This window comes from Corvus cornix, chromosome 11 (genome assembly GCF_000738735.6).
Source record: "Corvus cornix cornix isolate S_Up_H32 chromosome 11, ASM73873v5, whole genome shotgun sequence".
Lineage (NCBI taxonomy): Eukaryota > Metazoa > Chordata > Aves > Passeriformes > Corvidae > Corvus > Corvus cornix.
The window spans coordinates 735,520-1,804,059 of NC_046341.1; the positions used below are offsets into that span (position 1 = coordinate 735,520).

At 55.1% G+C, this 1,068,540-nt stretch overlaps 55 protein-coding genes and 3 long non-coding RNA genes across 102 annotated transcripts; 26 read left to right on the plus strand and 32 right to left on the minus strand.

Annotated features, from left to right (window-relative positions):
• Positions 1–56,819: 56,819 nt before the first annotated feature.
• LOC120410580 lies at positions 56,820–94,097 on the minus strand. The gene is made up of 4 exons (XR_005602857.1): positions 93,905–94,097; positions 93,693–93,787; positions 57,473–57,580; positions 56,820–57,367 (listed from the first exon to the last, which is right to left on the minus strand). It is a non-coding gene; the product is annotated as an uncharacterized LOC120410580 (long non-coding RNA).
• Positions 94,098–94,921: 824 nt separating this feature from the next.
• Positions 94,922–98,301, plus strand: PSMD7 (proteasome 26S subunit, non-ATPase 7). The gene is made up of 7 exons (XM_039558245.1): positions 94,922–95,073; positions 95,575–95,666; positions 95,926–96,018; positions 96,508–96,605; positions 96,882–96,962; positions 97,501–97,592; positions 97,817–98,301. Exons 1-7 carry the CDS (start codon positions 95,000–95,002, stop codon positions 98,253–98,255), a joined length of 969 nt encoding a protein of 322 aa, XP_039414179.1. The 5' UTR covers positions 94,922–94,999; the 3' UTR covers positions 98,256–98,301.
• A 637-nt stretch (positions 98,302–98,938) lies between these two features.
• WWP2 (WW domain containing E3 ubiquitin protein ligase 2) lies at positions 98,939–131,341 on the minus strand. 4 transcript variants are annotated; one of them, XM_039558242.1, is made up of 24 exons: positions 131,041–131,135; positions 129,165–129,248; positions 128,434–128,581; positions 128,060–128,178; positions 123,031–123,167; positions 122,187–122,284; positions 117,640–117,875; positions 115,046–115,262; positions 110,690–110,779; positions 110,195–110,369; positions 107,295–107,349; positions 105,703–105,784; positions 105,279–105,410; positions 105,060–105,138; positions 104,875–104,946; positions 104,686–104,774; positions 103,481–103,640; positions 102,429–102,562; positions 102,164–102,304; positions 101,507–101,627; positions 101,112–101,216; positions 100,922–101,018; positions 100,067–100,139; positions 98,939–99,933 (listed from the first exon to the last, which is right to left on the minus strand). In XM_039558242.1, exons 2-24 carry the CDS (start codon positions 129,232–129,234, stop codon positions 99,834–99,836), a joined length of 2,730 nt encoding a protein of 909 aa, XP_039414176.1. In that variant the 5' UTR covers positions 129,235–129,248; positions 131,041–131,135; the 3' UTR covers positions 98,939–99,833. The 4 variants fall into 4 exon arrangements, with proteins under 4 accessions (XP_039414176.1, XP_019143877.1, XP_039414177.1 ...); XM_039558243.1 differs by lacking the exon at positions 131,041–131,135 and adding an exon at positions 131,259–131,341 and having other exon boundaries at positions 98,941–99,933; positions 105,279–105,407; XM_039558241.1 differs by lacking the exon at positions 131,041–131,135 and adding an exon at positions 131,259–131,341 and having other exon boundaries at positions 98,941–99,933.
• On the plus strand, positions 131,335–134,056 carry NOB1 (NIN1 (RPN12) binding protein 1 homolog). Its single transcript, XM_039558244.1, is given in 14 exon segments — positions 131,335–131,547; positions 131,629–131,761; positions 131,905–132,038; positions 132,106–132,177; positions 132,255–132,285; positions 132,288–132,341; positions 132,344–132,390; positions 132,499–132,720; positions 132,958–133,012; positions 133,015–133,054; positions 133,139–133,283; positions 133,691–133,828; positions 133,831–133,915; positions 133,918–134,056. Coding segments are annotated over 14 exon segments (1,281 nt in total). The 5' UTR covers positions 131,335–131,469; the 3' UTR covers positions 133,965–134,056.
• A 2,246-nt stretch (positions 134,057–136,302) lies between these two features.
• NFAT5 (nuclear factor of activated T cells 5) lies at positions 136,303–193,379 on the minus strand. 9 transcript variants are annotated; one of them, XM_039558457.1, is made up of 14 exons: positions 193,254–193,379; positions 173,598–173,723; positions 162,230–162,788; positions 156,999–157,191; positions 153,571–153,761; positions 152,591–152,763; positions 149,475–149,609; positions 149,251–149,303; positions 148,470–148,602; positions 147,850–147,927; positions 146,239–146,348; positions 143,277–145,707; positions 142,348–142,594; positions 136,303–141,506 (listed from the first exon to the last, which is right to left on the minus strand). In XM_039558457.1, exons 1-13 carry the CDS (start codon positions 193,324–193,326, stop codon positions 142,356–142,358), a joined length of 4,494 nt encoding a protein of 1,497 aa, XP_039414391.1. In that variant the 5' UTR covers positions 193,327–193,379; the 3' UTR covers positions 136,303–141,506; positions 142,348–142,355. The 9 variants fall into 9 exon arrangements, with proteins under 9 accessions (XP_039414391.1, XP_039414389.1, XP_039414388.1 ...); XM_039558455.1 differs by having other exon boundaries at positions 142,352–142,594; positions 146,239–146,351; XM_039558454.1 differs by having other exon boundaries at positions 146,239–146,351.
• A 7,137-nt stretch (positions 193,380–200,516) lies between these two features.
• Positions 200,517–210,343, minus strand: LOC104691953 (cytochrome b5). 2 transcript variants are annotated; one of them, XM_039558461.1, is made up of 5 exons: positions 210,128–210,343; positions 203,870–203,998; positions 203,405–203,431; positions 202,088–202,119; positions 200,517–201,190 (listed from the first exon to the last, which is right to left on the minus strand). In XM_039558461.1, the coding sequence occupies exons 1-5, from the start codon at positions 210,287–210,289 to the stop codon at positions 201,100–201,102; spliced, it is 441 nt and encodes a 146-aa protein (XP_039414395.1). In that variant the 5' UTR covers positions 210,290–210,343; the 3' UTR covers positions 200,517–201,099. The 2 variants fall into 2 exon arrangements, with proteins under 2 accessions (XP_039414395.1, XP_039414396.1); XM_039558462.1 differs by having other exon boundaries at positions 201,153–201,218; positions 210,128–210,314.
• A 3,787-nt stretch (positions 210,344–214,130) lies between these two features.
• Positions 214,131–219,971, plus strand: TERF2 (telomeric repeat binding factor 2). The gene is given in 11 exon segments (XM_039558223.1): positions 214,131–214,217; positions 214,219–214,339; positions 214,424–214,519; positions 215,002–215,180; positions 215,387–215,473; positions 215,971–216,117; positions 216,322–216,854; positions 217,334–217,720; positions 218,202–218,287; positions 218,545–218,597; positions 219,061–219,971. Coding segments are annotated over 11 exon segments (1,920 nt in total). The 5' UTR covers positions 214,131–214,145; the 3' UTR covers positions 219,220–219,971.
• Positions 219,972–220,107: 136 nt separating this feature from the next.
• TMED6 (transmembrane p24 trafficking protein 6) lies at positions 220,108–222,675 on the plus strand. The gene is given in 5 exon segments (XM_010403652.3): positions 220,108–220,683; positions 220,685–220,840; positions 221,565–221,691; positions 221,852–222,003; positions 222,160–222,675. Coding segments are annotated over 5 exon segments (699 nt in total). The 5' UTR covers positions 220,108–220,644; the 3' UTR covers positions 222,385–222,675.
• Positions 222,676–222,872: 197 nt separating this feature from the next.
• NIP7 (nucleolar pre-rRNA processing protein NIP7) lies at positions 222,873–224,142 on the minus strand (the record flags this gene model as incomplete). Its single annotated transcript, XM_039558579.1, is given in 7 exon segments — positions 222,873–223,202; positions 223,280–223,420; positions 223,490–223,611; positions 223,614–223,627; positions 223,709–223,763; positions 223,766–223,794; positions 224,114–224,142. Coding segments are annotated over 7 exon segments (510 nt in total), but the record flags the coding sequence as incomplete, so codon positions are not given.
• A 4-nt stretch (positions 224,143–224,146) lies between these two features.
• On the plus strand, positions 224,147–228,507 carry COG8 (component of oligomeric golgi complex 8; the record flags this gene model as incomplete). The annotated part of the gene is given in 12 exon segments (XM_039558580.1): positions 224,147–224,503; positions 224,505–224,567; positions 224,569–224,606; positions 224,802–224,991; positions 225,145–225,246; positions 225,248–225,505; positions 225,507–225,629; positions 225,632–225,967; positions 226,664–226,832; positions 226,950–226,978; positions 226,980–227,097; positions 228,246–228,507. Coding segments are annotated over 12 exon segments (1,941 nt in total), but the record flags the coding sequence as incomplete, so codon positions are not given.
• Positions 228,508–229,007: 500 nt separating this feature from the next.
• VPS4A (vacuolar protein sorting 4 homolog A) lies at positions 229,008–232,808 on the minus strand. Its single transcript, XM_039558224.1, has 11 exons — positions 232,704–232,808; positions 232,267–232,378; positions 232,046–232,193; positions 231,869–231,930; positions 231,494–231,613; positions 231,225–231,381; positions 230,412–230,560; positions 230,227–230,308; positions 229,931–230,150; positions 229,683–229,823; positions 229,008–229,410 (listed from the first exon to the last, which is right to left on the minus strand). The coding sequence occupies exons 1-11, from the start codon at positions 232,722–232,724 to the stop codon at positions 229,309–229,311; spliced, it is 1,314 nt and encodes a 437-aa protein (XP_039414158.1). The 5' UTR covers positions 232,725–232,808; the 3' UTR covers positions 229,008–229,308.
• A 1,367-nt stretch (positions 232,809–234,175) lies between these two features.
• SNTB2 (syntrophin beta 2) lies at positions 234,176–241,437 on the minus strand. The gene is made up of 7 exons (XM_039558489.1): positions 240,962–241,437; positions 237,291–237,501; positions 236,667–236,877; positions 236,075–236,217; positions 235,715–235,911; positions 235,451–235,632; positions 234,176–235,252 (listed from the first exon to the last, which is right to left on the minus strand). Exons 1-7 carry the CDS (start codon positions 241,389–241,391, stop codon positions 235,160–235,162), a joined length of 1,467 nt encoding a protein of 488 aa, XP_039414423.1. The 5' UTR covers positions 241,392–241,437; the 3' UTR covers positions 234,176–235,159.
• A 590-nt stretch (positions 241,438–242,027) lies between these two features.
• On the minus strand, positions 242,028–246,895 carry UTP4 (UTP4 small subunit processome component). Its single transcript, XM_039558596.1, has 16 exons — positions 246,674–246,895; positions 246,210–246,401; positions 246,052–246,136; positions 245,862–245,951; positions 245,497–245,705; positions 245,197–245,368; positions 245,025–245,116; positions 244,577–244,673; positions 244,324–244,388; positions 244,102–244,224; positions 243,831–243,990; positions 243,490–243,596; positions 243,170–243,265; positions 242,812–242,997; positions 242,622–242,732; positions 242,028–242,250 (listed from the first exon to the last, which is right to left on the minus strand). The coding sequence occupies exons 1-16, from the start codon at positions 246,830–246,832 to the stop codon at positions 242,134–242,136; spliced, it is 2,061 nt and encodes a 686-aa protein (XP_039414530.1). The 5' UTR covers positions 246,833–246,895; the 3' UTR covers positions 242,028–242,133.
• A 109-nt stretch (positions 246,896–247,004) lies between these two features.
• On the plus strand, positions 247,005–248,642 carry CHTF8 (chromosome transmission fidelity factor 8). Its single transcript, XM_039558573.1, has 4 exons — positions 247,005–247,035; positions 247,549–247,580; positions 247,654–247,771; positions 247,846–248,642. The coding sequence occupies exons 2-4, from the start codon at positions 247,558–247,560 to the stop codon at positions 248,059–248,061; spliced, it is 357 nt and encodes a 118-aa protein (XP_039414507.1). The 5' UTR covers positions 247,005–247,035; positions 247,549–247,557; the 3' UTR covers positions 248,062–248,642.
• Positions 248,513–252,690, minus strand: HAS3 (hyaluronan synthase 3). The gene is made up of 4 exons (XM_039558572.1): positions 252,656–252,690; positions 251,242–251,862; positions 250,611–250,712; positions 248,513–250,505 (listed from the first exon to the last, which is right to left on the minus strand). Exons 2-4 carry the CDS (start codon positions 251,860–251,862, stop codon positions 249,582–249,584), a joined length of 1,647 nt encoding a protein of 548 aa, XP_039414506.1. The 5' UTR covers positions 252,656–252,690; the 3' UTR covers positions 248,513–249,581.
• A 2,183-nt stretch (positions 252,691–254,873) lies between these two features.
• On the minus strand, positions 254,874–274,381 carry TANGO6 (transport and golgi organization 6 homolog). The gene is given in 18 exon segments (XM_039558367.1): positions 254,874–255,210; positions 255,748–255,861; positions 256,771–256,922; positions 258,810–258,962; positions 260,396–260,453; positions 260,649–260,902; positions 260,905–261,136; positions 262,418–262,552; positions 265,073–265,252; positions 265,795–265,921; positions 267,336–267,512; positions 268,790–268,902; positions 270,414–270,496; positions 271,004–271,166; positions 271,617–271,741; positions 272,466–272,592; positions 273,331–273,447; positions 273,687–274,381. Coding segments are annotated over 18 exon segments (3,159 nt in total). The 5' UTR covers positions 274,359–274,381; the 3' UTR covers positions 254,874–255,033.
• A 1,173-nt stretch (positions 274,382–275,554) lies between these two features.
• Positions 275,555–283,521, minus strand: LOC104691942 (cadherin-1). Its single transcript, XM_039558368.1, is given in 19 exon segments — positions 275,555–275,718; positions 275,720–275,740; positions 275,742–275,818; positions 275,821–275,848; positions 275,939–276,082; positions 276,177–276,307; positions 276,394–276,615; positions 277,106–277,333; positions 277,431–277,573; positions 277,679–277,923; positions 278,003–278,188; positions 278,292–278,420; positions 278,806–278,978; positions 279,093–279,237; positions 279,313–279,468; positions 279,561–279,692; positions 279,793–280,022; positions 283,172–283,286; positions 283,378–283,521. Coding segments are annotated over 19 exon segments (2,634 nt in total). The 5' UTR covers positions 283,435–283,521; the 3' UTR covers positions 275,555–275,646.
• Positions 283,522–284,568: 1,047 nt separating this feature from the next.
• LOC104691941 (B-cadherin) lies at positions 284,569–290,509 on the minus strand. Its single transcript, XM_039558392.1, is given in 16 exon segments — positions 284,569–284,996; positions 285,069–285,133; positions 285,136–285,211; positions 285,288–285,418; positions 285,515–285,733; positions 285,838–286,062; positions 286,378–286,520; positions 286,605–286,849; positions 286,939–287,124; positions 287,204–287,332; positions 287,414–287,589; positions 287,695–287,839; positions 287,916–288,071; positions 288,194–288,304; positions 288,378–288,574; positions 290,331–290,509. Coding segments are annotated over 16 exon segments (2,559 nt in total). The 5' UTR covers positions 290,473–290,509; the 3' UTR covers positions 284,569–284,783.
• Positions 290,510–291,473: 964 nt separating this feature from the next.
• LOC104691858 (5-hydroxyisourate hydrolase-like) lies at positions 291,474–294,651 on the plus strand. 2 transcript variants are annotated; one of them, XM_039558394.1, is made up of 9 exons: positions 291,474–291,720; positions 291,828–291,947; positions 292,040–292,195; positions 292,265–292,409; positions 292,485–292,660; positions 292,729–292,818; positions 293,898–294,040; positions 294,226–294,361; positions 294,493–294,651. In XM_039558394.1, exons 1-9 carry the CDS (start codon positions 291,682–291,684, stop codon positions 294,580–294,582), a joined length of 1,095 nt encoding a protein of 364 aa, XP_039414328.1. In that variant the 5' UTR covers positions 291,474–291,681; the 3' UTR covers positions 294,583–294,651. The 2 variants fall into 2 exon arrangements, with proteins under 2 accessions (XP_039414328.1, XP_019143796.1); XM_019288251.2 differs by lacking the exons at positions 291,474–291,720; positions 291,828–291,947; positions 292,040–292,195; ... (1 more) ...; positions 292,485–292,660; positions 292,729–292,818 and adding an exon at positions 292,825–293,305.
• On the minus strand, positions 294,632–301,521 carry GAS8 (growth arrest specific 8). Its single transcript, XM_039558393.1, has 11 exons — positions 301,421–301,521; positions 300,886–300,972; positions 299,707–299,904; positions 299,334–299,540; positions 298,975–299,029; positions 298,339–298,544; positions 297,968–298,135; positions 297,585–297,671; positions 296,410–296,619; positions 295,270–295,335; positions 294,632–295,026 (listed from the first exon to the last, which is right to left on the minus strand). Exons 1-11 carry the CDS (start codon positions 301,421–301,423, stop codon positions 294,877–294,879), a joined length of 1,437 nt encoding a protein of 478 aa, XP_039414327.1. The 5' UTR covers positions 301,424–301,521; the 3' UTR covers positions 294,632–294,876.
• Positions 301,522–301,716: 195 nt separating this feature from the next.
• DBNDD1 (dysbindin domain containing 1) lies at positions 301,717–305,523 on the plus strand. Of its 4 annotated transcripts, none has more exons than XM_039558192.1 (5): positions 301,717–302,143; positions 303,127–303,250; positions 304,195–304,359; positions 304,767–304,907; positions 304,994–305,523. In XM_039558192.1, exons 2-5 carry the CDS (start codon positions 303,202–303,204, stop codon positions 305,251–305,253), a joined length of 615 nt encoding a protein of 204 aa, XP_039414126.1. In that variant the 5' UTR covers positions 301,717–302,143; positions 303,127–303,201; the 3' UTR covers positions 305,254–305,523. The 4 variants fall into 4 exon arrangements, with proteins under 4 accessions (XP_039414126.1, XP_039414125.1, XP_039414127.1 ...); XM_039558191.1 differs by having other exon boundaries at positions 301,718–302,143; positions 303,123–303,250; XM_039558193.1 differs by having other exon boundaries at positions 301,719–302,143; positions 303,123–303,250; positions 304,213–304,359.
• Positions 305,524–305,871: 348 nt separating this feature from the next.
• On the minus strand, positions 305,872–310,815 carry DEF8 (differentially expressed in FDCP 8 homolog). Its single transcript, XM_039558189.1, has 12 exons — positions 310,749–310,815; positions 309,797–309,912; positions 309,590–309,672; positions 309,359–309,508; positions 308,989–309,130; positions 308,752–308,916; positions 308,133–308,260; positions 307,627–307,740; positions 307,081–307,161; positions 306,827–306,967; positions 306,619–306,728; positions 305,872–306,544 (listed from the first exon to the last, which is right to left on the minus strand). The coding sequence occupies exons 2-12, from the start codon at positions 309,900–309,902 to the stop codon at positions 306,442–306,444; spliced, it is 1,323 nt and encodes a 440-aa protein (XP_039414123.1). The 5' UTR covers positions 309,903–309,912; positions 310,749–310,815; the 3' UTR covers positions 305,872–306,441.
• A 1,128-nt stretch (positions 310,816–311,943) lies between these two features.
• TUBB3 (tubulin beta 3 class III) lies at positions 311,944–317,445 on the minus strand. Its single transcript, XM_039558581.1, has 5 exons — positions 316,279–317,445; positions 315,288–315,459; positions 314,431–314,539; positions 313,548–313,658; positions 311,944–313,244 (listed from the first exon to the last, which is right to left on the minus strand). Exons 1-5 carry the CDS (start codon positions 317,217–317,219, stop codon positions 312,169–312,171), a joined length of 2,409 nt encoding a protein of 802 aa, XP_039414515.1. The 5' UTR covers positions 317,220–317,445; the 3' UTR covers positions 311,944–312,168.
• Positions 317,446–319,040: 1,595 nt separating this feature from the next.
• On the minus strand, positions 319,041–335,442 carry TCF25 (transcription factor 25). Its single transcript, XM_039558195.1, has 18 exons — positions 335,255–335,442; positions 334,184–334,375; positions 332,738–332,812; positions 330,909–331,030; positions 330,213–330,278; positions 328,984–329,066; positions 328,411–328,541; positions 325,553–325,652; positions 325,094–325,187; positions 324,208–324,300; positions 323,631–323,736; positions 323,160–323,319; positions 321,893–321,980; positions 321,166–321,324; positions 320,485–320,575; positions 320,182–320,261; positions 319,424–319,496; positions 319,041–319,284 (listed from the first exon to the last, which is right to left on the minus strand). The coding sequence occupies exons 1-18, from the start codon at positions 335,432–335,434 to the stop codon at positions 319,123–319,125; spliced, it is 2,055 nt and encodes a 684-aa protein (XP_039414129.1). The 5' UTR covers positions 335,435–335,442; the 3' UTR covers positions 319,041–319,122.
• A 408-nt stretch (positions 335,443–335,850) lies between these two features.
• SPIRE2 (spire type actin nucleation factor 2) lies at positions 335,851–343,113 on the minus strand. 5 transcript variants are annotated; one of them, XM_039558545.1, is made up of 15 exons: positions 342,834–343,113; positions 339,863–339,900; positions 339,343–339,702; positions 338,994–339,074; positions 338,752–338,916; positions 338,585–338,671; positions 338,347–338,455; positions 338,101–338,270; positions 337,870–338,020; positions 337,623–337,756; positions 337,250–337,384; positions 337,103–337,170; positions 336,967–336,994; positions 336,649–336,764; positions 335,851–336,511 (listed from the first exon to the last, which is right to left on the minus strand). In XM_039558545.1, the coding sequence occupies exons 1-15, from the start codon at positions 343,045–343,047 to the stop codon at positions 335,866–335,868; spliced, it is 2,502 nt and encodes an 833-aa protein (XP_039414479.1). In that variant the 5' UTR covers positions 343,048–343,113; the 3' UTR covers positions 335,851–335,865. The 5 variants fall into 5 exon arrangements, with proteins under 5 accessions (XP_039414479.1, XP_039414480.1, XP_039414484.1 ...); XM_039558546.1 differs by lacking the exon at positions 342,834–343,113 and adding an exon at positions 341,837–342,015; XM_039558550.1 differs by lacking the exon at positions 342,834–343,113 and adding an exon at positions 341,780–341,882.
• Positions 343,114–347,438: 4,325 nt separating this feature from the next.
• FANCA (FA complementation group A) lies at positions 347,439–380,071 on the plus strand. 3 transcript variants are annotated; one of them, XM_039558411.1, is made up of 43 exons: positions 347,439–347,491; positions 347,826–347,935; positions 348,788–348,860; positions 349,017–349,159; positions 349,462–349,557; positions 351,229–351,302; positions 352,328–352,443; positions 353,060–353,142; positions 353,584–353,617; positions 355,917–355,983; positions 356,671–356,783; positions 357,384–357,460; positions 357,884–358,025; positions 358,549–358,682; positions 360,052–360,162; positions 360,584–360,679; positions 360,771–360,830; positions 361,594–361,682; positions 362,084–362,144; positions 362,236–362,285; positions 363,345–363,421; positions 365,174–365,278; positions 365,748–365,890; positions 366,386–366,456; positions 367,661–367,760; positions 368,584–368,783; positions 368,920–369,016; positions 369,215–369,391; positions 370,401–370,474; positions 371,002–371,130; positions 371,588–371,654; positions 371,872–372,038; positions 372,336–372,441; positions 373,300–373,359; positions 373,705–373,809; positions 374,413–374,525; positions 375,279–375,420; positions 376,487–376,549; positions 377,729–377,834; positions 378,207–378,282; positions 378,669–378,810; positions 379,369–379,458; positions 379,812–380,071. In XM_039558411.1, exons 1-43 carry the CDS (start codon positions 347,452–347,454, stop codon positions 379,917–379,919), a joined length of 4,287 nt encoding a protein of 1,428 aa, XP_039414345.1. In that variant the 5' UTR covers positions 347,439–347,451; the 3' UTR covers positions 379,920–380,071. The 3 variants fall into 3 exon arrangements, 2 of the variants coding, with proteins under 2 accessions (XP_039414345.1, XP_039414346.1); XM_039558412.1 differs by having other exon boundaries at positions 347,442–347,491; positions 347,829–347,935; XR_005602900.1 differs by lacking the exon at positions 378,207–378,282 and having other exon boundaries at positions 379,812–379,903.
• Positions 379,997–387,493, minus strand: ZNF276 (zinc finger protein 276). Its single transcript, XM_039558413.1, has 10 exons — positions 386,082–387,493; positions 385,926–385,978; positions 384,825–385,325; positions 383,932–384,010; positions 382,787–382,867; positions 382,366–382,476; positions 382,214–382,289; positions 381,747–381,864; positions 381,404–381,503; positions 379,997–380,769 (listed from the first exon to the last, which is right to left on the minus strand). The coding sequence occupies exons 1-10, from the start codon at positions 386,741–386,743 to the stop codon at positions 380,484–380,486; spliced, it is 2,067 nt and encodes a 688-aa protein (XP_039414347.1). The 5' UTR covers positions 386,744–387,493; the 3' UTR covers positions 379,997–380,483.
• A 488-nt stretch (positions 387,494–387,981) lies between these two features.
• On the plus strand, positions 387,982–391,782 carry VPS9D1 (VPS9 domain containing 1). Its single transcript, XM_039558406.1, has 14 exons — positions 387,982–388,075; positions 388,546–388,618; positions 388,702–388,794; positions 388,894–389,056; positions 389,359–389,470; positions 389,612–389,674; positions 389,850–389,902; positions 389,982–390,069; positions 390,184–390,269; positions 390,360–390,823; positions 390,967–391,096; positions 391,174–391,368; positions 391,447–391,528; positions 391,684–391,782. The coding sequence occupies exons 1-14, from the start codon at positions 388,025–388,027 to the stop codon at positions 391,693–391,695; spliced, it is 1,665 nt and encodes a 554-aa protein (XP_039414340.1). The 5' UTR covers positions 387,982–388,024; the 3' UTR covers positions 391,696–391,782.
• Positions 391,783–392,088: 306 nt separating this feature from the next.
• Positions 392,089–393,969, plus strand: SPATA2L (spermatogenesis associated 2 like). 2 transcript variants are annotated; one of them, XM_039558407.1, is made up of 3 exons: positions 392,089–392,174; positions 392,561–392,909; positions 392,988–393,969. In XM_039558407.1, exons 2-3 carry the CDS (start codon positions 392,562–392,564, stop codon positions 393,804–393,806), a joined length of 1,167 nt encoding a protein of 388 aa, XP_039414341.1. In that variant the 5' UTR covers positions 392,089–392,174; position 392,561; the 3' UTR covers positions 393,807–393,969. The 2 variants fall into 2 exon arrangements, with proteins under 2 accessions (XP_039414341.1, XP_039414342.1); XM_039558408.1 differs by lacking the exon at positions 392,089–392,174 and adding an exon at positions 392,183–392,330.
• Positions 393,970–394,234: 265 nt separating this feature from the next.
• Positions 394,235–397,559, minus strand: CDK10 (cyclin dependent kinase 10). Its single transcript, XM_039558409.1, has 13 exons — positions 397,387–397,559; positions 397,205–397,277; positions 396,686–396,757; positions 396,494–396,596; positions 396,297–396,378; positions 395,875–395,942; positions 395,613–395,665; positions 395,459–395,528; positions 395,320–395,379; positions 395,111–395,234; positions 394,891–395,030; positions 394,735–394,787; positions 394,235–394,645 (listed from the first exon to the last, which is right to left on the minus strand). Exons 1-13 carry the CDS (start codon positions 397,537–397,539, stop codon positions 394,548–394,550), a joined length of 1,149 nt encoding a protein of 382 aa, XP_039414343.1. The 5' UTR covers positions 397,540–397,559; the 3' UTR covers positions 394,235–394,547.
• A 199-nt stretch (positions 397,560–397,758) lies between these two features.
• On the plus strand, positions 397,759–402,277 carry CHMP1A (charged multivesicular body protein 1A). Its single transcript, XM_039558410.1, has 7 exons — positions 397,759–397,873; positions 398,052–398,071; positions 398,625–398,702; positions 398,976–399,122; positions 399,802–399,930; positions 400,018–400,205; positions 400,778–402,277. Exons 1-7 carry the CDS (start codon positions 397,867–397,869, stop codon positions 400,797–400,799), a joined length of 591 nt encoding a protein of 196 aa, XP_039414344.1. The 5' UTR covers positions 397,759–397,866; the 3' UTR covers positions 400,800–402,277.
• Positions 402,278–403,230: 953 nt separating this feature from the next.
• Positions 403,231–407,927, minus strand: DPEP1 (dipeptidase 1). Of its 3 annotated transcripts, none has more exons than XM_039558565.1 (11): positions 407,433–407,927; positions 406,913–407,041; positions 405,830–405,962; positions 405,304–405,436; positions 405,076–405,226; positions 404,909–404,978; positions 404,473–404,649; positions 404,304–404,388; positions 404,155–404,230; positions 403,847–403,982; positions 403,231–403,510 (listed from the first exon to the last, which is right to left on the minus strand). In XM_039558565.1, exons 2-11 carry the CDS (start codon positions 407,023–407,025, stop codon positions 403,340–403,342), a joined length of 1,245 nt encoding a protein of 414 aa, XP_039414499.1. In that variant the 5' UTR covers positions 407,026–407,041; positions 407,433–407,927; the 3' UTR covers positions 403,231–403,339. The 3 variants fall into 3 exon arrangements, with proteins under 3 accessions (XP_039414499.1, XP_039414498.1, XP_039414497.1); XM_039558564.1 differs by having other exon boundaries at positions 406,913–407,062; positions 407,433–407,926; XM_039558563.1 differs by lacking the exon at positions 407,433–407,927 and having other exon boundaries at positions 406,913–407,206.
• A 174-nt stretch (positions 407,928–408,101) lies between these two features.
• SULT2B1 (sulfotransferase family 2B member 1) lies at positions 408,102–410,252 on the plus strand. Its single transcript, XM_039558566.1, has 6 exons — positions 408,102–408,336; positions 408,816–409,024; positions 409,187–409,313; positions 409,386–409,480; positions 409,560–409,740; positions 409,820–410,252. The coding sequence occupies exons 1-6, from the start codon at positions 408,198–408,200 to the stop codon at positions 409,933–409,935; spliced, it is 867 nt and encodes a 288-aa protein (XP_039414500.1). The 5' UTR covers positions 408,102–408,197; the 3' UTR covers positions 409,936–410,252.
• Positions 410,253–412,605: 2,353 nt separating this feature from the next.
• Positions 412,606–420,000, minus strand: CPNE7 (copine 7). The gene is given in 20 exon segments (XM_039558604.1): positions 412,606–412,770; positions 412,772–412,789; positions 412,791–412,841; positions 413,134–413,370; positions 413,502–413,635; positions 413,703–413,754; positions 413,908–413,962; positions 414,086–414,219; positions 414,303–414,328; positions 414,331–414,361; positions 414,445–414,531; positions 414,905–415,003; positions 415,147–415,236; positions 415,321–415,404; positions 415,481–415,555; positions 415,963–416,037; positions 416,106–416,288; positions 418,410–418,600; positions 418,603–418,824; positions 419,555–420,000. Coding segments are annotated over 19 exon segments (1,722 nt in total). The 5' UTR covers positions 418,634–418,824; positions 419,555–420,000; the 3' UTR covers positions 412,606–412,701.
• A 1,308-nt stretch (positions 420,001–421,308) lies between these two features.
• On the minus strand, positions 421,309–426,741 carry RPL13 (ribosomal protein L13). The gene is made up of 6 exons (XM_039558211.1): positions 426,664–426,741; positions 426,366–426,478; positions 425,303–425,444; positions 423,651–423,824; positions 422,325–422,381; positions 421,309–421,506 (listed from the first exon to the last, which is right to left on the minus strand). Exons 2-6 carry the CDS (start codon positions 426,467–426,469, stop codon positions 421,348–421,350), a joined length of 636 nt encoding a protein of 211 aa, XP_039414145.1. The 5' UTR covers positions 426,470–426,478; positions 426,664–426,741; the 3' UTR covers positions 421,309–421,347.
• Positions 426,742–428,045: 1,304 nt separating this feature from the next.
• On the minus strand, positions 428,046–455,270 carry SPG7 (SPG7 matrix AAA peptidase subunit, paraplegin). Its single transcript, XM_039558209.1, has 17 exons — positions 455,154–455,270; positions 453,641–453,743; positions 453,069–453,158; positions 449,238–449,488; positions 448,505–448,644; positions 446,599–446,701; positions 445,005–445,130; positions 444,552–444,714; positions 443,656–443,829; positions 439,497–439,621; positions 438,202–438,304; positions 437,125–437,235; positions 433,343–433,458; positions 431,874–432,030; positions 431,132–431,295; positions 430,337–430,414; positions 428,046–428,706 (listed from the first exon to the last, which is right to left on the minus strand). The coding sequence occupies exons 1-17, from the start codon at positions 455,268–455,270 to the stop codon at positions 428,497–428,499; spliced, it is 2,331 nt and encodes a 776-aa protein (XP_039414143.1). The 3' UTR covers positions 428,046–428,496.
• A 6,318-nt stretch (positions 455,271–461,588) lies between these two features.
• ANKRD11 (ankyrin repeat domain 11) lies at positions 461,589–593,791 on the plus strand. Of its 2 annotated transcripts, none has more exons than XM_039558469.1 (13): positions 461,589–461,718; positions 484,391–484,470; positions 560,663–560,807; positions 567,937–568,075; positions 578,021–578,191; positions 579,295–579,498; positions 581,528–581,670; positions 582,347–582,494; positions 583,256–589,986; positions 590,806–590,904; positions 590,996–591,139; positions 592,121–592,213; positions 592,566–593,791. In XM_039558469.1, the coding sequence occupies exons 3-13, from the start codon at positions 560,721–560,723 to the stop codon at positions 592,749–592,751; spliced, it is 8,145 nt and encodes a 2,714-aa protein (XP_039414403.1). In that variant the 5' UTR covers positions 461,589–461,718; positions 484,391–484,470; positions 560,663–560,720; the 3' UTR covers positions 592,752–593,791. The 2 variants fall into 2 exon arrangements, with proteins under 2 accessions (XP_039414403.1, XP_039414404.1); XM_039558470.1 differs by lacking the exon at positions 461,589–461,718 and adding an exon at positions 483,096–483,911.
• A 1,268-nt stretch (positions 593,792–595,059) lies between these two features.
• Positions 595,060–599,332, plus strand: SLC22A31 (solute carrier family 22 member 31). The gene is given in 10 exon segments (XM_039558472.1): positions 595,060–595,194; positions 596,853–596,956; positions 597,033–597,187; positions 597,359–597,527; positions 597,810–597,931; positions 598,048–598,150; positions 598,226–598,440; positions 598,538–598,649; positions 598,734–598,944; positions 598,947–599,332. Coding segments are annotated over 10 exon segments (1,356 nt in total). The 5' UTR covers positions 595,060–595,167; the 3' UTR covers positions 599,085–599,332.
• A 34-nt stretch (positions 599,333–599,366) lies between these two features.
• Positions 599,367–605,099, minus strand: CDH15 (cadherin 15). Its single transcript, XM_039558471.1, is given in 16 exon segments — positions 599,367–599,901; positions 599,978–600,133; positions 600,213–600,349; positions 600,707–600,946; positions 601,012–601,098; positions 601,101–601,247; positions 601,315–601,457; positions 601,543–601,643; positions 601,645–601,797; positions 601,865–602,050; positions 602,156–602,284; positions 602,484–602,644; positions 602,723–602,867; positions 602,946–603,101; positions 603,236–603,379; positions 604,992–605,099. Coding segments are annotated over 16 exon segments (2,334 nt in total). The 5' UTR covers positions 605,043–605,099; the 3' UTR covers positions 599,367–599,703.
• A 4,249-nt stretch (positions 605,100–609,348) lies between these two features.
• On the minus strand, positions 609,349–660,898 carry ACSF3 (acyl-CoA synthetase family member 3). Of its 4 annotated transcripts, none has more exons than XM_039558345.1 (10): positions 660,771–660,898; positions 657,493–658,214; positions 655,931–656,086; positions 646,836–646,990; positions 646,263–646,408; positions 640,422–640,534; positions 628,282–628,408; positions 611,837–611,971; positions 611,216–611,327; positions 609,349–609,739 (listed from the first exon to the last, which is right to left on the minus strand). In XM_039558345.1, exons 2-10 carry the CDS (start codon positions 658,183–658,185, stop codon positions 609,622–609,624), a joined length of 1,755 nt encoding a protein of 584 aa, XP_039414279.1. In that variant the 5' UTR covers positions 658,186–658,214; positions 660,771–660,898; the 3' UTR covers positions 609,349–609,621. The 4 variants fall into 4 exon arrangements, with proteins under 4 accessions (XP_039414279.1, XP_039414277.1, XP_019143872.1 ...); XM_039558343.1 differs by lacking the exon at positions 660,771–660,898 and adding an exon at positions 660,596–660,764; XM_019288327.2 differs by lacking the exon at positions 660,771–660,898 and adding an exon at positions 660,067–660,331.
• Positions 619,811–622,341, plus strand: LOC120410596. Its single transcript, XR_005602898.1, has 3 exons — positions 619,811–619,896; positions 620,627–620,887; positions 621,700–622,341. It is a non-coding gene; the product is annotated as an uncharacterized LOC120410596 (long non-coding RNA).
• Positions 660,899–664,701: 3,803 nt separating the features above from the next.
• LOC120410629 lies at positions 664,702–671,686 on the plus strand. Its single transcript, XR_005602925.1, has 2 exons — positions 664,702–665,497; positions 669,373–671,686. It is a non-coding gene; the product is annotated as an uncharacterized LOC120410629 (long non-coding RNA).
• A 12,860-nt stretch (positions 671,687–684,546) lies between these two features.
• On the plus strand, positions 684,547–712,752 carry CBFA2T3 (CBFA2/RUNX1 partner transcriptional co-repressor 3). Of its 7 annotated transcripts, none has more exons than XM_039558101.1 (12): positions 684,548–684,746; positions 701,770–701,916; positions 703,352–703,429; positions 704,378–704,619; positions 704,975–705,064; positions 706,488–706,669; positions 706,775–707,031; positions 707,137–707,222; positions 707,448–707,646; positions 707,780–707,848; positions 708,018–708,208; positions 708,878–712,752. In XM_039558101.1, exons 2-12 carry the CDS (start codon positions 701,796–701,798, stop codon positions 709,151–709,153), a joined length of 1,791 nt encoding a protein of 596 aa, XP_039414035.1. In that variant the 5' UTR covers positions 684,548–684,746; positions 701,770–701,795; the 3' UTR covers positions 709,154–712,752. The 7 variants fall into 7 exon arrangements, with proteins under 7 accessions (XP_039414036.1, XP_039414035.1, XP_039414038.1 ...); XM_039558104.1 differs by lacking the exon at positions 684,548–684,746 and adding an exon at positions 692,648–692,775; XM_039558099.1 differs by lacking the exon at positions 684,548–684,746 and adding an exon at positions 692,697–692,775 and having other exon boundaries at positions 708,021–708,208.
• A 483-nt stretch (positions 712,753–713,235) lies between these two features.
• Positions 713,236–717,966, plus strand: PABPN1L (PABPN1 like, cytoplasmic). Its single transcript, XM_039558109.1, has 8 exons — positions 713,236–713,315; positions 713,894–714,068; positions 714,191–714,299; positions 714,752–714,816; positions 715,261–715,367; positions 715,442–715,529; positions 715,637–715,782; positions 716,152–717,966. The coding sequence occupies exons 1-8, from the start codon at positions 713,296–713,298 to the stop codon at positions 716,189–716,191; spliced, it is 750 nt and encodes a 249-aa protein (XP_039414043.1). The 5' UTR covers positions 713,236–713,295; the 3' UTR covers positions 716,192–717,966.
• Positions 717,967–718,628: 662 nt separating this feature from the next.
• TRAPPC2L (trafficking protein particle complex subunit 2L) lies at positions 718,629–721,080 on the minus strand. Its single transcript, XM_039558110.1, has 5 exons — positions 721,000–721,080; positions 720,276–720,448; positions 719,734–719,821; positions 719,548–719,627; positions 718,629–718,809 (listed from the first exon to the last, which is right to left on the minus strand). The coding sequence occupies exons 1-5, from the start codon at positions 721,030–721,032 to the stop codon at positions 718,764–718,766; spliced, it is 420 nt and encodes a 139-aa protein (XP_039414044.1). The 5' UTR covers positions 721,033–721,080; the 3' UTR covers positions 718,629–718,763.
• GALNS (galactosamine (N-acetyl)-6-sulfatase) lies at positions 721,076–762,974 on the plus strand. 4 transcript variants are annotated; one of them, XM_039558105.1, is made up of 14 exons: positions 721,076–721,211; positions 723,515–723,638; positions 724,832–724,906; positions 725,851–725,953; positions 728,098–728,241; positions 729,137–729,203; positions 729,309–729,436; positions 730,163–730,302; positions 731,464–731,567; positions 737,633–737,769; positions 740,269–740,371; positions 747,952–748,073; positions 757,081–757,198; positions 760,433–760,981. In XM_039558105.1, the coding sequence occupies exons 1-14, from the start codon at positions 721,116–721,118 to the stop codon at positions 760,517–760,519; spliced, it is 1,548 nt and encodes a 515-aa protein (XP_039414039.1). In that variant the 5' UTR covers positions 721,076–721,115; the 3' UTR covers positions 760,520–760,981. The 4 variants fall into 4 exon arrangements, with proteins under 4 accessions (XP_039414039.1, XP_039414040.1, XP_039414041.1 ...); XM_039558106.1 differs by lacking the exon at positions 760,433–760,981 and adding an exon at positions 762,729–762,974 and having other exon boundaries at positions 721,077–721,211; XM_039558107.1 differs by lacking the exons at positions 747,952–748,073; positions 757,081–757,198; positions 760,433–760,981 and adding an exon at positions 741,625–742,310 and having other exon boundaries at positions 721,077–721,211.
• Positions 762,975–768,917: 5,943 nt separating this feature from the next.
• Positions 768,918–772,889, plus strand: APRT (adenine phosphoribosyltransferase). Of its 3 annotated transcripts, XM_039558476.1 has the most exons (6): positions 768,918–769,031; positions 769,447–769,550; positions 770,512–770,645; positions 770,902–770,936; positions 771,450–771,528; positions 771,799–772,889. In XM_039558476.1, exons 1-6 carry the CDS (start codon positions 768,952–768,954, stop codon positions 771,826–771,828), a joined length of 462 nt encoding a protein of 153 aa, XP_039414410.1. In that variant the 5' UTR covers positions 768,918–768,951; the 3' UTR covers positions 771,829–772,889. The 3 variants fall into 3 exon arrangements, with proteins under 3 accessions (XP_039414410.1, XP_039414408.1, XP_039414409.1); XM_039558474.1 differs by lacking the exon at positions 770,902–770,936; XM_039558475.1 differs by lacking the exon at positions 770,902–770,936 and having other exon boundaries at positions 769,005–769,090.
• A 1,480-nt stretch (positions 772,890–774,369) lies between these two features.
• On the minus strand, positions 774,370–779,164 carry CDT1 (chromatin licensing and DNA replication factor 1). Its single transcript, XM_039558473.1, is given in 11 exon segments — positions 774,370–775,076; positions 775,161–775,362; positions 775,477–775,611; positions 776,294–776,482; positions 776,684–776,787; positions 777,064–777,111; positions 777,114–777,208; positions 777,328–777,522; positions 777,720–777,937; positions 778,033–778,170; positions 778,582–779,164. Coding segments are annotated over 11 exon segments (1,848 nt in total). The 5' UTR covers positions 778,942–779,164; the 3' UTR covers positions 774,370–774,912.
• A 1,855-nt stretch (positions 779,165–781,019) lies between these two features.
• Positions 781,020–804,269, plus strand: PIEZO1 (piezo type mechanosensitive ion channel component 1). Its single transcript, XM_039558388.1, is given in 53 exon segments — positions 781,020–781,127; positions 787,167–787,262; positions 788,236–788,358; positions 788,660–788,702; positions 788,790–788,940; positions 789,740–789,878; positions 790,508–790,721; positions 790,869–791,034; positions 791,248–791,340; positions 791,415–791,654; positions 791,731–791,991; positions 792,061–792,172; positions 792,283–792,461; positions 792,535–792,683; positions 792,874–793,053; positions 793,128–793,216; positions 793,693–793,850; positions 793,923–794,099; positions 794,200–794,325; positions 794,406–794,606; positions 794,687–794,891; positions 794,991–795,095; positions 795,631–795,784; positions 796,466–796,709; positions 796,799–796,895; positions 796,984–797,152; positions 797,228–797,249; positions 797,251–797,304; positions 797,306–797,319; positions 797,436–797,487; positions 797,489–797,525; positions 797,719–797,790; positions 798,201–798,298; positions 798,381–798,477; positions 798,742–798,816; positions 798,909–799,081; positions 799,153–799,275; positions 799,356–799,495; positions 799,575–799,833; positions 799,910–800,098; positions 800,299–800,581; positions 800,709–800,817; positions 800,900–801,047; positions 801,137–801,351; positions 801,472–801,630; positions 801,707–801,854; positions 801,955–802,143; positions 802,231–802,323; positions 802,427–802,599; positions 802,677–802,799; positions 802,884–802,963; positions 803,216–803,411; positions 803,498–804,269. Coding segments are annotated over 53 exon segments (7,506 nt in total). The 5' UTR covers positions 781,020–781,063; the 3' UTR covers positions 803,748–804,269.
• Positions 804,191–807,802, minus strand: CTU2 (cytosolic thiouridylase subunit 2). The gene is made up of 15 exons (XM_039558389.1): positions 807,779–807,802; positions 807,396–807,470; positions 806,885–806,963; positions 806,749–806,808; positions 806,603–806,663; positions 806,206–806,315; positions 805,843–806,117; positions 805,632–805,767; positions 805,422–805,553; positions 805,233–805,324; positions 805,064–805,155; positions 804,931–804,982; positions 804,766–804,832; positions 804,633–804,691; positions 804,191–804,555 (listed from the first exon to the last, which is right to left on the minus strand). Exons 2-15 carry the CDS (start codon positions 807,452–807,454, stop codon positions 804,507–804,509), a joined length of 1,323 nt encoding a protein of 440 aa, XP_039414323.1. The 5' UTR covers positions 807,455–807,470; positions 807,779–807,802; the 3' UTR covers positions 804,191–804,506.
• Positions 807,803–808,073: 271 nt separating this feature from the next.
• Positions 808,074–813,746, plus strand: RNF166 (ring finger protein 166). Of its 2 annotated transcripts, XM_039558509.1 has the most exons (6): positions 808,074–808,257; positions 808,922–809,078; positions 809,457–809,569; positions 809,854–809,968; positions 810,702–810,809; positions 811,578–813,746. In XM_039558509.1, the coding sequence occupies exons 1-6, from the start codon at positions 808,079–808,081 to the stop codon at positions 811,641–811,643; spliced, it is 738 nt and encodes a 245-aa protein (XP_039414443.1). In that variant the 5' UTR covers positions 808,074–808,078; the 3' UTR covers positions 811,644–813,746. The 2 variants fall into 2 exon arrangements, with proteins under 2 accessions (XP_039414443.1, XP_039414444.1); XM_039558510.1 differs by lacking the exons at positions 810,702–810,809; positions 811,578–813,746 and adding an exon at positions 810,246–810,497.
• Positions 813,747–814,256: 510 nt separating this feature from the next.
• Positions 814,257–817,426, plus strand: MVD (mevalonate diphosphate decarboxylase). Its single transcript, XM_039558486.1, has 10 exons — positions 814,257–814,359; positions 814,732–814,802; positions 814,916–815,030; positions 815,107–815,250; positions 815,574–815,773; positions 815,859–815,933; positions 816,191–816,409; positions 816,487–816,602; positions 816,682–816,790; positions 817,171–817,426. Exons 1-10 carry the CDS (start codon positions 814,290–814,292, stop codon positions 817,249–817,251), a joined length of 1,200 nt encoding a protein of 399 aa, XP_039414420.1. The 5' UTR covers positions 814,257–814,289; the 3' UTR covers positions 817,252–817,426.
• Positions 817,427–817,527: 101 nt separating this feature from the next.
• LOC120410609 (cytochrome b-245 light chain) lies at positions 817,528–820,884 on the plus strand. The gene is made up of 6 exons (XM_039558488.1): positions 817,528–818,138; positions 818,878–818,947; positions 819,176–819,250; positions 819,433–819,516; positions 819,590–819,671; positions 819,935–820,884. Exons 1-6 carry the CDS (start codon positions 818,081–818,083, stop codon positions 820,112–820,114), a joined length of 549 nt encoding a protein of 182 aa, XP_039414422.1. The 5' UTR covers positions 817,528–818,080; the 3' UTR covers positions 820,115–820,884.
• A 743-nt stretch (positions 820,885–821,627) lies between these two features.
• IL17C (interleukin 17C) lies at positions 821,628–827,635 on the minus strand. Its single transcript, XM_039558487.1, has 3 exons — positions 827,429–827,635; positions 822,335–822,648; positions 821,628–822,218 (listed from the first exon to the last, which is right to left on the minus strand). Exons 1-3 carry the CDS (start codon positions 827,429–827,431, stop codon positions 821,969–821,971), a joined length of 567 nt encoding a protein of 188 aa, XP_039414421.1. The 5' UTR covers positions 827,432–827,635; the 3' UTR covers positions 821,628–821,968.
• Positions 827,636–828,663: 1,028 nt separating this feature from the next.
• Positions 828,664–871,392, minus strand: ZC3H18 (zinc finger CCCH-type containing 18). Of its 2 annotated transcripts, XM_039558432.1 has the most exons (20): positions 871,354–871,392; positions 870,841–870,923; positions 864,252–864,847; positions 861,482–861,566; positions 860,499–860,647; positions 859,993–860,085; positions 859,342–859,499; positions 857,871–857,903; positions 856,191–856,308; positions 854,097–854,395; positions 842,504–842,704; positions 841,249–841,374; positions 839,763–839,864; positions 837,376–837,519; positions 836,619–836,771; positions 834,489–834,643; positions 833,756–833,952; positions 832,641–832,737; positions 830,550–830,646; positions 828,664–829,288 (listed from the first exon to the last, which is right to left on the minus strand). In XM_039558432.1, exons 3-20 carry the CDS (start codon positions 864,831–864,833, stop codon positions 829,090–829,092), a joined length of 2,988 nt encoding a protein of 995 aa, XP_039414366.1. In that variant the 5' UTR covers positions 864,834–864,847; positions 870,841–870,923; positions 871,354–871,392; the 3' UTR covers positions 828,664–829,089. The 2 variants fall into 2 exon arrangements, with proteins under 2 accessions (XP_039414366.1, XP_039414367.1); XM_039558433.1 differs by lacking the exon at positions 857,871–857,903.
• Positions 871,393–871,604: 212 nt separating this feature from the next.
• Positions 871,605–874,383, plus strand: CIDEC (cell death inducing DFFA like effector c). 3 transcript variants are annotated; one of them, XM_039558624.1, is made up of 6 exons: positions 871,605–871,683; positions 873,026–873,097; positions 873,230–873,371; positions 873,457–873,606; positions 873,721–873,905; positions 873,992–874,383. In XM_039558624.1, exons 2-6 carry the CDS (start codon positions 873,048–873,050, stop codon positions 874,182–874,184), a joined length of 720 nt encoding a protein of 239 aa, XP_039414558.1. In that variant the 5' UTR covers positions 871,605–871,683; positions 873,026–873,047; the 3' UTR covers positions 874,185–874,383. The 3 variants fall into 3 exon arrangements, with proteins under 3 accessions (XP_039414558.1, XP_039414557.1, XP_039414556.1); XM_039558623.1 differs by lacking the exon at positions 871,605–871,683 and adding an exon at positions 872,362–872,398; XM_039558622.1 differs by lacking the exon at positions 871,605–871,683 and adding an exon at positions 872,611–872,960.
• Positions 874,384–875,890: 1,507 nt separating this feature from the next.
• Positions 875,891–909,489, minus strand: ZFPM1 (zinc finger protein, FOG family member 1). Its single transcript, XM_039558482.1, is given in 11 exon segments — positions 875,891–876,236; positions 876,239–878,206; positions 878,485–878,634; positions 878,737–878,832; positions 879,147–879,377; positions 879,509–879,718; positions 880,400–880,502; positions 882,827–882,960; positions 892,119–892,208; positions 894,354–894,485; positions 909,384–909,489. Coding segments are annotated over 11 exon segments (3,402 nt in total). The 5' UTR covers positions 909,424–909,489; the 3' UTR covers positions 875,891–875,988.
• A 7,403-nt stretch (positions 909,490–916,892) lies between these two features.
• Positions 916,893–975,165, minus strand: ZNF469 (zinc finger protein 469). The gene is given in 5 exon segments (XM_039558332.1): positions 916,893–926,694; positions 926,696–930,820; positions 935,517–935,585; positions 958,127–958,237; positions 974,614–975,165. Coding segments are annotated over 2 exon segments (12,633 nt in total). The 5' UTR covers positions 930,635–930,820; positions 935,517–935,585; positions 958,127–958,237; positions 974,614–975,165; the 3' UTR covers positions 916,893–918,000.
• Positions 975,166–1,068,540: the final 93,375 nt, after the last annotated feature.

Below are 1,068,540 nucleotides of genomic sequence, written 5' to 3' on the forward strand. Positions count from 1 at the left end.
AAACTGTGGTATGGAACTTGTGGAGGGGAGAACAGGGAAGCCTCGGGGTGTTTCAGTGCCTGCACCACCTGGTTCAGGAGAATCCTCTGGCTTACAAGAGGCTCCTCCATGAGCAGCTGGCAGCTCTGCATGGAATAGAGAAGGTCCTGGAGAAGACCCGGATTCCCACCAAAGGACACAAAAGGAAGACTACTAATCATTAAATAATCAGCAAATCTGGCTACAGCTGAGAGTGATGTGGAGGAAGATGCTGAATTTCTCTCAGTGATGAAATTTGCTCCTATTTAGGCCTAATCTGGGAAGATATTTCAGAGTCTAAAAGACTTTCTTGTTAGGGGAAAATAAAAAATATTCAGCTTTTTTTGTTAAGGATCAGGCTACAACTCCGAGCTGTCATAAGAATGAAAATCTGTTTTCTGAACATCAAAAAAATAGAATCTCACCCTCCCCCCCCAGTGGTCAGTTGATGCAGAATAATGGCATTAATTTTTTTGTTGCTGTTGCTTAAGAATTTCAGAATCACATAGTCAATATTGCAATTTAACTATTAAGAGATGGAATGAGTGTGCTTATCTTTCAAAATTAAGATCTAAAATATTCTACATCATCTCAATATTAGTGTTATTCTCATTTCTTAAAGGGTGTGGGTGTGGCTCTGCACTGTAAGAGGTACAGAGTAATTCTGATTGGATTTCCTGAATGAGTTGGGGCCTATGTTAATAAAAACCAATGCATGAACTTTAAACATACCCAGTTGTAACTCCCCAAATGCCCTTAATTTGGAATAAGGACGTCTTTATTTTATTTCATTTAATGATTCTTAAAGTTAGGACCAAGAAACCACTGCCACTAGTGGAATTCCTTTGAGTCACCTTGCACAACCACACAGAGCTGACTCATTCATAAATTTTACTGTTTAATGGAATTCTAGAGACTGTAGTTAAAGAGCCAGTGGTTTAGAGAAATTAAACTATGCCAAAAAAGCCAATTATTCTGGATGGAGTGATCACGAGTTGAACTATACTGGTACAGGAGGTGTAACCTTCCTGTGTCACCAGGTCCCAAACAGCTCAACTTCTCCTGAAGCTCAATGGCCCTTGTGTTCTTAAATCAGACATTTTTGGAGAGACATGCATCCATTTGAAAAATACCAAAATAGAAGTGAAAGAAATAAAAAATTGTAAAATTATCTGGGTCAAAATCTGGAGTATGAAGCCATGAAACTGAACCTACATCCTTCTGTCTCCAGCTTGCTCCTCACCTCCCTCTGCCTGCTCTGGATATATATGACACAGGGAATAAACAAAATCTCTTCCAGAGGGATCAAGAAGGGCATTGTAAGAACAGGCAGTCAATTAAATATTATCTGCAATTGTTGTGCCACATCTTTAAACAAGAAAGCACAAAGCCCATTCCCTTTTACCAGCAGCTTACTCATGTAAGTGCCAGCTGACAAGTCTCATGCACAATGAAATAGATATTCCTACTAACTCCATGATTATTCCTGGAATTGTAAATAGAGGGGGTGTTGGCACTGTGACTTTAACGAAAACCACAAACTATACACACGGCACAGACGTTCTTCTGCACAGTTTAGATTTAATCTCCAAAGTCGTGGCATATGGCGCAGGCAGTTTTTAATACAGAGACATGGAAATGTACACAGAAAATTTACTCCAAAATAAGGCAGTGCAGACTCAAGCCCTACCAAGGGTAATTTTGTGTTCATTAATTGAAACAGAATCAGCCCAGCCCAGCTGCCCCTCAGTGACTCCCCTTCCAAGGAATTGAGAACTGGGGCCAGCTCTGGTGGGGTTCCTGCGCCATGGCCCCGTGACCACGGACTGCGATCTCTGGATCCACATCTATGACCTCAGTTTGGAATTGGTGATCTTGGAGGAAGAACCACTCAACTGGCTCCAGCTAATTATAACTTAATTAAGCTTAAGAGAAGTTTTTCCTTCAGAAGAATTAAAAACTTCAGTTGGTTTTCAGCAGAACTATGGAGTTTGCCAAGTGAGCTGAGCTCATCTCTCACTCAGTCAATCACAAACCCTGTTTGTGATTCCGATCCCACCATCACCACCGGCTTCACTCTCTGTAATGCCTCTGGGAAGGAATTATCCCAAATGTCACCATTGCTCTACTTGATATTGCCAGCTCAGTCTCTCAGCGGGAGGCAAAAACAGCTGGACTCTCAAATAAGATTTTGAATTTAAAAAATGTAATTATTTGAATTAAAATTAGTCTCTTCACATTTTTCGTCTCTGCATTTCATTGTTAAATTCAGATCTGAAATTACAGTTTCCTTTGCTAGTTTTATACCCTCCCTTTCTACCCTAAAGTTAGGATAAGCTATTCCGAAAGGAGAACGAGTTTTTGCAGAAGGCACACAGAATAAAGGACACATGGGTTTAGCACCAAATAATTCCCATCTGGAAGTCTGAAGCCAGGGCTTCAGGAACTTTCACCTTTTATTTAACCTGCTTATGCCGATCACAGTTCCAAAGTATGTGGACATTGTATTTCCTAAAGCTAAAAAAAGCACTGAAAACTGATCATAAGGAAGGATTTAGGGGGAAAACAACCCAAACCACAAAAGAAACAAGTGTCTAAAACGACAACTGGACAATGAAGAAAGATGGCGACTTCAGCTGAAAGGAGTCTCAGTTTCTCAGTGATATAAAGTCAGCAATTAAAATAGAAAACCCAGATGACAAATGGAAACAAGGGCAATAGGTAACAAGTAAAATCAACCAGAAGCTGTGGGCAGCAGGACGTGAGCGGGGGAGGCTGAAGAGAGCAGGAAAATGGTTACAAAGTTGGGATATTCAGCTTTAAAGTGTAGTAGAACACACAGAAGTCATAGCTCTGATGTAAAACCACGAGATGATGATGACAAAGTGGAAAACATAAAGCAGAAAACCTAGAAATCTTCACAGTTCTTACTTCAAGGAAGGATTTTGAGAAAGTTACCAAAGAACTATGAAGCACTTAAGAGGTTCATAGTGCTGAGCTCTGGTGAAATTAAACAAGGCTTTAGCGACTGGGAGAATTTTGGTCAGTTCTGGGCAGAACAGATGTTCTCTGACACCCACACCTGGCTGAGGGTCAGGAGGCTCTAGAGGGTCCACCTGGGAGCAGTGGCTGGTGGGCAAAGAACTGATCCCTTCATGAAGAGCATGGACCAGCATATGCAGGACTGTGCCAGGCACGGCCTTGGGCAAGAGCTTAAGAATCCTGAAGATAGTAATAATAATAATAATAATGATAATAATAGAAGAAGAACCATTATTGATTATAAAGATGACACAGAAATCACAGAATCAGAGAACCACAGAAGGGCTTGGGTTGGAAGGGACCTCAAAGCCCACCTCATTCCACCCCCTGCCATGGGCAGGGACACGTTCCACTATCCCAGATTGCTCCAAGCCCTCCCCAGCCTGGCCTGGAACACTTCCAGGGATCCATGGGCAGCCTGTGCCAGGGCCTGCCCATCCTCACAGGGAAGAATTCCTTCCCAGTATCCCATCTAACCCTGCCCTCTGGCTGTGGGAAGCCATTCCCCCTTGTCCTGGCACTCCAGGCCCTTGCCCCCTCTATGTCTTATACTTTACTGTGGGAAAACAAAAGATCTGGTGGTGAAGTTAGGAGATGACTCAAATGAGAAACTGAGGATACATTTTCTTACCACGACTGGGATTAATCTCTGCAAAATGTTTGGGGAGGAGGAGTTGATTCTCCATGGGACAATTTTAACCCAAAATCAGTGCCATTCTTGAGCAGAAGCCCAGTAAATATCCAGTTTTGGACTAGAAAAATCAGCAATTAAGAAAACTCCATTTCTAGAGAGGTCGTGCAGCCCAAGACTTCTGTGGCTTTACATTCAAAGGTGGAAAAAAACAAACAAAAAAAACCCCCCCCAAAACGCCCTCAGAGCACCCTTACCAAGTCAAACCCAACCACTCCAGTGTCAGCACTCTCTTGCACTCAGGGTACTTCTCTGCCCTTTTTCTTGGCAGTAAAGTACTGCTGGCTATAACTGCAGGGTCTGGAGCATTTCTGCCATCTGAAGGACGAAACAAGACTTTTAACATGTTTGTTTTGAAGCACAATTTACAGCGAGGATTTAGGCTGAAACCGCATCCCTATGCTGAAGAGGGGATGAAAGGCCCAGCAGGGAAGAAAGCAATAAAAATATCATTGTAATTATCCCAAAGTCAATCATCATCTCTCTCCAAGTGGGGCAGGGCATGGGCAGGGGAGCATGAGGCATGTGTCCCTCACACAGGGGCACACGGGGCCCATGGGGCACCTCAGGAACAGGACACACGGTGCAGACAAGCCCCATGTGTTCTGCCTTCTCTGAAGCCCTGGCTCAGCCCAGCTGTTGTCCTTGCCCCTGTCCCCACTGGTGCCCTGTGTCCTGCCAAGGCCATGGTGCCCAGTGCCATCCCCAGCAGATTCCAAGGCCTTGCAAGGGGATCACGTGGGCCAGAACAGCCCCTCACCCAGTGACCCCTTGCCACCAGGCAGCTTTTCCATCCCTGCCCCTTGGAATGCAGGGAGTGAGAGCGCACTAATTTGAATTCATTTTCATCCTTATCAGCTCTGAAAGATGCACAAAAAAGAGAATTGCTGAGGAGCTTTGTGCTTGCAGCCACCACGCGGGTTGGGTGAGGACATGCTGGTAACGTCTGGAATATCTCTTTTTAAATGAGGAAAAAAAGGTGGGGGGCTTGGAAAACAGGTTTTAGTGTCCCAATGAAAGCATGACAGCAACAATTTATAATTTTCTGCTGTCCAGTTCCCTCCATATTTCTCCCTGGCTCCGCATCCCTCTTCTCCTCTCCCCCCCATCCATCCTCCATTTCCAGCTGACTCCTCGGCACCGCTCTAGCCTCCTGTGAAATGGTGGCGTGCAGAGGGAAGGGAGGAAGAGAGGGAGGAAGAAAGGGGCTACAGTGGGGAGGGCAGGGGAAAGAGAGAGATTGAGAGAGACAGAGAGAATGTCAAAGCTCAAGTCTGGCATTTGCCTATTTAAATTCAATCACGCAGCCCTCGCCGAGCTGGAAATGGATGGCCTGCGTTATGAATTTCTGATCAGACGGCTGATAGGTTATGAGCGGGGACGTAATCCCATTGAGGAAGGCTTTTTCCCAAGCAAGGGCAAGCAGTAACTGCCCTTCTGAGATGGCTCTTTGCTTTGCCCTTTTTATATTTTTTTTTCCTTTTCTTAAAAAAAAAAAAAGTCCAAATAAGCATTTTTATGATGATAAATGTGTAATAATGATTCATTCTGCCTGCGTCTGAAATGGGAGATGCCTTGGTGAAGCAGACATGCGCTCAAAATAAACTGCCATATTTTTTCTTTTTTAAACCTAATTAGAATTCTTGCCTTCGCTCAGCTCATTTTGTACCAACACTAGTGATCTAAAAAGAAAGTGAAACGAATGAACACGTGCATTGAGACTGGTATTTTTAATACCCTGCAGGGTTTTTAATGTTTTATAGCTTGCCTTTTTTAACACAATGTGTTTACATAAAAGGATACAAAAAATTTTTTCTTCAACTGGCAAGAACTTCTGGCACACTGTGAGGCAAGCCAGAAATTAGCTCAGAAGATGATGTTCTCTTACATCTACCCACGACGCAGTTATGTTGTACTGAATTAACTGAAATAGCTGAGGACACTGGCAGATCTGCAGTAGCCAAATTCACCAGGCAGGGAGAGCACAGCAGCCACAGTGGTGTGTGCCAGCCCCAGGGCCTCCACAAGCTCGCACACAACTTTTGTACTCATCAAAAGCAGAAAATGGAGTTTGCTACTTAAAATTCAGGATCTATGTGCTGAAACAACACCCATCCCAGTGTGCAAGAAACCAGTTTTGGGGAGGAGGATGTAGGGTCAGGACTGCACTGACAGGGCTGGAGCTTCTGAAAATAATCCAAACCTTCTGCGGACACAGGGGAGGAAGGGAAGAGCGGGGAAACATCTCAGTGTTGGGGCTAAGCAGGAACTTGCTCTTGGAGCTGCATCTCTAAACATGTTTCAAAGTGCAAGGAACATGGAATCACAGAATCCCAGAATGGTTTGGGTTGGAGGGACCTCATCCCCTCCCACCCCCTGCCATGGGCAGGGACACCTTCCACTGTCCCAGGTTGCCCCAAGCCCCATCCAACCTGGCCTTGGACACTGCCAGGGATGGGGCAGCCACAGCAGCTCTGGGCAGAAAGAGTCCCCTGGGACCTGGGATTTAGCAGCCACCTCCCACCAGTCTGGAGCCAAGTTTAATCTCAAAAATGCAGTTCATTCAGAAGATCACAGCTGCCAAAGTACCGACTTTTCATGGTTTTCCTCATTTTGTTCAAATCCTGGATCATCAGCTAAAAAAGCAGAGCATTGTGGGCAGTCCTCCAGGACTGCTGGGCCAAAGCACCATGTCCTGCCATAATCCAGACCCTCAGGTGACCAACATCCCACCTGTGCCCACCAGCACGGCCAGCAGGGGCCAGTGGGGGAGAGGCTGGGACAGCTTCTGACACAACAGCCTGATTTTCTCTTTTAGGACATTACATTGAGATGAATCTGCCTGTGCTGAATTGCCAAAGCTCCATGCACAAAGGGAAAATTGTTAAACAGATATAATAAAGTGATTTTTTTACCCTCCTGACAGCATCATAACTGCAGAATTTCTGAACTTACACATACCAAAAAGGAGGGTCCCAGGAAACCCTTGCACTGTAAAGGGCTGTTTTTCCTGAGGGACACAAAAAGCTGATGATCCAAGTGGTTTCCAGCTTTCACATACTCAAATGGTTAATTTTGCTCAGTATCTACCACAAATGGGCCAGAAACCTGCAGCTGATAATTATGAAATACTGCGGCCACAAGGGAGTTCTCTCCCCAGCACCACTGGTTAGGGATCGTCTTATGTCCTGGAGCTGTCAAATTTTGATTATTTAATTGAAATTACATATATTAGCATGGGTGTTCTCATTAGCCATAAAATAAAACATCTAATCTTTTCCATCTTGTTGCATCAACATCTGGTGGTGATGAACTCTGAGGGCTGCAAGCCCAGAATGTGAAAACATCAGTGTTTAAATTAGTCACCTTTTAGTGTCACTTCCTGGCTTCTTGCATTAGGAAAAAGGAAAACAAAAGGGAAGGAGTGGGAACGAAGAACTGTGTAATATTAGCCTTCTTTATCTCCTTTTATATCATATGCAGAATAAAAAATTTGCTTTAACTGAGGTGGAATTGTCGATTATCCAGCATATCACAGAATTTATTTTCAATTACAGTTTCTAACTATCTTCCATTACCAGATCTTAAACCCAGGTGTTGATATCCTCCTTCACAGGACTGATCAGTTCCCAACAACCAAGTGAAACTCCAGAAAGATTATTTTTTTTATTATCTGTGTTCTAATCAAATACAGGAATTCCTAAGCTGGTGATTACAGCAGTGCCACTTGTATTTGCAATCTCTGCTTTACATGTTTATTCACTAAATCAAAAATAAAGCACAGATAAAGAAGCAGCCTACAATAATAAAGCATCTTCTTGCAAAAAGCTTTGAGTGCTTTCTCTAACTTATCATTAAATTTAAACTCATTTTTCCCAGTTTTCACTTCTGCAGTTAATAACTTTTATACAGCTATCCTATAATTACATTAACAAAAAAGTAAATTTCCCCCATTTCTCACTACATTACCGGTATTACAGCGTTAATGGCAAATTAACCAGTAAACCTGCAAATTAAGTCAACTCATCTTCCACTGATAGGGCAGAAATCTGTAATTTAGGCAGGTTGGAAGTTTTCAGTGCTTTTTTAACTATTGTCGAGCTTCTGCTTTTCCCAGTGTACCAGTTAAACCCACACAGGAGCTATTGCCATGTTCTAATCACCACTCAGCCCTTTTTAGCTGTTTCCTGAAGTACGGCCAACATGGAAGTGCTCCAGTGGAAAGCGACCCACGACATTCCGCCCTGGACTCCGGGACACGTCAGGGGAGGTGGTGGCACACCCGGTCCCTGGCAATGCCAGGAGCCAGTGAAGCACCAGGGCTGCTCCAGAGAGATTTGCTAAGGGTTGTCCTGCACTGTTGTCCTACTTAGGCAGTGCACAGCCGCAGTGTTCAGTCATGTCCCTGCAGTGTTATCCATGGAACATGGCAGTGGAAGCACCACCTCTCCCCTGCAGGGTCAGTCCTCAGCAACCACGTCAAAGCCCTCAGTGCGGGAGAGCTTGTGGAACATCTACTGCATGGAATCATGCAATGCTTTGGGTTGGAAGGGACCTTAAAGCTCATCCAGTTCTATCCCCTGCCATGGGCAGGGACACCTTCCACTATTCCAAACCCCTCCAGCCTGGCCTTGGACACTTCCAGGGATCCAGGGGCAGCCACAGCTTCTCTGGGCACCCTGTGCCAGGGCCTGCCCATCCTCACAGGGAAGAATTCCTTCCCAGTATCCCATCTAACCCTGCCCTCTGGCACTGGGAAGCCACTCCCCCTTGTCCTGGCACTCCAGGCCCTTGGTACATGTCTTGTATTTCAGCTCCAACTATGGTGTGGTGGGCCAGCCTTCTATGCTCCTGAGCCATGGAAGAGAGGGACAAGGCAAACTCGGCATAAAATGAACAGAATTTCAATAACAACAGTCAAAGATACATCTTTGGAATATTAGATTTATGCAGTGGAAAGGAACCATCAAAACCGTTCCATTTCAAAAATATAAAGGCTTCCTGAGCTAGTGAAGCACAACAGAAACACTCAGTGATAAAGGACATCACAGCTCTTTATAAACTGAACCGGTGGTTTCCCAAATTTAATATGCATGAACACTGCATGTGAGTCCTCTTAAATCCAAGTACCAAACCCTGCCTGTTTAATAAATCTCACCAGTCCTCCACTATTAGACAGGGGATTAAAACTAATCTATCAATCCCAAAACCAAGCACAGAGTGGATTAAAATGCAAAACACATGAGAGTATGAAGATGCTTAATGCTAAATAACAAACATTTCAATCACAGAAATCATTTTTATCTTCTTGTTTATGCTAAGTAGATACTATTAGGCTTAATATCTGTATTAACACAAGTGGGGGAAGAAACAGTTTTAAGGAGACCTAAATACTTGAATGCTACTGGATTGCTGTGAGCAGAAGCTCTCGTGGTGGAAGTGAGCACACCCCGGTGTTTGAAATCATGTTTGCTCTCTCAGGCCAGCTCAGTGGTGCTTGACCTTTTTCCTATGTTTTTAACCCGAAGCAGAACACCCAGAGGGTCCTGACAAAGCCAGAACTTAAACCTGTTATTTGCATCAGACATCTGAATATCCCTTTTCTCCCACTTCAGGGTTGCCATGACATCAGTCTCACACCCAGATGCTCAGGGCTCCTGTCACCCACCTGCACTTTGGGTGGGGTTTGTTGCGGTTTTTTAGGAGTACATGAAAAAAGCTCATCCCACCATAGGATAAATATAATAAAAGATGGAGCTATGTGTGCCTGTATCACACCGGGAATAACCAAATGTGACTCACACAATGGCTCCCAGTTCACCCTCACCCAGTAATTCACTTTGTTATTGTCACTCTGAATTCCTGGCAATGGGATGATCCCCCTTTGTGACAGGAAGTTATCCATCTACATCTGCATTTGTCTATCTGCCTGGCAGAGATAAGGATTTGGGAACACTGCACCCAGTTGTGGCAGGAGAAAGCACTTGGTGTGTTCCTTCCTGATTTTGAGTGCTGGGAAATGCCCAGTGTTTGCTTGGATTCACCTGAGAGCATCCCAAAACTGCAGAGCTGGACCTTATTCCTTGGTATCCGAGCAAAACTTATGCACTGAATCAGAGGAATTGTAAGATTTGAGGTGAAATAATGTCGACCAGAGATCTGTGTGAGGCTGCCATCACCCACATCTCACTCACCAGCACATGGGGTTTTGGGGGGATTTCACACCAGCAGATGTGAAGCTGGTGCATTAACCCCAGCATTGTCCCAGCAGAATGGTTAATGACAAGAGGGAGGGGCTGCCTGGGCTGGGGGAGAATGGCACACGAGTTCAGGCCATCCAGCTGGAGAAGGAAATTTGGCAACAGGAAAAAAGAATGGAAAGAATAGCCAACCCCTCAACAACACTAACTTACAATGATGGTTATTTGTCTGTGGGGCTTTGGGTTTGGTGAGGCAGGAAGCTCTGGTGTTACTTCAGCTGAAAGTGCTGTTGACTTGCATTCTTCGTGTTTAACTTTGCCTTGGTTGTGAGACAGTTTTTCTGATGCGTCTTCATTCAGTAGTGACTTAAGTCCTTCACTCCCTCAGGAACGCGTGAAATGCAGAGGCAGTACAGAAGCACGCTACTTTTTCTAGGGTTCAGATACTTAAATAACAGACTTCTGCTCTCCTAATCTTTGAATTTTAGCAGAAATGATAAATTCAGGAAAGGAGGAAGGCAAGGATGCAGCAGTTTGATAGTCTTTCCACAAACTGGAAGCAGAGATATATAATTTGCCAGGAAGGAAAAGAACCCAGGGCAGCTCAGGCACCTCAGCCCCTCTCCCACAGGCAGCCCTGCAGCCTGCCCACAGCTCTGCTCTTACCTGCCCGTCCTCGGTGCAAGGCAGCAGCGCACCATGGATGTGCAGTGGCACAGCAAAGAGCACCAACGCCTCACTTCACAAAGGAAGGCATGTATAGGCAGCACTTCTCCACGTCCCTCTGCCCTAGGGAAGCTCCTGTGCCGCTCCCCAGGCTCAGGAGCTGAGCGTATGGGCATGGCAATGTGCCAGGTCCTCCCCACCCCCTGCAGACACCACAAGTCTTTCCTCTTCCCCTCTTCCCATTCGTGGTCAGCATCACTCCCCAGGGACTGTCATTCCCCAAATGCCCAGTGATTCACTTCTGGTCTTTCCTGGCATTCCCAGTTTCCCTACTTAATCTAACACTTAGCACCCAAGATGCCAAGAAGGAAGTTAGAAGTCAGGATCATCACACGTAAGCAGCTCACAGGTGTTAGGAGAAGCTGTCCTTCATTTATTCTAAAAATAAATTAATTATTGTCAGTAATTGTGGAAGCACTCATTAAAATGCCATTTGGAAAGAGGAAATACCTTGGACAAAGATAAAATACCTGGGAAAAAATTAGTCTCTGGCAGCGTAGGACTCAAAGAAACCTGTGGGCAGGAGGACAGGAAGGAAAATGGTGCAGAAACTACCTGAACTTACAGAGCAGTTCTGTTATCAATGGGAGGCATCTAAAGACCCATCCAGCTTCTCCCAGTCTGGAGCACCAGCACGTGTCTGGGGAACAGTCATATTTCCCTCTCAGTCTCCAACTTCCATCTTCCTGTTCCTGCATGTGGCTGGGGGCCCAGCTGCCCACCTGTGTGATTTGGGTACCGCTGTCAGGAAAGCACATCACCACTCAGAAATCGTCCGTGACCCGGATCAGCCCTCCCTGTACTGGGCTCCCTCTCCCAGCGAACAAAGAGGGGCAGCCGGGGCCCCGCGCTGCTGTTCAGCTGATCGGAGCCCTGGAAGTGTGGAGAGGTTTATAAGATTAATTCTTATCTCTCTGGGCAGTGGGTCAAGTCAGAACCATCATTCAACAAACTCTACGGATAATCTCCCTTTATTACTTTCAATCAAACTAAGTGTCTGCAATCTGCAGCATGGTTACTAATTTAGTGAAAGAAATTACCTGTAGAGCTCGATTATATAACAGACGAAATATAAAATAGTCCGAGTAAGCAGCCACTCAGTTTGTACATCCCTCAGTGCAGAGCAAAGCTGCTCTAGCCTGGCTGCATCCACGCCCACAGCTGCTCTGTGGGGGAAAACGCCCAGAAAGGAGTGGACAGTGTGTTTGTCCACTGCCTAATTAAACTAAGAGAAGAAACTTGTGCTTAGGGCTACACTTGGCATCAAATGTAAAAATTTGCTGCTTGCGAATATTTAACAAATGCGTTTTGTGAGAAATCAGATTTCCAGCGTATTCTGGTTAATGGAATTCTGCTGCAGCCCCTGGACAAAACAATGTAAAGCTGCCTGGCTTGTGGAAATCATTCTCCTCCAGTGATGGATAATATAGCATGAGGTTTGCCTTGGTTTGATTAATTTCAGAATATTGCAGAGAAGCTGCATAATCCCTAAGATAGCAGAGAGCAGGAGGAAGACACGATGGAGCGGGATAAAAGCGCGCAGTAACGAGCACAGGCAGTTTCATACATATATTATGTAGATATTAGAACAAGGCTCACAAACTCGGGGGTCTGGGCAAGTGGTGACCACAATAAGGGGCAACACTGAAAGCAAAAACCTGCTAAACATTTCCACGGCTATGACCAGAGACAGAACACAAACAAGAAAATTTCCATTTCCTTTTTCCATTCACAACAGCCATTATTTATACAAGCCCTGAATATGAAAAAGGCTCTAACAAATTTACAGTGGGGTTTGGATGGATGAGGATGACGAATGATGGATGAGGGAGGCAGAGGATTCCCTTATTAAAGCATCAAATCTTTCCCTAAATATCAAACAGACATCTCAGCCTCAACCACTCAGCTCAGACCAAAAATTATGCAAACCAAGGAAGCAAAATTTTGCTTCCTGATAAAAACTGGAAATTTGTCTTCCATGTTACCCAATTTTCACTACATAACTTCAATTTTTATGCTGGCTTTTACACCTACTTGAAAGATTAATTAAAAAAAAAGACAAACTTGACAACACAAAACCCCAAAACATTAATGAATTTCAGAACAAATCAGGAAATTGGCATAATTACAAAATTGCCCTGTTTGGCAATCCAGGGAAACAGCTCCAGCACCCAGTCCGCAGCAGCCCTTCCTGGTGTCGCCAGCAGAGCCACCACCACAGGGGTGTCTGGTGGGAACCTGCCAGGATCCTGGTGGGCACTGGGCAGGCAGAGCCACGTGCAGGGCCTGAACCTGCAGCCCCGTCCCATCCACACATACTGGAAATTTATTAACTTCAACCTATCTCTGTGTTGCCTTAAAACCCAGCCCTTTCCATTTTCCTTTCTCTTTCCTTTTCCACCTGCACACAGGAGGACACAAAAAAAGAGCTGCAATAACAACAAGGAAACACAGTCCCTTGCAGGGCTCTCCGAAGCTCTCCAGAGAAATCAACACCAACAGCAGACTTCCCTTGTCCCCATCATGGATGCTGGTGGCCATGTAGCCCTGGGGCAGCTCAGACTGGGAGCAAGACGGGGAAGGAATATTGCCTTAAATCCTCCTCCTCTTATGTGTCAGCCCATGGGTGAGCAGTGACTGCTCCGACCTTCCGGCACGCTGCTGCTGCGCGCGTGGGAGGCACGGCCACCCCAACTATTTTAGGAGACGTAATGAAGAAAGCAGAAGCAGCCCAAGTCCTTGAGTGAGAAGAAGCTTCCAGGACTGCAAAGCAGCAAACCCAGGGTTCACAAGGGAGGGAGAGGAAACAGTGCATGAGGATGATGAGTAATACAGGAAAATAACATGTAACACATGGAAATGGAGTGTTTTCAGCTGCAGTGTACAGTAGTGACCATCCTACTTCCAAAATAATATTGCACAATTAGAGATGATTCACAGCAAACTGCCAGGAATGATCAGGGATATGGAAAATCTCTTGTATGACCAGAGTGAAAGATTTTTTTTTCTAGTCTTAACTAGGCAATAAATAAGAGGAGACATAACAACAGCAATAAGATAATGAACAACCTACAGGGGGTAGATCAGCTTCTTCTGGGCCATCTCATAACACGAGTACCTGGGCAGCCTCCATGAAATTAAAAGGTGATGCATTTGAAACCAATCAGGGGAATTTCTTTCCACAAATGCAAATTAAACTTGGGGACTCCCTGACACTGAACATGCCAAGCAGAGCACAGACAGATGCAAAAAATGGAGTGGACAGTTCTGGTAATACTAAAATAATATTTTAAAAATCCAGAATTATAGTTGTTAATGACAACAATTTAAAAAACCCAACAAAATACCTCATACAAGTTATGGTTTAATTCACTTTCTAATTATAGGGAATCAAGATGAGAAACAGCTCCTTCCTCTCTGTAGCCCCACAGCTCCCCAGGAAGGCTCACGCTGCACCCACCAAGCTGGTTGTAGATTTTACTCTTGAAAATGCCCCTGCGTTTCCCTCTTCGCTACAGAGCAAATGCTCTGGATGAAAACCCAGACAGCTCAGGTCCTGGGCTCAGCATCCCAGGAAATGGAATCCACATGAGAAAACATCCCCTTAACTGCCTTTTGATTAAAGCTTGACACAAAGCGTTTTCTCCCTTTTTTGTGTGGGAAATAAACCCAGCCCAGTCCATTTCCACAAAGAATTGTTTGACTCAGTTTAATCAAAAATAAAAAACTTTTTAAAAAAAACTGCTTTCAAAAATTAGTTGTTGTTTTTCATGTTAAAGGTCCAAGATTTTCAATCAAGACAGATATTTAGGTGAAAAATTCCATTTCCTCACGACATCATTTTTAGCTGAGAAAAAAAGGGTGAGTGTAGCTTTTTTCAAACATCTCTTGTTCCTCAGCATAAGCAGAGAATCCCAGCATGGTTTGGGTTGCAAGGGACCTCAAAGTTCATCCCATCCCACCCCCTTCCGAGGGCAGGGACACCTTCCACTATCCCAGGTTGCTCCAAACCCCGTCCAGCCTGGCCTTGGCACTTCCAGGGAGGGGGCAGCCACCCTTCTTGGGATAATTAATTTGCTTTATGTTCTTTGCCCCCAGGGCGCAGCATGGGACGATGGCAGCCTTGGCCCCGATCCCACACCGCGGTCACTGCTCAGAAACACGCTGTGGGAGGGGGAACCACGCGCATCCATGGGGATGGGACACTTTGAGAAGCGCCTTCGCACTAGAATTCAGTCAGAGCTTTACTGAGAAATAGACAAGAAAAGCCAGGCAAGAGACAAAACCTACTCCCATCAGTTGCCTCGTGGTCTACAGTCCCATTTTTGCATCAAAGTTCCTAGAATTCCATGCAGTGTGTTTTTTTCCAGTGAATGCAATTTTTTAGCCTCAAAAAAGCGATAAATAAATGAATAGTTGGGTAAAGCTGCGTTTAAAGGAGAAGAGGATCAAAGTGAGGCAGCGCCAGAGAAGGCAACAGCTACAACCAGATTAGGCTGCAAACACCTTTAACTCTTCTTTTATTACTGCACCTGTTGGATTCATTTTTAACCTTATAATTTTATATTTTAAGTCTCTAATAAATCACATTTACCTCCCTTGGGTGACATGTTTTGATATCTGGTTATTTATTCACTTTAGTGCCTGAGTGGTTGTGCAGCAAGGGAGGAGCTCACTGGGGGGCACTGGCACTGACACAGGAGCTGCTGGCACGAACTAACAGGAGCCCAGAGTCTCCTGGCTACTAAATTCCACTTCTTTTTTTCTTTTTAGAAGTGGTGGGAGTTCAGTTGATGCCTCCTAGTCCCTTCCGATCTTTGTGTGTGATTCCCACGATCTCCTAAAGCTGAGGAGTTTAGTCCTCATTCAAACAGGTCCACACGACTACAGACTGAGGCTGATGTTGTGTTTAGGGTTTGGGGGAAAAACCTCACAGCCCATTGGACTGCCCTGAAAACAGGGCACGTGTCAACACAAGCTCTTCAGGACAGCAAACCCTTGACTGCAGTTCCATGTTTTATTCTGGATGTGCTCCGAGGACACGGCAAACCAATCCACCACAAGTATCACAGCTTTCCGGCAGACTCCAGAAAGGCTCCTAAATGCAGGAAAACAAGTCTATAATTACATAATTGAGCAGATGCACTGCAAGTTTTCTTTTTTGTTACCCCTTAGATTTTTCAAAGGCAACGGGACAGCGCTGTGCTAAAAAGCAATAAAGCACGGGTAATTTAATACAAAATTACATCCATATTGAAAAGTTTACATGAAGTTGAGAGCAGGCAGAGGTCAGGTTTGCAGCAGGACTGTCTTTAATTGTGGCCATCAGGTTTAGCAATCCAGATCTCTGGATCAAAGACAAATAGAAGGCGTTTCCTCACCACTGACTAGTGAAAGCCGCCAGTGAGCACAGCACTATCTTGCACCAAAAGGTCATAAAAATTATTATCTGAGGGGGAACATGTCTCACTGTTCAACACACACCTTCACAAAGGCACCGTGGATTTTTCTACAGATTTTTTCAGCAATTAGGAGCATAAATTAAAAATTTTATTATCAGTTTTCAGATGTAAAGGGGTTTTCTAGTCCTCTAAAAAAATGTTTCATCTTTGTGTAGGTCTTTTTTAATATTTTTCAGTTGCTTTCAATCATCCTCTCAGCCCAGTGAAACAATTCCTCCCTCCGTAGGGAAGAAATGTGAGCTGAGACACTGTTTCCTTTCCAAGGTGGGGAGAAAAGGAAAAAAAAAATCAAATGAGGAGTAAATTATCAGCAAATCAGATAGAAACAAGCTCTCCAGATCTGCAGATCCATTGTACAAATGAAGCAATTTCATCTCAGCTCGCTCTGGGGGTGGGATTTTAAGTGGCCAAGGGGGACTGGAGCGGGATGCTGGCAGCCGAAGCATCACAACATTTGCATGCACAGACCACTCAAATCTGCACCAGGAGACTACTTGTGAGAATCCATCTTTTTTCACTTAACAAGATACAAAATATAAAACACATTTGCCTCTTATTAAGCCTCTCTTGTAAGTGGTTCCAGGTCCACCACTTTTAAAGAGGGGGAGAGGGGAGCCTGGATGCTCTCTTGGGAATTTCACAGGAGTGACTGGAGATGAGGTACAGGCTGGAAGCCTTTATTACTCTTTCTTTTTTTTTACTTTTTTTCCTTGTCTCTAAAAGCACAGAAGGAATAACATTTTAAATCATTAGCATTTACTTTAAGTAGCCCTTTCTCCAACTCAGCTTCCCTTCCTGGCCCTCACCCTGCTTGCACAGAGGAGCTGCCCCAATGGAATTGCCTTCTGGTTTTGGAAGGCAGAAGGTGCCTTTTTCAAAGCTCTGGCCTCCAAACTGAGCCAGCTGTGAAAGAAACCCTAATCTTTTTTTTCTTTAACGTGTACTGAGCACAGGGTTCTTGTGTTTATTAGCACCCAGACCTATGAAGCATTTTGCCTCTTAGATTCCCTTTAGTGCTCTTGGAGTGGTTTCTGGTTTGGTTTAAAAACAAACCAACACAAAAGCAACACCAGTCTCAGCAAAAAACAAGGATTTTTAGCAGCCTCAACCCAATTCACAGTCCTGTGTCACACATTCCATAGCATTTTCATCGTTTCTATGCTTGTTAAATATTAGATGCAATATTAAAATATTGAAGAGAAAAAAAGAGGCTGGTAGCAACTGCTTGAATTTACAACCCAGACAAAGAGATCGGTGCAGTGAGTTATAAAAGGAGTTGTGGATCCTGCAGGTTTGAGCATGTTACAGAACACAGTTATGAAATACCCCTCATTCGGTGTTCAGAAAGGAAGGAAAAACAGGTGGTTCCTTTACCTGGAAACTAGGTGTTAATGAGAGCTCTTCAGAGATAAAAATACTCTAATTTTCACTGCAAAACAGACTATGTGTTCTTGATTGCCATTTGCCTGAAAGGAAACCTGGGCACAGGTGCTTTGTCTTGAAATTTGAGGATTTCTAAGAAAATGTCCCGTATTTCGGTAATAGGGCAAGCACTGTCTTTCATTTCCACATAAAGGAGGAGGCAGAACTGCTAGAAAACAGCAAAAGGGATGGAAAACAGAACATCTGTTGGAAGAGAAAAAACATCCAAAACCTCATTTCTACTGCATTTGGAATCTAAAACCTTTGGATATTTCCAATGCATCCTTCCCAAGTCCAGAAGTTGCCACATTTCCCCTAAATCTCCTGAATTTGCTACTAAAGCACATACTGAACGACCCCTTGTGTGATGAGAAGTTCAGTGAGCAGGTTCAGTCCCTGGAGCAGCTGTGCAGGAGGTTGAACGCTGGGCCCACCTGTGCTTTGGGGGAGCCCAGGAGGTGCGAGGGTCTCCAGTCGGATGCATAGCTCAGGGCAGGAGGTGCATCGGCACCACAAGGTCCTCAGGGTGAGGGGCCTGGCGGGGCTCTCAGGTCCCAGCTGAGCCCCTCGGCAGGGTGGTGGCACCCCTGGCCCAGCCCCAGAGATACAGAGTGAGACAACGATGGCCACGAGCAAAGCACATCTGTTTGCCACTGGTGACAACGGGAGAGGACCAGGGTACACAGGTGACTTGTCTCTCACCACCTCAGCACACACATTCACCACTCAACGTTTGGCCACCTTGGTCACCCTGCAGCCAGAGGGAACACCCACTTTTGGACTCCATGCCTCTCAAACCCACTCCCCACCATTCCCTGTCACCACCACCAACCCTCTTCCAGCAGCTGTCCCTGGGCTGACACTTTGGGGTAGGATGGGAGGAAAGGCCAGCTCTGACCTCCCCAGCAACAGCCACAGCTCAAGAGGACCCTGCTGGAAAGTGGTATCTGCACCTTCTGCTCAGTGAAGGGACCTCCCAGGTACTCCCAAGGAAAAGCTGGTTTCCTTAATGGTTACACCAGGTCTCAAGATGTAAGAGAGGTGAAGCCAGTTACTAATCCCTAATTCTGGTGGGACATTTCACCTCCTCTGATTGAAGGTTTTGTGGTTTCTGTTAAGGAAACTTCCCAGTCAGACCATTCCCAAGACTCCTGAGCAGTCACACTCCTAAGGCCAGAGACTTTCACTGCTGGGACCAAAGCCCCTCCACAGTGGTGGCTCCAGTGACCTGATGTGTCCCGTTTGATCTTGATGAAGGTGATAACTAATGGATAAAGGAACAGACTCCAAAGAGCTTGGCTGCCCAACAACTCTCTCCCATGTGTCATCCTCAAAAGTGCTCTTGTGACTTTGCTGACATAAGGGTTGGAAGAGACCATCCAGTCCTGCATTTGTTGTGTTCTGGCACATCCATGGGTGTCCAAGGGTTTGGGGCAGGAGGACCCTGACGTGGGTGGAAGATATAGGGCTGAGGATTTAATCTCTTCGTACCTCAGTCACCTAATCCATAAAACAGGGATAATAACGCTTGCTAATCTCAGAAGGCTTTAATTGATTATTTGTTAAGATCATCAAGAACTTAGAAGGAAGGCTTTAATGACCTACTAAGTCTATTAATTATTTTATCATCATTGCTGACAAATTGTATGATTTTCCTCCTTTACCACTGAGTCCTTTAGATGGGAAAGGTTCGAGGTGAACTGCATGTCTTCCCACTTGATCATCCCTAGGCCACAACCCAGCTGAAGTGTTGGGGTATTATTACTACAGATAAGCAGAGCTTTATGGGTAAATTCTTCAGCCCAAGGTTTCTGTCTTTCTGTTTATCTCATTGCTATGGAGAAAGAATGAAAACAACCTGGCAGAGCCCAATGCTGCGGTTAAAGACAAGGAGTGAGGAGGTGCTGCACTAAAACAGGTACAGTGAGGACAGCGCAAAGTCAAGTGGTGGAGATCCAACCACATCCCCAGGTGAATCTTAATGAGGCATTGCCATAAAAACCTATGGCTGTTTATCACTGCTAACACCATGACAATTGCATGTTTATTAATGTAATAGAGGGAATCATATTCAAACCATATGTTTGTCTACACATGAGTTCACTGATATGTTTTCTTTAACTCATTTGACCCAAACGTCAGTGTAACCCACTGTAATAATGTTCATCCTTTATGCTCAAAGTCTTGTTAAAGCACCCATCAGGGAAGGTCTCTGTCCAAGTTATAGACAGTCTGAGACAAGTTCATCGGCTTTATGGGGAACCTCTTCCAGCGGCGAACTGTTACCATATCTGTGTCATATTCCCTGTTGGAGTTTGGTGATTAGAAGCTGAACCCACTCCACAAAAAGGGCTGACTTCTCTAAAGTGCTTTAGGTAGTTCCTTGAGTTCCTATTTTTTGCATTTTTTAGACCCAGAGAATGAGCAAATGTTGCTTGTCAGCAAAGTCAACCTGGGGCAGGACTATTCTGATGCTTTAGAGTAAAGATTTTTTATAGAATCCCAGAATGGTTTAGGAGGGAAGGGACTTGAAAACTCATTCCATCCCACCCCCTGCCATGGGTAGGGACACCTTCCACTATCCAGCTTGCTGCAAGCCCTGTCCAGCCTGGCCTTGCACACTTCCAGGGATGGGGCAGCCACAGCTCCTCTGGGCACCCTGTGCCAGGCCCTCCCCACCCTCTCAGAGAAGAATTTGTGCATGATTCTGGCAGTATTTGGTCAAACCTGAAAGATTAACTTGTCTAATATCAGTAAGGAGAGATATTTAATGGCTGGTGTATTAGGAGGAAGCATATCCTAAATTACCTTAATTCACATTTCATCTTTTTACTTCACAGGTCCAAACTTCTCAGACCAGTGGCCAGACAGCCGAGCAGAACGGTGCTGGAGCACAAAGGGAACACGTTGGGCCCGGGGCCGGCAGTTTGGATGTGCACAGAAAACCACGTGCATGGATAACCACGTGCATGGATAACCACGGAAGGCTGTGGGCAGGAGGGGGAAGAGCTCATTTTGTTAATGGCCTCAGGACACTGAGCTAGAATCAGTCTAACAGGAAGGTGAAAGTTATTGAGCCACAAGCTTTCTCTCAGATGGTTTTCTCTTCAGAAGTTTACTTTACCTCCCAAATTAAATTTTTTGGTAATATTCAATACTTTAAAAAAAAAAAAAAAAAACCACTAAGTTGTAGCAGTGTGTCCACAGTTATTTATTACCTGCCTTGTGGTCTGAACAAATATGATTTTGTTATTCTATGTTGTCAATAGAAAAAGCACATATGGTTTTGGTTGACAAAATTATGATAAAATTCACTGTATCCTAAAAAATGATTGAAAAGTTTGCAGATGGTTTCTGGGCATACTAGGGAGGGGGAGGATTGAATTTCAACAAAAGACGTGCCAAGTTTTTTTCTCTTCTTACTGTTCACCCTGTTTCCACATCCCAGCTTTTTCCTTATTAGATATGAGGGTAAAGCAGGTATCCAGCCCAGAACTCATCTGTTTCTCTTTAGCTTTTGGCATTCCATCACGCTTGGTCATGTTCACATGATGTTATACCCAGGTCCCTTCACAGATAAACATGAAATGACATCATAAGTCTCAAGTCACAAACAGCAAAACCCAAACCCAATTACGGTAATCTAAAGAATTTTGCACACCAAAAATTTCATGTTTGTTGAATATTCCTGATCTGAAGGTTTTCAGTTAATCTGAATCTTGTATTTTTTCTTTTTTTTTTCTTTTTCTTTTTTTTTTTTAAACTAAGTTCTGTTCTTCTCAGTTCTCTTACTCCCCAAGGGACAAAGAACTGGGGAGAGGGCCAGAATTGCCAACCCAGATTAGCGATTATCTTGTTTGGTTTGAACTGATAACCCCCTTTTCCTCAGCACTGTTCACACAGACAAGGCAAGCCCTTCCATGGGGTTTGCTGCAGATGCTTGCAGAGCTTTAGGATGTTCTGTAAAACAAAAGACCAGTGCGAGCTCCGCTTTGTGCATTTCATCTCCAAAGCATCTGTACAAAGAGATTTCACCTGTCATTGCAGAAACACATCTTTCTTCTACTTTGTCTTTCTTGGGAAAATACTTATTTAACTTTCTGCTTGTCCCTAGAGGGTGCAGTGACTGGGGCCCTGTGAATGGGCTGGCTGGGTGGGCTGGCAGTGGGACAGACGCCTCAGGCGCTGAAGGGAGCAGGGCCTGGGAACTGCAGGCTGGAGATCTTGAATTAACCCCCATACACTGGGACCAGCCTGATCTGCTGAAACAACTGGTGGGGAGCACCTCTCACCTTCTCATGCTTTCCAGTAATTTGGGAACAGACTTCAACCTGTCATGGCCATTTTCCTCTACGTGATGCTCATGGTAGTTGATGATCTGCTACATCAACACCTCCAACAGCTGTTACCATGGTGTGCACACTCCACATGGTGATCAGTGGGGGCTGGAAGAACACAACCTGGGCAGGAGAGTCTGCTTTCCCCAGGAGAGGGTGGAGGGAGGATGTCCTCACTGTGTCTGAACAAGAGGCGAGCTCTGAACTCCATCCCTGCTCTTTCTTTTGAGCCACATTAGTGACAGATAACCCATAATACTCAGAATTTATTCAACTTGCCAGAATATTTCCACCTCTGCCAAACCTGTCAGTGGCCTTCAGTGGCTGTCATCCCGCCTGCCTGGGATGTCCAGGAAGCAGCAAGCCGGCCTGGAGCAGATGGTTAATTATTGAGGGGAGAACATCTGGAAGGTGTCACTGGAGTGTTAGTAACTCTCCCTGTCTATGAGCTATGCCCAAACATGTCGATAAGTTTCCCAACATGGAATTCATTTTTTCTAACAGGATACATGTGGAAGTTCATGTTTCAGCAGTGGCCAGAAATGGCTTTTTTCCTCTTCAAAAAGATTTGTGACCTCTTCTTCAGGCTACTGTAATGTGATTTATTTGGGTCTCCTCTCAGAGAGCACTCAGGGGGCCCAGTGGAACAGAACACAGGAACACAGGCTCCCACCTCCAAGTTCCTGGGAGCTGTGCTCCATGACCTGCATCCTCTGCCCATGAGCCACGAGTGCAGTGACACCAGCACAGGGATGTTCCGTGCCAGGGGCCATGTGCCCAGAGCCGCCAGGATATGCAGGGCAGGGCAAGCTGGGTAAGGACAGCAAAACTCCATGTGCAGAGCAAGTGTGGGAGTGCAGGACACAACAGAGGGATGTTTCCCATCCCACATCTGCACCCAGCAGCTGCAGCCAGCTCTGGGCACTCTCTGTGCTCCATAAACATCTGGGACATGAAGGAAAATGGATTGATGCCTGGTACGGCATCAGCCACAGAAACACAGGCATACAACAGTGCCTGTGTCTCTTTCCTAAAGCCGCTTTGATGCTGGAGAGGATCCCTGGGACATGGAGGGTTAAAGCCCAGCACCCAGAAATGTCCACGGTCACCCAGCCATACCTGATCAGTCCAAGGGTCCCTGTCCTCCTGCACTGACACACCTTCTCTATAGGCAATTACTGCACTTTGCAAAGGAAAGATTTTGCAAAGCCTTGACCAGTGACCAAGGAGCAAGGTGCTCCCTACGCCCACATCTGCTTCCAGCAGAGAACCAAATCTTATCTAAAACTATTTTCTCATTCAGCATCTCTCCAAGCACATAATAAAATAATCAGTTTAACAATCACAATGACCCCAGACAAACACAGGAGCTGGAAGATCTACAGCAACAACTCAAACAACATCCTTGCAGAACATGGCACATCACGTGGCTCTCCCAACACCACACCTCTGAAGGTACTTTCTCAAGCAACCATGGGAATAGCTTGGACAGAGAGCAACACACTTTTATGCCTTGTCTGAGCCGCCAGCCTCCACCCAAGGCCCTAAGAGGCAGGGTCAGCACACTGCATCACTGCAAGTCCTTGGTATGATGCTTAAACCTCTAACCCACCAGTTCAGAGGGAAGAATTCTACCCAATAAACCTTCCTGACATGCAATAAAATAACACATTTATTTACTTGCTTGAACCCACCAATGTGCTGTTCATTTCAGTGATTGATAGAATTGGGTTATAATAAGCATACTTTATTATTGAAAAATTTAATTTAAGGTTTAAACATAAAACAAATGGTATTTTCAAATCTATTTTAATGGAGACTATCAAAACCATTCCATTGCCATAAGGGAAAAATTCTGTCTCCATATCTGTTATGTATATATGCATAAAATCTTCAGCCTACAAGTCAAAGTCGCCTGTCCTTCTATCAATCCATCATTCTGAAAATAGAATACAGAAAGCCTTATTTTTTCACTTAATTTTCATTAGATTCTTGAGGGAATTAAAATAACACAATAATGGGCAAATGCTGCCACTACAAATCCAAATGACAGCAATGAATCTACTTACGGACAGAATTCAGCCAAAACTCCAGCTTAGAGTGCCAAGCAGAAAGCAGACACCCATAAAAGTACACTTAGAGCTCAACTGTGTCAGGTAGGTAAACAATTTACTTCAAATCCAGACAGGAATATCATGCCTTTAATGTCTGGTGTTGCCTGGTGCTCACAGTGACGGACTCAGCACATCCATCCTCATCCAGGGTTTCCCTGCCAGGTGTCAGCTGGGCAATCCTCACAAGCACCGTGTCAAAGGACCCAATCCAGCAACCTGCCAGGACACCTCTGGCCTCCCAGCAGGACTGGAGAGGCACCAGGTGTGTCGACTGACTTTCCCTTTCTTTGTGCACCTTGTGCCATTCACCTCTCCTCACAGACACTCTTGGAAAGATATTTGAGAATATATTGAGAGAAGAACTTCATAAAGCTTTCCCCTGGCACTTTCCAGAGACCTCTCCGTGGCCAGTGAAGACATCACCTTTCCCATCTTTAAAATAAAAAAGTGCAAAAAGATATGGCAGGAGAAAATCCTAAGCCCCTTGCCTTCTCCTTCCCCTTCCTTCTCCTTCCCCATGGCTGCAGGTGCCTGCTGTGTGACACAGGTTTTTCACGATGGTCTTTCAGCCCCATCCTCTCAGCTGAGTGGTTGGAAGATACCTCTGCCCAGCTGGTGACCCCTGAAATGCTTCCCTGCAGCCCCAGCCAGGGCCACACCCTGAGCTAAAAGCACTCAGGGCATCATAGCTCAGCAAAGCACCGTCCCAGGGTCGGGAAAAACAGATGCCCACAGGTGGCTATGCTGGCCCCACTCTCCTCAAACCCCTGCTCTATTCCTGTTATTTGTGAACATAGGCAAAACATGTTTTAAATTTGAATACATTTAAATAAAATGCCATGTGGCTGCCAGCTTGTTGTTCATAAGTAAGTTCAGCTTCAGCCACGCACTGAAGTTCAAGTGGGAGGAATGTTCTCATGCACGTTTTCCTTACACTTTCTTAAAACACCTCAAACCACAGCAGCACATGAAAAGCACAAGGTGTTGGCTGGACTCTCGTTTGATAATTTTTAAATTACTTAAATGATGGTCTCTATTCTAATGGGGTTTGCCCACTGCCCTGATAAGTCAACATCTTCACCTCCTCAACAGGTCAGACCCTTGGTACATTTTGTGTTGCTGCAGGAAAGAAATTTATCTTTTGCAATGACTTATTCTTTCCCTGGATGTTCCTTTGATGCAGGTATATTGTTTCAGGGGAAAATAAATGTATTCCTTTAGCAGGTTTGTGCCTTCAGTGGAATTTGTGTAAGGAGGTTCCACTGCACAAACACAAAAAGCCCTAATAGATGCAGGCTGGGGCTGCCGCACGCCGGCACATGTCAGGTTTGATGACTGATGGTACTTACACAGATTTACACAACAAAAAGTACATTAAAAGGACGTTAAGATTGTGAGCCAATGTCACAAAAGCATGGAAATTCACATTTCAGGATTTAAACTTCCAATATTGACATGGAATGCTGAATATTAAAATGTGCTCCCATTAGAGTGAAGGCACTGAGTAATTTTTAATCTAGACTAATAATTTCCTGAAATTTGTTGTTCTCTCTGCCTCTTAAGGCTTTCACATTTTTAATTAACTTTTTGTTGTGTCCTTGTCTTGTAATTTCTGAGTTGCTCCTCCAGTATAATTACATAATATATGCGGCACGTGTGATAGCTTAATTGGAAACGTTAACCACAATACACACGGAAATCATAAAAAGCTTCACGAAACTTTGAGAGTAAATGTTTCTACAGCTTTAGTGAGTTTATAAATGGCTGCTTCCAGTATTATTCTCTAATAAAAACAATTACACCTAATGCCGACCCAACTTGGAGTAGAATTAGGAATAAGGAGAAGAATAATTAGTACCTACAGAATCCCTATCACCGCAATGTTATTGGTTTCAGGTGGAAAAACAGATTGAGGCACAGGCAGCCAACATTAACCCCCCTCTCTTTGATCCCTTGACCCCCTTCCCCCCGGGTCTGGCGTTACTCCTACAAACCCCTTTTGGATCCAAAGCTTTCAGATGTTGAATTGCTCTTAGGAGATGGGGAGCACTAAAATAAATGGGAACTGAAGGTGCTTAGAAATGTGTGCAGCCTGAAGGATGCGAAGCTAAAAATAGGTAAGTAAATTGTATTTTGGTATTTTTTGTAGCATTCAAAAGGATTATTCCCAAGTTTATGCCAGGTCTTATCCTGCTGTCAGTTCTCTCAGGCTATTTTACAAGACTTCCAAGGAAAAGCGTGAGCAAACCCAGCGTGCTGTAACTTTAACTTGCAGCCTTGCTGCAGGAATATGCAAGTTAAACCAGTGGATAAAAAACTCTCCCCCGTAATGACTACTTGCTCTGCTCTGGAAAGGGGCTGGGACAGAGGGAAGGAGAGGAGGACAGGGAGGAAAGCAGAGTGCAATGAGATAAAGCAGGAACTGCTATTTGGAATACAATTTATGTTTGCTAATTCCATTTCTATCCCTCCAGAAGTGAGGCTCCATCTTACAGCATGCTGCAGCCATTTTACCTTCACCAAGCAGGAACAGAAAATAGAATTCTTCATCAAATAACCCAGAATATTGGGTCATGGGCTGATGGGAGCTAAGCAATGGCTAATGGATGATTAAGGCCGGAAGCAATTAAAAAGGGGAATTTTCTTAATATCTCAAGACAATTCTGTAGTTCCAAGGCCAAAGGAGCTGCCTCTCTCCAGAAGTGCTCCCACATTTCAATGTTAAATCAGGATTGCAATTCATCAGCTCTTAGGCCCGTTATTGCAAAATACAATCATTTATTGGGTTCCATATTTGTTGAATTTGCTTTCCTGCCTGCAGCATCTTCAGATGAGCACAAACACTGTCTCCCATTCCCTTCCAAAGGCAGTGCCTGGGACCCTGCCATCCTGTCAGGGCACCGAGCGGCAACACTGAACATAGACCCTGGCATCAGAGAGAGAACAGGAAGGCAACACATGGAAGAGGACACAGCCCGGGGGAAATGCCTCAGTGTTCAACAGCAGAGAGGCAGAGGTGGGTCAACGTGTAGAATATGAAACATGTCTTGGAGAGAAATGTGTCCGTGATGCAGGACATGCCAGAGGCTCTCCAAGGCGCCAGTGAAAGAATTTGGACCAGGCACATGCTGTTGCCACAGAGAAAGACATCGCTGGCGCAGGCCCCTCCTGACATTGGCCAGGGCTTGGGAAGGAGTTTTCCAGAGCCTGAGGAAAAGCATGTATACTCATTTATCTGTTCCCTGAGTGGTAATGAATGGACAGGTCTGATGTGCTCCAGAAAGAATCTCAGGTTCTGAGAGGGACAGGGAGCACATCAGAGCTAAGGCTGTTGGTGAAACAATGGGCTTTTCTGGCCATATTTCATGTCCCTGGATCAAAGTTTGGGGTTTGAGAAACAGGAGAAGACAATTTCTACTGAAGGGAGTTGTCAAAGGAGTATGTCTCAGGTGGCTGCGCATTTTTCTCCCACCAGAAAGTAAAAAGAACACAGGTTATTAGAAGGAATTGTTTTCCTCCTCATAGACAAAACCACACACACTGAAATTTGGACACGAGATAACCCAAGATGTGACAGGAAAGAGTCAAACACTCCAACTAGACTGTCTCACCACTGTACAGCCCTGTTTACTTGCAAGCAACCTGGGAAACCTGACCTGAGCAGCTCCCAGAGCTGAAGCCATTAAGGGGTTGAAATTTGGGGTTATACTACGAAACAGATTTCAGCCTCCACTCTTGACTAAAGGCAGCGTTATTGGAACAGTGACAAGTGCTCGTCATACTGAGCTTCAGCAGAAGACCACTATCAGTAACACTAAAAGCCATGTTGTAGCTGACAAATTGTTATGGCAGAGCACAACGGTGTCTCCCAAACGTCCCCGCGCTGCCCAGCCCCGGGTTCGGCTCCTTTCCCACACCGCCTCTGTGTCCCAGCCAGCAGACACCGAGTCGTCCTCCCCTGCAAGGCTGAGAAGGGCCCTTTATTCTTTCCAGGTGTCCTGCCCTGGTTTATTTATGGGCTCAGTTTCTTCCCTAGTGTGAGAAACCCAAGCTTTTAGCCAGCTGGGAAGGATTGGCAAGACGCATTTGGGAGGGGAAAAAAATTAGTAATGCTTTTTTCTCTTCAACCTTTGCTCACCTTATCAGCAGGGAATTTTCCAGAGTGTCAGCAACTGCCCCACGAGCAACAATGCACGAAGGCACTCGGTGCTGAAACGTGGTCACATCTGATAAACCCTGGCTCTGGCTTAGGATAAACTTCCCATGAAGAACATGAAGGAAGCCAGACTCAGAGGATATTTCTGGCATTTCTGTTCTCCAGGGCTTTGGTAAAATCACAGCAAGCCCTACACAGCCCAGGAGCCATTACATCTCTCACAGGCCTGATAAAGCCACCTTCTCCTCTTCCCAAGCCAGTGTGGCAGGGACAGAGAGGAGAGGTCCCCTTGCAGCACCACATCAACCCAAAATGACATCCAGCAGCTTCCAACAGCCCAGGAGCCCAGTAACCCTCCAGCTGGATGAATCTTGTTTTTCAAATGGAAATGGCACAACAGGAAGAACCAGTTGTGCATCACCAGTGGCTCCTCCAGCTGTAAATTCACACCAGCAGCAGGGGGGTCTTTTTTTTGCTGGAAAAGGGACACAGAGAATGTGTTGCAGCAGCTTCATGAAGCCCAGAATCCCTGTGGGACAAAACTGAGGTGAAGTTCAGCAGTGTTGGATGGAGCCCATGGGGCCTGTCTTTATCACCGAGCTCCTGCCCTTGGGCTCTTGGTCATCGGAAAGGTGACATGGGAAACGTGCCAGGAGCTCAGTTTTGAAACACAGAAGCATGAAGACCCTGGAGAAGTTGTTTCTTGGAAGAAAATTAATCTTGGGTTTATCAAAATGAAGTGTCAGATACCTTTATGCGGATGCGAGAGAGATCCTACCCTGCTTGGTTAATGGCAGGTTATTCCTTTTCCTATGCTGTCAACTATTGTTACTGATTGTTAATAGCATTAATATTTCCATCACTTAATTTATTTCATTAATCCCATTCAGGTTTACCATTCCCAGCATATGAACTGTAAATAGCAATAATAATGCCATCAAGGTTAATATCAGTGATGCTGAAGGGTATTATGTAAAACACAGGCTGTGAGCGGCAGCGAGACAGGCGCCTATAAAACCTGCCCGCGCTAGCGGGGGGTGGGTTAAACAAAGGTCTCGCGCAGATTTACGGAATTGCGTTATCTTCTGGAAGAGGTGAAGATTTAATACCCAAAGCCTCCTTTAAATTTCCTATAATGTTCCTTTCTATCCCCCGACTGTAAAAATACAGCCAGAGACATCCATAAGGAATGGCATTTTTAGCTTAAATTATTAAAAGTCTAATAGTGGTTTCAGTTTGTTTCTAAAAGCAAAGGCAATGGCAACAGACAGTTTGTCCCCTTTTAAATCCCAACGTGCAGGTGTGTTGGGGTGACTCCAGGCAGTGCAAGGAAAAGGTCTGTAACAGAGCACAAGACAAACAAAATTATGGATGTCCCCTGAAAGCCAAATGCCGGGTGGGAAGGGGGAGGCAGTGACCTGGGGACCCTGACAAGACACCCACTGTGCTGGCAGGGTTTCTGGACACTGTTCATAGACAATTCCACGACACAGCAAACCCAGGGTTGCCCTGAGCACAGCACGTTTGACTGAGAGAAGCAGGATCCCACCAGCACTACCGTTCCTGCAGTATTTATTTCCTCAGAAATAAAAATACATCTGCTACCTAAAGCAATTAAAAGGCTAGAATACCTCTATGCAAACAACCATTCTCACAACTGGAAGGCTCACAGCCCCAAGGGGACGTGGGTCCTACGTGTTCATCACCGTCATATCCAGGTAACCCAGCACGTCAGTGCCCCTTTTCCCATGGGGGCCAAGGTGGGAAGCAGAGGAGAACCCCCCAGGGACATCCCTGTTACAGACCCAGCAACCTCAGGAAATATTTGCTAATGTCACTCTGGAAAAAAAAATGGGGTAGAAAAGAGTCAAGAATGAGAATTTAAACCCTACAAGAATTTTGGGAGAATAAGGGAGCCACTGGTAAAGAGACCACTGAAAACAGGGGCTGAGGGAAAAGTGGGGAAAGGGCTCTGTTTGCCCCTCTGGGCAAATCTATCCTCTGGGATGGATTTCTGAAGATAAAGAACACGTTGGCTTCCTGTGCCCAGCCAGTGGAATTGAGTATTCACACCACTGGATTTGGGAGGAATTTGTAAAAGAGCTGGAGCTATAAAATACCTTTCTGCTCCTTTTTCATGGATGCTGCTGCTGAGGGTGCAGGAGTCTGCCAGGGCAGGGAATGGAAAAGGACATTTGCCATGGAGGATGGCTTCGTCCTGCGCTGGGAAGTGGCCCATCCACACAGACCCTCCTTTCTTTGTTACATCTGCCATGCCTTGAAGAATTAAATTAGATATACAAGGGGGAAAGAGAGAGGGAGAGAGGGAGAGAGGGAGGGCAAGGGAGGGAGGGAGGGAGAAAGGGAGGGAGGGTGAGAGGAGAAAAAAGGCTCAGGCAGGAATATATTTCCTATGTCTGGATAAGGGGAAGGATTCGAGGTAATTGCTTGCTTTTCTCATTGTTCTCAGCTGCCAAGCAGAGATTCATAGAGTGTCTGCAAAGATCTCTCTCTTTTTTCTTTTCCTTCTAATTCCTCACCCCCCCCCCCCAACCCCCATCTGTCCCAATCCCTATCCCTCCCCTTCCTCCTGCTTATTCCACCCTAGGAGGAAAAAAAAAAAGTAATTTGTCTGTTTTATTTATGATGCAATGAAGGTATGCTGAACGCATCGGGATAACCTGACACTGGTCAAACTATCTGTCAGCAAAGAAGAACTGCCTTCATACTCCAGCGAGTGCATAATTTAACCATTTCTCTCCCGGAGGCCAACGCCAGCCCATCCATTCCCAACACGAGGGTTTGTCACTGCTCCCTCCACGATCAAACCCGGGGTTGTTGGCAAAAACCAGCATTTGACATGTTTTCAATCAACCCTTTATCTTCTCATTTTCGCTAGTCATATACAGATTGTCTGCATGTAATAAAACTTCTCCTTGGAAAAATAGAAAATTATTTGAGATATTCAGATGAAAGCCAGGTCCCAAAACAAGATGGAACACACAAATCTGCCAGCTAGGAAACCAATTCAGGATGGATTTAGGACCCAGATAGAGCCAGACAATTGCATGCTGAGTATGGGGAAGAAATAGTAATGCCTCAGGTCTGAGAGAAGTACAGCTAATCCTTTCCTCCTGATGCACAGGGAGCAACGGCTTCAGCTCAGGGAGAAAATGCAACCCATCCAGTGAGCAGGGTGAGAGGGAATGGGAGCTAAAGGAGGGAGAAAGCCAGAGGAAAAAGAAGAAAATATTAGCACATAATATTCTGGAAGATTTGAAATGTGAACCCAGAATAAAAAATAAAAAATAAATAAAATTAACTGCATAAGGTTTTGTTGTGGTGGTTTTTTTTTTAATTTTAAAAATTCCAACCAAATAAAAATAATCCACACAAGCCCTGTTGAAATGAGATGGAGCAAAGAGGGGACGGGAATTACTAGTTTCATCCCACCATTATAAATTAGTCCCAATATCTTTCCATGACTCCCAGTACAGCGCGGGGGGGAGCATGTGTGAGCACGCTGGCTGAGCCAGTGCCAAAGGGGCCATTTTCCAGCATGGACTGTGCTGGTGGTTCCCATCCCCACCAAGGGGACAGGGGGATTCCCAGGCAGCTCCCCGTATCCCCACAGCTGTGCTGTGAGCGAGAGCAGCTCCTGGTATGAGACAGGAAAGGACTGGGTGAGTTTGAACAGATTTTTGATACCATCATAAACACGGCCCTCAGGATTCGGCCCTGGCCGTGTGCTCCCGCAGCGGGAAGCACTGCCAGGCAGGACTGCCTGAGCCCTGGGCTGAACACACCCGCAGCATTCTGATGTTTAATAAACGACAGAAGAAAGTATAAAATAAATAAGAAGAGATTTTGCCCTCTAATGCGATGCATGCAAGAGGGATCAGGGCAGAACTCCAGGAAATGAGGGCTTTGACGAATAGCTGCTGCTCGGGATCTTATTTATTCCTGATAGACCCCAGCCCTCACTGCCACAATCAGGAAAAGATTTTATGAATGGGAGTATCTGTAGCAAGAGGAAATGTAACATGGAAGGGAGATAATAGGAAGGGTCAGGTGAAAGCCAAGAGGCGGCTCCTGGGCTAGGCAGTGACACCACAGGACACCCCGGGGCCACTGTCCGGGGCCACTGTCTGGGGCCAGCCGCTTTCTCCCGTGGCCAGGCTGCTCACACGGATCTGTTCGGGAAGGAGGGATTGCAGATTTCAGTTCTGGGTTTACTCTGCATCCCTGAGAAACCAGCAACTGGAATTCACATACATTTTCCTTTGTGAGATTATTTAGGAGTCAGTCCTTACACCTATTTGTGCACTTACCTATCAATATACAGGTATGACACACACATTAAGATAAAAACAAATATATTTGACAAAATATACAAATAAGGACATAATTTGTATATGGAGAAGCAATTTATAAAGGATGAGATTCTGTAGCAAATCTATCAAAAACAAGCACATGGTGCTGTTTCTCCTGTCATTCAGGAAATCCCACATCCATGCAAAAATAATGAACAATCACATTTTTCACACAAAAATTGCTCCCTAGTAATTAGTATATTTGGGAATAAAAAGGAAGTCCTTTTTACTTCCTTGTTAACCTGTATTTTTTCACTAGGGAATGAAGAAAAACCATGAAATTACAAGGAGCCACACTCCTTTTCATTCATGACAATTTTAAAATTTAAAATATTAAAATACAAGTAGAGGTCAACCCAGCAGGCACAGATTTTATTGTCAAATCACAACTGAAATCAAAATTAGTTAAAACAATTTAATTTTGTTAAGAAAAGGTACAATGAGACTGAAATGTCCTGTGCCTGCTTTTAACTTGTACAAACTCTTAAGGCTGAGTCCTAAACCTGCAAACAGGACACCCATAACTAGAACAGTTTCATTAATATAAGGGCGGGAGCCCCAATAACATCATCCTAATTTCCAAACAGGTTTGAGTCACCTCCTCAAATCCACAGGTAAAATCGACTGAAATAAAATTCCGCATCTTTTCGACTGGCAAGGAACTGCAGTTCTGAACACTGATTTCTGTTCGGGATTTGGAAGTGTTCGTAATTTGTGTTTGCCAAACCAGCCGGGTTTTTCCAGTGGGGACATGGGATTGGCTTTCCGTCTGCCCGAGATTCCTACAGAAATCTGACAACCCTCCTTCACGAGCCCCTTGTTCAGTAACTGCTCTGCCATTTGGGGTTGCTTCTTTTTCACCTGACTTGGCTCCACAGAGCCCAAACCACACATTTAAAAATGGATTGCAAGGTCCCAAAACAAAATTTTTTATTAACAATAATTCTCCCATCCCTCCTCCCCATAACACTGAGCACAGATACACTGATAGGAGGGAATTTACTCAAAGCAGTAATATTTTAATCAGGGACTTAGAGCAAATGAAAATCATACTTCATAAAAATCATACTTTGTAAATTATATTTGTTAAAACATGTTTTGTAAAAAAATCATCCTTGGTAAAATAAAATAACTCCCATTCCATTTCAAAATGAGAAATTTTGAAAAGAAAAGTAGAAAATATTTGCAGAGAAAGAAAAACCATACCAAAAAGACTAAGACAGGTAGCGGAAAGAAACTTTAAAAACAAATTCACAATTCTCACCAGCAATGTAAAAATTCTCTGGAATATGGATTTCTATGACATCCAGACCTACATTTGCAGAGCTGGCTCTGAGGATATTTTTGCTTACATGCTCCTTTGCTGTAATAAAAGCAAATAATAAAATGCTAGTGCTATTTACTGGAACACATCCATGGGGGTTTTTCCACCTCAGATGAGTGACGGGCATAGACGGTGCCAGACCACTTCGACCCAGGTTTAAAATAACCCTAAACAATTTCTATAATCTGTTTTCAAGGGCAGCTTGTTGGTAATACGAGATTTTTTTCCACAAACTCCAGAATACGTAATTCCTCAACTGTTTTATCATTTGGCTGCTGAGTATTTCTTTCTCAAGAGATATACTTCAGAGCCTCGCACAGAGAGATCCCGATGCTTCCCTGGTTGAGCTCTTTGTAAGTCTGTCCCTCTCCCATGTATAAGCATGGGAGAAGCACACAGAATAAAGGCTGCTTCCCAGCACTGTGACAGCCCACACTTGGGGCTGAAAACCAAAAATAATTCCCTGTATTTGCCCCACTCTGTTAGCTTTTCCCTTTTTCGGATGGTGCCTTAATTAAGGATTTTGCCTCTCTCATCTCCATTGCTATTAAATTTTAACCCAGACACACAGCCTTTGCTTTTTCCACCCCTTCTATGATTCCCGTTACAGCAGCCCCTGGCCCCCCACATCCCTCCAGCCTCTCGCTCCCCACATTGGATCTTTTCCTCCTTAAATCTCGGGCTCTTCCCGCTGGCCTTGTGCACTACCAGGGAATCATTTGCTTTCATAATTTACATTTTTTTCTCTGCATCTCTCAGGGTTTGGCAGAGGATGCTGCCGGACGCAGCCTCGCTGCGGGTGCTGTTCATGGATGGCGAGTGCCCTCTGCAGGAAAACACCCCCAGCCAGGACAAACCCTCGGAAATAGGGGAAAACGGGAGCAAAGAACTCCTGCTTGATTATGATTTTTACTCATTTCATTCTTACACACACCATCAGCACTGCTGGTCCCTGAGCTGAACTTTCCCAAGCTGCTCCATCCCTCCCAGCCCCACAGCCACATCCCAGCCCATTCCATATGGAACCAGATCCAATAAGGGTTTTCCTTTCTCAGGTAATGTTTTCTGCCAGGCTCTGAAATCTCAGCCACATTATTTCAGAGCACAGACACACAGGATTCCTGCTTTTGCTGCAGCAAAGCTGCACAGGATGGAATTTTTATTAGTTTTTCCCAAAAAAATAAACTCTTTAGGAAATTCCAAATCAAATCCTGCTCAGACCCCTGTCCAGAACAACAGCCTTTGTTGTGTGTGCCCTGCTCACTCTCCTTTTTAAACACCAAATTCTGATTAGGTTTTATATATATATTGATAAAATCAATGCAAAACATTGTCTGGGAGAAAACTCAAGTGGCAGATTTAAATCAAATGAAAACTAAAATAATTTTTAAAAAACAACAAAGAGAACACTTTTAAGGTAGGTCTCTAGCCAGGGCCTCCTGAAAGCCTTTTAATCAAAGGCCAGGTCCCACACAGGGACCCTGCTGCCATGGCCATCCCCAGCCATGACTCCATCACCAGCCACAACTCCGAGCTGTGTGTCTTGTGGCAGAGGGTGGGATTAGGAACAAACCCTTCTCTAAAGGAAAAGCATTTTGAAAGACGTCACGAAATGCGAATTTACTCGTCCTTTCCAAGTGCTAATAATGCCTGTGCAGCACAATAGGCATCGCTCACCATGCTACGGGCAGACTCCAAGGCTCCTTTCTCTGTCTCCCCCTTTTTTGAGGATATCACTTATGCAAACCTCACCCGGCCTCTGCCTCGAGATTGTATATCAGAGCAGCAGGGGGGCTGATGAAGTGCTCATTTTTTTACATCAGTCTTATAAATTGCTCTCCCCATTAATTGTTTCCATGGAAACAATGCATTTGGCCTGGATGGGGATCCTGAAAAATTTTTAATGGGATTCTTAAAAATGTGCAGGAAGCAGGTGGGGGGTAGAGGAGGTGCTCTCAAACACCCTCCAAAGAGATCCAGCCTAAGTTCTACCAACATGTGCTGTTAATTGTTTGTGGCCCAAAGCTGCCAAGCCTGGAGTCAGTCGAGGATCTGAAAACATTATTCAAATGACCGGGAAAAAAAAGAACCAAAAGGGCAAGTACAGATTACGTGACAGCAGAGATGAGAATTTCCAAACACCTCCTGGCAAAACACAGCCATGAGACCATGACCAAATAACAATTCTTTAATGTCACAGCCTTAACTAATAATTTAAGCATGAGCAGCCCTTGATAACCCATCAGATCCTCCAGCGAACACGGTGCTCTGCGCGGAACCGCCGCGCTGACAGGGACAGCAGTAGCGACACGGCCGTGCACACCCACCTTCCCCTTCTCCACTCTTCCTGCGCCTGAGAGGATTTTTCTTTTAATTTTTTTCCCCCAGCAGGGAAAGTATTTGTATTACAGGGTATGAAACTAGTCCAACATGCAAGCTTATTTAATTTGGAAAATGTGTGGCTAAATGCCACTTGTTATGGGATTAGTTAACAGCTGCAAGTCTGCTACTGTGGAAAGAATTTTTTTTAAGGCAAAAAAAAGGAAAGAAAAGGATTTAACTGTGAGCTGCTATGTGCTGTCTCCCAGCGTTCTCTGTGGATTTTTGAGTTCCATCGGGTGTCTCAGCTCTCAGTGGGGTTGTCTTCACTGTCAGCTGAAGCCATCTACACTTACATTAGCTCCTCCCAAGTAGCTCCAAGTGTTAGGAGCGAGCCTGGAACCCAGCCCTGGAGCTGCCCAGCATGTTCAGAGGAGCCAGCCCAGCCCCACAGCGTGATCAGCAGCAGCTCCGGCCTCACTCCGGCACGGCCGGCTCAGCCCAGCCACCCTCTGCCTCCAGTCACAGACACCCACAAGCGTCAGGTTACTGGCAGCTCTCAAGTTATACCTCCAGCTAATCCCGCAGTGCAGACAGGCTCTAAATTACTTGTTAAGAATCCTGTCCTCGTCCTGAGTGTCCTCTGGTGTCCTCCATCACTAAGTGCTGCTATTGAAGGAGCAGATCATCTTTAACACATCAGTCACACAAGCCAAACCCACCAATCACTTTATTTTCCATGACCTCCCTACATGACCAGAACAGATATTTCCATACAGATGCCAAGAAGCAAGTTCCTAAATCATAACTTGCTCCTCCCAATCCCAAAGTGCTTCTCATTAGTATCCCGTTGCTGTCCTCTTTCCGACTCAGGAACACCGTATCTTAGAATCATGGAATGGTTTGGGTTGGAAAGGATATTAAATATCATCCCGTTCCACCCCCTGCCATGGCCAGGGACACCTTCCACTATCCCAGGTTGCAGCAAGCCATCCAACCTGGCCTTGGACACTTCCAGGGAGGGGGCAGCCACAGCTTCCTAGAGCTGAGGCCCTTTGTCAGCCTCAATTGTTGGGTAGGAACCACAAATCTGGTGCTTGGTTCCAGGCTCAAGGAAGGACACAGTGCCACTCCAGGAGCTGAGAGGAGCAGCTGCCTCCCAGGGAAGAAGCCGCTGCAAATCCTCGCCTTGGAGAGGCGTGAGGAGGAGGAGGATGGCTGGGAGGGGAGGAAATGCACTGCTGAGCACAGCGAAGGCTGCTCAGATAGTGTCGCTTCCCATTCCAGGCTCTGCATCTCACTGCTGCTCAACCTACAGCGCAACAGTCCAAAAGGTTTTCATGGCAAAAGCCATAACAAAGGAAATAAATCCGTTTGTCGCCCCCTATGACAGATGTGACCCAAATTATCTTTGCAGAAAATGTACCCTAGTGGATCTACTGCTCTGGGGGGCAGGAGGACTTTGTGCTTCTGGGCACAAAGTGCTTGAGGCATCCCAGTGAGCTACAGCAGGGAGGGGGACAAAGACGTTGGCATCAAACCCCTGAAAAATTGCCTGTGCCTGCAGCTGTCTCAGATCAGTCATCTCTGAGCAGAAGCCAATGTGTGCTTCTCTCAAGGTTTCAGGGGGCTTTTTCCAGCCCTCGGACCTCTGGAAGTCCATCTCTCTTTGCAGCCTGTCCTTGGAGCAGAGGAGAGACTGTACAAGGCCTGAGCTCACCAAACCCCATGTTATTAGCTCCAGCCAGTCTCTGCAGAAGTGGTGCTATCTATCCTAGCTGAAATTTTGTTTCAATCCTGTATTTATTCCCATAATTTAGAAACAACACAAAGATAGTCACGTCACATGGCAGGAAAATTCCCCTTTGGCTGTTCCTTTTGGATGCCATAACCCGATTACTTTCATGTTGCATGCACACTAATGATCACACTGTGCTGACATACACCCCGCAATTACGTGGACACAGATGGATGCTACGTGGCATTTTCCTGCTGGAAGTGATACCCTGAAAGGGGGAGGATGGAGGTAATTGGACCAACTTTCTTAAAATCACATTTCTGCTATACCAGTGCCAATTCCTTGGCCACAGCCTGAGCCAGTGTGCATACGCTCGGCACAACCAAGACCTGACTGTGCAGGAAAAGCTTTTTCCTTGCCGAAGATCACCAAACCGGAGGTCACAGCAGGCTCCCCTGTGGCTGCACACCCCTGGAAAAGGAGCGAATGCAGGACAATGGGGTGTGGTGGCTGCCCCTGCAGCATGTGCAGGCAGAGGCTGCGCCTGCAGCTTTGTGCTCAATGGCCCCAATGGACTTGTAATACTGATGAGCACGTTGTGCTGAGACAAAGTACCAGCAGAGGGGCTGGTAAAGACCTTTGACAGATCTTTTAAAAGTGCTGGAGATAAACGCTACACATACACTTTTTAAGTGTATCAATATCACGCTCACAGTGATGAGCAGCAAACCAGCCCAGGGCTCCTGGTACTTTTCAGGGCTGCATAAGCTGGATTTGCCATTTCAGTTAACAAATATAACCCCCCCCCAATAAAATTTAAAATAAGTGGGTCATTATAACTCTTTTCAGCAAGCAAGATTCCCAAAGTTATGTGTGAGTGCTCAAGCAAGCACTCCCAGCCCTGTGCTCCTGGGTACGTCTTCACACAGCACAGACAGGGAGAGTCCCTGTCCTGGAAAGAGCATCAGCACATGGAAACTACAGGCACATCCCCAGCTCCACTGGGACCTGCACGCTGCAGATGCTACAAGTGGAAAGCTGTGCAGAAGAAAGCTGTCATTTCCTTCATTGCCTTTATCTTAAAAGGGCCCAGACTGGGTAAATTCTGTTTCTCACAATGCTACAGCAAAATTTTAGTTTTCTGTGATTCCTTTTTAAAAATGACAGAACAAAAATCCTTGTTTCCAAAGCTGGAGGTTTGCAGCCTCTGTTCCTGGGGAGGAGGGGAGGGGAGTGGCTAGTGGAGGTTTTTTCCATTTGTCCACATTTAAAGCTGGGTCCAGTTTAAGAGAAACAAGCGAGAACTGGGTTTTACCATTTCAGAAATGAAAGGTATTTACCCTCAAGACAGTAAAGGATCTTTTAAACCTTGCTGATGCAGGGGAGGAAATGGGAAGTTTACACTGCACACCCAGCCCCACTCCTGCTCAGGTGTGGAGTTCACTGAAATCAATACAATTTCTCACCAGCACAGTCACACATCAACAGTTCCATATTTGCATCTTTTATCAATGCAAAAGTTGCTTTCAAGAAGAAAACATTCTTCACAGCAAATTCAAAGTTTGTCCAGTTTAAAAATGATTTAATAGACTCATGGAATGGTTTGGGTGGGAAGGGATCTGAAAGACCATCTCATTCCAACCCCCTGCCATGGCGGGGGACACCTTCCACTACCTGAGGCTGCTCCAAGCCCTGTCCAACCTGGCCTGGAACACTTCCAAGGATGGGGCAGCCACAGCTTCTCTGGGCATCCTGTGCCAGGGCCTCCCCACCTCACAGGGAACAATTCCTTCCCAATATCCCATCCAGCCCTGCCCTCTGGCAGTGGGAAGCCGTTCCCTGGGTCCTGTCCCTCCATGCCTTGTCCAAAGTCCCTCTCCAGCTCTCCTAGAGCCCCTTTAGGCACTGGACGGGGCTCTGAGGTCTCCCCAAAGCCTTCTCTTCTCCAAGCTGAACAATCACAATTCTCTCACCCTTTCCTCAGAGGGAAGGTGTTCCATCCCTCGAAATCATCTTGGTGACCCTCTTTTCTCCCACCTCATGATGTCACATAAAGCAAATCCCAACTGCTCACCAGAAAAAAATGAGAGCTATTTTCTAGAGCCCTGATAAGGTTTAAAAATATATAGTCAAACATCATATAGGCTAAGTGGAGGCCTGATAAAGTCCATCTCTTACACCAACCTTCAAGGTAAAATTAATAATTAATTAGTAAAGCCAGGACATGGAATGATTGCTATCAATATTTTAATACTTTTACTGCTAATTTCATTCTCCCTCCATATTCTGCTGCTGGAGGAGCAGAAGAGCTGCGTGTGCGCTTTCAGTGCGGCCCCTGCCTCAGGGCCAGCGCTGGAGGAGCAGTATCACCCACAAGCGTGCCCCAAACACCCCTGCTGCCGGAACCCAAACCCAGCATCCACGCCTTGTTACGTGTGTCTGGCACTGGCACGTTCCAGCCTTCCATGGCATCAGCTCCAAGCCAGGGCCACCCCCATGGAGACAGCAGGCAAAACTAGGAGGGGTTTAATGAAGATAAGCAAAATGCAACTGAAATCTTCCCCAAGCATTAGAAATATCTATTCCCGCTCCTGCAATGCAGCAAGGAAAACTTTCCAAGAGGAAGACTGCTGGGAAACTTGTGAGGAGGTGATTCCAGGTAGGTGCCAGGACCCAGGAGCAGGAAGCAGGTGGGTGGGCAAAGGAAGGGAGATGAGTGTTGCCCTCACTACTGGAAGGCAAAGTGTGTCCTGCCTGCTTTATTTACTCTTTATTAGTCTAATGAGGCTGTTTCCTGGGAGTTTAATTACCATAATAGAGACAATTCCTTTCTTAACCCTCTTTACAGCTTAGAAGAGAAAAAGCTTCTGACAGGGGAATGTGGAACACATGGGCTACACTGTGTTTGCATCAGCCCGAGCAGAGCCCCGACGCCTCAGGCACGTGGCCACAAACCTCCCCCTGTGGGGGAGTCCCTGCCGTGGGGGGGTCCCAGCCGGGCTCCACTGCCCACCCTCGCCCAGCACCCCATGAATGGCTGAGCTGGAAGGCAGTGCTACAGAGCTCTGCTGCAAAAAAATTAAGAGCACATGATTAATGCTACATAAAATGTGTGGGTTCCCAGCCCTTTGAAATCGTACCTCTTCATCATTTCCATTTACAGTTTACTAATGAAATTAGATATGGTAAAGGAGTCCTTTCTTTCTTTTTTCCCTTAAATTGAGTGTACATTTTTTTAGAGTTAAATCAACATATTTTCCATTCCATATTCAGCAAGAAATCAGACAATTAAATGTGAGGGGGTTTTTTTCTGGTGCTGCTAAGAGCTATTTCTATGGTGTTGCCATAATACATACAGCAATTTACTGTATTAGACTTACATGTCTGTTACTCTGCACAACAGATACAACAGATCAGATTAGAACAAGGTAAAGAGGCAGCGAGGATGAAAAGCACCAGATCTAAGACCAGAAAACACACAAGCTCTGAAAAGCCACAGCAGAGCTGTGCTCACCCAACCGGAAGGCTCTCCCAGCCCACTTCATCCACAGCTACACAATCCAGACAACACCCTGCAAAAGCAATTGCTAAACCCCAAATACACTTGTGCCAGAATCCAAAATCCAAAACAAAAAATCCTTGCCTAATTTTCTTCTAATCCAGCCTCACAGAAGGGATAAGGCACGAAGTCCTGATTCCTGGGCACCGCGGTGTTGATGACAGGAAGCCATTAAAACATCACTGTGAGGTCACAATCAAATTAAATGAGGCCGGAGACAAGGGTCATGCTGGTGTGACGCATGCACGGTGTCCAGGTAATTTATACATGCACTGTGTCCAGGTGTGTTACACACATGCACCATGCCCAGGTGAGTTGAACACATGCCCTTACCCAGGTGAGTAACATGCCATGCCCGTGTGTGTTACACACATGCCGTGCCCACTGCAGCCCCAGCTCAGTCCCTCCCAGGACAGCTCTCTGGCATTGCTGGCCTCTGGGACCACTCACTGAGCACTGTCCAGTGACCATCAGGAGGGAATTCTCACATTCTACTCTTTAAAAACACGGGGGGAACAGGTGTTTACACAGCTGTCACCTTAACACTGGAACTGTAAATGGTGAAATGAAATAACTAAAGGCATTTCCCCCAAAATTCTGATCACAGAGTTGCCCCAAGAGCAACAGGATTTGGGAGCCTCACATTCCAACGCTGCATGTTTAGATGAATGCTGTCTTTTCTGCAGTGCAGTTTGAAGGTTTGAGCTTGGCAGTAAGAAACTGCACTCTCACTAAAATTCATCCATGGATATCCCCTTTGAACGCTTCTTGGATGGGTATTTTCACTAACATTGTGTTTATTAGCAGAACAGAGGGAGGACTGTAAAGCAGGATCACGGGAGAGTTTGATTTCCAGGCAGTGATGAATGGCGGGGGAGGCCAGGTCACCCGGCTGCAACATCAAAGGGGCGACTGAACCAGCAGCACACTTGAAGTTAGTTAAAATGCCATCACCATTTTCTGAGTTTTGCTTTTTTCTTACATTTAAAGAAATTATATTCCCTAGTGCAGGCCTCAGCCATTATTTCCAGGTCTCTGATGATACCCAGGACTCTATAAAGGCACTACCTGCTGGCGTGCCAAGGAGGATTTGCCACATGGTTTAACTGTGATACGACGCTCTCCTGTCCTCACCATGTCATTTAAAGAGCTTCAACAATGCGCTTTATGCACCTTCCCATGGGCCTGCCCCATCCTAAGGCACCAGAATTAAACTGCCAAAGAATCTGTGTGGGTCTGGTTCCTTTCAGGCTAAAAGTGGACAGATTCTTTCAGAGTTCTGCCCTCCTTTTCTGTCAACATGGAGTGAGGAACCAGGTGTTCCTGGGGTAGCACATGGCAGGAGAGGCAAGTCCTAAAGCCTTGGAGCTGAAGCAGACACAGGCTAAAGAAATAAAGTTGTGTACTATATGCACACTTACTGTTAGCAAAGGTAAAAGCAATCTCAAACCAACTACTAAGCACAAGATATCCCAGACTGCTTTGGATTGGAAAGGACCTTAAAGCTCATCCAGTTCCACCCCCTGCCCTGGTCAGGGACACCTTCCACTGTCCCAGGCTGCTCTAAGCCCCAACCAACCTGGCCTTGCACACTTCCAGGGATCCAGGGGCAGCCACAGCTTCTCTGGGCAATTATGCCAGGACCTCCCCATGCTCACAGGGAGAATTGCTTCCCAATATCCCAATTAACCCTGTCCTCTAAATATGTACATTCAATATACCTAAATAATGAATATGTGCATTGAATGAACCAAATCCTCAGTCAAGCCTTACTAAGGGCGGGTGGAACACAGAGAAGACCTGTGGTAGATCACACACACCTGCTGGGGCCTCTCCTGCGGCCGGCCCCTTCGCTGGCTCCTCCATCAGCCATCGCTCAGCAGGGCTTTGGCTTTCTCCTTCCCTGGAGAAACGGCCGCGTCCTTAACGTGTCCATCCCTTCCATCATTACGTTTAAACAGTAAACGTCAGTGATATTTGTAATTATTTGTAATTAATTGCTCTCGTCTGAGCCACGTTCCCACTGCGCCGAGCCCGCTCCAGCACCGACCAGTTCTGGCGGCTCGGAGCCGGCGCGTGCCCCCTCACACATCCCGGCGCGAGCCCTCCTCGTGCCCCCTCACACATCCCGGCGCGTGCCCGCTCACACATCCCGGCGCGTGCCCGCTCACACATCCCGGCGCGAGCCCTCCTCGTGCCCCCTCACACATCCCGGCGCGAGCCCTCCTCGTGCCCCCTCACACCCACACACACCTGCGCGTGCCGCCCCCGCGCGTGCCCTGCCCGTGCCCCGCGCGTGCCCCCCGCCCCGCTGCGCGTGCCCGCGCTGTGCGCTGGCGCGGGGGCACCAGGGGGCAACCTCGGCCCGGGAACCGGCGCGGCCGGGCCGGGCCAAAGCCGGGTGAAACAACACGGAATGAATAAACACACAATAAATACACACCCCCGCGGCGGCAGGCCGGGAGCGCCCCGGGGGTAACGGTGCTCACAGGCACGGCTGAGCCCGGGCGGAGCGAGCGGAGCGCCAGTGGCCGGGGGCTGCAGGGACTCGTGTGACACACGTGTGACGCCTCAGGGAACGAGGGCAGCGGGATCCCGAGCACGGGAGGAAGCGGGGGCATGCTTGACTTTCTCCCTAATAAATTTTACCTACTTTTCACACATTGTCAATATTAGGAAGGAAGAAAAACCCAAGTTTTTTAAAACGCCAATCTCCCCTAAAAAGGCTTTGGGAATCACAGAATCCCAGAATGGTTTGGGTTGGAAGGGACCTAAAAGCCCATCTCATCCTACCCCTGCCATGGGCAGGGACACCTCCCACTGTGCCATGTTGCTCCAAGCCCCAATGTCCAGCCTGGCCTTGGGCACTTCCAGGCATCCAGGGGCAGCCACAGCTGCTCTGGGCACCCTGTGCCAGGGCCTCCCCACCCTCACAGACAAGAATTCCTTCCCAAAATCCCACCTAACCCTGCCCTCTGGTAGTTGGAAGCCATTCCCCCTTGTCCTGGCACTCCAGTCCCTTATCTGAAGTCCCTCTCCAGCTCTTCTGGAGCACTGGAAAGGGCTCTGAAGACCCTCTCCCCCTTAGACACTGGAAGGGCCTCTGAGGTCTCCCTGGAACCTTCTTCTCTCCAAGTCAGTGCAGCACCCACCCAGAAACAGGCTGGGTTCCCCCCGAGTGCCCCACTTCACAGCAGGTTTCAGAGCACGGCAGGTACATCACAGGGATGCTGAGTCCCTGTGGATCACCAGCTTTCACGGATCACAAGGGAACAAAAAGTCTAGAAGACGTGCCCAGGCTGTGGTGTAATGCTGGACATTCCTGCGCGTCAGGCTTTCCTAAATTATCTCCTGGGTAAACAACCTAAAACCAGCCTCTGCGCTCTGACGTACACAGGCTTGTTTCCCTGGGCATTTTGCCTGGGTGAAGAACCCGGGCCTTTGTCCCAGATTTTTATCTGAAGAATTGCATATATTTATCCAGGCTGGTCCAGCCTGACCTGGACTGCAAAGGCCCAGCCCTGCCCCTGCAGCCAGACCTTCCCCCCTTCTCCTCCCTCTCTGCAGTGACAACAAATCCATCGCCACCGTGTTCACCCGGCATTATCTTATCAAACAGAGAGGGGGGATAGTATTGATCCTTTTCTCCGATTTTAAAAAGAGGGTGAGAGGAAAAAAAAGAAAAAAACCAAGAAGGGGAAAGCAGACAAAGAGACACGAAATCAAACCCCTGAGCAACAAAGGAGGAAAACCAGGTGGAAAACGGGAATTGTTTTCTGAAGGCCAGCTAAGTGGAGAATTGAAACGAGGGAGGCTCCGTGAGAGGACTGGGGGATGAAAGGGAGTGAGGGTAAGAAACACAAGGGCTATATAAGTCTGAAAATGGCTAGAAAGAACAAGGGAGATAGGAGACAAGAATGGAAACCTCTGATGTTGGCAGGAAATGTTGTGATTCTAAAGATGAAACAACTTGTGGGGAAAGAAATTGGAAAAAAAATACCCCTGTGTATTTCCTAGGGTGAACTCGAGCAGCAAATGAACTGTGGCAGAGGCGGCTGCCGGACAGCGCTGGGCAGGAATGAGGCAGCACAGCGTCCTCTGAAGGAGAATTCAGTGTTAGGAAATCACATCCCTTCACAAGGCCATGAGTTTTCCAAGCCTGCTCCAGCTGCAGCTGCAGATGTGGCTTAAAAACACGAGCAGGAGGCCCGTCCCCTGTGGCAGGACTGTATATTCTATGGCCATAAGATTATGGCCATGAGGGGAATAAGGAGAGACAGGGCTGGAGAGATCCTTAAAACTGCCAAACTCATCTGAGGCGGGTAATAAGGGACATACATGGAGTCCAGGAGGAGAAACCCGACAGCTTTCTTACTTATCTAGGAAATGAATACAGAATAGTTTATCGTGTGTATTTTCACTGTCCCCTGCATATTGGGGGCTCTAATTCCTTTGGATGAGTGCCAGTGTGTTAGGAAAAAAATTCTGGGGAGAGGGAAGGAGTAGATTTACTAGAAAAAAAAACCTGCATTCCTTCCAACCTTTCTGCAGCTTCTTAAAAACATACAAAAAGCCTCCTTCAAGCTGCTCAGTGCCATACCAATTTCCTGTGTAGACCTGGATATTAGTATATGTTTTTCTGTGTCTCCGAAGTTTCCCAAGTTACCTAATGCACGCTCAGCATGGAGCATTTTTAAATGAGTTAGTCTTTATTGAATTATGATTTCCAGCAGTCACTAATAACAAAATTCAAATTGCTCCAGCAGACAAGGATTTGAAGAATGCTGAGAAGAAACTGAGTTTTTAAGAGACTCTAGAAGAGCCACCCACTGCTTGTGTATAGTAACCGTGAGCCTCTCGACGGAATACTTCAAATAGTTAATTAGATTTGCTAAAAAAATAATAAAAAATCAGTCATTAGGCGTTCCCACTCTGGAGACACTGAATAAAGGCTGTTACTGGCACACCTATAGCTCTGGCAAAAGTGAAGCTAAAAATAGAGGGGATTTTAAATAAAGTTTCAGGTTTTCATCACACTGTCCCTGCAGTGGGCACGACGCAATTAGCAACACATCTAAAGAAGAAAGAGGAACTTTTATTCCATTAGGACTTCTTTTTTACCTCGGGAATTTCTTCAGGCTGCTAAAGAGGCATTTTTCAAGCAAGGAATAATAGGGAGGCTCAGAGCCCATCCACAGCACGCGGGGCTGGGAACTGCAGCTCACCTGCAAACTGAATTTGCTCTATTTTGTTAACCATTTATTTTGTCTTTACTGGCTGTTCAAAGGGAAGTGTGATAATCCCACTGTTCCTCACTCCCTCAGCGGGGAGTTTAATCTAATAAAGCTATTACAGCCGAATGGATTAAAGCAACGTGAAGCATTAGTAATTTGAGGAGCAGTTAAAGAATGTTAACGCTGAGGCTCCGCGCGGATTCTTCTCCAAACACGATCCCAGAGATGAAAGCAGAGCTGCTACTCAATATGTCATTTTTCAGGCACAAAATTTAATTCTTTCAGCCTCCTCATCCAGATGTTTATAGCAAGGAGCAAGAGGCTGCCCATTACTGAACAACTGCTGAAACCAGAGGCTGACCAGAATGGGCAGGCTTTCACTCACCCCGGTTTTGATTAATCCTTCTGTTACAATAATATCTTTTTCAGAAAGAGAGATACATGACCAAAGTCATCTGATATGATGTATTAGGATGAGCTGCAGTATTAAATCTGAGGGACTTAGTAACGTTCCCTGTCTGACCCCTTTGGTGCAGCAGATGTGCAGCATCACTGCCAGGAGGGCTGAGAGTCATGGCATGGCCGGGCAGGGATGGAATGGAGGGATGGAGGGATGGAGGGATGGAGGGATGGATGGATGGATGGATGGATGGATGGATGGATGGATGGATGGATGGTATGGCCAGGCAGGCACAGGATGGATGGATGGATGGATGGATCTGGAAATGGAGATTAATACATTCAAAGTTCCTCTTCTGATATTCTTTACTGCATTTCCCATTAAAAAAAAAAAAACAAAAACAAACAGCTCCATGCTGACATTTGCATTGATACATAGCAGCAAGATAATTTCTAGGAAATTCAGGGGGAAACTTGGAAACTGGACTTGAAGCATGAAAGTAGCTGGCAGCTTAACTATGAAAAAATCTATTGTCTCTACATGATGTAAGTTCCTCCACTTAATTCACTCACTAGTTAATTTGTTTCTTTGTTTAATATGATAGAAACCCCAGGGATCGAATCATTCATAATAAAATTATATTAGTACTTTATTTTTGTCATTTCTGATTGCTCTGAGCAAGCATTATTGAATAGTTTGATCATGGGATACAGAAAGTTACCATTTAATTAATATGAAAGGTGCCTAAATTTTGAATAATATTGAAGAAAAAAGCCTTAGGACGTGGCAGGAGACTTGGTGTGTTATTAACTCTCTTGCTTTCTGTGCTGTGTTGGCTGTCAGCTTTGGGTGCACTTCAAGTTAGGGATTTAATCTCTAAAGCCTAGAGTTGCTCAGAATGCTGTGGTCAGCACACAACAGTTGTACTGACACAATGGAGAAGAAGATGATGGGTGTGGGTGTGGGTGTGGGTGTGGGTGTGGGTGTGGGTGTGGGTGGGTGCCAGGGGCTGGCTGCTGCCCCTCGGGGTGATAACCACCTACCAACTGGATGAGCTCAGGAACCATCAACTTGTTACTAACACTTTGACAATAACCACCAATGCTGGGGCCACATGTTCACACAGAAAGAGTCACACAAAAAATGGGGATAAATATTTTCTTAAGTGGAATCAGCAAAGTCCACCTGCCTGACACTACCATAAGGCAAAAAGAAATTTCAGGAATTAAAGGGGCTCTGGGTGCTCCCCCAGCAAAAAACAGACAAACAAACAAACAAACAACTTGTTTGGAAGCAGGAACAAGTAAAACCTGCTCTAGAGAACATTTAGCCAGCAGGTTCCACAGCATCCCAAAATCTGTGCTCACCTTTTAGCACTCCAATAGTGGGAAGCTTTGTGGGACACCCTGGCCAAGTCACCCTTGGCACAAAAATAAGTTTGTGCTCTTTAATATGGTTGGTAGAAAAGGTAGCAGTTAATTAGCATAGGAGAGGATAGTGAGGAAAGAGAGGAATCAGCAACACGACTGGCAATGAAAAGCGATGTTAATAAGCAGAAGGAAATGTATATTAGAGGCAAAAACTAATGTATTGATAGACTCAAAGATATCCCTGATCAACAGGGTCAAAAAACCCCATGTTTCCGTAACACATCCTGTTGGAGTAGCCCAAAGGAAGTCACTGCAGACACCAACACAGCCAGGTTAAATCAACAAGATTTCCTAATTAAGAAGTTTAGAAGGATATTAAACCTTGTACCCCAGGGCTTCTGTCAGTCTTTTACTATTGGAGCAAAGCAAGAGACACATTTTGGGGCGGGACTGTACAGCACCAGTGTCCTCTGAGGTTCTTGGGTTCTCCCCTGTAAGATGCAACAACCATTACAGCCAGGGATGAGGATGAACCAGCAGAACAAAACAGACTCTGCTTTCCCTCAGCACAAAGTCACATTAGTTTGAAATCCCAGAGTCTCTGATTCAATTTGGGAGCTGCAGTGGCGTCCGCAGCAACACGGCTCATCCATCTTACACTGTTTATGCTGCTGAGCCTCTTTGTGGCTTGCGAACCACCCAGCTCAGCTCTGCAGCCTTCATCTCGCTGTGCACGCTGCCCAGGATTATACCACACAGGAATTTTTAAGGAACCTATGTCTTTCTACCCATATGTCTTTAAAAATGAGGCTTTCTACACATACATCCAGATATTGTGATTTTACGTTCCCACAGAAAACTCAATTTTCTCCCCACAGGAACAGGCCACTGAAGGTATTTATAAAGGCATTAGAGCTCATTCTGCTGCCTTCTGTAAAGATATATTCCCGTTTAGTATAATAATGCAAATTATTTGGGCTTTGTTGATATGGCCACAGAGTGGGAGCAGGGATGGGGAGCAGCCTGAAAAGTTTGCACAAGTTTCTCTCTGTCATCACTATTTCCAATATGCAAAGGCTTTTTCATTGCTGGGAATAATTGAATAAATGTGCAGGTTATATCTAATCAACTCCATTCTCATTTTCAGGTCTTAAGCAGCTCTCCACTACATTGGCCAACAAACACAGAGCATTGCCATTCTCCAACTTTCCTACCAGAAACAGAAATGCTGTTTGTTATCAATCAGTTCCCTAAAGAGAGGGTTACAACTTCAATAGTTTTCATTTCCAAATCCAGCTGAAGCATTTTAGAAAGTTCCCGGTGCTCATTACCCATCGCTGCCCAACAGCCATGGATGTCTGCCCTTCCCAGACCCTCTTTAACCCTGACCTGCAAGCAGAAGGTACTGGAATGGCACCGTGAAAAAACCCAGGCCAAGCCAATTCATTTAATATTTCTCTTGGGACAGTTTATCCAGTATTCCCAGTTGATTAAACAGGAACACCAGCAAGGGGAGTTCCCGTTTGGCTGCAGGAGGCTGAGCTCCTCTGCTGACCCCAGCATTCCCACAGCCTCCCTGCAGCACCCTCGCACTGTCCGTGTCAGGCCCTCCACAGAGAGCCTCGGGAGAGCCCACACCAGTGCTGGATAACTTACCAAGGCACATCTTCTGCCAGCTCCTAGCACTTGATAGCTTGGTAACTTCCTGAAGCATGAGATTTGGATGCCTTGGGATGATTATTTAATGTATTTGAGAGCATTTAAGTTATTCCTCCCAACACCTCGACTTTCTTGCTTTGCTGAAATGTTTGGAACTTCAGGACACATTGTCCCTCGGCAAAGAGGGAAGGTGAGAAAACAGCCGGGGCCGATTCCCTTCCACCCTCCTCCCAGCCCTGCTATTCCTCCGAGACCTCCAGCATCATCCAGCAGAGCGTGGAGTCAGCCATGTGCTAATTCTGCACTTACTGCTGGCTCATTTAATCGCTCCATTTCCAGCCCTGTAACCAGAAGAAAGTGTTTCTCTCCGCTAGAATAACCTTCCTGCTCGGCCCGGGTCCAGCGCCAGCTCCGGCGACACTTGCGGGGTGTCCCGGCAGAAATGCAGCCACCGGGCGGGGCCGGCGGGGACCACGAGCGAGCCTGGGCAGGGATGTCCTGCCGGACTGCCAGGGGTGCCCGCGGGCTCCCGGAGCAGCAGGCGGCCAGCGGGGAGCGCGGTCGGGAGAGGCCGCTCAGGGCACTGGGTGTCCCCGGGCAGACACGGCGCAGTTCCCTCATGTTCAGCATCCCAGCTCTAATTGCTCTGGCTCTCTTTTGGGCCTGGAGCGGCAGAACAGCTCCACCTTCCAGCTCCAGCTGTAGCAGGAACTTTGTCTTTGGGCTGTGCTCTGTAGGGTGATCATGTAATACAGGACCATGGGAAGAGCCCACTTCACTGCAGAACAGGCACCGAGAATAAACCTGCCAAGTGTTTCACCCTTTGCACTTTCTCCTGCTCCAGCGTTACCTACAGTGCTCCGAGGGGAGCAAATGCCTTGATCTTATCTAAACATTTCTTTTGCCACTTTCATGGCAAGTCCCCATTGCAGCTTGAACAAGTGCAAAACCAAAACTAACCAAGGAACACCTGCTGGAAAAATAAACAAGAAACTGATTCTGTTTGTAAAACTTTTCTCCTTTTCTCCTTTTGCAAGATATTCACATCGGAGGATATAACTATCCTCCTTGCAGGTCCAGTGTAAATAGTGCTTTTCGTTAAAATTAAAATAATCAATGTTTTTAATGCCTGTCAAGGCCTTGCAAATACAAAATGCTGGAGGCTACAAAGGACAAAAAATAAGTCTAGAGCTGAAAACATATATTATAACTGGTCCCTTAAAGCCTGGTGTGGGATCCTTTTATCATTCCTTCATTCCAAGGTTAGTAGGTTATTAACCTGTATCCTGAGGGAGAAAAGATGCACATCAATTATATCAATTGAATAGACAAATGAAAATCAAATTAAAAATTTAACACATGCCACCATAATTACAATACAGAGCTACTACGAGGAATTTTCAGCTGAGGAATGAAACGGAGAAATGCTTCCCAAGTGCAATTTACAGGAGCAGGAAAAGTAGCCAGAGATGGGAAACCTACTGAAACTAAAGCCCATACAGGAGAAAAATAATTTTCTAAATCTGCCACCCACTGAGAACTTTTGATTGCAATTTTAGACTAGGATGCAAAAATATTTAGCTCATTTAAGCAATTAACTGTGTTTATATTGTGTAATTATATGTATTAACATTGGCATATTGAAACAATCAAATAAACAATCGCAACACTTCAGCCTTTCCTGGTATTTACACATCCCAACAAGTTGCAGCCCCATGAAGCTTCCAGCTAGCAAAGTCCTTCTGGGAACACAGGATGCACAAGGGGTCCCTGGCCACAGCCAGGCTGTCACCTTCCATGGTTGCCAGGAGGCAGCAGGTGTGGGAAAGGCAAAGGCAGGCACAGTCAGCTCATTCCAGGATCTCCAAGGGATAGCAGAGGACAGGGAGGAGGCTGGAAAAGTAAAGCACCTGTAGGAGGAGAGGCAGGCATTGGAGGTACCTGCAGTGAGGCAGAACCTGCATGTTTAGAACACGTCAAAGGCAGCCTTTACCCAACATTCCCAGGGCCTAAGGATAACAACTGGATACAGGTTCAACAGCTGCTTTAAAATGCTAAAAGAGCCATTTTGAGGTTGTAGAAACGTTCTGCCTGAGTTGCAGCAGTAGAGCTCTCCAGGCCTCCCATGGGGGAGCCAGACCCTTCCCCTTTGGGGAACAGGCTTGGCCGAGTCCCTGTGCCGCCGCTGCTCCCAGCCCTCGCCTCCTCCTTCCCTGTGCCAGCAAGCCAGAAACACCTTCCTACCAACAGCTCCCAAACATCTCAGCACCAGAGCGGGGGGAGAAGCTGGAGGCTCCGCTTCGCTCTGCACATCTGCCTGTAACTTCAGCGCTCCGTCACTTGTGTCTGAGGCCAATTCCTCAGAAACAAACAGGGAACAAAGGCGGTGCTGCACCGGAGTGGTGCCATTTTAATGCTATTTCTGTCTGTATAAAATCTTCTGTAATTTGTTTACGACTACCAGATTCAACAATAGTGTGCAAATGCAAACCCACTTATGTTAATGTCCTCTCTCGCTCTCTTTCTCAGATCAGATTCTGAATAAAAATTAGGTAAATACTCTGTTTGAAAATATATAAGATGAGAACTAGTTGGGGAGGGAGCAAGAGAACCTCCAAATGCACGGTCCTATCAACCACATTATTTTTTTTTACTTAATAACTTAAGTGTACTGTTAGTGAAATTACAACCTGCTTGTGACACAATAAATTTACAACAAAACTCATTCCATAAATTATTCAATTCGCTGACTCCAACGATGCTGGGAAATATCACCATGAGCAGATGATTAGCATGTGAAAGGAAAGCCATCTCCAGCCTGAAACAATCACTGTCACACCTCCATTTGAAGATGCCTGGTGGAGTTTTGTAAAATTACCATTAGGAATACACATTTAAGGCTTTGTAGTTTCTATAAAAGCATTAAGTATTTGATTTACATTAGATTCATTTGTTCTTTCTTCAGCTGTCTCTTTTTCCTACAAACCATAACTGTTTGGATAAATGCTGGCTCAATCAAGTGTGCATTAAAACAAAAGAATTTAAGTTCCATAAAAGTGATGAATCAGAACTAGAAGCCAACCTTCCCCCTCCCTCCTCTTCCCAGGCCACAGGATTGTTCCAGAAGGAGAAATGGGCTGGTTTGGGAGCCTGGAAGACAAAATAGTCTTGTCCCACATGGACACATGTTCCTGGAGGATAACCCAGGCCCTGGACCATTGGTGTGGAGCTGTTGGATCAAATGCCAAGTCCTCCTCAGTGGTGGGAAGGAGACGAGGTTGGGGATGAAGAAACATTTCTACGCAGCTAAACAGTGGAGCTCTCAGTGGACAAAACTTGGCATCTCCTAGCCTAACCTGAGCCACAGCTTTTTGGGGAGCCACCAAATGAAAATTTTAGCCAAAATTCAGCAGTGGGGTCAGCACATTCCCAACTACAGAGAATGGGACTACTCAGTGTAACCCATGCCCATGTCAGCAGCAGCTACCACAAGCATGAGCAAAATCACTGGAAATCACTGGAAATGTTCTTCCGCAGCCATCCCTTAAAACTGTTCTGATAGAGCAAGGAAAAGATTAAACCCTCCCTCTGTGCTCTGCTTTTAGCCTAATTTTGAACAATTCTCTTTATTTCATTCTGTGGCTCTGCAGACACGCGTGACCTTGCTGATGAACAACCCGCACCCAGCCGCTGCCACGCTCCAGCCAGGCTGATGGAGAAACTTTCAGCACAATTTTCTCAGGTGACCTAGATGAGTTATCTGAATGCCTCCATACAACAGACCCTTCTGATCCAGGCCTGTGAAATTTAAATATCTTAACCATTAGAAATATTGAAAAGTCTTCCAGCATCTTCTGCCTGCTGGATTTCCCAGGTGGAGAAATTCAAGGGGTATAGGTAAAGAATTTATTTCTCTGGAAAGGAGAAGGAAGGATTCTTCTTGCTCTGGGAATGAAAATGTCACACTCTTATAAAGTAGTTTAAAAAATAAGAAGTCCAACAGCAGCAACCAAGTGATTCAAGAGTCAGTGGCTCTTTCACAGACAAGAGTGTTTTGAAATAAGAGCTACTGGTTTTAAGCTGCATAATGACACCACTGTGCCAACTTCCTCACCAGCCCTGCCACTTGTATTACACAAATCAAAGATTGTTCTAGGAGTGGCGACTGCAAGAAAAGGAATTTTTGCTCCTTTACCCAGAAACTTTATTGGCTCTATGTGAGACTGCACTGCCCCATCCAGTGACAAACTGCTGGATCCCGAGTTCATTGCCAGCACTCAGACACATTCCCTAACTCCTTCCTGAAGCCTCTCCCATCTGAAAGCATGAACTTACATTATTCATAAGGATAATCACAAATATGCAGGGAGCTGTAGACATGTAATGGAGAGGCTGGCTTGTATCCCATCCAAATTCCACGCGCTTCATGGAGCTTACGACTTTCCCATAAATTTTTGCAGCATGGGACATGCCTCCATTCTCAGCCACTCCAGCAGTCCCAAAGCAGGGACAGCTTTGGGAAAAGTTCTCATGCTCCCCCATGGAGCTTTATTACTTTTGAAGGAAGGAAATCAAGTGGAAATCTTGTGCCACCTTCCTGTGGGTTCTCCAGGGGATGCGTTTGTTTACACACGCTGACTGCGCAGACAGAAGGCAAAAACAGTGTTCGTGCTCTGAAACGGAATTCTGGAAATTCTGTGAAAATAAATATTTTCAAGATCATAAAACCAGCAAAATCGAGTTACTGTTGTTTCCACTGCCTCAATGAAAAAGCCAGGGAAGGCCAGTGCCCTGCTTAGCATCGGCAGCTGGCAGCCAACAAGAGGGCAGGTCTTCAGGCAGCTTCTTTAGGGGTGGTGACATGGAGACATTTCTGTCTCATCTGCCTTCAAGAAGCACCTGAGGCAGCCACAGTCCTGTGGCAATGGCTGTGTGAGGCAGAAGGGAGGAATCAAAGTCCAGTCGGCTTAGAAGAAGAAAAGAATTAGATATGTCTAACTCTGGGAGTTGGAATGATGCTTGCAGGAGAGATTATGAAACAAGGACAGGTAGGAAAGGTGTGGGACCCTCATAGCATGTGTTACTGGAAATATCCCAACTCCTTTTAGACAAGATTACTAAATACCAGTAATAAAGTAATAGATTAAGAAAATGGAGGTACTTCTAAATCCCTCAAATCTAAGACCAAAAGAAGATTCTTTCCCTTAAACTTCAAGCCCATCCTGAGCAGATCCATGTCATCGGATGCAGTCCAGTAAGGAATCAAGAGACGAGGTATTCACAGCCACATTAACAGTAATAACTGTAACTTCAGCAGAAGACAGAATTATGGAGACATTAATAAGTGATGAGATCACAAAACATCTGGAGAAACGTGAGCTGATACAAAAAGTTGCCAGCAGAGTCTTATAAAGGGCAAATCTTGTTTGACAAATCTGCTGGAATTTTTTAAAGAGGTAACACAGACTCCAGACAGGAAGAAAACATAGGACATAATCTGTTTGGATTTTAAAAGGTTATTTGACACATCACAGCCCGCAGGCCGGTGTATTAAAGTATATCAATCAAAAAATGCACCAACCTGGAATGGACAAATGAAATTCAGGAAGTTCACAGCCTGGTGGTGTCATCAGCACAAACCAGAGGGAGCAAAGTGGAGCCAGTTTTGTTCTGGGCATGTAAGATGGAGAAGAAAATATCATAACACAAACATCTCTCCAGATGGATCACATCGACCCGTGACATGGAGGACATCAATTAACACACTGTAATGGCCATTAATTTTAACTGGAAAATGAGGATTTTTACTATTAGAAGCCTTAGTATAATGATACTTTTGGAAGACACACAACAGAAGAAACTGGGAGAACCTCTAGGAATACAGAAGGTTTCATGATGGGCAGAAGGCTGACAAGACTGATAGAGCCACACCCAACAGGGAAAACTGGCTGAGTGCTCCATGAACGATGCAGTGGAGAAAGAACAGCCACCACTCCTGCATGGATGGACAAGCCAAAGGCTGACCCAAGAAACAGCCCCGATGTAGGTCCTTCTGAAGCAGATCCCTGGCAGGAAAGGAGATCTCCTCCAGCCCCTCCGGAAGCTGCAAGTCAGCAGTGAGTTAAGCACTGAACAGCCAGCAGCAAGGAGAGGAACCTCTTCAGCAACAGGTTCCACATTTATCTCTGGCAGTGGGAAGCCATTCCCCCTTGTCCTGGCAGTCCAGGCCCTTGTCCAGTGTCCCTCTCCAGCTCTTTTGGAGGCACCTTAGGATGCGACCAAACTGGTCCAGAAGTATCATAAGACACAGGGCAAAGTAGGAAGAAAACATGACAGTAAGAAAGTGCACCCTGGAACGGGAGGCAGGAGCTTATTGTCAAGTATTAAATGTTTTCTAACTGCAATACAGAGACTTAAAATAATTTCTATATAGGCTTTCTGGGTAAAAAGCACAGTCAGGGAAAAGTTACACTAATTTAAACAAAATTAATAAAGAAATGTTCTGCTTCTTTTTATCATCTTTCTACCTCTCATCATTTATCATGCAAATTAAATTGCAGTAATAGAAAATGTAAAGAAAACAAACTCTGCAGTATATTGAAACCTCTATCCAGCAAGAGATAAGGTTGAGTATTAGAAGGAAAGGTGCAGAAAATTAGCTGTCCAGACAATAACTGAGAGGGAAACTGGTTTATTTAGCCTGGAGGGATTTTTTGTTGCAAACTGACTAAATTAAAATCCTGACTATTATACCCAGTATCACACCAGAAAACGCCTTTTCCTTGCACTTTTAGATAAATTTTCATTGATCTCATTTTATGCATGATTACATTTTTAATGAGATGTACAGTATTTCGAAGCTAATTTTAAATGCCTTCTCCCTCTCCTTCCTCTGCTCCCCTCCCTCCTCCCACCACATACACACTTATGCTTGTTGGATTAACATTTCTGATAAATTGCTTGGCCAGAAAGGAACATTACCAAGAGGAAATAAATTACTTCCATCTTTCGCAGCTCCGGCGTAGTAAAGTAACCTTTAAAATGGCCACTGTCTAATTCTGCCACCTTGCAATTCCTTCCAAAAGCAATCATTTTATTTCATGGAATGATTGTATTTGTTGTTGGTCATGCTGAACAACATATGGAGCAAGGGAAGAAGTCACTTTCCTCCACTGGCAGTTCTGACCAGAAGAACCAGCCATGCCTTGAAACTCAAAACTCTCCTGAAATAAAGAGTTTTATCGTCAGGATCTTTGACTCTTGTGAATAAAGTACAAAGCAGGTGAAGGTGGGTGAACTGGCCTAATGCCAGAGCATGGGGGTCTCACCTTGAAAGTATTGGGCAATAATTGATTTTCAGCATGGAAAACTTGGCTTGTTCCCAGAAGTTTTCAATTTTATTTTCTTCCTTTGACTATTTTTGGTAAAGTCACACCCTGTAAAACAAAGGGGGAAATTGCAGGGACAAAGTATGAAATAAAATTCTGCCTCCAGCCCATCATTAAGGACCCAGCAGTTTATTTCCCTCTTTGATTTCAGGCTGCTTTTTGTGAAGAGGGGCTGGTTTGTCCAGCCAGTTTCTCTCCAGTCCATGCTCAGGAAGGGGAAATAAATGAATGAGTAAGTATGGAGGCTTGGGTCTCTCCTAACTGAATTTCAACTCTGTAATTTCCAGCTGTTTTGCAAACTTTCCAAGGTTGTTCTGAATTGCTGCCTTGCCCTCTGGAGGGATAACAGCCACTCTGCTCCTTCCATCTGCCAGCCGCATTCACTGCTGCATCGCTCCCACATCCGGGAGATGCTGGGATGCTCCTGGGAACTGGGGTCACTGGACACGATCTGCATTTACCAGTGTGCCCTTTTGTGTTTCTCCTTGTGCCTGACCCACACCAAGGGCCAGCAGCACGTCTGGCACTGCACCTGCAGTGGGAGCTGCTCCGGTGGTGAGCAGAGCCAGGTGGGGAGGAGGGGAATCAGGGACTGTGAGATGGGACAACCCAGTAAAGCAGCAGTGGAGAACAGGAGAAAACTGGCGAGGATTGCAGGGGAAGGGAAGAGGGCTGAGACGGAGCCTGGGCTCTGAAAACCACGGAAATGAAGGAGTAACAGAGGAGTATCAGCTCAAGCTGAAGCATCAGGAGAGGGGATTAGGAGTTTATACGTGGGACAGTGGAAATGAAGCTGAGTAAAATGTCCCACAGACAATGGGAGCACGAAAGAATCTTAAATGCAAATCCACGTTTCACAAAGGATTTATCATTATCCAGCAGTGCTTTGAGAATTAAGTGTTTCCATCAGAAGTCTTGTCCCAGTGCACTAACACGACAGACGGCATGAGCCTTTCCAGATGTGGGAGTGCAGATGGGCTTACAGGCCTGCAAAGCAAAATCTTCCCACTCTCCCCAAATGGATGAATGGGACTGTTACACAACCTGTGAGGAATTATCACTGCCGAGAAACCAGCGCTACAGGAACAGACAATGGGATCCCCAGAGCAGAATCCGTGTGTGAAAACACACAGAACAGTTCCAGAAAGGTAAACAGCTCAAGAGAGGGAATATAGATCATGAAGCAAAACCTGGCCCTCAGGCTGCACCCCCAATTTTTATTATCATAGAACCAGAGAATCCTAGCTTGTTTGGGTTGGAAGGGACCTGAAAGCTCACCCAGTACCACCCCCTGCCATGGGCAGGGACACCTTCCATCATACAGGTTGCTCCAAGCCCCATCCAACCTGGCCTTAGACACTTCCAGGGATGGGGCAGCCACAGCTTCTCTGCACAACCTGTGCCAGGGCCTCAACACCCTCTAACGTGGTTAAATTGTGTTATTATTAAGTTGTAGGTGTGAAGGTTAAAGAGAATCAGAGTTTTCCATGAATAAATGACCGGTCTTTGTGATGAAATTAAAAGTGTAACATTTCCACAGCTAAATGACAGCAAAGAACTTACTCCAGGTCAGTCGGTACCTCAGGGGAGCACAAACCCTCCCCACACACAAAAAACATTTTACTGTTTCTCCCACCTAAAAGGCTTTTCTGGCCCCAGCTGCATCCAGACCCAGCATTTTACCCCATTGCAGAGGTGGATCTTGGACTGGGGCTACTTTCAACAGAGCACGTTTTCCAAATAATCCCAGACGTTTGGCAGGGAAATTGCCAAAGCTGCTTGTAGGCTGGATGTAACTTTTAACACTTACACTGCACAAAGCAATTACTGCCTTGGTTTCACTGGCTCTCCAGAAGGATTCCCTTGGTGTGCTGGCAGTGGGAGAGCCTGCACTGCACCGGCATTCGGGAATGTGAACTCCTGGATGGTGCTGGATGGCAGGTTCATCCCTGGGCTCCCCCCACACGGAAGGCAGCCCCTGGCTGGGCACAAGGGGCAACATCACACAGAGAAACTCCTTCTTTGGACCAGGCACAACCAACTCCCCCCCGGTATTGCTGCTACTGCTTTATTAAAATGCATAAAGCAGCCAGAAGCAAAGACACCAATAAATTCTTCTGTAAGAGCAGAAATGTTTTTTTCAAATGGCTCCCCTAACACTAATAATCACAGCTCTCTTATGTGTACTTGACTCTGGTTAACCTTTTTCTGGCACTTTTTAACTTCTCCAAGTCAGGTACTAATATGGAACTAATGTGGGGTTTATTTTCCCTATAGGAATAGCAGAAAGAGCACTGCACATTAGCGTAATCATGCCGGCTCCTTCCAGAAACTGCAGGACTTTACATCAAAGCAGCCGCATTATGGCACAGGAAAAGAATTTAATAACAATTGGGGGACTAAGCATTTTTTTAATGTTAAGGGGTTTTATTGAATATTAATCCTATAAAATGCTCCTGAAAGTTGGCAGAAGGAAAACTGATGTCCCAAATAGTTACCGTGGCCTTCCACAGTGCTGGGATGCAACTGCAGTGTAATCAGAATTCATCATGCCATTAGCAGAAGGACAACAGGAAAGGAGACACTTCCTCCCGCATCCTGGGGCTTGAACAACCAGAGCTGTGAGAACAAGCTCAGCATTGACAGCCTCAGCCAAGCTCTCAAAGTTTACGCGCTTTTGGGTTCAGAGCTTGCAGTTTCTTTCAATACAACTCGATATTTGCACTCTTGATGTTATCTTCTGCTAAAGATTTTCATTAAATTTTTCTCTCTGAGGGGGTTGGAGGTGCTGAAAACAGGTCTGCAGTTAAAAGGAACAAGAGGCACCCAGAGTTTTTTTCCCCCCTCTTTCTAACTACTGGATACTTTCCTTTTTCTTTTCCTTTTTTTTTCCAAGAGGAGGTCACTCTGCTGCCCCGCACGGCTGCAGCCATGCTCCAGTCACATTAATCCCTGCCCTGCTGAGATGCTGGAGAAACAGGAATTCATCTGGCACCAGCAGAGGAAAGACAGAAGGAAAAATGAAGGGGGAAAAAATGAATAAATAAATAATTCAGGCAGAGGATGAATACTTGAACAAAGCAGGGCCTGTGTGCAAGGGAACGCTGGGCTGCTCTGGAACAGAGAAGAGCAGCAGCCCACAAAGCTGCACGTTTATCCAAGCAGAGTCAGTGCTCCTGCCCGGGCACTGAGCAGAGCTTTCCCCGGGCACCTGGACACACACAGCTGTGCCCCGGGTGGGACCTGCCCTCACCCTGGAGCTGAGTGCCCCGCACAGACCCTCCTGTGGGCACTGTCTGTGCCAGTCAGGTCAGCTGCTCCTGGATAGACACTCGGCACAACTCCTCCTTTCCTAAGTGTCTCCTGGCCCCCATCCCAGACCTTAGGATTTCCAGAGTAACTTCTGAGGGCCACCCCTGAGGGCTGGGTAAGGGACCCACACGTGGAAAGGGCCCTATGCTTTAACCTCCATCTCAAATACTCCTTTTCTCTCTTTTTCCCAAGCCAAGCTCTGAAGGGGTGGTTTCTTCCTGCTGCACATGCCAAAACAAGATCAGGAACCCAGAAACCACTTGTGTAGAGAGAGCCTGATGCTGGAAGGCAGGGCAGCACAGAGCCCACAGGGGCCCCCCACACTTGGACGGTGTCTTAAGACACACTTGATGTTAGTTTCTTGTTCTGAGATGCCTCCAGCTTCTCCTTCACTGGAAAAGGAAACTCGTTCATTATGTATCACAACAGTGTGTTAACAGCTCACAGCCTGAAATGAAGCAAGTGCAGAAAACACTTTCATCACCGTTTCCGTCTCGTCAGTTGGGAGTTTGCTGGCACTCAGTGGAGATGTTTTCCCACACGTTTACCATATAGCTATCCCAAAACAGTAAGTGGAAGAGTGACTGACCAGGTACAATGCAAAAGACCACTTGTTCCCCCAGCCACGCCGCATGGTCTGTGCCATGAGCGCTGCTGTCACCATGAGCCACTGCCGTGGTGCCTCTGAGCAGCCCCGGCCCTGCGGCGCTGTCGCCTGACTGACCTGTCAGGAGCATCGAGGCTGGGGCTGAGCAAAGAACACATTAATAAATCTTGATATCAGCGTTTTATCAATGTGGTCTTGTAAGTTTACGAGCATTTGGCTTTGTTTTACACCAGACAGCTCCACCCTGCTCCAGAGCAGGCTGCCAGATGTGCAGCATTTCCTCTGCAGCCTCATTGCTTGTGACGGGTCAAGTCCAACAGGAACCTCCTGGGGAGCCCGACTGCTCCCTGGCTGCCCCACAGCTCCTCTGGACACTGCTCTCCCAACAGGCTGACCACACTTGTGATCTCTTTGGGAGTTACCGTGCAGACAAGGTGCTGCTGCCGCCCAGCATCTGGGCCTGGGATGCAAATTTATGGTTGAAACATCTGAAAGCCCAGGAAGGAGGGTGCTGCAGTAGGGAGTGAAGGTGTGAACTCCATGGGGATCCTGAGAGCTGCAGAGGCAGTTTCCATTCATATCCCCATACAGGTTTCTCAAAATAAAAAAGTGGAGCTTGCATGTATGCAATACCAAAAAAATCTATGTGCTATCAGGTGCCCACAGGAATCTCTGCACATTTGGCATTTGGGAGTGGTGGGAACATCAAATGGTTGTGGACATCTCAGCAGCACCCAGCATTTCACTGTACTTCATTCTCTGCCATCACCTAGCCTTGCTTTAAAACTCTCTAGAGACTGAGTTTCCTCCCATCTTTGAGAGACCTTTGCTTAAAGATTTCATTACTGGCTGATTTTTAACCACTACTGCCTAAACATTTCTTTTGTTAAATTCAGCCCCTCCTGTTCAGTTTTTAGGGTGGGCATCCTACTGCATCACGGGCCCATCCATGGTTGCTCACAGCCATGGGCGCTTACATGGCTGCTGAGTCACTGCAGATCCAGGCTGTGACAACTAACCTCTCCTAATCCTTTCTCATAAGTCAAATCTTCAGGTCCCCAGTTCTCCTTGCTGCTTTTCCGTGAACTGGTTTTCACTTGTGAACAGAAAGCCACTGATGTGGTGCCAGAAGAGAGAACAATCTCCCAGCTGCAGCCATGGGGCATAAGGGGGTCACTATGGTTCTCCTGCTCCTTGCCATGATGGTTTATAGTGCAGGCAAATCCAAACTGCTCATCTTTCCTACATGACACTGCAAACTCCTGTCTAACTCAGTGGCTCCTGTTACCCTGAGACACCTCCGAGCATCGCTGCTGCTCAGGTTCTTTCCCATGGAACATACCTGTGATGGATTAGTACTTTCATACACAGGCAGCTACATCATCTGTATTTTTCAAGGCTGAATTTCATTTTTCCCCTTTCCTGTTTCTAACTTCTGTAAATAAGGTGGTATTGTATCTGTATAAAACCACTCACAACTCATCATTCTCCAGAGTTAGTCTGATGAGGTTTCCTTCATCTCTCAAACTATTAGAAGTTATTAAGAAGTTGTTGCCCAGAGCAGATGTGGCTGCTCCTGGAAATGTCCAAGACCAGGCTGGACAGGACTTGGAGCAACCTGGGATAGTGAAAGGTGTCCCTGCCCATGGCAGGGGGTGGAACAAGAAGAATTTTCAGGTCCCTTCCCTCCCAAACCATTCTGGGATGCCATGATTAAAGGAGATGGCATAGAATTAAATCAGGACCAGCCATGTAGCTGTAAACAACCCACCACCACCACATTAAACATTCTGCCTTTATTGCTGTTCTTAGTCTTCAGTCTTTAGTTGAGTTTTCTGTTTGGTAGACAGAGCTTCCACCTGTACCCCCAAAATTAATTTTCAAACACAAGTCCATGGGAAGACAAGGGCTGTGTCAGTCTAACCTGCCATAGGGAATCTACTGCCTCCACAGAACCACAGAATCAGCAAGGTTGAAGAGACCTTGGAGATCATCAAGTCCAACCATCAACCCAGCACCACCATAATCATTCCTAAAACACATCTGCAAGTGCCACATCCAGATGGCTCTTGAACACTTCCAGAGATGATGACTCCAACCCCTCCCTGGGCAACTTATTCCAAGGGTGAAGAAAAGGGAGTGACCTTTGGAGAACCTTATTACCTCTATTTCTAATGAGGCTGTGAGCTCCAATCCCCAGCACAGGGACAATTATCAGTGCCTGGTCCACCTTCTGAAGACCAACCCGGCACTGTTGCCACCGTTGCTGTTGGGAATTGTTTGCAGATTGGGAAGGCACTTGCAGCAAACATGACTCCTCCTGCTGTACCTCCTGCAATCACCTAATGAGTTCTGCGTGGGTCTCATCAAGAATGCTGGGGCAGGACTTGGATGAGGTCAGAGCCCTTTGCTACAACCACCACATCTGTGGGGCTGCTTTGAACCTGCCTCTCAGTTTTATCACACTGGCATCTCCTTCCCACCAAAGAGCACTCAGGAAACCCTGAGATGCTGGTGGAAAGCTGATCAAGTGCTCTCTTTGCAGCCAAGCCCAGCAATCTTCACCCTGCAAGAGTCATGCATACCCTCCCCAGAGCCATGCCCCTGGGCTTTGTCTGGATTAGAAGGAAAACAGCACATTTAACCCTCCAATTTCAGGCTGCAATAGCTCTTTATTATCTTACCCATAAATCTGAGCACCTCTTTTAAACATCCAAAGAGAAAACTTCAGAGCAACTAATCCAAAGGGAAATTGCCCTCTTGGCAATCTTACAAAAACCAGCCCAAGGGAGATTTCTTGCCCAAGTCCCTGTTCCATGTGCCACACAGCCCAGCTGAGTTACAGAAACAACAGACCCTCAAAAGCTGCTGGCAGCTGAGTAGTTTAAAGTTGCTATAAGGCAATATTTTGGCAAGTGGTCATGTAATTGTTTGTTCTGGACATCTGCATTGACTGCAGGAGCAGTGAACACAAGACTGTAGGAGTTTTGCTTGAATGTAGAGCAGAAGGCAGTGAATGGTCTCTGTTCCCCAGCAGTCTGTCTCAGCTTGGGCTCAACTACAAGAAATCTCTATTTTTAGTCTTACAACAGGTGGCTTAAGGCAAAAGCAGGTATTGACTACTGCCCTTTTCATAAGGCCTTTGGAGATGCCCAATCCCACGCTACTGAACACCTCAAGGAGAGGAGGGGGAATTGGCACATCCTGTGAGCAGACCCTGGAGACGGGCAGGGAAAAGCCTGCGTGCATACCTGCATCCATGGAATGTCAGCATCTCCACACTGCCTTTTCCAATGACAGCTCAAGACCAATTTTTGTTACAAGGTATATCTTTTGTTATACCTCCTTATGTTACAAGAAGGGAAAAGAAACAAGAATTAATAGAGTTGTGGATGTTTGGAGGTGTCGGTCACTGACAGAAGAAGGCAGTTGTTAAAGTCTCAGCTGCCCAGACTTCAGACAGCAAGGATATTAGGATCAAAAGAAATTCCAAGAACTGGTTTATTGTTGGGTGGATATGATTATATTATTAATAAAGAAGCAGACAGGGCAGAAGTGGTCAATAAACATTTTGTTAGGAAACTCAGCCAGTGCACTCAAATCAGATGAAGACAGCAAACCCATCTGAGGATTTCTAGGCACAGGGAGCATTAAACAATCTAAAATCTAACAGCCTCTGGGTGCCTTGTGCTCCTACACTGTAAGAGAATTGCCAGGAGAGATCCCTAATCTGTCAATAGGAATGGAGAAAAGTTACCAGAGCAGGAAAATCGTGGAACTCTGGAAATGCTGTAGATTATATCCACACTCACCCAGAGCAAGCAGGACTTGTAACTACAGGTTACTTAACCTGTCGTCAATGTCAGCAGAAAGTCAGGGAAGTTAATATAGAATTTGATCAATAAAATATTAGAGGATGGGAATAAAATTAACTCAAGTCACAAATGTTTTGTTCAGAGTCTTGCTGAGCAAACATTGATTTTTTTTTTTTAGTTTCATAGTGTTGTTTCAATTGACTGTCTCAGAGTCAGAACCTGTGGGCAAACAGGGCTGCTCCATGCAGCAAAAGCTTCCCAGGACTTTCCCCACCCTGGCCCCCGGTGACCAGTGACAGCAGGTGACTGTCCCCAGTGCAGGGGCTGAGAAATGGCCACCAGACAGCACACGGGTTATCACGGCCCAACCAGATCCTCACTACCACAGAGAGCCACTTCCCATTAGTTTGAGGGCAACAATCCTATCCTTGGCTTAGGCTGATCCTCTCACAGAATCACAGGATGGGACAGTTGGCAGGGACCACAGTGGGTGATCTGGTCCAACCTCGCTGCTCTAGCAGGGTCATCCCAGAGCATGGGGCACAGGATTGCAGCCAGATGGTTCTGGGATATCTCCAGTGAGGGAGACACCACAGCCTCTCTGGGCAATCTGTTCCAATCTCAAGCAGGCCTCAGTGTACTGGGTTGCACCACTGACAGAAACGCATGGCAAAACCTAAGAAAATTGGAGCTTTATCACCTAATTGCAGTAGGGAAGCCAAAGAACAAGTGATGGTGGAGACACTCCTCACAGCCACCGCTACTGTCTCCACTGCCCCTCAGACCACAAACGCCGCGTGACACTGCAGCCAACCCTGCAGGGAAAACAAGAAGCCAAACAGAAGTTTGGCCTCGATCCACTGAAAGCAGGGGCTCATCTGTAAGTGTTACAAGGTGTTCCCATCCCACGTTATGGCCCGACTCCAATTTGTGCAGAAGCTGGAATAATGGCTTTTACTAAAGGAGGCCGAGGCCGGCCCTTGGCTCACTGCTGCATGAGCTTCCAGAGGAGCAGCGGAGTGATGCTCACTCGCGGGAGACTGGAGCTGATGCAGCCAGAGAGCTGAGCTTCCAGGCACTCAGATAAACCCACCTTGAAACGAAATTTTATTGAAGTTAAATTCTCCTTGCACAGATTTACAGCAGGTGACCAGCTCAAAATTTTAATTGCAAGCAGAGAATGATTAAGCTGCTTATTTGAAAGGCAAAGCAGAGTGAGTCTGGTGGCCCTCGGGTAGCACTCCATAATGGGACAGAGAGCCTGGGCTGGCACTTGGCTCTGCAGCAGCCTCACCTATGGGCAGCAGAGGAAGGATAATCATCTCCTGGAAAGGCTCCAGTACTCATCTGGGCCTCCAGAGCCATTACTGCCTGGAAAACAGGGAAAGCTGGGAGGCAGCCAGTGAAGCCCTGCAAACACAAAGTGTGGGGTACCACGGCTCACCGTGCCCTTCCTGGATGGGAGAGGAGGCAAAACTCAGCAAAGGCTGAGTTTTGGGGGGGTTTTCTTATTTAAGAGCATTCTCTGGTGCTGCAAGGTCATACAGTCACTTAAACCACAGCACTTTCACTGCACCCACTATTGCCGGTCTATTTGTAAATTATTTAATAATAAAAAATAAAAACACCTCTGCAATCACCATCCCTTCATCCACCCCCTTCACTGCCAGCCTGACAAAGACACTCACCCCCAAACAGGTACAAACCCCCAGAAAATGAGATCCAGCAATTGTAAGATTCAACTTCAAAGACATCAAGAGATATAACATTTTATTTGCCTTCTGCCTTTTAACTTTTGGGGTCCACTCAGGTAATGCTTTTGAATTTTTAATTAAAAATAAAAGCAAGGCTGCTTCTGCTGTCATTTTGCTTTGTAGTTGGACATTTAAGTATAAAATCTGTTACCTGAAGACTCTGCTAAAGCTATGAGTTAAGGAAAACTGCCCAAAACATATGTCTCAGCAGATCTGGACACATATTTTGGTTTGAGCTCGTTTTATTTTGCCTAAAACTCTTCCTGTACATTCTTTCAGCAATTTTAAAGTAATTTTGATTTTCATGCAGTTTTTCTTTTTGCATTTTAAATTTAAATCAGAATCATGTAATCACAGAATGGTTTGGGTGGGAAGGGACCTTAAAGCCGATTCCATCCCACCCCCTGCCATGGGCAGGGACACCTTCCACTGTCCCAGGCTGCTCCAAGCCCCATCCAACCTGGCCTTGGACACTGCCAGGGATCCAGGGGCAGCCACAGCTTCCCTGGGCAACCTGTGACACAGGGAGGGACTTCATTAAATTTAATGCATGCATTTGGTATCATGAGGACAAATTGCCTCCATTTCCACCCAGTCCCGACCCCCTCCTCACTCAGCCCTTTCCCACTGTCACTGTGACAGTTCACATGTCCAGACAGACCACTAGGGAGACGGTTCCAGTGACACCTGGGAGAAGAGCAGGTCCAGGGGCTTTCCTAACACCTTTGGTGCCAGGTGGGGATCGGTGCCCATCTTGACAGCACCCTGCAATTCCCGTGGGCCCTTCCCCAGGCAAGCAGCGCTGGGGGCTGTGGCTGTGAGAGCGAGCACAAGCCCCCAGTGTTCCTGCTCCCTCCTAACCACAACAGCACACCAGCATCCGACAGTGCCGCTGTAATGGGATCCAGCAGCAAAACACTCTTTCTACTGGAGGACTGCTATATTTCATTGCTGAAAGAACTTAAAACTTTTGAAGCCTCTCCTTAATTTTCAATGAAAAGCGTTTGGTTCCAGGGTGACAGACGAGGCTCTTAAGAGCTGTTACCACATCAGGTAATTATAAAATGAAGGAAGGGAAAGGGAAAAAAGCAAGTGAGCGCCAGATTAACACTCAGTGTGTTTGTGCAGGGCTACAAAGGCGCTTGCACGGCTGCCTGCGCGGAGAGCTCAGCTACAACAGCTTCCAGTTGGAAAGAAAACTGAAGGAGGATGGAAGTGAGGAAAGAAGAACTTGCAATTAAAAACTGAAATGAATTCCAAAATAACATATGAACTGGAACGCTACAAAATACTTTCGGGAAAAAAAAAAAAAAAAGGGAAAAAGGATACTTTTGTAGCAAACTGAAACCAGCCCAGATTGGAAAGAAGAGTCAAAAATCTCTTGTGGAAGCTTGGGGCTGGCTCAGGCCCCAGAAGCTGGAGGAGGGCTGTCCTCTCCCTGGGAAGCAGGTAAATCTCAGCAAACTGGAATTTCACTTTGTCACTTCACTTAACGTACTCTGTGTACAACTAGGGGAAAAAATTAAAGCAAGGCAAACAGGCTGAGCAGAGCCCTATGAAATGGTTCCAGCAGCAATAATTTATAGAATCCCAGAATGGTTTGGGTTGGGAGGGACCTTAAAACCCATCCTGTTCCAGGCCCTGCCACAGGCAGGGACACCTTCCACTGTCCCAGGTTGCTCCAAGCCCCATCCAACCTGGCCTTGGACACTTGCAGGGATGGGGCAATATGGTGAAACCCAGTGATGTAAGAACACATAGATCATACAAGAAACATATGGAGTAGAGGCACAATCCCTTGATAAGTGATAAAACACAGCAGCTCTCAGTGAGAAGAGGTGAGCCCGGAGGTGGGACCACGCACTGCATGACTGAACAGGGCAGAAGCAGCAGACAAGGGGCATCACCGAGTTCAGTAGCCTTCAACTTTGGATATCCTGCCCCTAAATCTAAATTAAACCAGAATAAAATGCAAGATTACTAGCCTATAGGTCCACATAATAAATTCCTCCTGAATTCTGCCTCCTGCCAGCAGAGTGTTTATAGCGCTACCTGGGGAAAAGCTTGGAAATTCTGTTTTTTGAGTGGCCGCGCCCAGTGCCAGCCGCCAGGGCCCATGGACACCAGCTGTGCCCACCCATCCCAGCCCGGAGTGGTGTGCACAGGGGCTGATGGCAAAGAAAGGGCCTTTAATAAACCAGCAGCATAATTCAGGACTCTGTCCTCTTTATTTTTTAATAGAAGCCTTTCACGATATGGAACTAATTATCGCCATCTGCCGTCCCCGGTCTTATATTTCCTCTCTCACAGCTCATTCTTCAAAAACTCAGTAGCTTCCTCCCTTTACATTTGTAAATGCTGTTGACTATGGATAAAATCCATGTTTACTTTGTATTCAGGGCCCATAGGAAAGCTTGTTTTAATCATCAACAGATGTTACATTCTGCTCTGCTGTGCTTGGCACACAACTTCAGAGGGAAATAAAAGAAAAATCTTTATTTTAAATTTAAATTGTAGATTGTTACAGACTAAATAAAATGCCAAATTGTTATTGGAAACAACATGGCCACTGTAATAACTGTAACTGACATTTACTTTTTACAATTAGGGTTTTTTTCTGGTGCTGTTTAACACAAGATGGTTTCCACATTTTGCAAAGGACTTTCTTTCCCTTTGCTCTGAAATAATTTGCAATCAAGCCACAGACATTTGTAATTTATTTTTATTTAATACTTTCCTATGAGCTTATGAAATACTGGGATTATTATGCTATTTACAGTAGATAGTTTTTGAATACGTACTCTCCCTCCGGACTCATATTTCAATACACGTTATCCCCTTGAACTCATTTATAAACAGCCATTATTCCCCCAGACCCCGCTATAAACATGGAATATCTCCACGGACTGTTCCAGCCTTATGGTCCTTTTTATCTCTGGCTTCTTTCCTATTTATATTCATCTTTGATGTCTGATCCCGCGCTCCCCCCGCCGCGCGTGCCCGGGGGATGCGGTGCCCTCCCGAGCCGATGGCAGCGGGACCCCGCAGGTCCGGCCGCTGCTTCCCTCTTCTCCCTTCGCAGCTGCTGCAAAACCCGAGCTGGCGACAGCGGCTGGCGCGGGCACCTGCTGCACGTGTGGGGATTGCGGCATCCCGACATTCCCTGATGATGGCATCCGCTGCTCCTTTCTCAGTCCCTGTGTGAGCAGTGACAATATGATCCTCAAGCCTCCAGTGCCTGAGCATTCACTCCTCACCCAGTTACTAAAACGGTGCTTTCTTTGAGTGTTAACTTCTCATTTCAGTTTTATTTCCACACCACTGCAGAAACTAATTATGAAGTTATTTAGAGGTTTGGTATTGCTCAGAAGCAAAACAGCATAAAATGTCTGAGCAGGAAAAACTGAAATATTAGGCAGGATAGCTCTTCATTGTACCTGACTATGAGAGCGATTGCGAGGGGACATCCTCCACTAGACCAGGTTACTCCAAGTCCTGTCCAAATTGGCCTTGGACACTTCCGGGGATGGGGAGGACAGATTTCACGCCAAAAGATGTTTTAAACGCAAGCTTTGTGCATCTGTGAGCTTATGCATCAGAGTGTCCAGCAGTTTTTAGAGCAAGTCCATAAGGGAGCAGAAGGAGCTGTGCTAGACCTGGATGACACTGCTGGGGCTCTGAAGGATCAGAGGTGGGGGTTTAGATGTAAGAGAATTAATTTATAAAAACACAACGATGCACGCCAAGGTCAGATGTTGCATATATTTGGGCAAATATTAAGCACAAACAAGTTTAAAAAAATTTCCTTATGAAATTTGTGACCTAAGAAAGAAATCTCAGGACGAAATAAATCCTTTTCTTTTAAAAATTGCGAACTCCAGCACAATGCAAACCAGCTTGGAAAGCACCAGACAGCTATTTTACATCACTGGTGAATACTGTTACGAATTAACAGCTCATTAAGAAAAAAACCTTTGCAAACCATGAATCTAAAAAGAAAGTCAGAGAAACTGTCATCTGCAATCTCCAGTGTGTGAATAAATCTAAAATCCATCAAGGGACAGAGTTCTTCCGAGAGCCAAACAAACAGGTGTCCCCTGGCCTCCCGACCCCAACATCAACAGCGCAATAAAACTCTTCCCAGTTCAGGACCAAACCATTTGGTACCAGTACATGGGATAATACCTGCTCCTTAAAACACGGAAACATGGATAACAAATGCCTCTAAAGTCCCAGAAGAAACAGAGACTGCACTGTGAAGTATCCCCCCAGGAATCCTGTAAATCATACCCAAATTTCACTTGTCCTGGAACAGGTTTTAAAATCTGTTTGTGGTTTCTCCAACATATTTTAAACTGTATCTGGTCAGTTCAGAAATGAAAGAGTCCTTCAAACTCCAGTGGAAAGATCTCTGTACGTGTTATTTTAAAATAGCCTTAAACTGCAGACAAATTTGCTCTGCAAACTCAATTATTTTCATGGTTTTAAAACATTTACCCTTTTTTATCACATTTGATTGATTTGTACAGTAAAGTGCCATTACTTCATCCATTCATTGCTCTGTGTCAGATTTGTTCACGTTGGCACCCAAAGGGCAGTGCTACGCTCGTCCTGTGTTATTCTCTGTTCCCTGAGCTCCAGCATTCCCAGTGCAGCTGGGAACCTTTGGGCACTCAAATCATCTTGGGGCAGCTGAAAGCACCATGAGCTTCTCCTGTTGGCTTCAATGAGCCTGGTCTTATCTCAGCACCAGGGGTATAAAACTTCTGGTCACGCAGATGGTGACCCACATTTAATTTCTGGGACTACCTTTCCATCATCCATGGATTCCTCCGCACTTGAAATGTAAGATCAGCTTGGAAAGCTGTCCCAAGATAACCTTCAGTGTCACTTCCAAAAGGCCCTCTCTGATTGAGGGTGAGAGCCCAGCCCCGCTCTGGGGTCACATCTTTGTAACTCGCTGGGTTCACCTGGCACTGCAGCACAGGTCAGCCAGAGGAGGATTTTTACCAGCACAGGTTTACGTGCAGTTTATTAACATGAAACCCTTTCTCCACACTGTCACTTCTCCCAGCTCCTCGTGGTTTATCCCATCACTACCCTAACACAACGTTCACAAGCAGATACGATAAACACCAAATAATAAAACACAGAAGCCAATGTTGTGACATGCACAGGAGGTAGCAAAATTAGAGCTGGAAGTGTCACTCCAGCCCTGCATCACACCACGCGTGACACGGGATGCCACCGCCACACAAAGCATGGGAGATTGAAGAGAAGAACAGATAGGAGTATACAAAAAGGCAGAAATATCAAAAAAAATTTTTATTCTATTTTTCTGACAGCTCCTCACATTTATTTTCTGTACTTCGGTTCACCACTGAAGAAATCCCTGTTCAATTAATGATGATGGACTAAAACATCATAAAAACTCGAGCTGGTAGGACTGAGTTGTTCAAGAAAAAGGAAATTATTAGAGGTCGTGTTTATTCAGAAACAAAAGTGCCTTGTTAATTCACAGGACTCAAGATAATGTGATGATTTGATCTGACACTTTGCTTATACAGGCTACCAGAATTTTCTGTATTATTTCCAGTTTAAAGCTCAATAGTTGCACTTGAACTGCAGGTTTAGAAAATCATCCACTCTTGATGTTAAAATATCCACCATAATGGCCATTAAGTTGTTCCAGTGATTAATCACCTTCCCTGATTAACACGTACATTATTTCTAGTCAAATTTTTGTCTACCTTTAATTCAATTCACTAAATCTCATTTTTTTTCTTCTACTCTTAAGAGCTCTCTATTTGTTAATTCTTTTTGCCCGTGTAGGCACTTATTGACCAAGTTCAACCACCTCTTCAGTGCTTTTCTGATAACAGAAGAGGCTTGATTTTTTTTTTTTAATCTGTCACCATAAGATAAATTTTTCACTTATTTAATCACCTTTGTGGATTTTCAGTGCATCTGTTTCAGTGCGTTTTTGCAAGTGTCAGGCCAAGAAATGGACAATAGCACATGAAGGCACCAGAGGAGCTGCAGGGACTCCCAAGATTAACTAAAAGGAAATTATCAGCATACAAAAGCCTTTCAGCAATTATTTTTAATTTTTCAAAAGAACTGTGTACTTTTAAAGTGCATTTCAACAAAAGGCAGTATCGTTTGTTTTATATAAACAGACAACTTTGAAATGCATTCTCTTTAAAAATTATACCACTTCTTCACATCTTAATTAATGCCAAAACTTGATTTTCTTCCTTAGCAGTGTATTAGAAAACTGCTATTAATGTAATTTAATTTTTGTAAGGAGCAGCATTTGTTTTCTATTTAAAAAAAAATAGGTGGTTGTGAAATGTTGGTCTGTCAACATCGCTTAGAACATTCCCATTCCATGCCTCTACGTAATAAATTAAATCAGAGTTTTAATTGTGCCCATGCTTTGTGGTTCCTGGCAGTACAAAAAGATATTCTGTGAATTCACGTCCCAAAAAGTCCTACTGAGTGATTAATTACTGGTCTGGAAGATATAAATATGCTTTTCAGGGAAGTCAGTATGGACTGCTGGAAGCTTTGGTCTTATATATGGCTGTAGGTGTCTCTTGCCCAGCAGACATCACCCTAATTCAAACAAGATCCCAGTTCCATATTTACTGGCAGTACAAACCCCTTCCCTGCCCGCTTGCCCTATTTAATTAATACAAGGTCTGTAGATTTGAAAGTGAGGAACATGAGATATGTTTATTCATATTTTAGATTTCTCTGAGTTTTCCTCAGCCTGGAAGAAGCCACCAGCATAATGTCTTCAGTCCTGCACATTCTGGACAGCGGAGCTCCTCCAGAATATGTTCTAATCAGCATGGGAGTAAAGCCCAGCCCAGCTGTCAGTCCCAACCCCATGGATTACTTTCTTCCCCATGACTCAGGGTTGTCACAGCTGGTGGCTTTGCTCTCCCCTCAAACTCTTTCTCTGCTCCAAATCAATTCTTGGGGCAGCTGGTGGTATTTGCAGTCTGCTCCCAGTGTGTCATACGATAAACACACAAGGAGAGGAGCTTTATTTTCCTTCCCACTGGAGCACCATCAATATTAAAACCAAAACCATCCCACCTGCACATCTGGAGCAAGTCAGAGCCACCCCAGCCAGGCGATGGGGTTCAGCTGGAGCTTCCATCACCCCAGGGGAACATCTCCCAGCAGGGTGAGGAGCAGCAGGCAGGAGATCAGTCAGCAAAAGGAAAACTGATCAAAACCAGCAGCGATTTGAAAGGACCTGGAACCAGTAATGCAATAGTGAACTTCTCACAGTCGGGCCACCAACACAAGCCAAAGCAACCCAAGTGGAGATTACTGCCTAATGGCCTGGCAGAGGCAGCTGAGGGATCACAGTCCAGCTCCTTGCCGCAAAGAACACCATTTATGTCACCACAAGCAAGAACATGACAAACAAAGACAAACAAAGACTAACTTCATCCTTCCTCTTTGAAAAGGTCTGTCCGTAGTCAAGGAACAGAGTGAAATGTGAAAGAGAAATGTGTTCCTGTTTGGGGGATACAAGACAAGAGTTTTGCAATCCTCTGAGCACCAAAATTCACTGAAATCACCGGGGACATTGTGATTGCTCATTAACAATACACATCTTCCAGCTGACATTTTTCATTTGGACCTTGTGAAAACCACAAATCAAACATACATAAGAAGGTAGCCAACTTCAACTGAGGAAAGGTCTTTAAAAAACAAGAAAGAAAATAAACCTTTGATAAAATAATTGCTTCTACTGTTATTTTTTTTGCTATTGCTTCAAAAACAATTTCTCTTTCTTTCTTGTTCATCTATCTGGTGTCCTGCTGGTGTGCAGATGAAAGGTCCCGTCTCTTTAAAATTTCATGCAGGGCTCTTCAGAACATCTCAGTTTTAAATGCCCATGGCAAAGACAACAAAATGTACCAGTAAATGGGAAGCGGATGAAACCCCTGTTTATCCACTCCATAAAGGTAGAGTGTGCGACAGGGTCTGTTTCCACACCCACGTAGACTGGCAAGAACCATCCATAAAATCACTAAACCACATCACTTACATTCAGCCAGTACTGACCCCAACTCAGCACTCCAAAAACTACCTGGGACTTAGCAAACCCAGGTGGGTACAATTCTATCACCTGATAGGAAAGTTTTTTTCTCCTTCTACCCTTCCAGTACCTGAAGGAGCCTACAAGAAAGATGGAGACTATTTACAAGGAATGACAGGACAGCAGAGAATGGCTTCACTCTGCCAGAGGGCAGGGTTAGATGGGACATTAGGAAAAAATCTTTACTGTGAGGGTGGGCAGGCCCTGGCACAGGGTTCCTAGAGAAGCTGTGACTGCCCCTGGATCCCTGGAATTGTCCAAGGCCAGGTTGGACGGGACTCGGAGCAGCCTGGGATAGTGGGAGGTGTCCCTGCCCATGGCAGGGGGTAGGATGAGATGGGCTTTAAGGTCCCTTCCCAACCCAAACCATTCTGGGATTTTGTGGTATCACTGACATTTCCTTCAAGTGATTTTGCCACTCACTAAGAGCATGTTTTGACCAAATTCAAGACAACAGATTCTCACGACGTAATTCAAGTTTCTACAGCTCGTGGGCCAGCATGGTAACCACCACCATCTAAGGCTGCAGCGTTCAAGTCTGACAGGTTTGTGTGGGTTTGTAGTACCTTTTTGCATCTAATGAGTCTAAAGTATTTTGCCAGAACAGTCACTGAATTTCCAGCCGGAAGCCACAGCATCTGTTTCCTATATCTCTGCTGTTGCTGCTCCCATTTACAGTGTTCACAACTCTAAGCACTCTTGAGAAGATATTTCTCAGCTCACTGTGGAGTTGAAGCAGACGATTCACATCTGTGGTGCTGAAGCAGCTTGGGAGGGACCAGTAGACTCCCTGCCCAAAAGTGGGAATATGTATAATTAAAAAAAAAACAGAACAAAACACACAAAACCCATCAGAGGAACCAGTTGTCAAACACTGAGACTCTTGAGGAAGAACAGAAATTTATGGACTATTTTTCAGAGAAATGTTCTAATATCTAACAGCAATCTAAATTCCTCTTAGGAATAGGATAGCATTAGGTCCATAAACTCATTATGAGTGGAATTATGTTTTGTACACTAACAATGAAAAGAACAAAAATTGTATCAAAGTAGGTGAGATGGAAGGTTTGGACCCTCAGGATCCTGACACAGAAAATGTTACCCTGCAGGAGTCACTTGCATTAATCAAAGCACCCTGATAGTGAATCGCACATTGAGAACAAGGGCCAACCACTCAGTGGGACCAGGTGTGCGATGGGGATGGCTCAAAGTGAAGACAATTCAACCACAACACATCTCTGCTGCAGTCTAGAGGTTGGGTTTGGGGAGCACTGTGCATCACCCACAAGGAAAATTTCAGTATCTGAAGGAGCTGCTGATCAACAGCCTCATCCTGGATAACCTTATGCCAAGGCAGTTCCAAGGAGAAAAATCAAAATCATCAGATGTTCAACAGAGCAGCCTTGTAGATGAAGGATGGTGTCACAGAGTGACACACGAGTGAGTCATGGGCTCCTCAATGTGCAGAAGTGAGTCATGGCTCAGTAAATAGGTTTGCTCTGGCCACATCCCTTTGTCACATAGTGCTAATTACACCAAACCCCTCTAATTGCATCAGCCACTGCAGAGGAAATGATAAAACTCCTTCAGTCAAGCCTGAGCTCCTGCATCCAGAACAATACCACCTCACAGGATTTTGCAGCCAAGTGCTGTGAGGTTATGAACAGGGATATGAAGCATAAACCACTTTCTGTATTACCAAGTAACTACAGAGGTGAAAAAGCCCAGAGAGCCCCAGCTGGGAATGAGCCCATTGTGATTTGCTCCACAGGATTTAATACACACAAGTCCTGCAGAATCATTCTCAGGAGTCTCTGCCCCAACTGGGGTGGACGCACTTCGCTTTGGGCTTTTAAGGCTGAAAATAACACGGATGATTTTACACGATAATCGGACCAGTGCAATATTTCCACCCAAATGACATCTGTATGGCCATAATGGAAGGTGTAAGTAAAAGGAAATCTCTGTTATTCATCACAGAATGTAATCAAATGAGAAGGATAAACAGTGTTTTCTTTGACAATCATGTCTATGGTACATGACCTGCTGTCACACCAGAACAGCCTTAATACAAAATGAAGAACTCAGGGCTATTTTCTGGAAGTAGAGAAGTAACTTGGGGTTATCTTTTTAGCTTACCCATGCATTATGGACTCAATAGCTCAGTCTTGGTTTTTCATTTGTTACTATTAATTAGACATGGTGTAAGCCAGAGGCAGAAAGCAATCAGAAGAACCAGCAAAGATCAGAGATCCCCTTCCACAGGACCCTGCTCATTGCCCAGCTGGACCCTCACTGCCTCTGACTGCCCAAGAGACACGTCTGGGCGTAAAATTAGTACAAAACCTGTGACAGTCTTGGGCCAGAACCTCACTGGCTGTAAAGCTGCTGTCCTCTCTGTCTAGAAGGGAACCACTACAACCGCTGTGCCTCCAAAGTCCCACACCTGCACTTCTCACCTGCACATCCTAAACCCCTCATAGGGGTCATGGATGGATCACCAGTTATCACCTCTCCCAAAGGTAACACATGAGCTCAGATAGCCTTTAAACACTTAGACTGAGAAAAATAAAGAACCAAAAAAACGCTTCTCTCTTCCTACTCCAGCCCAGCAGCATCCCAGAGGGATGCATGGAGAGAGATGTCAGCCCCAACAGACACCTAGTTTTGGTATTAAGAGTGGACCCCAGTTTGCAGCCCATCATTCCCCAGGGCAGAGAGGGACCATCCCTGGCCTCAGGACATCACATCTGCTGCTGGTTCTGGAAGGGACCATGATAAATTAATATATAATTGATTTATTATATAATTAATATATAATTATATAATTAATTAATTATATAATAAATATATAATTAAAATACCACAAATTCCATCCTGTGACCTTGAGCTGTTCCATGGTTCTGTGGTTCCCAGTCAGACTGTGACACTGGACACCAGGTAGATGAAGTTTTCAGCTTCACAGGCAAAAAAGCTACAGCAATAATTCTGATGAACTTTTTCAAACACATCCTGAATTATCGGCACATTACCTATAGCCCTCTGCCAAGCCTCAATGGTGCTCTGCTGAGGGCAGCTTTCACCAACGCTTCACGAGAGCAGCACAGCCGATGCGCGGGTACCTCCTGCCCTGCTCCGGGGACACCCTGTGCCCAATCCCCGTGCCCAGTCCCTGTGCCCACTAGCCTGGATGGCCCCACGCACAGCATAGCCCACGGACAGCCAAGCCCCAGCACAGGGCTGGCAGGAAGGCAGCAAACCAGCCCACCGGGGCACAACCACCTGACCCAGGAGCATCCTCATTAGAATCCTTGTTAGCCGCCCCATGTAATTAGCTCCAGGCACATTTCTGCTCAGCCTTTCTACATCTGTGTTTTCCCCAAAGACTTAACTACCTGGTTTAATGCTCAAACACTAAAACTCAGCTCTCCTTCCATAAAGTATTTTAATCTAAAAATAATTCGAACCATGTTTATTTTTAAGAACTTTCACCCTCCCAAAAATAATGTTTAAAAGAAAGCAACTTTAACCATGAATACAGAGTAAATAATTGCTGTTGCTTTCCTTGCAGATAAATCACTTTTACTCTGATTTTTTTTTTTAACAAAGATCAAAAGTAATATTAATCATGCTGGCCAGGGAGAAAAAGGACATTCCCAGACATTAACTGCCTTCCAAATATGAAAAACATATTAAATATCTCTCTAAAACAAGATGTTTTCCTCATGTTTCCTTTGGGAGAAAGCTGCTGGGCACATTCCTGCATGGGCTAGGCTGGGGGGGCACCTGTGGTGTGCCACCCCTCAGCACACCTGCCCCACACGCCTGGCATCCAGCAGACTCTGGCCCTGGGATGAAGATGCTCTGGTGGCACCAGGCCACCTCACCTTTACACAGGAACTCTGCGCTGGGAGTCATCCTGATTGTGCAAATTGATTTTTCCCAAACTTCTGCAAGAAAGCACACACATGGAAACTCCCAGCCATCTGGCTGCCACCACTGCACACGTGGATCCGACACCACAGACTTTGCATTTACTTAATCATGATCTGTGATTTCTGTTGCCATAGGATCAGAGGCACGAAGGAGACAAACCTCCTTGGGCAGCATAAGGAAATACAATTAGGGTCAGTCCCAAGAAAGACCCAGGAAAGCTGTTTTTCCCTCAGCCCAGGCTGGCCCAGAATGCCAGCACACTCTCAGTAACCCTGAGTCAGCAGGAAGGTGCTGACGGGGCCCACAGTTCCAGCAGCAACCCTTAAGCCCACAGTGTGCGTTTGTTATTAGGACAAAAGAAGGGGGACAATGCCCGGTGGTGGGCATCGCCCACAGAGTGAAGGCCATTAAGAGCACTACTCTTCTCCAGAGGGTTTTATCCTTCCCCTTCCCATCCCCAAAGACTTTTTAATGGTTTAATCAAGAAAATATGGGTGCTTTCTTCCCTTAGCGGGAACTGGGGAACTGCGTGGCCAGTGCAGCCCACTCCGCCCCACGCTGGGACACAGCCGGGGCCTGCCACAGGCACGGCCCGTGGGAGATGCCACTGGCTGCCAGGCCGGCACACGCCCTGCCAGTGCCATCCCATACCACAATGCCCAGCTTCTGGAACGCCCTCTTGCCCTGCTCCTTGGAGCCGACCTGTGTTAGACCACACAGCTCCTGCCAGGTGCCTGCTGCCACACCACACCTCCACAGCGAGGCTGCTCGTGCTCCTGCTCCCAAAAACAGAGCTCTGCCTAAAGGAGATGGATGAGTTTGGTGTTCCAGCAATAAAGGCTTCTCAGCACCATCAGTAACTCCTCTTCCCCTCCATTTCCCTGCTCCCCCCAGCAGCAGGAGGGACACGCAGACAGGAAGGCTGCGGAGCAACGGCCAAATCTCCTGTTGGATTTGCTGCCTGTATTTCTTTGTTACTGAAGTCCCCCTAATTACTTTGAAAGTCTGTGAATTCTGGTCACAGAATGAGGGGTTTCTGTCAAAGCAATTTTCCAGAAAAAGCTGTTTCTCTGGAATAAACTTCTCATCTGCTAATCCACCAGTGCCGCAGTCGCCGGCTGGCCCAAAACAAAGGAATAAGGTCTTCCTCCCAGATACCCTGAGGAAGAATTTTATTAGCAGCATACATGTATGATTAGAATAACAGAAAGAAGAGTTTATTCGTGAAAGAATTGACATCAAACCAATACCCAAGTCCTCCGAGGACAGGGTAGATGCCTTTGAGCAAGAAGCTTTAAAAAAAACTACCAAAAAGCACAGAGGTCCCTCACTTTTTCCATCAAGTTTCTTCTCTGTGTCTCACTAGAGTCCTTTTCTTTTAAAGCAATAGTATTTGAACTTGTACCAACTCCTAAAAATTAAGATTTTACATGTTGATCATCCCTCGTAAGAAAAAATTCCCATATATCCAAGTGGGAAACAGCACACAACACAAAGTGATAAAATTTGGCAGAAAGTTAATAACTACGAATCTTTAAAATGCTTCATGTGAAAGAGCTGATGATGCAAAAGCAAATAGAGTGAGCGAGCATCCTGGGATCTGTAAATTAAAGCCGTTCAGTACCTCACATCCAATGTTACAGGTCCTGTTAAAGCAGGAATTGGCTGTCCCTGACTTACCAGCCCTCCCAAGCAGAGCTCTGCTGACACCGTGCCACGCAGCAAAGGTGGGTGCAGAGGCTGCTGTAGCTGAGGGGTCTCACAGCACCAGGGCTGGCAGCCAGGCTCCCTCTGCACCCCTCGTGTCCCAGCCGGTCCTGATGGCACCAATGGAGTTTGGGAGGTGTTTGAGATCACAGCAGGACAACCTGACAACGCCTGGCCTTGGCTGTGGTGAGAGCACAGCCCTGAAGGGACCAGCCCAGTGCCCGGGCTGTTGGAATGTGTGCCCTTGGCTGAATTATAGCACCAAAAAAGGAGCCTACAGAAATTATTGTTTTCTGATTCACTCTTAGATTAATACTCAGAGATATACAGTCTCAAGTTATTTTCCAAACATTAGGAGCAGAAAAAACAAATATTTAATAAATTGATTAAACTTCTGTTGGGCAAAAGTACTTCAGCATACCCTGAGCTGTGGGTGTGTCTGTGCCACCCCCAACACTGCCAGCAGACCTTGTGCAGAATTGCTACAGTAAAAAAAAAAAAAAAAAGAGAAAATATAACTATGTGAGGCTTCTCCTCAACCTGTTTTCCTTTCCTAGGAAGGAGACAGTTATCCCTGCTCCAGCAGGACGGAGATAAGCACACGCAGAATGCCCACAGGCTACAGTTTTTCATTTTCCTCTTGGCCGATCTACAACTAAGCTGCCAAAATAAACCTCGCCTTCTAGTCAGGCTCAAAATGAACCAAACTGAATTTTTATGTCATAAAAGGAAGCAAAAAAATAAGCATGAACAGTTAAAATGCTTAAAATATCAACACTTTTTTCCAGAAGGGAAAATAAATTTATGAAGACAAGCTATTAAGCGCTGATTTCAGACACTAATTACGCAGTCCCCAACACATCCATTGCAGTATCTCAGTCACAGTTGCCTTCCTAAAGTCAAGGAAGTGAGAAAGTTTGGCCTCATGACATCAGGGACCAAATCCAGACTTTTTAGGTCAGAAGAGGACCAAGCACATATTTTGACAGCTACCTCATCTAACTTGTTCTTTGCAGAGCAACAGCTTCATTAAACGACAAGGTTTTTTGAGTGGCATTTTTGTGGCCCAGTGAAAGCTCCAAAAAGAACTTGGAGAGGAATCCAAAGTCCCCCCACTGACTCAGAGCAGCAGGGATGCCCCAGGGTCACCTGAGCAGCCAAGAGCCTCTCAAAGAGCTGGTATTGATATTTTCTGGAGACACTGAAATTTCTCCGAAGGAACCAGACTACTTTCAGTTTTAGACCTAATATGAACTTCAAATGATTAAATGTTTCATTGTGTACTGAAGACCTGAAGGATGAACTTTTCTAAAATGCTGAAAACTCAATAAGCACTATGAAGACATAGACCTGGAGATTACCCCACTGCCCTGCCATGGTGCCATCAGTGCATTTCCCAGGGTTCTGGCCCAGCTCTGCCTCTGGCAGGCCAGAAACCACAAAAAGAGCTCAGCCCAGCCTGTGCAGGCTCCCTCAAACAGCAGCTCACACGTCCTGCGTGGCCAGCTCCAGAGGCCTCCCTGAGCTGCTGCGTCGGGCACTGCCTCCTGCAAGAGATTTCTCTGACCACCTGGCATTAAAAACTTAATTACCTCATGCAAATGACTTGCTCTTCAGAGCTGGGAGGTGCAGTCCCCAGGAGGTAATGCCCATGCTGGCCACTCCAGCAGGATCATGTACCTGTGGAGTGTGACGGTTCCGGTGGTTTTGGCCATGGGATGGAAGGAGAGCACTGAAGATTGCTCCAGCACCCCTCTCACCAGTCACCTTATCTTGGAGCAGCCCAGCATGGTTTTAACTTACCAACACCTAAGGCACCAGGGAAGTTGTACACAGGCAAGAAATTCTCTGGCAGTGGATTATTTTGTAAGGTGTCAAGGAAAAGGAACCCAAGGAGCAGCCAAGATCTCAGAGAACCCTTCAGAGGCTTCCTGCTCCCCTCTCCTGTGCTGACTGTTCCCTGGCTTCACTGACCTGCCAGTCTGAGGCACAAGCACACCAATCCACCATGATGCTGCATAAAACAGTGCAAAAATACCTATTTTAAGGAAAAGCCCATTTTGTGAGTCACGTAGACAAAAGTACAAACGCCAAGTACCTGCTGTGTCAAGCAAAATACATAAAGCACAATCAGAAAAACCCACTGGAAAAATGCAAGTGCCACAAAAAGCAATCTGGAAAAGTAACATAAAATGACTGACGGGTTGCTTGTCACTTTTGTACGTATTCTCACCCTTCTTCCACTCACTACACTCATTTCCCTTTTGTAAAAAAATATTCCCCTTATACGGTGTCCTTGATCCTTTCAGAGTATGACACAACATTAATAACAGAGGTAAACAAACTTCCAGACCAAAACAGAGCATGTCATCTATCACACTTGGTTCCTCATGAAGTACAAGCTTTAACTGGAATTTGTGTGGCCAGCAAGACCAAATTATCAAATTAATCCGCATTTTGTAAGTTTTTTTCCTTGTTATTCTAATTGAAAAAACAAAAAGAGGAATTATTTCCACAACATATATCTTATGACTACTGCAGATCCAGACCGACGACATGCCAGAAGGTTGGAGAGCACCAGCCTGAGGCAGCAGCCCCACACATGTGGCAAGTGGAAGCACAGCAAGAGTAGCCTCTCTTCTGTTTAAAAACAGGGTAGAACAACCCAGCTGCAAACGAGTGGGCAGACACGCCAAGCAAGCGGCATCGCACACCTGGAGCGCGCGACGGCAGCGTGAGCCGCGTCAGGCACTGGCACACGGTTCTCTTGTCCGGCCCCAGCAGGAACACAGTCAGTGCACTCCCCTGAGAGCAAGGCAAGGCTGTTTTTAGTGGGGACAGGCTCACCCAGACATCCAGCTCAAGGTTCCAGCGATGACAGGGCTGATGGCTGACAAGTTACTGCCCAGAGGCACGGACTGTCCATCCCTGCACATGTCCAGAGCAAGGTCTGACCCCGTTACAAACACAGGCGTCGATCCACGACGCGTTACTGAGCTCCATGGGGGACCACGGCCACAGCTGGTGGTTCCTCAAACAGGGGTGCTGAAAGCTTTGAGTCACACAGTCAGGATAATTTTCTATTTAATCTCATGGACATTCCAACTGACCCCTGCTCCTCACATTGCCATAATTAGAAGCGTTTGACATTACACTTTAACAACATTCTTCTTAGTTGGCATTTTTGTGAGCAATTAATAACCTCAACTAAAAATAAAATGTATGTATATATACACTGTGCTATGAAACCCACAATATTTTAAGATAGTGTTTCATCTGAATACTTTCTTGAGGTCATGTGTAGCATCTATCTCTTTATATGGATAACTAGAAGCAAAGAGGAATCTGTCGTGATAACATGCAAATAAGTACGGTGCATTCATACGAGACCAAACACTAGAGTAATAAAAAGGAAGGAAAACTACACAGCAGGACAGATATTTCCAGCATTAATGTAGCATTTTCACCTGCTGTGCAGACACAAATTCTGTGTACATGAATTAACACTTGTTCTTATTTGTTTTCTCCCCTTCTTTATAGACTAGAAGCCCTATGTGCGCCTTTACTTTCAACTAATATTAAGAAGCATCCATGGCTGCAAAGATTATTTTCATTTATTCATGTGAAAAATGGGGTTGTTGTGTACACTTCCTGAGGGAAAAAAAATGTGAAAAGTTATGCCAAAAACTAAGAAGAAATGTCTCTTAGACTCTCATCATTTTATCACCAAGATACCTTTAAAAAAAATGACTCTTACATCCGAGCAATAGTCACCCTATTGCCAATAATAAGGGCTAAATCAATTTAATCACAGAGCTTCTGTACTTTCTGGTTGAGCAAAGCTCAGCAGGAGCTCCTGGGCTTCATGGAGGTAGAGACTGTCCTCTGATTTCTTATCTTAATGTTTTACATTAACATTCTTTTAATATTAACAGGAGCCTGAAAACAGCCCTGCATGTGCAACTCAATCATGTGCTTATTTCCATCAGCATTCCTCTGGCAACCAGTTCCTTGTAGATAAGATTTCTAAAATAATTAATATTTTCATGAAGCCAGCTATGTTTTAACGTCAGAGACATGCAAGGAGATGGCTCTGAGGAAAAAAAAAAAAAGTCATTACCTAAACAAGTAATTTTTACTGAATTCCTGAGGGGCTCCAGCACACGGAATTCCCTCAGCTGGGCTGTACATTTGCTATCAGAACACACATGCATTGTACCTCACTCAGCTTGACTCATAAAACCTGAGTGTGCTAAGTCTCTGGTGATAGAACAGTCCTGATTGCTTTTGTTCTGCTAATTAGCAGGGAACAAACCCTTGGAATAAGTTTTTCCCAGTGAGTGCGCTAGGGCACACACAGTGCAGTAATAGCACCACAAGAAACTTGTGTAACAGAGAATTCTGGCTTCCTGCTTTCTTAAGCCTGACACAAAGCTGGAATAATTAGGGTGATAAAGTCGAAGCAGCCCGAGTAAATTCAGCTAAATCTGGTATCACCACAGTTGGGACACTTATTTGCATGTTTAAATTACTCAAGTGACTAATTTTATAATTTCCTTTTCAACTGCTGAATCCCTTACATCTCAAACGAGTCCCCTGGGAGGCAGAGGCACAGTGCACGGTGTGTTAAACTTACAAACTTGTTATACTGCACCAGATTAGCATAATATTGCATACGTTATTCCTTATTTAATAAAAATTTAATTGTGCATATAATTTGATAATTCAATACCAGTAATTTGTTATACAAAATCTAGAATGCACTCATTTGGTTTCTTCCTTGGAAAAAAGTTACCTGTGAGTTCTCTGTGACTAAACATTCTCACTAGAACTCCCAATTTTGCCATATTTTACCTGCAGCCTTCCTAAACAGGACACAGCTCACACCCAGGGAAATCAAAGCCTTTCACTGGCACTCAGAAGTCCTTAAATCCAGCCCCCTGGGCTTTATGTGGAAGATGCAGAACACTGAGGCTGCAGCTCTTAGTTAATGATGTTCTGATGGTACTCCTTGGGCACATCTTCCACGCAAAGCCAGGGAATGACCACGGAACGTGACCAGAACAAACATCATTCTGTGCCCATTGGAGGCGAAGTTCTCCACACACTCTGATGCCATGTGAAGATTTCAATCACAGACTGCAAACAGCCACTGAAAACATCTTGAAAAGCATTTGGAAAATCCCGTAGTTACATCATTCCCAATTACCATCCCTGGCAAACCAGCCTTTCCACTGGTTTGTTGACATGCAGTTTGGTTTTCCATGTCCTGGGGGAAAATGGTGGTCTTGGGAACCTCCTAATGAAAGTAAAACTCACTCAACAGGATCACAGGAATGACAAATTTGTTCTCTTCTGTAGAAATTAGCAGAAAATATTTGTCTCATGTGTTCTACTGACATGTTATTTCTTCCCTGTTTTCTAGTTTGGCTCTCTGGAGTTCATCCAAAGCTTCTGACACAAAAAGTACAACTGGCAGCAGTTCTCCAACCCCTAGGGCAGCCCTGGGGATTTAACACCCATCCACCCTCCCAACTGGGTGCCAGCTGAGTCCCAGCAATGTATTTTAATTGAGAGCAATTACTCCACTAATAGAGGAATGCCAGAGAATGCATTTTTCCATTGAAAAAAAATTCCTAATAAACAGCCACCATCACACAGGTGTTAAAACCATTAACCCCCACAGCTGAGAGAGATGAAAGCAAACTTTTGGAGAAGGCAGTTTTTGCAGAGCTGCGTTAACGTCCTCCCACAAAGGTCAGTGCAGCTCAGCCCGGAACCTCCCGGAGCCTGCTGAGAAACCCTTCACATCTGCCCAGCCTGGGTGCAATCTCAGTGTAACACACAGGTCACCTTCCTAAGCTTCTCTACCTTCTCTACATTTAAATTAATTGTATCATTTTATTTATGTTTCCAACTTACTGTGGTGTATTAGCATATTAAAATTAACTCTGCTGGCTGTAATCACTTTACCTTAACAAAACAACTTACCAAGGCAAATTTGATAAAATTATAGTACCCCCTTGTGGTGTTACCTTCATGCCCCAATAGAACATCTTTCAATATTATATTTTTTTAAAATCCTTTTCTATCAAGCTCAGTGGAGAACTAACTAGCCTTTTCTAGGATCCATCAGGAGCAAAGGGAAGCAAAGGGACTATCACTGGAATCCAAGAATGGATGAGCTAGAACACCACTTTTCCATGAGCCAAGGGAGTAATCTGTACTAAAAACTGACTCATTTTACATCAACAAACACAGCCTATGACACTTTGATATGAAAACATCACTTGGGCAATTGCCTCCCTGATGTAAAAAAAACCAGTAAAGAATGATTTCCATTAAAAACCACCAAGCTCAACACCCAGAACACAATCAGCCCAATCAGCTTACCAGTTAAAAAGAAATTTGAGAGTTCACCAGTGATTATACCCCAAAGAATCACCCCCCCCAAACTGTACACACAAACCTCAGAGGCACCTCCTTATAGATCCTGAATATCCCGTACCATTGCACCACGGGTTCCAGCACTATGAAAACTCCTGTGCGACAGGTTTAGTACCCAGGAGTTCAGGTGCCCTCCAGAACCTGAAAATATGGGAACGTGGGAGCATCCAAGAGCCTGCTCAGTGGAATTTCACAATCAGGGAACCTTGCAGGGACAGCCTGGACACAATTCACAGCTATTTTAAACTCATCATCTACCAAGCTCAACCTGTGACCTTCCATCACGACGTTAAAAAGTTACTGTCTCCTGTTCATGACAAATGGAGCTTTGCAGACACAACGTTCCCAATATTTGGCTGCAGTCTAAGAATGGAAAAGAGAGAAAGTCTGGCAGAAATACACCTAAGGAGATTTTATTCAGGGAAGAGAGGACCTCCTGCTTCACACACACAAGCCATTAAGAATTTTACAACCAAATCATATGGAGCTGCATGTACAGAACGTGTTCCTTCTCCCTTCCAGCAGCCCTGCCTGATAAAGGAGCCTGGCTCCAGGCTGGATGTGTTTCCTTCTGCTTCAGGACTCAACTCTGCCTTTCTTTTTCCTACTGCCTTTCTGAAATTCCATGGAAAGCCATTGTTGTTAAACAGCAGTAAGTGTTACTCTCCCAGCAGTGTACACTAACAATAATTCAGCCCTGTGTCAAGGGAGGCTGTGAGTTCCTAGCTGAATTTATTTGAAAAATAAAGTTTGTTCTTTTTCTCCGAGATCTTTCCTTAAGCCAGCATGGAACTCTTGTAAAAGAAAAGTGCCTCTAAGTACCAACTACCCAAGGAACAGCCTTTTTATTTTATTTTTTTATTCGTTGCTCACCATGACAACATAATAAATGAGCCCTGAGAGACTTGCAGTGCTTAACTATTTAAAATTGTGTATTTTATCTTTCACTGTAGGCTTCCAGACATAACATCCATGATCTATTTTTCAAACCCTCTTCAGTGTCTCTGAGTGAAAGGCGCCAATTTTCACCTGCAATACGCAATGATCAGAAGCACACCTTGAGCAGGGACTCTGGTAACACTTTACAGAACTACTCTTACAGTATTTTTGTGATCTATTAATAATTACTCGCTCCTGTAAAAGAAAGGCAACAAGGCAACAGTTTCACCATCTGCTTTTTCCATTTTTGTTTGGAATTCTGCTGGACGGCTCTGTATTCTTTCATACATGACTAATAGGAAAGATACAAGACTAATAGGAAACACAACTGCAACTTCACTTAGGGTTGGTTTCAGTTAACAGATGGGCTTTAAACTATCCAACATAAAAGCATTCATTTCAGAAAAACTGACCCCAAAACTGCTTCATAAAATGAAGTATTTCCATTTTTTTTTCCCCTCAAAGCTTTAGGATCTCTCATGACACTACAGTATAAGAGGCCCCTGGGTTAAAAAAAAAAATAGCGCACACACACTTACAATTTCTGACCTTAAATATCAGAGACTAAAGGTTTTGCAATAAAAGTATCAGCAGTAACACACACAGCTCTACAAAAAGCCTCCAAGACCACAGCTTTCCTTGCTAAATTTCAAGAGTCAACATAAAATTACAGCAAAGAGATCTCCAAAATCCCGTTTTTTGGTCAAGCGAAGCTCTGGTTTTCCACCAGCCATACAGCAGCTGTGGTGAGACTTGGGGCTGTTGCAGCAGTGCTTCCCTCTGGATAAGTAACTCCTACGAGGCAGTCACGGATGGACACTGTCCAGAACCGCTCAGTCACAAGGACTGGGGGGCAACAGCACAAGTCCTACTTCCAAACCCCTGGATGTAAAGCACAGCAAGTGGAAAACTGCTCATCCCACACACACCCGGGACAGCTGAAGAGCATTTACCCAAGATCAAGATCCCTGGATGTGCCCGAGGCCAGGCTGGAAAGGGCTTGGAGCAACCTGCGGTAGTGGACGGTGTCCCTGCCCAGTGTGGTGGCAACTTCAATCCGAACCCGGCTAAACAGCGGAGCTTTCCCGGCCTCCCGCTTCCACAGGCTCTGGCTCCAGCCCAACCCACACCACAGCATTGGCAGCAGCTTCACGCGGGTTTACATTTACTTGTAAAGATGTTCAAAATTATACTGAAAAGTATTTTTTTGCAACTTGTTTCTCCTACTTCTGTCCCAAAGGTGCCAGGGCACCCGCCCCGGCCGCTGAGAGCGAGGGGGCTTCCCAGAACTTCCAGGCAGAGCCCATAGGTGGCGGCGTTTTCGTATGGAAAAACCAGAATTCCCTTTATTTTAACAGTCACGGCACAGTCCGATTCTGAGCCCGCAGGTGACGGGCAAAGACACCGATTCTCCCCATCAGCTCCTCTCCCCAGCCGCGGCTGGGCAGTGCCCACACAAGCAGCAGCATTTCCCTCTGGACAAGAAGCCAAACTTTCGTCCCCGCTGCTGTTAAGGAGCAGCATCCCAGAAGTCACCAAAGCACAAGTTTAGAAACAGAGGAAGCAAGTGAAGCTTTCCAAATTGCACTGTACCCCATGAAAATGGCTCTTCGTTTTGAATATTTTTATTACTTCCTAACCAGAATTCTCTGAGTTTTGCAGAGAGGTATAGAATCACTCAAAAAAATAAAAAAAGAACACCACACCAAACAAAACTCCCCAAACCCTGTAGTTTAAAAAAAAAGCTGTTAAAATTTCATAGAAGAATTAACAATGGAGAAAAGTTAGCGAATAAGACCAAGTAGAAAGTAAGTTCCTGTGTTTCCAGCAGTGGTTTTGCCAGATGCATCATCACATCTGCATGTGAGCAATTTTTCATTATTTATAAATGCGTTACAGGAACACGGCCAAGCTACAAACCAAGGAGTCCAACACACATTAAAAAAAAAAAAAAAATACCAGGGAATGTGTCTTGGTTATAGAACAAAAGAATTCATTTTATCACTTGGCTTTAGCACTGGAGAAAATGGCTCCTGGTGCGCTGAACCCCGTGATGAATGTGCCCCCTCCAGATCTTTATTGCCCCTGTAAATCACCGCACTGACAGCACTTAATAAGAAAGCTTTGGAGTGGGTTTGAAGTTTTGCTTTGTACAAATAAAATCTCATATTAAAGAATTTGCTAGTCCTCAAGGTGTGGAAAAATAAGTATGACTAGAACCTGTTGTGCTTGCCTTTTTTAACTGTTTGTTTCCACTATTTTTTTAAAATCATTTTTTAGCAAAGGGACCAGAATAACATAAGGAAAATTATCTGTATTAAAATAAAAAATTAGAGTTAGGACTTAGTTATTAAACCCCCATATTTCTGATGTTTTATACCCTGTGATGTCTGGAGAGGGCAACAAAATCAGAGGCATAGAATATAAAACATTAAATATCTTCCATGGTGTGATACGACATGCTGACAATACTCCTGGTTTTTAACTACAGAAAGTGAGGATTCGATGTCCACAGTTATCGGTCAAAATTCCACTCTCTGAGAGAGGGCAGGATTATCTGAGTCACCTGCTACCCCCCAGGTGGGAACAAAAGGGTTTAAATCCCTTGGCAGCAACTGCAACAATATTCACAGATGTGGTCAGTAATGACTTCTACATATACATATATACACACATATACACACAGAGCTTTGGTCAAGCACCCTATAGGAAAACAGAGAAATAAACTACCACAACACAAATACTTAAAGTTCATATCAGAAAGCGAATAGACTCGTTTATACATACAGATTTAATTGTTTGCTTTAGAGATGACATTCTAGAACAGATATTTGAGGGGGAAAATGGCTATTTGGAAGCGTTCAGAAGCAAAGTGCAGCTTGGCTCAGGCCATCACGTACTGATAGACAGTGTCAGCACATCACTGAACTACACTTTAACCAAAATAAATCACAATTCATGTGGTGGTGGCTTTCTGTTCTGCTTCCATGGCTTGCATTATCCTTGCTCAATTCCAGGCAGCATCATTCCTTCTAAACCAGTTTATGACACACCCTGGCCGAGGAAATCTTAACAGGAAACTACAGTTATTTGGACAAAGCTAAATGTATTTATAGGGAAATAAATGTATTTCCTGTTCAAACTGGGAGCACAAAGGTATTATGTGACAGACTATCAACAGGTCTGGAGGAAGTCCAGCTTCTCCTGATGGATTAAACACATTTGAGAAGGTACCTCAAGAAAATACACGCTAGTGGGCATGGTCTGGAAGAGTAGGAAAAATAAAGGAAGGTTTTTCCCTAAAAACAAACCCAACCAGTATTAAAGCATCACATCAGTAAGAGTCCTTTAGGAGTAGGATCCAAAGTATCAGGTATCAATATTTCCCAGCTGCATGGATCTTTCCATGCATCTTTTTCTACCTCTCATCACTGGAAAGAACATCTGCAAAGGTACCAGAAAGAGTAACCTGGCACTTGGGGCGAGTGTGCGACCCCAAACCGAGCAAAAGGAAGAGGATCGGGGCAAAAGGGGGAGAATCAGGGCACACGTGGATTTGGAAGGAAGTTCCAGGTTCATCATGTTCACCCCCAGGGACCCCCTGAGCTGGACACAGACCCAGCACAGCCCCCTCCCCTTCCATGGACGTTCCCCTGCTGCCCACTCCCCCTACAGCTCACCGGGGCAACAGCTAGAGCCTCCTTTAACATTTATAATCATTACTTTGATTTTTAAACTACTTTATGATGGTTTAGTCTTACTTTCCAAACCAGAAACCATTCTTACACCTCTGAGAACTTTTGTGTGTAACTTTTGGGGGTTGTGTGTGGGTTGGATTGGGTTTTTCTCAACAAAATAAAAGCCCAACAAATACTGCAGGAATCACCTGTTCCATTTAAAGAGCAGATCCCAGGTCCCTTCCTCCTTCCATCCCCACTCCAGGTGAGGTGCCAGTGCTCAGGGACAGTCCCAGCTCAGCACTCCAGAGCAGGATCCCCTCTCAGTGAGGATGTTTGCCACTCCACAGCTCAACCACCTCATTAGCTGCTTTTTATTGAGCACCAACACTCATTACTTCTCAATTCTCTGATTAAGCACCACACTGCCGGCATCCCCAGCCTGCATCTGCCACCTGATTAGCTCAATAATTCTGATAATCGCAGACCCAGAGAGCTGGGAAGGGAAGGAACTGCAATCCCTGGGAGCTGGCTCGATTTACCCCTTTGTATACAACATCAATACCCCAAACTCCCAGCAACACTGTCCAGAGAATCCAACTTCAAACGCGCCAAGTTCGAGAATAATTTCAATAAAAAGCCACAGCAGGTCATTAAAATGCCCCTTAATTGTGTCTGCATCGCACTCCGTGCTGCTCCCACCCCGTCTGGCACCCTCCAGAGGTTTAAAGCTGCTCGGGGAGCTGGAGGAGCCCCGGCAGCCCCGCCGTGGCTCTGTCACAGCCGGGGACAGTGGCAAAGGCCAGCACAGCCCCCTGGCCCTCTGCCCCCAGTCCATCTCCCCGCTGTCCCCCGTCACTGCCTGACATGATTTAACAACTGTAATTCCTTATTTAACGATGTCAAAGGTTTTTAGGAAATTGACTGTATTTCACCAACGATATATTTCTTCTCGATGACAGAGTGGTTAAAATGATTTTTAAACCAAGACAGCAAAATAAAGCAGTAATAAAATCAATAAAAGGTGCTTAAAACATTCCTTCTATTAGGTAATGGCATTTAAAATATCCGTAGCTTGTAATGGCACTTAGGATATGCCCGAAAATCAATGAGCTAAATTACTTATTGAACTAGTTAATTTGAACATTGAGTTTTATATGTATATTGATAAAACAAGCGACAAAAACCCTGGGTGTGTTCGAATTCCACGGTCAGATATCTCCCTCTGCCGGGAAAAAAACTCTTAAAACTCCACCAGAGACTTTTTTTCCCCCCTTTTTTTTTTTTTTTGAAGCAGGAACACTAAAGGATGTAACAACTGAAAACTCCACCAGAGGTCTCAGACTCTGCAGGGTTTGTAAATTATTGTTGGTTTTGCCAAAATCTTTGAAGTTTTACGATGCCGAATAGCAACACAAAACCTTCAATTGCACCCAAAATACCATTTGGTATTTTGAAATAGCAAAATATTGCCACTATATCCAGAAATATACAAAACCATGTGGGAAAAGTGTAGAAAATAAGCGGATACCGTAGTGCTTTAAAAACTGTGAGATCACCCTCAACAACTTTGGTATTTTTCATGTTAGTAACTCCTCCATGTAGACTCTGAAGTAATAGCCTCAGGTAATACTTTTGTTTTGCTAGAAATAAAGTGGGAAAGACAAGTTCTGTGTCAGCTTCTGCTCCTGAGGCGCAAAAACCCTTCTCCAAAGCCTCACCTGAGCCCGCTTCTCTTTCACACGGTGCAAAAACCTCTACAAAATCTGAGAGGCTAAAGGGCATTGGCTTTACCTGACACGGTCCCTGGGAAGAAACCAAACACTAATAAAGATTTCTACCTATTTTCGTGGACTTTTATCGCTGCGGTAGCGGAATCCCTGCCGTCCCCGGAGGCTCTTTCCCGGGCCGGGTCGCAGGGACAGCCCCGGCGCACCTGTGAGGGGGAAGATTAAACCCGGTGTTGGCACTTCCACTCCGTCCCAGGGCTTCCCTGCGCTCCCACCCCAGGCGGGACGGCAGGGCCGGGAGTGCGGCCCGAGGGATTCCTCACTCTGGGAGAGGGCACGGAGATCCCTGACCCGCGGAAAGGCGAACGGCAGCCTCATCCTGCACGGGAGCCGCCGCGGGGGCCGGCACGGCCCAGAAGCACCCTCCCGGGAGGGCTGGGAACACTCAGAGGAGGGATGGGGGCAAAATGAGGGGAAACGATGGGGGAAAGAGGAGGGGAAAAGGGGAGGGGGAAAAGAAGCGTTAAAAAAAGCAGGGGGAGAAAAAGGGGGGGGGGGGGGGGAAGAGGGGAAAGGGGAGGAAAAAAGGAAAGAAAGAGGGGAAAGGGGGGCAAGAGGAGGAAAAAAGGGGAGAAGGAGGGGGAAAGCGAGGAAAGGCACAGAAAAAGAGGGGGAAAGGAGGGGGGGAAAGCGGAGGGAAAGGGGAGGGAACCGCAGCTGGGGACGGCCCCTTCCCGCCCTTTCCCCGCCTCGGGGCGGAGCAACGCCGCAGCCCCAAGATGGCGGCGGCACCTTCCCAAGATGGCGGCGGCACCTTCCCAAGATGGCGGCGGCACCTTCCCAAGATGGCGGCGGCACCTTCCCAAGATGGCGGCGGCACCTTCCCAAGATGGCGGCGGCACCTTCCCAAGATGGTGGCGGCACCTTCCCAAGATGGCGGCGGCACCTTCCCAAGATGGCGGCGGCACCTTCCCAAGATGGCGGCGGCACCGTCCCAAGATGGCGGCGGCACCTTCCCAAGATGGCGGCGGCACCTTCCCAAGATGGCGATGGTACCTTCCCAAGATGGCGATGGTACCTTCCCAAGATGGCGATGGTACCTTCCCAAGATGGCGATGGTACCTTCCCAAGATGGCGAGCGCACCTTCTCAAGATGGCGAGCGCACCTTCCCAAGATGGCGGCGCTTCCCAAGATGGCGAGGTCGGCGAGGCACTTCGATGCGGCGCACCTCGCACTTCCCAAGATGGCGCGCACCTTCCCGATGCGGCGCTTCCCGATGCCCCGCCCGCCGCCGCCCGGCGGTGCACGCCGGTCGCTCGGGCGGGCTGAGGGCCGGCCGGTCGGGCCTGGTGCGGGCGCGGGCGGTCGGAGCGAGCGGGGCCGGGCCGGGCCGGGCCGGGCAGGGCAGGCGGGCGCCATGCCGGAGCTGGCCGTGGACAGGGTGGTCGTGCACCCGCTGGTGCTGCTCAGCGTCGTCGATCACTTCAACAGGTGCGGCCGGGCGGGAGCGGCGCCGCGGCGCTGAGTCACGGCCGGGCCGGGAGCGGGGCCGGGCCGGGAGCGGGCCCTGAAGGAGCCCGGGGCTGGAGGGGACCCGGCGGAGCGGGAGGGCCCCGGGGCCGGGAGGGGACCCTGTCCTCCGGCACCCTGGGTAATTTGGGCCTAATTCCGCTCCCTCCCGCCGGTGCGGAGCGGTTTTAGAGTCAGAAATAAAGCCCTAAATCTCAGGAGGTGCCCGAGCCCACGGTGGGTGACAGTGGGATCGGTCGCTGCTCGCAGGCGGTGTCGGGGTCGCATCCCCGGCCTCCCCGGGACAGGCTTTGGTTCCGAGGGCTCCGGGACGCCCTTTCGTGGCTGCGAACACGAGCAGTGATGATATAACACAGTCACTGCCCCTCTTCCACCCCCGCTGTGTCACCCCGCCACGAGAGGGGGGTCCCTGCTCCCTCCCTCCCGTCTGCGAAAGGGACTGACAGTCGTTTTTCCTTTTAGAATAGGAAAAGTGGGAAATCAGAAGCGAGTGGTCGGAGTGCTGCTGGGCTCCTGGCAAAAGAAGATCCTGGATGTGTCCAACAGTTTTGCAGGTGAGTTCGGGTGTCCTGCCCTTCTCCAAACCCACTGAATTATTTAGTGGATGGATTGTGTTGGGGTTTTGGAAGGCACCCTGATCCATCCATGTACAAATCACCCCATATCCAACAACAAATGCAAACTGCTGTCGACACCCCCAAGTAAACCTCACTCTCCTTTACCAGCCAAAAATACCCAAGCCAGAGCATTTCAATAAACATTTTAATTCAGGAAGTTGGATTCTTAAACACTGGTGTTTTGTTTTATTCCCAGTACCTTTTGATGAGGATGACAAGGATGATACTGTGTGGTTCCTGGACCATGACTATCTGGAGAACATGTATGGAATGTTTAAGAAGGTCAATGGTGAGTTGAGATCTTCTGACAGTCAGGGGTACATTCCCAAAAACTTTCAGGGCTGTGGAAAAGGGAATTTCTATTAATCACAGAATCCTTAAGGTTGGAAAAAACCTGTAAGATCATGGAGTCCAACCATCAACCAGTACCACCAGCATGTTGTCCACTAACCGTGTCCCACATCCACGCGGTTTTGAACACTTCAGGGATGGGACTTGCATCTCGAGATGTCAGAGGTGCAGGCTGTCAGACCCTGAGAGCAACACAATTAACAGAAGCCATTAAATAAGCAGTGAAGGGACCAGCAGGAAGGTTGTGGGTCAGTAACGGTGACGAGTGAGCGTGGTCACTGCTCAAGCCATGGCCTTGTAATCCATTTCCCTCTCCTCCACATGGATCAGACTCTCACCCTTGATGTGCCTACCCAGTCTCTGCTCTGGTCTCTCTGCTGGGGCCTCCCCACAGTTCTGATTCCAGATCCTTTCTGCTTTTGCTCAGCCAGAGAAAGAATCGTGGGGTGGTACCACACGGGCCCGAAGCTGCACAAGAATGACATCGCCATCAATGAACTGATGAAGAGATACTGCCCCAACTCTGTAAGTTTGGCCTTTGGGGTTGTTCTTCTCTCTCTTTCCCTGAAAGGGGCATGTGGGAAGCCTTGTCCCCCACCTTTTTTGTTGGTGACACAGCATGGTGGCTGTAAAGTGATTGAGGAACTGGGATCAGGAGTTCTCTGAATCATTGTCTCAGTGCCTGCGGTTACCCCTCTGAGCAGCCTCATGCTGGTGCTGAGGAGGGAAGAGCTGGCTCGGGTATTTCTTCCTACTCTTTGACCAAAATCCAGTTTCCTGCATGTTTTCTTTCTTCCCGAGGTGCTGGTGATCATTGACGTGAAGCCGAAGGACCTGGGGCTGCCCACAGAAGCCTACATCTCAGTGGAGGAGGTCCATGATGTGAGTGTTGACCGTGTGAAGTGTCACAGTCACGGCTGGGAGCACTCAGAAGCTGTCACTGGCTGCAGGTGCTCCCAGGTGTGCCCCGTCATTGTGGGCCTGCCCTGAGCAGCTCACACCTCACTGAGCCCCATGCAGACAAACACCCAGCAGTGAGTCACTGTAATTGTTGCACTTCAATTATGGATGTGTATGAAATATTGGATCTTTTTGCCTTTCTGAGGCCTTCACTACAGAGCAAGAGCTGCTCTCCCAAAATGCAACGAGGCTGGATCAGGGAAGAGAGAAATAATTGTGATATTTAGTGAGAATTTCCATTGCTCCCCGCTGGGTACACACCAGCAAAATGCAGAAATGGGAAGTTACCCAGAGCAGGAGAGATTGCTGGGGCAGTCGGTGATACGGTGATCAAATCAAGGACATCCCAACTAGAGCTGTTCCTCTCACATCCCTTGTGGCCTGTGTAGGGCTGCTTTTCTGGTTTCATCGGTGCAATCCCTCATGCCCTGGCTAAAATCCCGTTTGTGTGTCCCTTCAGGATGGCACCCCGACCTCCAAGACTTTTGAGCACGTGACGAGCGAGATTGGCGCGGAGGAGGCCGAGGAAGTGGGTGTGGAGCATCTGCTGAGGTGAGGGGGGAGCTGTCCCGGGCCCTGCCCACGCTCCCAGCGGCATTCCCGGTGCCGTTCCCGGTGCCACTGCACGAGGAGCGCGTTGAGCACATGGCATAAATCCCGGGAGCACTGGATCCCATCATCCCTCGGCCGTGCTCACATGGCTCTAAGCTGGAAAGGTCCCAAGGGACGGTGCCCAGCAGGGTGAGGTTCTGATCCCAGTTCTCTCTGCATTTCAGGGACATCAAGGACACCACGGTGGGCACTCTGTCCCAGCGGATCACAAACCAAGTCCATGGCTTGAAGGGACTGAACTCCAAGCTTCTGGACATCAGGAGCTACCTAGAGAAAGTAGCCCTGGGCAAACTCCCCATCAACCACCAGATCATCTACCACCTCCAGGACGTCTTCAACCTGCTCCCAGATGTGAACCTGCAGGAGTTTGTCAAGGCCTTTTACCTGAAGACCAACGACCAGATGGTGGTGGTGTACCTGGCCTCGCTCATCCGCTCCGTTGTGGCCCTGCACAACCTCATCAACAACAAGATTGCCAACAGGGACGCAGAGAAGAAGGAAGGACAGGAAAAAGAAGAAAGTAAAAAGGAGAGGAAAGATGAGAAGGAGAAGGACAAAGAGAAGAGTGATGGCAAGAAAGAAGAGAAAAAGGAGAAAAAGTAAAAGGTGTAGTTTTTTTATTTGTAAATTAAAAATCTTGTAAACTAAATCCCTGGTGCTGGGGTCTTGTATGTTGTGCTCAGCACTGCTCTTCCTCACCCAGGCAGGGTTGGGGGAGCCATGCAGAGGCTTTTGATTTGATTATACTTTAATACAGCACTTTTCCTTCCCCCAGTGTGTCTTGGCGGGTGTTGAGGCCTCAGCTCACACACACTCTGCTCTTGGTGCGTGTATTCCCATTTTCCAGGGCTAATCTATTGCCATCAGCCACTTTCGTGCACCGCAGCCATCCCTGTGTTTAACTGGCCCTGTGCCCCAGCCCCTAGCGGTGTGGCACAGCTGGGATGTTGTCACTGCTGTCACAGCTCTGTGCCAGCAAGGCCCCAGCCCCTCCCTGGGGACAGCACTGGTGGCCCTGTCACCCCTGGTCGGGGCCAAGCAGCTCTCAGGGCGGCAGGAGGCTGTGAGCCCGGGGAAGCACTGGGACCATCACCGCTGACACAGAGCGGGCAGGGACAAAATCCACAGGATTTGTGATCCCAGTGCTGAGCTCCAGCTGCTGTCATGGTCCTGGAGCCTGAGCACTGCACAGACCCCACCCTGGGAGCCATACCCGGGCCCAGGGGAAATGCTGCGCCAGGACAGGCAGAGACCTGGGACTCGCAAGGATCCAGGACACAGGCACACCTCGGCAGCTGCTTTGTCGTTTATTGCACAGGAAGCCTCGCGGGGCAGGCAGGGCCGTGCGGACCCGGCCGCTTCCCAGCCCGGAGCCGTTGCAGGGTCCCGTCTGCACAGGCCCCCGGACACACGGACATGCCAGGCCTGTTGCCCGCACACACAGGGAAGGGCAGGAGCGACATCCAGGTGATGTTGCCCTCTCCGCAGCCCGGCCGGCAGCAGAGGGAACACTGAAGTGTGGGCAGGACCCAGGATCTGAGCGAAGGCCGGCAGGGCCCCGGCAGTGCCCCGAGCCCCCGGGGCTGCTGTGGAGCACCAGCTCCGAGCAGAAACCACATCACTTAAATACAGCTGCCCAGGGGCCACAGGCTGCAAATCAGGACACGCTCAGCCAGGCTCTGGCTCCAGCGGCTGCGGGTCTCGCTGGGGAAGGGGCTGTCCTGGCGCTCAGACGGTGCACAAGAGCCCTTCAGAAGCATCATCTTGGGGGTCCTTGTCATTGTTGCTGGATGCTGGGTGCAGGATGGGGCCCAGAAATCAGTCAGAGCCATTTTCCCCCTCACCTGCCACTACCAAAATGCCATCAAAAGGCAGAAAACAGGAGGGGGAAGAGCCTCTACCAAACACCTGTGTCTGTGAGGGGGGCCGAGAAGCCCCAGTGCCCCTGTGCTGCCCCCCAGCCCCTCTGCGCCAGCCCTCGCGAGCCAAGCCCTTGTGTCCTCCTCTCCGTCACACCTCAGATTTCCTTAGGGAGGGAAGCAAAGCCCCATTCCCCCAGGGCCGTGTCAGTGCAGGCCTCGCCTGGGAGCAAGAGCCACAGTGTCCATAGGGGCCTGTGCACATCCCAGAGAGGGCCCTGGGCACCGGCCGGCAGCACTCTGGGAATGCCCCACAGCTCCATCACTCCTGTCCAAACCCTTCCGTCTCCTCGATGGCGTAAAGCAGCTTCTCCTTCAGCTGTTCGTAGCTCTTGTAGGGAGGGAGATCCAGGCGGTTGAAGCTGGGGAGAGAGCGGAGGCTGAGACACGGCCAGGAACAGCACTCCCATCCCACGGGATGGAGAGCCCCGTGCAGCCCCGCAGCGTTCCCTGTGCCCTCACGCACTCCGGCCAGGCCGAGGGGCAGTGACTTACCACGTGTGGCTCCGTGGCAGCCACGTCTCTTTGCCAACTTTATCGATGCAGAATTTCTGGGGCCCGTTGCTGCCTGTTAATGACGAGCACAGCAAAGCTCATTACACGACCAGGAGCTGAAAAAGAAACCCCTCCCACACACACTGAGATCCACCGTCATGGGCTTACAATCCCAGGGACACGGGGTAAATCCACGGAAACAATCTCTGCCTGTTTGCAGAGAGGATGTTCAAAAAACAAAGGAGAAAGCAAAATGCAGGTTCACAGCACCAAGGGGCAAGAGCACCATCTCTGAGCATGATGGTTCCATAGCCAGTGCTAAAACTTATTGATCTGTGAACCCTCAGGATTGTGCGAGTCCATCCAAGAGTTTTAAAGGACCTGGCACAGGAAGTCTGAGTCACTGGCTTTTTAACAGATTGGGAATGCTGGAGAGGTTCCAGGGGGCGGAAAAAGCTAATATGCCAGCAAGAACAACTGAGGGGGTTAAGCAAGCTGGTTGGCTTGACACGAATACCAGGAAAGTCAGGGAAAGGCTGGTGCAGGCCCCAAAAAGCAGCAAATTAAAGGATGAGTGGAACCACACTGTGGTTTTCTGAAAAAGAGGCTTTGTCACACAAGAATCAAAATTCAATCAGAAATCCAATCTCATTCAGACTGAGATCACAAACCAGCCCGACAAAGTTAACCCTGGCAGGGCGGTCATGGCCAAAGAACGTGTCTGGAAATGGCACAATACCAGATGGGACCCCTGTGCTCAGACCTCGCAGCTGCTTTCCTGCTCACGTGCTGCGTGTGCTCTGTGTGGGGACAGGGACAGGAAGGTGCCACCCCCAGTGGCTCCCCAGGACACACCGATGAGCTCAGCAAAGCCCCCGACAGGCAGGCGGCAGGTTCCCGTCACGAACTGCAGCAGCCGGATCCTCTTCTCGTTGTCCATCTCCTTAACCACCTGCAGCAGGAATGCAGCAGGTGAATGGGATCCTGGTCCCATCCCACAGGATGGCTCCTGCCACCCCACGCCCTCAGCTGGGCTCAGACTGACCTGCCAGAACCACTGGATCTGTTTGCTGTTCTTGGTGTAGTGCCTGTAGATGGTATTTTTCTGCCAGTCGTTCATGTCGATCTCCTGCATCCCGCACAGCATCAGCTGGGGACAGGGGAACACTCAGCAGGAGACAGACGGGGCCCTGCACCCGCACTCCGAGCACCAACTCCTCCAGTGCCAGCCTTCAGCTGGCCCAGGCACCAGCACTGAGGCATCTGGGATGAATTCCTCCCATCCAACAAGATGTTCTCTTGCCAATGGACCCAGTGAGCCACCCGCAGAGCAAACACCCGGGGCCGTACCCTTGTCAGCAGAGCCGATGGGCACAGAGCATGAGCAGGGTCACCATGTGCCACTTCACATCCACGTCCCCACCCCAGGTGCCAGCTCACCTCCAGCTCCTTCTCGTCGAAGTAGCGCAGCCACTCGAGTGGCACCACCTCGTTGAAGCCGTCCAGGAATGCCTTGGTCTGTTCCTCCACGCCCCGTGTGAACCTCCAGTCCGTCAGCAGCCTGGGGAGGCAGACGGGGTCGGCACAGAGCCAGCACCGCTGGCCCGGCACGGGGAAGCCCCAGGATCCCTCCCACAAGCAGGGAGGGCCCCGGGAGTGTGGGGAAGGGGAGAGGGGCTCCCTCAAAGCACCAGGGCTCCCCTCAGTTCCCACTGGTGGATTTCTGTCTCTGCCCCCAAACCCATGAGCAGCATTCAGCCCCAAGCATAGCACAGCGGCCTTAGGAGCTCCAGGGGTACAAAGCAAGTCCCCTGGCTGGAGCTGAGCTGGCCCTGGCAGCCCCCAGGCAGGCAGGGGTAACAGCCATGGGATGGGAGAGCAGCCTCAGCCTTTCTCCCCTCTCCTTTTTCCTGAAAGTACTGGCAACTGCCCAGCCCGCAGCAATCCAGACTGCAGCAGAGCTCGGCCAGCCACGCCAGCCCGGGCTTGTCACAGGCCACGTAGCCCAGGGAAGCGGCCACGTCCCAAGCCCCACGGTCCCACCCCTGCAGCCGCTGGGGGCGGGTGCCTGACAGGACCCTTGGGACAGCCACTCACATGATGTACTCCTCCTTGTTCTCCTCCGTCACACGGATGCTCTCACCACCCTCCTTCAGCTCGTGGGTGGTCACCTTGCCCAGGATCTCCATGTCCTGGATGAAGTACAGCTCCAGGCCGCACTCCTCCAGGCTGTTCTCCCTGTGGGGGACACTGGGATGTGATTCCTGATGGAGGCACCCAGCAGCAGTGAGGGGCTGCGGGGAGAGCTCTGCCCGCCCGCAGTGCGACCGGAGCAGGTGGAGGAGGAGCGCAGGGCACTCACTTGGTCCAGACAATGGAGTTGTAGAACTCGGGGTCGATGGACTCCAGGTCCTTGAGCGTCGGGCGCTTGTTCAGCATCCGTTTGTAGAAGGGCAGCGTGAAGCCGGTATCGATGAACTTCCCGTGGTACAGAGCCTGTGGCGGGGAGGGGACACCAGGTCATGGGGGACCCCAGGACGCAGCCCTGGGGCGAGAAAACGCTCCACCCTGGGGCACTGATGGGGCAGAAGGAACTCATTGCCAGGTCCCTGAGCTGTGGCACTTGCTCCTGGCTGGCACACACGGTGGGAAAGGGTGGGCTGCCCCAACAGCACCGCCCAGGGCGGGTGGGCTGCAGCCCCTCTCCCTCCCCACCACAAATTCCACTGCGTCTCCCTCTCCCCTCACAGCTCTATTAAGAGCACTTGTTTAAACAGAGCTGTGCTGTGGCTTCCCTCAATCCCTGGCTTCCAGGAGCCCCGAGGCAAAGGCAGCCAAAAATAATGCAGACGCTTGTCTAGAACAGCCCAGCGGTGAGTAATAGTCTGGGGTTTTATTGGTATCCTGCGAGGCGGGGCAGGGCAGGGCAGGACAGCGGGGCCGGAGCTGCCTCCGCGCACACCCCGCAGGGCTGCGGGCCAGGGACCCTTCCCTGGGCCTGGGGAGCCCTGGCAGCCCCCCTGCCAGCCCGGGGCACATTGGCCTTAAGGAATCCGAGACAAACAGGAGGAGCTGCTCCAGAGCTCGGGCAGCTGGAAAATCTCACACGGCTGGGACTAAAAATAGTCCCTGGAGCTGCAGATCCGACAGCACCTGGGGTGACAGCCAAAGACCTGGAGCCATCCATCCCCGCCACAACTCCTGGGAAACCAGGTCTCCTCTGGCCCCACAGCCATTCCCTGGATTTAAAATGCATCACCCCACAGCACCCCCTTGCAGGGCCATCTCCCATGGACCCACATGTGGGCAAGAAGGGGCTCACGGAAGGCAGCAGTGCCGAGCCCAGCACAGCTGTGGCACATGGAGCTGCCCCTCGCCCTGCTGACCACCCCGTGCCATCCCCCAGGCTCTCACCATGGCGATGAAGCGGCCGATGAAGCGGAAGTAGGTGAGGTGGTCGGGGTTGATGGAGGAGGCGGGGTTGATCTGCAGGCAGTAGTTGTTCTTGCCCGCGTACTCGAAGAGGCAGTACATGGGGTTGAGCACCTCGTGGGACAGGAGGAAGAACCACTCCCTGGACGAGACAAGGGGAACACGGTGACAAGCAGCTCAGGGAGGAGACAGTGTGTGTCCCTGCACCAACCGGGTGCCCACCTCCTCAGGGTGCCAGGCAGGTGTTGGGCACTGGTGTGACTGGGCGAGGGTGTCCCCCTCCCCGAGGTGCCCTGTGGTTTGTGGGGTTTGTGAGATGTTTCTGGAGATGCCAGTTTGCTGCAGGCCCCACTCAGAGCATCAGGAACCCCGTCAGGTGCCACACACTCAGTCCCAGCTGGGCTGTCCCACACATACACACCCCAGCGCACCCAATCCCTCTGCACACGCTGCCCCAGGAGCCCCACGCCAAGCTCGGGACAGCACCATCCTGGCTTTGCTCCCCCGGCCGTGCAGGCAGACAGGAATCCTCGGACGTGGAGGCAGCCCCGGCATCCCGTCCGTGGTTCTACCCTGTGGTAGAACAGCATGACGTAACCTACCATAGGGTAAAACCACTGGCAGGACACAGAGAGAGGTGGAGCAGGAGCAGGAGCCAGGGTAGCAGCCCCACGAAGGGCAGCAGGTGAGCGTGGGGTGGCAGCAGGCAGGGACACACCAACCCCAGCTCCAAGGAGATGTCCCAGGGGAGCCAGAGGGGGCTCACAAGCACACAGGACCCCCTCAAGCCAAGCCACAGCCCATGCCCTGTGGCAACACCATACTGGGGCAGCAGCAGGGCCGCAGCGACCACATCACACCCTGTCTGCCCTGGCATATGCTGACTGTCTGGGAACACCAGGGCCTGTCAGCTGCAGGGAGATGAGGCCACTCAGCCCATCACCCCCACACTGGGGGTAGCAGGGGAGCCCCAGCTGCGTCCCCTGTGCTGTCGCTGCCAGGGACACGCCTGGAAGTGCTTTCAGGGCATTCCACCGCTCCTAAAACCCAGTTTCCCATTTAAACACCCCTGGACTCCTCTGCTCAAGGACTGGGAGTCCTGAGTGCAGCTGCCTCGTGCCTGCACTGCCCACAGGACAAAGGGCACAGGCATGGCACAGCTCAGTGGCCTGGCGCGCCGCACTCACCTGGCAATGCCACCGTAGTCCAGGCCCTCCTCCCCTCGCATGATGATGTACAGCCGGCGCCGCAGGTCGTACGGCTTCATGTTCATGATCTGGGGACAAGCAGGGAAGTGTCACCGCGGCGGGGGCCAGCTCCACTCCTGAGGGCCAGCTCCACTCCTGCCCGGCTCCGTGGCCCCGGCACCTCCCTACCTGCTGGAAGGAGTCCTCGAAGAGCGTCTGCCGGGACACGCTGATCTTCACATGGCTGGGCAGTGCGTTCGACTGCAGGCAGGGCAGAGGCACAGGGCTGTGTGAGGCAGGCACGGCCCTCCTCACCCACACCTGCCCACAGGGCTCAGGGCACCCACGCAGCCACCCACAGCCGTTCTACTCACGTGGCAGAGGAAGCGGAACTGGTGGTACTTCCAGCGAAAGCTCCGGTCATACGCACCTGGGGAGCCGCCGTGCTTGCTCCTGCCAAAGCAGCAGGGCCTCGGTCACACCCCCGGCCCCGAGCAGCCCCCGTCACCAGCCAGGTGGGATGAGGGTCACTGGGTGCAGCTCTCCTCTGTCAGAGCCCACACGAGCCCCCAGACCCGCTGCTCAGGGCTTACCCAGACTCGAAGCCTGGGCGCGGGTCCTTGAAGGTGGTGGTGCGGGTGTTGTGGTCCACGAAGTACCGCACACTCTCGTTCGTGTACTTCATCTCCCAGCCCGGCGGCAGCGGCGGCTCCTGGATCATCCTGCTGGCAAGGAACGGCTCACCAGACAGGCCCTTCGGGCAGTCCCCCCTGAACTACAGCTCCGTGCCAGGCAAAAGGAAGGATCCATGGCATGGGACTGGCGAGCGACTGCACGCACCCTGCGAGAGGAGCCCTGCCTGGGCAGCACTCCGGCCACAGCCACGGCACTGTCAGAGCTTCACTCTCCATCTGTGGGACGCATGGCCTCAGTGCAGGCCAGCAAAAGGTCCTCAGCCAGGGCAGGTCCCTGGAGAACAGCACCTTCCCAAACCCTGCTCCCCCCACGGCCGCCTACCCCTGCGTGCGAGGGTCTTCCCACTGCGTGGTCCGGGTGTTGTGGTTCACGTAATACACTCGGCCATTGTCCTGTCTCTTCTCTAGGAGAAAAGGGAGAGGAAGCATCAGCTGGAGTCCTGGGAACAGCAGCTCACAGAAGTTTGTCAGCTCCCCCATTCCACCTCCCTGGCTCCTTTGGAAAAGGCAGGATAAACCCCACATTCTTTCCACGTGCCCGAGCTGCCTCAGCCCAGCAGTGCCAGCATGCGGGAGGTGCCAGGGCAAGGCCAGCGCTGCCAATGCGCTGCCAGGCCAGCACGGGGGCTGTGCACAGCCACACACCCTCGTGGCACACACACCCCCTCCTGGGACACACAGCAACGTCCCTCCCTCCACATGGAGCCACAGGTGCTTTCCGAACTCCCTGCACGGCCTTGCTCCAGTGCACATGTGTGTGAACACACAGGGTCCTCCTTGTGCTGCACACAGGCACAAAACAGCCCCACCACACACACCAGCCACCCCTACACACACCCCTGCCTCCCCAGCACCGTGTGTGCCCCGCACCTCCTCCTCGTCCTCTGTGTGCTGCATCACTCCCACATGCTCAGCCCTGCACCACGCAGGCAGCGACACCTTGTCACCTCCCTGTCACCCTTCTGGCCAGTGCCAGCCCCTCGCTCCATCTCACTCCTGGAATGTGGGCAGCAGCCCCCAAATGATGGCCAGGACTGCATCCACCCCAGGGATCCCATCCATCCTGGGGACCCCCAACCCAGGGGGTGCTCAGCCCCACGCAGAGCTGCGCCTCCTCAGCCTGCCCAGCTGGCACTGGGGACGGGTCCCTTCTCCTTGCTGATGGGAGGCGGGACACCCAGCAAGGGCTCCACCACTGCCCCCATCAAGACACTGCCCCTGTGGACTCCCTGAGCAGCCTGAGCCCCTCTGTCCTGCTCCAAGCTTCCACAATTTTAACCCCTCTCCTGCTCTCCCTGGCACAGCACAGCCCAGCTGCACCCACGAGCGTCCCAGCCTGCCCTCTCCAGGGATGCTTTGGCCATGGAGGGGATCTCTCTGTCCTGCGGGTGACACAGGGACTTTTCAAAATGTCCCGGCACACAATGCTTGGGCCATGTGGGGACCACCAGCCCTGCTCCTGCCGGCTCCCAGCCCTGCTACAGACCCAGGCAGAGCAACCTGGAGGCAGCACGGCAGCAGGACAGATCCCTGCTTGGCAGAGGAGGGGTCTGGGGACAAGCAAGGACTTGGATCCCCAGCATCTTCCCCCATCCAAAGAGCAATCACAGGCACTTCTGCATTCAGCAGCTGAGAGAGGCTGCGAACTCCTCCAGCAAAAAGGGAAAAAGGGGGGGAAAAAAAGTTGAATTTCACATCAGAGATCGTGCTAGTCACAGGCAGAGTCAGCCCCACGTGCAGCCAAGCACAGGGAGTGCTGGCTCCGCGGCCACCCTTCCCAGTATCGCCAGGGATGGGAGCGAGGAAGGCGCTGGCAGCACGGTGCTCCCCGCGGGATGGGCAGGGTCCTGCTGCCGGTGACAGGAGTGTGCCCTGGGGGCCATGCAGGAGCAGGTGAGGCAGCACAGTACTTACCCCAGCCAGGAGGAAGGGGCCCCAGAGGATCATTGTCGGACGGGGCTCCGGAGGACTAGAGACAACAGAGAGAGCAAAAACACGGAATAAACCCCAGAGCCGGGATGGCTGGGAAGAGCAGAACATAGAGGTGAGCCAGCCAGCCCCGCTTCCACTCGCCTCTCCTTGGCCCACAGCTCCCAGGGAACTAAAAAAAACTTGCACACTCAAGGGGGGTTAAAAAAAGAAACGCAAAAAAAAAAAAAAAAAAAAAAAGAAAAAAGAAAGAAGAAAAAAGAAAAAAAAAAGCCCAGAAGCTCAGCCTAAGCAGGGGCTGGGGCAGCCAAGGGGCGGCGGGCAGGGGCAGGGGCAGGGGCTGTGCCGGCCGAGGGCAGCGGGACGGCCCGGAGGGCTCCGGACGTGCGCGGCTGCTCGGCTGCGCCGGCGTCCCCTCCACATACACCTCCAGCCTCCTCCAAGAACCACACACAAGAGGGGAAAAAATATCGCAGGCCTTTCCAATGAAATCATTCCCACAAGCGCTGTCCACGCCCCGCGCTTCCTGGCGGGATGGCGGCCCCCTCCTCCCGGGCAGGGCCGGTGCGGGATGCGCTGCACTGAGCCCGCATTCAGCCCGGGCGGCCCGGCCCCCGCCCCCGCCGCACAAAGCCCCTTTCTCCCGAGCCGGGCTGGCCCAGCACGGGGGGCACGGGCCGCTGTCCCGCGCCGGTGGGTGCAAACCCCCGCCCCAGCCCCGCTGCGCTCCCTGGGGATAGCGGGTCCCCGGGGCCCAGGGCAGGAGGGGACCTGGAAGCGCTTTTAATGGTTAAATAAGAAACGAATCGTTACCCAAAAGGTAAAAAACCCAGCTGCTGGAGGGGGCTGTGTCCCAGCTCCCCGCGCCAGGACGGATCCGAGTCAGCCTGGGTCCAGGGCATGCCACCCGCAGCCAGACCCGACCCTCGCGGCGCCAGGGACCCCCACCCCGAGAGGCACCGAAACCTGGATGGGTACAGCTCATGGCAGCCCAGCACCCCGGGGATGGCCAGGCACAGCCCATGCCCCTCTGAGCTTCATCTCTTGTACCTGCCCCCCGTGCCAGGACTGGCATGGCCAGCACAGCTCGGACCTGGGGCAGCGTCCGCTCCCTCCCCACCAGGACAGGATGCCCAGACACGCAGCCGAGTCTTGTCCAGAGGTACCACCTCACTGGCACCTAAACATAGCTAATTGAAGCTACCAGGGCAGGGCTCCAGACAGCTCCTGCAGTTCCCCACAGCCCCTGGGAACAACCTGGCCCCTGTGCCAGAGACCCTTCATGCAAGGGATGCAGCACCAGGGCATCTGCTGGGAGAGCAATCCCTGGCTTCACCCAAGCCCCCCAAGCTCTGCCTTTCCCAGGCTCTGCCCCACTGCTCATCACCCCCCCTACCGTCCCCTCCAGCAAGGAGGGCAGAGGGATGCTGGAGGCAGGGGCAAGTCAAGCAGAAAGCCCCTGTGGGGCAGGAGGCAGAGCAGCAGCCATCACCGCTGGCAGCAGAGTTTGAAACAAAAAGTACAATCGTTTCATCAGGCTAAATTTGGAGCTCGAGTCCCTCCCTCGGCAGAGCGCAGCCAGGGTGAGTTGCACGGCGCTGGAGCGGCTCCAAGGCTGGCGCTGGCGGGGAGTGAGGGACGGGCCCGGAGCCCCGCTGGGAGCCCCCTCCCAGGGGAGCCCCTCCCAGCGCCCTTCCACTGGGCTCTGGTGAATGGCACGTGGGACAGCACGGTCGTGGGGGTCCAGCTCCCCTGTGAGGCTTGGAAGGGTTGGAGAGACATCCAGGGAGGGACAGGCAGGGGGAGGAGAGGGGCTGAGCCCCAGGAGCGGCCCCGGTTGTGTTCCACACAGAATGGACTTTGCACTGCCTACTCCCCTGCCCAGAGAGCAGCCGAGCTCCTCGATGCAGCCCTGAGCTCACTGCAGTCTCAGCTGGGACTCCTGGCTTTCTCTGAGGAGATAAAAGTCAATGAGAAGCTGGTTCCTCTAGGCTGCCCACCTTCCCTCCACACCTGTTCACCTGCCTCTGGCACGAGTGCAGTTTCACCACTGCACGGGCCAGATCGCTGCTCCGGGTGGCAGAACTGCTCCAGCCTGGCCCTTTCCCAAGCACTGCTCTCCCTGCAGCCCATGGCCACCAGCACTGCTCAGGCCAGCAGAGGTGCTCACTCCCACAGCTGGGTCCAGATCCACAGCAAAGGTATGGCTGGGACAAGCGTGGTCCCTTGCCCAGAAACAGAATGGTTGAGACCATTCCCTGAGCAAGGAAACGCAAATACTCAGCCCAAACCAGGAACGAGGGGAAGCAGCAGAGGAAGCAGGAGGGAGCTGGCCAAGTCCAGCTTGTTCCTTGCACCCTCTGGTCCCTGGCTCCTGCAACCCTCTGCACTTGTACCCTGGCCCTGCAGCTCCTGCTGCATCCGGGACCCAACCACGCTGTCCTCAGCCCAACAGAGACCCAGGGAGGGATGAGCTCAGGCCCCAGAGCCTCCTGTCCTGCTACACACCAGGCTCCCACAGCTCCCTCAGCTCCAACAGCAGGTTCTGCAGCCCCATAGGTCTGCAGCAAGGCTTGTCTGATGGGAGTCACAGGAGAATGTGTGCCACTGGCACTGGAGAGACCTTGGGCACAGGCAGCTGAGGACACCTCCCACCACTCTTCAAGGCCGTGCAAGCTGGTTTATAAAAAGCAAGTCACTCCCCCACAGCCTCTGCAGGCAGCTGAGGAGTTTGTGGGCTCCCATCCAGGCACTGCTCTGAGCTCGCACAGACCCCACACAGCCCAGCAAGCGCCTTCCCACGCTCCGTGGCTCCCAGGCAGGCCCCGGCGAGACCAGCGGGACAGCTAGGAGAGACCCCCGCCAGCACCACGCCCGGCTCTCACCTGGTACAAGAACCTTTGGCTGAACTGCTGCATGGCCCCTTGGAGCTGGTTGCGCTGCGACTGCCACTGCTCGTAGTTCCTGACGTACTCGGCCGTGGGGCGCTGCCACGTGGTGGTCCGGGTGTTGTGGTCCACGTAGTAATACCTGCCTCGAGGATCCACGCGCTTCTCCCACCTGCAAGCACCCAAGGAAGTTGTCACCGTGTGTCTCACGCAGCTTGGCCGGTCCTGCGGACTGGCACCCTCCGACACGAGGGCTCCGTGCCCAGCTCCAGCATAACCACTGGTTTCACACCTAAAGGGGCTCTTTTGGACAAGAACCCACCAAAACGAAATACAGAGGACGAGTAACTCTTCGAGTAGCTCCTGCAAGGGCACACGAAGCCTGACAGGACTCTGGGACACCAGCAGAGCTCCCACCAGGATGCCATGAGCATCCCTCCAGGACAGCCGACCTCCAACTGAGGCAAGGCCTGGAGCCCCTGAGCCCCTTACCCTGGAGGAAGGGGTCTCTCCCACGTCGTGGTCTTGTTGTTGTGGTCTACATAGTAGACTCTACCATTCGGCAGCTCCCGCTGTTCCCACCTGCAAGAAAAATAAAATCATGAGGCAGGTGATACTTGCTGGCACCAAGAACATCCAGAGAGCTGCCCCTGGTGGGTCAGGGAGCCCAACCCCTCACATCCTTGGCATTCCAACCTTTACTGGACAGGTCTGCACGGCAGCTGCTGGGCCTCCTAGATGGAGACTCTGGGAGAGGGGCTGCAGCACTCTGCTTCCTGAACAGGCATAACCTGGAACATAAATTCCTAATTTCCCCCAGAAAGGTCGGCGTAAGATTTCACACAGGGTCAGTTTTATGCCCTGTGTTTCTGATGTTTTTGGTTGGTTTGTCCTAATACATCTTCAAAGGGGAGTGTTTGAGTTTGGGCTGGGGCTGGGTTCTCTCCCTGGCAGCCCTGGGCTTGCTGCTGACAGCTACGGCTTAAACACACGTGTGGCCACGGCACTCGGGCTGGGGTGGCCCTGAGGACAGCCTGGGTGACAGCGAGCCTGGCTTTACAGGGCCACACTGGAACCATTCTTTGTGTGAATTCATTCATGAATTCACCCTGGCAAAGGTAAAAGCTCTGTGGAGCCTGTGCTTTCTCGTCAGCTTTTATCCTTCAGCAGAGGAGGCGAGGCAGCAGCTGCTGACAGATAAAGTGTTCTCCTGCCACACTTCTGCTCCCACAGGCCTCTCTCCCCATTCAATCTTCTGTCTCAATTAATCACCACAAAAAGCTCTAGGAAATTAATACACCAGCTTCTGTGTGACAGCAAGGGAGCCAGCCCAGGCTGGCAGGGAGAAGGCAGCCCTGGGGATGGAGCTGCTCCAAGTGCTAGTGCCCCACAGCCTGGGCTTGTTCCAGCTCAGCCCCACAGCTCCAAGGACAGCAAAGCCATCGGTGACCTCACCACAGCCACACACCTGCTGTGACACAGCTCAGCTGCATCGCAGCCTCTGTGGAGCCCACGCAACACCTGCACATGTTGCTTCTAGTCAGCAGCACTGGACCTTTCTCCTCCCTGGACCAGGTCAGGGACAACAGTGGGTATCCCTGAGGAAGAGTCCAAGGCAGCATCTGCTGTGCCCCTACACCATAAGGGTGAGGGGCTGCCAAGCCTGACACCGCCCAGTTTCCTGGTCACAAACCACGAACTTGGTGCTTCATGAGCATAAAAGCACCAGGACAGGTAAAACAAGAGTGAAATCTCTAAAGAGAAAATCAGCACAGCTCGGGTGTCCTAAGGCACAAGGATGTCCACCCCATGAGATGGATGGCAGAAGGTGCCCAGGCACCTTCAGGGCAGTGGAATTGACCTGGACAGGTCCTCCAGTCTCATTAACATCAGGTTCTCTGATCCGTACAGCTCTGAGGACTTGGAAGGCACCATTCCTGTGGCTATAGAGACCAGAATTCCCATGATGAGAATTCCTCCAGGTTTCTGGATCCCTCTGGGTGTGCTCGTGACTGAAAAGAGACACGCAGGATTGCGGAGAGCTGCTGGTGGTGGCAGCTACTGCTTGATGTCCCCCTGCCCCCACCTCACCCCCTGTAAAAACACTGATGAGCTCACAAACTCCTCCCCAGCAGCTCCTGGGTGATGCGAGGAGTGAATCTGCCGAGGGCTGGCTCTCCCTGCCAGTCACCGCCGGTGGTGATGAACCGCGGTTACCGCTGACACACAGAGATGGGGACACTGGGGACAACCAGTGCCCACCTTGCCCAGCTCCACACAGCCCCCAGCATGGGAGATCCACGGTTTTGGGAGCACTGGATGGTGGGAGCTCTCCCCACATGCACCACACTACAACCACAAAGCACCCAATATGCCGGTCCCTGCCAGCTCTCCTCCAGCTGCCCACAGGCTCATGATGGCCATGGACACAGGGAGCCACAGGCACTGAGAAGTGGCAGAGCTGAGGCAACCCTGCAGTCCAAACAAAACGCCCTCCTTACGTAAGAAACCACAGCCCCATGGGTTCTGCCAGGCAGCATAAAGCACCTCTTTGTGCGGGCAAGACAGCACGCACGCCCCCTGCTCCAGCCGCCTGTCCCCACATGGGATCATCCCTGATAGGATCCAGATGCAGGAGCCAGCAGTCCCCCTCCCCTCCCTTCACTATCGATCCGCTCAGAAACCCCAGCAGGAGAGCTGGGACCCCAAGGCCTTGGGCGCTGTGGCCGCGGCTCCGGCGCCACACACGCTCCCAGCTCCGCAGGGGAACACTCTGCCCAGAGGATGTGAAGGAGGTTTTGGGCACTGTCGGGGCTGGAATTACTCAGAACTCCTTCCAGCCCTCTCTAGCCCCTAGGACAGACTCCCAGTTGTGTGAGGGATGCCTTTGAGCCACCACACCTGGTGCCGATGTTGAGACACGGAGATCTGAGCACAGCAAATCACTTGGGATCCCCACATGAACCCAACCGTCTGTTACAGCCCAGAATGAGCAGGGAGGCTGGGACCACCCTCCAGAGGCTGAAGGGAGTGCTCCCCACGCTTCCAGGGAAGGAAGGAGACGCTCGGAGAACGGCGCAGGGCTCAGGAGGGACGTGCCTGGCAGCTCTGCAGGGGGACGCTGCTCCTGGAGTGGCAGAGCAGGAGCCATCCCCACGGGCCCTACAGTGCTCTCACAGCCGTCCCAGCAAGGGGCTATCCTGCATCCCCATCTCCCAAGATGGGCCCCAAACCACCAGTCAGAAAATTCCGTGGTGAGGTGAGCCCGCCAAAAACCAGCCTCCCTGGATCAGGGCTCAAGAGAACTCCAGAAGCTCATTTACACCACCCCAGGGACACAGCACTGTGCAATCCAGTTCAGCAAATCCCCATTAGCCCAGGACCTGCTCTGGCAGCTCCCTGGCAGGGTTCACACCGTGGAGACCTCAATGGATTCAACTCTCCGCTCTCCTTCACCTGGGAAGCCCCTGATCTCTGGTCTCCCCCTGCTCAGGCCAGCACAGCACAGCACAAATGCAGCTCGTGCTGCCCTCTTTCCCCCTACAGATCCCACGGCCAGCACAGAAGGTGCTAACCAAAGGTGTCTCCAGAGATCTAAGTTCCAGCTCAGCCTGGAGAATGCCTCACTACCCCTTCAGTGTTCCTCTCCATCCATCTCCCAAAGCAAACGCCTTTATCCTCCTCCCTGCTCTGACACACCCGATTCTCTGGTGTGTGAGCTCCACAGGGAGATGGGCACAGAGGACACGGCCACTTTTCCACCTGGCTGGGCCAGGTAAATCCAGCCTGGTGTCTTAGAAAGCGGCGCCTGCAGCCTCCTGAACCTCCAGAATCCTGAGGTATCTGCAGGCTTCCCTGCCCCAGCACAGAAACAACAGCCTGTTTCCAGCCCCAGGTGGGGAAAAGGAGACCTTCAGTCTACCTGGTAGGAGCAGAAAGAGGCATAAGCTCTGGCTGGAATAAAGGCCTTTTTGAGAGCACTGGACTTTTCCAGCTGCCTGGAAACAGGAAGCGCCCAGGCCAGGAGAACAGAAACCCTCACACACCCGCATAAAGGCACAGTGAGCCGTTAACCCTAATTACCTGTGACTGACACGCGAGCGGGGCCCTGACCTTCCAGGCATCGCCTCAGCCAAAGCAAAATAAACAGCTCCCTTCATCCCAAACACAGGCCATTTCACCCCCCGCCCAGAATTCTAGGGGTCTGACACGAGGGGAGAACGGCGCAGCTGCAGCACACTGGGGGCTGAGCCCAGACCCCGACTGCCACCCCCACAGCCCGAGCCAGCAGCCCCCACTCCTCTGCAGCCCGTTCCCAATGTCCTGTGGAGGAGGAGGAGGATGAACAGTATCCACACCAGGGAGAATGAGCACCACTACTCGAGGGCCCTGCCCCCCTGGCCCCAGCCGTGGCCAATGTCTCTGTGGTGTCCCCGGAGCACGCCTGTGCCCTCCTGCTCAGTGGAGCTCCCTGAAAATCCACGCTCATTCTCCTGGGTGTTTTCCTCTGACTGATCCCTTGAGCAGCCCGGTGAGAGTGGAGGGCTCTGCTGCTCCCCAGGCACAGATGCTGCTTGGCACAGAGATGCCACCCACTGTTTACTGCCCCAAACACTCAGCAGGCACAGGCCAGACCTCAGCCCAGAGCATCCTGGGCAGGCAGGCAGGACAAGGAGCACAGGATCCCCAGCACCTGCCCCAGGCCCTCCTTGTTCCACTCAGCACCAGCATCTCCACCAGTTCCTGGGGCAGCACTTCCCCTCCCTTGAACAGCCTCTCATCCCAGCACACAGCAGTGCCCCAGTTGGTTCCCATCCCCACTCCCCGAGGGCCACAGGCAGAGCTTACCCGGGGGGCAGAGCATCCAGGGTGAGCACGGCTGCCCGGGCTGGGGGGGCACTGGGGCCTGAGGCCGCCTCCTCGGCCTCTCCGGAGCTGCTCAGGGCAGGAAGGGCAGGAGCAGCGGAGCCGTCGGCCGTGCCGGACGCCGCCGGGGTCGGAACGCTGGCACCAGCTGCCGGCCTGTCCTCATCCATGTCCACGGCACCCACAGCATCCCCGTTCACTGGAAAGGCAGAGGGCAGGAGGTCAGAACCAGGGAGGGGGCCAAGGCCGGCTGATCTTCCCGGGAAGGAGAGCACGTGGTGGGTCACAACCCAAGCACGGCACTCTCAGTGCTCCCAGCCTGCAGCAAAGGCAGCACCTGCTTCACCCAGACCCCTCTGGGCACCACTGCCATCGCCTCCATCCTGAGGCAATAGCAGAAGGTTCTTTGCATTTGTGCTCAGTGTCTCCTCTGCCACTGGAAACAAGCTGCACCCCGGATGGGAACTCGGGGAATGAGGGGGAGCTCCGAAACAGTGGGTACAGCATCTCCCCTGAGGCAGAGTGAAACCCAGGCTCTGCAAGTCAACAGCACTGGAAAGAGCTAAACGTTGCTGGATTCCACAGAACTTTTGGGAAGGGGAAGAGACTGAGCAAAGGAAAACTACAAAGAAAACTGGTAAGTTTTTTGCAGAGAAAGAAAGTTGAAAGGGAATTTGTTTGAGGAATATTTATTAGATAGCCAAAACGCTGAGACCTGGCAGCCCAGCTGAGGAGAACCTTTGCTACAAGGCATCCTGGCTGAAGCGGCAAAGCAAAAGCTTTATAAACAACCCACAAACAAGGGAGTGAAGGATGCAGACAGATTTCCATGAGTTAGAGCTGAGAAACATAAAAACTGTAAGGGAAGCCCAAATATTTAGAAGCATTGTAGGAAAAAGCAGTATAAACCCTCATGGAAGGGAGACTGAAGAGCTACAGATGCTCTGCGGAAGAGACAGAGTGCTCAGGACACTCTGCTTGGCAGCTGGAGGGTGGCAGGACAAATCCTCCAGCACCAGAGGGATCCTGGGACACAGCAGCAGCTGCAGGTGCCCCCAGGCAAAAGCTGCAGGCAAGGAAGATTTCCAGGTTAGCAACAACTGATGTTCCATCAGAGTCCAGCAGGACCCAGCTGAGGAGGTCTCTGACTGCCCTTCATCTCCAGCAAGCCTGGGAAAAGGCCATTTTAGAAGCTTCAGTCACATTGTGAGAAGCTTCAAAGGGAACCTGCAGCAGGACCCAGGTGAATGCACCATGGTCAGTTTGATCTCAGTCCTGGACAAAGCAGGGAAAAGCTGATCCAAAGTCCACCTGATAAAGAAGGGCTCCAGGGGGAACATAGCAAGGGCTGAACAATGTGGCTGTGGGGAAAACACGCCTGGGAATAATCTCTTTTATTGTCAGCTGAAATTACAGATGTGAGTGACAAATGTAATGGGGAGTTCTTGCAACAGCCTGCTTGAAAAACATGGCAGTGTCACCAAAATGTGCCACAGTGAGGGAGAAGAGGTTGGTTTCTAGGCATTCCAGGGTGTCCAGCACTAATCCCAGCCACACAAAACACTCTTCTCCCCATCCCAAGCCATTGCTGACAGGACCTGCGGGAGGCATGGAGGGTGGTAAAACAGCAACAAGGACGGCACAGTCATAAAGCCACTGGGGAGGCTGTGGCTGGGCCAGTAAAAAGTGCTTTAAATACACCAAAGCCAAGGAGCCAAGTTGTACTTGAGATCAAAATCCCCGTCCCCAGCCTGAGGGAGTGTCCACAGAGCAAGGAGCCTGGGAGGGGCTGGGCTTTGACAAAAATGGGCTTTGGAAAAATTGAAATTGCATTGCTCCAGGTTTTCCCAACGAAACGTCAGAAAACACCAAACTCCTTCTGGGCTGAACAGTATGTTTCCTTCTACCCAAAACAAAGCGCTCTGCCTCTCCTTCATCTCCTACAAAAGCAAATGCAGTGCAGAGGAGCAGAAGATGCTCCATGAGAGCCAGAGAAGAAAAACAGATCAGCCACGTGCGACTTCACAGTCAGGCACTCAGCAGGTCTCAGTCCTGCTCCACAAGGGATTTATGGCTTTGTGGACAAATCCAAGAAATGACAAGAGAAATCTTTCCAAAAATACCCCATGGTGTAAGAACCAGCCCTCTATGAGAGGTGGGTTTGTGCCTTGTCTCATGCTTGACAGGCAGCTGCTCCTCCCCACTTCAGAGCTCAGAACATTTTCACTGAAGACTGATGGGAAATTCAGCTGAACCCTGAAAAAGTCCACTCAGCGGTGACAACTGTCCTCCTCACTGTGATATCGGTGATATTGCTGCCCCAGTATCCTTTAAACACCTGGAGCTGGTGACTCCAGAGTGGAGTCACAGAAATGATTCCTGACAGGCAGCACAGATCCTCCCAGTGCGCTCTGCAGAGCTGCCTGGCTTATCAGAAGTAAAATCAATAAAAATCAATCACTCCGCGGGGACAAAATTCCCAGGCACTACAAGATGCATTATCTCAGCAGCAATTCATTTTCTAAATGAGTAATAGCCCCGAGCTCTGCCCCCACCTCCCACGAGCGCAGAGTCACCTGTGCCGTTGGCCACGCCATTGGCCATGCCAGTGGCCGTGCCATTGGCTGTGCTGGTGGCCGCGCCGGTGGCTATGCCATTGGCCATGCTGGTGGCCGTGCCATTGGCCATGCTGGTGGCTGTGCTGGTGTGCTGTGAGCTCTTGGCCTGCTGCCGGTGCCGGCTCCTGGCACTGGGACTTTGCTCTCCACTCCCCGCGTTTCCCCGGGCTGCTCCGGCCACATGTCGGTGCGTCCTGCAAGGGAAGGGAATGTGGGAGGTGGCAGACATCACATGGAAAACCCCACTCCTGTCTTTTTGCCCTGGTCTTCCACTGCTTCCTCCCAGCACAGCCACTGGTGTCCCCTGGGAAGGGCCAGGATACAGTTCCATGCCTCTGCTCAGGGCAGTGCCTGGAGCTTCATGCTGCCTGCTCAGACCTGCCCCCAGTCTTGGCACACACCTGCTGGTGGCAGAGACCCATGGAGGAGTCACCCAGGTGACACCACCTTGCTTTGTTCACAGGCGGTCACTCTACGTGCCGAGGAATGGCCCTGGCCGCTCACGGCCGGACATCTGCTCGCCACCGTGGATGCCAGCTTGTTTCATCCACCCCTGCAGATCCCAGGAGATCCCACACCAGCCCCAGGTCCTGCACCATGGTGGGGACCCTGACCAGTGCCTCATGCCTGGCTCCAAGTCTTGCACAGAGGCAGATGAGGAAGGTGCTCCCAGGACAGCTGTGGCCTCCAGAAAAGGAGGGGACAAGCAGACGGGAAGGATGGGAGCTGAAATCACAGCACAAGTTGTGACCAGCTCAGGGGCAGCTGCTCCATCTCTTGGGGGTCGCTGCCACCCTGGAGCTCACCTGCCACTGCTTCCCATGGCCAGGGCAGCCCAACCTCCATGGGCAGAACAGCTGCAGCTCCCCCCAGCAAACTCTCCCCTTTGGACCATCCAGGGTCCCCAAGGCAGCACAGAGGCATTCCTGAAAAAGCTGGGTTTCACCTTAAGAATTCATTCCTGTGAGCGAGGAGGGGGACAGGGCAGGAGGATTTGCCATCCCAAATCTGGGGGGCCTGGGGAGCAGAGGCAGAGCCCAGGCAGCAACCATGGAGGGTAAAGACTGCAGGGACAAGGACATCAGTTTCTCCCAGCCAAAATCTACCTTAAAAGGGCAAAACCCACAAACTGTCCCCAAGTCTCAGGGCTGGCACTGGGAGGGGAAAGCAGCTTGGCAGCGACAGGGCACAGATCAGTCATGCCACTCACAGCAGCTCCAGCAACTGGAACCCTCCCACTCACTCCAAAGCTGCTCTCCTTGGGGAGCGGCTCATGGCAGGACTGGGACTGGGAGGAGACATGGGAAAGCAGGAGATGGTTGTTGAAAATAGATTAGATGAGAGCCATGGGCAGAGCAGGAGCTGCTGTGGCCACTTCAGTGTGCCCCCAGGAGGGCAGCCCCAGCCAGGGGCTCCTCACACAGTGAACTCACACTGGAACCCCGGCTGCCCCCCAGCCATGGCTCTGTGCTGGGGTTTGCTTTGGCCACCCGCACCCGGGAACATGGAGCAACTGTGGGTACAGAAGAGGCTCCTCTTCCCCCATCAGGAGGTGAAGGTGGTCCCTCACTGATGTGGCTCAGCAGGGCATACTGGTAACTACCCACCTTCCAAAAGCTGGCTGGGACCTGCCCCACAATTCCCCCCATGGTGAGGCCAGAGGCAGCACAGCCCCTGGAGCCCTGGCCAGAGGGGAACAGGCAGGTGGCAGCAGGCTGTCCCACTGGGAGCAGCCTCTCCGGCATGGGATGGATCTGGCCCCTGCTCTCCTCAGCACAGATGAGCTCAGAAGTGCCCAAAGAGTTTTTAGAAACCAAAACAGGATGTTTCCAGGCTGCCAGCCGGCAGCACAGGGTTACCAGCCTGAATTAGCCAGCCCGCCGCCCAGCCCAGCCCTCCTACGAGTGCTCCCATCTGGGCATTGTCTTTTAATAGACACTGGAAACAAACCCAGCAAGGCCACAGAGCGTGGCGGGATGGGAGTGTGTGCTTAAAATAGGAGCAGGGAAAAAAACAGGCAGAGCACGGATGGGAACAAACAGTGGGGTGGGGTGGAGCGGGGTGTGCGGATGACAGCCCCTCTCCCACGCTGGGGGCAAGACCCTGCTGTCCCCCATCGACTTGGGGACTTGGTGGCTGCCCCATTGCCCCTCCTGGGCTGGGGCAGATGATGCCAAAGAGCAAAGTGGCATCAGCCAGGTGACATCAACATTTCTTCTCCCCCTTCTGCCAAGGCAGGGTCCCCTCGCTACAGTGGCCAACACGGACCCCAGCCAGGAAACCCAGGAATGGCCAATTCCTGCAGCTGAGTTGGCCAGAAGCTCCCTTGTGAGATGCAGCAGAGGTGGCAGCATGTCTCGGTCCGAGAGCCAGCGCTGGCTGTGGGGAGCAGTGCACGACCTCTGGGAAACAACTGGGAGAGCACCAGTGCCATGCAGGCAGTGAGAGCACAGCTCCCAAAACACAGAGCTGAGAAATTCCCCCTGTCCCTGCCAAGGTGGAAGGAGGCAGCCACATCCCCCAGCACCCAAATGGGAGAATCAGGGAATAACTTGGGTGCATAGAGACCTGAAAGCTCATCCCATTCCACCCCCTGCCACAGGCAGGGACACCTTCCACTATGCCAAGTTGCTCCAAGCTCTGTCCAGGGATGGGGCAGCCACAGCTCTGGGCACCCTGTGCCAGGGCCTCAACAAACAGGGGTTGTGGCACCCATGGCCCCAGCTCTCAGCCAGAGCTCCTTCTCTCCCTGCACAGAGGGCTGTGGAATTTCACACCCAACCACCAAGATTAGCAGCAAATCCCAAGATGACATTTGTTCAGGAGAAGAAAGAGAAGCCCTGACCAAGCAATTTCCCTTGCAGGGACAGTGTAGAAATAGCTGAGGAGCAAAGAATGACCCTTTTCTTCCCATCCTACCGCCGAGTGACTTTGCCAGCATCCATCACCAAGCCCAAGAAAATAAACACGGCTCTGTGTATAAACACAGCAACCCATCAAACAACATTCCCAAGTGCAAGGGACCCACAGTCCACTCTGGAGCAGGCAGCTGCCTCCACTGCGGGTATGCAGAGCAGTGCTCTGCCCCACAGAGCAGCACCACATCAAACTGAGCAGGTATGCCCAGAACAACCCCAAATTCAGGTAAGAGCAGCATGGATTGAGAACTAGCTTGAAGTTTCCCATACCAGGGCAGCCATGGGATTTGACTGATCGCAAGCACACCTGGCAGGTGTCTGAAGGTGCCCTGCACAAGTCCTGGCCAGGCCTCACCACACTCATGGTGACACCTGAAGCAGAAACTCCTCACAGTCGACGGGAAACCAGCGGGGAATGGGCCACAAGCAGTGCCCGGGCTCAGCCTCCCAAACTAGAATTTTCTTTGCAGGTTTTCTAGCACCTCCTGAGAGCTGCTAAGTGCCTGCCAAGCCCAGCTCAGTCAGGTCACCGAGCACTTCCCACCCCTGGGGAGGCTTTAACACCTGGACAGCAAGAATCAACAGGAGCAGCCACCACAAAGGGGCATGAACTGTGTTCACAACCTGCTCCCAATTTCCATCCCTCTCCCTCCTCGGGTGGGAGATGGACACACAACATGGAAAGACAGGGTCACTTTTTGAGCCAGAAACATCAACTCTGGTGTGTGCCCAGCAGATGAAGAAGGAGCAGAAGACCTCAAGGTGTGGAGCTTGTAGCTGAGAGCGCTCCTGAGCCTGGGCCACGCAGAACCTCCCACGGGCAGGCTGCAGGCGTCCTCTCCACAGCCACACTCCTACCCAGAACATCTGTACAGGCTGCTGGGCCACTGCCATGCTCTGGAAATATAAATAGGTGTTAAATTCAACTCTCTGTTGACAGTGTGACACGTCTCTCAATAACCACAGCTCCAAAAGGAGCAGCACTGAGCCACTCCAGCCCAGCAAGGAGGCAGGGCAGGGCATGGAGCCAGGTGCAGGATGGCCTGCTGCCCAAGCATCTCACTTCCTTTGGAAGCAGCTGTTATTTCCCTGCAGCTCTGCTCCTCCTGCTCTGCCTGGACCTTTGGAAGCATCTCCCTGTGGCCAATGCCTGGAGGGACATTGTGCTTCCCAGCCTGGTCAGAGCTGTGCTTGAGGGAAGAGCTGGGGTTCCTGCGATCCCCATTTGAAGGGACCCCACTTTGCTGGTTTGTCTGGTCACAGCTTGCCCCACTCCTAGAGAGACCATTCTTTCAGCTGCCAGTGGAGCAGCTGGTGGAAACTCTCTGAGCCATCAGAGACCTGATATTCCTTAAGAGACCCACACTTTGGGAGAGGCTCAGGCCAGCCACAGCCCAGCTGTACAGTCACCCCTCTGCACTCCCAGCTCTGCTGTCCCCCAGCTCAGGCCACCCCTGCTCCACACCTCCCGTGTGCTGCGCGACAGGGGCTCACTGGGAGATCTGGAGCAGGATGCACAGCACAAGGACAATCCAGACAGAGCCACAGCAGCCCCTCAGTAATGGACACACGGCATAGGACCCTCACCTTGGTCTGCTGCCAGAGCAGTTGGTACTGGGAGGTTGGTGCCAGCCCTCCGTGGCCACAGGTGTGCTGGTGGGGTCCCGTCCAGGCACCTGGGACCCTGCATGGGGGAAGAACAACGGGTAAAGAAAAGGACTGAACCACCTATAGATCTACCCTCCTTCCCTCCCTCCCACTTTCCAGAAAGGAGCCCCAAAAGCACAACAGCCTCATCCCTTGTAGGACAGACCCCCAGCACCCAAGGACCCCCCACCTCACACTGGGGTGCTCTCCTCACACCACACAGCCTGGCACTGCCTGGGCCCCCAGCACTCTGTAGCTCCAAGCAGAACACAGGACTCTGCAGAGCTGGCAGTACCGGGAGAGTGCTGCATCCACAACTCCCAGATGTCACAGGTTTTGTCTTCCAGCGACAAAGAGGAGCCAAGGGAAAGCAATGCACCAACCCTTGTTCTGTACAAGCTTTGCTCCCCTGGCAGCCCCGAGAGAGCAGCCACCAGCCCGTGACCCCACGCACGCTCTGCCGTGGGGAGCTCTCTGTGAGTGGACCAGCAGACACCATTTCCCCAGCCCTCACGGCCAGCGAGGGAAGGGGCTGACCCGCATGGAAGGCTGGAGGAGGGCCTGGAGAAGGGCCGCTCCTCCCAGGCCGGCTGCTGTGAGCCTGTCGATGCTCCCATTCCGCTCCAGCCACGCGCCCGCGGGAGCCCACAGGGCTGGGGCCCCAGCGGGGGCGGAGGCGAGTGCTGGCCCTGGGACACCATCCCGGGGCTGCCGGGGCCGCGCTCGCCCCGCTCCGCTCCCCACGCCTGGTGTCCGGAGCGGCCGCGCGGGGCTGGGCACTCACCTCCGTGCCGGCACTGCCGTCGGGAACGCTGCCCAGAGCAACAGCCGGCCCGTCCAGGAAAATCGTCAGCTCTCCGCCCGACACAATGCTGCCTTTGTTCTCTGTCTGCAGGTCCAGGGTCAGCTGCCTGTTCTCCACTGTGGCAGACGGGACATGGAGAAAGAGACCCCCAGTCACCACCGGGATACCAGCAGTGTGGAGGTGGCTCCACTGCCCCAGCAACCACGTCAGCCTCCCGGGCTCCTCCAGGCCTCCCCCGTCCCCAAAGGACAATGTGCCCACTCCCTCAGGGCCAGCTGTCCCAGCGAGCACCACCAGTGTTGGCCCCACACCTACACACACCTGCCAGCGCTGCCAGAGGACCACCTGCTCCTGAGGAAGATCCTTCTTCACCACCCCTCAGGATCCCTTCACCCTTTTCCTGGGGCTGCAGCTGCCCCAGGGGCCCTGGCTGTGACACTGAGACCCCCATCACTCACAGATCCAGGAGCTGGGGCTGTAGGGCAGATCCCAGCAGGAAAGCCAAAGGATTTGGCTCCTTTGAGATGACACACGGGGCAAGAAGGGTCCTGCATGATGGTGAGGATCCCTCCATCCACATCCCCGTGCATCAATTCCACTGAACAAAACCGGCACAGAGGGCCGTTCCCAAACAGGAACGCTCTGTTGCAGCACTGGACCACACTCACAGAAGGTTCTGGAGAGGGTGCCACAGGCTGGGAGGCTCCTGGAGACAGATGCCAGCTCCACTCCCTCCCTTGAGAGCCAGCCTGGTTTCAGCAGCTTCAGCAAGGCTTTGCTGGTCCCTGGGGGCAGCTGGGGCACAGCACAGCCCTCAGCACCCACCCCATCACAGCAGTGCCTGCCAGTGCCAGCCAGACTGAAACACCCGGCTCCATCACAGAAGGCCAGAAAAATTTGGCTGCACCAGCCTGGGACACTGGCCCAGACGCTTCCTGACTCATTTGCTCAAATAATATTTTTATTATACGCGGATTGCTCATGACACAATGGCACCATTTTTTAGCAACCTGCTTTGTCCCAGTGCGACGCGGGGACGGGGTGTGGCTCAGGCCAGCAGGAGGAGGATGGGAGCACACCCCCATGGAGCCCTTGTCCCACCTCTAGCTCCGGCTGTCCTGCACTGGACTTGACACTTCCTTCTCCAAGGCACCCCAAATCCCAGTGACACGGGGTCTGCGGTGAACACAGGCCTGTGGGACAGGCAGCACTCGAGGATCTGAGGGAAGTCTCCAGCACCAAGAAGATGGGTGTCTCCTACACAGCTCATGGGGGCACAGCTCTGTCACTGATCACCATCATCCAACACGGGATTCTGCTGAGCCTGGTCTCCCCCTCTGCCTCACGGAGCTGCACTCCACTTGCTTCCATGGGAAACTGACCTCACAGACAGTTTTAAGAGCCTGAGACAGAAGATGCTACTGAGCACAGCCAAAAACCAGAACAAATCCAGACCCTGTTTCCCCCCCGGCTCCTCCAAGCCGTAGGAATCCGCATTTTCTCCAGGGTCCCTCCATCCCCCTCCACGTGCACCGCTCTCCGGGGCCGCACAAGCCCTCATTGTGCGGGCGCCCAGCCGAGGTGCAAAGACAAGGTGTCTCCAAGTGGAGGATGTGAACATGAACCTCCCAGCCGGCTTCCTTCTCCCCCCCTCCACCCCCTCCAGCTTTTTTAAAGAAAATAAACACTCGCAGAACCTTCCACTCCCTGTCCCCGAGCAGCGTGCGGGACGCACAAAGGGACATTGCTGCTGCACCGACGGCGGGTCCCCCGAAGGGCCCAGCACAAAGGCTGCCTCTGTCCCGCCGGCTGCCAGAATGTCAGAGGGATTATTATTATTTTGGGAGGGGGTCGGGGGGTGATTTGGTCCTGAATAAGGTCTCAGTTCAGCTACTTCCAGTGCCCTGCACGCAGCATCAGAGCTCCCATTTAGCAGAGGTGAGCTGGAATTCCCACCCAGCCCATTAAGTGGATTTACGGTTCTGCGAAACGAAGCTGGGAGCAGCCGGCACGATAATGGCCCCGGGCTGAGCCCCAGCTCCGGGACCCCCAGGAACCACACGTGTCTGACCCCAGGGAGCTGCCACATGAGACGAGCAGCTCCTTGGAAGACCCTGTGCGAGGTGGCTCCATCATCACACCTGCATACCAGAAGATTTTCAGACAGACAGCCAAAAAGTGCTTCCCAGTCTCTCAGTTCCCCAAAGCTAGCGCCAAGCTCCTTGCCCAGTCCCACTGGATGCAAAGGCCAGTTCCCATTCCAACAGCTCCACGTGATCACCCAGGTTTTGTCTGGGATGAATCAAAGCTCCCTGGTGCTGAGCAGGTGAAGACTGGCTCAGCATTGGTGCATTCCCACAGCAGAAGGAATGACTCTATGCTGTGGCTACAAGTCCCTCCAGGAACAAGCAAGGGGAAAGTTAAACCTTCCACAGACATCCCCAAATGAAGAAGGAACCCAGAGTTTTGGGGAAGGGATAATCTTTAGTGTCCCATGAAAGTCTCCCCAGGGGAGCTTTGCCTTTGCTGCTGATCCAGCCTCAACCACCAGAGGTTTAGAGACAACTGTGTCCTACTCCATTTATCTGCCAGGGATAACCAGGAGGGCCTCGGGTTTCTGTTCCTTTCCTCTAAAAGGTGACATGGGATGGGCACTCTCCAATCCCCATAGTGACCTGCTGGCTGGATGGCCAGTTTTGTGGGATTACATCCTGGCCATGGCAGAGCCAGCTCACGGAACTGCTGGGACATGCAGCACAGCACAGCTCCTTTGGCATCACAGCCACAATGGGGTGGAGCTGCAGTTTTCCAGAGGCTGGGAATTGCTGCTGTTGTCCTGAAGGATCCCAGGAGGCCAAGTTCCAGCCACTCTGCCTGGGGCACAGCAGCAGAGACTCTGTGGGATCTGTAAAGCCCTAGCACGTGGTGCCACTCAGCACACAGGGGGACCAGCAAGGCCCACTATGGGCTCCACACAGCCCAGGATACGAGGCCGGCCAGGGCCAGCGGCAAGGAGCTCCCAGAGCCCGGGAACAAAGAGGTGCCTCTGCAGAGGCAGCAGCTCAGGGGCCGGGGCCAGGGGCCGTGCCATGGCAAACGAGCTGTTTCATGGGAGCCCTGGGAGCAGCTCAGCTCCTGGAAGGCTCCAGCTCCTGTCAGTGATTGAGCCAGTGCTGACCCACCTCTCCACCTCCCCGGCCAATCCCTGGGAAGGCGGGAGGCGCTCGGAGAGGCCCCGCAGGCGCTGCCAAGGCGCTGGGAAGCGCTGCGAGCCCGAAAGCTGGGCTGGACCCACCGGAGCAGGAGCTCCTGCGACAGCCAGGCTGTTGGCTCCAGAGGCTCTCACAGCCTTCCCGGGAGCTCAGGCCTCATCACTGAGCTCTTTTTCCATGCTCCGGGCCTCAGAGCTGAGACTCTTCCCCCTGGAGTAAGGCATACCTGGCAGGAGGGCTGACAGCACCATCCTGGCAGGCGGGAGCCCAGCACGCACTGCCACAGGTGTCACCAGCAGTGAGGACACTGTCCTGCCTGCTGAGGGGAACAACAGGAACATCAACCCAAGGCCACAGCTACACTCACAAACCAGTAACTTTCATAAAGCCTCACCAAAACCATAACAAACCCAACGAAGACAAAGGGGCTGCTGCCCGGCAGGAGCTGCCCTGGGGAAGGCTCACTCTGGCTGAGCACTTCCCAGGATGGGGAGAGGAGGGCCAGGCCCCTCCAGTGGCAGGGGGCACATGCATTTCACTGCCCTTCACACATTAATTGCCTGACCCAGAATGGCTTGAAATCCCAGATGCCTTTTGCACGACCTTGCCTGACCCAGCCCCTTCCTCAGGCTGGCTGGCAGAGGGAACACACTCCCCTCTTCCCAGGAAGCGAGGAGCCCCTGAGGAAAGGATCTCCCAGGCTCCCATAGGGCCCCCAGCAGTCTCTGGCCCACTCAGACCTGCAGCAAAGCACGAAGGCTGAGCATGAGCCTGCAGGGAAGAGGAGGGAGCAGATGTCAGCCCAGACAAGGAGGGCAGACAAAAGCAGACAGGAGCAGACAGGCAGCACCTTCCCGGCACGGCAGGGCAGGCTCTGCAGCTTTAAGAGTCCTTCCTCCCTCCCAGCCCACGGTGTCAAGGAAAAATCTGACACGTTTTTTCTGAGGGATGTTAACAGACAACCTAGAACAGCCAGTTGCCTTTTCCATTCATTTTCCACACAGCCCCCCGGGATGGCTGGGAATGAAAGAGCCAATTGTGCCCCCGTGGAGGCGCAGGTAGGGCGGGAACCGCGGCAGCTCCGGGAGCCCGGCAGGGCCCCTGCACACCTCGGGAAATAACGGCTGCAGGGGAGGGTGCCCAGGGGCACAGATCCCACAGCTGTGGGGCTGGCTGGCAGCTACACCCCAACAGAGCCAGCCGAGGCACACATCCAAGTCCCCACAGGCCTTGCAAAATGACAGCAGTGGCAGCACATGTCCCATGTGTCCCTCACTGCCACAGCACCTGGTGCCACCCAGAGCCACAGCAGCACGGCAGGGACACTGATGTGGTTTCAGAGCTGGCAGCACCAGGGGAAGCAGCTCACCCCAGCCCCCGGCACCGGGGAGGGTCTGAACCAGCCCTGAATCCCTCGGGGTGCAGGAGGCCCCTCTCCCTGCTCAATACCAGGTCTGTGTCTCACAAGCTTTGCTTGGAAGAGACAGAGCACGCCTTTTCCAGCCCTGCGCGGCCACTCGCGCCGCCCCAGCCCTGAATGGCCGCCTTTATGTGGGAGCTGCTGTCACAAGCCACGCTCTGGCAACCGCAAACGGCGGCAAATAGCAGCGGGGTTTGTGTTTCCGAGCCGGCTGCGGCGCCCGGGCTGACGCAGGTACGGCTTCCGGCACGCCCGGCCCAGGGCACACAACGGCACCTTGTTCCCTGCCGGGGAGCGCTGGAGCCGCTGCGGCCACCCCCGTCCTGTCCCCTGTGCCCCGGGCAGGCGAGCGCAGCCCCGGGCCCCCCGTACGTACACTTGCCGCTGCCCTTGAGCAGGCTGCCGAGGCTGATGGAGGCGGCGCCCAGCAGCTCGTTCCTCAGCGTGTGGCAGATCCACACCTTCAGCTCCAAGTGGCTCTGAGCCGTGACATTCCTGCAGAGACCAGGGAAGGGGGCTGTCACCGTGGCGTCATGCCTGCTCCATGCTTGGGGAGCAGGCAGTGCCAAAGGCAAGCAGCAGAGGAAGGTGGGCAAGGACATGGGGCAATGGGAGACCCCCCTCCCACTGCCCTCCCAGCCTGGCTGTCTCTGGCAGTGTCCTCATGCAAGGGACAAAGCTCTGTGACATTCAAGTGTCCCCAGAGGGGCACACAGGGCCAGCCCCACAGCAGGGGTCACATGGACTCACAGGGTGAGGACCTCGTTCCACAGCAGCTCAGAGACCCCCATCTGCTTCCCCGTCTTCTTGGTCTCGCTGGGCAGCCCGTCGCCGGCCACCTCCACGTAGCAGTTCATCCGTGTTGGGCGGCTCTGGGCCTTGGGCTTCACAGACACGACTGGGCAGGGACAGGCACAGGGTCAGGCAGCCATGAGACACCCTGTCCCCTGCCCTCATCCCCCACCCCATCCCTGCCAGCCCGGGGTGCCATGACTCACAGCAGAGTTCTGGGAGAGGGGCAGTGGGGAGCAATGCTCCTGGTGGCAGCGATGGCTGGCACCAAGCCCTGACCATGCCCATCCCCAGCTTCACCCCTCCGAGGGTGGCAGGACTGTCACTGTCCCCACGGACACCTCCCGACCCCAGGGCACGGGGGCAAGGTGGGACGGGGCAGCCCCAGGCCAGCAGTGCCTGCGGAGGGGCAGAGCTGGGGACGTGGCTCCGAGGGGACGGGGCTCCGGGCGCCGGGAGCCATCTCGCGGCCACGGGAGCACCAGCGCGGCCCCAGCAGGGCCACGGAGCCACGTCCCCAAGGCAGCCGGCGGGGGAAGCGGCCGAGCCCAGCCCATGGCACACAGGGCAGCGCTGGCCATCCTCAGCCCCTGCTGCCCCCGGGAAGGTGTCCCAGCCCGGGGTGCAGGCAGAGCACACACAACACACGTTCCTGGCAGGGGGAATCCTGGCGAGGCAGCGGGACCCACCTTTCACGGAGAGCGGGGACTTCTCGCAGGGCGGCCCGGCCCTGGCCCTGCTGGAGCTGGCAGCGGCCATGGCATCACCCCCGGCTGGAAGCAGAGAGAGGAGACACCTCAGCACCGCTCCCACGGCGCCCAGGGAGCCCAAACACAGCCCGATGCTGCTGCGAGTGCCCGGCACGGCAAGGACACGGGGAAAGGGTTGGGCAACCCCCGGGAAACACAGGCTCCCTCTCCTAATAAACCAGCCCTGCACCACAGACAACGCTGCGTCCCTGGGAGAGCAACCCCTGCACGGCACCACTGCTAGCCGAGCTGGGCAGTGCCACCTCCAGACACCCCTCTGGGCACCTGAAGCTCCCCTGACCCACAGGTCAGTGCTGATGAGGGACAGAGCAGCCACCAAAGCCTTGCCCTGTGGGACACTGACTCGTGAGCCCACACATCACCAACAAGATGGCAAGGACATGGCAGTGGCACAGGCTGGACAAAAGCTGGTCACAGCACGGGGCAGTGGCCACATCCCTCAAGGGAAGCCCTGGTCTCACTATGGTACCAAATCCACAGAATCACTGAGGTTGGGAAAGGCCTCCAAGACCATCGTGTCACCCCCCCAGACAGGAAGGACACACTGTGACACCAGGCAGGGTGGCAGGACACGTGGCTGGGGCCTCTGCCCAAATCAGCGACCACAGAGCGGAGGGATGAGGTCACACATCACACAGGAGCACGAGACGCTGCGTCTGGGACCACGGAGTCAGCCATGGGCTTGCTCCAGCCTCCTCCCCACCATTCCCAGGAGCTGGAGAGGACAGGGGCCAAGGTCATGGCCCAGCCCCTAAGCCAAGAACTGCCCAGCCAGGACCAGGGCACTGCCAACCTCCCCCTCCCCGATCAGGGGAAGCAGGAAAAGGGAGGAAGCAGCTCCAGCCCCTCTCCCTGTGCAGGAGCCTCTTCTCTGCTCTCTCTTTACATCCTCCTTAAACTGTACCGAGCTCCAACCCATGGCAGATTCCCTGTGAAATCCCTTCTCCCAGGGTCTCTGCTCTCCGTGCCAGCACGGCAAACCTGCCTGGCACCCCAGGGCTTGGCTGTGTCTCATACAGCCCCCACCTCTGCCTGGAAATCCCCGTTTGGCACTGTCCAACCACTGTTCTGGCTCCATCCAACAACAGCCGGGGCTCCTGGACACATCCCAACCTCCTGTCCCTCACCGTGAGGGGCTACTCAACACACTCACACAGTGACTCCCATTCCAATTATCCCGGCCCGCAGATCACCCCGACCTTCCCTGAGGATATCGCATACTCCTCCTCCTCATGTCCCCAGCTCCACATCACATGGATTCCATCGGGGCCGTGCCCCTCCAGTGCTAGGCCGTGCCCAGCCCTGTTCCGCCTGGGCTGTCGCCATCCTTCTTCTTTCAAACCCTGACTCTTCCCCATTTCCTCTTTTCACCATTTCTCCGTCACTCGCTCTGACATCGCCGGCCACGCCAAGCACCCCTGACCCGCAGAAACCCCTCGGTGTCCAGTGCCGCTCCCCGGGCACAGCTTTGCTGTCCCCGGGCTGTTCCCGCTCCGCACACCCCCACAGCCCCTCAGCCGAGCGGGGCCATGACCGGCCCGGGCCGGGCCCGGGGCGCTCCCGCACCCCACACATGGGGAATCCCCCTTGATAAGGCCGAGGCCTCCCTTCCCTCCCCGGCTTCCCGTTTCCGACAGCCTGGCCTGACCTCCCGGGTCACCCGCGGGGCCGCCGCCCCGGCAGCGAACACCGAACCCGCCCCCGGGACCGGCCGGTCCGGCCCCGCAGCCCCGCACGGAACTGGGCCGGGCGCTGCGGGCACCGCGCACAGGAGGCGGAGGCCAAGGGCCCCACCCTTGGCCCCGCTGTCCCGGGCTGGTACCGGCACCGGCTGAGCAGCTCCTGGCGGCCGGAGCGCCTCAGCAGGCCCTGTCCGGCGGACGGACGGGAGCGCCCCCGTGCCGAGCTGAGCCGAGCCGAGCCGAGCCGAGCCGAGCCGAGCCGAGCCGAGCCGAGCCGAGCCGAGCCGAGCCGAGCCGCCCCGCCCCGCCCCGCCCCGCCCCGTCCCGTTACCGGCAGCCGCTCCGCTCCCGCTCCCCGGCTCCAGCTCCCGCCGTCATGTGACCCCGGCCGCCACGTGATCCCGCCGACCGGAAGCGCTCCCGCGGCACGGCCGCCGGTCCCGGCGTGCCCCGCTTGAACTACAACTCCCGGCGTGCTCCGTGCTCGGACCACAACTCCCGCTGTGCTTCCCGCGGCGCTTGGACGGCGGCCCGGGTGGGCCATGGGGCACGCGGACATGGCGCGTGTTCCGCACGTCGTGGCCGACACGGGCGCATTCCTGAGCGCTGCCCCGCTGCAGGTACCGGGGAAACACCGGGGAGATACCGGAGGGGCGGGGGGGACGAGGGGTTACGGGCCGGTGTGACTGCGCTGCCCGCAGGACATCGCAGACGCGCTGTACACCGTGCCCGAGGTGCTGGCCGAGATCCGCGACCGGCCCGCGCGCCGCCGCCTCGCCGCGCTGCCCTGCGAGCTGCGGGTCCGCCGCCCGCGCCCCGACCTGCTGCGCCTCGGTGAGTGCCGGGCAGGCCCCCGGTTCCCGTCCTGCGCGGGGCACCGCTTCCTTTCCCTCGGCCCCACGGCCCGGCCCCGCCCCGCCCGGCTCTCGCAGCCCGGCCCGGCCCGGCCCGACGGTGCCATTGTTCCCCGCCCGCAGTAACCGAATTCTCCAAGAAGACCGGGGACTACCCGAGCCTGTCGGCCGCCGACCTGCAGGTGCTCGCCCTCACATGCCAGCTCCAGGCCGAGATCGACGGCCCCGGCTGCCTCCGCTGGGAGCCGCAGGACAAGGTAGGATCGGCCCGGGGACGGGGCCCCGGTTCCAGCGGCCCCGCCGACGCCCCGTGCCGCTCCCCAGGTGCGGCTCAGCTCCACCCCGCGGCACCCAGAGGCCCCCCTGCACCTCGCCGGCTTCCACCTGCCCGCCAAGGTAAGGCCCGGAGGGAGGGCCGAGGGTGTGCGGCCCCTCGGAGCCCCGGGTGAGGGTTCCCCGTGCTGTGCCCCCAGCACAAGCCCGCGGGGAAGGGCCCGCGCCAGCCAGCCCCGGCAGCGGCCCGGCCCCGCCGGACAGCGACGAGTTCGGATCCTTCCTGTACTGCGGCCGCCCCTGCCCAGCATCGAGGAGGAGCTGCGGGAGCTGCTGGTGAGAATCTTCTGGAGTTTTCTTTCTGTCCTCGCTCTGTGATTTCTGGCTGGCCTTTCCCGACCCCTCTGTGCCACCCTGACCGTCTCCTCCCCCCACATGGCCCAGGCCATCTCCAGTAGCCCCGAGCCCCTGGAGGAACACCCGGAGGAACACCGGAGCTCTGCAGATGGGGCCAGCGCCAGCGAAGAGGAGGAGGATGAGGAGAGCGATGATGAAGGCTGGATAACTCCCAGCAACCTGAAGCAGGCCCAGCAGGACACGGGGCACTGCGACACTGCTCCCGTCGGTGTCCAGGTCGGCTGTGTCACCACGGACTTTGCCATGCAGGTGGGTGCTGGGCTGCAGCCAGGGCTCAAACCTCGGGGCTGCTCCCACCAAGGCAGTGCCGAGTCCCTGGGCAGGGGAGAGAGCTTTGGGACAGCTCCGTGTGTCGAACCAGTAGGGTCTCAGTTCCAGAGGCCTGTGCACAGCCTGTCGGGCTCTCACTGCCCCAGCTGGCAGGGCCCAGTCCCGGCTCCCAGCATTCCCAGCTCCCGGGGTCCCAGGTTGTCCCTGCTCTTGCAGAACGTGCTGCTGCAGATGGGTCTCCACGTGCTGGCCGTGAACGGGATGCTGATCCGCGGGCCCGGAGCTACATCCTGCGCTGCCACGGCTGCTTCAGGTGCTGGGGCTGATTCCTGCTCCCGGGCTGAGCCCATGTTCCACGGCCCCGGGAGCTGTGAACCCATCTGTCCCACCCTCACAGGACCACCTCGGACATGACCAAGGTTTTCTGCCCCCACTGCGGTAACAAGACCCTCAAGAAGGTGGCAGTGAGTGTCAGCGACGATGGGAGTCTCCACATGCATTTCTCCCGCAACCCCAAGGTGCTGAACCCCCGGGGGCTCAGGGTGAGTACCTGGACAGAATCCCAGACTCACTGAGGTTGGAAAAGACCATCAAGATCCTCAAATCCAACTTGTGACCGATCCTCACCTTGTCAGCCAGACCAGAGCACTGACTGCCATGTCCAGTCAATTCCTTGGACACCTCCAGGGATGGGGACTCCACCACCTCCCTGGGCAGCCCCTTCCCATTTTTAACAACCCTTTCTGTGAAGAAATTCTTCCACTGGGACCCCAGGGATGGGAGCCCAGCCTGTGGCTGGCAGGTTGGAGGGAATCAAAGCAAACTGTGAACATCCTCCAGATGTTGCACCTGGACCCCAGGGCTTCTGGGCTTCCCTGCTCAGGTCTCCAGAGGCCTGTGGTCACCTCAGAGTCCCTGGGAGCCGGGGCTGATCCCTTCTCTCCCGCAGTACCCGCTGCCGGCGCCGCAGGGCGGGAAGCACGCCAACAACCCGCACCTGGTGGAGGACCAGCGCTTCCCGCAGCAGCGCCTGTCCCGCAAAGCCAGGCAGAAAACCAACGTGTTCCACCCCGACTACCTGGCCGGAGGCCTCTCCCTTCGCCCGAGAATGACGTTGCACAGCCGGGCCCGCGCACGCTGCACCTGCGCGATGCCGCCCTGGGCGCCGGCCGCCGGCCCTCAAACCCAACGCCGTCACCAAGAAGTTCGTGAAGAGGAGGTGAGGGGCAGGACGGGCCCCCGCCTGCAGGACCTGCCTGCCCGGCTGCGGTGGTGGCTCCACCAGGGCAAGGCCTCTCCCAGAACCTGGCATGGGCATGGGCCAGGCCGCTCTGTCGGCACTGCGCTGGTGCCCAGAGGGCCACCGTGACTGGGGTGGTGGTGGCTGGGTTTGGGGAGGCCCCAGCATGGGAGAGGGTGGGGTGGCTTCCCTGCTGGCCCTGGGTGCCCCTGGGCAGGGGCTGTGTCACCCAATAAACACCAAACCCCAAAGCACCGTGGCTCAGTCCTGTTTGTGTGGGTGCCTGTGCCAGGGGGAGCCTTGCTCTGAGCCTCGAGGGATGAGGAGGCTGGGACAGAGGAAGGGAGGATTTCTTTGATGTTTTGCCCCATGGGATCATGAGCTCCAGAAAGACAAAAGCCCAGGGCAGGGGGTTGTGTCTCACCCTGGCACTAGGCAATGCCCAGGGCTGAAGGGGGAGACTCAGGTAAAGCTTTTTGGATAAATCTGCTGAAATCTTTCACAACTGCCTGTTCTGCCCAGCTCTTGCTGCAGTTTCTTAACCCTGCTGAAATTGTTCAAGGTAAGGAAATGCCTGGTACCAGCTGTGGCCCGTGGTCCTGGGGAGGTTGCAGGGTGGGAGCAGGAGAGGGGAACACACCTGGGCCTTCCCCAGCCCCAGGGCATTTTTGGTGTGTCAGAGCTGCAGATAAAGGGCATTGGGTAACACACCCACAAATCCTGCTGAGGAGGTGGCAACTTCCAGCGTCTTTGCTTTGGACTCTTGGCCTCACCTCCCTGGGGCAGCCTCTGTGTCTCCCCCAGTCCCTCAGAGACGGGATCCCGGGCTATGGAAGCTGTTCCCTCGGTCACAATTTGGAGGCTGGGTTGGGCAGCTCTGGAGATGCCCTTGGAAAAACCATCACAAGACTTTACACTGCAAAATGAAAACTTTCATTGTTTATTCTCGACTGCAGCTGTTTACAGAAATATAGTTGCGAGTATACAAATGTCCCAATAGAAGCAAAATATTTTTATTTTTTTTAATATTCAACAAGTTATCACAGGAGAGCTAAAAACATAGATGCAAATAAAATATCCCCTCATAGACAAACTGAAAACACCGGGAATCAGTGCTTGGAAAACCCACCTACGAAAGCCATATACACAGAACTGCACGAAGGAGTATCTGGTGCTACTTTCACATTGCAGGACACAGAAGAGGCAGCTCAGCGGTCGAGGGTGCACCCAGAACATCTGGCAAGCAGGGGAGAGCCCACCAGAGGTGCAGGGACAGAGAGAGAGGTTGGAGCTCTGCTCTGAAGGGGTTGGAGCTTAACTCAGCATCAGCTCAGATGGGAGTAATTCAAACTGCCTCCTTTTATCCAGAATAAAAAGGCTGCTAAGGATACTGGAATGTGATCCCAGTTCTGCAACACCCAAAGAGCCACTTTCAAACAGGAACGTCCCCCTGGACACGTTATCCCGACGGGCAGCCATGGTCCTGCCCAGGACACTTGGGGCAGGTCCCGTTCCACGGGCAGCTCCAGGGCCAAAACAAAGCCAAAGCCATTTACCTGTCACATGAACACAGAACCCTTCCCTCATCCCAGAGGGATGGAATGTGTCACAGAGGCTGCCGGGTGTGGGAGCTTTGGAACCTGAACAGAGGGGTCAGTGAGCAGGGAATCCTTGGATTCCTCACCCTGTCCCCACACAGTGAAGGTTACCAGGAAATTTAAAGAAGTGTAACAGCAAAAATGACAGATCTCTGGAAAAAGCAGGGCTCAGCCCAGCAAACTCGAAGAGAACAAATGAGGACATTGGCTCTCAGTGTGGTGGAGGTGATTTAAGAAAACCTGTACCAGGACAACACTGTCTGATCCACTCATGACAAATTCCAGTGGAACGTGGATTTGGAATGAAAAAGTCATGGTGGCCACAATACACTATTGATTTTATGACCTGATTTAATGGCTGGAGCTGGGCAAGGGGAGGTTTAGGCTGGATATCAGGAAAAGGCTCTTCCCCCAGAAGGTGCTGGGCACTGCCCAGGCTCCCCAGGGAATGGGCACGGCCCCGAGGCTGCCAGAGCTCCAGGAGCGTTTGGACAGCGCTGCCAGGGATGCCCAGGGTGGGATTGTTGGCGTGTCTGTGCAGGGCCAGGAGCTGGGCTGGGTGATCCCTGTGGGTCCCTTCCAGCTCAGGATGCTCCATGATTCTACGATCCTTAGGATTTAATTCCTCACACAACCTGCAAGACAGAAATCAGCACAGTTGTGGCAGGTTCCTCATGGACAGAATTCAATGGGAGCTTCACTGGCTTTCAAGGAGTTCTCTACATTTTGACTGCTGCAGTAATGAGTCAGTTAAAAAAAAAAAAAACCTCAGTTTACAGACTCCTGCCCTTATGGGAATAAAGAGGAATGGCAGAGGAGCTTCCCCTCCCTGACCCAGCACAACCAGGGACCCTTTGCTACACAGTAACATCCAACACACCTGGCTGGTGTCAGCCCAGCCCCTCTGGGGGCCACCACCAACCCCTGCCTGCATGAGCTGCTGCCAGACTGGGGATGCAAAAGGCTCTGGGGTTACCCAAGGGAAGCCGAGGGATGCTCAGGTCTGCAGGAAGCCCATCCTCAGCCTGGGTGTCAGTTCTATTCTAAACCACATCTGCAAGTATGAACTACAAGATATAAAAATACAAAAGTGGCCACATCTGCTTCCAGCCCACGGATACCAGCGAGGTTCCCAAGCAGAGCAACTTCTGGAGCCAACGGTACCAACAGGGCCACACATCCAGGACTGAGAGGTGTGAGACAGCTACTTATGAGTTACTACAAAAACCTACTGAGGAAAAGGAGTATTATTTCATGTTTATAAAAATGTAAATATAACAGTATTCTATGCATGTGCCTACTATTATTTATATATAATAATCTGACTCCTCTATATACATATATATAATCCTAGAATATACAGGCAGTGTGTATTTACATCCCTATACAGATTGGGAGAGGAAAAGCCTCTCCTCCTGTGTAACCCCCCGGAGTCCCCCACTCCCCTAGAGAATTCCACCAGTTTCCCTTTGCAAGAGTTTACCCCCTGCAGCATTCTTCCTTGTTTCTGACACGTTTATCCCATTTCCAACGCTGACCCTCTCCCGGTGCCACGGCACAGACGCCCTGCCCGGGGCACCATGGCCACTACAGCTGGCACAGCTGGTCTGAGCAGGAACACAAAGTGCTCACAGTCAGCCCCAAAGTCTAAAAAAGCCCAAATTAAAACAAACCCCCTGAACAAACACAGCATCCCAGTGCTGCTTCCTTTTAGCTTCTACAGAATGGAGCTGCCCCGAGACCCTGGAACACGAAACCACCAACTCCCTGAAACTCAGTTTTGCACTAATGACAAGTCACCAGTGACCAGCATTTGCTCTTCTCACCTTCCACCCACAGCTCGGAGCATGCCAAGCAATTCCCTCTCCTCTCTCCTGCTTCTCTCTCTCAGATCCATGTCCGTGCTCCCTGTGCTCCCAAAATGCCCCTGGAAAAGGAACCCAACTGTTTGCCAAGCAGAGGCATGAGAAAATAGGAATGAAAATCCATTCAGACATATTTTCCTTTTATAAATTAGATACTAAATCAAAATCTCAACAGAAACTTTAAAAAATAAAGTTTGGCTCATTCAGGTGAGGGGAATGTCCACTGACACAGCTGCCCAGACTTGGTGCTTCCAGTAAAAACCTGCCAAAGTTATGTTTAACTGCTCATGCCTTAGTTTATCTTACAACTATACAGGAAGCAACCACCCTGTCAGTGATTAGAAGTAATCATAGTCACTGATCAGACACTGGACATCCACTTCAGAACAGCCAGCCTGGAATTATTTCTTGAACTAGATTTGTGTTAAAATAAGAGCAAAGTGTTTGGCTTGCTGCAAGATCAGGCAGTGAGGAGGCAATTAATAACAAAACAACTGTTAATTAAGCACAAAGCACCAGTAACTCCATGCCAGAGGAGCTGTTCAGCTCCAACTGTGCGTTAAGTGTTGTCTCTGTGGTTTCTGGGTGGGCTCTGGGCAGACTCAGGGTAAAAGCTGAGGGGATGTGGTGGGGGCTGGCAGGTCCCTCTCCCTCAATTTTCACCTGTGCCCACAAATGGGTGCTCTGGGACCCCCAGCGATGCTGGATTTACAGACTGATACCTCAGGAGCCTCTCTGCACCCAAAGGGCCCAGACACGATGCCAGTGCTCCGTGTGCTCCTGGAACACAGGGATCATAGAGAAGCTCTGCTGCCCAATCTCAACTGCTAAATATGCCAGAAGTGAATGTTCAGGCCCCTGGTAAAACACAGATGTGGCTCAGGCTGTGCTCCCTGCCATGACACCCTGCAGCCTGTCCATGAGCTCTTTTGGGGCTGATCCAACCCCTCCACCCTCGGAGCCGCTGCCCGAGCACGCGCCAACCGCTGAGCGACCTCTTCAGTCACACAAATACTTTTTGTAACCAAATCACATGTTCAAAGTGTTGTACATTTAAACATTGACCTAAAATGAACAGGTAAATTTAACACGAGGAAAGGAAGGTGTTTCCAGAAGGGAAAGCTGGGATAGCACAGCCCTTGGTTGGTTTTTTGTGGTTTTTTTTCTCTCTTCTCTTCATAAGCGACCTCAAATGCCCACAATTCAAACATACCCTTCCCTGGAGCTGTGGCAGGCTTGGGATGAGGATCTCTTCTGGGCACTCATCCTGTTCCATGGAGAATTGGTCCCTGGTGACTTGGCACTGACCAACGAACGGATACAGCCCTTCGGAACAATGAGCAAACTGAAGCAGCACACGAGCGAATCCATCGTTCCTGTCACTCCTTCTGTGTGTGACAGCCCCAGGTGACACCCAACAGCTCATCCTGGGACACTGATCCTGCAAACACCACCAGTTCCTTTCCCAGTGAGTGGCTATGGACTTCCACAGCCCTCTGGACGTTGTTGGGTCCATTGTTCTCAGCCTGAGCAGCCCCACACAGCACCTGGGCACTGCTGGGGGCTGCTGCTTTCCTGTCGTGAACCATTACAAGATGTTGTTAATGTTTTGTCTTAGCAGGGGAAAAAAAATAAAGTACAGAAAGAAAAAGTCTGGGTCGGGGTTAAAGCAGCTCTGGACATGATGCAGCGGGGAATTCTTTCTGTCCTGATTAAAATTTCCAACGTTTGAGCATAATCATAAATTAGGAGTTAAAACACAGAGGCGCTAGTATTAAAATATTAAATAGGCAATGAGAGTGAAGAAAAGCTGAATGGCTCATTCTGAGGGAAACCCCAATATTTCATATATTATATAATCCTAAATGCCTCTGGGTTTCCTTGCTAGGCTGTGAGTGAGGGACACACCAAACACAGAGCGAAGCTTCTCGTGGCCAGCTGGACCAACACTGCCTGATGGAATGGCGAGAGATGAACACGTTATTTATGTTGCAAAAAGTACTTAAATACTCAATAAAGACATAACAAACCCCACCCCACCCCACTGTTATCAGACGCCACGTTGTGGTAGAACATCAGACAAACTCACAAATTTACCACAAAAATGTGTGGCAAAAAGAATATTTTATATATATGTATATATATAAATTTTTTATATTTATGCCAATGTACTCACTCAGTACAAATAGCAAAATAGTTATACCATTTCCTAAATACAAAATATAGCTTTCCAAAAAAATGAAACACACATTAGATATAAACCATCCAAAACTTGAACGATTGAAAACTGTATTCAAAATTAAATGACCCAGAGCAGGTCTCTTTCTGAAAAGTTCCCTTCATATCGGCAAGAAGCCTTACTACTGAAAACGTAATTCAATGCCTCTCAATGAGAGAGAGAAAGAGAGAGACAGAAAGAGAAAGTGAACGTCGTGACAGACCAACAAACGGGGGAAATCCAGGAAAACCAACAAAAACTCTACACGGCTCAACTACGCACACGAGTTAAGGGGAAAACACACAGTAAACAGACTCGAGGAACTTAAAAAAAACCATTTACAGACGGTTCTTTTGTTATTTCAAATAACAAAAATGAAAAATGACGTGATACCAGCTACACTCTACCGAGGCGGAACGGGCGCCGCAGGAGCGGCTCGGCTCCGGCGGCAGCGGGAGGAACACGGATCTGAACGAGGCTGTAGTGAGAGATCACACACTGTCCGGAGAGTTGAAGCACCTAAAAAATCCTCATGCCTCACAATACACCTGCGTGGTCTGGAGTGGGTTGTTTTTACATTCGGTAACATCAGTCAATGATTTATTCTTTAATTAAACACGACAATCTAGAAACCAGACTTGGGGCTCTGTGGTAGAAAAAGGAAAAATCACTTCAGAACTGCAATGAGCTCCATGTGCTACAAAGATGCAACAGCTCAGGATGAAGTGATGTTTTAAGAAGGCTTAAAAATGATGCAATTTGCCCCCTACTTGGAGTAAAGCCAAGCTTTTTCCATCAGTCACAGCTGGAAGTGGCGGGTTAAGGGGGATTCCTGCGTTTAGAAGGTGGTGGAGACATTGCTTCCTCTCTCCTTAGTCCTTGATTATTTGTCAAAGCTTCTACTGACTAAGCAATTTACTGCCAACGATTCCTAAAAGCTGTTTCTGAGCTTTAAAGCCAGTAGGATATTTACGTCTTTTTTTAAAAACACAATACAAAACTGAGGGAGAGAAGGAAAACCATGGAAAGAATGAAAGGGAGAAGGCTGGTTTGGGAACAGCTCATGAGGCTTTACAGAGCTCTAACCCATCAGTCAAGAGCGGGAGACACAGAGGAGTCCCTTCCTCAGCAACACAGAATGCTCTTTTCAAGCTGAAGGTGTTTTAGAGAAGATTTTAAGATCAACTGGAAGTTCCCCTTCATTTCTTCATTCTGTAGAGCCACCAAACCCTTGCTCTATGTACAGCTCCACATAAGGGATGTGGGAAACCATTAATCCCATTGTCAGATGGGAACTGGTTATTACAGCAGCAATTCTCTGCTTGGTTATTACAGTTAACAATACTTGCAATTCATAAAGGGTGGGTTTGGCTCTCCCACTCCGTGTCAGCCAAGAGATCCCTTCACTTACTGACCGCTGAGTCACAGCTCGGGGCAGAGGCAGCTGCTGTTTCTGCTGCACGAGCTTCCCGAGGAAAAAGAGAGGATATGAAGAAGGAATAGGAGGGAAAAAGTAAACGTGGTAACATGGATTACCTTCCAACAACAATAATAACTGACCAGATATGCTTTAAATTCCAAGAGCCCCCACAGTAATGAGGTTTAGGAATCCGGTAACAGCCCAACCCCACGCCCCAGTAACACAAAGCATAACTCCTCAGCATTATTGGCACTATGGAGCCCAAACTCCATGGTCATGGCCTCAGGTCTGCCACTGGCCACGCGTGTGCTCTTTAAAGAGGCCACTTTTCCACAGAAGCAATTGGTTCCACGCAGCCTAATCCAGAGTTGGAAGGTCTGAGAGGATCTGGGGAATCGTCGCTTTTTTTTTCTTCACGGAATTTCTGCATGAGAAAACAAGCAGAAAAGTCAGCCATAACTAACCACAGTTCCCTCTTCCTTCTGTGCAGTTGCTTCATCTTCAGGGTGTTCCTCATGAGCAGGCACTGAACCGGGGGTGAGGAGCAAGAGAAGCTCTGGAGAGACTCCCAACTCCATATACAAACCCTTTTAGATTAGAGAATGAAGTGTATCACTTCAGTGAAAACTCAAGAGGGGATTTAGCTCAAGACCAGCCCCAAGTTCCACAGCACAGCCTACACTGGACTCCAGAGTCCTCCCGGTTCTTGGTGCTCATTTGTAGTCAAGGGCTCTTTCCCCCCTCTGAAAAAGACACCTTCTAAAAGCAGAGTGTCTCCTAGCAACAGCTGATGCTGTCAGCTGTTTCTAACACAGACTCAGCATGTGGCACACTCAGGAGCTGCCACATTCCACCAAAACTTGTTCTCACATTACATTATTGTAACCCGGGGGAAGAGTTCAGAACAGTTCAGACTTGAGGTGTTATTTACTCATTAAGCCTCACGTTTTTAAACTACAGTCATGTTTCGTAAGGTTTTGATCTGCCAAGCTGTCAGTGATCCACTCTCCTCCCCAACAAAGCACCAGACTGTCACAGCAGATGACAAAACGTATGAAAATTGAACAAAAGTCTCAACTGTTTCACACAAATTCTGACCTCTGACTGGTTTTAGTAACTTCATTCTGGTACTATAGTCTTAATTCAGCCTCACTGGTGTTTTAGCTGGCCTCTTAAAGCACAGTCACACACTGCAAGGTACAAATGGGCTGAACAAAGCTCCTGTGTGGCAGGAAAGAACCCAGAGACCCAAACTCACCACTTACTTGCCTAATTAAAATGAGCCAGCCATGTTGTTCCCCTGGTTCTGCAAGGACACGAGCAGATCATCTATTTTCTCCATGTTCTGGTTGGTGGCCATGGCTGAGGGCAGCGGCGGGGTCTCGGGGAGCTGCTGGGACAGGAGCGCCGGCACCGCGGGCTGCGCCTCGCCCTGGGGCTGCCCGGGCTGGCCCATGGCCATCAGCTCCTCCGGCAGCGCTGCCGGCCCGGGGGGCAGCAGCTGACCACAGTCTGGGGGACAGAGGGACAGCTCAGTGTCTTGGCACAGTCCAGCAGTTCCCACAGCAAAGCACCCAGCTACGACCACGGCCCACCACCAGCTGTGTGCCCTGTGAGAGCTGCTACAGCCTGTTGTAAGCAACACCTGCACCTCTCACTGCTGGGGCTCACAGGCACCCACAGACCCATGCACACAGAGAAAGGCTCTCCATCCCACAGAACTGCTCATGGAGGCTGGGTCCAGAGAGGCTATGAGGAGAAGTGCAGGTTTGTACAGCTAAGTACACTTTAACACATTTCTGGACCCTATAGCTTCTAAAGTCCTTGCTTTCCTTCAATAACGTGAAGAAAGCCAACGTGTATTGCAGAAACCAAAAACAGGAAGAGAAATGCTCTCTTAAGAGACCACAATCATTCCTAGATTAGACATTAGGGAGAGATCCTTCCCTCTGAGGGTGGGCAGGCCCTGGCACAACGTACCCAGAGCAGCTGTGGCTGCCCCTGGATCCCTGCAAGTGCCCAAGGCCAGGCTGGACACTGGGGCTTGGAGCAGCCTGGGACAGTGGGAGGTGTCCCTGCCCATGGCAGGGGGTGGAACAGGATGGGCTTTAAGGTCCCTTCCCACCCACACCATTCCATGTTTCTATGGCAGCTCTCTATCCCGAAAGCTCAGCACCAGGCACTGGTCACTTACTGTTCTGGATGCCGAACAGGAATATTCCCGATGTCTGCTGGGATGAGGCAGGGGAATTCTGCAGCTGGTTGATGGCACCTCCCGCTGTGTTGTGGAACAGAGGAGCCTGCTGCTGGGGAGGAGAAGCAGTTCCTGGCATTCCTGCCATGCTGTTTTGGGAGGAGTACATGGGGGACTGCTGCAGCTCCGGCTGGCTCATGCTGTTCTGCAGGGCAGACATGGAAGCTGAGGAGATGAAGAGGGTGACTTGTTGCTCTTGAGAACTTGGGGATCCTTGGACCAGCTGAATCTGGGGCGAGTTATGGAAGATGGTTGGCTGCTGTGCTTCGGCCTGGTTGGAGCCAGGATTCTGGAGAGGAGACACTGTGGTCTGACTCTGGAATTGCATGGGCTGCTGCTCCTGGTTCATTGAGGCCATGTTGGACTGTGGATGAAAAATGGACTGGCCTTGTTGCTCCTGATTGGTAACTGGGTTTTGATTTGGATTGAAAATCATGTTCTGCTTTTGGGAGGCCATTGTACTCATTGCATTTTGATTGCTGAACATCATGTTCTGCTGCTGCTGCTGTTGCTGCTCCTGAGCTGGGGGGCTGCTCTGGATAGCAACAATTGAATGCTGAGGCTGGAAGATGGCCCCTTGTTGGTTCTGAGGAATGGAGCTGGACTGGATGGAGCCCAACGACACTTGGGACTGAAACAAACCCTGCTGAGCAGGCTGAGTCTGGGGCTGCTCCTGGGGAAGCATGGAGCTCTGGATATGAGAGATCTGTGTCTGCTGCTGGAAAGAAGCCTGCTGTTCAGTGTTTGTTGCTGTCTGAAGAGGAGAAATGGGATTTGGGCTTGTAAAGAATGACATCTGCTCTTCCTGAGTGGCAGGGTTGCTCATGGAACTCTGGGAAAGGAACATGTTGGCAGACTGCTGGTCTTGAGGCACAGAGGAGCTCTGCAAGACACCCATGGCATTCTGTGAGTGGAACATCGGGGGCTGCAGCTGGTCAGAGGAATTAGTGTTGGTCTGGTTGTGGACGATGGAATTTGAGCTGTGAAAAAGGGATCCTTGTGTTTCCTGGGATATATTCTGAGTGTCGCCAATAGGGTTCTGAGAGTGGAAAAGCTGAGCTTGTGAGTGTGGAGACTGTTGGATGAAGCTTCCCGACTGAATGGACATCATTTCTCCACCTTGCTGGAACAGACCCCCGCCCTGCTGCTGAGTCCCACTGGCCTGGACACTCATCATGGTCTTAGTAGATGAGAAGAGATTAACCTGGGACTGACTTTCCCCACTGTGCTGCATCTGAACCATGGTCTGAAACACAGAGCTCTGCATCTGTTTACTCTGCCCCGAGGCCTCTTCTCCCTCAGCAGAGCTCGATGGCTGGAACATGGCAGGGCCGTTGTTGGAGACCGGCTGCTGTGCAGGGGCGGCTGCCTCGCTGCCGGACACCCCCGGGGACGAGGAGAACAGCTCACACTGCATCTGCATGTCTTCACTTGTGGATAAGCCACCCATCATGTGAGACGCCTGCTGGTACACCGGGGACTGCTGCAGGGCTCCGTTCCCCGACGTGGTGGAGGAGAACAGGTCCGACTGCATCTGCGTGGCCGCCTGGCACATGTTCTGCTGCATCCCCATCACCATCGCCGCCGACGTCTCCATGGCCTGCTGCTGCTGCTGCTGCTGCTGCTGGTTGGACAGGGCACCTTCAGGCTGGGAGTGAACGTTCTCAGCTCGTCCAGGCAAAAGGTTCTCCGGTCTGGAATGGACAGCTGTGTCTGAGGAGGAAAATATCCCAGGATTTACGCTGTTCTGTATCTGGCTGACCTGCTGAAAGATATCTGCATTCAGCTGATCTTGGACATCCTCGCTGCTGTCTGAGCCCGAAAACAAAACGGAAGATAACTGCTGCTGAGCTTCCAGAACCTGCTGCACCAAGTCAACGTTCCTGTTGCTGCCCGTGGCGGTGTTGGTGGGGAAGTTCCCAGCCTGGAGCTGCTGGATGGTGTTCTGGAGCTGACTCACGCCGCTGGCCGACGAGAAGATGCTCGAGGAAATCTGCTGCTGCAGGGCCTGGGCCGGCTCCGAGAGCGTCGGCTGCTGCTGCTGTGAGGCATCAGCCAGCTGTGACAGAGTCACCACTGTGCCATCCGACTGCAGCACCTCCCTGGGCTGCGAATCCCTCGTCTGGAACTGTGCAGCCTGCTGCAGCAGGGCATCGCTGTTCTGCAGCTGGCCCGGGGTGGACACTGCGGAGAAGCTGCCGGGCTGGGAAATGTCCTGCGTTTGGATCGTGCTCAGGGTCTCTGGGTTGTACACCTTGGGCTGGATTTGCTGCTGGTTTTCGCTTTCAGAAGGTAAATGGGAAGCAGAAGTTGATATGCCAGACATGCTGTTTTCCAATGTTTGTTGAGTTGACCCAACCACATTTGAAGCCTGAAAAGAGCAAGGCATTCAGTAATTTATAAACTTACTGGGGTTATGCTGATACAACTTCCCCAAATCCCCGATGTCCAGGGAAGATCAGAGGAAGATGTGAGATGTGAAAGCCAGACACACCCAAACCAGTAAGCAAATGATTAGCAGTGGAAATGCCACTTCAAGGATGGAATCACGGCACAATTAATGAAAGCAACACTAAGAAGTGATTAACAGAATATTCTTACAGTAATTTACTAGTTCTGTGTCACAGGACAAAACACCCCATTGTAATGTCACTAACCCATCAATCTGTCTGGGTGCAGCAACCAGGTGAGTCATCTAAGGAAATTGTCTGTTTTACTCATGCTCTGTGACTGTGTTTTGCCCAGACTGATCGTGGACATGGCACTTTCCCTGTCTATTACTCTTCTCCACTAGCAAAGCATAGACCAAGGAGTAGAGGTAACTCAGAGTCTGAAAGCTGCTGTGCTCAGCCCCCAACAAACTCACCGGGAGCATGGGGGGAGAGCATTTTTCTGTACTTACTTCCATTGGAGCCACATCTTCATTCTTGATCATACTGCTTGGCATGAGTGGAGTTATCAAGGCACTAGGAAGAATGTTCACCTTCTCCATGTTACAGCCCGTGGCCTTCACTGCTGCAGCCACAAAGAAAACAAGAAAAAGAGGGGCAAAAGATGGGTAATACCCATCATTCCATAACTCCTTTTAAGTAAATTAAAGAATTGTTCTTCAATGTAAAGCAACAGATCTCCACGCTTTAACCAAATTTAAATCTTACAGCAACGTGGCAGTAAAATTTCTGCACTTGTGTATAGAGTGAGGAAGGACAGAACAGACCAAGTACATACAGCAGATAAAATCCTCTGACCTCTGGTTCACAGTCAGCCTGGAATAGAACAGGCACAGGAATGAACCATCAGAGAGGAGCTAACACAGAGACCCCCATGAGAAGGTAAATTCAGCTTTATTGCATAAATTAACTGAGGACATGAAGGAACAGCAACAGCATGCTGTGTTCTGAGGAGCAGCAGCTGTTCTCCTGGAGCAGTTGGGATCTTCCCTCCGTTAAGCTCCACACTAAATTAGATGGATGTCAGGCTTACCCTGTATATAGTTATTATTTTCCTCATCTTTTCAACCTGGCTACTAGAAAGCTCTTACCAGTGCTTTACCAGTTTGTTTCACTGCCCTCCATATTTTTGTAAATTTCTCCCCCCAGGTACTCTCTGCAGGTTTAAACTCAGCATATCTTCTATCATCCTCCCTAACACTTGTAAAGTCTCTTGTAAACCCAGCCCTGCCAAGACCCAGCCTTAACTCCAACACAAGTCCATGGTCTCACCTGCAGCCAGAGTCCTGTCCCACTGTGACCCCAGTGCTCATCTGCTCCCTCCAAGCTGCTTTTCCAGAGCAGCTCTGGGAATTCCCAGGCATCTTTCTGCACCACCAGAATCTGAACAGGCAACTAAGAGACATTTCCTTCCTTGACTTCATTTTAATACTGGAAGGATCAAGTCACACTTAGACAAAGAACAGGTAAACCTAAAACCTGTTCCTCTGGAAGAAAAGGACAAACTTTGTCTGGATAAAGGAAAAAAATCCTCACTGAAGGGGATAAGTTGCAATTCCCAGAATTAACATTTTTAACTAGTCCCACTGAAAGCTGAATTATAAAACCTATAAAAACACAGCTTCTGAAAAACACCACATTGTCACATTTGTTTTTCAGTGCTCAGCCCTTCCCCACCACTACTTTAGATGTGTTTTTGCTTAAATTAACACTACACAGTTTCTAATTCTTCGCATTAACTGCGATCTTATGCTTCCTTTTTATTCTTCACTTGCAAACATACTAAATAAAGATTAGACTGCAGAGCCTAATGCATGAAAAATAAAAAAAATCAGTATTATTTTTGCATTTTTTTTGTTCTATATTAGCTTGTACTAAAATACACTGATAGGAATACTGTGATAAAGCAAAATATTCAGAGTCAGAAAACAAACCTCCCTGTAAGAATAGGGCCAGATTTTATAAGCACAGACTTATCACAGGATGTCTGATTCATTTCTCCAAATCTGGGTAGGAATTCATAGTTAAATTATTAAGAACACTGATAAGAATCAATTTAGTACCTTTTATAGCCTCTTCAAAAGAACAATGTTGGGCTGGGCTGGAGATTTCCTTCTTCACATTAACATTCAGAGTCCCAGCTGCCGAGACAAAACACATTGAGAACTTCCTTACCTTAAATCAGCAAACAAGCCAAAAAAACACAAAGCAAACCAAAACAATTCCTTATAGCTTAAAGAAATTCAGGTTCTTTGAAACCCACACAAACCTTTGCACTGTCTATTGCGATACAGATAAATAAATAAACTAAAATACATGAAGTGGGCAAATTGCAGCTTTCCCCAGGACAAAGCCTGGTGGGATTTCTTGGTTTATTTGGTGCATTGTATGGAACATGTTGATTTTTTTATCCTGCTCAGCTTCATTTTGATCCTTAAACTAGAAATGGATGCTGTTCTGTAAGAACAGCCGTCACAAGACAGCTGGAATTTGAGGTATTTGGCACATAAATGAGAAAAGCAAAGCCTTTAGATCTTATTGTTAACAGAGCAAAACTCGCCAGCAAGAGGAGTTTGGAAAGATCCATGCTACTGAACATTCCTGTGGCATGGACTAAAGGCTGTGGAGTCAGAAGTGTTCAGCAGGTGCAATGGCCACTCCTGCCCCAGTGCATCCCACACACCTGGCTCTGGAGTGTAGGTGAAGGGCTGCACGTCGTGAGATCTCCCAGCGTTCGTCACCACGTATATTCCCACTGAGACAGCTGAGGTGATTTGCTGGTCGTGATATGGTGGCACCTTCACAATAAGGTGATTCTGCAGGGCAAAAATAATTGAAAAAATCACATTTTATTACTACTGATCTCAATCCTACTTACATCCATCAAAAGCGAGAAATAGACTGATAAACCACCATAAAAACCCAGGACACTGGGGGCAATGCACATGTGGCATACTGCCTTCAGAGGTGGGACCAGGATGGCACTTTTCTGACATCATTTGCAGCCAGAGTGTCCATGAAGACACTTATTTGTGTGTAAAATAATACATATTCTGTAAAACATTTCAAAGTGGAACAGAAATTCAGCCAGTTATAAAGACCATGGTGTACACACTATCCCCTTCCATGGAAAACTGCTGGGAAAACTGAATTAGGCCTTTTAATTCCATTGTATGCAAGGGCAAAGACCTGCTCACCAAACCCACTGTGGGATCCAAGCTCTCGGTTAGAAACTGACCGATTATACTTGTGTAAACCCAAAATTATATTCTACCAGACTCACAACAGACCTTACGTAAAAACAATTAGTATTACTTCTAGAAATGCAGAGAAAGAGGAAAAGGCTTGATTAATTTTTCTTTGAAAACAAAGTCACTGTTTTTTAAATTAGAAATATAATAATAGTACTAGTAGTAATAGTAGTAGTAGTAATAGTAGTAATAATAATAGTAATGCAGAAGTACCTGATGAAATAATTCCATGTCAATTTCAGCTTCTGCCTTCCAAGAATTCTCATCTAAATAAAAATTAAAAAGCATAAGTCATTGCACATCCTATAGAGCAATTTGTTTTAGGGCCTTTGACTCTGCTCCTCAGTTTGCTCTCCACGACTGAGCCTTACCCAGCAGTGAAACCCCGACCCCAGGCTCTGCTCAGCACCCCAAGCCAGCACTGCTTTCACACTAACCGGAAACATTCTCTTGGAAAATCACTTTTGTTCCCTTTAGGAAGTTCTTGCCAATCAGAAAAACTTCCTCTTCACCCTTCACTGAACAGCTGTGGAGACTTTTCTTTAGGATCTCTGGGACTCCTGCTGGCTGAGCTGCAAGGGAAAAAAACAGAGTCTGGAATCAAGAAAATATCAACCCAAACCAAACCACTTTTACTTACAGGGTTATGAAGGAAAAAAATAAAACTCCTGAGCTTCTTTCTTTATCATGTATTTCGTGACAAACTCTTCAGAATATAACCATTTCTGTAATTTGCTCACTAAATGTAATGAGCTCACAAAAATCACACTTAGCTCAATGATCTACTAATAGTCTTTTCCTTTTCTCCTGCACGTATTAAATCTTCACAATGAAACTCCCAGTGTTGGGGCCAAAGCTCAACAAGTGCTCAGAACAGAAGGAAATGTGTTTCTGTAACTCCCTCGTGTAGAGTGATCTCCAGAGGCATCAGCCCTTAGAAACACCTGAAGCCAACTTCCAAATTCAGCCTCTGGGTCATAAAACATTTTTTGTGAAGCTTATTTTGTTCTGCTCTGCAAAAGAGCAGAAGCAGCAATTCCCCAGTTACCCAGGGGGGCTTTGCAGCCTTTTTACATGACACAGTTTTCTGGCTGGTGCAAGCACTAACCCAGGGCTTGGAGCAACCTGATATCCCCTGGTCCATGGCAGGGAGTGGAACAGGATGAGCTTCAAGGTCCCCTCCAAATCCTTGCAAGACTCACATCTCTGTAGTTGGGAATTTTAGCAATTTGAATCAAATAAGCCAAGAGGATGTAGTTTCAAAGACACACATGCCTGGATGCCCCAGATGATGATTTATATCACTCTTATAAACTGTCTTTGTTGCAAACCATTCCTATTCTTCTTAAACCTTAAACCAAATAGGACCACGTGTGCTAAATGCAAATGAGCACTGCAGACAATTCAAACAGAGATACATTTTAAAATAATGTGCTTTGACACATTTAATATAAAAGAATTCCAGTTTCTAACGAACGTTCCTCAACCACCTTTTCTCCTCACCACAGCTCCCCGGGGCACACACCCAGGCTTGTGCTTCTGCACTTGCCTGGCCCACTTTGAGTGTTTAATAACAATATTCCCTGGGCTTACTACACAGCAGAACATACATCCTGTACCACTCCAAATTATTTAATGACCTTTCAGAAAGGATTTTTCTACAACTCTGGCTGCGGGTTCCCAGGCAACCGTTACGCAACGACTGAATATGCTAAAGGCACATGAAAAGAGTAACTGGATTTAGGTTTGCTAACAAGTTAACAAAGCCTGTTTAAAACACAGGCCTTAAATAAAGAGCCTGCAGCTCCTTAATGCCTTTTCTATGGTTTCTGGAACATTATTAGTTATAAAACACAATGTAAACAGGCCATGATGAGTGTAAATGCAAACTGTGTTGTGAAGGTACATTACACATCTGTAGTAAGGTTTATGTAGCAAAGCAACCGGGCGTAATGTGCTTGAGGAGATAATTTATATTCAGTAACAACACATTTCACGCCATTTTGATCAGCCAGTAGCCATGTGCCAGCACTATTTCCTTGGCCAAGGTCTACTGCAAGTCCCCGTAGCTTCAGCGTAAGACAGAAGCACAGAGTCCTGGAAGGAAGCTCAGGAATTCCCCTCTCAACCTTCACACCACGATCAGCTTTATCCACATATTCCCCAAAGACACAAGTCTGACCAGAGTATTTTGTTCTGTGTTCTAAGACTTCCAGCAGTGGAGACATTGTAAAATTCCTGGGCAATCTCTTAGCAACTTACACAATTGAGACTATTTTCTTAGCAAGTGACCAAACCCCAGCCTGCCAAAAACCAAACCAATTTACTCTTTGCATCAAATACAGCTTCTTTTAGCTCAACAGCCTATTTTAAAATCAGTCTCTGAATGTTTCATCTCAGACTCAGCTTCTACTCACAATAGCAAGTTATGGAGTGTTTGAGAAATCATCAGGTGATTTCCACTCCCTTTTCTTCTATGGTTGAAATAATTTTATCTTTAACCAGAAAGTTACAAACAAAAGAGATACAGGAATGGCTTTGGAAGATTTTATAGAAAATGTTTTTATCTTAAATCTGAAAATTAGTATCAGATACTCTATTACTGTAATATACCACCATGGTCTACTGACTAGAATGGAGCTGCAAAGATGACCGTATTTCTAAAAAATATCCACAAAATATTCTTTTTATACCATGGAAAGAGCACAACACGAGCGCCCAGGAGTTCATCTACTCTTTCCATGAATAGAGAAAAAGCTCTCCATCTCATTCATCAAGATAAGGGGTGGAACAAGATGAGCTTTAAGTTCCCTTCCAGCCCAAGCTATTCCATGATTCCCTTTTCCCTGTTGGTCAGTGGAACCTCCCCAGCCGAGGCAGCCATCTGTGCTCGTGCTAAACAGAGCAGTTTAATAAAGAGCTATAAAAAGTTTTGCTCTTGCACTGAACCAGAATAGATTCAGCCTCTGGCCCACGCAAGGACCACAGCTGAAGAGCCAGGCTTGCTGACTTACTGCAAGTCTTGTCTAGCACTGAAAGCCGAGGCATGAATGTGACAACACAGAAGAAAGTCGTACCAGCGTCATTTTTCAAAGCAATCATGACAAAAATTGTGAAATTTTAGGAGGCAAAAATTCATTTAACTGAAGATCAGGAAATGCGTAACTATTTTTCAATACTAGACAACAATTTCAACTAATACCTCACCACAAATAAAAATCAATCCACTTGATTTTAGCAACAGCAATTCTGAAATTATCACAGATTAACACGGGGTGGTTTTTTCCCCCCAAGATAATTTCACAGAATCACAGAATCATTTAGGTTGGCAAAGACCTCTGAGACCATCAAATCCCAGCTGTGCCCCATCCCCACCTTGTCCCCAGCCCAGAGCACTGAGTGCCACGTTCAGGCCTTCCTGGGGCACCTCCAGGGCTGGGGACTCCAAACCTCCCTGGGCAGCCTCTGCCAAGGCCTGAGCACCCCTTCCATGCAGGGCTCACACTAAAACCCAGACCCCTCTCTACTCTCAGCTCTTTGGTTTGACACTCACTGCACAGAATTGGGGAAGAAGGCGTCTGCAGGGTCAGGGTGGAGCCGTCCTTGCGCGTGATGTTGACGCGAAAGACGAGCCGAGCGCGGGTGCTTTTCTTCTTGGAGCCGGCAATGCCTATCCTGGCTTCCACATCAGCGTTCCTCAGCTTCAGGATTCCCACACAATCAACCCTAACAACACAAAACAGAGCAGAATTTCACCGTTTAATACGTTCAGCATCTTTAACAATCTCTCGAGTAGTTTCGTAAGCCAAAGTCAAAAGCCTTGAGGTAATTACTGACATCTTATTAGATTTCTTTTTATTTACATGAAATCTATGACCTTTTTCAAGTTTTCATTCAACCCTGCCTAATTTGGATGATGAATCATGGGAGAAAGGCATATGAAAGCATGAATAAAACAGAAACTGCAATGTAATTCTGGTAAGCATTCAATTTAGAATCACAGCTCTTCATTCTTCCATCCCCAGGGCAAGATCTGTGTTTGTAGGATTATTGCTTCAAAATATTCTGCATTCACTTAAAGAAAGCAGGAGTAGAAGAAAACTTACTGTAGTCATATTATTTATGTTCAGTGGGACTTGGAAGTGACAGATAAGTCCTCCCATAAGTGTGGTCCTAGGGGAGATGTACAGGGCCAGGTGAGTGATGCAGTGCTGGCTTTTCAGACAGGCTCCATGCAAAATGATTTGAAGCAAAAAACAGCCAAAAAAATAAGAACAGGAGAAGCAAACACAGCCGGATGTGTTAAAAAGAAGAATATTGCCATTTACCCAGGATTTTGGGTTCTGTGCCCAAAAAGCACACACCACCTGGTATCTCATTTGAATACAGCGAATTGCAAGCAAGAGCTGAGCAGCAGAGAGAGGAGAGTGCCAAGATGTTCAGACTTTCACTATAACCCATCCAAGGGAAAAAGGAAATCGGTTCCCAAGCCCAAGCTAATGAACGAAAATATTCATGGGAAGAGCTACTCACGCCAGTGTCATGTTGTTGCTTGGGTCCAGCCCCACCTCTATGACAGTGGTGCCCTCGATGTCCACCTCCTTGCAGGGTGTGGTGTTCCTGCCCGTGACCCTGCAGGCCTGGTAGAAGCCGTGGGGCTTCACACGCCCGGAGTCGTTGCCCACGAACACCTGCAGCACCACGGGCTCGTTGTGGCCTTCCAGCTGCAACACACCAGGTGGGCAATTAACACAGGAATGACTGCTTTAATTATTATTATTAACATCTTGTTTCTAAACCAGCCTGAATCCTGTCTACCTTCAGACAGAAGTATCCCAGCTGCGACTCTCACATCTCTTACAACCTCCTGTTCTCACCCCAGCTGTGACTACTCCCCCCTCTCTTCCCAGGATTCCCCCCAGCATCTACATCCACCAGGCAGCCGAGAAACAGAACATTTCCTGCGGCTCGTTCCAAAGGTGAAGAGGTTTTGCTGCTCAGTATGTGTACAGCCACTGGCATTCCAGGACCCCACCTTCATGCCAGCCGCATCTTGAAATCCTCGTGAAACCTGATTACAATTGTCCAACACCTGCAAAACCCCTGAAAGAGTCAGAATAGGACGAAAGGGAAGCAGAGGGAGGAATGGGATGATTGAATGGTCCAACCATCCAATCACATAAGCCCAGCTTTCCTTCAGACACCAAAATAAAAATGGTAACTTGACATCTCCTACTTAAAAGGTTACAGTGTCAGGATTCACTGAAACACTTCATAAATAAGAGCAAGTCAGACATTTTAATATCCTCCTGCAACCCCATGTGCAAGCCATAATTATCCCAGAACATGTCAGTGAAAAATACATTCATTTTTGTTACATGAACACCCTGGCATGAAACGGTTTGTGTCCTCTTAATGCCTTTTTTATCTGGGATCCCCACTGGGGTCACAGACTAAAAATACCCTGAGGTAAAAGAAGTCCTGAAATAAACCTGGACATTGCATTACAAAGGAAACTCTCCTTCTTTTTAGGAAATAGTTAAGAAAAATACTCCAAGTGAAAAGAAACATTAGATTGTTGCCAAATTCCCGGGCCAGAGCTGGAAATTCCTTGCCAGAGCATTCTAGGAGATAAAATGAGTATTTTAATATTTCCATTGAGACACATTTGTTGCTAAGGATTTCTGTGTGACAGTGTTGTCTTTTGTCCCAGGCCTAGAAGCCCAGGCAACACCTGCAGAAAGAAGCTCCAGTTTTATTAGTGAGGACATGCAAATGAGAGCAGAATCCTCTGGAGAATCTCTTGGGGGATTATTCCCTGACACACTTAAAAAATGTAGTTCTGAAGTCTGTAGCAAAAAATAAACCAGTAAATACTGATAAGATCATCGTGGGCTCATGTCCAAATAGCAAATGTGACTGTCAAAGATGAGCAAAGCCCCAAGATCTCTGCAGGTGGCCCAGCACAGGCATCCACATGGGACCCACAGGCACAGCTCACAACAAAGGGCTCAACAGCCAGTCCCTTGGTTAAGGCTTGGTTATACAATTTTAACATTGCATACCAATTGTAGACTCAAGTTCTAAGTCACCACGAACAGAGTTTTATTGAAATGGCCACTGAACCTGCTTCTCCTCCTTGGCCTGAGTCAGAGCCACGCACCTGAGCCGCTCCCAAGCGCCAGATCTCTGCTGAGCACCAACATTTTTACACTCTTCTTCTCCATCTTTAAACCCCACAAACAAAACAAAAAGCCCCCTTGTCCATAACATATTTTTTCCCACTAGCTCAGATTTCCTGAAGATTCACTGACTCATTTGTCTGTCCAGCCCTGGCAGAGTTTTATCTGCAGGGTACGAACTCCTCTGCCTACTGGTAAAGCAAACTGGAACTTCCAGGAATTCAGTAACATGAGACTCTTCCAAAGAGAATTTTCACTGATGGGTGCTAAAGGGTAACTGGGAAAGGAATTAAAAGGAAATTCAGATGAACAAAGGCCCATTAAGAAAATCCACATAAATGAGCACTAAATCCCCATAGCAACAGGCCGATATGAATGGATTCTTTTCTTATGAAACTTTACTGGAGTTCTGCATTACTCAGGAGGACTGAGTGAAGGGCTGCTGGTGTTCCTAACACTGCTGAACAGGACTTTGAAGTTAAGTCTACTTCTGTATTCTGTCAGCAGCAGTCAGCACAAATTTTAAGGGCTGTATCACAAACAAACATCTCTTTGTGGACCTGGTAAGTGAGTTTGGGTTGAGAACTGCTTTGCTGCTTTCTCAAAGTGACGTAACTAAGAAAAAATATGAAATTAAATGTCTTTCACCCTCCTCATCTGTATGATAATAAATCTAGCTGTCTACTCGCTCAACCTGCTGGCCACACTCCTCCCAGTATGCCCAGTATGCCCAGTATGCCATTTGCCATGGTGCCAGTGAAGTGCTGGCCTGGACTTAGCTCTCTGATGACTCTCATAATCACTCGTGGGAGGATATTTGACATCAGTTCATCTGTTTGTCACTCTAAGTCAAGTCCAGCCTTGCTCCTGGTGAGCCTCTCTACCATTTCCATTAGGAAACCTTCCCAAGTAAGTCCAACTGCTTTCCCCAGGCTAGACAGGTAAGAAACAAGACCTGCAAACTCCTACTCTGTGCATTAGTGAACAGGAATGTCAAAGACCTCCTTGTAACCTTCTTCTTTGTGCTTCTCCTCAGATCAAGAGGCCTTCAGCACCTGAATTTTAAGGCATCAAAGCCCATAGAGGAAACAGGCTGCAACTGCCAACTGTGCACATAAATGCTGCCTCTTTCCTTGCCCCCAATCTCCAGTTCTCCTGATCCACATCTACCTCTACTGCCTCCACCTGTACCATGCTAAACACACTCAGCAGTACGACCTGTAAAACACACCTCAGTGAGATCTTCATGACTCACTTGAAAGACACTGCATATGTCAACTCAGATGGTGCTGAATTAAAAAGAACAAAAACCACCAAGCAATCAAAAAAAAAAAAAAAAAAGGCCCAACCAAAACAAAGCAACAAAACCAAAACATCCCACTTATAATTAATTTCTTTTAAATGAAACCTGGTTTTATGTCCTTACTAATGATGACCCACTGTCACCAGCCATCAAACAGCTACAGCATTTCACTGTCCCACTTTCGTAGGCATGGAATGTCTCTGTACTCATACACTTCATGGAACTGCAGCCTAACAGGAAGTGCATCCCAGATTTTGTATCCCTGCTTTGACATCCAGCTTTGCTTCCCTCTCCTCTAACTCTGTGACACCAGCAAGACTTGTGACCTGCAAGAAGAGACCCAGTCCAGCCCCTGCAGCCGAAAGACTGCAAAGCCTGGTCCCTCAGCACTACAGAGACAGGAGGCCCACTGAACCAAAGCAGCTGCCCTCCCCCTGGGGCAGCCCTGGGAAGGCAGTGCTGTGCCCCCAGCCTACCTTCACGGTGGGAAAGCCCTGCTGCGTCCGGTCCTTGACGGAGCCCCGGCTGCCCTCAGTCAGGTACCGAGCCCTGTGCTGGGTCTCTGGCTGCACCACGATCTTCAGCTCCTTCCCCTCACTCTTAGTCGGGTACTGACCACACAACATTGGGGTCTTCTTCCCTCCAGCTCCCTTCTGGTTCTCTGATGCTCTGGGAAGTCAAAGCACACCATCAAGAAGATGTTAGAAGCAGCTCCCCAGTAAAAACACTCCAAATCACAGAAAAGCTAAAAAGGCAAAGAGTGTGTATTAATGGATGGAACATTTGTAGTTAAAAGCAAACTTTGGAATTCTCTTTCTGCCAGAGGAGACCTGCAGGATGAAGAGGAATGGTGCTTCCCTGCCTCCTCCATCCAGAGCACATGGGAACTGCGTTTCAGAGAGCAAACATAAAGGAAGGAAAAAACAACTAGCATTAAATGATGTTAACGAACAGAAGGTGCCTCATAACCTGCTTTTCAGAGCCTATGACACAGCCTGAACAAGCTGTTTTGCTGCTGTAACAAACACACACGTACACACACACTGGATGGATTTAAGGTTAAATGACACTTCTTTAAACAGGAAAACAGCCTCATGCCTGTCTCCATCTCAACTTGTATATCCATGCAAACTCCAGCTCCAATTTCTGTCTAAACAGATTGACCAATTTATGTCAAAACCCAATTAGTTATTGTAAAAACTCTGGCATAATTGCACCAATGTTAAATCAGTGTATGCACAAGGCCTTTCTTACCAGGTGCATTCCATAAGATGCAGCGGCTTGTGCTCAGTTCCATAATTAAAACCAGGATGAAGGAGCCCTCCCAAGTCTATCAGCACATGAGCCATTTTGTGTTCTCTTTACAGCACAATGGGAAATAACCCTTGATCCTACAGAGATCGGGATTTGGTAATGAACCTGAAGTCCAAAAAACTCCTTTCCCACTAGGAAATGTGGATGTGCCGCAGCACACGGTGCACGCAGGAAAAGGGCCCCATGATTCATGCAAATTTCATATTCTTCCTTCCTAGCAAAACACAGTTTCTAACAGCTAATGCCTGGGAAGAAAGCAGTTTTAAATAACAGGTGTGAATTGCTTAAAAAGCAAATCCTGTTTAAACGTGCAAGTTATGGAAGTAATTTATCCAGGATTTTTTCCTTCTCAAACAGGGTGAAAACTGCTTTTTTTTCAAAATTATTCCCTGGGAGGTTTGCCACTGCATGAAGCTCTCACTGACCCAGAGCTGGGGTGACCCAGCTCTTCCCAACTACCAGATGATTTACATTTACAAACACGATCCACACCTTTCCTAAAGCTCCTGCTGTGCACAGAGCAGCCCCTGGACACAGCACATGCCCCTGATTCCAGCCCTCCCCCAGCCCTGTGGGGCCTGGCCTGGCACTGCTCCTTTTCCTGCCCCAGGAAAAGTCGGGCACTTTGTGCCCATCCCACCACATTTCACAGCCCTGAAAGCCATGGAATCATAGAACAGTGTGGGCTGGGAGAGACCTCTAGAGATCATCCAGTGCCACCCCCTGCCATGGGCAGGGACACCTCCCACTGTCCCAGGCTGCTCCAAGCCCCAATGTCCAGCCTGGCCTGGGACACTGCCAGGGATCCAGGGGCAGCCACAGCTGCTCTGGGCACCCTGTGCCAGGGCCTGCCCATCCTCCTTCTAAAAAACCTTCTCCTTTGATCTATACTAAATCAACCCTCTTTTAGTTTAAAGCCATCACTCTTTGCCTAATGCAACAGGTCCTATTTGTCACACTCTTATTTTCATTAAGCCTTCAAAAACCTTTCACTACCCATTAAAAAAAGGGTTAAAAAAGAGTTGCTGCTTTGGATGATTTCCATTCCCATTTTCTGTCCACGAAGGTTAAGCACTTCACTGTGGACAGCCCAGTCATGGCCCTGGCAACCTTGCACACTCACCCTCAACCAGGACCCAGCTGAGGCAGGAACTAGATAAAAACTAGCATAAAACCCTGCAAAATAATAATAATGCCATCTTACAATAAAACTATCTTCCTGCCAAGGAGTCCTGACTACTCTGCTCAGTGCAGTCACACTAGCTGCTTCAAAACAAAAAGAAGCTATGCACAACATACCTTCTTTTGGGAAAAGGGACAAAACTGTCCTTCAGTACAGCACACAGAAAACCTTCGACATGCTAAACAAACTGTAATTAACACCATTATGTCTTTGCTTCTGTACAAGTTCAGGGAAAACTCTAATGCCATTCAAGCTCATTACACAATCACTTTCTATCTTCCTGTCAGGACATTCCTCCCATGGACTACTCATTTCAAGGAATTTACCAACTTTCGGTCAGTATCTTTTCTTTTTCTTGTTCAGAATTTAAAAATAAACTTCTCAGCTTCCCACAGGGAAGACAAGAAGGGATGCTGGGCAACCTCAGCTCTGGTGTTTGACCCTTCCAAACACCACCCTGGGACCTGCGGGGCCCTGGCTGGGCACTGGCACCGGACAATGCTCCATGGAAAGACACCACAGGGACTGCTCAGTCTGACCTTGCCGCACCTGCAAGTTCCAGCTCCATAAATTAATGAGACTGGGACATAGCTGAATTTTGAAGGGAAACGTTGGCGAGCCGGCCATCAAAATGAAATTCACCTTTACTGCTCCCAGTGCCACGTTTCAGCAGCGTGACATTAACACTGACCCCTCCAGGAGAACTGTACCCTTAAATCCCAAGTACCTTAATTGTCAGCGTACTAGTATTTTATCATTTTAATATTTATGCAGAGACATGCTCCTCACAACTATTTTAGTCGTTCCTCTAGAAACTTAATCATTACTTTCAATCAATTAACCAAACCTGGAGGCAATTTAAAGCCTTCACCAGAACTTCTCAGTGGTCCTTCTCCTCAAAATATGAGGATGAATCACTTATACATCCCTTCAATTAATGATTTAATTTTAATTCAGTTTATGCATATTGCAATTATTCACACCTGTACATTTAATACACACATATTTATCAATTTGACTGTTACCAGACAAATGTCCTCTAATCCAGCACTTCTTTTTTTAAAAGGAATAAATGTAATTGGCAAATCTTATGACTCTACTCAAACAGATCTCCTGAGTAAAGTTTGGCCTGGTCCTGCTCTGCTATCAGGCCTGTTCGCAGGGCAGACCTGAAAGTGAAAGTGAGACCAGGAAACCTGAGTCTCTGCCCTGAATCACCACCAATTCATCCCTTTCTAAAAAGGCTTTCACAAATTCCAAGTTTCCACAGGAACATATTCTTTCTCTTCCTGCCTTTTAACAACAACTGTGTCTTTAGGGGCAAATGCCATTTCCATTCACCACGGAGCACAGCAGCTTTCCTTGCTCTTTTCTTAAAGCCAAAAGTAAATGAACTCCCTTGGCTGAGCTCCACCAGGCTGGGAAGTTTAAAAAACTCCAGTCACTACGGTGACCCAGATTTGTAAGGCCAAATCTCCATATTCCAATGGCAAAATTAAATTTTCTAAGATCTTGGCCACTTCTTATCCCAGAGTACTTATTTCCAAGGACAGTTCTGTTACCTGGCAGTTTTCCCGCAGTTCAGTCTGGCCTGTGACACGTAAGGAAAAACATTCCACTTTCTTCCCCTCTGCACTCACAGAACCTATGGATTTCCCTAGTCAGCCCAGTGTTTTTGGGGAAGTCTTGTTCTGTTCTTAGACCGAGATCCCACATACTCTTTCAGAGCTTACAGAACCTCCCTGAGATCACGTTTACAGTGGCACAGTTCTTGCCTTTCCGTAAAGCTTTTCCCTGTGTAAGGGAAGGCCTGGTCCCTTGGAGCTGGGGGAGGCACTTCCCTCATTCCAAGCCGCCTGGTCTACCAGGTACTAATATTTTATTTAATTACCATTGATTTTGGCTGGTGAAAACCCCGAGGCTGCAGGCCACCATGCCCAGGAAGCAGCAGCACACTCAGGACATGTTCTCAGAACTGCTTTTCACAGTGAAATTTTAAGTATGGAACTGCACTGACCCTGGGAATACAGACTCCAGGCTCTTTCCCTTTGGGATATGAGAAGTTCATCATCTTTGCCATCAGTCAAATTTTAACAGTCACCCGTTGCTGTGATGAACGTCAGAACGTACTGCAAGCACAGACATAAAAGTCAAACCAAAATGCACTCCTGCCCCCAAAAAAGCCAAAACAAAAGAGCCAAATCTATCCATTTGACCATTTGAAAAGTACTGAAGAAGCAACAAGTTAAAAAATAAAATAAAGAAACGTATCAACACACTCTTGCAAACTGATGGAATTGTCCTCTTTAAGCAGCTACTGGAATGCATTTAGTGAACAGTGTGAAGTGGGAGATGAGGGGCCACCACCCAGGCGTGCCCACGCAGACACACGCACACAACCCAGAAGCACAGAGAGAAACAGCATTAGAGATTTATTTCTGAAAAAATCAAATACAGAGTGAATTCACAAGGAAAAACCAAAACCTGGTTCACCATATTGTCTTAACATTTCATAAAAAAGTAAAGCAAGCGATAATTTAAAAGATGAGAAATCTTAACGAGACATTAACCATTAACTTCTACTCCCATCCCTATTTCTATTTGACAAACAGAGCAGCAGGTGAAGTGCACAGACTGAAATCCTCACATAAAATCCTGCAAACAACCATTCAGGGTGCGCCCACTCCACTCTGCCTTTCTTTTTAAATACATTTTCATTGCCATTTCATAAATGAAATTGTGTGGCCCTCTGGGAATTTCACTTAAAGAACAGATGAGCTTATCAGCACTGCATTTAATTGCTGCAGGAAAGTTTAGCTCTATCTTCCAAATAAAGATTAACAAGTCTAATGAAAACTTATCACAGAATCATGGAGTGGTTTGTGTTGAAAGGGACCTTCAAGAGATCCAGGTCCACCCCCTGCCATGTGCAGGGACACCTTCCACTATCCCAGGTTGCCCCAAGCCCCGTCCAACCTGGCCTTGGACACTGCCAGGGATGGGGCAGCCACAATTTCTGGGGGCAGGAAGAACTTATCTTGGGCTAGGACATGACAGGGACAGCAGAGAAGGGAGGGGTTTATGTGAGAACCTGAGCAGAACATTTGCCGGGGCACGGGGGCACTTTTATTAGTTTGGGTTTACATGTGGAGATAGAACGTTTTTTTTCTTTTTTTTAAAAAAAAAAAAAAAAAAAAAGCAGATACCAACCCATTTCCTGCTTTTGAGTTGCTTTTGCTGTCCGTGCTGAGCTGAGAAAGGACATAGTGAGGCGCTTTGGCACTGTCGGCATCAAAGATATCCATGTTGGACTCTTCGCAATCTCGGCGTTTGATCCCTGGCCTCTGCTTTGGGTTGCGTTTGCGCGATTTACGTGGCACCTCAGTGTTATCATTGTAGGAACTGGTACTCATGTTACTGAAGTTGGAGGGTGAATCCTCCATCCACATACTGCAGCTCTGTTCTGACTCCAATCCACAGCCCTCATCCTGGCAGGACATCCGGCTGTTGTCCAGCAAGTCCTCGGGTGGTGGCGAGATGTACAGGACTGTGTGGCGCTTCGGCGTGGCCGGGTGCTGCTGGGCTGTGTTACTGGTTATCTGCTGCTCACTTACCCCTCGGGTACTTACCCCCACGGCCGCGGAGCAGCTCTCCACTTGCATAGCCTTGCTGTCGGTGACTGAGGTAGAGTAAATGGTAGGGCTGGAAGAGGTGGTAAAGGAGCTGCAAGCACCGCCCATGGAGGAAGAGGAGGGAGCTGAAGAAGCATCTGCGGTGTACAATTCACAAGTAAATACAGGACCCGTGGCGGGGCGTGCGCTGGCTATAGCAGTCCCAGTGAGATCAAGGTGATTTAGGAACCGATTGCTTTCCCCCAAGAAATGTTTGGAATTTGGTTCAGTTTTGGAATGGAAGTGCTTAAAGCAATACAGCCTAGCCAATACTTTGGAAATGTCCAAACAAGTCTTAGCACGATCCACTGTAATCAAATTTCTTTACAACTTAATGTTAATTCATATAAATGGCTGCAAGTAAACAGAGCTTTCATTGCCTCAGCTGGACTAATTATTGGTGTAGAAGCCATTTCATCTAAAATAGCCCCAAAACAAAATGCTTATAGTCCACATTCAATGCCAATTAAACCATTTATTGTTGGAAATTTTTAATTTTTTTTTTTTTTCAAAGATGGGACTGTGCTTAGCCACAAAATATTAAAATAAGTTTCTAACCTATGAAGCAGAGAACTACAGGTCATTTTTAATGCAGACACTCCCTGCTTCAGAGGCAAATCCTGGAATAAAAATATGAGAAAATAAATGAGAAAAAGAGCTGCTGATTATTCCATCATAAATGAGAAATAAAATATAAAATCAACTGAATTGGTAGGCAAAATGGAACTGGTATCAGTCACTATGAGTGAGCTGTTGATTTTGAAGGTTCAAAAGAGGGATGAAATATCTGTGCTGGAGACACGCTGATCCAAGAACTGGGAATCTCTGTAATTTGACTTGTTCAGTCACTGGGACCAATTTCTCTCAGACTTTATCAGTCCCTTCCACAGAGATGGCTTGGGACAGACCTCTGAAAAATTCACATTAAACAGGAGATTTCCAACACTGTGACTGCGACTTCTGCAGAGGTCCCAGAGCTCAACCTGGTTTAGAAACATGAAAATTATTAAACCAAAGCCCTGAAGATTTCTGGAGAACACTGTAAGTGTTGCCATTGAAGAATTTTAACGGACAGATTAGTGGAATACATTGAGTTAAACATTCCAGGGGAAGCAGGCCAGACAAACATATGTATTTATTTCAATCATCTGTAGCTCACTGAGGAATAACTGAATTTTATAGTCAGATTTCACCTTCCCGTGGGGAGACCCTGTTTTCTGTATTTCTGCACTGCCACCCACACCTGATAAACCAGAAGCACTGAAATCATCTAATTTTGGAAACAAATTGTACATTAAGTATATACATAATAATAATACTGTATGTTTGTTCAGCTGGTTACTGCTGTCACACAGGTAATGCTTATTACTAAGAGGAACATGATGTTTCTCCTTTTTGTTACTTGGGATTTTTTTAAAATGCAAAATATTGTAATAGTCTCTCAAGTCTAAAAGTTTTAGAGACTTTTGGACTATTTTATACAGTTTTAGTTATTTGAAAGTAACAGAAAAAAGTATGTTCAGCCATGATATATACATTTAAATAACAGTAAAACTCAGCCAACTTTCCTATACTGGGAATTACTGTGAGTATCAATGACTGATGATAAAGAATTTTTAAACCATTACTGTTTCCTACAGCTCTCCTGTACTTAATGAATGTGAAAGCAAACTTACACCACTTCAGACTGCCAAATTTAGTGGTTGTTACAGTTTATCAATAAACTATTCTGCCTTCCCCGAGCCTCCCAGTGAACCAGGAGCAGCTGAATGATACCAGTTCCATTTTCCAGCTTGTTCTTTGGCAAATACAGTGGCTGAAATTGGAGAATTCAGTCACTTTGCATTCCAATTTAAAGGCAAATTTCTCCTTTCTATATCATGCATTAATGCAATGCTTCTTTCAAAAACATTTATAGGATTGGCAAGAACTATTAAATATAGGTATTCATTTCAGTGACAATATTTAGGAGCTGATTTGCAGCCACTTTGAGTTGAGACAGCCCACTGCTATTGGGGATGTTTATTTTGGTAAAGAGGATTAGTTTCCATCCATCATTTATACCTCCAGAGAGAAGCAGAAGTGTGCCCAGGGAGCCCCTGGAGCACCTGGCCGAGCTGCAGGACTGGGGGGCCGAATCCCAGGAGTTGCCCCAGGAAAGGTCAGTATATGGAATTCAGGGAAGAGCCCGAGGCAGTGTGGGCACGTCGGGGGTCTGTGGGACAAGGACTCAGACCATGAAACCATCACACACATGGAACAGGCAGCAGGGCTTCGACTGCAGGATTCTTCCTCCAACAGATTAATATCAGATTTATCTTTTCACATCAATCCTGGGAGTGTAAGAAAACCTTGGACACTCCAGGCTCAGCTCTGCGTGGGCCACGTACACAAGCACTGGGCTCAGCAGGGGCTTCAGTGCATCTCCTGGCCAGGAATGCAAAACCTGCACTTTTCCCTCACTTTCCTAGGGAAAAAAATAAATATATCACTGAATCAAATGCTTTTCAGCACGAAGCTAAAAGAGCTGGTGATGGTAGTGTTGTTTTAGGGTGCAGCAGTGTGAAATATTATCATTACTGCAATATCATCATTACTGCTCTCCAAAACAATTTCTCCTCCTTTCTTTTTATAGAAGTTAAAAAGCACTTATACGTATGAATATGTGTATGTGGGCTTTTATACTTTTAAAAAGTAAATAAACATTGTCCATTATAAATTGGTAACACTCTCCTCCATTTACCAGAGATGCCCCTGTGTAATGATAAGATTAGATTATGGAAATAAATCCAAATTGAACAGTAATGGCAAGAAAATCTCTCTTCAGCCTTATATAATAAATGAATGCCATTACCATAAATAAGAAAGTATGATAAATATTACAGCAAATAGAATAAATTGGCTGTATTGGAACAGTCAACTACACAGATTTAAAAACTTTTGGGGGGATAAATGAGATAAATTAGTAATTGCTTCAGCAACACTTTAAGTTATGAAAATACTAAGAAACAGTGAAATCTGTGTTTTCTCAGAGTCTGCAGGCCTTGAGCCGACTCATCTTCCTTTGAACTAATAAATAAACTGGGTCAATCAAATAAGAATTCACCATGTTACTGCAATGAATAAACAGAGCTTTACATGGCTCCCATTTGGGTTCATCATTTTATTGCAAAGCCACATTTGTATCTGACACCCAAAATAGATTCCTTGGATGAACGTGCTGCATTTTGGAAAAAAAATAATTTAGTAATTTTGACTTAACTTGTGTTGCTTTACAAGGTGAGAGCATACACACACCTTCCCCAGCTTGAGCATTCCTTTTATTTTACTTTCTTTAGACACATATTAATTGGAATTGTTACAGGTGGCTCATGATTTGCAATTTAACAGTGCGTGCAATGACAAATACATATATGTATTTTTAAGTGAGTAGGTACATTTTGAAATAGAAGACTGAATATATTTCATTTAACACAGTCTCAAAATCAAACTTGCTTTCAGAGCGATGACACTGAACAGAAGCAGTGCTTGTCATGGCAAGTGTGCAGCCTCAGGAATAGAAATGAAATGTGCATCAGCATCACAAGGTGGGGGTTTTTTTCTCGTTTTTTAATAAATAACAAGATAATATTCCACATTAGAGCAACTGTGATCACTGTTGAAACTAAACCTCCTGAATCTCTTTACTGCCATCACTGTAACACAAAAGGGAGCTGGAAGAAGTAATTCAGACTTTGTTGCCTGTGCTACAAGTTTTTCTTCCCCAAAAGAGGCAGAATTGTACCAATCAGTCCAGCACAGGGACTAAAAGTAAGGGAGCACATAGCAAAGAGTGTCCTGTGAGCAAACCAGGGCAGGCTTTTTCTTTTCAGTACCAAAAAACCAAAGAAAATTTATTACCTCCTGCATTAGCAACCAAGGCAATGACATATTTTCTATATCCTATTCTCCTGTGAAGTCAAACAAGGCATTCAGCCTCTAAAAAAAAAAGGCTGGAAAGGCAGGAGAGAGAAAAAAATCACTACTCGGCATTGAGGGAGTCTTTTTAGGTAACACTTCCGTGGAGCCAATCCTGAAATCCTTGTTCACTCTTTTCAAATACCCTTAAATACAACAAGGATTACCAAGTCCTCAAGGAGAAAGAGTGTCCTGATGACTTTGCTTTTTAATTGCAAAAGCAAGTCATTTCCCAGACTGGAAAGCTTAAGATTGTAAAGACAAACTGAAGATATTTTTGGTTTCACAAGTTTTCCAGCCACCTGTGCATGGACAGCCAGGACAAGCAAAAAGCCATTAAAGAACTGCTTTTTTTCTCAGAACCTCCCCTGCATCCCATGGTATCCTCTATGCTCTGTGCAGAAAACAACTGTCAAAAATGAAATCCTCACCCACAGGGTGAGTTTAAGTGGCACATAAGCTTAATATGTGACGTGTAACTTCTATTAAATGTGTTAATTTATCTAACATGTCATGTCCTTGGTAAGATTTTTTGATGTCAATTGGTTTATTTGAACCCCTGGACACAGAAGAACAATTTCAGGACAGACCCAGAAGGAAATTGTGCAAATTTCCACCATCAACCTTTGTGTTGTCAAAAGGTTTTAAAGGTAAAACCCAGAACTTACAAAGTGGCTGCAAACCTGCTTTCAACACCTCACATGCCAAACTTGGGGTTCTACTTTTCTTCTTCTTGTATTACTGATGTCATGTCAAAAACTTTTCCAAAAAGTTTAGTTTCAAATCAGTATCAATCCACTATTCAGAAATAAACCAAAAAAAAAAAAAAAGTAAAATTTAAAAAAAAAATTAAAAAAAAAAAAAGAAAGAAAGAAAAGAGACTTATGAAGAAGTCTGAAAACAAGACCGACCTATACCCTGGGTGAGATTGGATGGGTTAAGTGTCTCTGGCACTATTTGTCTTCACTATTGACAGACACTGTCACACAACCCACCACTCGATGCCTGTCTCTGAATGGCGAAGCTAGAATGCAAGTTAAGTGTATTAATAGAGAAAAAAACTAGCATCCCAGCAAATATCATAAAGCAATCCAATTCACCAGTTATTAAACACACTCAGATTCAAGATAGGTAGGTTAATTTAATTTACATTAAGCCCAACAGTGTAAATTCCCCTTTACATTCCCATGCTGACCCAAGCAGTGTATTATTATACTTTGGGTAAATACATCAATCAATGGTTTTGTTATGACTCCCATTATTCAATTAACACTCAAGTTTAGGTATCTAAGGAGGACTTTTGTTAGTGTCTCACACACACCAATTCCATGGATCTTAGATCTTCCCACTCAGTGTAAAAGGCTGATTCCAAGCAAGCAGAACTCTGGGACCCTCAGCTGCTCTCTCCAAGCTCTGCCACCCCTCAGGACCTCCCCAGCTCCCTGAATGAGACATTAGGATTGATGGATCTGGCAAAAAACACCTCAATTTAAGAAACAGACTATTTTATCTCTTAAATATAGGGCTGGGTTTTTCCTAAGAAATCAAGAACTGCTCTTGGCCTTCACAACATTGTCGATGCTGCTACAGAAGGAGGTGCCCAAGCAGTGGCACAACAGGACTGTTTTTCCCCTTGCTGCCTCTGTTTTCCATGATTCCTTATGGAACAGGGAATTCTCATGTCACAAAGTAGTTCTCAAGTCTTTCTGATCTAATAACAGCAGCCATTTAATGCAAGAAATTGCCGTAAGAAAAAAACCTCACAGAATGATGACAGTTTCTTTGAGTAGTTCTAGAAAACTGGGTTTACTGACTGTATGAAATTCATGATGACTGAAAATAAATTTAATTTAGTAAAAAGATGCGAACTAGATGTGAAATTTATGAAGACTGAAAACAAACAATTTAGAAAAAATATGAACTAGATGAACACCAATATAAATATGGAATTCCAAGGAAGCTCATGGAGCAGGAATGCCCTCAACACACGACTCATTACAGCTGGTATATTCCAACTAAATTTGGAGAGAAAACACCTAAAATGGAAACAGTGAGAAAAATCTTTGGCATTTCCCAGCAATGATGTCTCACCAGAAGACCCTTTGGAATGATGAAGGAACCTCTCCAAGCTAAGCTGACCCTCATCACAGCCTGGCCTCTCCAGACTGGGCTCTGCCACGGCTCTTTTGGGACATGAACTTCCAGGAGAAACACTTAAACCCATGTACAGCACCAGGAGGGTGAGTTTTGAATGAGCATTAGGGTCTGCTTGAAGTTCATTGTGTAAGAAAGAAGTATTTGACTCGTGACTGAAGCAAGCAGGCTGCAGACAGAAATCCCCGGAAGACATCCTCCTGGAAATGACAGGAAGGCATTTCCAACTGGGAGGGTGGTGGGAAGAGGAAGGGAAAAGCCTACAAAGAAATGGAAGTTTTTACAGGCATTGGAGGCCAACTACAAAGAAGAATCCTTTTTTCTGCTCATTTGTTTACAACGTGCAATCGTAAGCCCAGGATAAGAGAACTGGGGACAGCACTGAGATCCCCTTTGAAATCTCTGGTAATTATTTCTGTATCAACAGGAAAAACTGACTAATGACACCAGGAAGGATGATAAATGGACAAAATATTTTCAGTAAAAATAAAAACGAAGAAGCCTGAAAAGCCACTCAGGGAAAACTAAACCAAAACAAACCCATCTCCATTTTGAGGCTTTATGAGAATCTTCCGTTTGAGAATGATGAAAAAGCCTTATTTTGGCAGCAGAAAACACGACCCCTTAGCACCCAGCCTCTACCCCACAGGTGATGCAGATATCTTTATCCATGTCTCTAAAGTAGCAATTCAGAAGCAAAGCCCTATTTTTGTCATTAAAATGACCAAAGATGCTTATAGCAACATTTCAATTACAACTCCAATCAAAAAAGCCAATTACATCTGTTTGGACAAGTAGGTTGTCCCTTTACTGAAAAAGAAGCATAAAAAGAAGCATAAAATTGATCACAAAAAGGTAAAGTTTCATCATTTACCTACTATTTTCCTAGGATGTAATCACAGGCATTTGCGAGCCAGAAGACTTCACTACATCACAGATTAACTGTATCCCAAAACGGAGAATGCAAAAGAGGAGATCAGTAAATACATTTCAGTAGCACAAAATCTGTTCCCCTTTTGCTGCAGCAAGAACACCACTCTGGAGAATTCCACTGGAAACTACAAACTGGAAACTGGACAGCAATGCAAAAAATATGGAAATATATATATATTTGCCTCTGTGGGAAATGGAAAGCAGCTTGAGAGATCATCAACAAGATGAAGCATCTCATTCCAAGTTTTGCTGCAGGAAGAACAAGGAATGGTGAGAAGGGAAGGGAGTTTCTGTAACAGTTCACTGGGGTTCAGAAGGTTTGAGCATTCCTGGCACTGGAAAGAAAAGATGAAAAAGTAACACTCATTTAAAGAATATGATTGAAAACACTCCTGATCATCCCCTAAAGACAAGAACCATGAGCTACCTACAAGCTGGAAAGACACCTTTGAGAAAGGACTTTAATTGGCAGAGTGAATTTTAAGCATTTTAAGGTTCAAGGTGTCTTGATCAACACCAAAAAATTGTTCAGCCTTTCAGAACCAACTGAGAAGAGACTCAAGCATTGCTCCTCAAAACTGGAGCTCACAAACACTGTGCAGGAGCACTGGGAAAGCTTCAGGCACATTTATTTCATGTAAAATCTCCAGGCAGAGCACACAATGACATTTCTCAGCATGACACCCTCAATGCATTTCCAGAGTCTGGAGATGATTCATATTTAATGTGTTTATGGTGCTGCACTGGGAAAAATCGTGCTTTTCCTGTCCCCTGAACAAAGACACTGGAATTCAAGTAGCGAGCACAGAGAACCGTTTCCAGGGGTAAAACCTTTCCCCTTCCCTCCCTTCTGCTTTCCAGAAGAACTACAGAATTAGAAGCTTGAGCTAGCAGCTCAAAATCCCAGAGTTCTATGAAATCATACTTGCCAGTTTGATATTCAGAGAGTGGGTAACACCTCTTTTGTCTGAATTAATGAATAGGAGATACACATTTATTTACAAATTAATGAAAATCCAATCAGCAACATTCCATTTTCATACTCTTACAACTGTTCTGTAAATCACAAAACAAATTTCCAAATGGAAGAAGAACTAGAAGTCTGCCCCTGTGAGGTCATCACTGCTAAAACCAGCCCATCCTGCTCCTCCAAAAAAAACCAGGAGTTAACTGCAGCAGTATTTCCAACCTACAATGTGATTTATATGGGACAAAACCCCACAGCAAGGTGACAAAAAAGCCTCAAGTAAGCTGAATTTCAGCCAGATATTGCCTTACTCTGTGTTTCAGGAAGCAGAGAACAAGCTGTGTGAACTACTAGAGGAGTAGTAAAAAGCTCTGAACACTTTGGATCAATCCCTGTCACGGAATCCTCTCATTATCCAGAGTAATCAGATCTGCAGGGGAATTCTACATGGTGTGGCTAGCTGTTCAAATTAGCCCTTCCTTTCAAAAACAACAATAAATGAGATTACCTACAGCACTATGCAGACTGAACTATCATTTCCCTCTCATTCCTAAATATGAGGTTTTAAGGCAAGTAAGAGCAGACAAAAAAAAAAAAAAAAAATAGAAAGACTTATAGAAAACAAGGGGAAAATTTCAGATACAGAACAAGAAGTTGCCAGTCCTTCCTCCTTACCCTGCTCCTGTACAGTGTCAGCTCCCCAAAAAGCTGCCCACAGTCTGCTATTAAGCATTTGATGTATACAAATGATAGTCAATCTTCATCTTTTGAAATGCAAGTGTAAAATGTATGTTTGTTTCCCAGTATAAACACCTGGTCTGCACAAAGCCCAGGATGATTTTTCTGTGAAGAAACCCTAACCAGACCTCTCATTACTACTCGAGGCAGGGTAACACGGGCTGAAAGTGAGGTGGCAGCTTCTCAAAGACATAGCAGAAATCCCAAAACAATTAAAGAAAATAGTAAACCACCTTTTGTCTACCAGCGTGGTACAGCTACAGCAAGAACATGTGCCACGTTCAAACCAGCAGTGGAGACAAAATGGGTCTTTGTCTGGTTGGGTGGGGCAGTTTAAACAGAATTTTTAACAACTGTCACTCCAGGCCCGTGCCCCCATGTCCCTGTCCAGCTCTCCTGGAGCCCCTTTGGGCACTGGAAGGGCTCTAAGGTTACCCTGGACCCTCCTCTTCCCCAGGTTTAATAATCCAAGCTCTCAATTTGATATCAGCTCAGAGGGTCACTGACATTGAAAGGTGTTCGTGGGTGAATGATCAGGTCTCCTTTCAGTGTTAACAAAAAGCCTCAACATTAGTTTTTAAAGTTTTTGATTCCAGAAACTTGTGCTGCAGTTTAACCCAAACACACCTAATGCATCTCAGGTTTTTTAAAGGATCTGGACTGGCTGCTGGCAGACACCAAATACCTGGAGGCAACAGACTTTTAGTTCCATTCAAGTTTTTAAGTCTTTTCTGTTAGGTACAGAATTAATTAGCAGTTCAGGTCTGTCTGTGGATTTAGAGTGTAACAGGGTTTGTGGGGTAGTTTTGTTCAGTTGTTTTTAGGATACGTGTTTCTTCAAGATTTGGTTGCTGCTGTCTATGAACCAAACCCACCATTAAGAACCCTGATTTTAGAACAGATGCCCAAATTATTTTTTTAGTAAGTGATATAAAAGTATCAAATCCTTCCAATATAATAAAAGCATCAAATTCTTTCAATGACCAAGTTCCACTGTGCACAGTTAAATCCACAGGTTCTCAGGAGAGGTCTGGCAAAACATGAATGGTGAGCAGTGCTGTAAAGTTTCTCTGACAAATCTACAACCACTTCAGGTTCTGATCAGGATTCCTGAACCATGCAAATCTGGGAAACAGTCTCACACAAACCTTTAATGCATATGAACTTGGAGAGAGAGAAAATGGAATAATGCAGCTATCTGAATCCTCACCCTACAGACATTTTTTTTTTTTAAGCAACAATTTAAGGCCAATTAGTGGAACATGACCTTATAAGATATATGGGGATCAAATTATGAAAAAAGCCTCCTTATCCAGTGAAGGGAGATGCATCTATAATGGGCAAAATTATCTTTTCTCCCCATTGCACAGATGTTTACTAATATATATGTTACTGACAAGAATTCCAGATGCAAGCCAGCACTAAGGCTAACCTCCCAAATCAAAGCTTTGTCCTTAGATCCTCACTTTTTTATGTTTAATGAAGATCAGTGAGAGTCTTTAATGTTTACAACATGGCTGGGAATAAGAAAAGGATGCAGACTAAAAGGTCATGCCTCTTTTTCATATGTTGTCAATTAGAAAAATAACTACACTGGTCATTTACAGAGTTTCAGCTGATATACATTATATCCTCATGTATTTGAGGATTTTTTACCACATCATGCTAGAGATGTGTGTGAAAGGAGTTTAAATACTACACTTCCTCAGGCCCCAGTGGAAAACATGACCTTTTCTTCCTCCTCACATTTTGGTAAAAGCTTCATGGCCCAAAATGTCATCTCCCATTCCATTTTTATCCTAACTAGAATCCACTGGTTTACAGTCAGTCGGCGTTCCACCTTAGTTCCAAACAGGGATTTATTCCCTTGGAAGACAGAGTGCATTCTAGGAGTTAATTGCCTGTGTGGCACAACAGAATAGAGGAACAGATAATTTATTTCTTATGGAGATGCATACACGAAACACAGCAACCATTAACATAAAATACCTGACACTTTTGATCACCCAGCTGAATGATACCACCTATATTCTCCTAGAATGAACTCTGTTACTTCTCCACAAGCTCTTTCTTACACTCAGAACTTTGCCAGCACTGTTCATGTTGGCCAGAACATTATAAACCTTAAGAAAATACAAGAATAAAGGAGAGTCCTTACCAGCAGCAACTACAGCTGGAGGCGGCGAACCGGCCTCGCCACCGCTTGTTTGGCTCATGGATGCTATGGATGTTTCTCTGGAAGGTGGTAACTGCAGCTCCTTTGGGAGAAGGTCATAGACAGATTCTGTGGAACAAAAAGAACTTGATCAAAAAGTCACCCATGTCCTGTACAAGAAAAGAAAGAATGTTTTTGCCTATAAGATACAAACTATTACCCAACCCTTTCACAACCTCTGGAAAAAGCTGCAGTAAGTGCTCGGAAGTAACAGCATGGAGAAAAGTTATTTCAGAAAACAAACAAACATTAAGATGCACATTCTGAAGACTGAAACAAAGGACACAAACTTGTTCAAACAAAGAAATAATTCATGAACTCCCAGAGAAACTATTCTCATCCAGAATGAAGGGCTGAGGGCAGCACATCACGTGAGAATCTGAGACAAATCTGGTTTCAGAATTCCAACTGTGCAACTGACTTCTTAAGGAAAAAAGCCTAATTTAGCACCACCATCCTAACAACATCCTATAGCCTTCGAATCACAGACTGGTGTGGGTGGGAAGCAACTTTAAAGCCCATCCCATCCAACCCCCTGCCATGGGCAGGGACACCTTCCACTATTATCCCCAGGTTACTCCAAGCCCCATCCGACCTGGCCCTTGACACTTGCAGGGATCCAGGGACAGCCACAGCTTCCCTGGGCACCCTGTGCCAGGGCCTCCCTACCCTCACAGCCAGGAATTCCTTCCCAATATCCCATCCAGCCCTGCCCTCTGGCACTGGGAAGCCATTCCCTGTGTCCTGTCCCTCCATCCCTTGTCCCCAGTCCCTCTCCAGCTCTCTTGGAGCCCCTTTAGGCCCTGGAAGGGGCTCTGAGGTCCTCCTGGAGCCCTCCCTTCTCCAGGTGAACTCCAGCTGTCCTAGTCTGGCTCCAGCACCCAGGGGCTCAAGGCCTTGGATCAACTTAGTGACCTCTTCAGGGCTTGCTCCAACAGGTCCGTGTCTTCCCTGCCCTGTATTAATCCCCTGGTTTTGATCTCTCTTCCTCCTTGTGTGTTACCCAGGAGACGTCCTAAGGTTCCCTCCTAAGAGCTTGTTCCATCCTCTCATATTTACAGCTCTCAAGCTAATTCCAGCCTCCTGTACACCTGCAGCCTTAGGAGTGCTCACCAGGTGTTTCAGGATAGAGGTTTGGCGCCATATTTTAGACCCTATTTCAAGTAACTTGGTCTTTATCAATGAAGCATGAAATTAAAGATTTGCTCTTAATGGTCTTGTGACCTTTGGGAATGTGCTTCAATTCTAATGCTGGCTTTTCCTTCCCCTCCCTCTTTATCATACTGGAATTATTCACAAAGATTAGAATTGTGCTGCTTGTGGATTACTGCAAAAATCATGTGCTCCCTAAGAAAAAATTATCCTGTGGGAGTCTTGGATGTAAGTATCCCTTTAAAGCAAAAGGTTTGACAGAACCTTCACCACACTGGAGAGTCAAAAATAAATTTCTTAAACAAAAAAACATCCACAAGAGCCACCCCAAAGAGAAAAGCTCTCAATTACCTACTAACTTGGGGTTTGGAAAGGAGCTTTTGTAGTCAACTCTGAATATTTTATGAGTCATGACAGAATGATGATGATGACAATTCACTCCTCTCAGAGGCTTTCTTGAGGAGAAAGGAATGCAAGTGTATGTATATATTCAACTTACATATGAAATATAAAGCATTCTGCAGTTACCTGCAGACACACACTGCTGTAATCCCTCATTTTGGGGCCCCTCACTAAACATTTTGAGTAGCAGCAGCCCTGAACACCTGCCTGTGAGTTTCCTGCCCTGCTACAGGTAGCAGTGCCAGTGCCAGCCAGAGTAAAGGCTGGTGCTCATTTACAAGGGCTTGTACAAACTGCTGCACTCATCTCTGAGGAAAAGCAAATGCAGCTGCTCCTTGTAGTACAACAGGGGCAAAAGTGACAACCAGTGTTGCCTTCCAACCCCTTCCAAACCATTCTGTGAATCTATGAACACAGGGCAGAAGTTTATGGTCAAATCCAAACTTTCAGAAGAAAAACAAATCTCCTGCTTTTCTCGCAGCAGATGCAGCTTCACAGTCTAAAACACATCATTAGTGAACTGCAGTTCAACACCTTCCAGAGCAATCCCAACTGCATTTCAACACATCCAGAGCAATGCCCAGGTACCTTTAAGAACTCTTGCTGCCACAAACCTACTCCACACACATCAGACTTCAAATGAAACTTTGTGTTTTCACCTAAACACAGGCCAATGTTTATATATGCTGAACTATAAATAGCATTAAAGCAAAAACTGACAAATTCCAGAAACATGAGAGTTGTTGCAAGGAAACTAATTCTTCCCCAGAGGATACAGCTCCCCCCATGCCTCACACTACATTAGGAGCTGAAGTTACTGCTCAGCCCCTTTCCATCACCATGTTTTACATGTGTGTGCACTCACCAATACTGAGAACATGAAATTTCCTGCTATAATTTTATGTTGATTCATGCAGAAAACACCTACTAAAGGGAAAGGCTGCTATAGAAATGCAGTATTACATTTGGAGGCAAAAATAGCATTTCAGCATCATTACGTATTTCTACATAATTAGCAAGAAAAAAAATGTGTAGACAGAATTCTTGCTTCCAGCAGCCAGTGCTGAATCAATGAGGAAGTTTAAGCTGTCTGACAGCACTAAGTGTCTTGTAATTTATTGCTGATTTAAATTCCATTGATGAATACATTGGTTGATCTGAAGTTCCTGGGGTTTTTTTCTGGAAGTAGCTCCATTTATACTCAACGTTTAAACACATTTTCTCTCTCCATACAGGAAGCAAGGAACACGTGTTTCAGGATTAGTGTTATTATGAAATATAAACAAGATAACACACAAACAAGATAACAAAACCGTAGTGATCAGCCAGAAGTCCCACACACTCATTTCCCCACACAAACCCTCACCTGCATTAAGGTAATCAGTTATTAGACATATTATCTACAGTAAACTTCCAAATCTCTTCTCTTTCCCCAAAATATCTCGCCTAGACAAGCCCAGCTTCACAAATTCTCCTCCCGAAACCAAGGACACACAGGGACAGGCAGATTTACAAAAAGTATTTTAAGTGTCAAATTTCTTCAACTGCCCTTTATCCGATTATCCTGCCCTCATAATCTCTCATCTGAGATCAGCTGCTTGGAACTTTGATCTTCCTGCCAGTTGTACTGACAGTCCAGAAAATTCTATTTCACATGGTTATTATATGGACCAGATCTGCACCAAACATCGGATCAGGATCCAACAACACAGCACCTGCAATCAGGACAGAGATGATTTTGTCCATGTGTACTACTTGAACCTGCACAAAACATTCTGAATTTATATATTAGTAGAAAGTAATCAAGAAATTTAGGAAAGAATTGTTCCTTTGAGGGTGGGCAGGCCCTGGCACAGGTTGCCCAGAGAAGCTGTGGCTGCCCCTGGATCCCTGGCAGTGTCCAAGGCCAGATTGGACAGGGTTTGGAGCAACCTGGGCTAGTGGAAGGTGTCCCTGACCAGGGCAGGGGGTGGGACTGGATGAGCTTTAAGGTCTCTTTCAACCCAAACCATTCCAGGATTCCCTGGAATTGGGTCATTTTAAGTTAAAACAACCACACAAAAGGTGTCTGTGGCAGGGCCGGACACATGACCACCAGTCCACACAAAATACGCCCTTGGGTCAACACGGACCTGGATCAGTCCCAGCAGCTGGTGACAGGAGCTCTGTCTTTGAGGGGGAGAGGAGAGGCCTTGGAAAGATTTAGGAAAAATAACACTGAGAAGGTACAAAAAGCAGCGTGTGAAGCTGATGTGGTGATGCTGCAGCAGGAGTGCAGAAGGCTTGTTCGTGATGGCAAACCAAATTCTGCAAGCTCCTTCACTTCCTTTTTTACTCACTTCCCCTCAGTGCACACACAGCTGCCTTTTTCTAGGAATGTTTTTGGATTTCTACACACAACCTAACCAGGCTGAGTTACAGACCTGGGCCTATAGCAAAGTCCAAGTGCTCAGCCTTCTCCCATACCCACCAGCAGCAAATACCTCTGGAATTCCTAACCCATCCTCATCCTCACAGCACCAAGGGACCGTTCAGAAACACAACACACCTTGCAAGCTGCAACATCACATTCCTCCTCACTCACTAACATGCTGGGATTCCATTTAAACTTCATTCTCAGGAACAGAGCAGTTAAGCTTACAGGAGCAAAGAGAACACGACACAACTGCTTCCTGTGTGGGAATGCTGAGACAACTCCAAGATTCTGTGACAAGTCCCATACAAAGCCCTGCTTTTCCCAAAGAGTAGGTATTCCCAGCGTGGAGAGTGCTCTCCCTCTTCATGGAAAAAGTTTTCTGTAAAGCAGCAAACCAAGTACACAAGGATCCACTATTCTGTCACATGCAGCACCTGTGAGACTCTTCTGGGCCATGAATCCTCCATGACTTTCTGGCTGCACCTACACAGACATTTCAGCTGCACAGATTAAGAACTGTGATTTCTAGAAATTTAGTGCCCCATTATCTCGAGCTGTGCTAGGACTGGCTCAGGGTGTTAAAGAACCTCTCTGTCCTCAAGCTTTTGTGATGCAAATTGAATTGAGATCCTTCTGGTTGGCTGACCAAATTGCTGCTGCCCTTAACTCAGCACCTGGTGACACTGGGAGCACAGAGACATGGAAAAGAGCAGAGAACACCCAATTCCAATGTTTAAAACACAGCAGCTCAGCCACGAGGAATGCAGACATCCTCACTTTGCCAGGACCTCCAAACACCTTAAAGGTTATAGTATTTTCTTTACATACAGAAAAGAGACCCCTAAGCTTTGTTATTTCGTATCAAAAGCCAAGCCACGCTACCCAGAACTGCCACAGCTGGAAGCCAAGTCACAAACCCAATGGAGAAGTTTGCTCTGACCTGCAGGCAAATGAGGCCATAACTAATGCAGAGGGTCCTGGCTGCAGCTCCAACTCCACCACCATTTCTCCAGGTTGTTCCCAGGCCCAGCCTTGAGGAAGTCATTGGAATCCAGCCCCAGCTCTCCCCCAGCTCACCTGTGCCTGTTCCACCACTGTGACCTGCTCCTGGGATTTCAGCCCCTCTAATGCCAGGGGCTCCTCCAGCAGCATCCCCTTCATCCCCCCTCCTGGACTAACAGGTAATGACAGATTTCCTGCTCCATGGAAATCATGCAAAGAGCCAGATCAGCACATGGGGGAAGATGAGAACCACCCCAATTAACAGCACTAGAGACAGAGATAGGGCATTTTCCACTTGCTGCTGACACTTTTTGCCCTTAAGGAAAGGTACATCCTGGAAATCCCTTACCACTTCCATGACCTCATGAACAGCAGCCAAGTTAATCCTTGTCTTTTAATAAGCTCCCTGCACTGAATGGCTGCCCATTTGATCCCCACTGATACTCGTCTCCTCAACATGGTTTAATACCCACACAGATTTGGCTGGTTCTTCCAAAGCCATTTCCTTGCTGCAGCACATGACAGTCACACCAGAGATTAGACAAAACCTTGGTGTCCTCCTCTAATCAGCTGGAGGCATCGGAGCAGAAATCTCTTCTAATGATGTTCACTAAGCTGATCAAAAAAACAAGCAAGCAAACAGGCCAAGAGAGTTGTTTATATGGAACTGAGATTAAAAAACAATTAGAAATCATGAAGCAGCAAGTAGCCTCTGCTACACAGGGGAGGTCAAAGAAGTGAGCACGCGTGCTCAGCAAATTAAAGAGGCCATAAAGGAAAAATAACAGTGTTCATATTCCACCTCACCCCCAGCTAGGGATGCAAATTCCATTTCAGAGCACCCACACACATACATAAAGGTCCTATGATGCTAATCTAAGACACAGTTTTGGGCTAAACCTGTATTACCAAGGCTCCAAACGTCAGATTGTCACTCCTCACTCCAAAGGCCACTGCATTTTAATAAAACAGTACATGTGACTTGACATCTTTCAGAAACTTTTGTGGGTAAGGGATGCTAAAACCAGAATCTACTCTAGACCTAAAAAATTCAGGTCTCTGCCAGAAGACCTTGTGGTTGGTCAATGTGTTTATCTTGAAGTTCAGTTCTACTCAGATTTCAGTGTCCATGATAAACACCACAGCTTAGTGGTTGAGCTTATTGGAGGCCACTGATTCCACCACAATAGCTTAGTTCAGAGAGTTTTTAGAGAATGATGGGGGAATGGGAGAGCTCTAAATATTTAAAATCTAATCAAAGCTTTGCTTTGTTAAAAACGTTCATATCACATGACCCTCGGGGATTTTTCTGTACACAAAAGCTTGGGTGTGGGAAGACTTTGAAGCAGATTATTTTGCCCATCAGGAAGAGCCTGTAGGAGCCAGCTGAGGAACCTTCTGGCTCTTCACCCCAAGACAAACAGGTTCTCCTGCAGACCCCAGGAACAGTATTGACTGAGTAAGTTTGGTTATTATAACACAGAGAATTCAGAGAATCACAGAATCAAAGAATGGTTTGGCTGCAAAGGGGCCTTAAAGTGCATCTCATTAAACCCCCAGCCACAGGCAGGGACACCTTCTGCTAGACCAGGGTGCTCCAAGCCATGTCCAACCTGACCTTGGACACTTCCAGGGATGGGGCAGCCACAGCTTCTCTGAGCACCCTGTGCCAGGGCCTCACTGCTCTCTCTCACAGGGAAGAATTTCTTCCCAGCATCCCAGCTGAACTCCTAATAAAATTAAGGAAACATTTCAGAAAACTTAGGCCACCCCACTAGAGAGAGTCCACATCTCACAGCACGACTGCTCTCCCTTCCTCAAGGCTAAACCAGGAGAAGTAACCTCAGGACCCACAGGAGTAACTCCTGCAGTGGAAATACAATAGCTCAGTGCCTTTCAGCCTTTGAGTGAGCAGACAAAACTGTTCCTCCAGCTGCTTTGAGATAGCACACCCATAGCCCTGACAGGGAATGGCAGGGAATCTGCCCCCAGCCCCCGGAATGTTTTAAGCATTGAGACGGCAATGCCAATAACAGGGCTGGCACAGGGACTGGCACAGGGACCGGCACAGGGACTGCATGGATGGAAGCCAAAGAAGGATAACAAGGATTCAGTAAGAAGCTCAACAGAGGAAGCTCTGAGAGTCTGAGAAAGGCAACTAGGAGAGAGACAAAGCCCAGTGCATGAACCAGAACAGAAACAGACGGAGACAGGCACAGCCCAGACAGATCAGTGACCACTAAAGCACTTCCTACTTCAGTGCCGAGGGTTTGTTGTTGTTGGGGTTTGGGCTTTTGCCTTTTTTTTGTTTGGTTGGCTTTTCTAAGTATTCCTTAGGAGATTCAAACTCTCACTTGCAGAAGTGAGAATCACCCATGACAACTGCAGGCCATGGCAGCTCTGCTTAAGGGACAGCAGAGATTTTTAAGTTATAAAGTTACAAGATAAAAGATATAGAAGAACACACAACAAAGAGTAAATCAGCTTTTGTTCTGTATCTGTCAGAAGAGGATTTAGGACATATTACAGACTATCATACTCCTGTATTTCCTAACATCTTTGCAACTTCACTGACTTAACATCAGAAGCTTGGCAGCAGGGAAAACAAGACAAACAGTCCTGAAAACAGGTTTAGGTTTCACACAGAGCAAAATGGAAGGACCCTGCTTGAACATACATAGAAAAGATAAAATACAGCGACTGTTCAAAGAAACACAAAATCACTAAGGTTGGGAAAGACCTTTAAGAACATCAAGACCAACTGTTAACACAGCACTACCAAGTCTCACTAAACCACAGGAATATAGATTTAGATGGGATACTGGGAAGAAATTGTTCCCTGTGAGGGTGGTGAGGCCCTGGCACAGGTTTCTCAGAGAAGCTGTGGCTGTCCCATACATGGAAGCGTCCAAGGCCACGTTGGACATGGCTTGAAGCAACCTGGGCTAGTAGAAGGTGTCCGTGCCCATGGCAGGAGGTGGAACAGGATGGGCTTTAAGGTCCCTTCCAACCTAAACCATCCTAGGATTCTGTGACACTTGTGAAATTCTGTGATATAACTGCATGGCAAAAGCCAGAGAGCAAGAAGCAGCCCATAGGCAGTGAGGCTGAGCAGGAGGACAACAGACACTACATAACAGTCTTGATGCAGACACCCTAAACATTTTACAGAGTTAGTGGTCTAATAACTCCTATTTTTGCAAGAGTTGAAGCTGAGTTGTAGTAAGATCATAACTCACAAGGCTCCCAGTCCCATCTGTCTTACCCAGCGCCAAATCCACCAGGTTACATTTACTAAACCATTGCTTTCATTTCATATTTTTCAGTATGTCTCAGAATAGAATTAAACAAAGGACTCAATACAAATTAAGTGTGTAATCGAAAATACGTAAAGACTAATTAGCATGTTCTGCCTAATTGCCCAACACTGGCCATGGATTTCCACACAGTTCTCAGATGCAGGTCTGTCACCAGAGACTTGCCAGGCTGTCCTGACAGAGGAAACAAACTGCAGAGCACTGTTCCCTCTATCTGCCACGCCATCCTCAGCGCATCTGCCGACGGTGGAGCAGGGAAAGACTGGAAGCAGGTCTTCCCACCAGCACTCCTGTTATTGTCAGCCCTGGCAGGGCTAGATTGCTGCTACAGCAACAGTGGCAGGTTTTCAAAGAAACTGCAGTGTATACAAGGATGTTTTACACAGCCAAATAGAAAATCTTCCTTCCAGTTCCCCCTGGCTTCAGACAAAAGCAGCAAACCCTAAATCAACAGGCTTCACGCGCACGGAGGGAAAGGCAGATGCCGCAGTGCTGCCTGTGCTAGAAAACTTCAGGATTAAAGAGCTGATGTTGGTGCAGCTCCACTCTGAAGAACCCCCAGAGGATCCGAGTGCTCCGTGTTGATGACGTAGCACAGGGCACTAAAATTCAAATCTTGCCTGCAAATGCTGCTACTCCCTGAAATGCACTTTATAATGTGTTAGTGAAGGAGAGAGAGGAGTTTTCTGAAAGGCTGTTGTTTTACAGAAAGATGGCCAGTAATATATTATTAATGATTAAAGTAATTAACATTTGATCACAACTCTAGTATCACAGAATCCCAGACTGGTTTGGGTGGGAAACGACCTTAAAGTCCATCTCATTCCACCCTCCTGCCATGGACATGGACATCTTCCACTAGACCAGGCTGCTCCAAGTGCCATCAACCCAGCCTTGAACATTTCCACAGTATCATTATTTCTTTTACTTAAAAATGAAAGCTAAAAGTTATTTCTTATATTTTTTTAAAGGACAAGTATTACTACCAAAAATGGCAGTATTAAATAGGTAATTTTGCAAGCAATTCGTAACCAGCTCCTGCAGTATATCCCACCAACCTTCAGAAAAGCTGCTAATCTCAATATTCAGGATTCTGCACAGCAGGGTAGAGTTGAGAAATTAATCCTTTTAAAGTTGAATTTCAACAATTGACAGAGGCATGTGTTAGCTGAATTCTATTTATGGCATTCATCCAAATATCAAATAAAGCTTTCCTGGCTGTGTTTCAGTCATCCCCATTCACAGCTCAAAGAGGACTTTTATAAATGTAGACAGGCAGCATAAATCCTGGATCTTGTTTGCATCCAATTTTACACATCTCAGAATGAGAGAACAACATTATTTAGGAATTGCCACTTCAAGGGACAGACCAGTAATGACTTACTGAGACATCTATCCTGTGCAGTTGTAAACTCCAGACAAAAGCCAAAGAACATAAAAATACTCCTAAAATACCACTGTGGACAAGGCAGAGCAGTATGCAGGCTGACAGAGCTGCAGGTACACAAACACAGAATCATGGAATCACAGAATCCCAGACTGGCTGGACTTGGAAGGACCTTAAAGCTCACCTCATTACACCCCCTGCCACGAGCAGGGACACCTTCCAGTAGACGAGGCTGCTCCAAGCCCCATCCAACCTGGCCTTGAAATGTTCAGAGAAACCCAAATACCAAGTGATCAAAGAACATCAGTAACAGCTATTTATCAACCCCTTTAAAACACCTGTGTTGTTTCAAAAATCAAAGTTCACCAGAAACAGAGGTAATCAGGCAGTTCCTTAGGTACAAAGCACCATCCGAATTCAGGGACACACAGAATCCACCTGACCCCACAGTTCACTGTTGTCTCAGAACATTTCTCAGCCTTTTCAGGTTTGCACCATTTTTTCTGATGGGGTTATTTTTGTCATCTCTTATATTTCCTGTGAGCATGAAAAGCAACAGCAGCAATGAAAGATACAAGCACCTCTTTCTTTTGAGGCTGTACCACAATATGTAAGGTGAAGAATAAAAGGCATTCTGACAGACTTCCAACACATTGCGGCCACCTCTTGGGTTCAGTATTCCATTATAAACCTGGATGTACAGGCTGTGCTCCTGAGACCTGACCTGTCCCAGTAACTCCCAAAACGACACCCAGCATCTTGAGTCCACAGACTGCCTCCACGCCTCCCTGCCTGTACTCCCATTAAAAGTTATGTTCTTTCATCATCATCAAAACTGAGAAATGTTTATGCTTCCTGCCACCACTTTGCTTTCTACTGCTAACTCAGCTGTGTTTGATGATAAACACTGTTCTTCAGACCAAAGATGATGTTTCATAAAGAGCACTCCTCGGCACAGTTACAGAGCTCTGGTGAGTCTGACACCTCTCATGCTTCGAAGGGACCGACTGATCAGGGACATGACCAGCATGCTCACCTGTGTGACCAGTAAACCTGTGACAGCTACTGCACCTGAAGGGATTCCTCAGGGAAATAAAGATGCAAGTTGTTCATAAAAACAGGTTTTCAGAGCATTAAGCAAGTTCCTCTCCAAGTACATTCACACACAACTCTCAGGAGACAAATGGGAACTTAAGCCAAACATTTAATGGTAAAATGTGAACAAAAGATTCCTTGCTGCTCTACAGAGCTAAAATCAAAATGGGAGACAGCAAGGAAGGAATCAGTGGTGGAACCACTCTAGAGCTCCCAAGTTACCAAAAATTTAAGGACAGATAAATATGGATTAACCAACCTCTTCTCTCTGACAGGCAAAGGTTGACAAGAACAGGACATTTAGAAGAGTATTTCTATTGTAATTCCTTCAAATTCTGACAGTCATCTACAGACTCACTCCCTGGTTCAGGGGACTGCCTGGCTCAGCTGCACTAAATCTTCCTAAAGGAATTCTTTTGCCATTGTATGTACCGAAATACCTGCACGGCAAGGAGCACCCAAATGTGCTCTACCCAACACAATCCTCCTCACCACCACACCTCCAAAAGCACCGTTTTCACTTAAGTAGCAGCAAATAACTGAATTACTGAAGCTTACACTCAACTCTTTCAGGCCACAAAATAAATCAAATTATTTCCTCATCTGATTAAAGAGTAACTTGGTTCCAGGCGTGGTTCAAGTTTCCAAGCAAGGCAGATGGCCCCAGCCAGAATTCAGATGTCCTAAAATTAAAACAAAGTGTTAAGGATTTTTGTCTCCTTTAGAAAAGATTTACTCCCAGGTGAGACCTGCACACCTGCTAAGGAAGGGCACTGCTCACACTCACACAAACACACTTGCAGACAAGAGACGATGGAAATTCTTTCTCTGACACTGACATGCACATAGGAGTTGAAAACTGCTGAAAATGCTGAGTGTGGTTGGAGCACAAAATTCCAGGAATGCCCAAAATGTCACTTTCAAAGGCATATGCTGGTGACAAACAAGTGTAAGCTTCTTTGTAAGGGAGCAGCAAGACAGTCACACCTCCCAATAAGGTCTGATCCTAGTATATATCCTCAGCAAAGTTACTAGGATACAACTTAGTGTCCAGGAAAATCATAGATAAATCACAGATAAATAAATCACTATATTTCAGAGGAAAAATCTGACTTAGTGCCCCAGTAAGAAAGTGACTACAATGTAACTCTAAAATTCCTGGTCTGGGGACTCACAAACATACAAACAGCAGAAGCTCTTCAGAAGTCACAAAACAACATGGATTTAGGGCCAGGAAGATGAAGGGCCTGGAGCATCTTTCACACAAGGAAAGGCTGAGAGAGCTGGGTCTGTTCAGCCTGGAGAAGGCTCAGGGAGGTTTTATCCACGTGTGAAAATTCCTGATGGGAGGCAATGAGAGGCTCCTCTCAGCGGTACCCCGTGACAGGACAAGAGGCAGTGGGCACCAATTAAAACACATTAAATTCCATCAGAATTATCTTATCCATGGAGACAGCCAAGCATCGGCCCAGGTTGCCCAGGGAGGCTGTGGAGTCTCCGTGAGGACAGACAGACCCAGCTGGGCACGGTCCCAGCACCTGCTCCAGCACTGATTCCATGATCTCCAGAGGTCCCTGGCAGCCCCAAGGGCTGAGACTGAACGCTGGCACTGCCTCCACAAGACTCACCCGGCTCCTCTCCCACCACCCGAACATCTGACTGTTTTCAGAAGTTTAACCCAAATCAGATTCCTGGGCTCTGCAGCATTTACTTATGAGATAAAACCAAGACTATTAGAAACTGTAATTATAAATTCCTCAGTAAATCTGCTTTAATAGGAATACACATTCCAAGGAAAGCTGCCTTTTTTCCTCCCTAAGAAATAAAACATACTCAAATATTACCAGGAGACCTCCTCATTCCTAAACTGAAAACAGAGTAAACTTTAAATGAAATACACGTATTTATTCACCACATATACAGCTAGACTGTGGGATTTCTTGCTGAGTCAAAAAAGAACTGAGTTAAAGTCTAGATAGTCCTGTTCTGCCCCAAATAGTATGGATTTACACATCTCCACAGTGCAGGATCCTTGCTGCAAAGGCAGAAAGCTGTCAGTTAACAGAAGCTCTGAACTCTGCAGCTGATTATTCCCCAATCACCCCAGAGTGCTCCTATCCAAACTCCCTGATTCTTCTGCTGAGTGAATGCATACACACAAAAAACATCAGGCCTCCAGACAATGACGGACTGAAACAACTGGATGTAGTGTCAGTTTTTCTGAACGGGAATGGAAACGCCAACATTTGGAAACTTTTTAGGACTGCCTTTGAATCTCTCTCTTCCCTATCTTCACCTTGTCTGGGCATTGACAGGAACCACTGTCCATCTTCCCTCTGTTTGCCAAACGTCCTGACCTTCACCACAACTCAAACCTGCTTTTAGGATCAAAACCTTGTGTTTCTTCAGCACTTCAGTTTCATCAACTTTGTAAGGTGACCCCAAATTCTTTCTAGTTATTTACAAAGCAACCATAAAACCTTTCCAAATGCTGAAGGGACAAGTGATGGAAGGGAATGGAGAACAATTTACAGAGAGTATTTATGTAAATAGACAACATTCCTCAGTCTGGTTAAATGATATTCACCTCACAGATGCCTCAGAGCTACACAACATGGTAAAATAACGTAGCTGAAGTTGGAGATTTACATTTTAAGCACTGCTGAAGCACTGCCTGCTTTGCAAACAGCAGTTACTGGGGATTTTACTGCGTGTCCATTAGCACCTGCTGTTACTCCACAGTTCAAAGTTGGATCTGAGAGTTTGTTCAAAGCTGGATCTGAGAGTTCGTTTCAGTCAGTTCCTAAAACATCTGCTAATGACAAACTGGCCTGAATGTTCAGCCTCATCAGTTTACTCTCTACATACCCACCGAGATAACACACGTGATAACTGCAGAGACATGACCACACACCTTACTTCACCTGCACTTTGGCCACTCACCAACTCCTGCTGGGGTTCACCAGCACTTCTACACTTCAAAATGAGTTCAGGCCATTGCCTCTTTGTATAGAATAAAATATTATTTCTCCTTCATTTTCACCATCCCTGGAGGTGTTCAAGGAATGACTGGACATGGCACTCAGTCCTCTGGTCTGGTCAACAAGACAGGGATCACTCAAAAGTTGGACTCAACCTTAGCGGTCTTTTCCAACCTAAATGATTCTGTGCAACACACTTCCATGTAAAACTACATAACCTGTGCACCAGTGCAAAAGTCAGACCAAGGCTCCAGGCTGCCAATCATTTTTAGTTACAGATACCAGAAGGTAACTGTGCTGTTGAAAATTTATAAATAAAGGTCAGATGCTTCATAAAAAATGAAAAATCTTAACCTATAACCTCAGAAACGTATGATGAGAAAATTCTACTTCTTGACAACACTAATCTGCAGAAGTACAGAATCGCAGAACCATGGAATGGTTTGGGTTGGAAGGGACCTAAGTTCATCTCATTCCACCTGCTGCCCTGGGCAGGGACACCTTCCACTAGACCAGGTTGCTCCAAGCTCCATCTGGCCTTGGACACTTCAAGGGACAAAAGAATTGGGCAATGTATGGAGATTCTCTAATAGAAAAAAAACTACAACTCTCGGAGAACAACAAAGTATTCAAAACAAGTAAAACTGACAATAAAAGAATCCAACCAGTCTTAGAATCAAAGAAAAAGCATACTTAATTCCTTTTAATTTCCCCTACTTCTTGATCCACACCACACATTTCTCTATGGAAAGGGCTGCCCAGGGCACTGGTGGAGTCCCCATCCCTGGAAGCATTCAAAAACTGTGGATGTGACACTTGAGGACACTGTTAGTGATGAACATGGTGGTGTTGGGCTGACACTTGGGCTTGGGGATCTTAAAGGTCTTTTCCAACCTCAACCATTCCATGATTTAGACTTGGGTACAAACGGAGAAGCACTAGAGAACCCAAGGCAGGAGCAGTCTCACACTCCACCCACACCTGTGGCAGAGAGCCTTTGCAGTGTCCTGCCCAGCCCTCCAAGCTCCAGAAACAGATTCCCTCACCAATTCCCAAAAACCAGCCCCAGCAGGAATCCTGTCTGTCCAGGTCTCGGCACAAGAGCACAGGCACAGAAAATGCTACAGAAGGCACAACATGAGGAGCATCTCTTTCCATGGCAGAGCCAGTTCAGCAGTTTTAGCTCATCTGCTCCCACCTCCACCACTTGATCCCAGTGCTCCAGAGCCCCCCTCTCCTGCTGTGACACCACTCCTTGTGCAGCTGCACAGTAACTAGACCAGGAAGGAGAACAGTGTGAGAAAATCCAATCAGAAGTACAATATCCCCATTCTAGATCAGTTTCCCAATCCCATTCATCTTCCAACCACAAACAACAATTGTGCTGGCACGATTCAGAGCACAGTCCATGGGTGAGAACAGACGGTGGGGAAAAGGGGCTGTTCAGACAGCTCTGCCACCGGAATATTCAAATTACACCCTGGGAAGCTGTGAATTCAAAGTCCTCCCCCTACCCCCAGCACCACACAATCATCTTGCAGCAACACATTCCAGAGTTTTGTTTTGAAAGCCAATAAAGGAGGAAGATTCCAAGGAGGAAAGGACATTTACGAGGCTGACGCACAAGTTAAGGAACTTTGGTTGAATCCATTTAGGTTAAGTCAGACTGTCCCGGGGGCAGCTAGAAGAGCTGCAAGAGGTGGGTGTAGGGATCCATCCTTCCCAGGGCACTCAACACAACGCATCCACCGTGGCACCTTCTAGCAGTTACAAAAAAGATAAAAATTGCTACAAAAAGAAGCCAAGTCTGATTTCTATTCCTAAAACCTGCTAGTACCAGTTCCAAAGTTCAAAACTATCTTTATAAAGCATCTTTTCCATCTCTCTTCAATAATTTAGTGACTGTCTTAGTAGAGTTATCCCTGGGATGATGGGAAGAAAAAAGTTCTGGTAGGGAAAAAGAAAAACCACCAAATTCCATGTTTTGTATCACAATTCCCAGCAAACACAACTGGATTACAGTCAGTTCACATTTAAGCATGAAGAACGTTTGAGTTTTGATTATATAACGTTTTTAGGGCAAAAGAGCTATTTATCAGACTACTAACATTCTTCTTGTTGCTACCAAATTCCAGGAAGTCTCTCAGTTTTACAGTCACTCCATTGTGGAAAGCAAAATCCAGGAGATGACTAAAAACTTCTAACTGCACTTGCTGCAGTGCAAAAATGCCATTTTATTAGTATACACACATTATTGGGTAATTCAAAATGAATGTATTAGCTAAACTAATCCCATGTTTAATCAGATTTGGTACCTGACATCTGATGAACTGCTTTAATTACAGGTTTTCACCCTCGCCTACTGCCAACGAAGAGCCAACTTTGCTCTATTTGAATGCTGCAGATGATATTCAACCACAGGACAACCAGCCTCGAGGTTTTAGGTTTTATGCTCCAGTGGTTTTTCTACTACATTACTAATCTGTATGCACATTTGGGTTGGTTTATTCCAAAAAGGACAGTGTGTTATGTAAAGACGGGAAAGAAACATACTACAGCCTAAATATTTTCGGCATGAAGTGATGCATATTTTTTTATATCTCTATTAACTTCTTAGCAGGAGATGCCATCCTTCTGCAATGGTTACAAAGCATTTCTTAATTGATTATACATTATTTAATACTGACTATACATTAGAAGACTGGTTTTAGTCCTTCACACAAGTCAGCTCCTCAGGGTCTGTGGGATGAGCTCCAGCAACAGGCCTTGGAATCCACATTTCCCATTTCTTTCATTTTTAACTGCTACAACCAATATATAAAACATTTAGAGATCCTGTTGCAGAGGCCTGCAAGTACAGTTTCACTATCATTTTAAGCCAACATAAGCTGCTGCTGAAAGAACCAGTCCCACCTCTCCTCAAGGCCAGTTTCCACACGTCCCTTCCTTGAGTCAGCATGAGCCATTCATGAAGACCCACAGCAAACACAGGATACTCACCCCATTAAAAATCATTTCTCCTCCCCTTTTCCTTTGGGAAGGAATAAGGGAGAAGCTGAGTTAATTTCAACACAATCAGTCCAGCTCACTGTGGCCACGTCAGAGTTGGCGTGAGCTGAGGCACAAGGAAAAGAGGAGCACACGACTGCCTGAACTGTGCACGTGGGAATCATTCTGGCTGGAGCTGCTCGTGGAAACACACCTACAGGGGCAAAAACTGGAACATAAAGCATTCAGATACTCAAAGAAAATACTCCCTGTCCCAAGATACGCATAAATGAAAAGAAATTACTCGAATGAGTTATCAGAGCAGTTTACATTATCGACTCACACTGCGGGCTGAGTTTTTATTACCCACTCACACTCACCTGAGGTGTGGGGGCTTTTAGAGTTTTGTTTAACATTTTTTTTACGAGAATATGAAAACAAAACTCTTAACTGAAATGGTGGTGCAAGCCAAAATTTTAACACATGGTGCAGGGACAGTCTGATGACGTAACTCGGCCTGTCCAGAGAAGGGGAGAAAATACAGCAGAAAAAAAAAATCACACTACAAAAAACTTCAGTCACTGGGTTTCCAAATGTAGCTTCACTTTTTTTAATCGGTGCATGCAGACTCTGCCTCTTTAACTCCAACAAACCAAATTTTGTATGTCAGAAACCCCAGTAACCCCCCAGACCACTCCAACCTCAGCTCCTCTCAGAACCTCTGTGCTCCGCAGCACCCATCAGCGATGGCTCCCAAGGCCGGGCTCGCCAACCACACGAACCCGACGAGCACAGGAATGCGATTCAGAGGAGAAGGGACTGGCCCCAGTTCAACCTGGGGCTGGATTCCACCCGCGGGGCGGCTGCGCTGCTAAAAGCAGAGCAGTTATAAGAAACTACTCTCTCTTAACACACCCTCATCATAAATGCATATTTGTGGTTCTCTCACTATGTTCAGACCTTTCCCTTTATCTCATCAGTTGTACTTGTACCCTGAGCCAGAGCACTTGTCCACAGGATAAACTTATCTGTATCTATCTAGGAAAAAAAAAAAAAGGTGCACTGGAGCGTGTTCTGATCAGTCAGAGAACCACTAACACGTTTTCCTAAATCCAGATAAAATCATATTCACAATCACTTCACTACTCATTCTCAAGAAGTATATTCATTGGTTCTAAAGTTTAAATTGCATTTCAACTTATCATCTCCTTGATCTTTTGTTACGACAAAATATGAAAAGCAAAACTTGCTTTAGCCTCTTTATAACCCTTCTCTGCTTTATACACCTCTGTCACAGCATCTCGCTTGGATCAAGCAGCTCATTGTGACCACAACATCCTCCTCTCGACCTCTTCCAGCTCTGAATCCACATCTATGCACCAGAAGAAAAATACACTCTTGATTAATCAGTTTGAGACTCTTTTCCAACCTGAAACACTCAACCATTCAATTAAATACAAAAAAATAAAAGAGAATTCACAGTAAGACTAGGCAGTTCAAAAGCTGTGCTCAATTAACAAGTACTTGAAGCAATTTTGTGACTTACACGGAACATTTTTACACGCTTCCCAAATTTCCAGTAGGATAAATCATAACTTCGATGGGGTTTATCACCTGTATTTATAATTGAACTTCCCTGTTCCAAAATACTCTCCCTACAGCTGGCACTAGGACTGAAACCAACTGGAACGCATTGTGCTGGGTAACCAGAGAGCCTTGAGCCCCTCTAGTAACATCCTAAAAAAAAACTTACAAGCTACCCGTGATAACTTTAAAGAGAGAATCAATTACTCTGAGCAGTTTGAGAGTTCCCAAGATGTGCTTTGATTCATTAAAGTCTTTCTATTTCTTTTACCTTCATCACTTACCAACATACAATTCGAAGTTAATGACCATATTATAGTCCTAAAAAAGTTAAATCTTTCCTGCAACAACATTAAACTGGTTTAAACCTTCACTTCAGGGTAATAAGGGACTTTCCATTTCTTTTGTTGTACAGCCCCAAAATTGTTCCCTCCACCAGCTGTACTGTGGGCAGATATATTCAACAAACTACTAATAAACTACTAACAGGTACTTCTAGTACCACAAACTAACAGTAGTGGCTTTCAAGTCTTTTAAACACGAGAAAATGAGTTAAAAACTCTGTAGTACGTAACACTTGTCCTGATGGACTTACCCATGTTCATGTGCACTTGTCAGAGCTCAAATTCGGTATTATGAAAACAGAAGTTAATTTAATTTACTTTTAAACCCACTTCATCCCCTCCGGGTCCGACTCCCCACAGAGGATGCTGCTTTACTCCGGTGCACGGGGAAAACGCCCGGAGATGCCCCGAGGTCCCGACACCGGGACCCCTGACCCTCCGCTTCTCAACCTCTGGGCCCGTTTTTAACCAAAACCAGGCCATCCCACCCCAAAAATCCGAGCCCTCTTGTTCCACTGAACCGCGTTCCCGGGACACTTTAATGAGCAGCTTTGGGGGCCCCTCACCCGCCCGCGCTCCCCGTTAGTTCCCGCTCCGGGCCAGAGCGTATCCGTCCCTCCGGCCCGGACAGAGCCGGGGCCGGGGAGGGCCGGGAGGAGCGCCGGGAGGGACCCCGGGCGGGCCGCAGCCCCCCGCCGCCGGCCCCGCCGCCGGAACCTGTCGGGACACATTCTTGCGGCGGCCGCGGCCGGGCCAGGAATGCGGCCGGGGGAGCCGGAGCGGCCCCGCGCGGCCCCGGGGCCCCTACGGACGCGCATCCCGGGGCGGGGGCGGCGGGCGGGCGATGCCCCGCGGGGCCCGGGGCGGCCCGGAGCGCGGGCCCGGCGGTACCGGCGCTGCCCCCCCACCACAGCCCGCCGCGGTCACTCACCCTTGGAGTAGAGCGACTTGGGGGACTCGAGGTCGAGGTCGGCGCTGAGCAGAGAGATGAAGTCCGAGGGCATCGCAGCTCCGCGGCCCGGCGGGGGCGAGGGGGCGGCGGGAGGAGGGGGGGCCGGGCCGGGGGGGGGGGCGCGGCTGCCTTCGCCGCGCGCGGAGCGGAGCGGAGACACGGGCCGGGAGAGCGCGCGGTGCGCACGGCGGGGCCGCGGTCGGCGGGGCGGGCGGGCGGTCGGGCCGGGGCTGCGGGAGCGGGCGGCGCTCGCAGGGCCGGTGTGCAGCGGAGCGCGCCCGACGCCGCTCCGAGCCCGCTGCGCCTGCGCGGGGCACGGGAGGGGCCGGCGGGGAACGGCGGCGGCGCGGCCGCTCTGCGCGTGCGCGAGGGGAGGACGGGGACCGGCGGGGGCGGAGCGGCCGCGCGTGCGCAGGCGGGCGGGGTGCGGGGGAAGAGTCTGGAAGGGGGCGGGGGGGTCGCGATGGACGTTCACGGGTTCCCCCTGCACTGAGGGGAGCCGGGGTGAGAGGAACCCTTCAGGGCAGCTCCTGGTGATCAGGGGAACCGGGAGCGCCCTTCAAGGGCAGCCCCAAGGATGGACTCTCAGAGGAGCCTCCGGCGGTGAGGGGGCCGGGATGGTCCCTCAGGGGAGGCCCCGGGGTGATTCATCCCGGGAGACCCCCAGGCTCAGGGGAGCACCCCGGCGTGAGGGCAGCTGGGATAAACCCTCCCGGGAGCCCCCGGGGTGAGGGCGGCAGCACTGGTTGCCCCGAGATCCCGCGGCCGGGGCTGTGCCTCGGGGGGCTGTGCCCGACCCTCCTCGCACGGTGCTGGGAGTCGTGAGGACACCCCGCGGGTCAGGGCCGGCTGTGGTGCCATCACAGCTCCGTCCACCCTCAGGGTTCTGCCATGGAAACCCACAAGGCAGAGCTCTCAAACCCACTGGTGGATATTGTCCCAAAAAAAGAGCTATTTTCAAATAACATGAAAATGCACAAGCAGTGTCAACAGTGCATTATCATTGACACGGGTGGCAGCTGCCTTAAGAAACAAATGCCCCACATGGGGGGAATAGGGAGAACATGAGTGCTGAGTTACTGAGAGGGAGTTTGGGAGTCCCTTTCCCTGAAAGGTACAAGAAGGGGGAGGAGGCGTGGAAAGGTGTCCCGCACAGATGTACAATTACATTTCCAAACTGTCCAAAATCTGCTTTGGAAGTGGGGAAGGGATGGGAAAGCAAGAGGGGTTGTATGTGAGTGGATGGAGGTGCCAGGCAAGTGCTTAAGCTGTGAAAAATGGAGGCGGAAGGAGCTGTGAACAGCTGCCGCGTGCCTCCGGCACCGAACAGGGTCCAGTTTCCCTGGGACACCAAAAGGTTGGCTCCCGTCCCTCCTGCTGCCAGCTCCTTGCCAGTCTGCTCTCAGATCCCAGCGAAATCTCCCTCTAAAAACACTCAGTAGCTTCCATGTGCTTACCGCAGCCCAACAGCCAGTGAATGACCCTTGAGCCCCATGCCCTGCTGGTCAGTCGGTCACTGTGGGATGGCCACACTGGTGCCTTCACCAGGCCCTTGACCACAGTCCCGTGCTTGTGACACCGTTGAATTGATCCTTGGAGCACCAGCACTCTGTTCCGCCACACTCCCTGTCCACCGGGCGCCAGGCAGTGCTCGTGGCATCAGAGTGGGACACGCATGGTGTCCATGGCTTCACAGTCCTGGCAGAGCAGTGGCAGCTGCACGGTGCGTGGTTGGTGGCATCGGTTTCTCTTTCATCCCAGACAAGCTGCTGTAATTCCTGGAGCTGTCCTGGCTTTTCGTCTCCTCTGCCTGTCTTCATTCATGGTGTGGCAGGAGGGCACAGGACTCCAGTACATCTACGGATTTCAGCCCTGTCCATCAGCCATCACTCCTGGTGACCAGCCCCTCCCCAGAGTGTGCCATGGAAGTCTCCAAGACCCTTCCCTGGACAGCGACAGCCAGGATGCAGCCATCCTGGTCCCCAGGAACACTCGTCATGGCACATTGCAGTTCTGCTGCTGTTTCAGGGTGCTCAGCACTGCTCACCCATACATTGTTCAAGTCAGGTATGAGTGCCCTCCTGAGTTAAAGTCTTCCAAAAGGGTTTGCTGTGATCACTGAGTCCCTCAGCAAAACGTCCAGGGATGGGACAGCCACAGCTTCACTGGGCCTTACCACCCTCACAGGGAACAATTCCTTCTCAATATCCCATCTAACCCTGCCCTCTGGCAGTGGGAAGCCATTCGCCCTTGTCCTGGCATTCCAAAGTCCCTCTCCAGCTCTCTTGGAGCAGTCATACTCAGGAGAGCTGAAGGGAAAGGTTCCCCTTTGTCAATCTCAAACCTGACAACTTCAGAAGGAAAGGGGCATTCACCTGTGCAAGGCGGGGATTGCCCTGCCCTGCAAGGGAGGGAGGAATGTCAGTCCATGAGAGGAGAGAGAGCTACTGCTATGCTGGCACTACAAAACTGAATTGTTTGGGAAGCATCCAGGGAAAACAATGTAAGACTGTGCTATACTCACCTCCTGTCTGAGTGATGAGGGAGACAGAGGCTCTTGCAGAACGTGCCATCACCAGATGGGCTGTGGTGGGGAAGGAAAACAGATCTTAGTCCTGAAAGGGAAGTGGTGAGAGACAGAGTGCTCAGGGATGGAGCAATTCAGGATAGAGAAGGTGCCTTTGAGAGTCACAGGAATTCATGGCTGGGCAGTGAAAGGACAGCACCGAGAGCCTGGACGTTGCTGGCCCAGCAGCAGCAGCTCCACGACAGCTGCTGGAGCGTGTTTGGCTGTGAAGGGCTTTGCAGGGTCCTGGGAAGGGCAGAGCTGGGAGAGTACAAATAACAACATAGAATGGGGGGTCAAAGCAGAGAAAAAAGGAGTCCTAGCACTCTGTGGAGTGAGGCAGGAGCAGACTGGCTGTGCAATCCCGCCTGTGTTCACCCAGCCTGGGGGAGCTTCCAAAGCACTGCACTGGTAACAGCTGGAAAGGAGAGAGGCCCTGGTGCTCCCAGCATTCCAAGACAGGGAGACTATGGGCAAAGGCCAAATTTGGAGAATAAATAACCCAATTTTTTGGGAGGACCAAACAGTCCTGGACAATTAGAGTTTTAAAGGATTAAATAAATTATTAGTCCACAGTGCAGCACAGACCAGCAGAACCACACTAAGGCGGGTCAACAAAGCACATGTACAAGGTTTCCTGGGATCCAGTTGGAGCCATAAAACTCCTCTTGTGGGCCCCAGAACATGGAAAAGCCGTGGGAGCAGGTTGCAGTGGTTCTGTGTCATTGAGGTATTTTCTGTCTTTATTCTAAGTTCCTCTTCCTGCAGAAGCAGCCGGATAGCAGCAGGTGTGAGGGGGAAGGAGCCTAAACCAGGATCGTGGGGACAAATTAGCAGGTGCCTGCAGAATATCACTAACCCCGTCTGCGATTCCGGAGCCGACGTAGGTGTTTTATTTTCTAACGGTGTTAGAAAGACTGTCAGAAAATAATTAGGCTCTGTCAACAGTTCCCCTATTCCCAGATTACTTACGACTTCCTGACTCATTAGAGCTGCTGAGGTTGGCAGGAAACCTGTTTTATAGTAATTTCTGTTAGTGGTGTCCCTGGAGAAGAGACAACATGGTGCGGGTGACACCAGCGTGTGACACCAGCATGTGACACCAGCGTGTGACATTGGCGTTGACTTCACCCTCGTGATGGAGGCACTGGGGCCGTCGGGGTTGTGCAGGGTGGTTACTGCTGGCAGGAGACACCGTCCTCCCTCCATCCCCATCCTGATGACAGGGAACAGGACACTCGGTTGCGGGGCCAATGCTGGGCAAGGTCCAGCTTTAAGTGCACGGGATTTGCTGGTGTCCTGAAAATTTGCCTGGTTCGTGACAGTTTTAAAAACAGAGGGGACACGTAAATCCCATTAAAGGGCCTTTCCATTTAATCCTGGAATAAAGCCACCATAGCCTCCCTGTCCCAGAGTGGGAGCTGTGATGTGCAAACACAAGTTGGCTGTGTCAGGACTCTTCTGGGGCCCACTGGCCCCTGAATTTTACCATCTCTGTCTCAGACACCCTGCAAATCCTCTTTGGTGCTCAGAGGAGCAGGACCATGCACAGTACTGACCCTGCAGCACTTGGAAGCAGATTTAAAAATAGTTCTGAAATCTTCTGTTTATTTCTCTGATTTTTGGATCTAATTCCTCTAGATGAAAGATAAAGTTTACAGTGAGACACTGCTTGCCAAGAACACAAAGCCCAACCTTCCTCCTCAAAACTTGCACTTCCCACTCAGTTCATGCCCTTTTTCCCTACATCATCTCAGCTGAAATCCAGGACCAAAGCAGATGTTCCCATTGATTTTCCATGCCCTTTTCCAAAGTCAGCACCTTGCTGACCTCCTGCTCCCTCCTGTGATGCTCCAACCAGGTACTGCTTCCCTGAGGCTGCTGATGGTACTGCGAGATCCATAATCAGGCAAATTTTAAGAGCCTGATTCTGCTGACAGCCACAGGAGTGGAATGTTACATCCTTTTATAAGCAGACATGCAAGTAAGCGACAAATTCTATGGTCTCCATGTCATCTTTCCATTGAAAACAACCCTCCTACACACTCTTCTCACAGAGGTGTGAGCATGGGACTCCTGGGACCACAGGGCAGTGGTGCCGCCATCACACACCACGTGGCTTCTTCCAGGGAAAACCCATGCCCATGGCTGCTCTGCCACTTGCTCATGGCACTTTCTAAGAGATGATTTGGATTATCAGGATGATATAGGCAGCCCTTACAGCTGCCCTGCTGCAGTTGTTAAAACTCCCATTGTAATTACAGCATGGAATATTGTATGGAATCAGGAGCTGCCTGTGCAGTGCTTAGCCCCAAACTGCTGCTTCCCCAAGACCCACAGGGACCATCGGGTCGCTTGGACACCCATGCTGCCGATCATCCTTTGCACAGGCTCAGCACCAACTTCTACCAAGGAAAGATTTCTCCTCTACCAACAGGAAGGCAAATCCCATGTCTGCAGTAGCTCCCCAACACTGGGTATTTGAGCCCTGTAACACGGGGTAACAGGGTATGGAGTAACTAAATATCCCACACCTGCTGGAAGACAGGATCCCTGCACCTGTTTGTTGTACAGCTTTATTGAACACAGCAAACACACAGCCTGGCACCTCCTGCCAGGCAGACAATCTCCAGCTACAAGAAATGGCATTTTGTGGGTGCTTGCATCACGGAACATGCACCAACTGCCCCCCGGAACACCCTCAGACTTCCCACCCCTCCTCCACAAACCATCAGCCCAATTAACAGTTCCATTCTGCGTCATCAAGGAACTTGGGGTGGTGGAGGCAGAAAAGGTCGGCACTGCACTCTTGGGCAGCCCTACCATGCTCACATTAAGCAAAGGAGCTGCCTCCGTGCTCATGTTTCCAGCTCCTCACTCAACTCCTCCTCCTCCGCACCTGAAGGAAGCGGAGCACAGCCCAGATTGAATTCCACCCACAGAGGTTTCTGTGGGGTGAAAGCTGAGACAGCGCCGGCATTGTGCAGGGACCTGGCAGCAAACACGGGCTGTGCGGGTTCAGCATGAGGACAGAGCTTGGCAATTGCCTGTTTTAATCCTTGAACAAAACGAATAAACAAGCTTTGTTAATGCCTCCCTTGTTGCCCGAGCGGTTTCACACCTGTGGGGCCCATCCTTGAGCCAGTCAGAACAGAATGAGAAGAGGTGGCTCCACCACCACCCCAGAGGACACCCGGAAAGCACCGGGCTCATTCCAACCCACCTCCATCCCAGACACTCTGCCCCTTGTCATTAATGGAGAAGTGAGAAGACTTTGATGTGGCTTCTGCAAATGCATCTCAAGCACTTTGAGGTCTTTGAGGAGCTGGCACATGTGCAGACAGAGGCTACTTGGGGTTCCACAAGGCACTGGACAAGGATCTTACCAGCTCCAAGAAGCCCTGGAACAAGACTGAGAATCTCTCCATGGCAATCAATTTCCATTAAGAGGAAATAAAGGTTCCATAGCATACAGGAATCAACAGGCAACTTCCCCAATAGCAGAGGGTCAAGAGCTGATGGCAAGGGTCAGTGATGGCAAGAAGTTATTTAGAGCAACCAAAATGCAACTCAATGTAAAGAGTACCAGGAAAATGGTATAAAAAAAAAAAGTCAAAATCCAGGTAAAAGTGCTGCCTGTGGAGAAAACAGGTGTGTTTCCAGCATCACACCTGCCCTGTTCCTCAGGTGAGCACGGTGCTCCTGGATCCAAACCAGCTGACCTTTGTGGAGTCTTGCACTGCCCTAAACAACCCTGACTCAGCACAGTGATACTTTGGCCAACATGTGCCTTCCAGCTTCAAAACCTTTCCCTGATACGGAATCTACTCTAAACTCCCCCAAACTGAGTTCATAGTTCACAATTTTGTGTTAGATGTGAAGGCAGCCCTGGCAGTGCTCTTACTCCAAGTTCCCTGGCCTTTGCTTTTAAAAAGCAGTGTGTAATTCCACATCCAAGAACAAAACCTTCTGGAGGACACAGTAGTTTTATGGAAGAGAGAAGAAACCCCACAACCCATGGAAGGTTTTCACAGCAGAACCCCGGGGTATCACTGCCCTTTCTGCTGTGATACCAGGGGATGATCAGCTGTGCTGCAGGTTTGGATTGGGAGCCAGTGTCGCTGGCAGAGCCCCGCCAAAGGGTAGTGGGCACCAGGATACCACTTCCCTTTATCAGATCCCTTTATTCCTTTATCTGTCCCTTTGGGCAGATCCCAAAGCCCCAGACCAGTGTGCTGGAAGAGCTGGAAAAGTTCCTGCCTCAGCACAGGAAGCAAACTGTGCACTGTCTGCACTTCAAGGCCAACTGCACAACACACAAAAACAGGGCAAGAGGGAAATACCCTCCTCTATTCCCAGACAAAACCAGCATTATCCACAAATCCCAAATGCATTTCCTTTCCCTTTTCATTTTAGTAGAAGAGACCAGATTTAATTGTTTCCCCCATCTGGTGCACATTCACAGTCCATAAGAATGAGTTTTGTTTCCAATACATGTGTCGGATCATGCCCTTAGGGAGAAAGAAGAATCTGCATTTCCAGGAGCCACATGCCAGTTCCCACTGGCTCTGCCACGCACAGCACGAGAACACCCAAACCAACCAGGATTCAATATAAGTTGTTCACAGGATATACATTCCAAAGGGACAAGTACAAATACTACAAAATGAACAGAATCACTTTTAAAATCCATGTATTTGTTTAACCGTTAAAAACAGACAGGTACAGGAAGAGGTGGCCAAGCAAACAATTCCCTGCTGCTCCAGTTAGTGTTGCCTGCATGCTCTGGGAATGTTCGTGTGGAACCAAAGCTCCAGACATCTTTTCTGGCAAGGGCTGGAGACAACTGGCAGATGATTCCCAACTGTGTGAAGGGCTGAGGCAGAGCCACAGGCCCAGGGCAGCTCTTTCATGGTGTCTGGCTTCACGCAAAGGCATTGTGAGAAAGAGGTTGTCTGGGGGTTATGTCAGAGAGCAAGAGAGAGCGAGAGAGAGAGCATGAGGGACACCACACCAATGCCAGGGAATACTGGAAGTTCCTCTTTCCCTGCCACTGCAAGAGGGGAGTACGACAGGTCTATAGGTCCCAGAGTTAGGACAGAGTTTGGAATTAGCTTGGTCCCACGGATATCAACATCACTTGACAGACTCAGAGCTAAAAGCAAGGCAGGAAAGTTAAGGGCAGCAGAACTCCATGTGTGGCACACATATACTCTCTCTCCCTCTTTTCAGGCTGTCTGAGGCCCCAGCAAGGCCAGCTCAGGAGCTTTTCCCATCCACCATGTAATACCGATACATTAAACCTAAGACCAGTGCTCCGAAGATGGGGATCAGCCATGTCGACCAGAAACTACAGGGAGAGAAAAAGAAACAACAAACTAAAACGTACACACCACAGAAACCACAAGAAAGCATCTAGTTAATAATCCATTCCCAACGTTCATCCCTTGTTACACATCTAGGGAACACCTGGGAGCTGTACCCACAGGGTGACCCCCCAGCCATGGGCACAGGCTGGGCAGGCCCCACTGTCCCCGTTCACAGGCTCTGCCAGCCCCCACAAGAGGCCCAAGCGTGGCCTCGTGCCTTATAAAATAGCAGCTGGATGGCTGAAGTTTCCAGCTTGGCACATCCAGAGACCAATGGGGGGGTTTGCTGTTGGTTTGGTTTTATTTTCCTTAAATAAGTCAGGCTGTAATTTGTGTTGTACAAACAACACAGTTGACTCAAGGATGACAACAGCTACAGCTGTGCCCCAGTAAATCCGCCTTGCTCAGACTCCAGAGGCCACAGGCTCACCCTCAGCAGCCTCCTGAGCAAAACCTTCTGCACCAGCTGCAGGAGACCAGGGCCCTGTGCTGGTTTTAAGGATTTTCAACTAGACAGGCTGATCATGGTAAAATCCTCCGAAACCCCACCCATCACTGCGTTGTGCCACTCCTCGGCCCACAGCGACCACCCAAATAACCCCTGTGGTTACAGGGATGCAGCCACTGCCGTGCAACACCAGCACATGGGGCAGAGAATTCCAAACACTGGGATGCTGGTTCTGCCCAGCGCAGAGCAGACCTGGGCTCACATCCAGCAAGGGAGGTGCATACTCTGGCACTTGCTTTGGGGTATCTGCTTGCCAGGACACTGCAGTACATCCCTGGGGATTTTCCTGCCCTTTGGAGTTAAAATGCAGCTCTACAAACAGAGTCCCAACCTCTCCATGTCTCACTCATATTTTCAGGAGATACTATACCTTGATTGGCCTGAGGATGTCATACTTGGATTCTGGAGGAGGAAAGAGGGAGTTAGCAGGGGAACAAAGAAACATTAAACAAGCGCTAAGAAGACAAGCCTGAATGTGTGATTACAAGTACAGAGGAGAAATAACCCTCCTCTCCCAAACACCCCGTCACCAGTGCGGATGTTTTTGGGGATGTTTGTTGTCATCTTTTCCTCCATGTTCTTTCCATCAATCCAGTCTGTCCCACCCAGTCACCAACTTCATGCTGGAACTTGCACCCCTCTCAAAATAAGGCCTTGCTTATTACATCACAGCTTTGGGTTGGTTTTGTGCTTCCTCCTTATTTATTTCTACGTTAGTGATTCTCTCTCTTGCTGCCATCTTTAAATTACACTGGAATATGATTTTAAAACAGATGTTGCCCTCCAGAGAGAGCCCTCAGCTGTGCATAACGTGCTGGACTTATTGATCAGAACAGAAAAATACTTGAAAAAAAAATATTTAACTCAGATCCAAGGGAGCTACTATCCCTGACTTCTGTGCACGTTTTCAGCATGTGATTCTGTTCCTGAATCGGAGTTGAATCAAACGATAAATTTTAAGGTGAATATGTACATAATCACACAGCTCCATGTTATAACTAAGCATGGGCTTTACCCAGCCTGAGTTATCCTTGATTTCCCTGCTGACATTTTCCTTCTGGATTCCTGCTGCTCTGCAAGTGGTCCTGCTCAGAGGAACATCTCCTGAAAGCCTTGTTGAAGGCAGAGCTGTGCCCTGTCCAGGCCTCCCAGCTCAGCTATCTGTGAGGCACATGTTTACCTCCCAGCTGGGAGTCTATTTATTGCCTTTTCCCTCTCCCCATCCCTTCCAAAGGCATTTTTGCAACACTCTGTCCTGTTCTAGTCCAGGAGTACCTGAGTGTTAAGCAACACCACTGATCCCCGAGGCAGTTAACAGAGAATTCCTGTTTGCCAGCCGGCCCCCAGCCGTGCCGTCTCCTGGCTCGAAGGGAACAACAAGGAAACCAGTTCCGTGGTCAGGACACAGCCAGAAATGAAAAAAAATGGTCTGTGGCTCAAGGTGTGGAAAAAACATCATTGCTGCCAGCAGGGAAAGGGCACAAAAACTCTCTTCCAATTTCACACTGAGGTGCCCACTGAGCTTCAGAACAAAAACAAAGGTAGAATTTGCTTGGGAAATTTATTCATGTGTAGTTTGCGTAAACATAAAGCCACAAGCTCCACAGAAAAAAAAGAGGGGGGAAAAAACCTCCAAAAGACACGTGACATTAAGTAACAGCAGAAAACTGAAATGCTGAGAGCTTACCTTAGAACCTTCCTTATTACGATCATTCTATCGGGAAAAAGAAGAAAGAAGAGGTAAGTGCTGACTTCAAAGGAAGGCTGCAGCCTTTATGAGGGAATTGTTCTGTACACAGGTAATTGCCTGGGCTCAGTTTTCAAAGGAGTCCTTCCTTTGGCACCCAAAGGCAGGCAGGAAGGTGGTGTTTGTGCTCCTGGGAATTCTCACCCTCCTGAGCTCAGAATTACAAGGCAAAGGTGGATTATGCTTCCACCAGCTACAGAGGGAACCCATGAATTCAGCTTAAGTACCCCAATTTAAATGAAGTGAGAAATCTGTTCTGAATGGTGGAAGGAGAAGACCAATTTAGTTCAATTTCCCCAACAGAAACCCTGGACAATAAAGGGACTGCCTAAACCCCTCAACTACTAACCTATTTCACAAGACGTGCCTCAGTGTCTGTGTGTGGGGGTTATGCGAGGGACTCACCGGATGGACCTCTCCAATGTAGTACTGCTTCAGCATTTCCCTGGCATCCGTGGAATGGCCCACATCTTCGAAGCTCTCAGTGGCATCTCTGCCAGCTTGCTCGAGCAACACCTCTTCTCCACCTGGGTGCTGGAAGAGAAGAGTCCAGCTGAGCCAAGGGCTGGATGCAGAAAGGCACTGAGGATGTCATCGGCCTTTCTCCCAACCTGCACCGCTGGACACCTCAACCAACACCATCAATAAAATCTGCCAAAGGTTCAGTTGTCCAACATGTCAGGAATTCACAAGACACCAGTGGAGGAAAGGATATTCTACTTCTTCAGGTACTACTAAAATGATGGTGTTTGGCTGAGTCTGCACACAATGTGCAATACAGAACTTGATCCTGTGTGCAACCACCAGTGACCCAGGGGGAGGAAATCATGAAGTATCACAAAAATTATACTGTTTAATGTCATACACTGATTTCAGAGATTCAGAGCTACAACAGCCAAATCCCCAGGGAGCTCCAGAGTGGCACTGCCACTGCTGTGGGTGGCAGCTGCTCACAGCTGACTTTCAGATGAGATAAACTGACACAAACCCGGGTGTGGTTCTGTTGTCTGTGGTGGGCTGGGCTCTGTCCACTGTCGATGCCATAATTACAGGAACAGACCGGCAATGGAAAGCGCTAACCACAGACCTAGCAAAGGACAATCCCTTTACAGTCTGAGTGTGAACTACCAGCTAATCCAGTTACACCAATAAAGTGGTCACGCATCTCAAGGCACGCACAGGGACTAACCCAGGGCTTCAGGCAACCAGCCCTGAATTGGAGAAGAGATGTTGGGCTGCATTTCAGATCAAAGGACCAACACACCTGCTTGTCTCTGTCATATCCTTCTCCTTCCCACAGACACAGAGCAGTTGCCTCCCCTCCTCTTCCTTCAGTTTGTCTGTTTTTGCTGCCAAAAGTCTGAATATTCCCACCAGGCCATCCCACAGCGTACCAAACACAGGATGGACACAAACCAGCCCCTCTGTGTGCTCCGGTGGGTTGCTGCAGCCAATCCTGCAATCCTCGTACTGCAGCTCTTTATTTGGAATAAATCCCTTTATTGTCCAGGTATGTCACTAAACCAACATGGAGCTTTCTCAGGAGCCAAAAAGGGCAAAGTGGAGGGACACAGTTTGTTAGCAGGCAGTTATCAGGTGGCCTGAGCTGGGGCACCAGGTGAGGCTCCGTGGCTCTTTCCCTGTGCCCAGCTGCAGCTCTTGCTGCCTCTTCTCCCACACCAACCCTCAGGCTCGCTTGATCCCAGAGAAGTCAGACCAGGGACTGTTGGATGTTGTTTGTTCACATTGCTCAGAACAGCTGTCCAATTTCCAGCTAAGATCCACTGAAAAGCTGCCCATTTACCTAAGCCTTCTAGAAGAACTCCTTAAGGTTGCCTCACCAGAAATTTCATATTTCAGACAGGGAAATATCTAATTTTAAGCAGACAACCTTCCTTTCCTAATCATTCACTCTAAAAGGGCAGACAAAACCCTGCAGCAAGAGGGAACATGCAGTGGATCTTTCAGTGACATCCAGTCTCTCCACAGACAAAAGACAAGAGGAAGGATAAAATTCAAGAGAAGGAGAACAGTAAAGTTCAATCCTCTTTACATCTCTGGCTCTGAAGCCTTTCTATGCATTTGCTCAATCCACAAATATTTATGCACATCTGTCTTTCGCTGCAATCTCCAAGCTTAAAAGAGAAAGACCTTCAAAATATTTTGGCATCTCTTATTTCTGAAGGGCTCTGTCCTCCAGACAGCACCGCTGCAGCCAGACAATTCCTACCTTGTCCTACCCCGGCAAACGTAAACGCAGACTATTTGTACAGGAAGTCATTGACTCTGCCACAGAACTTCCCAAAACTTTGCAAAGCTGCAGCTGCTGCAGGAAAACACGGAAACGGTGTTGCAAACTATGGGGGGTGGAAGTACTTCCAGGGGAAACAATGGCTGCAAAATGTCAATTTCTGACAAGAAACAGCCAAAAGCAAACCAGAAGGAGAGAGGTGACAATAAAATTGGGTCCTCCATGTCACTGGACCTTCAGCAGACACAGTGAATAACAGTGACTTGGAACTGAGGGCACGCAGCAAAGGCCTCCAAGAGCACATCCCAAACTTGCACAAGGAGAGAGCCTGGAATCCCCTCCCCACAAACTCCAAGGACCTATCTGCAAATGTCTGGCTGGGAACTGCTGGTACAGACCTACTGGAGACGCAAATGAGCTCAGCAGCACCACTAAGCTTCATGACTAATTAGATCACGGTGTCAGGTTGAGGAGGGATGCAACTTTCATTCCTACTGCCCAGAGTTGAAGAAATAAACCAGGAGAGGGAAGAGTATTCTCATGCAATAATAATGTGCCAGCACCATACAAGCCAGAACCAAGGACGAGCAGCCACCTGGACAAATGATCCCCACATCCTGCACAGCCGGCTGTAAGGCATGGAATGGGTTTTCCAAAACCACTTCTGCAAAGCTGGAGCAAGTCAGCATGAGGAAACCCAGCTGCCTGGTGCTCCTCCTTCTCTTGAAGAACACTATACCTGAAACCAACTGACCGATTTGGGTCAGTGGTGTCACAACCCAGGCTCCTTCCACTTGGAAACTGGAAATGGATTCCTGCTCACACTTATCACGGGGATCGGGAACGGCAGCTTGTGCTGAGACATGGAGCTGTGGGGGCTGCTGTGTCTTGTGGGCTCAGATAACAGACACAGGAGCTTCCTAGAGAAACATGGATCTCCAGACAGTCCTAGTCATATGTGAAAATGGAGATAAACTGTATCCCTCCAGCATAACTGTAAATAAGTCTGTTATAGATTGTGCACAAGTTAAACACTCAGACTTTGATGCCAGAGTGGTGAAGTGTGAGCCTGACAGACCCCAGAGCACTTGCAGGAGGTAGAACTGCCTCCCTCCACCCTCACTCACCCCGAGCACCCAGCCCCTCCTGCTCCAGCCACAGCCTACACGTGCTTTTCTAGACCACTGCAACCTGGAGTAATAACATGTATCCCGGTGTGGTCCAGTTACCCAGATTTGGGAGAAAATAGATCACCATAAGGCTCTCTAGATTTTAAAATAATCCTATTTCATTTCAGGCATTCACAGGCTCTCTGAAGCACAGGAGATTGCATCTCCCAGAAACACCTCCAACACTTCAGTTGCTGTCTTCGCACATCTCCTGGATTTGGTTCATGTTCTTAAAATTCAGTAAATTTTGCTATGTGATACATGTCTTGTTACTCCTATTACACAGTAAATAATGTGAATTGGAAACTTAAACTGGTCTACACTTCCAGCAGCACACAGATTTCAGCTTGGCTGACCTGCAGTGCATAATTTGCAGGAATCATGAAGCCAAATTCAACCTTTTAGTGGTGACTTCTTAAGGATTGCACAACCCCACTCATGTAACGTGCCAGCACTCAGCAATCCCAGCCAAACAATCTGTGAGCAAAGGCCAGGAAAGGCACCCACCAACTCCTGCTCCAGTGACCACACGGGGCCAGGGGGACACACAACAGGGCACCCCGAGTGCTGTGGCTGCACCACGCAGAGCTCTGCAGCACCAGCTCCTCAGAGAACTGCAACTTTCAACCGAGACAAGCACTCCTGGTTCCCATCAGCTGCACGCCGTTCCCCGGCACTCCAGAGGGCAACAGATAGAAAGAGGATTTTTGCCAATAAATTAGGCCTTGATCTACAGTTCCCCTGTGCCAGCGAGGGGTGTGCACAGCATGGTGTTGTGTCAGCCACGCTGGCACAGCTCAACAGTGCCCTTATTCTTCTCCCTTTCCCTTGTCCAAGTAGGTCTTCTCATGTCAGAAAAACACAAATGGGAAAAAGGGCCTGGAAAGGACAGAGTGAAATATCATCTCAGAGTGAAACACCATCTCAAGGTGACACTCAGGGCACTGCTGAACCTGACTTGCTGGAGGGACCAAAGTGTTTTTCTGGGCTCACTTATAAGCCCAAAGGTGTTCCAGGGAGCAGGTCCCAGACTCCTTCTTACAGAGAACACCGAGGTGAAGACTCGACCTCCCTGCAGTGTCCACACTCTGAATCACAGCACAGCGACAAGTGTAAGACAAGACTCGCAGCTCCTGCAACGGCTGTCCCAACCTCCAGCTCATTCTGGCTCTTCCTAAATCCTAACCCAGCATTTTCTTATTCAGAAGCCAGCTGTGAACTGCTTCTCCAAATTTTTGCCTGGTCTTCCCCTGCATCTACTCAGCCTTTGTGCCCCCACAGCTCCCTCCCATCAAGCTGTCCTGCTTCCACCTTGCACATCTCATCCCACCAAACTGCCCTGCCTGGAGCAAAGGAGGCTCAGGGGGTGCCTCTGCCTCTCCACAGCTCCCTGACAGGAGGGGGCAGCCAGGGCAGGTCGGGCTCTGCTCCCAGGGAACAGGGACAGGACAAGAGGAAACAGCCTCAGGCTGGGCCAGGGGAGGGTCAGGTGGGATATCAGGAGAAATTTCTTCCTGGAAAGGGTGGTCAGGCCTTGGGAGGGCCTGCCCAGGGGGGTGGTGGAGTGCCCATCCCTGGGGCTGTCCAAGGAAGCCCTGGATGTGGCAGTCAGTGCTCTGGGCTGGGGACAAGGCTGGGACTGGGCACAGCTTGGACTCCATGGTCTGGGAGGGATTTTCCAACCTGGACAATTCTGTGATTCAGTCATTTTCTGGACACAAAGAAGAAACCAGATTGTGTCAAAATTAATGAATAAATACTGAGAGCTGCAGAACAAGGCACAACCTCCAGTTGCCAGGTGATCACTTGCTCCTGCCTGATGCACCTCCGCCCTCGCCACGGCAGCTCTGTCACTGCACGCTGTGACTCCACAGCACACAGGCTCCAACCTCACGGGCCTGGAGGGAAACCAGAGTTGAATTCAGACCAGCAGAACCAACAAGCTGGAACATGTGCATTTCAGTGAAGTGTCTTCTTTGGAGCTGGTTCAGCCCAACCTCTGTACATTGCCCTGCAAATGCCACAATGTCTTTGCTGTTATTTCAAGTTGGGATAAACCCCTTTGAAATTTTCATAGAACCACAGAATCACAGAATATCCTGAGTTGGAAGGGACCCACAGGGATCAGCAAGTTCAACCCCTGGCCCTGCACAGACACCCCAACAACCCCACCCTGGGCATCCCTGGCAGCGCTGTCCAAACGCTCCTGGAGCTCTGGCAGCCTCGGGGCCGTGCCCATTCCCTGGGGAGCCTGGGCAGTGCCCAGCACCCTTTGGGGGAAGAACATTTTCCTGATCTCCAGCCTGAGCCTGCCCTGGCACAGCTTCATGCCATTCCCTCAGGCATTACTATTTTGTAACTGTTTATTCCCACTCTATTTACAGCTCTCAACACTTAGGACACCACTCTCAACCTTGTCAAAATCAGAAAACAAATGCAGTGAGTCTTGAAGGAATTTTTGTCCCCACATCCAAGGGAACTGGAGATTTGGCAGAAGCTGCATTGTTTCCAAACCCCTGGTGCATGGTCCCTGCTGGGCAGGTAGCAGAGTGGTGGCTGCTGTGTCACTGTCACCTCCTCCTCTGACTTCTGGGGTGTCCCTTCACCCCAGACTTCACATTCAAACTACTGACATGCCCCGATCCCGTTCACCCTTCAAGATGCGGAGTGAGGTACTTTTGAAATAGAAACTTCAAGCGCAGCATCTTGGATTGCTGTGATAACACTGTCACGGGCCTCTTCCACTTCCTTTTGAGTTGCTGCTGCGATGAGCAAATCGCCCATGTAATGTAGAATCATTGCTTGTGGATGCTTCTGTCGCGCTGGAGAAAGGGCCAGCTGGAAAGAAATCTGCCCCTCCCCGTGACCTGCCTGGACAGATTTCCTGGGAAACCTGGAATTGCCTCAGAAGAGCAGCAGCACAACCCCTGCCTGCCTCCGCCTGGCCGCGGCCACCGTGACCCGCCATCCCCTCCCTCCCCTGGAGGTAGAACCGCGGGCATAAGCCCGGTCAGAGACCGCACAGCCCGGCCCGGGGGCTGCCTCAGGGGCACCGCGACCGCCTCAGGGGCCTGCTCGCCCCCTCCTCCTGCACCCGGCCCCGGGATCTCTGTCCCCACGGCACCCCCTGACCCTCCAGGGTCCTCCTCGCCCCTCTCGGCCTCACACGCCACCCCCCAGCCTCTCCCCGCTCCCCTCAGCCCCCGAGGGGCCGGGCCGAGCCGCCCCCACTCCAGGCCTCACCTCCTCCAGGAACCGGGTGACATCGTAGACGCGGCCGTGGATCACCAACCAGGTCTCGCGGCTCGAGTTCCGCTTCCCCACCTCCTCCAGGGTGAACACGGGCGCGGGCCCGTCCCCCCCCGCCGCCGCCGCCGCGGCCTCTCCTCGCCGCCCGCCCTCCATGCTGCCCGGCGCGGCTCCGCGGAACGCGCGGCCCGACCCGCGCCGGCCGCCGTAGCGATGGCAACGCCCCGCGTGGTTTCGGCCGCGCCCCGGGACCAATGGGGAGCGAGGCAGAGGGGGGTGCCGCCGTCTTAGCCAATGGGAGTGCGCGCCCGCGGGCGGGGCCCAATGGGGAGCGGCCGCGGCCAGAGGCGGGAAACAGCGCGCGAGCGTCGCCTCTGAGGCGGCGGCGGCAGCGGGCGGACACGAACCCGCCGGGACCGGCCCCCCCTCAGCCCCGGAGCCCTCAGCCCCCATTCCCCCGATACTGGCTCCGAGCCACCCTGCTACCCTAGTGCCGCCAGAGAGCGCGGTGCCCGTCAGCAGCCTGCCCTCAGCTTTTCCACTGTTCCTTTTGGTTCTTCCTGCGTGTATATAAAATAGATATGATCCCACAGCCCTTTCAACCGAGCCGGTGGAGGTGCAGCACATCCCCAGGTCCTGACTTTTCCCGGGTTCCAAAGCGAAGTTCACATTCAGGTCTGATGAGAAGCGCTGGGTAATTCTCCCTTCGGCAGGGTCACGGTCAGAGGCCGTTTGGAAGCTCAGGGACCCGAGTAACGCATGAGCCTGATGGTTTCCCTTACGAACTGGCATTTGTGGAATGTATTTCCTTGCACTTGCGGCGCAGGTACAAGGCTGGGCAGTGGGTGATTGTTTAACAGCTGCTGAGGAGGCAGAAACGCCGTGCTGTCAGTGCTAAACTGTGACCAGCACTGGCTGAAGGTTAAAGGTGTGCGCAGGGAGAGTCCAGCGGGCTCACAGCTGGGCAGGTCACAAATCCCTCTGCATCCCAAAGGGAGCTCAAGTGAAGTTCTCTATTTTAGGCAAGTCCATACATTCACCTACCCAGATATTGGGACGTTAAAGGCTCAGCCTGTTCTGAAACCTCTCCACAGTCACCTGATCAATATTAAATATTAAATATTGAGGTGCTGCTTCTTTTGATCCTTTCTGTCTACCTTTTCCCAGTCATCAGGGTTCTGTGTGTAACCCAGGAACCTCTGACATGGAAGTGTTTCCAGCTCCTGGTTGTGCTCAGGCATCCCAGCTCTCAGCACCTTTCCAAACCAATGTCTCTCCTTCTAGATCCTTCCCTGCCTGACCCAGTTCCAGAGGGAAGAGTTACCTTTGCTCACATTGGTTCAGAGTTTCTATAATCTATTTGATGGGTTTCTTAAAAAGTGCCTTTGTGCTTCCTTCTCTCCATCCCTCATGCCTGGAGGGTTTCTCTGTGGATTTTCAAAGGGATCTCATTACCCTCCTCCACATTTCCCTTGTCCCCTGTTCCATTGCTCCCTGGTTTTCTGTGGCTCTCCACTGCCTTTCTAAGGCCTGAATGGCCTTGGAAGGGACCTTAAAGCTCCCCCAGTTCCACCCCCTGCCACAGGCAGGGACACCTTCCACTATCCCAGGTTGCTCCAAAGCCTGTCCAGCCTGGCCTTGGACATTTCCAGGGATGGGGCAGCCACAGCTTCTCTGGGAGCTGTTGTCCTGTCTGGTGCTCCAGCACAGCAAGAGCAGAGCCTGGTGACCAGGGGCCCGGTGATTTTCCTGTTCTGTTTCCTGCTGTAACTCCTCCAGAAGGATGTGACAGGCACGAGACCACGGCAACATGCAGATCCTGTTCCCTGGAATATTTTCTTTCATCTGTAATCACTTCATCAAAAGCCATAAATCAGTGAGGGGAGGCTCAAATGCACAAGCACGGCTGCAATTTGTGCCTTCCTGCCCAGTGTTTTGTTTGGCATGTGGAACTCCAAAGCTTTTCCTGAAAAACTGATGATGGCACTACAGGAGGACTCCGTGAACCTGGATAGTGAGGCCACTGGCATTCCTGGTCCTGATTCCTTTTCGTTTATTGGAGACGATGCAGAGAGCAAACCAATCAGTTTATTTTTGTATTTACTCTGGAATTTACCGTTCCAGGCTTGTTTTCCAATCCTGGGTGCTGTTAACACACTCGTGGCTCAGGCAGACCCCACAGCTGTGCGGGAGAGAAGCCTGGATTGAGGTGCCAATGCTGTGCCCTCCCCAGCTCCAGAAGCATGTTGGGAATTGTCACCTTCTCCAGCTCCTGGCTCTGCTGGGGGGATCACTGCTTTTGTGACATCTGTCACGTCACCACCCTGTCCACACCCTCCCAGGAACTGCAGAGACCTTGTGGATCTCACGGAAAGCAAATCCATCTGATAGGGTGGGAGGTGATCTCCCGAACATCCAAAGGGTTGACACCTTCACCAGGAGGGCGTTGGAGGAGGAGATGGCAGCCCAGAGAGACGCAGACAGGAGGCAGAAACAGGAGGCTAGGGAAGCTTTTCCCAAGTGAAACCTGGCTTGGAGAAGGCAGGTGGCCCTCGAGTGGCTTTATCCTCGTGTCTCAGAAAGGAATCCCTCTTTGTTTCCCTTGGGAGAGGACTTCAGGACTCTCTTTCCTGATCTTTGTGCAAAAATGAATGAAATTACTCAAAATCCTGAAACTTGTACAGGGCCAACAGGATCTGCTGAAGTGGCTGGCACATCTGGTTGGAGCCGTGTGGATCACAGGGGCAGAAGTTACTGAGCTCCCTGACCAACACGGAATTTCCTGGTCAGGAGAGCGAAGGCAGTGTCTGAAGGGCTGTAAGCATGAGGCTGATCGGCCTCTCCCTGGATTGGGGGGACAGTGCTGAAATTCCGGGGTCCCACCCTGGCACCTCCTCCTGCATCTTGTGACAGAGAAAGAGCAAAGCCACTTTGCCCATGAATATTGCACGTGGAAAAGCATTTGACCCAGAGCATGGCACTCAGTCACCTCCCGTCAGCCCAGGAAGCAGCTGTCGGTATCGCTCCTCGCATCCTTCCGAGCACCCTCCATGACATTCCAAGCGCGGCTGTGCCGTGTCCCGCTCCCACCCTGCTCCCCAGGGCAGTCTCCCCGCACCAAGTGATGCTTCTGCCTTGCACAGATTATTTTTATCTTCGTTTGCCAATAAAAATCCCTCCCAGTTTTTCTGTTTTCCATCTGACACACGGATTTTTCCCATGTGTGTTTCCTCCTCCCCTGGCCTGGGGCAGAGGGAAGGGAGGATCCCGGATCACCTCATGCCAGAGGAATTTTCACGTGCTTTTCCACCTCAGGTGAGAGAGCCTCCAGGACAGTGTTAGGGATGTTCCCTGGGCCGAGGAGACACGTGTCCAAGCAGGACACCCCAGAGTGGCAGAGAACCACCCCATGATCCCGAGGATCTGCTTGCCAGTGCCTTCGCCTCCGGGCACCAGCTCTGCTTGGGAATTAGTCAGCAGGATCAGTGGGCAGACAGGACTTCTAATTCATTACCCCAACTCTGAGTGACTGTGGGACAATCTATGCCCAAAATCCTGTCCGGGGGACCTGCTTTGCTGCTCGTGGTGAGGGGGATCGGCAGGTGGCTGAGGTACAGAGAACAGGACTGTGGGGGTTGTTTGGGAGGCCAGAATAAAGGCAAACCCCCGTGCCTGCGCCGGCAGAGGGGCACAGCCAGCTTTGGGTGACACGAGTTTAACACAGGTGAGACACTCGCTCGGGGGTCTTAGCGCTTACAGGTGGGCGTTTTCCTGCTGTCGGTGCCGTGGGATGGGCGGCGGCCGTTCCCGAGCCCGCGGGGACTCGGCTGTGCCCCCGCCGGCACCGACGCTTCCCCGGCCCGTCCGCCAGAGGGCGACCGGTCCTTCCCGGCGGCGTCGGCGCGGTGCACGCCGGGAGTTGTAGGCGAGGCTCCCGCTCGGTAAGGCCGCGCCGAGGGGCTCGGGGCGCTGTGTTGGTGTCGTCACTTCCGGCGCGCTGGATCTCGGCGGGATGGCGACGCGGCGGGCGGCGCGGCAAGAGCGGGACCCGGACCCCGACCCCGACCCCGACTGGGCCGGGATGGGCAGCGCTCCCTGAGAAGACCGTGAACGGCTGGGTCCTGCAGTTCTACTTCCATCGGGCCATCGACGCCTATCGCTCCGGTCGCAACCGTGACTTCCGCCAGTTCCGCGACATTATGCAGGGTGCGCGCGGCCGGGCCGGCAACGGCGGGTCCCCGAGGTGTCCGGACCGCGCTGCACCGCCCTGACGAGCCGTTTGTCCCACAGCGCTGCTGGTGCGGCCCCTGGACAGGGAGCCGGAGATGGCCCAGATGCTCCGGATAATGCAGCTGCTGTCGCGGGTCGAGGAGGGTGAGAATCTCGGTAGGTGCCCGGCCCGTTCTGCGAGCTTTCGGGAGCTCCGGTGCTGCTTGCAGCCGCTCCCTGCTCCCCCCGTCTGTGTGCGTGTCCCTGCAGCTCCCGGAGCTTTGTCCCCGCACAGAGCAGGGCTCAAGGCGGAGGCTGCCGGGCTGTGCGGGTCTCCCTGCGGGTGAGGGGCGGCTGTTCTCATCTGTCTCACTGGGGGGCCAAGAGCAGCATCCGTGGTGTGCCGGGGCTGGCCTGCTGGACAAACACATCAGCCTGGTGACTCCTGCTTAGCCTCGGAGCTGCCAAAGTGCTCCCGTGGGTCAGGGCTGGGCACCTGGGAAGTTCTCGAGTGCTGCTCCCAGAACTTCCCATGGCTGTTGGGGGGCAGGAATTGCAGTTCAGACACTTGGCAGTGCCTCAGCAGCTGTGGAATTTGTGGTGAACCTGTGTGGGTGGATGGCTGCCACCTGTGCAGGTAAATAACCAGCTCTCCGTAGGGAAGCGCCGTGACCCCCCCCCCAAAGTATGGATGCCAATTCTTATAGATTGCACCTTCGAAAAGGAGTCAGAGCTGACCCCACTTGAGTCGGCCATGCTTGTCCTGGACTTCATCCGTGAGGAGTTCTCTGTGGCGGACAAGACGATGGATGCTGTGCAGAAAATGGTGAAGGAAGCTGTAAGAGCTTTTTTTTTCTCAGTAAATACATTGTGCAGCTTTTGCCTTGGAAAGGTCTCGTGTGGGTGATGGTGGGAGCTGCCTCATGTGCATGTGATTCCCTCATTATCTGCAAACTCCTACCTGCAGTGATGTAGGAGTTGGTCTGTGTGAAAGTTGGCACTGAGCTGTTCCCTGCTTCAAACTGTCCCTGTTTTCCTCTGCAGGCTGTTATTGTTTGCATCAGAAACAAGGAGTTTGATAAAGCTTCTGATATCGTCAAGAAGCACATGGGGAAGGAGCCCAAAAACCAAGTGAGTCCATGCTGGAATGAACTGGGGGCTTGTGTGTCCTGGGGGGTTGTTGGGGTGAGGAGGCCAGAATGGAAACAGTCTTTCTGGAGTGCTGGCCCCTCAGTGTTGCATGTTTGGATTGTCACCTTGGAGCCCCCTCTGTCACACACCTTCATGGCCTTCCAGGCATCACCATTTATCCCTTGATGAGCCTCCAGCTCACCTTCAGAGCAGGTTCTGGGGACAGCAGGAGTTCCCATTCCTGTGTCTGCAGGCAGTAGGGTGCTTGAGCACTGGAGGCAAGGAGAATTCCTGAAATAAGGTGGTTCTGCTGCTCCTTGGTTGCCCTCCTGTTCCTCTGGCCTTTTCCCAGCCTCATCTCAGTGCAAACTGGTTGTGCCTGGAGAATGCCAAACAGGAAAGGCCCAGTCCTTGCCCACATCCTTGTTGTGGTTGTCACTGATTCCCTTGTCCCTGCCCAGAGTGATCTTACCTGATCCTATGAATCCCTCTTCTAGAAGAAGAGGAACGAGTGGCTGGCTGTCATCCGGGAGAAGAATCCCTCTCATCCAAAGATCAAAAACTTCTCCTATGAGGACTTCCAGCAGAGCATCTTTGAGTTCCTGAAAGGCTACGTGGACGACTCGGAGCCAGCGCTGCTGACGGTGCGTGTCCACCTCGCTGCCCCGGGGATCAGGCGCCTGATTAACAGCAGGTTAAACCTGGAACACTAAATTTGGTCCATTCCTAAGAGGTTTATATGGCCAAACATGTTTTTCGATCTGTGAAATGCCTTTGGGAGGGATAAAATGGAATGGGAGCACGAGAAATCATCTCTGTAACGGTGCTGTGCTTTTTCTCTCTCCAAGTTACTGAAAAAGACTTTGAATTCGGAACACACCGACAAAACAAAATCCTCACTGGAGACTCCCAAGTTTACAGATGGGCTGAATGACCAGGCAGCAGCTCCAGAGGCCTCTGGAAGGGCAGAAGTTCCAGCCAGAGCTCCAGAGGCCTCTGGAAGGGCAGAAGGCCCAGCCAGAGCTCCAGAGGTCTTGGGAAGTGGGAAGGGCCCAGCCAGAGCTCCAGAGGTCTCGGGAAGGGTGGAGGACCCAGCCAGAGCTCCAGAGCCTGCAGGAGCAGCAGAAGACCTGGAGGGAGCTGCTAGCCCTGCAGATAGGGCAGCTGGTCCCACAGCAGCTCCAGAGATTATGGAAGAAGCCAGTGACCCTGCAGCAACTCTGGAACCTATGGAAATAGTTATTGACCCAGCAGCAACTCCTGAACATTTAACAGCAGCATCTGATCTCCTGAACGGTATTCCAGAGCCTATGGAAATAGCTAAAGAACCAGCAGCAGCAACACCAGAACTCCCAGGAGTGTCCAACAGGGAATCACAAAGGTGGGCAGAGGAATCTGGCTCTAGACTGTGGATGATGCAGTGTGGCCGCAAGTTCTCTTCCATGGGGTAATTCCTTGTGTCCAGGCAGCTCCTAATTCCCCAAATGCCTGCCCCGGCCAGCCCAAAGGTGTTGGTGCAGGACTCTGGATCCTGGGAAAGCTGTTGAAGTGGTTTGGCTCAGTTGCTGAGACAAGAAGTGCTGTTGTGACCAGGCAGGGGGGCAGTGGCTGCTCTCGTGGAGCAGCGTTGGGAATAGCAGGAAGCAGTGCAGCATGAACGTGTGTTCTCCATACTGGCTTCCTGGGGCACTGCACTGTTTAGGAGGGAGCACTGGAGGGTTGGGAATGCCCTCATCCATAGATTTGCACTGTAGGGCCAGGAGCTGGGGGTGCCAGTGGAGGGAAAGGCCGGATTTCGGGGCAGCACAGAGCTCCCTCGGCGGTCTCTCTACAACCCGCTTGGTTGTGTTTATTTTATAGGCAGCCCCCCGGAGCTGTAACCTCGTGTGGGATTTCTGTTCTGAGAGAAGCTTTCAAGATCCTGTCGAACTCCGGGGACTCGGACACACTTTTCACCAAACTGGATGAAACAGACTTGCCTTCCCCCAAGCAACTGTCTCCTTCTGTATCCCACAGAACCAAGAGACGCAGAGAAGCGGAGAATCAAGATTCTGAGACCTCACACCCTCCTGAAATACCCCAAAACATCAAAAACTTGTTCAGCATAAGCAATCTGATCGTGGAGTTGGACGGCTCGTCCAGCAAGTCGAGTGAGAGCCCCGACTCTTCCCAGGAGCACGTGGTCTCTTCTGCTTCCAAACCTGCTCAGAAATTGCCTGATGAGCCCTTGTCTGCCCAGAGTGACAAGTATGGAGCCCCTCTCGTGTGGTATTGTCTGCTCTGCCCCCAGTCTTGTCTTGCTGCTGTTGGTAGCCTGAGCACCAAACCCTTGCCCTCTGTCCCAAGATGAGTGTTGACCTTGCCTGCCAGCCCACGTGGAACTGGGCACAGAAAGCCTCTCTTGTCCATACATTTGGCTTTAAAATTAATTATGGTTTAATGGAGAGGAGAAAATGATCCAGGTCCTGCTGGTAGTGAGGTGCTGCAGCTGGTCCTGGCAGGTGATTCCAGTACAGGTAACACATGTTTTTCCACACTTCTCCCACCTTCAGCATCACTGGCCAGAGGCTGTAGGAGCATCCTGTGGAACAGGTTAAACTCTTGCTTCCCACATCTTGAGAAGTACAGTGTCCAGAGGCTGGCTCTGCTTGCTTGGTGGCCCTGTACCTCCTCCCCAAAAAACCTTCTTCTGAGCCAGTAGCCAAACTAAACCCTCACCTAATTTCAGGTCCTTCCAAGGAAAGTGGAACAGCTCCTGTGGCACGGAGGAGAAGGACAGTTGGAGTGATGAGGATGAGCTCTTTGCAAATGCAGGTATGGAGAGTCCCCGGCAGGGATTTCCTGTGCTAATCCTGGCATGGGCGTCACTCACAGTGGTCTTGCTGCTGTCTGGGTGACTGAATTTTGAAACCAGAAATCCTGTGGAAAGGCTGGGATAAAAGAATTGGGGTGTATTGCCTGTCACGGGGTGTTCTGACTGCGCAGCTCAGCAATTCAGCCCAAGGCAGCCTCTTAAGGAGGTCTGTACTTCCCAAATGATGGAAAATGTAGCCCTCTCCCTTGTTTTCCAGCATCACTTGAGAAAAACAACAGCGTCACCAGGAACTTCAGCTCCAAGAAACAGGTATGTGGAGCCTTAGGTGCTTCCAGCAGGGCCTGCAGTGGGGCAGTGTCTGTATCATCTCCATGGTTAAACAGGCTGGAGCTGTGCCTGTCCTGCCTGCAGGACACTGGGAATGTGCCTCAGCTCCCTTTGCCTCAATGGCTCAGAGCCGGGTCTGCCAAATTGCCCTCATGCTGGAGAGGTTCAGAGTCTTGTTCCAGGTGAGGGACACGTATCTGGCAGCTGTTACCCAGGAACCGCTCCCACGTTGTGCCACCAGGAACTCTCCTCCTGACCCATAGGAAGGCAGCTACTGCACCACATATGCAATGCTGGAGTGGTGTGTGTGCAGCTGCCAGGACCTGTCTGCCTTCCCTGCCGTTCCTGGCACGGGTGATGAGGGAAGGAACATGCCAGGAAGGAGTTGGCAGCAGGTTCTCTGCCATGCAGCTCTTCCCTGAAGCTGCTTCCTCGCTCTTTGCAGAAATGGACCATACAAGAGAGCGAGTGGATCAAGGAAGGGGTGAAGAAGTATGGAGAAGGGAGGTGGAAAGCCATTTGCCTGAAGTACCCCTTCCAGAACCGCACACCGGTGATGATCAAGGATCGCTGGCGGACCATGAAGAAACTGGGAATGCTGTGAAGCTGGGACGTTCTATGCAAAACCCTCCTCGTTTTATTTTTTGGAAGCTGGACCAGAGTGCCATCTGTGCCAGTGTGGGAAGCCCCTCTGATGCCAAAACCATGACTGACAGGAACCCAGGAGCCTCGTGCTCCAGCTGTATTTGCAAAGATCAGTGTGCTGCAGGGGGCAGGGGCTGTGCAGCCTCTCAACATGCACTTAGAACCACCTGGATTGAGATTTCCTTGTCCACTTGACCACTGCAGCCTCTGGAATGAGTCCCAGCTGTTTGCTCTGCTCAGATGTGATCAGCAGGATGATCTCATAGGTGACTATTTTTTTTGTTTTGGTTATCTGTTCTCTGAATCATTTGTTTCATCTGTTTGCCATCACTCTCTTGTGGAAGAGAGGCAGCACTGAGTCCCAGAGCTTCTGCAGGGAAAAGAGCCAGGCAACAGGATCTACTTGGAATTTCCCCCCCCCCCCCCCCCATTATTTCTGCTTTATAAATGACTAATCTGTGAGGGGAAATTCCTCCCTTTCAGCTCTGAGTCTTTAAAAATGAAAATTATTTTGCATTTCGGTACTTGGAACTGCTTGTTTCCACGTGAAAAGTTCCAGTTCTGTCTGACTTTGGTCATGTTCTCCTTGCACTTTTCCTGGTAATATCCTTGCTGTGTGTGAGCTCCAAGGGTGCCATGTGTTCCTGCCTTCAAGTGCCAAAGCTGGAACAGTCATTTGTAAAATAAAATTCCTTTCTTGTTTAATATCAAGACTTGTAAAAGTGTGAATTTCTACCTTGTGAGTGGAAATGCTCCAGGTATGTGGGGCTCTCCCTTCTCCTCTGGGGGTGTTGGGTCAGGAGCAGCACTGCCCTCATGGTGTGACATGCTGGTGTAAATAGGAAACAGGAGTTTCTGGATTAGATTGCTGTGGAAAAAGGTCGGGGGGGGGGAACAGGGGCACTTTCTAAACTTAGTTTCTAAGTTTCTCTTGGCTGTCTTCCAGCAAAGCCAGGGCTGGGAGAAGTCTTGTCTGGGAACAGCTGCTTCCCCCTCTGTCCTTCAGCTGCAGGTGCTACACTGAGTGTCCCCTGTCCCCTGGCTGTGGCCATGCATTTCCCTCCCCTTCTGTAAATCCTTTCCCTGGAGAGCCCGGGGCAGCAGGAGTACCCAGGTAAGAGATGTGGGCCACTAATGGCCAGTGGGAGGCAATGCCAGTTGGTGGTGCCCCACTGGAAGGAGCTGTGTCCTGTTCTTCTCCATGCCAGGCTCTTGCCGTGGCAGCACAGGGTGCCAGAGCTCCAGCTCCAGGATCACCTTGAGCCGTGGCTGCTGTGCTGGCACAGCCCCGGCGCTGCGGAGCAGTTAATGATTACCCCTCCCTGCGCTCGTCCCGCGCTGCCCTGCGTGGGGAGCGAGTGCCCGAGCCCAGGGAAGCAGGAGGATGCTGCTGCTGCTGCTCCTGGCACTGCTGGGCCCCGCTGGCCTGCCCCAGGACAGAGCCCCTGAGCGGCTCCAGCCAGGAGCCGCTGTTCCGCGGCGCCGATCGCTACGACTTCGCCGTCGTCATCCCTGCCGGCACCGTGGAGTGTTTCTGGCAGTTCTCGCACCAGGGTGGCAACTTCTTCTTCAGCTATGAGGTGAGCGCTGGGGACGTGTCCTGGGAAGACGCTGACACAGCCAGGGAATGGCTGTGCTGGATCCATCCATGCTGGTCCTGTGGTGCACTTCATCTCAGGGACTGTGCCTTTTTTAAAGCAGTTATTATGGAATGGTTTGGGTTGGAGGGATCTTAAAGATCATTTCCTTCCACCCCCTGCCATGGGCAGGGACACCTTCCACTGTCCCAGACTGCTCCAACCCCTGTCCAACCTAGCCTTCGACACTTCCAGGAATGGGGCAGCCACAGCTCCTCCGGGCACCCTGTGCCAGGGCCTCAGCACCCTCACAGGGAACAATTTCTTCCTGATATAACCAACCTCATCCGTATCCATCATCAATCCCATGCATTTTTTAAAATTACTTCGTTTAAACCCATGAAGTGGTGCTTGGAGCTCCAGCACTCTTGGAAGCTCTGCCCTTCACTGCCTGCCCAGAGGCTGGGGCACAGTCAAAGGTCCTGGCACAGCATGTTCCTGAGCTCTGTCCCCTTCCCACAGGGAAACTCCAGCCCCTTCATCTGCTGTTTACACTGGGCTGGCTGAAGGAGAGCCAGGGTATGGCTGTGCCTGGTAGTGGCAGCTTCCCCCCGGCTCTGTGCTTGGCAGAGCAGGCCCACAGGAACACGTCCTCAGGGTTTGGCACAGCTCCATCCCTGACACACCAGTGACCCACAAATTCCCCTCGGATGTTCCCTGCCTCCAGGTCCAGCGGGCGACGGGGATTGGCAACAGCAGGAACATCCTGGTCACAGCAAATGATCCCAATGGCTTCCAGCTTGGAGCGTCCCAGGATGTGCGAGGACAGATCAACTTCCTCACCAAGGACACAGGTCCCCCCAGCCCCTGCAGCAGCTCTGAGCCTGCCCAGCCAGGGCTTCCCAGAGCGCTGATTGCTCCTGGGTGGGGAGGATGAGGGTTGAGCACTGGGGATGTGTCTGCCTGGTGCCCTTCCACCCAGGGACCAACAACCCCCTTCCCTTCCCTCTGCAGGTTTCTACCAGCTCTGCCTGGACAACCAGCAAAACCACTTCGGCCTCATGCAGGTGTATCTCAACTTTGGTGTGTACTATGAGGACTTCAACATGGAACACAAGCAGCCAGCAGAGAGGAAGGAGCTGAACGACACCCTGGAGGCGATTGGGGTGAGGGTCAGGGAGGCCAGAGGGTGCCCTAGCACAGCAGGGACAGGCACGTCCTGCCCAGGACACTGAGCAGGGCGTTTGCTCAGGCTGAGCTGCAGCTGAATTCAGCACTGAGCCCCACGGGCAGCTCTGAGTGCAGCTCTGCCTCTCCTGCAGGTGAGCATCCGGAGGCTGCAGATCCACACCTTCCACATGTGGCGCTTCTACAACTTTGCCCGGATGCGGAAAGGGGCCGACTCCTTCCTCCTGGAGTCCAACTACAACTACGTCAACTGGTGGTCAATGGCCCAGAGCTGTGTCATTGTCCTCTCCGGGGTGCTGCAGCTCTACTTCCTCAAGAGCCTTTTCCACGCGCAAACCTCGGGCAGCCAGAAGTGCTAGAACAGGGCAGGGACCCCCCCTGCAGAGCCAGGGGCCCTGGCTGCCACTCTGCCCCACCACAGTGGGAGGAAAGGCTGGATTCTGCTTCCAGGAGGAAGTTGGAGAGATCCCCCTGCTCCTGCCTCATCTCTAGCCTTGACATCAACCTGAGAGAAGTCAAAGGCCACACTGTCACCTGAGCGCTGTGTCGGTTTGTCACATCCCTACCCATTTTTAGTGTCTTAATGGGCCTTTTCTACCAGACTCCCAATAAAGGAACCCCTGGCAGAGTCCAGGGAGCGACTGCTCCCTTCTGCTGCCATCCAGCCTCTGTGAGCCTAGAAGCTGCTGGCCTCTTCCTCCCTCCCTCTCTTCCTGAAGCTCATCATCAGACTCTGAGGCTCCCCCCGACCTCATCAATCCCCCCAAGCACACCCCAGTGTGTCACATTCCCCACAGGAGGGGTGAGGACTGGTTCCCCTTGGGCCCCCACACCAGACAACAGGCACTGAAAAAAGGAACAGGCTTTATATGACAGGGCTGGGGCCAGGGCCCCTCTTCCTGTGCTGGCAGCAGCCCCCAAGGGCTCTGCACTAGCAGCTCCCCCCATCTCCATCCCACTCTGGCTGGGCTTCCCACAGCCGCAGTGCAGGACAAGGTCCGTTCTACCCCGGAACACTCACAGGGCCTGAGGGTCCCTTGGGCTCCCCGAGGGTCCCTTATGTCAGCGTGTCCTCGTTCCGCACGTACTCCCCGACATCGGCTTGGTGGAACACCACGATGGCCAAGGGGTCGACCTTCCGGCACTCCTGTGTGGACTTGGCAGCCACCCCGAAGCCCTGGGGGATGAAGAGGAGGTGAGGGAGGTCGCCCACCTCATACCCCCGCGCAGCCCTGGCCGGGGCTGGGCGCTCACCAGCGGGACGTCGGCCATGGAATACACCACGACACCCTGGTACTGCGCCGTGCTCTCCGTGATGCGGCCCAGCCCCGACTTCAGCACGTGGTTGCCGTAGAGGAAGGACTGCTCCGAGCCCGGCTTCACCCACACCTTGTACTGCAAGAGAGGGGCAGGGCTGTGAGGGCCGGGGCCAGGGCCGGGGCTGGCTCGGGGGCTGTGACCCACCTTGGCATAGGGTGAGAGGAAGTCCAGGGCCGTGACGCTGAGCCGGAACTTCTGGGACTTGGTGAACTTCCCAAAGCAGGTGCCCGGGGCCACCAGGCTCTCCCGGGGGACGCTGGCCGCAGCTTCAGCAGCTTCTCACTGCGGGCAGGGCAGTGCTGGGGCGGCGGCCGGCCCGCACCCCGCGGGCTGGCCCGGTCCCCGCCCCGCCCGGCCCCTCACCTCAGGTAGTAGACGCGGTCCCGGTGCAGGCGGAAGCAGTAGGTGCCATCGGGCCGTCCACCAGCAGCTGGATGTTCTCCCCGATGCTGCGGGGATGGACCCCGTGAGCCCGGCCCGGCCCCGGTCCCTGCTGCGCGGCTCCTCTGCTCCGGTTCCCCCGGGCCCAGCCCTCCCGGTCCCGCTCCGTGCCGGCGCCCGCCCGATCCCCGGTGTCCATCACCCCCTCGGTCTCCCCGTTCCCCGGGGTCCAGCCGGTTCAGCCCCAGCCGGTGCCCATCCTTTCTCCATGCCCGGTCCCGCTCGATCCCCGGTACCCATCCCTCCCGGTCCCCGTCCTGTCCCCGTGCCCGGTCCCCGGCATCTCGCCGGCCCCCCCTCCCCATCCCCCATGTCCCGGCCCCTCACTATTTCCCGAGCTTCTCGAACACCCGCCCGCGTCTCCGCCTCCGGAGCGGCCGCATCGCCCCGCGCCGGCACACGCGGGGCCGCCGGGGCCCGGAAGTGACCGGACCGGAACCGGCGGTAGCGGAAGTGACGGACCCGGAACCGGCGGGTCCGGAGGTGACGCGGCGGTCCCGGCGATGGCGGCGGCGGGCGGAGGAGGCGCGGCTGCTGGCCTGGCTGCGCGGCCCGGCCGCGCCCGGCGGCGCCGAGCTCGCCGCTTATGTGTCGGAGCTGGCCGGCGCTGGGCTGGCGGAGCTGGGCCGGGAGCCGGCGCGGTTGGCAGCGGAGCGGGCGCGGGTCGGGGCTGAGACGCGCCGCCTCGCCTTCGAGCACTACCGCGCCTTTATCCGCGTCCGCCGAGTGCACCGGCCGTGCGGCCGCGGCCTTCGGCGGCATCGAGAGCCGCCTCGGCAGGCCTGCTGGAGCGGCTGCCCGCGCTGCAGGACGCCTGCCGGTGCGGACGGGCCCCGGGCACTGGGAGCGGCGGCGGGGCGCGGCTGGAAACGGGGCGGGGAAGGGCCGGGATGGGAGTGAGGCTGGGGCACGGCCGGTGTGGGGTGGGAGGGTCCCCTGGCATCCACCCGCTGCAGGAGGACTCTCCTGCTGATCCCATGCCGCCGCCGCAGGACCTTCATGCGCCGATGCCGAGGCCATCGCCTGCAAGCCGGCGGCATATGAACAGCCTGACCCTGAACCGGCACACGGAGATCCTGGAGATCCTGGAGATCCCACAGCTCATGGACACCTGCGTCCGTAATGGCTACTATGAGGAGGCGCTGGAGCTCACGGCCTACGTGCGCAGGCTGGAGAGGAAGCACAGCAGCATCCCCGTTATCCAGGTGAGCCCTGCACTGTCCCTCACCCCTTACCGAGATGAACCCCGCGTTGTCCCAGCCCTGTGATTCAGGAGACCTCTGTGCTGACCCAACGCCCTGATCCATGTGGGCCCCACACTGCCCCGTGCCTGGCCCTGACCAAAGGCTCTCCCACAGGGCATCGTGGAGGAGGTGCGCCAGTCCGCCCAGCTGATGCTGAACCAGCTCATCCAGCAGCTCCGCACCAACATCCCGCTGCCCGCCTGCCTGCGCGTCATCGGGCTTCCTGCGCCGCATGGACGTGCTCACCGAGGCCGAGCTGCGCGTCAAGTTCCTGCAGGCGCGGGATGCCTGGCTGCGCTCCATCCAGGCCTCCATCCCCGACCACGACCCCTACGTGCACATCACCAAGACCATCGAGGCCTGCCGGGTGCACCTGTTCGACATCATCACCCAGTACCGCGCCATCTTCTCAGACGAGGAGCCGCTGGTGCCGGCCGAGGGCGCGGCGCCCGGCGAGGGGGCCATCTTCCACGGCGTGGGTGCTGCAGAAGGTCTCCGAGTTCCTGCGGACGCTGCAGCGCGACCTGGGACCGCGGGTGGGCGGCCGGCTGGACTCGCTGCTGGGGCAGTGCATGTACTTCGGGCTGTCCTTCAGCAGGAAGTGGGCGTGGATTTCCGTGGGCAGCTGGCCCCCCTCTTCCAGCGCGTGGCCGCCGATGCCTTTAGGAAGGCGGTGGAGGAGGCGGTGGAGAAATTCGGGGAGGAGATGAATTCCTATACACTGATCTCAGCGCCAGCTGTGCTGGGGGGTGGTGCAGGAGTGCCGGTGCCCACGGCCCAGCCGGGGACGCTGCAGCCCCCCATGGTGCTGCTGGACTTCCCACCCCTTGCCTGCTTCCTCAATGGGCTCCTCGTTGCCTTCAATGACCTGCGGCTCTGCTGCCCCATCGCCCTGGCACAGGACGTCACCGCCTGCCTGGACAGTGCCCTTGCTGAGGTGAGTCCAGGGGATGGAGCTGGGACTTGTCCTGGGAGAACGTGGGGCGGGTTTGTTCTGAGTGGGTTGGGAAAGCCTCTGAGATCATCCAATCCAACCGTTCCCCCAGTGCTGCCAGGGACACCACTGACCATGTCCTCAAGTGCCACATCCACCCAGCTGTTAAATCTCTCCAGGGCTGGGGATTCCACTGAGCAGCCTGTTCCAGGGCTGGACAGCTCTTTCCATGAAGAAATTTTCCTAATATCCAACTTAAACTTCCCTTGGCACAACTTGAGGCTGTTTCCTCTTGTCCTGTCCCTGTTCCCTGGGAGCAGAGCCCGACCCCACCCTGGCTGCACCCTTCTGTCAGGGAGTAATGGAGAGCAAGAAGGTCCCCCCTGAGCCTCCTTTTCTCTAGGCTGAGCCCACCCCCAGCTCCTCCTTGTGCTTCAGCTCCTTCTCCAGCTCCATTCCCTTCCCTGGACATGCTCCAGCCCCACAATGTCTATCTCAGAGTGGCCCAGAACTGACCCCAGGATTCCAGGTGTGGCCTCACCAATGCCCAGCACAGGAAGATGGGCAGTGCCCTGGGCCTGTGGCCACACTGTTGTTGTTACAAGCCAAGTGCCATTGGCTTCTTTGCCCACCTGGGCATGTGGTTGTCATCAGGTGACACCTTCACCTCTCTCTCTCTCTCTCTCTCTCTCTCCCCAGGTGACTAAAACCATCCTGGCCTTCCACCGTGCTGAGGAGGCTGCTTTCAGCGGGCGGGAGCAGGAGCTCTTTACCCAATTTTGCACAGTCTTCCTGGAGGACCTGCTGCCCTACCTGAACCGCTGCCTCCAGGTGCTCTTCCCTCCAGCACAGATTGCACAGGCACTGGGTGAGATCTCAGGGTTTGGTTTTCATTGCGGGGGGAGGACACTTGTGGCTTCCCCCTGGCATTTAGTGGGCCGTGTCCTGCTCTTGCTTCCCTGACCCCTCTCTCCCCATCCCCAAGGTGTCCCCCCCACGCAGCTGCAGCGTTTCGGGCCGCCTGGGCCGCATCGACGTGGCCGCGCTCCGGGAGCCGCTGGCTTTCCTCCTTCCGCCGGCACCGGGCGAGGAGGAGCCGTCCCCGGAGACCGCCCCGGACACGGAAGAGGAACGCGCGGCCGTGCCCACCGAGCCCCCGGAGAGTCCCTCCGGGGACGCCGCGCTGCCGGGTGACTCGGTGGGCACGGGGTAGCCGGGCTGCGGCGTGGCCGGGGCCGTGTCCCCCCCCAGGAGCGACCCGTGCGGCGCCGCCCCCTCCCCGGTCCGCCCGCCCCGGGCCCCCGCCCGTTCCCTGCCCCCCGGGGCCGCCAGGCGGCGCTGTTCCGGCGCGGTGCGCGCGCACGCGGGGCGCCATGGCGGCGGCGCTGGGGGCGGGCGGCGGCGCTGGGACGGGCCCGCCCGGGGCCCCCGGTGCTCCCGGCCCGCCCGGTGCTCCCGGCCCGCCCGGTGCTTCCGGCCCTCCCGGTGCTCCGGGCCCGCCCGGTGCTGCCGGCCCGCGGCTGCGGACACGCGGCGGGCTGGGACCGGCGGGAGCGCTCGTACTGGCGGGCGCTGCGGCGGCGGGTGCTGGGCCCCGCCCGTGCCGCCGTTCGCCGAGCCGGTGCAGGTGGAGCCCCGGTGCTGCGCGGCGCCGCCGCCGCCGTGTCCCGGAGCAGCTGGGCGGCCCCGAGCTGCGGCGGCTGGCGGCGGCGCTGGCGGCCGGGCTGCGGGGCCGGCCGTGCCTGGGGCTGAGCGCTCCGCAGCTCGGGGTGCCCCCTGAGGGTCTTCGCCGCAGAGCTGCCGCCCGCCCGCTGCGCCCCGGTACCCGCCGGCGCTGCGCCAGGCGCACCGCATCGAGCCCTTCCCGCTCCGCGTCCTCGTCAACCCCGCGCTCCGCGTCCTCGACACCCGCCTCGTCACCGCCCCCGAGGGCTGCGCCAGCATCCACGGCTTCTCCGCCTACGTCCCGCGGCACTGGGCCGTCCATGTCTCCGGGTACGGACCGACCCGCCCTGACCCGGGTGGGACCGCGCACCTGCCCCACCTAAACACGGTCGCCTTCTCTTACGCGCGTCCCCCATTCTCTCCCGGGTCTCCCCACTCTCACACGGGTCCCTTCATTCTCTGATGGGTTCCCTGTTCCCTTATGGATCCCACCACTCTCTCACAAATCCCACCACACACAGGTCCCCTATTCTCTCACAGATCCTCCCACTCTCATCCGGGTACCCCTTTTTTTCCCCTTAATTCCCCCCCCAACCCACCGCTACCCCGGCCACAGGCGTGGACGAGCTCGGGGAGCCAGTGAGCTGGGAGGCATCGGGCTGGGCCGCCCGGATCATCCAGCACGAGATGGATCACCTGGACGGGACCCTCTACATCGACCGCATGGACCCCCGCACCTTCACCAATGTGGGCTGGATGGAGCTGCTGGACTGACCCCACTGCCCACACGCAGCTGCCCTGACCCTGGTGAAAGAACCAGTGCAGCTCTGGGGGCTCCCACTCAGCTTTATTGCAGCCAATACAGACCTCTGGCCTCAGCGTGGCTCCGGCCCTTCCTGCCCACTGTGCGCACAGGGAGGCAGCCGGGGGTCCCACCCACACTCCCCTGGACACCCGGAATTGCTTTGTGGGTCTAGGAACAACCTGCTGCCAAGGCTGTGCAGGGGAGGGGCAAAGGGGGGGATCCTCCCATCTGGGTCTTGTTTGGGGCTCATGGTCAGAGCGTGGGCAGCAGCTGGGCACAGCACGGGGGGGCACCGGGATGGGGCTGGGGGGCAGCAAGGCTGAGGGGAACCCAGCAACTGCACAGGGGGACATGGAGTGTGGGCTGGTGGGTGTCATCAGCTGGTGGCTGCTTCATCCAAGTAGCCCCTGCTGTAGGCACAAATCCTTGTCTGGGATGGGGGGAGCACAAGGAACCCCCACCCACTTGGGACAGGCAGAGGCCTTCGCCCTGGGTCATTGCATTTTGGGGGGCGGGGGGCTGGGCAGAGCCCCCTGATGTGGGCAGAGCCTTGGGGAGTGGCCAGGCATTGCCTGAAGCTCTCAGATTGTTTTTATTTTCATATAAACAAGACAGAACCCAAAGCAGCATTAATTTAAAAAATAAAAAAAGAGCAGGAAGAAGAGTGGGGTGCAGCTGGGGGGGACCCGGCCACCCAGGCCATGCTCAGACCCACCCCCCGTAGTGTGAGCCCCCCGGGCCGTGTCCCCACGCCTGCCGGGTGCTGCAGTGCAATGGGGCAGGAGTGAGCGAACATGAGTCGGTTTGGCACGGCCGGGGAGGGAGGCACAGTGGGGCCTGCAGCTGCCCCAACCCCACACCCCCCATGCCCCCCTCAACCTTCCTGTCCAAAGTCCTCCGTGAATTTCTTCACTTTGAGGAGATCCTCGGCGTTGACAGTGGGGCGGGTGGTGGCCAGCGAGCGCAGCATGTCTGACTGTAACACAGGCGGGTGGGCACGTGGCTCAGACCGGGTAGGGCGTGGGATAGGGACCCCCACGGCAGTGGGGCACCTCTGCCCCATGGCAGCAGCACTGACTGCAGGTGGGTGCTGCCTGGCAGACCCAAGGCCCTTTCCTGTCACCCACCCATCCTTTGGGGGGGGCTCAGGACTCCAGGGGGGTAGACTGGGGGGTTGTGTCCACCCCCTGGAGCCACAGAGAACGAAGAGTGAAGTGGCCGGGCTGAAGCTGCGGAGGGGACACTCACCATGCAGACAATGGGCTCCATCAGCTTGTCACTGGGCACCTCCATCCAGGTCATCTCGGTGGCCCCAGGGTCACCAGGCGAGCATGGCGTCAGGAGATCATCCACCAGGACGCCAGGGATAGTGCGGGAGGGGCCGCGGACCTGCACAGAGCCAGTGGCACGTGGCACAGAGCTCGGGGTGGGGGGACAGCAGCCACAGTGCCCACCCCTTCCCAGGATCACCCCAGGCTGTGGCAGCCCCCACTCACCTTCTTGAAGTGCGTGGCCGACTGCACCTTGCGCACGGGCTGCATCAGGGCGTCCCGCACGATGATGCTGATGTCGGCCCCCGAGTAGCCATCGGTCTTGCGGGCGAGCTCCTGGATGTCGGCGTCCGTCAGGGAGTGCGGGGTGTTCCCCAGGTGCAGCCGGAACATCTGTGCCCGCGCCGCCTCCTCGGGCAAGGCGATGTAGATCCTCTTCTCAAACCTGGCAGCACGAGGGGTGAGCCCCAATTCCAGCTCTGCCGGGGGGGCTGGCACAAGGGGCTGCATGTGGGGCTCACCTTCTCCTGATGGCCGAGTCCAGCACCCAGGGGATGTTAGTGGCACCCAGCACCAGGATCCCATCACTGCTGTTTCCCACACCTGCAGGCAGATGGCTCAGAGCAATCTCCAGGGGCTCTCTGAATCGCCAGGTTCCGCCTGCCTCATCCTGCTCCCACCCATCCCTGGACGGGCCCCCACCCACCTTGCATCTGCACCAGGAACTCGGTCTTGATGCGCCGGGCCGCCTCGCTCTCGTTCTCATTGCGGGAGCCACACAGTGAGTCCACCTCATCGATGAAGATGATGGAGGGCTTGTGCTGCCTTGCCAGCTCAAACAGGTTCTTCACCAGCCTGGGGACAAAGCAGGGGATGGGGTCCCCACTCAGAGACCCTCCTCAGCACCCCCATGGCAGCCCCATGTTCCTCCCATCCAAGGAACCCCACACTGGCAGCAAGGGAAGTGCCAGACCAGGGGCTGTGGGGCCCCTCAAGGGGCTGTGCTCTCTCCTGGGACCCTATTGGGGATTAAAATAAGTCTAATTATAGGGTATCAGAAATTAATAGTGTAGAGTTAAGTTTAATTATGACTTGCTCACAGCTTGGCAGGGGTAGGCCCTGCTCAAAGCTTGCTGTAAGTGAGCTGTAAATGAACTCTGAGCATGGACAGATGGGAAACCTTTCAGTAAGAGCTGCAACTCTGGAAGGTCACAAAGCTGCCCCAAGCTGGAGCATGAGAGCAGTTAATTGAGACAAGGAAACAGAACCCAGTTACGTGTTAGAAGACCCCAGCTTAAAATTGCTGTTGGACTGAGAGGTCTGTAAAGCTGGAGGGGCACAGGCTGTGAGCGAAAAGAGGCCCAGGGTTTGCTTTGCTCAGAGTCCCACTCTGAAGGCACCAGCTCCCAGCTCTTCTTTGACAGCCCCATTACTGGGGTTCACTGATGCTGGTGGCTCCTGCCCCAGCCTGGCCGGCCGGGAGCCAGGCTCTGGCCATGTGTCCCTACTGCCAACTTACTTCTCACTCTCCCCCAGCCACTTCGACATCAGGTCGGAGGATGACACAGAGAAGAAGGTGGAGTTGTTGGCCTCAGTGGCCACGGCCTTGGCAAGGTAGGACTTCCCAGTGCCAGGCGGCCCGAAGAGCAGGATCCCGCGCCAGGGCGTGCGCTTCCCTGCGGCAGAGACCGGGGTCAGGCCTGCCCATCCCTGCACCCAGATCCGTGCTGGGATCACCCAGGGAGGGGTCACCTCCTGCACAGCCCCTTCCCACTACCATGGCCTCACCTGTGAACAGGTGTGGGAACTTGATGGGCAGAATCACGGCCTCCTTCAGGGCTTCCTTGGCTCCCTCCAGCCCGGCCACATCGCTCCACCTCACGTTGGGCTTCTCCATCATGATGGCACCTGTGAGGGTGTGACTCTGCTCACATGGCCCCACAAAGATGGGCACAGAGAGCAGTGAGAGCCAGAGTCCCTACCCACACGCCCAGTCCTGCCTCCCCTCAGCACAGCAGCTGTTTGGGGTGACCAAGCCACAGGAATGCACCCCTGGGCCCCAGTCCCACAGCCTGTCCCCCTCCCCACAGCTGCCCCTTGACTGGGTTGTCAGTGAATCCCTCCTCAACCCCAAAGGGTTGGACCCACCACAGCCTCTCTCACCCATCAGCTGCTCCTGCAGCTTCTTCTTCTCGGGGTTCTCGCCCTCGCTGTCACTGTCACTCCTGGGGACAGAGAATAGGGTTCAGGAGCAGGACCAGCACTGGTGTAGCAAGGGGGGGTCCTGCCAGCTCCGCGGCCAGACAAGGGGATCCCTCACCCCCCTCGTCCCCCACGCACCCCTTGTTGTCATTCTGTGCCTCTCTGACGGGCCTCTTGCCGTGCCTGTCCTTGCTCCGCAGGTACTCCTTCAGCTTCTCCGCCCGGTCCAGGTACTGCATGCACTTGGCTCGGATGCTCTCCTTGGCCTTGTCGCTGTGAGCCTCATCTGCAGGGACCCGCAGGCGTCACCCGGAGCCCCCCGAGCCCCGAGCCCCCCGAGCCCCCCGGCCGGTCCTCACATTTGATGGCGTGCAGGAAGTACTCCACGGCGTGCTGGTACAGCCGCAGTGCCTCCTCGTAGTTCTTAGCCTTGTCCTCCTCAGTGGCTTTGGTGACCAGGTCAATGGCTTTCTGCGAGGAGGGGAGCGCCGTGAGCACCGGGCACCGGCGGAGCCCCTCCCCAGCGCCAGGGGCCGGGCCGGGCCCGCCCGCACCGGGGCTCTTCCGCTTCGCCCACCTCCCTTCCCACCGCGCCGACACCGGGGCTTAGCAGGGCTCGGCGACCTCAGCGGGGTTCTGCACCGGGACCGGGTGAGGCCTTTCCCCGGCCGGCACGGCGCAGGGGCCCGGTGAGGCCTGTCCGCCGGGCCGTGCGCAGGCCCCGCGGGAAGGAAGGGCGGTGTCGGCGCGGCCGGAGCCCCAGCCCCGTCTTCCTCCCGGTGCCCGCGGTCGATACCTGCAGGGTGGACGTTGTCATCGCATCGCCCGGTGCGGCCGCTCCGGCGGCCCCGGGACGACGGCGGCGGCGGCGGCGGCGGCAGCGGCACCGACTGCGGCTGCGCAGGGCCCCGCGCCCCCTGCCGGCGCCGCCGGAACCGCGCCCGGTGCGCGCGGCCAGCCCCGCCCACAAAGGGGCGTGTCCGGATAGAGCCACGCCCATCGAGTGACGTGTGTGGCTGTGAGGCGTGGCCTCAGACGGGCACGCCCATTTGATGGACGTCATATTGTTGGGCGTGGTTCGGTTTAGCCCCGCCCGTTGAGGCCCCGCCCCGCGGGCCCCGAGTGCGCGCGGACACCCCCAAAAACACGTGCGTGGGGTGTGGGGGGGGTGTGTGGGTGTGTTCATGTGTGTCTGTACATCTGTGGGGGTGTGTCTGTGCATCTGTACATGTGTGTGGGTGTGTTCATGTGTGTCTGTACATGTGTGGGGGTGTGTTCATGTGTGTCTGTACATGTGTGGGGGTGTGTCTGTGCATCTGTACATGTGTGTGGGTGTGTTCATGTGTGTCTGTACATGTGTGGGGGTGTGTTCATGTGTGTGCGTCTGTACATGTGTGTCTGTGTCTGTACGTGTGTCTGTGTGTGTACATGTGTGTGGGTGTGTTCATGTGTGTCTGTACATCTGTGGGGGTGTGTCTGTGCATCTGTACATGTGTTTCTGTGTCTGTACGTGTGTCTGTGTGTGTACATGTGTGTGGGTGTGTTCATGTGTGTCTGTACATGTGTGGGGGTGTGTTCATGTGTGTCTGTGCGTCTGTACATGTGTGTCTGTGTCTGTACGTGTGTCTGTGTGTGTACATGTGTGTGGGTGTGTTCATGTGTGTTTGTGCGTTCATGTGTGTCTGTGTGCGTACATTTGTGTCTGTGTGTGTACGTGTGTGTGTTCATGTGTGTCTGTGTACACGTGTGTGGGTGCATTCATGTGTGTCTGTGTGTTCATGTGTGTTTCTGTGTGTTCGTGTGTCTGGACATGTGTGTCTGTGTGCGTTCGTGTGTGTGTGTGTGTGTTCATGTGTGTCTCTGTGTGTACGTGTGTCTGTACATGTGTCTGTGTGTGTTCATGTGTGTCTGTCTGTAAATGTGTGTCTGTGTACATGTGTGTGTGTGTCTGTACATGTATGTCTGTGTGCGCGTGCCCGTGTGTGCGCGTGCCCAAGTACACAGCCTGCACGGTATTTACCTGTGCCCGCACACACACCCACCCCCTCCCCGAACACCCTCAGGTCCCTGTGCCCACTGCTGTGCCCGCTGCTGTGCCCACCTGTCCCAGAGCTGCACTGGCCCCGCTGCCCCTGCTGTCAAAGCTGCCCCAGCCCCCTCAGAATTCCCCATAGAGACCACCCCAGCTTCCCCAGAGATCCCCCCATTCCTTCCAGAGACCCTCATTCCTCCCACCATCCCCACACCAGACTCAGAGCGAGACTCGGAGCCCCTGGAAAAGGCAATCTGATATAAATAGCGATTTACAAAGAATACAAAAATAGAAGGAGAGGGGGCAGCACCCCAGGCCAGCACCCCACAGCACCCCTGCCCAGCACAGCCCCCCAGAAGCAGAGAACCATGCAGGAGTTTGGCTGGGGGGTACTGGGGTCCCAGTAGGAGGGGGGAGCCCTGGGGGGTCCCACTCTGGTCCTACCTGGGCCTCCCCAGCCCCCCCAAAGTGTGAGAGCTGCCCCCAAGGGCAGGGAAAGTACAAAAAGCGAAAAGTGCATCAATCTACGTGTCCTGCCCCGGGGGCCCCGGTGGAGGGGCACAGGTGGCAGCAGCTGGGCAGGGACAGCCCCAGCCCCTGGCCCATGGCAGAGACACGGCGTTTGTTCTGCCTTTGGGAGATTTGGGGGTCGCTGCTGGGGGCCGATGGGGCATGGCGGGGAGGCCAAGCCCCAGGGACCAGGACCCTGGGCCAGAGCATCCCCTTTGCACCCCTGAGTGCCCCCTGTAAGACAAACGTGCCCCCCACCCTGAGCGGGGCACGGGGAGCCTGTCATGCAGCAATGGGGGGTTCCACAGCCCCAGCCGTGTCCTATGTGGGGACAATGTGACCTCTTTGGGGGAAGCCCGAAGGCAGGGGGACACTGGCTCCCCTGGACATGAGTTGGGGGGCACCACGGGTCCCCCGGGCGGAGGGGACGAGCTGGCCCCGCTCCAAGGCACAGGCGGTGAAATCAGTGATGGCTTCAGCCCTGGGGGGATTAAAGCTGGCGTGTGTACCCCAACCCCCCGGGGCACTGGGGGGGCCGGGAACGCTGGTGTGGGGCAGGAGGGGCTCAGCCCCCGCAGCCATCCTGCCACATTCCTGGCGGCTCTCAAGGCAGCGATCCCAGCCCCAGCAAGGCACCGACAGGGCAGGAGAGGTTGGGGGCCCTCTGTGATCCCCAGCTGGTTCGTGACAGGGCGGGGGGACCGGGGCACCTACGCCAGCAGCCCCATGCGGGTGACTTTGGCCGAGAGGAAGGTGTGCAGGACGAAGACGATGGGCTTGGGGCAGGAGTGCAGGTCCAGCGCCTGGGGGGAGATGGAGAGTGGTGTCAGCCGCGCCCACATCCCACTGGGGGCACTGAGGATCACAGGGCTGGGGGTTCCAATCAGCCAAACCCAGTGAGTCCGGGCAGCTGGGATGCTGCAGGGATGGGGGAAAGCAGGGACCAGCCCTGGAGGAAGTCCCCCAAACCAGAGGGGTGAGCCTGACTGCCCCCTCCTCACCAGCTCCCCCTCAGGGCCCCCGAAATCCAGGTAGAGGGTCCTGATGCCGTCATCCGCAGACATCTTCAGCCGCTCGTAGGGGTAGCGGAAGAGGACGCTGGAGCCCGGCTCGTCCCGGGAGATGGTGAACCCGCCCTCGTAGTGGATGGAGAGCTGGACCTCCTGCCCGCCCAGCGTGCAGCCTGCGGGCACAGCCGCTGTCAGCCCCTCAGCCCTGGAGGGGAACACGGGGGGAGCCGGGGGTCCCAGCACAGCGGCACTCACCCACAGTCACCTCCTTGATCAGCTCGGCGGCGGCGTGACAGCCCTGCACCAGGACGCGCGTCCACGCGGACAGGTCCCGGTGGGTCTCCACGCGGAACACGTGCATCTCCACGCCCTGGCGAGAGCCCGTCCGCGTGGCGAACGTCAGCTCCGAGCTCAGCGCGGGCGAGCGGCGCCCGGAGCCTGAGTGGACCAGCCTGGAGGGGAAGCGGATGGATGGGGGTCAGGGCTGCGGTGGCAGTGCCGGCACCACTCACCCCGTGCCCATCAGTGCTTTGGTGTCTCTTCCCTGCTCTGAGAGGCAGAGCCACGGCTCAGCCAACAGACGCCAGTCCCCAAGGGGGCCCAGCCCCAGCTCACCTGGTGGCCACCAGCGGGTAGCTGTGGCAGGGGGAGGCCCAGGCGTCCCTGGTCCAGGGCATCCCATCGTACAGCAGCAGGTCCTTCTCTGTCACTGCCATGAGCACCGGCCGCCACTGCTGCCGCCCGCCGTCCAGGCGTGCCTGCCGGGCACCGGGGCACCATGAGAGGCACCAGGGGCTGCAGGCACCCAGCAACTCAACCCCGAGCCCACGGTCAGATGGATCCCCACCCAGTGGTTCCTCATTGCCAGGCAGCATCCACAGCCTGGCCATCCTGGGAAACCAAGCTGGGAGCAGCCCCCAGGGGTCCTGCTCACCACGCTGCCTGGGCCAGCTGCAGCTCTCAGGCCGTGAATTCATGGAAAAGGGAGGGTGTGATGAGGGGCTCCATCTGGAAAATCCCAGTGGGAGAAGGGGCTGAGGGCACGGGAAATGCTGCCATCACCGGGGCACAGCCAGATGGGAGAGCAGCAGAGACAGTACCCAGGCTGGGCTCTCTGTCTGCATCCACAGCCCCAGTGGCATCCTTGGCACATCTCATTGGCACTGCTGTCCCTGGGAGCACCCCAGCATATCCCATCAGTGCATACCTGCTCGGCCAGCCAGGCGATGTGCTTCACCTCCCGGCCGCCAGCCGTGGGGCTGCCAGAGCCCAGCGTGGCGTTGAGCTCGGCCAGGACCTGGGGCAGCAGCGCGGTGATGTTGGCATGCAGGGCACTGAACCAGGCGTGGGCCGTGGCTGTGTCCCGGCACCGCAGCACCAGCGTGTTCCGGCTGTCCGGCGAGTGCAGCTCGATCAGCCTGTGAGGGGACAGGGACATGGTCCAGGGTGGGACATCAGCACCCAGCCGAGTGAGCCCCTGCCTGTACCCAGCACAGCAAACTGGCTGCACTGGTCTGGGGCTTCCACCGTGCATTTCCACCTGCCAGGGCTTTTAGCCCTCATTTTGAGGGAGAGGGGCTGCCAGGGGTCTGGGAGAGAACATGGCATAGCCCTGGCCCTGGCCAAACCCTCTGGACTGGCCCTCTACAGCTCAGTGGGCAAAGCAGGAGGCCACGGCCTCATTGATGGGCAGCCCCCAGCTGTGGCCAGGGTGTCCATGGGGCGCAGGGTCAGTCACACGGGCACTGGTGGACAGACCCAGTCCTGTCCTGGGGGTCTTTGGGGAGCAGGATCTCCCATACTGGCACCCACCGGCAGCCCCTGTCCTCACCTGTTCTCCAGGTCGGGCATGCTGAGGTTCCGGGCGGCGAAGCACATCTTGAGGGGGATCACCTTGCGGTCACGGAGACCCTGGTGCTGCGGGGACCCCGAGTCCTCGCTGCCACTCAGGCTGGGGGACTGCGGGGCCGCCCCCTCCCACGGCAGGTCTGACACCAGCGATGGCTTCTTGATGTAAGGGGTCACCTCCCGCATGAACTTCACTGGGGGGAGTGGGGGGACAGTCAGGCCTGGGGAGGGCCCTGCACCCCCACACAGCCCTGTGCCCCAGGGTTGATCTGATAGGGCGACACACCAAGGCTTGGAGGGTCTTGGGGGGTCCCACCCTGTCCGGGTCAGGGAAGTCCCGAGTGAAGGACGGCACTGGCAGCTCATCCCTCTGCCGGCACGAGTGTAGGAAGGGGAAGGCGCCACAGGACAATGGTGCTGGCGGGAGGTCAGGCTGCAGCCCATCCTGGTCCCATCCTGCCCTGCCGCTGTCGGAGCAGCCAGGACTGTGCCCGCCAAGTTTCCAGCACTGTAGGCGATGCTGAGCCGGCACTGCCGCTCACACCCACAGGGTGAGGAGGGTGTGCAGCCAAGACATCCCGGCTCCACGCGCCTCTCCAGGCCGGGAAGGAAGGAAGGAGGCACCAGCTCCAGCTCCTGCTCCCCCCGGACTGTCCCACCCCAGCACCACCCTGCTGACAGCAGCCCTGGACCCCCGCCCGGACACGGCTCTCGGCCGGCCTGCGCCGAGCCCCAGCAGCCAAGGCCAAGGGAGGGACACGCTGGGGACAGAGATGAGGCAGCGAGAGGGAAAACCAAACCAAAACAGCAAATAGGCTGTACTGCACTGGGGAGCAAGTGGTGAAAGGATCCTGCAGCCGGCACAATGCCACAGCCAGGCCCACTGGAGGGGGAGCAACACTGGCGGTGGGGCCCAGGCTGTGCTGCTGCCAATCCTTCACTGTGGAGCTACCGAGTGGGGAGGGGGGCAAGGATAGGACAGCAGCGATGGGGAGTGGGCAGGAAACACCAGTCCCCCCCCTTCCCACCAGCTCTGCTGAGCCACGGCGCTGCCATGAGGCGCTTGCCCTTGCTGTGGGCAGCACACGAGTTAATATTAGCTGCCGTCGCGCTGATCCCGGGATTACCGCCGTCCCCGCACCCCTAATCCCGCTGCCGGGCCGGGCAGGGAGCGCCGCGGGCAGCGCCACGGCCGGCAGCTCCCGCTGCGCGGCCACTTGGCAGATGTTTGCCAGATGTGGGCAGCTGCCTCCAGCACTGGGAGGGAGCTCAGCCCATGGGGGCTCCAGCTCACAGTGCTGCGACCCTGCGGTGCAGGCACTGACCCCGATGGAGTTGGGAGGGTGAGAGGCCAAGCTGGGCAGCCAGCAGCACCAGAGCCTGAGTGCTGTGCCAGGGCACTGCCAGAGAAGCGTGGGTGCCCCGTGGTGACTGGCAATGGTGGATGCCCATGGTGGGGGCAGCAGAACTGGCTCCCAGTTTTCAGTGGGATGCATCCACGGTGCAGGCAGGACATGGAGCACCTTGTGCCAGCAGGCACAAGGCTGGCACTTGGGTGGTGGCACCTGCAACCACCCCTTCTGCTTCTGGCGAGCTGCTGACCAGCACACAGCTGCACCAGCACAGCCACGGAAACTGCCCTGGCACAGCCACCATCACGCCGGCACAGCCACTGCCGCCCCACCTACGCGCTCACCACAGAGGAAGCCCAGCTGTCGCTGTGCCCCTCGCCCGTCCCGCCGCAGGAAGGCGGCTGCTCCGGCTGCACAGCAGCGCCGGCCACACACGGCTTCACCGGGGCCAAGCCCCCTGCACCCAGCAGGGAACACCCACTGGGTTTCCAAGGCTCGTGCCCGGCCGTGCCCTAGGCAGTGCCCACGGCTTCCCGCAGGGGCGGAAGGGTTCCCTTCCCCCAGGGCAGCAGACACGGCCTGTGGGCACCCGGGGGAGGTGCTTGGCGTGGGCCCTGTGGCCAAACCCAGGACCCGGGACGGGTGACACCAGCCCCACGGAGATGCTGGTTTGGGGCTGATGGTCCCGCCTCCTCCACTGGCAGAGGGCCCAGGAGAAGCTCTGGCACCTGCCAGGGTGGTCAGAGCTCCAGGGCTGGTGAGGAGGGATGGGGCTGGATAGCACAGCCAGTGTCTCCCACCAGCTCCTCTCCGGGGCCTGCTGATACCAGTTGACCACCAGATGGTCCCACCACAGCCATCGGACCAGCAGTGCCCAGCCAAAGTGAGAAGGGAAAGGAAGGGAAAGGAAGGGAAAGGAAGGGAAGAGAAAGCAAAGGAAGGGAAAGGAAAGGAAAGGAAGGGAAAGGAAAGGAAAGGAAGGCAAAGGAAGGGAAAGGAAGGGAAAGGAAGGGAAAGGAAGGGAAAGGAAGGGAAAGGAAGGGAAGAGAAAGCAAAGGAAGGGAAAGGAAGGGAAGAGGCGTCTGCTGCGGTGCCCATGCCCGTGGCGGAAGTCAGGGACAAACACAGCACGGGGCTGGAGCTCCTGTGGGACAGGATCAAACAGCCAGGCAGCCCGAGGAAGGACGCGCTGAATCCGGCACGGAGTCCCGTGGGGACTCTCGCTGTGTCCGACAGCAGCCCTGACCAAAGCACCAAGCCCAACACCGCCACTGCACCTCAGCCCCTGCCATGCTCCAGCCACGGCCAAGCACCTCGTGCCAGGTGTGCCCACAGCAGGGAGCCCAGCCACGTCCCCTCGTGCCAGCACAGTGTGCCAGGAGCAGGTGAGAAAGCAGCAGCACCTGTCCCCATACCCTGTGCCCAACGGGCACCGTGTCCATGGAGGAGCCTCGTGCAGCAGAGGACAGACGGACGTGCCGGGACACCTGGACAGTGTGTGGCACCACAGCACTGTATGGGGCACCCTGACCCACAGCACAGGGGGCTCGTGTCCTTGCGGTGCCCCATGGCACGAGCCCCATGCCATGCCTTGGGCTGGGCAGGTCTTGCCCGAGCTTGTCGGGCTGCTGGGAACAGGTCGGGCAGGAGCCGGTGGCTCTGTCAGGCCAGTCCCGAGCCAGCCGTGCCGTGGGCACAGGGCCCACAGGGACACCGAGCCCGCGGGGAGGCTGAGCTCGCAGGGACACGGGCAGATCCTGAACCAGCGCCCGGGGTCGCAGCCCTCCCTGGGGACAGTCAGCCAGCCTGGGGATTCTGTCACCAAGGATAGGCGACAACCTGTTCAGGGGGATGCCACAGCCAGGGGACACCAAGTCTATCCTGGGGGACGCCAGGTCTGTCCCCGGGGACCCCAGATCTGTCTCTAAGGGACCCAAGTCTGTCCTGGAGGGAAACAACCAGCAGAGATGTCACGTTCTTGTTCCCAGCTGTGAGGGGTCCCCATCCTGCCACAGAGGGAACAGCCCGACCAGGAGGGGACACCCCAGTCCCTGTCCCCGTGCCTGGGGGGCCCACGGGGGTTGGGGCTTTTGGGGGTGCACACACACGCGCCAGGACTGGGGTGGGGGAAGTGGCGTCCCACACCCGGAAAAGGGACCCAAGGGGGGCCCGGGAGTCCGGTGATAGCGGCAGGGGAGTGTGGTGGGAGCCGGTAACGGCGGGGGAGCAGCAGGGTGGGGGTCAGGAGAGCAGCAGGGGCCCGTACCGGGGACTGGGGGAGAGGAAGGGGTTTAGGCGTTACCTTCAAGGATGACCTCCCTCCCGGCTCTCTTCAGCGCCTGCACAGCTTGATCGTGGGTGGCATCGCGGAGATCGACGCCGTTAACAGCGAGGATGGCGTCGCCTAACCGGAGCGCCCCGCTCCTTTCCGCCGCCAATCCCGGGAAGATCCGTGAGATCAGCACCGGCATCCGATTCTCCCGACCTCCCTTAATGCTGATCCCGAGCCCTCCCGCCTCCGCTTTCACCACCCGCACCCTCCTCACGCCACCGGGTGCCGCCGCCTCCGCGCTGCCGTTCACCACGCCGTTCACCACCGACGGATCGCCGGTTCCCGGTTCCGCCGTTAAGCTCAGCGTTTCCCCGGTCAGTTCCGCCGACACACGGACCCAGCGTTCCCGGAGGAGCAGCTCCAGCAGCCCCGTTTTACAAGCCCGGGTCCACACGGCCATGCCGCCGCCGCCGCCGCCGCCGGTCACCGGGGAAGGGGCGTGGCTTGGCGGGAGGGCGCGGCTTCCTGGCCCCGCCCCCGCCCGCATGGCGCGCTGCGGTAGGCTCGGAGGGTCGGGGGGCCGGGGTGGGGACGCCCCGCCCCCGCCTCCCGTGCCACCAATCGCAGAGGTGGCGGCTAAGCCGCCGCCGCTGTGATTGGTCGCGTCAGAGGGCGGGGCCCGGGGAGCCACGCCCCCGCACGCCATGTCTGGCGCCGAGATTTATTTCGCGCGCTGCGATTTATTTCACGACCTGCGCTTCAAATCTCCCTTAATTCTCCGGGGATTCCCGATCTCCCTCTCTCCATCCTGAGGGAATGACGCTTCCCTGCCCCACGCAACACCCAGAGAGCCCCGTCCTTAGGGAACGACGCTTCCCGGCCCCAGGCGGCACCCACGGACCCACGCGGCCGCTGGGGAGAGAGAAGCCAACACTGGGATTAGACACTGGCAGGGAGAAGGGACGGAATTTGGGGTGTCACCTTGTCCCCACAGCGCCGGGGAGGAACACTGGAGGGATATGAGGATAATGATGACATGATGGTGATGTGACAACAGGGAGTCACCCACAACAAGGATAAGCCCTGAGCCTGGACATGTACAGAACAGCGAGGTTTTATTCCTACAGCACCCTAGGAAAATTCCTACAGTGCTCCAGGAAGCAGAGAGACAGTTCCCGAGGTTGGAGCAGCTTCTTCTGCTCTCAGGTGCCAAATTTCTTCTGTTGGACAGGCATAGGCAGCTGGGTTTTGAAGTCCATGATGGGTCGTTCCACCACAACCAGGCAGTTCTCGTCCAGCAGATCCATGAAGAGCAGGGGCTGCAGGGCAGGAGATGGAAAACATGGAATCAGGGAACGGTTTGGGGTGGAAGAGACCTTTAAGGGATCCTGTTCCTACCCCCTGCCATGGGCAGGGACATCTTCCACTATCCCAGGTTGCTCCAAGCCCGGTCCAACCTGGCCTTGGACACTCCCAGGGATCCAGGGGCAGCCACAGCTTCCCTGGGCACCCTGTGCCAGGGCCTCCCCACCCTCACAGCCAAGAATTCCTTCCCAATATCCCATCTAACCCTGCCCTCTGGCAGTGGGAAGCCATTCCCCCTTGTCCTGGCACTCCAGGCCCACGTTCAAAGTCCCTCTCCAGAGCCCGAGCATCTCCATGACCCTGCTCGCCAACACCATCACCCAACCTGGAACTTCTTGCAGATCTTGAAGGCGTGGAGCTGCCGCTTCCTGGCCGTCTCCGGGAGCTGTTTCAGGGTGCTCTGGTTCATCAGGAGGGTGCTGTCATCGGGCAGGGGCTGCGAGAGCGGGCACAGCCCAGGTCAGCGCTCCCACAGGAACACACCCCGGGCACCCCCAGCCCTCTCGCGGGCTCACCAGGGACTTGTCGAGGACGCAGAGCAAGTAGGTGTCGTGGAGCAGGATGTGCGCGGGGTTCTTGGGGTTGAAGGTGATGTGTGTGATGGGCGAGTCCCGCTCCAGCCAGGCGCGGTGCAGCCCCCGGCTCTGCACGGCGCGGCTCCAGCTCGTGTACTGCTTCTCGGGGATGCTGAACTCAAACAGCTGCACGGGACAGCAGGGACACGGGGCGGCTCAGGGGCGTCTGCTCCTGGCAGCACCCCCGCACCAGCGGCTCCAGCCAGGTCCCCAAGCCGGGCCGAAAAGCTCTGAGGGCAGGGAGAGAGGCACGGGGAAGGGAGCAGGGCCATGAGAGCTGGACCAGAAGAGCTCCCACCTGTTGGTCTGAGTAGGCGATCACAAGGTTGTTGGTGCTGGGGTGGATGGCGAGGGCCGATACGGCGCAGCTGTAGGTGGGCACCACGCAGTGATGCTGCAGGAGGGGACAGTGCACTGACAGGACCCACCAGGGCCACCGCTGGCACCTCTCCCACACACCCACCCCTGACCAGAACCTCCGGGACTGCCTCTGACCCCCTTTCCCACACACCCATCCCAGCCCCGCTATGGGGATGCAGTGATGGCTCCTGGGGGGCCCTGCCTGCTGAGCCCCCCATGCCCCGTCCCCTGAGGCTGGGGGCTCATTCCCAGGCCCACCTTGAAGCATTTCAGGTTGTAGATGTGGATGACCCAGTCGCCGCTGACGGCTGCCAGCCAGTGCCCGTCCGCGCTCGGCGCCAGCAGGTAAACAGCCTCAGAGCAGCCTGCAGAGACCCTCAGGCTGAGAGGGGTGCTGGGAGCCCCAAACCCCCCAGGGACACCCAACCCCACATCCCCAGATCTTCCAGTGCCAGGCCATCAGGGCACAAACAACCCCAGGACAAACTCACGTGCCCCTCAGGGCAGGAAAGGGGGACATCCCCCCTCTGCCCCCACAGGGGAGGGAGATGTGGAGCCCAGGAACCCCCAGCACCATCCCAGCTCCCCCCAGCCCACACCTGAGGGCGGCCGCAGGGTGTGCAGGTGTTTGCAGCCCCCCGGCTCCAGCAGCTGGAGGACGTGGACAGATCCTCGAGCGGAGGCGACGAAGAGGCTGTCAGAGTCGGCGGAGAACTGGAGCTGGTAGGCCGGAGGCAGCAGCTTGGGCACTCTGGGGACCTGGGAGCGGGGACAACACAGCCCTGGCAGCCACCCTACTGTCACCCACATCCCCACAAGTGACACTGGCCACACCAGCCCCCAGGACCCCACAGCCCCCACCCCTCTGACCTTCCTGAGGCTGACGCCGTCCCCGTCACAGCGCACGCGGTACAGCTGGAAGCGGGAGGCGGTGGAGTAGCCGATCCAGGTGCCGCAGGGTGAGACGCAGCTGCAGTAGATGTGCTCCGGGCCCTGGGAATGCCACGGGGCTGAGGGCGGCCCGAGGAACCCCCAGAGCGCAGCACACACCCCTCAGCTGCCCCAGGCACACCCCAGCACCCTCAGCCCTACCTTGCTCTTGAGCTGTACGAGGTGCTCCGGCATCCGGCACAAGGGAAGGACCTCGCCGTCCTTTCCTGGGAAAGAAACCACACGGAGCATCAGTGATAGTGGGAAAATCACACAGGGCCCTTTGAGCAGCTGCAGATCCTGGGGGAGTGCCCAGACCCTTCCCCGAGGTGCAGGCCAGCTCAATCCCAAAATCCTGCTGGCAGCATGGGCTCTGCCAGGGAGCTGACACCGGAGAGCTGCGCCTGTGACTCACCAGTCTCCTCAGTGGAGCCAAGTCTCCAGAGCTCCAGGTGCTGGGAGAACTGGAAGAGGAGCAGCCGGGCTTTCCTGGCGCAGGAGACGAGGCGTCGCTGCGTGGAAAAACATGCAGGATGTCATGGACCCACAGCCTGGCACAACGGGCTGGGGCACAGCTGAAATGCCCTAAGGTGCTGGAGACTCCGCAGCGGGGGAGAGCAGGGAAATTAGGTCTGTGGGATGGGAGCCTGGAGATGTAGACCCAGCGGGACCAGCAAGACCAGCTTGACGACTTCTACTGCTCCTTGGCAGAAGCCTCCAGATGTACCAGGAAAGGGGACACAGTGGGGCAGAGAAGGGACCCAGGGACAGGGAAGGAATCCTGGCAGGGCAATGAGGGCACCTGGTGGGGCAGGGAGATCCAGCCCTACCAGCCCCAAGACCCCAATCCATGCATCACTCACATGGGGGAAGGTGAATTTTCGGAGTGCTGCGTCGTAGCCCTTCTTCTGTATTTTCTCCATCAGCGGGCGGATCACCAGCTGAGCATCCAGGCCTGGAAGCCAAGCACAGGTCAGCCGAGCCGGTACCACGAGGAGAGATCCAGCCCGGTCCCGGTGCCACCGGCAGTCCTACCCCCGGAGATGAGGGCGGTGGGGCTGTGTGCCACAGCCCGCACGTCGTGGCTGTGGTACTGGAAGGGCTTTGTCCGCACCCAGCGCTTCTCCAGCCCGCCCAGCTTCACTGGCAGCAGCTGCAGCTGGTAGGTGGCCCCGGTCGAGGTGCCCACGACGATGCTGTCCTCCTTCTGCAGAGGAAAACAGGACAAGGTTGTGGGAGCAGACTGGGAGGAACAGGAGGGCACTGCTGGGAAGCACCGAGTGCAGCAGCTCCCGCTCCTTGTCAGCCCGGGGGGGACACGGGGGTCTCGCCCACCTCTGACACAGCCAGAGAGAGCGCGGCCGAGGTGCTGACGGTGTGGGACTCTGCCAGCGTGCCCTGCTCCCAGTCCCAGAACTGCACCCTCCCGAAGGAGTCGGCGCTGACCACGGTGCCGCGGGAGAGGAGGGCGATGGCCCACACCACGCACTCGCGCTTGGCCTTCTCCACGTGGTGGTTCACCATGATCCTCTGCACCGTCTGGCCTGGAGTGGGAGAAGGCTGGGGGTGACCGGGGGATCCCCCGGTGCGGCCAGTGGGTGCCAGCGGTCCCAGGGGATGGGATGGGATGGGATGGGATGGGATGGGATGGGATGGGATGGGATGGGATGGGATGGGATCACTCCAGGGGCAGCAGGTACCTGAAGTGACGTCGATCACACGGAAGAAGTCGATGGAGCCGGCCACGATGTGAGTGTCTGAGGGGTGCCACGACAGGCACAGGACACGGCCTGGGGAGGGAAGCTCCGTGTGAGAGCCCGTGGGCTCGCAGCCCCGCGGCCACCGGGATGCCCGGAGGGACAGAGGCACGGCGCTGCAGCCAGGACCCACCTTTCCGCCTGTCCAGGTTCCGCTCAAACTGGATTCCCCCAGGAACGACTTGGAAGATCTTAACGGAGCCGTCCTCGCAGCCGATCTGCGGGGGATGGGGATCAGCGCGGGGCACAGCGGGACGCTCTGCCCCCGCCGCCGCGCCCGGCGGGACTCACCGCCAGCTGGCTGCCGGTGCCGTTGGCCGCCAGGCTCCAGACGGGGCCCCCGCCGCCATCCACGCCGCGGGCCGCGCTCAGCCGGGACAGATCGTACTCGGTGATGTCCCCGCCGAGCCCGGCCCCGAACAGCCGGTCCCCGGCCGCCCAGCACAGCGACTCCACCGACCGCGCCTCGTGCCCGGGGATCACCTGCGCAGGGACGGGGTCACGGTACGGCCCGGTACGGATCAGCGGGGCCGAATAAAGCCCGGTACAGCCCCGGTGCGGATCCGTAGGGCCAAGTAAAGCCTGCTCCCGGCTCGGTACGGCCCGGCTAGGCTCGATGCCGACCGGAAGGATCAAGTAAGCACGGTACGGGCTCGGTACGTGCACGGTACGTACCCGGTACAAGCTCGATAAAGCTCGATAAAGCTCGGTACGGCTCAGCACAAGCCCGGTACGGCCCGTGCCAGTGCCCTCACCTTCTCCTGGAAGTAGTTGGCGGCGAAGTTGTACACCTCGACGGTGCCGTCGGTGCGGGCCAGCGCCAGGCGGGCGCCGCGGGGGTGGCAGGCGAGGCAGCGCACGCCCGCCGGCACCAGCCCGAAGAACCGCACCCGGTGCACCTCGAACTCGCCCATCGCGCTCCGCCGGCCCCGGCACCGCTCCGGCCCCGGTCGCGGTCCCGGCCCCGCTCCGCCCCACGTGCGCGCGGCGCGCCGGAACCGGAGCTGCCCCGGGGGCCGCGCGTCACCGGAAGCGGAAGCGGCGGCGCGGCGGGAGATTCGGGCGCTGCCGGCGGCGGGCGCGGGGCCGGGGCGGCGGGGCCGGGGTGCGGCCCGGGGTGAGCGCACGGTGCAGACGGGAGGGGTTCGGCCCCGAGCGGCCCCACCGGACTGCCCCGGGCCGGCCCCGCGGCGCCGGTGCCGCTGGAGGGCACCAGCGCCCCGCGCGACCGGGCGGCGGCACGGGAGGCGCCGGGCCCGGCGGCGGGTCTGGGTCTGGGGGGGTTTCTGGGCATGGGGGTCTATGGGTAGCGGGGAGGGGATGGGTCTGGGGGGGTCTGGCGTCTGGACAGGAGGGCTGGGGGTGCTGGGGCTGGATCTGGGGTGTCTGTGGGGCTGGGGGGGCAGTAGGACGCGTTGGGGGGAGATCTGGGCTTGGGGGTCTGTGGGGCCCAGGGGGATGGATCTCAGGATCTGTGGGCCCAGAACGGGGGTCTGTGCATGGTGAGTGTGTGGGGGGCCCAGGGACAGAAGCTCGTCCTGGGGCCCCAGGGGTAGAGGGGAAGGGCCAGGGGCTCCTGCTCCCCTACCCGCTCCCCCTGCCCTGACCGTGTCTCTGCAACCCCTGGCAGAGCCCCAGCATGGTGCAGATCGTCATCTCCAGGTGAGCCCTGCAGGTCCGGTCCCTGTGGCCCCTGTGCCAGCCGGGCCAGGGTGACCCCCCCTCTCTCCCACAGCGGCGGCGCGGGGGCCCTGGCACAGTGGGTGCTGGTGGAGCTGCAGGGCGAGGTGGTGCCCCGGCAGAGCGGGAGCCTGGCCGGGAGCCTGCTGGGAGACCTGCACTACACCTCTGAGGTGAGGCTGGACACCACCGGCACCCTCCAGGAACCCTCCAGCCCAGCCTCACCCTCACCCTCTGCTCTCCCCAGGGTATCCCTGTGCTCATCGTGGGCCATCACATCCTCTACGGGAAGGTGGTGCAGCTGGAGAAGCCGTTTGCCGTGCTGGTGAAGCAGGGAGGAGCCCCCCAGCCCAGCCCCGCGGGGCCCCACGGCCGCTACACCGTCACCGCCCTCATTAAAACCAAACTGCTCTTCAAAACCCGCCCCAAGCCCATCATCACCCACGTGCCCAAGAAGGTCTAAGGGGAAGGATGTGGGCTGTGAACTGTGATCTGCTGCTGGAAAAAGCGGCAGGGACTTGGGAAGATCCAGGACCTCATCCCTGTCCTGCACAGAGGACTCTGGAGCTGCTGGTGTCTGGACACCTAGAGCCCTTTCTGGGTCACTTGTCCCCCCCAAAATGACTATTTTCAGAGAGTGACCAAGCTCTTGGCCTCAGACGCTGTGGGTCACCCTCAGGGATACAGCTCCTGGTAGATAGGGACCTCCTGTGAGCCTGGGCAGGGGTGTCCCACCCTACGGGCTGCCCGCAGTGTCCAGCAGCTCCCAGGGATCCATGGAGGTGCCAGTGTGGAGATGTCTCCTTCTAACCCCTCCCTGCAGCTGTAGGGGCACCAGTGCCATGCAGGGACTCAGGACCAACCTCCCTCAAGTCAGGCAGGGGGACCAGGGACCCTCCCCAAAACACACCATGTATCCTCACTGCAAGTCTTTATTTCCACATTCCATCAGGATATAAAAACCAGCTTTTTCCGCCCGAAATATGAAAAAAAATCCCCCTGGCAGGTTCAAAAATAAATAGATTTACAAACCATCTGCAACAATACCAAAGAGCTACAAAAGTCTTCTAAAAAACCTTGTATTAAATTAAACAAAAACCAGCTAAAAGCTCTGTCATAGAAAGGGATTTTTATCCAAGTCCTGAAAAAAGGACCCACAGGTGAATTCCCTGGGGAGGGGAAAGGTTGGGAAGCACCTTTCCTAAATCCCCATCTTCCCACTGCTGGGAAGGTAGCGGGGTGGGAATGATGGGGCTGTGCGTTGCCCAGAGTGTGACGTGGCCCAAAAGGGTCTCCAGCAACACTCTGGCGAACACAGAGCCCCCCAGTTTTCCCAGTTTCTCCATACCAGGATCCCCCCTTGGCTCTTTGGCAAAGCTGAAGGGACCTGCTGCCCTCCTGGAGCAGCCAGACCCCCCGAAAGGCCTGGGGGGCTCCCCGTGGGTACGTGCCCGCACGCAGCCGTGGGGCAGAGGCAGCACCAGCCAGCAGCACTGGCACCATGCTGGACGGAGACTGTGTGTCCTGGGGGTGGGAAGTGCTGTAGCACCATGGAGGTGGGACTGAAATCCCCGTAAAAAGCACCAAAGGGTGGAAAATTCTGGAGTGGGGCGGGAGGAGCGCGGCCAGCAGCGCTCCACACCAGGGTGCTCCATAGGGCACAGCGGGGCTGCGGCCGGCAGCACCCAGCTGGGTGATGGGCAGCCCTGGCTCGGCTTCTCCGTGTGGAAAAATGAAAATATAGGAAAAATAAACATCTTAATAAAGAAAAAAAGCAAGATTTCAAGATCTGATGAGAAATGCCAAGGGTTGGGAGCGCTCAGCGCTGCCCAGCAGCTCCGGGATGGGGAAAAAGGGGACTGGGGGTGTTCACTCCAGCACCTGGTGGTTCTGGCATGGGGAAGAGGGGATAGGGGGTGGCTTACCCTGACACGCTGGATCACCACGGCACACGGGATGACCCTGGCACGGACCACCCTGCGGTCAGACCTCAGTGAAGACCAGCCCACACTGCTCCTGTCGCTTGCCACAGCGGCGGGCGACGATGGCCAGGTAGAGGGTGAGCAGGGCCACCCAGTAGCAGGCATAGAGGATGGCACCTGAGATGAGAAAGGCCACCTCGGTCTCGCTGAAGAGGTCCTGGCTGTAGGCGGTGTAGGCCAGCCCGCCCAGCAGCACCGCCACCCACACTGACACCGGCAGCAGCCCCACGAAGTTCACCACAATGGTGCGGCGCCCTGAGGTGCCCCAGCCCGACTTGTTGATGGTGGCAATGGCGAAGATTTTGGCGGGCAGCAGGCTGGACATGTAGAGGAGGGCATAGAGGGACATGAAGATCATCTCGGCATTGCCACGCAGGAAGCAGGCATAGGTGGCCTTGATGACACCCACCAGCTGCACTGTCAGCAGGAACAGGAGAATGTTCCAGACGCGGCCGCGGTAGAAGAGCTGGATGACGGTGGCGATGAGGAAGAAGGGGAAGAAGCCGGTGACCACCGACTCATAGGTCATCCAGAGGTGATGCTTGTGGAACCAGAGCGCGTTGTAGAGCCACTCGCGGAAGTAGGACTTGCTCCAGCGGGTCTGCTGGTTGAGCCAGCGCAGGTACCGCGTGGGGGTCTCCGTCAGGCACTTGGAGCGAGCCGTGTACTTGGTCCGGTAGCCCAGGCTGAGCACGCGGTTGGTGAGGTGCCGGTCGTCCCCGAAGCTGCACTTGCTGCCCAGGAAGGTCTGGTGGTACCAGTCCTCGAGGAACTGCTGCAGCAGCGCGTTGCGGTACATGCCCAGGGGGCCGCTGATGCACTGCACGCACCCGAAGTACGACTGGCACGCGCGCTCCACGTTGAAGGCCATCCAGTACCGCACGCTGCTCAGGAAGGAGAGCCACGAGTCGTACTTGTTCAGGATCTGGGGAGGGGATGGATGTGAGCCCCGGCAGTGCTGCAGGCCCCCGGCACCCCCAGCCCTGCCCTCGCCTCGCCGCCCGGGCTGCCCTCCCGCATGCCAGGGTACCTGGACGTCGCCGCCAACGCCGCCGACGTGGGGGTCGGCCTCCAGGATGCGGAGCATCTCGGCGGTGCAGGCGGGGTCCAGCACCGTGTCTGAGTCACACACCTGGGGGCAGAGGGAATGTCGAGCCCCGCTCCCGCCGCCCACGCACACCCGGCAGACAGCCCAGCCCACAGCCAGGCAAGCCTGAGCCGCGGTCGGCGAGACCAGGCAGAGCCCCGGAGACCGGCAGGCGATGGCAGGGAGCAGAGCACCCGGTGGTACCGGGGCACCGCTGCCCAGGACACTCATCTCTGGCTGCTGGCACTGAGGGAGGACCTGTCCCAGTCACCGCATGTGGGGACCTGGCGCCCCGTGCCGCACTGTCCCACGGGATGGCACCACAGCCGGGCATGTGCTGAGGAGGTGATGGGACACCCCCGTGGGCAGCTGTGTGGGCAGGGCTCAACAGCTCAGCCACCCCAGTGCCAGCTGCCCCCAGCCCTGCACTGTCATGCATGGGGCCAGATCCAGTGCCAGGCACCCAGGTGCTACTGAGGATTCCCGGGGCTGCTCCCGTTCCACCCACAGCCGCTCTGCCCGGCCATGCCGGCAGGACGCTCGCTGCCCACATCCCCCCAGCCCATGCATGCACCTGGATATAGTCCACGGAGTCTCCAAGCGCCCGGAATGCCGTGTACATCACCTCCCGCTTCCCACCCCACTTCTGGAGGATGCAGGAGTAGGTGTTGCTGCGGACCAGCGCCTGAACACGGGCCAGCCCTTCCCGCAGCCCGGCCTCCGTCTCCCCCTCGCCCTGCGCGTGGAAGTTGCTCCTCCAGATGTAGCTGCCAGAGTGCTCAGAGCCCATCACGTCGTGGAAGATGTCCAGCATGTAGGTGTCATCGGGGCCATTCCCGTCCACCACCATCACCACTTTGAGGTCAGGGAAGGCGATGCGTTTGACAGAGCGCAGGCACTTCGTCAGGTAGTCGGGATCCTCCTGGAAGGCGGCGATGCAGAGGGCCACCGAGCGCCCCGGCCGCACCGGCTGCCCCTCGCCCCGCATGCGCCGGTGTTCCAGGAAGGCGAAGAGGCTCTGGATGAAGAGGTGCAGCCCCAGGATGGCCCCGTAGAGCCCGAAGGAGAGGTAGTGCTTCTCCGTGTGGATGAACTGGTACCCTGTGACGTAGGCGGCCAGGATTCCCCCCAGCACCGCCACGGCGAAGAGGCTGGTCCCCACGACACGCAGGGCCGTGGAGAGGCTCCCTGGCATCTGGGGGGACACGGGGCACGATCAGGGCAGGGACAGGTGGACATCCTCCCCATCAGGTCACCCAGAACACAAAAGCGGGGTGGCCCTGCTCCTCTGCTGGCCCATCGCCGGTCACTGGTTTGGGGGTGACGCCTTCCCAGTACCTCCAAGGTGCCAGAGGAGGTGCAGGGGTCCCACGCACCCCACTGTGTGTGGTGCCAGGTGAGATGTAGGGGTCCCGAGTACCCCACTGTGTACAGTGCCAGCACCCCCCATCCACCCAAGCAGGAGCACGGCTGCTCCCAGGCGATGGCTGGGCTGGAGGACAGGGAAGGGCACAGCGATGGCAGGGACCAGGGTGTCCCCGGGGAAATCACGGCCGCCCAGAGCCCTCCTCCGCCCCGAGCGCGTGCGGAGGGACCCCCGGCTGCGGGGACGGCAGCGCCCAGACCCCCACCCCGCTGCGGGATGGGACGAACAGCGCGGGCGGGACGGGACTGCGGAGCCGCTCCGGGACGCGGGCAGGGAGTGCGGGCGGGTCGGGGGTGCACGAGCACGTGCGGGGGTGCGGGCAGGGCGCAGAGCCAGCCCCGGGACCCCCGGCGGCACCTCCCGGGAAACCCCTCCGGCTTCCTCCCGGTCTCGCAGCCCCCGGCGCTGCCGGCTCCTCCCGGTCCTGCAGCCCCCCGGCGCTGCCGACTGCCCGTTACCCCCGGCCCCGCAGCCTCCTGAGCCGCCGGTCTCGCAGCACCGCGGGGGCGCCCCGAGTCGGCACCAGCGGGGCTGGGAGGGAGAAGGAGGGACCGGGACTCACCGTGGTGGTGCCGCCGCTCCCCACCCGCCGCCGCCGCTGTGCGCCCGGCCCGGCCCGTGCGGCCCCTTTATACCGCGGCGGGGCCGGCACCGCCCGCAGCCCGCGGGGGCCCCGCCCGGCACCGGCACCGGCACCGGGACCGCCGGCACCGCCCCCGGCACCAGCACCGGCACCGGCTCCAGCTCCGCCCGCAACCCCCGGGAATCCGCCCCGCACCGGCAGCACCTGGCACCGGCCCCAGCCCCGCACTGCGGGAGTGATGACCGGCACCGGCAGCACCGGCGGCACCGGCATCAGCGGCACCAGTGCTGCACCGGCACTGGCATCATCACAGGCATCACGGCACAGCTGCTGTACCGGCAGCACCGGCAGCGGCTCCGATGCTGCACCGGAACCGGCATCACCATCACCCGGCACCGGCATCAGGCACCGCGGGCACCGGCACCGAGCCACGGGGCAGGAACCGGCCACTCCATCTCCCCCCGCCCCGCTCTCGGGGCCCCTCTCATCACACCCACGTGTCACCTTCCTGTGCCACCGTGTCCCCCCGCGGCAGAAGTCACCCGTGTCACTCTGTCCCCGTGGCCGGTGGGTGCCGGGGCAGGACCAGGGTCATCCCGGGGACAGCAGCACTTTGTCCCCGTGCCGGCCTGGTGGCAGGGGACAACCAGCTCCTGGAGGGGCCATTCTGAGTAGGTAGGAGCCACAGCCTCGACTCGGGGCTCAAATTTAGCACTTTTGTGTTTCTCACCCCAGCCGTGTCCTGCTGTGCTGGGAGCTGGGTGCAAGGTGGTGCCGGGATTGGGCCCGGAGACTCCAAGCACCAGGAGCTGGGAAAGGGGATCCCTCCAGCAGGAGCACCCCGGGCAGGCGGGTCCCCCTTGCTGACACCCCCGGCGCTGTGGTGATGTTGTCTGGGAGCTTCCCAAGCACCTGGAGCGAGTGGTGAGGAACCGGTGAGTCCCTGGATGGGACAGGGACACGCTGGGACCCTCGGCACCACCAGCGGGACTCCCACATAGCCATGGTGGGGCACAGGGGTGTGAAGCCCAGTACAGCAGGGTCGTGCCTGTGCCACCACCACGGTGCTGGGACAGGGGACAGGGGCAGTGTGCCTGCAGCCCTCCCTGTGCCCTCATCAGGGTCCCCTCACTTTTTGCTGCGCCCATGGCTGCACGAGGTAGAAACCAAACTCTCTCCACCTCCAGCACAGCTGCTGCCTTGTTCCCAGCAGCAGGACAGCCGGACACATTCTTGCTCCTGGAGGCAGGATGGCCGGCCAGTGCCCGGCCAGTGCATCAAACCAAGAGACTTTTCATTCCAAATTCCTCCTCTGCCATGCACAGCAGGCCCTGGACAGGCACAGCTGGTACAGCAGCACCCCGCTGCGTGCCTGTGGGCTGATACCAGCGCCAGGAGAGGTGAGGAGTGCTTGGCCATCACTGCTCTCTGGTGAGGAGAACGCTCCCGCTGCTTGTGCACTCACAGCACAACATGGCACTGGGGGGAGACACGGCCAGGACACCCAGCCTTGCAGGGAAGGGGGGTGCTGGACCCACCTCCCCATCTGGCAGGACACGGCAGCTGGGAATTGGGCCCCTGGGGCTGTGCACGGTGGTGCTGGGCTGCCTGGTGCCAGGGGAGCGAGGGGGCCACCAAGCTGGCTCCCTGAGGACTCTGCTCCCCCCACACTGCAGGTGTGGAGCAGCTCCTGGTGCAGGAATGGGGCCCATGGTGCTGCAGCACTCATGGGGACTGCCCTGCCTGGAGGGAAGAGGTGACTCTGATGTTGGGGTATCCCTGAGCACATGATGGTGAGTGGCGGTCCCAGCCACGTGCCCTTAGCCCCTTCTCAGCATGGAGGGGGCTCTTGGTGCCACAGCAGAGGGGCCCATTCTCAGACCCTGTGGGGAGGGAGCCCCTGGAGCCTTCAGCATCCTCGTGGTGTGAGTACAGGGCCAAGGAGGGGCCATGGAATTCCACGCTGGGGGTGCAGACAGCAGAGGCCCCCTCCCTCCTGACTCCCCTCGGGGACAGCCACACATTGGTGCTGGTTAGCCAAAGGGAGCCTGAGGCACTGGCCCTGCTGGCTGCTTGCCCAACCCAGGGCCCACCCTGGGGATGATGCCCACCCTTCCACAGGACACAGGGGCTGGGACATGGCCAGGATGGTGCCCATGAGCTTTGCGTGGCCCCACAGACATCACAGACACAGGGCTGAACACGTCTCTGTTTAATCCCACACCCCGTCCCAGCGAGGTTCCCTCCCTGTCCGACACCGCCAGCGGCATCCCGGAGGGCACAGCAAGCCCTTCCCTGGGGAGCCACTGGCCCCAAACCCGGAGCAGGAACAGTTCATTTCCACGGGCTCAGACCCACTACGGCAGCACCACGATCTTCTTCTCCAGCGTCTGCGGGGGGAACAGGACCCTCCTCATGGCGGTGTCCAGCTCCTCCAGTGCCAGCTGCGCGTGCAGCACCGTCGCGCCGTCGCGCTCGGCCGTCGCCACGTGCTTCAGCAGGCGGTACAGGTCCCGCAGCACGTCCCGCAGCACCTGGGCACGGCGGGCAGGGGCAGCTCAGTGCCCGCCGGCGCCTCGCCCGCACCGCCCCCTCGGCGAGTCCTGGCAGGCGTGGGGCTGCCCCCTCCCCGGCGCCTCGGCCCCCCGTGACTCAGTTTCCCCACACGCCAGCAGCACATTGTGGTGCTCCTTCAGCACAGGGGCACCTGGGCATGCCGGGATCTCGGCTGTGGGGATTCCCGTGGGGAATGGGGCTGTTTCCTCCATGGGAGCTAAGTCCCAACATGCTGTTACTGGGAACTGCGGAGGGAGGCCACGGTGGTGGAAAAACTGGGCATTTCCAAGTCAAATCAGCGATGAACAACTCCCACGGTTCCCAAGAGCTGGCACTGCCCCCGGCATGGCACGGCACTGCCCCCGGCACAGCCCAGCAGCTCAGAGGGACACCCCCACAAAGCCCCCCTTCCCCAGGATCCATTGAGGGAACCCTTTAGTGGGGATGCCCAAACTGGGCATCTCAGTCCCTTGGGGGGCTGTGCCTGCCCCAGGGACAAGCAGGGGGTGACCCACCTCAGTGACCTTCTCACTCAGCCCCCGCAGCAGCAGCACCACCACGTGCACAGCAGCTCTTCGCACCTCAGCCTCGGGGTCTGTCCGGGCTATGGACGTCACACAGCAGGTGACCTGTGGGGACAGGGCAAGGGGGCATCAGCAAGGACTGAGAGATGCACAGGATCCCATCGGAGCAGCCACTGAGGTGCTGGCGATGTCCCAAGAATGAGGATGGGACCCCCATGTCCTGCGGGGCGCGGGCTCCGAGCAGTTCCAGCCAGGGCCGGGTGGCACATGGATGCCTCAGGAAGCTGTGTAACAGTCTGTATAAAAATCAGGCAGAGCCAAAGGAATCTAATTAAATCCCGGCAGTGACAGCCGGGAGAATTAGCAGAGCTCGCACCTTCCCGAAATAGCAGCGTGTGGCTCACTGGCATCACATCAACTGCTGGGATCCACCGGTGCTGAGCGGGAACTGAGGGGAGCAGCCCGAGTGCCAAATCCATGATGTCTCACTCCAGGAGCACCGGGGAGTGAAGCTCTGGCGCCCGTGAGGCACAGACCCATCGGCTCCAGGGCTGTTGGGCTCACCGCACTGGGATCTGAGCTCCAGCAGCTCGGCAGCCCTGTCTCACCCACAGCCTGCAGCCAGGGCGGGTGAGGGCCAGCTCCGTGATACTGATGATACTGATAATGGTAATTACGATAACGGGAGGGTAGCGAGGTGTCATTAAGCGGGAGGTGTCTCTGGCAGGCACCACTTGTGCCCCCAGGTCTCCTCTGGCAGTGACTGCCATGGGTGGAGCAGGCACATAAAAATCAGGGCTAGAATCTCCCTGGTGTTTGCTTCAGGCCCCATGACTTTTATAGTCCACAATATCAGCAATTACCACTCATGTCCTTTATGGAAATGTCCCGTTTCCATATGGAAATGTCCCATTTCCATGTCCTCAGCAGCCCAACCATGTGCTAACAAATGTGCTCCTTAACAAGAGGCCCCATGCTCCCCAGGCAGGCTCAGGGGAAGGATGGAGCTGGTACCTCCTGGATGATGGATCCCAGCTGGAAGCCGAGGTGCTGGCAGAGCTCGCCCAGGTTGGAGAGGCTGCTGGCCCGCAGGGCACTGTCGGGATCCCGGGCACCCCGCAGGAAGGCCCGGATCAGCGGCTCCCGGTGCTGGAACACCATGTCCCCTGCAAGAGAGAGCAGAGCTGTGTGTCACCAGCAGGGAAAGGCCCATCCTTCCTGCCAAAGCCCTGGCTCCTTTGGGAACAGATGCATTGGGCATCTGCCCTGCAACACCACTGAACAGCTGGATGCAACATCTGCAGCGTGGCTTGTGTCCCTTGGAACACACCCCACGGCACAGACCTTGGGGCCCTTTGGCACATCCCAGTCCTCCCATGGGGTCACCCATGGTCCTGCAACCACACCAAGTGTGAATCCCAAATTCCCACATCACCCAGACCCAATCCCCTGCCCCAATTAGCACACAGAAGTGCTGTGGATGCTTGAGCTGCTAATGAGAGCTCAGGCCCATGCTGAGCATCCACAACCATCCCAGGAGTGTGGTCATCCCACAGGAGCTGAGCAGCTCTGTGCCCCACGGCACAGGCACACCTCCTACTGGGCAGGGCCTCAAGGGGTGGAAAGAAAGCTCCAGAAGGCCAGCTGGCCTGTGAGTTCTGTTTTTCCAGCTCTCTCAAGCTCCAGAAGCTCCTCAGACAACGGTGCCCTGCAGCAGATGGAGGCAGTGGGATGGGATGCCCCAGGGTGCGGAGACAGGAATGATCCTTGTGGGCAACGGAAGGTCCCCAACACCCTGCACGTGGGGGCTCAGGGCTGGGGACTGGCACAGGGTGGGGGAGCACAGGGCAGCGCTCTGATGCCAAGGACTTGCTGGGAACGTATCATGCTCTGTGCCTGCATCCCAGGACTTGGAATTACAGCAGTGTGAGCAGTGCAGGGTGATCCGAGCGGGATGCATCCCCTCCAAAGCCAACAGTGCACCAGCCTCTGTGCCAGATGGCTACACTTCCTTTCCCCTCCTAGAAAGGGAAAGCTGCTCCAGTGAGACAGAAAACAGGGATGGGGATGGGGACAGGGCAGGAGGGAGGCATGGCAGTCCCTCGGCAGAGCAGGAGAGCTCAGAATCACAGAGAGCTGTGGAGTGATCCTGAAGCGCTGGGTAAATCCTCGCTCTCAGACACTGAAGCTTTGCAACAGAAACAACTTGGTGCAATTTGTTCTATAAATACGCCGGCGAGCCGGGACGCGCCGGAGCGGCTGCCCGCGGCAGCAGCACCACGGCGAGCGGGGAGAGCACGGGGGAGAGCGTGCCACCACCCCAGGGCAGCTGCCAAGGGAAACCCTGCACTGGGTCAGACACTCGGACATCGCCCGGGGAGGTCCGGGACTGAGGGGCTCTGAGCTGAGACAGTGGGATGCCCTCTCCCCATGCCAGCAGTGAGGATGGATGGTGGCGCAGCTTGGCACTGGTGGGATGCCACAGCTGGCAGAGCCCAGGGATGCCACTGGTGCCAGGGAATGTGGCACAGGACACAGGAGAGTCACAGTCCTGGGGCTCAGGGGGTCTGGGCTTTTCAGGGGCATTCCCAGCCAAGACACACAGCGCCCACCCGGTGACCAGGGACCCCTGCCCGGCTGCCCCAGCACCACAGACACCGGCTGCCACCTCCCTGGCCATTGGAGAGCTCCCACTGAGCACTCCCGCTGGCCAGGCCTCCTCCACGGAGTCAGACAAGGCACTTTAGGACATGTCCCAACAGCAGATGCCGGAAAGGCCTCATCCAGTTTCTACCCCTCAGCCCTGCGTGTCCGGGCGCTTCCCGGCAGTCTCCAAGCCTGGTGCTGCCGACCGAGGGGATGGTGGGCTGCTGGCAGGACCCGGCATCCTGCTCCTGCTGCTGGCAAACCTCGGCCAGCTTCCCTTTGGCTTCCGGATCCTTCCCACCTTCTGACAACAAAAGTCCCCTGTGGGCTTTCCCACAGGGAAAGGGGCTGAGCGGTGCTGTGGCTGCTGGCAGCAGGCAGTGCCATGCCCACGGCCATGGACTCACCCAGCGCCCGGGTGACACGCATCAGCACCTCGCCCAGCTTCATCCTGGTGACAGCGGCTGCAGCGTTCTCCGTGCCCTGCGCCGGGCACTCGTACTGTGCCAGCAGGACAGGCAGAATCCGCTCTGGGTACTCACTGGAGAGCAGGGCAATGCCTGGAGCAGAGAAAAGCTGGAAAATCAGTAATTTAGCAGTTGGCAGCTGGTGTCTGCTCACTGCTGCTGGGTGATGCCCTTTGACACAGTGTGGACTTGGTGCACTGGGGGCAGCTGGGCACTGCAGCCAATGCTTGGGCACAGAGTGGGGTCACTGCTCCCAGTTCCTGGCCATTGGCACATGGTGTCAGCATGTCTCTGTCCCTGCCGGATTTGCCTGGCCCAGACTGGGAGCAGGAGCCAGTGTGCATGCTCTCATGCCCGCTGCATCTTCCAGGGGCTGATGAGAAATCAGATCCCAGACACAGGGATCAGACCCTTCTCCAGCTCCATTGCCCTTCCCTGAACACACCCCAGCCCCTCAACATCTGTCTTGTCGTGAGGGGCCCAAAACTGACCCCAGGATTCCAGGTATGGCGTCCAGTACAGCAGGAATACATCAGTGGAGTCCAGCTCCATGAAACCCAGCGGTGCCACAACCACTGGCAGGGAGCAAGTGGGACTATGGGGACCCGTCTGGCGCGGCCCCTAGCCCCATGCTTGGCACGGCACGGCTCGGCACAGCTCGGCATGGCACAGGTGCTGCTGCCATGGGTGAGTCAGCGCTGCGAGGAACCGCGTCAGGGTTAATCACCGCCGCGGCCGCGCTGCCAAACGTGCGGCAGCTGCAGCGGCGCGTTAATCACCAGGATGGTTCCAGCCTTTGTGCTCCAGCCGCGGGCAAGGACAGACCCGTCCCTCTCAAGACCGTACAGGCAGTGGGAAGCACAGCATAAACTCCTTTCCCAGCTGTTGCCAAAGGTTACCAACCCAACGGCAGCGGTGCCAGCATCGCTGTGGGCCAAGGGAATGGCACCTCCCTTGCACGGAACCCAGGGGACCGTGACCGTCTGTTGTCACACAGGACATGCCCATCACCCCAGGGCAGAAGCACCTGCCTGCAGATCCCAGGGGCAGCCTGGTGCCGTGGGGCTGTGCCGAGCGTGCCGGAGCAAGCACTGACCTGAGGGTTTCCTGGGAAGCAGTGTGAGTACTCAGGAACTGCCACCACGGCAGAGCCCTGAGGGAGCACCAGCGGGTCCCCCTGGTCCTGCTCCTCTGCCAGCCTCAGCTGAACAGACCCCTCAGTGCGTGCCAGGCCAAAACTGCAGCCCCAGCTGGTGACACAGACCTGGCATAGGGATGGTGACCAGCTCCAGGGAGTAAGAATAACTGGGGGATGAAGTTTCCAGCTTCAGGAACTTGGCATGGAGCCCACGTGTGGCCCCAGACTTGATGGAACAGCACAAAGCCACAATCTGGGAGGGCAGGAGATGCCGAGCCCTCGGCCTGGCCATGGCTCTGCTGCTCTTCACTCCCACTTCCCAGAGCCCCCCCAGAACAAAACCTTCCCTGACAAAGTGCTGGCACTCATCCTGACAGGCACGGCTCACCTTGGATGGCTGAGAGGTAAACGAAGGCGTCCTCGTGCTGCACGTTCTCCAGGAACACCTGGAAGGAAGGGAAGTGCCATCAGCAGTGACCCTGGGCTGGGCCAGCAAGGCCAGAGGGCTCTGATAATTACAACCATCTCCAACCTGATGGCACATTCAGTCCCAGCTCTGCTGGGACAGGGCATGGGATGGGGGACACAGCAGGAGACAGGGACCAAGGCAAGGGACAAGGACCACAGCAGAAGCCTGGTACCTGCAGCAGCTTCTCCTGAAGCCGAAGTGCCTCGGGATCCCGCTGGGTGACCAGGCTGGCGAGATGGCGCAGGGCAGCTGCCCGGCTGGGGGGCTGGGGGTCATAGGCTGACACCAGCAGCTCCTGGAGCCCAGCCGGGGCCGGGCCGTCGGCACATGGGGCTGGAGAGGCACTGGGCTCATGGCGTGTGCTCTGCTCTCCGCTCCTCTCCCTGTGAGCCGAGGGGCTGCCGTGTCCGTGCCGTGGCGATGGGGGGCTGGGGGCTCTGCTGGGAACGGCAGCAGGGCTCGGTGCTCCATGCCAGGCTTCCTGCCCAGCACGTCATCGGCAGCGGTGCCCACCGCGCTGGGGGAACAGGCGCCGTGGGTGCAGATGGCGATGCGCAGGTCCGAGGCCAGCTCCTGGGTGAGGGGCTCGGGGTAGGTGCGGGACAGCTCCTCCAGCAACGGCACCAGGCGCTTCAGCACCACGAAATCGCTGGATTGGAGCTGCGGAGGGAGAAGAGCAGCGCTGGCACCAATGTTAACGAGGGTTCACTCCCTGGCATGCTCCCAGGAGGGTGGGCGGGCATGGGGGTGAGGAGCCCCAGAGCCCATGTGTAGCCCCATCCCCAGCCCATGAGCCGGGCTCTGGGCACCACGAGCTCCTCTCATCCCAGCGCCAATCCCAGCCCTGGCAGCTCTGGCAGGACAGGAGAAGGTGGGAAGGGCATGAACCTGAAAAACAGCGGTGTCCGTGCATGGGGGCCAGGCCAGGGACATCCCTCCCACCAGCACTGTGCCAGACTTGCCACCAGTCCTGCCTGGAAGGACGCTCCTGGCACGGCAGCCACAACCTGTCCTGAGCTCAAGGAGCTCCTGCCGTAACCTGGATTTAACTACTAAAATTTGGGATGTGAGGCCTGAAAAAGGGTGCTTTAGCAGAGATTTTGGATGATTGTGTAAAACCCCTCGCCTGCTAAAACCCAAACAGTTCTGCAGCTGCTTCCAAAACCTTTCACATTCCATTTTCCAAATTATGTCACTCCCATTAACGCAGAAGTGGGAGCAGGAGCTCGCCTGGGAGGGGCCCATTGCAGCCGCAAGGCTCTGGCTTTAACTTCTCTTCAACTACAGTTCTTTTCCCAGTGTTAGAAATTTAGCAATAAGAAACAATAAATGATCTTTTTCCATTAACAGCTGGATTTTCCTTAGGGCAAATCCAGGGATGAAGCAACCCCAGCAGCTCAGTGATGGCAGCGCATTAATGGATGTGCCATTGCTCGCCATGGCAGTCCCACTGACACCCGAGTGACACAGAGCTCATATCTCTATAGGTATTAGGAGGTAAGCGAGAGATATAAATAACAATATAAATATGTATAAAATGTAAATATAAAAATGTAAGAGGATTTTCAAGGGTACAGCCCACATGGGAAGTTCACAATGCTCCAGAGCCTGTGACCGTATGGGGATGCAGAGGGTGCAGTGCTGGCATTTAAAGATGCTGTACGTGACTGTGCTCCTCTGTCAGTGCCTTTTTGGAAGAGATTATAAATTAGTTAATTGGGCTCTTCGGGGTGCCCTGCTCAGATTGAATCCTTGGTCAACACCCCAGCACCACCCCAAGGAAAACATTTATATATAACTCTCTAGATAACTACTTACAGCTTGTGACCGAGCAGGGACCCTGAGCCAGGGCACCCAGCTGTGCTGCAGCACCCTCGACTGGGCATGGCACTGCCCGGCCCCCCGCCCCACACCCACCGAACCCCTGGCTTCCCCCCTCACCTGGACGGCCCCGCCGAGCAGGGCGGCCACGAGCCCCATGGCCATGGCGAGGGTCTGCGCCTCGGCCGCTGCGCCGGGGCCCTGCGCAGGGTGGGCACAGGCCCGGTGCAGCACGGCCGCCACGAACTCCTGCACCTGCCAAGGGAACGGCCGTCAGCAGCAGGGACACCCCGGGCCACCTCCTCTGCAGCCTCTGTGCCCAGCTGAGTGTCCCCAGCCCACGCAGCTCTCCAGCACAATCCCACACAAGCTCAGGGAGCGTTCGGACAATGCTCTCAGGGATGCACGGGGGGGGATTGTTGGGCTGTGCTGTGCAGGGCCAGGGGTTGGACTCGATGATCCCCATGGGTCCCTTCTAATTCAGAATATTCTGTGATTCTGTAATTCTGTGAAACTCTTCCCATTTTCCTCTTGTTGCCACTACCCTGATCCCAGTGTGGGGTCAGCCAAGTCACATCCACAACTGGGACAAGGTCATGGTTAAACTGGTGGGGTCTCTCAGCAGCAGAAGACCCCGTGGGGCTGCAGGAACAGAGGGATCCCAGCTCCATCTCTGCCTCCTGCCTGGCTCCACCATGGGATGGAAGCTGGGAAGGCAACTGGGATAGTCCCAAAGGGAAGCTCAAGGTAGTGGCAACAAAGGTCTGTATGGAATTGCCCTAGGAAAAGGCTTGGGAATTCCAGAGCCAAGGAGCTCCAGCCCCTGTCCACAATTCTCCATACCAGCCTCCCCCTTATCCTGCACAGCTGACACTCCATCCGGGCTGTTTCCCATGTTTTCACTTACTCTGTGATTTTTCCCACAATATTTTTATTCCACAAGCCTGTAACAATCCTGCCTGGTTGGCGCTGGCCTTCTCCACACTTGGCACCAACACTTTTGATCCCACAGGCTTCCTGCCTTCCTAACATATCTTGAAATGAGGGAGTTGATGTTCTCCATGCCTTATCTTCTCCCAGACAAGCCTGGGAAGGGTTTGGATCAGGGTCATTCCTACCTAATAGGTGTGTTGCAAAAAAAGAGGAACTACTGTGTTCCTACTTCAGAAAACAAAGTACGAGGGCAACAAGGCCCTACTGCACCAAATCCCAAACTTCCACCCCCAGGGCACTGGGTGCAGGCAGCATTTCCTCCTCAGCTGCCAGCTTCCTTAAGCACATCCCTTAAGCAAGGAGGGAGGCTGTGGAAAAAGCCTTTGGAAAAGGCTGCATAAAAGGCTCAGGTACCTGCTGGGATAATTATTCCAGAGAAGAAATTCCATCAAACAGCAAGTAAGTAAAAAAAATCGGAATATTTGCTTTCACAACACAGTGACACGCAAGCTGGAAGGACTGAAGTTATATTTAATGTAAGAAAAAAAAAGGGAAATCGTGAATAAATAATAGTAGATGGCAACTGAGAAAAATTAAAACTTAAAAAAATAATCTGGAAAAAAAAACATTTTAAAGTGGGAGGGAAAAAAATTGTAAAATAAAACACACTGGGGCACAGTTGTGTCTCAGGCAGGAGGAGAGAATCCTTGGTGCAGTGAGGAAATCAAGCTGACCTTGGTTATGGAGGAGAATATGTAAATAAAACAAATGTGCAGTTGGGGGGGGCCACAGTGGCTGCTGCTCCTGGGCTCCAGCTTTGGAAGGATGGATCCCACTTGCTCCCACCCCATTAGGGCCCCCCCAAACGCCCCAGAGAACCCCACACTGCAGAACCTGCTCAAAGCCTGTCCCTGTCCCAGCCCAGGGCCTCCCTGAAACACAACCCCAGGCAGGAGGATAATGGATTTTTTGTCTGGATTTCTTTGGTGGTGGATTTTAATCCCAGACTCCTGGCTGGACCCTGAAAACTGGCAAAACCCTTCCCCATTTCCCACCCCGACTCTCCGGCCCTGGTGGGTGGGTGTGATGGGGAGGCAGGTGGGGACAAAGCGCCGCTGGCTGTGTCCCCTCTGCTGCTGAGCACACAAAGGCTCCTTTGTCCCAAAGGAAACGTGAGGAAACCTGCCTGAGCCGTGACCGCCCCTGCCCACGGCGGCATTGAGAACTGGCATAGCTGGGGCACTGGGGGAAAAACAGCAATAAAAAACAGGATGAGGAAGTTAAAAGACATCGGATCTGCAAAGGATCTGCAGGGGATCCACACGGGAATGGCATGCTGCCCTTGGTGTCCAGATGGCTTCCTGACCAGCACATCCAGGGAGGGGAAAGATTTTAACAATCCTTTTTGGGACGAGGGTCAAATGGCCTTTGAAATTACCATATTTAATAAATTTGGCACTGCCCATTCACGAATGTAGGAGCACAGTTATGCCAACCAGGTTGCTCCCATCCAACCTGGCCTTGGACACTTCCAGGGATGGCACAGCCACAGCTTCTCTGGGCACCCTGTGCCAGGTCTCACCACTGTGACAGGTAGGAATTTCTTCACCATATCCCATCTAACCCTGCCCTCTGGCACTGGGAAGCCATTCCCCCTTATCCTAGCACTCCAGACCCTTGTACAAAGTCCCTCTCCAGTTCTCTTGGAGCTCCTTTAGGCACTGGAAGTTTCTCTAAGGTCACTCTGGACCCTTCTCTTCCCCAGGCTGAGCAATCCCAACTCCTTCAGCCTCTCCTCCTCTAAGTGTTCAGCCGATCCCCCTGGGCTTTGCCACGACCAACCTGCACAATGTCAGTGAACACGGTGTCGGAGATGCCCTCGCACAGCGCAGCCACGAGCTGCAGGACCAGCAGCTTCCTCCCCTGCCTGGCCTGGTACTGCTCCAGCTCCAGCAAACTCCCTCCAGGCTCCACAGCCGGGTTTGGAGCCGCCTCGTCCTCTGCCGCCACCTGAGTCAGCTCCTGCCGGGAAGGGAGCACAGGGCATGGAGGGGCAGCGGTTAAACATGGGGAACCAGTGCCAGGAATGCCAGGTGACTCCTCACACCACCACCACCTTCCAGTCCGTAGATGAAGGTCTCCGAGAGCTGTCCACAGCCCCTGGGTGTCCCATACCCATCTCCTCCTGTGACTGTGGGCTGGGGGCACAAAATCCCAGTCCAGCCCAGGCCTAGAGGGATCTATGGGGGGATCCAAGTGGGATCAAAGGAAGCAGGTACGGGGCCCCTCTTCTACAGCCAAGGAAGCAACAGGGATTATTCCCAGCCTCCAACACACTTCAGACGTTCCTGTTGTTAAAACCGGCTGGGGCGGGGATGAGGATGAGGGTTAACCCCTTCAGGGACAGGGCTGCTCCCCCTCCTTGGCTTCCCACCCAGCACAGGGCTGCTCCAGCATGTGCTGTACCGCGGGACACGCAGGGGGTTGATCCTTCTTTTGCCTTCTGCTTGTCCAGGGAACCCCTTCCTGCAGGTATGCCCCAACCAGGAACTGGCTGCCCTCACCTTCAGGCAGTGGATGAAGAAGTCTCCAGCCAGACCACTCTTCTGGCAGTGGGACAGGAGTTCCACCAAGCTTTCCACATGGCACTGCTCCGAGGAGATCTTCTGATACAGGGCCTCATCTTCATCACTGGAACAGTCACTGTGTCACCAACACAAACACACCCAGAACTCCCTGACCCCCAGACTCCAGGGCATGGTGAAATCCCAGTCTGCATTTCCCTGGAACCCTTTCTTCCCAGCACTTCCCAGCAGAGCCTGGAGGCAGCTGAGCCAAACATTGCCCAGGTAATTTGGGCTCTGTTTATTAACTAACCTGCACTCATTAACAGAAACCATGAGCCCAAAACATACATTTCATCCAGCCATCCCATAAACAACAGGAGTAGTGCTGGCTAAGTTAGGCAGTGGTCAGAGCCGTGGCAGCAGGGGCATGGGCAGAGCCAGGGCCATTATGGAACAAGTTTAAAGTATTCCCAGTTTAAGCAAGGCAGAGCTGCTTCTAACTGTGGCCTTCCAGTACCTAAAGAGAGTTAATAAAAAGGGCCTGGAGTGACAGGGGGGAACGGCTTCCCACTGCCAGAGGGAAGGGTTAGATGGGATATTGGGAAAGAATTCTCCCCTGTGAGGGTGGGGAGGCCCTGGCACAGGGTGCCCAGAGCGGCTGTGGCTGTGCCATCCTTAGAAGTGTCCAAGGCCAGGTTGGATGGGGCTTGGAGCAACCTGGGATAGTGGAAGGTGTCCCTGCCCATGGGAGCAGCTGGAACAAGATGAGCTTTAAGGTCCTTTCCAACCCAAACCAGCCTGTAATTCTAACTCAGGTCATGAATAGCTTGAAAAGAAGCCAAACAAACGTATTTGTGGGGATTTTGCTGCAGGTGCTCCCAGCACACCCCTGGGCACAGCTGTGCCTCTGCCTGCCCCACAGTGCTGCCCTGAGCCCTCCTGCCAGCTCACAGCCCCTCTCTTTAAACCCAAGCTCCTGCTGCCGGATGTCCCAGGCTGCATGGCTGGAGACTAAAGGCTGCAGTTAATTCCCAGCATGGCCAGCTCTGCCTCTACTTCGAGACCATCTGCCCGCGCCAGAGGAGCTCCGTGGCTGCTCCACGGCGCTGGCACTGCCACAGTCTGTGCTGTGACTGTGCCACCTGTGCCCGAGGGACTCCACTCACTGTGTCACCAGACAGGCTTGGGCTGGAGGTTGGAAGTTGAATTTGGAGGGTGTTGAGATTGGAAATGCCCATCCCATTCCCAGACACTGCACAGGCAGGGCTTAGTAGACAGGGAAAGCAGGCAGGGAGTGCACACCAACGCTCAGGTGGAGAGTGATGCTTTCTGGGGCTGGAAGTCAGAGCTCTGTGCCATGTCCAGGGAACCTGGGGGCTCTGTGGGTTGTGTGGAAGCATCACCTGCCTGAGCTCGAGGGGATGAGACCCTGGTGGGATGGCACTGGCAGCCCCCTGCTTGCCCAGGCTCTCTCTGGCAGGCTTCCTTGGAAAGCCCTGGGTGCTGAGTGACCCAGGGGACTGTCCCACAGCACTCACCTGATGGTTTCCTCCATCACAATGGTAGCACCGCCCTCGCTGCCCACACGGAGCTGGCACCGCGGGTGAAGGGTGGGCACGTGGCTGCTCAGCCCGGCCAGGCCTTCCAGCACAGCCAGGGACTGCTCCCACCCTGCCTTCTCCAGGAACCACAGCAGGATGTCCTGGCACGGGGAGCTACCAAGGAGAAAGGAGCCGGTGGTGACATTGCTCTGCCCACTGCACCTTCCCTGTGATGTGGTTTGGGATGAGGGACATGACTGGAGCACTCCGGCGCAGCCATGGGCTCTCCTTGGGATGCTCCAGCTCCTGGCTCTGGCAGCTGAAAGCATTTGTGCCTGTTTCTAAGGGGATCAGCAGCACATCCTGCCCTTCTGGCATTCCCAGATGGAAGGATTTGGGTCCCTCCACACTTCAGGCTGGCAGAGAAAGGAGCGCTGTGAACACCCCTGGCACGCCCTGCCTGTGCCTCACACCGAGGTGACAAGGGCTGGTGGCAGTGCCAAGGGAGAGGAGGAAGGAGATGGGAGCACTGAGGTGGCATGGGGAGGGAGCCCTGCCAAGGGAAGAAGCAGGTTAATGAGGTGAAGCAGCCGCGCTGCGCTGTGCCGTGCCAGGGGTCTGGAAACCCGAACACTTCCAGGCAGCTGCCGGTTCAGTCATCCCTGCCAAATTCCTTAGCAAAGGAAGCAGTGACTCGGCATGAACTTGGCGCGTTCCACCAACTTGTCACGGCACTCACTGTTCTTAGAAGTGATTAACGATGCCTTTAGTAACAGCAGAGGCCATGTCTACACACACCTTTTAGGGAAAGCCTCCACACGCCAGGATCACTAGAGCACAGAGTAACCCCACCAGGAATGGTTTTACCAGGGAAAGCCTGGCGGGAGCAAGGAGAGAGGACAGCCAGCACCTGGCCACCCCTGTCCCTGCCACAGCTGGCACATGTGGTGCTTCCCACTGTACAGCAGTCATGGGGAGCTGGGCATGGTATGGGTATCAGCTGCCAGGAGGCAGGTCCTGATTGTACCAGAGGAGAGTGATCCCAGATTGGAGAATGATCCTGTACTTCCAAGAGGCAGGGCTTGAACTGTTTTCCCAGTTTTTATGCTATTTGTAGAGCCCTCCAGCCAGTTTCCAGCATTGCTACATCCATCCATGGACAATCACAATCCCTGCTCTAGGCAGAGCCACTCTGTGCTCCCGAGGGCATGCTCACTCCTACAAGGAACATTCTGGCTCCAGGGAACACAAAAACTAACATGAGAATGGCTTCCTCAGGCACAGGGCTGCCAGTGAGCCCTGCCTGTGGTTACTGCCTGCTTGGAACGAGAGTGCTTTGGGATGAGAACATGGATCTCTGCTCCTGCCTGTGCCCTGAGCGTGGCTGTGGGAGGTGGGCAGAGCCCAGCAGATGAAACCCCAGCAGAAGCCGAGTACAAATCCTCCCTTACCGTAAGTATGACACATTCTGCTTGGCGAAGGAATAGAGGGAGAAAACCACTCCCAGGACTGACTGCAAGGATCCCAGGAGCAGGCTCGAGCTGTCATTCCCAACCACATACACCTACGGAGAGAAGGGCACAGGGAGGGGAGTCAAACACCTGCGTGGGGCTGAGGGGAGTTCAGGAACACGTCTGTGCACAGGGCACCTATCAGGGAGGATGGTGGAGGGTTCTCAGCCTTTTCCTTCAGTCTGGAGGCTGTCTGCCCTGATTATGCCATATTCCTTATTAAAACCTGCCTTCAGCACCATCCTTCTCCAAGAATTTGCTTAACCACAGCAGGGCTCCAAGCTACAGGAAGGTTGCAGCCAGCTATTTGGGAAGTCTGCAGCTTAGGGGTAAGGTCCTGCCTTACCCAGGGATGCAACAGGCCCTCTGGAATGAGCAAATCTTCATTGAATTACAGCAAATCTCAAACACAGAGATCAGTCACTAGCAGGGCAGCTGGGCTGGTGGGTGCTGAGCTGAGGCACTGGGCTGCACAGGGTCTGGGGGGACTGCAGGAGCTCTGGGGATGTTGTAGAGGCTCTGGGGGGGGTTATAGGGGCTTGGGGGTGATTGCAGAGCCTTGCTCCTCTTCTCCACCTCAACCAGCACCCTCCCAAGAGGCTGAGAGATGCCCCCATAGGGCCCTGCCCTGCCCCATTGATGCACACAGACCTGTTTCCCTGTGCTAATCCCCACGGAGCCATTCCTCCTCCCCAGATCCTTGTGTACACAAAGCCTCCCAATGAAGCCCCAAGGATGGTTTCTCACAAAGCATCAAATGACACTTGCTAGGCAAGAAACACCCCCAAACCTGGGGTCCCCTCACTAATCTGCCTGCTGTCAGGCCCCCAGTGCTCTGCCATTAAGGAGGGACCCACCCCAACCCCCCCAGCACTGCTCTGGGAGGGAGCAGCCCTCCAGACCGGTCTCTGCCTGCCAGCCAGTTACAACAGATCATTACAGGGAAAATAGACAACAATCCCAGGATTTAAGAGCTTAGCCTGCCTCGGGGCATGCCAGGAAGCAAGTCACCAGCTTCTGAAATTTGAGTTCCTGGACTGGAGATGTCCTTCTGGGTTGGAACGTGCAGCAGGAAGCTGCTGGAGCCTGCAGCGTGGCATGGGGGATACTGGAGGGAATGGTAGGAAATGGAGTTATGAGGGGAGGTGTCACAGGAGAGACCTCCACAAAAAGCCCTCATCCTTCACAGGAAGCACAAGGATGGACGCCACCAATCCCCCAAATTCCAGAACCAAGGACACCTCAGAGCTCCTTACAGTGTCTAAAGGGGCTCCAAGAGAGCTGGAGAGGGACTTTGGACAAGGGCCTGGAGTGACAGGACAAGGGGCAATAACTTCCAACTGCCAGAGGGTGGGCTAAATGGGATACTGGGAAGGAATCCTTCCCTGTGAGGGTGGAGAGGCCCTGGCACAGCCCATGTGGAGGCTGGGGTACTCCTGCAGATGAAAATGAGATGACTGAGCATGACTGCAGGAGACACATTGGTTTGTGTGGCCCAACACACACTGAACTGCTCACCAGGTCTCAAACCAGCTCCTTTTCTCACCCAAAGCAGACACGGTACCTTGAGCACATCTTCCACACAGCTGCCCAGCTCTGCCTCTGGCACCAGCACGGCCCCTGCTGCCAAATCCTCCAGTGCCAGCTCTGAAAGCAAAGGGCAGAGACATGAGCCCCCAAAACAGCCCAGAGCCCCCAGCAGCAGAACTGCCCCACCCTTCCCTGCACCCAAAAGCACTTCCACAGCTCCCTTCCCTCCCCATGGGAACAGACCAGCCCTCATTAGCTGTGCTAATTGTCCTGCAATGCTGTAAACCCCCAAGGACACATGGAAATCAAGGCAGACCACAACTCCATGATGGATGATTCCCCAGAGAGCTGCTGGTCAGCGTGGGGAACTGACGGCTTCCATCTGGAAGCCCAGAACAAGGGTGTCAGACTGGGAGAGGCTCCCAAGGAGAACAGGGCAGAGCCAAACTGCTCAGCTCCCACGCTACAGTAGTAGCAAATGTGGTGTACCCAGACAAACTGACAGGGTCAGCACAGAGAGCTGGGCTCCCACACTCCATGGCCTGGCTGCTGGCCTGAGGAAATTCAGATGGAATGACAAAAACCAGTGAGGAGAGAAACCAGACCCTTCCCCAGTCCGGGTACCTGCGGCCTCGGAGCAGCGGCGGAGCGGTGCCAGCAGGGGCTGGAGCAGGTGCCTCTCTGCCAGCTGTGGCTGCTCCCTGGCCATGGTGAGCAGCGTGGTGGTGGCCACACGCTGGAACTGCCGCGCTGCCACTTTGTCCTGGATGTGCAGCAAGTCCAGAACCTGCAAGGAAAGTCCACGATAAAGGAACAAGGATCAGCACCCCCTCAGAGGGGGCAGCCTGGCTCCTCGCAGCAACCAAGGAGCAGCCAATGTGCTGCTTTGCTGGGCATCTGGCATGATATTCCATATGTGGAAGAGCCAGTGTCCTTCCCACGCAGGCAGGATGCCTTTCTGGGCTCAAACCAGGAGCTTGCACCACTCCCAGAGCCAAAGGCTGGAAGCAAGGGCTACACAGAGAGTTCTGTGTAGCACAGTGCCAAGCACCTCGTGTGATCAGACAACATCATCCAGCATTTCAATAAAACATGGAAAATTCAACAGCAGAAATGTTCTACTGCCAAAAGAACACGTCCATGTTGTGCTGGCTTGAACGAGGCCACACTCAAGCAAAATCAACAGCCTCAGCACTCTCCAAGCCGCACTCCCCAGCAGAGGGGACAAAGGACTTACCTGGGGGCACACCTGTCTGTAGTAGTCCTCGAGGGACAGGCACTGCTGTGGGCAGGCAGCCAGGATCTTCCCAACTGCATCGCACTTCCTCCAGTCCAAAGCTGCTGCTTCAGTGCCAGCACCACCTACAACAGCAGCAGAAATCCCAGGTCAGCTCCAACCCATGGCTAGCTCTGGCTGAAGCCAGGTGTTCCTAGCCAAAAATCAGATTTTGAGCTTTTATTGCTCTTGTTAAACTTTCAGGAGACACCTGAACTTAAGGATCGAAAGGGGAAAATTGCTGTGCAAGAGCTCTGATAATGGAAAATAACTCCTACAGCCAGGTGGGTGAGCCAAAAGGTGGGGAGAGGTTGTGCTTGGATGGTTGGAGTTGGCCAGATGAGATTTTGGCACTAAAAACTGTGGGATTCAGCTTTTGGAGACCAACAGCTTCCCTTCCTGGCAGGACATAGTGAGGAGGGGATGGGATGGGTCTCACTGTCCCTACAGTTCTCACAGCCCAGTGCCCAGCATGGCTCCCACTGCACTGGCACTGGGACAGGGCATTCCCCGGGACTGGTCCCACTCAGGACACACACGAGGTGTGACTCCATTGAGGCACAAACAGGGTAAGTGGGGTTAGAGTCTTTCAGTGTGGCCCTCAAACATAAGTGTATCCCAAATTAGAGCAGTTTGGGAGCTCAGCACAGTCAGGGGCAAAGTCTGTTCATCACCATGTCACCTCACACCAGCACAAGCCAATTCCTACATCCAGCTCTTGTGGCTCTGCTCTTCTGGGCCTCTCATGGGATGAACCATCTCAAGACACCTCTGAATCTGTGATCCTGGGGCCCAGAGCCCTCCACTCACCGTCTGTGCCCTCCAAGACACCCCGAACCACGGCCTGCACCCCGCCGGGCCTCAGCAGCCTCTCGGAGAGCAGGTGCCCGCAGAGCCGCCGCAGCCAGGCTGGAGCTGCCCCGGCACTCGGAGACCTCTGGAGGGGAGCAAAGGAGCAGGGTAAGGAGCGTATTTGCACACACCTGTGCCAACCCACCTCTGGGCAAACAGCCCATGCTCTGACAGAGAGCACAGGACACAGACAGGCTTTGAATTGCTGCTTCATCCAGCGGCACAAAGCAAATCAGGAATTAATGAGAGAGGTCAGCCCTTGAGTGCTTAGCATGCTATTCCATCTCTGGAAGTGTCCAAGGCCAGGTTGGATGGGGCTTGGAGAAACCTGGGATAGTGGAAGGTGTCCCTGCCCATGACAGGGAGATGAACTTTGAGTTCCCTTCCAGTCCAAGCTATTCTGGGATTCTGTGATTCTATTAAGGGCATTATCCAATAGGGACTTTCCTAAAACAACACTCAAGAGATTCTCCATCTCCTCCTCCCCAGGAGGCTTTGGAACAGCCCCAGAGAGCAGCAGGTGCCCTGTGTCATACCCTGAGTGGAAGGGTGAGGTCTGGAGGAGCAGAGGCTGTGCTTGGCCGGGCACGGAGGATGTGGATGCCAAGCCAAGGTGGCACGTGCGGCGATGACAGTCCCTGACACACCCACACCCCGCTCCTGCACAGCACGGCTGGAATGACACACACCCAGCAGCCTCGCCAGCGCTCGGGGACTGGTTTTTAAGGTGTAAGAACATTTCCAGGAGAGCAGCACCCTCGGAGTGTGGGAACCACGGGGGTACGGAGCCCGATAGCCCCGTGCCGGGGATGGCCCCGGGTACCTGCTTGGGCTGTCCCTGCAGGACGAGCAGCTCCTGCACCGCCAGCGGCTGGTAAACACGGTCCAGGATGTCCCTCAGGGCTTCCCGGCACCGCGCTCGCTCCGCTTCCGAGACACCCTGGAACAAAACACACCAGGGCTGTTGAGAAGAGAACAGCTTGGCTGGGCACTAAAGCCCCCGGGACCCGCCGGTGTCCTGCGGCGCCTCGCCGGGCTCCGTGCCTCCCGTCCTTCCTCTCACGTGGGGAACGGCGGGCAGGACACGGGCGGGACCGCCTGGGGAGCGGGCTGGGGCTCGGCTGGGTACTCACACCACCACCGGGGAGCGGGGACAAGAGGTGCGAGTGTCGCACGGACCTGGCAGAGGGTGGCGGGGCCGTGTCCCAGCACGCAGAGCCCGGCGACGAGCAGACGGAGGTGCCGGGCGAGCAGCGGAGCGCCCAGGGCCGGCAGCCGGGCCAGCTCGACCAGCGCGGCCACGGCGGCCAACAGCCGGGCCCCGCGGGTGCCGGGCGGCGGCCCCAGCCCCGGCCCCGGCCCGAGCCCCGGCCCGAGCCCCGGCGGCAGGTGCGGCAGCAGCCCCAGCCCCACGGCGGCCCGCAGCGCCCGCCGCAGCGCCCGCTCCTGCCCCACGCTCAGCGTGTCGGCGCCGGGCGGCGGCGGCGCCCCGGGGGCGGCGGGGGCTGCGGGGGTGGCGGCGAGCGCGGCCAGGCGCTCCTTGAGGCACAGCAGCAGCGCCAGCAGCCCGCAGGCCGCCGCCCAGCCCGGCTCCGTGCCCGCCACCCCGGCCGCCAGCGCGGGCGCCCGGGACAGCACGGCCGCCCGGAGCTCGAGCAGCGCGGCCCAGCCCGCTGCCCGCGACAGCCGCTCCTCCAGCGCCGCCGCGTTCCTACGCAGCGTCTCCGGGCACAGGGCGGGCTCCGGGACGGACTTGGTAGCGCTGTCGCCGTGACTGGGCGGCCCCAGCAGCAGCTCCAGCGCCTCCACCACACGGCCCGGCTCCGGCTCCGCCGGCGCTTCGCCCGCCATGTTGGGACTGCTGTCAGTGAGCGCCGCCATCTTGGGGAGGTCAGGGAAGGGGCGGGGCGGCCGGCCGCCGCCATAGTGGGGAGGTCGCTTGAGGGGAGGGGCCGCGCTTCCTGCCGCCATCTTGGGGAGGTCGGGAAGGGGAGGAGAAACCGCCCGGAGAGCTGGGACGGGACTTGGGACGAGGGATGGAGCGACAGGACAGGGAAACGGCTTCCCAGTGCCACAGGACAGGGGTCGATGGGATACTGGGAAGGAATCCTTCTCACTTGAGAGTGATGCGGTCCTGGCACTTGCCCAGAGTGGCTGCCCCATCCCTGGCAGTGTCCAAGGCCAGGTTGGACGGGGCTTGGAGCAGCCTGGGATGGTGGAAGGTGTCCTTGTCCATGCAGAGGAGGGGATTTGGATGATGCTTAAGGTCTCTTCCAGCTCAAACCCTTCCATGACTCTGATTGCCCACTTGCCCTGTGGAGGGGGCCTTGGCCACACCTGCGCAGCAGGTAAAGCCTTCGAGCACCGGCAGAGCCTCACGTGCAGGAAAGGGATTTGGTTTTCTTAAAACAATTTATTATTTCAATTTTATATAAAAACCATGCAATCAACACTTGGCCACTGCTGGTTTCCCAGCTCGCGTCAGACCCTTTTCCCATGATAAAAAATACAAACTGTGACGACAGCTAAACACAGAGGGCAGGATTTTGGGAAAGCCCTTTGATTCCAGAAAGTGCCTTTCAATGAGTGCACGCTAATTACACCTGGCATGACACGGGCAAAAATCAAACCATAATCTGGGATACAGAAAAATAGAAATCTGCCTGTACATACTGTAGTAAATACAATTCCCTGTGACGGTGCATCTTTGGTCTGTTTTGATCAAGTACCTCATCCTACTTCTCCATCACCAGGTTCACGATCTGAGCCTGGTGGGAGAGCAGCTACGTGGGGCTGGGAGCACGAGGTATTTTGGAGAGCGCCAAAGAAACCCTTTTTCCCCCATAGAAAAGGGAAGAAGGAGCTGATCCTGCCCTCCAGAGGTGGGAGCACCTCACTTCCAGGATGGGGAATGGACCAAGCTGTTCCATGCCCTGGAGCCAAGGGGGCCAGGAAACAGCCAGACTACCCCAAAACACCCCATCCCCAGTGAGCCTGAGCTATTCTCAGTGAGGGAGATGTGGGCACCAGGTCCAGGGGGTGTTGGAGGGGGTTCGGCCACCCCAGGTAGAGACCGGCATGAGTCTGGAGGGGTGAAATGAGGTGGCAGCAGCAGGCCGGGGGTCCCTAATCGTCCTCCTCAGCCGCCGCCGTAGAGCTCGGCCAGCTTGCGGAAGCGGCCGCCCCAGTCGTTGAGGTAGTCGTAGTCCATGGTCGCCGTCGGAGGCGGAGGAAGTTGAGGGAGCTGAGCGAGGTGGCCTCCGAGCCGCTGCCCTCGTAGTCAAACACCAGCAGCGAGTCGTAGGGGGGGCCGTGGGGTCCGTGTCGGCCGCCTTCAGGTTCTGGGGGAACAGAGGGGTCAGTGCCTGCTGGCCCCTGTGCTGGTGTGGCAGGGAGCTGTCACCCCCTGGCCCCCCTGGGCCAGGACTCACCTCGTCGATGAAGTTTCCAATCTCGTCGGGGTTGGCAGGCGGGGGCCGGTACTGAGGGGCCGCCATCAGCGGGGGGGCCACGTCATTGCGGATCACCTCGGGCCGGGCATCCAGCCCCCGGTGCAGCTGGCTCAGGTCATAGTCCTGGGGGGACAGGAGGAGACAAGGCTCGAGGGACAGCCATGGGCACTGCCACCACCACTTGGTGGGCAGGGTCCAGCAGGCACAGCCATCCCACCTGGTCCTCCTCGCCACCACCCTCCTCGTCATAGTGGTAGACATTGTCCCTCATGTCATCCTCGGGTGGGAGCAGCGGCTCCTTCACCACCTTCCTCCTCCTTGCGAAGAGCAGCAGCAGCAGCAGGAGGACTGCAGGCACAGGGACAGGGCATCAGGGCAGCAGGGAGAGGGTGACCCGCACTCCATCCCTCCCGTCCTTGTCCCCAGGTACTCACTGAGCAGTGCCAGGATGCCCCCCAGGATGCCCAGGATGGCGGGCACCCCCATGCCACCAGAGATGAACGCTCGCCGCTCACAGTTCTTGGCTGGCCCCTCGCAGCTGCAGACCTGGGCTCGCACCGGCGTGATCTGCTCCTTGCCCTGCCCGTCCAGCAGCTTCAGGAAGATGCTGTACTCGCCCGGCTCCAGCTCCTTCTTCATGCTCAGCTTCACCAGGTCTTGGTGAACCACAGAATCATTTGGGTTGGAAAACGTCTCCAAGATTATTGAGTCCAGCCATCCCCCAGCACTGCCAAGGCCACCACTGACCCATGTCCCCAAGTGCCACATTAACATAGCTCTTAAATCCCTCCAGGGATGGGGACTCCACCACTGCCCTGGGCAGCCTGTTCCAATGCCTGACCACACTTTCCATTAATGAATTTTCCCCAATATCCAACTGAATCTCTCCTGGCACAACTTGAGGTTGTTTCCGCTTGTCCTGTCCCTTAGGAGCAGATCCTGGCTGCACCCTCCTGCCAGGGAGCTGTGGAGAGTGAGAAGGTCCCTCCTGAGCCTCCCCAGCTCCCTCAGCCACTCCTGGTGCTCCAGCCCCTTTTCCAGCTCTGACTTGGGAACACCCTTGGCACTGGCACAGGACTTTGCCTCGTGGCAGGTCCCAGCCTAGTGCCCACTGCAGGGCCCAGCAGCAGAGCAGGTGGCACCCACCTGGTGGAGTCACCCTGGCAGTCCAGTTGCTGCCGGAGCCGTGCATCAGCTCTGCCCTGAAGGGGAAGGTGTTGGGGGGCAGGTCCTTGTCGACGATGTTCAGCGTCTGCTCCTCGGGCTGCTGGTTGCAGATGTCGAAGCTGCGGGGCTCTGGCACAGGCCCGTTGTCGTTCACATCCTGGAGCAGGAGGAGCAGTGTCCCCGTGCCGGTGGCATCGTGTGGCGATCCTGTGGGACTGAGAGTCAGCGAGGCACCCAGGGAGGGGCCTGGACCCCACAGGGGGACATGGAAGTGGGCAGGGGGGCAGCAGCTGGACACCCTCACCATTGTCCACGGCCAGGACGATGGCCTTGTAGGTGCTGTTGATGACATGCGCTGCCTCCCGGTCCAGTGGCTGGGCTGCCGTGACGATGCCGTTCTCAGGGTCAATGGCCAACCACCCCGCGGGATCACTGCCCATGCGATACCTGGGGGCAGCCAGGGGTCAACAGGGGGAGAGAAAGGGGCACATGGTGCAGCACAGCCCCTCAGACACCCTAGCAAAGGCCCTGCCACCATCACCCTCCACTCACGTGATTTTCTGGCTCTGGTCCTTGTCGGGGTCCTGGGCCGTGTAGGAGGTGACCTGGTATCCCACCGGTACATCCTCCATCACCTCCACCTGCTTGACTGGGGGTATGAAGATGGGGGCTTCATTCACATCCTTGACCAGCACCAGGACACTGGCCGTGGCAGGATTCAGGGCCACAGTGAAGGGGACCTCGTTCTCCACCGACACCACAAGCTTGTACCGGTTCTGGGTCTCATAATCCAGGCCCTGAGGATGGGAGAGAAACCGGGGAGTGCCAGAAGGGAGTCAGCTGGTGCTGAGGCAGCCATGTGGCAGCAGGACCCACCTTGGCAGTTTTCAGGAGCCCATCGTTGGTTTTGGGGTCAGTGGTGATCTCGAAGTCACCCTGCGGGTCCCCGCTCTGGATGCGGTAGACGGCATGCCAGGCCGGAGAGCCTGGCAGGTCCTGGTCCGTCACATGCAGCCGGGCCACCAGCACCCCCACCTCGTTCTCGTTCACTGACTCCTCATACTGTAAAATGGGACAGGGACGGTCACCTGTGTGGCCCCAGGCACCCCAGCTGGGGGCTCATGCTATGATGCCCGGGAGGGCAGCGGCTGGGGCTGGCTGGTACCATGGCAGGGTTGAAGACGGGAGGGTTGTCATTGACATCGGTGACTTCGATGATGGCGGTGGCGGTGTTGGTCAGGCCAGTGCCCTCCTGGTCCGCAGCCTGGATGATCAGCGTGTAGTTGGGAGTGGTCTGCAGGGCAAAATCACCCCAGTTAGGGCTGGGGTGGGGACTGGGGTGTTCCCCTCCTCCAGGCATCGCCTGCCTGCTCATCCACCCTTCTTTAGCCTTGCTCTTCCCTGCTGGCACAGAGGTAGCTGATGTCCCAGCTGCCCACCCGAGGGGCTGGCCCTGCACCCACTCCAGGGCTCAGCAAGGCTGGGGGTCCCTGGAGTGTCCCCAGCACAGCTCCTGGTGGGCTCGAGGCTGCAGACACCCCTACAGGCAGGGACAGTGACCCAGGGATGGCACGTCCCAAAACCAGATGGACACCAGGGCTCCAGCATCCCTTTTACCCCATGGCACATCCCACTGTGGAGTTGCCACAGGTTCCCCTGGGCCATGGCAAGGTGCCCACCTCCCGGTCCAGTCCTGTGCCAATGATACTGATGATGCCCTTCTCGGCGTTGATGGTGAACATCTGCTGTGGACCCTTGGGCTCCTCGCTGAGGATGGAGTAGCCGATGATGCCGTTGTTCACGTTGATCCCATCATCTGCATCCGTGGCGTTCACGGTCATCACGGACGTGCCTGGACACGAGGACAAGCCAGGGAGATTTTATCATGGGACAGAATCCACTGGACACCCTGGCACTGCTCCCGCTCAGGGCTCTGTGTGGTCCTGGCTCAGAGTCCTCCACGTACCTGGCTTTGCATTCTCCTCAATGTAGCCAACAAAGACTTGCTGGGTGAAGACGGGCCGGTTGTCATTCTGGTCAGTGACGGTGATGATGATCTCCATGGGATCCTCCACGGGCTGCCCGTTGGCTGACACGGCATGGGAGTAGAGCTGCAAGGGCACAGTCAGTGTGTGTGCAGCCCCCCAGGACCACCCCCGTCCCACCACAGACCCCCCCCCGCTCACCAAATATTTATCCTTCTGCTCCCGGTCCAGGGGTTTCGTCACCTCCAGCCACCCTGTCTCCCGCTCAATGATGAAGACACCCACGGGGATGGTGTCCGCTCCCTGCCCCGTGATGCTGTAGAAAACCTTCATCTCCTTGTCCTTGTTGGATTTGATCTGGCAGCGAGGCAGGAAGAAAGGGGGTGGAGACATGTCCCAGCAGCCTGGGGACAGCCCGGACCCTGCCTGGTCCCTGTGGGGACACGTACCTGCACCAGCTTCTTGGGGAAGGGCCCCCGCTCATTCTCGGGGCAGTTGATGGGGGGGATGACCCAGTCCCTCTTCTGCCGCCGGAGGCCATGTCCATGCTCCGGGAAAATCAGCATGTCGGGTACTGTGTCCTGTTGGGACAGTGGCTCTGCTCAGTGCCAGCCCCTTGCTGAGCTCTCTGCACCAGGGACAGGGGCTGCTGTGACCCCAGGGAGTGGGTCTGTCCTTTACCTGCTGCATCCGCTCGTGGTGTCGGTGCTGGTGCCACCGCCGGCGCAGGATCACCTTGGCCGAATGCTTCTTGCCCACAGCGTCCCAGGTGTGCACAGCGAAGGTGATCTCCCCCCGCTGGAGCTGCAGGGGCCGGGTGGCAGAGACGACACCATCCCTGCTCACCTTGAAGCGCGTGTCGTCGGAGAGGAAGGCGGCATGGTGCGACTCACCACAGTCCACAAAGCTCACTGGGGATAAGGGACTGAGTGGCAGGAGGTTCTGGGGACATGGGCACACGCAGCACAGCCACATCCCAGCAGCATGGGGTGTGGGGTCACAGCAGTGGTGGGGATGCTCCACACACAGTGACACATGCCCTGCCAGGATTCCACCGGGGCACGACACACGGTGCATCCCTGCCCTGGCTTTGGTCCAGGATGGGACATGGCAGGACCTGGTGTGCCACGGGATCCCTGCCGGACAGTGACAATGGAGCAAGTGGCACTTGGCACAGCACATCCCTGTCCCCAGCACCATGTATGGTATGGCACCGGGCACAGCACATCCCCACATGGGTGTATCCCTGTGGCACAGTGTGTCCCCAAGCGTGGCGTGTCACCACCACTGTGCTTCTCCAGCTGCTTTTCCAATAAAAGCAAGGGCAGCAGTCACTCACCTACACTGGCACCCAGTGTCCTGGCAGCCAGAACCCCCGGGACCCCCAACCCCAGGGAGAGCGGCCAGGCGGGGTCCCGGTGTCACTAGCTGGGGTCCCGGCTGGGCGCGGCAGAGCCACGAGGCAGCGGTCAGCCGGCATCACATGAGCGGGGCCGCGCGGCCACAGCTCCCGAACAAACGCCCTTTGTCTGCGACAGAGCTGTTGGAGGCAGCGGCACCGAGGCTCCGGAGCCAGCACTGCCACCATCGCCCCGGCGTGACCCGCGCCTCGGCAAGGGGCCGTGCGGGGCCGTGCGGGGCCGGGCACGGCCGCACGGAACGGGGCCCGCGGGGTTCCGTCAGCCCGCGAGCAGCCCAGGAATCCGGGCTGGCTGTGGGTGGAGGGCGAGCGATCGCTGCCCCCCTGCCCACCACGGTGCCCCCGACTCGGCCCAGGAGGAGCCACCGGCGCGATGCCAGCCCCGCTCAGCCCCACGGCGGGACCCCCGGCCAGGGCTGGGGAGCCGGTGGGGCCGGCTGGGCAGGAACGTGCCGGGGCAGGCGGGAAGCAGAGGCGGCCGCGGGCGCGGAGCTCGGCCCTGGCCCGGGGCCCCGTGGGAGCAGCGAGGGGCAGCACGAAGCCCCCAGCCCCACACTGAGTGCAATGAGTGCTCGGTGCTCAGCCCACACGGGGTTCAATGAGGGTGCTCAGAGCCCGCTCCCCCTTTCCTGCTCTTCCCCCCTTCCAACTCCCCCCCTTCCCACCTGGCCATGCACAACCTGTTTTTCCAGCTTGGCTGAAGGAGGGCTGTCCCCAGCCTTCCTCTCCCCAGGGCTGGGAGCTGGGGGGGTGGAGGGGGGGCCCTCTCTTGGGAATGATGGGGGTGGGAGAAAAGGAGAGCTCAGGAAGTCCCACAGGGGGTGCCCCCCACTTCCAGTCCCCCCCACCACCACCTATAGGGCACTGGGACAACCAGACTCTGGTACGACCAGGCTGCCAAAGAGGGTGTGGGGCTGAAACCCCACACAGGGGAACAGGGCAGCCCCCAAAGCCACCTCATGTCGTGTGAGGTCTCAATGGGGCTGGGCACAGGCAGAGCAGGGTGTCACCATCCCTGCAGTGCCACCACCCCATGTGTTGCACACGGGCAGCAGCGTCAGGGCGGGGGGCTCACCCCAGGGTGAAGGTGCTGCAGGGTGACACATCCCACTGACGTCACCCGAGTTTCGCTGTGACTTCAGACTCTCAAGGTTTCTCCACCCGGACCTGACGGGGACTGTCCCAGCCCCCACCACGTCCCCACTACCCCAGAGCCCCCCGACCCACAGAGCAGAGCCCTGGTGATGCCGCGGCCCCTGCACAGGTGTTGCTGTTCACCACCCTGGCGCCGCGCAGGGCCTGTCTGGGCCTGCTGGAGGGAAAACACCGCGCTCAACTCACCGAGCTAATTACAGGCCGGCTTGTCAGCCTGGCCGTGAGCTTTGGGGTGCTCTGTGGCCCAGCATGGCCTGGCACCCACCAGACTCAGCCACCCCATGGCTGGCATTGCTGTGGCACAGCTCTGAATCACTGGGTGCCACACAGGCCTCAAGGGCAGATGGCCCCTTCCTTCCTCCCACGCCCTGACTGTGCCCGGAACCCAAAACTGAAAGTGCTGGTGCCAGGACAGAGGATTTTCCGCAGGTCCCGGTGCTGCAGGGAAGTCACAGGCCTGGCCGTCACCCTGGTATCAGGCCCAGCCCTCATGGACATTGGCTTCTGCACGTTAACGATCAACCAGAACGCAAACAAACACAATTCCTGGGGTATGACGTAGGGTCCAATTCCTGGCTCTCCCAGGTGAAGCCGTTACGGAGCTGAGGATGTTTGGGAGCCCCTGCTGCAGCACTGGGTGCTCAGTACCCCTAAGCTCTGTCCCCACTCAGCCACCCTGGCACACACACCACAGTGCCAGCACCACTCTCAGCCATGAACTGGTGCAGATGGTAATGGCCACTGCGCAGCCCCAGAGCCCTCAGAGTGCTTTTTGGGGACCGCAGAGTGGCAGCAGGTGCCCAGCACACAGATCCCCAGTGCCCCCTTGTCACACCAGAACAGGGCTTTGGTGCCAGCATAGCGGGACACTATGTCCCCAAAAGCCTAGGAGCCCATCGTGGTGCCTTGTCCCCATTCCAAGAGCTGCCCTGGGGGCCTACACTGAGGGTCCAAAGGAGGGCTCACCCTGGTGAACCCTGGGTGCCAGGTGAGGCTTGGGGCAGGGCAGGCGCCTGCGCACCCCACACCCCCAACCTGCCGGCCCCAACAGGTCTGCGGCGCCTGAGTCAGCGCCGCCCGCGCTGGCGCACCCCGGGGAGCGGCTCCCGCTGCCCCCGCGCCACGATGCCCTCCCACCAGGAAGGCCAGGACCACTGGTGCCCTCGCTGGGACCACCAGGGCCCTCAGCGTGGCCCCACCGCTGCATGTGGACACACCACCACGGCTCTGTCCCCTGTGCCACCTGCCACCACAGTAAGCCTGTCCCCAACGCCATGGCACTGTCCCCACCGCGATGGCACCACCCCAATGGCACCATCTCCACTACCACAGCCCTGTCCCCACGGCCACGCTGGCATCACTCGGGCACGGAGGCACGGCTTCATGTCCCCCTTTGCCCACCCTTGTCCCACAACCCCCCTGTACCCACAGTCCCATCCCCGCAGCCACCCTATTCTCCACACCCGCTTGTCTCCGTGTCCTTACCTCGTCCCAGTGCCCGTCCTGCCGCCACGCTGTCCCGCGGCACCGTCAGAGCGAAGGTCTCGGCGGTGAAGCCGGGCTGGCACGACGCTGCCCGCTGGCACAGCCGCTGCCCGCTCTGCCCGGAGAGAGACGTTAGCACCGGGCAGGGTCCCGAGCAGGGTCCCGCTGCCCCGGGCAGGGTCCTGCCGTCCCATTTCGTGGCTCACCTGGAGCAGGAACAAGAGGAGGCAGAGCGGAACCAAGCAGCCCGCCCGCCGCCCCATGGCCGGTGCCGGTGCCGGTGCCGGTGCCGGTTGGTGCCGGAGGGATCGGGAGCTGCCGCCGCGGAGTCGCAGGTGCGTCCGGTCCCCTCCCGATCCCGCCCCGCAGGTGTCGACCCCGCCGGGAACCGCCCCGTCCCGCCCCGACAGGAGGCGGTCCCGCCCCGCCCGCACCCGGGACCCCGGTACTCCCGGTACCCCCTACGCCCGGTATCCCGGTACCCCCCACGGTACTGCTGGGGTACTTCTCCCGCGGTCCCTGCTACCGTGGTACCCCCGTTACCGTTTCAGCCCCCGGTACCCCCAGCCCACCACCAGCCCCCAGTACCCCCAACATCCCTGGTGCTTTGCCCGTCCCGCGTACCCCCGGCTCCCCGTGCCCCTGATATTCCCAGCTGCAGCCACAGAGCCCCCGGGCTTTCCTTGCCTCTCCCGTCCAGGGCTGTGGGAGCAGTGGGTGTTGGTGGGTGACAGGAGCCAGGAGTACCCCAGGGTGTCCCCATGCCACAGCCCCACAGGTCCCGGCTCTGCAGTGGGGGCAAACATCGTACCCAGGGACCCCCCGGGCAGGAAGGGCCCCTCAGGATGCTGCAGGCCCTGGCTTCCCCCATACCCCTCTGTCCCAAAGCACTGCATAGCTGGGGGTGACCCCATGGAAAGGGACCCCCAGGGATCCCCAGTGCCACCAGCTGCCCCCATCCCACACCTGTCAGGAGCTGATCCTGGAGCCAGTGGGAGACCCCCAGAGCTCGGGGTCCTGCCAGGGCCAGAGGCTGCTGTGCCCACCCATGCTAGCACCCATGGTCATCTCAGGGGGTTGGGGTGGCAGCCTGGGGGCTGCAGGGCTCCGGCTGCCCAGGCCAGGAGGGATTTAGCACCAGGAATGCCCAATGCCACCAGTGTCACCCCATGGAGGAGAGATTGGAGGTCAGTGCCCTGCCCATGCCCATCAGCACCCCTTTTGGACAAAGACACCCTGGGGGAGGCACGGGCACTACCCCTGCATGGGTGACACTGCAGCTGTGCTACAGGTTCCACACTGGGGTGAACAAGGGGGGACAGGGCTGGGGAGGGGTCACTGCAGGGCTGCGCGCAGCACTGACCTCCAGGGCACAAAGTGACACACAGCCTGGAGCGTCTAAAAAAACCAAATCCTTTATTAAAACTGACCCAGCTCCCATCCCCTCATCCGCAGCATCACACGCCGTCATTCCATACCTTAAAAAATAGATAATAACCACAAAATCGCAGGCGAGGAGGTGAGGGGGCTGCGCTGGGGTGGGGGGGCATGGCGGGGGGAACCCCCAAGGCACAAAAGCAGCAATAAGGCGGGGGCAGCGGGCCGGGGGTCCCTAATCGTCCTCCTCGCCGCCGCCGTAGAGCTCGGCCAGCTTGCGGAAGCGGCCGCCCCAGTCGTTGAGGTAGTCGTAGTCCTGGTCGCCGTCGGAGGCGGAGGAGTTGAGGGAGCTGAGCGAGGTGGCCTCCGAGCCGCTGCCCTCGTAGTCAAACACCAGCAGCGAGTCGTAGGGGGGGGCCGTGGGGTCCGTGTCGGCCGCCTTCAGGTTCTGGGGGAACAGAGGGGTCAGTGCCTGCGGCCCCTGTGCTGTCACCCCCTAGGCTCTTCAGGTCAGGCTCACCTCCTCGATGAAGGTGCCGATGTCATCAGGGTTGGCGGGGCGGGGCCGGTACTGGGGGCTGGCAGGAGGGTAGGGGCCACATCATTGCGGATCACCTCGGGCCGGGCATCCAGCCCCCGGTGCAGCTGCCGCAGGTCATAATTCTGGGGACACACACATGGAGAGGGGCAGAGTCAGGTTGTCCACGCTGTCCACCAACCCCCTCACCCCCACACCCACCTGGTCCTCCTCGCCGCCACCCTCCTCCCCGTAGTAGAAGATGTTGTCCCTTGTGTCATCCTCGGGCAGCAGCAGCGGCTCCTTTGTCACCTTCCTCCTCCTCACGAAGAGCAGCAGCAGCAGCAGGATGACTGCGGGGAAGAGTGCCATCAGCGGGGACGTGTCCCCCACTGTGCCCAGGGCAGGGGTGTCCCCAGAGCCCCAGGACCCCCAGGATCCCCACTCACGCAGCAGGGCCAGCAGCGCGCCCAGGGTGGCGAGAACAAAGGGCAGGGCAGTGACAGGCTGGGGTCTCTGGGGACAGCCCTGTGCCAGCCCCTCGCAGGCGCACACCCGTGCGGTGACAATGGTCACTTGGGCTCTGCCCGGCTGGTCCAGCAGCCGCAGGTACACGCTGTAGGTGTCTGGCTCCAGCGGTGCCACCAGCTGCAGTGTCACTGTGTCACCTGTGGGAGATGGGGGGCTCATGGAGGAAGCACCAGGAATGCAGCCACGGCACAGCTGCCTCTGCCAAGAACCCCCCACATTATCTTCAGCCCCACTGCAATACCTGTGTCCCCCACCTCCACAGCCCAGCTGTCCCCTGAGCCGTGGGTGAGCTCAGCACGGAAGGGGCCGGTGTTGGGGGGCAGGTCCCGGTCGGTGACGGTGAGGAGCTGGGGCTGGGGGCTGCGCTGGCAGACAGTGACGTCCCGTGGCTCAGCCTCAGGGCCATTGTCGTTCACGTCGAGCAGGGTGAGGAGCAGCGTGCCCGTGCCCGTGGCTGGCGGTGAGCCTGGTGGGGACAATTTTGGAGGGAGGACCCCAAACCCAGGACTCTCATGGGGACATAGGTGACTGAGCAGGCATGGGGACAGGGGGTGCCTCAAAACCAAGATGTTCTCAGGGACAGAGACTCTCTGGGCAACAGTGGGTACAGTGAGGAGTGATGCTGGAGGGGGAAGTCCCAAACCCAGGACCCTCACGGGGCAGGGGTGGGGCTGGGCAGTCCCTGCACTGCTCCATGCTGGAGCTGGGATGTGTTTCCTGGTGATGGCAGCACGTGCCCCTCACGCGGGAGGGGGAACAAGGGCTCTTTCATGTCCCTCACCATCGTCCACAGCCAGCAGCACGGCCATGTAGGTGCTGTTCTTGACGAACGGGGACTCGCGGTCCAGGTGGTCCCGCGCGGTCACCAGGCCATTCTCAGGGTGCACAGCCAGCCAGCCCGCCGGGTCGTGCCCCACCAGGTACCTGGGGGGCACAGGGGAGCTGGTGCTGCGGCAAGGGGCAGCAGAGACCCCCCCAAACCTCCACTCCAACCCTGTCCCTGCTCACTTGATCCTCTGGCCCTGCGCCTTGTCAGGGTCCTGGGCCGTGCAGGCGGTGAGGGTCTGCCCCGGGGGTACATCCTCTGACACCGTGGCCAGCTGCACCGGCGGCATGAACACCGGGGCCTCATTGACATCCTCCACAGTGACTGTCACCGTAGCAGTGGCCATCGGCAGCTTCACGACAAAGGGGACCTCATTGGCCACTGCCACGTGGAGCACGAACTGCTGCTTGGCCTCGTAGTCCAGACCCTGGGAGAGGGGGAGACATGGGCAGTGAGAGGGGGACAGGCAGGTCCCCACTGTGGGTAGCGATGGGGCGACACGGGGGTGACACAGACCTTGGCGGTGCGGAGGATGCCCTCATTGGTGGCAGGGTCGGTGGTGATGGCAAAGGCACCCCCGTCGTTGCCGCGCAGGATGGAGTAGACAGCTCGCCACGCCGGCGTGCCGGGCTCATCCAGGTCGGTGACAGCCAGCCGGGCCACCTCCCGCCCAGCCACGTTCTCTGGCACGGCCGCCTCGTACTGCGGGTCAGGGGCACCATCAGCACGACAGCCCAGCGGGCACCAGGGAGGGTCACACCCAGCGGGGGGCCCACGTTACCGTTTTGGGGTCAAACTCAGGGGCATTGTCATTGACATCAGCGATCTCAATGATGGCCAGCGCCGTGGTGGTCAGCCCCTCACCGTCCAGGTCAGCTGCCTGCACGGTCAGTGTGTACTCTCGCACACGCTGTGGTGGACAGACAGACAGACACCTTGTCAGCCCCTGCTTGGGGCTGGGACCCCTGCCCCACGGTGCTGCGGAGCCCACCTCCCGGTCAAGGCCACTGGCAATCATGCTGAGGGTGCCAGTGGCCCGGTTGACGGTGAACATTTGGGGATGGGGCTCCCGTGGCTCCTGGCTGAGGATGGAGTAGGCAATGACACCATTGTAGGTCTCCACCGCATCATCCGCATCCGTGGCTGTCACCTGCATGATGGAGGTGCCTGGGGATGTGGATGTCTGGGTAAGTGGGCTGCTGGGGGGGACGGTGCCGGGGCTGTGCCCAAGGAACATGGCAGGTGGGATGCAGAGCTTCCCAGGGGTCCTACCTGGCAGGGCTCCCTCTGGCACAGAGCCCCTGAACACCTCCTGCGTGAACTGGGGCTTGTTGTCATTCTGGTCTGTCACTGTCACAATGATCTCCATCGGCTCCTCCACTGGCTTCCCATTCTCAGACACAGCGTGGGAGAAGAGCTGCGGGGTGGGGTGTGAGTGGGGGGCCTGGCAGAGCACCCCAACACCTCCCCAGTGTCCCCTGGCAAGGACCTACGTGGTATTTGTCGATGTGCTCACGGTCCAGTGGCTGCGTCACCTTCATCCAGCCTGACTCCTTCTCAATGGTGAAGATGCCCTCGGGGGGGGCATCCGCTCCCTGCCCTGTAATGCTGTAGAAGATCTTGGTGTCTCTGTCCCGGTTGGATTTGATCTGGGAGGACACACAGACCAAGGAAACGGGTCAGTATCCCCCACCCCATCATACCCTGCCCCGATGCAGTGGGGATGCACCGCCAGCACCCACCTCCATGCCCAGACCCCCCACCCTCATACCTGAACCAGCTTTTTGGGGAAGGGGCCCCTCTCATTTTCAGGGACCTTGATGGGGGGGATCACCCAGTCCCTCTTCTGCCTCCTGAGAGCAGCGCGAGTCCTGGGCAGCTCCTGTGGGATGGGGGTGAGTGAGGGCACAGCCGGCCGGGGGAGCGAGGGGGGGGGATATGCGGGGCAGCATTACCTGGGGGGAGTGCCTGCTCTCTGTGGGAATTGGGGCAGGGTCTGGCTGGCCAGCGGCATCCCGGGAGGTACCAGCACCTCGGGGGGGTATGGCGAGCGCCCTGCTCACCCCCGGTAGCCGCACGGGGCCCCCATCATCCCGCACCCCGACATCGGGCTCCTCCGTCCTGTACGGCCCCGCGCAGCCTCCGGAGCTCCCTGCGAGGGTGAGGGGTCAGGGGGATGGGGGGACCTCTCCCCCGGCACCCCCGAGCCGCAACCACCAGCTCCAGGACCCCGCAATCCCCCAGAGCCCCGAGGCGGAGTGGGGCAGGGGACGGTAGAAGAGGGGTAGCGAACACCAGGAGCGGGGCAGGGAACGCCGGGCGCCGTACAGGAGCGCAGTGGAAGTTTCGGTGGAAGTTTCGGCTTTGTTTCACACATGATGGGAAATTCCTGGGCGGGCAGAGCCCGGCCCCAGCCCCCTCCCGGTGTGTCACCCCCCTCGGGGCTCCCAACCCCCCGTGGCCAGAACACTGGGCACTGAATCTCCCTCCCCCGCCTCCCACGCTGCATCCCTCGTGCTGGACACAGCCCTGGCTCCGCGCCCCCCCGGGGGAAGGATTAGGGGATTAGCGGAGCTGAGCCAGCTCCGGGCGGCCGAGCGGGCCAGGGCGGGACGCGGAGCGGGGCTGGGGGGGCTGCGGAAGGCGTGGAATGGGGCAGGGAGAGCTGTGCCCCACGGCTGCTCCACGCCTGAGGGAGCGAGCCCAGGGGTGACGGTGGGGCCATGCGGGGAGCAGCAACCGTGCCCCGAGGGCAGTACCGGGGCCCCTCCAGTCGCGGTGGCCGCGATAAGGGACATTAATGGGGCTGGAGGAGCATCAGTCACCCTGGCAAGCGGGGCACGAGGAGCCCGGGGAAGGCCCCAACCCATGTCATGGTGGACCTCCAGCCCCGCTCCCCAGCTGTGGCACGGGTTGCTGTTCCCACCGGAGGAGCGGGCGGCACAGGGGGTACCCCACCACGTCCTCGGGGGTCACTGCTGGGTGCCAAGGCGGAGCCACACGGTCGGTGCCGGGGCCATGTGCTGCCCACGGAAGGGGGTCGCAGTGGCATGGCCAGACCCCAGCCTGTGCCCACAGCAGGGGCCTGGCAGCGCCCAGCTCCAGTCATGGCAGGCTCAACTGATGGAAACGGGATGTGAAAAGGGATGTGGTGTCCAAAGCAGGCGGAGGTCGAGGCCCCTCCCTGGCACTTACCGCCAAGGAGAGCTTTTAGTGCTCCCGCGGCCATTAGACGAGCGCTGGCTCCGGCCGCCTTGCCGGGCAGCCCCAATCTCCCGGGAGCCGCTGAGCGAAGAGGGCAACGGGCCCGGGCCAAGCGCCGGCACCGGGCCAAGAGCTGGCAGCAGCAAGACCCTGCCCAGCCTCGGGCCAGACGGACCCCGCACCCCACGGCCGGAGAAGGGTGGCCCTGGGGCACCCAGCCCCATTGCCAGCCCGGCGCCGGCCACCCACCCTGCGGGGAACCAGCCCTGCTCGCAGCGGGCGCCGCATGGCTGGGCCAAAGGCACTGGCATCAGCCGCCACCAGCCGGCCCCACGGGGCACCGCCAGCCCCATGGCCATGCCCCACAGCCCGGGGGGGGGGCACAGCCCTACAACAAGACCCACAGCCCGGGGCGGAGGCACAGCCCGACACCCCAGGAGCCCAACCAGCCCCGCAGCGCATCCCCACACTCGGGTACCCCCGCCAGCCCCACAGCCGGGGCACTGCCAGGTCTTCCCGAAAAGCAACGGCCCCACCACCGGGGCAAAGCGATCCCGATCCCGGCAGTGAGGGGGGCCCTGCCGCCCCCTCCAGTGCCCGAAGCCCCGATCCCGGCCCCGATCCCGGCCCCGATCGCGGCCCCAGCCCGTCCCCGAGATGTTCCTGGGGTCCCGGTGCCGCCGCGCCCCGACGGTGCGAGTTACCTAGTGCGGGGAGCGGCCCGCGGCGCAGCCCCGGGAGGACGCACGGCGGGGCCGCGGAGGGGGCGGCTGCCGGCAGGAGCGGGGAGAGGAGGAGGAGGATGAAGATGGAGAGCGGGCAGAGCCCGGAGCGCGGCCCCCGCATGCCCGTCCGTTGCTGCCGCCGCCGCTCCGGTCGCCGCCCGCCCCGTCCCGCCCCGTCCCGCCCCGCGCCGCTACGCCCCAGGTGAGGCGGCGGCCGCGCAGGTACCGCCCCGCCCCGGAGAGCGGCCCAGCACGCCCCAGGCACCCCCCGGCAATGCCCTGGACCCCTTCATTACCTCCGGGACCCTCCTACCGGGGGTTTACCCCCTATAACGGCCCCGGCAATCCCCGTTGCACCGCGGTACCCCTCTGGAAACCTCCGGCAACCCCCGATACAACATGGCACCCCCCGATACCACCCGGGCACCCCGGGTATTCCCCTGGAAACCCACCGGCAATCCCCAGTACCCCATGTTACCTCCCAGGCACCCACCCGTCAAGATCCACGCACAGCCCGGTACCCCTCGGGCACCGCCCAGTACTGGAACCTTCAACACCCGCCGGGCACAGCCGGCACCCCTCTGAAATCCTCCCGTCAATCCGCAATTCCTCCCGGGAACCCTGGGGCACCTCCTGGTAACTTCTTGGAACCCCGTGGCAACCGTCGGCAATCCGCGATACCCCCCGTTGACCCCCGGTCACCCCCAGTTGCCCGTCGGGCACCTCCCCGGTATGCAGCCATCGGTATCGCCTTGGAACCCCCTGGCACTCCCCGGTATGGCCCGGCACTGCTCGGGCACCCCCGCTCTCTCAGTGCCGCCGCCCGGTGCCCGAGCCCCCCCGCCGCTGCCCCCCGGCCCCTCAGCGTAGCCCGGTGGACACGCCTAGGCATCCCGGGATCTCCGGGCACCTCCGGAGTCCTCCCACGCATCCCTCCCGGTGTCCCCATGAACCCTGGCCCCTCCCACCATCGCCCCGCAGGAACAGCCCCCTTCCCCATTCCTCCGTGCCACCCCCGGCTGCCTCCTCCCCCTCTGCCGCCTATGGGTGCCCTGGAACTCTCGGGGGGCCTGTGTGTGCCCCCCAGCCCCACTGGAGTGGGGGTTCCCACGGCCACCGAGGGACAGTGCCCCGGGGGGTTCCTGGGCTCTGTCGTCCCCCCCAGCCTGGAGCAGCATCCCGTGTGCTGGGTCCCCACATACGGCCCCTCCCGGCCCCCCCGGGGCTGGCAGCGCTGGAAAGCCGGTACTGCTTTCCAGGCCAAGGTCACTGACGCAACAGGGAAGGTTCCCAGCCGCCATCTGGGGGAGCAGCCAGTGCAGCCGCAGCCATGGCACCCTGCACCTTCACCGTCCTCCTTCTCCTGCTGGTGGGACCATCGCAGTGGGGCCGGGGGTGTTGCATGGCCACCCCCCAGAGGTTCTGGGCAGAGCCGTGTCCCTCCATGGCCCAGCAGCCCCGCCCTCCATCCCCCAGGACATGCTGATTTTCCCGGAGCATGGACATGGCCTCCGGCGGCAGAAGAGGGACTGGGTCATCCCCCCCATCAACTGCCCCGAGAATGAGCGGGGGCCCTTCCCCAAGAAGCTGGTGCAGGTACGTGTCCCCACAGGGACCAGGCAGGGTCCGGGCTGTCCCCAGGCTGCTGGGACATGTCTCCACCCCCTTTCTTCCTGCCTCGCTGCCAGATCAAATCCACCAAGGACAAGGAGATGAAGGTTTTCTACAGCATCACGGGGCAGGGAGCGGACACCATCCCCGTGGGTGTCTTCATCATTGAGCGGGAGACAGGGTGGCTGGAGGTGACGAAACCCCTGGACCGGGAGCAGAAGGATAAATATGTGGTGAGTGGGGGGGGGTCTGTGGTGGGACGGTGCTGGGGGGCTGCACACACACTGACTGTGCCCTTGCAGCTCTACTCCCACGCCGTGTCAGCCAACGGGCAGCCCGTGGAGGATCCCATGGAGATCATCATCACCGTCACTGACCAGAATGACAACCGGCCCGTCTTCACCCAGACAGTTTACCACGGTTCTGTGCTGGAGGGAGCTGAGCCAGGTGGGACCACTGCCACCACCTGCCAGGCAGCACTAGAGTGTGTGTGACAGGACACTCAGTAGCCACCTGCTCCAGGCACATCGGTGTTGCGGGTGCTGGCCACTGACGCGGACGACGCTGTGAACTCCAACAATGGCGTTGTGAGCTACTCCATCCTGAGCCAGGTGCCGGAGCAGCCCCAGCCTGGGATGTTCACCATCGACAGCAGCTCTGGGCTAGTCTCCGTGGCCATGCTGGGGCTGGCGGCAGAGGTGAGCCCTAGACTCAGCCCCCACCGAGCTCATCCCCCACTTGTGGGTGACGCAGCCTCTTGCCACAGGCGGTCCCTGAATACACACTGGAGATCCAGGCTGCTGACCTGGGGGGAGTCGGGCTGCAAGCCACCACCACCGCCCGCATCACGGTGCAGGTAAGACACTGAGCCCCCCGGTGCCCTGGCAGTGCAGAAGGGCAGGGCGAGGCTGTGGGTGAAGCCAGTGCTGGCTCCTGACAGCCCCACATGCCCGGCTGCCGCAGCACAGACACGCTCCAGGTGCTTTCCATGGTGGGAGGTGAGACTGAGATGGCAGCTGTGCTGTGGCTCCTCCTGGCCCGGTGCCCCACCTTCCCACTGGGCTCTGGGCCACCAGCCTCAGGGCGACGGCACTGCCGGAGTCTGGGTGCCGGCGGGGCTCCTGGGCACAGCTCCCAGCGGGAAGCCGCCCGTGCCGGCTCGGCCCAGCCGGGGAGGAGCACCCGGTTCTGCGGGAGCCCTGTGCCAGAATAGCGGCATCCAGCCGCGCCAGCTCCACGGGGAGAGGCCCTGGCACCAGGAAGGGAGGCCGGGGCCAGGGATGGCGTTTTGTGCAGTGTCACCGGCCACAGGTCCCTGGCCGAGCGGGACAAAGGCCAGCCAGGTAAGCTCACCAGGGTGCCTCTGCGGCACCCCCGTGTCAGCCAGTGCGGGTGTCAGGCTGGCAGTGGGAGCTGCTCCTGCTCCAGGGAGGCTGCCTGGTCCTGCTGGCTGCTGGGACGCAGTCCCAAGTCATGCTCCCACCCCAGCGTGGGAGCTCCAGGAGAAAAAGGGGCCTGGCTGCCCCCAGCAGTGCTGACCTTGACACCTGACATCTCTGGAGAGCTGGGCAGGGTCAATGTCCGCCTGCACGTGACACCGTGGGCAGGCATGGGGCTGCTGGGATGGGGCTGCTCCCTCATCGGGTCCAGGCTGGCTGCTGCCACCGTGCTGAGGCCCACCAGGACAGGCAGGCGAGCAGGGAGCGCGGTGCTGCGGTAAGCACAGAGCCCTGCATCCTGGTGGGAACCAGCTGGCACCCACGCACGGTGGCTGTGGTGCCTGGGGCTGAGCACCGTAGCACGGGAACGACGTGGGTTCCCACATCCCAGCTCTGGGAGAGAGCGAGGTGCGGGGGCTTGGCTGCAGCACAGTCAAGGTGGAGGCAGATGGTGCTGCTAGGACAGGTCCCAGCCCTGCTTCCCTCTCTGCCACAGGCTGACGGCATGTCTGAGGTGGGAAACGGCACCCTGACCACCCATGTGCTGAACACGGCCACGGGGCTGCCAGCAGCCGGCCTTGTCATCCGCCTGGCCCAGCTGCAGGAGCCAGGGCCTCAGTGGATGGAGCTGGCACAGAGGTAGGACAGCTGGTGGCACTGGAATGGGGCAGGGACGCTGCTGCCAGCACTCTGTGAGCTTGGCAAAAGGCTCCTGGCACAACTGGCTGCCCCGCCTGGGGTTTGCTGGTGGCAGGGCTGTTGCTTGGGGGTATGGCCAGGGCAGGTTCTGGGGGTAGGGCAGGGCTGGCTTGGTCTGGTTTCAGGCACACGGACGCGGACGGGCGCTGCCAGCCCCTCCTGGCACCAGGACAGGCCAAGGCCGGCACCTACAAGCTGCACTTTGAGACAGCTGAGTACTGGCAGGGGCTGGGGCACACCAGCTTCTACCCCTTCGTGGAGGTATGTGTTGGGGAGATGGGGACAACTGACACAGCAAGTCTGGGGGCTGGGGCCAGGCTCAAGGGGCTGCACTCCCCAGGGCCCCACTATGGGAAGGGGATTCCCATCGCTGTCTCCTCGCTCTCCCTCAGGTCGTCTTCATCATCACTGACCCAGCACAGAAGCTCCATGTCCCACTGCTGATCAGCCCCTACTCCTACACAACATACAGGGGCAGTTAGAGGGGCACAGCCTTCCCCTGGGGACACAGGAATGATGCCACCAACACTATTAAAAGCTCCAAACAGCAACGCTTGTCTTAAAAAATTGCCTTCCGCTTGTGCGAGGACAGAGGGAGCCCCAGGGGCGGCCTGGTGGGGTGGGTGGGATGCCTGGAGCCCTCCAGCTGTGCTGTGGTCCCCCTTGGGAGGAGAGGTTCCTAAAGATGCTCACTGGGGCCTGTGTAATGGCATGGAGCAGGAACAGGGCACAGCCCCACTTCCAGTGTGCCAGTGGGACCCTCAGTGCTGCCGGCATCAGGTGGGCACTGCAACGAGTCCAGCAGGGCCCTGCCCCAGCTCCTGCCCTGGGACGGGGAAGGACAGTGGCTGGAAACCCAGGTTGTCCAAGGGGATACCAAGGGCTGTCAGCTTTGCCTCGAAGGTCTGCAGCATGTCGTTGTGTGCCTGTGAGGGAAGGATCCCTGTCAGCCCCTCTGTCAGCAGAGGAGGGCTCCTTGCACCCCCAGTCCCATTTCCAACCCCCAAGCCACGGCCATGGAATCACAGAATCATTTGGGTTGGAAATGCCTCTAAGATCATCGAGTCCAACTGTTCCCCCAGCAGTGCCAAGGCCAGCATTAACCCACATCCCCAAGTGCCACATCCACACAGCTCTTAAACCCCTCTGGGATTTCTCCCCGCCCTTACCTTGCAGACTCGGGCCAGCTGGAGCTGCAGGTCCTGGATGGTGGCATTCTTGGAATTGAGCACATCCTGCAAGGGGAGATTGGGATGAGGCCGCGCTGCCCAGCCCTGGGGACACGATGGCCTGCCGCGGGCGGGTGTGGCGTGGCAGAGCACACAGAGGAGCTGCAGCGCGAGCAGAGCGGCTGGCAGCACGGCCTGGCAGGTGGCCACCACCCTGCCCCCTCTGAGTGGCACTGCCAGGGACAGCCAGCCCCGGGCAGGGACAGGGAGCTCCCGGATGAACACCACAGCCATCCCGGTCTGCCCCGCTGCTGGGGAGTGCTTGGCAGCACCTGCTCCAGCAGCACCGCCCTGCCGCCGCGGCACCGCGGGAATTACAGGGAGCCAGGCTCCCCGAGGCAGCTGAGAGGAGGAATTCAGGGACCCCAGCAGCTGCAGGAGAGCCCGACGCCAGTGACGCCATCTCAGGAATGTGTTTTCCTTCCACCTGCTGCGAGGTGACACATCCGCTGCCTGTCCCATAGGCCTGGTATGCATCCCAGAGCATCCCAGAGCTTCCCTGACACCCCCTGCAGCAGGGATCTGTGTGGGGACAAGCAGGAGGGCACCGGGCGGTGGAGCCCTCGTTCCCTGTGTCTGTGCCCAACCCGCAGCAAGCACTGCTCCCTGGCTCCAGCTGCAGAAGGCTGCAGGAATGTGGGTCTCCAGGCTCTCTGCAGAGGTATTTTTAGCACGGCAGACACTGCAGAGCCCCAGGATCCTGTCTGCACTGTCCCCATGGCCAGGCGAAGCTCACCAGGTGCGACCCCCCCCTGCACAGAGCCCCTGGGTGCCACTGGACCCACTGGCAGCCGGCTGTGTGGCAGCACAGGGTGCTGGCAGTGCCATGGAGCCTGCGGCCATGCTCCTCAAAACAGGCCCCACCTGAGGGACAGATCAGTGCCAAACTCCGACACCCACACGCTCCACTCTCGAGGCAGAGCCGAGTGCCCCGCGGCACCGCACGTGGCCCTGGGAGTGCCAGGAACGAGTGACGTGCCACCTACAGCCATGCAGGATGGGGACCGGTGCATTCAGGGGCAGCAGGCACCCCACAGTGGGCTCTGCCCCCCAAATCCAGCCCTCGCCGGGCCCCAGTACCTCCAGCTTGTGTGAGACCAAGGAGAGAGCGCTGGGGCTGAGGTTGGAGGCTGCGAAGACCTCGCTGAGCTCCACCTCCTTCTGCTCCAGGAGGCTGAGGAGTCCATGCAACTTCCGCTCCAGAAGCAGGTTCTTGAACCCCGTTTTTTGCTGCACCTCGTTAATGGCTCTGGTGAACTTCTGATAGAGCTCGTCTCGCTCCGCCTGGACCTGATCCGGGAGACAGCGCAGTGCCACACCGCCCTCAGGACCCCAGGGGACACGGGGGCCTGCACGAGGCTGACTGGGGTCTGCGTAATGGTGTGGAGTACAAACAGAGCAGAAAACTGGTCCAGCAGCTCAGCCCAGCCATTCCCCACGGCACCTGCAGCCCACAGGGAAGGCAGGTGCTGCGGCACAGCTTCCCTCCCTCCCTTCTTCCCTCCCTCTCTCCCTTCCCTCCATGGCGCAGCACCTGCGCTTCTCCCTCCTCCTCCTCCCCTCCAGGCATGGAATGCCCCAACGGGCTCTCAGCAGCACTGATTCAGACCCCAGCGAGGGCCCCCTGGCACACGGGGGTCACTCCTCTCATCCCCACAGCTGGCAGCAGTCCCTGGCTCACAGCTAGTTAATAAGTGTCCTAATTAGGACACAGTCTCTCCTCCAAAGCCTATTTCTGAACGCTCCGAATCTGGCGCTGTCTTAATGATGGATTGTTAATGAGGCCTCGGATCAATGTTCATATTCCTGGGGATTTCTACGAATTGCAAATAAGCTCTCTCCTGCCTCAACAGATTTATCTGGGTTAGTGGGGGGGAGAACTCGCTCTGCAGGGCTCTTCCCAAGCCACCCCAGAACAAGGAGAGGGAGCGACCCTGTAACACTGGCAGAAGGAGGGGCCCGTGGCAATCCCCCCTCAGCTCTGTCCCACGCAGCCCCGGCAGCCCAGGGGCCCCGCTGGAGCGTGCATGATTGCTTAGCAAAGGACAAGGCCAGACCTGTCTGCTGACCGTGGGAGAGGCTGGAGCTGGGAGCTGCTTTGCTGGGAGCAGCAGTTATCACCCGACTCTGGATTAGCTTTGGAAAGCCCTGGGCTAAGCACGGGCTCTGCTAAGTCCCACGCCCTGTCCTCTGCAGAGGGTTTGGAGAAGGTTTGGAGAGGGAATGGGATGCCCAGCCCTGCCTGCAGGTCTCACCTTACTGAACCGCTGCTCCAGCACCTCATGTTCCCACTGAAGGTCCTTCAGTTCCTTCTGGGTGATTTTCAGATGGGCTTTGGAGTTCTGTGAATGGGAAGGGAAAGTTAAAGAGTGCAGTATTGTCTGGGAAATGCTGGGGATATGTTCTAGGAAGGGAGGAGAGTGAGCAGCAGAGAGAAAACCAGGCAGCACCCACACCAACCCCCCTGCAGTAGGATGGTCTCCTTTCCAGTCTCTGTGGATCCCCATCTGAGGTCCCACAAACACACAGTAAGCAGAACAGGACTTGCTTTGCCCAGCAATCACAGCACACCAAGTGGCAGAGGTCAGTGTTTTCCCTCCAGGAACGAGCCCATGAAAGGACAGGGCTGGCCACTCACCATCAGGGCCTCCTTGTCCCTGTAATAGTGAACCAACTTCTTTTGCAGCTCAGCCACCAGCTCCTGGGTCTCCTGCAGCGGCCCTGTCAGCTCCTTGTTCTGGAGCAGCACTTCTGCCTTCTCCTTTTCCAAGACAGTCTCCTTCTTCTTCAGATCTTCCACCTGCTCCTGTTCTTGAGAACACAAGTGCTGGCTCCTGGGAGCTGCCCAACCCCTCCGAGTCCCCCACACCCTCAGGACACCCTCCCCACTCATGTGCCGGTGTACAGGACACCAGCAGCACCCACACCGACACCTGGGAACTGCCAGATCCAGCAGACACCCCGGCAGGAGCAGTCCCTGGGTGGAGGGGTGACAGGGACAGGCAGTACCTTCAGGAGGTTGATGAGTGTCAGGTTTTTGGCGGTGATATCGTTGTAGTAGTTCTTGATGGCACCAAAAGCCCCCTCATGGTTCCCCATCAGCTCGCTGATCTGGGTGTTCTTCCTCTCCTCCAGCTCATGGAGCTCCGTCTTCCTCCGCAGGTCCATCTCATCCCGCAGCGCCTGCATCTTCCTGGTGTACTTGGCCTCCATCTCTGGGGGGAAAATGGTCAGAGCTGGGGAAAAACTGGCTGAAACAGGGGAGGAAAAGCAACCAGAATGGGCAGAGGAGAAAAACCAGCCAGAACTGATGGAAAACTGACCAAAACTGTGTGGTGTGTGGGGATCAGCTGGAATTGGGAGGGAAAAACTGGGGAGCCAGAACTGGAGGGCAAACTAGACAGATCCAGGGAGGAAAACCAGCTGAAATTTGTGGGGAAAACTGGCCAGAACCTCGGGAGGGGACATCAGCCAGAACTGAGGTGGGAAACTGACCAGAACTGGGAAGGGAAAAATGCCCAGAACTGGGAAGGGAAAAATGCCCAGAACACGGGGGAACCTGCTGCCATCTGCTCGAGGTGCTGCTCGGGAGCCAGGAGCAGCTCTCCCTGTCATGCTCCCATGGAATCTGCCTCATGCCCTGACCTTTGGTCTGCATCTCGAAGTCGCTGCGTAGCCGGGCCATCTCCTCCTCATGTTTCTGTGCGGAAGAAACTCCATGTTGGAGGAAACAACCAAATTCCAAGCCAGCCCATCCCCAGGGATTCCCTACTGCTCTTTGGGAAAGGATTCTGATCCCATGTTGATGCAAAGAGTGGCTTGGAGGTTCTCCAGCTGCCTCACAGCTCCCCACTGTGGGAGAGGGGACACCCAGGAATCTCCATTCCTGTACCAGAAATCCCATCCCACCCCACAGAGAGAGTGAGGGAGGCAAGATCCCAGTCCCGCTCCCACCCTGGGGATGGGGCACTTCACAGGTGGCTCCAGGCCAGACAGGGACGTACCAGGCAAAGGTTTGTAATGGCTGCCTCATTGGCCAACTCCTGCTCCTTCAGCTTTATGTTCAAGGAGCGCTTCTCTTTCCACAACTCCTGCTCCTGGTCCCAGTGATCCTTCTGGGCCCGCCTCAGGGACAGGACACCCTCTGCCTTCAGCTCCGTCAGGTTCTCCTGCTGCTCGTGCAACAGGTGCTTCACCTTCTGCTTGTACACCTAAGGACAGGCCAGAGACTGGGTGAGGGGCTCAGCAGGAGACACCCAGAACTGGGATGCTGGTGAGACATTCCTGGATCACATCCTGCCCAGCTCTTCCTCCTCCTCTTCCCTTCCTCTCCTTCTCAGAGCTGCCCAAGGCTCACCTGGAGCCCTCCAGCCCCACCTTGATCTCCACTTGGTGCCGCTCCTCCGCCTCCTCCATCTCCCGGTCCCGGTTCTGCAGCTCTGCTTTCTTCTCCTCCAACTCCCGGCGGGTGATTTCCCAGTAGCTCTGAATCCTGTTACACTCCAGCTGGAAAGAGTTCCGCTCCTGCCGCTCCCGGTCCAGCTCCTCCCGGAGACGCACCGTGTGCTCCAGCAGCTGCGAAGCCAAGAGGAAGAGACAAGGAACGGGGGAGGGAGGCCTTGGACAGGTGCCTTTGGACACTCCATGTGCCAGACCCGGCAGGACATGGTGGTTGTCACTGATGTGGAGCTGAGGAGGTCCCTGATTGAACCCAGCAGCTTCTGGAAAAGGAGTCACAAAGCCTCATCTGACTGCCCGCAGGATGGGGTTCTGGCTCGCAGTGTCCAGTAACACCACGCTCAGGTGCTTAAGATACTTCTGGTTCATTGAATTTTTTGGGTTGGAAAAGCCTCTAAGAGCAAGTTTAACTGTTCCTCCAGCACTGCCAGTGCTACCCCTAACCCACGTCCCCATGACTCTCAAATCCCTCCAGGGATGGGGACTACATCACTGCCCTGGGCAGCCTGGGCCAGGGCTGGACAACCCTTTCCAGGAAAAAATTTTCCCAATATCCAACTTGAACCTTCCCTGGCACAACTTGAGGGCGTTCCCTCTCCTCCTGTCCCTGTTCCCTGGGAGCAGAGCCTGAGCCCCCCCGGCTGCCCCCTCCTGTCAGGGACTTGTGCAGAGCCACAAGGTCCCCCCTGAGCCTCCTTTGCTCCAGGCTGAGCCCCTTTCCCAGCTCCTTCAGCCACTCCTTGTGCTCCGGACCCTTCTCCAGCTTCATTCCTTTCTCTGGACATGCTCCAGCCCCTCAGTGCCTTTCCTGTCATGAGGGGCCCTAGGATTCCAGATGTGGCCTCAGCAGTGCCCAGAACACAGGGCTGGAGAGCAGAGGGTGAGATGAGGAGGCTGCTCCTTCCAGGAACAGCAAGAACCCCCCTCCCCGGCCCCAGACAGGCGTCAGTGACACAAACCCCGGCTGCTCGTCCCTGTCACCCCCTGCACCTGTTGTCCCCAGAGCTGGGGCCAGGCGCCTCGCAAGGGTCCCCGGAGCTGTTCTTTCATGAGCAGCAGTTCTTTCCTCCCCAGGGGGTGGCCTGCGGGACCTCTCACCTGCTCCCTGCTCATGTTCTCCGGGGCCGAGGCATCCACCACCGCAGGGCCTTTGCCCCCTTTCCCTTTCGCTTTCTTTTTGGGTGCCTGCGGACAGAAAGCCAAGCACAAGAGGTGAACGGGTGAGGCGGAGACTGTGCTGCTCAGGCCCCCGTGCCGGCCCCGGAGCATCCCGGCTCTCACGGCAGGGACGGGGCAACAGCGGCGACACGGAGCCGGGGGCCCCGGGAGAAGCCTGGAAGCGGCTCATGCGCTGCCACTGACTCAGCTCCGTGGTGAACCCCTGGGCACAAAACACCTGTACCCAAAACAACGCCTCAGACGCATCACCGCAGTGCTGGGAACGGCGCCGAGGGGCTCTGTACCCTCCCCGGGAGCAGACCGGGACAGGACGGGGCTCGCAGACATCGGGGCGCGGGGCTCCACCGCCCTCCCCTGCCCGCACACCCCGGCTGCAGGGGACCCTTCAGCAGCCGCCCCGGTTCTCCCCCCGGCCCCGGTTCTCTTCCCGATCCCGGCCCGGGGCCGCTCTCACCATGGCGGCGGCCGGCGGCACCACCGTCTCCGGGCAACGGCCGGGCAGATCCCGCGAGAGGATGGTGAAATCTCGCGAGAGGGGCGCTGCGGGAAGACACGCCCCTAGCAACGCCACGCTCCGCCCTGGCAACGGAGGCGGGGCCAGCGAGACGGCGGGGGACGGGGAGGGGACCGGGAGGGGACGGGGCGGGGACCGGGAGGGGACACCGGGAAGAGGCGGGGGACATCGCGGGGACCGGGCGGGGAGGAAGCGGTGGGGGGCGGTTGGAGGGAACGGGGTGACCGGGGGAACCGAGCGGTTCGGGGGGAACCGGGGGTACCGGGGGAGTTCGGGGAGGGCTGGGGGGGACAAACCCGAAGGGTCCCGCTGAGCCCGGCACAGGCTCCTCCCACCCCCGCGCCCACCGCTGCGCCCGGGGCTGTCTCCCCACAGCTGGGGTCCCCCGCCTCCGCTCCCGCAACCCCCCGGTCCCCGCTGGACCCCCGGTCCCCGTGTGCCCCCCCGCTCCTCCCGGTCCCCTCCGCGCCCTCTCTTGTCCCCCTGGTGCCTCCCGCCCCTCGGCTCCGCCCATCTCGGTGTCCCCGCCCCGCCGCGGCGGCAGGACCGTGCGGGCTGCGGGCTGGCACCGGGCCCGCCCAGCACCGGACCGGCACCGGCACCGGCACCGGCATCAGCCCCGACCCCGGCCCATGGCGGCTCCGGCAGCGGCCGCCACCGCAGGTGAGGGCGGGGGGCAGACGGGGGAGGCACGGACCGGCACGCCCATCACCGTGGAACCGGGCCGGGCCCCGCGGGGCGGACAAGGAGATGTAGGGCGGCGTGCAACGGGAGGGGGTGCATGAGGGGCGCATTGGGGGGCAAAGGGGGGCGCGGGGCCGTGCTGGGGGTGCCCGGCTGCAGGGGGAGGGGGGTGTTGGGGGGGCGGGGACAGGACATCGAGGGGGTCTGTGCAGGAAAAGTGGAGATGGAGGGGGAGAGCAGAGGGGTGCCCAGAGAATGTGGCGGGACACGGGGGTGTTCAGGGGGTGTTCGGGAGCACTGGAGTGCGCTGGGACCATGGGGGGCAGTGGGATGCTCGCAGGAGGTGGGGGTGCAGTGGGGTGACAAGGGGAGGCAGTGGGGTGGCCAGGTGGTCAGACGGAGCAGGCGAGTGCACTGGGGACTTGGGTTTGCAACGGGATGCCCAGGGAATGTGGGGGGACAGTGGGGTGCACGGGGGTGTAGAGGAGTAGTAGGGTGCTCACAGGACATGGAGGAACACCGGGGTGCCTAGGGGACGTGGGGAGCAGTGGGGTACCTTGCAGACATCCCCCCACAGCTGTGCCAGTGCCGGTGTGCGGAGGGGCTTGGGGACAGGGATGTGGCTGTGCTGGTGCAGCTGAGGGGGGCCCGGTATTCTGGGGGGCTTCACCTGGTGACAGAGGCAGTGCCAGGGCTCCCCTGCACGCCCGTCCCTCCTGCGTGTGGCCCGCACACGACTGTGCCGTAGCCGCCAGCATGGGGCAGCCCCGGCCGTGGCACCGGGGGAACGGCGGGACACCGGGCCCTTGAGGGGACAGTGCCACTGGGGCGGGTTGCGGGTGCCGCGGGTGACCGGTGCCATGGGGTGCCGGTACCGGCGGCTGCCCGGCTCTGCGGTTGCCGTGAGTCAGCACACGTCGTGCGGGAGAGATCCCTGATCCGGCCCCGCTCCCGCCAGGCAGCCGGTGAGCCCAGGCCGGAGCGGGCGGTGTGGCTGGTGACACTGCTGGTGACACGGCCGGTGGCACGGCGGGACCATGCAGGCGGAGGCCAGAGGGGAATTCTGCAGCCGGGACCAGCGCCCTGGTGGGTGGCGGCGTGGTGCGGGCAGCGGGGGCCGCGCTCCTTACGGTGACACGGCACAGTGTCACCCACCGGGGCCGGGCACTGCGCGGGGAGAGGCGGCGGGAGCGGGCGAGAGCGGGCAGCCCCCGTGTCCTCCCCGGGGGGATCTGCTCTGCTCTGGAGCGGGATGAGGACCACATTTTCCGGCCCGAGGGAACGTACCGTCAGCGCGGGGTGCCTGATCCCACCGTGCGAGGTCAGGACGTGGCAGAGCCAGTGTCGGGCAGAGGGCTGGTGTCCCGCTGGTGTCCCGCTGGTGTCCTGCCCATGTCCTGCAGCTCCATGTGCCAGCAGCAGGAACACCTCGTAACGTCCTTTTCCCCTTTGGGTTGGGGGTCTCTGTCCCTGCCCCGCTGTCACCACCCTGGTGGGAGGGAGGGGATGCCCATCCCTGTGCCGTGTCACCCGGTAACGCAGTGGTGGCATGGTTCGGTGGTGGCACGTGGTGCCAGGGCACCGGCACTGACCTCGGGGGGACAGGGTGCTGTGTCCCCCGGTTCTGCCCTGGGCACACAGGGCCTCCTCCCACCCTCAGTGCCCGCTCAGCCCCGAGACACGGCTGTGCCCCCACCGTGTACCACCACCGCGTGCCGTGACCTGTGCCATGGCCAAGACCATCTGCCGCGGCCGCCTTGTCCCACCGGCTCTTCCCGGGGACGGTCCCAGCACAATCCGCCCTTGTCCGGGCCCCGGCACAGGCTGCGCTTTGTCTCGCCGACACAAAGGGGCTGCGCGGGGAGGGGGGCGCGGAGCGGGGGATGGGGGCTGCCAGCTTCCGACACGAGGGTCTCGGCAGTTCTGCCCGTCTCCCCGGTCCTCCCAGGGGTCCTGCTGCCCCCGGCCCCTCAGTCGGGCACCCCGTGAGTGCTGGGGGGCCCCGGGAGGAACTGCCCTCACTGACGCAGAAGGTGCTGATGTGGCAGAGCTTGGCAAGGAGCCACTGGTCCCGGAGCACCCTGCAGGGACTCCCACCCACGGGCCGGCCCAGGAGACCCCCCGAGTCCCCGCGGAGGAGCAGGGTGGCATCCCCATCCCCAGCGCTGGCCTGCTGCAGGTCACCGAGCGCCGACGTGAGTGCGGCCCTGAGCTGGGGTCCCTGCCTGTCCCTGCCTGTGCCTGAGGCCGCCTGCTTTGTCCCTGGGATGTCTGCCTGCCCATAGCATCACTTGCCTGTCCCCAGCACCTCGGGTCTGCTCCGGGGTTTCCTGCCTGTCCCCGAGAGTTGTCTGCCAGCCCTTGGGGGTCTCCTGCCTGTCCCGAGAGTCTCCTGTCGCCCTCTGGGGTCTCCTTCCTGTCCCTGGGGTCCCCTGCCACCCCTAGGGATCCCCTGCTAGCCCCCAGCCAGTCATGGCCGTCTCCAAGATCCTCATAGCCCCAGCTCCCTGGGCCCCGAGCACCAGACCCCCGCCCCCCTCAAGCCCCCGCCCCCCCCGTTGGGGACAGCGGTGGGTCCCCAGCCTCTCCCCGGTGTCCGCAGAGCCCCTGAGCAGCGTGTCCTCGCTGGAGGTGCACTTCGACCTGCTGGACCTGACGGAGCTGACGGATATGTCGGACCAGGAGCTGGCCGAGGTCTTCGCCGACTCCGACGAGGAGAACGTGGCCGGAGAGACGCCCGGCGGTGAGCGGGGGTCCGGGCCGCCGGTCCCGGTCTGTCCGTCCGTCCCGGTGCGTCGCTGACCGCCCACCCGCCCGTGCGTCCCGCAGGGCTGCAGCCGCCGGCGGTGCCGCGGGCCGGGTACCTGCGCTCGCCCTCCTGGACCCGCGCGCGGGAGCAGGGCCGGGACAAGAAGCACCTGAGTGACCCTGAGCTGCCGCCGGGACCCCGGGACCCCCGGACGCCTTCCTGCCCGCCGAGCGCCCGCGGGAGCCGTAGGGACAAAACCCGCCGGGGGACACCGGGATACGCCGGTGCTGGTCCCGTCGGTACCGATGGAGCCCGTCCCCGGGCGCAGGACTCCCGTTAGCCCGCCCAGAGGGCAGAGGCGGCCCCAGCCCCGCGGCGGGGAGGTACCGGGGCTGCCCTCAGCCAGTGGCCCGCGGCCCCGGGGGGAAACCGGGCCGGCCCCGCCGGCCCCCGGGAGCGGCACGGCCTTGGTTGCCGGGAGCAGCGGGTGGGGCAGGACGGGACGGGTCGCACGGCTCAGCGCGGCCCGACGGAGTGCGGCCGGTGCCGGTGCCCGCCCGGTTCTGATGTAGCAGTGCTGTGATCCGGTAAAACCGACCGACCGACCCACCGCCGACTTCTGCCCGTCTGCGCCGCCGGGGCGGGAGCGGGAGGAGTTGGGGACACGGAACACCTCGGGAGCATCGGGGGGGGGGGGGGGCCCGGCCGGTACCGGGGCAGCGTGGCCGCGGCCCCTCTCGATGAGTGTGGCACGTTCCCGATAACGTCGCGCAGCGCAATTCTGTCCCGCGGGCGGCGCTGGACCGGGGACCGGCCCGGGGCTGGGTCGGTCCCCGGTGCTCGCCCCGCGGCAGCCCCAGCCTCGGCAGGAGCTCCCGGGCTGCCGCCCCCGGCATTCGCACATCCTGCCCGTGCCCCCGGTGCCCCCCGCCGCCGCCCGAAGCAGGGACACGAGTGCTGGGTTGCGCAAAGAGGCTCGTTAATGCTACAGGAAACACCGGGGAGAAGGGAAGGCAGCGGCTCCACACCGCACCCGGTCCAGCCCGGGGAAGATCCCGCAACATCCCCCCGGGGCTCGGCCCCGGTAACGGTGGTGCCGAGGGCTGGGGAAGGACCTCATTCCGGTATTGTTTGTGGGGGACTCGGTCCCGTCCCGGTGCCAGGGCTGAGCCCTCCTGCCAGCACCTGCCGCCCCAGGACAGCGCAGCGCCAGCCCCGGCCTGCACCCCGTCCCTGCCCGCACCCGGTTGCAGGCAGGGACGGCAGGAGCCGCTGTGGGGCCATAACCGGATCCCGGTTAACCGGATCCTGGCCCCTCCGGCGAGGGTCTCCATGCTTCCGGGAATGGCTGGAGTTCAGCAGTGATTCCCCCCCCGGCAGTGCTGCCATTTCCATGAGCAGAGGGTCCCAGAGCCAGGGCCACCCCAGTCCCCAAACCACCACTGGGCTGATTGTGTCCATCCCAGGGCCCTGTGGTGGGTGGGGAGCAATCTTGGGCCTGAGACCCCACCATGGGGGCAAACTCCCCTCAGGGCTCTGCTTCCGTGCTGGAGTCCTGGAACAAGGATTGCTTCCGCAGGCTCAGCCGGGCGCACCGGGGACAGGTGGTGGAGTTGTCATAGTAGCAGTCCCTGGAGGGGGGGACAGCACTGGGTCACCCCCTGCCACCACCACGTCCCCACATCCCGCCCCAGTGTGTCGGTACCTGTGGAAGACGGCGGAGCAGTCGGCGCAGACCGAGGTGTGGCTGTCGAAGGGGAAGAGCACGTCGCCCTCCCGGCACAGCTCACAGACGAAGCCCTTGGCCTGGCATCGCTGGGGGAGCAGGCAGGAGGTGACAATGGTGACCCCGCCAGCCCTGCACTGGCCCCATGGGGGTGTCCCCCCGGCTCTGCCCCACAGCACGGGCTCACCTCGCAGTCCAGCTTGATGTGCTTGGCAAAGAGCGTGTGGATCTCGGTGAGGGAGCAGCCGAGGCGCCCGGCCTCGATGTCGATCAGGTCCTGCAGCGAGTACATCTCATCGTTCTCCACAAAGTGCTGTCGGTCCTGCAGCTGTGGGCAAACGGGTCACTGTGACTGCCACCGCTGTGTGACCGCCACCGCTGTGTGACCACCACCGCTGTGTGACCGCCACCGCCATGCCTGGCCCTGGCCCCCAGCCTGACCTGCAGCAGCAGCCGCGCCTCCATCGCCTCCTTGCAGGTGATGAAGTAGGGCTTCATCAGCAGGATGTCCTGGCGCAGCTTCTGCAGGGGACAGGATGGGATGGGATGGGAATGAGGATAGGAATGGGTGTGGGGGCAGGGATGGGACAAGCACAAGAAAAGAGGCAGTGGCAGGGGCAAAGATGAGATGGAGACAGTGTGAGAATGGGACAGGATGAGAATGGGGACAGGGATGGGATGGAAATAGGGACAGGAATGGGAATAGGAATGAGGACAGGGATGGAATGGGAATGGGTTCAGGGACAGGGAGACAGGGTTGTGATTGGGATGGAGACAGGAGCATGGCAAGAACAAGACCAGATTGGGTCAAGTTCATCCCTGTAACAGTCTGGGCACCCTCTGCCCCAAACCCCCCCACCTCACCTTGCTTCCTCTCTGTGGGACCCAGTGGGTGCCACTGGAGTCCCCCAACCTCCTGCTCATCCCAGGTGCCCTCTGTGGCGTCCCCTGCCCTTGTGGGGTGTCCTCCCCAGATCCAGCACTCACCCGGATCTCCACCAGCTCCTCCACATAGTTGAAGAGCAGTGGGTTGATCTCCCGCAGCTTCAGCACCGGCCGTGACACCATCAGTGCCAGGTACCTCATGCTGCACCGCGACACCTGCCCGACACCGCCAGAGCCACCGTCACCCCCCGCACCTGCCAGCCCTGCTGCCACCACCCACAGACCGCTGGCAGGGCCCCATCACAGGGACACGGCCCTGGGGACATGGCTTCCCCTCAAGTGAGCTGTGCCCAGCAACCCCCATCACCAGGGACATGGCCCCCATGACCAGGAATGTGGTCCCTCAAGTGACCTCTACCAAGGGACATGTCCCCCAGGGACCCCCATGACAAAGGACAAGGCTCCCAAGTCACCTCTATCCATGGATGCAGCTCCCAGGGACCCCCATGACCAAGGACACGGCCCCCCCAGGTGGCCTCTAGCCAGGACCACTGTCCCAAGGGACTTCCATGACACCCCAGGGTGCCCCCACCCCATGCCAGGGCCACCTTGCGGGGCTCGAAGTCCCAGTTGTGGATGGCACGGGCAGGCACCACGGCCAGGTCGTTCCAGTGGCAGCTGGAGCAGTAGTAGAGGCCGGTGTAGTCGCACTGTCGGGCCTCGCTGGGCACCCCCCCTGTGGCGGCACAGGGCTGGCATGGGGCTGGCACTGGCACCGCCCTGCTCTCTGCCCACCCCACACCCTGTGTGTGCCCCCAGGACACCCAGCAACACCTGGGCACACGGTGGGTCCCCAGTGTCACCTTCCTCAGATCCCCATAACTCCCAGAGCCCAAACCTTCAGCTCCCACCAGCCCCACACACCTCCCACCCCACAGCCCCTCAGCCCCAAGCAGCTCCCCCCAGCCTCACAGAGCCCCGCAAGGGAGCCAAGCCCCACAGGCTCCCACCTCCCCTCAGCCCCTCCAGCCTCACAACCCCTCAGCTCTGCACAGCTCCATGAAGCCCCTAGCCCTACACCTCCTGGTCCCACACCACCCAACCCCACAGGGCTCCCAGGTCATCCCAGCCCCATATCACCCAGCCTCAACTACCAGCTACCAGAGCCCCCAGCTCCCCCCAGCCCCACGGCGCGCCCCAGCCCCCCTGGCAGCAGCAGGGGCTCACGGAGGGAGATGGGGGCCCGGCACTCAGCACAGCGATAGTCCTGGCTGTCCAGTCCGCTCTCGGGGCAGATGCTGAGCTGGTACTCGGCTTGGTGGCTCACCTGGGCCCGCACACAGGGCCGGCTCACCAGCGGCAGGCACTTGCTGTGGCACCGGTAGTAGCAGCCTGGGGGACACAGGTGGTTGTCAGCGTGGGGATGGGGCAAACGGGGACGTGGAGGGGGTGTCCCAGACCCACCTGTGCAGGTGTACCAGGTCTGGATGAGCCCCCAGATGATGGTGCTGCACTTGTCACACATCTGCTTGACACTCTTGCTCTTCTCCTTGTAGAAACGATGCTCCAGGACCACCCGGATGTTGGGCTCATCCTCACCAGGGTCCTGCAGGGGGAAAAGGGGGGTCAGAGAACTAAAGAATCACAGAATTGTTTGGGTTGGACCTTAAAGCTCATCCCATTCCATCCCCTGCCAAGGGCAGGGACACCTTCCACTATCCCAGGCTGCTCCAAGCCCTCTCCAGCTTGGCCTTGGACACTTCCAGGGATGGGTGTCAGCATGGAGCCCCAGCCATGGAGACCCCCCTGGCCCCAGCCCCAGCCTCAGTCCCACCTTCAGCTCCTGCAGCTTGAGGCGGAGGTGGATGAGCCGAACCACGGCATCCTTCTGCCGCTCTGAGTGCTCAGGCAGCGCCAGGATCACCCGCTTGCACTCCTCGATGGCCTGGCGCAGCTGCGGCACGTCCGATGCCAGGATCAGCCCCTGCCACCACCACCAGAGGAGGAGGAAGATGAGCTGAGACCCCCATATCCCCCCCATCCCCACAACACCCACCCCACTCACCACAGGGCGGGAGAAGTGGTCCTCAGCCAGCCCCAGGTCCAGGGCGCCCTCGAGGTCCCCTGGGGTGGGATCCGGCTGCTGGGCTGCAAAGTGGGGTCTCAGGGGGGCCTGAACCCACCCCCAGAATAGGGGGTACCATGGAGGGGCTGGGCCTGGTTGCCCACCCCAGTGTGGGACAGGGAGTGGGGTGGGGGAATCAGCACCCACCTGGGGCAGGGGGTTCTCCGTCGGGGCGCTCCGGCTGCTCAGGGGTCTTGTTGAAGGGGTTGAGGTGGGCCTGGCGGAAGCGGGCCAGCCGCTCATCCGATGCCATCGCCACTGTCCTGCTGGGGAATGGACACTGCCTCAGTTACCCCAGCACTGGCACAAGCACCGGCACCGACACCCTGGCATCAACACCCCAGCACTGGCACTGACACCATCACCAACACCCCGAATACCATCACCAGCATCCCGTCAGGAGCACTTGCGTCGTATCACCAGCACCCACACCCTGGCACCAGCACAATCACCCCATCACAGGCACCAATAGCACCTCAGCAGCACCGACACTGTCACCAACACCCTGTCATGGCACTGATACTCCAGCGTTGGCACTGACATCCCAGCACCAGCAGTGACACCCCGGCACCAGCACCAACACCCTGGTACTGACACCTCAGCACTGACACTTCCTCACCAGCAGCAACACCCCGGTACTCCCACCGGCTGTACCAGCACTGGCACGGACACCCCAACACCAGCACCGAAACCCTGTCACTGGCACCGACACAAACACCGACACCTCCTCACTGTCACTGACACCCCGGTACAGCCACAGAAACGCCAGCACTGCCACAAACACCGGCACACCGGCACTGACACAAACACTGACACCGACACACCGGCACCGGCACAAACACCGGCACTGACACAAGCACTGACACCGACACACCGGCACCGGCACAAACACCGGCACTGACACACCGGCACCGGCATTCTGTCACAACCACCAACACCCCAGCACCGTCTCCGTCCCCAACACCCCGGTCCTGGCACCAACACCCACCTCCGTTCCCGGCCCTGTCCCCGTCTCCGTCCCCGCGGACAGACGCGTCTCTCCGCCTCCCACGCCCTGCCCCGCCGCCACCGCCCGCTTCGGCCCACGGTCACCACGTACCGGCACCGTGCACGGATCCCCTGGAGTCCCGATGTCCCCCCGATGTCCCCCCGATGTCCCCCCGATGTCCCCCCGATGTCCCCCGCAGCCCCTCCCGCGCGCCCGCCAGGGGGCAGCGCCCCCGCCCCGCTCACCGCCGCGCGCCGCCGCGCCCGCCCGCGCGCCCCGCCCCTCAGCGCCCCCGCGCTGCTGCCCCCTGCCGGCCGGCAGACCGCACTGCGCCGCGCCCGGGCGGGGCCGCTCCGCGCACCGCGACACCCGCGCTGTCCCCACCCCTACAGCCCCGCATCCGACACCCGCGCTGTCCCCACCCCTACAGCCCCGCATCGGACACCCGCGCTGTCCCCACCCCTACAGCCCCGCATCGGACACCCGCGCTGTCCCCACCCCTACAGCCCCGCAGCTCCCCTCCGCGCTGTCCCCACCCCTACAGCCCCGCATCCGACACCCGCGCTGTCCCCACCCCTACAGCCCCGCATCCGACACCCGCGCTGTCCCCACCCCTACAGCCCCGCATCTGCCACACGCGCTGTCCCCACCCCTACAGCCCCGCATCTGCCACCCGCGCTGCCCCCACCCCTACAGCCCCGCATCTGCCACCCGCGCTGTCCCCACCCCTACAGCCCCGCATCTGCCACACGCGCTGTCCCCACCCCTACAGCCTTGTCTCTACAGCCTCCATCTCTACAGCACCCGGCCTCATCATCCCTTGTCCCTACAGCACCCATCCCCACAACTCGCCGTCTCCATCACCACTGTCTCCACCCCTACAGACCCCACCCCTACAGCCTTCATCCCCAGTGTCCCCATCGCCACAGCCCCCAGCCCCACTGTCCCCATTCCTATAGCCCACAGCCCTATCAGCCCATGGCCTCCAAAGCCGGGGGACTCGGATCCAGGAGTGTCCTGGGTCCTCCACAACTGCACACACACCCAGCCCTGGGGAAGCACCCTGGGGTCTGCGCTACCACCTCAGTTTGGGGAACAAAGGGCCAACTGTGGCTGCCACACCCCCCCAGCATGGAGAAGGGTGACAGTGGGGACAAAGGCACAGCCCGCCTGGGGGGACTGAATCTGTGGGGCAGAAGGGTGGGGGGCAGTACATGGGGGCTTCCCAAACACCTCCCCTGGCTGGGAATGGCTGAACTGTGTGGGTGTTCCCTGTCCCCCCTACCCAGCAGCCACAGACAAATAGTACCTGGACAGCAATAAATTTATTAAGTATTCAAAAAAAATAATAAGACACAAACCAGTAAAAAACGAAAAGGGGGGAGGTAGGAAGGGGGGCAGGGGGCCGAGCCGGCTCAGGGGGGGACGGGGTCAGGAGACACTGAGGGGACAGCGGGGGGAGCAGCACCCGGGGGGTGCAGCAGCGCGAAGCCGGGGGGCCGCGGGCAGTGTCGGGGGGCGGCGTCGGGCATCACTTGGCGCCCTGCGCCTCCGACTCCTCCTCGTCGTCCTCGTACATCTCACCCTCCTCCTCGGCCGTGGCGTCCTGGTACTGCTGGTACTCGGACACCAGGTCATTCATGTTGCTCTCAGCCTCGGTGAACTCCATCTCGTCCATCCCCTCACCTGTGTACCAGTGCAGGAAGGCTTTGCGGCGGAACATGGCTGTGAACTGCTCCGAGATGCGCTTGAAGAGCTCCTGGATGGCCGTGCTGTTCCCGATGAAGGTGGAGGACATCTTCAGGCCCCGTGGTGGGATGTCACACACGGCCACCTTGACATTGTTGGGGATCCACTCCACAAAGTAGGAGCTGTTCTTGCTCTGGATGGCCAACATCTGTTCATCCACCTCCTTCATGGACATGCGGCCACGGAAGACGGTGGCCACGGTGAGGTAGCGGCCATGGCGGGGGTCACAGGCGGCCATCATGTTCTTGGCATCAAACATCTGCTGGGTGAGCTCGGGCACGGTGAGGGCGCGGTACTGCTGGCTGCCACGTGCTGTCAGCGGGGCAAAGCCGGGCATGAAGAAGTGCAGCCGAGGGAAGGGCACCATGTTGACGGCCAGCTTGCGGAGGTCAGCATTGAGCTGGCCGGGGAAGCGCAGGGAGGTGGTGACGCCGCTCATGGTGGCCGAGACAAGGTGGTTGAGGTCACCGTAGGTGGGAGTGGCCAGTTTGAGGGTGCGGAAGCAGATGTCGTAGAGCGCCTCGTTGTCGATGCAGTACGTCTCATCCGTGTTCTCCACCAGCTGGTGGATGGACAGCGTGGCGTTGTAGGGCTCCACCACCGTGTCCGACACCTTGGGGGATGGCACCACGCTGAAGGTGTTCATGATGCGGTCTGGGTACTCCTCCCGCACCTTGCTGATGAGGAGGGTGCCCATGCCCGAGCCGGTGCCCCCACCCAGAGAGTGGGTCAGCTGGAAACCCTGCAGGCAGTCGCAGTTCTCACACTCCTTCCGCACCACGTCCAGCACCGAGTCCACCAGCTCGGCCCCCTCTGTGTAGTGCCCCTTTGCCCAGTTGTTTCCGGCACCGCTCTGCCCTGGGAAAAAAAAAGAGGCTCCGATGGCCGCTGGCCCCCCACGCCCGCGGGCACCGGGGAGAGGATCAGGGCTGGGACCGGCCGCTGCCGCCGGCAGTACCGGGGAGATCTGACGCCGGGGCGGGGTGGGAAGCAGGAACCGCAGAGGTTTGGCGGCGTGCCGGCAGCGCCGGGCCCCGCGGCGCGGGAGGGGTGTGCCCGCCGAGTGCCCCGGGGACGGCGACAGGCCGGGCGGGTCCGAGGATGCAGGGGCTGGGGGGGAACATCGGGGGACGGTGCACCCCTCCCTCCCCGGGGACCTACCAAAGATGAAGTTGTCAGGGCGGAAGAGGTGGCCGAAGGCACCCGAGCGCACGCTGTCCATCGTCCCCGGCTCCAGGTCCACCAGGATGGCGCGAGGCACGTACTTGTGAGCTGAGAGAGACCCCATGACGGGAGGGGACCTGCTGCCGCCCCCCCATCCCGCCCCCAGGGGTGTTTCCCAGTGCCCTGCAGGGTTCTACAGGACTGGGTGCACAGGTCGTGTCCCCCCCAAACCCCAGGGGCTCATGGGGTGGTTGCATGTCTCATGCCCCCCAAACAATGGGGGTCGCATGGGGTGGGTGCAGGTGTCTGTCCCCCATTTCCCCTCCGGGCCCCATGGGCTGCGTGAATGTTCGTGTTTTGTTCCCCCCACACCACAGGATCCTCCAGGGCGAGTGCAGGTGCCCCTCTCCCCAAGGTCCCATGGGACTGGGCGCAAGTGCGGTGTCCCCCCCCACACCACAGTGTCCCACGGGGCGGGTGCATGTGTCATGCCCCCACCCAAACCACAGGGTCCCATGAACTTGGAGGTACATGTGCCCCCTGCCCCCCCAAACTACAGGGTCTGAGGGGGTGGGTGCACATGTCTGCCCCCCCTCGGGTCCAACAGGGCGGGGGTGCAGGTGTTGTGTATGACCCCTCCCAAATCACAGGGTCCCATGGAACTGGGTGCACATGATTTCCCCCTGCCCCAAACTAAATGGTGCCACAGGGTGGGTGCACATGCCTGCCCCACCCACACCTCCATGGGGTGGGTGTCTCTGTCTGCCCCCCTTCCCCACCCCAGCGGACCCAGCTCCTCCTGCATGGGGGGTCAGACTGGGGCCCCACGCCACAGCTCAGGCTACCCCGCCGGGGGCAGTTCCGAGGGGGGGTCGCTTACAAGAGGCCTCATTGTAGTAGACACTGATGCGTTCAAGCTGCAGGTCCGAGTCCCCCACGTAGTTGCCGCTGGGGTCGATGCCGTGTTCGTCGCTGATCACCTCCCAAAACTGGGGAGGACGGGGAGCTCAGCAGGGCGGGAGGCACTGGAACATCCCCAGACCCCCGGGCGAGGCACGGGGCACCAGGATCCTCCCATCCCTAGGCAGGGCTGGGTGGGGCAAGAGGCACTGGGATACCCCAAACACCGAAATCCCCAGGCAGGGAGGGGCGGGGGGCACCAGGACTCCCCAAACCCCTGGGCAGGCGGTGGGCACCGGGATCCCCCAAACACCCAAAATCCCGAATAGGGAGGAGGGTATTGGGACTCCTCAAACCCCGAGACAGGGCTCAGCGGAGCGGGGGGCAGGGGGATCCCCCAAACACCTCAAATCCCGAGCAGGGCGGGGAGCACCCCCAAACCCCGGGCGGGGCTCAGCAGGGCGGGGGCACCGGGACCCCAAACGCCGGGCGGGCTCAGCAGGGCGGGGGGCACCGGGACCCCCAAACGCCGGGCGGGGCTCAGCAGGGCGGGGGGGCAACCGGGACCCCCCAAACGCCGGGCGGGGCTCAGCAGGGCGGGGGGCACCGGGACCCCCAAACGCCGGGCGGGGCGCGGCGCGGGCGCTGTCCGCGGTGCTGACGGACAAAGGCGGGGGGCGGGGGGGCGCGGGGGGGGGGGGCGGGGCGCTTTGTCCTCCCGGTTGCGGCGGCAGGGGGGGAGGGGAGCGCAGGGGAGGGAGGGGGTAGCGGGTCTGTCTTTGTCCGCCGCCCGGCTCCGCCGCGGCGGGCGGGGCGGGGGGGGGGCGCCGCCGTTACCTTGGCGCCGATCTGGTTGCCGCATTGCCCCGCCTGGATGTGGACGATCTCCCTCATGGTGGCGGCCGGGCCGGAGCGGAGCGGGACGGGAGCGGGCTGGGGCCGGGAGCGGAGCGGCACCGGAGCGGAGCGGCACCGGGAGCGCGGGGGGCGGTGCGGCCGCCGCCGCATCCTTTATAGGCTCCCGCCGCCGCACCGGGCCGGCCGCTGACGTCACCGCCGCCCGCAGCCAATCAGCGGCCGCCGCCGCAGCGCCGCAACAGCCCTGCGGCACCGGCACCGCCCGCCACGCCCCGCCCGGCCCCGCCCGCGGCCACGCCCCGCCGCGGCGGAGCGGGGACCCGGCACCCGCGGGGGGCACGGCCGAGGGGGCACCCCGCACCCGCGGGCAGCGGGGACACCCCGGGACCCGTGGGGGGACCCTGGGAGCGCCCGGCGTCGGCGGGAGCATCCCGAGGCGGCGGCGGCGGCGGGTCTGGGGACACACGCGGGACACCCCTCCCAAGCGCGTCCCGTAACGGGGAGGGGTAGGAACAGGGTACGGGAGGGCCACCCTGGGGTTCCCGGTCGCCGGTCGTTCTCCCCGGGACCGGGGATAGTGCCGGTGCCGGTGCTGGGGTGGGCGGCGGCGGGCGCGGCCCGAGAACAAAGGCGACGGTGATGGGCCCTTTGTCCGGGGGCGGCCCCGGCCGCCCCCCGCGTGGGGTCCAGCCTCCCGCCGCCCCGCCAGTCCCTCCCGGTTCCAGCCGGTACCCAGTGGGAGCAAGTGACCCTTGACCGACCGGCGGGGCCGGGAGGGACCTCTCCCCCCGGGGCTCCCCGGGGCCGCCCGATGCCAGCCACAGCGTCACTGCAAAGAGCCTTTATTGGGAACCGTGAGCCCCTCGCCCGCACTGGGCACCCCGCGGCTCGTCCCATCCATCCATCAGTCCATCCATCTGTCCATTTCGGAGCAGGGGTGGCCGTACTGGTACCGTGTCCTGCTGCCTACCACGAGCACGTCACCACCTCCCGCAGCGTCCGCCGGAGCTCCTGGCTCCGGAAGGCGTAGATGAGGGGGTCAATCACCGAGTTACAGATGATGAGGATGAGGAAGAGGTTGAAGTAGCTGAAGAAGCAGATGCAGAAGGGGTTGGTGGGACAGGTGACGATGAGGATGAGGTGGAAGAAGAAGGGCCCCCAGCAGATAAAGAAGACACCCAGGAGGATGGTGAGGGTGATGGCACCCTTCAGGCTGCCACCACGGTGGGTGGTGGGTGGCTTCTGCTGGCTGGAGATGCTGTGGAGGTGGTGGCGGGCCAGGGTGAACATGTGGATGTAGAGCACCAGCATGAGGACCAGCATGAAGAGGAAAAAGCCGATGATGCAGAGGAGGATGGTGTTGCTGCTGTAGTAGGTGATCAAGACGGTGCTGGAGACAGTGCTGGCCAGCCAGATGCTGACCATGGTGACCACGGCCCGCTGGAGTGTCATGATGCTGTGGTAGCGCAGGGCATAGAAGATGGTGATGTAGCGGTCAACGGCGATGACCCCCGGGAAGGAGAGGGAAGACATGACCGAGCTGCAGATGAGCATGTCGATGACGCTGTCCATGTGGCGGATGATGCTGGGGTGCATCACCAGCACCCCGTGCTCCAGCAGCAGCATGAGGAGCATCTCTGCCAGGTTGCTGATGCTCACCAGCATGTCAGACACAGCCAGGCAGCAGATAAAGTAGTAGGTGGGCGAGTGCAGGTTCCTGTTCTTCAGGATGGCAGCCACCACCAGCAGGTTCTCCACCAGGCTCACCAGCCCCAGCACGAGGAACAGCTCATTGGGAATGTCCAGCCCCTGGCACCAGCCGCTGCTGGCCCCGACCGTGGCATTACTCTGGTTGCCCTTGCTGGCATTCCAGGGCTTGCGCAGCAGACGCAGGGAGGCCAGCGTCGACATGGCCCCCTCCTCAGCCCCGGGGCCCCCCGTGGCACCTGCACGGCCCCCGAGCCCGCGTTGCGCCCCGCCAGCTCTCCCGCGGTGCCCAGCGGCGAGGCTGAGGGGATGCCCAGGAGTTGGGGATGGGAGGCGTGGGATGTGCTGGGGGTGTCACGTGCCTGCTGGGACCCTCCGGTTTGGTGGCCGCTCTCCACACCAGCGCTGCCCAGCGCCTCACGCCCGCCGGCCCAGGGTGCTGGGGAAGAAAGGGCCTTTTCTCTGCCCCACTTTAAAGCCGTTTCCCGCAGCTCCTCCTCCTCGGGGGGTGGGCACCTGCATGAGGGAGGCACCCCAGCAGTGAGAGGGGCCGCTGCCGAGGCCAGGGCTGACAGACCCCCAGGATGGCCCTGGGGAACCCGATTGCTTGGGATCACCATGAGCCCTGGGGTCTCAAATGCCCGGGGGTGGTCCATGCATCCCTGGGGTCATGCACCTTGGGGGCACTGCCATAGGGGTCCTGTGCACCTTAGGGTCCCCACGTGTCCTGAGGTCCTGCATCTGCTGGGGGGACCCCTGAACCTTGGTCTGCATATCTTGAGGGGTCCCATGTGCCCTGTGGGACTCGTGTCCTGGGGGGTCCCATCTGCTGTGGGGGTCATCCACACACCCTGAGATATCCATGCACCTCGGGGACCCCTGTAGGACCCTCCCTACTGCATGATCCAAGCTGTCCCACACATTGGGACTGGGAGGGGTCCTATCCCCATGGCCCCGGGGAAGATGTTTTACCATGGGGCAGGCGTGGGATGCCATAGGAGTTGTCAAAGGCGTGATTAAATGGGATGCTGCAGAGCCCGGCCCTGGAGGGATCCCAGGCGGGCTGGGAGGGACAGGACCCATCTGACCATCATGTGCCTTAGGTCTGTGTTGATGCCTGGAGCCACGTGGCTGCCAAAGAGCCATTCACAGCTCCATGAAAGGGGCGATCCCACGGTTATCCGCTTCCCTTGGGAAGCCCTTCCCTCTGGCATGGATGCAAACGGCTCAGCTGCACACACTGGGAATGGGGTCCCAGGCTGCCACAGTGCCAAACTACAGGGATGGGACCCCACGGGATTTGGATATGCCAGCGGGGAACGGAGCCAGGGTGGGCTGGCTTGAGACTCAGGGTCTGCACACCCAGCCAACCCACCCCAGCTACAGCCCCTAGGGAGACAACACAGCAGAAGCAGGGATTTATTCCACGTATTCACCATTACTCAGCAAAAAAAGGGAAAAAAGCTTTACGGGAACAAGGATGAGTTACGGTTTGAGTGTGGCCTACCTCAATCCTGGCTCTAGAAGGTGAAGGTGAGGGAATAAAGGATGGAGAAACAAAGAGGGGGGGAAAAGATTTCTTCTCCAAACTAAATAAAAGGCTGAAAAAGCTGCTCCATGCACAATTCTAGTGGCACAGGGAACTCTGAGACCTTTGGAAGGTTCAGTGTAGTGAGGGTGCAGAGTATTTTGTGGAGGGAAGGAAGCTCCAGGCTACGGGAAGCACAAAGGAGCTGAAGAAGAGGGCAGTAAAACTCCTCTGGGAATTAAGGACAAGAGCCCGGAGAAGAACAGGGAGGGGAATGGGATGGGAATTGTGTGCAGAGGAGACCAGAAGGGGACTAAGCTGCCGTGGGGACAAGGGACAGCTGCTGTCGATTAGCTCGGACATGCTCAGACAGTCCTTGTTCCCCGTTAAAGAGAGGGGCCCTGGACAGGGCCCATTGCTGCGGATTCAGCCCCCCTCCCTGGACAGAGACCAGCCCATGGGTGCAGCCCCCCTCCTCAGAACAGCCCATGCCCACAGCGAGTCCATGTGTGATTTTATTGGAGTGCGACACGAATCTGGGGGCGATGCCAGAAGGTCTTGGGGAGAGACACCTTGGGCTCAGTCCCAGTCCCCGTCGCCCTCAGGATTGTCATCGCGGGGGGGCTCCTGGAACTGGATGTTGGCCAGCATGTCCCGCATGGCCGCCATCAGCCTGTTCACCCCCTGGTTGAGGTCCTGCACTGCTGCGGCCTCGTCGTCCCCGTTGTGCCTGATGTCCCCCTGCAAGAGAGCAGAGCTGTGGTGGCAGCGACAGGCACAACACTGGTGCCAAATCAGCACCAGGCTGTTGCCAGCTGCAGCTGCTGGAGCGGGAACACCACGGGGGAAACGGTGCACCCACATCCCAGCGTGCACTCACCTGCAAGTTAAAATTTGGCAACAGTGAGCGAAAGAAGAGGGATAAAGAGCTTTCGTTGGAGGGGTGGCTTGTCCTGGAAGACACAAGTGGCACCATGGTGAAGGGACAGCTCAGTTTGTGACTCCTCAGTGGGATGCAGTGGTGCTGGGAGAACCATGGCACTGCTGGAACCAGCCCTAAGGGAGGGAACTGCGGGGTTCCAAAGGGATTCTGAATTCAGGCAACTCCGAGCAGCAGCTCTGAGCAAAGCAGCCACTAAGAGCACAAACAAGGCCAGGCTGGAAGAAGCTTGGAGCAACCTGGTCTAGTGGAAGGTGTCCCTGCCCATGGCAAGGGGTGCAACGAGATGAATTTTAAGGTCCTTCCAACCCAAACCATTCCAGGATTCCACGATTCTACCAGCTCCGCTCTGAGCGGGTTGGTGTGGAACACACACACAGCATCACCCCAACACCAGGACTGGCTGTACTTAAGCTTCCATTTACCCCAAACCCTCCTGGGTCAGCTGTGGCCTGGGTTTTCCCTGGCTTTTGCCCTATGGCTGGGAATGGCCAGTGGTGACCACCACGGGAAGCAGCAGGACCAGTCCAGCCTGTAGCTCTGCCTGGCAGGAGCACCACAGCTCTTCCTCTGCCATGGAGGAGGATATCAGCGCCGAGCGCCCGCGTGCAGCCTGGCCTGGGGCTGAGGGCGTGCCGGGAACACGCCGGGAACACGGCCGGTTGTGCCAGCACAGGCACCAGGGGTGGAGGTGGTACCTTTCCGGTCGGGTGTAGGAAACAATGGAATCCAGAGGAGGGAGGGGGTCAAACCCCATCACTGGCTGTGAGGTCACCTCCTGCAGGAGAAGGAGAAAGGAGGGATGAAGGAGAAAGGAAGGAATGAAGGAGAAAAGAAGGGATGAAGGCGAAAAGAAGGGATGAAGGCTGCGCATCCAGCAGCAGCAAACACGGGGGCCCACAGAAGCCGCGAGTCACAGGGGTTAGGATGGGCCCAGCAGGGACACAAGTGCCACACCACCACGTGCAGCCACAGCCCCTGTGCCCCATCAGGCCCCTCACCAGAGGCAGGGCTGCCGTGGCCTCCTTCATCTCCGAGAGGATGATGTGCCGGTAGATGTTCCTGGGAGCGCTCTGGTACCGGATCTTCCTCCTGAGGCGGGAGGGGACAGAGCAGTGCACCCTGAGCAGGCACTTTCCTGTTTCTGCTGCTCGAGGCACAGTGTCAGCAGCTTCCCTGGCTCCAGGGGACAGGCCACATTGGATGGAGCTGGCTTACAGCGAGCCAAAGGTGGGTGGCAGCTGCTGAGCTCCAGAGAAAGAGCAGAGAGCTTGGGGACGAGCAGGTTGACCTTGGCTTAGGACACCTGATGGCTCTCCTCTGTTTCTCAGCACTGGGAAGTGTTTCTAAGCTCTCACCTGCCCTGTGTGGCCATCCCTGCCCTTCCAGGCCACCCCTCCACCCTCCCCAGGATGTTTCCAGGAACAGGTGACAGCCAAGCCTGGGGAAGGCAGTGCAGGATATGCAGTGCAGGTTCAGCTCTACATTCCCGTTTGTGAAAAGCATGGAAGAGCCTCTGCCTTCCTGGCCCCATGCCGTGACCCTCGGCATCAGAGCAGCAGCTGTGGGGCTCTGAGCCCTGTCCCAGACACTGGAACCGCTGCTGCCCAGGACAGACCCTCTGTCCCACTCTGTCCCCTGTCTCTGGCACAGGAGCCCTGCCCTCCACCTTCTGTGCTCACTTGTGCTCAGCCTCCTGCACCAGCGCGTCCCCGGCCTCCACCATGCGCAGAACCTCGTGGACGTGGGGCTCCAGCCAGGCCATGACAGCCGGGTCCTTCCACAGGGCGTGCGTCCTGCCCACGTACAGGGACGTCAGCTGGTTCAGGGCGGGTGACTGGCTATGGGAGATGGCTGTTACTCACGGCACCCTCCTCCTCCTCCTCCTGCTCCTCACGGGACAGTGAGGACTCAGCTCTGTGCTGGGCTTTGGTGCGGGAACATGAGAGGACTTGCAGGCTCCTGCCTGGCTATTGCCATCCACCTTCACCAGATCTTCTGCCTCCATCTATTTTTAGGCTAAGCAGAGCCATGAAATGAGGGAACACTGCCCTGGCCGGAGGGAGAGCCTTCGTGTGCTGAGGAAGACCACGTGTCAAGGGAAGGCAGACTGGTTGGAGACAGCCTGCCCTGGGAAGACACACACGTCACGCTCCCTTTCTGCAGACACCAGCAAGGCTTTGGGGTGAACTTCTGACCTGTCCACCTTGAGGTGAGGTGGGTCTGTCAGCCTGATCCAGAGGCCATTATGGAAATCCATTATCAAAGGGATTATCAAATGAGGCATTATCAAATGAGCCTACTCAGGGAACCCAAACAAGCTCCTCCATTAGCTGTCTGAGCATGCAAGATCCCCGCCGCCGGCAAAATCGATCCCTTCCCTTTGCTGAGAACATCTTCAGGCCTTACCTGATCTGGGCATTCAGCCCGAAGAAGGGGTGGGAGGTGACCCTGGCATCGGGCTGCACGCTGCAGTGATCCAACAGCGGCATCAGAACTGCAACACAAAGGCAGAGAACTCGTCTGGATCTGTTGGTGAGGAGCAGTGTGGGGTGGGGTCACCCCTTGCAGACAGTCACCCCCCTCCTTGGGGCCAGCACCCCCCGGGGCACCAACAAGGACACAAGGAGGGGGTGAGGACACTGCTGGTCCCTGTGCTCACACAGTTGTTATTTCAGTTACCCCAACGAGCAGCCTAGAAGATGTTTCCAGCCCCCACAAACTGAATCCCGGCTGGAGAGCTGGTTCTTCCTGCTGCACACACCCTCCTCTGGGCCTGAGGGCAGTGTGCTCCTTTCATGGACAGCAGCACCCACAGGATGAAAGGGAGAGTGATGGACACCCATGGGGCGAGCACATCTAAAACAGAGCTGTGCCTCGGAGGGAGAGCCAAGGAGACTGGCTTGTCCTTGCTCCGGGCAGCCCTGAGGAGGTGAGACATCTCCCTGCTCTGAGATTCCAGCTCTCACCCTCCCCCAGCCTGCTCACCCCGACCATCACTGGTGGAGAAGCATCGGTTGCTCTAGGGAGGGAGGACAGAATCATGGAATCACAGAACTGTAAGGTTGGAAAAGCCCCTAAGACCATTGAGCCCAACCATTCCCCCAGCACTGCCAAGGCCACCCCTCACCCATGTTCCCAGGTTCCACATCCACACAGCTTTTAAATCCCTCCAGGGTTGGGGACTCCACCACTGCCCTGGGCAGACTGGACCAGGGCTGGACAACACTTCTGGAGAAGGAATTGTTCCCAGTATCCAACCTTGAGGCTGTTTCCTCTTGTCCTGTTGTTCCCTGGGAGCAGAGCCCGACCCCCCTGGCTGCCCCCTCCTGTCAGGGAGTTGTGCAGAGCCACAAGGTCCTCCCTGAGCTTCCTTTGCTCCAGGCTGAGCCCCTTTCACAGCTCCCTCAGCCACTCCTGCTGCTCCAGCCCCTTCCCCAGCTCCGTTCCCTTCCCTGGACATGCTCCAACTGCCCCCGGGGTGGACCCCCCACCATAGTGGGCACAGGCACCGCTGTTCTGCCCCGCCGCGTCCGCTCTGACTCAGGGCTCCCTCCTCAAAGGCCCTTTGCAAATTCCTGCCTCTGCATCCGCCTGCCGGGAATCCAGCCCTGGCTCTCACAGAGGACAGTGACAAAGCCCGCGGGCATGGCCTTACCGGAGGGGACAGACTCACCGCTTGGGAACATGATGAGCGCGAGCTGGATGAGCCGGGCCGCTCGCTCCCGGGCCTGGCTCCGCTCCAGCTCTGGGCGCTCTTCCTGCTGGCTCAGGAAGAAATAGGCCAGTGGCACTGAGAAGGCAAAATTGGGCAGCTGGGACAGATTCCGGTGACTCTGCAGGATCAGGGAGAGCGTTACTGAGAAATGACGCTGTGCAGCAGAGCTGGGCTGCGCGGGGTCGGGGCTCTGCCTGCTGGGGTTAAGTGAGTTCCCAGCCACTGGCTCGGTGCCCTCACGGCTGAGTGAGCAATTTTGAGTTCTTACAGCTGTTTGCAGGATCCAAGGATTACAGAAACCAACAGCCCATCCTTTATGGATCATTCCAATGCTGCTGGGACGCCAGCTGGGCTGTGAGATCCCTTCCAAAGGGCTCACCTGGTGGGGAGCACCCCAAGCACCCATCCCCTCACCTGCTGGCCACTCACCTCCCACTCCTGGAAGAGGCGGGTCAGGAAGGTGTATTCCCTGGCCCGGAGGGACAGGAAGTCGATCAGCAGCAGCACACAGAGCGGGTCATTCTCAGGATCAAGGCTTGGGAGCAGGAGGAGAAAACAAACTCGGTGTTACAACAGCTGAGAGGGCTGCCCTGATTTCTGGGACAAACAGCCTCTCCCAGTGACATCCAGTGACTCAGCAAGCGGAGAGAACAGGAACACGGTCACTCCCGCACGGCCAGCGGGATGACGGAGAGCTGCTCGGTGTCCCTGTAGAGGGGACAGTCCCCTGCCACCATTCAGGAGGACAATCAGTGGCCACAAACTGAGTAGGCTGAAGCTATTGTCACACCTTGCTCTGCTGAGCCTCCAAGCTCAGGCCACACTTCAGTGGTCACAGGCCACCCAAGGCCCCTCCTCACCCATCACCTCTCCAAGAGCACCAGTACAGACCTGTGCAGCTCTAAGGGGTGGGAATGAGCCCATGCCAAGCCCAGGAGCAGCAGGACCCCTCTGGGGTGACTACGCCCCCAAACCCAGACACTCCACCCTCGGTGGAGGGATCTACCTCAGGATGAGCTTGCAGAACTCCAGGGCTGTGCGGGGACAGCCCCTCTTCTCCAGGAACATCAGGTGCTTGAAGAGAGCCAGGAAGAAAGCCCTGCATGGGGAACAGTGGCAGGACTTAAGAGGCCAGATGTAGAGACACAGTCACCACCACCTCCTCACCCCCAAGCATCACATCCTGGTGTGGCACAGGGTGCCACAGACCCCCCATGATCCCATCTCTTGGTTTTGTTATCTTTTTGTGCAAGAACAGGGACAGCAAACTCATAACCTGCTCTGGAGACTGGGACCAAGACAAGTAAATCCTAGAAGCCCACATCCCGCTTTGTCCCAGTGGTGTGGGGACGGTGACACAGAGCGGGGAGGCCCAACACCTGAACTGGTGACACAGGTCACTGATGGCACAAAGTGTGTCAGCCAGAGGGACTGAAATGTGAGCACCCTCCAGGTACAGCAGTTTGGGAGAGATGGCTTAGGTCAGCTGACTGGAAAATTCCCAGAATAAAGTCACCTTTCCCAGCAGCTGCAGAGCTGGAGTTACATAAAAACCTAGGCTGGGAGGAGTGTGAGTGCTGGGGATGATGGCTGGAAACATACAGCAAGGATTTTTGTGACTATTTAGGGCTAAGGGGTACTGATAGCATGAGAAGGATATGACAGGGAGGGACAGTTCCTACTGCAGGAAGATACCCTTGGGAAAAGGGATGCTTTGTGCAGAAGCTTCCACGCACGAGCTCCCTGTGCTCCAGCACCATCCCAGGACCCCCAACAGAAAGGGACACTCAGGGTCTCCCCGGCTGAGCAGCAGTGGTGAATCTGGGTGGCTGTGGCCAAAGTGGGCCACCAGGAGCTCCAGCAGAGCCTCCCCGCTCCCCAGCCCTGCTCACCTGTTCTCTGGCCGCCGGTAGTCCAGCCTGCAGGCCCCACTGGTGAGGCTGAACACGGGGTGGAAGGCACATTCCAGGCTGTACAGCGCCCGCTCTGGGGACAGCAAGGACAGTGTCAGGGACAGGACAGGGACACCACCCCAGCACAGCACTGCCTGGCACTCGGTTTAGCCCAGAAGACAGGAAACCAGCTCATTCCCAGCCCAGCGAGGCACAAAGTTACTTCACACAACGTGGTGGCAGCAGGTACCAGGGCAGGGAGCACTTCCACATTAGATCTCACTCTGGGTGGGAAAAGGAACCATTTTGGGATTGAGGCTGGTCCAGCTGCCTCTGCCACAACTCTGTTCACATGGGAAAGCCAAGCTCCTGCCCTCCACTGCCCTGTGCCAGGGCCTCCCCACAGCCTGCCAGGGAAGGATTTCACACCGACACATCTGCTCCTCACCTCACTCTTACCTATGAGATCCCGGGCCATCTCCTGGTCCTCCTGCATCCGGCACACGTCGCTGAGCTGCAGGAGGGAGTCCACGTGGTAGGGGTTCATCTGGAGCAGCAGCTGCACAAGAGCATTGCAAAGATTCCGTCTCATTACCGGCGTCTCAGGAATTTGGTCTCTGACCCAGGTACCTCCCAGCACCAGCTCTGTGACACACAGCACCAAGAGCTTCCTTAATCCAGCCCTGCCAGATCCATCCCCAAGCTGGAAGGGCACAGGGAGCTCCATCCCTACCACATGCAGGATGGGAGCCCTCAATGGCAGCCTCCCTTGCCCTCGGGCAGCTCCCTCCCAGCTTTTCCAACCAGGCCTTTGATCATCTTCACTGTCCTCCTCCAGATCTCTCCCAGCTCCTCCATTTCTTTGAAAGGAGAGAACAAGATGTAGGCACCGTTACAGTTTGGGGTTTTTCATCTATCCCTCAACAGTTCTGAGCACTTGATCAGGGTTTTGAATCCCCTGGATACTGAGAGGACATTTGGACACATCTATTACAAATCCAGGAATCAACAATGGTAATGGATAATAATAATAAATAAAGATTTACTCCCAGGCTTCAGAAGAGAAGTTTAATCTAAAACTTGCTCCATTCACTAATTGTATTATAAATAGGCTACTTTTCCCAAGCACCTAAAACCTCAGTTCAGTAAAAAATTCTGAAGCTACTACAAATCTTCTCACAGTTTAGTTTGGGGATTTTTTTTTCTCCTAAAACTAAAAAAGCTTCCAAAGCTCCAGAAGTTTCCATCTGCAGGGTGGGGACCCGTGGGACCACCTACAGCACAAAGACTGGATGTTCCAGGCTGGCCTGGCCCTGTCTGGAGCCACTTGCCTGATGCTTAACCTCTTCCTTAAGGGGTAAGATTCTTAAGTTCCTTTCTAGTCCCCTTTTTGGGGGGACATGGAGCACTCAGGGTCACTGTGATGGGAAAAAACCAAGAAAAGGTCACCAAGACCCTTTTAGCCTACCAGCAAGTGCAGAAAAAACACTCACTGAACAAGAGACTCCCCAAAAGTAATGTTTTATGAGCTGAAACCACAGCAACAAGGCAGAGTTGGGCTCAAGCTATGGCAGGACCATGGTGACCATGAACAAACTGTCTGGTATTGGCAAATCCATCTGTTAGATTTTACCCTTAATGGAAAAGGGGAAGACTTCAAGCTGTGTGAATGTCCTCAAGTTTAGCCAGACCCCCTAAGAGGATCAGAGCATCCAGATTAAAATACCATGGAAAGCCTGTCCTGTGTGGGACTGAGCTTGAGCTGTCCCTGGGACACTCACTGCTGCACAGGAATTACCTTGGCTCACTTAATCCAAATCCCTCAATCCAGGCAGAACTGCTGAGCTGGAGAGAGCCCCATGGCCCTGAGCCAAGGGTGGGAAAGCAGAAGGAAATAAACTTTATTTAGCAGACAATGGGCTCTTTAAGGAACATCTCCAGGGCATGTATCCCAGCTCACGTGGCCAGGCCTTTCAGAGAAACATCCCCCAGTTATGGTTTAGTTGGGTGCAGAGCAATTTTGCTGTTGCTTATCACTCTAAACTATAAATGTTACCATACAGCTTAATGAGCTCAGACATGCATGAAGGAATCCCAACACAAAAGCCTGTTTTTGCTGAAATACCAAGGAAGGACACATTTTTCATCTTGCAGACATTTATAAATACAACAGCTGTTAGTTTGGATTCCCAGTTCATGATGGGTTTATGCAATATTCCTCCTTTCCCAGCTAAGAGCTGAGACAAGGGAGCTTTATTCCCACCCTTCCAGCCAAATGGACAGTTCCTGTGGGTTCCTCTCTCAGGTGGTGACCTGGCACATGCTTGGCAGAGCCACCACGGCTCAGCCACCAGACCTCCTCTGCACCAAGGAGGTCACTGATTAACAAGGTAACAGCACAGCTCAGCACTGCGGGGCTGCCTCGCCCCACAGAGAAAGACACAGGGCTCTACTGCCCAAACAAGACTCGAAATAAAACATCCAGGGCTCTGCAGAGGGATCTGGACAGGATGGATCAAGGGGATGAGGCCAGAGGGATGAGCACAGTGAAGTGCTGAGTCCTGCTTGTGGGTCACACCAACCCCATGAATGCTACAGGCTGGAAAAAGTGGCAAAGTGGCTGGAGAAGGATCTGGGGGTGCTGGTGACAGTGGATGGACATGAGCCCAGGCAGGCAGGAAGGCCACTGGCACCTGGCCTGCGTCAGCAATGGCATGGCCACAGGACCAGGGCAGTGCTCGTCCCCTGTGCTGGCACTGCTGGGGCACTTCCAGTTCTGGGGTCAGTTCTCAGCCCAACACAGACGTGCAGGGGCTGGAGAGTGTCCAGGGAAGGGAATGGAGCTGGGAAGGGGCTGGAGCAGCAGGAGCAGCTGAGGGAGCTGGGAAAGGGGCTCAGCCTGGAGCAAAGGAGGCTCAGGGGGGACCTTGTGGCTCTGCACAACTCCCTGACAGGAGGGGGCAGCCAGGGGGGTCGGGCTCTCTCCCAGGGAACAACAGGACAAGAGGAAACAGCCTCAAGTTGTGGCAGAGTCAGGTTGAATACTGGGAACAATTCCTTCTCCAGAAGTGTTGTCCAGCCCTGGCCCAGTCTGCCCAGGGCAGTGGTGAATTCCCCATCCTTGGAGGGATTTAAAAGCCATGTGTGGACATGGCACCTGGGGACACGGGTGAGGGGTGGCCTTGGCAGTGCTGGGGGAACAGTTGGCTTAGAGGCTTTTCCAACCCAAACAATTCCACTGAAATGCACCAGCCACACTTGCCAGGGAAAGGGGCTGCAGGAACCCAGGAGGGAATGGCACAACCAACCCAACGTACCACGATATTGTTGGGGTCCATGGACTCCACAGCGTCCAGGAACTTGAACTGGACCTGCTGGTACTCACGGTGATGCTCGAAGGTGAAGTGCTGCACCCCCCTCCGGGTGTCCAGCAGCTGCATGGTGATACCTGGAGGGTGCAGGGGAGACCTGGGTACCCCAAGAGAACCTCCTCTGCTCTCTCACAGCATCAAAAGCTCACTCACATCACTGGGTCCAGAGCTATACGTGTTTTTGGAAGCTCCCAGAGAGTTTCAATCTTTTCCCCCCTCTCACAAGTCAAAGTCCCAAATCCACCCAGAAAGCCCAGGCTGCTCACTATGCCCAGGGATACTTCTCATTATCCAGCAATTCTGCTGCTAAGATGAGAAGCACCCTCACCCTGCTAACTCCAAAAGAGGGGAAAACAAATCCAAATTATAAGGGACAACTCCCCAGAGTTCTCTGTTTAGGCAGAAGGTGTATTTCCACGAGCTGAGGAGCAGTTCCCATTTACATTCTGTGCCCTGAGCAGCATCCATGTCACATGGGCCAAGCGTTAGGAGGGCAGGAGGCAGCCCCAAAAGCCTCACCTGTCTTGCTGTAGCGTGGCCAGGTGTTCTTGGGAGCCGTCAGCCACATGCTGCGGACGTACTGCCGCTGCCTCTGCCTTGGCCTGGGGAGGAGAACACACAGGTCACACCTTCTCTGCACTGACAGGAGGAGGACGAGAGATGAAACCATGTTAAAGGGAAAAATGAGATCAAAATTCTTCCCCACAGAGAGCCACACAGAGCTGTGCCCAGAGCTCTGCATTTGCCTTCAAGACACAACATACCTGTGCTCAGGCTTTGCCTTACGTGCACCATCTAGGCCAGCCAGTGCCTCCAGCATCTCCACTTCCAGAGCTTCTCTCCCTGTTTTTATCCCTGCCAAACTCTCAGCTGCCTCTGCTTCAAACAGCTTCCCAGGTCCAATTAGGAGAGCCCCACAACCCTCTGACTCACCCCTCTTCCTAGCAGGGCCTTCAAATGTCAATTGGATTAGTTTAAGCCGTACTCAAAAATGCACAATTTATTGGTTCAAGAGCAGTTCAGGATCAAGGCTACTCTGAAGGAGTCATGTCTCCTCAGAAAGGGATCATAGACTGTCCTGAGTTGGAAAAGACCCACAAGGATTATCAAGTCCAGCCCCTGGCCTTGCACAGTCACAAGGGACTGCAGTTTCTTCTTCAAGCACCAAATGCTCTTCCACAGATTCTCTCCCTCCTTCCACCTGCATTGCTCCAAGCTCAGACCGTTCTTGGTTTTCCAACCAGCTCACAGAAGTGGGGATTTCGTGGATGACAAATTTTTTATGCACAGTGCAGTGCATAAATGCAGAGATGTCACACCCAGGGAGCAACAGGTTCCCTGGAAGCAAGTGCATGAGACACCCTGAGAGTATTCAGGGTCCACTTTCCGTCCAGAGGCTCTGGAATGGCAAGGGACAAACGGTGGAGAAACAAACAAAATCTATGTGTCTGCACTCTGTGAACTTGAGTGAAAGGACTTTGAAGGGTGATTTGCAAGTAAATGAGAGGGGAAAGAAGCAAAGGAAAAAGCAAATGCCAGCAAAAGCCTGGAGAAGTCTTTCCCCACCTTGTACATATCACAGAAAATATTCCTCTGTCTCGATAAGCAACTACTAAATGAATAACACACCCTGAGCCTGGGATTACCCACGCAGGTGTGGCACCAGGGACTCCTTGAGCCCTGCCAAGGACAGGACAGACACACCTCCTCGGATTTGGAAAGGGTTTAATATCAAATTCTGAACTAACCTCTGGTCCCCAAGCACAGCACGAGCCCCGAAGTATCTCTTCAACTCATTCTCTGGATTCAAGTTTCTGAGAAGGTGGAAAGAAGAAAGAAAAGCTCCATCAGTTAAACACAGTGCCACACTCAAGTCTCTCCATCAACACTCAGCACCTCAAAGTGCCTCTGGAAAACCCCCAAACTGTCACACACTCCCCACTGATCAGACACAGCATGGAGAAAGGAGACTAAAACCGGCCAGAACTGGCAGGGAAAGCGCTGCTCCATCAGACAGGCTTTCTTCCTGCTCTGCTCCAGAGCTGGGGAATACTGCTGCTGCCCTCTCCAGGGCAGCTGGAGCCTTAGCTGGGATGTTCCCGGGAGAAGATCCTGAGTGAATCTCATGTCAAGCTTTACACACCAGGGCTATTAGCACCTCTGCAGAGGTTCTCCCACAGAGGATCTGAGGCTGGAAGGTCCCTCTGGAGACTAATCTGGTCCTGCCACCACTGCAAGCAGGCCTGGCAGCAGAGAATCCCCGCCAGAACCAAACGCAGCTTCCAGAGGAGCGGTTAGAACAGGGATGTGCACAACCATCCCAGCCCTTTCGTGCAAGGTGCGGAGTTCCTGGCCAGATCACACTGGGAAGCTCCCAACTCCCTTCCTCGAGGAGCAGATGTCCTGTCACACCAAGGCCAGAGCCGGGTGGCAGCCAGCAGTACCTGTGCTCCACGTAGAGCAGAGGCCGGCTGTCAGTGATGATCCCACCCTGGCTCTGCGGGGCCAGCCCGGGGTCCTCGATCCTCTCCAAAAGGCTGTCGATGTCTTCCAGGTCGTTGTCTTCCTTAAGAGAGGCAAAGCCAAGGCATTTATTACAGGCTGAGTCACAGCAGCCTGCAGGTTACCCAGCAGAGATCACACCCAGCCGCCTCCGGCTCATCCTGATCCCTGGGTGATGGGATGTGGCTCTTCAGAGAATCCCAGAATGGTTTAGGTTGGAAGGGACCTTAAAGCTCATCCCGTGCCACCCCCTGCCATGGGCAGGGACACCTTCCACTGTCCCAGGTTGCTCCAAGCCCTGTCCAGCCTGGCCTTGGACACTGCCAGGGATCCAGGGGCAGTCACAGCTGCTCTGGGCACCCTGTGCCAGGGCCTCCCCATGCTCACAGGGAAGAATTTCCTCCCAACATCCCACCTCTCCCTGCCCTCTGGCAGTGGGAGGACATTTCCCCTTGTCCTGGCACTCAAGGCCCTTCCTTGTGCAAAGACATTTTAAATATTTAAATAACAACCTTCACCCTCTACTTCCCACAGAAACACCAAGTTACTGCTGTGAGCCTCATGACAAGGTCTCAAACACTCACATGACTTTAATCCAACTCTCCCATTCCCCATCTTCCAACCACCCCAGGAATCCATCCAGCTGCTCACATCCAACAGTTGTATAACACTTTAACCCTGATTTCCCTCTATTTTCCCCCTATAAACAACAAGTGACACATTTCTTACGTGCCTTTTTCACATCCTCCTCATGATATCCATGGGTGGAACACAGAATTCCATTCAGGACACCCAAGCAGCACTGCCAGCTTGCCTTTTCCAGCTAAATTTAGCCCCTGTGCGTGCAGTGTACACAGGAAAGGGATAACGTGCTCTGCATGGAAGTGCTGGAACAGAGGTTGTATTATCCCTCGCTGGCAAACCAAACTGCCTGGGTCTGGGTGTCCCAGCTGGCCCATGTCCCCCTGCTGCTCGATATTCTTGGATTGGGAAATGAAACAGGCTCTCCAAGAGGGTTCTCCAACCCCAGGAACTCACTCCTGAGTGGAATTCCCAGGCAGCAGGTGGCCAGCTGTGCGCTGGCACTGCTGTCACGGCTTAGCCATTCTCTCCAGAATCCTGTGGCTCAGGATGTTGAGCAAAGAATCTCCCTGGAGTGAACAGGGAGGTTGGACTCCATGATCTGGGAGGTCTTTTCCAACCTTAAGGATTCTGTGATTCTGTGGACAGTTCAGACTCAAACCTCAGCAGAAAACCAGCTCCCACCTGAACCTCGCTCCTATTGAATTTAGAAGATCAATGACTTTATCCATCTGGTACTTCCAGCTCTGGGGTCCCCAGCACTGGAAGGATGTGGAGCTGCTGGAATAAGTCCAGAGAAGGCCACGAAGATGCTCCAAGGGCTGGAGCCCTCTACTCTAGAGACACCTTAGAGCCCCTTTCAGTGCCCAAAGGGGCTCCAAGAGAGCTGAAGGGGGACTTTGGACAAGGGATAGAGTGACAGGACAGGCTGGACAGGGCTTGGAGCAACCTGGTCTGATGGAAGGTCTCCCTGCCCACACGGCAGTGGATGGAATGAGATGATCTTTAAGGTCCCTTCCAACCCAAACCATACCAGGATTCCATGATTCAAAAAAGACTTCTTTAAATTTGAATTTAGAAATGGCTTTTTTGCCTCAAATCTCTCCTACAGTCACCTTGGAATTCCCACTTTGCCAACCCCACTGGAGGAACCAGCCTGGTCCCTGACTCAGAGCACACACAAACATACCACAGTCTCTCCTGCTGCATTTTTCTTGGTTTTCCTTTTCTTTTTTTTCTTCCGTGGCTTGTTACTCGATGCCGGCTGCAAAGACAAAGAAGGGAAGAGCTGTCAGCATTCCTGTGAACTGCAGGGGTGCCAGCTCCACAGGAAGAAGAGCATTTCTTGCAGGGATCAGCATACTGAGGGTCCTCAAAATTCACCCTTTAGCGTTTGTTAGTGGGTGGAAATCAAGAAACAAGGAGAAAATGGAGGAAAGCACCAAAGATTCACAAAGGGTTAAACCTCAGCTGACTTTCAGATCGATGTCTGAGGCTACGAAATCAGGAGAGAAACAAGTTTAGCTGTGTCAGGTGTGGAGGAAATGCTTCAGCCTCTTTCAGTCTCCAGGACAAGCTGCATTTCTGCTTTTCTGGGGAGCAGGACAAATCCCAATTTCACTCCCATTTCCACAGAAACCAACACCTGACAAAGGCCCCAGTGCCAGAGCGCTTCTCCCTGCAGATGCAACTGCTTCAGCTCAGGATGCTGGGGGGCATTCCCTAACCTGACTGGCACAGCTGGGAAGCACATTTCCAGGATCTAGCAGGTAACACAGCAGGAGATCACAGCATCACGGAACGGTTTGGGGTGCAAGGACCTCCAAGTTTATCCAGTTCCTACTCCCTGTCTAGGCAGGGATACCTGCCACTAGACCAGGTTGCTCCAAGCCCTGTCCTGGCTCTACCCAAGAGCAGCAGCTGCCTGTGCAGGGCTCCCACATCCTACCTGGAGCTCTGGGAGCAGCCACAGGTGTGTCCTGCAGTGCTGGCACAGCAAACTCACCAGGTCAGGGCCTCTGGAGCCACTGCTCACACAGGGACCCACTATCCAGAGCCCTCACTGCCCCTGGGCTGGCAGAGGCCAGCAGCACAGCTGGAATGCACAGTGGACTTTGCTCCTCTGGCACCCAAACCCGAGGAACACACATCCCAAATGCACAGCAAACAGGTGAGACCAGGGGCCAACCCCCTTTGCTCCCCCAACCTTCATCTCCAGTGAGATTTGGGCTGGACTTGCCATGGGAAATTGTTACTGAAATGCCCCTTTCCTCACAAAATCCTGCAAGGAGACACTTCTGGGCTGACACAGACCACAGGAGGAATCTTGATATCAAATGACAACAAACCACTATGGGGAAGAACAGGTTCAGTGTTCAGTTGACTGTGCTTGAAGTCCTCACATCCCCTGTTCAAAACAAATGCTTCCTTGAGACCATTCCCCCCTGGCCCAACCTCGGTGCTCATGTGGATGCAGCACAACGCCTTCCTTGGGTGCCTCCTCTCTGCAGCTGGAAAATCCCTCTGGATGCTACACACAAACCCAGACCTCAGCACCAAACTGCTCATCCTCCCCCAGATCCAAGTTCCCAGGTTTAAGTGTGCGTCCCTGCCCGGGATCCCTGGGGGCAGTTACCGTTCGGTCCGGCTGCCCGGCCTCCTGCCCCTCTCTGTGCCCATCTCCGTCCGTCTCCTCGATCACAGCCCCTTCCTTGCTCCTGTCCTTGCTCCCCTCCTGGCTCCTTCCCGCCGTGTCCCCCTCGCTGAGCCGGGTGTCCGGTCGCTCCTCTCCGGCCAGCAGCTCATCCTCTGACTCCTCAGCTGGGATCTGCAAACAGAGAGACAAGCTGCAGGGACAGCCCAGGGATGGAATTCCCCAGGGATCTGATCCAACACTCCACCTGCAAACAGACAGAGTCATGGACACCCGTCGTGTCAAGAGTGTCACCCCATGGCTGCCTGGAGAGTCCCACACATATGGAGAAGAGCACAGGACCACCATGATGTGTCCCCTCGCACCATGGACTCTGCTCTTCCCAGCCTTGCCTATGCTCACACAGCCAGGCCTCGGGGAAGGACAGGGAATGGCTGGGGTTGGATGAGGTGTCTGGAGAGCAGGACGAGGCTCTGTCACCCCAAGGACCCAGCAGTGCCACCAGGGCCCATCTGACATCCAGCACTGGGATCCTGCAGTGTTGGGAAGGTGGCAGGGATGTTCCTAAAAACAGCTTCACCACTCCAGCTCTGACAACATTCAAACCCAGCCACCCCCAGGCCTCTCTCCCATTCCCTCCCAGTTCAGCCCCAGTTGCTGCCCCCCATCCTTCCCACTCACCCACCACCCAAACCAGTCACTCCCACTCCAGTCACTGACCCCAAATCACTGCCACCCACAAACTGTCACCCCCACTATGTCCCCCTCTCAGTCACTGCCCCCCTGTTCCCTCCAGTCACCCCCAAACCCCGTCAGCCTCTGCCCTAGGTCGCTGTCACTCCAGCCACTGCCGGTGACTGTCACCTCAGCTGTCCCCCAAGTAAGTGTCCCCCAGCAACGTCCCCGACTGCCCACCCACTTGTCACCCCCAGTCACTGCCCTGCATTATCCCCCCAGTAACTGTCCCCCACGAGTCCCTGCCACTCCAGCTGCCCCCCAGCAACCGCCCCCAACCGCTGCACCCCGGCGACCCCCGCCTTTGGTCTCCCTCACCAGCTCGAAGCGGTTGCTGACGCCGGCGCGGGGCGGCCCGCGGGGCCCCTTCCCGGGGGCTGGCGGCGGCCCCCCTTCACGGGCGTACTCGGAGCCGGGGTCGAGGCCAAGCTGGCCCAGCCCCGGCCCCTCCTGACCCCGCTGTTCCCCCCGCAGCCGCCTCAGGGCCCGGCGCGACATCGCCCCCCGCCCGCTCCGCGCCTGCGCCCGCACTGCGCCTGCGCGCCCGCCCCTGCGCCGGGCCCGCCCACTCGCAGCCCGGGCGCCCATTGGCTGAGGCCGTTCAGGCCCCGCCCCCAACGCCCCGCGAGCTCCGTGGCGCTCCGCGGCAGCGGCGCGTGAAATATGTCCCGGAAGGGGCAGCGTGGGAACGGGGCGATCGCCGCGGGTCCCGGGCGGGGCACGGCCCCGGGACACGGGCGGGGACCGGGGCACAGGCTGGGGTGGGCCCGGCGCTGGGAGCGCGCAGGGAGTGGCGAGGGAGCCGTGGGAATGGGGAGCGGGGTGTTCCCGCGGTGCTGTGCGGGGTCGCGGGTGGGCACAGCCCGGGGCGGGGGGAATAGGGATGGCGGTGGGACATGTGCACGACGAAATGGAGTGCCCCGATCCCCTCACACCCCGCAGCACCCTTCACCACGCTCCCCCATCCACTCAGGACCAGCCACGCGGCCCCAGGGCAGCCCAGCGGGTTTATTGTCGGAGGGGACATACAGAACAGCCATGCCAGCCCAGGGCACCGGGCACCCCGGCACAGCCAGGGCTTGGCACAGAAGCGGGGCGAACGCAGGGACTCTGAGTGTCCCACAGCAGGATCCATCCCCCAAGAGCTGCCCGCAGCCGCATCCGTCCTCCCGGGAGCTGCAGGATCCATTCCACCGGGGGCTGTGGGTGCCCCACGACAGGATCCATCCCCGCGGGGGCTGGTGGCAGGGACAGAAGGGGATGGCAGGGACAGCGGGAACGGGTCCTTTTGCCCCCTGGTCCATAATGTATATAAATATAGAGGCTGTGTGTATCCATCCTATGTATATATGTACATCGGGGGGCTGTGCCGGGGTGACCGGCACCCCCGTGGCGACCATCACCGGGGCGCCCGGCCCTTCACTTGAGCCACGCGTCGCTGTAGAGGGAGCGGGCCTTGGCGTGGCGCCGGGACGCGGCGCTGGCGTTGAGGACGGCCACGCTGCGGCGGCTGGAGCTGACCACGTCGGTGACGAAGCCGGCGCAGTCGGAGCAGACGTCGCGCAGGACCGAGCCCTGGGCGTAGATGTGGGGGAATTCCTCCTCCACCCGGCGCCAGCACGGCCCCGAGAGCGAGCTGCGGCACAGGGTACCCCGTCAGCCCCCGGCGGGGGAGGAGGAGGGGAGGAGGGGAGGAAAGCTCAGGAACTCACTGGAAGGGCTCCCTCCGGCGCAGCGGCACGGCCTTGGGCAGCAGCGAGCCCGGCAGGCTCTCGAAGCCCAGCGCGTAGACGGGGATGTGAGCCAGCTTCTTGGAAGGCATCTTCATCTACCGGAATGCGGGAGTCAGGGCGGGATGGGACAGGGACAGGGATGGGATAGGGATAGGGCACACAGGGATGCAGATGGGTCAGAGATAGGTACAGTGACAAGGCAGGACAGGGACAAAATGGGGCAGGAGAGGGACAGGGCAAGGGCAGGGGCAGGGTAGGACAGGGACACAGTGGCACTGCTCAGAGCCAGTCCCTTACCTTTAGACTGCAGGAGCTACAGACAGACCTGGGGACACAGAGAGGTGGGTGAGAGGGGCCATTGTGGGGACCCTGCTGCTGCCCCCCCCAGCCCCGTGACACGGCGCAGCTCAGCGCAGCTCAGCATGGTGCTCACCGCTTGCAGAAGAAACATGACGCAGGCCAGGAGAAGAGAGGGAACTTGGCCCTGCAGCAGCAGCAGACCTGTGGGCAGAGCAGGGTCAGCTGGGGGCAGGTGGGGGGGGACACATGGCCCACAGTCCCTCCAGCCCCCAATTCCCACCTTCCCCCTCCGCAGGCTGCTGTACAGCTCCTTGCTCTGCAGGAACTTCTCCATCTCGGCCTTGACCAGCACTCTGCGCACGTTGATCATCTCCTCCACAGTCAGGGCCAGGCTCTCCACGGGGTGGCTGAACTCCTGTGGGACAGGGGATGATGTCACACCAGACTGTGGCACAGGGCATGGTCCAGAGCACTCCTGTGCCAGAGCAGAGCATCCCTGGCATTGGCAGAGCATTCCAGGACAGCCAGAGTATCTCCAGCACAAGGACACCCCAGCCACCATGTGTCCTCACGCCAGGCTGCCATGCACCCATGGACATGCTTGCCTGGTGTCCCCAGCCCCAGTGTTCCCAGCTGGCGTCCCCAGAACCCACCAGCCAGAGGTGCTTGGAGCTGCTGGCGGGGGCAGCGCTGGATCCGTCCTCTGGCCTCTCCTCCACGGCGCCGAGGGCAGCCCGGGGTAGTGCTGGGCCATCTGGCAGTGGGTGGCAGCTGGCGGGGACAGAACCTGCAGGGAGGGACAGGGAGGCCGTGGCAAGGACGTGTTTCCCGGCGCCACCACTGGTGAAAGGCGCGGCACAGATCCCCTGGGGACACGGACACGGGGACCCCTGGCGGTACCTGAGCGGGGCCGGGGCTCGGGCTGCAGCGGCTCTGGGTCCCGAGGCGCAGCCTGGTCACCCCCCAGCTGACTCTGCAGCTGTGCCAGGTCCCGCTCCGAGAAGGAGCGATCCCGCTTCAGCGGCACCTCCGTGGCTGGGGAGTCCTCCTCCTGCGAGGCCATGGGCACCGTGTCACCAAGGGCACCCCGGCACCCCCCGTGTTTCCCCACCTCTGCAGGTTCCCCCTTGCCTCGGAGAGGTTCATCTCCTCCATCTCGGCCAGGGTGGGCGCCTTGAGCAGGACGCGTGGCCGCGGGCGCACAGGCGCGGCGCTGGCCGGGCACCGGGACAGCTCGAGGCAGGAGCTGGAGCTCAGGTGGCCGGCGCAGGCGTGCGGGATGCAGGGCAGGGAGCTGTATCCTGCGGAGGGATGGGCTCAGCGCCGTGGGGATGGGCACACAGGTGGCATGGCACAGCGGGGAGGGGACACCGGTACCTTTCTGCTCCACGGGCCGGAGCTTCCGCTCCTGCCTGATCTCCTCCAGGATCTTCTCGTGGAGCGTCCTCTGCTTCTGGGGCAGCGGCCGCAGCCGCCTCTCTGATGCCTGTGGGGTGCACAGATGGGACCTCAGGTGGTGGCCGTGGCTCGGGGATGGCACCGCCAGGGTGGGGATGGCACCGGTGGGACCCACCAACACTGTCACGCCAGCAGGTGGCCTGGTGCTGGCACTCACCTGCTTCAGGGGGGGCCGGGAGCGGATGAAGTCGAGTATGAGCTCGTGGGCATCCTTCTTCACCCGGGGGGGGATGTCTCCATCCACCTGGGGAGGGAAGGGGGTCAGTGCTGGGCTGGAGGGTGGCAGGATGGAGGGCAAGGGGCTGGCACGGTGGCCATGCTCACCATAACTTTGCGGAGTTTGTAGTTGCGGGCACGGATGTCCTGCATGAGCATCTCGAAGGGCGTGAGCTGGTACTCGGTGGGCAGAGGGTTGAACTGCTTCTCCTGCACCTTCTTCAGCTTCACACCGTGCCGCAGCTCCCGCATCAGCTGCACCCACAGCCGGGCCTGGGGGGACACACGGACACGGCGTCAGTGCCCACCCGTCCCCGGCACGGCCCCCATGCCCGGCCCTGCTGCCGTACCCAGTCTGTGTTGCGCAGGTTGCCCAGCTCCGCCGCCGGCCGCTCCTCCTCTTCCTCATCCTCCTTCAGCTTCTGCAGTAGCTGTTGAGGCACGAGATGCTGTCACCCTGTCCTGGTGGCACTGAAGGTGCAGCCAGGACTGTACCATGGAGCTGCAGCACTGAGCTGCACCCCAAAACACCCTGATTCCCAGCCAGCATGGCAGTCCGGGAGAGGGTGTATGGCCAAACACCGGCACCAGCAGCCCTGGTTGGGGTGGGCAGAGGGGGCACTGCAGTCTCCCCGGTCCCTTGTCACTGCAGGTGTTTTCCCCAGCAGGGCAGTGATGCCAGCGGGCACCCATGCTCACCTCCTTGGCATCGCGGATCTTGGCGAGGAAGGCCATGAGCTCCACGGTCTCTGCGAAGAGGGCGCGGCAGACAGCCTGGTAGTGTGCCGGGGCGCCGGCGGGGTCGGCCAGGCGGGCGGCACAGCAGCGCATGGCCTGGCCGAAGGTGCGCACAGAGCGAGGCGGCCCCTCGCCCCCCTCCTCCTCCTCATCCTGCCCCCCATAGCCCTCGTCGGCCGTGGCGCAGCCGCTGTCCTCGGAGTCGCTGTTGGTCATCAGGTCGATGAGCTGCTCCAGGCGCGGGCTCAGCTCCCGCTCCTCGTTCTCGTCCAGCCCCCAGTCCAGCGCCCGGTACACGGCAAAGCCCAGCGACTGCACCATCTGCGGGAGATAGCACTGGCGGGGGAGCGGATGCACCCTGGCACCAGTTGTCCCCGCCCCCTCCTTGGTGCTGGGTCCTGTCCCAGGACCTGTGACCCCCGGGCGAGGGGGGCAGGCGGCCGTGCCCACCCCACACCGGGCTGTGATGGCCCCCACGTACCTGGGCTTCGGCGGAGGGCGTCAGCAGCGCGGGCAGGTCTGGGGGAGGAGGGCAGAGTCACCGCTGGCACCCATGGCCCTGTGCTGAGTACCCCACCCCGCATCACCCACCCGCTCGGGCTGTGGGGCCCCCACCCTGAGCCGCTCACATCCCCAGCTGCTCCTCCCCCCAGCTGGGATCCCTTCCCTTGCTCATCCCATCCTGGCCTGGTCCCAGGGCATGGCTCCATGGGACAGTGGGCACCTGCACGTTGAGCCCTGGTATCAGGCAGTGCTGGCACAGCCTTCTGGAGGGCACATTGTGGGGGCACAGGCACCCATGTACCCCTCACCCCCGGGGCTGGAGGGAACTGAGAGCTCTACACCCATGGGGAGATGCCCCCTGCACCCATCTGGGATGGTGGGCACTGGCAGTGCGGACACCAGGAGCGTGGGTACCAGCAGCACAGGCACCAGCAGTGTGGGGACTGGCAGCCACAGCTGGAGCATGGCACACACAGGGAACCCAGGACACGCTTGTGGGCAGCTTGAACCCCCCTGGCAGCTGCAGGACAAGGAACACGAGTGGCCTCTGCAGTGTCCCCAGGGCTCCTGGCTCCGCTTCCCTCATTGTTAGCTCTGCATTGAGCTGATCAATGCGGCAGCCACAAGGATGTGCCAGTCGTGTGCCAGCCGTGTGCAAGACAGGAACGGACAGGAAAGGCAGCACAAGTGGTGGCCCTGCCATGGTACCACACACAAGCCCATCAAGAAACCATGTCCCAGACTGTGCCTGGCTCCCACTGCAGTGCCAGCCTCTGGGATGCCACCTGCTGGGTCCCAGCAGGTCCCTCCAGCTACTGGGGCACAGCTGAGGAGGGAATTCCCAGAGGATAGGGGACAGGAGAGGTTCCAGAGGGTGCTGCTGGCTCACCCAGCCTGGATCCAGCCCTGTGCCCTGGCAGAGCTGCAAAGCCACATGCCAGGCCAGTGCCACCACCTGCCCTGGCACCCGGAGGCACCTGGAGCCCTCAGGCTTCACTGTGAAGGCTTCACTGTGAAGGCTTCACTGGTTCTTCCGTGGGGAGATGGCTCGGGTTGGCACAGAAGCAGCCTGGGAGCAGGAGGTGGCACAGTGGCACTAGTAGGTGGCACTGGCAGGTGACACCGGCTCCAGCCCTGCGGTAGCTCAGGGCAGGGTGTGGGACCGTTCTCATGCAGGACCAGTGGAGCCGGTGTGACCACGCCATGCCCAGCTGCCACAGGCACGTGCCATGCCTGTGCGTGTCCCTGCCCTGGGCATGGAGCCACCTGATGCGCCCCGGTGTCTGTTCAGCCACCGGCACCGAGGACACACAGTGACCCCGCAGTGTCCCTGCCCAGTGTGGGCGAGGCCACACAGTGACCCCATGACACCAGGTGCCATCGCTGGTGGCCTTGCTGTGGGGCGAGACGGGTGGAGACGTTGGCCATGCTCCAGGTGCTCCTTGTGGCGTTGAGCCGCCCCGGTGTCACTGCTGGCAGCCAGCCTGGTGACACCCCGGAACCGTCACAGCCATGCCTGGCAGTGCAAGGCACCTGTGGAGGGATGGCTGGGAGGCCAAAGGGCAGGGATGGGGCTGTCCCGTGTGCCACTGCCTGGGTCTGGAGCGGAGGACAAAGTCCTGGGTGGTGCAGATGTGGGTGACAGGTGCCTGTGCTGTGTGGGTGTCCATGCGTCCGTCCGTCTGTCCTTGCTGTGTGTCCTGCAGCCCCATGGTGGGTGCCAGGACCACGCAAACGTCCCCACCTGGCTCCAGCCTCCCTGGGTCACCCGGGACACCCAGTGCTGGTGACCTTGTTGGTGCCAGTGCCGATAGCAGTGCCACACCAGTCCCAGACCCCCAAGTCACCAGCCCACCCCCTCCCCCAGGCCTCAGCGCAGCCCTTCCACTGATACCGGCAGTGCTGGTGTCAGTCCCCCTCGCCAGGGCCAGGGCTTGGGGCTCACCCTCACCCCTGCCCGGTGTTGCCTTCCTGCTCCCCGCTGCTGGGACCGGCCTTTTTTCCTGTTCTCACAGTCTCTCTGGCGACCCCCGGCACTACTCCCCTGCTGCCGGTGCCTCGGTGCCTGCCCCGAATCTCCGGTGCCGCTTCTCCTGCCCATCTGCTGCTCCGGTACCGGTTTTTCCCCACCGCTGCCGGTGCGCCCCCCCCGCTGCCGATACCCCCGGTCCCTCCGCGTCCCCGACGCTGGTGCAGCACCCCCTGCCGGTGCCGGTAAGTCCCGGTGCCGGTAAGTCCCAGGTCCCCGCTCTTTGTGCTGGTAAGTCCCGATGCCCCGGGTCCCGGTGCCGAGAAGTCCCGGCGCCAGTAAGCACCGTACGCTGCTCCCGGTGCCAGCAAGCACCGGTGCGGGTAAATCCCAGCGCCTCGCTCCTGGTGCCAGTAAGCCCCGGTGCTGGTAAGTCCCGATATCCCGGATCCCGGTGCTAATTAGCCCTGGTGCTGGTAAGCTCTGGTGCCCCCGTGCCGGTAAGTCCCAGTTCCCCGTTCCTTGTGCTGCTAAGCTCCGGAGCAGGAAAGCCCCGGCGCTGGATCCCAGTGCCGGTAAGCTCCGGTGCCCCGCTTTCGGTGCCGGTAAGCAAGCCCCGGTGCCTCGCTCCCAGTGTCGGTAAGCTCCGATAAGCCCCAGTGCCAGTAGGTCCCGGTGTCCCGGGTGTCGGTGCCGGTAAGCTCCGCTAAACCTTGGTAAACCCCGGTGCTCCGCTCCCGCGGTGCCGATAATTCCCAGTGCCGGCAAACCCTGGTGCCCCGCTCCCGGTGCCCGTAAGCCCCGGTGCCCCGGTGCGCCCCGGTGCCCCGGTGCGCCCCGGTGCTCCTCAGCAAGTCCTAGTGCCCGTAAGCCCCGGTAAACCGCGGTAAGCCCCGTTTGGCGGTGCCGTCCCGTCCCCCCACCCCCCCCCGCGCGGGCACCGCCCGCTCCCGCCCCCCCCGGCGGCGGCGGCCCTCACCGTGCGGCGGGGCGGGCAGGCGGACGGAGCCGTCGGCTCGGAGGCGGATGTCGGCGGTGCGGAGCGGCGCGGGGGCGACGGGGGCGGCGGCGGCGGCGCGGCAGCCCTGGAAGCAGAGGGCCCAGGCCTGCTCCTCGTTCAGCGGCTGCTCGTAGCACTTCAGCACCTCCTCCAGGGACAGCTCCCGCGGCGGCCCCGCGCCCGCCCGCGCCATCGCCCCATCCCGCACCGCCGAGCGCGGGCGGGGCGCGCCGGGCGGGGAGACGGGGCGGGGCCACGCGGGGCCACGCCCCAATTGACCACGCCCACGCCGTCTCCCCATCCCGCACCGCTGGGGCGCGCGGCGGGGGCGGGGCCACGAAGGGGAGGGGCGGGGCGGTGGGGAGAGACCCCGCCCCCCCCACCGGCACCGGCACCGGCACCGTCACCGGCACCGGCACCGGCACCGCCGCAGGCGCCCGCCGGGAGGGGCCCCGGTGGCGCTGGGGGGCACCGGGCGGCTCGGGACGGCGCGGGGCCGGGCGGTTCGGGACGGTGCGGTACAGTAACGGTACGGGGCGGCACGGCACGGCACGGCACGGCACGGCGCGGTGAGCGCGGTACAGCCTGGCACGGCACGGCATGGCGCCGTGTGGCGCGGCACGTTACAGCACGGCTCGGTACGGTGTGACATGGCTCGGTACGGTTTGGCACAGCTTGGTACAGAGTGGGATGGGGCAGTAGAGTGTGGCATGGCACAGCACGGCTCGGTACAGTATGGTATGGCTCAGAATGGCACAGCTTGGCATGGCGCGACACAGCTCGGCTCTGCATGGCTCAGCAGGGCGCATCACAGCTCAGTACCGGTGGCACAGCTCAGCACGGCATGGCTCAGGGCAGTACAGAACAGCTCAGCACCGATGGCACAGCTCGGCATGGCATGACATGGTACGGCACAGCTCAGCACAGTGTGGCACAGTACAGCACAGCTCGGCCCAGGCTGCCAGGCTGCAGGGCTGGGAGCAGGGAGTGGTTGTACTGGGCTAACTGGGTGCAGAGTGCAAGGTTCGGGGCACACAGCTGGGCACAGGACACAGGGCGCGAATCGCAGGGCATGTGCTGGTGGCAGTGCCCAGCATGGGTGCAGAGCAGTGCTTGGTGACAACCCCGAGGGACATGAGACCCCCCTGTGCCCCAGGAGGAACAGGGTGTCCATGGCCCATGGCTCGGCCCCAGCCCTGGCTCTTGCCCCATGGAGCCCACATGCCACATGTGGGGCAGCACATGCAGGGACACGATGGCCTTGGCACCAGGGTCACCTGGGGACACACGAGCGGGAATGAGGGCAGGAACATGGGATTGCCAGTGCCCACGGGGACTCCTGCCACGAGGCACCTGCCCTGTGGGGTGCTGGGGGAGCCCTGGGGCACTTGGCTGGGATGAGGAACTGGCACAGGGAAGGGGCCAGGCTGGGACAGGAAAACTTCCTGGAGGGAAGGACAAGAGCTCCAGATGCCAGAGTGGTTTGGGCATGGCCAGGAGCAGCAGGAGCTGGGTGAAGGTACCAGGATGAGCTGGGAATGGGAATATGATGTGGGGGGTTGGCATCCTGCAGCCACTGGGAAAGTCTAACATGAGAGCAGGATCACCTTTGGGCACCAGCTGGTCCCTTCAGACACATGGGGAGGGCAGGATTGTCCTGACGGAGCAGAAAGGACAACCAGTGCATGGGAAAGGTCAGAGGGAGCAAATGAACACTCTTGTCATGATGAGCTTCCTGTTTCCATGATGGAAGGAGAATAAAACCCTGTCTCAGCTCCATTAACCAATGAGCATAAAGTGGGATCAATCCCAGAGCTGTGCTGGCAGGGCTGGGATAGGGATGGAGCTGACACATGACTGCTCATCTGTCCCACATGGCCAAAGCGCTGCTCCAGGCCTGGAGACATCTATCAAAGAGCCCGGGATGGAGGAGAAAAGCCCTTCAGTGCCCATCCCAGAGAACCTGAACAGTGCCAGCTCCATCTTTGGGGAAGAAAATGGGATAATGGAGCTGGAATACCGAGAAACACAGCTCTGCATGGTGCCCTGGTGTTTGAGAAGGGGGAGAAGGGCTATGGGTGACCCAAGGTGTCCGTGCATCTCCGAGAGCGCTCAAATGCCCCATGGGTGGGTGGGACCACGTTGCAGGGAGTTAGGAGCATGGTGCCAGCTTCATCTCCAGCTGGATCCACGCGGGATCCTGCACAGCTGCAGCCCCCCGGAGCAGCTCGTGGCCACGGCGCCGACATCTGGGTCTGAACTGAGAGGTTTGAACGCCCCGTTTACCCTGTAATCAGCCGGTTTGGAGCCTGCTTGGGAAGCAACTTTCCGGGAGGAAAGCTGCCCGTGCTGGCCACCGGAGCAGGGCCGTGCCGTGCCGGCTGCCAGCTTTCCAGCGCCTCTGGACACAGCCGGGGCGGCAGCGTCGGGATGGGAGCAGGAGGACGTGCGGCGTTTGAAGGAAAACCCACCCTGCAGGATTCGTGGGAAGGCATTTGCATGATAAAGCACGGAGCCCTTTGCTTTGGGTAAATCTGTAATTAATATGGAATCGTGGTGTAATTAAAAGCTGCCAGCGTGGAAAACACAAACAGAAGCCAAGCGTGTGTGTGGATGAGGGAAATAGAATTAAACCCGAAAGAAATAGGGGGGAAGGAAAGATGAAGAGTTTGGGAAATGGTGTCAGAGCACTATGGGAGGGTTGGAATTCCTGGCTCCTTCAGTGTGGAAGCAGGATAAGGCACGGAGTTGGGATGGAGGGCAGGCAGAGCCCTTCCCCAGCCACCTGCAGCAGGGCTGTGCCCCTGTTTCCTTGTGGATAATCCACTCCCGTGGGTTTCAGCTCTCATATGCAAAAAAAATTCCTTACAAAGCCACAGGAACCTGGGATGACTGCACAGAGCACCTGTGGGGTGGATGTGCCTCTCCTGCCTTCCCTCCATGCTGCAGTAAACTGGGAACATGGAAGGAGGGAGCATTTTACTTGGCAGTTTGCTCCTGCTGTGTGCTGGCCTCGGATATGGCTGGAGTTTGAGGGGGGACACTCTGAGACACACCTTGGGGACATTCGGGACCACTCCAGAGGCATTTGGAATACCCTTGGGGACCTCAGGAACACCCTGGGGACCTTGGGGACACCATGAGGACTTTAAGGTCACCCTTGGAAACTCCCTGGAGACCTTGAGGACATTGCAAGGACCTTGGGAACACCCTTGGAGACCCTGGGAATAAACCCCAGGAGCACTCTGGAATGCCGAGCTCCCAGCCAGATGCCTGCTGGGGCTGGTTGCGATGGGGGATCCCAAAATCTGGGGCTGCCCAGACCCCCCCACTTACCCCCCCCCCCCCAAAATCTGGGGCTGACACAAACTTGACGACGGCATTGGGGGTTAAAGCGACTCAGGAATGTGACTCTGGCAAGGATTCCCAGGCTCGGTGCCGTGGGGCCTGTCCGCAGTGGGATCCCATGGCACTGTCAGTGCTGGATGCGCCGGCACTGCCGGGAAGTTCTCCCTGGCTTGGCATCATGTGCTGCTGACTCACACCCTGCCAGGGCCAGCACCACAATAAACCATCCCACATCCCACGGCCAATCCCAGCCGGAGCTGCTTCCAATGGTGGACACCCTCGGGGGCTTCATCTTTCAGTGAAGAATGACCACTGTGGCTCCAAGCCACGGTGGCCAACAGCAGTGGTTCATTGTCAGGAAGGATCAGATCAGAGGGAAAAGCCCTCTGGGAATTCTACTCTGCTCCCTGTGAAACTTTGCGGCGATTCTGGACATAAAGAGATCTGAGGAAAAAGAGGGAGAGGGGTGTTGGACACGGGCCTGGAGTGCCAGGACAAGGGGGAATGGCTTCTCACTGCCAGAAGGCAGGGTTAGATGGGATACTGGGAAGGAATTGTTCCCTGGGAGGGTGGGGAGGCCTTGGCACAGGGTGCCCAGAGCAGCTGTGGCTGCCCCTGGATCCCTGGCAGTGCCCAAGGCCAGGCTGGACAATGCTTGGAGCAGCCTGGGACAGTGGGAGGTGTCCCTGCCCATGGCAGGGGGTGGGAACTGGATGGGCTTTGAGATCCCTTCCAGCACAAACCATTTTCTTCCAATCCAAACCATTCTGTCATTCCATGATTTATTCCCCCAGCAATGCTGGTGATTCTTCCCTTTGGGATTTCCAGCCACTCTTGTCCCCTTCCCTGGGTGGGATCAGGGTCAGCAGCATCCTCACCGCTCAGAACTGACAGGATTGGAGTCCCCCACCCTGTCCCCCACACTCTGCAGCTCACAGCCCGTGCGGAGCGGGTCCCCTCACGGTGCCCGACCCCCCGTGTTGTCCCACATCCCTCCGTGTCCCCCTCCCGACACGGCCGCGCTGCCCCGCCGCTCCCGCCGCCCTCCCCAACATGGCAGCTCCCACCTCCGCCACTACCAAGAGGGCGGCGGAGGGGCGGGACCACGCCGCGCTTCCAACCAATGGGCAGAGGCGGCGGGGGGACGCGAGCGCGGCCGCTCTTCCGTTCCAGCCAATGGGGAAGGCGGGCTCGGCCGGCGGGAGCCAATGGCGGCGCGGGCTGGCGTGGCGGGAAGCGGCGGCCCGCGATGGCGGGCGCGGGCGGGAGGAGCTGGCGGGACCTGCTCGGTACGTGCGGGCTGAGGCGGCCCCGGGGCGAGCTCCGCGCCGGGCGCTCCCCGCGGGGACCGCGGAGGGGACGGGGGGCGTGAATGTCTCCTCTCTGCCCTCATACACCCCTTCTGTCTACCTGCACACACATCTCTCTGCCCCCACGTCCCGCTCCATCCGCCCCGCTCTGCCTTCCTCAAGGCCCCCGAGCCCTGGTACACGCCATCTGCCCTCATGTCCCCAGTCTGTTTTCTTCGCACCCCCGCTCTGCCCTCGTCCACCAGCAGCAGGGAGCGGGCGGTGATCTCGGGGTGCCCTGGGAACACGCTGGTCATAAACCCAAACTTCTCAGCAGGGAGAGCCAGGAAGCGGAAAAGCCCCTTTGGGAGCGAAGCGGAGCTCCAGGAAGCGGCTCTGCGGCTGCTGGAACACCACCAGAACCTGAGTGACCTCCTCCTGGAGGTAGGAACGGGACAGTTCAGGGTGGCATAGTGGGAGATCCCAGCTGGAGGTGGGTGCCAGTGCTGGAGTCAATGTCCCAGGAACAGAGCTTTCCATGATACGTGGAAAGAAAAACCAACGCTGTAGGAATAGATGAAGTTGAAAGGTTTGTGTTGGAGAAATGAGATTGTGTTACCCCTTTTTTATCAATGTTTTACAGACTAAAAATGGTTAAGCGTGGTTTGGATTTGGGAAATCCAGTACATTTTCCTTTGAGTCAGACCTGGCTTCTTGTGAATGTAGGGAAAACAAATCAGGAGAGACTTGGCTTTTCTCTGAATTGCCAACCACTTCAGACTGACATGACTGTCTTCGTGACAAGCTTGTCTTGAGCCGCTGTTGTGATTTGGCCACGTTCTCCCTCTCCTCACACACTGATTTTACAGCTGCAACAGATAATGTAAATATCTCCCATAGTTCAGGATCTTTCTTTCTCTAGAGAATATTTCTCTTTATAAAAAGAAAAAGGGGATTTAACTAGAAAATGATCCAACATTTGGACATGTTTCATCAAATATTTATGGCCACGTGGCTTCATAGAAAGGACTTGAAAGATAGAGATTATAGAAATTCTGCTCCTGGTGCTGCTGCTGAGCTGTTTGGTCCCTGGGGATGAGGAACTTCGACCTGTATCTCCTTCTTTCTGGATAAACTGACAATAGCTAAACATACGTCTCTTGTAGGGTGCCATGAAATCTCTGCTTTTCCCTTCCCATGTGGGAGCTGTGTGTTAATTTCACTTCACTACAGGGATAGGTTTGTAAATACGTGTGTCAGACATCTAAGAGTTTTATGGTTTTATTTGCTTTCCAGGTGGGAGATTCAGCCAAGCCAGATGTGCAGGATGGGGCTGAGCACCGGGGAGTGTCACCAGAGTCATTTATAGGTGAGCATCTCCCAGGCCAGATGTGGGGAAGAACTCTTCCTCAACACTGAATTTTTGCCTTTAAATGCAACCCTAGTCTTACTTTCTTTTCATTGTTCTGGTCTTGTTTCTTACTTACCTGGTGATGACAGTTTTCTGCTTTGCTCTTTTGTTTAGTCTCTGTTCTTCAGGAACAGGCCTCAAAACTGGGTGTGCCCACAGCAACCTTGGCAGCCCAAAACGCTGTTGCCAACGTGGAGCGGATCTGCCAGGGTTCTGCCAGCCCCTCACGAGTCCCACTGCTGAACTCTGACCAGAGAGTAAGGGGAAAGCTTTATCTTTAATTTATCAACAAAACAGCACTGTTAGGTTTGACTTTAAGCCCAGTTTATCTGCTCTGATAAAGCCCCAAACACGAGCGGGCAATTATTCACTGCGGTGTTTGATTTGCTTGCAGAAGTACAAGATATATAAGAAGAGAAGTTTAGGCCTTTCCCCTGAATTCTCTCCACCATTTGACCCTTTAAAAAGCAGCAAACAGGGCAAAGCAACAAATGGTTTTTCTGATAATGTCTTATTCACAAAGGGAATTATTTCTTCTTCATTTCTGGGGTGATGCCAGAAGAGGTTGTCCTGCTTGCTTCAGACTGTGAAGGATTTGCTGGCAAACAACATGTTCTGTCGCTCCCTCTTCTGCCAGGAAATGTGGAAAATGAAGGTGAGAACTCATGGAGAAACATTGTGGTGTTACAGGCCATGAGATTTCATCCACGGGATGTGGCATCTCTGAATTCCTGAGAATGACTGGTCTTCCTGACCTTCCAAAAGCATGAGCTGGATTATAAATGGTGGGGGTTCTTGGTTATTTTGTTTATTTTAGAGCAAGTTCAGTGGCAATTTCCTTGTTTCTGCAGTGGGATTTGCTTTTTCAACTCAGCTGAGGTTTGGAGTTATTTCAATTATTGGGAACTGTCACAAAAGGATATTGACAACACCTTGGTGATCAAGTGCTGGTTTTGGGGTGCTCTCCAGGTCCAGTGCAGGAACTCCCAGCTGACTGTGGGGTGGCACAGTCCCAGAGCCCTTCATGTGCTTTGCCAGCAATATTCCAAGTGTCTTTGACATCCCGGTTCTCCGCTTTGTTTACCTGGGAAGGGCGATAAGACAAAGTGAGGTCACAGAGAAAGAAACCAGATAGCAGATAACAGCTTGTGCTGCCTCACAAACGGGATGTCTGGATTTCATTTGGGTGTGTTTTGTGGAGACAAGTGGTGCTGTGAGTGGAGTTAAGGGCTTTTTATGAGTGGGGCAGGTCTGACTCCTCGCTGCTCTCATGGGAAAGGAGGAGAAGGCTGATCTGCCCGGATAAAGGGCCGTGCTCTAGTCTCAAATATCCGCTCCTGAGCTGAAAATAGAACCTGTGTGTTTCACAGGCTGATTAAGCTCTCCTGGTCCTGGGGCAGACATGGGGATAAATGAGAGATAACTCTGTAACTGAGGGCGTTACAGTAAGAATTAGGTTGTGAAGACAAATTATGTGGGCGAGTTTGGGGTCAGGGATGAGGCAGCTGCTGGTCACCACAGGAAGCTCCTGGGGCTTTGACTTTCCCCTGTGCCCGAGGCTCCCAAATGCCCCTTCCTTCCCAAGGTAGGAAGGTTTCCTGAAGGTGTTGGTTCTGCCTGGAACGATCAGAAGCTGCTGTTGCACCTTTCCCCTGCCAGGTGCACCCTGCAGTGCTGTTTTGCTGGCTCAGGACTCTCTGGGGTGTGCTGTTCTGGGCAGGAGCTGGAAGGGATGTTACAGGGCAGCAATTTGATCCACACAGGAGCGATGCCTGGTGCACATTTTTGCCAAAGGTTGTTAATTTTTCCTTTGTGTCCATCAGCCTTTCTGCCTGGATGATTGCAGTGGCTCTTCCTGTAGTCTCCTGCAATCCCAGCTCTATTGGGATATGGACTTGAGAGTGGCAGCCTTGTTCCACAGAGAACATAATAAACAGTTAATAGACTAAAGGACAATTCTCTAATCTGGATCTGGATCTGAACTAACATGACCTGAAACTCAGTTGTGTTACCTGCTTCCTGGGATATCCCTGCTCCTTTGAATCTGCAGAATCAGCGTTATTCCAGAGGGAAAAGGTGGATATATTCATTACTTGTCCATGAAAATTTAAAATGATGATGCATCTACAACCCTAAACCACCCAAAACTTGTAGGAAATACAATCTTTCATCACCAGGTATTTCCTGTGTGGTCAATTAAAAAATTTTAACAGCTTCTGGATAGTTGGAATAAACAGAATTCAGCTTTACTTTTCATGTACCATTTGCAATAGCCAAATGTTAACTGCACAGTGCAGCCTGTGACCTAATGGTGGCATCTCCTTAGGAGCCCCCGGTGCTGGAGGCCGTGTGGCACCTGCACAGCAGTGGCATCGCTGGCCTGGCAGAGCTGCTGGAGAGGTGAGCGGGGCTCTGTGGGTTTGCAGATGTAGCTAATCTCCTAAAGCCTATTGGAATATAATCAGGGATTAGTCATGAGTGTTCTGGACTGAGGATATAGTCAGGTGCTGGCAAGGGATCAGATTAGCAGGATTAAGGAGCTGCTGTGGGTTTGGGGGGTTACTCTGGGGTAATTAGCTCAGTTTAGGTGCGGTGGCTCCTCGGTGTCCACCAGCTGGACTCGAGAAGAAATCTTGCTCTGCAGAGGCTGGGTGCTTCCATCTTCACAAAATCTTACATTTTTTGGTCTGGCAGAGTTAATCTCCAGAGAATAGTTAGTCCAAGAATTTTAGTTTTTGGGTTTTGTCCCCCAACGAGTGTCCAAGGCCAGGTTGGACGGGGCTTGGAGCAACCTGGGATAGTGAAAGGTGTCCCTGCCCATGCAGGGAGTGAGACAAGATGAACATTAAGGTCCCTTCCAACCCAACCCATTCCATTATTGCATGATACAGAGCTAACAACTCGCCCATTTGTGAAGTTCAGGTTGTCTCCTTATTGTGTCAAAAGAGTGTCCCAGTGATCTTTTAGGCTTTTGATGCTGGTTTACTTGTCTGTTCACAATGAAAGCCTTCGGTGCCCACTGTGCTTCCAATTTAAGGGAACCAAGGGCATAGATTAAGAATTTAATTTATTTTTTGAAGCATTTTTACCCAAGTGTCTTAGAAATTGGAACTGAAATTCTTCTAGCAGAGGTTTCTCAATGGAAACATTTTCATGTCAGAGATGAGGAAATACTTGGATGCACAATTTCACACACATTTTTTCCTTTGCATGCGTGTGTTGTGGGATCTTTTTATAAAGCAAATAATATAAAAAGCAACTGTTTGTAAAGCAAACGTGCTGGTCCAAGTTAAATAAATGAAGTGGTACATTTAGGGCAGAATGCACAGGTGGCTCTTGCCTGGGCCCAGAGGATGGTGGTGGAGACAGCCAAGCCTTATGGAAAGCAGGAGGCATTGAACTGAAGGTGCTTTTGTGTGTTCCAGGAGCCCAGCAGGCCCAGCAGCAGTGGAGTGGCTCTGCAGCAGCCTCTGTGGCCTCTGTGAGCAGGCTGGGGACATGCCCTGTGGGGACACACAGCTGGCACAGCGACTTCTCTCAGGCAAGGCCCTGGGCTGGGTGCAGGGCAGAACGTCAGAGGTGTAACAACACCGGCCTCACTTTGGGTTTCCTTACCTCATTTTTCTGGGGAATATATTTTTTATGTATTTGGCAAATTTAGCAAATTTTCTCCCTTTAAAAAATAATTGATTTGAATTTTTCCATCCCTTGGAGTTATGGTAACTCAGGAAATTGTAGTTGTGGGGGGCGTGGTTCAGTGGGGATACGCTGGCACTGTGACACTCTGCAAAGTCTGAGAGATTTTGGGCCAGAAATATTTCATGGTTCCATTTCCTCCCTATCAATTTCTATTATTTATTTTCTTAGTTTATTTAGGCAAAAATCCCTGCAGTCACCGACTGTGGACCAGTGCAGCTGGTCAAGTACAGCCCCTCTGAGTTCTGCTGAGGTTGTGGAGCATAGCTGCAAATTCTTTAGACTTTATAACCCTTGAAGTTCTGGATTCTTTTTCCTGGGAGTAATTTTACTCCAAGACAGTAAATGACTCCTGCTGAGTGGAGGCTTTTCAGAGACTGTTGGGACAGGTGGGAGGGGAAGGAGCAGGTGACCTGTGTGCAAGGGGGATGCTGGAATACCGATTCCTTCCTGATTTGCAGACTTTGCCATCGTGTTTCTTCAGAATGGCTTTGAGCAGGCTTCGGAGCTGGGAAGGAAGGTGGAATTCCAGAAGGTTGCCTACGTAAGGACAAAATGAACCTGGTTACAAATTGTGCTTTAATAAAGGAATTCCATTCATCTCTGGCTCTTGCTGAGTACAAATAATCCAGAGCTTGGAGCAGCAAGGAGAGGGTGGTGGTACAGGTGCTGGAGTGGGGGAAATGGTGAAACCAGGAGTGAGACTTTTTGTATGGAGAATTGCTCCAAGGTGGCACATCAAGGCATTTTTAAACTTCCTTTCACCTGGATTGCTTGGGTGTTCCATTTGAATATGAGACATGGAATGCTGGTGAGGTTGGAAAATGCTGCCCTCCTGTCTATTTTACCTGCTCTACTGCAGAGCCTGAGGTAAAAGTGAAGCTTTAAGAGGGACAAAACTCTTTCTTTGAGTCAATTTACTTTTTCTGCACTGAACTGCAGCTCTTTAAAACTCTAAATCCCTTAATTTGTCAATTTTGAACAGATCTGCCGTGCTGTTTTACAGAGAATGCTGGCATGTAAGTATTGCTGTGATCCCAGCTTTGTGCAGCCACTGCTGTTTCCAAGACTTCTCTTCCTTGCTCACTGCTGAATCCCTAAGGAGAAATCCTTTGCCTGGCTGCTCTGTCTGTGCTGTTGTGCATAATATTTATGTCACTGATTTTATTTGCCTCTGCTTTCCCTGTCGTTCTAAAGTGTCTGCAGACACTGCAGTAATTTCTTGCCTTTTATGCTACTTTTTTTTTTCTACTCCCAGCTGTAACATCATATAGATACCTGATCTGATTTCCTGTTTTTTAACAGGTTTGCTTGGAAGCAGGTGGAGCACAGAGGTTAGGCCAGGGTCAGTTTTGCTGCTTAGATTTATTTTTTTCTGCCTAGTAAATTAAACTTTGAGTTTACAGTGTTATGAGTGCTTTTGCTGACTCACCGCTTGGATTTGCAGGCTAGTGTTTTCTGAAACCCCTATTTTGGTGCTGAGCAAAGACATCTAATGTAGGTGTGCAGTCTTTAAGCACCAGTGTTTGTGAACTGCAACGTGCCTGCCTTGGCCTGAGCTGCCCTGGTGCCGCTGCTGAGGGCTCAACGCAGCAGTGCCTGGTTTACCAGCAAATCCTGGCGCAGAAGGACTAAACACACACACAGGGGGGTTATTTTTGTCCTGTGTCACAGCTGATCCTCACGGGGAGATGCTGTACCTGCTGTTGTCACGTTCCTTACACCCCTCCCGTGTCCCACACCCCTGGCCGGTGTCACCTGACTGTGCAGCTGCTGTCACTCCTGTCTCCTTAGTGACAGCGCTTCCCCGCTTTCCTTGCTGGCACGTTTCCTGCTCTGCGCTGCTGCAGAGGCTGCTGCTTTTTCTCTGCTGTAAGGTGACCCCATCCCAGGACATGCCACCTCCCCTCCATCCCTGTGGGCACTGCCAGCCCCATCCCTTGCCCCAGGTCTCGCAGGGAGCACTGTCTGTACGTAGAGATGCCTCACAGACCTTGTGAGTTCTTCTGGAAAGGGAAAGCTGCAAGAGAAGTGTTTTATTGTTTAATATGTATGAATCCCGTCTCAGGTGGCCCTTTTACAGTTGAAAAGCAGCCCTTCTCAACAGAGGAGCAGGGATTTTGGAGGAGGAGGAACATGCTGTTGGCAGGCAGACAGGAGTCTGCATCCTGCTCTTCATTTGCCCTTCCCGTTTGCGCAGCCTGCACTGCCACACTCGCAGTCTGCCTGCCTGCAAAAATGCATTACACGAGGTTTATATAAGATATTTTATTAGTCCATACTTTTGGGTCACCTTTGAGGGGTCTCACTTCATTAATCTTTGGAGAACATTAGGATTTTTAATGTAAAAGAATTCCCTGTTACTGAAGACCTTCACAGGAGGAGAAGGACAGGCTGGGAGTAGCATGGGAGCAGTGTGTTCACTGTAATGATCTGGCAGTGTTGAACTGCTGTGCCTGAAGATAAGCTGAGTTTATCTCCTTTGCTTTATTCTCCCCTACTTAACCTTAAAGTATTCCTCAGCAGGAGAGCAGAGTGTTACATCCTGATGCTGTGGTGGCACGTGAGGGACTCCGGTTTGCTGCCCCTGCTCAGTAAATGTTTTTTTTTATGTTTTTTTTTTTCTTAACTAGATGATTTTAGTACACAAACCAAGCTCCTTTAGCAGTTGAAAGAGGAGGGTTTTCAAGGCAGGGTGGCACAAAGCAGAAGTGCTGCTGCAGCAGACTGCAAAGCAAAGGGTCTCGCAGTCTGTGGGCTCGGAGTGGTGTGGGCTGATCGTCAAGACAACGCGCTGCGCAAGCTGCCAACCTGTTTGATCTCTCCCCGTCGTTTTTGGGGCAGATCGAGCTTTTAAAGGAATTCCTCCGATGCAAACGGCACATTACAAACGTGTGGCCCTCCCCCAGCCTGCTCTTTGCTCGGACCGTGGTTTCCAGGGTGGTTAATTCAGCTTGTGCAAATCCCTGCCTCCAGACAGGCTTCACAGTGCTCACGCTCGCGGATGCACGACACCATTAGGGTTGGGTTTGGAAATGAAATACTAATTTTATATGCATTTTTCGATGGCTTCATTATTAGCATGTTCTTGAAAATGCTTTTAAATTGGTTCAAGGTCAGTGATAATAGTTTCTGAGTCTCTGTGTCACTTTGGAGAATATCTGGTAAGAGTTTAGCGCTGCTGAGTGGCTTCTGCACATTTCCCTAGCAGGGTCATCTTTGCAAAGGGGCACAAATTGCTCATTCCTGTTAGTTCCTGCGTGGGGTTTAGTGTCACAGTTCTTTTCTCATTGGGTTTTTGTGTGTTTTGGGGTACAGGGGTGCTTGATGCTGTTGGTAAAGAGAAGCAGGAAGATGTTTCCATGGTGCAAGCTGTGAGCTTCTGGTAAGAAACGTTCCAAACAGTGTCAGGAGGAGGTTTTCATCCACTGTTGCACTTCTTACTGAAATAGGAGGAATGCTGTGGGGTGTTTTTTTACTTATCTACACGCCCCCCACCCCTCCCAGTGCTACTTGTGCTTGGTATTCTCCTCTAATAAAATATGTGCCGACAAAAGTGCTTGTAAAAAAGATAAGGGCCAGATAGGAAAGTGGGTTCTGGCAGTGCTGGAACCAACCCTGGACCTCCCTCTTGTCGTGCCAAAAATTCCCCATCAAGTTTTCTCACTGCTTCTGAGCAGAAACACCTGGAAGGTGCAATCATCTCCAATTCCTGCTTCCAAACTTGTTTTATTTAACTGCTTTGTACATGTCACCTTCAGCCCCGTGCAGGGATACACACCTTAGACTCACATTTATAAATCTGATGGCTACATAGTGTTGAGTAACCACAAGTTGGTTTTGTTTTTAAATACACACAAAAAAGTATATATTTGTGGCAATTTGAGAAGATGGATGTAGAATAAAAATAAGTCGTTCACCCTAAGCTGCAGCTGGTTGTTCATATTTCATCAGCAGCTGGTGGATCATATATTACCAATACCTGGCTGATCATAATTAGTCAGTACCTGGTTGATGCTATTTAATCAGTACCTGGCTGACATTATTTCTGGCATTTCCTTGTCCTTTGCAGGCTGAATGTGTTCAATGTGTCACTTTATGGAAGTGTGGCTCACCCGGATTCCTTGAGGCAGTTTTTCAGACACACCCTGACTGAGGTTCTCACCTACAACCCCGTGCTGAAAGGTGGGAAGGGGCAGGGACAGGTGTCTCCAGGTGTGTCCAGAGCTCTGTCCCACACTGGGGCCCAGCCAGAGCAGCCTCCAGGCTTCTCAGCCCCTTCCCGGGGTCTGTATAAGCAGGGTGCCAAATCAGGCAAAAAAAGTCATCTGAGGGTCATAGTTCGGGAGAAAATTTTGGGCAGGAAGGTTTCTAATCCTGGGTCAGTAATTGTGAAGCTTGATGTTTTTAGGAAGAAATATGTTTGAGCTATAAAATCTCTGGTAAAATCCCCATGAGCTGTGATCTGCTTGTCTGTTGTGTGGGAGAAGCTGTGTCATTGCTGGCTTCCAGATGAAAGAGGTTAATGAAGGAAAAGCTGATTCCTTGCTGATTCTCTGTGCCTGTGCCATGTCAGCCTACGCAGGTGTGATCACAAAACCAGCTCTGGGGTGGCAGTGCCATAATGGAACAGCCCAGTCCTTGTGCCACAGCCCATGTTCAAAAGGCAAATGGGAGACAGAATTCCACTGGGCAGTTTTCATGTGTCTGACTGCACAAGGGAAACTTACACATTTTGGGTGTATTTTAAAGCCTGTTGCTGAAGTTTTCTCTTTCTGGGTGCAGTGTCTGATGCCATCCAGATGCAGAAGGAGTGGAGCTTTACCAGGACTTCTCCACTGCTCACGGCTCTGTATCGCAAAGTACGTCTGCCTGGTGTCACCCAGAGAACTTTATTATCTTGGGTTTACATCCACTGAAATACCTGAAATCAGATTATTGGAAATTAGTGCAACATTATCCAGTTGCAGAATCCAAACCAGTTGCCAGAAACTCTGTGAAGAGGAAGCGTGAAGGGAAGGAACTACAGTGTTTTTTGCTAGTGCAAAGCTCTTAGTGAGAACAAAGATGCTGTTTGGAGATGTGAATTTTCACTGGTACAGAATAAGACGTGAGTTCTGAAAGAATGGGAATTTTACTATTTATTGTAGCTGGTGCTGGTTCCAATCCAGCAGGATAGCTTGAAAAAGTCACAGAAAAGCCATCTACCTGTCCATCTTGTCTGCATTCCCCTGTTTCTTGTGGCTGTATGTCCTAGCTAACAGGAATTGCCATCACTCCTCCAGCTGTTGGTGGCATTCAGTGTGAAGGAGTCCATCTGCCAGCTGCAGCAAGTCCTGGAGACCCACGAGGTGAACTGGCAGCACGTCCTGTCCTGTGTGTCCACGCTGGTGGTGTGCCAGGCTGAGGCTGAGCAGCTCTTCAAGGGTAGGTGGGCACTGCCACGCTGGTGTGTGCCTGTGCTGCTGGGGTGGGGAACAGGGGAGTCATCCACGGGGGCCGTCTGGAAAGGATTCCTGTGTGGAAAGGAACAGCAGAACAGCTGCTTTTCCACTCAGACATCCCATGGCCGTGGTTCCATGTGAATGCCAGGCCTCGTGCCTGCCACTTCTCAAACTTTGTGTACAGCTCAGGGTGGTTGGTTGATAATTACCTTCATTATTAATTGGCATAGTGATTACTTAAGCTTACTTCTAGCTCACCCTCACTAGCAGAGCTTGTTTGTGAGAATTCCTTCCTAATTATCCCAGTGCTGGACTCCCTACAGGGAATCCAAGTGTGTTTGACAGTTGAAAGTGCATGAAAAAATAAAATCAGACCCCAGAGTTTCTCCAGGCTGCAATACATGTCCTGCCTGATGTTTTATCACAGATATTTGTCTTCATTTACTGTGGAAAATACAGCACTGTTGTCAGGAGCAAAGTGTGAGGTTATTGTTTTACGTTCCTAGATCTCCTGAGCCATCTCCTGCTAAAGGCCTTTGGGAATTATGACATGGAAAATATGATCACTGCATTCCTGATCGCTCGTCAGGCTGCTCTGGAGGGCCCTGCTGTCTTCATGCCTTACTCTGAGTGGTTTAAGGTGAGACTAAGTGAGGCCTGACTGTTGAGCTTTGTTTTAATTGTGTGAGGAAACCTGTGCATAAGGAATGTTCTGCTGCGTGGAGAAAGCCTTGTTCCAGACAGGATAACCAGGAATGAGAAAGGGGAAGAACAAAAAAAAAAAAAAAAAAAAAAAAAAAGAAAAGTACAAGTGATTGTATTGATATTAGGAATGATTGAATATTTATTATTGCCTTTGTGTCTGCAAAGAATAAATTTATTTGGCTTTCCCCAGTTTTCCCTCCTTTCATCTTTTAAGTCCACCTTGCCTGTTCTAGTTATTTGCTAGGAATGCAGACATGTAATTCCTGTTACAATCATCATCTTGGATGGGTTTCAGTATCTTGATAAGCAGCACTGTTGTTGTTGCATAAGTTGGGGGTTATGGCAGAGGAAGCATTCCTGTTTCCTGGAGGTTTGCATGCATCTGTAATTGCTGTGTTTGACCTTGCAGATAATTGGTTGTTGCTTTTAACTGTAAACAGGTGGGTGTTTTAGGGATGCAAATCTCCACGTCAATTCAACCTGGAAATTCCTTTGTATGAGTTTGCAAATCTAAGCTCAGCTTTGGCTGATAGAGCGTCCAGGAGGTATCAAAAGGCAAACTGGTTGTGTTCTCTGTAGTCTCAGACTGGTTATTTTCCTTAGAATGCCCAGATAAACCTGTGTAGAAACCCACAGATTTGTGGTTCCCTCATGAATCTCAATCTTTCGGTGCATCTCAAAGTTGCCTTGTTTAAGAGTTCTCATGGCAGCAAGCTTCCAGAGACTTCAGTAAGTCACCATGACACAAGGGAGCCCCTCTGCTCTGGAGCCAGGCTGGGAGAGCTGGGGGTGCTCACCTGGAGAAGGGAAGGCTCCAGGGAGAGCTCAGAGCCCCTTGCAGGGCCTAAAGGGGCTCCAGGAGAGCTGGAGAGGGACTGGGGACAAGGCATGGAGGGACAGGACACAGGGAATGGCTTCCCAGTGCCAGAGAGTGGATTTAGATGGGATATTGGGCAGGAATTCCTGGCTGTGAGGGTGGGGATGCCCTGGCACAGGGTGCCCAGAGAAGCTGTGGCTACCCCATCCTTGGAAGTGTCCAAGACCAAGTTGGATGGGGCTTGGAGCAACCTTGGGTAGTGGAAGGTGTCCCTGCCCATGGCAGGGGATTGGATCTAGATGGTCTTTCAAGTCCCTCCCACCCAAACCATTCCATGATTCTACAAACTTTCTTTGGAGACTTTTCTTCAGAAAGATTCTCCTGACAGAAATGGGATGTTTGGCATTTGTGTGCTCGGCCATGGCACTGCTTGGATGAGGATTCTCTCCACGCTGAAAGGCTGTCTCATCATTTTTCCCTGTTTCAGGCTTCCTTTGGGAATGCTGGTGGCCAGCACGGGAGCAGTAAGAAAGCTCTGGTCTTCCTCTTCGAGTTCCTGTCAGAGCTGGTGCCCTTTGAAGCTGCGCCGTACCTGAAGGTGAGAAGGTGCTGACAGAGGTGGTTTTCAGGTCCAGAACTGCCCCAAAGTGACTGTCCTTGTGCCTTTCAGTAGGTTCAGCTCATTGTAAATGTTGTTATAGTAATTGCATTACTTCTGGTTCATTATTCAAACCCTTTTCTTCCTGAAACAAGGAAGGACAAGATTCTTTTGTTGACGATGGGAGTTCCTTTCCTGAGTTTAAGCACTTCACTGATTTTGTTTGTTTGTTTGTTTGTTGTTGGGAAAAATTGTGCCAGTTGCCATGAAAATGACTGGTCCTTAACCAAGCAATAATGCCTTCTTTGGGGAATATTTGAGGTAAATGATGGCTGCAAACATTAGTCAGAATTAGTTAGTTAGAATTTTACATGGGTTTCCTGTCAAAATGGCAAATCTCACTGTGATTTTCACGTTTCAGGTGCATATCATGTACCCGCCTTTTGTGCCCACGAAACACCGGTCCCTGCTCTTGGAGTATATCACTCTGGCTAAAACCCGACTGGCCGACCTCAAGGTCAGGAAAAATGGTCTCTTTTGAGAAGAATTCTTTCTGGATCTGTCAAACCTTGCTGTGTGTGACCACCTGCACCTCTCACCTCACACAGGTGGCCATAGAAGACATGGGACTCTATGAAGACCTCTCTTCCACCGATGAGGCCGTGCAGGTACTGCTGCTCTGTCTCCCAGTTTTCTCATCAGCCATGTCCCTTTTCCTCTGGAAAAGCACTTAGGTTACCAACCTCCCTGCCATTCCAAAGCTGGCTGTGCTGCCAAGTCTCCGGCTTTAAGCCAAGGGGTTTTAGTGGCCATAAGTACGGGATCTCCCCAGTTTTCAGGAAAACTGGAGTGACATTTTATAGGAATCTTGATTCTTTTCAGTGGAGCACTTCCCCTCTGTGGTGTGGGACCAAAGCGTGGATATTCAAAGGAGATTTGGGGATGGAATCTACACTCTGCAGTTTCACACTGTGGTTAATGATGAATGCTGGGTAACAACAGTGATTTATAAGGAAGTGTTTGGCTTTATTATTCCTTCCTACATTTTGATCAGAGGAAGAGGCCTCACTTATACAGTCCATGATTACATGAAATACAGGCTGGAGGCAGGGTAGCTGAATTACTACAAGAAACCCAGTCTGTGATAAACTCACAGGAGTAAGCGAAGACTTAATTTAATTTTTCCAAGTCTGCTCTGGTTGTCAGTTGAGAAACTTGTTGCAGTTTGAGGTGTCTTACAACTCAAACAAGAGAAACCCAGGGTGTCAGCGCCTCTGCCTGCAGGCACAGGCTGGAAGTGGAGATGATGTGTCTTAATTCCACATGAACAACCAAAATAGAATCACAATAATCCAAATTCAGAACAGAAAAGGTAAGTTTATCATCACTCTCTATTTCTCACGTCTTTCTCTCGTTCCTCGTGTGAGGCAGCCCCAGACCCAGGCACTCCGTGATGTTGAAAAGGCCCTTCAGATATTTGAAAACACAAGGAAGATCCCAACCTCTGTGATAGAAGCCAGGTACTGTGTGCTTTTCAGCTCCTCCTGGACTTAGCTAGAATAATGGTAATAACAGTAATTGTAGAAGCAAAGTCTGAATCAAAATAAAGAAACAAGAAAAACTGAGGATGTGAGCAAGGAAGGTTTGGGGAAGTTCTTCCCACTTCCTGAGGAGTCATCTTAATAGAGGATATTTGTGGGGAGAGTGAAAAGGCACACTCCCCTGCGCAGAAGAAGTCCAAAATTATTATAATAAAATGCAAAATTAAAGAAATTAAAAACCATTGGCTAATCTGAACCTGTGGTTATTCATGTTACCATGAACATTTTGTATTTGCAGGAGCCAAATTAACTCCTGAGGTGTGGAGGTGGCACTTTGGACCTTCGGCATTGTTAACACTTTGCTCTGTTTATTTTCCCAGCATTTTCAGACGACCATATTACACTTCCTGGTTCCTTCCAGCTTTGCTCAGGCCCCGTGTGGTCAGTATTTGGCTTTTTCTTTGCCCCTCCCATTAGCTGTGTGTTTGTACACAGATAATTTGTCTCTAACCTGCCTTTTCCTCTCTTGAAGCTCCCTAAAACCCCAGATGGACTCATGGCTTTTATAGACTCCTTGAAGAGGTATTCAGATTTCTCAGTGTTGTTTTCTGTGCTGCTGGGCTTTCATTTTGGGACACTTGATATCAGATTATCAGGGGCTTTGACACCTTGGTTACAACCAACCTCTTGGCAGGGCTTGGTGGCCCAGGTCTGTGGCTTGCAGGTTGTGCATGGAGGAGCTTATCTGTGAAGTCTTCAGGTCTGTAATTAGTCCTCTGGCCACTGTGAAATCATTATTTAGGAGTGCCTCTGGCTCCAAGCCAGGTACATTTTGATGCAAATCTTGGAGGCTACAGCTGAATATAAAATTTCCCCAGGAATATCAGCCCTCTCTGTGAAAGGCTCTTTGGGAGAGGATAAGGGAGGAGTGAAAGACGAGACTTAAATGTCTGCTAACACACAAGGAACACCAGGATGATGTCCCAGGAGGACACAGCTCCTCTCAGGAGTCGAGCTGGCCCTGTATGCATGTTTAAAAGTGTTTTTCTGCACTGCAGGCACAGCTTTATTTTACATCCAGTAGTTCCTCTGTAACCTCCCATGAAGGAAGAATGTTTGCAACACTGTCTGCAAATGAGGTGCTTGGTCCTGCCTTGTCATTCCAGTCTGGCTCTAAAATTAAAGACTGGATCATTTAGTGAAATTAAAGTTGTAAGAGAAGCAGCTGTGTTCTGGGGAGCCTCGTGGGACGTGTTTTTAGCAGCGAGTGCCTGCCCTGCAGAGAGGAGGTCACACCTTGTTCTCAGCACGTTCGTGTTTTACACGTGTGAGTGCTGCATCTCACAGCTCACACTCTTATGAGATCTTAGACATGAACTAGATATGAAATAATCATTAAAACATTAATTAATAACATATATAGTGTTGGGTTTGTGTGTGCTACACATGTGCAATACTTGCTGTGAAAGCCTTGGCTAGAAATCTCTGCCCCTCATGTCAGATGATTAAAAAATGCTTCAGATGCTCTTTATGCTTCAGAGTCCCTCTAATTACATTTCATAGAAGGGCTGTTGTTTGTACTTATTTAATAAAGCTGCAGTTTGTGGTTATGCAGGGTAATAAATCTCTTCTTTTTCACAGAGCTGATAAAATACCTTCAAACCTGTACTCCACGTACCTGCAAGCCTGTCATGCCATGAACGAAAAGGTGTTACAAGGTAAAAAATACAACATTTACTTATGGATCAATATGAAATGTTAATTTTTCCACTGATGCCCTCCTGAATTGAAAATTTTCAAAGATTTATGGCTGAATAGGTATTTAATCCATATAAATATGTGTTATGTTCTTAATGCTGTATTGAGGTGTTAAATCCTTACTCCTGTAATGGCTTTTTCTGCCAGCCCTGCTTGGGTGGGATTTCTGCAGTCCCTGGGAGCTCTGTGCTGTGCTGAGGCTGCAGATGATGCCTGAGCCTGAGCTGGCTGAATTCCACCTCCAAGACCTTTCCATGAATCAGCGTTTGCAGCTCGAGCTGCTCAGCCCAGGCTGGGAATCTGCTGTGCTGGGAACCTGCTGTGCTGATCCCTTGTGCAGTGACACTTGTGCTGTCTGAACCCCTGGCATCCTCTTTTAAGAGAGGATTAGGGAGATCCTGGGGGGAAGGAGGGGCTGGGAAAGGGATTGCAGCTCCTGGTTTGTAGGTGTTGGGGTGGGAGGGCTCCTACTGATTTCGGGTCCCATCGCTGCAGCTTTACTGGGGCAGGATAATGGATATTTAATGAGGGTATTTCATGAGCTCTGCTGTCTCTGTCAGCAAGTGGGTGTTTCAAACACACCTTGTAGTGGTTTACACACAATGAAAAGGTCAGGCTGGTGAGCAGAGATGGTTCCCAGAGCGTGGTGGGGATAAGTTACAGATTCGTACTCTGACTACGGAGATAAATCTGCAGCCAAGCCCTGCTCAGGGCCTTTGAAGCTTTCTGGAGATGCTGTGGCTGGAGAGGCGTGACAGAGCCGTCCCCGGGCACCGCAGATGTGCAGCAGGCTGGCCTGGCTGCAGGGTTGGCCTGGCAACCGCGGGATGGGGTCCCTGCGGGCCGGGATGGGATCCGCAGCATCCCGGCAGCTCCGCAGGGCTCCCTGCACTGCCGCTGACCTCTAGTGGCACTGCCTGCGCGGCGTGCCGCCCTCCTGGGCAGCCCCAGCCATGTCCCCTTCCCCTGCTGTCCCCTGTGCTCTGATCCTCTTCCCTGCTCCCTGCCCCATCCCCGGGCTCTGCACACAGCCGGGATTTAGGGCAGGGTTGAGCACTGGGCAGCCGCAAGCCCTTCTGTCAGTGCTCACTCTTGCACACGCAGGTGACTCAGTGGGCTCCTAACACCTTATTTTCCAGCGTGTTTACAGCCAGTATCAATTTCAACCTTTGTTGTTTGCTGTTCCTGCTCCTGGGTGATTTATCCTGGGCCTTGTACAAGAAGCTGTTCCTGTCTAACCAACTCTGGGGGGATTTGGGGCTGTGGCAGTCGCTGGTGGTATCTCTTTCTAGTGGTAGAAGGAATTTCCTTTTATTCCTTCTTGTAAACAAAAAGCCGGAGTAACATGGAACATCTGGAGAAGCTGGCGATGTATCCATGCTGTAATGTCTCTCTCTGCATTTTGAGCCTGGCTTCAGTCTTCTGAGGACAGCAAATGTTACTGTGAGGGGCAGAGCTAAAGGAAGTGGGAAGAAAACTCTGAAAACAGGATTTTTTTGCCTCCGGTCTTTAAAAACTGAATTCCTTTTTGCAACTAGGCATAAACCCATAAATTATTAATTAAATAGCACATTCCAAATGTAAAAACAAAGCTCTACGTGTGGCAGCCTGACAGTTTGGGGTTTTGTTAGGGCTTCAGGAAAAGTAAATTCTGCTTCTACAGAAAGTGCAGGCAGAAATTGCTGAATGCATTTCCTCTCTTCCTTGTCTAGATGACTCCAAAGCAGAGCCCAGCCATTCCAAAGAGCCTTTTGAGCAGCTGAAGGCTGAACTGGCTGAGCTCAGGTCGCTGGTTGTGGAGCAGGCTCAGTGGGAAGGTATGAGGGAGCTGCTTCTCACTGACTGTCCCAAAAGCTGCCTGAATGAAGTGTGGCTGGTGCTGGCCAAAGGCCCAGCAGGAGTTCCTGCCACTGGTAACCTGAAGCTGGTAATCCTTCAGAGCTGATAATCCTTCCAGCTATGAATATGTACATTTTAATGTCTGATGTATTCCCGTGCTTAATTTGGGATTTACCTTTGTGATAATCACACCAATCTCTGCTGCCCCACTCCGGGGGCTCACCTGGTGACTCGGGCCCCCTTTGGAAAGCATCTTCCTCTCTGACATGATAAAAAGTAACGCTGTGGATGCTGATCCACTGGGTCCCAGCCAACATTTTTTTGCTTATTAAAGCTTTTCCTAACATACTTTTGACTCTGACCGATTAAAGTTTATATTTTGCTTGTTCTTGCTGCTGTGGGGGGTCGTAACTGTTCCATGCCTGCTGTCCTGACCCCTCCCCGCAGAGGTGCCCGCTCGGATTGCTGTGATTTCGGAGAGACTCCGCAGCGTGCTGGGTGACAGCAGCGAGGAGGACGGAGCTGCTCCTTTGGATTCCCCAGTCCAAGTGGCCGTTCCTGCCCCCAGGCTGGCACCCTGCCACCACAGCGTGAGTACCATCTGGCTTGGGCTGAGGAACAGTGGGGCTGGGTAGGGAAAAATGCATCTGGATAGCAGGTGTGAAAGGCTGCTTTGTCTGCCGACAGCAGGAGATACACTTCTCCTTTTGTCTCCCTTGTCCTGCCCTGCACAGACTATTCCTGTGTTTTAACCACCTGGAAGTTGCTGGATCATGGGGGATCTGGAGATATTTTCTACCAGAGCAGTCCTGTGATGAGCAAGGCTTTCCCCAACAGCCGTATCTAGGTGTTTATTGTGTGCTGGGATCATTCCTGGGCTGTCATGGGCTTAATTTTCCATCCTTAGTGGCAGTGGACCTGTACAGCTTACAGTGAGTATCATTAACCACTGTGTCTCCTTGTTTTAGTGTCAGGAAACGCAATATATACAGAGCAGAAAACTAGGTGTAGGTGTCCAGCCTGGCAAGCAGGAATCAGCAGTGTGGGTTTTATTCCAGGTTTGTTCCTGGTGGTTTTTATTTCAGGTTGTTGATCTTCTGCTGACATCATTCTGCCAAACCCTACTAGCTGCTTCCTCTTTTAACCCTCCTGACAGGTAAGATGTGAGTCAAAGAGTAGGAGAACCAAAATTGGGTGATAACCGGAATTCCAGCTCTTGTGCAGGGCTGAGGAGGGACTTTGGGTGTTCATACCCCCATGCCAGGCTGGCAGCTGCAGGCTGCTTCCCCCGGAGTTTCTGCCCTCCAAGAACCTCACTCTGAGGTACATGAGTAAATAAAACCTGTTTCTTCTCTGTGGTTACAGATCCTTTCAGCAAAGTGGCCTTTGGCTCTGCTTTGTGCTCTGTGACAGGGATTAAACACCCCCCACAAACAGTGCCCGTTTCAGCCCAGTGGTGGTGGATGGCAGCGAAGCCAATCCCTTTTGTCCTGGGATCCCTTTTGTCCTGGGATCCCTTTTGTCCTGGAATCGATTCCCCCTGGCAAGGACTCGGGTTGGTTCTGGCCTGGCCGAGGAGGGAGAGGCAGCACTCCCCTGCACTGGAAGCACTGCTGCGAGTCAGCTCCTCCTCGACATAGCAGAGCCTGTAAACATTATGGGCAACATGTCAGTGGAAAATCACTTTGTTGGGCAACAAGGACGTGCTGAGGAGCTGGCTGGGATCCCAGCTGCCGCGGTGCTCTCCGGAGGGCAGCGTGCTTTGGCAGCCAGGGCATCCTTCCCTCTCTCGAACTGCTTTGCCCCGGAGCAGATGAATCACTGTTAAAAACCTGATTGAAAAGTCGCTGTGACAAACGAAGAGTCCCAGGAAATGGTGTCTAAGCACAGCTCCCACTGGTCTCCTCTGAGGATGGGCTTTTCTGTTATCTGGGTGGGAAAATCCCTCCCTCCCTCCCTGCCCCTGCTTTGCAGCAGGGCCTTGTCATAGCAATTCCTTTCTGCTTTGTTCTGTGATCCCATTTATTGCTCTGCCTCTGGTTACCCTGTGCTCTGACTGTGCCCCAGGCAGCTCCTCCTGTCCTTGTCACCTCAGAGGCCACTTTGGCCTGCTGAGATGACAAGAAGTATTTGAGATGCCATCCATTGTGTGAGGCAGGGCACTGGTGGGGGGCATGTCTGTAGGGGTTCTCTGCTCAAGAACCCCAAAAGTGCCCCTTCCTCTGAGCCTGTGAGTGGAATGATAATTGTGCTGTGTTTACAGACAAGCATGCATCAGCTTCAGGGTGTTCAAGCATTTTTAATTACCTATTCCTGTGTTGGGGATAAATTTAATGAGCCTGTGGTTTCACCCTCTGCAGGCAGGGCCCGTGCCTCTCCTTGGTGGTGAAGATGATGTGTGGACACAGGAATCTCCTGCCTGCACTCCTGGGCAGGCTCTGCCAGCTTATTTATCATCAGGTCAGCTTTCCAGCCAGGAATCCTACGGTGCTAAAGGCCATCCTACTTCATTTCCTGAGCTGGGGGGCATGGACCTGTCTGGGCTGCACTGTGGAGGGACTTCACCAGCCTCCAGGCTTCCAAAAAATACCCTGTTTTGGTCAAAGAGTATGAAGTTGCCCTCAGGAATGTGAGGAGAATTTTTCCCTACAGAAATACTACTTGTGGAAGGTTAATGCATTCTGAGACATTTTAACAGAAGCTAAAATAGGCAAGTTTAGGAAAGAGACAAAAGAAAAATGGCAGGATGCTTCATTCCTAATCTTCCACATTGAATAACTCAGCTGTAAAAATTAAAAAATAAAATTAAAATACTCCTATCTGGGCTGAAGGAGTGCATGGTTTTGTTATTAAAGCATTGCTTGGTTTATTTCCTCTCCCCTGTGATATTGCAAGGGTGAAAATAACAGGCTGATAGACTAAATTAGCTGTCAGAGAAGCCAAAAAGCCTTGAGAATCCCAAAATCTGAATTTACAGTGAGTTATTTCAGGTTGCTGTATTGGAGAAACCTCCCATTCTGCTGCGGGTTGTCTCTCATCTGCTCAGTTGTTGCTGCACTACCGGTGGGCAGAAACAATGCTCTGCTCCTTCACTAAGCCTGAGTTTTTTCCCTGAGAAACCTTGTTTTGGTACAAAATGTTACAATAATACAAGTGAAGTGTTATAGTATTAAAAATGAAATATTAAACTGTTACAATGAGACAAAGAAGATGTAAAAAATTTACAAATGTTATAAAGTTACCAAAAATATCTCTCCTGTTCTTTACTTATTTTCCCTTTCAGGGTCCTTCCCTCAGTGCCGCTCATAGTTTAGGACTAGCAGCTTTTGTGATTCACTTAAGTGAATGCAGAGCTTTAATTCCTGGAGTGGAAGCCAGTTTTGGGGTTTCTCAGCCTGTTCCTGGAAAGGCCCTTTCTGTTTCAGAGTACTGGAGCTCCTTGCTCGTGTGCAGGACAGAAGAGTCGTTTGCCTTCTGCCTGAGGTGAGGTGGGGCATCCACCACCTCCTTGCTCCCCCAGCTTTTTGGGATGCTGGGAAGGCTCCCGTGGAGGATTTCCAGAGCCTGTGGAGGTGGTTGAACCAACCAGACAATGGAGTTCTTTCCTTTTCTCTCTCAGGTTTTGCACTGCAGCAGCCGCTTATCTGATGTGCAAGTTCTCATCCTGCTCTTATGAAGATTTTTGTGCCTTGATTCCCCCTGGCCTGATTAAAAAGGTAAAAGGGAAGAAGTTTTGCTATTACCAATTTCCTGCTGCAGGTCCCTGTGCAAGTATCACACCAAGAAAACAATGTAGAAATACACCTCAGTGCCCTCCCCTCCTAGCTCTTGGTGCCTCTGCTTGTTTGGCAGTTCCACACAAGCAGAGGTGGCTCTGGGCCTGCCGTGAGCAGGGTGTGATGTTTCCATTCCAGCTGCAGTACCTCGTGCCACGGCTGAGCTTGGAAGCTCGGGGAGTCCTGTGTGAGGAGGCCAAAGCTGCCCTCAGCTGGAGTTCCCTGTCCTGCCCCTCTCTGAACTACAGGAGAGCCAGCCTGTGTTTGTGGAAGCAAGCACGCTTCCAGGAGCTCTTGGAGGAAAAGGCATTCCAGGTACAAATCTTTTCCATCACCCAAATTCACCATCTGATTCTCACCTTTTTAGATCTTCCCTTTGCAATTTCCTTATTGGTGATCAAAAGCTTCTTGTAAGAACTTAATGCCTGAAAGTAAGAACGAAATACCTGAAAAGTTGTCTGGCAGCTGAGTCATGTGGGCTGGGATGTTGATGGGGATGATAAGATAGAAAGAGAAAACCAGAGGTAAAACTTTTGTGTCCTACTTCTTGGAAAAGCAGGAAGCTTGGCAAGCTGTAGAAGCTCAGGCACTGCAGAGCAAAGGCCTGTCCATCACCCTGGCTCCCTGCTGTGCTCTCTGTGAAGTGATGGAGAGGCAAATAACTGGAAATCCTTGCTTTTCTGGTGCTTTGTCTAAATGCCAGTGTTCCCCCGAGCCACCTGTGCACCTTGGATTGCCTGGCTCAGCCTCGCTCAAAGCACCTCAGCTATTCTCTTTGTACCACCTTTGCAAAGTCTCTGATTTGACAGACTCTCTTTTTTTTAACACACTTCCTCTAAAACCAGTTTGTCTTTGTGCAGAGCAGTTTGTGGTGTTCCTAGAATGAGTCCTTGTGCTTGGCTGGCTCAGTGTCCAGGGCTGGAACACCCCTGTGTTAGAACCTGTCTTTGATGCTCACACCGCCTGTCTGAGCTTTGCTCATTTTACCTTTATTTCTAATAACACCCGTTCATCCTGGTATCTGGGCTCGGAGGGGATGAGTGTGTTTGGAAATGTCAAAGGGATGGGTGTGCGTGGGACAGGCTTTATGGGATTTCCATGAATTTTTGAAGGCCAGTGGGGTTTTAGCTTGAATTTTTTAATAAGAGAAACAGGACAGGAACTTCTTTGGGTTGATGTCTCTTGTTTCATATCTCTTAATCCACACGGGATTGTGTCTGGAGAGGAAGTGAAGGTGGGGTTTATGTGGGGCAGCAGGTGGCTGTTCTGCTCAAGTTATTTCCCCTGGTGTTCTTCCCTGCTCCTAAATCCTTGTTTTTCCCAGCTATCTTTCAGAGAGTGGCTGCTGATGGAGCTGGAAGTGTGCCCTGAAAAGGACATCCTCTCTGCTTCAGAAAGGTAAGGGCCAAGGGGCTCTGTTGGAAAGGGAATAGTGCAAGAGTCTCCCATCAAAATTAGGGAAAAACACTGAAGATCAGGAAGTAAATGAAGAGTTGCTGCAGGATACAAATGCCTGTTGCCTGCTGTGGTTTGTCCTGAGTTCAAGCACTGCTGGAATGAGCTCTGTGTATGTTTTTACTTGAGGAAGGCCAGGCTGGATGGGGCTTGGACTGGTGGAGCCATGGCAGGGGGTAGAACTGGATGGGCTGTAAGGTCCTTTCCAACCCAAGCCATTCCATGGTTCTCTGAGGCTCACCCACACAGCCTGCATGTGCAGCCCTTCCAAACAACTTGTGACAAACCCTCCCTGTTCTGGAAGCCAGAGCTGGGTGGGGTCTGCTGGAGGACTCTTCATGTCTGTACTTACATGGTGCTTTTATCTGAGCACACATCACTCATCACACTTGATGTGTGAGCTTCCTTCTACATCAAGGGAAGGGCATCATTCCAGTAGGTTTCCCATCTCCTCCTTTTCCTTACTGCAGACAGGATTTCCATTACTGGGCCATCTATCAGCGGTACCTTCCTGCACCTTCTGCTGCTGGTGGCTGTGATGGAGACCTGGAGAAGGCTTGTGGAGTCATCATCAATGCCATCCTGGATTCCTCACAGAGGTATTCTGTGCCATGACTTCCCCTTCTGGTAATGGCCTTGAGGCTGTGCACTGGGAGCTTGTCCCTTCCGTGGGACTGGGGAAGCCATTCCCTTCTGGTCTGGCTGGAAGTGGGAGCTGGGAGGTGGCCCCGTGTGACTCACCAGTCTGAGCATAAGCCTCTTGCTTTAGGTGACAGAGGTCTGGGGCTGCAGCCACAGAGAGGCCCTCGTCTGGCTGTCTTTTTTAAGTTGACTTTGCACTCAGATTTGTTCGGCCAGACAAGCAGCAATGCCCCAGGGGCGTGGCTGGAGCTGGAAAATGAGGAGGGAGGTTAGAGCAGAGCTGCTGCCTCAGCTACAGCTTATTTAGGGCACAATGTCTGAGCTCTGTGTTCATCTGAAGCATCTGACTGTATTTGAACTGTGCTGTCCCCTGGGCTAGCAGGGTGAGTTACCTCGTGTGTCCTCTAATTTCAGGCTGGACCTGGGTGGCTGTGGCCAGTCGAAGATATCGGTCAGCCCGGAGATTCTCTGCAGGCTGCAGGTGATTTCAGACTCTGAGGATGTTCAGTCCTTGAACTTGACCAAAGTATTCCCTCATTCCTCGCTGTTGGCAAGGCTCCATTCAGCTCTCACGTGTGGGCAGTGCTGTGGGGATGGGGAGAGGTTCTTTTTCATCTCTGGTTGCTTCAGAGAAACAAAGAGGGTTGGAGAGCAGGCTGGTGTGTGGCCCTCACTGGTTTCTCCACCACCCTGTTCAGGAGCTGGTGCTGGAGCTGAGGTGCAGGCCAAAGCTGCTTCCTGGCTGCTCAGCTGCCCAGAAACACTTCCTGTTCGAGATTCTCCGGGGAAGACTGACAGCCAGCCAGCATGGATCTGCTCTGGGAGAGCAGCTGTGGAGGCAGCAGGAGCTGCTGCTGCACAGAAGGTAAGTGCAGGCCTGAGCAGCTGGGAATGCCCCCAGCAACACTGCTGCTCGCGGCAGGGTGCTGTGTGCAGTGTCCTCCCCTCTGGTTCCACAGCAAGGGACAGTGGCACTGGATGTCGTGGGGACAACTGTGCAGGGGACACTTATTCCCTGGCACCCACTGGAATTAGCTGTGTTTCCATGGGCCATCTTGGGCTACGAGTCGCCCCTGCAGCGGGCTGGGTGTCACACATCTTCATGGGGAGGCTGGTTCTCTCCCTGACAGTAACCTCGATATTTCATTCTTCCCTGCTGAAGGATTCTGGTCGGGCTCCCTGCATCCACCCTGATCACCACGTGCTGGAAAGGAAACACAACAGTGCTGGACTGTGATGACTTTTTTTGTTTTGTGAACTCGGAGCTGGTAGGTGACGTGAGCCAAGTGGTGATTGCTAAATGCTCTAGACAAAGACCTCACATTTGAATTTAGGGAAGGAGGTCGCATCCAAACTACCCAGAAAAGCTGTGGCTGCCCCATCCCTGGAAGTGTTCAAGGCCAGGTTGGAGCAACCTGGTCTATGGAAGGTGTTCCTACCCATGGCCCTTTCCAACCCAAATCATTCCATGATTCTGTGACTTTTGGGTTCATTCATTTGGAACTTTGGTGGCATTTTACACTATTGAGAGCAAATCCTTGGGAGTCGCTTTGTTTGGTGAAGTGGGTTACAGACAAACCTCCAGCGTTTCCATGGAGGCCTGGAAGGGGTTGAGCATGAGCCCTTCTCCAATCCCTCTGTCATGCCAGGGCCTTGAACTGTTTTGCTGTAGAGTGAGATCCTCCTCATCCTCCTGAGAAACACCCAGGGACATCCCTGCAGCTTTCTGGAAGGTCATTTGCCTTGCAGGTCCCTCAGGACACTGTTCTGTGCTCCAAGGACAGCTGATTTCTGTTTATTCGTCCTGACTGGCCTTTCCAGGCCCTCCTGCACTGTGATATTAGGCACAGCCAGAAACCTCTGTTCACCCCAAGACTGTTAATCCATCTGCTGCTGCCGCCCTGGGCTCGGGGTGGGCAGGGACGTGGGGGCCGTGCAGCTCAGGTCCGTGGGAGTGCTTTATGTGGAAACCACGTTCCTGCCACCTGAGCTGGCCTGCAGGACTCACAGTGTGGTTCTGTGCTGCCTGAGCCCTTCTCTGCCAGACACCCGAAATGCTCTAAGGAAATCACATTCCAAAGGCAAGGAATGATGATTTTCTTTTCCCTCTCCATGTCTTCCTGCAGAAGAACGTCTGTTCCAGAGGGTACGCGCTCTCCTACGACATCACAGCTCACTTCTTCAGGGTAATGCTGCTTTTGTCACTCTGCCTCACTGTCCCTGCTCAGAGCTTTCCTCCTGATACACGAGGTGTCCCCTTTGTACCCTCCTTCTGAGAACCCTTGATGTAATTCCGAGAAGAGCGGTAATCCAGGAAGATGAGGGGAAGCAGCAGGAGGAAGTAGTGGTGGAGGTGAATTTTAATACAATGCAGCAAAGCTGGTGGGGGAAGGAGCTGTTGGTACACATTTCTTTTGCTGAGCCGTGCTGACCCCTACAGTTATCTCAGATCAGTTTACACACGCTCAGTGAGGGACTTGGAGCAGCAGAGAGGGATGTGTGGAGTCACCCTGTCATTTGTCCTCTTCCAGGGCCTGCTTAATGCCAGCTTGGACTGTGAGGATGCAGCAGAAGGGGTCAACGAGGCTCTAACAAAGTGTCAAACTAAGTGTCCCATGGTGCTCCTCTCTGCAGCGGTAACTGATCTCGTTTTGGCTCTCTGATTTTGGGAGAAATGCAGCACCAGTTCAGAGCTTGTGTTGAACACTATCTAAGTGTGCAACATCCAGCAGAAACTCTTAAAGCCTTTGGAAATGTGCAGGGTGTTTTTGAGCCCTTGGTATCACTGACCCCAGCTCTTGGGGTGCTGCCACAGGGGCTGTTCCAGAGAGGGGAGCTGGAGGCTTGTCCTGGTCTCTGATGCACTGTGTGGGCTGGTGGTTACATCACAAGCAACCAAAATGCCAAAAAATCCCTTTTTTTTCCTCTCTCCTGTGTGTAACTCCTCATGTGCAGTTTTACACAGGTTTTGGTGCATGTGTTGAGCGTGGCCATCACCTCTGTGGAACAGTTCTTTCATTCTGACTGCTCCTGCCAGAGGAGTCCCAGGGCAGCCTGGTGTGAGCCTCTGCATTTCCAGGGCATGACATTTCTCCCATTTCTGATGTGTGCATGTACAGCCTGGGCTTCTTCACTAAGGAGAGGGGAAAAACCTTTCCTTGAGTACCTGGCTGTACCAGACTGCAAGCAACCACTGAGGCCCCACCCCTAATGCTGCTGGCTTCCATCTTTGTCCCCAGCTTTGGTGGCCGAGGCTGGAGCCAGTGCTTTGCTCTCAGTGGAAGAGACTCTTTGGGGCTCCACTTGCAGAAGAACTGGACAGACTGAGGAGCTGGCATGGCTCAGGCACCAGGTGTGTGTGAGGGATGGAGCGTGGAGCTGCTGTCCTGGAGGGACCAGCCCTGGAGGCCAGGCAGGATGGGATGCTCACGTGGGCTGAGGCTTGCAGGACAGCTCTAGACAGACTCCTCTGCAGGGCTTAAACTCAAAATGGGTCATTCTAATTATTTAGTCTGGCCCTGTGTGCAATGTGGGTCAGAGTGCTTCCCCACAGGGAAAAGGGGATCTCTGCAGAGGAGGCTGGGAGGCAGAGTCCTGGTTAGGCACAGCCTCCGCAGGCATTGAGTCACTCCCGGGAGCTGCCGCACCCTTTGCTCCCTGAATTTGGGGCATCTGGGCTCCTGAAGCTGCTCACTGGCTCCTGAAGCTGCTCACTGGCTGCTTGCTTCCTTCTTTACCTCTCCTTACACGGTCTGTCAGTGCCCTGCAGCTTTTCTCCAAAAGCTGGGAGTTTATGTAAGAATCTCCTTGCAGGTTATGACAGGTGATAATCACATGCTTCTGTAGTGTAGAGTTACTGCCTGTCCAACTGCTGATAAAAGAGATTTGGGAATGCTTCTGTCTGCTTCTAGACTTTGGCTTTTTTACAGCTGTCTCCAGGTAGCACCCAACTACAGGGAAAACAAAATGGAGAGAATGATTTACTTTTTTGTCCCAGTCACAAACTTGCACCTTTGCCCAACTCCCCGATTTCCTCCTCATTCACAGCTGTGCTTTTTCCCCTTTTTTATGTCCAAACCCTTGACATGTTTGTTCTGTTTCCCAGGTTCCTTTGTTCAGGAGCAGTTTTCCCTCTCTGTGACCCCTCTTGGCTCTCAGCTGCCTTCCTCCACAGTGCCATCCTGCAGCAGTCACCACGAGGACGAGGGAAGGAGGCACTGGAGAGGCTGGGGGCTGAAGCAGAGCAGGCAAGGCTGGGTGCATTTTATGTGTCTTCTCTTCCCTACACCTGAAAACTAGAAATAGGAGGTCTTTAACTGAGAGAAGTTGTCCTGAGATAGTGCTGCATCCCTGGTAATCCCTGTTGGGAAATCTTGCTGGTGGCTAGTTGATAAAAGGTGGCTGTAAATTGCCAGTTGCTAAATTCTTATCCTAAAGGCAAAGTTGTTCCAAGCTTAAAGTTTTAACTCAGACTCTGGCTCCTGTGAAGTCAGGGAGGGCTTCTCAACAGCCGCATTAAAAGCTGAAGCTGGAGAGGGCCCTGCAGTGATGGAAAGCTCCATCCATGGCCTGCCAGGATTCCCTCTCCCTCCAACAACAGCAGTCCTTGTGGGTTTTAGCTCGGGCAACTTGGCTGGAAAGTTAAGGAGATGCAGGAAGTCTGTGAGACAGCAGCACAGGCATCTTAGGGACTCTGGGAAGTTATGCTGCGATTCCCAGAGACAGATTTCCTGAGGGTTTTCCCAAGTCTGGTCCAGGAAATGGCTCTGCCTGTCACCCCAGTGCAAGGGGAGTTCCCCGGAGGGCTCTGCTGAGGAGGAAGCCGGGCTGCTGCCTGGCAGTTCTGGCTGTGGATTTTCCAGGGAAGAGCCAGGATCAGAGCTCAGCACAGGAAGTGTCCCTGTGCCAGAGGCTCACAGGTGCCAGTGCTGAAGCAGAACCTGGGCCTTGTGTTTACTGTGGAGGTTTTATTGCTCCAGGCAGCAGCTCCTCTTCCTGTGGGATTGACTCCTCCACTGTTGGTGCTGGTCTGGAGCCAGGAGCTGCCAGTCAGAACCTGGTGTCACTGAGCACACTTGGTACACGGGGAACAGCTGCAGCTTTCAGCTCAGCATTCCTGGAGGGTGCCAGGGCCAGTGAGAACCGTGGGAGGGCTGAGGGGAACTGGGGTCCCAGCAGCTGAAACACTCTGTAGTTCATCCAGGTCCAGCCTGGGAAGGTACCTGGTGAGATGTTTGTATTCCCTGATTGGGAAGGTCGAGTTCCAGGTCATCACTACAGGTACAACTAACAGGCAGCCTCTCTCCCCTGCAGCTCCTTGTTGCTCTGCTGTTCTTCTCACTCCTGGATCTCATCTCAGCCAGAATAGCACCAAAGGTGAGTTCAGCCCCGAGGGAATTCTCATGGCAGTGGATGTGTCTGATCAGCTTGGTTTGCTGCCCGAAAATGCTTTGTAGCAGCACTGGGAAGGCTAGGAGCTTGTTCTGCCAGGAGGAAGGGATCAGCAACACCCCAGACAAGCCTGCTGAAAGCCCTTCTGTTCCCATCAGATTAAACCTGTGTTTTCCTCTCACTGACGTTATCTCCCTTTTCACTACTTTCATTTCTCCTCCTGGATGATTTACTGTTTTCAGTTTCCTCTTCAGACTTCACACCTCCCAGGTAGTTCAGGAACCTCATGTCTTGCTCAGCTTTTGTGTAGCATCTCACATCTGTCAGATGATGTTTTTCCTCAGGCTGGAATGTGCTACTTCATGGGAGAAGGGCTGCCCAGCGAGGAGGAACATTAGTTTCCAAATGGTTTAATGCTATTAAGCGAAGGAGCAAAGATGACAGGAACTTCCAGCAGCTGCCTGCCCTGAGCATCCTGCTGCCTGTGAAGGCTTGTTTCTGTCCCTTTGCTGTCACCTCAGCTTTGAAGTGCAGCCGTTTGGGGAGTCACCTCACAGATGGGATCAGGGAGCAGATTCAAGGCAAAAATAACCAACTGGTCTCAGTCTGCCCGTGGGAGAGTCTGGGGGAAGAGCCAGGGAGGAGAGAAACATCTTGAGCAGACAGAGCTGGGAGGTTAATCCATGTAAAATGAGTAATGAAAAAAGAAACCCCACAATAATCCCAAGACACGTCAGTAGAAAGGTTAGAGAGGACAAAAGCTGCTCCAGTGGGGTGGGTGTAGGACGTGCAGTGGTCTGTTGATTAATCCAGGTTGGATGGGGCTTGGAGCAACCTGGGCTAGTGGAAGGTGTCCCTGCCCATGACAGGGGGTGGGACTGGATGATCTTTAAGGTCCCTTCCAACCCAAACCATTCCACGGTGCAGCTTTCCCCTCTCTCAGCTGAGCCCTGTGGTGGCCTGGTTTGGTGAGGAGGACACTGCCTTGCTCTGGTGCCCAGTTTCCTGGGGGAATCCAGGCTGCCAGGTGAGGGGAAGGACTTGGGCTGAATTCTTCAGGTCCGTTAGCAGAGCGCTTCATGTGCAGTCTCCTGTGGGGGTTCCTTTCTGCTTCGGAGTAACTACAGCCCAAGACAAACCAGACCTCTCCTTTCTGACACCCAGGAAGGAGTGGATTTTCAGATGTCTCTGGAATGGTCCCTGGAGATCTTGCAGTGCCTGGAAGAGAGGGGCACATCCTGGCTCCTGCTCTTCCATTCGGCAGAGAGAGGTGAGTCCTGTCCCCAAGGGGTGGAAGGACGGGTGACCCATCCCTTGGGTTGGAGTGTCCCTGGGAGAAGGGGCTGCTGGCCCTTTGGAAGCAGCACAAAAAACACTTGTGTGAAAGCTGAGAAAACATCCTGCTTCTACCCCAGAGTTTGGCAGACCCAAGTGATGATCAGGAATGACTGAACTCAGGTTTGTTCCTGCTGGTAGAGAAAGCCTGAGGGGACAACTTGCTTCTCTTGCTGGTTAGCACCCCCAAGCCCCCGTATTTATTGTGGGCTGGAAGGAAACTGTGCAGCCCTTGTGCTGCTCCAGAAGTGTGAAAGGTGATGTGAGGCCCTCTGAAGGTGCTCAGTGTTCCTCCCTGTCCTCGCAGGCCCTGGGCAGTGCCATGTCCTGCGCAGCGCGGCCTCGGACCGCCACACCCGGCTCCTGCCCCTGGCATTCTACAGGTGACTCCTGCTGGGCTGGGAAGGAGGAGTGAGGGGGCTCTGGGGGAGGGTTGGCATCCACAGCAGCTGGCATGGAGGCAGCAGCACTGCTGGCCTGTAGGTGAGCACAGTTACCTCTTAGCTGAGCTGCAGAGGAGAGGACCCCTCATCAGAGCACGATGCTGTTTAAGGAGCCCTGCGTCTTTTGCTAAAGAACTTAGTTAGAAGTTTTCCTTCAGCCTTGTGCTCCAAACACAAGATTTTGGAGCCACCTTCGCTTCCTGGGGTGGCCCTGCACACAGTGGGACTCAAATCACACAGGGCAGAGCAGCAGCTGTAGTTTTCCTTGTGCCTGTGTGTGTCCCATGGACCCAGAGCTAACAGAGCCCCTGTGTGACCTCCTCCAGCCTCACCCCCTGCTTCCACCGGGAGCTGCTCCAGAGAGATCCGACCTTCCTCGGCGTGGCACTCCAGCTGTACATCCAGCTGCTCCAGCTCTTTGTGGAAGGGCAAGTCCTGCCACAGTCTGATCAAAACCCCGCAGAGCAGGTAAGCAATGCTTGGACTCTTTTTTTCTATCACAGACCCAGAATGGTTTGGATTGGAAATGACCTTAAAGCTCATCCTGTCCCATCCCCTGCCATGGGCAGGGACACCTTCCACAATCCCAGGGTGCTCCAAGCCCTGTCCAACCTGGCCTTGGGCACTGCCAGGGATCCAGGGGCAGCCACAGCTGCTCTGGGCACCCTGTGCCAGGGCCTCCCCACCCTCACAAGTGAAAATGTCTTCCTAATATCCAGTCTAAATCTACCCCTTTTCAGCTTAAAACCTCTTGTAACTGCTCCTATTCTTTAGCTCTTCCCCTGCAGCAGCACTTGCAGTATCCCTCTTGTTCCCACCTTCCTGTGCAGAGCAGAGAGCTCGTGCAGGTGCCTTTGCTGGCAGCAGGCCCTGGGGTGCTCCCAAACCCCAAACACCCCCTGCCCTCTGAGCTGTGACAGCCTCAGGGGTGGGGTTGTGGCTCCTGCTTCTCTTCTGGAGTAGGGACTGTGCTGAGGGAGACGTTTTGCTGGGCCCCCATGGCTGTGTCTCTCCCGTGTCGTGCAGGATCCCTTGGAGCTGATCTCTGCAGCCCGGCGGTTCCTGCTGGGAGCCATCCCCCACTGCCCTGCCCGGAGCTTTGGGAACACACAGCCGGTACGTGCAGGCGTTCTCCCTTTTCTCCCGGTGTGTGAGCTGGGAGTGCTGCTGCGGCTCCCTCGGGCACTGATCCCGCTTCCCTAACGCACCTGGGAGCAGGGGGACACCTGGTGCTCAGCCGGTGCCATGGCCACATCCTCCACCGTGCCCAGCCCATCAAACCCTGCCCTCGTGCGGTCATTCCCGCTTGGGCTGAGGGAAGTGTCAGGCACAGCCAAAGGCATGAGTGGAAGTTTCCCCCTCCTCTGCCTGTGCTTGGCTGAGAGGCAGCAAAATGCTCCGGTGTAGCGGGAACTGAAGCTTTGAGGAAGCACGAGCATATCTAAACCGGCTCCCTGCCCTCTCCCCAGCTCCTGAGCACCTGTGAAGAACTTGACCCGGAGCTGGGAGCCACCCTCCTGCACTTCTCACGGCCTGCTGTGGACATGGAGCTGGAGGAAGAGCTGGAACTGTTCTGAGGAACACACCCAGCCCAACACCCCCATTACACCCAGCACAAGGAGCCACCTTTCGCACCTGGGCCATTTTTTTCAAATTACTTTGTAAATAATTTATTACAAGCATAACCATGAAGCTCTTGTTACAATAAAAAGTAGGTTACAAATTTTCAGTTTAGACTTGCTTTGGGCATCATAATTATGTTGTTTTTTTTTTTTTTCCTTCTTTTTCCAAAACAAAATGTCTCCTGAAAGTTGTCCCACTGTCCTCTGTCCCCCTTGAACCCCCGAGGGCACCTCTGTGCAGGCAGGGAACAGTCGTGGCCAACTTGGTTTCTACAACGTGTGCGTGGGGCTGGGGACACGAAGGGGTGCTGCCAACGTCCCCTCCCCTGGGATTAGACACTCTTAGTACAACACTGCTGAATCAGACGTGAGCATGGAAACCACTGCATGAGAACAAGCCTTTTCTGAGCAAGCTGAAGCTAATTCCACGGAGTTCTTTGGGAGACTAAAACGTAGATTAAAAATCTCCACTGCCGTACGGCTTCTACGGGGCTGGGCTGGGCACGCGTCCCCGGCCCCTCAGGTGGGCTCGGGCTGTGCAGTCACTTCTGGCTTCACCGCCTGGCCTTCCGCAGTCCCTGAAGTAGTGAGGAGGAGGATGGGCTCTGGCTCCAGCGGCTTGGCTTTGTCCTGAGTCTGGGTCAGAGGGTGCACCATGGACATGTGGACGTTGAGGTTATGGGCCTTCTCGAAGCGCTTCCCGCACTGGTCGCAGGCGAACTCCAGCTCCGCCTCTGCTTTGTGTTTGGTCATGTGGTACTTGAGGGAGGCGCGCTGGCGGCACTGGAACCCACAGATCTCACACCTGCCGAAGGCAAAGGGGGCTCAGCACCAGCCTGGTGCTGCCTCGCTCAGCCCAGGGGAGAGCGCTGGGGCTGGAGCAGGTGCTGGGGATGGACATTTCATTGAATCACAGAATCCTGCAATGGTTTGGGTTGGAAGGGACCTTAAAGCTCATCCCATCCCACCCCCTGCCATGGGCAGGGACACCTTCCACTATCCCACATTGCTCCAAGCCCTGTCCAACCTGGCCTTGGACACTTCGGGGACGGGGAGTCCACAACCTGTGCCAGGGCCTCACCATCCTCACAGGAAAGAATATCTTTCCAACATCCCATCTAACCCTGTCCCCTGGCAGTGGGAAGCCACTCCCCCTTGTCCTGTTACTCCAGGACCTTGTCCCAAGTCCCTCTGCAGCTCTCCTGGAGCCCCTTTAGGCCCTGGAAGCAGCTCTGAGGTTTCCCTGGAATCTTCTCCAGGCTGAACACGCCCAGCACTCCCAGCCTTTCCTCATAGCAGAGGTGCTCCATGACCCTCTCATTCATTCCGTTTAAAGTGATCCAGCCAGGATGCTGCCAGCTCCAGGCAGGGTTTGTATCCCAGAATTACTGTGCCAGGGTCAGTGACTGATCCCTTTGCTCCCTGGTGGAATCACTTACTGCAGGGGCTTCGCTCCCGAGTGCCGCATCTGATGGACCGAGAGGTGTTTGCGTTGCTTGAAGGTCTGCCCACACTCATCACAGATATAGTTCCGTACCTCTGCCACGAGCAACAGAAGAGAGGCATGGATTCTGCTGCATTCCTGGAATGTGCCCCGCACACGCAGCTGCCCACGCTCCCTGCGGGAGTCTGAACCCCTCCCCTGCCTTGCGTTCCTCTGTGTGCCCCTTGTTCCATTCACAGGCCCACGTGAGGTGCCACCCCCGCCCAGAGCCTCAGCACCCCCAACCGTGGTGCCACGAGGTGCGGGGTGTCTGTGACCTGTCACCTGCTGGCACACACCTGTGTGGATGAGCTTGACGTGCCGCTGCAGGTACCGGTCGATCATGAACACCTTGTTGCAGCCAGGGTGAGGGCAGGGCCTCTCCCGCACCTCCTCGTGGTGCTCTTTGATGTGTTTCTGCAAAGCAAGGACAGAGCTTCTGTCAGGGAGCAAACTGGATCCCTGAACACCGAGACCACCATGTGAAAAACCAGGATTTGCATCCCGATCTACCCCTGGCAGCAGGGGCTTTAGCCAGACATTGTGGAGCCTGTTCCAAGGGAAGTGAGCCAGTGGCAGGAGGAACAGGGAGAGCCAGAGCAGACTGGAAAAGGCCAGGACTCCCAGCAGGCTGCTTTTAGTGACTGACTGCCTCCTGTAGAGCAGGGCGGGGAATTAAACCCATCAGGGATCCTCTGCTCACATGGAAGTGGCTCCGGAGTACTGGGAGCCACCAGTGTGGGACAGGAGCAGAGCCCGAGCTCACCTTCATGCCATCAGCCCCTCTGTAGACAGCGGTGCAGCCCTGGTAAGGACACTTGTAGATGGTGGGCAGCTCCTCCCTGCAAGCAGAGGTGTGTGAGGTGGTGTGAGCATGGGGCTGCAGCCCGGTCCAGCCCTGCCAGACCCTCTCCTTACCGTTCACATTTGATTTTTTTTTTCCAGCCTGGCTTAGGCCCTGGCTTCTTCCTTATTTTGGGCTCTTCTACCTTCTTTGCTTCTTTATTGTCACTTTTCTTGCCAGAAACCCTCCAAGAAAGAACCAGGACAGTGGTTTAAGACTTGATCTTGGTTTTAGACCCACCTAAGTGTCCCCAGTTGTTACAGCTGACTATGACTTGGCAGAGCAGGAGCACACACAGCCCCAGGCAGATGAGCTGGGCTGTGGCTGTGCCAGGCTGGGGATGAGGGATGCGGCCCAGCTTTAACCCAACGGGGAGCTTGGGGGCACCTCCGTGGCCCCCAGGCAGGAATGTGTAGGGAACAGAGCCATAAGGAAAGAGATGTTGGCCCTGTGGGGGTGGGCACCCGCCCCCCACCCACCCCGAGAGCCCCTTACTTCTTCTCGGGGTAAGGCTCGAAGGAGTCATCTGAAGATTGCACGTTTCTCTTCTCGCTTTCATCATCGCTCAAGAAGTCCCTGAGAGAGAGAAGTTGCCCTTTACCAACGTGACCTCGGGCTGACCCTCAGCACCAGCAGTTCCCCATTCCCAGCACATCCATCTCCCCCACGGCACAGCACGGCGGCCGCTCCACGTGTTCTCCTCCCCGTCCTCTCCCCGAGCAAACACAGCGCCGGTGAACCCAGCAAAGACCCAAATCAGGACCTTTTAGGGCTAAAACTCTGCAAGAATAATCAAACCACTGTCAGGAGAACAAAAAAACGGCTGTTACTGAAAGGATCTATTCATGGGTGAGGGATGTGGTTGCCGCTTCCTCTACCGGGAAAAGGAATTTTGTGGAGCAAGAACGTCGCGTAATTGTCTGGCGCAGGTTAATGAAGCTGCAGGTCATTCTGTGTTCCCTCAAATGTAACAGCCACATTTGGATTTTTCTTTTTCCTCCTTTTAGGCCTTAAGCCATACAAGAAGCAATTAATTCCTGAAGACAGGAAATAGGCAATAAATTGTTGCTGCCCTTTTAACGTGACAGCTGACAGGCTCAGCTGACACTGGAGTCACTCTGCACTTGGCCCTTTAGACTCGGAACGCCTGCACTTGTGTATTTACAGCCCCATTCCAAACACCTGTGCTGGACTGAGCCAAATCCTTGCTCACAACGGACCGTGGAGCTGCCAGGTCCCTCCCGCTTCCCTGGGAGCAAACGGGGTGGTTTCTCCTCGTGCCACCCCGTGCCTGCATTCCCGCTCCCACTGCTCTCCCGCAGCCCCAGCCACGGAGGGAACTGCCCGGGGGTTATGGGGCTGGAGCAGCATCTCCCAGCACGGCTCCTTCCCCAGCGCAGAGAGGGGACAAAACAGGGCCAGGATTGCTGGAAGCAGCCGACAAGCACGGAGCACACGTGTGTGCAAACCCCCCAGAGCACAGGAGGGAGCTCAGAGCCTCAGAGCCACGAGCTCCACGGTGGCTGCGGCAGAGCCACTGCTCCGAGCCCCCACGCTGGTGGAAAAAGAGCTCTCTGGGTGGGGGAGTTCACACTGGCAAAGAAGACATTTAGGCTATTTTAAACCCACTCTTCTCTCACCCCTCAGAAAGGTCACTGAACTCGTCTTTTACCCGCTCATCCGACGTTGCAGACAGAACCTGCTTCCCACTCAACTGTCCTAGGGAATGAAGGAGAACACGGTGCGTTACAAGGAAAAGCAGCAGACCCACGTCGGCCGAGGAGGAGCCGAGTGCTCCGGGTGCACTTGCGTGGTCACACCGTGGGGAACACATGCTCCATAGCAATCAATGACTGTTTAAACCAAACTGTCCCCTCTGCCCAGAAATGGCTCTCCCTGTGCTCCACCTTGACCCTGCAGCTCCCAGGAGCAGCTTTTGGTTCCTCCTGTGACACCCATAACTGACAGACTTGTCCCTAGGCAAGTCCCAGCTGCCATTCCTGTGTCCAGCAGCGGACATCTCCCGTGGGTGTGGGAGCTAAGCACAGCCCCCCTTCTGCAACTCAAAATGGGTGTTAATTCCTCACTTCTGGAAGTGGCGTTTGGGGCAGTTCACCCAGCAGTTTTCCTTTAGGGACAGAAGGGGCTCCTGGGATTCAGCATCAGCTGCTGTGGAGCAGGGAAACCCAACTTCAGGGTCGAGCCGAAAGAAACATCCAGCAAACAGTGCTGGGGAACCAGTGACCATCCTGTACCTCTGGAAAGAGCACGGCAGCAGGGTCTCCCCTCTATCAGAAGGGGAACAGCACACAGAGCCAGCAGGGTGACCCCGTGTTCCCCTGTCCCTTCTGCATGGCTCAGTGCCCTCCTCCCTGATCAGAGGCCAATCGCTGAGCACTGCCCAGAAGGATCTGCGCCCTCCTTGAGGAACAGCAGTCTCCAGGGAGAGGGCCCAGCCCCTTGTTGCTCCCTGGGCCACCTCTCCAGCTCCCTGTCCTTCCCCAGGAGGGAGATCAGGAAGCAAACCCCTTACCTGTGGCAGTGCTCAGCGGGGAGACGGGCTGCAGCAGGGCCTGCTCCCTGACGGAGGCCGCGCTGTCCAGCTGCGAGGGAGACGGGTCTCTGTCCTGCGGCGGCTCGTTCTCCACATTCAGTGGCACCGCCGTGGTCGCTTTGTTGGCGGGCTGCTGGCAAGGAGCTGTCCTTACTGGAGCGTGCTGGGCTTTGGGAGCAGGAACAGCCTCGGCATTGTCCGCCCCGGCCCCGTTGTCAGTCAAGCGCTGCTGCGCTGTGCCCTTGCTCCACTCCCGTTTGACGGACAGGGCGTTGTCGAGCAGCACGGAGCTGCAGTCCGAGTCCGTGTCCATGACGTAGTCGTGGCCGTCCCCGCAGCCCCAGACGGCGCGGATGATGCCGCAGTACTCGGAGGAGAGCACGCTCCGCAGCCCGGGCACCGAGTCGCAGCTCCCGGCGTGCGTGTGCGTCCACGTCACCAGGCTGTGCAGGCACTGCGGGCTGGACGTGATCAAGTCAACTGGCCAGGGGAGAGGCAGCACAGTCAGGCCTGGGCACGGGGGGGATGGGGATGTGGATCTGCTCCCCCCAGGGCTGCCCCAGAAAGGCAGGTGGGAGCCACCCCAAGGGGCTGCACCCAGAGGGCTGGAGCAGGGCAGCCCCAGCGCCTGCCAGGATCACAGAACCACTGAGGTTGGAAAAGTCCTCTGAGATCCCTGAGTCCAACCTGTGACCAAACACCACCCTGCCTGACCAGAGCACTGAGTGTCACATCCAGTCTTTCCTTAAACACCTCCAGGGACAGCGACTCCACCACCTCCCTCCATCATTTGCTTCACAGGGTATTTCCAATTGTCCCCAGTGCCTGACAGCAGCTGGGACAGGCCTGGCACTGCCACCCAAATCTGCTCTGCCTGCTCTTCCCACCCTGAGGTGAGCCTGTGCCTATCTGGCCCAGCTCAGGAAGGTGAAGATTCTCCTGGGAAGCCAGAGGGAGGAAGGAGAACCAGCCCTATTGAAGGACACCAGAACCCTCCTGCATGTGGTCACTTCTCAGCACCCATCAACCCCAGCCCTCCACTGGTGGCGTGGCAGAAGGAAAAGGGGAGCGAGCACTCACCCAGGCAGGAGGCACCTCCTTCCATCCCCGGCTGCGCCTCGACCCCGCTGCTCCTGCAAAAACAAGAGTGGCACAGTGGGATTTGAGGGTCATGGAGGGACCACGTGGCAACACACGGCACCGTGCTGCTCCCAGGAGGCAAGAAAGGCCACGTACTTTCCTTTGGACTTGGCGTGGCCCGTGGGCGAGGCATTCACCCTCTGGATGAAGGTCCGGAGGACGCTGCGGCACTTGTAGAACTGGGCATGGCATTTCTTGCAGACGAACTGTGGCAGCGCGGGGTCCTGCCGCACCGCCACGCCCACCAGCCGCTGGAAGTCGGCGAAGAACACCTGGTCCACGCGCCGCTGCTTCTCCGAGTTCTCCCCCAGCACGGGCACCTTCCCGAAGGCATTGCGCAGGCTCCGCGAGGAGAACTTCCCGTGGCACAGGCGGCAGTAGCCGGTGCTCAGGGCTCTGCCGATTCCTGCCGAGGAGGATCGAGCGTGGCTGCTGAGGAATGGCACTGATCCACCCAAAGGTGCTCTCCTTCCCTTCATGCCAGCTGCCTCCATAGCCCCGCCTTCAGCAAAGCAATCCAGGAAAATCCAGGCAGAAGACCCTTCTGACACCAGCTGACCCAAAATCACCCTTTCTGGCCCCACTGTCCCAGTGGCAGAGCCTCCTCTCTGCTGTGGTGTTCCCAGGCCTCTGCCAATGCCATCCTTTGGTTTCAGCAGTTCTTCCCCTTCCCCGGTGTTTATCTCCCAAGTATTTACAGCTGGCATTGTGTCCCTTGGCTGCCCCAGTGCTGGCTGCCCCAGTGCTGGCTGTCCCATTCCTCAGCTCCCCAGTAGCACCCTGGAGTGGGGCAGCAGCTGGGGACATGCAGCTCCCAACCCGGAATAGCGGGGCAGGATGGAAAGTGTCACCCAGTTCACTGTCCTGTGGCGTTCCCTCTCTGTGGAATAATTTCCATCCCTCCACTGCACCCCAGCAGTGTGAAGGGAACCCTAAGCACAGCCTCCTCCCGGCCCTGATCCAGCCCAGCTGTGCTCTGAGCCCTGGGGGTCTCACCACAGCCCGCGGGAGTGGTGACAGTGGTGGTGACAGTGGTGGGACAGGGCAGCAGCTGCTGGGGGAGTGTCTTGGGGGGGCCGGAGTCCCCGTTTGTGAGTGCCCCGTGAGCCACCCGCCCTCCCGGGGCAGCGCCGGTGTCACAGCACCCAAGGGAGCCGCTGGAGATCCCGCTTATCTCCTGCCCCAGCTGCAACACGCGCGGATATCAGCCACCCCAAACCGGGATGGCAGGAAGGTCCCAGTCACCCCAAACAGGATGGCGGGAGTGTCCTGACCACACTCAAACCGTGACGGAGGGAGGGTCCCGGTCACCCCCAAACCGGAGCAGGCGGTGGCCGAGCACCCCGAAATAGCGGGAGGTTCCCCCGCTCTCCCTCCCCGGGTACCGAGTTCCTCCTTGCTTTGCCGTTACCGGCACCGGGATGTTCGGTGTTTCAGGGGGGAAGAAAACTCCACACAAACGGGCCGGTTCTGACCTGCCCCCGCTCGGCACCAAGCCCCGGGACGGGAGGTCTGACCCCGGCAGTGCGGAGGGAACCCCGCCACACCAAGGGCTCGCCCATAGCCGGTCCTCGCAGCCCGTCCCGGTGGCGGCCGGTCCCGCCGGTGGCCCCGCAGCGGCTCAGGCCCCGGGGAAGCGGCTCCGGCCGTGTCCCCGCTCCCCCCGCCCCGGTCCCCGCGCTCGGGCCTCACCTGCCTCCGGTGCGCAGGCGGCGGCCGCGGGGGGCTCGGCGGGCTCGGTGCCGCGGGCGGCCGTGCCGGGGGTCCGGCGGGGCGCGGGGGGGGCCCGGGGGCCGCCCGGGGCCGCCAGGAACCGCCCGCGCCGATCGCGCTTCATCGTCCCCGCCGGGCCCGGAGGCTCCGCCCGCCCGCAGCGCCCCCGCCGGCCGGGGGACCCGCCGCGCCCGGTCCGTCCCGCCGCGCTCCGGGCGGGCCCGCGGCCCCAGCGCGCCGTTCCGGGCGGCCCCGCGGCCATGGCCGCGCCGGGGGCCGGCGAGGGGCCCGCGCCGGGCCGGGGGGCCCGCGGGCTGCAGGGAGCCATGAGGGCGGCGAGCGGCGCCCTGGGCATGGACAGCGCCGGGCGGACCAGGGTGAGCGCGGGCACGGCCGGGGAGGGACCCCCGGGCTCCGCCGCATCCCCGGGACTGCACCCCCGGGGCTCCCCCCGCGCCCCCGGGCTCAACCCCCCCATCCCCGGGGCTGCATCCCCGGTCTCCTCCTGTATCCCTGTGCTCCTTTTGCATCCCCGGCTTCTCCTGCATCCCTGGGCTCCCCCCGCATCGCCGGGGTGCGTCCCCCGGTCTCGCCCCCAGCCGCGGGGCTGCACTGCCGGTCTCATCCTGCATCCCGGGGCTCAGCCGCATCCCGGGGCTCCCCCCGCATTCCTGGACTCACGCCCCACTCCCGGGGCTGCATCCCCGGTCTGACCCAGCACCCCCGGACTAGCCTCGCACCCCCGGGCTCCCCCCGGCTCCCGTTTGGACCGGGACCCTGCGATCCCCCTGGGGGTTCCCGAGCTCCCCCAGCCCTGGGAGTCCCTGCTCAGCCCCCCCTTTGGCAGGAGGCCTACGTGGAGTACCTGAAGAGCATCACCCTCATCGCCCAGGCCCTGCAGGAGGAGGCGGCAGGGACGGGTAAGGCAGGACCCCTTGTCCCCCCCGCGGAACCATGGGGTCGGTGGAAGTCCTGCAGTGACCTCAGCACCCCCTCCCCACAGAGAACAGCGAGGGGGTCACGCCTGACACCCCAAAACTGCTGAAGCTGGCGGAGCAGTGCCTGGAGAGGGTCAAATCCATCGCAGCGGCGCTGGGTGAGTGAGGGGTGGGGGTCCCGTTTTGGGGAGCTGGGTGCCCCCCCAGGGCCAGGCTGGTGGTGAGGCACAGCCCACCTGTCCTGCCCCCGTCTCCAGGGAAAGCCCAGGTGAAACCGGCTGCACAGGAGCGGGGTGGGGGCCCCACGCCCCTCTCCAGGCACCGCCGGGTCTGCTCAGATGAGGGGGGGAAGCTCTCGCCATTCCTGCCCCCGGAGATCTTCCAGAAGCTGCAGATCGCTGAGGCACAGAGCGCACGGAAGTACGGGGGGCTTGGGCATGGGAGTTGGGACACGGGGACTGGGACATGGGGCTGAGACACAGAGGGGTGGATCATGGGGGGCTGATGTGGACTGGGATGCAGGGGCTGGGACATGGGAGGCTCAAACACAGTGGGTGGGACATGGGGGGTTCAAACTTGGGGGGTTTGGGACACAGGGTCTGGCAAGAACTGGGACACAAGGACTGGCAGTGGCCCCATGCCCGCCTGGGGGGTCATGGGGCAGGATGGGGTCCTGGCACATGTCCTGTGGCCTGTCACGGGTGCTGAGGCCGTTCCTACAGGGAGCTGACGCCGCTGGAGGAGGCCTCTCTGCAGAACCAGAAGCTGAAGGCGGCCTACGAGGCGCGGGTGGCACGGCTGAACCCAAGCCAGGCCGTGCAGAAGACATCCCTGGCAAGTGGGGGGCTGGGGAGGGGCTGGGAGCCGCATGGAGCCGGCAGCCAGGCAGGGAGAGGGTTCCTGGGGGATCCCCCACTCCCCACTGCTGGCCACGGGGTGTGGGTGGATGTTCCCAACGCTCCTCCTGCTCTGCAGACACTGTCCCTGCAGCGGCAGATGATGGAGAACCTGGTGATCGCCAAGGCCCGGGAGGAGACCGTATCCTTCCCAGCGGGATTGCTCCAAGAGCTAGCTCCAGCGGAGCCTCTGCCCTGTCCTGGGTGTCACCGACCCCACGCAGGCCTCTGGGGTCCCAGCTGGGGGGATGGAGGAGGGCGAAGGGCAGTGGGTGAGCACGGTGGTGGCTCCGGACCCTTAACTGTGCCTGGCCCAGCTGCAGCGTAAGATGGAGGAGCGGCGGCTGCGGCTGCAGGAGGCGGCCAACCGGTGAGTGGGGATGTCACCACAGGGGCCCTGCGCTGTGGGGACACTCAGCAGTGCGCTCACTGGCCCGGGGTGTCCCCAGGAGGTTCTCCAGCAGCGTGGCCCTCACCCCCGAGGAGCAGGAGCAGCGAGCACTCTACGCTGCCATCCTTGAGTATGAGCAGGACCATGTGAGTGTGGGCCAGGGGCTGCTGGCAGGCTGGAGGCTGTGCCGTGGGGCAGGAGGCTGTGCCGTGGGGCAGGGTGCCGCACCTTCCCCATGACCAGCCCTGGACACTTCCCAGGACTGGCCGAGGCAGTGGAAGGCGCAGCTGAAGCGGAGCCCGGCGGATCTCTCAGTGGTGTCAGGGCTCTTCTCCTGCCTCCTGAGGTACTGCCGGGGGTGGGCACGGCCCTGCCAGAGCGAGGGGGCTGCGGCTGCTGCCGGTGCCCCCTGCCCACCCCGTCCCTCTGCCCACAGCTGCCCCGAGCACCCCATCACGCAGCTGCTGCGGCGGCTGCAGTGTGCGGTGTACGCCCGGCTCTACCCCGCCGTCAGCCGCGGCCCCGCCGACGCTTCCCCCGCCTCCCCCTCGGGCCTCTCCTTCCTGTCTCTGGACGCCGGGGGCTCCTCGCTGCCCGCCGAGCCGGGGGGCCGCCGGCTCCGAGCGTCCCGCAGCCTCCACTGCATGTTCTCAGTGCCCGAGCACGGCCCGGCCGCGCTGCGGCACAGCCAGTCCACCACCACCCCCCTCGCCGACAGCGGCGCCCCGGGGCCCGCCGAGCCCCCCGAGACCCCCCGGGAAAGCTCCTTCGAGGACCTGGAGCGGTTCCTGGCGTCCCCTGAGGGCTGGGCCCCCGCAGAGACCCCGGCCGGCCCCGGGCAGGACACGGCGCTGCCGGAGCTGCTGAAGGGCGTCGTGAGGGACATCCACAACGCCATTGGTGAGGGAGTGGGGGGCAGATGAGGGCTGTCTGTGGGCTCTCCTGCACCCCGTTATGACTCGGGGCACAGGGTGGGCAGGATAGGAAGTCCCAGTGTGGGTAGGACAGGGGTCCCAGCTTGCTCTGTGACTTGCCCTTCCCAGACAGGCTGCTGGCTCTGACTCTGCTGGCCTTCGAGGGGCTCGGCACTGCCGCCGGCAAGGACCAGTGCCTGGCCTGCCTGGAGGAGGCCTTCTTCCCCCCACTCTGGGCCCCTCTCCTGGCCCTCTACAGGTACCATGACCCGCTTTGGAGGGTCTGAGACCCACTGCTCCCTTCCTGGCACCCCCCTGTCACCTCTGTGCCCTCAGGACCGTGCAGCAGCCCCGCGAGGCGGCCCTGGCGCGCAGCATGGAGCGGCACCGGCACGCCAGCCCCGCCGACATGGGGCTGGCCTCACGCCTCTTCCCGCCCACCCCCGGCCGCCCCGCATACGCCTCCGCCGTGCAGGACCTGCGCCTCATCCCGCTGGAGACCTGTCCCCGCAGGAAGCTGGGAGTGCATCGGTGAGCGGCGGTGGCGACGCGGGGCGGGGGCCCGGGGCTGGCGTTGACCCTGACCCTGACAGTCGCCCTGTGCCACAGTGCGAGCCCTGCGTGGCATCTGCGAGTGTGCCGAGGAGTACTGCGGCACCCGGGACGCCCGGAGCCTCGCCACGGCCGCCATGTGAGTACGGGAACAACGTCCCTCGGCCAGACAGAGCGGAACAGGGAGCGTGGGGAGTATGGGGCAGGTGTGGGGCTGGGGGCTGCTGCGGCCGGTGCAGTGTTGGGGCACCAGTCCCTGTGGCCACCATGGCTGACGAGTCCCTGTTGGCACAGTGGGGCAGATGACCTGCTGCCCATCCTGTCCTACGTGGTGCTGCAGACGGGGTTGCCCCAGCTGCTCTCCGAGTGCACGGCCCTGGAGGAGTTCATCCATGAGGGGTACGTGCCGGGGTGCTGGGCCATGCAGGCAGCCCTGGGCTCAGGACAGTGTCACCCTCCCGGGATGGGGGTGGCAACAGCAGCTCCTGGGAGCGCAGGGCTGAGGGGTGGTGGCTGTGCTGGTGTCCTGGTCACGGCAGTGTCACAGCCATGACGGTGCGGTGCTCGTGCGGTGCCTGGGTTGGGGTCCCGGTGGTGCCGGTGTCCCAGCGGTGGCAGCCTGGCGCCCGTGGTGGTGTCCCGTTGGTGACAGTGTGATGCGTGTGGGCACAGGTACCTGATCGGGGAGGAGGGGTACTGCCTGACGTCCCTGCAGAGCGCCCTGTCCTACGTGGAGTCCCTGCAGTGAGGAGGGGGCGGTGCGGGACCCCCACAGCCCCGGGCAGGTGCTGACGCCCCCTCCCCGGGTCCTCCCGCCCTGCAGGGGGCGCTGTCCGCGGGCTCGGCCCCGCCCCGGGGGCGGAGCCACGGGCGGCACGTGCGTTCCGGCCCGGTGGGCGCGGAAGGGGAACGGGGGGGGAAGCGAGCGGCCGGACCGGCAGGTGGGGGGAAACCGGGACCGGGGCGGAACCAGGGGCGGGTGGGAACACCGGGAGGCCTCGGGGGGGCGAACAGGGGGAAGCAAGGGAGTGAGACCGGGGGGACCGGGACCGGGGAGGTGCCGGGGAGGCCTCGGGTGAGCGGAGTTCCGGGGCTGAGGCTTTGGCGGGGGTATCTTCATAGGTCTGGGAGGGGGATGCCAGGGTGGGATCTCACGCTGCTGTACCCCCAGCATGTGTGCAGGCTCGGCGCTGCGGCAGGAGCAGCGGCAGGAATACGGGCAGGAGTTCCGGCAGGAGTTCCACCGGGAGTACCGGCGCTCGCTGCAACGGGAGTTCGGCCCCGCTGGGACCTGCCCCGACCCCGCCGTGGCGGAGCGGCTGCGGCAGCGGCTGCAGCGGGAGCCGGCGCTGCTGGGGGCTCTGCAGGAGGACGCCCTGGCACTGCTGGCCCGGGGGCTGCGGGACCACCCCGACACCGGGCTGGCGCTGCGGGGCCTGGCCGGCGCCTTCCGGCTGCTGGAGCTGGCGGCCGTCAACCTCTACCTCTTCCCGTGGCGCCGGGAGTTCGGCACCATCCAGGTGAGGCCCTAAGGTGGTAAGGGGATGTCGTGGGAGTACCCAGACACCTCCAGCCACGCCTCCCGTTGTTCCTTGCAGACATACTCCGGTGCTTACGTGCACCTGCTGCGCCCGGCGCTCCCCGAAGCGGACCTGGTGTGGAGTTTGGGCCGACTGGGCTACGAGCGGCAGGACCGGCACCGCCTGGCTGTGGCCCGGTTGCCCCCGGGGCCCACGCTGATTGCTGCCGCTGTCGGCTTCCTTGCCTGCCGCCTGGAGTGTGAGATCCTGGCGGAGCTGGCGCTGCGACTGCCGCGGCCCCGTGCCGAGGAACTGCTGGAGGCGCGGCATCGGGCCGCGGGGGTCAAGGGGCACCTGGAGATGCTGCAGGACCTGCGGACGCAGCGCGGGGCAGCTGCTGACTGTGGGGACAGCGTAGATCTCTACCAGGAGATACCAGCCAGCCCCGAGGACACAGGGGGCAAGGACACAGCTCCCCCAGCGCTGTGGAGGGACCCTCAGGATGTGCCCAGGAGGGGCTGGGGACGCTGCGATGGTGCGCTTGGGCCGGAGCCCGTGGGCAGCGCTGATCCGGACACCTCCTCTCACCTCTTCCCGGAGCAGGAGCCGGTGGGGACCGGCAGAAGTCCCCAGGTGCTGGGGGAGCACCAGGATTGCCCCCAGGATGCCCCAGAGCTGCCGTGCTACCAGCTGCACTCGTGCCTGCACCGGGGCATGCTGCCCTCGTACTGCTGCAGCACCTGCCGGCAGCTGCACGCTGGCGGCTGTGCCACGGGCCGCGCCTGCCGCAGCCGGCACCGCGGCCAGGAGCTGCGCGGGGAGCGGCAGCAGCGGCTCTGGCTGCAGCGCACGGAGCTGGACATGCTGCTGGCTGAGGGCTCTGCACCCCGCTCCTAACACGGCTGCTGCCTGCCTGCCAGGAAGGGAGGGGCACGGCCACCGCGTGGCACAAGGACACCGGACTCATCAGCCCCCGAGACAGCGGTGCCTGGGCCCTGCTCCAGCCCGGGCACTGCTGCTGTAAATTATTCAGTGCATCAGTAAAGTGGCTGCCTCAGCATGGGCTGTTCTGTCCTGGTGCGGGGGACCAAGATGCCTGGTCCAGGGGCAGGGTCTGCAGTGATACCTGACAGCACATCACCCTACAGGAGCAGCTCCCACCTCCCATGAGAGTGGGAGCCAGGATCCACTTAAAGGTAGGCAGAACCTGGGCTGGCATGGAGGTATCCTTGTCCCTAGGGAGGAATGTGTGAGACAGAGGAAGGAGAGCAGAGCCACAGCTTCTCCCAACCCTGCTGGCACCAAAGCATGAGGTCACTCCCTCCTACCATTGCCAATTCAGATACTTTTAATGATGGCAAAGTCGGGGTTGCCCCCCACAGACAGCACAAGCCAGGACCCCTGTGGGACAGGACCGGCCCTGCCAAGCCTGGGCATCCCCAGGCCCCATCTCTCCTCACTCCCGACCCTGGGGCCACACTCGCCCCGCCCCAGACTGGAGCCTGCCCCGTCCCACACAGGGAGATGGTTTTGGGAGCCGTCCTGGGAATGGATGGAGCCCGTGGCACTGGCCAGGACTATTGGGCTGAGGGAATCCACCTCAGCCAGGACACATGGTGCCTGTTCCCATGGGACAGCTCAGGGCTTGCTGCGCTTGGCCTGGCTCTCCATCCCCGTGCCGGCCGCCCGCTTGTTCCGGTGGTGTGGGAAGGTGGGCATCAGCTCTGGCTCACAGGCTGTGGGGCACAGAGAGGTGTCAGCAGGACCCAAAGCCTCCCAGTCCTGCCCTGCCCTGCCCCAGGACAGGGCGGGGGGGGGTACTTACGCAAGGGCTTCTCCTTGAAGTAGGAGCTCTCCAGGCAGTCCTTGGCTGTGGCCCTGTGGGGGGCACAAGGGCAAGTGGAAGGGACTACCCCAGCCTGGGGGACAGCGTGGGGCAGGTTCCCTGCCCTACCCACCCTGCATCCTGCCTGGCTCTTACCTTTTCTTGGGGTCATACATGAAGAGGAAGTTGAGCAGTCGCAGCCCAGCCTCTGAGAGCCAGGGGAACCTGTGTTTCAGGTTGTTGTAGGGCTGTTTGCGCAGGGTGTACTGGGTGGCCAGCGGCAGCTTGGAGAACCCCTGAGGGAAACTGCATGTGAGGAGGGGCCAGGGGAGTAGCCAGGGAGACAGGACTGGGAAGATGGGCAGGGAGCTCTCACCGGCCAGATGTTCTCGTTGGGTGTCCCCAAGAGCTGCACGATGAGGTCGATCTGGTGGATCTCGGAGGTGCCCGGCAGCAGCGGTTTGTGTGCCAGCAGCTCAGCCAGGATGCAGCCGGCAGCCCTGCGGAGCACAGGAGCCTTTCCAGTGACCCCCCGCAGTTTGCAGCCCCCCAGCTCCACCCAGGCAGCCTCAGCACCCCCCTTACCACATGTCGATGCTGGTGGTCTGGGTCGTCATCCCCAGCAGCAGCTCTGGTGCGCGGTACCTGCACAGGGGACGCTTGGTGGCAGAGCCAGCACGAGCCCATCCCGCTGGGAGGACCCGCCCCGGCACCAGCCACTCACCACAGAGTCACCACTTTGGGGGTCATGGGCTTGGGGGGCATCCCGTAGGTGCGTGCCAGGCCGAAATCAGCTGCAACAGAGAGTCACAGTCAGGAGGGAGCCCAGCTCTAAGCTCCGGGCACGGCTGGAGCGGGACGCAGGTGCCAGCACTCACCTATCTTCACACAGCCTTTGTCGGTCATCAGCAGGTTGGAAACCTTCAGGTCCCTGTGGGAAATGGAGCAGCTGGAGGTGAGAGACCGCAGGGAGAAGCCAATCCCATCATTCTATGGCCTCCCTACCCTGCTGGTGCTCCCACATTGATGGGCACCAAACCCCCACCCGGAGCAGCTCCTGATGGTGCCGCTTGCTCCCAGCACATGGGAAGCGTCCCCAGACACCCCTTTGTCCCCACAGCTCCATCCTGCCGCTCCCACCTGTGGATGATGTAGTTCTCATGGAGGTACTGCAGGCCCTTGAGAACCTGCAGGATGATGCACTTTACCTGGGGACAGAGGACAGGAACTGTGACCGCTGCGGGAGCAGCGCTGGCTAGACAAACCCCCACAGGCCAAACCCACTGGGGTGTCCTGAAGTCCCTCCACCCCTGTGTCCTCCCAGGGGGTTCTGGGTGGGCATTTTCTCCCAGCTCTGTTTCCCTGACAGTTTGCTCCAGCCCCAAATCCAGCCTGGAAAGTCCCTGGAGGGTTCACTGAGATTCAGCAAATCAGGCTGCATCAGAATCCCTGGCATCCCCCACCTCAAGGTCTAGGGAGCCCCTCACAGTGCCCACATATTTTGGCAGGAATGGCAGCACCCTCTCAGGGGTGCTGGACCCAAATCCTGCTGCACCCCATACCTGAGCCTCTGAGAAGGGTGTCTGCATGTTCTCCAGGAGACTGGCCAGGTCCTGCTCGCAGTATCCCATCACCAGGAAAATGCTGTTGGAGACAAGACAAGGTCAGAGCCTCCCCCAGGACAGATTTGTCTGCTGAGGTGGCTCAGGGCTCCAAGGAGGTCTGGAAGGCAGAGGGAGGACACACAGGGGACTCTCACCTCTCCAGGTGGTTTCCCACAACCACTTCCTTCAGTTCTACAATGTTGGGGTGCTGGAGCTGCAGGAGCAGGGTGATCTCCCGCAGGCTGCTGATGGGCATTCCTGGGGGAGGGAGGAACAGCCGTGCTGCAGGAACGGGCTGGAGCCAGAGCCAGGACAGAGCAGCCCCTGCTCCCCCCCTCCTCCATTACCATCTTTCTCGTTGTCCATCCGCACTTTCTTCAGTGCCACCGTCTCGTCCGTCAGCGTGTCCCGGGCACGGTCTGGGGGCAGCACAGGCTGCGTTGGCACCAGGACACACACCTGGGTTCATCCCGACCCCACCTCGGCCCCCCAGCCCAGCTGCAGGGGTGCAACTGGGTGAGCTTCAGGCCCCTCCCGACCTGGGGATCCCAGGGACCCGTGCTGGGATTCTACACGGGGGAACGGCTTCCCAGTGCCAGAGGGCAGGGATGGATGGGATATCGGTAAGGAATTCTTCCCTGGGAGGGTGGGGAGGCCCTGGCACAGGGTGCCCAGAGCAGCTGTGGCTGCCCCATGCCTGTAAGCGGCCAAGGCCAGGTTGGGCTCGGAGCAGTGTGGTCTAGTGGAAGGCGTCCCTACCCATGGCAGGGGGTGGAACGGAATTGACTTGGGGGTCCCTTCCCGGTCCCGCGTGGCCGCAGCGCACCGGGAGCCGCCCGCGCCCGGGAGGCACTGCCCGCACTCACACACGATGCCGTACGTGCCCTCTCCGATCCGGTTCAGCTTCTCAAACTCCTTCACGCTGCGGCACCGTCCCAGCTGAAACCAAAGAGCAGCGTCCAGGCGGTGCCGCCTCGACCGTTCCTCACCGGGGACCCCCCCGCCGGCCCTGAGCCCTCTCACACCCCCGGGGACCCGCTGCACTCACCCGATCGGCTGCCGAAACCTCGAAGAAGCCGTCGCCCCGCAGTCTCCGGAGCCGCAGGGGTTCCAGCTCTGGTTCGGCCGGTGCCGATGCCGATGCCGATGCCGATGCCGGTGCCGGTGGCACTCCCGCCTCAGCCGCTGCCATGTCCGCCATGGCGGGTTCCGCCCGCGCACGCGCGCTATTATCCCCGCCGGCCCCGCCCACCGCCAGGCCCCGCCCACACGCGTTAAGCCCGAGCAACCGTTGCTAGGGAGGGACCAATAAGCGACCTTGTCCGGTACGGCCCCGCCCGTTTGGCCCGCCCCCTCCCCGCCGTGTGCCCCCGCCCCTTCGCGGCCGACGCCCCCGAGGCCTTCCGCTGACCACGTGACCTCCCCGCCCCGGCCGCGAGTCTCTCGCGAGGCTCCGCGCGCACAGCCCGGAAGCGGCGGCGGCGGCACCCGGAAGCGGCGGCGGCACCCGGAAGCGGCGGCCGGCAGGATGGACGGTACCGGGGGGTTGGCGGTACCGGGGCCTCCCGGTGGGCTGGGGAGGGTCCTGAAGGCTGGGGCTGGGGGTGGGGAATCGGAGCCAGGACTGGTGGCCGGGATGTGTGGGCGGGGTCCCCGGTCACCCGGTCCCGGTCCCGGTGGTGTCGCTGAGACTGTGCTTTCCTTCCTTTCCAGACACGCTCTTCCAGCTGAAGGTGAGGGCAGCGGAAGCCCTTCCGCCTCCTTTCCGTCTCGTATCGCCGGTCCCGGGAGAGCCGCGGGGTCGGTTCCGCCGCTGGCTCGGCCTCATCGGGGCTTCTCCGGCGGCGGGGCCGTCACAGGAAGAGGCCCCGGAGTGCGGGGGGGACCGGAGGTGCCGCGGGCAGAGGGTCGGGCAGCCGTGGCTAGCGAGAGGTGGGCTGGGACAAGTGGCACTGGGCACGGTGGCATAAAGGGGAGCGGCTTCCCAGTGCTAGAGGTCAGCGATGGATGGGATATTGGGAAGGAATTGTTCCCTGTGGGGTGGGCAGGCCCTGGCACAGGGTGCCCAGAGCAGCTGTGGCTGCCCCTGGATCCCTGGCAGTGCCCAGGGCCAGGCTGGACATTGGGGCTTGGAGCCACCTGGGACAGTGGGAGGTGTCCCTGCCCATGGCAGGGGTGGCACTGGAGGGGCTTTGAGGTCCCTTCCAAACCAACCCAAACCATTCCGTGACTCTGTCCCTGGCCCTGCCCCGCTGTATCCCGGCGCTGTCCCGCTCTCCTCCGCAGTTCACAGCGAAGCAGCTGGAGAAACTCTCCAAGAAAGCCGAGAAGGACTCCAAGGCCGAGCAAGCCAAAGTCAAAAAGGTGGGTGGGGCTCATCCTGCCGGTGCCCAGCGCTGCGTGGGGCAGCTGGAATTCCCTCCTCCCGCCATGCAGGAGCAAGAAAGGGGTGGATCCGCTGCCCAGCCTGCACTCCTGCACTGCCGGGGGAATGTGGCACATCCAGCAGCACGAGGGGGGTTTATTCCCACTCTGGGGCATTCCCAGCTCTGGGGTCACGGGAGAGCTGTTTCCGGCTGGGAGCCCCCAGTCTGAACCCGTGGGGGCTTCTCTGAGCGTGGGTTCTCCGTGTGCCAGGCCCTGCAGCAGAAGAACGTGGAGTGTGCCCGGGTTTATGCCGAGAATGCCATCCGCAAGAAGAACGAGGGGCTCAACTGGCTCCGGATGGCGTCCCGGGTGGATGCTGTGGCCTCCAAGGTGCAGACAGCCGTCACCATGAAGGGGGTAAGAGCCTCCAGCGGGGCTTTGGGAGCTCCATCCCCACACAAAGCTTCCCCTCTCGGTGCCACCAAGCAGCACAGGCTGCCCCGTCCCCCACAGCGACCCCGCCGAGGCTCCTGCTGGTCCTGATGCCTTTTCCTGCTCTTAAAATCAAGAGTCATACACGGTTAGAAGGGGAAAAGGGATTTTACCTTGGTGTTTATTTTAAGGATCCTTAGGTGCACACATCCAGGTCATATGCATCGAGATGCACCCTGCTGAGTCTATCCCCAAAGATCTGGTATCACATTATAGGTGTTACTAATTAGCAGATCTATCAAAGATTCCTCAATGAGAGGCTCAAGTGAGCCCCCCTCCCCAAGGAGCCTTCCCCTGGATGGTTCTATCTTGGTTTACAGAATGTGTTCTGGAGGGACCTTGGGCTCTGGGGCACATTGATCCTTAGCTATGAAGCTTCTAAAATGTTGAGTATCTCAGCTTGACAAACAAGTCAAAGAATGTAGGCAAAAAGCACTGGGAATACAGAAGTTGTAAAAAGGTATAACAGGGGTATAAAAGAAAAGGCAAAAAATCTTCATGGCATCAGTCTCAGACAGGTTCATCCTACCCGGGGAGGCGTCAGGACAGCGCTTGGATTCATCTGCACCCCTCAGAGCCTTCCTTAAGGAATCTCCTCTTGCAGGTGACGAAAAACATGGCACAGGTGACCAAGGCCCTGGACAAGGCCCTGAGCTCCATGGACCTGCAGAAGGTGTCGGCAGTGATGGATAAATTTGAGCAGCAAGTGCAGAATTTGGATGTTCACACGTCGGTGAGTGCTGGGCATCCAGGAGAGAGAGGGTGGGACGAGGGTGGGATCCCTGGGCCGGGCAGGGTGACAGGGCTGTGTCTGTCCCAGGTCATGGAGGACTCCATGAGCTCGGCCACCACGCTGAGCACGCCGCAGGAGCAGGTGGACAGCCTGATCGTCCAGATCGCCGAGGAGAACGGGCTGGAGATCATGGACCAGCTCAGCCAGCTGCCCGAGGGGGCCTCGGCCGTGGGGGAGAGCTCTGTCCGCTCCCAGGAGGACCAGCTGTCCCGGAGGTTGGTTCTCTCCCAATTCCTGGATGGTTCCAGTGCTTCCCAGGATCCCTCACTGGCATGAAGGGAAGGAGTTGGCCCTTCCTGGGGGGCTCAGGGGGATGAGCCCCGTCTGTTGTGTTTGGGCAAGTCCCCAAGACTGTGGGGCCACTTTGGGCCTTGGGAGGGGGTGGGCCTGGTACTGGGCAGGGGTAGGACAGGCCCCCCAGCCCCACACTCACCCTCGTGCAGCTGCTCTGCTCAGGGAGTGCCTGGCACTGCCCTGCCAACAGCTCTGGAACTGCCCCTGCTCCCACACAGCCACCACGGGGCCATCTGGGGACAGCCCCGAGGCTGTGGCATGGGGACAGCCTGGGTAGAGGGACCAGAAGAGAAAGAGGAGTTGGGAAGCCGTTCTCCACAGCACCTCAGCTGTGTGAGTTCACCCCCAGCCGCCGTGGTTGCGGCTCCAGGGCAGGATTTCGGGGAGGTTCCTTGGCAGAGGAGTTCCCTGGACACACTGGCTGCAGCTGCCCCCGAGCTGTGGCTGTTCCTGCTGCCCTGACCTCACTCCCTTCTCCTGCTCTCCCCTCCAGGTTGGCTGCCCTGCGGAACTGAGCTCTCCCGTGGACGGCACCGGTGGAGCGGGCACAGGAGCCGGGACCCCCTCCCACAGCCCCAGCCCTGCTGCCGCCCCGCAGCACGTCCCCATTTCCCCCCCGCCTCGGGACTCTCGTGTGGGGGTGGCAGCCCTTCCCCGAGCAGGTGGCAATCCCGGCAGGAGGGAATGCGGCCGCTCCCGTGGCCGAGGAACGCTGTGCTGGACTGGGGGGGCTTTGTTCGGGGGGTGCTGCTGGTGGTGCCTGGCAGAGCCCCACATCCCGCTGCTGATGGAACACTAAGGGGACTTTCCTGGTCTCGGGATGCTGCTCCCCCAACTCCTGTGTTGTTCCCTGTCCCTGCCCGGAGCTGAGCTGTGGGCTGAGTTCCTCGGGAGCTGTTTGGGAGGAGCAGGAGAACCCCCGGGGTTCCCAGTCTCTGGCGGTGCTGCGGGAAGGACCCTGTGCCCGGCTGTGGATGTGGGGAGGTCGGTGCCTTGCAGGAAGGGGCGGTGACACCGGGGGTGTCCCTTCCTCCGCTGTCACTGTCCCTGTGCCCTTTGCTGCTCCGTGTCCCGCCGGGCCAACACCCCCAGCCCCATACCACGAAGTGCCCTTTGGAACACCCTCCCACCCAGCCCTGTGCGTGTCAATCCACACATTCCCCAGGCACTGCCAGCTGGAAATGGTTATCCCGGCCCTGGCTTCCAGTTTGGACCAGTGAGGACCCGTGTCCAGCACTGGGAGCGGATTGCAGCAGCTGTGGTGGCTGCAGACACGTCCCCAAATGTCCCCCTGCCGGGTGGGTGTGACAGGGAATGCAGAACCATCCCGGGAGCAGCTCCGTCTCGATCCCTGTGCCTCGTCCCTGGATATCCTCTGTCCCCTCGCTGCTGGCGCCGGGCTGGGGGCGGGGGCTGCTCGCCGCGTCCCCTCTCGCCGCTTGTCCCTTGTCACCTTCGCCTGGGGCTGGAGCTGTTTGTGCCCCTCCCGCGCGATCCCCGGCACCGCGGAGCTGCTGGATTGCTGGAAGCTCTCCCGGAAGGAAACGCTGTTTCCTTTGGGTCTCCCGGGAGCAACTTTGACCTCTGGGGGATGTCATGGGGGCCACCTCCCCGGCACAAACACTTCCCGCTGAGTTGTTTTTCCCGAGTTCAGTGGCCTTGGAGCGTGTGGCTGGTGACACAGAGCCTTCCTCCCCACCGAGGAGGAGGAGGCGGCTTTGGTCTACAGCAGAGCACTGGATCTTGTGCCACCTCCCGATGGGCCGGGCGGGCAGCTGGGGGACCCTGGAGATTTGTGCCTGGCTCCCGGCTCCCTGCACGGTGTCCCCGTGGGACCGGGGGCTCCAGAGCTGCCCCCTGTCCCTCTCCCCGGGCTCTCTCTCTCTGGTTTCAGTGGTGATTTTTTTTAAAGTTTGTCTTATTTGCCTTCTTTTTCCCCAAACCGTGTCCATCCCCTTGTGTGGGTTTAAATAAACAATCTCTGAACACCTCAGTGTGTGTTGGGGGTGTGGATGCAGACGGGGTCCGTAGTCCCCATGGTCTCACCCTGTCCCCTGCCCTGCGACAGGACCTGGTTCCAAGGGGCTGCCCTGGAGCTGAGGGGGAGGAAGGGGCTGCTCTTGTTCCCACAGCCTCTGCCCATCCAGGAGCTGGGAAGTGGCTCGGGGTGCCCGCTCTGGGGGTGCTGGAGGACAAGGACAACCGCCTTCCGCCACTGCCGCCACTTCTGCAGGGACCTGTCCCTCTCCTGTGGCCGGACCGGGGGAATCAGGGTGAGCAGGAGCTCGGAGCAGCTGGAGCCCAGCTCCCCTCCCCATTGGAGTTGGGCCAGCCCAGCTCCCTGCACCGTTCCACAGCCCTCGTGGGGACAAGCCGGGCACCCCGGGTTTGTCACCGCACCGAGGTGGCACCGCACCCATCCTGCCATCAGCACCTGCCCACGGCAGCCTCACTGCCAGGGACGGGGCTGCGGGGGCGAGGGTGCAGCCTTCCCTGTCCCCATCCCCTCGCTGTCCCCATCCCTTCCCCGTGCCGGGCTGGCAGAAGGGCCCCGTGCCTCAGCCAAATGCCGAATGCCACAGGAAGATGGCTCTCCTTCTCCTGCCTGTTCGCCCGCCTCCGCTCCGAAGACAGGCTGTTCCTGAATGTGAGAGGAAATTGCTAAGGAGATAATTAAGTAGCCAATTAATTAGCTAATGATTAGTGGAAGCATCCTGCGGAGGCAGCGCCGCAGCCGCCCCGGCCAGGTGTTGCCGGGATGTGTCACTCCCGGTGCGGTTACGGCTTCCCGGTGGGCGCCGCCGGGACCCGGCTGCTCTGCCCCGCCGGTGGCATGCCGGGCTGGCCGGGGACACGCCGGGGTGGCCCAACACCTCCAGCCAGGAGCCGATGGGCGCTGGCGGGGGTCCCGCAGGGTCCCGCACGGACACTCGCTGCAGGCACTGCTCGAGCCACGGTTTTATTTCGCCGGCAGATCCGGCGGAAAGGGGCGCAGGGTCGTGCCCCGCCCGGCAGCCCCCGGGCACGGTGCCGGGGCCGCGGTGGCAGCAGGGTGTTAGCGGAGCACGGAGAGGAGCAGGGCCAAGGGCAGCGCCAGGGCTGCCGACGGGGCCCGGGCGGTGCCGGCGCCTTTGGAGTACCCGTAGCTGGTTCTGCACGTCCCCTCCAGCTCCTCGAAGGCGATGGGCATCTCGAGGGCAGCTGTGCCCTGCAGGCTCTTCTTCACCTGCCGTGGGGACACGGTGGGCTCCCGCTGTGAGGGGCAGTGCCCGTCCCCACAGAGCCCCTACCACCCCGCACTTCCCTGTGCCACCCCACACCATCCCACGGATGTCCCGGTGCCCCGTGAGCCCCTGTGCTACCCCGTGTCCCCATAAATTCCTGAGTGCCACATGCCCTGATGTTTGAGCCGTGTCTGCTGCCCCAAGCGTCCCCGTGCCACGTGGCCCCATGTCCCATACATCCCCATTCCTGATGCTCCCAGTGCCACTTGTGTCCCCACGGCCCAAGTGCCCCTTGCCCTGTACATCCCTGTGCCCGGTGCTTCCCAAGCCCCACTCACCTCCTCCACTTTGCTGAAGACCCGGAGCAGGTTCTCAGCCAGGGCCCACTTCACCTCCTCCTCTGTCCAGTTCCTTGCCAGCAGCTCGGCCACCAGCGCAGGATACTTGGAGACGTCCTCCAGGCCAGTGGGGACCCTGTGCCACCCCACAGGTCACAGCTGGGCTACCCCCAGCACCCCCAGCTGCCCACACAGGGCACGAGGGGACGCCCCCGCCCCTCAGGAAGTCCTCATGGCGGGGACACACTGCCCCATCCCATCCCATCCCATCCCATCCCATCCCATCCTGCACCATCGTCCCCCTTTACCCTGGGACCCCGTCGTAGTCCCCGCCGAAGCCGACGGCCTTGGCACCAGCCACCTTCTTCACATAGTCCATGTGATCTGGGGGGAGGGACCGGGGTGAGCAGGGCAGGGGGGTCACTGCCACCCCCCACCCACCTGGGCACCTCCTCACCTGCAACGTCGGACAGCGTGGCTGTGCCACTGCAGGTCACGTAGGCATTGTAGAAGTTGACCATCACCAGGCTGCCCGTGGAGGCCTGAGGGGAACAGCCCTGAGCCCCCAGCCCCCCCCAGGACCCCCCATTGTCCCTGCCCTGCCCCGGCCGTGCCCCCACACTCACCACCAGCCGCAGCACATCGTCGGGCACGTTGCGGCGGTGCGGGCAGATGCTGTAGGCAGACGAGTGGCTGAAGATGACGGGGGCTTTGGAGATGTTCAGTACAACCTTCATCGTGTCCACTGAGACGTGGGCCAGGTCCACGATCATGCCCAGGCGGTTCATCTCCTCCACCACCCTCTGCAGGGACAGGGATGGGGTTGGGGGGCTGAGGGGTGTATGGGAGGGTCCTCTGAGGGGTTCCCTGTGGGGATGTCTGGAGCTGCTTGGGTGGCTTTTGGCTGATGGAACAGAGGGATGGGCGGATGGATGGATGGATGGATGGATGGAGGGAACTCTACAGCCAGGGCAAATCACCCAGCATGGGGCCAGTGGGCACCAGTACCACATTCCTCCAATGCCACTGCTCCTGGACACCACAGCTGATGCTATTCCTCACCTTCCCAAAGGGTGAGAGGCCGTGGTGCACAGGTTTTTCTTCCTTGGTGTCCACCAGCCAGTTGTCAGCCCTGCAGAGCAGGGAGAGCATCAGAGTGGCCACACCTCTGACCACATCCCCCCACACCGGCCCTGCCACCCCCTCTCTGTCCCCTCTGGGGGTCTTACCAGGGGGTGTTGCAGCTGTGGGTGAGGGTCATGTAGCGGGCGCCCAGGCGGTAGAGGGTGCGCAGGATGCCCAGGCTGCTGTCGATGGAGTGGCCGCCCTCCACCCCGATGAGGCTGGCCACCTTCCCGCTCCGGAACGCCTCCCGGACACCTGCGGGAGGGCAGGGGCATCAGCTGCGGTGGGCACGGCCTGTCAGCACCCGTGGTGCCGTCCCTGTGCCCGCTCACCGTTGCTGTCGGTGACGCAGGCGAAGGTGTCGGGGTACAGGTCGCACATGCGCTGCACCACGTCCATCTGCTCCAGCGTGCGCTTCACCGCGTCCTTGTTCTGCGTCTCGCAGGGCACGTACACGGACCAGAACTGCCACGGGCGCTCCATCAGCACGGCAGCGCGGGCACTGCCCACCCCACTGCCCGCCCCACTGCCCACCCTACTGCCCGCCCCACTGCCCACCCCACTGCCCGCCCCACTGCCCACCCCACTGCCCGCACCACTGCCCACCCTACTGCCCGCCCCACTGCCCGCCCCACTGCCCGCCCCACTGCCCACCCCAGCGTGTCTGCCAGTCCTGGTGCTGTCCTGAGAGCCCCAGTGCTCACCCTGGCGTCCCTGCCCACCCCAGTACTCTTTCTTGTGCTCCTGCCCACCCCAGCGCCCCCCATTCCCCGTGGTGCCCTCACTGGTGCCCCTGCCCACCCGGCTGCTCCCTGCCCTCCCCAGAGCCCCCCCCAGTGCCCGTCCCGGTGCTCCCACCTGCCCGCCCACGTGCCCCTGGCGCAGTTTGGGGATGTTGGTGTGGGTGTCGTTCAGCAGCGTCAGGTTGGCTGCTGGCAGCATCAGCTGGTTGTTGAACTTCTGGAGGAGCTGCCAGGGCAGGTCGTTGTGCCTGGGCAGGGACAGGATGGGCACTGAGGAGTGGCCTGACCCTCTGCCCACTCCTCCTCAGGCTGCCCACCCCCCTGGCTCGCTGCACACACAGTCCCCCCGTCTGGCTGTCATTCCATCCATCTTCCATCCATGCATCCATTCACCCACACACACATTTATTATCCATCCTCCATCCTCCATCCTCCATCCTCCATCCCCCCATCAGTCCATCTCTTCACCCACCTGTTCTCTCAGCCAGAAGCCACCCAAGCAGTTCCAGCCAGGAGCTGGACACAGGGCAGTCCCAGGGGACAGCGCCGTGTGGGGCCCCTGGAGGACCCTCCCGTGCACCTTTCCCACCCATCATCAGCCCTCACACCCGGGGGAGCCAGCCCGACATCCCTTTGACGGGGATGTGACCGCAGGGACATCCTGCCACGCACATCCCACACCCGGCGGTGCCACCGGGGAAGTGGCAGGCTCCGGGCTGAGTGCCGCTTCCCGCTCCTGCGTCACAGTCCCACATCCCCCTGCCCACTCCCTCTTCCGATGGCTGCCGTGGCACAGCACTGATGCATGAGGGAACGCTGCAGGGGACTGGAGCCTCCTGAGGGTCCCGAGAAGAGAGCAGGGACATGCCTCAGGAAGAGCAGGGACTTCCCCCAGGGCAGCCTAGCCCCGGCTTCCCGGTACCCTGCTCAATCCCGCTGGGCTGCGCTGCCGGGGATCCCCTCGGCTGCACGGACGGTCCCATGGGATCCCCGGGGGAGCTGTCCCCTGTCCCCACACAGCCCTGGGGTGCCTGGCATGGGGATCCCCTGGGAAAGTTGCTCCCTGTTCCCGCACAGCCCTGGGGTGCCCGGCCCGGGGATCCCCCATCGGGCTGTCCCAGCAGGGTTTCCCAGCTGGGATTTTCCCACAGAGACCGAGCAGCCGGGCACGCTGCAGGGCCAGGTGACCTTTGCTCACCCGTCGATGACCGGCGTGGTGGTCATGATGCGCTTGGCCTCCTCCAGGTGCTGCTGTCCATTGCTGGGCAGTGCCAGCGCCAGCACCAGCACCCACACGCTCCCGCCTGGCATCTTCTCCCACTTGATGCTGCTGGGGACAAGGGGGGACCTGCCACCACCACCGTGTGAGCACACGCACAGGGATGGCTGCCCCTCGTTCCTTCGTCCCCTCCCACCGTCAATGAATAACCAGGAGCGCAGCGCTACTCCTCCCTGGGTGCCCTGTGCCCACTTGGCAGTGCCAGGGCTCCACGGCCTCCCCCAGCCCAGCCCCAGTGGCTGTGTCGTGCCAAGGCCTCTCCTCCGAGCCGCGGTGACGCTCCCAATCCGTCTAATGAAGCCCAGATTTTTTTTGGCTGGGAAAGTGCCAGTCCCATCCCTGCCTTAGCCTCCCCGGCACTGGCATCCATCGGCACCCCCAGTTCAGCACTGGCACCCTCAGCATCCCCGGCACCCCCAATACCCCCGGCCCCGCTCACCCTGGCCGTGGGACACTTGGGCAGTCCCTGCCTGCAACGGCTGTGAATTAAGTTTTCCGGCTTGCGTGCGGTGACGGGGCTGGGATGGGCTCCAGCCACCCCAGAGCCACCCCCTGCCATGGCGCTGGAGCCGCCACATGCCCGGGGGGAAGCAGCCGGGGTGGCACGGCCGTGGTGTGGGGCGGCTGCTGGTCCTCCATGTGTGCTTGGATTCCCCACACTCCTGTCCTTCTGCAGCGTCCCGAGGGGAAACTGAGGCACCGTTATCCGGCAGATGCTGCACATCCCTGCTGGCTCCAGCTGTAGTGTCCTTCCCAGCAAGAGGCCTTGGTGGGGCTTCTGGGAATGGCACGGAGCCACGTGGAGATGGTCGACCCAACCAGACACCTCATGCTTGGAGTGTGCCGGGACGGGAACCCCCTCCGCCGGTGCCAGCCACGGGGAGCTCGGAGTGGGGACGCTGTGGGGCTGGCATCCCTCGGGCTTCCCGGCCCCCTTCCCGGGGTGGCGCAGCCCCCACGTTTCTCCCGGCTGCGGCGGGGGGTCTGGGAAGGCAGGAATCCCATCCCACCCATCCCCTTCCATCCCATCCCGGGTGTCTCCAGCCCCTGCCAGCAGCTCTCTCCCGGCGCTGGCCCCAGCGCGGCCGGATTCCCGGCGCCCCGGCAGGAATGTGCCGGGGGGTTCCGGCCCCCCGCCCGCCGGGGCCGCTTCCTCTTTCGGCGCTATTTAAGCGGCTCCCGGCGCGTCCCGCCCGGCCGGGCCATGGAGCGCATGGAGGTGACCGAGACCTTTGCGGGCATCGCCCTGCCCGGCCACCTCCACACGCAGGAGTCCCTCGGCTTCGCCGCCGCCTTCACCTTCCGCCCCACCGACGTGCTCATCGCCACCTACCCCAAATCGGGTGAGGGGCTGCGGGGACGCGGGGACAACGAGGGGACGTGATAGGATAGGGCTGGGACCCCCAGCTGGAGGGGGTGCGGGGGGTCTTTTCCGGAGCTGCCGGCGGGACTGGCAGATGTCTGGGCTTGGGGACACCCGGACCTGGTCCCCGCGGCCATTCTCGCACAGCACGGGGACCCCTGGCCAGGAGCTCCTGCCCGCTGAGCCCCTGTGCTGCTGCCATCCTATCCCCAGCCCTAGATTGGGGTCCCTGGGTGCTCAGGGGGGGAGGACACGGCCCTGCCAGCCCAGCTGCTGGGACGGGACACGTTGTGATGGGGACGGGACAGGACAGGCTGAGCCGTGCCTTGCTGTGCCAATCTGTGCTGCCTGTGCCGGTACGGTGCCATTCCATGCTGTGCCACGGTGCCATGCCGTGCCATGCCAGGGTGCCATGCCCCGTGGTGCGCCGTGGCCCTGCCCCGACACACACCTCTGCAGGCACCACCTGGATGCAGGAGATCCTGACGCTGCTGTTCAGCCTTGGAGATGCCCGCCCAGCCAAGACCATTCCCAACTGGGAGCGGGCGCCCTGGCTGGAGCAGATCTACTGCCGGGAGGCTCTGCAGGACACCGAGACCCCCCGGCTCCTCACCACCCACCTGCCCGCCCACGTCCTGGCCCCCGCCCTGCAGCGCAGCAAGGCCAAGGTGAGCAAGGCCAAGGTGTGAGGGGTCCCCAGTGGCCTGGGGGTCCCTGCAGGGACGTCCCACACCCACGGAGCTTCCCAAAGCCAGGGAAATGCCGAGGGCTTTCTGAGCGGGGCGCAGCGGAATCCCCTCAGCCGTGGGGGTGGCACTGTGTCCCCCCAGGTGATCTACGTGGCCAGGAACCCCAAAGACGTCGCTGTCTCCTTTTACCACTTCCACCACCTGGCCAAGTTCCTGCCCGACCCCAGCTCCTTTGATGCCTTCCTGACGCAGTTCCTCGAGGGCACAGGTAAGGGCTGGGGGGGGTCTCTGGGGGGGGCACTCAGCCTCAGGGCCGCCCGTCACCCCCACCTCCCCCCAGTGCACTACGGCTCCTGGTTTGACCATGTCAAGGGCTGGCTGGGCCAGCGGCACCTCCTGGACATCCTCTACGTCACCTACGAGGAGCTGCACCAGGTGAGCCCTGCTGTGTCCCCATCCCTGTCCCTGTCCCCGTCCCTGCTGGTGCCCAGTGCTGACCGTGCTCCTGCCCCAGGACCTGCGTGGCACAGCGCAGCGCCTCAGCACCTTCCTGGGGTGCCCGCTGGCACCGGGGACGCTGGCAGCCCTGGAGCAGCACTGCAGCTTCTCTGCCATGCGGGACAACACCATGGCCAACTACTCCCTCATCCCCAACGAGATCATGGACCACAGCCAGGGCCGCTTCATGCGCAAAGGTCAGGGGGAATTGGGCTGGGGGGCACGGGGGGTGTGGGAGTGCAGCATCCCTGACTCCCCATCCCCTCTGTCCCACAGGGGTGGTCGGGGACTGGCGCAGCCACTTCTCCCCCGAGCAAAATGCCCTCTTCAACCGCCGCTACCAGGAGGAGATGGGGGCCATGGAGCTGCCCTCCCAATGGCCCATGGCCTGAAGGACCTGGGGTTTGGGGGGGACACTGAGCCCCCACCTGCTGAGAACCACTGCAGTGGGGTAACCCTGCACGGGCCCCCTCAGGCACCCCATGAAACCCCCCCTGTGTCACCCCAGCACCAGGGGTTCCCATGGGGCTGGGGGTCCGGTGGGGGGCCATGGCACCATCCCACCTCCCTGGGGACAGGGAACTTTTCCGGCCATCCATTGTTGCCGTCCCCGTGGCCTTGCTCCCCCCAGTCAGGGGCACATGGCCGTGGCCCTCCTTTCCGCCCACCCCACCCTACAGAAATAAATATTTATTGCTGTTTCCAGGCAGCCAGCTGTTCCCATGGGTGTGAGGTGGGAAGCGGCACCAGCAGTGGGAAGAGGTGCTGTTATTCAGAACACAGCGGGGTGGGGACCCATCCCCGAGGACCTTATCAACAGGCGGGGGCAATGACCGGGTGGGCAGCACGGGCGTGGCGGGATGCCAGGCTCCGGGTCACAGCATGGCGACAGGGATTGCCGGCAGAGCTCGTGGCACGGAGCTGGCTCCTTCAGCAGGACCCAGGGCCCTCCACCCCTGGGGTCTCCCTCCCGGGGGATCCCCTTCCAGTGCCCCCTGCCCCGACTACCCTGGTTGGATGCTCCCCCTGCCCATCTCCCCTCCTGGGGTGTTTGCACTGAGGGGTTTGCTTCATCCCCCACCCCAGCACCCTGGGGTCTCCCAGGCAGACAGCACCCCGAGCCCCCAGCCCCTCTGCTGCCATGCTCTAAGGAATTGCTCTGTGGAGCCACTGGGGAAGCAGATGCTCTGTCAATAATTAACTGGCTCTGTTACCCTGCCCCTGCAGGGTGAGGGCTTGGCCCTGGCATCCCCAGGACCCCTGGCCAGGGCTGCCTGAGAGGGGGAAGGTGGTGAGACCCTCCTTGGGGGCTGTGGCACTGTGGGACGGTGGCACCAGTGTCCTGCCACTCCTGCCCCCTCTGCCAGTCTTGTCAACCCTGCCACCTCTGCCAGCCCCTCCGCACTGCCGGTGGGGACAACCCAGCGTGGTGTCTCTGGACACTCCCAGCCCCGTGGGATCCCTCTGCACCCACCCTGGGGTCCCCATCTGTCCCCATGGATTGGAGTGCCAGGGCAACTCCTGCCCGCACCAGGACTGGGCCCTGCTGCAGCCTCCCAGACGGGTTTGGGTTTCCACGGCAACATCCATGATCCCGCCTTACGGGGGATGAATCAGGAGCTATAAATAGGTGCTGAATGGGGGTGCAGGGACTGTGCCCCTGCCTGTGCCTTGTGCTGCCAGCAGTGCCCAAGGGCCAGCAGAGCCGTCCCGGTGAGTGACGCCCGCATGGGGACAGCCTGGTACCTGTGCCTGCACCCCGGGAGATGGCAGCATCCCAGAGCCCAGCTCGATGCCACCTGCACAGCAGCTCTCAGGTGGCCCCTGCCCTGTGAGGCTGTCCCAGGCCCCGGCGGTTTCAGTCCCTGTGGTGGCCTTGGGCACATCCTGCCCCTGGGAACGTCACCTTGCCAGGAGCATCTGCTGGCACCACGCTGGGAGCATCAGCACACAGCATGTGGCAGCAGCCTGGCACAGTGCCTGGCACATGGCATGTGGCACAGCACGATGCATGGCATATGGCACATGGCACATGGCACACAGAGCATGGCACACGGCACATGGCACACCGAACATGGCACAGGGAACATGGCACACCGAACATGGCACAGGGAACATGACAAGGCACCCAGCGTGTGGCACATGGAACAGACACGTGGGACATGGCACACAGCGCATGACACAGGGCACGTGGCACACAGCACACAGCATGGCACGGGACGCACAGCACGTGGGATGTGACAGAGTTCACGTCACAGGGTACATGAACACGGTGCGTGGCCCGTGGCACTTGGCGTGTGGCACACGGCACACATGGCACATGGAACACAGCTGGGGACACACAGTGCACTGCCTGCGGCACACGTCGTATAGCACAGGGCACACGGCACAGGGCACGCAGCACAGGGCACACAGCACAGGGCAGTGGCCGTGTGCCGGGCAGCAGGGCCCACTCCGCTGCCGCCTCTCTCCGCTCCCTGCCCTGGATTCGGGGCCGCGGCACAGCGGGGCGAGCGCCCACGCCGGCACATCCAAGCGGCGGCTGCTCGGGCGCTCCCGGCACGCTGCCGGCCACGGACACCCGGAATGTGGGGGCTGCGGCTGCCCTCGGCTCTTGTCACCAGGTGGGGCAGCACCCAGGAGCTGCCAGTCTCTCTGCCCAGCCCCCACTGAGCCCCCGGAGGGTGGGGGTCAGCACCCAGAGAGCAGGAGGATGGGCACAGGGGTGGTGCTTTATTGGGGAGATCATGCAGCCTCCAAACATCACAGTGACAGAGAAGCGGGGACCGAGGGGACCGAGGGGACAGCAGGGATGGGGTGGGTCCGGGCCACAGGGCACAGACCACCGGGAACGAGCAGTGCCGGGGGTATCCTGCCGGGCATGGATATTGGGATGCATGGTTTCCCCATGTCCCAGCCAGGCGGGGGCTGGCGCAGGGCTGGGACTTGCGGGGACCCCGTCTGTCCCCATGGCACACCGGGAGAGTGGGGGGGTCTCACTGGGACGCGTTGAGACTGGGGTCGGGGGCCCTTCACTGGGGCAACCCAAGGCTGGGGCTGAGGGGCACTGGAGGGTCTCTCACTGGGGGAAACTGAGGCTGGAGTCGGGGGTCGGGGTCCCTCACTAGGGAATACTTGAGGCTGGGGCTCGGGGTCCCTCACTGCGGGGAGCCGAGGCTGGGGTCGGGGGTGGGGGGCCGGGGGCAGCGCGGGGGGAAGGCCTTGTAAGCTGTAGTACTCCACCACACTGCTTGGGCACCTCCGCCAGCACGCACTTCGCCAGCGCGGTGGGTGACGCCTGCGGGACACCGGGGGACACCGGCGTGAGCCGCGGACACCGGGTCCCTGTGCCGCCACGTGGGGATGTGGACAGGGGAGGGGACGGGAGAGGACGGGAGCGACAGCTGGGGACGACAGGGAACAGGAAGAGAGGAGATGGATGGGAGAGGGAAAGAGGGGACGGGACAAGTCGGGGGCGGGACGGAAGGGGATGGGGTGGGACGGGGAGGGGATGGAAAGGGACGGGAGAGAACGGGAGGGGAGGGAGGGGCCAGGAAGGGCAGGCAGGAGGCCGTGGCTGCTGCACTCACGTTCTTGAACTCGCGGAAGGGGACGAACTGGACGATGTCGCGCAGGACGGGCTCGCCCTTGGGGGAGCGCAGGACGCCGTCGTCCCCGTCCAGGATCTGCATGTCCGTGAAGTCGGCGTTGCCCACGCCGACGATGATGATGGACATGGGCAGGTAGGAGGCCCGGACGATGGCCTCCCGCGTGTCCGCCATGTCCGTCACCACCCCGTCCGTCAGGATCAGCAGGATGAAGTATTGCTGGGGGGGACAGGGATGCTCGGGGGCTGCCCTGCCCTCACCCGGCTGCCGGCCCCACCCGGAGCAGCCACGAGTGTCACGAGTGTGCAAGGTCTCAGCCCAGCCCCGGCCCGGGGGGCAGCGGGACCCACCGACGCCTCCTTGGTTCGCTCCTCGTCGGCCGCCACGCGAGCCACCTTGGAGATGATGGGAGCCACGTTGGTGGGGCCGTAGAGCTGGATTTTGGGCAGGCAGCTCTGGTAGGACTCCACAACGCCCTGGATGCCTGTGGGGTGTGCGAGGGGTGAGGGATGTCCCAGCCGTGGATCCAGCCCCTCTAGAGCTGGACTCACCCTCACACTCATCATTGTCGGGGTTGAAGTTGATGGCGAAGTCGTGGGAGACCTGGAGGGAGGAAGGGGAGGGGAGGGGACAGCTGGTCCACCCCCTGCCACAGCCCCTGGCACCTGCCAAGCACCAGCAGTGCCGAGGGTACCCAGAGGGACGAGCACATCCCTGGGGTACCACAGGGCCTTGGCAACCTGAGACCCCCCTCACCTCGTACTTGGGGGGGATCCTGGCACCAAAGCCCAGAGCTGAGAATTTCTTATCGCTGCAAGAGAAGGGGTGTGAGGAGCTCCAGTGCCATCACTGAGTGCCTGTCACCAGAGCATCTGACCCCAGGGTGGCCGTCACCAGTGTGTGTGGCCCTGGAGGACCCTCCAGAGCCACCAACCTGTCGTAGTCCTGGCAGATCTCGCCCACGGCCACCAGCGCCTTGAGGTACTCGTTGGGCTGGTAGGGGTTGATGTAGTGCAGGGAGCAGCTGTTTCGGGGGTCCCCGTTGGAGGCCGTGAAGTCGATGGCCACCTGATGGGGGGGCAGGGAGGGTCCCCCAGGGTGAGCAGGGCCACTGGTGTGTCCCTGCTGGCTGGGGAGGGGACGCTGCTCACCGTGAAATGGATCTGGCAGCCACCATGATGTAGTCCAGGAAGGAGTAAACCCTGTGGATCTTCCAGAGGGACCTGCGTCAGGCCCTGCCCCACGCCGGCCCACGGGGCCGGGCACAGCCTGGCACAGCTCCCAGGCGCTCACCTTCAGGTCCAGCAGCACCACGACCCCCGAGTTCTTGTAGTTGCGCTTCTTGATCTTGTACTTGGGGTTCATGCAGTCCCACTGCACCTGTGGCACCGGCACCCGCGCTGCCTGCGGCCCCCGCTCGGGACACGGCCCAGCCCCGGCACCGCAGCCCCCGGTGCCACGGCTCGGCACAGTGGGGACCCCACAGTCCCGGAACACTGCAGCCCAATAACCCTGCACCCCCACAGCCCCAAGGTGCAGCTGCCTTCCCCCACTCCCAGCCAGGCTCCAGCCACCCCATCCATGACTGATTCCCCAGAAGACCCCAAACCCACCATCCCTTCCCCAAAAAGGAGGGCAGTGAGCAGAAAATGACCCCAAACCCAGAGGAGGAGCTGGAAGGTGGCTGCTAGGATGGGCTCTGCTGGCAGCACACAGGATGACCCCAGGCCATCCCCGTGTCCCCGTGTCCCACCTTGTTCTCCCCCATCGCCTTCTGCATCTCCTCGAAGGTGGTGAAGAACTCCCCGATGAAGTCGTGTTTGCCCCGCGAGTCGTAGTCCCACACCACGCACTGCGATGGGCACGGCTCAGCCCCGGCACCAGGGGGTCCTCAGCCCTGTCCCCAGCACCGTGGGGTCCCCGGCACACCCCCAGGGAAGCTGGGGTACATAAGCTCCCAGGGCAGGAATAGGGCTCCCCATCATCCTTCCTCACCCTCAGCTTCCTCTTCTCCTCACAGCTGCAGAGTGAGTTGAGGGAGACTTTGAAGGGCTCCCAGATGGGGCTCAGGTTGTTCTTTACCACCTGCAGGACGGGGGGCTCAGTGGGGCTGGGAGCCCCTGGGGTGGCCGTGGGGCAGCCGAGGGCCCGGTGCCGCCGCGGCCTCACCTCGGTGCGGTACACCAGCTGCTCGCTGCGGTCGTCGTCGATGCGGTAGATCTCCAGGAAGGGATCTGACTTGCTGAAGAGGTCCTGGGGGAGGAGGATGGGACAGAGCATTGCCCACCCTGCCCACCCTGCCCCGTTTGCCCCCTGGCACCCGGCTCACCTTGTCGTCCAGCTTCTTGGCACGGAAGGCGAGCTCCACGTAGCCGTTGTTCCCCGAGATCTCCTCTGAGATGATCTGCGAGGAGAGGCGGCCGTGGGGTGCTCAGTACCTGGCATGGCTTTGCATCACCCCTCTGTGGTGCCCCGGGCAGGGACAGGGTCCCACATGCCTCCCTGGCACAGCAGGGACCTTCAGGATGGCCAGTAGATGCCACCAGGGACCCTGAGCCCTCCCCACCCCCAAGAGTCTGTGCCACCCTACTGATCCAGTCCAGTGCCACCCACATGTCCCAGTCTGATGCTGTCCCAGTACCCCAGTCCAGTGCCACCCACGTGTCCTGTCTGGTGCCATCCCAGGATTCCAGCCCCATGTCACCTGTGTACCCCATCCCGGTGCCGCCCATGTGCCTGGGTTTGGTGCTGCCCTGGTGCCCCTGCTCAGTGTCACCCCACTGTCACCCCCAGCACAGGCTCAGTGCTCACCGTGATCGTGGACTTGCCCGCGAACTTCCCGTACTTGAGGAACAGCGGCTTCGTCACCCGTTTCTGTGCCACGATCTGCGAGAGCCCAGGGTTGGAGAGGGGACACCATCGTGGGGTCCCCGGGCGGGGGTCCCCAGGCTCACCTGCCCCACGGTGCACTCCATGCCCCCCAGGAAGTCGTCGTCGTGCGTGCCCACACCAGCCTGGCCATGGCTGTCGTACACCTCGAAGCGCAGCTTCTGCACCTCCTCGAAGTAGTAATCGACTGTGAAGATCTTGGCAAACACGGGGTTCAGGTTGCTCTTGATCACCTCGCTGCGATCCACCTGCGTGGGAGCGGCACAGGGCCTTGGGATGCCAGAGCTCCCACAGGGGTGTGGGGAGGCAGGGATGGGGGATGAGGGATGGGAGCTGTTGTGGCGGGGGATGAAGGGATGGGAGATGCCAGGCTGAGGGATACAGGGATGAGGGATAGGGATGCAGGGACAGGGAATGCAGGGATGGGGGGTGCTGGGAAGGACCAGCTGTGCCCAAGTGAATGGCATTTGAAGGAGCCTCTTGTGCCCCCCACAGCCTCCAGCCCTGCCAGCCCTGGGTCTGGGGTGCCGCTCCCACTGTGCTCCAAGGGGATACTCTGGCTCTGGCTGTGCTTTGCTGCAGCTCCACTGGAGCAGGAACAATGGGTTGGTGCCAGGAAGAGCCTCTGTGCCCATCATGGGGTGGCCATGCCTGGGGGTCACCCAGCCCCAGTGGCCCCGGTGGGCAGTAGGTCCTCAGCGTCTCCAGGCCATGCTGGCAACGGGTGCTGAGCAGTTCCGGAGCCTCCCCCGCATCCGTCCCTGCCAGTGTTGACTCAAGGGGACACATCCTGGCCAGGGCACCCTGCCAGCCGCTGGCCCCTGCCCACTGCCTGCCCAGTCTGGCAGCATCTGTTGAACTCACACTGCCACCACCCTGCTACAGTCACCCATGTCCCTCCTGCTTGGGCACTGCCAGCCCCTCATTCTGGGATGTGGGTGTCGAGTGCCTCGGACCCTCTGGTGCCAGGATCTGCCAGCAGGTCCGGGGCCATCTCGGCTCTTGGAGCCAGCAGCAGAGCCAGATTCAGGCACCCCTCGTCTGGGGGACGCAGGCTGGCTGGGACAGGGAGGGGACAGGAGTCACTCCAAAAGGTGGCTCAGGAGGGGCCCTCTTGCCTCTTGGAGCTGGCTGATGTCTAGCACAGCACAGCATAGAGCATGGCATGGCACAGCATGGCATGGCACAGTGTGGAGCATGGCATGGCACGGCACAGCACGGCACACAGAGCGTGGCACAGAGCACTGTGGGTACGAGTGTCTGGCATGGCACAGCACACTGCAGCTGGCACGGGGCCCTTGTCCCCCCCCGGCTCCGTGCTGGCTCGAGTGGAGTCGATGACACGCTGAGGGATTTAGCGCTAAATCTGCCGGCTGAGCTGCCGCGATTAGAGTGGAGCTGCCGGTGCCAGCCCAGAGCTCAGCACGGGGAGGGATGGAAGGAGCCGTGCCAGCCCCACTGCCAGCCCCAGTGCCATCCTGGTGTCTGCCAGCCCCAGTGCCAGCCCCAGTGCCATCCTGGTGTCTGCCAGCCCCACTGCCATCCCCACTGCCAGTTTCAGCCCCAGTGCCAGTGTGAGTTCAGTGCCAGCTTCAGCACCAGCCCTCCAGCCCTGAGCCACCCCAGGTGGGGCTGAAGTATCCTGTGTCCCTGTCCCGGGGCAGTGGAGCCACTCTGGAGCCACACACGGTGAACACCCCACCCCACCCCACCCCACCCCACCCCACCCTGCTCCCTGGCCCCACTGCAGCCCCAGTGGGCTGGATGTGACCCAGTGTTAACAGCATCCCCACAGGCTGCCGGGTGCCCCGGTGCTCACCCCCTGCACCCCGTTCTGCACCCTGCAACCTGTTGTGCACTGTGCACCCTACTCTGCATCGTCTCCTGCACCCCATCCTGGTGCAGCTCTGCATTCTGTTCCCTGCTCCTAATCCTGCACCTTGCACCCTGTTCTGAACCCTGACCCTGTTCTGCACCCAGCATCCCATTCTTCATTATCTCCTGCACCCTGGTTTGACCCCTGCACCCTGGTTTGACCCCTGCACCCTGGGCTGAACCCTGTGCCTCGTTCTGCACCCTGGGCTGAACCCTGCAGCCCGTTCTGCACCTACCACCCTGCTTTGCACCCTGTACTCCACCTCTGTTATCTCCTGTATCTTGCTCTGTACCCTGCACTCTGCTCCCCACCATCTCCTGCACCCTGACCCCTGCTCTGCACCCCAACCCCTGTTCTGCACCCTGTACCTCGCCCCCCACCACCTCCTGCAGCCCCTGCATCCACCACCCTGTGTCCAGCCCCGCCACGTCCCCAGGACCCGCCCTGCCCTGCCCAGCGCGGTGGGTGCCAGCTGTGCCCCCCACTCTCCTACCTCCATCCACTGGCCCTGGGACTGCATCAGCAGCAGGACACAGGGGTCCGACTTGTTGAGGGTGTCACGGTCCAGGAGGTGTTTACAGCTCACCCGAAGCTCCACCTTGGAGAGCACGGCCAGCGGGGCCTGCGGGCACGGCTCGGGCACGTCGCCCATGCCGGCCGGGGCGCGGGGGCCGGCCGGCGCGGCGGGGGACAGGCGGCCCCGTGGGCGAAGGGCATGGGGGGCGAGTGGGGCGGCCGCTGCCTCGGGCGCCGTCAGGGAGCCGGGCAGGTGCCCGTCATGCCCGGGGCACGGCGCCCCGCGGTGCCGGGCACGGCCCCGGTGACAGGACAGGGGTGAGGCGGAGGGACCCCAGGGACCCGCTCCGAGGCGGGGTGGCCGGTTCCAGTCCCGCTGGCTCCGCGGGGCCCTGCAAGGCATCAAAGCACGGTGGGGTTAGCGGGAGCTCGGGCACCCCTCGTGGGTGTGCCCCCAAGTCCCAGCCAGCCCCATGGGCACTGCTGTGGGGGGTTCACATGGTCCTGCAGGGCCGTGCCCAGCTCTGTCCCAGCCCCACCCCAGGGGCAGGATGTGTCCCGAGGGGAAGGGGGACCTAAGTGGGGTGGGGTACCCACCCTGGGGTGCCCCGTGTGGGGCTGTGGAGAAGAAACCCTCTCCAGCTCCTGCGGGCAGCACCCCCCAGCCTGAGCAGGGCTCTCCAGAGGGGAGTGGGGACACCAGCTCCGTGTCTGTGCCAGCAGGTGACGGATTCCCCCGTGCTGGGGACGGGGTTCATCCTCCCCTGGATGCTGGTAGCACTCAGCCAGGTGATGCTGCCTCACGGGCCAGCGAGGGGCTCTGCCAGTCCCAGCCCCAGTCCGGGGCTTGTCCCCCCACCTGCGGGTCCTGGGGGTTCCTGACTGGGGCAGGGGCAGGTCCAGGGGCAAAGCGGCCCCTGCCCACCTGTACCCTCGCATGCCCCGCCCGGCCAAAGTTTCCTGGGGAAGTCATGCAGTGCCCAGGCCCTCCCCAGCACGTGGCTCCAGTGCCCCAGCTCCGGTGGGCACCGTCCCCCTCCCCAGGATCGCGGGCACCCCTTGGCATCATCCATCTCTCAGTGGAGGGGACAGCAGGTCCCACCGTGCCCATCGCCCCCTCACCTGGGTGCTGGTGGCCTGGGCTGGGTCGGGGTGCCCGCCGTGCCGGTGTGCCCGCCGTGCCGGTGTGCCTGCCGGAGCTGCTGCCGCTGCCTCCTCCACACAACTGACTCAAGCTGCAGCTCGGGAGCGGAGCTCTAAGAGAGAGATGGATGACAAGCTCCGTTAACTGCCTCGCTGCCGGCTCCGGAGCGGAGCCCACCCTACACCGGGGCTGAGCGGGGTCCCCAGGGTCCCCAGCACTGCTGCTGTGCCAGGGCAGGAGCTCCTGCTCCAAGTGAGACGCCCATGGCACAGTCACAGCCCCTCACCCTCTGCAGCTGCTCCCCATGCGGTACCCAAGGCCACGCTGGTCCTGGCCCCCCACACTCTGAGCCCACAGCCCAAGCACGAGGATGGGGTGCCCCACACCCACCGGGTGCCCTCCCCACATGCTGGAGCATCCAGACCCACATTCCATGCACATGGAGCCCCATATGCTGAGTCCCCAGCCCGGGACCCCCACCCACCCCTGTCCCCCCAGCACTGCGGTGCTGTCAACCCAGCTTTATGGAAGATGATGTAATTAGCCCAAATTTGGAGGGATTAAAATGCAGATAGGGCTAACGAGCACGAGGGCACTGCAGGGTCCGGGCTTTGGGAGCTAATCCCCAGCCCGCCTGGCAGAAATAGGCCACTCTCCTTCCACAGCCCCCAGCACGGCTCAGCAGGGCAGGAGGCACCGACCCACGGCCAGGCACGGGGGCTGGGCAGAGCGGCTGGAGGGACACGGTGGCAACTGGACACAGGAAGCACCACACCGGGCACATCTTGCCTCTCTGAACCGCCCAGGATTCATGCAACCTGCCAGGGCTCCCGCACTAAGTGCCCCATCCCATCCCATCCCATCCCAGCTGCACAACAGCCCCAAACTGATGGACCAACAGTGGGCTGGGTGAGTGCTCCTGGAGCAGCTCTGATCCCACTGACACATCCCAGTGATCCATCAGCCCCAGGCACAGGGACTGGAAGAGCCTGGGATCCCCCCAACAGCCACAAGGATCGGCCAGAGCCCCCCCAGTTTGTCCTGAGCTCCAGTGGTGCCACTTGAAGTATCACAAAACTGCTTGGATTGGAAAAAGCCTCCAAGATCAGTTCACCCTCTCCCCAGCACTGCCAAGGCCACCTCGACATCTCCAAATGCCACCTCTACCATGGAGTGGCCTTTAAGCCACAAAGAAATGGCTAAAAGGTCCCCAAACTGCAGCAGGGGCTGAGCCATGGGCCAGGGAGCACAGCATGGCAGAGCAGCACAGACCAGCCCTGGGACTCTGCTCCAGCCAAGCCCAGCTCAGGAGCAGGGCCACACCTTGCTCCCTGTGCCCCCTCCCAAAAATGGAAAAGCCCCCCTGCGTGAGTAGCACCTATGAGTGACCCCCACCATGACACCCAACTTGTACAGCTTGGCCTCACACAGAGGAAATCATCAAACCAGGAATACTGGCGTGGAAGGCAGGGAAGGGGCAGCAGACAAAGCCTGGCATGGAGGGGGAACCCCCAAAGCCCCTCAGAACCAGAGCAAAAGGGAGCCCAGGCTGCAGCCCTGACAAGGCAGAGGAGTGGGCACAAGGCAGGTGTTTAACTCGCTTTCAGGGAAATTTGGAGCCTCCAATCACAGCAAATGAGGCTTCCCACGCTTGAGCACATCCCTGTACTGCCACAGGCACACGGGGCAGCTCCGCTTGGTACATGTGCCCCAAAACCACAGCACACCCGGCTCTCTACGGCTTTTTATTGACAGTTCTGGGGAGAACAGTTCATTTCTTTTTCTCCACGTCCTGCTCCGCCGCTTCCTTGGCGCGCTTGGCACGGATGCCAAAGAGGCGGGCGTTGGCCCGGGCCATGCGAAGGCTGGCAAAGGCCTTGAAGTTCTTCTCGTCTTCCGAGATGACACGAGCCTTCTCCCGCTTGAAAACCTGCGGAGAGAGCGCCAGACAGTCAGACTGCCCCTCGGAGCCGAGGCTTCCCGCAATTATCTCCGCGAGGAGCAGAGCGGGAACGGAGTGCTCGTGCCACCTACAGGCCCTGCCCTCAGCCTGCTCCGCCGTGTTCCCGCTGGCTCCTCGCTGTCAGCACTGAGCACAATGGAGCAGGAATAAAAACAAGCACCACGGGAAACTTGAGTCAGGCTTCACAGAATCACAGCACTGTTAACGTTGGTAAAGAGCTTTAATAGCGAGTCCAACCATCAGCCCAGCACCACCATGGTTACCACCAGCCATGTCCTCAAGTGCCACATCCACGTGTTTTTTGAACACTTCCAGGGATGGGGATTCCACCACTGCCCTGGGCAGCTGTGCCAGGGATGGACAGCCCATTCTGCGAAGCAATTTTCCTAACATCCAACCTAAACCTCCCCTGGCACAGCTTGAGGCTGTTTCCTCTCATTCTGTCACTTGTCACCTGGGAGCAGAGCCTGGCCCCCACCCAGCTCCACCCTCCTGTCAGGGAATTGCAGGGAATGAGGTTTGTGACACTGCTGACAGCAGCTCTGGGAAGCAGAGAGGATTTAGAACAAACGGTGACCACAGAACCTGCCTTAGCACTCCCAGCCCAGCTAAACCCAAAGCGCCCTCAAGTTCTCTCAAAGACTTATTCCTGGGTTTTTTTTTGATCCAGGATGGGCAGTGCCTGGAGACAGCCACCCTCAGCTGTGAGGCAGCAAAGAGAGAACCCTCTCCACAAGCTCAACCTCAATTACATCACACAGAAAACATAATTAAATGACACTTACGTTCTTGATGGGCATAACGGGTCCTGTGAGCTGAGTGGCCATCTTGAGTTCCTCTGGCTGCACAACAGGAAGATGGGAACGTTAGAAGAACAGAATTTAAACTTCTCCGGCTAAAACCTCAGCTAAAACACAGCTTGTATGCAGGTACCCAGCTTAAACGTGGTGCTAATGATCCTGACAGGAGGTTTAACACCAAATGGTAACGAACCCAGCACTTCAGAGCGTTTGGCACTGGCAAGCTGCATCAGCAACCCACGCTGTGCCCGGATCCGGCCGGAGCAGCAGCGGCCCACAGCTCTGCCAGCTGGGAAAGCTTTGACACCAACTGTGCTATTCTCAATTTACACAGGATCACAGGATCATCTAGGTTGGAAAAGACCTCCATGATCAATAAGTCCAATCTGTGCCCAATCCCCACCTTGTCACCAGCCCAGAGCACTGAGTGCCATGTCCAGGCCTTTCTTGGACACCTCCAGGGGTGGGGACTCCACCTCCTGCCAATGCCTGACCACCCTTTCCAGGAAGAAATTCCTGATGTCCAACCTGAACCACCTTCCCTGGCACAAACTGAGGCTGTTCCCTGAGCCTCCTTTTCTCCAGATTGAGCACCCACACCTCATATACACCCAACACATTCTTCAGCAACTCCTACTCAGGTTGATTCCAGCTTCTTGTAAAAGCATGCCATCAGACAAAAATGATTGAACGTTTACGGAATACAGCTGAGTTCCAGCAAACACATCTGAATCAGTGTTTCAGCTCGAGGCCCTTCCTCCCTGTGCTGAAGATGGAGTTGAGCAGCTTGGAGCTGCCAGACTCCCCACAAGATGTGAGGACAGTCTGAACTCACCGTTGTGTTCCCTGATCTACCACCAGCAGAGCCAGGAAACACAGCTCTGCTCTGATCCTGGAGAGGTTTTAATGAAAAGCATTTTTGAATGTCAACAGCAACCACCTTCTGAAGCCTGGCTGGCACACAGCTCTGGAGCCACTCACAGCCTGTCCCTCAGCCTTCCACCAGCAGGACTGACTCCAGGGGGAATTTCCAGCCATTGTGACAATTTAGCTCCCTAAACTAAAACTCAGCTGGCTGGGGAAGGATCAAAGCTCCAGGAATCAGTACCAAAACAGGGCTGCAGCTGCTCAGCCAAATGCCTGGCTGGAGTGCCACTGCAACCCTGAGAGCCCTGTTAGACTCGACCCTGCCAGACCTGGCCTTGTGCTGGGCTCTGACCCACGGCGGTCACATCATGGAGAAGGCTCAGGAGCTGTGCCTGACACCAAACCTCCCAAAACAGGACACACTTCCAGCAGTCAGGTACTCACAGAGCTGTCTCCCTTCTTGGGCATGGCTGGCTTCCTCGGGAAGAGGATGAGCTTGGAGTGGTACTCCTTCAGCCTCTGCACGTTGGCCTGCAGGGACTCGGTGGACTTGTTCCGTCTCCGGGGATCCACGGAGATTCCGATAGTCCGGGCAAACTTCTTGTTGATGCCAGCGAGCTGAGGAGAGAGAAAGAGAGACTGGTGTCAGCAAGCCATAGCTCCCAACAGCCAGGCAGGGATCCAAGCACAGCCAGCACGGGATACAGGGTCTGGAGAAAGGCTCAGCATCAGCTGAGGGACCAACTACGCCACCCAACAAACGGTGTCCTGGTGTATCTTAGTGCTTAAAATGTTGTGCAGGCTTTGATTTTTGGAGGTGGATTTCCCTAGGGGAGCAAAGCACAACCCCTGCGAGACACATTTAAACCTGGATTCATACAGACATTTATGAGACAGTTCATGGACAACTCTGGTTCACTGAACACTGGGAGCTCCATGAAGTAAGGATTGTTTTCTAACCATCTGAAACAACCATTAAATAGCTATTTTTTTAAACTATCTTAAACAAAAAGCTCATTTTCTGTTTGAAGACAAGCAGCTGCATCCTACTTTGTGTTCCACCATCACCCGAAAATTAAAGAAAAGTAAGTAATGAAGCATTTGGCACCCAGAAGAACAATTTCCCTGCCTCAGTGCACCAATTTCAGTTATAAATGTTTTAATTAAGGCACTGAACCAGGCGCAGAGGTGGCTGGTGGCTGCCAGCGAGCCCTGATGTGGAATCTGATCAGATACACAGCAGGCGGCCCTGCAGACCACCTTTACCAGCTCAGCACACCTGGGCAGGTCACAGGGACAAGGAATGAAGGACAGGAAATGCTTCCCACAGATTTTAGGTGTTCCTAATCCAACTATTATCAATCCAGCCACTCTGGGAAGCTGCACTGAATGGTTCTTCCTCCTGGTACAACATTCCCTGCTACTCTTAGAAGTACACTGAGCTGGGTTTACCTGGTCCTCAACATGAAAACGTTGGCTAAAATATTTAGAATCAGCAAAAAAAAAGTTTCATTAAGAAATAATTTAATGAAGATGATCTTAATCTTCCCACTCCTCTAAAGAAGTTTAGGAGACTCAAGGCTCTTTCAGAATTCGAATTTTGTACAATCTCTGAAGAGTTTGGGTTCTAAGGGACCTTAAAGATCACCAAGCTCCACTCCTTGCCATGGGCAGGGACACTTTCCCCTGTCCCAAGGTGCTCCAAGCCCCATCCAACCGGGCCTTGGACACTTCCAGGGACGAGGCAGCCAAAGCTTCTCTGCGACCTGTGCCAGGGCATCACCACACTCATAGGGAAGAATTTCCTTTGTATATCCAACCTAACCCTATTTCAGCTCGATTTTAATGGAACTTTAAGTGACAGTCTGACCAGATAAACAGACATTTACCTTCCAAAGCACCCTTCACACACCCACTCCACTGTCACAGGTAAGACCATCCTTCCTTGCTCCCAGAGCTGGGAAATCCACAACCTTCCCTGGCTGTGGCAGCGCCAGCAGGTACTGACACCTGGGGAAGTCACCTTGTGCAGGACAGGAGAAGCAGCTGAGCTCAGACTGGGAGTTCACTCATTTGAATCGATGCTCTGTACTTACTTTAAGCTCCTCCAGGCTGAAGCCTCTACCAGCACGAACTTTTTTGTGGTATCTGATCGTAGGGCACCTCACGATGGGCCTGATGGGCCCAGCCACGGGGCGAGGGGCGATGCGGCGAGCCTTGGCCTGGCGAGCCTTCCTCCTGGAATGGCAGGATCACAGGATCATTTAGCTTGGAAAAGACCTCCAAGGCCATCGAGTCCAACCTGTGACTGATCCCCACCTTATCAACCCAGCCCAGAGCCCTGAGTGCCACATCCACTCCTTCCTTGGGACAGCCCCAGGGATGGGGACTCCACCACCTTCCTGGGCAGCACCTGCCAATGCCTGACCACCCTTTCCAGGAAGAAATTCCTCCTGATGTCCAATCTGACCATTTCCTGGCACAGCTTGAGGCCGTTTCCTCTTGTCCTGTCCCTGTTCCCTGGGAGCAGAGCCCGACCTGCCACCAGCTGCCCCCTCCTGTCAGGGAGTTGTGGAAAGCCAGGAGGTTCCTCCTGAGCCTCCTTTTCTCCAGGCTGAGCTCTCCTAGCTGCTCCTGGCCATCCAGACCCTACCCAGCTTCCTTTCCTTCTCTGGACATGCTCCAGCACCCCAATGTCTGTCTGGTAGTGAGGAGCCAAATGTAGCATCAGAGTTCCAGGTGTGACATCAGCAGCACCAGTACAGGGGACATGCACTGCCCTGGCCTTGCTGGTCACACTATGGTGGGGCCAAGCCAAGTGTCACTAGCCTCTTGCCCACCTGTGACAGCCACCGGGTACACGGCATCTTTATCACACGTGCCACTCCTGCCCAGCGATGCCTCCGGAACAAACGGGCGGGCCGGGCTGGCTGCTGCCGCCCTGGAACCGCCAGTGCCATCAGAGACCCAGGGAAGAGCATTCATCACTGTGGATGCAGCGATTCCGGAGATGTCTCATCACTTGGCTGCAGCTGGCAGGGACTGGCTCTGAGCACGCGCAGAGAATGGCTAAACAAACCCACGGCGCCCCGGCAGCTTAAGCGGTCCCGCAGAAGCCGGGAAAGCACCTCCCGCGGCCCCCGGAGCTCCGGGACTCACCTGCGGAGCTTGCGGGCGGGCTGGTTGAACCAGGTGGCGACCCGGCGCTGCCAGTCCTTGTGGAAGTGAGGCTTCAGGATCATCCCATTGCGGCTGGGCGCCATGGCTGCGGCCTGCGGACACGGGCACGGTTAGCGCGGCGACATCCGAGGCGCCCCCAAGCCCGCGGTCCCCGGCCCGGCAAGGCCCCATCGGCGCCCCCGGGGCCTCCCCCGCGGCCCCGCGCGGGGCTGTGGCGGCGGTGGGCGCGGCCCCGGCGGGCGGATGGCGGCGGATGCAGCCCCCGGCCCTCACTCACCTCCCGCCACGACAATGGCCACCGGAAAGGAAGCGCTGGCGCGGCGGCGCCGGAAGTGCCCGGAGAGGGGCGGGGCCAGCGAGCGGCGGCGGCGGCGGCGGCTTCCCGCGCCCGCAGCAAAGATGGCGGCGGCTCAAAGGGCCCGCGCACGGCGAGCGATGGGCGGGGAACGGGACAGGAGCGAACGGCGCGGAGCCAGGCCCGACCGGGAGCAGCAGCTCCATGCCCTCTCCGGTGCCCAGCATCTCCTGGGCAGGCCGGATGGGACGGACACCGGTCCCAAATCCCTGAGGAATCCCACGGGAGCATGGGGGTCCCTGTTCCCATCCAACCCCAGAGCAGGATCCCTGCTCCGCTGTCCTCCCTTTGGGGGAGCAGCGTTATCGCCCACGTGGCAGGAGAGGGCTCGGGGACTGCCATGCCCCTCGGCAGGTCCCAGCACCCCAGCAGCCACCGAGAAGCCTGCGCTGTCCCCAGCACTGTGCCCCCGGTGCACTGCTCCCACCGCCACCCTCAGCTCCACAGCACCGAGGTTTTGTGAGTTAAAAACATAAAATCAAAGATCACTTGAAATTTCAGCTGCTGCCTGGAAAGGAAATTCAAAGAGCGAGTCTGGGAAGAAACAACCAAGCTTGGAATTAAAAAATCCAGGCAGCATTTTAGATGTAGAAAATTACTTGTGCCCCTGAAATGAAGGGAAATCAATCCCTAGGCACAGAGAGACCCCAGGAAATGAGCTGGGACAGGGGAGAAGACACAGTGCAGAGTATCTTCACATTCTCACGGAAGGAAGAGGCTCCCAGCTCCAGCCTGACCCGGGACAGGAGCCTGTGACTGTGACAAAGGCCCGAGGGCTGGGAGCTGTCAGAGCCCCCACTTGTGCTGGGGTCTTTCAGGTCACAGACAGCCCTGGTGGAGTAACTCCAGACAATAATCTTTCCTAAAAGATGCACCCAGCCAGGGCACTCCAGGCAGCAACAACCACTTTAATGCTTTTTCTGATGAACACCAGACAACCCTGTCAGCAGGGCCTGTTTTGCAAGAGCCACGAGGATGAAGCAGCTTCTCCTGAGGATTCCCAACAAACACACCTGCTTTTGCTGGATTTCCAGGAGCACCTCTCCAGCTCTGAACCAGCAGCTCAGAACAGTCTTCCCATATGGACTCAGAGTCACCCTCTGCACAGTTGGTTTCCCATGTCCCACTGCTGAGCTCTGCAGAGTTTTGCCTCAACCTCTGCTTGGGAAACACTTGCTGTAAAAACTGGACATAAATTATTGACCAGGGAGAAGAAGGCCCTTGTCCTGACCACTCCACAGCTCTAATGAGCTTCATGTGTGCCAAAACACTGCCGGAGCCTGACACATTCTACACACACAGCAGCATGTTGTGGGCAGTTTATTCCAGCCAGGGCTGTTTGTGTGTTATTTTCAAAGGTTACACAAGAGCTGCAGCAGCTCAGCTCAGCCCCACAGGGGTGTCCCCATGCTGAGGGCACAGCCCTGCCCTCCTCCCGTGGCACGTGGCTTACATGGGATCTTCCACCCATTGGAACACGTTCCCTGCTCCTGTGTACAAGAAACCTCCACAGCAGATCTGACTTACCCGACTCCTAATCACCACTACCCTGCTGGGAAATCAGTTCTGAAATCCTGAGGAGTTCTCCTTCCTGCAGGATAAAGCTCAAAGAGCCAACTTGGCCATCCCTTAATTTTGGGGTAGCAGCAGCACAGCAATTCCGTGCTCAGCATCTTTGATTCTGGAGCTGAGAAGGCAAAGGGTTTGTGTCTGAAAGAAGCCTCCAGAGCCGTCTCATTCCACATGGGAGTGGGTTCACACTGGTCTCAGGCGTGGTTCCTCCTCTTCCTCATGATTTGGTGGCTGAGGAGGTGTTTCCTCCTCCCTGGTGTCCTGCTTGTCCCTCTCTGCCTGCAGCCAGCTCTGAGGAGCAATCATCTTCTTGGGTCCGTGTGGCGGGGGCCCGATCAGCGCTTCAATGTCATCATAATTGATCACTTCTTTCTCCAGGAGGGCATTGGACAGCTGGAAAGGAGGAAGAAGGCAAAATGAGGGATGGAGCCCCCGGGCAGAGCAGAGAACTGCTTCTCTGAGCTGGTCTGACCTGTCAGCTCAACTCAGGCCTCAGCACCTGCAGCCCCCAGGAGCAGACCCCAGCTGTCCCACCACAGATGGGGTGACCCTGAAGCTACTGCAGCCAGGACCACGTTCTCCAGGCTCCAGCACCGTTCCCAAGAGCATGTTTGGCCAGGAACACATGACGTGACTGCAACAAAGCAAGCTCTTGGGAATGATTTGGAATGAGAGCTCCAGGAACAATGAGAGAAGTGTCCCTCCTGCCACTGTCACTGCACCTGTGGCCCTGCCCAAGAGCCGAAGCAGCAGCATGGAGACCTCTGGCAGACCCTGAGCTTTCCCTGCACACACAGTGCTAACAAAGAGCTGCCTGTTCCTGCAGGCAGGGGCTGGAGGTCAGCACAAGTTCCTCCCCAGAAGAGTGGAATTCTCTGGCCCCTCTGGCAGCAGCACCGCCCCTCTGGAGCAGCAGGTGGCTGTCCAGCGTGGAACTGCTCGATGCTGCTGACGAGATGTGACACGCTGGCCTGGCAGCTGAAACACTTACTCTGGAGATACTTTGGCTGCGCTTTAAAGTTTTTCTGCGCTGAGCCTCTAGCAAACAGCTGGCTGCTGTTACACGGCAGCAGCAGGACAGAGGAGCCTGCAGAGACACCCCTGAGGATCCCCGCTCCAGAGCTGCCAGGGCACTGTCCCGGGGACAGCGGCGTGCCCCAGTTCTCTCCTGACCACGCACTGGAGGCCTGACACTGCGTAGCTGAAGGGGCTGTTGTTGCTGTTCTTGATTGTTTAAAAAGAAGAATTAAGGAAAACAATTGCTTCATTTGCAAAATAGGCAACATTAAGTTGACTCCTGGTCATTTTGGAAGTCACGGACTGGAATTCTGAAGGGAAGTCAAGGAGATACAGAGGGTGCTGTGACCCAAGCTTGGCTCAGCACTGGGCACAGAGCTCCTGGCACAGGTGGGGATGTGCCAGGGTGTGGGGCTGGATTGGGACTGTCACAACACAGAGGGGAGGAGGAAAAGCTCTATCTCTGCAACAAAGATGCCTTGGTATATCAGTTATTAAGGAGGTGAAAACTGCCTGGAGTCACCAGAAAGCGGGAACCAGCCCCATCAACCAAGGTGACAGGCCCCCTATTCCTACACCAAAGCCAGACACTGTCCACCTGATTGCTGGCTTGGCTTCCCAAAAACAGCCACTGTCAGCTCTCCAGGAAACTCTGCTGCCAAGAGGCAAGCAGAGAAGTGCAGGTGAAGGACACAAATTCCAGCTTTGATCATTTCCACAGAGCACTCCTCCTCCTCTACCCTGCAAACACCAGCTGGTGTGAGGAGGCAGACTACTCACTGCTGGGAAAGGCACACACATTCCTCCCGTGCCTGCTCTGAATCCGGGGGATACACAGTAAACAGTCACTCGTTCCCAACACTCCCACTACAAGACTTTCTAGGAGAGAGACAACACTGCAACAGCTGAGCTACAGAGCACAGAAAGCAGCAAGGCAAAAACCACCAGTTAAAAACACCCAAACTAACCCAAACCAACCAACAAACCCCCACACAATTCAACTCACTGTTTGCAGCTTGTCCCGGTTCTCCAGCAAGAGCTTTTCTGTGCGCCTGTAAGCCTGAGCCACCAGGCTTTTGGCTTCCTTGAAGAAACAAGAAGAGGGAGTTGGGGCGTAGGTGGCAACAAACACAACGTGTGGCTAAACAAGGAGAGCACTGAGGGATGGAATCTGCAAACTGAGCCAGGCAGAATGTGGTTCCCATCAACAGAAACTATGGATAAACTGGTTGGAAAAAGGCCCAAGGAGTGCTGGTGATAAGGGGCAGTGAAGTCTTGCCCTAGCACAGCTCGATGGGAAATGCAGATTAAGGCTGTCCAGGAGCTAAAGGTGCAGCTCAGCACAAATCCCAGGGAAGCACAGCCATGGTGCTTCTGAAACAGAGCTTTTTTGTTTCCAGCTTTTTGACTTTTGAACTAAAACAATGTGTTTTTTCAGCAATGAAGCCAAATTTCCTGTCAATACAGGCTGATTTGCAGTCAAGTCTGACCATCATTTTGGTTAGATCTGATCTAGGAAGCGCAGACATTTACACTGTGCAGCTGTGACCATAAAACACAGATTTCTTGCCATCTCAGCCCTGCACAGCACAGGCTACTGGACGGAACTCACAGCCAGGTGGGATTCTGCCTGTTCCTGCTGCCTCACTGCACAGCCCTGCCACAGGCATGGAACAGGTAAGTGCTCACTCACTGGCCAACAGCAAAATGCAAATTGTTTGGGTGTAAACCACTTGCCATTTTTCACTGAACTGCAGAAAGCAAAGAACAAAAAGAAGCCCTTAGCCCAGGGTGACCTTACGTGGTCCATCATTTGCTGCAGGCCCTGGCTGAAGGGGCGCCGGCCGATGCCAGGGGCACTCTCCAGGTCCGGGAAGGAGATCTGCCCGATGCTGGGCACCATCCCGTACTGCTTCACCATGGAGTAGGCGATCTTGGTCACCTTCTTCAGGTCATCCTGTGCTCCTGGGCAGGAAAGACACACACACTGCTGGCCAGCTCTCAGCTAAGTGCACGAAAAGCACGTCCTGCACAAACACATGTCCTACCAGTGGAGAGAGCAGAGGACCCACTGGAGCCCATGGGGGTGAACACTCCACCCACCGAGGGACCTTCCTGCACGTCCCAGAAGTGACAGGGAGTGACCCTACTGTGGCCAGCTCACCTGAGTCCTGACCTGCCACTGCCCACTGAGCAACCTGGTCTAGTGGAAGGTGTCCCTATCCACGGCAAGGGGTGGAACGAGATGGGCTTTAAGGGCCCTTCCAACCCAAACTATTCTGTGACCCTATTTGAATTGAACTAGTTGGAAACAGCAAAGAAAGCTCTAGGTCTTCTCAAGAGCCTCATCAGTAACTCTACCAGTGGCCTTAGGCTTTGGGACAAGTCTGAGACAACACAGTGACAACCACCCAGAGACCTCCATGCTCACCAGTGTCAAAACACACCACGTGACATTTCTTCTTGCCAGCACAGGAAACCTCTGTTCCTTGCTGAGACCCCCTTGGACCTCCACCTGCCCATGCCAGGCTCTGGCTCCTCACCTGTGGTGACTTTGTTAAAGGTGATGGCCTCAGCCACTCTCCCCCCCAGGGCCATGCACATCCTCTCCAGCAGCTGCTCCTTGGTGAACAGGTACTGCTCCCGGGGCAGGATCTGCGCGAATCCCAGCGCTGCGTTTGTCCGAGGAGCTATGGACACCTGCAAAACAGGGCAGCTCCCTCAGCTCAGAGAGCGGCACAGCTCTCCCTCCAGCAGCACAGGGAGGGCAGGAAGAGGCCTCTGCATTCCCAGTGAAGTTTGCCCATAGCCGTGGATAGATTGGCCTACAGAGACACGGCCATGGACAGCAGCCTGTCCCTATTCCTGCACTGAAGGCTCTGTCTTCACACACAAGCACACTTCCTGTTCAGGAGATTATCCTTAACAGCAAGTCACAGAAATTCTGAAATTTAGGAGTTACTTTGGAGTGTATAGGCCGCACAGAGTTCACTGATTCTGTTCCAGAATCTCTAAGACTACCTGCAGAAACACAGAAGCCTTCAGAAAAATAACAGCCATTTTCCCCACCCATTAAACGAGAGTAATTAACACCAGTTCTGCTTACACAATGGGTGATTCAGAGTGAATGTGCCACTGGTAAGGGGCCAAGGAGCTGTCGCCCTTGTCATTTCACTCCCCACCTCCCCCCAGTGTCCCGGCTTTTGGAGGAGATGTGCACGGATCACATCCCCGGGTGCCAGAGAGGCCTTTCCCTGCAGAGAAGGGCTTCGGGCAGACAATCTCCCAGTCTGGGAAACACATCTCTCCATCAGTATCAGAGCAATTCCTGCAATGGCTTCGCCGGCTGCAACGTGCTGGGAAAGGGATCACATTTGGATGTGTGCACACATGGAGCAGCCTGGAAGTGCATGACTGAGCAGCAGCACCAGGAGACTCAGCTGCTTCTAATTTTTAATTGCAAGGCTTCTCCTATAGCTGGTTAATCAGCTTTGCACCAGCACTATCATCAATGGAGCCTAATAATGGATTTCTCTACAGCATGAATTAGGGACATGGTTTATATAATCACAGAATCATTAAGGCTGGAAATGTCCTCCAAGACCATCAAGTCCAAACTTCAACCAAATCCCACCAGTCCACTGAACCATACTGTGAAGTGCCACGTCCGCTTGTTTTTGAACATTTCCAGGGATGGTGACTCCACCACTTCCCTGGAGAACCTGTTCCAATATTTAACCAACCTTTCAGAGAAGAATTTACTCCTAATATCCAGCCTGAACCTCTCCTAGTTTAGTGGTGGGTTTGGCAGTGCTAAGTTAGTAGTTGGACTCAATGACCTCAAAGGTCCTTTTCAAAGAAAATGATTCTGTGATTCTGGATTTGCCATTTACTTTGCCGCAGTAGCACAGCCCCAGGCTCACAGAGCTGAGCAGAACTGCACACAAGCACCACAAAGCAATCTTGGACACAGGGAAGCCCTCGGGACTCCCTTCCCTGGCAGTGGAGGTACCTTCATGACGGCCTCGGTGTGCTCCAGCAGCCAACCAACCAGCGCGTGCCCGGATTCATGGAATGCCACCACCTTCCTCTCTTCTGGTGACAAGATCTTACTTCTCTTGGCAGTGCCTGTGGCAACACAGACCAGGGTTTGATAAGTTACCAACAGGTGGAACCAGTGGGGCATAACCTGGTCCAGCCCAGCCGAACTGTTTGTGCTGCACTCTGGAGAGGGGGAGGCAGCAAAAGTCCTTTAACTAAAATGTTTGGAAAAGGTGCTCCCTGGCCCTGAGGTAGAAAGCAATCCATGCCTGGAATTGCTTGAAAACCCTGGCAGAAGCTTTCCCCCTTCTCCTTACAAGAGACTTAATCATTAGACAAATAATTTGACATTTGATTTGATCACAGCTCAAGAACCTTGCTCCCAGCGTTGGATCTGTAACAAGGCAGCTTACTCTTTTATTTTTTTTGTGGAAAAAAAATCTGAAAACAACACAAAAACCCCTCAAACAACAAAACCCAAAATGAGACTAGCTAGAGCCTCGCACTGATTTTGCTGTTTTCAGTCCCTTAGGCAGAACAAGAGAGATGCTGAATTATATGTACAAGGTCCCAGCTGAGAAAATTGTGCATTAAGAATGTTCAAATCAGCTGAAGTCTGAGAGTAGATACAGAAATCCTTCTCCAGAGCCTGAAAATGTCTCTGATTACACATGGCATGCTCCGTATGAGCTTACTCCCAGGCTCCTGCGAACCAGCAAATGAAGCCATAACTCACACTTAACCCTTCCTTGAGGAAGGTGATTTTTGAAAGTATCTATTTTCCAACTCGGCAGAGCAAGTCCAAAAAGGATAAAAAAAAAAAGGTGAATGGAAGTAAAACTTCTAGCACATAGGAAAGTAAGTACAGAACACACAGTGTGCCAGGCATTCGTTACAGCTCAGAATGTTGGATGCAAAAAGGTCCCAGGATTTGCAGGCCAGAGTCCCCAGACAGAGCCCAGAGCAGCCAGTCAGAAGCAATATTGCACCAAGCTTGCTTCATGTCTTGGAAAACAACATTCTATTAACATGAATTTTTAAACAAAGTCAAGGGTTTTATTGAACAAGGAAACAACAAAATTAGTGTGGCAGATCTTGTAAAATTACTGCTCAGGGACCCAGGAAACTGCTGTGCCCCGCCAGGCACGATGGAACAGCAGATTAACTGCAACTGCCTTGATTATCATCAGTCAGTCCCTTACCCTGCCGTCAGCAGTGTGTGAGCGTGGCCCTGTATGGCTATTTCCACAGAAAGATGTACCTACTCTCTATAAATATATATGTATATACTTATATATACACACATACACACACACTTAAAGAATTCTGGAAGCATTCCTCTGTCAGCCCACTGAGGGAGGGACTGTGCTCTCCACAATAGCACACAGTGTGCCTACCAAGATTATTTCTTTTCCTACACAATCTCTAGGCAGAAAAGTTCCCTGAAAGCCTGTAGTTATCACATTTATGACACAAACTACCCAGGAAACAACTCTGGTGCATCTCTGCTGGTCTTACACAGACCCCACCAAGAAAATAGGCTCCATCTTCTAAAGCCAAGCCCTAAAAGCCTCTGTGTGCACAGCAGGTTTCTTCCCTCACTCCCAGGAGACCTGACTGACTGCTTTCTGTTCCCAAACTAAAAACACAATGGGAACTACCACAGAGAGAAGTTCTTGCTCCTCCCTTACAGCAACACAAAGCTTTAAGGCTGACAGGGCCTCTGGACTTGCAGAGCTCCCTTTTGATTCCACCCCACTCTTATTAAAACCAGAAGCTCCTAATGGAAAGCACAGTAGTATCTTCTTTCTTTCAAGAAAAGCTTTTATAGGAACTGAAATGCCCTCTGGATTGTGAAACCCAGAAGCATTTCTATGACATGGAAAGGGTACATTTAATACAGGGGCCTGAGGGGTTGTTTGGGGTCTTTTAGAATCTGTCTACAAAAAATAGCCAGTCCTGCTAATATGAGAGAATCTGATTAAGCAACAAAAAGACTCCGTGGCCTCCTACACACCCCAGAGCCTGAGTGAGGCCAGGCAGCTTTAAGTGCCAAGCCCACGTCCTGCAATGCCCCACCACATGGATCCCAGAGATCCCTTCTGCTGCCAGGCCCCTGGCCTTCCTTGCTTTTTGCTTTATTTTCCCAGTCTGGGGAACTAAGGCAAGGCTGGAACTCAGAAAGAAAAGGCAAGTGAGTCCCTACAAGCCTGGTGCTTTTGCTCCTGCAGATGGGAAAGTAAAGCACATCTTTACAAGAGCACGTGGTGCCAGGACAAGGGGGAATGGCTTCAAACTGAAAAAGAGGAGGTTTAGTTGGAATATTAGGAAAAAAAAACCCCTTCCCTGTGAGGGTGGGCAGGCCCTGGCACAGGGTGCCCAGAGAAGCTGTGGCTGGATCCCTGGAAGTGTCCAAGGCCAGGCTGGACAGGGCTTGGAGCAGTCTGGGCTAGTGGAAGGTGTCCCTGCTCATGGCAGGGATTGGAATATAGACTTTGAAGTCCCTTCCCACCCAAACCATTCCAGGATTCCGTGATCTTTGCTGCGGCTGATGAGAATTTCTGTGTTACACCTACAGCTGTCTCACTGTCCACTCTTGGGAGCTCGTGTTTGTACCCAAAGCACTCAAAAGGTTTTGTTTTTCTGCAGCAGGTGAAGCTGTGAGGAATTTTCTCAAACATCTTCTTTTAAATGAGGAATTCTCTAAGCATTTTCTGATAAAGCAAACACTCAGGATTTAATTCCAGGATCAGGAAGTAACTGACCCAGTACAAACATCCTGTTGCACACATTCCACTAAAAAGGCACAGAATGCCAGTCTGTGTGCCCGGGCTCCCCCTGGGAATGGAGCCTGGAAGCAGTTCACTGTCTGATTATGAAATCCACAGCTTGGCACCAGGGCAGTTCAGCCTGAAACCCACCAGATTCAAATCCCTCAGGTGAAGTCAAGAGTTCTGGGAACTCTTTTGCCCTCCCTACAATACACTGCTACAGGGAAATCTCCAGAGGTTCCTCTCCTGGCAATGGCACAAGCAGCAGGGAAAGGCCACAGGATGTTCTCAGAGGGAGAACAGTGCTCTACTGTCTTGCAGTTTATTCTGCCAATTCATCAAAGCCTGGGCTTGTAGAGCAGAAAGAAAAATCTCTAATTTCTTGCTGGTGAGGATGCAGAGACTATTTGCTATTGATGTTTATGTAGCAGGTGTCCAGAGCAGCAAGAAAAATTCAGAAATATTGTCACTCTTCTTGTTTAAAAAAAAAAACCAAAACAACAATTCACGAACCCCCCCAACCTTCTAAACTGAAAATGCCACACATTCGAATTCTACTCTTTATGATTTTGCCACTGGCCACTTTCCCTGAGCTATGAGTTCAGACTCCTGCAGATTCAAGAAGAGGAAGCCATTTGGGGTCTTTTTCAGAGAACTTTCTGTGACTGTCATTGAAGACCTTCAGACCACAGCACTGTCTGGAGCCATCTCTCTTTCTGGAAGGTAACCCTCTCACCTGAGCAGAACAGAGCCCTGAGGCAACACCAAGAAATGCTGCTGTCCTGGCACAGGGTGCCCAGAGCAGCTGTGGCTGCCCCTGGATCCCTGGCAGTGCCCAAGGCCAGGTTGGACATTGGGGCTTGGAGCAGCCTGGGACAGTGGAAGGTGTCCCTGCCATGGCAGGGGGTGGGACTGGATGGGCTTTAAGGTCCCTCCCAACCTGAACCATTCCTTAATTCCATGAAATGCCTGCATCTCTCACCTGCAATGACTCTTTCCACAGCGTACTCGAAGTTGGAGGTATCGATGGATTTGTGCCCTTCCCTGGCAGCGTGAAGAGCAGCTTCATTGCAGATATTTGCTATATCAGCTCCTGCAGACACAAGTTCACAAGAGTTACACTGGGTCTGAATGGGACAGAGAATTCAGAGGAACGGGCACAAACAAATCTGGAGAAGGACCTAAGGAAGTCAAACAGCCTGTGCTTTTTGTTCCTTGGGAACAGAGAGCAACCCCAGCCCCTGGTGTTGATGTTGGATTTGAAGAATATAACTGCTTTGGCAGGGAATGCTGATACCACACAGAGCTCAGCAATCCAGGAGCCGGCTGAGGCCAGGGCTGGCTCCCAGGGACAGGGATGGTGCGGGCAGTGGGCTGGCACAGGCTGCTGCTCTGCTCAGCCTCAGAGAGAAGAGAAGGAACATCTGTTCCCAGTTTGTGTGGGTGGGTGATGGTGGTGGGGGGCTGCTGAGAGAAGTCACGGAGAGGCAGCGTGCTGGGGCCTGGGAGAGGGGAAACCCAGAAAGGATATTCCAGGAACTCCACACAAACAGGAACTCTGGAGCCCCTTGCTCAGTACTGTTTCAAGCTCCCAGGGATCCACCCTGGAAGCAGGCTTGATGCAGGAGCCAGGCAGAGCTGTCCAATTTCTAGTCTGACCAGCAAAATAATTCCTACTCATTCCTTCCATTGCTTTCCTGGTAACATAAATCAATTTAACAATCTCTCCTCTGAACTGCAGCACCTCATCCTCAACAGCTCTGAGAAGAGCATGACTGGTTCCTCCTTCCCTCAGGAATTAGGCACCTGGGCATTATAAAAGTGTGTTTCCCCTACCTCCCCACCCTGCTAGTCCAACAAAATTTTGAAGATTGAAAATAGTTGTGAATAACTGCTCATCAGAGCTCAGTAGGGAGCTGGTCAGGTTCCCACAATTTTTTTCTATTTCCCATAGAAATGGAGAAAAAAAGCCCCTTTTGACCAAAACTCCCTGTTAGACCCCCAGCACCCAGGAGCTCCAGCCTGAATGGAGCAGGAGCAGCCCAAGGACACATCATACCACTGAATCCCGGGGTCAGCTCTGCCAGGTGCTGTGAGTAGAAACTGCCGTCCTGGATCAGCTTGAGGCCCTTCAGGTGCTGCTCAAAGATCTCTTTTCTCTCCTGTAAAGAACACCCAGCACCTGAGCCCAGGCAGGGGTCACAACGCGGCCCTGCTGTCCATGGCAGGGAGCAGGGCCGTGGAACTGCCGGCAGAGGGGACGACGACAGTGCCAGCAGAGGGCAGGGCTCTCCTTGCAGCGTTCCGGTGCTCCAGCAGCCCTGATAAACACCCAGCTCTCAAATTCCCAACAGATGCACGAGGCTCTCCCTGAGTCACCGCTTTCTCTCTCAGGGCCACTCTCCCCTCCTCACTCTCACTCTGATCTGTCTTAACTTTTCCCTCACCATAAAAGCTCTCGCAGGAAGGAGCTCCGACTGCCTCGACCTGCTCCTGCACAAACCACAAACTGCAAAGCCCATCCAGCAGCTCCTCAGCCTGCGCCCATTTCCCAGCCGGGGGTGGGGGTGAGATGCCGCTGGCTAGCAGCCACCAGTGACTCATTCAGCTGGTCCAGGAGATCCTGACTCAAACAATGGGCTCAGTTGCCAGGGTTTTTCCCCTTCCTCCTTCAGGGCAGCTGCACAGTTCATGCTTCCGGGGCCAGATTCTATCAGGCATTTAAGGTATTTTCACTGAAAACTCTGCGGAGGACAGTGAAGCACAGATGGGAGAGGAAGAGCCTGTGCTGGCAGAGCACACAGATCCTCACTGCAGCTGAGCCTATTCCCAGAACTCTGCTACAAATGTCAACACAGCGGACATGGAAGACTCTTGTAAATGGATTTAAAAAGCATTCAGAAGGAGAAAGTCACTTAACAGGCTGCCTAAAGGAAAATGAGGAACCTTACAAGGATAGGGAGGGCAATAAACCTACAGAACAAATAGTGCTCAAGGCACAGGACAATTTAAGCTCTCACACCAGCCAATTGCCAATTAGGTGCTTCCCAATTTCTTGAAGAGAAGACACAAACATAGCTCTGCATCTGCATGGCAAAGGGAACCTCACAAAAGAATTCACTGCCAAGGCTCTACCAGAGCAGAGACCTCCAGACCAGCGAGCTGCCACTTCAGAGGAATAGGCTGCTGCATTAGCACCACAAATCCTTGATTCAGAGCACAGAAACAAGAACAAAGGCAAATAGAGGCTCAGCATCTCCATCTCCTCCAAGCTCAGCCTTGCCAGGCCAGTGAGACCAGCAGGGACTGGGACACCTCAGTCACAGGAAGGACAAGGCAGCTGGTGGAACATACCTGGAGTGTTGGGAGATCAATAAAGATGTGCCTGTCCAGCCTCCCAGGTCTCATCAGAGCGTTGTCCAGGACATCGGCGCGGTTGGTGGAAGCCAGCACTATGACGTGATCTGTGGTCCCCATTCCTGCCAAAAACAAGGAAAACCAGAGAAGGTTTTTCCACACCTCAGACTGCACTGCAGTGGGCTGGAGGCAGGGGATGGAGTACACAGCTTTACACAAAACCAGAGGGTGTTCACAGCATCCTTTGGGGCTGCTGAGGCTGAGTATCCCCTGCAGCTTGGAGCAAAGTCAGGAAGGAACCTCCCAGGTCACCCAGGCCAGTCCCTGGTTATTATGGATACTCTGAAATCCCCTTTTCCTTTACTTAATAAGCCTTGGCTTAAGACTTCTTTTTCTCCTTCCTATTGCCACTCTTGGAAACTGCTCTAACTAGAACCCAGAACAGAATCTCTGTTTTGATGAGTTCACAGATGCCTTCTCACCCCCAGGATAAGTCAATTCCCGATCCTTTAGCTCCAGGTTGTACAAGCAGCATTTCCTAGCTGAAACAGCCTTTTCCACAAATTTCCACGGAAAGCCCTTTCAGTTTTTATTTACTTTCAGCCTTCAGTCACAGACAGGCCACCAGGGGTGGTACAGGCTTTCCTCTGGCCTGCTCAGGTTAGTGCAGAGCGAGGACAGCTTTGCCACCCAAGAGGGGCCATGTTACAGCATGAGTTGGTCTTTGCCTCCTCCCTCACCACTTACAGGCACTGTGCAGGGCCCTGCACAGACCAGCCCTGCAGAACCCACACCAGAAACACAACACAACCCAAGAGCTTTGCATTGATTATCAGCACAGAATTTGGCCAAGCCAGTCAGAGCAGGTTCTGTCTCCAGGTCTTAAAGATGAAGGGAGCATCAGGATTTATAGGCTGCCTGAGAGCAGCCTCAATGGAGGCATCAAAGACGGGCAGGATTTCCTGGGGAAGGGAAGGCAGGGCACTGGCAGCTGCAGGAGGGCAAAGAGGGGCAGACTTTGAGCTGCCTGGGTGGGGAGCCAGAGCTCCTGTTGAATCACTGCCCCACACTGTTATTTATTGCATTCCTCCAGGTGCCTGCAGGCCCCTGGGCATGAGTCACCTGCTTCCAGCACATTCCCCAGCCCTGGCACACAGCAGCCTTCCCAGGGAAAGGACACCACAGTCCCATGTGCTTCCCTCTGCCAAGTCCCACGCTGTGGAGAGGCGGCTCTGTGCATGTAAGCTGGGCCAGTTTCAGCTCTCAGCTCCAGCAGAAGAGCTGCCAAATGTGTCAGCGTGCGAGAGCTCAGCACAGATCAAGGTTCCAGGTGAGGCAGGGGACTGGCTGTGCCAGCCTGTGCTGCAGCAGACCCGGTGCTCCCTCTCTGCAGGCTCCTGCCTAAATAAGCTGCCGGAGAGGATGAAGCCGAGCACCCTTCAGGTGTGTATCACACTGCACTCTGGAGAGGGATAAACAAGCAGAGACTGGCAGGCACTCCAGGAATGGCAGGATTAGATGGCACACTGCATTATCTGCCTTGCAGCTGGGAAGACTCTCCTAAAATAGGTCTGACTATTAGAACAAATAAAAAACCAGAAGCACTAAGAGCATCCTCCTCACATCGGCTTCTGCCCCACTTGCTTAATGCAACACCACCTGGCATGTCACAGGCAAAGGTCAGCCAAAGGAACAGGCTACAAAAACAACACCTCATCATATCAACAAATGAGAGACAGCTCTGAAAATGCAGCCTGAAGAAAAGAGTTCCTGCAAGGGTCACAAATGAACCACTCCAGAAAGGAATGGGAAAAAGGGTCCACTTGAGCTGCAAGTGCCCTGCTCCCCACTGAGCAACACACTGCTTGGTGGGCATCTCACCTGCATGGTTACACTGTGTCACCCTCCAGCCATTTGTCCAAAAGCCTTTGGACATCTCCTGGGAGCAGTGGCACTGAAATGGGGTCCCTTCCTGAAGGAAGCCTCGGGGCTGCACATGGCACAGCTTTGGACTTGTCTGAGGGCTCCAGGTGAAGAGCTCCTACCAAAAGCCGTCCTGCATTTCCATTCACAAACCCCAGCTCAGCCCAGGACTGCCAAAGCTCCTCTCAAAGCATCCAGAACAGAGGAGAGATTTGGGTCACATTCCTCTTCCGCTTGTCTGCGGTTTGAGAGGGAAGATTCACTATTCAAAGCAGGCACCTGCTCCGACAGAGCCGGGGTTTGTGCGTCACTCACTCTGCTCTCACAAACAGCTTTTGTAGAGAGGCTCCCTCCAGCGCCTCCCCTTCTCCCACCACATCCCGGTGCTTCCCGAACTCAGAAGTTGTCAGAGGGAAAGAACCCGAGGCTGCTGAGGGAAGGAACCTGAGGCTGCTGAGGGAAGAGCCCTCCGATTACTCCAAAATGTTCACACCAGTGTGACCGAACCCCAGCCTGCACTCACCCCATGCAGCTCATGCTGTCCTCACCGCCCTGCAGCCTGCACAGCTCTGATCTCCTTTTCTCCCTCTCCCTTCCCCTCCAAGGAATCTCATTCAATCACAGAAATCACAGAAATCCAACAATCACTGATGACTCACTGATCTGCTTTTGTGCATGCTTTTTTTTTTCTCCAGTTAATACCCACCTCGGGTCTGTGGTGTTGTCTTGCCTCCAACATTCAATTTATGCTCAACCTTCCCTCTCAAGGCTTCCTTACAAACACCCACCACTCCTGGGGCAGAACTGTTCCCCTCCTAAACAGCTTATTCACCATCAACCTGAGAACTGTTTTGTTGTGACGCACGTGGCACATCAGTGTCATTTTAGGCAACACACCCTGTTAGGTAACACTCCAGTGACACGTGCCAGGATCCCTGCTGATCCCATGTTCCCAGCACCAGGCTGACATCCTTGCCAGCTGTCTCCTGTTTGACACTGTCAACTCCTTGGACTGTTTTTTTTAGCGTGTGTTTGATAAAGCAGTGAGCAAAATGAGGGACTCTGTACATGATCTGTGCGAGACATGAATAAAGAATGAGATAATACAGATTTAAAAATAAACCAGGCAGCACACTGCAAACAAGGGACTATAAAGTACACACTGAGGATAATATTTACCTTCTAAACTCACTTTCCACTTGAGTTGAACCCTCATTTCTGCATTGAGACTCACCAGGAAAACACTCTGGAAACCACACCTAATTTTTACAGACTGATGGAAATCAGACATTTTCATTTTTAGGATAGAGGTGTGGAATGTACTGACTCCATATTCCTGAACAGACATGCAGGCTTCCATTTAATTCAGAGGCCAGCTCACAACTGTCAGGGGAGAAAAGGACCCACCCAAGCCAGGACTGCTGGGCTGTGTTACCACTGGCCTTTGCTGGCAACATCCTCTACTTCACTGCAAACACTCAGTAGAGAGCCAGCAGCTGGAACCCATGTCTGGGGATGCTTTTGGTGCATGATGGCTTAATTTTTCATATGAAGAGTGTGATGAGACAACATGACAGTCAAGCTACGAGTCACAGTTACAGTGAAGGGAAAAATGAAACAAATGCTCCCTGATGGACAGGTAGTTGGTTATTCCTGATCCTGCTCTGCAATAGTAAGATTTAGCAACAGAAGTACTGCAAGTTGGGTCAGTGCTGCAGGCTTGGACAGAGACAGGACTAAGGACTGCCAAAGGATCATTCTTTGTGTGAAAGTGTCTGAGCACAGGGCCAATTCCAGGTGCAGAACAGCCAGAAACCAAACACAAGTGTGGCATCAAACCAGGACTTGTTTGCAAAGCTTATCTCCCTCATCTCAGAGATCCTGTGGTCAGGCAGACAACACAAACATAAGGCAATGGACAGGAGAACTGATGTACTACATCATTTATGTCCCTTTGGGACAGCTGAACTCTAAACCCTGACAGGCTTTAAACCACTACCTGTCTCAGACTGGATACAGCAAGTATCCAACAAAGTGTAATGGCCAGCTGGACTGAAACTCCAGGGGGCTAAAATTTACTAGATTTAGGGACTAGTGATGGGGTACATGGGTTCAGACTGGTTCAGACTTCAGCAAGAGAACACTGCAGAGACCAGGCAAGCTCAAACGGGACAAAGATGAACAGGCCAACAGCTGGACCTCTGAGGAGATAAGCCCAGGGAGAAACACTGACCATCCATTTCCACCAGCAGCTGGTTTAAGGTCTGCTCCTCCTCAGCATTGGCAAAGCCAGACACGTTGGTGGAGCGCTTCTTGCCCACGGCATCGATCTCATCAATGTAGACGATGCAGGGAGCGCGAGCCTGCGCCTCCCGGAACAGGCTCCGGACACGAGCGGCTCCCAGACCTGCGGGGAATGGGAACAAACAGTGAACCTGGCAGCTGAAACTGTTAGCAAAGCTGGAGAGCAGCATTACTGCCCTCAATGAGACACCTGACATCAGACAAACCCTCTAAATATGGCGGTCCCACTCTCAACACTCTTGGCACAAAGAAACAGCCCCAGAACTTGTGATTAGTCCTTAGGCTCAGTCTGTCCTGGAGCTGGCTTTAACTGGGCTCCTAAACCCGCAGAGACTCCTACAGCTGCTGCAAGAGGAGCTTTGCTCCCAGCTCCCAACATGGCCTCCTGTTCCTCCCACAGCTCAAAGCAGATATATTCAACATTTTCCTGCATACTGACCCTTGTCGGGTCTCAAGAGATCTGTGAGGAAGGAAGAAAAGGAGAAGGATGGAATTCCCAAGGCACAGAGAGGCTCTACTTTCCCCATCTGCATTTCCATACAAGGAAGGAAGCCTCAGTCAAGGGCTTTAATAATAGGTACAGGGAAGCCAGGGAGGATGCTTGCAGGTGAAGAACCACAGCTGCACACTGTCAGAAAGCAGCAACCAGAAATGCACTTCAGATGCTACATAATTAAGGAACTGCATCACTGAAAACCGTTTATATCTTCAGTCTAAGTATCCAACTCGCCCTCCCCATGCCAAGCCCTGTCCTTTGCAGGAAGCCCAGCCAGCCCCCTCCACAACAGACCAAGAGAGCTCCCCCTGTTCCTCGGAGCACCTCACCTCCAATCACCTCCACGAACTCAGAGCCTGCCATGGCCAGAAACGGCACCTGGGCCTCTGTAGCCACAGCCTTGGCCAGCAAAGTCTTCCCACAGCCTGGCGGGCCCAGCAACAAGGCACCCTTGGGCACTTTGGCCCCGAGCTGGAGGTAGCGATCGGGATTCTGCAAGGACAACACAGCCTGGTCAGAGCCACAGCTCACACCAAGCACCTGCACCACAGTGGGGCCTCCCAGAGCTTCCTGAGAATGTTTTCAGCCTGGGCAGCTCTGAGCTGCCAATGGGAGCAGCTCCATCTGCATTCCCATTGTGGAAATGGGCATACAGAGCTTTTTTCAACAGAGGCTGCCCAGAACCACAAAGGATAAAGAGCAGAGCACCACCTCCTCCCCAGGTCACCCCTCTATCCCAGAAGACAGGGAGCAAACATTCATTTTGTCCTACTTTTACATACCTTTAAATAGTCCACAAACTCCTTGACTTCCATTTTTGCCTCATGCATTCCTGCTACATCCTTGAAGCTAATCCCTTTTCCAGATTTCCCATCCACAATGGTGAAACGAGCCATCTTCAGCTGGTTCTGTGGAAGGCAGCACAAAGACCAAACAAATTTGGACAAGGCAACAGTCTGGAAAGGCTCTTTGCTCTATTTTGGGCAACAGCCCAGCTGTCCCCACCAAACACCACTGAAGTCCTCACCAAAGCACTGGTGTTTCACGGATTTTTGCTCTGGAGAAAGTTCCCAAATGGATGGTTGACTCAGACTTTATTTATCCACATATTGGGAAGAGACAGAATAAACTTGCAGTAATAGTCCCAACACAATCCAGTTCAAATTCCATATAGACCAGACAGGGATGATTATTAAAAACATGCAGATGTCCAAAACCTGATTTGGGATCTCCTCCCTGATTTCTAAATGCTCTGATCCTCAATACACATGGGACAGGCACAGTTCCGAGGAATATGCATTGATGGCAAATAACTGTCAGTGGCAAATAATTGCCAATACTTGTGAAAGCACAGACACTTTGCACCAGTGCCTGATGCTGCTGCTGGTTTCTGCTGGAAACACCCCAGGCCAAAACTACAAGTTCTCAAATTGAACAGCCACCACGTTTCCGTCTCCTGATGCATATGAAGCCACAATGAGAGTCAAAACAAGAATTCAGTTAAACATCCCACTCATAACTGCTCAGTGTGTTCTACCCAAAACAGCTACTCAGGAGGTTTTTTCTTTCAGAAGAAAGTTTATGGCTTCTGAGGCCTCAGAAACATCCAGAGGAAGAGTTAAACTCAGGGCCTGGTTGTCCCCACTTAGGCAAGGACACAATCTAGTCCTCAAGGCCTCATTACTCAACATTTCTTTAAAATATTCTTTTTCTCTGAGCAGCTGCATCCTTTTGTTCAAAGAGAATCTCAAAGCCAAAAGAGAACTGCGGAGGAGACTGAGTGGGAAATCCAACAAGGGACTGAATTCACTGTGTTCTCATCCCCAATCCCTGCGGTCAGGGACAGAGCACCCCAGGCTGATTCCTACAGTTTCATCAGCTGATCCAGACCAGGGTGGGAGAGGGGAGGAGGGGGAGGTTTGCCTGGTGTTGCAAGAGAGGCATGCGGCAGGAGCAGAACAGGCCAACACATAATGAACTCCAGAATCTGAACATATTTTATAAATTGAGAACTCATTTTGCAGAAAGCAGCAATTCCTACTTCTGGCTGTATGGGAGGCATGTTGGCAGGGCCCAGTGAAAAACACCATCTGCAGCTGCAGCTCATTAGCAAGCTTTGAAAACAGCAAACTGGACTGAAATTCCCTGAGCTCAGCCCTTCCTGCCATTGGGAAGGGACCTCAGCTAAGGCCAGTTAAGGTACCAGCCAGGGAGATGATCAGCACAGGATGCAAGATGTGGCAAGATGGGAGAGTCCTTGGCACCAGCTCATCCTCATCCTGCACTGACTTTGCTGGGAAAAGGGGAGGAGATAACCCAGCAGAAGCCAGGACTCCCAACAGGCTGCAAAACATGCTGAAAACCCAGGCTACTCACAAAGGCGTTGAAGCCTCCGGCCCTGCTCGCCACCCTGAAGAGGCGGAAGATGCTCCACAGCATGGACACGGCCACCAGTGTCACTATCAGGGAAAGGACATCACTGAAAGGACAAAGACAGGTACAAACTGAAGCATTCGGCCACAACCTGGTCAATATTACCCAACATGGCCACTTTTAAAGGACATTTAGGCTACAGTGCAAATGAGCAGACGTGATTAAGAAAATGGAACTTTCACCGGTTTTTATACGGATACATAAAACCCCAAACCCCAGCCATTACATAACCTAAGAAGTTAAGCAGAGGGCACTGGCAAACATTGCCTACAGCTGTGGAAGAAATTCAACCTCACCATCCACTTCAGAGGCATTTCTGCTTCTAAAACAAGCAGGACCTCGAAGCACTCAGATGACACCCGGAACAGAATCCACTGGGGCTGGCAGTACATCCAAAGGGACCTCACTGCAGAGGACAGTGTCTAGTAACAATAGGGATTCCAACCCCCCCAGTCCTGGCAGAAATCCTGGTGTGGGTCTCCCATTAAGAGACTGCTTGATCCTCTGTAGTTAAATCTCTCAGGAGCCCTTTACGCCAGAAAAAAGTGCTCCAGAACCAACACTGTCAGTTTTCTGGATCCTTTGGAACACCCATTGCATTAGAAGGGAGTGGGGAGCTGAGATGACACTCCAGGTCCAACACAGTTACAGGACAAACATGCTGAGAACAAAAACCCTGTGAGCTCTAAACAAAGGATGCTCCCAAGAGCAGGAACATTGATCCTATGACAGATGACAGGCTGAGATTGGTGGGCCCCTGTTCTGCTCCACATGCCTGAGGAACCATCTGGCCTCGCCCCACTTTCATGCTTATCTTTACACCAGGAATGTGTGTTCCACCTCTCAGAGAGGGATGATTTACTGAAGCAAGGGACCAGCAGGAGCTCTATACCCAGCTGCATTTTTTTCTGCTCAGTGAGAGATGCAAAGGCAACACTGAAACCTGAAAGGCACCTTCAGTTTGTCTGCTCTGCAAACAGGATTAATTCTGAAACACCCCGAGCGCCCACAGTGCAGAGTGGGCTGAGCCCAAGTCACAAAGGCTCTGCACCTCACAGGCTTCAGACTTGAGACCAAATCCTCCAGACATGCATCAGGTCTTCTGAGAGACTTCACACCCCATCACAGCTCTTAAATTGTTTAAAACCTCTTTTGAGGAGCAGGGGAAACAGTTTGTGTTGAGGGCTGATTGTCTGTTCAGTCCTGTCTTCCTGTTACACCTAAGTCTGAAAAAATTGGCAAGTTCTGAATTTGAACTGAAGGTCTCATACTGCATGATTAGTTTGAAAAGCCTATCTTCACATATTCAACTATATATTAAACATGTCCAAATGTTGATGAGAGGACAAAATCCAGCCCAGGTATCCATTCATACAGAAACTTCACATTTTGGCAAGGTGTCTGTGAGGAGGAATTGCACACACTGGCCATCTCCAGAGGGAAAATCTAAGCATTTTAACAAGGAAGGAAAGCTTAGTGCACTCCCAGCCTTCTCTGCAGACCAGGCTGCAACATCACTTGTTGCCAAGATTTCTATCACACTCTGCACTTGAATAGTTGATTATGAGGACAAAAAGTGCTCAGCTGGGCAAGAACTCGGTGACCCTGACCTGAAACATTTTGGCCTGTTGCATGTTGCAATTCCAAAATTCTCAGGACCCTCACTTTTCAAACATCAATGTACATCTAAAGCACCTTATCTTTCAGAAATATTCATTCAATGCTCCAAATCCAAGCCCACTTTTTCATTCTGTATTTAGGTAACATTTAGCTGAAAGTCACTTTTCTCTCCAAGCAAAGGATGCTGTCACCAATACAAGAGCAACAGTAAGGACAATTTATATCATACTTTCCATAAAAGCCAGGGTGTTTGTAGGAAATGGGGATTCTCTCTTTCTCATCAATATTCAGCTCATCCTCCACAGCTCTGAGCTTCTCTTCGAATTTGTCGATGTTTGCCACGCGCATGGTGTACAGCAGGGTCACGTTCTGGGGACAGGCAAGCCACAGCAGCATGGAAATGTTATTTATTATACATCAATATCTGCAAGGAGCAGAGGTGCACAGCATGGACAGGTCAGGTAAAAATTAGCCTCATGCTACACCCTTTGATCCTGCATCAATGAATTCGGGAGCAGATGACTGACACCAGGGCTCCAAGTGAATTTAGGAACCCTCTGGTCTCAGGGAAAAAGGCTGATGGAGTTTGACAGAACACTCATGACTAAAATCCAAGCAGGAGAAAACTTTTGAACCAAAACCCAGTCGTAAGAGTTTACAATCTCCTGTACGCTTTTTCCCATATCAGACTGAGCTGGTAGAAGAAAATTGAGTTTCTCCAGCTTTTTAGACATACAAAAGAATTTTTTCGAGGCCATTATTAATTATTTTTACAATTCAAACAGGAAGTCTTAATTTTCAAGTTGCTTGAGGCCCCCTGAACTTCAAACACAAGAAAGAAAAGAATTAAAGAAAAGCAAATTTACCAGCTGGAGTTTTACTGACCACATACATTCATTAATTCAGCCACCTTCTGCAGTATTATCTAAGCTCATTCACTCCAGCTGTAGGGAGTCACTCACAACTTGTCCATGTGGAGTTCCTCCTGGGTGCAGATAAATCTCCACGATGTCACTCTCAGGCACCACCTCGATCCTCTGCACCTCCCCCTTGGCCAGCATCTCATTCACAAAGTAGTTCCAGGAGATGTTGGTCCCTTCCCTGTTCTCGCTGATCATGAAGCGAAGCATCAGCACGATGAAGGTGAGCACCAGCAGTGCCCGCAAACGTTCCAGGTGCATCTGATTTTCCCTTCTCCTGCGCTTCTCCTCCTCTTTAGAGGAAAGGTATCAGAGGAAAAAGGATTAGTGCGTAATTGTGGAGCTTTCTGACCCAAAGAAGGCATAATTAAATGACAAATATTAACGCAATGGCACTTGTGGGGGGGTTTTGTGCTGCATGTTTGGTTTCTCCTAAAGGACTGGGCTTCCCACGGTCCTAGTGCACCAAACGCACTAAAATTCCACCAAATACCATTCTAGGATAAAATGAGACACTCTCTTGCCTGGCCCCATATGGACAGAGGTCAAATAAAGCCACAGGATCCTTATTGCTAAAAATCAAACTGCAGAATGACTATAACCCACTTCATACAACATGGTTCCACAACAGAAAATATTAGGAGTAAAGCCAGTGTCCCTGGTAAATCCCACAGCACATTATTGTTTCCAGGCGAGCTCTGATCTCCTGGCACCTGCACCATGACTCCAGCAATGCTTCCACTACCTCAGTAAATACCTGCATTTGCAGAGAATGGGAAATAGCACAGCACACAAATACACTGCAAATCCATCTGCCTTAACCAAATTCCCCGGATTTTCTCCCATACAACTCACCTCATGTTTCAGAGGGTTTGATAACTTGCCTACATTAAGGATCTGTATCCAAGAGGGATTCCTACGTTGGATGTGCTTTCCCACACTTTTATTGTACTAGAGCCACACTGAAGCAATGACACATGGAAAAGGGATGTTTTACTTCAACTATTTGCCACCAAATATTTTTCCAGTCCCACAACACTTTTTTTTTTGCACTGCACAGGCAAATTTATGATTCTGTGGGCTGTAAAGGACTGTCACAGCACAGTTCAATGTCAGCCGCTGGCCAGTGTTTGAGTTGTTCAAATGACAACAAATATCTCCTCCTCTTTCCAGTCACATGTGAATGTTCCCAATATATAATTTAGCACTTGCTCTTGATACACAATTTAACAGCAACAGCACCATGGCACACATAAATACCCTTCTACACCCAGAAATAAATTCATTCTGTGCCACTGGGCTCTAATGCATCAGTGCTGCAGCCCAGATTTGATTTATTTGCAAATTCATAACAAATGTCCTGACACCAGCATTTATCACCAGTCACCAATTAGGCCCTACGCATGCTGCAACAAAACCCAGGGACAAACATATGACCCAGGCAGCTGCTAAAAAAAGTCCTCTGTCCTTCAAAGGCACAGCCTCATTTTTCACTGCTTCCCAGCTCTGCTCCATGCTGAACAGGAAAGGCCTGTTCCTAAATAGAAACAATGCAGCTTGGCAGAGAAGTCATCATTTCAGAGGGCTGTGACAAGCTCAGGCTCCACGTCCAGCCCATCCGCTTTGTTCTCTGCTGCCATCCCCTCACCAAGTGTTATCTGCTGCATCCAGCTTTGTTAGGACTCAGGAATTCATCCCAAGGCTGCAGGATGACATCCACTACAGTCTTATTACGGAAAATTAAAATACGTGATAGAAGACTTAGTCTGCACAACATCCTGAAAAGCTGAGCAGGTTCTAAATAAAAAGATTCTACAGAGAAAAGAAATTACTTCAGGAAACTGAATCCCAACAGGAAAAAGTCCGTCTATGGCTGTGCAAGTTCCTCGGAGGCATCAAGAGTCAATTCCTGCTAGAGCACTCTCCTGTATTACACTTCAGACCAAGTGGAGGCCCATAACCTGCTCTAAGCACACACAACCAGGGGTGCGATCACAAAAACATCACCCAGGGGAAAGCTGCCCATTAGACATCCTGACACAACTTCTCCCATTTCCAGGAATTAGATCTTTCTAGGACCTTTAACCTGCAGCTGAATAATTTCAGGAGAAAACCCCATTTCTAGAAAGCTGGAAGGCAACACCATGCTTTCCTCTGGTCTGCATTTAATTAAGGACAAAACCGATCTATTTCTCAGCTGAGGTAAAGCACGACTGACTGTACAGCACAACATCCACACTGCACCACAAGCCACCCCACAACACTCAGGAAATTAGTCCTAGGGACTGCATGTGACACTTGCAAGCAGCAGCTGTGGGAATACTTCCAGCTTTTGAGTCTCCACCAAGCAATGATTTGCCATTAACCCCAAACGTGAACTCTCTGATTAAAATCTTTGCAAGGGCTGTGGTGACAGTTTGAAGAGTTCTTTGTAATAATTACAGCAGAGACAAGTGTTCCCCTGGAGACACGGGGCAGCATTCCCCCTCCCAAAGCCAGGCTGTCCATTAATCACAGGAGGAGAGAGGCCATGGAACACGGTGTGTTGCTGGTTACTGATTTGAACAGCTACAGTGCTTCCAGGTGCTGTGCTCAGTCATCCCCTGGCCTCGCTCACCATGGGCCCAAATTCCACACCCTGACTTCCTTCCTGAGGGCTCTGTGATACCTGCACTCACATCCCACTGAATACTTCGTCCCAGTTGAATCATCAAGGAAAAGCCATTGCTCTGGTCCTAAGGGCACTCCAGTGACACCAGCCAGGCTGTCAACAGCAGCTGACCTCTGACTTCAAAAGCAAAAAGTCCAAGAGGATTCAATTATTAAGCACAACAAAGCAAAAGCCAAGTGCTCACGTCATTTGATGATACCCAGGTAAATGTTTAGAAAATAAATTATAAAATTATATTACAATCTGTAACGACATTAAATGCCTCCCAACTTGCAGTACAAAGTTCTGGAGCCACGGCAGGGGGTTGGAACTGGATGATTTTGTGGTCCCTTCCAACCCAAGCCACTCTGTGATTGACAGGTTTTTAGAGAGATAAAACTCATTTTCAAAAAGTTCTGTACGTGCCTGGGGCTTAGGAGAATAAGACATGGAAAAAACCAGTATCTAGAAAGACTGATTTAAAAAAAAAAAACACAAGAAAAATTAGTAACCCAGCTGAGAGCTCTTTAAGGAAATTTATATCTGAGTTCTGTGAATCAGTAGAGGTAGGGGCACATCCACATTGAAGGTAAATGAAACAGAAGAAAATAAAACCAAATCCAGCTTAAAGGACTGGGTTTAGTCAATACAAGTTTATTAAGTCAAAATGCTCTACAACAAAACCTCCCAACCAAAAGCCAGCTAATGTTACTGTCCCCCTCCATAAAGGGGCACAGCCAAGGCAAACAGTTATAGAGTGATTTGCACAGGATGCAAAGTGGCCCAGAGAGAGAGTCATTTTCATGCTCTTTCATCCTGTGACTAGATATTAGGGAAAAATTCTTCCCTGGGAGGGTGGAGAGGCCTTGGCACAGGGTGCCCAGAGCAGCTGTGGCTGCCCCTGGATCCCTGGAAGTGTCCAAGGCCAGGCTGGACGGGGCTTGGAGCAGCCTGGGACAGTTGAAGGTGTCCCTGCCCATGGTAGGACAGGTTTTATGGTCCTTCCAACCCAAATAATTCCAGGATTTCTATGATCTGCCTTGTATCTTCCAGTCCATCACCTAAACCAAAATACTTCTTAAAACCTGCTCTTAGCTCCAGGCTCGTACAGGGGGAGGTTACAGGTACAGGGAACTCCCCAGAGAGAGGAGCACAAAGTGTTCCCCTCCTGTGTGCCCCTCCCTGGGCTTCAGTAAATCCTGGAATTTTTGGCACACACGTACCATCCTCCTCCTGTGGAGATTTCTTCTTGAATCCTCCATTCTTCTGGCTACTCCCCCGAGAGCTGGAAGTAGCAAACCAGGAGGTGCTACCTGCAGGCAAGCAGAGGTCAGAGATTGTTTTAATGGCACAAGGGAAATAATTTGGAGACATTTCTTTAGTACTGAAACATGGACACAATTCCCAAGGCACAGCCATCGTTAACACTTGTGTGGGCAGTTAGGAACAACCTCACACTTGGGATGGCAGATGCTCATTAAAGGAAACACAGGTAATGGAATTAAATCAGGCTTCTTGGGAATGCTGGGGGATACTCCAATAAAAGCCAAAAAAGACTACAAACACAAAGTCTAGTGACTCCAGTAGTTCTTTAATCCCATGAGCTCCTCATAGGAAGGTGCCACAGTTCATCCCTGTCACCAAACACAAATCTGGAGCCCTGCAAACACACCCAGGTCCCACATCCAGGAACAGAACAGCTCTGCTGCACTTTCAGGAATGCAGAGGGAAGGTGAGGAAAGGTCAATTCTCTTATGAAATCAGACCTTTTCCCTTCCTGCTCCTCAGGACTCACCCAGGAGATTCCAAAGTCTGACTGGATCCCGGATTATGTGCTGTTTTGTCAGGACTCCACTGAGACCTTGACGTGGTAGGGAGAGTGTTGGTGCCAGGAGGCTCTGAGCAAGGAGAGAAAGAAAAACAAGACAACGATTGGAAAAGTGCTGTGGCTGCTCAGGCTTTGTGTACCTCTGTGAGACTTGGATTCCTTAACAGGGAAACACTGTGGGTGAGTGTCAGGACAGCAGCTGGGAGCCCTGGATGGGACTCCTGGTTGTGCACTTCCCACGTGACTCTGGAAATGTTTATAGTCCAGTTCAAAGAAAGCACAAGCAAAAATAGACAACCCACACTCAAAACACTTCATATTTCATCTTTTTCCTCCCTGTGTCTGTTTTTTGTTCTAAAGGCACGTTGGAAATCAGTTCTTAGAATGTAAAGACTCCCTACCATATTAAGAGAAAGCTTTTTAATGAAAAAGGATTTTTTTAAAGGAAATTTTAAGGACTTTGAACCCTCCTGCACAGCAGCAAGGCCAATGCAGCTCTGTCCCAGAGGTAACTCAGCAGGAATCCTGCAGTGGATACTCCCATTTAAGTGCAATTTCAGGACAGCTAAACTAACGCTAGTAGTCTCACTGAACACAAGTCTGGCTCCTTCTCCAGTGTGATTCCCTGTCTCCCCTCCACTGCACAGGCTCCAGTTTCTAAACCAGCCAGGGACACTGAGCAGGCTGAAACCCCTCACTCTCTTTTCCTGGTTTTCCTCTTTTTTCCAGCTTGTGATGGCTTAAGATGGCAACCTTAGGATTGATGCTCTCTAGAACAGAACAGCCTACATATAAACGATCCCAGAAAAACTTGGCATGAAACAATGGTGCCATTGTTCTCCCTCCACCTCCTACCTGCACCACAAAAAAAGGCTTAAATCCAGACGACGCCACAAAGTTGATGAGAGGGAAGGAGCACCTCTTGTACAAGGAAAGGCTGGGAGAATTGGGATTGTTCAGCCTGGAGAAGAGCTTTGCCGTGACCTGTGACCTTTCCAGGGCCTAAAGGGGCTCCAAGAGAGCTGGAGAGGGACTTGGGACAAGGGATGGAGGAACAGGACACAGGGAATGGCTTCCCACTGGCAGAGAGCAGGGTTAGATGGGATATTGGGAAGAAATTGTTCCCTGTGAGGGGGGTGAGGCCCTGGCACAGGATGCTCAGAGCAGCTGTGGCTGCCCCATACATGGAAATGTCCAAGGACAGGCTGGAGGGGGCTTGGAGCAACCTGGGGGAGTGGAAGGTGCCCCTGCCCATGGCAGGGCATTAGAATGAGATGAGCTTTAAGGTCCCTTCCCACCCAGATAATTCCATTATTTCCACGGAGTTTCCCAAGTCAGGGCCCAACAGCGCTGACACGACAGACCTTTGGACGGCACAATCAGAGGTCCCCTCCGAGCAGCCCGAACGTCCCTCTGCCCCCGTTCTCCTCCTCTCCCGGTGCCCCCGGTACTCGGTGAGGCCCCACCACCGCCCCGTTACCTGCAGGCCGCGAACTCCACCGAGGGCACAGCCGCGGGGCCGGGCCCAGGCGGCGGCGGGAGGCCGCCAGAAGGAGCAGCGGCCGCGGAGAATCCCCATCCGCAGCAGCAGCGCCATGTCCGCCGGTGCCTTTCCCCGGAGGCCTCACGAGCCGCGCCGGCGGGACGGGCCCGGGCCGGGCCGCGGCGGCTCCGCCGTTACCGGGACCGCAGCCTCGGCGCGGCCGGAAGCGCCCGGTGAGGCCCGGGCGGCCATCTTGGAAGCGGGCCGGTGCGCGCCGCGCTGCCAGGCCTCAAGATGGCGGGCGGCGCCGCGCGGGGGCTGCCGGGAAGGGTCGCGCCGTTACCGGGGTAACGGGCGGCTCCGGGGGCCGGGCCCGGTCCGGCGCCTCAGGCCGTGCCGGCCCCCTCCCGCCTCTCCTCGGGCGGGCTCTGGGCTGCAGGCGAGCCCCAGGCCAGGGCCGGCCCGGTCACGTCTCCTGGAGCAGACGGGTCCCCACCAGCCCGGTTTTCTCCAGGCTCTGTAGCGTGGCCAGGACCCGGAACGGCCTTGGCCCGGTCCCAAATTATTTAGGCAGGAGAACAAACGCTTGGGAGGGGCGAGAGGGTCCCTACAAGGATAGCGGGGAGGCTGCACTCTGCACCACGGGGGGGGCCTGAGACTGGAGTCTGGTGGTGTGAGCACACAACCAGCCCGGCTCTGGGATTTTATCCCTCCTAATCCCTTGTAATTGTAATGCCTGGGAAAAGAAGGAACAGCCTCCGCAGTGTTATTAAGGAGAGAGGAAAGAGACCAGCTCCCTCCCTGTGCAGCTGTGGCTGAGGAAGGTTCCCTTTCTGACAGCCCGAGGTAGGAGTGAGCTCTGGTAGAAAACAGCCTTTGTGTCTGCGGTGGGAGTGAGGGACTGAACTGTGTTCCAAGGGAAAGGGAGTGAACAAACACATAGATATTTATATTTACTTTGAGGGTGGGCAGGGCCTGGCACAGGATGCCCAGAGCAGCTGTGGCTGCCCCTGGATCCCTGGCAGTGCCCAAGGCCAGGCTGGACATTGGGGCTTGGAGCAGCCTGGGACAGTGGAAGGTGTCCCTGCCCATGGCAGGGGGTGGAATAGGATGGGCTTTAAGGTCCCTTCCAACCCAAGCTATTCCATGACTCCATGAAGGACGGCTGGGGGTCTTTGCCTCGCTGGTGCCAATGCAAAGTGATGCCAGAGAGTCAGGAGGTGCTGCCCTGCATGGGCAGCTCAGGCTGTCCCCTCTGTGCGTGCCAGAGGTGACCTTGGGAAAGGTGGCTTCAGTCACTGCCCTTGGACTGACAGTATGCTCCTTTGGGAGTAAGCCAATATTCTGAGAGGACAGATATAACCTGATCCAGGCTTGGCCTTGCTGGGATGTGCTCCAGCCATGACATCACTCAGTAATGCCACATCTATTTACTACCAGGGAAAGGTGCTGGATTGGAGGCTGAAATCCCTGGTTTATCTCCTGAGCAGGTTAGGAGCAGGAAGCAGCATTAGCAGCCACATCTTGTTCTTTTCAGGCCAAGAGAAGTCAGTTTCCATTGGAAACACAGCTCTGCTCTGTCTGAGAAGTCACCTCTCCTGTTTCCATGCTTCCTGTAAGGCAATCTTGCCCTCTGAGGCTTGGGAAGTTCCTCAGCCCCCCCAGTTTATCCCTGACTCATTTCCACACAGCACTTTGCCAACGGGGTAAATGGATACCTGGAATCAGGTGGCCACTGTGCCATCCACAGACTTCTTAACAATGAATCAAAGGATTATATGCAGAGCTGAAGCTGCTGGAAGGTAAGTTCAGACTTTTTACAGGATGAAAAAGTGCCCCAGCAGCTAAGCCAGGACTTTGCTCCAGCAGGACAAACCCCCTGGCTCGGAGGGCCCAGAGGTTTCCAGCCTCCCCCAGCACTGTGCATCTCGGTCATGCACCGGATGGGATTTTTTAGATGACTTCTTTGCAGATGACAAATCAAGGTCAAGGGATAGATGCTCCCCTTCAGCACAGCAAGGCCAAGAACCCAGGAAAACCTTAGGATCAGCAACAAAGGATGTGCTTAAAAGACCACATGGTTTTCCCTCGAGCACAGTAAAACTCCTCACCAGGAAAGAGCTGTTCAGCCTTTTTCCATGAGCCAGTCCAAACCCATCACACCTATTCTCTCCTCCAGGAACAGCTTGGGATCACAGCGAGTTCCAGTTCCATTGCAGAGGACAGCATGGCACCAACACTGCTCCTCCCTGGGGCACGGAGCCTCCCCAGCCCCAGGGCGAGCCTGGGACACAGCACCGGGGTACAAATCTATCTTTGGGTCACCTCTAAAGCCCTGCGAGTGTAAGACAGGCAGGTGACAGATGGCTGGAGGCAGGGGATCACGGGGACTCGGCCACCCCGCAGCAGCCACCGTGCTGTCTGTCAGCCGGGGCTTAGAAACCTCCGGAAAAGCTAACACGGGGAAGAGGGAGCAACGCTCCGAGGGTGACAGGGGTAAGGGGCAGAGCAGGGGGAGGGAAGTGGCTTGTTTGTGACTCAGAGCAGATTGCTCTGCGGGAGTGCACTCCCCAGAGAGCTGCTGGAGCGTGCGGAGCTCGGAGAGGCCCGGAGTCCATCTGTGTGCGGGAGGTGGCTGAAGTCATCTCCAAACCCGCAGACCGGAGGAGGTCACTAAGCTCCGAGTGAGCAACTGTCACTCCACACCCCTGAAATCCATAAGCAGCCTGGAAACCCAAAGCCTGTCATTAGGAATGATAAAAACAGTAATTAGAGCCGGGTTGTCATGAGTTCACACCTGGAACATCAATACAAGGCGTTTACCCAGCAGCAGGAAAGCAGTTCGCCCAGAATCCATCCTCTGCGGATGCACCAGGCACAAAGCTCCACGGACCACTCTTCACACAGGTGTAAGTCCTGTAAGGAGCCTTGCAAACAGACATTATCCACCACAGCAGCAGCTCCCAGCTTTGAGGGATCCAAAAATGCTGCTGCTGTGGAGGCACAGGAGCTACATCAGCTCCTGGGCTGTGGGCTCTGCCTGTCCTGATCCTTCACTGGGACTGAGCTGGGTGCACAGTGGGCTGCACTGAGGAGTTAAACCTTCAAAACACACAGACTGGGGGGCAAACAAGCTGTACCAAGGAGTTAGACCTTCAAAACAACGCAGATTTGAATATGAGAGAGCTGTTGCATGAATTTAGCCTTAATTACATCTTGTAGAGCTCTGAGTAGCCACCACACTGAAAAGCAGGTGAAAGCCCAGACTTTTATTTCTTTATGGTATCACAGGTGGAACAGCTTAAGTTGGAGTGTCCTTAACAACAACAAGAGCAAAGAAATACAAGGATGGCTTGAAAGTAGCTTTATTTAGTAAAACTGAGTCTGTACAGAGCCAGGGAGGTTCCTGCTGCAGTACAGCAGCTATACTCCTCACTGCCTTCCCAAATGGCTGCTTGGTTTGCCAAACCCATTTCTCTTCAAAATGTTAATAGATGACATTAATTAAAACATGAGCCAAGCTTTAAAGTAAAGGTTTTTCTAATCAAAGTTCTTCTAGAGTTTTATTCTCTTGGCCTCTGTGATGTTGGCACCTGACTGGTCACTCAGGATTCACCCAGCCATAAATCACACCTTGTTTTGTCTATTAAAAATAGATCCCCATCCCTCCATCCTGAGCGGAGCTGAGTCAGCAGGGAACTGCACCCACAGCAGCACAGCACAGGAATTTCTGACTTTAGGGTTGGCATGATGGTTCCTTCCTTCACAAGACAGCTGCTGAAGGATTGAGGTGAGTTTGGTCACCCACAGGTTGCCGGAGCAGGTGAGGAGCTGACACAGGTGCCATCTCCAGAGTGAGCCAGAGAGCAGTGCCAGAGCAAGGAGTGCAGGGTCAGGAGCTCTGTCCCCAAAGTCAGTGTCCTTTTAGCTCGCTGCGACAGACAGAAATAGGCCTGAAAGCACATTCCTCAAGCGGCCTAATTTCCCTGCCCTCACACAGTGTTCTCTTTCCTCTTCAGCACCAGGGTATTTGTTTTATTTTAGGATTTAAGAGCTTACAACCTTTATCGAAGGATAAAGGTGCTCAACAATTGACTGTAATTTTTTTTTTTTGTCTTAAGTATTGCAATTAAGGAGCAAAAGCCAGCCCAGGGTAACAAACCCAGGCAGGTTAAACATCCCCATCACACAAGTCTCACCCAGAAAACCAAGAGAACCCCCAAGGAAATAATCCTCCCATTCCTGCTAGCAGCTTCCCTTGCCTCAATACTTCAAAGTCCCTCCCTGAACCAGGCTGTTGTGTTCAAATAGAAAAAGGTCAGGGTGACACAGAAAGGGTTTAACTTCCTCCCCAGCACTGGATCTCTGACCTGGATGACATTCAAGGTTGTCAAGGAAGCAGTTACAGACAATTATATTTAGGAAATGAAAACACGTATTTCCCCTCTGCTCAGAGGCCAACACTCACCTGCAGCGTTTGCAGGGAGCTGTGACAAGAAGCTTAATGGAAAGGAAGCCAAAAAAACCCCAACCCCTTTCTTTTCACTGGTTTAGTAGGTCTTACAGAGGAAGGAGATGGGTAGAGATAAAAAGACTAAGCCTAAGTGGAACACAGGACCAGCTTAACAGGCTCAGAATAAACCTCTCTCCTGCTGTTATTTAACAGCAGAGCCAGACACGTGCTCCTGAGCCACTCCTTCCTGCTGAGCCCAGCACGGGGATTTCTCTTGCTGGGGCCTGTGGCACCCCCAGCACATGAGAACCGTCCCCCAGGCTGCCAAGTGTGTGACCCGGAGTGGCCCTGCACATGCCAGAAGAGAGATCCCAGTTACAGCCCCGCTCCTGGCGGAGGGGGGTTAAAAACCAGGACAGTTCTGGATGAGGTCATGGGCAGAGCTGCTGCCTCCAGGCTTCCCCATCTTCAGCAACCGTGGTGACGCAGCCCCGCGGGCACCGCAGCTGGGACCTGCTCCACTGATGGGATTCCTCACTGGGATTGGTCTACCTTGGTGGCACGGAGGTGCTGGGGCAGTAGATGTGTGGTGCAGAACAGAAACACACAACAGAACAGTGGAAGAGTTTGGGGTGAATGAACCTCAAAGTTCATCCTGTCCCACCCCTGCCACGGGCAGGGACAGCTTCCACTAGCCCAGGTTGCTCCAAGCCCGCTCCAGCCTGGCCTTGGACGCTGCCAGGCCAGGGCCTGCCCACCCTCACAGGGAGGAATTCCTTCCCAATAGCTATCTGTGACTGATGGATCCCAGCCTGTAATCAAACACATCCCAGCCTGTAATCAATTGCCACCTTGTCAACCAGACCAGAGCAGTGAGTGCCAGGTCCAGTCGTTCCTTGAACATTCCAGGAGAATGAAGGAATGACTGACATTATTCATCACGGACGACCTGTCCAGGAAATGTTTAAAATGATTTCTTAGGAGGCACCCTACACATAAAAACTGCACAAAAGCCTTTCGGTGTTGTGTGATAGGCACTTGAAAGGATTAGGCCCAAAACCCAACCTGGTCAGGAGCGAGCAGCTATCCCAGCCTGTCCCTGTCCCTTTGTCCCTTTGCTCTCCAGGGCCATCGCCCTGGGCTGGTGGAGCAGCCCCGCGCGGCACCGTCCCGCCCGGCACCCACTGCCCCGACCAGGGCACCTGTGCGAGCCCTCAGTGTCCCGCTGGGCAGCGGCTTCCATCGCGGCCACTTCGGAGAGCCGCGGCACAGCCGGCACCGGGAGCTGTACCGGGCCTGCGGCAGGAGCTGGGCCCCGGCCGGGAGCGGAGCGCTGCGTGCCGCAGGAGCACCGGGGGAACGCCCCGCGAGCAGAGGTGCCCCAGCACCCCCGACGCGTTTCGGCTACTCCGGTGCCCCAACTGCCAACACCGGCAGCACCGACCACCGCCCCGTGACCACTGCCAACTGGGAAGGGCCCGTTCCGGTGATCCCACCATCCCGGGGCAGCGCGGCGGGCCCGGTCCCGGGGCTCAGCTCAGCCCGCAAGTCCTTGGGGGGGCCTATCCCGGTCCCGATCCCGGTGCCGGGCACAGGCCGCACGTCCCTCCGGGCCGGTTCCGGTGCCGCTCTCGCTGCCGGTGCCGATCCTGGTCCCGCTCCCGGGGGGTCCCCGGGCCCCTCCCGCCCCCTGCTGGCCCCGCCCCGGAAGCGCCGCCCGGCGCGCGCGGCCAATGGGCGGCGGCGCTGCCGGGACACGTCGCGCGCCACCGCGCTCCCGTCAGCCTCCGCGCGCCACCGCGGTGGGGGGGGGCGGGGGGGCGCTGCGGCTCCTCCCCCCACCCCGGATCGCCGTGTCCGCCAATGAGCGGCGCCGTCTCATCGGGCCAATGAGCGGCGCCGTCTCAGAGGCGCGCGGGGGATGGAGCGCGCGGCCCGGAGCCGCCACGGCGCGCGCCCCCCGCGCTAGGGCCGGACCCCGGGACCCCCGGACCCCCCAAAACCGCCCCGCAACCCCCCCGCAGCCCCCCTCTATGCGGCGGGGCCGGCCGAGCCGCAGGCCTCGCTCCGCCGCGGGGCTGCCCTTGGCCCGCTGAGCGCCGAGCGCCGGTAAGCGCCGGGGGGCGGCGGGCGGATGGCGCGGGGGGGGCACCGGGGCGCCGGGGACGAGGGGCCGAGGGCAGAGGGGGTCCCGGAGAGGGGCTGCGCGGCTGGGGGGGGGCAGCGGGAGAGGCACCCGGAGCGGGGGGGCCCAGGGGACAGAGGTCGGAGGGGGGGCACCGGGCCGGGGTGGGGGTTCGAGGGGGGGCAGCGGTAGCGGCAGGAGGTGGGACCCGGTGCGGGGAGGCGGCGGCGCGGGGTCGGCTGGAGGGAAGAAAGCGCCGCAGCGCGGATGGGAAGAGGATGTTGGGTTTTTGGGGGGGCGGCGAAGGAGATGAGGGGCTGTTCGGGGGCTGCGGGGCGACACCCGGGGGCAGGGGGTGTGAAGGGGCTGCAGGGAGAGGCAGCGTGGCTGGGAGGTGGTGGCTTGGAGGGGCCGCGGAGAGAGCCCGGTGGCTGGTCGGGGTTTTGGGGTGCGTAGGCTCGTGGGGAGCCGTGGGAGGAACTCGGAGCTCCGTGTCGAGCCCGCAGCCCCATTTCCCGCCCCCCGCCCTCCAGACCCCGTTTTTTGGGGAGGGGATGTTTTTTTTTGCAGGGGTGCGGGGAGGGGGGGAAGTGCCTTTTGGGGTGAGCGCTGTGCTGGGAGGAACAATACCAAAAGTTGTCTGAAATGGTAATTTCCGTTTCCCATTTCATCATCCCCGGGTAGGCGTTAGCCCTGCGTGTGTGTGCGCAGGGCCGGGGCCGCACCGAGCCCAGCCGGCCCCAGCCCCGCGGCTTTTATTTATTTCCCCGTTTAATCTTTAAATCGCTCCGTGTTTCTGTCCTCCGAGGAGCCTTTGTGTGCCGGGGAGGGGCTGCTCGACACCTTTGCCCCTTAGCAGAAAGGAAGAGAGGGGAAAAAAAAAAGCCTCCCAAGCCCAAACAGCTGCAGCCCAGGACGAGCCTCCCCCAGCCCGGGGATGGATTCATGTTTAGAAAGGCAAATGTGCTCGGAGGGAGCCGGGATGAGCCGAGCCCTCGGTGCCCTCTGCCCTTTCCCAGAGGGAGCAGCTGTCCGGGGTGTGCGGCTCAGAACGGGCCCTTCATTGAGGCACAGGGGCCGTGTGTTTACGGCTTGGCTTCTCCTCCAGGCTTGGGGATCTGTTTTGATATCCAGTTGCAGGAAAGGGTTCCTCCCCCCTCCTGGTTTTGTACACAAAGTGCTCTCTCACCACTGGGGACATGGCTCTATAGGCAGAGAGCGAATTCCAGGCAGCTCTTGAAGCAAAATTCCCTCCTGAGATGGCTTGTGAAATGGGGTATATACACCATTTCTACTCTCCCTGTAGGCAAAGATTTTTAGGTGAAAACATCTGTACTGCTTTGTAGTGGCTGTGTGCTTTCCTGAAATTTATATAAATTTAAGGAACTTGGAGCTCAGTGTATTTCTCCTTTTTTTTTGGTTTGTTCATAAAATGGAACATTTTTATATAATGACTCCAATTATTTCCTTTTTCTGTGGGAGAAAACCACTCCACGGAGTCATGGAGAGGGAAAAGGAGATTAACTCTCACATGTTTCCCAGCGGCATCGATACATTCTTTGTGTGTGCCCTACCAGGAGCTCAATATTTAACTCGATTAGCTTAAAAAGGGAAAAAGTTGGCGTTTTTACAGGCCGGATTTTCTGGCAGATTCCAGGTCGGAGCACTCTGAGATGGCTGTGGGGTGGTGGAGGGGCTTGGAACGTGATGCGGAGCGAGCCCCACGCCTCGGCGGGGAAACTCTGGGCACGGCGTTTGGTTACAGAGCTCCGTGACCTGCTTTCTTTCCGTGGGAAGCGCTCGGCAGGGCAGGATCTGGCTCGGAGGGGTGGTCCGTGCCTGTGTGGGCGAGCTCTGGGGCTCTGTGGGAGCCGGTCCAGGGCTCAAAGCCGTGTCTGCGCTGCCTTGGGGGTGTCGGGGTTTGTGGAGCTCAGCGCTTTCCATGCAGGAGCGCTCCGGGTCTCCCCGGTTCCAGGAGAACTCGTCAGTCCTACGGGAGGTACCAAACCTGCCGGGGCACATCCTGCCTGGAGAAGGGCTCTGCTGTGAACCCGTCCGGGCGAGCCGGGGCTTGTGTCACCCCGGGGTGTCTGAGTCAGAGCGAGGGGTTGGTTGGTTTTCGAAACTCCCAGCAAAGCGAGTTGCCCGTCCAGCAAACAACGTGCTGGGCTTGGAGCACAGCGAGCCCTCAGTTCCCAGCGCTTTTTTGCCTCCTTCTTGTAAATAGTGACCGAGGAGCCCCGGCCATGTCGGCGCTGGCTGCCGCGACTGGCTGGAAACTGGAGATGTTGCGTTTCGTGTTGCACACTTGGTTTTGCTGTTCAGTTCTGCTTCTGCTTTTAGAAATGAACTCTTCTCTCTTGTCTGTGTCTCCATTTCATAAAAAAGCATGGCTCAGAGTGAACAGTTTGTTTTTTTTCCATGGGCAGCTTTTTGTTTTTATGATGTTGCAACAGCATTTTCTCAGACTTAAACCTGCAAATTGTCCAGTTTGAGGGTTGGGTTTGGATGGGGGAGGAAGTCTTAAAAGAAAGCCCCAGAGCAAAACCCCTTCGGCTTAATTTCTTCCTTCCTGTGTGGTAGGCAACCTGATAAGATTATTTTATTTTCCACTCGTGTTTTAATGGACTAAGTCCCCCCAAATGCTTGTGAACAAAGCGAAGCGTAGCGCGGCGTCGTGCCGCGTTCTTCCGCTGCTCAGCAGAGCAGACAAATGTGTTTCTCTGGGGTCAGTGAGACTCGTCGTGTTAATCAATACTGTACCAGCAGTGTTCCCTTTCCAGGGAACCAGATGGGCTACTTACAACTGGTGCTGATTATTTTAACTGTGTAATTGTAACATGGCTGCGTGATGACAGTGTTTCCTGCAGATACTTCAAAGGAAGGTTCCCGATGAGTGTGTCTTTACAGCGTTTAATCTGTCCTCTTTGTCTTTATGTTGTGGCTTTTGGACATGTGTTTGAAGTACTAAGAGGTTTTTTTTTCCTTACCTCCAGCTTTTCTATACATTAAAAGGAGGCAGTTCTCTGGAATGATGAAGCGTCTCCAGTGTGGGAATAAACCCAGGGTTTTAGAGGCTCCCACAGTGGTAGGTTGGTTTCAGTGAGTTTTAGATCCAGGCAGTGACTAAGCCAAAAGCTGGGAAGAGATTTAAGTGGCTGTGAGGAAATGGCAGTATTTTTTTAAAATAGTGCATGTGGCTTTGTTTTGGGGAAAATATGTTGTGTGGTGACTTGAGTCTTAACTGGGACAGGCTAATTACTCGGTGAAGAAATCCTTCTCCGAGGGAAGGAAAGGCACAGGGCCGGAGCTGGTTAATTACGTTCTGTAAAATTATGGAGTGATGGCTTTCTGAGGAGGTCTGCCCCTCTTCCTGCCCTGTACCTGAATTTCAGGCTCAGCAGTTGCCTTACGGATTGAAATTCCTCCTGGGTATTAAGATTTAATGGTGGTAGACCCAGAGCAAGTAGTGGCAGGTACTGCTGCTTTTCAGTACAGCAAAGCAAATAATACTGGAAAATATTTACATGGGGGTTGTTATTCTCCTCGTATTTCCTCGATGAGCTCTAGTAAAGGTGCTTGTGTGCTCCCTCCATTGCCGGGGAGAATTCCCTGCACTTCGGTTGTAAAAGGCTGTGGAGAGGAACCGGTGTCTCCATAGCAAAGATTCCAGTGTTTCGTGATCAGCTCACATATATTTTTACCCCATCTAATTTAAACCAGTCTGCACGACACTCACAGGAATGATTTGTATGCAGCTTTTAAATATTTTCCTCCTTCCTGCGTGAGGGATTAGCGGCACAGAGCTGCTTTTTCGGAGGGTTCTCAGCCAAGTGTTACGTAATTTGTGTGCCACCGATGCGCGGCCATAAAAAATACTCCCGTCAATGTTAAGGGAAAGCTTGTGTAGGCAATTATTTGAAATCACAAGCGTCCTAGGCAGGTTTGTGTAGCCTTAAAATCTGGGCAAAGTGCTGCCTTTGGAGTCCTGCTGGGAAGGGGGGGTGGGAAGCTGTCAGTGCCCGTGGTCTGGAGGCTGGTTTTGAGCACATTCTACTCCACTTTTTAAGCTTTCCTGTGTGAGAACTGGTGTTTTCTGGTGTATTTTCTCATGCAACTGTTGGGTGGTTAAAAGCCTTAATTTCTCTGAGTCTGGGTGGTGGTGCTTCAGCTGGGGCTGCTTATGAGTGATGCCAATTTGTAATCTTTTATGAGAGTATGGGGGGGAAAAAAGTAAAAAGAAGCTTAAATGCTAATAACAGCGAAAAATCTGCTCGGCGTGGAGTGCATGTGAAGAAAGCGGGTGCACGTCGGGCTGTGGAGTCTCCGTCAGCTGAGCTGGGGGCTTTTAAAAATCTGCTCTAATTTTTATGCTACATGTGGAATGGCTAATCCCATAAAAGCCTCGCACCTTTTGACAGATGAAAAGCTGCTGTTCTTCACTTATTTGAGCAAAATATTTTTATAGATGGTATTAGCTCTGTGGCTCCGAGGGTAATTCAGTCCTTAGACGAGAAAGATCTTGCTTTGATCTGACAGCTTTCAAGATCCATTTCCAATCTTGGAGTTCCATTAAGTCTGTTTGTAATGGTGCCCTCAGACTTTTTTTCTGTTTATGTGACTCTTTGGGGTGTTAATGTTGCTCTGTATTTGAGTTCTCTTTAATAAACTGAAGGAGTCAGGAATAATAATTGGGGTCAGGAAAGGAAATAATCATGTTAGAAGGTGCAGTTAATTATATCAGGTATTTTGGGCTCCAGAATTCTTTGTCTTGATTCTAATGTTTTCTTCAAGTTGTAGGATGTAGTGGAATTATCAAATCATCAAACCAGGACAGTGGGGCAGGGTGATGTGTGATGGTTAATTCTGGCAGTGTGAAATGAGTGTGGCTGCAGGCTTGATGTCCATGAGGGCCGTGGAGGATAGGAGGGATGGTTTCTCTGGTGAGCAGTCTCTTCCCGCTTCTGTGGGGCAAGAGGTGGTCTTCTGTGTGGTCCTGTGTCCATCCAACATGATTTAAATGATCTTGTGTCCATCCTGTATGACTTACATGGTTCTGTGTCCGTCCAATGGGTTCTTTGTGGTCCCGTGTCCATCCGACATGATCGGTTTGGTTCTATGTCCAGGGGGGTCTTTGTGGTCCTCTGTCCATCCAACATGGTCTGTTTGGTGCTGCATGCATCCAACATGGTCTTTGTGGCTGTGTGTACGTCCAGTGGGATCTCTGTGGTCATGTGTCTATCCGACATGATCCATGTGGTCCCGTGTCCCTCGAGGATGGCACGGGAGCCCCCTGGCTCAGCAGCCCCGTGCAGGGCTTGGGTGGGTGCCGGCTCTCGGCGGGAGCAGCCTCCCTGCTCCCTCTGCTCCTCCTCCTCCCTTGGGGCCCCGCCGGCGTCTCGCCAGACCTCACGTCTGAGAAACCATCCTGGCTTTTCCTGCCCCTCTCAGTGCTGGCTGGGAAGGCGTGAGCTCCCAAAGAGGACGTCTGAAGCCTCCGTCTCCTCGGGTTTGTTCCCGTTTTCTGGAGTTCACCGTGTGAGTAAGGTGCGCTGCTCCGTGCCGTGTAGCTGCTGTGAGCAGAGGCTGTAATTGCAGCCTGGGAAGGCCGAGGGACTGGGAGACGCTTCCCCACGGTAACCCCACAGCGAGCGGGTGGCAGCGCCGGGGAGGGAGTTGGCTGCTGGAGTCAGAAGAAAGTGATGTTTTTTTCTAGGTCAGGGTTGAAGGCACTGTCACGGTGGTGATGTGCAGCATATATTACTGTCTGCATTGTCCCTGCCATATGGATGTGTGCACACTGCCCTTGGCATTCAGGCATTGAATTATTTATCCTCTCCAAATCTGGAGGCAGCCTTTCTTCCCCGTCTCGAAGAAAACCAAACTTACCCAATGAGTGTTTTTAAAATAAACCTTCCGCTGTGAATTACTGCAGTGGCAGGAGCAGGGTATTGATTGTATGTTGCGTTTGGATTCGGAAACCAAAGGTTACAACACTGGATATCTTGTGGAAACACTGAAATATTTATTTTGCTGTTAGGTGCAAGTGTGTCTGTGCTGGTGCTGGGTTTGTATGTGGCTAAAATGCCATGTAATGAAATTTCCGGACCTGGAGAATGGAAAGGGTAGAAAACTTTGTAGTATGTGTAAAAGCAGCTTTGTCTGAGCTGTGTGTGTGAGGGAATGGATGTTTTTCCAGGGAGAAGGCATCTCCTTTCCTCTTGTGCTGTGTTGGATTTGCTCTGAGAGGAATGTTAAGGTGGTCCTGGTTTGGGTGTCAGGTCCTCACTGAGGATGTGGGTGTTTGCAGGGTGTCACAGTGGGGTGGTGCCAGGCTCGGGGAAGCAAAGGCTGGAGGGAGTTGGCTCTGTAATTATTTTTGAGAGATTGACAGCTTTGCAGGATAGAAAAGGTCTCGAATAATTTACCTTTAGAGCAGCATAAAGCTGCTAAAACTGTGTCACAGGCACGGGGAAGAATCAGAGAGTCAGGAAGGGAGATGTTACCCTCTAAAAAATTCACCACGATCCGGAGGCAGTGTGTCCCTGAGGGCTCAGCAGCCAGAGGCTGGAGCGCTGGGCTTGGAAATACGGTGCTGCCCTCAATATCGGGATGTGAAATGAAAGGATGTGTAATTAGGAACTCAAAAAAAAAAAAAAAAAAAAAAAAGGCATTAAATAGCTTTAGAGGTGAATGGAAGCTTCATTATTAAGTACCAACTGCTTAGCTGCAGTTCGTGGTGCCTCTTCCTTTCAAATCACGAACACATGAAAGTGCTCCCCGCCCCCAGCCGGGGCGTTATCAGCTTATCTGGGCAGGAGTTCAGAGCCATAAAAACTATATCCTGCTTACACCTTCCAGCCGATCCTGTGACCTGTGCTGTGTAAACAAGTTGTACCAGGAGCTCCAAATGGCTGGTAAGTGGCTGGGTTTCTGCGGGCTGGTTAGGTCCAGGAGGAGCCAAGATAAAGTTCCAAGAAGTTCCCCTTTGGGAATGGTCTCCTGATAGCTGCTACAGGGAGGAGGTGGAAGGGCTGAGATCCTGCTGACTGTGGCAGTGACTGTATCCCATGGAAAGCACTTTGGGATAGACTTTACACTCCAGGGCTGGTGTTTTCCACCTTCTGCAGGAGGATGGCTGTGGCAGATTGTGAAATGTCAGCGTTGTGGTAACAACACCGACCGGCGCTCTGTGGTTGCGTCAGGCCTTGGATGTGCTGGAGATGTAAGCCTGTCTATAAATATATCCATATATCTTTGGATGGATGGGATTAGCCATGGTGGTGCTGGGAAGAGATGGAGGTAATGCAGGGAAGGGGTGTGTGTGGGGGGACGCAAACATCCTGCTCCTGGCTGTGCTCTGGGGGTTTAAATACCACCGGGCGCTCCGGTTATGGTGCTTGGCTGCTGCCCACCCCGAGCTGTCTCTGTGGTTTCATCTTGCAGCTCGGCACAGGCAGATCCATTTATCCAAGCTGGACTGTAATGAGCAGGTTTGGGGATTTAGTGTGTGAAACTTCACCTTTCTCAGCAGCCCAAGGGTCGGGTGCACAGGTTTGAAGATGAAAACCTGTTCTCCTTGAATGTTGACCTTTTTTATTCGTGTGGTTGCTTGTCCCCGCATACGGGGGAATATGCTGGGTTTGGGAATTAGGCTGGCTGGTGGCTGGTCTGCTTTCCCTCCTTGCACTGGCCTGTCCTGGCACGTGCCAGGGTCCTGTGTGATGGCTTTCCTGGCTCTGAGTTCTCTGTTCCTCGTTCTCCCAGCAGCCTGGAAGGTTTCTGGCTCTCCCAGGAGATCTGAGGTGCCCTGTGTTACTCAGCTGCTCCACGGTGAATTCAGTTCCCTTCCCCTGTGATCAGCACTGGCACTGGGGTGTTAAACTGGTTCTGTGGTGAGAGACAAATTCCTCTGAGTTAGTCCAGGGCGAAAGGGATTGGACACGAAGTCAACTTCGTGGCTCTTTCCTGGTGTGCTGAGTAGAGCTCCTTGGTTAGGGAGCTGGAGGCTGTAGTCTTAAAACGCTGCATTTAATTTCCTCCTGCAGTGTGTTCTGTCTGCAAGCTTCCCCTGCTTTACCCACCAGGATGTTTCTTCTCTCTCCTGTCCATCCCTCCCCTTTCCCAGGAGCCTCATCTGATGGAGGGTCTGCTCTTGCCTTGGTCCTCCTCATCTAAGATTCTTGTCTCTAATTTTAGCCCGTCTGCCTTTTGAAGTCCCCTCCTGTCTGTTCCTGCCTTTCTCCTTCTCTCTGAGTTGTTACTGCATCTTCCTCTCCCTCTGGAGAGCTGGACCTTGTTTTTGCACGGTGGGAGGAAAGTGCTTGGGAAGGGAGTTGAAGCTGTGGGTGTGTTGAGGTGAAGGCTCCTGGGGTGTGGGGAATGCTGGCAGGGATGTTTGGGGTGCTCACAGGGAGCAGCCCTTCCCTCTCCTGCATCTCCCTCACTGTCCGTGCTTGGATCTGCTCTTGGAATCTCTCTTTTATGGATTTATCCTGTATTTGTATGATGGGGCTCTCTTCCACAAGGTTACTAGTAGTGGTAGTGCTGCCCAGCAACCTGGTGTCCCTGAATCTCCTGCCCTTTTCCCTGCAGGAAAGCTGCAGGCTGCCTGGTTTTTCCTGGAATCTCACTCCATATTAGCGTGTATTTGCTTATGTTTACAGAGAAAATGACTTTTCTAACAGGGAGGCATCTGACACAGTCAGGTCTCCTCAAAGGGATGTGGAGCCCATCAGGGAGAGCAGGAAGGCTGCTCATCCTGGTGGGATCCACCTGCTTGGAGCCTTGGGAGCATGGTGTGTGCAGCATAATCTGATTTGTGCCTGGAATATAAATCCTGGCTGTTGCAGACATGCAGCCTGGGGTTTTACAAGTTCTTTTGTGAAAACAGCATTCAGCCCCTCCACTGCTGCAGCAAGGAGCTTCCCTGGAAACCCAGTCCCAGCAATTAGTGAGGTTTGCAGAGGATCCTAGCAACTGCTGCTGGGGTTCCATTGGCAGGGGTTAGGTTTTGTTTTTTAGACTGTTTGTAGTTATATTCTGTGCCTTGTATGGAGATACGTAAACTAAACCACAAGAAGTTCCACCTCAGCATGAGGAAGAACTTCCCATGGAGGGTGGGAGAGCCCTGGAACAGCTGCCCAGGGAGGGTGTGGGGTCTCTCCCTCTAGAGGCATTCCAAACCCACCTGGATGTGTTCCTGTTACACCTGCTCCAGGTGGCTCTGCCTTGGCCGGGGTGGGACTGGATGATCTCCTGAGGTCCCTTCCAACCCTCTGCCTGCATATCCTGTGGAGGGAAAGGTGTAGGGGGCCAAGGAGCAGTACTCAGCTGAAGCGATAATGGGAATGCTGCTGTGGGCTCTGCAGGAAGTTGATCCTCGGGGAAAGTGGAGCATGGCTGGAATATATTGGGTGGTGTGTGACTTCGGTGTTTGTGGGTAACCTGAGCTCACCTGTGAGGAGTTTTGTTACCCAGATACTCTCTGACCTGACTTGCTTTTGTCAACAGTGGCTCTGGATGACTCGGGAGCGATGCTTTCCGCCAGGGTGGTTATGTAAAACCTTAGTATGCTGCGTTCTTCCAGCTCGCCTTTACAACGTGCGCAGGGCTCCGAGTGGAACTTCAAAGGAGGGAGTTTGCTTTATGGCTGAACCTATGAGCAGTTTTATGTGCAGGGTGGAGTGAACTCGTGGAGAAGATTGCAGTTTTCCCACTGTCATAAAAAGTTACGATCCTCATGATCCAAGCATTGTTCCGTAGGCAGAGGCAGGAGGCAGATGCAGAGGTCAGTGGGAGCGTGCACGGAGCGAGCTCAGATGTGCCAGCGCAGTGAATGCCCTGCTCTGTGTTCCCAGCGCTCCCAAACGCCTTCAAAAAGTGCCTTGTGCTCTTTCTGGGGCTTCCTAAGAAACCTGCACCTGTGTTACTCGCCGAACAGGCAGGCATTTCCATGGGAAAGGAACTTGGCAGGGCGGCCGTGGAAGGCGGCTGAGGGGGGGCTGTTTTCCAGGGCAGTATTTTAAACCCTTCTGAAAACGTGGCGTTTCAGTGGCACAGACTGTGAGTCAGTTTATAACCTCCTTCCTTTCTTTGGGCTTTTCTTTGGGGTACAAGCCAAGGGAGTTAAAAAAATAACGAAGTGGCTGCATCTTGACGAGCCTCATTCCAATTAACTTCCCTCATGCTCCAGAAGATACATTCCCTAAACTGAGATACATTCCCTTGAAAAGGACTGTTCAGGCTAAGCTGTGACAGTGGGAGAGTAGGATCACCTTTTACAGCCTTAATTGTGGGCTTTTCTAAAAGCCCATTTTCTAAAAGCCAAATTTCTGAAATTGTGGCCTGTGCTGCCTTTAAACCCTGGTGGGGTATAAGAGTCTCCCAGCTGTGGAGTCACCACCCCAAATTCTGAGGTATGAAACACCTTCCAGTTCTCAGTAAGTTATAGTTGATTCAAATAAGTCACTATTCCAGTTTCAGTCAGATCTTTCTAAATATAAACTTAACCTCTCGTTTAAACCATTTTCTGCTGGGATGGGGAGGTGTAAATGTGGTCTTTGTTTGCAGCTAGGAAAATTAAAGATTCACAACATTCAGAAATGTGCATTTTAGATCTTCTGAAAAGCTGCTCCTTAAAGAATGTTTCTGTTTGGAAATGGGCAAATACCTTGGGTAAGGTGGGTTGTTTCCCATTCTCTCAGCTTGAAGAATTTTATTCTGATGAATAGACTAAAAGTTGGGGGGGGGGGGGGGTGTGGAAAAAGACTCTGATCCTTCTCTTTGGATGATCCATTAGCTGCTCCAGCTGCCTTTTATTTATTTTTGTAGACACATGTGTGAATGTAAACATTTTATCTGGAATGGCCTTGCAAATGTTCCCGCATTAACATATATTGTCATGGAGAATAATTTTCATTTAACTGTAATTTGCTTTATATTTTCCTGCCTGGTTGCCATGGAAACGCAGACGGATGTGGCAGGGACTCCTCACAGGAGCCAGGTTATGGATTGCCTCTCTAATGGACCTCTGTTAATCACACTGCAGCCTGCACTGGAGGAACCAGGGCTCTTTGCAGGAGACACTTTATTTAGATAAACTGTGAGATGCCTGTGCTACCTTAGCTTAATACTCAGAGTTACCAAGGGTGTTTTTCCTTTCTCTAGAAGTTTTTTGTCATAAGAACAATGTATTATGATCCTGGAATTGAGATATATTTATTTAAATTCAATGTCGGTCAGACTCGATTTTCAATTTTCATTTCATTTGCTGCAATAGCTTAACTGGTAATGTTCTTTCCTGGGTTCAGTTTAAGATCTGAAACATTTGAAACAGAGCAGTGAAACATTTGTTATCTTTATCCCTGCACAAGAAGTTTACTTGCTTTTCATAATAATGTGTCTGTGCTTTTGTGTTTCCTTTTGGCTGCCAGCAGGTAGAAAGGGGGCAAAGATGGATTTTATGAAATTTATCATCTGTGGATTTTGGGTCTGTTTTGCACCTCTTGTTTTTGGCTGCCTTGTCCATGTCTGTCTCACAGGACAGCTGCTGTTCTGAGCTGAGCCCACACAGCGTGTCCAGGGAACGGAAGGGAGCTGGGGCAGGGTCTGGAACACCAGGGGTGGCTGAGGGAGCTCACGGGGCTCAGCCTGGAGAAAAAGGAGGCTCAGGGGCGACCCTCTCACTCTGGAGGTGTTAAAAAATGTGTAAATGTGACACTTGGTGGCTTGGCAGTGCTGGGCTTGGTGATCTTGGAGGCTTTTCCAAACTAAACTATTCTGTGATCTCCAGAATTATCAGTGCTCAGATTCCTGACATTTTAGGATGCTGATCTCTGCCTTTGTCCATTGCTTATTGGATCCTTGGAAGGAGCTGCCTTCCAACTACTGAGATAAGAATCACGGTGGCATGAGTTCAAACTGAACTCGCCAATTAGCAAATGATTCATTTTTGGTTAATGGGGATGAGCTCAAGGAGAGAAAATCAACCACCTGTGATTCTCTGCTCTGGGTACTTCCACGGCAGAAACCTCAAATCGTAACTTAGAGACATGAATATAATTTGCGTCCTGAATCAGACCCCTCAAAATGAATTTTTGGGTGGGTTTTAAAGGGAAGTTGGTTTGGCCCTTCCTTTGCTGGCTGGTTACATAAGGCCGGATTACTCCAGCACGTGGATGTTTCCCCCTGTATATGGTCTCACAGTTATTTCTTGGTGCTTTGCAGAAGGAATTGGGTAACTTTTTGTTCTGTAATGCAGGATGAAGAAATCCAGCATGTTTTTCTGTAATGGCGTATAAACAAGTAGTGTAACATCCTATTTCAGGCGTTTGGAGAAGGAAGGGCTCAGGAGGGAAGGCAGGGCTGAAGCAAAGCTTTATTTTCCTAGACCTACACACCAGATTTTAGTAGCTTTGTCGTCGGTGGCTGCTGTGAGTGTTACAAATGAGCTGGTTTTTGAGGTGTGTAAGCTCAATTCAGTGGGTGCTTAGGGTGTGGAGGAGCCTTGGTTTTAGAGGTTGCTGCCGGTCCCCTCTGCATTTCTGTGTTTCACTGGGTGATGTTGGTTCTCTTTTGCTGCTCACGAGGGGTGAATGTGATTCATAGTCTAAAGCCAATCTAATTTTAATACAAGTCTGAAAATGGCTTGGCTCTACTCAGGACTTCTGGGTCTTGCGTAGGCTTTTTGCATTTTTCCTTTATTTTTGTTTTTCCACTCCTTTTCTGCCTGTTGTCCCATGAATACTCAGAATTGAGCATTTGTGTCCCCCAGTGGCACATTTGGGATTCCCAAAGGCACCTCTGCAGGGGGGTAGGTGAGGCCATCTGCATCCAGGCAGTGCCATCTCTGAGCTCTCGGATAGGACAGTCAGAATACCTGGCAATTTATGAAATAATAAACTTTCTAATTACTGATTAGTCTCTAATTCATAGTTTTACCTGCATTTTATTCCATTTTTGGACTCCCAGGTTTGAGGCAGTGATCCCTGCACACCTGCCAGGTGCTTTTCCCAAAGGTGTGTCCGTGAAGGGTTGGTGATGAATGGCACTGTTGTAGGTGGAAGCTAATGTGACTAAATCACCTTTTGTGGCCTGGGAATGGACTCCTGCACCTGATAATTGGGTTAAATATTGGCTCATGGTGGCCAGGAGAGCAGAGCAGCTTTGGTGGCCGTGGCCGTGTTTGGCTCCCTTGGAAGCTTCACTTTGAGGATATTCTTCATCAGGAACTGGAGTGCCAGGACACCGGGAATGTCTTCCTGCTGCCAGAGGGCAGGGCTGTATGGGATATTAGGAAGTAATCCTTCCCTGGGAGGGTGGGGAGGCCCTGGCACAGGGTGCCCAGAGCAGCTGGGGCTGCCCCTGGATCCCTGGCAGTGCCCAAGGCCAGGCTGGATGGGGTTTGGAGCAGCTTGGGACAGTGGAAAGTGTCCCTGCCATAGCGGGGAGTGGAACAGGATGGGATGTGCTTAAGATCCCTTCCAACCCAAAACCATTCCATGATATTTTTCATGCTTCACTCACTTGGATTCGGCCAGCAGCTGATGCTGCTTTACCAGTACTCATTGAAAAGTGTTAATTGCAGATAAAACAGTAGAAAGCCAAACTGTTGTTCTGCTCCTTTCAGTCTCGTGGACACTCGGGTTGACTTTGAGCCGCTCATCCCATGTTGTGCCATGAACGCAGCTTTGAATTTATCTCCATTAATTGTGCCAGAGATGCGGGGGGAAAGAGCACTTTTAATGTATTGGTGTTCCCCAAAAATGGTGCAAATCGGGATGAGCTTAGAGGGAGTTTAGAGGAGCTGCCTTGTGTGCAGTCGTGGGAAGAGGGATTTCTTTGGGGAATGGGTGAATTGTTTCCTTCTGCTCTGAGCAGCCTCTTAATGAGCTGCCCTCTCCAGGGTGTGGAGAGATGAACCTCCCATGGCTAACTCCAGCCTGGGAGGCTTCCACCACGTCGCTGCCTTTGGATCTTTGGATCTAAAAATACATCCATGCTGCACAGCAGACTCCAGGCACGTTCATCTGCTCCCTTTAGGAAGGGGACTTGTGGTACTGGATGAACTACTGTGGAGATTGTATTTTTGCTGTGCTGTGTTACCAGTTTTCTTCTTCCAACAGAAAAGTGTCGTGGAAATCGTTGCTCTGGTTGGAATTCCCTCTCTGACAACAATAGCAGCAATGGGGTGGGGTGCTTTGGAATTGTTTAGTGAGGGAAAGTTTTGGAGGAGCAAGCTCTCCCAGGCTGCGCTGGCTCCACTGCGTGATTCCTGTGTGCCGGTCAGGCTCCTGCAGGAGCGTTCCCACCGCTGGCTTTTGGGATACTTCTGACCACTGCTGGCTCTTCCAGCACAGCTCTGTAAGATTGCTTTTTCTCTATTGGAGCTGGGTTGCTCTGCCACCTTCCTCCCTTCAGCTGGGCTCATTTGGTTGTAATTTAGCACGTTTTCCTGGGATGAGGAGGAATGAGAGCCTGCCAGGCTAACACCTCAGAGCACTCCTGCAGTTACTGCTCCCTCTGAGCACAGTGATTCATCCCCAAGGCAGGCAGCTCATGCCCTCCATACCTCCCTGGAGCTCCAGCCATGCTCATACCATGTGCTCCAGCCTATCTGGCTGCAGGCTCAGCTGGGATGCTGCTCTTTCCTGCCAGCCTTTGTTCCCAGGTAACTTTGGGAATATTTTAGGGCAGCAGCAGCAGCGCGAGGGCCGGTTTAGACACAGCACGGAGGGGCTGGAGCTGTGTTTGCTGCCTGGTGTTGAACAGCTCAGTAGCTGGTTCTCTTCACGAGTTACAACTTGAATTGCTGCTGTTTGTGCCAGTGGGGCGTTTGAGGTCTGGGATCCAGGATGACTTGCAGCGAGGGTTGGTTGCGTAAGCGTGTGTAGCTCCGCTCTCGGTGCTTTGTTTTCTCTTGTGTTCTGAGAGATGCAGCTTTTGCCTCTCCAGCTATTTAAGATTCAGAGTGTATTTTCCTCCTTCGATGTTTGGCTTACCTTGACAGGCTGGGAGAGCTGGGCTTGTTCAGCCTGGAGAAGAGAGAGTTCTGGGCAGACCTTAGAACCCCTAAGGTTCTGAGGTGATAAAAGGGCTTCCGAGAGAGCTGGAGAGAGAGTTTGGACAAGGGCCTGGAGTGGCAGAACAAGGAGGACCGGCTTCAAACTGAAAGAAGGAAAGATTTAGATTAGATATTAGGAGTAAATTTTTGGCTGTTAGGGTGGGGAGGCCTTGGCACAGGGTGCCCAGAGAAGCTGTGGCTGCCCCTGGATCCCTGGAAGTGTCCAAGGCCAGGCTGGACGGGGCTTGGAGCAACCTGGGACAGTGGGAGGTGTTCCTGGCCCACGGTAGGGGGTGGGACTGGATGAGCTTTAAGGTCCTTTCCAACCCAAACCATCCTGTGGTGTTGACACAGGAGCTCACCTTCTCCACCAGCCTCTGTTTTCCTGGGATGTGCTGCTGCTCATTAGCACAGGCTCAGTCACAAGCTGCTCAGACAACCTAAACCATTTGTAAGGAAACTGTCTTTAAAATATGGATGGCATTAGAGGGACTCAGGCTTAAAATTAGAAACTGTTTATGATGCACAGTTGTAGTTGTTTACCTTGAACCATAATTATCTTATTTCCTGAGTTAAAAACGTCACGTCAGCTTGCCGAAGCAGGATTTGATGACAAAGGAATTGTTTTTAGCCACCAGCAGAGCAAAGAACACTTCAAAATGTGTGTCTAAATATGATTTTATAACCTGAAGTATAGCACACTCAGGATTTTAAATTGGCTCTGGAAGTTGTGTGGGCTTATGGGTCGGCCATTTGGCCGGGGATCAAGGGACTGGGTTTAATCCTGACTCCGTCCTTTTGTCCTCTGAGCGTTTTCCTTGCCACCCTCTGTGCTGTTTGTTTGGACGGCCCTGTGTTGGAAGGGAGGGCTGTGCCCTTTCTCCGGGCGTTTGTGGCTGTTCCCGGGGCGCGGTGTCGTGGCACGGCCGCAGCGGGGTTGTGCTGCTGCGGGGGGTGAGGCTCCCACACCCTCCAGCCGGGGGACAGAGGAACTTCAGGAGTTTTCTGCTGGGCTGGCAGGTTCAGCTGATTTATGGACAAGCTCTGGAGTGGCCTGGGAGAGAAGCTGGGTGCCAGCAGCTGAGCAGGGGCAGAACCCGTATCCCTCGAGCCCCTCTGAGCGGCTGGGGCACTTCAGTGGGCACAGACAGACATTTGACTTCCTTGTTTTATTGTTATTATTATTAATGACTGTATTTCCTTATTTCATTATTCAGCAATGCTTTCTGATCACATGTGGCTGAGGTGGCCTGTGCCCTCCTCACACCCTTTTCCAGACTGGATTTCTGTACCTGAGCGAGATGGCAGCTGCTCCTTCCTTACCTGTGCCTGGTGCTGCCAGGATGCTCCTGTCTTGGGAGAATGGAAAGTGGGAGGGGAGCAGCTTCTTTAATGATGACAACTGCTACTTAAACCTGTTCAGGGCTTAGAATAGAAAGGAAAAAAGATCAGTGGAAGCTGTAGGTGCTTTCAATGTATGTGGGATTTTTAAGGAATCTTTTTATTCTGACCGTAACTTGCCAGGCCCCAGACAATAGGGGAGGGATGCCATGTGGAAATCAAGGAGGTGCTTCCTTTCAGCTCTTTCTTTGCTGTGTAATTTGAGGTGGTTGTAAGGCACTTATAACTCAGGAATTGTAGACTTGAGCACATTCTACAATTACCTTTTTCATGTTGCTTGCTGTGGACCTCCTGGGTTGTCCAGCCAGGTAATGGTGTCTGATCCTACGTACCTGGGTGTGGGGCTGCTGCCACCTGCATATTCCTGAGAAACCTGTATTTGAGTTGTTGAAGTGTCTGGTTGTAACATTGCTGTCTCCACAGAGAGTTTTCTTGGCTGGGGAGGTTGTACTCAACCTGCTCAGATCCAACCAGAATCCACTCCATGGCTGTTTGCTGTGTTTTATTTTCTCTCTGTGAGGGAGACTGTGTCTGTTCTTGAAGGCTGAACAGTGACTTCCTTGACTCCTCCTTGGCTAATTAGTGTGCTTTAAAATGGGATGCTTGCATCCTTTTCACCAATCAGCATTCAGAAAGGAAAGGAAATAGTTCAGGTATTAATAGTAACCTGTATCCAATTTGCCATGGAATTACACAGATGCAAATGTCTGGGACTGCAAAGGTGGCAAATGTGTCTGTCTGTCACTCTTCTTCTGAAAAATTGTATTTTCTGGATGTGTTAAAATTTAGCACAGAGTAAGAAATGCACATTCATTTTTAAATAAAGTGGAGCTCGTTGTGGCCTAGTGGCATCGTTCACCCTCCTGCTTCCCTTGGGAGAAGGTACTGAGGGAACTGAGTGGGACTTTGTGGTGAAGTCACAGGGAGGGATTCAGTCTGGGAAGGGCAAGGATGTGTTTGTCCCACCTCACTCGTATTTAGCAGGAATGGAAAGGAGAAGGAGCCTGAACTATGGCAGCAGCTGTGAGCTCATTTTAAATTACAGCTTTAGTTCCAGAGGACATCCTCGCTTCTTGCCTTCACTGGGTCAGTGAAGTTCAACATCTTGGAGCTTAATCCTCATTCCTGGAAGTGTTCACTGCCAGGTTGGATGGGGCTTGCAGCAACCTGGGATAGGGAAAGGTGTCCCTGCCCTTGGCAGGGGGTGGAACAAGTTGAGCTTTAGGGGCCCTTCCAACCCAAACCATTCCGTGATTCTATGATGTGTCATCACAGATCTTGACCTCTCCTAATTCACTGGAGAAACATCTTGGTCATGCCTGAATTTAGGCTTCTGTCAACCCCCAGTTCCTAGGGACTGCATTGTCCATGTCAGACTTTCAATTAAAACTCTTAAAGGACAGTGTGGTTTTCCAGGAATCACAGCTTTCCCATCCTTTGTGCTTTTTACAGTGGGACAAATTGAACCTTGGGCTCTTTAGCCCACAGTAGTGTCTGTGTTTTTGAGGACTGTATCAGGTTATTTTGTATTTTTTATCAAGTAGCACAGACAACACAAGCTTTAAGAACTGTAGATCTCAGCATACATCTTATCTGCAGGGCAAAATAAAGGAGCTTTAAGACCAAGAATATATCACCTACTTTTGTTCCAAAAGCCGTCTAATTAAATTTTACTTGATGCTACGGTTGTGTCACAGTCAAACACGCTGAAAGGTGTTTTTTTTAGGACTAGTGAAATTCTCTGTGTGCTTTGGCTTTTCACTTGGGTAGCTGGTGCTGTTTGAGCATAGTTGGTTTGCGATTGCTGCGGGAATGTTCGTAAACTGCAGCGAAAGGCAGGTCCTGGAGCTCACCCCAGTGCTGGGAATCTCTCCGAAAAGGGTGGGAGTGGCTGCAGAACGTGAGGGTTTGCTGTGTGTGTGCACCTGGAGATGGCTGTGCTGGGAGCCCCTGATAGGCTGCAGGGGGGGTATTTATCTCAAATTTATGTGGATTTCTTGGAAACAACTCTTTATCCCCTTTCAGGTCTACAGAGCAACACCTCTTCTTTTCCTCCTCTCTCTAGAGAGTGCTGAGCTGTGTGGAGTGGTCTGGGGGTGCTTTTCCAGGCTCCTGAGGGAAGTTGCCACAAATCTGATGATCCATATTTGCTGTCCATCCCTTGGCGGGGGCCAGGAAAGCTTTCCTGCTGTGCTGGGCATGGGTGTTCTGGCTCTCACTGGGATGGGATAGACAAAGCTCCAGAGACAGGGATTTCTGCACTGTTTCTGTAGAGGTGGCACGTTTTCTTTCCCAGACTCCAGCATTTGTTGGGATTCTTATCTGACTTGCGTGCTGTAACCAGGCAGGAATAGAATCGCTGTTGTTGTGGAAGGAACCCGTGGATATTTATGGAAGACATCTGTGGGGTTTGTAGTGCTGCTGCTCATGGGTTCTTCCCCCACTCCCCAGTCTCTATTTGCTCAGGTTCTGGAATTATAATGGGATTTAAAGCGTTTTTCCCCATTTCAGCAGGTGAAAGCTCTGGCTGTGCTGTGTCAGGCTGTGCAGGCAGGCACTGAGCTGTGCCAACGGAGTGCACAGGAAAACATTTCCAAATTTCTCCTCCCTCCAAATTTGCTGCAGTCGTTCCCCCTTGGTTCTGTGTCGGAGGTAATGGAGCTTATCTGAGAGCAGGAGCTCCGTGGGTCTCGGGTGCTCCCCTGGGTGTATTTTCACTGGAGCCCCTCAGAGAGATGCCTTATTGAAATTCTGTCTCTTCCTGGAATTATTTTGAGGGAAGCAGATGAGTGCTGTGGAAAAAGGTTCTCTTACTCCCTAGAGATTTTTTCCATTCAAAAGTTGGTCTAAACCAGAATCTAAATCTCTGATATCCTGTTACGCTGCCTAGTTCTGGATCACCATAAAATCTGAATTGGTGCAAGTCTCACTTGGGGTCCAAATACAACTTCTTCCCTCAAAGAAACACTAAGGGGGAGGCACACATTTGTGGGGATATTGGCCTCCGGGTTTCCTGGGATGAGACACCATCAGTGGCTTCTTTCCTGCTCCCTGTGAAATGAGATTTCAGCAGAACCTTTCTGCATTATTGATCAAATTTAAAAATATGGAGACATATGAAATCATTGACTCTCAAACACATTTTTCATGGAGACCCTTGTAGGGACTCTGCATCTGCACAGAACTGGTTTATTCCTTCAAGGAAGCCAATTCCCACCTCGGTGTTGGGACCAGTTGGTGTTGCTGCCACATCCCAACTGCTATGGTGTGGAGTCTATAGCTAATGCCAGTGTTTTTCAGGTCACAGCTTGGGATTGTGAAGCATTTTCCATCTTCAAATACTAATTTCTGTGAAGTTACAAGATACCCTTTTATTAAGGAGGTTTGAGTTATGTAATTCCCAATTTTTTCGGTGGAATGCTGGCAGAAGTTGCACTTTGTGCTCTGAATGTGAAGTCCTGATCTGTGTGTGGGTGCAGCAAGAATCACTAATTTGGAGAAATGCTGAGGGACCCCATGGTCAGTGTTAAGATCAGGAGTTGGTGGGAAAACTTAGAAGTTTAAACATTTATATATTTATTTTGGTGGAACTGTCTGCTTGCCCAGAGTTACCAAGTTGCTTCACGTTAAAAGAAAAGAAAGTATCCCAAGTTTTGAAAGACTGAACCTGTTGTAAGCCAGAATCTGGCCACCTTGAGCACTTGATTATTTGGTATTTCTATGACCATTTCAAGGCACAGGAAGACCAGTGTGTGCCGTGGTGCACTGAAGATGGCTCCTGTGCAGTGACTGTGAGCTCGGCAGGGTTGGAGCATTGTCCATGGTCAGCTCTGCAAGTTCCCAGGAGGGACAAGGGCAGTGATGATACTTTGTGAAGTGATACATTTTCATCAGCTAAAGCTAAGAAAATGGGATGGATAGATGTGTTTATTAATTATAATGTGGCTTTTGGAAGTGAATTTGGGTTTAAATTGAAATGTTGGATTGCGTGCAGCAGGAACGTTGTGTGAGTGACCCGACCACGTACAGCTAGTGAGGCTGTGCTGGGCATCTCCCACTGGAGTATTTGCTGCGTTCCTAAGTGATTTGATAACAATTTCATTAAAAAATGGTGCCATGTTCGTTGTGAAAATTACTTGGCTCATGTGTGGTTGCTATTTCAGCGTTACGATACTTTATGCATGTTTATATGTGAGCCAAGGAATGAATAAATTTGCTGTATGTGGGCCAGGAAGCAGCTGTAAACAGGCTTTGAAAATGGTGTATCAGTGTCCTGGGACTGATTTCTGTAGACTTTTTGGTAATTCTGTTCACAGTTGATCATAGTCGTTGCCCAGAGAGGCTGGGGCTGCCCCTGGATCCTTGGCAGTGCCCAAGGCCAGGCTGGATGGGGTTTGGAGCAGCCTGGGACAGTGGAAGGTGTCCCTGCCCATGGCAGGGGGTGGAATGGGATGGACTTTGAGGTCCTTCCAACCCAAACCATTCTATGATGCTGTGGCAGTCAGTACTGTCAGCAAAGTAGCACTGCTGAATTTCCAGACAGTGTAGTTGGAAGTTCAGCTGTTGTTCCCCCAGTTTATCTCTTACTGCTGTTGAAGTGCTAATTAGTGATGTGGCTGTTACTGTGCAGGAGAGGATAAAAGGAGTAGGGGAATCCTGCTAGAAAAGGTGCTGTGCAAGTACTGCCATCATGCTCCATAGGGCTGCAGTTCCCATCAGGGGATCCCTCAGGCTCCCTGGCCTTGGAAAATCCACGAGGTAGCCATGTGTCTGTATCTCCTTTGCTCTTCTCAAAGAAAAACGCCAGAAAACTTCTATTTTGCTCATCTGGAGAAGTTTACCTGCTGCAGGATTCCTTTCTTTGAGTCAGGATCCTGTGCCTTCACATCTTCCTATGGGTTTTGGGGTTTATTTTGGCCTGTTCCTTTTCACTGAGGTTCCCAAGACTTCCCTCAGCCCAGCTGGAAGCAGCTCTACCCTGGATGCAGCTGCATTGCTCATCTGGACATCTTCCCTTTGGCTTTTCATTGGGGAGTGAAAGTTTCCCAAAACAAACAAGGCTCTCACAGGGTTCCCGATCTCCTCCACTGTGTATCAGTCCCAGCTGGCCTCAGAGTCTCTCCTGGATGGTTCTTGGAAGGAACCATCCCATTGGAAAGCAGCTGTCCAAATCCAGCTACATCAGAGAAGTTGTTTGTAAGGTGACGAGCAGCGGTAAAGCATAAAATTGTCACCAGCTTTGCAAGGCAAGAAATTCAGATTTTTTTCCCTGCAACTGGAGCAAGGATTGGTCACTGTGTCCCTTGGTGTGCTTTGCAGTGTCTAGAGATTGGATGGAATATGGGGTTTTGGGGAATTTGGCATGAGCAGGATGTGGAGCTGGCATCTGTTTAAGCAGACCAGAATAACATCACTGGCACTGGGGAAGGCCCAGTGCTCCCAGTGCCTCACTTTGCTGCTCTCCGTACCTACGGGTCCCTCACCATCCCACTGAGCTTCTCCACCTTGGGAGCGGTGAGGAGTGCAGGTTTTGGGCTTGGAATCTGCCAGTGCTTTCATGTGCCAGTTAATGAATCTAATTCCCCTTGGCCTTGGGTGCTGAGAGCTCCTGCTGGTTCCTGCCCGGCGTCAGAAATTTCACTTTGGGAATTTGTAGCTGGGAAAACATCCTTGAAGGTACAGCAAGAGCTGGTCAAGAAAACCACGTTAGAGGTTTGTAGAATGAATAGATTCACTGCTATTCAGAGCAGAGGTATGCTTGAAAAGAGAGCACTTGTGCCACGGATAATTCCACAGGGGTTGTTTGGGAAGGTGAATTCCCAGCACGGGAGCTCGTTCTGGCCCTGCCTGTCTGTGGGTTCGTGAGCTGCTCAGGGTTGGGGGGGGTGACATACCCTCATTTGTAAATAAAATGCCTCTCAGCCCACCCAGATGGTTGCAGGAACCTTGAAGCAGGTGATTTAAAAAAAAAAACTATTACCAGAAAGTTACGGGACAAGGTGGGTGCTTGGTGGAGCTTCCATGCTTTCCTTTATTCTGCTGTTTGGGCAGAGTCGTTACCAGGAAGTTTATTTGTGGATTAGGCAAGGGTTTGTACTGGGTAACCATCATGTACTCAAATCCAGTGTGTGTGTTGTGAATAAAACTCACTTGTTTTAATTTTCTAATGAGCCAATTCCTGTGTTTTTCAGATTACACAGCGTTTTTGGGACACACCTCTGTTGGATTTTAATATATGTCCTGTGAAGAACAGCTTTCAACTATGGAATCGGTAAATATTGACTCTGCTTCTTTCCAAAATTTCTGGTTTATTCCCTAACAACTGCTTGTGTCTCTGTTGGACTGTTTGGTTTTGCCTTTTTAAAATGTTTTTCTTTATTTTCTGCAATTTGAAGGCAAAAATTGCAAGTTCTATGGAATATCTAAAAGGTACTAACCAAGAATATCTTGGGAGTTGTCTGTAGTTCTGAGATGTCTTTTTAATTTTAGATAATTTTGAATATAGCAAGTTTTTCTCTGACCTCAGTGAAATCAAAGTGAACTTTCCTGCGTGGGCAGTTCCAGCACAGGTTTGCCCAAGCAGACTGTGCAGCTTGTTGGTGCTGCTGACTGCTGAGTATTAAATAATACCACAGTCCTCTTTCTTTCTTTTCGCTTTCAAAATGTCTTGAAAAAACCCAAAGTCTCTGAGTTTCCCAGTGTTACGTCTTCTTGTGATTAGCCTAATTGAAACAGATGGCACCTACGTTTCATTTTGGGCAGAGAAACCTCCCAATCTGCTGAGACTACAGTTGGATGCAGTGTTAGGATTCAACTTTTTGGGAGCATTAACAGATGCAGAAATAACAGGCTGTCGTAGAGTGCAATTTAGGGGGAAAAACGAGATTTTTGCCTCTGTTTTGTGCGAGAGGGTGGGAGAGGCTGGTGCTGTCCTAGAAATCCCGCTGGTGTGGCTGGAGCTGTAGACAGGGGGTTGTTCTGGCTGGTTTTTTTGCTGTGCTGGTGGTTTGGTGTGATGGGAGCTGAGCAGAAGCTGGGTGGGCTCAGCTGGGCAGTGCGTGTTGGGGTGGGGTGATGCGTGGCAGTGCAGGCTCAGGGTCACCCCCAGCATGCCCAGAAATCCTATGGAGAAGGCTCCTGCTGGATAACTACAGTGTGTGGCTCCTGCCTTGGGGCCCTAGATCCCTGGCTGACCTCTTGGTTCAGGCTGCAGGGGGATTATTTGTGTTGAGGTTGTCAGCACGATAAAGGCTGTTGCTGGAGAGTTGCTCGGTGCAGTCCAGCTCTGCTCCATCGGCTGCCTTTGCAGGCTGATAGGTGTCTTTTGTCCTGGATTTGGAGGGGAAAAAAATAAAAACCGTTGTGTTTAGTGTGGCCATGATAATTTCAAAGTATTCAGATGGAGACAAGTTGTTATTTCAGCTTCCCCTGGTGAATATTAATAGCAGGAGAAGCCTTTCACAGTGAGACAAAGCAGAGTAGGCATTGGTGACTCTCGGTGCTGTTAGGTAATTAAAGTGTATCAGGTGTGAGCCCTTTTCCTGGTGTGTGCAGGAACTCTGTCCTCCTTCCCGGGAGCTCTGCAGGGCCCTGAAAAACCCAGCTCAGCCCTGATATCAGTTATAAATCAGGCTGGTTGCTGTTTGCTGCCTGTTTTATTTCATAGCTGGGGACAAAGGTTTTCCTTACAAGTTTTGGGGGTAAGTGGTGTTCGTCTTTCTGAATGCAAACTGTCCTTTTCAAACCTGGATAACAAAAACTTACCCAAAATTCAGGTGTGTTTGCACAACCCTGTTGGGAAGCACTTGCTTGAAGCGAGCCAGGTCATCACAGAGTTATGGAATGGTTTGGGTTGGGAAGAACCTTAAAGCACATCTTGTTCCACCCCCTGCCATGGGCAGGGACACCTTCCACTGTCCCAGGCTGCTCCAAGCCCCGTCCAACCTGGCCTTGGACACTTCCAGGGGTGGGGCAGCCACAGCTTCTCTGGGCAGTGGTATTTGCTGCTCTTTTTGCTGTTGGCAGCAGGGGTGGCTGCGCCACGCTGGGCTTGTCCTGGCCTTTGGTGACTCCACTGCTCCCCAGCACCGACGCCGACAGCCGGTGCCATCCGCGTGTTCCCGACACCTTCCCAGGGAAGCAGAGGGGTCAAGGCTTTCTCCAAGCAGCAGCTTTGCTAGTGGCTTTGGCAGTGGTGTTTCAGGGAGTTCCTAATGAATATGCAGGTGTGAGATTAAAGGGATGAATGAGGAACAGAATTGCTTTCCGAGCTGCAGCCGCGCGTTCTGACCTCCCGAGAAGGGCACGATTGTAAAGCCGAGGCCTGGAGTGGAAAAGCAATTACAGTACATGCTGCCAGGATTGAATTGTCCTCGGAAAGTCAGATGCTGCAATAATGGGAGCGTTGTTTAGGTGGAACGTGACTTCACTTAACTGCTCGGTGTTTTTCTATTAATGCTCTTAAACGTGTTCACATACGGTTCTCAGGTTTTACTGCTCTGGGGGAAATCGAGCTCAGTATTCCACCAGGAAGATATTTCTCTGCAGGAAGTGTTCTTCTGAGCTTGCTGCCTTTTTTCCCATGTGTTTCAATTCTTGTCCCTTTCGGATTAGAGGGGCTGGAAGATAACACTATGGCAGTGCAGTGTACATTGATTCTTTAGCGTGTTGGTCATTGTGGAGCCAAGGAGAGCTTTCCGTGGGGTTCTGGGGTGTGAAAGGGTTGGCCTTTGGGTTAAGAAGCTGGTGTGTTGCGAAGCAGGGCTTGGGGAGGGGAAGCCATGTACAAGGGGAATTAATAGTCTGAGAGAGCTGGGATTGTTCAGCCTGTGGGAGAGAAGTCACCAGAAAGAGCTTTAGAGCTTCTTCCAGGGCCTAAAGGGGCTTCAAGAGAGCTAGAGAGGGACTGGGGACAAGGGATGGAGGGACAGGACACAGGGAATGGCTTCCCAGTGCCAGAGGGCAGGGATGGATGGGATACTGGGAAGGAATTGCCTCATGAGGCTGGTGAGTCCCTGGCACAGGGTGCCCAGAGAAGCTGTGGCTGCCCCTGGATCCTTGGCAGTGCCCAAGGCCAGGCTGGACAGGGCTTGGAGTAACCTGGGCTGGTGGAAAGTGTCCCTGCCCGTGGCAGGGGTGGAATGGGATGAGCTTCAAGGTCCCTTCCAACCCAAACAATTCCATGATTCAATGCAGCATTAAAGAGGCAGAGTTGCGTGGCTTTGTGGGTTTGCTGACTTCTGCTGGAGCCCTTTCTCTGGGACAAACAGATTTTGGGAGCTCCATAAAGCAGCTGGGTGGCACTCCAGGTGCGGGTTTGCCCGGAGCGTTTCACCAGGGCCAGTTTGGGTTTGTGCTGCCATGTGGGTCATCCTGGGAAGGGGAGGTGGGGTCAGTGGGGAACACCCCAGCCTCTACACTGTCCTCCCTGTGTGTGAGGTGGGTCTGCATGGCCCTTCGGAGCAGTAAGTGTTTGTGTGGCCATGTTCTGGTCTCTTGGACAGCACTGAGGTGACACAGTATAAATTTAACTTCTAAAGCTGTATCTTCACCGCCAGCAGAGGTTAAGCAGAGGTGGCTTAACTGTGAGCCTGGAGTTCTTTGTGGGTCAAACAAGCCTTGAGTTTTTGGACTCAAAACCCTGCTGAGACCTACAGGAAAGAGCTTTAAATCCTTTCCCCTGTCCATGTGAAAAAGCTGCTTTTTCAACTGTAATCTCAGCACAAGCGTTTGCTTTGAGTGGTTGAATTGCTGCTTTTACAGTTCTCTGTATTTTCCTAGAATTTGTTAAATTGCCAACGTTATTCACATGGCACTTTTGGCAGGTGCCACCTACATGCCCTCAATTTGAAGGTACCTTTCAGGAGCAGTGTAGGGAGGCTCCTCTCTTGCATGTCAGATGTTGGAGAGCACAGCACTTCCATTAATTCACTTTCCCTGACCTTTCCACTGCTAATAAGCCAAGCTGGAGCACAATGCAGCACCTTAATGAACAGACCTGAGCTGAGCAGGGGCTGCTTTGAAAAATGTCTCGCTTGACTTGTTCATTGGGTGTAATTTTGGTCCATTTATTCACCATGGCACAGACGGGAGTTCTTGGTGAGAGCAACCCACAACCAAATACAGCCCTTTTTCTCCCTTTTTTAGTGTTTAGAACTAGAGAAAACCATGTCAGTAACTGCTTGAAAAGAAGCAAAATGGCTGGTTGGGCTTTTTCTCTGAATCTATTTGATTTGAATAATTTTGTTCTCTGAGGGGCTATATTGTGACCACAAAAATCCTAATTTTTAAAAGAAATATACTTTTGAGTTAGGATTTTGTAGATTTATATCTGCTAATGTAATGTACACTGAAAAATGCACGCTTCTGGGTTATGATGTTGTAGGTTAATACCAACCAACATGTGATCTATGCTTAAAAATCACAGTTGCATTTAGGAACAAGTTCATTAAAACAAGCAGACAGTGCACGGGATTATCATTTCCAGTAGCTGCCAGGCTGTTATTTCGTGGAGGAAGCTCCTGAGCCACCCAGCCCAGGTGACAGAGGGAGGCTGGGATTTTTGGGAAGGGATCTGTAGGTTTCTTGGCCGGTTCCTGCTTCCATTTGTTGTGCAATGGTGTTCCTGGGTGTGACCTCTTGGGAAAAGTAAAAGTGCTGGGGGGCAGGTTGTGGGGTGGTGAGCGAGGGTTTTATTTATTTATGGGTGTTCCACAGAGCTCTTCAAAGCTGTGGCCTCCGCCCTGAGGAAGTGACACTGGCTGGGGAGTGAAGTGGCAGCATGACACATGATATGGCTGCAATCCCTCGTTTTCCAAAGGTATCCATCATGATGTGATTAAGTGCAGATGATGCTCTTGGCAGCAGGAGGTGTGCAAGATGTTCCCACCTCCGGAGCTTGCAGGCCAAAGGCCCACGGGGAGGACCAGGCTCTCTTGTACTTCTGGAATGAAGCTTGGGATGTTGTTGTTCCCTTTTGTGTAGGTAGTGGTGATCCTGAGGTTTTGACATTCAAATCCTGAGTTCTTTGAGTGAGGGGAGTGGTTCTGTGTTCAGGGAGTTCATTCCTGCCTGGGAGGGAGATGCATCAGTGACTTGGGCATGTTTAGTGAGGCTGCAGGTGGGACAGTCATTGTCCAAGGAACAGGTCAGCTGCTGGACCCCCTGTGAGGGGGGAATGAGGTGGGAATTGTGGCTGGGAGGTGTTCAGTAGCAGAAGAGCCAGAGTGTGAATTTATGGAAACCTTGTATGGAAGGTGATTTGGCTGAGCCACCCAAGTGTCTGACATGAACAGGGAGGTGCAGTCTGGTCCTGGTTCTGTCCTCCGTGCATGGAAAAGTGGGAAATGGTTATTGCAACCAAAGGCAAAAGTGATGGATCTGCTTCATTGATAGTCCTTGGAAGGGGACTTCTGACAAAACCAGGAAGCAATTCTGAAAAGTTAAGTCTAAAATGCTGGATGTGCCCCATCCCTGGAAGTGTTCAAGGTTAGACTGGATGGGGCCTGGAGCACCCTGGTTTTGTGGAAGGTGTCCCTGCCCATGGCAGGGGGTGGAAGGAGCTGAGCTTTAAGGTCCCTTCCAACCCGAACCATTCCGTAGTTCCATGTTGTGTGGAGATGGGAAGCAGGCGTTACCAGTGTTTCTGTTTCCTTGGCTAAATTCTTGGCAGGGCTTTGATTCTGGAACAACGGGAAAACAAGGGCTGAGCTTTGCTGGCTCAGCCTGATTCCTTCCTGGCTTAACAAGAGGCTTGAGGACTCACTCAGGTGTTCCAGCAGTTGTTTTGCTGCTGGGTGTTACCCCTGTTTTATGGTAGTTTGCTGGACTTCCCCAGAAATCCAAAGCTGAATTGTGTTTAACAAGTTACTGCTTTAAGGAGTGTTTTGATCTTGGGTTGTGACTGGACAGGCTGATTGTTTCCAGTTGCTGGAGACATGTAGGAGCTGGGAGAGGGGAGGTTTTGGGTGTTTGCAGGAACTTGTGGACATGAAGGGAGTGAGGGACCGTGGGCTGTGCCCACCATGGCAGAGGCTCCCCGGGGGCTGGAATTCCAAGAACTGCTCCCTGTGCCTGGGTGTTTTGGGAAGCTGACACGCCTGGCTTTGGCCTCAGAAGTAGCTTTGGGTTGGTGGACAAACACTGAGAGCTCTGCTTCCCCTCAGAGCTGTTCCATGCCTTGCCTGCCTTCCCCTTCCCAGGGCCCTGGCTCATCCCGGGAGCGGGCAGATGGCTGCAGGAGCCGCCTCGGGGTGTTTTGGGAAGGCACAACGCTTGGGTGAGGGCCGAGGCAGAGCAGCAGTGAGCAAAGTGGAGTTGTGGAGCTGTGGGACCGGCTGAGCCTCGGCGCTTCCCCTGAGAGCAGCGTCTCAGCTGCGACGTTTTTAACTCTTGAGTTTGGAACAGACTTAGCAGCTCACCTTTGGGGGTGGGAGCTTGGGAGGTTGTCAATACTATTGCCTGGAACCATCTGTTCCTACCACTAAGTAGCTGCAAAAATCAGTAATTCATTCCCTATTTCTTTTTACTTTTTTTTTTTTTTTTTTTTTGGAGGAGCTTGGGTGTAAATCTTCTCCCTTGTTATTTTTATGGGCTCCTTCATTATGGAAGACAAGCATCTCCACGGTGCTGGAATTGACGTTCTCGCTTCAATCTTTCATCTAAATTTATTTGAAATTTAAATCCCTGTCGTTATCGATATTAGAGGTTACTTTGGAGCACAACAGCTATTTCTGGGGAACTGGGTGCGTGGGGCTCCCTTATCAGCCAGGAATGTGCTTGTGTAACGTCACCCCTCTGGATGAACCGCTCGCAGAGGAGCGGGGATGGCAGCCATGTGTACGGGTTATTTTGGGAAATCGCCACTGTAAATGGATGCTGTGTTTGCTTTTGCAAGTAAAATTGGTCATGGCTTCCTATTTTTCATTTATTTTTGCCCCAGTGAGTTAACAGTCCAAGTGGGCTGGCCCTGGTGGTGCTGACGTGGAGCTGGTGGTGGTTGTGGTGAGGGTGCGCTGGTGGTTCTTGTGGGGGAGTCACGGGAGCACCAAAACCAGCATTGGTTGTAGGGCAGGCACAGACCACTGCAGATAGCCTGAGTTGTCTATCCCGGGCTGGGATTTCAGTCCTAGGCTTAAACTGCACAATCAAGATGAATTGATACCACGAAACTCTGTTAGTGTTTCGGGCAGGAGGTCCCTGAGACTGGTGTCTTCGATGCAGGTGGTGACACTCTTTAAATACAGAAGGACCTGGGGTCCAGAGAAACCTGGTCTTGGTATCTCTGTCCATGGCAGGGGGTGGTGATGAATTTTAAGGTCCCTCCCAACCTAAAGCACTTCTATGACTTTCCTGCCTGAGGCCTGGTGTTTGTTGGAGATGGTGTTTGTTTTACACTCTTCCTTACTGTGTCACTGGAGTTGAGTTTCCAGGTGTTTATTTCAGTGGTTATCTAAACTGCAGAGTGAATACCTGAGGGTTCTGCCAAGCTGATGTCCAGTCTTCCCAGCATTACACCAATGGCAGAAGCTGGGCTTTTTCTGATCTGAAAGAATAGCGGTTGGATTTTGGTGGGGTTTGTGTGTCTGGACTCATCCTAGTGTACAATAATGTGAAAATACAGCCATCAATTCCTTGTGTACCCTTAGAAAATGTTAATGCTTTCAGGCTCCAGAGGATTTTAGGAAAAGTTGTAGTTCAAAAGTTGTCATGTGCCTTGCAGGGAGGCCTGGACTCCATAGAGCTGAGCCAGGTGGTTTTCAGAGCACATTCTCTGTGAGTGTCCTTGGTTTCCTTGCCTAACATTTAACCTTAATTCTGAATTTCCTGGAGGTCTTGACACCCAGTTTGTTTCCCAGTTTGGTGAAAGATGGGATGGCAGCAGGAGAACCAGATGTGTTCACGTGTGTGTGGCACCTCCACCTTGGAGGTGACAAATACTTGGAGGAGCTGCAAAAATGAGAAGAGCTGGTCAGCTTGATGGATATGAGTGGGTATGATGGGAGGAGTTCTCTGATTTTGATCATTTTTATCCTTTTATATAATTTTTCAGCTGTTGAACAGTACAACAAGGATTCAAAGGTCAGCGCTGAATAGCTCTGGTTATTCTCTGCTGGTCCTAAATGTATTGCTGGTGTCATATGAGAAATATCGTTTCTTTTTATGTTGCACAGTCAGAAGAAAATTATTTTGTTGTCTTCAGTAGTTTTTACCTCATTCTTGTAGTCTTGCCAATATCCTGTAGTTGTTTTTTGCAGGAAGCCTTTCAGCATTCTCTTAATTGGAATTAACTTTTGTAAGAGAAATGCACGTTTGGGTTGAAGATAATGTAGGAAATAAATATTCAGGGAAATCTATTTTAACTTAGTAGAAAGACGTTCATTGCAGAGCTTTGCTTTGGAACTGTAACTTTGGAGAGGTTTAAGGAGAGGTTTAGGGTAATAATGGAGGAATAAACCAACTCTGCTCCTGAGTCCTGTCTGTGAATTCCTGTGGCAAGGGCAGCTCTGATCTCTGCTCTGTCGTCCTGGGCAGGGCCAGGAGCTGGACTGGATGATCCTTGTGGGTCCCTTCCCACTCAGGATATTCTGTGATCCTCTGATTATTTTGAGTAACCTTAGAGACTGATAGTAAGTCTACTTGTTATTGTCTGGTAAATCATGTTTACTAACATAATTACACGGTTTTAATGCTACATGGAAGTTATATGGAGTCAAAACCAAATAGCAACAGGTAGTAAATAATTGGACAAAACAAAAACACAAAACCAAATAATGAAGAAGAATAATCATGTATTCTTTTCCTGTCACCAGTCGGGGCTGCAGCTGGATGTAGCAGCTGCCCAGTCCTGAATTCTTTCTTCCTCTCGTTTTTAATGCTGCTTTTACAACAGTCTGAAGGAAATCTCTGTCTAAACCAACTGGTAGCAGCTCCTCTGGGCTTTGCCTTTGGCAAGGTGTCACACAGCTGAATTCTCCTTCCTTTGCTAAATTCTCCTCTCTTTCTCCTTGCAGTGTTTGGTTATTTAGTGCTATAAGGGGAACCTGAATATATGAATTTAGCCAAACCCTTGAGTATATAAAGTAGAGAAACTTCCCTCATTCCCTTGACCTCAAGCTTGCTGAGGTAGGAAAGCATTTAAAACACCCACAGCTCTGTGTGCACATGCAGATGTATTTTTAAATGTCCCCTACTTGAAGGTCATCCACAATTCCAGTTGAAGTGCAGTTTGGATTTCCTGTAGCCAGAGACCGTCCCTGGGGCTGGTCCTGTGGTCTGCAGGGAGTGTGGGACAGGGACCCCAGGAGAGGTTTCCATCCAAGTGCTGCTTTGGACCTGCCTGAGTAGAGCGAGTCCAGAGGGGGCCATGGAGCTGCTCCAGGGCTGGAGCCCCTCTGTTCTGGAGCCAGGCTGGGAGAGCTGGGGGTGCTCAGCTGGAGAGGAGAAAGCTCCAGGGAGAGCTCAGAGCCCCTGGCAGGGCCTAAAGGGCTCCAGGAGAGCTGGAGAGGGACTGGGAACAAGGGATGGAGGGAGAGGACACAGGGAATGGCTTCCCAGTGCCAGAGGGCAGGGATGGATGGGATATTGGGAAGAAATTCCTCCTTGTGAGGGTGCTGAGGTCCTGGCACAGGGTGCCCAGAGCAGCTGTGGCTGCCCCTGGATTCCTTGGCAGTGCCCAAGGCCAGGCTGGACAGGGCTTGGAGCAACCTGGGACAGTGGAAGGTGTCCCTGCCCATGGCAGGGATGGGATGGGATGGGCTTTAAGGTCCCTTCCCACCCAAATCATTCCATGACTCCATGAGAGGAATGTGGATGAACATCTCTCTGCCCACAGGAGCCTTCAGAGCTGCTTCATCTCTTTTTTCCATCCTTGTGAAATGCTCCTGTGTGAGCCCAGGCCATGATGAGCCAGAGGTTTAATTAGATCTTCAGGACAGATAACTGCAGCAGTGAGCTGGGCATAACAACAGCATGGAATTCCAGGGATATGTTCTTGGCCCAACCAGAGTTTTTCCTCAGTGTCTCACTCCCAAGCGCCCCTGGGCTCTAGAGCAAAAGGATGTGAACAAAAAAGCTCAACTCTGATGGTTTACACACCAAAAGCTGCCAGTGATGAACTGTGGGTTTGGTCACCTCTTGCTGGTGTCTTCTGGTGCTTTTGTGTGTAATTTAGATACCTCCAGGACACTGCCCTAGGCTGAGACTGACCCCTTTGTAATGCTCAGTTAAATAATTATAATAAAGTATTAAAATTACCCTCTAATATAGTGATTTTCTGTGCTGTCACCATACCAATTGTATGGTTTTGAGCAGGGACACAGCTTATTTGGGAATTCTGTGCTGCCACTGGTGCCTCTACCCTGGAGGATGTGGTGGCTTTAAGGTCAGGTGTCACTTTAAAGTGAATATTTTTGTGAGTGAAACATCAGGTTAAAAAAAAAAAAAATCTCCCTGTGCTGAGCTTCCTTTGCTCACAGAAATAGTTTCTCTATTAATATTTAATTTATAGTAGTTCCGAGGAATGAAGAAAATCCTGGACTTTTTTTTTCTAGTCCTGAATACATTTCTTTGGAACAACTCTTGGATATAAACAAGGAGGACAGAGTGTCCTGGGCAAAGGATTGAGACAGTTTGTGTTAAAACCATAAGTGTTCATGGCTTTAACATTGGAATGTTCAGCATTAAGGATCCATCAGGTACCTTGGAGTAGCCCTAGTTCCCAATTGCTCTTTTTCAGTCTTTTTTCTCCTGGGATTCTTCATGGCTTTACCCCTTGATGCCCATTTAGATGTTTTTATTCTTGAAACCTCCTGTTCCTGATGCTGCCAGTGCAGAGCTGTGCTGCATGTCAGGAGAAAGTGGGTTCAGAATTCCAGACACGCTCCTGGCACGGCTTCAATTAAAAGGTGTTGATAGAGGCTGGATTTTGCAATTTTGCAAAGTTGGAATTTTTGTGCCTGTTAAAACCTTGGGGATCCCTGGGAAAGGAGCTTGATCCTGGCTTTTTCTGCAGGGTGAGGAAGAATTTATACCGTCATCCCCCTGCTTTGACCCAGTTATGAAACCCTTGCCTGTAAAATTATTAATTTGGGGACTCTCAGCCATTCCAGCGTGAGAATTCAAGCAGTGGGAGTTTTTCTGGAGAGCCACCTCCAGTTTAGCCATTAAAAGCTGGTGATAAATCCAATGAACTTAGTAAAATATATATTGCAGTGTGCCATGAACCTTCTTCATTACTCTGGAATTAATCAATGACTTGGACTACTTTTTCCCCCTGCTCAGCCATACTTTCACAAGGTATAATTAAAATAAAAAAAGCTCCAGTTTTCCTTTTTGTTCAACTCTGCTGTTGTTGAACTATGTATGGTTTGGACTTCAGCCCTCCAGAATGTTGGCAGAAGTTCTCGTCTGGAAAGAAATGGTAATCCTTTTGGGGTTGAAAAACGGGGAAGGAAAGATCACTGTAGCAGAGATGATTTCAGGCAGAATAAGTAATTTTGCACATATATATAGCATGTGCTAACGTTTGTGTGATTTTATATAGATATTTGTAATTTTGGTAGTTTTATGTCAGATTTGCTGGTTTTTAGTTTATTGTAGCCATTCCAATTTTTAAACTTTTTATATGAAGCTTAATGGAGTAGCTAAAGTTGCCCATGGAAATTACTGCAATTTCAATATTGCGTTTTAATTCAGCTGAGGTGATAGAAAAGTGACCTAAACCTATCTATAGAAAAGTGACCTAAACCTATCTTTTAAAATTTGAATTGCTTCTCTTTTACCTTGTAAGCAGCCAGCAGAAGGCTATATGTATCCCTGCGGTGCTGCCTGTGTCGTATGAAGTTACCTGTGCAGAGTGGAAGGGGAAATGTCCACTTCTTTCAGCTGGAGAGTGATAGTCTGTCTTTTTCTGGGACATGTTCGGAATACTTCTCCGAGAGCAGCGCTCGTGGTTGTGTTACCTGCAAGGGGTGATTCTGGAGGTCAGGATAACTTCACAAACCTTCCAGGATGGGCTTCCCCTCATTCCCCAGCAGAAACCCCGGCAGCAGCTCTCCCAGCTCCTCCTCTCAGGACAGTCCAGTTCTTGTGGGAAGCTCTGTTCAAACACAGGCTCAGGCTTGGATTTCTCTCAGTCTAACAACATTCACTCCCGTGAACTTGTTTGTTTTTCTGCCGTTGTCCAGCTCTGTTTGATGTCCCTGCTCTGGCTGGAGGGACGCCTGTGTCACTGGGTACACGTGCTGCCGGCAGCCAAGCCAGAGATTCCGGCTGCTCCTGGAGCTCGGCCCGTCAGGGGGACACAGCACCCACACCTGGAGGCTTTCCCAAGGCTGTGCATGAAGTTCAGCTTGGGTTTGCAGGGGAGGGGTCGTAGCTGGGATTGTCTGTCCTGGTGCAGGGTGAGGATTTGCAGCTTGTGAGGGAAGCAGATGTGGAAGTGATGGGGTTTGTGACGAGTGGTCGCTGTGTCACACTGGTGCTTCCCAAATGGGCAGGCTCCAGACTCGATTCGCTGTGGATGTAATGCCCAGAACTCCAGTTTGGAACTGTTTGAATGTTTTCTGTGAGGAGCAGGAGGTGCAGATGTCACTGAGGGTTTGGGTTTAGCAGCCCCTTCGGCACCTTTGTGATTTTAGGTGCCAACGAATGAGGGAGTGTGGAAGCACTTGAACAAAGAATGTCTCTGGAAGTGGCCACTGGTCATTCTGGCACACACTTCCACCAAAGCTGCTATTGTTTTTCTCTTAGTTAAACAACAGTCAAGCTCACGCTGGGGCTTTTTTCTTTTCCCTTGCAGTATAATGTTGGCTTTTATGTGTCCCCCGGGCCCACACCCGGCCGTGTGGTGGGCCAGCACACAGATGCATTGTTTGGGGTCCCACATTCCAGGGAGATCAAATGCTCCTGCACCACATCAGCTGCACATCTGCAACTGCTAAAACCTCAGCAGCCCTGCCGGATCCAGGTGCCATTCAATTACAGGTTAAAGGCATAGAGAGCTGCTGCTTCTCAGGCCTTTCTGTTGAATTCTGCCGTCTTTGATTCACTACAGCTGGTGGAACAGTCAGGCTTGGTTCAGGCATGTGTGGAAGAGAGCTCATTTCATGCTTGGAATTGTAATTATGTTCTTTTCTTTCAAGCTGCCAGCGGTAAAAGATGTCTTCCAGTGTGTATTATCTAAATAAGCTGTAGTGTTTAAATGTTTTCTTATTTCATTTTAAGAATGTGGCAAAATAAATTGTGCTTACTCTTCTAGTTTTCGTTCTGGAGCAATTAATTCCCCGTAGCTCTCCTGCGATCCGCACTCGTGGGCTCTGGGAAGCTGCTGTGTTACGCTGCAGTTAAACAGCTCTGGGCAGCAGAGTTCTGTGTGTGGGCACTGCCCTGGCGTGCCCGGTTGGCACTGGTGTCACCTGCTGTGTCACCTCCTGTGTGCTCCGACTGCAGGTGATAGCTGCTGTCAGCCATCCATTCCATCCCAGTTGTCTCTTGGAGTGGTAGCTGCTGAGTTTTAGGGAATTCTAATCTGGGTAATACATACGAGCAAGGGACAGAGAGTGCAAACGCTGATGGGACAAGGGAATGGTTTTATGCTGAAGGAGGATTGATTTAGATGGGATACTGGGAAGAAATTCTTCCCTGTGAGGCAGGTGAGGCCCTGGCACAGGGTGCCCAGAGCAGCTGTGGCTGCCCCTGGATCCCTGGAAGTGTCCAAGGAATGACTGCATGTGGCACTCAGTGCTCTGGGCTGGAGTCAAGGTGGGGATCGGTCACAGATTGGGCTCGATGGGCTTGGAGGTCTTTTCCAGCCTCAGTGATTCTGTGAATTCTGTGTTGTCCCAGGAAACAGTTTTTCCCTGGATGTACTGGCTCTTTGGGAGGGCTCCCTGTGCGCGCTGTGACCCAGGACCCTTCAGAGCCGGGCTCTGGGCTGGGACTTTTGCCTTCCTCACAGAGATGTTTTTCATATGCAGCTGTTGGAGCTTCTCTGTGAATTTTGGGTGTCTGGAGTCAGCACTTTGATCTGCCTTCCCTCCTCTCTGGAGTCTGTCTGCTTGCCTGTGGTCTCGAGGAGAGAGCCTGATTGCCATTTCAGTGTCTCCGTGATTGACTGGAAGTCACACTGGATAAATCTTTCATGATTGGAAACCACTTAAGCCACGAGGTGGCTGGTGATCACTGGGTATTAGTGGAGAGGTTCTACCAAACAATCAGGGAAAATTGAGTGGCAGAACATATAATTTATGACTTCATCCCAGCTCTGTGGGGGCAAGTCAGTGAGAATCGAAACACTGAAAGAATTCTATTTGACAGATATTTTAAAGAATGACTCCAGTTAGTGTCATTTATTGCTGGAATGTGTGGACAGATCCCCAGTCAAAGCCCTTGTAGGAGCAGTGCCAAAACCAGATATGAAAGAGTGTGCAAGAAGATGAGAACATGGGATGTGGCCGAGGGCTTGAATTTTCTGACAATGGGCAGAAAGAATGTTCTGAGGGCTTTTTTTCACACATTTTCCTTTGATAATAAAGTTTACAGATCCTACTTGGTGTTTGCTGAAACTCCTGCCTGAAGGGGTTTTGTTGGAGTTTGCAAGTTGAACACTGAAGGTGTCATCAGTGTGCAGAGACCAGTTAGAGAAACTTCTGGAACATTCTGGACTTTATCTCTAGGATATCTTAATTTTTGCCTAGCAGTGATATATGGCATAGGAGAACTCCATTGCCCTGTGCTGGAATGTGCATTAAAAATACCTGGGCAGGAGTTTTTCCAGGCAGTGGCAGGTAACGACCCTTGCTCTGAAGGAGGAAACGTTCTAGAAAAACACTCTTCCCTCAGATGTTTTGTAGTGGTAATGCCTCTGGAAGTATTAATCTTTCCTGTCACAATTTGGCACTCACTCTAGTTCCCAGCAGGGGTTTCTCAGCTAATCCCTGTCTGGAAGATTTTCCCTTACCTTACATTAATTTCTGATCCCAGCATCGTTTGAGGGTTTGTGTTCAGCTTACATAAATACACCCCAGGCCATCCTGTCGACTCAGGGTTGAACATCGGGGCAGTGGAAGTACCTGTGTTCCTGAGCCCTCACGGCTGCCACTCTCCTCTCCAGCCATCCCCGAAACCTCCACCCCCTGGACTGTGTCAGTGTTATTCCCCCACAGCCCTGGCGAGATTATTTGAGAATTTTGGTTTCAGTGCAGAATTTTCTTGCTGTGAGTAGCTCGCTTGGAGAGGAGAGTGGCAGCTGTTCTCACTTTAGCCCATGAGTGACAGCTCCTGAGTCAACATCTGCCTTGCTGCTGGAATTGTCCGCGAACGCTGCCATGCTCGAGAGACCGCCTCAAACTCGCTGGAGCCAGCCCTGCCCGTGTTCCCTCTCGTGCTCCGTGCTCTTGGAAGCAGAGGCAGCTGCCGTCGGCATCGCTGCTCGGCGGAGGCAGCTGTGGCTCGTGATCCACCCTCGGCTCGCCTCGAGCCCGCGAAGGGCATCGGGAAGGGACATCCCTGCTCCCCGTGCAGACAGGCTCATCCTCGATGCCGCAGCCGACCTGTGGGGACACCTCGGTGTCAGACCCGATCCATCAGTGCCGGGACTGCCTGTCCCGGAAAGTTTGGGTTTGGGTTTGGTAAATTTGTCCCCGTGGCACAAAGAATTGCTGTTGGTAAGTGCTGGAGAGATTGTCCAAAGCAGTGTCCATGAAAATACTGTGATTCTTCCTTTGTCCTCAGACTTTATCCTTTTAAATGGTTGTGTTTCTGCTGTTGCTTTCCTTTTTGACCAGCCTCCCAGTCTGTTCTGACTATGAGGGTGTGAAGCTGCAGGCCTGGATTAGGGCTCTGTGTTCCACAAGCATCCCAACGTGGACTCTGTCATTCCAGGGGAGTGGGTCTGCTGATTTTCTTCCCAAGTTTTGTATCTAAAACTCTTGGGAGCTGAAGTTTCTGCCAAGTCCCTGCAATAGACCCAAGGAGAGGGAATAAACCCCTTAGCTAATAAAACACTTTTGATTACCTTTTTTGGCTTTAAGTTGGTTTAAAAACAGATAAAAATGATTTTTTTTCAAAGAAGTCATCTAAGTTTTAAACTTAAAAGGCTTAGCCCATAAATAACCAGCTTTTCTTGGTTTGTACTTGATTTTTTCCCACATCCCAAAGGAAGTGAATCTCCTGGTGATGCAACTCAAGGTTTTTGTGCTCCCCTCCAGGTTTTGTAGCTTTGACCCGGCCTGGGGTTGAAAGTGCTAAAGCTTAGTCTTGAATTTAGGCCTAGTCTGGTGCGTGTCTTAGCAAAGGGGATTTTGGAATTATCTTTCAGCTCCGTTGTGCCTGGGTGAAGGTTGTACTGGTCTTTGGAGAGTTTTTGTGGTGTCTGAAGAGGAGCCTTGAGAACGGGAGCTGGCAGTCACACTGTGGGGGGAGTATGTAAACTTAGTCTAAAGATAATTTATGGTTTCTAAAGCTGCTGCTGAGTAAAACTTTCCAAGGCTGGCTCTGACCTAGCTCTCATCAGCGTAAAACCGAAAACAGTCATCTCAAAGTAGCATTTTGAGTTGTGTGGAGGGGAAAGAGGAAAACTTTGCTTTCTCAAAGGCTTCATTGGCTGTAGCTGTGCAGCACACGAGCAGCTCTCTTCTTTCGAGCACGAACCACGGGGTCACTGTTCCGTTACCTGAGCCTTGACTGGTTTAAACTTGGCTTATTGGTTTAAACTTGGCTCAGAGCACGGTGTTTTTTCGCTGGGTTCACTTTGCAGCAGCTGTGATGTCAGGGTTCTGATAACCCCCCTGGGCTGTCTCCGCAGCAGTGCAGCCCCGCTCCCTCCCCGCGTTCCCGCAGCCGCGCGCCGGCACCGCCGGGAGAACTTTGGGTCACGCCGGGTTGAGCTGTTGGCAGCGACGCTCGCGTGTTGGCAGGAGCTTCCCCAACAAGATGCTGGAGAGCAGGGGAAGATTTCTCCTTGTTTTTGCAAATTAGCAAATGAAACCCTAAATAAGTTGCTAAACTCAGTTTCCTTCTGTTGGGTTAAGAGGAGGGGAGTGCTTGGAAACCTTCGAGATCTTAATTGGCCCGAGCGTGCTAAAAACACCTTCTTTCCACCCCAGGCGCTGCTTCTATCTTTCCAATACATTTGGCTCGCTCAGTGGCAAATCATTTTTATAACACTTCAGAAACTGTATAGCTCCAGAAAAACAGGATGTGTGCCCTGCCTTATATTTTAGATCTGCTTTCCAAGTATTTTTGGGGGTTGCTGAGAGCCCAGCTCTGTTTCGGGGCGTTGGGGCTCTGCCCGTCGGTTTGGTGCTGGTGGGGTGATAGTGACAGTGGTGCCTCTTCACTGAGTGATTCTGTGTTGGGGTAACGACTGGTTTTATTTGAGCACAGATATCCAGCCAGGCCCCCCAGCGCTTTCCTTGGGCTGGCTAACAGAATTTCCCTTTGCCAAGGCCAGTTCTCTATCAGCTCCCAACCAGGAGCACACTGAGGTCCCATCCAGATACTGTCCCCCATCCCCTCCCAAGCTGGGGACAGCGAGCTTCTCATTTCTTCCTTAGGCTGATAACAGCAATTCCTCCTTCCCACAGAAAGCTCTGGAAGTTATTTAAAGTACTACAGTATTGTTCCTAACAGTTTTCCGGAGTTTTCTATGTTAGATGGTTGGTTTATGGCTTTGGCCACTTAATTTTGCATCTGATTTGGCGTTTAAAAACTTAGTATTTTAATTTTAAATTCCCTGTGAGCTGCAGAGCTTCAGGGTGTGGTGGAAGTCCCATTCGTATCTCAATTTGGGCAAGAAACTGGGATTATAAACAAGCTGTGGTAGGGCTTGAAAACCTGGAAAAGGGTTGGTTGGGCATTCAAGGGGATGGTGGGAGGGGGAGGCTGAGGGGGAAGATGGAAAATGTCATTGACAGTCAGTTTGAGATGGAGTTTATCTGACAGGACCAACCAGCCAGCACTTGGGAATGTGAGACCATTTCTCTAATAATTAAAATACCTGTTTGTAACTGGTTTTCAGGGTGAAGAACCAAAGTTTGGGCATCTTGTAAGACTGTGAGGTTTTCCTCTGAGCCAGTGGATTAGGATACCCCAAAAGGGTCTGACATGCACCTGAGGTGTCTCAGTTCCTTCCTGGCAGGAGCTGAGTGCACATCTGCATATTTAATTCATGCAGATATCACAGGGTGGATCTGGAGGTAGGAAAACCTTTTCAGGACTTATGTTTTCAGGTATGGCAGGAGAATTTTTGCTGCTGTTCTCTTCAGCTGATTATAGCTGAATAGTGGTTGGAGAGGAGCTGGCTGGGCTGTGGGTGGTGGGTGCTCCTGTCCCTCCCTGCCTGCTCACCTGCCAGGCTCTGCATTTCCAAAACCTTCAGTCTCACCTTACATTTTCTTCCTAGTCAGTGTTTTATTGTTTTTGAATAACATTTCACTGCTTCAGAGCATAACCACATTACAAAATGTTTTTTGTCTCAGATACCACATCTGAGCTCTGGCAAAGGTGACCCTTTGGGTCTCTGACTCGGAGACTCTCCTGATCCATTTCTTTGTCTGTTTTTTCCTTTAATTTTTCTGACTTACTCCCATTTACTCTTCCATCATGACAAGTTATCCGAGATCTTGCTGTGTGTGGTGATTTCTTGCTTTTAGGGTTGAGTGTAGAGAGCGAGTCAGTTTTTACAGTTCCCCAAGGAAGTGATGTGCCGTTATTATACAGAAACCACTGACATAGCACATTTTAGGCCTGGCCTGCTGACTTGGGATTGCAGCGAGCTTTAAAGTGACAGTAAATCACTTGTGACCGTCTGCAGCTGCGGTGCCCCCGGGGGTAGTGGTGGTGGGGCAGAAGAGCCCAGGGCCACCCACTGCTGCAGGTCTGGTGACACCAAACCTGAGCAAGCGTGGCCTCAGGGCAGGTGTCTTGTCACCCAGAGCCTGTACTGGTGCCCCCAGGGTGTGGGGACACAAACTTCTGAATGGGGGAGAGTGAGAAGCTGGAGAAATAGTCTCAGCATAGGGAATGTGTCTGGTTGAGCACTTTGTAGAATCACGGAATGGTTTTTGTTGGAAGAGACTTTAAAGATCCTCTAGTTCTACCCCTTGCTGCAGGCAGGGACGCCTTCCACTAGACCAGGTTGCTCCAAACCGTCTCCAGCCTTCTGTCACTTCATCCCACAGGAGTTTTGGGTACCTTGGTTCCAGCACAAGCACAGAGCTTGTTGTGTAAAATGGAGTCCCCCTTGCAGTGCTTCTCTTTCCCCGTTCCCAAACCCCTCCTGGCTTTGGCAGGACGTGCTCAGCCCTGGGCTGGGGAGGCCGGGCAGTGACCGAGCGCTCACCTTCCCGCAGGGACGAGTGTCCCCGCTGGGCTGCTGAGCCCCTCTCTTCCTCGGGGCTGTGCTGGGGAGCAGGGGGCTCGCTGCAGCTGGGGGCCTCGTTTCCTCAGGAAGCCAGGCTAAAAATACCGGAGCAGTGCTCGGGGAAGCGTTGCACATCGTCGGTCCCGAGCAGCCTCTGCTCAGCTCGTCCTCGAGTTCTGCACATCCGTGAATCTCGTGTTAAATGTGGCCCTTTCCCATTCCGGGCGTTCCTCCTGCTGTCCGTGTCCCGCTTCCAACCCTGTCTCTTTAAAAACAGCCCTCTCCAAATCCTTACTCCAAATATTAACGTCCTTTTCGGTGGTGGGAGAGCATCCAGCTCCACGGGAGCTCTCTGTGGAGAACAGGAAGCTGCGGTTGGAGTCAGAAGGGTGGACACGCAGGCCAGTAAGAGCTGTTGTTTTAGTGGAAGTGATGCACTCTTCCTCATGGACAGTGGTGGGATCTGCTTGGAGTTGATGTGGCTGGGGGGGTGCAGGTGGGCTGTGTTAAAAAAATGAGGAGTGGTTTATGCAGGCAAGAAGTCAGGGTTTGGAATTGGGGCGTGGCCTTGGGTGCCACCGTCTGCTGGTCCCTGTCCTTCATCCCTTTGGGATGTTCCTGCTGGGGGGAGGTTCTGCTGTGCCAGGGATCTGCGGTACCATCACCTGAACCCCAAACTGGGATCGGGGAAAGGTGCGGAAAGAAACCTTGTCAGTGGGAAGTGATGTCAGGCAGGAGATTTGCATGAGGGGAGTTGGGTTCAGTGGCTGTTAAAAAAGTGATTTTTTTTCAAATACTAATTGAAAAACTGGCTGAAACTCTGGCTGTGTTCTCTCCTAAAGAGTTTTGCTACATCCCACTGAAATTACAGACAAATTGAAGCTGAAACATTGCATTTTTCCACAAATGTGGCCAGGCTCCAGGACCATAAAAAGAGTTTGGAAAGGCTGTAAAACACATGTTAAACGATTTTTTACTTGAGGCACCTCTAGAAACATTTCTTTACAAATAAATTAAGTGTTTAACTTAAAAAAAAATCTTTTTTTTTTAAAAAAAAAAGATACTGGTAATTAGAAGCATTAGAAGCAGAATGTTTCTTCCTTAGCAGATGCATATTAAGAAAGTGATACAGCAACAAATAATAAATGAAATATAGTAAAATTTGGACTATATAAACCAGTGATTGTAATTAGGGATGTTCCTTTCAAAGGCAAGTGTTTTGATTTCGCTGGCATAATCAACTCCTGTGGTGGTTTTTTCAGTAGTTACTACAGAATATATACTAAATCAGAATTACAAAAATAAATGATTGTGAGATTTAAAATCTGTGAATAACTGGGCAGCACAGAGGCCATGTTGCTTTAGGATCTTCAACTCCTAATCTGGTCAGAGAACCTCAATATTTGATGCTGATATGAGTTTATGAATTAAACACCCTTGTATTTTTGTACAGGCAGGAAAAGTAGCATTAGTGATGTCTACAAATGATATATTTAACATATTTTAATTGATGTAAAATGATTTTTAAAAGCGTATTTAAGCTCAGCATTATTTGCCAAGGAGGACAGACTTCACATCTCGGCACAGAAGGTATTAATACAACTTCAATGAGGAAGCAATGGGCACTTCCCATATTTTTTGAGACTAGATGCATCTTTTTAAATCGAAGAGGGTTTGAAGAGTGTGCCTGCAAACTGGAGATTGAGTCAAGCTGTGAAATGCCAGCGATATGTCATGTGTTCTGTATGTATTATTTTCAGTTTTTACAGAGGAGGAAATTTTGATATTTAAACTTTTCCAAATGTCAGCTGGTTCTGCACAAAATGATCTTCAGTCTCAGTCTCACCAGGAGCTGCATGTCACCGGGAAACCTCCTGGGAGCTGAAAAACAAGGAAGTTGTTCCATCTCAGCAGAGTCCTGTGGGAGAGGATGTAGTTGAGGGGTGGAAAGGAGCTCTGGAAGGTGGATGCTGGGAGTCGTCCCCTCCATACGGAGGCTGGGGTGCCTTGACCTGAGATCCAAACCCCAGAACTCCAAGACCACGCTGGCTGGGGCTTGGAGCAGCCTGGTCTAATGGCAGGGGATGGGACTGGATGAGCTTTAGCATCCCTTGCCACCCAAACCATTCCATGATTCTATGAGCTCCATCCTTTCCCTGCTCCTTCCAAACATGGCGTTTATCGATGCTTGATCCAAGACTTTGGATAGCTCCCCAGGCTGACCCCGCATCCACCCTCCTGGTCAAATTCTCCAAAAATTGCAGGCAGGACAGGGAGCTGCCTTTGGAAGTGTCACTGGCACTTGGCAAAGCTCCTGCCCGCACGTCCTGTGGGGGCTGTTGGAGCACCTTTGGGAAAGCAGCTGGAGGTGTGTTCCCTGTGCAAAACGCTGCTGTTACTGTGTCCCATGGGAGTTGTCAGACTGGGAATTTCTGTGTCCATTAGTCTCATGCTAGGAAAAATACTCAGTTCCTACTGACAGCCTGAGGAATCATTAGGACCGGTGACTTCCAGTATTTTTCCTAAGCCTCGGCAGAACCTGACTTAATCTTTAATGAAAACTAGAACCCAGTGTGCTTGAGACTTTATATAGCAACCAGCCCGACCAGTTCCGGTGTCCCACCTCCCTGGGAGGGAGTGCTAAGGAGCTGGTTGGTCTGGATGCTTCTAAGGATGGTATTTAAGGTGTAAATGTGGTTAATTTTACACATGAAAGCAGTGTTTTAGCCCCAAGATACTCTGCACAGCCCTCAGCAGCAGAGCTGGGCAGAGCTTACAACCCACTGTTTCTTTGAGAAGAAGAGTGAATTCTGCTGATGGCTCTTCCTGACCTGTCTGGTCTTTGGGAGTAATGCTAGGACAACACTGCCATACATTTTCTTTTGGATGGGGAGTGTTATGTGCTTGTGGTTTAATAGCAAGTGCTTTTATTCTGAGAGGTGGCTTCTGTGTCTTCTCGGGGGATGGTGAAGGACTCTAAAACCTAAAAATTGGATGATGGGTTCTAGGTCTGTCCTTCATGAAGCCCCAGGCAGCTGTGGGGGGTAAATTCCATCTGCTGAGAGGAGGGATGAGGAAAATTTGTGAAAATGAGCTTTGACTTCTATTTATTTTTAAGACCTGCTCTGTTTCCTCGCCCTGTTGTGGTGCATCTTCCAACCCTGAGTGCAGGTCACTTGTCACAGCAGCTCAGCTTGGTGGGCATCAGCTTTGCTCTGCTTTGGCCAAAAATTGCTTCGGTGTTTAGTAATAGGGTCAAAATTGGGAGCTGAATATTGGGAAGGAATTCTTTTCTCTGGGGGTGGTGAGGAATTCTTTCCTCTGGGTGCCCGGAGAAGCTGTGGCCGTCCCTGGATCCCTGGAGGGTGCCCAAGGCCAGGTTGGATGGGGCTTGGAGCAGCCTGGGACACAGTGGAAGGTGTCCCTGCCCATGGCAGGGGGTGGAACTGGATGGGCTTTAAGTTCCTTTCTGACCCAAACCATTCTATGATTCTGTTAAAGAAACTTCCCCAAACCACTTGGTTCTTCAGACTGTGAATTCTGGGAGGGACAAGGAGCCAACAGCTCCAAAGGAAATAACACGTAAAGGCAACTTTCTGTGGAGTTATCTGTAAATGATAGATCATTCTAGCTGTGAAAATTGTGTAGAAATCCAAACTGGTCACCAGACATTGCAGAGGTGTCATCAAAAAACTGCTCTGGGAATACAAATATGGATTTTAGAAAAGCTGCTTGGGGAATATCATCCTGTGTTGTGGAAAAATTCCTTGGGGAGCGTAGTGGAGCACCTCCAGCTTCAGGGAGCCGAGGCAGAGGGAGGGCAGGTGTGTCTGACATGGTGGGATCCTTCAGCTGGTGTCACGTGGATGGGATTTGGGTCAAGTCCTCAGTTCCAGGTGAAGTAGGAGCCCTGGTGGTCTCTGCAGCACCTCTATCCCGCCAGAACCCTCCAGGTATGGGGTGTGGTCACTGAATGCCCAGACTCGGGGCTGCTGTCTGGGAAGCACTGGTGAGGAGGCGGCTGCCGGAGCTCTCCCTGGCTGGAAGGCTCTGTCCCGGCAGGCTCCCCTGAGGAGGAGCTGGAAGAGGCTCCAGGAAAGGCACATGAGCGGGGCTGGCTGCCAGCTCTGCACGGTGCCGGAGCACGTCGGCTGTGCCGGCACGGCACGAACCGCTCCCGATCCCGGGGTCCTGCCAGGGGCTTTTCCTCATGTGGATGTGATGCTGTTTCACTCCACAGGTTGGGGGGGCACCTCGTCTGGGAGAGAAGGAGAGGTGCATTCCCTGCGGAGAGGTAATGCTGGAAGCTGAGCAGGAGCGACCCAGACACACGTGGGGCGAGGTGGTCACAGCCTCCCTTCCTGCTCCCTCCAGGAAACCAGACCAGAGGAATTTTTCACATCTGGCAGTAGTGGTGCATTTTAAATTATTTTTTGTCAAGGCAGAGCAGCTTTACAGTGATTTGAACGTCAGTTGTACCCACCGGAGCGTTGCGTGCCGTGCCGAGGGTTGACTAACAGCCTGGGTGGATCACGGTCCTTCCCAGTCGGGTGGATCTCCCTCCTCCTGGCAGCGTGGCTGGAGCCCGGTGTGGCTCTGCTGCCTGAGTCAGTGCAGCTGCTCCAACAAGTTTGTGGTCCTAGGCAGCAGCGAGGCTGGTGGGGGTGGCTGCAGGGATCCAACAGCGGCGTTCCCATATGGCTTTCATGGAAAACACCTCATCTGAGTCTGGTTTTTGATCTGCTTCCTGCTTAAATGTTGAATACAGAAATATATTTATTAGGGTGGAGGGAATTAAGACCTTTTCTGTATGTTGTAATTTCTGTTACTAGTCTTGCTTTTCTGTAAACCCATTAAAAATGATATTTCATGTCAGCTCCTTCTGCTGCAGTCCAGGCTTAAATCCTTCCCATCCATTGTGCTGGCACAGCCTCTTGTGGGCCTGTTGGAACTGGGTTAGAGACAGTAAACTTTATTTTTATTTTTAAAAAATATGAAATTTTTTTGCCTGGCTGTATTTGTTTCCAGCTGAATTAGTTCCCTGCTCTGAAGTGCAAGTGTGGCAGGTCACTGAAGAGGGTGGAATCACTGGATGTGGTGGTGCTTTTGGGTGAAACCTTGGGTGTGATGAGGACTTAAAAGTTGAGTAAAAGTGATCTTTAAAGGTGGTGCAGTTATTATACACTAGCTGTGGTTTTCAAGGTCTTGGCTCTGTGTTTTCTGTTATGTGAACCACGTGGTGCGTATTTAAAAATACGACAAAAAACTTTAAGATAATTGAATAAGTTGGTGGTGTGATGGCAGTGGAGCTCACCTGGCCTTCCTGGTTTTTGGTGTGTCTTGATGGGGTTGCTTGTCTGGAACTGGCTGGGAATGGTTCCTGCAGGGACACGTCCTGGCAGTCACCTGGGCTTTGTCTTCTGTGCTTAAAAATCCCTTCTGTAGGGAAAATGGATCAAATGGAGTTGGAGCTCCTGGAGATGCGATGACAGGAATCACCAACTATTTAGGGTTGGAAGGGGCCTCTGGAGATCATCCAGCCCAAGGCAGGGGCACCTGGAGCAGGTGGCACAGGAACACGTCTGGGTGGGACTGGAATGTCTCCAGACAGGGAGACCCCACGCCCTCCCTGGGCAGCTGCTCCAGGCCTCTGCCGCTCTCCATGGGAAGAAGCTCTTCCTGATGTTGTGGTGGAACTTCTTGTGGTTTAGTTCATGGCCATTGCTCCTTGTCCTGTCACTGGGCACCACCAAGAAGAGCCAGTGTTGTGTTGTGACCATACCAGCAGTGCGAGGCTGCTCTGCCTTCGGGGTAAAGGGATTTTTCCCCCACCTTTCCTACATATGCTTTCCATGCTTTATCCTGGTTGGGCAGTGAAGTTGCTTCTTTGAGATGAGCTTAGAGTTCGGAAGCTGTGCCTGTGTGTCCTTGTTGCTCAGCCGAGCCATGGTTGCAGCTCCATAAACCCTGGGAGAAGCGATCCATCCTGACGGAGCCGGAGCCTGTGCGTGTGGTGGGAGAGCTGGGAAGAGGGGCAGAGCACGGAGCACCCCCCACTGCCCCCAGCCTGCTCGCTTCCTTCCAGCCCGCTGTTGGCATTAGGAATTAACTTGTCCCCAAACCGCGGCGCCGCGTACGCACCGATTTTCCAAGCTTCCCTGCACCTGTCTGATGCGCTTTCCAGCCTCGGCGTCACTAAACTGTTTGTCATTCGGGGGGACAATGTCCCCTTGTGTGCCGGGCTCCTGGAGGGAGGGGCTGGGCGGGGCACGGCCTCGCTGGCGGATGGGCTTCCCATGTGAAATGAGACGGGAAGACAAATTGCTTCCAGAGCGGCGTTTCGCACAGGCGGGAGCGCGATCCCGCTCCAGCAGCGGCAGCGCCCGCTTGTCACTCACATTTCCCTTATCTGGGTTAAATATAAAAGGGGGCAAATGGGGGTGAAGAGAACACAGGGGAAGAAAAGAGCTTATCCGGGGCTCTGAAGGCTCTGCTGGCGAGTTGCCGCCCTGGGATCAGCCACGGGTTTGGATGGCCTGGAGCTGATCCCATACAGATGGTGCACCAAGATCCCTGTTGGAGCCGAGGAACTTCCTGGTCACTTGTGCAGGAATAACTTGGTTCTTTTTCCATGTTTCTTTTCTGGTGAAAGTTTTTTTTGTAGGGTTCTTCTCTTCTGCGTGGGGATACCACAAAACCTTGTGTGTGGCTGGTCTTTCTGTTGGTCTTTAGGCTTTACTGTAGGAGACTCCAGTAGCTTTTCCATATTGAGTATCTGTACCTTAAAGAAGACACAACAGTGTCACACTAATTTTCTTATTCTGTTAAATGAATAGAAACACAGCCCAGAACTTTAAATAAATGTGTGATTAAAGTTCAGTGGAGAAAAGGTAAAGTCCAGGCTCATCTGAATTATCCATACCTTTGGAAAGCACAGGGATTCTCAAAAGTTGTTTCCTTAGAGTTGAGGCTTCAGTAAAACGTAACACTTTTCATGACTTGGGAGATACTGACATTTCTAACTTGTCCCAGGTAAAGGCAGGAGTGGAGTTCAGTTGGCTGCTCCATTAGGAAAGAGGGGAAAGAGGAGCGTTTCCGTGCTCTTTGCTGGCCCTGGGAGTGAATCCCAGCCGTGGGAGTGAATCCTACTGTGCTCAGCGCGGTGTCACTTTAAGGGCTGCATTATAATATTCCATTAGTGGCAAGTGCAGCATCAGCACAGCAGCCGGCCGCGATCCCTGCTGGCAACCCCTGGAACACGGTGCGGGAGCCTCATGCCGGGATGCTCCATTCCCGTCCTGTGGGATGCTCCATTCCCATCCTGCAGCCCGGCCGTGCTGCTGGCAGGAGGTGAGTGAGGGCAGGGCAGGTTCCCAGCTGGCTGCTGTGCCCAGGGGAATGGGCAGCAAAGGGAGGGATTGTGGGGAGACGAGGGGTGGCTGCAAGGGTGTAGGGAAGGAGTTTCCGCAGAGAATTTCCAGATGGAATTGTTCAAAACCGGGTGGATGAGGCTTGGAGCAACCTGCTCTGGTGGAAGGTGTCCCTGCCCATGGCAGGGGTTGGAGGGTTGGAACTTCAAGGTCCCTTCCAACCCAAACCGTTCCATGGTGAACCGACACCGTGGTCCTACTGGCCCTGGAAGCCCAGACCAGTAAGGGTTCAGGGAGTTACCAGACTGTTGCTTTTTGTTCTTGTGTTTGCTCTTGTACCCTTAACACACTGTCATCCCTGGAAGATTTCTAAAAACAGGAGTCAGTGTGGTACGTTGGGATATGGTTTAGTGGGATTTGGTCAAACATTGGACTTGATGATCTTGGAGTTCTTGCAGTGGGAATGGCGTGGAGGAGGCTGTCAGGACCTCTCTGTTGTGTGTGGTTTTCTCAATCCAGACTAGAGGAAGGGAAGGAGGAAAGGGAAAAGTTAGTGTTGCTTCCCTGAGCAAACTCCATTTCCCAAGTCGGGGCAGAGGTGGATCCATGGAGTGCCTGTGGGGCGGGCTGGGGAGTTTCTCAGACATGGAGATGCTCCAGGGAGAAGCCATGTGCTCTGTCAGGGTGTGGGCGAGCAAAAACAGCTCCTGACCTGGGTGTTATCACGGACACGAGGATGTGCAGCGCATCTCATACCCGGCTCTGGAGGGTGGTTTGCAGGGCGGCACGGGGAGAGAGGATGTAGCAAATACAATATTGGGAAAGATGAAAAAACGAGTGGGTGGCAATGAGAAGGAAGAGGAGGAGACAACCCAGACGATGAAGGAAAACAGGATCTTCTCTAAGAGATGGGAATGCTGGAAGGAAGCCAGGAAGGAAGCCTGAGAAAATGGTGAGAGCACTAGGAAGGCTGGTGTTGCTCTGATAATTCTAGCAGGTATTCCTGGCATGCAGTTTCCAGAAACGAGAGAAGCCTTTGAAAGTCTGGTCAAAACCAGTGACATGCACAGAATAATTTAAATGTACCCAAGTTAAACTTTTATTGTCTTGCTGTTTTTTCCATATGGGATTTGGCATGTGCTGTTGACTTGTCCAGGAAGGAGGGAGCTGACCTTGGAAAGGGCTTGGGGTGCAGGTGGGTGTCACCATAGCGGGGAGGAATGCTCACTCAGATCGGAAGATTCAGGCCTTTCTGTGCTAAGTGATCGAACGGATTTTTCTGCGGATTCTGATGGGAGAATCACTCTTGGTGTGAGCAGAAAGCCTTGTGCTGTGTGGATGGTGCCTGAATTCCGTGCTGGGCCCTGAGAGCCGGCCGGATCCCTCCAGCTCGGCAGAGCGCGGCGAGCTGGGAGAGGAGCAGCAGCTCCAGTTCCAGCTCCTGCTCCGGCGCCGCATCCATTGGTTGGTAAAAATAGCTCTGCTGCTGGCGTCAGTGCCAGGCCTCGCATCTGGCTTCCCCGAGCGGGGATCGAGCGGCTCCAGCCCCCTCCCTCCCTCCAGACAGGGTCTGCTGGAGGACACATGGCTGTGACGGCTGCGCCGGCCGCTCCCCCTGCCCTCGCCGGCCTTTGGGAAGGGCCTTTGTGCTGGAGGCTCCCTGCAAACCTGGCCCTGGGCCTGGAATCGAGGGTTACCCCACCTTAATCAATCCACGAGGGAAACCAAAATCATCTCCTGCAGCCCGAGGGGTTGTTGGGAGCCTTTTGGGTGTTCAGGGGAAAGGTGAACACCCGGCTGAGTGTGCAGATCGTGTTTTGCTCCCCTCTTGCGCAGGTTTGGCTGAGTAGGTGTTTAGAAACAGTTTTATGAAGTCGGCTGGTTCAGTGTCGTGATTTCTTTTTTTAGTCTTGCTTTTTTCAGCATTTAAGCTCTGGAAAACAGGGAGATACCAAGTGCAGGCAGGAATGCTCTCTTTGTAGACACGGAAACAGACCAAGGCAGCCTTGCAGATCGCCTTGAAAATTTGGTGTGCACTTGCAACTGCTCACCTGCGTGACTGACAGCGAACAGTGAATGTTTTACATCATGGTTTAAAAAATTAAATTATTTGAGCTCCAAAGGGTGTTGCAAAACTGTTCCATACTCAGGCTTAGTGTGGCCACACAGGCTGAGCTCCATTCCCAGCCTGCCCTGAACCCTGACCGACCCCCTCGCCTGCTGATCAGGGTTTCAGTTGCCATCACACACGTGCCAGGAAGAGTAATTTACCCAAAAAACCTGCTGTGGGTGTTTTCTGCTTTGCTGTCAGTCTCTGACCAGCAGTACTTCGTTAGTGGGGCTTGCTCTGCTCACCATGGATGGTCTGCAGAGGATTTCCCTTCCTGTGCCGCGGTGAGCCCGGATGGCTGCTGCTACCCAGCAGATGTTCCTTCTGTTTGCAGCCCATAATTCCTAATCTTTCTCATGAGAAACATCTCGAATGGAGCTTCAGGATCTGCTGAGCTCTTCCTTGTGCTGTCCCCAGACTTCCTGAGCACCAGGCCACCAGCAGACTTGAAATCCTGGCAGTCAACCTCACTGGGAGCTTCCCTCTCTGCTGCTTAAACCAGAAGTACTTTTGTTGTAGTAACTGGACAAATATTTTCAAGTTATCAACAGTTTTGTTTTCAGACAACTCATGAGAAGCTCCTAGTTTTCTCTTTGGGGAATTCAAAGCAATTGGTGACATACCTTGTGGAGTTACTGCGCTGCTGGCAGATCCCCTGTTTTTAACATACGTGCACAGTGTGTGTTTGTGTGCTTGAATTTGGGGACACTCGCCTGTTCTTTCTCCAATCTGCCTGCTTTAGGGCCATTATCATATTTTTATCATAGAAACCTGTTTAAAGCAGAGGAGAAATGAGAATATCCAGGGAATGTGTAACTCAGGAGTAGTCAGAGAGGCACAGCCGGGCCGAAGGAGGAGTAGGGAGGAGTAAGGAATGTGCCCTGGACACCCACAGGTTCTGAATTTCATCTTTTTGTCCTTTTCAAGGCACAAACCTGAATGCACGGTGTCCTGTGTGGTGGAGCTGGCATTGCTGGGTGCTGGGGAGGCCGGGGGTCTGAGACCTGTTCGGTACAGGGGGTTCCACACCTCTCTGTCACCAGACCAGTGTGTGTTGGAGGAGCCACAGGGCCACTTTCCACCTTTAAAAAAGAATTTAGGTCAAATACTGTAGTTGGTGTGAGCAAAAGTCCAAACAGGTCATTAGTCTGATGTTGGGTCATCGCTGGGCCTTCAGCCCTGAACTCCTGGGGGTGAGCTGGGGTGAGAACCACCCCTGCGTCGACAGGTTTTTCAGGTTTTTAGGACTGCTTTTTTGGGGAAAATTTGGCAAATATCTAATCTCCACAGTTAGTCATGGTAGGCTGTGATATATATATCTTTTTTTAAGCACTTGAATAGTGTGAATTTTGCTTGAATTTCTCACTGCCCCTTAACCAAACTAGGCCAAAGTAGCCAAGCCTGGGCTGGGCTGCCTGGGAACTTTTGGGCACCTCATTTCCCATGTTCTTTAGAGAAGGCTGTGTCCAGCTGTAGAGTTTGCAGGTAGATTTTTTTTAAAAAATGACATTCCATAAAAATAAAAGCTCTTTGCATAAAACGATGCCCTCTTTAGTATTGCCTTAATTTTTTTAGAATGTCATGGATGGTAAGGAAATAAACCCGAGCTGCAGAGAATTAATCTCTGTTCCCTGTGTGCATCATGGAAAGCATCATCTTTCATTTCATTCATTGATTAGCAGCTCGCAAACCTGTTCCATAGCCTGCAAATCCTGAATTCCCAACAACAGAGTTCAGAGCTTGTAGTCAGAGCAGCATAATTCAGCCCCAGCTGTTTCTCGCTTTCTTTGGTCACTCAGCTTGAAAATTTACCTGTCTGCAATGAAGAAACATAACCGTACCCTTTGCGTGAGGTTTTGCTGAGGTTTCATTTGTTGTAGCTTAGAGTTGGGCCTGTGGCAGGCTGTGCTGGGAGCGGGGGACAGCTCCTGCTGGCCTCTTTGTCCTCACTTGGGCTCCTGGGGTGCTTGTGGACCCTTCTCCCAGAAATATTCTATTTCTGCTCAAGTCTGATGGCTGTGGCTGGTTTAAGGTGCAAACCTTCCAGGCTACCCCAACCTCTCCTCTTCCCCATGTGTTCCATGCCCAGGTAGGGTTGGCCATCCTGGGGATGGAGTTGGCTGCTAGTGACTAACCCAGCTTAGGAGTCCACGATGTTTTTGGGGTGTTTTGCTTCTTGTTGGCTCTTTACCCTGGGCAGTGCCAGACTCTGAGCCCTGCCCATGGCATTAGGCACCCCAGGGCCCCTCACTACGCTCATCCTGCCATGGCAGGGTGTGAGTCTGGGTGATAACGAACCAACGAACAAATCTTATCTCCATAGCTCATGGTATTTTGGTTTTTATCTCCCCTCCTGCCTCTTAATGTACAGACAGTGTTATCCAACCCCATGATTGGCTTTGGGAGCTGCTGCAGCTTGTGAGGGACTTCTGGGATGTGAGTGGTGCCTGTGGGGCTCAGGATCCTCCCTGCTCTGCCCACACCAGGATGTGACAGGAGCTGCCTGGTGGGACTTTGGCCTTTGCTCCAAGTGGCCCAGCTTTAAAGGAGGTGGTGGAATCCCCATCCCTGGAGGTGTTCAAGGAATGACTGAATGTAGCACTCAGTGCTCTGGTGTGGGTGACAGGATGGGGTTTGGTCACAGGTTGGACTCGATGACCCCAGAGGTTTTTTCCAACCTCAGTGATTCTGTGAAGAATTTGAGTATTTAAACTCAAAGGAACGTGTGTTATTTGAAGTGATGCTTTGGCGTTAGAGGAACTAGGATGGAGAAGCAGCTGGTTGGTGTTCCTGCTCAGTGCTGAAGGAAGGCACAGTTGTATCAAGCCCAAACTGCTGTGCTGGCTCATAGGGGCTTTTAGGAGCTGGTTGAGGCTTCAACCTGCCCTTGCAACAGCAGAATCCTTACAACTGGACTCCAGAATAATTTCTCCTAGAAACTGTGGGCTTTGGGAGGTGCAGTTGTCTGATTTTCATTTTTATTTATTTTTTAAGCGATCACACTCATGTGCTCCTGCACCACATTTACCACACCATCAGCTGCTTATAATTGCTTCCAACTGAAACCAAACAGCGAGCGCTGTGGTGGAGGTAAAATACTATTTTATTTCAGGAGGAGATTGGGGAATCTCTGGGTAAACAACCCAATTCAGCTTCAAAGCCTTTTCAGCCCCGGCGCATTGTTCCTCCTCGGAGCTGCGCTGCCTCGCACCCTAATAAAAGTGGAAATCAGGCGTGGGGGGATGGGGACGCAGCAGAAAACACAAGCTGAGAACTGGAGATCAAAAGGACAAACAGAAGCAGAAGGCAGGGAAAGGGAGGCACAAAGAGTCACAGCTGAGCGTGCGGAGCCTGGGAGGGATGGAGGAGAGACAACAGCTATTAGAGGAGGCCGGGAACAATGGGCTGAGCGGAGCCCGGGTTTAGCTTTCATTTCAGTTTAACAAAGCTGCCTTCCACCAGCGGAACTCCGTGGATGCTGTGCCCTTAATTCATCTTGAAAGTTGTTGGCTTGCTGCTCGCCGGGGCGCGGGCTGGAGATGCGCTCCAGCGTGGTGGCTGTCCCTCGCCGGATACACGGATCTCTCAGTGGATGGGCCCTTTGGAGGACTGATGAATGATTTTTCCCAGTTCATACTGTGGCAAAACCTGTCTGAGTTCTTTTAGGCTATAGAATCGTTGAATCCCAGAATGATTTGGGTTGGGAGGGACCTGCCATTGGCACAGACTCCTTCCCCAATCCCAGGTTGCTCCAAGCCCTGTCCAACCTAGCCTTGGACACTTCCAGGGATTGGGAGTCCACAACCTCTCTGGGCACCCTGTGCCAGGGCCTCCTCACCCTTATTAGTAAAGAATTTTTGGTTGCTGAGAGTTGGGAGTCGGGGGGACTGTGGGAACCAGCCGGCAGCGGCTCTTCACACTGGGAATGTCCCGCACAGCCGGAACGAGCTCCCTGAGCTTCCTCAGCTGATTAAACCAGTTCCCAAACCTGGCAGCCTGCGAGCAAACCCAGCTTTGTTAGTAAAGCCTCCGGCTTTCAGGGCAAGTATTTATTGTAACAAATAATTTCTACTGGCTGAAGAATGAGGAATATTATTTCTGTGGAGCCAGCAGTACGTGTTGCTGAGGCGAGAGGACTGGCCATTGGTGTGGTCCCGTTCCGGCTGCGCTCCGGCACCCTGTGTCCTGGGAATTCCGTGCCCCCGGCATGTGGGCACACAGGCTCAGTCCTGCCTTCCCCGGCTTAGTGCTGGAAGCTGCTTATTCCCTGTCCCCATCTGCCTCCCTCCACTCGGAGCTGTGAGGGCTGACCTACGGCAGCCCCTGGTCCTGGGGTGCCCCTGGAGCTGGGAAGTCCCTGGGGAAGGAGCAGGGTTTATCCAGCAGATGGGAAGAGGCTGTTCCTTAACCTTGGAGCTGGGCTTTGGGAGGTTTTCATTCCTGACCCGATCCTGGGATGAGGGCTGTGCCATGGAGGTGGCTGTGGGTGTTTGGAGCCTTCTCCTTGGCCAGAGGAGTTTCTGGACCTCGGTTTGATTGTGAAAAGAATGGCTGGGCAGGTCAATGCTGCTGTATCCTGCTCCTCCCTTGCAGCCCGTGTTTGCTTTCCTTTGTTTGGGTCCCTTCTTGCTCTGACTTGCCTCCCTCAGCTGTGCTGGCTGCGGCTTCGTGGGGCGAACGCTCTACCTGGGCGCTTAATTAAAAGGAGGGAAGATGTATTCCAAAAATCCTTGGCTTCCTCGTCTGCGTGGAGCGTGTTGCTGAGCTGGTGGCGGGGAGAGGAAGCGAGCGCAGCATTCAGCTGACAGAGCATCTGAATCGCCGGTTGGGGCCCGGGAGTTCAGGAGGGGGAGGGAGAGTGAAATGGATGCTGAAATCCTGAATCTGCTTCTTAAATTTCCTCTCTCCCTGGAGAGGGAGGGAGCAAAGTTAAGCGCGCCGTGTTTGGCTTGGCTCCCTGTTACCTGCTGTCTCTTCCCAAGCAGAGCGCTTGTGGCAGGGATAAAGGATGGGGGTTTATGGTGGGAGAAAGGACCTTTTCCTTCAGCAGTATTTGCTTATTTGTGGTGGAAGCGCATTAAAAAAAATAATCCAGCATTATTGAGGAGTGAGTGGGCGAATCGCTGCATCAACTGCCATGGTAACTCCTAAAGGGCTTCACCCAGAGCTGTCAGAGCTGGATTTTTAGTGTTGGAGTGACTTTTAATGTACAATCCTTTCCAGGCCATTTAATTATTTGGTCTCCTCATTTAATAACGAAACAACACAAAACCCCTCTTCTCTGAACTACGTTCTCGTTGATGTTCTCCTCTTTGACCTGAGTTCATCTGACCCATGGGACCCTGAGTCAACCACTGCACTGGTGTTTGTGTGCAAGGACTGCGTGTGCTGCTGCTTGTGGAGTCATGGGATCAGGAATCATGGCACGGTTTGGTTTGAAAGGGACAGTAAAGCCCATCCAGTCCCACTCCTGCCATGGGCAGGGACACCTTCCACTAGCCCAGGTTGCTTTAAGCTCCATCCAGCCTGGCCTTGGGCACTTCCAGGGATCCAGGGGCAGCCACAGCTGCTCTGTGCACCCTGTGCCAAGCAGGGCCTCCCCACCCTCACAGGGAACAATTTCTTCGCCATATCCCACCTAACCCTGCCCTCTGTCAATGGGAAGCCATTTCCCCTTACCCTGTCTCTCCATGCTCTTATAAATAGTCTCTCCAACACTCTCTAGTCCTTGTAGAAACAATCTCGTGGTGGTCTCAAGCCCAGCAGGTTGTTGGGGGACCTCCCTGGGGACCCATCCCATGGCAGGAGTGCAGTGTGCAGTGGGATTTCTCCTGTCCTCCTGCCTGGTTCCTTTGGCAGGGTGGCCCAATGCTCCTGGCAGTGTAGGGAGTGCTGGGGACACCTCCACGGCCTTAGCACGGTGTTCCAGTCATGGGAACCATCTCCTCCCACCCAGCTGTGGCAGCGGCTTGGGGAGCCTGGATGTGCTGGGTCACCTAGCAGGGATGTGGCACCCAAGAGTGGGCCACCCCTGCTTTCATCTTCTATCCCTGGGTCTGCGTGAAGGACCTGTGGTGGTTGGGAGTGTCCATGAAGGACATGTGATGGCTGTGAGGCTGCTGTGTTGCTCACCAGGCTGCCCTGGCACATGAGGGTCACCATGCAAACCACACCCACCCCAGTTGTCCTCATTCCTGCTACTTCATAGCCCGCCACAGGAGGAAAATCCAGCAAGGAGGGCATTTAGTGCTCAGACATGGCTGATGGGGTGGCTTTGGGGACCCTCCCATGGCTGGACTACGTGTGGGAGGTCCCTGGGCCTCACACTCCTGCAGATGGAGTGTCTCTGGGTGTGATGGGGACATCGGGATCTTGATGCTCAGAGATTTCGGGGTGTTTCCTGGCGCAGGGTCCCAGGATGGGCTGTAGCTGCACTTGGAACCTCTGCGTGAGGAAGCCTGGGATTCTGGTCATGGCCCTGGCAGCTTCCTCTGCAGCACCACCCATCTTAGCTTTGCTCAGCATCCCAATGGAGTTTAAAATGGTTTCATTCTGAATAATTTATCTCCCAGAGAGAGAGAGAGAGACAGTGGAGGGAAGCAGGGAGGGGAGGGCTGAGCATGGGCAGGGATGGGGGCTCACCCCGGAGCAGCTCCGTGCACTGCTGGGCTTTGTTGCTCCCGGCATTTTTCTGCTGAACAAAAGCTCTGGATCCCGGCTAGAGGCTCCTGTGGGAGCCCTCCTGACCCCTGACCTGCCCTCCTGCCACCTCCAGCACCTCTTTGTCACCCCGGGTGAGCCCAGGCGTGACGGTCCGTGGTGTGGCCGGTTCGCTGGAGCAGGACATGGCTTTACTATGGGTTGTGAGCTTTCCTAAAGGGTTCCACACTGGAGGCAGGGCCATCTCCCTCCCCACCATCCCTACACGCTGCCCTACTTCTCGCCAGGCTCAGCCAGCTCTTGCTGCAGCCCTACAAAGAGGTTTGAATGCATTAGTTTACATAGAATTAATCTCCAGATTCCAAACATGCTTTCAAGCTGGTTTGGCCTTATTTTCCTGCAAAAGGAGGCCAACTCCGTGTTGTAGGCAGGGGCTGTTGTAAGCGAGGGTTGAGCTGGAGCAGGGAGAGACCAGCACAGGCACCATATTCAGGCCATTAAAAGGAATTTTTGGCTCATGGACAAAACAAATTGAAAAATCTCCTTCTTTGTCACCACATCAGCAGTGATGGAAAAACAGAGCAAGGTTGTGGGATGATCCTGCTGGTAGCCACTGTGCCTTTCCAAAGGGATTTGAAGTTCAGGTCTTGATAGGAAAATAATGAAGTATTTTAAATGTGTCACAAATGGTTGTATAGAATATTGTGGGTGAGGGGAGTGATGGGAAAACGTTGTTATTGGGGATGAGGAGAAACTGGAACACTGAACTCTGAGGTGAAGTGGTTCCTGCAACAGGTTGGTCCGAAATTCCCAGTGCTCCTTTGTCTGCCGGCGGAGTGATGCCGGCCGGGGAGGGAACAAGGAGCTCAAATGCTCCTGGGATTTTTTTGGATAGCCTGTCATCCCTGAGAAAGGAACAGTTGTGTGGGGGTGGGGAGCGTCGTATTCAAAAGTGGGTGAAATGGAAACGAGCCAAAATTCTGCAAATTTATAAGGAGCAGCAAACAGAGATTTCTTTGAGGCAAGGTCGGAGCGTTTTCTGTGAGCACCGCCCTGGTAGGAGTGTGCGAGGAAATGGAAACTGTGCTCCACTCTGCAGGGCTTTTTTCATCCTTTAGCCAGGCAAAGATACACAAAGCTGCTTATTTTGGGAGGTAGTGGAATGTTTCTGTAATAATTTCAGCAAATTTTGGTTCACATAGAGCATCTGTAAGAGCAGCACACCCCCAGCTTCATGGAGTGTGTTCTTTGTGGGGAAAAAAAATTGCTTTCTCTTGAATTTAATGCCTTTAAGCTGCCAGAGGGCAGGGTTAGGTGGGATATGGTGAAGAAATTGTTCCCTGTGAGGGTGGGCAGGCCCTGGTACAGCTTGCCCAGAGAAGCTGTGGCTGCCCCTGGATCCCTGGAAGTGTCCAAGGCCAGGCTGGACGGGGCTTGGAGCAACCTGGGCTAGTGGAAGGTGTTGCTGCCCGTGGCAGGGGGTGGAATGGGTACTTCCAACCTAAACCATTCCAGGATTCTATAAATTTGAAAGTGATTTCACCCAGAAGAATCTGTGCTGGGTTTGTTTTTCCTCCCTGTTTAGTATCCTGCATCTGCCAGGTCCTAATGCCTGGCTCATGGATGAACATCCCAAGGATACCTGTCCTGGCTGTGGATCCTATGCAAGCCACGCTGGGCAGAGCTGAGGAGCACACGGGGCTCAGCCAGGGGAAGATGATTAGAGAAGGAGCTGGGATGGTTCTCGGGAGGGAAGGGCTGAGCCGAATGCAGGAGTAATGCAGGAATATCCCCGCGGGGTCCTCACAGCACACCTGGGAGCTGCTGGATCGCTAACAGCTCTGATTAGGACTTCATTTTGGGCTGACAATCCTTTCCCCTTGTTGACACGGAGCATGTAGAAGCATGTAGTGTTTGAAACACAATATGCAAAGCACCGTGTTAGTAACCGACTCCAGAACATTCCTGCGCTGCAGCGAGGCTGCCCACAGCCTGCGGATTTCATCAGCTCCTCTGAGCTGGCACAGGGAGGACGTGGAAGCGGTGAGCTGGAGTCACAGGAGAGCATGAGCCATTCGCTTGAACCATGTCCACAGTCCTCAGGCTTCCAGTGCCCGCTGGAGCCTGTGGGCGTTTGCCCTTTCCAAAGGGAGGGAGATCCCAACCTTCTGCCTCTTCAACCGGCGTCGTGTGGCCGGAGCCAGGACGGAACATTCCCGTGCTGGTGGTGGCGGGGCTCGGCTGCACTTCCCAGAGCAGGGCGAGGGTTTGGCCACGTGAAGCGGCCACGAGGCGCAGGGAGGTGTCGGTGGTGAGCGCTTGGCTGGTTGCCCGTGGGCAAGCAGAAACCCGAGTTATCTGCAGCAGATAAGCACCGGCAGGAAAACACGGCAGCCTGGTTTGTCTGTAAACAAGTTATTTCGCAAAAATGTCTGCCTGGGATGACTGGCAGGGAAAGTGAGGAGCCAGGAGCGTGCCAATGTCTGGCTGGGCAACAGGGAGCATCCGGCTGGGCATGGGAAGGAGATGCTGCAACAAATGGCTCTGCCACTTTAAGCCGAGTTAAAACCCACACTGAGATCCACAGCGCTGCTGGGCCCAAGCGCAGCCGCTCGCTACAAATATATGAAGAAAAAGCCACCAAAATAGAAAATGTCATCATCGCTCACGGGGCGGCGAGAGCCGAGCGCAGCAAGCGGTGGCAGAGTGGGACAGGAAGTCTCCTCCCCCTCCCCGGGTAGTGCTGATCAAAAGGATGTAAAGCTTGTTTACAACATGTATGCAAAATCTAGTTGGGAAGAAGTCTGAGAGCTTTGCAGACCCGGGTGCACTAGGAATGAGTGATGTTGTGTTTATGTAGGTCTGAGCCTGCAGAGCTCGTGACCCAAAGTCAGAGAATTGTGGAGCATCCTGAGCTGGAAGGATCATCGAGTCCAGCTCCTGTCCCTGCACAGACACCCCAACAATCCCACCCTGGGCATCCCTGGCAGCGCTGTCCAAACACTCCTGGAGCTCTGGCAGCCTCGGGGCCGTGCCCATTCCCTGGGGAGCCTGGGCAGTGCCCAGCACCCTCTGGGGGAAGAACCTTTCCCTGATCTCCAGCCTGAGCCTGCCCTGGCACAGCTTCATGCCATTCCCTTGGGTCTGTCACTGGTCAGCAGAGCAGAGATTGGTGCCTGTCAAGTCATGGTCACTTTGTGCAAAGCAAGAAGAGGTGCCTGTCTCTGTGGGTTGCATCCACTGGGCTGCTCGGGATGCCCACTGGAAGCGTCTTGCACCTCTGCTAGCAAATGCTGGCTGTCAGGAAATCTTCATAGAGCTCCAAGTGAATGTCAGGACCCGGTGGGGCTGCCATCCATGGGGTCATTTTCCTTGGGATGAGTGTTTTGCGTAGCACCGATGCCCAAAGGTAGGAAAGAGCATTTGGCATAGGAAAGATGGAGGTTTTGGAGCTGTTGCAGAGTCTGGAGTGAAATGGCAAAGGTGCCTCTAGGCTGATGATGGATCGGGGATAGACTCATGTTTGTTTGCATGGAAACAGGCGAGCTCTGCACTATGAAGTGCCTCTGTGCAGCCTTCAGCCTCACTCACGTCCCTCGGCCAGAGGCACTTCCTTACCTCACCGGGAGTCTTAAGGCTTAATCCATTGTTTGTAAAGCTCCTTAAGATCCTTGTTTGGGAGCGCTGGAATCTGGAGGATTAGAACCAATTTATTTTTGTGTGTCTTGTATCATGTGCATCTCAAAGACTTTCCAAAGAAGGAGGAGTTGTGAGCCGGATGGAGATGGCAGGTCCGGAAGGTAAACACGAGGGAGGAAGTGGCAGGGAAGAACAAAGAGGGAAAAAGCCAAAAGCTGGTTCTCTGTGGTGGAGACTTGGCTGTAAGGACGGTGAGTTTCTAGCCCTGGAGGAAAGGGCTGGATGTAGTAGAGCTGTCTCCCTCTTAATGCCACTTAAAGACCCATCTGGTCCATGCTGCTGCCTCAGGAAGGGCAGTGGCAGCTTTTCCCTTGCTGTGTCTGTGCCCTTTGATTGGGAAGCAGGAATCTCACCCGTCCTCACCCAGTCCCTTTTGTCAGCTCTAAACCACCAAATAAGCTCATAAGAATTAATGTCGGTGATCTGGACAAGGGAGATTTTTAAAGCCAGGTCTAGGATGGTCAGTGAACGGCCCTGCTTTCCCCAAGCCCTTGCCCTGGTGTCTGTTGGCACATCCATGCCCTTGCCCGTGGACCTGCTGGTGAGATCAGTGAGGTGTTTTCTCCAGGGGGACCCCCCTGGCCCTCGTGTGGGGTGACCTCACTGTGAGGCTCCTCACACCTGCCAGGAAATCCTTGCTGGCAGCATGTCCCCATCCCTCCTGGCTGCTATGGCCCTCCCTGATGCCACCCCCTCTCTTCTGAAGATGCTGTGTGTGTGCATTGGTGCGACTGCTTTGCCACCTTCCCCACCCTCACCCCCTTCTCCCCATGTCCCTGGCACAGCCCAGGGCAGCTGCCGCGGCCTCTCCAGAGGCTCACGTGCCGGGTGTGACAAGCCAGGGAAGAGGTGACCCGGTGCTTTGGGCACTGGTGGTGCCTTCACTCCCGTGGGGAAGCAGAAACTGGTGATTAAATTCTTTCCCCAGGTGCAGGCCGGAGTGTTCTGTGTAGGTGTGTGGCCATCATGTGACTCTTTGCATTTTACACAAGGTGTTTTCCCACGTGAGCTTGGTTGGGGTCACAGGACAGGACTTGTAGCTGAATGTAGGACGGGTCTCCATTGGGATTTCTGGTTTGGGAGCTCCCCAAGAGATGTCCCAGATCCTGGGGAGGTTACAGGCATCAAGGCAATGGTTTCCAAAGGATGTCAGAGCACACTTGAGACCCTCAGGATTCTGTTATTCAAACCCTATAATCCTACAGGACCTACAGTATAGGAGCAGCCATCAGCTGGTACTGGTGGTACTGGTGTGCAGGGGAGGCTCGTGTGGGGCTGGAGGTGCCTGAGCTGGTGCCATGTGTTGGCAGGCAGGTGTAGGTGTGGTGCAGGAAAATTCCTGAGGTGTGGGTGTGCTGGAGCCAGGGAGGATGAGCTACCAGTGCCAAGGGCTGGGAATGGGCAGTGCCAAGCCCTGCTCACCGGGAACAGCACTTGGTGGCATTGGGACACGACAGAAGGGAAGCTCTGGGTTCTGGGACACTGCTGGTGTTATGTTTTGGCACTATCAGGGTGTGTTTATCCTAAACCCAGCAATATTTGTTGTTCACAGTCTCCTGGGATCAAAGCAGTCTGAGTTACAGATTCCGTGGGGAGCGGGTAGGACGGGCTCCCCGCGTGGCTTTGCGCTTGCAGAGCTAATGGGATTAAAGGAGTATTCACTGGGAGAAGAAAAGAAGAGGCTGGGGGCTTCAGTGGGGCTCAGAAGCCTCGTTTCATGTGCTGGGAGTGGGAAGCACAGGCTATTTGGCTTAGCAAGGAGAAAGTTGGGAGCATCTGGCGGGTTGGAAGCCCAGCCGTGCTGACGGCCAGCGCTGGGGCAGGGTCTGGGGGGTGTTAGCGTCCAAAACATCTGCTGCCCTCAGATTTGGGGTGACCTCACCTGACACCCACCCTGCTCTCCTTGTCCTGGGATGTCTCTGCCTGCTGGAAGTGGCAGCTTAAATAAATAAAAATCAAAAATAAAGTACCAAATTCCTTAGGAGGGTTGGTAGTGGGAGAAGAGCTCATGTTGTGGCTGTAGCAGCCCTTGCATCTGTAAATATGGGTATTAGGCTCTCCTTTAGATACCTCTTGGTTTGAAAATATCTGCTGTAGTTGGTCTGAATCTCTAGAAATGCAAGAATTTACCTGGGGAAGTTCTGTCACCTCTTTGCTGAGATCCTGCAGCAAGTCCTTCTGGCTTTGAAAAAGTTCATTAATTTGAACTCTTCTCCTGTTTTTGTTGTTTCTCTTCCTTATGTCTGTGACTCTCTTGCCTCCTCCATTACTTCCTCCTTCAAATCCAATTGCTTCACACTCCAGCTCAGCTGTTCCTGTGCAGCTGGGCTCGGTACCTGCAGCTCCAGGTGCCTTTGCTTTACACCCATGATCTTGCACTCCATGATCCAGCACTTGGTGCTGCCTTCCCTGCTTCCTGTCTCAGCTCAAAGTTACTTAATGGGAACTCAAAGTGCTGTTTGAGCTCTGGAACTAACGTTTCCCTCCAAATACATTTTTCCTTTTGTTCTGCTTGATCTCGTGACTATCCAGTAGTTTAAATAAAGCACTTTTTTGTCTCCTGCACCCTCAGCAGCGAAACACGGGAGCTCTGAACAGGCACCAATGTTTTCTCTTGCACAGCAGAGAAATTATCCCAAACTTGACTTAATTTTCCCTCCCTGGTGACCTCATGCATCCCCCATCCCCAAGTCATTGCATCGTGAGAAAGCAAATGGAATATTGTGCATTTTGGGAGAATTTATGAATTCCTCAGGGTTAATCCATGGCACGTGAAGAGCCTCGGAGCAGAGTTTTATGAAGCTCCACTGCTGACACCGGAGCCAGTAGCGGATGTTTCAGATTTTGCTGCTGTCAGGTGTAAGCTCAGCCAGTGCGGAGCTCTGGGGCAGAGCTGCTCCAGCGGGAGATGGGCTGGGATTGCTGTAGCAAGGGGCTGGGGATGTATTTGGGAGGGAATTGAGGCCTGTGTGCTGGTTCACAAGGGCTCTGCCTGTTGTGGGGTTGGGGTGGGACATGGCTGCACTTGCTGGCTGAGCTGGGAGCGTCCAGACTTGCACCATCCTGCTGGGAAGGAGCAGGCAGGTGCTGTGTTTAGGAAGAGGAGCTGGAGGTTCAGGTTGCATCAGAAATCTGCTACTGATTTGTTGTGAGTGAGCAACAGCCAGTTATTCCCAGGATGTGATCCCCTTCCTCTGCTGGGATCCGTGGATTTGTGCCCCTCTGTTTCACTGCTCTTCTCTGTAAGTGTCCAAGGCCAGGTTGGACGGGGCTTGGAGCAATCTCATTTAGTGGAAGGTGGCCCTGCCCATGGGATGGAACTGGATGAGCTTTAAGGTTTCTTCCAACACAAATCTTTCTGGCATTCTGTGTTTCAGCCCCGCTGTGTTCCAAACCAACAGGCTGGAGATATCCCACCCTGCAATATCCCACCATGCTTTTATTGTCTTCTCCTTCTTGACTTCATTATGTCTTGATCTCTGTAACCTGTTTAACATGTGTAAATACTGAAATGAGATTATCTTTAAAGAGCCCTTTATTAAAAATGTACTGACCGTCCTAATCAGGAGAAATGTGCCTGTAGCTGCTTTTCTCTTTGCTGCATTTCCACAAGTAGCGAAGGCAGGATGGTGAATCATCTCACCAGGGCGACAGCTTGGGCTTCAAACCGGGCAGGTTTCTTCACACACCGAACAGACGTGATGCTCCCAGTGTGGCACGACCTGCACAGGAAGGTGGGCTTGCTCCACGGGAGGGTCCCAGGGACACGTGCTCTGGCTGTGTTTGCAGTTTGAGCAACTCCAGACCTCACTGGTCTGTGGTTGGTGGTCCTCGGTGTGCTGAGTCTGGTGCTGCTGCCTGCTCGGCTGACAGCACCAGACTCTTTGGGGAGCTGTATCCTGGAAATGCCAAGGGATCTGTGCCTGGTGGCTGGCTGGTCTCTGGTAGATCAGGAGGACCCAGGGAATATCCTCATGCCTTCCCCTCCCACACCAGCCCTGGGTGGAGCAGGTGGAGCTGACATGGGACCTGCACCCCAGTGTAGTGTCGCTGGGTGCAACCTCCCTGCTCAGGGCTTCACCTCACAGCCCCTCCCTGTGGAGGAGGTTTTAGAGCAGAGGAGGGTGGGGTACAGCCAGTGTGGGGGGCTGGCAGGGCACAGCCTTCCCTGGGCACAGGCGATGTACCCAGAAACGGCTTTGGGCCTTGCATGGGCACTTTGGGCTCTGCCATGAGAATGAGGCGTGAGGGGCTCTCAGTGCGTGATTTAATGAGCTGCAGTCATGGGAATTTGGTGTTTGCTGTGTAGAGCAGGGCCAGGAGGGCAGGGGGGCCCCGGAGAGGTAGCTGAGGCCCCAGGGCCACCTGAAGAGCAGCCGGGGCTGCTGTGCCAGAGGTGCTGTGCCAGAGGTGCTGCCCGTCCTCGTCACTGAGCGCTGCCGTCAGTCCTGCCCTGGGCAGCAGAGCCCTTTCCTGAGGCCTTGCAGGCAGCTGTGCCCGCCTCTGCCCGGGATCCCGGCTTTCCCTGAGGGATTGCTGGAAAGTCCCCACATCCATGTGCTGTTTATCACAGGGTGAGCAGGGTGGTCTCACTGCTTTTCCATCGGTGTTTATTGCTGGAGATGAGGAGCCTTTTCCGTACGGTTCTGGTGGAGCCTTCAGCGCGTGAGGATGATCACAGAAGGGTTTTTTCCCCCCTTGTAAAATATATTCCAGCTCCAGTTTGTAATGTGGCGAGAGGGGGAGCGAGAGAAGGGAACAACAGCATTAGCGGATGTAGAAGTAGCTGGAATGAGAAGCTTTTGTGCCATTAATAACAGTCCTGGCAGGCAGCCAAGGCTGGGAGTGTGGGATTAGCCTGAACAATCAAGACTGCAGGATCAAAACAAGGAGGCAGGAACAGCGAGGTCACACTGCTGCCATCTGCGCTGCCGCAGTGGTGGGAGGGAGCGGAAGAGGGGGATGCGCTGGAGGAGCGGTGCCGATAGCGCAGGCAGTGGGGGGCCACCGCCCCCAAACCGGCCCCGCGCCCCTGCCGGGGGCTCCGGCCTGGGGGCTTCACCTCCCGGCTCTCCACAGGCACTTCCCGAGCCCCGGAGGGGAAGGCGGCTGCAGCGCGGCCGTGTTAGGAAATGGCTTCTGAAAAACCAGCAGCGGCTCATTGGGGGGTTTGGGGCGGGGGGCTCCGTGTGGCAGTGCCGCTGGCTCGCCCCAGCCTGTCTGGCGGTGGCTCCATCTGGTGACCCGGGGCTGGGGAGAGGTCAGCGGCCGGATTCGGCCGCAGCTTTGTGTGGGTGAAGCAGCCGTGTCCCTGCCCGGCGTGGGGGTGAGCCGGCCTTTCCGGGGGCTCCACGTGCGGCTTTACATCTCCCTTCCAAAGCAGCGACTGGAGATCGCAGCTGAAAGGCGATTTTTGAAGCAGATGGAGGCAAATCTTGTTCTGTTTCACTCTGGCCTCCATCAGCCTTCGCCGAAAAACCTTCCAAGAGTATCAGAGGCAAAAGGATTCGCATCAGTTGTGCCGCTTCTCCTCTCTTTCTCTCTGACCCAGTAAATCTCGCTGTCCTGTGAATGTAAATACAAAAGCTGAAGCGCGAGAGAAGCAAAGCAGTGTCCCACAAACAGCCTTCCAGCTCTTGCTAAAAATATCTCGGTGCGGTGCAGTAACTCCCAGGCATTCTTTTGTCTGACTGCTTTTGAATTCCCTAATTGAAGTTGGTTGGAGGGCAGTGCACCAGCTTCCTGAATAGCTCAGATGTTGATTGTGAGTTAAAAAACAAGAGCAAAATTGTTTTTCCTTTGTGCCGCCACGCTTTTATTTACCTTCCCCCTCCCCTCCCTCATTTTTAATCTCTGTATTTTTTTACTTGCAATTTTATTTTGCGAGACAACCGCATTAAATCCGGCTGCGGGGAAGGGGCCGGGAGGCAGCGAGCAGGAAGACACAGTTTTGGGTACGTGATGCCACGTGCGCCTCGGAGCTGGGGCTCTGTCAGAAGCGTCCGGGCTGGCGCAGAGATGCCCTGCAAATGGAGCTTAACGTAGTAGGAAGTGTTAATAATATTCCTAATTGCCTACTAATAACTAAATCTGTGGAATTTGGCAGCAATTGGGATATAGTTTTCTCCTGCAATCTGTCCATTCCCTCCAGAAAGAACAGAGTTGCTTCCCTCACGCACAGCAGCAAATCTGGAATTCACTGGAGGTACTGGGGGGAGTTTTCCAGGTTCCGCGTGGCCTCTAACCCGTCCATGGAGCTTTCAGGGGTGCTTCCCTGGATGAAAACTGCCATGTTTTGGTCCAGCACTCCAGATTTAACAGAGAAAGAATAAAACCAGGCTGTTTCCCTCCTTTCTGCTTTTTCTTAGTGTTATTTTTCATTTGGACCTGGAACCTGTAAAATCCAGGCGTTCCGACAAGGCTGCTGGAAGCATTCATGGTGTGTACAGTTGGCTCTCCTGGCTGTCCAGAGATAGTTCTTGGGCTTCCATGGGGACAGGGAGGAAAAGTTCATGAATATTGGTGTAAATGAAATAAATTGGAATATTCGGTATATATTGGGTAAAAGATATAAACCATGAATGCTCCGACCTCTGGCAATCAGACACAGACTTTGCTTTTACCCGAGTAAATTAAAGGTTTGAAATTGTGGTGGAGGTTGGAGAGAAGCTGAATCAGATGCTGCTTCAGGAGCCAGAATTTATTCAGGCTCTCCATGGTGGGAGACATTTCATAGCTGCTCAGCAGCAGCAGAAAAACAAGCACAAATTTTTCTGTCTTCAGGGATAACTGCAGTGAGGCCCATGGGGGAGGGCTGTGCCAGGACCAGAATACCTCCCTGGAAAACCTCCCCATCCCCTGCACAGCACCAGGCCCCAAAACTTCCCCAGCACGTGGGGACCGGGCTGGCCTGCAGGGCCCGTGGGGGGAGCCAGGCTCCTCTGGCGCTTTCCTTGGAAATGGAGCATCCTCCTGGTCTGCCACACACAAAGCCAAGATGCCACACGGGCTGAGCGGGCAGCCTACGAGCTGGGTGTGCTGCTCCTGCTCTGCTGTACTGGAGGCCAAGTCTGGGAAGAGCAGACTCCTGCATGTGCTCACCCTGCTTTTGGCACAGTGATGGGAACCAGGTGCCAGATGTCACCCCCTTTCCGTGCTGCTCTGCCCACAGGCAAATGGACTCTGCAGTAGAGAAACGCACTTATGGATGCCCCATCCCTGGAAGTGTCCCAGGCTGGGTTGGACGGGGCGTGGAGCAACCTGGGATAGTGGAAGGTGTCCCTGCCCATGGCAGGGGGTGGAACAAGATGAGCTTTGAGGTCCTTTCCAACCCCGACCATCCTGGGATTCTTTGATTGTCCAAAACCTCCCTTCCTTTCAGTGCCTGCAGCTTGTGGGAGTCTGGGCATGGCTGGTGGTGTGGGGCTGGATCCGAGCTGTGGAGCTGCAGCTGGACTGTGGGGCTGGAGCAGGATCGCAGCACCAGGGTTGTGTCCCCTCCACTCAGCTCCCAGGTTAATGTTTAACCTGTTTGGGTTTCAGTCTCTGGGGTTGTTTGGTGTTTCAGGGCACTTTTTTCGGCTCTGAGCAGCTCCTTGGAGAGGCTGGGCTTATCGGCTGTGCAGGAATGCGAAGAATCCGTGAGGAGGAAGATGAGTTTTCCCGTTCCCAGTGGAGGGGAACCAAGCCTGAGCAGGTGACACGGTGATGTTTTGTACACACGGCAGCTCCCGGCTGTGGGAGCCTCTGTGCACTTTCCACCTGGCCAAAACATTTTGCTCTGACTGTGAACCTTAGAGGGGAGAGAGCTCCAGTGGAAAAGTTGACGCAGCCTTATCTGCAGCACAGCCTCTGTGATAGAGGAATCCAAGCCCTGGCTTATGTCAGGCTGGAAGCTCTCCCCTTCCCTTCCAGCAAACTGCATTCCGTTGCCTTGGAGCTGCTCCTTCACTGGGGGCACATCCTTCAAGGAGTGTGGTCAAGAATACCGGACTGGGTTCATTTTAAATACATATTGAATTCCCCCATGGCTGTCTTTGTTAGCCCAGTGTCTTGTGAATGGTCCTCCTTGGAGTGCCACAGCATTCCCAGCATCCCTCCTCCAGAAACTTCAGCCCTTGCCTTCAGCGTGCAATTATTCTTGCAGGAGTCATTCAGGTCATGCGTTCTCCTCGTGCAGTAAGTGACGCTTCTACCCATGACTGATGCTGAACATAGTCTGGGGTCACCTTACCCAGTGCTCGGTGCCCGAGGCTGCTGTTGCAGTGCGCGTGAACAGGCTCCCAAACTTCCTGCCGGCGGTTTGTTAGCAGGGAAAAAGCCCTGGAACTCAGTTTGCCAGCAGTGCCCAGACCCCCTTGCTGGCACGGTGGGGCTGTCCTGGCTCAGCCTGGCGAGGGAGGCACCGCTGCTCCCCTCGCACCATAACCCCCATAACTGACCCGAAACCGCAGCTCTGGGGTCAGGCTGACATCTGGCACCACAGCCAGCAGGGGAGGGAGGGGGAATGCTGGCTGGAAGGGAAGGAGCTGGAGGAGGAGGGGAAGGGAAGGGGGAAGGACAGAGCTGGGAGCTCCTGAAGCTCCAGGGTGAGACATTAAGCAGGAGAAGGGGCAGGATGTAATGCTCAGTGATTTTTGCGAGCGGCCAGGGGCTGGCTCGGGGCTAAGGGCAGCTTGTTTGCAGCGAGGCACTGCAGATAACAGCAACAACGGGGGCAGTTAATTGCCATCTCTCCAATCATGCCTTGGTCTGCATTTGTCTCGGGACAGGATGTGTTTGCAGATGGATTTTGGAAGTAGCCGGGGATCAGATGTGTTTTGTTCTTTGGTTTTGCTCGCTGTCGGTGCTCGGTGACGCGGAGCTGCCTCTGCCTTCAAAGGCCATGGTTAATGTTACAATTTCCTTCCTGCTATGAGCTGCTGTTTTCTCTGCTCACACCTTTCTGGAAGCCTTTCAGGCTACAATATTCCCTACTTGGTTTTGTATTACAGGAGTCTTTCTGTGGAAGAGTTGAGAAAAATCTTTTCCTTTTTGCTTTAGGTACATAAAAGAATAATATTGTGTTCACCTGCTAAAACCAGCCCAAGGTTTCAAGAGGCCAAGCCTCTTGTTCTGGTGAGGGAAAACATTCCCTTAAGTGGAGAAGCTTTTGCTGCTGAAGCAGAGGTTTAGGGTTGATGGTTGATGGTGTGTTGTCCTGCTCAAAGTCCTCTCCCCTGGCTCTTGGGGGTGAAGATTCCCCTGCTTCCAGCTTCCATCCATTTCTTCATGGAAAGGGTTGTCTGGCATTGGAAGGGGCTGCCCAGGGAGGTGGTGCAGTCTTCATCCCTGGGGGTATTTTAAGGACTGACTTGAACGTGGCACTCAGGGCTCTGATCTGGGTGACAAGGTGGGGTTTGGTCACAGGTTGAACTCAATCTTGGAGGTCTTTCCTTTCCCAACCTAAATGATTCTGTGATTTTGGAGTTGCCTGAAAACCCCCATGCTGTCACACGCTCCCTGTAGAGGAACAGGGCTGTTGTACCTCTGATAGCTGCCAGTTTAGTGCTCTGGAGTTGCATTTCCTTTCAGGAGGCTCAACCTCACAAGGCAGATTAGGACAGAAAATCCAGGTTCCATTAAAAACCATTGGAAATGAGTTCCCAGGTTGTTCTAAGGTAAATCAATAATGCCTGTAATCTCCGTGGCTGGACTGAGTGACCGAGCCAACAGTTCATTTAACCACTTTTTTTTTTTTAAAGCACTTTCAAAATCATTCCTGTTGATTCTGACTTCTCGCTCTGAATTGCTGTTATGAAATTCTCCGGCAGTGTTTGGTTCTGAGTGCTGCCAAAACCTTGGTAATTCCCTCAGCTCCGTGCCTGGGAACTGTAGTCACTGCAGGGCTGACCCTGCACTGGCTCCAAGGGAGCCACAAAATTCCTGCCCGTTTGAGAGTGGCGCTGATGTGGAGAAAGACAGCTCCTTGTCAATGTTGCTGGGTCTTGATGGGTCTTGCTGATTTTTAATTTATTTCTACTCAGCTTTAATAAGAGACTTGTCCTTTCTCAGAGCAAATACTCCAAACTTGTGAACCTTTCAACCTAAATGTGAGAAAGAGGTATAAATGGTGCTTTTTAGGTACAGATTTGAGGCTATTCAATAAATTTTTGTAGTACTTTGTGTCATGATAGCCATCTTTTTGATTCTTGTGTAGGTGCCTTGCAACCAGGTTTATCATCTCATGGAAACTCAGCCTTATTTAACAGCATTTGAACAGCTAGATACTGAAGTAATGTCTTGAATAGGGTAAGACTTGGCTTGATATAGGGCTGTGGTCTTGGAAAACCTATAATTCCTCCTCCTTCTCCTTCCCCCCCCCCCCCCCCCCGTTGGTATTACTATCAGATTTTTCTCTTTAGCTGTGGCACAGAGAAGATTGAGTTGCTGGAACATGATCTATTTTGATTACTAAAAATCTTAGCAGTGCTAATTTAGTCAGTTGGTACGTTATGAACGTAGGGTCTGTGTGTTCAAACTGTTCTTGGTTTTTTTTTACTTAATAAGTTCTCCAGATAGTTGCCATGGAAATAATCCTGGATTCAGGGAGGATGTGAAGGCCCCGAAGACGCTGGCGCGGTGGCAGCCGCGTGTGGTCTGCACGTTCCGGGCTTGGCTCAATGACACAGCCTGGTGTTGTGACTGGCTCTGGGATGGGAACCAGCTTGTTCCTCCCATGGCTGTCCCAGTTCCCCCTTTTGGAGTTTTGGGCGGAATCTTCCTGATTTTCATAGCACAGAAAGGTTGAAGAGAAGGCTCACTGCTGGTTTTCAAGGCTGACTGTTTTTCTATCTTGTCTTTGCCTGAATCACACTGATATGAAAGGTTTGGCTGTTGCCTTTGCCTCACCTGGGGTTCTGTGCCAAATCTGGGGAGATTCCCCTTGCTCCACTTCTGGAGCACTGGGAGCTGTGCTGGACGGGGCCTCAGCAGGAGCCTCCCCTGGGCCTCTGTTTGTGCTGCAGAAGAACAAACCTGCTTCCTCTGGGCCTGAGATTTCTTTTTCTGCAACTTCCTTGTTGTGCAGATGTTGTGTTTTTGGTGAAATCTGTGTGTGTGGTTTCCAGGCACCGTCATTAAAATGTGTTTTGTGTGGCTTAAACCAAACCTGGGCACTTGCGGCTTGCAATAAGGCAGCCAATCCTAAGTGCAGGAAGATTCAGGTTATGTTCCTGGCTTCACAAGACTTGAAAAAATACCTTATTATTTAAGCTGGAATTGACTTTAGTTTATGTCATGAGACGGATATTTGGGCTGTGTGGATCCTCTTTATCAGTGGTGCAGGACCAAGCACAGGAGCTGCCAAAGCAGCAGCTCATCTTGTACCTGATTTCTGCCAGAGTGATGTGCAGGGGAAGCATCTCTTGCACTGATGGAGACCCCGAGTCACAGAATCCCAGAATGGGTTGGGTTGGAAGGGAGCTTAAAGCTCATCTGTTCCTCCCCCTGCCATGGGCAGTGACACCTTCCACTAGCCCAGGTTGCTCCAGGCCCTGTTCAACCTGGCTTAAGCAGCTACAGTCAAAATTTAATTGCTTTGATGTAGATATCAGGCCAAATGAGTGACGTATTTCCAGAGTCTGAAGAGTTGTTGCAGAAGGTTTCATTTTGGGCAAGCAGTGGAGGAGGTGTGTTGTTAAGTTGTAGGGACAAAGCCTTGGAGAGCCGTTTTCCTACATGGTGGCCCAGTACAATGGGACACTGCCCCTTCCTCGGTGGTGAAATACAGGTGGATCACAAAATGGCTTGGCTTTAAGGGACCTTAAAGCTCATTTTGTTTGAGACCTTGTCTGTGCACTTTAAACTGTAGCTGAAACAACAACATATAAGAGATTTTCCTTTTTCAACATATAGGTATACATGAATTATTTTTTCTGGAGAGCTGAAGTGTCCTTTCTCCTCCCCCCCTCTTACTTGCAGCCGTTACTGAGTAGCTCTTGCTGGGATATGTAGGAAGCCATGCAGTGCAGCCTGCCCTTCGTGTGGCACGGAAATGGAGATGGAGATCCCATGGCTCCACCACTGTCCCACCTCTCACCCTGTAGCACACCTGCCCTGGATCACGCCGTATCTCAGTCCAGTGACCAGGGAAATCTCAAAGGCAGGTTTAAAACAGCCAAGTCAGCACCTTAACAAAGATGACTGAGGCCCCACCAGCTCGCTGTAGACCCCACCTCCCCGTTCCTATTCCTATTCCAGGCAGCAGCTCTGCATCCTTTTACGCTGCGCTGGGTGTATTAAATTAGGGAGCAGAGTGACAGCTGGGCAGGAGCTGGGAACAATGCAGATAAAGTTGGCTTTCAGCGCTGTGACCCTCTCCAGGCTGCACGCCAGGAGACTATAAATAATTGATAGGAGCAGCCACCCTGGCCAGCACGCTAATGTACCGCGCGGCTCCGGCGGCGAGCGGAACTGTGCTCCCCATTACATCACCCGGGCTCTCCGACCGGCAATGTCATTTCTCTGCTTTTAAATAATAAATTGCACTGGGAGTTGAAACACTCCTTCGCCCCATTCAAGCCTACCAGGGTGTGCAACTACACAAATGAATTTTACAGATGGTAGAATAAATTTTGTATCAAGCTGAAGAGAACTCCTCGTGGGAGGAGTTCAGCCCCGAGGATTCGCCCCCGATCGATGATGGGTTATGGGGATCAAAGGCAGCTGTTGGTGGTGTTGGATCTGGCTCATTATCTGGAATGACTTTGAAGCTTGACTTGGGGTCACGGGCCTAAGTTCACGGGTAGTTTCGGGGGTAAAGTCCTCCGGTGTTGCAAGTCAGAAAATCCCCCTTGGCCGGGGCCGTGTCTGCGAGCGAAGGCATGCGAGTGGCGCACGCTGGCTCCGCTTCCGCTTCCAATGGCTGGAGCGTCCCAGCAGTGAAAACAGCCTGATGTAACCCAAACCCTGAGATCTTTCCCTTGAGTCTTTCTGTAACCTCCTGCTTACCCACAGATGTGTGGAGAAAAGCTAAAATGTGCTTTGTCTAATCATAGAATCAGGGAATGGTTTGGGTTGGAAGGGACCTTAAAGCTCATCCAGTCCCACCCCCTGCCATGGGCAGGGACACCTTCCACTATGCCAGGCTGCTCCAAGCATTGTCCAGCCTGGCCTTTCCAGCCTCTGGGAACACTGGTTCTGACCACAGGGGGACACCTTTTTGGTGGGCCTTAGCAGCTTTTTATGCTCATTTGTGTGGGGCTCCACGGATTTTGAAAATATAATTAAAAGAAATAAACCCTATGAGTCCTAGACTAGAGTCCACAAGCATTAGGAATTGGGCAGGTTGTGGTGCCCTGTTCCTGATAAATTAGTGGAGAATAAATAGAGAATCAAACCAGAGAGGAGTCAGCTGTTATTATGGAAAAAACGAGTGAAATTCTGGGAAAACCAAGAGCAAGGACCTGCAGTGCATGACCAGAGCAGCAGGACACAAAGGTGAAAAATTCTTTGCTCAGCACTGAGTATGGGGTCACAGAATCCTTTAGGTTGGGAAAGACTTTTAGGTCATTGAGAACACCCATTCCCGCAGCACTGCCAAGGCCACCGCTAACCCATGTCCCCAAGTGCCACATCCACATGGCTCTTAAATCTCTCCAGGGATGGTGACTCCACCACTGCCCTGGGAAGATATTTGGGACTTCCAGGAATTGTCCGTCCTGTGAGTGCACCTTGCAAGTCTCAGAATCTGTGCAGGGTGGCTGTGAAGGGTGGTTTCTCACCTTCCAGAGAAGGGGACTTAGGGAATGATGATTTCCAAACCAGGAAGTGAGCCATGGCGCAGAGCTGCCTAAGGAAGCGTAAGCTGCTTACGGTGGATTAGATGAGTGCCTGCTTAGCTCTGCAATTAGAGAGGGAGATGGTGTGATAAATCATGAGTAACCAGCTTACCTGTCCCGTGATGTTGTTTATCTCCGGGCACATGTCCTCCAGTTTCCATAGGTGATGAAGCATCTGCTTTTGAAGGAGTAGATCTGGAAAAGAGGATGTGCTTTCCGTACAGTTTTCTGGAGTTTCTTTGCTACCCTTGAACATCAGGTCTGCCCTGGAGTGAAGCTCTTTCCAGAGGAGCCCGGATATGTGTCACCGAATTGGGGTCACACTGCAGGGCTGGTTTGTGTTTTCCAAGGGGTCCTGGGCTCCTGGTCCAAGGCCATGGCCCATGAGGGTGGTGGCACCAGCCTCTGTGTGCTCTTCTTGAGCCCATCCCTTATCCTACTGCTGCCATCCATGAGCTGCCCTGTGATGGGACCTCACGGGAGGCAGGAAGGGAGGGGAAGGTGTTTTCCAGGGGTGCTGGGCTGCAGCAGCATCTCAGCCTCCCATGGTCTCCAGCTGCCGTGGTGGTGCTTGTTCCCTCCAGCTGCACAGAGAACAGCCTGCACAGGTCTGGGGTGTTGCTGACGTCGGTGTGTAAATACTCTGGACACAGGAAAGCTTTTATTGGGCATAATGTGTGAAATACTGAAGCTGTTCCTTGCTGGTGGTTGAGCTCTGGGTGATCCACCTGCCTGCATCTCCAGCTGGTCCCTGCCAGCCTCTGGTGTCAGGAGGACACAAGTCCCAGCACCAGCAGTGCAGAGCTTGCTTTTTCCCATCCCAGGAACTCTGCCATATCCTCCCCAGATCAGCAGCGTCTCCTCCACCTCTCCCAGGTGTACAGCTTAGCAAACACATTCAAAGCACTGCAAGATTTTGGCCAGCTTTGGAGAGCTGGTTGATGGAAGAAGAGATTCTTTTCCAGGAAAGCAGCGCAGCCCATGCACAGTGCTGTTAACAGTGTGACTGTTGTAATTGGTCTTTTTCTGGGTGATGGTGACAGGGACTTGTGCTGGCTGTCCCTGGGGAATGGTGTTCCTCAAACTGAAATACCCATCTGGAATTTTAGGGTGTCTCTGAAGATTTGACTATAAGGGCTGGGAGGTGCACAAACCGTGCTACGAGCTATGGAGAGGGGCTTCCAGATTAGGGAAATCGGTGATAAAGATGCCAAAGGTTGATCATGGAATCCCAGACTGGTTTGAGTAGGAAGGGACCTTAAATCTCATCCGGTTCCACCCCCTGCCACAGGCAGGGACACCTTCCACTGTCCCAGGCTGCTCCAAACCCCGTCCAGCCTGGCCTTGGACACTTCCAGGGATCCAGGGGCAGCCACAGCTTCTCTGGGCACCCTGTGCCAGGGCCTCCCCACCCTCACAGGGAAGAATTTCTTCCCAGTGTCCCATCTAACCCTGCCCTCTCATCCCAGCGGGACATGCTGGTAGCCTCAGCCCCTGCTCCTGCCAGGAGGACAGCAGAGAGCAGGAGAGGCTGCTGCACCTCCATGCGTGCAACATCCATCAGCTGCTTCCCACTCTGGCCAGTCCTGCTGGCCCCATCCCCTGCTTCCCCTGTGCCTCCCAGGAACTCCTGGGAATATCCTTCCCTGCAGCTCACCTTCCCGAGCTTGGGTAAGAGCCTGTGCTATTCTTAGCAGCTCGGCAGAAGACTCAGGCAGGAGCCTTTGATGGAGGGAGCAGGAGTAACCATGGCAGTCTCCCGGAATGGGGAACCGTGGATTACAGACATTAAAAGGCATAAAGCAAATAGCAGGATTATCCTTGGCGGTGGTTTTCTAGTGAGCAGAAGGCACTACCTGATTTCCATGTTTAGGTGAGACACTGTAAATTACCTGCAGTTAAAAAATAATGCTAATTAAATTCAGATGCAATAACGATTAACACTGTTGATCTCAATGCACTGGATTTCCTTGCAGCTCTAATTGACAGAGAAAAAGCCCCGACCCTACCTGGGAAAAGGAGGGGGGATTCTTGCTTCTGGCTCTGTGCAGGATCCTCCTCCTAGTGCAGTTGTCAAGTTTGCATTTCCCCTTTCCCTGCCTTATTACTTCTATTTTTAATGCAAGGCACTTCACAGAATCACAAAATCCATGAGGTTGCAAAAGACCCCCAAGGTCATCTAGTATGACCCATCCCCACCTTGTCACCAGCCCAGAGCACTGGCCAGTCATTCCTCCAGGGATGGGGACTCCACCACCTCCCTGGGCAGCCCCTTCCAATGCCTGATCACCCTTTCCATAACAAAATTCCTCCTGATGTCCAATCTGAACATTCCCTGGCATAGCTTGAAGCCATTCCCTCTCCTCCTGTCCTTGTTCCCTGGGAGCAGAGCCCGATCCCCCCGGCTGCCCCCTCCTGTCAGGGACTTGTGCAGAGCCACAAGGTCCCCCCTGAGCCTCCTTTGCTCCAGGCTCAGCCCCCCAGGTTCCCTCAGCCTCTCCTGCTGCTCCAGCCCTTTCGCCAGCTCCGTTCCCTTCTCTGGACACTCTCCAGCAAAATCAGAGGAGCTGGGTTTGCCAGAACCTTTGCCAGTGAGCAGGGCCGGGATCCGGGAGCCCTGCAGGTTCCTCGTGCCTGTGTGTGGTGGGTGCTCACACCGAGCCCCAGCACTTCTCTGCCCTGAGCAGAAGGCACCGTGTCCTCCTCCTTCCCTGGGTTTTCCAGAGGAGAGGGGAAGGAGCCGGGTGGTTTGGGCCTCTCCCGCAGCGTTCCCGGGGTTCACTTAGCATGCGAACGGTGTTCTCTGCACAGCAAATTCCGCTTTCAAGTTCAGCGAGTGCTGAGGCTCTGCCTAAATGGGCCTGCTAAAGATATTTTTTGACATTTGAAAATCCTATTAAGGCCGTTTCTCTGTCTCCCCTCGCTCCCTCCCCGCTGCCAGCTCACCATGGAGGCTCTGCAAAGGTTTCTTTAGGCGGCCGGGTCACGTCCAGCACAACAAGCCTCGGGAATATGGGTCACAACGAGACGAGGGGAACAAAAACTATATTGTCCTCATGTCTTACGCTGATGGCTGATTGAGGGACTCCCTGAACGGACAGTTTAGGGTCTTAATGAGGTACCAAACATGAGGTAATTCAGAATGTGCCCCTTTCAGGCCGCCTGCTCAACGCGCGGCCGGCCAGGAGCGGGTTCCTCGCGCCCGCTCCTGCTCCAGCTCCTCTTTTCCAAGGGCACAGGCCTGGCAGCACGTCCTTGGAGCAGAGTTTGCCATGGTTCCCGTTCCTGCGTGACTCACTGGTGAAGCCCATGAGCACATTGTTGATTTTCTTATTTACAAATAATTCCCTAAGTTGAAGCTGTTACTCATTGACTTCAAAACCCAGGGCTGGAGGCTGGAGCTGGTCCCTTCAGCCTCATATTGCAGCTTCTTCTCCAGGCTCTGTAAAATTAAATTTAAAGAAGGATTTCTGTCAAATCCTCGTTTTCTGGGAAATTCCTGAAACTGAGAGCAGCCTGCAGTGGGACAATCACCAGTTGTGCTGGTAGGTGTGTAATTACCCAGGTTTTGGGGAGCGGGGATGCAAACAAGTTTGCATACATTGAATTACAGGCGGTGTTTTAATAGTATGTTTTTTAGGTCTTGGCTTAGATCCAGAATTTTTTCGTGCTATTATCCTCTATTTACAGCTTTCAGAAATCAGCTGATGTCACTGCACATATGTTTAGAGCCGTTGCTAAGGTGATTAGCTCCAGAATTCAACGCCTACGCAGCGCTGATGAAAGGCTGAGAAACTGCTCGGCAGCGTCTGTTCAGAGCTTTGTCGGCTTCAACTATTAAGAACCATAAAACAATATTACCCAATTTTAGGGTAAATACGTTGGCCTTGACTGATAATCGTGCATCAGGTTTTACAGGAACAGAGGCTTTATCTGGCACGTTTAACTAAGCCTGGGAACATTTTTCACTGGGAAGGTGTTTTAAAATCACCTAGTTCCTCATTTCCATGAGCCTGTGCAGAGTTGTGAGTTCAGGATTTCCTCTGCCAAGAGGTGACAATCCAGAGCCAGGCCAGATGTCTACTGTCTGTCCCATGGGCAGGGACACCCTCCACTGTCCCAGGTTGTTCCAAGCCCTATCCAACTGTCACCACCCTCCCAGGGTAGAATTCCTTCCCAATATCCCTTCCATCCCTGCCCTCTGGCACTGGGAAGCCATTCCCTGTGTCTTGTCCCTCCAGGCCGTTTTCCAAAGTGCCTCTCCAGCTCTCCTGGAGCCCCTTTTAGGCACTGGAAGGGGTTCTAAGGTCTCCCCAGATCCTTCTTTTCTCCAGGCTGGACACCCCCAGCTCTGTCAGACCCAGCAAGACCCAATCTCTAGTAGGAGTCCGTCCTCTGGAATGGAAATTGAAGTCATTTACCTTCCTCTCCTCAACAATCAAGTTGCCTTCCTCACCAGGTCTGGGATCCTCTTACCTGCCCAGCTCCTGCTCCCAGAGCAGCAGGAGAATGCCTTTATTCATGGTGGAGAAGCCATGGAATACAATCGAGTTGCCCACAGCCTACACCAAAGATGGGCCACCAGGTTACACTTCATAGGTGAAAACTCTATTTTGGTTTAAGTCAGTACATTAAATTCATGTGGAATATCTTTTTTTGCTGTTCATGGCACGTTAATGTCCTTAAAAAAATTACAAAAATTAAAAATCTACCATTTAAACTATGGAAATATGTAGATAAATGTGTGTGTGTATATATATATACACACACATATATATATATGTATTTTTGCCCCAGTCATCTAGTGCACAGTATGTATTGTAGATGTTCACAAGCATTCTTTCCCTGGGAGTTTGCTGCTCTCCCACTGATTATTTTTTCCTTTCCTTTTTTAAAGGAATCTGGTGAAGGCTTGACCTAGTTTGGCTGTCATCACACCGTGAACAGTGCAAGCCTTCACCTAACATAGCTCCCTGTATTTTTGTTCTGTAGGCTGTGCAAAAATAGCCACACACAGCCAACAGCTGGGGGTGAGCAGCAGCACAGGGTTTGCAAGGAGCAGGGCTGGGAAGGTGCTTTGGCATCAGGGATCTCTCTGGGAGCAGGCAGACACTGAACCTGATCGGTGGGATTGGAGCCTTTCAGGGGATGGTAAAAGAGGAGGAGGGAGAGGGACTTTGGACCAGGGTCTGGAGAGACAGGACAAGGGCTTCCCACTGCCAGAGGGCAGGGCTGGATGGAATATTGGGAAGGAATTGTTCCCTCTGAGGGTGCTGAGGCCCTGGCACAGGTGCCCAGAGAAGCTGTGGCTGCCCCTGGATCCCTGGCAGTGTCCAAGGCCAGGTTGGACAGGGCTTGGAGCATCCTGAGCTATGGAAAGTGTCCCTGCCCATGGCCAGGGGTGGAATAGAGTGTTGAAGGTCCCTTCTCACCCAGACCATTCCAGGATTCCATGAGGTGTTTGGCTGCACAAGTAAAACCTGGTCTACAGCTCCTGTTCCCTGTGAAAGGAGGAGTTTGGCTGATGGGATGGGATGTGCCATGGGAAGCACATCCTTGGTGGTGAAACCTCCCCAGCAGGGTCTGGAGCTCCTGTGGGTCCCTGACAGCCTGGGACCATCCCTGGAAGGATCCCATTCAAGGGGTCCATGCACAGCCCAGTGTTGCTGAACATGCCCTTCCTGGGATTTCTGGCATGGGTTTTTTTTTCAAGAAGCAGTTTAGTTTGGGTGGATCAGCTGGGAACAGCTGTGGTCTCACTGAGTGGATTCCCAGGTGCATTTCAAGTGGAATTCTTTTGCCAGGCTCTCCTTTTGCAAGAATGGCATTAAAAAATGTGATGTTTGGGGGAGTTTGGTTCTGCTGTCCTGGCTCCAGGCTGCCAGGGAGCCCTGTCCTGTTCCTTTGGCTTGGTTCAGCTGCTGCAGGGCACGGGACACAGTGAGGGCATCCAGGATCGGCTCCTTGCTCCTCTGGCTGGGGGAGTTCACTCCCTGGACCCTCCTGGAGCCTGGGATCTGTGGTGGCTGTAGGAAAGCTAAAGAAGCAACGAATACCTGAGGTTTTATCATGGAATTATAGGATCGTTTGGGTTGGAAGGGACGTTAAAGATCATGTAGTTGCAAGCAGGAATTGTACATTAAATAAACGCAGCAAACCAACTCCAAACTGGCACTGGTGAGTGGCTTTGCATGTTCTGCTCTCATGGAGAAGTCTCTGGATTCTCTCCCAGTTTGGAGGACCCAGAACAGAGAGCTCTGCCTTTACCCACTGCCAGTCGTGTTCCCAACATCTGCACAAAGAGGGAAAAGCTGCAGTAGTTTCACTGTTTCTAGAAAAGTCTTCTGTCCTGCTTTTGGCCCGGCTTCTGGGGAGAGTGCTGGGCCCTCTCCTGCCATCCCCTCGAGCCTGCTCCTGGGTTGTTGGGACATTGAACAGCTCCCACAGAGCCAGTCCCGGGGGTGGGTGATGTGGGGACCTGCATGTGGCAGGGGGATGCAGCCACGCACACCCTCCTGGAGATGGGAGCTTTCGTTCTGAGAATCCAAATATAGCTCTGTGTGATCAAGTGCTCACAAAGAAATGGAGTAATCCATACTTGGGACGAGTCCAGGGCTTAAAATTCCTAACAGCCTCTTTCCTGGGCTCAGCAGCATGTGCTGCACTGAAGGCTTCGGAGAGTCAAGGTCTTTGCTGCTGATGGTTTAATTTGGACAATGAGCATCACTTGAGAGTGGCGTTTTACTGCATTCGTTTCACTCTTACTTTCCAAAGAATCCTTGTGACCCATTCAGGCTCCTCCCTTTGGATGCTAATGGACTTCTGCTGGGATTTTGTTGTTACTGCGAAGCACCAGGGTCCCGTGTGCAGGGGCTGGGGCTGGAGAACTGCTCTGCCCTGAGACAATGCCCCCATTCAGGGCCCGACACAAGGGGAGGGGAGAGGCAGTTCTGGTGGCAATTAGCGTGCAAAGCCGGTCCTAATCGATGCCTTTGCTGGGTGTCCAAAGTGCTGAGCTGGTCCTTCCGGGCTGCACGTTCCTGCACTAAACTAAATGTGTTCCTCAGGCACTTTTTAGAAAGCAAGGGAAAAAAATTCCCCAGTTCACATCTCAGCAAGAGCAGAGCATCTGCAGGAATGGTGGTGGGAGAGAGCAGCCACAGCTGGTTTGGACCAGCCTTTTTGGAAGTAAAACCTGCTACAAATAGTGCTTGGTCCTCGCCTCCTTCGTCTGTGGGGCAGAGGGACTGGCTGGAGGGGGACAGCAAAAGGTGCCCCCATGGGATGAGGGTGTTGTGAGGGTCTTGAGGGTCTGCCTCAAGTTGTCCAGAGAAGCTGTGGCTGCTCCATCCCTGGAATTGTCCAAGGCCAGGTTGGATGGGGCTTGGAGCAGCCTGGGACAGTGGGAGGTGCCCATGGCAGTGGTGGAATGAGATTAATGTCCCTTCAACCCAGAGCATTTCAGGATTCTGTGGTTTAATTTGCTGTTGTTCATCCTTAGCAGAGGACCAAACAAGCCATGTTTTGCTGTAACTCCAATGCCAAAATTTCCAGTATATCCCAGTACGGTAGGATGTGCTGTGCACAGGCTCAGTGTGGCAGGGAAGCGCTGCCTGTCCTGCTCAGCTCCGATGTGTCCTGGCACGGTGTGGCACCTGTGACATCCTGCATTTTACAGGAAACCCCCTGGATCGGGAGCCACATGGTTTGTCTGTATCCCAGTCTGTCCATACCCTGCTGGTCATTCCCAAAGGAAACAATGCCACTTTGTGTTTCACAAGCTGTTTTTAATCTCTTGGCTCAATCCCAGTCACGAGGCTCGGAGGTGGAAGGGCTTAGAGAGACCGACATGAATCGTGACCGTCCCCATCGGCACCGGGAGGCGGCCGCCAGGGATGCAGACCTGGAATAGCCAAACCGTGTGATCCGATGTGCCAGGAACTGCAGGAGGCTGCCCTGCTGCCCGGGTTGGCCTTGGGAATGGTCTGGAATGCAGCAGGTCCCGTGGGCAAGAACAGAAGGCTCCGGGGAACCATCTCTGATGGCTCCTGGTGGTGCAGTGTCACTGGATGGGTCTGTTGGCATTTGAGCCAGTCATGGCTGGTGCGTGGCCTTAAGGAGTTTGTCTCGTGCTGTGTTGTGGGAAAGGCTGTTTGACCTCTGACAAGTGACGGATTAGCCGGGAAGTGGGAGCTGGAGACCTGGCCCTTGAGTCTCACCACGCTGAGCTGCCACTCTTGGGAGCATCAATATGGAATCAAATCACAGAATCATGGAATGGTTTGGGTTGGAAGGACCTTAAAGTCCATCCCATTCCACCCCCTGCCACGGGCAGCAACACCTTCCACTATCCCAGGTTGCTCCAAACCCCATCCAGCCTCGCCTTGGGCACTGCCAGGGATCCAGGAGCAGCCACAGCTTCTCTGGGCAGCCTGTGCCAGGGCCTCCCCACCCTCGCAGGGAGGAATTTCTTCCTTATATCTGATTTGAATTTCTCCTGTTTTAGTTTAAAACCATCACCCTTTGTTTTGTTGCACCAGGCCCTCCTGGAAGGTTTGCCCCCATGTTTCTTATGGGCCCCTTTAAGTATTGAGAGGCCGTTTTAAGATTTGCTAAAGTGAGTAAATAATACAATTATTTCTAGAACATTTGCAGGTATAATTCCTACATGGGGGCTACGTTCAGGTGTCCTTTAAACCTGAGCCTGCCATGACTGCCTGGGGAGGAACTGCCTCAGAGCACATTGGGGATAATTATATCTGGAGTTTTCCTTGGACTTCACGCAGTTGTTCCCTTTTGCATAGAAGGTGGGATTGGGAACAGTGAAGTCCCTGTGTGCTGGGGCAGCTGCTGGAGATGTTTCCATCTCTGGCCTCGCTCTCCTGTGGCTCAGCACACCCACCCCAGGTGATGGGGCTGGTGCAGCACAGTGGGTGGGATGGGCTAGGTGCCACGGGGTGGGATAGACTTTTCCCCGTACAGCACCGAGGCGTTAACATTTTCCCTGGAATTTTAAATAAATCTCTTCATGTGCAGGCTGGGTTGTGACTCACACCCTTGGGCTGATGGCAGCAGCAGCGTGGTGAGCTCGCACTAAAATGAGGACAGAACTCAGCTTATTAAGGCTGGTCACGTGTTAAAGATGCAAAAGGATGTAAAGATGCAGAAAAACAAGGATGGCAGAGAAAACCAGCAGGTGGAAGTGTCCTGATCCAGCAATTTCCGTCCATCCAACGTAATGAGGGATCGGAGAGCTGCTTCCAGCTCTGGACCTGCAGTGTTCTCTGCTCACACACACACTTATGGACAGTGTGTTATGGCCCAGAACTAGAAACAGGTGCTTTTTAACATTAGAAAGGCAGAACATTTCCCCCCTTGTGGTGTGACGGTCTTGCCTCTGCTCTCTGAGAAATGTTGAGTGTAAGGAGAATGGAAATGGTGTTGTGGATGATCTTTGATTCCACTTAGACTATGGAGAAAACTGTACTGCTGATTATAAAAAAAAGAAAAAAAAAACCCAAAAAACAAAAAACCAAGAAGCAAGCTGGATTAAATGTGTTGGTTGGTACTGTTCCTGTAAAACCATGTGGCCAGGTCCAGCAGAACAGGGATGTACAGAGCAGTTTTGGGAAATCTACTTGAGGAGGTCTGAGAAGAGAGGGAAGGAGGAGAAAATACATGAATGGATGACTTGACTTCAAATCCCTGCACTTTGACTTAACTCAGGGAAAATAGGTTGTGACAGTGCATGAGTCATACAGAAACAGCTTGGAAATAGAGGGGAATGTGAAAATACCTTTGGATTTGGTCAGTGGGGACCTGTACCTTCACAGACAGGCAGTGAAGAAGGGGAGTGGGTGGGAATGGAGCACGGAGATCCCGTGGAGGTTCTTGTAAGGTGGGGTCTTGGAGGTCTTTTCCAAACTCAGTGACTCTGGGGTTCGATGTGCATGGAGCTCGTAGGTTCCACGAGGAGTCACTGCTTGGTTTGTGATCTGTTGGTGGAGCAGGAGGAAAGGAGGAGGAGGAAGGCTGGGGAAGCCCTTGAAGGTCACCATGCTCCTGAGCCTTGCAGAGCAGCACAAGGAGCCCTTGGCCGGTAGAAGAACATGAAAGAATCTCTGTGCAGATCTGTTTATATTGATATTCTCGAGGATATGGGGGATAAAACGCTCCAGGAACCGCTGGGGCGTTCGTTTTAAGTGTTGGATAACCAGCTGGATAAACAGCTGGATCTTCCCTGCCGAAAACAAGGCATGGGGAGGGAGAAGGGTGCAGATGGATCCAGGAGCTCTGGTGCCCCTCTGGCGCTGGGACACGAGGCGGTGGAGCCCGTTTGGTGAATCAGCACCCCTGGGTCGGGATGCTCTGTCCCCAGGCTGTGCCTGCAGGGAGCTGAGTGCTCCTGTGGGAGCAGGTTTGTACAGGAATCTCATCCAAACCAGGCTCTGACTAACTCCCATCGCCCCGGTGTGATGCCAGGCCGGGTTTAGGATGTGGCTGCACCTTGGAAAAATCTCGGGTTCTTGCTGTGAGGTCCCTTTTAAAACAGTGCTCACATGACAGGCTGCTTACAGGGAAAATTGAGCTGCTGCTGCAGCACCTGGTGCATCCTGAAATCCCTGACAACTGCCTTGGAAAGCAATCTCAAAACCTCTCTGTCTTGACAGTGTCTCTTAATGGCTTACTAATAATGCCTGAAGATTTGCTGGAGCTCTGCCACAGCCTGCTGTAGAATCACAGAATCATGGAATGGTTTGGGTGAGAAGGGATCTTGCAGCTTATCCTGTTGCACCCCCTGCCATGGACAGGGATACCCTGCTCCAAACCTTGTCCAGCCTGGCTTTGGTGGGTTCAGAGTGCTCTGCTCTGCTCTCCTCCAAACTGAGAACCTCTCAGTTTTCCGTGATTAAAATAAATCACCCCAAACTGGGAGCCTCTGAAGGTGTTTTCCAAGTGCCCTCCAGGAGGCAGCCAGAGCGGGCAGGGAGGGATCTCCTTGATTCCTGGCAGAGGTGCAGCGTTGAGGAGTGCTTTGTGGTGGGATCAGACCTGTGGCTTCATTGTCATCTACAGCCACTTCATCATGGGGGACACGGGAGCCCCTTGGATTTCTAAGAGTTAAGGTTGTTGAGTGAATCCATAAGCAAAAATTCCAGCTCCATAAACGTACTTTGCTGTGGCATGGGGTTTGTGCCTGTCAGGGTGGGGAAGGGGTCATGTAATCCAGGCATACAGCACTGGATTAAATTATCATGCGCAGCATTTGCTCTCATTTTTGGAGGGGAGGGGGATTTCTCCCGCCAAACATCGCTGCTAAGCTGAATGAGGCTTTTACTGTAAAATAAAATAGGAATCAGAACACTCAGTGCACACCTGGGCTTCAGTCATCGCCACAGAAGGTTTGTGTACAGCCCTGACAGCTCCAGAGTGTTTGTGGGGGGAAGAGGGACATTGTGTGAGGGAGGCTCAGGTTGGACATTGGGAAGAATTTCTTCACGGAGAAGGTTGTCAGTCATTGGCAGGGGCTGCCCGGGAAGCTGGCGGAGTCCCCATCCCTGGAGGTGTTCAAGGGACACCTGGACGTGGCACTCAGTGCTCTGGTCTGGTGACAAGGTGGGGATTACTCACGGGTAGGTCTCATTGCTCTTGGAGGTCTTTTCTAATCTCAGTGATTCCGTGAAAGCAAAAGCAAATGGAAGCCAAGAGCTTTGCTGGTGAACTGTTGGGATGGTCAGTGTTACTGTTGGGAGAACGTGTAGGTGCAGCCAAGCGCGTGGAGAATCCTTGGGCTGAACAGGGAACAAAGGCAGCACGAGGCTGGATTTTATATTTACGAAGTCCCGACGTGCTGAGTGCTCCGGCGTCCAGGCAGTGCCAGGCTCTCCTCCCGGCCCGTCCTCCTCCCGCTCCCCCGGGCTCCGCTGACGCCGTGTTAATAATTACTAGAATGTACTTTCGGGCAGGTTATTTGTTTTCCCTCCTCATGATGTGCAAGAGCGGATAATGAAATTAATTTGCACACTTGGTGAGTTTGCAAAGCCGGCTTCAGCCACGTTGCCACGATACTGCGGCGGTGCCGGCGGCTCCCAGGGCCCGTGTTTGCACAGCCGGGGCAGCCGGCTGCTGGCGTGGGCAAACAGAGCTCGGAGGGAGCTGGGGCGTACCCAGCCAGGAGCAAAGCTCCCTGCAGAGCCAGCATGGAGTGTGCAGGCAGTAAAAGCCCTTCCAGGCTGTAAAACCCCTTTCCAGGCTGTAAAACCCCTTTCCGACATGAAGCGTTCGGCGCTGCTGATTCCAACCAGTTCAGTAGGTCAGCAGCCCAAGGAAGAAATTCCTGTGTTGCTCCTGCAGGTTGTGGAGCTCGTGGTGGGATCACCTGGAGCCTGTTGGTGAATTCAGATGTTGCATTGTCACTTGTCTTTAAGTCCTGAGTCCTGTATCCCTGAGCTCAGGGGTGTGGTACATGAACCTCAGTGTTTTCTGGGAGCACCAGGCACTGCTCCTTGGAGCTGGCCAGGCTCTGCTAGGCAGATTGCAGTCAGGAGGTGGCTGGTGAGGCTGCCCACTCTGTGGGATTCTCTGGAGAGGTGGCTGGGCTTCACCGTGCAGTGGTTGGGAACTGCAGCTCCAACATTCCCGTTTTCCTCACCACGTGCTCGGCCAGGGGGCAAAATCAGTTTGGGACAAGATGTGGTCGAGTCGTTTTCTGTGCCCTAATTCACCACACAAGTAAAGGACCGAGCCAGGAGCACAAAACTGCCAAAGGCTGACACTCCTGTCCTGCTCCTGAGGCCCCTGGGGCTGTGCCCTCCATGGGCACCCAGCAGCATCCGCCCTCTGGCACAGGAGGAGCTCAGGGTGGCTGTGTGTTCCCAAGCTGAGTTCTCTTGGGGTTTCACCCTCGTTTGTGAGAAGGTTCAGTCCTCAGATCACAGGGAGGAAGCTGGCTGTGCTCAGCTCTGGAGGCTGTGGTTCCCCTTGGCCTGCTGTGATCCTGCTGGGAGCACATGCGCCGTGTGCCAGGTGTGCCATGTCAGCCTGGCGCAGACCTGGGGGACCAGCAGCACACAGTACCACTTGGGTGGTTCCCTTCCTACCTGTATCCTCGTGATCCCGCTCCAAGGCTTGGCTCCATGTGTCCCTTGATGTGTTATTTTGCTGTGGCTGCAGCCTGGCTTTAGGTCGCTCTTGGGGTAGAGGTTGCCTCTCATTCCCAGCTTATTCCCCCCGCCCAGGGTCGCAGAGCCTGGCTTTGATCCCTCCGTTCTCCGAATTCTGCTACCGAATGCCACGTGTTCATACCGGGCTCCTCAGCCTGGGGGAGGCAGGCGGATCCAGCAGGCAGCTGGGAGACAGACCTTGCTTTTTAAGGAAGACAAGGAGGCGGCAGAGAATCTGTTGGGTTTTTTTCCCCCAATTTGCCACATGTACGTGTTGTCTGAGCTTTGCCTTTTGGAAGATGCTGGGGTTCCTGGGTGAGCTGTGGTGGGGCTGTGCTGGGGACAGCTGCAGGGCCACACATGTCCCACCACGGCACTTGTCTGGTCAGCTGCTCCAGGTATTGCTAGAATTACAGGGTCATGGAATAATTTGGTTTGGAAGGGACTTTAAAGCTCATCTCATCGCACCCCCTGCCATGGGCAGGGACACCTTCCACTATCCCGCGTTGCTCCAAACCCTGTCCAGCCTGGCCTTGAACACTTCCAGGGATGGAGAAGCCACAACCTCTCTGGGTATTCTCAGTTTTTGGCCGGTGTTGAAGCAGCAGCTTTATAACAAATTGTTTTACCAGAGGCCTCATGTCACTTCATTGAGCTCAAAATCAGGAGGGGCTCTCAGGTTTGTGGTTTTGGGGACTCATGTCCTTAGAGAAAAACCTGTTAAGGCAGGTCTGTTCTTACAACTCCTCATCGCTCCTGCTCCAATGGCACCTTCAACAAGAGCTCTGTAGAGAAAATGGAGTTTCCCCATACTAGAACATACCCTTTTAGTAAACACATTCCTGTGTCTTTATATACAATAGAACTCCTTCAAAAGCTGTGTGATTTGGGAGATGGAAAGCTGCAGGTTTGTGGAGGATTCACCTTGCTTTGATTGTTTGCAAACCAGCAGCGGGGTTGTGCCGTGCCCAAACCTTCCCTGCCGGCCCCTGGCCCAGGATGGCCCCTTCCCCTCGGCCGTGACGTGCGGCCGGCCGGGGTCCTGGCACAGAGCTGAGCCAGGCCTGGGCCTCCTGGCACCGCCACAGCAGAGTCACCGCATGCTGGACCAGGAATGGGAAAACCGGACGGGGAGTTTGGCTTCTGGAACAAGATGAGCAGAAGTGATGAAGGTAACAAGCAAGGTGCTTCTCCCCATACACCTGGCAGCGCAGGGTGTGCGTTTGCTTGGAGCAGCTCAGGATTTGCATGTTTCCTGTGTTGGCTGTGGCACGCGGAGCCCCACGGAAGCACAGCAAGCGCTTTCCTGTCACGCAGCTTGCTCAGCAGTGATGGGCTGTCGTCAGCAGCACTGCTCCAGCCAGAGCTCAGCTTCCAGCTCAGGCTGAAACAATCAGGAAATCCACTGTTGGTGTCAGTGTGTCAGGGCTCGGGGAGCCACCGTGGCTTTTGGAGTGGTACAAAAAATGTGGTGACAGCTCAGCTGCTGGGAGGGAGCACCAGCAGCTGAGGACAAGAGGAGCCAGCTCCGAGCGAGCCCAGAAATGTGCATGGAAGCCCTTCCACGCACCCACTCCTTCCCTCCCTTTCCCTCGGCTTCCCTGCCCTTCCCTCCTGCCTGCACGGAGCTGTGACTCCGGCCGGAGCCCGGTGCTTGCCCGGCCTTGGCGCTGTGCCGAGCTGCTCCGTGGTGCGTGGTGTGCTTGGGAGAAAGGCTTCCCTGCCGAGTGCTGCCCTGGCACAGGGCTGGAACTTCACATGGCCCGGACTTCTCCTCATCTCCCCAAGCGCCGTCCATGCTTACAGAATTCCAATTTAATGTGAGCTGTGAATCAGTCTTTTCACAGAGTCATGGAATGGTTTGGGTGGGAAGGGACCTTAAAGCTCCTCTTGTCCCACCCCCTGCCATGGGCAGGGACACCTTCCAGTAGCCCAGGTTGCTCCAGGCTCATTTCAGCCTGGCCTTCTGTCCGTGTCTATTCAGTTGTTGCCCTGTCCTTTAAAGGCTGACAGTAACATGGCAAACAAATCCCAGTGTTGCTGCAAAGTGTTTTGTATATGGATCAAATGTGAGTCTGGAATCTGGAAGCCACTGGCCTCAGTGAGAAAGAAAAGAGGAAAGCAAAACTCCTGGGTTTGCAGACCCCAAATAAGAGGAAATCAGTGAAGTTCTGTGCTGGATTTTCCCCAAAGCCTGATGCCTTCAGGGCCCCTGTGTGAAATATGTTCCGTCTGGTCTTTACTCCTGAATCCACCAAAATATTTCTGAGGTTCCCACACTGCGAGGAAGCACGAGGATGCTGAGATGGAGAGAGGGATCCTGGGAAGAATTGTGCAAGAATGGGGGAATGTTTTGCTGCCATTACCATGGATTTTCCTGCTCACAGCTGGGAGAAGATGTTACTCTGCTGTTGCGACATCATGGACTGTAACGAGATATAAACACAAACATCCCAAATCTTGTGTCCAAATCCGCCGAGGCTCAAGCAGGGATTTCACTGGGGGGGTAGCTGGTGTTGCAGAGCCCTCAGTCGAGGGTCTTCTCAACTTGAAGGTCCCTGTTGCAATGGTCATGGCACCTTTTGCAAAATATTTTTGGTTTCTTTGTCATGTAATGAATGTGCTTGGTTGTGGTCTCCTCTCGAGTTTAAGTGCTTAAGTCATGTGGTTTATCTGTAGTTAAGGCTGTTTCTTGTCCTAGACGTGGACACAGTGATACCAAAACTTGGGCAGAACTGCAGGGAGTCTCACTTGGGTGTTACATTAAATGTCTGTGTGTCTGTGCACGTGTGTCCATGTGGACATGCATGTACAGAGATGGACACTGTGAATGTGGAGTATTTATGGAATTAAAGCAGCCTGGACTCCCAGGGCCAGGTCTCTGTTCAGCTGTGTTATGTTAGAGCCAATTCTGAGTGCCCAGGGCTGAACAAGGCACAGAGTTGTCAGTGATGAGGCCACGGAACGGTGACGCCTGTGCTCCTTTAAACAGCCAAAAATGAGCCCAAATGCATCCTTCATTCTGCTCCCTTCCCAAGCCTTCCTGTTATGCAGCTGAGCAGCAGATGGGACTCGCCGGAGCCACCACGAGCTTTCCACGGGAACCGTGTTGGTCCCGCAGCCTCCCCTTGGGACAAGAGTGGGAAGATGGACCCTGTGCAGGTGGGAGCGCAGAGGAGCCTCGGCCTGGCCGAGGAGGGAGTGGAGTGAGCCAGCAGCCCCTGCCAGCCCCGCGTCCCCGGTGCCACCGCGGGGTGGGTGACGCAGGTCGCTGCCAGGGCACTGACAGCCGCTGCTGCTTCATCTGTCACCCTTTGGTCCATGATGGTCAGGAATTGTCTGTGCTCACTTGTTTCTCTGAGTTGAAAATCGGGTCTGGCTCGTTCCTGGGGCTTGCCTGATGCTCCTGAACCCCTCGAGCTGCACTTGGAAGCTGCAGCCACGGCTCTGTGCTGGGCATGGCAGAGCTCCCCAAACGGTCCTGGGAATGGCGCTGGTTCTGCAGTTCTGTGGTGTTTAAATTTTGCCAGGATAAAGCGGCCCTGGGAGATCCCTGTCTTTCCCAGCTGGTGGCACCTTCAAGATCCCACTCTCATCCTGGTGAGCTGCGGGTGAAGGCTTCGTCCTCCTTGGACTTCTCAGCTCCCCAACATCACATTTCTGCCTTGTTTTCTTTGTGCTGGGTAGTTCGGGCTGCATTTCTCCTCCCATGTGCAGCAGCACTGGGAAGATTCATGTGGAGTTGATCACTGTTCTAAGGAGGTTGATGTGCAGAAACTCTGGTAGTGACTGTGCTGGCAGACGTGGTTACAGCTCTTCCCTGGCTGAAGCCTGACGGGTGTCCAGGAGAAGCGGAGAGGAGATGAAAGAAGCGCAGAGTCCTCCCTCTCCGGCAGGTTTTGGTCTGAGCTGGTGATCCAGAGCCATCCCGGAGAGGACAACAGTGTCACAGTCACTGTCCTGCCCTGGCTAACAGCGGTGCAGCAGGGCCGTGCGCTGCTCCAGCCTTCCTCTAACACTCCGGCTGCTCCAGAGGTTTCCACATTGCAGCTAATCCCGCTCCCAGACCGCAGCCCCAAGCACTGACTCAAACTGCAGTTTTGTAACTTGGCCAGGAACCAGATCATCGGCAGCATCCCGAAATGGAGCAATACCAGAGGCAGCTGTGTACGGATAATTGAGGGAAGGGTTTGTGGGAAAAACTGCTCCCGGAGAAACCACACAGGCGGAGTGGCTGCTCGTGGGTGCAGGGCACTGTCATGGCTCTTCTCGTTTGGATTTTGTGTCTCCTGAGAATGGTCCCAGCTGGAAGACTCTGAATCACAGCGTGGTTGGGCAGAAATTTCCAAATATAATTCTGTTAAATAGCAATGCTTGGTGCAATAGAAATATGTCGAGTTGTCAGAATTTGAGACTACTGACCTCTTGCTGGGGCAGGAGGAGACACTGGCAGGTCACAGGTGTGGGGTTATGGTTTGAATTGAACCCCTTAGCAGGGATGGGTTCACGCAGTGGAGCCATGCTGGAGAACCGTGCAGGAGCCGGACGTTCATGGTGCCCAGTGAAGTCATGAGCATCATCTTCATGGTGATCCTTGGAGAGCTGGGTGCACATCCATGTGCAGCCTGAGCTGCTCCACTGTGTTGTTTTCTGCAGGTCCTGAGGAACTCTGGGAAGGAGCATCTGTCCCACAAAAGACTGAAGTACTAATAGCTGCTGTAATTCAGTAGTATTATTCAATTCAATTTAATTGAAGTAACTTAGGCTGCAGGATCGTTGTATTTTGTTACAGTAGGGTGGGAGGCCCTGGCACAGGCTGCTCAGAGCAGCTGTGGCTGCCCCATTCTTGGAAGTGTTCAAAGCCAGGTTGGGCAGGGCTTGGAGCAATCTGGGACAGTGGAAGGTGTCCCTGCCCGTGGCAGGGGCAGAATGAGATGGGATTTTGTGATTACAATTTAGTAAGTTTACCTGGCTGGTGTGTGTTTGAGAGAGCAGCAAGCCTTGCCCAAGCCAGTTGTTGTGCAGGCTATCAGGAGGTCAGGATACGTGGGGTAAGGCAGAATAAATACTTCAGAAAGGTGGAAGAAAGGACAGTTATTTGGGACCAGGCAATGACTTTGAGAACAGGAGAGGAGAAGCTGAGCAAAGAGCTGAAGAAAGATGTGTCATCTCTAAGAACTCCTGATAAGGAGCGACATCCCCTTTCTAAAGCCAGGAGCAAACAGGTAACAGGTCCTCAGGGTAAGGAGGGATGTGGAGTTGAAGGTGAGGACATGACAGAGCTGTGAGACCGGGGTGAGCCCAGCTGTGACACCGGGCGGAGGCGCGTCCCCACCGGCTGTGCTCTGGGAAGCGCAGGCTCTCCGTTCTCCTTGGTCTCAGTTCTGGCTGTAAGAATTAGCACCTTGCACAGCTCTAGCTCAGTAATAGCTAATCTTTGTGATTACCCATTGTCAGGTGCTGAGGAAACCAACCACCTGCGTTTGCCATGCAGGTCTGCAGGGCTCCTGCTGCTCCTGGCCGTGTGTACTCACTGTGGAAAGCCATGGACTTTGCTCTTCCAGAGCTGAGCTGCAGCACAAAGAGCAGTTGTTCCTTGTTCCCCAAACTGCACGTCCTGCTGGTGCTCACAGGCGGTTTCAGGGACTAATTGTGGGTCATGTTGGCCGCACAGGTGGAGGATAAACTGGTGCAGGGCAGGTGCTGGGAATGCAGTGGTGGAGCAGCCTGAACACACAGCAGGGCTGGGTTGAGGCTGGGGCAGTGAGAAGCTGTGAGAAGCTGTTGCTGCCTCATCCCTGGAAGTGTTGGTAGGGCTTGGAGCAACCTGGGATAGTGGGAGGTGTCCCTGCCCATGGCAGGGGTGGGACAGGATGAGCTTTGAGGTCACTTCCAACCCAAACCATTCTGGGATTCTGTGGTTCTGTGTGTTGAAAGACATCAGCTCTTGGTTTTCTCCCTTTGCTTTCCAGAGCTGGGGGACAGGTGTCAAATTGTGGATGTGAGTTATTAATCTAAGACAAAGATTTAAGACAGGGTCCTTAAAAGGAGCCTGAAGTATTAAAATTTTCGTTTTTCACAGGCTTGTTCCTATTCCAACCTTTTCAGACCAAACAAACGTGTTGGATCTGTGCAAATAATGTCTGGGGCTCTAATTGCATCGGGGGGTTTGGACGGGCAGGAGCCTCCAGCCAACTCCCTCCTATTCTGGCATTTAAAGAAGGCTCCACAATCTTTTTTACTCCAAGCTGGCGGGGTACGAGCAGGCTCCAATGCACAGATCGTGGGCATGAGCTCATTTGTTGTGGCTTCAGATTGAATGGCAGGAGTTTGGCTGCTCTGCGGGAGGGCAGGGAAGGAGGGCTGGGACCAGGAAAAGCTGACATTCCCCTTGGAGATACATCTGGAAATGTTCTTTATTCTTCCCTGTGAGGGTGGGGAGGCCCTGGCACAGGGTGCCCAGGGAAGCTGTGGCTGCCCCTGGATCCCTGGAAGTGTCCAAGGCCAGGCTGGACAGGACTTGGAGCAACCTGGGCTAGTGGAAGGTGTCCCTGCCCATGGCACAGATACAGATGTTGGGGTGTTGCTCACTGGTTCCATGAGGCAGGAGGGGTAGGGATGGGGAGTTTAAATGTACATGGGATCCGTAGGGTTGTTTAATGAGGAGTCTCCTCTCCTATCGGGCCCAGTGTTGGTTTTTGGCACAGGCTGGAGTCTGTCCGTGGGCTTTGTCCTTGTTCTCTGTGCCTGTCCCAGTTTGCCCATCCTGGAGCCTGTCCTGGCTAATGGGTGCCACTGCTCCGACGCTGCCTCCCGGCTGCCCAGATGTCCTGGGGTTGAAGCCAGCAAGTGCTTTCCTCCTCCTTGTCCTCCTCCCTCCAAGGGCCAGATGACATCCCCTTCCCTTCCATCCCTCTCGGGGCCGTGGCCTTTCTAGGTCCTTCACAGAAGTGTTTGGTCTCAGTGTGTGGCTTTGACTTGGTATGCCCTGGGCAAAATAAAAACCATTTCCAGCTGTTTCCTTGGCCCATCGAGGGGACAGGGGACGATCGTGGGTGGGTGCGCCTGGGGCTGGCTCTGCCATTCCCAGCCAGACTCATTCCTCGCTGCTCCAGCCCTGCTCCTGGTTGTGTTCCTGACAGTCCTGTTCCTCCATCCTCTGGGAGGGTGCTCGGGGGTGCTGTGGGGGCTCTGACACCCATCCAGGGCAAGGTGGATCAGGAGGGCCCCCAGTCCAGAGCAGGGTGACAGGGCTGGGTGTCATCCCTGCTCTTCCAGCTTTCTCCCGGATGGCAATACTCCATGGGCTGGGGCCGCCATAGCCTTCCCTGCTGGATCCAGCCATCCTGAAGCAGCAGGAGCTGCCATACCCAGGCTAGTCCATCCCAGGGCAGGCTCCCCCTCTCTATTCACCACTTTCCCAGGGGGTTGTGTGGGATCCAGCCTCTCCAGCTGCGGGGTCTGCTGTGGCCGGGCCGGGGGCTGGTGTGCACCGGGCCGGCCGCGCGCGCAGCCAGGGCTGGCCCCTGGCCAGGGGTAAACAGCTCCTTTGTTTTCCTGGAGAAGTACGAGGGATTATATTCTGTTGAGCTCACTCGGTCTCCCACTTGGTATTGTGCAGCCACATGTAATCAGCTCCTCGGAGGAGCCGAGTTAATTGTTTGTGAGATAGGAAGGGTGCTGGTTGTCTCCTGTAGGGAGGTGAGTTTGAGAGGGGCGTTGTGGAAAGGGAGTGGCTCGTCCATCTCCTAAATTAGGAGGAATTGAAGCCAAATTGTCATTCTGCAGCCCTAGATTTGCCACCCTGCAAATGCTCTGTCGCGAGCCGGGGAAGACTCTTCCAGCCGGGAATCTGTGCCTCCCCTCTGACTCTTATTAAATGTGCTTAAAAATGAAACGAACTTATTAAACATGCTTAAAAATGAAAGGAAGGCTGCTGCGCTGTCGGTAATTGTTGTGCAAATGTGATACTCCCTGCAAGCTGTGGAACAGGCCAGGGCTGTGTTTACCCGGAGAGGCAGCCAGCTTTCCAAGTGTAATGAGTCAGCTCTGCGAACAGAAGGGGCGCAGAATTAATCTGGCATCCGTCTGGCCTTTTCTCAGTTAAACAGGTTTTGGAAGCTCCACGTGAATAGGTGCCTACCCTGGTACAAGCAGCCACAAAGACTTGGGAGTGGGCACGATTTTTTTGGGAATACATTGGCAGGGTGCAGGTCATGGGGTGCTTTGAGTGAGGTGCTGGCAGTGACGGGGTTGGGTTTTGGCTGCCGGTGGGAGCAGAGCGTGGCCCGGTCCCACTGTCAGCAGAGGTGAAGCTGCTTGGGTTTAATATCTACTGTAAGGTGTAAATAAATCTCCCTTGCCCAGCACTTCATCTGAATTTCCCCCTCTTGGATTTGCAGTGAATATTGAAGGGAATATTGTCCTCTGCTCCTGCCTCCTCCCAGGCACACGCTCCTTTCTCCTGTACCTGCACCTTAATGAGCCCGAATAAGAGGAACCGAGGGGAAATAATTCTTACATTTTCCCAGCTGGATAATGATGCCTGGCAGAGAGAGGTTCCTGAGGCTGGGAATGGCTGGAGCTGCTCCTGGAGGCACCCCATGGATGTGCAGCATGGAGGGGACACTCTGGGCTCTGGTGGGATGTCCCAAAGCTCAGCTGTCCCCATGTCAAGCAGAGGGGCACAAGGAGGTCTCAGTTCCCAAAGTTTTGTTCCTAAATATGGATAACAGCCTTCCCACAGCCCAGGCAGAGGAGCTGGGCTGCAGAATTAGCTGCCTTGGGAAGCACAGTCTCCTGCTGGAAACACCAGCACTGTCTGTGCCTGGTGCTTTGGTCTGGGAATTTGTGCTGCTGCAGGGCCAGGCTGGGCTGGGGCCTCTGAAACACCTTTTAAAAGAAAGGAAAACAACCCAAAGTGTCCCAAAGCCTCTGAGGCGTAAATGGAACAGAAATTTTGAAGGGATTTCCAGGGAACTTCTAAATACAAGACTTCTCTCTCTCCTCGCTGAGAATTCCCATCTCCCTGGACAATTTCCTGCAGTTGTAGCTCTGCGGAGCCACTGCTGTAAGATGGAAATGGGTGCAATTTAGGGCTGACAGGTGACAATTACTTGGGGAAAAGTTCCTGTTTGTGCCATTCCAGCCTCGCGCTGAGGAGCTCGTTGCTGTTGGGGTTGCTGGGGATCACTCCGCACAGATATCCCGTTGCACTGATGCTTTCCAGCCTCTGGTCTTGGGAGAGGAGATACTCCTGTTCACCTGAAAGGGCCTTGGCTCCAGCCAGTGTTCCTGAGCCCTGCTCCAGCTTGTGCCTCGCTGTATTTCACATGGCAGTTGTCTTTCCAGCCCTGTAACCAAGCAACACACGAGGAGCAGGGAGCGCTTTGTCCTCTCCAGGTTGGCTTTCCCCAGCCAAGGTGCGGAGCAGGGTGAGGAGCTGTGACAAGCTGCTCCAGGAACACCGAGCCCTCTGTGCTTCCTGCTCCTGTCTCATGATGGCAACATGTTCAAAGAGTGCCTTTTTAATGGAGCTTTTGTAATTTGTTTGGTCCTGCGAGTGTCTGGGAATTCAGTGTGGCAAACTGGGTCTGTCCTCCTGTCCCTGTGCTCCGGACAGAGCCACAGCTGCAGGAAGCTTTATGTGGGCTTGGGGTGATGCTGTGGATGAAGAGCAGGACGGATATTGCTCTTTGATGGGACTTGATCCCTTCTAGGTTGTTCCTTGCATATGAGACAAGCTGTTTCTGCAGCTGCAGGATCCAGTTTGGAGTTGGCCTCTTCTCCCAGGAAACAAGTGACAGAATGAGAGGAAACAGTCTCAGGCTGTGCCAGGGGAGGTTCAGGTTGGAAATCAGGAGGAATTTCTTCATGGAAAGGGTTGTCAGGTGATGGAAGGGTCTGCCCAGGGAGATGGCAGAGTCCTCATCCCTAGAGGTGTCCAAGGAAGGCCTGGAGGTGGCACTCAGTGCTCTGGGCTGGTGACAAGGTGGGGATCGGGCACAGGTTGGATTCGATGTTTTGGAAGGTCTTTTCCAAGCTCAGTGATTCTGTGTGATTCCATGTGTGATTCCTTGCAGCACCTCTGTTACTCACTGGGAAAGTGACAGGAGCCTGCTGCAGCTTTTCCCACATCTGAGGGTGCTCTGCCATCCCAGAGTTTCCATCCAGGGGTTGGGAGGGGGTTTATCCTCATGGGAAGTGCCTTGTCTTTCCCCCCCACAATGGAGAGATCCCTTGGAGATGTCTGACCTCCCTTTTCCTCTCTCCCAACAGACGGTTGATGATGAGGCGATGGCAGCATAAATGAAGATCAAGTAAGGAAGGCAGAACGATGCCCAAGGGTGGGTGTTCTAAAACACCACAGTCAGAAGATTTCTCTCTCAGCAACGACATGGTGGAGAAACAAACGGGGAAAAAGGTAACGTGTTTGGGCCACCTGCCTTCCTTCGGGGATGCTGCTCCTTGAGCCTGGAGTCCTCAAGCCATGGCAGCGTTTGACGTGGCAGGAGGTTGCCCTGGGCTCTTATCCCAGGATTTACATTGGTGTGTTGGTGCTCTGCCAGCTGATGGGGTTGGGTTTATTTTCCTGTGGCTGCAGTCCTTCCCAGGAAGTGCTGTTCCCACCTGGACCCGAGTCAGCCGAGCGACAGGGGATGCTTTGGAAGATTCTCTTTTGCAAGTTCTGTGTGTTTTAGGGGTTTCTGCACTAAGCTGTGGAAGACCTAAGTGATGTGGTGATGGTGCAAGTGTGTGCTGGGTGAGGGAGGAGCTTCTCCTCCTCTGGATGGAAATCCAGGTCCTTGTCAGCTCGGCTGGTCTGGCTTTTCCCAGCAGCACAGCTGGACCGGCTCAGCCTGGGAGTTGCTCTGCTGAAGTTGCTGCTTCTGAGGGTTGATTTGAGGTGTTGTCTGGTTTTTGGTGTGGCTTAGGTGAAACTACTGAGATGAAATCTGAGTTTACCTTCACACTTCTCCTCTTCATCCTGTTTTGCTCTAGGTGTGAGCTCAGCCTCCTCTCATTCAGCTTTTCCCCCCTTCTCAGTATCAGTCATTTCCAGTCAATAGCTGTGCAGAAAACTGTGTGCAAATGTTACTTTTAAATAAACATGAAAACCTACATCTACTGAGTTCTGCTAAGGAACAAATCTCATCCACTTCTCTTTCATCTCCCTGCTCAGTTTCTCAGCATTCCCCTGGGAGTTTTTGCCAGGCCCCGGGAGCTGAAGCTGAGCACGGTGAGCCCCAGCTCCGTCACTTCCCCAGCAATCCCACCCCACTGATGGCAGTAAGTCCTCATATGACTGAGCTCTTGTTATTGACAAAATGGGGAAAATGCAAAATAACCAACAGGAAAATCCCAGGCAGGATTTGGTTGTGGAGCACCTCGGTGGCGTCTGCCACGTTCCCCTTTCTGTGTCACTGCACGTGCAGGTCAGTGCAGGAGTGTTGTGGGCGCAGCGTGGGGCTTCTTAGGAGGGGGAAAATCTGGGATTAGGGGTGTTGGAGGGGGAACAGCTGCCTGGTAGCATGGGGAAGATGCCAGCATTTACCCTGGCAAAGGAGGCTGTGCCCAGCAGTGCAGGATATGTAAATACAGGCTGGGTCTGCGCTGGGTAAGAAGCTTAATGCTGGCGCAGGTGCTCGGGGAGGGAGAGGATCAGTTGGAATATGAATCAGCTCCCATTTTATTTCATCCACTCCCGGCAGCTTAAAGGCTGCGTGTTATTTACAGAGCAGGTTTGTCGAGCGGCGCGGGGCACGCCGGGAAGCGGAGTTATCTCCCGCTGGCTAAAGAACTAGGACACAATTCCTGCCTCCCATTCAGAGGCACAGGCCTGCCCGGAGTGGCGCTGAGAGGGGACGGGGCAGAATTCCTGCTCCTTTAATTCTGGCTTTTGCAACAGAGGAGACGCTCGCAGGCTCTTGTCTTCCAGGGGCTGAGCTGAGCTCCAGCCCGAGTGGCTTTTGCCCTGTTTCTGGTTAATTCTGAAGCTGAGCCGGAGCAGTGACTCAGGGGAAAAGCACTTCGACCTCCTCCCTGCAGACGCTGTTGTACCTGCCTGTCAGCAACCACTGCCTTGCATTTATCTTGCCTTTGTCAACACGTTCAAAGGCCCGAGCTGGGACTTGGCTCAGCTTCCCTTCGAGGCTGGAGAGGGAGGGCAGAGCCTGGGTCGTGCACAGGGACCCGCCATGGGCACAGGGAGAGCATGGCAAAGTGGTGCCAACCAAGTGTTTTCCTCTTACGGTGACCTTAATATTGATAGTTGATTTAGCATTAAACAGGCTTTGCATGCCTGGGCTCTGCAGCTCTGGCAGGTGGAGGGGGGTCCTGGTACTGCAGCGGGCTGAGTACCACAGGGGACAAGGGGCTGGCCTTGAGCTGAAGGAGGAGAGGTTTAGATGGGATATTGGGAAGAAATTCTTCCCTGTGAGGGTGGGGAGGCCCTGGCACAGGGTGCCCAGAGCAGCTGTGGCTGCCCCTGGATCCTTGGGAGTGTCCAAGGCCAGGTTGGACAGGACTTGGAGCAACCTGGTGTGTGGAAGGTGTTCCTGCCCATGGCAGGAGGTGGAACGAGATGAGTTTTGAGGTCCCTTCTCACCCAAACCATTGCAGGATTCTGGAATCACCAACTTTTGAACCTGAGTTCCATGCTTGATCATGTAGCAGGCTCTCAGGGGAGCTGCCCTGTTCCAGAGGGCTCCTGCTTTGAGGAAGTGGCTGTGAGCTGCTGCCTGGCAGTAGTAGAGCTCATTATAGGAGGGAACTCCTGGCTCTCTGCTCCCTGCCCCTCCACAGGAGGGACTTAGGAACTGGTGGGATGCAGCCCTGAGGGTGAAGTGGTTTAAAGAGCGTGTCTGAGGGCGCTGGATGCTCTGTGGTGTTGGATGAGGAGCCGTTTCTCCCGAGGTTAGTGGAGCCCTTATAAGGCTGCACAAGCCTGCCCGGGGCGGGCGCTGGCAGCCCCTGGGCTCCTCCTGCTCCCTTTAGCCTGAAGGCTTTTGTAGAAATCTGTATGCCATATATGAATAATTCTCCTTTCTGGTTTAGATCCACAGATCCCCATAGCAGGAGATTACTCATGACTTAGGCTGAACAGAGCACCACAGCAAGGGTTATGTCAGTTGTCAGAAGCATTTCCTGGTGGGCCTGGCCTGGCGTGGCTGCATGGTTACACCGTGTGCTCGGCACAGCCTTTGCCTCTTTATGGGGAAATGCTCCCTCTTGCATAGTCAAAAGTGCATTTTTGCTGCAGTGAACACCAAGCAGAACAGCACTTACCCTGGTTTTTGCTTGTAGGAGCTGGCAGAGGTTAAAAAAACTTGAGGTCTTTCTCCTTCCCCTTCTCTCCTTTTCAGAGAAGGGAAACGTGGTCCTTATTTTTCAGTTCTTCATGAAATCTGTTGTGCTGTCAGGGCTTTCCGGACTGGATGAGTGAGTGCTGGGCTCTGTGTCCAGCACAGAGTCACTCACCGGAGTGTGAAACCTGCAGGAGTATCTGGGTGACTGAAGAGATGACATTTCAGTGAAGTTAATCAACCCGTGCTCATCACAGGGTCATATTTCTTACAAACTTCGGTGCCTGAGGCTCACAGGAACGGGGCTTCAGCTCCAGTCACCTCCATGCTCCACATGTTTTATTGCAGCATTGATAACAACACAAATTCAGACTTTCTGGAACTTCGTGTGTGTGTGTTGTACTCTGGCTTTGGGAAGGCTATGGGGGGCCCAGATTTAGGGAATTGTTTGGTTTTCACCAAATCCAGTTGCTTTCTGGGTAAAACTGCGCCCATTCCTTTTTGTGATGCAGGGTGGGAATCTTCTGCCCCTTCTCCCTTCTTGCTGGCACAGCCAGGACAGACCCTCTGGTGCAGGGAAAGTCCCTCTGTGGCAGCATTTGCTTTTTGCAGCGTGGGTTGTTTGCCCACAGCAGGAATCTGATGTGGGGCATTGCCCAGGGTACCAGCCTTGGAGCCTTCCTGGGCTTCTCTTCCCAGGCTGCCCGTGCTGGTTTTGTTCATTGCTGTCTAATTTTTACTGACATCACAACCTGAAATGCTTAGAGCTCATTTTGGAGAACAAAGGGCTTTGGGGATTTCCATGGCTGGCAGTACAAGTCTCTGCATAAGCACTGGGCTGCGAGTCAGGCTCTGTCGGAGCGAGGTGACGGGGCTGGAAATACGGATTTCTTTGCATGCCTTTGTAAATTGTAGAATCATGCACTGATTTGGGCTGGAAGGGACCTTAAAGCTTATCTCATCCCTTCCACTAAGTCAGGGTGCTCAGAGCCCCATCTAAATGTCTCTGTCTTGCAGAATTCTGCATCAAAAAATCCCACAGGATTGTTTCTGCTCTGAGAACTGGCCTTTGGCCTGCTCGTGTGTCACAAATGCCCTAAGCAGATTGATGTCAGGGTCTGTGGTGCTGATGGGAGAAGCCCTTCCATCCCCACCCTGCAGCAGCTCGCTCTGGGTGGCTGCTGGGGCCAGTTCCTGGTGGGTTTGTGCTCCAACCACGGCGGCTGAGAGCGACTCGTGATGCATCTTTTCACTTTTGCAGGAGTAGCTCAAGGTGGGCTCAGTTACTCATAGTGCAACTCTTACTGCAAGTGTGATGTGTCAGGAGGGGATTTTTTCTGCTCACGGCTGCTGACAGCCCTTTGCCAAAGCAGCTTTTATTAACACCTGCAAAGGGGAACTTGCTGCTGCTGCTGAGCTCTCGACTCTTCCCCATCCCCAGACTCCTGTCCCGGCCTTGGAGAGCCCCAGCTCTTGCACAGGGGTGTTCATACAAGTTGCTCTGCAACGTCAAGGCCAGCTTGGATGGGGCTCTGAGCAGCCTGATCTAGTGGAAGGTGTCCCTGCCCATGGCAAAAAGGGTTGGGATGAGATGAGCTTTGAGGTCTCTTCCAACCCAAACCATTCCAGGATTTTGTGATTCTAATTTGGATTTGTTCCATTTGTGAAACCTGATTCCGATGAGTCTGAGCTTACTTTAAACATGAGAAGACCTAAAAATGAAACAAGGTTTTACTCGAGTAAAGGACAACATTCTTCATTACAGAATTGGAAATAATTAGGGAAGTAAAGCTTAAAATAAGAAAATGAAAACTCTCAGGAGCTGGACTCTCCAACTGCCTTGACGTTCCACCCGCTGCTGCAGGCATCCCCAGCAGGTCGCTGCTTTCCAGGGGGAAGCAAAGTCTGGATCTTCCTTGCTCCAATTAGTAGAAAAGGTTATCATTGTGCTACTGTAGGAATTAATCTTCAAAGCTGCCGCCGCTTCCTTGGCTCCTGGTATTTAATTGTGCTGAACTGACGGGATCAGCAGCTCCGAGCGTTGGGGCGGAGGCAGAGGAGGCGCTGCCCGAGCGTGCCCGGCACCGGGATTCACACGGACACTGCCAGGGCCACGCTGGGCTCACCCTCTGCTCTGAGAAGGGTTTTGTCATCATTCCTCTACTCTGTCTCTCCTCCAACACGGAGATCTTAGCAACATGGCAATAACTATGGCTTTAAACTGACAGATGGGATATCAGGGAAAAATCCTTCCCGGTGAGGGTGGTGAGGCCCTGGCACAGGGTGCCCAGAGAAGCTGTGGCTGCCCCTGGATCCTTGGGAGTGTCCAAGGCCAGGCTGGATGAGGCTTGGAGCAGCCTAGGACAGTGGAAGGTGTCCCTGCCCATGGCAGGGGGTGGGACTGGATGGGCTTTAAGGTCCCTTCCTACCCAAACCATTCCATGATTCAAACTTCTAGAATGAGCTGCATTTTTACCTGTCCTGCCCTTTTTCTCACTCCTGAGTGCACAGAGATCCCAGGCAGCATTAATCCAGCAGAAAACCTACCTGTGTGTCTAAGAGCATCATCCAGATGCTTCTTGAACTCATACAGCCTTGGTGCCCTGACTGCTTCACCCGGCAGGAACCTCACAGACTCATGTCTTCAGTGTTCAGAGATGCCTTTCATTCAAGTAGATATAAGGAAAAGTTCAGGATGTGAATGGCCACTGTGGGACAAGGTGCATTATTTATTTGGTGGCTTTTATTCAGAAAACATACACATTTTATTTATCCTTTTGATAAAATATTTCATAGTATCATAGAACTAGGACAGACCAGGGTACCTGCTCACAACATGACATTCCTGGCAGGTGACGGGAGCTCCCTGGCCTCACCGCCACCTCAGAGCAGTAGAAGTGGCATCATTTGTTATTCCAAACTATTTTTGTTCACCTCAGAAAACATAAGTCAAAAGCTTTTCAATCTGGAGGGTTTAAAGGAAATGCTGGAGTGTTTATTTTGGCTGTGGGGGCTCTGTCCCGTCGCTCCGGGGCCGGTGCTCGCCGGCTGCTCTCGAGCAGGGCTGCCCTTCCTGGGGCTCCGAGCGTGCCTTGGCTGCCTCCCACCACAGAGCCCTGTCAGGCAGGTTTGTTTCTCTTGCTTTACCAAAAAAGGGATTCCCCAACCCATTTCCTTCATCCTCGCTGGAGGGCGGCCCCGGGGCTGTCACGCTGCCTGTGGCGCAGGGATGTGCAAACACATCCCCCTGGGGCGAGTCAGGGGCTTCTCTTTCTGCTGTGGGTGAAGTGTGGGCTCCAGGCAGACACGGAAAGAGGAAGGAGCGACGCGCGCGGTGACGGTGACGCCGCAGTCCTGTGACTGCTGGCACCGGGGCCACCTGCCAGGGAGCTGCCAGGGCCAGACAGCAGGACTGTGCCTCTCTAAACAAGGGAATGCTCTTAGGCTGGCTCGTCTGAGCTTCCAGCCACGCTCTGGCATGATTTCCTGTACTGAGGTTCTTGTACTTAATCTCACTCTGCCTCTAAAGCGCAGAGTCTGGGTTTTGCTGGGTTGTTGAAGTCAGATCTGTGACAAAGCCGCTTGTGCTGCCCTTGTTGTTCGGGCAGGGGCACACTGGTCAGTCCAGAACTGCTCACTTAAAACAATCCTGTTCCTCACACACAGAAAACACAGGGCATGACCTCAGGCTGTGCAGTCCCAGCACACTGGACTCCTGGAGTTTGAGCTGGGAACCAGCTCTCCCTGGTCACATGAAAAATCTCATCTGTCTCAGTATCTGTAACTTGCTCAGGACGTTCCTTCAAAATCTCTTCCTGCTTCCGAGCAGTTCACAGCATTTTTGCTTCACATTGAAATCCAAACCAGCCTGAACAAACAGGACTGACACAAAGCAAGAATGGGTCATTCTTGTCGTGTGGTTGCATTTGGAATTCCTCAGGTTCCCCTATCCCAGCCTGCCTTCCCTCTGTGCCCACAGCCAGGTGCATCCTCAGCCTCACGCAAACAATTCATTTGTCACATGAATTGGTTGGGATTTGGCACCATGCAGCAACCTTGATTGGCCTGGCTCTTCTCTGGTGGTGGTAGAGCTTTAGATCTTGGTGGAGGCTGCGTTGGCAAACCCTGATGCTGGAAATCAGCAGCAGAAAGGGAAGGGATGTTGCATGAGGCCAGTGCAGGATTTGGGGAATCAGGTGAGCACAGTCTGGGGAAGGCTCCTGTTGATCTGGTCTCTTCTCTTTCCAGGATAAAGATAAAGTTTCTCTAACCAAGACTCCAAAGTTGGACCGGAGCGATGGCGGCAAAGAGGTGAAAGAGCGAGCGACCAAACGCAAGTTGCCTTTCACTGTCGGAACAAATGGAGATCAAAAAGACTCGGATACAGGTACACAAATGCCACGTTCCACCCTCAGATCCTGGGTGATGGGGCTGGTGGGGATCACACAGGATCCAGTGTGCAGCCAATCCGTAGGGAAGTGTTGTATCAAATTCCCTGTATTTTTTAATTGAAGGAAGAGGCATGTGGACGAGGGGCTGGATGGGATGACTGCTCTGCTCCACACGTGCACATCTGTTCTTAGGGATGTTTTTAGGTGGACCAAGCCATGGCTGTGTGAGGGGACCCCTTTCCTTCAGCTCTTGTCTGTTCTCCTTGTTTCTGACTATCCCGGTTCGGGAACTGTGGCTGGGACAAGCCGTGGAGCAGGGCCTGCTTGTGAGAACTTAGAAAATAAGGGAATAAAGATGAATAGTCTTTAAAAGAAAACCAACAAGTAGAATCTGGTCAAGCAGGTCAGTCTTGTAGCAGAAGAGTGGCTGGTGCATGAGGCTCCTGGATGGGCTGTTGGATTTGTTAGCAGTTGGGAAGAGCTGTCACAAAGCTTTGGCATGGAGAAAATTGTGTTGTTTGGTTGTGAGGGGCTGAGCTGTGGATTTCTGGGCAGAGGTTTGTGTGGGTTCTTCCTGTACATTCTTGGGAAATCTGCATTTGGAAATAGTTCTGGTAAAGCTCAGTGATTGTGTAAAGAGATAGAACAGGCTAAAAGTTGGGAATATCCTTGAAAATGGTACAAAGGCTGTATTTGGTGGTGCTCTGTGGTGAGCCTGGGAGATGGGATGACGTGGGTTGAGTCTCCTCTGGCTCAGGAGTTGGGAGGGCAGATTTGGAAGGGCCAGGAGTGCCACTGCAGCAGTGAGGGCTGTTCATGGGCAGGGACATGTGGTGGTGACGTGTCCTGAGGCTGGCCCAGTGTTTCCATGGGTTTGTGTTCCTGAACTCCCTGTCCAGAGAGAAAGTTTCCAAACATTTGTTAATTGTCTGAAGTGTGTTGGCTGTTTGCAGAGTTTTGGGTTGCTGTGGTGTCTCCCTTGGGGTGTCACCTTGGCGAGGGTGGCCGGGCCCAGGCAAAGCTGATTAACCAGAGCTGGAGCTGCTCTTTGTCAAGGGTGTTTGTGCTACGTTCAATACTGGGTTGAGAGTTGGAGCCCAAGCTGGCTGCAGGGCTGTCTGACCCTCGTGACAGCTGGAACGTCACGGCAGGGATCTGCTTTTCCCAGGGCTCCGCTGGCTCTCTGGCTGCAGAGATGTTGGAAATGTTTGTGCTGGCAGCAGCGAGAAGGAAACCAAATGCAGAGGAGAGCAGGGAGAGCTGCTGGGAGAGGCTGCGGCTGCTGGGTGGGAGCAGCAGCCCATGAGACCCCCCTGCCCAGGGGCTCCCCCGTTACCCCTCTGCTTTCTGCAGCTGCGTGACTTTTAGCTCCGGACACGTCTTCTCCTTCCTCTGCAGAGCTCTTCCCCTTCCTCTCCAGAGCTCGTCCTTCCTGGGGAAGTGGGTGAGCTGAGGGGCAGTGGCAGCCCAGCTCCCAGAGGAGACCTGGAGGGGGGTCATGGCACCCATTTAAAGACAAACTGGGCTCTCACAAACTCTGGGAAGGTGTGTGGAAGGTGCAGGCGAGTCTCAACAACCTGTTTGGTGGGGACTGGGGAGGAAGTGACTCAGCCACTGGGTTGGAGATCCCAGCAAGGAGCTGCAGATCGATGTGCATAGTCAGACTGGTGCTTAGCAGGAGCCTGTTTCTGTTCCCTGACATCATTTACTCCAGGAATCAGATGCTGGAGATGGGAAAAGACTTCCTGGCACCTTGCTTTGCTCTTGCATCATCCCATTGCAGGGTGTTTCAAGCCTGTCTGGTCCTTGGCCTGGCTCGAGGTAGAGGCAGGTACAGACGTGTTTGTGGTGCGCAGAAGCTGCACGTTCTGGGGGTGGAGGAGTCCCCCCCAGTCTGAGCTGGTGCCATCAGTGGCACCTGGCTGAGGACACACGTGTGACATGCAGGACAGGCTTTTGTTTGGAACAAAGGCTGCTGTGCACCCACCCCACGTTCCTGCAGGAGGGGGAGGCGGCTGCTGCTTGTTCTGCTCCTCAGCTTTGCTCCCAGCCCTCGGAGCAGCGGGATTGCACCATCGCTGCTGGCTGACCCCGGGTGGTTTATGTAATGTGGTCTTGCTTCCCAGGCTGTGTCCATGGGCTGCTGTGTGTGCATGAGGGCGTGTGCCAGGATATTCCACAGCCACGTGGAATTCAGCTGTAAGGACGTGGGAGCTGAGAGCTAGCAGAGCTCTCTCTTTGCTTCTAGTGGGGTATTTTTCTCCTGTTCAGATGTTTAAACAATAGCGTGGATCCTCATCCTGATGTGTTGCAGTGACTCATTTTCCTTAGCACGCTGTGTGTTGCTTTTTTCCCGGATGGCTCTGGCTCAGCCCTGACGTAGGTGCTCCATGTGTGGGGTGAGAAACATCAGAGGTGGGTTTGTCTCCCATGGAAAGGTAGCAAAACCCACCCTGGCCAGGGGTGGGTCAGCAGCTGGTGCTGCGGGACGGTTTGGGGGCAGATGGGATATTGGGAAAGAATTTCTTCCTGTGAGGGTGGGGAGGCCCTGGCACAGGGTGCCCAGAGCAGCTGGGGCTGCCCCTGGATCCCTGGCAGTGCCCAAGGCCAGGCTGGACATTGGGGCTTGGAGCACCCTGGGACAGTGGAAGGTGTCCCTGCCCATGGCAGGTGTGGGACAAGATGAGCTTTAAGGTCCCTTCCAACCTAAACCATTCCAGGATTCTGTTGTGTGGGCTCCCGGAGGCGTTACTGGCCAGCACTGTGCTGAGCGCATGGTTTGGGTACGGTTAGTTCAGAGCTAAATCTTTTAAAATAATCTCTCTCAAAATGGTTTCTAGAGCAACAATTCTGGCTCTCGGGTTCTTCAGAGTTAACTAAATAAACTGTCTTTAGGAAAAAAAAAATGGCATCGAGCCATGAGCCTCCAGACTGTGCATGTTACAGCTCCAGCACTGTGGGAGCAGCATCTCTGTGCCTCTGACTTCTCCTCCTTCCTTCTCCTTCCCTCGTGTGGCATCTCCCCACATCCACAGGCGCTGCCCAGAGCCTACGTGCTGCCTGGCAGCCGCCAAACGAGCACAGCCAGCTTTCCTTCCAGCAGCTCCAGCAGCGTGCGAGGCTCCGCGCGGCTCCCCGGCCGTGCGCCGTGCTGGGAGGGGGCTTCAAACCCAGGAATATTGGATAATTGTGGTATTAACAAACACGCGGAGAGGGAGATGGGAACAGTCCTGCTGGGAAGGCACCTGGCAGGAGAGGTGGGCCACGGGCGGCTGGCGCAGCGGTGCCGTGGCTGCGGCACTGAGCCACGGCTGAGTCACGGCTGACTCAACGGCACCAGACTGCCGGCGTGGGGCCGGGCACTCCCCACCTCCCGCGGGCTCTGACGGGATGGATCCGCAGCAACAGGTCCCTCGCTGCGGAGTGGGACAGGTAACGCTGGTGGAGAGCAGCTGTGAGATGCATGGAGCGCAGAAGGCCGTGTGCCCGCTCCTCCTGCGGATGGTTTCCTCAGCTGGATGTCACGCTGTCACTTGAGTCCCTTGGCTCGAGGTACAGCTGTGGTTTCCAGGCCTTTTGTCATCAGCAGGGAGAGTTGGGGCTCAGTACAAATCTCGGAGCACGCTGAGATAATTTTGGCCTCTCACAGCGCCTGAGCGAGGCCGGGTCAAAGCTGGTGGTCCTCAGCAGTGCTGGGGGCCCTGCTCTCCTTGGTGTCCCACTCCCTCCCTGGGGGTCCCTCGCTGGGTGCCCAACTCCCTCCCACTGTGTGTTCCAGTCCTCCCTCTTTGTCCAGTTCTCTCCCTGTGTGTCCATCTCCTTCCCTGGGTGCTTCTGGAGGAATAAGGGAGAGGGAAACCCCCACCAGCTCTCCAAGCTGGTCTGTGCACATCAACCTCTCCGGGAGCCCAGGGCTGATTCTGGGGCTCGTGGCCGGCCAGGGAGGTGCTGTGGTGGCCGAGGGCCAGTGTGAATATGGTTGGCAGGAGCCGGCCTTGGAGCTTCAAACTCCGTCTCTCTAATCCCCCAAGGTTGTTACATGACGCTAATTAGTAGGTTAGAAAATGCTCGATGAATCAGCTGACCCAAACCATCCTCGCCCGGAGCCGGCTGCTGCTTGCCTAATGCTGGAGCGTTTGGAGCGGCATGGCATGGGAACGGGCTCGGGAACGGGCTCGTTAGTCCCAAGTCGGCGAGGCTGGCAAGGGAATCCGTGAGAAGCAAATTGCTGGCTTATTAAAAAAGGCATCTGCATCCCACAGTGGTGTTTGTGCCGTTCCTGTGCCTGGCTGCGCTCCGGTGTGTGCAGCTGGGGCTCGCAGGGGCTGCGCTGCAGCAGGGCTTTCTTTGCTTGTGTCATTTCAATCCTTTTACTAAAATAGTAAGAAACTGTTCTCACCTAGCAACCAGGGAGAGAGTGAATGTCAGAGCTTCTCCCTTCCTAGCTGGGCTCTATAATGCCAGTACAGTGTGGAGAGCCTGGCACACACCAGCCTTCAGATCACCCTGAGAAACTCCCCGTGTGCAGCAGCCATCTGGGAAGGGCTGCGCAGAAAACCAGGTCGTTTTATGACGGGAGCTGCCATAAATCTCCCTCCTCCCCCCTCATCACCTCCTTAACATGCAGAGGGAGAGGTTGCAGTGTGCTGTGTCTCTGTGAACCAAAAATCTATCAATGATGGCTTTTTCCTTAATACAAGAGCTTTTATCAGCGCTGTCTGCAGAGTGTCCTGGCCCCAGCTCCGGGAGGGGAGGGCTTGGCCGGAGCCTTCCTCCCCCGTCCTCCCTCCTCCAGCTCTTTCTATTTCGTGGGAAATGAACGGTCTGACTTAAAAATTGGTCTTGCTCTGAATTATTCACTTTTAACATGGATATTGTTGTTTCTGATGAAGCCTCTGGGCTCCTCTCGCAGCATTTTGGGTGCCAGTGGCCACTCTATGGAGGAGCTGCTTTTACACATCGGGGCACAGCTGTGGGGTCTGGCCTGCAAGTGTAGGGAGAACACCTGGATTTGGATCACAGGCTGTCACACAGCATTAAACCTCTCCAGTCAAATCATACTTCAAAATACTGCAGCCAGTGGGGTCGGGCCCTGCAGATCCTCATCCCCAGGGAGCCCAGCTGAGTAGTGGGGATGGTGGGCTCAGCTGCACACAATGACCTGACATGGTTATAAAGGGGCTTGTTCCTTCTGGCACCTTTCCTCTGCTCCTGACTCACAGCCAAGGTCTCCACCATCCTTCCCAGCAGTGTGGGATGAGGTTCTGGTTCTCCATCCTTCAGGCTGGGAACAAGCTCCCTGCTGTATGGGAGCAGCTCAGAGTGCCTTCTGTCAAGGCAGACCTTGCTTTTCCTCTTGTTTTCCTCCAGATCACCTCCTGGCTGTGCCCCTGGTCTGTTGGCTCTGCAGCGTGCCCATGACCCCCTGGTGCCAGTGTGTCCCCCCAGCCCAAGCCATGTTCCTCTGCATGCCAGGGGTCTCCTGCTCACCCTCCTCACTGAGCTCTTCACCACCGAGTGTCCTGGCCTGTCCTGCTGCCCTCTGTTGTTTGTCCACCTGTGCCACGGTGCTGCTTCCCTTTCCACGCCGCTCCTGCCACCTCCAGCCTTCCCCTCAGCCTGTCCTTCAGTTCTGGAGTGCCCCAGAGCTCTGGCATGTGGTGGGACCGTGCTGCTGTCAGCCTTTCACCTTCTGAATCATCGGCCCACATTGCAGGTGCCCTGTGAGCCTGGGAGTGCATCCCCAGGCCACGGTGCTGGGCTGGACCTGCTCTTCCCTGCTTTGAGCCGACATGCTCCAAAACGTTTCATGCCCTCCAAGTTCTGCAGCAGGAATGAGTCACTCTTACGCAGGCTGGGCCGGGCTGGGGGGAGCGGAGCCCGCGTGCTCTCCCGGGGGTGCAGTGCAGTCTCTGTTGCTGTCTGTGCCGTTCTAATTTATTCCTATTGATCTCCTGGTCGTGCTCGCTCGGCACAGCAGCGGTTGCAAAGCCCCTCTCGCCGGTGAGCCGGCGCTCGGCGTGGCCGCGCGGCACCGAGACGTTCGGCGCGAGCCGCTCTTTGGAAGTGGTGTTTTTCCTCAGGGTTCCACCTTCCGAGCGTGTGTTGTCATGCCGAGCAGTGGGAGCAGATGCTCTCTGCGTTACGGGGTGTGCTGCGTGCGTGGGGAGCGAGGAGCCGCGTGGCTCCGGCCTCCCCACGACCTGCACGCATCCCACCGTGCGCCAGAGAAACCTCCGAGAGGTTTTCCATCACCGCCCTGCTCTCCTGCCTTCCCTGCCCCTCTGCGTTTCACCTGAGGCTGGGTTCAGCCTGTGTCTGCACACAGAGCCAGCCCAGCAGCACTGAATCCCTCTCAATCTGCCCTGGGATTCTTGTGGAGTTGCCAAGGCGCTTCCAGCAGCCCTGGATTTGTGCTCCCCATTGCAGCACTGCCCAGAGTCTCATGTGAGCATGAGAACCACCCTCAAGCTAGTGCTCAAACCCCTTTGTCCTGGGGATCTGCTCCTGCTCTGCCTTTGCAGCCTCTCGGGCTCTGTGTGGTGAAAGGCAGGAGCAGTTCCCGGCTCAGCTTCTGCTTTCCCCTTTAAGCCTGCGCACGCGGTTCCTGCTGGCGTCAGCGTGAGGGAAGAGCCGAGCAGGATCCCCGAATTAAACCAGGGCTGATGCTCGGGAGGTTTGCAGAAGGGCTGAAGCAAGCAGCAAACGAGCTGCTTTAAAAATAGCTGCATGGAGGTGTGGCTCATCCCGGGCTCATGGAGCATCCGTGGGCTGCCGTGGTCCTCCTCCCGCTGGGATCTGTGTGCACGGTCCAGCCACCGCCGCTGCCGATCGGCACTGGGGGCTCCCTGCCTGCACACCCCCCCTTATCACTGGGGTCTGTGCTTGCTAAAGGGATTTTAGTGTGAAATCAGCTTTTTTTCTGTCAGCCGAGGTGGATAACACTGGGAGAGTTTCTCTCCAGTCACTCCATGTTGCTGCAAGGAGTTGCAGAGGCGCAGTTAATTGGAGGCACAGGAGCAGCCCGCAGGAGCCGGCGAGTGGAGATCTCTGGGCAGGGACACCTTTAAATCTGCTGAAAATCTGATTCTGAGTAAAATCCTCTGGGCTGAAATAACATGTGCAGCTCTGTGAGCCTGGGACCAGCCAGAGCCAGGAGAGCCAGCCCAGTGCCAGGCGGGATTCTCACCCAGCTGAGGCTCAGGATGGGAGGTGGGTGCTGGGAGCAGCTCCATCTCCATCCTCCTGCTTGTGTTTCAGACCCACTGCAGGATCTTGCTGATGTGATCCCTCCACATTGCCTGAGGATTGTGCCACTCAGGGAGCCAGGGGCTGCCACACTGCCCACACTGGGATGCCAGCACTGGAGCCATAGAATCACAGAATCCTGGGATGTTTTGGGTTGGAAGGGAGCTTAAAGCTCATCTCCACCCCCTGCCACGGGCAGGGACACCTTCCGCTGGACCAGGTGTGACATCCCACCCTTAAGGGTAGGTCATCACACCAGGTTGCTCCAGGTCCCATCCAGCTGGCCTTGAACCCTTCCCACTGGGAAGCACGAGCCCGAGTCCTCGGCTGCCTCCCCTCAGCGAGCGAGAAAGCAGCAGTCGCTTTCCAATTTATTTTTATCTTGTTGATCACATGCTTTGTAATGTTAAATGTTCTGTGGAGGAGGAAATTTCTGCAACTGCAGAATGAATAGGAGTTTAGGGGGTTTCGGTTGAACTTGATAATCAATTTTTGCGAATCCCAGGCTCGTGCTGACAACCTGCAGCAGCCAAGGGATATTAATGAAAATGTTCCCATTCTAATTGTGGCTCCGTACGTGCGGAGCAGCCCTGGGCACCGTGTACTTCAGGGACTCTGCCTGCTGGCACCAGCCAAGATGTGACCCCTCGAATGTCTTCATGCCTGGCCTTGGGGCACGGCTGGATGTGACCGAGGCTGGGGATAGCCAGGCCTGTCTGAGCAGGGTTTAAGCAGCTTGGAGCAGCAGCTGAGAGTCTCAGGAGGAGCAGGGAGGTGCTGCACACATGGATCAGGTGTCCCTGTGTCCCCTGGCAGGACACACAGCACAGCAACGTGGCTCCTGGAGCCACCCCGGCAAAGTTGTCTTCCCGTAAGCATGCTGGGTTTAATTTTATTTTAAGCCATTAAAAAACTGTCCTATGATCTGATTTCATCTTCCAGCTCTGTTACAGCTGCCAGGATGACCAAAATGTGGTTTCAGAGTAGACTGGGATTCGCCTTCAATGCAGACATGTTTCCAGGGCTTGCATTTCATAGAATCATGGAATGGTTTGGGTTGGAAAGGACCGTAAGGCTCATCTCATCCCACCCCTGCCATGGGCAGGGACAATTTCACTATCCCAGGGTGCTCCAAGCCCTGTCCCACCTGGCCTTGGACACTTCCAGGGATCCAGGAGCAGCCACAGCTTCTCTGGTCAATGAGCAGAGGGCTTTGAGGAGGGGTGGCCGTGCTCTCAGGTTGAGAGTCTCCCTGGAACAATCATTATTTCTTAAATGTATGGGATTCCAGGAGCAGGGGTCGATGGAAATCACCTGCTCCAGGTGGGACCTGAGCTACAGAGCTTGGCAGCTCTGTGCACTGTGCCCAGAAAAGGTTTCTGGAGCTGGCTGTGCCTCAGCCGTGGGAGCTGCGAGCGGCAGGGACGGAGCATCCCCACACGCTGCTGCCCTCGTCTGCCAGAGACCTTTCCTCGGCTGCAGCTGGGTGGGTGAAGGAGGAGACCTGTGCTGTGCTGCAGAGTGTGGTGGCCGGGTGTGACCCCGTCTGTTGGTGGTTCCTCCTGACCCGCTGGACTTTGCGTGGAGGCACCACAGCTCCATCCCACTGGCCATGTGCCCATGACCCACATGGAGCGTGACAGGGCTGAGCAGGGCTGGGGGAGAGGCTGCAGGATTGTTATTTTTTATTATGGTGAAGGCACTGAGGCACCTTCGGGTTGCCCAGCGAAACTGTGGCTGCCTCATCCCTGGAAGTGTCCCAGGCCAGGCTGGACGGGGCTTGGAGCAACCTGCGATAGTGGAAGGTGTCCCTGCCCATGGGGATGGGACTGGATGAGCTTTCAGATCCCTTCCCACCCAACCATTCCATGCTTCTGTGACTCTGGTGTGGCTGTGGTTCTCTGAGAGATGGTGCAGCAGGATTTGACAAATCCCAGCTTTGGGGGTGGTTGCTCTTGGTCCCTCAGCAAGAGCTGCCTTTGCAGCTGGATGATTTAGGAGACCCAGTGTCAGGCTGGGATTTGGGATGACAAGCCAGGAAACATCTGGGGTTTCTTCCTCCCCTCCTGTTTGTTTGGGATTTTTTTAGAGAGTTGCAGAAGACCTGAGGCCAGGTGGGTGCTCTGGGCCAGGTGGGAGCAGCCACTTTGGAAGGAGAGGACCAGCCTGGTGCTCCCCACACCTGTTTGGCTGCAGCCTCCTTGCTTTGATGATGATGATGATGGTCATGGGTGTGATGGCCACATTTCCGAGCTGTCAGCCTGTATCTTTCAGCTCTCCTTGTTGAGGCTGTTCAGTGCCTCCATTGAGTCCATCCTGTGCTGGTGTCAGGCTGTGTAAGCTCCTCCGAGCACCCTGGCGTGGGTTGGAGGCTCCTAAAGCAGGATGGGAGGTACAGCACTGGCAGTGGCCCCTCAAAGGATCCCTTCCCTCTTTTCCTGTGCTGCTCTTAGATGGTGGAGGAGAATGGGAGGCTGTTGGAGGAGCAGGAGTGGGGCATATCCTGGCTGCACCCTCAGCGGTGTGAGCCTGGCTGGCTGCTCCAGGTGCCACTGCAGGGATCCATCCGTCACCACAGGGATCCCTCACTCACCACAAGCTTTTTGGAACTGTCAGTCCCATGCTCAGAAAGGACCGTGGCTTTCAGCTCCAGTGACGTTCATGGCTTGTGTCTCTGTGTCCTTGTCCCACAGAGAAGCAGGGTCCCGAGCGGAAGAGGATTAAAAAGGAGCCCGCCACCAGGAAGCCTGGCCTGCTCTTCGGCATGGGCCTCTCGGGGATCCGGGCAGGGTACCCGCTCTCCGAGCGCCAGCAAGTCGCCCTCCTCATGCAGATGACAGCAGAAGAGTCTGCAAACAGCCCAGGTGAGACTGGGGAGGGGGTGAGCTCCGAGGGGTGGGCGGGCAGGGGGGAGGTGCCGTGAGAGGCCCCCAAACGCCGGGAATTCCCGGTTCCTGGGGTCACCAGAGGTTCAGCTGCAGCAGCAGGGCTGAGCTGCCACCCCTGGCACGGTGCAGGGGGGCTGGTTTGCTGCTCTGTGGGGTATCACCGCTCCCACAGGGCTCTGCAGGTGACTCCAGGTACGGTGTCACTGGGATCCACACGTGGCTCTGGCTGGCCTCCCTTTCTCCAGTGTCCCTCAGGCCCGATCCAGGCCACCACGGAGCCCACCCTGGCTGCTCAACTGGAGCTTGTCCTTCAAGGGATTGTCCTTCACCTCAGCTCTGTGTCTCTCTCAGGCTATCTCAGTAAAGGAGGATTGTAAATAAAGACAAAATATCATCCTCTGTAGGTTTTTAATGTTTCTTCTTGTGGAAGGGGATAAGATGTGTAGCCACCACAGCTGTAACTTGAGATGTGGAGCAGCTGGAATGTGTTTACCACGGATTTTGTGTTTTAGTAGTTTTTATCTGTTTCAAACCTGCCCCACCCCCCGGGTTTTTGGAGGGTCTGTGCTATCCGTGTGCTCACATCCACATCCTACACACAACACTGCAGCTTTTAGCAAAAAAACCACCAATCTCTCCACTTACGTTGCTGTTATTTGGGAAAACTAAAAGAGAAAAAGCTGCAGAGTGTCGAGAGCATTCCAGTGTTCTCCCAGGAAATGCACATTCTCCTCCCAAGGCCATCAGACCTCACATGTGCTTGGTAAAAGGCCACTTCTCTCGAGAATTGAGGTTTGGGGGTAAGGAGCTGCATTGTCTGCTCCCAAATCACGGGATTGCCCACAGCATTTGCCAGGACTGCAGCTCTCCAGTGGGCTCTGGCAGCCCGCAATTCCCACCTCCGTGGGACACACAGGCTGCTCTGTTCACATCCACTCCGGAGCTTGGGTTGCCTCTGGCTGCCTTGTGGTGAATATTTTGGGAAGAGCCGAGACGAAACGCGATGCACGAGCTCCCTCTAAGGGCTTAGGAGTTGTTTGGAATGGCAGCTGCTGACGCTGTTTCTCTCCTCCCTGCAGTTGACACAACACCAAAGCATCCCTCTCAGTCTACAGTTTGTCAGAAGGGAACTCCCAACTCTGCCTCCAAAACCAAAGATAAAGTAAATAAGAGAAACGAGCGAGGAGAGACTCGGCTGCATCGCGCTGCCATCCGCGGGGACGCCCGGCGCATCAAGGAGCTCATCATCGAGGGTGCAGATGTCAATGTGAAGGACTTTGCAGGTAACAGCCCAGGAATCCCAACCTTTTACCACCTGGTTGTGTGTTCCACCTCCAAGAGTGACTCCCACCAGAAAAAGTAGTTTGTTCCTAACACAGGGTTGTGCCGTGGAAAGAGGGGATTTGCCAAAAATCGTGGTTTTGTTCTTTGAAGAGGAAAAAGTCTTTTTGCCCTTTAAAAAAAAAAAACAAAAAAACCAAACAGCAAAGAAAGGCCACATTAAAAAAACCTCCTGAAGCATCAGTTCTCTTGTTGGAGTTTGGGAGCAGAATTCCCAGGCTGTGCAGTCTGCTTGAGGTGGTGAAGCTGGGCTGGGCAGGATCCAGAGAATCCCTGGAGCTGCTGTGGTTCCACGCACCAGAACTGACCAGGCCACTCGGGACCATTTCCTTCTTCCCTTCCACGGGGGTGCTGTGTTGGAAGTCTGGAGGGGGATTTGCAAAGGGAGGTGGGCTGGTTTAGCTCTGTTTTTACTTAAAATAGAAGGAATTATGTGCACAGAAGTACAGCTGAGAGTGGGCTTGTGAAGTCATCACTCTGGAGCTGGGGGGCCGATGCCTGTGAATTTTTGGGAGTTGTTTTTAAGGACTGAATGTGGGGGTGCAGCTGATGGGGAGGGAATGTGAAGGGCAAGGTCAAGCTCCCAGCAGGCACCCAAATTGGAGGAGATGTTGACCATCCTGACCCTCAGCTCAGGAGTAGCACCACCTCCTCCTCGTCCTCCTACTCCTCCTCCTCAGCAGTGCTGCCAAGCTCCTGCTCAGGGTGGTGGGATGGGATGGGATGGGAACAACCCCGAGTCCTGCAGGGAGGAGGCAGCCATGGGATGATGGGGAAGGGGTGATGAAGGAGCCGTTCGGTGGGGCTGGATCAGCCTTTCTTCAGCGCGTCCGAGAGCTTGACTTTGCTGTTCTCTTTGCACGATTCTGGGGCTATAAATAAATAACGGCTGTTCCTCCGCCCGTATGATTAATCCCAGTGCCAGACTGAAGTATCAGTTGTGATTAATTCCGGGTACAGGTGCCCCCTCCAAAGGCTCCAAGTGAAGGTAATGGAACGTGCTCCCACGGCACTATCAGCAAAACACCGGAGCAGCCGCGCTGGGAAACTTCAAAACAGGCTCTGCTTAAAAATAGTCTGTTTGAACACGACAAAATATTTTGTTCTGTGCTCTTCAGAGATTTGTTTGAGAGCTGGAGCTGCCCTTACTGCTGAGACCCTGCTGTTTGGTTTCCCCGCGAGCCTGGGCCGGTGTTCCTGTGTTTGGAGAGCACACAGAAAATCTGTGTGGGGGCTGTCTCGGAGCTCAGGCCTGCTCTGGGCACCAGGGTTTCCCTTACAGAGGGATTGGAACCTAAAGCCAAACCTAAAGGCTAGAGAGGGATGTTTCACAGGACCATGGAGTGGCAGAACAAGAGGGAATGGCCTTAAACTGACGTAGGACAGGGTTAGATTGGATATTAGGAAGAAATTCTTCCCTGTGAGGGTGGGGAGGCCCTGGCACAGGGTGCCCAGAGAAGCTATGTCTGCCCTGTCACTGGAAGCATTGAAGACCAGGTTGGACAGGGCTTGGAGCACCCTGGGATAGTGGAAGGTGTCCCTGCCCACGGCAGGGGGTGAAACAAGATGAGCTTTAAGATCCCTTCCAACCCAGTGGTATAAAGGGCAACAGATTTAAGACCTGCCTTTCACATGACATCAGCAATTCTCCTTATTTTCCAAATAAAACTTTCCCTTTCCATTTCCTGGGGCTGTATCCGGTCTGGCAGATGCTCTGACTGTAGCACATGGCGTGACCAGAGGGAAAAGTGGGATTGATTCTATCACTGCCTGGCAGGAGTAGCAGGGCAGAGCTGCAGGTTCCTTCCTGCTGTGCCATGGGGATCTGGGCAAACACAGCCAACTTGGCTGTCAGAGCAACACAGCCCTGGCCACACTGACCCTGCAGCCTCTGGGCCTGGAGGAGACTTGCCCTGTGTCTGAGTGTCCTGTGAAGGTGGTGCCGTGTGCTGAGTGTCGCTGTCCTTGCAGGCTGGACGGCGCTGCACGAGGCCTGCAACCGGGGCTACTACGACGTGGCCAAGCAGCTGCTGGCGGCCGGCGCCGAGGTCAACACCAAGGGGCTGGACGATGACACCCCCCTGCACGACGCGGCCAACAACGGCCACTTCAAGGTTGGGGTGCTGGAGCTCACTGCTGTGCTCTAAATGACTCTTCTGGAAACTTGTGCTTCAAGCAGCCCGCTGAAAACACGGAGATTCTGAGTATTTTTTTTTCATTTCCTGTGTAATGGGCAGGAATTTGTGCTCAAGGCCAGGCTGGACAGGGCTTGGAACAACCTGGGTTAGTGGAAGGTGTCCCTGCTCACGGCCAAGTGTGGAACAAGATGGGCTTTAATGTCCCTTCCAGCCCAAACTATTCCCTGATTCTGTGAATGTCCCTGTCTCAGAGCTGTTGAGTGTTTTACTTGGAGCTCCCCTGCACAGGGGATGGTTCATCCTTCTGGAATTGGGACAGGAGTATGATTTTGTACCTTGTTCTTTCCCCTTCTTTCCTGCCCAGGTTGGTTCTTAGAATCACAGTATCATTAAGGTTGGAAAAGACCTCCACAATCAGAGCCCAGCCCTTAACCTAATGCTGCCAATGCACCACTAAACCCTGTCCTTAAATGTTTTTTGGCCACTTTCAGGGATGGTGATTCCACCACTTCACTGGGAATGTTGCTGGGGTTTCTCTCTTATGTTAGTCCTGAAGACATCACTCTTTTAGTTATGTATTAAAATAATGCAAAAAAACCCCCCTGGAATGAAAACATCATGAGCATCTTCAAGCCTCAATTTCTCTTTTCAGGTGGTGAAATTGTTGTTGCATTATGGAGGGAATCCTCATCAAAGCAACAGGAAGGGCGAGACACCTTTAAAAGTAGCGAATTCTCCCACCATGGTGAACCTGCTCCTGGGGAAGACCACGTACCCCTCCAGCGAAGAGAGCTCCACAGGTGAGACTGGCCTTTCTGTGGCCATGGCAGTGACACTCGTGGCCTGCAGCTGTCTGTTAACACAGAGACCTTAAGAGGACGGTGAAGTTAGACTCCTGTCAGATGCTGCCGTGGTCAGGAGCCCACCCGTAGCTGTAACCCAAATTCAGACAACCTAACCACCAGCTTTAGCTCGGGGGGCTGCTTGCCCTGGAAGCCAACGTTGAGATCGCTTCCCTGGTGCAGTCGGGATGTGGGATTGGAAGCCAATTGCAGGTAAATGGATGTCTTACCTTTGGAAGGTGGGCTGTTCCAGTGGAGAGGAGGAGGTTTGTGTGCCCACCCTGTGTTCCTGTCCCTTGGCTGTCCCAGCACTGGTGTTTCAGGTTCTGCTTCTGGGCTGTGCCTGCTAGAGCTTCTTCCACCAGTGCCACCATTGTGGGACACTCTACAGGTTTTAATTAGTGCAAATTAGAGTTTCCAGTCTTTTGGGGAACCTTTACCCACACTGTGTGCAGTCACAACCCTGTTCCAAAGTTCTTGTGATACACCCAGGATGTTATTTTGAGGAGCATCCCTTGCAGGTTGGAGCTGGAGGAGCTTCCTTCCAAAAAGATCCCCCAGCCTGGCATTCCGAGCTGTTGGCTGCCAACTTGCAAAGGCTGGGTGAGGCCAAAGGGCATCAGGGCTGTTTGCAGGGGTTGGTGTGTGCAGGAGACCACCGATGTTCCCCCCCCAAAACCCTTGGCAGTCCCTAACACGCTTTTCTTCTCTCTCTGCAGAGACCTCAGAAGAGGAGGACGCCCCTTCCTTCGCTCCCTCCAGCTCCGTTGATGGCAATAACACAGACTCAGAGTTTGAGAAGGGTTTGAAGCACAAGCCCAAGGCCCAGGAGCCCCCCAAAACCATCACCCCGGTAAAGGATGAGTATGAATTTGATGAGGACGATGAGCAGGACCGGGTCCCGCCGGTCGATGACAAACATTTGCTGAAAAAGGATTACAGGAAAGAGACTAAAGCAAACAGTTTCATTTCCATACCCAAAATGGAAGTGAAAACTTATACTAAAAATAACACAATTACACCAAAGAAAGCTGCCCACCGCATCCTGTCGGACAGCTCGGATGAGGAGGAGACCAGCGTGGCCGTGGGCACGGGGGAGAAGCTGCGCCTCTCCACCCACTCCATATTGCCCAGCAGCAAAATTCGGGAGCCCACCAGCGCCAAGGCACCCAAGGAGAAAAGCAAAGTAAAAAAGAAGCGGAAGAAGGAGACAAAAAGCAAAGAGGTTCGGTTTGGCAAAAAAAATGACAAGTTTTGTTCCTCTGAATCAGAGAGTGAAAACGTGGAGAGTGAGGAGGATGATAGAGACTCTCTGCAGAGCTCTAGCTGTGTAAAGGACTCAAGGCTAGTGCTAAAGGAGTCCTCCTTGTTTAACTCTCTGTCTGCCTCATCGACCTCTTCTCATGGGAGTTTAGCATCCCAGAAACACAATCCTAATCTTACAGAACAGCACTCCAAGCACTGGAGGACGGACAATTGGAAAACCATATCTTCTCCAGCTTGGTCAGACGTCAGTTCCCTATCGGACTCCACCAGGACGAGGCTGACGAGCGAGTCAGACTATTCGTCCGAGGACTCGAGCTTAGAGTCACTAAAGCCAGTCAGGAAGAAACCAGAGCACAAAAAGAAAAACACCCCCCACAACACTGTTTCTGAGAAAAAGAATTCATTCCATAGCAATGTGGATGGAGCAATTCCAAAGCTGGACAAGGAGGGGAAGGTTGTTAAAAAGCATAAAACAAAACACAAACATAAAAACAAGGAGAAGGGACAGTGTCCTGTCAGCCAAGACATTAAAATAATCAAAACATTTTCTTTTGAGTTTGAGGACTCTAAACAAAAGCCTGAGAAAGCCTTGATAGTAGAGACAGAAAATCCAGTCGAAAACAAGTTGAAAGTGTTAAAGCACGATCGGGAACATGGTAAGAAGGAGGAAAAGCTCCCCAAAGGTAAAGCAGAGGAGAAGGAGTGGTTGTTTAAAGATGAGACTGGAAAATCCTCAAAAGAGGAGAAATCGTTAAGAAAAATCAAAGATGGTAGTAAAGACCTGAGCAAATCCTTCAGAGAAGGATTGAGTAAATCAGAAAAAGAGAAACCTGTCAAGGAGAAATCTCCCAAGGAGGAGAAGCCGAGAATACACAAGGAGGAGAGAAAGAAGAAGTCAAAGGACAAGCAGTCCAAATCTGAGAAGAAGAATGAGCTGAAGGAGGAGAAGGTTTCTAAACTAGAGAAAGAAAAATCCTTCAAGGAAGAGAAGGAAAAATGCAAAAAAGAAAAACTTTACAGGGATGAGTCTGGGTTTGATGAGTTTAATAACAAAACTCAATTTGCTGAAAGCGAGGACACGAAGTTCAGCCTTTCGGATGATCAGCAGGAGAGGTGGTTTTCAGACTTGTCCTCTGATTCATCCTTCGATTTCAAGGGTGAGGACAGCTGGGATTCTCCAATAACGGATTTCAGGGAGATTAAAAATGACACCGTGGCAAAATTAATCATAGAACCCGTGAAAGAGGAAATTAAAGACAAGAAAAAGGAAAATAAAATGAAAGAGAAGAAGGAATACAACGAGAAGCGGAATGAAAAGGACACTTTCTTAAAGAAGAAGGAGAGGGATTATGTGGAGAAAAGCTCTGAGAAGAAAAAGGACCAAACAGACAGACACAAAGTTACTCCCAGTTATTTGCCTGAAAAGGATAAGAAAAGGAAGGATTCTGTGGAGACTGGCAAGGAGAGGAAAGAAAAAGACACAGGTGAAACCACCAAAGACAGAAAAGATTCCTCTGATGGCTCTAAAGAGCGAAAAGATCCCAAGACGAAGCAGGAGGAGCCCTATCGAGATGACTTCAAGGAGTACAGCTGTGAAACATTCTTCAAGGATAAGTCTGACCCCGAGTTCAGTGGGAAAACCCTGGAGAGTTGGGAGAGGCACCATTCTGGGAAGGAAAAGGAGAAGAAAGATGCTCCTGATAAAGAAAAAAAAGAAAAGGTGAAGCCAGAAAAATACAAGGAAAAATCCAAAGAAGGCGACAAGGAGAAAAATGAAAAAGCTGCTCCAGAGAAAATCCTGAAGGACAAAGAACTAGAGAAGAGTTTCAAAGAGAAGAAAGAAACCAAGGAGAAGTACAAAGATCTTCACAGCAAAGACAAAGAGAGGAAGAGTTCTTTCGACCAGGTGAAGGAGAAGAAAGAGAAAAACTTTTCCACAGACAGAGACGATTTCTCCGAGAAGAAGGATGAGAAGAAAGGCAAGGAGAAGAGCTGGTACAGCATCGCTGACATCTTCACGGATGAGAGCGAGGACGAGAGGGACGATTACAGCCTGAGTGGGTTCAAGGTGGGCGACTCGGCCGGGAGCGAGATGCATCGCCTGGACAGTCTGCAGGACAAGGACGACGGCGCGGCGGCCGAGAAGGAGCTGTACCCCGACAAGCACCGCAAGTACTCCTCCGACCGGCAGCACTCGGAGAAGCAGAAGGATAAGGAGTCCAAGGAGAAGAAAAAGGACAAAGGAACATCAGAAGGGGGAAAGGAGAAGAAGGAGAAGAGTTCCTTTGAGAAACACAAAGAGAAGAAGGATAAAGACTCCAGTGAGAAGTACAAGGACAGGAAGGAAAGAGTGTCCATAGATTCCACTCAGGAGAAGAAAAACAAGCAAAAGCTCCCAGAAAAGGTTGAGAAGAAACACACCAGTGATGACAAGGTGAAAAGCAAACATAAGGAGAAGCCGGACAAGGAGCATTCCAAAGAGAAGAAGTCTTCAAAAGGAGGGGAGTCAGAGAAGAGCCTGCTGGAGAAACTGGAGGAGGAGGCTCTGAATGACTACAGGGATGACTCCAATGACAAGATCAGCGAGATCTCCTCTGACAGCTTCACGGACAGAGGGCAAGAGCCAGGACTCACCAGCCTCTTTGAGTCTTCTAACCTCTCTCTGACCGACGCCGCTGAAGAAAAGTTTAAGGACTCTCTCCCTTTACCCTGCCTGCAGGACAAACTCAAGGAGAAGGAGAGGCACCGACATTCCTCATCTTCCTCAAAGAAAAGTCACGAGAAGGAAAAAGCAAAGAAGGAGAAGACAGAGAAAAAGGAAAAATCAGATGAATTCAAGGACTCCAGCAGCAGAAAGGATTCCACTCATTATGAAAAGGATTTCTCTGTGGATGGGGAGGCTTTTGGCTCTTCTTACAACATGAAGGGAGAGGCTGATGAGGAACCGGAGAAGAGCATTGATTACTTATTTTCTGAAAAGAAGGATAAAAATGATTCTGAAAGAGAGCTGTCAAAGAAGGCGGAGAAAGAAAAGACTTACGGTTCCAGCACCATCAGCACAGCTAAAGAGAAAAAGAAGCGGGATAAACACAAGGAAAAATGGAAGGAGGAAAAGGAAAAGCATAGGGACAAACACACAGATGGTTTCTTTAAACATCACAAAGATGAGCCAAAGTCAACACTCAAAGACAAGGATGGGCCTCAAGTTACCACCTTTAAAGATAAATCCAAGGAGGACAACCTCAAATTTGGTGAAACCAAGCTGAAGGAGAAGCTCAAGGAGAATCAAGACAAAGACAAATCAGAGTCCATAAAAATAAGCAACGGGAATGAAAAAATAACCCTTTCCAAAGACAGCAGCAAGAAGGATGCCAGGCCGAGGGAGAAACTTCTGGGAGATGGTGATTTGATGATGACCAGCTTTGAGAGGATGCTGAGCCAGAAAGACCTGGAGATCGAGGAACGCCACAAAAGGCACAAGGAGAGAATGAAGCAAATGGAGAAAATGCGGCACAGGTCCGGAGACCCCAAGTTAAAGGACAAACTTAAAAGCTCAGAGGATGTGCGCAAGAGGAGCCTGGATCTGCCGACAAAGAAGCCGCTAACGCTGGACACGCAGCTCAAGGACAAGAAACTCAAAGAGTTGGGTCCCCTGACTCCTATTCTGTCACCAGAAAACAAGGCACAGCCTGCTGTGGGGACAGACTCCAAGGACTGGATCACGGGTCCTCAGCTGAAGGAGATCCTCCCGGCATCTCCCAGGCCGGATCAGAACCGGCCCACGGGCGTCCCGACCCCGGCATCCGTTGTGTCGTGCCCGAGCTACGAGGAGGTGATGCAGACGCCCAGGACTCCGTCGTGCAGCAACGAGGACTACACGGACCTGATGTTCGAGTGCGCGGACTCGCAGCACTCGCTGCCCATCTCCACCATGTCCATGAACGCCTGCTCTCCTTCCTTCTTTGACAGATACACCAATGTTAACAGCGGGCTCCCTGAGAACCCCAGTCAGACCCCAACTCGCACCATACCCTCCTCGAATCTCTACCGTTCCATCTCGGTGGATATCAGGAGGGCACCCGAAGAGGAATTCAGCGTCGGAGATAAGTTTTTCAGGCAGCAAAGTGTCCCAGCAACATCAAATTATGACTCTCCAGTGCAGCATTTAATGGAGGAGAAAGTTCCCCTTCCCTCTGTTCCTGCTGAGAAGTTCCAGTGTTTGTCTCCTGGGTATTACTCCCCGGATTATGGAGTTTCCTCACCCAAAGTGGAAGCTTTGCACTGCGCGCCGGGAGCCGTCAGCGGGGTCGCCCAGTCGCCCGAAAGTGTCTTCTCTGGTTTACAAGCAAAATCCTCCCCTTCGCACAGGGATGAGTTGCTGGCTCCTTCAGTGGAAAGTGCTCTTCCCCCTGACCTCGGCATGCCCCTGGACACCACGGAGGAGCAGCAAGCCACTGCCTCCATCATGCCCCCAGAATCCACCTACCTACCACCCATCGAAGAAAACCATTTTAGTTCGGGAATGCCAGAACAAAACAACATAGACTGGGATAACCCTCCTTCCCGAAACCCAGACACCACCATTCCTCCCAACCTGGTGGGCAACCCCGCAGAGCACTCTGTCACCTGGTCTGTGGGCTCGGAGCTTCTGATGAAATCTCCCCAGAGGTTTTCCGAGTCCCCTAAACCCCCGCTCTGTTCCCTAGAGCCGATTCATCCTGCGCCAGTAGCTTTCATTCCCACAGAGACTTCCTACCCTGTTTCTCCCATCTCTTACCCTCTGTCAGTGTCTGAACCGAGGCTGGAGGAAGTCAAGGAGGATGCTGAGGAAGCAGTTCCAGGAGAAATTGCAAATGCTGAAGAGCAAGCTCCGTACATGTCCCCTACTAGGTTAGACACCTTCTTCAACAACTGCAAGCCTCTTCCAGAAGAAGCACCAGAGATCCCTCCAGAGCCCCCTTGTGTGCCAGCAGAACCTCAGGCCGAGGTTGTCACCGCACCAGAAAACAACTACTTGGAGAACAACAACGCAGCACCTGCGAACGCGGAGGAGGCGGTGACGTGGCCCGACCCCTTCACCAACACCGAGGATGACTTGGACCTTGGCCCATTCTCGCTTCCAGAGCTGCCACTCCAGCCTAAGGACGTTGCAGAGACGGAGATGACCGAGGCAGAGGCGGTGGAGGAAAGCCCAGCAGCAGCTTCAGAACCGAGCGCTGGGATCATCAAAGCCGGCCCGTCTGTGATAGCGTCCGGTGAGCCGGAAGAGCCTCCGGCCAGCCAGGCAGCGGCCACCCTGCCCACGGACACGGAGCCACCAGCAGAGGAGCAGAAAGCAGAAGTGGCTGCACAAGAAGCCGCCTCGGAAGCGCTGAACGCAGCTGAGGAGAAGGCAGCGGAGGACTCGGAAGCGCAGGTTTTCCAGCAGACCCCATCTGAGTCCACGCAGGCAGAGAGCAAAGAGGTGGAGGCCGTGCAGGAGGAGCTGTCGTCGGCCGGTGGGGCGGCAGAGGGCAGCTCCCAGCCCTGTCCCGTGCCCGTGGCGGGCTCTGAGGGCAGCGTTCCGCAGGACGGTGCTGCGGCCCGTGGCGGGAGCCAGGCCCCACCATCCCAGACGGACGCACCTCCTGGCAATGCTCAAGCAGAAATTGTTGAACCAGTACAAAAACCAGTAGCAGAAGCTCCCAAACCACCCAAAATAGAAGAGATTCCTCAGCGGATTACCAGGAACCGGGCTCAGATGCTCGCCAACCAAAACAAGCAGAACGCCGCCGCATCCGAGAAGGAATTTCCTCCCGTCTCTGCGCCCGTCACGCGTGCCAAAGGCCGCATCACGGAGGAGGACGATTCCCAGGCTCAGCACCCACGGAAGCGCCGCTTCCAGCGCTCCAACCAGCAGCTGCAGCAGCAGATCAACACGTCCACCCAGCAGACGAGGGAGATGATCCAGCAGACACTGGCAGCTATCGTCGATGCGATCAAACTGGACGACATCGAACCTTACCACAGCGACAGGTCCAACCCCTACTTCGAGTACCTCCAGATCAGGAAGAAGATTGAGGAGAAGCGGAAAATCCTGTGCTATATAACTCCCCAAGCTCCGCAGTGCTACGCTGAGTATGTCACCTACACAGGCTCCTACCTGTTGGATGGCAAACCCCTAAGCAAGCTCCATATTCCAGTGGTGAGTCACCTTCTGTCTTTAGCCTCAGGAACTGTCCCCCCCTCACTGTTACAGACGCATCCACGTTGTCCCCCATGCCCTGTGACCACCTTGCAATGCCAGCGTGCCCTGACCTGCCTTTAGAATATGACACCAAACCTGAGCCTGGGTAAGAGCCTGGCTGTGTGGTAAATGCAGCCCCTGAGATGCTGCATTTTTGCAGGGAGGACCTTGGGCTCTGCTGAAGGACCTGAGGTTTGGTCAGGCTTTAGAGCGAAGTTTCTAAGAATCCAGTGGATTTGAGGCTGGAAGGTAAAGCTGCTCTTGCAGCAGTGTAGTAACAGGATAATAAACCCAGAACATGGGAAAAAGATGGCTCTTAACTCCTGCCATCATTTTCCCTAGCTCTGCTCTTTGACTTGGCACTGGGATCAGCATTTCACTGCTGTGCTGCAGGAGCAGCCTCGCTAATACAAGTGCAACAGTAAACGCAGTGCTGCAGGTGGCAAATCTGGGATCCAGCTTGGAGGAGAAGGGTCAGTGTGACCAGGCACCATTCCTTGCTGCACACCCTGCCCTGCAGCACGAAGGCAGGTCAGGCTCTGGTTGTGCAGGCTGAGCTCTGCTCCCAGCACTGGGCTCCTCTTGCCAAGTTCTCACCCTCTCTGAGGTCTGGGCACTGGCAGGACCTTGTCCTTGGCAGAGCTTCTCCGCGGTCTTCATAGGCACCCCATGGGATGTCCCTGCTCCCTCTGTGGCCTACACACATTTTGGGGGGCAGGCAGCCCCCAGGCCGTGCCCCACGGAGATCCTGCTCTCAGCCTGTGCCTGTGCCCGCAGATCGCACCGCCGCCGTCGCTCGCGGAGCCGCTCAAGGAGCTCTTCAAGCAGCAGGAGGCCGTGCGGGGGAAGCTGCGGCTGCAGCACAGCATAGAGCGGGTAAGGGGACACTCCAGCTGGGCAGCAGGCCCCGAATTTCCTCTGCTGGCGAGGCTGAGGCTGCCACACTCACTGCTCTGCTCTTCCTCAGGAGAAGCTCATCGTCTCCTGCGAGCAGGAGATCCTGAGGGTGCACTGCCGGGCAGCGAGGACCATTGCCAACCAGGCCGTGCCCTTCAGTGCCTGCACCATGCTGCTGGACTCTGAGGTGTACAACATGCCTCTGGAAAATCAGGTCAGTGCCTGGCTCAGTGCTGAGGAAGTGTCTCAGGGACTGTGCAGGACCCTGAGGGAGATGGGCTTTTCTGGAGGGATGGAGGGAAGGATGGAGGCAGGAGTTACTAAGGCTCTCCTTGCTCAGGTCACCCACCACAGCCCGCATGGCAGGATGTCACCTTCCCCAGAGGGCAGGGTCAGATGGGATATTGGGAAGGAATTCTCCCCTGTGAGGGTGGGCAGGCCCTGGCACAGGGTGCCCAGAGAAGCTGTGGCTGCCCCATCCCAGGCAGTGTCCAAGGCCAGGTTTAAGGTCCCTTCCAGTCCAAACCATTCTGTGACTGGGAACATCATTTGCCTCATCTGCCTCAGTTTCCACATGTGTGCTGAGGAAGGAAATAGACTCAGGAATGTGGGATACAGGGAGTTCGTGTCTGTTAGCAGCAGAAATGGCTCAGCTTTTTCTGTGAGTCTTGGGACCCTCCGTCCTTCTTGGTCAGGATCATCTGCATGCTGGGAAGGGTTTCCTTTACTACACGCTGGGGTGTCTTTTCCTGTGAAAGGAAGGGAAGAGAATCATTACACTGCTGCATTGCAGGAGGGATCGTGGGCAGGACAGGATCCTGGGATTTATTAGTGAGCTGCATATTGATCCAGGAGCTCTGATTGATCCATTGGCATTTCCCAGCCAAGGGTCTGTGCTGCTGCGATCTTGGCGTGAGTTGAAGGAGTCAGAGAGGTGCAGGTGCTGTGATGGGCTGACATGGACAGATTGCCTGCAAAGCAAGGAGAAACAGGGACTGTGTGCACAGGGGTGCCATCCCCATGTGAGGCTGAATCCCTGGAAAGGGCTGCAGGAGCAGCTGGGCTGCATCTGCCCTTCCTGCAGGTTCTGAGGAGTGTGCGCCCCAGGAGGGGCTTGAATATGGCCTGTGAGACCTGTAACTGCTTGAAGTCCAAAACTAATCCCGTGTCCTGCCCTTTGCTGTCCCATCCTTAGGGAGACGAAAACAAATCGGTCAGAGACCGTTTCAACGCGCGACAGTTCATTTCCTGGCTGCAGGACGTGGATGACAAGTACGACCGGATGAAGGTGAGAGCTGTGGGAGCCCTGTGCTCCAGGCAGGGGCATTCCAGGAGAGTTCTGCCTGTGGCTGGAGCCTGGGAGCTGCCTTAGTGGTTTCCAGCGTGGAGTCGGTGTCCCGAGATTGTCAGGGCAGTGTTGCATGGGAGGGGATGCTCTGGAGTGCTGACAAGCCTTGCAAACACAAACTTTGGGGTTTGCCTTGGCTCCTGCTGGAGCTGGGCTCAGCGGACATTCCAAATCCAGGTGTCCTGTGTGTGGCATCCCTTGCTGCATTTAATCCTGTGCCCACAGTGGCTGCATGTCCCCTCCCTTTGCCTGCCACTCAGCCCTCATGTCCCACTGTTGTTTCCCTATGCAGACATGCCTGCTCATGCGACAGCAACACGAAGCAGCTGCCCTGAACGCGGTGCAGAGGATGGAGTGGCAGCTGAAGGTGCAGGAGCTGGACCCCGCGGGGCACAAATCCCTCTGCGTGAACGAGGTGCCCTCGTTCTATGTGCCAATGGTCGACGTGAACGATGACTTTGTGCTCTTGCCGGCATGACAGTTCCAGCCCAGGAGACATCACTGAACACTGGCAAGGACGGGAGCACTCCGAGGTCGGGCGGTCGAGCTCACATTCACCCTTAACCGCTTGCTGATGAATCCCTGGTCAGAGGAGGAGGAAGCAGCTATCGGCAGAAAACAAAACAATAAGAAAAATAATTGCACTTTCTTCACGACGTGTCCCTCGCTTCCGGACTGACGCGGCTCCGCGGGGCAGCGGGCCGGGCGCAGCTCCTTCCCACCGGCGCCCGCAGCGGGGAGGCTCCGGGCAGCGCGGGCAGCGGGCGCTCAGCGGCCCCGGGACTGGCCGAGGCGCGGAGGGAGGAGGCCAAGGACACCGTGTGTGTGTTGCAGAAGCTGCTGAGCAGGGCCAGCAACCACGTGAACCATGTACTTGTGAACACCGTGATTTCCAGCTCTCTGTTTTCCACCGGGCGCGGATCTCCTCTTGGAGAAGCTGCAGTAGGAAACCATGGGGGGAGGGGGGGTGTTTGAGTTTCTTGTTCCATCATGGGTATGTCTAAAAAAAAAAAAAAAAACTACTACAAAAAAAAAATCACAAAAAAACCCAATTAGAAACAAAAGGACAGTGTCCAAGCTGGGCAGCGGCGGCTCCGGAGCGGGGACAGCTCCGGGATGTGCCGGCGGCCCCGCAGCAGCCGCTGCCACCGCTGGGGATGGGCAGAGGAGCCGCCGGGGCGGCACGGCCGGGGAGACGGCGACGCAGAGAAAGGACTTTGCCAACTGTGTTTTTAATGGAGTAAAATCCACGTGGTTTATATATTTTTTCCTTTAATCTTGGGCATTTCGTTTCTCTTTCTGAGAACATAACTTGAAAACACTACAGAGCCAATACTCATATAAAGAAAAATTGTATCCCATAAATGCTGTACAGTTTTTATATACATTAACAATGTACTTTTGCTGCCTTCTAGATAATTTATTTTGCAACACATTACTGCACAGTTGTAAATAACTTATGTACTGTAACATCACTTTCAGTTATGTGTAAAGAAATAAATAAATTAATTAAAATTATCTTTGTATTTATAGTTCACCCTGGGCAGCAGTTTTCCTGTCAAGGAAAAAGTTGCCCAGAGCAGCTGCCCTTGGCAGGGGATGGAACAAGATGAGCTTTAAGGTCCCTTCAAGTGCAAACTATTCCATGATTTTAAATATCATTCTTCTTTTTCTGTGCCTCTTTGTGTGCAGTGGGGTTGGAACCCGCCAGGTGTGCCGGTGGTTGTGGTGGGGTGGGTCATGAGGAGAGGAGGACCCCCTGTGCTGGTGGATTCGCCACCCCTGGAGTGACTGAGCCAGCAATGCTCTTTTGGGGCTGCAGAGTCTGGACAAGGATGGGTGGATCCAGGCACTCAGTCCTCACTCACCAGTTCAGGGATGCAGCTGGAGGCAGATCCCAGTGCCTTTCCATGATCTCTGTGCCTTCCTTCCTCCTGCTGCCCGGCCTTCCCTGATGGCTGCAGCTGCCAACCCCAGGCAGGAGTGAGAGGTGGCCCCCACGGACCCCTCTGCCAGCTCGGTTCTCCACCTTCCTCTCTTGGGTTTTCCCGGTGCTGGTGCTGGCCGAGTGTCTCAGCTGCTGCTTTGGGAAGCAAAGATGTTCCAAATGCCATTTGTTCCTCTGCTGGCATGTCCTGGCTGGGGGGACCAGAGGAGATCCCTGGATTCAGCTCCCAGACCCAGCTCCTCCCTCGCTGCTGCCGGCTTTGCAGTCACTTGAGGAATTTTCCACAGCTGGGGCAGTGGGACCCTGGAGGCTTTCGCTGCAAAGCATCACAGCAGCCTCGGAGCCAGGGGGGTCCCACCTTCCCCTGCCCAACCCTCCGCTCCTGCCTTGGCACCTTTGGCACCAGGACCAGGGTTCACACAGCCACAGCAGGCCTGGCAGGGCCATGTCCCAGCTACAGCCAGAGGAATTTTCCCCCCATCCTTGCCCAGGGTTGTGGGATGAGTGTGGTGGGGCACTGGAGCGAGTGCTGGGACCAGGGGCTGCTTCAGTGTCAGGGGCTTCAAGAAAGCAGCCACAGGTAACACTTCAATTAATGTCCATCCCTGCTCTTTAATTTGTTAAAGAGCCATGAATTCATCTCCGTAGTCACACACCAGCCTTCTATGAGTGCCTAAAGCTGGAAAGTCCCACAGGCTCATCTGACCACGGTGCTGGTGACCTTGGGAGTCTCCAGGGTCAGTTTTCCTCCCGCTGCTGTAACTCCCAGACGTGTGCGTGGGTGTGGATCCCTTGGAGGGAGGCAAAAAAAATGTAGATGGGATTTTTTTTTAGTGTGATTTTTCAATGTTGAGTTTGCAGGTGTGACTTTTCAGTGTGATTTTCAATGTGAGTTTGCAGATGGAATTTTTCCACCATTGCAGGTCTGAAGCTGAGCACCCGAGCGATGCTGCTGCCCCCAGAAATGACGTTTGTGAGTAAACTTTAAAAGGAAGAGGGAAATAAATGCTATTTGCAGTTCGACTGCTCTGTTGGCTCTTCCCACGGGCTCACATGGTGCTGGGTGCCAACACGTTCCCTTCCTGCAAGGGGGGAGTCACAGATGCCACTGGCCCCCTTTGAGGTTTGGGGGGACCTGGGTGCATTTGTGGGTGTGTACAGATGGGTGCTGGCACCCCCGGCTGCACCCCAGGACCCCCGACACCAGCTGGAGCAGGGGGTCCCCCAGCCCTGAGAGGGTGCCTTGGTCTGGAGCACCATGGAGAAGGGGGGCTGAGCTGGGCTGGGGGCGGTGAGCCGGGGCTGGGGGAGGGCAAACTGGGGCTGAGCTGGGGTGAATGGGGCTTGGAGAACCAAACTGGGGGCCTTGGGAGGGGGGAAACACCAGACTGGGAGTGCAGCGGGCTGGGCCCAGTGTTGCAGGGAGCGAACCAGGGCTGAGGGAGGCGAACCGGGCCGGGGATCTGAGCCGGGGCTGGGGTTTGTGAGCCGGGCTGGGGAGACAAACCGGGCTTGGGGGGGCGATTAGACCGAGCCTGAGCCTCGTGTTGCGGGGAGCAAACCGGGACTTGGCTGGTCTGAACCGGGGCTGAGGGGTCCGAACCGGGGCTGGGGGGTTCTCAACCGGAGCTGAGGGGTCCGAACCGGGGCTGGGGGGGTCAGATCCGGAGGGAGCCGTCGGGGCGGCGCCGCGGGGCGGGTCCGGCCGGTGCCGCCCCACCTGCCCGCGCCGAGCCCGAGCCCGAGCGCGGTGGCCGTGGCGGTGGCGGTGGCGGTGGCCGTGGCGGTGGCCGTGGCGGTGGCGGTGGCCGCGGCGATGGCGTTCGGGGGGTCGCGGCCGCGGGGCCGGCGGGCGGCGGGGGGGTGGGCTCCGTGCGCGGCGCTGGCGCTGGGGTGGGCGCTGGGGTGGGCGCTGGGCGCGGAGCCCCCGCACCGCTGCCGCCCCGACACCGCGCTGCTGCCGCCGCCGCTCCGCCGCCTCGGGGGCCCCGCGCTGCTCCGCGCCGCCGTCCCGCGCCTCCGCGGCGGCTGGAGCCCCTGCCAGCTGTACCGCTACCCCCCCGGAGCCCCCCGCCCCAACGGCACCGGGCCCTGCACCCGCGGCTGGCACTACGCGCTGCCCGCCGCCGGCCTCCGCGCCAACCTCGTCACACAGGTGGGGCACGGGGCTGGGGAGAGTGGGGGACCCCCGGGCCTGGGGCAGTCTGCGGTGCTGGAGGGGGCTGAGGGGTCCCGTGGGTAAAGGAGGGGTTAAGGGAGGGGCCTGGGAAAGCCGGGGGGGGGACAGCTGCGAACAAACTGGGGGGTCCCAGCCCCCAGGGGGAGCTGGGGACTCCGGTAAGGATCCCACGGGAAAGCCCTGGGTGGGCAGGGGGGAGCAGGGTGGACGACCCCACGGAGGGGGTTTGGGGCTGGCTGGGGGAGCCCTGGGGAAGGGGGCTGAGGGGCTGGAGGGTGTCCAGGGCTCTCGGAATCACCAGTACTGTCCCCTCTCATCTGTCCCCACATTTCTGTTTGTGGGGTGGGAGCTGTCCAGAAGCCCCCCAGCCCCATCCATCCCAGCCCTGTGGGCAGCGGCAGGGGGTCTCCCAAGGTCCCCAAGCTGACACCTCCCTGCTGTGTCCCCTGCAGTGGGACCTGGTGTGTGCCTCACGCTGGAAGGTGCCACTGGAGCAGACCACGCACCTGCTGGGCTGGACACTGGGCAGTGTCACTGCCGGCCTGGCCTGTGACAGGTAAAGGGGGTTCCCGGGCAGCCCCCATGGGCAGGTGGCACCGTGCCCAGCCCCTCTCACAGCCCGTCCCTGGCAGGTTCGGCCGCCGTCCCACCTTCCTGCTGTCCCTGGCGCTGGCCGTGCCCGTGGGCCTCGGCGTGGCACTGGCTGTGGACTTCCTCATGGTCCTGGTGGCACGGCTGCTCTTCGGGGCCGCGCTGGCAGGAGCCTTCCTCGCCCTCTACGTGGCACGTGAGTGTGATGGGGGCGGCCATAGGGGTGCGGGGACTGGGGGTGCTCCAGGATGCACTGGGAGCAGGATGCTGCAGGCTGTGGGATGTCCCAGGATATAGGATGCTCCAGGGTGTAGGATGGAAGCCCTGTGTGCTTGGCACCCATGGTGGCCCCCTCACTCGCTGCCAGGGCTGGAGCTGTGTGACCCCCCGCACCGGCTGGGGGTGACAATGGTGGCCGGATTCTTCTGGATCGCCGGGGAGCTGCTGCTGCCGGGACTGGCTCTGCTGTGCCGGGACTGGCGGGTGCTGCAGGGCGCTGTCACCATGATCCTGGCCCTGCTGGCTGCCTGCTGGTGGTAAGGACCCCCCGGGCAGGGGGCTGCGTGGGGCTGGGCTGTGCCACGGGGCTGGTGCCAAGCTGTTCCCAGCCCGGCAGACCCTGCCCAGGGCCGCGGCGGGGATCAAAGGCCACCCGGGGCTCTCCAGAGGAGTGGAACCCCCCCACCCTGGGCAAATGTTTGCTCAGGTTTGAAGCTGAGGGTTTCTGGGCAGCGTTGCTTTGAATCCGGGTGGGAAGGTCAGTGCTGGAGGGTGGCCAGGCCCATGGGGAGCCCCGTGACCTGACACTCATGCCCCAGGTGCCCGGCACTGTTGCTGGAGTCACCGCGCTGGCTGCTGGCCACACGGCAACTGGAGAGGGCCAGGAAGACCCTGCAGGCGCTGGCCGAGGACAATTGCCCCCAGGACAGCCTCCTCGCGGGTGCGTGGGGGACTCCGAGGGCGATCGGCCCCATCCCCAAAGCCGTGGTTGTGTGTGTGGGTGGGTGGGGGGGTGTGACAGAGCCGGCTCTATCCCGGGTGCCCTTCTCCCGGCAGAGCTGGAGGCCGTGTCCGAGGGGCAGCCCCGGTACCACTCTGTCTGCGAGATCTGCGGCACCAGGGTCATCTGGAAGAACGGCGCCATCCTCGGCTTCGCGGCGTGAGCGGCGGGGGGGTCGGCGGGGTGGGCATGGGGGGGCCCCACTCGCGGCCCCCTGACCCCGCTGTCCCGTAGGTTCATCGGCTCCGGCATCCGCCACTGCTTCACCCGCAACCTGGTCCCGCACCTGCCCCACTTCTTCTCCTCCCACCTGGTGCTTGTGAGCACCGAGGCGGCCGCTTGCCTCTTCGTGTGTCTGACGGCCGAGCGCTTCGGGCGCCGCGCCATCCTCCTGCTCTGCACCGTCCTCACCGGCATCTCCTCCCTGCTGCTGCTGGCCCTCACCCAGTGTAAGACCCTCGCGGGACCCCCGAGGACGCAGCCCCAGCCAGGGGGAAAAGAGGTGGGTGCAGAATTTGCCCCCTGATGTGCTTCGCCCCCCCCCAGACCTGCTGGAGCTCATTGTCCTGACGCTGTCCGTGGTGGGCACGGCCGCCTCCCACGCTGTCACCATGCTCAGCATCTTCTTTGCCAGCGAGGTTCTGCCCACCGTGGTCAGGTAACGGGGAGCTGCCTCCCTCTTGTGCTACCCCGGAGCGGGAGGCACCGGGCAGGGCCCCCTCTGAGCGTGTTCCTCCCCCAGGGGCGCCGGGCTGGGCCTGGTCGTGGGGGCCAATTTCGTGGGCAAGGCCGCGGCGCCCATCACCGCCATCCCCAACAGCCGCGGCTTCTTCCTGCACCACGTCGTGTTCGCCTCCTTCGCCATCCTGGCCGTGCTCAGCATCATGTTACTGCCCGAGAGCCGGGGCCGCAGCCTGCCCCAGTCCCTGCAGGACGGCGAGAGCCAGCGCCGCCCGCCCCCTGTTCCGCCGGCCCCCCCCGCGAGGACCACCTGCCCCTGCTGGACCCCCGCGCCATCCCCCACGACTATTCCCGCCTGGCCGCCTCCACCAAGAGGATGCTGCGCTCCCCGGAGCCCCCCCGCGAGATGTAGCCGTGTCCCCCCCCCCGCTCCCTGGGGTCTCCCTGCTGCTGGGGGGCTGAGCACGGTGTGGGACCCCAGTGCAGGGATGTAATGGGAATAGCAGGACACGCGTGGTGGAGGGGCCGGGGGAGCAGCGCCTCCCCCGCGGTGGGGCCGGATCCTGCCCCAGGAGCAGCGGTGCTGGGAGCCCTGGGGCGGGGGTGACGCCCCCCGGGGGTGCTGCCGGCTCCCAATAAAAGTGCCTTGTTTCTACGGGTCGCTGGTGTGGGGAGGGTCACACGCCCCCACCACCAACCCCCTGCTCTTTATTATGGGGGTCACCAGGGGTCTCCTCGCCCCCTTCTCAGCTCTGTGGGGCTCACCCGGGCGTCCCCCCCAGGTTTGCTGGGCTGGGCTCTGTGTGTGGCTGTGCACCCCCTGCACGGAGGCCTCTCGTTGCACACGCGTGTGCAAAGCCGCTCCAGCCGGGCGTCCTGTGCGTGTCCATCTGTGAAAACGCTGCAGCTGGACATCTCCTCTGTGTGTGTGTCTGTGTGTGTGTCTGTGTGTGTGTGTGAGCTCCCTCTGCCCCGTCCCTGCCCCAGCCCCTCCGTGGGCAGTGGGGTGTCCCCTCCTGCCCCCATCCCCGCTAGTGCCCGTAGAGGTCGGCCAGGCGGCGGAAGCGCGGCCCCCACTCGCTCAGGTAGTCGTAGTCCTGGTCCTCGTCCGTCAGGCTGGACACGATGGAGCTGAGCGGGCTGGCGACCGAGCCCGAGCCCTCGTAGTCGTAGATGAGGGCCGTGTCATAGGGGGGCACGCTGGGGTCGCTGTCAGCCGCCTCCAGCCCCTGCGGGGACAGGGGGCCACCGTCAGCCCCGCCGGCCATGGGGGACTGCGGGCGAGAGTGCCGGGCTCTGACCCACCTCATTGATGAAGTCCTCGATGTCGGAGGGGCTGCTGGGCAGCTTGCGGGGGGCCAGGGGGGTCCCGGAGCGGAGCGGGGCGTCCCTGCGCAGGGGGGGCTTGGCCCGGGGGGAGAAGAGCTCGGGGTGCCGGAGCTGGTTGATGTCGTAGGCGTCCTGCGGGCCGGGACGGAGTTTAGATGTGCAGGGCTGAGCTGCGGACCCTCGGGACACCCCTGCCAAGGGTCCTGCTCACCTGGTCCTCCTCGCCCCCGCCCTGCTCGTCGTAGTTGAGGATGTTGTCGCGCATGTCGTCCCGCGAACGCTGCAGCAGCCCCTTGCGCAGGGCCCGGCGGCGGCTGCGCACCCGCGCAGCGCCCAGACCCGCCAGCACTGCGGGACACGGGGACACGCGTGTGGGGAGGCACGGAGGGCACGGGGCGATGGCTGGGGGGGGATGAGTTGGGCTGGAAGGAGGGATAGGGATGGAGGTAGGGATTGGGGTGGGATGGGCAATGAGGGAAATGGTTAAGGGGGTCTTGAGAGTGGTCGGAAGGGGTTGCTGGGTAGGGGGGAGGTGTTGAGGGCCATGGGTAGGGGTCGGATAGGACCAGGATGGGGTGATGGATGGGGAACAAAATGACAGAATGTGCTGGTGGCATTCGGGAGGGATCGCCAGGACCAGCAGAGGGCTGGGGTGCCAGGGGGGAGATGGAGGTGTGGGGTGAGGCTTGTGGGGGTGTCACTCACCGAGGAGGAGGATGGTGCTGCCCAGGATGATCATGAGGGCCCCGAGGGTAATGCCGGCCCCGGCTGTGGCCGCGGCCAGGACCCCGTCCAGGCAGGTGCCGTCCCGGCCGCAGTGGCACACCGAGACGTTCAGCAGCTGCTGCTGCTCCCGCGGGGGGGTCCCCGAGTCCCGGAGCAGCAGCGGAAGCGAGTAGGACCCTTCGGGCAGCTCCGCCAGCACGGCCAGCACGGCGTGGGTCACTGCGGGGGGCAGGGGGTGAGCGGGACCCTCTATGCAGCATCCCCCCACCCCGGCTGACCCTCACCATTAAAGCGGGCGATGCTCCAGTTGCGGGCGAGCTGGGGGTGCTGGGGGCTGAGCTGGAAGTGGAAGGGGGCTCCGTGGGGGGCCGGTCATCGTCGGTGGCCCCCAGGAGCAGGGTCCCGCCCCGTCCCGGCCGCCCGCAGAGCACCCCGGCCGGCGGCTGCAGCTGCGGCGCGTGGTCGTTCACCTCCACGATCTCGATGGAGAGGGTGCCGGTGGCCGAGAGCGGGGGCTCGGCTGGGGACAGAGCACAGGGGTCAGTGGGGGCAGCGGGAGCGAGGGGACAGCGGGGGCGGCTGCTCACCGTCATCGCGGGCCAGCACCAGCGCGATGTACCAGCCGCCCTGCAGGAAGGCGGACGGGTGCAGCAGCTCCCGCTTGGTGCGGACGGTGCCGGCGTGAGGGTCCAGCTGCAGCCAGTCCGCGGGGTCGTAGAGCAGCGCGTAGCTGTGGGCGAGGGGGTGCGTGGGACATCGCCCCAAATTCCTCCCCCAGCGGGTGCCGGGGGCGATGGGAGGGGAGCGGGACTCACGAGAGTGTCTGGATCTGGTGGGTGTCGGGGTCGCTGGCGGTGTAGGTGGTGATGGCGGTGCCCGGGGGGGTCCCCTCCAGGACGCTGATCCGCCGCGGGTTTCTCGCGGAACACGGGCGCCTCGTTGACGTCCCGCACCCGCACCCGCACCGTGGCCAGCGCCCGGGGGCTGGCGGGGGCCGAGGGCTCCAGCGGCCGCTCGTTCTGCACCGACACCGTCAGCTCGAAGCGGTCCCGCACCTCGTGGTCCAGCGGCTGCGAGAGGGGCCACGGGTCAGCCGAGCCATGAGACCCCCGGTGTCCCCGGCTGCCCCGTGCCCACCTTGACCACGGAGAGCACGCCGTCGTTGGTGTGGGGGTCGGTGCGGATGGCGAAGACGCCCTCGGGGTCGCCCTCCAGGATGGTGAATTTGGCCAACCAGCTGGGGGAGCCCGCCAGGTCCTTGTCATGCACAAAAACCTTGCCCACGTCCACGCCGGCCGCCTGCTCCTCCACCTCCATGGAAAACTGGGGGAGAGCAGTGTGGGGCTGGACTCTGCCCCTTTGGGATGCTGCAGCTCCCCGGGGGGCCAGCTCCCACCCCGCTGACCCCATACCCCACCCGGCCTCTACCTCCTCCTTGGTGAACTCGGGAGGGTTGTCGTTGATGTCCTCCAGGTAGATGACGGCCATGGCCGTGGTGGTGAGCCCGTCCCCGGACATGTCGGCCGCCTGCACCGTCAGGTTGTACACCCCCATGGTCTGTGGGGAATGAGGGGGCCAGAGCTGAGTCCCTCCAGCCCCCAGGGAGCACAGAGATCCCCCAGCTGCTGCCCACCCACCCTGTCCCCACACCTGGGTCTGCTCATGGATGGAGATGTGGTTTCACCATGTGGGGTGTACGTGACTGCCCCGAGTCCCAGTGCCCCCCAGTCCCACCCAGGTGACCCCATCCCGCTACCTCCCGGTCGAGGCCAGGCCGTGCGGTGCAGATCTCCCCAGTGGTGGCATTGATGCTGAACATTGCGGCAGCGCCCTGCTCCAGGATGGAATAGCGCAGTGCCGCGTTATCCGTGTCGGGGTCATCGGCGTCGGTGGCATCCACGGTCATCACACAGGTCCCTGTGGCCGCAGGAGCGCCCAGTGGGTGCTGGCACAGGGGCTGGCTCAGCCCCCCAGCCCAGCCCCCGGCTGGACCACCTGGCTCAGCCCCCTCCACCACATGCCCGGTGAAGACGTCCTGCCGGAAGAGCGGCCGGTTGTCGTTCTGGTCCACCACGATGATCTCCAGGTCGGTGGGGTCCTCCAGGGTGACACCGCCCAGGTCCAGCGCGAAGGCTCTCAGCTGTGGGTGCAGAGCAGGGGGGTCGGGGTCTGGCTGGGGGCCCAGGGAGGGGCTGTGGGCACCCAGGAACATCCTTACCCGGTAGCGGTCGTTCTCCTCCCGGTCCAGCATGGCGTTGAGGAAAACCTTCCCGCTGAACTTGTCGATGGAGAAGATGCCCAGGGGCTCCTCATCCACCCCCGGCCCTTTGATGCTGTAGATCACCCCCCCGGGCTGCTGCTTGTCTGACTTGATCTGCCCCAGGAAAATCAGGGCTGGGGGTCCCAAGCTGGGGGTCTGTCCCCCTCTGGGAGTGCCCCTGTGTAATCCCCCTGCCCGGGATGTCCCCACTCTGCAAGCTGGTGAGAGGGTGGGGGGCTCTCTCCTACCTGCACCAGGAGGTGGGGGATGCGCTTGTGGTTCTCCGAGACACTGATGGGGGGGATCACCCAGGCCCTCTTCACCCGCCGAGGAGCCTCCTGCTGCCGCCAGGCCTGCGGGGCTGCAGCGCCTGGCTGGGCTGGGCTGGCACCCTGCGGGGGACATGGTGCTGCCCGTGACCCCAAAACTCCGGAGTGGGGTGGAATGCCAGGGCAGTGGGCAGGGAGTTGAACCTGAGCTGGGTATGCACAGTGCTGGGTGCCCCTGATGGGGTTGGGGTTGGGATTGGATCTGGGGGAATGCAGAGGCCACCCAGCTTCCCTGGGAGTTGCGTGTCAGCTGTCCCCTGCCATCCCGGTGTGATGGTGATGGGTGTCCTGCTGGGCTCACCAGGAAGGGGTGCCCCACAAATGACCCCAGTGGTGCCCTGGGCATGGATTGTGCCCCACGGGACCCCTGCAGGGGGGGTAGTTTGGGCAGGCAGCATCTACCACAGCCTCCCCCACACGTCACTGTCACCACACGGATGTGGCAGGGAGGGTGAGGTGTCAGGGATCAGTTCTGAGGTGCTGGGGGGAGGCAGAGGGAGTTGAGTGCCTGGGGTGGAGCTGGGGGCTGTGAGGGGGAGATCTGGGATGGAAACAAGGGGAACAGGAGTCCTGGCGGGCTGCAGGGGGGTCAGGGAGCGGTGGGGGCAAGAATGAGTTTAGGGGCTGTGCGGGACCGAGGTCAGGGAATTGGGGTGATTGTGGGGGGGTCCGGAGCCATGGGGAGCGTGGGAGCTGTGCATGCAGCCGCCGACCCCCCGGCTCCGTGCCACCCTCGTCCTGGGCTCCGGGGGCAGGCGCTGCTCCTCCCCGAGGAGGGAGCACATCTGGGCAGCACCAGCCTTGCACCCACATCTGTGCCCAGCTGTGCCTGCACCGCTGGCTGCCGGGGAGTCCCTGGAGCCCCGGGGGGCCGCTTGTGCGCCTGATGGGGGACGGGGGAACGGGCAGCGCGGCTGGCTGTGCCGGGGTCCCTGGGAGGGAGGTGTGGGAAGGGGGGGGGAGCTGTGTACCAGCCCCATGGGATGGGCAGGACAGGGGGCTGGTTCAGGCTCGGGGCGCCGCGCTGTGGCCTCCAGTTCTTTCTCTGCGCTCTCCTCCATCAGGAGGAACCCCCCGCCCGTCCCTGGGGGCCGCTGGAGCTGGGGGGATCCGGATGTGAGGGAGGGACGCTGGGGACCCTGTTCCTGTGGGGGCTGCCCTGCAGATCCCCCTCTCCTTCCCCTGCCCTGAAGCAGCCGAGCGCGGGGGCCAGGCCAGAATCCCAACGGCCCCATGTGGCTCCGGCCCGAGACCAGGATGAGGGGCTCTGGGGGGGCGCGAGTGGGCAGGGGGGTGCAGGGAGGTCTGGGACCACACTTGGGGAGTGGGAAAAAGGGGAGCAGGGTGTCTTTAAGTGCCTAACCCTCCCCCGAATTCCATCTCAGTCCATCCCAGTCACAGGCGCAGGCACTGTGCCGGAGCCGCAGGCCCCCCCCTGCCACCGCCATCTGTGGGGTGAGAAATGCCTCAAGGGGGGCTCCGAGCCCCCATCACCCCTAGCCCCATCCCCGCTGCCCCCAGGGACGAGCTTCCACGAGGTTTGGGGTCCGGCCGCCTCCTGGCTCAGCGTCCAGGCTCCCCGTCCCAGCCAGCCCTCCTGGGGCACAGAGCTGGGGGTCCCCATCCCACCCCGTCCCACCCCGTCCCCACACCCCGGGGTCCCCGCACCCCTTACCCGAGCGCAGAGCGGGGCGAGCAGGCAGGCGAGGAGGAGCGGGGGGCCCATGGCGGAGCGGGGCACAGCCCGGCCGCCGGCCCCGAGCTGAAATAGCGGCGGGGCCTGGCTGAGTGACAGCACAAGTGCTGCGGGCACCGGACCCCCCCGCGGGCAGCTGGCCCCGCCGCCCCCGGCCCTCAGCCCGCACCCCCTGCCCGGCCTGGCGCGGCGGGGGCCCGACGGGGGAGATGCGGGGGCGTGGAGGGATGCAGGGGGGCGCGGGGGGGTCCCTGCTGCCCGGGCCGGGGGAGCGGGGCCGGGGCCGGGGGTGCGCAGCCCCGGGCAGGGCGGGCGGAACGCGGCAGCTGCCGCCGGGCGCGCTCCGAGGATGCCGCGACGGGGAGGGCGGGAGGGGGAGACCCGGGCCCGCTGCCCCCCGGCTGCTCCGGCGCCGGGACAAGGACCGGCTTCGGCACCGGCACAGGGACAGGGACCGAGACAAGGACAGGGACAGGGACCGGGATTGACACCGGCAGCGGAACAACCACTGGCATCGGCACCGGCACCGGGACAGGGAGAAAGGACCGGCATCTGGACAGGGACATGGAGAGGGGCAGGCACAGGGACAGGGACAGGCACCGGCGCCAGCACCGAGACAGGGACAGGCTCCAACACCGACAGCGGGACAGGGGCCTGGACCGGGACTGGGATCAGGACAGGGAGAGGGGACCGGAGGCAGTTCTTCGCGCCCCGCTCGGCCGCGCCCCGCGTCGGGGTGAGCCGCCCGTCTGTTCCCGGCCGTTCCCGGTGCTGCTGCCATCGGTGTTGGCGTCGGGGCCGGTCCCAGCGCAGAGTCGGGAGAGGGACGGCAGCGTCCCGCGCTCTCCTGGTCCCGGCGGGTTCCCCCGGGAGGCGAGGGTGGGGGCTGCTCCGGGAGTCCCGACAAGGCTGCCGGCCCCCGCTGTCTGTCCCGGCGCTGTCCCCCGACCCCGGTCCCGGTGCAGCCCGCGATCCTCGGGTCCGGTCCCGGTGCTTCCTCCGACCCCCGCGGCCAGTCCCAGCGCTGTCCTCGACCCCCGCTGCCGGTCCCGGTGTTTCCCCCGACCCCGTAGCCGGTCCCGGTGTTTCCCCTGACCCTCGGAGCCGGTCCCGGCCGCCGCCGTGTCGTGGCACCAGGTGGCAGCATCGTCCCGGCCACCGGCCCCGGTGCTGCTCGCAGCCGGGGGTGCCGCACCGGGGAGCGTTCCCCGCCCGCCGGCGGGGCCCCGGTGCAGCAGGGATGGAGAGCCGCGAGCCTTCGGGCAGGGCGAAGGGGTCGAGGGATTCTTGCCCTGCCGGAAAACTGAGTCCTGGGTCTGGCAAGGAAGTGTACAATGGGTCGGTGTCACTGGTAGCATGAGCTCGTCCCTGCTCGGCAGCTGTGGGGACCCCCGGCCGGCATTGTCCCTTCCTTGGCAATAAATGCCCTCAGTGCCCTCCCGGTGCGGGTCATCAGCACGGGGATGGGGAACAAGGCGTGGGAAAAGGGATACAGGAGGAGGGGTGCAGGCTGTGTCCTGTCCATACCCAGGAGCTGAGCGGCGGTGGCAGGGGCTGCCGGTGTCCCCAAGGACGTGTCATGAGCGGGTGAGCGGCGGGCACCGGTGACCCGCGGCGTGGCCGGGCCTTGGCGGGGGCAGCGGCGCTCACTTGCCCGTCTGTCTGTCCGATCCCATCCGTCCGCCCCGCTGCCCCGTCACCCCCGCATCAGTGTCACGGCGAGGAGCCGCCCCGGCGGCGCTGGCCGGGGGTCCCGGCGGCTGCCCCTGACCCTGACGCGCCTTGGCAGCGGGGCGGCCGAGCAGATGTTCCCTGCCACCGGCACCGCGGCGCGGGGGTGGCAGACGTGACAGGCTCTGACAAGGCGCCAGCCCCGCTCGTGGGGACGGGGCTGCCCCTGGCACGGCCGCGGCTGCAGCACGACAGGGACCCCGGCCCCCCCCGCTGTCCCTGCGCTGACACCCCCGCCCCTCTGCCCCTGCAAACCGGGGCTCTCACTGGGGTGCAGGGATTTGAGGTCCCACAAATGCTGGGTCCAAGCAGAACCAGCCCAGGACTACAACTTCCCTTGCTGCTCTGGGCGCCGGGTCACCCTATTTTGGAGGGTTCCCCCCTCCCGGCTGACACCCTCTGAGCTGCCCAGCGGCGCAAGTGTCACGGGTGTTGGGGCTGTTGTACCCCACCGTGTGTGTTGGGACCAGTCACGTCTCTAATGTGGGGGGCAGCTGGGCCCGCCATGACCCCGGTGTGGCACCAGTCGTGTCCCTCACGTGTGGGGCAGTGGGACCAGCTGTGACCCCAGTGCGGGGACTGGAGGGGTCAGGGCAGCGCCCAGGAGGGCAGAGGGAGCAGCTGGGAGTGCAGAGGTGCCACACACCGGCGCAGCCCCATAAAGCCACCGGAGCTTGGATTTTATACGGCAATAAAAGATAATGTCAGCTATAAAATGCTGGAGCAGGTCCTGGCGTGCCGAGCCGGGGGGCACAGAGGGGTGGGCAGCCCCCAGCTCCCCAGGGACGCCCCAGCAGGGCAATACCCCCTCGGGGTGAGTGGATCCCCGGCTGCCCCAGGGCTGGGGACACCCCCAGCGCTGCCACGGACTGAGGTTGGGGTCAGTGCATTAAAGCCGCTGCTTTGGGCTGTGGTTGTTGTTTTAACGGTTTTATTGGGTGCTGCTGGGCCGGGCCTGGCAGGCCCTAATGAAGGAGATTGATGGCTTAATCGCCTGCAGCCATTACGGGGTAATTGAATGGTTGTGTACACATGATCCGACCGTCAATGCCGACGTGGCTCGCAAGCGAAGCGCCCGGAGCTGGGGGGACACACACAGCCCCCCCTGCACCCCGAGGGATGCAGCGTGGGGGGCCAGAGCCCACGGCCTTGGGACCCCCATCCATCCCAGGGGTCCTGGCTGTGCTGGTGTTCCTGGAGGTCTCCACGTTCATCCAGTGGCACTGGGTCACCCCATCTCCATCCAGCTCAGCTCCCAACCAGGGCACTGTGCCCAGGTGCTTTAACGAGGCTTTTAATTAACGGGTCCCACCTATAGGGGTGAGGAGCGGTGTGGGAGTGGAGGTGGAAGCATGGGGCTCCAGCATGGATGGCAGCCCCAAACTGGGGGTCACCCTGACCACCCTCCCTGCGGGAATCCCCGAGGAGCAAACGTGGCAGAGCCCCAGGCAGGTCCCTGCGCGAGGTGTGAGTCAAACTGCTCATTTTGTGTGTGACAACCAGGTGTTTTACAGTATTTGCTACCTGTGATCATCCATCAAAGCAATCGATAGCATTCCTGCAGAGTTTTATTAATGATCTTGTCACCGGGCTGGTGCGGGGTGCCCGGGGTTGTCAAGAATGATAGATCATTAAGAGCTTTCGCTGCTATTTATTCTCCAGTGACCTTGTCTCTCTCCATTGTTGCTTGCTTAAGAGTTATGAATGCGAGACATGATAATTTGATATTGATCTATTTGGTAAGTTAAAAAATTTACTGCATCGTTGATGTTTTAACAAAGGATCCGCTCGGGCCCTCCCGCTGGAGCTCGGCTCCACACGTGTGTCCCTGTGCCTGGGCTGTGGGACACTGAGAGGCGGCCGGCGAGCTCTGGGTGTCCCTCGTGTTCCCATCGCAATTCCTTTTGAGCCTGAAGTACGGAAATGCAGGAGGTGCTGTGGGCGGGGTGTTGGGATGGACAGAGCAGGCGTGTGACCAGACCCCTCTGCAGGTGAGGTGGGGTGGGGAAAGCCTGTCGCCATCCATAGCCCCTTCCCCTTTTTCCCAGCCCCACTCCCGTCCCAGCCCGCTCGGCCCAGCACCATGTGCCTGCCACAGTCCCCTCCATGTTCTCTACACGTCCTCCCAGATTTCTGGGGCTCTAGTGACCCTGGCCAAGGAATCCTTGTTCCTCCTGCTCCTTGCTCTTCCTGGTACTTCCAGAGCCCCATCAGCTGCTGGAGCGCCCTGTCACCCCCTCAGCACCGGATCCACTGGTTGGGAACCCACAGGGCAGTTCTGCTGTCCCCCACTGGCTTTATCGACCCCCTGGGGATGGCAGCTCACGTGTGGAGTCAAACAGGGACAGAATTCCATGTATAAAGGCGGGATTTACCAATAGTGTGCTGGGATAACCTGTATGTGGAGGATGCACTGGATAACACAGTCAGTATTTATGTGTGATTTTGATTTATTCTTTATTTCTGCCGGGAAATCATTCCCTGGGAGGGTGGGCAGGCCCTGGCACAGGGTGCCCAGAGAAGCTGTGGCTGCCCCTGGATCCCTGGAAGTGCTCAAGGCCAGGCTGGACGGGGCTTGGAGCAGCCTGGGACAGCGGGAGGTGTCCCTGCCCATGGCAGGGGGTGGCACTGGATGGGCTTTAAGGTCCCTTCCAACCCAAACCACTCTGGGATTCTGTGACTCCTGCAAGTGGCTCCCAACACAAGGAAACCCTAACTCTGCAGCTCTGGCTCAGCCAGGCAGGAAAAATCCTACTTTTATCGGACAATAATCATGGACTAGGCTGCAGCGAACCCAGACCTGCCAGGGATGATCCCTGTGGCTCTTCCTCAGGGGCAGAACGGCCGTGGATCAGGGCCAAGCCCCCGCGGGTGGGCACTAGGCTGGGTAGAAGCGCTTCAGAAGCTCCTTCTTGTTGACTTTGCCCATCTGGTTGCGCGGGATCTCCTCCACCACGATCAGCTCCGTGGGGATGGTGTAGGGAGCCATGGTGTCCCTGCAACACCAAAGTGCAGCAGTTACAGCTGGGCAGAAGGAGCTGAGCCTTCCCGGGAGCACCCACAGCCCCGACCAGCCCCACCTAGGAGCCCATTTAAGCTCAGCCCCGGGCTCCCAGCCCCTTTGGAGCTGTGCGGTGGGATGCCTGCTCCCAGCCTGTCCCTGCAGGGAGCAGCTCATCGCTGGGGGCTCCTCAGCGGGGTCAGTGACCCTCCCCGAGGGCACGCAGCGGTGTGAGGAATGCAGAACCCCGTGTTCCCGCTGCCAGTCCCTGAGGGGACCGCAGGTGAGCCACCTCCCCGGAGCGTGTCGGTGCCCTGGCAGCGATCACAGCCCCGAGCATCATCCCGTGCCCTCTGCGGAGCGCGGAGGGGGACTCTCCTGCCTTCTGCTGCCCGTGTGTCAGCAAGCTGGGGCCGGGCCCGGCTCTGGCAGCGCCCTGGCACCGACTCTGATGCGAGATGCCAAGTCTGCCGAGCCCTCCAAGCCCCGGCCGGCCTCCTCCCCCGCCGCCACCAGCACCCGGCCATATGGAGCCGCTAACTCGGGATGGCGCCTGTCGCCGGGAAGCACCATCGCAGGCGAAAGCCGCAAAATGAATCACTCTGAAGAGGGACATGTGTCTCCTGCCAGGGAGTGCGAGAACAGGGGCCAAGCGAACGTAAGTGACACAACAAATAAAGGGGAGCGACAGGGCGAGAGGGGGAGGCGGGCGGGGGCCGGAGCCAGCGCTGGGCAGGGAGCACAGCCGGACCCTCCGGGGCTTCGCTTTCAAGGGCACGAGAGCGACGTCCCTGTCACAGAGCTGGGGACAGCGATGGGAAGAGACGTGCGGGGAGCACTCTGGGAGGGGGCAGGTAGGGGGGTACAGGGGGCCTGAGCAAAGCCCCCTGCCTGGCACCAGGGTACCCCCAGAACAGCCCAGGGGATCCTCAAGGCCACAGGTGGGGGATGAAGGGATCTCCTGGCTGGGTCACCGGTGTCCCTGGCAGGAGATTTAGGGATGAGCAGCCACCTAAAGCATAGTGAGCATCTTTCCTGTGAGGAAAAGCTGAGAAGAGTTGGGCTTGCTCAGACGGGAAAAGAGGAGACTTTTTATGAGAGACTTTTTTACAGGGCTTGGAGTGCTCGGACAAGGGGGAATGGCTTCAGACTGCCAGACTGGGATATTGGGAAGGAATTCCTCCCTGTGAGGGTGGTGAGATCCTGGCACAGGGTGCCCAGAGAAGCTGTGGCTGCCCCTGGATCCCTGGCAGTGTCCAAGGCCAGGCTGGACATTGGGGCTTGGAGCAGCCTGGGACAGTGGAAGGTGTCCCTGCCCATGGCAGGAGGTGGCACTGGATGAGCCTTAAGATCCCTTCCCACCTAAACAATTCCATGGCTCTGCGATCCTATGGCATGTCCCTGCTGAGGACACTGCTGGCTTTGAGCCTGCTCCCCCTGTGCTCCTCATTCACCTCCCGTGGGGTTTTACCTGGCCCAGTCCTTCAGGTCCCTCACGGAGAGCATCTCGCCCTTGCGCAGCTTCACCACGGCGCTGACGCGCTGCCCCCACACCACGTCCGGGGGCCCGATCACCGCCACGTCTGCAGGGGAAACAGGGACAGGACTCAGGAACCTGAGCAGCTTCTGGGGCCCAGGGGGGCAGAAGAGGGGTTCAGGTGTGGGGAGGAAAATGCCACGGGATGTCAGCACGGGAAAGCACCCTGGGCTTCTGGGCTGACATGAGAACAGAGCTTTTTACCATGGAAAAGGCAGGAAGCTCCATGGTTTGAGAATCTGGAGTCAGTGGGGAGGAAGATGGTGTAGAGGGGAGCTGGGGGCACCGCTCCTGACCCCTTGCACAGGGTCATGCACAAGGGCAGGGCAGATTTAATTACAGTCTCATTTCCAAAATCCGACAGGAGCTGCTGCTGACTCAGCTCCGGCCCTGGGAGAGCAGGAACTGCGGGACTTAAACATCTCCTTGTGGGAGGGAGCTCCAGGCACGAGCCCTTGGGGGCTTTGTGCACCTGCTGAGCCAGAGCTGTCCCCAGAGCCGTGTCCCCACGCTCTGTCCCCTCTGGGCACGGCCAGGGAGCAGGAGAGCACAGACCTGTGATGTGGGGGTGTGCGAGGAGGTGCCGCTCCACCTCCAGCGCGCTGATTTTAAACCCTCCATTTTTGATGATGTCCACGGAGGTGCGGCCCTTGATCCAGTACACTCCATCCTTGTACACTGCTGTGTCTCCTGGAAAACAAACAGCTCCATCAGAGGCTGTTCCCTTGATCCCCCCTGCCTTTCCTGGGATGTGGATGTGGCTCTCTGGTGATGCTGCAAGGGGGAATGGCTTCCCACTGCCAGAGGGCAGGGAGAGAGGGGATATCGGGAAGGAATTCTTCCCTGTGAGGGTGGGGAGGCCCTGGCACAGGGTGCTCAGAGAAACCATGGCTGCCTCATTCCTGGAAGTGTCCAAGGCCAGGTGGGACATTGGGGCTTGAAGCAACCTGGGATAGGGGAAGGTGAAGCGAGATGAACTTTAAGGTCCTTCCAGACGAAACCAGTCTGTGATTCCACAAAAAAATGGTGGGGAATGACACTGGGAAAATGAGCCTGTCCTGAGCAAGGTGCTTGGTCCAACAGGTGTGACCCTGCAACCAGCCCAGCCCAGGTACCCCAGGATGTGCCAGCAGTGATGCAGTTTTCCACATCCCGTTCCCAGCTCACCTCTGGCACTGGAGTTAGCACATGGTGCAGCAAGGGCCCAGAGATTCACAGTGTCAGAGCAAGGAAACATCAGAATCAGTCCTGAAATCCAGGCTGCTCCCCAGAAGAGCTGTGTCCCTGCTCAGCTGGCACCTGCCAAAATCCTGAGCAGCTCAGCTCAGCCAGGGAATGATTAATTGTTCCTGTATTTTCCTGCCCCTTGGCACTCCGTGGATGCTGAAGGCTGGCTGGAATATTCTGAACTTGGGGGAGAGTTTGAAACTGGGGCACTCTGAGTGTTTGGCTGCTTGGAGGGGGAAGGAAGTCGTGGCTGTTGTGAGGAACTGCCTTCTGCACCTGGACACGATGGGTCAGGGGACATCAATTAAACGGTGGCACTGGGGGAGCAGGAGCTGCTTATTCACACTGAGAAGATGGGGAGAGGAGAGGGAATTCAGCCCTGGTTCAGTGGCACACAGTTCCCATGTCGCTCTTCGGGATGTAAGCACAGGAAAACAGCCACACTTGCTTTTCCTCTGCCCTGATGGGGTGAATGATCCCTGGACAGGTCTCCTCTCTGCTCCCCTTCCACCCCTGTGCTCCCCACAAACGCCATCGCTGCTTCCCACACGGATCCCTCATTCCATTGGCAGCGCAGCACAGTGAGGGGATGTGTCACATTATTACTGTGACTGCTGGGAGCTCCTGGGACCAGCTCTGTAATTCCCCCCGTCTCTTCCTTTCTGTCTCCTCTCCAGCACCAGGCCCTGGCTGTCACTTCCCGTGCTGACAGCCCGGAGTGCTCTGGGGGATGCCATCCACAGAGGACAGCCCCGTTACCCTCTGCCCTGCACCATCTGCTTCCAGCCCAGCACACCAGGCAGCCTGTGCAGCGGCACATCCAGCATTCCCTGCTTCCTGAGCCAGTGAGGAATTCCCAGACCGATTAAAAGGATGCTGAATTTGCTTAACGACTGTCCCCAGCAGTGCTGAGTGTCACTTCCGAAGTGGTGCTGCCCCGAGAGCCCCAGCAAGGACTGTGCCTGTCCTCCCGGGTGTCACAGGTAGGTCCCTTGCCCCACCAGCCCCCATGAGCAGCCCTGCTGCTGGTGATGTGTTCCATCCATCCATCCCAGCTGCTCCATCCAGCAGGATGCAGCTCGGAACCACAACCAGCATTCCCTGCCCTCGGCCAGCTGCACCAGAAAGGGGATTTTGGCTGATGAGGTGACGGTCTCTGACACCCCATCTCCTCCTCTGCCTGCCTGGGCCACTCCACCCGGCTCCTGTCACCACACAAAGCCGTGGCAGCAGAACCTCGTGGCACGTGGCTGACGCCGGCGCTGCGGCTGCTGAGGCCGTGGGATTATTGCTTCCCTGACAGCAGCCGTCACTGCTACCTTTGGATTTGTTTCAAGATGCTCAGTGGGCATCTGTTCTGCGAAATGTTAAAGGCTCTGCTGAGCTGCATATTGAGCAGGCTCTGCGCCGGTGGGGGCTGCCCTTTGCTGGAGTTACAGGCGGTTATAGATAGATTTATCCAGTTAAAAGCATAGAATTAGGGACAGGTTTGGGCTGGAAGGACCTTAAAACCCATCTTGTTTTACCCCCTGACATGGGCAGGGACACCTTCCACTAGCCCAGAGTGCTCCAAGCCTCATCCAGCCTGGCCTTGGACACTTCCAGGGATCCAGGGGCAGCCACAGCTTCTCTGGGCACCCTGTTCCCATCCCTCCCCACCCTTCCAGGGAGATGCAGAAGGAGATACGTGCAATGGAGAGCAACATTTCCCACCTCAAACTGCAGAGAGTTCTGCCATGAGGTTCTTCGAGTTGCAAAATCCTCATTGCAAACATAAAAGGGCCCTTGGGACTCTGCTGTAGTTTGAGCACCTCCTTCACCGAGTGCTGAGACCTCGTGGGGACTAACAGGCTGCTGCAGCTGCTTCCCAGGATGTGGAGAACAAGAGCCCCTTTGCTCCTTGAGCTGAGCTGCAGGATCAAACCCTCACCTGCGTCAACACCCTCGCCCATGGGGCAGCTTGTTCCTGGCAAACACGGCACAGTTCCCACATCAAAGGTACAACCAACTATTGACCTAGGAAACACTTTGGCTCGAGAAATGAAACACTTGAGTGGCTTCAGGGAGCTCCAAGATAGCTGAAGTATGCATAAAAAATGACTTTTTAGGTGAAATGGGTGACTTCAGCCTGCTCTAGATACAGAGTCAGGAATGTCCTAGGATCTGCTGGAAAAACAGGGATAGTGGTGGCCTCGCAATGGGGCTCTGTAAGTTCAAGATCTCAATCCTGCACACAGGTGATGAGGAGAGGCCAATACCCGAGAGCTGCCTCCCAGCAGGAGCCCACCCCAGGCACAGCAGCCCTGCTCCTGGGGATGGATGTCCCTCGGAAGCCTGGGAGGCTGTTTGGTAACAGGTGTCACCAGCTTGGTGGCAGTGACAGTGTGGCTGCGACGTGCGAGCCGCGATCTGGCACGCGGAGCCGCGCCGGGAGCAACGCGGTGCTGCGCTGATCTGCAAACTGTCACATGGCATTGCTGGCTCCTGGCAGCTGCTGCCCCATCCCATGGTATTTGTACACCTATTCCTTTGTGTTCAGAGCTCCAGAGGGGACGTGGCAGGCGTTTCCCAAGCGGCTCTCAGTGCCAGCGCAGGGGATGGGAGGAAGGACAGCGCGGACACCTGAGGATGTGCGCTCCGAGGTTTGAAACCAAAGCCCCACAGCCCAGTGCCACCAGCAGAGCGCTGGTCCAGCAGCATCATTCCCAGTGGATTTGGCTCTTCGTGGCTCTGATGTCCCCTCACCCCTGCCACAGCTCCAGCAGACCAAGTGCTGCACAGCAGAAAATACCAAGGAACAGCAAATCTCGCCTTTGAAAGGCAAATGATTTTGTTGATTATTTCAGCCTCCTGCTCTGGAGGCAGTTAATGCTCTCATCAGGAGCTCCAGGGGCCGGAGCGGCGCCGGGGATGCTGGGGGGCTCTTCCCTGCCAGCAGCAGGATGTGGTTGGAGCACTTTCAAATATTAATTAGACCTTCTTGCTGTTAATGAATCACTCCTGATTTTTGCAAACTCTTGGCTTTCAAATGCTCCATGCAGAGCTCAGCCCAGTGCTCCTCAGAGTAGGGACAGAGAGCAGGACTGTCTCACAGCCACTTTTCCAGGTGACACTGACCTGCAGAGCTCCTCTGGGGACAGTCACCACGTGCCACCCAAGGACAGCCAGCAGAGCTCCTTCAGACCACACAGTGCACCTTGCTCTTTTGGGAGCCTTTATGCTTTTTTTTTCCCCAAGCTCCAGGAGGAATTCCCTGCTGTCAGCTGTTCTCCTGCCATGATGATCCCTCATTTCCAGAGGCAAGAGCCGGAGCAGTGCACTCACCCTCCTACATTCCTCTGGAATTGCTGGCGTGTGGGGGGACCAGCAAGCTACCGGCTGGAAAACCCCTGGGAAGCTTGCAGGGAGGCAGTTGGAACAATCAGTGTTTGCCCTTCTCTGGTGCCTTTCAGCAGAGGATCTCCAAGCACAGCGATCCAGAGGCTAATCAGGCAGAAACGGGAACAGCTGGCAGGACAGCGGCGGGACGCGATCAGCCGCGGTGGGATGTGGAGGAGCCGCCCCAGTGGGATGAGGACTGGCCTTGCACACCACGGAGCAGTGGGCAGGAGGTTCTGGATCTCTGCTCTACCCTGGGATTAACTCCTACCTGCCTCCCACTTCCCTGAAATCATTGTTGATGCTGCTGGTCTGTCAGGCTGAGGCAGAGCTCACCCTCTGGCAGAGACACACCTCGGTGATCAGGATTATGATTTATTTTCCAGGCAGGATTGGTCCAACAGCCCGGGCAGGTGATGAAGAGCTTGAGTCCTGATCCTGATCCTCACCACTTTGGAGAGCAGAGTCAAAATCTGGGGGCTCAGTCCTCCTTTGCCAGGTGAGGATTTTGTGGGAGCGAGTCTCTGACCCCAGCACCCACAGATGGATGGGGACACGCAGGGGCCCAGCCAGAGCTTGTGATGGTCCCCCTGACCACTCAGAGGCAGCTGTGGGGCCGCAGCTGGCAGGAAGGTCCTCATCCATCCTCCTTTCAGCACAGTATTCCTGCCTGCAGATCAGCTCCAGCAGCAGACCATGGAAATGCTCCTTCCCAGGAATCCTCCTGCAGCCGCAAGCTCCAAGTGCCCGTCACATTTCTCACGTGTGTCCAAGTTTCCCTGCTCTTTCCAGGGCAGTTCAGTGTCTCACCACTCTCCTAAATCCACGGGAATGATTTTTTTGCAGGTAGCACAGACAGTGGGGCTGGTTAGCTGCTGAGTGTGGCACAGCAGTGACAGTCCTGTGGTCACTCTGCCTCTCTTCCCATCCCTCTGGGCACAAGCTCTCTGTGCAGCTCCCAAGCCCAATGCTAAAAGAAACGGTTTGTTCCCATTCCCAGAGGCTGCAGAAAAGCCATGTGGGGTGGACAAATGATTACGAGGCAAGTGCTAAAGGCTTTTTATAGGAATTAGATAATCCATCCCCTCTGTGGCCAAGTGCTGACCACGCCGGGCTGTGGCACGGGCGGCCAAGTGCTGCTTCTTCGTCATGGACATCCACCTTTCCCTCCCCCCACGCCACGAAAACTGCATCCACAGATCCCCCATCTGCTCACATACATCACACACTTCACTCCAGTTTATTAGCTGGAATAAATCATAAATATTTCATTATATATCAGCGGCGCTCGACTCTGGGAAGGCGCAATCCATCACCTCGACGTTCCCCGCGACCTGCGCCGTGCAATGAGCTTTCCAGTCTATTAAACAAGATTGATACAGTGTGCCAGGCTGGACTGGGGGATTTATTTATGGAGCACTGGGAGAGGGAGGGCACGCATTGCGTGGGGCCGCACGAGCAAGTGGGGCTGCTCCCGGGCAGCCCAACCACACACCCCGGAGCAGCAGGAGGCAGAGTCCTCCAAGTGTGTCATGGGAATGCTGCTGGCATTAGGAGAATCATGGAATTATTTAGCTTGGAAAAGACCCTCAAGACCCTCTATTCTACCTGTTCCCCAGCACTGCCAAACCCAGCACTAAGCCATGTCCCCAAGTGCCACATCCTCATGGTTTTTAAAGCCCTGCAGGGATGGGAACTCCACCACTGCCCTGGGCAGCTGTGCCAGGGCTGGACAGCCCTTTCCATGGGGAAAGCTTCCCTAGTATCTAAGGCTGTTAGGGAAGGCTGTTTACTCCTGTCCTGTTGCTTGTTCCCTAGGAGAAGAGATGGGAGAAGACACTGTGGCAAAGCAGGGCCCAGCTGAAGCAACATCCCGCCTCCAACAGGGACCTTCCTGACTGTCCCCACCTCAGGAATTCCACCTCATCCACCCAAGTGAGACCTCATCTCTCCAAGCCACATCTCCCTGCAGGACCAACAGCAGCCTCACTGTGAGCCACTCTCTGGTGGAATCCTGGCGTTGGGTGAGTGACCAGCACCCGAGGGATGCTTGGGAAGGCGCAGCTCCCAGCGATCCGGAGCCTCTCGGGCACTGCTGGGATTGATTGGAGGCATCCCTGCTCCTGAAGGGGAGTGACGCCGCCTCGGCAGCGGTGATGTATGTGCACAGATCCGTTTAATGAAATGCTAAATGATAGGCTAAATAACTGAGCAACTTTAGCTTGATTTATTGTGTGGAAGTGAGGAATGTGTGTCCCTGCTGTCGGCCATCTTGGCTGCCAACAGAGGTCACGAGCACTAATTGTAGCTAATTAACAGTAATTAGACTTGGGAAAGACTGGGTCTCCTCTCCCCTGTCATCCCCATCCACCCCAGCCCTTCAGCACACACATTCCCTGGAAGCAGGCTGCATTCCCAGCAGCCCAGGGTTCAGCAGTTCCTGTTAATCCCAATCCATCTGTAATCTTCAGCTCCTGCATTTCCCCACCTTTTCCACCCTGCTCAGACCATGAGGGTGAGACTTGCCAGGCTCCCAGAGTCCAGCTTGCTGCTCCCTTTGGAGTGTGTTACAGCCTTGGAGTGACTCTTAGGGGATACTTGAGTCCATTTGCCCTCACCAGGTCACCTGGACCAGCAAATGCCTTCCTTGGGCTCACAGGGGACACCGTCCAAAAATACCGGGGCTGCTCCGAGGCCCGGCTCCCTCTGTGGAGCACGGAGGGTTCGGAGAGCGCTGCGATCATTAATAAAGCATCAAAGGCTCCTGAGGGGGAGAGTTTGAAACCTCCTCAAAACCTCACATGTATATTAATACCACAGCAATTATTCATGAGGAAACCCTCTCCCCAGCACTCCCAGGGCTCCCACTCGCTCCCCGGGTGCAGGACAAAGCCTTTCCTGGTGTCCCAGCCCTGCCCAGCAGAGCCACTGGCACTGGGAGAAGGTCTGGCACTGTACTCCTGGGTCCAGCTGCTATCCTGGCATGGGCAGCCCCGGCTGGCAGCAGCACTCCCATCTGCTGCCAAAATCCTGCGGCAGGGCCCGGCAGCGGCAGGAGAAGAGCGGCTCAGCAGCTGCAGCCCGAGACCCGTCCCTGTGGTGGGAACAGGCAGGTGAGCTCGGCACTGTTCTCCAGGCAGGTTCCAGCTGGAGTCCACAACATCGGGATGTGGAGCTGCTGCAGAGAGTCCACAGGAGGCCACGGAGCTGCTCTGAGAGCTGGAGCCCCTCTGCTCTGGAGCCAGGCTGGGAGAGCTGGGAGTGCTCACCTGGAGAAGAGAAGGCTCCAGGGAGAGCTCAGAGCCCATTCCAGGGCCTAAAGGGCTCCAGGAGAGCTGGAGAGGGACTGGGGACAAGGGATGGAGGGACAGGACACAGGGAATGGCTTTAAACTGAAATGGGGTAGGCTTAGATGGGATATTGGGAAGGAATCCTTCCCTGGGAGGGTGGGCAGGCCCTGGCACAGGGTGCCCAGAGCAGCTGTGGCTGCCCCTGGATCCCTGGAAGTGCCCAAGGCCAGGTTGGACATTGGGACTTGGAGCAGCCTGGGACAGTGGGAGGTGTCCCTGCCCATGGCAGGGAGTTGCACTGGATGAGTTTTAAGGTCCTCCCAACCAAACTCATTCTGTGATTCTGTGAAACGCCATCCCAGAGCCTCCTCCAGGCTCAGAGCAGGCTCTGCTTCACCCCCCTAGAAATGAAGACCCCTTCCCGCTGTGCCTGGAGGATCCTGCTGGCACAAGAGAGACCATCCGAGGACACCGGTATCTCAAGGAGAACACTGGCTGCTCCCACGCCTCTCCCACACCAACATCCAAGAGCAATCAATGGCTGTCATGCCTTGTGGGCCCCTGGCCACTGGGGCAGAGCAGGATTTAGCCACCCACGTGAAATCTGGAGGTTTCCTGATTGGAATGGCTCCTGAGAAAGGGAACCAACCCACTGGAAGGGAATCGCTGTTTGTTCCCGCACCTTGCCACGAACATCGCCGGGAGCGGCGGCAGCAGCAGGTGGGTGTGCAGCACCATTTATTTACACAGTAAAATTGTTAAGGAGATTTGTAGCTCAGGGCCATCCTCCCCTCCCCCTGTGCTTGCCTGGCTCCCAGCAGCTGAGAGGCAGTGAGGGGGGACAGACCCTCTGAGTGCCCTCGTGGCTGCTGCCAAGGGATACAGGGATGCAGATGCCTCAGCGTGTTGGTTCCTCACTCTGGATTTGGGCATGGGGTGGGAATTGTATCACAGCTCAAAGCTGCTTTGCAGCTTTCTATCTATCCACGTGAAGCTGTGTCAGGGAGGGTTAGGCTGGGTATCAGGAAAAGGTTCTTCCCCCAGAGGGTGCTGGGTGCTGGGTGCTGGGTGCTGGGCACTGCCCAGGCTCCCTGGGGAATGGGCACGGCCCCAAGACTCCAGGAGTGTTTGGACACTGCTCTCAGGCACAGGCTGGGATTGTTGGGATGTCTGGGCAAGGCTAGGACTTGTACTTTGATGATCTTAATGCCTCCCTTGCAGCTCAGGATATTCCATGATTGATCTGTGAGAGGCATTGGGTCATCTGCAAGCTGCTTGTTCCCAGGAGAAAGGGGTTAAACAATGGACTCCCCACTCTCAAAACTTCTCCAGAGGTTCCTGGAGCAGCCAGCATGAGGAAAAGAGAAAATCAGAAACGAAAAAAAAAGAAAGGCCCAGCCTGGAATGAATTCCTGTCATGCTCTCTAACAGGGAACTTTGTATTCCACAGGCAGCAGCGCTGAGCCTGCTGTCAGAGCCACGCTGGGAGAAAGGGCAAAACCCTGCCGAGATGAAAGAATGGGAAGCACTGGAACAGCCTCCCCTGGCATTTACACCTGGAAAAAAATAAATCACTCAAGGGCATCTCACAAAGAGCTGTGCTAATAAGGCTCTCCTCCCCACGCTGTGTGGCTGCGCCGGCGGAGCGGAACATGGAGTGGTGCCAGGAGTGCTGGCAGCAGCTCAGGCACCTGGGAGGTGAAGGGAGCAGGTAAGACAAACCTGACTGAACCCTGTAAGCCTGAGCTGAGCTCTGCCCACCCTGCTTCCAGCCAGGGGACAGAGGGACTTGGGGACCTGCCTCTGGGCAGCCCAGGAGTGCAGCTACCCCTTGTCTCAGCTGGTCCATCAGGGATTCCTTCCCCTCACGTGTATTTTCCAAAGGCTCCTCACATTTACTGCACCTCTCAGTCAGGGTGAGAAGTCAGGGTGATTCCCACTGACCCTCCTGGCTTGTCTGCACATCCTATTTCCTTCACCATCCAAATTCCCCCTCCACAACCCCATCCTGGCCCCCGTGAGTGGGCTCATTCCACCACACAGACCTTTCCCTTCTCCCAAGAGGACTTTTCTCCTTCTCTGAGCACAGGGAAGAAGTCAGTACAGCATTTAGGCATTACCCTCTCGTGTCAGTGTCCCACCATGTCTGCACACAGGATCCCCCCTGGGGTGGGGAAAGCACCATCCACTGCATGCCTTCCCCATCCCATCCCCTCTCCCATCCCCTGCAAGCCAGACTTCCCAGCACACCCCAGTGTGCAGCAGGTTTGGCTACCAAGCACCATGTCTGTGCTATTGTTCTGGGCCTCAGGGGTTGCTGCAGATGGTCGCTGCTCCAGCCTCGGCCTGGCCTGGGTTGGACACCCTCGCACGGCCTCTGCCAGCCAAGCCCTGGGCGCCGGCACGTGGCCAGGAGAACACAGCACCAAATGGAAACTCAGCCTTGGCAAAGCCTGGCAGCACCTCAGATCCTGCCTGCCCTTGGCAGAGGAGCTGCTCCTCATTTTTATCTCATTTCTTCAGCGCAGCATGACCAGGAGCCTCTCCAAGCCCTCACAGCCACAGGACAAGAGCAGATGAACGCTCCCCAGGCTGCACGTCCCACTCCAAGGGGGCCACGCTGCTCCAGTGGAAAACAGTGGAAAAACCAGGCAAACCTTGAAGGTTTCTGCAAACCAGGCAGCCAAGAGTTTGGAGGTTCAGTCCTCATTAGCAGGAACTCATGGGTGACTGATATGACACAAGCAGGCTGAGCAGGGACCCCCCCCTGCTCCTCCAGCCTGAATTACTGCAGATGGGTTTGCCCAGAGGACCAGCCAGAAAAGAAAATGGGTAAGTAAAAATGAAAAACGCTTCTTTTTTTCACATTAGCATTTAAGTATTTATGGAAATCCCTGCAGACAACCAGATGAAAAAGAAAACTCAAAGAGTAATAAATAAGTCAATGCTCCAAGGTGTGGCTGCACAGCTGAACGTGGCTGGTGGAGCTTTGAAGAGTGTGGTAACAAAAAATAACAATGGCAATAATAAAAATATTAGAGCAGATCCCTCTGCTCCCTGCAGCCACTGAAGGATGATCAAACCTTAGCAAAAGGGAGAATCACCTCTTCTTTTCCATGCACTGACCTGGGGCCTGGCCTTGGACACTGCCAGGGATCCAGGGGCAGCCACAGCTGCTCTGGGCACCCTGTGCCAGGGCCTCACCACCCTCCCAGGGAAGGATTTCTTCCTAAATCCCTGAAATGGGATGGAATTGAGTAAGATGGGATGGGGAAGAATGATTCCCAGCAGTCAGGGGTTCGTTCCAGGCTCTCCCTCCAGGCTGTGAAAGCAGCACTGCTGCAGCACAGCTCGAGGGGCAAAAGCAGACACAGAACAAGAGGGAAGAGCCTGGATTTTGGAGCTGCAGGTGCCTGCTGTTCCCACCATCTCTCAGCTGGGGAGCAATTGCTCCACGCCTTTGGAAACGAGCCTCAGTGCAGCAGAGGTTCTCAAAGAAGGAAAGGGTTGGCATCCAAGATGTTTGATACGACGAGAGCAGAGCTTTAGAGAGTAAACAAATTCTGTGCCAAAAGCTGCTCTCATTTACAGCTACAAAAATCCCAAGTCACTCTGAACTGCTGAAAACATCAGTTTCACCAGCAGGCAAGGAAACAGAATCATAGAATCAGGGAATCACAGAGTGTTTTGGGTTGGAAGGGACCTTAAAGCTCATCTCGTCCCACCCCTCCCATGTCCTGGTGACCCCAGGGCTTCCAGCTGTCAGGCAAACCTGGAAATACTGAATCCTCAAGGAGAAGGAATAAGGAGAAGGGAATTCTCTCTCCAAAGTGTTGGAAGGGTGTGTGTTAGGAACATTTGGGGCTGATAAAGGCTGATATACCGGAAAATATTTCATCTTTATGTTTTTAATTTTAGAAACACCTCTTAAATTGGGGCTGGGTGGAACGGGGAGCCCAGCACATGCCTGGTGTGGCTTCTGCTCCTGCCCCATGGATATCTGGTGGGATCTCCTTCCTACAGCAGCACACGGAGCTGTGTCTGGGTCCAGCTGGCATTTTTGGGGGTGTCCTTCCATGTCAGTCATGGGAAGGTGGCCCCCAGCTCTAAGCTGCTTCCAAAGGCAGCAGGTGAGCGCTGCCATCCTGCCCCACCGTGAGCTGATCCCTGCCAGGCTCCAAAAGAAGCTCCTGCAGGCAGGAGCCCACACTCCATCCGGTGGGATCACACCGGTAACTCGCTTAATTTCAACGCATTACAATTAAGGAATCATTTCTTTAAAAATAGAATTTGCATTAGCTGGATTTGTGAGTAGGAAAGCCACTGCAAACAAACAGAAAACCTGCAGATTAAGATGCTAATTAGATGCATTTCTATTTATAATCTGCCTTGATCAGCCTCAAGTATTTTCTCCTTCAGGTGTCTGTGCTCCACCCACGGATGTGAGCAATTCCCCTGGCAGGGAAACACCTGCTGCTCCCTGGGGACAGCCAAGCGCCGGGAAAAGCCTGTGCCAGAGGGATGGGGGTGCATCCTGCTCCTTCTCCTTAGGGAGCAGCCCCAGAGGAGGGATGGGCTGTGCCTGGCCAAGGATGACCTGCACGGGGTCCTTCCTACAAACACCACATTCCTCTGTGCTGGAAAACTGCAGGAAGCTTTGCCTTTCCCATCAGAAGGGGTGGAAATCAGAGAATCATGGAATTAGCTGGAAATGATCTTAAAGATCAAGTCCAACCATCAGCCCAGCACCACCACCATGGTCACCACTGACCATGTCCCCAAGTGTCACATCCAGGTGTTCTGAACACTTCCAGGGATGGGGACTCCACCAGTGCCCTTTCCATGAAGAAATTTCCCCCCATATCCAACCTAAACCTTCTCTAAGGCCATTTCCTCTCATCCTGTCCCTTGTTTCCCCCCCCCAGCTGCCCCCTCCTGTCAGGGAGTTGTGCAGAGCCAGAAGGCTCCCCCTGAGCCTCCTTTTCCAGCTCCCTCAGCCGCTCCTGGGGCTCCAGTCATGATGGGGGTCGGACTTGATTGCCTTGAAAGGTCCTTTCCCACCCAAACTATTCCGTGATTCTATGGAATCTCCGAGAGCCGGGGCTGGGAATGGCAAGGATCTGCAGCTGCTGTCAGTTGTGGACTGGAGAGCTCAGTCTGAAAATGATAGAGAGACAGCAGGAGGTCGCTGAAATCAGTCAAGAGTCACTGGGATCCTTCCCTTGACTGGGATTCATGGCTGCAGCAAAAGCATGTTCCATTTTTGGAGCAAGCTGGGAATCCAGTGCTGAGTGAGATGCTCCCAGCTAAGCCAGGGCTTGTCCTTGGTGCTTGGATTTGTAACCACAGTGGAAAAATAACTTCTTTTTGTTGTTGTTGGTTTGGTTTGTCTTGTTTTATTTTCCCTAGAGTCCCCTCTTTCACTGCAGAACATCCAGAAGGAACAAAGAGACACCAGCTCCACTCTGTTCTCCCTCTAAAGCCTTAACAACAGGATATGGGGAAGTGTTTTGGGCCATAGGATTTATTATTAATGGCGTTCAGGAGCGTTTGTGACCTGTGCAAAAGGGTCCAGCAAAAATTCACTGACAAACCAAGATTTAACAATGTGAAAAACAGCTCCAAGGTTGTGGGGGTTTCTTAACTGCAGCTCAAAGAAAGAAATATAAAAGATGAGTCATCATTCCGAAATGTGCACCAAACAAGTTAAATAACTCTTACTTTCTTAACGACATATTAATCAAAGTGCATTGATTCTCGAATCAGTTTCTACTCCCAACAAGCTCTCTATCTTCTCCATCCTGATGCATGCATTAAGAGAGTTTTATTCTGACAGATACAATATAGCAATCAATAAAATCTTATTATACGGAGCAGAGATACATGGATTTGTTGCAGGATTTATGCACTACTTTCAAACCCGGTGCTATTTCATGTCTCAGCCTTAACCTGTAATTGAAAATAAATCTCCCTGAATACACCAGATTCTAATTTTCTGGATGTATGGGCAAATGTGAATGGAAGCTGGCCTTCCCTCGGGGAGCACGGCTGGATGGGCACAATCCTCTGGAGAAATCCCTGTGCAGGCAGGGAAACGTGGGGAGAGGGGCAGTGCCTGGGCACCACGGTGGGCACCCACCACGCTCCCAAAGCCTCCTCAGGCTGCCAAAGGCACTTGCTGCCTCCTGGGCAGGGATAACACAGGGACAGTGCCAGAGCCTGACCCACGTGGGCAGGGCAAGGCTGGGATGGATGGAGGGATGGAGGGATGGAGGAATGGATGGATGGATGGAGGGATGGATGGGTGGATGGACGGATGGACGGACGGATGGATGACCAGGGAAGCTGCTGTTTCTCTGCTGCTCTCCTCCAGTTCCCAAGGTTTGATTTTGCTCATAGGATCATAGAATGGTTTGGGTTCTGAGGGACCTTAAAGACCACCCAGTACCACCCCCTGCCATGGGCAGAGACACCTTCCACTGTCGCAGTGAAGGAGTTTTGGCTCCAAACCCCATCCAACCTGGCCTTGGACACTTCCAGGAATGGGGCAGCCACAGCTTCTCTGGGCACCCTGTGCCAGGGCCTCATCCTAAAAAACTTCTTCCTTCTTTATTTTCTCCTCTCCTCCCCTCTCAGCAGCACGTGAGTGTTTGGAGGCTGCCTCTCACCTGGCAGGGCCTGGCACAGCTGGGAAGGCTCGGCAGGGACAGGAGCCAGATGCCCACAGGCGTTTTTCCTCTGGGCTCGGCTTGGTCTCTGAGGGCTTGGTGCCACTTGGATGTATGACAGCAGGTGGAAACCCAGCAGTCTCCCTGGAAATGGCTGGAGGGGACTTTGATCTAAGCAGCTCTGTCAACAGCGTTAATACAATAAAAATAATCAAATTCACTGGGATGGAAATGAGAGATGGAGGGATCGGCAGACAGCAGCGCAAATCCCAGGGAATAAAGAGGATGGGAGCAACAGCACATCCCCTCTGCACCACCAGGAGCTCAGAGGCTTCTCAGAAGAGCCACAATCTTGAATTCATCAAAGTCACTGGGTTTTTTTCTGATTTTTTTGGACAGGGCTTTGAGCAACCTGCTCCTATGGAAGGTGTCCCTGCCCACGGCAGGGGTGGGGCAGGATGAGCTTTAAGGTCCCTTCCCACGCAAATCATTCCATAATTCTGTGAAACCCCAGCCCTGAGGGACTTGGCCACCACCTGTAGCCCACAGGTCACTGGTGGGGACACCCACTGGGGTTGGCAGTGAGCGGAACGCTGGCACGGAGTCAGGAATGCCATCGCCAGGGTTTTGGGAACACCATGTGCTGGCATTCAGCCTCACCTTTAAAACACTCACCTGGATGACCTGGAAGTGGCAGATACAGGGAATTACAGCCTGGCAGTGGCCAGGATTCACCTCTATTGGATCCTGCCAAGATGGTTTTGGCTCCAGAGTAACCAATTTGTGCTTAATGGAGATAATTCACCATCCAGATCCAATCCCTGTGACAGGACACAACCCCTTTCGTTCCCTCAAGGGTTTTTTACCACCACAGGACATTTGCCACCTCTGAGTGATCTCCAGAGGCTGCTGATGAGGCTGGGGCAGGCAAGGTGAGGATGGGGCCACGGGATCGCTCCTGGCACTGCCGGATAAATGAGGCTTGGGAAAAACCCAGCCCCATCGACCTGATACGAGAGAGGGAGCAGGAGGCAGGAGAGGGAAGGAAGGTAAGGAAGGCAGAGTGGGGGTAGGGATGGGGAAGGCAGCTCAAGCCTCCTGCCCGAGGGAAGGGGGACATCAGGGAGGTCACCTGGCTGCTGGGGGGGTTGTCCAAGCACCCCTTGACCCACCCTGAACACCCCACTCCTGTCTCTGCTCCCCTCCCTTGTTTCCAGCCCTGAGCTTTGCTCGGTTGGCGAAAGGGTTAAGTTTAATTTATACTGATTTCTATTTAATATCATTCTCTCCCCGTAGGAGCCGGCAGCTGTGAGCTGATTGTAGTCCCTCATTATGCAGTCTGTATCACTAATGGCCTGTGACAAAGGCATGCCATCTTCCCGGCCTTACCCCCGAGAGCCAATTAAACACACATACTCCCTTCCTGTTTGCGGCGCATTACAATGAAATTAAACTGAATTTCAAAATCATTTTCTCCTAAAGACATCTCTTTGCAATAATTAATGCATGCTATTCCTTTGCAGCTGAAATATTCATCAGGAGTGTTGACTAAAAAAATTTTTAAAGCTGATTGCCCTGCACCCCACGTGAGGGCTGGTGATGCTCCGGTCCCAGCCCGTGGTACCCGCCTGGCTTGGGGACTCGCGGTGACACCGCTGGCAGAGTGAGCTCTGCTCTGGGAGAACAACCAGAATAAATCACAGCTTCTTCAGGAACCATCAATAAATCAGGTTACACAGAAGGCATCAGAAATCCAGCCTGACTCCTGCCACCACAGCACTGCTAGCACACAGTAAAGAGGGGAATGGGGAAATCAAGAGCTGTGGATATCATGGAATCAGAGAATCCCAGGATCACTGAGGTTGGAAAAGACCTCCAAGGTCATAAAGTCCAACCTGAGACTGATTCCCACCTTATCAATCCAGCCCAGAGCACTGAGCACCACATCCAGGCATTCCTTGGACACCTCCAGGGATGAGGACTCCAAACCTCCCCAGGCAGCCCCTGCCCATGAACAACCCTTTCCATGAAGAAATTCCTCCTGATGTCCAACCTGAGCCCCTCCAGGCACAGCTTGAGGCCATTTCCTCAAATCACTGGAAGTAGATCCCAACCCCCACCTGGCTGCACCCTCCTGTCAGGGAGCTGTAGTTGGCAGTTAATGATTCCGTGTAAATTGAGACAAATCCCACCTGTCTGCCAAGCCAAATTCCCTGGAGAACATTCCACAGTGCTATTCTATGCTTAGGAGCAAAGGACCCCAAACACCCCCTGCCACTCGGTGACTCCCTACGGCCAACGCAGGCAAAGCCCCTTCCCGAGCCAGCGTTTGGAAGCACTCCCAGCTGCCACCCCCAATTCCAACCCCCCTCCAACCCTGGGCACCAACCCGGAGCTGCTGTTACCTGTGCCAGGTGCTGGGGGGCCGTTCCCGTACCTGTTCTGAACCAGCCGTCGGGCGTGAAGGCGTCCGCGGTGTCCTTGGGTCTGTTCCAGTACTCGCGGAACACGGAGGGGCCCTTCACCAGCAGCTCCCCCTCCTGTCCCTCCAGGCCCGGTGTCACCTAGGACAGGCACACAGTGAGTGCATGTCCCCATCACCTGTCCCCCAGTGCCAGGGAGGCAGCGTGCAGGGTGGCACGCAGGACCCACACCGCAGGACCCACACCACGGGCCCTTCCAGCCTTTGCCAAGCTCACCACGCCCTGTCCACCTGCAGGACCTCTTTCCTCAGGTGGAAAGGCTCGTCCAGGTGCTTTTGATATTCCAAAGCACTGGAAATGAGCACCTGTGTTATACAAAAACAAGGATTGCCATCCTGGAACCACAGTCCAGGTGATGCCTTCCAGCTGCTGGGAGAGAGGTCACACATGCAAACGTGCAGGAAATACCCTTGGGAAAGGGATGGTCCTTTCTGACCCCTTCCAGGGATCCAGGAGCAGCCACAGCTTCTGTGGACAACCTGTGCCAGGGCCTCCCCACCCTCACAGCCAGGAATTCATTCCCAATATTCCATCTCACCCCATTCTCTGTCAGTTTAAATCCACAACCAAGGTGTGCAAAGCCACTGCTGGGATGAGATGTGCTTGAACACACGGCTCCATCCCTCCATGGAGAACAGCTCAGTAACGGGAATTCCAAGCCACTTTCCCAGGCACTTTGTACTTGAGCTGCTGCAATGGCCAGGATCCATCTGGGACCCCGAAAACCAGCAGTGCCAGAAACAGGGCCACGAGGGAAAGCTGTAATAGCAGCGCTGGAGCACCAGGCAGTCCCAGGGCAGGGCAGGCTCTCTGCAGCCTCTGATGGAAACAAAGCTTCCCTAATGGAAAACACTTAGAAAACATTTTTAAGTAATTTCTTCCTGATGTCCTGTCCTGGAGGATGAGGTGACGAGGGGATCTCTGCACACACAGCCCAGGCTGCCAGAGCCCTGGCTGGGGATTAATTCCCTGCCTGGAAGATGCTGCAGGAAAGAAAGATTGTTAATGGCAAAGAGGAATTTTGCTGAGTGATAGCAAGGCGAGGATGGTGCTGGGTGAGTTCTCCCCAGGGATCTGAAAGAGGGAGCCTGAAGTCCAGACTATCCATGAGCAGGACAGCATGGAGAAACCTGAGGTCCGGGAGAGGCTGGAGCAAAACTCCACACCTGCAGCAGCAAGGGCACAAAGGATCCAAAAAAAGGGCACAAAGAGGCACAAAAAAGGGCACAAAGGGCATAAGATGCACAAAGCCTCCATGGACAAGCAGGGACATGGTGGGTGACACAGAGGGACCAGCAAGGCTGGTTCAGGGCTCTTAGGGGCTCTGTGGAGTTTTATGATGTAGCTCTTTCTTCTCACTCCTTTTCCTGCTGGTCCAGCTGTGGCATCACAAAACAAGCAGCTTCCCTGAGCAGTGTCCTGGTGTTCAGGCTCCTTCCCACTCCCCAGAAGGGCTGGGGAGGGGATGGCAGAGATAAGAACCTGCAAACAGTTCCCTGAGCTTCACCGACACATCCTGCCAGGCTCTGGCTGCTTCTTGTCAGCGCTGAACACAAGAAGAGGTGTAAATCTGGCTGCTACAAACCCCTCCAGCCCCATCCTGCCCAGGAGTCCCTGGTGCCAGATACCTGCACAGCCCCAGGGATCAATCCTGCCCAGTGTTTACCTGCCCACTGCCACGTCTGGTGTGAATCAAGCCTTGAACCCACTCCAAATTTCTTGTCATATCAACTCAAATTTTGGCAGCGGCTCAACCCACATCTTATCTCGAGCAGAGCCCCTTGGCAGCAGGCACCTCCCTGTTGTGTAATTTAATGATGTTATGGCTGGCTTGCAAACAGTAAAACAGAGAGGCCGTGACGTTATCTTAATAGGATTGTGCTTGCTGCACTCGGAATGTCACCGGCACTGCTCCCCAGCGTGGCACAGGGGCACAAACCGCCCCGGCGCCAGCTCCCCAACAGCAGCAATTAAAATTCAAGGTTCATGGCACTTATCTCCTCCAACCCCTCGTGTCTGATCCCTCTACAATCCCAGGTACACCAGGCTGCCTGGCTCTGGGAGCGGGGATGGCAGCACACGGCTGGGGTGGTTGTTTCCTTCCTCCCTCCCTCCAATCCCGGCGGCTCCCGTCGTTCTCGCACGGCTCACAGCACAAGCAGCTGCTGGAAGCATCACATTGCTGAGTGCACGGATCTCCCCCTCTCCCAGAGCCATATTTTAATGCATTCCAGCAAGTTTAACACCCAGGCACAGCGTGGCCCTGAAGGTTGTCTGAGAGCTCACTGCTCTAAACCCAGTCGAGCTGGACCAGCCGGCTCACGAGATAAGATCCCATTTTCCACGCACGGAAATAAAAGGTTGTAATAAATCCTTTGAAGGCCTAAAGCTGGGTGATTAGAAAATGCATATTTCCCCCCGTTCCCATTTTACCTCTTTATTGGGAGGGTGGTTTGTAAAGAGCTGGGAATCCCCGCCTGGCACTGGGCCCTGGGATTTGTTCAAAGGGGCCGTTTGTTTTCCTGCGGTCTCTGCCCCGCGCTCCGCCGGGAGCTGCGGCACAGGAGCTCCTAATGCACTCTAATGGAATCAGGGAAGGCTCAGAGCGGCGTGTCCTTCTCTGGGAAGCAGGGAGGGCACGGAGGACTCCTAAGCAGAAACATGTGGCAGACACAGAGGGGAGGCTGGAAGGTGAGGGTTGAGGAGGTGGGAGCGTGTTCTTGGGCTGGGGACTGGGAGGAAGGCAGACTTTTAGGAGAAAACCCAAATACCTTCAGGCTGCAAACAGCAGGTTTTAGAGGGACCCATTTAACTTCTACCAGATGCCTCCTTCCCCCTTCACCCCCCAAAATACTCACAGAGTCATGGAAGTGTTTGGCTTGGAAGGACTTCAAAATTTATCCAGTCCCACCCCCTGCCATGGGCAGGGACAGCTTCCACTGTCCCAGGCTGCTCCAAGCCCCAATGTCCAACCTGGCCTTGGACACTTCCAGGGATCCAGGGGCAGCCACAGCTGCTCTGGGCACCCTGTGCCAGGGCATCCCCACCCTCCCAGCCAAGAATTCCTTCCCAATATCCCATCTAAGCCTACCCCATTTCAGTTTAAAGCCATTCCCTGTGTCCTGTCCCTCCATCCCTTGTCCCCAGTCCCTCTCCAGCTCTTTTGGAGCCCCCCATGGCCCTGAAAGGGGCTCTGAGCTCTCCCTGGAGCCTTCTCCTGCACAGGGACCTGCACTTGGCTTTGCTGAACTTCTTTCCTGGGTGAGCACCAAAGGCTGTGGGTCAGAGCATCACCTCTCAGCAGGGACCTTAAAAAGGGACCTTACAACTCCATGAAGCAAAAGCACTTCGACTTGTGGGAAGGAAAGAAATGCTTCTGCAGCCCTGCCTCCTCCTGCTGTGCTGCTCAGCTTGGAAGTGCTTGGCATTTTTCCCCACCTTGTAAATAAATGATTACTGTGATCAAAATAATTAAGCAACTGAGCCCTTAAGTGACTAATAGAAGACAATAATTTATATATGTGAGGTTTATGGAAGTGACGGAGCCCTTTTAGCTCTTCTGCCAGAGAAGGAACTTTTTCCTGGTGTTTGTTGGGCTTTTTTAACGTCCCAGAGCACAGAAATGATACAAAGCCTGAAGGACTGATCCAGCTTGGGCTGATCCAAGGTCAGGCTGTGGAGCACAGATGCCCTGCCAGGCTCCTCACTCCTCTGCTGGAGCTTAACTGCCACCAGCACCTCCAGACACCTCCCTGTCCCCTCAATCACCCCTTCAAGGCTTTGGTGGCCCAGAGCCTTGTCCCAGAATCCCAGGACCACTGAGGTTGGAAAAGACCTCCAGGATCATTGAGTCCAACCTGTGCCCCATCCCCACCTTGTCCCCAGCCCAGAGCACTCAGTGCCACCTCCAGCCCTTCCTGGGACACCTCCAGGGATGGGCACTCCAAACCTCCCTGGGCACTTCCAAGGCCTGAGCTCCCTTTCCATGGGGAAATTCCTGCTGCTGTCCACCCTGAGCCTCCCTGGCCCAGCCTGAGGCCGTTCCCTCTCCTCCTGTCCCTGTTCCCTGGGAGCAGAGCCCGACCCCCCCGGCTGCCCCCTCCTGTCAGGGACTTGTGCAGAGCCACAAGGTCCCCCCTGAGCCTCCTTTGCTCCAGGCTGAACACAGCATCCAACAGCTCAGCCCCTGCTGACCTGGAGAGAGCAGGGCAGCTCCAGGCTTGGCCCAGACTCTGCTTTTCCAGCTCACACCACATCCAGATCTGGGGTGGGAGGTGAGGACATGCTCACCTGCCTCCTAAAGGAAGCTGGAGACAATAATCTGCTTGCCAGTGCCTTCAATCACCGTCTCCCAGGGCCATACTGGAATGGATGTCCTAGGACTGTGAGGTTTGTTAGAGCATTACCAAATTCCCAGGCAGTCTGAACTTCCCTGCACATTCCTAATTAAAAATTCCCTGCTAAGTTGCCTGTTTTTGTAAAGGCATTATCGTTCCTCGGAGCTCTGTGTCCTGCAGCATCCACACAAGCCTGGCAGGAGGCAATTTAGACACAGAACAATTTTCCTCCTGCTGGAAAAAGGCAGATTTCTGCTCCTCGGGGACACAGCACAGAGAGAGTAAGGAAAAAATAAAACCCAAACCTAAAAACCCCAAGCTCAGGCTGTAATCTGCGAGGCCACATTTCACATCTGTTTTTGCAATGTTAACTTTTATAAAAGGGCTGGGAATAACACAATCCATTTACTTTTCATTTTGGAGAGTTATAAATTTAAAAGCAAGGCTGGTGCACAGTGGAGCTGGAACACTGAAACTTGTTTTCAAGCAACCCAACCCTCTACTTACAGCAAACGTTGCTCCACAGAAAACAAAAGTGATTGTCTATATTTTTAGGCAATACTGATTTTTTTAAGTTACCAGCCTGATTAGCTCCAGATGATCCCAAAAGCACAACAGAAAACAAGCCAAGTTTGGGAAAGGTCAGTCCTCCCCACAATTGCTCCGTGGACACAAAACTTCTTGATCTATATTAACACCATAAATTAAATGTGTAACACTATTGCAGAGATGCCAACAGCTCTCCACGCTGCTGCTCTCATCCCTGTCGTTCACAGGCTTCTCGGGATAATAAATGAGGTGAGATGTCAGCACATCTTCCCACTCCCCCGGCCCTCCTTGTTAGGGGAAGGCTCCTGATGTGCCCTCGCGCCGATTCCGGGCCCGGGGCAGGCAGAGGACCAGGCAAGGACTCAATTAGTGGCCCACCTTTGGTTTGGTTTCCATCAGCCTCCCCTAAAAGTGGCGGTGGGGAGGCTCTGATGAGCTGTGGCTGCACACACGCCGCCCCACAACCTCTAATTGCTTCCCATGCTGAGCCAGCCCCTGCTCCCCTTGGCTGCAAGAGCTCTGGGACAGAGACTGCTCCTCTTCCTTCAGCACCTCCCCACCATGTCCAGGGTTCTTCCACAAACATCCCAAATCTTCCCTCAGCTACAAAGAGCAATATTCTAGTGGAAGGTGTCTCTGCCCATGGAACGAGGTAAGCTCCATCCTTCCAACCCAAACCAGTCTGGGATTCTATGGAAGAATAAAACAACAATAGAGAGATTAACAGAGACCCTGAGGGGTGCTGTGACAAAGGTGAGCTCAAAGGAAACACTTGTGGAAAGAGGCTTCTTCTTGACAGATGGACTCAACTTCCATGTGCAAGGAAATGCTCTCCTGGGATCGAGGCTGTCCCTGTGATGGAAGAGTTTCCAGCTGAGAAACAAGGGGATGTGATGCTACTGCAACCTCTGCCTCCACTTCTACTACCAGGAAGAAATAAATAGAGCGATGGCCACAAATAAAAAAAAAAATCAGAGGGCAGACAGAAAGAAGGAAGGAGATATAAATACATCTGAGAATGGAATCAATGCCCAGGTTGAGTAAGGAACTGGATGTGATCAATGAGAAGCAGTTAAAATGTTTATACAGGAACAAAAGCAGCCTGGGCAACAAAGTGGAGACTCTTGAATTACTTGGGCAGGACACAAAACAGGATCCTGAGGAGATGAGAGAAATATGGGGAAACAAAAATGGTAATTGGAACAGACACAAGTGCAGTGTCCAGCACTGCGAGGGCTTTGGAAGGAGGTTTTGGAAGAAGCCGAGGCAAATGGAAAATGGGAATAAATGCAGAGTGTTTTCACCAAAGGTGGATCGTGCCAGAAATCCCAAGGGTTGGGGTTGAAGATAGAAGAAAAGCTGCAGATCTAATCCAGACTGCCTTCAACAACACACTGCCCACACTCCCTGATGGAAGAGATCAGGGAGCTGAGGAAAAGCTGCTCGTGAGAGATGGAATGGGGATGCTGGAGGTAAAGTCCACCATTGAGGTACCAATACATGAGGATGGGGTAGAGCAGGGACAAGAAAACCTGCGGAGAACTGAAGGAGAGCTGTTCTGGAAGTGCAGGAGCACTGAGGACAAAGAATGAACGGGCCTAGGCTGAGGTCTGGTTGGGATAGGAAAGGAACAACACAAGTGTTCCGTTGGTTGTTCCTCTGGGACAGCCAGAGACAGGACTCCCCAGGCCAGGCAATCACATCTTGGCTGTACCTGGCCATTCTCAGGAACGCCAGGCACGGCTGGCACGTGCCCATCTCTGGCCTTCAGAGAAGAGCCAGGTACAGTCACACCACATGTCATGGAATAACTGGCTGGATGAGGAGTATTCCACAGGGAAACACGTGCCAAGTACCCAGACCCACACCTCCCACGGGCAGCAGCCACGGGGGTGCCCACTCCTCCAAGACGACCCTGGCAGCTCCCTGGGCACCTCCCCACAGGTTCTCCAGAGATCTGGGACGAACACAAGCGAGGTGGAGCCGCTCCTGGTCTCCTCCACAGGGACATCAATGGCCAAGAGCTGCAGTCACAACCACGGGTGACAGTGCCAGCTGCCCCCAGCCCCGCCGAGGTGCTGGCAACCAGCAGCAAGCTGTGAGCAGATGGCACAGACACGGGGGGCACGGGGAGGAGGGGACAGAGATGCTGGTGGCTTTGGGGAGGGACGGCCACAGCCGAGCCGGTTCCCATCCAGGACGACAGCTTGCATATGGATAAACAACGAGATAATTACAACCTTTGGAAGGGGGGGAAGCCCACGGCACAGCGTCCTCCTGCTGCCAGCTCCTGCAAGCCATCCGTCCCCACGCTCCCTCTGCAGCCTCTGCACGAGGCAATTGCTCGCCATAAAAGCCCTGGCTACAGCCCTGCCTTGGCTACAGCTGTGAAGCCATTTAGCTATTGATAGCCCCCCATTGTCAGCACCAGGGTTGGGCTTTCGTGAGAGAGAGCAATTTGGGAAAGATGAAAAAAAAAAAAAAAGAGAAATCCAACAAAAATGACAACCCAAAAAACCCAACAAACAAACAAGCAAAGACGGAGAGAGACAATACCCGACAGCTTGCAGGGTTTCCAGGCCTCTGCCAGCTGGGAAGCTGAGCGTATGAAATATGCATTGCACTGAACAAAGCAAACTGAAACGTTCAGAGCTGGAGAGCTGTAACCCTTTCCTGGGCGCCACAGCCACGGGGAGAGCTGCCAAAAATTCAGGGGAAAAAACCCCAGGGGAGGAAGCACTTGGGGCTGTGGGTAAGGATTACTGAGGCTGAACGGTCAGACGGGCTCCGCAGGCAGCTGCCTGAGGAAGGGGGAAAGCTGAGGAACTGCTTTGGATGCCAGTGGCTCCTGGAGCAAGATGTGGGATGACTCCAAGCAGGCAAAGCTGTGCTGTCCCTGACACCCACTTCCACACCTCTGCTCCCCAGGGAGGTGTGGGAGGAGAAGCATTCCTGCCAGCACTCCCAGGACAGCATCCCTGCGGGGGCCCAGCTGTGTCCCCGCACTGCTGCACCGGCAGGGCAGGCAGGCACTGGGACTGCCATGGGACTGCCACCTCCTGCCCACGCCGGCCTGCCACAGGCGTCCCCAGGCTGCTGCGCATCCTCGGCTGAACAGACGGAGCAGTGAGTGGATCTGCCAGGCTGGAGCACCTTGTCTGGGTGCTGGCAGTCCCGGTGCAGCCTCAGGCAGCCTGAGCCTCGTGGCTCTGTGTCAGCTCCGCAAGCCAGCGCAAGGTGCAAAACACCCGGAGGAAGCAGCACAAGAGTGGCTGGAAACCTGAGCAAATGGGATGGACGGAGCACAGGGCTCCTGAGATGTGAGGAGACGGAAGGGCTGGAGCACGTGCGGGAAAGGAATCCAGCACTCCAATCAAGGGACACGGGAGAAAATGCAGGGAAGAACAGAGATCCAGCGAACTTTCAGCTAAGTGGATTATTGATCTTCAGGGTGTGCCAGGAACCAGCTTTGCAAATTACAGCAGTCCCCTGCTGCAAGCTCAGGCAGTTACCGGATGGCAGAGCAGGAACGCTCCCCTGCTCCCTGCTCCTGCCACCCACACGCTTCCTCCTCTCCTCCTCCTCCGCCGCAGCTCCTGTTTGGATCGCACGTGTCCAAAGGGCGCCGGCACGAAAGGAAAGGGAGCGATGCCCCAGCCTAACGGGAGAGACGGGGTTAGTGGGGAAGGAACAGCTCGGAGAACGCCTGCTGTGCCGGGAGCAGGAGGCAGAACTCAGCCCAACGCGAGTGGGGAAGGCGCTGACCTTGCGAGGCTACGCAGACAATTCCCTTGGCAAAGGCAGCGCTCTCTGCTCGATGTCAGGAGGGCTCTGCAGGCACAGCCGAGGTGTGAACGCCTCGCAGATTGCCCTGACAGTGCCTCAGCCCCGGCACAGAGATCACCTGCTCACAGGAGCCCGGGCAGGAGAGATGGCTCAGAGCCCAGCTCCTGCTGGGGTGCTCAGCATCCCCCTGGATCAGCCCCATGGTGCCTGAATCATGGAATCACAGAATATCCTGGGCTGGAAGGGACTCACAGGATCATCAATCCAAGCCCTGTCCCTGCACAGACACCCCAACAACCCCACCCTGGGCATCCCTGGCAGCGCTGTCCAAACGCTCCTGGAGCTCTGGCAGCCTCGGGGCCGTGCCCATTCCCTGGGGAGCCTGGGCAGTGCCCAGCACCCTCTGGGGGAAGAACCTTTTCCCGATCTCCAACCTAAACCTCCCCTTGTCCAACTCTGGCCGTTCCCTGGGTCCCGTCACAGGCCACCAGAGGGAAGAGATCGATACCAGCCCTTCTGCTGCCCCTCACGAGGACGTTGAAGACCCCTGAGGTCGCCCCTCAGTCTCCTCCAGCCCTCAGCCACTGTAAGGTTCAGAGCCCTCCTGCAAGAGAGACAAGGAAGGAGGAGGCAAGGAAAAGGCCATGTGGCACAGGCAGGTGACACCAAGCAGCTCTTCCCATCCCTGGGACAGCCCCTCTGCCGTGGAGGAGCTGATTTAAACAAAGCCAGGCCTTTCTCGGACCGCTGGAGCGTGATGAGCGCTCGGACTGTCAGATCCGCCTTGTTTTAAATAAATTCCACTGACGCTGTCTCTCCTGACATGAATTATTAACCAAGCATGATGCACACAGCGCCAGCAGCAGCGTCTGGGGCAGGCACTGAGCAGGTGAGGCTGTGCCTGGGACCGCAGGTGTGAGGCACTGGAATTCCAGCATCCCTGGGAGCAGAGGTGTTGTCACCACGGCTGCCACCTGCCTGCCCGTGTGGTCACACCAGGGAAAGTCACACTCCATGCCCAGGGCATATAAAACCCAAACTCCTGGCACCTCCTGGCATCCATCTGTGCCAACACACGCTGGGAGCAGGGACTGTTTTTCCCACCTTGTGACAGTCCCAGGGACAGAGGCAGCTGGCTCTGCTCTGCTCCTGGAAACGCTGTGGATGTCCTGGAGGTACCCAGCCAGCCACTCTCTCCTAGAGTGGCCCAAACAGATGGGACCATTGCTCTCCCTCCAGCCTGAAGGAACCGCCAGTTAGGCTGGGCAGAGAGGAATGGTGGGTGAGATGGGGACAGCTTTTCAGAGAGGGACCAACCCATGAGCCAATGCCCAGAGGCAAATTACCACCTCCCCACACCCTCCCCGGCTGATGACTTGAGAATTCACCAGAACATCCAAAAGGTCCCTGAGGGAGAGCCTGACGGAAAGCAACCATCAGCAAGGGGCAGGGAGCCAACGGCAGCACTGGTGGGAGCTCCTGGAAGATTTGTGAGCCATGGGTATGGACCTCAGCCACCCACACTGGGGGCTGCAGGGTGCCTGTGAGAAATCACCAGGATAAAGGGCAATTCCTCTCCCCCAAAATAAACCCAAGCAGCCTGAAGCCAGAGGAAAGAGAAGAGTTATGTGAACTCCAGCTCTGTGAAGCCCTGAGGAGGTGCTGGGCTCCCAGCACCAGACACAGATCATCTGGGCTCCCCTTCTCTGGTCACTCAGTGCAATGAGAAGGAAGGGGAAGGAGTACTGAGCAGAAAAAATAACATTCCATATTTTTTCCTCTCATAATTCAGTAGAACAACATCCACATTTCATCCTGGAAGGAGCTGCACTTTGGGGATTCTGGTGTCTGAGACCTAATTTGTAAAGTGCCCAGGGATCCCTGAGGGGAAAAAAGCATTATAGGATCATTATTAAAAGGGACACGTTATATTTCATGTCTCGGTTCCACACAAGTGGGAAAAAAAGGCCAAGAACAAACTCTGGGATCAGAGGACAAACCTGTGAAACATAACACTCATCCAGGAAGTGACAAGAACAGGACACGGGGAGTCTCCTGCTTTGCCCACTGCTCGGCCACACCACAGCAGTGACACAGAGTAAGGAGCAGCAAAGAGGGTTTTTTTAATAAAAGCCACAATCGTGGTCCCTCTCAGCTGTCCCCTGGGCTGTTTTAAAGGTCTGGGGTGGATCCAGCTCTTACAGCTTCAGAACATAGAACACATCCCGAGCACAACCCACTCATGGGGCTGCCCACGGTCCCGCTGGCTCCTCCACCTGCCACCAGATAATTTAGACAAAAAAAAAGGGTTTTTTGAGCCTCTCAGCAGTGCTCACACCAGCAGTGTCTCTGGCACAGCCCAGGAAGCTCCTTCCAAGCCCTCAGTAGTAGGTGGCTGGATGAGAAGCCATTTCCCAGGGCAGTGAGTGAAGGAACCTATTTCAGGTTGAATCTCACAGCTGCCCATGTCCCACCCATGCGCTGTCACTGCCGGGGTCACTTCTCTCACACACAGCATTTATCTGCTCAGCCAAGCCCTGACATCACCGGGCATGGATCTGCCAGAGCAGCACAACACCCACAGTGAGGGTGTGGAGGGGAGGTGGCAGGAAGGCAGACCCTGCTCAGCCACTTCTGTGGGAAGAGACAGCCTGGACCTTGGGCCGGGGCTGCTGCTGCAGCAGGGAACACTCAGCACCCCAGTACAGGGGGAGATTATGCTTCCCCATCCCACATACCTGCGACCTCTGGCACACCAGAACTGCAGGTGCAGGCATCATGTGGAGCTTAGAATGGAGCTGGACTTCCATGGAAACCCGATGGGTTCCCCCCAGTGCTGTTTTCAAAATGAGTGCAACCCTCAAGGCCAGGCCTGCTCTTTCAATCACAGAATCATGGAAAGGTTGGGTTGGGAGGGACCTTAAAGCTCACCTTGTTCCATGGGCAGGGATCTTCCACTAGACCTGGTCTTCAGAATGAAATAGAGTAGGTTTAGATTGGATATTGGGAAGGAATTCTTCCCTGTGAAGGTGGGGAGGCCTTGGCACAGGGTGCCCAGAGAAGCTGTGGCTGCCCCTGGATCCCTGGAAGTGTCCAAGGCAAGGTTGGATGGGGCTTGGAGCAACCTGGGACAGTGGAAGGTGTCCCTGCCCACGGCAGGAGGTGGCACTGGATGAGCCTTAAGGTCCCTTCCAGCACAAACCATTCCATGATTGTATGGACAGCACTTGTACAGTCCTTAAAGTACCACGGCTATAGGAACCCACAAAAACAGTACAAGAGACTCAGTGATACAGAGCTCCTGGGAATTAGAGCAGCACAAGCCTCAGTCCTCAGGGTTTCAGAGGGCTGGGAAGGAGAGAACTTTCCCTGAACAAAGACCTTTCCAAAGGGAAGCAGCAGAGAAGACAGCTGAGCAGTACCTGTGTGCTGTTTTCATCCCCCTGAGCGTGGATGGTGTAGGACCAAGCGCCGTCCCTCAGGGTCTCGCCGGCAATGCGCACCTCCACGCCAGGGAGCGGGGTGCCCACAGAACCTGCGGAGGAGAACAGCATGGAAATGGTGCCCAGACTCTGGGAAACCACAAAATCAGGGATGCAAAAGAGCAGCTGCTCGTCTGTCAGTGGCATCTGTGGGCTGTGCTGGCACTGAAGAACCTCCTAGCGGGGGGTGTCCTTCAGGAAGGCATCGATCCCACCGTGTGTCTGCATGGAAGTGTCAGGGAGGTGCTGCCGTTGGCTGAGCAGGCAGTGCTGGGAATGCCTCTGAACACAAACGTGTCTCAGCCCCGAACAGTCTCTCTTGGCCACTCTTTGAAGACATCTGTACAGCTTCAGAGCTCAGGAATGAAGCTGTTTCTTTTTTTTTTAAAAAAAAAAAAAGAAAGGCACCACAAAACCTACACAAAGCTGTGAAAAGCGAGAGCACAGCGATTGCTCCTCTGCAGCCTGCACCTGACAGGGGAGGCAAAGGCTTAGCAGCTGAGAATTGCCAGGGATTATCTCAGTTTTAGGAAACATCAATACACTGGAGACAAAACATCACAGGAGAAAAGCAGGGATCAAAACCACCCTGTTCTTCCACAGGTTTCAATTTCAAAGCCAAGGAGCTGACACTGTCACAACTACCACAACTGAGCTGCAAGCTGGGTCTGTGACCCAGAGCTCCCCGACCTGCAGCATTCCCACCCCCTGGTTTAGTGCCTATTCTTCCTGGGGAGCACCTGAAAGCTCAGCAGAGAGGGCAGCTGTGTTCCTGTGACCTGTGGGATGGGCAGCTGCTGCCTCAGCAGGCCTCGCTCGGCATCTTGATGGCACGAGATGGCTCCTGTGGCAGAATGGGGCCTGTGACCTTCATCCCCTGGGAGCAGGGAGAGGGACAGCAGCTCACAGCAACCTGTGGCTCAGCAGGTCTGGACAGGACTGAGTTTCAATTGCAGAAGGACTTTTCACAAGGGCCTGGAGTGACAGGACAAGGGGAATGGCTTCCCACTGCCAGAGGGCAGGGAGAGATGGGATATCAGGGAGAAATCCTTCCTTGTGAGGGTGGGCAGGCCCTGGCACAGGGTGCCCAGAGAAGCTGTGGCTGCCCCTGGATCCCTGGCAGTGCCCAAGGCCGGACTGGATGGGGCTTGGAGCACCCTGGGATAGTGGAAGCTGTCCCTGCCCAGGGCAGGGGGGATGGAACAAGATGAGCTTTAAGATCCCTTCCAAACCAAACCATTCTGTGATTCTCTAAGTCGGTAACTGTGCTCTTTATCTTAAAGGATGATCAATTCTTTTCCCCTGGAGTGCCTCCAGTTGATGCTTTCCAGGTCTGCCAGGATCACCTTGACACTGGGAATTCTCTAGAGCAGGGAGTGCAAGACCTGGAGCTCAGCCCTGTCTTCCTCTTGTCACTTGTATTTCAGGCATTTGGGTTCAAGTGGCATTTTCCCTGTCCTGCTCTCATCCTCCCGTTGAAGCCCTGGAGATCTGCTATCCGTGACATCATGATTTTGTCTGCTACATTGGTCAGTTGCCATGGAAATGGATATGTCGTCGTAGCCCAGATTTATGGCATCCCTGCAGGATCAGCCAAGAGCAGATGGGCTATGAGGGAGTGAGATTTTATTGCAGCGAAACTACCCGAACAATTAGCGAATCTGGCTGGAAATAAACACAAAGCGACGTGGCAGCTCCGTGATCCGTGTCTGCTCCGCTCCAAACTGCCTCTGGCATTCCGGTCAGCCAGCACAGCCAGGTCCTCCCCTCACCACCAGCACCCCTGGGCTGCTCCCACCTCCAGGCCACACACTGCCAGGACTCAGAGACAGAGGGTTGCAGCAGGGGAAGGAAGGAGCCACGAGCCAGAAGTGCCCTGAGCTACCGTGTCGAGGTATTTATGGAACCAGAGAATCACAGAAGTTGGATCCCACAAGGATCATCAAGTCCAGCTCCTGGCTCTGCACAGGCCAACCCTAAAAATCACACCATATGTGTTACAAACAATCTTGCACCTGCCATGGGAGGCTCCAAGAGGCCTCAAAGCAAATAACAAGTCATGGAAAACACCCTCAGTGTCGCATGGAAGGCTGCTGGAGCCACCTTCTAAACCTCTGTGGGAACGGTTTCTCCAGGGTGAGAAACACCGTGTGTGAACAGACTCCAATTTGCCCACAAGACGTGGCACGTTTGTGGGCAGGCACCACAAAGTCAGTCCTGGAAAGCTCAGGGAGGGAGCAGAAACCAATGCAAGGAACTGCCAAGGGCTCTCACAGACTTGGAATTTTTCAAATCAAGATCAGCCTGATGCCTTCCCAGAAGATGCTTCTTCCCTGGATGCAAGCTGCAGACCTCAACATGGAAATGGGCAGTGACTCATGGGCAGCAGGACTCCAGGATTAGTGCCCACTGCTGCTCCCAGCCCTTGGGAATGAGACACCAAAGATCAGCACAGCGCTGGCACATCTGAAGGCACAGAGGAGGTGACGTGTTCCCCACAGTGTTTCAGATCACAGCTACTAACACAGCCCCACCAATGCCTCTCCTACTGGGCTAAAATAAAACCAGCATGTAAAACAAGTCCCTGGTGGAGAGCTGCTTCCTTATGTTTCTGTCTGGAGAAGCTTTTCTGGTATTTAGGGAAAACGACAAACTTTGAAATCAACATCTGTAAAGGCTGAAAAAGCTCCTACCATTGATTAGAGCTCCACAAACCTGACAAGATTCATAGAATTTGTGCAAAAACAATGACTAGAGCTTCCCAGGCCCACCCACCGTGTCAAAATACACCCTGTGCCAACTCCAACAGGTCAGCAGAAATCTGGGCCCATCCCCAAAGGAACGGCCCCAGAGGTCCTGCCACAGCTGGGGTGATCAGAAGGGGGTCAGCACTCTGCACTGGCTTCCTTTTGTCCCCAGACATAATCCTGAGGGGAAACTGGGGAGAAATCCCTGCTCCTTCCCCTCTCCATCCCTCCAATTTGCAGGCTCCTGGATGTTAAGCGATGCTGGCGCCTCGCCCGCGGTGTCGAAGGGCTGCAGGCAGGAGGGGGTGACACCGTTCTTCTTTCACCCGTTCTCCTCTGTTTAAAAAAGTTGTCAGCTCTTCCCAGATCAATTTAATTGGCCCCGTGCTCTGTGTCCTTCGGTATCTGGGTAGCTCGGTGCTGTTCTGTGCTGCGGTGTCCCGGGAGGATCGGAACAGGCCAACGATAAGGCACTCAAGGATCTCACTGTCAACAATACACGGAGTCCCCGCTGTAGCAGCTATTAGCTGCCTCTGATCTAAACCTCCAATTAAAGTGGTGATTAGGCCCAGTGAGGCATTCTCCGGCCATGAATTATTCATCTCCCTTCACAGTAACAGCACCAGGGGGGATTAGAATGAGAGCTGGTGAAAACAGAGGCATTTTAAGCAGGGTTTTAACCATATACAAGCAAACATTTATCTTTCAAATCTTTCATCTTTGCTGCTTCTGGAAATTAAAGCTCCCACACCCCCATCCCTGTCCTTTCAGACCTGTGCTGTGGGTGGAGAGTGGGGACACATTGCTGGTGACACTGGTGGGGACACAGGCAGGGCGGGCAGGGTCCAAGGACTCAACCCTTCCCCTGCCACACCAAGTGTCTGGAAGAGGGCAAGGGAAGCCCCAGGATCTCTCCTCAGAGGCTCATGAATCATAGAATGGTTTGGAAAGGACTTTAAAGCTCATCCCATTCCACCCCTCTGCCCTGGGCAGGGACAGCTTCCACCAGCCCAGGTTGCTCCAAGCCCCATCCAACCTGGCCTTGGGCACTGCCAGGGATCCAGGGGCAGCCACAGCTTCTCTGGGCACCCTGTGCCAGGGCCTCACCACCCTCACAAACAATAATTTCTTACTAATACCTAATCTAAACCTAAATTTAAGTGGGAAGCCATTCCCCCTTGTCCTGTCACTCCAGACCCTTGTCCAAAGTCCCTCCTCATCTTCCTTGTAGGCTCTTTCACGAACTGGAAGGCCACCATTAGGTCACCCCAAAGCTTCTCTTCTCCAGGCTGAACAATCCCAATTCTGCCAGCAGAGCTGCTCCATCCCTCTGATCACCCTGGTGCCTCCTCTGGGCTCACTCCAACAGGTCAAAGCACTAGAGAAGGACGTGTGCTGCTCCCACTCCAGGAGGAATCCTCTGGCAGATGTCCTCTGGTCCCAGCCCACCATCAGCTGACTCTGGGATGCTCTGTGGTACCTGGTGACCTCCTACCCAGCCTCTAACAGGGCACTAGATCAAAAGCTTTTTCACAGCTCCAGTAAATTATGCCTCAGCTTCACCCATCTGCTTCCCAGCTGACGCTTCCTGAAATAAATTAATCAAGCCTATTCAATTATAGCCTCCTTTCTGTACGGTCTCTTGCTGATCCCCACCTTTGTGAGACACTTCTCTCCCCTCTTGGGGCTGCAGGAGCTCCTGGATGGGGCTGGAGTGACAGTCCCCAGCCCCTCTGCTTTGGCTGCACAAGAGGATTTGTCCCCAGGTCCCCTGCAGACCCCGGGATCCACAGGGATGCTGCCTCAGGAGCACGGCCACCAGCTCTGGGGCAGGAGCTGCCCTTCTGGGTGCCAACTTCTGCATTGCCATGTTGCCTTCAGTCTTATTTCTTTTCTCTTTTAGTCCCCTGGGATATGTCTGGAGTCTCCACTCATTTTCCCTCATGAAAATCAATAAAAAGCAAATATAAGCAGGCCACAGGGGCAGTGAAATGCTCCCTGCCCTGTCAGCCTGGGGTGTGGGGCTCACACACAGCTCGAGCTCCTGCAGATGGGAGTCTTGTCTTTCCTGCCTGCTTCCCTCTCCTGCCTGCAGGGATGGGGCTGCTGGAGGAAGATAAAAGTGGCTGAGGTGGGGTGAGGGAATGACAGTTACCCTGCAAAAGTAAAACAGAGTTTGGATTTCAAGCTGTTCTCAGGCTGAGGAGTCAACGAGGGGGAGTTTTGGCTTCTCCTCTCCCTGCGTGACCCCTGCGGGACCCAGCTTCTGCACCCCATGGGATTGGGGTGCTGTGGGAAGCTGTGACACCCAGGACACCCCCTGGGGTAACACCAGTTCCCCAGGAGGCTGCATATGGTGCCACGCCTGCACAGACAGCCTGTGGGGAGGCAGGTGGCACAGGGTGGGCACACAGATGGTCACGCTCCAACCACAGGGAGAGTGGGGGCATTTTATATTTGCAATGTCTCAGATCAATTTATTTCTAGGTTCCAGAAAGTACAGCCATGGAGAGGAATCACAAAGTGTAGCTCAGAGAAGGGGGGGAAGACAAGGAGAGAACAGGCCCAGAGTGTACAGAGAGGTGTGACAATTTTGAATTCCTGAAGAGGCAAGAAACAGGCACTAAAATAAGAGTGAGCAGACGTCCTATTTTAAGTGTTCAGCACTGATGGGTTGGGCAACCATTGCTGTGGGGAGAATCCTGTGTGACACCACCCAGAAACACAACTCCAGGCAGCAGGAGCTGAAGAAACACTCCTTCAATTCACCGAGATTTTGGAAGTAATAAAGCATCAGTCTGGAGTGTGCCAGCCTGGTCAGGCCAGTGGGCACCACTGCCAGCTCTGCACACACAACTTTGATCCCTAGGAAACCCAGCAGCCACTTCCCACACACCCATGTCCTGGCTTCCCAGTGCCAATTCCCAGCATCCTTGTTCCTACTGTGGCCTCTCCTCACTCATGTGCAGAGCAAACCCCAGACCACTTCCCAGCAAACGCCTCCAAACAGGGGGCACCCTCTGGAGACTCCTACCTGGGACACGGATTCCATGCAAAGGGTTAGAAAGCGCCATGCCAATCTCAGTCATCCCATACCTCTCCAGCAAGGTGTGCCCCGTGATGCTCTTCCACTTCTCCAGGACAGGCACAGGCAGGGCTGCTGAGCCTGACACCATTAACCTGCACAGGGAAAGCCCAGGCAATAAGGGAGTATCCAAGATCACCATTGCTGCAGGGAACGTGCAGCCTGACACGGGGGCACAAAAAGCTCTACGTAAAACCTGAAGCCCCAGGAGGTTTTTAACCAGTACCAAAGATGTCCCTCACACTCTCTGCTTGACATGGGGTTTAAGTTAAGCAGGACAGCCTCTTAAAAGAGATGCTGGAGTACAAGGCTGGGCTGCAGGACAGAGTCCTCAGCCGTGTGTTACACAGGGTGACACACATAACGAGCCCCTGCTGGCTTTCCCATGCAAGAGTGGCTCATAATTAAATAATGTCACCCTTGTTCCTGTCAAAGAGACACCAAAGCACAACAACCAGCACTGAAAGAGGTGATGCTGAGAGGAAAACCTGGAGCATCCAGTGAGCCACACAGCTCACCCACCTGATGTTCTCCTGGCAAAAGGCACGCACGAAATCCTGCACTTGGGGCTGGGTGAAATGCTTGTCGTAATATTCCATCAGCTTGGCATAGATGGTGGGCACTGCCATGAACACACTGACACGGGGAGCTTCAGAACTCAGGAGCTTCTCCCACACCTAGGAAGGAAGGGAACACACATGGATGAAAACACTCCTTTGCTGTCTAAGATTTCATGGCAGTACAGCTGGAAGCTCTTGTGTGCCCCTCATCCCTGTCCAGAACAAGTTCCCAACTTTCATCACGCCCCTATTTCCCAAAGCACAGTGTTCAGATCTCATCCCACCAGTGGATCCCCCACCCACCAGCACACTCATGAGATGATGGAAATGGCATTTTTTAGTCCTGTCATGTGGGAATAATGTTCTTCAGCTAACCTGTGGGAACTATGAATGGGGACAAATTCCAGCAGCCAGCTCTGCTGGGACGCGGACAAAGACACCTCTGGGATGAGCAGCCAGCCACGGGTCAGAGCCACAGATGTCACAACTGAGCCCATTCCTCCCACACTTCACCACCCTCCCCCCCAGGTAAGCTCTTCCCAAGACAGGAGCGATCCAAAGCCATCAATAAATCAGAGGCCCCGCTGACGGCGCCTCTGTCCCCGCGCTCCGGTCCCTGCCCCGCCGGTGACAAATGTATTCCCTAACAGCTCCTGACACCGAGCGCTGCCTCGGCGCTCCCCGCGCACGCTCAGCCGCACACGAGCGAGGCAAGGCAGGGATTGATTGAAGGTGAGCCAGGGATTCTCCTTCATGCTGTCACTCTGCCCCTTCCCTCCGTTCTGCTCGCTCGGGCTCCGTTTCATCCCTTTCTCCTTGGCTGCGCCGGCGCCGCCTCCCCCCGCATCTCGCACTCCACTGCTCCAGAACAATCGGCTCCTAAAAACCCCTCCCAGCACCGGGTGGTTGATGTTAAAGAGCAGGACACGTCCACAAAGGCACCGTCCCACCCAACAGGAGGGAGCTGATGCTGTCCCCAGCCCAGGGATGGCCCTCGGTGAGGAGAGGTGAATGCACAAGGTGGAAACCCACCGGACACCTTGGGAGGTGGGACATGAGCACTGCAAGATCCCCTGGGAAAGGGAAAGTAGAACTGGAATGTGACTTCCTGCACTGATGGGTGTTTTGCCCAGAGAAGGAACATTTCACTCCCTGCAGAAACCCACCTACCAGCAAGATCCCTACCAGCCAGATTAGGTAAAACTGCACTTAGAGGGGTCTAACCTCCCCCATGCTCCTCCCAGCCCCTTTTTTCCCCAATATCTTTCCCACTCTAGGCAGCAGGGTGGAGAAGGATCTCCCCAAAGCCAGGGCTGAATGGATCTGCTCTCCTCAGCCTGGTGCTCCCGAGAGCCACGGCTGTGGGCAGGGAAGGACGCGTGATGGCAAGCAGGGATCAGGACAGTGCCGAGGGGATTGAAGGGAAACAGCCGCTCAGGGGTTGTTCAGTCCTTGCTGTGGGAGTTTGTTTTGCCTTCCCAAGCCCCGAGCAGCTGTGGGAGCATAGGCAGACTTCCAGTCTGGCCATGCAGCAGAGTTTTTGTCACATGATTTTGGATTTGAAAAAACCCCAAAACCCATCTACACAGAGCAAGTCTCTCTTGCACCCCAGAGTCCCCTGTCCTCACATGCCAGCTCAACTCCTGCCAGAGATAAAATCCTCCCTCCTGCACTCCAGCCACGGAAGCAGCTTTTTCCACGTCAGTCCGGCTCGCCCAGCAACAGCCCCGTCCTGAGGATAAGCAGCTGCCTTTGGATTTGTGCCACCAGCTGCCGGGGCGAGCTGCTGACAGCCAAACCTCTCCACCTGCTCTGCTCCTGCTCAGCCAAATCTGGATCCTTCCCATGTGTTTTAGCAGGGCTAAGCCATGGTACAAAGCTGGCAGCTCCGAACGCTCCGCAGAGCCCGAGCTGGCCAGAGGACTTGGCATTGCCCAGCCTGCTGAAACAGCTATTGCTGGCTTCTAACTCTAACTCCATGCTCAGAGAGAAGGATTTGTGGGAAATCCTCGTTACCTGGGACTAATCAATCAACCCAGTGCAAGGGGCCAGCTTTGTCCTTCCAGCAGCTGGCGCGTTCCGAGAGCACTGGGCTTGGAGCAGCACAATCCATCTCCCCCTGTGCTATCCCGTGTCCCCATCACCACGTTAACTCCCAGTGCACAGGGTACTGGCAGCCCAAAACTCCCTTTTGGTTTGCTCACCTGATACCTCAGGCCTCCAAGCACTTTTAAAAAGCCCTGGATTCGGGAAGCAAACGTGGCACTGCGTGCCAGGGCAGCAGGGCTCTGCAAAGAAGGGAAGCAGCAGCCTTCCGATGCAATGTGCTCAGGAGATGGATCAAGATTCCTTTCAAGATAACCAAGGGCTAGAAACAAAAAGTTTCTCACTGCAAGAAAGCAAGAGTGGGAACAGCTTCCCACCAGCAATAACGGCAGTGAATGCTTCAGGTCAGGGCTGCCTGTGCCAGCAGAGAAGTGGGAGACCTAATGTTCCCAAGAGCCTTCCCGTCAGCATGACATTCCTGATTTTCCTCCCCTCCCACTGCTCAGAAGCATATAATGAGCTGGCCAGTGGGATTTTGCCATCATTAAAGGAAAAAAAAAGGAGAAAATGACACCAGTGGGTACAAAACAAGCGCAACAAGGCACAGCTGGGAGATTTTTCCCACGTATTTTTGCCAGCTCGCAGACGGTGAATGAGGATGGAGGAACATCCAAGCTGCTCCAAAGGGCAGTCAGTCCATACAGCAACCTTCCCAACCAGCCTCCAGACCTGCTAAGATCACCTGGAGGAAGAGATGTGAGCACAGAGGAGGAAAGGGAATGACTTTTCCCTTTACAGAGGGAGATGTGCAATGCCATGAACCAGCCAGAACCACCAAGTTCAATACCTGGGCATCTTCTCATGCAGAAGGAGAAGAGAAGGTGGCAAACCCCATGTAAGATTCTGGCTGATACAAGATTCCCAAAACCAGTCAGAAGAACTGCAAGATGTAAAGGAAGCAAATATCAGCATGGATTTTTCCATCAGCCCACAAACAGATCACAGGCAGCCCGTGGCGCTGCCTCTATTGACAGACACAACAGCTCCTCTCTTCTATAAAATTATTGTGCCATTTTCAGTTGTAATTGAATCTTTTTAAACCTTTTCAAAAATAACAATCCCTCTAATGCAAGGGTAACTCAGCCCTTTACTTCCCTTTCACTTGGGGAGATGGGTCTGTGTTTAGCATCAACCGCTGCCACGTGGGAAGCACCGTCGAGGAAAAGGGATGCCGGTGATTTTCGGAATGTCTGTGGCAGCAACAGGGCTGCGGCCAAACCAGCTGCTTGTTTGGTGAGACCTTGTGCCAAACAAGGGTGGGAAGCTCCTGTAACTCAACAGCAGCAGTGAAGGGACTGCAGGACCATGCACACACATCCAACACCAAATTATCCCAGAAAAGCAGATGGGCACGTAAGATGGGAGAGCACCAAGGGGAGCTCTGCTCTCTCCCAAGGACTGAGCCTCCAACACTTCAGGAGCAATATCCAGAGAGAGAGAAACATTCTTCTCTTCAAAGAGAAATCAGGCCCTCGGTGGCTTCGTCTCATGTTTGTTATAACCCCGAACTGTTTGTGCTCTGTGTGACTCTGGTTTTAATCATTTATTCATCAGCACAGTTTGATGGCCCCTCTGCATTCCAGGCTGAAGCTTTTAAACCCTTCCTACGCTGGAGGCATACTGAAAGGAGCAAGTGCTTTCCCTGGGACCTGGAAATATAAGTAAATATGACAGGCTCTGGTTCCATTTTTTATATTTCCCCACACACATCAAAAGCCATTACTTGGGAACAGATGCTGAGGACAGACGGCAGATCTGGGGAGATGGGAAAGAAAACCTCTAACTTTTTAAAGCCAGGTCTGTGAGAAGTGATCAAACATAATCCATTCACCAGTGACCTGCTCCTCCCTCCACCGACTCCTCTTTGAGTCTGAAATAAAATTACTCCTCTGAAGCCTCCCATTAACAGATGAAAAGACTTTCAGCCTCTCTCCAGCTGAAACTGGATGGGGGCCACGATCCCCAGCGTGCCTGGATGTTGGAGCTCAGGCTCCTCTGCTTGGATTTCTTTTCTTTTAAAAATAAACCAAAAGAGCTGCCCAGAGTGATGTGTGCAGAAGTGACAGATCCAGGGGAGAGCTCGGTGCAGTGCACGCTTTTCCTTCCCGGAGGCAACAGCGACTGCCGAGCCCTGGATCTCCCTGTGCAGCCCAGCCAAGGTAGAAAGCCCCAGCACCCAGCCCAGCCTGGCTCACACAGAGAACACCAGTGACAAGGACAAAGTTTGCTCCCAGATACAGCACAGGCTTTCCCGGCCTCCAGGAATTCAGGGCTGTGAGCACACGACGCAGCAGCGACCCCGGAGCAACACCTCCCACTCATCCTGTGCCAGGTCTGCAGCTCCCTCCCACCACGGGGAAAAGGTGCCACAGGGGACAGAATGTCAGGGGAAGCTTGTCCCAAATCACACACCATCTTTGGGCACGCAGCATTCCTACTTCCCTAGAAAGAAGGGTCCAAACAAGACGATTTTGATGGCTCTGAGTGCGACATTGTAAAACAGGGCATGGTTTTTAGAGGGCTTCATCCTCGGAGCACCTTAAGTCAGACAAGCAGCAAGGCTGGCACTGAAACAGCAGCTCTTGGAACTGCAGGGCAGGAAATCTGCATCTTGGCATATTTATCATGGAAGGGGTTGCAGGGCACAGCCAGGGCTGTCAGTGCACAGGCAGCACATCACAGCTCAAACCTGCCCAGCAGAGCCGAGCGGGCAGCACGCGCCACAACTGGGTCACCCGGAGTGGAGATTGCCACAAGAGGAATCTCTCCCATCACTCATCAGAGCAAGTTTCTTCCTTCAGGTTTCTGAATACTCTTATTTCCCACTCTGCACAAAAGCCTGGGAGACCTCCCAGGATCTGATCTCGTGTTTATCAACACAGAGAGCTGACAGGGAACCTTTTGCCATTAGAGCATCTTCCCCTCAAGGCAAAATCAGGGGTGTCCAAGGCAAAGACAAGCTCTTCCTGTTGTTCAAGCTCAAAATGAGTCCTCTTTGGCCAAAAACCACAGCAGAAGATCCTGCAAAGCAGACACTGACCTCACAGCTTGCTCCAAAACACTCCTGTCCAAAAGGTGTCTGGTCAGGAACAGGGACATCAGTGTGTGACTGTCACAGCAAGCACAGGGGACACTCAGCTTCCCCAGGTTTGTCTCTCCAGACTCACTGACATTCCCACAGAGCAATGGTCACACCACAGGCTGTGCCTGAACTGATGCAGGGAGGGACATGGAGGGAGGGACCCACTGGGAATGGATGCTCCAGAGGGTGCTCGGTGCAAGCCCCGATGCTCAGAGCCTTGGCCAGGAGGAAAAGGCTCACCCTGCACTCCGTCCTTAACAGAGACATTCATCTCTTCTCCTCTGGCCACCAAAGTGCACAAAACCAGCACAAACACAGCACCTTTAAAATTCCTACTCCTGGACAAGAAATTCCTACTCCAGCATCTGGGACAGGTCAGCAGCAGGTGAGAAATGCAAACAGGAACAGAGCAGCTGAAGAGTAAACTCAGCTTGGGAGCAGGTTATGGAGGGAGGATCGTGCAGGGGTGCTGAGGCTGCAGCTTGCTCTGGCTCCAGAGGAGGTTTCTGCCCTCCCAGTTCTCACTCCTGAAAACCAATAAAGCAATAAAACAGTAACACCACAGCCAGCCGTGCCCCACACAGCTGCTGGCAGAACACCCCTCAGGCTCACTGCTGTTCTCCTGCCTGCTCTGCACCCACCCCTGCTGAAAAGTCTCCCTCCACAGGCACCCCTGCCATTCCCAGTCCCAGAAGCACGGACAGGAGCACTGGATGCTGCTCCCACGGGCTCCAGGCAGCAGGAGGGCTCCCTGTGAAGACACTGCACCCCAAGGAGCACAGGCACCAGAGGACTCAGTACATCATGTACGAGTCAACTAATTCTGGAAACTAAGGGTCCATTTATAAACCCTTTATTAATAAATGATTAATAGATGCAGCCATATTTTTTAATAACTTGCAATAAAAAAATGCTACGAAAAGCTTAAGCAAGACAGTCTTAACAGATGGTGCTATAAAGTGAATTATAACATGTACAGTAGCTAGTGCAGAGTAATGGATGTCCTCATTTAATAAAAAGAATCTGATTTTATGCAGCAACTTTCACGCTTGAGGCACCTCAGCACACTTTAATGAGTCCTCGTGGCCCCAGCAGTAGCCACAGACATCACATGCTGTTTTAGTGAGGGGAAGGATGTTGGTCAGGACACCAGGGCTACTCCACAGCCCTGATTTTTAACCTTTCCTTGGACAGCTCCCAAAAACAGACGTAAAGGTCTGAAAGCTGCCACCTCCTAGCCCTGCACCACAGGGAACGACAAGCGAGCCGTGGTCTGGGGCTGGGAATGTCTTCTCAGGGAAAAAAAAGAGCATTATTCCCACCACCAAAACCAGACTGCCATCTGTATCCACGACTATAAGGCACGCCGCAAATTATGTAATTTAATAAACACTGTAATAATAAAGTATTTATTTTGTATAATGAAGTGTTAGTGATTAGAAACCAAACACACATCGGGCGTGCTGCTGCGGTTTCTCTTGAACCTTTGCCAGTATCACTCAAGGCTAAATATGTCTGCAGCAGGTTGAGAGTAAGTTCCTCGCCTTGTTTTGATCAGCCTGTCAAGTGTTTTAGCTGCCAGTCGAGTTTCTTTATATCACACTATAATTGGCTGCTTTCTCAAGGTGCAGCCAAGGAAAAAAGCACACGGCAAAACTCGGCCTCCTTTGGCAAAATCCTCCACTGCTGCTTTGCTGAAAGCTGATTTCAGTAGCAAAGGGCACTTTGTAAACAGCTGGTGAAAATAGAGTGGAACTGAAAGCCAGCTTGCAATAAACTCCAGGAGAAAGCCTTATTTACCCTCCCGTGCTCGCCTTGCAATGTCCATCAAACCACTTGCAGCTCCCAGGGGAGATCCTCGGGAAAATAAAGGGAATAAAAGAAACCCGAGAAGCAAATGCCGTCCTTCCTTCGGAGCCCCCTGCACCTGAGAGCCCCGCCCAAGGCGTGGTGCCCTCACCAGCCGCCCTCCCTGCCCAGGTTCAGCTCCAGGGCCAAGCGGCCACCCCGGCGCTGTCCCCACGTGTCCCTGGTGTCCCATCTGGGGAAAGCTTTGATCAGAGCAGGCAGGACGGGGGTCCCGCTCCCCCGATCCCGACCCCATCCCTCAACGTCAGCTCATTGATTTGCAGATGTCGGGAGAGAGCAGAGGAAAACAGGAGGGTACGAGGGAGCATCAATCACCGGTGGCACAGGATGTGGAGCACCGCGCCCTCCAGAGGCTTTGCTCCAGCCTCTCAGCGCCGGCCCCGCCTCTCACCGGCACCTCCGGCGCTGCTCCGGCACAGCCCTGCTGCACCCCGAGCCTTTGGGGTCACCCGAAAGTCGGGGAAGATAATTTGGCAGCGACCATTGAGGTGAAAGAGCAGCCGGGGACCTTCCTGCCTTCTACCACAGCATCCACTCGCTCTCGTGAAGTGCAGAGCTGCCCCTCTGGGGTTCTGGGGCTGTCCCCCCAAAAAGGATCAGTGCTCAGGTGTCAGAGGCATCCTGAGAGAAAAAAGGAAGTGTGCATTTTCTGTGGCTGCTGCTCTGAGAAGCAGAAACGAGCCAGGAAGAATCACCCGGCCCTGCAGTCGCTCCAGTCGGAGCTGGGCCCGCTCTCACCTGGCAGCAGCACTGCCAGAAGCTTCCAGGTGTATCCCACACCTGTGCACTTTGTCCTTTCTATGGGACAAGCCTTCCCAGCATGAGGATAAACACAGACAGGGAGAGCAGCCTGGGGAGTTACCCAGCACAGGCTTTCCTGCAGTGACAACACACTTCTGTTTCCTCTCTGCTCAGAGTGGCAGCAGCACCTGAAAACCCAGCTGTCCCTTAACAGTGACCCTGCAGACACCACCCAGGACACTGGGAGACGTGGATGGATGGTGCTGCATCCCAGGGGCTGGGAAATGCAGAACCTCTTCCACCTTTACTGCTGCTTGTCCCTTTCCTTCCCCTCTTTCCATCGTGTGCCACTGCTGCAGGGAACAAAGGAGACGCAGAACACTGGCACTGGGGTTTCCTGGCTCAGACAGAAAAGGACACTGTAAATGCATCATTCCAGTAAGGATCCCCTCCTGCCACCTTTCCTAAAAGCTGCAAGGAGGTCTGGATCTGCAAACTCTCTCTCACATCACAGAGCCCAACCCGACAGCTCTCTTAACTCTTGTTTTTCCACAGAGGAAGAGCCATCTTTCCATGCAAGTGAGGAAAACCAGGATTTCCCTTACCTGGGCAGCAAAAACCTCAGAAGGCTGCGTTCTGTTGTGTAATGCAATACAGAACACTACGGATGTAGGACTGGAAGGGGCTGCCCAGGGAGGTGGTGGAGGCCCTGTCCCTGGAGATGTCCAAGGAATGACGGGACATGGCACTCAGTGCTCTGGGCTGGGTGACAACGTGGGGATTGGTCACAGGGTGGGTTGGTGAGCTTGGAGGTCTTTTCCAACCTCAGAAATTCTGGGATTCTGGGAAATGCAAGCCACTAAAAAAAATCAACCAGCACCACACCACTAACACACAAGAGAGAATCCAGTACTTCCACCTTTCCTGGCACTAAAAAAAAATCCACAACCCTAATTCTTGATGGAAATGCTCTCAGTGGGTACAAAGAGAGGTCCACCCACCCCCAGCCAGACCCCTCAGCCCAGGGCTGGGAGGGGCAGCGCAGCATTCCAATTCCAACATCACACTTCCACAAGCTGCACCCTCTGGAACAGCACATTTACCCTGGGCCGAGCACCCAACCAACGCCACCCTTTGTTGTGAACCACGCATGGGCAGCGGCTGAGGGGGCTGGAGTTCTTTAGGAACGAATTCCCATAGGTGCTCTAACTGCAGTGCCCGGGTCCTGCCGCTGGATTCCAGCATCCCCCCGGGCTCACCGTCTGCGCGCTGAATTCCGGGAACATGACGCACGTGGCTCCCACCCAGAGCGGGCACAGCAGCTTATTGATCACCCCGTGGACGTGGTGCAGAGGCAGCACGTGCAGGATCACATCCTCCTTCTTCCACTCCCATTTTTCAACCAGCCCCGTGGTCTGCAGAAGAAAACAAACAGCGTGGCCTTAGGGCAGGAGGAAAGATTCTCCCGTGGTATTCCTGAAGTGTTCAGGCCCCAAATTCCCCAGCAGGAATCCCCGGCCTGCCTGGGCACAAAATCTTTCCTTCAGGATCAGCATGAGAAAAATTCCCACCACAACAGCAGAACACAAGAGGAACCCCTTCAGCATCCTGTCAGGATGTGTCTTTAAACCAGCAAAGCCCTTCTTGTTACTGAGAAATATCAACAATGATTTTAAGTAGGACATACACGAATATTAATCTGCTGCTGCACGTACAGATTTGGCAGAAATAGTAATCAAAAAGCTGATTTTCCCAGAATTCTGTTGCCATGGTTTGGACACTGATGACATCAGGCTTTTAGCACCTGTAAGGGATAATCAGCAGGAGCAGGAAATTGCTGATAAACAGAAAGTAGGTTTCATGTTAGTAAAAAATATGTGAGTAGCAAGCTTCCAAAACACTCTGCTCTGAAGGGATAATTATCTGAAGGGATAATTATCAGGTTTCTGGGTCAACAATGCCCTTCAGAGCCCAGCACTGGCAATTGCAAAGCTTATTTCCAGCCACCTAAAAATAAGAAAAGCATCTGAACAGTGGAATTTGGTCGTGTCTCTCACAGCCCTCCTCCACAGGGCAGGGAGCAGCTTTTAGGCTTCCTGCTGGACAGCACAAAGGATGGGGACTGCTCAGGCCATCCCCCAAATAATCAGCATATTTGTAAGGGAACAGATTCTTTGCCCAATATAGCCAAGGCATGGCTCTATCCGTCAAGGCCTTCATTCCTCTCGGGACACTGCGGTATCCGAGCACCCTGAGCACCGTCAGCTCTCGGAGGCATCCCTGCCTTCCCTGCCCTCTCTCCCTAATGGCAGGAGTCTGGCAGTTGCAGGCACTGATAACCAAGTGGTGAGGTAGTCAGCAGGCTTATTCAAACTTTTAATTCCTTTTGGCTCTGAGAGCTAATGGATTTTTTGCCTTGGGGATACAGAGCTGAATAATGCACAGGCTTCACACAGCACTGGGCAGGGCTAAGATATTTTCCAATTAGGAGCAAAGATTCTCCCCTAGTGACAGGGTAGAAAAGCAATCTGCAAAGAAATCAGGTTTTTTACTGCAGGTTTCATCCCTTCTGCTTTCCAGGAAAGCAGGGAGGAGAATCCACCTGCCTTGGGATGCAGCTGCAGCATGAACAGGCCATGGTTTAGAGCCTCACGTGCTGCTGTGCGTTCACCTTCCCAGTGTGGAGGATTCCAGAGCTGCAGCCCCGCAGCTCTCTGCAGGAATTTGGGAATGTGAAGGTGTGTTTGTAACCCCAAATCCCCCCCAGATTCCAAGGCTTTGTACCTTGGCACGAGCTCGGCAGAGGGGCAGCAGCACTCACCACAGCCTGCACGTTCTCATGGGTGCTGAGGACACCCTTGGGCCTCCCCGTTGTCCCGCTGGTGTAGATGATCATGGCTCCTCTGTCCTTCCACGAGGAACAGCTCGACAAGGGCCCCTCCTCCATGGCTGCAGGGCTCGTGGATCCATCACCACCAGACCTGGGAAGTGGCAGCACTGGGACTCCCAGTTTCTTGGCACTGGGGGTTATTTTCCCCACGAACTCTTCGGCAGCGATGAGCAGAGCGCTCTGGGAATCCTGGATCACGTATTCCAGCTCCGGCACAGGGTGTTTCCTGTACAGGGGCACCGCTATGCCCCCGCTCATCCACGAAGCCCACTGGGCCACCACGTATGAGGCATCATTGGGGCACAGAAACGAGATCCTCTCTTCCCTCAGGTCCCTGCTGGGGCACTTCAGGACCCTGCAGATCTCCTGGGATAAGCGGAGGCTCCGGCTGAGCAGGTCCCTGTACGTGTGCTCCCCGTTCTGGTCAACGATGGCCACTTTGTCACCAAAAGCCAGAGCCCTGGTGAACACAGGGGTGATGCCACTGCTGTAGGTGGCCCAGGCTGTGTGCAGAGCCCTGTGGGGACAGCCAACCCTCTTCCCATCCCATCTGCAGCGGGACAGGTCCCGGAGGAGGCAGCAGAGGGGCCGGCACACCTGGGGGAAGAGCAGGGGGAGCAGCATCCTGCCAGCACGGCTGGGCTGAAGCGATTCTGCAGAAAGCAATTATGGGAGCTGATAAGTACGGGCAGGGATTACCCAGGGGGTTATTCCCACCCAGGGAGAGTGGCAGCCTTCATTTGAATAATATCTGCTGTATAATTTATGTCCCTGCCTCAGAGTGCCACATCCTGGGCAGTCTGAGCATCCCTGGGTCCTGCGACGATGGAACAGAAGGAAGAGACCCTTCCCTGCACAGCCTCCAATCCCTACAGTCCAGCTAATTTAAATGATGAGCCAGTTTTCATAGAATCCCGGAATGGTTTAGATTGGAAGGGACCTCAAAGCCCAGTTCCATTCCCTGCCATGGGCAGGGACACCTTCCACTATCCCAGGCTGCTGGCAGGCAGGGGGTGGAACGAGATGAGCTTTAAGGTCCTTTCCAACCCAAACCATTCCATGATTCTGTGAAGAATCCTAAATCCCTCTGCACAGCCTGGAGCATCCTCTCCAGACAGCACTGGGGAGCAGAGAGGAGAGAACAGGGTGGTGGCAGGAGAGAGAGGGATCTGCTGCCCAGAATCCAATCAGCACCAAAACATCCCCAGAGAGGTTCCATGACAAGAGGAAACAGCCAAAGGATGACAAGTTCTCACTCTCCGACAGCGCCCATGACACCTCCTTGACGAAGGCAATAACAACCTGATTTTTACCCTTTTCTTGCTAAATGCCTATTAGGGCAGCAGCTCAGCTCAAAGAGCCTCCCAGCCCAGCTTCCCACTGCAGGGAAGAGCTGGAACCAAGGGGATCCAGCCCAGCAGCTCCCCAGGGAAGAGCTGACCAGGGCTGCCCCCAGCTCAGGCTGCACAAGTGTTTATTTTCGTGAGCCCTGCGGTCTCTCCCCTCCACCTTCGGAGCATTTCCCCACCCAGACACTGGCCCTGCTCAGATTTTCTTTTGCAAATCAACCTCAATTTCTGCTTCTGCAAAACAAGCTTGTGATTTAGGGTGGAAACATCTGGGGGAGCACAGTGGCTTCAAGCCCAGAGCGGGGTGACCGTGGGAACTCCTGACATTTGCCACCAGCATGGAAAAAAACAAAGCAGGTCACGGCAGAGCTCGTGTGACGCCTTTGCACTGCTCTGGAGAGACTAAAGTGTAAAAACCCGACCTAATTCACAGCCTAAACTGAACCCGTGGCCATGGCAAGGTGTGAATGCCCTGAGCAGTAGGAGGGACATGAACTGGAAGCTGTGTTTTCCCAGGATGAGCGTGGCTGACGCTCTCAGTGCTCCCACTGTTCCTCCAGCTCCTTCCAAAAACCCCATTCCCACCAGCCTGTATTTAATTAACGAATTAACGAACAGCAGCCCCTTCAGCCAGGCCTGGGAATGATGGATTTCAGAGAGCTGGGGTGATGGTGCGTGCACACACTTGGGACAAGGGGAAGCAAATCCGGCAGGGGCTGTTTCCCATCCCCTCCCAGTGCTCAGGGATAACTGCTGCCACCAGCTCTGGCACAGCACACCCGGAAACAAAGTTTGTCCCTAGAGCTCATGGGAAGATGGCGGCAGTGCAGAGTTGTGGCTCTGCTGCCTCGGAAGGGAAGGTTCAAACCCCCCTGGGAAGGGAAAATCCAAGCCCTCATCGTCCTGCGACTGAGGAATTCAAAGCAGCTGGAGGGCTCTCCCCAGCTCCCAGCACAACAAAACCAGTGCGAACTGCGAGCTGACCCACTGCACACACCTGTCCCCTTTGTGCCATCGCCCTCTGCACTTTCTGAGGACAAAGGCCACAAAACGCATCTCCTGGAGTAAAATGATCCTTGGAATTACTCTGAGCTATTCCAAACTGGGTTGTTATGGGAATAATCATCGCTCCAGCTGTGAGCAGTGCACAGCTGACCTGCAGGATCCCACCCCTTCCTCATCCACAGGCATGTGAATACAGAGGGATTCCCGGCTGTTCCTACAGCAGATGTAAAAAAACAGAGATGTAAAAATTACTTTGTTTTTAGAAAATAATTTTAAAATACTGTATTCTTAGAAAATCATAAAGTAACTAAGAGAAAGAGACTTGGAAAAGGTTTCAAATAATGGCCGAGATGCTGACTGTCCTTCCCTTCTCACAAAACAAAAACTGGGGAAAGGTTTGGATTGGAAAGGACCTTAAAGCCCATCCAGTCCCATCTTCCACTATCCCAGGCTGCTCCAAGCCCCAGTGTCCCAGCCTGGCCTTGGACAATTCCAGGGATCCAGGGGCAGCCACAGCTTCTCTGGGCACCCTGTGCCAGGGCCTGCCCACCCTCACAGGGCTTTATTCTATTCTCATTCCAGAGCTGATTCCCACCCTCCAGCTCTCTGCCCGCAGCCTACTCACGGCACGTCCCAGAGCACGAATAAGAAAAAACCTCGCCCCGCCATTCCCGAGGTACCGCGGGCACGGACGCGGCCCCGCCGCGGGCCCCGCAGCCAGCGGGTCCCACAGAGAAGGAGAGCCGGGTCCGAGTGCACCGGGCCGAGGGCAGCAGGTCCCGGCTCGCCCTGGCTTTGGGGCCATCCCGGGGCCATCCCGGCCCCGCCGCCTCCCGCAGCCCCGCGGGGCCTCACCTGCCGCCGGGGGACCGGTCCGGCCGCGAACAGCTCCGGCGGGAACGTGGCGCCGCGACCCGAACGTTCCGCACACGAATGTTCTGCCGCCGCTACCCCGCACCTGGTTTGTGGGGATTTGGCCCCAAACCGCCCACGGGGGCGGGGCCGGGACGCCGCGGGGCCTACTGTCCCTGCAGCCCCCTGGAGTGTCACCTCGGATGTCACGGCGGGCACGGGTGTCGCCGTGGAGCTGCACATCTACCCCGCGGGCCCTGGGGCCATGAGCCCCGTGTGCAGGATTTTGGGACCTGGGCAGGGTTCAGGGGTGGCCAGGACTCGTGGAACCTTCACGGTGTGGACAGCACACAGACACCTTGGGGACACACAGACACCTTGGGGACACACAGACATCTTAGGGACACACAGACACCATGGGGACACACAGACATCCCGGGGATGCCCAGAGGTGCCCGTGGTGGCACATGGCACGTCCCTCCCAGGCCTGGCTCCCGCGCTGGAGCCGTGTTTTTCCGGCCGTGCGCGGCGGGCCGTGAAGCGGCACGGCCGGGGTGACCCCCACCCACTCCCCAGGTGTGTTTCCACCGGGGCCGCGGCCCACGGGGTGCAGCGGGGTGGGAGCGGAAACGGGGCTGGGATCCCAGCGCCGGTGGGGAGAGCACCCAACGCTCCGCACAGCCCCGCTCCCGGAGCACCATGGCACAGCTCTGTCCTCATGGCACAGCTCCCTCCTCATGGCACAGCTCCGTCCTCATGGCACAGCTCTGTCCTCATGGCACAGCTCCCTCCTCATGGCACAGCTCCTTCCTCATGGCACGGCTCCCCATGGCACAGCTCCCCATGGCACAACTCTTGCACAGTCACACAGCTCGCCAGCGGATGCATTGCACGGCTCCCTCCCCATTTCACCGTGGTTCCCTCTCCGTCACACGCCTCCCTCCTCGTTTCATGGTTCCCCATCACAACCTCTGTCGCCATTTCATGCCTGCCCATTTCCCTCCTCCCCGCTGCATGACTGCCATCCCACGTCTCTCTCCCCATGGCACAGCTCCCTTCCCACTCCATCCCCTTTTCTCATGTCCCCTCAGCATTTCTCAGCTGTGGCAAAGCTCCCTCCCTGTAGCACGGCCCTATCCCCATTTCCTCCCCCCTGCACGCTTCCCCATCACACCCCTCCTTCCCCAGTCCCTCCCCATCGCACGGCTGCGTCCCCACAGCACAGCTCTCACCCCCCTCCCCATTTTACCCCCCAATCTCTCCCCCCACCACCCGCCTGCCCCGTGCAGAGCTGCTGCAGGAGGCTCCCAGCAGCGCCGGGTCGGCCCCGGTGCCAGCGGCGTCGCTGCAGAGGGCTCAGGGCAGCCCTGCAGGTGTGCCCAGCACCCACCCCGGCCCTGCCACCGCCACTGGCATGCTCCACATGTCTGTCACCAGCCTCCCCCAGGCCCCTGCAGGGATTAACCCCCTCCCCAGGGTGCCAGCGGGGTGCCAACGCCTCCGTGGTGGTCCAGGAACTGCTGGGCACAGGGTGCACGTGGTGGGGACAGAGCTGGGACATCCAAGGGTGTGCCAGGAGCGGCCCCATGGGGGTGACAGGGCCGTGCTCCCCCCGTGGTGGCAGGCGGCGGGGCCAGCTGGCCACGTGCTCAGCAGATGTCACCCCGAGCCACCCTCTGCCGCTCCGGCCCCCAGCACCTGGTGCCCACCGGCCATCTGGAGCCGGCCACATCCCCGGAGATGATGCTCAGCCCTGGCCACTGCCGCCCATCTGGGGGTTCCAGAGCTGGGAGGGAGGGAGGGAGGGAGCTGCTCCCCGACTGCATCGAGGAGGGGTCAGTCCAGATGTGCCAGCACAGCTGGGAGCAAAGCTGAGACCCGGGTGTAACACAGCCCTGGCCGCCTAAGGAGCCCTGGCCTAAGGCCTCAGCTGCTGCCATGGTCCCCAGGGCACTGGACTGTCCCCAAGCTGCCACCATGCATTCTCACATCCCTCCCAGCCGGGTGTGAGCCCCACAGCCTGCGCTGGCGGGAGGGTTTTCCGCCTGCTCTGCCTGCCTTGCTCAGCTCGGTGATTAATTGTGGATCCAGCAGAAAGCTTTTATTGCGCTGGAGTTTACTTGTGGCACATCCGTATTTATTAAAGGAAAAAAGGAGAGTAATTGCTGGGGTGGTGTAAACACCACAAACACCGCCGGGCTGTGGGAAAGCTCAGGCTGACGGCGAGTTCATCCCAGTGCTCTGTGGTGGGATGGGATGGGATGGGATGGGATGGGATGGGATGGGATGGGGGCACTGGCAGCTTCCACTGTGGTGCTGCTTGGAGTGAAGATGCAGCACAGCAAGGTGGGAGCCTGTCCATCCCCGCTGGGACACCCCAAAACCATGGGAAGTGTGTCCCTGTCCCCATCCTGCCCCAGCCCACGGAGGGACAGAGCCGGAGCAGAGTCGGGGTCCCCGCTGGCTGCCCAGGAGGGTGCTGTAAACAAGGGGCAGTGAAATGTTTGATCTCCATCCATCTGCTGGCCCCTAATCCCCCACTCGAGGCCCTCATGCCTCACCACTTCCCAGCCTCCCTAAGCTGCTCCCTGCCAGGCAGCGGAAGGTCAGTGCCAGGGCTTCTGGCCCTGTCCCCCGGCACACCCACGGGGCATCGGCACCACCGCCAGGCTGCCAGGGCTGCCAGGGCCGTGTGGTGGCAGAAACCAGATGGAGTGTCCCCATTTCAGGCTTTAACCCTGTGCTGCTGCTCCCCTGGCGGGATGGCACGAGGCAGGGGCAAGGTCTCCCTCCTTGCCTCGTTTTCCTCCGTGTTTCAGAGGTCCCCCCTTGCCTGCATCCCTCCCACGATGAGCATCCGCTGCTGCAGCCGCTGCCCGCACCCGGCGGGGCCGGTCCGTCCCCAGGGGCCTGCAGGGGACACGATTGCCATGGGGACTCCCCGGGGACCAGAGCAGCTCGGAGCTGCTCGGCGTGAAGTGGAGCCGTAAGCGGCTCCTGCGTCACGTGGCGAGGATAAGTGCAAAATGGCCCTATTATGATAATTGCCCGGAATTATGATTGATGGAGATTAGCTGCTTATTTGAGGAAATGGCAGGCGCACGTGTGACACGGGCAGGCCGGGGACAGCCACCGGCGCGCGGGGACGCGGGCACAGGGCACGCCGGGATGGCTCCGGGAATATTCCTGTGGCACAAACAGTCACCGCCATCCCGGGAGCTGCTGCGTCCCCGGGCTGGGATGTGCCACCACCCAAGGATAGCAGGTGAAGCGTGGCAGGAGGATGGGATGGGCCAGTGTGACCCACTCACACCCCGTCCTGCCCCATGGAGGGCTCCTGGTGTCTCCTGCCAACTCCATTAAAGACATCCCTGATTAGGGGGTAAACCTGTTAGCCAGGGATGGCCGCTTCTCTCCGTGTGCTCCTGCTGCCTGCCCTGGCTGGGCCGTGGGGCTGGGGAGGGCAGTGGGGCAGCCCCAGTGCCCCTGTGCCTCCCAAGGAGTGAGGCTCCCAGTAAATGACTTATTTTGGGAGAAAATGGGCAGGAACTGGGCTGGTCCCTGTCTCCTGCTCGGCCATTCCCATCCGTGTTCCCTGGCCTTAGGGGCCCTCCAAAGGCATCGGCACCAGGAGCATCCACACTACAGTGGAGGCACAAGCCGCATACCCACTTCTGCCTTCAAAAAGACACCCAATCCAGGAATTTTGGGAAGAAAAGCCGGAAAAGCAGGGTTGGCCGCTGTATCATGGATGGAGTCATGGCACGACTGAACCGCTGGGGCCAGGATTTTGGCACGAGGTGGGGATGCTGTGTTGCACAAGGCTGAGATGGCCATGCCAGGCAACACACGGCCAGAGGGCACCCCAAAACCCCCCACCCATCACCACAAGTCCCTCCTCCGCTCTCCCCTTCCCAATTTCCCGGGCCCCCCTGTGCAGCAGACGGATGCTGGGTAAGAGGTGTGTCTGTGGGAGCCGTCCTCGCCACGCAGCATCGCCGGGCTGCGGTGGTGCTTGCCATGCCTGGGATGGGCTTTCCTGGCTGGGCTGGGGGCACGAGTTGGGGCAGACGGGGCTGAGCCTCTCCATGCGACACCGGCACCGTGGACAGGCTCCGGAGCCTCCGCCGAGGGACGAGGACATCGCCCAGCTGGCCCTGGCAGAGGGAAGGGGTCCCTGGTGGGTCCCTGCCACCGGGCACTGCGAAGCCAACTCCTTTCTCTGCGTTCTCCCCTTTTCCTCCCCCCATTTGGCATTTGGCAGCGGAGCCGTGGCGGCGGCTGGGGCGCGCCGTGCCGGGGAAGGGCTGCCAAGCCTCGGCAGCCCCCACGGCCCCCCGGCCCCCCGTGCCAAGGCTGGTGGCTGGCAGAAGGTCTGCCTGCGCCTGGCAGGGCTCCGTCAGCTGCTGGAGGATCCCTGTGCCGCGCTCGCTGCCAATTTCCCTGCGAGCTGGCACCGCAGGCGGCTCCGGAGGCACCGGCAGAGAAGGCTGGGGAGGACGGATTGTGAAAGGGAGAGAGGAAAAAAAAAATAATGGACACATGCCATCGCTGGAGCGGCGAGGCTGCCAAAACGCCAGCAGGCAGCGGGGGCCAAAACCCACCGGCGGCGGAGAGGAGGGTCTGGCAGCGCGTGCCGGCATGGGCACATGGAGGACGGGCAGCGTGGCGGAGGCACGGCGTGGCCGAGGCAGGACGAGCGGCAGCCGGAGGAGCCGGAGAGGACAGAGGTACTTGCCTTCGTTTTCCAGGGTGTGCGTGTGCGTGCATGTGTCTGTGCCGGGCTCTGCATCCCGGCCGGCTCCGCTCCGCGCGGGCTGCCCGCGGCCTCCCGGCCGTCCCTCCATTTCCCCCCTGGCCATCCCTCCATCTCCTCCCCAGCCATCCCTCCATCTCCTGCCTGGCCTGTCCCGCCATGTCCTGCCTGGCCTGTCCCACAGCCCTGCCCTGCCCGCACCGCCGCCTGGCACGGGCAGTCGCAGGCTCCGGGTGCCGGCCGGGGCTGCACAGAGGGTTTGTCGCACGCGAGGCCGGCGAGGGAGGTTGTGGCTTTGTCTGGTTGGGCTTTGTCTGCCGGCAGCGGAGGGGCCGGGGCCGGTGGGGCTGCAGGAAGGGAGGTGTGAGCCGAAGTCCTGCCGCCAGCAGCGCTGGCACGTGGGAGATGTGTCCTGCTCCCAGCCCGGGGCTGCCCCGGAGCAGAGCCTGGTGCTGGGTGAAGAGGAGAACGGGAGGGTGGGAAGAGAGCCCCTGCATCCATCACCGTGCTGGGGAGGAGGAGGAGGCAAGGGCAGGATTGCAGGAAGCTCGTGGTCCCGTGGCCATGACTCGCACGATGTCGGGGTCGTGGCCACGGGGCTCTGGGTGAAGGAGACGGGGTGTGAGTGGGTGTTCATGTGGGGTTGGAGTGTGGGGGGAGTGGGGAGCCTTGGGAAGGGGCTTGAGGGTGCAGGACAGACCTGGTGCTGCCGTGTGCCTGTCTGGGTGGCAGAGCCTCCTGCCTGCCTGGGGTGCAGGAGCAATGCTGGAGCCATTCCCAAGCCAGGAGCAGCGTGGCATCACTGCTCCACTGGCACCATGTGAAGGGGATGGCAAAAGGGCCCCCAGGCACCAAACATGGCCCGTGCTGGGGGAAGGAGCTGGCACTGAAGGGGTACAGGGATGCTGGCCATCCCAAATCTCACAGCGCCCCGATTCCTGCTGCTCTGCACCCCTGAAGGACCCTGGCTGTGCCCACCAGCACCCCTGTGCCCGGGGATGTCCACTCTGCACCAACCCCAGCAGGACAAACCTCCCTCAGCACCCATCACCTGCAGGAGCCAGGGCAGAGACCCCAGCATCAGCTTCGAGGGCATCAGCATCTCCCTGAGAGCGATGTGGACTGGGGCAAGAGGAGATGTCCCATCCCATCCCATCCCATCCCATCCCAGTGCTCCAGCATCACTGGCTGATCACCTGGCCACCCAGCTCTGAGCTGGAGGAGCAGCTCTGCCCATTCCTGCACTGGATGTCGGGATTAAACACAGTGGCCGCTGCAGCCTGGTCCCCAAAATGTCCGGAGAAGGATCCTCCACATGGATGGCACCACCACAGCCTTTCCAGCTCCCGTCATTCCCCAGAGGACGAAGCCCCGCGCCTGCCCCGCGCTGCTCGGGGAGGGCCAGGAGGGCAGGAACGCTCCCCGTGTCACGGGATGATCCCCCCAGCTCCCCCTCTCCCTCGTTTTCCTCCGTATTTCACAGTTCCTGCTTCCTGCACAAGGCAGGGGTCTCCAGGGACTCCAGCCAGATGTTCTCTGCAGCACACCACATTGCTTTCCTAATGAAATATTCATGGAGCCTCTCCGCCTCTTGCCATGAAAGCCTTCTGCAGCTCCCAGCCATGGAAACGCTGCGCAGGCAGCATTCCTGCAAAGCTCCCGGCCCCCTGCTTCCCGCTCGGCACCTCCACCTTCCTCTTCCTCCTCCCACCAGCGGTGCCGGAGCGGGGGCTTTGTCCCCTCTCGCCTTGCAGGTGAGGCAACACCAAGGGCACAGCCAGAGCCGCGTGTGGGGACACCGGTGGTCGCCCACCCCGAGGAGGGTCCCTCCGTGGCTGTGAGAAGGGGGCAGCTGGGTGCAGACCCCGGCGTGGAGCACGGAGGGGTCTCACCAGTCCCCTGTCCATGCCGGTTCCCGGCGCTCCCGGTGCTCCCGGGGCTCCCGGTGCTCCCCGCTCCCGCCGGCTCCCAGCCAGCCCGCGGCATTAGCGATGCTGTGCACTATAATCCAATTAGGTTGTTTATGCAAACAATCAGGTTTTATGTTTTGGTTAAAAGCTTAAATAACCTTAATCAAAGCGAAAGACCTGAAACTATCGCCGGCGGGGGCTGTGGGGTGGTGGCTGGTGGCAGGACCCCCTGCCCGGCTGGTGACACCCTGCCCGGCTGGGACACCCTGCCCAGCTCACTCTCCCCGCCGGCAGCCCGGGGGCTCAGCACCAAGGGCCACGTGGGAGATGCTCTGCTCCATCCCAGAGCTGCTGCCGGCGGGTCTGAGCTGTTCCGCTGCTCCTGGGGGCTCCTGGCTCCTTTTAGTGTCACACCCAGCAACCCCCAGCCTGGCTCAGAGATCCCGGGACCTCTTGTCACCTCTGTCCCCAAATGTAGGAGCACTGAGAGGTGGCATCACGCCGGGGGGATGCAGGAGATGCCAGCCAGTGACCGATCCAGCACAATGCCACCATTCCCCCCTCACATCACCAGCTCTGGGTGTTTCAACAGCACCACAGCCTCCCGGTACTGGGAGAAAATCCCTGCAGCTCCAGCTCGGGTCAGTGTGAGGTGGCACGAGGGACAGTGCTGTGTCCCTGTGCCTGCCCAGGGGTGGGCACGGCGAGCTGGGGAGCAGGGCCAGCTCTGGAGGGCCATGCCCATGGCGCTGCCTCCTGCACACCCCGAGTTTCTGGAGGAGTAATAAGCTATGCATGTAGTGTAGAAATAAAACATGTTCTGCAGAACAAATGATGTTAATTTGCTGAGAGGCTCTGAAGCCGAGTATTAGCGAAATGCCTTGAGGGAGAGAGCGGCAGCTGTGCTGGAATTAATGGCAACGTGCCGAATTAGCACCGCTATGCATCATAGTCAGAGGGAAAAATTACCGGAGAGAAGAGGAAAACAACCCCCTCCGTGTGCCAGCCCCGACCCCGGGGCACGCTGCCGAGCGCGGCCGGTGCGGCCGGTCCCGGTGCCCGTGGGATGCCCAAGGGATGCCTATGGGATGCCCTGGCCCCGGCCCTGCCCACACACACCACAGCTCACTCCAAGCCCAACAGCCTCCCCTGCCAAGGTGTGTGTCCTCAGGACTGCTCAGCATCCCTCTGGGATGCTCGACATCGCTCCTGGGAGTGCCGCACCCCCCTGGACCAAACCGTGCCATTCCAACCCGCCCTGCTCCCAGGGATCATCTCCTTCAGGATCTGCATCCCCCTGGACCAAACTGTGCCATTCCAACCCACCCCAGTTCCAGGGATTGTCTCCTCCCGGATCTGTATCCCTGCTGCTCCCCCGTTCCTTCCCCTGCTTTCCGGGGTGTTATTCATCTCCTTGTCTGTTTATTCCTTCTCTTCATTCCCAGTGGTTGAGCGCCTAAAGTCTGTAGCTCCTCATTGATTCCTAGCAGTGCATCTGGTTTGTGGCTCTGCAGCCTCCTCCGGAGCATCCGTCTTCCTCCCCCGCCGCCTTCCACCCACCTCGGCATGGCCCGGCTGCGGGAGAGCGCTGCGGATTGGGCATTACCTCCTAATGGATGCTTCCAGTAAATTCCACACCTCTGATGAATATTTAACACCTGCGTCCGTCTCTGCTGGTCCCACGGTGCTGCTGGGTCTCATGGGAAGTTGGGTTTAGCCCTTGGGTGGCTGCATCCAAGGCTGTGCAGATGGCAGGGAGCAGTTATCCCAGTGGAGAACTGGGACTGGTGACATCCTGAGCCAGTGTTCCCATGAATCCCTCATCAGCCCGTGTGCCCGTCGCAGCCTGTGGCTGCTCATCCCCAGCCTAACACATCCCCAAAAATAAAACATCTCTGTCTCGTCACCCTCAACCTTCTCTCCCACTTTTCCTCTGCAGGTCTCAGTCCCATGGAAGCAGCCCCAGTCTGGCCCCGGATGCCACCGTGCCACCCCTCCCCGCTGTGGGAAAATCCTGGGGCTGTGGCTCACATGATGTGATGGATGTGGATGTGCCACCAGCCTGGTCCTTGCTGGGATGTGCCAACAACTGCTGAGCACCAAATCTGCTGGGATGTGGCAGTGGGAATGGGATTTCCCCAGTGACCCTCCTGCAGCCACCAGGATTCAGCGTCCCCAGCAGTGAAGAAGGTTTATCCATCCAGAGGTTTATCCATGCAAGCACAAGTGGAGCTTTACCAAACACACCCAGGCCCTGCTGGCTGCCCTGGGGCCAAGATTCTGCTTGGGAAGGGGGAACCAAGCTCCCAGCCCTGCTCCAGACCATGGGAGCACAGGGGCTGATGTCAGCATCACCCAGGAGACCTGCATGGACACTCCGAGGGCTGTGCCAGAAGCTGCTTTGCTCACCTGGAGCACCATCACTTCTCATCCCAACCCTTCTCCGTGCCCCATCCCTACCCCACACCAGGAGCTCGGGGTGCACGGGGCCATCCCACCCTTCTATCCCCAAGGAACTGGGCTGGGAAATCTTGTAACGGGGTAGGTTTTGGGGTGGGATGGGGGAGCTGGAGGCGGTGCTGGGGGTGCTGGGGTGCTGCGGGTGCCCGGGCACAGGCGGGAGCTGCCGGTCACTGCCAGGTTACATCTGCCGGGGCATGCAAGAGTGACTCCAGATGCATTAGAAGTGCCGTGCTCCAATTTCAATTTCATCGTCTCACAATCATTTTCAGGCTCCTCTTAGTGCCACATTAACGAAGCCTGCTCGTTTGAATGCATAATTAGCCCAAGCATTCTACCTCGCTAATTTCGAAGCAAGGGGGGGGAGAGAAGGGGGGGAATTTGCATATTAATTTAGCAGAGGGAGAGAAAAACTGTTTACCACTTGCTTCTTGCTGTTGATCACAGCGGACTTAACTCTTTCCCGGGTGCCATCTGGAGCCGCGGAGCCGGCGCCCAGCCGGCACGTGGGACGGGCTGCAAAGGTTACACACAGCAATTAAATCCTCCCGACCACCCGGGCTGCCCTCGGGAGCTCACTGGGAGCACTGGGGTTGCAGCTCCTGGGAGCACAGGGCAGATGAAGGGCAGATGAGGTGGAGGTGGCAGCTCCAAGGTGCCCCCCAGACCTCCTCCCCGTGGTGGCTCCGGGCTGAAAAGTTCCATTCTCACCCCCTCAGGGTGGCGGGGTCCCATCCCAGATCTGTCCCTGCCGTCCTTGGCAAAGCCAGGAGAAGGGATCATCCCTCCTGCAAAGGGTGGCTGGGTCCACTCTGTCATCCTCGGTGTGTTCCCTTCGAAGGGACGCATTTGCCCTCACATCTCCCTGATTTTTAACATCATGATATGATGTTGGATGGGCACGTGCCTTCCCCAAAATCCCTTTGCAGCGGGAGTGTCCCATGGAATTAGCGCATGTGGGATCCCCACGGATGCTGCACACAAAGAGCACCCAAGGACCAGGGTGGGCAGCCTGGCTGAGCATCCACAACTCATTGCAGCCCCCCCAAACACCATCTCCCTTTGTTTGGGAGTCTGTGGGCGTCTTGAGCCGAGGTTAGAGGTAATTTGTCTGTCTCCTGCAGCGGGCTGTCATCTTGCATCTGTGAGCCAGTTCCATTTGCTCTGCCATTAAAAAAATCTCAGGTCTGACAGGTAGTAAAAAAAACATTAAAAAAAAATAGCAACAGGATGTTGGGAATCTCATGGGCTTGTCACAGCTGGACCACCCTCAAACCCAGCTATCACTGTCCAGGTACCGCCGGATTTGAGGGTGGTCTCAGCTGCAAGGAGCCATAGTTTGGCCTTTGGACTTGTATCCCCTGTGATATCCCCTTTGCACCTCCATCCCAGCCCCCCAAAATGCTTTCCTCACCCCTGGAGACCCCCTGCCCCATCATCCACCCTGTCTCTCTGGCTCGGAGCCATCCCAGCGCGTCACAGCGATTTGGGGACACCTCCATCCTCGGCATCCCTGTCTGAGTCCCGCATCCCAGCCGGCACCGAGCAATGCCCAGGGGGTTTATCCTGCCCCCTGCTCCAGGAGCGCGGAGCTGCGGGCAAGGGGCACATCCCAAATGGGGGTGTGGGGTCTCCGGAGTGGCCGGAGCGGTGCCGGCGTTGCGGAGGAGCGCGGGGCTGGCTCGGAAAGGGTTAACAGTTGATTACAGCCTTTGTCTCCGCATCAGTGTACATAATGCGCCCGCATTTGCATACTGCAGTGTGCGCTCAATTAAAATGAACTTTTAATTTCTTCTAAGTAAATTACTTCTTCCCGCTACGTGACGCGCACAAAATGTCAGAATAATGGGAGAGCCTTAATGAGCTGGGAATGAGGGGCAGGGAGGGGAATGCTGGGGGCTCCGGCTCCCCTCTGGGCCACTCCTGCCGCGGGAAAGGATGGATCCTGCTCTCTTCTGCCTTTCCTGCTGGGCCACGGGACATCCCTGCTGCCAGGATGTCCCCTGGGCAGGGCAGGGGTCGTCCCCTCCTCCCCATCGCCTCCTCCTGCCCGTGTTCCTGCAAGGAGCTGAGCTCTGCGGGAGCATCCAGGGATGTGCGGGGACACAGGAATATCCCTGCACGGGTTTGAGCTCTCCGGGTCCTGCCCACATCGTGGCATCCAGGGATGTGTGGGGCACAGGGACACAGGGACATCCCTACAAGGGGCTGAGTTCTCCGCGTCCTGCCCGCATCCTGGCACTCCGCACCCGCCCGGAAATGCTTCCTGGGGCACGTCCTTCCCCGGCTGCCTCCTGCCACCCCAGGGACCCACAGCCCGCTCTGTCCTTCCCACGGAGGAGGCTCGGGAGGGACACGGAGCCCCCCGCCCCGATCCTGCCGCTGCCCCCCGCCCGCCGGGGCGGCCGCGTGTCGGCGGGGGCCAGATGGCAGGCGAGATTACTGGAATTTGATTTTCAGATAAATCACAAACCTGGATGAGCGAGTGCTGCTCCAGATGCATTATCCGTAATCCCCTGGAAGGGAACCTTTCGGAGGAGACGGTCCCCGTGCCAGCTCGGCAGCAGCTGGGTAATCCCGGCCGGCGGCACAGCCCGCACAGCCCGGGGGGATCAGCTGCTGCCCGGCCGCTCCGCGGTGTGTCACCCGCGCTCGCCACGACCCACATTCGGTCCCGCCGAGCCCGGGCGGGAGCAGATGGAGCCAGATGGAGCCACACCAGGAGCGCACGGGCACCAGGACGAGCCCGTGCCCGCGGTGCCCGTGCCTGGCTGTGGCACCCGCTCTGCTCAGCGCTGCGGGAGGAGGGTGAGGGGTGCCGGGGGTCTCTGCCGGGCTCTCCCCATCTCACTTCTCCCAGTAAGTGATGCCCAGAGCATCCCAATGCTGCCCAGCGCTGCCGGTGTGGGGAACAGGGAGACCCCCTCTCCTCTCACCCCACCACGCCTGTCTTCACCAACAGCATCGCTAAATCCTAGGGATGCACCTCCACTTACCCCACAGATTAACTGGGATGTGGGAATGACTCCCAGGCTGCAGGGCCAGCCCTGGTGAAGCTGCTGTGGAGGACAAGGAAAGGGACAGGGTGGCCACAGCCAGGGCTGGGAACCCACGGGGGCTGCTCGTGTCCCTCCCTGCGGTCCTGGTGCTTTGGGCTGCCCAGGGGAACTGGCACCACGGAGCTGGGAAGAGCAGAGGGTTGCAAGCCCCACAATTTCTAGGGTTGCTCAGGGCCATGCTGGCGGCTCTCCCATGGTTTGGGAGCATGTTTTGGGGGCACATCGAGTTTTGGTGGTTCCGAGTTGGGCACATCTTCCTTGACCTCAGGTCTGACCCATCCCCACTGCCTCCTGCAGCTCCTCCTCTCCTTCAGCAGCACAAATTCAGGGTCCCCCCAAATAAACGTAACCTGCAAGAGGTGGGGGTGCAAGGTCCAGCACAAAGCCCCCTCTCCCCACTCTGCCCGGCTAAGCACAGTCATGGACCCTGGGGCTGACCCCGATTTCCCAGGTGGTGGGGTCAGGTTGTGCCCACCTGGCACGGGACATCCGTCGCCCCCCAGGGGTGGCAAAGCCAGCCCTGGCCCAGCACGGTGCAGAGCCCTGGCTGGAGGAGGTGCCGATCAATGGGAGCTTTAACCTGAGCCTGCACCTCCTCCCCGGGGCCGGGGGGGGGTTGGGGGGCCGGGGGGAGGTGAAAGATATTAATTCCTCTTCATCTCCCGAGGGAAAAGGGGATGGGAAAAGCCGAGCGGGGAAAGCAAAGCTTTGTCTGGCTCCAGCGTGGTGTGGGAATGTCACCAGTGTGTATGAGGATGGTCCTCACACACCTCAGCTGTGTCCCCCCTAAAGGACAATCCCAACTGTGTCCCCCTAAAGGGAAGGGCCCCCAGGCTGTTTGTGACACTGAGCGTATCAACAAACGTGTATTTGTGGGGATCAACAGAAACTCCAAACCATGGCCATTGCTGGACCCTGCTTTTTATTTTTCCTCCCTAACCCTCCTCTGTTTGCATCCTCATTTGGAGGGAAGGGCACTTCATGTCCCCAGGCTGGTGGCCCAGCTTCCTGGGCTGGTGGTCCCTCTCCCTGGGCTGGTGATCCTTCTCCTTGGGCTGGTCACCCCCTTGCCAGGCTGTTCCCAACCTCTCCATGGTGACAGAGCTGGGATGCAGCACTGCCAAACCCCATCCTCGCTGAGGGCAGGCATTTCCCATCCCTTGCCCCCTTGCTGGGCTCGGTGCTCCCCCAGACCCCTGGCAGGTCCCTGTGGCAGGCAGGGAGCACGCGCCAGCTTTCCCCCCAACGCCAAAATTTACATTGAACCACAAATTAATTTCATAATTTTTTCCTCTCTAATTATGCCAACATCTGCTGCGAGGCCCAAGCTGTGCGCATGCATTTTAATACATCCCTCCCCCCGCCTCTCTCAGCACTGAACTTTTCCGTAATTATCACCAGGAGAAGGGCTCCTTTCCGCGGGAGGGAGAGGCGAAGGCTGGCAGCGGGCAGAGCACATGGAGTGAGGTGCAGGCAGGGGCTGTGCCTGGCTTGTGGGCTGGCATCAGCCTCTGCTGAGCTGTGGGGCCTTATTTCCAGGAGAAAAGGGAAAGAGAAGGGATGAGGCTGCTCTAGAGGCAGCTTGGGAGAGCAAAGGGGCAGCAGGGACCCTCCATGTCCAGAGAGCTGCACCCTGTGCCAGGATGGGGACCCCAGGACTGGCTCTGCCCCAGGGATGCTCCCTCCCAGGCCAAGGCCAGCCCATGGATAGCAGTTCCCAGCTCTCCCCAAGGACATTGCAGGGTCCTGTCCCTGGACACCTTGGTCCTGTTTTCACCCTGCCTTGTCCCTGTCACCCCGTCGGGGTGAAGCCGGTGGTGTGTCAGCCCTGTCACATTCCCACTGCATGGCTGCTCCCACTCAGGGAGGCGTTTCACGGCCTTGCTGGAAGATGCAAAAGGTCATTTGGCTGCCAAGTAATTAAACCCGGCAATTATCAATGTAGAGCAGTGAGCTCCTGGCCTGGTGGGTGCTCCGGGGATCCCACGTGAGCCGCAGGATGCAGTGGAGGGGCAGAAATGGGACAGTGGGACAGTGGGACAATGCACACCCCCGTGCTGGGACCTCACCTCCTGCACAGGCAGCGCCTCTGGAGAGCCCACGGGGCTGCCACGCTCTCACTGTGAAGTTCATCAAGTGTTTTAATTAAAAGGTGAGGGGATGAAGGTGTTGCTTGGATACAGGATGAGCTTGGCTGCTGTGCTCCGAGAAGCATGCCCTGCTCCGGGCGCTGACGCACGGCCCAGCCCCAGATTTGGGCAGAACCTCGGAACAGCCTCAAAACTGGGAAGGGCCCGATCCTGCCCGGGGCTGAGCGCCGGGTGTGCCACAAGCCCGGGCACCCATGGCATGACCCAGTGCGTGCAATCTCTCTTCCCTTTCCCTGCCTCGAGGCACCCACCCCGTGGAGCATCACCCCGGGGGACAGCGGGGACAGCCCGCACCGCACCCGGCTGCCCGGGGTGCCACCCCCGCGCGGGGCCGGCTCCCGTGGCGGCCCAGGTGTGACAGCAGGAGCGGGGCCGCGCAGCCCCGTTAGGCTGCTGCCGCCCGCCCGCCGCGCAGCCGGAGCAGATGGCAGGCGACAGAAGCTGCCGATGAATAATACACGGCTAATGAGCGCCGCTCCCGCCGCCGCCGCTGCCCCGCGCGCCCCATCTGCGCCCGCCACCTCCGCGGGTGGTGGCCCTGCCGTGTGCCCGGCACCCGTGGGTCCTGCTCCACACCCTGCCGTGTGCCCGGCACCCGTAGATCCCATCCCACACCCTGCCGTGTGCCCGGCACCCGTGGGTCCTGCTCCACACCCTGCCGTGTGCCCGGCACCCATGGATCCCATCCCACACCCTGCCGTGTGCCCGGCACCCAGGGGTCCTGCCCCACACCAGGGTCCCTCCTGCCATGCACCCTGGCACTCATGAATCCAGAACTGCTCCTACCACCCTGTGGATGCCGAGGCAACGGGATGGCCCGGGGAAGGGTGCCGGGCACCAGGCAGTGTGTCTGGCACAGGGCTGGCAGGGAAGGAGCATGTGGGTGCCACAACATATGGCAGCTCAGCATCCATGCTGCCAGGAGCAGAGGAAACACGACGGGGATCAGCTTCCCAAGCAGCTGCTGGATTCCTGTCCATCCCACAGGCAAACTGGGGCTCCAGGGGGGGCTGCTTCCCTGGCTGGGGGCTCTGGCTGCTGCACCTGGGAGCCCCGGGGTCCTCCTGGTGCCCGGGAGGTGCGTTTTCCATCACCTGAGCACGAGGGTCTTGGACCTCCAGTCCTGGGATGCTCTGCTCTCCGTCTCCAAGGGGTTTGTGCCCCCATGCCCTGGGCTGAGCTCCCACCCATCCTCATCATCCTTCAGACAAGCTCCCACCTCAGCTCCCCCCTCGGCTCCTCTCTCCCAGCCCGGAGCAGCACAGGTCAGTGGGCACCCGGAGCCAACACCTCGGGAAGGGGAGGAGGAGGGTGGAAAACAAAACGCTGATGGATTGTAAAGCTATTGAAGTGCCAGCGAGTAAACTCCATATTTTTAACGGCATTTAAATGCCTCCAAGCAGATTAATAAGGTCTAGGTAATAGCAGCACCAGTCTATATTTATTCTATCTTAAACGCCAGTTTGTCAGGCTGTATTAATATTGATGGTAAGGCTTGGATTGAGGACAGGAAACGCTGGGACTTCACTTTATCTCTCCCAAACAGGCTGCTCAGCCCCTTTATCAGGGCTGCGGCTGCGGCAGCAGCTGCCTCTTCAAGGGCTCAGCGCATCCCCTCTCCCCCCCCCACTCCCTCTTTTTAATCAGAGGAGGAGAAGTTGCTGGCTTGATCGTTCCATTTTTATCTCTTTTATTTACTCCATTTTCATGTCTTTCAGCGCATATTTTATTCCCATCAAGGCAGGACCATTGATAGCTTAAGCTGTGTCCCCCCCGGCTCCCTCCATGAGCCTGGCTGGGAAGGACGAGGGGTAATTACCAGGAAAGAGCCCCCCCTGCCCTCCCCTCCTGCCCCACGGCAGCCACACACAGAGTGGCCCCCAGGAGGGGCTGAGCTGCCATTTGGGGGGCTTGGGAGAAGCATCCACTCCTGACCCAGCCTTGGGGGACCCCACTGCCCCCCAGCCCCTCGAATGTCTCTTACTGCTGTCACAGTGCTGCTGCAGAGGGTCCCGTGCCCACTGCCGCCAACCCCTCATCCCACCCCATCCTGCCCCACTGGGCACCCCAAAAACTCCTTAAATAGCTGCTGGGTTGCCTTGGGCCATGCCATGTGGGGAGAACCCACTGGGGTGCCACGAGTTCCCACCCTGGAACCTCCCGTGGGCCGAGGCGAGGCTGAGGACAAACCCATTTTCTTCCTGAATATTCCCCAAAGCCCAGATTCCTGCCTGGCTCTTCCCTGCCAGCATTTGAAATGCAAAGTACTCTGGGCCTTGATTAATGCTACAAATCATCCAGCTGGGGAGCAGCCGTGGCCACGTGGCTGGGGCAAGGGACCAGCACCGACGGCGGCGCTCCCCGAGCCCGGAGTGTTCACGGCAAACTGTGCAGCCCTTCCCCTGCAAGGCTGGGAAAAGGGATGCAAAGGGAATTTGCACACGATTTCAGATGGGGTAGAGCTCTGGCTCCGTGGGTAATGAATGCAAAATAATCATAATAAATGCTAATTGCGGGAGGAGGGAGGAAGCCTGGCATGGCGTTTGGAGATAGTCTGGAAAAATCCATGTGGAGAGCACGACACTGGATAGCCTGGGGTGCTGGGTGCCTCAGGGATGCTGTGTGCCCCAGGAATGCAGGGATGCTGCGTGCCCCAGGGATGTCCAAGGATGCTGAGTGTCCCAGGGATGCAGGGATGCAGAGTTCCTTGGGGATTCAGGGGATGCCTGAACACCCCAGGGACACACAGGAACGCTGGGTGCTGTGCTCATGGGCAGGATAGCCCATCTCCCACCCCGGATGGCCACAAATCCTTGTTCCCACATGACCCTGGTGAGGATGTAGTGGGAGAATCCCTGTCCTCTCTCCACAGTGGCTGGTGGCTCCCAGGGCTTTGGGCACCGTGTCTGGAGCAGCCCCTGCTCCCCATCACCCTCCAGCACTGGCAAAGCGAGTAAGTTGAATTTAACAGCCATTAGTCCTGGAAACATCAAAGGGCTCCTCCATCGGAAAATGAAAATCCTCATTAACTAATAAAAAGCCCATCGCTCACTCTGCCTTTAATATAATTAACACCAGCCAAGACTTCAATTAAGGTTTTATCCAAACTTCAAAACGCCACTCTCTCTCTCTCTCTCTCTCCATAATCACGGCAGGCACAGCAGCTCCAGCCTTCCCTGGGATCCTCCGGCCACGCACACGGCCGAGGCCACGGCGTGAACATCCCAAATAGGAAATGTTTGTGCTTGGCAGGAGCCGGGGTTCTGCCGGGTGCCTCTGACTTCAGCAGGGAAAAATGCTGCCGGGAGGGAGCGGGATGGGGGCGATGGGAACGGGCCAGTTCTCACCACTCTCCTCCCTGCGGAGCCCGGGCCAGCAGCGCTCGTCTCGCTCCAGGGATGGGAAAGTCAAGGGATGGCAGAGGCTCAAGCTGTGCTCACAGGGATGTGTCACCCTGCTCCCTCGGCAGCATACCGGGTGTGTGGAGGTGGCCCCAAGCCAGGACACATCGGGGGGATGCCTGAATTCCCCAGGGATGAGGGATGCTGGGTACCCCAAGGATGCAGGGATGCTGGGTGCCTTGAGGATTCAGGGATGCCTGAGCACCCCAGGGATGCACAGCAATGCTGGATAGCCCAGGGGTGCTGGGTACCTAGGGATGAGGGGTGCTGGGTGCCCCAGGGAGGAGGGATGCTGGGTGCTGTGCTCATTGCAGGACTGCACTTCTGCCACCCCAGATGGCCACAGGCCCTTATTCCCATGTGACCCTGGTGGGGACAGAGCGGGAGGCCCAGCCCCGATGGGTGCAGCGGGTCAGTGCTGCCATCCCGGGAGCCAGCACGGACAAGGGAGAGCCCGGCTGGACGCGCTGGGGCAGCAGAGCCGCCGGGAGACGGACACGCAGATGGCCGCTCTCTTGGAGAGACGGGGCCGTAATCCTCCCCACGGGTCCCATTATCATCCCTATCTGGTGAAAAAACTCTCATCCTGGATGTGTCTAATCCTAATCACTCCCTATCGCCCAGGACCACTTCAGACGGGCCAGACGGACAGACGAGGCCTCTCCTGCCCGGAATATCTGCACAGGCAGCCCCCGGGGGGGGCCGGGGAGGACAGGCCACCCCTTTGCTCCTAATCCCTCGGCGAGCCCTTCATTTAAAAGGGGATTTGCTGTTTATTCCCTCCGCAGGCTCCACGATCATCACAGGGGTCAACATCTGAGCTGGGAGAGCCTTGTTAAAACATAAGAGTGGTGTGTTAATTTGGGGGGAACGGTGGGGGGCTGGGAATGCACTGGATGGTTTCCAAACCCCAGAGCAGCGCTCGGGCTCGGTGCCTGCAATGAAAGGCTCAGGTCTCTGTGGCTGGGGATGCTCCCAGAAATCCCCTTTGACCTTCCCAAAACACCCAGAGGTGCTGAAATCCATCCTGGGGGAGGGTGGCTGTGACACCAACCCCTCCCCCGGGCATTTCCTCTGTGGGGGGCTGGGATTTGGGCACCACACGACCCTTCTTGGGCATTTAATTCCCCCCTCTCCTGCTTCCACATCCATATTTATGGCAGGGATGGGCACGGGTCAGGAAGGTCATCACCTGGGGGGGGTCTCCTTCTGCCCGCCCAGCCCTGGAGGATGCCTGGGGCTGCTGGGGGAATGGGGATTAAATCCAGAAGGGAAAATATCCTGCAGCAGGTGCAGCTTGCGACAGGTCTGAACGGCTGCCAGCCGGCTCGGAAATCCCAAACACATCTGTGCTCATCAGTTGGACACCAGATGGGCCCCGGGTTAGTATTTTGGGCTGGGGTTATTTGGGGGGGTTGGGCAGGGCTGGAGGGGGGCTGGCTGTTCCAGCCCGGGATGCTCACACCCCGCCTGCATTCCCTCATATTTATCCCGGTATTTTTAGCGTGTTTTATCAGCTGGAGGTCAGGCCCCTCGTGGGATGTGGAGCAGCTTGGGGCCACACCACAGCTCACAGCCAGGCACCACCGCTTTCTGAGTGCTGGCTCTGTCCCCAGCTTCTCCCCACAAATCCCTGGGGACACCCATTTCCTGGCCCCTCCGGAGCCCTGGAGCACCCCCAGATGGGAGCTGCAGAGCCCTGCCTGCACTAAAGGTGCTAAATACCTTCAGCCCTCGGTGTCCTCATCCACAGCTGCACATCTCATTCCCCAGTGGATTAGGACCATCCCAGCACCAAGAGCATCTCATCTCCATGCCGGTGTCCTCCGGTCCCTGGCATCAGGCTGGCACAGGGATGGCTGCATCCAAGCTCTCCTTGAGCCGAATTGTGCTGGGGCCAGTCCTGTGCACCCCAGCTCTGTCCACCACGGCTCCATCCATCCCAGCCCCATCCATCCCAGCCCCACAGGATGAGGGCTGGAGCTCCAAGTCTGCTCCCTGTGACAGCAGATGCAGCTCTGCAGCCTCTCAGCTCCCAGCTATTTTTAGGAGCATGTCTGTGGCTAAATCTGGTGCCGTGTGGGCTCGAGGCTTCCCAGCAGCGTGGCTGCTGCCCTGGGAGGCTCTTTTGGGTTCTGTGTCTCCTCGTGGGAGCTGGGAGCATCCTGAGCACACTCGGGGCAGTGCTCCCTGGCCAGGGTGTGCTGAGAGTGGGACATGCAGGATGGCAAAACCATCCTGGAGCAGGGATGGCTGCAGCAGGAGAGAAGTTTTGCAGCCCCGAGTGAACGCGGGGGACAGGGTGGGTGACACCAGGGAAACACCAGCACCCCTGGCCGCATTTAACAACTCCGATTGTCAGGAGAGAGGGACAAGCCCTGACCCCATGCACAGTGATTAACAGCCCGTGAGGATCCCTGATGGCTTCACGTGGTCTCAGCTACAAGCAGGTGATGCCACCACCCAGCCCTTCCTTCCCTGGGCCCCGTGGCCCAGCCGAGCTGGGAGCTCATGGTCGCTTTGATAAGAGGAGAAAGCTGTTGAATACAGAAATGTGGCTGCGGGAAGTGGAGCCAGCAGGGCCTTGCATGCCCAGGAGGAGGAGGAGGAGGAGGAGGAGGAGGATGTGCCTTCCTCCAGTCCTGCCTCTGCCCAGCCAAGGCTGAAACAGGGTATTGGGAGGGGTTCTTTTTCTTTCCCCTGTGTCCCCCCCAGGTCCCACTGCTCCTGTGCTTGTACAGAACCATCCCTGTCCCCTTCCCCACCTCTGTCCTCATCTCCATATCTGTCCCCATCCCCATCCCTGTCCTCATCTCCATCTCTATCCCTGTCACTGCCCCCATCCCGATATCTGTCCTCATTCTCATCCCTGCCCCATCCCCATTTCCATCCCTGTCTCCATCCCTGTCCCCATCCCCGCCCCCGCCCCTCCCCACAGCCCGGCCGGTGCCGGCAGAGCCCCGGGGATGCTCAGGGACGCTGTGCCCGGGGCGCCGAGCCCAGCACCCCGTCAGGGCCCGGCTGCGCGTCCCCGCGGCCGCCGACGGCCGCCGCTCTCCCCTCTCCCCCTCCCCTCTCTCTCCCTTTCTGAAAATTGATAATTAACCTTTTGTCCGTGGGGCTGTTGTGTTTATTTGGCGCAGGCGGCTGCAGGGCGCTGATATGGAAATCGCAGCCGGCAGCCAGCTCCCGTCCCCCCGCAATCTGCAGCCGCGCACAGCCGCTGGGCAGAGATAAGCAGGTGCTTATTCACAGCCCCGCAGCTGCCGCCGAGGGCAGCCCTACCTGATCACTCCAATCTCAGTGAAAAACTACTTGAGGTTGGGCTCCCGCGATGGAGAGAGGCGATAGGGACGCGCCAGACAGCTCCCCCGGCTCCCGCTTCGCCTCCCCGCGCCGCCTGCCTCCCTCTGCCCGCGTCCTCTCCGCTCTCTCCGTCTCCCTGCTCTGTCTTCCCTCTTATCTCCCTCTCCACATCCCTTTGATTTCTTTTTTTTTTCTTAAAGAATTTGTCTTTGTGTTCCCTGTGAACTCTCGGCAGCTCCCACGTCCCTGGCTCGGCCATCGCTCTCCTTTCCATTCCCAGCGCCTGCCTTTGCTCCTGCATCCCCATTTCCCTGGGCGGGAAGAGGCAGATTTAAGCATCGATGGATAAAGCCCCGTGCCAGCCCCAGGCTGGGGCCGTGCCCCCATCCCAGCCCCTTTTGGGAGGTGATGGTCTCGGTTCGGTTCCGACAGCTGCCGGGGATGTTTTGCTCACCGGTTGTTGCTGCCGCTTCCTTTTCCCCCTTGTTCCCCCCCCATTTGCTCTCAAATGGAAAGGGGAAGGCAGTGGGGCTCTGCAGGCAGTGGGGCACATGGGCAGGGGGCATTTCCCAGCACTGGGGAAGCGTGCCATGCCGTGCCGTGCCATGCCATGCCGTGCCGTGCCATGCCATGCCGTGCCGTGCTGTGCCGTGCCATGCCATGCCGTGCCGTGCCATGCCATGGCATGTTCCCCCGAGCACGGGGCTGGCACAGCCCCGGTACCTGCGGAGGTAGCGAGACCCCCAGGGCTTTCTGCCCTCCTTCCCCCACCTCGCCGTGAGTGTGGGTGCGGTGGGGGCCCGTCCTGCTTCTCCTTTAGCAGGGGGAAGTTTCTGCTCGGCAGCAAGAGCGGCTCTGACTCAGAGAGAAACCGGCCGGGAGCGCCGGCGGCTCCCGGAGCGTGGGCGGGAGGGGTCACCTGTGACGGGGCAGACCCCGCGGCCCAGGGGTTCCCCCATGCCACGGTGGGTCCTACACCCCCAGGGGTTCCTCTCCGTGTTTGGAGAGCTCAGATGTTTCCCCTCACCGCGCCAAACCCCGGGATCCCAGGGGTTCCCCTCCCTCCGTGAGTCAGAGCTCTGGATCCCAGAGGTTCCCCCTGCACCAAGCCAGCCCCCGGGACCCCGGGGGTTCCCTGCACTCTGGGGCAGAGCTCAGGGCTCTCCCCCGTGCTGGGGCATTCCCCGGCAGCCCGGCGCCTGCAGCTGCCCGGACAGGTGCTCTCCGTTTCCTGGCGGAGAAAACGCGCCCGCGCGGGTGACACGGGACACGGGGCCGCCGCTGGGTGGGATTTTCCTGGCCGGCCCTGAAACCCTCTTGTTTTGACTCGCTGCCCTGGGACACTCCCCAGAAGTGGCCACTCTCCGTGTCCCGTGCTGAGCCAAGGGGCAAGGGGCAGCTTGGCAAAACCCCGAGCGATGACACCCTGCCCACCTGAGTCAACCAGAAAGAAAAGGGGAAGAAGCCAAAGCCGGAAACACAGCTGGAAATCCTGCCAAAACCTCTGCCAGCCTTCAGTCCGTACTCAGGCTGCTGTGCCTGTGCTGGTGGGGCACGGGCATCTCCAGGGTGGGTAGAACAGATCTGGGGTGTCCCAGCATTGCTGGGACGCAGGATGTGGGTCTGGGGCAGAACTGTGCAGGGGACAGCTGTGGCATCTCCCCCCAAACACACAGTCCTGGAAGGGTCAGGCTGTGGTTTGCAGCTTGTGGCCCTTTCCCCAGCACGTCAGCCCCGTGCTGGGGCTTCCCCTCCTCTCCCTGCAGCACCCAGACCATGCTCGACGTCCCCTGGGGCTCAGGGCTGCACCCAGAGGGCAGAGACCCTGCTGGTGACACCCCGCTCTGCCCTCTGCCCCCGCAGCACAGCACCCCCACACCCCGGTACCCTCCTCCCCACTTCCACCCAGCCCTCCCTGGCCCCCCCCCCGAGCCCTGGGCGGGGGGCACAAAGCGGGGAGCCCCGGGTACCATCTGCGGGAGCCCAGGTGGCCGCCGAGACACGCCATCTGCTCAGCCACCTTCGGGGACCGTGCAGGCGCTGCTGTATTTTTAGGACACGTTTCCTCCCTCCCACCTGCAGCCCAGAGCCGCCTTTCGGGTTTCTAACAAGTTGTTTCTCTCTCGCTGACAGCTCTTGGGGAGCCCAAACTCCGGCGCTGAGGGGCCTGGACGGGGGGTGCAGGGATGGGCTGCACAGGGGGGTCACCCCGAGTGCTGAGAAGGTCGGGGTGATGCTGCAGCTGCAGATCAGCAGCAGCAGCCGTGGGAAAACCTCATCCCATGGGTGACCCCAGGCAAAGGGGCTGTAGCAAGGGGGGGGCGAGGCTTGTGCCAGGCTGCAAATGGACAACCGTGCCATGCCGTGCTGTGCTGGTTGTGCCATGCCACCGTGCACGGTGACAGCCGTGCCGTGCCGGTCCTGCCGTGCCACGCTGCCCCGCGCTGCCCGTGCCGAGCTGCACCGCGCCGGCCCCTCGCAGTGAGGAAGTGAAGCCGGCGCGAAGGGGAAGTTGTTGGAAAGTCAGACCGGAATGGCTGATAGGGAAGGCAGAGCTGGGCTTGGTCACAGATGGTTCCTGTTGGGGAAGGACACGGGCGCAGCTGCCCGGCCACCCCCACCCGCCGCATTATCACTGCCCGGCAGCTGTTCACCTTCCCCTCGCCATGGGACACGGCTCCGCTGCCACCGCGGCCCCGGCCGTCACATGAGCGGCCCTGGCGGCCGGGCAGGCGCCGAGTGGGCAGGACACCCCGCGCCCCTCCGGAGCTCGGCATCCCCAGCCCCAGCACAGCTCCTGCCCACACGTGGGACTAGGCTGGCGGCACCAGCCCCAGCGGGGCTCACAGCACTGCGGTGCTGCCACCATCCCCTCGGGACCCCCCAGAGAGGACAGGGACCCCTCTTGGGCCAGGGCACCACGCAGGACCAGCCAAGGTGAGAGGCAGCGGCGGGAGGAAGGTGGCGGTGGCCGTGGCGTTGCCGTGTGCCGTGGCACGGGTCACTCAGCCGGGCGTCCAATGCAGTCTTGGGCAGGCAGGTGCTCCCCGAGGGTGGCAAGTGGCTGGCACCAGTCAGTGCATCCCCTTGGGGACCAGCCAGTGGGAATGGAGGCTGGGACATGGCCAAGCCAGTGGCAAAGGCACCATGGGGCACCATGGGCTTGCTGTCACGGCGACCCATTCAGAGCCTGCTCTGCAATTAAACCTTTCCATAACGAGTAATCAGCCCCGAGGATGTTTTATTTGCAGCATTTCAGTCCTCTGTTTGCTGGGTGGTTTTGCTCATTCCGGGATCAGCAGCTCACATCCAACCCCACGGGCTCTCCAGGTGCTGCTGATTGTTTGCAGCGCGGAGGCTCCGTGGGCACGGAGCATCCCCCATCCCTGCGCTGGAGCATCCCCAGGCACCGAGGCCGAGGGGCCGTGGCAGCTCTGGGGGGCTCGGGGGCTCTGCTGGGCCTTGCCTGGCGCAGGCAGGAAAGCGGAGCCGGCTGAGTCACCGGTGTGAACAATGCTGGCCCCGTGCCCCGCTTCCCCTCACACCCCCACCCCGCTCCTCCGGCACGGGGCTCCGGCCACAGCCCCCTGCCCACCCCGGCACCTGCCCGTGGGTCAGGGACACGGCTGGGACAGAACAAGGGCAGGGTTTGGGTGCACCGTGGGTGCTGCACCCGTTGTGCCGGCTCACCGTGGGTGGGAACTACACTGGGGTCCCTGTCCCCAAAATGGGCACATGCCAGGCACGGGCACGCAGCGATAAGGCGCCGGGATAAGGCGGCACGGCCGCGGGGCTCGGCGGGCACCGCGCTCCGGAAGGCTGCAGCCAGCGAGCCGTGCAGATTGCTGCGGGCTGGCCGGGCAGCCCGTTAGGCTTTTGGCAGGAGAAATGTTTATTTTGTTGGCCAAATATCTCTGCAAACTTCCTGATTTCCTTGCGGCCAGCGAGGCAGCGATAGGGCTGGCGAGGCCGTTGCCGGCCGCGCTCTCTGGCCTCGGCACCGAGAGCTGTTATCTCCGAGGCACAGCGGGCAGGGAAGAGGTGGAGAAAGGGAAATGAAATACAACAGAGGTGGCACATTTTTTGCTCTTGATAACAAGCCCTGCTTTTAGCCTGGGAACTTGGAAACGATGCAGGTGGCCAGAGACAGCCACAGCGTCCTCCGCTGCCGTGGCGCATCTGGACCTCGTAACGAATCCCAGACCTCACCCAGCACAGGGCCGTGGCTCCCCATGGCATGGCCTGGCACAGCACAGACTGGCACCGGCCTCCACATGGCCAGAGCCCCAGGCTGGGGGATTTTGGTGCTGGGAAGGTTCTGAAAGCAGCCCCAGGACTTGGGTGTCCATCCAAGCCGCTGCCGGAGTGAAGGCAGGCTCACACCGCCTCCCGCTAGCTCCCATTGATTTTTGTAGGGATGTGAGGTGTTGGAAGCACAGTGCCTGCTAATTAAATTCCCATCGTTACTAAAGAGCCCTGTGCAGCCTGTGGGGTGGGGAGGGCCAGGAAAGAGCTGCTCCCCGAGGTTAGGGTGGGAGAAGGGGAATGTGAAACTGTTGTGAACTCAAGGGCAGCTCAGGGGATTCTGTTCAGCATCTCCCGGTGAATTCCTGCTCGCCAAGGATGAGGCTGGCAGGACTTGCCACTGGCTGCTGCTCCCGTGGAGGTGCCAGCAGCATCTCCATGCACAACAAAACACCAGCTCCTGGAGTCAGGGCAGCACGTGGTCATCTCTGCTTTGTAATTAAAACACTTCCTAGGCTCTCCATGGCAAAGAAAAGCTGGAAGCTTGGCCCTCAGCAGCCCCCAAACCTTGAAGCACCCAGAGGAACGGTGCTGTATCCAAAAGTCTCCCATTTTTTAAGGCAAGCCGGTGATTTTCCGGAGCTGGCGGCGCAGGGTGAGCTGGATGATAAGCAGTAGGGGGTGGTTTCCCTTTGAATGCCACGAAGCAGGAACGAATCTGTCATCAAGGAAAACAGGATTTTAATTTTTTTTTTCTTTTAATGGAAGATGCACTTTTTTATTTTCAATGTGGAAGTGGTGGGAAAGCCGCAAAGCCACTGGATCTGCTTCAACAGCCAGCGGGGCTGCTCCTTCCAGCCCAGTGGCTACAGCGTGGGTGAGCCCCAGTCTGGGGACCCCCAGGAGTGGTCACGGAGGGAAGCCAGGCACAAACGAACCCCCTTCCTTGGGAAAGGCTGGCGCACGGCGCTTCCTGCCCAGCAGATGTCCCCGGGCGGATGCAGCTGCGGCGGGCGATAGCCGGCGGGCAGGCGAGCGTCTTCCCCGGCCGCTGGCTCCCCACCAGCCCCTTATCTCCCTACTGCATTCCCCGATGGATTAACGTGCAGGAAAATCCAGCGCCAGGGCTCCTGCTGCAAGCAAAGTGCCAAGGGAAGAGCGCCGGGGGCTGCAGCCTGGCTCCCGGTGCTCGCTCCGGGATGGATTTAGGGACTGAGATTTGGGCCACCACATCCGTGCTGGCAGCCGGGGCAGGGCGATGGGACCATCCGTGGCCACAGCGACCCCTCCCAGCCCTGCAGGGATGCTCCAAGCAGAGGGGGACTGGGGACCCCACAGCCGTGTGGGGCTTTGCATCCCTGCAGCTCGTGAGCAGCCGCCACACGTTGTCCCCAGGCTCTGCTTGTAGGGCACTGCCGGCACTGCCGCAGCTGGTGAGTACCCAGGGACGCTCTGCTCCCCGAGAGGGAACGGATAGAGACCGAGAGACCCAGACGGACAGACAGAGTGGCTGGGGATGCCACAGGAAACCTGTGGCACGCCGGGGCTGAGCGCCGGCACGGCTCGGTGCCTTCGCCTGCAGACATCGCCCTGTGGGAGCTGGCGGGGGCAGGGGAGGCACGGCCCAGGGTGCCCGCGGAGGGACAGGGGCTGAGTCACCGGCCTGGCGGGGGCCAAGGTGTGATAAACCAGCACCGTGGGCTTCTTAAAAATGCCTGAGGCTTGCGAAGAGGGAATGCAGCCGGAATAGCAATCAGCTCGTCCCGGCACCCTGGGAAGCACCAGGGCTGAGCCGGGAGAAGGGGACAGTGCATTGCCGTGGGGGGCACGGGGAGGGCAGTGGGTCGCCACTGATGGCTGGGCACTCCCAAGGTGTCAAAAGGGTCCCCAACACCGCGGTGGCTGCAAAGGCAAGAGGAGGCATCCAAGGGTGCCTTGGTGGCACTGTGAGCCCAGCACCCACCGCGTTGCCCCTGCCCACCTGCCCGGCCCCGATAGCAGGCGGGGGTGGTGTGCAGGGGCAGATATGGGGCCTGCATGGCACATGGTGGTGACCATTTCCTGTGAGGTTCTGGCGCCAGTTGCCTTCCTCTGCCCTCAGCGAGCACTTTATCTCCTGGCACGCACCAAGCCGAGGCCTCAGTGCTCCCCTTCTCCCCCAGGCTGTGCCTTGGGGTGTCCCTTCCCCTGGGGCAGGTCCTTGGCACTCTCCAAACCACTCCATGCAGCCTCTTGATGTGCACACCCAGCAGGGATGGAGGACATCACCCAGCACCGAGAGCACAAGTGATGGCTGACGGTGACACCCTCCCGTGGGGTGGGCAGGCAGGGATGGGCACCGGGCAGGATGCACGGCGCTGGGAGGTGCCACCTCCCCAAAACAAAGGGATCACGGATCACCGCAACGTGTGTGGCTCATCCCCGCACCGGGCTCACCACGCCATCAATCACTCGGCGTGACCGACACTGAGCCGTGACAGGAGTTTCCACCCTCTCCCACGGGTGGGAACGCACTGGGGCCCCATCCTGCCCCGGCTCCAGATTTGCCGGGGGAAGGATTGCCAGGCCCGGGTTGGGATGGATCCAGCCGGCTATCGGGCTCTGGCAGGAGCTTATCTCCGGGCCAGCCGTTAATTTCCCACCGCAGCGCAGCGGGGCCACCACCGGCTCTGCCGGAGCGGGGCTGGTCCCATGGCCTGCGCCCAGGCACCCAGGGAGCTGAGGGGTGGGGGGATGTTTCCCCGTAGGGAAGCCAGACCCCCCCTTTATCCCATCCATGGGACCCAGGCCTGTGGTGGATGGGTGGCCACGGAGCACACGGCAGTCCCAGGCTGGGGAGGGAGAGGGTTTGGGGCAGGAAAGGGTTAAGGCGGGGAAGTTTGCTCACTCTCAGCAATGATTTAAACCAGACAGAAAGGTTCTGTCATCCATCACGCTAACAGCCAGATCATTGTGTTTTAAAGTGTCTGTAATTGCAGCAATACAGAGACCGGGAGAAAGATAAAGGCTGGGAAGATGCAAATGCCGAGGGGAAGCACCAGCCCCTTGCACCCGGCGGGGAGAGACCCGGGGACAGCCCTGGGGACAGCCGGGGGCGACCCAGGCGTCCTCCTGCCTAGTGATGGCACGGGGTGGGTGATGGGGCGTCTTTGGTGGGGTGGGAGCACCCACAAAACAGCACAGGAGTACAAAGTCAGTGACAGGGAGGGGCAGAGAAGGGTCTGAGTGGGTGCTGGACTCCAAATATTGTCTAAAAATTACATTTATCTTCCTCATTATCCCTGGATTAGCACAAAGTGGCTCTTCTTTCCCCATCTCCTTCGGGATCCAGGGGATCCCAGGGACACGGTACAAAGGAGGGTGAGAAGTCGCCCGAAGCCTGCGAGGAGGTGGCCACGGCCACGACCACGACCACGGCCACGGGTGGCCGGGCTTTGTCCCAGCATCCCAGGCCACGTGCAAAGCCACCAGCAGGGAATTATTAACATTCAGCTGAACCCCGCCGAATAAAGCGAGCTAACACAAATGTTTATTTTCACAGTAGTGAATTATGACTTCAATAGACCAAAATTACAGGCTGCGTGCGTGGAATGGGAACGCAGCAGCCCCTGCCACCCAAACGCCGCCGGGGGGACGCGGTGGCTCTGCCCCCCCTGCTGTCCCGTGGGGTGACAGTGCCGCCTGCCCATCCTGACGGTGCGTGAGCAGCTCCTGGGGCAAGAGGTGCCAGGGCAGGGGGTGTTTGATGGTGTCCTTCACCTGCACCCCAAATTAACCAGGAGCCGAAGAGGTGGCGACTCTTCCCGGCAGGTCCCTGTGATGTGTTTGTGGCAGGGGGCTGGCAGGTCAGTGGGGATGGCTTTGGTCACCGCTGGGCTCATGGCACGGCACCAGCTGGGCACTCATGGCATCAGCTGGGCACTCACAGAAGGGTTTTGTGAGGTATTCGAGGTTTGCACTTGGGTGTGTGACATAGGTGGCTCGGCTGAGAGCACGGTCAGCCCTGTGGGCAGGTCCCTGCTCTCCCAGTGAGTGGCCAGATCCTGAAGGAGCCCTGTCCTGGCAGCCCAGAACTTTGGGAACAGTTTTGGGCTGCCTCGCTGATGCTGGGGGTCTGCGGCACCTCGACCTGCGGGGTCTGTGCTGGGAACCACATGTCCAAACGCACGTCCAAGTGCACGTGTCCCGAAGCACACGTGGCGCTGGCATCTGCATGTGCCAGCCGGTGCCACCCCTACGGAGCTGGGGTGTGGTGAGGTAGCCGTGCAGCTGTGCAGGGGTGGATTTCCCTCCCATGCTCCTGTGCCAGTGGGGCCGTGGCACCTGCACGAGGCTCCTGGGGAAAGGACCCTGTGGGAATGAGGGCAGCAGGACCTTGGAGAACCACAGGCCCTCTGGGAGCCCTCTGGGAGCCCTCTGGGAGCCCTCTGGGAGCCCTCTGGGAGCAAGGGATGGAAAACTGGAGCTGGAGGCCAGGATGGCTGTGAGAGGCTGGAGGGGCTGGGTCGGGATTCTGCAGCACCTCCTGCTGTGACCCCATCAGTGGGGGGAGCTTGGCTGTGCAGTGACCACGCCGTGGTCATTTGGTGACCGTGTGGTGGCCCCATAGCGGCCGTGTGATGGCCATTTACTGGCCATAGAATGGTCAGTTAGTGGCCTTGTGATGATCATTTACTACCTATAGAAAGGTCATTCAGTGGCCATGTGATTGGCATTTACTGGCCATGCAGTGGTCATGCAGAGGCCATATGATGGTCATTTACTGGCCACACAATAGTCATACAGTGGCCATCCAATGGTCACACCGAAGCCACGTCATGTTCATTTACTGAGTGCCATGCAACTGGCACTCAGTAGCCATGCAAAAGTCATGTACTGGCCACAGAATGGCCATTTACTGGCCATGCAATGGCCACACAGAGGCCATGCAGCAGCTGTGCAGTGGCCATGCCAGGGCCGTGCAGTGCCCTCACAGTGCCCACACAGCGTCCATGCCTCAGCCATGCCAGGGCCACGCTCTGGCTGTCCAGTGGCCACGCAGCTGTTCCGTGCCCCCCAACCCTCATTGTGCAACAGCCGAGCCGGGTGACCCCGCCTGGCAGAGCTGCCGCGCTCCCAATCCCTGGGAAGCGGGCAAGGATGAGTAATACAGCCGGCACAGGGCAGCGGCAGAGGGAAGCAGCTGCCAGGCACAGTAATTACACACAGAGGCAGGGCCGGGCTTGCAGGGAAATTCACAGGGAAATTGGCGGGGATTGTGTTCCCGCTGCACGGGCAAGCAGCAGCGCTGTAGCAGGGCTTGGGGAGGGAAAATTTGAATGCTGTCCCCCAGCTGGCACGGGGCACACGGGAAGGGTGTGCCAGGCAGCCGGGTGTGCCAGGCAGCCAGGTGTGCACCGCTGCCCGGCACCACTGTCGGGGAGGGTCCCACCGGCATTCCCAGCACGCAGCTGCCCTTGGAGTCCCACCGAGGCCCAGCAGGGTGGGGGGCACTCCAAGGCCAGGCTGGGATGGGCATGTGGGACGTTGAGGGCTGTGCCTGTGGTCTTGTGGCTGCTCCAGTGCAACCCCAGCCCTTGGGCCCCTGGAGAGGGAAGCTGAGCACAGCTCCATCCCCCTGCAGCCCCCTAGCCCCCTGCAGACACCCCCACCCTGCTCCAACCCCTCAACCCTTCCCATGGCCCCAGACAAGTCCTGGCCCATTCCCTTGCAGTCCCCCTACCTCCCCCAAAAAAACTCCCCGCTCCTTGCAGCTCCCCAAAACACGTTACCACCCCCCCATGCAGCCCCCCACTCTCAGCTTTGCAACCCTCAATCTTTCACACCCCCAACTCTGAAGGTTTTGCAAACCCCAGTCCCTGCAGCCCCCAGGCCCCGCACACTGCCTTGCATGGCCTTCCAGTCCCCATAGCGTCAGCAGGTCCCATGCACCCCCTAAAGCCCTGGGGAGCCCCATGTCCCCGTGCAGACCCCCGGTGTCACGCAGCTCCGTGTCCCACTCAGTCCCCCGGTGCCGTGCAGCCCCTCGGTGCCGTGCAGACTCCCTTGTGCCGCACAGCCCGGTATCCCCGTCCATGCCACCCCGTTCCCCTCGCGACGCCGCCCATTCCCATTCCCATTCCCATTCCCATTCCCATTCCCATTCCCATTCCCATTCCCACTCCCCATCCCCGTCCATCCCATCCCGGGGGTCCCGCTCCGGTGGCGGTGGCGGCGGGGCGCCCCCTGGCGGGCGCGGCGCGGCCCGGTCTAAGGCAGCGGCGCGGGCGGGCCCCGCTCACTCCGGGCCGGGCGGGCGGCGCGGCGGCAGCGGCGGCGCGGCGGGGGCCCGGCCGGGCACGGAGCGCGGCCGCGGGCGCCCCACGGCCGCGACGCGGCGCCGGGAGGATGCGCCGCCGGGCAGCGCGCAGGGGGTGAAGCGGCCCCGCGGATTTACCGCGGCTTCTCCGCCTTCCCCCGCTTCTCCGGTGCCCCCCCTGCGGGGGGAGGGGAAGCGCCCCGACCCCCGGAGCTGGCGGCGAGCGGCGGCCCCGGGCGCGGCGAGCGGCGGCGGGCAGGTGCCGGGGGCAGCCGCCGCCGCGGGGCCGCGCTCCGCCAGAGCCGGCCTTAAGCGGGCCGGGGCCGCCGCCACCGGGGGCCGCTGCCGGCTCTGCCCCCTCCTGCCGGCCCCGCTGGCCCCTGCCTTGGGACTTACCTCACGTCTCCGCCACACCTCAGGACGGTAAGTGCCGTCCGCCAGCGGGGACGGGGACGGGGAGGCTGCCGGTGCTCGCGGAGGCTCCCGTGAAAGCGGAGCTTGGAATGCTCCCCGTGTTCGGGGGCTGCTCCCGGTGCATAGGGGAATCGGAGGCTCCCGGTGCCCAGGGAGGCTCGCAGGGAAGAGGGGCTGTGGGGTACTGCTGGTGTTCGGAGGATGCTCCCGGTGCGTCGGGGAATCGGAGGCTCCCGGTGCCCGGGAAGGCTCCTGTGGAAAAGGGGCCGGGAACGCTCGGGGGATGCTCCCGGAGCGAAGGAGTCGGGGAGGCTCCCGGTGCCCGGGGGACGCTCCTGTTGTGCAGGAGTCCGAGATGCTCTCGGTACCCGGGGGAAGCTCCCGGTGTCGGAGAAGCTGCCGGTGCGCAGGGCAGTGAGAGCCTCCCGGTGCCCGGGGGACGCTCCCGGTGCCCGGAGGATGCTCCCGCTGTCGGGGCGGCTGCCGGTGCGCAGGGGACGGGGATGCTCCGAGTGCCCGAGCCAGTGCGGTGCCTGCAGCAGCGGAGCGGAGCGGGGCGAGCGGGGGCACAGCCGGGGCGAGCGGGCGCAGGGCTCGGAGCGGCTCCGCGGCGGAGGCAGCGCGGAGCGGGATCGCCGCGCCCGTGGGCCCCGCTCCCACGCACCGCGCTGCCGCGGCGGCGGCGGAGGGGTGCAGACCCCTCTTCCCTGCACTCCCGGGGCTCTTCCTGCTCTCCGTCCTCGTCCCCGGTCGCCGCTTCCCCAGCGCCAGGGCGGCGTGGGGCGGCACAGCGTCCCCGGGAACCCACGCGAGTTTGTGCCCACCCCCCAGCAGACCCCCCCGGTTGCGGCTCCCGATTCCTGCCCAGCCGCCCGACTCTTTGTCATCCCTGCATCCCTCCTGTCTGCCCGCCAAGCAGCCAGCTCCGCATCCCGCTCCGGCTGCTGTGGAATGGAGCTGGAGCCGCGTTTGGTGGCGAGGAGGAGCTGACCCACTTGGGAGAGTTTGCGGGAGGAATCCCAGGGCTGCCGTGGGAAGTTCCAGCCACCTTCGTTCTGTGTTTATGTGCGAGGACACGGGTCCGTGGCGGGGACACGGGGCTGTGGTGGGAACACTCGCAGAGTCCTCGCGTGTGCCAGGGGATGTTTGTTTGGACGTGGATTTGGGAAGGAAGGCTGGCTCGGGAGCTTCCAGCGCTGCCGTTCATCACCGCCTGCTCTTGCTTTCCCTTTGGATTACGTTAAGCTGGGCAGCCCGGCTTTGCCAAGGGAATGCTGCCGGCGCAGCGATGGAGCGAGGCTGGCCCCACGCTCCTCCGTGGCTCCTCCGCGACACTGAGCCGGAGCAAATCAGCTCTTCCCGTCATTCCCTCGCCGCTGGATGGTGCCTTCGGATACCGCAGAGCGTTTCTCTAGTTAAACACACCTTTTCTTGGAATTCTTTTTTTTCCCTCTATTAGCCAAGAAAAACTTTGCAACTTTTCTTCGCTGTCGGAGAGGAGCCACTGCCGCTGCTGGGTTTCATTTTGTTTTTTTAATTCGAGGTCACGTGTGCGTTGACAGTGTCTTTGATTCCAAGCGATGGTCTCGTCTCCAGCTTAGGAAGAGCTTTTGAGCTCTTCCCTCTGTTGTTTTCTCTCTGTTCAGGAACAAAGAGATTTTTTCTGCCTTTAATTAAAAGGAATATTAATTCCCTGCTCCTTTGTCGAGCGACTTGAAGACACTCTGCGAACATCCGCCTGCTCGGCGCCACGGTGGGGTGAGCTCTGCTGTGGTACAGGGCATGGAGAAATGGGGGAACCATCCCGAAATCCCACAGCAAACACGGAGCAGCAGCCGGGGAGGATGCTGACAGCCACGGTCCTCGGGTGAGGAGCCCCATGGAGCTGAGCTGCAGCCTGGGGTGGGCTCTTGGATCCCCGGAGGTTTGTGAGGCAGGTCCCTGTGCTGAGTTTCCACACAGGGAGAAATTCCGTGGCTGGGGAGGCGAGTGGAGGTGAACTTGGCTGTGCCAAGGGGGTTTTCCCTGCTGGCTGCCTCCCACGCTGGCAGGTAAGGTTTTACCCAGGAACAGATAGGTGTTGGATGTGTTTTGTTTGGAAAACCTGAGTGCAGGTGTTGGTTTGTAGGGGGAAAAGCCAGGACACGGTGGGGGAGAGGCTGTTCCCCCGTGGCTCTGGGTGCTGGCGTGGGGTGGGTGCCAGGTTTGGGCAGTGGGGAGGCCTCGTGTGGGTGCAGGATTTGCATCTTACATCGGGAACTTCCAGGCTGCAGGATGGGAAAATATTCTGGTGCTCAGCCCCACTTCAGGGGTGGGCTGCTGCGGGCAGGAGTGGGCTCTGGCAGGTCCCACAGGGAACCTGGGGCTGGCACGTCTCTGCCAAAGTCCCTTCCTGGAATTCTGCTTCTGAGCCATGGATATTTGCATGCAGGATCCCCAGGCAGGATCCAGGTGTTGTGGCTGGGCCATGGAAATGGGGTCTCGTGGACAGGGGGTCTCGGCTCCGCTCGCTGCCAGCAGTCGCCGTAAATCCCTGGTGAGGTCTGGGGGCACTTTGGCTCTGCCCGTGGTTGTGCACGGTCCCCTGTCCCGCAGCCACCTCGGGAAGGTGTCTGGGTGCTGTGGGACCCCCGGGGAGGAGAGGCACCCCATAAATATCTGTTATTATATCTCTTAGTGGGAATCAGTGGACTGGCAGCGAGTCAACCAGGAAGTGCAGGGCTGCCTGGGAGTGCTGGCAGTGGGGCAGGAGCTGGCTCCCTGCTAGGGGGACACACAAATCTCCCCCACCAGCACTGATCCTCTCCAGCCCCCGGCCAGACCGGCACGGGCACAGTGAGCACAAGGTTTGGGGCAGATCAGGGCCGGGTGCCACGAACGGGGCTGGGAGGGACCAGGGACAGCCCCTGGGTTAAACTGGGCTTAATCGCTGCTGCTGGGGCTGGGGGGATGTGGTCGGTGCTGCAGCCTGACCTGTGCTTTCCAAGCTGGATCTCACGTGGGAGATGGATTTAGCTGCCCATCAGGATGGGGACGATGGGAATCCCCAAGCTGGGATCAATCCTCACCAGCCAGAGGCAAGAATGGGCTGGTGGCACAGAGGACACCCCCCTGCCCGGCTGGCCCGGCCTTAGTGCTGTTGCCCTCTTTGGGGCTGTTTTTAGATTTCCTGAAGCTGTTTTCTGCCGTCCCTCCCGCTGTGCTCAGGCTCCCCAGGGGGAACCCCACCTTGACAAACCCACAGCTTTCCTTCGGAAGATGCTGACCAATGGTTCCAGAAAACATCCAAGGGATTTCCTGTTTATTTCGCAAAATTCTCATTAATATTTTTTCCTGTGTTCTTTGATTCAATTTCACATGGGCAAAATCGCCTTGAAATGGAGCCCGTGGTTCAAAAATAGACAAAGAGTCGGTGAGGCGGCAGCCTGGAGGCTGTGGGAGAGCGCGGCCGGATCCGGCACCCCCTCGGAGCCGGTACCAGGCTGGCGCCTGCGGGGCAGGATCTGGCACGGGGTCCCTGGGGAGCCGGCGGCGCCTCGGCGTTCCCACGCTGCAGGGAGCTCTCCGGGAGCTCCCCGCCGGAGCTGGGGTTTGCAGGGGGAGGTTTCCCTTCTCCAGCCCATCTCTGCCTCCAGGATGCCGCGAATCCCCCGCGTGTGCCGCTTGTCCCTGCTCCAGCCGCCAAGGCCACCTTTGGGCAGGAGCATCCCCGTGCACATGGCTGCGGACATCCCCGACCGGGGCGCTGGGCTGGTTTTGGGGTGCCCCTTTGGCACCCTTTGCTTTGGGGGATGGTGCAGAGAGTGGTGCAGCCCAGGCGCGGGTGTTTCCTGGGTGGGGGCAGCTCCGGCAGGGTCAGCCGCAGCCCTGCTCCTCTCCAGGTGTTCCGGGCTGCCCGCGGCACTGTTTACTCCTGGTGTTTAGCCAGGATATTTAATTTCCAGGAGTGTAAGGCAGCTGGGGAGCAGCAGGGTGTGCGCGCCCACCTCCCCGTGCCACCCCGGTGGGACGAACCCGACAGTGGCAGCGGGCACGACCCTGCGGCGGCGTTTGCAGCAGGTACTGTGCCCTGGCTGGGTGCTGCTGGCCCATAGGTCGGGGGGCCCCCCCAAAGTGACCCTGTGCATGGGGGACCCCTCCTCCCAGCCCGTCCCCCCGCCAGCAGCCACGTCGCCGCCAGCCGCTGTTGACTCACAGGCTCCGCCGCCGAGTCCCGGGGCTGAGCCCGAGATGCTTTTACAGGCAGGGCTGAAATGCACAAAATGTTCGACTTGTAAAATATGTAGCGTGAGAAAATAGCCTTTTCTGCTCTCCTCCTCCTCCTGCCGCCGCTCCCCTGCCCCATCTGCTCGCTTGGAAAGCTTCCCGCAGCCGGGGGGGCCGGCGGCGCCCGGGGTCCCTCGCCAGGGATGTCACCCACCCCGCGCAGCCGTGCCCGTGCCGAGGGGCCACCCCTCCGTGCCAGGAGGGCAGCGCGGGCACCTCGAGGATGCGCTCGGTCCATGCGGATCCTCGCTCCCCTCGCCATCCCAAAGTTTCTCTCCCGTGGACGCGTTTAGAGAGCGAGCGCGGGGCTGGCACCGGGAATGCCAGCGGGGCTGTGCCGCCCGGCGCGGGGGATGACGCAGGCGGAGCTGGGGCATCCCATGGCGCTTGGGGTTTCCAAAACCTCTCCAGAGGGTCCCGGGAAATCCCCCTGCGAGGCGCCCCGGCAGCCCCGGGAGGGAACAGCCACGCCAGAGCTGGCCACGAGCCACGGTTTTCACCTTAATCCATCATTATCTGGGCACATTTCGGATCCTTGCCAAGAGCAAGGTGGGAAGGGGGGGTGTAAGCATGCTTTCCCTATTCCCCTGCCATCCTTTTTGCTGCCTGTGTGTAATTAACAGAGTAATTAAAAACAGGATGAGTTAATTGGTATTCATTTATGTGGCAGATGTTTTTAATTGAGATACGAAACAATTTACCTGTTTACATAAACAATAGCAAATGAAGGCTTGTAAAACAGAGAGGGCGCCTTTTTTTTTTTGGCTTTTTTGTTGTTGTTTCGAGGAAAAATCAAACCCATCCCCCACCCCCGGCCACGCCAGCTCGGGGCGAGCGGGAGCTGCTGGCACTGCCTTGGTGGCACCGAGCCAGCTGGTTTGGGTCCCTGGGTGGATGGTTTTGGCTTGAAAAGTGGGATTCTGGGGGCTTGGGTGCGTGGAGAGCCTGGCTGTGGGTGCAGATGTCTCGTGTGGAGCTGTGCTGTCACTGCCACGCTGCGGGAGGGGACTGGGGGGGCTTGGGGCCTGCTGGGAGTTGGTGCCCGTGGAGCATCTGCCCAGCAGCGCTGGCATTCCGGGGATGTGGGTGCAGGCAGTGTGCTCAGAAAGCAAAGCACATCGGGATGTACCTGAGCATGGTGCCATCTGCTTTACTGGAACTGTGCTGGTGGGAGGTGTCCCAGCTGGGCCAGGGGCACGGGACCTGTCTCAGGATGCCCGTGGGGAAGGTGGGGATGACCTGCAGGGGCTCCCCAGGACTGGAGCCGGCTGAACCTGGGTTCCTTTACAAATTGTGCAGAGAGTTTAGTTAATTGGATTCACTTTTAAAGAGCTTTGTTAGTGCAGATGAGTGCCGGGTGTGGATTGCTCCCTGCTAGGCTGGCTCCCCAAAATGAGCATCCAGGACACCCTGGTGGTGGGTGGGCAGCATCCCTCCAGCATCATCATGGAATGATGGAATGGTTTGGGTTGAGAGGGACCTTAAAACTCATCCAGTTCCACTGCTATGGGCAGGGACACCTTCCACTGTCCCAGGCTGCTCCAAGCCCCATTGTCCAGCCTGGCCTGGGACACTGCCAGGGATCCAGGGGCACAGCCCCAGCTGCTCTGGGCACCCTGTGCCAGGGCCTCCCCACCCTCACAGGGAAGAAATCCTTCCCAATATCCCACCTAAACCCACCTTCAGCATCCCACAGCTGCTCTCCTTACTCCTGCTCCAAGTGCAACTGGGAATGAGCCACCTCCAAGCTGCCCGCTGTCAGCTTTTCCCGATGTCACCACGGCCCCAGGGAGGAGATGAGGATGGGTGCGGGGGAGGAGGGAGCTGATCTCTGGGAAGGGATGAGGATGGGTGCGGGGGAGGAGGGAGCTGCCGGTGCCGTGAGGTCCCACCAGCTCTGCCGGGCTGCTGCACTGTCTGGCGCTGCTGCCCGGCCTCAGGCACTGCACGCTTCCAAACCTGCTCCAGCTGGGACAGCTCCGGCCCTGCCATCTTATCGGGGAGTTGTTGTTGGCCCCGCTGGCTGCGGCAGCTGAGGAGCAGGAATGCTTCCCTGCCTTTGTTTCGGAGGCAGCCTGGCTCGGGGAGACGTCGCCTCCAGCATCTGGATTTCATTTGTGGCCCTTTGGAGAGCATGAAGGATGCTGGGCGCTGAATTCCCCTTAACCCCTTCCTCGCCCGGGGAGCTCTGCCTGCAGGGAGCCGCAGCTTTCCAGTGGCCACATCCAGGGGCAGCTCCCTGCCTGCTCCATCCCCATCCCTGGGGAATGCAGAGCGGAGCAGCCAGCCCGTGTGCTCCGCACTCATCGGGCTCGTCCCGGAGCTGGCACATCCCACTTGCTGCCCGGGGAGGAGGCACAACCCCGGGCTTGTGGTGGCTGGATGGGCTCCCTGGGGCTGTGGGAAACGGCAAATGCCAGGCTGGGATGGCTGCCAGCCCCATCCCTCCGGCACTGGTCCTGTCCCTCCGGCTCCAGGCTGCAGGATGCCGTGTGCCCACTGGAATGCGTGGCTGTGTGACGGTGTCACCCCAGCAGGGACCCTGCCCGGGGGTTAAACCCTGCGGTGTGACAAATGGGGGGCTCGGGGTCACACAGGGGTGTGCGGGGGTCCAGCATCCGCCGGCCCCGGGAGGCAGGGTGGGGAACAGCCGCTCCCGCCAGCCCAGGAGAAAATACTAATCCTTTTATTTTTATATTATTACTTATTCATCTGGGCTGCACAGACCTAATGGAAACCAGATGGAGGAAAACAGACACGGCCCCGAGCGGCTGGGACAAATTACCCCAAAGAGAGAAAAAAATGGAGGGAAAAATAATTCCAGCGGAGTTGGAGTTGTGCTGGGGAATCGCTGTTTGGAGGTGCTGAGAGGAGGCTGCACTTTGCCCCCCCAAAACCCCTCATGGAGTTCATCCCATCCTGCAAAGGACCTGGGTTGGTGGCACAGCTATGGTTGGGTCCTCTGGGCCTTCCAAGCTCTTTATCCCATTGGGTTTGGGATCATTCCTCTGCCTGCCCAGCTATGTTTGGGTTGCAAACACCTTGGGGAAAATTTAAAACTTGGAGGAAAAAAAGGAAAACTCAAGAAAAACCAGAACCAGGCCCCATTTCCCCGAGTGCTTTCTCAGCTTCATGGAAACTTTCCTGCTGATGGGAAGCTGTGGAAAAGCCATGTCAGTGCCAGGATGAACGTACCCATGTTTTCCCCCTGGTGTGGGCATGGGTAGGGAGTCAGGGCAGTGAGGGGGACCAGAGCTGGGATGGGGATGCAGGCAGGGACCATTCCAGGGATGCAGGCAAGGATGGTGCCAGGGATGAAGGCAAGGATCGTGTGGGATCAAGGTGCTGCAGCTGTGACCCCTCACAGGGGCACACTCTGTGCACACTCACGGCTCAGCCTCTGCCCTTGGAGGTGGATCCTGCTCCGCTGAGTGACGGGGGAAGCCTGGAAGGCTGGACAAGCTTTGCCCAGAGATGGACATTTCCACGGAAAGGAAAATAAAAGGTGTTTTTCAAAACAAACCGTTTATTCTGGCAGGCCCTGTAAGGAAACTGAGGTTCTGGGGGGAGAGAAGCTGCATGTTCTTGGAATTTCTCCTACAAGGAATGGGAAACTGGAGCAAGCACATCCAGGCATCTGCAGGATCCCAGTGTGTCACGGATAGGGGTGGATATCCATGGTGCTGGAGCCACCCAGAAGGATGCTGTGGGTGACCAGCCGAGATTTTGGCTCTTACACCATCTCCTGGTGCTCTGCATGCCACTGGCTGCAGCATCTCTGTGGGGATGAGGCCCTGGTCTTATTTAGCCTGGCCAATGTGCTCCGGCCGGGTTCAATTAATCTCCCCACAGTTGCCCTGGATTAAGGGTGAATATTGGATTAGTGTTTATCAGCTGGGCTGGGGGGGACCGTGCTGGGGCGCAGGGGGGACCGCATGGCCGGGGGTGGCCGTGGCGGCCGCTTCCATCTTTGGCCGGAGCCGGCGGCAGCGCGGGCACAGTGACAGATCCCCGCAGCTGCCAGCACTTGTGGCCACCCGTCACCACCGGCGTGGCAGCCGCGGGGCCCAGAGCCTGCACCGGGGCCGTGCTCCGGCCGGAGGGGATGGTGCTGGCACGCTCCCCCCCGGGAATGCACTGCTGGGCGTTATTTGGGGTTGGGAGCGCAGGGAGGTGGGAGGGAGGCGGCGATGCCCAGTGGGGTGATGGCGATGGCCGGGAGCTCCGCGCTCCTTGGGTTGTAGGATCTGGCCTTGCAGGGCCTCTCAGGGCTGGGGGGGACAGTCACTGGTGGACACGTGGGTCCTGCCATTGCCACCAAGCACTGGCTGCAGTGATCCCACGATCCCTGCCTGGGGCTGTGCCAGCCCTGGGTGATGCTGCTGGGGATGGTGAGGGCAGCAGGAATTCCCAGGATGCGTCAGGGGTGATGTGACACAGCAGGGGTGGCACTGCAGGGGCAGAGCGGTGCCCACACCCGGTCCCTGCACTCTGTGTCCCTGCACAGGGCACTGTCCCCACTGCTGTGCAGGTGAACAGCAGGTCCATCACCCGCCCCACCACCCTGTGGCACACAGGACACCAGGCACCGTCCCCGTTGCCTGAGCTCTGCCATCCTACAGTGGCAGCGGAGATGCCCAGGCCAGCCTGAAGTCCTCAAGTGTCCCCTCTGTTTGCCAGGGAATCATGGCCCTGCCTGGCACACCCTGGTCACCACCCCGTGCCCTCTTCCCGCAGATAACGCGGAGACTCCGGCTGCCACCATGCCTGACTCTCCGGCCGATGTGAAGACGCAGGCCCGGTCCACGCCGCCCAGCATGCCCCCGCCGCCGCCGGCCGTCACGCAGGGAGCCACGCGCCACCCCTCCTTCACGCCAAGCACCAGTGAGTACCGCGCTGCCAGCCTGGGGCTGCCAGCCTGGGGCTGCCCGGCTCCCCTCGCCTCCACCTCACACGCGGCACCCGGGGCCAGCAGCGTCCGCAGAGCCCAGCGCGGTGCTGGCTGGGACGTGGGGTGACGTTGCCTGTCCTCGGGCTGGATGAGCTCCCTGGGTGCACATTCCCAAGGCATGGCTCATGCATGTTCCCGCGGGGAGCGCCGTGGCACTGGCCATGGCCAGCAGTGCCCTGCGAGGTCCCTGGGGACAGGGACACCCTGCTCTCCTGCCACCCGGTCACCAGTGCTGGCACAGAGGAGTGGCTGACTGGAGGATGGTGAGGGTTGGGGGAGTTCCTGTGGATCGGAGATGGCCCCGTGGTGGGTCCCAGGCGTGTGGGGACACATCTGTCCCTCTGCCTGTGGCACCCAGTGGTGGCAGGGTGCTGTCATGGCCAGCCACAGTGGCTGGGACCTCCTTGCCCTGCCCAGGCTGTGGCGTGGTGGCATCAGGGGACTCCAGGTGGGAGTCTCGGTCTCTGTAGTTGAACTGGGGACAGCCCAAGGTGGTGGCTGTACTGGAGGCACGTGGGCTCACTGCACACCCGCAGGGTTTGCGCCAGGGGTTGGTCACTGTGCCGCTGTCACCGTCCTGGCACATGGATGGACAGGGCACATGCAGGGTGGGATCCAGAAGAGCAGGGGACAAGGCTGGCCCCCTGACAGGAGTGGCAGTGGCCATTGTCAGTGGCTGTTCCAGCTCCACCGGGACGTGTCCCGGGCACATGTGTGTGCAAGGGTTTTGCTTGTGGCTGTTTCCTGCTTAGAAAAACCCCAGTGAGGAAGAAGAAACCCTAAACCAACCCCTGAGATGCAGCCCCTGACACCTGCAGCCCCCCAGCAGCGCTCCTGGACAGGCTCTCTAGAAATCAGCTCATGCTTGGCTGTGCTTGGAGGGGGTTTGGGTTTCAATCCCAGCGCTGTGGCTGACGTGGCAGCCCAGGTTTGGCTGGGTCTGGGATGCAGGACCAGGGGTGCAGGCAGCCTCTGTGCCATGGCTTGGCACAGAGCAGGATGCAGGACACAGGGCTAGGGGTGCAGGCAGCCTTTCTGCCACAGCTCAGCATGGAGCAGGGTTTGAGACACAAGGCTGGCGCCTTGGAGCAGCTTGGCATGGAACACCACAGCGTTTTGGTTGTTCCTGGCCTCGGGGGACTTTGTTCAGTCCCTAAAATGTGGGGACTTTATCAGACAGCCGAGCATCCACCCCCTGAACCCTCCCTGTGGCTGCGGTGGGACACAGGGGCCCGGGTCCCCCGGTGTGTCCGGCGGCTTTGCCCGTGGCACGCGTGCCCACGGTGAGGAGCACCCCGTGCAGGGCCCCCTGGGCCGAGAGCTGCCCCCTCTGCTCTCTCATCATAGCGTGTTTTATTTTGCTTGCAGATCGAGACGCTGGCCCTCCGACGTTTCTGCCTCGCGGCCGTTTTCATGGTTGCTTGAAATGGTCGATGGTCTGTCTTTGTAAGTAAAATGAAACACCCGCTCTCATGAGAGACCCGAGCGCAGCCGCAGCCCCCCGGGGGTGCTCCCCGTCGCCAGCCCCTCGCCCTGCCCCGGCGGGTCATAGGGATGCGACCCCCAACCCCATCCCGGCGCAGGGACATGTGTGGTGTCCAACTTAGGAACGCACCTGTCGCGGGAATAAAAGCAGTTGTGGCCGCCGGGTTATTTTCGGCACCTCTTCAGCGGGTGGCGGGCGCTGCCCGGCCGGAGAGCGAGCGGGAGCCCCCCAGAGCAGGCAGGGCTGGCAGGGCAGCACAGCACCCCCAGGTCAGTGTGATGCCAGCGGGGACAGGCGCGTGTGTGCCGGGGGCTGCAGGGCGACGCGCGGTCAGGACGTGGGTGACGCGTGTTGTCACCCGCGCCGGCGGGACGTGGGTGATGCGTGTTGTCACCCGTGCTGGCCGGGGAAAGGTCTCTGTGCTCACAGGGAGCTGGTGCAGGAGAGAGGGGTCTGCCACGCTGATGGTTGGCACCCCAAAATATCCCTCCTGGGTTTGCCGGTGTGGGGTGTTCAGGCAGCTCCTGTCCTTCCTGACTGGGCACTGGGGACAGAGGTGGCAGTGTGCCGCAAGCCAGGCTGGGCTCCGTGGGAAATGGCTCCTGGATTCTCTCTGGGAGTGCTGAGCAGCTCCCAGAGGGCCAGGATGGAGCCCTTGGCTTGGCTGCCTTGGCTGTTGAGGAGCTGGATCAAGCCCTGGCTGTGCTGGGAGATGCTCTGCATCCCCTCCTTCCCCACAGCACCGGGAGCAGTCCAGGATGCGGCCCCAGGGACGCAGCAGCATCGTGAAGCCTTCCAGGGGGTGCCAGCCCCGCATTACCCAGCAGAACACTCTGCCATCCCAGCCTTGTCCCCACCGTGCCAGGGCACAGCCACCCGCTCTGACCCCCCCTTCCCTGTCTCCCCAGTGATGAACGGGAGCAGCCACTCACCGACCGCCATCAATGGGGCTCCGTCCACCCCCAACGGGTTCAGCAATGGGCCGGCCACCTCCTCCAGCGCCTCCCTGTCCACCCACCAGCTCCCTCCGGCCTGTGGCGCCCGCCAGCTGTCCAAGCTCAAGCGCTTCCTCACCACCCTGCAGCAGTTCGGGAACGACATCTCCCCTGAGATCGGGGAGCGGGTGCGCACCCTCGTCCTGGGGCTCGTGGTACGTCCGCCGGCCGCGGGGTCAGCCACGGGATCGCCCACATCTGAGGATCCTGGGTTTTCTGTTGGGGATGGAGATGCTGCTAAAAGGGAAAGAGGGGCCTAGATTGACCTAAATCCTGGAGAAAAGGGGGTTGTTTTCCCAGCATCTCCTGGGATCTGCACAGCCGCTGCAGGGTTGGGTCCTGGCTGCTGGCATTGCCAGTGAAGCTTTGAGCATGGTTTTCCCTTGAGTGTGGTTTTCCTGTGAGCGCGGCAGAGCTGGCAGAGGAGCAGGAATGGGAGAGGACCAGCCAAGTGTCCCCCAGGGGTGCGGGGGTTGTGCCAGGGGTGCTGAGCCCAGGCTGTCCCCACAGAACTCCACCCTCACCATCGAGGAGTTTCACGCCAAGCTCCAAGAGGCCACCAACTTCCCGCTGCGACCTTTCGTCATCCCCTTCCTCAAGGTGGGTGCCCCAGCCTGGGCATGGCGGGATTCGTGGCAGCATTTCAGCACAGGGGATTTGGGGGTGGCTTTGGGGCTGGCAACCGCCTGTGGGTCTGCCCGTGTCCCCCCAGGCACACGTGTGCCCCCACACGTGTGGAGCCGCACAGGGCTGGGCTGGTTGCAATAAAGCAAGGGGTCGGCCCAGCTGGTTGCCATTTGCAATTCATTAAAAATTCCCTCTTTTTTTTTTTATTTGCCTTTTAATTTCGTGCTGACTCTGCAGTGTCACCCCGCTCTAGAGAGATTCGCCCGGCGCTGGCACGCCTGGCAGCACCGGCACTGCCGGCAGATGTTCGAGCCCAGTGTCCCCTGTCCCTCATTAGCAAAGAAATAATTTAAAAGTGCAAAAATAGCCCCTTTTCCACCTCTGCATCCCAGGCCTCCCAGAGCAGGCGTCCATGAGTGGAGGTCTGTGCTCACCTCAGGAATCTGCTGGAGTGGTTTGCTCCAGGCTGAGCTGGAGGGGGATGGCAGAGCCCCCTCCCCTCCTGCCCAGTTTGCAGGGTTTTTGGGATCCATGGGAGCAGGGAAAGGTGAAGCCCCAGGCCCTGGCAGGCACTGGTGGCCCTGTGGCTCCAGGCAGGCTGGGATCCATCCCCGCTGTCCCAGTGCCAAGAGCGCGGCGGCCGCCCTGGCACCGCGCTCCCAGCTGTTCCCACCACCCGTTCCAGATGTTTCTCATTATCCTAACTGCAACCAGCCGGGCTCGGCGTGCTTCCCAGACTGGGGACTTGCTGTTTTTGTGGGATTGCTCTCCCCCGGCCGGGGAAGGGAAGGGGAGGGAGGGTCCGGCCTTGCTCACCGCAACTGCAGCTCCAGCTCGGGCGCTAACGTGTCCCACAGATGGGATTTGGCTGTGGCTCAGCTGCCTCAGGCGAAATCCAGGGCTGGCAGCCAGAGCGCTGGGCAAAAGGGGGTTCTGCTTCTTAATTCCTGCTGCTCCTGGGGCTGCAGCGCCATGGGGGGGGACACGGTGGGTGGGTGGGAGGGGAGTTCCCAGCTGATTCTCACAGTCGTGGGTGCCACACAGGCTGGGGGTCCCAGAGGTGCAGTCCCCAGGGAGCAGTCGTGGGGACAAGGGTGACCGAGATGGCCGACCTGGCTCAGGGGATGGTGCTCTGCAGCCCCTGCCAGGATGCAGGAGAGCTCTGTTGAAGCTGTGTCTGAACCCTGTGGGGTGCCACATGTGTGGCCCCCAAAAGCCCAGCTGGCCCCTGGGTATGCTGCTGGCATCCCAAGGCTGTCCCCTGGGGAAGGGGAGCGGGACCCCAAAGGGAAGGCAGCTGCCTGCCTCGCACCCCCTGCCTGTGGCGAGCGGGGGGCACAGCCGGGCTGCTCTGGGGGGGCTGCGGGGCCGCGGACTGGACTGTGACCCCCCACAGGCCAACCTGCCGCTGCTGCAGCGGGAGCTGCTGCACTGCGCCCGCATGGCCAAGCAGACCCCGGCCCAGTACCTGGCCCAGCACGAGCAGCTGCTGCTGGACGCCAACGCCTCCTCTCCCATCGACTCCTCCGAGCTGCTCCTGGAGGTGGGCGAGAGCGGCAAGAGGAGGACGCCAGACAGGTGCCAGCCGGGAAGGGGCGTGTGGGCTTTTTCAGGGACACATCCCTGAAAAGGGGAGGTTGTTCCCGGGGGCCCAGTGGGGACCATCTCCTCTCCTCCGGCCAGGACCAAAGAGAACGGTTTGGACCGAGACCCCCTGCACCCCGAGCACCTCAGCAAGCGGCCGTGCACCATGAGCCCGGCGCAGCGCTACAGCCCCAGCAACGGGCTGAGCCACCCCCCGAACGGGCTGGGGCACCCCCCCGCCGGCCCGCCCCTGCCCCAGCACTACCGCCTGGAGGACATGGCCATGGCACACCACTACCGGGACACCTACCGGCACCCCGACCCCCGGGAGCTCCGCGAGCGCCAGCGGCCCGCCGGTGAGCCCTGCTGTCCCCACGCACGGGGGGGAACGGGGCTGGGGCCCCCCTGAAGGGAGAAGGGTCCTGCAGGGGGGCTGACCCCACTCTGCTCTTGCCTTGCAGCCGTGCACGGGACGCGGCAGGAAGAGGTGATCGACCACCGGCTCACGGACCGGGAGTGGGCGGAGGAGTGGAAACACCTCAACAACGTACGTGTAGCGTCCCTGCCCCGTCCCGTGTGCATCCCGCCCTCCATCTGCCCCGTGTCCCTCACGGGGCTTTTCTCCCGAGCATCCTCTGCTCCGCAGCCAGCGCAGCACCCTGGAGCTGGCACAGCCCGGCACACCCCGAATCCCCCTGCCCAGCGCTGGGCACCGCAGCGCCCCGGCTGCTTGCAGCAGAGCCCCCTCCCCATCCCTGCTGTTGCCCCGCAGCTGCTGAACTGCATCATGGACATGGTGGAGAAGACGCGGCGGTCGCTGACGGTGCTGCGGCGGTGCCAGGAGGCCGATCGCGAGGAGCTCAACCACTGGATCCGGCGCTACAGCGACGCCGAGGACATGAAGAAAGGCAGCCCCCCCTCCGCGCGCCCCCACAACTCCTCCTCCGCCGCCGCCGAGGCTCCCCAGTTAGGTACTGAGCCCCGGGGCGGGGGCTGCGCCCCTCTCCGGGGTGCCCGCGCCGTTCTCCCGGGGGTCTGGCGCTGCCGGTGGGTGCGTTCCAAGGGGACGGCGTCTCCTAAGGGCGTCCCCTCTCTCCTTCGCAGACGCTCACCGGGATTTTGTGCCGCGGCCGCTCTCTGGGTACATGCCCGAGGAGATCTGGAGGAAGGCTGGTGAGTGTGGGGTGGGCAGCCCCCGCAGAGCGCTGAGCCGGCAGGGGCTCTGCCCCAGCTGCCCTCATTGGGATGTCTGTGGTGCTGGAAGAATTTGGGGTGGTTTTGAGGGAAGGGGGGATGGTGGGGCGCTGGCACACCCTGGCCATGCTCGGCTGCTGCCTTCCAGAAGAAGCCGTGAACGAGGTGAAGCGCCAGGCCATGTCCGAGCTGCAGAAGGCTGTGTCGGATGCCGAGCGGAAAGCCCACGAGCTGATCACGACGGAGCGCGCCAAGATGGAGCGGGCCCTGGCCGAGGCCAAGCGCCAGGCGTCCGAGGATGCTCTCACTGTCATCAACCAGCAGGAGGACTCGAGCGAGGTGGGGACCCTGGGGGGACGGGCTGGTGGCAGTGCTGATGTGTGGGACCTGCTCCTCTCGCAATCGAGGTTGCAGCATCTGCGTGTGAGGGTGGGAACGGGAGCCTGTGGCAGCGCCATGGGATGGGAGGAGAGGGGAATACTTGCACTGAGGTGGAGATGTGGGGTGTGGCCAATGATGGGGTGCATGGTCCTGGATGGGGTGCATGGATAGGGATGCATGGTCCTTCATGGAGGTGCAGAGTCCAGGAGGGGGATGCATGGTCCTGGATGTGGGAGGATATCCAAGATGGGGGAGCACAGTCTGGGATGGAGTGAAGGATCCAGGATGAAGTGTGTGGTCCATGATGAGGTGGATAGTCCTGGATGTGGACGCAGTCTAGGATATCTGCATGGTCTGGGATGTTGTGCGTGGTTCAGGGTAGGGTTATATGGTCCGGGATTAGGGGGACCCAGTTCAGGATAGGGGAGCACAGTCCAGAATGGGTGTGCCTGGTCCGGTATGGGGATACAGAGGATGGGATGGATGTGCACGCTCTGGGATGAGGTACGTGGTCCAGGACAGGGGTGCATGGTCTGGGACGATGCAGTGCCCGGTCCCGGGTGAGGGTGCCCAGCCCGGCCTGGGGGTGCACGCTCCGGAGCTGAGGCTGCGCTCCCGTTCCCGCAGAGCTGCTGGAACTGCGGGCGGAAGGCGAGCGAGACGTGCAGCGGCTGCAACACCGCGCGCTACTGCGGCTCCTTCTGCCAGCACAAGGATTGGGAGAAGCACCACCACGTCTGCGGGCAGACTCTGCAGGGGCTGCCGGGCCCCGCCGCCCCCGGGCCGGGCCAGCCCGACGGCGTGCCCGCCATGGCCAGCAGCCCCAGCGAGGCGGGCTCGGTGGCCGCGTCCCGCGCCGGCACCCCGGCCACGCCGGCGCCGCTGGACAGCGCGTCCCGCTGAGCTGCCCTCGGACTGCGAGAGCCACGGACTGCACCCGGTGCAATTTCCTCAGCTACCTGACTCGTGTGACCTCCGAAACGACCTCTCTAGCTCTCACAACTAATCCTCACAGATCCTCAAACTGGGCTTTAAGTGGAGTTAAGGCAAATACCGGTCTCTGTTCTCTCTTCAGTCTTTGTTTTGGCTTTTTTCGGTTGGTTTTCTATCGGTTGGGGGATTGTGGTTTGGGATTTTTTGGGTTTTTTGGTTGGTTTTTTTTCCTTTTTTGCTCTCTGGATGAGGGATTTGGCTCCAGCCTCACCACGTAGTGCTGTGGGGAGAGACCAGCCTGATCCCATCCCACATCAGCGCTGCCAAGAGGCTCACCTGGAGGAGGAAAGAACCTTCTTTTCTTCGTCTCTCTCTTCCTGTTTTTTTTTTTTCTTCTTTTTACCTTTTTTTTTTTTTGTAAAAAAAATAAAGAAAATAAAAAAGAAAACGTCGGACTCTTTGGCTTTAAGTAAGAAATTGTAAAAAAGGAAAAAAAAAAAGAAAAAAAAAAAAAGAAAATCCAAAAACCAGACGACGCGTGACGGATGCTCACCTGTAACTACCTTGCTAGCTAGCCAAGAACAGACCAGACTCACCTCTGCTCCAAAGGAAATCCAAAACCAAGGAAGATCCAAACGTCTCTCCACTGCCAAAGTTCGTTTCGTTCTGTTGTCGCTTCCTTCCCCTCCCCACAAGGATGGATGGACGTGCCCCTGGGGCTTTAAAGAGTTTCTATTAAAATAAAGCAAAAAAAAAAAAAAAAAGGTGTTTTTTTACTAAAACCCCAACCCCCAAGGTGTGGGAGGGGGAGATGGGGCTGAGAACCGCAGCCGGAGCCAGCACGTCTCTACCTCTGCCCACCACCGCCCTGGAAAAGGAGAACAAAAAGGAGAATTAAAAAAAAAAAGAGAATAATAAAAAAAGAGAATTAAAAAAAAAAAAAAGAAAATTAAAAGACAGATTTTGGGTTTCTCCCTCCCCGAAGCCGTCGGGGGACCCCCCATCCCTTCACTGCCAGGCTGCTCCCACACCCCGCGCTGGATTTGTTTCACAAGGATTTTTAAGAGGAAAAGGAGAAGGAAAGGAAAAGGAATGCTGCCTCCTTCCTGGCTGAGGCGGCGGCCAAGGACGATGTGGATTATTTGGGATTCTTGCCTCGCCGGAGCGGCGCAGAGGACAGAAGTGCAATACGGAAAGTCCGGCGGCTCCGAGCGGAGGCAGCAGTGCTGTGCGCTAATGTGAATGTAAATAGTGTCTGCAGAGGTCCAAAAATGAATAATAATAATGATAGTGATGATGATGATAATAATAAGAGACTTTTGCCAAATAAAGGATGAGGAGGAAGCGTGGAGCTGTGGCGCTGGCCCGAGCGAGGCCTGGCATCGAGAGGAGCTGTAGTTTTTCCGCATTTGCAAAACCCATCCTGTGTGTTTTCCGTAGGGGAGGAAGAGGAGGGAAGGGCTCGGGGCCGGGGGGGTTGTGCTGCACCCAGGGCTGGGCTGGGCCACAGCAGAGCTTGGGACACCCCAAGGGTGATGTCACCGGCCCTGTGCCACCAGCACCCAGCCCTGCTGGGGGTTCTGTGCATCCCAAGGCCTTGGTGCATCCCCTGGGAGGGTTCCGTGCACCCCAAGATCTTGGTGCATCACCTTGGACGAGTTCTGTGCACCCCAAGACCTTGATGAATCCCCCTGGGGGGTTTCTGTGCACCCCAAGGTCTCTGTGAATCCCCGCAGGGCTCTTCTTGTGCACCCTGAGGTCTCGGGGCATCCCCCAGGAGGTTTCTCTGCACCCCAAGACTTTGGTGCATCCCCCCAGGGAGTTCCTGTGCACCTCAAGGTCTTGGTACCACCCCGGGGACGTTTCTGTGCCCCCCCAAGACCTCGTTGCACCCCCTGGGTGGTTTCTGTGCCCCTCCAGCCCTGGGAGCTTTGCCGGGTGCCCCTCCCTCGACTGTTCACTTTATTTATGGTGTGACATATGTAATATTGTCTATTTTTCTTACGTTTCCTGAGAAGAGGTAATATATAAGAGTATTGCAGACGCCCCTGCTCGCCCGGCTGTCCGGCCCGTCCCCTCCCTCCCGCCGTGTCCCCGCCTGCCCCCGGCCCCGCTCCTGCCGGGGCTCTGCCTCTCTACCTCCACCTCGCCGGGAAACCGCGGGCGAGAGCACTTCCACAGGGGTGCTCTCCTTTCCACTCCCTGCTGGTTTGCTTTTTTTGGAATTATTATGATTTGTTTTTTCTTTTTTCTTTTCCTCCTTCTTCTTTTTTTTTTTTTTTTTTTCTTTTAATAAGAATAAAACTGCCCTACAGAACCTTGCATCGAAACCAAAAGCCGACGGAGGGAGGGACGGAGGGAGGGGACGGCGGTGACGGGCGGCACAGTCTCAGCGGGCGGCCAAACCAGAACGACAGCTTTAAATGTGAGATTTCCCAAAAAAAAATTTGTGCTGCGGGGAGGACGGAGCGGCCGCGAGGGCCGGAGTGGTGCTGTGGGTGCTTCCCTGGGGGTTTGCTCCAAAATGGTGTTGTTGGGGGGTGTGGGGGGCCAGGGGACGTGTGCCACGTGCTGCGCCCCCTCGGTGGCTCTGTGGCACCTGGGAGGTGGCAGTGGGTGAACAGCGTGCTCCTGGCACAGTCTGGCCGGGGCAGGGGCCGTGGGGCAGCGTGGTGCCACATCAGGTCCCCGTGGCTGCTCACAGCTGCTGGGTTTCCTGCTCCCATCGCGGCTGGGGCAGGGGGACGGCGTTGGGGACATGGGGACAGCGTGTCCCAGGTCCCCGTGCCCGCGGGGAGGCAGAGCCCTGGGCGCCGGGTGCTGGCTGTGGCACCAAGCTGGGGAGGTGGCAGGAGAGACGCGGCTCTCTGGTGCCAGCCACGGCGCCGGGGTCCCCTCTGCAGCCCCTTCCTCGCGTTCCCAACCCAAAATCCCAGCTGAAACCAAAGTACCACATCCTGGCGAGGCTGGAGCGGGGCCCCACACCTGCCTGGCTGTTGCTCCATCACTGCCAGAGCCCCCCGAACTCCCCCTGCAGCATCTCCTCCTCCTCCTCCTCCTCCTCCTCCTCCAGGGGCTGCTGGGGTCCCCCCCTTTGTCCTCGGGGTGCCTCTCTGGATCCCAGTGGCTCTGAGGCTGGGGACAAGATGCCGCTGTGTTCCCAGCTCCCAGGCACTGTGATGGGATGTCTCCCCTGCCGTGGCAGCCCTGGGGGCTCCTCCGATGCCACGGCCCCGGGAGGGAGCTCGTGCCAGTGTCCCCCCTCCCTCCTGGCTGCGGCAGCACTCGCTTCCCGGAGCCCTGCCAGCCCTGGCACGGGCACACCGGGGCACGGGGGGCCCTGAGGGGCTGGAAACCAGAGCCCCCCGCCAGGGCCAGGCGTGGGGTGTGGGGCCAGCCCAGAGAGATGACGTGGTAGGACTTTCCTTCGGCATGCTGTCCCCCCCTTGCTGTTCCCCGCTTTCTCTAAGTGTACTGTATGTTTGACCTGTGAAAGATGTAAACTTTATGATTCAGGTTATGTCTGTTCTTAACTCTGTATCTGTGTAATAAAGACAATTTAATATCAACCAGAGGCTCCGTAGCCTGGGCTTGTGCTGGGTGCCCTAGTCCCCCACTCCTGGCAGTGCTTTGCACTCCGTGCCCCCGGCCCTGGCTCGGCGGGTTCATTACAGCCCTGGGGGCGGTCAGTGCAAAGGAGGGGTGTCCGTGGCAGGGGAATCTCAGGTGTGTCACCAGGGCACTCAAAGGCATGTGTCCCACCTGCCGCTGCTGCACCCTCGGGGTGCCCCCCTGCTCCCCCTACGCAGCCAGCTGCCTGCAGCCCCCGGCATCACCAACGGGGTCCGTGCACCGTGAGGAGCGGAGGGGGCCCTGCCCACGCGTGTCAGCCCCAGCTGAACGTCACCGCCTGGTCTCGAACTCGCAGCCCCGGGATCCCGCCGGGGCGGGGCCGCCTCCGCCGCTCCCCCGCCCGTCGCTGGGGGGCGGGGCCTGGCGCGCGCCCCGCCCTGATTGGCCGCTGACGTGTGAAAGCGGCTCGCGGGCGCGAGGGCCGCTCGTGGTGGCGGGAGAGCTGCACGTGGTCCTCGCTTCCGCCGGCCGCGCGCAGCATGTTCGGGGCCCGGGGCAGGTGCGGGCGGGCTCCGGGGCGGACACGGCGGGGCGGACACGGCCCCCCGGACACGGCGGGGCGGACACGGCCCCCCGGACACGGCCGCCGCGGCTCCCCGGGCTGCAGCGGGATGGGCTTCCCGCTCACGCGTGGGCGAGCTCGTTCTCCTGGGGTAGGGCGTGTCCCTCTGTGAGCCCTTCGGCGGCTGGGAGGGTGCGGCTCTGCCCTCGCTGCGGGAGGCAGAGCTCCCAAGTTGCTCTCTCTCTTTACAGCCGTGTCCTGCGGCCTCTCTCCCTTCCCTTCCCTACCAGCCGGCCGCGTGGCCCTGGGGGTTTTTTTCCACTTTGGGGCAGCTGCTTCCAGGTCCCTTGTGCAGCCCCGGTGAGCTGGGAAGTGACTCAGTATGAACTGGGCACCTTTTGGTTGTACTTTGCAGGTCTGGGGTTTTGCAGCGCAGAGAACAAGCTGCATTAATGTCACCTGTTCATCCTTGTGGTGGAAACACCCTGAAAACCTTCGCCTGGCTGAGGCTGTGCTTTAGCTTCCAGGTTACATGGGTGTTTGTTAAATGCCTTTTTACCCCTTGTCCTACCCAGTCCTTTCTTCCTGGACACTTCAGAGATCTGGTGGCAAGACCCACCGTCCCTGGAAGCGGAGCTGGCGTCCTGGGACATGGCAGAGGTGGCGTCTGTGTGTAAGGCAGCAGATGAGAGCTCAGATGCGAGCCCCCAAGAGGGGAACAGCACAAAGGAGCTGGGTGTTCTGGACCCGGTGAGTGCCTGCCTGGATGGGGAACCAGTTTTCCCTGGTGCCCAAATGAAATGGGGAACTTTTTACACCTGGGGTGTCCCTGCTCTGTGTGCTGCTTGTGCTATTCTTGTTTTGGGATTCAGGAGCTGGAGGCCATCAAAGCCAAACTGCGGGAGATAGAGAAAGAGGATGAGAGGTTGAAGGAGCTGCAGCTGGAAGCTGAGAACCACCTGTTCATGAGCTCAGAAGCAGGTATGGGTTGTTGCTGGGTGCTGTTCTCCCTCCCCAGGGACACCTCTGGGGCACAGGGTGACAATTGGAGCCCAGAGTATTTGGCTCTGCCTCTCTGGGCACCTGGGACTGGACACATAAGGTGGGTGAGGGGGGTCCCAGGCCTGGTGTGATGCTAATGCACCTTCTGTCAGCTCTTACCTTCTACCTGTGTGGGCCCAGATGCAGTAAATTAATTTAATTGCATTTAATTCAATTGAATAATTGAGTTTAGCACCAACAGCCCCAGTAGAGGAGTCACTGTGAAGAGAAGAGGGGCAAGGGCATGGAGGAGGAGGCAGCAGTGTGAGGACTGGGATACACCTGGATGTGACCAGGGACCTGAGGAGCTTTGCAGTGTATCAGCTCAGTGGTGGCTGTGCTGGGAACAGACAGATGTCCCTCTGTCCGTGACCAATCCCTTCTCTCCACAGCTCTCTTCCCACTGACGACCAAGGAGAAGGTGGAGGCTGACCAGCGTTCCATCTACGTGGGCAATGTAAGTGGGAGCCCTGGAGCAGAGCCCTTCCTGCTGCTCAGTGCCCAGCTGAGCGTGTGTCCCAAATCCCTGGCATGGGGCCCATCTGCCCCCCACCACAGCCTGCCTGTTCCCATCCCAAGTGTGTTTCTCCTCTGCCCAGCCCAGCCTGGGAATGTGGCTCAGCATCTGCCACTTGCAGCTCATCTCTTGCAAGTGTCAGCTCCCCAGAAGCCCCTGGAAGCCGTGGGTTGTGTGGTGTGGCCTGTTCCCTCAAAGCAGGGCAGGCTGTCTCTTGGATTTGTATGTCCAGGTGGGAGCACTCATCTGGGAGGGTCCCCTGGCCCTCAGGAGAGGCTGAAGCTGTGGTGGGGAGGTGTGAGCGGGGCCAGCTGGGCCCTTTGCCTCCCGTGGTGGGGTGTGGATCCCTCACCCACGAGCTGGGGGTGGGGACTGTCGTTGCAGGTGGATTACGGGGGCACAGCCGAAGAGCTGGAGTCTCACTTCAACAGCTGTGGGCACATCAACCGGGTCACCATCCTCTGTGACAAGTTCTCGGGCCACCCTAAAGGGTCAGTGCTGTGGGCAGGGCGGGGATGGGGTCTCCAGGGTGTCCCTGGGCTGTGCTCACACTGTTCCCTCACAGCTACGCCTACATCGAGTTCGAGGAGCAGAGCTCCGTGAAGGCTGCAGTGGAGCTGGACGAGAGCGTGTTCAGGGGCCGTGTCATCAAGGTGAGAGCTGGGGGAGGCCCCGGGGGGCTGCCCCCACCCCATTCCCAGCCCTGGGTGCCTGTGGTTGTGCCGAATCCCAGCTCCAGCAGCCCCTCCCCACCTTCCAGGTGCTGCCCAAGAGGACCAACATGCCCGGCATCAGCAGCACCGACCGCGGGGGCTACCGAGGCTACTTCCCCACGCGGGCAGGGCTGGGCCGCTGGGGAGGCTACTACGGGGGGCAGCAGCCCAGGGTGCGAGGGAGGACCTACAGGTGAGTCCCTGGGCGTGGGGGTTCCTCAGGTGTGGAGCAGGATGTTCCTGGGATGGGGTTCCCTGCTCTGTGTCTCGGCTTTGCCCCTCCCACCCTGGCATGGCTGGGAGGATGGAGAAGGGCTCTGGCAGGAAGGAACAGCTGGAAACCTGGAGTTGTTACCCTGTCCCTGCAGGAATTCAGGGAGTGGTGGGTGGGCATCATGCTGCCAGCCTGAGCAGTCCCAGAGCTGTGCCTGGCTTTGGGGCTCCCCTGGTTTTGGGGGTGCAGCCCGGAGTAGCTGTGCAGGAGGGGGGGAGCCCTTGGAAGGGTGAAGGAGCAGGGAGCAAATGCCCCTGTGCTTCAGGATGTTGGTTTTGTTCTGTTTAGGGGTCGGGCAAGGCTGGTGCCTTGGTATTTTCCATACTAGAAAAGGCTGGACTGCCTGGTGATGCCGATGGGACTGAAACAAGGAGATGGGATTGGAGAGATTTAAAAATATGCCTATGGAAGCCAAAAAACAGATTAATTTTAAAAATGCCATCTGCCTGGCTGTGAGGATTACTGATGAGCCCTGTGCTGGGCTGCAGGAGGGAAGATGGGATCTGCTCCAGCCTGTGAGCATCCCAGGAGAGCTCATCCCACCTCAGCTCTGCCCCGGGGGGTTGCGTTTGCGTGGAGAGCAGGCTCATTGCAGAGAACACAGTCCTGGGAAGGGACGAGCCCTCCCAGACCATCAAGTCTCCTTCTTTATCCCGTGGAAAAGGGCTGTCCTGGATCCTGGAGGGTTTGGTTTGGCTCCTGGCTCGCTGGATGCCCTCCATGCCACTGCTTGGCCGTGAACTTCCCTCAGCTCTTCCTACAGCAGCTGGATGCTGCCTTCTCCTAAGGTTCTAAAATCTCAGTTCTTTCCCAAATGAGTGGAGAAAGTTTTGGGTTGCAGCTCCAGATCCGATTGCTGGGGAGCTTTTCCTTCACCAGCCCTGTGGATGTGACCTTTCCCTTGGGAAGAAGGTGGAGCTTGATGTGGTTTGGGTCTGGTTTTTAGCTCGCTGTGTTTGTACATCCAGGATAGGGAAAAAGTATCCCTGGTTCCTCTGGAAGCCTCTATCTCTGGTAGTTGAACAAGACCTGCGTCTCACAAAACCCTGCCCTTTTTTAATTTGCGTGTTAGCAACCCCCTCTTCCCTCCCTCCTGCTTTTATTCCAGAGCTCCAGGAATCAAAGGGTGCTGCCAACTCCTCATTTGACTTTATTTCTTGTAGTAGCAGCATTGCAAAATCACCTTCACTGGTGCAAATTTAGTCTGGTCTTTCTTTCTATTCCCACCACCATTCCTGCTCTGGAGTCACTTTGGGGATGGTGTGAGCCCAGCTGGATGCTCAGGACCAAAGAGCACCACCAGAGCTGGCTGCCAGGCAGGAAGGTTCCTGGCTCTTCCCTTTCTGCTGATTTTATGCTCATGAGCTCTGAAGCCACGTGTTTTTAAAGGAGGAACTTTGTGTTAGAAGAGGCAGGCTGGGAACCCCAGCAGACAGCATTCCAGGGGGAAGTTCTGCATGGAAATGGGTTTTATTATGTAATTCTCCCACTAATCTTTCAGGATCCTTGGTTAGGATTCTTCTAACCCAGATGCAACAGATGCAACTGACTCCTAAAGCAGCTTTTCACAGCTCAGGGGCATTGCCAGGCTAAAAATCCCACTGATTTTTTTTTTTTTTTTTATTTCCTTTTAAGATCTCTGGAATTTTTTTTTTTTTTAAGCTTGAGGCCTTAACTCTTCATGTTGTGTTGATGTTGTGCTCAGTGCTGCTGAGGCTGACCTTGTTTTGAGCTACCCTTAGGCTTAGACTATAAACCAGCTTTTTCTAGGGCTTCTGTTTGATAGGATTATGATTTTTTTGAAACTTACTTTTTAACAAAAATCTACTTTGGGGTGTTTGGACTCTCTTGTGGAACAGGCAACACGGAGCTCCTGTTTCTGTATGTGAAAACAGCCAAGATTTTTAGATGAAAATGTTTGAGGATAGCAGTGCACAGCTGTGCCTTGTGGAGATGTGGTGGGAGAGGCTTGAACCTCCCAAGATTTTCCAGGTGGTTGTTGATGAAATGTACTTAAGTTCTTGTTGAGAAAGTATTTGTAATTGTTACTTTTATTAACTGTTTTTTATTTTTAAAATAAATGATCCTGCTGTGTGAACTTCATGTCTGCTTGTGGCTTTCTCCAGGCTCCTGGGATCCCCTGGAGCTGGGCAGCTTTGTTCTTTTTAGCTGGTTTGTGTGGTTTTTAACTGATGAGGTGCTTGGAGTAGAGGTGTGTGAGAAGCACTGAGCAGCTGCTCAGTGCCTGCTCCTGCTTGCATCTCCTCTGTTGAACCTGGAGTGATGGAGCTGGGATGCTTTTCCAGTGCAATTTATGCTTTATTCCATTTAAATACCTGCTGCTGATTTGGGAGTCTTTAATTAGAACAGCAGGGAGCTGCAGGGGAGGAGATGCTAATAGAGATTAATTTGGGATGAGCCAGGCAGCTGTGCAATCCTGATGGCTTAATCCGTGGCTGGATTGGGTGGATTTATTCCAGCTGCTCTACCGGTGCTGGGGGTCACTGTGGAGTGTGTCTGGATGAGGTGCAAAGTGATAACAGCAAACTCAGTCACCCAGGAAGGGAAGCTCCTGGAAAGGTTTGGGTGGGAAGGGACCTTGGAGCTCCTCTTGTTCCAGTGGGACTTGGAGCAGCCTGGAACAGTGGAAGGTGTCCCTGCCCATGGCAGGGGGTGGGATGAGATGGCTTTAATGTCCCTTCCCACCCAAACCATTCCATGATTCTGTGATTTCTCTGCTATGCACAGGTTTGCTCAAGTACAAATCCAGGCAAACCCTGCAGGTGTCACGTTTATTTTACACAGAATAGATTTAAGTTATGAGACAGAATGGAATATTTACAGCACTGCAGGCATGCTCCTGCACACAGGGAATGTTTCCCAGGGGCATGGGAAGGGGTTCAGCACACCTGCATCATCATGGAGTTCACCATGGTATCAAAAGCCCTGGAGAGGGAAATAAACACAGATTATTAAAGGAAGCAGCTCAGTGTGCACAGCAGAGCTTTTGTAACAAAACCACTTTCTCACCCTGCCTCTGCCTGGCTTTCCCTAAGCTGGACACAGGGTTTTACTCTTTACAGCACAGGCTGTTGAGGGATTAATGATTTTAATTAAGCTGAGGTAAGGACAGGTCTCACCCTGGCTGCAGCCCTGTCTCTGTGAAGTATGGAAGTTGTTCTTGCCAAGGCCATAGAAACTCCCAATTCCCTGTGAGATTACAATGGGAATGGGGGACACTGGCCCTCCCTCACACACAGGGAATTCCATGTGCTGAATGTTTGTCCCCACCCAAGGATAAACCCTGGACAAGGGCTGTTCACTCTTTACCCTGTTCAACTTAACTGGATTTTAATACAATTATTAAGTTTGCAAAAGACCTCTAAAATCATCAAGTCTATTTTCAGGTAGTTTTTTCTCCCAAAAAAATACATTTTCTTGACTTAATGTTTGTAACACCAGTTCTGGGGTGGGAGTGAGAGTTCAGTAGAATTTTTTATGACACCCTCAGTTTTTTGTGAGGCAGCAATGACCCAAACCCAGCATCACTGTTCTCATTAAGGCACTTGGAGCATGCACACCTGAGCTGGCCAGCCACAGGGTTGGTCCTGTTGCATCAGAGGTACCCTGAAAGTTCCAGAAAGGTGGCAAAGAGATGGAGATCCATGTGGACAACCCACTCACCTGGAATGGATCCTGTCCCCAGGGTTATAGAAAGGGTTACACATGATGTCAGTGTAGGAACTGTGCAGCTTTCGGAACATCTGAAAAGGGAATGGAGGTGAGTTCATTAATTTTTTGTTTCTCAGCACTTCTTGAGTAGCTGGAAGGAGCAAACCCACCGAGGTGGCTCTGCTTTGGTGCACTCACACTGCGGATCTCGTTGTCCCTCAGGGCCGTGTTGGAGGAATCCACCACCATGACAAACTTCACCTTGGAGTTGGTCACGTAGCCGTACCTGGGCAGGGGTTAAGGATGTGCTTCTCACACAGCAGGGCCTGGCAAAGCCACTAAACCACGCTGGAATGTGCCCAAAGAAACAAGCTTTGGAAACATGAGGGAGTTTCCTCATGAGGGGCAGACACAGAGCTGTTCTCTGTGTGAGCAGGGACAGCACCCAGGGAGTGGCTGGAGCTGGGTCAGGGCAGGATCAGGTTGGAGATCGGGAAAAGGTTCTTCCCCCAGAGGTTGCTGGGCACTGCCCAGGCTCCCCAGGGAATGGGCACGGCCCCGAGGCTGCCAGAGCTCCAGGAGCGTTTGGACAGCGCTGCCAGGGATGCCCAGGGTGGGATTTGGGGTGCCTGTGCAGGGCCTGGGGTTGGATTGATGGTCCTGTGGGTCCCTTCCAGCCCAGGATATTCTGTGATTAAACTAAACCCACAATGGCCTGGCCAAAGGTGTGACAAAGATACACCTTGTAGTCTTCAGTGGGGTAGAGGAGCCCCAGGTACAGCTCCCTCTGGTCCACCAGGGCTTTGCCCATGGCTGAGATCTTCTCATCCACCACATCCAGGGAGGTGTGCACGGTGTAGTGGAACTTCAGCTCGTTCTCCGTGGGGACGCTCCGGATGTACAGCGGGTAATTCTGGGGGCAGAACGAATCACACGCACTGGGATCTGCTGCTGGCAGAGCGATTTAACCATTGGTGTTCACAGCACGGCCCCCTTCCCACGCTGCAGCACCTCCGGAGCACAGCTGTCCCCACGGCAGGAGAATCATGTGCACAGGCACTGCACAAGGCTCAGGTCTCCCTGCTCCCCTGTCCCCTTGTCCCAGCAGGGCCTGGACCCAGCTCTTCTCAAGGGAAACTCCTCTCCTCTCCCTCACACTGTGCCTGTGCCGGCTGCCCCAGCCCTGCTCCCCTTCTGCTCCTGCCCAGCCCATTTCACCGCAGTGTCCGCCCCACTCCCCCTGTATCTGCTCTCTTCTGCTCCCCTCACCCCTCTCCAGACCCCACAACCTGACAGCCCGCCCATTCCCCTCTCCCCTCACAACCCCACCCGGCCCCACATCCCAGGTCCCGCTCAGACCCTAAAAACAGAGCCCCAGCCCCTCTCCCCTCACCCTTCCCCAGACCCCACTGCCCCGCCGGGCCCGCCGTTCCCCTCAGCCGGCCCCGGCCGCGCCGCCCGCACCTCCTTGGCGATCACGGCGATGCACACCGCCATCTTGGCCCGCCCCTCCCGCCGGTCACGTGCGGCGCGCGCGCCGGTCACGTGCGGCGGTCACGCGGCGCGCGGGTCCGGTTGCCATGGCGAGCGCGGCGCTGGGGCCGCTGTGCCTCTGCTGGGTGCTGGGCCCCGCCGCCGCCGCCGCCCCCAACATCCTCCTCCTCCTCATGGACGACGTGAGTGGGGGACCCGCGGGGGCTCCCCGGGGAGTCCCGGTGGGTGGCGGAGGGGTGGGAGGTGGTGTCGGCCCGGGGGAGTCACCCCGAGGGGGGTGTGAGGGATCTGGGCATCGCCCTGGTGAGGGGACACTGCGGGAGCTGGGCATGGGCGGGCTGGAGAAGGGAAGGCTGGGAGGGGATCCCATCAAGGGGTGTCAGAGGACAGTGCCAGGCTCTGTTCAGTGGTGCCCGGCGACAGCAAGAGGAGCCAGGGCCACCAACTAAAACACGAGAAGTTCCACTTCAACACGAGGAAGAACCTCTGTCCATGGAGGGCGGCAGAGGCCTGGAGCAGCTGCCCAGGGAGGGCGTGGGGTCTCCCTGTCTGGAGACATTCCAGTCCCACCTGGACGTGTTCCTGTGCCACCTGCTCCAGGTGCCCCTGCCTTGGCCTGGATGATCTCCAGAGCTCCCTTCCAACACTAATGGTTGCTGATCACAAGGAGGGGGTTGGTGGCCTCCTGAAAAACTAAGCAAGAGGAAAAGTAATTCTACTCATTTGGGCTCTCTGAACTGGGAAAAAAAAAAGGCAATAAATTGTTAAGGAGCAGAAATAATCACAGATTTATTTCTAACTCAAAGTCTTTTCAATTTTGCACCCTTGGACACACGGATAAGGAAATATATTCCTTTCCAATGCGTTCAGGTCGCTGCCATCTTCCTGGTTTGCTTCTCTCCTAACAGTTTTCTGTCACCTTCCAGCTGTGTTTTGGTGGAAATGTGTTTGTTGCTGTTGGAAGCTCCCCAAGGAGCTCACAAGGGTGGGCAAACCCTTCCCACCTGTTTGCCAGTTTACACTGCTTGTTGTTTCCGTGGTGTTCCTATACTCCTGAGCAGGATAATCACCTGCTTTTCCAGCCACTTGAGCCTCTGCCCAGGGAGGTTTGGAGGTGTCCAGGGAAGGCCTGGACATGGCACTCAGTGCTCTGGGCTGGGGACAAGGTGGGGGTTGGGCACAGCTTGGACTTGGAGTGTTTTCCAACCTCGGTGATTCTGTGATCTCAGTTTTCCATTCAGGAATATTTCCCCCTCCCAAGCTGGCATTTGTAATTTTCCAGAGGAAGGCTCTTTGGGACAGTGATTCTCCCGCTCTGGAAGCGTTGGTACAGCACGAGGCACAGCTCCTGTCTGGAGCTTCTGTGAACTACTGATTTATGTAATATGTTCATTAGAAATACATCTCCCTGCTTTTTTTTCCCCTTGATCCTCTGGGACTCCGTGGAATTAGAGCAACGTGAGATTCTTTTTGTCTTTCTTCCTTGATGATAAAGCAGCAGAAGAAAGAAACTGGGGCTAAATCCATTGTATCCGTTTTAATTCCACATCCCAGTGTCAGGCATTTAATTGTTCCTTAACTCAGAATGTAGCTCTGTGACAATTTTCTTTCCCAAACTAATGGCACCAGATGGTTTCCTAGGGATCTGGGTACATCCCACCCTGTGCATGCACGGCTCACGGGACACACACCTGGATCAAAGGAATCGCTTGCCTTTGCTAAAGCACAATAGAACCCCCAGCACCTGGGGTGCCTAATGGCTCATTAAGCTGCTCCCTTCTAGAACCTTCTGCCTGAAGCTGTGCTTTTCCCAGTAATGAAATTTTCAGCAGTGAGCGCAGACACCGTGGTGGGAATTTTATGGTTCTCCTGGCGTGTGACCCCTCGGAATTAGGAGGAAGAACAGGGTGAAACCACAGTCCTGCAGATAAGCACAGTGACATGTGATGCCTCTGGCAGGTTCCTCTGGCTTTTAAAACACTTCCTTGCTTTTCCTGCAGTGCTGCTTTTGAGTTCAGACCTTTTCCTTGTGTTTCTAGTTCTGCAGAGGGATAGATCCAGGGGCTGAGGTGGAATCCTGGGGTCCAGCACAGACACGTGGGCAGGGACTGAAGGCTCAGACGTGGCAGCTGCACAGCCACGAGTAAATCATGTGTAACTTCCTCTTCCCCCTTGCTCTGGGCGTGCCTCAGGCCTCTGAGTAAGAGTAAAGGCACTGGGCTTCTTGCAAGTGCTTTTGGTACCTGTTAACAAGTCATTTAATGCTGTGTGTGCCTCAATTTCCCACCTGCCAGGGAAAAGTGCAAGAGTTCCCTGCTCCACAGGGTTGGCAGAGATCATTTTTGTCCCATTTGTGAAGTCTTCAGTAGGGAGATGAGTGCTGTAAAATTTTGTAAGTTAAGGGATACAGTAAAAGTGTTATGTGGGCCCAGAAACGTGGCTGTGGAGAAGGACTTTGACATCTTCTGGTGTGTTCCTTTTACAGATGGGCTGGGGGGATTTGGGAGCTTTCGGAGAGCCTTCTAAGGAAACTCCTAACCTAGACCAGATGGCTGCAGAAGGGATGCTTTTCCTGGATTTTTATACTGCCAACCCCCTCTGCTCTCCCTGTAAGTAAACTGGAGTTTGAACCATGTAAGCATGAGAAACATCTTCCTCTGAGAAGTTTGGGGTGTTTGCCAGCCTCTGACATGAATCAACAACCCAACCAGTGATTGCCTTCAAGCCAGAGATTGGATTTGCTGCTTTGATCTTGCCTTTTGCTCCCCTTTTATTTATGTTTGGATTGGAAAACCGACAGTTTTCAGTTCATACAAAGCACTGGTTCAGTGATCAGTCCAGCTAAAGGATTTTTATCCCATTTCAGTTCAGTATTCCAGCCCTAGTCATTGCATTTTTTTCATCTTTCTCATTGTGGGTTAAACAAAGCAGGATCTGAACTGTTGCTGAGCATATTTGGTGTGAGTCTGTTGGCTCTGGTGAGACTTTCATGCAAGGAAAGGCAGCAGTGTGTGTCCTGCTTTTGACCCTGGTGTCTTGCAAGACTCTTGGGACAGGGACAAGAGATAAAAGGAACGTTTGGGTCTGGCAGAGGCAGATATTCTTCTCCTTATTGTTTTTTCTGTGAGGTGGTTTCTTTTTTTCCTTTCTTTTTTCCCCCTCAAACCTGGTTAGCTGCCAAGAACTGAAACAAAAATGAAGAACAGGGGCTTTTTATTTGGGCTCTCATTTAGGATAGCACTTGCCAGTGTGTTGATGATGTCCTTGCTCAGAAAAGGCATTTAAAATATGCTGAGATCCTGCTAATCCAGTGGTGGGACTGCATATACTTGAAGTTAAGCATCTGTTTAAATATTCCCTGCAGTCAGGACTTGACTTTTATTGTCAAAGCTGGACAGCTCTTTCTTTATGTTTCATGATTTTTGTTCAGTCAAGCTCGAAAGCTTAGCCTTGAGCATCTGATGAGTGTGTGCTAGGATTTCCTCTTAAATACATAATAAATATATCTCTAACTGAGATAGAAGGGTTGCTCCATTGGCTATTCAAAGTAATGACTCTTCAGTGTGGCTGATTTAATGAAGGGGCCAAATTTCACCTGCAATAACTCAAATGATGCATCAGAACCTGGCTCTCTCTGTGGCTCGTGAGAGAGGGGAGTTCTGCCAGTTTTAATGTGGGTGATTTTGTGGCTGTGACAGGAGGACACTGACACACTTCAGTCAGTGTGCTGGCCTCATCTTCCTACAATAATATTAATATTAAGCAGGGAATGGATAGAAATAAATGTTTGTGTTGTTTGCAGCAAGAGCAGCACTGCTGACGGGCCGGCTCCCAGTCAGGAATGGCTTTTACACAACGAATGGACATGCCAGGAACGGTAGGAGCCTCATTCCTGATCCCCCTTCCTCTCCTGATTTCCCTCTGTGCCTTGTAGGAGGTTTCTCTTCGGACAGAGGGGATCTTCCCCCATGGATCTTGCACCAAAAGATGACCCTGTTAAGTGCTGGTAATAAGTGTGAATTGTATTGCTTCCTCCTCTTCAAGCAGAAAACCTCCTCAAATTAAGAGGATGAACCATGCTGGTTGATCCATTTGTTTGTGCTGGCTGAGAACTGTTTCCTCTGGGCAGGGGAATTGGGGTCTGGTGAAGGAAAATCAGGTGGGGGGTGTTAATACCCAGAGGAAGAACTGGCTGCTCACAGGTTTATTCAGCAGGCAGATTTCTATCCAGTTTTAGAGCAGCTTTCCGTCCCTCGTGCCTGTGGTGCTTCCAGGGGAGATCCCTGGGTTGATTTGGGTCCCAGAGTCACAAATGCCACATGCTGGGACATGCTTGGGCAAGAATCAGGAGCCAGGGGTTGATTCCCAGAGCAAAGTCACAGCTGAGATGTCAGGGGCTGAGAGAGACTCTTCATTTCTTTCAGCTCTTGCAGGCTGAGTACCTTTATTGGTTATTTGATTTAGGAAAAAGCTGCCTTCATTTTAGAAAACAGAAGGCAGATTTACAACATAAAAACCACACCTAAAGCACCTGATTTTCTGTGACATCCCCCTTTCAAGGGTCTCACCTCCACTCTGGGGTGGCAGCCCCCTTTATTATTTGCCCTCATGCACAAGTGGGTGGAAACCTCCCTTTGGTCTCTCTGATTCAATTTATCCTCTCCATCCCATGAGAGGACTTCCAAGGAATGACATTGCTGGGACTCCAAACTAATTGCTTTTTCTGACCCAGTAACACTGCTTCTAATGTTAAGTAGCCATGAGCTGTTTGCTGTAATACTTTTAAGAGTCAGAAAGATATTTTTGATTTGTTTTCCACAGCCTACACACCACAGGATATAGTAGGAGGAATCCCAGATTCTGAGTTACTGCTTCCAGAGCTCCTGAAGAAAGCTGGTTACATCAATAAGATCATTGGCAAATGGTAAATTTATTTGGAGATCTCTTGCTTTGAGATTTCATGCTGTATGTGTTGGGAAGGAGCAGCAGAAAAAAACAGAATTACAGAAAAAAAACCGCCTGTTTTGAAGCTCAAATGTCCAACTTTGGAATGTGTCATGGATCTTCCCCCTGCTGGGATCAATTCCTGAGTGTTCCCATTACAAGTACTTCCATGTATCTTCATACAAAGAGTTGATGGGGTTTTATGTGTGTATTTATATTTATAAACTCCCCAACTCTGTGCTTTCATGGACACCTCACACCACCTATTTAATCAGGAAACACCAGGATATTCTGTTGGAATTTGCCTTGGGCACCTACATGATTTTTATCTTCGTCTCTTGCTATATGTTGGGTTTTTACTAATAAATGAATTCCTGTGGAAAGTAACAGGAATTTCTTTATCAGTTTCATTAACAGGTTAGAGAAGGGTGGGTTTGAATTGTGGTTGGATTCACCTGCTGGAATTGGGAGGAAAGCAAAGCACCCTAAGACAGTGAATTATTTATCAGCAGGAGAGTGGCCCTGAAGGATCAGCTCAGTGGGCTGGGTGCAATCAGCTGCAGTTCAGTGCTAGTAAATGTAAATTCATACACCCAGGGAAAAGGAATAAACATGGCAAATGCAGATTGGTTCCAGTTCTTTGGAAAAAGACAGGTCTGGAAGGACCTGCAGCTGTTAGCAGGAACAGGACTAAATAGGAATGTGCAGGGCATTACTGTGCATCCAAAAACTTCTCCTGGACCGGGCTGGGAGTGATGCTGAAAAACTGGCCGTGCTACCTGCTCCCTAGAAAGGTGTAAAGAAATGCAAGGTACAGCAGTTAAAGTGGAGTCTCATCCTGGCTGCACAGAGAATTTCAAGGTTTTCCAGCAGAAAATTTTCTTATTGTTTCATCATCCCCTCTAAAAACTTTTCAGGGTATCCAGTGACAGTAAATTCCATGGTTTAATTATAAGTTTGCAATCTTCCGTGACCAGTGTGGAATTTGTTGTGTTTCATTAAATCTCAGATTTTTGTGCTGTGAGAGGCAGAGACTGACCTGCATCTCAGTCATTGTTTAATGTCTCTGAAAGTGCTCTTAGGGCTTTCTTAGAATAAGATGCTTTTCCATCTCCCCTGTTACAGAAACAGCCAGGAATAACTTTGTATTCCCACAAATGGGGAAAGGGTGGAATCCTGCAGGTCAGGCTGGCAGTGGCAGTTACATCACAAGCTGTAATCATAGCTGGAATGATGATTATTCCTGTAATAACCCAGTTTAGAATAGCTCAGAGTAACTCCAAGGATCATTTTACTCCAGGGAATGCATTTTATGCCCTTTATGTTCAGAAAGTGCAGAGGGGGATGGCACAAAGTGGACAGGGGGCAGATGCAGGCTCGTGAGGGGAAGATGGAATGATTAAATAAACATTAAGCTACCAAGATGCTCTTTAGAGACACAAAGGATGGGTGTTCTCTGTCTTAAATGCAGGAAATGTCGATTTTGCAGTACAAAAACTGGAGATTAGAGAGGAGCTTCATCTGGAAGTTAAGGATGGAGGATTTTCAAGCTGCACAGTAGAGAGGAGCTGTCATCAGGAGTAGCTAAACGTGTTTTATGTCCACATGTGCACATAAAAACCTCATTTCGTTTCCATTCAGGTCTCTTTGTACCGTTTTGGCAGCGTGAATACTCCATAAAGGGGATGAGGATGGAATGGTGCATTTCATGAGCTCTGCCTTGTGTTTTTACAGCTCAGTGGGATAAAAGGGACTTGTTGTAGATCAGAATCCTTAAGTAAAACATTATGTGCATCTCTGCAGTGGTTTGGGGCAGTGTAGTCCATGAGTGCTGATCATCAGACAGCATGGAAGAAGACACCAGTGGAAGGAAAAAATGGAAAACAGTGATTGGAGAGTAAATAAAATGGAATATAAGTGAGCACTGGGGTGAGTCTGCATGGCTGTGCTTGCAACAAGTGTGAGAGAGCTCAAGACACTGCTCTGGAGTCGTTTATGTGATTGAAGTACTTTGAGTTTTCATTTCTTAGGCAAAGACTGTGTTCTTGCATGCTGTTCTGGTGAGCTGAGTTTTTGCTTCTTTGCAGTAGAATTTTAACTGCAATCTGTTGCTTTTGTTCCCAGGCACTTGGGGCACCGGCCCCAGTTCCACCCCCTGAAACATGGCTTTGATGAGTGGTTTGGATCCCCAAACTGCCATTTTGGGCCCTACGACAGCAGAGAGCGCCCCAACATCCCCGTGTACAGGGACTGGGAGATGGTTGGCAGGTAACCCAGCTCCTTGCCTGGGAGTGGGATTTTCTGGGCTCTCCCTGCTGGCATTACAGAACTGGGTGGGCTTTAAGGTTCCCTCCATCCCAAACCGTTCTGAGATTCCGTGATTCTGTGGTTAATAAAGGTCCAAGCACCAAGACTAACCTGGAAGTTGCATGTGGACAGTGTAGGGATGTGGAGCTGCCCTCCCAGAGCTGTTTGCTCATCCCTGGCACCCCGAAGGCTTCCTGTGAGGATTTCACTGCACTCTTGGAAGCTGCTCCCATTCTGTACTGAAAGACCTCTTTGTTCCTTCTCTTCCTGTTTGGAATAACATTTTGTGTGTTTGCATAACTCCGTTCCGTGTTCCCAGTCTGTGCCCTTCTTGTCCATTCATTTTTCACTCTGGTATCATCTCATTTCACTGCTGTTACTCCCCTGAGCACTTCCCCAGGTCCTTCTCTGCTTTACTGGTGGCTAAAGGTCCCTCTAAAATAATGTTTCCAAAGCATTCCCAGGTTCTGCTTCCAGGATTTCTCTGTTTTACTGAAAGTTGTTCTGTACTTCTGAATTTTTATTCACATTCTTCCCAGCTCTCTATGAAGCACCATGAGATTTTTAAGCATTTTGCCCCTTTTCTAACAGCTTAACAGCAAAAGGCCAGTCCCTCAGGTTTGTCCAAAACTTGAAGTCATTAATTTGGATCAAGCTGTGTCACCACTTTCTCCCGTAAGAACAATTATGGTGACATATTTTTCACATCTGGAGAGAGTTTGCTGAGTGTTGACTGTGACTTGTTTGTCACCTCCTTACACAGGGGAGAAATTCCTTAAAAGGGGAAAAAATCCATTTTGTGATGTTTATTCCTTAGGATTGATTTTTTTCCCTCTCTGATTCCTTTTATCTTAAGATACTATGAGGATTTCAAAATTGATCTGAAGACAGGTGAAGCCAACTTGACTCAGCTCTACCTGCAGGTACTATTTTAGTGCTGGCTTCTCAGCCAAGGTGACTTTATGCTTTTGTTTTTTTGGAGAGATTTCAACAGCAGAGGATAAATTCATTTTTATTGTTGTTTACAGGAAGCTCTGGATTTTATTAGCAAGCAGCAGGCCAGCCAGCAGCCATTCTTTTTATACTGGGCAATTGATGCTACCCACGCTCCTGTTTATGCCTCCAAACAGTTCCTGGGCACGAGTCAGAGAGGGCTGTAAGTCCTGCTTTTGGGGACATTGGTTTGTTGGGGTTGTTGTAATTAATTCCTCGTGCTGCTGGAACAGGCAACCTAAGCAGAGTTCTAGATCCAAGGGGATGGATCACTCCTCAAGTGTGTGTGTGTGTGTGCTGAAATGCATTATTTGCTTGGATTGTTCTTCCATAATTTGGCTTTAATCTGAACTGCAGATCATGTGACCCCAGGGGGAGGAGGGGGGCTCTAAGCTCCTTTGCCAGTTGTGTGAGGAGTGAAATGCTGTCTGTGGCACAGATGATTTTTTAGAAGGCTTTTGTATGATTAGTGCCTGTTTTAAAAGCCTATAAATCAGACCAGCAAACAGGAAAGCACTCCTAAAAGTGCAGTTTGGAGGAGGCAAAGAGCTCTGTAGACACTGGGAGTGTTGCTTCAAAGAGTTTCTAACCATAAGGAAAACGATGTTGTTACCTCCCAGTCTGTGGCAAGGTGGTTTGCCTCTGTTTGTGAATTTTATGCCTGAATTTCTCTGTCCAAGAGGGGCTCACACCTGAGCAAACTCTGACCCTCAATACCCCAGAGGGGCTGCTCTCTGCAGGTCAGAGACACAAGTTTGCAGTGGCAGCAGAAAACCTGATGCATGAGAAGGATTTCTGCAGCACAGGTACAAATTAAGTCCACTGAACACATTGTGCTGACCCTTTTTTTTTTGCTGCTTTGAGTGTTTTGCATCTCCTTTTGCCCCAGGTATGGGGATGCTGTGAGGGAAATTGATGACAGCGTTGGGAAAATCCTGAACCACCTCCAGCAGCTGGGGATCAGTGAGAACACCTTCGTGTTTTTCACCTCTGATAACGGGGCTGCTCTCATTTCAGCTCCCAAACAAGGTGAGGCTCAGCTGAACAAACCTGGGCTTGGCAAATCAAGGCTTAACTCTCTCTCTATGAGAAGAAAAAAAAAACCTGTGTGGGGGGTCTGTGTTATGAGTTAGGAGAAGCCTCAAAAGACAGAGTGTTTATGTTTAGAGTAATTTATGTTCAGTGCTTCTGGTCACTGCTGGAGGAGGTGTCCTTGGCCAAATGGAATTTTTCCTGCCCCAGTGTTGCTGTTACCTGTGTGTATTTGCACTGTCAGGGAGGGAATATTCTGTAATTTATTTGGAACCAGGCTCAGTAACTTAGCAGGGTGTTTACTCTGCATCTGCCAAATGCATATTTCAGCCTTCTGAGCAATTACAGAGCGTTCAAGAGTCTCTCATTCTTTAGCTCTCATGAAAAATATCAAGAAGAGAAATGATTTTTTGTTACCTCACAAGTTTTCTTTTGTTCAAGTGAGGGTTTTTCTGGAGAAAATCACTGCAAATTGACTTTAGAACCTGCTCTCTCCTCTTCGGAGGCAGACTTGTCTTGTGGTTATTGAACCACAGAGCAGGGAGTAACCTGAGTTCTGATTTCAGCTGGCTTTGACTTTGTGTGACCTGGAGTCAGTCATGAGACTTCCCTGGTTGTTCCTGAGCTCCAAGGTTGGGTTAAAACTCCAGATATTCCTGCAGAGCTCTGGCCATCTCTGAGAGTGATTCAGGAAATGCAGGATTATTTTTCTCACTCTTATACCTTCCTCTAATATTGCTCCGGTACTTTAAAATTGAAAATCATTATGAAAAAAAAGCTATTTCTGCCTGAAAGTGTCAGGTTTGGTTACAGACAGCAGTTAACACCCCTAGAGGGAAGAACACCAGTGAGGTATTTCCTGTTTGTTGGGGGTTTGTTTTTCACTTGGTTGTTGATAGCAAGGTGTGTTTAACTGTCCCTTTCTCCCTGTGCTGAAAAGACACTCCTAAAATTTCATCACAAATGGATATTGAAAAAAAAACCCCAAAAACACAACACAACAAACAAGGAAATAATGACAAAAAACCCAACTCTGGTCATGTTGTTTGAAGAAGCAGCCATGCAGAAATGAGAATTCATTTAAAACCAACCTGGGTGACAGTGTCCTTTTGAAACGCTGGTATTTTGTGGGCTTTAAGGCTGCTTTTCTGTCCCTAGGAGGAAGCAATGGGCCTTTCCTGTGTGGCAAACAAACCACCTTCGAGGGTGGCATGAGGGAGCCGGCGATTGCCTGGTGGCCCGGCCACATCCCTGCAGGAGGGGTGAGTCTCTGCTTTGGGCCCTTCTCAGCAGCCTCGGGTGGACTGCAGGGAGTGGAGAGGTCCTTGCCGGGCTTGGTGGGCTTTGCTTCACGCTTTTACCGTGCCCCAAGTCCAGGGGTTTGTGTAAATAAGGAGCTGCTGCTGCTGCCCCAGAAATCGGTGCCATTTTAATGCAGATTTGCATTTAGAGGGTCTGTGCTCAACTTTGCTGGGAGCACCCTGGCTCTGGTCTTGTCTTCCTGCTCTTTTTAACAAACCCTTTACTCTTCTGGACCTCAACATTTCTCATGTGTTTGAACAAATCAGAGTGTAAAGAGCAGGAATTTGTTACCCACACTCTCCATGCCCTGAGGTACCAAGTGGTTTGACTCTCACATCTCTCACGTTGTGCCTGATGAAAGTTCCACTCAGGGAGGCTCAGACACCACATTATTGCTGTGTGCTGCCTGCACACAAATGCAGATATGATCACTTCAAAATAACCCCCCAGTGGCACTGCCAGCCCCCCTTGTCCCAGCTCTCATTACAGAGGGATGCAATCAATCCTGCTGCGGGCCGGGATCACAGGGATAGCACAGCCCCCTCCCCTTGCTGAGCATCTCTGAGCCCTGAAGAAAGTGATCCTTCATTAACTGGGCACTGTGCTTGAGCCTGCAGACTGTTCATAAATAAAACATTTGTCGAAGTTGCATTCCATTGGGGTGGTTTAATTGAGGCAGGCTAATGATAATTTATCATTTACATTTAGGAGGGACCATGAGGCAGCTCAGATCTGCAGCTGAGGGCAGGAGGGTGGTTTGGTTTCATTATTTTTCGAGAGTTCACCAAACCTACCAAGGATGGTTTATTATTTTTCTAATTTGAAATGAAAACAGTCTTTTTGTTTAAATTTAAACATTTCCATAAAGCCTTTGCAAGCCAAGTACAACAGCCCTGGGCTAGCAAAGGAGAACATGAAACTGCAGCTGAGTGTTTTGTTTGCTGGGTCCAAACTAAATAATGTGCTAAAAGTAAACATGCATTATAAATGGGGACGAGAAAATGCCCAAATTTAAAAATTCTTTCCATTGTAGTAACTCTGAGGATAATTAAGAACAGGAGGAGAGAGAAATCCTTGTGCCTGCTTCTTTCCTGCCTGGCTGGGACTCCTCTCCCAGGTAGTTTTTGGGAGCTGCTGCTTGAGCTCCTGGGACCAGGCATTGCTCTGCAGAGCTGTGTGTGCAGGGTGGGCTGGGCAGCTGAGCTGCAGAGCGTGCCTGGAGCTCCCACATTTTGGGAGGCACCCAAAATCCCTCCTCCACCATGCCAGTATCACCCTGAAGCACGTGCTGAGCTTTAAATCCTCGTTATCCCGGGCTCCAGCTCGGGGTGCTCCCGGTGCCAGGTGTGTGCCAGGTGTGTGCCAGGGCTCCCAAGGGCTCCGTGGGGGCCTTGGGGAGCCAGTGCTGCTCTCCATGCTCAGGATGTGCTGCTTTGCTCCCAGTGTGATGCTGCTGCTCAGTAACTGTGTAATAGAAACTCACCTGTGTTTTCTGCTTGTGTTCTTGCCTTCGAGGCTCCAGCACTGCTCCCTCAGCAGCCCTGACCACAGGTGAGAGACTTGTGTCCACCACGACATTTTTGGCTTTTTTTTCTGTACCTTGCTGTAGCTTCCCCATCCTCTGGAGGAGTTTTAACTGCCCAGCCCCAGTCCTGTGCGCTCCAAGGAGCTGTAAAATGTGGGAAAGCCCCTTCAAAGTCTCTCGTTGCTCCTTCTTTTCAGGAGTTGAAGGAAACAGAGGCTTGGGAGATCTGAACTTCAGCACAGAGCTGAAGGGTCAACTCCTTCCTGCGCTGGATTTGCTCCCAGTGCAGTGGTTGTTCCTTTTGAGGAGCAAGGGAAGGGCCAGGAGCTGTTTCAGGTGCAACAACTGGAGCCAGGAAAGGAGAGCTCGTGTCTCTGGTCAGTGAAATGCAGTTATTGGGTGGAAAACTCCTTCTGCTGATGGGAATGCTCCAGGGAGACCTCATTGCAGCCTTCCAGTGCCGTGGGACAAGGAGGGAAAGGGACTTTTTATATGGGCAGATAGTGCCAGGACAGGACAGAGGGAATGGCTTCCCACTGCCAGAGGGCAGGGATAGATGGGATATTGGGAAGGAATTGTGCCCTGGGAGGGTGGGCAGGCCCTGGCACAGGATGCCCAGAGCAGCTGTGGCTGCCCCTGGATCCCTGGCAGTGTCCAAGGCCAGGCTGGACATGGCTTGGAGCAGCCTGGGACAGTGGAAGGTATCCCTGCCCATGGCAGGGGTGGGACAGGACGGGCCTTAAGGTCCCTTCCAACCCAAACCATTGCATGATTCTACCTGGCAGTTGGTTAATAATTTTATTGATATAGCAGGTTGGGGTTTTTGTTTTTATTAGAGAGCACAGTGATGTGCTGAAATAAAGGAGCACCCCGGCCTAAACAGAAGAGGTGAGGGGACAGGGTGGGAGCACCTGCCAGGCTCCCTGTGGAGCTTGGGATAATTGGTGCATTTGGCTGGTTTGCAGGTTTTTGGAGGAGGAATATGCCTCAGGAGTCTGTGTTGCTCTTGGCATCAACACTCAGTGAGTTCTGGTCCCCCATCAGGAATATTTATTCACACACAAACAGCCTTGCTGCACTTCCCTCCTCGGCTCCGTTTTCCAGGTGAATTCACAACAAATCAGCGTTTCAACATTCCCCACATCACATCTGCCTTCTGGAAGGATCCAGCTGGAAAAAAAACCCCCACATATTCTGTTGGTATTTGAATCCTCCTCCTCTCTCCCCTCGCCCTCCTCCCCTTCCTCTCTCGTGCCTGCTTCCTGAAGGAGAAAAGAACATATCAACCCAAAGACAGCATTGCAACCTTTTCTTCCCTATCTCCCATGGGGCACAAATTGAAATTGAATTAGACAGGGATATCAGGTCTGCTCGCTGTGATAACTGTAAAAGGATTTTATTTAAAAACACCCTGACATTTGTTCACCCAGTTTCAAATATTTAGCTTTCCTCCTTTCCATTCCTGGCGGGGGCGACTTTATTAATTGTCGCCTTTGATTCAGAGTTAAAGCTTGAAAGCACTGATAACAGCACTGGGGACTATTTCTTCCAGCGCCGTGGCCCACAGCAAAAGGATTTCATTTTCTTAAAGACGTTGTGTGGATACTGAGAGTTTATTAAAAAGAAGGGGGGGAAGGAGGGGGGAAAAAATCCGTCCTTACGTGCGTAATACCGGCTGTTCCTCACTGATACAGCAATATCTGATCTCCCTCCGTTTATATATTATTTATTTTCTCTGGGCTGTTGCCCTCTCTGGATTTTTCTTTTTCTTTTCTTTAAAAAAAAAATGAAATAAATAAAAGGGAAAGGCAGCTAGAATGAAAGAGCCCTGTTGACAGGAGAAAAATGGTAATTTTTTTATTTTTCCTCTGAAAATACTTCAAAGTTTTATATAAATATTAACCTTTTTTTTTTTTTTTCCCTTTTTCCTTCTTCAATGTGGTGCTGCAGAGCACAGATAAATCCAAGTGGCTGTGGCATGGGCATTTAATTTCCTTAAGAAGTTTTCTCTGCTTCACGGCAAAAATGTTGTCTGAGACCAGAAACGTAATTGGATGATTAAAGAGAGTCATCTACATCTGGTGCTGGTTAATAAGGGCCAGGACAAGGGGAGCATGGTGGCCCCCCAGGATTGTCCCCACGCTCTGGATAAATGAGGTGACATTAAAGGCACGAGCCCGGGGTCAGCGATTGCCTCTTATCAAAAGATTGAGGCGCTGGGACGGAGCCACAACAGGAAAAGTGACTTTTGGATTAGATGTAGAAATTGTGAGAGCTCTGATTACAAAAGGGCTCAGCCAAGGGCTGGCTCTGGGTGTGGGGTGGGGGCAGCAGGAGGGGTCCGAGCTGCTCTTCCCTGGAGTTCTGCAGCTGGGAATGAGCCTGGCCTGAGGTGCTGGGAGCTGCTCATGCCCTGCACTCCAGCCCTGGGGAGCTGGGGCTGCCCAGCCTGGGGGACCAGAGCTCAGAGGGGCCCTCAGCCATGTCCGTGTGCAGGGAGGGGACAGAGCAGGGCTCAGAGGGGCCCTCAGCCATGTCCATGTGCAGGGAGGGGACAGAGCAGGGCTCAGAGGGGCCCTCAGCCATGTCCGTGTGCAGGGACCAGAGGGGCCCTCAGCCATGTCCGTGTGCAGGGAGGGGACAGAGCAGGGCCCAGGCTCTGCTCCCAGGGCCCAGCCATGGCACAGGAAGGAACTGATCCCAGGAAGTTCTACCTGGGCATGAGGCAGAGCTTCTTTCCCCTGTGCCCAGCGGGCGTGTGGAGTCTCCCTCAGGAGATACCCCAGAGCTGCCAGGATGCCATCCTGTGCCCTGTGCTCTGGGATAGCCCTGCTGGAGCAGGGAGGTGGGATGGGATGATTAAAATCATTTAAAGGAGAGGGAAAGGCTGCACTAAAATAAGGAATAAATGTTCTCCAAATCCCATCCAAGCTGGCCTTGAGCACTTCCAGGGCTGGGGCAGCCACAGCTTCTCTGGGAAGCATCTCCCTTTGTCACTGCCCCCAAGGCCAGGCTGAGCAGGACCTTTCCCAGGCAGTGCCCACGGATAAATCCTGAACTCGAGTGCCCAGGACCTGTTGGTGTTGGTCAGCTGATCCAGCTGCTTTCCCAGGGATTTCCACGGCCAGGCTTCCTCTTGTGCTTAAAGCTTTGCACTTTGTTTCCTCCCAAGGAATTGTGGCAGGATTCCTGCATGCAGCTTTAATAAGATGTGTTCCTGCCAACACCTCCTGATGAATGAAAGCCATTAAAAATTGAAATGACTGTAATCAAGTAATGTGATATTGTAATGTTAAACTTGTAATTAGGCCCCTGCATGTTGCTTTCTCCAGTTGTTTTTTGTTTTTTTTAATTTCTTAATTCTTTCTTTGTGCTCGGTTTGTTCAGCTCAGTCTCTTAATACAAGGCTTAGTGTCCCAGGAAAAACAGCAGTTTTCCTTTATTTTTGAGCTAGTATCTCACAAAAATTCATTTATCATGCCATCATTTGTTGCATTTAAATAATTAGTGTCAGCTTAGAGGCCGAGGGTCTGTTTGCGAGTAGAAGGAATCAGAGGTAAAAAGTCTTTGATAGTCCCAACATTGTTCTGTTGGGATTAGACTTGGATTTTAGTCAGAAAGTGCTGTGGTACTCACAGATGTGGGGTTGTATCCAATGGTTTCTTGTTTCCCAACAAGTGCTATGGCTGAAGATGCCCTTTCCCTGTCACATCTCGTGCTGGTGCCTCCTGGTGCTCCTGATCTGGCAGTATCTGCTTTAATTTAGTGTGTCACTGACTAATTAAACACCCTACAACAGCTCCCACGGTCAGGGAGGGAGAAAAGATTCAGAAAGAATCAGGCAGAACAGACTTTGTAGGGTTTTAAAATATAAATAATTAAGAGCAGAGAGATGAGTATGGCTTCTAAGTAAGAAAGAAGGGGAAAAAAACCCCTTGCACATCTCCATTGAAGCCAAACCCAGATGTTTTCCTCCCTTATTAAAATATGGACTAAAAATACCGCAACTTTACAGTTCTTGAATTGTTGGAAATGGTTTGCAGATGAAGTCATCAGGCTCTTTTTGTTATTATCCATCTATCCCTGTGCTTTCTGGGAACTCTCTCAGGGTATTCTGGACTCCAGAGATGACCTGGAGAAGGGCACAAACAGAGGACTTTTTTTCCCCTTGGTGTAAGTGCTGATTTTTCAATCCACGGATGAGTTGGAATTTGCTAAATTAGGCTGAGCCCTGCGACAACACGCTCCTGGAAAAGGGATACACAGGAGCGAGGAGAGGGAGAGGAAAATGGAGAAAAAAAGAATCAAAATGCAAATTCTCCCTGGAAGTGGAGAAATAGGGGTTGTTTCCTTGGCTTTATTATTTTCAGAGGAGTTTGCTGGTGACTGCAGCAGTGTAAAGGGAGAGCTTTTCAGGAAGCTTTGGAGGGAACCTGTTTCCTTATGGATTTTCCTGAAAGGCTCTTTGCAAATGTGTTTCTGTTGATTTTTTTGTTCCAGGTCAGCCATCAGCTGGGCAGTGTGATGGATCTGTTCAGCACCAGCCTCTCCCTGGCGGGTCTGCAGCCTCCCAGTGACAGACAGATTGATGGCATCGACCTTTTACCTGTCATCCTGCAGGGCAAGCTAATTGACAGGTCAGTTATTATCCCCGAGCTGCCAGCCCTGCTCCTGGCTGAGGGGATGCCAAATTCAGGGCTGGTTTTTTTAACACCAGCTCACAGATACTGAATAGAAACTGAATGGGTGCAGCTTTGCTCCCACTCTGTGAGGTGGGGCAGCAGCAGAGCTTCCCACTGTGCTCCCGCTCCGCTGGAACAAGCTGGGGTGGGAATTCCTGACATGTGGTATGTTGCCATACAGTGGAGTCTGGGGACAGATGAAAATGTCACAGGGTTAGCAGGGATCCCTGGAACAACATATGGCAGTAGGGGAGATAAAAGCCTGAGAACTGGAGCCTGGCTGGGGGAGAATCCATTATTTATCACTGGAAAAGCAGCCTGGAGTGTGCTGGGTGCTTGTCCTGCTGCAGAGGTGGGAGGTAAAGGCTGTGCTGCTGCAGAGGACCTGGAAACACACCTCTTCCCAAGGTCCTGGATCTGGGAGTGCTTCTGCAGGGATAGATTTGGGTGGAAGACCTGGAATCTTTGTGTACTTTCAGCTCTTGGGCACAGGCACCGAGATCTGACAGCAAATCCTGCCAACAGATATTTTATTGGAACTGTCAGAGGTCAAGAGAGGTCTTGGAGCTGGGATTTTGGTGAGGAATTTGGCAGCCTGGGAAATCTGGCTACAAGCGTATTCTTTGGGAGATAGCAAGGAAACTTATGCATGGAAAACATTTCTGGAGTTCTTTTCTTCGTTGGATAAGAGCCTTTGTGCTGTGAAATTCCTCCTGTGCCTGTTAAGCAAGGAGCACACCTGAGTGTTACCTGACAGGAGCCTTGCAGGTTCCTCAAATGCAGCCTGGCCCATTTTCTGGAAGTTTGGAAAGTTTCTTTGTTGTTTTAAAAGGGAATTTCAGTGCAGGCACCAACCCCTTGTTTGTGTTACAATAACAGTCACTTAAAGCACATTGTGGCTTTTTCCTTCTTTTTTTTCCTTCTTTTTTTCCTTCTTTTTTTTTTCCCCTAGACCTGACCAAGATGAAGTTTTCATAGCTCCCCAGAAACTTTCCAGAAGATGCAGTTGTTGTGTTCTTTTAAGCTTAAAAAGGAAAAAGTGAATGGGGGGGGAAAAAAGAAATCATGTGTATCAGAATATTGAGTACAAGCTGGAATCCTCCTTCAAAATAAAAAATGTATTTTTTCAAAAAGGAAAAACCTAAAACCTTCAGTCAAAGGGGGACATAATTGGTCAAAGATTGAGTGTTCATGGGAAGGAAAAGGAGGCTGGAGCACTTGGTGGAATATTTTTGGGAGATTTTGTTGATGGGACTGGTTCAGATCAGGTGCTGCAGTTTGGCAGGTCTCTGGCTGCCTTTATTTCACTTCCAGGTGTGTTAAGGATGCAGGAATGGGCCCTTCTGGGAGCAGCTTCCCCTTCTTCCTGGGGACCAAGTTGTTTCCCCCTTGTTCCTGGTGGCAGCTCGTGGTTACAAAGGAGGGAGGCTCGTTGTTTGTGTGAGGCTGAAAGAGCTCTAAGGCCACTGCTGTCATTCAGACAGGGATATTTAAATTTCACCTTGCATTTAGGGACAGGTTTTTCAAGGTGGCATCACCGGAGTGAGTCGTTTTTGGATGGCATCTGAGAAGGAAAGACAAAGGGCCCCCCCTGACAGTGACAAACAGCTCTGCCCTCGTGTCCTCTCAGCAGCCCAAAACAGCTGGAGAGAAGAGCCGACCTCGTGTGAGGAGCTGCACCAACAAATCAACCCCCTCTCCTGCAGACAGTCCCTTCCAGTAAAATTTTGTGCTGTTCCCTCAAACAAACCAGGAGTGTTTTGTTGGGAAAACTGACAGGAACATTGCTGGGATGCCCAGGGAAGTGCACAGATGCAGCGAGTGAGATGCATTTCCCAGATGAATTATTAATTAGGGAAACCTCTGGGAACAAATGCAGCTTTAACAGTGTGTTTACATGCTGCAAAGTGAGGTTTGGGGGGAAAAAATTGATAGGAGTTAAAAGCACAGCAGGTCTGGCTGCCAGGTTTTTCCATATGGAGTTTCTCAGAGATGTCATCCAGAGCACGCCAGCAGCTGGTGTCCTCCCGGCCACCCTGTCCGTGTGACACTGACAGCTCGATGGCAGAGCTGTGGAGCTGCTGGGAAGAGGAGGCTGAGCATCCCAGAGCCCGTGAATCCCACTTTTCCCCTCCCACCCAGGCACTTGAGAGCTGTTTGACGTTGAAACCGCCACGCTCCAGAGGAAATCCCAGGGGCTGAGAGTTCAAGGATTAACAATCACTGGCAGCCAAGCTGGATAATGTTTCATTCTTGCACCGTGTGAGCTCTCAACTTGATGAGCACTTTAAGAAATGTTAATTGAAAACCTTGCAGAGGAGACTATTAGGAGGCAGCCTGTTCCTGCCTGATATCCACATGGGAAGTCAGATGCCATTAAGGGGTTTGTGGCCCTTATCAGGAGGCTGGGCCCGGGCTGTTGGTGTTTCTCATGCAGCTCTGCTCTCCTTGCAGGCCCATTTTCTATTATCGTGGCAACGAGCTGATGGCAGTGAGAGCTGGGCTTTACAAAGCTCACTACTGGACCTGGAGCAACTCCTGGGAGGAGCACAGCAAGGTAACGGCACAGGGACCTGTCCCTGGAGTCACCGGATCCTGGGGACAGGCACCCTTTCCATTGGGGGATGTCACCATGCTTCAGGCTCGTCAGAGCTACCAGGGCTGCTGTGCAGGTTTATGTTGGATATCAGGAATATTTCTGCCCCTAAAGGGCTGTCCAGCCCTGGCACAGCTGCCCAGGGAGGTGGTGGAGTCCCAGTCCCCCTATTTATCAGCCATATGGATGTGGCACTTGGGGACATGGCTCGGTGGTGGCCTTGGCAGTGCTGGGGGAACAATGGGACTCGATGGTCTCTGAGGCTTTTCCAACCTAAATAATTGTATGTTCCTAAAAAAACAAAGGAGACTGGTCTCACACACCCCCTCTCCTGAAATCAGGGACAAAGAGAGGAAAATGAGCAAATTCCAAGTTGTTCTGAAGGAGGCTCCCTTTAATCAGCACTTAATCCCCCTTAGTATTGAACTTTCCCTGCTGAATTCTGAGCTTTTAGGTGTCCCCTTATGGTTGGGCTCCCTGTTCCTCGTGGGTCCCTTCCAACTCGGGATATTCTGTGATTCTGGGAAGTTCTGGAGCCTGATGCCACACTGACCACTTACCTCCAAATTCCTGGCACAAAACACCTGGTGCCCTGAACTGTTGAAATGGAACTGGGATGAGTTTGTTGGGTTTGTGATGGTTTGAAAGGAAAGCTGTAGGAAAGGCCCAGTGGAGAGAACAGCAGTGCTTGAAAACAGTGAAATAAATGTGTTTAACCTGTTATCAGTACTTTTGTGAGCTCACATCACGCTGTGTGAAACATTTTATTTCTCTTATTTATTCACTTCCTGGCTGATCTCCTCACAGTTAGATGTTAAGCACTATTATTTCCTTTTGGGTTTGTGTCTTTCTTGGGCTCTAAACTCTGGGGCATTTGCTGAGTGGCAGCTTCACTCGTGTGCCTTGCTGGAGGTACCCTCAGACAGGAACCCAGTGCATTAAGGCCCAGCTCTCAGCAATCCTGGCAGCAGCCTGGGCTTGGGGAGGGATTGTTTGCATGATTTTTTTTTTAATGCCTTTTTTTTTTTCTTTTTTTGAACTTATGGAAGGTCCTCAAGGCATCACAGGTGCAGAACTAAGTGCTGGTGACATTTGTGGATATAAAAGTGCAGGGATTCTTTCATTGGGATGTCCTGAGGGGTAGAAGGAAGTGTCAGCTCCAAGGGAGTCGTTTACATTCAGGGCTGTAAATGTGTGTGTTTGTTTTTTTTCAGACTGCAGTGCTCCAGGAGTCAGAGCTTGTTTTACAGGGAGCGAGGAGGAAAGGAAAGTTGGCTCTAGAAATGTATTTTATGTTCTGTCTCAGTGCTAATTCCACACAGATAAAATGAGATCATTTGTTTGTCTTGTGTGTGAGTAAAACCTGTTTATCACCCGTGGAGGGTTTTCCCTGGGTGGGAGGAACTGGGAGCTCCTCTGTCCTTGTGTTTGGTGTAGGGGTGGCCTCCTGCTCTTGCCATGAGCGTGGCAAATTCCCACAGGAATTCTTGCTCTCCGTGGTGATAAAAGCACATAGCCACACTTCCAGCCCCAGTTGGGAAATAAATAAACCCCTCCATGGAACTAAACTTACCCCTACATGTCTGAGTGTGTAACAGTGATAATGGGGACCAGCTACTCCTTCCAGAGGCTCTCCCACTGTGAGCAGTGGCAGTGCTGCAATTAAGGAATATTTATTTCTTTCCGAGTCTTTGTTTAACTGCTGTCTGATAAAAGTCAGCAATTATCCTGTACATCAGAGAGACGATTACAAATCCACTCTCTTTCCTGCAGCTTGGATCACATGAGCTTGATGTGGGGAAAATTGGAGCACATTAGTGGCCAGAGCAGCCATTAACAACATGCAGAGGAAGCTGAGGCTGAGATTTGTTCCAATTCTCCTCATGTCCTCGAGCCATTAATTACAAACCTCGCAAGTTTAAAAATAGAAATAAATCAGAATGCAGAGCAGTTCCACAGTTCCCAGCCCTGTTGGAGGAGTTTCTAAGCTCACCTTGCAACACACTTCCCTCTTTCAGTGACTGGGCTTCCCAGCTGTGTTGATGTTGGACTCTGGAATCAAAAAGGCCACTTTGTTTGCTAATTCCATTTGAAAAACAAATATAAATCCATGCACATCTGTGGCATTTGGAATTCTGACTGTTGGCCTGTTTGTTCAATAAGTTTGATTTGCCATCCCAGTAGAACTCGAGCTAATGAGGATTTGTTAATTGTATGATCGTCAGAGGTCTTTCCAAATTGTGAAGACTTCCAGATATGAAACTCTGTGTCTGAAGGTCCCCACTCAGACCTGGGATATGTGGTTTTGTTGTCATCCATTGGAAAGAGAGCTGAAGTTGGCCAGATGTGGCAAAACAGCTGCCTGCACATTTTGAAGAGGTTTGTTTTATGGGTAGGTGAATATTTCATGATTTTGACAGACAGGGTTTAGCCAGACCTCCTTTCACTTCCAGCATTCCCTTGGTAATTGGCTGTGTGGGAAATCACTGGTACAGAAAACTTGCCCTGGGTTTAATCCACGTTTTTGTTTGACTTTTAGGTGAGATTATCCCATTAACGCAGCCAGAACCCTATTTTCATGTTGATGCTGGAAAATGGGGAGCTGGTGCCTGTCCTGGGTCTGTTTAGGATGACCAGGATGGGCGAGGGAGGATGTGGCCCCTCACCTGGAAAGCTGTGTTTGACTGGGGCGTGAGTTGGTTCAGTAATAAAGAATGTACACACAAATAAAAACGTACCAGAGAGACACAGCCTGCAGAAAGCAAAGCCTAGGAAAGCAGAGCAGGGATCTGAAGGCTCCTCTCCATATGGCACTCGGAATATTTACTCTGGAAACATCCCATGCAGGCAGCACACAGGTTTACAGTCATCCTCAAGTCCCACGACAGAAACATGCCCTTACTGGTCTGCATCCTCTGCCTTATGGCCTGGGATTAGGACTTGTCATCTGACACACAGATGAATTGTGCTCTTCTGTTCTTCCCAGGTTTTGTTTATTTTTTAACCCCCAAGCCATTTTTTTTCTCTAGTCTGACTCCTGTCAGGAAGTCTTGTAGTCTCTCTCAGTGCTGGAGGATACCTTGATGCTGCCTTTTCTGCTGGATTAACTGGATTTCTTGGTTCTTGAGGGGGTGGTCTCTTGAAAGCATAAAGGGAAGGCTCACTCTACAGAATCAAGTGGGAGTAAGCATTTTGTGGGACATTTTCCCTGTGGATTGCACAGGATGCTTATTAGGAGCTGTTTACCTGGCTTCCATCTATATAGGTGGCTCATGTTTACATAATTTGACATCTCTGACATTCAAGAGGTGATAAATGGGACAGAGAGAGATGAAAGGAAGCCTGACTTGAAAAATGTGTTTGTATTTTTAAACAGTTCGACAGAGGCAGAGAAATCTCCCTCCTGCATGTGGGCTGAGTCCCTGGTGCTCTAGCACTGGTGGGTAGAAAGCTTTTCCATTGTTGTTCACCTTTTTTTTCCTTGTAGAAAAAATCAGCAGTGATAAAAATAGCCACGTGTGCAGGGGCGAAGGGAGAACTGAGGATAAACCTGGGGAGATCCCTCTTGGACAGTGTGACACACAGGACTTTTACTGGAAGTAACCTGTAAAATCCTGGGGGTTTTTGGAAGTAGGAGTCTGAAAGGGGGAAAAACGGGTGTTTTCTATAAATTTACCTGAGTAGGCAGCAAATCCTCAGGAATTTCCTAATTTAATGCTGCATAGAGGAGGCAGGAATAGGAGGTAGCAGGAGAAAGGAAATTTCCTTTTCTCTGCCTGCCACCAAGAGTATCCAGCACAGAACAGCCCTTGTACCTTCCAAGAGCACTGATGCAAGAAGGGAAGAAAATAATTAAGGGGAAAACGTGGCAAACGCCCTTGGGTTGTCGGAGAGGGGCTGATAACATCAACCTTTGTGCTGTCAGCTTGTTCGGAGCCTTCAGTGGGGTTCCTTGAGCGCTCCTGTGACTTTAAAGGCTGGGTGGAGGCGCCTGCCAGCAGCCGCTATTGTTTTAATGCGAAATGCCAAAGGGGTTATTCCAGTCAGGCTCTGTGATTGCCCTTCTCCTCCACGTGAAGGGATCGATAAAGCCTTTTCTGCGCAGGGGATGTGAAGTCAAGTAGAACCTCACAAATAATGACATTTGATTGTGGTCCTCTGAGCGTATGAACCAGCCATCGATCGGAGCTCGCTGAGCTGCCCGTCTCCGGGGGCTGCCCATCTCCGGGGGCTGCCCATCTCCGGGGGGCTCTTCCAGCCTGTTAACACATTAGAAGCAATTTTGGGTGCACGGGGGTTGAAGCTTGGCACCCACACTTGGAGCTGACTGCTCATCCCAAGGAGGATCTCACCGGGAATGACCGGCAGAGCAAGGACACCTGTGCTGTGGCAAACAGCAAGAAGCGACATTCCCGGCTTCCATTGACAGCTGCGCTCTTCTCCTTGCGGTGTTACCCTGGCTTTGGTGCCCTGGGTGGCGTTGGTGGAGCGAGGAGAGCGGAGCAGGAGGCAGAGCCCGGCTGGTGTGGCTCCAGCCCGAGGTGCCGCCTGCCAGGCGGAGCGGCTGGGCTGGAGCCAGGCTGAGCGATTGCCAGAGGGCTCCCGTTAACACGAGTGGTGATTCCATCTCTTGGCCGCGAGCCCAAACTGGCAACCGGCTGTGTTTGTCTCATGTCTATATTGACACAGCATCTGTGGGCCATTTGCTCTGGAAATTAAAGCTGTGCAACTAAAGGCTGCTGCAGCCCAGGGATGCAAAAACAAGCCGGGCTGTGTGATTGCTGAGAAGGACAGGGAGGGTGATCGCTGAAAGGCTCACCTGGTGGGCAGGGAATGTTATGTTTTAATCAGAATAAATGAAGGAAAGGATTGTTGGAATCTCTCCTGCAGCAAACGGGTTTATGTGGTGGTGCAAAACACTGAGCTGGGCAGGAGCTGAGCTGTTCTTGGTGCCACTTGATGCTCTCTGTGGGCTCCCTTAGAAGGCAGGAGATGCTCCAGACAGGAGCTTCTGGTTTGGCTTTCAGGCTTTTGTGACGGAGAAAAGCTCCAAGAGTTTGCCGAAACACAGGGAGTGACCTTTGTGCTGTGTTTGATCAGTGATCCCTGCAAATCGCACAATCCTGGAGGTTGGAAAAGCCCTCCAGGTCATGGAGTCCAACCTGTGACCGATCCCCAGGTGTGAGCACTGAGTGCCACCTCCAGTCCTTCCCTGAGCACCTCCAGGGGTGGGGACTCCATCCATTACCTTGGACAGGGAGCAGGGACAAATATTAGGAATGTGCTTAAACTATTGATCCCTGCGTGTTGTTATCAGCAATAACAATTAATGCCATTAGTCTGACAATAAACAGCTTCCAGGGAGCAACAGGACAGTTTGGTTTTGGGTGGTGGTGTCTTGGTGGGTAGGACAGGCTTAGGCAGCCCTTGGCTCTTCTCCAGCTCCAGACATCACCATATCTGTACAAAAGAAATAATATTGAATTTTATATATTTATATCTTTTTTTTTTACTCGTTTGTTGATGAACAGAAAATCCTTGAAGCTCTCTCTGCAGGTTGAATATTGACTCTCACGCAGGACATAAAAATAGCAATATTCCATTTCATTTGCAGGGATAAAGTTGGAATGCCTTAGAAATGTCCTAAAATGGTATTCTTGGGTTTTTATTTATTTACCTATTTGATTTTTCTCCACTAGACTGCTTTTCAAGAGGGCACTGAGTGCTTAAATTAGAATGACAGGTAGCTTTGGGCTGGTGGCATCAGGCAAATTGTCCCAGCACTTTCTTTCCTGGGAAGCTTTGGGATTGAGTTTTGGAGTGTGGGCTACAAGGATTTCCTAGGAAACACGAGATAAAATAGAAACAGAGCAATGTCTAAACAAACACCCGAGAGACGAAAATCTTTCACACTGAAGCATTCGCAGCCGAGGAGCATTGTACCAATTAGCAGGCTCTTAATTAAATTGCTTGTTTGATTTGCATCCAAATTATAATTTGGATGTTATGGAGGCTTTGATACCTTTTCATTAGCTGGTCCTTTTGTGGGGGAGAAAAAAACCCACAAAAATCTCTTTTCCCTGTGTGTTTCAGAGGCCTGTGGCGTCACAGGGTGGAAAGGTCAATCAGTTTTGTATCCATTTAAAGTCCATTATTGGTAGGGCCACTCCAACCTATCAAGCAACTCCCTTATTTTTCCAGTCAGTGATTCAGGAATCTATAGCTCTGTGCAGATAAATGGGATTTCATGGGCTTCTAAACTTCTTGCTTTATTGAAAAGCAGAATATTAACTGCTCCACTGACCAGCTGTCCATTAAAAACATGGGATATTTTTAGAAAATTGTTTGCCAATCAAATCCTACCAACATCTGTAGAGAGCCTTTTCAGTTTGTTTTATAAGCAAATGCTACAGCTGCTTTCCCACTTCCATTGAAACATTCCCATTTACCTGCTCTCCATGTCTCTGTCCGTGTCTCGGGGCACTTTGGGGATTGTAAGGAACAGCGTGGGAGCTGGAATTGTAAAACCCAGCTTTAACAAGTCCATTTGGGGCCGGGCCTCGCTGGGCTGGTGGGGCCCTGCTTTATTGGCTTCTCAGGGAAATGAGTGCTTTTGCATTTTTGGCTCTTCCCGGGGTTTAAATGGGCTCTGTTGGCCCTGGAGGCTGCAGGCCAGGGATTAGGGAGCTCCCAACTGGCTAATCAGGGCTGGGAGGGGAGCAGGAGCTGGCAGGGCTTCGGGGCAGATGGAAATGGCAACTCTGGTGCCCAGCGAGCACTTAACCCCTTGCTGCTCCCAGTTGCTCTCCCCGGGAGATTCCCAGTACCTGTGCCCTTCATATCCACTGCTGCTGCAGGGAAAACCCCACCTTGTGCCCCCCCAGATTGTCAGAGACGGGAATGTGGGAATGTCTCCACTCCCTTCATCCCCACTGGCATGGCCAGGGCCAGCTGAGTCCCTCAATACCAGTTTGCCATGAATCAAATCAAAACCACACCAGTTTTTTTAAAAATTAACCAGATTTGCTTCATTCTTCAGAGAAACTGATCCTTGAGGTGCTGGCAGGGGGGTTTTCAGGGAGGCTGGCAGGTGCCTGCTGCCTCTCAGGGTGTCTGGATGTTTCTCCTGGGATTTTGGTTTTGATCAGAAGTGCCAAGCGATCCCATCTTCCTGGAGCGTTCCAAAGCCTTAAAAACCAGAGAGAAAACACTTCCCACATGCAGAATTTTAATGATTAAATGCTTCCACCTCTTTGTCTTTTGTTCTGCCATTTCATTTTAATGAATATTTCATTGGGATTATATTTTTATAAGACAAGAATTCACGGCCTTGCTTCAGCTCTTATGTCAGTGCCACACCACTTGGTCACCTTATTTTACCCCTCCAGCTCAGAATGTGTTTTGCAGACTGCACTCTTGGTTTAAAATAATTCTGAGGTTCGTTGGTGTTTTGGAGCAAAGTGCTGGAGAAAGTGGCATCAACTCAGATTTTGCTGCCTGCCCTGCATCACCTTTGATGACCTCTCTCCTTTTTCCTGCAGGGCATTGATTTCTGTCCTGGCCAGAGTGTGTCTGGAGTGACAACGCACACCCAGGAGGAGCACACCTACCTGCCATTGCTCTTCCACCTGGGCAGGGACCCTGGTGAGAAGTTCCCATTGAGGTGAGCCACTTCATGAGGTTTCATGAAAACTCAGCAGTGTCAGCATTCAAAATTCATTTGCTTTGCTACCTGGTTCTTGAAATCTGCTTAAAAACTGTCCCAGAAAGCCACTCTGGGAAATAATGGCTTTCCTGCTGAGGCTTTTCCTCAGGAAAGAGAAAGGACCGAACCTTGTTTCCAGGTGGGCAGGTGAGGTGGGCGTGCACACGGACTTGTCAGTCTGGTTGTTCCTGTTCTGTGTCCTGCAGCCCCTCAGGGAGGAGGGAAACCCCCATTTTTGGGCAGGACAGGGCTGAGTGCAGCACAGCTGTGCAGTCAAACAGAGCTGCTGGGGAGTTGTGCCCTGGAACTGGGAGTTTTGGGGCCAGGGAAGAAACAAGCAGTGGTGTGTGGTGCTGGAATCTCTGGAGGGCAGACTGGTAACCTTCCAGTCTCCTACCCTGGCCAAGGGAGCTTCTCCAGAGGGTCTTTAGCAAGAGGACTTTGTGCCCAACCCTGCTCTCTGGCCTCGGGCTCTCCTGGCTGTCTGAATCCATTTTCCTCTCTCTAAGCCTGCTATTGTAATGTTTATCTCTGGCACACACCATGCCCTGAGAGATTCCCGCATGGATTTATGCAGGCAGCAGCCAGGAGAGCCCACAAAGAGCCCTGCCACCTCCAAAAACGCTCCCAAGGTGTCCCCACCTCCTTCCCTCCCTCCCTGCAGCAAATCCACGGACAAGCAGCCTCATCCCTCACCAGTGGCTCCGACTGGGAGAGTGTGGAAATAAATCCAGAGGGAACAAGTGCTGCTGGGACTGCCTGCCCAGAACTGGGTTTGTGCAGCAGCCTGGAGAGGCAGAGATGTTTTCTGAGCTGACAGGGCTGCAATTACTCAACTGTTTTGAATAATTGAGTGGACACACTCAGCCTATTCCTTCCAGAGGAACTGAGCCCGTGCTGTCCACTGAATGTTTTCACTGGAGAGAGGAGGGGAGGGAAAATATTTCCATTCTCTCTCTAGCTTAACAGAGCACTTTGGAGGTGCATCAGGCAGTGGGTAAAGCTCTCTGGGAGCTCTGCTTCCACGGCATTCCAGCACTAATGAGTGAAGCACAGCTGCAGCTCCAGGGCTGTAAATACAGCTCAGTGGAACTAAACTGGGCTGGGGTTCCAGGCGAGAGCTGGGCAGTTTAACAACTGTTTTATTTCCCAAGGGCTTGGAGTGCCAGGACACAGGGAATGGCTTCCCACTGCCAGAGGGCAGGGATAGATGGGATATTGGGGAGAAATTCCTCCCTGTGTGAGGGTGGGGAGGCCCTGGCACAGGGTGCCCAGAGCAGCTGTGGCTGCCCCTGGATCCCTGGCAGTGCCCAAGGCCAGGCTGGACATTGGGGCTTGGAGCAGCCTGGGACAGTGGGAGGTGTCCCTGCCCATGGCAGGGGGTGGAATAGGATGGGCTTTAAGGCCCCTCCAACCCAAATCAGGCTGGGATGCTGTGATTCTGTTTTAGGAAATGAGTGTACAGAAATAACCACTTTTTCCAAAAATCAAACAAAGGGGTAGCGGTGACTGAACTGTAGCTCGCCTCCTGTGTTTGTCACCTGTGTCACCTGCTCCAGGCAACCCTGCCTTGCCAGGGGATTGCACTGGATGATCTCTAGAACTGCCTCCCAACCCTAAATACTCACATTGTGTTTGGGATTCTGTGACAGTGTTTGTGTTTCCTCTGGATTCAAGGCAGAGGAGCTCTTCCCTCAGAGGTGTTTGCAGCACCTGCTTCCCTGTGATTTCTCTGTTCCTTCCCACCACCATGGAGTGAGCATTGAAACAAATTCCAGGGTTCCATCTGCAATCATTTCTCATATGGCTGCATTGATTTTTTGGATATTCACAAGCTGTTGCTTTGATTGAATTTTATGGCAAGATTATGCCCCGATTATGGAGAGCTGTGCTGGTGTTTATTATGCAGCCCCTAATAGAAACCCTCTTTTTAGCAAGCCACTCTTCCTTTCTCCAGCACATTCTGCTGCTATTGTCTCCTCTCTGGTCACAATGGAAAACTCATGGGAAGTGGGTCTCCTCTATCGAATGTGGTAATTAAATTATCCTCATTTGTGGAGCTGTTCCTGGTGTGTATTTTTATTTAGCTTAATTATCCCCCTTGGCAGGGAGCCTGCTGGGAGTCCCGACACTAATGTTTCTCCAAAGGGAATCCAGCATCCTCCTCCCAGCCTGCATCTGTCTGTCCCTACATGCTGGCTCTGTTCTCCCTGCCTGCTTTTGCTCACTTTCTATTACATTTATTCCTTATTTAGTGCAGCCTTTTCTTCTCCCTTGAAATAATTTTAACAATCTCTCATCTCTCTTGATTTACATGAATTTGGAGCGGGGTCACGTGCAAAGGCACCAGCAGTGGGTGTCAGTGCTGCTCAGGGAGGCCTGGCATCACAGGCACCTCCAGAGGGATTTGCTGCTTCTAGATTTGGGATCTCAGAGCCAGGGAATCCCAGGAATCAGCAGCTCAGTCGCCTGCAGCAACACCCTGTCCTGCAGGACACGCAGAGACAATTCTTCAAGGCTGCAATTTCACAGATTCAGGGAATGTTTAAGACTGGAAAAAACCTTTAGGACCATCAAGTGCCTTTAACCTGGCCCTGCCAAGCCCACCACTGCTTGGGTTGGAACGAGATGAGCTTTAAGGTCTCTTCCCACCCAAACCATTCCATGATTCTGTTACTCTGCATTAGGAAGATGAGTGGATAGAAATAACTTCTTTTTCCAAAAATCCAACAAAGCTTTTCAGTCTTTTTTGAAGTGGCTGCTAAAGGGATGCCTGAGGATGCAAGTCCTGCCAGATCCAGAGGCAGCAGGTGACATGTTCAGCTCCCTGCCTTCCTTGGTGAGGCAGGACAAGTCCTTCCTCTTCCTCCCACGGTTCGCTGCATTTCCTGGAGCCTGCCTGCAAACAATCCCAGCCAAAGGAGCTCCCACAGGAGCACTTTCCATGCAGTGCAGAAACTGCTCAGGCAATTCCAGGCAGGTCCTGTCAGCGTACTGGGGACGCGTCTGGCAGGGCTGAGCCATCTGGCACCCTGCACTTGTTTTCCCTCCTTGTGCTGCATCCCTGCCCTCAGCTGCTCTGGGAACAGCAGGGCTGGGACTTCTCTTGCTGCTGCTGCCCCTCTGGGTTTGGCTGGATCCCCCCTGCACCTCAGTTTCTGCCAAGGGACACAGTTATGTTTGCTCCTTTGCCTTGACATATCATGGAATCCTGGAATGGTTTGGGTTGGAGGGACCTTAAAGCTCATCCAGTCCCACCCCTGCCACGGGCAGGGACACCTTCCACTGTCCCAGGCTGCTCCAAGCATTGTCCAGCCTGGCCTTGGGCACTGCCAGGGATCCAGGGGCAGCCCCAGCTGCTCTGGGCACCCTGTGCCAGGGCCTGCCCACCCTCCCAGGGAGGAATTCCTTCCCAATATCCCATCTAATCTGGCAGTGGGAAGCCCTTCACCTGTCCTGTCTCTCCATCCCATGTCCAAAGTCCCTCTCCAGCTCTCCTGGGGCCCCTTTAGGCCGTTCTGTAGGAATTACCTCATCCCTGGTGGTGAGAAACGAACCCTTTGTGCCTTTGTCACCTGAGAGATTGCCTGGATCAGTACAGGCTGGGGGACAGAAAATATCTTTTTTTATAGCTCTCAACTTTAAACCATAACTAAGAATGTGTGTTAGGCAGCACAGAAAGCAGAAGTATTTCCCTGAGTCTGAGCAGGGCTTTGTTTCCTCCGTGGATGCAATAACTGCCCTTGTTACCAAATTTATCCAAATGCAGAACTAAAAGATCTGATAGGTTTTTTTCCTTGGCCAGTATTCTGTTATCTTTGGGCTATGGTGTGTGTGCTAAGTACCACCGAGGGAACTTGTTTCTCCAGTGTGACAAATTCAGTAAAATTATCTGTTGGTACCATCTTCACGAGCAGTTGTCAGATTTATTATCTGAGTCAGGTTATTGTTTATACAGACATTTACTAAAATACTGCTTTACCAGTCAAGAAGAACAAAAATAATGATTTTTTATTTATATATATATATATATATATATATATACACCCCCCCCCCCACATATATATATATTAAAAAAAGCAAAGCTGGCACAGCTAAAAATACAGTTACTAAAATACCTAATGCAGCCTGAAGTAGGAAAACTGTTTTTAAAGCCAAAGAATTTATAACAGAAATCTCTGAAATTCTGCCAGTTTGAGCCAGAGGTGCAAAGCTGAATAACAAGTAAGGACAGGGTAAGCAGAGCCTGCTCACACCTTGCTCTTACTCCAGGTTTGTAGCAGCTTCTGCTCTGAGCAATGAGTTTATTGAATTATGAACATCAAAATTCCTGTGTTTTACTTAGGGCAATGGATTTTACTATTATGGAAGAAAATGGAAGTGATAAGGCTTGGTTGATGAACATAATGATTTTAGAACACATTAATTAAGAAGAGAGCTCACAAGTGCCTATTTCGAGCAGATGGAAAATTCAGGAAATCATCAGAGAGGTAATTGCAGTGGTTATGGAGCCAGAAAAAAAGGGAAGGAGCTCCTGAAGGGAAGCTAAAGGGGAAAGGATCTGATAGAAAAGTTGCCAGTCTCACCTTAGTGCTCAGGGCACAAACCTGGCTGTGGGGAAGAGAGAGAAGGTGCAAAACAGGGGAGAAAATGTGAATAACAACAAAGAGCCCAGGGGAGATGCTGACTCCTCATCTTGGAAAGAGGGAAATGGTGCCAGCTGCACTGCAGGGGAGAATTAGCAGCTGCCACAGGAGAGGTGACACTAAAAGGGTGGAAACTGTGGATAAGGAGCCTCAGAGGTGGCTCCATGGAGCACCAACCACGCCAGGGCTGCATGCAGGAAGGTGGGAAGAAGCAGGTGAGCCAGGTGTGGCTGGTACAGAGCCAGCTCGGAGGGAAGAGGGGGAAATAAAATCCACCTGTGGAGGTGAATCATCAGCCTGGAGACTGGCAATGGACACAAACACGTCTGGGGCCATGGCTGCCCTTTCCCAGTCTCTGTGACTCGGGGTTCACCAGCCCACAACCGTGCAGCTGTTCTGGGTGGAGTGATGCTGCATGGAAAGGAATATTGGGAGAAAAAAGCTGCACGAACCAGCTGCAAGAAATGCAAAATGCAGTTTGGAGTGGGCGTCATCATCATCATCTCCACAGACAGGCCCGGGCAGTGCTGCAGCCACAAGAAAGTGGCCTGAAGAACACAGTGCTTAAGTTCTGATTCAGAAATACCACTGCAAATTAAACTTCAGGAATAGCACTGAGAAGTGAACTTCAGGAATAGCACAGAAGCAGCCAGCAGGAGGATCAGTGGATAGCTGTTGTTTCCTGTCACCTGCTCACACACAGATGAGGCCTTTACTACTCTGCCTTTATCCCCTTTGCCGTTTCAATGCTGTGGTTCCCCGCAGTGAAGTCCAGCAGAAAGGCAGGATTCTGGGCGCTGGGGAGGGAAATTTCCATGAAAATAGGTGAGCAGGTAGAGGATCAGCACCATCGAATCTCCTTGCTGCAGGGAGGGTGCTGATCATCACGGCTTGGACTCCACGGTCCTGGAGGCCTTTTCCAACCTGAATGATTTGGGGATTCCAAGGTTTCCTGTGGCTCAGTGGCCACATGCCCCTCATGTCTCCAGGGGTGCATCTGGGCCCCAAAATGCTGACTTGGGGTCAGGGCCACGTTCACTCCTTGATTCCTCATTTGTTTTCCTTTGGCTCCTCTGAGTCTCTGCAGTAATTCCAGCAGCAGAGCCCCAAACCTGTCTCTGCCTCCTGCATTGTGCAGACCTGAAATTGTGAATAAACTTGATAATAGAAGAGAGGAACAGAGGAAGACTGAATAATAAGACAAGATCAAGACTTGGATACCGCGGTGCTGCGAAGCCTCAAAGCACTGATAACAGATAAAATCAAATTATCAGAATCTGGGTGTATTTCACAATTAAAAATAATGGTTTTAATTAAAATAATTCCAGGGGAGAAGGAAGTAAAGTATCATTAGCCACGTTTCATGCTCTTCCCATAACTTCATATCAAGCAGAGAGCTGCTATTCCTAGAACCATGGAATCCTGGAATGGTTTGGGTTGGAAGGGACCTTTAAAGCTCATCCTGTTCCACCCCCTGCCATGGGCAGGGACACCTTCCACTAAACCAGGCTGCTCCAAGCCCTGTCCAGCCTGGTGTAGAGCCCTTTGTCAGGTTTCTGTGAATCCCGTTCTAGGATTTTTTTATAATACATCATTCCCATTTTCTCCAGGCCTCTCAGTAACGCCGCGGTCCCATCACTCCCAGGCCAGACACTGCGCTGTGCATCAGCAGGATGAGGTGTAAAACATCTTGAAATCCTGCTGGAAACGCTCCTGGATTTGTTTGGGTGCTGGTCTGTTTGAGGGTGCATTTAACGATGGCAGAGAATTGGCCCCGAAGGTGAAAGCCCAAGGACCACAGGATTAAAGCAGAGTTTTAACCCTGTGTGAGCCAAACCCTCCTCCCTGCAGGGCTGGGTTTGCTGGGAGGGCACGCTGGGGTTAACCAGCAGAGCAGGTTCCAGCGGAGCTGTGGGGGGAGGATGGGAGCAGATTGCCAAGGCACAATTACCGTAAATGAAGGAAGCACAGCCCACACCTGTGCCTGGGACCCCGCGCTCCAATCCAGCCCTGATTGCATCTCCAGGGACTTCCCGGAGGTAAAGTGTCAATTAGTGTAATGACCCTGGACTTTGTCCACTCTGTTCCCTCGTTCTGAGCGTGGAATAATTTCATGGACGCTGGGGGATCTCTTTTAGCAAACTCCTCACAACGCCACCTGCTCACCCTCTCATTCTTGCAGTGCTATTCCCAGCTCTCCTTCCCGGGATTGCTGAACTGGAATATGAAATGCAGCACGCCCAGGGCTCCATCCTCGCAGACAATGGTGCCCAGACACCTGTACAGATAATTCCACCTCTTTTTGGAACAGGGAATGTAGCAAACCTTGCCTTGCAGCCGAGGCCAGCATATGCATTCCAGGAAAGGATGGGACTCCAGGTAGGAGAGGTTCCCAGCTGCCTTAACAACTCAGACTGATTACCATGAGGTAATGATCCCCATTTTACATGCAAATTCGAGGCACTCATGCAGATTTTGTCTCAAAATGCACTTGCTTAGGGCTGGAGGCAGTTTTAACTCCTGTGCAGTCAGTAAATACTTCACAAATCCATGGATGAGGAATTTTGGGACGTTGTAGAGCTGAACAGGAATATCTGAGGAAAAACTGAGCTTAGCTGAGCCAGGAATCTCCATAGAGCCAAGGCAGGAAAAGCAGCCCCTATGGAATGGGGTCATGAAAAGAAAACCAGCCTCCATGGAGCAGAGTCAGATGGGACATTGGGAAGGAATTGTTCCCTGGGAGGGTGGGGAGGCCCTGGCACAGGGTGCCCAGAGCAGCTGGGGCTGCCCCTGGATCCCTGGCAGTGTCCAAGGCCAGGCTGGACATTGGGGCTTGGAGCAGCCTGGGACAGTGGGAGGTGTCCCTGCCCATGGTAGGGGTGGGATGGGATGGACTTTACATCCCTTCTGCCCCAAACCATTCCAGAGTTGTCGGATTCTATGAAATTGGGGAGCTTCTCAGGATACTCTGGATTTCAGGGTGGTCCATCAGCTCTCTCCACCAGGCTGCAGCCGGCTGGGTGTGAGAGCAGCAGCTCCGTTTGCTCCAGCTCCTCATCCCACATTCCCTTCCGGCTATCAGCACAGCTCAGGCCCAGCCCCACAATCAGCCTCTCCCTGGCTGCCTGCCGAGGTGGGATATTTATAGGGTTTACTGGAAACTCTTGGCACATTGCTGGCCTTCGAAATGTGATTGTTTTGCAGAGAAGGAAATTAGCTGGAGTGTGGGGCTGGTGGCCAGCTCGGCCTGGGAGCAGAGGGAGCTCAGGACCCAGCTGCATTGTTTCTTTTATCTTCAGAAGGAATTTGCCGCTCTCTGTGGGGTTGTTGGTGTTTTTTTAAGTGGCTCTTAACATGATGGACAAAGTGAGATCATTGTTAGGAATCCTGCATTTCAGAAATACTTGAGGTGTGAGTGAAGTGCACCCTGAGTCACTCCAACAAGTACCTACTGGAGGAATCGGGTGGATCAGGATCTGGTAGTTTATAACCATGTTTGAGGCATGGCAGATGGGTCCCAGCTTGGAATAATCAAGCTGTAATGGAAGAATGTGGATGGGGCAGAACCTCGGGATGTTGTGGAATGGGGGAGGTATTCTTGTCTTGGACAAGGCCCTTCTATTCTTCTCCTCTCTGTTTGCATAATTTTAGTTCATTTCCTTGGTGATTGTGGAGTTTAACCGGCCCAGGGCTGTGTTTGAAACCCTTCCTGAGAACACTCTTGTAAAACAAAATATTGACATTCCCTTCGCTTCCCTACAACAAACGCCTCCGCCTGGGGCAGGTGTTCCAGGAGAGCTCTTGGAAGATTGGGGGGTGAGTGTGGAGAGCTGGTGACCTCAGGTGGGACACGCTGGAAGGGTTGCCTTGGGAAATTTCTGTCCTAAGCCGTCTGGGAAAGTGTTTGTCCTGTGTCTGGGAAGTCTCCCTTGATCATCATTTAAAGGACAGCTTGAGGACGGCCCAGAAATGCCCTTTTATTTGCTAACACGGTTCCCTTGGGAACCCACATGAGCTCGCAGCAGATCTGCACGAGGAGGAAACCTTTGGGGCCCCTGGAGCAGCAGTTTGGAAAGCTGATCTGCTGGCAGCCAGGTGATTTCTGGGGAGGACAAGCCACTGCCATCCTCGTTGCCCTAAGCAGAGCACCTGTACCCTGTCAGCCTGGATTTCCTTCCCTACAGACCCGTGGGCAGCTGGCAGGATGTGTGCACATCTCCTCCCTCCTTGTGGCCCAGGGAAAGTCTTGTGGCCCAGCCTGGTGATGTGGACACCACAGTGAAGCCCCAGCAGTAACCCCTGTGTCTCTCCCGTTCCAGTTTTGCCAGTGAGGAATACCAGCAGGCCGTGGAGCGCATCTCGGGGCTGGTGCAGCAGCACAGGGCCACCCTGGTGCCAGGCCAGCCCCAGCTGAACGTGTGTGACCAGGCTGTCATGGTGAGTGCCTAAAGCACAAATGCACTGGGGAATCCTTGGATTAAAATACATTTTGTAAAGGTTTCATAAAATGTCAGCACTGGGAAGGGATGGAGGAGAGATGCACGGTCACCTGTTGGTAGCGTCCTTCCTTAGAGGCAGGGCAGATCCTTCTCCTTTCTAACCCCCTTCTGCAAATCTCAAAAGTCACAGAATCCTGGAATCCTGCAATGGTTTGGGTGGGAAGGGACCTTAAAGCCCATCCAGTCCCACCCCTGCCACGGGCAAGGACACCTTCCACTGTCCCAGGCTGCTCCAAGCCCCAATGTCCAGCCTGGCCTTGGACATTGCCAGGGATCCAGGGGCAGCCCCAGCTGCTCTGGGCACCCTGTGCCAGGGCCTCCCCACCCTCACAGGGAGGAATTCCTTCCCAATATCCCATCCAACCCTGCCCTCTTTGTTCTGAGTCCTCCATGGGACAGTGCCTCTTTTTCAGTGGTGTATCTTTGGTCTTGCTCTGTCTCCTCCAATTCCCCCCCATGCCGGAAGTTTCCAAAGTCTTTATTGAATTGAACATTTTCAGTTCTGTTTTCTCCTTCATGTTTCCATTGGAAAGTTACAGTTTGGCTCCCCTGTCAAACACTGCTTGGTTTGTTGAGAACCTGGGAAAGAAACAGGATAATCTGGGGGAGGCTGTCAGTTGACAGGAGGTTGTGGAGTCTGAGGGAATGTGTCTGTGGGCTGACACAAAATAGTAACAGGCAAAATCGTCCTGCTGCAGAAATAATCTCCTGAATCAGTCAGAACCTGCTGCCTCTGGTCTGTCACCAGCAAGGAACAAAATGTGGAGCTGTGTCCCCTCAGTAACAAGGCAAAGATCTTCCTTAGCTTTGTCCCATCTCTTTATTTTTGGATGTTAAATAGGAAAAAGATTTGAGGGCCCATTGTTTCTTTGTTGTTCTCTTTCCTTATTCAACTTTTCCCTTAATAAACTCTGTTCTCTGCTCCTCTGGGACCTTTGGGATTCAGGCACTGTCCCCAGGGCCTGGCTGCTGCCAGAGCCCTGCACTGCAAAGGCATTTCTTCCCAAACTGCTTCACAAGCTGAAGGCCATCAGAGGCGGAAAGGGGGCTGGGGGGATCCTAATCCCAGGGGGAATGTTTCAATCCCAGCAGGAAACACTGGGAGTTTTCCAATCTGTGTACACCCCTCACAGGATAACCCCATGGTCACTACACTAAAATGTCAGGCACCAGATTGCTGCCTTTGAGACCAGAAATGAAGATAAGCAAATCTTTTTAGGGTGATTGTATTGCTGGGGTAGACTGGGGCCTAAATCTGGTTTTGGGGGATGCTGGGAGATAAAGATCGTTTACTGACAATATCTCCTGTCACCTGTTTATTTGATAAGGGTGTTTGATGTATTTGGGAGAGAGAAGAATTGTCTTTACTTTTACATAATCAAAGTGTGTGGAAGTGTTCAAGGAAGTGTCCAAAGCCATGGAGGGACAGGACACAGGGAATGGCTTCCCACTGCCAGAGGGCAGGGATGGATGGGATACTGGGGAGAAATTCCTCCCTGTGAGGGTGGTGAGATCCTGGCACAGGGTGCCCAGAGCAGCTGTGGCTGCCCCTGGATCCCTGGCAGTGCCCAAGGCCAGGCTGGACATTGGGGCTGGGAGCAGCCTGGGGCAGTGGAAGGGGTGGCACTGGAGGGCTTTAAAGTCCCTTCCCACCCAGAGCATTGCAGGATTCCAGGACACAGAGGGATCATCCTGGGGCTCCTGCAGCCGTGGGTTGATGGAGGCACAGGAGCAGGGGAGGTTCTGCAGCCCATCTGTGCTGGGTCCCTCCAGCAGTGTCCAGGGAGCTCCCCCAGCTCCGGCTCTGCTGGGGAGGTGTGGGAGAAGCTGTTCCCTGCAGCTCGGGGCTGGCCTGGCTCGCAGCACACGTGGTGGTGTCCCCAGGGCTCCCAGCACAGACCAGCAACGGGACTGGGACTGCGAGACTGCAGCACAGACCAGTTATTGTTCTGCTTTTTCAAAAGAACAAGCATTTCATGTGTTCCTTTGGCTCTCGATTCCTTCTGCAGAGTGGTCTGAATTTTCCAGCCGCGGCCGCACATTTTAAACCAGAGAATTTAGAAAAGAGCATTAATTGTTCTGCAGGCCTGCGGAGCCCTCGGTGCAGAGGTGCCTCCAGCGCAGCTCCCTCTGTGGCTGCTCCTCTGCAGGAATAGCTGGTGTCTCACTGCCATCTGTTGTCAGCTCCGTGGAACACAAACCTCCTCCAGCGGTTTTTTTCCTGGGGTTGAGCTTTCCTTTTCCATAGGAATTTAATTCCAAGAAGACATAAATACTTGCAGGGTGAAGATCAGCAAAGTGAAAGGCAAGGGGTCAGAGTTGAACAGGCCTTTAGTAAGGGACAGCAGGAATGTCCCGTGGATGGACAGCCCTGAGAGAGGGAGGGACAGACAATGAACACAAAAGATTCCTGAAGGCAGAATGGCAATTGTTACCTGCCCTTCCCAGGACCACAATCCCAAATGTTAAATGGCAAAACCTCAATGAAATTAAAATGTTCACTTATCTGAACTCCTTCCTCCATGAATCCCTCTGGAAGCTGAGGCTGGCTGTGGCTCTCCTTGCTGGTGTCCTTTCCCTGTTGCACACATTCAGGTAGCTCAAGAAACATGGAAACAAGGAAAACAAATAGTTTTGGTGTGCAGGCACTGGAAGAGGTGTCTCAGGAATGCTTCCTGCTCCATCTGCTCATGGATTCATCCCTCACAATGCTCATTAAAATACCAGCATTCTTATCTCTCTCACACCCTTGGCCTTCTGCTGCCTTTGGCTACCTCGAGAAAGTGCCTGGATATTGCAGTGCTGAGAATGGGAACTCTCCTGGAATCCCAGGAAAAGCCTTCTGGTCTGGTTGCTCTGTGCTCCTGCAGGAGAGAAAGGAGGGACACCAGCATCCCAGCAAACCGGGAGAGGCCAGGAAGGACTGGTGTATCTCAGAAGAGGGAATCATCTGCTGCACAGGATTTGTAGCCTTCCCTCCAGCTTTTATTTGAGCAGTGTTTGGAGTGGGGAATTTTATGAGCCCAGAGGCTTCGGCTGCAAGAGGAGTTTCATTTTTCAAGCAGGACATAAAAGTGTCTTTGTGAGGATCATAAGGAGCTGGTCGGGGTGAGAGCTTAGCAGATACTTGGTGTGAATCATCTTTCTGTCTATTTTTGTTTGTTTTTACCAGAATTGGTCCCCTCCAGGCTGTGAGAAGCTTGGGAAATGCCTGAAAGCGCCAGAGTCTGATCCTAAGAAATGCTCTTGGCCTCACTGATGGCTGCAGCCCTCCAGGACTACCCAGAGAGCCCGAGGCAGCTGGACATCCAGTTTCCAAAGCACTTCTGCTCCTGTTGGCACTCCTGTTTACACAGGAAGGGTGTGATGTGTGCATGATATCATCACTTGCCCTTCCAAAGGGCCAGTGTTTATATTCCTCATGCTCAGGGTTTAGCCTCCACTCCTCTCTTCTCCCAGTTGCTTCCCTAAATGGTAACTCCAGTGAGGATTGTTTCAGCTGGAAAAGCTCTCTGCACAGCCACGACTCTGCCATCAGCTCCGAAATGCCATGGATCACTCCTGCTCCTTCCACCCAACCTTGCTCACTCGGGTGCCCCAACAGGAGCCATGGGATGGGTCAGGAAGCTCGGAGCTGCCAGAGAGCCCTGCCCAAAGTGCCCGTGTTTTGTTTGCCTGTAACTTGTTGTTTTAACGTTTGATTTCCATTGTGAACTCTGGACATCAACTTGTTTTTCCTTTCTCCCTAAATTTGTGAGTTCTGGGTGCAAACAAAGGATCCCATCCCTCCTGTTCACAGCTGAGGGGTTGGACACAGGGGGAACGCCCTGAGTTCCTTCCATGTGTAGCTGCAAACATTCCCTGGATTATGGTTTAAGGAGAGGTGAGGATTTTGTTCAGGTAAGTGTTGGACTGGGGTTACAGCCCCTGCCAGTGCCTGAAAGGGCTCCAAGAGAGCTGGAGAGGAAAAAGGCTGGAGGGACAGGACACAGGGAATGGCTTCCCGCTGCCAGAGGGCAGGGATGGATGGGATATTGGGAAGGAATCCTCCCCTGTGAGGGTGGGCAGGCCCTGGCACAGGGTGCCCAGAGCAGCTGTGGCTGCCCCTGGATCCCTGGAACTGTCCAAGGCCAGGCTGGACACTGGGGCTTGGAGCAGCCTGGGATGGTGGAAGTGGGGTTACACCGGATGAGCTTTGAGGTCTTTTCCAACCCAAACCATTCCAGGATTCTGTTGCCTAATTGTCAGTGCAGGACGTTTGTGGGGAGCTGGGGGTCAGGTGTTCATTTCGGAGCTTTCCTTAATTTCCAGGATTCTGGGTCTGAAGCTGTTCCAAGTCACAGTTCCCATCTCGTGCTCTGGGCCCAGCCAAGGGCAGGCTCAGAAATGCCCCTTTGCATCAGCCCTTAACTCCTGACCCCGTTTCCAGCGCACGCTCTCCGAGGAATTCTCCTTGTGCAAACTTTCCCCAGCCTGGGTGTAGCTCTCCTTTAGCCAGAGTTCCTGGGGAGCACAGAGCCTTTGCTCAATTCCACAGGGCACATTCCTGCTCTGCCTCGGAGCCTGTTTCACACCCTTCCCTGTCTCCAATAAACCTGTCTGGAGCAAAAGCAGGCTCCTCTGGGCTCTCAGGGCAGCAGCTGGAGGGAACCCTGAGCATGTTTGGGTTCAAACTGAAAGAGGGGAAATTTAGGATGGGATATTGAGAAGGAATTGTTCCCTGTGAGGGAGGTGAGGCCCTGGCACAGGGTGCCCAGAGCAGCTGTGGCTGCCCCTGGATCCCTGGCAGTGTCCAAGGCCAGGTTGGACAGGGCTTGGAGCAGCCTGGGCTGGTGGAAGGTGTCCCTGCCCATGGCAGGGGTGGCACTGGATGAGCTTTAAGGTCCCTTCCCACCCAAACCATTGCAGGATTCCATGATTCTCCATTTGCCCCACCAACAGCTCCGCTTCCACCCCTCCGGTGTTTCCCACAGTACACGTGCCCTTTCTGGGTGATGTTGTGCTGCCTTAGGAAAATCTGTTTTTCCTAAAATCCAGGAGCTCTGTACCTGGAAACAGCTCAACTTCCTTCCCAAGCAAAGCTTGGAGCTGCTTGAGAGCTCTGCTTCTGTGCCAGTTGCTGTGCTCCCGCCTGCTCTGGGCTCTCAGCTGCTTGTTCCTACCCTCCTGTAATCCCAAACACTCCCATTCTCCCCATTCCCCTGGTTTATGTACCTGTAATCCCCTCCACGGTAATTCCTGGTGTGTGTCTCATGAAGCTGGATAACCCCCTAAGGTTGGGATAAGAACAGCGCTGGAGTCAGCTCTCGCTGTTCCCAACCCTCAGAATTCCCAGCCAGCACTTCATGGATCCCTGCACATCTGCAAGTGGCATTTGTTTACAGCCCACATTTCTTAGGATGTTCCTAATTGTCCTTCAAGTATATCATGGCATTTCCAGCTCATCCATAACATTCCTCCTTGTTTAGACACAGCTCCAGGCTTGGGAGGTCCGGCCAGCCGCTCCCTCGGAGGTGAGGTGAGGAGAGGACTGGGAGGACTGGGAGGAGCTGTGGGTCTGTCAGCACAGGAGACCAGATAAAACCAGTAACTCCCCGTTTGCTGGGGCTGCTCCACCTCTGCTTTAGTGCTTCTCCATATCCAGAGAAGGGAATGGAGCTGGGAAGGCTCTGGAGCCCCAGGAGTGGCTGAGGGAGCTGGGAAAGGGGCTCAGCCTGGAGCAAAGGAGGCTCGGGGGGGACCCTGTGGCTCTGCACAAGTCCCTGACACGAGGGGGCAGCCGGGGGGGTCGGGCTCTGCTCACAGGGACAGGAGGAGAGTTGTGCCAGAGGAGGGTTAGGTTGAATATTAGGGGATTTTTTTTCATGGAGGGGATGAAAAGCACTGGCACAGGGCACTGGTGGAATGCCCATCCCTGAAAGCATTGAAAAAATGTGGATGTAGCACTTGAGGTGAGCATGGTGGTGGTGCTGGGCTGAGGGTTGGACTCCATGATCTCAAAGGTCTTTTCCAACCTTAACGACTTTGATTCCCCGATTCTGTGACCCAGAACTGCTCGAGCCCTGCATTCACTATAAAACTCCCACCAGAGGAGGGAGTCCATGGCTGCAGCTCCCTGGAAATCCTGTCGGCCCTCAAATCGGTGTGAGCTAACACCACTTCGTGGGGTTTTGTGCTGCTTAGGAAGAGTTCCCCCAGGATCAGAGCTGGGCCCTGGCCTGGCCACGCTCCTCAGTCCCCAGCCCTTGTGAACACCCACTGGGAGTGCTCTGGACACCTCCTCCCTGTCCCCTGCCTGCTGCTTCCTCCTTTTCTTGTTCACAGCTGCACTTTGGAGGATCCTGCTTTGCCCCTGGAGCGTGCTGGGACAAGTCACCCTGCTCTGGGCAGCCACGGGGTTTGTCTGTCCTACCAGCACAGCAAACCCTTGTTCCTCCCTGGAATGATCTCAGGACACAGATCCTGGAGGGAAACTTTGCACTAGAGAGCAAGTAAGTGAAGCCATGGAGTGTCTGTTTGGAATAAAAGGACACGAAGCAGATAATAAATAATCAGGGTTTACATGTGACAAAGCTTCTGCTTTAAATTTAAATAGGGATAGTTGTTTTACAGCTGGGTAATAGGAGGAATTTTAAATTGATGCCTTTCCAAAAAATGTACAGATTTAAGAGTTGTGAGATAAAGAATTAATGAGGAAAAATAAAGTAATTTATCAGAAATGCAGCCTGTGATTTCACCTGTAAGCCGAGGGAGTAACACCTTGCTTTGGGGCACTCTCCCAGGTTCGCCTCTGGGCTCATGGGACTGACTTGGGTTAAAAATAACTTGGTTTGTTTTCCTGGAATTATTTTTACCATGGATCGATCTCGCAGCCCACACGGTGCAGGGCCAGCACAGGGGTGGGGATGGTGCCTGCAGCGCCCCCCGTACCCCCTCAGGGCACAGAGTGGCCACATCTGCTGTTAAAAACCATCCAGGGCTGCTGGCCTGAAGCTTCCCAGTTTGGGAGCTGGGGCAGGAGTGGGGCTGGAGGGATTTCCTGCCCACTCAGGGACCTGCAGCAGCCAAACCGGTCTGGTGGTGGCTTCTCTTCTCAAGCTACGAGAGAAATGCCAAAGGAATGCTGGAGTTTAGGGCTGTGATGTTCCTTTCTTTGTATTTATTATACTGAACACTAAAAGCTTAATATCTTCCTGGGCTAAGAGTCCAAGGAATTTCTTTCTTGCCTTTAATTTCCAATTAGCTGAGCCTCTCAAGCCTCCCAGCTCTGCCCCTGAGGCTCTGTTATCATCCCAGCCTCTGTGCAGAGAAGCTTCCGAAATGGATGGAACTAATAATCGTGGAAAAACTCCGGCTGCATTTGCAGGCTCTGGCTGCAAAAGTGGAGCCTTGATTTCAAATCCTGCAGCAACAAATGGATTATTTCGGTGGCAAATTGGTCCCCGGGGACCAACAATTTGGGGAGCTGAAGGCTGGAACTGGGAAGCAGCAGATCCATTCCGAACACTTAGAGCCAAGGTTAATGCCCTGCACACTGCCTGAGGGATAACACGGCTCTGCCTGTCTGAGGGGAGGCTCAGGAATGTGGTGTTGAAGGGAAAATGGGAAAGTTTGGAACAAGGGGAGTGAGCAATCCCATGGATTTGCTGGTGAAACCTGGGGGCTGAGGTTTTGGGCAGTGACAGTGGGATTTGACTAAAAGAAGTGGAACTAATATCTCCAAGGAGGAGGCTGTGGGACTTGGGACAGTAGTGGAAGCTGGCAGTTCCCATTACCTGCCACCTTGAGCCCTTCCCAGACACCATGGACAGTGTCCCAAAATTCCTGGTTTCCCATGAAGGATCTCCTGAAGGTTGGACACTCTTGTTTTCCCCAGTGACGACAGCTTCGAAATAACCACATGAAAGAATTCCAGCAGCTGAAGAAGAACCTGTGGAAGGTGAGAACAGAAGGGTCTGTGGGGGAGGAAGGTTTGGAGGAGCTGGGAGGTGGATTTTTGGCTGCAGAGTCCCCAGCAGCCTCTGGAGCACAGCCAGCACAGAAATCCCTCCCCAGGGATCCTGCCCTTGTCCTCAGCACTGGGAAACTTTACAAACCAAACACACTTTTATTCTCTTAAGAGTTCCTTTGCTTGTTCAGCTTCCAAATAACTGTTCTGCAGTTAGAATGGCCTGTTTTCCTTCTCTCCTAGCAGTTAGAATACTTGGAAATCGACTTTTCCTTTTGTTTTCTGGTAGCATTGGATGTTTTTCTGTGTTATCAGGAGGCGACACTGTGGTGCCCCTTGAATTAAACTGTCAGGTTTTAAGAACAGCTGTAAGGGAAGAACTGAAATCCCATTTTTAGGTTCTTTATTCCTTTGGAAAATGGCTATTTTAAACACCAAGGCTCCATTTGCCTGTTTTCTTTATATCCCCTTCCACCATTTAAAGTTTTGTTGTTGCTTGAAGTCTAGTTCGGATTATATAAATCCTAAATAAAGGTGGATCCGTAGCCAGCAGCTCTCGTGGTCTTTTAGGAGGGAGAAAAAAACTCTGCCTTCCAGCTTCTGGAGGGAGGCAATCTGGCAGCTCTCCGGGCCTTTGTCCCTCTTGGAGTCACTTAATACCCTCTGGGTGACAGGAGGTTGGTAGCACAATTCCCAGCTGAAAGGGAGAGCAGATAAAAGCCAGCAGCGAGGAATGCGAGCCAAATCCATTAGTTCTGGATCAGACACAAAATCCAGGCTGGCCAGAGGAGAGAGAGGAGTTTTGTGTCTTCTCCAAGGGCCTGATCCAACCTGCTGCAGCGGGCAGGAGGTGCTGGCTCGGGCTCTGAGGGAGGCAGAGCCAGATCATGACACTTTCCCTCTTTTAGGGGGACAAAACCAGCTCGGATGCTTCTATCACGAGCCCAGGGCTCTGGCTGGGGAGCTGCATTCTTCTGGTGTTGAAATAAGATATTTCAAATTTGGTTTGTTTTTTTTTTTTTTTAAGGGTTTAAAGTGCATGTGTTTCCTCAGCTGAGATTGAAATGAAATGTTCCAGTGGATTTGCAGGGAAATTTTTGTGCTCATTTTCCCTCGTTGAAATTTGGGGCATTTTGTTCCACTTCACACTGAAGTGTTAAAATCCTGAACGGAACAGAAACTTCCAGACTCAGCACAGCTCTTTAATTGCCTGGTTAAGCTGATTAAAGTTCATTCCCAAGCTTTCATATTCCCAGTTTCTGTGCTCCCTGGCTAATAACACCTCTCCTATCAGGACCTCAAAGCACTTTTAAATCACTGATGGCTTCTGTGCCCAGAAAAGAGGCAAACCCAGAGTTTCCCGAGGGAATCCAGATTCCAGGTGGTGATTCCTTTGCCAGGCACAGATCAGCCCTGAACCTCTCCGAGCCACAAGCGGATGTGGAGTCACCTCCCGGGTGATATTCCAGAGCCCTTTGACATCACATTTGGAAAGGGGTCCTAGGAAAGTTCTTTGCAGATGGAAATTGCAGTAGGAGTCAGCAGTGTTGTTTGAAAGGTTGAACAATCCCAGGGAAAACTGATTTCCTTGGGATGTGACAGTCCGGTCTGTGCCGGTGGGTGCAGTTGGAATCCTTTGAGATGAGGGATAAATCAGGAGTGCAGACAGGAATCTCGGGAATGTTGTCTTTTAACCAGGATTTCTGGCAGCTGGATCACTGCAAGTCCGATTTGGTGCAACCTTTGTGCCCTTCCTGGCAGAACTGATGGAGACAGACTGACCCCACATCCGAGGAGGAGGGATCCCTGGCTGTGGGCTGGAGCAGTGGGAGCACTCAGCAGCTCATCCTGGTGAAAGCTGCTGGTTTGCCAGGGCTTGGTTGGGATGAGGGGCCTGGGAACCCCACTCAGCCTCTGGGAAAATGTGGTGGAGTCTCCTGCAGTAAGGGTGGGATCGGGAGGGGGGTCACAAACAGGACAGGGGTGACACAGACCCCCCGTTCCGGCCCCTCCGTTAGTGAGAGGCAGAAGCAGAGCTGCCTGGCAGGCTGAAATGATCCTTTTTCCCAGGAAATAAGCTCCTGCTTATTTATTTCCACGAGTAGGCAGATAAATTCCATCAGCAATTCCATCTGCCAGGAAGAAGAGGAGTTGCTGGAACAGCTCATTGTCCAGTGCTGTGGTTGTAAGGCCACAAGAGAAACCCGTCCAACTCATCCCAGGGAGTGAGAGTGCTGCGGAGCCCCGGTTCCACTGGAAGGCTGTGTCCTTCCTCCGTGTTTGCTTCCCTGGAACAGCTGCCCGAGAGGATTTTTCTGGTGCCAAAGAGATAATCTGAGTTCAGGGAAAATCTTAGTTTGTGAGGGAATGGTTGTGAAGGGAACAGGGGCTGTCTCTGGCAGCAGAGAGTTTAACAGGGGTTGGGATTGTTTAGCCTGGGGAAGAGGAGGCTCCAGGGGGATCTTAGAGCTCTTCCCAGTGCCTGAAGGGGCTCCAGGAGAGCTGGAGAGGGATTTGGGACAAGGGCCAGGATAAGGGGGAATGGCTTCCCCAGAGGGCAGGGTTAGATGGGATATTAGGGAGAAATTCCTCCCTGTGAGGGTGGGGAGGCCCTGGCACAGGGTGCCCAGAGAAGCTGTGGCTGCCCCTGGATCCCTGGCAGTGTCCAGGTTGGACACTGGGGCTTGGAGCAGCCTGGGACAGTGGGAGGTGTCCCTGCCCATGGCAGGGGCTCTCCAGAGGGTGTGGGGTGAAGTTTTCCCAGTCACAGCTCTCAGCAGCGAACACTGAGCTCAGCCAGGGGTGTCACAGGCTCAAACTGCTTCTGCTTCTGCAGTGGGCTGTGCCCAGATGGGTTTGGAGCAGATCCAAGGTGGGCTTGCTAATGGAAGAGGAGATCTGAACTCACTGAGTGGATTTTGCATGGCCAAACAACATTCACCTCCGGCAGATGGGAGACAGGAGCTGTGGGAGCTCCCTGACCTGCCCAGGCCTCGGTGACACCAGGAGCTGTTGGTCCAGGAGCCGGGGCTGTGTTATCGTCCCTCGTGGGGGATGGTTGTAACAAACACAGAACGACTCCAGGAGTTCACACGAGGTGACGAGGGATGGAAAAGCAGGAAATAGTGAAGTCCTGAGGAGCTTGTGGAAGGCTGGGCAGGGTGAGGGGCTGGAAGTGGATCCCCTAGGCAGGGGGCTCCTTTCTGAGGCAGGGAAATCCAGCTCCACACGGAGCAGGTACCTGAGCCTGGGGCTCCATCCATTGCAGTGCCAGGGCTCCACGCACGGGGGAATTTGGGCTCCGTGCTTGAGGTGTCAGAGCTCCAAGCACCAGGGAGCCAGGGGTGCTCATACCGGGGGTATCGATGTGTGCGGGGGTACCACCCCTCCGTGCCCCGCGGGGCTCGGAGCCCTGGGATCCCTCCGTGCCTGGAGCACCAGAGCTCCACGCCCTGGGAAGTCGGGGCTGTGTGCACGGGGATACCAGAGCTCCGTGTGCCCGCGGGGCTGATACTCCATGCCCCCAAACACCGGGGGGACTGGGGCTCCAAGGCCCCGGGATACCGGAGGGACTCCTGCTCCATGCCCTGGGGTACCAGACGTGGGGACAGCCGCTCCACGCTCCCGGTACCGCCCGCACACTGCGGTGCCCGCCGCTCTGTGGGGCCGCCCCGGGGCGGGCGGAGCCGCCCCTCCCGCCGGGCCGGGCCGGAGCTGAGGCGGCTGCGCACGGCGGGGCCGCCATGAGCGACGAGAGGCTGCGGGCGGTGCGCGACCGCGTCCGGCCCTTCCCGGACTTCCCGGAGCCCGGCGTGCTGTTCCGGTGCGGCCGGGGATGGGCACCGGGATGGGCACCGGGATGGGGATGGGGCCGGACCGGCGGTAGGACGGGGACGGGAACAGGATGAAGATGGGGGCGGGGATGAGGACGGAACCGGGACAGGGATAAGGATGGACCGGGAATAGGAGCAGGACCAGGGCCAGGGGTGGATCGGGAAGGGAAGCAGGACCGAGACTGGAGCCAGAACTGGGGATGGAGCCAGGATAGGGCCGGGGATGGCGCCAGGACCAGGGCTGGCGATGGGGATGGGAGCAGGGCTGGAGCCAGGCCGGGCAGCTCCTGTTCCCACTGCCCGTCCCTGCCCTGGCAGCACCAGGAGCCTTCCCCGGGCTCAGCAGCTCAGCGTGTCCAGAGCAGCCCCCGCAGGTCCCTCACTCCCCGCCCTCTCTCACTGCAGCGATATCAGCCCCTTGCTGAAGGATCCTGTGGCGTTCAGGACTTTGATTGATCTTCTGGAGGATCATTTGAGGGCGTCTTTCCCCAAAATCGACTTCATTGCAGGTGAGTGTTGGTTGAACATCCCTGGGGCCGGGGCAGAGCGGTGTGTTCCGGGTGGGAAGTGTGGGGTGGCCCTTCTGGAATGTTGTAGCCCTTGGACACGAAAATCACCTGAACATTGGCCTGTGTCGTGTGGTAACACGGGGGCAGTTTACACCCTTAACCTCCTGCTGTAAGTTCCTGAAGCACTGCTTTGGGTTGTGTGCCCTCTGATACTTCAGTGCCAGTTGCACAATTCATTGTTAAAAAAGAGGGAGCACGCAGAGCCTGCTTGTTTTCCTCAGGGAGCCTCTCCAGGCCAGCACAGGCAACCTCTGAGGTGTTCACCTGGCCCAGGGCTGAGGAAGGCAGTGCTGGGGCCGGGCCACAGCCCAGGGTTCAGGGAGCACGGACCAAACCTGGGCCAGGTGTCTTGTGATAAGTGAAGTTTGCCCAGAGGGACAAAGTCCCTGCTTGTGTGGCCGAGCTGATACCGGGGGTCTGCTGGGTTTATCTCTAAGGAAAAGGGCCAGAGGGGAGGGAAATGGGCTTTTGGGGCCTGTCAGCAGCACATCTGGGTGACACCAGGAGTGTGGGCTGTGTTGTCAACCCTCAGAAGTGACTTCAAGAGCAAACTGCTGTTAGAGCCCCCCTGAATGGGAGGATAAAACGGAGGGGTCGTGCCAAGACCCTCCCCCAGTGAAATGGCTCCAATCTGAGCGATGGGACAAGAGGAGAAGGCTTCAAGTTGCACCAGGGAGGATTTATGTTTGATATGAGGGAAAGTTAAATCACTGAGAGGGTGATCAGGTATTGTAACAGGCTGCCCAGGGCAGTAGTGGAGTCACCATTCCAAAATTGTGTGGATGTGGCACTTGGGGACATGGCTCAGTGGTGGCCTTGGCTGTGCTGGGGAATGGTGGGACTCGATGGTCCTGGAGGCCTTTTCCAGTGTGAATGATTCCCTGATTCCTGTGCTACCCAGGCCTGGACTCCCGTGGGTTCCTCATTGGGCCCCCTCTGGCACAGAGGTTGGGGATCGGCTTCGTGCCCATACGGAAAAAGGGGAAACTCCCTGGTCCCACCGAGTCCGTCTCCTACAGCCTGGAATATGGCAAGGTAACGCCTGGGAGGAGCAGGGGCTCGGGCTGGGGGGCCAAGGAGGGCTAAAACCAGTGGGGGGGAGGTCCCAGACTGGGTTTCTGTTGCCGTGGATAATCCAGCAATGCACAACCCTTGGGAATGGCTGAGCTGGCCCCGAGCCACGGTCGCTCCCTTTGTGCCCGGGGGTGATGTTTGGTGCTGTGCCGTGATTCTTGTGAGGGGCTTGGTGCTCAGACTTGGTGCTAAATGGCTTTCTTTGGCTTGAATTCAGGGGCATGACCACGGAGAGTGTTTCCCACTCTGGCAGTAAGTGCTGTAAGTCAGAGCCGTCCCGCATGGCTTCCCACCCTCCTGCCCCGTAACCCCGCGGCTGCTCGAGGACTGAGCCTAAAGCTGTGCTACTCCCACTAATCACTAATGGCAGCAGAACCCCCAAAGCCAGGCCTAAGCCGTGAGGATTGCTTGGGCCCACCCCAGCACATCCAGACAGGTGCCAGCTTGGATCTGGCTCCAGGCAGAGCTCCCCAGTGCATGACAGGGGGTTTTCCTCGCCGGAGAACTGCTCTGGGATAAGATTCCACCATAACTCATGTGAAGGAAGTTCAGGATCTTGGCGTGCCAGAGGGTTGGCCCAGCAATCCCCTCCCTGCTCTCTATTTCCGTGGCGCTCCGCTGTAGCTGGAATTTTGGGATTTTAGGTGCTGAGTGTTCAGGCTGATGTCGCTGAGGACTTGTCTGTGTTCCAGCATGAACCAGCGGCTCGTGAGGGGTTTCTCTCCGAGGCCAGGCTGAAACAAAGCTGCTCCTTGCTCCCTGCAGGCTGAACTGGAAATCCAGAGCGACGCGGTGGAACCAGGACAGAAGGTGGTCATTGTGGATGACCTGCTGGCAACGGGAGGTGAGGGAAGCACGTGTCACCCACGTACACCTGTGTTCATGGAATCATGGAGTGGCTGGGTTGGATAAATCCCATCCAGTCCCACCCCCTGCCATGGGCAGGGACACCTCCCACTAGCCCAGGTTGCTCCAAGGCCAGTCTAACCTGGCCTGGGACACTTCCAGGGGTATCCACACCTCTCTGGTACCCACAGGCTGTTGGCAGCAGCAGGGCTGGCTGTGGGGCTGGAAGCTGCCCCTGGAGTGAGGATGTTTCTGCTCCCCTCCACAGGTACCATGTGTGCTGCCTGTGAGCTGCTGAAGAGGCTGAAGGCCAAAATCCTGGAGTGCCTGGTGATCATAGAGTTAAAAGCCCTGAAAGGGTCAGAAAAGCTCAATTCCATCCCTTTCTACTCCCTGCTGCAGTATGACTGAGGAGGAGCGAGAACAAGGGAGCGCTGGGAACAAATCTGGGGCTTCATTCAGTGACTCTGGGTGTCACGAGGGGGTGGGCAAGGGGGTTAAACACATAGTTTTGAGCATGGCCAGATGCTCCTCAATCCTAGATTTCCCAAACACTGAGTTGAGTGTAAGGATCCCTTCTGGAGTTCATCCTTTTGCAAAGAAGGAGCAGGCTGACTGGGGGGATGGAGACCAAGGTGCAGCTTCACTGAATCTGTGGTTTCTAGGAGACCAAAGTGACAACATTGCTGCTGAGGCAGGAGAGCTCTGACAGGGCACCAGCATTCCCTGAGCTGGGCCTGTCAGCCTCCAAGGAACCTGCTGAAAAATTCCCAAAGAAACACAGGAGATGGGCAAAGAGCAGTTATTTCTTTAAGGGACAAATCCTGCTGTATTTGACCTCAGGGGATGGTCCGGGTGTTCTGTGCTGTCACTCACACCAGAGGAAGCTGCTCCTACATCAGGGCTGTGCTTGTCCAGGAGAACAAAGTGCCTGCTGTGTCCCTAAAGCAGGATGGTGCTGGTGGGGATGAGCTCAGTCGCTGTTTTCCTTCCCTGGACCCCCCAGGCACCTTTTGTTCAGCACCAATTCCCCATCTCCTGCACCACATCCCCCTCCCTGTGCTGCTGCTTTTCCTCTGCTGTTTCTGGCCATCAGGCTGCTTCCAGCTCAGAGCCTGCTCTTGGGGGGAGTTTGGGGTCGGGAGAGGCCACAGGAAAGGTGTTCAGTGGTCTCAGGTGTGTGATGGATGATGGGGGCTTTGGAGATGCTTCCTCCAGCATGGTTCAGTGTGGTCACAGCCAAATCCCTGTGTGCCGAAACTTCCACAAGCCTGAAAACATCAGGGACTGTGTCCCTGGCCCAGCAGGGACTGGACTCACAGGTAAAATAAATATTGACTGATTTTTATGTTTTCTAAACTGTCTCAGAGCTGTTCTTGCAGTGGCTGAAGCCGTGAATGACCCTTGGGAGTGTCTCCCTCCAGCCCCAGGTGGTCAGTGGAGCAAGGTTGTGGTGTGAGCTCTCACTAACCCCCCAAATGCTTGGAATTGTTTTCCAGGGAGCATTCAGGTACCTTTTCTTTATACCTTGCACCCACCTCTGGCTGGAGGGGCTTGGCCAGCTCAGCTGGTGCCACCTCCCACCCTGCCCTTCCACTTGTAAGGACTATTCCAGCTGTTTTTGTCCCCATTTCCTGAAAAGCCACCTCGATGCCTCTCAGTTTACGCTGAGGAGCAGCATTCCCTGGGGACCCAACCTGTCCCAGGGCACTTGTCCCACAGCCAGCCCCGTGGGGAGCCAGGGCAGGCAGCACCTCACAGGCCTGGCACCAGGAGAGGGTCCCTGCTGCGGGGGAGAAGGGAAAATCAGTTCCACCCCAAAGAGCCTTGGAAAGCAGCTGCGTGCCAGGGAAGCAGCGTCAGCCCCGCCGGTGCCAGCAGGTGACATCAGGGAACGTGGGGACGGTGCCCTGGCCCTGGCTGGGCTGCCAGCAGCCCCTGATGTCATTTGCTTGGAGAGAGGAGGCCAGGCAGGGGCGGCTTCCAGGTGGGAGAAGGGTTTTATCCCGAGGAGCAGAACAGGAGCTCACTGGGAGCTCTCCTGGGATGTGAGTGTGGCTGCCAGGCTGCTGATTCCAGCTGCTTTCCAATCCTGCTCCTCGGCTCCAGCTGCTGAAATCCAGCTCCTTTCTACCACAGGGAGGGCCCTGAGCATGGCTGAGCCCCCAGCCTCACAGCCAGCCCTGCACATCCCTCCAGACCCCGGGCCGGGTTTAATCCCTTCTCCTCCTCCCTGGAAACTGGGCACGCTCCTGGCCAGCAGTGGCGAGCAAGGGCCTGGAGGAGGAGGAGGAGGAGGAAGAGGAAGGCCTCCTGCTCCTTCGGGAAGTGCTGTGGGATCTCAGATGCTGCCAGACTTCAGGTGGAGAATCTGCCCAGGACCAGCATGGGATGGAAGGATGAGGGAGTCACCTTTCCCTGCGAGTCCCTGGTGTCCCCAGCTCCAGCCAGCCTGGCGTGAGGTGTGTGTGACGTGGCCCTGGGCAGCTCCCACCCCTCCCCTGCGCCCACACTGCCCCGACCCGGGCGCGGTGCCAGCCCAGCACCTCTGCAGCCATCCTCACCCTCTCTGTCGCTCTTCCCAAGCCACTTCAGCCAAGTGGCCTGGGATTTCCCCTGGGAAAAAGCCCCCCCTGGACCCCTGTCAGCCCTGCCTGCCCCTGTCCCTGCAGGGGCTGCTCCCCCCTCCACATTTACAAAAGCTGCATTCAGCTCCCTGCAAGCCCACGCTCACTTTTTCCAGTGAGTCTTTCTCCAGGAGCTGGATGAGGACCCAGCCCTTCCCGGCGCCAATTGCCATGGAGAGCCACGAGACAAGGCAGCGAGGAAGAGCACTGGGTTAACACAAGTCAACTATATTTAAAACATTTAATACAAATATGTTTTGACAAGTCCTGTAGTTGTTTCCAGCCAGGACTGGAGGATGCGTTTTCCCTCCCTTAAAAACAGAACGAGGCCTGAAGCTCCAAAAACATCAATTTGTGACTTTTTCTCTCACTCCTTCCCACCTGTCACCCTCTCAGCCTGCCCCGTTCTGCCTTCGCCCCACCAGGACCCAGTTAATGGAAGAAACCTCCAAAATTGAACCTTCAGGAGACCCCTCATGCATTGAAACTTCAGGAGAAACGGGAAAGGAGAGGAAGAGGTTCCTCAGGGTAGGGTCGCTTTCATCATCACCCCAGGACTGCTCAAGGATTAGGGGACCTACAATCCTCACGGATCCCACCACAGGGATTAGTTAAATTAAATTAAGGCATTTTGCCCTTGCTCAGGCACCCCTGAGGATGAGCCTCCTGCCAGCCCACCCCAGGACCCGGAGCGCTGTCGGGATTTGCTACATTTCGAGGAGATTGCACAGAGAAAAACTCAACCCCTGAGGGGCTCAGAGGGCTCCGGCCTCCTTGGCCGCCTTGTTGAGCCTCTCGGTGACGAGGCCCAGGTCCTTCTCTTTGTCCAGCTTGACGTAGGTATCCGTCCTGAGGGCGTGCACGCCCACCCAGTCGGGCAGCAGCTCGGCGAAGAGCCGCACGTGTTTCTCCATCTCACCTGCGGCGAGGAGCACCAGGGTCAGAGGTCGCCTCCCCGCAGCCCCTTCCTCCCGCAGCAGAGATTCCCCCCGGGAATTCCTACCGGGCGCCACGAGCTCGGGGCAGCTGTCGGCCAGGCGGGCACAGAGCAGCTCCATGCTGAGCGCCGGCTTCTTCTCGGCCACGAAGACGCTGCGCAGGACGCGCGCCATGGCCGGCAGCCGCGCCAGCAGCGCTGCCCGCTCCTCCTGCCGCGCGTCCCGCGTCAGCAGCGCCTGCAGCCGCTGCGCCTCCTTCGCACGGATCTGCGGGACGGCAGGGATGGGTGAGCACAGGCAGCACCCCCGGGCCCTGAGGGGACGGGGTGGGCACAGGCAGCACCCCCAGCCCCATGGCTCGGCCAGGACAGGGTGACTCACCCGGTCGAGCAGCCCTTGGGATACCCCTCGGAGCGCGCTGGAGGTGCTGGCAGGGGCTGGGGCTTTGGAAAGCGCCGGTTCCCCCGCACCGGCTCCGGCCGTTCTTAGGGCCAGGTTGGCAAGAGCTTTTTCCATCTGCTCATGTGGAAGAGGGAGGAGGAGCTGGGTTACAGTTCGGGCTGGAGGAAGGAGAAGTTTCCCCTCTGCCGCCCCCGCCATCATCCGGCAGCCCAGTGATCCCAGCCCAGTTCTCCTGATCCGTCCTGCCTGCACCAAGGAGTTCGGGGTGCTTCATGGAATCCTGCAGTGCTCTGGGTGGGAAGGGACCTTAAAGCTCTTCTCATTTGCAGCCCCTTGCCACGGGCAGGGACACCTTCCGCTATCCCAGACTGCTCCAAGCCCTGTCCAGCCTGGCCTTGGGCACTGCCAGGGATCCAGGGGCAGCCACAGCTGCTCTGGGCACCCTGTGCCAGGGCCTGCCCACCCTCCCAGGAAACAATTCCTTCCCAGTATCCCATCCAGCCCTGCCCTCTGGCAGTGGGAAGCCATTCCCTGTGTCCTGTCCTTCCATCCCTTGTCCCCAGTCCCTCTGCAGCTCTCCTGGAGCCCCTTTAGGCCCTGGAAGGGGCTCTGAGGTCTCCCTGGAGCCTTCTCTTCTGCAGGTGAGCACCCCCAGCGCTCCCAGCCAGGTTTGTGTCCCGCCCACCTCCCTCTCACTGCACTCCCAGCCCTGTGGCTCTGAACGACCCTTCCCACCCCTCCGGTCACACCTTCCCAGAGGTGGCACAGACAGAGCCAGCGCCCAGCCCTGCCTCACCTTGGGGCTCAGCATCCCCCGGGCCGTGCTCAGCACCTCCTGGGCCGTGCTCAGCCTGTCCTCCTGCGGCGCCCGCGGCAGCTCCGCGGGGCTGATGTCCGGCACCTCGTCCACGTTGAAGCGGGGATGCCACCGGGTCAGCTTCTCCTCTGGCACCACCATGGGAGGGCTGAGGGCAGCCAGGAATGCCTGGAGAGGGGTGAGAGCTGTGTCAAGGCACCAGGAATGGGGAGGCAGCCACTGCCGCCCTGTGCTCCCAGCATGGCTCGGTGACACAGGGATCAAATTCAGAGCCCATCTCCAAGAGGAACCGCCGTGTCCTTGAGCCTGGATGCCACCCCACTCCTAGAAAGTGACAAGCCCAGAGCCAGGGGTGCCAGGTGCCCTCACCCTGTGGTGCTCCCTGACGATGTTCACCAGGCTGCGGTGGAATTCCCTCCGGCGCTCCAGCAGCCGCGACGCCGACAGGTGCGGGCGCCCGTCCACCTTCTCCTCTGCAAGGAGGGACACGAGCGTCACCCACAGCACCCTGGAGGGGCCCAAACCACGGGAGCCTCAGGAAGGATGGGATCAGAGCCCTGCCATGAGCTGAGTCGCTGCCACAGTTACTGCCCCACCATCCTCCTCCCTCTTGTCCCAAACCTGCTCCCCACTCCCAACACGCACAGGGGCTCCATTTAATGGACCAAGCGGAGAGCATCCCTATGGATCCAGGGATCAGCCAGGTCTGAGCGTACCCCAGCTCTCAGGCACCCCAAAACCGTCCATACCTTCCCCCAGCACCGGCTCCAGCGTGAGCTGATAGTCAGACTTCTTCCGCCGCTGCCAAAGGTGGGGATGTTCTTCTCCTGGCGCAGCCGGTACGAGCCGGGATACACGGCCTTGATCTGCCCCAGGTGCCGCTCCTCGAACTGCCTGTGGCAGCACCAGAGAGGTTGGGGACCCCCAGAGTCACCGGCCCCAAGAGCTTCAGCTGGGACCCCAAAATGGGCTGCTGGGACCCCAAAACGCAGTGCCCACCGCTGCCAGCTCACCTGCGCATCATGTCCTGCACGCCCTGCTTGACCTTGGCAAAGGTGACGGTCTCGGCACGGTTGAAGAGCATCCCGGTGATGGTGTCCACGCTGCGGAACATCTCTGCCAGCACCCTGAACTTGTAGGGCAGCATGAGCCCCGGGGGCAGGTCCTGGGCCAGGGTGTGGAACCGCTGGTACGCTGGGGGCTTCTTGCTGCAGGAAAGGACAGGACAGGGGTCAGGGTCCAGCCAGGATGGGTCCTGCTGCTGACTCAGTGCCCACCTCCCACCCCAAACCCCTTCTCTGAGTAGGTATCGGGGTCACGTCACCTGGGGACATCGGTGTCCCAATGCTCAGAGCCCCCACACCCCTCAGACCCCCCTCAAATCCCTCCTGCAGTTGCTCCTCACCCGGCCTCTCCCGCAGGAACCGCTGCCCCGGTGTCCCCGGCCGGCCCCGCTCCCGCTGGGGCTCCGCTGCCCGCTCTCCTCTGCCGGACGCGCAGCTCCAGCTGCCGCACCCGCTCCAGGCGGCTCCGCAGGTCACTGCTGGTCCCGCTGGGGACAGAGGGAACCTGGCCCAGCACCTTCATCCTCTGCAGGCGGTCCTGCAGCTCGGCCACGTCCTCCTGGGCAGGGAGGGAGGGAGGGGACACAGGGTCAGAGCGGGACACGCAGCACCAAACGCACCCAGAGCGGGAGCAGAGCCGGGAGCAGCCCGTACCCGCTGCAGGCGCCTGGCTGTGCCCGGGTCCTGCCCACGGCTGGGGGAACCGGTGGTGGTGGCCAGAGGGGACACGGCCAGGTCCCGTGAGAGGGGTGTCAGGGGTCGAGGAGTGGCCGGAGGCGAGGAGTTGGTGGCCTGCAAGAGAGAGGAGAGTTAGGGAACGTCCAGGGAATCCACCCGCACGGATCCCTTCCCCTGTGCCCCCCAAAGTCTTGCAGGGGGAAGGGGAGCCATAGGGGGGCCTGCAGTAGGGGCAGGGGGCAAGCTCGGGGGGCAGAGAGGCTGAAGGGGGCAAATTTTGGGGGTCCTGCACTTGGGGCAGGGTAAGTCCGGGTGAGGGGGGGACTGTGGATCAGGAGAAGGGGGGGCAAGTTCTGGGGGTCCTGCACTTGGAAAAGGGGTCGAACATTCGCGGGGGCTGTTGTTTTAGGGTTCCACACCCACCCACTCACCCCCCCACTCACCCCCCACGCCCTTATCCTCCCCATCCCTTTCAGGGCCTCATCCCAGAGGAAGCGGCACATCCCCGACCCACCATCTCCCTACCGCTGCCGGAGACCCCGGCTCCGCATCCCGGGGCAGCTCCAGCCTCTTCCGCGCCGACTTCCCGCTCGGTTCCCCGAGCCGGACCCCGACCGGCGACTCCGCTTCCATCTCCCGGCGGCTCCGCTTCCTGCCCGCCAGGCCCCGCACGGCCGGGGAGCCCCCGCGGGCCGGGGTACGCGGCGAACCGGGCAGCGGCAGCGAGCGGGTGCTGAGCCCCGCCGGGGAACCATCCTCCTCCTCCCGGAGCACCGAGGGACCGGCGAGGGCGGCCTTGAGCTGGCGGCCGCCGCTGCGCTTGGCCGGGGCTCCGGTGGTCGCTTTCGTCTGGCCGAAGAAGTCGGTGAGGCGGAGCTGGGCCATGGCCACGGTCCCGGTCCCGGTCCCGGTCCCGGTCCCGGTCCTGGTTCCGATCCCGATCCCGATCCCGGTGCCGGGGACACGTGGGGCCGGACCCGCGCGCTTCTCGCTTGGCGGGAGCCCGCGCGCCGAGGCCCCGCCCACCGGGGGCGGGGAGAGGTCACGTGAGATGAAATTGGCGCCACTCGGCTCTTAAAGGCGCCGCGTCCTCGGGAGCGGTGCCGCACATGGGGGCCCGGGGGGTCCGGGACATCTCCAGGGTAGGGGGGCTCCAGCATTCCTGGGTCAGGGACTGGCTGATGCGCCATGGGCAGGGATGGAGGTTGCCCACTCCAGCAAGTAGGGCAAAAGCAGGGAGTTTACATCTGGAATGGTGCTGGTGGTCACCCCCTCCTGTGTGCTCCCCAGTGCACGTGCGGCCAAACCCTGACTGGGTTCCATCGAGAGCTCCATGGTGGCATGGAGACCCTCCAGGGTCCAGCGATGGGAACGAGGGGCTGTGGAGGCACCTGCAGCATCCCCCTGCTGCAGCATTCCCTGCCCCACACTGTGGCTCTGTGCTGTTGGCAGTGCCCGGCACTGGGAAAGGCCTCCTGCCCATCCCTGCCAGCGCAGGCACTCAGGCCGTGCCCGCAGCACTTTACGGAGCCTCACGGATGTCTCGCATCTCTCGTAAAACCTGAGCGAGGCCGGCAAAGTGCAGTGGGGCCGGATTCAGCTGCGCAGGGCAGGGCTCTGGGGTGCCATTCCCGGTGCCCATTTGCTTCAGCAGCCTCCATTCCTGGCCTGGCTGTGGGTGCTCAGGGCTGGGTTGGGAGCGAGAGGGTGGTGCAGGTGCCTGCATCACCCTTTCCTGGATCCCTGCTGGCTGGGGGATGCAGTGGGGGGGTGGCAGAGGTAATTCCCATATCCAGCAGGTCTCATGGACACGGTGTTAATGCTGAACTTCGCATCTTTGTGGCGACAAGGGTTTAATTGACACGAGCAGATCCCTCTGGACGCCAGTGATGAGGGTGGATGCAGCCGCGTCCCCGTGATAAGGATGCTCTCGCGAGGGGCTGTGCCTGCCAAATCCATGGATGCACACAATCGGGAGCCATCAGGCCCCCTGTGGTTTGGGGGTTATGGTGTGGGCAGGGGTGCCTGGATGGCTGGGGCTTGGGCACATTTGGGGTGGGGAGAAGAGGCCCTGGAATTCTGGAGGGAGCCCAGAAGAGAGTGGGGAGCAGTCCAGCCGTGTGCCAGCTGGATGCCAGTTTATTAACCGTGTTGGGAAAACAAGCGCAGGGAAGCCAAGGAATGTGGAGAATTTCATGGGCTGATGGCTCCTGTTGGAGGCTGGTGGTTACCAGCACTGCCAGGTGTCACTGACCACGCTGCCCGTGCCACCAGCTGTGTGTGGCACCTTCCCACTGGGATTTGAGTCGGGATGAGGCGGTGAGCGCAGCTCCCAGCTCCAGACGTGACCCCCACACCCCTCACCTGGGCTCCCAGTTCCATGGGGGTGTGGGTCTGCCTCTGGCTCTGCAGTGGGCACCGAGCTCTGGGAACACGGGTCTGTGTGTCCAGCTCAGGGATGTAGGATCATGGACCCAGCTCCAGGAACACGGGATCATTCCCCAGTGCCAGGGACACACCACCCAGCTCCAGGGCTGCACGTCAGTGCTCCCCATTCCGTGCAGCAGCTCTCAGCTCTGGTATCAAGAACAAAAATTCGGCAAAAATTAGCTCCGGCTTCTTTATTTCACTTTTGAACGGAATAAACAAACACTGTCTGGGCCCGCTTATCTTTATTTTGTTTTTGTTTTTTTTTTTTTTAAAGTGGGTTTTTTTCCCCGACCGCAGAAAGCGGAACCCGGGGAGCTGCGGGGCCCGTGCTGAGCCCGCACAACTCGTGTCAGCAGTGGCGGGCGCGGTGCCGGCGGGCGGTGCTGAGGCCGCGCCGGCCCCGCGGGGGGGCGGGCGGTGCCGTTTATAAAGCGGCGGGCGCGGGGCGGGGGCAGCGCCTCGGAGCGCCGCGGGACCGGCCAGCGGCACCGGCACCGGCCAGCGGGGCCTGCCCAGCCCCGGCGGGGCGGAACGGCTCGGAGCGGCTCGGGCCGGGCCCCCCCCGTTCCCCGCCGCGATGAACCGGCGGGGGCTCTGCGCGGGGCTCTACTGGCTACTGCTGCCGCTCGCCCTGCTCGCCGGTGAGTGCGGGGCGCGGGGTCCCCACGCGGGGGCGGCCGGCGCGGAGATCCCCCAAAGGTGACCCGGGTGGGTCCCCCGCCTGTGGAGAGGGTGGCTCGGGGACCCTCCCCCCCTGGGGTTGCCCCGGTGGCTGCTGCCGCTCGCCGGTGGCTGCGGGGCTCCCCCCAGCACGTGGAGCGAGGGGCGCGGGAAGTGCCGTGAAGCCCGGGGCGAGCGGAGCCCTGCAGCCGGGAAGCGGGGCTGGGATCCCCGCGCCGGGAGGAGCCGCCGGGTGGCTCCGGGGAAGGTCGGTGCCGGGACGGTCCCCCCGCGGGGATCACGCTGAGTTCTCCCCTCTCCACCCGTGACCGAGCCCACTCGCGGGTAGCGCTGCGACTTCCTCCGGGGCGGGAGGGTGTGCGCGTGTTCCCCCCTGTCCCCCGACACCCGGGGGCTGTTTGGGGTGCAGGTGACCCAGTTTGGTCACAGCCGTGTCACCACGCTCGCTCCGCTGTGGTTGCAAGGTGGGGGGTGAGGAGGGGGCCGGGGTGGGCGATGCCCAGGGGCGGCTGGCACCTCCTTCTGTCCCCGTGTCCGGGTGGATCCCGGCAAGCAGAGTGCCCACCCCAGCTCCTGTGGCTCTGCGGTCCCCATGCTGCCACCAGCCCATTCCCAGCACTGTCGGCCTTTGATGGCAGATGTGCCACCCACCAAGGCAACCGGCTGGCCACCAGCCTGGAAAATCCCCGTGTCCCGGGACGCGCAGGACAAGAATCTGTTCTTTGAAGCCCGGTTGCTCCGCAGCCTCTTCGGGGACGCTGCGTTTGCGTAGACGCAAAGGAAAAACCTCTCTATAAACAGGATTGTTCAAGGGGCTCCTTGTGCCGGGCACGGGCTGGGGCTGTTCGCCACCAACACCGGGCTCGCACCACCCATGCTGGGAGCCCTGGCATGGCTTTCGGAGTAACCCTAGAGTGACTTTTGGGATAGTGTCACCTGGAGAGAGGGGGACATGCGCCCGGCCGAGGGAGGCGCGTCCGGCCGAGCAGCCCCGTTCCCGGCTGTGTTTTGGGGAGCAGGATTGGGTTTCGGGGTGCTGGCTGTGCCGCTGGCGCACCGGGCAAAGCCTCGCTGGCAGAGGAAGTCAGTGACTCTTGAAAAAGCTGCTTTTCCTTTGGTTTGCTGGGGCAGTGACTCAGAGCATCGCGCAGGATGTGAGGAGGTTAATTATAACCCAGCCCACGAGCGGGGCTGGGAGCCGGGGCTGCGCTCTCCGGACAGGGGCGCAGCGGCCGGGCCGGGCCGCGGGAGCTGCCGGGTGCATCCCATGGGTGCCCGGGGCGACACGTGGCCTCCGGGCGCAGCGTCCCGTGGGGCCCTCGTGCTCCAAATAACGCTGATTTGGCCCCAAATCGCCCCAGGCTCGCTTGGCTCTTCACCCTGTTCCGGCACGGGCTATGCTGGGGACCCCTGGTCCCCCCCCCCCAGCTGGGGACACTGGTGGCCTTGCTGTCCCCTCCCTTGTGAGCTAGTAGGTGGCTTGTTGAAATTTGGGGCCCCACTTGGGCGGGGACTCCGTCCTTCTCCAGCTGATTGGCCACGGGGGTGACTCAGCAGTGCCCAGGGGTCTCGCAGGAGCACCCGGGGGAAACTGAGGCACGGGGGGCTGTGGCTCGTCCCACTGCACCTGGGTGGGAGGAATTGCCCCGGAGCACGACCCGCCTGCGGCCCTTCCTTCCCTGGCAATTTGGCTCTTCCCAAACGTCCGGAGGATGTTTGCTCGCGGCTCCCGGCCAGCTCGGGGCGAGTGGAGCTGCAGGCCCTGGGCCCCACGGCGTGGCTCGGGGCGGGCCCCGCTTCCCACGGCTGGCACAGCACAGACCCCACGGGTGGGTCCCAGCCGTGCCATGGGGCTGTATCCCCACTGCGGCTCCGTCCTTCCTGCTGGGGTTCTGGGGTGCTGGAGCCGCTGTGGGGGGCACAGCACATCCCACGCAAGGGGGGACCGACCGGGCACCCCCAGTGCCAGTCGTGGCCACGCTGGCCCGTGGTGCTCGGGCAGGAGCGATGGGTGAGGGTGGCACCCCCTCCGTGCGGCTGCGGTGCCCCCCAAACCCCCTGATGTGGGGACACAGCCCCTCCTGCCCGGCCAGGGTGCTGGGGGGTCCCTGGGGGGCCCGGGTGCTGCAGGGCTGGAGCTCAGCCGGGTGTCAGTGTGGGCTGCAGCAGCTGCCTCCTGTGGTCAGGTGCTTTTTATAAAACCAAGGGAAATAAAATAGAGGAGGAAAAAAAAACTGTATTAAAAAAAAAAAAAAAAAAAAAGCAAAGCCACTGCTGTCTCCAAGAGCAATAACTGCTGCTTCCTCCCAGGAGCAGGGGGAGGGGACGGGATGGGATGGCATGGAGAAGCAGGGCCTGGGTGCCCGTGTCCCCAGGACTGAGCCCCCACAGTGCCACCGAGGTGGGGGACACCGTGGGGGCTCCGCAGGGGTGCAGGGGGTCCCCTTTGGGTGAGGACAGCAGGGTTTGGGCATTGCTTGGTGCTGCCATATGGCAGCCACGGGTCATGGCCCTACTGGGAATATTGGTGGATCTGGGAATGTGCGTCCTCATGTGTCCCAGTGCTGAGCCTGCAGCTCTGGGAGCCCTGTGGCACGGGCTGTGCCATCCTGGTGTGTGCCAAGGAAAGGGCTGTCCCCTGACACTTGTCCCCCAGGCTGCTGCGTTCCCTGCCCCATGGCACGAGCTCCTGCTTGATGCTGGGATTTCCCAGGCTGGCAGCCGTGGCACCCGCTGGCACCCAGCCCAGTGCCCTCCTGGGGCATCTCCTGCGGCATTCCCAGGAGCAGGGAACTGGTGGGATCGGGATTAACTTTCCACAAAAACAGGATATGGTGGGTGAACCGGTGGGGCTGTTCTTTCCTGGAAAGAGGAGCTGGGGCTGGGAATGTGCCGGTGGCCAGCTCTGCTTGCCCAAGGACTTTTTGCTTTGGGACTGGTGGGATTTTGGGATAGGGAGCCACACTGATGGGATTTTGGAATGGGGCCTCTGTGTTTATCACCCTGCCTCCGGTTTGCAGCCAGTGGGTGCAGAGTCCTGGGAGCAAAGTGACACCTTGGGGACCCCATCAGGGTCCTGGGGGTTGGCAGCTGGGGCTGGTGAAGTGGGAGGCAGCTTGGCAGAGCTGCCTGGCTCTGGCAGCAGGTAACGGCCCTGTGAGTGAGCAGGGCAGGGAATTAAAGAGCTCTGCTAATTAATCCTGAGCGGCCGCAGTCCCTGCAGAGCAGCGGCTGCACCAGCGCCAGGAGCGGTGTGGATGCGCTGATGGTGCAGGGCTGGTGTGTGGGACTCCTCCAGCTCCGGGGGGTCTGGGGAGCCCCCTTTCCCCACGCAGTTGGGAATGGATCCATCCTGGCAGCTGGCTGGGTGTGGAATGGTGCCTGGTTTGTGGGAGGGGGCTGTGCCAGACCCCAACCCTGTCCTGCAGCTGCTCTTCCCGGCCCAGTGCACCGGGACAGATCCTGATGCCGACTCCTCCTGGCTGCCTCCACTTCACCAGTGGTGCCCAGTGACCCCAATCCCTTCCCATGGCAAAATTCAATTAAGGCTGGCATGGAGGAACCCCACACATCCCGCCCAGCTCCCCAGAGCTGCAATTTTCCTCCTCCCAGCTCGTTAACGTCGTTAATATTTCCCGTGCCGCTGGTGCCGGCTGCGGTGGCGGTGACCTCCCGGCAGCGTGGGAGCTGCTCTGGCTGCTCCCGGGGTCACAGGGCTGGGCAAGCAGGAATTTGGGGTGCCAATCCAGGATACCTGACTTAGGGGACAAGGTGAGTGCTCCGAGAGAGACACCCCGGGATGTCGTGGGTAAGGGTACTGCTTGCGTGGGGAGGGGGCCGTGGGTGCCACGGCGCTGCACCCACCCACCTGCACACCCAGCCGGCCGCTCGGAGGGCGGGTTTGCTCTCCCCACATGCCAAACTGGTTTTTCTCCCTGTGCCTGCACTTTCCCGCTGTCAGCACTGCAGGGAACCGGTTCCCTCCATCTGCAGGACGGAGCACCCACACGCCTTGGCACGGCACGCCCCGCTGCAGCCGGGTGGGTTCCCAGCCGGGCTCCGAGGGTGCTCCCGAACCAGGCTGTCACCACCTTCTTTCCCTCCTTTTCTGTCCTGGCTGAAGCCATCGAGCACCTCTGGGAGCTTTCTTGGTGATGCCTGAGGGGTGCAGGGTGAGCCGCCAACCAGAGGGTCCCGGGGGTGCTGGTGGCACCAAGCAATGGGGTCAGCATGTGGGTGCCCCCCCAGTGCCAGCCATGCCTGTGGGTCTCCCCACAATCCCCGTTCTCATCGGAACTCCAGCCGTGCCACCACGTGCCCTCGGTGCCACCGGCACCCAGGCCGTGGCCGTGGCTGGGCTGAGGGCTCGCGGTGGGGCTGCTTCACCCCAGGGTGGGTGGGTGGGTGCCAAGGGGGGCCTGCCTGGCTCCCACGGAAGCTGGAGCAGCGTCTCGCCCCCATGCCGGGAAGGCTCCTCTCGGCGCTGGCGGGGACGGACGGGGAATATTTGCTCCATGAGATCATGGTTTGCCCAAACAGCCAGGAACCCTCGGCAGCAGCGGCGTGCGGGAGGTGACGCGGCCCGGGGTCACCGCGGGGAGGTGGCTGCTGGTGACGGTCCTGCTGCCCCCACCGCGGGCTCCCTGTGCCCCCCGCCCCTGCTCGGGGCCGGGCTGCGCTTCGCAGGCTTGGCGACACGTGGGGACCCCGCTGTGGGGCTGGAGCTGGGTTTAGCCCCGGTGTGGGGCTGTGGGACGTGTCCCGGGGCGTTCCTGGGCGCTCCCTCCACCGCCCCCGTGCCCTGTGAGGGTGCCCCGCTGTCCCCGGGGGTTGTGCCGTGTCCTCCCGGCCGCGCTGTCCCTCTCTCCAGGATGTGTTGTCCCACTGAAACCTCGTAAACACAGGAAGGGCCGTGCCGGGCTGCGGTGCTGAGCATGTCCCTGGCGCCCGGCTGGGCCCCCCTCGCCCCCCCAGCCCCACGGGGTCAGGGCTGCCCTCTGACCCCCCTGTCCCACCCCCTTCCAGAGTGGGGTGCCGAGGGGAGCAGCTGCCTGCCCCGGCCGTGCAGAGCCGGGGTCCCCAGCACCGGTTCCCTGTGGCTGCCCCCTTCCTGGGCTGTTCCAGAGGGATCCCCCGATGCTGGTGGGATGTGTCAGCAGAGGGGATGGGGGGATGTCCTGGCACTGCCTGGGGCAGGGCACAGTGACAAAGCTCAGCTCCCCATGTCCCGCCAGGCACTGCTCCGGGGGTGTCTCGGTGCTGCTGCCCATCCCCGTGGCCTTGGGGCTGCCCTGTGGGTGCTCCCAGCTCCTCCTGCCGTGCATGTGCCGGTGTCTGTCACTGTGAACGCGGTGACAGGAACGCGGCGTCCCCAGCTGGGGTGGCAGCTGCCCTGCCACATCCCCGCCGTGCTGTCCTTGTCCCCATCCCTGTCCCCGGTGGTGGCAGCTCTGCAGGCTGCTGCCTCGGCCCCGCTCCTCCGACGGTTTTGTGCCTCCAAACAAGCTGTAATTTAGGTCTAAAAATAAGCGAGGGGGAAGGTGCTGAGCTGGTGGCACGCCCGGAGCATGGCTGGGGACAGGTGCTGTGCCACCCCCGGGGAGGTCACGGGTGGGGGTCCCAGCCTGGCTGTGGGGGTCCCTGCAATCCTCAGTGTGGTTTTGCGGGAATGATGTGGAAACGCGGCGGATTTTTCTCGTGGCTCTTCTTCCCCTGTCACCCCACGTGTCTGGGACCTTGGGTGTGTCCCCTCTTCTCCGTGTCACCCATGTGGGTCACCAGGAGTGGCACAGCCTGAGGTGCTCCTGCCTGTGTCCCTCTTTCCGATGGCATTTCTGAGGCACTTGACTCCCTCGTCCTACCTGGCATCACCCCAGGACCCCAGTCCCACCTGGCATTTCGAGCTGCCTCTCTTTTGGGGATGCCCATGGTGGGGGAATGCAGCTGTGAGCCCTCCCGGTGCCACATCCCTGTCACTAACCCCGTCCCTCTGTCCCCAGCCTGCCTTTTCCGCTACAACGTGCTCTCCCTGGTGTACCTGCTCTTCCTGCTGCTCCTGCCCTGCTTCCCGGGGCCCTGCCCACACTTCACCGCAGGTAAGGGGCTCACCTGGGGCTGCAGGGCTGGGACAGGTGGGGTGGGCAGCAAGGGGGCTGCCACCCCCCTCCCACGGGCACCTTGGCTGTGGTTTCACCCCGGCTGGGCAGCGTGGCTCCGTGTGGAGCCTCTCTCTGTTAATTATAGCCCAGCGGGGCTATTAATAGCCCTCCTGCTCCAGGATGGCCACTTCGGAGCCTTATTAACCACCAGCCTCAGGGGTCAGGGCTGGGCTGTGCGGGCACACCACGAGCAGCCCCTCCGCCCTGCCCGGGGCGTCGCGGTGGCCACAGGGGGTCACCCACACCGGGGCAGGTGGGCACGGGGTGCCCGTAGCCCCCCCTGTGTCCGGCTCTGACCCTGCCCCCAGCTCCTGGCACGGCCACAGCTGAAAGCTTTACCCTCTGAATATTTCATGGGCTCGCACGGCCCCGGATCCCCGCGCTGCCGAGAGCTTTTGTGTGGATTTACAGGAAAAAACAAGTGGAGGGAAAGCTGTTGGCCCGGGGCCGCCCCAGGCCGGCTCGCAGCTGTGGTGGGCTCGCTGCCCACCCCACCCCCTGGCCAGGAAAACGGGCACAGGGCCCGGAGAGCCGGGTGGGATGGGGGCACGGCTGCAGCTGGTGGAAGGGCTGATGGGGTTTGGGGTGGGGAGGACCCCTGGATTGTCCCCTCCCATGGGACAATCCAGCAGGGATGGGGATGCCGACTGCATCCCGGTGTGCTCCCTGACCTGCAGGGCCAGGGAAGTGCCAGCTGGGTGCTGCAGGGACACAGGGAGGGAGGGTGCCCATGGGCCGTGCTGGGTGCACAGTGAGGTGGGCAAAGCCCTGGTGGGATCCTGTCCCTGGGGCAGAGCCTTGGAATCTCTGGGCACAGTGCACCCTTCCCAGCTCTTCCCGAGGGTGCAGGGTCCCTGCTGGGGTTGTGGTGTCCTTGGGTGGTGGGTGACAGGTTGCCCGTGTCTCGCAGGTCCCACCAGCCGCATCCTCAAAGCCCTGCTGGGGACCAGCATCCTCTTCCTCCTCGCGCACTTGGTTTTCCAGATATGCCTGCACACGCTGCCCGTGCTGGACCAGCTGCTGGGGCCCAGCTGTGAGTAGGGGGTGCCCATGCCCACCCTCACCCACCCACAACTCTGCTCCCTGTGCTGCCCTGGGGCTGCACCCTCAAGCTGGGGACGTGTGGGACCCATCCTGCTGGCACTGGGATGGTGCTGAGGCTCTGCAGGGTCCCACCACATGCCATGCCACGGTGTCTGCTGGGTGCCCACTGCACTGGGCACAGAGCCCATCCTGCAATCCCATGGGTGGGAATGTTCTCCCTGTGGTGGGGGGGTGCTCAGAGCCTGCCCACGCAGGGTCTGCCCCGCTCAGTGCCCCCCTTCTCTCCACAGGCAGCTCCTGGGAGGTCCTTGCTCGGCACATTGGGGTCACCAGGTAAGGGCACCCCGGTGTGTGGGGCTGGGGGCTGGCAGTGGCTGGGAGGTCACCCCTGAGCCCTCCCCTGCCCCGCTCTCCCCCCAGGCTGGACTTGAGTGACATTCCCAACTCGGTGCGGCTCGTGGCGCCCGACGTTGGCATCCTGCTGGTCTCGTCCGTGTCCTTGTGCCTGTGCCGCCGCCTCGGCCCTGCCACCTACAGACGGAACCCGGAGAGCCTGGAGTCCTCTGAGCAGGTGAGAGCCACCCCCGGTGCCGAGGGACATCCCACCATCCCCATCCCACTGCGTCCGCGCCAGCCTGTCTGTGGCTGGTCCCTGTCCCTTCCCTGGGCACAGCCTGGGACGTGGGGGCTTGGCATGGGGTCATCCCCAGTAGTTGGGGACCCAGTTTGGGGCAGTTTTGGCTAGGATGGAGGGCTCGGTCATTGCCCCATGGCCTGGGGTGACACAGCCATGGAGGAGTGCCCATGTTTGCTCCAGCATTGCCGCAGGGACCCTGGCAAACAGCCGGGACAGTGGGGTGGGCAGTTATGGGGTGCCGGCCCCCAGCTCGAGCTCGCTGCTGCAGGGCTGGGTGCTGTGCCGTGCTGTGCCATGCCAGCCCCGCCTGGCAGTGCCAGCAGGTCACGAGGACGCCGTGCTCGTGGCAGGGGGGTCACCAGGCAGACACAGCCCCAGTGGCACCCCCAGCCCCGCTTCGGGGCTCCCCACTGCCCAGGCTGCCGCGCCTGGCTGCGGCCGTGCCGGGCTGTAACCGGAGCAGCGGCTGGCGCGGATGCCTTTGCCGTGAGCCCGGGGAGGCAGCCTGGAAAAAAGCTCCGTGCTGGGAACCCGCATCCCGGTGCCAAGAAAAACAGCCGCCCTTTGGAGGCGCTTTCCAGGCAGCTGATGAGATAAACACGGCCAGGTGCCGGGCACTGTGCCCACCTGGCCGGCCACCCCTGCCCTCCCCAGAGTGGGGAAACTGAGGCACGGCCAGGAGCTGTCCGGGATCGGGTCATGGAGCTCACACCAGCCTGGTTTTCCCTGACAGAGGGAAGAGAAGGATGTGGGGCGGCACCGGCGCGCGGCCAGCAGGGACACGCCGCTGAGCAGCCGGCTCTGGAACAAGGCTCACTGGCTGCTCTGGGAGGCTGGGAAGGGCCTGGCCATCCTGCTGCTGGCCTTGGCAGGTGGGCACGGGGTGTGGGGGGCACGGGGTGAACTGGGGGGGGCTTGGAGGGCGTGCTGCTGGGGGGATACTTGGTCCGGGGGGAGAGCTTGGTCCGAAGTGGGGACTCTCAATCCATGGGGGTTGTAGTGCTCAGTCTGAGGAGAGGGATGCTTGGTCCATGGGGGGAGGATGGAACATCCAAGGGGAAAAAAAGCTCGGTGTATGGAGGGAGGGATGCTTGGTCTAGAGGGGAAAACAGTCTAGGGAGAGGGGATGCTTGGTGTTAGGGGGGAGAATGCAATCCAAGGGAGAAATCTCAATCCAGGGGGAGAGCTGCTCGCTCCGAGGGACAGATGCTTGATCCATGGAGGAAGAGATGCTTGCTCTGGGGAGGGAGGGGATGCTCAGTCCAAGGAGGGAGGATGCTCATTCCAAGCGGGAGCGATGCTAGGTCTGAGGAGGATGGATTTAGAGTCCAAGAGGCAGGAGATGCTTGGTCCACGGTGGAAAACGTGGTCCAAGGGGAAGGGACGCTTGCTCTGAGGAGGGATGCTGGGTCCAGCGGGGTGCTCTCAGTCCAGTGGGATGCTGCTCAGTCCAGGGGCTGCCGGGCCGTGCACTGACCGCCTGCGGGGCGCTGCTCCCCAGGGATCACCCTGCCCTCCGCCTCCTCCAGCGTCTACTTCCTGCTCTTCGTGGGGCTGTGCACGTGGTGGGCCTGTCACCTCCCCGCCAGCTGCCAGGCCTTCAACGTCCTCTGCATCCTCGTCAGCATCTACAGCGCCGCCCACCTCCTGTGCCTCTATGCCTACCAGACCCCCTTCGTCCAGGGGGTCTTCCCACCCCCCACCATCTGGGCACGGTGGGTCCGTGGGGAGGGAGCTGTGCCCAGGGTCCCCGTGATGTTGAGCTGCCCCATCCCACCCCAGGGAGGGCGGCCAGAGCATCCCTCCAGTGTCGGCTCGTGGTCCTGGCTGGGGCGTTAACGTCACCTCCTCTGTCCCCACAGCGTGTTCGGCTTCAAGGACATCATCCTGTACCACAACTGCTCCCAGCCCAACACCCTGGAACTCAACACCAGCTACCCCTGGCCTGTCTACGCCAACCCCGGCATCCTGCTCCTGCTCTACTACACCGTGGCCACCCTGGTGAAGCTGCACTGGCTGGGTGCCAAGGTGAGGGGCTGCAGGGCTGAGCTGGACACTGATGGTGACAACGGTGACCATGGTGCCTGGCGCGCGTGGCCGCGACTGCCCCGGCCCTGGCACAGGGGACGTGGGGGGCAGCGGGGTGCCCGCAGTGTGGGGTGCCTTGGCAGGGGCCTGGGGCACGATCCTGCTCCCTGATGGTGGCAGTGGGTGCCCTGAGCTGGCTCCTGCCCCTCGCAGAGAGCCGTGGCACCGGCACAGCCATGCTCAAGGGTCCTGGTGGAGCTGGAGAGTTGGCCCAAGGACACTGACCGCGTGGTTGAGGACACCAAGGTAGGTTTGGGGGGGGCTGTGCAGGGAGTGGGATGGGGTTGCCAGGGTGGGCTCTGAGCCCTCTCTGCCCCCAGCCCATGCTGTCCCCCAACACTGAGAAGCCGAGCGGCAGCACTGAGAACTGCACCGTGCACGTCCTGAGCGCACGTAAGCCTGACCCCAGCCCCTCCCCAAACGCTGCCCGCAGCCCGGGGTGCCTCACACGCCCCCTCCCCATGCCAGGCAGGAGCCGTCGGGTGGAGTGGCTGCCCCTGCGCACGCTGGGCCACGTCCTCATGAAGCAGAGCTACGTGTCCGCCCTCATCGCCATGATGGTAAAGAGCTGGGAGGGGACACGGACACGGGGAGGGGGCTCCTCCTGGGCCGAGCCCTCATCCTCGCTGCCCACAGGTGTGGAGCATCACCTACCACAGCTGGCTGACCTTCGTGCTGCTGCTGTGGTCGTGCCTGATCTGGATGGTGCGGAGCCGCCGGCACTTTGCCATGCTCTGCTCGCCCTTCCTGGTGCTCTACGCCATCACCCTGTGCAGCCTGCAGTACGTCTGGGCCATGGACCTGTCCCCCGAGCTGCCCACCCGCATCAGCTTCATGAGGCTGCGGCCGCTGGGGCTGGTGCATCCCAGGTACCCCTGCCTGGCCCTGGGGGCGAAGGTGAGTGTGGTGCTGTCCCAGCCCTGTGTCCCAGCCCTGGCTGGCCCCGCTCACCGCCTGTCCCCACAGCTCCTGCTCACCCTCACCTTCTGGATGCTGCTGCGGCAGTTCGTTAAGGAGAAGGTGCTAACGAGGAGGGCCCCGGCCACGCCGCTCCTGGAGGTGTCTGTCACGGATACAGGTGAGGGCTCCTGGTGTCACCCACGCTGTGCCAGGCTGAGCACCCCACAGCTGGGGGGGGGGATCCTGGTGCCCCCTGCCCGGCTCCTGCAGCCCCTCTGTGCCCCACAGACACCAGCCAGATGCGGGATGTGCTGAAGAACCTGGGGCAGGTGGTGAGGAATTTCTTTGCCAAGTTCTGGATCTGCGTCTGTGCCGGGATGTTCATCGTGGTGACCTTCACCGGCCGCCTCGTCGTCTACAAGATCGTCTACATGCTCCTCTTCCTCCTCTGCCTCATCCTGTTCCAGGTAGGGGGGCTGGGGACCCCTGGGGACCTGTGCCATCCCCAGGGTGGCCCTGCTGATGTCCCTGTCCCTGCAGGTGTACTACAGCCTGTGGCGCAAGGTGCTCAAGGGCTTCTGGTGGCTGGTGGTGGCCTACACCATGCTGGTGCTCATCGCCAACTACACCTACCAGTTCGAGGACTTCCCCATGTACTGGAGGAACCTGACGGGCCTCACTGATAACCAGTGAGTGTCCCCGACCCACCGTGGGGTGGCACCAGCCCTGTGGTGGCACCAGGGCACGGCCAAGGGATGGGTTGCACGTGGGGAAACTGAGGCACGGAGCAGGTTGGGGTTGAGCCCTGGCATGGGGGCTCGGTGCCCGTTTGGGGTGGGATGGATGAGGCCCCGTGCTGACCCTCGTGTCCCCATCCAGGCTGAGCGACCTGGGCCTGGAGCAGTTCAGCGTCTCCAAGCTCTTCTCCAGCATCCTCATCCCGGGTTTCTTCCTCCTGGCCTGCATCCTCCAGCTCCACTACTTCCACCAGCCCTTCATGCTCATCACCGACCTGGAGCACGTCCGTGCCCCCTCTGGGGCCCCCTGCCGCATCCCCAGGTAGCACCCAGTGCTGGGTGAGCCCCCCTGCACTCCGAGCCCCCCATCCCCGCTCTGAGCCCTCCTTCCCACAGGTCCGAGGAGCTGCACGGGAGCCGCCTGCTGCGGGATGCGGCCGCTGCCGAGAGTGCCCAGGCCGGAGACTCCGACACTGAGTCCCTGGGTACAGGGCTGGGATGGGGGTCGGGCTGGGATGGAGTGTCCTCCAAGCCAGGAGGGACCTAGCAGGGGTAGGGGGATGGATTTGGGTTGATATCCAAGTGTGGGAGGGCATGGAGATGGATTCGGGCACCCTCCAAGCCTGGAAGAGACTTGCAGGGTATGAATTGGGATGTCCTTCAAGTCTGGGAGGGTATGAGGATGGATTGGGATGTCCTCTGAGCCAGGAAGGGGCTGGGAGGGCATGGGGGTGGATTGGGGTGTCCTGTTAGCCAGGGTGGTGCAAGGATTTATTGGGGTCTCCTTGAAGTCTGGAAGAATACAGGGATGGACCGCGATGCCCTCTGAGCCAGGAAGAGGTTGGAGGTTACAGGGATGGATTGGGTTGTTCTCCAGGTGCGGGAGGTTGTGGGAATGGGTTGGGGTGTCCTCAGAGCCAGGGAGGCTGCGGGGGTGTCCATGAGGGTCCGTGTCCCACAGACTCCAACAAATGGGGGCTGGTGCTGGAGCGCCTGATCGTGCTGGGCCGGACCTTCTCGGACACAGTGACGCGCGGGGAGGTCTTCGTGAGGCGCCTGCTGGAGCTGCACATCCTCAAGATGGTGGCTGTCTACACCGTCTGGGTGGCCCTGGAGGAGGTACCCTGGGGAGCTGCGGGGTTGAGGGGCTCAGCCGGGCCCCCCCGAGGTGCTGACAGGGCCTGTGTCCAGGTGTCGCTGATGAACTTCTTGCTGGTGCTGCTGTGGGCCTTGGCCATGCCCTACTGCCGCTTCCGCCGCATGGCCTCGTGCCTCTCCACTGTCTGGACCTGCATCATCATCGTCTGCAAGATGCTCTACCAGCTCGAGATCGTGGACCCCCGCCAGTACTCCAGCAACTGCACCCAGGTGTGCCCGGCAGGGCCGGTTCTGGGGGGGCTCCCTGGCTGGAGAGGGGCTCTGGGGGACCGAGGGGCACTGACCCATCCGCTGGTGCTCCCCTCTGCAGCCCCTACCCAACGACACCAACCTGACCCCAGAGGAGCTGGGCAACTCCACGCTGTACCGCGGCCCCGTGGACCCTGCCAACTGGTTCGGCATCCGGAAGGGCTTCCCCAACCTGGGGTACATCCAGGTGGGGCACGGGGACATTGTGAGGACCACCTGAGGGGATTCTTGGCTTGGCTTGGTCCTGAGCACCCCCTGTTTCCCCAGAACCACCTGCAGGTGCTGCTGCTGCTGGTGTTCGAGGCCGTGGTGTACCGGCGCCAGCAGTACCACCGCAAGCAGCACCAGCTGGTGGCCCCCGTCACCGAGACCATCTTCGAGGACATCTCCCGCGAGCACCTCGACCTCGGCCTCGTCAGCTGCGCCAAATACTTCATCAACTACTTCTACTACAAGTTTGGCTTGGAGGTGGGAGCACGGACGCTGCGGGGGGGTCCCAGCGCTTGCAGCACCCCGGTGCTGAGCCCTGCACCCCCCTGCACCCCCAGATCTGCTTCCTGATGATGGTGAACGTGATCGGGCAGCGCATGAACTTCGTGGTGATCCTGCACGGCTGCTGGCTCGTGGTGATGCTGACGCGGCGGCGGCGCGCGGCCATCGCCCGCCTCTGGCCCAAATTCTGCCTCTTCCTCGTCATCATCCTCCTCTACCAGTACCTGCTGTGCGTGGGGATGCCGCCCGCCCTCTGCCTGGGTAAGGGGCACGGGGGCCTTCCTGGGGGGCACCATTGGCCTGCCCTGGGAAGGGGCTGGAGCAGGGGGGTGGTACTGATTGTGCCCCCCTGCCCTCCAGACTATCCGTGGCGCTGGAGCCACACCATTCCCCTCAACTCGGCGCTCGTCAAGTGGCTCTACCTGCCCGACTTCTTTGAGGCTCCCAAATCCACCAACCTCATCAGTGAGTAGCCCCCTGCCCACGTGGTGCCCTGTGCCCCTACTCCAGCCCCACTCCAGTTCCCCCCTACTTCAGTTCCTGGGATCCCCCTGCTCCAAGAGTGCCCCAGCCCCCAGTTGCCCCCTGTCCGAGGGGTGCCCTGTCACCCTACTCCAGCCCCTGTCCCCATCAGTGGGGTCCCATCCTGCCTCCAGCAGGGGGAAGAACAGGCAGGAGGGGTGGAGGAGCTTTAGGAGCCCCACCCCATTGGAGGTGGAGCCTAAATCACACACACCCAGTTGGAGGAGGAGTCATGGCAAACCCCACCTCTTTTTGGGGGAGCTTGATTGTTTCCCACCTTCTTTTGGAAAAAGAAGGGGCCTGGAGACATCTGCATCCAAGGAGGGGCTTGGTTAAAGAGGAGGAGGTGGGGCTGAAAGCGCCACATCTGCCTGGAGGGAATGAATGAGCTCCCCATCCTGGCATCCTTGGGGAAGGGTTTGGGGGGTACCGGCATCGAGGGGAGCCCCGTGGCCGGGGCTGAGCCGTGTTCCCACAGACGACTTCGTGCTGCTGCTCTGCGCCGCCCAGCAGTGGCGCGTGTTTGAGGCCGAGCGCTCCGAGCCGTGGCTGCAGGAGGCCGGGGACAACTCCGACCGGCTCGACCGGGAGCGGGACCACCACAACCCCACCCCCAACTTCATCTACTGCAAGTGGGTGCCCCCGGCACAGCACCCCTGACCTGTGGGCTGGGGCCACAGGAATGGCATCCCCTGTGGGCAGTGAATGGGGCGGTCACCTGGGATGGGATCCCTGGGGGTATGGACAGGATGGGACCCAGCTGGGATGAGATTCCTTGGAGTATGGATGAGATGGAATCCCGCCCTTGGAATTCCAACCTCAGGATCCCAAACTTTGGGGCATGGATAAGATGGTTCCCCCCCAGGGATGGGACCCTGTGGGGTGGGGACAAGATGAGATCCCATCCTTAGATGGCAAATCCTGGGATGGGACCCTGTGGGGTGGGGACAAGATGAGATCCCATCCTTAGATGGCAAATCCTGGGATGGGACCCCTTGGGGTATGGATAAGATGGGACCTTCAGGCAGTGGGACTTGCTGGGCTGGGATCCTCTACGATGGGATTGGGACTCCTTTGGGCCAGGGATCCCATTGGACAGGAACCCCCCAATGGCTGGAGCAGGAACACTCCCAGGCTCTTCTGGAAGGAGATGAGGTGGTCCAGGACACCCCTGGTGATGGTGCTGGACCCTCAGAGGCGTTGGGACCCCACAGACCGGACGCAGCCCTTTGTCCCCCACAATAGGGCTGGTGGGGGGACTGGGACTGTGCTGGGAGGGCACCAGGCCCCTGCTCTGAGCAGCCCATCCGCAGGTCCTACCTGGACATGGCGAAGGTGGTGGTGTTCCGCCACCTCTTCTGGTTCGTCCTCGTGGTGGTTTTCATCACCGGCGCCAACCGCATCAGCCTCTTTGGCCTGGGCTACCTGCTGGCCTGCTTCTACCTGCTGCTCTCGGGCACCGCCACGCTGCGCAAGCCGGCCCGCGCCCGCCTCGTGCTCTGGGACTGCCTCATCCTTTATAACATCACCGTCATCATCTCCAAAAACATGCTGTCGGTGCGTTGTGATCCACGTGCTTCTGCTCAGGTCGCCCTGGGCATCCCCTGGGCTGGTGACAGAGCCGTGTGTGCCCTCTCTGCCCGCAGCTCCTGTCCTGCGTCTTCGTGCAGCAGATGCAGAACAACTTCTGCTGGGTGATCCAGCTCTTCAGCCTCGTCTGCACCGTCAAGGGCTACTACAACTGTGAGTTGCTGGTCTGGGGGTGATCTGGGGGCCTTGGGGGGTGCAGGTTTGGGCTGCTGCCTGACCCGCCTGCACCTCTGCCTGCCAGCCAAGGCGATGGCCAAGGACCACGACTGCACGCTACCCGTGGAGGAGGCCGGCATCATCTGGGACAGCATCTGCTTCTTCTTCCTCCTGCTCCAGCGCCGCATCTTCCTCAGCTCCTACTACTTGCACGTCATGTGGGACCTCCAAGCCTCTGCCCTGCAGCCTTCCAGGTGCGATTGGGGTCCTGGAGGGGTCCCCATGGGTGCCGGGGGGCCCCCCTGACCCTCCACTGTCCCCGTCCCCAGGGGTGTGGCTCTGTTCAAGGCCCAGCATCATGAAGAGCCTGCGCTCGCACCGGCGAGCCGAGAGGAAGTCGCTGGAACCAGCTGAAGCGGCAGTGAGTGGGTTTTGGGGGGCACTGGGACCTTCTCCGTGCATCTTGGGGCACTCCCATGTATGGGGTGCCCCTGGGGCTCTAGGGGAGCGGGCTCCGCAGCAATCCTCTGCCCGCAGGATGGAGCGGATCCGCACCAAGCAGCAGAAGTACCACCAGGAGCGGCTGCCCCCGCAGCGCCGGCCCGGGGCAGGACGGGGCCAGAGCAGGTGAGAGCCGAGGGGGTCCCTCCCGTGTCCCCACCCCCTCTCCGGCACACGGGTGTGCCTGTGGCCCATCGCCGACGCCCATCCTGGTGGAGCCCCCGTGGAGCAGTGAGGTGACCCTCCCCGCCCCGAGTCCCCCCAGCCGGGCTGGGTGCCCCGGGTGTGGCCGTCCTCAGCCCTGTCTGCTGTCCCACAGCTCCCGGCGGCCCTGCGGACCCGTCCCGGCTGAGGGAGCGGTGGTGGCGGCCATGGTTAGACCACGCCGCAGGTACAGCCCTGGCACGGGGCCGTAATGGGGCACAGCCCCTCGGAGAGGTCCCCCCGCCAGGACCGCTAACACCCATGGGAGCCGTAGGTGACACCCTGCATGTCCCCTGTCCCCAGGCTCGGCCGCAGGGCACTAACCACGGCTCCTCTGCTCCCTAGCACTAACGGGGGTGTTGGGACTGGGGGTGCCAGGCTGGGGTTGGGGTCACCGACGTCGGTTGCCTTGGAACGCTGGCGCCGGAGGGACCCCGCTGTGGGGACGTGGCAGTTGAGTCGTTGGTTTTGATGTCCCCGTGGGTGTCCTCGGTGCCAGGCAGAGCCCTGGGAGATGGCAGCGGGGCCAGCCTGGGGTGTGACACCCCTGCCATGGCCCTGGCTGTGCCGTGACGCCCTGTGCCCCCACCCCGGCAGTGCTGCATTCCGGGGAATACTTCCTCTTCGAGTCGGACAGCGAGGAGGAGGAGGAGGTGCAGGAGGAGCCACGGCCGGAGAGGCTGAGCGCCTTCCAGGTGAGCAGGGCTGGGGGACTGCAGAGCAGCTGTGGGGGCTGGCAGTGTCCCCAGGGTGCTGATGGCCGCTGTCCCCCTCCAGCTCGCCTACCAGGCCTGGGTGACCAACGCCAGGACGGTGCTGCGGCAGCAGGAGCAGCCCGAGCAGCCAGAGCCACCCAGCCCCGAGAGTGCTGCAGGTGGGTGTGACACCCCAAAATAGGGCTGGGGGGGGGTCAGGAGGGGACACAGCCCTGCCTGGTGCCCACTGTGTGCCCTGGCAGGGCGCTCCCAGTGTGTGTGGGGGCTCTCTGGTGGCTACAATGGGGTTGGGCATGAGCTGTGCAGCTTCTTTGGTGCCCACGCTGGTTTTTAAGGTGGATGTGGGGGGACAGGAGATGGGGTGGTGCATGGGAGAGCCCCAGGAATGATGTTCGCCCTTCCCTGTGGTCTGACCCTTGCAGGGGATGGTGCAGGGAGAGAGGTGGAGGCTCCCGAGGGGGCTGAAGGCCAGGAGGAAGAGAACACAGAAAGTTCTGGTAGGTGGGCAGCAGGACTGCAGCTCGGGGAGATACTGGGGGGGTCTGAGTGGGCACCGAGTGACCCCCCACCCCTCTTTTTGCCCTGGCAGAGCGGAGCAACGTCTTGCAGCGGGCGCTGAACACGCTGAGGTTCCTGTGGCTGCTGTGCCAGGCCCTGGTGGACGGGCTGACCCAGTGGCTGGACGCCTGCACCCGGGAGCACACGGACATGTCCCGCATCCTGCTCCTCGAGAGATGCGTCCTGGCGCAGCGGCTGGCCAGGGTGAGCCTGGGGGGGCACTGGGGCACGGGGGGTGGCACCCCACAGAGGCACTGACACCCTGCCTGCTGCAGGGAGAGGAGATAAACCACGAGTTCCCAGATGAGCTCTACGTGCTGCCACCAGAGGAGTTCCCGCAGGAGCCGAGCCTGCCCGGCGCCTTGGCTGCAGATTCCCAAAGCGGCGCTTCCAGGCAGGTGCATAGATACCCTGTTGGCAGTGCCACAGGCGGGGCGGGCGGGCACGGGGCTCACCCCTGTCCCTGTGTCATCCCCAGCGGGAGCCCAAGAGCCGCCCTGCCGACAGCCAGGAGCTGGTGACAAACCTGGGCTCCCAGGAGGACGTGGCTGATGCCCAGGGGTTCCTGGCCGTGCCCCAGCAGCGCAGGCGGACTGCCAGTGAGCTCCTCATGAGCAGGTGGGGACAGCGGGGCGTGGGGACAGCGGGACGGGGATGGGGAGTGGCAGGGGGCTCACCCCAGCCCTGCATCCCGCAGGAGGATGTACGTCTCCGAGCTGGAGGAGTCGGAGCGGTTCTACCAATCCCACAACCGGTTCCTGAAGCTGCTGCTGGCCGGGTACCGCTGTGTGACCGCCCACTCCGAGCTGCTCTGCTACTTCATCATCATCCTCAACCACATGGTCACTGCCTCCATCCTCTCCCTCTTCCTGCCCATCCTCGTCTTCCTCTGGGCCATGCTTTCCATTCCCCGGCCCACCAAGCGCTTCTGGATGACCGCCATCGTCTTCACCGAGGTGGGCAGGGGGTGGCCGGTGAAGGGACGATGCCACCCAGCCCCCACTGCCACCCGCTGACCCAGCGTCCCCACAGGTGATGGTGGTGGTGAAGTACCTCTTCCAGTTTGGGTTCTTCCCCTGGAATGGCTACATCACCCTGCTGCGCAACGAGGGCAAGCCCTTCTTCCCACCACGCATCCTGGGCTTGGAGAAGACTGGCCGCTACAACAAGTACGACCTCCTGCAGCTCCTGGCCCTCTTCTTCCATCGCTCCCTGCTGCTGGTGAGCCCTGGGCTGTGGGTGGGCGTTTGGGGGGAGCTGCAGCTGCTCCAGGGGGGCTCTAGGGAGAGCCCAGTGAGCGCTGGGTGGCTCTGCTGTGGTTTCCCACCAGTGCTGGTTGGGAGGGAGTTGATGCTGTGGGATGGGGAGTGAGGTGTGTGGGGCTGGGGGGCAGCAGGACCCGTGACCGTGTCCCTCTGCAGTCCTATGGGCTGTGGGACCATGAGAAGACGACGGAGGAGAAGCGGGCGGACAGCAGTGAAGGGGAGGAGAAGGAGGAGGCAGCCGTGTCCCCGCCGTTGGTGCTGGTTGAGGAATGGCCAGAGGCTCCAGCCCAGCGGGAAGCACTGGGAGCAGCCACGGAGCCGGAGCTGGAGCCAGAGCCGGAGGGCAAGTCCGTGGAGCAGAGAGAGGGGACCGAGACCACACGGCTCCGCTTCAGGAGAAGTCAGGGAAGAAAAACACCAGAGGTGGTTCCAGGGGAAGGTGAGCACCACTTACCAGCCCTCACACCCTGGTGAGGAGCAAGGCTGGCACCCCCAGCGTGCTGGGGTCAGGCAGGGTGTGGCCCTGCAGGGCCCGGGCTGTCACCCACGCTGTGCCTCACTTCAAGGGGTTGAGAAGGAGAAGAAAGAAGAGGTGGAGGAAGCAGCAGAAGAGAGCCACGCTCAGAGGAAGCTGAAGGCGTTTGGCTTGCGGGTCAAGGGCTTCTTCCTCACCATGTGAGTCGTGGCGGTGCTGGTTGGGGTGGGGGCTGTGGGGTGCAGTCCCAGTCACCTGTCCCTGTGTCCCCTGTCCCCGCAGGGCACGGAACATGTACCGGCCAGTGCGCAAGTTCTTCCAGGACATCCTGAACACGCAGAACCATGCGGCCACCGATGTCTACGCCTACATGTTCATGGCCGACGTGGTCGACTTCATCATCATCATCTTCGGCTTCTGGGCCTTTGGGGTGAGCAGGGAGTCCCACAGGGCCCTGGCTGTCCTGCCCCCGCCACAGGGGTGAGGCTAGGCCACGTGCTGACCTCTGCTGCACCCCAGAGATACACGGCGGCCGCTGACATCACCTCCTCGCTGTCGGAAAACCAAGTGCCGCAGGCTTTCCTGCTCATGGTGCTCTTCCAGTTCACCACCATGATCATCGACCGCGCGCTCTACCTCCGCAAGACTGTGCTGGGCAAGCTCATCTTCCAGGTCATCCTGGTCTTCGGCATCCATATCTGGATGTTCTTCATCCTGCCGGCCGTCACCCAAAGGTACATCCCAAAGAATTCCCCGCCGTGGCACTGCGTGGTCCTTGCGTGGCACCTTGGTGTCCCCAAGTCCACGTGGTGGCCCAGGCTGGTGGCTGAGGGGGTGACACGTCCTTCCCTCAGGTTGTTCAGCCTCAACTCGGTGGCCCAGCTGTGGTACTTCGTGAAGTGCATCTACTTTGGACTGTCGGCCTACCAGATCCGCTGTGGCTACCCCACCCGCATCCTGGGCAACTTCCTCACCAAGAAATACAACCACCTCAACCTCTTCCTCTTCCAGGGGTACGGCACAGGGTCGCAGGGACCCCTGGGCACCCCGAGGGTGCCGTACCAGTGCCCTGTCCCCATGTCCCCCCAGGTTCCGCCTCGTGCCCTTCCTGGTGGAGCTGCGGGCCGTCATGGACTGGGTGTGGACGGACACCACACTGTCCCTCTCCAACTGGATGTGTGTGGAGGACATCTACGCCAACATCTTCATCATCAAGTGCAGCCGGGAGACGGAGAAGGTACAGCCCCTGTGCCAGGAAGGGTCCCCCACTAAGCCCCTTGTTTCTTGGGGTCCCCCTGAGCCCACCCTACACCGTGTGCTGTCTCCCCCCACCCCAGAAATACCCCCAGCCCAAGGGGCAGAAGAAGAAGAAAGTGGTGAAGTATGGCATGGGCGGCCTTATCATCCTCTTCCTCGTGGGCATCATCTGGTTCCCGCTGCTCTTCATGTCCCTGGTGCGCTCCGTGGTGGGCATTGTCAACCACCCCATCGATGTCACTGTCACCCTCAAGCTGGGGGGGTACGAGGTGAGGATGTGGGGTGGGTGTTGGGGTGCCCAGCTGGGGCACCAGCGTGGCCTGCCCAGCTGATGTCCCCCTGTCCCTGTCCCCCAGCCCCTGTTCACTACGAGCTCCCAGCAACAATCCATCCAGCCCTTCACCTCCCAGGACTACGAAGACCTCACCAAAGAGTTTGAGAGGGAGCCGGTAAATCCCCCCCCCCACCCAAAAAATCCCTGCTGGCTGCCCTGGGCGGGGGCTGGGCAGAGCCCCCAGGGTGGGGGCTGAGCCCTGTCCCCCCTGGTGGCAGCTGGCCATGCAGTTCATCACCCTCTACGGCGAGGAGGACATCGTGACCGCCCGCGTCGAGGGCAGCTCGGGCTCTCTGTGGAGCATCAGCCCCCCCAGCCGCGAGCAGATGCAGCAGGAGCTGCAGAACAGCTCCTCTGACATCACCCTGCACTTCACCTGGACCTTCCAGAGGTACCTCTGGCACGGCCAGGGAGGGGCCAGCCCTGCCTGCGCCCCCCCTGCCCACACTGAGCCTCTCCTGCCCGCAGGGACCTGAGCAAGGGGGGCACGGTGGAGAATGCCTACGGCAAACTCACCAGAGACCTGGAGCCCGGCGCGCCCCAGCGCCTGGAGCTGGCCCAGCTGCTGGGTGGCACCAGGGACGACCCCGTGTGAGTGTCCCCTGGGGGGGGGGGGGCTGGACCCCTGTGCTCAGTGGGATGGTGTAACCCCCCCCTCACCCCCCTTTCTTGCAGGGAATTGCCCAAACTCTTCCCCAAATACATCCGGGCGCCCAGCGGCCTCGAAGCCGAACCTGTCAAGCAGCTGCTGCCAAGTAGGTCCCAACGTGTGCCCCCACCCCAGAAAATCAGCACTGGGTGCCACTTCTCTGAAGACAGGGATGACATGAGTCCCTGTGTGCTTCTCCCTAAAAAATCAGTGCTGGGAGCACACCAGTAGCCTGATGGTGCCACCCCCCTGCAGACAGTGAGGACGTGAGTCCCGCTGTGTCACTCCCCCCAAAAAAAATCATCCTTGAGAGCACAGCAGCCACTGTGCTGTGCCCTGATGCTGTCACCCTCTCCAGATGACAAGGACAGCTACCTGGACGTGGAGGTGCAGCTGAAACGGGAGCGCAGGGGCTCTGGCCAGGATGACAACTTCGTGGAGTGGTGGGTGCTGAGGCTGAAGGACGCCCCACCCCGCGACGGCAACATCCTCCCCCTGATCATCTTCAACGACAAAGTCAGCCCCCCCAGCCTGGGCTTCCTGGCTGGCTACGGGTGCGTGGAGGGTGCCAGGGTGGGGGCGGAGCCGGAGGGAATTGAGAGTGGGATCCAGGAATGCAGGATGTGCCCCTCCCTTGCAGGATCATGGGGCTCTACGTGTCCATCGTGCTGGTGATTGGCAAGTTCGTGCGGGGCTTCTTCAGCGAGATCTCGCACTCCATCATGTTCGAGGAGCTGCCCTGCGTGGATCGCATCCTGAAGCTGTGCCACGACATCTTCCTGGTGCGGGAGACGGGCGAGCTGGAGCTGGAGGAGGAGCTCTACGCCAAGCTCATCTTCCTCTACCGCTCGCCCGAGACCATGATCAAGTGGACACGGGAGAAGGAATAGGGGAAGGGGTTCCAGCCCCCCCCGACAGGGACATCACCGCCAATGCCTTAAGCAGCCCCCGCCCGGCTGGGGCCGCATCCCGGCCCGGGAGGCAGTGGGGTGTGGGGTTCTGGGCGCTCCCTTGGAGGGAGGATGTTTTTCTGGATGTTTCTCTTCTGTTGCTTTGAAGCCGTCCGACCTGCACAGACCACGTTGTGCCTTCCCGGGGAGGGGGACAGGAGGTGGCCCCCCCCACCCACTGGGCACCTCTGGCTGCCAGGTGGGATGGGGGGGTCAGGAGCCAGCCCGTGCCCCCTCCCTGCTGGCCCCAGCCCTGCTCCAGAACCAGGTTGAACTCAAAAGCAATAGCTCCCACCCCCAGCTCCAGGATGGGGGTCCTGGGTTGTGGCCCCCCACGTTTGGGGGGGCTTGGCAGCCCCAGTTGGACTTCAGACACTTGTGACTTTGGGTTTGGTTTTTTTTTTTTAATTAATTCAAATGGTTTATTTATACAGATACCGAATAAAACAAACTTGAGCCCTCCTGGGCTGGCAGGCAGCTGAGGCAGGGAGCGGGGGGGACCAGGGACCTGCACCCCAGCCCCCAATAAAGGGGGGTGGGGGCTGTCCCCGCCCTTGCCTGTGACAGAAATGGGGTATAAAAGCAGCTGCCTGGGTGTCCCGAGTCCTCACCAACCTCTGGGGTACCCCTGAGGGGTGGCACCTGCCCCAGCAGTGCCACAGCAGGATGGGGGTGTGTCCCCCGCTGTCCCCAACCCCTTCAGCTTTTGCTGGACTCTTGGTTCTCCTGGTTCTGCTCCATCTCAGCTCTGCAAGGGATGGACACTATGGATGGACACGGCCTGGGAGGCTGAGCAGGTGGGGAGGGGACCCCCACCCCCGGTACCTGCGGATCCTGCGCTGGCCCTCGGCGCGCACATAGGGTGGCAGTGTGGCAAGGGGACCCTGCAAGAGCGGGGCCGTGAGCCTGGGGACCCCCAGTCCCCCCGGAACCGCCCCCCTGTACCCCAAATCCTCACCAGCTCCTTGAAGGTGAGGCGGCAGCTGTAGCACAGCAGGGGGATGTAGGCAGCTTTGCTCTCAGTCCTGGGGACAGGGACAAGGACAGGGACGCTCAGTGGTGCCGCTGTGGTGGCCTGGGAGTGGGTGTGGAATTCTGGAGTCCCCCCTGCCCACATGCTCACCCTTCTCCTGGTTTCTCCAAGATCAGCGTGGGCTCCAGAGCCAACTCCTCCTCTGCGAGAGCCAGGGGGTCACTGAGGGGTGCACGGCTGCTCCCCAAATCCCCCGAGCCCCTCACTGTCCCCCCCCACTCACCCCCATCAGTGTCCAGGCCGCAGAGGCAGAGGAGGCATCGCTGGGACTCACTGCTGGCCTTGGCCGGCTCTGGGCTCAGCTTCTCCCCCGTCCTGCAGCCACAACGGGGAGTGTGGGTGCACCCCCATCCCCCCCCAGCCCCAGTACCCCCACAGGGACCCCCCCGTACCGGTACACGGTGCTGATGGTGGAGGGGAACTCCTCCTGCAGCCCCAGCAGGAAGCGCTCGACCAGCTGATGGATGCTGGGCTTCTCCCGGCGCTGTGGGAACCAACAGGGAGGGCAGAGCTGGGCTGGGCAGTCCTGTCCCCACCATGGGGACGCAGAGCTTGGGCTCCCCACCACGGGACCCCCCTACCTTGGTGAAGAGAGGTGGCACGCTGACGGTGGGGACGCTGAAGAAGCGGTTGTAGAAGGCGATCTCCTTGGCCGTGTAGTCCCGCATGGGTCTCACCACCATCACGTCGCCGTGGCGCTGGTCCGTGAAGCCCTGTGGGTGCAGGGCTGCCAGGGGACTGTGCCACCACCAAGCCACACCCCCACGACATCGTGTCACCCCTAAGCTCACCGTGTCGACGGCGAGGAAGGCGCCGCGCCCCAGGGACAGGTTGGTGAGGAGCTTGATGGCCACGCGCGTGAGGCTCTCGCCCATCATCACCTTGGCGTAGCCCCTGTCCCGGGCCGTCTGCACGATCAGGTGGGTCCTGGGGACGAGGTGAGAGCAGATCAGAGCCACCACACCCAGCTGGCGCTGGCCCCAGGCAGGGTCAGTCCCTCACCGCAGCATCTGCAGCAGCTCCTCCCGCGCCGTCGCCGTCCCCGCAGCCTCGAAGCCGCGGAGCAGCTCCTGGGTCTGGGCAGCGTCCGGCAGGCGGGGGGTGGCCGGGGATCCTGCTGGCGTGTCCTGGGTGCTGTGGCCAGGCAAAGAAGTGCCACTGTCGCCGTCCTGCCGCTGCTGCTGGATGAAGCTGTCCACAGCCTCCTTGTAGGAAGGGCCGGACGGGCCGGAGCGCTCCAGCCCCGGCTGTAAGATGGACGGGGGCAGCTGCAGTGCCTGCGGGGCAGAGATGAATACAAGGGGAAGTTGGGGTGTCCAGGTGAGTCCCCCTGCCTCAGCACCTGTCCTCATGTCACCCCAATACCTCCTCCAGGTGGATCACGTGGTAGGGGAAGCCGGTGGCCTGCAGCAGGGTCTCCATCTGGGCCAGGGTCTGCTCCCGCTGCTCTGGGCTCTGCCTGCGCACGGCTCCCTCTGGAAGGCAGGGGGGCAGTGCCAGGGCTACTGTCACATTCCCAGCCCCATTCCTGGGGCCAGGGGGACAGCACGGGGTGCCATGGCCTTACTGGACTGGGTGGCAGCACCCTGGCCCTGGCACAGTGCAGGGGACACTGTGCTGGGAGCGGGTAATGGGGCAGGGACTGGGGCAGGGAACAGGCAATGCAGCTGGGAACTGGCAGCAGGACAGGGAACAGGCAGTGGGGCAGGGAATGGACTGGGAATGGGCAGTTGGACACGGAGCAGCAGCGGGGTTCCCTCACCCTCAACATAGACGAGGCCGGGGACGAAGCGGAGCCTCTTGGCTGCCTCCCGGCTGAGCCCCTGGCAGAGGAGTGGGGTAAGGTGTGGGGTGAGAGGGGTGGCTGAGCCATGCACCCCCCGAATCCCCCCAAGCCCCGAATCTCACCTCCTGCACCTGCCGGACCATGGCACTGGAGGCAGGGCCCCCTGACACTGCCAGCAGCACCTGTGGGGAGAGCGAGGACGGTCACCGGCCCTGGTGCCACGCCCGGGTCCCCTGTCCAGGTGCCCCCTCCTGGTACCTTCTCTCCCGGGAAGATGACGCGGTTCTTGCCCAGCATGGCTCGGAACTTGTGCACGAAGTACTCACGGAAGCAGCCGCTGGGGGACACGGGGACATGTGGACCCCTGAGCTGCAGTCTGTTCCAGCACCCCCAGACCCCACATCCCCAGGCCCCAAAATCCTCTTGATGTCCCCGAGACCACTGTCCCAGAGCTCCAATGATCCCCAGACATTACTGTCGCCCCTCCCCTATGTCCTCGACACCCAGCGTCCCCAAGCTTTGACGTTCCTCGGCCCTGCTGCCCCAGACACCCAACGTCCCCAAACCTTGAAGTCCCACAGACCCAATGTCCCCAGCCTCAACATCCCAATGTCCCAATCAACGACCCCCAGACCAAACGTCCCCGATCCCTGATGTCCCCAAGACCCAAAGTTCCCAAGCCCCCATGTTCTGGAGCCTCAAAGACCCCAATTTCTGATGTCCCCAAGCCCCAATGTCCCCATCCCACCGTCCCTGCCCGGTCCCTCACCGGCAGAAGGGGTCCCCGACGCGGATGACGAGGGCGGCCGTGCCCTGCCCGCACTTCATGCACGTTCGGGGGTGGCTGCGGGGACACGGCCGGTCACCGGCAACACCGGGACGGTCCCTGTCCCCGGGCAGCACCGGGGATACCCGCGATGTTACCGGGGGAAGCAGCGAGAGATATCGGGGGATACCGGGATCGGAGGTGACACGGGGAAATACTGGAGGGACACCGGGAACAGCACCGGGGGGAGACCGGGGCGGTACCGGGGGGTGCTGGCGGGCGCATTGGGGATGTACCAGAGGCAGCACGGGGGGGATGCCCGGGGGAATACCGGGGGTACCGGGAGCGGCCCCGGGTGTCCATTCTGAGGCCGACCGGACTCCCACCTGTCTCCCGGTGCGCGGCGGCGCCGTGGCGGTTCCGTGTCCGCCCCGCACCCGCCACCGTCCCCCGCCGCATCGCACATGGCGGCCCCGCTGCGTCCCGCTCGGCTCGGGCCCCGCTCGGCCTCGTTCGGCTCCCCTCGGCTACGCTCGGCCCTGTTCGGCTCCGCTCGGCCTGAACTCGGCTCCTCTCGAGTGTCCCGGCGGGTCCCGCTGTGTCCCGGTGCGCTCCCGTCGCGCAATGATGACGCGGCGGCGCCGCTCGATGACGTCGCGCCCGCCCCGCCGGCCGCCGCTGCCGCCATGTTCCGGAGCCTGCTGGTGGCGGCGGCGCAGCGGCCGCAGGGCTCGGCCGGGCCCCCCCGCACCGCCCCCGGGCCCGGGCCCGGGGCCGCGGCCGAGGCGCTGGAGGCGCAGTTCAGCTGTCCCATCTGCCTCGAGGTTTTCCACCGCGCCGTCGGCATCGCGGGCTGCGGGCACACGTGAGACGGGGCTCGGGAGGGGGCGGCGGGGACCCCCGGGCTGGGTCGGCCCCGGGGATGGGCGCGATGCGAGCGCTGGGCGCTGTCCTGGCCGTGGGATCCTTGCGGGCTCTCTGCCCGGTGACCCCAGCCGGCACCGGCACCGGCACCCCCAGCCCGCCCCCAGTCAAGTACCGGGACCCCCAGCCCACCCCGGGGATGGTCCGCTACCGGGACCCCCCCTTCCGCCCCCAGCCAAATACCGGGGCCCTCATCCCATCCCACACTGGGATCCTCATCCCACCTCTCCATCCCACAGTTGGAGGGGACAGGAATGCCAGGATAATTGGATTTTGGGGACGGGGCTCCTTTGGCGCCTCTGGGCTGCTAGGATTCCTTAGCCCTTGGATTCCTTTGCTCCTGGGGATATAAGGACCTTGGAAGGAGGTGATCCAGGCTCCTGCCTGGCCTGGATCCTCAGCACTGACTTCGTTTGGCTCCTTTCAAATCCCACCTCGGAGCAGTGGAATCTTCTGTGCGTGCAGGGAGCTCCTTGGGGACCCAGCCCCTCCCAACCTCCCCCTTCCCGCAGTAGAGACGCTGATCCCTGGGTTTTGGGGTGTTCCGAGGAGCCCGCTGGGATCCCGCCGTTCCCGGGGTGCTCAGGGCCGCTCTGTGCTCCCAGGTTTTGTGGGGAATGCCTGCAGCCCTGCCTGCAGGTGCCCTCCCCGCTGTGCCCGCTCTGCCGCGTGCCCTTCGACCCCAAAAAGGTGGAGAAGGCTTCCAGCGTGGAGAAACAGCTCTCGTCCTACAAGGCTCCCTGCAGGGGCTGCAGCAAGAAGGTAAAGCTGCCTGTCCTCTCTGTCCCCATCCTCCCCTGGAATGTGTCCGGAGAGGGAGGGGTCTGGGGGGGCTCAGCCTGGAGCAAAGGAGGCTCGGGGGGACCTTGTGGCTCTGCACAAGTCCCTGACAGGAGGGGGCAGCCGGGGGGGTCGGGCTCTGCTCCCAGGGAACAGGGACAGAACCCCTGGGGATCCCTGCAGCCCCAAATCTCCGTCCTGCAAGGAAGGACGGGCGGGTGCAGCGTTCCCACTGCTCTGCGTCATCCCACGTGGACCAGGGGTCACTCCCACCTGAGCAAAGCCAGGGCAGGAGCTTTGTCCTGGCTCCTGACAGGTGTTCCTGCACCTCCAGGAATGTTCCTTGTCCTCCTTCTCCAGGTGACCCTGGCCAAAATGCGCTCTCACGTCTCGTCCTGCGCCAAGGTGCAGGAGCAGATGGCCAACTGCCCCAAGTTTGTTCCAGTTGTCCCCACATCCCAGCCTATTCCCAGGTATTCCTGTGCCTCCGGTGGGGAAACGTGTCCCTCCTTGCATGCCCTAAAATCCAGGCCTGTGTTGTGCCTTTCCCTGGGAGGAAGATCAGCACCTTTTCCCTCGTGGCACGGCTGCTCTGGGTTTCGGAGCGTGGGGTTGGGATGAAGGATCCACCAAAGCAGGGAATTGGGGTGGGAAGGGGCTGGGCTGGCTTCTGCTGGCACAGAACTGCTGGGTTCGTGTGGAAGGAGTCAATCCAGCCCCTTCCCTGGGGGTCTGAGCTCATCCTTGCTCTCTGCAGCAACATTCCCAACCGCTCCACGTTCGTGTGTCCGTACTGCGGGGCCCGGAACCTGGACCAGCAGGAGCTGGTGAAGCACTGCATGGAAAACCACCGGAATGACCCCAACAAAGTGGTGAGTGAGCCATGCTGGGATGGCTGGGACAGCTCTGGCAATCCAAACACAGCCCAGCTGCTGCAGCATCCCAGGCCACAGCACGGATGTGTGTGGGAGCACAGCTGCATTTCAGCTGGTTTAAATCCCTCTGGGAGCTGGGGATCTGTCTCTGCTTTGGTAGAGGCTCCCTGGAATGAGCTGCCTCCATCCCCCTGTTCCTTCAAACTGGGTGGTGCTGGATTTCCTCTCCCTGTTCGCTCTGGGTTGACCAAGGTGGGGAATTTGGGATCTTCAGCACAGGAAGGACATGGAGCTGTTGGAGCGACTCCAGAGGAGATCACCAAGTTGATCAGAGGGATGGAGCAGCTCTGCCATGAGGAAAGGCTGAGAGAATTGGGATTGTTCAGCCTGGAAAAGAGAAGCTTCAGGGACACCTAATTGTGGCCTTCCAGGACCTTCAGGAAAGGTGGAGAGAGGCTATTGACAAGGGCCTGGAGTGATGGGACAAGGGGAATGGATTCAAACTGCCAGAGAGTTGGTTTGGGTTGGATATTGAGGAGGAATCCTTCCCTGGGAGGGTGGGCAGGCCCTGGCACAGGGTGCCCAGAGCAGCTGTGGCTGCCCCTGGATCCCTGGCAGTGTCCAAGGCCAGGCTGGACATTGGGGCTTGGAGCCTGTCAGGGGGGACACCACTCACCTGTCTGGGAGGTCCCTGTGCAGGTGCCACCATTCCGTGTCCCTGTCCCCGCAGGTGTGCCCGGTGTGCTCGGCCATGCCCTGGGGCGATCCCAGCTACAAGAGTGCCAACTTCCTGCAGCACCTGCTCCACAGGCACAAGTTCTCCTACGACACCTTCGTGGTGAGTGTGACCCTCAGCCAAAAAAGGGGAACCCCTCTCCGTGTGTCCTTTGCCAGGAGGTGAAACCAGCCCTTCCCTTCCCGTGCTGGGGTCAGCCCATCCCGCTGGGATAGGGACACGGGAATCAGGTGGCACACGTGTCCCACCCCACGTGTCCTCACGCACCAGGAGGAGAGGGAATTGTTCCTGCACTCCACAAAATGGGTTGTTCCACTAAACTCTTCCCCTGAGAAATTCTAACACAAAACCCCTTTTCTTGGAGGTTTTGGGAGTAGGGGAGTGACCAGCCCAGCCCCAGTGTTGGGGGAGGGGGGGGGATCTGGTTGCTGCACGTGGGGGGTCCCTGACCCCTCTTGTGTGGGGAGCAGCTGTGATGGCTCAGCCTTGGCCTCAGGGAATGCTTTCATTGGATAGATGTCAGGGAAAAGAACCTGCAGCCATTAACAGAGGAATATCCCAACTTCAGGACTTGTGGTGTTGGATAAACCCGACCTGGAACTCTGGAAAAACCCCTGGCCTTGCTAGAAAGCTTCACCCTTTGGCCTCAGCTTGTGTGGGCCTGTTCCATCCCTCCTGCCAGGTGTGAGATTCCAGACAGGAGAGGGATGTGGGCACAAAGGACACCCCAAAGAGCACGGGTGGCATTCCTGGGATGTGAGTGCCAGAGGAATGGAGGCTCCGTGGCACAACCGGGAGCGGGCAGGGCTCCATGGGGACAGCATGCCCTGGCTGTGCCAGCTCTCCTGAGCTCTCCTGCTTGATTTTCAGGATTACAACATCGATGAGGAGGCAGCGTTGCAGGCGGCCCTGGCTCTGTCCCTCTCTGAGAACTGAGGCTGATCCCTGTCCGTGCCCCGGCTCCTTTTGCACACTCCGGGACCCACGGAGCCCTCTGGAGCCCCGCTGCTGCCTCTGTTCCTGCTGCTCTCCGGGCAAATCCCACCTTGTTTAAGAAGGTGGAGCCTCTTCAGTGTCACAGTGAGTGAGCAGAGACCTCTGGAGAGAGGAGCTGGCACCGCAGGGCTGGGATCAGTCCTTGGATGGGCATTTCATATCCGTGTTGGGAGCACATCCCTGTGTCCGGATCTATTTATGATTAGATGCTTCTTGGCACACTCGTCCCTGCTCTCTGTTGCAACAGAATAGGTACCTGAAACTGATAGAGTGGATGCAAAACACCCTAATTTGGGATTGGAATCAGCCATATCCTTTTAAAAAGGAGGAAGGCAGCACGGAGCATCTTTTTTTAAGCTCTCCAAGGATTTTTCTAGAGATGTCAGGCTGTCCTGACCGCCGTGCCGGAGGCTGGAGCTGCCTCCTTCACCTGAATCCCGGGATGAGACTGAACAGTGGTTCAGAGGAGCCCTCGAGGATGGCATCCAGCATCCAGGGAAACCTTCCCCTTCCTCGTTTTGTACCGGCTCTTGGGATACCAAATGCTCGCGTTTTTCTACACGAAGCGGCGCGAAGCCTTTTCCACGTTTTCTAGAGCGGGATCGGAAGCCGTTCCTCTTCACACTGCAATATCCGGCGCCCGGGACAAGAGTATTTTTATGGAACATTACTAAGAAAGTTTATTTTTTACACAGATAACCCAAGCAAATGAACACGTGGATTGGGAATGGGGTGGGAAGCAGGAGCTGGATCCCGGAGCGGCGGGTTGGACTCTGAGGTGGGGGGAAGTGCAGGGATCATTCTGGGCCATTCCTGGGTATTTCTGGGCCATTCCTGGATGTTTCTGGGCCACTCCCGGATGTTTCTGGGCCTTTCCCTTTCCTCACCAGAATTCCTCTGCCTGTGAGGGAGCAGGCAGGGTCCTTGTGCCACGCTGGCACTCGGCACAGAGCAGCTGGATTGGATCCAGGTGCTGGTTGCCCATGGAATGTCTGTCCATGCAGGATCCCAGCCCCATCACCGAGCTGCTTATCCCCCCAGAAATAAGGGATTGCATCCCCCTTTTCTAATCTCTCTCTGGGAGTAGGGCACTGTTGATCCAAGGTGCTCCACAGCATCTTGGTGACCTGTCTGCCCCCCTGTCCCCTTCCTCTCAGCTCTGCCTGCTGCTGCTGGTGGAGTTGGCTCTGGAGGACTGGGAGAGGGTGGCAGGGAGATGCCACCGGCTGTGGGATGAGCCCAGGGCTCCCAGTGGTGGAGCTGAGGGAGGGGGTGATTCCTGAGACCCACCGTGCTGCAGGGAAAAGGGGCGGGAGAGGCCCGCCTGTGCGTCTCCCTGCTTGGGGAATTCCCGAGGTTTATCCAAAATTTGGCTCCTGCTCTGCTCTAGCAATACTGGCTTGGTTTTTATTTTGATTTTCATGACGATTTTGGGATCTGCAGCCCCATGAGGAGCGTGCAGGGAACCCTCTGCTCTCTCCTGGCACGGCAGGGAAAGGGCTGGAGCTGTCCTGCTCCCCTTTCTGGAGCCAGGCTAGCGAGGAGGGATGGGATCTTCTCTTACCTGCCCGGCATTGCTGGCACCTGGAGGATGTTCCTGGTGGGATGGAGAACACTGGCATCTTCCAGGAGGGACCCGGGGGCTTTCCCTGTCCTGTGCTCAGCAGGGACCCTCAGCTCCTGGAGCAACCTCCCTGCTTTTGGGCCAGCACTGTTAACCTCGGCCTCCTTCCCTCTTTCCTCCTTTTCCTTATCCTTTCTGCCCCACAGAACCAGAGCAGGGGCAGCAAGAGCTGCTTTTGTAAAGCACTTTAAGGCCCCGGGTGTGAGGGGCCACGCCAGGCCATGCCAGGGATCCCTGTGTGCCGTGGATCCACGGATCCTGCTGTGCCAGGGATCCCGCCGGCCGTGCCCGCCAGTGTGTCACCCACCACTTTTTTTGCATAATTAGAACTTTTAACGAGCTGTCCTGTTTTTTGAAGAATTAACTCGATGACGTATTTGTAGCAAACCATTTTTCTCAATAAAGGCAGTTTCATCCACGCCTGGCCTCCCCAGGGGGAAGCGCTGAAGGGATGCACTCTGAAGGCTTCGGGAGCACTCCGGGAGTACTGGGGATGTTTGGAGCGCTGGACTGTGAAGGTTTTGGGGAGTTCGGGAGCACTGGAGGTGTGCTGGGGACACTGGGGCGGTACTGGGATAACTGGGAAAGGTGATGCACTGGGGGGACTGGGGACACCGAGGGCACTGGGTAGCACCGGGGCAGTGGGGTGCTGGAGGCAGAGCGGTGTGGAGAGCACCGGGAGCGGTACCGGGACGGTACCGGGGGCAGAACCGGGAGCGGTACCGGACAGTACCGGCAGCATCTGCGCATGCGCATTTCCGGCCCCATTCAAAAATGGCGCCCCGCAGGCCCAGCCCAGCGCGCTCAGGGGGCGGGGCCGCCCGTGGTCCGATCGCTGCCATTGGCTGTTGGGAACCGGGCGTTGCTCCCTCCACCAATAGCGAGGCGGGACCCGCCGCAGGCCACGGTCACGTGCGTGGCGCGGGGGCGGGGCCTGAGGCCGGCGGGCTGAGGCGGCGGCGATGGCGGCGGAGCGCGCGCTGGCCATGGCCACTTGCACGGCCCCCGTGAACATCGCCGTCATCAAGTACTGTGAGTGCCCCGGGACACCGGCCGCGGGACCGGCACGGGGCGGGGGCGGGCTTGGCACCTGTACGCGGGGTACGCGGGGCACAGGTTCCGGACGGTGCCGGGTGTGCCGTGTCCGGCTGTGCCGTGACAGGTGACACCGTGCCGGGCCAGGCCGTGCTGCACCGTGTCCTTGCTTGCCGTGCCATTCCTAGCCGTGCCCTGCCATTCCAAGCTGTTCCATGCCTTGCCAAGTGCTGTTATGCCACGCTTCGCTGTGTCCGTCAGTGCCGTTCCAAGCTGTTCCGTGCCATTCCTAGCCGTGCCATGCCATTCCAAGCTGCGCTATGCCACTCCAGGCCATTCCGAGCCGTGCCATGCCGTGCTCTCTTGCAGGGGGCAAGCGTGACACCGACCTCATCCTGCCCATCAACTCCTCCCTGAGCGTGACGCTGCACCAGGACCAGGTGGGTCAGGGACAGGATCAGGATCAGGGTCAGGGTCAGGGTCAGGATCAGGTTTAGGATCAGCCCCCCAGCCGTGTCCGGGGGTGCTGAGCCCCTTCCCTCTCTCCCCACAGCTCAAGACCACCACGACGGCGGCTGCCAGCCGGGATTTCACGGAGGACCGGCTGTGGCTCAACGGGAAGGAGGTGGACGTGGGGCACCCGCGGATCCAGGCCTGTCTGCGCGAGGGTGAGCGTCCCCTGCCCGGGGGTGTCCCCGCTGTCCCCGCTGTCCCCGCTGTCCCCTGACCCTGCTGTCCCCCCAGTGCGGCGCCTGGCCCGGAAGCGCCGCGGGGGCAGTGAGGACACGGCCGCACTCAGCCTTTCCTACAAAATCCACATCGCCTCCGAGAACAACTTCCCCACCGCCGCCGGGCTCGCCTCGTCCGCTGCCGGCTACGCCTGCCTGGGTGCGTGTGGGATGGGGCACTGGCCTGGGGGGGTGTCCCAGCTCTGATTTGTCCCCTCCTTGGTGCTGCGAGGGGTGATAGGGGTGTCCCCTTGCTGTGACCTGTGTCCTGCCTGTGGCTGTGTGATGGGCACTGGAAGGGGGGTGACAGGAGTGTCCCGCTCCTCTGATGTGCGACCTGCATGTGGCAGTGTGGCGTGGAGGGTGCTGGGAGAGGGTGACGGGGGTGGCTGGGGTGTCCCCTCTGTTTGTGCTCCGGCTGGCCCGGCTCTGTGGTAGCACCGGGAGGGGTGACAGGGGTGTCCCCTCTGCCTGTCCCCGCAGTGTCGGCGCTGGCCCGGCTCTATGGCGTGGAGGAGGAGCTGTCGGAGGTGGCCCGGCAGGGCTCGGGCAGCGCCTGCCGCAGCATGTTCGGGGGCTTCGTGCAGTGGCAGCGCGGGGAGCGCCCCGATGGCACAGACAGCCTGGCTCTCCAAGTAGCCCCCGAGACACACTGGCCGGAGCTCCGTGTCCTCGTCCTGGTGGTGAGGGGCTGGGAGGGCATTTGGGTGGGATTTGGGACTCAGGGGGCTCAGGAGGGGCCGTGTCCCACTGTTTGTGTCTCACCAGGTCAGTGGGGAGAAGAAGCCGATGGGCAGTACGGTGGGGATGCAGACCAGTGTGGAGACCAGTCCCCTGCTGAAGGTATGGGGACACGGGACTTGTCCTGCCTGGGCAGGGACAGGGTCCCTGTTCCCTTGGAATGGGGCTGGAGGGTGTGGAGTGACACCCAAAGGGTCACCAAATTGGAGTAACTGTGACCCATCTGCCATGGATGTCACCAAACTGGGGTGGCCACAACCTGTGTGCTGTGATTGTCACGGATTTGGGGTGACTAACCACAACCCACCTGCCATGGGTGTCACCGAACTGGACTGATGGTGACCCCCATGCCGTGGCAGCACCGGGCAGAGGTGGTGGTCCCGGAGCGCCTGGCCCAGATGATGCGGCACATCCGGGAGCGGGACTTCGAGGGCTTCGGCCAGCTGGCCATGAGGGACAGCAACCAGTTCCACGCCACCTGCCTTGACACCTTCCCGCCCATCTTCTACCTCACCGACCTGTCGCGCCACATCATCGCGCTGGCACACCGCTACAACGCCCACCACGGCCACACCAAGGTACCAGCGGTGCCCCGGGGGTGGCACGGCACCGTGGCCTTCCCCAGGTCCCCATGTCCCCCCCAATGCTGCCACAGGTCGCCTACACCTTCGACGCTGGCCCCAACGCCGTCATCTTCGCGCTGGCCGACACCGTGGCCGAGTTCGTGGAGGTGGTGAGGCGCAGCTTCCCCCCCGCCACCAACGGGGACCAGTAAGGGAATCTCACTTCTTACTGGGGGAGGCCTGGGGGGTTGTGGGGACGCGGGGACTGAGCACTCGCTGTGCCACAGGTTCGTCCAGGGGCTGCCCGTGGGCTCGGCCGCGCTGTCGGAGGAGCTGGTGGCCGCCGTGGTCACCGAGCCGGTGCCGGGGGCTGTCCAGTACATCCTGCACACCAAGGTGAGGGGCAGTGGGGGCTGGGGGAGTGTGATGGGGGGCACACGGCCTCTATGGGGAGGCTCTGACCCTGGCCCTGGCCCCGAGGGGGTGGTGGGACCCCATTCCTGTCCCCAGGGGTGTCCAGGGCCCCATCCCTGTCCCCATTCCTAGGGGAGTCTGTAGCAACCTGTCTACATCCCCAAGGGTGTGTGTGGGACCCCATCCCTGTCCCCATCCCCAGGTGGGTGTGCAGGACATTCCTGGACATGCTCCCTCTGGCACAACCCATGGGGTGACCTTTTGGGGTCTGTGGGGCCCAGAGCTGCCCCCCACCTGCACCAGGGGGGACCCTGGAGGCAGTAGGGCTCCCTGGTGTCCCTGACTTGTGTCCTGCCCCACAGCCCGGCCCTGGTCCCCAGCTTGTGGATGATCCCAGCCAGCACCTCCTGGGAGCGGATGGGCTGCCCCGGAGCCACGCCTGACCCGGTGACACCCTGGGACAGCCGAGACACGCCAGGGGGGCTCTGCCGGTGCCACCAGCGGGCCTCAGGACCCTGAGCCAGGCCTGCTGCAAAGCTGTCCCCAGCCCTGGGGCAGGATGTGACCCCGGGGCTGGTTTTTACTCTTCTGTAAGGAAATAGAGGGTTCCTGGCTCCAGTGCTGTTCTGGGGTGTTGGGTTCTGTGTGTGGTGCTGGGGGGGAACAGCGGCAGCCGAAGTGGGGGGCAGGAGCTGGGGACAGTCCCTGGTGCTGATCTGTCCCTCTGCACAGCTCTGTCACCCCACATGATCCCTGTCCCCTTGTGTCCCTTGTGGGGCATCTCCTGTCCCATATGTCCCCAAGTTGTCACTGCTGGGGCTGATCCTGTCCTTCCACACAGCCCCTGTCCCTTGCACATCCCACATCCCCTGTCCCCTCCCTGTCCCTGGCAGCACAGATCCTGTCCCGTGTCCCTCAGATGTCCCCTCTGGGGCTGGTCCTGTCCCCCTGGATGGGGCTGATGCTGTCCCTCCGCGCCATCCTTGTCCCCCCGTGTCCCCGCGGGGGCGTGGCCTGTGGGAAGGGGCGTGGTCAGTGTGAAGAGGGCGTGGCCGGCGGGTGGTAACGCCGCGCCCGCCTTCCGGGTCGGGACCGGCCGAGCGGAGCCGAACCGGGACGGGCCGGGCCCAGCCGAACTCCATCGGGCACAGCGGGCCGAACCCGCTCGGCTGAGCCGAACCCGACCGGGCCGGGAGCAGCCGAACCCGCTCGGACCGAGCCGAGCAGAGCCGGGAGCAGCCGAAGGCGCTCGGGCCGGCTCCGGTGCGGGCCATGGGGCAGATCGAGTGGGCCATGTGGGCGAACGAGCAAGCGCTCGCCGCCGGGCTCAGTGAGTGCAGGGGGCACGGGGGGCTGGGGGGCTTGGGGGGGCCGGGCACTTCAGAGGGTCCCGGGGCGCTGGAGGGAGTGAGCGGCCGGCGGGCTGCAAATGCTGAGCCCAGGGAGGGGATGCTGAGCGCCGGGGGTGCCCCCAGACACAGCCCCGGGGGATGGGGCGGGTCCCGGTCCCACCGACCGGGGGGTGCGGGCGGGAGGTGCCGGGGACGGCCGGGAAGTCCTGTCCTCCCTTCGCTTCCTCCTTTTCTCTTCCTCCTCTGCCCTCTCTTCCTCGGTTCATTCAGCTCCTCCTCCGCTCTCCTCTTCCTCCGACCACGGGGCCAAAAACCTCCCCCCAAGGCCTTGGAGTTCCCTGAATCCAGGGGGTCCCTCACGCAGCATCTCCCCGGCATCCCACATGTTGGAGTCCTTGTGGCCATGGAACCCCCCAGTTCCCTTCCCTGAATCCAGGGCGTCCCGCCTGTCAGAGTCCCCAGGGCCGTAGTCCCGGGTTTGGGGTTTGCGGGAGGCTGTATCCCATGTTGGGGGGTGGTATCCCGAGGTTGGAGTGCCATATCCTGAGTTACGGGTTGTATCTCTGGTTTTGGGAGCTGTATCCCAGGCTGAGGGTTTGTACGTTGGTTTGGGGGGTTGTATCGTGGTTTGGGGGTCGGTATCCCGGGTTGAGGGTCGGTATCTTGGCCTCGGGGCCGTGTCCCGGCCGGATTCCCCCATCCCGGCTGTTCCCGCAGTCCTGCTGACGGGCGGGATCGTGGCCGTGGCGGGGCAGTTCAAGGGCTGGTACTTCGCGGCGTATTCCATGTATCCTTCCCGACAGCATTCCCGGGGCTGGGCTGCGGGAAAACCCCGTCCTCATCGGGGTGGGAGGCGTGGACGGGGGGGGGGGGAGGGGGTCGGTCACATCCTCATCTCCCCACCCTGGTCCCAGCTGTGCTTTCCCTGCCCCACACAGCCCCTTTTTGGGATGCGGGTTGTTCCTTGGGGCTATTCCCGGTCCGATCCCGCCTTTCCTTGACCCCCCCCCGGCAGCGCGGCAGGCGTCCTGGTCTGCCTGCTCGAGTATCCCAGGAGCAGGCGGAAAAAGGGCTCCACCATGGAGAGGTGGTGAGTGGTGTGTCCCCCCTGCAGCCCTGGAGCTCCTGGTACCCCCCAAACGCAGGGATGTGGGAGCAGTGGGCTGGGAGCAGAGCTGGATCCCACGGGTGGGTTCCTTGGGGTGATCCTTGCGGAGATTGGGGTCCCTGGGTGGGGACACCTCGTGTGACCCCCCCGATGTCACCCTGCAGTGGCCAGAAGTACCTGACAGCCGTGGTGAAGCTGCTCGGGCCCCTCACCAGGAATTATTACATCCGAGCCATCCTCCACGCTGCGTGAGTGGGGTGTGGGGTCGGGACTGGGGGCTGGGCTCCCAAACCCCCTCTGAACCCCAAATCTCTGTCACAGCCTGGCTGTCCCCGCCGGTTTCCTCCTCTCCACCATCCTGGGCACCGTCTGCCTGGGCATCGCCAGCGGCATCTACCTGCTGGTGAGTGCTGAGGGGCTTTGGGGGGCTTTGGGGGGCTGAGAGGAGGAGGGTACCCCTAAACCCATGGACTAGTACTCCCATGTGGATTCCAAGAGCTTTCCCAGACTGAGCTGCAGGAAAACCCCATCCCAATCGGGGTGGGAGGCGTGGACAGGTGCTCACATCCTCCTCCCCCGATTCTGGTCCCAGCTGTGCTTTCCCTGCCCCAAACAGCCCCTTTTCGGGGTGAGGGTTGTTCCTTGGCACTATTCCCAATCCCACAGGCCGCAGTTCGAGGGGAGGAGTGGAGACCCATCGAGCAGAAGCCCCGGGAGCGGCCGCAGGTGGGGGGCACCATCAAGCAGCCCCCCAGCAACCCCCCGCCCCGGCCCCCCACCGACGCCCGCAAGAAGCAGCCAGAGGTGGGGGGGCAGGAGAACCCCATCCCTGTGGAGGTGGAATAACAGGGGATCCTCCTGCCCTGCTGCCCTGCTCCCGCTCCTGCTTCCCAGCTGCTCCCAGATCCACCCCAGGCTCCTGGGGATCCCCCAAACCCTGGGGGTGCTCAGTTCCTTGGTGGGGCCCCAGCTCCTGGTGATGCTCAAACCCCTGGGATCAGCAGTTCCCCCTGGGCTTCCCAGCCTCTCAAGGGATTCCCAAATCCCCAGTGATGCTCAGCTCTTTGTAGGATCTCTGTCTTCCTGTAGGGTCTCCAGCTCCAGGGGTCCCCAAATCCCCATAGATGCGCAGCTCCCAAATTCCCAGCAATGTGGTGCTCCCTGTGGGGTTTCCAGCCCTTGGGGCTTCCCAGCTTCTAGAGATTCCCAAATCCGTGGGGATGCTCAAGTCCCTATGGGGTCTTCAGCTCCTAGGAACTCCCCTGCTCGTGGACCTCCCCAAATCCCCAGGGATGTTCAGCTTCCTGTGGGGTCTGCAGCCCCCAATGGCTTCCCAGCTCCTGAAGATCCCCAAATCCTTGGGGATGCTCAGCTCCTTGTGAGTCTCCTGTTTCCAGGGGCTCCTCAGCTCCTGGGAAACTCCAAATCCCTGGGCATGCTCTGCTCCCTGAGAGTCCCAACTCTCCAAGCAGCCCCCAGTTCCCCAGGGATCCCCAAATCCCTGTGGAGCACAGCCCTCAGGGGATCCCCAGTGCCCCGGGGGGATCAGGCAGCTCTGCTCCAGCTCTCCCTGGTTTTTGTCACTTCCGCAGCTGCAATAAAAAGTAGGAAAGGCACCGGCTGCCCCTGCCTCCTGCTCCAGGGGGGAGCCTCCTGGGGCAGCTGGGACAGCACTGGGGGCGTGTTTTGAGGACAAACGGTGCGATTATGGGCAAACCCGGGATGGGGATGTGCAGAGTGCAGCCATTGCAGGGTCCCCTCCCAAAATCCTCACGGACCCAGCAGTGGGGTGGAACTTGGAGGGCCCCGCACTGGAGCTGCGCAGCGAGTCCCAAAGGAGCCCCCAAAACCTGGGATAACCCCCAGCAGGGAGTGTGGGGAGCATTTCCCTCCCCAGTGCCATCCTGGTGTGATGCAGGTGCCAGATTCTTGATCCCACTGGGATCAGCAGCTGTTCCAGGTCCCCCTCCGCCCCCTCCCCACACATTCCTTGGGGGGTGCAGGTGTCCCAGGGCACCCCCAGGTGCTGCCAGCACAGGCGGGGTGGCCCTGGCGGGTGGCACCAGGTCCGTGGGATGTGGTGCCTGGGGGCAGAGCCATGGGCAGGGTGTGGGTGTTGGGATGCCAGGGCTGGGTCCCCCCTGGGGCTGGGGGTGTGGGGCACCCCTGTGCCCTGTCGCCCTCCCCATCACCTCCCAGTTCACCCTGCCCTGCTGCACTGGGTTCACTGGTGCTCTGCCCACTGTGCAGGGGCTGAGGGGTGTCCCACAGCTGGGCATCGCCCATGCGTGTGCCTCTATCCCTGTGCCCCAATTCCCAACATCCCAGTGCCCTGGCTGGGAACAGAGCAAGGACTGTGCCAGGGGTTGTTGGCTTTTATTTGCAGCATTAAATAGCACTAGAGAGGAGACAATAAATAGCTTTTTTGGGGGGAATAAATAACCAGCAAGCGCCAGGGCAGCACTCACAGGGTCTGGCCGGGGGGGCCTCGAGCACCGTGGGGCGATGCTGGCCCCGGAGTCGCAGCCGTGGCCAGGGGTCAGCAATAAATAGGGGGTACAAAAAGCCCCCCGGCAGCAAGGCTTATAAATAACTCATAAATAACGAGGGGAGGGGACACCCTGGCGGGGTCGGGTGCTCTAAAACAAGCACGGGCGGGGGCCGGGCGGTGACACGGTCACGCTTCGGGGCGGCGCGGGCTCAGCGCGCCGTGCGGGGCAGGACGCAGGTGCAGCCCACGGGCACTCGGATGTAATCCACCTCCAGCGCGACCAGCCCCAGCCCCGCGGGCCGCGGGCAGGGCTTGCGCCGCAGCACCAGCATGGTCTGGTGGATGGTCACCGAGTTGAGCGACGTCGTCTCCCGGCCGGTCTTCACGTCCACGCAGCCGCTGCACAGGCACTCGGCGAAGGCCAGCTTGCGCGGGTAGCGGTTCTCGTCCTCGTCGATGCTGCGGGGACACGGCGACACCTTCCCTTGTGCCACCGGCTCTTCCCGACTGGGATCAGCCGGTGGAAAGGGCGGGGGAAGGGACAACCGAGGTGTCGGGGCGCGGCGGGCACTCACCGGTAGCGCCACGGGGAGATGGAGCGCTCGTGGGGCTCGCTGCGGAGCCCGGCGCGCAGGGACAGCGCGGGGCAGGCGTGCGGGCGGTGCCGCCGCAGCCGCCGGGCCTCCAGCCGCTCCAGCGCCGGTACCAGCTGCACCGGGACGTGGCGGTCCCAGCGCAGGCTGCGGCCCAGCAGCTGCGCCGGGGGCTCGTCCTCCAGCTCGGCCCCGCTGTAGCAGCGCACGGGCGAGTGGGCAGAGGCACCCGCGGGCCGCCGCAGCGCCCGGCACTGCCCCAGCACCGCCAGCACGGCCAGGGCACCCAGCCAGCCCTGTGGGGACAGCAGAGAGCGTCAGCGAGAGCCGCGGGGACAGGCACACAGCCCCAGGGACACCCACGGGGACAGTCGCACCCGGCCAGGGGGGTTTGACGGGAAGGGACCCAGCACAGCCCTCCCCAAAATGTCAGTGTGCACCCCCACGGCACCTGGGGCGTGGGCATGTGTGTGTCTATAGATCTATATATCACCCATCTATCTATCATCCATCTATCTATCTATCTATCTATCTATCATCTATCATCTATCTATATCTATCTATCATCTATCTATATCTATCTATCATCTATCACCTATATATCTCTATATATCTATTTCTATATGTCTCTGTATGTACAATCTATATCTGTATGTCTAGATATAGTCTATCTTTTTATCTGTAAGTAGATATCTATATATCATCTCTGAATCTCTACGTATCTCTATATCTAGATAGGTATATATCTGTTTTTACCTTTATCTCTCTCTCTATGTATATCTGTATCTACATCTAGCGAAATATATTACCTCTATCTTTCTGTCATCACTATCTCTATCTATATCTTTATATATATATATCTGTAAGTCTATACCAATATATCTCTATATCTATCTCTCTCTCTCTCTCTCCGTATATATCTATATCTATATATTTCTAGGTGTGTCCCACCCCTAGAAAAATAGCACACACATGTACATACATGCACGGACGCACACAATGTCCTCCACACTCACACATGCATATATATATACGTATAAACACACACACACACATATATATATTTATATATATATGTATACATACATACAGAGAGAATACACACACACACACACATATATATTTATATATATACAGAGAGAATATATATATGTATACATATATACAGAGAGAATATATTATATATATATAATATATATAATATATATGTATTATATATATTTTATATATCTGTATGTGTATATATATGTATTATGTATTTTATATATATGTATATATATGTATGCATATATACAGAGAGAATATATATATAATATATATAATCTATATATATGTATTATATATTTATATATATATGCGTGTATATATATATGTATTTTATATATTTTATATATATGTATATATATTTGTACATATATAGAGAGAATATATATTATATATATTATATACGTGTATTATATATATTTTATATATATATGTATGTATATATATGTATACATATATACAGAGAGAATACACGCACACACATATATATATGTACAGAGAGTATATATATATATATATATATATATATATGTATGTGCCCACACACAGTACATGCACAGAGGTATCACACCCTCCACCCCAAAAGCCCAAAAGGTGGCACAGGTGTGCAGGACGTGCACACACCCACACACCCACACCTATATACACACAGGGGAAAAAAGAATAGATATACACACATACAGAATACAGAATATATATACACACACAGACACTGAAAGAATACACACACACACACACACACGGAGCTGCACACACACACACACACACACACACGGAGCTGTACACACACACACACAGGGGGCTGTACACACACAAGGAGCTGCACACACACACACGGAGCTGTACACACACACACACACACACACACACACAAGGAGCTGCACACACACACACGGAGCTGCACACACACACACACACACACACACACACACGGAGCTGTACACACACACACACAGGGGGCTGTACACACACAAGGAGCTGCACACACACACACGGAGCTGTACACACACACACACACACACACACGGAGCTGCACACACACACGGAGCTGCACACACGCACACACACACACAGAGGGGGCTGTACACACACGCACACACACACACAAGGAGCTGCACACACACACACGGAGCTGTACACACACACACACACACACACACACACACACGGAGCTGCACACACACACACACACACACACAGAGGGGGCTGTACACACACACACACACACACACGCACACACACACACACACGGAGCTGTACACACACACACACAGGGGGCTGTACACACACAAGGAGCTGCACACACACACACGGAGCTGTACACACACACACACACACGCTAGAGAAGATGCATTTCTCTACAGACAGAGGGCCAGCACACACCTATAGACCCCCACCCCTACAGCCGGAGCACACCCCCCCACAGAGGCTCGCGGTGCCCGCAGCGCTCTGGGCATCTCTGCACACCCACCGAGAGCATCACACCCCCCCAGAGCTGTGCACACGCACAGACACGTGCACAGAGCACGGAGAGCTGTGTAAAACACAAAAATAGGTGTTATAGATAATGATATCTACTATATAATATACACGATAGTATGTACCTCATACCATATACAAACACAATATAGAATGTAGGTAATTTAATATACATAATGTGATATGTAGTATATAGTATATAGTATATAGTATATGCTATATATTATATATATCCAGCAGCACACATATATGTCCTTATATATATGTTATATATTATATATTGTATATTATGGATAATATTATATAATATACATGATAGTATGTATCTCATACAATATATAAACACAATATAGAATATATATAATTAATATACATAGTGTGATATGTATTATATATTATATATTATATATTATATATTATATATTATATATTATATATATACAGCAGCACACGTATATGCCCTTATATATTATATATAATGATATATATTATATAGTATATATTATATTGTATAGTATATATTGTATATATATATACACAATAGTATGTATCTCATGCAATATATAAACACAATATATTATATAATTAATATACATAATGTGATAGCTATAATCTATAATCTATAATCTATTATATAATATAGGGTCGATTATATATCATATATTATATAATATATGTTATATATTATATATTGTATATTGTATATTATATATAACATATTCTATATAATATATTCTATATTCTATATGTGTACATATCTCCATGCATATATAGCACAGTACACATACACACATAAATATATATTTTATATATATATGTGTCTGTATGCATAGACGTGTATATAGTTTTATATTTATTCATCTATTTATATATTTATATGTTTGATACCACCCCACAGGAGCAGCAAATGTCTGTGCACACACACACATCTGCAGGTAATCCTGTGCAGACACTGCCTGTGCATGCACACCCACACTGGCACAGAAAACACCTGTGAAATATAAGGTAAAGGATAAACGACCCCCGGAAATAGAAACAAATAATAGAAAGAAATAATAGAAAGAAAGAACCTGAATAAAGAAAATATAAATAACAAATAAATAAATATAGAACTAAAATAGAAATAAAGGTAAATACAATGAGTAAATGGAGTGGAAATAAGGATAAATAAATAAAATAAAATAAATTAGAAATAAATATAAATAGATCTATAAAATATAAAAATATAAGCATATTTTTAATATTTAAGGATGTAAAATTAACGTAACTATAAATAAATAAATATAAAAGAAGAGATAATATAAAGAAAAGGATAATGTAAAGAAATAGAGACTATAAATATCCATATAAAATGAACTAGAAAATGAACATAACAAATAAAAATAACATCGAATTGAATATGAATATTAAATCATGTCCCTGCAGTAATAAATAAAATCTGTGTGTGTTGATAGTGCACACACAGGTGGGGACAGGGACAGCACCCAACAACTCCTGTGCCCACGGCTGCCAAACACACACCGGGACCCCTCTGTGTGTGCACAGGGCTGCTCATGGAATGCGGGCTGTGATCCCACCCATCAGAGACATACAAACACATACAAACACATACAAACACATACAAACACATACAAACACATATAAACACGGATAAATACATAGAAATACATACACATACACAGAGCACTGGCACAGGTGTGCCCACCCCTGAGCTGGGAAGGCTTTGCACACCCCCACACCTGGGCACAGGTGTGCACACACAGACACACATAAATACACACACACACACACACACACTCATTAACATCCCCCCAGATATAAATACAGATAAAACCACAGAGACATAAAAACACACCCACAGAGACACAGAACCCTGCACACGGCGTGCAACACACACACACACACACGTAATAAACACTCACACAGAGCACCCTGCACATGACAGGGAGCACAGATAATGAACACACAGACACACACACAGATGTGATAAACACACACAGAGCCCTGCACATGACAGAAAACACACACAGAGCCCTGCACATGACAGGGAGCACAGATAATGAACACACAGACACACACACAGATGTGATAAACACACACAGAGCCCTGCACATGACAGAAAACACACACAGAGCCCTGCACATGACGTGTAACACACACACATCATAAAAACTCTCTCACACACACACAGAGCCCTGCACATGACAGAGAACACACACAGAGCCGTGCACAGGACATAAAACACATATAATGAACACTCTCACACACATAAAACACACGCAGAGCCCCGCACATGGCGTGTAACACACACACAAAACTCACGCACACAGAGAACCCCGCAGACGGTGTGTGACACGCACAGAGATAAAACCACACACGCACCTGATGAACACACACAGAGCCCTGCACATGGTGTGCGACCCTCACATAAAGCCCTGCACAGGACACGGCACACGCGAACACACACACGCCCCCTCCCAGCACCTCTCCCAGCCCCACATTTTCCCCTCTCACCCCCCAACATCCCCCAGGCCCCCCCAGACCCCACGTTACCATCAGCCAGATGTCGAGGGACCACGCCAAAATTTGGGGAGGGGGGGGGCGGGGGAACACGCCCAAATTTGGGGAGGGAGTGCGCCAAAATTTGGGGGGGACCCCTTGGGAAGTGCAGCCCCAGGGATGAGGCGGCCGAGTGGCAGCGCCGCAGCCGCCGCCTCCGTTTTATAGGGCCGGGCAGGTGATGTGCACACACCTGGAAACTCCAGCTCCAGGTTCCTTCCTCCTCCCCGCGGGCCGGCACTTCCTTCTCCGCTCCACGTGTGCCAGCCGGGAATACGGGCGCCTCACACCTCCAGAATTTTAGGAGGGAGGTGGGAAGGGGCGTCCAGGGCTGCCCTGGTGACACGGGACGGGCATCCCCCAGGCCGTGCCCTGTTGCGTCACCCGCACCGTGAGATCACCACAACATTCCCGGGCAGAAATCCCAAATTGGGCAACCTGGGAAGAGCTGAGGGACTGTCATCACCCCCTGCTGGGACTCCTCGCTCCAGAATGGCCCCGCGGCCTCCAACAGCACCAGGGGGATGCTGGGTTCATACTGGGAACAAGGACCAGGGCTGGAGGATGGGAAATCCCAGGGACCCCAAAAATTATTCCTGAAACGAGAGGGGTTTGTCAGGGGCAGCCCCAGATACCCCCCACTAACACTTCACAGCAGTAGGACACTGGGAACAAGGAGCCTGGGAGATCCATTGGGACATTCAGGGCCCCCGAACGTCGTTCCCTAAATTAGGGGGATTTATCAGAGGGACCCCTCGATGACACCAGGCAGGGCAGAGGCTGCAGAGCCCCCCCAGTCACACACCAGTGGGATACTGATTTCACACACTGGGTGCTCCCCCAGGAAACAGAGCAGCTTTTCCATATCCACAGAGCTGCTCAGTCCCAAAAACCCCCAAAGGGAGGGGAGTACAGACCCCTCCCTGCCCCCAAGGCAAGGGAGATGCAGAGAAGAGCAGGAAAAGGAAAAACTGGTTATCAAAATATTTTATTTCAGGGAGATCCCTCCAAAAAAAAAAAAAAAAAAAAAAAAAAAAAAAAAAAAAAAAAAAAAAAAGAAAAAAAAAGAAAAAAAAAAAAGAAAAAAACCCAACAAAAAAATAAAAGGAAAAATCAAAGGAAGAAGGACCCTCCTGGCAGACGGACATGCCCACAACACCTGCAGGGCTCCTGGGAAATCAACTGAACCGATCCCCTGCTCCAAAGAAACGACAGGTCATTCCCGAGGGGACTGAGGCAGGAATATATATATTTTTTTCCTGGGGGAGGAGGGGCGTTGCCAGCAGTTCACAGCAGTTTTCGGCTCTCTCGGCACACGGGACTAGAACTGCATTGCTGAAGACACTCAACACACAGCAGGGCTAACTAGGAGAATACAACTCGAGGCTAGCAAAGAGGAGAGGGGACACAGGAGAAGTGGGAGCACCCCACAGGGCTGGAGTCCTCTGTGCAGAATTTACACGGCTCCGGAGCCCTCCCGGAGCCATTCGTCGCGGGCCTTCCCGGCTGGACAAAACTTCCTTAATTTTTTTGTTTTGTGTGGGTTTTTTAAAAAGAACCGCGGCCAAAATGAAGACAGGAACTGCAAAATCCCAAAGCAGCCGCTTTTTCCACTATTTATAAAAACATCAACAGTCACTACGGGGCACGGCCCACTATACTTTTCCCGGGATTTTGGCCCGTTTGCGGGCGATGGCGTCTTCCACCGCCTTGAGCTGCTTCAGGAGCTCCTCCCGCCGGGACAGGGTGCTGGATTTGCTGCCCTTGGCGGCCGCGGGGCCCGGCTCCGAGCCCTTGCCCGGGACACTCGTGACTTTGCTGGAGCTCTTGGACTGAGGGGACAGCTGGCGTTTCCTGCAGGGAGAGAGGGAGATGGGAGTGAGATGAGCTGGGAACAGCCCAAAGGCATCGGCTGCACGGGAATCCAAGGTGCAACTGAGCCCCACTGTCCACACTAAACCATACTGGAATCATGGAATTTGTGTTGGAAAGGACTTTAAAAATCATCTCTTTCCATGGGCAGGGACACCTTCCACTGTCCCAGGCTGCTCCAAGCCCCAGTGTCCAGCCTGGCCTTGGGCACTTCCAGGGATCCAGGGGCAGCCCCAGCTGCTCTGGGCACCCTGTGCCAGGGCCTGCCCACCCTCACAGGGAGGAATTTCTCCCGAATTCCTGAGTTAAGCAGAGTATCAGGAAGTGCCACATGTAGCACATCGTTCCAGGAGCAGGTGGGAGAAAGAGGTTGGAGAAAGGAGGCCTTGGGTTGAAAACTGGCTGAAAGAGTAAAAAACCAGCTATTCCACAGGGATTCCCAGATTCCCAGGATTAAACTCGGCGCCAGCTCGTGGCTGCAGGGAGCAGCTCCCTGTGAGACACAGAGGGGAGAGGAGCCCTGGAGCGTCCCCCCAGTCCCAAATCCTTCAGCCCCTTCCCTGTGATGTTTGCCCCCAGAGATCGTCGGAGAGGTGGAAAAAGGCAAAGCAGCAGCATCTGCTGAGGGCAGGGAGGACTGAGGGAGCTCCAGGTGTGTCCCTCATGTTCCACAACCCTCCAGCCCCCGGAGCCACACAGCCAGCCCTGCACTGGGACATTCCCAGTGCTGCAGCGGGCACAGCTGGGCTGAGCTGGTCACTGGTCAGCTGCACGGGAAGGTGCAAAGGCAGGGCTGTCCCTGCCCTGCCCCGTGCAGGGGACACCCTGAACACAGCACAGCAGCAAGGGGAGCAGCTGGGGGTGTGCCAGGCTGGGAAAAGGGGAATCGGGCACTCCTGTCCAGGAGGAGCTGGGCAGGGGAAAGGGGTTGTACTCTGTTGCTCGTTAACAGCACGCTAATGAGCTGCAGGGGCACGGGCTGAGCTCACTCCTGACCCACTTGGCTGCTGGTGCTCCTGCTCTTCTCCCAGCAGCAATGGCCCAGCTGGAGGCTCTGCACGAAGCCCTGGCACCGCTGGCACCCGCCCAGGCAGCTCCGTGTCCTTCATGTGTGCTCCACGGCAACTGGAACTGCCGGCCTGGGAGAGCCTGGGAGGCGCTGGGAGCGGGGCTGGAGCCCCTGGAGGAGCAGGGCTGGAGCCCCTGGAGAGCTGTGTGGCCCGGGAGAAGCAGCAGCACTCACCTGTCTGCCTGTGCGGGGGAAGGTTTCGGGTTCTGACCCCGCTGCCGCTCCTGTTTGGGGGACGAGAGTCTCCCGGTCGCCTTCCTATCGCGAGAGCCTGGCGGGAGAGGAAAAGGACATTCCTTCATTTTCCTGCTTGCCACCAAGGCACAGGTCACCCCCTGCCTGCAGTGATTGACCAGATGATGCCCCAAAAAAAGCCAAGTTCAGCAGCAGCTGGAAGAACCTCACTGTTGTGCCCCCCACACCTCAGGGGGAGCAGAGAAGCCAGTCAGGGCTGTGCCCCACGGTCACCTGGACACACCACCTTCCACTGCCCCTCCTCACCTTCCAGCTGCTGGAATAAGGCTCTTCCATGGCATTTGGTGCCTGCAGAGCTGCTGGCTCTGCCCTGGTGGCTCACAGGGTGTATTGGCTCCAGGAGGGACAGGCGAGGGCAGCTCTGCTGCTTTCAGAGCCAGCGGCACCCCCGTGTTTGTTCAGCACAGCTCAACTGCCAGGACCTGCCCCAGTAGAGCTGCCCTGGGCACTCAGGGATGCTGGGGAGCAGCTGGGTTATCCCAGGAACAGACAGGGAATTCTACCTGGAGGGCAGCCTGTGGACCTGCTGCCCTGCACTGACCTCAGCTGGAGCAGCACTGCGGGAAGCAAAGGTGCCCAGCCCCTGGTGGCAGCAGCCCCTGTGTGTGCCAGGGCAGCCCTCTGCTCCTCAGGATGCACACTGGGACAGCCCCAGCCCACAGGCCCAGGTTACAGAACAGCTGACACACTCAGGCCACCACCACTGACCAGTTTGGTGCTGGGATGCCGAGGGGCTCAGTCCCAACTCAGCCAGGGCATGTTTGCCACCGGATTTGGAGTTCCATGGCTTCGACTCCCCATCCCTGGAGTGTTCAAAGCCAGGCTGGATGGGCCTTGGAAGGTGTCCCTGGTCTTTGCTCCCTTCCAGCCCAAACCAATCTGAGCTTCCATGATTTGCTACAGCTTAAAAACTGGTAACACAGAGACAACGAAAAGCAGAGGATGACATCGATGCCTCCCTAGAAGCTGTGCTGGCCTGGCCCCGTCGCTCGTGTGTGAACCAGACCCCAGTGAACTTCAACCTCAGGCAGTCCCTCGCAGGCTGCCCTTGCAGGAGGTGAACATTGCAGGTTATTAGCACAGAGCTGCTGCTGGCTGGCACCCAGAGTCAACAGGATCCACCTACAGCTGAGCCACCAGGGAAAACAACATCACGTGGCAGCTCCGACGTCACCAGCCGCCACCTCTGGCTGCCAACTGTCCCCCACCCCCTCTGCCCCTTGGCAGCCACAGCAAAGGCTGGAGGGTGGCACTGAGGTCCCTCTCTGTGGCTGCCAGCTTGGTTTTCCCAGCTGTTCCTGCTGCTGGGGAGGATTGAGGCCCAGGAGAGCACTTGGAAAGCCCAGGTCTTTCTAAACATCCAGGGCAGAGCGGGTTGCCCGAGGTGGGGCAATCAGCTCATTTCCCGGGATGGTGATGCAGGCAGGGATTGCATCCCTGCAGCCCGCGCTCCCTTTCGAAGCACCGTCACCAGCGCCGGGGTTCGGGGCTGGCAAAACTCCGGGATGCACCAAAGGGAACTCCTGTGACTTGGAATCACGGAATGGGTGAGGTCTGGAAGAGAACTTCACATCATCCAATCCAAGCCTTAGCCCAGCACCACCATGGGCACCCCAAGTGCCACATCCCCACCTTTTTGAACACTGCCAGGGATGGGGACTCCCCCACTGCCCTGACAGTCTGTTCTAATCCTTTCTGGGAAAAAAATCTTTCCTAATATCCAACCTAAACCTGATTTCCACAGCCACATCCCAGGCCAGCAGCAGCGAGCAGGAGGCCATGGGGTGGATGAGTCAAAGCCAAGGGGTTATTTTTTTTGGAGAGGACTTCCAGGGACACAGGGGAGCCACACTAGGCACAATGTGGGCACACCTCTGCTTGCATTTCTGCAGCAGGATGGTCAATATACCCCCTTTATCTGGTGGCAATCCCACTGTGAGGTTTTGGAAGGACTGCAATGGATCTTTCCAGCTGCTGGAAAGCAGGAGCCTGGGCTGGCTGATGCCTCACCTCTGTCAGGTGACAGGTTGGCCCGTTTGGCTGGAGGAGAGGTCGGCCTCTCTTTGTCTGCTGGCTCGTATCTCTTCCTGCTTCCTTTGTCAGCTGCCTGCAATGGAATTAAAACAACAGAGCTGAGCAGCCACTTCCCTCTGGAGAGGGAAACAGGCACAGCCATCCCCTGGGATGTGCTGCCTGGCTCCTGCTAACCCTTTTCCCAATGAACTCTGCACACACCAATCCCAGCCATTCCCGAATCCACGTAGCTCCCAACCACCGGAAGCCAACAGCAACACTCCCCTGCACTGGGGCTAACGCTGCACTAATTTCAGCACAGGAACGGGACAACAGCAGCTTTTTGGGATGTTTTTTTGTCCAGCAGCACCAAGGATAGCAGATGTGAAGCAGGCATGTGGAGCCGTGCCTTTTTGCAGGCTGTCATGTATCACTGCACACTCCTCCCTCCGGAGCAGCTTCCTGCCTCTGATAAAGCCTCCTCACGTCAGAGCACAGGGAAGTAGAAAAATCTGCAGCCTCAGACTGCGCTGGGGAATTTGGGCTGGCAGAGCAAAATATCAAAAACAGGAACCTGCCCACGTGATGGGGCCAACACCCTGCCCCGGCACCAAACCCCACGAGGCCCAACTCCCCCACATGCTGCGGATTGGGATCTGCGCCGAGGGCTCCAAACCGGGGCAGCAGGATCAGTGGCAAGGGGAAGAGCCAGGTGGGCACCCTGGCAAACTGAGGCTCTCGCCACTTGCCCCTCTGGGCTCGGTGCCTGGCTGTTCCCAGCCCGCTCTGGCGTGGCACAGGAAGTGTGCCCGGAGCATCTCCCAGTGGGAAAGGCCCCGGCACACGCGGGACCTTCGAGCAAGCGGGGAAGAGCCTGGAAGCTGCAGCAGGAATGTGCCCCAGGGAAGCCGCCAACACAGTCCCAAAGTGAAGCCACCACAGGGTGTGTGCTGCCAGACTGGTTCTCTGTGCCACCCTCCAAGCCAGCCCCAGACCTTCCCGGCTGAGCTCATCCCAACAGCACTGAGCCCCAAGTTCCCCTCCCGCTGGGATGCATCCCCTGCTGCTCAGGCCCCTGGGAGAAGGGAATGCCAGCCACCAGGGAACCTCACCTTGTTCAGGAGCGTCAGTTTGATCTCCTTGTGCCCGCTGAAGCCGCCCTGCTGCGCCTGGGGGGCCGAGGGCTGCTGGCCCTGGGGCACCTGCTGGGATTTGCTTCCTGGGGTGGGCTTGGCTGATTTCAGGAGCTGAGCGGGCACATCCCGTTTCCTCTTCTCCTCTTTAGCACTGTCTTCTTTTTTTGACTTTCCTGTAGGGAGCACAGAGCACAAGTGGTGACTTGGGAATGATTCCTGTTGCCTGCTTGCCCTTTGGGCAAGAGGACGCTGCTCCAGGGATGGGAAAATCCCACAGCAGTAACTCAGCACGTGGCTCCGAGGTTAAGGGACTCAGGAAACCAGAATTTCCACAGAGAGGAACACAAAAGACAAGGAACAAAAGGCTTTTGCCACCAACTCTGCTACGGTCTGGAACGAGCAGAGGAAGAGCAACGTGATACTGGAGTTGTCCAGATTTACGTCACCTTCCAAGGGTGAAGGAGAATGGGGTGAGGGAGAGGCAGAACTGCCAGGCAGGAAAAGGGATGAGACAACCAGAGGCACAGGGATGGAAGGATGTGGACGTAAATTTGCTCCACAGCCTCACCGCACCTCTGGGCTCCTGTGCTGCCTCTGCTCAGTGATTTTCCCGGAGCCCGCAGTATTCCCAGGGAAGGATCTCTGCTCTTCCCTTCTTTTCCAAAGACTCCCTAGAGGAATAAAACCCCACCAAAGCAGGTAGCTGTACCTTTCTTCTGCTGGGCCGGGGTGGGGGAGCGGGAGCTGGCCGAGGACACGGGGCTGGCCAGGTCCGCGTACATGTCCTCGGAGTCGGCGCTGCGCACGGAGCTGCTGCTGGACGAGGCACTGGACACGGAGGAGACGCTGCTCACGCTCAGGGACCTGCGACCAACCAACAGGCAGGAAGGCAATGAGGCCTTTTTTCATTGCCAGGCATGGCTGGGTGTTGGGAAGATCAACAGGCAATGATCAGGAAGACACACAAAGGCTGTGCGTCCTGGGGTGCTGCTGGTAGGAAAAATCCCAAAGCTGTGGGATGCAGGCCTAGAAAGTAATGTTTATTTATAGCCAGGATTAGGGCAATGTGTAAACAGGTCACTGTTTGCCCAGGAAAACAAGGAGTGAAAGCAGGGAGTGCACTGGCACATCCAGGTCAGTGTTACAGCTCAGGGCAAAGGTTCCCTGGCAAGGTTTCTGCTGTTGGCACACATCGACTGTCACGACTGGCAACGACAGGGAGATGCCTCCAAGATGGGTATTTCCTACCAATGCCTACCCTGGGAAGTGTTCAAGCCAGGCTGGACAGGGCTGGAGCAACCTGGTCTAGTGGAAGGTGGCAGAGAGTCGGACTGGATGAGCTTTAAGCTCCCTTCCAAGCCAAACCATCCCACTCCATGAATATTCAGGAGCCTCTCCAGCCTGTTCCACACCCCGACCTGCTCTGCCAGCAAGGCCCAGGCTCCCTGGCTGGAAGCTGGATTGGGATGACTGAAGGAGCTGTGGCAGCTTCAGCACAGACCAACCCTCTGCAGCCTCTACCCCCTGGCACCACGATGGAGCTGAGTTCTGAGAGCTCTCATGGATTGCTCCAGTGGGGCCAGGATGAGCCAGAAACTCCTTCTCCAGGCTACCAGGAAGGCCCAGCACACCTGGTGTGGGCACACGGTGCATTTCCCACATTTCCCCCTTCCCACAGGAGCAGCACAGCAGCCCCAGGGTGCTCACACTTCCCATCCATGGCCTGGTGCTCTCTGAAGCTCTTGCATCACCCCTGGCTGAGCTGATGAATGTGACAAGCACGGAGTAAACAAGCCGGGATTTCCATAAAGTAACACGGACGCTGAACCTCGGAGCTCCACAGAGTTCACCGATGGGAATTTGCAGCTGCTCTGAGCCAAATCCTGCTCCATCCCCTGCTTTTACACCACAGGACTACTGTGACATCCGTGTGCCAGGGAAGTGCTGTGTTTCAAGGCTCTGCCTGTGAGGATTTGGGGAATCCTCTGGGTGAAGAGACGAAAGAAACCTGAAGGAATGACTTGAGAGTGGTTTGTTTCTCTTTGCTGGAAGGAGTTTGCTCTTTACACATCCCACAGACCAACAGGCTGGGAACTATTCACTTGGGGCTAAACACAAAGGAACTGGCCCTGCAACTCTGGCAGCAAAGGAAAAATATCATTAGCTGAGCCTTTTAGGGATTTTCTGACCTACCTCTCCTGACAGGCCAAGCATGTCCCCTAAGGACACACAGTAACCAGAGGTAGGAGAGGCTCAGGAGAGCCAAGCTCCATAGCCTGAAACTGTTCATTTGTCAATTAATTAGGATGTGGGATCACCCTGGCCAGAAGGAGCTGTTCTGGTCACCACTTGGGTTAAATGGGTGCTTGGACACACATGACAGGATTATTTCCTTGAATAAACCACAAGGGAAATATATCAGAGAAACATGGAATGGTTTAGGTTGGAGGAGACCTTAAAGGTCACCCAGTTCCAACCCTGACACCTTCCACTGCCCCAGGCTGCTCCAAGCCCCAGTGTCCAGCCTGGCCTTGGACTGGGATCCAGGGGCAGCCACAGCTGCTCTGGGCACCCTCACAGGGCAGCATTTTTCCCAAACATCCCATCTAAATATCCCCTCCTTCAGTTTAAGGCCATTATATCTTGCTCTATCTCTCCATGCCCTCTTCAACACTGCATTCCCACCACAATTCAGGAGTTGGGATCCAGTCTTGTCCCACCTCCCAGGCACCCGCAGCTTCTGCTGCTGCAGCTACAGAGAGTTTTCCGTGCAAGAAACCAAACCAGTGAACAACAGTCTCTGCTGTTAAACAAAGGTCACGAAGGGTCAGGGCTGTACCTGGATTTCCTGGACCCAGAGGGAGAGTGGGAGACTGAGGCAGAGGATGATCTGGAATGAGATCTGGAGAGAGACCGGGACAAGGACCTGGATCGGGAGCTGGACCCGCTGTAGCTGCTGGCACTGCCACTGATGCTGCCACTGATGGTCCTCCTGCAGGACAGCAAACACCCCTCACAGAAAGGGAATTGGAATGGGAAAGAGAGAGAGGGAGGGGGGAAAAGCCCACGAGAAAGCAGAGATTTGCTCAGCACCCCCTGACTGATGCCCGGCCCTCCCTGAAGGGTGATCGGCCCCTTCCACCACTTCTCCCAGTTTATGTCCTGGGAATGATGTTCTGTGGTGGGCAGTATCGCTGTGGCCAGTGTGGGTCAGCTGCTGACCCTCCACCACATCAGATCTGTGTGGGACCAAACAGATCCCACACATTCCTTTTTCCTCACTGTGCCACCTCCACAACCAGCAGCTCTCAAAAATGTCTTTTTTTTCCCCACTCCCACTCTGATTTTAACACATTTCCCATATTCCACCTATTCCATCCTCCCCCCAGCCTCCAGAGGCACGAGCCACTCATGGTAAGCCAGGAACATTTCCCCCAGCTCTCTTCCCCTTTTCTCCCTGCCCCAGGAGATGGATTTCTCCTTTAACGCGGGCACTCGGGACTCTGGGATTTGCTGGATCTTCCAGGAGAAAGAAATGCAGGATTTGCTGGATCTTGCAGGAGATCAAGCCTCACTCCACCCCCCAGCCCTCTCACCTCCTGGGTGGAGTCCTTGTCTGACGTTCCTTCCTCCTGGCTTCCCGATTATCCCCTGGCTTGGCTGGCTCCGGGGCTGCTGCCGTGACTTTCGTGAGCGGCTGAGGGACTGGGAGGGCAGTGAGTTTCTTCACAGATTTCTCCCTGGAAAAAGGACAATTTTCAGGGGTGTGATCCCAGGGGGTGGGCACAGACCACGGACATCCTCAGAAATGATGTGCCCAGGTTTGCTGTTGTTTAATATTCTAGAGATTATGGGATCCTGGAATGGTTTGAGCTGGAAGGGACCTTAAAGCTCATCCCACTCCACTCCATACCATGGGTAGGGACACTTGCCACTATCCCAGGTTGCTCCAAGCCTCGTCCAGCCTGGCCCTGATGTGATTCCTGTAGCTACAAACACTTGGCCGTTCCCCCAAAACACAAACACCACGGATTTCCCTACAGGGATTTGTTCCCCATATTCTCAATCAATTCATCTTTTCAGAGACAAATTACTACACAACAGCCAATTGTGGAGATATTTGACTTGTAAATTAACTCCTGAAGCAGACTGGGTGGAAATGTTGTTTCTTATCCATTTAATTCCATCATTTTTTATCCCAAACACTTACAGCTGCTTAAAATCTGCCAGTCAGGCCTCAGAATGAAATGCACACAGTTAATGCAAAAATTCCCTTTTTAACTCCAGAACCCAGATCAGGAGGGTGCAAAACAACCTGTGGGTGCAAGTATCCCTTGGATCTGTCCCTTGGCTTGTGTTCCCTGTGGAAAACTCTGTGGGAACCCCACTGTGTGATCCAACACTCACTGCATGAGATGGGAATGGCTCTGGCTCCTCAGTGCTGCCCAGTTCAGGGCTCAGAGCACTCCACCCCTGCTCTGACAGCTGGACATTGCTCAACTCATGATCCTGGAATGGTTTGGGTTGGAAACACCTTGAAGAGCATATTCCACCCCCTGCCATGGGCAGGGACACCTTCCACTGTCCCAGGCTGCTCCCAGCCCCAGTGTCCAGCCTGGCCTTGGGCACTGCCAGGGATCCAGGGGCAGCCACAGCTGCTCTGGGCACCCTGTGCCAGGGCCTCACCACCCTCACAGGGAAGGATTTCTCCCCAATATCCCATCCATCCCTGCCCTCAGGCAGTGGGAAGCCATTCCCTGTGTCCTGTCCCCTCCAGGCCCTTGTCCACAGCCCCTCTCCAGCTCCCTTCAGGCCCTGGAACATCCCAGCACTGATTTCGCACCTATTAACTGGGGAGGAGGTGCTGTCTGCACACACGCACTGTTAATTCCTCCTCCTTCTGTGCTCAGTATCTGCAGTTATCCCCTGCAGAACACAGGATTAAGCCCATGGCATGTCATCCAGTGCCAATAATCCCTGTGCTGGGGCAGGCTGCTGTGGCACCACCAGACCAGCACCGAGAGGGAGCACAGACATCGCTGCAGAGGCCTCAGAGGGCCGAGCCCCGAGTGGAGGGGAAAAAACCCCAAAAGGCAGCATAACAAGGGACAAGAAGTGTGGCAAAGGGGACTGTCCTAAATTCTGGAGAATTCAGGGGGATTCCCATGGTGTCATTTATTTGCAGGTCAGCTTAAAAGAGGTGACATCACTACGGTGTTGTGTCACCCTCCAACGTCCCCGTAATTTGCCACCGTGGGGTTTGTGAAATAGCAATTTCAGGAATTCAGAAGAGCAGCAGGGCTGTCAGAATGAGCCAAACCCAGCTGCAGAGAGCTCCAGTCCTGTTTTCATCCGTCTCCAGTGTGAAAAGTTGATGAGGCTGAACCATTTCTTTATTCTAAGGCTGTGGATGAACCAAAGCCACAGCAGAGGAAGGAACTGGAACTTTCTTATAGCTCCTATTACGTATATTCAGATTATACAAATATATCTGCACACACTGAATGTTTCAGCAGTATATCAGATGTGTTTAGACACTTGGATACAGTAATATTTAAGGATATTTGCAGAGTTTAACTTGGATTTAGTAAGTAAAAGTGTCATTATTTAATGAAATTTGCCAAGCTAAAAACTCTTCAATAATGGATGTATTCTGCATCTTTCATTTCTTTCTTAAATTCTCAACCAGGATTAGAATCCATTAATGGTTTGGATGGGAAGGGACCATAAAGATCCTGTTCCACTCCCTGCCATGGGACACCTTCCACTATCCCAGGCTGCTCCAAGCCCCATCCAACCAGGGATCCAGGGGCAGCCACAGCTGCTCTGGGCACCCTGTGCCAGGGCCTCTCCCTGCTCACAGCCAAGAATTCCTTCCCAATATCCCATCTAACCCTGCATTCCTTCAGCTTAAGGCCCCTGAAGGTCAGAAGGGCTCATCTGGACTCTGTTCAGAGGTATCCAGAGGAAGATGGATCCTTACCCTTTCCCAGGAGGTGGCAACAATTCCCCTTTAGCCTTCGCCAGTGGCTTGTGAGGAGATGGTGTTGGAGAAGGAGAGGGAGAAGATGAGAAGGACCTTGACCTGGAAAGGAAGGAGACATCACTGAGCTCAGGCTCTGGGATTGCAGGAGCTTTTCCTGGCTCTCAGGGAGTTCAGCCACCATTCCCTCCTCCCCAGGAACCTGTCCCAAGCTTATCCTGCTGTTACGTTTGGACTCTGTGCAACAAGACTTAACTTCTGCCATCAGACCAGCGGGAAGAGTAGAAAACAAAAGGAAAAAATAGGATCAGCTGGAAAAGAGGCACTCCAGTTATCCCACAGCAACACCTGAGGCTGTCTCCATCCTCTCTGAATTCAGTCCTTAGGGAGCATACACAGGAAAACAAGTAGGATTTTGACTTGCACGTTCATCACTTTATGTCCCGTTAACTCCCAGAGCAGCTCATCCTTTCACCAGCAGCAAAACCCCAAAAAACTTGGGGGAAGGACACAAAAAATACACCTAAACCTAATACTGATCTGTAATTCCTGGAACACGAGGAGAAGCACTAATGGTGCATGCCAAAGGCAACCATCAAGGGCAGGAGCTGTTTCCTGAGCCCCTGGCAGGCACAACACGTGCTGGGGTTGGGGTGATTCACCCCAGTGCCAAGACTGGAAGTGCCTCTGTTGCAGCCCAGTGCCTCAGCAGCCTGACTCCTGCATGACAGCTCTTCTGGGGAACAGCTGGGCAGAGGGCATTGCTCACCCCAGCGAGAGGCAGCCAAGGGTGTCACCCACGCTGGCACTGCCCTCACGGAGCAGAGCCTGGCATGGGCTGCATGGGGGAAGCTCATTCTGCTTCCCAGATGGAATCAGCTCCCAGCTGAGCTTTTCCTAGGAGAAAGCAGTCTCCCAAAGTGACAGCGTGTGTTCTTCCATCACCTGTGGGATCTGCTCTGGGTACCTGCATGGCTTCAGCTCTGAAGAGGTGCCTATCTAAGGAGCTAGTTCTCCCACTGTCTCCCAACTTTCCAGACTCGGGAAACTGTCTGCAGGGGCAAGGAAGCTGCAGAGGAATAAATAATAATCAGCATGGGACACTGGAGTGCTACTTTGAAATGTCAGGACTATCACAAGACACAACTGCTTTAATAAAGAAATGGGATTTGCCTCCTGAAATCGAAAATTCCAGCGCCATGGAAAGGAGATGCTGCTGAACTCCTTCCAGCCAGAAAATGCAAATGATGGGAATGTTCATCTCTCACAGGCACAGCAAAGAGCCCAGCCACAACAGCCCTGCACTCGTGGGTGGGAGCACCGGGGAGAGGAGGGGGTGGCTGACGGATCTCCTTCATCCAACAACCACAGCCTCCCTCACTCAGGGAAGTGCTTGGAGTGCTTTATTTCAATGGAGCAAAAAGGAGCTGTCAGGAAGCATTTGGAAACCATTCCACCATTGGTTCCCAGTCCCAGGAGCCACTACCTGGACCTGCTGCCTGAGAAAGAGCTGTGCCTGGAGGAGCGACTGGAGTAGGAGCTGTAGGAGGAGGATCTGGAGCGCGAGCGGGAGGAGCCGGACCCAGAGTAGGTGGATGAACGAGAAGAGGACCTGCAAGAGAAATATTAAAATTCAGAGCTTCTTGAAAAGCTCCCAAGGTCTTGTTTCCAAAGATGTTCTTCCCAAGTTCTGCTCCAAACCCCACGTGCCTTCTCCTCAGGGAGCTGTCAGGATTTGCAGCCTCTCCTCAGATCCCCTTTTTCTTCTAGGGAGGATCCTGTTGTTGCTACTCTCTTTGCACCCTTCAATAAGCCTCTCTCTCTTTAATTACTGATTTTCCATCCATTTTGGCAACTGCTTCCACATATTCCATGCCTTTTCACTGGACAAAACCCTGACAGATCACCTGACTGGGTGCAGTGATCCCAGCAGGAAAATCTGCTTCAGGAGGGCTCTGGCTTTTAGATGCCTATCTCCAATTGAACATGTTCCTCATTCCTCCTGGATACTTCCCCCCCTCCTTCAGGAGCTTCAAGTTCAAGCATTTAAAGGAAATTGATCCAGTCTGTGCCTCGAGGCTCCCAGATTCAGGGAGTTTCTTTCTGAAAGGTGCTTTTTATCTTATTTTCCACCGTTGGTTTCCAAGCCCCATTCCAGCCCTCCAAGGCTCTGTCGAACCTCCACAATCCCAGTTCTCCCAGTAGCATCAACCTGCTCTTACTGGACTGAGCTCAACTCCTCCCTCCATCCATCCCAGGGTGACCAGGATCCAATTCTTACAGCTCCCAGTTCTTTCTGCTCCCATTAAGGTCAGTTTTCATCTAGGTGAGTTGCCATCACCCAGCCTGCATCCAGCTCTAATTCACTGGAAAAGTGGCTTTTCCAAGGATTTCCTTTTCCTAATCTCCAACAGGTCACAGCACAGCTCCCACAGTTCCCTGCCCCCTTTGGCTTCCATCTCACTGCGTGTCCATAGGTGTTCCTGAGCAGCAAAGTCTTTGCTTCCCCAAAAATAAAACCATGGAATGGTTTGGGTTGGAAGGGACCTCAAGGATCATCCAGTCCCACAGAGCAGGGACACCCTTCCAGTGTCCCAGCTTGCTCCAGCCTGGGATGGAGAATCCACAACCTCTCTGCACAACCTGTCCCAACACCTCAACACCATCCCTGGCCACGAAGGAGCCCCATCCCATTCCAGGACACGCTTCCAGGATGTGCCAGGCTCTCCCCTTCCCCTCACCTCGAGGAGCCAGAAGCGGACGCCGACGAGGCCGAGGTTTTCCGGCGCCTCCGTGCCCGGCTGGGGGACACGGACACGCCCAGTTTCTTTTTGGGAGACTTGGATCGGCGCCAGGGGTCCTTCCACTCGTCTGCCCGCTTGGATGGGGCACTGCCCAGCGCCGTGGCATCCTTGTCCTTCTTTGGTGGCTCGGGCTGGCGGCTGGAAAGCAAGGAAGAGGTCAGCAGCTGGGATTTTGGGGGGGTTATAAAGGATGATACACAAGGGACAAGGAAAAAATACTGGAAACGATAAATATATTGTAATAAAATGTAGGAATAGATCCACAGGGCCATGGAAAAATCCCAGAATTCATCCCTTAGATTAATCCCTCTTAACCTCCCATGTGGGATTCCAGCACCACTTTGGGGGGAGGAAGCGTTAGAAGAACTCTCAGTTTGTGAAGCAGTGCTGAACCAGTGCTGCTCTGTAAACCAACAAAGCCACAATTCTGTGAGCTCCTGGCTGATTCCAGGCCCAGCTCCTGGCCTCCAAGGACTGCACACAAGCAAGAGGGAAGGGAATGGGAAACCTGGTGCTCCCTACACCTGTGCCCAGCTCAGAGCTGGAGCAAGCCCAGCCTGGTGCAGTGGAGAGGGGTCCCCACTGAGCCTGGATTCCACTCCCAGGACATCCTGTGGGGCTGTCACAGGCCAAGACACAGTGCCTTCCTTTCACCCTCCCAAAGGGGACAGCTCCCTCCTCACCTGGGCACAAAGCAGGCTGGTTCATCGCTGGGTCACCCTCTGGGTGTTTATAAACACCCCCAAACGTGCTGCTGTTGCTGGTATCCACGCAGAGGTGCCCAGCCAGGCCCCACTCTCCATCTCCTCCCTTCCCTGGTAACGGTCCTACTTTCATTTCCCCTTTTTTCGTTCCCCACCTTTCCCTTCTCCTCTCCAACCCTCTGAAAATAATTCAGGGCCAACTTTTCAGCAGCTGCACCACACACCTCCTTAACTAGTCCAGGATGAGTTTCTTGAGGCCGAGACTTTATTACCTCTCTTATCTCCGGGTGATTTAACTTGGAATTCTTCCTTGCCCTCACTCCAACCTGCACTCAACTCCTCGATTACCTGCTTCTGACCTTCTCCCTGGGGTTTCAGGCAGAGTTTGGGAGGGATTAAAGCTTTCTGAAGTCTCTTGCACTCACCAAATTAGCAGGACAATGATGCAGTTATTCCTTTCCTCAAACTAATGAGTTTCCTGGGAACCTGGGGAAGCAAAGGCCCCTTCCCTGCTGCGTTCAGCCAGTACCACCCCATTACTCACACCACTGAAGCAACCACTCCCCACACAACTTCCTCTGCCTTTTTGAGATAAAAAAGCCACCTCCAAGTTTTCTAATAATTCCAGGGACACTTCAACAAACCCCAGGATAATGAAAGCTCTTGGTTAGGAGCCTGTCCTGCCCTTTGAAGGCTTCACACCTCACTGAGAAGCCTCATCCCCTCCTTGTTGGCAGAGTTTCCTCTTCCTGAATCCAGGACTGGGATGTGCTGACCTAAAAATCCAGCATCTGACTCTTTCCTTATCTCTACTGATGTGAAAGCAATTTTACTCTTTGTCCCACAACTCCCTTGGAATATTCAGAGGAAAACCCCTCCTTTCACGTTCACCCCTCCGACAAATCTCACCCCAGCTCCAGGAGAGGAGAATTGGGTGCTTCCATCCAACACAGAAGCTCTGAGTGCCCGGGAAGGGGTCCCGGGCAGGGTTATGGCTCAGCTTTATCCCCCAGCAGCTCCATTCCATCCTGCCCCTTTCCCAGCACTGCTCCAACAGACACTGTTTAACTCAGCACAGGCTATCTGGAGTGGATTGGTCAAGTTTTCCAAGTCACAGCCACAATTCCAGGAGTATTTCATCATGGAGGAACACCACGACTCGGAACAGGGGGCTGAGACACACTGGACCTATTCTTTATACCCTGACAACATTAAACAGTCCAAGCTGGGCTCAAGGGCTCCTACCAGCTGATGTTTACAAATCCATTTGGAATTGCCAATTTAACCTCTGGAATATCCTCAAATCAACCAAGTGCAGAGAAGGAAGAAAGGGAAGACTGGGAAAAGCCTCCACACCTTGCATGAAGCAGCAGGATAAAGAGCAAGGAAAGGAGGAGAGAAAACCATGTCAGGGTGCTCATGGATAATGCCCAAATATCCTGCTCCAACGTCCCTTCCCATGGGATCACAGTCTGCATGCTCTGGGAGAGGCAGGGGGAATATTCTGCTGGCACAGGTGGGCTGAGAGGCAGCTTTATCCAGGATAAAACCTCTAGAGAAGCTTCTCCTGCAGTGTCTGAGACGACAAATGTGGAAGCCAACAACTGTGGCTCAGGTGGGACAGCAGGGAAAGGTCCTTCCCCCAGAGGGTGCTGGCACTGCCCAGGCTCCCCAGGGAATGGGCACGGCCCCGAGGCCGCCAGAGCTCCAGAACAATGCTCAGGGTGGGATTTTGGGGTGTCCTGGGCAGGGCCAAATATTGGGCTGATGATCCCTCTGTGTCCCTTCCAGCTCAGGATATTCCATGAATCCATGAACTAACGAATGCCCTCGCGCCTCTCCAGGCTCAGCTCCCTCCTGAACCAGTTTTCAGAAAGAAAAGTCTCCTACAGGATTTATTCTCCCTTAAAACCAACTCAGATTCACGTCCAGCAGCACATCCTGGGAGCTGGAACAACTCCAGCTGAACTGCAGAGCTTGGGCGCCAGCTGGGAGCAGGGATGACTCTGAAAGCAAATCTCATTTACTTGCACCTATTACCTGGTTTGATGCAATTCCCTCTGGATGAAGTCACTTTCTGGAGGAAAGGTTTTTCCCCAGGAAAACCACAACAGAAAGCCTCATTCTGGGGTGTGCTTGGCTTTTTGACTCAGCAGTAAATGCTGCAGATGAGGAAGATGCTGCTCCTGTCAGGACATTTTCAAAGCCTTTCCTCAGAGCTTCCAATTCGTGGCATCACCAAAGAAACTCGTTCAACCTAAACCTGGGATCTGATGCTGCTGGACTCGTCTTCTCCAGTGGAATTCAGGAGGCAGAATGGAAAGTGAGCTGGAGGAGCTGCCAAGATCCTCAGCAGCTCCCTAGAGGAACATCCCAATCCCAGCCTGGACAAATCCCTCAGCTGGGAGATGAGGAGGGGAGGACTTCTGGCTTTCACTCTTCCAGCCAGGTCATTTAGTGCTGGATCTGGTGCCTGGTGGAGCTCCCAGCTCCTTACTTCCATAAATTAAAAAATAAGAACTGCTTGCTGCTGGCTCAGTGAGTGCAACCTGCCCTCGGGAGGGGCTGAGCCACGGTGAAAAGGAGGGAAGGAAGGAAGAATTCCAGGGCTGGTGAGCCATGGGATCAGCTCAGGAGCTCATCCTCAGCTGCCCAGGCTGCTGGCAAACCTCGCACACTTCAGCACAGAGACTGCCAGAGAACTCTCGTGTTCATCCCAATCTTTTTCACCACATTCCTGTTTTTAGGAAACATTTGAAGTATTTCAGAATTAACTCCTAAGTCTATTCCACAAGGTTTAAAAAAAAAATAAATTAGAGGGAAGAAGAGACAAGACAAGAGTGACCAGAAGCACCTGAATTTCCAGCCTGATCCTCAAGGATCACTCGGGCAGCAGCTTCCAAAGGCAATTTTACCCTTAAAACAACTAAAAGCTGTCTCCCTCCAGAAGGAACGTGCTGATGCCCATCTGGCTGGAATCTAACGACAGCAATCAAGAGGAAAAGTGAGGCTTTGGCAGGGAGAGGAGGAGCAGAGGCAGCTCCAGCTGGCAGCACCCCGGCGTGGGTCAGCCCACGCACGCGCCCAGCTCCCAAATAAACCCGGCTCCCAAAAAAACCCCGGCTGAAGCACGTCACCGAGTCCAACAAAACTTTGGAGAGAGGGGGAAAAAAAGGAGCTGCCCAACTCCAGTTCTCCTCATGTATTATGCAAATGCTGCCAAAGCATTTCTAATCTTGGAGGGCAAAATGAGCTTCCCGGGGAAAGCGCTTCCCGTGTCCTTCCCCCTCCCGTGGGACACGGCTCCCACAGGGAACCAAACCTTATCACCCCCGGGCAGCAGTGACGCCAGCCTGGCTCCGGGGCTGCTCTTCCAGCTCCGTTTTCTCCAGGAGGAAAGCCCAGGGATGACTGAACAGCCTTTGCGTTTCTCGCAGGAAAGCTGCGATTGCGTCAGCAGCGCCGGCGCCGCTTTTCCTGCAGCGGCAGTGGAATTTTCCAGAGGAAGTGGACTCGAGGAATGACTGGAGCCATGTGCCAAGGCAGTTATGAAGGGACCTGGAATTGCTGCAAAATAAATTCCAGCAGAGTGCAAGCATGCAGGGATTTTTCCTGTCTTGGAGTAATGGAGAGGGACAACAGCTCTGGAAAGGCATCTGTGTGCGTCCAGGACAGGGAATGCTGGCCCTTGGAGCTGCTGCCCACTGATCTTGGTGAAACATCAGCAGGGAAAATGCTTTTCTCAAGCTGTTTCCATCTGAAGCTGAGTTATCAGTCAGCTTGGAAAAAAAAAAAGGGAAAAAAAAAAAAAAAGGAAGGATTTCTTCAAAGCCTGATGGGGAGAGGCTTGGAAATGAAAGAGTGGAGATACAATCTGAACCTCCAGGATGAAATCATCCCAGCAGGGAGATAAAGCTATCTGAGACAGCATCTCCCCTAAGGGCTGAGCATTTGAGGCCTGGAGAGCCTCCTCTCCATGAGCAGGAGGCAGCGATCCTGCCTGGAATGTGCCAGTGATCCTGCCCTGGAATTGCCTTGTTTCCCTAAAATCCAGGCTGGGGGATCTCCCAGTAATTCCATCTCTGAAATGCCAAAGAAAATCACATTCCTTGAGATCCACACCTGAGTCACTCAGTGCCCTTCATCTCGATCTGGGGTTACGAAACTCGTAAGGACCAGCAGAAACTGCACTCAGCAGGAATGTTTTGTGGAGAACTTGGGAAGTTTGGTTTGATTCACAGATTTCATTATCATGGAATCACGGAATGGTCTGGAGGAAGGGACATTAAAGCTCATCCAGTCCCTGCCATGGGACACCTTCCACTGTCCCAGGCTGCTCCAAGCCCCATCCAACCCAACCTTGGACACTTCCAGGGGCAGCCACAGCTGCTCTGGGCAACCTCCATCCTCAAAAGGAAGCATTCTTTCCCAATATCCCATCTAATCTGGCAGTGGGAAGCCATTCCCTGTGTCCTGTCCCTCCATCCCTTGTCCCCAAGTCCCTTTCCAGCTCTCCTGGAGCTCCTTTAGGCACTTGAAGGGACTCCAAGGTCTCCCTGGAGCCCTCCCTTCCCCAAGCTAAACGCTCCCAGCTCTCCCAGTCTGGCTCCAGAGCAGAGCTGTTCTTATCACCAACTTCCCAAAAGAGCTGGGAGTAGAAATGAAAGCAAAGCTGTCTAAGCAGGTTCCATCGCTCTGGCTGGCAGCTGCACCATGAAAAACGGGGATGTAAACAAGTTGTTATCGTGTTTATCGCAGCAGAGCTTCCACGCAGGGCACTGGATTGGGATTCCAAAGAACCTTGGAGCAGCACGGGGTAAGCTCTGTATGTCAAAGGAAGGGAATTGCTCCTCTGAGCAGTCCTGGGACACTTGGAGCGTGCAGGAGCAGAGGTGCAGCTCCAGCTGGAGCAGATAAAACCCATCTCAGCCTGGGAAACCCAACACTGGCTTCCCTTAATTCCCTGCACTCCGAGAAGCCTCCCAGGGAGGTGCAGACAGCTGGAGAGCAAACCCATGCTCCTGGATGGAGGCTCCTTTTCCCACCTTCACTAAATTTTCATGGATACAGGACTAAATCAGGGCATTCTACCAATGCCCAACTCCAAAACCAGGAAGAGCACATGGTTGTCTGCCCTGCCTGCTCTTCCTCCTGTGGCAGGACAAACGGGAACAAACGAAGGATTTCTTCTAGGAAATAACTGAGATTTCCACAGGGAAAACCAAGAGGAACCCAAACCCACCATCCTCCCACCCCATCTTTGTGCAGCAGGGTGAGATGCCATCACTAAGCCCCCCAAAAACTGACTGACAGCTGCTTTCATTCAGAGCCTCTACACCCAAAAAATAGGGAACAAATCCAGCTGGCAGCACTGGGAGACCACCAGAAGCTCTCAGGAGAGAAACAACAACCCAGGAACACCTAAAATTAGAGATTCTTCCAAAAAACCCAATTCAGTTGCTTTGTGGCACACACACCACCGTGAATCACTCCATTTGCATTCCCTATTTTTGCCACTCCTTTATCAAATCGAGCTCATTCCAACGCTTTCTGACTCGCAGGCCCTGGATAACCTGCACCCGCTGATTCCAGACCTGGGTTTTCCTGCTCATTAACGTGCTCAGAGATTAACAAAGTCAACTTGAACCGGCCTGAGAAAACAACCCAAGGGTGAGCACGGCCATGGGATCACGTAACCTTTTGTCCTGGGATCTGCAGCACCTCACACTCCAGGTGAGGCCTCGGGAGCAGCTGGGAAGAAGCTCAACGCTCCCTGTTGGAAAGGTTTTACGAGGATTTGTGATTTGCCCTTTCTGACTTTGCTGTCAGCTGTCTGAGTGCCCACTCACGGGGTTATTTTGGTTTTTAATGGCTGCCTAAGTGCTCTCCATTTATAGGTTTTAGTCCTGATGGAGGGAACTTCCTTCCAAAGAAAGTGTGGTGTGTGCGATAATGACAGCATGGTCCTCAGGACGCTGCTCCTTCCTGGCACCTCCTGGGAACACCTCTGAGGACAACAGCCCCCTCCTTCTCCTCATCCTACCTGCCACTGCTGTTCCATGGAACTTGGGGGTCTGTATCATGAGAATCCCAGAATCACTGAGGTCGGAAAAGAGCTCCAAGATCATCGAGTCCAACCTGTGACTGATCCCCACCTTGTGCCATGTCCAGTCCTTCCTTGGGACACCTCCAGGGATGGGGACTCCACCACCTCCCCGAGCATCCCATTCCAATGCCTAATCACTTTTTCCATGAAAAAATTCCTCCTGATGTCCAACCTGAGCCTCCCCAGGCACAGCTTGAAGCTCGTCTGGTCTGTGTGGGAAGAGGTTTAGCTCAGACATCAGGACAAATTCCAAGAACTGGAGATGACAACATCTCACTCCAAGGTTCATTTTGCCATGCTGCTCCTCACCAGAAACCTCCAGCATTCCCTGGAGACAAAATCCAGGTGGGAAAGAAACCAATGCCCATCTCATGGACCTTCTTCCTCCTTGCTTGGTCAACAATACCCAGCGCCACCCCAGCTGAGGGGGCAGCAAAATTGAGGTTCCTTCTCTCTCTGGTGGGTCCAACTCAGAATCATGGAATATCCTGAGTTGGAAGGGACCCACAGGGATCATCCAGTCCTTGTGTGGCCCTGCACAGACACCCCAACAACCCCACCCTGGGCATCCCTGGCAGCGCTGTCCAAATGCTCCTGGAGCTCTGGCAGCCTCGGGGCCGTGCCCATTCCCTGGGGAGCCTGGGCAGTGCCCAGCACCCTCTGGGGGAAGAGCCTTTCCCTGATATCCAACCTAACCCTGCCCTGGCCCAGCTCCAGCTGCTCCCTGGGTGCTGTCCCTGGTCACAGGGACATCAGTACCAGCGCTGCCCCTCAGGAATGAACTCCTGAATTTCCCTCAGTGCTTTGGGAATACAGCCACCAACAGGCCCCATGACGCTGGGTTGCTTCATGAGCTCCTGGAACAACCAGATTCCCTCAGCTGCCAGTGGGATCAAGGCCTGTGGCAACAGCAGAAAGGATTAAAGCAAATTATTCCAGCGTGCAGAGCCCTTGCTCCCAGCTAAGGGTCAGAACATCTTGCACTGCTCAAAGTTTCTTCAGAGGACATATTTCATGTCACTTCTTTATCCCTCAAAGGCTTTGCACAACAGGGAGCTCCAGCAGCAAGACAGAGAGAAAAAGAAGGAATTTTGCACTCAGCAAAAATCAGGCCCAGCCTGGGGCATCAGAACTCGTTCTGGAGATGGGAGCAGGAGGACAGACAGCCAAGTTATCCCTCTAATTGATCATAAAGTGTCCTGGCTTGTTTGAGTGTTTGACGCCTGAGGAGGGAGGAGGAGGAGGGGGAGGAACACTTTTACCAGCAGTGCAATCTCAGATTTTAAACTTCTTGGAGTGCTCATCTTAAGCTTGGGAAAAAAACCCAACCCAAAGCATAAAGCAGCATTTCCATGTTCACAGAACCATGGAATGGTTTGGGTTGGAATGGATCTTGAAGCTCATCTCATTCCAACCCCTGCCACGGGCAGGGACACCTTCCACTAGCCCAGGTTGCTCCAACCTGGCCTTGAACAGTTCCAGGGATCCAGGGGCAGCCACAGCTTCTCTGGGCACCCTGTGCCAGGGCCTCACCATCCTCCTGGGGAGGAATTTCTTCCCACAATCCAATCTAAACCTCCTCCCTGTCAGTTTGAACCCATCTCCCCTTGTCCTGTTAGAAGTCCCTCTCTCTTTCTTGTCAGCTCCCTTCAAGTACTGGATGGGAATTTTTTGAATTCCTGAAAAATAGGCCAAATCCACATGTGACAATCCCACTGGAGCCCAAATGCTGCAGCCTCTTCTCTCCAAAGGCTCACAGAGAAACCCTTGTCCCTGAGAGCATCAGGGTTTAAATCCTTGTTAAATTCTCATCCTCCTCATCTGCATCACCCAGTAATGCTGGGAACTCCTCTGCGTTTTCAGCCTTGAACTCCTCTGCTGTTTAGAGACCAGGTGAAACCTTCCTGCTTTCAGCAGAATGGAAAGGGATTTGTTCCCTATTCCTGGCTATTTGCTGTTTGGGTTCTCTCATCCCTTGATGCTGCAGCTCCTGGTTTGTTCCTTCCTCCAGCTCCTGCGGGAGCCCCTACGCTGACGGAGCGACCGGCATCGACCTGGGATCGCCGTCCTCAGCTGTGCCTTTGGCAAAGCTCGGTGCTGCTTGCACAACCTCTGTGGAGGAGTTTTGCAGGCTCTGTGGAGCAGTTTTCCAAGCTCATTAGTGAGCAGGGCCACGTGGGCCCTGGAGGCGGCAGGAATGTTAACGGGCAGCTGTGGCGTGAGCCGGCCCCCAGCGCCGCCCGGAGAGGCCGGACCTGCCAAAAGCTGGGATCCAGCAATTAGGGAAAGCCCGGAGTCTATAAATAGACCCACAGGTGAGTGCTGTGGCCCTGCTGTGCATCCTGCTTTCCCAGGAAGCGCGGAGCAATCCCCGCTGTGTGACACGTTAAACCAACTCGGGAGCCGCTCAGTGCCAGGATGCCAAACCTGCTCCTCTGGAGCCTGGCACGGAGCCAGGCGGAGAAAAGGTGACATGGCTCGAGCCACTGCACTGCCATGAGGAAGGTGGGAGCTGGTCACCAAGTGACGTGGGACACAGCCCAGAGCCAGGCCACAGCACGAGCGTGACGGGGACTCCTGGGGAAACGCCAGGTGACGGATGAGGGACGTGCTCTCCGAGGGAGAAGCTGGAATTACGCCTTCACGTGTCAAAAAGCTTTTTCAAAACCTGCTCCTGCAGGCTTGTTTTCCCCACAGACACCCAGACACCCACAGTGCTGTGGGAAAGGGTCATGTTGACAGGGATGTCAACCATGGGAAGTCCTATAGCAGGGGGTGGAATGGGATGGGATGGGCTTTAGGGTCCCTTCCAACGTGGGCAACCTGTGCCAGGGCCTCCCCACCCTCACAGGGAGGAATTCCTTCCCAATATCCCATCTAACCCTGCATTCCCTTGAGCTTAAGGCCATTCCCTCTTGTCCTGTCACTCCATTCCCTTTGAAAACCCCCCTCCACAGCACACTTAAAACAAAAACAGCAAAGAGGTGCATCAGAAAGTATTTTTGAATGACCAAGACTCGTCTCAAGGAGTTTTGGAGACACAAGAGGCATCCCCAGCTGCCTTGTGCCAGAGGGAAGCAGGGAATGTGCATCCCCTGAATGCTGTCAAATCCCATCTCCGGGCTCTCATATGGTTTCATGGAATGAGATGGATCCAAGACTGGTGAGCACGGCCACCGCTCCTACCCAGCACCCTTTGGGCAGCACTGGCAGCCCAAACTCTCCCTACAGAGCCCTGCCCCAGGACTCCAGGAGTGCCAAGGGAAGGAGCAGGCAGCAGGCTCAGCCTTGGGTCACAGTGACCATCAGTGACTCATGACCTCGAGCTGCCAAGCAGGTGACATCACTTTCATTGACATCATCTCCATCACACGGGTCTGGACAAGACCTGTCCCATCACCAAGCCAAGGAGAGCACAAACCACCAGGCAATGTGGTAATTAAGGTGCACAAATCGTGGCTGTTAAGTGAAGATTGTAATTAAACGGAACAGGTAATTATGGTATTCCTATAACTGCTCTGGAGCTGCTGCTGCTCCTCCAGACCGTTCTGAAACTGTCACTTCCTCTTGGGAAAGAGGGTCAAAAATCAGCTTTCCTTTCGGTAATGCAGATCAAACTAAGCCCTGCTGCCACCTGAAGCTACCTGATTCCATGTGGAGCCTCATTCCTGGCATTCTGAGCCCTGCTCTTCATTAATCCCACTCTTCCTCATGCCCATCGTGTTTCACACCTTCCTCCAGTGCAGAGGAACAAAGACACCAGGCAAAGCTCCAATAAATCTTGGGAAATAGCTTCCCTGCACCTCTCCTTGCCCCACACGTGCCTGTGTGTCCCCATGGTCCTCCACACGCTGTGGGAGTCTCCATCTGCCACTCTTCCCAAGCAACTGTTCAGCAGTTTTCCTGGAGATCACAGAATCATGGAATGGGTTGGGTTGGGTTGGGAAGGACATTAAAGTTCATCTCATTCCACCCCCCTGCCATGGGCAAGGACCTTCCACTAGACCAGCTTGCTCCAAGATGTCCCTCAACAAAAAACGTGACACTTTTCCGTGATTCTGAACCAAACGAGGCCGGGACATTACAACTTCCATTCCACTGGGATATTTATCCAGAGCTTCACAAAGACAGAGGAGGCTGGGAGGGCAGGGTACGTAAATCATTGACAGAGGAACAAAACAGGGATCACGTCCCTGGACTTTCAGTCTGGTTTGGGTTCCATTTTCTCTTTCACACAGGTCACGACCGGGATTTTCACCAACAACAGGCGGTCAGAGGCAACAGACCTGACCCCACGCTGCACTTCCACTGAGCAGAGACTCATTCCCAGGACAATTCCTTTGCCTTTTCCTTTTGGAGTATCTTCAGATACTTTTGCTAGCCACAAACTCCCCAAGCAGCCCTGGCTCTTGTGACAGAGATTTGTCAAGGCCTCAAAGGGAGTCACCAGAGCACTCCCAGGAACCAACCTGCAGGAGCCCCTCATCCTCCCAAAACCTCTCCAGCCTGAAGGGAAGAGGGCTGAGCCGAACACCCCCACGCCAAAGGACACTCCTGCTTTGAGGGTCGCGTTACGCACGCTCATTGTCACCGATGCTTTAGCTCCACTTAGCGGCCACAAGGCTCATCAACTACTACTTTACTCAGCAGTTACACACACCAGCATCTTCACTCCCGCCAGCTGCAACAACGCCGAATCCGAATCCCAGCAAACACTTACCTCGGGAGCAGCGGGGACCGGGGCTTTGGCTTGTCCTTGTCCTTGTCGCGCTCCCTGTCCCTGTCCCGGTCCCGCTCCCTGTCCCGGTCCCTGTGCTGCCTGTCCTTCTCATCCCTCTTCACTCGTTCCCGCTCCCGTTCCCACTCTTCTTTCCGCCGCTGCCGCTCCTTGTCGCGCTCCCGTTCCCGCTCCCGTTCGCGCTCCCGCTGGCGCCGCTCCCGTTCCCGCTCTCGTTCCCGCTCCCGTTCCCGCTCCCGTTGTCTGTTCTCTCTTTCCCTTTCCCGTTCTCGCTCTCTTTCCTTGAAAAAAGAACAGAGAAACCATCGTGATGCTGTGGGAACGGCTCCCAGCAAAGCGGGTGGCAAGCGTGGGACTGCCAGGAATTACATCTGCCCTCCCTCATCAAAGGATTGAGATCAATAACCTGCAAATCAATCTAGAGATCAATAATCTAGAGATCAATAACCTAGAGATCAATAACCTAGAGGTCAATACTCTGCATCCTGCTGAGCAGAACCTGGATGCAAACACAGCATCGGAGCCCACACAACTGTTGTTTTCAAAGGCAATGCTCAGATTAATTTGGTTTATTAAGCTTATTAAAGAAATGTATTGATGTTTACAAGTCGCTCCTCTCATTGCTAATCGTTTCTATAACCAGCTAATTAACTTTGCAAACGAGCACCAGGAAAATCATTGGTCATGTGGGGCTCAGGCTCCTGTCTGGGCACTGCTTCTGCAGAAAACAAGGATTTGGAGCAAAGGAAAAGCGATTTTTGAAAGGATTTGATGGAAAGCACTGAAAAGCTCCCTGCTGAGCAGGGCTGGTTGGTTTGGTCACTGCTCCCGAGGCACAAAGTTTGCATGAGGGGAAAAGGAAGAGCAGAGAAAAGGTTCAGAGCCTTGTTTTCATCCAGATCCATCTCACCACCCAGCTCCTGGGATTTTAGCAGCCGGCTGCTGCTTTGCTGTGCCTCAATCCCAACGTGCAGCTCCACCAGCACTGGACAGTCAGGGTGGAGCCTCTGCTGGTACACAGAGCACACCTGCCCAAATCTACTCCTCTCCTTCCCAAGAATTAACAAGGAAACCTTTCCAGGTTGTTCTCTGGAAACTCCCTCCCTCTCCAAGATGTCCAAGAATGGCAGCAGATGTGGCTGCAAGCGCTGCTCAACTGCTACACTGAGGAGCAGCCAAGGAGCATGAGGAGGAACCACCTTCCCATCTCAGACATGGAATTGCTGAGGTTGGAAAAGGCCTTTAGATCATCAACTGCAACCCCTCAGCTCAGCAGCACCACCGTGGTCACCACTGACCACGTCACCAAGTGCCACACCTGCAGGTTTTTTGAGCACTTCCAGGGATGGGGACTCCACCACTGCCCTGGGGTTAGGCAGTTCCAGTGCTTTACAGCCTTTCCATGAAATAATTTCCCTAATATCCAATCTAAACCTCCCCTGGCCCAGCCTGAGGCCGTTCCCTCTCCTCCTGTCCCTGTTCCCTGGGAGCAGAGCCCGACCCCCCCAGCTGCCCCCTCCTGTCAGGGACTTGTGCAGAGCCACAAGGTCCCCCCTGAGCCCCCTTTGCTCCAGGCTGAGCCCCTTTCCCAGCTCCCTCAGCCTCTCCTCGTGCTCCAGACCCTTCCCCAGCTCCGTTCCCTTCCCTGGACGCGCTCCAGCCCCTCAGTGTCTGTCTTGGAGGGGCCCAAATCTGACCAGAACTCCAGGTGTGGCCTCAGCAGTGCCCAGCACAGGGAACAATCCCTGTCCTGGGGCTGTGGCCACACTGCAGCTGGTACCAGCCAGGTGCCAGTGGCCTTCTCAGCCACTGTCAAGCAGCCCTCCAGGTCCTTTTCCGTCAGGCAGCTTCTCAACCTCATTCCCAAGCCTGGAGCGCTGCTTTTGCCCTCACGATGCTGGAACAGATCCTCCTCCCATCCCTTCACCTCCGGTGTGCTCTGTGCTGTCACTAAGCCAAGATTAACTATTTGAAAAGTCCTGTTTCAAGCACTGCACTGGAACTGTGCCAAGGCCCAGAAGAACCTGGAAGAAAGTTGGGAAGGAAAAGCGGGGAAGGGGGAATTTCCTTACTTACTCTGTAGTTACGGTAGGGATCGGGGTCTGTGTACTGAACCCTGAAATTCTCATACTGCCCACCACGCCAGAACCGCTCTATTTCATAGTCATAATAGGGATCTGCATAGGGATCAAGCCTACAACGAAAAACAGGGAATGTTAGAGAGGGAAATGGCACCTGGGCACCACAAAATCTACGTGTTCTAGGTCAGCTCAGTCACCGCGATACAAAAACCACGGGCAATGCAGCAGGGCTGTACAGAGAGGTTGCTCTTCTACACAGCCCAGCCAAAGAGTCTTTTTTAAGGCTTATCTCTTAGTCTCTCTTATATCTCTTATTCTCTTTTGAGGCTTATCAGAGAAAAGCACAGACCTTTCTCGATAAACACCAGAAAGAGAGGCACCAAAAACTCAGCCTGGTGCAAAGCCAGGAACTGCTCCTGAGAGCCCCTTCCAAGGCCTGCAAAGGGAGCAGGATGTGTTTCACCTCATGGGTTGAGAGCTGGGATTTCTGTCCACGCACCCACAGCTCATCCCAAGCACCTTCAGGAGAGGAAGGGATGGAGATCTCCCAATTCCCAGCCCCTGGAGTGCTGATGGGTGCATCCCAGTGCCACCAGGACAGGACAGGAGCTGGTGCTGAGCTTTCCACTGGGAGAAGTGGAGCTTCAGGGGCAGGTCAGCAACACCCTGCCTCTGCACCTGGAGTGTCCATGGAATGGAGGCACCACTTCTCCAGCCGGTATCCTGCAGTGGGAAGCAGGTGCTGGCCCACCCACGGACTGGTGAGCACGTGGCACACACACAGCTGCAAAACTAAGGATTTTTGGGGAGGAAAAGGACTGAAACCCCACCTTCCTTAAATCGGTTTTCCTCCATTTCCTGATTTCTATTTACACTGTTTGATGATTTTAATTCCCCAACTCAACAACATCCAACCAGCTGGAGGGCAAATATCAGATCCACTGTGAAGATGGGGAGGTGGGTACAGGGAATAAGAAACTTCCAGGGCCACAGAGGAGTTGGTGGCAGAGCTAAGACTATAAAGCAAGTGCTCCCAAATTCCAGATTATCCATAGTGAGACTCTGATTAAAAAAAAAAAAAAAAAAAAGAAATAAAGAGCCATTTTTTGCATTTTAAAAGTGCCAAATAACCTAAACCAGGCTAAGGTATAGGTGCTGCCCCATGAGTCAAGTGGTACCTGTACTTCTTTCTGTGCTTTTAAAGAATTTAAGGTTTTTGTTTTGGACTGAAGCAGTAAGCCAAGGGGAAGAGAACCAGGGACCTTGATTAGGGATGCTTCAAACAGCACCAAAGTCCTGATGCCAACCCAAACCCAGCCTGGATTCAGTGACATCAGGTGTTCAAAGAGACAGAAAAAACCATCTCAAGCCACACCAGAAAGGAAATTCTGCTTTTCCATACAGCCTCAAGCCCAAATTTCCCCTTCCTGTAATATTGGCAGGGGTTTTTTATTTCAAAAAGGAACACTGCTGTGTGTTTAGATAATTCAGTGCTTAAATCATTAGGAAATCATTGGTATCACCCCAAAAGTAATCCAATATATCCACTGAGCCAACTGCTGGGGGGACACTGGTCGGTCTGTGGCCTCGGAAGTTTGAGGAAGTGCAATGGAAAAAAAGGAAAAGGAATATTTTTATACAGTTGCAACAGTACTGGAATCAAAGACCTGCTTACCCATAGTTAATGTTTTCTTTGATGTCCACCTCCCTATAGTTATTCAAAAAAAGAAAAAGGGATTCATGAACTACTGAGACAACTCCATAGGTCACAAGACAGTGCTGAAAGCATTTTCCACATCCCAGCTGCACTTCCAGGGCTCACTTGGCTGCAAGGTGTCCAACTGGGCAATAAATTGTGTGTGGGGCAGGAAAATCAGCATTTTCTAGAGTTTACAGCAGCAGATTCATAACTTTTCCCTTCACACACAATGAAGATATTTTAATGGCACAGTCTGCTCACACATCCTTGAATTTTCAGGAATTCCACTTGTTGGATGACTTCTGTTTAACATGGGCAATGTGCAACACATTTTTTTCTGGACTGTATGAAAACCAGGCCTGTTCTTAACAATTCTTACATCAGACAGGCCCAAAACGCTGCTGGTGGATTTTATAGACAGTCATAAAATAAAGGTAATGTATGAACAGTCCCCAGAACATTGGGGATAAACCCCAGGTGCCTCTCAGAGGAACACAAGGCCAAGATCCAGAGCTAATTAAACTCTGGAAAATATTAATATTGTAGAAAATGCTTTTCTTTCAGGCTGCAGAACTGAGGACAGGGGTTTTTTAAATTAGGGAAAGGAATTGCACTCCAGAGCAATCAAAGGATATTGAACAAAAGCTTCATCTGCTCCTTTCCAGAGGTTTTTTGTAATTCATCCACTCTAAAATAAACAGAACTAAGCCTTGCAAACCCTCTGGGAGTGGAAATAGTTCCATAATCTGTCCATGTAGGAAGAACAGAGGATGCACAAGCACGGAGACACAAATCCACCTGCATCCCTGCAGAACACAAGCCTCTTCCCCAAAAATTCTCTTCCCATTCCTTCTCTTGCCTTGAGAACTACCAAACAATTCCCCAGAGCTGGGTTTGAGGTCTCCAACACTTCAAATTTTACCTTAAAACCCCAATCACCTGAACACTTAAATTCAGGGTGCTTGTTGTGGCCAGGTACCAGCTTTGCTTCTGCCCACTGCCCAGTTTAACTGGGACCAGTTAAGGTGTTTGCTGAAACCAGTTGCTGCAGCAGCGCAAAGGAACCCCCGGCCGGGGCTGAGCACGCTCCAACTTTGCAGCCTCAGCTTGAATGGCTTTAAATTCTCAAGGTTGGGGTAGGGAAAAAAAGAGGGAAAAAAAGCTGGAAGAATGCACTGGTGTGAGGGAGGCAATGCAGAGCTGGAGAGGGCCCGTGAGGGGAGCAGAATTCCAAGGTTTGCTGGAGGCAGGAAGGGTTAAAGGAGATGGGGTTGAACTGGAGCGAGCGGAGGTGGCTCAAGTTTTTAACTTCCTGCTTAATGGAAGCTGTTGCCATGTTTGGAGGTGATGTTCTCTCAGTCTGGAGGGACAGGTGAACCCCAGCCAGCCTCACTGCACTGCATTCCCACCCAGGAATCCCTGGAGCAAACCCAAGAGTGCCTCTTACGCTGGGTCCCGGACGTCTCTGGTGATGCGGTAATTCCAGTCGCGGAAAAACTCGTTCTCCTTGTCGAACTCCCGCTCGTCCTCGCCAATGGTCACAGTGAATCTTTTCTCCTCAAAGTCAGGCTCCTGCTCTTTCCTCATAGTTGCCTTTTTCAATACCTGTCAGAACACAAAAACAGCGTGAGGAGAGAACGTTCCCGGCGTGGGGAGAAACTGCAATGTTAAAAATCCTGCCCTCGGGAGAATGCCGGCAGCTCAAGCACCTCAGAAGGAGCAGGATGCTGGACTTTCCCTGATTAATTCCCTATTCTAGCAGCTCAGAACAGCAGGGAACAGAAGCTTCCCCCCTGAAGTGATTGCATGAACTGGAGAAACTGGTTCTGAAGTGAGGGAAATTGGATCAGCTTAAAGCTTTGCTTTGTGGAGGGCTGGACTTGAGGGCCACAAATTCCCACTATTTCTAAAATACAAAACCCCCCAGAGCTGGATTTGAGCTCCTCTTGGCTGTCTAACAACTGTGATGTACAACAAAACATAATTAATAGGTTAAAAGGCAAAAGGGGAAGGGAGAGAGCAAGGCCCACATGCTCCAAAAGGAGCTTTTCCAGTGGATTTTGGAGCCAGCCCGCAGCTCCCTGAGGAAGGAATTTACCTCCTTAGCGTGCCGGAGTCCCCTCTCCCAGGCACTTTCTGTTGGAGGGTCTGGAGGAGGTGGAGGTAAGATTTCATCAACCACTGGCCCTCCCTGTTGGAAAGGTGAGAAGGAGAAGACACTTGAGTTAGTTTTAAACAGCAAAGCCATGCTTTGTAAAGCTACCTCAGAGAATCTCCAGAGATGCCTCAGCACGATGGAAGCCGGGAAACCATGGAAAATTACCCCCCTCTGCTGGCAACTCCAAGAGCACCATCTAAAAATCACAGCCAGTCGTGGATTGAATTTTGCTGAGGCATTAGCTCGAAACAAAAAAAAAAGGAGAAAGATCACAGAATGGTGGAATGGTTTGGGTTGGAAGGAACCTTGAAGCTCATCTTGTTCCACTGGAAGGGACACTTTCCACTAGACCAGGTTCTTCAAGTCCTGTCCAACCCCACTTGGAACACTTCCAGGGATGGGGAGGGTGCTGCAGAAGCCAGAAATGCACAGAAGAGATTCCATACCCAGGGGTTGGCTGGCATCAGCGGGTGAGGGCCGATGGGAGGGGCACCGTTGGGGGAGAAGGGCTCGGGTTTGGAGATCAAGGAGTAATTTCCTTTGTCGTTCACTCCAGGGTGGATAAAGCGACAGTTCATGCCCCAGGTGCAGTGTCCTGTGGGAACACACAGCTGTTAGATCCCTGTTTCCCATCAGCAAGCAGCACTTCAGCCCCACAGCCACGAGAAACCCCATCAAGCATTGAAAATCCATCAAGGATTTTGTTGTTTGAGGTGTTTGACTTTTCTCCTCTCCAGCCTGGCTGGGATTTAGCTGTTTCACACACATGGAGAGACACTCGTCACCCTCCACCTGCCAGAGGGGACAAACACATCCAGACACAGATGGATCAATGGACCAGAACCTTATTCCAGTGGGGAGAAGGGAGGGATGGACACACAGTGTTAATTAAAGGCAGAATAAGCCTGTGAGGTCCTCATTAGTTAATGACAAACATTTCCAATTAGGAGCTTTGCCTTTCACAGGAAACCTGAGAGCACAGCAAGCACCATGGTGCATCCCAAATAACCAGTGGTGAGGCGGGGAGCACGATCATGGAATGGTTTGGGCTGGAAGGGCCTTAAAGCTCATCCAGTTCCAACCCTGACACCTTCCACCATCCCAGGGTGCTCCAAACCCCATCCAACCCGGCCTTGGGCACTTCCAGGGATCCAGGAGCAGCCACAGTTGCTCTGTTTTATTCCAAAAACCCCTGCAAGTTTCCCACTATCTGCCTCCTCCAGGCTCACCACGCTGAGGGCAAAGCCCTTTTTGTGTAGTGGCTCCATGAAAATTCAGCTTTGGCCACCAAGAAACAGGAAGGTGACGCTGAGGACGCCTGGGGCAGAGTTTATCATGTAACAGCAGCTTAATGGGGGGAAAAAAAAAATCCCCAAGCAAGGCCAATTGCAGCACCTTTGGCTCCTCCCACACCCCAGAGTGTGGTTACCTTTCATGAAGAAGCGGCAGGTGGGCCGTGGCCTCACTTTCCTGTCGTTGGGGTCTTTAACTTCCCCTTCCTCCAAGTCATCATCCTGGAACAGACAGACAGAGCTGACATTTCACATGGGGCATTCCCTGCAGGACCTGACACTTCCCAATCTGCTCCAAGTCAGTCACTGAGAACCACGCTGGGGCAAAACCATGGGAGACCAACAAGGGCAGGTCACAAGGAACACCCCAGGGCACCTCCACAAGGTGCTGCTACCAACAGGGAGATGGGAGATTCCAGGTGGCTCTGAAAGCACCTTCCACTGTCCCAGGCTGCTCCAAGCCCCGTCCAGCCTGGCCTTGGACACTGCCAGGGATCCAGGGGCCTCCCCATCCTCACAGGGAGGAATTTCTTCCCAATATCCCACATAATCCTGCCAGTTCCACCTCGTTCTATCACTCCATACCCTCGTCCAAAGTTCCTCTCCAGGGACAATCTCACAAATGAACTTTTCAGGGTAAGTCCAGCACATCTTCTCCAGCAACTCCTTCCCTTCTACTCCTCAGCTCCACACAGGAGCTGGGAACCAGCTCCAACAAAACTCTGCATCCTCCCCAGGGACTGCAGCCCCAGGAATAAATTCTGGGAGCTGGAGGCTGCTCCAAGATTAAGAAAGAACAGCCAGAAAACACCTCCAGAAGAAAAGTTATTGGAACTTTCAAGCACCAGCGTTTGCTTTTGTTTTCCAGGGAAAAAAACCCCAACCTTCCCTGGCTTTGTTAGGCTGCACCTGGAAAGCCAAAAGGAGCTGAAAGGAGCTGGGGATGCAGAAGGCAAAGGTACAAACGACCAGGGAGTTGTCACAGGAATGTGGCCAGGAAACCAGGATTGTATCCTAAAAACCATCCTGGTTTTCCCTCTCTCTGCCTCCATTTCCCTATTTCCAGCACATGAAACATGTGAAGAGGGAGCATCTGGATGGGCCTCCCCTCTGCCTGGCAGCAGCGGCTTTCTGGGTGGAAAAGATGAGGAAAATTCTCTCCTTTGATCCATTTAGCAGCTGGAAAGAAGGAAAAAGCCATCACTGGGCTGTAGACAAACAAAGGAGCAACAGAGAGGAGGGTTAAGAGCCTCTCCTGCTGCATTCCTGAGCCAGACAGGGAGAGCTCCCCTCAACAGCAAGGGATTTAAAAGCCTACACTTATATTCCAATTAAAATTTGCATTAATATTCCCCTCCTGAAAGCAGAAGAAAATGCAGAGATTGAAGTTTTCCCCAAAGCTGGGGCTGGCTTTCAGTGCTGCCTGAATGGAAGAACCAGCTCCACTCTGCTGCTTTCAAAAGAACTGTGTGAAGTCTGGAACAAAGGGGGAAGTATTTATTTCTGTGAGGTCTCCTTGGAATCAGGCAGCTGGGAATGCTGTTATGAGTTAATGTATGAAAACCAGAGTACAGATTCATCTCCTGCTTTGTAAGGAGAGCTCCCAAGAATGCCTCAGGCTCCAAAGGAGAGCATTCATATTTTAATCAAGGAGCAGGCACGGAGTCGGGGCTCCAGGAATTTTTTTGCGCCCCATAACGTGCTGGAATTCCTTCTCACTGATTCAGGAATACACAAAACCTTTGGAAAACACGTGTTGAACACAATCACCTGCCAGGATGGGGACAAGGAAGAAAAACGGCGTCATTTTTTAAAGCAATTAAACTTGTCAATGAACTATGAAGAGTAAAAACCACACAAAATACGATTCTTTAATAAAAAGCGAGGAGGGTCTGTCCAGGGAGGCTCCAGCAGCTTCCCAGGGTCCTGTGGCCAGGTCAGATCCACAGAAACGGGGCCTGGAAGGACACAGCACCTCCCCTCCTCAGCTGAGGAGCCCCACCAGCGACCCCACCCACACTCCAGTGCTTCCCTGCACATTCCCAGGATATTCCCAGCATGCAGCCCAGCTGGGCAGGTGGGACTGCGGAATGGGGAGCCAGCCCAGGTGCTCTGCACCAGCAATTTCTCTTGGCAGTGCTTTACACTCCCACTGCTGGGATGCAATTCCAGACCAGGAGCCCACGGGAGGGCTTTTCCTGGAATTACTTTGCCCTGTTTTCTCCATGAAAAAGGAGGGAAATTGCCATCAAGCTGCACGAAACAGCTGCTGCTCTGCAGAGCTCCCTGCTGCACACAAACAGGGATAAAGATGATATTTTCCCTAATCCCCACTGCAACTAAAGCCCACTTTTGATTTTTCTGAGTATCTTGGCTGTGAAACTCTGCACATCCCTGACCCCACCCTCAAACCATGCCTTGGGCATTTTCCAGAAATCCCAGCGCCTTCCGTTCCCCTTCCACGCATCCAGATGCTGCTGGAGCCCCACAAACAGCTGAGGATCAGGGTTCCCCACCTGCTGAGCACCACAACCACCCTCCAGCACCAGCCCCTCAATCTGAGCAGCTCCTGGACACCCAATCCATGGGATTTGCTGTCAGCATCACTCCCAAGTCCTCCGGGAGCAGTGGAGCACTGGAGCATTCCCATATTGAGAGGGAACAAAGCTCATTTGGGATGGCTCTGGGACAAAGCTTTGGTTCGGCGTGTGGCACCAGGGGCCCCAAGCCCTGAGATCAGGGCCTGCCCCATGCTGCGGCCTTACCTCCAGGGAAAAGGGTGTTCCTGGCACACTGGGGACACGGATAATCCCATCAGGAGGAGGAGGAGGAGGAGGAGGAAGGAACTGCAATGGGAGAGGCAAGCAGCTCTGAACCCCCACAGGGCTCTGCCCACCTCCTACTTACATCGATTTCTCCATCGTCGATTTCTCCATCATCCTCTTCTTTCTTCTTCTCCTTGAGGGGATCCTGCCCGTCCTTCTCATCATCACTTTTGCTGCTGGATTTCTTCTCATCTTCAGGGGCATCATCTCCTTTCTCCTCTTCCTCGTCATCCTCCCCAGCAGCTTTCTCCCCATCCTCCTCTGCAGCAGCAGCACTGGGTTCCTCGGGAACCTCCTCATCATAGTCCAGCTCGTGCTCATCCAGCTCCCTGGTGACAGAGGACACTTCCAGGTCATTTGTCCTGTCTTCCTCCTCTCCCTTGCGGGGCTGGGGGCTCTTCAGCTCCACGCTCTGCTCGTTGGTGTCGGATTCCTGGGACTTGGCCTCGCTCAGCCGATCCTCCTCATCCGAGTGGTTCTCCTCTTCCCCCCGGCTCAGGGCCCTGACTGCATCCTCCTCCTCGCCCAGGAGGCTCCCCTGGCCACCCTCTCCATCGAGTTCCCGGTCTGAGCCGCTCTCCTTCAGGACCTCCTCATCGGAAAGCTGCTGGTCCTCTTCCTCAGGAGAGCAGGGGTTTCGCTCCGGGCTGTCGGAAACGTCCATCAGTACCCGAGAGTCTGCAGGGAGAGAAGAGCTCTGGTTATGGCAGCAAACTGGGCAATCAGGGAATGCTCACCCTGAAGGACTTGTTCTCCTGTGCAAAGGCCTCCTAAAGAAAGGCTGTTTGAATTCCTGGGAAGCCAAGGCTGGATAGGGCCCTGAGGAACCCAATCCAATGCGTGGCATCGGTGCCCATGGCAGAGGTTCGGAATGAGAGGAGCTTTAAGGTCCCCTCCAACCCAATCCATCTGGGATTCCATGAGCTCAGGAATATGGCTCCTCAGAGATCCTTCAAGAGGGAAACACAGAGTCTGAACTGCACAAAGAACAGGTTTCAGTATTGTCCCAGACTGGCGTGTGCCACCCTTCACAGGCAATGACAGAGCTTGAGGTGGAATTTCACAGAATCCCAGAATGGTTGGGGTTAAAAATCATCCCCTGCCATGGCAGGGACACCTTCCACTGTCCCAGGCTGCTCCAAGCCCTGCCCAACCTGGCCTTGGACACTGCCAGGGATCCAGGGGCAGCCACAGCTGCTCTGGGCACCCTGTGCCAGGGCCTGCCCACCCTCACAGCCAGGAATTCCTTCCCAATGTCCCATCTAACCCTGCATTCCTTCAGCCTAAGGCCATTCCCCCTTGTCCTGTCACTCCAGGCCCTTGTCCAATCCCTTCTCCATCTTTCCTGCAGCTCCTTCAGGCCCTGCAAGGCCACACTGAGGTCACCCCAAAGCTTCTCCTCTCCAGGCTGAACAATCCCAGCTCTCCCAGCCTGTCCTGCCAGCAGAGCTGCTCCATCCCTCTGCTCATCCTGGTGCCTCCTCTGGACTCTCCACAGCTCCAGGTCCTTCTGGGGCGGGGGCAGCTCTGCAGGTGGGGTCTCACCTGAGCAGGGCAGAACCTTCAGTAAAGACCCCAAATTCCTTTTCAAAGCAGCAGATCCAGCTGCCTGCACTGAGACTTTTCTAGAAGATGTCTAAATATGTGCTTGGGAGATGTTAAAAATCCCAAGTCTGCTGAGAATAAATCCAATAAATACAACAGAAAAGGGCAGGGTGCAAAGCAGGGAAAGAAACCTAAGCCATACATTTATTTATTTTACTCCAGAAACAAAAACCCCATAAATTACAGACCTGCCTGACTGGAACTGGCCGAGCTGGCCCTTCCTAGGCAGGTGACTGCTTCACATCCACGCAAAAGCTCTAAAAACCCTAAAGAAGAGCTGTGGAATTACAACTCATCTTCATTTTAATGGGTCCCATGTTTTATTCCAGCTGCTCCCTGCAGGTTCATTTAGTGCTGCCACAAAAACATAAACAGTCAGAGTTTCACCTGTTATTTTTAAAATCCTTGGAGCAGAAATGCTACAAATGTCAGACTCTGGTTGCTGCTTTAACCACACCCAGCGATCCATCAGGAAATCAGAGTTTATTAAACTTTTATGAAGCTGCTCCTTCACCTTTTCCTGACACTTTTCCCTGTTTCTCCCACTGGTTTTGCACAGGGAAGGTGATTTCCCATCAAAGAGCCACCACAGACACACCAAAGCCTCCCCCAACCAAAGCAAACTGAGCCTCCCCAGCACCTGAACCCCCAAAATCTTTTGGTAATGAACAAGATTTGCTGCAAACTCTGAAGATCAAAGTCCCCCTTCAGAAAATGCTGCTGCTTATACTGTGGGAGGTCTGCAGAGGAGTTAAAACCAGAAAATAAATTCAAACCACTCCCAGAAGCACCTTAAGCTGTGTTTGAGGACTGACTGTGCTCTCCCCAAGGCCTCAGAGCCCTGCTGATATCAGCTAATTGATAAACACGAGATGATCTCAACATCACCAGGGCCCAGAGCAGCAGAAAACCCACATTTCGAGCTCCCTCCCAGCTCCTCCTGCTCCTCTGCACATCTGAAGTTGGTTCCTGCTCACCAGCAAAGTTCTGATTCCCCTGACAAAGTCAAACCCAAAATGAAAAGGCAGAAGTTGCCTCCTGGTGACAACGGCTGCGATCCCAGGATGGATCTGAAGCAAATTATCTCCTTATTGAGCACATCAAGCCTGGTGCTGAGCTCATAAATTCCTGCACCAATTGTTATTGGCTTTGAGAGCCAGCTCAGAGCGGGGATTTTAATTGCCCAAGTGCCTGAGAAGTGACTTTGTGTGAACGCAGAGGTCAGCCCAGAGAGGCCACCACAAATAGAAAAGCTGCCAGGGGCACGTGGACTCAGGAAATTTGTTTCTTGATTCCTTGCAAATAAGCAGCACCAAAAAAAAGAAAAAAAGGTATTTAAGTGAAGCAAATGGCTTTTTGTGTTTGACACAGAGACCTTTAGAGGGATGGGAGGAAACAAATATGTTCTGATGGGGAAGAATATAAAACACTGACCTCCACAGCAGCTATTAAAGCTCTTATAAAAATCCAGAGCATCCAGCAGTTGTAATAATTTCCTATTAATTTCCATCAGCAGAAATGATAAGAAATGCAATAAATGATGCCCCAAGTGAGAAGAGTTCACAGAATCCAGGCAGAGAGGGGTTTTTGGGGTGTATTTGCTTGGATTCAGGGATTGGGCTGTTGCTCCGAGATTCCCCAAAACCAACAAAGGCAGATTTTGGCAGCAATCTTACCCTGTGTGGAAATGCCCCAAAACAAAGCCCAGATGGCCAAAGGTAAAATCAGCAGCAGGAAAAGAAACCTGGAGGTGGAAATTAAAAGGAAAACTGCCTAATGATAAAACAGGACAGCAAGTTTAATTCCAGTTGTAAGTGTTGTATTAAAAAAAACTGAAAATCAATTTATTCCAAATCTGTCGAATTCTGCAAGGGTTTGGGTTTTTTTTTTTTTTTAGATGGTTTTTAATCTGCAAATCACAATTTATCCCAAACCTCTGGAATTGTGAGAGGTTTTTCTGAGGAGGCTTTTTAAATCTGCAAATCACAATTTATCCCAAATCCTGAAAGGTTTTGGATCTTTTTGAGGTGTTTTTTTAGGGGTTGTTTTGGGGTTTTATACATTTGGGGCTTTTAAAAATTGCCTTCTGCTGCCCTTTAGTGAAACATAAAGGCAAATATCACAAAAACCTGAGAAAAGTGACTACATGGAAGTATTTAAAATCAAGCAACAGCGACCTAAGTGGCAGAGCAGAAACCCCCAGGTTTCATCCCTCCCTCACCTTAAACTTGGCCTTTTTTTGTGCCTTAAAACTAAGCCAGTTTCTTCCTGATTCACAACCAGTTATAAAAGCAAAAAATTAACTCCTAAGCCCCAGATAAGCTTGTTTGACTTGCAGCTCAGGCAAGAAGCAGGGATGTATTAATGCTTCTCACTGAGCAGCCTTTTATCTTTGAAAAAAATCTTGAAAATTCAGGCAAAGCTGCCTTTGGTCCCAGCTGCACAACTATTTCTGTTCCAAAACTGCCTCTGTTTGCTCAAAGTGTGTCAAATGTTCCTTTCCTGCATGGCTGAGGCAGCCTGGAGCAGCACAGGGCACTGGGAATTCCATGCAGGCTCACAAACCTCTGCTGGTTCCAGGCTAAACGAGCTGGGACAGCCCTTCCACGGGGAGGTTTAGGAGTAAATGCACTAAATAAGAGGCATTTTCAGGCAAAAAACGAAGTGTCTTTTTCCCTGTTTTTGGAATGACTTGGGCACGCCTCAGTGAGCTGAAAGCCTCTTCAAAGCAGGTCACACGCTGTTGGGGAAGGAGCTGAGGATGTGGCAGCAGAATTGCTCCCTGGGGGGAGCAGATGGCACTGCTGGCCCCACAGGTGGAGCCAGCCTTTCCCTCCAGTTGTTCCCTCTGGATTCTGTCCCTGCCAGTGCTGCATCCAGCAGGATCAGGCATCCCACGAACACAGAAAGTGGGGAAAACTCCTCAGCAGCCCAGCTGGGGTTTAATCGTGTTTTTGAGTTAGGAAAGAAGAGCTTTCAGTTCACATCAGTGACTCGGAAGTTTCCCAGCTCTGGAATATTTCAAATTAGGGAATGAAGCATGAACTGCTCCTTAATTTATCAGTGTTCCATGGCAGAGATGCTCCTCCTATCTGGCCATCCTCACCTGCACTGGATGCACCAGGAAGGAGCCAATTTATTCCCAGTGAAGCCTCCCAGCCTTGCTGGAAACACTTAAAATTACACATTTCCCCCCCTAAAAAGAGGGGGAGAAAATTGTGGAGATGCTACAGAAATTTAAATTCAGCTGCTTCACTTCCTTTATAACACATTCTTATCAAAGCTTAACGACATCCAAGATTTTTTTAACTTAAAGCACCAAGATCAAGCAGCCTTGGCACAGCCTGAAGGCAGGGAGAGAAAAGCCCTTTGCTACTTAAGCTGTTTTTAAAACTCCACTTCCACCTCGCCAGGGAATCCCAGGACACATTTTAAATAATATCCTGAACCTCACACTTTTGTCAGTTGATTTGTCCAAGGCCAGAGGAGTCAGAGCAGGAATTCTTCTTACCCAGCAGCACCTTTTGCAAAATCAGGCCCAACTTCCCCTCTTTTGTTAATTAAACAGCACCAAAAGGTGCAAAATGAAGAAGGAAGGAATTCCAGCCAGGAACTGAGTACCTATAAAAACGTGGAGCTTGGCAGAGCCTTAAAATCCTACAAATTTTCATGGATATCAAGAACCAAGCGCATTCCCAACTTTTGTCCCACTCACAGCCCTGGGGGAGGTCACAGGACAGGTGGGAAGGAAAGAAGAGAGAGGAAGTTCCTTCCTTCAGGCTGAAATCTTTGGGATAAAAGGAAAAAATCCACTTCCTAAAGGGCAAACAGCTCCAATGCAACGTGAAAATGTCCCTGTGAATCAGCTCCATGCAATCCAGGGGTTAAAGCAGAGCAGAAAAGTTCTGGAGCAGGGTCTAAGTGCAGCCAGGAACAATGAGGGAGCTGAGGAGAGAGAATGGGAATAGTGCTGACAGGACAGGTGAGGAGAGAAAGGCAGCACAGAAAGATTTAGGGAACAAAGAACTGCAAAAACAGACGCCAAGCAGAAACAAAGGGCAGGAACCAACACGCGGAAAAACAGGGAAGAGCAGAGACAGCAGGAGAAGGAAATAAAATACCTCAGGATCCAGGAAAGGGGGAACAAGGAACACTGAAAGGATGAACTTGTGTGCAGCCCTGCCCTGATTGGAATTCCAGTGGTTAACAGGGTTAATTAACCAAAATCCTCATTTCTCTGCCATCCAGAGGGAGCTCCGAGGTGGAGGATGCCCTGGAAATTCAGCAGCTCTCAGGGAACCCTTTAATGCCCCAAACTCAGCTGCCTTGTGGGATCAGTTTGTTGGTGAGAGGCATTTCCAGGAGCTTGGGATGAAGAGCTCCCGTGGAGAATGTTCCCCACGGCTTTGTACTGGAAACCTGAAGGGAAAAGCAGCTGGAGTTTGTTTTCCCAGCACAGCTGATTTTCCTACTGCTCCTCCTGCAGCTGTCCCCCAGCAAATACTGAGTGTGAGCTCTCAGGGCCTCAGGAAGAGACAACCAGCAGGGTTATACCTGAACCTGCAGGATTTGGGGATAATCCCACCCAAAAGAATGATTTTGGATCAGCAGTTTGGCAAAGAGCTGTCCTGATAAACTGGGATGCTTTTCCTGAATCCAGGTAAACCTCAGAAAGAAAGAATTCACACCCTGGAGGTGCTGTTCTTGCTACAGCTCTGAGGAGACTCACCTGAGAACTGACCCTGCAGGTGATGGACCAAAAACCCAACTCAGAACTGACCCTGCAGGTGGTGGATCAAAAACCCACCTCAGAACTGACCCCGCACGTGATGGACCCCAAATCTATCTCAGAACTGACCCCACAGGTGATGGACCCCAAATCTATCTCAGAACTGACCCTACAGGTGATGGACCCCAAACTCACCTGACAACTGACCCTGCAGGTGGTGGACCCCAAATCTACCTCAGAACTGACCCTACAGGTGACAAACCCCAAACCCACGTCAGGACCCCCCCGCACGTGCAGCTCGTGCTGCGCTGGGGTCCCCAGCTCGTGTCCCCCTCACCTCAGAGGATCTCCTGCCAGGCTGGGCTCCTCCTGCTGTGCCCCCCGGGCCGCGGCTGCTGTTGCTGTCCCTGTTCCCACTGCCTGGGGAGAGGGCACAGTCAGAGCCACCTGCACCCCTGCGCTCTGTCCCACCCTCCCAACGCCCCCGATGAGACCCGGCTGTCCCCAACACCCACCCACACTTTTGGCACCCGCCAAAGCCGCGGCCGCCCCTTCCCATTCATTACCCCACAGAAACGGGGGAATTCATTGATTTCCCCACTCTCCCATCCCCAAACGCCCTCCAGGCTCCCCGCGCCCCGCCCCCGACCCCCTTTTAAAGGAGCGCTGTGCCCTCCCCTCCCCTCCCCGTCCCCCATCCCGGGCCACTCCCGGGGGGGTTCCCCCTCTCCCCCCCCTCCCCGGGGCCGCCCCCGCCCCGCGCTTCCCCCTCCCCCTCCTCCCGCCGGGCCCGGGCCCGCCCCCCCCCCCTCTCCGGCGCTAGGCCGCGGCAGCGCGGGCGGCGGCTCACCGGTGTCGGGGGGCGGCGGGGGCCCGGCGCGGTGCGGGGCGCGGCGGGGGCGGGCCGGGGGCGGCGGGGGCCGGCGGGGCGGCGGCGGCAGCGCGGGACGGGGCGGCGGAGCGGCCTCTACTCGCGGCGGCGCAGGGCGGCCATGGCGTGACGTCATCCGCTCGCGACGGGCCCCGGCTCGAGGCGAGAGGAGGGGAGGGGGGAGCGCGCGCGCTCCGCAACCCCCCCGTAACCCCCCCCCACCCCGCGCGCGCGCGCGCGCGCCTTAAAGGGGCCGCGTCTTAAAGGGGCCGCGCACGGCAAGGACGGGGCACGCGTGTGCGCGCACAGGTGCGCGGGCAGGTGAACAACACGTGAACACGTGAACGGCGTGTGTGTGCAGGCGTGCGTGGGCGCACACGCGAGCACGTGGAGGGGCAGGGAGGTGCACGGGTCCGTGCACGCGCGCGGCTGGACAGATGTTCGTGGGGGCACACGCGTGGCTCCAGATGTGCACAGGCCGCGCGGACACACACACACAGAGGGACGGGGCGTGCCACAGAGTCAGGGAATAGTTAGGGTGGAAGGGAGCTCTGGAGATCATCCAGGCCAAGGCAGGGGCACCTGGAGCAGGTGGCACAGGAACACGTCCAGGTGGGACTGGAATGTCTCCAGACAGGGAGACCCCACGCCCTCCCTGGGCAGCTGCTCCAGGCCTCTGCCGCCCTCCATGGACAGAGGTTCTTCCTCGTGTTGAAGTGGAACTTCTCGTGTTTTAGTTGGTGGCCGTGGCTCCTCTTGCTGTCGCCGGGCACCACTGAACAGAGCCTGGCACTGTCCTCTGACACCCCTTGATGGGATCCCCTCCCAGCCTTCCCTTCTCCAGCCCGCCCATGCCCAGCTCCCGCAGTGTCCCCTCACCAGGGCGATGCCCAGATCCCCCAGCTGGGACTGGTTGGGGCAGGAGAGGGTGTGGCCGGGGGGGAGGAGTGTCTGTGACAGGTATAAAAGGTGAGGTGAGGCTGACGGGGGTGATCCAGAGGAGAAGAGCTGGGATCTGCTAAAGGTGGGGATGGGGATGGGGATGGGGATGGGGATGGGGATGGGGATGGGGATGGGGATGGGGATGGGGATGGGGATGGGGATGGGGATGGGGATGGGGATGGGGATGGGGATGGGGATGGGGATGGGGATGGTCCACTGGATCCCCCACCATGAGGCTCCTGGCTGGAGATACCCCTGGAGCCCCTCAGCTAGTGCCTGGCTGGAGATATCCCTGGATCAGCAGGGTTGGGGGTGCTCCCATGGGTGTCTCTGACTCCCAAAGCCCTGGCTGCCCTCTCTGAGGGCCCAGAGCACAGGCACAGCCCCGGGGATGGTGTCTCACCTTTGCTCCAGCGCTGACTCAGGCTCCCACGTGTCCCTTTACGAAAGAGCCCTGCTGGCAGGGGACTCTGCCCGGGCGGCCACCGCTGGCCTGGCCCCTGCCAAAGGGCAGGACCAGCCCCTGTAAAGGCAGCGGTGACAGAGCTCAGGCTCAGTTCTGTCACTGGAATTGCCAGTGGAGAGATCTCCTGGAGCAGACAGGAGCTGAAAGGAGTGGAAGATCCCCTGGAGCGGAGTGCAAGGTACTGGTGGGAACAGGTCTTGAGTGGACAGGAGCTGACGGGACCACTGTCCTTCCTCCCCACAGGGTGCTCCGTGCTCCTTGGAAGATGGATTACGCCAAATCCCTGAGCCAGCGCCTGGCTGTCCCCGTCTCCAAGTAAGTGCCGTGGAGCCCCTGTCCCCAGGATGGGGACATCGCATCAGAGCCCTCCCTGCTTCCCGGGGTGCTGGCACTGCCAGGGGGTGGTGCTGGCTCTCAGGACACCCCGATCCCTGTATCCCTTCCCAGATGTGTCTCAGCCAGTGCCTCCATGACCCAGCAGCTGCTGGCGGGCCCGGCCCCACCGCCCCGGCCCTACCGCGTGTGCAACTGGGACCGCAGCCTGCGCAAGGGCGTCATGGCCCCAAGCCTCGCCGAGCTGCTGTGCCAGGTCTGTCTGTCTGTCTGTCTGTCCGGGCTCTGGCTGTCCGTCCAGGGACCGTCCCCAGCCCTGCTCACCCCCAGCCCCGTTGCAGGCTCAGAGCGCCCTGGCCCTGCCGGCGCCCATCGTGCTGGTGCTGGATGAGGACGGCACCGCGGTGGAGACGGAGTCGTTCTTCCGGACGCTGGAGGAGGGCACGGCACTGATGGCCCTGAGCAAGGAGCAGACCTGGACTGCCCCCAAGGTGAGGGGATCCCTGAGAGGGGCAGGAGGCTGGTTTTGTCCTGTCTGGCCCACACTGGAGGTGGGACTGGGAGGGTGGGGTGCACCGGGTGACCGTGGTCCCGCTCTTTCTTAGACACGTGGCTACCAGGTGAGCCTGTCCCGCAAGCCCCCGCGCAGGATCGACGTCGCCTGCGTCACCTTCGACCTGTACAAGACCAACCCGAAGGACCTGGGCTGCCTCAACGTCAAAGCCACCCTGTATGGCACCTACAGCATGTCCTATGACCTGCGCTGCTACGGGGCCCGGCGCCTGGTGAAGTGAGCACGGGGGGCTGGGGACACTCCGGGAGCAGGGACACTGCCCAGCCCCTCCGTGGCATGCTGACCCCTTTCTCCCTGCCCAGGGAAGCCCTGCGCTGGACACTGTTCACCATGCAGGCCACGGGCCACGTCCTGCTGGGCACCTCGTGCTACATGCAGCAGCTGCTGGACGCCACCGAGGAGGAGCAGAAGGAAGAGGAGAAGAGCCCTGTCCCCCTTCAGAACCTCCTGCCCTGCAGCCTCCCTGCCCTACCCTACAAGAAGATGCTGCAGTGAGGGCTGGCTGGCCTGGCCTGTCCCCTCCTCTGTCCCCCCAGCCCTCGGGGGTCCCAGCACCCCACTAGGTCAATGCCTGGGCAGAGGCTGCCGTGGTGGCACAACCTCTCCTTGCACTCCGCTGGCTGAGTGTGGCCAGATCTGCTCTGGAATAGCTGCTGCTCTGTAAATATATTTATTTAAGTCAAGTTCTCCTGCATTCAGCTGCGTCTTGTGTCATCTTTGTGGGGGGGACACCCAGGACACGCAGCCCTTGCACTGCTTGGCACGCTGAGGTGGTGGTGTAAGAGGTGAGAGGAGGGGACCTGTCGCAAGTGCTTCCCCAGGGGAACTGCTGCCTTCATCACCCTCCTCCTCCCTGGCACCAGAGCCTGTCTCCCACCCCCTGGCACTGCAGCCACCCACAACATGGTGACGGGGCAAATCCCAAAGCCCCTGGCCTGTGGCAGCTGGCGCCACGCCTGTCCTTGCTCCTTTTAACAGGATGAAAGATTTCCCTGCTCCTTGTGTCCCTGACTGTGCAGGGCTGGCACAGAAGGACAGCCCTCATGCCCTGGAGGAGGTGTTCTGGTCCCTGGGCTCCCCAGCCCCCGTGGCAGCCCTGGGCAGGGGCTCACTGTGCCCACTCCAGCCTTGCACATCCCCCAGTGCTGGTGCTGGCCTGGCTCTGTCCACGGGGATCCCAAGGGCCCACCAGCTCCAGGGATATCAGCTGGGAAACAAACCGAGCTGGGGGCACTGGGCTCCAGCCACCTGGCCCTTGGGGGGCTGTCCCCGAGTGTGCAGGGGGAGCCCAGAAAGATCCTGAAGCACAACCCCTGCCAGAGAGGGTGGGAGGGAGGGCAACAACCCACTACCCACCTGTGCTGGACTGGGACTACTGGGCTGAGCTGTGGGGAGGTGAGAGGCCACTCTCTGGCGATCCTTAGAGCCATTCCCCCCACCCCGTGTCACACTGTGGGGGACACCTGAGCTGAGCCACACTCACCTGGGCACCTACTTACTGCAGGGCCTGGAGCTGCAGCACAGGAACTGATCATGTGGCAGAGACCTGAGCCCCAGCTGGGGCTGTAGGGACTTAATTAGCCTGATAACTAATGAGGATCAGCACCAGCTGAGCCCCATCTGGGAGCAGCGCCTTTGCCCCATGGCACAGATGTGTGACCTCCCCGTGCTGACGCAGTGCCACCCAGGGGCACCAGGGACAGCGTGGGCACTGCCCTGCCCCGCCCGTGCCGCTGTCACCCCATGGCTGTACACAGCCGGTGGCCACCTCCCCCGGCCCCTCGGGCTGCCGGTGGCCGTGCCAGCCCCGCAGTGTCCCCGCCCCCACGCAGGTGTTTAGCAGACATATTTATTTCTGTACACACTTATACACACAGCTCCCAGGGCAGCTCCATCCTCGCTCCCAGCGCCGGCTCTGCTCTGCGGCAGGGCCACCCCCGTATTTCCGGGGGTGCTGGGGCCAAGCCTGTACCCCTCACACCCCCTCCCCAGCCCCGTAGTGTCTACCTGGGGGAAAAGCCCCCTGCAGCCCCCAGGGCAGCGCCGTGCACCATCCCCCTGCCTCAGTTTCTCCCCGGGAAGAGGTGGGGGCTGACTCCCACCAGCACCACGCTCCCACCGCAGGGTCCTCACCCCCCAACCCGGGTGAATTTGGGGTTCCAGATGCTACAGCTGCCCCGGTGGAGCCTCCTGGGGGTAGTCCTCCATCACCCTGACCCCTGCACGGGGGGTGTCAGGCACCGGTTCCATCCCCCAGCCCCTGCAGCCCCCCGAGCGGTGGCGGGGGGCTCTGGGGGGGCTACTTGACGTGCTCGGCAGCGTGGGAGGAGCAGTAATACTTCTTGTGGGCGATGAAGGTGGACAGGCTGCTGAACTTGATGTTGCAGAGGCGACAGTACCTGTGGTTGCCGTTGGGCACCGGGCCGGGCACCGCCTTGGCCGGAGGGGTCTGCACCCCCCTGTCCGTGTAGGCCGGGGGCGTGGGGGGCTTGCGGGCAGCTTCCCGCAGTCCCTCGGGGGCTCCGGGCGAGGCGGGGGCCCGGGGGAGCCGGGGGGCCGGGGGCTGTCCCGGCCCTCCTTGGCGGTGACGCTGTCCCGGCGGAGGCGGGGGCCGGGCGGGCGAGGGGGGGACGCCGCGGGCAGCGGGGGCTCGGGCGTCCTGCCGGCACCGGGGGCCAGCGCGTCCGGGAGCCCCTGCCCGGCCCCCGCCGGCGGCTTGGCCACGAAGAGCCCGTGGGCGTTTCGGAAGTGCTCGAGGAGGTCGCCCTTGATGGCCCCGTTGAGGGGACAGTAGGGACAGGCGGCGAGGGGACCCTTGGCCCCCGGCGGTGCCAGGGGACCCTTGGGGTGACGCTGCAGCGAGTCCGCGCCGGGGTAGGGGATGCCGGGGCTCCCCGCCGGGGCCGCCCGCACCCGCACCGATCCTTCGGGGTCCCCCTCGCCGGGGCTGCCGGGGCTGCGCCGGCCCTTGAGGGGGGCGGCCATGGCCCCCTTCATCTTCTGCAGGTGCTCGAGGGTGCGGGGCTGCAGCGGCGTGGCCGGGCACTGGTACTTCTTGTGCGCCAGGTACGCGTCCAGGCTATTGAAGCTGATGCGGCACGCGGTGCACTCGTGGTAGTCGGCCAGGGGCAGCAGCGGGGCCGGTGTCGGTGTCGGTACCGGCTCGCTCTGCCACCGCGGCTTCTTGCTCAGGTCGATGGGACCCTCGGCTTCGGGGCTGGCGCGGGGCTCGGGGGCGGCCGCGGGCGGCTCTGCGGGCGGGGGCTCCGGTGCCGGCGGGGGCTCGGCGGGGCGGCGAGCGGCGCCGTGGATCTCGTAGAGCTTGCGGCGCTTGCGGGTGCGCAGCGGCTGCGGCACGAAGGGCACTTTGGGGGCGGCGGGGCGGCGCAGGGGAGGGTCGTGCCGGGAGGCGCAGTAGAAGCGCTTGTGCACCACGTAGGTCTCGTGGCGGCTGAAGCGGATGTTGCACGCCTCGCACAGCGTCTTGCTGGGGTCCTCGTCCCCCTCGTCCCCCGCCGAGCTGCTGGGGCTCTGGCTGTCCTCGCTGCACCGCCCCGACCCCCCCTCCGCCTCGGGGGACCCCGCTTTGGTGCCCCCCTCTTCAGCCTTGCCCTCTGGCGCGGTGGCCGGCGGTGTGGCATCGCGGCCGGCGTCCCCGTCCCCCGCCGCAGGGCCCTGCCCGTTGCCCGCCGGAGGGGACAGCAGCGTCCCCGGGGCGGGGGGACCCTTGGGCACCCCGGGGGGAGCTTTGAGCTTGCGTGCCCCGGGTGGGCTGTCCTCGGCCAGGTGCCGGCTGGAGCAGTACAGGCGCTTGTGCACGTAGTAGTTGTTGATGTTGTTGAAGGTGATCTCGCACTCGAAGCAGGTGGCCCCCTTGGGCACCGGCGTGCCCGGGTAGATGGCGGGCGGCACCGCGCCCCCGTGGCCCTGCTTCAGCCGGCTGTGCACCAGCTCCGACATCTTGGCCAGGATCTCCGACGCCTGCGGCACCACCGCGGCCTCGTGGCCGAACACGTACTGCGGGAGGAAGACGGTGCCGCCGGCCGTGCCCGTCCCCGGCTCGCTGGGCACGGGGCTGGAGCCCGGCGTGGGGCTGGCGAGCTCCGACTTGACCTTGGCCGATGGCAGGCTGCGGGGGGACGAGGTCCGGGAGCCGGCGTCGGGGCTGCCGGCCCCCTCCCCGCTCTTCGGGGCCTCCGCCTCGCTGGCCGGGCTGCCGGCCGGCTCCTCCTTGATGCGCACGGGCTCGCCGGACGTGGAGGAGGAGGAAGAGGAGGAGGAGGATGCCGATGAAGGCCCTTCCCCGTTCTGTGGCTGGGCTGGGGGCGAGAGTTTGCCGGCCCTGGGGTCGGGGGGCGAGGCCGGCGGTGCCGGTGCTGGTGCCGGTACCGGGGCGGTGTCGGGGCCGGGCGGGGGGCCGGGCAGCACCACGTGCTGCGGCAGGGCCGGCAGCGCCTCGGGCAGGAACGCGCTCAGGCTGCACTTCCGCAGGGACGCGTTGTTCGGCTGGCTCAGCCCTGCAGGGGGACAGAGGCGACAGTGTCACCGACAGCCCCGGCACAGGAATGCTCGCCCCGTTCCTTGTTCCACACATCCTGGCAGAGGGATGCTTGCTGTGCCCCCTGTTCCCAATGCCTCTGGCACAGGGATCCTGCTCTGTTCCCCATTCTCAATGTCCTGGCACGGGGACACTGTCCTGTCCCCACCTCCCTTCCCACCACCAGGCCCAGCTGGGGACAAGCCCTTGGTGACAATGCCATCCCGTGTCCCCCATGGCCACAGCCCCAGGACTCACCAGGAGCGAGGGGTTTGGCAGCAGGAAGGGCTGATCCTGGTGAGAACACCTCGCCCTTGGAGCCCGGCTGGCAGATCATGTGGTTGGTGACCAGGTGGCTGTACAGGATGTCCCTCGTGGTGGAGATGAAGCCACAGCTGTGGCAGACACCTGAGGGGACAGGGCACGGGGCTGAGCGGGCAGGGTGGGAAGGACAGTGCCCATCCCTGGGCTGTGCCGGAGGGGACGGGGCTGTCCCCATGGGACACTCACCGTTCAGGGTGTCCGTGTGCACCTTCAGGTGCCGCTCGCAGTTGGCTTTGGTGGTGAAGGCGGACAGGCAGATCAGGCAGACGAATGGCCGCTCTCCTGCCAGACAGATGGACACTCAGTGCTGAGGGGAGGGGGACAGGGACTGTGGGGACACCCACAGGGCCACCCCATAGGGCCAGATCCCTCTGTCTCTGCGGGTCTGAGATGAAGACCTACCAGTGAGCTGTGCCAAACCAGTGGCCCAACTGGGGAGAACTTCATCCCACTGGTCACTGTGCTCCAGCCCCATATCCTCCCTACCACTCCAGTAGCTCAGCTGGGGTGAACCTCCTCTAAATGGTCACCATGCTGCCACCCCCCAGCCTCCCTGTCCCTCCAGAGGAGGGGTGCTGTGCTGTGCTGTGCCATACCGCTGTGGCTCCGCATGTGGATCTCCAGGGAGCTGGCACTGGGACAGCTCTTCTTGCACTGTGGGAAGGGGCAGACCCTCTCGTTGGGATATGTCTCCTTGGGCTTCTCATCCAGGGCGGGGGAGCCGGCGCCGGCGCTCTGCCGGCTGGCACAGTAGTACATCAGGTGGGCCTGGAGGTTGCGCTCGCTCCGGTACCAGATCCCGCAGTCCTTGCACGGGAACACGTCCTCTGTGGAGAGCAAGGGACAGGGACATCGGGACAGGGACATCGCTTGTGTGACAGGCTGGGGAGCCCTGGCAGGGTTGCGGTGCCGCCTGTCCCTCCCCGCGTGTCCCTCCCTGCGTGTCCCCAGCACTCACTGTTGACCACGGCAGTGGCCAGGATGGCGGCCATGCCGGCCTGCTGTGGCAGCAGCTGGATGTCCGAGTGCAGCGCCGCCGGGTACGGGGACTCGCCGGGCTCCGCTTTCACCCCGTGGTTGGGGACAGCTGGTGGCTCTGCCATCACGAAGGCGCTCAGGGGCTCGTCCTCCCGCAGCGCTCGCGTTGTCCGGCACCACAGGGCTTCGTCTGGGATGGGGGGACAGCGGTGAGCGGGGATCGCTGCATCCCGTCCTGCCTCCTGCCTGGCCTGTCCCCTCTGTCCCGCCTTGTCCCCGCGGTCCCGGCAGCGGCCGCTGCTTCCTCCCGGCCGTGGCCTGGAGATGGCGGTGTCTGCCCGTGCTGAGCCCCGTGGAGCCTGCCCGGACCCGCCGCTCCGGCTCGTGCCTGTCTCTGCACGTATCCCTGTGTCCATCCCTGCATCAATCCCTACATCCATCCCTGTATCCACCGCTACGCTCATCTCTGCATCATCCCTGCACCCATCCCTGTGCCCGTTTCCACGTCCATCCTTACACCCATTCCTGTGCCCATCTCTGCATCCATCCATCCATCTTTACACTCATCTCTGCACTCATCCCTGTGCCAATCCTTGTGCCCATCTTTACAACCATCCCTGTGCCCATCCCTGCGTCCATCCCTGCGTCCATCCCTGTGCCCTTCCCTGTGCCCATCCCTATGCCCTTCCCTGTGCCCATCCCTCTGCCCATCCTTGCTCCCATCCCTGCTGGGACCCTCCCCTCCCCAGGGACGCTGGGACAGGGACGTGCCCAGGGACAGCCAGCGGTGGGACAGGGGGAGCAGACACTGGGACAGGGGGACACAGAGGGGGCCCCCTCCCCTCCCACCCCCACTGCCCCCAGTACCAACCCTTCCTGTAGATGATGGCGTTGGCATCGGGCTCTCCGGGCATGAGGGGCAGGCGGGACAGCCAGCAGCTCTCGTCCCCCAGCACCAGCGTCACGGGGGGGCTCTGCGGGGCAGGGACAGGGGGTCAGCACCGGGGTCACACCGAGGGGCTGCCAGGGGGGTCACAGTGCTCCCCAAAACCTGCTGGGGTCACACTGAGGGGCTGCCAGGGGGGTCACAGCGCTCCCCAAAACCCGCTGGGGTCACACTGAGGGGCTGCCAGGGGGGTCACAGCCCTCCCTGCTCAGCCCATGCCCAGCTCCCCGCATTCTAATGAATATTAATGAGCACAAGGGGGGGGAAATTAATCTCCCTGATCCTCCGATGGCTGCTGCAGTAACGATATGAAATCTAATTATCCATCCCAATATTTCCAACCCCTCCAACTCAGCCTGACAGTCGCAGCCGGTTGGGGCCTTATCACTGCCAGGAGCCGAGTGCTGGCAGCGTGATAAAGCCCCCAACACACGTGTGAGGCACTGGCACAGGGGTGTGACACTGGCACAGGGGTGTGACACACTGGCACACAGGTGTGACACTGGCACAGGGCTGTGACACACTGGCACAGGCGTGTGACAGTGGCACAGGGGTGTGACACTGGCACAGAGCTGTGACACACTGGCACAGGGTGTGACACACTGGCACAGGGGTGTGACACACTGGCACAGGGGTGTGCACCTCTCACAGTGTGGGGGAACCCACCCGCCCCTGCAGACACCCGAAATGGGGCTGGGGGCTTTGGGACCCCCAGCATGGGGCACAGGGATGGGCACCGCTGGTGCCACGTGGGCGAGGCACCCTCGAGGAGAGGAGGGTCCCTTTGGAATTTCGCTCCAGGCATGGGGAGACTGGTGGGTACCCCCGATGGAGGGAGGTCCCTGCGCTGCCCAGGACCCCGCGGCACCCCAAGGTGCTGCCAGCACCCCAGGGTGCCCACGCCGGCTCCCCGTGACGGCCCCAGCCCCGGCGTGAAGCCCTTCCTTGTTCTCCCTGGAACAAAGAGGTCGCTGTCTCCGCTCCGCACCGGCTGATAACCATCGGAAACCCTATCTGCTCCGCATCCGCCGGGATGGCGCATCGGCACGGCCCCTGCCCTTGCCGCAGCCCGGCCTGGGGGGGACACGGGGCACCGAGGGACCTGGGGGTCAGTCCCAGAGGGGCTTCACGTTCCCTTGGCACCCCGAGCTGTCTGCCTGAGGGTTTCCACACCTTCCTGAGCAAGGATCTTTTGGGGATCAGCTGGGGGCGGGCAGACATCCTCCTCCTCCTCATCTTTTCCCTCCTCCTCTTCTTTCTCCTTCTCCACCAGCAGGCGATGGGCACACACGGTGCTCCAGCCACAGAATATCAAAGCCACCCAGTGCTCCCAGCTCCCACTAAAACCCCAGGCTGGGATCATCTCCCACATGGAGATGAAGAGCAGAGCCGGGCAGGATTTGGGGGAGACCCCCTGCACATCCCCCCACCGCCGCCAGCAACAAAGACGGAGGGACCTGAGGGCGACAGCCCCTATCAGGGATGGGGCTGCGATTCCTTCCTCCCTTCCCTGAGCAGAGATAGGGAGGGAGGAGAGTGGCAGAGGAGAGCAGGGCTGGGAATCATCAGCCGGGCTCGATAAGGGAGCTGCTGAAATGGGAGCAAAAATATTTAGACAATAAATGAAGTATCAGAAAAAAGCCGCGCATATCTTCGGGAAATCAATCATCCTGTACCGGGTGTCTGGACACACGGCGCCAACCGGGAGATAGGGAGCCAAACTGGGCAGATAAGGGTTAATCAAGGATTTAATTCAGCAAAGATAAACGGGCCTGAGCTTAAAAAAAAGAAAAAAAAGAAAAGGAAGAAAAAAAAAAAGAGCAAAGGAGAGAGGAGGAGGAGGAGGAGGAGGAAGAGGTGGGGATGGAGCCAGGCCTTGAGGATCCTGGGCTGGAGGTGCCTGTGTGCGGCTCGGGGGGGATGTGGAGGGAAGGATGTGGCTGGGATGGAGGATCCAGAGCCCAAAAACGCCCACAGTCACACTCATGGGCACCAACGGCCACCAACAGCCACCAGCCCCTGGTGTCCCCTCAGTGCTCCTCTCCTGCCCCTTCCCCACGGCTGCTGGTCCTCCCCAGGCACGACCAGAGTCCCCAGGGAGCAACTCTGAGGCAGGAAAGCCAGATCCCATCTCCCGTGTGAGGCGACAGGTGCCACCAAGCCGCCCGTGCAGAGGGGACAGACGGGGTGGCAACATCCTGTCCCCTGCCTGTGGGAATGCTCTCGAGTGGCAGGGAAACCTCCTGGGCACCCAAACCAGGAGATTCCCAGGGGGTGAGGAGCTCAAGCAGGGAAAATCCTGCCCAAAGAGGATTTGTTTCCCCCTCCACCGTGCCCTCGGGGTGCCCTTACCGTGTCGCCGTGCCCCGGCGATGCCGGCTCGCTGTGGATGCTGCCCTGGAAGGGGCCCCAGGAGAAGCCCTCGGGGAGGCTCCTGCGGGTCCGCACCCGCCTCTGCCCCTCCTGCACCTCCAGATCCAGCTCATCTGCGGGGAGACAGGCACAGCATCAGCGGGATGCACCCCAAACCCCCCTGGCCTGCAGCACCCCAAACCCCAGGGGATGTGGGCACCCAGCTGGAGCCGGGAGCTGCTGGTGGGTGTCCTGTGGGGGGATCCATCCCCTTCCCGGGGGGTCCCGGCACGGCCCGGGGGGTCCGGGCCCGGCACGGCGGAGCGGAAGGAGCGTTTCCCATCCCCGCACCCAAAGTCGAAGCAGCTTCAGGGCTTAATGGCTTTGATTATCTGATAAGGCTCTGGTTTAATGGGTTAGATAACATGTTAATACGCTATGAAGGCTGCTCGAAAATGTTTTAACTGTGCCTTTGTCTTTGGGAGCGCAGATAAGATGGCAGGTAACCAATACCCAGATGGATGCGCTGCCTGCCCCTCGCCGGCTGCCGCCCCCCAAAAACGAGCTGCTCCCCGGGGACAGCGAGCCAAAGGCAGCCTGTCTGCGGCCGGGAATGCTCCGAGCCCCGCGGGATCACCCCCCGCCCTGCTCCAGGACAAGGAGTCCCCTGAAGCGCCGAGGGGATGCAGCCGGTCCGGGGGCCGTGGGCAGGGAGGAGGCTGCGCTGGCTGAAGGCAAAATTGCCTTTGGAGCCGGGAGCGCGGGGAGGATAAAGCGATCCCATGGCTGCGGAGATTGAAATCTGATGTGTTTATTAGCAGGGCTGACATCTGGATCCTCCCGGCGCTGGGGTGAGCTGAGGTGAGCGACTGGGAGCGCTGGGTGGTGTCACCTGCGATCGCCCAGGTGCCACTGCCACCCGCGGGTCCCCTCCGGCCACCCCGGGCCACTGGGGACTGCCCGGAGCACATCCCAGGGCAGCAGCCCGTGCCACCTCGGCAAAACCTGCTGCCCACTGGGAGGTCCGGGAAGGTGTCCAGGGTCCCCGAGGTGTTTGGGGTCACCAGGCTGGTCCCTGTGCTCGGGCACGTGCCACCCTCCATCCCTGTGCCACAGCCCCTTGCACTGCTGGTGACGGGCTCTGCCACAGCTCCCCTGCCCTGCCTTCCCATTCCCACAGCCTGGGAATGCTCCCAAAGCCACCTGGCCATGGAGATCCTGGCTCTGTTTCTAGCTGGGATTTCATCCCTGCAAAGGGGTTTTGGGAGGGAGCGTGGCACGGGCCGTGCCTGCCCTGCATCCTTGGCATCCTCCCACCCTACATCCCCCACATTCCTGGCATCCTCCTGCCCTGCATCCCCCTGCCCATTTCCTCATCAGCTCCACCTCAGCCCAGGGAAGAGGAGGAGGAGGGATGAGGCCTTGGAGGAGCTGTTGGGATTTATTCCCTGGCACACACTGACCCTGAAGAAGAGCAGCAGCAGCTCCTTGTCCAGCTGGGCCTTCCTGTGAAGGACCTGGGGGCAGGCGGGGAGCAGAGTGACCACCAGAGCGGCCTCAGGGCTGAGCAGGGCAGTCGGACCCTCCCATTCTCCCACATTTCCAGTGCCCTCCCATCAGATTCCCAAAGTGGTGCCAGGGTGCTGGACCCCCTCCAGCCTCAGCATCCCTGAGCTGCCCACCTTCCCCTCCACCCCTAAACCCCCAGGAGAGCCCCAGCAGCGCTGGCTCCACTCTGGCTTTGCCACCCCGAATATCCCGGCTGCTTTTGGGGACCGGAGCCCAACGGCCTCGTCCCCCTCTCCGGGTGCCCCCCCTGGGTGCCCCCCCTTGCCCGTCTCACTGGTAATCAGCGGCGTTTGGGTCAGGAGACCATGTCTCCGAGATAAGAGCGTTCGCCTGACACTTCCCATGTCAGAGCACTTCATCTTGTGTGTATCAATCCCCAGCAGAGAAAACACGCAGGCGCTGATAAAGAGAAAACCGTTCCAGACAGGGGGACAAAAATAGTGCTGCCGGAGCCGGGCCCGTTCCCGCCAGCGCCCCGCGGCCGTGGCCTCCACCCACCCAAAAACGGGGCGCTGGAACCCCACCAAGGGGGCTGAGCCCCGACTCAGCGGCGCTGAGAGCTCCTCCAGTGGGATGGGGGTCCCTGTGCCAGTCAGGGATGCTGCCGCAGCCCCGGCGCTGCGCCCACGTTAACACAGCAAGGGAAAAACGGAGGGAAAAGATGATTTTTCCAGCTAAACACGTGGCACAGCTGAGTGGGAAGAGGGAAAATGATGGGGAGGGCTGGGAGATGCTGTGTGTTCCACGCTGGGGACAAAGCCCAAGGCCGGCAAGCTGTGTCCCCACGCGGGGACCGCCAGGCGGCAGGGAGCGATCCCACTGTGAGATCCAGGCACATCCCACTGCCTGCAGGCTTGGGAAGAGCTGCTGCCAGCCCCTGGGGTGTCCTGGAGCAAAGTCCATGGGCTGCAGCTCCCTGTGGGATGCCCTGGCAGGTGAACACCCCCCAGGTATCTCACCTGGCCATCGGTCCCTCGTTATCATGGGAGCAGGGCTTATCTCCCAGCTCATTAACCAAGCTGGGCAGGGACTGGCCTGTTCTCTTTGGGGCGCAGAGAAAAGCAGCAGGAAGGAAGGAAGGGAGGAAGGGAGGAAGGACGGAAGGGGGAAAAGCCCCTGGAGCGCCCAGGTGCACCTGCCTGGTGTGACGCAGACCCCGGGACCACGGGGCTGCTCCTGGTTTATCTCCCCATCGAGAGATTCCAAAGGAACCGGCTGAGCTGTGCCAGGAGCAAAGATTAATCCTGTCACCACCCCATGGCCACCGGGCGATCGATGGCCGGCACCTGCATTCCCACCCATCCCGAGGGTCCAGGGTGGGCACAGCGGAGGGAGGAAGCCTGTGGGGATGCCATGGGGCTGCGTCTTCCTGCGGCACGGGGTGTGACGGAGATGAACGGCCCGAGCCCACGGACACGGTGACCACAGCATTCCCACAGCCAGGGAAATGAACGGCCCTGCTGCATCCAGGCACCTCCATTGGCTTTCCTTGTGGGAGGCGAGCAGGAGGGAAGGGCAGGGGGCCCCCAGACCGTGCCAGCCCATCCTGTTCCAAGCTGTTCCCGCATCCCTTTGCCTCAGCTGCATCCAGAGGATTTGAACCACATCCAAACCAACGGCTCTGCCCCTCAGTGGGCATCCGGGCACAGAGGTCCCTGCAGTGTTTGCAGCTGCCTGGATACTATCAGGATAAATACTGCAATCGGCGTGTCACGGGATCACATCCCGGGATCAGCCGCCTTGTTCCGATTAAATTCAGTGCCCTGTGCCAGCCTGGGGGGCCACGCGCCAGATCCGGCCCCGGCCCTGGTGATGGAGAGACTGGGAGATGGGGGGGGACAGATGGATGGATGGAGGGATGGATGGATGGATGGACGGATGGATGGATGGACAGATGGACCTCTGATCCCAGATCCCTGCCAAGGGACCGAACAGTTCATTTGGATGCAGTTGAGGCAAAGAGATGTGGGAGCAGCTTGGAATGGGATGGGCTGGGATGGGTGGGTTTGTCTGGGGCCCCTCTGCCCTTCCCTCCTGCAGGGAAAGCAAATGTGGGTGCCTGGATGTGGCTGCACCTCCGGAACATCCAGGAGCAAACGTGGGCGGCTGCAGGAGCTGGCCTGGCAGTGGGATGGATGGATCCGTCAGTGGGTACCCAACCTCCCATGGCTCTGCCACTCCTGCCTGGGGAAATCCGAGCTGGAGAAGCCCCGGTTCCCCCTGGTTCCCCCCAGTTCCCCCCGGCGGCCCCGTCCCGGCCTCAGCTGCTGTTTTTAGACGCGGTGAGAGCGCAGCGGAAGGAATAAATCCTGACAACTCAACTACTGCAATGATGTGATGGCACCGCTCCGATAAGATGGAGGGAGCCGATTGGGAAGAGTCTTAAGCTGTGAACACGCAGCATCTCCACTCTTCACCTCGCTCACAAAGGGAAATCTCTCCAAAGGGGCTAAGGAGATTATCCCGGCTTTGCCGTCCCGGGTGCTCGAGTAATCAGGGCAGCCTTGGGGACGACAAAGGAGCGAGGAGGGTTTAAATCGAACCTTGCTGGGCTGCGCCTGCTTGGGCTCAGCCTGGGCTTGCTCTGTGGATGGAGAGGGGATGGCTGTGGCAGAGCCGGGCTCTGCCCCCGGTTTGGGGTGCTGGGGACGCCCTGGCGGGGCGGGACCTGAGGGGGGATTTCCGCCTTTATCTCTCCTGCCCATCGCTTGCCACTTATTGATTGTTTGCTGCCCGAGTCCAAAAGCGACTCCTTATCAGGCTGAACCCTGCCCCCGGATAATGGAGCAGCCGGGCCCTGCCCCACGCCCGGAGCGGGCACCACCCGGCCCCGGGGGGGCTGGACAGGGGGACTGGACACACAGCGGGGGGGGGCTGCACCCCAAAAGGGCGCGCTCCCCGCTTGCCAGCTGTGGAGCACAGCTGGCAGGCGCTGGCGGCACCGGCTGTGCCACGTGTCACCCGGGATCGCCCCACGGAAGCTGGGGTGCCCTGCCCCAGCAGGATGGGCTGATAAGCATTCCCGGGACATTTGTGTTTGGGGTGTTGCTGTGCCTCGCTGGGATGGTGCTGGGAGGGGGTCCCTGTCTCCAGAGGGTCCCTATCCCAAGGGGTCCCCATCCCCAGGGGTGTCATCCCTCATGACAAGGGGTTCCCCACCCCAGGAAATAACTGGCACCTGTGCCTGCAGGGATGTGGATTTAACACTGGGAATAAGATCAGAAAAGGCTCAGGGAGGATGGGAAGGAGGAAAACTTCCAGGCTTCCCTGGGGCTGCCAGGGCCTCTCTGCCAGGGATGCCCTGTCCCTGCTCTGTCCCTGCTCTGTCCCCACTTGTGGAGCCCATCCCAAGGGGTTCCCATGCCCCCTCCCAAGGCAGCCCCTGTTCCCAAGGGTCCTCCTCACAAGGGAGAACCAGGAAACACACGGGACCTGTGACCACAGGGCTGGGGACAGGAATAAACACTGGGAAAAACACCAGAAAGCACTCAGGAAGGATGGGAAGGAGGAAAACTTCCTGGCTTCCCCAGGGCTGCCAGGGTGGCGGGACCCCTGTGCCAGGGACACCCTGTCCCTGCTCTGTCCCCTCTCCCAGGGCTGCTGGGACCCCCCAGCTCTGCCCAGGCAGTGGGAAGAGGGCACTGGCGGGGGCAGGAAGCCGGAGAGGGGGAGGAAGGGGAACGCAGGGGCCCCGGAGCCGATGCAGAGGGAAGATATCCCGTCCGGAAAAGGGGAGGGGACCACAGGGGGGTCCGTGCCACAGCCCCAAGTGCCTGCAGGGGGATGGGAGAGCCCCCAGGAAGGGGGTACCCAGGTGGAGAAGGAGGGTCCAAGCCCCAAATCCCCATTGGTCCTCAGATCCAGCCAGGGCAGAGCAGCAAGAGGAGTGATTGACAGCTGTCAATCATCACCAGGCTGGCAGCATCACCCTCAGGGCTCTCACCACAAGAGTGTGAGACATTGCTCTGCTTCCCAAGGGAAAATGGAAGGGAGATGGGAACAGAGATGCCTGAGCATCCCTCCACACTGCCAGTGTTCCCAAAAGGATCCTGAGCATCCCTCCACACTGCCAGTGTTCCCAAACATCCCCAGCATCCCTCCACACTGCCAATGTTCCCAAAAGGATCCTGAGCATCCCTCCATCCCAGCCATGTCCCCAAACTGCTCTGATCACCCTTCCACTCAGCAACGTCCCCAAACCAGTCGGAGCATCCCTTCTCTGTATCAGTGTCCCCAAACTGTCCCCTCCACCCTGCAGTGACCCCAGCAGGGACAGGTGCTCTTCCATGTCCCAAATCCAGGACAGGTGCCTCCAGCACTGCTGGGATCGTCCCCATCCCGCTGCCTTTGGCAGGAGGATTTGCTGGACACAAGCTGGGCAGGGGGAGGATGTCAGGGTGCTGAGCACCCCCTGATTTGGGACGGTGGGGTGCCAATTCCCTGAATCCCCACTGCGCCCATCCCCCAGCATTCTCCCACGAGCACCGCTCTCTGCTGCTCCACTCCCAGCGATAAAACGGAATAGCTGGAATAATTTTTCCCACCCACACATACCAGGGTGGAGGGGGAGGGATGGGGCAGACGTGGCGGGGGCCATGTCCCCCACCCCCCGGACGAGCCGTCCCCCCCATTGTGCCCTGCTCGCCCCGATAATAAACCTTGAGGTTTCCAGACAAACTCCGGGCAGCCGGAGATTATTGAAGCTGGAGATAAACACAACCGAAGGGGAGCGGGAGCACAGGGGAAGGGGGAGCTGGGGGGAAAAAAAAAGGAGTTGGGAGTTTTAATTAGATGCACCAAAAAAATGAGTTGCACTGTGCCATCCCGATATGGAGGGTGGGGGGTGAGGATGGGTTTGGGGGGATCGGGAGAGGAGCCGGAGCTCTGTAATCAACCCAGAGCCATCGTTACCTCCCAGAGGAAGTATTAATATTAAATTAATATTTCATAATGAGGAATTAATTACTAAATAAAGCCCAAGCAGGCAAGACAGCAGCAGGGCTTGGGGTTCAGCAAGGTGGAGCTGCAAATTGTGATGCCGATGTGGGGAAGGGGGTGAAGAATTCCCTGGGAAGTTGGTGGGACACGACTGGCTGGGACAACGCAGAAGCCACCCAGGGTTTGGTCACAGCTCCTCCATCCCGGCCCTGCCCATGGTGTTCCCACAGGGACAAAAGCGAAAAAGCTTCGTCCCACCTGGTGGAAAGGGAAGAACCCGGGATTCCCAGGGGCTGCAGCCTCCCGGCAGCTCCCGCTGGGAATTCTCTGGTGGCTCATTGTGTGGTTGAGCAGCCTGTCCCCCAGCAGGGCTCTGCTCTGCTTTCATTCCTGCCCCAGCTCCACGTGAAATTTGCCAGAGCTTTTCGTCTCATCCTTCTGGGAAAACTGGCTGGAATTGCTGAGGCTGGCTGGGCAGGGATGGGACAGCCCTGGGATGGGAGTTGGAGGCTGTGGGTGCTCCCAAAATTCTCTGCTACTGGCCCTTCTCCAGAGCAAACCAAAATGAGTGGGAAAGATGGAAACCTGAGGCTGTGGGGGAATTTGGGATGGTTTGGGGGAATCTGGGAAGGATGGGCATCCTGTCTCCAGCCCCGCCAGAGGATGGAGTGAGCGCAAAGCATGGCCATGCTCCATTGGGAAGCAGAACCGAGCCAGGATATCCCAGCACCCTGGATGAAGGGGTGGCACATCCGTAGAGGCTCCCAGGTTGAGCATTTCAGCCTCCAGCTCCCGGGAATTTGCCCGTCAGCCGGATGAGCTGCGGCCCCCTCCAGGGAGCAAGGTCATTTCAAAGATAAACCAAAACCCCCCTTCTCGCTCCTGCCACGTGGGGCTGGGGAGCCCCAGGGCGAGGTCCTGGCAGGCCACATCCCCTCTGGAACAGCAGGAACACCTCTGGGAGCACCAACCCACAGCGGGGGTGACCCAGTGACCCCCCAAAACCGCCCAGGGGACGGGGAGGCCCCGCGGGGCGCGAACAAAGGCCCCCCCGGCGCGGCGCATCCTCGTGGCCGCCATGGCTGACACCCGGCGGATCCTGTCAGATAAAGCAGAAAATTCAGGCTGCTCCGAGCTTCCCTTTTCGCCAGCTCCATCCCTGATAAGTGCCGAGCCTGCAGAGCTCCTGATAGCCGGGGCTATCACGGCGGTTGGTGCGAGAGGAACACCCTATCGGCACGGCATCGCCGGCCCGCCAGCGACTCCCAGCCACACCGAAATTAACACCACTCCAATTACCAGAATAGAGATGGGCTGCGAGAGGCCGATAATAAAATCTCTTTTACGTAAAGAATGCAAATAACCCGCTCCGAGAGGCGAGGGGGAAGGGGAGGCACAGCCTCAGCCAGGCTGCCTGGCTCCTTTCGGGAGCTGGGGATGAGGGGCTGATGGTGACCCCACAGGGAACGGGGGGATCCGTGGGGTTGGAGCGGCAGCCCCCTCCTGCCCTGCACTGGGATCCCGGGAGCGCCGGGGGCAAAGGGCTGGGGAGCAGATAAGGAGGAGCCGGGGGTGGCCTCGCAGCTCCTTCCTGCCCCGCACGCAGGAAGGGCCGGGATATCAGCGGGGCCGGCAGGAGCTTCCCCTTGGCCGGGCGGGAAGGGGGAGCGGGGTTGCCGCCGGGCTGTGGGGATTTGGGCAGCTGCAGGAGCATGTGTGCTGGCAGCCGCCGCTTCCCAGGCACCTCCAGCACCCGCAGCCTGGTGGCCTTGGGGACACAGCGGGACCCGCCCGGGGCATCCATCCCCAAAGGCCGATCGCTGCCCTGGATCGGGGTCACCACTTCCCTACCCCAAAGCTGGGAGCTCCCCTGGGAGGAGCAGGGTGTGGGCAGCACCATCAGGGCCCGAAATGCGGCACATCCACCCCTGGAGGTCTCAGGTTCCCCTGGTCCCATCCCCATCCACCTGCCAGGAGCCGTTCCCAGTGGAACAACCCACGACTCCAACCAAGCAGCGATGGCCATGAACTAAACCACAAGAAGTTCCACCTCAAGATCAGGAAGAGCTTCCCATGGAGGGTGGCAGAGGCCTGGAGCAGCTGCCCAGGGAGGGCGTGGGGTCTCCCTGTCTGGAGACATTCCAGTCCCACCCAGACGTGTTCCTGTGCCACCTGCTCCAGGTGCCCCTGCCTTGGCCTGGATGATCTCCAGAGCTCCCTTTCAACCCCAGACATTCCGTGACTCTGTGAATCCATGTGGCACAGCCCCGTAACCTCGTGGCTTTGGAGATAATGGGTGATAGGGCTGGGGGTGCCCACAGGGCCAGCCCGGCCTCGCCGGTGCCCCGGTGCCCATGGAGATACCAGGGGGAGATAGAGGCTGAATTCTCTCCTTGGGGTTTTGATAACCATCACCAAACCACCCCAGCGTCACTCTTGTGGTTGCCAGGATGTTGGTGAAGTGCCCTGGTGCGACGCAGGGTGGGTCCAAACCCTGCCAGTGCCAGCAAGAGTGATGCCAGCTGTGGGGATGGCATCCCTGCTGCTCCAGAATCCGCTTTTACCATCCCAACAGCATCCCGGGGACGCGGCGAGTGACAGCCATCGCCTCACACCTCCCCTCCAGCAGGAGTTCTGGGCTGTGCAGCCTGCCCGGCTCCCAGCGCTCCCAGTCCTCCTCATACTGGTGCTTGCAAGAGGAGGGGAATGCTTGAGGAGCGCTCCAGCAGATCCAGTGAGGACGCTGGGACGGAGCAGGACGACCGGCCACACACCAGGGACTCACCTGGCCCGTTCCATGTGTCCGGCTCCTGGGGGTTTTCTCCAGGATCCGCCTTGTCTGGCTCCTTCGGACTCTCCAGAGCATCTCTGGACTCTGCAGCAGGAGGGGGAAGGCAGCAGGTCACGAGCAGAGAATTACAGGGGCAGCATTCCATGGGGGCTGGGACCACGGGGCCCGGTGCCACCCGTGGGATGGCCACAGGGAGGGGATTCACATCCCCCTGGGAATGCCCCATCAGGCCAGCCAAGCCCCTCCACCCCAAAGACTCCCCAGCCCAGCCCAAGCCCGCGGCACATCCGTGCCATCCCACGCCAGCGGGCTGCGCCCCGCTCCCCTCACGGCTCTATTTGTGGCGTATTCATAGCAACTTGATAACAATTATTTTCTCCATTAACTGCTGCTGGAGATGGGCTGATAAGGCCAATCTGCATATGACAGTGTGGCAGATTAGTGCCCAAAGTACATGTTTGCCTTGGCGTCCCGGGCGGATCAGGCAGCGCGGAGCCCAATCGATCGGCGCCACCACGGCCGCCCAGCGGTGACGTCACCGCCATCGGAGATTATTAATACAGGTGATAAGCGCAATGATTAACATCAAATAAATCAATCACCGGGTATAAAAGTCCTATTATTTTTGGCTATAAATCAAAGTGCCTGGCATATCGATTTTTATCCATCGCGCTGAAAGCTTTAGTGGCCGTTATTGCTGCTTGGCCTTATCTCTGCTATCACCTCTTTATCGAGGCAGGCCAGTGCCAGGTGCAGCTCCGCGCCCCGGCTCCGGCTCCTCGCCCCCAGCTCTGCTCCCCCATCAGATAAGAGACCTCGCTTCCCTCCACCGCTGAGCAAAGTTTGCCTGGGAGACCGCCCTGACTCAGCTACTGGGGTCCCTTCCCTGCTCCAGTTATCAGGTCCCCTCCCTGTTCCAATTATCGGGCTCCCTCCCTGCTGTGCTGTAGGATCCCTTCCCTGCCCTGGCTGTCGGGGTCCTTTCCCCGAAATCGGGGTCTCTTCTTGCTCCAACTATCAGGGTCCACTCCCTGCCTTGGCCGTTGGGATCCCCTGGCCTGCCTCAAATATGGGGGTCCCCTCCCTGCCCTGGCTATTGGGATCTCTCCCTACCTCATCTGTTGGGGACATCAGGGTCCCTTCCCTGCCCCAAATTTTGGGGTCCCTGACTGTCTCAGCTATTTGGGTCCCTTCCCTATCTTGACTATTGGGGTCTGTCCCTGTCCCAACTCTCAGGGTCCCCTCCCTATCCCGGTTATCGGGGTCCTCCCCTGCCCCAGCTGGTGCAGATCTCTGGTGCATCGTGGCCTGGCTGCCCTGGTTTTGGGGGACACTTCTCCCCCAGAGCCAGCAGTAGGAGGCAGCGGGGTTTGCCGGGAGCCGCGGCTGGGCTCGGTGAGGCGGCGCAGCCTTGCCCCGGCGCGGTTATCTCAAAGGGCACTGCAAACATTAACTGATTGGGATTTGCCCCCACCTCCACAGGAAGGAACTTAAAGGATATCTGGGACTGTTTCAGCCCGGCCCTGAGTCGCAGCCACCTTTGGGGCGCGGCACAGCGCAGTGCAGCTCGGCACGGCGGCAGCCTGGCGGCTGCGTGGGCAGCACGGTGGCACCAACGGCCCTGTGCCCCCAACCCACCCAGGGCCAGCACCTGTGGCCTGTGGGGCTGCTGGGCACCCTGGGGGAGTCACTTGGTACCCCAAGGGATGGGACTTTGTGCCCTGGGAGCAGGAACTTTGCACCCGGAGGGACGTGACCAAGATCTTGAATGGGGAAAGGAACTTTGTATTCCAAAGGATGTGACTTTGTACCCCAAGAGGTCACTCTGCATCCCTGGGATGGGACACTTTGCACCCCAAGGAAGGGGGAAGGGTCATTTTGCACCTAAGGGGTCACTTTGCACCCAAAGGGGTCACTTTTTATCCCAAAGGGTCCCTTTACATCCCTGTAAAGGGTCACTTTGTACCCCAAACTCTGTGACTCTACACCCCAGTGGGGTCACTTTATCCCCCAAGGGACACGACTTTGCAGCCTGGGCTGTCCCCAGGGCGTCCTGCCACCGGCCAGAGGCTGCCCAGAGGGATGGAACCCCCCAGGGACACGGGGGTATCACTGACCCACCAGTCCCAAGGGGTGGCCACGCTGCTTCGTTAGCTAATTAACACCCTGCCCCACCAGCAGAGACTGTCCCCGTGGGGAGGGGACAGCAGGGACAGTCCCAGGGCTCACCGTCACTGCCGGGGGGGCTGCAGGTGTCGCGCTCGGCGGAGCCCTCGCGGTCCGAGGTGGCCCCGTCCCTCTCCGAGGGGCTCTTGTCCCCCACCGGGGCATCCTCACCTTCCTCCATCGCTGCCAGGGAACCTGCAGGAACACGGACAGGCTGGTTAGAAGGGGACAACCCGAGGGAAAAGACCCCAGGAGGTTTTCCCAGCCGGGAAATCAGGATGCTGGGAGGAAACACCCCACAGGAAGGGAAGGGAAAGCCCCTGCCCAGCCGTCCCATGGCCCAGCACCTCCCTGGGGTCCCCTGTCCCCTTGCAGAGGTGGCCGTGTCTTGCTCCAGGTGTTCCTGAGGCGTCCCCTCCCTGAGGCACTGCGGGGAACAAGCCTGGCAGCAAGGGGGGCACACGGCTGTGGCGTCACCCGTCCCCAAAAGGGACCCCAGAAATAGCCACCCCTTATCTGACGGGGGACGCAGACAGAGGGGGATGACGCTGCAGGGGGGACACAGAGGGGACAACGGGGGTGCACAGGGGGACACCCCTCAGCCCTGCCACCCCTCTCGGCCGTTTCCATGGCAATGCAGCGTCCCTGTCCCCCCCAAAGCACGACAGCAAGGCCCAGCACCGGCGGCACACGAGGCTGGCACCGCACGACGCCGCGGTGCCGGGGGCTGCCGGGGCCCCACCCGGGCCCGGGATCGGGGGATCACGGGGGGATCGGAGTGGGGCCAGCCCGTCTGCAGACCTCAGCTGCTCGCCGTGACTCCAGGCATGTATATTTACAGCAGCAGAACAAAGAGCCCATAATCTATACAAAGCACACAACAATGAGCGTGAATAAAGAGGCTGCCGGAGAAGGGAAGGCAATTTATTCTAATTCTGCTAATTTCAGTTCCAGCACAATTAAAAAGGCTCTGATAATATTCAGAAACAATCGCCAGCTAACAAATCGTTTCTCCCGCTGTAAATGAAACATTGTTAGGCTAATTTCTTCCTTCACGCCTTCACGGCTCTTGGGCTTCTGATAAAGTTAACCCAACGCTCGCCTGCGCCGGGGTTTGGCACCTCCAGCCTGCCCAGGGAGGGGTGGACAGGGCTGGGAAGGGAGGGGTGGGACCAGGAGGGCACCTGGCACCCACCCAAGGGTGCCGAGACCACCCACATCCTGCCCGGGAACAGCGGGAAGCAGGATGGGCATGGCTTTGGTACCACAGCATCGTGGCCTACAGGGGTGATGGGCAGCCAACAGCATCCCATCCATGGTCTCTGGATGCATCCCATATCCCACCCTGAAATGTCCATCCCCAGCCAGGAGGGAGATGGGGATGCCCCATATAAATCCAGCTGGGGTTTGAGTCCTGGGGTGTCACCGAGTTCCTACAGGGGTGACGGGCGTCAAACAGCATCCCAATACCACGTTACTGGGGTCCCTGGATGCATCCTGAGATGACCCACATCCCACCCTGAAATGTCTGTCCCTGACCAGGAAGGAGATGGGGCTGCTCCATGTAAATCCAGCTGGGGTTTGGGTACTGCGGTGTCTCCCAGTGCCTACAGGGATGACGGGGAATCAGCAATCCCGGAATCTCGTCACTGCGATCCCTGGATGCATCCTGGGACCACCCACATCCCACCCCAAAACACTGAGGGGCCCAGCCATGAGGAAGATGAGGATGCTCCACACAAACCCAACTGTGTCAAACCTGCTAAGGGGATGACTGGCGGCCAACAGCACCCTGGAATCATCTCACACCGTCCCTGGATGCATCCCACATCCCACCCCAAAACACTCCCAAGCGCGAGGGAGATGGGGATGCTCCACATAAACCCAACCATGGCGTTTGGGGACCACGGCGTCACCCAGTGCCCGTGGGGAGGAGGGGTGGCCAACAGCATCCCGGAATCACGGCCTGGGATGCATCCCGACCCCGCTGCAGCATCCCACTCCCCACGGATGGGTGCCCATGGAGGCACCGCCAGCGCTCCCAGCTGCGCGGGTTAAACGAACCGCTGGGAAAACAACTCTAAAAAACGGGGAAAAAAGGGGGAAAAAAAAGAAAAATGAGTGAGGGAGAGGGAGCACGGAGCAGGAGCGGAGCGTCACTTGCTGGGATTGCTGGGAGCCCTGCACAGTTATCACCGCACACAGCCTCCCTCGGCTGGCCTGATCTGTCTATTCTTCATTAAGCAAATACGCTGAAATGGAAATGAAAACATAATAGCTATTTGATTCTCGGCGAGATATTTTGCATATTGGTTCGGTGCTGATAGTGGAATTTCATCAACTCCCTTTTTTCATGCTTTAAAACTGAATTACTGAGGCTGGTTTTACAGAGAGGGGAAGAGCCAAAAAACGCTCCCTTCCAAGATACTCCGCTTCGACGATTAACTCTTCTCCCTCCCTCCTTCTCTTTTTTTTTTTTATTGATAACGAGCAAGGATTTCTTTTTTTTTTTCCTTCTTCTTTTTCTTCTTTTTTCCTCAAAAAAAAAAGAAAAAATAAAAACCGACGGTGACTCTAAAAACTTGCAGGAAGCCGAGGCCGTGAGCCCGTGCCACCAGGGCTGGGGCCGAGGGTCGGCATTCCCAGGGAAACCCGGAGTTATCCAGGTAATGATTTGATCGCTGCACTCCAATTAAGGCTCTCCCAGCGCAGGAACAATAAAGCTTTTCTTGATTCTTTGTGCTTAGCTGGTAAATTAAATGAAAGGCAAAAGAATATAGGGAATATCAAGGAGGTTGGGGGGGGGGGACTTTTCCAGGCTGCCAAGAGCGAGACCCTGGGCGCTCGGAGAGCCGGCACGGAGACAAGAGCAAAGTGATAAGAGGCCTTGATAACAGATAGAAAATAGCAACAGCCACAGACTTTCCCACCGGCTCTGGAGCAGGGAGGAGGAGGAGGAGGAGGAGGAGGAGGAGGAGGAGGAGGAGGAGGAGGAGGAGGAGGAGAAGGAGGAGGAGGAAGAGGAGGAGGAGTTCCCGTGGTGGAAAGCAGGTCCTGGATCGGGAACACGTGTGGGCTGGTGGCAACCTGCCTTTGCTGGCTGGCGCTCGGCGCTGCCGTCAGGTCCAAGTGTTTATTTTTAAATACGAATTTAAATAAAAATTCCCATCCAACTCCTTCCAATTCCCGTCTCTGGAAGCGTTCAAGGCCAGGTTGGACTGGGCTCGGAGCAACCTGGGCTAATGGAATGTGTCCCCGCCTGTGGAGGGGGAGGAAGGAGATGAGCTTTAAGGTCCTTCCAACCCAAACCGTTCTGGGAATCCATGACTCTTATTTCTAAAATAAAAATTCCTCCAAGTCCCATTGGGCAGGGGATGAGTCCAAGAAAGGCTCCAGGAGGCAGGGAACGAGGGACAGAGCCCGGAGCCGGATGGCCTCACATCCCAAACCTTCTCTCCAGGCACCTCAAAGCTCAGCCTTGGCTCTGGGTGTCACTGGGTGGGGGACAGAGGGGACACCCCAGCTGTGCCAGGGCACCCTGGGGGATGGGATATTCCAGCTGACCAGGCGGGCAGTGTAATGAAGGATCCCTTCTGCATCCTTCCAGCTCCTCCTCATCCCTGTGCTGGCACCATCCTCTTCCAATTAAAACCCCACGGTAATAATAACAACAACAATAATAATGATGATGATGGAAACCAACTCAAAGCAGGTTGGCGAGGCTCCAAACCAGATTTTGGGATGCATGAAGCATCACCAGGATGCTCACCCATCACCTCATGCTGGAAATGTGGGAATTCCACTCAGGCATAGCTTCCTCGCTGCCCCTAAATCACCTCCTTTCCCCCCAAATTATGGAGCCCAGAGCAAAGGGCTGGTACTCCTCAGGGAGAGATGCTGCTGGAGACAGTCCCAGCTGCTCCTTTAGGAAGGGCATCGCTGGTGGTTTGGTGGGATCCGGGACATGCCGGGATTCCCCAGGGTCTGGTGGCAAGACTGTGCCGTGCCCGCCCTGCAGCCAGAAACACCCGGAGAACAACCCGGGCTGCAAATCCCGGCTGCTGCCGGTATCTGATGGGACAGCCGCCCGCTCTTCTCACCCAATTCCTCCCTGGGCCCTACCAATGTTTGTTTTACCAACGACCTCGGCTGCTCCCGAGCCCGTTCCCTGTGGATCGGGAACGCCAAGCCGGGACAAACGAGGTTTCGGCGGACGCCGGCCCTCAAAGGTCCCGTCAGTGATCCAACAGGACATCTTCCCTTCCCTCAGGTGATGCTGCACTCAATTCCAATAGTCTGGAGTCTGTCTGGGAGAAAAAGGGGCTTTCTGGGGCACAACTCAGCCCTGTTCCCTATCAGCCCGGCTGCAGCATCCCGGGCCGGGCTCTTCCCATGGGTATCTCCCCGCGAAAGATCAGCCCCGTGCACGGAGCCGATAGCGGCTGGGGCCGGCCCCCGGGGGCTTTATCTCCAATTTGAGGCCCTTCTCCATCACCCCCTGATAAAACTCACCCTGACCCTTCCCGGGGTGCCCTGGGGGAAAAGGGCAAAGAAAGAACAATACATGGTTGGAGAGTTGGAAGGTGAAGGGGGGGATTTATGAATTTGTTGTTAAATTATTACTGGTTTATCCAGGAGGTGGTGGGGATGCTGTGATTGCTGACAGGGGATATCTATAATCATTTATAAATGACATTTATAAACTTATTACATTTTTGTATTTAGGCCTAATTTATCCAGCAGAGGAATAGGGGATAGAGGTGCTGGGTGATGCTGTAACCCCTGGTGGGGGAGATGCTCCAACTGCTCATGAGGGGTTTTATAACAATTAATATTATTACATTTATAATCTACTAGGCCTAATTTATTCCAGGAGGGGAGTAAACGGTGGTGAGGGCATGGAGGTGGTGAGTGATGCTGCCATTGCTCATGGGGTGGTATTAACAATAATCATGAGATTTCTAATAACGACTGAACTTGTAATATACTTAGGCCTAACTTTTCCAGGAGGGGAATGAAGGACAGAGCGGGAATGGAGGTGCTGGGAAGGCTGGGATGGGATGGGATGCTCCAGTTGCTGCTGGGGAGCTGCTCTGTCCCAACCACCACAGCCCAGTCTGGCGGAAGGTCCCGGCCCTGGAGCCGGATGAGCTTTAAGTTCCTTTCCAACCCAAACCACTCCAGGGTGAAATCCAGACACCATTCCTGGGATGAAGCCCCCCGGAGCATCCCTCAGTGCTGGGGCTGCCCCAGGGGAGCCCCCTGGGGAAGAGCAGAACTGGGGAGAGGCCGAGCCTGAGAAAAAGCAGCGCTGCTGATAGGGGAGGGATTGGTTTCAGCCGGGGCTGCTCGTGCTGCCAAGCCCAGGCGGGATCGCGGCGGGTGCAGTTACTGAACATTCATCACTGCCTGAACTCTGTAACTTTATCAGCGGCGAGCGGCGCCAGCGCCGGCCCCGCCAGCCCCGGCTCCGATGGGCCGATAAACCACCGAGAGATCCCGGGAGATTGGGGCGCTCCGGGGGCCGCCATTCCCAATAGGAACGGCCGGCGGATCAGCCGCGCACGAGGGAGGGGATGCGGGGAAACAGCGAGGGAAGAGATCCGGGGACAATGACAATGGAGTGACTTTAGGTTTCAGATGGGGTCGATAAGGCCCTGATAGATTTGGAGAGAGGAGAGAGCGGAATGGAGCCGTCCCCGGCCTCGGCGCAGCAGATGGATGGGGTTGCTCCGGGAGAAGGGATGTGCTGAACGTGGGCCTGCCTTCCCGGCTGGAGAGCACACGGAGCCACGAGAGGCTGCTCAGAGCGCAGCAGGGAAACTGAGGCAGCTGGTGAGACTGGAAGACAAGGACTGGTCCTTACTGGGGGGACTGGAGGCGTCTCCACCCACTCCCCACCCAAGAGCAGTTTGAGGCGTTTATCCCCATGGTGATCCAGGATTCAGGCACTTCGGGAGCAGCTGGATACCCAACAACAAGGGAAGAGACTCCAGCCATGAGGATCAGGCTCCAAGCGTGCCACCATTGCTCCCTGCCAGAGGGCGGAACTGGGGAAAACCCCTCGATTCGGATACTTCTTCTCCCACCTGGAATAAAGGCATTCCAGCCAGGAATGGCTGGGGGTGGGGATGCTCAGAGCACATCAATACCAGGTGACAGCGAGGACAGAGGTCAAGCTCTGGGCTAATCCAGCGACAAATTACCCCGGAGATGCCGAGCTGGAGCCATCCCCCTTCCCGTGGGAAGCAGCTCCAGGCCCATCCTGCTCCCAAAAGCGATGGAAAGGGAACAGGGATGGTCTCCAGTGTCCACCCCAAGCCTTTCAGTCTGTGACAGCCCTGGGTGATGACAAGGCCGGAGGGATGGGGACAAGGACAGGGATAAGGGGACATCAGCAAACACGCTCTGCCCGGGATGTCCCTACTGCTCCCAGTCCCACAGGGTGCCTGATCCCAGCTCCCAGTGCCATCCTGGAGCACTCCAGGGAACACTGTGGCCACGAGCAGGAGCTGTGGGAGCTCCAGGAGCAGGGAAGGACCCTCAGAGGGTACAGCCAGGCTGGGTGGCCCATCTGAGAGCAGCTGGCACACGGAGATCCCTGTGACAGCGCTGCTCCCAAAAAACCTTCCCTGCCTTCCCAGCACCCCAACCCTCCTCTTCCTCCAACTCCAAGCCCTTCTCCTGCCCAGCCCCGTGGACGCCGAGTTCTCTCTGTGTAAACGTGCCTGGGCTGCCTCTTTCTTTTTTCTAATTTTTTTTTTTTTTTTCCTGTTCTTGGCATTTTGGTGGAGCGAGATAAGAGTAAAAAACAACAGAGCTGCTCGGAGAGTGAAAAAGGGAGATAGATAACGCAGATACCGACTCCTACACAAAACAGTCCTGGCTTTATCTCTGCTTTTTATCACAGTTCCCCTAAAAAAAATAAAGAGAGCAGCCCGACTAGAATGGGGCAGCACATTAAAAAATGAACTTTATACTGTTTGCTCTTTAGTTTTATATTTAGATGAAACAAACCCAGATTCTCGTGGTCGATACCTTTTCCAAACCAAAAAGCCTGGAAGCTCTGTTTGCTCCAGTGGGGATGAGCGAGGGAAGTCAGGGAGTTACGTGTGGACGGGGCAGAGGGATGAGGCTGCTCCAAAGCATCCAGGGCAGGGAGAACCAGGGAGCAGCAGAACCAGCGAGATGGATACCGACATGGAGATGCTTCCCGAGCATCCCTAGGTCCTGCCCCAGCAACTGCCAGGATCAGCTGGCAAAGCCCAAGCTCCCTGTGATCCAGGTCCCTGGATGCAGGAACAGCATCTCCATCCCAGCACAGGGACACGACTGGACGTGCCCTACACCCCATCCGCGTGGCTCCCAAAAATCCTTTCTCCCCACCCCGTTCCTGAGGGCGCCTCACAGGGCTCTGCCTTCCTGCTGGGAAGGGCATTTTGGAGCAGCAAAAACCCCAACTCCCAGGGCATGGCCAGAAAGAGGGAAGGAAGAAGAAGAAAAAAAAATAATAAAAATGGACTGGAGGTTTTTCCCTCCCCTCGCACTCCCTTCCCTACCTTCTTTTTGAAAAACATAATTTATCTGTGTATTATCAAGAAATCCAGACACTTTAATCAGTGAGCTATGAAGTCAGTATTTCCATTCTTATCTAGCGGAGGAGTGGAAATGGAGAGCAGATAGGCAGCTCCGAGCCCGGCCGTGGTGGGGAATGTTAATGGGAGGAGCGGCGGAGCCATTGGCTACCGAGCTGCCGCTATCGCTGCCATTATCGGGCCCTTATCGCGGCAACCATCGCAGCGCAGTAATGGGGCCAGTTCAACTTTCCGCATTATCATAGGAGCTGCGAGTAGCATGAGAGGCCTCGGCTGGGAGACGGAGAAGAGAGCGAGCGGCCAAACTTCCCGGCGGAGCAGGGAGGGGAGGGAAAAGCGGCTTTTCCTCCCCGCCGTGCCCTCCTGGGCTGGGGATGCTCTCCCTGCTGCTCGCGGCCCCACATTCCCAAAGCTCTGTGCACCCCGGGTGCTGTCCTGGAGGAGCATCCCCAAAGCTCTGGGGACTGACCCCAAGGTGCATTCCCAAAGCCCCAGGCACAGAGCCAGAGAAGTATCCCCAAAACCCCAGGCACCGATCTCATCGAGCATCCCAAAGCCCTGGGTACCATCCCAAGGCACATTCCCAAAGCTACAGGGACTGACCTCGATGAGCATCCCCAAACCCCTTCAAGCATCCCTAAATTCCTGGGCACTGACCCCAAGGTGCATCCTTAAAGCCCCAAGCACTGAATCTGTTGGGCATCCCCAAAGTCCAGGGTGCCAAACATTCCCAAAATCCTGGGCACTGACCAAAGCCCATCCCTAAAGCAAGGGGCACTGACCCCATCAAACATTCCCAAACCCTGGGGACCGATCCCCTCAAGCATCCCCAGAAACGCAGGTGCCAACCCTAAATACTCCCAAAGCTCCAAGCACTGACCCCATGGAACATCCCTAAAACCCCACACGCTGACCCCCAAAATCTCCGGGCCGTAACTCCACTGAGCCTTCCCAAAGTTCTGGGCCGCCGGCCCCACTGACCATCCCCAAGCCCTGGGCACTGACTCGGAGGCGCATCCCCAGATCCCGGGGTCACGCTCCGGGCCGGCCAAGGCCGAGGGAAAACAATGGATCCACGTTTCATCAGATGAACAAATTAGAGGAGCGCATTTCCTCCACGCGCTATCGACTGGGAGATGTCAAGAAAATATGTTGATGTGAGAAAGAGGAGATAAAGAATTATTTTGGAGGAAAAAAGCCGTGGAAGGCTCTTATCTGCAGTGACTCATAGGCACACACTCCTTAACCCCACTGCAGCCCAAGGTCAGCAGTTGCATTCCTTTCGGCATTTCAGCCCTTCCAAAAAAACATGTTGCTGCAGGAACAATGTGGAGCCTTTGCCGGGCAGCCATCGGAAGAGGGAACTGTATTAGCCCCGAAACACTTGAACTTTCCTGATAAAAGGAGCAGCAGGACACAGCCTGGCCAAGCCGGAGCGGCCAAAAGCCCTGAGTCAGGCAGCAAAGGCAGTCATGGGATGTGGCGCAGAACAAAAAGGAGATACTGGCCTCCTGCTCCCATTCCTGCCCTTCTCCAAAGTGGGGGAGCTGCTTTCTTGGCCCCACAGGAAGAGAAATCCATGCCCTCAGCATGGAGCAGAGGTGGAGTGCGGTGCAGGGCTGGCACAGAGGCCTTTTCCAATGTATCTTCTTAAACGCTGAATTCCCAAAAGCTCCAGGTTCCTCGCTCCTCGGTTCCTCTACTCACATCCTCTCTCCGGGCAGCATCGGATCTCAGCCCCGGCTGTGCCTCTGGGCTGGTTTTCCCTCCACAGCAAAGCCCCATCCAGTGTTTTCCAAGGCACATCACGGTTATTTTGCAGTAGGACGGACGGCACGCATGGAAAACATCCTCAAAACATCCTCTTCCTTTGGCCAGCTCGGCTGTGTTTGACCCCAAATCCACCAACACCACACAGGGCCCAGCAGCTCCATCCCCGGCCCCGCTGTGCCCAGTTTGGGCAGCGTTGTCCCTTCCTTTCCCAGGGCCGTAGGTGTCCCCTCAGGGCTGGGAATGCTGCACTGTGCGGGGATTCCCAGGGATGCTGCCCCAGTGGATGTGGACACAGCGGTGCCTTTGGGATGCTGCCCTGGCTGGGTGGCCCTGCTGGCTTCGCAGGGAGGGGACCCAGGGCTGCCCCTCTCCAGGAACCTGGGATCACCTGTGCCGTGGCACTGCCTCCTTGCACAATTCCTGCAGCACCCGTGGGGAAAGGATTGCTTTCTTCCCAAGCCCTGATTGCCGAGCTGGCCGCATCACAACTTGGCCAAAGGGGAAGCTGCAGCTTGCTAGGTGGCCTCGTGATTCACCATGGAAAATAAGACCTTGCCCAACCTCGCCACTTCGGATCCCGAGGTGCAAATCCCAGCTGGAGGTGGCTTCCCCGGGATGCCAGGGACAGTCCATCGCCGTGGCTCCGTGCCCGCCCGGTGTGCCCGGGCTGGGGATGGCGTGGGGGCATCCCCCAGGGGCTCAGGAGGCGGAAGAGCGGCAGCAGACACAGAACCGCCCCAACCCCGGCGCCCACGGGCCCTGGAAGCAGCCGCCTGGCAAAGCCTCCGGAGCCTCCCTCGCCGGCGCGGCTCCAGCGCCGCCTTCTCGCCCCGCGGCCGCGGCACTGGCAGGGACGTGCGCCGGGCTCTCGGCAGAACTGGTTTGGCCATGCTCCTGGCTGCCGTGGCCAGCCCGGCTCCAGCCCTCGCTCCCCGAGCATCCCCCTCATCCTCCCTGCCCGCTGCGGAGATGGGATGGCCAGGAAGAGCCATCCTGGGATATAGCCCCAGCACAGTCCCAAAAGGGCTTGCGGGGTTCCCTGGCGTCGAGGGATGAAGTGTGCCATGGCTGGCAGGGCACAGGGCTGGTGGCACTGGCCACCAGGGCTAGTTATTCATTATCCACGGGGAATGGATTTCCTGCTCCGAGCTGTCATCTCGGCCACCAGCTGCCAAGCACGGTGCCAACCCTTCTCCCAGACCTGGGGCCTGCAGGGATGCTCACACCTGGAGCACTGGCTGTGAGAGAGGAGGGAAACTTCCTCCAGCATCACCTGAGGCTGGTCCAGACCCTCCACTGAGCAGGAATGTGGCTTGTCCACGGTGGGAAACAGCTGCAGACGGCTGGGAGAACTCCCACAGTGGGCTCTGCCAGGTGCATCCCACCAGTATCCCACTGGCACCACAGCCCATGGGTCACTCCCCAACGCCGTCCCACCCGTGAGGACCACGATGGGTGCCCGGCCCTGGGAGCCCCCGATGTCACCCACGGCGCATCCCAAGAGGCCGGTGACAGCCAAGCTGGGCAGAGCCGCTGCGGGGGCAGCTGTGCCACGGGGCTTTGCCACCCGCACCCCTGCCAGCTCCGAGGAGCCGCCGCTCGGATGCCACCGCGCCAGGGCTGGCAAATGCCTTGGGGCGTTTGCACAAGAGGGGAGGGGTTGGCAGGCAGCGCCCGTGGGTGTAGCAGACATGTGGGACACGGGGATGCCACCCTCGGGATGCCAGGAGTGGGATACAGGGGGATGCGAGGCTGAGGGAGCCCCGGGATGTGCAGAAAATTCCGGTTTTTGGGAGCGAAGCTGGGAGGCCGTGCCGGCACCCGGCTCATCCCGGGAGCAAACCCTCCCCACCGCACGGAGCACCCGGGGTAACACCGCCCCAAACAGCCCCCGCCCACCCCGCCCCGGCGGCGGGGAAGGGGAAACTGAGGCACGGAGGTGGCGGGGATGGAAAAGTGCAGCAGCATCAGAGCGCTGGGGAAAAACAGGCAAGAAAAAAAAGAAAAGCAGCAAGCAGAGGAGGTTGAAACAGAGTCACCTGAAAGGGAAGGAGCGACTCAGGGAGGGAAGGCAGCGGGAAGGAGCGGGCAGGAGGCGTGCCGGGAGCATCCCACGCCACCGGCTCACCACGCCGCCGCTAAAAATAGACGCTGGGTTGGCCACTGTCATCTTCACGAGAAACGCAATTTTCCAAGCTCCCGGGAAGGACGGCTCCCACGGCCCGGCCGGCACCGCCACCCTCTGCCCGGCTCCAGGACCCCCTTCCCGGCACCGCCGCCGAGCCCACGCGGCACCGGGGAGCAGCGAGCGTGCAGGAGGAAAAGGAAAAAAAATAAAACCCGCCCAGCCCAACACAACCCGTCAAGAGACGGCGGCTTTAACAGCGCAGATCACACTCGTTATCTGACACCATCTAATAGCAATTAAAGAAAATCCACACGCAAAAATACGACGGTGTTTTCACCTCCCCCGCCCCCCTCCCCACCCCCCCCCCAGCCCATGCGTTCGCTCGGCGGAGCAGAATGGGAGATAATCATCAAAAAAAGTCAAAGCTCTCATCAAACTAATGCAACATCTGCAGCCGATAACAGGCGCTGGGGAGAGCTCGGCTTCTCAACCCAGCTCGTTCCACAGAGCGCGTGGAGGGGGGGGGCAAAACCACCCCACCACCTTGAGAAATAAAAACACACATGCAGCTGCCCCCCATCAGATAATTAAAGTGCCTGCGTTAATCATATTTGCAATGGAACAAATTGTTGGAGCCCTTTTGCCCCTCTTTGCTGTGTTTGTTGTTGTAGCGAATCCTGCTCCGGTCTGGTGGGGAGAGATAAGTGATCCTTATCAGCCCTGGCAATCTCTATCAGGATGGAGATCGGGGCTCGGCGCTTATCAGGAGCTCAGATCTACTGTAGCTGAGCACAGAATAAAAAGGGAAAAGGAAAAAAAAACACCGTAAAAAAAAAACCCCCACAAACAGGCCCCTGCAACTATGACAAAACATTGGCTTCCAGCTCACTTAGGAACAAAAAAAAAAAAAAAAAATCTGTATTAAAAGAACAAGGGAGGGGGAGGCACATCAGCGCGATGAGATCAATCTCCCGCTTATCAGGCTCCCCCATCGCAGGACCCGGCGCTGCGAAAGCACCGGCAGCTGCCAGAGCCTCGCTCATCAGCTGGGCGCCCGCGCTCCCATGTTTGAAGTTAATAAATATAACAGGCTATCTGGGTTGGAGATCAGCTCCTGCTCCCTATCAGCCCCTCACATCTATCTACCAGCAGAACAAAAGACAGACACACACACACACAAAAAAAAAAAAAAACAAAAAAAACAGAGAAAAAAAATAAACCACCCCATAAAGCAGCAGCAGCTGCAGGGAGGTTGGTGGTACAGGCAGGGATGGAAAGATACTGTCCTCTGCGGGCGGGAACCCCCAAAAATGAAAGGAAGAGATGCTCGGGGTGTTTTCTCCGCTATCAAAAGCCACCATCGCGATGCAATCGGCTTTCAAAGCCTCCCCACCGCGTGCCACCGCTGCTGCCGGGGGGGCTCGGAGGGAGCGGCACCCCCGGCCCCTCCATCCCCGCACGGCTCCATCCCGGAAAGGCACGAAGAAGAGGAAGGTTAAAGCAGCTGGTTAAATATAGTCCGGTGTCTGATCTTTGTCTTATCTCTGCTGGCGATCGCCCGCTCTCCCGGCGATCTCCCCGCGAGCCTTAATCTGCGCCTCGCATCGGGCTTCAAAAAAAAACAACAAAACCCCAACCCCACAAGAGAAGGCGAAGCCAGAGCGAGAACATCGCGTCACCCAGGAAAATAAAATCAGCAGATACCAATCTGGAGGAGGTTTTTAATGCTCCAGCCGAGATGATAAGGAGGATAGACTTTGTGGAAACAGGTCCGGTCTGTACATGAGAGGAGTCTGGTTACCGGAGCCCTGATTCATGCATACCTTCCCTGATGGAGCAGCGGCAGGGCGCTCTCGCCGCGCTCGCCGCCTCTAATGACTGTTTTCATGTTGACACATACAGGAAGGCTTCCAAGCTCTCAGCTTTTAATCAGTTTTGGCCATCGCCAGCGGCCTGAGATCAGCCTCCCACTTTATCATTTCTTCACATCTCTGCAGAAAAGCAGCAGAGGAAGGAGATACGAGGAGCCGCCGCCGCCCGGCCGAGTTGCCACGGCCTCGTCCTGCCCCAGTTTGCCCCATAAAGTCCACGCTGGTGGGTGCTGGGAGCAGGCATCCCACCAGCGGCAAGGCTCCCACAGAGAGCAGCGTCATTCCAGCGCTACCGCTCGCTCCGGTCTGAACGCTCCCGGTTTAACGCGAGCTGGAGTTACCCAGGCAGGGCTCGCAGGGCTTTTTGCCGAAATAAAGCCGCGGAAGTTGGATAAAGCCAAAGGAGAAAACTATCCCAAAAAAAAAAAAAAAAAAAAAAAAAAAAAAAAAAAAAAAAAAAGGAGGCAGCTGGGACTATTTTTAACTCTCCCCGGGTAAAAGTCTAGCTGAGCGTTATCACCAGAGCAATCACCCCAGGCAGGGAAACAGGTAGGTGCAACTCAGCCTTGCAATTATTTCAGGAGAAAGATAAAGGTAGATTATCACATGGTGGCCAGCCTTCCCTATCCTCCCATCTCCCTCTTATCACCAGCTTCCATCGACTCGAGGGGGAAAGAAAAAAACACACACACACACACACCGGAGAGGAAGGAGAAAAGCCAAGCTGAGCCCGGCACCGGAAAACTTCCAGCACTTTGCAGGATTTCTCTGCCTTGCTGGTACATCCTCGCAGGAGCAAAACAAGAGCCCGGCTGATGGGCTGGATCGTGGGCAGCGCGACCCTCTGGAATCACCATTCCACAGGGAGAGGCAGGGATGTGGCCAAAGTCCCGCGGGACCCCGAGGTGGTTCCTCGTGGCCATGTCCCACCTGGGCTGGGATGCAAAGCGGGACTTGGGGGGGCACTGGGCAGGGTGGAGGGTCGGGGACAGCGTGGCCGATGGGGAGGATGGCACATGGGGACGATGGCACCATGGGGACGATGGCACGGCGGGTCCAGCAGCAGGCAGGATGGGGGTCCCCATGTGGGGAGGGGACCCCTGGCAGCGTCAGGGGGCTGTCCCCGCGGTGAGGAGCCCCTGGCAGGGGTCGGGTACCTCAGGATGGATGGGGAGCCCCAGGGTAGGTCGGAGAGCCCCTGGCAGGGTGAGGGGCCCGTAGCTGGGGTGAGGAGCCCTTGGCAGGGCTGGGGTGGCCCGGCGGCGATGGGGAGCCCCGGGGGGGTTTGGGGAGCCCCTGGCCCCGGCTGCCGGCGCTGGATGGGAGGCAGGCGGGGGAGATAAGATCACAATTTCAGGCCGTCCCGACAGAGCGATGTTATCAGGACAGGACTTGCAGAACGGAATATTTTAAAGCCTTATCGGGGCCCCCATCGGGAGCCGGTACCGGAGCCACCGCGCTGGCGGGGGGAGGCGGCGCGGGAGGGGGAAGCGGCGGCGGGGACCGAGAGCAAGGCGGGCGAGCGGCCGGTAGCGGGAACGGGCACCCACGGCGGCCGTCACGGGTGGGTCCCGGGTGTGTCCCGGGAGTACCCGGGGGAGGCGGTGCGGGAGCGCTGCAGCCGAAGGGGTGGTGCAAAAACAACCCGGGGGGGGGCGGGGAGGGGGGGGGGGGGTGATGTGGACAGCACAGAACGGGGGAGGGGGTGCCGGTAGCGGCGACTCACGTTTGATCTGCCGGGGGTTGCTCTGTTTCCTCCTGGACATCGCTCGGCGAGGGGCGAGCCCGGCGCCCCGGCTGGCGGCTGGGCGGGCGGCAGGTGGGTGGCGGCGGGCGGGCCCCCGGCTGCTCGCATGCCCGCCCGCCCGCCCGCGGGGCCGGGCCGGGGCCGGGGCCGGGGCCGGGGCCGGGGCCGGGCCGTGCTCGGCGGAGCGAAGCCGCCGCCGCCGCCGCCGCCGCGGGATTTTCTCAATGGGCGCCGCGCCGGATCAAACCCGCGGAGCGCTCCGGGGGGCGGGGCCGGGGCCGCCGCCGCGGCCGCCCATAGGCCCCCGCCCCCCGCGGGCCACGCCCACCGGATGGCGCGCGCGGCGGGGCGGGGCCGGGCGGGGCGGGGCGGGGGGCGGGGCCAACGGCGCGGGGGGCGGGGCCTCGGCGGGCCCGATCCCTGCGGGGGCTCCGTGCCCCGCTCGCCCCGGGGACCCCAAAGCCTCCCGCGTGTCCCCAGCCCCGCTCTGGGGCACCCCCCTCCCTCCCGTGAGGCCTCGCCCTCTGTTTTGGGTCTCTGAGCCCACCCCGTTAGGCCGGACCCCTCCTTTTAGGGTTCCACCACCCATCCTGAGCATCCCAATCGCTCCCTTTGGGGTCCTCAATCCTTCTTTGGGTTCCCCAAATTCCCCTTTGGGATCCCTTGTGCCCTCTCTGGAAGCTCCTACAGTCGCACCAATCCCCCCTCTGGGACCTCAGTGACCTCACTGGGTCCAAATTCACCTTCTGCAGATCCTCAAAGCCTCTTTGGCATCCCCCCAAACCTTTCTGTGGGGTCCTCAGGGTCTCTCTTTGGGATCCCCACCCCTTAAAACCCTTCTCATTTGCAGCTGAATGGCCCAAAACCTCCCGCTTGTGACTTCTATGGTCACCGTGACCCTGGCTTTGGGTGGGGGGCACCCACCCCAGGACACCCCGGGGATGGTGTAGGGAGCCTGGGGTTGCCCCTTGGCATCATCCCAGCCAAGTCACCTGTGAGCATGGAGGAATGTTGGGGCTAAATGTGGGATAAACAGGAGCCACTTATATTTTGGATCCACCATGGGAATATTTTCCTGTGGAAAAATAACAATTTCTCCCAAACTGGACCTTGCCCATGGCTGATCTTGGATCGGGGGGATTTGCCAGTAGCGACGGCTGGTGGTCCCCAAAGAATTATGGAGTTTTTGGATCAATGGAGGGGGCTGGTGGGCTGTGGGGACATGGCACAGCTTGGCCGTATCCCTTCTCCATCTATCCCCGGACATGGACCGTGCTTTTTCCCCCCCTTTTCTTTTTCTCTTTTTAAAGGGTTTTTAATTAACTTCCTGTTTCAATGGTGGGATAATGAGTTTTAAGCAGCACATGATTCCAGTAAAGAGGTCAAACCGGCAATGAGGATGTCAAAAGAAATTAAGTTAGGAATTAAGAAGAGATCCAGGGGAGAAAAAAAAAAAACCCTATGGAAGGAGGGAGATGCTGCTGAGGACAAGGCTCTGCTGGGCCCCCCCCCCCGGCTGACCACCCCCCAAAACGATCCTGGCGGCGCCTTTCACCTCGTATAGCCTCGAATCGCCGCCTTCCTGGAGACCATCCCCCCCGGGGGAGCAGCTCTGCTTCCAGAGCCTTTCCCTCCCTTCCCAGCCCGGCTTTGCCGGGTCCGGCCCAAGGAGCCTGAAGTGGCCTCTGCTCTGCGGGCTCTGACTCCATCAGGGGCTGCTGATGGGCAGCCAAAATCCACCCCGATGCTTTCGGGGGTCTGCAGCCTCCCCCCGGCACGGCTCCAGGGATTTTGGGGCTGGGGGCACTGCGGATCCAGCCGGTTCCTCTGGCACATCCATGGCATCTCCACCGGCACCGCAGCCCCCGTGGTGTTTGTCTGGCGTGTTTGCTTACGCCGAGATAATTAGACAACCATTTAATTAAACACAGCCTCATTAATTGCATGAATTTGAGGGGCTGGGGGTGAGTGAACACCGATGAGGCGCCCAAATTTCCTCTCCCCGGGAGGCGGCAGGGGGATGAGGGCTGTCGCCGGCTCTTTGTGCTGGAAGAAGCAGTGGCAGCATCTCGAGGGGGCGAGGGGACATTGTCACACCCACGGGGGGCCGCATCCCGCCCCAAAAAATGCCCCAAAAGCCTCTCTGGAGCCGGTGCGTGCTGGACACGGCGGTGCCACCCTGCCCTGGGGAGAGAAGGAAAGAGGTTGCAGTCCTTCCGCTGGCACATTCCTTGCCAATGACCCTTTAATTCCCTTTTTGGCACCATCCCAGAGCCACTGAGACCCCCCCTAGGCCTGACAATTCGCAGTCTCACCCACCGCCCGAGGGCTGGATCTCGGCGCGGGGACGTCCCCAAACCCTGCATCCTGCTTCCCCATCCCCCGGGGGGACCCATGGGTGCCCCTGCACGGGGACAAGCGTCACGGTGGCGGTGACAGCGGCAGGGCTGGGTGTCTCGCTGCTCCCTTCCCGCTCCCGTGGTGTTTGCAGAGAGATTGTTATAGGGGAGCCGAATAAATAGCGTGTTTTCCCGAGGAGTGAATTACACGCCTGCAGAGCAGAGATAATGCGGGAGCAGCCGTTCCCCCCATTGTGAGCGAGGTGACATCTTTTTATGGAGCTGTGTACATTTGTATTAGTGCCAATTAATCTGGCCTGATATTATTAGAGACGCGGCGAGAGGAGGTGCCGGCGCAGGAATGTCAATGGGAAGAGCCAAGGCGCTGCCTCAGCCGGATTTCAGGGCTCAGGGATGGCTGGGGGGGATCTTGGGGGGCTGTGCTGAGCCCCTCGAGGGGGCTGAGTGCCCTCGGTGCCAGCACTTTGGTCTGCCAAGGCTCCAAAACCAGCTTTTTCCCAGCTCAAAATACCTAATTTTAGGGGTTTTTTATGTCCCAAGAGGGACGACTGGCATCCCGGTGCCCCACCTGCAGAAGGGCCCTGCCACCTGCTGGCAGGACAACCTGGCCCGGGGTGCCACTCGTCACCTGCCCGTGGCTCAGCCTCGGGTGGCTGCCAACAGCCTGGGGGTCCTCCGTGGCTTGGGCATGGCTTGGGCACGGATATGACACGGATAGGACATGGATATGGTATGGATATGGCATGGATATGGCATGGCTTGGACGTGGCAGGAGCAAAGCCTGGGCATGGCTTGGGCACGGTTTGGGCATGTCTTGGGCATGGCTTGGGCATGTCCCTCCACGACTTGGGCACGGCTCGGGCATGTCCCGTGCCGAGACGCTGCTGTGGAATTCCGGGCTCCCGGGAGCTGCGGCGGCAGCACGGAAGGTTTTGGGATTAGAACAAGTCACAGCCACGGAGCTATTCAGGTTTGAAAAGCCTCCAAGATCATCGAGCCCAGCTGTTCCCCCAGCACTGCCAAGGCCACACTGAACCATGTCCCCAAGTGCCACATCCACGTGGCTTTTAAATCCCTCCAGAGATGGGCACTCCACCACTGCCCTGGGCAGCTGTGCCGGCGCTGGACAAACCTTTCCATGAAGAAATTTTCCCAATATCCAACCTAAACCTCCCCTGGCACAAATGATGCTGGATGCTCCTGAACCAGGTGGGAATGTGCGGCTGAGCAGCCCCCACATCCCAAATCCAAGGCTGGGATGTCTCAGTGCTTATTTCCCCCTCCCTCTTACTGATCTCCTGCTGTAGGGACGATGCTCTAACTCCCAAAAGGAGCAATCCAACCAATTCCTGGGAACTGGGCAGCGAAACTGCGCTTCAGGAGCATCACTGCTGCAGGATGGCATCCCTGGGGGGTGCACGGCTCCTGTGCTCCTGTTCCACCCCTTCAGAGCCCCCAGGGCTCCAGGTTTTCCTGCATGAATTCAGCATCGGGGATGCAGGATCCCGCTGGTGCGTGTGGTCCCTGTCACGCACCCCGGGGGGGAAGGTGGGAGCTGGGCTTTAAATTCCTGCTGTGCAAGGAACGGCCAGATTTGACTCAAAAGCAAGAAAAAAAAATTTCTAAATCTGCAGCCCCTGCTTGCAGTGTGACAACCATGGTGGATCCCGTTATCCTCCAGGCTTTATGGAGAGGCTTAGAGCACCTCGGGCTCAGAAACTTGGATGTGGGGCTGAGAAAAGAAAGGCCGGCTGGATTTCGGGGTGGGAGGGGTGGGTTTGAAGAGCAAACAGCTTGAGGAAAATTTAGGGTGGTGGCAGGAAGGCAAGAAATCCCCTGAGGGGCTCTGTCAACGCCATCTCTTCCATCAGAGCCACCCTGCAGCCCCTGGGGCCGGCTGTGGCCCATCCCTGAGGACGTGGATTTGTGGATTCGGGCTGAGGACGGTGCAGACTGGCCCCACATCCCGGGGGGGTGCAGGGCTGGGACCCCCGGATGTGCTGGGTCCCACGGGAGCCCCCCCGGGATGCTGCTGGCCCCCACTGAGCAGGGAGTTAATCCACAGCCGGGAGAAGCTGCCCGGCTTTGCATCCTCACTGGAATCACAGTGACAGGGGCCCGCAATCTTCCAAGTGACAAACGCTGCCGAATAATGCAGGACTCAGCAACCCCGGGGGCTTTAGGGAGCTCAGAGGAGCCGGCAGACGGGGGGGACTGAGGCGGTGGGATGTGGGTGAGAGCAGGGGGAAGAATGGGGGGGGAAAACCACTCACATTTAGAGAGGAAAGGATTAATTAAATAATTCAGCCCCCAGAGATGTGGGGATGATGCCAACATCTCCCTGGGGAGTGGCATTCCGGAGGGAGCGGAGTCCAAGGTGAGCATCGCTCGTGTCCTGGGCTTCCATAAAATGGGTGCTGCTTTGGGGTGGTGCCCCTGCACCCATCCCAGGGCCCCGGGGACAGGTCCCATCCCCGCAGCATTCCCTTGGCTCCCAGGAGACTCATTTCCAGGTGCCCAGGTGATGAATCTGGAGGTGTGGGAGAGCTCTGGTAACAACCAGGCATGAAATCCTCCTCCTCCGCCCCGCAGGTTTGCTGCCCTGGTGAAATATAGTACAGGGAAAACATAAAAGTCCCATTTCCAGCTCCATAATATTTCCTGCCAAAACAAAGTAAAATGTGCCGCCTTAAATTTTCTGCAAAATTCTTTTGAGGTTATTTTTTTCCCTAAATTAAGCCATACTAATTATTTTCAGCCACTTTATCTCCACTCTGCAACACACCAGGAGGGTGCAGGCGGCAAGCATTTTAAGCCTCCATAAACAAAAGAGTAGTTTGGAAAATAATTCTATCAATTAATCAAATTAATCCTGCAGTTTTAGTTACAAGCCCCGAGTGGCGAGGATCCCAGCCGGCGGTGCCGAGCTATCTCTCACTGACAGCGTCTCCGTGTTGTGATTGCGGCAGTAATTAAAGGATAGAATACACCGCCTTTGTGGCGGCTCCTACCCCACCTCAGCGGGGCCTGCAGAGGTCAGCTCGAGGACAAAGCGGGGACGAGAGAACTGGGCCCTCACTAGCACCATCATCATCAACATTGCCATCATAAATCTAGGATGAGCAAACGGGGCTGTCACCATCATCATCATCATCATCACCAGCACCATCAGCAGCAGCAGCAGCAGCAGAAGCAGCATCATCATCATCACCGACACCATAATCATCACCATCATCATAAAATGGGGATGAACAAACTAGGCCATCATCATCATCATCATCATCATCGCCAAAACGGTCATCATCATCACCATCACCATCACAACTGGGGATGAGCAAAGTGGGACGTCACCAGCACCATCATCATCATCATCATCACCATCACCATCATAAATTTGGGATGAGCAAACTGGGCATTCACCAGCACCAGCGCCATCATCGTCATTGCCATCATCATCATTGCCAACACCACCATCATAAATTGGGGATGAGTAAATTGGGCAGTCAACATCATCATCGTCATCATCATCATCACCATCACCATCATAAATTTGGGATGAGCAAACTGGGCTGTCACCATCACCATCACCATCATCATCATCATCATTGCTATCCCCAACACTCTTATCACCATCACAAACTGAGGATGAGCAAACTGGGCTGTCACCATCATCATCATCACCAACACCATCATTACCACCATCACCATCATCACCAACACCATTATCACCACCATCACCATCACAAATGGGTGATGACCAAACTGGGCTGCTACCATCACCACCATCACCGCCATTATCATTATCACCATCACCATCAAAAATGGGACTGGTCAAACTGGGCCATCATCACCACCGACACCATCATCATCACCATCACCATCACCATCACTGTCACCAACTGGTGATGACCACACTGGGCTGTTTCCATCACATCACCTTCACCAACACCATCACCATCACTGTTACCACCTTCACCACAAACTGATGACCAAGCTGGGCCATCAACACTTGGTCATGACCAAACTAGGTAACCCCATCGCCATCACCAACTGATGACCACCAAACCAGGCTGTTGCCATTGCCAGTTGGTAATGACCAGACTGGGCTATGACAGTCACCAATTCATGACGACCAAACTGTGCCATCACCGTCACCAACTGATGACCACCAAATCAGGCCACCACCATCACCACTGGCTTTTCTCCTCGAGGACAAGACTCTCCTGCCACGAGCAGGACTCGGACAAGATCAGCGGTGAAGAGGAGCTGCAGGAGCATCCTCGCTGTTGAGAAGCTCCAACACTTTGCAAACCACTGAGGTGCCAGCAGTGGCACCAACGTCCTCCTCAGCCCCTTTACAGAGGACACCTCAAACATCCCACAAACATCACGCAGACAGGGAATTTCTGTGAAAATATTGGAATATATTTGAAAAGATTAATCATGGATGACTTTACAGTACCACCCCATATTTTCATCTCATACTTTATTTAACAATATTAAAGAGGCACTTTAAAAGCACACGGACAACATCATAAAACGGCGTTTCCTGCTCTCTCTCTGCTTCTTTGGACAAAATATCAAAATAAAAACTTTTGACAGAACACATTGCACCCAAGGTAAATTACCTACAATAGTTTTTTTTATACAATACAAAGAACTGTAAAGATACATATTAACAGAATAAAGCCTCTTTTTTTTTTTTTTTTTTTTCCTTTTTAACTCTAAAACAAAACAAAAAATCATTGCAGGACAGACGCAAAGTACTCTGACTGTTCATATCACATCAGTGCATTACTTCACCTCCTTGACTTGGGAGTATTTCAATAAAATCTTTCCATGTCCTCGTTTGCACCTGAGATTTCTTTCTGGATCCAAAAGTTTGGTTGTAGAACATGCTCGTTTAATGTGACGTAACATTTTCGACACTATGGAGTACCAGCATAAAGGATTTTTTTCCCTAAAGTTGTATTTTTTTTCCCCTAATGGGTTTTTTTTCCCTAAAGTTGTATTTTTTCCCCAAGTTGGACATTTTTCCCTAAAGCTGATTTTTTTCCCTCTAAGTTGTACTTTTTCCCTAAAATTAATTTTTCTCCCTAAATCTGAACGTTTTTCCTCTCGACTTGGCTTTTTTTTTTTTTTTAAAATTCTCTTCTCCTGCTTAGGTTTTTTTTTTTCTGACAGGTAACGGCTTCTTCCTACCAATTCCCCTTTTTTTTTTTCTTTTTTCAATCAAGGAAGTCTGTATTCACATTACAAATGAAGAATAGCACCAGTAACTGCATAGTACAAGCGGATACCTATAGAGCCACTACGTCAGTACAGTAAGAGAGTTTAGAAGTGATACCGTTGAGGGCACTCGGACAGTACCGGTTTTCGCTGCGGTAAATTGGCACAGTTTTCTCGTTGCACAAAACAACTCCTCCCCACACACAAAAAGAAAACACACACACACCCACACACACAAAGAAAAAAAAAACAAACCCCAAACCCCCTAAAAAATCAGAGTTTGTCACAAGTGTCAAGGTGCAGTTTGCTCGCGGGGACGCTTCTCCTCCAGTCCCATCGTCTACAGTGGTCAAAGAGTGGCAGCATCCTCTGGAGGGCTCCGACAGCCCCGGCGCCCCAGAGCTGGGTCGTTCTTCTCTTGACGATGTAGAAACAAAATTCTTAGGGATGGCTGTCAAAATATAGGACACTCGGGTCTTAATTTAATTTTTTAATTGTATCATCTCTTAGGCCAGCTCCCAATTAAATGAATTGTACGGGATTATTTGTGCAAAATCTTCAAAAAAAAAAAAAAAATTTGCTTTCTACAGTGTACTGCACCTTATGAATAAGACGTCTACGGAATGAAGTTCATCTCTTCAAGTACTTTGTACAAAGATAACACAGACACAGACTCAAAAGGGTCTGAGATTTGCAAGTATCCTTATAACCTCAGCACTTCTGCAATAAAGCAATTGCTCTCGACGATTCAGTCTGCCCAAAGCGATTACAATTTCAGTTCATGAAAATCATCAGCAACATCAAAGTTCTAGCATTTGCATGATAAATCAGGTGAATTAAAGTAGATTAGTAGACACAAAGCAAACTATTTCACAGAGGCTGCAGTGCAAGTTCATTTAAGCTAGACAGAGAAATCATGCTACACAAACGAATTTAATGCTTTGATAATTTTTCCCTTGCAAACCCCATGAAAGCAGCTGAGGATCACCATAAGTCACTTCCATAAATTATTCTGAAGTATCTCTTCTTAAAGGAATTTTAAAGCTGGTTAATTTTTGCCCAAAGAGTTGGCTGAGCAGGTTGTTCTGGGACTCGGCGCTGCGGTAGCTGGCCGGGCCGGCCGCCTTGGCCCCGCGGGCCGCGCGGGGGCCGTGCCAGGAGCCGCGCGGGGACGGTGCCGGCCCCTTGGCCAACACTTGGTGGAGGCTCTTGCCCAGAATGGCCTTCCTGCGCTTGATGTCCCCGTTGGCGTGGCGGAGCTCCCCCTTCTTCTGGTTGTAAGGGTCCAGGACCATCTTCTTCAGCTGGGGGCCTGTTCTGGCCTTGGGTCCCAGCTTGCTGCAGTGCACGTCCCTCCTGCCGGGGGACAGGGCGGGAGCCTCGGCGTTGCTCCAGCTGCCACGTTTGAGCTCAGCCGTGCTCTCGCTCCTCGCCGGGCATGGTGGCCGTGTTTTCTTCTTCTTCCCATCTCCTTCCATGTTCTCCCGGGAGCCGGAGCTGCTCCGGTGGCTCAAGGGCTTGTGCTCTTTTCTCCTCTTTGGGTGAAACTTGCCGGTGGCTCTGCCTGGTTCTGTGTGGCCGTGCCTCGTGGTGTTGCTGGCCACCTCACCTCTGGGCTGGTGGCCACTGGATTTGCCTGGGTTGCTGCCTTGTTCCTTGGCATTAGTGCTACTGTCCTTAGCCTCAGGCACGGATTTCTCCTTCCCTGAGATGGGCTGCTGACCCTCCTCGGCGCTGCTGCTGGGGCTGCCCACACCGGGAGCAGCCTCACTACCCACGGACTTCTTTGGTGGCACCGAATCTTTGGCAGCTCTGTTGAGCGTGGGTGACGCCGTCTTGTCCTTTGGGGGCAGGGGCTGGTGGACATCTTCTGGAGACGTGGCCTTAGTTGCACCTTCCCAGGCAGAGGCATCACCAGCACTGGGGTTGCCCCATTTGTGGCTCTCCTTGGCTGGTGGAGACTCCGCCTGAGGGGAAGGAAGCTCTGAGACCTTCCTGGCAAGCTGGAGAAAGGGGATCGCATCCACAGCGTTGGTGTCTGCACTGGGATTTTCCAGGATACATGCCCTGTATTCATCTTTGTTGCCTGTGCTTGTTTTTTTGTGGGCATTGGCACAGCCGTGTTTCTGGGTCAGGAGGGGAGGGGACAGTTTTTGGTTGGTGGCCTGGTGACAAGCCAAGCCAGCAAGGTCCATGGGAAACTCAGGCGAGTCCAAGAAAGGAAGTGGTTTCCCATCAAAGGCTCCTTTCTCCAGTTCCTCGATGGCCAGGCCAGCGATGTGGCCGAGCTCGGGGCTGCCCGCAGCAGCCGGTGGCAGAGACGGGGACAGGCAGGGAGGTGGTGGCAGGGGGTCAAACGGGGACTTCTCCATCTCTGCCAGGAGCTCTGAGAAGTCACCCACCAGGACTTCTGGTTTTACAGGGGACTGGGGTGCTCCCCGGTCATCAGGAGCTGCAGGGAAGGAGTCAGTGGGAACCTGCAGGCTGGGGCTTCCAGCTTCTACCAGCTGAAGGTCACTCGTGGGGTCCAGGTGGATGGGTGACCTGTGCGGGACTGAGCTGCCATGGTGAGCCACCTTCCGCTTCTTGCTCGGCGGCATTCCCTCCCGGAGAGATCCATCCTCCTTCACCTTCTCCCTGCCCTCCCTGGAGGCAGTACCAGGCCTCATGACCCCTCGGAATTTGAAGGTCTTGCTGCTGCCCGCCAGGTGCTTCTCCATGTGCCTGTCGTACTGCTCCTTCTTGGAGAAGGTGTAGTTGCACATGCTGCAGATGAAGGACTTCTTGATGACGTGCATGACGTCAGCGCAGAGCTCACAGGCGTACAGGGTGGTGTGCTTGATCTCCTGCTCCTCCACCACGCCGTGCTCCTGGCTCAGGTGGCTCCGCAGCTCTTTGGTCTCCTGGTAGAACATGGGGCACTTGTGGCACAAGTAAATCTTCTGGAAGCTGTGCACGACCAAGTGCCGCTGGAGCTTGAAGGGTTTGGGGAACTGTTTGCCACAGTGATGGCAGTCCCGGGAAGGATCCTTGCAGTCTGGGTGCATGGGGACAGATTTTGGGGTGCTTTCACTTTTTGCCGTGTGCTCCGGAGATGGGCTGGAGGATGCTTTGGAGGAGCTGGGTGCAGGTGGCTTCACCTTGATGTTGCTTTCCAAGGCCTCTTTCATTGCCTTCTCCTGCTCAAGGGGCAACTCCTTGGGGCTCTTGCTCTCTCTGCTGACCCCGTGCCGGCCGCCGGGGTCGCCGTGCTGGGAGGACCTGCTGGGCTTGCGATACATGATGGTGTTGAGGAAGTGGGTGACAGCGGCATTGTCCTCACCGAAGCAGCCAGGCAGGCCCATCACCGACTTCTGCGCCTGCCCCTTGCGTGCGAACTGGGTGGCGTGTTCCCGGAGGTGCTCGTTGTACATCCAGACGTCGGAGATCTCCTTCAGGCACATCCCGCACGCCCACAGCCCGGCTTTGTTCCTGGCATGCTTCTCCTTCAGGTGGTCCCGGAGCTGCTCCCGGGAGCTGAATTTGCGCTGGACACACATGTAGCAGGTAGGAGGAGGGGAAGGGTTGTGGGAGAGCTTGTGGAAATCCAGCTCCCCCAACGTCAGGAACCACTGGAAGCAGACTTTGCACTTGTACTGCTTGTCTTTGGTTTTGATGGTTATCTCCCCGTGGTTTTTCCCCAGTTTCCCATCTTCCAGCTTGCTCCTGTGCTTGCCTGACTTTGGCTTCAAACTCACAGTGTTGTCCTCGCCATGGCCAGGAAGATCCTCGCAAGGGCTGAAGAAGCACACGTCTCTCATTTTCAGCTTTGCGTTCAGCATCTCGATGTCGATGGTGTGAAATTCAGGGGAGTCCGAATCCTCGTTATCCTTGGCATCGTAGGACTGCTCCGCCAGGTCGGGGGGCTCGGAGTTCACTTCCTGCAGTGAGTGCTCATCCTCAAGGTCCATCAGAGGCTCAAACATGTCCTCAGCAGAGAGGCTTTCCCCCTCCTTCTCCAGACTGCCCCAGATGTTCAAGCTGGGGATGTTGTCCACATGGCTGTTTTGGCACAAGAAGGTCAGCATGTTGTCCTCCAGGTCAATGTCCTCCTTCCCTTGGTCAGTCACCTCCTGGTCCAGCCTCAGCTCGATGCTTTTAGACCCACTTGGAGCATCATCTCTGCTCTTGGCCTTGCTGCCATGACACATGTTCAGCATCAGGGCATCGTCAACGGAGATGGTCTCGTACTCACAAGGGTCCTCCCTGGTGACACAGAAGGAGTTGGTGTCGCTGAGGTCAGAAGCCAGGCGGATGGTGAAGAGGTCAATGGCCCCCACTGGCTGCAGGTTGACATCGGGGACAGGTTTGGGTTTCTTGCTGCGCTTCCCATACACCCGCGTGCACTTCCTCCGCACAAACTGGTCATCCCTGGGGAACAGCTGGGAGAATGTTGAATCATCATCAAAAAAGCTCTGGAGGTCCGAGGTGGCTGTGCTGTCCCCGCAGTGCTCCCTGCCTGGTGGCACATCTGCCTTCGCCCACCGCTCTGGCTCTGCGGGAGGAGGGCTGGTCCCCGGCATGGTGGGCAGAGCACCATGCCCAGAAACATTTTGGCTGGTTCCCAAATCATGATTCTCCAGCAGCAAAACACCTTCAGCAGGAGCTGTGGGAGCCTGCAGGGCACCACTCCAGTTCCTGGTGTCACTGCCTGCCGCAGGACTGTCCCCTGTCCCAGCATCTGTGTCCTCTGTGCCCACCTTGCCCCATCCCTTCGCTACTTGCTTCACAAACCCACTAATCCATTTTTTGCGAGCCTGTGTGTCTTCCACTCCATCTGGATCTTCCACTTCCCCAGGGTAGGTGACCATGCCCGTGGCTGTCTCCTTGCTGACCATCTCCTTTAGAGACACCATCCTGCTGCCCAGGTCTTCCGCAAGCTCGGCCGCACAAGGGGACCCTTCGGCTTTTTGGGAGTGCTGGGCTGTGCTGGTCCTGTTTTGCTCCTCTGTGGAGATGCAACCCCCTGGCTCATGCAAGCCCTCCACGATCCCGGGCAGGCTGGAGCTGAGGACAGCAGGACTGGTGTTCTTCTCCAGCCCACAGGGACCATTGGGCTCATTCCTGCTGGGAAACACCTTTGCTTTCCTTCGCCTCACTTTCCTGTTGAGCTGCTTCTCAGAATTGCCATTCTCTTCTCCAAGATCTTTGCTTTGGCTCCTCCTGCCCTTGTCTCCCTTCCTGACCTGCCATCCTGAATCCAGCTTCCCAGACGCTGCCTCTCCCGATCCCCTCATCTCCGGGCGCAGTCCCTTTGCCTTCCCCTCCCTCTGCAGGACCCGTGTGTGGTGCAGCTCCTGGGACATCTCCAAGGAGATCACGCTGAGGTCGCTGAGCACTCTGCTGACCACCTCCTGCATCTGCGTGCTGGGCTCCTTCTCCAGGTCTGGGAGTATTTTCTTGGGAATGTGTTCGATGGTGGAGGTCGGCTCCTGTGAGCTGCAGGTTTTGTCTTTGACTGATGCCTTCAGGCTCCTCCTGGGCACCTTTTGGGCTGCTTTTGATGTCTTGTGTGCAGGAATCAGAGGGGACCTGGGAGTCTTGCTGGGCTGTGGCAAACCACCATTCTTCACCTGGTGCTTGACAGCTTTGTGCCTGGTCAGACCGGGCTTGGACCGGAAAGTGGCTGAACAAATGTCACAGGTCACTGGGAGTCCATTGGGCTTTTTCCCCTTGTGGAGTTCATTTTGGGAAGGGTCTGGAGTACTGTTGGGTGCGTGGTCCGCTCCTTGGCCCACGCTGTTTAACACACAACCCCCAGCTTCTGCAGCCCCATGGCTTTTGGATTTCTCCCCTTTTAAACTCTTTCCTTCCCTCTCTGCGGTTTTGGAAAGACCAAGTCTCGCCTCTGCTGCCCCTGAAAACTCATGGCCATTTAATTCAGCAGCACCAAGATCTCCAACCCTTGTAAGACCTCTGCTGATGGCAGCTGATGTGTTCTGGACAGCAAAACCATTGGACAAAGCCTCTGGTTCACTTTGATGCTTATTCCCAACATGGGAGCAGCTTTCAGGCTTGTTCTCCTGGTTCAGGTCCACCTCCCTTTCTCCCATGGGCAGAAGATCTGCTGTGGGCTGGGTTGGGTAATCCCGGGTTTCTGGAGGACTGGAGTTAACGACTGTGTCTGCAATGGCGCATCCTTGGTTTTCTTTAAAATTTGGCAGCACAGCACCGGCGTTTTCGGGGACCTCTTTCCCAACACCCTTTTGGTGGAAAGGCGGTGAGCAGGGAAGAGAACAGTCCTTCCCAGGAGGTTCCTGAGGAGCACCCATCTCCAAGGCAGAGCCCACCAGACCATCACCATAGAGCACAGTGCAGGGTGTCACTGTCCCCTCTCTTCCAGGTGATTCGTAGTCACCCAAAACACCATCAGGGAGGCAATGAGGATGTTCCTCAGCTGCTTCCATCGGCACAGCCCTGCAGTGATGCAGCGAGGGAGAGAAGGTGGGTGCCCTTTCCCACGTCCCTTGCTCTGCTGGGCTCACGGTGTGATGGATGTGACGGCTGTTGGCCTCGGGAGGACAACTCTTTGTGAGGAATGAACTTGGTGTTGTAGGCAGGGACAAGCAGTATTTTTTCTCGTCCAAGAGTTGAGTGCCAAAGCTGGGGACCTCCCCTCCCTTGGCCCCACTGCTTTGCAAGCATTTGAGGTCAGAGTATTTGGCTGGCAAGAGCAGGCTGGCTGGAGATTCGCCCGTGTAATGACAGCCATTGAGGGACAACTTGTCATTCCCTTCTCTGGGAACCTTTGCATTGACTGTGCCGGCTTTTATCTCTGTCCCCAAGCCATGATCCTGGTGGGCATCCTCCTCAGAGGAACCCGGGGGGCTGACGGGACTCGTAGAAGCACTGCCCAGGTGCTGTGCCCCTTTTCCAACCTGACTCCTTTCCAGCCTCTCTCCCTCTTCTCTGCCCAGCGTTTCTTCCTCGAGCAAACCACAGCTGAAGTGGGATTGCTCATGTTTCCTAAATGCCAAGGTCATTGTGTTGTTATCTCCCTCCTGCTCTTCCCTGAGCCTATCAGCTTTCCTCCCCTGCCCTGGCAGCGGGGTCACCGCGGTGCTGCTGGGTGGTGAGAGGTCATTACACTCCTGGGAAACACCATCTGCAGGGATATTAATGTCCCTCGGCTCCGGGGGCTCATTTGCTAAGTGCTGCGGCTCTGTTACATTATTTTGCAGCTCCGGCTTTGCCGACGTGGATTGTTTTGCATGGTAAGAGCCCTCTGCATCCAATGACTCCAGCTGCTCGTGTCCACTGGGAGAAGAAGGCACCTCTTTCCCTGGAGCAGCAATATTTCCCATGCTGCTTTCGATGGGGATATCCCCTTCCCCTGGGGTCTGATCTTCTCCTTCCAAGGCACCACCGCTCTGCTCCTTGTGCTCCGTCTGCACGTGGGTGGTGGCAGAGGGGTGGCTGGGAGCCAGCAGCCCGGGGAAGCACGGCATCAACAGCTCCTCCTCATTGTTCTTCACTGTCCGGGCAACGAAGAGCTGGAGCTGCTGCAGAGGGTTGGCTGAGGTCTCCTGGGATGCCACCATCATCTCCTGGGAAGGGCGGTCGCTCTCCTTGGGGACACTCAGCATCTCAAAGAGAAGCACTTTGGGCTTGCTGGCTTTGTCACTGGGTCCAGGGCTTGCATAGGTGGTGGGACTCTTCCCCTGCTCCGTTTCCTCCCCACCACCATCCCCTTTGAGATCCACAGCATTTTTCACTGTTTTGGGGGGCTCAGTCCTGCTTAAGGGTTTTTCTTCTGTATCTGGGACCTCTTTGACATGAGGTGAAAAGGTGAGATCCAAGGCTGGGGTGGGACCCTGCTGAAAGCCAAATTCAGTCTTAGGGTTTGGGAGATGGGCATCAAACTTCTCCAGCTCCGCAGGATCAGGGTCTGCTTTCCCCGGCACAGGGAAGCCCTTGGCACCGTGCTGGCATGGCAGGGATGGCAGGGGGTCTTTGGTTACTTCTGCTGCATCCACGGTCTCGGGGAACACGGAGCCGGTGACAGCAGGAGGGCTTTTTGTCACAGGGTCGGTGTAGACGGGAGCCTCTGTTTGGTCAGTTGTGCTTGAGCCAGGTAGACTTTTGGAAGAAGACCCATCTTCCATCTTCCTGAGGTCTCTTTCCTCAGTGGCTGCAGCTCCCTGGAGCTGCTCACTGTTGTCTTTGGAGCAGAAATGGTTTGTGGTGAGTGGGGCTGGGACACACACCCCGGTTTCCAGCGAGCCCAGCTCCAGCGGGCATGGCCAAGGCTCCCTGGGTCTCTCATAGTCCTCACGCGTGGTCACCACGCCCGACTTCTCCCCTGCCAGCCTCTCCCCAATGCAGAGGCTCGATCTGCCCAGCTCACCTGCCAAAAACAGCCCTTTCTCCTGGGCTGCCTCTGGCTCTGGCAGTGCCGGGAACCGCTCGGCCCCCTGCGCTCGCAGGTGCACAGCCACATTCTGCTCAGATTTCGGGAGGCTGATGGACACCTCGGAGTCCAACTTGCTGGTTTGCAGTTGGCTTTCCAGCTCCGTGACCAAGCGCTTGATCTCCAGCTCATCATCTGAAATGTTGCTCATGAAAGTCACGTTGTAATCCGCGATCCTGTCCGGTAGCGGCAGGGAGAGCTGGCTGCTGGGGACAGTTCCCTCCTCGGGGAATTTCTTGGCCGGTGGCTTCTCCACGGAGAGGCTGTGGAACTGAGTCATGTCTTCTGGCAGCATGGGAGCCACCTCCTCCATGAGGGACCAGTCTTTCTCCGGTAGGAAGGCTGGGTACGATTGCTCGAAGGGCAGCGGCTTGCGGGGGGCATTCCCAGGACAGGGGAACGTTGTCACATATCCATCCTTGCTCTCATACGGATCGAACTCAGAGACGGGGAGCTCTCCGAATATCGATGAGGAGTCGAAGCTGAGCGGGGAGGGCACTTTGCCCTGCGGCATTTCTGTGGCAAAAGGGGAGATGCTGGAGTGCTTCTGCTCGAAGGAGCTGGCGCCGATGTCATCCCGGCACAGGTACACGTCATCCATGTGGGAAGAGCCCAGGGCTGGGGGCTTTGGGAAGAGGTTATCGTCATAGTGACCGGGAAGGCCTTTGGGATCAAAAAATGCGTTGTCACTGCCGACATACGGATCGGGCGCCTTGGCAGTGAGCATCATTCCCACTGCATCCTCCCCGTAGGGGGGAGCCGGTGCGGGATAACCCTTCTGACCGTCACAGAGCCCCTGTCCCTTCGCAAATTTGATTCCTGCTTCTGAGCAGGTGGTGCTCCCACGGCCAGGACTTGCTTTGTTACCGCTGTGGGGTGGAGCAATCACCTCCTCTGTGTGGTACTTCAGCCCTTCGCTTGGGAAAGGGGCAAACTGGTGCCTCTGGTGCTCCGTGGTGAGCTCGGGAGAGTCCTGAGCCTCCAGGGTGGGTTCTCCTGCCTCACCCGGGAGCTTTGCTGCTCCTCTGGGCTCTTCCACCCCCTCCTTAGAGGAGAACCTGGCAGGGCTCCTGCCTGGGGTGGCTGTGCCGGGCACTTGCCTTTCCTGGGGCTGCGGTGACGGCTCCTCCTTTGCACAGTCCACGGCAGCAACGTCTGGGTCGGTACTCGGCCGTGTCCTGGAGCCTGCCAGCAAAGGTTTGGCTGAGCCAAACCTCCTGCTCCCCCTGGCAACATCCTCTTTGCTCTCCTGGGCTTGTTTTTGGGCTGCTGTACTCGGGAGGGCTGAGAGGAGTCCTTGGGACGTGGGCCGGGCTGCCTGAGCGCCTCCTCCTCTGGGTGCCACCCTTGTCACCAGCCCCACCAGCACGGGGTGGGCTCGTGCCCATCTCTCCAGGCACGCTGTGGTTGCTGCCAGCAGATGAGTGGCTGCTCTGCCTTCGGGCTTGGACAGCACAATCTTCTTTCTCAGCATCCTCCTGACTCGGGACATCCCTGTCCTCCTGTGCCTCCCTTTTCTGACCGTCCCTTTTCCGGCTGTAGCTCCATGCTGGGTCTTTCTCCCTGGCTCTCTCACTTCTGCCCTGTCGTTTCTTGCTGAAGCTGTACTTGCTCCTCCCAATGAATCCCGTGCCACGCTTCTTCCTGCCCCGGGGCTTGCTGCACTCTGCCCCCTCCTCATCCGAGTCGGACACGTAGTCGTATTCCCGCAGCCTTCCCTCCCTGGTGGCTGCCAGCGGCCTCTCGGTGGCCTGGGAGAACTGGGCCTGCTTGCTGCTCTTCACCTGCAGTTTGTGGAGCTTGTTCTTCTGCTGCACGATCTTGTGGATGAGCTCCTTGCTCCACGTCCCGCTTCGGGGCTTCCGCTTCTTCATGTCCTTCATGGAGAACCGCGGTGGCTTGGAGCTCTTGGTGGCGATGCCTGGCCCCACCTCGCTCTTTGTCGGAGGCTCCTGGCTGAGTTTCCTGGGATGCTTTTGGCTGGAGCTGGTGGCTGGTGGGACGCTGTTCTTCCTGCCTGCCCTCAGCCTGGCTGTCCTCTCCGCTCCCTCTGCCGCGAGATCCGGCTCCTGCGGTGCCACCCTGCGTGCCACTCTCCCTTTGTGAAGGTGCTGCTTCCCTGCCCCTCTCTTCATCTGCTCCCCACCTGGGTGGCCATCTTCATAAAAACAGCCAGCCTTGGCCTCTCCCGCTGCCTTCTCCTCCACTGTCTGCTTGGATTTGCTCTCCGAGGCCAGCCCTTCCTTGGCCTTGTGGGCCATTGCCCCGCCGGCCGCCTTCACGCCCGGCAGCTCCTCGTCAGCGAACACGTCGATGAAGCTGCTGTCGATCTCCGGGTTATCCGACTGGTATCCCAGGCCGTTGAGGGCCTCGGTGATCAGGCTGTCCAGCTTGGCATCGTCGATGTCCAGGTCGGAGGCGCTGAGCGGGAGGGAGCTGGCGGCCAGGCCGTGGAAGAGGCCGCCCTTCAGGGCATCCTCCTTGCCCTCACTTTTGCCTTCCCCATCCAGCAAGAAGTCATCACTCTTGTTTAATGCCAACAGCTGTCCCTGGGGATCTGGAGAGAGCGCCAGGCTGGGGGGTTTGGGAGGCTCCAGCGGGAGCGCTTTCCGCCCCTCGGCTGCCCGGGGAGCATCCCTGGGCTCTCCCTGGGCAGCGGGGTGGGAGGCGCAGAACTGGCGGTGCTGCAGGAAGGAGGACAGGTTGCTGTAGTTCTGGTCGCACTGTCTGCAGGTCAGGAGCACGTCCAGCTGGTCCAGGCTGGCGCTGCTCAGGGAAGTGGCCAGCAGGTGATGGGAGGAGTATGGCGGCGGAGGCTGCTCCCCATCCAGCCCGTCTGAGCATCCTTTGGCCACCTCCCCGCCGGGTTTGTGGAACGGGCTGGCCGGGGCACATTTTAGGAGACTGTCATCTTTCAGAGCATCCGGAGGGAAGTGGAAGGACTTGACAGAGTCTGGGGTGTGGTAATGAAGTGAGCTGGGACTCAGAACCTCCGAAGGGTGGAAGGCTTTGTTGGCATCCTTGGCATGGCAGGGGTGCTGGAAGAAGGGCGAGGGGGTCAGCGCTCCGGACATCTGGCTGTCCTCGAAGCCGGGGTTGAGTGGGCTGCTGGACATGGGGGACAGTGATGAGCAGGTGCTGCCACACGTGGGGTTGGGGACAGGGGACGGCAGTGGGGACTCACACGGGGAGGCAGCCACCAAGGCTGATGGTGGCAGGACCAGCCCTGAGCCCGACGAGCTCCTTGAGGGAGGAGGAGGAGCTGTTTGAGCCATGCTGTAGAACAGGGCTTTGCTTCTCGAGTCACAGGCAGGAGACCCCGGCTCCTTCCCACTCTCAAAGGAGAAAGCTCCTGTCACGCTGGGATCTCCCCTCTGGAGGCTCTCTCCTGGTAAGAGCTTTTTGCCATGATACCCCGGAGAGTTGCTTATGGGGGGCCCTTTCTGGACTTTCCTGCTGCCCTGCCAGTCCGACGTGCCCAGGGGGAAGGGGAGCTTCTGGCTGCTGATGTGTCTCGACAGCTCCAGCCTGTTTGCACCGGGCATTGCAGAAGGGAGGTGCATCTGCTGCCAAGGCAGCCTGGCATTCTTCTGCCTGTGCTGCCTCTGCTCGGGGCCAGACTGGCACTCGAATGAGAACTGGTTTCCAACAGGGTTAGAATAAGGTGCTGAATTCTGGTCCATGGGAGAAAACGCCTTCGTGGCAGCTTCCCAAGCTTGCACAAGCCTGGGGTGGGTGGGTGCCGTAGTGGGAACGCTCGTCTCGAAAGGCACGGCTCCCGCGCCGCTGCTGCCCGCGGGGGAGCTGCAATAGGCCTTGCTCTGAAAGTGCACTTGGGACAGGGAGTTTGGTGGCACCGTCCTTCTCAGGGGGCTGCTCTGCACCAGCAGCCGCGGGCTGGGGACACCGTCCTTGGCTGAGGCTTGCCTCTTCCCCACCGGCTTTGGCATGGTAGGCGAGTGTAAACTAGACGGAAAAACAGCTTGGTTTTCTTGGAAAGTGCTTGGGTTTTGGTCGATAGCACCAGACGACGGGAGAGCACCAGTGGGGTCGGCGGGATGCTCGGCCCTGCCCTTGCAGCAGGGCACGGGGCCGTGGTGCGGGGCCGGCGGCGGCGGCGGGTGCAGGAAGGGCGGCGGTGGCGGGGCCACGGGCCCGTACAGCCTCCCCTCGGGGGACACGTCCTCGTAGGAGCCCCCGCTCAGCGGCTCCTCTGGCCACTCTCTGGAGGACGAGTGGAAGGCGAAGGCGCCGGGAGCCAGCTGGGCGCTGGTGGCCATTCCCACGTCCAGGTACTCCTGGCTGCCGGCGTCGCTGCGGAACGGCTCCTTCCCCGCGTCGTGCAGCAGCTGGAAGGGGAACTGGCACGGCAGAGCCCCCAGGCCGTGCACGGCGGCTTTGCCGCCCTCGGAGAAAGAGCTGGGCTTCTGCACCGAGATCCCGTAGGTAGCACCGGCAAAGCTCTTCTCCGGGGAAGGCCAGGACTCGGCCCGGTTCGCCTGAAACTCTAAATAATGTAGCTGCCCATGGGTGCCGGGGCTCTTGAGGGGGATGCCGGCGGCGGGGGGCTGCCCCTTGGGGCCGAGGGAGGGGCCGGCCTGTGAGGTATAGTTGCTGGAGGTCCGGCCGCCGGCGGCATCGGGGAAGCAGCGGCCGAAGCCGAGTTCTTCTGGCCGGAGCTCGGCGTCGCGCTGGGGGATGCTGGGCACGTGGAAGCGGTAGCTGCCGGCCGCGGGGGTCACCTCCGGCTTCTTCGGGGGCGTCACCTTCTGCTGGGGGTAGGCGATGCCGATGGTGGGGCTGGGCCGGGTGCCGGCGATGCTGAGCCGGTAGAGCTGCTGGTGGCCCCGCTCGCCCTTCCCCGAGCGCCGGCTGCGCTCCCGGGCCCGCCCCTTGCCCGGCGGCGACGGGGGGCTGCCCTTGACCTCTCCCCAGGTGCTGTCATTGCCGAACTTGGGCTTGCAGTGGAGGGATTTGAAGTCGATCTTTCCCGCTTGCTGCGGCCGGATCACGGCTTCCCGCTGGCTGTGGGGCTCCTTGTCCTTGGGGCCGGGGAAGGGGGACGCGCCCTCCCCGCCCAGCGCCCTCCCATCCTTGTCCCCGCAGCCTTCGCAGCCGAAGTCCTTGTCGGGCTCTTTGGGGCCGGCCTCAGTATCGCCGATGGTGTAAACATGCTGGGTCTCTCCAGTCATGATACCGAGGAGGGGACAAGGCTACAAAGCCCCGCTGTCCCGTCCCGCTGCGAGCTGCCGTGCCCCCGTCACGGGCATGGTCCTCCGCCGATGGGCACCGGCGCGGGCAGAGGGGCAGCAGCTCCCCAGGGCCGGGGTGGAGGCGGGTCCCGAGGGCCGGCGGGGCTCTGCCGCATCCTTTCAGACCTGCAGGGAACAGGAGAGAAGAGAGGAAGGGTGGATGTCAGTCAGGGAAGGGGCCGGGGAGGCACGGCAGAGATTTTGGCCCCTTTACTTGGACTGCGGCTGGAGGAAGGGGCATCGCAGCCCCCCCGCGCAGCCCCGGGCTGAAGCCCTGCAGCTTCGGGCTCTTCAAAGGATGCTCAGAGCAGTTCACCTCTGGCAAAAGCTGCTGAGGAAGCACTTTTCTTTCTCCCGGGAAAGCTATTTCTGGGTTACTTCTTAGCAACATAAGCAGAAAAAGATGACAGAAGAGCTCCACCTACGGATTAGTGGGAAGGGCTGTCGGGATGGGCTGGGAGAGGCATCCTGGGAAGGGCTCTCAGCCCCCATGTCCCCGCGTGCCCGTGTCCCCGTGGCCTCTTGTTCCCGTGTCCCCACGGCCCCGCTGCCGGAGGGAAAATGAAGGGAAAGTATTTTGCTCCACCACCTTCCCCCTGGAGCTGCCCCTCATCGCTCTGAAACCCTTGGAGAAAGGACCTGAGCTTCTGCTGCCTCTGCCTTAACTTTGCCACCCTCCCTGGGAAAGCGCCCTGGAAATTTTAGATGTTATTAAGGAGGCAAAAGCAGAAAAGCCGAGTCCCAAATTTCCCAGCTGATTTTACAACCCAGACCTCGGGGCGTTGGACACGGAGCGCAAGTCAAGCGCAGCCTTTTAAAAGGCGCCACCAGGATTTTATATGAAAAAAGGTTTTAATAAAAAGAAGGATAAAGTTCTGCTTTAAAGAGTCTTTTTTGTTTGGTTGGTTTTTTGGGTTTTTTTTTTGGTTTTTTAGAAAAGTCTGCTGGAAACAGGGAGGGTTTATTTCTCCTCCCTCACTGGAAATGTTTCTTTACCGTCTGCTGCAGTGGGCATGACACTGCTGGGAAGGGGTGAGGAGCAGGAAATTCAGCTTATTCCTCGCCTCCGGGGGGTAATTCCCACAGATCCCAACCTCACTCGGTTCACCCATCCTGCCCAGCAGTGACCTGAGCAGAGGAGATTTTCCAAGGAAAACAAGAGCACCCTGCATCTATCCAGGGTCTCATCTCTCTGTTCCCACCTGGAATCTGTCGGGATGAGCACCCAGCACCCCCAAAGCTGCATTAACAACAGTATTCGGGATAGAGAGAGGCGGCTGCATCCCCCCTGCTCCTGCAGGGATGCAGAAGCGCTCCCGGGGGTCCCCTCTCTGCTTCGAGCTCCCGGACCTGAATTCCTCCCCAATTTCACACCCTGCCGAGTGAAACGGATCCGGGGCTGATAGGGTCGGAGCCGAGCGTGCCGGCTCCGCGGCCAAAGCTCACACGCGGCCCTTTGGCACAAAGGGCTCTGCTGGGAAAACAATGCCCCACTTATGCCTCAGCCAGCCACAAGTCCAGAGCCCGTTCGCTGCTGTTTAAATTTGCAAAGGCTCCTTGCCAAGATAAAATACCCAAGGCCAGCGCTCGCTACATTATCACAGTCGGGCTTTTCAGCCACATAAAGGAGCCTTTTTTTGTTTTTGCGAGGGAAAGGCTCGTCGGTGTGGCTGGAAAGCTGCGGGATTTGCATGGCAAGGGCTGGGGGGGGGCCGGTGCTGAGCGCCAGGAGACACAAACATCCTGCTCCCCGTGCTGGCAGAGGGACGGGGATGGGGACAGCAGGGCTGGTGGCACGAAGGACTGCCCCACTGATGATGGGACCCACGGCCTGCTGGTGGTGGCAGAGCCTGGGCAGGAAATGGGTGTGAATTTACTCCATGCAAATCACAGATAGAAGGGCAAGGTGTAAAATCGGGATTTGTTCGCCAACCCCTCCCTGCCGGGGCTTGGGGATCCCCTGTCCCTGCGTGGGGGTTCCTCCCACTGGCTGTGGCCACGGGGATCACTCTGAGGTGGCCCAGCAGCCCTGGGAGCAGGGAAATCCGGGGCCTCATGCGGCTCTGATGGGGCGATCGATAAGGAGGGCTGGGCGTGCCGGTTTAAAGTGATATTCCCCAGGCAGCTCCTGCATCCATCCCCCGAGGGGTTATGGATCCGGCACAAGCACAGTTCACCCGCTGCGGGATGGGAAACCCAGGGAAAAATGCAAATAGGAACAATTCTATCTGGCTTTTACAACCCCAGCCCTGCCCTCAGGAGCTGGCTCCTCCATGGGTTACCACTGGCATCACCTCTTGGATTTGGACATTTCAGCTCCTGGAAGAGGAACTGGAAAGGGACGGAACGAAGGCACAGGGAGTTGGGCTTTAGAAAACCCCCATGTGACGTTCATTGCCAGGCTGCCCGGGCGCAGGGAGAGCGATCCCACCTGCGCTCGTGTGCCCTGCCGGGGCTCGGAGCATCCTCCCGCTCCGGGGCCGACCTGGGGCCACCCACAGCCCCCTGCAGCCCCTGTGCGGCTCGGGGACAGGGGACACGGCGGGCAGCGATGGCACAGCCTGGCTGGCGAGGCAGAGCCGTGCCTGGCGCTCCGCGGGGCAGGTCCCGTCCTGCCGGGAGCCCAACGTGCCGGGCGGGTTGTGATTCACCGCCCCGGCCCCGGCACCGCAGCCAAGCGGCTCCCGGTGCCTTCGGAGCTGGCTGTGCCCACGGGGCAGAGCTGAGATGAGGGTCCCTGAGCACCTCAGAGTTTCCCAATCCCTGCAGGGTGCAAATCCCAGGGGACCACAGCACCCCCAGCACGGATAAAGACTCCTTCCCATGAGAGAAAAGCTGGAATCCCACCAGCAGCTCATGCGGGACACCCTGTAGGGGCCACACCGTGGTGAGGGGACCACCGGATGCCCACCACAAGCAGGGCAGCGACAGGGGCAGCGTCTCCCCGGGGCAAACTCCCCACTCTGGTGGAAACACAGCCAGGAGGGAACAGAACGGAAAAAGCGAAACATCCCACAAGGAAACCCCACAGCTGCCGGGGGAAAGGAGAGGCTCCGGCACAGGGAATTACTCCTTCCCATGGCAGGCAGAGGGGGGATGGCCTCGGCGGGGCCTGGCAGAGCCGGGTTCAGCGCTGGGCTCGGCCTCTCCCCGGCCTGACCTTGGCGGGTCGGTTACTCGCGGTGACTCAGCTCCATCTGGAAATCAGCCCGATAACGCTGCCCCCGCCTATCGCTCCTGTATCGCCTGAGCTGATTAGCCGGGCAGGGACTGTTCCTGCTCTGCCTCTGGACAGTGCCCAGGGCAGCCCTGCTGGGGCCGGGACACGTTCAGGGGTCGGGGTGAGGGGCTCTGCTCGGGGTGGGGTCCCGAGGCTGCGGCTCCGGTTGGGGTTTGGCCCAGGTGAGCTCAGAGGCTGCTCCTGCAAGGGGAATAAACCAGCCCAGGATGGGGCTCTGTGACAGGGACAGGACCCAGGGAGCGGCTGGAGCTGGGCCAGGGCAGGATCAGGTTGGAGATCAGGGAAAGGCTCTTTCCCCAGAAGGTGCTGGGCACTGCCCAGGTTCCCCAGGGAATGGGCACGGCCCCGAGGCTGCCAGAGCTCCAGGAGCATTTGGACAGCGCTGCCAGGGATGCCCAGGGTGGGGTTGTTGGGGTGTCTGTGCAGGGACAGGGCTTGGATTGATGGTCCTGTGGGTCCCTTCCTGCTCAGGATATTCCAGGATTCCATGGGGCTGCTGCTATCGCTGTGGGGAGCGCGGCAGCCCGGCCCAGGGATCAGGGACAGGTGTGGGAGTGGGTGCTGGAAAAAACTCAGGATGCCAACTGGGTGGCATCAGCCAGGGAAATGCCCTTCGCTGTGCTGGTGGGAGGGAGATGGGTGGGGGCAGAATTCCAGTGCTAAAGGGGCTCCAGGAGAGCTGGAGAGGGACTTGGGACAAGGGATGGAAGGACAGGACACAGGGAATGGCTTCCCATGACTGAAGGCAGGGTTAGATGGGATATTGGGAAGGAATTCTGGGAAGGCTCTGGGTGACAAAGGGCAGCCAGGAGGGGACCCTGCGGTCCCTGAGATGGCAGGAGCTGCCTGGAGCAGGTGGAAGCTGGGCAAAAATATCCAAAAACCCTAAATGAACTCCTCAGACGCAGGTTGGGTGATAAAAGAGTTTCACAGGGCGTGGAGAGGCAGGAGGGGGAATGGCTTTAAAGTGAAAGAGAGGAGGTTTAGATGGGACATTGGGAAGGAATTTCTGGCTGGGAGGGTGGGGAGGCCCTGGCACAGGGTGCCCAGAGCAGCTGTGGCTGCCCCTGGATCCCTGGCAGTGTCCCAGGCCAGGTTGGACGGGGCTTGGAGCAGCCTGGGATAGTGGGAGGTGTCCCTGCCCATGGCAGGGGTGGATGAGCTTTAAGGTCCCTTCCAACCCAAATAATTCTGGGATTCCATGAGGGTGTCCCATGGAGAACCCCCTGGCTCTGTGGGCTTTCAGTGGCTCCACATGACACGAGGGTGACTCTGGACACACTTTGTCCCCAAAAAAAGGCTTTTAACTCCTGCCTAAAGGACTGAAACCCCTCCCAGATGGATCAATCCGACCCAGCATGGTTTTGTCTGGAGCAGGGGAAAATCCCTTCCCTTGTGAGCTGGCCCCTTCTGCAGGCCCTTCAAACTCCCTCCCTCTTGCCACTGAGCAGCTGCAGGGCCAGAAAAGGTCCCTGAGTATCCCTGCAGCCAGAGGCATTCCCGGAGCCCATCTGGGATGGGGAGGAAAGAGTCTGGCTCCCAAAAATAGCATCTGAGCCCGTGCTGTCAGCTGGCCCCTACCTTGGCACCCTCCGTGCTCAGCTACTGCCGGGACTCACTTTCACCTCCCATGAAAAATGAATTTCTTGGCTGCAATGAAAGAGAAAAATATGTCAGGAATCTGTCTCTGGGTTGGCCGTGGTGCCGCGGCGTGCGGGGAGCGCTCAGCGCCAAAAGGGGGAATTCCACCCCAAAAGTCCCATCCTGGCCAGCCCCAGCCGGGTCCCCCGGGTGGGTGGCTTTCACTGGGTGTGATGGGAGTGAGGAAATGGAGGAGATGGGATCCCACCCCCCCCTCTGCTGCATCCCAGATCCATCCCTGCATCCCGCTGGGGTCCTGCGGAGCCGATGCCATTGGGGGCTCATCCCACCCATGGTCAGGATACAGCTCCAAGAGGCAGGAAATGATGGAGGAGGAGGAAAGGGGAACTGAGGACGGCCAAAGCCCAAACCCCAGCCCTGGGCATGCTCCAGGCACAGGGAGCTGCCAACCTCTCCCAGCCGGGCCTGATCCCATGTTCCTGTCCCTGCCATTCCCAACCCTCCCTGCCCCCCACAGGGAGCTTTTCCCCAAGTTTGGGTAAAGATGGGGATTTTAAGGGCTCGTTGTTACCTCCTCCCCTGCCAGCCCCAGCTCCAGCCTGGAGTTCACCCCCGTTTGAAGAAGAAAACATGGATCACATCCCGACAAATCAAACCCTCCTCTGTGAACCCATTTCCCGGGCAGACAGAGAAATGCAGGATCAGGGCTCTGTGGGAGCATCACATCCAGAGGGATGGGACACCTTCCTTGCCAGCCCAGGTCCCTGCTTGTCCCCAGGGAGGGAGGCTGGGAGTGGGGACTGCGGCTGCTCCAAAGGGGCAGAAAAACTGGGAGATGGCTGGGCTGGAGCATCCCTTGGGAAGAAACCACAGTGGGAAAGGAGCCAAGACTCGGTGCTGAGAGCATGAAAAGAACCTTGGAAGAGGCTGGGAAAGATTCTGGGGATGCAGACACACTCAGGGATGGACGAAGGGACACACGGACGCAGGGAGACACAGACAGGGATACACACAGGGACACACGGACACGGTCCTGGATGTTCTGGTCTGGCTGTGATTTCCAGTGGATTTTTCTGGCCCAGGAAAGCTGGAAGGTTGTACAGAAAGTTTCTTTCCTGCTCACAATGATCCAAAATCGGTTTGCTGGATCTGAGCAGCTCTGAATCCCCAACCTGGTGAGGATCCAGCTTTCGCTGGGGATGCAGATTTTGCAAAGAGTCCTAATCCTTCCTCGGCTTGGCATGCAAAGTCACGGAGGGGGAGGAAAAGGAGGAGAAGGAGGACAGACTGAGCCTGGCAGCTCCCGGGGCACCCCACGGGATGTGGGGGTGTCACCAGCCGCTGTCACAAGCCAGTGTCTCGGCTCCGTGCCCAGGATCCCTTCCCAAGCCCCAGGCGCTTCCAGAGGAGGCTGCACGTCTGGGATACGGCACGGGCGGAGGTGGCTGGGATGGGGGGAGGGGAGGAGACCCCAGGTACGGCCCGGCCCCAGCGGGAGGCCATCCCAATCCCAAGGGATGGATGGATGGATGGATGGATGGATGGATGGATGGATGGATGGCTGGCTGGCTCAGGGGGAGCTGGCAATTCCCTACTCTGGGAGCTGGGTGCCAGCTACGAACGCTCGCTCCGGTCCCATCCCATCCCCGCCAACAGCACCGGCGCGTTTTCCGAAGGAAATAGGATGGCTGGAGATAGGGAGGGGCGAGGCGCTGCCAGGGGTCAGCTCCGCTTCTCCTCGCCCATCACGGAGCGGGAAAAGCAGCTGGGATGTGCCAGGCGGGGCCGGGAGCTGCCGGGTTGGAGCCACCGCAGGGAAATCCGGGTTGGATCCACGCATCCTCCACGGGGGAGCCGGGGCAGAGCCAGGAGCTGCATCCTCCTGCGCTGCTTCCGAGTGAGAGGCAGCTCCCAAATCCCCACCAAATCAGGGCTGCTGTGTTTTGATGCCCTTCAGAGCGTCTGCATCCCTAAAAATCCAGAGGCATCGGACATTTGCGAGCTCCCGGGCCCGGGGCTGCGCTGGGTTTAATCTCCCTGGGGATCAGCAGCAGGGCTGGGGCTGACAGCAGCATCTTTGTGGGGCTGGAATAAAGCCTGACTTCTTGTGCCATTTATTTAAGGAATATTAATCTTTCATTTTCCTTCTAAATGCCCCTGTTTGCTGAGGACCTATCTGTTACCTAAGTGCTCCGATAAATCTTCGAAGGTAAAATTACATGTTGGATGCTGCCAGAAGGGTGCATTTAAGAATACTTCCTAAATTATCAACTGCATTAATCTTAATTACTTGGGTAAAAGTAGAGTCTGGCATTAGGGTGGACTAAATTGAGCGGGTGTTTGTTTGTCTTTATCATATCGCATATTTGAGATCATTTCACAGAGCCCAGATAAAAGGGGCAGCGAGGGGCACAGCAGCTGCCTCACGGCAACGACGGCTCTGGGTGACAAAGGGCAGCCAGGAGGGGACCCTGCGGTCCCTGAGATGGCAGGAGCTGCCTGGAACAGATGGAAGCTGGGTAAAAATATCCAAAAACCCCAAATGAACTCCTCAGATGCAGGTTGGGTGATAAAAGAGTTTCACAGGGCGTGGAGAGGCAGGAGGGGGAATGGCTTTAAAGTGAAAGAGAGGAGGTTTAGATGGGACATTGGGAAGGAATTTCTGGCTGGGAGGGTGGGGAGGCCCTGGCACAGGGTGCCCAGAGCAGCTGTGGCTGCCCCTGGATCCCTGGCAGTGTCCCAGGCTGGGTTGGAATAACCTGGGATAGTGGGAGGTGTCCCTGCCCATGGCACGGGTGGAAATGGATGAGCTTTAAGATCCATTCCAACCCAAACCATTCCACGATTCCCTGATAAAATTGGAGGGCTTGGTGTCCCTCAGGGTGCTCCCTCAGTGTCTGAGGGCCCACAACTGAAATTAAGCTGGGGTTGAAGCGCTCCCTTTCCTTGGACAGGTTAAACATTCCTGATGGGAAATGTCCCCATCCCCAGGGCTGCCTCACCTGGGCACATTCCTTATCCAAGAAGGAATTTCCAGAAGCTGAAAGGGAGGGTTTCCCTCTCTCTGGCTCCCTTTTGTTCTAAACATAAGGAAAATTTGTGCCTGGGAACTCTTGTGCACAGGATGCTGAGGGGAGCTGCTGGCAGGAGGGAAGAAATGATTCCGTGCTGCTGGAGATGGGGATAAAGGATGGATTTGGGAGAAGGGGAACTCAGAGGCCACACCAGGACCATCCACATCCTTGTCTGACCCCTGGGCATCACCAGGGCATGACCTGTGATCCCCTGTGATCCCACATTCCCTCACCTCAGTCTCCCGGGATCAGGCCCCTCTCCGCATTTCCCTCCCAGCCTCCCGTGACCCCCCCAAAAAAGGGAGAAAAAGGCCAGAAATCCCGGGCAATGACAGCATTCCCAGGCCAATCTCACATTTCCTTCCTCCCGGCAGAGCCTGGGTCTGCTCCAAGCTCCCGCTCCCAGCCCTGGTCAAACGGGGACAGGAAACCTGAGAGCAATGAGCACATCCCGGGATTTTCACCCAAGCCTCATTTAGCTCCTTGTCCTTTTGGCATCCTGCTCCTCTCCTTGGGAGCGGCTGCTCAGGGCTGGGGGTGGTTCTGCCTTTGGGCTCACACCCACGGATCACTGACAGGAATTAACTGGCTCCCTGCAGTTAAACATCCCCGGCTTCAGCTGGGGTCAGGGGATGAACAGGATCACGAATCCAGAAATTCCTCGGGGTGCCGTGAGCCCCTGGAGTGGGACAGGGACAGAGGGAGCCACTTCCCTGCAGGTCTCATCCTGCTGCTGGCTGTTCCCAGGGACGCAGGTCCTGCTGCGTCCTGACACAGAGGGAGCAGCAGCTCCCGGCGGAGCCAGGGCAGGGCAATCCCAGAGTTCTTCCCCAAACTGCTCGGGCTGCAGGGATGCAGAGGCCCAGAGACCCAGACACAGCTGGGATTCGGCTCATGGAGAGGGCAGGATCTCCCCTGGGGCTTGGATGGACTGTGGGAAGCACAAGGAGCACGGGAAGCACACGGATCATCACGGCCCAGAGCAGCAGCCCCAGCTGGGATGCTCTGAGCCCACCCACCAAAGTGGCTTGGATGATCCTGTCATCCCAGAATCCCGGGATGAGCCAGAGCCCATCCCTGCAGACTCAGACCTGTCCCCATCCCAGGGGATCCCCCCTATCCCAACGCTGTCCCAGAAAGCCGGGATGCTCCCGTCCAGCCTGAACCAGTTCCCACAGGATCTGATAGGAGGAGGCTGCTGCCAGATTTGGGGGCTTTTAAGCTGTCAACTTTCCTATAGTTATTAGCAATGTTTTCAGTCAGTTCTCCTCTGAAATTTGCTTCAGAGAGACAAGATTAATGAGCATTTCCTTTGGGGATTTATTGCACTGTTAATTATTCTCTGCCAGAAATTTGGTGCAGAATATTATCAGCTTTTTTTTTTTTCTTTTCAATTAAAAGTGATTATAATTTGCTCTCCATAAAAGCAAAGTGGATTTCAAATAAAAATATAATAGCCCCCCTTTCCTGATTAAGTATAATAGTCAAGTGATGGAGATAAGAGTAGCCGGTGGCTCCGGCAGGCCACGTTGTGCAGACACGAACTTGGGCCCCCCCCGGCAGCGCTTCCATCCCTGCTGGGGTCCAGTTTTTTTGGGATAACGGGATTCAGAGAGGCCAACTTGTAATTTATGGAGTTTTCCTGCAGAGGGAAGCAAAGGTGTCTGAAAGGAGCCGCCCGCGCCGCGCCAGCTTTGGGCAGGGGGGTTCAGGGAGAAGGAGGAGGAGGAGGGTGGGGATGGGGAGAGCCGGGGGTGCCGCTCCTTCTCCCAAATAACGCTTGGCTGCAGTTTCAGAGGTCGGGAGATGCTCTGGGGGATATCAATCCCGCCGGGAAGGTGTTGGAAGGAGCCACAGTTTCTCCTTTCACGGAACAAACGCGCTTTGCAGCAGGATCCGAGCAGGGCCAGCCCTGGAGAGGGGGCTCCGTCCCCTCGCTGCCCCCCGGGCTGTTTGCTCTGCCCAGCAGACATTCCTCGGGTGGCTCCCGAATGCGAAACATCCCGAAAATGCTGCGAGGACAAACCCGGGCTCGGTGGGGGCCGGATCCGATTTCACCGGAGCGCGGGGTGGGGGAGGCCGGGGTGGGAGCAGCCCCACGCGGGGCTTTGCTGGAGAACACTCCCGGCCCGGTCCCCTGCCGGGCTGGCTTTAACCCCAGGCTGCCTTTAACCCCAGGCTTTAACCCGGGCTTTAACCCCAGCTTGGCCCTGCAAAGCCCCGCTTCTCCCCTTGGCTCCGGGAAGCGAAGGAGAAGTTGAGCTAAGCCCAGATTTGGGCTGGGAGATGCCCCGTGCTGAACGGGGAAGGGGCAGATTTGGGGCATCCCTGGTGGGACGTGCGTGGCGTGGCCCTTGGGTGCTGCCTGTGTCCCTCTGGGGGTGACAGGGTGCTGGTGCTCCAGCTGCCACCTCTGCCGAGCACATTCCCAGTGCTGGCCGCATGCCAAAGGGGATGCAGAGGCTTCTCAGGGAAGGCAACCGCCCCCCACAGAGCAGGGAATTTGGGGGTTTCCCCTCCTCTAGGCTCCCCCTCCCAGCCGTGGGGCTGGGATGCTCCATGGGTACCACATCCCGTGGGAGCTGCACCGATGGGAGACGGGAGCGGAGCTGTCGGGATTTTGATGGAGAATGACTTGGTTTGGCTTCCTCCAGCTGGAGCTGCTGCCTGAAGCCAAAGTTGCCCTCACCTCGCACGGTGTTTCCCTGGAATTCACGGCTCTTGGAGGGCAGGATGGATGTGCCACGCAGGGAGGAGTTTAGGAAAGGGATGGATTCTCAGACTCAGCATCACCAGGACACCCTCTGTGTTCTGCCACATCTGAGCTACAAACCAAACCGGGGGCAGGGCAGAGCCAGGGCGGGGAAAACTGAATTTTGCGAAGCAGAATTCCCAAAACCTGTCCTGCTGCAGCCCCCGCGGCCCCGCTGGCTGCGGCCGCCGGCGCTGAGCGATGCTCTCTGTTCTCCACGGGAGCAGCAGCGCCCGGGGCCAAGAAAAACGCCCGGAGCTATAAAAAGTCTGGGGAACAGAGACACATTCATGGACAACTTCAAGGATGCCGCTGCAGCCGGGCGGGATCCAGGGAGCAGCCCCGGCCGGGAGCAGCGGGACGGCTCCAGCCCCGGGCAGTGCCAGCCTGGCCCCGGTGCCCGCCAGCCTCATCCAGCCGTGCCAAAGCCCTGGAAAAGCGGGATGGGATTGCACAGCCCGCTGGTGCATCCCGGGTGTGGGGGTGGGGAGGAGCTGCGCTCAGACCCCGGCGCGTTTTCCATCGGTTTTCCCGGCTCCATCCAGCCCCTCTCCGGCACCAAAGCCGGGTCAGGTTTGTTCGCAGGTGCTGAACACGAGCCCGGCACATGCCTGGAACTTCAAAGGGCCAGGAATGAAAACCATCCCGCCGAGGGATTTCCAGCCCTTCCTGCTGCTCCAGCTGCTGGGTGGCAGATGTGGGACACGGACACATCCCTGCGCTCCAGCCACGAGCCATCCTGAGCTGGAGAAACCCCTCAGTGCCGCTTCTCCTGCTTCTTTTCCTGCTTTTCTGCTTCCCCAGGCCCCATCCGTGCACGAGCGAGGCCGGATAATGCCAATATTCATGGCGCAGACAAATCCAGGCTCTGTTTGCTCCCAGGAATGTTTTCTCCAGGGACGCTCCAAGTGACAAAATCCCCTTCCTCACGCTGCTGGGTTTTTCTTTCATCAGGCAAAAAACAAAATGAGCCGAGGGTTGAAGAATGGCATCCTGTCAATATTTTCCTTCTGCTGGTGCTGAATGAGCTGGAAAAGCTCTTGGAGTCCAAGCCCATTCCTGCTGGGTTGGTCCAGGTACCGCTCCAGGACAACATCCCTCTTGTTAGGGATGCAAAGCAAGGATTGGGAATTTCCCTTCTGCTTCGGGATATGGTTTTCAGGCAGAACAGGGGGATTTTAAAATGCTGTTTCAGAGTGAGGAAAGGACGCTGCTGCTCTTCCTGCAGCTCCCAGTGCTGCCTCCCAGCACTGAGGGATGCTGCTGGAAGCACAGAAATGAGGGAATCTGGGAATTTCCCCCAGCCTGGGGTGGGCAGCACCACCAGGGAGTGGGATCCATGTGACTCATCCCTTTCCTCATCTTCAGCCGCTGAAGGAGGAATGAAAGAACCCAGCCCTCTGGGAGTCTGGAGAAGAAGGGATATTTTTATATCCTGGCTGGAAAACAGAATTCTTCCCAACAGTGACAATTAAAAAAAATAAACATTAAAAAAAGGAAAAGGGTGAAAGTCACTCATTGGAGGTTTCTCTCCAGCCCCTGGATGCAGGGAGGAGAGGGATGGGGGTCGGGACATCACTCCCTGTCTGACAGGCCACACTCATCCCAGGAATATTTGTCCTGTCCACAGAAAGAATCCCAGACAATACCTAATCCCGTGGACACCGGAAAGGACTCCTTTCCCTCAGCCCTTCAGCAATGCCCAGTGCTAATGCAACACCACCAAACCCCACATATTTTCCCAGTGAATTCACAGACCAAGAGCATTTTTTCCTTCACCTGGAGATTTAAAGCTCTGGGAGGAGATTTTTGCAGGGAAAACTCGTGTGGGATCCTCATCCCGGCAAGGGGATAAGGAATAACTTCGTGCATCTCTCATCTGTGCTGCTCCTTTCCCTCCCTTTTCCAGCCAAAGGCTGCAAGTAATAATTTTCCCACATGGAGCAGGAGCTGCTGTAAAGTGGCTGCTTCTCCCATTAAAACCCCGGCTGCTGCTGGATTTTGGGAAAGGGGGTGTTGGGGAAGGGCCTCCCTGTGAGGTATCACTTTCCCCCGCTGCTTCCTGCCCAGGTGATCCCACACAAACCTGCCTGTGTGATGGAAAACATTCGGGATCTGGGACACGTCTCCAGCCAAAAACACAGCCTGGATTCAGCTTCCCTCCCCTGCTTCCGACACATCCTCCTTTTGCCACAGAAAGTGGCATTTATCCCGGGATTCCTCCAAGCCACGGGGTGAGAAAACAGGGAAAACACTAAACCTGGGTCTGGGTGTCTGCCTGCCGGGGCTGTGCCCACACTCCCCATCTCCTGCGGGCACAAAAGTGCCCCCAGAGCCATCGGAGCCGCTTGGGAATGCTGCGGGATGATCCCAAAGAAACCAACCCCACGAGCCAGAGGGAAATGGACTCACCCGCGTGGGTTATCCCAAAAACCAGCTGAGCTGGGGACACGGACAGACAGCAGGAGGACAACTCCCTCCTGGCCGTGTCCGCTCCCAGCGCATCCCAGCATCCTGACCCCCAGCCCGGCTTTCCAGGCACCCTTTAATCTTCCCGGCCGCTGTTTCCAAACTGAGACTTGCAGGGATTGACCAGGGCAGGACCTCCCCGGGTTGTTTTGTTGTTGTTTTTTTTTTTTTTTAAAGCTGCTTTGCAAAAAAATCCATTAAAAAGAGGAAAAAAGAGGGAAAAGAGGAACAAACGCTGCCCCGGGAGCACGGCGGGGGCTGTGAGGGCTCTGCCCGGGCAGGGCCTGGGGGTTGCTTTTCCCTTTCATCCCATGCCAGGCTTCAGCCCAGGGTTTAGACGGTCAAATCCAAGAATCCCTGGAAGGCAGGGCTTGGCGCGGCGGGGCCGCAGCTGCTGCCTTTCCCCGCTGCTGTAATTACGGCCCCAAACTTAGAAAGCAGCGGAAGAGCCGCGTGTAGCGCTGCAATTAAGAGGCTCTTTAATTGCGGGGCTTTGTTTTCCTCTGCCCGGCTCCGGCTGCCAACGAGCGGCTGAGCACCGGGAGCGCAATCCCGGGAATTGCAGCTCCGCGGCATCCTCGGAGCTCGGGGGACAACAGCTTTGTCCCCAAAGGTGACCCTCGGGTCAAGGGCAGAGCATCCAGAGCATCCAGCTGGGAATGAGCAGCCAAAATCCAGCTCTGCTCCATGCAAGGAGGTTTTTTTTGAGGAACAAACGTTCCCCTCTCCCTGGGACTCCCCTTCTCCCGCTGGAGAGGCCTCTGGAGCAGCCAGGAATGATTTCAATGGATCTGTGTGTGGGAATCAGCAGCAGCCGTGGAGAGGACATGGAAGAGCTGTTGATTGATATCCCAGTGCCCCATGGATGCTCCCATAAATCTGCTGCTTCCTAAGGCCGGGCGGGAATGGGAACAGCTCCGCTCGGCTCCGCTTTATCCCCTCACTGCCTGACTCATCCTCGGAGCTTTTCCTGTGGAAAAGGAATGGATGTCACAGCCAGCAGACCGGTGTCGCATCAGGGATGTCACGGCACCCAGCAGGAATGGTGCCACCACCAAATTCAGCATTGGCTATGGAGAAAATGGGGATCCAAGGGGAAAAATCCCAGTTGTTCCCAGTCTGACACAGGCAGCTGCACATTGGCCTGGGCAGAGCCTCCTCTTGCCCACAGATGTTGCCACATCCTTGGGTTCAAGCTGGAGCAAAGCTTCCCGAGATTCCCAGCAGCTCTGCGAGAAGCTTCCATGGATTTATCCACCGGGAGAAGGGATGAGCAGACCTGGAGCACATTCCCCGTGTTGGGAGCCTGGCTGGTGCAAAACAGACAGAATCTGGGATCTCCAGCAGGATGGCTCCAGGGTGAAGCAGTGCCTCGAGCAGGGATGAGATGCTGAAATTTGAGGTTTAAAATGCGGGAGCAGATTTGGGGAGCAAAACGGGAAGAGCTTCGTGTTCCCACCAGGACTGGGGTGTCCTCCAAGCCTCTCCCTTCGAAATGCATGGACATGGTGACTCAACTCTCCCATTCCATCACTGCAATCCCAGAATCCAGTATTTGGGATCTGGCAATGGGGCTGGGCATCCTCCAGTGGCCAAAGCTGAGCTTCCCAGTGCTCCCAGTGCTCCCAGTGCCGGGACCCCTCAGCTCCCCAGTTCAGAGCCAGAGCTGTGCCAGAGGGGCCGGACACCTCCCTGCCCCGGCAGGAAGGGACTCCTCGTGTTTTCACAGCTGACACCGGGGCTGGGGAGGATTCCCAGGCTCCAAGGAGGAGGAAGCGCAGCACAGGAACCCCAAGGTTGCTGCACCTGGGCTGGGGGCGGCCCCGCTCCCGGGGGGCACACGGAGGGCACAGGAGCTTCCAGGGATCAGCTGCTGCTCCAAAGCCCTGCGGAGCTCTGACGGGAACGGCAGCATCCCTGGGAGATGCTCTGGCGAGGTGTCCACAGGGAGAGCTGCTCGAGGCCTGCAAAGCTCTCCAGAAGCTCCTGCGGGATCACTTGGAAGAGGAGCAGCCAGAGCCTGGCACCGTCCCCGTGGTGTCCCTCAGTGCTTTGTCCCAGGATGTGTCACAAGCTCCTGTCAGGGAGGCTCCCTGGAGGTGGGGATGGAGGGGATGTGGGAGCTGGGATGGCACTGGGGACAGGCACGGAGGGAGGGATGTCCCAGCAGAGCCAGGGCTGTGCAGCAAGGACGACATTTGGGAAAACTCCTGGCCCTGGAGACAGCTCCTCCCTTCCTGCAACGACCTCTCCATAAAGCCCCCCAAAAGGAAATCCGTATTTATATACATGAATAAATATCATGGAATCACAGGAGGGAAGGGACCTTAAAGCTCATCTCATTCCATGGGCAGGGACACCTTCCACTATCCCAGGCTGCTCCAAGCCCTGTCCAACCTGGCCTGGGACATTTCCAGGGATCCAGGGGTGACTTAATTCCCCTATATATATATATATATATATATATATATATATAAAACCTCCCACAATATGTAACAATTGGATATAAATAATAATAATATAAAAGGTAAAAAGACATAAACAGACCCTGGATCCCCTCCTTCCATCCCGCTGCCGGCTCCTTCCCACAAAGCTGCGGCTGAGCCCCGCGCACGCCCGTCCCCAGCAGCCACTGTCCCAGTGCCACTGCCACCGGCCTGTCCCCCCCTGTCCCCCCCTGCACTAACAGAGGCGAAGAAAGAGCCCCTTTGTTCCTGGCTCCTCTATTGACACAGCTGGGAGCGCTGGACCCGGCGGAGCTTCCTGCTCCGGAGCCTCCGCGCGCTCCCTTCGGAGCTCGGGAAGAGGCAAAGCCCCTCAGCCACCTCAGCCGGGCACAGCCACAGCATCCCCCGCCCCATCGCGGGGCCCCGAGCGAGGGCACAGCGGGCAAGCGTCACCCGGCTGCTCCTGCTGGCTCCCCTCGGAGCGGGCGCTCCCCGTCTGGGAATGAGGGGGATGCGCAGCCCCGAAGCTGCGGCTGCTGGTGGGAAACGAGCCCGGCTGAGCCTTCGGCTCCTCCTGCATCCAGCCACATCCAGGGATCCCAAAGCAGGGTGCTGCTGTAATCCTGAGGGATTTACACGGGGGCCAGGCCGTGCTGAGGCCCCTGGACGCACGAGCCATTGGCTGTCACCTTCCCCTGTGCCCCGGGATCTTCCCGGCTCCTCTGGACACGGCGCAGACGGATCCAGATGGATCCCATGGGCTTCTCCTTGCCTGGAACATGAAGGTGCCAACCCCTCCTCCCCCTGCCATTCCTGCTGGATTCCATGGATATCCAGTGCCACCATTTTAGTCCAAGATCTCCACTCAATGCCATGGGAAGAGATTAATCAATAAATCCCAGGGATTTGCTATTTTTCCCCATAAATAAACCCTGAGGTGTTGCTGTGTCTCTGTCCCCAGCCAACATTTAAGAGCGTGCAGCATTCTCAGCATCACTTCCAAGCATCCAGGATTTTCCAGGGCCCAAATCCATCTGCCCAGTGATCCATGGGTTTGCTCCTCTTCGCCTCCAGCCTCTGAGCATTCCTTTATCTCCTGCCTCTCCGGAGCAACAGGCAAAGCAAAGCAATAAAATGCCTTTTTTTTTATAGAGCTGTAAATTTAATTTCCTTTTAAACCATTTGCTTCCACTTAGAACTCCATGGAAATCCTGCCCTCCTGGCAAAGCTGCAGCATCCCAGCCCTGCCATCAGTGTATGGAGCGTTCTGGATGAGCTTAAAAATTCATGGAAGGGAAGATGGGGGAAGAGAGGTGAATTCTTAGGGCATTAAGGGCCTATTTTCCACCTTCCTGGTGAACCTTCCTGGAGGGAAGAGCCGGAGCACAATTAAATCCAGCTCTGTCTGCAGGGCAGAAGTTCAGCCCCAGACGGAGCTGAGGGTGCTGGGAGTGAGGGAAAAACCAGGATTTTCTGGGCTGAAAAACCCACCTGGAGCTTTAAATCTGGAATCCAGAAAAGTGGTGTGGGCTCATGGATATGTCCAGCATCCTTCCACCACCAGCGGGAATTTTCCCAGGGAGCAAGGCAGTCGTGTTGGGATCACCAACCTCTGGCACGGGAATCAACCTTGGCAGGTGTTGGGGTGATCCCCTGGAGCAGATCCTTCCTTCCCCGGGACATCAATCCCACTGCTGGGCCAACATTCCCGGGAGCTCCTCCTGGTGTGTCCCTTGATGGAGCCCACGGGAAGCACAGGGAAAGGTTTGTGGAGTGACAGCTCCGGCGAGGGAGGCACGGACACCCTGGAATTCTGGGCACCCATCACTCCCTCAGCTGTGGCTCCAGCATTCCAGGGAGTGGATCTGGATCAATCCTCTCCTCCAGACTCCGGCAGCCTTTGCAGTCTCCATCCCCATGGAGCAGGACCGACGGATGGTGCTTGGTGCCGGACGAGGATTCCCAAGGCACAGAGCTCATCTCGAGGCTGGGAGCATCCTGCACCATGCCCGGAGCCAGCCCTGAGCTGTGGGCACGCTCTGGGCACCTCTTCTGTGCCCCCTGCCTGTCCCTGAGCCCTCCTCGGGTCCTTTTGGGCTCCTTGGGAGCTCTGCATGTGCAGAATTCCCTGGCACAGCAAATCCCCAAGGCTGGAGAGGCCATTCCTGATTGTCCTGAGCTCCTGCTTGCTCCGGGCCACTCCCAGGGGGCTTCCAGAGAGCTGGATCCGTGGGAGGAGGGAGCACCTGGCTCAGATGGGAATGGCATCACGGGGATGCTGGAGATGCCCCTGCTGGGGATCTCATCCTGGGGGGATCCAGGCCAGAGTGCGGAGCTCTCTGGGAGTGGCTCCGATGGGAAGCTGTTCCAGGAGTCAGGGATATTGGAGAAGCTCCAAGGCCTGGCAGGGAGGGGGATGCTGTGGGGCTGCTACAGCAGCACCCAGCGTTTTTATTGGGATCGTGAACAACAGGGACAAAAAGGCTCCAAACACCCCCATGGGGGCTCTCGTGTCCCTGCCACTGCCTGTCCCACATTCCATGGTGTGGGGCTCGTTTGGGAAGTGATCCAAACCCATCCAGATTCCCGTAATTCCAATCCAGGATCCCAGTGATGATTACTCGGGGCTGGTCCCATCACAGAGCCATTTCTGCTGCTTCCAGCGGGATCCACGCAGCTCCAGAAGAAGAAGGTGCCTTTTTGGGGTGAATTTTAGGGCAGGCAGCCCCAGCCTCAAAGCACAGAGGAGCTTTACAATGACCCAGACAGGCCCAGCCCTGCAAACCTCATCCCAAAGCCGCAGCTCCTCTGGAATCAGGACCTGACCCATTTCCAGCGCCCCGGGACACAGCGGCAAGGCCAGATGTTCCCAACAGCAGCAGGACATCCGAATCCCACCCAGCCACATCTGGGCTCCTCCAGGCATTAAATCCTGTCTTTTCGGCTCCCAAAATGGGTGTGAGCAGTGCCCTGGACACCCCTGGGTGGCCACAATCCCTGGATCCGGAGTCGGGATGATCCATCCCTGATGCCAAAGGGTGAAACCCCCCCCTGAGGTTCCAGCCCGATGAGGAGCCCACTTCAAAGAGCTGCAGCTTCCTCCTTGATAACATCGGGAGTCGGGATCAAAGGCGGCGTCCTCGGAAATCCAGCAAGGGAAGGGAAAATAAAATCGCTTCCTCTGGAGCATTCCTGGCTGCTGGAAATCAGCTGCTGCTCCGGGAAAATTCAGCCGTTGTGTTAAAATCAGAGGGGACGCTCAGCTGTGCTGCTCCGATGGATTTTGTTGGATTGGGAAGAGTTTCCCAGCAAGGGAAGGGATCCAGGCTGGCAGGAGCAGCAGGGAGAGGATCCACAGCCATTGGGGAACATCAGGATGTGCGACCCCAACATCCAGTTCCTACTGGGATGTGCATCCCCAACATCCAGTTCCTACTGGGATGTGCATCCCCAACATCCAGTTCCTACTGGGATGTGCATCCCCACATCCAGCTCCTATTGGGATTTCATCCCTCACATCCAGCTCCCATTGGGATTTCATCCCTCACATCCAGCTCCTATTGGGATTTCATCCCGCACATCCAGCTCCCATTGGGATTTCATTCCGCACATCCAGCACTCATTGGGATCTCCATCCCCCTCGTCCAGCTCCCATTGGGATGTGCATCCCCACATCCAGCTCCCATCAGGACGCACATCCCCACATCCAGCACTCACTGGGATGTGCATCCAGCCATTCCTGCCTCCAGGGTTTATGCAGCCCCACCTGGAAGCCATCCCACCGGGATGCAGGACTCCGTGCAGATATTCCCCCCAGGCCAAGCCCTCTCATGGCTGTTGCCACTGGCTGCGGCTCAGGGAAGCTCCTGCTGCCTTTGGATGCTGCCAAATTCCCTGGATCGCTCCAGTGCTGCCGGCAGTGACATCCTGACAGCCGGGGCAGGGATATTCCATTGAGAAATCCCTCGGGATGCAGCCTGGATCGGCACCCTGCGAGCCCTGCACCCATCCCAAGGACCTCGGCGTGAACTCCGAGTTGGGAAACTTTCCCGACATTCCCAATCCATTCCCGGGGAGCCCTGGCCGCAGCCCCCAGCAAGGATTCCTCCCTGCTGGACTAGGAGATTTTCCAGAGGAACCTGCCCCTGCCTCCTGCTGCCGTCAGAGCCGGGAATCATCCCGGGAAGGGAAGGGCTTGCAGCGAGCAGCTGGCAGCAGGGATCGCTCGGAGAGGGGAAGTGCTTTGGGATGGACAGGATGGGATAAATCAGGATTCCTGCTCTTCCCTGCCAGCAGCAGGCACAGCGCTGGCCAGGCAGAGGGATCCTGGCTGAGGGATCCCGGCCTCATCCTGGGAGCAGGGATTTGATGTCAGCATCCAGAGGCTGCTCCGGACTCTCCACAGGACAGGGATTTCACCACGGATTTCATAACGTCTTCCCAAATTCCTCATCCCTGCTCCCCAAGCCCTCCCCGTGTGCTCCGCTTGGAGCCGAAGCGATGGGAGCGATGCTGCCTCTGGGAATCTTCCCTCCAGTGGGGATACTGAGCTGGACACTCCCAGTTTTAGCACTAAAACCGGATTTAAGCTCCCGGCAGGATCTCTCCCAGCTCCCCTGGGAATGACAAGCCCCGGGCTCACTGCTCTGGCTCAGGTGCCACCTGGAAACCTTTTCCTTGGATATTTTCCATGGATAGTCCTGGGATGCCGAGCACCTGCAGGCAACCCCAGCACTGCTGGAGCTGCTTCCAAAAATACTGCTGGAGCGGGAAAAGCAGCGAGCAGGAGGAAGGGATCCCTCCAGGAGTCTCCAGGGAACACCCACCTTGCTCTCTGCTCCTTACTCACAATTCCTTGCTTGCAATTCCATGCTTCTAGCTGGAACATTCGCAATTCCTTACTTGTAACTCCCTACTCACAGTTCCTTGCTCAGAACCCCTTGCTGACAATTCCCTACTCACAATTCCTCGCTGGAAATTCCTTGCTCACAATTCCTTGCCTGCAATTCTTTGCTCAGAATTCCTCACTCAGAATTCCTTGCTGGCAGCTCCTTGCTCCCAATTCCTGGCTGGTCCCTCCGCTGCAGCACAATAAATATCCAGGAAACACTTCCCCATCCCACAGGGAGAAGAAGCCACTGACACCAGCTCAGAAGGACTTTATCCATGGAATAAACCCCTGGCGTTCCTGGGAATGCAATTGGGAAGCACCACTTGCTGCTCTGCTACTGCTGAGGGGAGAATATTACGGAAAAAGGGTTTATTCCTCCCAAATGCTGGAGGAATTCATGGATTAATGCCAGTGGAGATGGACAAAAATCCCCAAATTTTCCATTTCAATGCTCCGTGGTGGAGTTTTTTTAAATCCAGGTGGTTTTTTTTTTGCAATTCCCAAGAGGATGGCAACAGGATGGATGAGGCCTGGCACACACAGACTCCACTTCCCATAACTCCCATATCCCAACCCCTTCCCAGGAGTTCCAACACCCAGGATGAGCTCGGCAGCAACGTCACTGAGTTGGGCACTTTCTCTGGGACAATGTGGGAATCCTCCCTGTCACCATCTCTCTCTGGACTCCAGCCAAGGAAAGCCCCGTTGTGTTGGGGGCAGCCGGAGCCGCCGAGGCCGGAACAGCGGCTCTTTGTGTCCCTCGGAGTGCTGGGGCAGCCCAGGAGCAGCTCCGAGCCTTCCTCGGGATGCAGAGGAAACGGGAAATGCAGCAGGGACGGTGGGCATGGAAGGGAAACGTGGAGAGGGAGAATCCTCGTCCTTCCCAAGGAGGATCGGCGGGATGGGAGCGACGCCACGGATGCAGCCCCTTCCAGCCCCTCCATCCAGCATCCATCCCCCGGTCACAGGGAGGCACGGGGACATTCCAGCTCCTTCCTGCCCTTCCCTCCAAGCTCCAGGGATGAATCCCCTGCCTAAATCCCTGGCTCTGAGGGAGGTCAGGAAGTGCTGAGGATACTCCAAGCCAGGGCATGGCAGGGATTTGTGCTTATCCCAAATAATCGCCACGGGAATTGGGATCTCAGTGCAAATCCTGCTCTGGGAATTAGCATTTGGTCCATCCCTGATGGGTGAGGGAGGAATAAACTCCAGCAAAGCTCAGGAAAACATTCAGGGAAGCGAAATTCCCTGGTTTAGAGGAAAAAATACCCGAAAGTGCAGCTGGCCCGGCCACCAGCCTGAGGACACTTGGCCAAGGTTGGGCCGAAGGGCCAGGAAGCCAAAAGGATCCCAGAAAAGATGGAAAAGGGATGGGAGAACGCCTGGATCTGAACCAGTGCTGCCTCAGTTTCCCATCCAGCCTCTTCCCTGCCGTGGATACTCCAGCTAGAACTTCCCAGCTGATCCGTCCCTGCCTCCCAAATGGCACTTGAGGCTCAGGTGGGCACTTCCACACATTCCCAAACACTCTCCAGTGCTGCTTCCAGCCCTGCCAGCCCCCAGTCTGCCACAGGCCTGAGGAAAAGGCCAAGAGGGGGAAAACAGCTCTGGGCTCCACCCGGTTCCTCTCCGGAGGGTCTGGGCCGGGCAGGGAGAGGCTCTGGGAGCCCACGTGGGGGCCATGCCCTCTGCAATCCATTTTCCCTCCTGGCACGGCTCCGAGGGCTATTTTGGGAAGGAATTCCAGTGTCCCAAAGCCAGCTCTGGAGTGTGGCTCCGGGCATTGTTGTTGTGCATGGAAAGGGCCTTTCTGGAAACGGAATCCTTTGGGAATGGAATCCAAACATGAGCGGGCGCTTGGCCCCAGACCAGGCCGGCTCCTTCCTTCCCTCAATCCATCGGCGCTGGATCCTGTCCCATTCCATGCCTGAGCCACTGGTGGCCTTCTCCAGATCTCCAGAATGCTGGAAGTTGGGAAAATTTGGGTTCTGGCCATTTACAAGTGCTGGGAGAGCAGAGGGATCCTGTCTGTCCCAGTGCTGGCACAGGGAATTGTGCTCCTGGGTGGGCAGGAAGAGGACTTGGGGGTGGCAGTGCCAGGGACCATCCACAGGTGGGAAATACCTGAACCCCTCCTGCAGCCTCTCCATGTCCATCCCTGCTCCTCCTCTTCCTCAGAAAATCCCAGGCTTCCCTGAGGTTTCCAGCCAAATTTCTGCACCCACCCAATCCAGGTGATGCCCAATCCAGGCTGATCCTGGAACTGCCAGGAGGTGCCAAATGAATCCATCAGCATTCCCCACACACCTCTAGGCTGGCAGGAGACATTCCCAGGAGCAGTTTGACCTTCCTGGATGTGCAGATCCAGGTGTGGAAGGGAGAGCCAGGAAGCTGCTTCAGCTCTTCATCCATGTCCATCCCTGTCCATCCCTGTCCATCCCTGTCCATCCATGTCTGTCCCCCATCCCTTCCAGGGCTCCCAAGTGTCTCCAGCTCCAAGCCTCTTCCCTTCATCCAGGGAATCCTGACAGCAATGATCCAGCTGAAAACAAACCCTATCCCAGCTGGACGGGGCTTGGAGCAGCCTGGTCTGACGGAAGGTGTCCCTTCCCATGGCAGCAGTGGAATGAGATGGCCTTTGATGTCTCTTCCCACCCAAACCATTCCGTGATTCCATGATTCCCTGAAATTCCAGGAGGAACGTTCCTCCCAGGGAGGTGTTTTGGAGCAGGAAGCCCCAGGCCAGCCCTGGGTGCTGTTCCAGCCTGGTTGGATCCCAGGGATGGGACAATGCTCATTAAACATCCCAGCTGGACTGGAAGGGGATTGAAATAATTAATTTCTTCAATAATTCCTTCAATAATTCCTTCAATAATTCCTGCCATCCTCTTTGTTCCGGCAGCTCCGCACATCCGGGGGGGGGGGGACGGACGACACAAGCTCTCCCCCTTAATTAAAAAGCAGCAGATTCAACCCAAAACTAGGCTGGGTTTTGAAGGCGGCCGCCGGAGGCTGCATTTTCCAGGAGCCTCTGGAGAAGATCTCCATGGAGGAGTTGCTTTGTGCCTGGGGACACATCCACGCCCAGGTCCTTCCTGTCCACACACGGGACACCGGGCTGGAAAAGACCCGGAGAAGGGAAGGAACCGGTGCCAGGCCGATCCCAGCCTGGAATGCAGAGGGAATGCAGGAAGGGTTGGCACGGGGGCAGCTGCAGGAGGCCGGGACGCAGAGCCAGCACCCGCCCGCGGCCCTGCCAGCTCCGGGCGCTCCCGTGCCGCATTCCCGATCCCGCTTCCCGCCGGCGCAGCGACAGCTGACCAGGAACCAGCGTCCAAACCCAAAGAAAACAGATTCCAACCCAAAAGAAAACACAGGCGACAGGGCCAGGCCCTGCTGGATTTCATCCCTGCGGAGCAGGATCCTGGAGAAAGGGGGATGAGCGTCCTCGCAAAGTCCATCCCACATCCCGCGGTGTGGCGGGGAGGGATGATTCCAGTGACCCCGTGCCACGGGAAGGTGAGGAAGGCTCACACCTCAGGCTGCTTTGTCTGTCCTGCTGTGTCCGAGAGCATCCCACAGGGAATGGTGTGGGAACAGCCCCAGGCAGGAGCTCATCACTGACTGCATCCTAAACTCTGGGCTGGATATTCCCTTTGCAGCCGGAGTTGGGATGAATCTGGATGGCTTTCTCGGGTATGAATGAACCCTCCTCTTCTGAGATACTTCAAGTTCTGGGTTCCAGCCTTTTCCGCAGGGGTTTCATCCATGGATTCTTTGTTCCCAAGTCTGAGGCACCGATCCCGGTACCCTCAGGAGATGCTCCAAAGGGAGATCCATCGCTGGTGGGTGCTATCCCGGGAAACCCATGCCAGGCAATCCTCACATGATCCAAACCCTCTCTCCCAGCCATCCTGCTGTCCATGAGGGCCAAGCTTCCCAGAATCCTGGCTCTGGATCACCACACCTGGGCTTGGACGTCGCTTTTCCAGCTCCTCTGGAATGTGGAGGGGGGGGACACGGATTCCTGGGATGTCACAGGGAATTCTGCCCAAGGACTTGTGGACCATCACCCTTGGCTGGGCTGTGAGCGTTGACCTGACCCACGCAGCCCTCAGCAGGGATTGCTGTAGGAATTCCAGCATTCCAGCAGCTGGGATTTGGAGGGAAACCCCAAACAACCCCGTGGGGTCTCCCAGGATGCACGGCCAGGCCGTTCCCTCTCCACAGGCACCAATCCCTGCTGTGTTTGGGACAACAGGCTCAGAATTCCCAGGAAGCCACATCCACACGAGTGGGTGTTGAGTGACAAGGAACATCCTCGGCCACTCCCTCCGGGACTCATCCAGCTCCCCTTTCCATCTGCTCCTCCTCAGGAGAGACAGGAAAGTCCCTTCCCATGCCCGAGCGGGAATTCAAACTGGGAGATGCTTTCACTGGATCCCAAGTGGAGGATGCAGAGACCGAGCCTGACTCAAATGCAAGGTATTCACACCCAGAATCCCACATCCAAACCCTCCTTGCCGAGAACGGGACTGGGTTGGGAATTTGAAATTCCCAGGAGATTTTCCAGGTACCTGTGTGTGTCTCCCTCTCCCAAGCTGTGGTGCACAGCCAGTTTTGCATTTATCCCCAAATCTGACGGCATTCATGGCACCCAAAGCAATCCCTGCCATGATTATTCCACATTTCCCAATGCTGGGGTTGGGATGGCACCACACAGGTGTGACAGCACAATCCCCAGCTTCTCCTCCAGGCACGAGGATCATGGACACCCCTGACCCTCTGCACATTCCCAAATCCCTGAACTTCACCTCCCATGCACAAGGATCATGGATATCCCCTGACCCTCTGCACATTCCCAAATCCCAGAACTCCTCCTTCCAGGCATGAGGATCATGGACACCCCTGACCCTCTGCACATTCCCAAATCCCTCTGTGCCCAATTAACGACTGTGACAAATGAGCCCAGCTCATCCCAAGGTCGGTTATCCCGCCCGGCATTCCTCCATCAGCGCAGGTGAATTCCCAGCCCGTCACATCCCAGCTGCAGGAATCGCCTCTCCCGAGCTCTCCGGTGCCCAAACCCCCCCCTCCCCACGGAGCCACCGCTCGGTTCGGCGCTGCCAGAGCCGCATTCCCAAATCTCCTCGGCTCCGAAGGAGTTAAGGGAGCCGAGCCGCTCGGATTCCTCCACCTACCCCTCCAAAGTCCCGCACAACCAGACTTGGCACTTGGAGAAAGCTCCACAAATCCAGAGGCTCAAACACGCTGCTGCCTTCCGTTGGTAGGGAGAAGGCAATTCCCAGCTAATTGAGGAACCAGAGCCTTCCCAGCCCGTTCCAGGAGGATTATTTATTTAGGGGCTTTTTTTATTTCCTTCCTCTATCTTTTTCCTCTTCTTTCTTTTTTTATTTTTAATTTTTAAAATTTTTTTCCCCACTCTTCCCAGGGCAAACATCAGGAAAAGAAAGTGCGAATGAATTTGGTGGGGAACGGCTGCAATTTATGATGTTCCCCAGCTGGTGAGGGCTGTTAACCCCTTGCTGCATCCTCCCAGCTCCCTGTATTCCCCATGATCCCATTTCTCTGCTCCCCAGGCAGGGATTTGGGAACAATATCAGGAAGCCAAAGGGAAACAGTAGCAGATGGCTTTTTCTTCCCTAAATCTCCTTTATTTTCTTCCCTAAATCGCCTTTTTTTTTTCCCTTCCCTAAATCTTCCCCCCCCCGCCAAATCTCAGTTTGTGCCCTACACATCATTCCCCCCTAAGTCTCATTTTCCCCCCTTTTTTCCCCCTCCCTGCCTTGCAGTTGCCGAAGCTTTCCCGAGTAATTTTTAACTCCCTCTGCCTCCTGCACACAATTCAGAGGAAATCTGGGAAACCGAATTCTCGGCTCTCCAAAGCAGCAAATGGAAAGTCACTTAAAGGGACACTTCTGCCTTAAAGCGGCAGCGGCGCTTTTCTCTAGCGGCAGAAGAATGGGGTAAAACCCCCTTAAATCGCCCGCCCAAGGAAAAATCCCACCCCAACAACACCCAACACGTCCACGCTCAGCCCTCTGTGGCCACCCCAGGCGACAAGGCGCTCGCCACCCCCTCCCCTGCCCCCGGTGTCCCCCCCAGCCCCGCAGCGCTCCCGGGGGGATGCGCATCCCGGGAATGGGGTGGCGGTGGGGCGCAAATAAAGGAGAAATTCCAGCCCCCCGCGCGTCCCTCCGCGCCCCCTGCCACGCACACGGAATTCCCGGGGCGGGGGGGGCCGCAATTCCAGGCAGGCACCGGCAGAAGGGTTAAGGGGGGGAAGGAGGGGAAGGAGGAAAGGAAGGACCGACAGCAGGACCGACATCAAAGCAACTCCTCTGCTCAGCAGATGAGCGGATCCATCCTCACTTCATATTTTCTGCAGCTGAAGTCGAGGGAGGGGGGAAAGGGGGGGCTGGATTAACTCCTTCTCTGCCAGGGCTGGCTCCGCCGGGGCACAGGCGACACTTTCCCGGCAGAGGTGGCACCGTCGCAGGCGGTGACAGCGGCAAAGCGCAGCCGGGGGGGAACCCGGGAGCAGCGGGGGCCCGGGGGAAGCTTCAGCCCCGGGAGGGAGGAATGGGAATGGCAACGATTTTCCTCTGAAAGTTCTGGGATGACGCAAATATCCCGAATAGTTTGAGCAAAGAGCATCATTTTTTAACTCTGACAAACCTCGTTGAGTCATTGAATGAGCCAGAGCGGGGGGGAAAGGGGGGGGGGGGGAAAGTTGTGTCTGCAGAGGGAAAGGCAGGAGCCTCCAGCCGGGAATGCCGAGGGGAACAAACGCTGGGAAAGCGCTGGAGTGAACCCCCAGCAGCGACGTGTGGCAAACAGCTCATTCTCCTTCCCCCCCAGCCTTCCCCCGAGGAAAAATCCCGGTTTTATGACAGCAGGCAGCAAAGCGGCGCTGGAAAAGGGAATTTACTCACCTCGTCATAAGCCGGCCGGAGGGGAAGGCTGCATTCTCCTGGAAAGGGGCTGGAAAAGGCGGAAAGTCGGGAATTAGGAGCTGCCGGCTGGCCCTGAGCGGTGGCTCCGTGCTGTGGGGATGAAAAGAGCAGAAAGTCTTCATCACTGACCACAGGCACGGCGCTGCTCACGCCCCTCGCGCGGCACCAGCCAGTAGCGCACAGAAGTTGGGATACGGGAGAAGGAGAGGAGAGCGGGATACCGGGATTGCTCCGCTCCGCCGGCACCGGAGAGGGGGGGGGGAAAGGGGGAAAAGGGGGCGAAAAGGGAAAGGGAAAGAAAAAACGGGTGGAAAAGGGAAAAAGGGGAAGGGTAGGGCTGGGGGAGAGGGAAGGGAGGGAGGGAAAAGGGAAAGAGGGAAAAGGAGAGAGGGGGAAAAAGGGATGGGGAGGAAAAAGGGAAAGGAAGAAAGGAGAGAAAGGAGAAAAAGGGATAGGGAGGGAAAAGGAGAAAGGAAAAAGGATAGAGAGGGGAGAAAAGGGAAAGGGGAAAAGGATAGAGGGGGTGAAAAAGAGGTAGGGAGGCAGGAAAAAGGGAAAGGAGAAAAAGGATAGAAAGGGAAAGGGGAAAAAAGGGTGGGAAGGGGTGAAAAAAGGGATAGGGAGGGAGGGAGGAAAAGAAGGAAAAAAGGGATATAAGGGGAAAGATAGAAAGGGAGAAGGAAAGGACAGGGAGGGAAGAAAGAGGGGGGAGAAGGGGGTATAGAGGAGAAAACAGAAAAAGAAGCATAGAAAGGGGGAAAATGGGATAGAAAGGGAAATAAGGATAGAAAGGGGGAAAAAGACAGAAAGGGGGAAGAAAAAAGTATATAAAGGGGGAGGGAAATGGGACTGAAAGCAGAAAAAAGGGATAGAAAGGGGAAAAGAAAGTGATGGAAGTGGAGTAAAAAGGATAGAGAGAGGGAAGGGAAAGAGAGGAAAGGAAAAGAGAGGAAAGGAAAAGGAAAGGAAAAGGAAAGGAAAGGAAAGGAAAGGAAAGGAAAGGAAAGGAAAGGAAAGGAAAGGAAAGGAAAGGAAAGGAAAGGAAAGGAAAGGAAAGGAAAGGAAAGGAAAGGAAAGGAAAGGAAAGGAAAGGAAAGGAAAGGAAAGGAAAGGAAAGGAAAGGAAAGGAAAGGAAAGGAAAGGAAAGGAAAGGAAAGGAAAGGAAAGGAAAGGAAAGGAAAGGAAAGGAAAGGAAAGGAAAGGAAAGGAAAGGAGATAAAGAGGATAGAAAGAGGAAAAAGAGGATAGAAAGGGGAAACGGGGATAGAAAGGGGAGAGAATGGAAAGGGAAATAAAGAGGATAGAAAGGGGTGAAGTGCGATGCAAAGAGGGAAAGAGAAATGAAAGAAAGGGGAGAGAAAGGCGGGGGAGAAATGGGGTAGAAAGGGGGAAAAATGGTACAGAAAGGGCGTGGGATAAAAAGGGGGTAGAAAGGAGGGGAAAATGATAGAAGGGGTGTGGGGGGGGGAAGTGGATAGAAGTGGGGAAAAAGGCTTCATGCCGAATGTGGCACCGGAGGAGAAGTGAGCCCTGCAGCTGCCCAGGGTGCCAGGGGCCGGGATGTGCCAAATCCCTCGGGACACACCCCCCCCCCACCCCACCACCACCTCTTCAATCAGCCCCGGGCCAGAGCCTTAATTAAAAAAGCTGCTCCAAACTATCAGATAATGGATTGCATTTCCAGGCCCCTCTGGAAAAGCGGCTCCGCTGGCAACGCTTCCAAAGGGCTGCCAGAGCGGGGAGCGCTGCCAGGTTCGGGTTCCGATATCAAAGGAGCTCATCCCGCGCTCCAGCAGCTCCCGCTTGCTCCGGAGTCAATCCAGAGCCACCTCTGGAAGCAGCTGTGCTTGATCTGGGGAGCAGATCCCGCCTTGGGAAAAGCCTGGGAAACGCTCCCTCTCCGGGCAGGAGGATTTGGGAGGTTTCCTCCCCCCATTTCTGCTGGGGGGGTCAGGGTAAAACAAGGAAATCATTCCAAAGTAATGGAATCTTTCACTCCGGGGTCAGCACATCTCCCACAGCAGCCGGTGCCACCTTCCCGGAGCTCCCTGGAGTATTCCCGGAGCTCCCCTGAGCATTCCCGGCTCTCGCTGAGCGTGGAGAGCCCTCCTTTAATCCCGGCAATGGAGTGGAATTGCAATCAAACCCCTGGCCTGGAGTCCATCCAAGCCCCTGGAAGAGCAGATCCCTATTCACAGCAGCGGCTGCAGAAATCCTTGGAAATCCTTGGAAAAGGCAATTTTTGACGGCGATAACCGGGATGCACCAACTCCTGCCTGGGTTTGAATTGCTCACATTGAATTATTGGGAGTTTAACAACTTTTTTTCCCCCCCTATTTTTTGGTGTTTTTCCAGCTCCACAAGGGAGCAAACATTTCCTGGCATCTCTGGGATACGGCTGGGACATGGAAAAGCTCCCATCCCTGGGTTTACTCTCCAATCCCCTATGGAAATATGGGGTGTGAGTAAATAAATATATTAAAAACATGAGAGCTAGATAATGGATGATGTGTGGATACAGAGAAAAATAGGGTGAATACATGAAAATACGGTGAATACATAAAAATACGGTGATTATACCAAAAAATGGTGAATTTAATATATGGTGCGCATGGAAATATATTAAAATTTACTCTAATATATATAATATATGGGGTTTATATATATGGTGTATATAATACATGGAACATACCTAGAAAATACAGATATTAAAAATAAATATGTAAAATAAGAGCCACTCTTTCGGATCCAAAGCCCTCCCAAGGCCTCCGCAATTCCAGCCAAGGACGATTTTGGATGAAAGCCAGAATTAAACTGTTGGGTTTTTTGCCCACTTTGCCTCCAGCCCATCCCAACAACCCCGAGCTCTCCATGGGGGAACACTCCAGGATGCTGCTGGTGGCATCCCAGTTCTCCCAGTAGCCTCCCAGTGCTGCACTGGTTTAGCTGCTTCTTTTCTGAGTTCAACACATGTGGATCCCCCTGAGCAGCAAATCCATACATCCATCACAGATATTCCAGGGAAAAGGGTACCCTGTGCTGGATTTCAGCATCTGTGTGGCAAACATCCCTGGGAACGGAGCACTCCCACCCAGGAGCAGGGATGGAGGAGGGAAGAAGGCTCCCGAGGGAAATCCAGAGGAACTTTGGAGCTGCCCCAGGTCTTGGCTCCAGTTTCCCGATATTTTTGGAAGCCTCATTCCGAGGGCAAAGCGATGCAATTTAAAATTCACGCTGGATCCATGGATTTGTGTTGATCCCTCATGGAACTGTCCCAGAGAAACTTCTCCTTGTGCAAAACAAAACCCCTGGGCTGGGTCCCCCCTTCCCGGCCCTGCCTTGGCCAGGACGTTCCTCATGGATCAGAAATCCAACCCAGGTGCATTTTCCTGCAGGAATCGCCTCACCAGTAAATATTCCTTAAAAACTGCATTTAAGGAACCCCCACGCCATCCTCTGGAGGCCTCAGAATTCCCTGTTTGCCCAGGAACTGTGCCCTGGCTCTTCGGCACCTGGAATCTCTCCCATGCTAATCTAACTCACATGAGAATTTTCTAGGAATCAGGTGGGCTCCAAAGAATTTTTATCTTACCCTTAAAAATGTTTTCTGAGTACTGCTGGGTGTGTTATTTTTAATTAATTATAATAAGATATTAATTGTCCCCCATTAATGCACTGAGGTGCTGGTTCATATGGAGCATTCCCACCTGATTTGATCCCCTTTATCCAGAGGCTCCCAGCATCCTGCTGCTGCTGGACAGGGAATTTGCGGGATCACTGCCATGACCCGGATCAGGATTTGGCTTCCTGGTTTCTCAGCTCCACCAGGAGGTTCCCACCGCTGGAGCAAGATGGTTCCAAGGAAGGGGCTGAGGATCCAATCCCAGAGACCAGCCAGGGGTTGATTTGTGGATTTCCAGGATGGTTTGGGCTGGAAGGGACCTTAAAGCTCATCCCATTCCACAGGCAGGGACACCTTCCACTATCCTGGGCTGCTCCAAGCCCATCCACTCACGGATGGGAATTTTGCAGGCAGCACCACTCATCTTCCCCATTTTCTTGCTCTTTCAGGCTCCTCAAACCCCCAATCCAAGCGGCTCCAGGTGGGAAATCAGAGACCAAGGCAGGGCAGATTATCCCTGTGCCAAGAGATTTGGAGCATCCCTTCCCAGCCCTTCCATCTGGGAACGCTGCTAAGGAAAGGAGAGCAGTGGAGCCGAGGAGCAGAGCTCCAGGGTGTGGCAACTCCAGAGGGAAGCAGGGCAGGGATGAATGGAACCTTTCACGCTGCTCCAGGGGAGCCGGTGGCACCGGAGCCTGAGGAATTCCCGAGCTCCGCAGCGGGCGGGGAACATTCCGTGGGACACAGGGACACAACTCCCTTTAAGCGGGGACAGGGAGAACCACGGAGGAGCTGCAGGAAGGGGGGGAATAATGCCTGGATCAGCAGTGGGGGGGCTGCAGGATCCCGTTTTCCCAGCACTGAAAGCTGTCCTTATTTTTGCCTGAAATTCTGTCTCCGAGGGCTCCCGAACATTTACATTTTCCTCGGAGCTGTGGAGTTTTATTCACGGGGAAAAAGCTCTGCTCATAAAGGGCTGCATTGAGGCTCACACTTCCATACCTTGAGCTCCATCCACCTCAGACAACCGGCCTATTTTTCCCTGCTCCACATTGTGAAGGAATTATTCCCGTCTCCACGCGCCCCACACACCCCCAGCCGAGCCATGAATGGCCGCAGTGTCCGCAGGCTGCTCCCGAAACCCTCGGAAAAGGGGGGAAAAAAAGCGCCAGAAAAGCCGAAGGACGGGGTATAATGATCCCTTCACGCTCTCCAGCCGGGATTATTTCACCTCCACGCCCTCCTCCAGCTCCTTTTCCCGCTTGAAAAATAAATATAGAAGGGAAAAAAGCCGAGGAAACGATTCCTTAGTGCTGCCGCACAAAAATCCCGTGGCCTCACTCCCTGTTGTCTTCCTCCTGTGGCCAGGACAAACTCCAAACTCCAAACTCCTTGTGGGGAGATTACTACGGGGAAATGTTTTCCCTCCCACACTCTCGGCTCCCTTGGAATTCCTCCTATGAAACTCCGCTGGAAGCTTCTCCCCATTCCCAGAAGTTCTGGGTACCTCCAGGCCACAGGCAAAGCCTGGGATGAGGCTGGGAAGAGGTGGAACGAGCTGGGGAGGTCTCAGCCCTCCCCTCCATGGCCTGCATCCATGGATTTGGGCAGCAGGGCCATTCCCTGCTCATCCCAGTTCCACCAGCTGGGAATACAGCACTTATCCCAGTTTTTCTAACTTTTTCCCAGAGCAAACACCTTTGTTTGACCCTTCATCCCTCCTGCCCCGTGCAGGGAATCCCATCTCGCTGCCCCACATCCCGACAAAGCTTCCCTCGCCCCAAACCCCTCTCCTGGGGGGAGAACAGCATTCCCGACAGGCAGCAGCACCGGGATCGCTCCCAGCATCCCTGCTCAGCCCAGGATGGCTCCGGAGGCAAAGAGGAGCCCTGTGTGCCTCGGGAACGCCGCCCCACGGACACATAGGTGCCATTATGCTCCGCTGGCCCCAAAGCTCGGGGATAATATTTTTTTTAGCACCGGACTAAATATTTTTAACATATGCAAACATCCATGACTGAGGCAGCCACAGAGCCCGGGAGCCGGGATGCTGCTGCTTCCAGGACGGAACAATGTCACCTTTCTCCTGCCTGTCCCCGGCACGACCAGAGGGATGGGGGAAAAGGGGGAAAGCCAAACGTGGCAGCTTTCCAGGGTGGATTTTGCAGCGGGGAAAAGGGGGTCTGGGTTCCTCCAGGGATGCACAGAGCAGCGGTTTGTGTCTCCAGCAAACATTCCCTGCGTGTGCCCGGCTTGGCAGAGGGGAAGCATTCCCGGCTTTAGGCAAACAAAAAGGTGCTGGGTCAAATAAGTGGAGCAGAAAGTTCTGCTGGAGGGAAGTAGGTCAGTCCTGGATGGAGCAGCACGGCCGGGAATGTGCCAGCCTGGCTGGGAATGAGCCCAGCATTCCCACTTTGTGGAAGGGGAAACTGAGGCACGAGGCCAGGGATGTGCCAGACCCAGCATTCCTGCTCTGTGGAAGGGGAAACTGAGGCATGAGGCTCCCGGGAGGGATGCTGTGCCAGGGATGCCCTGGGATTGGGGGCCAGCTCCGGATAAATGGATTTGGGTAGATGGCCCTGTGTTCGTGCTGCTGTTTGCGGTATCCGTGGTTATCCAGGAAAGTCTCCTTGTGGATTTGTACTTCAGGAATCTTTGTGGGAGCCCATCCTGGGGTTTCAGCGGCTGTTGAATGGCAAAGGAGGCTCACACAGGGGTTATTCCGGGGAGGAGAGGGGCTGTGGGATGGGATTTTGCTCCATGGAAGCTCCCTGGCCCCGGTGGGCACTGTCTCCCATTCCATGAATTTCTGGCTCCCTCTCTCCAAGCAGCCCAGATGTTTCTCCCTGCTCAACATCTGCAGCTCCTGTGTGCAAGATGTTTCCAGGGGCCAGATGTGGACCCTGGGCCTCCCATCCTCCCATTCCCCTGGAAACGGGCACATCTGCATGGGAAAAAGGGCTGGATTGGTGAAAGGATCCACATCACCTCCATTAACCGAGGGCCACCAAATCCCTCCCGGAGCTGGCTGGGATCACCCTGCCTGGGCTGGGATACGGGATTGAACAGGGGCACATTCCTGCTGCTCCTTCCAGACATCGGGAGCAGCTCTCGGTGACCCAAGGCACCGATCCAGGACAATCCCAGGAACAGTTTCCCATCCCAGGGGGTGACATCCCCCTGGAGCCAGTGAAGGCAAAAGGGGAACCCCAGGGTCAGATCTGCCCTGCACTGGGGCTGCTCCCAAATCCCCCCTGGCCTTGGCACGGGACTTGGATCTGCTGTTGGATACCCCGGGATCGGGATCTGGGTGCTGGATGCCCCAGGATTGGGATCTGGCTGCTGGATAACATGGGATTGGGATCTGCTCCTGGGTTTCACAGGACTGGGATCTGCCTGCTGGATAACACGGGACTGGGGTCTGCTCCTGGATCTCAGAGGATTGGGATCTGGCCGCTGGATGTCCCGGGACTGGGATCTGGCCGCTGGATGTCCCGGGACTGGGATCTGGCTGCTGGATGCCCCGGGCTCTCCCAGCTGGAGCCGCTCCGCCGACGTGCGGATTTTGCTGCTGGCTGTGCCGGCCCGGCTGGGACGTGCGGATTTGGGATCGGGACACGGAGCCCCGGCTGCTTTCAGGCTTCTTTTAGAACTGGAATCAAAACAACCAAAGCTCCCCGGCCTCTGCTCCTGCCGAGCCAAAGAAACTCCGACGCTGCGCGGGAGCGGGAAACGGAGCGAGAGCTGGGAATGGGCAGGAGGGAAACGTGGCTCCAGGGAATTGGTGGCACTGGAGGAGTCACTGGGGGGTGGCACCGGGCTGGTCCCAGCGCTCTGCCCCATTGCCGAGGCTCCTGTTCGGTTTGGAGGGATGCGGGATCCTGCTGGTGCCCCGATGCCGCCCGGCTGCGTCCCCGTTCCCGGCTCCCAGGCTGCCGTCCCCTTCCCTCCGGGAATCCGCCACGAATCCGGGGCTCCGGCAGCGGTTTCACCTCGCAGGTGTGAAACTCCGGGGCTCCATTTCCCGGCTGTTCAGGTGCAGGAAGATTGGGATTGGGCCAAAATAGGCACCGTGGGGGCGGCCGCGCGGTGCTAAACCCTTCCCTGTGCCCGCGGGGTTGGAGGGATGCTCTGGAGCATCCAGCGGGATGGGGCGCAGCCAGGCCCGGCTCCCGGCTCCCTTCCCGTGTCTCCAGCGGCTGTTGGGGTGCAGGATCCTGTGCCAGAGGTGACTCCAGGGTGACTGCTGGCATGGGCACGAGCAGGAGCCACCTTTCCCAAGGGTTTGGCATCGATTCCATGGCAGAGCTGTCCCCGCTCCGGGATTTCCATCTGTACACTGGGATTCCTGAGGGAGATCGCTGTTTCAGGGTGTCCTCAGAAAAGCTGGGAATCTTCCAGGAGTGAGGCAGCTCCTTCCCCAGGGCAGGGTGTCCTGGAGCCTGGCACCCTCTGGCAGCCACGGGGGTCACCTGCCCAGAGTTCTTGATTCCATGGATTGTGCTTGGCACTGCAACAGGACTGATTTTCCTTTTCCATTCCCAATCAACCATGGATTTTCCAGCTCCACCATTTCCAAACAAACCTCCTCGGTGTCACCTGCAGAGGCCAGAGCAGCCCCGAGTCCATTCCTGCCTCAAGCCCTGCCGAACCCGGCCGGAATTCAATCCTTTTCCTTTCTTTTTTTTGGCATTTGTAGTTGAACAAGAGCAATGAGGAGGGAACAGCACCTTCCTCTTCCTCCTGTCCCAGACCTGGCCATGCTCCAGTCCTGCAGGGATCATCCCAGAGCTACTCTGGATGGATCATGGCCTATCCATGGTGCTCTGGAGACTTGGGACACTGCATCCAGTCCTTCTGCATCCCCCAAAGTCACCACAGCCAGGAGCTTTCCCAAATTTCTCCTAACACCAAGCAGGCTTTCCTTCACTCCCATTTCCATCCCAGCTCCTTCCCACCACCAAGTCCAGACCCTCTTTAAAGTTTTATTGGAGCTGCAGTGGCTCAGCCGGAATTCTTCTGGAGCATGCGAATAAAAAGCAGCTTTTCAGAGGGTTTGGAGCTGCTGGAGGGTTAAAAAATCATAAAAAGAGGAGGACGAAGAGGAGGTTTCTGCCCTGGTCTGGGTCTTTGCTCTACACAGACTTCATTCCCAGCCTGAAGTGCTCGGGATGGAAGGACTCTCCTCAAGCACTGCAGAATTCCAGGGAAGTGCCTTTCCTCCAACTTAGGGCAGAGGAAATTCAGTATTTTTTTAGGACTTAGATTCGCATGACAACGACCGGCGTGGGGAGAACAATTCCATCGCCACACTCCACACAAACTGCTCCCAACAACCTCCCACCAGCTCCAGCTCCAGCTCCAGCCCCACCACGGCCCCGGCACCGCCTGTCCCCAGCTGCCACCTGCAGTGCCAGCACACGGTCCCAGGGCCACCCCTCTCCCGTGGGAGGCAGAAGGTGACAAAGCTCTGACAGGACAAAGGGATGCGGCCTCAGGCTGGGCCAGGGGAGGCTCAGGGTGGACAGCAGCAGGAATTTCCCCATGGAAAGGGAGCTCAGGCCTTGGAACTGCCCAGGGAGGTTTGGGGTCCCCATCCCTGGAGGTGCCCGAGGCCAGGTTGGAGCAGCCTGGGATAGTGGAAGGTGCCAGGTTTGGAACTGGATGAGGTTTAAGGTCCCTTCCCACGCAAAGCATTCCATGATTCCATGATTTTAATACAGGATGGGGGCTGGGGAAAGAATGGAGTCACCGTCAGGGGTGAGAGGAAAGGTCTCTCATCTCGGTGGTGGGAAGAGGAAGGGATTTGGTGCTGCTTTGCCCAGAAATGCCCTGTTTCTGCTGGCACACAGACCCAATGCCAGCAGAAATGTAGGGAAAACCATTTGGAACGTGGCTTTGGCCAACATTCCCGGAGTTCCAAACCAAAAGAGAACAAATCTGCAGATCCATCGAAATGGATGAAGATGAGGTCGTTTCAGCCACCCAAAAACCACTTGGGAATCTGGAGCTGGAGACGGAGCCACTTTTGGGCTCCACTCCCCCAGAAAGTCTCTCCATGGCCATGGCCTTGCACAACCCCACAGTGCCACCAGCCTGGGCTAGCCAGCCCCAGAGCCCAGCCCCAAATCCCAGACCCTTCCGAGATGTTCCTGAGGAGCACCAGGAGAATCCAGCACATCCCCAGTTCCCGGAGGAGCAGGACCTCCATCCCCGAGCTGCTGGATCCAGGAGCAGCTGAGTTATTTGTGTTTGGATAAACACCGACACATCTGGGGAGCAAAAACAGCAAAGGGAAAACCAGGAGCGAGTTCCCCACCTAAAACTTCCCGGGCGGAAATGCAGCACAGGTGAAGGAGCCCAGTCCATGGCCCTGACCATATTTCTGCTTCCTACACCAAATCCTGGTGGTTCTTGGCTCCAGTTATTCCATGCAGAGGGAATTCAGCCCTCTGTGAGCAGCTGGGAAGCAGCCCCGGCCTCAGGGCCACTTTTCCAGCACTAAAATCCCACTTAGGGCTGTTGGTCCCAACCACACAGTAGTGGATTTGTGCCATAAATCCCCGTTAATGGAACGATCTCCACTGGCTCATTCCCGTTTTCCAGAGGGGAGGAGCTCTGTGGGAGTGGGCACACACCTCCCCTCCTGCAGGAGCAGCCAGCGCTTTCCGTTCGAGGGCTGCCCATTAAACGTCCGGATTCATCTGCGGAATCCAAATACTTCAAATCCCGACGCACTTAAACACACAGAGGTCTCGTGGAGTCATGACAAAAGCCGCACACTTCATCCATGAGCACGTTATCCATGGGAACAGGGGGGGAGCATGGCGTGTTTATCCCAAGGGTGGGAATATCCCGCACGTGCCACATGGGCACGGAACAGCTTTGAGCTCTGAGGGGAAGGAGGATAAACCCAGCACGGGAGGAATCCTTGATTTATTGCCATGTATCCAAAATATCCCAACTTTTTAGCGGGGCCTGTTGCAATAGGATACAGGGAATGGCTTCCCAGTGCCAGATGGGATTTTGGAAAGGAATCCCTTCCTTGGGAAGGTGGGCAGGCCCTGGCACAGGGTGCCCAGAGAAGCTGTGGCTGCCCCTGGATCCCTGGAAGTGTCCAAAGGCAGGTTGGAGCAGCCTGGGATAGTGGAAGGTGTCCCCATGGCAGGGGTGGGATGGGCTGGGTTTTGAGGTTCCTTCCAACTCAAATAATTCTGGGATTTTATCTGGGGGCTCTGTGGGCTTTCAGTGACTCCACGTGACACCAGGAGGATCCTGAACTTTGGGTTTTCATCCTGATGCCCTCCTGATGTAGAGCTGTCCCATGGGATGCATCCTGGTAGATATACCCCAATGGGGTAGCATCCTGGTGGGATTCATCCTGATTTGGGACTTTCCAATGGGCTGCATCCCAATGGGGCTGCATCCTCCTGGGATACATCCTGATGGGATACATCCCAATGGGGCTGCATCCTCCTGGGATACATCCTGATGGGATATATCCCAATGGGGCTGCATCCTCCTGGGATACATCCTGGTGGGATATATCCCAATGGGGCACATCCCAATGGGGCTGCATCCTCCTGGGATACATCCTGATGGGATACATCCCAATGGGGCTGCATCCTCCTGGGATACATCCTGGTGGGATATATCCCAATGGGGCTGCATCCTGGTGGGATACATCCCAATGGGGCACATCCCAATGGGGCTGCATCCTCCTGGGATACATCCTGATGGGATACATCCCAATGGGGCTGCATCCTGGTGGGATAAATCCTGATGGGATACATCCCAATGGGGCTGCATCCTGGTGGGATACATCCTGCTGGGATACATCCTGCTGGGATGCAGCCTGGTGGAAGGTTGTTCATAGGGTGCATCCAGACAGGGCTGCATCCCAGTGGAATGTACCCCGATGGTTGCATCCTGGTAAGACTCATCCCGATTTGGGACTATCCAAAGGGATGCATCCCAGTGGGCTGTATCCTGATGGGATCTTCCCGGTGGGGGCTGCCCGGTGGAGTTCACCCCCGGTGGGATCCATCCCGAACGCTGTGCATCCCGGTGGGATCCATCCAGCCGGGATTTTTCCCGCTGTATGTCCGCGCGTGGCAAACAGGTGGCGATGTTGTACTCCAGGATTTCAGCTTCCCGCCCCAAAACGCCGGCTGCTGGCCGAAACCCGCTCGGGAGCCTCCCGGGAGCCTCCCTGGCCCACGTTCCCCCCAGGAATCCTTTGGGAGCCAAGAAGAGCGGTGCCGCGGTGATCCCAAGCTTTATCCTGCACTTCAATTAGGACAAACTCGAGCCAAAGCCTCTCCTTCCATTCCCTTTGGATCAAGGCATGGGACAGAACCCCATTCCTTGGAAGTGCATTTTCCCCTTGAGCCTGGGAGCGAGGAGGAGGGTCAGGGTGCTCTGGGAAAGGTGCATCATCCCATGGATGCAGACACGGGAATTGTGTTCAGGATGCAAGGACGGGACACACGAGGGTGTCAAGCAGAGGGAAAAATGCCCGCAGGGAAGCAGAGATCCATCCTGGAAGATGATCCCACCCACGGCATGGACCTGCACTTCCCAGGCTGGAATTCTGCGGGATCTGTGTGCACAGAGCCTCTGGAGCAGCGGGAATGGGGGAATCTCCCGCGTGCCTGGGGCGTCGGAGCAATTCCTCATCTCGGAGGGAAGGAAGAACCTGGGATGTGCTGGATGCTCCCAGGGATTGCTTCACGCGTGATCCCAAGGGATGCAGCACAGAGGGGACAGCGCCCCCGCGTTCCCCGCGGAGCACCCGGAGCGATGCCGCCCCAAATTCCCACAAATCCAGAAGCTTCTGAGGGCTTCGCATCCCCACACCCTGACTTCCCAGAGGAGCAAATCTGAAGGCGCCGGGGTCGTTCTCTGAACCAAGTCCCTGTTGGAATCTGCCTCCTGCTCCCCATCCTCCCGAGGGAGAGCTGGAAGCTCCGGGAGAGGCTCCTCCAAGCCTTGGCCACGCCCCAGGACATCGGGCAGTGCCACGTCCCGCAGTGGTGCCACCTCTCCGCCAAGTCCTCGTCACTGCCACCGCAGCCAGACGGGCTCCTGGGCGATGCCAGAGGGTGCCAGGCAAAGGGACAACAGCTCCAGAGGCACCCGGATAAAGGTCTCCATCCTTTTCACAAGCGCCGCCTGCCCAGGAAAAGCTGGATGCGCTGTGGAGGTGGCAGCCACAAATCCCAGGGGATCCTCAGCAGCTCCTGGGGTGCCAGAGGCTGGGAAGGTGAGGGAGCATCCACAGGAACGGGGAAGAGTGGCGGGATGAGAAATGATGGGAATGAAGGCGGCGAAAGCAATTCCCAGGGCAAGGTGGAATGGGCTCTGTGGCGGGATGTGTTTAAAGGGGTGTTGGGAAAAGCAGCCGCACTTCCCTGCTCCCAGCGATTCCCTGACTTTCCGCAGCTTTTCCGTGCCCCTCCTGCAGGAGCTGGGTTCTCCTGGCTCACCCACGCTGCGCCCAGCCTGAATTATCCATCTTGGAGAGGGCATGGGAGTCATGGAAGGTCACAACCACACCACTGCGGGAGCCAGGTCCCCTCCAGCAACCCGAATCCCACCCTTTTCCCACAGCCGGCATCACTGGGAAGCCAGACCCTGCAGCACAGCCCATGGGATGGTGAAGCAGCCCTGGCATGGACACTTTTCCTTGCAGCAAGGCTGGCTGTCCCCAAATCCTGAGAGATTCTGGGAGCAGAACATTCCAGGAGATCCAGGGAATGCCTCTGCTGACGGGCTCGGACAGACGGACATCTGTCCATGGACAGTTAGTTATGCAGAGCTAGGGAATGGCAGCTCAGGGCTGGAATAAATCCCCCTGCACATGGAAAATGCCTTTCCAGTGCTTCCAGCCCTTCTAGCGGCAGCATCCTGGGAAAGCTGCCTTGGGAACAGCACACTGGATAAAATCACTGATTTTCCCAAGGTTTTGAGTAAATGTCAGTTTTGTGTTCACTTGGTATTCCCTGGAATGGGAATCAGCAGCAGGATGGGCACCTCCAGGAGTGATTCCTGGTTTGCCAGCTTTGGATGGAGCCCAGGCATTTCCCTGGGAATACTCAGCCCTGTGGGGGGGAATTCTGTGGAATAGAATCCTGCAATGGTTTGGGTGGGAAGGGACCTTAAAGCTCATCCCATCCCAGCCCTGCCATGGGCAGGGACACCTTCCACTATCCCAGGCTGCTCCAATCTGGCCTGGGACACTTCCAGGGATGGGGCAGCCACAGCTCTCCTGTAAAACCTGTGCCAGGGCCTCCCCAAAATTATCCCAGAGCGATCCATTTCTTGAGGATCTGCATCAACCACCACTGGGATAACGCCCTTCCTTCCACACTCGGATTTCTCTCTCACCTGGTGCCGAGTCAAGGCTCAGTGACCTTCAAGACACCCAAAATTCCCAGGAAAAGAGCGCAGGGCACCGGGAACATCCCGCATCAGCCCTAAAAACCCAGCCCTGAAGGACGGGAACGTGCAAATGCCGGCTCCTCGCTCCTGCTCTCCCGGCAGCCAGAGAAACGCTCGTTGTGTGGAAGCATTGTAAATATCCCAGGATCGGCCGTCTCCAAGGGCTGGATGTGTGGATGCTGTCATCGAGGAAGGAGCAGGGAGCAGCAGCCCCACGCTCCTGACTCACCCAGTGGAGACGCTGGGAAGCGGCCGCTGTTCCCTGTTTCCATAATCTCCTACATTTTATTTGCCTGAGGTTGTTGGTAACTGTTGCTTAGTAGTGGCCACGGGCTCTTTTAACACCTTTCTGCTCCAAGCTCCGCCAGCCAAAAGGGATGGGGCACATTCCAAGAGGGTTTGGAGCCCATGGGATCCATGGGAAGCTTCCCCTGGATGATTTTTGGGTCTCGGAGTGCTGCAAAGCCCCCGAAATCTGCAGGAAAAATCCCAACAGCACAAGGAGTGACCGGGAGGTTTGCATGGGATGCACATATCCAGAAGGTTATGGAGCAGTTCCAGCTGAAACAGGGCTTGGAGATGGACAAAATCCATGTGCTGCTTGGGAAGAGGGGCATTCCAGCATTCTGGGTTCTGAAACGTGCTCCCATCTCCCTCTGAAGGCAGCCAGAGCCAACCCCAAGGTCAGGCTTTGCCACCCACAGCAGGACACATCTGGACCCGCTGATGAGTGCGATCAAATCCTCCCCACATCACAAAAGGAGGAATTGGGAATTTGAGCTCATTCCTTGGGCAGCTCGGTAGAGACGCAGGCCTGGATCAGGCAGGACACACCAGGGGAATCTCAGATTTGGGGAATCACCCTGAGAGCTGGGAGAGGGAAGCGCGGCTGGGAAAGCAGCACAGAGATGGGACACATCACCAAGGGTCAGGGAATTCCAGGATCGCAGCGTGGGATTGGAAGGGACGCTGGAGATTATCCAGTCCCACCTTGGACACCTTCCGCTATCCCAGGTTGCTCCAAGCCCCATCCAACCTGGCCTGGGACACTTCCAGGGATCCAGGGGCAGCCACAGCTGCTCTGGAAAATCTCTGCCAGGGCCTCCCCACCCTTCCAGGGAGGAATCTCTTCCCAAAACCCGGTCACCTGGCCTTGCCACCAGTGGGTTGCTGAGATGTCCCCCTGGTGTGCAATGCACGTGGACAAGGTGCCTTTCCTGGGAGCACAGGGATCCTGAAAAGGGACAAACTTCCCAGGAAGGTGATTCCACGGGCATGGCAGGAGGGCACTGAGCTGTTTTCCAGGGATGGGGTTTGCAGGGCTCTGCCTTTAGGGTAACTCTCACTTTTTGGGATATGAGGAAAGGATGCTTCCACACAGGATTAAAAATGTCATCGTGCCACCAGCCCTGCTGTGAGTCCCTAGGCCCACGAATCCAGTAAATGCTGATATCCCGTTAACCCCATATGGATAAAATCAGGAGATTTCAGTTTTTACGGATGCATTTTTGCAGCAAGGAGAGGGGTATTCCAGGAGATCCCCCGAACTCGGGAGCTGAGTTTCTGCCTGCCTCAAAATCCTCACAGTGCCACAAGCTTGGACACTTCTCCGAAAGGAAAACTAAAATTCCATGAGGCAGAAAACACAAAATTTGGGAACAACCAGACCGAGGATCTGCACAGCGCTAACCCCGAGGCAGCCGCTGAGTCACCAGCTCGTTTCTAACCGCTGGAGAGTGATCTGTGCTCGGCTTATCCCAGGAATAACCCTGGAATCATCATCCTGAACGGGTTAACCTCGGCTGTTTAGGAGCGAAACCTCGCCTGCATATTTTTCTTGCATTTTCCATAAACAAAAATGCAATGTTTTCGTGGGGGAACTTCTTATAAATTAAACAGCCCTGACGACTCATCAGCTCCAGCGTAGATTTGGCCACGCTGGAGTTGCCGGGTTTAGCCCTCAGGCTTAACTAAAACTTTGTCCTAAGTTTCTCAGTTATCCCAAAAACCCGGTTTTTTTACAGCAAAGGTAGGACCCATGAGGCGCCGATCCCCAGAGAAAGGCTCCAACCTTTGCACAGTTTCTTTGCAAAGTCCCACAAGAGGAGAAGGATGTTTTTTAATGCTCTAAAAACCACCCACGGGTTTTTGCAAGCGGGACTAAGGCAGCTGCTCCTGCTCCGAGCAGCTCCGTACCTGGACACCGCCGGACTCTCCGGGACATCTCCATCCCCCAGACCCCGCTTCCCAAACTTTCCAGCTGCAGAGCCAGCAGCGTTTGCTTGCAGAAGCAGCCCCCTTTCCCCACCCCCAGCAGTGCCACAGCCCGAGCGCCGGCGACAGAGAGAGACCCAAGGGATTTTCCGAGAGGAGAAGGGATTTTCCAAGAGAATGCCCTCACCTTTCCCGCAGAGCCGGGAGCTGCCCTTTGCTGCCTTTCCAAGCCTCTCTCTGCGCTATCTCCAGTCTTCCCGCAGCTCCCGCCGAGCTGGAAATATCATTAAGCTCCAGTGAGGCGAAGAAAAAAATCCCAGGGAAAGCGTGGCAATATCCAAAGGGAGGGGAGCGAAGGCGTCGGGACGGGCGAGCCGCGGGTCCCCGCCAGCCCCGCTCCACCTGCGCCGGGCTCCGGGAATCCTCCGGCGTGGAGCAGGCATGGATACTCCTCTGGTGCGCGCGGATGACTTCACTTCATTAGCATGCTCCTGAGAGTTCTCCCCGACTGTCTTTTTCACTGACTTTAAGGCTCTGCTAATCAAAATCCTGGAGTGGTTTAACTATTTCCTGGCGCCGGGGCTTCGGGAAGATGGGAATCCGCGGGACAGCGGCGGCAGGAGCGCGAGGCACCGGCTCAGCCGCCGTCCCACGGCAATTCCTGATCCCAGGATTTGCAGGTCATGGCTCCGAGCACGTCCCAGTTTTATCTCCTTGACCAGGGCGAAACCTCCGAGCTCTGCCGGGATCTTCCAGCGGCGGTGGAGGGAAAGGGAAAGCAGGGATGGGATTCCCACCCCGGAATTGTTGTGTTTGGGGGGAGGGTGAAGCTGTTCGGGCACCGATTAACCTGCGGCACGGCACCAAATGTCCCTTCCAGGTGGGGGGATGTGATTCCAGGCGGGATGGCGCTTGCAGCAACCTGAGATGGTGGGACATGTCCCTGCCCGTGGCTCAGGGAATGGGATGAGCTTGAAGACCCTTCCAACCCAACCCATTCCATGGTTCTGTGACCCAGCCGGCTCCCAGGTGATGCCACCGCTGCCTTCCTCCTCTCCCTCAGGTATTTCGGGAGCGGAGCTGCCTTTAAGAGGGAAACCCACTTCTGGGATAGAAAAGGGGAAAGCGAAGCATGGAAAAATAAAACAACTCCTCTGCGAGCACACCTGGAGCGTGGGACAGGGACAGGGACACTTCCCAGGGCTCCCAGCTCCAGCCCCCTGCCTGTCCTTCGGGATCCTGCCTGGTTCCGAGTCCAGGTCAGGTTTTTCTCTGACAAGGAAAAGCGGGAGGGCATTTTGCAACAGTGGGATAGGAAAAAAAAAGAATTAAAAGAGGAACTTGCTCACAATGACCACAGGGACACACAGACGTGTGTGTCCATCAGTGTGTCCATGGACACATGTGTCCATCAGTGTCCATCAGTGTGTACAGGACACGTGTGTCCATCAGTGTGTCCGTCCATGTGTCCACGTACACGAGTGACCATCAGTGTCCCTCAGTGTCCACCAGTGTCCATCCATGTGTCCATAGACACGAGTGACCCTCAGTTTGTCCACGGCCACGTGCCTGTGGTCACCCCTGTCCCAGCACACGCCGATGTCACACCAAGCACATGCATGTGCACATCCACGGATTGGGAATTCCGGGTTTAGCCACTGGGATCCCTGCTCCCAGCACCAGCTCCATCCCCTGGCAACAGCCCCCAGCACTCTGCCCCAGTTAACCCCGCTGAGACCCCGGCCCCACAATCCATCAGTCCTGGGGGGCTTGGGAGCCTTTCCCGAAGCCTCCGGAGCGGGATCGGGAGCAGCTCCGGGGTCTCCCGGGCTGGAGCTCCGATTCCTCCCCGGCACAGAGGGTTCGGGAGCAGCTGAGTCTCGGAGCGCTCCCTGCTCCGTTCAGGAGCTGCCCCACATTTTTTCCTCCTGATTCACGGCTCAGCTGCACTCAGGGCTATCTTTAGAGAGACGCGAGGAGAGGGCCCCTCTGCAACTCCAGCCTCCGAGGGCTGGGATTTTTTTGGGATATAAATATGTGTACACACCTTGCCTGCTTCCTACGGCGTCTCCCAGAGCAGAGCGGCGCAAACTCCCGGCGCAGGTTTGATGGACTAACCCCGACAATCCCAGCATCATTCCAGCTGGGAAAGACCTCCAAGATCATCCAGCCCAACCATTAACCAGCACAAAATCCCACAAGGAGTCCAGGGCCTCCTCAGGATTGGCTCCCACCCAGCCAGAGCTGATTGCAATCCATTTTGGGACCCCCTGGAATTGGCGCCGGCTGCGGAGGATCAGGGAATTGGGAGAGGGAGATTTCCAAACCCATCTTGCTGATGGGTTGGTGCGACCAAGGAGCCACCAGCGCCCACCCTGCAGTCACCGCTGAGATGGGGCCCCCCAGAAGATGGGGGGCTGTTCATAAGGGCAGAAGATGCCCAACAAATCTGTTCTCTGCTCCAGGTGCTCCTGGCCAAACTCCCAGGCCCTTTCCTGGGCTGGGGAGGAACCTCTGGCGCTCGTGGCCACGTCCAGCACCCCCTGCACAAACGGTAACATTTGAGCACTGTTGATCCCTGTCCTCCAGGGCGAGTTTTTTGGGATTTAAGCTGTTTCAGAGCCCTAAAGCCCATGTTTACTTTCCTGATGAGCAAAGCCCTGGTGCAGGGGAGCCTCCGGAGCTGGTGTTAAGGACGTGCTTAAAGGGCTAAAAATGGATTTTCTTCCTCTCTCTTTTCTCCTTTTTTTTTTAAAAAGCAAAGCCACAAAGCAGCAAAAACCCATCCCTGGGACTGGTACATGAGGACAACCCTGCAACCACCACCACCCCCTCCTTGCGCAGAGCCCTGGAGACAAAAATGGACTTTGGACCTCAATTTTGGACTTCTTTGGCCCTAAACAGCCCCAATCCAGACCTGAAACCTGTCACCTGAAGATGTGTCTTCATTTCAAGAGCCAGCATCCAAGTTTGTGCCTTTTAGGCCGCACACTGGCACAGATCTGTCACCGACCTCCTCAGAGACCACGGGGTCTCCAGGAGAACCGAGTCAGGAACCTGGACGGGGTTTGCTGGACCCTCAAAATCAGGTCAGGTCATGCTTAGAGGAGATTAGGAACAGACCCGCTTCTCCCACTCCACCAAATCCGTGGGGGCTTTCCCAGGAAAGTGGGTGAGGTGGGATTTTTAACTGGGAACGCCTCCTCTGACCAAAGTTTATGTTTTCGTTCCTTTTGTAAAATTGGAAAGGAGCTAGGACAGATCTCCCGGCATCCTGAGATCCACCTCCACTGCCAAGCCAGTGCTGACACCCCCGTTCATCCTGCTGGGATGGATGGATGGAGGGGGTTTGTCCCCTGGATTTGCTGCAGGTGGGGACATCCCATCAGGAACCAGGCTGGAACTGTCCCTTACAGCCCCAAATCCCTTAAACATCCCCCTTGCCCAGATCAGGACATCAGATCCTCACCATGACCCTGATTCCTCTCCTGGGTTTGGGTGATCTCCCTATGGAAGTGCGTATCCCAACAGTTCCTCCTCCTCAAGTGAAGAATCGGTGATTTTAAAGCCATAAATCCCAAGAAATGCTGCTTAAACCAGCAGTGTCGGATCAGAAAGGTCTCTTCCTGTCCAGACTATTCTCAGATTCCATGAGAACCATGGGAAGAAGTTCTATGCATGGATCCCCCTCACACCTGTAGTGTAGCCACCAAAAAAATGCCAGTCTGGGAATTTAAAGGCCATCTGAAGCTATTCCTGGCTTATTCCATGCGTGGACACCACCCACACCAAGCTGACACCCCATGAATTCCTGAGTGGGGCAGGTTGGGATGGGTGGGTGTTCTCCATCCATCCATCCATCCCTCCATCCATCCATCCCTCCATCCATCCATCCCTCCCTCCATCCATCCATCCATCCATCCATCCATCCATCCCTCCCTCCATCCCTCCATCCCTCCATCCATCCATCCCTCCATCCATCCATCCCTCCATCCATCCATCCATCCATCCACCCATCCATCCATCCACCCATCCCTCCATCCCTCCACCCATCCCTCCACCCATCCATCCATCCCTCCCTCCATCCATCCATCCCTCCATCCATCCATCCCTCCATCCATCCCTCCATCCATCCATCCCTCCATCCATCCATCCCTCCCTCCATCCATCCCTCCATCCATCCATCCATCCATCCATCCATCCATCCCTCCATCCATCCCTCCATCCATCCATCCCTCCATCCATCCCTCCATCCATCCCTCCATCCATCCATCCATCCATCCATCCATCCATCCATCCATCCATCCCTCCATCCATCCCTCCATCCATCCATCCCTCCCTCCATCCATCCCTCCATCCATCCATCCCTCCCTCCATCCATCCATCCCTCCATCCATTCCTCCATCCATCCATCCCTCCATCCATCCATCCCTCCCTCCATCCATCCCTCCATCCATCCCTCCATCCATCCATCCATCCATCCATCCATCCATCCATCCCTCCATCCATCCCTCCATCCATCCGTCCGTCCGTCCATCCATCCCTCCATCCATCCATCCCTCCATCCATCCCTCCCCGTCCCAGCTATCCCACGGAATGTGACTCAACTCTTTCATAACAAACACAAGTTGGGGAAAACCGAGGGAAAAGAAAAAAAACCCCGACCCAGGCGGCGGCAGCAGCACAGGCTTTCTTCAATAATAAACATCTAAAAATGTTAATTAAATCATGCTTTTCATGGAAAACGATGGGAAAATACTTTCACACAATGCTCAAATCAACACAGCTTTTTTTCCCCTCCGTCTCCTCGCAGCCAGAGGGATGCAAAGACTGAGTGGGATGAGGGGCGGGAGCGCTGTGGATCCGAGGGAGCCACTTTGGGCTGCAGGGAAGCATCTCCAGAGGATGCCAGATGACTTCACGTGCCACGAATGTGGCTCCCAACGAGCCTGTGGTAAACAGAGATATCAGACCCAGATGTTTGATACTGGCCGCTCCTCTTGGGCGGCCACAGCCTCCCGGCAGCGCTGGAAAACCACAGGAAAGATCGGAGGCTTCTCATCTGGGAGCTTCATCCCTCCAAAGAGGGCATGGGAGAACCCTCAGCCTTGGAATTTGGGGTGGATAAGCCCAAAAAAGGACAAGGTCACACCTGGGAGGGTGAAGGGCTTCTGCAGTGTGGGGTTGTTCCCTCCAGCTGTGTGAGCTTTGGGCAGCGGGGGCTGAAATCCAGCAACAGCAAGGTCTTGGAGCACATCCACCCCCTTCCCTAAAACCCATCCTCAGGGAGGCTTTAGGGACAACTTCCAGGGCGTCCCAATGAGGTGAGCACACCTTGCCGAGGGGTCTTGGTCTTGTTGCTGCCTCTGTATTCCTTCATTTTCCCCAGAGCTCTGCAGTGGTGCCAGCACTTAAAGGGCTCATTCCATGTGGAAACTGATGGAATAAATCCTGCCTGCCTGCAGGAGACATCACACACCTTGTTTTCCTCACGTGTCCTTTCAATCCTGGCTTCCAAAGGGTTGGCTGCAGAGGAGCTACGAGCCCTCTGCTCATTCCCAAAGCTGGGAAATGGTGGATCCTGGGTCCCTCCTGGACACAACCTCTGTCCCAGCAGTGTCCCATCTCCAAAGGGAGCGGCTGGAGAGGGGCAGGCGTGGGAGGCCAGAAGGAAATTCCTCTGTTGCCACTTGTAAGGACTTCATGGTCCAGTCATTCCCACAGGAATTCCTTTTGTGGCATCTCCTGTGACAAGGTTGGGGGGATTGGTCTCAGGTTGGATCCAATGACCTTGGATCGCTTTTCCAGCCTTGTGATCCTATGGATCTGCAGCCTCTGCAAAGGTCACATGGGGATGTTTGGGATTATCGACCCTCCCATCCCAAGCCCATTCCCAGTTTTCAAGCTGGGAAACACTGGGGTGAGTGGGGAAGGCCGGGGTGGCTTTGGGTGGCTCCTTGGTGGCTCTCCAGAAGCTCTGCCCTTCCCGAAGTGCCTCTGGTGGCCAAGTTCCAGGGATTCCCATGGAGTGTGGCTGGGCTGGGCGACGGGGGTGGGCTCAGCTCCTCACCAGCTGCTGCCATTCTGGAATTGCTATTTAAAGCCTTGAGAATTCCTGGAAAAACCAACCCACAGCGAGCGGAATGGCGAAGGAGACGGAGCAGAAAGGGCATGTCAGGCACCGTTAATGGGCTCTGACACTTCCAGCAGCCACATTTTCCCGATTTTCTGGGATTCTCCAAGTGTCTCCTTGAGAACAGCTCCTACTGAGCCCCCCCCAAAAAGCACCCAGACGAAAGCTGGTTAGGAAGCAGTCAAACAATAGAGCAGCAGATCCCATGGATGGGCTCCAAGATCCCATGGATGGGCTCCAGCCTGCCCCAAAAGCAGGAGGGTGAGGAAAAGCTGACGGAGAAGGGACAGGGAAGCAGGAGGCTTCCTCGAAACCCAGCAGCCACTGTGCTCCTGTCTGGGAGGAGGCTGGGAGACACATGGGGTGGGATTGGAGTGGCCTGAGCCAGACAAAAGCATCCTGACAATAACGCTCCGGGGCCAGGAATTCAATGGGAACCGAGCGCTGGAAGTCGCCCAGCAGGATAATTCGGAGTGTGTGGAGCTGGCTGCTCCCAGCTGTCTGCAGAAAGCCAAATCCGTGCCACCATCCCCTGGGCGTTGCCTCCACCCTCTTGGAGAGAGTTCATCCCAGTTCTTGTCCTCCCAATCCCACAACCGATGCCATCATTCCAGAGCGGAGAGAGCCTGGATCTGCTGCCTCCGCCCTTCGTCCGTTCTCCTTACGCTGGGATGGATGGCAGGATCCTCCTGGGAATGCCGTGGTGGAGCTGCCTTCCAGAGCAGCCACAAGGATCTGATGGAACCTTGGACACAGACAAGGAGCCCATCACTGAGAGGCTGAGCTTTGCTTCTCCCAGGAAATCCCTGCGGGGACACTCCAACATCACGCGAGCACATGGAGAAGAGCAGGTTGGAGCATCACACGGAGCGTTCCCACATAATCCAGGAGCCCCATCCCCAAAGGGATCTGACCTCAAAGCACAGTCCTCCCATCCAGCCTCCTTCTCTCTGTCTCAGAGAGAATTCCTCGAGGAATTTTGGGGCAGCAGCTCCCTTCTCCCCACACGTGCCCTGCTAAGCAGGAGCAGCCTCAGTTGCTGACCCCAACTTCCCACCAGTGGGATCCACCAAGCTCTCAGGAAACCCCACTGTGCTCCCAGAATGAGCCAGGAAAACTCAACATCGAAGCCAAGATCCATCCATCCATCCATCCATCCATCCATCCATCCATCCATCTATCTGGAGACTCAGGATGGGGTGTGGGGGGGAAAAAAGCCCCCAAAATTGGGCAGAAAAAGGCCAGGCTGCATTTTTGGGAGCAGGGTTTTGTTGACACCGTTGCTGCCGAGGGGAGAGGGATGAGGGAACGAGGAGAGGCCACGGGCAGTACAGAGGGTCGCCAGGAAAAATGCGGATTCCGTGGGGAGAAGCCGACGGACACGCTGGGAAACGCTTCCAAAGCGCTCCAGAAGCTTCGGCCCCGACTAAAGCAAACAAACCCCACGGGGGGACAGATCCAGCCCCTTCCCAGGACGGTGTCCAAGCGTCTCCAGTTCCTTCACTGGGGGCTGAGAAAGGACAGGATTCAACCATGACCCAGCCAGCTCACGTCAACTTTCCCAGCACGATTCCAGCAGCCGCAGCCCAATTTTCTTTGGATGTCCATGACCCTTTGGAAGCTGGAAATGCCTTTTCCCCCCCTCCTTTTTCCATGCCAGGATTTGCTTTCTCCCATCACCTCAGATGTAGGGATGCTGCTGAAGGTTGGCTGGAATTTCACCAGTCTGGAATGGGGGAATGCTTGGAAAAGTTGTAGGTTTTGTTTTGCACAATATAGTTCTAGATTTGCTTGGGGTATTTTATTTTATTTTATTTTATTATTTTATTTTTTGTTTTATTTTATATTATTTTATTTTATTCTGTTTTATTTTACTTTATTTTACTTTATTATTTTATTTTATTCTGTTTTATTCTATTCTATTTTGTTTTATTTTGTTTTACTTTATTTTATTTTATTATTTTATTTTATTCTGTTTTGTTTTATTTTGTTTTACTTTATTTTATTTTATTTTATTTTTTAAATTGTTTTATTTTATATTATTTTATTTTATTCTGTTTTGTTTTATTTTGTTTTATTTTATTTTATTTTATTTTATTTTATTTTTTATTCTGTTTTGTTTTATGTTATTTATTTTATTTTATTCTGTTTTATTTTACTTTATTTTATTATTTTATTTTATTCTGTTTTATTTTACCTTATTTTATTTTATTATTTTGTTTTGTTTTGTTTTATTTTATTTTATTTTATTTTATTTTATCTTAGTTTTGCCTCCATCAAGAAAATACCATCTCCAAGCTCTGGGACCCAGCACAGCCCCCAGGAGCAGCCATGGAGATGCCAATCCCTGGCCACATCCAGCACAGACCAATAAACCAGGGAAGATTTGCTGTTCCCGACAATTCCGGCTCAAAAGCCCAATTCCCATGGAAAAAGGGGACTTTTCCAGCACAAAAATCACCACTCGGCACTTTGCCAATCCCGATTCCCAGTAAATCCTCCCAGTCTCAGGTGGGGGGCTGGAAAAACAATGGATTTTTTGGGATCACTGCAAATTCCAGCGAACCTGGAGGAGGGAACACTCCAAGGGCAGCTCCAAGAAAAAACCGGAGTCTGGATGAGCTGAAAAGCCGTGGGAAAAACCTGTTTTGGGGGAGGACGGAGCCTCACCCAGACCGAATCCATCTCAATTATTGCGGCACTTTGACCTTTTCAAAGGAAACCGAGGGTGCTCCCATTCCCCAGCGGGAACTTGGAAGGCTTTGCGATGTTCCAGGTATTTTAGGATGTTTTTCCCTTCGCTGCCCGAGGGCAGCGGCGCAGGATCTGTGTCCTTCTTTTTCCCTTCAACAAAACTGTTCCGACCAGAATTTCCCTTCCATCCACGCTGCCTCGCTCAGGGACAGCCTGGATTTCTCAGGACTCTCATCTTTCCCTTTGTTTTGTTTCCCAGGGATTTCTCCTTCCCCTGTCTTAGCTCCTGGCGTTGGGGCACAATAATTTCCTGCAGGCGGCCAGAGCGACGTGACCTTTGATAAACAACCCAGAGAGCACCTCCATTCCCAACTCTGCACTCCAAACCCCATTTCCTTGGAAGCAGAAGGGATCCTGGTGCCACCAGCCACGGCACTGAACGGCTGCGCAATTCCCGCTGGAGTCACCGGAGCCAGCGATGGGATCGGAGCGCAGCAGCAACACTGGGAAAACCCAATTTTTGTGCTTCCTCCATCCCTGCACGGCTTTAACAACTCTTCCTAACCACGATATCCTGGGAAAATCTGGCCTCCCCAGGTGGGAAATGCCCCTGTGCCGGGAAGTGCTGTGGGGCGGCTCCATCCAAGGCATCATTCCCGTATCCCAGTGCTGCCTGAGAGACCCTGCACGGCAAAAAGCGACCTCGGCGCATTTTCCACCCCCGAGAGCCGCGCTCTCCCACCCATTCCTCTTTTCCCGGCAGCTTTCCCAACGATTCCCGTGAAAAACCAAGGGAATTGCATTACAAAGGAGCGCCTCAAAGGAGCTGTGAGGGCCGAGCGGAGCTGACGCCGCGATTTGCCAGAGCGTGAATTACGCTCACGTTATCGGCCAGCGGGAGAGAATTCCAGGATCCAGCCGGGAGCAGCTCAAGGCTGCGGGGTTGTTTGGACAGGGCTTGGCACGATCCACTTGGCTCCTCTCCCGCTGCTGGTATCATTTCGTTTAAAAGCGTTGTGGAAGAACAGAAATCAAGGAAAAGGGGAAAAGAGGGGGGGAAAAGGGTTTTTTTGGGGGTCAGCCCGAGCTGGAGAATTGAAATCTTTCAGCTCAAAGCGTGTTTTTTCAAGGTGTTTGCTTTGCTTCCCATAGAGGGAAAGGGGTTTATTTGTGGGATTATTATCCCCTACAGCAGGAGGAATTGGAGAATTCCTTAAGTGGCATCTTGGCCCGTTGGCTTCAGGAGCCTTCAGGCTCAGCCAGATCCATGGAAAAGTCGCTTTTCCCTCCACACACACCACCCCAAAAAGCTGCTCTCCTCCAAATCCACCCAAACTTTCCAGGGTTTCTCTGTGCTCCAGCGCTCGCCCACATCCACCCTGCTCCAGCAGATCTTCCCCGCTTCCCTGCCAGCTTGGAGCGAGCTCGCGGGAGCAATCCAGCCAAAATAAGCCATTTCTGGGATATTTTTGAAAGGTTTGGGTTGGAATTTTTGCTCCCTTTGGACAGATGGAGCAGCAGCTCTGCCCAGGGAGGACTCGCTGCTCCGAGCTGGGGCAGAGCAGTTGATTCCCAATAAAAACGTGGTGATTTCCCAGTTTTACAGAGGAAATGAAAATGTAAAGTTTGGTCAGAGGAGGTTTTCGCTTACAAATCCCACCGAACCTGGTTTCATGGGAAAGCCACGGGGGGTTTTGTGGAGTGGGAGAAGAAGGTCCATTCCCTCACACGAGAAGAGGACATTTCCCACCACACAGAGTCTAAAAAATGCCAGGTTTAGATGGATTCCAGGAATCTGGGCCAATTTTGCATCCTCTGCTGCCTGGTTACTTTATTCCTGAGAAATATTCCCTTCTCCCAAGCCTTCTTCCCTTACGAGAAGCCACCTGCCGTGAGGATGGGGCAGACACAGGGGCCGAAAACGACTCCTTGGTTTTACAGCCAAATCCCAGGGCATTGTCCCAGCTTCCTTGGCTTTTTCCAGATCTAAAGAATATTTGAGCTGTACAGAGCCGAGATGTTCACCCCACCCAAGCCTTTAGATGCCATCCCATCGGGATTGACACAGAATCCCACCCAAGCCTCCGGGTGTCATCCCATCGGGACTGACATGGACATTGACCGCAGGCAACTGGAAAATCCCATTTTCCACTTCCCCACATAGGCAAACCAGTCCCAGCCACCGTCGGAAATACCACCAGGGGAATATTTGGGATGAAGATTTGTCTCCCAGGACATGTGGATACTTCCTTCCCTGTGAGGGTGGCGAGGCCCTGGCACAGGGTGCCCAGAGAAGCTGTGGCTGCCCCTGGATCCCTGGCAGTGCTTTTGGAGCAGCTTGGGATAGCGGAAGGTGTCCCTGCCATGGCAGGGGGTGGGATGGGATGAGCTTTAAGATCTCTCCCAGTCCAAACCATTCCATGATTCCACGGCTGCCCCACCTATGGGCATCTCCGGGCTCCCTCGGGAGAAGCGGTGAAGAAGAGCCAGCTCTTCCTCCACCCACGGATGAAGAATTCCAAAGGCTGAGCCAAAGGGACAGGTACCTCCCGGGAGTGTCTGTGGGGATGGCCGCCTGCCAACCCCTCCTCCTGCGGCTGCTCCCGCTGGATTTTCCAGCAGCCCGCGGGGCTCCGCGTTTCCACGGGAGCATCTCCCGCCTCCACCATTGTTCCCGGTCCCACCTGCTCCCGATCCCCCTGTGCCCCCGGGCTTCGGGAACGAGCCCCGGCACGCGGGATGTTGTTTCGAGCAGCCTGACAGATGCCAAACCCGAGGTCAGGGAGGAATTTTAACTCTGCTTAATTGCTGGGAGGCACCTGGGATCCGTAACACACCCAGGCCAGGGAAAGGCAGCTCGGGAGGGAAAAGCTGCAGAGAAAATGAAGGGATTAACTCTATTTCTTGTTTGGGTTGGGTTTTTTTTTTTTTTGGAAATCCTGCTTTCTGCCAAGTTTTCTTGGAGCAAACGTTTCTGTCCCGCTGCCAGCCCTGCCAGCCTCAAGGAGGCAAAATTCCTGAGTCAGACTTTGCCAGGCAAAGCCACGCTACCTTCAAAAGAATTCCACTGGGGGAAAAAAGGATGGATTTTCTATTCTCTCCTCACTCTGACAACGTTTCCTTGGGCTTCCAGTTCCATCATTTTTAGTCCAAATGAACCTGGGAATCTCTGGGAATCTCCAGCAGCTGGGGATTCGAGGGAATCAGTGAGCACCTAAGGATTTGGGGTGCCACTGTCCCAGCTGGGGAGCCAAATTCCTCCTGGGGGGCTGCTTCCTGTGCTCATCCCACTGCTCCATCCCTCTGCCCATCCCGGTCCGGATCCAGCCGCTGGCACCGCTGCTCCTGCTGCTGGAGGGGAATCCTCCCTGGAGTTTTCCAGCCAGCACCCATCACAGCTGTGGCCTCCAAGCCAAAGCTCCAACCAGGGCTAAATCCCTTTCCCTGCCTTCGGCTGCCGGTCACAGGGATCTGGCCGGCGGATCCGAGCCCGCTGCTCCTCAGCCGCCGCCTCTCGCGCTGCCCTCCCTTCCAAGAAAAATGGAAACAGGAGACAAAGGAACTTTCCTACGCTGCATCCAGCCCTGCCCGCTGCCAGAGGAGCATCAGGAGGTTGTCTGAACGTGCAAATCCCCGTTGCTCCCAAGGAAAACCAGCAAAAGCCAGAGCTGGAGCACAGAGCAGGAGCTCAGCCTTTGGCAGCAGCCGCCTCCACGGCGAAGTGCGGAGTTGGGATCGTGTCACCGAAAGGGGCCGAGGAGGGATTTTCCCCCCAGGAATATTTTTAGCAGCCAAGATTTCCCTCTTCTGCCTCTCCTTGTGCCGAGGATTGCAAGAGGGGCTCCTGGGGCTGCTGGGATGAGTTGGGCTGGGTGTTTGAGCTCATCGGGGCTTTGTCAGAAAGGAGAGGATTCCTGGGCTGGAAGAGGCTTCCCAGAGCAGCTGTGGCTGCCCCTGGATCCCTGGAAGTGTCCAAGGCCAGGTTGGACGGGGCTTGGAGAAGCCTGGGATGGTGGAAGGTGTCCCTGCCCATGGCAGGGGTGGCACTGGATGGGCTTTGGGGTCCCTTCCAACCCAAACCATTCCATGATTCCGTGTGAGATGGGGATTTTTGGATTTGATTTGGAGGGATCAAGAAGAAGCTGGATCAGACCAAAATTGTTTCTCTGTTGAAGGCACGACAATCTCCAAACGGAGAATCCAGATGGAAATGGATGCAGGAACAATCCCCCTCAGGAGTGTTTGGGATGAGGAAGTGCTGCACATCCTGTCCCCAAACTGGTGTTTCCATTTTCCACCACATCCCCCTTGAACCCAAGGAGCCGGTGCTGGGAAACTGATTCCTAATTCCAATTATTTATGGGGGTCTTGAGACGGCCCCAAGAGCTGGAGCCCCATCCCAACATCCCCACCGTGGGTCTGAGCACGGCTTTATCTCCAGCCAATGAAAGAGAAATTAATGAACAGCAGGAAATTAAAAATTCCTGGGATTTGTCACTGCTTCTACCCCACAGCTTCCACTTTTTGCTCAGCAGGACCAGGCAGGGACCATTTCTTGATCAACCCTTCGGAATTCCGACCTTCCTGGGAGGAGATCCAGTAAAATCTGACCTTTCCTCAAACCCCCATAAACCTTTTCCATTTTTTCCTTTTGCTTTAAGATTCCCTGTTTTTATTGGGCCCCAAATGCCGAGTTATTCCTCATTTTTATTTTCCTGCCCTTTTTTATTTCCCTCCCCTTTTCCTGCCACTGAATCCGGCAGGGAACATCCCGGAGGAGGGGGAATTTTCCACCCTTTCTGGTAGCAAATTCCTTAGGTTGCATTTGAGCCTTTTGTGGCTTCAAAGGAACAGCTTGAGCTCCATGAGGCTCCGGATTGGCCAAGGAAACCTGAAACATCCCAAGATTCCGAAGGGGAGAAGGATTTTTAAAAGGTTACATCGTGGAAAAAGAAAATCTGGAAACCTTGCAGAAGCCAGGAGGTTCCTTGGATGCTCCGGCAAAAAAAGGGCAAAAGAGGGGGAGGGAACGTCAAAATTCCCCCCTGGAAGCAAATTCCACCCAGCAGAAGGAAAAGCATTTGATGTCCTGCAAAGCCAAAGTGGTAAAGAGCTTTCCTGAGCCTTTTTCCCAGATCCCTGTGGATAATTTTCCCTCTGTTTCCCAGCACAGCATTCCAAAGCCGCCCTGTGCTGTCCCTAAAGCTGCCCAGGGACTTCCAAACCCCGTTTCCACGGGAATATTTCCATTTCCCGTTCACTTTCTCAAAGCCCTTTTAGCACAAATCCCTAAACTTTGGGATTAAGCCTGCAGAGGGAACATCCCAAATTCCGTCTGCTTTGAGGCAAATCCTGAGTGTGAGGCTTTGAGTTGGGAGGAAAATGCAGCGATCCATCCCCTCAGGCAGGGATTCACTTTGGGAACGGACATTCCAGGGAGTATTTTTTGGATGCAGGATAAAATAATGCCACAGGAAGGTGAGGGATCCACCCTGCCCATCACGAGGCGCTGGAATCCACAACCTGCGCTGGAATTTTTGGGTAAGGAAGGAAGCAAAGGAAGGCAGACGGGATATTTGGGAAAGGTTCTTCCCTGTGAGGGAGAGGAGAGGAGAGGAGGAGAGGAGAGGAGAGGAGCAGGAGAGGAGAGGAGAGGAGAGGAGAGCGAGAGGAGAGGAGAGAGAGGAGAGGAGAGGAGAGGAGAGGAGAGGAGAGGAGAGGAGAGGAGAGGAGAGGAGAGGAGAGGAGAGGAGAGAGAGGAGAGGAGAGGAGAGGAGAGGAGAGGAGAGGAGAGGAGAGGAGAGGAGAGGAGAGGAGAGGAGAGGAGAGGAGGGAGAGGAGAGGAGGAGAGGAGAGGAGAGGGAGAGGAGAGGAGAGGAGAGGAGAGGAGAGGAGAGGAGAGGAAAGGAAAGAAGGAAAGGAAAGGAAAGGAAAGGAAAGGAAGGAAAGGAAAGGAAAGGAAAGGAGGAAGGAAAGGAAAGGAAAGGAAAGGAAAGGAAAGGAAAGGAAAGGAAAGGAAAGGAAAGGAAAGGAAAGGAAAGGAAAGGAAAGGAAAGGAAAGGAAAGGAAAGGAAAGGAAAGGAAAGGAAAGGAAAGGAAAGGAAAGGAAAGGAAAGGAAAGGCCTTTTCCAAACTCTCAGGAGAAGCAGCTGCTTTTCCAACGCTTCCCAGTGATGTCACCAAGGGCCAGCACGAGGTTCTGGAGAGGGCACAATTCCAGGATCCAGCACCAGGGTGAGGGACTGAGCCCGGGGTTTCCAGGGAAATCCAATCCCTGGATCTTTGCTCAGCAGAATGAGGAACAGCTCCTCGGGCCTGGCTTTTCTGCCCCAAAACAAAGGGGATTTGGGAAAAATTGGATCTTTGATGGAAAATGTGGAGTTGGAAGTGGAACTTGCCCGCAGTGGGCTCGACCTTTTTGCCTGTGTAAGGAATCAGGGAATTAAGGCTGGAAAAGTCCTCCAGGATCGAGTCCAACATTGCCCAGCACTGCCCATGTCCCCACGTGCCACAAATCCCTCAGGAATGGGGACTCCACCGCTGGACAGCCCTCCCCAGGACGGAATTTTCCCTAATAGTCATTCCTAAAGGTATTTTTGCCACTTGGTTGGGGGAATAAAATGAAATAAAATTTAAAAATGAAAGAAAAGAAATAAATAAATTTAAAATAAAATAAAATAAAAAAGGAGAGCAAATAAAAATAAATAAGGATAAATAAAATACATTACAAAGAGAAATTACATAATGAGAATGATAAAATAGGAAGTAAAATTTAAAAGGTAAAATAAAATTAAATAAAAATAAAATAAAAATAAATTTAAAAATTAAAATAAATAAATAAATGAATAAAAAATAAAATAAAAATAAATAAAAAATTAAAATAAATAAATAAATAAAATTCAATAAAAACAAAATAAGGAATGACTAAAAATGAAAGAGAAGAAGAAAATAAAAAGACAAGAGTAAAAATAAAATGAAAAATAAAATGAAAAAGAATAAAAAAGAAAGAAAAATCAAAAGTAAGAGAGAAATAAAATCAAAACATTAAAAAAAATCAAAATGAAAAAGAATAAAAAAAGAAATAAAATAAAAACTAAAATATAAACCAAAGGCAAATAAGGAAAATAAAAAGACAAAAACACGAGTGAAATGAAAAATAATAAAAAGAAAATGAAAAATAAAATCAAATTTAGAAAAACCTGAAAAAATTAAATAAGAATGGAATGGAATGGAATGGAATGGAATGGAATGGAATAAAATAAAATAAAATAAAATAAAATAAAATAAAATAAAATAAAATAAAATTCCCCCTTTCCAAACCCGCTGGAGCAGCCCCTGGATTGCGCAATCCCATAAAACCCGCAGAGAACGCTGGGCTCTGGAGCGCAGTTTCCTATGGAAAACCGTGGAGTGCGAGGGGCTGGAAGGGAGCTCGGGAATGGCTTTAGCAGGGCCGTCCCCGGGCCAGGCGGTGCCTCCGTTTCCATGGAAAAGCGGGAATCCGCAGGGAACACTCGGCGGAGCCGTCCCGGCTCGAGCTCAGCCCGGCATCCCCGGATTTGCGTGGAATTCCCATTTTCCTTCCCTCCCGCCGCTCCCAGGAGGGACGAGCGCAGGAATTCTCCCGGCCGGCAGCCTCGCTGCTCCAGCGGCAATTCCAGTTTGATTTTCCGACAAAATCTCGCCAGGAATGGGAAGGGCAGCCGGCAGCAGAGGTCGGGAAATCGGCTTGGAGCTCCGGCAGCCTCGGGATTCCCAACCTCAGGAATCCTGGAGTTTAAGCTGAGCTCGGCTGGAGTTAAGCGGATCCTTAAGCTCCCTCCTATCCTTAAAATCCATCCCGGGAATCGCGGCGCTGCCTCCATGGATGTGAGGAGCTGGGAAGCTCGAGGCTGAGGCAGGGGCAGGGTGGGCTCGAAGTGCGACAGGAGCAGGTTTAGGGAATGAATCCTTGAATCCCCATCCTATCCCTCAAAACCAACCAAACCCCCCCAAACAGATGGAAAAGCCGTTCCCACCCCTGTAAACAAAACGCTCCAAGCTGGCAAAAAGCTTTCCTCCCTCTTTCCCCAGCTCTGATGGATTCTAATCCGAATTTTCCCTCTATTTCCTGCCGCAGCAGCCCAAAGCCACCGTGTGCTGTCCCCAAAGCTGCCTGGGGATGTTCAAATCCCATTTTAAGGCTCCAAAACTGGGAAAAAGTCCTGGAATCCATATTTTACCCTTCGGCAGCAGCCAGAAATGAATCAGAAATGAGACTTAAACCAACTCTGTCCCCAAATCAATGAATTAACAGGTCTGAACTCTCTTATCAATTAAAACATCCACAGGTGGATGTTGCCCTGCTTCCCTTCTTTTTCCCGGAGCTGGGGATGGAACAGTGGCACAGGAATTGCTCCTGGAGCACAAGGAGGATGCAGAGGCTTGGAGCCACCCCCGTGTCCCTGCCCAGAGGTGACAGCGCGGGAGGAGAGGCAGAAACTTCCCTCAGAAGATGTGGAGAGGCAGGAAAACGGCAGGGAAGCTCCAGAGGGAACTCTCCGGTTGCCAGGAATGCCGAGGTGTGGAAAAGCTCCGTGACTGAGACAAGTGGGAAGTGTGGAACAAGAGCTCTCCGGCTGTTGCTTCCCGCAAATAAACGATCCCTGATGGCAAAGGCAGATATTCCCGGGAGCTTTTCCACAGCCAGGGATGCTCCACGAGCTCCCAGCGCTCTGCCCAGGATGCGGCACCTCGTTCCTTAATTAAAGATCGTCATGGGATGAACGGCAAATTAAGGAAAACACAGCGGTGCTGGAAGCAGGAATGGCATGGGGGGAAGGAGAGGGAGAGCCGGGATGTGGGGCTTGGGAAAAGCTCGTTAGTGCAGCTGCAATTAGAGCTGCTCGGGGGTCATTGTCCAACAGCCGGGATCCCAGGACAGCCGGGAATTCCCGGCACTTCCCTCCGGCACCCAGACAGTTCCTTAAATCGGCTGTGTGGGAACAGCCAGAACTCATTCGGGGCTGCCCTTTTTCCTCACTTTGGGCATCTCCAAGCCTGAGCTCCGGCTCTCCCGGGATCTGGGACGTCGGGAAGATGGGATGCCAGAATCTTAAGGGACTGAAGATGGTTTTTTTGGCTTTGTTTTCTCCATCTTATCCCAATAATCCATGAAAAACGTGATTATCCTCCAAAACCCAGGAAAACCCGGATGGCTTGTCCTGCCTGTGAACTCTGGTCACCGAGGGCATTTTATGGCTGTGTTTTATGACTGAAAACCTCCTGGATCTGTTTTTCCCATTGCTGTTTTCCATGGATGAGCCTCTGGAAGCTGCGCAGCCAGGAACACCCGGATCACTCAGACAAAGCTTTTGAAGCTGAATTCCAGCGCTGAAAGAACGAAGGAGCAGAGCTGGGGGGATGCCTGGATCCCAGGCTGGGCCGGAGCAAGGATCCTCTGGAAAATGATGGGAAGGTTATGGAAGGGAAGATTTCCCAGTTGTTTTTTTGGGAACAAAGCCAGGGCGGCTCTTGGAGGGGAGCTCAGGTGCATCGGAGCGGGAGGAGGGGGGATATGGGATTGTTTAGAGGGCTTGGAATTGTGTTCAAAGACCTTTCATGATGCATTAAAGGAAAAGAAGCAGGAAAATGGACTTGGACATTTATTATTTTGTCTAAATCTGTGTCTTGGCTTAGCTGGAATAGAGAGCCGAGGTTTCTTTGGGATTGCTGGTGTCCTCCAAGGCGGGGCTGGCACTGGGACAATCCACGCTCGGATCATCCTGTCCGGATTCTCTGCTCACTGCAGAGCACCTGAGTGAATCCCTGAATCCATCCCCATGCTCAAAGCCAGGTTTTCCATGGACCAGCCGCTCCTGACAAAGCTGGGGCAGCTCTTGGTCCTACAACGAGCGGAGCTCAGGGGATGTGGGGATAAGGGCAAGGGACGTGGGGATTTAGGAAAAAGGGCATCACACAGAATTTGGGATCCTCATCAATCACACCTGGCACAACACGAGCGCTCAAACTCTGATTTCAATCTGATTAAAGTCCCATTAAACTCTGATTAATTTTAACTCCGCTTTTTCTGGCAGCCGAGCCACAACCACGAGGTTTCAACGCCACGTGGAGCATCGAACTGGGGATTGCTGGAATGCTGGCCCTGGGAATGACTGGGAGACAGGATGCACTGGGAGACAGAGCGAGAGATAAGAGATAAGGACCAGGATCCCGCCCAGCATTCGGCATCCTCACACAATGAAGAGCTTTATTCCAGCACTCCCGGGACAGGCGTGCACTAATTTAACCCAATTAAAGTGGGATTGCAGCAGATGGAATTAATGACTCCACGGAGGGCAGGGAAGATCTTACCCAGGGATTGGGAAACCTCCTTTGCTGTAAGAAATGCACCGGATTGGGAATAACCTCCAGAGGGAGCGGCGGAGTCAAGGAGAAACCCTCGTTTTGCCCAGGTTTGTAGATTCCAGCAGGATTGAGGCACAGCAGGACCAGCAGGAGCCTCACGCCGTGATATCGACGGCTATCGCTCTCCTTGGGGGAAATCTTTCTTTATTCCAGCTTCAGGGAAAGACTTCCAGCTGGAAAAAAAGGCTGTGGGGTATTTTCCCAATCCCCCTTTTCCCGAGGGAGCTGCCGTGGTGTCTCCTGGCCCCACGGGAAACATCACCCACAGCTCCTGGCAGTGCTGGGGGGCTCTGCCTCGGGATCGTCTCCATCCACTGCAGTTCCCAGTCTGGAATGCTTCACATTTCCCTGGGAATGTTCACCCTCAGCAACTTGGTGAAGGTGTCCCTGCTCCTTGCAGGACTGGATGAGCTTTAAGGGTCCCTCCCATCCCAAACTCTCCACGATTCCATGACCTGATAATGCTGGGAACTCTGCCAGGTAATTCTCTGGAATTATTGGACACAGCCAGTGCCCAGCCCGGCCCCAGAGAGTTTTGTCCCCAGGAGAAGGACACGTGTGCCTGATGGCCACATTTGTGCCATGCCAAAGCGGGGATTGATGTGTCTGAAGAAGAAAAAGAGGAATAAAACGTGGATTCTTTCCAGGCTCCCAGCAGATCCTGGTGGGTGCTTCACCTCCTCTGTGCTCCTCACCCAGCCCAGCCCCTGCAGGGTCCGAGGTGCCTCTCCTCAGCCACATCCCTGCCCCATCCCAGCCACGGAGCCTTTCCCATGGTCCTGGAGTCAAGTCCCAGAGTGGGAAAATCACTGCAAAACCAACAGAGCCTTGGAGAGCATGGAAGGATGCCAAAGAGAGGGATGGGAACAACTCGCAATTCCAAGTGCCAGAGGAGACAACGAGACATAACAGAGCTTTGTTTGGGAGGGGGATTTCTTTAGGGAAGAGGGGAGAAGGGTGGACAGGGAGCTGGGGGAATCTGAGTCCATCCCACATCCAATCCAGCACTCCAATAATTTCAGTGGAAGCCAAAAATCTTTTCATATCCAACCACCACATTTTGGGGCAGAAAGCTGCCTGTCCAGACAAAGTCCTGGAGCAGCTCATTCCAAGTGCTGGGAGCTTAACTGGGATGGTGCTGCAGCAGCAAAATGTTCTGAGACTGGGAAACCTTCCTGCCTCATACAGAGGGATTGCCCTTGGGAATTTCAAGGAGGTTCCAGAGCAATCCCAAATCCCTGCAGGGACTCCTGCACTGAGTCCCTCCCCTGGAGACCCACAGGCTGCTCAGACACCTCCAGGAGAGCCTGGAATTTGCATCCTCTCATGCCCCGTGTCCTGGGAACTCCTGATGCTCACACAGATCCCACACCACCTGCTTTAGGACATTCCAGGTGCCTTTCCATGGCTATTCTGGGATGATCAGCTCAGGTTTGGTGTCTGCCTCAGCTGCCTGAGGTGAGGCAGGTGAATCCGTGCTTCACCTGCCAAGGAGCTTCCACTGGGAGCAAAGAGAGGCTGAGCCAGAGAATTCCCCACTGTGACAGCAAGGAAAAAACCCCTCTGGAGTGCAGTGACCTCGGAGTGAACTTCACTGGGAGAAAAACCAGGGATGGAGCTGCCAGGGAGAGGAGGGCACAGGCAGAAAGCAGCAGGAATTCTGCAAGGAACGTCCACAAAAGGGGTTTGGGGTGACCAAACCAGCAGGGCACGGGTGCCCTTTATCCCAGCAGGATGTGCCAGCAGCAAAGTATCCAACGGATTGTGCTGGCTCACAGAATTCATGGAAAGGCCACGGGCAGGCAGGGAAACCTTCCACTATCCCAGACTGCTCCAAGCCCCATCCAGCCTTGGACACTGCCAAGGATCCAGGGGCAGCCACAGCTTCTCTGGGCACCCTGTGCCAGGGCCTGCCCACCCTCAGAGGGAACAATTCCCTCCCAATATCCCATCACCAGTGGGAAGCCATTCCCTTTTATCCTGTCACTCCAGATCTCTCCCTGAAAAGTTTCCCTGCACAGGAGAGCAGGATCCAAGCAGCTGGAACAGCTGAACCCCATGGAAAGAGCAGCTCCAACCCCCCCCATCACCACAGCCACCCTCCCTCCCTGCATTTCCCCTGCTGCCATTCCAGGGCTGCCATTCCAGCACTGCCATTCCAGCACTGCCATTCCAGGGCTGCCATTCCAGGGCTGCCATTCCAGCACTGCCATTCCAGGGCTGCCATTCCAGCACTGCCATTCCAGCACTGCCATTCCAGGGCTGCCATTCCAGGGCTGCCATTCCAGCATTGCCATTCCAGGGCTGCCATTCCAGCATTGCCATTCCAGCATTGCCATTCCAGGGCTGCCATTCCAGGATTGCCATTCCAGGATTGCCATTCCAGCATTGCCATTCCAGGATTGCCATTCCAGGATTGCCATTCCAGCACTGCCATTCCAGGATTGCCATTCCAGCATTGCCATTCCAGCATTGCCATTCCAGGGCTGCCATTCCAGGGCTGCCATTCCAGCATTGCCATTCCAGCATTGCCATTCCAGGGCTGCCATTCCAGCATTGCCATTCCAGCATTGCCATTCCAGGGCTGCCATTCCAGGATTGCCATTCCAGGATTGCCATTCCAGCACTGCCATTCCAGGATTGCCATTCCAGGATTGCCATTCCAGCATTGCCATTCCAGGGCTGCCATTCCAGGGCTGCCATTCCAGCACTGCCATTCCAGCATTGCCATTCCAGAATTGCCATTCCAGAATTGCCATTCCAGGATTGCCATTCCAGGGCTGCCGTTCCCGGGCTGTGCCGTGGCTGCCATGAGAACAGGGATCTGTTTTCCATGCACCTGATGCCGGAGATGTTGGACTTTTCCTTCCCTCCCCTCCAATGGCTCCTCACAGCCAGCAGGACACGGCAGGGACAACACGGCTGCACAGGCACATTCCAGCAATTCCAGAAGGAACTGGAGCCCAGCTGGAAAACACAGCTCAGAAACTCCAAAGGCTGAGCCTATCCGGAGGCAGCGCCGCGATTTTTACGACAATCCAAAGCTTTGCTTGGGAAAAGCTCTGGGCTGGGGTTTGGAGCTGCCTGGAGCTGCCACTGGCACCTCCAACCCCACCAGCTGGACCAGTTTTCCCTGAGCCATTGGATATCCCTGCTCCAAACCCATGCCCGTGGGATGATCAGTCACCATCCAGAGGCTGCTCCACCCCATCAGGATTGAGCGCGCTTTCCAAACCTCTTTCATCCTCCCCGTTTGTCCCGGTGAACTCCGTGCTTCCCCCCGAGCAGCAGGAATTTCCTGCTTCCTGAGGCAGCAGTAAATGCTTAAATATCCCAAATGAGGTGCTGGGCTTCTCCTCAGATTTTGGGGAATGTGTGCCTGGATTCTGGAAGAGCTGCCCCCACCACCACCACATCCCTCCTGGTTTTCCCTCCATCCTCACCCTGGTGCATTTTTAATTCATTTTTGGCAACAAAATCCCAGCATTTTTCTTGGTACCAGCAAATATTGCTATGTTGGAGAGAATTCCCAGTTCAGCAGGAGAGAATTCCCAGTTCAGCACAAGATAATTCCCAGTTCAGCAGGATTTCATGGAGCTCAAGAACAAATTCACTTTCCTTTCTTTCCTTCCATTTTTTTCCAGAGAAATAGAAATCTTTCTCCCTGTTGCTGCTCTCCTTCTAATTCCTAATTGGACAAGGCAGGTTCTTTCCTATTTCCAACAGGGCTCTGTGAAATGATGAGATCCATTAAATTTCCAAGGGGAAAAAAAAAGCCTCTGAGCCTTCTCCACCGACTTCCAAACCCTCCCAGGGAACGCACGGGCTCCGGGCGGGGTAATTTCGTTTGGGGTAATTCACTTGTGCTAATTTCCTGGAAGTCTTGCAGGATAGATGATTCCATTTTTGGGTGGTTTTCCACATAAATTCGGGATTCGTTTCCCTCAGAGCAATATTTAAGTGTAAAATATCTCCAGAGGGAGCAGAGGGTTTTTTTTTCGGTTTTGGATTGCGGGAACAACGTGGCCTAGTGGAAGGTGGAGTTGGAACAGATCAATTTTAACCAAATTCCAACCCAAACCATTCCATGATTCTGGGGATCCAATCCCTGGCTCGATCATTGCTGTGTTTTGGAGCTAACAGGGGGCTGTTATCCCAAAAAACCTCTCAAACCACTGCCCCAACTTCCCCCAAAATCTAGAGTGCTTGGAATTGGAATTCCGATCAATCTGGGCGACTCCGTTCCTGTAAACTGCTCCGAACTGGAAAACGAGGGTTCTGTAAATCACCCATGAGTGGTGAGAAGGCTGAATATCGGAAGGGAGAACATCAGGAACTGGGGATGGGTTCATTAGGGATATTTGGGATATACGCTCCAAATAGGGAGCAAGAGCGCGAAAACTTCAGCCCTCAAAGCCAAATGAAACCCGTGCCTGGGGAAAGGAGATCCCATAATTCCAATCAGGGGAGATCCCATAATTCCAGCTGGGGAGATCCCTAATTCCAGTCAGGGAGATCCCATAATTCCAACCGGGGACATCCCGTAATGCCAGTCAGGGGAGATCCCATAATTCCAATTGGGGAGATCCCATAATTCCAATTGGAGAGATCCCTAATTCCAATCAGGGGAGATCCCATAATTCCAGTTGGGGAGATCCCATAATTCCAGTCCTCACAGCTGGACCCAAAGAGCTCACCAGTCTCCCGGCAGAAGGAGCAGGGATTGGGATGGATCCTGGAGCCTCCTCTCCCAGCAGAACAGCTCCTCACACTTCCACAGCCCTCTGCTTTTCCACCCTGGATTCTCTTCCTCGCCATAACCCCGCTTCCAGGCCGGCACCAGGGAAATCTCTCCCCTTTGTTTTTTTCGGGATGAGCCACTGCCCTACGAATCCCAGCCGGCCCCAAGCTCCGTTGGAATTTGGTTTCACCTCCAGGTGGAGCAGGGCTGCTGTGGAGGCCTCGGTCCTGCTGTCCCTTCCCGGATTCAGCCTCCACCGAATCCCACATCGGGAAAATCCCAACCCAACCCTGAATCCCAACCCAACCCTGAATCCCAAATGTCACCACTGGAGCCATCGTTTGTTGGGACACATGGACAGAGACCAAGAAGTCCTCAAGCCTTGGTGCCCACCACCATCCTGGGATGTTCTGCAAGGGACTGGATTTTGGGATATCCGAGGGATGCAGGTCTGGAGCATCTTTCCCACAGCAGCAGGAAGGTTTTGGGCTTTCCTGGAGAAAGCCTCTCACTCCAGGGGGGATTTTCGCGCTCCAAGAGGCAGAATTTGGAAGCTGCTCGCAAGCCAGGAAGGGAAAATTACAATGCAGGAGCAGGGAGGAGGGGAGGAAAACCTAGATCCAAAGCCACCCTCCTCACTTCCAGGAAGGCAACTGGGAGGACGCAGTGTGGAAAGGAACCTCCCAAAATAACGGGAATTTAATGCTAAGCAGAACAGCCGCCCGCAGACAGACTTAATCACCGCGAAGGGAGGGAAGGTCATTAAACAAACAGCACAATCCAAAGTGTTGATTTTGGGGCTAGATCCAGCTATCAGCTCCTCAGGAGAGCAAATAAACCTCGGGAATTGCACGGCCAAAAGATCCCTGGAGCGCTGAGACAAAGGGAAAACCCCAAAGCCGAGCCTTGGCTGACACACGAGGTCCGTAAGGGCTCTTGCACGGGGATGGGGGCAGGGCCGGGAAGGGAGTGGGGATTTCCACGGCACTTGATGGGCATTTTTCTTCCCTGATTCCGTATTTTTCTGCACCATAGTCCCAATTCCACCATGAAAAATGTTCATGTGGATTGTGGTTGGTGGAACAATCCCTGGCCAAGAGCTGCTCCTGGGCTGCTGCTTCCCTAAAATTGTGATTCCCGGTGGTTCGGCTGCTCTGGTGTTCCCATCAACCTTTCCCAACCCTGCAGTATAAACTGGGATATAACTTTTTATCTCCCTCCTCCTGTTTTCCTTCCATCCAGCTTTGTTTTCGGAACAGATGATCCAGGGATCAGGGCTCACTAAGGAGTTTCCCGTTCCTCTTGCCGGCACAAGGAAATCAGGGCAGAAAGAGCACAAAATGTTCAGCTTTTCCATAAATCCAATATCCTGGGAGGCTCTAATTGGCCTGGTGGGATCCTCCCACTGAGCTTGATGGGAATTCTCTGCATGGAAGTTGTCCCTGAAACTTGTGGGACCATAAAATGGGAATTCACCTCATGCTTTTGACCTTGAATCCCTCTCCAGCCTCCTGGATGAGGAGTTTCCCTGGTTTTACAGGAATAAAGCTGGATAAAACCTCTGGAATGACCTTTTCTGTCACACCTACGTTTTGCAAAGCAGGGGGGGGGATTTTCCTGAACAAGCAAAGATCCCTTACAGGAATTTAGGAGCGGAAACGATACAGAATTGCTGTGGAGCCTCTGGAGGGAGGATTTTCATGGAGCAATCACTTGGAATAAATCATCCTCTTGGAATCACACCTCTGGACCACAGAGATGCCCAGATGCCAACTCACACACTCAGCAGAAGTAAAGAAATCAAAATCAGAGCTACAAACCCCGGGAAAAATCCCCCAAGAATCAACGGGGATGTGAATCCGCCTCTGGAGCCGCTTTTGGAAGGATTCCCTGGAGCTCCCCATGCCAGCAAAAGCTCTGCTGGGCTCTCCTGATTTCCCTGAGTCATCAGACGGTCAAGCAAACATCAGGAATTCCTGTCCAACTCCGGAGCAGATCCTGATAAAGCCATTTGCTCCACACAGGAATCAACCCCGGCCCAGACGAATTCCCGCTCCCCAAACAATCCCGACGATTAGCGCTGATTAATGGGGCCGCCAGAGGCTCATTCATCACCAGTAACTCACAACATCTTTTTCCACACCAGTTCCAACTCCCGGGGAGCTGGAAAGGGAAATGGTTCATTTCCATGGCTTTTTGTGCCTGTTCCCAAACACATCCAGGTTTGGGGTTTTTTTAGGGTTGCCCACAAGACCTGCCCAGGTCCAAAACCTCTGCACAGCACAGGATCCTCCATAAACCTCCATCTCTCTCCTGTATTTTTTTAAATCATGGAATCGCTTAGATTGGAATAGCCCTTGAGACTGAGTCCAAGCCATCATTCCCTGAGCACTGCCAAGGCTGCCGCTGACCACGTCCCCAAGTGCCACATCCACACGGCCTTGAAATCCCTGCAGGGATGGCGATTCCACCACTGCCAGGGTTGGACAACCTTTTCCATGCAGAGGTTTTCCCTAAAATCCAACCCAAACCTCCCCTGGCACACCTTGAGGCCGTTGCAGGAGCACCCCTTACTTGGAGGCTGCTCAGTGATACTCAACTTTTAGAGTTATTTGGTTTCCCCTTCCCCCCATTCTCTTTTTCCTGCAGGAAAGAAGTGCCATAAAATCCTGGATTTGCAAACCAGGCAGCCTGGGATGCTGGATTGGGAATGATACAGCACAAGGAAAAATGAGGTCGGATTTTGGGCTGCAAACACATCCTTCCACCCTGAAAACACAGAGAGTGTTCCCCACACGGGACCCTGAGCTCTCTCCTGGAGTGTCCAGGAAAACCTGGAAACAACGTCACACATCCAACCTCAATGGCCAAGATTCCACCTGAGATATTCCCTGCTTCCCAAATGCAGGATTTGAGCGCTGACTTTCACAGGTTCCTACAGAGGAATTCTTTGGGAAGGTGTGGGATAATTCGGGCTCACCCTATAAGAGGCATCATATCCCAAGAACACGCAATCAACAGATCCAGAAACTGGGGAAGGATGGCTCACTCCTTATGGATGCAGGAATCAGGGAGCAGCCAGGGGGGCTGACAGCAACCAAGACCTCACAAGCAAAGTCCACAACATGGAAAATGTTCTCCACTGGGTCACTCGATTCACCAATCCAGGAAAAATTAAGGAGCTGTTTCCTTACCGTCCTCAGCGGGATCCACGCTCCGGTGGGAAGCGGCACTGCCTAGGATGGCCTCGGTGTTAATCCAGGCTCCTGCTCCAGTCCCAGCCCCTCGTCTGCCCCTGGACACCTTTGGGATGAATAAAAAACACTCATTAAGCCAATTTCTTCAGCAAACAGAAAGATCTGTGTTGCTGCTCCTCTGCTTTCCCACTTTTCTCTTTATCCAGGGATTTCAGCAATGGAACAGCAACAAGGCAAAGCACCCGAGGAATGTGAGGAGAAAGAGCTGCAAGGCAGAGCAAAAGTCCCTTGTGACAGTGGAACTGATCCCTGTCCTCCAGGAACGGGGCTGGGAAGGGTTTCCCAGCAAGTTGCACATCTGGGATGATGCTGTGGATGGAATTAGGGCTCCTCAGAGCTCCCAAAATTCCAGTTCTTGCCCCAAACACTTCCCATCATTCCAGTTCCTAGCCAGGCCCTTGGGAGGAGTGGTTCCTCCAGACCCACGGAGATGACCTAAGTGATGGAGACCCAAATTGTCCCACTCCAACACCATCTTCCCTGTGCTAAATGGGGGCGTTTCTCGGAGATCCGGCAACACCGAACCTCAGGAAAGGCAGGAATTTCCACCAAGTCCTCCTCATCCTCCCTTCCTCTCCGAACCCAAGTGGTGGAGCAGCCAGAGCCCAGGTTGAGGCACAGGCTGGGTGTCCCCTGTCCCCAGGCTCCCCATGGAAGGTCTGTCCATGGCCAGGGGCAGAACCTTTCCCAGCTCCCAGTGCAGCCAGCCATGGATCAGCTTTCCATGGAGCCACGGGGAGCGGCCATCATTCCTCTGACAGCTCCGGGGCCGTTTGCAGCCTGCTGGACTCGCCTCCTGTCACTGCAGATAGGAAAAAATCTCCAGTCATCCAAAAGTGGATTCCAGCAGCCCCTACAGGTAATTCCTCAACCTCGAGACAGGCCTGGAGAGCGATCATTCCCTCTTTAATCCCCTAAAAACATCCATGGGAATGGCACGCAGGCTTCCCCCACACGTCTGCCCCTTGCCCTGGAGCCTCATCGCTCCCTGCTCGCAGTCGGACAGGCTGGAATCCCGGCTTTTCCGAGAGCTTAGTTCCAGGTCAACGAGCCCATGAAGAATAACTGGATGGAAGGAATGGCACATGCCATTCCCATGATGGGATGTGGCCAGAAGGGCTTCTCCCGGCTGATGCTGTCCTTGGGCCACGTTGTTCCTGCACCACCTGGATGCTGCCGCATCCCGGGAATGCAGCAGCTCATCCCAGCACTGGGAGCCCCTGGAAAGGAGCCCAACTGGTGGCTCTTCCCTCCTTTTCCCACCAATCCACATTTAGGTGCCAACAACAACAATTGTGCAACCTGGGATAGTGGGAATTGTCCCTTCCCACGGCAGGGGGTGGGATGGGATGAGATTTAAGGTCCCTTCCAGCCCAAACCATTCCAGGATTCTCCAATAATTTCTTTATAATATTTACAAATACTCTAGGGGGTTATGTTTATATTTCCCATTAATTTGGTGTTAAGGTCAATTATGCAGCAAGTAGAGACTGCCATGGTAGGAAAATTAAAGCTAATTAATTACTCATTAATTAATCCCTGCTCCAGACAAGCTCATGGGCAGGAGATTTTTCAGGAGAAAGTTTTGGCAAACAAAATTTTGAAAGTGTTTTATTCTTCTCCCTTTCGAATGATCAATTCACATAAATAACGGGAAGGAAGCACCTCCTAAAAAATTGGATACAGCCGTGGGTTTAGGGATTACAGTGTTGAAAACAAGGATCACAGGATACAAGGAAAGGGAAACCGGGCACCATTCCCCTCAGGAATCTCCTTAACTCTGCAGATGAGTTGCTGGAACGAGTCCAAGTGCCCCTAGAAATGTCCCTTTTCCCATCAATATTCACACAGGAGGATCAAGGGTTAATGGATTAAGGTTTCTCCTCCCAAAGCCTTTTTGGTGCCCACCACCCACTGGGTCCCCAACTTTAATTGTGCAGGATATTTCTCCCGCTTTTCCTCCATCCCTTAAGGATTTTCCTCGTCGTTCCCATCAATATCATGCACGTTCCTCCCAGGACTGGATCCATCCTCTGGTAGGACTAAACCAACACAAAGAGCCCTGCCCAGTTTGTTTGCACCCAATCCCAAGGGAAAAAAAGTAGGTCCTACAAAAATGAGGGAGGAGAGAAAGCATGACTCCAGCAGCTTTCATGGCATTCAGCCTGGCTGGAAACACTGAAGTTGCCTGGAGCCTCCCAAAAAGCGCTGGTCACGGATTTCCCAGATGTTGAAAGACCTGTATTTGTGAGTAACCACCAGACTCCACCAGCTCCTCCTGACCAAATTCTCCACACTGACATCATTCCACGCTGGCATCATCCTGAGAGAAAAACCACAGCATTCCTGGAGCCCCAACAGAAACTCGACACATGGAATGCCTAATCCTAGAGTGGACTTCATCCCTGTTTCCCTATGAGTCATTTTCCATCCCACTGCCTGTCCAAAAATGGTTTTGTGTTGTTTCTTTATTAAAGGTTCTCTCAATGGCTTCATTGATGGCTGAAGAAAGGAGGGAATGAGGCAGGGATTGAGCATCCCAGGGATCTGCCATTGAGTCTGGCCTAATTAAACCCATCTGCTTAAACCCATCTGCTTGGGACCATCTGCCACCAGATCTGCTGCCGAAATCTGGGACAGTGTTGGAGTGGCAGGATGCAGAGCAGGCTTTGTGTTCTAAACCAAAGTTGTGTCACAAATAATAACAAAAAAAGAAGAGACATTCCTTAATTTTCCAGGAGTGACATGGGATGAAGGGATGGAGTTGTTTTGGTTGGTTGTTAAATCTCCAGTTTTTGGCACAAAAGGAAAGGCCCCGGGGCCTGTCTGGAAGAACCAATGGGAACTGGAAGAGAACCATGGACCAACCCAAAAAAATGAAACTGGCTGGTTGAAATCCATAATCCAAAGGAAAAGCTGGATCCAGGCCTTGCCTGTGCAAGAGTCTGTGCAGAGCTTGGCACCAGCCCTGTGGGTGCAAAGTGGAAGGAGGAGAAAGCACCCAATTATTTAATAAATGTAATTAATTGCGCTCTTGGATCAATGTTCATCATCTCAGCAACTCAAGCCATGAACCCAAGGACCTGGGGCAGATCCCGATGGCGGCCGTGCCATGGAAGATCCCATTGGCCTGGCACGCGGTGGGACTCGCTGCTCCCATGAACACCGATAATCAGGGATCTAAAATGACAACATCCTCAATTCCCCTGCTTCAGAGAGCGGCTCTGTCTTCCCCAGCCTCAGCCAAACACAAGGAATGGACTCCAGGCCGTGCATCTCCAGCCACGTCTCCATAAATCCGTGACAGGAGCAGGACAGCCAAGCCAGTTCCCGACCTCTCCGTGGCGCTGACAGGAGATTCCCAGAGCAAATGTTCCACGTTTGTCTTCGATTTGTTCTTCCACAAAAGGAGCAGAGGTCGAACCTGAGTTTCCCCAGGAGGGCGCATTTGTTGTCCAGATGTACCAAATGGGAAGGACTTTTCTGGGAGCAGAACGGACAAACAGATGCTCTGCAGGCCATTCCGACCTTCCCGCTGTCGGGAATGTGCCTTTTCCCTTGGGCTCGTGCATCAGGGATGGGGTTTGGGACCAGCAGAGCAGAGGTGTCTCATTCATACAGCACTTGGTTTGTATTGATGGAATCATGGAGTGGTTTGGGTTGGAAAAGATCTAAAAGATCCTCTTGTTCCAACTCCCATCCATGGGCAGGGACATCTTCCACTGTCCCAGGGTGATCCAAGCCCTGTCCAGCCTGGCCTTGGGCACTGCCAGGGATCCAGGGGCAGCCACAGCTTCTCTGGGCACCCTGTGCCAGGCTTCCCCCAGCTCACAGCCAGGAATTCCTTCCCAATATCCCATCTAAAACCTCCTCTCTTTCAGTTTACAAGCCCAAGGAATCTCATCCCAGAGCTTGAGCACCTTCACAAAGCCCTGTTCCCTGGGAGAAGGGTCCAAATCCCCCCACCTGTGAAGACAAGGAGAGGCAGAACCCTCTGAGCCTCCACCCTGCCCTCAGCCAGTGCTTTGGGGATGCTCCAGGTCCCACAGCAGGGAAGACACCCGTGGCAGCTCCATCCAGACCACACAACTCCCCCTGCGGCAAGCACTGGGCAAAATCTCAAACTGGGGGGGAAAAAACCCAACAGGGCCACGGCCTGGAGTCAAGGAGAGCCTGATCCAACGGCTCTGGAAGCTGCAACGAGTCCCAGTTGGTTCTGCCTTGTTTTCTTGGGCTAATTGCTTTCAGGCAGCCAAGAGCTGCACGTCCTGCACAGAGCCAAGCCTAAATCTGCTCCAATCCTGACTTATTCCAGAGCAAAAACCGTTCTTATCGTCACTCCAGCTGGGAATGTACAAGGTTCCACTGGGCTGAGGAGTGCAATCATCCTCAGAGCAAAGGCACTGCCCACCTGCCACCTCCTCTTGGTCCCACTAAGGGATCCAGCTTCTTAAACCTGAGGTTTTTTGGGGTTGAGCACCAGGTAAGAACAAAGATCTCCCTCCCAACGCTGAAATTATTGTGATGTGAAACTTATTACCCCAACGCAGGGCAAGTTAATTCCCCAGGACAGTCTGAGACACGCAAATATATCCATGATCTTTGCCATTTGCAGCACAGTGGAAAATTGCTAAGAAAAGTTCCCATTGTGTCGGGGATGCCACTCCAACCTCCTGGAATTTCTCTCTCCCTCCCTCCCCCTCGGCAGCTAAAAATGGCTCCAATCTCCCCAGAATGCTCGAGGTCAAACAGCGACGCTGGAGCTCAGCGAGGAAAGGGCTGAAGATGTTCAAGTGCACAGCTCATTGCTCCCTCCCGGGCTCGGGGAATGCAGTGTTCCTGATCCCTGCTCCAAGAGAGATGGATGCCCCAAGGGTGGAGATCCCTGAAGTGCAGAAGGCTGTAGGAATCCCCTCCAGACCCCAGATAACTCAGCATCAAGCTATGGGATAGGGGACATCCCTCATCCTTGACATCTCCAATCCTTCCCACCACCATGGAAGGTGGAAGAAGACCTTTCCCAATCCTCACGACTTTGAAGGCGCCTCCTTTGGACACTGTTCTCCCTCCTCCTCCCTCTGAGGGGAAAACACACACACACACACGTCCAGATCCATGTGTTGATCCCAACCCCAGGAACGGAAGCCCTGACACAAGAATGAAAAACTGGGACAGTATTTCCATGGCTGGAGGCCCAGAGTGGGACTCCTGGATCCATCTTTTGGCACGACAACAAGTGACCTGATTTCCTTACAAGCCACGAGAGCTCCCAGCAGTCTCCTCCTTAAACGGGTTCATGATTATCAGGATACCAAAGGAGAGATGGAAAACCCAACTCCAGGCTCCCTGCTTTGAGGGCCGTGAGTTTTCCCGAGATTTTCCTGCCTCAATTCCTCCTTCCCTCAGCTTTTAGGCTCCAGGAACGAAGTGGCAGCAGCAGGACGGGAGTCAGGCAAGAGAAGAGAGAAGTGCAGCTCTCCTTGGATGGGCACTCGTCTCTCCCACTTTTCCCAACCACATCCCTCCTCCCGCCAACTCCTTGTGCCTTGGAGCAGCCGCATCCCTGTTTTGCCTCCGCCTCTCATCCAGCTTTTCCTCAGGAGGAAAGTGCAGGATTCGAGTGTGACGCACACGAGATGCAAAATCCAACCTCAGATCCTGAGAGGCTGCTGGAAAAACGCCCATTCCAGGGCAAACGGGGGCAACGGGGAGATTTCAGCTGGAACCATTGGATTCAGGGTTTCCCAGAGACAGCCAAAGGGTTTAATTTCTGTGTATTCATTAATTATCTCATTATTTCCAGGACCATGTGCTCCCTATTCCGATAGCAAAGGGACATCTGAGGTTGGTTAAACTGTTTGTAATGGGGCCATCTCCAGCTTTTTGGAATTTCCTGGTTGGCACCTGCCCAAATCAACACATTTTCCACGTAAAACACGAGTCCGAGGAGCTGCACTAAACAATTCCCTCGCTCAGCAATTCCTGTGGCACTGGCTTTGGGGACTTGACAGATTTTAGGGAAAAAAGTCCCAAGACTGAAAAACAAGCCCAAACTGTGAAATCTCTTTGATCCCTGCAGATGTCTGATGAGTGCAGGCAGGAAAAATAGTTTGGAGATTGGGGACATTTCCAACGAAGAGGAATTGTTGGGTTTTCCCTTCAACTTGTGGCTGACAGAAGCCATGGAAGAAGCCCCAGGGAGCAGCAGCGTCCCTTCCTGGATGCTGATTTAGGAAGCAACAGTCTGAAACCTCTTATCACATCTGGAGTAGAAGGGATTGTTGGGATAATTCCCAGGAATCTGCTGAGATGTCAGCGTGGATCACACCCTCCTTCCAGCCCTGAGAGCAGCTAAAAGGCATGGAAAAAAGATCCTGGATCAGCCTGCCTCCATCCTTCCCAGCAAACACCTTCACCATCATTATCTACGTCACAGAATCCTGGGATAGGTCCGTTTGGACAGGACCACAATGGCTCATCTGGTCCAACCTCCCTGCCCGAGTCAGGTCATCCCGGAGCACTGGGTTGTGTCCAGATGGTTCTGGAATATCTCCAGAGATGGAGGCTCCACCACAAACCCAACAGCTGGGAGTGGTGGCACCATCACAAGCTGCAGCTTGTGACCACCTCTGTTGCTTCCTGATCCCTCTGGAAGAGTTGGACAGGGAGGTTTCCTGGCATTTCGGACTTCTCCGAGGTTCACGGGTGGCCCGGAATATGACACAACATTGAGTTGTTAGCAAAGGCCAGGGATTTGGGCTGGAGTTCCTGGCTGCAAGTGCTGGATGTGTCACTTCTCCTCGGAGCAGAGCTGGCAGATCGGCACCGCTGGGGAAAAGCTGGGGGGGAAGGGAAGGAAATCCAACCCTTCCCCAAGTCACCTGTTTTCCTCATGCCAGCGCTGCCAGTCTCCCACGGAAAACCCAGCCTGCAGATTGAGCTGGTGCTAAATGGATTCCTCCCCACTCCTCCCTTCATTCCCACACTCCTCGGCAACCCTGGAGCTGCCATTCCTGAAAATTTCACACCTAATTATTCATCATCCCTAACGAGCCCTCACCAGGCATCCACTGCTGGTCTGGAGCTGGTTTGAATCGGGCAGAGTTGTGCAATCTCTGGCACCAGCCCTGCTCAACCTCTCTTTGAATCCCAAAAAATGAGCCTGGAGGACCTTCTCTGGTCTGTCCACTCAGTCAGGGCAGAGGGAGAGAGGGATTTGTCTGGGATAATGTTCCAGGCTGAGGTTTGATCAACATGGTGGCCTCATTAACAGCACTGCCCACACAACTCCATCCTCCAGCGCTGGAATTCCTCGGGGCTGAGCAGGCACAGCACAAATCACGGACAGATTTGGTGGGAAGGAAAAGCTCAGCTCTGCTCCCACGTGCTCTGTTGGTGCAGTTTTCCACCCCAAAGGGCCAAAAAATTCTGCTGGGATGGAGCAACCAGAGATAATCAACACCTCCCTCATTCCCAGGGCGCTGGGCCCCCTTGGGATCCATCCAGTCTGCGGCAGCCACCTGGCAATCCATTCATCCCAAGTAAAATCAGCACCTGATGGAGGTATTGGAAATCTGTCCCAGATTCCCATTCAGGGCTTGGACACATCTTCCAGTTCATTTTCCAGCTCCTCTTTTACTGAGGAGCAGTTGTCTCCTTCCCAAATTTGGTGTACTTGTTTTTCCACTTTTCCCAGAATCCCAGAATTCCTTCTCAAAGTGTTTGCCCTGCAGGGTCCCTCGCAGAAAATATCTGGAAATGAAAATTCCCGTTCCAAATGCTGATTGTGGTTTGCAGCTCTGCCTGAAACAGGCAGGCAGCGACTTGGATCTTCTGGAAAGCCAGGTCTTGACTTCCAGTGAGCTTCACCTCCGTCTCCTCCGGGACCTCTGTCATTCCAAAGCCTTTTTAAAATGTCATCATTCCAGGAGAAGCCAGTCGGGGCTTGAGCCAGGAGCGGTGACGGAGACTGAGATCAAAGCTGTGCACTCCGGGCAGCCTGGAAAGCTGAGGGAAGCCAGAGCAGGAGGTGACATCAGCCCGGCTCCGAGGCGAGCACACGGATTCTCCCCGAGCCTCGGAGCCGCTGAAAAACCGGAGGGATCCGGGAAGCTGGGATGCTGAAGGGCTGAGTCACTGCTGGAGGCTCTCCTGGGAGGAAAGAGCAAGATTCCCTCCCAAGAAGGAGCTTTTTCCACTGCAAACCCTCGGAGCACAGCGAGGTGGCTGAAAGGTCACTGGGGCTTGGCACTGCTTTGGCAACTGGGAGCCAAACGGCTTTGGTGGGAACGGGGATGAAGCTGCCTCCTCCCGAGGGGCTCTCTCCCAACAGGCTTCACCCACAGCCTGTCTGGGTCACTCTGGAGCAACTTCCCCCGTCCCCTGGCTGCTCCAAGGCAGGAGGAGGTCAAACAGGCTTTGGCAAGGCTGGGAATCCTGGTGCCACCCAAGGAAAGGGGAGTTTTGTCTTTGGCTTCCACGAGGGAAGGATTTTCAACTCAGACCCCAATTTGTATTTTGAGAGGGATCACTGGTGAGGAGCGAAGTAAATCCGCAGGTATTCTAAGGGTTTAAGTGGATCCAGAGCTTTTAAATTTGCAGGGAACCCAAATCCCATCAGTGCTTTGCCCCCACTCAGATCTGTGGGATCCCTGATATGAGTCCATTCCTTCCACACAAAGTTATTCCCTGAATTCCCTTCCCTTGGATTTGGGAGAGGATCAGCAACATTAAAGGGCACACAGATAGGAGACCCTTCCTCTGGAAATGTGGCATTTGCTCCATGATGGGGCTGACCCTGCTCTGGTATCCGAGGGGAAATAAATCCCACCCGGGAGGCTGGAGCACCTCAGGAGTGCAGGGTGGGAGAGCAAACCCACAAAAGCCAGCCAAGACTGACCTCTTGAGAAAGGCTGGTGGAACCACAGCCAGAGGAAAAGCCAGGGAGCAGCCGAGGAAAGGTGGGAAGAAAAGCAGGATGAGGACGATGCCAACAAAACCCCCTCTGTGCAGCCATCCCTCACCACCTCCCCAACACTAATTACAGACAACAGCACCCTGACAACACCAAGGGTGATAATCACTTCCCCAGGTCCATCCAGCTCGGTTTTTCATCTCTGGAAGTGGCCACAGGCAGATTTGAAAGAAGGGTTTAAGAATACAATAAACACACTGTGATTTTTTTTTCCCCTCCCCCAGCCTAAAAAAAAAATCATCAGCTGAGGGATTTCCTGAGCTGAAGGAGGAGTTGTCTTTGCATTAAACAGAGCTCGGGGGATTTTCCTCCTACAAACCTCTCCATTGTCCCTCAGTTCATAAGGAAAGAAGAGAAAGAAACATTACAACTTTTACTGATGATGAGGTGTCAGCTGAAAACGCAGGGCAAGAAATTAAATTTCTTCACCTGCACCTCAAGTCAGGCTGGAGAAAGCCCCAATTCTTCCTCTGACAACAAAGTCCAGGTTCATTAACAAAAATCAGGCTGTAAAATCTTTCCCCTGACTTAATGGGACGGCTCCAAGGTCCTTGGAAGGATTATTTCAACCCCACAGGCTCAATCAGTTGGTTCATTAAGCAGCAAAGCTTGGGGAAATCCACCAGGGATTCCTTCCTTCAGCGTTATTATTCCTGCTACAAAATGTCCCTCTTGATTTTTTCAAGCAGCTGTGAGCGAGTTTTGGCTTTTAAAGCAAATGAGAGAGGACCCATCAGCACCCAAACATCTGGGTGGAAGTGTTAAAGGGTCTTTTGGGGTGAACCCCAGCAGTGGGGAATAAATGGAATTTAAGTGGAATTTCATGGTGTTTAAATGCTCTTTAAATGGTATTCTAAAGGTATTTTAATGGTATTTTGAGGCATTTGCATGCCCCTCCTCCTCACACATCTGGAAGGGGCTCCAGCTGCACATTGCACCCCTCCACGATCCCACATTTTTAAGGAATTGGTTGTGTTTTTCCCATTGACACAACCTGGGTGAGCGCAGAGGCTCTGCCCTTCCGCACATCCCTCCCTGGATGGCATCCCAGGAATGCTGCTGGAGCTTTCTGCTCCGCTGGAGAAATCCCCAGCGTACTCAGCAGGGCAAGCCTGGGCAGAAGGCTGGGCCTAGAGGACCTGCCTAAGCCTAATTCCTGAATCAGGAATTTCTGCCTGGCACCTCCTGATCCCACAATGACATCACTGGGCACGAACCCCATTTTTTGCTGAAAAACGTGACCTGACTCTGGTTTCCACCCAAATCCTTTAAAACTCAGGGTGGCAGCCCTTGAGGACAACACGGCGTCCGTGGAAGAGAATGTATCCAAAAGGAGAGGTGGGAAGGGGATTTTGGAAAAATGGGGGAGAGCAGCACTAAATCAACACTGCAGCAGGGCAGGTGAAGAGGAGGAGAAGAGGCTCCTCATCACACAAACCTTCCAAATTCCTCATTTCCATGGCAAACACAAGCTCATCTCCACGCCTTGGCCGTGCGATCCACGAGCCCAGGGCATGGACGCAGCACTGGCCCGGCTAATTGCCATTTACCTCGTTAGCAGGGCGCAAAGGAGTGGCAGGAATTCCTGCCCCCTCGGGCTGCCACAGTCCCGAGGCCCCGCTCCTTGTTAATGAGGCCCCTCCTCGGGATCCTGAGGGGTCCCCAGTGAGGGGGAGGGTGTCTGTGGGATTTGAGCCCTTCCCTGATGAGTTTATGGCACAAGTGCTCCCTGCTGAGCTCAAGGTTTATGAGCTGGAGTTGATCCTGGAGAGCGGGGCTGGGGAGGGACTTGGGGCTGCAAACCTGGGCTGTCCCCACACAGCTCATCCCACTGGGGAGGCACCAAAACCCTACGGAGGGAGATTGGAGACAACACCCCCAGGGCTTTATTCTCTCCCCAAATCCCCAAATCTGGGTGACCTACAAACCGGTTTTGCTCCAGTTCTGCCCCATGACTCTGCCCGATGTCCCTCGGTGTCTCTTGAGGTGGCACCAAGCTCAATCCCACCTGCACTCGCCACCAACAACCAGCACCATACCCATTCCCAATTCCACACCCATTCCCAATTCCACACCCATTCCCAATTCCACACCCGTTCCCGATCCCACACCCGTTCCCAATCCCACACCCATTCCCGATCCCACACCTGTTCCCAATCCCACATCCCCACGTCTGGCTGTTTCAGAGCAGGAGTTGGGTTTCAGTGCTAATGGGAGAACAATTGCGGTGGGACTCCAGAAACGCCTCGCATTAAACACAAAAAGCACCAGAAAATTAAAGCTTGGACTGAATCACATCTCAAACTTTTGGGACTGGAAATTCCCACTGGGAATGCAGGACCAAGACAAGAGCTACTATTTGTTGACAACCTCTTGAAATCATCCTCTCCGAAATGTTGAGTGACTGGAAATCATTGCCCTCCAAATTTTCAGCTCGTTAAAAACACTTTATAAATTCATCTCGGATTGCTACAAATGGTTTGCTTTGCTTTCATCCGCTGGGTTCTTCCATATCCACTTCTGAGTGGGATTTAGGAGAATTTCCAAGGAAGAAGCAGTTCTAACCATTGTAAGAATTCCTCCCTTCAAACCCCCAAAACTTTAACCTCTAAAAAATGTGATCTGAATAAAAAGAAAAGACAAGGAACAAACGCAGCGTGTGCAATGAGCTCCCTGCGCATCCATGGCTTCTGCAAGGGAGGAAAAAAACATTTAACGTAAACCACGTTGGAGCAGCTCGGCTTTGCCATGGATTGTGATCCCTGAAAACCCTGGCTCCGAGACACAGCCCCCTTCCAACGCCCTCCCCTCTGCTCCCCTCAGCAGGGAGAGTTGTTTGTTTGGTTTTGTGAGTCCCAGCTTAATGCAAAGCAGGAGGCAGCAAGGAGCGGGGCTTGCCAGGGGCAGAGCATCCCTTTCCTGTCTTTCCCGTGCTTCCCGTGGCAGTTTTGGATGCTGCCAGTGTTTGGGTTGGGTTTGTAAATCATTCCTGACAGGCCCAGTTGGTGACTGTGACGCCAGCCCACGGAGGGAATTGTGGAAAACGGTCTCAGGCTCAGGCTTAGCTTGGCTGGGATGGCATTCCCCCCACAAGTGGTGCCTCATTCCCTATGGGTTTTCCCTCCTCTGTCCCCAAAGGACACATTTTACAGGGGGACGTGGTGTCAGCAAGCCCCAAAATCCTCACGGTACAGAAATAACCAACCCTAACCCAGCCCCCTTTCCCCCTCTCTTGCCACAATACCCATTCTGGTCCTCTGGAGGCTCCAGAGGCTGCTCCCGGCAGGAATTCCCAGCACATCCCTCATCCCTGCCCAGCGCCGTGGCTTTGCCAGAGGGGTTGTGCAACAGCTCAAGGACAACAAGTGGAAAAATCACTTCCAAGTGGGAGGTAAGGAGATGCAATCCTGTCTGTACAGGACAATAAATCACCTCTTTGAGCTTTTCCAGCTTTAAAACATGAAGAGCAGAGGGCGGGGATGCGGCTGGCGAGGGAAGGACTGAGGGAAAGACCAGAAGGAAAAGATCCCAGCTGAGGAAAGAGGAGAGCAAACTCCGGAGGAGAGGAATAAAATCTGTTCCACATCCCTGTGCATCAGCACCACGGTCTAAGCAAGGAATCAGCTCCACAGGCAGTGTCACATTCCTGAAAAGTCTCAGTGAATGCACGTTTGGGACAACATCACAGGAAATCCAAGGAAAATGAGTTCGTCTTCCCATTTCCCAGGGCCAGCACAGCTCCCAAAGCTCCTCAGGGGCTTTTTAGCTATGATTGGTTTTATGGAATTCCAGACTGGTTTGGGTTGAAAAGGCCTTAAAGATCATCCACTTCCAACCCTGACACCTTCCACTATCCCAGGTTGCTCCAAGCCCCCTCCAGCCTGGCCTTGGACATTCCAGGGATGGGGCAGCCGCAGCTTCTCTGGGCACTCCCCACCCTCCCAGGGAAGAATTCCTTCCATTTTATTCCTTAGCTGGAGATAATTTGGAGTTTTCACAGCCCAAACGAGACAATCCAACAGCGCAGGAGAGCAGAAAAACCCAACCACATTTGGATGGAAATTCAGAGGGGTTTCAAGGAGGGAGAACTGAGGGAGTCCGGGCGGGTCTGTGCTGGTGCCAGGGAGCATCCATGGGATGGGGACATTGGGAATCACCTCTGCTGGTCAGTGCTGGGGGCTGTGGATCAAAGGACAGCTCCTGGTCCATCCCTAGGAAGGATCCCACCTTCCTGGAACAAGGGAATCCCAAGCTCAATGAACCCCACACCAAAACCTTCAGGTAGGAGAGAGGCACAAGCCACATTTTGGATATCCCATAACCAGGGGAATGCCAGGAGGAGTTCCCAGGAGTTGAATTGGTCCAGAGGGATTAGAAGTTGACCTAGGATTTGGGATCCCACCTCCCTTAACTTGCTATGCGAGAGATGATTTTTTTTCTTTCTCTGGGACATCTCTGTCCTTAAAGTGGCAGCCTGAGAAAAGCAGCGGGAAGGCAATAAATAAATAAATGAATATGTTAGTTAATTTATTAATAAGAGACTGAAGTGCCTGGATAAAGTATCCAGGGCCTGGATACTCGAGGAGTGAAGGATTTAGAACAAGTAGCACTCGCCACACTTGATCTTTTTATCCCCCCTCATTTCCACTCCCTTCTAAAGGCTCCAAAGCAGCTGGCCCGGGACATTTCCCATCCTTCATCTAAACTCAGAAGAGCAAAAGCATAAACATTCCAGAAATATCCATGGAGACCTTTTACTGATTGGCAAATGAGGCAAATCCCCCTCCATCCCTTTCCCCGTGTGTTCCTGAGTACATCCAGTGTTTACGGACCACAGCTCCACTAACCGTGCTCCTCCCGGGATCACTGGGAATCACAATCCTGCCCTCAGACAAAACAACAACAATCTAAACTTCAGAGAATTAATAACAATGTCTAGCACTGATGAGCCCTTCCAGAACATCTCCCGAGCCTTATGCAAATTAATGATTCCCACAAGCAACGTGGATTTCGGATGATCCAAAAGGATCCAGGGCAATCCTGGAGGAGAAGGAATCCGTTTGCAAAGCAGTTGTCACCCTGCACTCCCAGCAGGGAGGAGATTCCGAGCTCTCTGTCTTCGTGGACGTGAAAAGGGAATTATCCAAAGTGCCAACCCTTCATGCCAGGAGGGAATTCTAGTCACTCCCAAAAGATGGGTTTAACAGCTAAAGCTGGATCCATAAATGATCCAAGATTATGGTGACCGTCCCCAGCCCAGCACGGATACAGGCAGTGCCTACAGACAGCCAGAGTGGGAGCACGGAATGGGAAAAGCACCTTGAACCACCTTTATGTGACCCCAGAGGTTGGGAAACCAGGATTGGGAAAGGTTTCCAAGTGGGAACACACCCCAGTGTTTACAGGGAGATGGGAATGCTGCCGGATCCTCGGGAAGGTGTCCCTGCTCATCAAAGGGGGTTGGATGAGGTGACCTTTGAAGGTCCCTTCCCACCCAAACCATTCCAGGATTCCTGCCTGCTCAGAGGGATTCTGAGAAGGGCTCCCACAGTGGAAGGATCAATGTTATCCCATCCAGGATAATTTCCACAAGGAGGTAAATCCACCTGCATCTCCTCACTCATCTCCACGCACTCCAAAAGCCCAAATTTTGGGTAAAGTCATTGTGGGTATTCACCACCTCCAAATCCTGCTTTCCCCCCCAAAATCCCAATTCAGCAAAGCCACGATGAGCATTAAAGCCCTGGAGGAGATCCCTGAGGGGGTTCAGACTCCACACCTGCAGGTATCCCAGAGAAAACTCTGCTCTTCCCAGATTCCCTCCACCATCCCAGGGAGTCCCAACCCCACCGGGAGCTGCTCTTTGCTACACTGGAACCTCCTCCGCCAGGTTTGAGTCGATCCTGCCGCTGTCCTGGCTCCAAGCCAAGGATCACAAGGGTGATTATTTCATCTTCAGAGCCTGGTGGTATCCAGAAGCTCCAGAGTGGCGATTCCACTTGGAAAGCAGTGACTGCCCTGCTCTGGAATGCTGCAGGAGCCTCAGCAGAGCCTTCCCAGAGCTCTGCAATCCCAGCCTCCAGCTATAAAATCCCTGCTGTAGGCAAAAACCAGGACATGGAGAAGGAGATCCAAGGAATTTCTCCATCTATGACCATCACAGCTCCATAAAGCTGTTTAAAAGAGGGAACTGAGCTTGTTTTCCTTGTGGAAATCCTATGTTTATTTTTAGTTCTGCCTCGGAGTATAAATAACTCCGGAATGAAGTGCACGGTGCTTAATTCCCTTCATTGTGCCCTTAATTGCTTCCTTGTTTGCTTTCCACTTTCCACTCTGCTCCAGCCTCATATTCCAGCGCCAGCTCCTCCCTTCCACGTTTGTTTATTGTGTCTGCATTTCCAGAAACTGAAAGGTCAGGAGAAAATATGAATTTTTTATGGAATTTCCTAATGCCACCAAGGCTTCACCCTCCCCGCCTGCCCTTGGCATGGATTCCCTCCCATCCAGATGCCACCAGCCTCAATCCCAGAGCCATTCCAGCTTTCCTCAAACACCCTCCCTGTTTTCTTTCCTGTTGGTGTTGGAGCCCTGAGCTTGCACCCTTCAGGAGAACATTCCCCATTCCTTCGGATGCTGCCAAAGGAACTGGTGCTGTGCTCATCCCACTTTTGTGAGGCCACCCTTGGATAAGGAAGGAGCTGTCAGCTCTTCCAGCACCATCTCGTGATGCTTCCCAGCAGGAACGGTGGGATTTGCTCCATGGATGTCCCCATGGAGCACAGCAACACCTTTGGGAGACTCCCAGGGCAGGAGTGCTTGGCCAGGGTGATGTTGGACTGGGAGCAGGGATGTGCTCCATGAGGTTTGGAATTCTGGAGCTGTCACACTAAAGCTGCTTCCCAATCCCCAGCAGGGCACAATCCACATCCTGGAATGATCCACATCCTCATTCCAGCTCTTCCCAGCATCCTCCCTTGAACACGTGGAGAACTTTGCTTCCAAAAGAAGCAGGAGGAAGGTCCAGTCCAACACACCCCTGAACCCTGAGCCTCCACAGGCAGCTCCAGCCCTGTGGGAAGGGTTTTTCCATGTGTTCCATGGGCCAAGCACTGTGCTTGCTCCACAGCAGGGACATGGGTGGGAAGCTGGAGGCGGGAGCATTTCTCCAAGGCGAATCTGTGGGGGAAAGAGCTTGGAGTTCCTCACTGGGAGTGCAGGGAAACACCCACTCTTCCCAAGAGAACATTCGAGCAGGATGAGGCTTGTGCACGGAGCAGGGATGAACCAATTGTCCAGCCTGGAGATTCCAGGGAGATCTCGGAGCCTCTTCCAGTGCCCCTCTCCAAGGGAGCTGGAGAGGGTGACAAGAACATGGAGTGTCAGGACAAGGGGGAGTGGCTCCCCACTGCCAGAGGGCAGGGGGAGATGGGATCCTGGGAGGGAAGAGAAGAAGAAGCTGTGGCTGCCCCATCCCTGGAAGTGTCCAAGGCCAGGTTGGAGCAACCTGGGATAGTGGAAAGTGTCCCTGCCCACGGATAGAACGGGATGGGCTTTAAGGTCCCTTCCAATCCAAACCATTCCATGATTACTGCCCTCAGTCCTGTTGCAGGGGTGGATCAAGCCATGTCTCCCAGGTGGATCATGTCCAAGGTTTTCCTGCCCTGCCAGCCCCCAACCAGCACTGGGGTTTATTTATTTTAATTTTGAAACCTCTCCCCAGCCTTTAAAGCTGCTCAGAGTTTCCAATAAACCTCTGCCCGTTGGGATTCCCACCCTTGGTCTGGTTCTTCCTTGTGCTCCTCAAAAAAAATAGGGCTTGAGTTTTTGGGAGGCTTAAAATTCCTCCCTCAACCTCAGAAGGGGTAAGGAGAAAAATATGCAGGGATGTGAAACAAATTCCTGCCTAATTCCTCGGGAGACCCAATCAATGGGAGACTTCTCCTCCGTGTTTATTTTTTTCCCAGCAGAAGTCCCAGTCTGTCCTCTCCCTCCTCCAGACATCCACACCCAGGAGCAGTGACATCAGAGGATATTTTAGGAAGGCAGCTTTGTCCCCAGCCCCGGGCTGCTGTGGTTCCCTTTCCCTCACACAACCCCGCAGTTCTGCTGCCCAGCAGAGGCACCGGCAGCTCCTGGATGCCAACCCCGGAGGTGAAATGGGAATTTGAAAAAGCAGGAATTGTCTTTCCCAGCCGTTTCCCTCCGAAGGAATAACGCGCCTGGCTTGTGCTGCTGCTGACACAAGGGTGACTCACGGGCCCAACAATGTGGGGCTGTTTGGAGGGTCAGGGCAGGAATCTGGAACTGGCCCCGTGTCCCTTGGCAGGGGCTGAGCTCAGCTCAAAAACGCACTTTTATCCCTGTAACACATCCGGAATGCAGCCCTACCTACGGCTCCCATTCCCAGACTCCTTTCCAAGGCTATTCCCTGCGTCCATGGGCCCCTCGCTCCAGGCTTTGCTGGAAAATGCCCTTTGCAAACCCCACCTGTGCCCACCTTTCGTGTCTTGGAGGTGGATTCCACCCTAAGTCTGTCCCTGCCTATTCTCATTTCACCCAGGTTTGCTCCAGCCCCAAAATCTGTGGATGGTCACGGATTCACTGCAAAGCCTGGAGCAGGCAGGAGTTTCCAACCCCCTCAACCCCCATCTGACACCATCCCTTAGAACAGCTCTGGGAGCACATTCCAAGATATCTTCCCACCTCCACCTGGAGCTGAACGGAGCTGCTCTCCCGAAAGATTTTCAAGGAGACCTCCCACAAAACCAACCAACAGCGAGTGGTGCTCCTGCCATGAGTGATCCCAAAGGGTTGATCCTGTGGGGAGAGGGATCCCAAAGGGCTGATCCCAAAGGGCTGATCCCAAAGGGCTGATCCTGCAGGGAGAGGGAGGATGAGGAGGAGCAGCTGCCCTGCCAGGTGTCCCACACCACCCTGCCAGAGCAATGTGCTCCAGATCCCTCATCCTCCTGCTCCTCCAGCCTGGATTCCATCCACGCTGCCCACTCCTCGGCACAGACCTCCCACATTCACACATGGCTTTCCCAGCCCTCCAGCTCCTCTTCCTGCCCCAAATCCCACATCCCAGCTGTCCTGGAGCCCCGGGCGTGCTCCCTGCATGTCACCCTGACATTGGAAGTCTCAGCTCCTCCTCAGAAACCTCAGCCTTGGCTTGTGGCACCCCCCAGACAGGGAACAGCTGGGAAACGCTTCAGCCCAGACAACGAGCCTTTTCCTGGGATTTTAAAAGGTCAGGAACAAAATCCATCTTATTGCACAGTGCACGGAATTTCACCATGCTGCAAGGCCAGCCCTTCCCACCACTGGCATTTCCACGGCTCCGGAGTGGGATGCTGCTCCTGGGGGATGCTCCAGACCTCCTGGAGGATGTTCACCTGAGGATCACAGCCCCGACATTCCCCAAGTTCATCTCCGAGTGTGGAAGCTTTTCCCTTTCCCAGTTTGGCTCCATTCCCTGCTGGCTGCGTGCTGGTAGCTGGCAGCTCCTGCATCCCAGCAGATCCATAAATAATTCAACAGCTTACTAAAAACAGGGATCCATCATCTTTATGGTTCTGAAACATGCACAGAACCGGGGCAGAGACCTGGAGCACCAGGAATGAGGCAGGAGAAGTCAGGGAATATCACCAGGGAAAGCATTGGAGACTCCAGCTACACCAGGGCTGAGGGAAAGGGAAAAACCCTCAGACTCTGAGTTAATTCTTCAACAAAAGAAAAAACCCACAACTTCCCTAATTCCAGACAGGGCCCTGAGCAGCTCTGTGAGGAATTCCAGCTCCAGTCAAAGCTGTTTTCCACACTTCCAGTAGCATATCCTCCAAAATTCACAGGGAGAGGAGCACGCTCGTCCTTGGCTGTCTGGGCCTCTCCATCCCCAGCTCCGGGAGCAGACAACGCCACAGAGACAAATTCCATCCTCCCTGCAGCTACTGCTGCTCTGCTGATGTGCGAGCCCAGCCCTCACCGAGGCTCCGTGGGAAGTTTGGGAGCCCTCTTCCCACATTTCTGTTATTTCAGTAACTCCATCCGCACCCGGCACTGGAATTCCACCTCCTGCACTCTGCAGATATCGATGACAAATTAAAAGATCATTTTCTTCTGCAGAGATCTCCAAATCCTTCTGGCAGGGAGGAGGGCTGACAACGGCCTGGGCTCCGGCCCACGCTGCCGAGTGCTCCTTTCCTTGAACTTTTCCTTTCCTTGGCTCTTGTGCTCAATGGAGTGAAAAAGGACTTTTTTTTTTTTTTTTCAAATGCCTGTGCACAAAAATTTATCAAAAATCAGGGTCCTGCACTTGCAGGAGGAGCACACTGGTATTCCAGACCCAGCTCCGGGGATCTGGGGCATTCCAGACCCTGTTCCAGGGGTCTGGGGCATTCCAGGGAAGAGGAAAAGGAGGAAAATCACTGGGGATCATTGGCCCTCATCCCTGGCAAGCCCCATCTCATCCCTGCCTGCTCCCAAGGGATTGGATTCCTTCTCCACAACAATTTTCCACAACCATTCCAACACAAATTATGGCATCACTGCTGCTTTGCAGAGCACCCAACAGGGGGGATTTGCATCCATCAAGACATGCAGGGATACCCAGGGATGCCCAGGGACATCCAGGAATACTCAGGAATACCCAGGGATATCCAGGGATACTCAGGGATACTCAGGGATACCCAGGGATACTCAGGGACATCCAGGGATACTCAGGGATACCCCGGGATATCCAGGGACATCCAGGGATACCCAGGGATACTCAGGGACATCCAGGGATACTCAGGGATATCCAGGGACATCCAGGGATACTCAGGGATACCCAGGGATGACAGCAACAGAGAAAAGGGAAAAATACCGCTCATGGGTGCTTTACTCCTAGAGACGGTCACTTCCCAAAATATCCCTGAAGGAATGAACTTCCAATAGTTCTCCTTGGCAGCAGCAGATGTGGAGAGCCAGTGCCAGGCTCATCCCAAGGGAATGGGGACCACAAGGTAAAGCAGGGAGAATCCCGGCCTGGGTGAGTGATTTGAGGACGGGGATGGAGAAGCCATCTCCTCACCGCTCCACACTGCCCGCACCAAGCACAGCCCGCCAGGGCTTCCCTGAAAACCACGAGGAGGTGACAATGAAAGGTGACACTCCAATCAAAACCTCAAGAGCACTTCCAAGGACCTGCCACGCTTCCAGGGAGATGGGAAGGGAGGAATTCCAGGCTGGGAGGGCGGGGGAGACGAAGGAACAGGAATTAAGTGTCGCCACACACGGGAGAGCAGCAATTTCCTCCTTCCCACCTCGCCTCAGCTCCAGCTGCAGCTCCTACGCTGGGATATGGACACAATTCCCACTCACCTGCTCAAGGAAAACACGGAGCCGAGGCTGCTCCGCTAAAATCCAGGGAACTAAAACCAAATAAACTAAAATGGGAGGCGCTGCCTGATACTGCCTGGAATACAAACGACTTGCCAGAGACCAGCAAGAGATCTGGATTTCCTAAAAACACTCCCAGCCATCCCAGGAAGGGTAATTCCCATTTGTCAACTTGAGTTTTTCCTGGCAGCACCTTCCAATCTCTTGGCACCGCTTCCCAGCTCCAGCAGACAGCTGTGGATGTTTGGGAACGGAGCTGCTGCACGCGAGTCAGGTGTGGGAGCTGATCAAAGCCCCGACAAACGTCACGGCCGTGCTTGGATGACAAATCAGGATTTAATGAATTCTTTTCAATGATCCCTTTGCCCAGAAGATATCAGTGATTTGGGAACAGATTTCTCTGTTGCATTTCGGGAGAAAATCCAAGTTTTCCCTCGGGCTAATCCCACTTTTTTTTAGTTCCAGTCCCCTACTTGTGCCATCACCACCATGCTGCTCTGGGAATTAAAGGGATCCTGATGAACCTGACGGAAGCGGCAGCAGCAAGCTGGAATTTCGTTAAAAACACCTCTTTTCCCTGAGCATTCCCACAAATGTTTCCCATTAACCTCAGGACAAGGTGTTACCTCCAGAGCAAAGCTGGCCTTGTCTCAGCTCCCTGGGAGAACTTCCCACTCCTCTGGCTGCTCCACCGACCCCGCCCACGGCCGGATGCTGGGATGAGGAGGAAAAGCCTGGATCAGGTGTCCAGATGTGAGTCCAGCCCTGGCAGAGCCCAGCAGCAGCTGGTTCAGAGGATCAGCGGCCTGGAGCTCTGCGAGCATGGCTCAGCCCAGCTGTGCTCCCAAATCCATGAGGATATCGGGCTCCGAGCTTCCCTCCCAGCAGCGCTTTGGGTACAAACTTTGGGATCCACATCAGGTGCGGATCATGGAATAATCTGGGTTGGAAAGGAAACTTCCAGGCCCTGAAATAAGCAGGGACGTCTTCACTCAGAGCCTCGTCCAACTGTTTCCAGGGATGAGCATTCCAGGGATGTCTGGAGGTGCTACGTGGACTGGCTGGGACGCAGCGCTCCGGCACATCCTGCCCCCAACACCACCCAGGATTAGGGACACGGGGTGGGACAACCCTTGCTCCTCACGGATTTCTCTTCCCTCCTCCTCTTCCCAAGCCAGCCGTGGCGGGGGGGGAGGGAGCTGTGCAAATCCCACGGCCCCAGGGAAGCCTCTGGATTCCCTGGCAGCAGCCAAGGCCTCTGGACAAGCTGCTCCGCACGCAAAGCTGCCGGGACAGCCCCGGCTGACCGTCAGCAGGATTCCCCGCCTCGTAATTTAAGGCAAAAATCCCGGGAGAACTCAGAACAAGCGGCCAGTTGGTAACACCCAGGAACTCGGGGGCTCCAAGAGCTCTCAGATATTCCAGGAGTACAAAAGAGTTCCTGAACTATGGATAAAAACCCAGAAGGGACAACCAGGGGGTTTGGGAGAGCAGTGGTGGGGAGCTGCTGGTTTCCCATCTCCCCGTTTTTCCTCCAGGAATGGAAGGAGGATCCTCTCCACTGGATCTGGAAGGAGGATCCGCTCATCCTCCTGCTCCAAGGATGCTTTGGAATGAGTGCCCTGAGGCAGAGCTGTCACCACCAGCTGTGGTGCCACACCGGTGACACGGTCCCAGTTTGTGGCACAGACTCATCGGCTCAGGGGCTATTCCAACAGGAGGCGCCTTAAATTTTCCAGGGGTTTTTTTCCAGTCAGGACCACGTTTGGATCTGTGCCATGGAAATGTCGTCTCGTTGGAAAAACGAGCTCAAAAATTAATCCTGAGTCCAGGTCTGGGGTCCTGAGCACAAGAAGGACAAGGAGCTGTTGGAGCAGGTCCAGGGGAGAGCAGAGAGATGCTCAGCCTGGAGAAGGGAAAGCTCCAGGGAGACCTTGGAGCCCCTTCCAGTGCTTAAAGAGGAATTGGAAAATAGAGGGAAAGTGACTTGTTGCACAGGCAGGTACTGACAGATGAGGGAGAACGGCTTCCAACTGACATAAAGCAGGATTATTTGGGATTCTGGGATGAGACTCGGAACATGTCATCACACAGCCCTTCGGAGAGGGCAGGGGGCCACAGGGCATTTTTCCAAGTGGTTCTGCTGCTGGGATGGGAAGCAATCAGGAATCCCCTCAGATTTGCAGGAATGCTCGGACTGCTCCTAAGATTTCTCTCACACACGCAACAGAGATGCTTCAAACCAAACATTTGCCTCCAAAGAAGGTAGAAAGGAGAATATTAATTATTAATTAAAGGAGAGTATTAATTATTAATTAACAGGACGATGCCACGTTCTGCTTTTATCCCAGCAGAACTGAAATCCAGGCACTTGATTTACTTCTCTTTCCTTTATTCTTTGGAAGCACAAATAACACACCTTGCAAAGGGCAAGTCCTGGTGTTCCCACTTTCTTTCTCCTCCAGGGCCAGGAGCAGCTGAATTTTGGGATGTGCACCTGGATGTGTTCCTGGCACGTTCCCTGTGTCCTCCAGCACATCCTCAGTGCTTCTGGCTGGGGCTCTCCAGCAGCACCTCCCTCTCCCTGCCCTCATTGCCTCATCCCACATATTCCAAATTCCTTTAAAGGTCTGCACTACGGAGCCAGTTTTCCGAGGCGCTGGGAATCTGCATCAGCACCAAGGCAGGAAGAACCACAAGTGCATCATACCCCAAAAGCCCACAGCAGACCTGCTCCAGGGAGCATTCCTCCAGCGTGAGCACGGATTTTCCTCAGAATTAACAGGACAGAGGGTGGTGAGAAACAGCGAAAGGATAAAACCCGACCAGGGTCACCCCACAGAGCCACAGGAATTATATCCCACGTCCCTTTGCTGAGTGAGTCCTTGTTCTCCTCACCAAGGTGAGGAAAAGGAAGGAGATCTGAGCAAAGGAAGGAGATGCAGAGCTGCAGCACCGCCCTGTTCTGTTCCTGCTCAGCTGCAGCTGGGCCTTGCTCTGAGGCAGAGCTGGTGGGATTTGATTGATTTACAGGATGATGGACACGGCTCAAAAATACGGCACCTCCGAGAGCTCTGAGGAGTTTGATTAAAGGTGAACATAAATCAACCCCCCAGCATCCTCCCTCTGCTCCTGCACGCCACCTCCAGCTGTCCTTTGTCCCAAACGCTTCCAGAGCTGGGGTTGTCCCTGAAAACTCCTCCCCACATCCATTCCCACATGGACAACCCTGTGTTTGTAGGAAATTCAGTCTGGCTCATCCCCCAAAGCAACCGAAATGCCGAGGAAAAGACCCACTGATACATCCAGTCCTTATGTCTTTTCCCTAAGGATAAAGGTGGGCAGGCCCTGGCACAGGGTGCCCAGAGCAGCTGGGGCTGCCCCTGGATCCTTGGAAGTGTCCAAGGCCAGGCTGGACAGGGTTTGGAGCAACCTGGGCTAGTGGAACTGGATATCTTGAAGGTCCCTTCCCAGCCAAACCATTCCAGGATTCTGGGATCCCAGCTTTTGGCTCCAGGGGTGGAGGGTTCTGCTGAGGGGAAGGAAAAGCCCGTTCAGAGGCTTCACTGCTGATGTCTGTTCGTGCTTTACATCAACAACGGCTTCATTTTTAATAACCTTGTCATCTCACCTATGTAAAATATGCATCCAAATGAAACCCCACAGATTTGGGGTCTCTTGCTGTAGGTTAAACAAACATCCCTGCAATTCAGCCCTATAGAAAATGCTCAAATTGTTCACATTATTCAGCCGACCCATTTTTTATTAAAAAAGAGAGAACCTCCAGAATAACACAATTCATGCTCAGCAGCCGTGATTATGCCGCGAGTTTTCCTCACTCACAAGCGATGACACAAAAAATTCCATGCCTCTCCCAACAAATCCATGCTGCAGCAGTGGAAATCACTTGGACACAAGATCTAAGCTCTGCTGCAGGTATTTCACCTGCAGAGGGTGTCTGGACATCTGCCAGGTTGTTCCCAAGAATTATAAGCAACCCCAAGCCCCAAAATAAGTTTGTCTTAGCTGGGAGAAAGTTCAATCCTACAAAAATAATCCCACAACAGGATTGGGATCTGAAGCAGGTGGAGATTTGTTAGGAAGGTGGTAAAACACTGGCACAGGCTGTCCAGAGAAGCCGTGGCTGCCCCATCCCTGGAAGTGTCCAAAGCCAGGAGCGACCTGGGATAGTGGAAGGTGTCCCCGTGGCAGGGCAGGAACGAGATGAGCTTTAAGGTCCCTTCCAAGCCAAACCATTCCATGACCCTACAGTTCTAAGGATGTGCTGGAAGACACAGCTCCTTCTCCCCCTGCAATCCCATCCTCCCTGATGCTTTCCTTGGCTGCACAAGAAGCACCTGAGACCGTCGTGTCCCACCCCCACAGGTGCTCACCTGTCCAGCCTGGGCTCAGCTGCATCCCCATCCCAAACCAGCACATCAGGGATGGTGATCCAGGGATTTCAATGATCCAGGGACTGGATTATGGCAGCATTATAAGTGGGAAGTTTATAGGATTAATGCAACACACAGACAGGAGCCTTTCCAAGGGAAAACATCCTCCAACTCCTTCCCTACAACAGAGGGGAGAGCCCCTCTGCTCCTGCCAGGCCTGGCACGGATTAAGCTGCAGAAGGGAATTCTTTGTCTGTGTAATGATTAAATCTGGGTGAACCCACAGCACAAAAACAATCCCCATCCGTCACCTCCTTCCCAGAGCAGCAAGTCAAGTCTTGCTCCCATGAACGCGCTGGGAGCACCAGAAACGTTACTGAATTCCATGGAACTCCAGACCTGCAGGCCTGGGCTGGGAGAGCGGGGAGGTTCTGACAGAGGGATGATTGATTTCCAGAGGAGCCAGGAATGTGATGCTTGAGAGAAGTCAAATGCATTTATTGAAGTCCTTCTGTTCTCCAGGAAACCGCAGCACATGGGGCTCTGTCCCGGTGGGGACAACGAGTCACTCAAGGGCTCCTCAGGGGCAAGGCGACAGGAAATTGTGACCTGCACTGCTCCCCTCACAACGTGGCAGAGGAACTGCGGCAATTGCATCCCCAAGAAGTGGAGAGAGGAGAAAAAACTCCCACAGAAATACCTCACTAAGGATGGGAACCTACCCCAGGCGCCAGCTCTGTGCTTGTGCTGGAAAACATCTGTGAGCACACGGAGCCAGGCTTTAACACCTGCCTGCATATCCGCAGTGCTGCCACACGATTCCCTGCATCCTCGGGCTGGAAAAGCTCCCTGGGCAGCACAGATAACATCAAGAGGGCAGTGCCAAGCCATGCCCAAGCTGTGGATGTCCAGGGATCACCGTGGATGTCCAGGGATCGCCGTTCCCGCTATTCCCAGTGCCACAGCCTGCTCCGCATTCCTGGCTTTGTGCTGCTCTCATCTCACTGCTCCTTGGCCAGTGCTCCAGGACAGCACAGATCCCTCCCCGAGGATGGAGCTGGGGAGGTTCCATGGCTGAACACGACACCAGGACTCCCACACATTCCCAAGGGCCGCTCCAGCCCTGCCCTTCCAGCCCAGCACTTCCATGTGCTGCTTCCACGGCTCTAAGGTTTCTAGGAACTGGGCCCAGGTGCTCGGGAGCTCAGGATGCAGCTAAAGCAGCTCGTGTGGCCTTTGGCCTGCCAGGGCTGAGCAGGACAGGACAAACCGAGCTGGGGTCATTTCACACAAGCCCACGAGTTTCCCACCCCGGCCAAGCTTTGGGAACGCAGCTGTGGGGAAGGAACACCGGGATTAACGCCCGTTCCCTGCTCTGCAGGGAGGCAGGGAGGTGGCACAGCTCTGCAGGGAATCTGCCAGGTTGTCACCAGAAAATGTAACCAAGTCAGAGTCCAAAACCAAGCTTGGTTTAGCTGGTGGGAAATCCAATCCCACCAAAAAAGAAACCCGTGACTGGATTAGGATCCGAAGCAGGTTTGGTACAAGGAGGGTGGTGAGGCCCTGGCACAGAGCAGCTGTGGCTGCCCCTGGATCCCTGGAACTGTTCTAGGCTGGATGGGGCTTGGAGCACCCTGGGGTGGTGGAAGGTGTCCCTGCCCATGGCAGGGGGTGGAGTGAGAGGAGCTTTGAGTTTCCTTCCAACCTAAACCATTCCGTGATCCTACGATTCTTCCGGACCAAGACTTGGGACACACATCCACACTTTTTTCCCCAAATTATAATATATCTAAACTTCACTGAAACTAATCCCAGGAATCACAGCACTCCAGGAACCATCCCTCTCCGAAAGGAAGCCATTATTCCTCATTTCCCCCCCGGCTGCAACAGCAGGTTGCTGTTAACTTGTCCTGAGCCTAAAAATAGCTCTCCTCAAAGGAAATCCAAACCCTGCGCTCTCCTCTTTCCCTCACTCCCTAATTGATGGTTTCCAGGTCAGCCCGGCTCTCCGGGAACATCTGGTGGTTTTCACTCCATCCAAGGGAAGGCGAAGCTGACCTGAAAGGAGAACATGGAAAAGGGTTGGATGTCTGCAGAGCCTCCCTGCCACAGACATCCGCATAGTGGGGCCTCGGAGTGAAAAGGAGCATCCACAAAGGCACATTCCTGAGTGCAGGGCTGCAGTGTGCGTGTCCCGGATTCCCAGAGGGATGTGGAGATCCATGGGAACAGGAGGATCACCCACAGGTGCTTTTAGGAGCATTTTTGCTCCTAAATACAGAAATCAACGCAGTTCAGTGAGTTGGATTCACAGGGGTCATCCAAATCCAGCACGTGGCCCTGCACAGACACCCAACAGTCCCACCCCGTGCATCCCAAACGCTGCTGGAGCCATGACCATTCCCTGGGGAGCCTGTTCCACCCTCTGGGGAAGAACCTTTTCCTAAAATCCAACCCAACCCTCCCCTGATGCAGCTTCCTGCCGTTGAAGCCACCTAAAACTCTTTGGTGGCTTCGTCAGGTGAGGGAGTTGCCCTTGGGAATGAGTTGAACATTTATTTCCTGCACGTGGGGGAGACTTGAGCAAACCCAGAACGGTTTTGTCTTTCCGTTTAAGTGAGGTTTGCCTGTTTCCAATCCACCTCATGGCAGGACAGGGGATATTTATCTTGCTCTGCATGGATTTGAGAAGAGGCAGGAGGCTGGGAAGGTCCAAGTGTGTCACACAGAAACCTCCCTGTGCCACACTCCCCAGCTTCCCTCGGCTCCCAAGCTCCACCAAACAAGAGAAAAAGCTGGGAGATGTCACTGCAGCAGGAATTTGGGAGATGCAGAGAAAAATCAGTCCCGAGGATAATGAATATGTCATATTAAACACGGAAAATCACGGACAAGCTGCTTCCGACAGCAAAGGCTGGAGAAGCAAGGAGGAGACAACATGAGGGATGAGCAGGAGGAAGATGGAAGAAAGACATCTCCCAAAAGGGAGTCTCTAAATGAGGAGAGATGGCAATAAAATGAAAAGCAGCAGGGAAAGAGGAGGAGATGGGAGTGTCCTGGTTTTCCATACATCCAGGAACGGAACCTGGCCCCAGGAGCTCCCCCGGAATCCGTCAGCGCCTCCAACAGAGCCATCACTTGTCAGCACAGCCCTGCTGGAACTCCCAGGCTGTGACACCCCGAGCTCCACGCTCCGCTCCAGCTCCCGCCCAGGCAGGGACGAGCGTTCCCTCCCGCGTTCCAAGAGGCAGCGCTGCCTGGATGCGGAGGTGCTGACAGCAGAGCAGCAATCCCTCATTCCTCTTCCTCGTCAGAGCGCTGATCCCCCCAGGAACGCCGAGTGCGTGGGTGACAGCAGTCGGAGGGACCCTCGGTGGATTCTCCAGTGCCATCAGCTGGGATTGCTCCCAGCCAGGCGGGAACGGCAGGGCCGAGTGTCCCCGTGTCCCACTGCATCCTGCACTGCACGTTCCAGGCTTTGGGATAAAGCCAGCACTGGATTCCAGCCTGCTACAGACCGAGTCACTCCATGGAATGTTCTTGTGGAGCAGCCTGCTCCATGGAAGGTGTCCCTGCCCATGGAACAAGATGAGGTTTGGGATCCCTCCCAGTCCAACCCATCCGTGATTCTATCCCATAACTCTTCCAGTTCCAGACCAGCACAGTCAGGATCAATACCGTGGAGCAGGAACCTCCAATCCCTGTGCCCAAACCCCCGCAAGGATCCTCTTCAACCCTTAGGAACACCTTTGTTGGAAGAGAGGTGAATTTTATGGCCACGTTCCAAGAGCTCAAAGTGCTGCCCTGAAATGCAACGAGTTCCTAAAAGCACATCCTGACCTTTATCTCAGTGTGCTAATTGAGTTAATTACCCCATTAATTGAGGTCTGAATCTGCCCTTCTGGCATTCACAAGAATTCAGCCTGGTTGCACTCAAGGACAAAGTGAGCATGGACAAGGACAGGGGCTGGTCTGGGAGCAGGCACCGGGAACGAGGATCCGGGAAGCGCCTCTTCCCCAGATCAAAGCATTAATTAAGTCCTAATTCATCCTCCTGATGAGAAAGCTGAGAAAGAACCTGGGATGTGGAGATTGGCTCTGCACTCCCAATCAGGCCGATCCCACCATGAGATTCCCTGGCTCCTTCCAGGACTGAGGGAAGGTTATGTTTGCACTGGGAGTGAAAAGCTCCGGATTTAGTTTTCCGCTCGGCAAAAGAAAACCCCAAATAATCCTTCAAGTCCAGGTCAACCCCAAAGCATGACCAATCCCTTTGTTTTGGTTTGGTGCTCCTGATCATTTTCCCCTTTTGCAGAGAGGTTTGGAGGCTCTAAAATATTGCTGGGAAATGGAAGAAGGGGAATATTGAGCTCTGCAAATGTAGGAACAAAACAAAAAATGTCCTTTAGAGGAAGATGAGCTCCCAGTGCCAACCCAGTAAAGAGCTGCAGTCAACCCCAAAATTGCATTTCTCGGCAAATCAACTCCTCATCCTGTAAGAAGTTGCCCAAATCTCCACAGATTCCAAAAACAAAGCTCTGGGATTTGAGCTCAGTTTAAATCTCCATCACCACATCCAGGTTTGGATCCTCTCCGAATGTTCCCAAGCCACAGCGTGGAAACATTTTAAGAAGGACTTTGATAAAAGTGATTTAATGGTGTTTAGCTTTGTTCTCAAGAGGAAAATAAGAGAAATAATGGGATCTTTTCCCTTTATTCAGGAAAAAAAAGGTGTAGGAGATGGGAATTTTGCCCTACCAGGTGCTTAAACTGGTTAAATGATCCATGGGAGCATCCCTAAAAAGGCCTGGCCCCACCACCTGGCTGTTAATCTGCCTGTATTGTCCTCCCTTTGCCAGCCCATTTTGTGGGTTTTCCCGATGGAAAGAATTGGGGGATTTTTCCAGTGGTGGCTTGACCCAAAAAACCCCAGGAGATGCCAAAGGCAGACCCAGAGTCCCACTTGGGTTTGGTTTGCTCTGGGTGTTTTTCAAAGTGCTGACAGCAAAACCCTTTCATCTGCTGGGAAAACAGCACATGGTCTCCCATAAAACAGCAAACCCGTGACCCTGGGAATTGAAGTGCTCCAAACTCTGCTCCCTGCAAGCCAAGGCTTTTCCTCTGTTCCCAGAATTGCTGCAGCTCCAGGAGAGTCGGAGAAGAGGTGAGGCAGCACCCAAAATTCCCTTATTAAACAGCAAAATAAACACAGGCATCACACCTGGCAAAGATCTGCTTCTACGGGAAGGGAGATCTCAAGAGGTGACACATTCCATGAGGAATAATATCCAGAAATTAAATCCAGCACAACTCCTGCCACCCAAAGATGGGCTTGACCTGCAGACATCAAGTTTTTATCATGAAAATATTGCCCAGAAGAAACACAACAAATAAAATACGCGCCCCAAACCCCTAAAGTTTGAGAAACTAATGATTAAACAGGAACAGAAAAAGGCTATAGCCGAGGATTAGATCTTCTGAATGTTAAGGAAATGAAATATTCCCGTTCCAGGTGGGAAAACCTGCCCAGGGAAACTTAAATCACACCCAGCCAGCTCAGGGCTGAGGCAGCAAGAACCACTCTCAGCTGGAGCCACCACAGAAATGTTCCACTGCACCTGGGTCAGTCTGAGCATTTTGCACATCGCTGTAAAGAGAGGGCTGAGAGATGGCAGAAAACAAAATTCCCACTTCAGCAGGAGCTGAGGGGAAAAGTTTTCTCAGGAGTTTTATGCTGCAGTTTCCTCTATAAAACCCCCCCAGACTGCTCTGCTCTGTCCTTCCTTCTCCCTCTTTCCTCTCCCTTAGGACTTCCTTCCTCTTCATCAGCTCTCCCAACGAACTGAGAGGGCTGAGGCTGGAACAGAAATAGCCCTGACTTGACATCCCCAAAAATGTGCCTGGATAAGCAGGGCTGGTCCAGCCTCAGCTGCTGGCCGGGCTCCTCCTGGCAGCGGTGACCTCCCGAACCCGGCCAGCACGAGATGGGAGTTCACTCCCTCCTCAAAACAAACCAAACCCCAAACTCTGGAAGGTCTGATTCTGTTCCCACTTCCAGCTGAGCCCACGCTGGGGAAATCCAGCAGATTTCCATGAACTGCTCAGTTCTCACCACGGAGAGCAGGGAAGAGGGGCCGGGGGTGCGCCGAGCGCTGGCTCCAGGCCCCGCTGAGCTGAGCTCAATCCCCATTTTCCTGCAGCCTGTGGGTGGTTCAGAGACAGGGTTTGGTTGGGCTCAGGGACAAGAGGGTGCAGCTGGGAAGTTTGCATCCAGATCTCGACTTGCAAAGAGCTCAGATCCAGGGGGTTGGGTCAGATCCATGTCGAGGATTCATTTTCTGGATATCAAAAACCACCCGTGGGACTTGGAAAAGCCAGGCCAGGCCTGGCATAGATGGAGCAACAGCAGCACCCTCCCTGGAGCCTGAGTTACTCCAGAGAGATCCCAATCCACGCCAGGGCAGCAGGGAAGTTGTGCTCAGTGTTCACTGCCACGATTCCAGTGGACACAATAACAGCTGCTTGCTCCAGCCCAGGCACAATTCCTAATGCGCTTCCCATCCACGGGTGAGCGGTGCCAGAACTCCTCTAAATGCACTTGGAGCTGCTATTTTTGTTTTGGGGGAAGATCTGCACAACTCCTCTGCTTTCACATCCAAATGGGCTTTTCATCCTCCTCCTCCTCCTCTCGTCCTCCCTGGCAGCTGCTCCTGGTCCATCTGTGCCGGGAGTGGGAGCTGTGGGAGCTGGGAATGGCAGGTGGGGGCCTGGTACCTGCTGTGCTCTGGCTGCTACTCCAGCCAGGTTCATCCAGAGCTCCTCAGGATTCCCATCATTTCACACTCCACACAAAGGATTTTCCTTCCCAGGAGGGAGTTCCAAAAGCTTCAGGGTCAGGGATGGAGAGTGAGGAAGGAAATGCAAGCTCAGCATGAACAGAACGGAGCACGTCTTGCCCACACCAAAGGGTAGAAGAGCTGGGGGCAGCTTTCCAGCAAGGCCACAGGGGTATCCAAAGGCCAGGAAAGCTGGGAAGGACCACGGGAGTTCTCACCCATCTCCCAGAGTGATCAAGAGCCACGGTGCTGTGAACCTTTGGATTCAAAGGAGAGGGAGTTACTGCAGGAAAAAGCCCAAGGCAGCGGGATTCTAAAGGATTGTATATGAATATATAAAAGTAGGAATATTGGGAGTTCTTAAGTGAAATATTGAGGGAAAACCCTGGCGTTTGGAAGAGCTGTGCAGCCCCTCTTGCTCCAGAGATTTTTGTAAAGTTAAACTACCCAGAGCCAAGGCCAAATCCAAGCAGGGATCCCCAGGACACACCGTGGGCAGGACGGGGGATCTGCAAGCGCCAGGTCCTGGAGGAGAAATGAATGACAGGAATAGAAGGAGAAGCCTCACCCAAGGGAAAAGAGCAGGACCAAATTCCATCCTCTCATCCCTCTCTAAGGAACAGCAGCCAGCGAGCCAGCACTGCCTGCTCCGATCCCGATCTCCCTGGAAATCTCCCCCTCCTGGCCACCCTCCTCAGATCCCATCACCCTTCCAGCTGCACCCCAGCACAGCCCCAGGTAGGCAGAGTTCAGAGCGCACATCTGGAGCGGGGCCAGCCCAGCCCACATCTGGCTTTGCTCTGGGCTTTGTTCATGCCCGAGGCCACGGCGCATCCACCTCTCCCCGTGCCTTTATCTCCTCCCAGGATCCCCTGGCTTTGAGCTGCTGTGTTTTATTGGAGCTGCACTGAGGAGCTCTTTCATTACTCGGCCTTTTTCTGGGGCTGTTTCTGATTGTATCAGGTTTGAAGCAGACCCCCAGGCCCAGCTCTGCATTTCTGACACAAACCAGAGAGATCTCCCCAGAACAGCTCCCCAGCCGTTCATTACTTTTGTGTTATTGCTTTTCTGCTTTAGAGGCCAAAACAGGGGCTCGGGGCAGAGGGATTGAACTCTTGGAATTGTCCGTGGAGCAGAGACAGAGGCAATCCCAGATTCCTGCCCTTGGGAAGGTTTGGGAAAACCACGGGTATCTCATCTCGAGCTCATCCCTGGTTTTTGGGTGAGGTCAATGATGGGGCTGCTCAAATTCCCTCACAGCATGGAGAAACCCTCATATCCCAGGAAAAACCGCACAGAACCATCTGCTCTTTGTCCCATTCCTTGTTTTTACCGTTCGGTTACCACATCCCCGTGAATATTCCAGCCCCTAGAGCCCTTTTCCAGGCTGGACAGCAGGTGCAGAGTTATGGGATTTCAGAGTCTGGATTTCTTTGGAAATCCTCGCTGCAAAACGCATCAGGCTGGAGCGTGGTGCTCCGCCTGCCTCAAGGTGTTCCCAGCAGGAAGAGCCAAGGAAAACATCAGGAGCAGCAGCTGAGCGGCGGAAGCCGATCCCACAAAACAATTAAAGGGATGAGCTTCCAAAGGCTCGTTAATTGGCTGCAGGCTCAGGGAAGCTGGAAGGGTCGGGAAAGGCTCAGGGAGTTCAGGAGGCTGCTGAGGAGGGGATTTTGTTCCTGGGAGTTCTCAGCCTTCCTTCCTTCCCCAGGGATTGGGGCTGCATGGAGCAGCCACGCGCTCCTCGGCCCAGCCAGCACCGAAACCACGCATCCAAACCTTGGGATAACGCAGGCAAAGGCGGATGCAGAGCCCCATTCAGCAGCACAGAACAATAAATCCTCCTCAGCGTTTCCAGGAACCTGGAGATTGCGGCCTGGAGCGTTTCTTTCCAACACACGTTGTCAGCACAATGACATCAGCTCATCCCGATACGTGCGGGTCCCATCCAGCTTGGAGCTCCACTCCCCATAAACATCCCACTCCTCTGGACTTCCAGGGTCATCCATCTCCCTCCTTGGGGCACTTTCAGCCTGAACCTCCAGCGATGAAATCATGGATCTGGGATGTGACTCAGAGGGGCCGTGACTCACCCGCCTGAGTGCTGGAGCAGCTCCATCCTCTCATCCCTGGGAGCAGCAGCTCCATCCCCTCATCCCCAGGAGCAGCAGCTCCATCCCCTCATCCCCGGGAGCAGCAGCTCCGTCCCCTCATCCCTGGGAGCAGCAGCTCCATCCCCTCATCCCTGGGAGCAGCAGCTCCATCCCCTCATCCCTGCATCCACACAGGGTTGGTTTGAGACGCTGGCCACTGAAATGTCCCGAAATTTAGCACGGATGCATCAGGAATGCTCAGCTTTGGATGTCCCCAAGCAGTGTTGGCAGGACATCATCATGAACACCAAGCCCACACTCCCACTTCTCCCTGCCCCAGGATGAGAGGGGAAGGTACTGCTTCAGCAATCTGGGAACACCTGGATTTTGCTCCCATTCCCTCGCTTTTGTCACAGATGGAGGCTAAATTAGGAGGAAAATCCAACTGGAAAGGAGCTTCCAGAGCTGCTCCTTGGCAGAGCTGCCCGGGAGCAGACACACAGTGAGGACAGTTTGCTTTGGCAACTTCCTCTAGGAATATAGAAATATATAGAAATATATACATTCAAATACCTCTGGCAAATGAAGGATCACAAAAAGAAAAGTTGGTTGGCCTTCCTGGCCGAGCCAAGAACGTAGTTTAGGTTAAAAAATAGACACTGGAAAGGACGGAGCCAGAAAAGAAAAAAAATCCAAACCACACCTTTTCCCTGCTTTAGGAATTGCTGACGCCACAAATCCGTGTCAGGGATGGAGCACGTTGCTCCCGGAAAGTGCCTGATCCACAAAACACTGGCCACACCTTTAGGGAGCCATCCTAGAGACAAATATCTGTCCAAAATCCCGTATTTATTAATCTGCTCTCATGCTCTGGAATGGATTTCAGCCGGTGTAAATCACTGCGCTGACAATGCACAACGAGGCAAAAGAGCAACCACATGTTCCCGGGTGGAATTGTTCTCCTTTCCCCCTTTCCTCTTTCCCTTTCCACTGCCTGATCTTAATCCCAACACTTGCAGGCTCTCTCTTGCCCCCAGCTTCTCACTGACCTTAGATCCCATCAGCTCCTTGGCAATCAATGGCGATTTTTCATACAGAAAAGGAAATTCTTCCCTTCGAGACGGCTCCAGGAGACCAAAGCTTGGCCAACACAAAGCAGTCCAAGAAGGAGGGCAGGGATGGATGGGATATTGGGAAGGAATTCCTGGCTGGGAGGCTGGGAAGGCCCTGGCACAGGGTGCCCAGAGAAGCTGTGGCTGCCCCTGGATCCCTGGCAGTGCCCAAGGCCAGGTTGGACAGGGCTTGGAGCAGCCTGGGACAGTGAAAGCTGTCCCTGCCATGGCAGAGGGTGGAATGGGATGAGCTTTAAGGTCCCTCCCAACCCAAATAATTCTGGGATTCCATGACCCAGGAAGTTTGATAATTAAATAAGGAGACAATAGAGGACTTTAAGGGTTAAAGGAAGCTACGGGAAAGTTCTGGGAAGTTTGCTTGGCACTGCCCTAATCCTGGCTACAGCCATCAGAGCAAGGAAGATGAAATGACTTCAAAGCTATTTGCAGAAATTTTGTCCTGAGCTGGAAAAGCAGCAACAGTAAAAGCCAAAAAAAACCCCAAAAAGGTGAAAATGGAATAAAGAAAATCTCCAAACAGGGAAGGAACGCTGAGAAAGAAGAGGATGGTGACAGAGATAATGATGGAGGAGGAGGCTGAGAGAGGAAAAGCAAAGAGGGTTCTGGAGATCAGGGCTAAGAGGAGCTGGACAAGGGAAGAGTCCAGAAAAAGAACCCAAGGAGAGGAAGCCCAGGCAGCATCAGGGAGCTGAGAGGGTGAGAGATCCCTTGGAAACTCCGGGGGGCTCCCGGAGCATTTCCACTGAAATCCAATTACGTGTTCTGGGGAGACAGCCAGGGGCAGCCAGGGGATGAGGGGAGCAGGGAAGAAAAGAGTTTGTGTTTTATGAGTTTTCCCTTGGAAAAAGCTCGTGGAGAAAGGGCAGAGGGGGCCAGAGCAGCTCCCCTGGGCAGGAGTCGGACCCTGCCAGCAGCAGGGGAGGAGCCACGCTCAAAGACACCCCAAAAACCACATGAGAAACGCTCCAAGTTCACCTGTCCTGGGAGGGAAACCAGGAATATTTCATATTCCAGCCCCAAAACATCGAGGGGGATGGGAAACAATGGATTTTCCTCCCTTCCATGTGCAGCCAAGATGGAAAGGCAGGTGGAAAGTGGTTTAGGGTTGCAAGTCAGGAGACTTCTCCTCGTGTCAGCTCTACAAATGACATCATTCCAGCAAACTGGCTGGAATTCAAGCCCAGGAATGCCCGGATCAGCCATTAGAATATTTGGGAGTGTGTTCTCCTCTGGATGGATGGGATGATTCCAGCAGCAGACCCCACCCCACCCTCCACAAGGCACAGCAGGATCCCCCCTCAAATCAATTCCAACGATTTGCAACGAATCCACGGCTTGGGAGGGGACTTCCTGAGGTTCCAAAGTCCAGGTTTCAGCAGGAACTGGCACCAACCCCTCTCCAATGTGAAGTTTTCCTTACAAATCTACAGGAATCACACTCACAAACTCCCAGGATTTCTGCTCTCCCTCCCTGGCAGGGTGGGAGATTCCCCACTAAGGGATGAACATCCTGAACCGGACAAGAACTTCCTGGATGTCCCCAAATCTGAGTCACAGCTCCCTTTAATCTAAATAAACACTTCCAGGACTGCTGACTCCATCTCCTTATAATTCCCCAAACCCCACAGATTTCTCACTCCTGTCCAGTGGTTTTCTCTTTTCCCTCCCTGGGGAAGGCCACCAAGAAGAGCTGGATCATTCCCGGCCTCCTGTGGCAGATCCAGCCCTATCTGTCACCCACACAAAATCCCCCGCATTCCCACATTTCTTGCTCTTCTCCTCGTTTCCTGGACAACAAATCCAAATGCCACCAAAAAAAGCTGGGAGCAGCCCCCCCTAGGGTTGTGCTGGCACATAATAAACACCCCCTGCTCCAGGGCATTTATAATGAAAATAAAATTAAATAAAAACTAAAAAAAAAAAACCAAACCACCCAAACCCTGCAAGCCCCAGCAACTCAAATCAATAATTCTGCTGGTTTTATTACAAAGAAAAACATTTTTAAACTGAGAGAGCCCTTTCCTTTCTGTAGGTCCAGAGATTAAATTTATGTCCCTCCTGCAACTCTTAATCCGAAGCATTAAAGCAGCAGAGGCATCCAGGATCCTCTGGAAAGCCGGGAATATTTATGAGCAGGCATTGGGCCTCTTTATATCAGCGAGGAGTGGTGGAGGGAACGACTGGAGAATGCACTTGAGGAGATTTACTTCCCTCCCGCCGGGAATTCAGTGTCTGGAGCAGCCACAAATCCTGCCATGACATAATATTCCATAAAAGAAAAATATGGCACCAATGTTTTATTTGTACATAAAAAGCCTCGTTTTAATTAAAAGGAAAAACACAGAGGGGTCTTATCGGGGGGATTTGGCAAGAAATAAGTGATGCCTTCAGTGTTATACAACCAAAAACTACTGGAAGAAGTTTTTTTTAAGCTTCATTTTTATCTACCCCGAGACACATTTCCCGAGCAGAGTTATTGGGAGGATTTTATTCCAGTTTTGCGTAAAGAATAGGAGGATGATCGTGTTCCCTGAGGACATTTCAGTTGTGTCACCCCAGAGCAGCCCCTCAAGGTCACTGTCCCCCATCCCTCATGGAGGGGAGCTCCATCCCAGCAGGAATTCAGCCCGACCCCTTCAAATCTTGGCACCTTTTCCGACTTTTGGCATCTGCCCTTGCCTCCATCCAGTTTGGTTTGCACCGACTGCAATTCCAGCTAATTTCTCCTGGAGCCGGACTCAATGACTCAATCCCAGTGCAGTCCAAGATATCAACTCCTGCCTGCTTTTGGGTGGAAATCTGGGATAATTTCCCTTCTTTGGCCCAGTTCTCACCCCCAAGTGTGAAATGACCTGAGCGCCTTCAAAGGCCCGGCTCGGGATGGCTCCTGCTCCGCTCGGAGGCAGATTGGGTCTATTTTGGGTGAGATCCTTCCTGGAGCAAAACCAGGACACCTCTGGAGAATGAGCCAAGGTCTTGGAGGTGCCTCTGTGTCTCCATGGGCCGTGGCTGTCCGCAGAGAGCAGGAAAAGTGCTTCCCGGCCCTTCCCATTCCCAGTTCAAGGCCCACTGGCCAATTCCCCAATTCCCTGCAAAGCCATCACGCTTTGGTCACCCCAGTTCCCTTTGGCCATTCCAGCGGCCACCATGGAATGGTTTGGGTTGGAAAAGACCTCAAAGCTTATCCTGTTCCACGGGGGTGGAAGGCAGGGACACCTTCCCTATCCCAGCTTGCTCCAAGCCCCAGCACCTCCTGGAAAGGTGGGAATGCCACGCGTTGCCTGCGGCTGTGCAAGGAGCAACCCCAGCTGGAAAACCCCAGGCTGGGATCACAAAGAGGCCGAGCAGCCCTCTGTACTCCGTGCCAAAATCTGGACAACACACCCCAATATTCCAACCGTGGAGTCAGAGCAGATCCAAGCACAGCTGAGTCACCTCCCAGTTATTTTTCCAGGACTTTCCGTGCCCTTCCTGCCCCCGGCACGGAGCTCAGCAGGGATCTGCTGTCTGATCCCACGGAGCAGGGACGGAGCTGCAGAAGCCTGGGGATGACTCACGTCACACACATCAGCATGGGCTTCTGGATTTTATTTTTACTCCAGTGAAACATCCAGCTTGCCCCAGAGCAATCCCATTAGTCACGCTGGCTCCTGGGAGCGGGCAGAGTCCGATCAGGATCAGGAGTTAGATGTGGTTTCCTCCTGTTTGATTTGATTGTTATTCATCAGGAGTGAAATTCCTGCCTCGGGACGAGCCCTGTCCTGCAGCCCTTCCATGGAATATAGGTCACCTAATTCCAGGCCCGAAGACACAAATAGCTGCTGAGAAAAATCCCTTTCAGATTTCCCGAGAAATTTTTCAGGACAGGAGGAGCACTTGGCTCTGCGGCCTCGCAGCCTGACTCTGTCTCGGTTTAAAGCTGGAATTCTTGAGTTAAAGCACCCTTGCAGAGGAGATACATCCATGGAAAACAGAAAGGCTCCTTGGCATGGAGGGAGAAAAGCCCCAGGCAGTGACAAAGGGCTTTAGGAGGACCCTGGGGACTCGGTGCATCCGTGAATTATTTGTTGTGTTTATTGCTCTGGGATCCATCGGGATGAACCATCTGCTCAAACCTAAAGCTGTAACTCCAATCCATAACTCAGAGCTAGGGTGGAGCTCCAGGCGAGCACATGGAGTCCTCGGGATGCTCCGGATGACTCAGGATTCCAGCATCTCCTCAGGAAAAGGGTCTCCAAATTTCCTCCCAAACCCCGACAAAATCCTGCTCTCCACACACAGAAAAAGGGATTTAAACACTGCATGGAGCAAAAAGGAGCTGCTTTTCCAGCTTTTCAGGGAACAACGTGTCGTGGAGGTCAGGGCTGGGGGGTTCTGATTAAAAAGCAAAGTTAAAAGATGATAAATCCAACCCCGAGAGACTTCCAGCCATGAGTGCTTGGAGGGATCCTCCCTCAAAAGGGCTCACTCCACACTCTGGGACCATCCCTAAAGCTCCTTCCCATTCCCTCCCATCCAGCTCAATCACTGGGCATCAGGAGGTCACCAGCTCTACCTCCCCCTTTCCCAGCAGAGTTTGGAGCTGCAAGGCCAGGACATTTCATCCCAACCCCGGGCGCTTTTTGTGGAATTTTCTGGCGGAAGATTTGCCCTTGAAGGAAAACCCCACGAGAGCAGAGGTTTGTCCCAACGCCTTTCCCTGAGGAGCTGTCACAGTTTGACTTGGACCACGAACACCTTTGCATTAGGGCTAAAAACAGCAACTGAATCCAAGCCAGGCCTTTTCCCAAGGAGAGAGAACCCCTCAGACATCCTCCAGCCCATCCAGATTTTATTGGACGCGCTGCTAATCCAGCAAACAACTTGGGAGCTACCAGGAACAGGGAGAGCAAAACGAACCTCACTGTGGGAAAACAACGGCTCCTTGGGAAAGCTCTGCACTCCGAGTTCACTGTCTGCAGACACAACATCCCTCAGGAAGATCCCTGGCATGTCTCACTTCCAATGAATGGCCCTTCTTGCCAGAGGGGGAGGGAGATGGGATTGGGAGAGCGTGGCTGAGTCTGAGGGACTGAGCAGAGCAGCCTCTGCTCCTCAGCGTCCCACTGCTCCCAACAGGAGCTTTCCGTGGCTCCCACCGCAGGGATCCATCCCCTACCAGTTTGCTTTGGGTTTTAAGCCTGGAATTCCCAATTTCCCAGTTCCAGCCCGCAGCTCTGAGTCCAGACCAGCTGTCTCCAGTTCAGAGGCCTCACATGGAGGGATGATGGAATGGTTTGGGTGGGAAGAGACATTGAAGATCTTGTTCCACCCCTGCCATGGGCAGGGACACCTTCCACTGTCCCAGGCTGCTCCAAGCTCCGTCCAACCCGGCCTTGGACACTTCCAGAGATCCAGGGGCAGCCACAGCTTCTCTGGGAAAATCATTCCAGGGCCTCCCCACCCTCACAGGGAAGGATTTCACCAACTCATCCCTGGAATTGCAGCTGCCTCACAGCCAGCCTGGGCTGCACAACATCCCAGACTGAAATAGTGCCCCAGATCTCCAGGTTTTTATGAAATTTTCCCCATTAATTTGTTTTAAAGCCAAGACAGGTGCAATAATAAACCAGAGGACCAAACCCAGCTCGTTTTCCCCAAGCCATAATGAACCTTCAGGCTCATTCCAGCAATAATGACACTGCACAGGACTTTACCTCTGGAAAGGTAAAACAAGGAAAACCAGGCAGGATAAAGGATGTGAAAAATGTACAATGAGTAAAAACAACAACAACAACAAAATCCCCAACCAACCAAGGGCTTGAGTAGATTCATTTAGTGCAGAAATCCTTATCGATAAAGCAAGAATTCCTGTGGTAAAACCCATGCAGAATTCCAGGAATTTCACTTCTGAGATGCATCCCAGGGCAGGATACTTGGGTTACAGTGTGGGACAGGAAGAAATGAAGGAGGAAAATGCTGTAATGAGTTCTGAGAGGAAAAGCCCCCCGGAATTGACGGGATTTAAAGCACTTCCAGAAGTCGGCCTTGTTTGCAGGTTGGATAAAAACCACAAATTTCATCAGAGCTCACTTTGTTAGAGCAGCACGGCCACAGGATTCCAAGGAAATAAAAGGGCCTTTATAAATATAAATATATAAAAGTACAAAGCCCTCAGCCTGCCTTGCACAGCACCCTCACATTTGCATTTCACAGCGGAAAGGTTCTTTGATTCCCCAAAAACGCCCCCTGGAGCTCGGGGCAAAGCTCCAGCTGGAGCCAGAGGAAAACCACTCGGAGCAAACAAACCAACAAACCCCAACCCAACGCAACCAACCGAGCCAGCAAAGCACCAAACCCACCCCCAAACCCATCCTGACTCCCCTTGGCTGCCTGCTCCCTGCAGGAACGGGCTTGGAGATGCCTGGATGGGAGGAAGGAGGATGAGCCCTCCTTCCAGGAGGAATGGGTGGGATGGGGAGAGCGCTGGACAGGGGAAACTCCACAGTGAACCACCCCAAGAGCCCGGGCCTTACTCCAAGGTTCCTCCTGAGGAATTCCAGCTCCACATGGGTGCCAGGGCTTGGAAGCAAGCAGCAAACTGGGAAGACCCTCACCTGGAAGGTCAGTGCCTCCACATTCCCTCACGGCAATGGGATCCCATGGGATTCTCGTGGAGATCTCTCCCAGATCCCTCTGCTGGCACAGGGCAGTGGCACCGCTGCTCTCAGCCGCGGCTCCCACAGCAGTGTCCGGCCTCCATCCCTCTTTATCCCGGCATCCCTGCTCCTGCTTCCCGCCGGCTCCCACCCAGCATCCCGCTGACGCGAGCAGGGCCGATCCGGAAGCTCCGGCCCCTGGGATTGCTCCATCCTGCCCACTCATCCTCGCACAGAGCCGCTGCCAGGAGCGGGAATCTCCAGCCACATCTGCCGGAAGATGGAGCGTTCCTGGGTGGTCCTGGAGGGAGCCCCACGCTCCTGACAGCATCTCCACTCGCCCACTTCCCACCCCGGCTCCCATGGACGTCCTGAACTTTAGCACATCCATAAAATTCGTGGGGCAGTCATTAACTGTGTCATCCTACAAACATTCCCTGGCTACTCCAAGCTCTCCCATTCGTCCCGTTCCCAAAGGCTGCAAAGGAGCGCTTGCAGTGCGGAGAGATGGGATCCATGCCCCCTTCCACTGCTGGGAGGCTGTGCCAGGAGGGATAAGGAGAAGGAAGGACAAGGCTGGCACAGTTGGCTGCTCCTTCCCAGCTTTCCCAAGCCTCTGGATGCTCAGGGCTGTGCGGGCAGCAGCTCCAGGTGCTGCAATCCCTGAATGCCAAATGCAAACATGGATCCCAAGGGAAGCTGGGATACCGCTCATTTGTTGGGAAATGGATACTCTGAGTGTAGTTTGGACACCTCCACACCTCGATCCTGCTTATCCTGCTCTTTCCCATCCTAAAAATCTTCATCAAGTGCATTATCCTTGGAGGCCCTGGGAGCTGCACGGGGAAGGTCACGGAGAGCAATTCCTCCCTTAGAATTATCATCCAATTCCTCTCTGCCTGCTCACATTCCTTTCCCACCCCTGGATGCTCACAGGTGGGAATTCCCCATCCCTGGAAGTGCTCAAGGGATAGGCCTTGGAGCAACCTGGAGCAACCCTCAGCAGGGGGCTGGAACTGGAGGAGCTTTAAGGCCCCTTCCCACCCAATCCAGGCTGGGATTCCACGCTGGGAGCTCACCTCCCATCCCAGCCCCGGAGCTGGGTGAACACCCAAGATGAACAGACTGAGAGACTCCACCCCCTAAACCTAAAAAAAGGAAAAGTTGGGGATTTTTTTTCCCTCCCTTTTTAATTTCTCTGTGGATCCGTAACCACAAAGCAAACAGCTGCCATCTGCAGAGCCACGTTCTCCGGGCAGGAAGGAGAGGGGGTGTGGGACGGCTCTGGGGAGAGGGCTCAGCTGCCGAGCAGGATGTGCTGAGGAGAGACAATGGAATCAGGGCTGCTGCAAACGAGGCAGGTGGGCTTCTCCTTCCTTTTTTCCTCTTTTTCCCCCCCCTTTTATTTTTGCACACACCAGTATTTGTTACAGGGCCCTGCACACCCCACGGCCCATCCTGCCAGCAGAATTCCCACCTTGGATTCTCCCTGCTGAGGGGGGAGTTGTGGGGATGTTCCCAAGAGTTGGCACCTGCATTTTAGGGAAAGCATTTTGGGAATGGTGAACGACATGGCCAGGGTTGGAAAGAGAGTTCGGAATCCAGGGCAGGATTTTTCCTCCTGGTGCAATTCCCCTTCCACTCCTCCCTGCAGGAAGGTGAGGAAAGCCCGGCCAGCAAGAGGAGGGATCCCAAGGTTTATCCCAACTCATTCCAGCCCTTAGAGCCTGCTGGCAGCCCAGGAGACACCAGGAAATGCCTCATCTTCACACATGTGAGGGAAACTCCCAGAAAAGCTGCAATCCCAGCTCCATCATCATCATCATCATCCTCCTAACTCTGCCTTTTCCCTACCGACTCCCATTGGGCCGAATGTTCTCTGAGCAATAAAGAGCAGGAAATTGGAATTTTGGGAGGATGTTCAGACACTCGGAATGCCCAGGTCACAAACTGACTCGTCCCTGGTGGGAGCTGAACTTTGAGAGCTCCACTAAAGGGATTTTTCCCGTTCCCCTTGAACTCCAAGCGCTGGAATCCTGCGCGGCACAAATTCCATTTCATTTCACTTCACACAAAGGCATTAACGACATTCCCATCCCAAGGAACCCCATCCAAACCCATATTCCAACAGGGCCAGCTGTTTGCCTCGACAGTGAGCTCAGAGGAGCTTCAACATTCATCTGCAGCAGCTGGAAATTTGGCAGGACGGGAGGGGAACATCTGAGTGGTGCGGACACCGTATGGATGCGCCGGAGGAGAGCGGGATGAGGGCAGGGCTCTGCTCCAAATGTCACCTCCAACCCCCCCTGGGGCAGCAATTTGGTGTCACGCAGGCCTGGTGATCCTAAAATCCTCCGCCACAATATTTAAGGAAGGAGTGACAGCCCAATCCTGCCAGGTCCAGCTCTGTTCCCTCCCAGCGGCACCACCAGCCGTCGCTCCAACGCTCTGGAAAAGTTTAACCTCCACACGATTTCCAGATTCCAGCCAAAAGCGAAGAGATCAAAGTCCAGGCTCTTTCTATGACCTCACCTCCACAGAGCCGTGGAATGGTTTGGGTTGGAAGGGAACAAAGCTCGGCTCATTCCAACCCCCTGCCAGGAGCAGGGACACCTTCCACCATTCGATTCTTCACTTAAATCACCACAGCTTATTAAAAAAAAATTGAATTATCATTTTAAAAAAGCTCCTCGTGCACAAAGATGTCTGGCACCTGGGAAAATGTGTTTGCCGAGTGAATCCAGTGGAAAAACCCCTCACTCAAAGCCAATCTGAGAGGATCTGGTTTGTTTTTCTTGTCAAAATTTAATTAAAGGCTCACGGGAGGAATTTCCTTGCTCCCTTTCTTCACAGAATTACACAGTTAAAATTTAATAATCTCCATTTCTGGCATGAAAATGAAAAATTACCCCTTTCCCAATCATATTTGCGATAGACACCACTCCACATCCGTTTCCTCAAGTGCACTGCTATTCCCTCCAGAGAGAATTATGGAATGCTTTGGGTGGGAAGGGACCTTAAGGATCACCCCATCCCATCCCACCCCATCCCACCCCAGGGACACCTTCCACCGTCCCAGGTTGCTCCAAGCCCCATCCAACCTGCCCTTGGACACTTCCAGGGATGGAGCAGCCACAGTTTCTCTGTCACTGTGCAGCCAATTCCACCTTTTTTTCCCCTAAAATATAGGAAGTTTTCAAGTAAAATAATTGAATTTTCCATCTCTTTGCACCCCTCATCCCACGGCCAGCCAGAAGCACAGAATATCTGGCTCCTGAGAACCCAGGATTCACCTGGGATCTTCCCACAGGGATGGTTTTTATGCTCAGAGGATGCATTCGGGGTCATTAAAACCCTAAATATGATTTGGCAAAGGTCCTGTTTCTAATCAACAATAGGGAGTAGAGAGGATGCGACTGGAAAAGGCTGGAGCTGAAGCCAGAGGGAAATAAAAGCTGGAGAAGGGACAGGGAGGCTCTTTTAGGGCTTTCCAAACTGGTTTCATCCTTTGCCCGTTCTGAAAAAGGACTGGGATTCTGTGGACAGAGAAAAAGAAGGAGAAACAAAAGGAAAGGGAAAGGTTTGCCCCTGTTGAGTGGGATTCAATGCCTGCAGGGTGGGGTGATGTCATCCCAGCTCCTGCTTTCCATCAGCTGGACACATGGAGTGTGGATCAGCAAGTCCAGGGGGAAACCCAGAGCAGCCCCAGATCCCAGATGGGTTAAAGAATGGAAAAAAGCCGATTTCCAATTCCAAAGTATCCCTTCGATCTTCCCTGGGAGGGTGGGCAGGCCCTGGCACAGGGTGCCCAGAGCAGCTGGGGCTGCCCCTGGATCCCTGGCAGTGTCCAAGGCCAGGCTGGACAGGGCTTGGAGCACCCTGGGATGGTGGAAGGTGTTGGGATTGGAACTGGATGAGCTTTAAGGTCCCTTCCCAGCCAAACCATTCCAGGATTCCATGATCTTCATGCTTCCAGGTACGCAGCCCTCGTGGGGATCAATCATCAGATCCATCTTCTCCAGGGAAGGAACTGAGCCAAAAAAGAGCTCAGATCCAAAGTCAAAATCTAAACTAATGCTCCGGGCTTCCCGATGGCTCATCCCACAGACGGAATTCCTCTGGAGCTGGATCCGTGCTCTGGATCCGACACTTCCTTAAGGAAATGTTTCTTCTTCCTCTCCCATTTTCCCTGACTGCAGCTGCTCTGGATGGTTTGGAGGCTGGAATGAGGTGCTGAAATCCCTGTGGGAATCCACCATGTGGAATCTGTTGGTTGTTAAATTCCCTGGAGCCTGGGTGAGGAATATCCATCTTCCCATTAATCTGAGGAGACAGAAGCATTCAAATGCCCTGTCCTGAGGCAGGAATCAGCTCAGGGCAGGACCCCTGCGGAAGGTGACTCAGCAGAGCAGGAATTTGGGGTTTTTCCAGGGAGCTGGGAATGGCATTTGGAGCTAATGGTCCAACCCCAACCCACATCAGCACATCCATGTTTTTTTGCCAGGTGCCCATCCCAGGAAAGGGCCACCAATGCTGGGATCCCTCCCCAGCCGTTCCTGAGGCATCCCAGGAGCTGCAAGAGCACCCGAGGGAACGGGAATTTCCCCAGGAATGCAGCTTGGAGGGGACACCTCCAGAAGGCCCCTCAGGCATCCGCCACCTCCTCTCCCTGCCGTGCTCCCAGCGAGCTCCACGGAAGCACAGGCGGGGCTGGACGCAGCTGCCCAGCACATCTGGGAGCCCAAGCAGCAGGAAAACAGCTGCAAACAGCTGGATCGGGATAAAAATGCCACCCTGGAGCTCTCCAGGGGCTGGATGTGCAGAATGCAAATAAAAGCCCAAACCATTCTGTCTGCTCCAATTCCCAGACAAAACACGGCTGCTCCTTCCCGAGCAAACACAGCCAGGGACAGTCCAGCTCCACGTGGGCTTTCCCCAGTTCAATCCGGGTGGTTCTGCCCAGAGGAGCTCAGGGAAATGCGAGCAAACGGCAGCAAACCTCAAAGAACGGGAGAGATCTCCTGCATCCCCAAACACGCGGCAGCCGAGGGGCTGCAGAGATGCCAACTGGCAGGGAACAAGGAGGGAACAAGGAGGGAACAAGGAGGGAACAAGGAGGGAACAAGGAGGGAACAAGGAGGGAACAGGGTATTCCTAAGAAACCTCCTCATCTTCCCCATCTGAAGGAGCTGGGAGGAGGGGGGGAGCTCAAATCTTAAATTGGGGGGAGAGCGAAAGAAAACGCTGCGATTCCAGAATGAGGATTTCTTCTCCTGTGACCACCCAGCAAAAGGAAAATGAAAATAGTAACAGGGAAAGCGAACTTCTGTTCCCTCAGCCTTCCCTTCTTTCAACCATTTGCCCAGGAATAGCTGTACAAAATGCAGCAAATTTGAAGCTTATGCCAATCATATGGATCCCTAAGGAACGTGGTCCTCAGGGAATGCTCCCAGCTGAAGCTTTCGCAAGGATTTTGGGGATCTCACAGCTGCTGAGGCCAAAAACAAAGAAGAAAAAGAGAGGATGAGATGGCAAGGACAGCGAAAGTGCCACAAAACCTCGAAATTCCAGCAAATCCTTGTGGAGGAAAGGAAAATGCAATGGAGTGCTCTGCTGGTATCACAGGAAGGAGAGGACAGGCACTAAGATACACCAGAAATCCATAAAACTTCAGGAAAACCAGTTATTTTTATCCTCCTTGGAAAGGAAAAGCCACTCTGAGCCTCGGGATGCTTTAGGATAACGCCATGGCCCTTCCAGGATTGATGGAAATCCCATTTATTAATTATTGTTTGCATGGCTGAGGAGGAATCAGCTGGAGCTGCAGCACCAGAGAGGGAAACTGAACTCCCAGAGGCTCCCAGGAGATCCTGGAGAAGGGAATGAGGGAGGAAGTGCCACATCTCCAGCTGAAATCTTTGGGAGGACTCACCTGGAGGACACCAGGGAGAAGGGACAGGCAGATTTGTCCAAACCCACCAGGAATCCAAACCTGCAGCTTTTTGGGACAGATTCCCTGGGCACAAGAGGTGGAGGCAGCCAAAGCCAGGGCTGGCCCTCAGGTCTGGATCCCAAACAGCCTCAAGGTCTGCGGTTTGTCAGCATTCCCCATCCCCACTCCTGCACTGGGATTCAGCGCTGGGAAGAGGTCCCAGACCTATGGAAAGCTCCAGTTTTCCCCTCAGGAGAAGGGGAGCTGAATCCAGGGAATGCCTTCTGCAAAGCCCCATCTCCCCCAGGGACGCTGCTCCGACCCCACAGCACGGCCGAGCAGCTCCAGACAGCTCCCAGTGGGGCAGCAGCTGCTCTGGGAATGAGCTGGAAAACAGCCTCAGGCCCAGGGAAAACAGCTCCACTGAAGCAAGAGAGCTCTAGAGCTTTCCCAGGGCACCACGGACCTCACCCCGAGCTCAGCCTGGGGTTTGCTGAAGAAGCTGCTCTGGGAGAGGCGGGTTTCACCCCAAAGCTCCAGGAACCCTTTCTGCAGGAACACAGGCCCTTGCAGACAGATTTCCATGGATAAATCCCCCTCGGCCTCCCAGCCACACTCAGGACTTCCCTCCATCTGCAATTCCCCCAATCCATTCATTTCCAGTGGCAAACCTCTGCTTCCCACACCGCTCCAACCATCCCAGCACGGCCACAAGGTTCTGATATTCCCTAAGAACCGAATGTTTGCTGGGTGTTGGGAACACTGAGACGGGACTTCACAGACACCAGACAGGAGCTGAGCCTCGCCACAAGGATGGGTCCCTCCTGCAGCTGCAGGGATACCAGAACTGGAAGAATAATCCTGGGAAATCGTGGTGTTGGATACCCTGAGCCAGAATCTGGGATTCTGCCTCCTCTCCTTCACCTCATTTGCTCTTCCCTCTGGTTCTTGTTCTGCCTGGGCACCACAGTGGGAATGACAGATCCCAGCCCCGGCCTCCAGGCGCTTCCTTGATAGCACTAAATGACTTTTAATAACACAGAGCTCATCCAAGAGCCTCCAGAGGAAGCTTTCCCCCTCCATCTCATCTCCCGAGCCCTTTTCCCTCCAGTATCCAACTGGTGCAGCCCTGGAGTTCCCTGGAAGCCTCACACCAAGATGCACAGTTCGAGATGAAGGAGTTCCTTCCCAAGCTTCCAAAGTTCACATGAAAATCCCTTTTTGGCTAAAACCCCTTCAGGCTTGTTCTTAGCTCCTGAGGGACTCTGAGAAGTGGAAAACCTGGAGGAAGTTGGACAAGGCTGCACCAGGAGCAGATGAAAACCAGAACCAGCTCCCAGACCCCCTGCTCCCAAAAACCTGGGAATTAAATGGACTTTCCAATCCCCCTGCACTCCACACATTTGCATCTTGTTTTGCTCCTCTCCGTAATTCCATGGGCTTCCCTTTGGCTGGAGTTTAACTCCACTCTGACAAAATCAGGTACAACATCAGTCCTGTTCCCACTTTTTTAAAGCTCTTCCTGCCAGATTCCAGCAGTTGCTGGCGTAGTTCTGACCAGGGCCCTGGTGCTACTGAGCAATCCCATGGATTTCACAGAATCAGCCCTTGGGAATTCCTGGCTGTAGGGAATTCAGCTGGACACAGGGATCTTGCTCTGACACGAGATCCTCTGCAAGCTCAGTGCTCCTGAGCAAGTCCATCTTCCCTCTCTCCTGTTCCTTGGAATATCGGGCTGCTTGTCCTGGCTCTCCCTGCAGCACCTTTCCTGCTCCCAGCGCCGTCCCAGCCAGCAGCGTTCCCTCACTCCATGGATCCCAGCACCAGGAACAGCCTGCAAAGGTCAGCGCAGTCATTTGATGTTCTCAAAACGCCTGGATTCCTTCAGGATTTCCCTTGTTCCAACAAAAGAAGAACGGATGGAATGAAGGAAGGGGGGCAGCCGGCCCCAACTCCAGGTGCAGCCCACCCCAAACCCTTCCCAGCCAGCTGAGCTCCCCTTTGGGCATCTGCTAAAATCCCAGAAAAGCTCAGGAGCCATCAGGTGGTCACGAGACGTGGAGCTGCTGTCAGGAAATTTCTCCACCGTGGTTTGAGGTTCTGCCTTCCAGCCTGATTTTCCTCAAGCTCCCTTTTCTTTCCTTGAAAATAATCCCTTCGCTCGGATTCTTGTGGTGCAAAGCTTCCAGTAAGTTCCAGCCTGGAATCCAGGCAGGGGGACGGATTATCCGCCTGCAGTAGGACACCTCACTCCGAGCAGCCTAATAACATAAACATGATATATTTGAAGTGCTGCTCCCTCAATAATACCTTTAAATGGACTCCATTTATTTCAGCATTATAAATAAAAGTGCTGGCACACATGGAAGTTTCTCTTGGAAAAGGGGAACAATGAGCTCTCCAGCTCCTTCAGCCTCTCCGAGCTCTGGTTGCCAACCTCGGAGCTGCGACTCCAAATGACTTTAATAAGCAAAATATTCCATTTTCCATGTATTGCTGCTCTTCAGAATGGATCCAGGTCTGCGGAGTGACGAGGAAAAGCTGCGGATTTCTGCCGAGAAAAACCAAAACTCATCCAAAGCTCAGCAGAGCCCATTCCAGGGGCTGTGGCTGTCACCTGGACACCGGCTTCATCCTTCTCCAGGAAAAGGGGACCAGCTCCATGCTCATCTCCAGCAGCTTCCTGGTGCCTCCTGCTGCTGGAGCTTTGGTCCCTCTCACACTGTGCAAGAAGCCAAAAGATTATTCCAAGCTCCAAAGCCCTCAAAGTCTGGAAAACTGCAAATCCACACCCAAGCCTTGGTACTGTGAGCTCACCTTTTCACGGGAGAAAGGTGGAATAGCCCCAAAAAGATCCTTATCTGTGGCGTTCTCCAGAGTTCCATGAACGCTTTCTCCGCTTTTTGTTGTTAATAATTCCAGCGTCAATTGGAAGCTCCGGGGGATTTTTCCACATGTTCTGACACATTGCCTCCATCCCCTTGGATGCGGGGCTGTTCCTGGAGGGATGATCGTGTGGTGCTGACAGTTCTGAGCACCCCATTATGTGCAGGGAAGAAGAGCTAAAAGCCTTTTCCTGGATAAAAAGAAGACAGGGAACTTGAGTCGGAGCTGCTCCGAGGGGGAATGAGGCAGCGCCAGCGGCACCTGTGGGCACGGAGGGCTGGGAACACAAAAACCTGTTTAAACCATGATCCCAAAACTCCTGGAAGCAGATTGGCCCTGTGGATAAGTGGTTGTGCTGCTTCCAATGACTTCATCCCGAAGAAGGGTGGCCATTGGGCTTGGACGGTTGGATCCTCTCCAGTATTCCCTGGCTCAATCCCCTCCCCAAGCCCCATTATCTCCAGTCATGCTCGGAGCTCATCCCGCCGCTCCGGAGATTCCCCAGGCACCGCCTTCCATCCGATAGGTTTTTCCTTTGCCAGAAAAACACTGCACAGCCCTGACCTCCCCGTTCTGGCATCGCCGCTTCCCATGGAACGCGCGGCTGCTTTCGCATCCAACTGGGATAACTGAGGGTGTTTGTGTTGTAACTGCGATACAGCTGCAGGGCCGGGGAGGCCGGCATGGAGCAGCCCGGGATTGATTGGCCCAGTCCGGTGCTCCCCTGGACGGCGATGGCCAGTGGAGCAGCTGAAGGGTGGGTGTGGAGCTCCACCAAGGGCTCCCCACCCCATCCCCTTCTCCTTTCCCCAAGGATCCCGCGTTATTCCAAAAGGGTGTGGCGGCATTACGCCACGGAAGCGGGACTCGGTAGAACGCGGGAGAGCCGCGCTCAGCCTCGCAGAGCTCGGGGGCTGATCCCAGTGAGCGCCAGGGAAAGATGCCCTGGGATGGAGCTCTTCCAATGTGCGTCCTCCAACGTCACCCCAACACCCCCGTCCAGGCGGGTCTGCCCACACCACACCTTCCAGTGCTTTCTCCAGCTGGGATGGGCTCCCAAAGGGTCCTACAGCAGCTGGATCCCAAGGTCCTGGATGCTTGGATATAGAGCACACCCAGCACTGAAGGAATCATGGAATGGTTTGGGAAGGGACCTTAAAGATCGTCCCATTCCACCGCTGCCATGGGCAGGGACACCTCCCACTGTCCCAGGCTGCTCCAAGCCCCAATGTCCAGCCTGGCCTTGGGCACTGCCAGGGATCCAGGGGCAGCCACAGCTGCTCTGGGCACCCTGTGCCAGGGCCTCCCCACCCTCAGAGGGAAGGATTTCTCCCCAAAATCCCAAATGTTCCATTTCACTCCATACCCCAAGTATGTGCTTGCCCTCATTAAGAGTTGTGTACATCCTTCTAATTAAGACTGGAATTAATTTAGCATAACCTTGGAACATCCCAAATCCCTCCTATAACACTTCATTCTGAACATACATCTCAACTCAAAGGGTTTCTCCTCATTTTTAGGCCCTTTTTCCCTCACAGCCACACAGGGAGAGCAGCAGATTCCACTTCCCGCTGAGGGTGAGTTACAGCTGCTCCATCTGAGCCAGCCCTCCCTGCAAATACATCCTGATCCTATCAATCCTTGCTAAACTTCTGGATTGGCTCTTGTTTATAAAGGCAAGACCTACAGCAGGACACTCAAAATATTTCATATCAGGCTATGCTACAGTGCCTTCCTGACTGGCACGTCCAGAAACCCCTGGAATTGATCCGGCTGCGATCAGAGCTTCCAAGCCCTCGCCTGTTGATGGAAATTCACGTGTAAAGCCAGTAGTGATAAGAAAAGGAAGTCAGGATGGTGAGAAGATGAGATCCTCATGAAAGCCACTGGTGTTGTCCAGACACAAAAAAACCTCCCAGTGGGAGCCGTGTCCTGTTCCAGACCCAGCTGGATTTAACATTTCCCTGGAGTCTCCTTTGCACAAGCCCTGAGGTTTCCAGCAGAACAACCATTAACATCAAAGCTTAACCCCAAGTGGCCTGAAAAAACCCCAAACTTCACCAAAGTCTGCTCTTTGTCCTTCCCCACGGGCAGAAATGGATATGCTTGGATCGAGCAAGCACCTTCCAGACAAAAATGCAAGGAAATGGATTCATCTTCATCTTTACAGGATGAGGAATTTTAAGAGTCAAACTTGTGCCAACCCCGTTAAACAGAAAGTGCCAAAGCGACAGAGCAAACCTCAGATTATCCACTTCTGAGTTTTCCAGAGGATTTTCCCGCTGTTCTCATTTCCTGCGTGCCAAGAAGAAAGGAAGAACAGCTCCCACCCCGAGTATGGGGAACGCCCCAAACAGAGCCCTCACCTCAGCCCGCTGCTGCTCCAAACAGCTCTTCCCTCCAACTCCCCCAGGAATTGCAACTCCAGGTCAGGCTCGGAGTGCAAAACATTGCTCAACTTCATGAAGCACAACGTTAATCCTCGAGGCAAAACCCAGCCTTAGTCTAACTCAGCTTTGCCTAAACCAAAACTTCAGCGGAAAAATCCTCAAGTATTGAATCAACAGAGATATGGGACAAACTCCCACGTATTCCAAGTTTTTCTCACCGGGAATCTTGGGTGCTGTGAGAGGCTCAAAGTTGAGTGTGAGGCAACTGGAGGGAGCTCACTCAGCACACCTCCTTTGGAATGGGACCAGTGGGCGCCAGGAGCTGGCCAGAGTGGGGAGCAAAAAGGTTTGCAGGAGATTCCTCCCTCTTTAGAGCAGAAATGTGCCTGAGGTCAGGGCTGGAGGATTCCTGGTCGGGGCCCTGGCTCCTGATGGAATCAAGGAAGGCAGAAACGAACTGGGCTAAACCTGGTGACAAAAGTGAGGGAAAAGAGCACAAACTGGGCTAAATCTGATTACAAAAATGAGGCAAATCTAAAACAACTGAGGCACCATAATTCGACAGTGATGTTACAGGAAAACATAAAAAATTATCCCAGCAGTAATGTCTGAGAGCCAAATCTGATGAATTTATGAACGATGCAACAGGTTGGAAGCTCTGCCTTCACCAGGGACCAGCCCCAGACTTTGAGGGGAGGTGAAACCCCCCCAGAATTAGCCCCAGCTTGAGGAGTAACACCCCAGGGACGCGTCCTTGGCTCAGTAAAGCAGCACGATAAGGGAAGATCTGCTCACGTGCAGAGCTCTGAGCGACCTCAGACTTGGCTAAACCTCATCCCCTAAACACACTCCAGACCTGGATGGCTCAAAGGGACACAGCCTTGCCTGAAAGCTCCAGACCTCCAGGAAATCGATGGAAAATTTTATAGCTCACATGCAAGCAGGGTCAAGGGCAGAGCGTGCACGGAGCGTGTCGAGATGTACGTTCAGGAAAACAAATGTGTGCATTCAGCTTGGAAGGGGCTGGTTCATCCCTGAGGGAATCATCTCCTCCACCCCATCCCACGGCAGGGAGGGAATTGGGGGGATTGTTATCATCCACGTGTGGGCCAGGAAAACCCAAGTCATGCGTTTGCCTTTTCCAACACCTTTCCATCCATGCTGGAGGCGAAGCCATGCGTGAATCCAGCCCGGGATCCATCCCTCCTCGCAGGGAAGGGGAGAGGGAGAAGCTGAGTGCCTCAGGAATGTGCAGCCTGCTCTGCCATCTGCTCCTGGCATGGGCCCCGCTGCGTCCCGGCCATCACACGGGGCTTGTGGAAAAGGCACGGTGCGGTGCCAATCCTCCCCGGCTGGAGGTTCTCAGGGCTATATTTAGGATTTTGGGGAAGGAGCGGGGTGCTATTGGTTGTTACCAGGACAAAAACATGTGATTCAATCGGCAACAGCTCGGTTCCACCGGGCCACAGCATCATGTGAGTCCTGGTAACAGCCACATCTGCCAACTTCCCAAGACTTTTGGATTTTTTTTCCTATTTATTGCTCACTCCTCAACATGTTGGACAAAGACAGGGACTTGCTGCACGCTGCAATCTGGACCCACCGTGTCCCATCCAGATCAGAGCAAAACAGCTCGGGATTGGGAAATACACAGCATGATTTAACCCATAAATCCAGGATTTCACTGGCACAGCTGCTCTTCTGGAACATCACGCCAGACATCAATGAGGAAAGGCTTTGCTGGCACTGTGAGAGCCCATCATGTGGCTCAGCTAATTAAAAACTGACCTCGGCCATCATCATTAAATGTTGTAATCACAAGCCTGCAAGTGATTAGATGGAGAAACAACACCCCCCTTCCTCATTCCCAGGGATCAGCAGCTGACTAAGCCCAACTCAAGGCCCTCAATCCTTTTTATAAACAGCAGAGCTCAGCTTTTGTCAGGGATGAGGACACCCAGGAATTTTGACCAGCCAGCGTTTCCCTCTTGCTCCACAACCAGATTTTTGCCAGACGTGGAGGAGTCGGCGTCGACTCCAAGCCCGCTGCTTCCCGATCCCACCAAGAACTGGATGGCAGCCAGGGAGCTCAGCCGAACACAGCTCCAGCCCTGCTAGAAAGGGGATTTAGGTGGACACGATACCATCAGCTACCAGAGGATGAATTCCAGCCCTGGCACTCAATCCTTGACAGGTACACCAAGACAGAGAAATTGATTTTCAATTCTCCAGGAACCTTGCACTCCCTCTTAAGTTAATCTTGGGATGTTGTACTCTCAGCAGAACGGGAAAAGTTAATTAAGGGCAGATGAAAGATGATGGAGGCAGAGAATGGATACGAGGGGATGGATAAGAGGCAGGATGTTCCTTGGAGGATGGAGAGGGGAGGTTGCAGTGAGAGCCCACAGGGTCCTTCATTCCCTAAAGCCCCAAAACCCTGGATCACAGAAGAAATTCCAAAGGTAATTTTCCTGAAATTACCGGGCTATACCAGAGGTACCACCCCAGATATCTTGGAAAGGATCTTTACCTGTGCACCACCAGCATCTCTGCCTCTGGCACCACAGAGAGAGGAAGAAACTGCCCCAAATTATGACAGCAAACAAAAAACCCAAACCCTTCCTGCTCGATTAGAAACCCCTGTGTCCATCCTGAGTGACGGGAATTGCTCATGGTGGAAAAGAGCTCTCAGAACATCAAATCCAACCATTAACCCAGCCCCAGCCCGTTCACCACTAAAACATATTCCAATTACCTCGGGATTTCTACTCCTGGGTATCATCCAGTTCGGGTCTTCATTACGGTGTTTTTGCTGTTGTTCAGGGGTTGTTTGGAGTTTTATTTTTGGAGTTTGTTGGGGTTTTGAAGGGTTTTTAAATCTCATTTAACTCTTATCTCAGTGGCAACCTGTGGAGCTCATAGTCCCAGCCTGATTCTGCAATCTGAGAACCCAGTCTGGTGATTTTCCTGCTCAAGCACCTCTTTTATTCTGTATTCCCTGAAGGGACATTGGAACATCTCCTTCCTTTACACTCCTTGCAGCCACTTTAAAACCCACTATGGGCAGAACACCTCCAAAACACTCACTTGCTCTCCCTTTTCACTGCTTCTGCCTCTGAATTCCTGATTTTTCTGCCTCCTTGGTAGGAGGAATTTACTCAAATGAGAGGCAGCACTTGAGGCACAGGCATTGAGCCCGTTTATATAATACAAGATATTTTCCATGTGTTTTGTCGGGCTCTTCACACTTCTGTTTGCTTTCTTTCCACCACTGCTGCGTGTGGTGCCAAAGGCTACACTGAGCAACCACCGAGGGCTTTAAGCACTTCTTCTCCATTAATATAATAAACTTAGAACAGGAAAAAAATCGGAGAAGCAGCTCCTTGGCATTTGGCAGGGAAGAATTCAGCTCCCAGCACCACATCCCAGGTGACAAGGAGCCAACACCAAAAACCAGGTGGCCAAAGGGCTCCTGGATCTTCCAGTCTGCTGGTCCATGGATGAAGCAGGACCAAGGAGGAAGCAACTGTAGTGCACTTATCCAGGATTTTCTGGGGGTAGGAAAGGTTTGAACACCATGGAAAGGGGAGTCTGAGTGCACTGGGCTGGGCCCCAAAAGGTGACACTTTCCCAGCCCTTCCAGCACCCAGAGCCCAAACGGATGCACAGGATAAAATCAGCTCCAAAGGCAAGGGTTCCTGGAGAATATTTGCCCTGAGGTATCGAGGCTGCAGTCCAGGAGCCTCATTCCACAGGGTTTGTCCCATGCCTTAGCTCAGGAATGAGCCGAGCTCTGCCGCTGAGCCCAGTCCTGTCGGATCCACCCTGGGTCACAAGCAGGAAATCAGGGATGGGGGATGAACCAGGATCCAGCCTCCAGCTGTGCCAGGCTGTTGTCATCATTTCCCACTCTGGAACCTCCTCACGTGTGGGGTCCCACAGGAACCCCACGGACACATCCAGCAGGATCCCCAACGTGCAGAACGGGTTTTCTTAAACACTTCTGGGAGTATGATTCATTCCCACTTTATTTCCAGGCCACTGGATATTCTGAGTGGGAAGGGATCCATAGGATCATCAAGTCCAACTCTTACGTGAGTGGCCCATGCAGGGATTGAACCACAACCTTGGTGTCATCAGCACCAGGCTCTGACCAATGGAGCTGAACTCATTAAAGAATTCCAAGGTTATCTCTTGATTATTCCAAGATTCCCTGGTGCTCAGTGCTCCACAGGCTGAGCACCACTTAAAGACCCAAAGAGCATCACAGGCAACCCTGAACTTGGCATGAGGTGAGACTCAGCTCATCAAAAGAGACACAAAGATCAAGATTTATCCGTCCTTTTCACACTCCCTCAGCCTCTGACACCACCAAATATCCTCGTTCAACAACATTCCATAAAGCTTTTCCCTCCAAAGCACAGAGCAACAACCCAGTCCATGCTCTCAGAGCAACTTCCAGAAGCTCCTGGAGTGGTTTGGGTTAGAAAGGACCTTAAACCTCCCCTCATTCCAACCCCCTGCTGAGGCTGAGCTTCCATAGACCAGGCTGGTCAAAACCATGGAAATAAACGTCATTGGGAGCTGCTGATGCACACAGGAACCATTTATTTTGGGAAAAACCAACCAACAACCGTGCACCCCTCCAACAACCAGGTTGTGAATGAGAATTTCTAAATTTAACACAAATGTAGGCCCTGGAGGCTCTTTATTAATCAGCACTAAACCCTCCTCCTGTTAAAGGGGAAAATCCTCCATTCCAGGCTGTTTCCAGTTGTTCCTGGCACAAGGCAACATTTCTTATTCTCTATAAATCAATTATGGACCTACACAAGTTTAAAGGGAACACCCCCAGAATCCATAGGGACTAAAAACGCAGGGAAGAGGCCTCCAGAGGGGCATTTGCCCTGGATAAGTTGTTCTCATGTTCTTCCAGCTCTGATAGACAAAACAAGTGTGCAGAGAGACTTTTATCTCTGGAGAAAAAAAAACGAAATAACTGCTTTGCTTTGTGATAACACCAAAAAACCCCCCAGAATGGGGAAAAACTCTAGGAAAAAACGAAATACTATAAAATCCTGGAAAATAATTACGGATTTTTCTGTGCTTTCATAAGAACATTCACTTGGGCAACCATAAAAAGCGATTATTATGGTAATAAAAGGATGAATAATTTATTATGAATCCCAGACAAACAGTTCCCTTCCAGAATTCTAAGATGACTCCATGTGTATGAAAATCATCCCTTAAATGTCTGTGCTCGCTGTAGCCATGGGGCCAGAAAGGTCTTTCATGGGCTTATAGGATTGATTTTCACCCCCAAAAGTTTTCCTAGGAGCTAAAAGGGGAGGATAAACCTGATGATGTTGGAACCTCTCTGTGCAAGTTGTAACTCGTGTTTCCTCTTATTCAGCACAGGGAGCAGCTTTGGCTGTCGCTTTTCCAAAGACAAATTTGGGAAGGGGATCCATGTGCAATTCCCTCAAACTGGCATGTCCTCAACACACAGAACTTGATATCCAAACTATTGCTCCCAGCTTTTGTTTGCATCCAGAACTGAAAAGGGTTTTTGTAGGGACTGACCCTCCCAGAGACTGTAAACTGTCAGAAACAGGGACTACAACCAAATAAATCCAAATAATAAACCCGAAATCCAAGAGAGGAACTTTTCATCACCGAGAGCTGAATGCGCTGTGAACAAACCTCAGTGTCAGTGAAAAAATTCCCAACAAAGCACAAAACCACAGAATCCTGGGGCTGCTTCACTAGAGTAGGGTTAGATGGAAGATAGGGAAGGAAAATTTCCCTGAGAGGGTGGGGAGAGGCTGGGATGGAATTCCCAGAGAGGCTGTGGCTGCCTCTGGATCCCTGGAAGTGTCCCAGGCCAGGTTGGATGGGGCTTGGAGCAACTTGGGATAGCGGAAGGTGGAACTGGATGAGCTTCGAGATCCCTTCCAACCCAAACCATTCCATGGATAATCCAGCGGTTCCCAGCTTAGAGAACCAAACCCATCCCCTCTCCACACCTGCCCAGGGCAGGAGGCCCCACAGAAGCCCCGAGTTCCAACACCAAGGAGCAGACAGAACAACTGGAGCTCCTTCCAAAGCCAGAGCCATAATTCAGAATTTGAGACTTCCCAAAGCACCCATTGAAAAGAGCAGGAGCTCGTTCCTAATAAAGCCCAACTGCCTGGGTTGGGTTTCCCAGCTGCTCCAAGTGCTCACAGTCTGGAATTAAGCTGAGCTAATCTAAACCATGAACATGAACCATCTCTTGAATCACATCTGCAACCCTCTGCTTCCATTCCCAGCTCGTTTTCCCAGAGTTCAACGAGCGACAAATAAACCTCCGGCAAAGAAAAAGGAATTGTGTCAGCGTCTCATGTAATCTGCTATTAAATAAGTCCTCACACAAACCATAATAAAAGTCAATTTATTGGACTTTGTAAAACGTGATTCCCCACCTTGATAATTAAAAAGATATTGTAATAAAAGTCTTCAGTCCTCATGTGCTGCGCATTTGCTCCCATCTGATTTTTATCCGAGCGGGGGGATTATAGGAACATGGAATTACTGGTGCAGCCTTTGCGTGCAGGCACAATGGCAGCGACATAATTCTGCTGTGGCAAGAAATTCAGAGCTCTGAGGCCTCAGCAGCCCACCATGGGTCAGTCCTGCACCCAGCAGCACCAGCTGCGCTTCCCAGCAGGGAATATCCCAAGATCCTGGCACCTGCCTTGGTCGGAACAGCGGGATCAGCGCTGCCTTCCCACTTTGGGGTCAACAGCAGGCTCAGAGCAAAGACCTTTGGAATCAATCATCAGGAGAAGCAGAGGTGCAGCACCAGCCCTTCCCACCCTGCTTTGCCAATGCCCAGGATCTTCCTGCCCGGCTTCCCAGAGAAAAATGGGAAGCGACTCGACTCGGACTGAAGAGTGTGCACACCAAGTCACTTTCCCTGGCTCAAGGGGCAACAGAAGGAAAACTCCCTCCCAGACATTTCCAGGCTAAATCCGACACTCTGCCTGAGCAGCCTCTTGTTCTCTTGGCATCATCTTGGGGCACAGCACCGGCATTCCCAGGGGTTTTTCCTTCTGACAGAGATTCCACCAGCCCCACTCGCAGCCACTCTCTGGGAAAACCCTGCAGATTCCCCAGAGCTGGTTCGGGTTCAGCTCCTCTGCAAGGCCGGAGCTTCCACAGGATGATTTGGGTTGGAAGGACCCAGCCCTCGGAATGGGAATTTCCATGATTCCACTTCTCAAAAGAAAGGTTTGATTGTTTCCCCCACCAAGGTGGGGCTGTGAGCAGAGGAGCATCCACAAGGTTCAGTCTGGAATCTCCATCCTCAGAGCCAGGAACTGATGCTGGAATTGTGCTGGAAGCAAAACAGGACCAACCACGGGGAAACGGCACTGATTACAACCCAGATCCCACAGAATTTTGGGACAATTTGGGTTGGAAGGGGCATTAAAGGTCATCCAGGCCTACCCTCAACAGCAAGATCCTAAAGCTGTTGGACAGGACCCGGTTCTCCAGGCTCATCCACATGGACATCATCTCTGGTTTATGCAATTCCAGTCCCCTCCTGACTGCCCTTGGCTGGATCCAAGCGCGGGATCTCAGCCCTTGGAGTGAGTGCAAAGGGAGCCCGAGCACAAAATAGAAATCCTTCATCCAAACACACCCCCCTTCCTAAACAGCAGGCAAACACACCCAGGGCGAGCAGGGCCCATGCTGGCTGTTTATTTAACACACATTCCTCCACCTCGGGACAGGCTCCGTCCATCCCAATGGAAAACACTCCCAAATCCCAGGGAAAAATCAGGCAGGCTCTGCTCTCCTGCAGCAGGGAGGAGGCACCAGCAAAGCAGGGTTAAAAACCTCATAAAAAGATTTAAGTCTTCCCAGATTAATTATTTTTAAGCATGTTTGGAAAACAAGCACTGCCCCAAATCAAGTGAATTCCCAGCACGGGTTCTCCTACAATTCCAAAGGATATTAATTTGCAGGTGCATTTATTCTAGACCAGCCTAAAAGCACCACAACCTTTCCAACCCACCTACGGGCCCGGAATGAAGTTGATTTCTCCACATCTCCCCATCCCTAGAACACCCTGGAGCAGATAAGAGCTCCAGGCTGGATAACTTCATCCAGATAAATCCCTGGAGAAAGAACCAAACTCAGACCATGCAAAGAGTAGCCAAGGGTAAAAGGTGATAACAGATGGAGAGAGAACAGCACGAGGACCATCGCTGCCACAGGCTGCAGGGTTGGAATGGATGACCTTGGAGGTCTTTCCCAACCTTGAGGATTCCATGGATGAGGAATGGGATTTATTATCCCCAGCCAGTGAAATGATGGAGGCAACTGGGCTGTGCTGGGAGGCTGTGAGCAGAGAGAAGACACAGGTTTGGAATCTGCAAAGTCTCTGGCAAGATGAGGATTTGAACCTCACAGAGCAGCTCCCACAGTCCCACTGCAGTGACAAACAGTGATGGGGAAAACCCAAACCAACACCACCCAGAAATGCAAATATTAATGGTGAATTTTCTCTTTTGGGGCCATTCTGAAATAGGGATCTACACCTTAAACCTCCAGTTCCTGGCACGTGAGCTCAGCTGCTGCCACTGCACACAGAGCACTGCAATCTGTGCCAGCTGGAGCACGAAAGTAAAAAAGAAAATTGAATTATTAGGCTTTTCTCCTTATTAGAATTAAAAAAAAAAATCATTCCATACCAAAAAAAAAAAAAAAAAAAAAAAAAAAAAAATCTCATTTACATAATTTAAAGTTACATAATTTTAAGGCCACAAAAACCTTTAGAGCCGTTGTGACCCAGAGAGGAAAACAACCACAAACAACAACCCGTGCACACGGCTCAGGCTGAATTCCTGATCCACGCTCCCAAACCCGTGAGGAGTTTGGGCCGGGACCGCAGCTCCCAGCCCTGTCAGCACACGAGAGGGCACTGTTCTGTAGGCTCAGCACAGAGCCGAGCTGTGCTCCTGCCAGCAAATCCCTGCGCTCAGCCTAAGCAGCCCGAGCCGCTCTGGAGAATCCCAGGTGGAGCCAGAGACAGATGGAATCGGCATCCTCAACACCTTCCAGGAGATCCTTCCCTTCTTCCCTGCAGGGAATGCAGCTCATCAAGGCGCTTATCTTGCCCCACTTACCAAAGGTCTCCTTTTTCAGAGCAAGGGGTTTATTTTTTTGCTGAGGGTATAAATCAGGTGTGCTGGAGACTCCACGGGGAATAAAAACCTTCAGGAGACTCCCAGGTCCAACCCAGAGGGAGGATTCATTCCAATTCAGCCCCGTATTTAAGGTTTAAACAAATGGATCCAAAAACGCAGCGTTGCAAGAGAGGAGCTGACTCACGACAAGGTTTTTTGCTGGGGGCACCTGCACTGCATAAATCAGGTGTGAGGGACACTTCACAGAGAACAAAAACCTTCAAAAGATGCCCAGGTCCAACCCAGGAGGGAGAATTCATTCCAATTCAGCCCAGTATTTAAGGTTTAAATAAACTGATGCCAAAATTCAGCACTACAAGAGAGGAACTGACTTAGGACAAGCTTTTCTTGCTGGGCTGCACTGCATAAATCAGGCGTGCTGGAGACTCCACGGGGAATAAAAACCTTCAGGAGACTCCCAGGTCCAGCCCAGGAGGGAGGATTCATTCCAATTCAGCCTGGTATTTAAGTTTTAATAAACTGATCCAAAAACTCAGATTGAATCCACCGGGCAAGTAACCGGTTGGAAATTCAAGTGACACTCCAGGGACTCCAATTTGTGATTCCAAGAGGTGCCAACGCCTCAGGATGCAGGAGGGGCAGATGGGACAGCAGAAGGGTTCTGGCCACAAAAGCAAATTAACCAGCAGGCATAAGAGAGCTCCCAAGCCCCACAGAGCTGAAGCCACCCCGGACTAAATCCCGCTGAAATCTGCTCCTTTCAGCAACTCCAGATCCACCTCGTGCCACCACAGGCTGGGCATTGCTCTTGTGCCCAGCCTGCCACACTTGTCAGCCGCATTTCTGCCACCTCCTCTGCCCTCTGAGCCCAAAATCCTGGTGTTCCCCACATCCTCCCTGCTCCTGCAGCTCCCCCAGGCTCGGGGAGCAGCGCAGGGGGTTTTTTATTTCAAGCACACTCAGCCCCTCCTGCCCAGCCCCACTCTCAGCTCCTGTGCTGTCCCTGCTGCACGCGCTGACAGATGCCACATTCCTGCTGCTGTGGATTCCTGGGGAAGCACAGGCACACTGCAACAGTTGGAAGGCAGGAAATTGCTCTATTTGGGATAAAAAGAAACGTCTGCACAGCTCCTCCGAGGACAGCAATGCTCCCACTGAGGCACTGGGCCTCCAGATCCCATTTCCTGCCCCCCAGAGCAGGTTTCGCTCCCATTAAAGCTTTTCAAATCTTGGAGCTAAGTGGCCAAAACATTTTCCAGTCCGGTCATCCTGGCTGCTCTTTGGAGGCTTTTCCCTCTTCCAGGGCTGGATGTTATTTGGAATTGGGCATCCTGAGCCCACTGTGGCAGCCTGTCACTGCCATCCTGGGGGGGGACCACTGCTCTGCCATCCCTGTGGCCACCACCCTCTGCCATCCCTGTGGCCACAGGCAGCTCAGGACATCCCCAGGAACTCCTCAGCCACTTTTTGCTTTTCCAGGACATCCCCAGGAACTGCTTTGCCCCAAAAGGAGCTTCACAGCAGAATAAACCTTGGGATTAAATCCCTCCTGCAAGTTCCAAGCTGATGGTCCTGGGGAGGCTTCTCCCAACTTCCAGAACCTGGAGATGCTGCCAGGCCAGCAGAGCTGTGTCCCCAAGGCCTGGAACACCAATCCTTTGTCCTCAGGCAGCCTGAGAACGTCCTGAGCTCCTCCCAGGATTCAGGAGCTCATCCCACGTGCTGCACCGAGGGATATCCATGGCTCCCCTGCCAGGGGGTGGCTCTGGAGTCGTTCCGTGCTCAGCTGTGTTTCACAGGGATCTCAGAACACCAGCTCAGCTCTCCGTGCCCTGAGCCTCACGCACACAGCGCTGACTTTTCACAGCGCTCTGCTCCTCCCGTGGCCAAGAAAGGCCAGAGCAGACGAATCCCAACAATCCTGATCCATGATGGACATTGTTCACATTCCAGGGGACACCCAGAGGTGTTTCCTTTCCAGCTCAATCAACAACAACAACAAAAGGGAGAACATTATTTACCTGCTCTCAGAGGCACTTCACCTCTGCTCTGGAAGCAACTCAACAGCTCAGCTCATTAATATGATAATATTTATGGTTTAGGATATTTATTTAAGGTTTATGATACTAGAAGCAAAATGGGATTGGACTGAAAGGCAGCACAGGCACGGCACAGCCCGGGGGAAAATGGGATTCCAGGGAGCACGGAATCACCGGGATCAATCTGCCAGCACTGGATTAGAACAAGAACTCATCACCAATCACCGAGCTGACATGGAAATTTTTTTTTCCCTGGTTTTGCTACACAAAATCTGAACTGTTTTCTCTCCCAGAATGATTTATTTTGGGAAGTGAATAAGTGGGGTTTAATAGGGGGGATTTATCACGACCCTCAGCCTCTGCCCCATCAGAGCTGTCTGTTCTGACAGAACTCTGCACATGCCAAATGGAGCAGTACCTATGGAGATGTCTGGAGAGAAATCAGGGAGGAAAGGAAGGGAAAGTTTCGTTCTCCTTAAAATCCATTGCCCATTTCAGAGCTCCCAGAGCAAGGCACCAACCTGCCCTCAGCTTCAAACAGTCATAATACAAAGACACCTAAAAACATCCAACAGCCAACTGCTGTCCTTGACGAGTCTTTCCTCTAAATATCATTTTGGGATGTTTAATGAGAGAAAACTCGTTAGAGTAACGAGCATCATCAGCTCCAAGAGCTTCACTCCCTTGAAGGACACACCAGGGACAGGGGAGGCAGCACCTCCTGGTGGGACACTCCAGCCAGCAAGGACCTTCCTGTGGCTCCAGGTGTCAATCTCCTGTAAATCCCCAGGAACAACAGTCCTTTCCTCTGGAATACAGGAGGATTTCCAAGTGTATTTCTTCACAAAGCTGCGAGTCCTGCAGGGACTGTGAACTCATCAGTGCTGATCTCCTGCACCCCCCCCAACAATCCCATTTCCCCCACTCACCTGGCTCCATAAAACCCCAAAACTACATCAAGTCCTAAAATTAAAGCTTCTTGAGGTCCTGCCTGAGCACCCCTCCCATGCAGGCCTGGTTTGAGGAGCACCAGGGGACAGCAAATCCTCTGTGGCACCTCCATCACAAGCCCTGGGCTGTGGCCAAGGCACGGCATGCTGGGGTTTCGCTTCCAGCTCGGATTCTCACTCTATCTTATCCTTTTGTTTCCAAAGTTTTCTCTCTCAAAACGATCCCAGTGCATAAATACCAAGGCACTCCATTAATTTCAGGCTTTTTCAGAAATGCACTACATTAAGAGCTTTCCAATCTCTTGCTCTCTTTTTTTTTTTCCCCCTTTTTTAATATTAACTTCCACTTTTTGACAGCCTTCGGAAAAGGCATTTAGGACCAATCCCCCATGGTTTGGTGCGGGACACGAGGCTTCCCTTTACACCCATCCCAGCACCCCACTGACCTTTCCCTGCCCTGCTGGGAGCTCATCCTGCCCTTCCCAAAGGCTTTATCCCCGTGGCAGTGCCAGTGGGAGTGCCCTCCTGCCTCAATGCCAGCTCCAGCTGCATCCAAGCCCATCTGATGTCCGTGGGCTGAGCTTGCCAAGGCTCCCAGAGCACACGGCACAGCTCCCTGAGCCACCACCCTGCGCTTCCGAGCCAAGGCGGAGCCGTGCAGAGCTCCAGCAGCAGGGATTTTATCAGGACCTGGGCTTGCTGATGAGGGGACAGAACAAGAGCGGGCCAAGCTCACGGAGCCCAAGCACCAACCTCCCAACTCCTGAGAGCTCCCTGATGAGGAATATTTTTATTTCAGATGTCTCGGCCAGTTTTGAATCCCTTTGGTGTGGCTTCAGCCCGTAAAACGCTGATTGTTCTCCTCAGATACACGGCCAGCCCTCCAGAAAAACATCCGGCTTTATTCCAGCTACCTTTGTCAAGCAAATCCTTCAAGGATGAGGCAACTTTTGCTTGACCTCCATTTCAAAAGCATCCACCAGAGCCCACATTTATCTCCAGAACCACAACTGGAACCGTTTATTGGGGCTTTCTGCTCCCCTGCAGGAAAACGGAGCCATCAAGGGATGCTTTACTCAGTTGTGAAGTCCAATCTGAGCATTAAAGCCACAGCTGCTTTTCCAAGGAGAGAAGCAGGAAAACACAGAATTATCCATCAGTGCAGGGCACTGGGAGCAGAGAATTTAGGACCAACCATCACTCAGGAGCAGCTCTCCAGGAGCACAGGCATTAAGTGGGAATTGCTAAATAAAGTCCTCACATTTCCCTAACAAAGAAGCCTTGGCTCCTTTAGGCAAATCCAGCTCTTAGGCCGAGTCATAACAATCCATGCGCTGACTCAGAGCCTTCCAGCAATTCCTGCAGCTCCGAGGAACGGGCTGAGCAGGCAAATCCCCATCACCACAGAGAGAAACGAGTCACTCCAGCGAGTCAGGGCTACCAGTGCCACCCCATTACTCAACCCAGCCCAGCTGCTTTCATTCCCACCCAGCCTCAACCATCAAAGGCTCTGACAAAACCCGACTCTTCCCCACTTTCTTGCCCACCCAACAGCTATAAACAGCCAGCGAGCCTCTCCGCTGAGTAATGGGAACAGAATCTGCTCCGTGGCCACGCGAGCGCTCGCCGGCGGCTCTCTGGTGGATTTGGCCTCGCGCGAACGTGCAACGTGATGTGATTTCCCACAAATGTTCCTGCCAGCGGGATTCTGCGCTCATCCCGAGTGGCTGGGGAATAAACAAAGGAGCGAAAAACACCAGTGAAGCAGAGCAGCGGGTTCAGGATGGAAAAATATCCGCGGAGGATGAGCCCGAGCACGTGATGGGAGCGGGGCCGACACATGGGATTGGTTTTCCCATGTTGGGAAAGAGGGAGAATTGGCCTTGATTCCCTCTCCACTTTTGCAACTTGGTTTAGAAGAGGAAACAGAGGTAACAACTCATAAACCAATAAAATCCCATCTGAAAGCCATCCCAGAAATGGGTCAAGCACTTCCCAGTTTGCCTCGGGCCCTGCAGTGCCGGCGCATGCCAGAACTCTG

Excerpts from the sequence above, each read along its gene's own strand:
- DEF8 (XM_039558189.1), bottom strand. The coding sequence starts at position 309,902 with ATGGCATCGGATGAGCGGCTGGCCCGCTTCCGCCAGGCCCACCTCAAC. Across the intron at positions 308,917-308,988 it reads GACCTGGTACACCTGCACAG|GCTGCTACTACCGGTGCCAC; the intron begins GTGGGTCTGGGA and ends TGTGTCCCCCAG. Across the intron at positions 307,162-307,626 it reads AGGAGCTGGTGGAGATCCGG|AAGCTGCGCCAGGACATCCT; the intron begins GTGAGTGCTGGA and ends TGTCCCCTGCAG.
- UTP4 (XM_039558596.1), bottom strand. The coding sequence starts at position 246,832 with ATGGGCGAGTTCGAGGTGCACCGGGTGCGGTTCTTCGGGCTGGTGCCG. Across the intron at positions 245,369-245,496 it reads TCTCTCTGGCTGTGTCAGAG|AAGGAGGACAGCATCGTCGT; the intron begins GTGGGCGAGACC and ends TTTCCTCTGCAG. Across the intron at positions 242,251-242,621 it reads AGATCTGCAAGAAGTTCCAG|CCCCTGCTCTTCATGGATCT; the intron begins GTTGGGTGATGG and ends CCTGCCCTGCAG.
- CHTF8 (XM_039558573.1), top strand. The coding sequence starts at position 247,558 with ATGGTGCAGATCGTCATCTCCAG. Across the intron at positions 247,581-247,653 it reads GTGCAGATCGTCATCTCCAG|CGGCGGCGCGGGGGCCCTGG; the intron begins GTGAGCCCTGCA and ends TCTCTCCCACAG. Across the intron at positions 247,772-247,845 it reads ACCTGCACTACACCTCTGAG|GGTATCCCTGTGCTCATCGT; the intron begins GTGAGGCTGGAC and ends TGCTCTCCCCAG.
- DPEP1 (XM_039558565.1), bottom strand. The coding sequence starts at position 407,025 with ATGCCAGGCGGGAGCGTGTGGGTGCTGGTGCTGGCGCTGGCACTGCCC. Across the intron at positions 405,963-406,912 it reads ACCACGCCGGTCATCGACGG|GCACAACGACCTGCCCTGGC; the intron begins GTGAGCAAAGGT and ends GTCCCTGCCCAG. Across the intron at positions 403,511-403,846 it reads TCTTCAGCAAAGTGGAGGAG|GTGAAGAAGAGCCTGCAGGG; the intron begins GTGAGTGGGGCT and ends TCCCCACGGCAG.
- LOC104691953 (XM_039558461.1), bottom strand. The coding sequence starts at position 210,289 with ATGGAGGGCGGGCGGCGAGGAGAGGCCGCGGCGGCGGCGGCGGGGGGG. Across the intron at positions 203,432-203,869 it reads ACATTGGAGAGGTCCATCCG|AATGATCGTAATAAGGAAGG; the intron begins GTGAGTCCCTCG and ends TTTTCCCGATAG. Across the intron at positions 202,120-203,404 it reads GTAATAAGGAAGGTTCTAAG|AATCCAAGTATGACATCCTC; the intron begins GTAAGCTCTCAG and ends TTCCTCCTCCAG.
- ZC3H18 (XM_039558432.1), bottom strand. The coding sequence starts at position 864,833 with ATGGACGTTTCCGACAGCCCGGAGCGAAACCCCTGCTCTCCTGAGGAA. Across the intron at positions 861,567-864,251 it reads TCGACGATGGAGAAATCGAT|GATGATGACTTGGAGGAAGG; the intron begins GTAAGTAGGAGG and ends TGTCTGTTCCAG. Across the intron at positions 860,648-861,481 it reads CTGCCGCTTCTTCATGAAAG|GACACTGCACCTGGGGCATG; the intron begins GTAACCACACTC and ends GTGTTCCCACAG.
- GAS8 (XM_039558393.1), bottom strand. Across the intron at positions 299,030-299,333 it reads CCATTACAAACCTTTGCCTG|AAACATGAGGAGGAGATGGC; the intron begins GTACGTCCCTGT and ends TCTTCCGCACAG. Across the intron at positions 298,136-298,338 it reads CACTCATCAACCTCCTGAAG|GAGCAGGTGGAAGATCTGAA; the intron begins GTACTGCCTGTC and ends TCTCAAGAACAG.
- SPG7 (XM_039558209.1), bottom strand. The coding sequence starts at position 455,270 with ATGGCGCTGCTGCTGCGGATGGGGATTCTCCGCGGCCGCTGCTCCTTC. Across the intron at positions 438,305-439,496 it reads TTGATCTCCCAACACTCCAG|GAGAGAAAAGAGATCTTTGA; the intron begins GTATGTTCCACC and ends TGTTCTTTACAG. Across the intron at positions 430,415-431,131 it reads TGCAGCAAATGATGGACCAC|GAAGCCAAAAGCCTGGTGGC; the intron begins GTAAGGTCACCC and ends TGTTTCTTCAAG.
- WWP2 (XM_039558242.1), bottom strand. The coding sequence starts at position 129,234 with ATGGCCGCTGCCAGCTCCAGCAGGGCCAGGGCCGGGCCGCCCTGCGAG. Across the intron at positions 110,370-110,689 it reads GAGAGACCCCTTCCTCCAGG|GTGGGAGAAGCGCGTGGATC; the intron begins GTAAGGGGCTCA and ends GGGTGCTTGCAG. Across the intron at positions 104,775-104,874 it reads TCGAGGACTCCTTCCAGCAG|ATCATGAACATGAAGCCGTA; the intron begins GTAGGGAGGTGC and ends GCTTGTCCCCAG.
- SPATA2L (XM_039558407.1), top strand. The coding sequence starts at position 392,562 with ATGTGTGCAGGCTCGGCGCTGCGGCAGGAGCAGCGGCAGGAATACGGG. Across the intron at positions 392,910-392,987 it reads GGGAGTTCGGCACCATCCAG|ACATACTCCGGTGCTTACGT; the intron begins GTGAGGCCCTAA and ends TGTTCCTTGCAG.
- ANKRD11 (XM_039558469.1), top strand. The coding sequence starts at position 560,721 with ATGCCCAAGGGTGGGTGTTCTAAAACACCACAGTCAGAAGATTTCTCT. Across the intron at positions 578,192-579,294 it reads AGAGTCTGCAAACAGCCCAG|TTGACACAACACCAAAGCAT; the intron begins GTGAGACTGGGG and ends TCCTCCCTGCAG. Across the intron at positions 579,499-581,527 it reads CAATGTGAAGGACTTTGCAG|GCTGGACGGCGCTGCACGAG; the intron begins GTAACAGCCCAG and ends CTGTCCTTGCAG.
- SULT2B1 (XM_039558566.1), top strand. The coding sequence starts at position 408,198 with ATGGAGCGCATGGAGGTGACCGAGACCTTTGCGGGCATCGCCCTGCCC. Across the intron at positions 409,481-409,559 it reads CCTACGAGGAGCTGCACCAG|GACCTGCGTGGCACAGCGCA; the intron begins GTGAGCCCTGCT and ends CTCCTGCCCCAG. Across the intron at positions 409,741-409,819 it reads GGGCCGCTTCATGCGCAAAG|GGGTGGTCGGGGACTGGCGC; the intron begins GTCAGGGGGAAT and ends TCTGTCCCACAG.
- IL17C (XM_039558487.1), bottom strand. Across the intron at positions 822,219-822,334 it reads ATCTCCCCGTGGCGCTACCG|CATCGACGAGGACGAGAACC; the intron begins GTGAGTGCCCGC and ends GTGTCCCCGCAG.
- LOC120410609 (XM_039558488.1), top strand. The coding sequence starts at position 818,081 with ATGGGGCAGATCGAGTGGGCCATGTGGGCGAACGAGCAAGCGCTCGCC. Across the intron at positions 818,139-818,877 it reads AGCGCTCGCCGCCGGGCTCA|TCCTGCTGACGGGCGGGATC; the intron begins GTGAGTGCAGGG and ends CTGTTCCCGCAG. Across the intron at positions 818,948-819,175 it reads TACTTCGCGGCGTATTCCAT|CGCGGCAGGCGTCCTGGTCT; the intron begins GTATCCTTCCCG and ends CCCCCCCGGCAG.
- VPS4A (XM_039558224.1), bottom strand. The coding sequence starts at position 232,724 with ATGACAACGTCCACCCTGCAG. Across the intron at positions 231,931-232,045 it reads GCACAGAATGACAACAAGGG|GAGTGACAGTGACAGCGAGG; the intron begins GTGCGTGGGGGA and ends CTCTGTCCCCAG. Across the intron at positions 231,614-231,868 it reads GCTGCAGGAGCAGCTGATGG|GTGCCATCATGATGGAGAAG; the intron begins GTGAGAGAGGCT and ends ACACCCTCACAG.
- CTU2 (XM_039558389.1), bottom strand. The coding sequence starts at position 807,454 with ATGAAGTGCGGGCAGGGCACGGCCGCCCTCGTCATCCGCGTCGGGGAC. Across the intron at positions 806,809-806,884 it reads TCATCTTCCCGGGAGAGAAG|GTGCTGCTGGCAGTGTCAGG; the intron begins GTACCAGGAGGG and ends CTCTCCCCACAG. Across the intron at positions 804,556-804,632 it reads GGCCAGCGCAGGATCCGCAG|AGCTGAGATGGAGCAGAACC; the intron begins GTACCGGGGGTG and ends CATCCCTTGCAG.
- ZNF276 (XM_039558413.1), bottom strand. The coding sequence starts at position 386,743 with ATGGGACAGCCAGCACTGGGGCAGCCAGCACTGGGGCAGCCAAGGGAC. Across the intron at positions 382,290-382,365 it reads AAAAAAATCAAATGTGAACG|GGAGGAGCTGCCCACCATCT; the intron begins GTAAGGAGAGGG and ends CTCTGCTTGCAG. Across the intron at positions 381,865-382,213 it reads GAGGGGCTGATGGCATGAAG|AAACACATCAAAGAGCACCA; the intron begins GTGAGCTCGGGC and ends CTTGCTTTGCAG.
- VPS9D1 (XM_039558406.1), top strand. The coding sequence starts at position 388,025 with ATGAGGGCGGCGAGCGGCGCCCTGGGCATGGACAGCGCCGGGCGGACC. Across the intron at positions 390,824-390,966 it reads GGACATCCACAACGCCATTG|ACAGGCTGCTGGCTCTGACT; the intron begins GTGAGGGAGTGG and ends TGCCCTTCCCAG. Across the intron at positions 391,097-391,173 it reads CCTCTCCTGGCCCTCTACAG|GACCGTGCAGCAGCCCCGCG; the intron begins GTACCATGACCC and ends CTGTGCCCTCAG.
- GALNS (XM_039558105.1), top strand. The coding sequence starts at position 721,116 with ATGGCGAGCGCGGCGCTGGGGCCGCTGTGCCTCTGCTGGGTGCTGGGC. Across the intron at positions 724,907-725,850 it reads GAATGGACATGCCAGGAACG|CCTACACACCACAGGATATA; the intron begins GTAGGAGCCTCA and ends TGTTTTCCACAG. Across the intron at positions 728,242-729,136 it reads GACTGGGAGATGGTTGGCAG|ATACTATGAGGATTTCAAAA; the intron begins GTAACCCAGCTC and ends TTTTATCTTAAG.
- RPL13 (XM_039558211.1), bottom strand. The coding sequence starts at position 426,469 with ATGGCGCCCAGCCGCAATGGGATGATCCTGAAGCCTCACTTCCACAAG. Across the intron at positions 425,445-426,365 it reads CCCGCCCGCAAGCTCCGCAG|GAGGAAGGCTCGCCAGGCCA; the intron begins GTGAGTCCCGGA and ends CTGCCATTCCAG. Across the intron at positions 423,825-425,302 it reads TCAGCCTGGAGGAGCTTAAA|CTCGCTGGCATCAACAAGAA; the intron begins GTAAGTACAGAG and ends CTCTCTCCTCAG.
- PABPN1L (XM_039558109.1), top strand. The coding sequence starts at position 713,296 with ATGTTCGGGGCCCGGGGCAG. Across the intron at positions 714,069-714,190 it reads AGCTGGGTGTTCTGGACCCG|GAGCTGGAGGCCATCAAAGC; the intron begins GTGAGTGCCTGC and ends TTTGGGATTCAG. Across the intron at positions 715,368-715,441 it reads TTCTCGGGCCACCCTAAAGG|CTACGCCTACATCGAGTTCG; the intron begins GTCAGTGCTGTG and ends GTTCCCTCACAG.
- CBFA2T3 (XM_039558101.1), top strand. The coding sequence starts at position 701,796 with ATGCCTGACTCTCCGGCCGATGTGAAGACGCAGGCCCGGTCCACGCCG. Across the intron at positions 705,065-706,487 it reads TCGTCATCCCCTTCCTCAAG|GCCAACCTGCCGCTGCTGCA; the intron begins GTGGGTGCCCCA and ends GACCCCCCACAG. Across the intron at positions 707,223-707,447 it reads AGTGGAAACACCTCAACAAC|CTGCTGAACTGCATCATGGA; the intron begins GTACGTGTAGCG and ends GTTGCCCCGCAG.
- LOC104691858 (XM_039558394.1), top strand. The coding sequence starts at position 291,682 with ATGGCACCCTGCACCTTCACCGTCCTCCTTCTCCTGCTG. Across the intron at positions 292,410-292,484 it reads GCTGGAGGGAGCTGAGCCAG|GCACATCGGTGTTGCGGGTG; the intron begins GTGGGACCACTG and ends CACCTGCTCCAG. Across the intron at positions 292,819-293,897 it reads CCGCCCGCATCACGGTGCAG|GCTGACGGCATGTCTGAGGT; the intron begins GTAAGACACTGA and ends TCTCTGCCACAG.
- SNTB2 (XM_039558489.1), bottom strand. The coding sequence starts at position 241,391 with ATGGCCGTGTGGACCCGGGCTTGTAAAACGGGGCTGCTGGAGCTGCTC. Across the intron at positions 236,878-237,290 it reads ATGCCCGACCTGGAGAACAG|GCTGATCGAGCTGCACTCGC; the intron begins GTGAGGACAGGG and ends GTCCCCTCACAG. Across the intron at positions 235,253-235,450 it reads GGGGCCCTGAGGGGGAGCTG|GCGCTGGACCTGCACTCCTG; the intron begins GTGAGGAGGGGG and ends ATCTCCCCCCAG.
- ACSF3 (XM_039558343.1), bottom strand. The coding sequence starts at position 660,731 with ATGGCCCCGGGATGGCCCCAAAGCCAGGGCGAGCCGGGACCTGCTGCC. Across the intron at positions 658,215-660,595 it reads GGGCCGCGTCCGTGCCCGCG|AATCGCTTCAGCCCAGCCGT; the intron begins GTACCTCGGGAA and ends TGCTTTCTGCAG. Across the intron at positions 640,535-646,262 it reads GCATGGAATCCGTGTCCCAG|GTTCTGTGGGCACCCCGCTC; the intron begins GTAGGAGTCTCC and ends TCTCCTCCGCAG.
- RNF166 (XM_039558509.1), top strand. The coding sequence starts at position 808,079 with ATGTTCCGGAGCCTGCTGGTGGCGGCGGCGCAGCGGCCGCAGGGCTCG. Across the intron at positions 809,570-809,853 it reads ACATCCCAGCCTATTCCCAG|CAACATTCCCAACCGCTCCA; the intron begins GTATTCCTGTGC and ends TGCTCTCTGCAG. Across the intron at positions 810,810-811,577 it reads TCTCCTACGACACCTTCGTG|GATTACAACATCGATGAGGA; the intron begins GTGAGTGTGACC and ends CTTGATTTTCAG.
- CHMP1A (XM_039558410.1), top strand. Across the intron at positions 398,072-398,624 it reads ACACGCTCTTCCAGCTGAAG|TTCACAGCGAAGCAGCTGGA; the intron begins GTGAGGGCAGCG and ends TCTCCTCCGCAG. Across the intron at positions 399,123-399,801 it reads CAGCCGTCACCATGAAGGGG|GTGACGAAAAACATGGCACA; the intron begins GTAAGAGCCTCC and ends CTCCTCTTGCAG.
- PSMD7 (XM_039558245.1), top strand. The coding sequence starts at position 95,000 with ATGCCGGAGCTGGCCGTGGACAGGGTGGTCGTGCACCCGCTGGTGCTG. Across the intron at positions 95,667-95,925 it reads TGTGTCCAACAGTTTTGCAG|TACCTTTTGATGAGGATGAC; the intron begins GTGAGTTCGGGT and ends TTTTATTCCCAG. Across the intron at positions 96,963-97,500 it reads CAGTGGAGGAGGTCCATGAT|GATGGCACCCCGACCTCCAA; the intron begins GTGAGTGTTGAC and ends GTGTCCCTTCAG.
- FANCA (XM_039558411.1), top strand. The coding sequence starts at position 347,452 with ATGGCGGGCGCGGGCGGGAGGAGCTGGCGGGACCTGCTCG. Across the intron at positions 348,861-349,016 it reads GTCACCAGAGTCATTTATAG|TCTCTGTTCTTCAGGAACAG; the intron begins GTGAGCATCTCC and ends TCTTTTGTTTAG. Across the intron at positions 369,017-369,214 it reads CCCCTGGCCTGATTAAAAAG|CTGCAGTACCTCGTGCCACG; the intron begins GTAAAAGGGAAG and ends TTTCCATTCCAG.
- TCF25 (XM_039558195.1), bottom strand. The coding sequence starts at position 335,434 with ATGTCGCGCCGGGCCCTGAGGCGGCTGCGGGGGGAACAGCGGGGTCAG. Across the intron at positions 323,320-323,630 it reads GCCTCTTCCAGGAGTGGGAG|AGTCACCGGAATCTGTCCCA; the intron begins GTGAGTGGCCAG and ends CTGATCCTGCAG. Across the intron at positions 320,576-321,165 it reads GTGCAGGAGGCTGAGCACAA|GAGGAAGATCCGGTACCAGA; the intron begins GTGAGCACAGAA and ends CTCCCGCCTCAG.
- CIDEC (XM_039558624.1), top strand. The coding sequence starts at position 873,048 with ATGGATTACGCCAAATCCCTGAGCCAGCGCCTGGCTGTCCCCGTCTCC. Across the intron at positions 873,372-873,456 it reads TCGCCGAGCTGCTGTGCCAG|GCTCAGAGCGCCCTGGCCCT; the intron begins GTCTGTCTGTCT and ends GCCCCGTTGCAG. Across the intron at positions 873,906-873,991 it reads GGGGCCCGGCGCCTGGTGAA|GGAAGCCCTGCGCTGGACAC; the intron begins GTGAGCACGGGG and ends CTCCCTGCCCAG.
- HAS3 (XM_039558572.1), bottom strand. The coding sequence starts at position 251,862 with ATGCCAGGGAGCCTCTCCACGGCCCTGCGTGTCGTGGGGACCAGCCTC. Across the intron at positions 250,713-251,241 it reads ACTCCGTGGACTATATCCAG|GTGTGTGACTCAGACACGGT; the intron begins GTGCATGCATGG and ends CTCTGCCCCCAG. Across the intron at positions 250,506-250,610 it reads GCGTTGGCGGCGACGTCCAG|ATCCTGAACAAGTACGACTC; the intron begins GTACCCTGGCAT and ends TCCCCTCCCCAG.
- CDK10 (XM_039558409.1), bottom strand. The coding sequence starts at position 397,539 with ATGGCGGACATGGCAGCGGCTGAGGCGGGAGTGCCACCGGCACCGGCA. Across the intron at positions 395,380-395,458 it reads CCCAAAGTGGTGACTCTGTG|GTACCGCGCACCAGAGCTGC; the intron begins GTGAGTGGCTGG and ends TCCCCTGTGCAG. Across the intron at positions 394,646-394,734 it reads CTTCAAGGAGAAGCCCTTGC|CCTGTGAGCCAGAGCTGATG; the intron begins GTAAGTACCCCC and ends TGTGCCCCACAG.
- SPIRE2 (XM_039558545.1), bottom strand. The coding sequence starts at position 343,047 with ATGGCGCGGGCGGGCGCGGGGCCGCCGCGGGAGCTGTCCCTGGAGGAG. Across the intron at positions 339,703-339,862 it reads CGCCCTCCGCCGAAGCCCAG|ATGGTGCAGTCGCTGGGCTT; the intron begins GTACGTGGGGGC and ends TATCTCCCGCAG. Across the intron at positions 336,512-336,648 it reads CGCCGGAGGGAGCCCTTCCA|GGCTCGGTCCTGCGCGACGT; the intron begins GTGAGTTCCTGA and ends ATCTACGCCCAG.
- TUBB3 (XM_039558581.1), bottom strand. The coding sequence starts at position 317,219 with ATGTCGACGCTGGCCTCCCTGCGTCTGCTGCGCAAGCCCTGGAATGCC. Across the intron at positions 315,460-316,278 it reads GAGGTGGTGACGTGCTCGTG|GATGCGGCGGCGGCCGCACC; the intron begins GTAGGCAGCAGG and ends GAGCCTATAAAG. Across the intron at positions 313,245-313,547 it reads CCCTGACAACTTCATCTTTG|GGCAGAGCGGTGCCGGAAAC; the intron begins GTAGGTCCCCGG and ends TTTTTTTCCCAG.
- NFAT5 (XM_039558455.1), bottom strand. The coding sequence starts at position 193,326 with ATGCCCTCGGACTTCATCTCTCTGCTCAGCGCCGACCTCGACCTCGAG. Across the intron at positions 153,762-156,998 it reads AGGGCTTTCCCACCGTGAAG|CTGGAAGGCCACAACGAGCC; the intron begins GTAGGCTGGGGG and ends GGTGTGTTGCAG. Across the intron at positions 152,764-153,570 it reads AGCAACAACATGACACTGGC|GGTTGATTGTGTGGGAATCC; the intron begins GTGAGTAGCTCT and ends TTGTGTTGTTAG.
- APRT (XM_039558474.1), top strand. The coding sequence starts at position 768,952 with ATGAGCGACGAGAGGCTGCGGGCGGTGCGCGACCGCGTCCGGCCCTTC. Across the intron at positions 769,032-769,446 it reads GAGCCCGGCGTGCTGTTCCG|CGATATCAGCCCCTTGCTGA; the intron begins GTGCGGCCGGGG and ends CTCTCACTGCAG. Across the intron at positions 771,529-771,798 it reads TGACCTGCTGGCAACGGGAG|GTACCATGTGTGCTGCCTGT; the intron begins GTGAGGGAAGCA and ends TCCCCTCCACAG.
- DBNDD1 (XM_039558190.1), top strand. The coding sequence starts at position 303,894 with ATGGCCAAGACCATCTGCCGCGGCCGCCTTGTCCCACCGGCTCTTCCC. Across the intron at positions 304,360-304,766 it reads GCAGGTCACCGAGCGCCGAC|AGCCCCTGAGCAGCGTGTCC; the intron begins GTGAGTGCGGCC and ends CGGTGTCCGCAG. Across the intron at positions 304,908-304,993 it reads GGCCGGAGAGACGCCCGGCG|GGCTGCAGCCGCCGGCGGTG; the intron begins GTGAGCGGGGGT and ends TGCGTCCCGCAG.
- MVD (XM_039558486.1), top strand. The coding sequence starts at position 814,290 with ATGGCGGCGGAGCGCGCGCTGGCCATGGCCACTTGCACGGCCCCCGTG. Across the intron at positions 814,360-814,731 it reads CATCGCCGTCATCAAGTACT|GGGGCAAGCGTGACACCGAC; the intron begins GTGAGTGCCCCG and ends GCTCTCTTGCAG. Across the intron at positions 814,803-814,915 it reads TGACGCTGCACCAGGACCAG|CTCAAGACCACCACGACGGC; the intron begins GTGGGTCAGGGA and ends CTCTCCCCACAG.
- TRAPPC2L (XM_039558110.1), bottom strand. The coding sequence starts at position 721,032 with ATGGCGGTGTGCATCGCCGTGATCGCCAAGGAG. Across the intron at positions 719,628-719,733 it reads GGGACAACGAGATCCGCAGT|ATGTTCCGAAAGCTGCACAG; the intron begins GTGAGTGCACCA and ends TTCCCTTTTCAG. Across the intron at positions 718,810-719,547 it reads GGGGACAGGATCCATTCCAG|GGCTTTTGATACCATGGTGA; the intron begins GTGAGTGGGTTG and ends TTCCCTCTCCAG.